A 934,121-nucleotide genomic window follows, 5' to 3' on the forward strand; every position below is an offset into this window, starting at 1 on the left:
GTATCTAAAACCTCAAAGTCCACCCTCAGTGACACACTTCCTTCAAAAAGGCCACACCTAGGCCAATAAACCCATACCTCTTAATAGTGCCATTCCTTAAGGACCTATGGAAGCCATGTTCATTCAAACTGCTACAGGCCTCTAAGAAGAATCCTCAGAGGGCTGACCCCAATGCTGAATCCTAAAAGAGTGGCCAGGTCAAATGTATGTGATGACTGCTGACACTGGCCATGGAAGAGGAGAGCAGGTATATTTCCCATCAGGAAAGGCAGTAAGTATTTTAAAAAGCTTGATGTCTGAAGAACTTCATGTCTGGAGTCATAGTAGGGCAAGAGGAAGAGGCCATATAGAGATAGACCTTCATAGAGATAGACCTTTCAACTTAGTTATGGAGCAGAAATACCAGGGGCATGCTGACATTCTGATAGTCCTTTTCTCCAGCTGGCTAACTACAGATGGACTATAGAATATAGTCACTATTCTAGTTCCATTCTGTTACTGTGATAAAATACTCTGACCAAAAGCAACTTAAGATAATTCTTAGTCAGTGTACTATTGTTATGAAGAGACACCATGACCAAGGCAACACTTATAAAAGAAAAAATTTCATTGGGAGATTGCTTATAGTTCCAGAGGCTTAGTAAATTATCATGATGGCAGGAAACATGGCAGCATTCAGGCAGCCATGGTGATAGAACAGATGCTTACAGATACATCCTGATCTGCAGAGAGAGAGAGAGAGAGAGAGAGAGAGAGAGAGAGAGAGAGAGAGAGAGAGAGAGAGAGAAGAGAAGAGAAGAGAAAAGAGAGAGAGAGAGAAGAATAGAGAGAGGAGAATCTACCATGGACATTTGAAATTTCAACATCCATCCCTCAATGACACACTCCAGCAAGGCTATATCTCTTAATCCTTCTAATCCTTTCAAAGAGTTCCACTCCTTGGTGACTAAGCATTCAAACACATGAGCATATGAAGGACATTCTTACTTAAACCACCACAGGTAGGAAAGGCTTTACCTGGCTTATACATCCAGGTCACAACCCATCAATGAGGGAAGTCAGGGCAGAAATTCACAAAGAAGCCATGGAGGAAGGAATACCACTTACTGACTCTCTCACTGGCTTGTGCATAAGCTTATGCTCAGCTAGCTCTCTTAAACAGCTCTTGTAGGCTTAGGATTGATGTTGCCGACAGTGAGCTGGGCTTTCTAATATCAATCAAGACAATCCCTCACAGACATGGCCATAGATTACTCTGATTTAGGCAATTTCTCAATTGAGACTCCCTCAGATGACTGTAGGCTGTGTCAAGTTGCCTGTGGAGCTAACTAGGAGAGCCACCTATCTTTCTTATTAAATTGAAAGCAGAGAATATTAAATTTACAAATGATATAGCCACTTACTGATTGGGTCAGCATTTTGAACATCATCAAAGTTTCAAATGTTATATATTCAGGGACTGGAGATGTAGTTTAGTTGGTCAAGTCGTTACCTAGCATGCAGGAAGCTCTGGCTTCAATCCTGAGCACTACATAAAAATTAGCATATTGACACATGCCTATAAACCCAGCCCTCAGTAGTTAGAGGCAGGAGGATCAGAAGCTCAAGACTGTACTCAGCTACATAGGGAGTTCAGCCTGGCTGGGATACCTGAGACTCAGTGTGGGGAAAAGAAGGACAATTTTAGGCAAAGATCCAAAAGCTCAATTTGAAAGTCCAGTTGTTGAGGATGTTTCTCAGTCACACAGAATACCAGCCACACAGCCTATGGTCGACTGTTGCTCTGGAGGTGCCTAATGAACCACCTCCCAAGATTCCTGTCCTTGTACAATCTCTCATGTCAACTGAACCCTTGGCCACAAGAGCAACTTTGGTCAGAGAGTCATAAACACGAGTATTTCAATTGTATCCTTGAGTGCTTTCACAATAAACAGCCTTATCATTCTAAAATTTTCCTTCCAAGAACCCACTCACCAACTCTGCATCCCAAAACAGCTACGGAGAAGCCCACATAGAAGAGCACCGAGTTCTCTAGTCAACAGTCCCAAATGGCCACCAAATCTGCCACCAGCGCCAACCTCCAAGTGTGGGAGTGAGGACGGTTAGGAACTGCCAGCTAACCCACCACCGAGTGAGAGAAAACAATCTTCTGATTGTTTTCAATATCATGAGAAAGAACCAATTGTTGTTCAAACTGATTGAATTTGGAGGAAATTTGTTATCTGACAATGAACAACTGGAACGAGTCCTTTTCATAATCCAGTTTCACTTTGGTAATGAATAAGGGCATTTATGAATCTTATGAAAAGGTATTATGAAAAAAAACTTTTTGTTTTTTAGATGTGGATGTCACTATACAATTCTGGCTAGTCTAGAATTTACTACTGGACCAAGCTGGCCTCAAACCCATGGAGATCTGCCTGCCTCTGCCTCCCAAGTCCTGAGATTAGCTATAAATATTATTTAAGATTAATTTATTCATCTTATGTATGAGTGCACTGTCACTATCTTCAAATATACCAAAAGAGGGCATCAAATCCCATTATAGATGGTTGTGAGCTACAATGTGGTTGTTGGGATTTGAACTCAGGACCTCTGAAAGAGCAGTCAGTGTTAACCTCTAAGTCATATCTCCAGCCCTTAAATATGAATTTTTAAATCTCCAGGCATAGAATGAAACTTAATGAGCAGTTTTGGCTTATGCTGCCTACTTCACCCTGTGGTCATGACAGGGTCTAGGCCTATCTGTGAAATGTGAGTCATGTCTGTTCTGAGAGACTTTCATGGGCATTAACTGGTAGAATGTATTTTAAATGCTTAGCTTGCCTGAATACTCAATGACTGCCTAGATATATCAGCCATTGATCTTACTCGATCAAATGTACTGGCTTTGCTTTGTTCTGAGAAGTTCTGAATGGATTCAAAATGGGACAGGGGCAAAGTTTACCAGTTGAGAGAAAGGAGAACATTCTGGAAGTTTAGAAGGCATTATATGGTTAAAACTTGCCCATAGGAACAAAGACATGGAAACCTGTCAGAGGCCTAAGATGGGCAGGACAAACCCTGGTGGCCCATAAATGTAGAGACAGCCCTACATCCTGGGTCTCTGGGTCTAATCTTTGCCTCTCACCCAGATGACTGCATTAGGCACCTAAGAGCCCAGAGCCACTGAGATTAGTGGAACATGCTACCTCCAGGTTACCAATTGTCATCAGAAATGAAAGGCAGATGTGAGCTCTTCCTAAGTGAAGGGACCCTCACTAGTTGAGTGAAGCAAAGAAAGTTAGCAGAACCACCCACCCCCACAACCTGGTTTCTCACCAGAGAGTGTGCAGTGTCGATGAAGTGCTGGTTCATGTCTGAATGTCTTCATGGAGCGGGTTTCCTGAATGCTTTTCCTGCAGATGACATTTACATGGCTGGAGTGGAGCTCTGTGGTTTCCCACACTCAGCTTGCTCTGACCATTTCCTCCTTCCACCCCAGTTCCCAGCCCAATACAGATTTTAATAGAGACAGAAAAGGGGGCAGCAGCTCAGCCGAATGGATGGATTCATGAGACCTGGGACTAAAAAAGGAAAGGAAGAAAACTTATAGGCAAGATCCATACATCACTTAAGCTCCATCTGGGGAGTGTAAGGGGAAGGGGCGTTTCTCAGCCATATAGAATATCAACCACGCAGCCCATGGTTAAACATTGCTTCGGAGCTGCTCAATGAAACACACAAGATTCATACCCTTGTGTTGTCTTCCTGTGTTAATTCACCCCATGAGTCCCCCTGTCCAAAAATGAGACAATACACAAAATGCTCAGTTTTGTAAATAGGGTCATTATTGTCACAGAAAAAGTTGTTGCCAATAAAGCAGTGTGTTGTCCTGATAATACACTTTCCTTTACCTTTAGAGAAAGATGGCTCAGAAGAAACTCGGGCTGGGGAACTGGAATCCTGCAGAGAATCATGCCTTCCCAAAGTTGTACTCTAAGAACCCAGAGTGTGGCTGGAGGGTGGAGGAAGCAGTCCTATGATGAAGTTCCCTGGTGGCTTTCCTCCACAGGGAAAAGGTCCTTTACCTCCCGTTCCCACCCTTCTTATAGTCTTGCCTATAAGACTTCAGCCATGATAGTCATGTCAACTTGAATTCATATTGAACTAGGAGTAACTATCATCCTAAATGTCCTTCCCTCTGTCCTGCCAGCCCCACAGCGACTGGATCAGGTACAAGCTAGATGCTTGGTAGCTTTTACAACAGATGACAATTGACTCATGAAGAGCTTGACAAGGAAAATGCCACCTGGAATTAGAAGCCTGTGTCCAAATGAGAAATCTTAACCCGGGGCTGCAGCAAAACAAGACACGGATTGTGAGATGAAAATGAGGCTCATTTGGCTTCTGGCCATTTCTTCAGTAACAAGTAGGTAGCACATGGCACAGGTCAGTGCTCTGAATTACTTCAGACTATTGGTTGATGGAAGGCACTGAAGGATGAATTTGGGCTTCTCAAGCAGTGGAGATATCAGGCTCTGAAGGACTGAACCCTGACAGCTTCCTAGAAGTTTATTGTTACACAAGAAGGCACCTTCAGCAAGTCCACTTCCACTTAAGAAAACTTATCTCACCTAGGGGTTGTCTTGAAAGACCCTTCACCTCAACGATGCTCAGCCACATGAGACTTCCTGGTTTGCCAGGCATAATTTTGCTAGCCTAAGATACACAAAGGCTCTGAGAATCCTTCAGAAGAATAACCCCATAAAATCTCAAATAACAATCACTGGCAAAAGGCTACTTCCGAAGCCTAGGGGCCATCCCTCCAGACTGAAGTCAGATACAAAGGGTCTGCTCAAATCCTGCTACAAGCACAGGCTTCCTGCTGGAAAGTGCAGTACACTTGCACACAGCTTCCCTGCTAGTCTAGATATGCCTGCAGCACATGTCCTAGGAGGCTGCGCTAAGAGACTCTGGGAATGGTCTTGGCTCCTACCAAGAAGAACCACCACCTGGCTTTGTTGGTTCACCACTGTCAACATACTTCTTGTTCTAAATGTGAGAAAACTACCTTAGTTGGGTTGTAGGTCACTCCCACTCCTACCTCCATTTCCTGATACTTCTTCCTAGAAGGCAGCTCTAAGTTAATTTTCTTATTTTATTCTTTAAACTCCATAGATTTCTTAAAATGGAAAATAGGGGCTGGTATTGTAGCTCAGTGGTAGAGCAAGAGCCTGGTATTCAGAGGCCCTGCATCCTATCCTGGCAACAAACTCTTCTAAAGGAAGCTAATTAATATGGCATTGGCATGTGTAGCTTGAAATCTAGTTTTGTTTGTGGTGCCAGGGATGGGACTCTAGGCAAGAACCCCATCAACTAGTCTAAAAGGAAATTTTAAAAAAGCAACCTGGGATTACTCAAGAGAATTAATAGCCATAAGTCATATTCCTAATTGCAGTTGACATGAGAGCAGAAGCACCCCAAAACCAAAACCACCTCTGACTTCCTGCTGGGCTGGTGCTTACATTCTTGAGGGAGAAAGAATAGAACGGTTGGAAGATTCAGGGTAGGGGGCAGGTATACATAGTATTGGGTCACATGATGACAGGGACATGGGCTAAGGCAAGTATTGACAGGCAATTTGGTTGTTACGTGATCACTGCAGGAGATACTTGCATAAAACCAGATGGTTTATTGCCTTCTAGACATCTAGGATATATGATACACAGACACAGACACAGACACAGACACAGACACAGACACACACACACACACACACACACACAGAGAGAGAGAGAGAGAGAGAGAGAGAGAGAGAGAGAGAGAGAGAGAGAGAAGCTTATTGCTTCCAGGATCATGATGAACAAAAAATGAAATTAAGGGAAGCTGCAAAAGGTAATGGATGTGGTTAAAAGACGTGGTGATCAATAGCTGCTCCCAATATCATCCCACGGTGATTCATACTTTTCTATAAGTAGAAGGAGTAAACTCATAAGCCAGTAAGTTATTAAGTGTCATGTGCTGTACACACTTCTAATTACTGAACTTCACACCACTGGCAGCAAAGGAGGGTTTGTTCACACCACTGTCACATAAGCACGTGAGCAGCGTGTGCTCTAAGAGTCAAGATGGCTGTCACGTCAGCAAGGACCCAGCCTTAGCCTACTAGACATGCTGTGTGCTGAGAATTGCCTTGGAGTCCAGAAGACGGTGAGTGAGTCCCAGATGTCAGGCCCTGTGATTCTGGAGCTACCTTTTTGGACTTTGGTTTTAAGTGTGGTTCTTCCCTTTTGCTGTAAGAAGGTATTCAACCTTGATTTTATAGGAAGTCATGGTTAAGGAAGTTTGGACTTTTAAGAGACACTGAATTTTTACGTAGTGGTGTTCTTAAAAGACGGTGTGACTTTTCAATTTGCACTGTATTTTATATCAACATGAGATCCTGGGGACACACAAAAATTCTGATGGTTCATCTTGGTTATCTGCTGATACACTTGGGCGGAAGAAACCTCAGTTGAGGAACCACCTCCATCAATCTGGCTCCTAAGCATGTCTATGGGGTATTTTCTTGAATGCTGGTTCATCAAGGGGGGTCCAGCCAACAGTGGGCGGTATTAATCCTAAGCAGGTCCTGGGCTATATAAGAAAGCTAGGTGAGCAAGCCGAGTGGCATTCCTCCATGGTCTCTGCTTCAGTTCCTGTCTCTAGGTTCCATCACTGATGATGGACTGCAGTCGGTCCTGTCCTCACAGACGTTGCTCTGGCCAACAGAAAACCAAACTAGAAGAGTTCATCCATGATTAGCACCTAGAACACTCACCAAGTGCTCCACTCCTGCTATTCTCAATCATTCCGGTTTACCCTACTCTCTAGTAAGCAACACTCTGCATTCAACTGAAAAACCAGCTCAGAGCTGATCGTAGGATAAGCAGCCAGTGCACAGGGGCCACGGCACAGGAGGAAGCAAGCCAGAGCTGAGCTGGGAAGCTAATCACTGTAGCAAGTCTGGGTGACATATAACACTTTGTGATGAGGAAACATGACAACAAACAAGCAAGGTGTGACTCTATAAACTTTGCATCTTTTATGGTGGGCAGTCATCATTTGCCCCAACAGCCATCTGAAGCCAATAGTCCTGATTATTGAAAACCACAAAATTGTACAAGTGCTCGCCTCCTTTATGGAAGCCATGTTCCTTCTCTCTCCAGGCAACGGGGCTGTCTGCAAAGCCTTGAACTGTCAAGGTGACCCATGGAGCCAACTTTGGTTCATCGAAGTAGTGACTGAAAAAGAAAGAAAAGAAAGAAAGAAAATTCTTATAAACAAGAGGTCAAGAACATCCACATTGTATCTACTGCTCTAATTAAGCTGAGACTCTATTTTGATTTATAAAAACTAGGCTATGTGAATTAAATACTTGGTGCTACATTATGAGCTCCAAAAAGATTAACTAACATATTATTCAGAAGACAACTGCAGCTTACTCACTGCCTGGAAAATCACTTAAGACCAAGAGAACAACTTCCCCCCTGACCAAACAACATAATTGCTTCCCTTCTATTAAGGTGGGGCTTTGGTTTGTTGGTTTTTAAATATGTGTGCCTGTGTGGGGTTCAGAAGAAAACTTGCAGGTCCTCTGTGAATCCTGGGAATCAAAGTTAGGTTGTGAGTTTTGGCTACAAGTATCTTTATCCACTGAGCACTCTTGCTGGGCTCTCGTCCATGAAGAGTAATATTCTTGCTGGGTCAGGGATTTAGTGCTTAACACGTGCCTACCATGCTTAAGGCCTTGAGCTTGATTTCCAGCATGGAAGGAAAATATTAAAAAAAAAATGAAGAAGAAGAGAGAGGAGGATAAGGAGGAAGAGAAGGAGGAGAAGAAGAGATGGAAGAAGAGGAAGAAGAGGGAGGAGGAGGAGAAGGAGGGAGGAGGAGGAGGAAGAAGAAGGAAGAGGAGGTCGTTATCAGCATCACCTAGGGACTCTGTATCCGTCTAGCTGTCTTAGAACTCATAATATAGCCCAGGCTGGCCCTGAACTCATTCACTCAAGTGCTGGGATTAAAGGCATGTACCACCACAATGGGCTCCTACCTAATTCTGAATGAAAGACTTTGTATGAAAAAAACAAACAAACAAAACCCAAAAACCAAAAAACAAAGCTGGGCAGTGGTGGTGCACGCCTTTAATCCCAGCACTTGGGAGGCAGAAGCAAGCAGAATTCTGAGTTTGAGGCCAGCCTGGTCTACAGAGTGAGTTCCAGGACAGCCAGGGCTATACAGAGAAACCCTGTCTCGAAAAACCAACAACAAACAAACAATCAAACAAAAAACAAAAAAAACTGTAGAAGTCTTAAACTTAATGTAGATCATAATTTGCTTCACAGAATATTGAAGTGTTTTCAAGGAGTGTTAAACTTTTGCATAAAAACGGCTCAGAATAGAACCAGGAAAACAAGCACTTTGGCTCAAGGAGACTCCTGAGGCTCTGCTGCCTTTTCTTTCCACAAGGGTTAAGGACTTTCAAATCGCATCTTCTCTATCAGCAAGAATAATTATGACAGGCCCCAAGAGACGGCCTAGTAGTTAAATGCACGTACTTCCAGAGGACCCATTTGCTTCCAAGTTTGCACCCACATGGGTAGACTCACAGGTGCTGATTAACTCCAGTCTCGGGGAGTCTGAAGCCCTCTTTGGGCCTCCAGTGGCACTCGCACACACACATGGACATAAATAAAATAAATCTTAAAAACTGTAAGATTTTGTTGTTGCTCTTCATTGTTGTTTTGCTCTTTCTTTGAGCCAAGCAACGGAAAAAGGCATAAATGTGAAGGACCCTGCTTTGTACCGACCACACTAACCGAAGTCCCTAATGCCCCGATGTAGCACCAGTAAGTGAGAGACACAGCCAAGAAGAGTTCTCACCACAGCTGTTCCAGAAGGACATGTATCTTCTCTGGCAATATGAAACCTGTGATTGTACACAGAAAAGCTTGGGCTACCACGGCGCTTGGCTGGGGACAGCAGTAGGTTGATATGAAGTTATAAGGCTCGTTATTTCTTCCATAAAAAAGGAAAAGGAAAAAAAAAGTATTTACAACCACTACATAACCATATCCAAAGTGTCAAACTCATACTGAACACAAGCGATGAACTCCAGAGTTCATATACCCACAGGTCCGCACTGCAGAAGACAGCACCAAGCCAGTCAAAGAACTCCAGGGCACTGCAGGCCTCCTCCGGCTCTCCTGCAAGCCCGCTGCTCCGCAGCACTGGGCACTGCAGCTCTCTCACTGTGCTCAATGCCACTTTGGGCTGATGCTCCTGAATTTGGTATTTGGAAAAGTACGACATCATTGTTGATTCTTCTGTACCTTAAAACACATCAAACAAGACCGAGTCAACATGGTTACAGCTTGTCTTGATCCAACTCCATTCCCCTTTCTTTTTTGGGCCTGTTTTTTTGACACAGGCTCTCAGTATATAGCTGGCCTTGAATGCCTGATCCTCCAACCGGCCTCCCTTCCCTTTATAGGCATGTATCACTATGCCCAACATCTTTCCTGCTCCCTTTTGGGTTAACAGTAAGATTAAAGGCAAAATGGAAGCCAGATAGAGCTGTACCCTAATTCCAGTCACTTGAAGTTGTTTCCCACTGCTTGTGCTAAAGCACCTCCAACCCTTTTCATCTTTCCTGGAAATTCCATGTTGCCCCCGTTTCAGGCTCATATTCGTTTTACTTGCTTTAACAAGAAAATCTGAACTTCGTATATAAACCCCAAAGTATTCCTTATATAGGGATGTTAGTGAAGTCTATAGAAAGCAGTTGATTTGTACAATCTAACAGGAAACACTAGAGGCACTGAATGATAGCAGAATCTCACGCTCATCCCTTTGGAAAATCCACTTTATCTTTTCAAAGAAGTTTGTGCAACCAACAGCCTTGGAAGACAGAAACAGACCCCCCCCCCCCAGCATAGGATGGGCTGGCTTATTGTTTAGTAACATAGAAATAATGATCCGCCCACCATTTGTGGGCCGAGCAGGAAGGCTTACTCCCACTATAAAAGGACTGGGTTTCTAGGGCTCTACCCTCCTGTTCTGTAATATAACCCATGGCACACGTACCAACTCTATGACACTCTATGCCAACTGAGATTTGGTGACCTTGTTCGAATGCTGATTCTCCTATTTGTTACTTTATTCTAGGTGTCAGATTGGATTAGTTGTAAAGCTCATTTCTAGGTGTGTCTGTGAGGGTGTTTCAAAAGGAGACTGGCATGTGAGTTCATGGACCGAGTAGGGAAGTCCCACTCTTAGGGTGGGTGGACATGCAGGTCATTCCAACTGGGGCCCAGAGAGAACAAGAAGGCCGAGTGGAGGTGAAATCACTCTGTCTCCTGGAGCTGAGCTGCCTGGCTTCTCCTGCTCCTAGGTACCAGGCTCCAGGTTCTTAGGCCTTTGAGTCCTGAGAGTAACAATATCCGCTTGCCACCAGGGCTTCCTGACTTGTCAACAGCTACCACTGTGAGGAATCAAATCCTTTATTTTTTTGAGCCAGGACTTGCACCCATGACACCTGTGCTGACTTTGCGGGCTCATAGAGAGTGTAAAATCTCAGGAGCATCCTTAGTTTCTCTGGTAGTAATTAGTAGGCTAGGAATAAAAAGCTACAAAGGGCTGGAGAGATGGCTCAGTGGTTAAAGAGGACTGGACTGCTCTTCCAGAGGTCCTGAATTCAATTCCCAGAAACCACATGGTGGCTCACAACCATCTGTAGTGAGATCTGATGCCCTCTACTGGTGTGTCTGAAGACAGTGACAGTGTACTCACATACATTAAATAAATAAATCTTAAAGAACACAACAACAAAACCCACTGCATGAACAGTCCTTGGAGAAGTTACAGAAACATCAGAAAACATCTTCCTCTCTTGCATATGTGCTGTACGCAGGAGGAGGAGAGGCATCGAGCATTATAACGTCTGGACAGAGAGAAGCTCTCTTGGGCTGATGTGTTGAGGAACTTCCCAGGAGGAGATAGATGCAGAGTTCCAAAACGTGCTTTGTTTCCCTCTCCTCCACAGGACATACCACACCACCGTAATTCCCAATGGTCTGGTTCATTACAATCTTGTAATGGGCCAAAGAGATACTTCTAAAAGGAGCAATACACGTGGAAGTTCTAAGCAAATTAATATACTTGATGAACATATAAGCTGGCGCTAAATTTAGTATTACAATCAATTAAAAGTCATAACAAATGCTGTCTGACATTTAATAGTCTTCCTGGGTTACTATCCTGTAATAATGATAAAGATCACACACATATAATTATAATTGATGCTGATTTAAAATTATTCTAGCAAAGGCTCTTTAATGTAAGCAGAGAGGAAGAAGGGGTAGACTACACGTTAGCTATTCTGAAACCACTGTGAAGCTTTCTAGATCTGCAGGAACACCCAAGAAAATTGGGGCAGATTGCTTTAAAACCTACCCTGAGCTGAGGCGCTGAGGACATCTGGAAAGCTAGAGCAGCTCTGTCACAATACCCACACACCTACGTAAGCAATATCCCCTACCACAGCAGTATATCACCACTCGATCCTCCGTTATGCCCAACAGATCCTCAACTCACTGTATCATCATATAATTCACACTTCATACCTGTAGGATGCCAAGCCAAAAGGAAATCAAACTTCAAAGGCTTCTTCTCTTTGAAGGACCAAGATATTCTTCTGTACTTCTTAGAATCCAGGTTAAGGGATAAATCCATTAGGTCAATGGAAATGACTTAAAGTAGAAAGAGGAATACTTGTTTCATTCGAATTATACAGAGCTTACACTGTAGAGAAATGTCTAAAGTTTTGGTAAGTTGGTAAGTTGTACAGATTGTGTTCATCAAAAACATATCCCTCAGCGGGCTATTTCTAGTGTTGAGAGCTGCTAGCTATAGTTGGTTTAAATTCTTTAAGCCCTTCCTAGATCATAGATCAGGTACCTGTGTCTGTGCTAGCCTTAGTTATTGATGTCCACACCAGAGAGTTTCCTCAAAACCAACTCTTCACTTGTGAATTTCCACTGCTAATCACAAAGAATCTGTGTACGAAGCACATCAAGTTGTTCCTCTTCACTGCATACAAGGGGTAGTCCAGTTCTCCAGCCCTTATAAAATGTGGTGTACAGCCAAAGAGGAACAATTTAACAGCACCAACTAATCTAATCCCCCAGGAAGTGCAACCAATAGCTCCTTGAGTCAGGATTTCAAAGATAAGAACCATATTTTTCCGATTAGAGATCAGAGGGAAGGCATTCACGTTTTGTTACAAGAAAACTGACTTGCTAGGCTCCAGTGGAACGCATGTAATACTTACCAAACTTCATACTTTTTCTGCCAGAATACCGAGATGGACGACCTTGAAGTCCGGTTTCTTCGTAAGTATCTTTATCTAGTGATAAAATTAATTTCCCTACAAATCAAACAATAGTTCTTCTAAGAGAGATGTTAAAATATGGCTGGTGTTCTCTAAGAAAGCTAGACATCTGAGCAGTGAAATGTCGGGGATAAGAATACACAAAGAACTTGTCTATAGCACACTGATATTATCTAGCAATGTACCCAACTGGTCTGGAACTTTGCTCTGTAGTTGAGGCTGGGCTCAAACTGGTGGCAATTATCCTGCTTCAACCTTCCAAATACCAGGATGCAGGTGTGAGCCACCAGGCTTGTGGTATTATCTACCATATATACATATATACATATTACAATAGCAAAACTAGAAACAATTAAATTTGTATGAAGGAAAGAATGATCAAACTGTGGTCTGTATAACTTCAAATACTGTCTTTAAATTTTAATTTAGTTTAATTTAAATATGTATTTGTATGCCTGCTTGTAAGTACACCAAGGAGCCTGTGAATGTCAGAAGAGGATGTCGGATCTCCTAGAACTTGAGTCGTGAGCTGCCATGTGGCTGCTGGGAACTGAATTTGGATCCTTAGCAATGACAGGAATCACTCTTAGCTGCTGAGCCATCTCTCCAGCCCCTACTTCAAATATCATCAAAACATTTAAAAGCTCTATGTTAAAGCCAGGCAGAGATGTGCTGGTTCATGTGTGTAATCCTTGCACTTGGAGAGCTGAGGCAAGAGAAATGATAATCTGAGGCCAACCTGGTCTACATGGCAAGATCCTATCTCAAAACAAAACAAAAAGTTCTAAGTCACAACCATCTGCACTGAAGCAGGAACATGTCTATGTTATACCCCTTGGAAAATAAGACTACTGAGAAACAATGTCATATAACCAATGTTAAACATTTGATGCTTACTGGTGCTGGTAAAACACGTCTTTAATCCAAGCACTCATGAGGCAGAGGCAGGTGAATCTTTTAGTTTAAGGCCAGCCTGGTCTACAGAGTGAATTCTAGGACAGCCAAGGTTACATAGAGATACCTTGTCTCAAAAACAAAAACAAACCAAAAAAATGTATGCTTATAAATTCTTGAAAGATAAACATCAAATGGTTCCATCTAAGAAGGAACACAAAGATAGGCTTCATTTTACTGTTTAGAGCTGTATGACTTGACTTTTAAAAAACTATTATTTGCCGGGCGTGGTGGCGCAAGCCTTTAATCCCAGCACTCGGGAGGCAGAGGCAGGCGGATTTCTGAGTTCTAGGCCAGCCTGGTCTATAAAGTGAGTTCCAGGACAGCCAGGGCTATACAGAGAAACCCTGTCACGAAAAAAAACAAAAACAAAAAAATTATTATTTTATTATTTTTATGTATATGGGTGTTTTATCCTCATGTTATGTCTGTGCACATGGATGTGTCTGGTGCCTATGGAGGTCAGAACAGGGCACTGGACTCACTCAAACTGGAGTTACAGATAGCTGTAAGCTACCAAGTGGGACTGAACTTTGGTCTTCTGGAAGAGCAGTCAGTGCTCTTAACTGCTGAGCCATTTCTCTAGCCTACTTTTTTTTTTTTAAGCAGTGCTATTTCTTTTCTAATAAAGAAAGGAAGAAAAAAAAATGAATGCTGTCACCATTTGGTAGGAGAGCAACAGTATTATCCTCATCAATACTTGTATTGTATGTTAATGCAGAGAATGAACCTGTAAGAAAAATCAAGAAAAGTAATTAAGTAACTAAAGTAGCACAACATTTGTTTATGAATGGTTTTCACGTGACAACGAATCTTCCAGGTAGGTAACAGGCAGCATCTACTACAGCTCTAACTCATTCAATAAACCCACTACACCCCAGAGATACACTGGAACATATACATGCAAGGCTCCAGCTAGACCACCCCAGGACTCAGGCCACATTCAGGGGCTTTTTGTGCAAGTTTCCTATCAACAGGTTGAGAATGGGCTCAGAACAGAACCTGTAATCTTGGGGATCCTAGCAGAAAGGTGCACATTAAAGAGGCAAGAGGACAAAACACTGATGCAAGGATCAAAGTTAATATTCAGAAACTATTTGAGAAAGTTAATATTCAAAAGCTACTTAACCTTCATCTAAAGGGATTCCACCTACTTCCCTGAGTTATTGCAAGGGCTAATTAAATTTGGTAAGATATTTAGCTGCCACCTAAAGAGGACACAGGAAAGAAAACGACAATATGGCCGGGTGGAGAAGTGATACACGCAGCTGATCACATGATCTAACTTCCATGGGCCCTTTTAAAGACAAGGGAAGGACCCCAATATTTTGCTGCGATCTTCCGATAGCTCTTCATCTTGTCTTGTTCATATGAGACAGTGTTTCTTCTTACCTTTCTTTACAAAGGTGTTGATGAACTCGTGTGTAATTAATTCATGAAGAGGTAAGTTCTTCACAGAGTAATAGGGTCCAATGTCCATGACCAGGCTTTTTAGCTCTTTTGATAGAAGCCCACATTCAGGAATAAGAAATGAAACCTATTAGAATGTAGAAGAACAAACGAAGTTATATTTTATGAAGATTAACACCATGCTTTTGGAAATGGAATGTCAAAGGTGCTAGTTACTCCTTCACAGGTTTTACTGGGACATAGAAGGGACACGCAAACATGGGCAATGTGATGGTTTGAAGATGCTTGGTCCAGGGAGTGCTATTAGGAGGGATGGCCTTGGTGGAGTAGGTGTGACTTTGTTGGAGGAAGTATGTCACTGTGGGCGTGGGCTTTGAGACCTCATCTAGCTCCCTGGAAGCCAGTCTTCTTCTAGTGTCCTTCAGATGAAGATGTAGAACTCTCAGCTCCCCCTACACCATGCCTGCCTGGACGCTGCCATGCTCCCACCTTGTTGTCCTTATAAGAGTTGCCCTGGTCACTGTTGGAGTGTCTGTTCACAGCAGTAAAACCCTTAGTAAAACACACACACACACACACACACACACACACATACACACACACACACAGCCACCACCACCTACCCCTGAGACAGGGTTTCTCCATGTAGCCCTGGCTGTCCTGGAACTTGCTCTGTTTATCAGGTTAGCCTTGCACTCAGAGATTTACCCACCTCTGCCTGGGTTTAAAGGTGTGCATCACCATCAACCTACTAGGCAACAATTCTATTAATTTCAAGTAAACAGATATCTGACTACTCAAGTTTTTCCTTTCTGCATTTCAATGTGAGGCATGACATTGCAATGGAAGTCTTACTTGAATCTTATTTTTGCATACAAGCAATATATGTTATGTCTTTCACACTTTATAGTCAAGGAAATAGAGTATATATAATTCAACATGCCTTGATTTGCTTATTCTGGAGTCATGAAATCAAAGGAACTCCTCCTGGGATTTAGGGACATTTAATTAGTAAGAAGCTACATAGAAGCAAAAGTGCTCCTGGAAGCTTCCATTTCCTAGACAAACCTAGGTGAGACCAGTTGAGATAAGCGATACATCCCTGACCGCAGGGATGGCCTTTCAACCGAAGAGATGCAAAATCCGCGCGGATTTCAAATGATCCCCAAGTGAACATCTAAAGTCCGTTTCGCAAAGCCCCAACAACCAGCCTTGAGGGACAAGGACGCCAGCTAATCTATCTGAGAAATCCATCAGGCCAATATTTAAGATGTAAAATGCTTAAACCCTTATCATCGTAAGGTAAGTTTATTTGGAGTTCCTCGTTTGTCAAACCGCGTGATGCTTTGGAAAGAGTCACAAGCTGATCCACAGAGATCTGCCCAAACTTAGGGTGTAATTCGGCTACATGTTGTACAGGTCACACTCCGACCGTGCAGGTTACATTCCTAACTCCTCCACTGCCTGCTCGACCCAACACCGAGAGGATTTAATCCTGAACACCGCAGTAACCACGCCAAACTCACAAAAACTCTGCTGTTCCTCATAGGACCGAGCACCGCCCTGTGTTTGGCGCATGCTGGGAATTGTAGTCCTACACAGCGCCAAGAAAAGCAGTTAAGAAACTTGAAGAGACTATAGTTCCCAGCATGCCCGAGGACGATCTCCGCCCACCCTCGCAAGCCGAGGAGGTCTGGCCGGGTGAAACCCGGCGTGGTTCTACCTTAAAGCTCTCCAGCCTAAGAGGGCCGGGTGGACCTGACTCACCCTGTAATTATGATAGTGCGTCTCCACGAGATGCTTATGGCGAGACTTATCGTGGCCGAAGTTGGATTTCTCACAGACCAGTAAGTGCCGAGGCGCCTCTTGCAGCCTGCGCAGCGTGGCCATGTTAAGCAGGAGTCCAGGCGAGCACCGCCTCTTGGCCCGCCTCCCGGCCCGCCCCTCGGCCCGCCCCTCACCCCACCATTCGCCCCTTTCTGACTACACCCCTCCCTCCACCACGCCCTAACCCTTCTTTCTTTCCCTGTCTGTCAGTTCCTGCAGGCACTGGGTCTGAAGGTTCTCAAGAACCTGGCATGGGGCTGGTGAGATGGCTCAGCGGGTAAGAGCATTGACTGCTCTTCCAAAAGTCCTGAGTTCAAATCCCAGCAACCACATGTTGGCTCACAACCATCCGCATCTTAAAAAAGAAAGAAAGAAAGAAAGAAAAAACCTGGCACATCCATTCTATCCCACAGTTTCTCCGTGGAGGAACAGTGCATATACCTGGACAGGACTCAGAGAAGGACTGGACCCTGACACCTTATAAAAAGGAGGAAGATAGGACAGAGGAAAAGCCTAGTATAGTCAGGAAATACATCTGCTTTGCAGCACTGTTTTCCTGACTCCTCATATGGTCTCGTTCCTAATGCTCACCCACCCGCAGGCCCCTAAGTTCCCACTGATCCTTCCCAAAAAGTATAGGAAATTACAGAGGAATATAATATGACATTTCTGCATTTTTACTTCCAACAGAACTTCTTTGCTTTGTTTTTAATTATTTAATTTATTTTTTTCATTTCCAACATTACTATTTTGTGATTTTACTCCAAATCTCAGTTTCTTTGCTGAATTGTACTTCCATGTACACTGTTGCTATCTTCAGACACACCAGAAGAGGGCATTGGATTCTATTATGGATGGTTGTGAGCCACCATGTGGTTGCTAGGAATTGAACTCAGGACCTCTGGAAGAGCAGTCAGTGCTCTTAACCAATGATCCATTTCTCCAGCCCCCATAGCTAATTCTTAAAAGCCATATTGTTGATTTTTCTCATCTATTTTACTCTCTGTGTGTGCACACACATGCGTGCGCACGTGCACGTGTGTGCACAGCAGACTTTCCAGGTCCTTCCTTAGGGAAGATTGAATTAATCTTTTTGCTTCAATCTTTTTTGAGGTCTTAAAGTATTTTTACTAGGAAACTTCTGAAATCACCCAGAATTTTACCTATTTCAGTATCATTGAATCCAGGTGTTAAGTTATTTTGTCTTGAGACAGGGTCTCATTATATATCCTGGCTGGCCTCAGACTCAATATATAGACCAGGCTGGTCTCAAACTCAAAGAGATCTACCTGCCTCTGCCTCCTGAGTGCTGGGATTTAAGATGTGAACCACCACTCTGGGATAATTGATTTTGTTTTTGGAGGACTCCTGTTGCTGTGTTTTTCATTCATGCTTTTGTTTCTGTGTGTGGTGTTGACCTGTGTTGATTTGGAGATGTTTTTCGCTGTTGTTCTTACTGAGCACCCTACTCTCCGAGACTCATTCCCCGGTGTTACTCATAAAGGAGACAACACATTGCTGAGACAGTAACAAAATGGAAGATATAGAAATACACCCAAAGTTACTGAGGTTCAGCAATATATTACTAATAACCATGAAACAGAAATTTACAATACTAATGTAGAATATGCTAGGAATGTAATGATTATGTAGGGTAAATGGGAAAATAGCAAGAAAACGAAAGCAAGCCTAAATGAAAGAAAGAAGCGGGATGAGAAAGTGTGCCATGGATGGAGACATGAAAAGAGAAAGGGTTTAGTGGGGGGAAAAAAACTAAAAGAAGGGGGAAATCTCAATAATAGAAAATCTTAAATAATGAATTATATAAATATAAGAGAAGTAAAAGATAAAAACATCCATTTTTTTAAAAAGGGAAAAGAGTAAAAGTGCTGAATAATAGAGAATGTAAATAATGTAAGATAAACATCTGTATGAGGTGTGAAATGTATGAAAATGTATGCGAGGAAATAAAATGTGTTTAGGGAATGCAACAAAGGGGAAGCAGTAAGAGTGTGCTAAGAAGAAAAAGGGAAGAAGGGTAGAAAGAAAGGGAGAAAGGAAAGCAATGAGATGTTGAAGCAGCCTCTTCCGGGGTACTCGGCATAGGCTGGGAGAGGGTATCATTGAACTTGCAGACTCTTGTCTTGAGCCTGTATTGAGCAAGTGTTATGTGTCCTCCATAGCTGTCTTGTCATTATTAACTTCACCATGTTCATCAGGGGCCTCTGCTGACCACACTTAGCTTTTCAGTCTCTGCTTCAAGTTCTCTCATTCTCCTGAGATTCCCCAGATCATATTTCCCATGGTGCTAATGTTCTAGCTGAGGGTTGGAAAAGAAGAAAGAAACCAGAGTGTGTGAGCAGAGAGCTTGTCTTGTAGTTTTCAATCTCTCTTAAGTATTGATCACCCGCTGGAGAGATGCAGCTGTGGACATCGGGTCATCGGTTGCAGCTTCAGAGTTCTTAGACTCTATGGCTGAAGAATGGTTATTCAAAGACACTGACATTTTGACAAAAAAAAAATTACACAAATAGAAATTGTGGAAATGAAAAAAGTAAAGAATCAAAGTGTAAAGTTTAACCCATAGACCTGATTAAGCAGAGCAAAGGGTATGACGAGGTTGAGGAAATAATACATCCAATTATCAATAAAGAAAATATTGAAAAGGACCATAATATTCAAGAACTCTGAGTAATGATCAAGAGACCAAAGTTAAGAATCTATGAGACAGAAAGGAGCTGAGATCAAAACTAAAGGCATAGAGAATCTATTCAATGAAATTATAGCAGGAAAAAAAACCCCGATTTAGAGAAAGAAATGGACATCCAAACACAAGAGACATTTACAACCTCAAGTAGACAAGGCTAGACCCTTACCATGACATAATGAGGATGTAAAAAATATAAGGCAAAGAAATAATATTCAAAGCTATAAGAGAAAAAAAAAAACACTAACTCAGCTACAAAAGGGAACACAGAAGAATAACATATCTTTCAGTTTCAACCCTAAAAGCCAAGAAGGCATGGAACAATATATAACAAGACCTGAGAATAAATAACTGCCAGCCAAGCTTGCTATATGCAGCACAGTTGTCTTTTACAATCAGTGCTGAAGCCAGTGATATTGTTCAGTTGGCAAACTTCTTGTGTAGCATATACAGATCCCTGGGTTCTGCCCCCAGAAGCACATAAGCCAGGCATGGTGGCAAATGCCTCTGATCCCAGCAATTGGAAGGTAAGGGCAGGAGGATCAGGGGTTCAAGATCACCCTTGGCTATGTAGCAACTTGAAATCAGCAAGACCTACATAAGACTCCACATCAAAAAATTAATTTCATCAAATTAACTTAATCATTGAGGAAAGCCAGGTAGTAAAGGTCTCTGGAGAACAGAGGCAGGTGGATCTCTGAGTTTGAGGCCAGCCTAGTTTACATAGATCGAGTTTCAAGACAGACAGGGCTATGCAGAGAAATCCTGTCTTAAAAAACCTACCTAAACCAACAAAATAAAATCATTGATGAAATGGAGACATTTCAAGACAAGTAAAAACAAAGACAGGTGATGACCACCAAGGTGTCACTCGCAGAAGATGTGTAAAGGAATAATGCACGTGTGTGTGTGTGTGGGGGGGGGGGGGGGGAATGACAGTCTTAGTCATGAGAATGCAGAAAGAATAAACCATGAGAGGAATGTCTGAGTAAAGGAGAAGTAGGAAGGAATCCGTCATGCGAGCCAGCAATCCCTTCATGCTAATGTGGGGAGAGCACAAGCAGTAATCCAAAACAAAAACAAAAACAAAAAAAAACAAAAACAAAAAAAAACCCCCAAAAACAAAAAAACAAAACAAAACAAAAAACCAACAATCAACAACAACAACAAAATCAACCAGCAAAACTAGAGGTCGCTGCATGCAGGGAGCAGAACCAGCCCAAGAGACTTTGGACTTTTGAACAGTATTGAGATTGGTACACACTATGGGGACTCTTGAGCTGGGGCTCAGTACATTTTATACCATGAGCCTATGGGACCAGGAGCAGAATGTGTGTTTGAAAGAGAAATGCCCCCATAGGCTCATGTGCTTGAGCACTCGATCCCCAGTTGGTGGCGTGTTTGAGAAGGTTGTGGAAACTTTAGGAGTCTTACTGGAACTTTTTTTTTTTTTGAGACAGGGTTTCTCTTTATAGCCCTGGCTGTCCTGGAACTCACTTTGTAGACCAGGCTGGCCTCAAACGCAGAAATCCACCTGCCTCTGCCTCTGGAGTGCTGGGATTAAAGGCGTTCGCCACCACACCCGGCAGAACTTTTTATCACAACAGAAAAGTGACTAATACAGACCTGAATGTTAAAAAAAAACAAAAACAAAAACCCGCAAGTCTGGAACTGCTACAGAAAATACAGGTAGATGCTTCAAGATGTAGACACAACCTAGGACTTCTGGAAAGGGTTCCAACAGCATGGGGAATGATCCCAGATATTGAATAAGACTACATAAAGTAAAAAACAAACAAACAAACAAAAACCTCCACAGCAAAGGAAATATTCGGCACAGTGAAGGTATAGCTTGCAGAATGGGAGGAAAGCTTTACCAAATACATTTCAGATGGGGGATTAAGATCTAGAATCACCAGGCAGTGGTGGTGAACATCTTTAATCCCAGCACTTGGGAGGCAGAGGCAGGCAGATTTCTGAGTTCAAGACCAGCCTGATCTACAGAGTGAGTTCCAGGACAGCCAGGGCTACACAGAGAAACCCTGTCTGGAAAAACGGAAGAGGAGGAGGAGGAGGGGGAGGGGGAGGGGGAGGAGGAGGGGGAGGAGGAGGAGGAGAAGGAGGAGGAGGAAAGAAGGAAGAAGGAAGAAGGAGAAAGGAAGAAGGAGATCTAGAATTTATAAAGAACCCCAAAAGTTAAACACCAAAAAGTCCAATATATAAATGTGCAAATGAATCAAAAGGAGAAAATACAGATTACAAATAGATATATGTAAAAATATTCCACAACCTTCACTACTAGAGAAACCCAAATTAAAAAAAAAACAAAAACAAAAACAAAAAACCCTACATTGAAATTCTAGGTCACATCAGTCAGAGCAACTGTCATCAAGAAAACAGACAACGAATGCTGGTTTAGGGAAAAGGGACCCTTATACACCATTGTTAGAAATGTAAATTAGTATAGCCACTGTAGAAATCAGTGTGGAGATTACTAAAAAAACAAGACAAAACAAAACCGTAGAAACAGAACTACTATATGAACCAGCTATAGCACTGCTGGGTATGTACATACCTGAGAATTCTAATTCAGTACATCACAAAGATTCTTGTGTGGGGCCTGAGTCAACCAGAGCTGACTCCATATCAGGCTGAAAACTGGCAGTTTCCCAGACCTGGAAAAGTCCAGAATAGTCCATTCCAGGAAAAAAAAAAAATCACCAATTAGGTGATTAGCCAATTAGGAAGCTGCTCCACCACCTAGCTTGAGCCAAGTGTAGTTAATCAGTAAAAGTCCCCTAAATCCCTCAGAGTCTTAACCAATCACAAAGAGATTCATACCCTGAAGATAGAGCCAACCAGTTAAGGGAAAGAAAGATAAAAGTCACCCACCCCTACCCTAACAGGCTTTAAAATGACCCCACAAAGTCCACACCTCTGTCTTCATTCCAATGTATGGTGGACCCCTGCGTGCAGGTTCTCTGCAGAGTAAGCACTCTTTGCTATTGCATGTGATTTGAATCTGGGGTATCATTCTTTGTGAAACACAGACCCTTACACTTGCACACTCATGTTTAACACTGAACTATTTACTGTAGGCTTAGAGGTATTTATTTATTTATTTATTTTATTTTATTTTATTTTATTTTTTTGGTTTTTTGAGACAGGGTTTCTCTTTATAGCCCTGGATGTCCTGAAACTCACACTGTAGACCAGGCTGGCCTCGAACTCAGAAATCTGCCTGCCTCTGCCTCCCAAATGCTGGGATTAAAGGCGTGTGCCACCATGCCTGGCAGCTTAAAGAGTTTTTAAAACCTACTTTTAATAAGGGTTGTCTAATGTTTCGACTCTGCCCCCTTCTAGCCCACCATCCAAAACTAGGGGGAAAAAGGTGATAAATAGGACAAGGGGATATGGACCTGTTTAGAAGTAGTTGGTTTGGGAGATTCCAATCTCTATTTGTCAGGATACTAGCAGTCCATTTCAGTAGTGTCAGGATACCAAACACAAATCAGCAGTGGTGGCACTGAAAGACTCCAAGAGGAGCTCCTCGCTCAGGCCTCAGGACAATAGCGGACACCCAAGAACTCACGATAGACCGAGCTTGTTGCAAACCACATGAGGCTTTATTGGGGGAAAGCCAGAGCTCTGGGGACGACTCATATCCCACACAGAGATAGAGGAGTCGACCTCGAGAGGAAAGAGGTCCCAGTTTTTATAGGCCCTCAGGGGAGAAAGGAGAAGGGGGGGAGTAGGGGATTTCCAGATCTATACAATGTCTATTCTCAAGAAATGGGTATGGGAGGGGGTACAAGGAAAGAGTCTGGTGCAGGTGTAGCAACTCAGGATTGGCTGGGCTGTGGTTGCTGGGGAGATTTTCTGACTCTTTCTCAGCAACCAATATCACAAACACCTGGCAATGGGCTTCATCAGTGGGCACACACATGGATTCAAGGAATGGTTAAAACATTGGCAGACACACAGGTTCAAGGAGTGGCCAGAGCATTGTGCACCTCTATTTTTCTAAATCAGTGAAGCTAGTTCTGCTAACAATGACATCTATCTTGCCAATTTCAGAGCTTCTGTGACCTTTTACATTCTGTCAGGATCTTTCAGCATGATCCAGCAGAAACCACCAGGCCTCCACTGAATTGGCATGAGTCAGTGGGAGTAACCAGAACCAGCCAGGATGCCAGGAGGAGTTCTCTGCTGTGCCTCTCTTAAAGAAGTGAAGACCAGCAAAGATGTTAGACCAAGGGAGCATCTAAAGGGTAGCTAAGAAAGTGCCAAGTCACTGTCCATTGAGCCCTATTTATACTCTCTCTCAACACCACATGTCCTCCCAGGGGTCTTGTTCTGGATTTGGTTTATTGCTTATATTATGTTAATTTGTTTCCCAATTACTCAAGAATTGACACATCTGCATGTGAGATGCTGAGGGTTCCTGCCCCAAGCTGGCTCTAATTGGTAAATAAAGTTGTCAGTGGCTGGGCAGGGAGACAGAGATGAGACTTTAGATTTCCCGCGCAAGGGAACCACAGGAAGAAGGATTTAGAATCGCCATACCAGGAAAGGAATACGATGCAGGCTTGAGAGCTGCAGAAGATAGAGAACCAGCCATGTAAGAACCGGGGAAGAGTGGCCCAGCCCCCCTCACCCCCGGCCCATTGTGTCTGGGTAGCAAAAATGGAACATAGATTTTAGTAAGTAATGGCTCAGGAGTGTTGGAGGGGACGTGTTAGCTATGTGGAAGTATGAGAGTGGCCCAGTCATTGTGCTGTTTGAGGCATATTAAAATAGAAGGCTGTGTGTGTGTGTGTGAGTGCGCATGTACACACTTATCTTTCATTCAAGAATCCAGAGCATTTGGGCAGCAAGGTGCCAGGGAGTAGAGCAAATTAGTCCAACTGCTTCAAGGTCTTGCCTCAGCAAAACACCACATGAATTTGCCTCAGTAAGATATCATGCGAGTCTGTATCACATGACACAACCTGAAACTTCCACTTCAATTTACAATAATCAAGATATGAAATTTGCTTAGATGTCCATCAATATGAATGCATAAAGAAAATGTGTTGGGTATGGTGACACTTGGGATGCTGAGGCAGGGGGTTTACTGAGACTTGAAGCCTTCCTGGCTTAGCTAGGAAGTTGCCTGCCTGCCTGCCTGGATTATGGAGTGAGACTCTGGCTCAAAAAACAAAGCACTGAAAAGAAAGCAGGGCTTGGGTACATAATGGAATATTTTTAGCCATGATATTTCCAGGAGAATGGATGGAACTGGAGATCATTATTTTAATGGAAATAGCTCGGGCTTAGAAAAACTACATGATTTCTCTCATTCCTGGAATTTGGATTTAAATATGTGTGTACAAAGGTCATGGAACCAGGAAGAAAACCATAAGGGTTAAAGAGAAGATCCTGAGGTGGGAGGGGAAATAAGAGGAAATGGAATATGTGAAAGAAAGAGGAGACTGAGGAGGGAGGGGGAGCTGCAATATTAACAACAAAAACAGTAAAAATAAAAACAAAAATTGGGGACCAATGAGAAGGGCGGGGGAAGTGAAGCTGTGCAGTGGGGGAAGGAGTAAATACAAACAGCATGTAATGGCAAGTACTATGGAAAAGAAATAATGGAATCCATTACTCTGTATGTTAACGTCAAAAATAAATTTACAAATATTGTTTTAGAATGAAAAAAGTAAATATTACAATAATCAGGTAATGACTCATGTCTATAATCCCAGCATTTGGTAGGCTGGGGCAGAGGGATTACTGTGAATCCAAGCCCAACCTGGGCTACATAGTGAGTTCTAACCTAACTTGGCTACAGAATAAAATGCTGTCTCAATCTCCCCATCTCCAAATAAATAAGAAAATAATATATAAATAGACCAAAATTTAAAAGCATACAAACACATGAAATTATGATTGTTCTGGATTTGTATTCCTCAAAGAATATGGCCACAAATAGAATAAGTCCAAGCCAAGAGATTTGCCGAGAAACAGATCATATTCCAAAAACGAAAATGTTTACCTAGTAAATATAAATACTAAACAATCTACACACCACAGTTCTGGGCCATGGTGCAATAACATCGTGGACAGCTAAAACAGAATTGAATGATAGTCAGCTCCTGGAAAGTATTAAAAATATCGTTTTAAGTAAATTAATATTGGGTCAAAGTTAAAATCATAATGCTAGAATACACATATTGGCAAATATATGCACAGATGTGTGGTGTTTGTAAAAGAGGTCTCTGACTCAGAAGCACCTAAAGTGACCAGGTTATGCTAATTAAACCCCTGCACTGCCCGGGAGTCCCTTAACACCATCTTATGACAAATAGGCCCAGCAGTGCACCAGTGTGACATCAGAGGCTGCCTCCTGCAGAGCCTGAACATCACACCACACACCCTTTCAGCAACAGACTCCAGGCCCTACTGCAAATAACCATTTGAGATGACAAGCCATCCCAGTGTGCTGGTATTGAGAGCCTCTGGGAAGTTGTAAGCGTGATTTTACTCTCCCACCACGTGGGAACACAGAATACACTGTGAACAAGAAAGAGACACTCCACCTTCAACTTCTGGTCTTTAGAACCTTAAGAAATAAATGTCTCTTGTTTGCAAGGTACTCAGTCCATAGGGTTGTGTCGTAGCCCCAATGAAGATGGGCGAATGAGATGGCTTGCCTGCCTGCAAGTCTGATGACTTGAAATTGATCTCTAGATAGAGACAGTGGACTCTGAAAAACAGTCCTTTAACTTTTATGTTCCTTCCGTGACATGAGTGCATGTGCGCACACACAAACACACACACTTATACACAGAGTAAATAAAATTTGAAAGAAAAGAAAGACAAGAAACATAAAAGGTAAAACACATATTACGAATAATTAAACAGATATTTTAGAGATATTAGTTAATAAAAGTATGAAATCAGTCAAATGAATTTTTTTTTAAGCCTCAGGTGTTTTGTTCTTTTGGGTGAGGAGGTAAAAGGCTAGACTTAGCAAGGACCGAGTCTGAAGACTTCAAAGCTGGTGGCAAAGTTATATTTATTAAGCAGGTAACCAATTTATTTCTATCATATTAATTTCATATCCACAAAATTTTATATTATGAAATGGTTCATTTTCTTAAAGATTTTTTTAAGATGGTTCATACTTTTTAAATGTTAAAGATGGTGGGATATAGCCTATTCCCTGCATTGAAATGTGAAGTTGTTGTGTTTTAGTATAGTCACGAACACGCAGCCCACACTGCCATGACCTTGAGGACATCTTTGGTACTGCAAAGGAGGTCCACACCCTCTAGCTATCCTCGACACCCACTTCCCCAGCAGTAAACAGCCACTCATCTCCTCTGAGGAGTTGCCTTTTCTGTACAGTCACATAAGAGAACTCACATAGTACAAGGCTTCTTGTCACTTGTTCACATTGTCATGTCTTCAAGCTTACTAGCATGTCAGTACTTTCTTTTCATAACTGCCACAATATTTTTTTGTAAACTTTTATCTTGAATGACTCTGTTTGAGGAAAAAACAAAGGAGGTGAGAAAGACAAAGCTTTCTTACCAGATCCTAAAGGGACTTCAGTTACTTCCCAAACTGGGGATGCTAAGCTATAGGGTGGATTTTTGGTTTCCAGCGACTGTGAATGTGACAGAGTGAGGAAATAAGTATTTTACTGTGGGAAAGGAGACCAGAAACAGGACTACGGAGCTACAGAAGAGGATGGAGGGATGGCGGGAGGGCAGCTGCTGTTGAATATTGAGCAGGGAAGGGGCAAAGATAGCTGGGGTGTGGGCTTGAGGGAAAGACGGGATGAAAAAAGAATGGAGACAGGAGTTGGGGCTGGGCAGAGTCACAGTCTCAGAGAGGAAGCGAGTGGACAGGTGCCACTGCAGATGCCTGCAAGCCTTCAGCTCCAGGGTATACCTTTAGGACAAAGCCCTCACTGTCCTTCATGCCCACTACAAGTGACCGTTTTGTTTTAACCTCTCCCTTAGGAAAGGATTTGTGCATTTTGTTACAATGAAAACATTAAGTGAATTATCAGAGATGTTGGCTTTATAAAGTTAACAATACAAACCAAATAGAAAAAGAAAAAGCTGATTTTTAAAAAAAGATTTATTTATTATTTTATGTAAGTACACTGTAGCTGTCTTCAGACACACCAGAAGAGGGCATCAGATCTCATTACGGATGGTTGTGAGCCACCATGTGGTTGCTGGGATTTGAACTCAGGACCTTCAGAAGAGCAGTCAGTGCTCTTAACCGCTGAGCCATCTCTCCAGCCCCAAAGCTGATTTTCTAATATTGGTGCTCACACTGATGTCCATGGTAGGTGTATTATTTGGGGGCTCTGGGTCCTTTATTCCTCTTGAGTTCAGTCATATTCTGGAGCAGCTATCAAAGCATTCCAATATTTTAATTAGGCCTCAACTCTCTGAAAAATTTTTTATCGGAAAAGCAAAGAAGGACGTTCCCTTGAATAAGCTAACTTTGGCTTTCATGTTTGCTCTCCCGAAAGAGTAGAATTTGTTTAGTGTGCTATGAAATTTTGCCCCCTTTGTAACACCAGCCCCTGTCTGCTCTGAATTCAGCACACAGTCTCCTCAGTGATACATAGGCATATTCTAAGACCTGGTGTGCACTGGGTGTCCCAGGACCTTGCTGAATTCTTGGGAATTACGCCTGCTTTTAGTTATAAATGTGTGTGTGAACATAACATATAATTTCACTCCAACCTGATCCCATCAAGTTCTTTCTCTCTTTTGTGGTCTGAAATTGCTATTTCAGAAATGAGAAAATAAAAATACTGATATGCCAGGGAAAGAAAACCCCTTGGGTTTTGAGTGCTGCAGACATAATGTTGGCCTTTTCTCTGATCACAGGGAAGAGACTCTATGGAGAAGAAGAATACAGAGGCCTGCAGCCAAGTGCTTGAAACACGTGCTTTATGAACAGCTTTGGACTTGACACTGATTTAATCTTGCATGTTTATAAGGCAACATTTACAGTGGACAGGAGGACATTACATATGTTTATTGATTTGGTTGTGCAATATCTTTTATTGTAAGACATATGATTTTATTTTCTACAAATCAAGTTAATTTCCGTTTTGGCCCTGCGTCCTGATGATAACAACAGAGAAGTGATTGTAGCCAATGATGTTTTCTCCTTCTGTCCCTATTTCATCTAAGAGCCAGGCACAATTGGTACACGTACTGATTGATGCCATCTATTCACAATAGACTCTGGTAAGCCAGACCTATTTTTTGTGGCTTGGCTCACTAGATTACAGGAATACTGGTTGAGTGATAAGGGCTGGGTATTGTGACAATGGCTCTCTCACACTGGAGAGGCCAGCAACATGTAGTCTCGGAGCATGAGACTGGGTGTCTCGGTGATTCATGTCTAGTCTCTATTTCTAGAATTTTGATGAGAAGAGAACAGATGAAAAACTAACTTGCTGTTGGTCTTCTCTCTACGTGGAAAGCCTGAAGAAGCTGGTTCCAATATCAGCAAAGGAATGTAGGAATGGTAGCAACAAGATAGATGAACTTGCCAGCCAGAGTGAGGGCAAGTTGGCAAAACGGAAAGCTTTCTTCTTCCATCTCCCTTTTATCTGGGTTGCCACAGGAAGATGATGGATGTGAGGGCCTCTGACCTGCCGTCCACTTCAGGGAGATAATATCCCTCCCATCTTTCCTTGGGCCCACAGGGAAGAAACGGTATGCCCAAAACTGAGGAGAAGGCTCCACAGGTGGCTGTTCCCTCCCACTTGTGGCTGCTATGATCCATTCTCTTTTCCCAGCGGCACTATCAAGAGGGAACCCTGTCTTCATTCATGTCTAGTCTCTATTTCTAGAATTTTGATGAGAAGAGAACAGATGAAAAACTAACTTTTCAGTTTTTCCTCAGAGCCCTCCTGGCTAGAGAGGGGTTGTCTGTTTCTTCCTAAAATTCGCTGTGTAGTTGAAACTCCAGTCACAAACACACATGTCTGCATACATTTCCTTGTTACTCAAGAAAATGGACTTTAGGGGGCTGAAGAGATGGTTCAGCAGTTAAGAGCACTGACTGCTCTTCCAGAGGTCCTGAGTTCAATTCCCAGCAAACACATGGTGGCTCACAACCATCTGTAATGGGATCTGATGCACTCTTCTGGTGTGTGACTGAAGACAGCTATAGTGTACTCATACAAATAAATAAAAATAAATAAAGCCTTTTTTAATAAAGGAAAGAAAATGGACTTTATTTTGTGTGGGGAGCCGCCCTCACATTCGCCATTACAAGATGGCGCTGACATCCTGTGTTCTAAGTAGTAAACAAATAATCTGCGCATGTGCCAGGGTAACTTTCCACTCCATGTGCTCTGCCTTCCCCATGACTACAACTTGGCCAATGGGCTGCAGCCAATCAGGGAGCAACATGTCCTAGGCGGAGGATAATTCTCCTTAAAAGGGATGGGGTTTTGCCATTTTCTCTCTTGCTCCTAAAGAAGTAAGCAATAAAGCTTTTGCCGCAGAAGATTCCAGTTGTCCTGAGCGTGTTCTTTCCGGTGGGAACAAAAGCTCCGGATAATTTTGTGTGTGTTCTTTTTTTGTTTATTTTTTATTAGATATTTTCTTTATATACATTTCAAATTTCAAATGCTATCCCGAAAGTTCCCATACCCTCCCCACCCACTCCCCTACCCACCCACTCCCACTTCTTGGCCCTGGTGTTCCCCTGTACTGAGGCATATAAAGTTTGCAAGACCAATGGGCCTCTCTTCCCAATGATGGCTGACTAGGCCATCTTCTGATACATATGCAGCTAGAGACATGAGCTCCGGGGGGTACTGGTTAGTTCATATTGTTGTTCCACCTATAGGGTTGCAGATCCCTTTAGCTCCTTGGGTATTTTCTCTAGCTCCTCCATTGGGGGCCCTGTGATCCATCCAATAGCTGACTGTGAGCATCCACTTCTGTGTTTGCTAGGCATAGCCTCACAAGAGACAGCTATATCAGGATCCTTTCAGCAAAATCTTGCTAGTGTATGCAATGGTGTCAGCATTTGGAGGCTGATTATGGGATGGATCCCCAGGTATGGCAGTCTCTATATGGTCCATCCTTTTGTCTCAGCTCCAAACTGTGTCTCTGTAACTCCTTCCGTGGGTGTTTTGTTCCCAATTCTAAGAAGGGGCAAAGTGTCTACACTTTGGTCTTCGTTCTTCTTGAGTTTAATGTGTTTTGCAAATTGTATCTTATATCTTGGGTATATTCTAAGTTTCTGGACTAATATCCACTTATCAGTGAGTACATATCATGTGAGTTATTTTGTGATTGGGTTAGAAAATGGACTTTAAATAAGAAAATGAAGTCAGTAATTGTAGGGCAACTGGTAATCAATATGCCATCAAGTACTGGGACCCCATCCTGTATGTATTAGTTGGCTATTGCTGCATAACAAACTAGTCTGAAATTTATCTCATGGTTGGCCTGGCGAGCCATTTAAGTGGAGGCTTGGCTAGGCCATTCTTCATGCATGTGTGCATGTATCTATGTAGTTAGGTGCTGATTGTCTAGTAACTCCACTTCTGGGGGACCTTGGTTCTCCTCTCCAGGGTATCTCACCCTCCAGCAGCCTATAGTGCGTTTCTTCCCATGAGCATCCAAGACCTCTTCTCCCAGTCACGTGTACTTTATTCTCCTGCACCGCAAAGGGTCAGCTCAGTTCCAATGTGGGAGAAACACATGCTATGCAGCAATGGGGACAGCTGTAAAATCACATGCTAGAAAGCACAGGCACAGCTGAAATAATTTGGCTGATGAGGCTTCATTAATATTCCAAGGGAAGTTTGAAGCTTGACAGATAGTAAACGACTGGGCTGGGACTTAGTTCTATCATGTGTGCCTGACTCCTGCCTTGTACCCAACCAGACATTAATTAATACACTGTCCCATGCAGGTCTGGAGAAAGCTACATCTATAAGAGGCACGAGTCATGTTCTCTCACCACTGGGATAAGCTCGCCAAGAGAATGCTGAATATCTTGAAAGAACTTGGAATCATTTAAGAAAATCACTGAGGACTAAGTTTAGGAATCAAGGACCAAGCGATATAGTTTTCATTTCTAGTCATAGGATAAATTTGAAAACACATGTAACGAACTCCACATGTTTGTAAAATTCTTTTCATCTCTCTTTGGTATTTGTAGGCCATTTATGATTTTCGTCACAAGCCAAATCAAATGATGCCTGAAACAACCTCATAATCTGAAAGCAAGGCGTAAAAACAGAACTGCTGGGAAGACATCTCCTCCTGTTGCAGTTTAGTGCAATGGCCAAGGGCAACCTGAGATGCTGCCATGGGGTAAATCCTTCAGCACCCATGGGAAAGACATGCAGCCAACATATCCTTAGCTCTGAGTTGGAGTTTCTCACTTAGGTCTGTTCATTCCAAAGACCTGAGAGCCTTGGAAGTTGCCAAAGTCTAAGGAAGGTCAAACCAATTAAATCAGGATCCCTGGAGTGGGCCTCAGGCCTCAGTGCTTTTTAAAGTTCTCCAGTGACTATAGTGTGCAGACACGACAAGAAAAGCATCACTTTAAACCAACTTGTCTTGGTGAATGGCTTGGTGAAAATTTGTTTTCAAATGAATACAAAGCATCTGCTATGAAGCTGCAGCCTTGCAGTCTTGCCTACAATACCCATCTGCCGTCTTTGCATGGACACACCTCTGCTGCTAACTTTGATGCTGATGCTTTCAGGTCCACAAGTTTTGAGAGCTTATGTGGGCAGGACCCTGATAAGTACCATGACCTTTGCATGACACCGTGGGTTACTTGGAAAGAAAGCACTCTGGTAGTATTTAAAACCTTCTTTGGAATATAGTGGACTGTGTCACTTACTCTTCATTATCAACTTGGTGAGACTTAGGATCACCTAGGAGACACATGTCTGAATGTGTCTGTGAAGGCATTTCCAGGGAGCTGTAACTGAGACCTGATTTCGGTGGTGCCATCCACAGGCTGGGGTCACCACTCTGCTTCCTGACTGTGGATGAAGCATGGCCATCTGCCTCACACTCCTGTCACTGTGCGTGGTGGACTGTATCCCTTTGACCTGGACCAGAGTAAACCCATGCTTATGTTGCTTTTGTTCAGTAGTTTGTCATAGCATCAGGAAAGTTAACTGACACAGATATATACAGCACATGTTCAAAGTATTATCCTATAAAACTTGGTGAATTATTACGAAGTGCTTATCATCATAGATGTAGGAAAAGGAAAATAACTTCTTTTGGTGGCCATTTTTTTCCCGTCTCTCAAAGATAACAATTTTTTTTTCAAAATTTTTATAGTGTGTGTGTGTGTGTGTGAGAGAGAGAGAGAGAGAGGGAGAGAGAGAGAGAGAGAGAGAATGTGGGTGCATGTGTGCTACAAAGTGTGTTCAGAGGTCAGAGTACACCTTTGAGGTCTTGTGTCTCTTCTCTACCATGAGTTCCAGGGATTCAACTCAGGTTGCAGGCTATAGCAGCAAGCACTTTTACCTTTACCTGCTAAGCCATTTCCACTGGCCCTCAAAAAGAACAAAAAACAAAAAACACAACACCTAACATTTAATTTTGAGTTTTAAAAAATCTTAAATGTTCAATTTTACCAATGAAGACTCTGGAGTCAGATGCTGGGGTGAAAGCCTATTAGCTCAGAGAGGCAGAGAAAGCACCCAGCTGACCTTCCGACTCCACCAATGTCCTCAAAGGAAAAAGATCCTTCTCCTTTCCCTTCCCCTCCTCTTCCTCCTCCTCCTCTCCTTCTCCATGCTGTCTTAAATACCCTTTAACTCAAAGACCCTCCTTCTCTTTCCTGAGTTTTCTTATGTTTACTCCCTGTCAACTGGTTGTTCAATTTGCCTATTGACCTAACCTTGACTATATTAAGCTCTTGTTTACAGAAAGCTCTTGGGTTAAAGGTGTGTGCTAGGGCTGAGCCACACCACAGCAAGAAACAAATTTTTACAATTCACAGTCTTGGAGTTCATAATTTGGCCAAATCTTCTGCAAAAAGCACATTAACTTTGTACTTTCTTACATAAAAATTTAGACATACATGGAAAGGAAAGCAATATCATTGGCATCTCACTCAACTTCAATAACTAGCATTTTGTTTTGTAATGTTTTGTTTTGTTTTGTTTTGTTTTGTTTTGTTTTGTTTTGTGAGACATGGTTTCTCTGTATAGCCCTGGCTGTCCTGGAACTCACTTTGTAGACCAAGCTGGCCTCGAAATCAGAAATCCGCCTGCCTCTGCTTCCCAAGTGCTGGGATTAAAGGCGTGCACCACCACACCCAGCTAAACAACTGGCAATTATTTACCTTTTTTTTTTCATCTACACCTAATGCAGTCTCTTGAGTAAGCTTTCTGTCACTATAAAAAATGCCTGATACAATGTGTTTATAGATAGAAGAAGTTAATTATGACTGACAGAGTTTCCAGTTCATGATCATGGGACTATTATACTAAGCTTGTGGTGAGACAGAACATCATGGCAGAAATTAGTGGTAAAGCAAACCAATTTGCTTCATTTCCAGAAAGTGAAAAAGAGGCTAAGATGCTTTTCAATCTACTCCATAAAAGAGAGAGACAAGAAACAGTGCAAACTCTTTTTATGAAGCTATTATTACCACCTATCAAAATCAGATAAAGAAACAACAAAAAAGTTTTAAAATAATCTCCCTGATGAACATAGATACAGAAATTCTCAATAAAATATTTTCAAACTGAATTCAAGAACACATAAAAAAGATCATTTTCTATGATCTAGTTGGCTTCATCTCAGAAATCCTGCTCAATGTAGGTAAATCAATACATGTTTCATTTAAATGTACTCAGGGACAGAGACATATTCATAAATTTAGAGAAGGCATTTGGCAAGATCTAATATTCTTTCACTGAGAAAGAAACTAAGAATAGAAGGAATATATCTTAAAATAGTAAAGGTTATATATGGCCTACAGCCAACCGCATACTGAATGAGAAAAATCCATGAAAGCATGTATTAAAATCAAGAACAAGACAAGTATGTCTACTTTCTCTGTTTTAACTCTATATAATACTTGAAGTATTAGCTGGAGCAATAAGACAAGGTAAGGAAATAAAAGGGAGAGAAATGAAAGTGAAGAAATCAAAGTATCCATAATTGCAGATGTTATGATCCTATACATAACAGACTCTAAAGACCCCATCAGAAAGCTCATAGAACTGATAAACACTTTCTGCAAAGTGACAGAGTACAAAACCGACAAGTCAGTAGCTTATACTTTACTATCAACAAGCACTCAGACCAAGTGCTCTATATAGTTACCTGGAAGAATCTAGTAGACTCCCCCTAAGCCCCAACCCCCCCCCATAGATAAAAGCCTTTCTTTCCCCAAGACCCACCTCATAGGTTCTGGCCATCAGGTAAAAGGAAACATGGAAGAAGGTATCCAGCCTGAGAAGTTGATCCTCCAAGACCCTTCAACAGCAGACCTGTTGATCCAAGTCCCTTCTCATCCACATTCCCCTACCCTTGCCCCATGACCCTGCCAGCGCCAGCTCTGGGATCCTCAGTCCATATGGTACCGAGGCCATTGCACCCCCTTTACCAGAGGGAGGAGTGGGGGGAGACCCCCAAATTTCCGTTCCGAAGTCTGAGGGCCACTTCCCCTGATACCACAGTGGTTCTCCCACTGAGGGCATATGGGCCTCTAGAAAAGGGCAATCAGGCTATGCAATATTGACCCTTCTCTTTGGCTGACTTGTACAACTGGAAGGCCCAACACCCACCCCCTCCTTTCCAAGGGGCAGATTAATCTCTTTGAGACTGTTTTATTTACTCATCAGTCCACCTAGGATGATATTCAACAATTCATGAGACCAGGCTATTGTCAACAGTGGGCTTTCTCTGACTAGACCTGACTGGGACTTTGATATGGCAGAAGGTAAGGGGCACCTGAAGGTCCACCGCCAGACTCCATTGGCAGGTCTCAAGGGGGGCCACATGACAACCCACAAATTTGACCAAGGTATGTGAGGTTAAGCAGGGACCAGGTGAGTTGCCTGCAGCCTTTCTAGAGTGGCTCATGGAGGCATTCAACTAATATACACCCTATGACCCCAGAAGCAAGGAGCACAAAGCTACTGTGACTATGGTTTTTATAGAGCAGGCTAGTAGAGATATCAGGGAAAAGCTTCAGAGGCTAGACGGATGACAAGATAAGTCATTGAGGGATTTAGTGCAGGTTGCTGAGAAAGTCTACCATAACAAGGAGACAGAGGAGGAGAAGGAGCAGAGAAAGAAAAAGAAAGAAAAGCAACAGGGAAGGAGTCTATAGAGAGTCCTGGCTACAGTAGTTAGGGAAAGCAGAGAAGAGAGAAGAAAAGCCCTTGAAAAGTACCAGTGCACATACTGCAAGGAGCGAGGCTACTGGGCCTGAGAGTGCCCTAAAAAATGGAAGCTGGGGGCAGGAAATCCCAGGCCTTGGGAAAAACACCCCCCAAATGGCGAAGATGTTAGCCCTGGGGAAAGACAGTGACTAGGGAGGATGGGGTTTTGATCCCCTTCCCGAACCCAGGGTAACTCCAAGAGTGGAAGGGAAACCCATTCAATTCTTGGTAGACACAGGGGCCCAACACTTGGTCCTCCTCTAAGCTGATGGGCCAGTCTCCAGCAAAAAAATCGTGGGTCCAAGGAGCCACTGGCACCAAAATGTATTCATGGACAACTGGAAGAACAGTGGATATAGGGATGAGTCAGGTATCCCATTCATTCATGGTCACCACGGACTGTCCCTACCCTCTGTTGGGGTGAGGATTACTCTCCAATATGGGGGTCCAGATACTTCCTGCCTGATGGGCCACAACTAAGTGGCCCAAAAGGGGAGCCCATGGATAGAGGAAAGACCTCTTCTAATGACCCTGGTCAGGAGCTAAGGCTACCTGCTTTCAGATGGGAGCAGTTTTCTCCAAGCTGGTCAGAGACGACAGGTGCTGCTGTGGTGAATAGCACAAATGTCCTCTGGGTGGAACCTTGACCCCCAGCACGTTGGCACAGAAATCAGAGCTAATTGCCCTCACCAAGGCCTTGGAACTTGAGGCCAGCAATAAAATTAACATCTACATGAATAGCAGGTATGCCTTTGACACAGCCCACATCCACGGGGCTATCTATATACCAAGAGAGAGGACAGCTCACATCAGAGGGAAAAGAAATAAAAAGCAAACAGGAAAGATCTCTTGAATGTCCTGATGAAACCAGCAACTGTAAGTATTATTCATTGTCCAGGACTTCAGAAGAGAAGAGACTCGGTGGCCCGGGGCAATAACCAGGCAGATCAAGTGGCTATACAGGAGCCTATCCAGGTTATGGGCCTGCAAGAGACACCCACTGGGAAATGGGACTGGACTAAGGGATGGCCTCACTTAGAATATATTGAAGAAGAAAGGACTCAGATTGCTTGCCACCCTACCAACTATTACCTAGAGAAGGAAGGGCAATGGTGCACACAGAAGGAAAAACTATACTCCCCAGAAAACAAGCAAAAGACTTACTAGGCCAAATGCACAGATGGACTTATTTAGGGGATAAAAAGCTTGTCCAGGCAGCTAAGAGACCTAAAGTATATATTATAAACCTCAGGTTCTGGGCCAGAGAGATAGATAGTAGAACAGTATAAGGTATTCCAGCAAGTGAATTCTTATGCAGCCAAGAGTAAACAGGGCAATAAACCTAGGGGAGAACAGCCTGGAGTGTATTGAGAGGATGACCCCAACATGCTGGGACAATAAACTCCTCTTGCTTTTGCATCGATCCCCAGCTCCAGGTGTTTCACTGGGTGGGGGTGAGGGTGTCCATGGTAGCTAAGGCTTGTCAGAGTCTTACCCTGGAAAATGCTCTGGGCCTTTCTGAGTCTATGTGTCTACCCAGGATTTCTCTGTCACTATCACAGAACTTTGGACAAGGATAAGCCCAGTCTCTGGAAAGTTACATAATGAAAGGAAGGGAATACAGAACAAGATGTTCACAGATGGTCCAGGGAAATATATGTTGCTTTGTACACACACACACACACACACAAATACACACATGAAATAATAAAAATAAATCTTGAATCTTTTCCATTTTTTGCATTCCTCCCACTGGGGTGTTATTTTTTTCCCATTGGTTTTACTTACCACACATGTTGCAAATGTTTGGTCATTTGCACTTGATCATTCTTTTTGGCGCTTCACAATTTAGCACAATCACTATAAAATCCTCCTCATAAAGCAATGATTGTGGCACCTTCATAAACAAATGGACTGTTTTGTTCTTGGCTAGCGTGGTAATACCCACATAGTGGTACTGACACCTACTGAGGTCCCTGTTGCTGCAGGAAGAGTCTGCCCTGCACTGAACTAGCACGGGTGCTCAAGGCTTCCTGCTCCTCAGAGGCAGACTAACCCATTGAACTAAAGTAAGATGGCTGCACATGGATGAAATGGACTCTTTTAGGTGGGCAGATGCCCAACCCAGCTCAGCAATTGCCAGGCAATTCCCAGTATGGATGGAAAAGAAGGGATGGGACACACTTAGCATTGGGCAACAAAATTAATAATGCATCCCCTGCTCCTTTCCTTGGCTCTGCCATTTAGGCTGGAAGTAGAATTACTTTGGAGCTCTGGCGTGCAGTATGCCAGCAGTTCCCCTGCATCCCTACTGAGGAGACAGAAACACTTTTGAAAAGTATCCACCAGGGCTGCCGACTTGGAAAGGAATGCAATATTCCAAAGGAACTACTGCACTCTGAATTTGTGGAGGAGCCAAGAGACATTAAATTCCCCTTTAAAATTAAAATGATCAACCAAAAACTAAAGAGGAATTTTGAACAGGAAAACTCCTTTTTTTTTTTTAATAAATGCTCAAAATGTGCAACTCTGAGGTACATAGAAAGTGCAAGGAGCAGATGTTTGCCGAGTCGCTAGCAAATGCCTTCCTGTTGGCTTGTCTCGCTCGCTACACAATCTTAGGCAGAAAGGTGACCAAGGAGGCATATGATCTAATCTTGGTAGAAGGCCATGTGACATGGTAACTTCCTGGAAGGACATCATATCACAGGCTGTCTGTCAGCCAAGCTGGAAAGGCCAAGGAATTCAATGTAATGAACCATGAGACCAAACAAATGTATTTCTCACATATTGTTTAGGTTTTGGGTGTGTGCTCTCCACATGCTGGTCAACAGAAACTCATTTTACAAAATGGTGGCACTGCCCCTTCATCGTGTTCAGAGCACTCAGAGGAAGCAGAGCAGGAACTGAGAAAGGGGGCTGGAAAATGGCTCTGACCTGAGTTCAAACTTCCAGCGTCAAGTGAAAAAGCCAACTATAACTGGTCCAATTAGTGGAAGGCAGGTTATGGCGGTGACTTTTGATTTGGAATTGAGGCCTGCTCCACGGGAGAGAATTTATGCCTGGTACTATAAACTTTGCCGAAAGCCCACTGTTGGGGAGGTCAGAGGCCTCAAGGGGCAGCCTACTACTGCTGTCTTGCTAAATGGGCAGGCTGTCAAATTGCCTTCTAAATCTTTGTGTTTCTACACCTCAGTCTTGGCCAGATATGGTTCTCTCTGCTGGAGTCAGCAGTTAGTGCTGACTTATGACTGGTCAAAGCACAGAGAGTAAATGGTTTTTAACTGCTCTAAATGGAACTCTGTATAAATCTCCACTGAGGCTCAGGGAACATCAGGAAAGAGGGGACAAAAGGAATTTAAGAGCTAGAGGATTGGAAAAGCACTATCTCCTGGACGTGACATGGCTGTTACACTGCTGTCTTCACGTGTGTGTGTGTGTGTGTGTGTGTGTGTGTGTGTGTGTGTACGTACATACATATACATATACAACATATACATCATATACATATATACATATACATCATATACATATATACATATATACATATACATATCCAATGTCCTTCTCTGGCTTCTGGATGAGCCATGTACATGCACACAGGTATATATATATACACACATACATTAGTTACAACACAGGCCACAGAATAGATATCTTTTGAAGACCTGAAAAGGAAAGGGATGGAGAGTGGTGAGAGGGTCCATGCACCTATACAATACTAGAAGGGAATTTTAACAAGCATTTCATAGAAAAGCACAGTCTCCTCCCTGCAGCAGTCCCTAAAAAGAGCAGTGATTGGCAGGCAAGGGAAACAAAGGTGGCTTAGCCAATAAAGTCATCAGGAAAGAGAAAATTCAGCATCCTCGGGGAGCTAGCTCCCTCCTGCTTCCTGCAGGCCCAGCAGCGACAAAGCCAGTCACTTTGCTCCCGGCCCACAGCTGGGCTTTAGTGTTTGAGAGCTAGCTACCCAGAGAGAACTGCTTGGAGAGTGAACATACCTTTTTTTTTTTTTTTAGAAATTTTTATAGCAGCTTTTCTGACTTTGGCCAGAAAACCCATGAGCTGTCCAGAGAGCTTTTAAGATTTTTTTTCTCTAGCAAGAGAGAGCTGTCTCAAGCAGAGAGCACTGTCTTGAACAGACTACAAAGATGTCAGCTTGCGCTCCAACATTTAACTTTGAGTTGCTTCTTTCGCCAATCCCAAACACCTCTTTCTCTGGACCCCCTGTCCCAGCCAAGGCTGGTCCTTGGCAGGTGGTGTGCTTGTCATCCATCCCTAGGTATTCCATCCATGTGTGGTATGTTATACACCTGGCTGCACTGTAGGTGTTTTTACATTCATCGCCATCACAGAAACCATGAATCATGTGGCATCCTGATGATGGCTGTGATATCACCGGCTGTTGGGGAGTTTTCAGCACTATTACAGTCTTATGGGGCCACCATCACGCATGTGTTACCTGTGCATTCTTAGAAAGAGATTTGAATATGAACTTTATTTATTTTTTTTGAGTTTGTATGGATGCATGTGGAGGTCAGAGGACAATCTTGGTCCTAAGGTGCTGTCCACCTTTATCTTTTTGAGACAAAGTGTCTTACTGACCTAGAGCTCACCCAACAAAACCTGGTTGGCGGGCCAGCAAGCCCCGGAATCAGCCTGCTTCCACCGCCCTGAGCTGGAATTACAAGCAGATGCCACCATGCTCTGATTTTTTTTTTAACTTGGGTTCTGAGAAGAGCACTGATGTCTTCATATTTGCAATGTAAGCATTTTTATCAGCTGAGCTACTTCTCCAGCCTATAAGTGAATTTAAACACACAAGACATATTCCTTAAGGCAGAGAGAGGCCATCTCAGAGAGCAAGGTGGAAGGTAACCATAGCTGACTCATTATAAGCATGTATGAAAAACCACAAATGAAACCTCTTATTTTTGTGCAATTAGTTTATGATAATTTTTTTTTTGAGATAGGGTCTCTCCAGATTCCAAATAGACGAGGCTATCTCCAAATTCAGAGGTCCTGCTGCCTCTTTGAGTGTTAGGATTAAAGATGTGTGCCACCATGCCTGGCACTAATACAATGTTTAGAAGCAAACCTCCCCATGTTCTTCCTGAAGGTACCTCCACTCTCAGTCTACCTCATCAACCTGACATGAGGCAGGGCATGTAGGGCGGCTGCTCTGCCAGCCACCACCCTCCACTGTGACACTCTGGGTCAAGCCCTTCCTGCAACTGTAACATCAGAGGCTGCATGTCTGGCTGGTCTGGAACTTGTATAGGAATAGAAACCCTGACTAAGACAGTGGGTTATCAGCAAAGCAGCAGTACATTTTGAACTTAAGGGTCAGCTATAACATCACAGCTATTAACGCCACAAGGAATTCTAGCAAGGTCAGGGTGGTTTGTGGTCTTTCTCAGAATTCAGTGTAGGGTGGGATAGGGGAATTTCTCTGGGAACTGCTATCTTGTTATGGTTATTTTTCTGAGAACAGCTCATTTTGTTTTGGCAGCTGTAGACTTAGTCATTTTGACTGCTATGTTTCTGAAAGTCCCTTCAGAGGGGAAGGGGCTGGGTGGTCTTGAACTTACTTTGGATTCTACACTATCATGGAGGGAAATCAAGGCAGGAACTCAAGATAGGAACCTGGAGACAGGAACTAAAGCAGAGACTGTGGAGAAATGCTGCTTACTGGTTTGCTCCATAGCTTGCTCTGTGTGCTTTCTCATATAACCTAGGACCATCTGCTCAAGGGCGCACTGCCCATAGTGGACTGGGCTCTTTCACATCAATGTTTAATCAACGAAATGTCCCCCACACATGTCCAAATGTTATTCTGTTGGAGGCAATTCTTTAGCTGAGTTCTCTTCTTCCAAGATTGTGCAAACTTGACAAAACTAATATACTTTTCATATGGCTTTATCATATATCTTGAACACTCTTCTACCTCTCCTCTCCTCACTCCCCAGTCCCTATCCACACTTAAACCTTTCCACTCTTTGGTGGTTTGAATAAGATTGACCCAGGGAGTGGCACTATTAGGAGGTGTGGCCTTATTGGAGTAGGCATGGCTTTGTTGGAGGAAGTGTGTTACTGTGGGGGTACGCTTTGAGACCTTCCTCCTAGATGCCTATGTGAAACTCTCTCCCTGGCTGTCTTTGGATCAGGATGTAGAAGTCTCAACTCCTTCTCCAGCACCATGTCTGTCTGCCTGCATGCTGCCATGCTTCCTACCATGATGACAATGGACTAAAGCTCTGAAACTGTAAGCCAGCCCCCAATTAAATGTTTTCCTCATAAGAGTTGCCTTGGTCATGGTGTGTCTTCCCAACGATAAAACCCTAAGACACATTCCAATATCCCTCCTGTTTTCATATCATGTGTTCTTCTATCCTCCCTCCCATAAGGCCTTTCTTACCACCACTACCCTTCTAAAAGCTCCTTTCTAGCTTCCTGGACTCTTCAGGTAGTCCAAAATTTGTCTTTCTGGACCTGGTTTACATTATTTAGTATAACATTTTCAAGTTCTATGCATTCCTGTTAAACATAGTGTCTTAGTCAGGATTTCTATTCCTGGACAAAACATCATGACCAAGAAGCAAGTTGGGGAGGAAAGGGTTTATTCAGCTTACATTTTCCACATTGCTGTTCATCACCAAGGAAGTCAGGACTGGAACTCAAGCAGGTCAGGAAGCAGGAGCTGATGCAGAGGCCATGGAGGGATGTTCTTTATTGGCTTGCCTCCCCTGGCTTGCTCAGCTTGCTCTCTTATAGAACCAAGACTACCATCCCAGAGATGGCACCACCCACAAGGGAACCTCCCTCCTTAATCACTAATTGAGATAATGCCTTACAGCTGGATCTCATGGAGGCATTTCCCCAACTGAAGCTCCTTTCTCTGTGATAACTCTGGCCTGTGTCAAGTTGACACAAAACTAGCCAGTACACATAGCAATCTCATTTTTTAGAGACGAATAAAATTACATTGTGTGTATGTATCATGTTGTCATTTTCCATCCAGTTGATTGAACATCTGTGATGATTCCATTTCCTAGCTGTTATGAATAAAGCAGCAATGGACACGGATATGAAAACACCCAGGTAGTAGGATATACAGTCCTTTGGGTATATGCACAAGAATGGTGTAGCTGGGTCACACGATAGTTCCATTTGTTTGCTGTGTGAGAAACTCCAGGCTGATTTCTACAGAGGCTGCACCAATTTACACTCCCATCAACAGTGGGTAGGTGTTCCCTTCCCCCACCCTCACCAGCATTTGTTGTCATTTGTTTACTTGCTGATGCAATTCTTCCCTTATTCCTCTACAGTAACGTTAGGAAGGCTGGGGGGGGGGGGAAGCTTTTCTCTCGTTCTCCTACTTTCTTCCTAAATCTGCCCTTTGGTTTTGAATTCCTAGTTTTACTGACATGTCCAAGTGTATAGTTTTTTCCCAGTATTTATCTGCATATTTTTCTCTGAGCTTTTAGAACTGGTAAGATTTATTGTCTGTTACTTATTCTGGAAAATTCTCTGCTTACTTCTCATATTTCCTGGCTTCCTTCCTTTCTTCTTCATTAGCATTCCTATAAACATATGTTCTTTCTATAAACTTATTCTTCAGTTTGCGATATTTATATTCTGGTTTTAAATTGTTTTTAGATTTGTTTCTTTTCTTTTTTTTTTGTTTTTTGTTTTTTGTTTTTTGTTTTTTGTTTTCAAGACAGGGTTTCTCTGTATCGCCCTGACTGTCCTGGAACTCACTCTGTAGACCAGGCTGGCCTCGAACTCAGAAATCTGCCTGCCTCTGTCTCCCAAGTGCTGGGATTAAAGGTGTTTTATTTTCTTGAGTGTATGAATACTTTGTCTGCATACATGTATGTGCACCATGTGTATGTAGTGCTCTTGAAGGTCAGAGAGGTCATCAGATCTCTTGGTTCTGGAGTTACTGATGGTTATGAGCCACCATGTGGGTGGGAAATGAACCCAGGTCCTCTGCAAGAGCTGCAAATGCTCCTAACCGCTGAGCCATCTCTCAGCCTGTATTCTGCTTTTGCATTCTCTTTTGTTGTTTGTTTTGCTTTTCAGTTTGGGAAGTTTCTGTTGACATGTCTTCAAGCTTACTAATTATTAGTTATTTATTTTACTAAGTCCAGTCAACTGATAGACCCACCAAAGGCATTTCATATTTGCTTTTTTTTTTTTTGAGTTCCCATTTCTCTGAGCATGCATCCTTCTATTCTTTCATAGTATAACTTTCTCCATTAGCGTGTGAATGTTAATTATTTTATATTTTATAGTTGATTTCTTTTCTTAATGCTCGGTCACATTTCTTTGAGGCTGGTCTTCAACTCCAGATTCTCCTACCTTCAGTTTCAAAGTGTTGGGATTACTGGCATGCACCAACTACTATGTCCCATAATAAGAGTTATTTTAAGATACTGGTTGAATATTTTCAACATTCTGCTGTTTGTGAGTCTGGGTCTGATATTTGCTCTGTCTCTTTAATTATGATTACTGAAGTATTTGTAACTTTGCTGAACTGAGAGAACTGAGGAAAGTGAGTAGTTAGTATGGGGTTTTGTGTTTACTGAGCTATGAGCTAAGCTGTGTTTACTATTTGTCTTAGCTATGGAGATTAGAGGTTAAAATGTTCTCTGTTGTCCTTGGATTTTCTCTTCTCTTGCCTTTGGACCTTACCAGAGACTTCTTAATTGAGGTCTGGGGTATGCAGTTCTTCCAGTTGTCCTCAGAATCTGTATTAGTCAGGATTCTCTAGAATAACAGAACCTATAGAATGTCTCTCTTTTCCTATATATAAAGAGGATGTATTAGAATGGTTTACAGGCTGTGATCAAGCTAATCTGACAATGGCAGGTTACAAATGGAAAGTTCAAGAATCCAGAAGTTGTTCAGTCCACAACACTGGACGTCTCAGCTGGTTTTCAGTAGACACTGGAAATGCCAGTGAAGAAATGGATTTACTAGCAAGGCAAGAGCAAACAGATAAAGAACAACAGCTTCCTTCTCTTTTGTGCCCTTATATAGGTTTCCAGCTGCAGAAGGGTGGCCCAAATTAAAGCTGTGTCTTCTGGCCTTAAAACCATATAGAGAAATGTGGTTTTAATCCAGCAATATGGCTGTTCTGGCAAAGGATCATATTCAAAGACCTAGTTTATGTGATCCAGCTGGAATATACACACATCGTTAGTACACAACATTAATCTCAAATAATGATGTCTAATTGAGGGACAGACAAAGTGACAAATCAGGGAAAGATTTGACAGAACGATTCAGAGATAGAATATATCCAACTCTGAAGAGAACAGCACAAGAAAGAGAGAACTTAGGAGCAGCACGGGGGGGGGGGGAGAGAGAAACAGAGAGAGAAACAGAGAGAGAGAGGGAGAGAGAGAAACAGAGAGAAACACAGAGAGAGAGAGGAAGAGAGAGAGAGAAACACGGAGAGAGAAACAGAGACAGAGAGAAAGAAGAGAAGGGAGATAGTTTTACAGGGACTGTTTTGCAGAGACAGGTTGCAGGAGAAGACAAAATGAGTCAGAGAATGAGAATGAGCCAGAAGATTAGAATAGATTCTCAGAATTAGTTTGAGGCTAAGAAGAGCAATTCAGTCAGAAGCTGAGAGAAGCCAATCTGAGACAGTCAGCTTGGAGAGGAGTTTGGACTAGAACAGCTGAGTTGAATCAGCTAGCCAGAGTTCAGAAAGAGCTATAAAGGGTGAGTTTATTCAATAGTAAGTCTTGGAGGCTGAAGCCTTCAAAGTCTGGGCTTGCAGAAGATTAAATTGTAAGGAGGCTAGAAGCTTCCAGGCCTGAGCTGAGGGATAGTTAGAATAGAGAAAGAAACACTGTGGGCTCACCCCAAGCCATGTATTCACACAGCTTGTGTATGACTCTCATCTCATCCCTTCATCTGAGGAAATAAAAGTTACTTTTACAAGATCTGAATTAAAGACATCTTCCTGCCTAAAGACCTGAATCTTCTAGGTGTGTCTTCCTCCTACAAAAATCTGGACTAGAAGTGGATTCATCCACTTCAAACCAAGCAAAACAATTTCTAGCAGGTTTTCTCTTTATTTCTTGATTTTAGTTCATTCCAGATATAGTCAAGTTGACAATCAAGAATAGTCATCATGTTGTGGGAAATATTAAAAATAAACGACATTTTTCTGAGCTACACTGGGCACCAGCTCCAGCAGGGTGTTTTCATCTTGGCAGACTCTCTGGCCCAGAGCTCCCAAGATATCTCCATCTGACTTCCTGAGTTCCTTTGGTGAGTTGCTACCAAAACAGCCCCATGCAAAGACCACCCACCTCTCGGTTAGCTGTCATAATTCCCAATAACCTGGTAGAATGAAAACTCTTAAAGCTTATAATTAATCAGTCAGATTTATATATCAATAAATTCTCAATTCACAAGATGCCCACACAATAGTCTTGGGGCCAATTGATAATGATACATGTTGCTTATCCATATTAGACAAGTTACCCCAATTATTCTATCTCTATATGATGTTATATCTACCTATGGCTAACTAAAACCACACTGGTTCTAAATCATCCTGATCGTTCTCCATCTTGTTTCCTTTTCCTCACCTGTCTCCTTCGTCTCTGTCTCTCCAACTCTTCACTCCATCTCCCTTTTCCCTGTCCAATCACAGACTTCTTGTTGTATTAATATTTAAAGTGATTGGACAGGGAAAATTCTGCTACACCATCACAGAAGTTTTACATTAGCTATAGTTGAACAAAAACTTCTAATACAAAGTCTGATTTATAATACAGTGTTATTTCCTCATGCAATTTGTTGACTATTTATTCCTAAATCTGATAGCATGGTAACCACAGCATCAGGTATTTTCGTGTGACTGACTGAGATCTAAAATACTCTGCCACGTCCTAGAATCATGAAAATCATACTGCATATCCTACACAAAAATTGGCTAAAAATCAAAAATTCAAAAATCAAAAACTATATGAATTCTGGGAATCAAACTCATATTGTCTATCAGGCTTGCAAGCACTTTTATCCATTAAGCCATCACTCTAGCCCTTAAAATTTAGGTATCAAAAAACAGTGACATAGCTCAAAGGGCTTGCAGCCAAGCCTGATGACCTGAATTCAGTCCCTAAGACCCACGTGGTAGAAGGAGAGAACTGACTCCTAGAGGTTGTGCTCTGACCTCCTCACTCATAGGCCCGTGTGGGAGAACCCAGAATACTCGCACACACACATACACACACACACACACACACACACACACACACACACACAGAGAGAGAGAGAGAGAGAGAGAGAGAGAGAGAGAGAGAGAGAAAGAGAGAGAGAAAGAGAGAGAGAAAGAGAGAGAAATAAATAAATAAACAAATAAATGTAATTTTAAAAAAATTAGTAAGTAGAGCTTGGATAGTTACAAGATTACAAAAGTTCTGGAAAAAAAAAACCTGAAAAATATTAAGCCAGATCATAAGGAAGGCTTCAAAGGTCAATGCCATCCCAAGAATAGACCTGTGGTGTCAAATATTGCAGTGAAAGAGACCTACTTTAAAATGCAGAGGGCTTCAGGGGAGCAAGGGGTAGTGGCAGATGCAAATCTCTCTCTCCCTTTTCCCTCCCCACTTCACTTTGAATACAGCTTTGAGTACCTCTCTTACTGGAGAATAATTCAACCCTCAATGGCACCTCAGATCTGTTACTGCTTTGCAATGCAGAAGCAAGAATGTCTTAATATATAATAGATGAAAATCTCACTCCCCAAAATAAAACTTCTTGCAGCGTCTCCCTTCTAGCACCAGTCCCTCTATGAGTATCTTATGCTGTTGATACTTGACAATATTTGTAATCAGAAACCTAGATCCAAAAGACTGAAACTGAATTTTCCCACCAAAATAAAGGAAATAACTTAAGGTTTACACATACCATTAGGTCAACACATGTACAAGAAGAAACAGGAAGAGGGAAGAGGACATGGAGGTGTTCAAGGCAAAGCTTAGTGGTGGGACACATCCAGCAGGTAGATTCTTACACAGAGTGGAATGGGGCATCAGAAAAGGCTCCACACAGATTTATGTGCAGGCGTTCAGAGGTGAGATCGTTCATGGTAGGTCCACATGCAGGGAACTGAGGGAAGAGGCCTTTTTCGAAGCCAAGTGGTGTGTGGTGGGATGACCCTTGGATGTTCCGTGGCCCAGTAGGTATAGCGTAGAGAGGTTATGTGCCTCTCTGATATTCCCTCACCTAGGCTAGCCCTTCCTCCCAGCCTCAGATCACCTCCTGCATGCCTAGTGTAAACTTAAAGAGCTTGTTTCTAACTAGGAGAAATCACATTTCTTTCTATCATCAAGCAATCTGGTGCCGTTCTCCTGGGAAGTCTGGTCTTACTTTTGGAGGCTACCCTGGTCTCTGGGGAAGATGGTCTTGACCTCATACCTATGTGGACACAAAGTGGACCTAGTAGACTTTGAGCAGCTTCGCCAGACCCTCAGCCTCCAGGTAGTTTAAACTGGATTTTTACTTATCTCCACATGGATTCTTTTTCTCTGTTTCCGATTCTCTTATGATTGTGATGGTTTGTAGACAAGGGTGGCCCATTGTTAACTTCAAGAAGGTGAGGACAATGTGTTCCATAATTTTTTAATGTTAAACATATTCTACAAAAATTTAAGCTCCTTCAGTTGAGGTTTGTAACCAGTAATTACAACAGATTTGCTAGTATAATCAAGCCATCGAGGCTGGTGGATCAATCTGGCGTTTTTGTGGGACTTTCCAAAACCTGGGAGGAACAGATGGAGTTCTGAATTGTTTCTGCAGAAACAAACTGTGTCAGGCTTCTCAGAAATCTCAGGGGTTTATAGACATATCCCCACTGAGCCTAGACTTCTTGAAAATATTTTTAAATGTTGTATTTCAGATGTTAGTCTTAAAAAAGGGAATAAGCCTATTTAAAACCTTCCAAATCACCTTATTAAAAAATAATAAATTAAGTCAGGGCCGAAAAGATGGTTGAGTGTTTCAGAGCACTGGCTGTTCTTCCAGATGAGCTGGTTTGATTTCCAGCACCCACATGGTAGCTCACAGCTGTCTGTAACTCTCGACCCTGGGGATCTGATCTCTACAGGCCCCAGGTGCTCATGTGGTGCAGCATTCATACACATAAAATATAATTTAAAAGTAAGTAAGTAAGTAAGAATTTAAGATTAAAATAAAAACAGGTCATGGCTAGTGCTGTATCTTATGCCTTTGGTCCCAAAACTCAGGAGGCAGAGCCAGGTGGATGTTTGTGAGTTTGAGACCAACCTGGTCTACATAGTATGTTCCAGGCCATCCAGCATACATAGAGAGTGAGCCTGTCTCAAGCAAAGAAATGTTCTGACTATGTACAGAGTCACAGTGAGGAAACAACAAGTTACTGGAGAGTCCATGCCAGGCCAGGCAGCAGATTTTTTACAAACCAGCAGCCTCATTTCTTCTGGTCCCTGGAAATTAGCATCTGGGTGAAAGCTTTGAGCTCTGTGCTCATTTATCTGTAAACCACAGAACCATCCACCAGCCTTGAACAATAATTGACATTGTTATTCCTCTTAAATATGAAAATTGTCACAATGAAAGTAAGCATGCCTTTCTAAAAATCTATTCCAATCTTTAAAAGTGACCAATATGACAAATATTTTCATTTCATTTGATTCAAAAAGCATTATCCCGAGACTGAATTCAACAACCAATCTTCCAAAGTCAGGAGGAAGCTGCCCAGAAAATGCATTGCATAGCTGTGCTCTCATCATTGTCAAGATATCACCTGTCTGTCGTACCACCTTTGAATGGTGCTGGCATGGTGGCTTTCAGGTGAATCTGGCTGAGGTTTTATCTTCCTGTGACACAGAACTCGAAGCACTTAACTGGGGGCGCTTACTCATATTTACTATCTGAGATTATGATACTGTGTCATTTGAGAGCAGACTGGAAGACAAGGAGGAGGGGGAGGGGGAGGAGGAGGGGAGGGGGAGGGGGGAGGAGGAGACAGCTGCTTCCAGGGGCCAGGGTGGTTACAAACCATTTTGGAATACAAACGCAGAAAAGCAGAATTGGGTGACACCCAATGATATAAATCCATAAGCTGGGAGGAATAGCACACACAAGTCCCTGAACTTGGGAGGCAGAGGGACAATTGAAAAGGTCAGCCCTGTGTACATAGTGAGTCTCAGACCAGCCAGGTTACTCAGAGAAGCCTCATCTAAAGAGTCAAAACAGAGCTGGCCAAGATGGCATGGCAGATAAACAGGACTCATTGTACGCGCTTAATGACCCAATGTCATCCCCAGAACCCATGACAAGAGAGAGCCAACTCCCAAAAGTTGTCCTGTGACCTATACCACGATAACGCAGCAAATAAAAACAATTTTAAGAAAGAAACAAACCAACAGCAACATTGTAAATGGGACTGGGAAGATGGCTCTGTAAAGTGCTTCCTTTGCAAGGAAGAGGATGAGCTTGGTCCCTGCCCCCCTCCCCTTCCACAATCTTCCCCGCTGCACCCTGAACCCTGCACTCTACAAAGATGCAAGTTCACGTTCTGTTTCTAGTGAAGCGGTGTTAATGGGAATGAACATTGGCCAGCACAGGCTGTGTTGGATTCCTACGCTCAGTCTCTCTGTGGCTTGTAAACGCTGGACTCTTCACCTGTTGGCTTTGACCTGGAGGTCAAGGCAGCATGATTGATGCTCAAGGCCACTACTGCCCAGGAGATGCGCTGCAGGTGTCAAATTGTATTTCCAGAAGTTGATTAGTGCCCTGCAGCAGGCAGCATGCCCTCCCTGATGCTCAGAGTAGCGGGAGAGAGCCCCACCCCCAAACCTCTCCTCCTCCCTGTGTCTTGGGTTTTCACGGGGATACAGGAATGTCTCAGGTGTGGAGGCTGGCTGATCTGCTGAAGGAAGTCAATCAGAGCAAGCAGGAGGGCGGGGTCTTTCCCCCGTCTGGAAAACACAAATGACCTCGGCTGGGGCTTCACTGGTGTTCTGTGACACCAACTCCGAATTACCTAGGGCTGTGGGTCTAAATCCCATCATCCACTGCAGCACTCAGGAAGCTTAACGATAATCCAATAATTAAGAGGTCAATTGCTGGTTATCTGCACACGAGTCTTCTTCCTTTTTTTTTTTTTTTTGGAGACGCCTGGGAAGACGACAAGGGCATAGAATAGAAAGGAAGCAACTCTGTTGCAACGATTTAAAAACTCATTTGCTTTGCGCACCATCTGAGGCACTGCTGTCTGAGCGGCCAACTGCAACTTTCCAAATTGCTAATATCACCGAGTGGGTTCTTTTCCTCATATTGTAAGTAGAAAACTTTTTTGCAGGTCTCTGAGACTTACTTCTAATTCTATTCTACCGCTCACCTTCCTCTTCATTGTTCTAAAACACAAAGTGGACAGTTGATTAAACGTCTGCTGGTTACGCTCTGAAAATGCGGAAGACGGCTGTCACTGTGCATCTGGAATGTCCTGCACAGGCTCATGTGGGAAGAGCTTGAGGCTCTGTTGTGGCAATAGGGAGGCAGTAGAACCTTTAGGAGGTAGAACCAGGTGGCAGCAGAGCTAAGAGAGCCGCCACTGAAGCTGAAACTGGAACTGGAACCCGTTGGCTGAGCAGGGAAGGAGGGAAGCAGCGGGCAGGGTTTAAAGTTCTCAGTAGCCACTGGCAATAGACAGGAACTTCCCCGTTTCTCTACCACTGCAGCAACAGAGACCAGGAGACCTCATCATGAAACTTAGAAACTTGGCAGGCTCAGAGTTCTTCCCCCTTCTCTACCAGGTTTGATAGCTCTTCTCTGATTGGCTTTTTTTTTTTTAAATCTTATCTGCGTACCTACTGTATCTGTTATTTCTCTATTGATATGATAAAACCAGATGACCAAGTGTAGGGTTGTTGGCCCTTGCCTGCTCCCGCACAGGGCATGGCTGCTTGAGGAAGCAGAACTTGGGGAGTTTGACTGCACTTGGCCCACCCTGTAGGGAGAGGCAACGGGCCTCCCGGTGGGAAAGTACAGTCTGAGGCTCGAGACAGCTGGAGCTGGCTTGGGGGTCCCCAGGCTCTTAGACACCAGGATGCTGCTGGCCACTGAGGAAGAGCTGAGAATGGAGTGCCTCCCTCCTTCCTCAGGCTGGATCTAGCCTGGAGCAGGGGGCAGGGGTTAAGTGTGAACTCTGGTCCCAAGGTGAATTGGTGAATCCGCCATTGGCTTGAATGGCGGCTTGGTGGTGTGTAGTGGCAGGGAGCACAGAGAGGCCATCTACTGGAGATTAGATGGCGGCTCTGTAGGCAAAGGCCTTCTCCATGGCTCCCCACAGCCGATCCCGATGAAAAGAGACAGCCTGTGGTTCCAAATCATTTATTACCATGGTGGAAAGTCTATGGTAAAACCATATCCCACTTCTCAGGGTCGGCCTGAGGTTAATACCTTTTGCAGGGAGGAGTGTCTGGGAAGGAAAGCTTATTGGCTAAGCCCTCCAGGCCTCTATGGACTTCATTAGCCTACGTGACCACAGGTAGCGGCTCTTTTCCTGATGTCTTGGTCTGCTATGAAGTTACAGATACTGTCTTAGTCAGGGTTTCTATTTCTGCACAAACATCATGACCAAGAAGCAAGTTGGGCAGGAAAGGGTTTATTCAGCTTACACATTTCACATTGCTGTTCATCACCAAGGAAGTCAGGACTGGAACTCAAGCAGGTCAGGAAGCAGGAGCTGATGCAGAGGCCATGGAGGGATGTTCTTTACTGGCTTGCCTCCCCTGGCTTGCTCAGCCTGCTCTCTTATAGAACAAAGACTACCAGCCCCGAGATGGTCCCACCCACGAGGGAACCTCCCCACCTTGATCACTAATTGAGAAAATGCCCTATAGCTGGATCTCATGGAGGCATTTCCCCAACTGAAGCTCCTTTCTCAGTGATAACTCCAGCCTGTGTCAAGTTGACACAGAACTAGCCAGTACAGATACTCAGGGTCTCCTGGGCTTCAAAGCCTTTAGCTCAATCGAGAATCAGGCTACCTCTCATGGTCCCACTGCCCCACAACCAAGGCCACTTACTTGGTTGTAGTAGTGCTTATTTGGGCTTATGGTTCCAGGGGGTTAGCCACAATGGTGGAGCGAAGGTATGGAGGCAGCAGCAGGAAGCTGAGGGTTCACATCTTGAATTTCATGAAGGAGAGGGGCAGGAAGGGGGAGGGGTAGATTGAGTGCACACTGGGAACACACTTTTGAGATCTCAAAGCCTAACCCCAGTGACTTTTCGGCAACCCTAGTGACCTCCTAGACCTATTAAAACAGCTCTACCAGTTGAGGACAAATATAGATTTATCTGAATCTATGAGGCCATTCACATCTAAACCACCACATCTACCTTCAGCCAACTAAGGCTCAGCTGGCAGCCTAGCTTGCTTAGTAGCCAGACACCCTGTACCTTTACTAACAGAAAAGCCACAGTAGCTTCCTGGTGAAGAGGAGACCTCAGAGCCTCAGCTGAGAGCCCAGCCTTGGAACACTCCTGCTCGCAGAGGAAGGCTGTAGACCCAAAGGTAAGGTTCCCAGCTTTCTCATCACCAAAGAAAGACTCACCAGGGGTAGGCATGTCAGGCTGGAAGCTCTCTGTGCTCGAGGCTTCTGCCCCAGATAGGGAGCCCTCTTGAGCAGCTTCCAATGTCTACCAGAGGTTGCAGACAGAGGGACTCACTCCTGCCTCAGCCTCCCAGACCCTGATCCTGGCTAAAAATGGAAATGTCTTCCTGTAGCAGCTTCCACCACCAAGACTCTGCCCCAGACCTCTGACCCCAGCCCTGCAGGTTACAGATGAGCTGTTTCTCCCACTCCTCGCCTGACCTGTAGACACGCTCTGCAAGTGACTGTTCTTCATTGGTGTCTCAAAGTCCCCTGGGAAAGCTTCTGAGCTGTGATAATTCCCAGCTCCATGATAGCTAAAATGGCTTTTGGCTAGCATCTTACTGCTAGCCAACTGCTCAAATCTGCTTCATTGAAATCCCAAGCGGCGATCTGATTTAAGTTGTACGATGCCACTTAAGAGTATTCATCCTGAACCAACCATGGAGCTTCCCTGGTTGTACTCTTTGCTGTCTGTCCACTCCCTTCTTGGAGGAGAGAGAGGAGGGCAAGAACCTAGTTTGAGACAGGAGATGCCCTCCATGATCCCATGACCCCAAGTTAACCTTTACTCCTTTTAAGTTGCTTATCTCAGGTAGTTTGTCTAGCCATTGCCATGCCTCTCTTCTTCACTGCCACATTCTTGGGGTTTAAAAATATTCCCGGCACATAATTAGTTCTCAGTGTCAATTAAATGAACACATTGCTTTAACCTTCTAAGATCCAGCAATATAAGATATCGGGCATAGGGTACACAGTTGTAATCGCAGAATTTGGAAAGTGGAGGCAGGAGAATTAAAAGTTTGCAGCCAACCTAGGTTACATAAGAGCTTGTAACAACACTAATAACCTCCAGTTAACATCGCCTTTTGTCTTAGTTAGGGTTTTGCTTTAATGAAACACTACAACCAAAACAGCAAGTTGTGGTGGAAAAGGATTTCTTTGGCTAACGCAATATATCGCTGTTCATCATTGAAGGAATTCAATCAGGGCAGGAACCTGGAGGCAGGAGCTGATGCAGAGACCCATGGAGGAGCGCTGCTCACTGTCTTGCTCCCTATGGTGTTGGGAGCATGCAAGGGGAACAGCTTTAGAACTCAACGAAGTTGGTCACCATGCTAGCACAATTACAGCAGGTGTGCCTCAGAGAGGCGGAGCCCCAAGGACTACGTGTCCTGAGGACCACATACTGTTGTGGAGCATGGCTCTGCGTGCTGCCCTGGAGTCAGGACACCCTCATAACCTATGAGTTGTCTGAAAACTGTAAGAGGGCTTCCAGCCCCTCCCTGGGCAGTGTCATTAGCACTGAACAATAATAGCAATGATCTTTTCCAAGCATTGCTGCTGGAGCAGATTAATGATCCAACCATCACCCTCAGATGGACTTAGAGATGTATATTGTTAGTAATGACCCCCACCCTTAGAAAGAATTTGGAGACGTAGATTGTTAGTAGAGTTAGGTTGAGATGTTTTTGTTAGTGGCTTTGATGTAGATAATCTTGGGGAACAACGTAAAGTTCAGAAAGGTGCACTCTGGAAAATTGAACAAGGGGTTGTTTGAGGTCAGGGAACAAGAACAACACAGCCCAACTGGTACTGGCTTACATACCTCTTTTGCTAAAGCTGGGCTGGTGGTCAAAGTGGTGATTAATTCCTTTTACCCAGAATTTTTCACCAGCCCCAGAGAATTAAGTTTTACTCCCTCAGAGAAATGTCTGCTGAGTGATGAATTACTGACTCCACATCCCTCAATCTGACTTATCAAAGCTCGCATCAGCACTACGGTTTGCTCAGCCTGCTTTCTAATAGAACCCGGGACTCTCAGCCTAGGGATAGCACCACCCACGATGGACTGGGCCCTCCTGCATCAATCACTAATTAAGAAAATGAATTACAGGCAGATTTTGTGGACACATTTTTTTTCAATGGTGGTTCCCTCTTTTCAGATGACTCTAGTTTGTGTGTCAAGCTGCTCTAAGACCAATCAGCACAACGTCTATGAGCCTTCGCCCCACAATGTGTTAGTTGCTTATATCAAGTGGGAGAAAGCAGCCTGTTGTAGGCCCACTTCTTGAGAGTTCCATGGGTATCAGACACCTTAAATTTTAACTGTGAGTAATTATGTCAAAGATAAAGGTGGGGCAGAAATGTGGTTCAGTAGGGAGCGATTGCCCACTATGTGAGCCCTGGTTTGATCCCCGGGACTGGAGAGGGCCCTGTGCAGGACTCTGGGGTGTCTCACATAAGGTTGTCTGTGAGAGTCAAGCGACCTTCCTTCCATCCCCACACAGCCTGTGAGGTGTATCCCCCCTCCTATCTCCTTAGCTAACCTAGAGGAGCTTAATTAACACATGCACAAATTAAGATCTCCCTGGCTCTGAAATTCTATAATTATTCTGAACAGAGTAGAAACCGATTAACTCCAACTGCTTCTCCCAAATTTCTAATTATTCCATTTGGACTAAGCAAAAGCTTATTTTGCTCAGCAGAATTTTATTGCAGATAGGTCAAATTTAAAGAGAGAAAAAGAGAGAGAGAGAAGGCTGGGATAAGTGTTTACAATATTTAAAGGAACACAATGTTAATGAGCTCATTTGAAACTGTTAAGTTTATGACCCCAGGGACTTCAATTAAGTAAAACAGATGAACAATGATAACTTTTCTGTTTTTCTGGTTTTTTGTTTTTTGTTTTTTTTTAATGAATATCTACTGATCCTTTCTCTAGACTAGGCTCTGTGGTAAATACCAGTGCAGAGCAAAGTAGAAGCAGTCAAGAGCTCGTGGTCTCGTGGGGATTGAAGCGTCCCTTCCTGGGGGTAGGAGGGAGGCTCTGAGGCTCATAGCATTTTCAAAACACCCATGGGAGTCATGGAACCTCCCTCCCAAGGTTCTATAGCAATTGCTGGAAGAGAGATGAGCCTTGGGTCAGCACGGCTGTAAGTTGTACAGAGAAGTTCAGTGATGCGGTCTTCATGTGCTAGGGTCACCAGTGCTAGGGTGACTTTCCAGTGTTACAGCCACTAGAGTCACCCACGCTGCTTGAGTAACCCCAGGGCACACTGGTACACCGAGCTGAACCTAAATGGAGTCGTTTCTTTGTTACATTGGTTACATTGTTGCCCTCTCTATCTGAGCAGGGTGGCACACGCCTTTAATCCCAGCTCAGGAAGGAGAGGCAGATGCAGACAGGTCTTGTGTGAGGCCTGTTCTATACAAGAAGTTCCAGGTCAGCGAAGAAAAGAGGAGCTGGGGAGAAGAAAAGAAATAGACTCCCGAGATAAAGTAACTACTGTGGGTTAAGAATGAGGAAGTTTCTTCTAAAGTAAGATAAAGTTCATCACTTTATTTGCAGGAGGATGGGTGGATGCAGGAAGATGGGTGGATGCAGGAGGATGGGTGGATGCAGGAGGATGGATGGATGCAGGAGGATGGATGGATGCAGGAGGATGGATGGATGCAGGAGGATGGATGGATGCAGGAGGATGGGTGGATGCAGGAGGATGGATGGATGCAGGAGGATGGATGGAACTTTGGCCCCCCTCCCCCCTTCCTTTGGACTTTGTGATGAGCCAGGAAGAAGGTGTGTGCACTATACTTTACAACCTGACCCCTTTCCATCTACTCCTGACCTTTCTCCTCCCGCCACATCAGAGATTTCTCTGCAGACTCCCTAGAGGATCTCCGTGGTAGGCTGTTGAGGAACTGCAGCACACAGTGCTGCTTCCTTCCCAGAGGCTCTCAGGCAGTCTACCCACTGCCCTCAGCACCCGAGGGTAGAGATCAGACACCCAGGGATAGCCCGAGTCCCCGAGTCTCCTAAACAACTCACATATTCCCATTGTGGACATGTCCACCTTGCATCACCTGTTCCTTTCCACGGGGACCACAATAAAGGCTCTGCCCACAGCTCTTTGAACCCCCTGCCTCTGGGTCACAATGATGTTTCCTGTGGTGTGTCTTGGGAATCGTGAACAGCAAACGTTTTGTTATTGTTTGTTTGATTCGTTTATTTTCTCTGTGTGAATGCTAGCTTTGCTTGAGCGTATCCGTGCGCACCATGCGCCTGCGTGATGCCAGCAGAGATCAGAAGACGGTCTTTGATCTCCTGCAGCGGGTGTTATAGACAGTGTCGGGGCTAGGAACCAAACCCAAGCCCTCTACAAGACCAAAAAATGTCCCTATCTACTGAGCCATGGCCCCAGCTCTGTGAATAATAAACATGAAGCAATCATCTCTTTGGGGAGACTGATACGGGAGGATCACCGTGAGTTGGAGGGCAGCCCGGACTATAGAGACCCCGTTTCAATGCCTCTCATGCTAAAAAATATTCTCCTGTTATCCTTCCATAACCTCGGGATTTCTATCAACGTATTATATTTTGAAAGAGGGGTATAGGGAGCAAACAAGTACAGCCTCAAATGACAGGCCACGAGTTGGGTTTAGAAAGCCTTAGAGACAAACTAGGAATGCGGCGCCACCTGCTGGTTGTGATGTTGCACTGCAGTACTAAAGATGTTGCTTCTGCCGAGTATTGCATGGAATTGAATTGTGGAGCTCAAAAAACCAAATCCTGTGCAGATAGTTATTTCTGGTGTGCCCATGCTGGCAGAGCTGAGGAGCGTGAACTGGGGAGACAAAATTCATCCAGGGGAGGCCAAAGAACCTACCGCAAAAGCCTAGGTTCACTGAGTGATGGGCGCTGGCATGGGACTCATTTCCTCACCAAGGAAAAACAGCTCATGGTGACTGGAAGCCCCAACGTTCTTCAAGTGGGAAATCCTCCAAGAGTTTCTGAACCAGATGAGTAAGGCCAGTCGCTGTTCTCAGCCCTCATTCCTGGCTTGTGTCTGCTCACTCGACTTAGACAGGGGAAGCCTGGAGGTTTTGCGATTGTCAGCTTTGACATGTACCCAGATGTGTGCCCACCTCTATGAGAGTGGTGGGGAAATCCTCAAAAACACGGGACAGCTTTAGCAGCACATATGATGAGACAGGACACAGAAGGGCCTCCTCAGGAGCTGCGAGTGCTAATTTCTCTCGTTTTTGTTTTGTTTTGTTTTTTTTATAGAGTTTCTCTCTGTAGCCCTAGCTTTTCTGGCACTCGTTCTGGCTTCCAACTCAGAGATCTGCCTGCCTCTGTCTCCCAGGTACTGGGATTAAATTTCTGTGCCACCACTTATGGTATAATTTATCTCATTTCTTCTCACCTCAGTGTACTGGAGCTCTTTGCTTTACACAGTGACTTGATGAACTGTTGGAAAACAAAATTTGCCATTAAAAAATAGAGTAAAAAAAAGGTACATAAACCAAAAGGACAAATACATTTCAGATGTAATTACAAACATCCCCCAGGTAACTACCTTCGGCAGTCAGGAGGGAAACACCGGAATGGACGCTGTGACCTAAGGCTCAGGCTGTTCCACTTTGCTATACAGGATGGAACTGGTAAGTGGCCCCAGAACCCTTGCCAGCCTTGGGAAATCCTGAGCATTCTGCTCTATTCTTAACACTGCACTCACAGCAGTCCACCAGGCTGGGAGTGGGGCTCTCCTCTGTATGGCACTGTCCCCAGCCACAAGTGACTCCAAATCACAAGGAAAAAAAATCAGTTTCTGAGATTATTAAAAGTGTCCACACAGACCAGCTCCTGTCTCTTGATCTTTCGAGCCATGCAAACTACAAGTTGTATTTTGATGACATATGACACAAAGACAGGCAAGCCATTCCTCTCGAGTCTGGTTCTCAGAAGGTACTAGCTTTTTGTAATATGACGTGGACCAGCAGTCACTCCCAGGGTCAGCTGTAGATGGTGGGGATGGGAGACCTGGCAAGTGGTAGGAAATAGGAGGGGGTCATGGTGACCATGGAGCCAGGTCAGGGTTCCCATGACCACTGCTTTCTCTTCCCTTACTAGAGAGGGAGCCACACACACCCTTTCCTCCAGTCCTGCGGAACAGAGAACTCAGATAGTGAGACATGCTGGCTTCAGGATATCCTCAGACTGAGCCCTGGATGCAGAGTAAGGGGGTAATGATGGGGGAGGGATGGGGGAGGGTAATGATGGGGGAGGGATAAAGAGACAGAGGGGTACAGAAGAGGTAAGGAGAGAGGAGGAAGAATCTAGGCACGGTGAGGCTGTTTGTACGTTATCAGGTCCTGATGGCAGAGTCCTCACGAATGGATTAGTGTTCAGGACCCCAGAGAGTTGGCTCACCCCTTCTGCCATAGACTCTAAGAGGCGGTGTCATCCATGGGTCAACATCAGGCTCCCAGCAGACATTGATTCTGTTCTTCTCACTGCAAGGAAATAGGCTTCTGTCATTTGTAAGCTGCCCAATCTGGGGGCTTTGTTTGGATATCTCACAGAAAGACAGATAAAGAGAGCAGCCATTTCTCATTAAAACGGCAGCATCAAACCTTCCCAAAAACTATCAGAGGAAGCAGATTTCTCCCAAAAACCACAGGCATGGCTATTCCAACTAACAGCATCAGAGAAGAGCAGAGAAGGGGCTTGCTACAAATGGTGGGCAGCAAGGGTCCCTGGCACGATAAACACCCATTAAGGCAAAATATTCAAACCAGAATCCGGAGGATTATTTCTTTGTAAATTACCGGGTCTCAGCACTTAATACGCCCCACCCCATACACCCGTGGCTCCATTAAGAAGGCTTCAAGTTCTTGACTGCCTATCCCCCCACCCTTGAAATGTTGATTTTTCCAGATGTGGGCGCACAGGGATGCAGTCTCTTTAAGGCAGTTACAGTGTGGAATCTGAAACCTTCTGGGGTTTTCACACTCAGTTACAACTGGTTTATTTTGCACTGACCAGGCTCGATGCTGCACTACCATTCATCCATCATTCAGGAAACAGGGTTCACTGAAAAACCGCGACCTTTCAAATGTTGACGCCTAACCATTACAGTACACATTTCACATTTGCTTTCCTGCTGATGTCAGGGTGAACACTGTAAAGTCAGGAAGCTGTCAAACTGTGTTGCACAAAGTATTTCCCAATTACCACTTCCCCCTAAAGTTTAGATTTTTCACATCGGCAACACATTTTCCGGTCACTCTCATCCAAGTCAGAGGCTCACATGGGTTGTTTTCCAAGAAAATATCAGTCAACGCTCACGCTTGTGTTAGAATGCTCTGAGCTCATCCATCTGCCATCGTTGCAATAAAGAAAAAGCAGCCAGTTCAAGTCAGACTCAGTCGCCAAGTGCTGTCCTCAAGGCTACCATCACGCCTCTTCAGATGCTGCGTCGTTTGCCATTTTGCCTGCTCTCCACAACGGAACGGATCCACATTGGCAGGAACAGGATAGACCACGGTCTTAACACTCGTTGCCCCCCATGTTCAGCCACCCCTCAAGACCACAGCCACTTGCCAGAGAACTGGCCTGGAGGGAGTGTATATCCATCACTCACCAACACCCAGAGAGAGCTTAGTCTCTCTCCCCCATCTCCCTTGCTCCCTTGCTCCCTGCTTCACCCCTCTCATTTTGAGCCCAGGCTGTCCTCTGGCATCCCTAGGGAACTGTAGAAACCCTGTGAACTCCATAGAGGACCCCACCTTGTCTCCGGTGGCTACCTTTCCCCTTCTAGACATTTGATTGTCAAACCCCTCCCCCCCCACTTGATCAATGACTTGTTTATTTTTCAGCCCTGTAGTAGCTATTCCCAGTTGTCCACTTGACCACATCTGGAATGAACTACAATCCAGAAATGGAGGACACACCTGTGATCCAAATCGTGAGGCTGGAAGACACAGACTTTTGATCCAGATATTGACATGGAATGACACACAATTTTGGCCTGGATGTTGAGGTATAGTGGCCATGAAAAACTTAGGCCCAAGTGTGGTGGTACAAACCTTTAATCCCAGAAGAAAAAAGCAAGCAGATCTCTGAGTTCAACGGCAGCCTGGGACAGAGCAAGTTCCAAGTAAAGAATGGCTTAGGTCCGGGCAAGGTGGTACACACCTTTAATCTGGGCCATGTCTTCTGCTGGAGGCAGAAGGACGACATAAAGACGACGGAAGAAAGAAGACTTGCTTTTCTTCACCTGCTTGCACTTACTTGCCAGCACATCTGGAACCCACTTCTTCAGGATTCCAGTGCATACAGAAGACCAGCTGAAACACCTAGCCTCGTGGGATTAACAACTACTAGACTTTTAGATCTCACATTCACGGCTGCCCCTTGTCGGGTTAGTTGGACTTCAGACTGCAAGTCATTACAATAAATTCCCCTAAGATATAGAGACATTCCAAACGTTCTGTGACTCTAGAGAGCCCGGACCAGAGCAAGCCCTAAATCCCTGCTCCATTGATGTATGTAAAGTTGCTTGGACCAAAACCAACCACCCAACAGCACTTCCTGTTCCTGTGTATAAGCTTTCATGGTATAAGCTGCCCCTAGGATCGACCCCGAGATAAGAGCTTTAAGAAACTATTTAAAATGAGCCTTCCATGTTGAATAATGGTCGAGTAAAGTTTAAGCTCCCACGACCTCCCCAGGAACTGACATCCTACTTGGCAGAAAGAGACATGTACATGGGTAACTGACATCCTGGTTGGCAAGTTAAGACACGAACGTTAGACAAGTCTCATCTTGGTAGATGAGGTAGAACATAATTATTTGACAAGGTAAGTCCCCTGCCACAGCTGGAATGCCCCAACACCAATGGAAACAGGATAAATGTACATCAAAGACAAGTTCCTAAGGAAATCCCCTATCCCTAATCTAACCAATCAGTTATTTCCTGGTTGGTGAAATAACGTGGCACAGATGTTTGTGGATTTGGGGTTCAAAAATCCTGTAGAATCTTAACTCAATATCATGGTTCATTTCCTGAATCTGGGCCATGGCCCTGGTCGACCAGTCCTGAGGTGTGTGCTCAATAAACTCTCCCTATCTGACTGAGGTCGGTGTTCGTATGGTTTGTGAGGTGATTCCTTGACCCTAACAATAAGAAGGATAAATGTTGAAAAGCAAGCAAGACCTTGCAGTCTTTCTCTCTCGCTCCAGGGGCTGCAGTGACCTCAGCAGAGGTAACAAACACCCCTTTCTCTTACTGCAGCAGTATCTTGCTGTTCACACAGTTCTGAACATTTAATTTTCTGGCTTTCTTACTTGGTTGTTTTGTTTTGTTTTGTTTTGTCTTTTGAGACAGGGTCTCTCTATGTAGCTCTAGCTGTTGCTCAGTAGGTCAGGGTGGCCTTGAACTCAGAGATCTGCCTGCCTCTGTCTCCCAAGTGCTGAGATTAAGATCATGTGCCATCACACTTGACACCTTTTATTTTCTTGTTAACCTCTATGATAGTTAGATTTAATTGACAGTTAGATGGAATTTAGAATTATCTTTGATACAAACTGGGCCTACCTTAGGGAGGGGTTTCTGCAGAAATTAAACTGAGAAGAGCCAGTTTGTATGTTGATGGTATCCTGTGGGCTAGGGCCTTAGGGTTTCTGTTGCTGTGATAAAGATCATGACCAAAACCAACTTGGGTAGGAAAGGGTTTATCTTAAACTTCCAGGTAACGGTCCATTGATGGGGGGAGGGGGTGTCAGGGCGGGAACCTGGAGGCAGGAACTGAAGCAGAAGCCATGGAAGAACTCTGCTTACTGGCTTGCTCTTCCTGACTTGCTCAGCCTGCTTTCTTACAGCACCTAGGATCGCCAGTCCAGTGATGGTATCACCCACAGTGAACTGGACCTTCTCACATCAATCTTCAGTCAAGAAAATGCACCACAGACTTGCCCCACAGGCCAATCTGGTCGAGCCATTTTCTCAATTGAGGTTCCCTCTTCCAAAAATGACTCTAGCTTCTGTTGAATTGACATAAAAGTAGCCAGCACAGCTGGGGTTGTGGAATGAAAAAAAAAAAGGGGGAGGGAACCTGGACACTTAGCACTCATCTTTGTCAGCTTCCTGACTGGATAGGATGTGCCCACTCATCTCCAATTCCCACTGCCATGCCTGCCTCACTGTGATGGGCAGTGTCTCCTCACACTCAAACCATTCCTCTGTGAGATTGCTCTTGCCCCGTATTTCATCACAGCAAAGAGGGAAGTAACAAACACAACCTCGTGCATGTCCTGGGGATTGTTCATACAAGCAGGTGAAGATTGACCCCAGGGTCTGAAAGGACTGCTCTACAACTGAGATCCTGTCTGCTCTTTTCTTAGCACAAAGAGTGCTTCGGGGGAAGTGCTGGTGGCTGCGTACACTCAGCTGCTGCAGTTGAGTTGTTGGTTCAAACTGTTTGATCGACAGATGTTGATGGGCCTGGGGTGCAGCTCAGCAGTTCAGCATGCTGGAGGCCCTGGGTTTGAGCCCTAGCACTACAGAAAAGGAAAATGTTTCACAGAGGGGTCATAGTGCCCCCAGAGAAGGCTCATCAAAGCTCTAGTGTCATTGTTGATTGTCTTGGAGTTGTTTGTGGTCCATTTTGTCTTACAGGAACCCTGGATTCTATGCAGCCTAAGATGTCTTTTTCTCTCCTTTGCTGTCTTCTGGTACTTTGGGGTTCCAATTTTTACATTAGGAACTCTAATCTACCTGCAGCCAAATTTGAGGTTTAGAGTTGAATTTCCCCAAGTAGTTATTTCAAAACTAGCTACGAAATGATTCCTGGTTTTTGGTTAGTTCATACACTGTCTTTATCATACACCATTATGTAGTACCTTTCATTTGATTATCTATCTATCTATCTATCTATCTATCTATCTATCTATCTATCTATCTTGGATACAAGGTCTTGCTCGGTAGCCTAGTCTAGCCTCAAACTGAGAGTTCTCCTCTGTTGGAGGACCTTGCTATTAATGTTGAAGTCCACCATGCCCTTTCTCAGGGGGACTCTCTCTTCTTTCCCTGATCTTATCTGGAGAGTGTCTCTAAGAACAGGCGCCTGACATTATCTACAGAATGACCCTGAACAGAGCTTCCTGAAGGCTGCATGATTCAGCACATAAGTTCCTTTCAACCCTTCCAACCATCTGATAATTAAGTACTGTGTTGCGACCAACCAGCCCTTCACACTCATAACCCCCAAAACCTCTGAGGAAAGACAGGTAGCCTAGGGCCAGATGACAGGTTTTATTTTTATGTTTATAGAAAAATTGAGTGGCAAGAAGCAAGTTCCCACCCTTACCCTGTCCCCCCACCACCCGGCCACCTCACATGTCCTTTGTCAGTACCCTGTCACCCATTGATGCTGCTCTTGCACAGTGTTAGCATCGCATCACTGGATTCTGTGTGTGTCTGGCATGAGCATCACACAGGAGCTTCCTGCTCAGTATATCTCCGTGCATTCATATTCTTCTTGACCAGCTCTTGGGAACTGCTGATCCTTTTTGATGCTTCCATGATTTTGCCTCTTCTTAAGGGTTGGAGGAGCCATACAGTGAGGCAGCTTCTCACTCTGGCTCCTCCCATGTCATATTATGCATTTAGGTCTCCACGTGGGTTTCCCTTGGCTTGATAGTACCTTTCCTTTCGCTGTCTTTTCTTTGCCCTTCTGTCTTAGTTAGGGTTTTACTGCTATGAACAGACACCATGACCAAGGCAACTCTTTTAAGGGACAACATTTAATTGGGGCTGACTTATAGGTTTAGAGGTTCAGTCTATTATCAAGGCAGGAGCATGGCAGTGACAAAGCAGACATGGTACAAGAGGAGCTGAGAGGTGTACATCTTAATCTTCAGGCCTCTAAGAGAAGACTGACTTCCAGGTAGCTAGGACAAGGGTGTTAAAGCCCATGCCCACAGTGACACACCTACTCCAACAAGGCCATGCCTCCTAATAATGCTTGGGCCAAGAATATACAAACCATCATGCCTTACCTTCTTCCTCCCACCCCCACATGTTTCCTTCCTCTCCTCTTTCCTCCCCTCATCTCCCCTTCTCTCCTCTCTATTTTCCTTTTCTTTGCTCTCTCTTCTTTCTCCTCTCTTACCCCTTCTTGCCCCTCTTTTCCTCCTTCTTTTTAGAGATAGGGTCACGCTATATTATCCAGCTACCCAGTAGCTCATCCATCTTCACTGTCAAGCAATACTCTATTGTCATATGCACTGTGGTTTGTCTACTCCTTTACCTATGATGATAGCTAGTTTTTAAATAACTGGCTGCAACCTAGAATCACTTTTCAAGAGAGCCTGAGTGAGGAACTGCAGCACAGTGGATCAGACTGACATGTGGGCATACTTGCAGGATGGGATTGCCTTTCCTGCCTTCAGGGAGGTTGGATGGAAGACCATGTGGATTGCATCACTTCATGTGCTGGCCCCTGAACAGTATAATAGAGAAAGATGCAGCCTGGGTGCAAGCAAGCAAGGATGTGTGCATCACTCTTTGCTCTTGACTAGAGATGTAATGCGACTGGCTGCTTGAGTTCCTGCCTTGACTTCCCCTTAATTGACGATGTTTGGAGCTGAATGCTGAGTGAACCTTCCCTTCCTCAAGTTGGTTTTGGTTGGGGTGTTTTATTTTGTTTTTTTTCCAGCAAAGGAGATGAAACTAGAACTACTGAAGCATGTGTTGGCTGGTTCTACGTTTACTTTTTAATTTTATTTCCTCATTAAATGTATTTGCATCTGCAGGAGAGGTTGAGCAGCGTGTACATAGACTTAATAATGACCAGTCTCTTTCCATCCCCTATACACCTCTTTCTAGACCCTTCCTGTCTTTCTAGATTTGTTTTTTATTATTCACTAGCCTACACAGTAGTGGGTTTCATTATGGCATTTTTATATGATTTGTATTTCCTTCCTTCTCTTCCATCCCCTTTGTTTCAACCCACGTAGCCCTCTTTCTGTTTCTTGGCACATGGATTCAATCACCCTCTTTCTTCCTCAAAACATCCATTTCCCGTCTCACAGTGCCTTTTTGCTCTGGTTTCCTTCCTGTTGCTGTGATAAAAACACCCTGATGAAAATCAACGTAGGAAGAAAGGATTTGTTTGGCTTAGACTTCCAGGTCACAGTCTGCCGTTGAAGGGAACTCAGAGAAGGAACTCAAGGCAGGAAGCTTAGTAGAATGGGATGACCCCACTTTGTTGGCTTGTAATGGTAACATTTATTGGCCTGATGTAATTGTTGTCCTTGAGGCTTACTACCCCAGTCTGCTAATTCAGCCTTTTAGAATCTAATCTAGGCCTAGAATTCTTTCAGCCTCTGAGATTTACTGCTGAATAAGCTCACCCTTTCTTGTTCATTCTGAATTCTGGCTACCTCGTTCAACTCAGCTATTCTGGCTCAAATTCCTCTGCTAGCTGGCTGATTCAACCTGGCTTCTCTCTCTCAGCTTCTCCCAAATTGCTCTGCTTGGCCTCATACTAACTTATCGTCTAATCTTCTGGCTCCTTCTCATTGGCTGACGTGTTCTTTCTTCACCTGTGTCTAGCTTATTCTCTATCTGCACAACTGTCCAGATAGAACTGCCTCCTCTCTTTTTTTCCTCTGCACTGTTCTCTTAAGTGGCTCCTCCTTCCTCTCTCTTTTCATGAGAGTTGGGCATATCCTATTCTGTCAAATCTTTCTCTGATTCATCACTTTGTCTGCCACTCAATTAAACATCACCTTCAAACATGGGTGCCTCCTTCTACAAACTAACTTTACCTTCATTTTTTAGGATTAAAGGTTTGTTCTAAGGGCTAAGGCACACCCCAACTAGAAATAGATTTGTTTCAGTAAATAACACAACGTTGGGGTTAACAGTGTGATCAAGTAATTCTGCAACACTGGCTTGCTCGGGCTCATGCTTAGTTAGCTTTTCTATGTAGCTCATGACCACCCCCTCAGGGAATGATGATGCCCACAGTGGGCTGAACCCTCCTGCATCAATTGACAATAAAGACAATTCCCATAGACATGCTCATAGGCCAGTCTGATCCAGAGGTGCTTTGTTTTGTTTTGTTTTGTTTTGTTTTGTTTTAAAGAAGCTAGCTAGGGCTTAGCAATCTATGAGTATTAACAAATGACCTGAAATGTAGTGACTTAACAACAGTTTAAATGTCATGTTTTATTTCTTCAGAGCTAGAAATTTAGGAGTGTTTTATGAATGTGTTCCTGGCCCGTTTTCTCAAGAGGTTGCAGCAAAGGTGTTGGCCAAGGCTATAGTCACCTGACAGCTTAGAGCCCCTTCCCAGGAGCACTCCCAATGCCCAGTCATGTGACTAGAAAGTATACTGATGCCTGTGGATCTCACAACAGGAGACTGGGAGCCAGAGAGCAGGGAGAGGTTGGACCCCCCAGTGTCTTCTGTGACAGGTTGGGGAGTTCTACACTCTCACATCTACATACTCCAGAGTGCACAGGTCCTTAGAGGGTTGTTGGAGGATTTTACCAGGGAGTAAAAGTCACTTTGGACTGTCTATGAGAATGGCTGTCACATAGAGAAATTGAGAGACTTAATTTTTGGCTTCTGTGGAAATGTTTGTATTTGCAAAAATGACAAGTCTTAATATATGTTCTTTTCTTTTTATTAGCACATATGTATTATACAAATAATGAATGCACTGTGACATTTTTATTCATAGATGCAATGGGCTTTGCTCAGATTCACCTGCATTGTCCGCTCTTGCTGTCTTCCCAAGACGCTTCCCCTCTACTTCCTTGTCTTTATAGAATTCCACGTATGATGATTTAACATGATCATCTCCAGTTCCATGGATTTTCCTGAAAATTATATGATTACCTTCTTTTCTGGTGCTAAATTAAATCTCAGTGTGTGTAAGTGTGTGGTGTATGGTATGTGGTGTGTGTGTGGTGTTTGTGTGTGTGGTGTGTGTATGGTGTGTGTTTGTGTATGTCTGTGTGTTTGTATGTGTGGTGTGTATGTTATGTGTATTGTGTGCATGTGTGGTTGTGTATGTGTGTGTGGTTTGTGGTGTGTGTGTTTCTGTGATATATGCATGTGGGTATGTGATGTGTGTATGGTGTGTGCATCTATATGTGGTGTGTGGTATGTGTATATGGTACTTGCATGTATGTGTGGTATGTGTGTGTTTTGTTTGTGTGTGTGTCTTATTTAGGGTTTTACTGCTATGAACAGACACCATGACCAAGCAACTCTTATAAGGACAACATTTAATTGGGGCTGGCTTACAGGTTCAGAGGTTCAGTCCATTATCATCAAGGCAGGAACATGGCAGCATCCAGGCAGGCCTGGTGCAGGAGGAGCTGAAAATTCTACATCTTCATCTGAAGGCTGCTAGCAGAATACTGACTCCAGGCAGCTAGGATGAGGGTATTAAAGCTCACATCCACAGTGACACACCTACTCCACCAAGGCCACACGTTCTAATAGTGCCACTCCCTGGGCAGAGCATATACAAACCATCATTGTGTGGTATGAATGTGGTATGTGGTATGTGTTGTGTGTGTGGTGTGTGTATGTTTGGTCTCTGTGTGTGGTGTGTGCATGTGTGTATATGTGTGGTGTGTGTGTTTATATGTGGTGTGTGTGTTTGTGTGTGTGCATGTGTATGTGTGTTTGTATATGCACACTACATTTTTTTTATTCACCCATTATCAGGTTCCCGGGATATTGAGAATAGTGCCATGATAAAACTGTTCCATAACATCATTTCTTTTTCATAGAAAGTAATCAATTCATTATGACATTTTCATACAGTGCTGGTTTGATTGAAAATGGTCCTCATAGGCCCACAGGGAGTGGCACTATTAGGAGGTGTGGCCTTGTTGTAGTAGGTGTGGCCTTGTTATAGTAGGTGTGGCCTTGTTGTAGTGGGTGTGGTCTTGTTGTAGGAGGCCTTGCTTGTTTGGGGAGATTTCAGATGCTCACACCAGGCCCAGTGTTACTCTTCTTGCCCCCTGCTGATCTGGATGTAGAAATTTCAGCTGCCTCACCAGTATGTCTGCCTGCATGCTGCCATGCTTTCTGCCATGATGATAATTGGATTAAACTTCTGAATTGTAAGTCAGCCCCAATTGAGTGTTTTCCTTTTGCTGTGTTTGCTGTGTTTGCTGTGTTTTGCTGAGTTTGTGAGTTTGCTGCTTTCTCTTCCTAGCAAAAGAAACTCTAGCTAAGACACCTACCTGTGTGAAGTTATATTCTGTTCAGTTCTTAGGGGAGTTAGGGAGAAATTGTAGATGATGGGATACATGTGAAACGAAAGCAGAGACTGGAGCTATCTGGGATAAGGAAAAGAGCCTATTAGAAGGGGCAGGGAATGCAGGGAAAGGTTTAATTCAAGTAAGATTTAACTGGTACACACAGCATCAAAATAGATCTCACAGCAGTTGGTAGCAATTTGTGTTGAGAAAAACGTAATCACTACAATAATAGAAAGTAAAGTTATTAAATAGCAATATACATTGAGTATTAATATAATATGAGGGGACTTACATCTTGTGAGAACTAACTTGTTGATACTTGGCTATGGGAAGATTCCAGTGACCATTTAACGTTCACTTGGTTCAAATCTTGCAAGAATACATTGCACTTACAATAGTGCTGAGTGTGGGACGGGAAACATATGCTTAGAGGAGGCTGGGCATTTTACTTCAGACAGCGAGGCCAGTGCCCACACTCAGATTTATTTTAGGCTTGGGTTCACCTATTCTGAGTGAGGGATTGGGGCACCTGCTTGGGCTGGGTGCTTTCTTTACAGTACTGTGGTCTTTGCCCTCTCACACCACAGGGGGTCAAAGTAGAAACTCTGGTCTGTTTTGGACTTTGATGAAAACATAGTCCCCAGAGAGCTGAGAAAGGTAAACACGATGAAAGGTTCTCACAGCAGCAAAAGTGTAGAAACATCTGGGACAGGAAGGAGGCAGCCCTGGGACCATAAACAGTACGAGTGCCACTGTTTACTGTCCCAACTTCAGAGTGCGCGACTATTGATCACAGACAAGTGCAAACTTTGGAGTACAGAAGTGTGATCAGCTACGGAAAACACACGTCAAAATACCTGTTTATGTTTCTGATCCAGATGTCCCATGACTTCTACGCTCTGTTTTGTCGCACTGCGTTCTTGTCTTGGTGCCTTGTTTCCATTCTGAGGTGTTCAGAGCCTGTGGCTGTTATTTAACCACAGTGGAAAGAGGAGTGTGATACAGAGGGTCAGAGAGGGGAGGGGGAGGGGGAGGGGGAGGGGAACTACTCGATCAACCCTGACTGAGTGAGCACCTACTCTGTGCAAAGTTTTATGTATCTTATCAGCTACCCATTTTTATATTTGCTTATATATTGTTTCTATCTCATTCCCAGACTCCAGGATGTTAGCTCACCAAGGAAAGGGATCTAGGCCTATTTTATTGACGGCTCAGTCCCAATCTCTACAGTGTCCCTAGCTGGGTTTGTAATCTAGCAATCTGGAGGATTACTGCAAATTCAAGTCCAAGTCCTGATAAGAAGAGGAGGGGATCAAGGAGGAAGAGGAGGAGGAGGAGAAGGATGTGGTTTCTCTGTGATTGTTGACTATACATAATTGTCATGCAATGTGTTAACGAATGCATTATGCTAAAATGTAATATCAACAAGCAGTTGCAGCAACACACACTGTACTCTGTGAGAAGCAACGAGCACATGTTTTTCTGTTTTCCTGTTTACAGCATCATGAGCAGACACTGGCAGGGGACCACAGCTCAGGGAGCATTTGTAACTCACAAACATGGCTGCACTGGGTATAAACTCAGATCTTCTGTTTCTCAGTTTTAGTTCAGACAAAACTTCCTATATTACACTGTGGGTGGGCTACAAAGACCAGTGCAATAGTGATGCTGGTGACAGTGGTGATGGTGACAGTGGGGATGATGGTGACAGTGGAGATGATGGTGGTAGTGGGGATAGTGACAGTGGGGATGGTGACAGTAATGATTGCCAGAAGCCATCAAGGAAAAGCTAAAATCTAGCAGGTGATCTTCCTGAGATGGTTCTGTCATGGACTGTTAAAGTTCTTGACAGATTTGCTTCTCTAGGCAAGGTCAAGAAGATTACACTTTAGGAAATATTCCTGCTATTAATATGCTTTTTCTGTTTTATGAAATGTATATAATAATCACGATGTATTAACCCACCCTTTTGAGCAGATTTCTGCAGAACAAAGAAGATGTGCTGTCTTGTAGTGATGCTATATAGACAAACAGATGATTTTTTAATTATTAATGAAGATCATATAAGAATTCCTAAAATTATATTAGTGATTATTTAGCTCTTTTATAATAGGACTGCTATTGTCCTCTCTGGTAATCAAAACTGCAGTGAGAACAACCATATTGTTATTGTTAGAGCAGGAGGAGAGAACAAGATTAAGAATAGAAGAGGGCAGGGGCAGAGATAACTTTTTTTTTTTTTTTTTTTTTTTAGTGTCATGAGTTAATTGCTTCTGAGATAGCAAGCTGGCATCTGCAACTTAGAGCACATTCCAAGAGGAAGAGGTTGTAAAACAATTAACCAAAGGTCATACAAAGGGGAACTAAGGATTTACTATAGGTAAATAAAGGACAGAAGATAAAATATTGACTGGGTTTATCTATGTGAAATTTCACTAATAACTTAGGCACAAAAATTATAATTTTTAACTTTCAATGAACCTGTTGAGCTAGTGACAGGTAATGGTTAGCCAGATAATTACTCTTAATGAATATGCATGTAAACATTCTCTATTGTAAACTTCTTATTCGACTTATGATTTGAATTTATGTGTAAACTTGTAATGAACTTATTACCATATGATTATATACTCTGAAGGATGTATAAGTGATGAAGAGAAAGAGAGAGAGAGAAAAAAGAGAGAGAGAACTTTTACAAAAGAGAATTTAATAAGAACCTTTTGGAGAGAAGAACTTTTTAGAGAAGAACTTTCATAGAGAACTTTTAGAGAGAACTAAGTAAAGGCATTGGGAGTAAGGAATTTGGAGCAACTGCATTGTTATTGTTACATCAAAGCAGGAGGAGAGAACAAGATTAAGAGTAGAGGAGGGCAGGGTTAGAGATAACTTTTTATTTTTTTATTTATTTTTGGAGAGAACTTTCTGATACTGAAAAACTTAAAAAATGGAAATATTTTTTAAAAAGAAATATGCCAGGCCTTTAATCCCAGCACTTTGGGCAGATATCTATCATTTGAGGCCAGCATGGTCTACATAGTGCATTATAGGACAGTCAGGGCTATCTAGAGAGACCCTGTCTCAAAAACAAAAAAACAAAGCAAGACAAAAAAAAATTAACCAACCAACAAACAAAAATAAACAAAAATACAACTTTCTGGGCATGATGGCACACACCTTTAACCTCAGCACTTGAGGAGGCAGAGGCTGGTGGATTTCTGTGAGTTCAAGGACATCCAGTGCTATTAGAGAGATCTTGACTCAAAAATTAAGCAAACAAACAAACAAAAACAAAGCAAAAGGAAACAAAAATACTTTGGCATATGATGGCTAGAGTAAGACGGGAAAGGTTTTACAAGCGACAGATTAATGAACAGAGAGGCATTTATTTTATGTATGGGCATTCTGCCTGCATGTATGTCTGTGCACCACATATGTACCTTGGGGCCCAAATATAGAAGAAGGGAACATTGGATGCCTGAGACTGGGATTCCAAGCTATTGTGAGCTGCCATGTGGATGCTGGGCTCGAGTCTGGAACTTCTGCAGGGGGATCTTATTTAATATGAATATGTTCATGTGTGCACAAAGGCCTGCATGTCTAAGAAATGGAGGCCTCATGAAGTAGGTGGGTCTGGGGGCTTATGTGCCTTCTGTGTATGTGTGTAGTGTATGCATGTTCAGAGGTGTATGGATGCTTGTGTGTATACTTGTGTGTGGAGGTCCAAAGTTGACATTGGGCATCTTCCTCAGTTGCTCACCAGCAAATAGAGATTTCCCTCTTTTTTCTTCCTTCCTTCCTTCCTTCCTTCCTTCCTTCCTTCCTTTTTTTTTTTTTTTTGACAGGGTTTCTCTGTGTAGCCCTGGCTGTCCTGGAACTCACACTGTAGACCAGGCTGGCATCGAACTCAGAAATCCCCCTGCCTCTGCCTCCCGAGTGCTGGGATTAAAGGCGTGCACCACCACGCCTGGCCCGAGATTTTTTTTTTTTTTTTGAGACAAGGTTTACTGTGCAAGTCTGGCTGGCCTTATAGTCACTAATGTAGATAAGGCTTGCCTCAAGCTTACAGCGATCTTCTGCCTCTGCCTTCTGAGTGCTGGGGTTAAAGGTGTGGGCCACCACACCTGAACTTTCACCTTATAAATTGGACCAAGGCCTCTCTCTGAACCCAAGGTTCACAGATTTCAGCTATACTGAGTAGCCAGCTTGCTTTGGGGATCCCCTGTCTCTGCTGGGATTATAACAGCAGCCATATCTGCCAGGCTTTTACATGTGCTCTGGGGACCTGAACGCCAGTCTTTAAAGTTTCCTAGCAAGTTCTTTATCCACTGGGCCAGACCCCTCATGTACCACTTTAACAAAGAACACTAGTGTGTCAGCCACCACCTCCTTGTGTAGACTATTTAGGTTGAGCTTTTTTTTTTTTTTTTTTTTTTTTACCTTATCATATACATTAAAAGGACTAATATTGCTTAAGGACGTAGTTGGAGTGACCAGGTTGGAGTCGCTTTAAGGCAGCTGCTGTTATCACATTGGCCTCTGAGTTCCTTTGTCCTCTATGCACCCTCTCAGTTTGGAAGAGCAGAACAGGTTGTGAAATGTCTGACATAATAGGCCTGCAGTCTGACTTTGGCAGCTGTAGGGCTCAGTATGACATTTGACCAAGTCAGGCTAGAGTTGGGTTTACTCACTCAGAACTTTTGTTGTGAGGCAGCGGAATCAGGTGAGAAGCTGAACTGTCCCAGGTTCCACAAGTGTGGCCTGTGACCTGACTAAAACATTTGGTGGTTTGGTTTGGTTTAGTTTGACGATGCCAGCCATGGGTTCAGCAACAGTGTGGTGTTGTAACTTTCTTTTGTCATTTTTGTTTTTAATGTGAAGGCGGGTTTTCTTTTTCTACTTGCATCATCTGAGACTTTCTAGGCCTCAGCAGATGACCTCAGCTCCAGCCTTTTAGGTAGAGGCACAAGTTTAAGGTAAGCCTGGACTACGTAGTAAGCACTCTCCAGCCCCTACAAAACAACAACAACAACAATGATTTAAAAATAGAATAAAACAACAACAACAACAACAAAAAAACAAAACTAGGAATCTGAAAGCCTGGGAGTAAATACTTTAGCAGCTGAGACATGTGGCCACGTGATGTTTGTGGTTGATCTAAGCACATACCCGTAGACTAGATAGATGGCTTAGTTTTTCACAAAGCTACTTTGCAGGTTGTATCACCATTTAGCTGCAGCTGCTCCCCAGTTTACAGTGGAGTTTGGTCCCAATACATCCACCCTATGCTGAAAATATCCTAAGTGGGAAAATACATTGAATACAGCTCAGCAGACGCCCACTTTGGTGCAGCAGTGTGGCCTATACCTGGTACCTGTTGTTTTCCCTAACACTCTTTGGAAATATTGAAAATCAAAATTGGAACTACAGTTTCTACTGAAGGTGTAACTTTCACATCATCATGAACTAAAAAAACAAACAAACAAACAAACAAAAAAAAAAACCCCAAAAACACCAAGAGTTGAACCATCTCTGTGTCAGAGACAATGTGTTTAAAGTCTGGGCTACCTGTCCCTGTCCCTGTCCCAGAGAGACAACTGACAGAAATGTCCTGTGTCCCACCAGCTCTGCCAGAGGACAGATGTGCAGTTCAAGTCAGAGACTGACTGTGCCTTCCAGAGTATCCCCAAGTCCTCTTGATGGCTGAGTGAGGTGCTCCCGTCCTCTGCTCCTAAGGTCTGTCCTTGGTTTCTGGGGAACAGACCAGAAACCTCCCATAGACCCTGCTTATCTCCATTTGCTCCACAGGTCCCTCCTGCTTCTGCTTCTCAGAGTTGCTCAAAGCTCAGTCCAGACTTCCTGAGCTGTAGACCTGCAGTAGTATGAGAAAGCACCCGAAGTTCCAGACTCACTTACTTCACAAAGCACAAAATTTGGAGGCCAGGTATCTAAGCAACATACTAGTCTCCCACCAGCTTTGCTGTAGATAACACCCCTGATGTGTGGGTCGTGATGATGATGATGGTTGCCTAGGCTATTTTTGGGGGGGATAGAAGGCCACTTTTGTTGAAACCACTGACTTTTTAACAGGGGATTATTTGATGGACCATTTCTAGATATCACAGGACCAAAGTCTCCATTCTTGGATCAGGCTGATATTTCCTGAACATGTGTGTGTCCTGTGAGGATCAGATGCGTATTGTGTCACCTCCAGGAGCCTTCCCCCAAATCTTTAATCACTCTGGTATATCCATTTCCACGCCCCACCCTGTCCTTTGGGATGTGGATCTGAGACCTGGCCAAACTCTGAATACACTCTATTTTGCAAAACTTCATTTTAGTAACCAGCATCCTGCACCAGGGCAAAGGGTCCTGGTTATGTAGCAGGTACATTTCTGTCCCTAGTTGCTGATATGGACCTCCTAGGACTCAGCTCTAAGTGAAGGGGAATTATGTGTTTGTTATTTTGTTACAATCAAATATATTATAATATATATAATATATCAAAATTATGTAATATATTATATAACATATTAAATTTTATACACACACACACACACACACACACATATATATATATTATCTGAGTGACTAATGAGGCTACTTAAACTGGGAGTCCTAGTGTCTTAGTTAGGGTTGTACTGCTGTGAAGAGACACCATGACCAAGGCAACCCTAATAAGGACAACATTTAGTTGGGGCTGGTGTACAGGTTCAGAGGGTCATTTCATTATCATCAAAATAGGAGCATGGCAGCATCCAGGCAGGCATGGTGCAGGAGGAGATGAGAGTTCTATATCTTTATCTGAAGGCTGCTAGAAGATTGGCCCCCACATGGTTAGGAGGAGGGTCTCAATACCCACCCCACAGTGACACACTTCCTCCAACATGGCCACACCTCCTAAGAGAGCCACTCCCTGGGCCAAGCTTATTCAAACCACCACACCTTGGCAGCCAGATTAGCTGGTTACCAGAAAGAACCAGTGAATGGACACCAACCTCCATTCACAGGGGAGGCTGGAGCCTGAGTTCCAAAACTTTTGCAAGGATTGTCGCACATTTTCACTTTATGCATGAACTCTGCCTTGTGCCTCTTCTGTTTGGCTCTTCCTAGTTGTATCTTACACAATAAGCCATGTGTTATTAAGGGTTTCTTCGATTCTGTAAGCCACTCTAGTGAGTTACCAACTGCCACACCTCAGCAGAACATCTGTATTTTCCAGTTGACCAAATAGTGTGGAAACCTGAGCACCTTATTTGCATATTTGCATCTGGTTTATGGTGAGTTTTTCAGCCTTTAACTTGTGGCTCTGACACCATCTTCAGGTAGAACAGTGTCAGAATGGAACTGTTGGATACTCACCTGGGAATCAAAACATTGGCAGTAGACAAGGTACTGTCTGGGTGTGAGAATCTGTCCAAGTGAGGGAGACAATTCACTCCAACCTCAAAATCTCTTTGAAGTTCCTAGTTCATTTTTAAACTAGTCTGAGGCTGGGCAGGGGTGGTGTGCGCCTTTAATCTCAGGCAGAGGCAGGCAGATCTCTGTGAGTTTGAGGCCAGCATGGACTACAGAGTGAATTCCAAGATAGCCAGCCCTATACACAGAAAAACCCTGTCTCAAAAAATCAAAGAAACAAACTAGTTTGTGAACATTATACTTATTATCACAATATATCAATGTCTATCTACACGTTAAAAAAAAAGTGTCCTGTGCTGTAGATTTTGTAGATGCTGGAGGTGGGGGCACTCTAGGTAGATCTGGATTGGGAGTCCCATACTGTCAGATTCAGTATGTAGATATGGACACTGTACTGGACACTTAATGACTAGAAAGTCCCAGCCAAGGGACTGAGGGGCCTGTTCCTAAAAATTCCTCTCTAGCTCAGGGTCTTTGGCCATAAAAATAATTTTCCAACTTCCTGGGGTCAAACCTGACCTTAGCTCAGCTCTGGGACCTGAACAGATGTTCCCATCCTTTGTGTGCTACATTGAGTTGGAGTGATGAAGTTTTGTGCACATAAGATCACATGGGAGGGGCCCTCAGCCTTGGGGAGGGATGAGCAGCCTGTGAGTCCTCAATAGATACTAAAATCAGTAACTATTGATGACTCCTTAAATTCTGCTATACCGTGCCCAGTTTAAAAGCCTGGGAAAATTAGCTTTGCTTTTTGTTCCTTGATTTGTGGACCAATATTTCTAAAACCCCAATTTTTTTGTGTAAGTAAGTATACACACAGCCATGGTGAGGCAGTTAGTCACTCCTAAACGGTGGTCCCCAGAGCCTGTCCTCAGCATCTCCCTGTTAGAAATTCTCTCAGAACTGCCTGGGACACCCTGAATCAGATATGAGGGGTGGGGTGGGGGAATGGGAGGTGGGCATGACATTTGGTGATGAAGTTATCAGTTGAAGCTTGATCAAGGCAAAGTTAGCTGGAAGGCAAAGGCACAATACAACACTTAAGGAAGTATCCAGTGCCAGGATATAGTGAGATGTTCTTCCATTAGTCTTCTGGCAATTGGGTTTTGACCGGCAACCCCCAGAAGGCCTGACTGAGCCTTAGAGGGTCTGGGATCCTTGCGGAGGAGAGGTGGCAGTTGCAGGCCAGGCGCAGGCTAAGCGAGAGGGGGGAATGAATGCCTTCAAGTCTGAAGGAAGGCGCTTAGCCATGGAGGGAGGTGCCAGCCCTCTTCTTTGAGGACAGGGGGGTGGGGGTGGGGCGGGAGGACCTTGACGTGCTCTAGTGCTAGGCGCCAATGGCCACCGGGTGCTCTTGTCTGCCTGCCTAGTGAGCTCCCGGTGGGTTCCTGCTCTGTCCCCTGCTCAAGCGCAGCAGCAAGGTCACCAGGTAAGTAGGTGGAAGCTGTAGCTTCGGCCTTCCAGCTTTTAGAACCACTGAGGGGCACAACTACACAGATGCGACCTGGGACTCGAGCGGTTTCGGGGATACAGGATGAAAGGGAAGGGATGCACTTCGCTCGATTGCTTGCCTTAATGACATTCTTGTATCGCGGATTCCCTAGGCCAGTGACAGCCAGGACGTCTCCTCCGGAAGAATAACTTCACAGGCTGGAAAACTTTGTCTAGTTCTGAAAGTTGAGAGCTACCCCAGAGGATACAGACGCGCATAGCAGCCGCGGGGTGGATCAAAGCTATCGGCTAGCCTACGACCTTCAGAAATCCTAGTCTCCACTACGGACGTAGCTCTCAGGTGTTCTGGCTGTCGCGCCTCCCTGTCTTGGCCCTCCCCTTGGGAGCTAGCCGCAGGCCAGCATCCTCCTCCCTCTTGGTCCCGGGCAGCAGCAGCTAAAAGCTGGAGGTTCCAGGCCGAATCCGCTTTCTGCCAGGGTAGGCAAGCCCAGCCGACACTATGCGCTCCTTCTGCTGCGGGAGTAGATAAAAGTTTCCAGAGGACTCTCCGCGGTTCCCGCAGGACGAAACCCGGGGCCGGATCGGACACTGTCATGGATCCCTCGGGAGAACAGCTACACAGATCCGAGGCGTCCAGCTCTACGTCTTCCGGAGACCCTCAATCCGCGGAGGAACTGTCGGTCCCCGAGGTCCTTTGCGTGGAGAGTGGCACCTCTGAGACCCCGATCCCTGATGCTCAGCTCCAGGACCGGCCCCTGTCGCCGCAGAAAGGGGCAGCTCTCCCGGAACAGGAGGAGCTACAGGAATATCGCCGCTCTCGTGCGCGCTCCTTCTCTTTGCCCGCAGACCCCATCCTGCAGGCGGCCAAGCTCCTGCAGCAGAGGCAGCAGGCGGGACAGCCCAGCTCAGAGGGTGGCGCGCCGGCTGGGGACTGCTGCTCCAAGTGTAAGAAGCGCGTGCAGTTCGCCGACTCCCTGGGACTGAGCCTGGCCAGCGTGAAGCACTTCAGCGAGGCCGAGGAGCCTCAGGTGCCCCCGGCCGTACTTTCCCGTCTCCACAGCTTCCCGCTGCGCGCCGAGGACCTGCAGCAGCTCGGGGGGCTGCTGGCAGTGGCAACGATGCCTGATCCTCTCTTGGTACCCTGCGCCCGGCTCCGACCCCACTTCCAGCTCCCGGAGCTGCGCGCTGCGGAGGAGCGTCTGCGGCGACAGCGAGTGTGCCTGGAGCGTGTGCAGTGCTCCCAGCCGCCCCGCGCCGAGGTGACCGGCTCTGGCCGAGTGATCAGTTGCCCCGGACCCAGGGCAGTGGCGGTGCGCTACACTTTCACGGAGTGGCGTACCTTTCTGGACGTGCCTGCTGAGCTGGACCCGGAGTCAGTGGAGCCCCTGCCTCCATTGCAGTCAGGGGACTCTGGATCAAAGGCTGAGGATAGTGAGGAGGGGCCCGGCACCGAGCGTTTCCACTTCTCGCTGTGCCTGCCCCCGGGTCTGCAGCCCAAAGAAGGGGAGGATGCTGGCGCGTGGGGAGTCGCTATTCATTTTGCCGTCTGCTACCGCTGCGAACAGGGAGAATACTGGGACAACAACGAGGGGGCCAACTACACCTTGCGCTATGTGTGCTCCACAGACCCGCTCTGAGTCCGGGAACTTCGGAACTTGGAAAGAGGTTGACCAGCTAGCAAGGGCTCCCCGGGGATCCTTAGCTGAGCAACGCATTGACAGAGCGTGGAGCGATAGGAGTAAAATGTTAAACCATACACTCTCAGCGCAGATTCACGGCAAGCTCTGGCAGTGTTCTCAGTGTTTTTCTCATCACTTCCACTGACCTTTCTACTCGCCTCTTAGAATTCTCAGCCTGCATCCAAATAAGGAACATCCTCGTTTCCCAGGGAGAGGCTCTCTCCAAGAAAAGGGCTCTGGGACCCTGAACCTTGGGGATTTGTTTCTAACTTGAGACTTGGTCCTTACACCTTGATGAAAACCTGCAGGAGAAAGACATGGCAGCCCACCTCCACGTGGGAGAAGAAGGCCTTCACACGTGGAAGCTTCACAGCCAGGCTTGATTTTCAGAAGGCTAGGAGGGCGTCAGCTTGTCCTTTTAACTGGGCTCTGGAAACACCTCCCCAGATTCGATGTATTTTCTTCCGTGATTGGATACAAATGTCTTTTAAGAAAGTAAAGGCCGCGTGAACATGTGTCCTCTCTGTGTTTCATGTTTTACCTTCCGAGGTTTTGGGGAGTCCGTGGCAGTCAGAGGATGCTCGGCTGATGACACGGCAGTGTGACAATTATGAAACAACAGTATTAACACATTTTCTCATGACGTGGAATAGTCCAAGTTCCCCACACTGGGAATAAAAATCTTCAAAATGTTTTGTAAAAAGTATTCGGTCCCTTGCCATAGCAAAATGTTGGAGGAATTAAAATGCCACAGGCCTTGGCTGTGAGTTGCAAGAGCCCATCACATCCGTACCAAACCCTTTTGTGCAGAGGAGCTGTCCCAGTCTCTGGGCCATTAGCAGTCAGAGATGCTGGGCTCTTGTAGGCTGCACTCCAAGTGCAGGGTTTGGGGGCTGAAAGGTGCCTTCCTCCTCTCAGAGGCACACAAGGAGTGAAGAATCAGTGGCGCCAAAGATCACTCAGCAAGCACTGTTCCAAACCAGACAGGGCAGGCACTCTGCATAGCAGAACCCTAGTTGTCCAGTGTGGGGACCATCTTCATTCACTTTAGAGGGCTCTATATGTCCAGGTCTGAGTGAGAGGGCATTCTGGGTAAAAACTTCGCTCCTTACTTCCCACTCTTCCTGAGCAACTTATTTTCTTTCTTTCTTTTTTAAAAATATTTTTTATTAGGTATTTTCCTCAATTACATTTCCAATGCTATCCCCAAAGTCCCCCATACCCTCCCCCCCTCCCCTCCCCACCCACTCCTACTTTTTGGCCCTGGCGTTCCCCTGTACTGGGGCATATAAAGTTTGCAAGTCCAATGGGCCTCTCTTTCCAGTGATGGCCGACTAGGCCATCTTTTGATACATATGCAGCTAGAGTCAAGAGCTCTGGGGTCTTGGTTAGTTCATAATGTTGTTGCACCTATAGGGTTGCAGATCTCATTAGCTTCTTGGATACGTTCTCTAGCTCCTCCATTGGGGGCCCTGTGATCCATCCAATAGCTGACTGTGAGCATCCACTTCTGTGTTTGCTAGGCCCCGGCATAGTCTCACAAGAGACAGCTATATCAGGGTCCTTTCAGCAAAAATCTTGCTAGTGTATGCAATGGTGTCAGCGTTTGGAGGCTGATTATAGGATGGATCCATGAATATGGCAGTCTCTAGATGGTCCATCCTTTTGTCTCAGCTCCAAACTTTGTCTCTGTAACTCCTTCCATGGGTGTTTTGTTCCCAATTCTAAGAAGGGGCAAAGTGTCCACACTTTGGTCTTCATTCTTCTTCAGTTTCATGTGTTTTGCAAATTGTATCTTATATCTCGGGTATACTAAGTTTCTGGGCTAATAGCCACTTATCAGTGAGTACATATCATTTGAGTTCTTTTGTGATTGTGTTGCCTCACTCAGGATGATGCCCTCCAGGTCCAACCATTTGCCTAGGAATTTCATAAATTCATTCTTTTTAATAGCTGAGTAGTACTCCATTGTGTAAATGTACCACATTTTTTGTATCCATTCCTCTGTTGAGGGGCATCTGGGTTATTGAGTATTTTTGTATCGATATTCATAAGGGAAATTGGTCTGAAGTTCTCTATCTTTGTTGGGTCTTTCTGTGGTTTAGGTATCAGAGTAATTGTGGCTTCATAGAATGAATTGGGTAGAGTACCTTCTGCTTCTATTTTGTGGAATAGTTTGTGAAGAACTGGAATTAGATCTTCTTTGAAGGTCTGATAGAACTCTGCACTAAACCCATCTGGTCCTGGGCTTTTTTTTTTTTGGTTGTGAGACTATTGATGACTGCTTCTCCTTCTTTAGGGGATATAGGACTGTTGAGATCATTAACCTGATCCTGATTTAACTTTGGTACCTGGTATCTGTCTAGAAATTTGTCCATTTCATCCAGGTTTTCCAGTTTTGTTGAGTATAGCCTTTTGTAGAAGGATCTGATGGTGTTTTGGATTTCTTCAGGATCTGTTATGTCTCCCTTTTCATTTCTGATTTTGTTAATTAGGATGCTGTCCCTGTGCCCTCTAGTTAGTCTGGCTAAGGGTTTATCTATCTTGTTGATTTTCTCAAAGAAACAGCTTCTGGTTTGGTTGATTCTTTGAATAGTTCTTCTTGTTTCCACTTGGTTGATTTCGCCCCTGAGTTTGATTATTTCCTGCCATCTACTCCTCTTGGGTGAATTTGCTTCCTTTAGTTCTAGAGCTTTTAGGTGTGTTGTCAAGCTGCTAGTGTCTGCTCTCTCTAGTTTCTTTTTGGAGGTACTCAGAGCTATGAGTTTTCCTCTTAGAAATGCTTTCATTATGTCCCAAAAGTTTGGGTATGTTGTGGCTTCATTTTCATTAAACTCTACAAAGTCTTTAATTTCTTTCTTTATTCCTTCCTTGACCAAGGTATCATTGAGAAGAGTGTTGTTCAGTTTCCATGTGAATGTTGACTTTCTATTATTTATGTTGTTATTGAAGATCAGCCTTAGTCCATGGTGATCTGATAGGATGCATGGGACAATTTCAATATTTTTGTATCTGTTGAGGCCTGTTTTGTGACCAATTATATGGTCAATTTTGGAGAAGGTACCATGAGGTGCTGAGAAGAAGGTATATCATTTTGTTTTAGGATAAAATGTTCTGTAGATATCTGTTAAATCCATTTGTTTCATAACTTCTGTTAGTTTCACTGTGTCCCTGTTTAGTTTCTGTTTCCATGATTTGTCCATTAATGAAAGTGGTGTGTTGAAGTCTCCCACTATTATTGTGTGAGGTGCAATGCGTGCTTTGAGCTTTACTAAAGTTTCTTTAATGAATGTGGCTGCCCTTGCATTTGGAGCATAGATATTCAGAATTGAGAGTTCCTCTTGGACGATTTTACCTTTGATGAGTATGAAGTGTCCCTCCTGTGGGAGGTGGGAGATTGGGGGCATGTTCTTCCTAAGTCAGCCTGGCTGGCCTTAAACTCACAGAGATCTGTCTGCCTCTGCTTCCCAAGTGCTGAGATGAAAGGCATGTGTCTCAGATATTTCATTCATTCATTCATTCATCCATCCATCCATCCATCCATCCATCCATCCATCCATTCAAAGACAAGGTTTTACTACGCCTTGCTATGTAGCATCCATCCATCCATCCATCCATCCATCCATCCATCCATCCATCCATTCAAAGACAAGGTTTTACTACGCCTTGCTATGTAGCTCTGGCTGTCCTGGAACTCACTATGTAGACCATGGACTCAGAAATCTGCCTACCTATGCCTCTGCCTATGCTAGGATCAAGGTCGTGTGCCACCACATCCAGCTGGGTATTCTTTTTTTTTTAATTAGGTATTTTCTTCATTTACATTTCAAATGCTATCCCAAAAGTCCCCCATACCCTTCCCCCACTCCCCTACCCACCCACTCCCACTTCTTGGCCCTAGTGTTCCCCTGTAATGAAGCATATAAAGTTTGCAAGACCAAGGGGCCTCTCTTCCCAATGATGGCCAACTAGGCCATCTTCTGCTACATATGCAGGTAGAGACACGAGCTCTGGGGGTACTGGTTAGTTCATATTGTTCCACCTATAAGGTTGCAGACCCCTTTAGCTCCTTGGGTGCTTTCTCTAGCTCTTCCATTGGGAGCCCTGTGTTCCATCCAATAGATGACTGTGAGCATCCATTTCTGTGTTTGCCAGGCACCTGCATAGCCTCACAAGAGACAGCTATTTCAGGGTCCTTTCAGCAAAATCTTGCCTGTCGTATGCAATGGTGTCAGCGTTTGGAGGCTGATTATGGGATGGATCCCCTGGGTATTCTTTTATTTGTATAAAGTTGCAAGTAAATGTAAGGCTATGCTTGAACTATTTTAATACATATTGAAATCTGCAAGACTCTTAATTGCATTTGAAGCTCAGTGGAAGGATACATTAGCAACTGTTGATCATATCCCTACCTTTCCTACGTTTGACAGTATAGTCCTTGATCATGTGTCTTGAGTATCTTGGATAACAGATGCACACAAATACATTAACTCTTCAAAATCAAAACATAAAGAGTTGATTATATTGACAGTGATCTTTGATAGGTGAAGTCACATGGGCCCCCTGTGTAGTATTTACAAAGTTTTAGAGAAATGTTTTAACAACACATAAGACATTTAAGAGACAAAGTAAAAAAAAGTAATCTTTCAGATAATGGGCAGTTTCTGAGAAAGTTTAACATTGTGGTAGGAAGAGGATACAGATCTTTCTTAGAAGCTGTTTCTGGAAGCCTAGATTCCCTAGGGAGATGCAGGCAGATGCCAGGCAACTCACATGGGCCATACTGTTCAGTCAAGACCATCCAATATGTGCAAATGTAGATCTATTTGTGTTGGTAATTCATGTGATCTAATTTCAAGAAAGTAAGACACAGGCTTTGCTGTAGGCACAGTGGCACCAGTAATCTCCCTAGGCAAGGACTAGTCAAATTCATCATTGAATGTTCTTCCTCCTGTTCTCTCTGCAGGGTCTTTTGACTTGAAACTGAGTTCCTGAACAAAAGCACAAGACCCATCCAACTCCTCACATGGATCTCAACATGAGAAGCAATTTTCATCAATGGCTCCCTGAAGTACAAATAAAGCTACAGAGCACTGCAAAGATCGAAATAGGAAGAACTTACTGTTTCAGGGGGAGGTGAGTCACTGTCCATATAGATTCTATGTAAACTTACAGAGAGGAGTAGGGAGAGAGGTTTGCTTGGTCATCAAGCACAGTCTCCCCTACCAAGTCCATTTTATAACAACCGGCAAATGCTAGGTTAGCAGCCAGGCATGTGGATACAGGATGTATGGAGGATACAGGATGCATGTGGATACAGGATGCATGGAGGGCTTCCAGTTGGCTGGCCCTGTTTTTTTTTTATGATTTATTATTTTTATTTTATGTGCATTGGTATGTCTGTGTGAAGGTGTCAGATCCCCTGGAACTGGAGTTACAGGTAGTTGTGAGCTGCCATGAGGGTGCTGGGAATTGAACCTGGGTCTTCTGTAAGATCAACTAGTGCTCCTTAACCACTGAGCCATCTCTCCAGCCCGTTTTTTTTTTTTTTTTTAAATACTGTGTACCTGAATGAGATGTGCTAGCTACATCATGTGACCTTACCAGATGTGCTCATTACAATGACCCAGCTGCTCCATGTGACTTCTGACCTGTACTTTGGTGGCTGGTAGAAGTAGACATTCACAAATTTCCCTCATACAGAGCTAACACTTGTCTCATCAGAATTGGGCTTGACTACTGTTCAGCAGAAGAGCCCTTGCCCGGGACCACAGCATTCACCACCAGTGCTGGGTATTTGAGTGTAGCTTCATCTGGGCTCAGGTGATATTTCTCAAGGACCTTTTTGTCTGTGAGTTTAAGTCCCCCCAAAGAGAGCTCCCAAATTCAGAGCATATCATCTTGAGTATAAGACAGTCCCCCTTCTGCTTTTGAGGGCATCTCTTCGTTGGCTTTTGGTATTTTTATAGCCTGGCCCCAATGCCTAAGATGTCCTTTAATCTAGAACATAATAGCAGTTGCTATGAAGTACAATGGTCCCTTGGCATCTGCAGGGGACTGATTTTAGGAGCTCCTATGGAGTTCAGAGTCTGCCATGCTCATTTCTTACATGAAAAAGGATACAGTCTTCTCTGGGGTTCAGATCATTTTTTATACCATCCACTCCACTGAAAGTGGGTACAAGTAATGGTTATACTGCATCACTAGTAACAGCAGCAATAAAAAGCTTGTACCTGCTGGGTACTGACGTGTTTCCAGGTGCTTTCCTTCTGTGGTTAGTTGAATCCACGGGTGTGCAACCTTGTGCTACAGAGGGCAGATTGTACTTAACAACAAAGAGGCAGCCCATTTAGTCACAAAAAAGTGATTCTGACTTTTCTTAAAACCTGATGTTTTACTCTGTGCTCTTCAACGCCAGGAGGAGAGCATGTGGCTTAGTCTTTCACATCCTGCTTGTTGGCAAGTGGTTTTTGTGTCCACTGCTGGTGGCATCTCTCATCTGCCAGCTGTGGACACAGTGACCTCTGGCACTTTCAGAGCAGAGCAGTCTGGAGAGTTGAGACGGTCTGGTCCAATGGTACAACTTCTCCATCACATTGCCTGGCCCAAGCTCTACAGCTGGGGCCATCAGGCAAGCAGATGGATGCATCATACAAACAAGGTTAAATGCCACTTCCTCTGAAGTCCCCTGTTGTGGAAATTATTCAATCCTGACCTGGGTTTCTCCCTCGCCTTTAATCTTAGTTCCCAGATTAACACACACACACACACACACACACACACACACACACCCTTAATGTTTACACACCCTTAATGTTTACGATAAGCTTTGCACACTACAAAAGCTAGGCACCTGCCTACCTTCTATACCATTAGAATCTACTTTCTTATGAATAACCCCGAGTTATTACTTCCTTTGTTTCATCTGGCTGCTCTTAACCCCTATTGGCTAGCCCTTGGGGCCACTTTCTCTTGACTCCTAAACCATGGCAGCTTCAACCCCCCAGCCCAGGAAACCTAAATCCCACCTATGTATGTCTCTCCTGCCCAGCTATTGGCTGCTGGTAGCTTTATTTACCAATCAGAAGTAACTTTGGGCCAAGGTGTGTGTGTGTGTGTGTGTGTGTGTGTATGGACTGTGGATTCTCTCATCTCTGGGACAACCTGGTCTTGGGGCCCACACTTAGCATTACAACAGATAGCAAAAGACCAAACCTCAACAGTCCTCTGCATTTTGGGAACACCCAATATGAGGCTCTGCGCAGCTAACTCCTGTTTGTGGGCTTTCATCTCAAGTCTCCTTTGTTTTGTGCGGATTCCAAATACAGTTAATTCCATCTAAGTGACAAGAATTAGCTCTGCTTTATCAAGCTCTGGGCATGTCCAAACCCATTTATGAGGTTTAATTAACACGAAGGCAGCCAGCTGTCAACAGTTTGCAGAACAAGCCAAGTTTACTCTGACTGTCTGTGGGAGCGATCCTGTGGGGAGCTGCCTATCTGCTCGCCATGTGACACTTTCAGGGGGACTACTTAGGTTGCACATAACAGGTGCTTAAGAATAACTTTAAATTGGGAGCGCTGTTCACAGTTGATGTAGGATGGTGAGTGACCACGTATTCTACTGATGCTCAGTGTAAGCAGCAGCAGGGGCCACCTCTGCCAGGGCTGGGTGACACTGCTCCACGGGAAGAGCACACTTCCCATATGATGACCTGCCTTTCACTCAGGCCACGTGTTTCTTGAATCCCTCAGCTCCCAGGAATGGATCCACTGGTGTGAGATTCATGATTTCCAATGACCATTTTGAGACTAAGAGTGGCACTGCTGGATGAATGAGAACAAAGCATGCCACACAGGTATTAGAATTCCCAAATGGAACCTGTGCTGCTTTGAGTAAGAGTGGCCCCCACAGGCTCATGTATTTGAGTGCTTGGTATTCAGGCAGTGGCACTACTTGAGAGGGAGTAGGTGTGGCCTTGTTGGCGGAAGTGTGTCACTGGGGGTGGGTTTTGGGTTTCAAAAGCCCAAGCCAGTACCAGCATCTCTTTCTTCTGCTGGTGCCTATAGATCTAGATGTAGAGCTCTCAATTACTTCTCCAGCTGTGTGCTGCTATGCTCCCCACCATGGTAACAATGAACTAAACTTCTGAAGCTGTAAGCCAGCTCTAATTGAATGCTTTCCTTTATAAGAGTTGCTGTGGTGGTCATGGTGACTCTTTGCAGCAATAGAACACTGGTTAAGACAAACTCGTTATGTTGCACACTACTTTTAAAAAATTAAGAAATCTGAACTGCAAAATAAAAGGCTGTGCACATCATGACAGAGTCCACACTGTACAGATGCCAGGGTGAACACCTGTGACAGGATCTATGTAGCGTCGGCTAGCTTAGAATTTGTCTGTAGCCAAAACTAGTCTCAAGCTCACAGCACTCCTGCTTCAGCCTTCGAGTGCCAAGGCTAACAGATGTGCAACACCACACCTGGCTCACTATACTTTACGTGTGCACACATGTGGAGGCCAGGAGCTGATGCCACTGGGTGTCTTCCTCAATCATTCTCCACCTTAGGTTTGGATGCAAGGTCTCTTAGTGGAGCTGGAACTGACCAGTTTGGTTAGATGAGCTATCCAATGAGCTTTCAGGATTCATCTGTCTGCTCTTCTGCCACCAGGCTTAGCTCGGTGGTCTGTCCAGTTTAGCTGGGTGCTGGGACTCTGAACGCAGGCCTGTGTGGCTTTACTTTACTGTGCATGGACTCAGCTGCCTAGCCCCACGGCCATGACTTTTTAGGTAGGGTGACAGACTGCGTGGACATAATTCACATGAATGCCACAGGAATTCATGACACATTGCCTTAGCCACTGTAGTACCCACACTACTTACATGCATGGTCCAGCTTTGATGTGAATCCAGTCTACTTAGCATCAAGAAGAAATTCTTCCTGTGAGACAGGTCCCTGGAACCTCCCAGAAGTTAAGGAAGATGTTATGTGGCATGTGCCGTGTGTGTGTGGAAGGAATGGATTTTATACAACATATGGCATCTTTAACACCTGGGAAAAGCTCAAAGGTCGCAGTCAGAGCTGAATGACTGATCACCAGAGTCACCTGGAGAGCCATATTTTATCTATTTTTATTAATTTTTAAATTAAGGTTTACTTTTTATGCTCATGAATGTTTTGCTAGCACGTATGTATGTGCACCATGTGCACACCTGGTACTGCAGCAGCCTTCAGAGGGCATCAGATGCCTGGAAGTTGGACTACAGATGGTTGGGAGCCCCTGGAATACTGGGAAATCAAACCTGGGTCCTCTACAAGAGCGAAACATACTTTTAAAATTTTCGAATGTCCTCATAAGTGCTGAGCCATCTCTCTAACCTTGAGAACTGGATTCTGAATATTCCATCTTTGGGTTCTTCACTCCCTGTTGACTCTAAGGTGTTAAACAGCACAGGTAACGTGCAGTCATAAGACATTCCCAGTGCCCCTGGTGTCTCAGGATTACATATGACACACTTCAGTGCATGGCTTTCCTTGGGGATTGCCAGAACTGAGATTCCAGTGTGCATGGGATGTGGAGGGACTTGGGAATCTGCATTTGTAGGTTTGAGTGGCGGGGTGTACCTTAGACTCCTCATCTTGATCCATGTCCTCATTACCTGTGTCTGAACTGGTGCTTACTCTTGCAATCTTCAGTTGTTGGTGGGGTGGGGCCCTCCTTTTGAGTTCCCACTTCTACCATTCCTGCCGTGTCAGGAAATAAATGCACATTCATTGTAATGGGTTTATTTGGTACAAAAGGATAGAGAGATAATTATGTTTACTGTTAAGGACCAAGACACAGAGTCTGCAAAAGCTCTATACAAATGTGGGTGATCTTTAAGATGGGGTAGGATGGCGAGGAGACACAATAACATATAGCATTATTCTGAGTGACCTCCAGCTCTTCACTCTTACACCCGAAATGAGGATACACAGCCATTTCTTCACATAACAGCTGTGACAGAATGCAAATGGGACTCAGTTTATCAGCGCCTACAAGGCAGGCAGAGCAGTGGCTATTTCACCCAGTACTGGGAGGTTCCACCATATAGAATGGATGCTGGAGGTGGTCAGTTCTGCTGTGGAGGCTGTTTCCTTGTGCTGGCTTCCTATGTCCTGGGCTTCTCTTGATTCTCAATGATAAGCTTGTCAGTTGAGTATAGTTGGCCAATATGGACCTGAAGGCAAAGAAAAGACACTGGTTAAGAATTGTTGGACTCTGTCAGCTATTTGGTTTGAAAAAGAGCCTTGCTATGTAATTCAGACTTCCCTTGGGCCATCCTTCTGACAGCCTCCCAGTCGCTGGAATTATAGATGTGTGCACCAGCATGCTTTCATTTCTTACAAGAATGTGCACGTGCCTGTCATGGCAGGCTGATGCCTCTGAAAACTGCACAGGGTAAAGTTCATTCCCATGTGCCTTTGCTAGTCTTATTTTCCATCCCCTAGTATCACTGTGGAAGGTTAGTGAGACCCCGTCCCCCTTCTCTCAAATGTTACCATGGCCAGTCTTGGTATTTGGAGATGGCAAGGCTATCTACCAAGCTCCCTGGCTGTCAGCTGCAGGCAGAGCCATTCATGTGCAGAGCTTTCCACCCCATGAGAATTCCTTCCCCTACAGACAGCAGCCTGTGCTGGGTCTAAGTTGGGGTTGGGAGTCTATGCTCACCAGGCTCCTATTCCCTGTCTTTCCTGCCTCTTCCGTGTATCCTTTTAAACTAAGTGTCTTTGTTGGTATTCCCAGCTCCTACTACCTCAGATGCTGCAGTAGCAATGTAGGGCTGTCCCTTTTCTAAAACAAAGAGTAGTTGTCATGGTTTCTCACTAACGACACTTCCTAGGCGATACTTTAAGGAACAAACAGAACTGGGGAAGAAAGTGCTGAGCATTGGGACGTACATCTGTCAGGATCTCAGCACTTGGACACTCTCTATGGACCATCTGGGGCGAGAAATTGCTCTTTAGAAAGGCAAATGAGAGCACACTCCCAAAGGCCAGGGCTGCTACCCAGAGTAGTCATGTGTCAGAACCCAGATTCTCTCAGGGTTCCCCCCTGCTACACCCCACCCCTCAAGGTTTCTCTTTGAAGCTCTGAAACTTGCTTTGTTGATCATGCTAGCCACAAACTTAAGAGATTCACCTGCCTCTGTACCCAGTGTTGGAACTGAAGGCATGTACTACAACGAGGGGTCTTCTCAAGGGTTCTTTTCCTTCCTTAGTGCTGCGGTTTAAAGAGAGGGCAAGGGAGTATGCCCTTAGCAAGGAACACAGTCAGTGTGGGTCACCCGTACCAATGTGGGCAGCTGCAGCAGCCTCCCGACTTCCCTGGTTCCCATGCATTTGCCTTGCATGGAGTCTGCACTTGAGCAAAGGTGGGAAGCAGCTCTCTAGAATAATTCTGGACAAAATCACAGTGATGAACTTGCTTCTGTGTCTGTGGTCTGTGTTCTCATTGGCACATGGAATGCCAGGCGGATGGGACCTGGGAAGCTGCATTTCTCAGAGGCAGAACTGAACACTTGGATAAATATGGCTGGATCCTTCATTAGTCTATGATTAGCTGGGTGGAGCTTTTGTGTTCATTCATTCATTTATTCTCTGGATTTCTAAGGAATTATATCACAATCCCAGTGAGTGGAGCCGAGGACTTCTTTGGGATTTTCAACATGATAACCTTAAGTTGTTCCTGATGGATTGAGCCACATGTCTTAAGAGAAAGACCAGCGCTTTTCTCAACCCTAAATACTTGTAATATATATTAGTAAACAGCAGGAAGTATATATTAATACATTTGTAAAATATATTAGTAAATTGGTGCTGTTTAACTCATTGAGAAGTTGGCTCTGGAGGCTGAGTTGTGGTCCCCCCCCCCCCCATTTCAGACCTAAGCATGTTTATTTCAGCATGTCTCCAAAGACCCCTTGTCTACCCATCCCTATGAGAAACATAAAGGAGAACACACCAGCCCAAGCATGAAGACGCCGTGTCCTTGGGACTAGGAGAACAGCTTTTTGGAATAAGAACCTCATGTCCTTGGACACAGCTGGGAGGGAAATCATTCCTAGGCACCTTCCCGAAGCAAGACTCTGCTGCTGTTTCCCATGACGAACATGAACTGTCTGTGGTGGATGGCCAATTAGAAGACTCACCCACGAAGACATTATCCTGGGACCTTCTTCTCTAACACACACTCTAGCTGGCTGTTCTGGTTCCAGGAGCTTGCCCAGTAGGTTTCTGAATGTTATGTCTGATCTCAGGTCCTCCTGTCTTTTTACTGCTTTAGTTTTTATTCCTGCTTGCTATATACTTAATACATTTACTCCTTCAAAGCCGAAGGCATGGCTAGTATGGATCCTTCTCATCTGAAACAGACCCACGGCTCTGAAAACACTATCAAAGTCTTTTCAGAAAAGTTAAAAGACAAATAGTTTTTTAAACAAAGTAACCAAATCACTCTTTGGAAATATCTACATAACTGATCTAGATGACATACATGTGACTTTATTTAACAGTTCACATGGGTCAACTCGGTCAGAGTGTGTTTTTATTTGGTCTATGTTGGAGCATTAACAGGAGGTTTTGTTTTCTGTTTTGTTTTTTCTTTTTGTTTTTGTTTTGTGAAATAGATTCTCTCTATATAACCATAGCTCTGGCTGTCCTGGTATTTACTAGGTAGACCAGGCTGGTCTTGAACTCACAGAGATCCACCTGGGATAGGATTATATAAGAGCTCTGTAACAGAGCTGTTCTACACCAGGCGAGACTGCTGGGAGTCGCTCAGAGATTACTGTCTTGTGAGGAGCAGAGACTGAGAACTGAGAAGAAATCCAGATGGCAGACAGTTTGATCTGCTAGGTGCCCTTTTCATGCTCAGCTTCTGTAGAGAATGTACTGTCATCTGCAGATCTATTGTGGATGCCTCTGGCAAGGCTCTGTGATCTCAGAATGGCCTTGGCTTGTGTTGATGGGGTGCTGGGCCACAGTCCCATATCTACCTGAAAAAATGTTCTCCTTGCCTTCCTTTTGGTCCGAACATCTTTTTCTGCTAAATGACCGGCCTGAGCACTTCTAGGTGGTCTTTACAGTTCTCTGTGCTCCAACAGTCTCACCTCTCACCTGAGTTCTCTGAGCCAGTATATTTCTGTAGTGTGAGGACACTGAACTAGTGGGGTACCTCTGTAGTGTGAGGTTTCTGAACTGCTGGGGTACCTGTGTGGTATAGGTTTTGTAACCAGGGATGTTTTTCTATAGTGTGAGGTCCCTTGGCTAGCGAGGTACCTGTGTGGTGTAAGGTCTCTGAGCAGCTGGTAAGAATCTGGTCAGGGAGCAGCTATCAGAGACACGAGGAAGAACGAAAGTCCTGAGGCACCTGGAGGTGGGGCTGTTTCCTGCTCTCTCCCAGCCATCAGCTGCTCACAGGTCATCAGCTCAGGAGATAAGTCAGCAGTCTGCTCTGTTGTCTGAGTAGCCGGTAGAGCACATGTGATCAGTGCCTAGGCCCTGGATGAGGCGATGCACTCAAGTGCATGCCAGTTCCCCCCACTTATGCCCGCCTTCTGCTCACAAGTCAGTAGGATGAACTGTACATATCACATCACTGAGTCCTACATTCTTGGCAGACAACAGTGCCTAGCAGACCAATGAGTACTGAGCATGAAGGATCTGAGGGCAAGGGCTCAGCAGAGAGATGGAGACAGGAAAGGCCTATAGGCGTAAAGTCGGTCACCATCATACAGCAAACAGGCATTTGCTGAATAAAAGATGTCATTCAAGCTGAAGGATGACCACCCCCTGCTCTGGCAGACCGAGAGGAATCCAGGTGAGACATCCAGGAGTTAGGTTAGACTTCGCAGAGACAGTGCTGGGGCAGGGCTGGGGACAGGCACGTGCAAGGGCAGCAGCATAGAAACACAAGAGCACTTGGACCTTGAAAAGTGTCAAAGCCAGCAAGGGCTCATCCTGGAAGCAGAGGTATGGGATCACAGGACAGAGAGAATAAATCGAAGAAGACATGGGCTAGATCCTGCTTCCTGAATTATTTTGAGAAAAGTGAGAACCATAAAAATGTGTGTAGCAGAGGACTCACTCACACCTGTGGTGTTAAGATTGTTTCAGATTCATTTCTACTGTGGTGAGGACATAATAATAATAATCATCATCATCATTATTATTGTTTTTTGAGATGGGGTTTCTCTGTGTAGCCCTGGCTGTCCTGGAACTCGTTCAGTAGACTAGGCTGGCCTTGAACTCAGAGATCCACCTGCCTCTGTGCACCACCACTGCCTGGTAAGAGCAATTTATTTTGGCTCAGAGTTTCACAGCCATTTTCTAGCAGGGAAGTCAGGTTGATAGGAACTTGAAGCAGCTTAATCCAGGGTCAAGAGCAGACAGGGATAACTACACATACGCTAGCATTCTCTACTTTTATACAGCCCAGGACTCAAACCGAGGGAATAGTGCCCCCTACTTTCAGGCTGGGTCTTCTTCCCAAATCAATTAAGGCAATTAAGACAATCTTCACAGTCATGTTTACATGCCAAACTGATTTCGACAGTCTCATTGAGACTGTCTTCCCAGGTGATTCTAGCTTGTGGCAAGCTGACATTTAAAACAATCACAAACCCTTAGCTGAGTCCAAACAGGATGGGACTTCATGTTATGATCATTTACCACTGTCTGATCTAACGTCACTTGCAAGAAAGACTTTTTTTTTTCCATTTTTTATTAGGTATTTAGCTCATTTACATTTCCAATGCTATACCAAAAGACCCCCTTACGCACCCACTCCCACTCCCCTACCCACCCACTCCCCCCCTTTGGCCCTGGCGTTCCCCTGTACCGGGGCACACAAAGTCTGCGTGTCCAATGGGCCTCTCTTTCCAGTGATGGCCGACTAGGCCATCTTTTGATAAAGAAAGACTTTTAAAAACTCTGTGTGTGTGTGTGTGTGTGTGTGTGTGTGTGTGGTTATGTGCCTATGAGTGCCGATGCCCACAGGGGCAAGAGGTGTCACACTTCTCTGGAACTGGAATTACAGATGGTTGTGAGATATCCAAGGTGGGTTCTTGGTTCTCTGTAAGAGCAGAAAGCACTCTTAACTGCTGGACCATCTCTCCCGCCCCTGAATGAATATCTTTAATATTGGTATAGTACTTCATTAGAAAGATGCGTTGCAATGTATTGAGTTGTTTCCCATTATGAACACGTAGCCTCCTTTTGGTTAATGCAGGTTAATATGTCTTTTTGTGTGTGTGCCTGATGTTTTTGTTAATGAAAGTTTCTAGAAGCAGAATTACTGGGAATAGGTATGATATTCTTAGGACTCTCTAGGGAGCTTCCAAATTGCTTTCAAAGAGGTTTGCTTGTTTTTACAACTTATGCTCCCTCTGGTGGCCTGCCTGAAGGCTTTGTGTGATATAAGCGTCTGACAAATGTGTCTTGCCCCCACATAACAGGGTATGTGGACTTGGGTGTATAGAGCAGGAACAAAGGCATTTCCTGCTCCATTCCTAATGAATCCCCGGCCCCTGACAGTGAGTTCTAAAGGAAGCTTCCAAACCCCAGTTACCTAGGGCTGGGAAACGGACAGAGGCCAAAAGCACCCAACTTACAATTCACTTTGACCCAAGTATCAGTTAGGTTTTTTTTTTTTTTTAATTTCATTGTTTTTTTTCCCAGACATGGTCTTTCTATGAAGTCTTGCTGTTTTAGACTCGATCCATGGACTAGGCTGGCCTTGAACTCATAGAGGCCTGTCTTTGCCTCTCAAGTGCTGGGATGAAAGGTGTGTGCAATCACCTCCTAGCCATCAGTTGGGTGTTTAAAGTCCATTTAAATTTTCAGTTCTGGGATAGAATCCAGGGCTACATGCATGTCATATTAGACATACCTCCAACTCTTAAATAAATCTGTCCAGTTGTATAATTCTATGGCTTGAGGTGAGTTCATGCAATCAGATCTTGATAATGTGAGCAGTGTTAAATAAATGTAAGGGTGAATGAGATCCGTCTGTCTAGGGTCTTGTATGTTCTACATCCCTTAGCTGCCTACTGCCTGTCTTTGACTCTCTCGCACACTGTAGTTAGGCTGAGGGTCTCCGACTTCTGTGCCTCTCTGCCTAGTTTACTATTAATAGAGGCCCCCTTGATGTTCACTCAAGAAAAGCCAGCCAGGCAGTGGTGGCACACGCCTTTATTCCCAGCACTTGGGAGGCAGAGGCAGACGGATTTCTGAGTCCGAGACCAGTTTGGTCTACAAAGTGAGTTCTATGACAGCCAGGGCTATACAGAGAAACCCTGTCTCAAAAAAACCAAAAAAAAAAAAAAAAAAAAAAAAAAGAAGAAGCCTGTCTACCCTCTGGTTTCCTCTGTAGATGGGGATCTCTTCCTAAAAGAGACAACAGAGATGCAACACTCACATGATGTTCACACGTACTTACTGACTTTAAAAGCGCCTGTTTTGGTGACTGATGGAAGAAGGAGCAGGAAGGCATGGAATTTTTTAATTCTGTTGCTCTCACAGCAACACAGGACAGCTCAGGTCAGGACAGGCAAGTGAGCAGTGTCCAGTAAGTATGGTCACCTACCACATCATGATGTTCTAGTCAAGGGCACATGTCTATGTGATGGTGGCCATATAAGATCATATTGCCTGTGGTGCTGTAGCCATATTAGTTTGTGTGAACAGAGTCTATGATAATTCCACAGCAATAACATGGACTAATGACAAGTTCCTCAGGACATACCTATCCCATCATCAGTGATGCATGGCTTTACTTGGTGACTGAAAGTGATGGTGCCTTGCAACCTGTGGCAGTAAGGTTCTATGCTGGTTACTGTGAAACCCAGATCTGCTATGATTAATTAAGTGTATAATTACAGACCCAATGAAAGCAGGCTGACAAAACCAGCAATAGGACAACCACTTCCTGCAACAAGAATGTGCACTGACTGTTAAACAGAACTGAACAGTATAATGTTGGCTGAGCACAGAGTTTTAGGCCATAATCCAGGGATACGGGGATTAACCCAGAGCAATTACAGAAAAGGTTAAGGGAAACAATGAATTTTCACAGGGAAGGAACTCCAAACAGCTATCTCAATGAGTGCTACGGAGCAGAGCCCACAAACGTACATCTAACTGTCCTTTTGCATTTTTTGTGCCTGTACATCAGCACATACAGGAGGTTGGGGGGATTCAGGCTGCAACACCGATGACAGAGCATGCTGCCACTAGGCTGTAGGTTAGAGGGTCACATCAAAGGAACTAAGGAAGTGCAATTAGCAGCTTCAATTACAGCCCCCTCAGAGCCCACAACTGACTTCTACAGCCAGACAATCACTGTGCATAAATTGGCCATTAAAATGGATCATACTTTTCTTCTATAAACTTTCAGAATTGGCATTTGAATCTATTTGAAAAAGACAGATTATTCAACTGCAAGTAGGATCTAAGAAAACAGAATTATCTTAGTCCTTGAGGTCTTTACTGCTAACTCTTCAGACGTGGAATCACCCTCCAATGAACCTGAGACTCACGGGTAGGAGAGCCGGGCTCAACAGCCAGAAGTGGGGGTAGAAAGACCTGCCAGTGGGATAGACCAGCCCTGCCAGGGATCCTAAACCTGCCCCTGCTACCTCCTGCTTGTTTCAGAGCAGCTGGGAACCAACTAGACAACAGGCATGGGGAGTACTCGACAACTGTTTTAGCTACACCCAGAGTCTAAATGTAGGGAGGCACATGGCAAGTGCTTATGTGCAGGGCCCAGCTTAGTCACCATGCGTAGCAATTTTAGCAATCTTTGAAGGCCCTTCTCTTTCTACCTGCAGGAGCATATGGGTCTGTAATGACTAAAGTGACATGCCAATGACATGGATGATAAGGCTATGTGCCTTTTTTTTTTTTAATTGAATTGAACTTGAGAAATGACTGCTGGGTTGGTTCTTATCTTCTCTAGAGCTGTGCTTTCCTGCCCAGGAGGGCCCTTGTACTCTTAACTGCTCTGACGGCTTGGTGAGAAGGGAGTGCATAGACACTGGAAGTGAGATGAGAGATGTGGATTTCTGGCTGTGCTGGCAAAATCCAGGGTAGACCATTGCTGCTCCCTTCCCTGAGGTTACTAAAGCTGGCCAGGGTAAGTGGCAAATGTGCCTCAAAGGCATGTGATGATGCCATTACTCTCCATCGTGAGGACAGTGACAGGGGCATCTAAGGAGGGTTTGCTATATGCCCGGTGCTGCTCTAAGTGCTCCCGAGTATCTCACAAAAGTGAACATAACTTGTTTTGCTTTAATAATCATTAAAGGTGTGTTCTTGCTCAGATGAGCATGTCCTTCCATTTCACACACCAAAGCCAGCACCACAGTGATCCACACTGAACACATGATAAAAGCCAGTGCAGTACCAACTGTCACTGTTACTAAAACCACACCAAAATAGCCTAAACAGAATGGTGTGGTGTTGATGAGATGGCTCCGTGTGTAAAGACAGCCACCAGGCACAGCAACCTGAGTTCACTCCTCTGAACTTACAAGGTGGAAGGGAACAACTGATCTTGCATGTTGTCCTATGATATTTACATGCATGCTTATAGCATGGGTCTGTGTGCTAGACATATGCACACATAAATAATATCTAAAAAATAGAAAGAAATATGCATGATCTTCAGGAATAAACTAGAAATCTTAAAATCTAGGGTGGCTGTGGTGATGCAAGTCTATAATTCCTGCACCCAGGAGGCAGTTTGTCAGCCTGGGATACAGTGTTTTCAGGCCAACACTCTATGTAGTGAGATTGTCTTAGAATGCCAAAGTAACAAAAATTATCCTTCTGCCTAAGCTTAGACATTTAGACTAACCCCTCCCTTGCAAGGTTTCACATTATAGCTCCAGACTAACCTACAGCTTGTCATGTAGCCCCAGCTGGGCCTCAATCTCCAGGAAATCCTGCGTTAGCCTTCCAAATGCTTGGATTACAGGTGTGAGCAATTGTGCTCAGCTTCTAAAACAGATTTTTACCAGCCATCTCATGGAAAGGCATGATTTATTGGGCTAAGAAGGAGGGAGAGGATGAGGCTGCAGGTAGAGTACACGCTCACAACCCCAGCCTCAAGTTGAGGTAGGAGGACTGGACTGAAGCCAGGCTGGGCTCCACAGGAAGACTGGATACAGGGTCAGGACAAACCAGTCCCAGACAGACAAACCACCAAAAGACAGTGATGTCAAAACAGAGAATAATGTGAAAACGAAACTCTTAAATTATTTTTGGGATACAACCAAAATAGGGCATTCGTCAGAGGTGAGAGGTCAACCCAGGGGAGTCTTTCACACTGGACCCTGGCATCAATTAGCTGGCAGTCTTATCTTGAGGACTTGGGACTAGAGTTGAAGGGTTATTAAGGACATTTCTCTGAAGTGTCCCATAGATCCTTAAGTACATGGCATATATTGCTCTATATTTCTGCTTATTTTAATCTAAAACTGTTTTTCCCAAGGTGATCATGAATTTCTGGGAAGATACACTGAGTTTATCTTGTGCTCCAAACATTCAGAAGCATTTTAAAGCTCTTTCACTCTCTCAACATGGCTACACTTAACAGGGGATTTGGAAGGCGATAAATACAACAAAACGCCTTTCAGCTACCAATTAATGAATCTCCCATGGAATTCCAGCTTGAGGCCTCTTTTCAGAGGGCAAGTGCCCAGCTATGCACTCTCCCTGGCCTGTACTGCAGAGGGAAATCCCAGCATCAGGGCCTCTGGCTTATGCCAAAGCTGGACAGCTTGTCCAACTGCAATTCACCCAGCCACTCTCTGTGACACCACGGCAGCCTTGTCACTACTGCCTACTATGTCTGTAAGCCATGAGTTAGAGATACTGGGGCCTTCCTAATGAGGACAGAGGTGGTGACATAATACTTGTCCCTGTGTAGTAAGTGCTCTGGCAAGAGTAAAGAAGAGCTTTGGGGTGGAGCTCATTAGTAGAGCAATTGCTTGGCAATTTTCAGGTATAATTATCAGCAAGGAAAAATAAAAAAGGAAAAGAAAAAAATAACAAATATACTCCCCTCCTTACATCCCACACCATGGCTAGCAATTATTGTTGTTATCCTTGCTTGTAGGGACAGAGAGAGCAGATATAAGTGTGCATGTTCTCATTAACATATCCTTGCATTCCTTGTGAAATGGCTGCTCATGCAGGATTAGTGATATACCGTGATCTTTCTCTTAAGTGTTCTGGTTTGGACAAGGGATGGCATGGTACTATAACTCTCACCTGCTGTCATTAGCTTTCTGAGCCATCTTATCTGTTTGCCTGCATGTCTGATGTTGAGTTACAGAAGTAAGCCCACTATGTGAGGGCCTTTTTGTGTTCCAGGGGGAAATATAACTATTTTAAGGGATCTCAGAGAACTGTGGCCTCTAAGGAGCCTGGAAACACAGTCAGAGGCTTCCCATTTCAGCAAGCTTTTGGTTCTTTTTTTTTTTTTTTTTTTTGAGCACAAACATTTTAATGGTCTAAAATGAGATTTTTTTTTTAAGAGATTATCTACAGTTCAAAGCTCACCTTTTAATGTGTCCCACCCATGACCCTTTTAGGAGACATAAAATTATGAAGGATATCACCAGAAGCTATGTAAACATTTCATCTAAGGACCAAGAGAAGTTCAAGGTGTTTTCACAAGGAAACCAAAGAGACAACTGATATGAAAGAGCTGACCGCAGTCAGAGAAATCTTGGGAGGAGAACTAGAGTGAAGGACAAGGCGATGAGCAGGTGGGAGAGAAAAAGCAAACAGCTCAAACAGATCCTGTGAGGCGGGCGACCCAGGACGAAGGCTGGCTTTGGCATTATCTAGGTAACCCCGGTTTGTTGTTTTGTTTTATTTTGTTTTCTTTCCATAGGCGACTTTAATAATCTTGTTGCAAAACCAGTCCAAATCCTACTGCATTAAAGTCCTCATTGACTTGTTGGGTATAGGTGGTGCCCATGTGCTCTCATAACAAAAGTATCAGTTCTGGCAAGAAAGCTCAGCTGTGCCTTGATGGTACTGTTAGTAGAATGGCCTTGGGCTAGGCCAGGCATGTCCCAGCGATGTTCTGCTGGCTCCAGGGGACAGAAGACTGAGCCTCATTACTCTATCAATTTCTTGGCCTTGAAGAAGCGACGCAGGTAGAAGACCTGCCAGGTGGCTAGTCCAATGAGGCAGAACATGGAAAAGATGCTGAAGTACAGGACCCGGGTGTTCGTGGACTCATTAGTGTCCCTCATCTCCTCTTCCCGCTTCTTCATGTAGGCAAAGTCATTAACAATGGACTCGGAAAGGTCCTCGAGCCGTCGTAACTCCACCTCCAGTGGTTTGAGTTTCTCGACTTTTGCAATCTCTTCATAATTTTTCGCCTCTACTCCATGCTTCATGTCTAGAATCACGAGTTGGTCAGGTATCTGCCCTGTTCCCTTGCTCTCAAAACACACTTCAAACATGTCATAGTCTTCCGTGGTAAAGGCAAACTTCCCCTTGGTTGCATCCTCTTTGGCATACAGAATATGGCCAGCAGAATCTGTGATCTTGAGGTGGGGGCGCAGGCCGCCAGCGCCCCCAGACTGGTCGGTGATCTCGTAGGCGCCCGTCACCAGCAGGTCCTTGTGGATCTCCTCTCGGAGACACTTGCGAGAGTTCACGGGCAGATGGAAGGAGATGCCGAGGACCGAGCTGGGGCCGAGCAGCAACAGAAAGAGCCAGGCGGACGGGAGAGGGCCGGGCCGGGAGAGTGGGCCAAACAAACCAGACATGGTGCCGGAGCCTCGTTCACCACCCGGGCAAAGCTTTTGGTTCTTGCTACAGGTACAGGTCTGTTTTGAATGGATGCATGTGTGGGTGCAGAGGCTCCTAACAAGTCCACATCCATAAAAAGTGGGGGAGAGGTTAGCTTTTCCAGGTAGTCACTGCCTGGGCAACACTAGAGTTGCTCATTAGGGAAGCCATGGCATGATGGGAAGGCAGGCAAGCCACTGCTCCTTTCTTCTGATTGACATTCTTGGGTAATAAATGACAGGGAGTATAATCTAAGGAGATTTAGGCCAAGCACTTACTCTTATTACTGAATGAGTACTCTTTAAAACCAACCAACCAACCAACCAACCAACCAACCAACCTACCCCAGAGTGGAGTAGTTTCTCTCCAAGTCCTTCTAGAAGGTAAGACTACACACAGTAAATGAGATGGAGAGACTGCAGGTATGGTGCTGCTGTAAGACATGACGGCCTGGGCACTGTTCTCCAGAGCTGGTGCTTATGAATGCTTCCAGCTCTGGTCTAGACCAGCACTCAGGGTAGGGAGATGGTTAAGAAAAGGAGACAGGAGCAGACAGGAGACTGATGGGAGGGGCTGGGCAATGAGCAAGATGGTGCAGATGCAGGGCTCCAAGAGGAAAGTCTGTTAATACTATGATGGGGTTGTTGGCAGACAGTATTATGAACAAGACCACCAAATCTGCATGACTCCCAATTTGCTGCTTAACTCTGGTCTCTACCGATAATGGAAATCTATCGTCCTCACAAAGCCAATGCTGAGGAGATAACCAAGTACCACAGCAATTACTACATTAAATTCTTGCATTCCATTTGCCCAGATAACATGTTTGAACACAGAAAACAGATACAGAGATTCAACATTGGTGAGGACTGTCCAATATGGCTTAAATTCTGTCAGGTTTGTCTACTTGTGGCTTTGTGGCAAGTGCTGTGAAGCTTAAGCAGCAGCAGATGGACATCACTGTGAACAGGGCTGGGGAGCTGTATATTCACCATGGTGATGGCGTGGAAGAGGCTGGGTTATGACCGTGTCCTCTCATAAATATGGAGAATACTTCTTGGAAACTGGGGACCTATTGGATATTGGGGCTGGCAAAGGCAAGTACTATGCCATTAACTACCCACTCCAAGATAGGATTCATGATGGGTTCTATGAAGCCATTTTCAAGCCAGTCATGTCCAAAGCAATGGAGATGCTCTAGCCTAGTGCAGTGGTCTTACAGTGTGGCTCAGATTCCCCATCAGGGGACTGGTTATGTAGCTTCAATCTGACCACCAAAGGATATATGGAGTTCAAGAGTTTCAACTAGCCTATGCTAATGCTGCGAGAAGGCAGATAAGGAGGTGGCTATACCATCTGTAATGTTGCTTCGTGCTGGACTTACAAAACAGCTGTGGCCCTGGACACAGATCCCTAAAGAGCTACCATACAATGGCTGCTTTGAATACTTTGGATAGAGTTTTAAGCTTTACAGCCCTTCCAATATGACTAACCAGAACACTAATAAATACCTAGAAAAGATCAAGCAGAGGCTCTTGAGAACTTACGAATGCTGTCCTATGCCCCTGGCAATCCCACAGGACAGTGGTGATGAGGATGAGGAAGATGCTGACAAATGCATCTCCATCTGCTCCTCTGACAAACCCACTGCCTGTGAGGAAGGATTCTCTGACTCAGATTCAGAGGGAGAAGGTAGTTGTAAGAAGTCTTTTAACTTCAAAAAACCCAAGAGTCAAAACAGAGGATGAAAGAGAAAGATCCAAAAGAGAGAGAGAGAGAGAGAGAGAGAGAGAGAGAGAGAAGTCACAGAAAAAAGAAGTCTCCTTGGAGAAAACCAAGGAGGAGAAGCTAGAAGTCAAAGGGTAAAAGAAGAGGTCAAGTTGGCCTGAGCAAGGTCTGCAGTTGGCTACTCCCCTGGCTCCCCCTTTTCCTTAATCTCTCAGATTTTATACTTTTTATTCCTTTTCAAATAAAATATATGAAATATAACATCCCTAGGGACTAGATAGGAACTAGGGACAGGGCCCAGGGCCCAGGGCCCAGGGCAGTGGTGCTGGGAGACCTCTTCCCAGAGCTACCTTGTCCATCCTGCCCCATCCTGTCCATCTTAGTTTTGAACCATGTAGAGTCTGAGTGGAAAGAAAACAACCAGAAGACAAAATCCTGAACTGCCATGTGCCTGCATAGGAGCTCTGTTAAGATGCCCTTATTAGGGTCTCTAGAAGGGGTGACTAGGTCTTCTGGGCCCTCTTATTCTGCTTAGGTAATAGCAGTCATTTTTAAATTGGTTCTTTTTATACCTTCCCACTCGTCTTGGGCAAACAGAAAACTTACATTGCCCTGTCTTCAATTCTGCAGGTGGAGGTTGTTAGCCTAGTTTTCTTTTTGAGATATTTTCATTTTGTGAGACTCTTTGTAATAAAACAGTGCATATCTATAGAAAGAGAAAAACAAAACAAAGAACAGGAGACAGGCACTTGTTCTAGCATATTCTCCTACCTCTGCTGGGCTGGGGTACAACTAGTAAGGCAGGGAGACAAACATGCCTGGCTGGAGTCCCTAGGAGCCGCGTGGAACATTGCATAACAGGCTCTGTGAAATGAAAGCATCCGAACAGTAGATCCAACTCAGGCACCCAGCCCTTCTTGGAATTGAGCAAATCCTGAGACCCAAACATCACGTCAGAGTACAACTTGGTTCTTGGCCAGGCATAGTGACAGCAGAGTCTGGGCGCATTGCCAGAAACAATGTTCCACTGGAGGTCATGCTCCTGCAGTAAGGGTGAGACCCAAGCTTGGTACACGTCAGCCCTTGAACTCAACACTGAGGCCACCGGCACCTCATCAGTAGGCCCTGTCCCGATACAGTTAGTGGCAAGGCCCTGCAAATGCTCACCATCCTTCCTTGGTTACAGGCCAGAAGGAGCAAACTCCTGTCAAGTGGAAACTTGTAGTTCTTTGGGAAGTTAGTTATATCAAGTGATGGTTTGCTGGAGCACACAGTGACAGTTGCTAGAGCAAACTGTTTTCCTGAAGCAGACACTGGTGAAAGGATGTTTGGATATAGCCGACATGTGAAAGGAGGCTTGATAAAGGAGTATAAACGTGGTGGGAGAGGAGCACTGAACCTAGGTTTGGTTTGTTCCGCACTTATTATTTGATAAAGACACGCATGTATTGTTAGCCTTACACAGTGTTGTTGAGCTCACGTTGGGATAACTCCAACATTGAGAGAAACTCGCCCACAAACTGCTTGTGAGGTTCCTGCAGCAGCTTGCTGCTTCTGTGGCCTTGGCTCAGGCCAGTTAGAGAGCCTGGCAATTTCTTCAGTATTGAACTATATATAGTTGCTGGTTGGTGCCTGATGTTGGCTTGCTGAAAAGACTGGACTATAGCTGCCAGTTAGTGTGTGGTGTCTGCCTGTCTAGCGGACTGGTCTGCAGCTGCTGAATCATATTTGGTGTTTGCTACAGGACTGAACTGCTGCCTAAGAGGATCAAGCTCACCCCCAAGGAACTGTTGCTGAACAGGTCCATTTCCCTCATATCCTAATAACTTTTCTCTTCCACAACCTCTGCTGGGTGGTGGGCTAGAGAATTGGTTGAACCCTTATTAAAAGAAGGTTGCAAAAAACTTATGCCTGATATATGTCTGTTCACTGTTCTGGGAGGCATCTCTGATGAACACTGGGTACTAGGCTGCTCTTATTCACTCCCTCAGGACCCCTATCATTAGGGTGAATAAGAAGGCAGGCTCAGAGACACTGCTCAGGACAAAGGCCAGCCCTGCTCATCCACTGCAGATGCTCCGCCTACCTCTGCTTTAGCTGCTTTCAGTTTGTCATTGTTACCAGTTGATGACTGCCCAGTACCTTACTTGGCTGGACGGGGAACAGTTCTGTTGTCTGCATTATGTCATTCTCTAGATTTTGGACTTTGTGGGCTTCCAGAATTGAGGGATCATTACCGAGAGACATGGTTTCCTCAGTTCTGAACACAGCAGAACCCAAGCCAAGGTAAGTCTCCCAGTGGAGTCAGTGTTGAGAGACTCTGGGTAGGAGTCAGGGTCACACTCACTTTCAGATTCAGGCCTATGCAATGCCCTCATTTACTGTCCCCTTTCAAAAGCTGCCTTAGGAAGTTTGATAAAAAGTTCCCCATGATTCACAGTGAGTGTCCTCTTTTCTGGTTGTGCTCAATCACTTTGTACATCCAGTGCTTTCTGGAAGTTTCTCTGGGTGCATTCTATCCCAAACTATTCCTAACAGGATGCTGACAGCTGGCAGCAGGTCCCCTTCCTGTGCCCTCAATTCTGATGTCAATGAAGCATGTGCTAGAGAGGCTGAGAAACAACAGAAACAAAGGACCCTAGTGACAGCCTAAGCCGGCAGGTTCCTACAGCTCTTGTCCTGCTGGCCACCCAGAGCACTTTTCTTGTCCTTGGAGCCCTCAGATTTGCAGCAACTACATTGTGGCTCCTTGCTCACAGGCCCACAGGGAGCTATGAGTGACACCCAAGGACTTTAGGTATGCGGTTAGCAGTAATTTCTTTCCAGTGCTTTAGCACTGGCAAGAATGACATTACAATCCAGGGTCACTTCTGACTAACTGCACTCCCCTATATCTCTCCCTCTAGCAGCCAGGTTGTAGAGCACATCACAACAGTCACTGGGAGAAAAATATCAGTGTAATCCAGACTGCCTGGCAGGGCCTCAGAGGGGCCCCTAGTCCTATGTGAGATCTTATTCCAGCTCAGTGGCAAGGAGACAGCTGTGCTGGAAGCATTGAGAAAGAGTTGACAGGGAAGTGTGGGGAACCAGAACATCAGCAGCCACACATGCACAGGACAGAATACAGACTCTGTTAACACAGGCATGAAGGAGCTACTTCCTGAATGTTCCTCCAGAACTCCCAGGTCAGAGGGTCAAGGAGACATTTGAGTTCATGTGCAAGATTCTTGTCTTTCCTGAAATGTCTGGGTAAAGACATATCTTGGCTAGGGGATAGGACAAGGCTATCTATACCACACTTGTGGAAATGTCAAGCTATGCCATCCTGAAATAAGCAGCTGCTTTCCATGGCCATACCTTCCTCGGATGCCCGCCCTTCATATTTGAACCTTCCTCCTGTTTCCCTCCTCCCAGATGCCCAATGCTTACAGTTATTTGTCAATGCCCCTTAGTCTGCTTTCTAGCTGGGCCATCTTTCATTCAGAATGGCCATGGCCAGGCCTCAAAGACAGTGCAATGCCTTGTACATCAGCTGTAGGGATGGCTACTGTGAAGGGGTCTCGTTTGTGGGGATAGGCTGCTGGCCACAACGCTCAGGCTCCCCTCTTTTCAAGGGAAGCAAGAGGCCTGTAGCCCTTAGTTTACTGCAGGAAGTTACTCTGGATGGGGCAGGAAGAGAGGGCAAAGCCAGGGCCTGACATGACAGTGGCCCTCGTGAGGCCAGGGTTTTTGCTTCCTTGGGTCAGCCTACTGGTGGTGGCTCTCTGGCACCCCTCAACTCTTCTCTCAAGCCAAGTCTTGGAGCTAACTTAGTATATGGAAAATTCACTATGGACTTTGGGGGGAATAACACCCTTACCAAGGTCCCCCAAGGCTATTACTGAGTTTTCCTTCCAATCAGATACCAAGTGTGGTGATTTGAATACGAATGACCCCATAGGCTTATATATTTGAGGTATGGCTTTATTGGAGGAACTGTGTTACTGGGAGTGGGCTTTGGGGTTTTAAAAGCTCAAGTCAGGCCCAAAGTCCTGCTTGCAGATCTGGATGTAGAACTCTCACCTCCTCCAGCATCATATCTGCCTATGTGCTGCCCTGCTTCCCACCATGCTGATAATGGACTAAACCTCTGAAGGGTTAAGCTCTAAACCTCTGCTAGCAAGCCAAAGCTAAACACTTTCTTTATTAAGAGTTGTTGAAGTCATGGTACCTTTTCATAGCAATAGAATCTGATAGCAAGTAAGAGAAGCATCAATATCTGAAGGCCTCCTTGAGCCCCTAGCAGAGGTGTCAACCTCTACATCTGAGCATCCTCCACCCACTTCTGTGCTCACAGTAGGAGTCACGGCTACTGAGACACGCACTGGATGGACACTACTTTTGGTGGATGAGACCAGTCTCTACCAGCCTGCAGAGAGAATGAACCACAGTGGCTGTTCTTCACCAGTGCTCTGCATGGCTCGGGAGACTGATCCTTTCTGCTTGCCACTGCCCAGAGCAGCTCAGGCTGATGACAGGACCCTGGCCAGCCTTGGCTGCACAAGTGGTCCTGGCTTACATCTCCCTACCCTACTGAAGCAGGAATTCATGATAGGCAGTTGGGGAGAAAAGGAAAACAAGTTGCTCCCACATTACAGTTAGAATACACATTAGGGTTAAAAAGAATATCGAATTAAAACTTTAAGGGTGGGAACAATAGGCATGAGAAATAAAGAAGCTTGTAGCTGGCTGTGAGTTAGCCAAGTGGACCAATAAGAGACAGGCAGAGGCTCTGAGAAGTAAGGCCAGTGTCTGTGGACTGGCTGCCTAGGATCCATGGACTTTCTGTGGAACACATGCTTGTTTACATAGCATTGCTTCTAAAGCAACTAATCAGCAGAGGCTAAACTGTAGGTAAAGACAGTTTCTAAAAGCCTCCATCCATTTTAGGAAATCCAATTTGCCCAAAGAATCAAGAGTTAAACACGAGGTAACTAGGAACACTTGTAGTTAATTTTTTTTTTCTTCCTGAGACAGGGTTTCTCTGTGTAGCCATGGCTGTCCTCGAACTCAAAAATCCGCCTGCCTCTGCCTCCTGAGTGCTGGCATTAAAGGCCCGGCTCTGTAGTTAAATCTTGACAGCTAGATAAGTCAGTTATCCACCATGATGAAGCACAAGCCACCATACAAACGTGAGAACAAAGAGCACAGCCAGGAAGACATCTGCAAGGTCTACAACTAGGAGGCCAGTGACTAGCAGTCAAGATCAACAGCTAAAAGGGGGCTTCAGAGATGAGGGCAGGTGGGCTTCAGCCACCCCTAACTGGGCAGGCAGGACACGAACTGAGCATGATCAACTTGTTTCAGCCAGGGGAACATGTACAGAGCATGGGGCCTTCTAATAGGATAACTAATAGAATCCCTTATCAAAATCTTACTTATAATTCTCAATTAAGTCTTTATTCAAGGCCTCTCAGAGGTCAGCCTCTTGGAGCCCCTTTCACTGGTGCTAAGAGCTTTGCTTTCTTTCTCTGTTGAGCCTTCATCAGTCTTAGGCCTGGGGCTAGAGAGATAGCTTGGTGGTTATACGTACTGACTGCTTTTTTAGGGGACCCAGACTCAATTCCCAGAACCCACATGGTAGCACATAACTGTCTCTAACTCCATTCCCAGGGGATATAATAGGTACCAGGCATGCACATGGTTCACAAACATAAATACAGGCAACATACTTATACATTAAAAATCAAAACCCCCAAAGCCTTAGGTTTTCCCCTCACTTTCTTCAAATTCTCACACTTTAAAAAGTTCTCCTTAATAGGGGGCCGGGGAGATGGCTCAGTGGTTAAGAGTACTGACTGCTCTTCCAGGGTTCCTGAGTTCAATTCCCAGCAGTCATATGGTGGCTAACAACCATCTGTAATGGGATCTGATACCTTTAGTCACTGTCCTATTGCTGTGAGGAGACACTATAACCAAATCAACCCTTATGGGAGAACGCACTGAACTGGGGGCTGGCTTAGAGTCTCAGAGCCTTAGCCCGTTAGCACCATAGCAGGCAGCATGGTGGCACATGTTCTTGGAGACAGTTACAGTGTGCTTAAAATACATCTTTTAAAAGAATTCTCCTTAATAGCTAGGTGTGGTGGCACATGCCTTTAATCCTAGCACCTGGGAAGTAAAGACAGGCAGATCTTTGAGTCTGAGGCCACCCTGATCTACAAAGTGAGTTCCAGGACAGTTCAAGGCTACATAGAGAAATCCTGTCTCCAAAAAACCAAAAAACCAAAAAAACTGAAAAAACCAAAAAAACCCAAACCAAACCAAACCAAACCAAAAAACCCCTCTGTAATAGAGTCTATCTTCTGTTTCTGACACCAGTGTCTGAGGGTGACATTTGCTGGCATCCAAAGTCACTGAGACACATCTACCTGGTCCCAGAAAGGTCCTGTGGAACTCAAACCTGTATCATTATGGTAGTGACAGCCCATCCTTATCCTCTGTGCTACCCAGGACTAGAGGCTGTTTCCAGCCACACGGCCGACGCACTGCAACAAGAGATTCAGAGTAACTGTTCTCTGGAGGCCATAGCTGTGCCTTCACGTGAGCTTACCTTCAGCTGCTAAGGGGAAGGTACAAGAAAATTACTCCCTGCCCACACACAGTTTTTGTCACTGCTGATTTTAAGAAGGACCCACGACTGATACTTTTTCAGTTCTAGTTGCTTCAAATAAATCCGATGATGTACACTGACTTCATACTTCCATAGTAGCAACTGATACTGCTCCACATTCTAAAGTTTCCATTGTGTCACACACTTGGTGGCTTAGCTCCTTGTAAGGTATGGGTAGCAGATATTCCATTATCACTATCACCACATCATCACTGCCTCCACCACCATCACCTTCACTAATGTGGTTGTTTGAATAAGAATGGTCCCATAGGCTCATATACTTGAGTGTTTAGTCATCAGGCAGTGGAACCATTTGAAAGGAATTAGGAGGTGTGGCCTTGTCAGAGGAATTGTGTTACTGGAGGGCAGGCTTTGAGGTTTCAGAAGCCCTTGCCAGGTCCATGGACTAGGACGTAGCTCTGAGCTACTGCTCCAATGCTCTGTGTGCCACCATGCTCCCAGCCATGATGATAATGGACTAAGGCCCTGAGACTCTAATCCAGTCCCCAGTTCAGTGCATTCTTCCATAAGGGTTGCCTTGGTTGTGGTGTCTTCAGTAAGGGTAACAGTGACTAAGTCGCTTACCACCATTACCAAGGCCACCGCCACTGTCCCTACTTTACAGAGATCAGGGTCTAAAGGTAAATCTATTTATCAAACTTTATGGAGTTAAACTTAGTACTTTGACTTGAAGCTCATTTCTAAATTTAATTTTTTAAATCTACATTCAAAATCTCTGCTAATCCTGTAAATATAATATAGATTAAAAAGTCAGTGTAAAAAAATTAAAACAAATAAAGCCCCACAATCCCTCACCATAAACTTGCTTTACCTCTGCATACAAATCCTGGGATAGTTTTAAATGGCCAGGCAGTCATTAGCTTCATATGTAGACTTATGCTGTCTGATGTTACTAGTTGGACTGTTTTTTTGTCCTGAAGCTAGAACCTAGGGCCTTCAGCATGACATGTTAACTCAGCTCACTAACTGATAGGAACTGCAGTTTGTGGGGGAAAAAATAGCCACACCTTTGCTAGATTCTGCAAGGACGACTGATAAGAATTCTCTGACTCAGGAGAGTTGGAATGTTACAAATCCAGAGCCAAATTATCTTGGGCTATTTTTAGTCCTATTAATATCTGTTGATTGCCACATCTGCCTGACCTGTCATGCTTGTGACTAGCATGTGAAACCTTTGTGGAGGTACTAAGAGATAATTAGTAACTATTAGCCCAGCTAAGAATGCTATCAACACCTGAAACCTATTCAGAGATTTCCCCACTTCCTTGCAACCTGCTTACCTGATGTTCTCATCAATGTATTTACAAATTGTTTTGACTTTTGACTTTCTTTTGCTCTTAACTATGAAACATTGTATTTGGGGCAAAGCAAACTCACATTCCTGGGCAATGGTCAGTCATATCTGGCTCCAGAATAAACCACTTTTTTCTTTGAAGTGAAAGCTTTGTTTTGTATCGCCACAGAGCAAACACTGTATCTCAGTAGCTTGAGTTTCAGCCTCAGCTAAACATGACTGACTAGGGCTGCTTAGTGTGGTAACTCAGGCTTGTAGTTCCAACACGGAAGAGGCAGAGGCAGAAGGATCCCAAATCTGCACTCTCTAAGGGTTTCCAGGTCAGCCTGGGCTTCAGAGGGAGAAAAAAGCCTTTCCTCATCCCTGTGTCTTTGTCTCTTCACTCACTCTTCGGTTTCCCTCCTGACCCAGGTGCGGTGATTTGACTGAGCAATCTCCCCCATCAGCTCATGTGCTTGATCCCAAGAGGGTGGTACTGTTCCGAAGGTTTAGGAACTTTAGGAGGTGGGGTCTTGCTGGAGAAAGTATGTCACTGGCTTTGGGGGTTTACAGCCTTACTTCCTGTATGGGAACAGGGCTGTTTATGATCAGTCAGCCTTCTGACCTGCAGCCTCTCCTGCTGCTATGGACCCCACCACTCTGGAGCTGTAAGCCCAAGGAAACCTTTCTGCCGTAAACTGACTTTAGTCACGGTATTTGACCACAGCCATAGCAAAGGAACCGACATAGTGCTTCCTGTAGGTGGAAAGTATGGTGTGAAGGCCATCAGCAGAGGAATCCCTGCTGGCACTGAGAAGCTCTGTGGAGGGAGCCTTCCCTACCCACCTCTGGCTCGCTCCCACAGCAGTGTGAGGTGCCTGAGTGCCTGTAGCAACCCCAAGATTATGTCAGTTGTTCTTGGCACTGTCTGTCTCAGCACACTATACACTTGCTGCCATTTGCTTTATGTAGTTTATGTAATTGTCTCCAGTGAGAGGTTCAGCTCTGTGCAGCCAGGGGCTGTGTTAGCCACATGTCTTAATGGCCCTGGAAACCAGGGAAGCCAAACTTGGCCAGTAGGTTGGTGTTCATGGTCCTTCAGATGTGGCTGGTGCAGACACAGAATGCCCTTCCTTACTTCAGTGTATCTTAAACTGCTGGTGCCACCCACAGGGCCACTCCAGGCTACATCAGTCTTCGGAACACATGGCTACAGTTTACTAATCTCACTCTAACCTGTCCCTTCTCCGGCTTGAGAGTAAAGGATGGGTGTGGTCTGCAGCGGAATTTGGGCAGTAGACAAACACTTTGTTATGGTTGGCATCTTAGTACTCCAAGGCCCTCATAACGAAGGTTTGATCATCGGCGTGAGGCAGTCAGAAGGTTCTGGAACCTTTAGGTGGTGGAGTCTAGAAGAAAGTTAGGTTACTGGGAGTATGGCCATGATTGGGATATTGGGACCTCTTCCTTTTTCCTTCTTTCTTTGCTTTCTGGCTGCCACAAGGTGAAGAGTTTTTCTCCAGCCTATGTGGTCCACAGTGAGATGTGGCCCAAAGCAAGGAAGCTAGCCAACCAGGGACTGAAACCTGTGAAAGACTAAGTCCACACAAATCTTTCTTCTTTATAGCCTGACTCTGACTAACCTCCGCACCCCTCTTCTGCTAGCTTCACAGACAGCTCACAATGGCGCCACACTCTGTCCCAGTGCTTGGCCTGGTACTCACTCCTTTTCTGATGGCTACAGGAAAGAATTCTAAGAAGAGACCTTGTCTAAAATCCCAGGTAGAGCCTGGTAGGGTAGGAAGCCAGGTGGATGGGGTGCCAGCATGGGCAGATCTGTCAAGGGAGAGCTCCCTCTCTCTTCTGCTCCCCCAAGCCATTCTCATGGACACGACACTGTCATGACACTCACGAACCAACACGTTCTGGATCTGGAAGACTAATCCCAGTCTTGACATATGAGGTCAGCGACAAAAGGGGTTTTGTTTTGCCTTGTCAGTCTCAAATACAATCTGGTATAGACATTGTCCAATTTCTGATGTGTTTTGGTTCATACAGCATAGATTATCACTGCACCCAGCAGCAAGAAAAAGAAAACCCTGACCTTGGATCTAACCCTGACAATGCCTGCCAGTGTGACAAGACCCAATTCCTTGGTAACCTGTAGCAATATCACCTTTGCTTTTGCTTCACTGGAGCGACATGTTCCCATCACTTAGCTTTGGGACCCTAATACAGGAAGCTGCAGAATTTAAAACAACCAACCCCAAGTGCTTTTATCATGTAGGATTTATAGTTGTTGTTACTGATAGAAACATCCTAAATTGTGCTAAGGCAAAACTGGCTCCCCCAGAGCTTCAAGAACACACGCTTTCCTCTCCATTCGAAGAAAATGGTAGAAGAAGCCCTTTATATCATTAGTTCTTAGGAAGTGTCCTGGGCAAAGCAGGGCCATCACTGCAAGCAATTATAACGCTCAAGCTCAGAGACTAGAAACAATTACTTTAAGATGATGGGGAGATCACAATGCAGCTGCTATAAATACTCACACACTCAAGGGAGGCAAACCACTGAAAGATAACGCCTAAGGAAATGCATGTAAAATAGCTACAGAACAGTGTAGGAATGATTCTGTGCAACTATCCATCAAAGAAATGGACACAAACGCTCACACAAAAAAGGTGTCCAATGGTGTTCACAGCAGTACAGTTCACAGCCACAAATAAGCAGAAAGAACCCAGATGCATGTTCAGTGAGGAAAAGGTGAGGCAAAGGCAGGAAAGGTGGCAGTGAAGGCAGTATACGCAGATGGATCATTACTAAATCAGAAAAGGGCTGAGTTTGGACATAAACTATACCATGGATGACCCAGATGACACTACGTTAAGTACAAGAAGCCAGGCATAGATGGCCATACATTGTATGAATCTGTTCATCTGAAAAAGCTAGTAGACCATTCAGTCTGTAAAGACCAGACATAGAGGAGAGAATGAGGAGTAACTGAATGGCTGTGGGTTCCTGGATGGTACCCTGAAAATGCCTTTGTTGACTACCCTAAAAAGAGGAATATACTTCAAACAGGGATATTTTGTGGCATGGTGAATCTTGGTAAAGATGTAAAAATGAGTTTGCAGTTGTTGCTCCAATGCCATCTGGACTGTGTTGTCCTGTGTGGCATGGGGGCCACTGTGCACTTGAAATATGGCTGGTCCAAATTGAGATGCTCTGTGAGTGTAAGGTACACACACAGTTTCCAAGGATTGTTTTAGACACACTGAGTTTAAGACAACAGAATCCTAAAACTAAGCTTGCCTGATTTTTCACTTTTAAAATATTGTTACTAGGTAATTTAAGATTCCATGGCTGGCTTGAATTTATATCTTTTATTGTATGTCTTTTGGATGGTACAAAAATGTTACCTTTTAAAATCATTTTTTAACTTTTAGGAAGTTTTTTTTTTAAAGAAGGCAAACCTCACCATTGTACTATTGCAAAATTCACCATGTTGACCCTGACTTTTGTTTTTGAAATGAGAAGGTGACATATGCAGTACATCGAGGGCCTAGATGCTCCTCGCCTTAGTTCAGTTTTCCTGGTGGTACACACTTGCAGAACTACGGTGTAGTATGCAAACAGGGGAAGTGGCATTTACACATTTACATTTTTTCTTTGTGGACCACCTATCTCCATTAGAGAGTCAGGGGATGCAATAGGAAGCTGCACCTGGCAGCTGCTGGTTCTCAGTAAGATAAATAGTTCTCCTCTAGGAATGATAAAACTCAAGTAGAACCCAAATGCAAGCTTCTTCCTCACTGTACGCAGAGGAGTGGTTTGTGGCATCTGTCAGCATTCACAGAACTGCATCTTGGACACAGTACACCATCATCTCACATCACTCACACACTTGCCTCAAACTGGGGGTGGCGTGGACTTGCAGAATCAGGGCACCTAGTGGCCTCACAGACATGAGCCCTGTCTCTAGCACACCAATCACTGAAGGCTAAATGAAGCTGTCAGGTTTGACAGTAGCTGCACACATTCCCCTTGAGGAAAGTCAAAGCGACAAGGCTGCCAGCTGACTGACAGCCAATAAAAACGACCACCCTTCATTTCTGCCTTTGCAGGGGCAGAGAGGATGTCTGAAGATCTCATGGTCCACAGTGAATTAGCTGACGGTCACAAAAACGAGGATTTGGAGATGATGCCTCCCTCCCCCTTTTCATCTCCAGGGCCATTCCAAGAACATGTCTTCAGAACCCTCTGTTTGCATGGCACGCTCACACCCCCTGGACATGGAGCACGGTGTGGGAGAGGAAGTGCCCGTTTCCCTCATATCTAACTTACCATGTACAAACACTCACAAAAGTAGTATTAACTTGGTTGAAAACTCTAAAGGTAGAAAAGCTCCTGAGGGACTCGCCAGGAAAACTGTCATGCTACAGACCAACCATGGGAGGGCAGGGTGACTGATGATTTCCATTTCATGCTTTCCAAATTATTTTTTAAAAAAGGGTAAGAAGGTGATATGGGACTGTTTAGATGGTCAACTTGATCCTGATTCAACTTTGGTATCTGTCCAGAAATTTGTCCATTTCGTCCAGGTTTTCCAGTTTTGTTGAGTATAGCCTTTTGTAGAAGGATCTGATGGTGTTTTGGATTTCTTCAGGATCTGTTGTTATGTCTCCCTTTTCATTTCTGATTTTGTTAATTAGGATTTTGTCCCTGTGCCCTTTAGTGAGTCTAGCTAAGGGTTTATCTATCTTGTTGATTTTCTCAAAGAACCAACTCCTCGTTTGGTTAATTCTTTGAATAGTTCTTCTTGTTTCCACTTGGTTGATTTCACCCCTGAGTTTGATTATTTCCTGCCGTCTACTCCTCTTGGGTGAATTTGCTTCCTTTTTTTCTAGGGCTTTTAGATGTGTTGTCAAGCTGCTAGTATGTGCTGTCTCCCGTTTCTTCTTGGAGGCACTCAGAGCTATGAGTTTCCCTCTTAGAAATGCTTTCATTGTGTCCCATAGGTTTGGGTACGTTGTGGCTTCATTTTCATTAAACTCTAAAAAGTCTTTAATTTCTTTCTTTATTCCTTCCTTGACCAAGGTATCATTGAGAAGAGTGTTATTCAGTTTCCACGTGAATGTTGGCTTTCCATTATTTATGTTGTTATTGAAGATCAGTCTTAGGCCATGGTGGTCTGATAGGATACATGGGACAATTTCAATATTTTTGTATCTATTGAGGCCTGTTTTGTGACCAATTATATGGTCAATTTTGGAGAAGGTCCCGTGAGGTGCTGAGAAGAAGGTATATCCTTTTGTTTTAGGATAAAATGTTCTGTAGATATCTGTCAGGTCCATTTGTTTCATAACTTCTGTTAGTTTCACTGTGTCCCTGTTTAGTTTCTGTTTCCACGATCTGTCCTTTGAAGAAAGTGGTGTGTTGAAGTAATAGTCTCCCAACCAAAAAAAGCCCAGGACCAGATGGGTTTAGTGCAGAGTTCTATCAGACCTTCAAAGAAGATCTAATTCCAATTCTGCACAAACTATTTCACAAAATAGAAGTAGAAGGTACTCTACCCAACTCATTTTATGAAGCCACTATTACTCTGATACCTAAACCACAGAAAGATCCAACAAAGATAGAGAACTTCAGACCAATTTCTCTTATGAATATCGATGCAAAAATCCTCAATAAAATTCTCGCTAACCGAATCCAAGAACACATTAAAGCAATCATCCATCCTGACCAAGTAGGTTTTATTCCAGGGATGCAGGGATGGTTTAATATACGAAAATCCATCAATGTAATCCATTATATAAACAAACTCAAAGACAAAAATCACATGATCATCTCGTTAGATGCAGAAAAAGCATTTGACAAGATCCAACACCCATTTATGATAAAAGTTTTGGAAAGATCAGGAATTCAAGGCCCATACCTAAACATGATAAAAGCAATCTACAGCAAACCAGTAGCCAACATCAAAGTAAATGGAGAGAAGCTGGAAGCAATCCCACTAAAATCAGGGACTAGACAAGGCTGCCCACTTTCTCCCTACCTTTTCAACATAGTACTTGAAGTATTAGCCAGAGCAATTCGACAACAAAAGGAGATCAAGGGGATACAAATTGGAAAAGAGGAAGTCAAAATATCACTTTTTGCAGATGATATGATAGTATATATAAGTGACCCTAAAAATTCTACCAGAGAACTCCTAAACCTGATAAACAGTTTCGGTGAAGTAGCTGGATATAAAATAAACTCAAACAAGTCAATGGCCTTTCTCTATACAAAGAATAAACAGGCTGAGAAAGAAATTAGGGAAACAACACCCTTCTCAATAGTCACAAATAATATAAAATATCTTGGCGTGACTCTAACTAAGGAAGTGAAAGATCTGTATGATAAAAACTTCAAATCTCTGAAGAAAGAAATTAAGGAAGATCTCAGAAGATGGAAAGATCTCCCATGCTCATGGATTGGCAGGATCAACATTGTAAAAATGGCTATCTTGCCAAAAGCAATCTACAGATTCAATGCAATCCCCATCAAAATTCCAACTCAATTCTTCAACGAATTGGAAGGAGCAATTTGCAAATTTGTCTGGAATAACAAAAAACCTAGGATAGCAAAAAGTCTTCTCAAGGATAAAAGAACTTCTGGCGGAATCACCATGCCAGACCTAAAGCTTTACTACAGAGCAATTGTGATAAAAACTGCATGGTACTGGTATAGAGACAGACAAGTAGACCAATGGAATAGAATTGAAGACCCAGAAATGAACCCACACACCTATGGTCACTTGATCTTCGACAAGGGAGCTAAAACCATCCAGTGGAAGAAAGACAGCATTTTCAACAATTGGTGCTGGCACAACTGGTTGTTATCGTGTAGAAGAATGCGAATCGATCCATACTTATCTCCTTGTACTAAGGTCAAATCTAAGTGGATCAAGGAACTTCACATAAAACCAGCGACACTGAAACTTATAGAGGAGAAAGTGGGGAAAAGCCTTGAAGATATGGGCACAGGGGAAAAATTCCTGAACAGAACAGCAATGGCTTGTGCTGTAAGATCGAGAATTGACAAATGGGACCTAATGAAACTCCAAAGTTTCTGCAAGGCAAAAGACACCGTCAATAAGACAAAAAGACCACCAACAGATTGGGAAAGGATCTTTACCTATCCTAAATCAGATAGGGGACTAATATCCAACATATATAAAGAACTCAAGAAGGTGGACTTCAGAAAATCAAATAACCCCATTAAAAAATGGGGCTCAGAACTGAACAAAGAATTCTCACCTGAGGAATACCGAATGGCAGAGAAGCACTTGAAAAAATGTTCAACATCTTTAATCATCAGGGAAATGCAAATCAAAACAACCCTGAGATTCCACCTCACACCAGTCAGAATGGCTAAGATCAAAAATTCAGGTGACAGCAGATGCTGGCGTGGATGTGGAGAAAGAGGAACACTCCTCCATTGTTGGTGGGAGTGCAGGCTTGTACAACCACTCTGGAAATCAGTCTGGCGGTTCCTCAGAAAACTGGACATAGTACTACCGGAGGATCCAGCAATACCTCTCCTGGGCATATATCCAGAAGATGCCCCAACTGGTAAGAAGGACACATGCTCCACTATGTTCATAGCAGCCTTATTTATAATAGCCAGAAGCTGGAAAGAACCTAGATGCCCCTCAACAGAGGAATGGATACAGAAAATGTGGTACATCTACACAATGGAGTACTACTCAGCTATTAAAAAGAATGAATTTATGAAATTCCTAGCCAAATGGATGGACCTGGAGGGCATCATCCTGAGTGAGGTAACACATTCACAAAGAAACTCACACAATATGTATTCACTGATAAGTGGATATTAGCCCCAAACCTAGGATACCCAAGATATAAGATATAATTTGCTAAACACATGAAACTCAAGAAGAATGAAGACTGAAGTGTGGACACTATGCCCCTCCTTAGATTTGGGAACAAAACACCCATGGAAGGAGTTACAGAGACAAAGTTTGGAGCTGAGATGAAAGGATGGACCATGTAGAGACTGCCATATCCAGGGATCCACCCCATAATCAGCATCCAAACGCTGACACCATTGCATACACTAGCAAGATTTTATTGAAAGGACCCAGATGTAGCTGTCTCTTGTGAGACTATGCCGGGGCCTAGCAAACACAGAAGTGGATGCTCACAGTCAGCTAATGGATGGATCATAGGGCTCCCAATGGAGGAGCTAGAGAAAGTAGCCAAGGAGCTAAAGGGATCTGCAACCCTATAGGTGGAACAACATTATGAACTAACCAGTACCCCGGAGCTCTTGACTCTAGCTGCATATATATCAAAAGATGGCCTAGTCGGCCATCACTGGAAAGAGAGGCCCATTGGACTTGCAAACTTTATATGCCCCAGTACAGGGGAACACCAGGGCCAAAAAGGGGGAGTGGGTGGGCAGGGGAGTGGGGGTGGGTGGATATGGGGGACTTTTGGTATAGCATTGGAAATGTAAATGAGTTAAATACCTAATAAAAAATGGAAAAAAAAAAAGGGTAAGAAAGCGAACATGCTAGACAACAGATTTCGGATAGTCTTCATTGTCTGGTAGGAGCTGAGCAGAGAAAACTGGGAATCCTCTAGAAGCAGCAGCAGACAGGCATGGGTTGAAACACCGCACACTACTACCACTCGCCATGAAGGCTCAGGAGGAGTCAGTCTTCCTGTGGCTGGAGGTGTGTCTCAGTGGTGAGTGTTTGCTTAGTGTTTGCAATGCCCTTGCTTTCCTCCACAGTACCGACAAGAGGAAGGAAAACAGAAATCCTGATCCATCCTTTCTATCAGTGATCCCATGCCTTCCATCTCGTGCAGGAAGGGCTTCAAAGGCCTTCAGACTGTGCCAATGCTGGGGTCATACAAGAGACTGGGACTCATTTGATCTGGGGTGTTGTTTACACACCAGCTTTTCTAAAAATACATGTTGTTGGCTTACAGACAATTCTGCTAGACTCTTTCCAGGCACCTACCAATAGATTATGACATCACCAGATGCAGGTGGTCTGGCAGCCTGTAAGAGGACTGCTTGCCACCCAGCCCCACTTTCTCTCTCTCCCTCTCTCTTTTCTCACTCTCAGTCACTTCTTCTCTCCCTTCTCACTCTTGGTCATTCTTTCTCTGTGTTCCTATGTGTTCCTGGAAGGCTTCTCATTCTCTCCTTCTGTCCCTTTAGATCCCCACTCTCTCTGCCTTCATGGCTCTGCCTGCTTCTACCCCTTCTCCAGGTCCTCATTCCCATCCCTTCTCCAAAAAATTTCCCTATACCAGGTCTGTTGCATGTTGTGATTTCTCAGGGGAACACCTTGGCATAGGCCCATCAGGTACCCCCTTAAGCCTCGCTACTGCTGCGTTATATTTCATAATACATGTAGCCAATAACCTACTTTCTGTCTCTCTGGACATTCCATATGAATGGAATCACCCATGTGTCATGCTCACTTAGTTTTTGGTATGCATCAGCTGTTCATGACTGAGATTATGGTATGGTCACCTGGGTTGTTTCTACCTTTAGGCCATTGTAAATAGTACTGCTCTGCACATTTACACACGGGATTTTGTTTAAACACCTGTTTCAATCTTTTTCGGAGTGTGCCTGCTGGTCAGACAGCAGTTCCACGGAGAATGTATTCAGGAAAGAACAAGTTATTTTCCACTCATCAGGATGGCAAAATCTTTCCAGGTTAGTCTACTATTTGGCCAAGACTCACTCAGGTTAACAACAAAAAAAACCCTCAAAAAACAAAAATGACAAAGTTGGCAAATCTGGACACCAGAGCTAACTATTTCATCAAACTAATTATAAAGAAAAGGAGAGGAAAAATATGTAAATATAATCTATAGATTTATCTTTAAAGACATTTGAGACACCCCCTGTTTAAGAGATTTATTTATTTTGTTCATGAGTACACTGTCGCTGTCTTCAGACCCACCAGAAGAGGGCACTGGATCCCATTACAGATGGTTATGAACAAGGTTGCTGGGAACTGAACTCAGGACCTCTGGAGTGCTCAGCCAGTGCTCTTAGCCTCTGAGCCATCTCTCCAGCCTGAGGCCTAATTTTTTTTTTTTAAATCTTAGTTCAAATACACATTTTGAAAAATTATATTTGTGGTACAAGGAAAATGTAAACATTTATATATTACTAATTTGTTTATACAGTGATAGTCTTGAAGTTATGCTTTAGAAAGATATTATTTTCAGAATAACACTAAAATAATTTTCAATGGAATGATAGGATCTTTCTCAAAATAATATGGGAGACTGTGGGCAAAAACACGGGTTAAAAAAAGTTGTTCATGTAACTGTCAAAATGCTGGATGGGTAACATGGCTTATTGGGTTATTATCTTGTGCATATACTTAATTTATTTTCAGGAAGAGAAAGTTAAAGAAACAAACTCTCAGGGCCGGAGAGATGGCTCAGCAGATAAGAGCACTGACTGCTTTTCCAGAGGTCCTGTGTTCATTTCCCAGCAACCACATGGAGGTTTAACAACCATCTGTAATGAGATCTGATGCCCTCTTCTGGTGTGTCTGAAGACAGCTCAGTGTACTCGTATATATAAAATAAATAAACCTAAACAAACAAACAAACAAACCCAAAAAGTAAACTCTCAGCCATTGGGAAGTAATAAATAGGAACCCCTCACCTCCTTCAGTGCGTTCCCAGGGCACTGCGGATTCCTGGCAGGTAAGATTTTTATGGTAATGGAATTAGCTCCCTAGGTGGGGCTCACTCTACAGGCCTCAGGCCCTGTCTCCTTCTAAGACAAGAGTATCCTTTTAAGTTTTCCAGCTGAATCTACTTAAAAGCATTTTCTATCCTTAGAATTTGAAGTAAACCTAATACTATGTTTTGGGTGTGTCTGTATGTGGTTGGATGCATATGTGCATAACTGTACCGTTGTAGGACACTAAGAGCTCCACACAGTCGTGTGGTAAATGCCATGTCTTCATAGGCTCACTGGTCTCCAGCTGGTAGCTCTGTTTGGGAGGGCTGTAGGACCTTTAGGCAGTGGAGCTGCTGTGACCATGGGGCCTCCTGCTGTCTCTGCCTTGATGGACTGTATATCCCTGACACTGTAAGGCATAGTTCACTTGGCATAGTCTTCCAGGTTCACTCCTATGACCACTTGTGTTAGCATTCCTTCCCTCTTAAGGCAGACATTTCATTGTGTTCCCAGACCACTGTTCCCCATTCACAACTAATTTTCCCCAATCCGTTGTGCTCTAACAAACCATCATCTGCTGGTGAATAGCTGAGAATGATGTTGCTCTGAACAGTTCAGTTCTCTGGGGTAGCTATAAAAAATAGAGATGGGATCTGTGATGGTTTGTATATGCTTGGCTCACAATATTAGGAGGTGTGGTCTTGTTGGAGTAGGTGTGTTACTGTGGGTGTGGGCTTTAAGACCCTCCCCCTAGCTGCCTGGAAGCCAGTATTCTGCTAGCAGCCTCCAGATGAAGATGTAGAACTCTCAGCAACTCCTGCACCATGCCTGCCTGGATGCTGCCATGTTCCTCCCTTGATGATAATGGACTGAAACTCTGAATGTGTAAGCCAGCCCCAATTAAATATTGTCCTTATAAGAGTTGCCTTGGTCATGGTGATCATATGGTAATTCCAAGACATATCCTAGGTTACTTGTCCAAAGTTTCCTGCTGCCTTCTGGAATGGTGCTGGACTAGGGGCAGATTAGAAGTCAGATACTATCATGGGCTCTGTTTGAAGCACAGCTGATGACAATGCTGTCCTTGTCAGTCACTGGGCATACCATGGAACACCATAGCCTCAGAACACTGTAGCTTCAGAATGCAGGAGGTATCACGAGACTTGTAGAAGTTACTGTTTATATTGTGTCAGTGGCTGGAAGGTGGCATCTGATGAGTAGCCCCACTGAAAAGACTCCTTCCTCTGCAACAGCACTGGTGTTGGCCAGGGGTGACCACCACAGGTCCTTGCCACCTCTCCTAATATACAGCTATGGCTCTGAAGACCTGTGGGGCCCTGCACCAACTGTCCATTTCTCTTCCCGAAGGACTCTTCACAGAAAGCAATGGTGTTGGGTAAAATTACAGATGTGCATACATTACTGTAATTAATCTTGGAACATTTTCTTTACCTCTGACAGACTCATCACACTTGTTACGTGGTCTCTTACTACAGTTTTAACTTATTTCCTCAAATGGATGAAAGAATTTAATCTGAAGTTCTTCACTGAATGGTGGCAAAAGGCTGGAAACATAATCTAACTAGCAGCAGTGTACAGGGCCTTGGATGTGTCTGGATGTCATGGGGTGAAGCGGCTGCATGGACTTCCTCATGATGGGATCCTGGTGGGGTAGTGTTTTGTCAGAGCTTGGTCCATGCTGTTTATTTCCAGAACCATGAAAAAGAAGCTCTTTTCATCATTTATATAAAGTAGCCTGACTCAGGAGTTTAGTTGCATTATTTAAAATGCTGACTAATACATGACTCCTTAGACTTCTGAATGGTCTCTGCTCTTGTCAATGACTAATCTTTTTGATTTCTTGTTTGTCTACTCTGGTCATAAAAACAAAACCATGGCATAGACAGTCCTTTATGGATTTTTTTCATACAGCATTATGATTTCAAAAGTCATCTTAATTACTCTTTTCTAATACCCATTAATACATTATTATATAAAAACTGATGTTAATACTATTTTTACTAATTTAGTATTTAGTTATCTGAAGGAATGATGATTCTAAAATACATTATTTCTAAACTGCCACAAATTACATAGTATTTTGTGAAGGTTATATACTATATAAGGAACCTACTGTGCTCCCCACTCTACTTTGGAGAAAATGCCAACATGTGATAGAAAGCAAGCCCATGCAAGATACGACCAGAGGCTTTAAGATGCAGATGAAGGACAAAAATGAAAAACAAAACAAACATAAGCAAACAACAGTTCCGATTTAAGAGTAAGGAGATTCTGGGGTAGCACATAGGAACACGTGCTAGCGGGGTCCGAGGAAAGCTGAAAGCTGGAGCACCCTTCCTTCGGACCTCCATGTCCTGCTCTCCACACTCATGCTAGGACTCTAAAATGGTATAGTCGCATGATGAAGTGGTATAATCAGATGAAGGTTCTCAAAAGAACAGCTCAATGCTGAATGTCTACTACAGTCCAGACATTGAAATTAGGCACTTTAATTGTGGACATTAATGTCTTTTTAAAATTTAACAAGAGAAGATAACTATTAACATTTGTATTATATATATGTATATCTACATATTCTTTTGCATTAGTTATTTTTCTGTTGCTGTGATGAAATACCATGACCCAAAGCAACTTAAGAGTTTATTTTGGCTTAGAGTTCTAGAAGGGAGTCCACAATGGTGAGGACGGCATGACAGCAGCTGGCCAGAGCAGGAATCTGACTGATTCACACTTTAACTGCACAGAAAACAGGAAGAGAAGAAGAAATGGGTGCAGTGGGTAGGGGATAATAAGCCCCAAAGTTGCTCACTCCCAGTGAGATATTCCAGCAAGTCTACCTCCTAAAAATAACATAACACCACCGTGTTCTAATTTAGAACCTATGGAAGATATTTCTCATTCAAACACCAGACCATTCACATACCAAGGGCACCTTGGCTGGCTCTGCTGGCTTCTAAGAACATGTCAGTGCAGGTGTCTCTTTAAGGTGCTGATTTCACTGATTCTGGGTCTGAAGCTACAGAGGCATAGCTCAGCCATGCAGTGAACTGGTTTCTAGTTGGTGGAGGAACTTCATATTCTTTCTATAGGCTGTCCTACTCACGTTTCTACAAGGCAATGCTTGGGAGATCTTTCTCTGCACCAGGGTCAGCATTTGTTTGTCTCCTTGGTAATAACAACTCTAATTGGGAATGAGGTAGTATCTTGCTGTGGTTTCCAACTGCAGTTTTCTCATGACTTCCCATGTTGAGCATTTTTTCATATACTTGTTGGCCAATTGTATATACATGGCAGGACACCATTAATCCATAAAAAGAATGATATTCTGTCCTACAACATGTGTGGGACTAGCGACCTGTGGAGACCAGCTAACTAAACCCAACTAGTCACAGACAGAAAAATACCATGTATTTCCATTTACATGTTCAGGCTAAGAGTTGATCTTGTGGGAGTAGAGAGTAGAACATGGCATGTATCAGAGTCGAAAGATGGTAGGAGTAGGTAGAGAGGGGCTGGGTAATGGTTATGGACATACACCTTGATAGGAGGACTGAGTTCTAGTGTTTTATCACACAGCAGAATCACCATAGTTTATAACAATGTATCTCAAAAATATGCAGGAGGCTGAATGTTCCTAACACAAAGCTTATTTTGATTGTTACACACCACGTACACATATCAAAGTATCACATGGTATCCTGCAAACATGCATCATTATTTATCAATTAAAACCAAAACCTCTCTGTTGGAGGGACAGGAAGACAAAGAGTTAAAGAGGCAGCTGTAGATGACGACAGCAGGTGACACAGAGAGTTAGCCAGATAGGCCTGCTATCCCAGCACACATGCCCTTCCCAGACACCACACTGCACTTTCACCTCATTTAATGGAGAAACAGAGTCAAAGTTCAAACCCTTTCCTCATCAAAAGTACAGGAAATGCACAGATTCTAAAATGCTGACCAAGACAAGGCAGGTCCTACCCATGACACAAGTCATGACAGGACAGGACAGGACACTGCATTTACAAAGACAACGGCTGGAGCAGAAGACTTAGGAGGATTAGGTAAAGGCATATCTTTGGCTGGTTTTAAGATTTTTGTATTGACTGACATTTTAATGATAATCCCAGTTAATAGTACACATTTTTTTTAAAGGCTTTGCTGACACTTGGTAGGATTTACAACATACTATCTGGATGACAAGAGGTTTGCACATATATCACAAATATCCCCAAAGCATGTAGGTGTTAGTAGGCTATATAGGGTTAGACCAACAAGGATGTGGGCTGCTGGCTTTAGAGATAAGAATGATTTCATGTTTTATAGATATTTATATTTTCTGGCTGGTAACCCCACACCCTGAGCCTCAAACTAGGTTCAGAGAAGCTAGGTCGCTTCTTGTGTACATAAAGGCTAGCTTCTCCTAGCTGGTTGCTCCTGGGATTCTAGTTCACTCACCTAAGGTCTGGTGAATGTAACATACAGTTCAGGCTGAGTAATGTGACAGATTCTCTGTGTGCCTTACCATAAGTAACAATGAAAGAGTGATACGGTACACTGAAGATGCAGACCCTTCTTGTACTACACTGGGTCCTGGCAGGAAAGCTTTCCTTGTGCTGCTTTTCACGTCACATAGAGCTAGCTCCCTACATTAAAAGCTCATCAGCATGCTGTAAAAATAGCCAGTTTTATATTCAATGTCATTTTGGTCTTCACAGGAAATCATATCCAGAGCCTCCATGTGTGATAGAAACTCTTTTGTTTATGATATGTTGGACTTTTAATCTTACATTTCACGTATGAAAGCCTACACTTTATAAAATTATGGGCACTTATACATGTGAGCAGATACAATGCCAGTGACACTGCGCTGCCTCCTGGGAATGCAGAGCGAGAGGCAGGAGGGTGACGTGGCTCAGGTCCCCATGGTTATGTATCTTCTGTTAAAAGGCGATCGCATGAACAGTAGCGTGCACAGCTGTCAGGGATGGAGTTTTGGTTTTCTCTGCCACTTCACTTGCCCCTTGACTTTGGGCGAATCATGTTCCTCGTCTGTAGAATGCCAGGTGATAGTTTCAAATGTCCCCGCTGACCACAAAAGCCACTCTAAGCATATAAAGTGCCATCAAGAAAACATCTCAAGTAGCCTAGGCAAGAGCCCCCAGGACAGGGTTTCTTCTTTTGCAGGCTCTCACACCCACAGTGACTAGCTGCACAACAGAACCTCATTCTGTGAAAGTGTTTACTGACAGGAGACATGAGAGGCCCCAGGATTTTACAGAGCAGGGAACTGAAATTTCAGAACAGCTAAGGATGGCCAAAATCTCTGCAGACTGGAGGAATTTTAGAGACCATGAAGGCATTAGAGGAGTTGGGGGCAGGGAGTGTCTTATAATTTGAGGTAAGGTTTTCCAAACTTTCCAGCCCTCCAACTGGAATTGCACACTGTACTACCACTGGGGCAAATGTTTAACTATAGACAGGATAATGACCAGAGCTCAGCCTTTCTTTCTTCCACACTGGAGATGGAACTCAAAGCCCTGAGCTTGACTGACAGGCATGTGACCTACCACTGTGCTCCACAGCCCACTCTCTTTTCCAATCACATTTATCTATTTTATGTGTGTGCATGTACATGTGTGCTATGAAGCATGCATAGAGGTCAAGAGACAATTTGCCCAAGTTGTCCCTTTCTGTTATCCTGTGAATTCCAGGCATCCATCTTAGGTTTTCAGGCTTGCTGGTAAGTGCCTTTACCATGAGTTTCATGGTGGGTCCCAGTCTTTCTCTTTTCAGGATGAAGAAGGTCAGACCAACAGAGCCTTGGACCTTGTCTGACTGCAAACTGGAGGGGGATTTGGAACAAAAGCTGGCCCACTGGCCCAACCAATCACCCACTGAAAATGGGTTTGAGGCCACCAAGGGCCTCTGGCATATTCTGTGAGGTTATCTGTGTGTGCAAGGAACCTACAGTAATGTGCAAAACAAACCTTGTCGGTGGTTGTTTCCAAGGACAGACTTGTGCCCTGAATGTCCCTCTTCCAGTGTGACTTAAATCTTCATGGAGACACTATTACTGTGCCTGGAAGGTTCTGTGACTCTGACCCTTACACCCCAACGACAGCAGAAGAAATATTGCACGGCACTAGAAGTAATGTGACTTCTGCCTGGCTCATTCTTAGAATTCTAGACCTGGGAAGCTGCCATGCTATGAGGAATCCCAGGCTACAGGGAGAGCTCCCACTTGTGGTCTGGCTGAAATCCCTGGCCTGGCCCCCAGCTGCCAGCCAGCACCAGTTGTCTGACAATTGAATAAGAGGACTTGGGGCTCAGCTTTTGGGTCCCTGATCATTGTATTTGTATTTCAGCCATGTTTGGATTTCTGACCTGGAGAAGTAGAGTATGGTATAAAATGAAGATTCTTACTGCAATCCACCATCAGACAGGTTGTTTATTATACAACAATAATGGGTATTCACGATCCTTGAGATAAGAGTCTACCTTACATTTGTTATTTTAACTTCTACTACTCTTCCATTCCACACTTTCTTCAACTGTTTATGGAGAAAATAAAAAGCCACGTTTAAACGTTTTCTCCTTTAAATTTGAAAAATAACATTCTTTGTATCAAAAGATAGTGTTACACCTCTTTGGGACTATAGCCACACCCAGATTTTAAGGGTATACTACACAATAGCAGTTCAGTCATCTTCTGTTTTACACAGTCTTTATTCACTATAGAGTCCCTAGGCATCTTGCCCTCCCCAGCCCCCATATCTCACAGTCTGCAGGTCAGTGCTATCTTCTACAGCACCCCCTGATCCTGTTCTGCATGGTTCACCATGGTCTACTCATTCTAGGTATTTCCTGCTCAGCATTTCATGGACCTCCAAGGAGCTGAGATGCCCCACGCATTGTTTCAGGGCAGAAAAGACCAGCATGTTCCCACTTCATGTTCACACTGACAGACTTCAAGAGACTCAAAAGACATCTGTTAGTGCACTAAGGCCTTCAGTGCCTACACTGAAGGGTCTAGAACTTACACTTCAAGCAGACTTTTGGGGGCTGGTTTAAGTAGGTTTTGCTGGTGATGTTCAGGATTCTGATCTCATTGATGTAATATATTGGTGGTAGTAGGCCAACATTATTGAAAGGCTGACTGTAACAACAGCAGGACCCATTTTAAAGATACTTTGAGCATAGCTTTGATCTTGAGATGCAGGCTGATGGGGCCTTGGTCTAGGCGGCTCAGAAAAGCACACAGTGAGAATCAAGCCAGAAAGGAGAAACTGCCTCTGTCATACTTCTAGAGTGCTATGGTGTCTGCAATCTTAAAAAACAAAAAACAAGGCAGTTGTCCATTTATTGGGGGAAATTTTTGCCTCAGAAAATCCTGATTTATGAAGAATTACTAAAGAATTCACCAACATAAAACAAACTTTTGGCCAGCAGATGGCAGTAAAGGACCTTGGAAGTGAGTCCAGCAGTGCGTTCTGAAATGCTGGCAGGTAGCTCTTAACAGCTATTGTATAAGTGATTTATGTATTTGGATTCTGCTCAATGTTATATATGCATTACTGAATAAAACATTCACAGTGTATTTTCTAGCAGCAGCTGAGCTCCAATTCCAAGGTTCTGAGGCCTAATTCCCAAGGCTCAAAGGAGCCCCTGACATCAAATTGCTTTTCTTCCCTGAAGAGCTGCTCCACACCCCAGAAAAAGAAATGCTTAGAGCAGGGAGAGAGATTTGATGTGACCGCATCCTCAGAGCAGCTTACCCACTGAGGGAGGACGTGCGAGGAAAGCAAATGCCTGTCAGGCATTTCCTTGAGGCATAGCCGGTTGTTTCCTTCTCAGCACACGTCACACCCTAGCCTTGGGAGAGGAAATGCCTGACTCAGTTTCCACAAGGAAAAGTGGTTATGTTTTGGAGACTCATGCCAAATAAACTACTTCATGATTTTCTCCATCTTTTCCAGAGAACCCCAGCTACCCACAGCCACAGGAGCTGGGAAATCGAATTGTTCCAAACAACAGAGTTAGAGCTATGTAAATGCAGGAGCAGGGATCTGCCTGGGCGCTGGTGTGTACCAGTCAGCCTGGTGCCTGGCATGATGTGATTGTGTGGTGGTCACAGTGCTAGTGCAGGCCACAAGGCCAATGCCGTGCCTCAGCTCCAGGGAAAGGCTCCCAGAGAAGGAAAATGTCTTATTTAGAACAACGAGAGGCAGAAAGTCAGGCTCTCTTTTCTGGCAGGGAGACAGCATCTATAATCAGGGCAGACCAGGTACATCCCTGTGGGAAACACCAACCTGCTATTTCAAACATGTGGCTAACTGATAGTTAAGCGCTTTTCATTTACATGACATTTCATTACACACACATACACACACACACACACAGAGGAAAGACAATGCAGTTATCGCTATCAGTGTTAAGAGCTCACATCTGACCATTTTCTGTAGGCCAGGTGAACGCCAACCATTCTTACTGCATCACTGCAGGTGGGTTGTACAGCTGTTCTACACAGTCGACCCCGTTAGCCTCATTTTGTAGAAGAGGAAGCTGAGGACTATGAAATGCCTTGATATTCCATGGCATATACCATGGATATACCAAGGAGTCAGAACTGAAACGGTGAGAACTAAGACCCAGAGTCTTCCTAATTCCTGCCAGTGCTCTTCATCACTGTGACAGGGAGGGTGATAGCCGTGGTATTTCTCAGTGACAGCGAACACTTTCTTGTCCACAGAGTTTTTAAAAAAAGCTTCATCTACAGGAAAAGCAATAGGTGGGGGAAGAAATCACAGGAGAGATTGCTGTGAAGGAGCAGAAAATTCATTTCATGCCAACATTCCTTATGCATACTAATAGGAAATGCTACAGAACACCAGAAACTCACCAATGCCTTTACTAAATATTATTTATTAATAATCATAAAAATAAATGAGACTAGCTATGGTCTCATTTATCCCCATGGCTTCATTACCAATGCTCTCATGGTATTGACTGCCTGACCCGAGCTCCCTCTTGACCTCTGACGTAATCAGCATGTACATGATCCCTACCCCCACCCTTTCCTTGGCCATCATCCCTTCCGCCAGCACTCAGAGCTCTGGCTGGTCCTCTACCTGGAAATTATGCCTCCATTATCAACTCTCTACAATTACATTTTCTTGGTACCGTAATCTCTCTAACATATACATTTTGTATTATCACTTCAGTGACTGAAATATTTTAATTCCCTCTTACTGCGTATGTGTTTCCAACACTGTATTCTACCCACCTCCCTGGGCTAGAGCATAGGACGTCTCACACACGCCTGTATCACTTACTGCTTGCTAGTTTAATGGCACAGTGGTAGCATCCTCGCCCTCTTCAGTCCTAGTAAGCAAATGCCAGACACTGCTGAGGCTGCCTTGATTATGTCCTGTCCTTAGGGTTAGACTTTACTGGAAACATAGCCTGTGCCAGGTATAGTATTTATCATGCAAAAATCCTCTAAAAGAGACACTGTGCTCTTCATTTTTATCAGTGAAAACTGAAATGCTGAGGTCTTGTCCAGGGTGACAGGATCCACAGTCAACTGCATGCTCCACTACTGCCACCAGCAAATACCTGCTGTGTGTACTGCGCCCAGGTCCTGGAGCCCCTGCAATGGACCCACTCTGGCACATGATGCTGTTGATGACCTGCTCTAGGCTGTTCTCTCTCTCTTTCCACTTTCCCCTCAGAGTGCTAGAACGTTCAAGCTCTCATGTGCCCAGGGAAGTCCGTCTTCCTGTAGCCCTGTGCCTTCAGTTTTGACTGATATGAACAGAGTAGTTGCCTAGGGAATGGCCTGGGCACAATTCTACAACACAACTGCTAACAAAACTAGTGTAGAGGGCACTAGTGTTGGGACCCTTAGAATATCTTCATCCCCCTTTAGGGGACACAGCCATGCTTTAAAAACTGCACATGACACACATGACACACACACACACACACTACACAGAAAGAATATGTATGTGTCATACTGTACCTCATAAATACGAATGATTATTATGTGCTATAGTGGAGTGGTTTCTTCAGGGTTAGACAGAGCTGCTGTGGTGACCTACACAGGACTGACTACAGGCATGGCAATGAAATACGCAGAATCACAGTTGATAGTGGGGTCTACAATGGCAAGGCTACTAACATTCCCTTGTGGAAGGAGTGGGCAAGTAAGGGGATCTCACCTGACTATGGCTCCTTCCTGCCCCAGCTGAATTGAGGGTGCTGCCTGAGCACAGAGGTAAGGTTGCCCGTCCAGGGACTTCTTCATGGTGTAGCTGCTGATGTCATGCATGCTCCTGTAAGTAACCCTACGGAACCCATTGGTCACACAGCTGGACTTGCCAGACCCCCTTCCTTGATGTATTGGTGCCCTCATTATTAATGGTGAATATGTATCTCCAGGAAAACTCAGACAACATGTGTCAATTAAAACAAGTAATAAAATAGCAAGACATGACGAGTTTTTCTGTTTTGACTGATGGAGATTGCGAAGTTGAAGCCATCAGGTTTCCAATATTAACTATCCCAAGACTTCGTATCATAGAAAAACTGTAACATTCTTATATCAGAAATTTGATGGAGGAGAGGGAAAGGGCAGAGCACAGTCACTTTTGACCAATTTGCAGAAAGGCACCAAGATCAGTTTGAATGATCCTGTCATCATTTGTCCTCTGGAATCATGCTGTGACCTGCTCTGAGTTATTGCCCTGTTCTAAGTTATTCTGTATTGTGAGAAACAGTGGCTTTTTAAAGTGGCTTTCAGGCTGTGCCCTGGCTGACTCTACTTTACAAAGAAGCGGTTGGCTACATTTTGAGTGCAAACGCTGCAGCAGAATGACTGCACCTTGCCTGTGATAGACACCGCCCCCTGCACAACAGAAGCCCCGAGGAAGGGACTTTTCCCTACTTCTTCATGTAGGTCAGAGCGCTATTACATATGAACCGACTGAAGGAGACTGCGAGCATGCAGGTACTGGCCACATTAGCATCCTATCAGAAAAGCCCGGTCCATGACAAGAGAGCAGGGCAGCTCCCTCACCTGGATATCCCAGAAAAAGGGATGCCTACTACTGTGATAGTGAGGCTACCAAGCTGCCATCTGACCATGTGCTGCCTGGCCAGGCCCCTGACAGCAGAGAACTCTGGCTGTCCCTGGGGCGTCAGCTCATTGTGTTCCCAGGGCTTATGTGGCCCGTTTGACTTCTGACTTCCCCTGCGCACCTGAAACTGGTCCTATGTCTTCCCTCAGTGTCCTACATGTCAGGTTCTGGACACCCCAGCGGCTCTCAAACCGGATTCCTTAATAACTTACCTAACCATAGACAGTGACTCTGCATTTCTCAGCTCTCTGCCTCTCTCTCTCCAGGAGTCCATCTTTAACCTTTTCATAACTATTCACTCTCTTGTATTATTGTCTGAAATGTGGCATGAAGAACTGATAGCAATGAAGACAGGAATAAAAGACCCTATGGTTCCTAAAGGCCACAGTCTCAAAGGATATCTAGATTACTCAGTAAATTTCAGGCATCAAAGCAGATGTATTGAGAAATTACTGCTAGTCAATGAATTCTGCCATTGTGGACAAAGACAGAAGCATGTCTGTCTATATTACTGACCGCGATCTCACAACATCCTCTCAGAGAAACTTTTCTCAGTCAGAACACACGATCCAAAGGCCAGATGCGAAACTATGGCCACTGGTTAATGGATGAGATTTGGGGTCTTCTACTTTAATGATGTTCTCAATTGGGGTGGCAGCAGGTAAGTTTTGCTGAGATATTTGTATTTTAATGAAAAAATAATAATGTTTATTAACAATTTAAACATAGGTTTACATTCTGTCTTAACGCCTTTGATTTTCTCAGGGAAACAAGGCCATCCTTGGATTTTCTCTTCTTTAACCAGGTTAACTGCTTGTGGTGGGTTGAATATGCTTGGCTTAGGGAGTGGCACTATTAGGAGATGTGGCCTTGTTGGAGGAAGTGTGTCAGTCACTATTGGGGTGGGCTTTGAGAGACCTTCCTCCTAGCTGCCTAGAAGACAGTCTTCCTGTTTGTCTTTGGCACAAGATGTAGAACTCTCAGCTTCTCTAGCACTATGTCTGCCTGGTCACTGCCATGCTGCCTGCCATGTTGATAATGAACTGAACCTCTGAAAGCTACTCCAGTTAGATGTTGTCCTTTGTAAGAGTTGCCTAGGTCATGGTGTCTCTTCACGGCAAAGGGAACCCTAACTAGGACACTACTCCAGGAAGCAACTGTGCAGTCATGGTCTAGCTGTACCATGGGTTAGATAATAAAGAACCTAATTAGGTCACCAAGAAACAATTATTTCTGAATGTCACTGCAAATGCCATGATCATGGTAAGCCTCTCTCTGAGATTCACTATGAGGTTATAGTTAAAATTGTGGGTTATTACTGTATACAAAATACACTGCCCAGGTTACAAAGTCCTGGGATTTGCATAACCAGGTTTTGTATCTACTTCTCTGTTTTATGAGTGGATTCCCTTAAATCTTTTAAGAAGACAGAGCACAGAATTCATGTTGCCTGCTCTCCTCCCAAAAGGGTTCCTTCCCGGAACTAGGAAGCTGAGTCAGAGGCTGTCAACCAAGGATCAAATTAGGCCCTTCAGGACCACCTTTCTTCTTTGTTTATTTTCCTAGGGAAGTAACAGTGTGGTTCTTGTTAAACTTGATTTCCTTAGACGCTCCAGGTCTCATTAACATTGCACTGATGAGAGATTTCTTTTGAAAATTAGTTGGGAGCCACAGGCTCTAGGAAACGTCCCTTCTAAGTGGAATAGGAAAGCAACCCCAGCATTCTCTTTTAGCTCCTGGATTTGGCAAGTGAACGCCCTCACATAGGGCACCGAGTGTTTCTCTTCCCACTTGCCCCTCCACTGCTCCTTCACCACCTCTACTCATGTCTGTTACTTGTGCAGAAAGCACAGCCAGCTAAGGTGTGCCAGAGGCCTTTCAGACCTGGGATGCTGTGATGATTTGAATATGCTTGGTCCAGGGAGTGGCGCTATCAGGAGGTGTGGCCTTGTGGGAATGGTGTGGCATTGTTGGAAGAAGTGTTTCACCATGGGTATGGGCTTTAAGACCCTCATCCTAGCTGCCTAGAAGTCAGTCGTCTCCTGTTTGCCTTTGTAACAAGATGTAGAACGCTCAGTTCTTCCAACACCATGTCTTCCTGGGAGCCACCATGCTTGCACCTGGATGATAATGGACTGAATCTCTAAACCTGTAAGTCAGCCCCAATTAAATGTTGTCCTTAGTTTCCTGGGTCATGGTGTCTGTTCACAGCAGCAAAACCCTAAGACAGATGCCTTGGTAGATCAATACTTTGAGTGTCCCTGTTCTGACACTGTAACAACCTCTTGAGATTACTACTACCCTGGAACACAGAATTTGGGGTAATCTAAAGCTGTGCCCTGGCCACTCACAGTTGGCTGCAGGATTACTTGTCTCTTACTCCCTTTGGGGTGAGTAACAATTGTGCTTTTTACGTTATCATAACAATCAACTCTGGACCTTGTAACAAGGAGCCCCAAGTCCCTATAACTTTCTTATTCTCTTATGCATAACTTAAATTCCAGAGAAATGTTGTGACATTTCTGGCCTTCATGGGCACCAGGCACACATGTAAAGCAGACATGTGTGCACGCAGGTAAACTACACACACACACACACACACACACACACACACACACACTGAAAGACATAAGCAAACAATAAATTCAGCAACCACGCCCTTCTCATTGCTCTTATCCAAATCTCTCCTCTGGCAGCTGCCGAGATCTGTAGCTTGCCTACGATGTAGTTTTTCTCTCAAACTAATAAGATTGTTCTTGATTTAAAAAAAAAAAAATCGACTCTTCCCAAACATTCCCAATGATACTTCTTGAAGACAAAGTTTCTTACTGGAACCTTTTTTTCATTTCTATGCATGTGAAATAAATGATGAATTGGCGGCCAGTTAAACCATACATACATATATTAAGTTATCTTGCCATTTACAATGCACTGCCCAAGGATACAATCAAATGTTTTGTTATTTTTTTCAGAACTCAAAATTTCATATCTTGACCCCCACTAAAAATAGTGCCTTTAACAAAATTTCATTTTCTCACATTATATTTCAAAATTTCACTTTTAACCTAAGCTTTCCCATTAGTTACTGTACTTCTAGGTTTTAGGGTGATACATTTCAGAGGAATTACTGGGTGAGTGATATTTAGTCAATTTAGTTTCTTTTGGAGGTACAGTTACAAGTGCTCTTTAATAACTAAAGAAGCATCCATTGATGTAAGTGATGCTCTCAGTTTTAGAGTGGAATAGGTACCAATGTGGTGACGATCATAAAACGTGGACACACAAGAAGCCAAGGTGCATGAGAAAGGCACACTGGGAAAGAATGCCTGTTGTGGGCTGCTTCTTGTGAGGGATCTCCAATCACAGACTGAAAGCATCTGAGTGTCAGCTACTTAGTTCCTCCAGGTCTAGAGGACGCAAGAGTGTTGGTGGTATTGGTTCCTTATCCCTCCGAAACCCGACGTGAGGGAGAATTTCAGAGGTTGTCCGAGGCCAGAGGTATGCTGTAGAGCTGGAATTCAAACCTCACATGTCTGCTTTTACAGTTACAACGCATACCACTTATCCTTATAGCTACTTTGGAAAGAAATTCCCCAAGCTATACTAAAGTTGGAGAAAAACTAATCTAAAAAACTTTGAATGTCTTTGATGGCCATGGAAGTCAGGATATCCCAGGGGTTTCTTTTTTTTAAAATATTTATTTATTTATTTATTTATTTATTTATTATATGTAAGTACACTGTAGCTGTCTTCAGACACTCCAGAAGAGAGCATTAGATTTCATTACGAGTGGTTGTGAGCCACCATGTGGTTGCTGAGATTTGAACTCAGGACCTTTGGAAGAACAGCCGGCGCTCTTATCTGCTGAGCCATCTCACCAGCCCCTCCCAGGGGTTTGTTATCTCTCAAAATAATTTGAAGTACATAGCCAGAGCTTCAGATACACATTCCTGTGAGCATTGACTGAAATAATTAAATCATGATAGGATAAAAAAATCTGGAGCACTTTATGTGTAGCCTAAAATAATCTGTATATGTAAAAGCCAGGTACACAAACAATCCTATCTAAAATCACAGATATAAATGTGTGTGCAAATGGGAGCCACTCCAAGGACATGCTGCTCTGGTAGGTCATCATGGAAGTAAGTTTGTTAATCTGTGCTATGACTCATTTTCTACAAGTAAACTATCCATCTCTTCTTAGCAATATTGTTAGCCTCTAGGATAAATATAAAATACAGCAAACTTTAAATGAAAAACCGTGCTCAGAGGCAACGAGGAGAGACCTGTGTGTCTCTGCTATCCCCAATTCCTTGCCAACATTCGGAAGTTAACCAGACTTCCAGGTAAATGCAGTGTGGGATGTTAAGGGTACAGTAACATGTCACAGTCATCTGTTCTATTGCAGCTCACTGTGTGAACTTTGTGGAAGTGATTATGAATGGTGGTGAACCAGGCACCCATTTACTGAAAGCTACTCCATCCACAATCCCGAGTCTCAGTTTTGAATGGCAAATGGACACAGCTGGCCAGATGTGCTCTGCATGTCTTTCTTTTCCAGGATGATTTCCCCCCTTGTCTCCTCATCTCCTTGCCTGGGGAACCCAAAGCCACCACACCAGTTCTTCTACTTTCTAGTTGTCAGATCTCGGTGAAGTTACTGAGCCTTCCTTGTTCCTTTCTATGTAAAATGGAGGTAATTCTAGCACCCACCTTCAGGATGGGAGGTCTAAGGTATGTGCCTGGAGCATACAGACAGTCACTGTTCCCTATCAGCATAGTCTGCCCTTCAGCATCTGTCACAGGAGAACTGGAAACAGCAGAGCACCAGGTGCTGTGTCAGCTGAGTCAACCACAACCCAGCTTTCACATCTTACACCAGCATCCCTACTCAGGCCTGCTCCGGCTGATCCTAGCTGGCCTGGCCACTTCACTGAGGTTCACCCACTGCTCTCTCTACCACCACCCTTGCCTCGAGAAAATCATCTGGGCTCCTCCCACCACTATCCCCATCCCACGCATACTATTTCTACCTATTTTTAGGCCCTTAATGAAATGGCGCTTCTACTTAGACGTGGTTTCTTTATCCCAGATGGTGTATGTTACAACTGTTGATATGTTTTCCAGCATCTTCCCAGGAAGGAGGCAGAATGGTCTGAAGGAAGCACAAGCTTCCAGCCAAGAAAGCCCAAGTTCTGCTTCAACTTATGAGCTGCAGCACCAGGAACACATTACCTTACTCTTGAAATGTTTAGCTTCTCACCTGTAAAATCACACAAATCCATCTTTTGGGATACTATGATAATAAGATCACATGCTGTAGTGGTTTGAATAAAAATGGCCCCAATAGGTCCATGGGGAGAGGCACTATTAGGTATAACCTAATAGACGTGGCCTTGTTGGAGGAAGTATGTCTCAGTCTCTTCCTGTTGCCTGCTAATCTGGACGTAGCATTCACAGCTCCTTCTCCAGCACCAATTCTGCCTGTACACTAACATGCTTGCCATATGACTAAATGGACTAAATCTCTGGAACTTTAAGCCAGCCCCAGTTAAATTTTTTTCTTTAAACAAACTGCCATGGTCATAGTGTTTCTTAACAATACGACATATATACACCATAAGTATAATATAAGACATATGTACACCAATTCAAGTAATTCCTCAGGGCACTGAGAGAGACTCAGTTCACAGCTGTGTATTTGTCCATGTCCTTCTGTATTGGTATTGCCCACTTTTGACTTTCTTTGAGAATTGTTTGTGCAATTTCACCCTCTGTTGGATGGTAGGATCTAGAAAAGCAACATCCTCTTTGGATTTGCTGTTGGACTGCACACGGCCCCTGGCATCTAGCAGAAGAGCGACTCATGCAATGCATGAGTGAAACTATGCTCACCATGTTACCACAGGTGGGTGAGAGCTCAGAGACATGTCACAAGCTCAAAGTACTTTTCCATCACTGTGACACAGTACCTGAGAAAATCAACCTAAAAAGGAGTCTCTTTTGGATCAAGCTTTCAGAGGTTCTAGAAAGCTCTGGTTTTTCTCTGTTGCTTCTGGGCTTGTGGTAGCACAACATACCACGGCAGAGGAGGCTGGAAACTAAGTCAGTATGGGGCTAGGATTTCAATGTTCCCTTTATGAGCACACCCCACAATGATGTAACTTTCTTTGTCTAGGCTGTACATCCTAAAGGTTCCGCCATCTTTCAATAGCACCATGGTCCGACAACAAAGCCTCTGAAGAAGAAGTGCTATCCATAGTGAGGTGGTTTGTGTATGGCAAGTGAAGACGGAAGATATTCAACACTGTGCTTCTCCTCAGCAGCAAAGTTCCTTTCCTGAGCTGGCTGGCCGTTTCCTGATAGCAGAAGCATTTCTTATGAAAATGTTACCTTCTAATACCTGAACTCACTCTGGGGGATATACACAGAAAGTAAGCAACTTGTAACCTGACAAGGCAGGTAATATATCTCCAGTGCCCTGCATATCTTAGATGAAGCAAGGAATAAGAACAATTATCTAATAATCTGTTATCTCCTAATTGAAGCAAGAAAGTATATCTTATTCTACTTAGAAGCTGAGGCACACGCAGCAGATGTGGAGGCTGGACTGTCAGGCTGTTGTCTCTGGCCTAGCTGTCCACTTCAAGCCTGTACCCTCCTCCTCATATCACCACAGAGGTCCTATATATGGCTTCCTTAGATGAGAATGGACTGATCTCATTATCTAGCTGCTCCAATGTGGGAGACTATCTTTCTCTGATTTGGGCCTGCTCTCTTGAGGGATGAGGTCTACTTCCCAGGCAGGTGAGGTAGTTAATATGACAAGAGGTCCAGTACTGTACTCATTGATCTAGTGAAAGGTAAGAGATCTGATTATATAATTAACATTAATAGTGTTTTATGAATCTCTAGACCAGGAATATGACAACTGATGGCAGGTCTTTAATATGTTTACTTCAGATCTCTAAGCTCTCAGCCTCCTTAAATATGGAATTCACCTAATTTTGCCCAAGTCCTCACAAGTAACAAAATATACATTTATTAAGTTTTGTTTTTATTTATAATCTTAAATATGGCAAAGAACTCAGGTTGCAACAGTGGGTGCCTTGTGCCTGCCTGCCTTGGTGGTGGAGAAACTGGGCATTTAGAACTAAGTCTTGGTAGAGAAGTCTTGGTAGGTAAGTCTTGGCAGAGAAACTGGGCATTTAGAACTACTCCATGAAAATGACCTTGAGAAGGCTAACCTAGTTCCCCAGAGCCTGAGTTTCCTTCCCTGTAAAAGAGGGAACCAACAGCACATACTGTGCTCCTGCCATGAGGGGAGGCACAGAAACAAGTGAACAATGACTCGTCACTCCCATTGGAACCTGTGCTTCCTAACAGGGAGCGCATCCAGATTATCCCTGTAATGGCTTACACATCTATTCTGAGGTGCAGTCAGAATTGGGGAATACTGTTAGGCTGGACTCAGATTTAAGAAATTAGTGATGTTTTAGAGCCACTCAAGAACACTTGAATGCACTGACCATGTACTCAATGAGTGCTGAAACAAAGACAGAGTCTTAATAATTACAAAAGAAGACACACAGAACTTGTCTCTTAGAAGCACAACATCCCAGACATTTTTGTTAAATTGCAGCAATAAAGCTGAGAACATCTTCTGCAGAATGCACCAATTCTAAATTACTGGCTAAATCTAGTAAAGAAAATTACCTGCAGAACGTTATTGTGAATGCTGGGGGGGACCTTTTTTTTTTTTTTTTTTTTTTTTTTTTTAACCTAAGCTCTAGAATAAACTGTAAGGAGAAAAAAAAAATCAACCCTGCAAATTAGATATTCTAGATCTTAAAGCCACTAATTTTAATCAATACCAGCCTGGAAGTTTTAAATGACTTTCTACTGAGCCTCTCCACCCCCATCAAGTAATTATCAGAAATATTGATTCCATCCCACACATTCAATCTTACAAGTTCATAAAATATTAGCTTATTAAGTTAACATAAAAATGCAATTTAGTGGAATTAAACAGCAGAGGGAATTTCACATAAACACTGCAAATTGGGTCTATATACGGCTGATGTCTTAATATATTACTAGCCTCTCATCAGTAGTCCCTGGCCCTAGGTGGGTGAGAAAGGTCGTCATCAAGGGGAGGAGTATACTTAACAGAGAATAGCTTGTATAAAATTAATACCATACATGACAAAATGAGGGGAAAACAACACTAAGAATCTATTTTACCTATTTAAAAGCCATCAAGTTTACAAGGTTGCAGTATATTCTGATTGGACTGTGTCAGAGTGAGGCAGCACAGTTTATGTCCCCACACTCTAGGTCTGGGATTTTAATATCAACATGATTCTAACAGGGTGGCTGGTTGAATGGATGTATGGAAAGAAGAATGATTCAGAAATCTTGCTTTGATTCTGTGTAGGATCACTATATACCCTCCTGAGGAGATTGCAGGGCTGTTGCCAAGAAACAATAATACAGAAACACATGACAAGTAAGTGTTCAGATCCCATCTTTATGAGGTGAATACTGAACTTAGTTATCATGATTACAGACACAGAATAGAAATTACTGATGCTGGCAAATTCTATCACTTCTCAGTAACCATGTTTTAATCTCCCCCCACCTCCAACCCCCTCTCTCATGCATACAAGGAGGGAATCCTACCAGACTTTCAAGGCTGGATCTGCTATTCCCTTCTTACATAGTGTCAGACCTGCTTTATCATGTCAAAAGGTAGTAATTGCTTGTCCCAGCTCCTGTGAGGTTATAATGATGATACATAGGAACGTACTTAAAAAGGCTTAAAGCATTAAACCAAGCAAATGCCTAATTGGCATTTCACAGTTCTCAGACTTGTGTATGTTCCATGGTATCATACATACTTTGATCCCTGTGAACACATTTGATTTCTGTGGTGAACAAAAGCAGGCAAAGAAAAAAGTCTTGAGACAGGCTGGGTCGACCTGTTGCTTCACATGCCATTCTCCAGAGGTAAACCATGCGGATTTACAATCTTGCATACTCGACTGTGAACTTTGCACGTTCATGTCTGAAGCCTGACCAAGCAACTCTGCAGCGGCTGGATGCCTGTGGCGTTTCATGCTGCAATTCTCCCTCAGCCCCTCGCTTCAGGCCAGCTTTCGTTTGGTAGGAAGAATAAGCACACGCAGATCCTGTACTCTAATCTTGCCTGGTGAAAGAAGACAAAGCCATCTCCAGGAATATCCCAGTACACTCCCATATGCAGCAGCAGCAGCAGGCAAGGTCATCCAGGTTGTGACAAAAGACAAGAAGACAGGGCACAGAATCTGTTATCACAGTCTTTTAGAACTGTAGGCACATATGCTGATTTATAAAAGAGTGTGGAAGCTCCCTGTCCCCCACTCTCTTTCACCTAGATCATCAAGAATGACCTAGTGGGTCAAATCCATGATCTAGTGTTGAGTTTGCTTTCTCTATTTTCATGAAAAGCCCACATTTATGTGAATGAGGACTCTGATGCACACTCTAGTCACTGGTGTTTTATTGAGGGGCTAGTGAGCAAGGAAGCTTCTTTCAATGGGGAAGGTGGGTCCAGCCCAAACTGCTTCGAAGAGTTGATATCCACAGCCAGCTAATGTTATCAGATGTTCTCTGTGTAAGCTCTGCTTTCAAAAAGGAAGCACCATAGGCTCCAAATGAAATGCTTTCTTTAATGAGTTGCCTTGGTCATGGTGTTTTGTCATAGCAACAGAAAAGTAACTAAGATAGCAACTAGAGTTAAAAAGCAAAAAACAAAACTTTAAACACTGAAATTCAATATCTTCAACTGTATGTTTTAACTACAGGAGAATGGTGCAGTTTACTTTAAAATAGAAACAACACAGGAGAATGCCCAGAAGAGTCATTTAGAAATGAGATTTGGTTTTCATTTCACCTGGCTTAATAATGAAAACATGAAAGATGCCTCCCAATTTTTCCAAGATCAACATATTTTTTCCTTACAGAAATGCTGCTGGAGGCTGTTCCTACTTTACTTTAGAAGACAGATTTCATCCATTCTTTGTTTAAAATTGAATGTTGAATGTATCTCTCAATTTTAACAGTGTCTGAGCCACAGCTGGGTAACATGAGTTAGATTTAAATGAATCCATAGGCAAAGATTTTAGTGGGACTTTCTAGTCAACCAGCTGCTGGCCAGCCTAAACACTGTGGACACTGATGATGGGCCTCACTGTCATACAGGTCCAAGGCTCATAAAGAGAGGACACAGGCCGTGTGTGTGTGTGTGTGTGTGTGTGTGTGTGTGTGTGTTATACCAAACAACATGGCAACAACATCACACACAACTTTCTCTGTTTGCTTCATGACTAGGCTCATACAAAGGGATATGGGGGAAGGAGAAAAAATAGTCCTACCCACTAAAAATATGTATGCATGCATTTATGTATGTGTGTATGAACACATATATATGCAAATTAGATATGCATACACAGCATATATAGGTATATTTACTTATGTATATACTAATGAAAAATAAGCAAGTCCTTCAAAGAATTTCAAGCCACATAAGCATATGTGAACAAAACCTGTTGACAGGTTTTACTGGCAATGCAAACTGAATGTAGTTATATTCCTCTCAGGGGCATAAGCAAAAGAGGCCGCATGGTGGGCCCATACAAATTTCAAGGTCAGACTAGTCAAATAAAGTCCACAAGAAGGCAAACCCAGGAGAAAAGAGATTGGTAAGAATAACTAGTTGAAATATTTAAATATCTGTATTACTGTCATGTACTGTAAAGACTGGCTCCATAGTATAGGCAGGCTCAGAACAGGGCATTCGCTAGAACACACAGAAATACTGGGAGAGAACGAGAAGCTCTAACACCGCTGCATGGAATCATCACAGGAGGGTTTCAACCCAGAGAGGCATGACTAGTTTAGTGTCTAGAAAAGAGCCAGCCAGTGAAGGCTGGATGAGGGAACAACTGCTGCTCTCAAGGAAATATCTAGTAGGTGCAAATTTGGGTATTGCTAGCAATTTGGGAGTCCCCAAAGCACATGAGGGTGAGAAGGAAGGCAGAGGACGAGATATGCTAGGGAAGAAAGATCAAAGAAGATGACAAGATGGGCAAAATTTATTTCACTTTAACTTATGCACTGTATTGCCAAGAAAGAGGGTATTGGTGACTGGTATTGGCTGTACTCGCATAAAACACATCAGTTGTTCTTCACTGTCTCTGTAGGACGACCTTAAAACTCATCTCAAGCTTTCTCTCCAAACAAACAAGCACCCTTAAAACTGACCTGTAGCCCCATAGAAGGAACATCAATATGAACTAACCAGTACCCCCAGAGCTCCTTGGAACTAAACCACCAATCAGAGAAAACACATGGTGGGACATGTGGCTCTAGCTGCATATGTAGCTGAGAATGGCCTAGTCGGTCATCAATGGGAGGAGAGGCCCTAGGTCCTGTGAAGGTTCTATGCCCAGTATAGGGGAAGGCCAGGACTGGGAATGGGATTGGTTGGTTTGGGGAGCAGGGGAAAGGGGTTTTTCGGAGGGGAAACTAGGAAAGGGGATAACATTTGAAATGTAAATAAAGAAAATAAACAACAACAACAACAACAACAACAACAACACCACAACCTGACCTGTACCCTCCAAATGCTTGGGTTCTCAATCTTTCCATTCTGATAGTCAATTATTTTCCTAAATATATATCTAGCTTCCACTTCAAAAAAAATCACACTTTGTTAGAAAGCACTAGGGGTCTCTTGAGAGATATATTTAAACTTCAAAACGTCTATATATGAACATATGACCTATGGTACCTATGCAATAGACCATATTCACCAGACAGGCTTGAAATTGGCTTTGTCTTTCTTACACCTCATTAAAAGCTTTACTTTTAAGTGTGTGATTGCATGTCTGTCTGTGCAAGTAAGGGTGGGTGCCCATGGAGCCCAGAAGAGGGACTAGAGCCCCTGGAGCTGGAATTAAAGGTAGATGCAAGCCCCATGACATGGTTGGAACCATACTTGAGTCCTCAGTAAGAGCAGTGCCCACTCTTAACCACTGAGCCCTGTTTCCAGCCCTGTTTTCAGAGCCTGTTACCCCATGTTAATGATGTTCTCATAGGAAGCATCATCCTGTCCTAGGATGTTTTCCTTTCTTTCTTCTTGAAATGGCCTCTCTCTAACTTCATGTAGAAGGAGGTCTGATTACTTATCTTAGAAGACTCCTGACTCTCTCTGTTTTTTAGGAATATGACTTCAGGTTTTTGCAGTTTGTAAAGTGAACAGTTCAGTCTAGCAGATGTTTGGACCCTGGCCTCTCTGAACCCTTATGAGCTTGGCTGGAAATGGAGGGCAGAACACTGGAAGGCTCCCTGTTTAGTTTTGGCTCTGGGGTCCTTCACTGACTATGCTAAACTTTCTTTCTCCTTCCTGGTCTCCAGTCTCCAAGTTAACTCTCTAGGTACAGCTAGTCTCTCAACCTGCCAGGTTCATATTCTTGGATACCTCTAATCATGATGATGAAAGAACGTAACAAAACAGAATACTTGTGGGGCTGGAGAGATGACTCAGCGGTTACGAGCACTGGCTACTCTGACATGAGGCTGACAGCTGGCCCTGACTCTAGCACCAGAAGACCTATGCCCTCTTCAGGCCTCTGCAGGCACCAGTACATGGTTGCATTTGCTCACAAAGACACAAACATTCACACAAATAAAAATAAACTTTAAAGAAAACTACTAACATCATACCTGTACTAGAAATAAAGATCAAAACGTTCTATCAGTACTGAAACAGTTATACACTGACTTTTCCTGCACCGTCCCCTTGAGAATACAGAGCGTCACAATGATAGGGGTCACAAATAGTCTAGAGCTATAAGTCATATGGGAGAGTGTACACAGGTCTTATGCATTAATATGTCATTTCATACAAGGGACTTGAGCAGCTGCAGACTTTTGGATTGGGTTTGCCAAGAGACAGGTCCAAGGGATGACTGTATTCAGAGATGAAGATGTTCAGTGAGAAAATAGCCTAAATAGAACAAAACAGAGTTCATGGAATGACTGTGTTAATAACATGGAAAGTCATAGTGTAAGATCTCTGCTTTTGGCTTTCTTGTTCTCACCAGACAAAGGACAATTATTCTGATCCTGTCCTAATCTGTTGAAAATGTGGAGAACTCAGCATTTATAATATGTAATGATATGCTGATCTAGTGAATCTAGTTAGCCAGAAACTGGCTGGAGGTTGTAAGTTAAAAATCTTATTTCCAGCTTGTTCTTTGCTTAGCAGAGATATGGATGAAGAAACATAAAAATATAAGATATGAAAAATCCCCGTCAGTTGAAAAATGTTCTGTTGTATTGTCTTCCGTGATGCAGCATCACCTGAGTATAAAAAAGACTTACTGGTTAATATTTTGGACAACTTATGACATCCAGTGAAGCCGCATAGTAAAAATATTAACCTTCTGTTGTTGAAGAGAAAGCAAATAAAGCAGTTTTAGCTGGTGACAGAAGCTGAACCTTGAAAGAGGCTATATGAACTGGACAGTATTTTCATCACAGCCTATCTGTATTCAACCAGTGCCGCCATGTTTATCACTGCAGCAGGTACCATTAATAAAAAATTGAGCTTTCATGAATTCTTAGTGTTGGAGGTGGGGAGGATGAGGAGGAGCCCGGACAGAAGCATCCCTCAGGTCCCTCTGCTTCCAGATACAGATAGCATTGGGTACCCAGGGTTAAGGAACAAAGTCACCTACTTTTGAAAAGACAGTTTATCAATTCCTCTTTGTAGTCCTCAGGACTGACAGCCTCCAGAAAGAAGCTGTAAAAAGGTCAAGGACCTCTCAAACACAAATCTAACAGCCCAAAGGTCACTAAATGGGGCAAACACATATTTAACCTCTGAGGGGATCCAAAAGCCAGACAGGGTGAGGTGCTGGGTGCCCATGGTCCCAATGCAGTGGTAACCAGAGCTCTCAAATGATTCCAGTTATGCAGCCACCAGAAGTTGGTGTCACTTTGGCACACTCATTTTATCTACAATCCCTCTCTCTTCAAGCCTCTGCATCTTCTAGCTTTGTGTAACTCCCAGACAGACAGTTAAGAGGTCTCTTTATTCTATCACACATGTGTCCCTTCATTATTTCCTCTAGGGATGGCATTGGAAACCTGCAAAGGTGAGCCTTAGGTGGCTGTGTGTGTGATAAGGCATCTATGGCTCTGAGATCAGGCAGGGAAGGAACGAGCAGTACATGCACGTTAGTGGAGAGCGCTTGTTTGTTCACAATTTCATGGCAATGTGAAAGCTACATTTTTCTTAGGGTTGTAAATGTGTGTGAAGCCATCTGTTGAGTCCTGCTATCAAAGCCTTCAGAATCCTGCATGTTTGTATGTCTATAGCATCAAATATCATGAGCCTAAAACAACAATATTTACAGGACATGGGGTTTTAATGGATTCATACATTGTACTGGTTCTTCATAAAGAGTAATTTGTAATGTCAGTCATAACAAAGTATTTTAAATTACACACATATTCTATCCAGGTGTGGTGGTATATGCCTGTAATCTCAGCACTCCAGAGGCAGAAGCAGGCAGATCTCTATGAGGTCAGCCTGATCTACAAAGTGAGACCATATCACAAACAAAACAAAACAAAACAAAACAAAACAAAACAAAACAAAATTATATACATTTTCTGCTATAAGTCAAGAGAAAACAAAAAGGAGACAAGACTTCTAATTTTTCTACTGAGATATTGGCTTTGTAAACTGAGTGCTCAAATCTTTTACTTATCTTTAAAAGAGGCTTATGGACATTTGAAGAGATAATTTGTAGTTTACTCTGTATTATCAATAGTATCCTTTGTCATATGCCTTATCCCATTCTGCTTTTCCATTCTCTTAATAATGGTATTCTTATTCTCTAATTTGGTATGGTATTATATTCTAACATTTGTGTTTTATTTCAAACACTTGTGAGCTGTTTGAAAAAATTTGCCTATTTCAAAATAAGATGATGTTTTTCTTAAAAAACTTTATCTTTCCCATTTAAGTCTATAATCCACTTTTAAGTAAAATGAATAAGAGTCCACACATTTTCTTCCTCTAAATTTGTACAAATGGCTAAACCCACTTATTAAAAAGACTGTACTATTTCTAATGTTCTGCATTTAGCCATACACCAGGTGGGTTTTCGTAAGTGGGCCTCTCCCTGGCCTCCATTCTCTTCCACAATCAGTCTCACTCAGTCTCCCTAACCTTGACTCAGTTACTAGAGATGTAGAATGGTGTTGAAAGCTGATAGTGATGCTTCTCTCTGTTAAGAATGCCCTACTACTTTTGGGCCTTTGACTTTTCATGTCAATTCCTGATTGAGAGTCTTAGTCTCCAAAAAACTGCTAGTAATATGACAGGGTAGCATTACATCTATATACATTATGTTGGGAACATTAACAACTTTATTAGGGAATATCTAGCAGTATATATGTCAAAAGGTGCTTATCATCATGAGTTCTTACAGAATTAAAACTTGACTCTCAACAGGTAAAAATGTGTATATCTGTATATAGATATGTAGGCCAACCTCAGGTGTCATGATCAGGAATGTCAGGATGCCAATCACCTTGAGATGAGGTTCTGATCGGTTTGAAGCTCACAGATAAGTCTAGGCTAGCTGCTCAGCCAGTCCAGGGATCCTCTTGTCTGCAACCCCCAGTGCTGGGATTATAGCACATACCACCATGCTTGTTTTTAAAAATGTCAGTTCTGAGGATGAAACTTGGGTCCTCATTTTTGTGAGGTAAGCATGTTTTGTTTTGCTTTTTTTGTTTTTTTGAGAATGGTTTCACTGTATAGCTCTGGCTGTCGTGGAACTAGCTCTACAGACTAGGCTGGTCTCAAACTCACAGAGACCTGCCTACCTCTGCCTCCCAAGTGCTTGGATTAAAAGCATGCCCCACCACTGCAAGTACTTAAATGACAGAACTATCTCTGAAGCCCTTACACCTTCCGAAGAAGAGGATCAATACACTGTTCTTTGACCAGTTTTTTTTTTAAGTTTTATGTCAAATTAAAAGTAATAGTAGATGAAATTACAGAATTCTAGGATATTCATTTTCAGATATGACAGCCTGATTTTCTAATAAATGTATAAAGCAGGTAGCTTATTTCCTCTCAGGCTCTTTCTAGGAAATGTGCTACTGTGATTGCTACTATAATCTACCCAATGGAAATAATAAACAAAACTAAGAATTATGGAAAAAGCTAAGATTGTTTTACTAAAGCACTGCAAGAAATGGCTAGTGGGCAATTTTGCTGTGTTTAAAATTATAAATAAAAATGTGACACAAGTTTCTATGAAGCAAAAGACCTTATTCTAGAAGCTAATGCCTCCGCACACTGGTAGAATGTGCAGAGAACGGGCTACCCGAGGAGCAGCTTGTTTTGTGTCTGTGCTAATCCTGGTTTTGCCAATACATAAAAATTCAAAAGAAAAAAAAATAAAAACAAAAACAAAGGAAAGGTATTTTCAGAGAACAACCCATTATTACACAGAGATGTGTGGTGGTGTTGACAGTCATTTGAGGGAAAACTTTCTTAACCCACAGCACACGCTCTGTTGGAGATCTCCTGAAGCATACATTACTCAGAGCAATCACACAGGACAACATCTGACACCTTTACAGAGCCAGGCCATAGCAGAGGCCAGTCTCTCTATAAAGCTAAGCCTACGTAAGAATCTAAGCCATATTTTCTTCAATGTGTGCTATGGAATCTGTTGGGTTTGGTCTCTGTGTAGAAAAGAGAATTAAGAAGGCAATTTCAGTTATGTCCCTTTTAACATCTTTACTTATTTCAAGACTTATCTGTCAAGGAGTGGACACCAAGCGCCATTTTACCCCCTAGCGATGCACACTGACAAGGGCACTGCCACCGTACCACCAGGTAGCACTAGGATGCACATGCTTACTTTTACAAAAGGTTGCTTTTTAACTTTTTAATATTATGTGTATGTGTCTGTGTCCATGCTGCAGGTGCGTGTGGAAGCCGGAGAGACTGACTGGCACTGTCACCTCTGCCTACACCTAGACCTGATATGGGAATGAGGAACAGATCCTGGGTCATAGAGAAGAACAGTATGCACTCTTAGTCACTGAGCCATCTCTCTGACACCATGTGTTTACTTTTTGAGACAAAAGAGAGTGAGAATTTGGTTAAAATAAGGAGGAATAAACGATTTTTTTTTTAAAAAAAAAGGCTCATTGTCATGAATTAATTGTTAAAAGTTGGTACATTCTTTACTTGAATAAATGACAGTTAAATTATTTGGAACCTGATAAATATTTTGGATATTATGTGTTGTAGTCAAGGGATGGGGATAAATGAAACAAAACAAAAGCCAACCTGCATACGTACGCAAGTCCTTCATGCAGTAAAAACCATTCAAACCAACCAAGTCATTTTGCAGCTGCAACAGCTGTTCTTCCAGGGAGAAAAGGCCTCACAAGCTCAGGAAGTTTCCACTTGTTTGTAAGTAAAGACAGTGCAGCCTAACGCATGAAGGGCATCCAATACTGAAGTTAGGCAAGAGTTTAGGCACAAAACTGATAAACTCACATGAAACACTCAGAGATATCTATTATTAGATGACACACAGTCAGAAATGGACAAGAAACAGTAATTAAAAGTCTGCCAAGCAAAAAGAGCTCAGGGCCGGATAGTTTTAGTGCAGAATTCTACCAGACATTCAAAGAAGAGTTAATGCCAACATTCCTCAAATTATTACACAAATAAAATCAGAAAGAACACTGTCCAATTTGTTTTATGATACCAGTTACTCTGATACCCAAACTACATAAAGACTCAACAAAGAAAGAAAATCACAGACCATTTTCCCTTGTGAACATAGATGCAAAAATTCTCAATAAAATGATTGCAAACTAAATCCAAGAATATATCAAAAAGATCATCCACCATGATCAAGTAGGTTTTATCTCAGGGATGCAGGGATGGTTCAACATATATAAATCAATAAATATAATCCATCATATAAACAAAGTCAAGGACAAAACATACATGGTTATCTTATTAAATGCAGAAAAGGTCTGACAAAATCCAGCACCCCTTTATGATAAAAGTCCTGGAGAGATTAGGGATGCAAAGAGCATACGTCAACATAATTAGAGCAGTTTACACCAAGCCCACAGTCAGCATCAACTTAAATGCAGAGATTCTCAAAGCAATTCCATGAAAATCGGGAACAAGACAAGGTTGTCCTCTGTCTCCATACCTATTCACTATAGAACTTGAAGTCTTAACTAGACCAGTGAGACAACTGAAGAGATCAAGGGGTACCAATTAGAAGAAAAAAGTTAAAGTATTGTTATTTGCAGATAATAGTGTGTGTGTGTGTGTATATATATATATGCATATATATATGAGATCAAAAAATCCCACCAGGAAACTTCTATGCTAATAAACACATTAAGCAAAGTAGCTAGATAAAAAATTAACTCACTAAATTCAGTACCTCCTCACACAAATGACAGACTAAGAAAAAAAATCTAGACAACAATTCCTTTTATTATAGCCTCAAGTAATATGAAATAAAATACCTTGGGATAACTCTAGACAAGTAAGTGAAAGGCTTACGTGGTAAAACTTTTAAGATTCCCAAAGAATCAATAAAAATATTATGTTGAAAAAACTTCAAGACATTGAAGGAAGAAATTGAAGAAGATATCAGAAGATGGAAAAATTTCCCTTGCTCATGGATCAGTATGATTAATCTACTATGAATGGCCATCCTACTAAAAGCTATCTACAGAATCAACACATTCCTCATGAAAGGACATTCAATACAAACTCCAACACAATTCTTCACTGATCTTGAAAGGACAATTTTCAGCCTCATATGGAATACAAAAAAACCAGAATAGCTAAAATAATCTTGAATAAAAGAACTGCTGGAGCCAGCACTATCCCTGACCTCAAATTGTATTACAGAGCTACAGGAATAGAAACCATATGAGATTGGCACAAAAACAAAGAATTTGATCAATGGAATCAAATTGAAGACCCATACATAAATCCACACACTTATGGACATTTCATTTTTTTTATTATCTTTAATAAAGAAGCCAGAAAAGCACAATGAAAAAAGACAGTATCTTCAACAAATGGCTCTAGTCAAACTGCATTATTGTTGCATGTTGAGGAATCCAAATACAGGCATCCTTATCACTTTGTACAATACTCAATTCCAAATGGCTCAAAGTTGCAACATAAAACAAGATCCTTTGAACTCGATAGAAGAAAGAGTAGGGAATAGTCTTGAATTCACTTGGCACAGGAGAAGACTTTATAAAGAGAACACTGTTAAAGCAGGCACTAAGATCAATAATTGACAAATTGGACCTCATAACATTGAAAAGTTTCCCTAAAGCAAAGGACACCATCATTTGGAGAAAGTGGCAGCCCACAGAATGTGAGAATATTTTATTTTATTTTATTTTATTTTATTTTATTTTTTGCCAATTATACATTCAACTGAGGGCTAATATCCAAAACCATAAAGACCAAAAAACAAAAACAAAGCAAAACCAACCAAACACAACACCCTAGATATTAAGAAAATAAATAACCCAAGGGGAGGCCTGGTGGGAGGGGGTGGGTGTGGGTACGTGTGGGTGGGGACATCCTCTTGGAGACAGGGGGAAGGGGGAATGGGATCAGGAACTGTGGGAGGGAGGACAGGGAGGGGGGTAATGACTGGACTGCGAAAAATAAAAATAATAAAAAAATTAAAAATTTACAGATTCCAACAGGGAATTCTCAATTAAGGGCACTCAAACGGGTGAAAACCACTGAAAGAAATGTAGAACATCTGTAGCCATCAGGCAAATGAAAATCAAAACTACTTTGAGATTTCATCTTCCACCCATCAGGGTGGTAAGCTCAACGAAACAAATGACAGTGAGAGTGTGCCTCAAAAGGAGAGAGAAAAAATAGTAAGAAAAAAAAGTTTGCTAAATGGAGATACATTAAAGGTACATAGGAACTGAGGCGAAAGGGTTTCACCGGCATCCAGGGAACAACATAGACACTGAGAGTAATAATCGTGTCATTGGCTATAACTTCCTTTACAGGAGGTCACCCAGTTAGAAAATCCCATCACAACTACTAACTGAGATGTTGGGCGAGGGCCCCCACTGCTGAGTCCTAATACCTGTGTGAAGATCAGTGCAGAGGAGGTAACCACCAGGTCTCTTAGATATCACAAAATGACTGAGGGAGAGAATGGTGAACCTCCAGTCAGTTTACCAGCACCAATAATAAGACAGAGGCAACCTGGAAGCACACATGAGCCTTTCAATTTTCTTCTAGAAATGTTTAATTTGAATCTAAACATAAGGGCATTGAGCCAAGGCGCACCCACCTTGCACACAAGGTCCAACCTGTTCAACACAACTGCCTTGCACTCTTCAAAACTGAAATATCAATGATGCCCAAGAGAGGACAGAGGTCCCCAGAGTAAATATCAGACACGGTCAAGAATGGCTGATAGGCTTTCACTGAATCTTGGTGGGATGTTTGGAAGAATTCATATTGAAATGTATTCCACAACTATGGATGCTACTCTCATGTGGTGGATGTGATGCTGCACCTTGGTAAACAGGAGAGTCTGTCAGTTCTTAGGAGATATGTGATACAGAGGTGAGTCAGAGGTCAAGTGTCATTATGTGTGCAACTCATTCTCAAATAGTTCGAAAAGAATAGATACAGGAGTTGGTTGAGGAGGGGGGTATGAAGGCAAGAAACTGTCAACCAAGGAGGAAATACTATTATCTGAGAATGGGAAGAGATTTTCTTTTATATTCTTGAAAATTGTATGTGAAAAACTGAGTGGGGGAAGAGCCATGTACACTCGGTACTTTTTTTGTTTACTGCAACTTCAAATTCATAACTTCTAGTACATCAGTCAGATCTGGTCATTTTGAAATTTATGGAGTGGTGGTTTGAATGCAAATGGCCTCCATAGGCTCATAGGAAGTGGCATTATTTATAAGCATTAGGATATATGGCCTTGCTGAAGGAAGTGTGTCAATGGGGGTGTTGCTTTGAGGTTTCAAATGTTTAACCCAGGCCCAGTGTCCCTCTCTCTTCTTCTTGTCTTCGTATCCAGATGTAGAACTCTCAGCTCCTCCTCCAGCACCATGTCTGTCTGTACACTTCCATGCTTTCTGCCATGACAATAACAACTTAAACCTCTGAAAATGTAAGCCAGCTCCAATTAAATATTTTTCTTTATAAGAGTTGCATTGGTCATGGTGTCTCTTCATAGCAATACAATCCTAACTAAGACAAATGGTAACATAAAATTGGCCAGAACAAAACACAAGGCAACAAGTTACACAGAAAAAAGTAAAGGTATATTTGTTCATCCACATACTAGCATTTTCAAGCAGGAAATCCTTATGAACAAAACAAGGACTCACAACAGAACCTGTCATGACACAGCCATGCAGGTACAGATGTGGCACCAAGCCAATAACCACCCCCCCCCCCCCAAATGCAATCAATGCTGTTTTGTTTTGTTTTTCTGAGACAGGGTTTCACTGTGTGGCTCTGGCTGTCTTGGAAATTGCTTTGTAGATCAGGCTGGCTTTGAACTCAGAGCTCCACCCGCCTTTGCCTTCTGAATGCTAGGATTAAGGGTATGCATCATGCCACCACTGCTGGCTGACTTTGAAGTTACAAAGAGATTTTAGTGAATTTAGTGAAGTACGGGCTCTGCAAATGATGAATGACTGGATATGAAACATGCTTAATTTCATGTTTACATGCCATACATAGTTTGTTAATTAAAACCTTGAAAAATATTCTCTTCTTTTAGGGTTGTAAATCCTAGCTTACAGTTCTATGTCAATGTATTTACTACTGGTTGTTGATCTGATTACTCTGTAAGTTCCATAGCAACTGGGGATCTTTTTAATAAATGGAAATGTTGAGAATGGTAGTTAATTTTGTCATCTTACAGTATACCATGGGATGCATGGGATATATCTGGGAAAAATTATTCTGTCTGTTTGATAGTGTTTGTAGATTACAATTAACATTGAAATTAGGAGACTAAGTAGAGCAGATGGTCTTTCCTGATTTAGGTGTGTCTCTTCAATAATTGAAAGCCTGGATAGAACAATCAAACTATGTCCGGGTAAGATAGAATTCTTCGTGTTTACCAGCCTTCAAAATGGAGCACCAATATTTTGCGCCCATTGTTAGACTCAAACTGAAACACTGGCTGTTCCTGGGTCCTGGATCTGCTTGTCACCCACCCTGAAAGTCTTGGAATTTGTTTGCTTCCATAATCATTTTAGTCAATGCCTTTCCCCATTCTTAACTTGCATGACAACTGTAGTCTCAGGCCAGCGTTTTCTTTTTTTATTTTTTTTTAATTAACAACAGGGAGGAGATGTAGCCTCCCCTCCCCCAGCCTCAATGGTTCCACTGTTTACACCTGGATGGAGCTTGCCGCTCAATCGTTCTGCCACGCCCACTGCTGGAACCTGCCGCTTTGCTGTTCGGAGCCATACACGTGGTCACCCTGCTACTGGTCCCCAGGACTATTTGGCAGGAATCGGCCCCCCCTTCCCCTCCTTTATAACTGCGTGCTGATATAGTAAAATTGAGCTTTGATCAGAGTTGGCTTTGACTTGGCTCCATTTTTTCCTTCTGTCTGTTTAGTTCCTCTCTTTCAGCCAGAGCTGCCATCTCAGTTGAACTGTTCCTTGCAAGCTGCTGGCCGGCCCGCAACAGGCAACAATACAATTACCACCACTGCCACCCCCTCAGTCCCCAACAACATAATAACCAATCAGGACACTGCAACTCGGATTTCTCTGGAGTCTAATTAGATTGAGGAGTCAACCAACCACTTGAAATACGATTGTGTGTAGTTTTAAGTGGAGCACCCAATGTTTAGATTCTAAACATTTTCAATTCACAGTATAATTAGAGGTCTGGAAATTACTTTCTTTACAACAGGACTTCATGTAATAACTAATCATACAACCAATATACAAGTATTAAAATCAAATATTTACATATTTCTTTCCAATTTGGCATTTATAAAAATGTTTTCGCGGGGCAGTGGTGGCGCACGCCTTTAATCCCAGCACTTGGGAGGCAGAGGCAGGCAGATTTCTGAGTTTGAGGCCAGCCTGGTCTACAGAGTGAGTTCCAGGACAGCCAGGGCTACAGAGAAACCCTGTCTCGAAAAACCAAAACAAAAAACAAAAACAAACCAAAAATGTTTTCATATTGGTCATAAATTTTGATGTGTCAATTTTATTTTCAGCCATTTATCATAAACGAACAACCATCTATATTGTTGACAGTACTGTTTATCATGATATTGTGTATACCAGCAAATCTGGGAAGTGACCTAAAGGACCAAGACAAGGAGACTAGTTATATAAAGGATGAAGACATAGTACACTGGGTGGTACCCTGCCTTTTTCTCTTTAAAATGATGATGAAGGTATATTACTTACTGTCCTAAGTGGCATTAAACTTAGATAAAATACAAACAAAAATAGGATTTCTTCAAATCACACATGCATACACAAACATACACACATACACACACTAACACACAAACACAACTCTGTAGAAGTAACATTCTGGAAGGAAATAGTTACAGACGATATTTTTTTTTTTATGACAGAAAGAGTAATACTAGTTTTGCTTTAAAAATATTTATTTTTGAATTAAGTATGTGTGTCAGTGCTCACAGAGGCCAGAGGCATAGGGTCTATGGGTCTTAAGTTAGAAGAGATTATGGGCTGCCCTGTGTAGGTGCTGAGAAGTGAACTCAAGTCGTCTGGAAGGGCAGTGCCAGTTCATATCCTCTGAGCCATCTCTCCAGCCCCATAAATTTACTTTTTTGCCCCTACATGTTATTATAAAAATTACATATTATTTATGTATTAAAAAGACAACATTTCTCTTACACTAGTCTTCCATATCAACCAAATGCCTCTCCATCCATCAATATTATATTCCTCTCTAACTCTTTTATCCTGCCAGGCAAAGCACTAACACTGTTTCATGAGAGTCCTTTGTCCCTTCAAGTCCTGCATCAGCTAGCATGAATCACATTGCCTTTGGCATACAGTATTTGGATGATTTATTCTAGTTCACAGTAAGAGGCATCTTATCTGAGAGAGACACACAAATGTGAAAGAAAACATGAATGATTGGGGGTGGGTAGGTAGAGAAACAAAGGAGGCTATAAGAAAACCAAAAGAAATTGTTATAATCAGAAATATATCAAGAAGTTTAAACTTCTCACAATCTTGCTGTAAGAACAACTTTGCAGTTGTTATCATTTTGTTGATGTTTGTTAACCAGCCATAGACATTTAAGAGTTTGCAGTGATGACAAAGCACCCTTTGTGTGCTGGAAACGCACTGAGCAAAACATTACCTTTTCTCTACTGACCCTGGAGGTACTACGATCAAACACAGCAGATTTATGTAGCATCTTTAGATTGATTTTTTATTATTTTTGGGTTGAAGGGATAAGGCAAGGATTATGAATGGGGTAAACCTACTCAGAGCTCATCAGTTTCTAGTGAAGAACATTGTAAATCACCACTCCAAGGAACAGAACCTATAAACGCATCAGTGATACCAGTCAGCTATGCTGGGGAATGAACAGGCTTGCTGTGTCTGTGACTATGCCCATGTACTCCTGGCTTCAGAATGCACAGACCACTCACGACCACGACAGGTTATACACAAAACTTCCCCCAACTCCTATGAGAAGCTTTGTAGACACGTGGACTGCCAAGTCACAGCCCTACCTAGAAGCCACAATTTAATATGCACTAACATGTTGGGACCCCTGCTATAAGGAAGAATTCTATTTTTGCACTTCCCTAGACCCCAGTGCTTGATCCTGACCTGTAGGCCCAGCAGGGTTTTTTTTTTTTGGGGATTTCAACTTTTATTTGGAAATTTTGGATAGAATTTTTATATTATAGTTGCACTGAGTATTTTTAGCAGGAAAAGTATGAGTTAGCTATAAGTGACACATTATGAATTATTAGTTTGTTACACTCAACCAAACTGTGTGGATTTTTTTTTTTTCTAACGTGGGCCTCAAGTTCAATTTTTTTTCAACTATCAAGATCTGTATCATTTACAAATTAGGTCTTCTTTCTTGAACCAGGAAGTTTTGACACAATGATTAAATATTTGTAAATGTAGAGCCTATATAATTACCAAATATACATTGGGTGGGTGGCTGACTTGTCTCAACAGGGCATTATCCTACATCTGTGCAGCCCCCAGAAGGCACAGATCAGAGACTGTAATGCCAGGCTTTCTACAAACATTCCGTAGATCCACTTAATTGGCTTATTGGATGCTGTGGTGGTATTGCTACACTAGTCACAACTCTGCCTCAGAATGAATAGCATGTATCCTGCATGATGTGCATATCCTATACATGGTTCTGATCCTGACCAGTGTTTCTAAAACACCACTCTTTTCCTCACACTCAGTTTCTCTCTTTTGTGTGTATATTTGTTAGTGTGAGCATGCTCGGCGCATGGATGAAGGTGCATACGTGTGAATGGGCATGCAGAAGGGAGATCAGTGCAAGGTATCTTCCCATTACTCTCCATTTGGCAATTATTTTAGTTAGTTGTTTGTTTTTAAACAGGATGTCCATGGAGCCCGGGATAACCTTGAACTTACTCTATAGACCAGGTATTTTGGCCTTGAACTCAGACACATCCATCTACATCTGCCTCCTGAATGCAGGGGTTAAAGATTTTTTTTTAATTTTTTTTTAAAGTCTCCTCTGTGTAGTGAAGATGACATCAGGTAGCCCAATAGCTCTCTAACATCTCACTGACTCTGCTGGCCATCACCAGGGCATCAACCATGTGTAGAGGAGAAACCTGATGAAGACTCTTTCCCTTTCCCACTTCACCTGCTCCTAGGTATGCAAGCCTATCATTTGATTTTTAGAAGTGATATACAACCAATGCAAGATGCTCATTGACTTAGCTGCAGATAATACCCAAGATATGGTTGCCATGGTAGAGATTGGGTAAGACTTGTTTTTTAGGAATTTGGTGGTACTCTTGTCTCATCAACATAGGCTAAAACCAACAACTCCTCACTTGAGGCTGCTCAAAGATCTGAAGAGTGACTTTTGATGCCAAGAGGCTATAAACTCTGTCCTGGCATTTCTTGGAATAAGCACCCAAATTTGTTCTTATGCTTACCACAAAACCCCCAAGATTGGCTTTAAATATAAAAAAACATAGGTGAACACTCGGTAGACAGGAATTATTCCTGCAGAGTTCACAAGCAGGTTAGACAAGGCAGTTTTAAAATGGATTTTTAGAAAGAACTATTTCAGCCTTTCCCTATCTTTCCAAAATAGAGCAAAGAAATAGTCTAACACCATTTCAGTGACCTATGGGGCTACCATTCTGTTATGTTTTACTTTTTGGTGCTATGTGGTACAAACAATAATTTCTACAAGTGATCCAGAGTCAAGTTAGAGACTGAGTTCTTTACTGTCAATAAATCCACTTTCTAATTATGCAGAAAGACATGTTTGTCTTTGGTGCAGATTACATTAAAAAATACCAGAAGTATCATTGCTTTAATGTGTATTACAGAAACATGAGTCCCAAGTGAGTCTAACCCATTAATAACACCTCTAACTGCTAATGACTTCTGCAGACATGTAGTAGGATATTTCATTGCTGTTTTTAACCATCTGTCCCTCGTTTTTTTCTGTATCAATTTGCTAGAGGTGTAATGAAATTTCTCATGCGTTGTGCCAGTACACAGTACACATCTGTTAGTACCAACGCTGCTGCATGCTCTATACATAAAGTTACTCTCTGGGCTGGGCACTGCTCAAGGAACCAGAACCTTTTGTCTGAATAGTCTCTCAGTCAAAGGTTGTAATCCATATAGTAGTATATTCAGGTATGTTCCCAGGATGCACAGGGAACAAGGTTTGAATCAATTGTAGGATAAAAATGAATAATAGCACCAGAGATGCCTCACTCTGAAGAGAAACATAATATGTAAAGTCACAATCCTTTCCTTATAAACTACATTTATCTATGTTAACAGATTTTAAATTTAACAAATTAGGTTATTGAAACAGTCAATGAGTACAAGAATGACCAAGAATATATATCAAAATTTCAGCCTTTTTCTTAGTTTCTAGCTGTTTACTGAATATCTGATAAATGCTAGTCACTTTTATGATCAATTTTTTCTGTATAGGTTCATGTTTAGTGTGTCTAACTCACAAAAGAAGACTTCATTGACTAAGAATGTAAATGTTAAAATAATGTGCCAACTTTCAAAATACAGTAACAACTTAAGACATTCCAGGCCATTTTGGCTTCTATGGTGAGATTCCAACTCAAGAACAAAATAAAACAAAACAAAAACTCACCTCTAACAAAACCAAAGCCAATACCTCCTGCCAACATTCCCTTCACTCCCCCAAATATAAATATGTTGCAATCTCCTTTGTTTCTCTCAACAGGAAACTGTCTGTCTTATAGACTCCCGCAGAGTCCTGAAGACCAGAGTGCCGAGCAATAAGAAGACATATAAACGACGCTGGAAGAGGCAGATAGAGGACTCTGCTCCAAGACCAGGATTGATGGGGGTTGGAGGAAGCATCAGTTATAGTCCTAAGTTCCGGCATGTGAAGAGCAGGGGTAGTGTGTACTATGCAACCTGCAGAGAACCGTCTCCTCTACAGCCTTTCCTGTTGTTGTTGGACCCCAGCTGCTCCTTTGCTTCTCTGCAACAGCTGTCTTTCCCTCTCTCTCATCCCTTAAGGAGTCAAGAGCCTTCTATAAGCAGATGTTCAGATCTTATAATAAATTTTGCATTGAGAGCTCTACAGAATATAAAAATCATTACAATCTTTCATCCACAGAGGAAGCAAGTAATTTCACCCCTACAGGGCACCAGTCATGTTTCTAAGGGGAGTATCACCTTTAAAATCAATTACTGTGGTTAGAACGAGGACTATATCCATTTCTCCCTACTCCCGGCTTCACCAGCAGTGCTATGACACAGAGGTGATAATGAATAGAACAGGAGGGAGGAATGGGAGAAAGGTTTCCACAAAGACTCTAGTTTCAAAAATGAAACTGAAGGTCATTCCTGTGTCTCATCCTGATAGATGTCACTAGGACATTTCTTTTCAGAGCAAACTTAATGCTTAGGTCAAGAAGGGCAGGGAGACAGAATTAAGATTTCCTCCATTCTGTCTGGGCCACTGTGAATTTTGTCTGTATTTGTCTAGGTTTTATTCATCTTTACAGTTATAACTGGCAACTAGAAGGTCTTGTGTGCTAAATTAAGACACATACATGAGTAGTTAGGATCCACCTTCTTTTCTAAACAGGTCTGGATTATAATAATACAAGAGGAGTTGAAAATATAAATTACAAGCTAACATTAGCTTCAAAAGGGAAGCATTTCTGCAATTAACCATCATGAATCTGTTCCATAACTAATATAGTTTAGAGACATGTAGACATTATATACATAAATTTTGTTGTCTTTTTTTTTTTTTTTTTTAAAGACAGGGCTTCACATAGTAGATCAGGCTGGCCTTGGAACTTGCTATTTGCCCAAAATTGGTCTCAAACTAACTGTCTTTCTATGCGTCAGTCTCTCAAGTGCTGAGCATGCTCCATCATTACCATGCTCTATGCGGACAATTAATACAACAGCCACACATAGGCAGAAGAAAGGTGTCTGCATGTACTCAGAACCTGTGCTCTCAGTTACTTTCTTTGTAAGCTGTGTTTAAAGGTGAGGGCAATCCAGACTCCAATGTGAAATTATAAATAGATATTTTTTGATAGGATCTTATTTGTGAGTCTTGGGTCTTTTGCAGAAGGTCTCAGAGCCAGTACAAAGACAGAAGGGTTCAAAAGTTAGTCTGCAGCATGTTTTTAAAAAATGAAGTAAACCAACAGTTACAAAACACTCAACTGTACAATAAAATGCATAGCCCTCACTCCAATCTAATATTTCCCCTATTAAAAAAAAACACTAACACTGCAGTTAGCCATAGCTCGCCCCATTAACTCATTTAATTGTTTAATTTTTGATTGTGTCTTATTACATAAACTATGGCAACCTTAAACTCATGACATTCTTCCTGCCCCAGTCTCCTAAGTGCTAAGATGTGCTAAGTGCTAAGATCCCCTGATGAGGTGGAGTCAAACCAGGACCCTGAACCTAGGACAAGCCCTTCACTCTGTTTTCTTGCACATGTCCACACTCTCCCTTTTCTTTTCTGCCTCACCCATGGATTAGAGGTAATGGGATACACGAAAGCTTGTTGGCCTCCAATGAGGATTCCAGATAAAAGGGCAGGTGCAACAGTTAGGAGAGGTCTTTGATGGCTTTAAAACATGTCATAAGCCCTGTGCCACTCCCACTTGGTGGGGGTCGATGGTCTCATTCCTTGAATCTTGATTTTGACCAGTACAATGCCACAGAAGCAATACTGTGTACCTCCAAGGCTGTGTCACAAAAGTTCATACAGTTTTGGTTTATTCAATGGACTTCTGAGTCCATGTAGGAAGTCTGAGTACTCTGAGGTTGCTATGGAATGAGGAAGTCCAAATGAAGAAGCCAGACACAGATATTTTCATCAGTGGTCATTGCTGATTATAGTATATGCAGCCAAACCTGACCCTAAGAGTTATTTTTCCATGTTGTGGTCTCTCTAAAAGAGGCTGACATTCTCTATCAGTTATAGAGCAGTGCCAGAAAACACTGCCAGAATTCCTGACAGCCAGATTCTTGGGCATACTAGAAAACGGCCACTGCCTCTCCACTTTATTACCTTTTGGACTGGTAGTGACAGATCTTTGACATATTAGTGCCTGTAGAATACTATTAAAACTGCATTGGATTTGTTTAGGGTTGCTGGCTGTTTGAAAATATATTGGTAGACCCTCTCCTGCAGTGGTTCTTAACTTTCCTAATGCTGTGACCCATAGTACAGTTCCTTATGTTGTGGGGATCCCCTAATCATAAACTTGTTTTTGTTACTTTAGACTATAATAATGTACTGTACAAGATATCTGATTTGTGACCCCTGTAAAAGTGTTATTTAACCCCCAGAGGGGTTGCAGCCCACATGTTGAGAACAGCTGCTCTATTGTGTAGTTGTCCTAAATGCCCATCAAACTTTGGAGGAATTCTCCTCACAAAGTTTATGTTGTCTACAGCAAAATCTCCTGAGCAGAAATCCTACCTTGGCTCTTCAGGGTAAGCCCTTCCTGGACCACCCACCTTGCAAGGCCACAGTCCAGTGGTGCCCAAGCTCCTGGTGCCAGCGCTGGGATCACTTAGGAGAAGGACATTTAATGGATGACTTCTAAGACTTACTCTCCCAGGGTGCCCGGCAAGGACTTATAATTACTGTCCTGACCTGAGCTCTGTCTGAGCTCTGACCTGAGAAATCTTTAAATCTTTTCTCTAATCCTTTTATCCATGGCTGTCAAATATGTCCTTATGACAGTAGGTTACTTCAATAACTAACAAAAGTAGAAAATGCAGCATGAATCACAGATGGACTGATTTGTATTCTCTGACGGGTCCAGGGGCTAAAGGACAAATCACCACCCTGCAGCAGTGTCTGTTCTCTGCTCTCAAACACAAGCAAGGCCAGGCATATTTACACAAAGACAGGAATTGATTAGTAGGAAATGACGAGCGCTTTTCAGTTCACCTCACACCTGATGACCATCACGGGAGAGATGGACATGTATGCCGGGATGATGCTTTTGACTATGGTCAGAGCACTATGGAAAGATGTTCCTTCCCATGCCTCTGAAGACGCTCATGTGTTCCACCCTCCTAAAACTACATAGTTAGTGTGTGAATTCTTTTCAGCAGCTTAAGAGTAGGGAATGAAGATGTCTTTTCATCTCATACTTGTTGTGACTGGGAGAACCCCTGGGAACTTGAAAATATTTATTGAGCAGGTAACTCACATCCTTTTGCATATTGGTCTTTGACAGTTTCATCCTCTGAGGGTCACTCTGCCTTTTGCAACCAGTCAAATGTAATTCAGCATGAGGTATAGAGACAGGCCTTGGTATACTGTGCAGTTTCCTTACATGTACCATAAGCTAAAATGGCAGGCCATTCTGGAAACGTATTTGAGTTAACTGGAAGGTATTCCCATGCAAAATCACTCAGGTGCAGGAATCTCATGACCCCTAAAGAATAACTGCTCAGGGATTCCTACTGTAAGTAAAAAAAAAAGGCTTCAAAAAGCAAATTCTTTATTTCTTCATTAGTTTGTATATATGTGTGCACACATGTGTGTGCGTGTGTTTGTGTTCCTTGAGTGTGCAGTGAAGCACAGATTCTAGCATGTGTGACAGTGTGGAAGGTCCAAACACATGGCCCTCTCTTGTGGCTTCTTATTCCACAGTCTTTCTACTGTTTTACTTCTCAGCAAAAGTAAATCCCAATCTAGGCATAATTAGAAAGATCCAAATTCCATCTTTGTTTGGCTTATGCTTGCTTCTCTGTTGTGCTATCTACAGGTCATGGTAGAACTGGTAATTTCTCTAACCTATATAATGTGGTGAAGTTCAGTGGGACCAATGTCAGCAGACATTGAATCAATTAGGAAAGAAGCAATGTCAGCAAGGGCTGAGGGAAGAATGGCAGAGGATAAAGATCCCCAGGTCTTACCCAGAAGCATGCTGTCTAGGTCCTGTGGAGCATGGCTAAGAGATCAGAGATGAAACTTAGCTTCCTTCTACAGCATCAGTTTTTAAACAACTGAGCCATATTTAATGTATTGAAATTACAATGTAGATGTTTTCAATTATTTTATGTGTTCGGGTGATTTGGCTGCCTATAACTCTGTATACAATGTGCACGTCTGGTACCTATGCAGGCTAGAAGAGGGCACAAGACTCCTGGGAACCAGAGGTGCAGACAGTTGTCAGACACCAAGTAGATGCTGGGAATTAGACCTGCGTCTTTTGGAAGAGAAGGAAGCACTCTTAACCACTGAACTGTCTCTCTAGCCCTCAAATCCTTTTAATCCAGGTAAATGTATGTGTAAGGCTGTTCTAGCTACAGATGTCTCCATTTCTTCCTCTTCCTTCTTCCCAGGGCCTGGCAAGTGCTCTTCCCTAGGCCCCTTCTTCTGGTAAATGACTTACAATTTATACATTGGTAAAGAACCCACATTATTGGTGTGCCAAGCTATGTTTTTAATTGCTTAAAGGAAGCAATTTTCCTTCTCCTTACACTTTTAAAAGGGGGAAAGACAAATTCACTCATATTCAATAACAATTAGGCCAAGAATGAGAATAAAAATTAAATATTTAAAAATAATCCCTCAAAGCAATTTAACAATTTCCAGTGAAAATTGAAAGTAAAAAGCTTTCAATAAAAGATCACAAGCCGGGTGTGGTGGCACACGCCTTTAACCCCAACACTTGGGAGGCAGAGGCAGGTGAATTTCTGAGTTTGAGGCCAGCCCAAACATGGTCTACAGAGTGAGTTCCAGGGCAGCCAGGACCACACAGAGAAACCCTGTCTTGAAAAACAATAAATAAATAAATAAATAAAGCAAGCAAGCAAGCACATACAGAAATACTGATTGATTTTATATAGCTCTTATGAGTGACAGGGACAGAAGAATAAGTATGCTTACCTCAAAGAAAATCACAATTTACATTTAATAAAAAATGTTGCTGAAAATCAACTTCAAAGTCCATCTGGTCACTTGTATCTGCTTAACTATATAGTTTGTTGCTAGAATTTAAGGTGTTTATTTTCTTGAGACAGAGTCTTGTGCAGTCCTTGATTAGGCTTGAACTTTTTATATAGCCAAATATGACTTCTTCCTATTTCTATCTCCAAGTGCTGGCAGTATAGATGTTGTGTCACCATGACAGCTTACAGTTTAGATCTCCAATATCTCCCCCACACCACTGTGCTGAAATTTGTTCCCTAGCCTGCAACACTCATGGGAGGTTGGTGGAACCTTTACGAGGTGGGGGTCCAGTGTGAGGTTGGGAAGTGGAGATGCCTTGATGGGGATATGTGAACTCTAGCTTTTCCTTCCCTTCACGGCCCACTCCTTTTCTCTCTTCTCTTCCCTTCACCCCTGCCCCTTCCACCATGCTGCAACAGGGTTCAATGACATAGGATGAAATTCCTGTATTTATAATCTAAAGTATATATTTCTTCCTCATAAGTTGTTTGTGCCATGTATTTTTGACACAGCAAAGGAAAATCAATTAACACTGAAAGAGAGAACTATCTTTTAACTTCTCTAAAGACAGCCAGTCAAGAATCTACTCCTATACATCAAAGTACAGGAGTAGTACATTTTTACATGCATCCAACCAGGTCTAGGCAAGCTTCTGGTTAGAACTATCCTGTTCTAGCTTCATTATTCCTGGGGCTGCTTATCCACTGCTGCCTAATGAACACCTGTGTTCTTCTGGCCTCTGCCTGAGAGGATTCTGTTAACGGTGCTCCCACCATCCCCTGACAGTTTAGAAACAGTCACTTGTTCAGTCAAGACTTTCTGCACATGGGTACTCTGGACAAAACTATCTCCACATCATTAGGGTGTTCCTGGAATCAAGGCTGTGTTATGAATTTTCAAAGACTCAAAATGATCTTCCCCTTCAGAGAAGCCAGCTAAGGATGAGCTAAGGATGAGCTCTGCCAGCAGGTCTTATGGGCTCTAGGGCACTGTTTATGATCATGGCTTATCAAGGTAACACGTGAAGACAGGGAGAATTTAGTTGAAATTCAGAGAACAATTCCAACTCCCCGTCCCAGGAATACACATTAAATGCCGAGTGAGGCTTTATGTCACCCACTACTGGTATCCAGGCATTATCTAGGCACTGCAGCTGAAACAGCAAGTAGAGTGAAGGCAGGTTATGATAAGAGAGCCCAGGCATAGCTGAAGAGTTGGGGACCTTCTGGCAACAGGAGAAAGCCTGTGTCACATATGTCATCATATCGATTTTGTGGCCCAAGAAGGAAAATGGTGTTCCCCAAAAGCCTGTGAGGCTGTGACAAAGCTATGGGAAGCAACAGAGGAAGCACTACCATCGTATTTCCACCCCACGGGGCTGGCCTGCACTACAGCCACTGCTGATGGGACAGACATGGATCTAACAGGTTTGTTAACTTAAGATGTAGCTCTAATCCGTGCCAAAGAGAAGTCTCCCACACAGCAGGGAAAAGAATTATCAAAGTCACTGTTATTAGCTTCCAACATCGGAGGGAAAAATAGTTTCTTTGGCTCAGTTTTGAAGGTTCCATAACTAATTGGGCCTGGTAGTCAGGACCTGTGGTACACAGTGTGGAGGGAGATCAACCTACTCATCTCATGCTGGCTAGAAGTTAGAAGACAAATAGAGGTTGGTCACTATCTCTCACTGGGCCTCACCTAACCACCTCACAAACACATGAGCTGGGTACCAACTTTCAACAGGGGCCTCTGGAGAGCACTCATGAGCTAATTATCACAGAGGTTTTGGAACCTCCCTCTTTCAAGTTTCTAGCTGAAAGGAAACAAAGGGACCTGTCCCCAGTGGTTTGGCATATACGGAGGGTTTGTGTTGAGGGCTCAGCTCACTGGCTGAAGATGGAAAACTGAGAACTTCCACCTGGATGCCATATGTGAGAGAATACTTCTCAGATCTCAAAGAACTTTAAGGCACACTGTTGTACTGATATTGCTAGGAACAGGAGAAGAAATGAATGAGATAGATGGGAGTGAATAAATGTTTTGGGTTCCCCTCTGTAAAAGGGTAATGGGGTAAAATGTAGTAAAACGTAAATGACCTTAATGAGACTTGCTGGCAGTTTCAACTTCTTGTTCCTTGTAAAATAAAGCATGCATTTGTGTGTGTACAAGTATGTGTTCCTGTAAGATTAGGAAATGATACACAGGTCATCTTTGCACTGACTTTAACAATTAAATGTACAATTGAAAAAGAATCAATAGGAGCAAACACTTGGTTATCACTGAGAGTTGGGCTAGGTTGCTTGACACTGTGCACGTGGAGGTCAAAGACAACTTGTATGAGCTGGTTTTCTCTTTCTACAATAAGGGTCTCAGGAACTGAATGCATGCAGTTAGCTTTGGCAGCAGATGTCTTTACCCAGTGAGCCATCTTATTGGCTCCGACATTCTTTTTTATAGGGAGACTATCATGTACCATTCCTGTTTTGATTATTCATAAAAAGTATGGTTTGAACTGTGACTGGGTGTGTACCTCAGTGGCTCTGTATAGACACATTGCACTACTGCCTATGACCATGTCCAACTATCAGCAGAACCACTTCACCACCTCATTTGAAGCTCTGCCCTCACTGCATACCAGTTCCTCACCCCTTCTGTAGGCCTTAGTAGTACTACATAGTCTCTCTAAATGTGACAACTTTAGGTTCCCAATATCATTGCAATGGTAAAGTACTGTCCTTTTGGGATGATTTTATTTCACTTGGCATAAAGTCTTCTTGGTTCATCTACATCATGGCACGTGCCACGATTTCCTACTATTTTAGAGGAGAATGTTTTTCTACAGTATTCTATTATCAGAGTTATCAGAATTATCTGGACATTCATCTACCAACACAAACTACCTTTGGCTAATGTGGAACATGCTGCTATGAATAAAGACATAGAAGTATCTGTTCATTACTCTGCTTTCAATTGTTAAGGCAATATACTCAGAAGTGGAGCTGCTGGCCACATGAGGAGCCTGAGAGAGGGAGCCGCTGTTGGGCTTTATACAACTGTGCCCCCTCATATTTACAATACATTTTGGGTTATGGCTTTATTCCAATACTTTGGTTGTTTTGGAGCTCACTATGAAGATTAGGCCGGCCTTAAACTCAAAGAGATTCACCTGTTTCTGCCTCCTAGGTCCTGAGATTGAAGACATCCACTATCATGCCCAGTTTCTAATTCTTTCCTACTATGCTTAATCAGAGAAGGCTAGACTATGTAGATGGAGTCTTATGATGTTGAACACAAGTCAACCAATTTCCTGCCACACCAGTTTCTTACCTGGAAAGAAATAAGCCAAGGTCAGCACACAGGCTGTGTGTGAGGAATCAGCTGACTATTTTCCTGTATACTCACTTTTCTGCCTTCATGTGTAGTCTCTTCAGCATCTATGTTAATGATTTCCCTAAGACCCTGGCTCAATCACATCTAGCATGTTCAAATCCAGTTTAAGTGGTTTGCCTCCCTAATGCTGCCCACCCAGGTACACTGCAACCTGGATCTCACCGGCATCTAGAACATGTCCATGTCTTTAATCAGCCTCCTAGCTTTCTGCTTTTTTTCAAACTGCCACCCTTGCAATTCCTCTTCCTCAATGCGACTTCCATTTCTTTGGTCCCTTCCATCATCCTAGTCTCAAAGGCCTTGCTGCTCTGCTAACCTGGCATTGGTCATCAGTCACTACAGTGATGTCCTTGAGTGTGGCCTTCTTCAAATGACTCTCATTGCTGTCTTGTCTTTGCTACTTGCAGCTTGGGGAAAAGGTGCCAATCTCTTTATGTGCTCTAAATACTGCAAATCAAAGCTGGATGCTTTTGCTCTGAAGCATGTGATTCAGTTTCAACTTTACTGTCTCTCTCTGCCTGCTTTCCCTCTTCTCTGACTTGATGGTGTGCTTCTTCCTATTATTCATACTACAGACTTTTCACTTTCCTCACATATCTACATCTTAATCGTTTAACCCAGACTACTCGGAGAGTTTCACTCTTAAGCCTCTGAAAGGATCAGGAGCATTTAAAATTAATTTTCCTGTCAATATAAAGAAAAACACAAAGGAGGGTCCTGGCTCATCTGATAATTCTGAGTTTAAACTGCTAAACAGAACCAGGATGAAAGGTAAATGACAAGGTAAGAAGGGAAATATGACCATGTTCAGTTCCTCTCCTCAGACTGATCTTGTATATTGTACAGTCTACGCTCTCCCCTCCTTCCCTCTCTCTCTGTAAAAGGAATTTCAGAAATGCCTTCCCCTATAGCTCCAGGACCATGTTCTATTACATTCTTGATGGATTCCAGTGATTACTTCTGTATTAGCTCTGCTCTTAGTCAACACACATGTTAACATCGTCACGCCCTCACACTCACATACAGACTTGCCTGCCCTTTCTTTCAATTTTTTGCCCTTAACCATTCTCGGTTCTTTCCTTCCAAGCAGTTCTTCCATGTCTTTCCCTCTCATTCCTGCTATTCCTTCTGTCTTTTCTCCCTTACTCTCTTATATCTAACACAGCCTAGTTGGACCTTTCACCAGGTGGTTGAGCAGCCTCTCAGCTCCAGGTCTGCATCCTGTTGGAGCACCTAGAAAGTCAAGAACTGGCAACGTAGACTCAGTCTGAGGAAACTTCTCCTTCCCTCACTTGGATTTCCTTTGTTCCCTCCTGTGGTTAATAGCATTCCTTGAACTGAGTGATGCACAAACACTCACACTAGTGTAAGAAGCCAACTTGTTCTTAATGGGACAGCTCAGATTGTGCCCTGACAATCAGGTAGAGTAGCCTCCAGGTCCTACTATGTATTATTAAACCTGGACAGGTATTAATTAATGTGACATTTCTGAAACCCCACAAGGTTGTTCAGAAATAATGAAGAGTAAAGTCAAACCAATACTGTTAACATTTTAGAACAGATCCAAGTGCAAATGTAGTAATTGGCTTTGTAATGACTGTTTTTGTATTGTTTTAGCTATTCTTTAAGCTGTTTGAATTAAAGAAAAAAACCCCAACTATATTAGAGTAGCAACTGCTTTTTAAATTGGTTAAAGGAACATAGATTAGATTTTAATCAATGCTTAAATGTTTACCAAAGATTCATTTTAAAGTTTCATTTATTGGATACTAAGATTAATAAACTGGTCATTATGTGTGATGAATTTATCCATGGTTATAGCCTTCTGGCTATTAGAAAACCAATCAATGTTCAATGTACATCATTCATACATCTCTTATTTGTTTTAATGGCTTGGGGTCATGGCTTTAAACAGGGAAGAGCAGGTGCTTACAACAACAAGCCTGAACACGTGTATTCTATCAAGGTGGCTCTGATGGACTGCCCCTTTGTGGAGTCACTGTTCAGGTCCACCCTTAACCAATGCAGAGAGTATAATAACCCATATCTGTGTGTCACACTCAGATTACTAGTCAAGTCTTATTTTGCTTGCGATCGATGGCTCTTCTATATTCTTTAGTTGAAATGTGTCAATTTGAAGGAGGCTTTAACAAGAGAGAAGAATATCTTATATTGCAGAGACTTTTATTATAAGGAGATTTTATTTGTACACTTTGTCCTTACTATCTACCATTTAAACTATAATGGAAGCATAAACCTGAGACTTTGAGACATATTTAATTACTAAAGACTTTTGCTCTCACCTTTGTCCTTACCGTAGGGACTTTAGTGTCTCTGAGGAGATGAGAACAACCCAAACTCACAGGCATGATTAAGGAGGGCACTCGGCTACTGGGTTTCTAATTGACTTAGCCAGGGCTCATGGACATGTGTTTGAGAAAAGAAAATCAATCACATGTACTGAATTGTAATGTTTGTCCTTTTTTTTTCTTCTTCTGTATAAACCAGAGGTTCCCTGCACCCTCTAATCTTACACTACATTTTCTACCTGCTGCTGGGTAAACCACTTCTATACTGAATGTCTAATTCTGCAGCCTGAAGAGGCATTTGTTGTTTGTATTCACCCTAGTCAGTGACAACAGGAATAATATCTGGCAATTCAATAAATGATAGTTATTATAGCAAGTAAGGCTATTCTTCCTAAAAGAGCTGTATACTAACAAAATGATTCTTAGATTCTATTTGGTAAAAAAAATTCTGGAGAACAAAATTTATTGTGATGTGCCATACAGAATCTCCTATTTGGAATGCCACACCAAGTCTCATTTATCTACTATTCCCATACTCTTCTCAGATCCTGGAAATAAATGGTTGGATAGAGGTGATCGTCTCTCATCTTTTGCTGATGGCTAAAGGTAAACTAGAGGAGAATAAAGACTATGACAGAGAACCAGGCTTCTGAAGCTACCATTGGAATCTACTGACCAACACAGGGACTGTGGTCAGTGGTAACTTTCTATCTACATCCACTGAGACAAGACCTCAAATGTACTTATCACTCATATACATGCAGCAGGAATGTGAAGTGATAGTCATGGAAGCTAGATTGATAAAATCATCTTACAACATATAGAAATCAATGCAATGCACTCCACACTAAAAGCATACAATCTATATTTGTCAATTAAAAATAAGGGTACAATAAAAGTAGTATCATCAAAACTTCTGTGTAAGGGACTATGGGGCAGTCGATCCACTTTCCTATCTTCCCAATTACTCTCATTCAAGACAAATGATTTTCCCTGTGGTTTCTTTCAGTGAGGCAATGGCGACTGGACTTAACTCCTACATGCTAGGAAGGAATTCTACCTCTGAGCTACACACCTGTAGATGCTATGTCATAACAAATACACTGTAGAAACCAATGGTGAGGTAGACAGTGTGCACTGAGATCTCACAACAAAGAGCTTTACTACAATTCGGCAGTCTCCCTTCCTCCCAAGAACTGGTTCTTTTAAAGAATAAAAAAGATATTCTTTTTTTTTGTCCTTGTTAGGAAGGTAACAGATAGTAAATACTCTGTGCTCAGATGGGACCTACACCAGTTATAAATCCACAAGGTTAGAATTCTCTGAGGATGATAAAAGCAATCTACAGCAAACCAGTAGTCAACATCAAAGTAAATGGTGAGAAGCTGGAAACAATCCCACTAAAATCAGGGACTAGACAAGACTGTCCACTCTCACCCTACCTATTCAACATTGTACTTGAAGTCCTAGCCAGAGCAATTAGACAACAAAAGGAGATCAAGGGGATACAAATTGGAAAGGAAGAAGTCAAAATATCACTTTTTGCAGATGATATGATAGTATATATAAGTGACCCTAAAAATTCTACCAGAGAACTCCTAAGCCTGATAAACAGCTTCAATGAAGTAGCTGGATATAAAACTAACTCAAACAAGTCAACGGCCTTTCTGTACACAAAGGATAAACAGGCTGAGAAAGAAATTAGGGAAACAACACCCTTCTCAATAGTCACAAATAATATAAAATACCTTGGCGTGACTCTAACTAAGGAAGCAAAGTATGGACACTGTGCCCCTTCTTAGAATTGGGAACAAAACACCCATGGAAGGAATTACAGAGACAAAGTTTGGAGCTGTGATGAAAGGATGGACCATCTAGAGACTGCCATATCCACGGATCCACCCCATAATCAGCTTCTAAACGCTGACACCATTGCATACACTAGCAAGATTTTGCTGAAAGGACCCAGATATGGCTGTCTCATGTGAGACTATGTCGGGGCCTAGCAAACACAGAAGTGGATGCTCACAGTCAGCTATTGGATGGATCACAGGGCTCCCAATGGAGGAGCTAGAGAAAGTACCCAAGGAGCTAAAGGGATCTGCAACCGTATAGGTGGAACAACATTATGAACTAACCAGTACCCCTGAGCTCTGGACTCTAGCTGCATATGTATCAAAAGATGGCCTAGTCGGCAATCACTGGAAAGAGAGGCCCATTGGACACACAAACTTTATATGTCCCAGTACAGGGGAATGCCAGGGCCAAAAAAATGGGAATGGGTGGGTAGGGAAGTGGGGGGAGGGTATGGGGGACTTTTGGGATAGCATTGGAAATGTAATTGAGGAAAATACGCAATAAAAAATATTAAAAAAAAGAAAGGTCTGTATGATAAGAACTTCAAGTCTCTGAAGAAAGAAATTAAAGAAGATCTCAGAAGATGGAAAGATCTCCCATGCTCATGGATTGGCAGGATCAACATTGTAAAAATGGCCATCTTGTCAAAAGCAATCTACAGATTCAATGCAATCCCCATCAAAATTCCAACTCAATTCTTCAACGAATTAGAAAGGGCAATCGGCAGATTCATCTGGAATAACAAAAAACTGAGGATAGCAAAAACTCTTCTCAAGGATAAAAGAACCTCTGGTGGAATCACCATGCCTGACCTAAAGCTTTACTACAGAGCAATTGTGATAAAAACTGCATGGTACTGGTATAGAGACAGACAAGTAGACCAATGGAATAGAACTGAAGACCCAGAAATGAACCCACACACGTATGGTCACTTGATCTTTGACAAGGGAGCTAAAACCATCCAGTGGAAAAAAGACAGCATTTTCAACAAATGGTGCTGGCACAACTGGTGGTTATCATGTAGAACAATGCGAATTGATCCATTCCTATCTCCTTGTACTAAGGTCAAATCTAAGTGGATTCAGGAACTCACATAAAACCAGAGACACTGAAACTTATAGAGGAGAAAGTAGGGAAAAGCCTCGAAGATATGGGCACAGGGGAAAAATTCCTGAACAGAACAGCAATGGCTTGTGCTGTAAGATCAAGAATCGATTAATGGGACCTCATAAAATTGCAAAGCTTCTGCAAGGCAAAAGACAAGGTCAACAAGACAAAAAGACCACCAACAGATTGGGAAGGATCTTTACCTATCCTAAATCAGATAGGGGACTAATATCCAATATATATAAAGAACTCAAGAAGGTGGACTCCAGAAAATCAAATAACCCCATTAAAAACTGGGGCTCATAGCTGAACAAAGAATTCTCACCTGAGGAATACCGAATGGCAGAGAAGCACCTGAAAAAATGTTCAACATCCTTAATCATCAGGGAAATGCAAATCAAAACAACCCTAAGATTCCACCTCACACCAGTCAGAATGGCTAAGATCAAAAATTCAGGTGACAGCAGAGGATGAGGAGAAAGGGGAACACTCCTCCATTGTTGGTGGGATTGCAAGCTTGTACAACCACTCTGGAAATCAGTCTGGCGGTTCCTCAGAAAATTGGACATAGTAATACCAGAGGATCCCGCAATACCTCTCCTGGGCATATATCCAGAAGATGTCCCAACCAGTAAGAAGTACACATGCTCCACTATGTTCATAGCAGCCTTATTTATAATAGCCAGAAGCTGGAAAGAACCCAGATGCCCCTCAACAGAGGAATGGATACAGAAAATGTGGTACATTTACACAATGGAATACTACTCAGCTATTAAAAAAATGAATTTATGAAATTCCTAGGCAAATGGATGGACCTGGAGGGTATCATCCCGAGTGAGGTAACACAATCACAAAGGAACTCACACATGTGTGCTCACTGATAAGTGGATATTAGACCAGAAACTTAGGATACCCAAGATATAAGATACAATTTGCTAAACGCATGAAACTCAAGAATAACTAAGACCAAAGTGTGGACACTTTGCCCCTTCTTAGAATTGGGAACAAAACACCCATGGAAGGTGTTACAGAAACAATGTTTGGAGCCGTGACGAAAGGATGGACCATGTAGAGACTGCCATATCCGGGGATCCATCCCATAATCAGCTTCCAAATGCTGACACCATTGCATACACTAGCAAGATTTTGCTGAAAGGACCCAGATAGAGCTTTCTCTTGTGAGACTATGCCGGGGCCTAGCAAACACAGAAGTGGATGCTCACAGTCAGCTATTGGATGGATCACAGGGCTCCCAATGGAGGAGCTAGAGAAAGTACCCAAGGAGCTAAAGGAATCTGCAACCCTATAGGTGGAACAACATTATGAACTAACCAGTACCCCTGAGCTCTTGACTCTAGTTGCATATGTATCAAAAGATGGCCTAGTCGGCCATCAGTGGAAAGAGAGGCCCATTGGATTTGCTAACTTTATATGCCCCAGTATAGGGGAATGCCAGGGCCAAAAAGTGGGAGTGGGTGGGTGGGGGAGTAGGGGGGAGGGTATGGGGAACTTTTGGGATAGCATTGGAAATGTAAATGAGGAAAATACCTAATAAAAAATATATATTAAAAAAAAAGAATTCTCTGAGGAGATGCTGTTATAAATAGTATAACCCAAAAGGAATTGTTTACTTTTCATGCAAATATTAAATATGTATAAAATAATAAACAATAAACCCTATTAAAACTTTGGATATTTAGAAAATGAATATCTAAATATTCATTCTAAATGTCATTTAGAATGAATATTCTCGACAGAAAACAAACACATGATACAAAGAGCTCTGAGTTCCTACTTCTGGGTTGAGGTGAGTTAACTGGCTTGCTTTCTAATGTCCACTCACCCACTACAAAACCTTGCTGAGTAACTCCAGATGCAGATCAGGTGTTTCTGGGTTCTGAATGTAAGGAAATGGTTCTTAAATATAAAGTACTCCCAGCAAGTGCTAACTAAGTAAAACACTCAGGAAGATAACCCTACATACACTGTCCAAGTCCATGACAATGGAGCTGAAGGAGTCTGGAGGACAAGTCCTCACCTACACTTCTAACTGAACTTTGAAGTTCCTTCCGTTGGTGCAAACTCAACATCTGCAAGCTTCCATAGTCTCTTTGGCTGTTAGGAAAAAGTGTTAAGAAGTGTGTGTGCTAGGCAGTTCATATTCCTACCATAATACAGCCAGAAGACGAATAAACACAGTAATCCCCTTAGTGCTGACACACCCCACTCCACAGTCTTAGGCTTAGAAACCCTGAAGGCTCTAACATTCCACATGGCAGCTGGGACAAAGCAAAGAGCCACTTAGGATTCAAGTCTGTGGATGATTATGACTTTTTCTTAAAGACAGTTTTTCTTTTATTAAAAGTAGATTTTTTTCCCACACAATATATTCTGATTATGGTTTCCCTTTCCCTAACCCCTCTCAGTTCCTCCCTCCTTCCCATCCAGATTCATACCCTTTCTGTCTTCGCTTAGAAAACAAACATTTAAGGCATAATAATAAAATAAGATAAACCAAAACCAACAAATCAGAATGCAGAAATAAAAAATAGAAGAAAAATAGCCAAAGAAAAAGCACAAGAAGTGCATTTGCACACGCAGGAATTCCATAAAAAACACAAAAGGGAAGCTATAAATATATATGCAAATGACCAGTAAGGTAAAAAACAAGACCCTGCCACAACATACTATGAGACAAAGAACCCCCAAAAGATGGCACTGTGTTCATTTTGTGATAGCTATCTACTGCTGGGCACAGGGCTTTATGAGTTACCTGTAATGTGTGAACAATTAAAAAGTCAGAAAACACACCCAACAATGGTTAAGCAATCTGCTCAAACACAACACATGCTTTTTTTTTTTATTACATATTTTCCTCAATTACATTTCCAATGCTATCCCAAAAGTCCCCCATACCCTCCCCCCCACTTCCCTACCCACTCATTCCCATTTTTTTTTTGGCCCTGGCGTTCCCCTGTACTGGGGCATATACAGTTTGCGTGTCCAATGGGCCTCTCTTTCCAGTGATGGCCGACTAGGCCATCTTTTGATACATATGCAGCTAGAGTCAAGAGCTTCGGGGTACTGGTTAGTTCATAATGTTGTTCCACCTATAGGGTTGCAGATCCCTTTAGCTCCTTGGGTACTTTCTCTAGCTCCTCCATTGGGAGCCCTGTGATCCATCCAATAGCTGACTGTGAGCATCCACTTCTGTGTTTGCTAGGCCCCGGCATAGTCTCACAAGAGACAGCTACATCTGGGTCCTTTCGATAAAATCTTGCTAGTGTATGCAATGGTGTCAGCGTTTGGAAGCTGATTATGGGGTGGATCCCTGGATATGGCAGGCTCTACATGGTCCATCCTTTCGTCTCAGCTCCAAACTTTGTCTCTGTAACTCCTTCCGTGGGTGTTTTGTTCCCAATTCTAAGGAGGGGCATAGTGTCCACACTTCAGTCTTCATTCTTCTTGAGTTTCATGTGTTTAGCAAATTGTATCTTATATCTTGGGTATCCTAGGTTTTGGGCTAATATCCACTTATCAGTGAGTACATATTGTGTGAGTTCCTTTGGACAACACATGCTTTAACAAACACTGCTATCCCTAAACAGGCATTTTCATTAGAATGCTACTGTGTTTAAACCTCGTTGATGTTGACCTGATCTAAAAAACTCCTTTACTGGTATAGCAAAGTAGACTACTATGGGCATCTCTGTTTAATACATGAACAAAGAACATTTAAGGAATTTTCCCAAGTTTCTTCTGTGATTTAATGATACAGTCACGTGAGTTCATGGTCTCATGTTTTGTAATTTGCCTCAACTACCACACAAAGGGATTATTGCTTCCCCGCTTTTTCTATAGGATTTTGATAAAATCAGGTCTGAGTTTACTCTGGAATAATAAAGTATTACGCTAAGCACACAAAATAGACAGCACTGCTGTTCTGCTGTTTCTATAAATTCTTCATCAGGCTTGAGACAATTGATTTTGAGACTTAAAATTTTGTTTTTGAAAGCACAATTTAGATTGAGCAAGGAGGCTAAACTTTTTTTAACCAAAATAGCTGTGACTCAAAATGCTTTCTTATATGAAGATGAATTCTAGCCCTAATATCTATATCTATATCTATCTATCTATCTCTCTATATATATACACACACAAAAATACAAATATATATGAATATAACTCTACTTCAGAAAAAATCTATACAGAAGAAAATTCATGTGGTATTCTGTAGTAGTGTCAATTATAAATATTTTTTTTTTTAAAAAAAATCTGTTCTTGTGGCTGTCTTCTTTTAGTTCATTGATACTTCATTCCTCCCTAGAATAGGGAATAAAATATCCATGGAAGGAGTTGCAGAGACAAAGTTTGGAGCTAAGACAAAAGGATGGACCATCCAGAGACTGCCCCACCCAGGGGTCCATCCCATAATCAGCCTCCAAATGCAGACACTATTGCATACGTCAGCAAGATTTTGCTGAAAGGACCCTGATATAGCTCTCTCCTGTGAGGCTTTGCCAGTGCCTGGCAAACACAGAAGTGGATGCTCACAGTCTATAGGATGGAACACAGGGCCCCCATTGAAGGAGCTAGAGAAAGCACCCAAGAGCTGAAGGGGTCTGCAACCCTATAGGTGGAACAACAATATGAACTAACCAGTACCCCAGAGCTCGTGTCTCTAGCTGCATATGTAGCAGAAGATGGCCTAGTTGGCCATCACTGGAAAGAGAGGCCCCTTGGTCTAGCAAACTTTATATGCCCCAGTAAAGGGGAAAGCCAGGGCCAAGAAGTGGGAGTGAGTGGGTAGGGGAGCAGGGCTAGGGGAGGGTATAGGGGACTTTTGGGATAGCATTTGAAATGTAAATGAAGAAAATATCTAATAAAAAAAGGCTAAAAAGTCTATTTATTTATTTTACCCTCCATATTTTATCCCGCCCCCATCCACCCTCTGAATGTTCCATACCCCATACCTCTTCCCCACATACACCAGCTGATATGAGACTCTCAACACACGCACAGTAGAGGTCTGCTGGGTCATAAATATCTTAATGGGAAATAAATTGAATACTTGGGACATAATATAGCTGTTTTTATGTGACTTACAACACTGAATTCCAGGAACCAGAACCTTGAACAGATCTTTTGTGACACCCTGGGAAGCATTCTGGCTTAAAGACTCTTTCCAGGGACAGTGCTTTTAGACATCTCTGTTCCATGTCTCAGTTGCCTAGAAATCAGTACTTGGAAAGACAGGTGCAGACGGCATATGCTACAATGTGCGTGTTTTAATGGCAAGGTGGAAGGACAGTTTACTCATTTCAGAGACCCCAAAAGCATGCTTTCTCCTCTCAGAGAATTCACTGGTAACATGCTCTGTCACTACTGAAGAAGAAAACAAATGCTGACAATCTAGTTCCCACTGTGTTCCTGTGTCTTAGTTACCACAGCCTACTCTAATCTTAAGTGAAAAAAACTGTACCAGTAATTTAAATTGCCAGTCTAAGACACTATAATCAGTTTTATAAATTATAAATAAATTGAATTAGAGTAAGTGGTTTGATGCAACTATGGTAGGGGAAATGCCAGCCCAATGTACAATGTAAAAGCTGCCATTACCCTACACCAGCCAACACAGAGCACAAATAGAAAGAGGTTGATTATAGGAGGAAAGGGACTCACTGTATTATCAGGATGACAAGAGAGGCTGCAGAATCAATTACCAATAGAACATATTTCATGCCTTCTCTTCAGAAATGACACCTTTAATCACAGCACTTGGGAGGCAGAGGCAGGCAGATTTCTGAGTTCGAGGGCAGCCTGGTCTACAGAGTGAGTTCCAGGACAGACAGGGCTATTCAGAGAAACCCTGTCTCAAAAAAAAAAAAAAAAAAAAAAAAAGACAAAACAACCATAAATGAAAATGTGACAGATGCCAATTATAAGTACTTCTTACCAACAGAGTGGAAAAGACCCTATTAGCCTCATAACTAGTTAATTAGAATTACATTTAAGAAAGCTTGGTAGTCAGTGTGGTCTTGGAACAATTTCAGATTCTAACCTTGCAAAGCAAAGGTTTGGAATCTGAACTTGCAGTAAGGTATGCAAAATATCATCTCTCTATAAATGAGTAGCTGTTTCTGAGGCAAGTGCAAGGACTTATCTTTATAAGATGCTGTATTAAAAGTTACTTCAATGACTTAAAAGGACATGTTTATCACACAGTCTAGTCCTTTTAATGATATCTTTTTATCCTACAAAAGCTATCAAGGACATACACACATACACAAAAATATTTATGGTAATATTATAATTAGACCCCCCCTCCAGTAACCCAGTAAATAGTCAACATTTTGAGGACAGAGTAAACAAATCATGGGAAGCTAAAAATGAAATACTGGAAACCATTAAAAAAACATGAGTCAAAAGTAACTTGAGTCATATGAGAAATGTCCACCTTATGTTGAGATAAAAATAGCTTTACTAAACCCAGTGTGTAAGTTATCCTCTCACAGGGCTACAACAGAGGAGCAGATCTCTTTCTGTTCACTCCAGTGCTGCAAGCAGGTTTGGGGGATCTCAGGCAACTCAGAGAAGTAGAGTCCTGACACAGTAGAACCATCAGGCCTCTGTGAAGGAAACAGGGAAGCACTAACTCCAACGTCAGGCTTCAGTGTGGGCCAGATCATGAGTGTGTCCAACCACAGATGGGGAGTGAAACCGACTAAGAAATGCAACTGATCGTACACTAGGATTTAGTCTTGCTAAACGTCTCACTGTGCTATACCAAAATTGATGATAAGAGAATGAGAAAAGCCCCCATTTTGTGGTTTCTGATATAAGACCTGACTCCGACATGGTATTTTAATGGGTCTGAAAACCCCTGGATGGAAAGCTGCTGGGGCTTTACTTATTAGAAAAGAAATAGATTGTTAACTTCAGAGAGAAACAGGATTTTTACAATGGGAATATCTGGCTAAATTCACTCTAACAAATAACCAAACTAAGTATGAAACATAGCACAAAAGACATTATATGTTTCCTGAAATAAGCAATGGAAAAAAATAACTGGATTACCCACACAGTTTTCTTGACAAGTGTATAATTCAGAGTATGTCACTAGATAATAACCTGACAAAGTCAGAAGGGAGGACATTCTGGGCTAAATATGCTAATGTCATGAACGTTAATAAAAACTGCACAAAAATTCCATGTTAAAGACTAAGGAGACATGACTACAAAATGCAATGCTCAATTCTTGCATGGATTCTCCATTAGAAGCAAAGCACCCCCCATGTCCTCAACAGCATCACGGATAGATCTTTCAGATACCTAGGTGGTCTCTTGAATTTGGTTAATTTGTCTTAAAGGATCACACATCTACTCAGGTGGTCCTGATTTGAACCCCAGTCCTGTAAAGTCACAGACTCTGGGCGAGCCATGTAAGTACACAGGGTCTTAGTCTCCCCCGTCCCCCCATGGCGCTGCCAGGGTCTTCCCTCTGCCAGTGTCTCTCTCAGGGCAAGATTTTAAACTCTGTAGAATGGACCATGCTGTTCTGGAATAACTACTTAAGTAGGCACAACTGGCTCTTTAATTTATGGCCCTTTGGCACCATGGGCTCAATTTTCCTTCTTGCTGCAGCTCCTCCTTTAGCATACAAAATATTCCTCAGAAAACAACTTACAACAAATCAAATATTGGCAGGAATCTAAAGCCGTAATGTCTGAAGTTATCTGTACATATGATTTATTGTAGACGTTTCACTATTATAACCTGGTAATTAGGAAATATTGATAAAATGCAAGCATATTATTGATGTCAATTATAGAAGCACAAGATTGACGAGCTTCCCAAATTGCTCTGACAGCAGCAGTTAGAGAGTAATGCCCATCAATACACATCTAGTCACCACCACTGCAGAGCAATTAGGCTGCCAGGAAACAATGCTCTCACATTAAAAATGAGAATATTCAAACAGATGAGCAGGGAGCCAAGAGGAAGCGCTATCAGAACTTCAATTGAAGACCTACTCAGTAAAAGCCAGCACATACTAGGGATTCAGGATAAGGCAGACAAAGAAATTATTTGAGTGAAGAGAACCAAAGATGAAGTCTCAAAGAGGAGACACAGTCAATGTTATTAGAGTTACCAGAAGAAGTGGATTCAAAATCTAACTGGATTAACAGTAAGGAAGCCTATGCTTTCATGGTAGCAGCTGAATTTATATAGGGAAGCAGCTGGCTTCCAAAAATCTTTAGATACATATCAACTGACACCCACTGTGTTGAAGACCTCCATGGAGAAATATAAAAGGCATACAGTCTGTCCACCTGGGAAGAACGCTCTCCTTTATCCACACACTAGGGAAGGACCCCAAGAAAGAGTGAAAATCAGGACTCTCATCTAGAGCTGTGGAATGAATCATGCTGTGCATGGGATGTCCCAATCATTCCAATCAGTTTCTCTTCTCAGCACTGTAAAGCTAAAAAGGGGCTTTCATTACAGAGTGGAGTTTATAGATACCAAGAAAGTCAGGCCCCAGGTTTATATTGTACCCTGACTCATAGTAGCCTTCTTAGATGCTTCAAAGTTGGCTTTCTAATTCAAATCTATATGTTTGTGTAATAAATGTATACATTATTCTGTGTATCATGCCAATTCATGTGCAGGTGGAAGACTACAATATAAACTATAGGCATGAATGAATGCTTAAGAGAGTGGATATTAGCCCAGAAACTTAGAATACCCAAGATATAAGATACAATTTGTGAAATACATGAAACTCAAGAAGAACGAAGACCAAAGTGTGGACACTTTGCCCCTTCTTAGAATTGGGAACAAAACACCCATGGAAGGAGTTACAGAGACAAAGTTTGGAGCTGTGACGAAAGGATGGACCATCTAGAGCCTGCCATATCCAGGGATCCACCCCATAATCAGCTTCCAAACGCTGACACCATTGCATACACTAGCAAGATTTTGTTGAAAGGACCCAGATATAGATGCCTCTTGTGAGACTATGCTGGGGCCTAGCAAACACAGAAGTGGATGCTCACAGTAAGGTATTGGATGGATCACACGGCCCCCAATGGAGGAGCTAGAGAAAGTACCCAAGGAGCTAAAGGGATCTGCAACCCTATAGGTGGAACAACAATATGAACTAACCAGTACCCCCCGGAGCTCGTGTCTCTAGCTGCATATGTATCAGAAGATGGCCTAGTCGGCCATCAGTGGAAAGAGAGGCCCATTGGTTGTGCAAACTTTATATGCCTCAGTATAGGGGAATGCCAGGGCCAAGAAGTGGGAGTGGGTGGGTGGGGGTGGGTGGGTGGGGGGAGGGTATGGGGGACTTTTAGGATAGCACTGGAAATGTAAATGAAGAAAATACCTAATTAAAAAAAAAGAGAATGTGGCAAAACTGGAATCCATATATACTGCTGATGGTAATACACAGTTGTGTGGAACTCTAGGGAATGTGGTGGTCCCTCACAGGGTAAAAGCCTGACTATTCCACTCCTAGGTATTTTCTGAGGAGAATGAATGTATATGGTCTGAAATATCTTTTCAGAAACTTGTACGAGCTGTTTAAAAGGGAAAAAAGGAAACAACAAAATATTCACCAACAACTTAGGAGTGAATAAATTTACATTGAGTACAATCTAGCAACAAAGCGGAATGAAGTACTGAAGCATCAAGTACAGCATGGATTGATCCTGATAACGTATTATGTGAAAGGAGTTAGTCCAGACACAAACTCCAGGCAATGTCCTCCTGCTCTGCTCTGCTCTGCTCTCCTTCCTCTCCCTCCTCCTCCTCTTCTTTGTCAACTTGACACAAGTTAGAGTTGTCTGTGAAGCAGAACCTCAACCGAGGAAAGTCTACATTAGACTGCCCATAGGAAAATATGTAGACAGTTTCTTAAGCTGTGGTTGATACTCGAGGGCCCAGATCACTAAGGGCTGTGGCATCCTTGTGCAGGTGGTCCTGTGGTATGCAAAACAGCAGGATGAGAAAGCCAGGAAACAGCACTTCTCCATGGTCTGTGTCAGCTCCCTCTCCAGTTCCTTCCCTGACTCCCTTATATAAGGAATGTGGAACTGAAACCTGAAATAAATCCTTTATTGCACAAGTTATTGGTTATGGTCTTTTGCTGCTGCCCAGCACTTCAGCAAGGTCCAGGTCCTGAGAAAGGGAAGGGGTGTTGGTACAAGTGAAGACACAGACCGCATGCTGACAATCAAGCAAGTGGTTCTGAACAGCTCACGCTGTCTTTACTTATACAATCACAATCCTGCTCAGCTGATCAGTGGTATAGCATCAGCTTCATAAGCCCCATCATTACAAGAGCCTCCAAAAGTTTTCCTTTCCCCTCCAGCTCTATCTTTTTTTAAATTTAATTTTATTTGTAATTCATTTTTTACACTCCATATTCCATTTCCCGCCCCTCCCCATCCACCCCCCGACTGCTCCCCATCCCACACCTCCTCCCTATCCCACCCCATCTCCACGTGGATGCCCCCGTCCCCCACCACCCCTGACCTCTAACTCGCTGGGGCCTCCAGTCTCTTGAGGGTTAGGTGCCTTATCTCTGAATGAACACAGCAACTTTATTTTTCCCCATTCATCAAATAGCACCCCTCTGTCATAAAACTTTTTTCTTATTTCATACAGAGATGTGCTCATTGTATAAAAGCAACCTTTCCTGATCTGCACCCATCAATTCCTGATTAAATTTCTATTCATCAGATACAATGTCCCCATTTTCTAAGTCCCTCTTGATCAGACATATCTTCCTCAGAACAGTGATGCAAGCAGTACTCACTGTTCTCCACAACTGTGACAGACTTACTCAGTGTGACTGTAGTTGTTTCTCTAGGGACATGACTACATGTCCCCAAATACTCAAGACTAATAGTTACTTCTGGAGGATCAATAGAGGGAGAGAGGAGAGAAAGGTTTTACTCTTTGACAAGAGTATTGAGAAAACATAGACTCATCCACAGCGCTTTCAGCCTGTGCGACCCTGACTTTGCCTGTGATCGTTCGTGGACCTTCAGTCCACAGGCCGCCATTACTGGACAAGCTGGACCACAACCTCTAAGTCATGCTAATAAGTCCCCTTTCCATACATACGCATTCTGTAAGTTCTGTTAACCTAAAGAACCCTGATTAACAAGTATCTTCAGACTGAAGTAGTCAAGGAGATTGGTATGAACATGCTAGACTTCATGTGGTCAAGCTGAGAAAAATCAGACTAGGGAATTTTCAAGTAATTTTTCTGTACTGTACTAGTTGAGCCTAGAAATATTCCTTGAAGTGCTAGGACACTTAGCCCAATGCATGAGTGTCTGTCACAGCACTGGATCCCACACAACCACTGCCTTGCTCTGCTTTTACAGGTCTCTTTGCTGCCCCAAGGAGTTCAGACATCTGGTGTTGTGAACAAAGCATGCCACCAATAGTTGTAGGTAGTTTTGAAATAGACCAGAGGGTGGAACACACTTCTAATACCAATCTTGAATAAATTGACAAGCATTTTTTCCTGGTATAGAGCTAACATTTATTTTCTTTTTTTCTACATACTCTATCTGAATGAAGAGCACTCGTGCATCTCTCTTCATTTCACCTTCACTTAGAATCTGACTTGAAAAGTGATTCTCACGAAGATACTATCAACACTCTCTTACCAGGGTTTATATGTCAGTCCATTCTCAGAGGTGCAGGATAGAAAACCCTACATTTTCTATGTAGAAAAGAATACTTTCCCAAATTACTTAAACTTTTCCCTGGGACGAGTGCTCCATTCTTGAAGACCTGCTATTTTTCTGACATTAAATTTCCTCTGCATGGCTGTTAATGCTGTCTTGTGGGCTGGCAAGACTAAGCATATAAAGGTGCCTACTAGCAGCTGGAGATCCTAAATTAGAGCCCAAGTACCACAGGGTAGGAGAGAAGTGCCTCTCTCAAATTGTCCTCCAATTTCCCCATGTGTGCTGTGGGATATAAAGAGTCAAAATGAATGAGTAATAAAAAAGAACACTATTTTTCAATATCACCCTCAATTCCAAATAATATCATAAGAACTATGTACTATAGCCTACTGAGCAAAATCACAGGGAAGTTTTAGTTTCAATGGATTTATCTGTAAACTCTAAACTTAAGCAGCTTCCCAATCAGTGTAAAAGTGTAAGAGGGTAAAGCAACCCTGAAATCCAGGTTTAGTTTGGAGATTTAGAGCCCAGGGATGTTATCACATCAAAGCAATCTGCTCATCGTCTAGTTCTCTGGAAAGCAGGGTTGACAAGATGACTGCAGGCAGACAAGGGTTCTTCCTAGGCTTAATATGAGATGCTGGTTTCCCATCGGGGCTCCATTCCGCAACCTCCAAGAGAGCTTCAGAAATGCTGGCGCTATAGTCTCACTCTCAGAGATTCAAATGCAACTGCTCTAGCATGACTGAGTTTGGGGGACTTGCTAAAGTATCACAGATGACTCTATTATCAAGGCTGGTTACTATCTGTATGAGGTGAAGAGTCCTGTTTTTGAAGTTCTCATTAAAGACCAGATAGCTTTTGCCTTCTCACTAAGACAGCATAAAATAGAAAGTTAAAGTAAATGCCAACTGTCCTGCAACATATTAAAGTAAGACATCTTGGGGTTAAGATTAATTTTTTTCTTCTTTTCTTGGGAGAACTGTACAAGGGTTGTTTAGAGATTGTGGATTTTCCCCCCATCCTTTTCTTTTTTTGCCCAATACCATAAAGTGATTTGAAAGCATCTAGAAGAGGAGGCACTTCTATAGAATGTGCTAGTCTTCTATGTTAGCTTCTTGCTTCCATCATGGAAAACTAGGGGTATGCAGATGGCCAAACCCCAGTCATGCATGCTTAACAGGGAGTACAAGTGCATGGTACATAACCAAGCTCTTTCCTGTTTGGATTCTCCAGGACTTGGAACAGGTTTAAGTCTTGAATTGCTATCAACAGGAATTTGAGTCGAGTCACCCACCTATGTAACCAATTCTTAAGTCTAGTGTGTTCTATCCTACTAAGTAGAAGCACACATTTTCAGCTAAGTTTTTTCAATCTCTAAAACTTGAACAGAGTCTGAATCACTATAAAAGTAACAAGATAAAAAAGCCCAAAAAAAAAAAAAAAACAGCACTGGAACAAAGATGTAGTTTGGAGATCAAAGGTTTTAGAGGGTTGTCACATGATCAAGATGAGCTGGCCATTGCTCAGTTCTCAGGAAGTAGGACTTGAATTTACTTTCCATAGGTCACTTCACTGGTCAGATGTGATCCTCTTAGTAGTCTTTTATTCAGCTCTTGTTTACCTCATTAGCCTACTGGCTGCTCTAGAAGGATTGTCTTTCTGGCACTATTGGTAGTGAACTTTTGAGCACCGCAAGGGCTTGAAGTGGGTGCTTTTCAATTCTCTGTGTCCTCTGAAGGATCAAGGGCATACAGAAGCAAGAAGGGGCTCTGTGTGCCTCTATCATTGCCTGACTCTTGGTGTTAACAGCTTATTTTCCCAAGGTTAGAGAAGTGTATTAGATCCTATGTTTTTATAAAGTTCTATTAAAATGCAATTAAAAGCTCTGATGTGTACATTAGTGGTTGAGAGTTTGCCTAACCTGTACAGTTCCAACATAGCACAGCACAGTACAGACAGAACCCTTGCAGCAACTGAAGGATCCTACTTTGAGGCACTATGTATTACCAGTATGGTGATAGAAGCCTCAGTTTAAACCTTGGTATTGACCTTTACTGATATGTAGCCTAGAGCTCTTCCTCTCTGAGATATTTTCCAAACCTGTTTGTTTACCTGAAAAAGATGGGGATCTACAGGAAGGGTCACCATAATGTCAAATGTCTGTGAGACTGGCATTCTTGGGAGAGATAAGCCCTCATCTTTGTCACTGAATGGCTATAACCAGAATTCAACTTTAAGGGCTCTTCCTCTATTTTCTTGGTAAATTTGATTTAAACAACAACAGCAGCAGCAGCAGCAGAAACAACAATAAAACAAATCTGTGCAGGCAAAGCACCTAGCAAGAACATTACTTTGTGTATCTTCCTGCATTTTCAGACATGTATGAATTCACAAAACAGTGTCCTCCCCTAGGTAATAGTGAGTAAATTACAGTGTGCTGACCTGTGTGTTTATACTGTCTGTACTCCATGGAGCTGAGAGGAGAGCAAGGCTCAGTAAGGAGTACTTGGTTCTTGGACTTGCCTTTGAGACTCTACTCATCACAGGCAGACTGACCCCACTGTTTCCGATCTCTTCATGTACAAACAGGAAGAATGAGAGCTTTATATGTTTCTTCCCAAATTTCTGAGGAAAGCACAGATTTGTGCAGCCAGCTTCCTGTTACTGTAATACCTGAGAGAACTTAAACTAGGAAAAGGTTTACTTGGGCTCAGTTTTGGAGGCTTCAGTCTGTGGTTGGTTGTCTGTGACATTGTAGTCAGAGGCGCAGTAAGGATGGTGGGAATACAGGTGCAGCAAAGGAACTCAGGGGCTGGGCACTGAACAAGAAAGGAAGGGACTGGATCCCACAGTCTGCATGAGGGCACAGAACTCCAATCAATGACCAAACCTCTCCATGGGCCCTCCGTCGTATAGGTTCCATTGCATCCCCAAAGTACAGTTGGAGACCAAGGTTTTCACAGAGAGGACTATGGGGGAATAATCAAGATCTAAACTATAGCCAATTGTTCTAAGTTTATACATATACCATGGCTGCCAACTACAAAGAGAAAATATTATGAGTTTTCATTACTGTTTCAAGGTATGGGTAAATATTAGCCTAAGATTTTTTGCTTTACTGATAACTTCTTCCTCAAAATTATTGATTGTCACTGAGCTTTTAAGAAATGCAAATATCTCTAGATCACTCCTTTAAAGGTACAGCAGGCAATTTCTATGGCAGTATTAGTGTGTAGGGTACTATACTAGGTATAAAGACAGCCACAACAGTTTCTGTCCTCAAGGAAACAAAGCCATGTAATACTAGTAAGCCAAGATTCTATTGAATTTTTCTTTCTTCTCTTTCTTTCTTTCCTTCCTTTTCTTTTTCTTTCTTTCCTTTCCTTTCCTTTCCTTCTTTCCTTTCCTTTCCTTTCCTTTCCTTTCCTTTCCTTTCCTTTCCTTTCCTTTCCCTTCCTCCCTCTCTCTCTCTTTCTCTCCCTCCCTCCCTTCCATTTTTCCTGCCCCCCTGCATTGGATCCAGGGCCTTCACATGCCACACAACTATACTAGCAACTGAGGTGCATCCCTAGCTCTAAGAAACCAAAGAAACACACAAGCACTCCCTATTACTCGTCTATTTCTATGTAATCATGTATCTTAATAAAAGCCCGTCATTTACCTGCCAGAGGAAGAATGTTTCTTGACCCAGACAGAGGGTACATGCGTGTATTCCTCTGAGCAATGGGAAGGGCGAGGTAGGAGGATCATGATTTGCGGCCAGGCTACATAGTAAGATCCTGTCTCAGAAAACAAATTATCCAAACCAACATACATGATGCTCAGATACCACTAGTCTCGTCTGTCTTCTGTATCCAAGGGTTCTACACATGTGGACTCAGTCATCTGTACTGAATGACTTGTCATATTCCCTAAAAATAAAGTATAGCAACTATTAATACAGCATTTAAATTATACTAGGTATTATAGGTCATCTAGGGATAATTAGGAAAAGATATATATGGGCTATATTAAAATATTACATCATTTCTATTTTAAATGTAAGAATCAACAGGTCATGGTGTCCAGGTGATGAGGATGCTAGAGCAGCCCTTTGCAGATACCAGGATACTGTACTCTGGCAACTTACCCCTAGAGACATGCCCTGATGCCCTGAAACAAACTCTGAGATGAGCATTTCAGGAATGGAAGCTGAGTTTCATACAAGGCTTAGTAAGATATATCTTGTTGATCATGTATACCTAAGTCTATAGACTGGAATGAATATTTCCATTTGTCTTGCTGTCTGGAGCAGCTGGTTGCTGGGACCATTACTGACTGCCCCATTGCTCTACCTCCTAAACTTGAGAGCACCTTTGTTCAAATAAGGTACCCTCTGTATTAACCTCTAAAACGCGTTTGCCCTACTCCCTGCTAATGTATTTTGTTGCTTAGCAGTCTGCATTGTGATAAGGACATTAACATAAGCTAGATTATGTGGAGTGAATTTCTTCCTGTTCCTTGTGAGTCTCATCATTGGACATGCTTTTATCCACATGTAATAAATATTTCACAGTAAAGCTGTTATCTGGAATTTAGTCTTCACAGCTCCACTTGAAACACTAAAAAGTAGTGAGATGAGACTTCTATGGGACAGGTGCCCTGTATGGAACCTGGCACACTGGTAGGGCCTCTAATGTGTGTGGTAGGATACAACTGCACAGTGGAACTGCCTAGAAGACAAGCCACAGATACTCCCTTGTTGCACACTTAGAAATCTGAAATAGATTTGGGAACATCTCTACGGAGACTGACTTCAGCACAAGGTTTTGAAAGATGTGCAGAAACAATCTGTGCTAGATGAAGCTGCCACAGGCTGAGCAGTCAGTCTCTCAGTGTCCCCTGAATCTTTGCAATGTGGGAACACTTATGCCTGTTCATGCTATAGGGAAGAGAGTCTCACAGAAGGTCATTCACCTGAATTCATAAAGCCTGGAAGTGACGACTAGGACTAGAAATCATTCCTATCCAAGTCTTCTGGGTTGCACAAGGTAGAGCACTTAGGAAAGTATGGCATACTTAATGTGGAGTGGGGATGGAGGTGGGGGGGAACAGATTCGTTTCTAGAAGATTCCCTTTTTGTAAAATAGAAGGTCACTTCTTCAGCCAGAGTGGGGTTAAAGATGAGTGTGGGTTAGTTATAGTGGCATTATTCATTAGTCAATGGCTTTGCTATTTCCAGAAGATGTTGGTACATATTTTAACCTACAATCATAGAGGTACCACCCGGTACACAGGGCAACCATTTTTGCACATTAGAAGTCTTGTTGTCAGAAAGGCTGACTCTTCAGCTCATTGAGCCCATTAATGCCTGAACCAGAACCAGAACCAGCCCCGAGTTCTGGACTGAACATTCCTCTTGTATTAAGTGTTTATGGAATACTTAGAGAAACTATGAGCACACAGAGCAATACTGTGAATAAGAAAACAAACCTGTCTCCATGGAAGCTTGTAGTTCAGGGTCAGATGACTAAGAAAATGCCACAACAAAGCATGCTATAAATGTTAGAGCGTGAAGTCACATCTGGAAACTTTGCTAGTTCAGAGAAGTCCAAAATCTCACCATGAAAGAAAGGCAAAGAAAAAGCACTGGGGGTCACCTTCAGGGCTAGTGAAAGCAGAAGGGCTTCCTGGGAAAGCCCTATGTGCTGCTAGAGCTACATACGTGTTAGACATGAATTGTGGGGATGTAATAATGCACGGTCATCGGCTTGTCGGAAAAATCAAAATGGACTGGGCTTCCAGGAAGAAAAGTACTTTAGTATTAGGAAAAACGTGGGCAGCCATTCAGACAGCTTTAAAGTGCAGATACAGCTCATGATAATTTAAAAATAAACAGAACCAAACCCCGTTCTGTTTGGCTCTGTTGGCTCGCCGTGTTCAAGGTAAGTAGATACTTCATTTTTGCTTTTCCCTAAGCCCATCACCGTAGTGGCTCTTCTAACCCCAGGACAGGAACGCGCACTAGGAAGAAGCCAAAGGTCTTTCTCCATGAGGTCTTTGCTTCAGCTGACGGTGAGGAGCACACAGTACATAACCAGACAGTACCTACCCCAGCATACAATGTCATCATGTATGTTTCACTGAGGAGTACTGGACAGTCAGTAATGGTGGTAGCCAGTGACATAGTCTGTCTTCACTCAAACCCAGCATTCACCATTCACAGGAAGTTTTGGGGAATTTAACAAGTATCATCCTTTATTTTTAGTGTCAGAAAATATCAACTATAAAGAGATATGAAGTCTACGGAGCAGCTTCTTTGTGTGGGAGGGGCTGGCTCCTGGGTCAGGGTAGGTCATAGTTCTCCTGGGTCAGTCTGTGAGTGAGTGCTTTCAGAGCTGTTATGGTTGGTCTATGTCTGTGCAAGCAATTCTTCAATGTCCTGACACAGCTGCTCAATTTAGGTTGTTAGATACCCATGATTTATATTAAAAAAATACTGTTTTTCAAAAACTAAGTGTCTAATTCCTTACTTTTTATAGGGTAGGTCTAACTGGAATAAAGGAAAATACTTAAATGCGTATTTATTTCCATAGTAATATAACTTGACAAAATGAAGATCATTATGGCATGTTAGAGAGATTTAGAGCTAGTCTACAATTTGTGATTGACTAATCCTTGAGATGATGGCCTTACTTAGCTTGTGACTCAGAGCCTGGTATTTCAAAAGCATGTCCAGTGTGAACTGTATTAACTTCAATCAATAGGGCTGGGGTGCAGAACAGTGGCAGAGCAGGTGTCTCAAATGTGTGACGTCCTGGGTTCCATGCCCAGCACCGCAAGAGGAAAGATGATGATTTATTCCTTTGCCTTCAGCAGAAAACCTTAACAGTAAATACATTCAGATGAGATGAAATACAATGAGCAAGGAAGGAGGGAGAGCTACTGGCTAAGTGCTTCCACTGAGGTGTATCTTGCTCAAACATGGTTCTTCTCTTACATCACTCCTATTACAGCCCAGGGAAAGCAAAATCAAGAGAACTCACATGGTGATTGAGAATGAGATGGATAATTTACCTTTCAAATGTTACCTAGGAAACTATACTTCATAGATACACAGGTAAAACACATCTGACCCGACAGAAATTCCACCTGGGCTAGTAAGTGCTCAGGAATTGAGAGTGTCTTGCACTAAAACAGAGGTCATCATCTCCCCACAGAGGATACCAGAGAGAAACATAAATCAACACAAGCAAGAGGGAAGACCTCCTTTGCCCTTCCTAAAAGATGCAACATTGTCCCTTTGTCCCCATGCTTCGTAACATGGCTGGCTTTTGTGAAAGGACAAGTGAGGGCGGCATGAAGTGAAGTTAGCCATCGCTTGTCAGGAAAAGTGTAGTTGGGGCTGCAACCTCAGATCCATGGGGACATTCTGGCAAACACTTCTTACATACGTAGTTGAACTGTAACATGTTTAGAATGTGGTTCTCACATTTTTTGAAGGTATTTTTTAAAGAAAGGACATTGGAGCCTGGCCTATAGAAATCAAACTGTCTGTAAGCTACAGGGGATAACTGCTACCTTCCAATACAATCTAAATGAACAGGTGGAAAAGGAAATATCCACATACCAACTCTCAAATTCAGAGCCTGTTGGCCTTTTTGTCTTTTACAAGACCACACAAAGTATGACTCTTCCTGAGAGCTGGCTTAAAAGTGAGAATGGTGTGGATTTGTGGGCCCCTTTCTCCTTTGTTCTCTTCTATGTCTGTCTCTTAAAAAAACTAACACGGGCTGGTGAGATGGCTCAGTGGGTAAGAGCACCCGACTGCTCTTCCGAAGGTCTGAAGTTCAAATCCCAGCAACCACATGGTGGCTCACAACCACCCGTAATGAGATCTGATGCCCTCTTCTGGTGTGTCTGAAGACAGCTACAGTGTACTTACATATAATAAATAAATAAATAAATAAATCTTAAAAAAAAAAAAAAACTTACACATTAAAGAAACTAACACAATGTATCCCAAGAGCTCTGGGTGGTCTCTGTGCATAGAGTGGCACAGGAGTCACCCCAGACACTCACCATCATCACCACCTTCTTTTTTCAACATGGCCCTGATGCTTTATGGACACAGTACAGTGGTAGACAAACAACTTGCCCACCTGACTCTGCTCAAAGTCTTGCCTATGAGTTTACAATATTCACTGCTCAAAGGCAGTTCACAGAACACCAGGAACCATGGCTCTGGTGACTATGTGGGGGTTGAGGGGACAAATGGATAGACACTATTATAAAAAAATTCCCTAGTGAAATTCCTGTCAAGTCTAGACAAAGCACCAGCACATTCATCCATACAGAGTACGCTCTGTATAGAACATCCTAAAGTACTACCAGAAGAAAGCAGGTTTCTTCTGGACAGAAAAGGTAACCTTGTTTTATGCACATCCGTTTTGCAGGAATCTAGCTTACAGGCAGCCTGCAAGCGGATAAGAAGCAGCATTCCTGTCCTTTACAGGATGCTGACTGCAAAGACGGTTGCCTCAGACTTCAGGGTTAACTGGAAACTCCTACAGAAAGCAGGGAGGCAGGGTGTTCTTCTAAATTCTCACTGAAGAGATCTTTTTATAGCTTCAGAGCAGCTATAGATTGAACAAACAGGAAAAAAAGTAATGTATATAGGCCAAGCTATAAAACTAAACTACCCTTCTCTTTGCTCTATCTTAAACTTCAACAAGGGACTGAAGAATATTTCATTCAACTGAAAAGCTGAAGAATATTTCATTCATATCCCAAAACTCCATCTATCCAAAAGATACAGGGTTCACTTTGGGTGCAATTCTAGTCACTGTATATAAATTCACATTGCGTTTGTGAGCCTTTTTATTGAAGTCCAAGACAGAGTATGGCCATCTCCTCTGCTGACTACTTTATTATCACTTTTTAAGTGAAGATCAATCCTTGGAGCTAATCTCAGTTGATCTATTTAGGCATAGGGGAAAGTATTGCCAGAAGAGGATTAAAAAAAGATTAATTTTTATTTTATGTGCATGGATGTTTTCCCTGCATTTATGTCTGCAGCAGATGCATGCCTGGTGTGCACATATGCCAGAATAGGGCACTGAATTCCTTGGGGCTGAAGTTACAGATATTTTGAACATCCATGTGGGTACCAGAAATGGATGAAACCTGGGCCTTTGCTGAAAGTAGTCAATGCTCTTAATGGCCAAGCCATTTCTAGATGTTTTAGGATAGGATTTAAACTGTTTCTGTTAGGTTAAATGAGGGAATTAAAAAGGTTTAGATCTGAGAAGAACCTCAATAAAAAAGGGCTTCTACAAGGTTCTGATCAACCCATCTCAAGTCTGTTTCCAAAGAGCTAATCAATTATGTGGTACAGAGTTGGTAGTCTACAGATATGAAAGGAAAAGACAGTATCATGCGGAATTGCAAAATACACAATGCTATGGACTGAGGTAGAAGATGTGATAATACAGTTGAGAAGCCCACTGTGGTACAGGGACAAGAAAAACTAAGATGAAACCAGTACTGCCAATCAGGAGGGGCTTAGGAAAACATTTCAATCTTTCTCTTGCCTGCAAATTATATTGTTCTTTAACTACTGTTTCATTTTCTGGCAAGAAAACAGTCTAGTTGTATTTGCTCCAGTCCTACTATGATTCTTCCCAGGAATAAAAGAAGGGTAACAGTACAGGGACTGGCAGCATGAGAGAAATAATTCAGTTTCCTGGTAGCAGAAGCATTATGCCAAGCCAAGAATTTGAAATTTACGATGGATAAACACTGGTGCACAACTTGGCTCATCTACAGCCTAAACTCCGCAGAATGAAGTTCTTTGTGAGTTATGGTCAGTGAGATCACAGCTCAGTTAAGGTTATTTGAAAATGTCTCAGTAGCGTCTGCAGAGAAGGAGGGACAGAGTTTTATGAGAATCATGGGAGCTGAGAACTGGAAGCAGCTTTAGAAATTGGAGCATAATTGTTTCATTTTTCCCAACAAGCAAACTGAAGGTTCATAGATAAAAATTTGCTAGTTCAAGCTTCAAATGACTTCAGCTTCCTACTCTCAAATACATTTACATAAAGCATTTAATTTTACTCTTCCCAATTAAAATTAAATGGCTAGCTGTAATTTACTTTAGGGTGGTTTTTAATTGTGAAAAAACACCTAACATAAACTTTATCATCTTAATCATTTTCAACTATATAGTTTAACAGTGTTAACTATGTTCAGGCTTCATCAGTGAGATCTCTAAAATATTTTCATTTTCTGAAATCAAAACTGTGTACCCTTCAACAACCCTCCTTTGGGCCTGTTGTACCATCATCCTGTTTCCACCTCTCTGACTGTGACCAGTAGTACCTCATATATGCAATCCCACAGAAGCTGTGCTTTCACATCAGGCTTACGTCACTAAACAGCACATCCTTGGCTTGTACTCATGTTTATCAGGGGTGACTCACACTCCACTGTAGGCACAGACCACATGTCTGTTTGCCAATAGATATTTGGGTTACTTGGAGTTTTTGACTTTTGCAGACAGTGTAAAATTCTTCCAATGTATTACAAATATCGCTAATATAGGAACCAACTTTCCTTTAGCACAGCAAAACCACAGGAAAGTTTTATGTTTTTGATCCGAATATTCAATGGCTGGCTAAATGAGTGCATGTGAAAGATATAGGACACACTATCTTTTCCCCGGCAGAACCTAAAATCATCCTACTTTTTTCAGAGGTGTTTTGTAGGATGAGAATTATGAGGTAGATTTCACCTTCATTCTGATCACCACCTGGGGTTCTGGAGCAGACAATACAGTGTCAGACAAGGACAGAGTTGTCAGGGTTAGCCACTGCTCATTTCATAGCAGCTCATTCAGATAATTTCCCTTAGAAACAGCATCAGAACAGCAAAGAAAGTAAGAACAAATATGGTTTGAAATTTATCTACTAGTCAAAATACTCATGAATCGAGCAAATTAATTTGCTTTTGTCAGTCCATAAAAATAATTAGGTTCATACTAAGAAACACCAAAAATACTTTACCTTGTTCATATATATGCTCAGACTAACCAAACTCCAACCCCCTATATCTTTAACATAGCACACATTGTCAACTCTTGATGGCTTCTACATCGGGTTCTTAATTCTTACCTGTTTGCTGTCTGAGCTGCATTGTTAAAGAAAGGAAGTTTAAGAAGAAACACTGGAGCAGAAAGTAATGAGTATAGGAAAGCTGGTGCCAAGATTACTATGGCAGAACTATGGCATTATCTGGAACCAGAGCACACCTACTTTATCTTATCATACAGTTGCTTACAACAGCACTAATGTACATTTTCATACTAATACTTGGGTAATTGGAGAAACTACGGTTTTCTGGTTGCTACCTTTCTATCAAGGTACATTTTAGTAATTCCTGTCCTTGGTAAGATTACCAAATACTTTTGAAATACTTTTATTACTAAATTCAGCAGTGTGGTGAAGCTAGTGGCCATAAACATCTCAATGTAGAACAAATTTTTCCTACAGATCAGACTTCCCTAGTTCACTACATTATGGAAAAGGTCTGTGGGATACACTCTCTCCAACCCTGCACCCTAACCAACTTCCTGAACAAGGTGTTCTGCTGTATGAGAGCCTGCAATTCGAGAGTCACTTTACCGTGGTGACCCCTGTTGGCACAGCCCAGGTAGAAAGGAGCTTTCTTGAGAACCTGAGTACCTGGCTTTCAATAGTTGTCAGTTAGAGGTGCTAGGATACTTAGGATTTAGGATTCCTGAAATCATGGGATGATTTTTTTAAGATGAATTAGTGTTGAAAGCTTTCCAGCACAGGTGCTATCAGTTAGGACTGGCTGGAAATTCCTGAAATCATGATCGTATGCATGTGTCCAAATGAATCTTATCAATACAGACCCTAAGCCTGCTTGGCTGCTTTCCCTGTATTCCACTCCCTAGTCTCTTCCTCTTTCTTGCCCACAGGCATGTGGAAATTAAGCTAGATTCAGAACAAAGGTCAGAACATTACTGCATAATACTCAGAAATCATTTCCTTTTTGAAGGACACCTGATCTTCATGAACACCACAGGAAGGAAGGCCCAGCCGTCTCGAGATGCTGGAGGTACTTCCCCAGCCAGAGCAGGAACGGAGTACAGACAAGTAATAACCCACACCATGCACCATGGTGCTCACATTATGTTTCTTTAAAAGGAAAAAAGCCTGCTGGGTCTGGTGGCATACACCTTTAAATTCTAACATTGGGGAGCCTGAAGCTAGCCTGAGCTATATAGTGAGATTCTGTCTAAAAAACTAACAAAGCAAGACAATCCAAAGAGTGCGGCAAACTGCAGAATTTAATTAATTCGGATGATTAACTGATAGCAATTACAGAAGGAATTGTGGGATTCATTTAGCAGCAAGAGACCCAAGACCGACTCTGACTGACTGTCTTGCTCCTTGTCTAAGGTGGAAACGCCATGGGCAATCCTTTGCTGTCCAGACAGCCCATCCACAGGTTTCACTGTCTGGCTCTATCTGGTCCACACCCTAAATCTCACCCAACCTTTCTGATTCCACCTGAAGAACAAGCAGGGGAGGTAGCTTTAGTGGAAACTACTCCAGAACTTGCTTTTGGCAGAGAAGCTAATATCTACTGCTTCGGGCCAGTGTCTTTCCAGAGGCATCTTATACAGGTAGAATGGTAGTTTAGCAGAAGGCAGAGTAATGCATCTGTTGGCCCTGAGATTCGATATGGTGGATAGAACCAAGAGTCTTTTTTTTGGTTTTTTGAGACAGGGTTTTTCTGTGTAGCCCTGGCTGTCCTGGAACTTTGTAGACCAGGCTGGCCTCAAACTCAGAAATCCGCCTGCCTCTGTCTCCCACGTGCTGAGATTAAACGTGTGTGCCACCATGCCTGGCTGAACCAAGAGTCTTGAGACTGGTACACCAGACTGCAATTTTCAGGGAGAAAGCTGGACTAAGCATGTCAAGGAAAAACCAAGTCCATGTGGGACCATTATTATGGATAAGAAGCAGGAGGCTGACTTGCTCACTATAAAAGAAAAGCAATTTGTTTCTTCCTGAAATGAGAATAATCCTTACAGCTCTGTGAAGGTTAAGATATACTGGTGCCACTTTGAATCCCTTGGGGTTGCCACAATGAAGATTCAATATCCTGCATATGAAGAATGTGGAGGGAGATTGAATGGCCTGAGGAGAGGCTGAGCTAGGAAAGGAATGTTCTTATCACTCTGGGAACAGAAAGGCAAGGCTGATGCTTATCCATCTGTTTCTACTGAACCAGGAGCTAGGAATGTCCATGCACTTCTGCGTCTGCTAAAGAAGGAGGAAAGCTGAGCTCATGTCTGGCTTTTGGCCTTAGAAAAAGCATTCAGCTTTCCTGAACCTTGGGTTTTGTTTGGAGAGTTCTTTAAAAACTGCAAAATCTTACTGGGCTTTCGGGGGCCTCATAGCATAGGGATGACTGAAGTGACAAGGGAAGCTGTCCTGAGAAGCTAACTAGCAGGCTACATTATATGAGGTGGGGCGGGCGATTTCATCTGGGCTACTGTCTTTAGCATCAGGGTATCTGGTAGCTGAGCTGGTGTCCATGGCTTCTGGTTCCAAGGACTGAAAGGAAATATGGCTGAATTGTGTGGCTGGGTCCACCAGCTTCAGAAGAGGGGCTTGATAGGAAGGAGACTACACAACTAGCAGCACAGATCCTGTGCCTGAGGCGATCTTGGGACAAACTGCACTTTTCCATTTAGTTAACAAACACTAGGAGTTAGTTCTATGTGAGACTGTTCTTTACATGGAAGATAAGAATGGCAAATACTTCCCATGTGCTACTATCATTTCAGGGCTTTTCATATATTACCTAATCGGATGTTTACCACAACTCCACTACCCTCACTTGTATTTTCCACTAGGCACTGAGGGGTTAAGTATCCTGCTCAAGGTCATACACAGAGAGCTCAAGTTTGGATTTAGTACTGATAGGTTCTTGTGGACAGACATAGTGACTATGACACAGGTCAGATCCTGTCCTCATGGGGCAGGACAAAACAGATAAGGCTCTGAGTACTAGCATTTTACTCATTTTAGTGCTCGGAGAAATGAGGGGCATGTAGCCACAGAGAAAAAGCATACCCTGGGAATCGGGCTGGATTCCTCTGGCAAGTGGCTGGTGAAGGCTGGCTGTGCATTGGGCCCAGCAATGGAAACAGTATGGGTGAGTGTCATGAGAACAGTGAAGGGCCTCAGAGGATCTCACGAGAATTACAGACTTATTGTCAAGATGCTTTTTTGAAGCCTCTGGGGAAGTCAGCAGGACAGTGAGTGGATCTGATCCATGTTTTGGAAACTGATCACATTGGTGTGCGAATAGAGCTCAGGGGACCCAGTGAGGCAACTCAAATGGCTACAACAGTGGCCTGTGCAGTGGATGCTATAACAATCTAGTCTCCTCTCCTCCTTTAGGCCTTTGCTCTAAAGCCAGCTTATATGGCTTATATGGCTTATATGGCTTATGGCTTATGCCACCTTATAGCAAGTAGGCTCAGCTAGTACTCTACTATGGTAAATGTGGCACTTGGATTCAGAAGACATGACATGAAAGGGAAGTAAATAGGAGTAGCTGGTTGCTCAGGTATGACTAAGTTTTCCAGTACAGTGAGAGCACTGCCTTAGTCAGGCCTGTCTGACATGGAAACATGTGGCTCTACTAGGTAACTATGGAAACCTGACTTTGGAAGGAGGCAATGTGCATCCGTCATGAGGACAGTGTAGTCACTGGGATGTCCTGAGGCAGGCACCACTACCTTGCTCACAGTGCATTTCTCTAGATGTTCCAGCCTGTTTTCAGTGTATACTCACTGGGAAGGTGGCAGAAGGCCACAGTCTGTCTGGTCTTTTAATGTTTTGGTTTGTTTTCTCTTTGCAGTTTTGGGGATAGACTTAAAGGGCCTTGTGCACAGTAGGCGAGTGTCCTATCATGAAGCCATGATCCTAACCCTGGCTTATCTTTTGAGAGTAGTTTCAGCATTTCAAACTAAGAGGCAACACAGACAGTTCAAGATGACATGAGAGATGGTGGTCCTGTTTTGAATGCAGTTTGTGTTCTGATCATGCTTGCTGACCTCTACACAGAGAAACGTGCAGAAGAACTGACTTGTTTTGTGGTTATAGAATGCACAGACTCAAGCTTATTTTCCTAAGTTCTGCTAGAGGATCCCATGAAATGATCCAGCCACTGGAGCCTGGAAAGTGCCATCAGCCTCGTTTTCCATGTGACTCATGTATCTGTAGCCCTCGACTATATGCAAATGTGCGGACTGGCCTTTTCCCGGTGACCTTATTAGCTTGCCAGGCCTTTAGCTGATGACCATTTGCTAGGCATGTCTCAGTGGGCTGCATATTCTCTCACTAGGTAACTGCACAACTCAGAAGAGTCTCAGGCTTGATGCTACTCTGGAAGAGAGTGCTGCACTACGTAAGCAACAGAAACAGACTTAATCTCCACATAAAACGCAAATTTCATTCTTCACACCATTTTCTTGTTTAACCTCTATTTTGAGATAACTGTGAAAAGAATCAGGGAAAGAGTGAATGTGGTGCGACGTTGGCCATGCAGGCATCTTCTAAGGGGAAACCAACAAGCCATTCCAGAACACAACACAACTCTGGAAATGTTCACCTGCCACACTTCAGAAACAAACTTGCTACAAGAGTAAAAACAGATGAAAAAGGAAATGGAGCTATGCCAATTTGAAGAAAAGTGAAATGGGAAGTTTAGGGCAGAAAGCTGATCAATAGAAGCCTACCAGCAGTCTTTGACACGTCAATAATTCAGAAGTCAGACACTATAGTAACACACTAGCCAGGAGACCATGCTGCTTGTAGGCGAGGCTCACCTTACAAAGATCCAGAAAAACAAGCCAGGGAGTCAGGGAGATGCAGAATGAAACCGGAAACCTCTCAGCTCCACTGTGGGCCAGCATGTCAGCAGCTGTGCTCTGTACCCTGTGCCTACCTACACACCTGTCACATGCTAACATACATGCTTATAACCCACTCTGTTCACCTTAAATTCTGATGACAGATATGAGGAAAGGAAGATGCTATGATATGTGCATAATGATGCACAAAACATCCTAAAAACACTAGGATTAAAAAGCAGTTTTCCCCCTTGGAGTTTCCCACACTGAAACCATGAACTTCAGTAAAGCCCAAGAGCTAAGTTTCCCAGAAAGCTGGTATTTTCCTGTAGAATGCCCTTGAATCTGGTGATACGACAGTTTGTCCTTGTATGCCTGCATTAGGAGAGAAGACAGTACCTCACCATCCTGTGGTGTAAATCACAAACACCAGAGCAGTGATGTCCAATCAAGGAGGGAATGTCAAAGCTGAAGACGAATAATGAAAAGCAGTCTGTCACCGAACCATCTTACCTGTCTGCGGATTATTTCAAGGTCTCTTTTGGCTTTATTCACCAGGGCTTGAATTTCTACAGGGTCTTTTACATTCTTATTTTCTCGGAAGGCATCTCTTATTCTCCTGACAGCATACATTCTAATGAATTCAGAGAAAAAAAGAAAAGATGTCAGCAGGTATGAGGTTCTGTTTTTAAATGAATTTAAATTTTTTTTTTTCTCTAGAATTAATGGTTGAATATTCTCCTACAGACAACCCAGTTTGATCTTTGCTTGTCTATTCGAGGATGGCTAAGCAAGCAGATTTAGGAAAACAAGTCTATCCCAAACAAGTCACATGCAAATGGCAAACTGCTGCTGGAATGCTCCTTAGACCACTGGCTTTTTAGAGTTACACATGCCTGGTTCCCTCCATTAGCATAGATAATTGAACCTTTACTACTAGGAAGAGACAAACCATGAATCTGGAGTACAAATGATCCATTTCATACACATGTACAAGGACAGTGCTCAGCCTTCTAATTCTTGCCCATTAGATGACAGCTGGGTAAGCAGGCCCACGGCATCTCTGATGTACTTTTTTATGACACACTGTCGATGTTCTTCATCACACCAAATATTTTAATTCTATTTTTTCTAGACAGGGTCTTGCCATGTAGGCCAGGGTGGCCTATACCTTGTGATTCCTGCCTTGGCTTGAGGAATACTGGGATTAGAGGCATGCATTATATTCTTTGCTTAATTCTAATATTCTTTCTCCCTCTCTCCTTCCCTCCCTCCCCCCTCTACCTTTCAAGACAGGGGTTCTCTGTCCTGGCTCTGTCCTGGAACTCCCTCTGTAGACCACACTGGCCTTGAACTCAGAGAGCTAACTTACCCCTGCCTTCTGAGTGCTGGCATTAAAAGTGTACACCACCACCACCACCACCACCACCACCACCACCACCACCACCACCACCACCTGGCTTAATTCTAAGATTTTAATCCACTTGCAATCTGGTTTTATAACAAGAACTGATCTCCATGTCTCATTTTTTTTCTTCTTGTGGCTGGCACTCTAAACTAGGTAAAGCATGTGCCTGTCTACTGAGCTGTGCCTAGACCTTTCAACCATTGCTTTAATTCTCCATTCAGGATTCAGCAAAGCTTTGCGAGAACACTACAGCTTACAGAAGCCGTCAATATATCTTGATCTTTTTTTTTTTTTTTTTTTTAACAACAGGTAAGTGGTTCAGAATACCTAAAAGATAAAGACTACTTCACAGAAAGGAAATAAATGTGAAGTCTCCAAAGTTTAAGAAAATCAGAGAGTTACTTAAAGCGCTCTACAACTCCTGCCAGTTTAGCTTAAGGTCAAGTTCAGAATATTTGGCTCTACACTTTAAAAATCTCCTCAGCTTTCCAAAGCCCTTACCTAAGGAAATTTGGCTACCTATTTTAGAATTAAAGATGCCAAAGCCAGCTGGAGAGAAGGCTCAGTGGTAAAGGTGCTTGCTGCTTAAGCTGGTGATCTTAGTCTGATTCCTAGAAACTACTTCCACACATGCACTGGGGAATTGGTATGTCATCTTCTCCAATATAAACATAGGCACACACACATGCGCACACAGATACACACAATGTCAAAAACCTCATTGCAATTTCCAGGCATACCTTTGACGACACCATGGTGCCCTTCTATTTTATCCCCTTTGGCATGAGGTGTTACTGGCCCTAAGAGACACTTCACTGCCTCGGAACCACAAAGATGTTTTTGCATGGGTAGTTTCTCTCCCAGTTATGTCACTCTATTTCAAATGACTAGTTTTGGAAAGGTCAACACAATCCAGATAATCCCTAACATTGTGGACAGTCGAACCACCACTTATTTAAATCCTGTTTGAATCTGTCTTTTGCTTTTTCCTCTCTTTTCTCCTTTTACTGTATTTAATTCTGATAACTAAGGGAAAACATTTATTATTAAAGACATTGTGATGATCAGCCTCTTGCTTGTATCATTATGAATATTTCAAATAAAAATGTGCAGTGCTACAATGAAAAAGTCGGCCAGCCTGTACACCATTCATGTTTACGAATGATCCTCAAAAAACGTTGCTGGAAATTAAGCATAACATTCACATGGCACATAATACCTGCACACTGTACAAAGAACTGTGTGTTAAAAGGATGCGAGCCACAATCACAGCTTCCAGCACCTGAATGCTCACGTCCATGTTAGTTAGAATACAAAGAATGACCTGACCACTTAATGTATGGCCTCTCATTTGTCATTTTTCATCAGCATTCAAAGTGTGGACTGTCTGCCTATCCAAACCCAAGTCAAGTATCCCACTGACAAAATAGCTCAACTATTTTACATGGTCTACTTGGAGTAAACTCCCAACCTTTAATTGCCATTAGTACTGGGTAGTTCAAATTGTCAACTTGCCACAAGCTCAAGCCACCCAGGTAGGGGTCTTTTTTTTTTTTTAAATTAGGTATTTTCCTCATTTACATTTTCAATGCTATCCCAAAGGTCCCCCATACCCACCCCCCCAATCCCCTACCCACCCACTCCCCCTTTTTGGCCCTGGCGTTCCCCTGTACTGGGGCATATAAAGTTTGCAAGTCCAATGGGCCTCTCTTTGCAGTGATGGCCAACTAGGCCATCTTTTGATACATATGCAGCTAGAGACAAGAGCTCCCGGGTACTGGTTAGTTCATATTGTTGTTCCACCTATAGGGTTGCAGTTCCCTATAGCTCCTTGGGTAATTTCTCTAGCTCCTCCATTAGGGGCCGTGTGACCCATCCAATAGCTGACTGTGATCATCCACTTCTGTGTTTGCTAGGCCCCGGCATAGTCTCACAAGAGAGAGCTATAACTGGGTCCTTTCAGCGAAATCTTGCTAGTGTATGCAATGGTGTCAGCATTTGGAAGCTGATTATGGGATGGATCCCTGCATATGGCAGTCACTAGATGGTCCATCCTTTCGTCACAGCTCCAAATTTTGTCTCTGTAACTCCTTCTATGGGTGTTTTGTTCCCATTTCTAAGAAAGGGTAAAGTGTCCACACTTTGGTCTTCGTTCTTCTTGAATTTCATGCGTTTGGCAAGTTGTATCTTATATCGTGGGTATCCTAAGTTTCCGGGCTAATATCCACTTATCAGTGAGTACATATTGTGCGAGTTCCTTTGTGATTGGGTTACTTCACTCAGGATGATACCCTCCAGGTCCATCCATTTGCCTAGGAATTTCATAAATTCCAGGTAGGGGTCTTACTGAGGACTTGCCCGTATGAGGTTAGTCTGTGGGCACGTCGATGGGAGAGCGTCTTGATTGGTAACTGAGATGGGAACATCCCCACTGAAGGTGGGTGGCACCACTTCATGGGCTGTGCCCTGAACTGTTTAAAAGAGAGAAAGCTAGTTGGGTCCAAATAAGCAAAGAAGTGCGTAATTTTCTCTTTGCTCTTGACTGTGGATGTAATATGACTAGCTGCTTGAGTTCCTGCCTTGAATTCTTCTCAAGGAGAGAGGTTCTTAAGTCTTCCTATTGTCTAGCTTACTGGTTTATCCTTTCTTATCTTTGAGTCAGTGCCCTGTTATAAACCTTTCTGACATGACCATCTATTTACTTCTCGGGATTAACTCTCACAATTCAACAGGCCTTAATATCTACAGTGAACTAAGTGGACTACAGAGCACTAAATTTTTGTGTAAAACACAGTCACAAGTTTTAAGTGGGTATAGGGGTATATGCTTTTAATACTTAGGACACTAAAGCCAAAGAAAGTTAGTGAGAAGTCTCCAAAATAAAGCAAAGGATCAGAACATGAATACTAAGTGTGAACAAACCAAACTGCTTAGGTAATTGAAGTTATAATGGAAGGGACTGTCCCAGAGTTGACTGTAAACATCTGACAAGACTTACTGGATTTTAACGACTAGTAGACAATACTAAGATATCTACTTACCAATCTCCAACTCCAAGGTCAGAGAAGACAATAAGTTTAAAGGAGAAAGAACTGGAAGCATAAGATAGTGAATGACAGATATGTGCTCTGCTATGCATATTCTAATCCTCAAAGACAGAGACTACTTCTTGCACATGACCATCCAAGAGATAACAAAGCATTAATGATCCACAGTTCAGTCAACCATGAGGTGTATGGCACCTGACATGTCTTTTCTCATTCAATCCGCCCACACTGACTCAAACAGATCTGACCTAGTGTGTGTGGCAGTGCTGGCCTCTAACCCAGGTAACTACGTCTCAGTCCTAAACTAACCCACCCAAGGTTAACAAACTATCCAATATTTGATAAGTGCCTGGCCTAAGCCAAGCCGTTACTCACTTGAAAGGCATTATAGAAACGATCTCTGGCACAGAAAAGCTTGAAAAGGTCATCTTATCTCTCAACACTGTTAAGTGTTCCTACAAATAGTTCCAGTGTTGAGCCTGTCTTACAAAAAGATAAGTGGCTGAGAGCCTTAGAGTGAAAGAGCTGTTGATATAAGCACTAAAAGAAAGTGAAATAATTGAGTTTAATTGTTTCAAAAGAAAGCAAGGACAACAGAAGGGTGGTAGTGCAAGGGGGTTAAATTACCATGAGAAAACACACCTTGGGGACCAATGCAAGGTTTCTGAATTCTGGGGCAACCATCAATACAACCTACTATACTTCTGTTCAAAGTTCTCTCATTCCTTTCCACTGTCCAGAGATCACAGTCAAATGGGTTATCAAGGACTCTGGGCCACCCGGGCATCTCTCCCACTTGTTCTAGCACCTTCTGTATATATAAATCATCAGACTTGTGGGAAGGCACGCCTCTTCCTCAGTTCTCTCCTTGAGGTGATCTAGCTCTGCATACATTAAATGTTCTTTTGCTGGAGGATTTGTTTGTTTTTTTTCCAACCCACTCATTTCTAAAGATCTAAGTCAGTTAGAAATAAATATGACAGAGGATTAATATCCTACTTGAATAAACACCACACATTAAGCCAAGCAAAACAACAAAGAGCATGGTAAATCAATGAGTAGAAGCATGGAGTAGTACTTTACAGGAGGGTACACAGAGACTAAATCTAGAAGGACAGAACTCTATGAATGGCCAGCCCTAGGAAACATTCAAGAAATGCACAAAATACCACTTCTTTGGTCTTCAGCTAACAACATATTTAGAAAAAGCCAAGGATTCAAGTCACCCTGCTGTTTGGAACATGTGCTGGGACTGTAGCATAATATTGGGTAATAATACCCCTCAAGTTTAATCTGCAAAATCCATCTTTTGTGATCTATCCCATGGAAGTAATCTAGAAAAAGTTAGATGCAGAATACTCATTACAGATATCCCTTCATTACAAATAGGAAAAAAAAAACAAAAACAAAAACAAACAAAAAAAACCAAACTATGTTCAACATTGAAGAAGTGGCTACATACATTAAGACATGATGCTTCTGAGATAAGTGTTTTCAAAAATAAGTCAGAGGTCTAAAAAGTGTGATGTGAAAACTCCCCGCTTCTATTCTGGCCCCTTAGGCAACCAAGTCTTTACATACGCTCAAAGGTCTTTATATGCTTAGTTTCTTAGGCAGTTTCCCAGAGATTCAAGATCCTAGAAACATTACTAACACCAGGACAACAGGTATTGTTCTCAGCAGGGTTCTAGAAACAGGGCTTCAGAGCTCAGGAGAGATGTAGGCTGGTGGTGAGAAGCAACTACAGGGCCAAAGAGCTTTCCCAGTGAAGGCAACAGATACCAAAGATAAGCTGGATAGAGCCCAGGGATGACCTATCATTACAGAAGAACAGGCAAGGGGAAAAAAAATCTATAAAAAAGAATGGAGCAAAGAAAGGTCAGCAGGCAGGCAAGAAAGCCAGAACAACAAGACAAGGCAATCTTTCTAGAGAATGGAGGAAATGGTTTCTGGGGATTCCAACAGAAAGAGTCATACGAGCAACACCATCACAACCTAGTAGAGAGTATCAAAAGGCCTAACTCTGGAAGCACACTCAACAACAATTAGGACTAGAAAGAAATTCACAACACAATTAAGAAAATGGTTTTAATAATAATATGTAAAATCTTTGGAATATAGCCAAAGTCGTACTTACATGACAACCAATGACAGATATTTTATTAATAAAATACTAAATTCAACAAATTAAACATTTCCTTATATTCTAGAAAATAATATTTTGTTTTCCCATATTTCCTTATGAGAAAATAGAAAACAATGTATTTACAATTAGAAAATTAAAAAAAAGGTCAAGTGAAACTAGGTAAGACAACTAATTTTTTTTTTAAAAAAATAATGTGATAGTATCTTGCTCATATGTTAGAGAAAACAATTCTAAGAAAAAAGGTGAGGAAGTTTGGAGATTTGAAAAATTATTTCAGAATCAGTGTGAATACCTTTCAGAACTTGCCAGGAAAGAGCATGGCTGTGAGAATGGCAGGTGTGTTCAGCTGCACGGGTGAACACAGGGAGAATACAGGTGTATGGCAACACTTGGATGCAATTTTGAAAGCAGACATAACAGTAGGGCAAAGAAGAAGAGACTCTCCAGGGCTCAAAGGATGGAGCTATGAATGTTTCCCCTCCACAGTCCTCTGTAGTTTCCTCTGTAGGATTCAAGTACTAACCCAAGCTTTCAGAAAACATGAGCAAGCAAACAAAACCAACCTCTAAAAAGTTATAGTACATTCATGAAACAATAAAAATTTGTGCATATATGAAAGGTTATGTGCAAATGTCAGCATATTCAGAATAATGTGACTTAACAATTTTCTAGAACTGCAATTTTTAGGGTAAGGCTCTATAAGGATGCTTGAAAATAACATTATTGGGGGCTGGAGAGATGGCTCAGCGGTTAAGAGCACTGACTGCTCTTCTGAAGGTACTGAGTTCAGATCCCAGAAACCACATGGTGGCTCACAACCATCCTTAATGAGATCTGATGCCCTCTTCTGGTGTGTCTGAAGACAGCTACAGTGTACTTAGATTTAATAATGAATAAATCTTTGGGCCAGAGTGAGTGGGGCTGACTGGAATGGACAACCTTTGTTCCCAGCAACCACATTAAGGCTCACAAACATCAGTACAGCTGTAGTGTACTCATATACATAAAATAAATAAATCTTTAAAAAAAAGAAAATAACATTATTGTTTTAAAAATTAACAGGCTATTAGAAAGTAAGCTGGCACAGCATCTTGTAGCAGGTGCTCATTTCTACCTCTGGGGGAACAGCTGAGGTGCATTTCTGTCTTGACATCCTTCACGATGCTTAAAAGCACTTAGATTCTTCAAACTTAAATTTCTCGTTATCACTTGGGTCTGTCACTGACATTTTGTGGCCAAGAAGATTTTTCAAAATGTTAACCAAGTGATCACAGGAAAGGCCGCTCTTGAAATGGCTCTACCACATCTGCACCCAGCAATACAGGCCAGGTGGTAGCTGTGCTATCTATCCATGGTTCCCTCTCATTTGTCCTCAGACTAGGATAAGAACCCTGGTTTCATTGTCAGAGTCCTGTGAGCTGCCCTTCTGAGGAAGTAAACAGAACATTCTAGTAATTTCTTTATGTCTACACGTTTCTTTAGTGTTTGGCTGCATTTCTATTACAAGTATTTTGACATAAAGACTCCGTGGTTTGGAGTGAGATTTTCTGTCTCTACCACAACCAAGAGCAGAGACCTTGGCACAGTACCAGAAAAGCAAACTTAAGATTTCATTATGTAACATGTCTAACTATTAGACTGCAGAATATAATTATTTTTTATTTCAAAATTAGAGTGTAAGGTAGCAAACGAAAGCCATGACCTTTAAAGTATTTAAAATTTATGGAGAATACATTCCTATAGCAGACTGTTCAATGACTTCTTTATGGGAGAAAAACAATCTAACGAGCAATGGAAATCTCCCCTGGTCAATGAACTTAAAAATTCATTAAAATGGCCTATCAAGTTGAAACGCCTTCCCTTTTATCCTTTTTATTGCTATTAGTTATATTAGTTACCAGCCACAGGCACTGACAATAAATGAGTAAAGAGAGAAAAAGGGAGCATGTAAGAAGCCTACCAGAGCTGGGCGTGGTGCCGCACACCTTTAGTCCCAGCACTTGGGAGGCAGAGGCAGGCGGATCTCTGAGTTCTAGGCCAGCCTGGTCTACAGAGTGAGTTCCAGGACAGCCAGGGTTACACAGAGAAACCCTGTCTCAGAAAAAAAAAAAAAAAAAAAAAAAAAAAAAAGAAGCCTACCAGAGTTCAATGTATTATCAAAGATAATTTACAGGGTGGCAGAATGCAGAACAACCTCTTCCTTCTCTAAGGCTAGACAGTGGAATAATCCCAAAAAAAAGACACTCCTGGAAGTGAAACCAACCAACCAAATGCAAAACTAATCTGTACAAAATACTGCAGGGATATAGTCAGCACCTCCACTTGAGGAAGATACCGATTTTGAGTCCAGCCTTGCCTAAATAGCAAGACCTAGTCTCAAGTAACCAATCCAAATGAAATGAAACCAAACCAAATAGACTTTTTAGTTCTTGAGATTGGGTAGGACATAACATCATGTATCATACATGAAGCTGGTTATCTTCACTTGGATACTGTACTGTCATCTACCACTTGCTTGCTTGCCTACTGACAATGCAAATACCTATTTATGTGTTTGTTGGAAGTTGGTCAAAATACTTTATATATTACATTATTTCCATAATTTATCTATGCCTCATCTAATATGTGCTGTAGGTTAATGTCTAATCTTTTGAAGAAAACCAAGCAAATATTTGCATCTGAAAATTTGTTACCAGCCTTGGATGTAGCTCAGCTCATCAAGTTGTTTGCCAAGCATGCATGAAGCTTGATCCCCAGCCACATAAACCAGTTGTGGTGTTGCACACCCACAACAGCAACCACTGGGAAGTAGGGGCAGGAGGAGCAAACTTGCATCATCTTCGACAAACAGCAACCTTGAGCCTAGCATGGGCTACCTGAGACCCTACCTTCAAACCAATCCATCCCATAATCAGCCACCAAACTCAGACACTGTTGCATATGCCAGCAATATTTTGATGAAGGGACCCTGGTATAGCTGTCTCGTATGAGGCTATGCCAGTGTCTGGAAAATACAGAAGTGGATGCTCACAGTCATCTATAAGATGGAACACAGGGACCCAATGGAGAAGCTAGAGAAAGTACCCAAGGAGCTGAAGGGGTCTGCAACCCTATAGGAGGAACAACAATATGAACTAACCAGTACCCCCAGAGCTCATGTCTCTAGCTCCATATGTAGCAGAAGATGGCCTAGTCAGCCATCACTGGGAAGAGAGGCCCCTTGGTATTGCAAACTTTATATGCCCCAGTACAGGGGAATGCCAGGGCCAAGAAGCAGGAGTGGGTGAGTACGGGAGCAGGGCACAGGGAGGGCATAGGGACCTTTAGGATAGCATTTGAAATTTGAAATGTATATAAAGAAAATACCTAATAAAAACAAAAAACCCAACACACACACACACACACACACGTACACGCGCGCACACACACACACACACACACACACACACACACACACAAAACCCCAGTAACAACTCCACCTCCCATGACCAAATTATTATTTTTCCCCACTCATAGTAATGGTAACTAGGTAACATTGAATGGCATTTTAGCTATCTGCCAAAGCACATAATGTACATGGTACATCAAATAAAAACTGGACTCTAGACTTCAGATTATTAACATAGACTTAAATCTCCTTGTTGTGCTACAAGACTGGATTCTTTATTCAGTGAGAAAAGAGCATCTCTCTTTCCCGAGCACATCATGATTTCATGGCCATAGGCAGCCACTGTCACCTTCCAGGAGACTGCAGTCAGCACAGTGAGCTCCCAGGTTTGCTTACCTACGCTGCTCCACTCTTGGGCAGTATCTTAGGTATGGGTGGTATGATTTTCAAAGGTCATAACACTGTTTGGACACCGAGGAGCAGGCTTTGTTTAGGCAGAAGCCACAGAAGAAACCACAGGGTGATGTTACAAAGAAGGCAGTCAGTATGACATGTTAAGAAGGGGAGGGGATGGATTTACTACACTGCAAAGAAAATTCTATGTGGAGTCTATGTTGTAAGTGGTAAAGTCTAAGGGAGTTTACTCCTCATTCCCACAAATGTATTACAACCTCAAGGAAGTTCTGGAGATGGCTCTGTTGAAGAAAAGTCATGTAACCATGAGGACCTGGGTCTAAATCTCAGAACCCATGTAAAAGCTGGGTTTGCCTGTAACCCTGTACAGAGCAGTGGAGACACTGGAACTCTGGAGTTTGATGGCTAGCTAATCTTGTCTAACCAATGAACTCTAGGTTCAGTGACAGACCTTGCCTCAAAACATAAGATCAGAGGGCTGGTGAGATGTTCCAGAGGCTAACAGTGCATGCTATATAGGCATAAGGACCTGTATTTGAATTTCCAGTACCCACATCACCGATAGGCATGAGCATGCATACCTGTAACCCAGCATTGTGGGGTTGCAAACAGGTAGCCGAAATAGAGAATACTATGGTTTGAATGAGAAATATACCATGAAACTGCCTTTCAGACTGCCAGGTAGACATCTGCTGAATAGTTGCTCTAGTTGACGAGGGCACCTCATGCTACATGCGGTCCCAGACAACTACCACTCAATGATATCCCAGCATTTTAGTCTGTGAGATGGTAAAACCATCTCTTCACTTATTTCTCAGAAAGCACCCAGTTGTTCAGCAACCCCGGACATGTTTGTGTGGAAGATGCTGGTCTTTAAAGAAACAATGGTAAGAGGAAGAGCGGCAATTCCTCTCAGCAACTGGCTGCTTGCTTATTGTAGTCACTAACTCACATAACCAGGCACCATTCTCTCTTGGAGTTGCTCTGGAAGCTGAGTTAAACCTGACACGGTGATCCTGGTGTCAACTGTTCTGTCTTCTTGCAAACCTCATTCCATGTCTTTTTTAGTTTTTATTTTCTAGTTGTTTTCATCTAAAATACTCAATACAATACTGATTCCTCAGTTAAGAAAAAGCAAATTAAGCTAAGCCGAGAGCAAAATCACCTCCAGGCTTATATGAGAAAAGAAAGGGGTTTCCCTTCCTTCCTTCTTTTTCTTTTTTTCTCTTCCAGTGCTAGGGAACTGAACTGAGGGTCTCACATATGCTTAAAAATCATACCACTACATCTCCATTCCTGGAAGTCTTACTGAGAACTTAGAACAAAATAAAATAATGGTATAATTCCAGACTGGGTCCAAGGACGTTTACTCCAATATAGCAAATGACAGTGTTAAAGTAAACTAAGGCTTCTCAAGATGTACCCTGCAGAGTGAGTCTATCTATATTTATGGTACAGAATTCTTTTCTTACTGGGGAATTTGTGTTTAATGAGACATCAATGATTATGCAAACTCCTACACATAAGATGCATAGGTTAAGTCAACTAGCAAAACTGTGAGTACTTAAAGGAATGTCCAAGGGCTTTCTACACGTTCCATATTTTATTCAAGCAAATTGACTTGTTTTCTCCCTTACAAAAGCAAATGATTTAAGTAATTTAATTCAGTGAGAGCAGTGAAGTGAATACAGATCTTTGAAGAGCAATTAAATGTTAATTTTATGATCCTGTTTATTTGCTATAGTTTTTGTGTGATAGGAAAGAAATTCAAATTTTGACCCAGGGTTAATCTTTAATATTCCAAGTAGTAGAGAAGTAATCTATTAGATTTCTGAATTTTATAAGCAAATTCAACATTTTTCATATAGACACAAAGCCACCCAGTGAAGGAAATATCTAAGAGAGACTCCAGGAAAAATAAAGAACTTATGATCCTATACAAAGTCAGGAGAAAGCCGTATGACTTCCAGTTTAAGCAATGAGTATCTGGACGATGAGCAAAACCCAGAAGTTCAAGCTTATTGGGAAGGCACAATAGGTTAGGCGGGTACAGCATTAGAGTTCATATTTGATTATCTTCAGATGCTTTTAATACCCCAGAAATGCACAGGAGGACCTCGGCAAGATGAGGGTGTGGTTCAGGAGACAAGGATTAACTACAAGGAATCATTAAAACATGTAAGGTTGAAGCAACTGTTACTAGGGAGATTTGGGGAGAACGAGGTGAGAGGGGGAAAGACAGAACACTGAGGCCTCCACTGTTAAAGGTAAGAGGCAGGGGAGGAGCAGGGTCAGGAAACTGGGGTGGCCATGAGACAGGGGTTCCTGCTGTCTTGTAAGGGAAGGCCAGAAGGTGACATTATATCAAATGAGGCCAAGACAAAGGTAGCATGAGGCTCCTTAAGCCGGTCTGTGGTGGACTGAGGAGGAAGAGACTAACGAGACAGAGGCTGTAGAGATCATTCCTAGCCAGCATCCCAACAGCATGGGCCACATGTGGTTTTAAAAGGTTAGAGGCTCTCAGAAAGTAAGGCCATGCTCCAACAAAAGCTGGCTTTCTGCTTCCGGCTTCCTTGGATGCAGTTCCGCTCAACAGGCTCACTGGCCCCTTAGGGCCAGAACCCAGCTCCTCTCAACAGGCTCACTGGCCCCTTAGGGCCAGAACCCAGCTCCTCTCAACAGGCTCACTGGCCCCTTAGGGCCAGAACCCAGCTCCTCTCAACAGGCTCACTGGCCCCTTAGGGCCAGAACCCAGCTCCTCTCAACAGGCTCACTGGCCCCTTAGGGCCAGAACCCAGCTCCTCTCAACAGGCTCACTGGCCCCTTAGGGCCAGAACCCAGCTCCTCTCAACAGGCTCACTGGCCCCTTAGGGCCAGAACCCAGCTCCTCTCAACAGGCTCACTGGCCCCTTAGGGCCAGAACCCAGCTCCTCTCAACAGGCTCACTGGCCCCTTAGGGCCAGAACCCAGCACAGGGAGACAGGGAGACAGCCGGTCTGGAGAGAAGCTCAGCAGGAGGACGCTCACACTGCCGTGCCAGTCAGGCAGAGACTGCGCTGTGCTCCATGCTTTCTTTTCTCCAGTGAGGTAAACAGTCCACTGTTGGCTATGCTGCAGAACTCCACCTGGCTCTGCCAAGGCAGGCCTGGCCAGTGTTCCACGCGCTCCTCTCCAGCACATTTACATTCCCAGCTTTAGTCTGCTCTTCTATTCCTCTCAGCTAAGATCAGGCCTCTTACCTGTCCACTTCTTGGTCTTCCATTGCAACCTCACAATGAAGAAATATTTTTCATTAACACTATTCCCAACTCTTTGCTGGTATTTTGGAATATGGCAATAAAACCAAGCTAATTTATTTTCAATTTATGAAATGGCACCCTTTGTGATAATATTGCCATAGGGTATATATAAACAATTCAAAACATTTACTTAGGAATTCTTATACCAGAAGAACAGCTGGGAGCAATATCTATTAAACTATCAACTATGAAGTGACAGCTTTTAATTATGCTTTACCCTCTCTCTTAAAAAGGCGAATGTAGGAAGAGCTGTCTGGCAAGGAGAGATACAGAGCTGAGATGTCCTTGACAACAGTGTACAGGGTCTGATTCTTCCCACAGATGGAGCTGGGAGCTTCTAGGAGCACTGCTGTGGTCAATAGAACTCTTTTTTTTTTTTTTTTTTTTTTTTTTTTTTTTTTTTTTTTTGGTTTTTCGAGACAGGGTTTCTCTGCGTAGCCCTGGCTGTCCTGGAACTCACTCTGTAGCCCAGGGTGGCCTCGAAATCTACCTGCATCTGCCTCCCAAGTGCTGGGATTAAAGGCGTGTGCCACCACACCTGGCAATATAACTCTTTGATCAAGGCCAAGGCAAGGTAAAAAACACAGCTATTTAGGAAATGCTGACAAGCGCTTCAAAGTCAAGGGACAGTAAGTATAATCAACACTCCATACCTGTGTTCAAAGATTCAATCAACTGGTACCAAAATTGTATGAGAAAAACCAAACCAAAATAATCAATCAAACAAATGCAAAACAGTACACAGGGTGAACATGTACACCTTTTTCTTGTTATCTCCTCAATAATACCCCGATTTCCATAGCGGTTATGCAATTTGCTATAAAGGTCTTGTGCATTTCGGGATCTTGGTATTAAAGATGGGCCCTATAGCCAGTCAGCCATGGACACCCAGAAAGAGATTGAGTGATACTAAACACGGCTCCAGAGAAGGGCTTCTCAAGTCCGCTCTCATCCACCCAGGGCCATGTCAGTGCATCTCTCTCACAGAGAAGCTGCGGGAGGAGGCCTTGCACATGGAAAAGACTCAAAGAATAGAGAGCAAGGGAAAAAGATTTGAAACACCTTTTTCTCTAGGCTGACAAATGAATTAGTAGAAGAACTATAAAATGGAAACAGGCTACACTGCAAGGTGCACCTCTTCCCTCTGTTCTAAAAGAAGAGGGGAAAAATAGACAGAGCCAAAGGAAGCATTAGATCCATCCATACTCCCAAGGAAGGTCAGGAGGAGGCGATTCCCTTTGAAGAGGCTGAGGGTTAGCACTAATTACTATAGACATGGGACTGTGTGTGACAGCAAGCAGAGCCTAGGACAAGATGCAGCTTCTGCATTTCAGTTTCTAATTAATTACAACAAGGAAGCCTGACTTTTCCACACGTTACCTCTCAGACCTGTTCCTCTGACCTTTGAAAACTGACCGTGAAACCAACAGCAGCATGTCTGGACAAAATATGCAGCACTAAGACACTGCAAGGACAAGGACTCGTCTTCTCACACCAGACTTTGCTCATCCGCCGAGCTGCCTCAGTGTTTAGGGTATTCTCCCTGACCCCCTGACTTTTACTTTTTACAACAGAAAGATTTTCCAGGAAGGGGGCTTGTGCATGCTAAGCACATGCCCTACTACTAAGCTACACTCCAGCACCAGGAAATGATGTCTAAGAAAGTATATTCCGAACATATCTTGTTTCCTGTATTTAGTTTACTTAAAGCACAAACCCTATTAGCATGACACTCCTGCCCCTCCTTTAGGGGACTCAGGGAAAGGCATGCTGAGGGCACGCAAGTAGGAATGTTGAAAAAAGGGGAGAGAGACCATTGTTTGGTCATGTCAGTAAGAACACAGAAGACTCATTTCCAACCCTAAGCCCCTCCCACGTGTGAACAGCTCTGTACTGGCTTCAGGCAGAGGACTGAAAATGTCTTATTTTCAGGTACCACAAGGCACCCAGAAAGCCACAGTGACAATGGCAATGTGATTAAATGTGGTGGCATAGGACTGGGGAGACGGCCGGTCAATAATGTGCCTGTTGTGTGAATATGAAGAGTTGAGTTTAGATCCCTAGCTGTCACGTGAAAGCCAAACATGGTGGCCTGTGCCTGTAATTCCAGCACTGGGAGTTTTGGTGGTGGATCCCTTGGACTTACTGGCCAACCAGTCTAGCAAAAATAATGAGCTCTAAATTCAGTGAGGGAGAGGAGAGGAGAGGAGAGGGGAGGGGAGGGGAGGGGAGGGGAGGGGAGGAGAGGAGAGGAGAGGGGAGGGGAGGAGAGGAGAGGAGAGGAGAGGAGAGGGGAGGGGAGGGGAGAGAGAGAGAGACTGAGACTCAAAAAATAAGGTGGTGTCAGTGACTTTAATACCAGCATTAGAGAAGGACAAGCAGGTGGATCTCTGTGAGTTCTAGGCAAATCTGGTCTACATAGCAAGTTCCAGGCCAGCTGGAGCTAGATACACAGTGAGACCCTGTCTCAAAACAACAATGACCACATCAAAATAAATGAATAAACATACAAAAATGAGAGTCTAGAGGAAGACACTCAAAGTTGACATGCTCACTACAGTCTGAAAGGTGGTATTCTACCAGAAAGGTAGCACTGGGGGAAATAATACGGCAGAAGGTTGCATTGAGTATCTGAAAGTCAGGGACAGCTTCTTAAGAGGAATTCGTAGATTGCGACATCCTGTATCTGTTCCCCCAAGTAACTGTCTGTGCTGGGGTGGTGGTGACATAGGTCTTGACATCCTAGAACTGCCATCAGACTAGCTAGGGAAATGCGGATAATGCCAGACCACAGCTGATGTGTCCCTATGGAGAAGTGCACAGGGCTAGGAATGGACACTGCTGCTGGGCCAGGCTAAGTGGGAGGACAGTGGGGATGGGAGACCCTTGTCTTAGTTGGGGTTGCTACTGCTATGATAAAATACCACAACCATAAGCAAGTTGGGGAGGAAGGGTTTGTTTTATCTTATAGTTCTTAGGTGACACTCCATCCACTGAAGGGAGTCACGGTAGATACTCAAGGCCGAAACCTGGGGGCAGGAGCTGATGCAGAAGGAATGGAGGAACATGCTTATGAGGCTTGCTGAGCCTGTTTTTTGTTTAACAGCACCTAGGACCACCAGTTTAGGAGGGGTACCACCCACAGGGATCTGGCCCTTCTATATTAATCATCAATCAAGACAATGTCCCATAGATTTGCCCACAGGCCAATTTGGTGGGCCATTTGTTTCAACTGAAGTTCTTTCAGATGACTCTAGCTTGGGTCAAGTTGACATAAAACTAACTAGCACAGTTCAGAACCAACAACAGCCTTGTCATGAGCCTGAGAAAAGGTTATGGCTCTGAGCATCCTTAAGTGGGAAGGAGACATGCTACAATGGAGGGGCAGGAGCCCAGGCCTAAGCAGGGAAGGATTTGGGACTTTATCCCAAGAGCAAGGAGAAGACCTAAAGCTGTGAGTTTTAGTAAGGAACAGAGTGCAGTGGGAAGTTGCAGCGCTTTCTCTGAAATAGTCTATTAGCAGAATCCTAAATGATGTGCATGGATTGGCTAATGGGAGCAGGATTATAGGAACTAATATGTGATCACACAAAGACAAAGTCTTCATGAGAACATGCACAGAGTTTGTTAGGACTGAAGAGTAGGAGAGAAGGCAGAGGAGTGAGTGACATGAGAATTTTCCATGAATTAACTTCCAAAAGCTACACACATCCTTTGAAATAAAGGGAAGGAGGATTGGAGTTTTGGGTTCAAATTCAAGTCTCTTCTACTTCTCAAAAGCTCTTAGCAGAAATTATCTGGGGGCTGCACTTTGCTAGTGTACACAACACAGGTGAAGAGGTTGCCGGTGTAGTTGTTTGGAAACCTCACAGCAAGGAGGGCATGCACAGAGGGCTGGATGGCAGCATATATACACCGCTATGTAGGTGAGAAGTCAGAATGGGCTGGCTGAGGTGGTGAGCCACAGGGAGGGGATATGCCTGAGAAGGGTCCAGGAAGACTGTAAGCTACTAGGGCCAGGAAGGAGTCCTGCATGAGAGAAAGCTCAAGGCAGCTCTGTGTGGCAGGTTTGATGTGGTAGGAGGTGCAGGAATGACTTGCAGACCAAGTCAGATGTAGAGGCTTGCTGCTGTGGACAGAACTGTGGGTGGGCAGAAACTAGCACTGAAGGCTGCTAGTCAACTACTGTTCACCCCCTGGGGCTTTTCTTCTTTCCTGGGTCAAGCTCAGGGCCAACAAGTAGACAGAGAGGGCTTCACTAGGTCCTTCAGTAGTCAAGCCTGGAGGCTGAGCACAATAGCTCTATCTGCTCCATCAGGGGAGAGGGTCAGGCCAGCACTTGGGAGGCAGAGGCAGACAGATTTCTGAGTTTGAGGCCAGCCTGGTCTACAAAGTGAGTTCCAGGACAGCCAGGGTTATATAGAGAAACCCTGTCTCGGAAAGAGAGAGAGAGAGAGAGAGAGAGAGAGAGAGAGAGAGAGAGAGAGAGAGAGAGAGAGAGAGAGAACTAGATAATGCAGCATCAGTGGCTGTGTCTGCCTCCAACCTGTCTGGAAGGGAATACTTCCTTATTTAATTTTGCATTTGTTTAGTCAAAGGTAAAGATAAGAGAGATGAGACAGTTCTACCTACAGAAATGTTTTTTTGGTAAACACGATGATTCTTAGCCATCAGATGTGGGGAGAGATAATTATTTAAGGAAAATGGTGGTATGGATAAATCGGGAAAAAAATGAAGTCATTAAATGAGAACAGTGAAGACATTCAACAGTTATAATGAACTGATAACATAAGCTGAATAAACCAGGCTAAAGGGAGGAGTAAACATAAGGAACAAAAGATTACATATAAGGGTAATACATTAGCAACACGGAATGTGGCAGCAGCCATTAATTAAATACAACAAATAATTACCCTGAGATTGGATCAATCAAATCAATGAGAATCAAGGTGAACATTAACAGGCAAATTGATGACACTAACACATACAAGACATAATTAGGGAAAGAACAGTGAGAGAAGGTAGAAAGGGCTGAAATGTATGGCATGGACTAGCCTTCCTGCTTAGTGATGCTTGTATGGTGCTGTTGATGAGGATGGTGAGAGGCACTCAGTTTTCTATTATTTTGTTTCAGCTATTTTTAAACAAAACAGCTTGTAAACAAAGAGCATCACTAAGGTACAATGAAGAATCCTTTAAGTCACTTTATAAGCATCCTAGTTACTTGAAGCAGCATTTTGTAGCCTTTTGCTCTTTATTCTCTACCTCCATTTTCTCTTTGTTTTGATTATTTTGTTGTATTACTTTAAAAATGCTAAGTTGAATAATAAATAGAATAAATACAATGGTAAATACTTTCAAGGCAAACAAACAAACAAACAAACAAACAAAACAAGTAAAACCCCAGCAACGACACACGTAGGTCTCATGTAGCCAGACACTGGCTTGAATTCTGCTGTGAAGAAGAGAATGAGCTTGGACTTCTGATCCTCCTGCCTTCACTTGTTAAGTGCTGAAATCACAAGGAAGTCACACTGTTTCCTTCTGCCCTTTTAAAATGTTGTGCTAGGTATCAAAACCAGAGTGCTGTGTGTGTCAGGCAAAATTTTACCAACTAAGCTACATCTCCAGCTCTGTGTCCAATGCTTTCAAATTATTTTCTTTTTATTCTCTAAATTAAAGGTGAATGTGATTTTCTCAAAGTATTTTTCAAAATCATTGACCAATATGACAAAAATTAACAACTGTAAGAGAAAAAAAATCCACTGGCCTTTGAAACTCTAGCCATAGTTAGAGATAATAATTAATCTTTCCCAAGTTTCAGCAACCATCACACATGAATTGCCTCCAGTTGTCCGTGGGTACCACAGACAGCACCAGCAGGAGCATTCTTCCTAAGGAAGTGCCACAGTCTATGCATGAACACAACTGCATGAACTCAGAATATTAAAGCAAAGTCTGCAAGGAACTTTAATAAATCTAATGAAGCAATCGTTTTCTTTTAAAAACGTTTCTTTTGTATGTCTTCCAATAGAAAGGTAGTTTTCACCAAGATGTATAATTTGATCAGTGTTTCACAGTAAAATTCTTCCAGTAGGTCATGATTTACATAAGCCTTAAAGCATTATTTCAAGGCTTAATGGGAGGGAAAAAGGGTTTCCCCTTTTAAGCTGAAGGGAAAATAATCCCTAACACTCTTAAAACCATACAAAAGGTGAGGACTGTAACCCAGGGTAGAATGGGAGCTTTTCATAGGTGGAGGCGGAGTCTGGTCCTTAGCATCCAGAGAAGGGGGCAAGCAAGAACACACAGAGAGCAGGACACTCACTGACCTGATGGCGTGACTGGGCAGGTAAGGCTCTGGGGAGCTCTAATTCAGTCAAGTGGGAAGAGATGAAAAAAAAAACCCAGCAGGAGTAGCAGGAGGCTATGATCTGGCAAGAGATCCAAAATGGTCCTTGGAGGACTGATGAATACCTTTATAGAAATGAAGGGCACTGCAGGGTATATTAGTTTCTAAGTAAGAAATGATATGATTGAGATCAAAATGGAGTTGAGTTATGCCCAGAGGGTTGAAATGAGAGTCTCAATGTTATTTAAGCATATTTTTACAGCAGTGTTATAAGTAGCAGCCAAATCACCATTAGAAGTGTTCCCTGAAAATCACTATACACTGTAGTTCATCACTAAGGTACATGTTGCCTGTTAGGTTTTGCTAGTTACTGAAGTGGTCCTTATTTATTCATAACCATATCACAATCTTTTCATGGCAGGGCTATCCTATGTTAGGATTCTATGTACTCCCAGGCTCTATGCAGTTACACACATATCACAACACAGGCAGACTGAGACAGACAGACAGACATACACACAAAGAATGAATGAATCTGTGTGTATGTCTAGGAGCTATTAGAGATTTCTGTTTGTTCTAAGGGGGAAGACTCTTTGGCATCAAGACTGTCTTCTTTAGCATCTTTTGATTGTGCGTAAATGCAGGCCAGAGGCTGATGCTACAGGGTCTCCTTCAGCTCTTTCCCCCATTTTTTGAAACAGCCTCTCTCACTGGACCTGGAGCTCACCAACTAGCCAGATTTGTACTAGCCAGTGCACGCTAGGGAACCTCTTCTGTCCACCTCACCAGTGTGTGGATCACAGGCCTGTGCTACTCTGCCTGACATTTTTCCTGGGTGTGTATGATCTGAACCCTGAGCCTCATGCTTTCACAGTACTTTACCCACTGAACCACTTCCCCATCCTTGTTTTAGAAAAGAAAAGGTTCTGTTTGGTATTAATATGATTCCTGACAGGCTCCTGCCAATTCACTCTGGTGTTCTGGGTCAGTGGGCATCTGGATAGAGGAGACAGCGAACCATTCCTGTATCTATTAATAAAATTCAGGGGGTAGGGGTCACGATGGGCAGAGATGGTGTCAGTCCGTGGGGCTGTGCCAGTAGTGAAGACACATGCTCCATTAATAAGGTCCCGTGACAAAAGAGTCAGTCCTAAATGTACTGCCTCAGAAGCTTGAGGTCAGCGAGGCTACCCTCTCAATCCTCTATAATTTCATACATTCTAAAGAAAGTATATTCCCAGATTATTTGATGCATCAGGGGCCACCACACATGCAGAAATATGAAGAGTTATCTCAAAAATTCATAAGGAAAACTATGTTTTAAGAAGAAATATCCAATGTTAAGGTCCGGAATGATCACTGTGGTTGCTGTTTCTCATCAGATCAAAGTTATTATTGTTACAGTACAGGTCTTCCCACAATGACAAATGAAATATTGTCTATTAAACAACCTTAATAAATATTCTGCAAAACGAATGAGGTATAAACTCTAGATGGCCACTTGTATCTCTTCCTGTATCTAGGTCAGCTTTTCCTCCTGCTGACTGATTATACTTATTGAAGTCTACAATTTCAAATGTTAAACATAAGAAAGTCCAGTACAGAGCATGCTGGGGGGCTCACCCAGGGCTACATGGACATGGTAGTTCAGGCTGCTCCAGGGCTGGCGTGCAGACTGTGACTACTTGCTTCTACAGGATGCCCTGGGCTCACTTGGGGGACATTCCCAAAGTGAGAGAAAAAACATCTCTCCAGATTAGCTCTTTCTTTACTGTTTCAGTTGTTAATGGCAGGGTTTCCATGTCTCCCCTTTCCTGGGTCTTAGGTTTCACCTTACCTACACTCTGGCCTCCCTTCGCTTTTTCCCCCCTTAATTTGGTACCTATGGTGGTTTGAATGAGATTGGCCTCCATAGGCTCATCTATTTGTTGAATAGTCATCAGGGAGTAGAAGTTTTTGAAAGAATTAGAAGGATCAGGAAGAGTGGCTTTGTTGGAGGATGTGTGTCTTGGGGTTTTAAGAGTCAGGCCCAGTCTCAGTCAGTCTCTCTCTCTCTCTCTCTCTCTCTCTCTCTCTCTCTCTCTCTCCCACCTGGAGACCTGGATGTAGAACTCCCAGCTCCTTCTCCAGCACCATGTCTGCATGCATGCTGCCACGCTCCTTGCCATGCTGAAAATGAACTAAACCTCTGAAACTGAAAGCCAGCCCCAATTAAATGCCTTCTTTTATAAGACTCGCCTTGGTTGTGGTGTCTCTTCACAGAAATAGAACAGTGACTAAGACAGCAACAAATCATCAGAGTTGTAATACTCTCCTTTACCTATTTACCAAAAGTCTGTTCTCTATGTCCTCTAGTTTATCCTCTGCACCATTATAAGCAACTCCCTCTGACATCTTTACTTCTAGCTTGAGATTCTTTTATCTTGCTGCCCAAAGGACCTTACCTAATCCTCAGAACTCCAAGAATGAAATCTGGGTTCCACAGCAGAGACTATATACCCTGGTATATGTGGCCCTTTCCACCTTCTTGTTGCAGACTTAGTTTCTCTAGTGCTTAGTTTCGATTCATGAAAAATAGTCCATCACAAAGAAGTGCTCAATGGGTACTTAGTGAATGACTGTGTTGGATTGACAATGGAGGGACAGGGCTATATTTGAATTCTATAGGGTATTTGTAAAGGCAGTCTTATTTTATATGACGCTAGTTTTATTTCATGGGACATAATGCTGGCAGGGTTCACAGGGTTTCGATACATGGTATCTGGAAAAGGAGAGCACCTGATTCCTGTGGAAATTACATCTGTGTGAGGCACAGACTACTCTCTGCGTGCGTGTCAGCACACAGCTGCTTGTGTTGAAGCTCAGTCTCAATTTTCTGTGAGGCACAGCCTACCTTTCTGTATTGGCTCTTAAGTCACTTCCAGATGGAAGTTTAGGACGAAAAGGCCCCTAAGAGGCTGTGTAGTCCAGTGAATTAGTTTCATCACCAAGAAAACTAAGTCCTTGAGGCCCAGTAACTCTAAAGCTGCATATTCTGTTAGGGTTGCTATCAGTGTTTTACAGAACTTGTTTCCAGTTGGGCCCCCCAGTGTGAACCTCTGCTTAGTCTCTGTTTATTCAGTCCATTTTTATTCTTGAGACAGACATCTTCTAGACTGCAAGGAACACTCCAAGCATTTACTTCCATGTTTCCTGTCTTCCATCAATAGTAAGTAATAACAGGTATTTGTGGAAACTCCTACCAGGAGGTTTAGTGTTTATGCCCCCTCTCCTCCAAAGCCAATGTCATCACATAAAATCAAAACCTATGTTCGGCTGGGTATGAGCTCACTTGTCCAACCCATGTGCTATTCTCAGTTGACACGACAACTATTATTTTCTCAGCAGGTTTCTGAAATATGAATTACTGCTGGGAAAGTTGGTGCATCTGTTCACAGACTAAAGTAGTGCATAGCCGGACGGGTAGCTCAATCCCTAGAGAAGGGTGCACCTAGAACCAGGTCTGTTTCAGGAGTTAACTGCCAAGACACCCAGCCCATGCCTGGGCAGCTGTGAAGGACAGCTTGTTAAGTACTTGAAAGACTTGGGAAATAAATGAAAATAAGCAAACTGTCTGGAGAAAATGAGCTGGTTTCATCAGATTCTTATTCTTAGATTCAATCTCAAAGGATTCAGGTAATTAATCAATAAGACACCAAATATCAGAAAAACCCTAAAACTCTACAGAAATGTTGGGTCAGAAGTTTCAAAGAAGCAGAAACTGTGAAGGTGGAGGTTCTGAGGTAGAGTTTTGTGTGTGTGTGTGTGTGTGTGTTGTTTTGGTTTTTTTGAGACTGGGTTTCTCTGTGTAGTTCATGGTGGCCTCGATTTCAGCGCTCTGGCTGCCTGTGCCTTCCCAGTGCTGGGGTTAAAGGTGTGCACCACTACCATGTGGCAAGGAAGTATAAGGGACTCATACAAGTAGGGGAATAGGCCAAGCAAGGAAAGAAATGGGGCAGAGTTAAAAATGTAAGTTTTAGTGCATTTAAGTGAGGTGCACGCATAGTAACTCATTAACATACATTTTATAACTTAAAATAAATTTAAGTTTTAAATGTTTTTGAAGAATTGATGCTCCTGTCCTCTTGTTATAGGTCCTAGACTCTAGGATCTAGCAGTAAGATTTCAGTTTGGCGAGGCTGGATAAACTAAGAATTCAGTTTTTAAAGGCTTAGCAACTCATTTTACCTTTAACATGAATATGTAGCCCCTCTCCACCATCCTTTAGTAAGAACGTATCTGATACTTGGAACCAACGTCACGAATTAAAACACTAGTGAAATGAAAGGGGGCCCTAGAGCAAGCCTTCAGTTTTGTGTCCACGTGGTCTAGACTGCCTGCTTCCACTCTTGTAATCTCAAGGCAAGATATAGGTATGCCCTAAGTTTCCTTGTCCTAGCTTCTCACTGGTAGCTTCGCGTTCATCACTTTGTACCGCAGAAACAGGACACTGTTTAATGGTCCTAAAGCCCCTATGTGGGTGTCAGTTCAGGGAAGGTATCCCAGCATTTGAAGGGCAAGTCCTTGGCTCCTCCCCTCCAGGGCTCTGAGGGTCACACCTGGGGGTGGACAGTTGCACGTGCGCGTCATGGGAGTGGAGCCTGTCACTTTCACAGGTTGTGGCCGCCTGATCCGCGACCCCCGCAGACAGAGCTGGGCACCCGATTCCCGGCCCTCCCCCCGGGTCACCTGTAATTGTAGGCGCTGAAATGCTTGCTCTCTCTCATCATCGCCCGGTACAGATCTAAAACTTGTGCGCGGCTGGAGGCTGCCATGTTGAAAATAAACAAAAACAAACAAACCAAAAAACACCCTAACAACAAAACCAAACAGGTCCTTCTTCGTAGAAGCCCCAAGTTTAACTGAACCCAAATGTCAAACGATGCAAAAAAAAAAAAAAAAAAAAAAAAGCACGCTGGAAGGCAGGAGAAGAGAGGCTCCGCCTGGCTCGCGCGCGGCCTGGCTCGCGTCCTGCGCGAGAGGTGGCGCCGCAGGCAGGGCGGCGGGCAGCTAAGGGGTGGCGCCCGTGTCCTGGAGGCTCCGCGTTCCTCACAGGCTCCTCGGGCGGCAGGAGGCCGAGCCGTCCAGCCCCAGGCTCGCTCCTCGGGAGGACAGTCGCGGGCTCGAACACCAGGGCTCAAAGCCTCCTCCGCCTTTCGAACCGCCCGGGGGCGTGGCCGAGATCCCGGTGTCTCCTGACACCACGCCCCCTACACCTGCCTAGGCCCCGTTGCCTGGGTTACGAGCCGCGCTCCCCAGCCCTGCCCCTGCCCGGCTCGGCTGTCTTTGGCGCTGCCTGACCTGCTGTGCACGAAAACGAGGGTGACTTTGCTTTGGATCCGTCTGGTTGGCAGCCTGAGTTTATCAGTGTCATCGTGACTGGGGGACGCAGCGCCAGTGGTGCGGAGGTAACTAGCTGGCGACTTCCTGGCGCACCGGCTTGTCTTTGGGCGAGCGGCTCAAGGGACCTAGGGCCCTGGCCTCTTCCCGTCAAGATGGCGGCGCCCAGCGCGCCCAGCGTCTCGGTAGCCAGAGGTTAAGCTCAGTGACGGCGGAGTGAGTGTGTGGCCGCTTTGCGGACTTCGAAACGCCCGCGTTTGGTTTCCCCGGCGTACGCTGGGTGAGTGCTGGCCTTGCTGCAGAGTAGAGGTGTCAGGTCGCCGACTGTTATGCACTTTGCATTCGGCTGTGACTTCCATTTCCGGGATCTTCACTAAGGGGCTACACTATTTTTTGTTTGTTTACTATTTTTTCTTTCTTTTCTTTTCTGTTTTTTTTTTTTTTTCTTTCCTGTTTTTGAGACGGGGTCTCGTTTTGTAGTCCAGACTGCCCTTGAGCTCCTGGTCACAGATTTCCCGGTGCTGGGATTAAAAGTGTGGGATGCACTACTGTTTTTGTTAAGAGCACGGTTTTGTAGTGCGTAAACATAAATAAACAAACAAGCACATAAATAAATTAGATGTCATGATTAATAAGGGAACCCTTAGGACTTTAGGGGATTTCCTAGACATCATTTCAGACCCAAGGCAAAAAGAGGGTTTTTCTCAGCTTTTAGCTATCACGGACCAGCTTACTAAAGTACTTAAGTTTTTGGGTTGTTCCTTGATCTTAGGACTGTGCGAAGAGAAGCTTCGAATAATTCTGGTTCTTGTGTTTGGAACTCACTCGTTAGTTTTGGAATATTGTTTTATATTAAGATGGTGCAACAAGCCACTACCTGCAAATTCTCTGTCCCTAAATACAGCAAAGAGTCATTTTAACGATAAGACGGAAGTCAATTTACCATGCCTTATCATTTGTTTTGGTGTATCAAGCTTTCATTCTCTATTCGAAACAATCTGTGTTTTTCTGGATCACATGTTTGCAACTTGTTGTCCTTGAATCTAAGTATACCTACTCGTCTTGATGTAGTGGCAATCAAAGGTATTGACGATACAGTGCTTTTATAAAAACACTCTTAAGCCCCTGTTTGATTTTTGTCTTAGTCAAAATAGATTTTTAAATTTCAAATTTAATTTTTAAATAAATGGAACAGAACTTGCCTTTTGTTCCCTTTCTGTTTGTTTGATCAGGTCACTGACTCAAGTTTAATGGGATCCATTAATATTTTGAGTTTTACTTGCAACTTTCTAAATGGCTGACATCTGTAAAGTAGGTTTTCCCCTTGTTGCAGAGTCAGAACAGAGCTGTGGTCTCTTGAGGTAATAGAATATTGATTGCTATTGATAATAATGCCCCAGGAAAACCTACACATTAAAAGTTACAGGTAGACAAAATTACCAGAATGAGAAGGAAAAACGTTTTAAATTACTTTGATTTGTCATAAAAGAGTGGGGAATATGTTTTAAATGTATTTTACTTTCATCTTGAAAGTGAAATTAGGATAATTACTGTATGCAGTTGATGCCTAATTACAAAGGAGTTAATTACTAATGTGTACAGTAATGTATCGACCTGGCTTATCTTTGTGTGATCAAATGCAGCTCATAGAATATGCAGAGTTAAAATAGTTTGGGCAGTAGCTTTTTCAGTTAAAGAGCAGTTGAGATTAGGAAACTGATAGCTTCTTAGTGTTGGGGAAAATTAGTCAGGCTATGGATTTGGACTTTGTACTAGCAATGAACACAATCGACTAATCTAATGTAGAGTTAAATCACAGTAATTAAACATTTTTCAAGAGGTCCTATAACCATTTCAATAGCCAACTTGTAAGCTATTGAGTAGATGATTATGTTGCTGCCAATGACATTTTCTGTAAAGGCTTCCGGATCACATTGTTGTGAGGATTCTAGCATCTACTTTGTTTGGTTTTGGATTTGCTGCTTGATTCTCATGCCATTTTGTTTTTCCTTTGTTCAAATCAATTGCTGTAACATGGCATTAGTTAATGCTATTCCAAGTCTCTCCCCCTGCCCCCTTTCTTTTCTTTCTTGGCTGTTTTGGTGCTTGCTCTGTAGATCAGGCTGGCCTTGACCTGAGAGGTCCACCTGCTCCTGCCTCCTGGTGGCGTTCCCCTGTCCCTGGATGTTGCCAGGGTAGAGAAACATTGAGCCCTGAGAATTAGGGCCTGTTAAGGTGGAGGTTGTGTTTGGGTTGGCTCTGAAGGTTCAGATTCAAGCTGGGCCCTGAGACTTTGGATGCACGGGCGTGGAAGGGCCTCCTTTGAAGAGGAAGCGTTCCTTTCATCTTGGGCAGAGTGGAAGGGAGACTTTCCTGAGGCTAGAGAGAAAATAACTGTAGCTTAAAGACTACGGTGGGGAGTGGATTCTTTCCAGAGCTGGGGGTAAGGCCATGCATCGAGAAGACACTAAGTGATCTGAACCCTCATGTGATCTCAGTCAATGATGCCACAAGCTGAGAGGGCACAGCTTGTCCCCTAAGGAAAGGCAAGCTGAGAGAGTAGATGATTTAGCCAGGATCAGACAGTTGAAAATGGGCTGTCGTGGCTGTTAGCTGAGGATGTATTCTGTCTAGCTTGCTGTCATACTTCATACATACGGTCTTCTGTGCCAGCTCCAGGAATTTGACCTTGAAATGATTCCTCCTCTCCCCTTCTTGCTCTCTCTGTCTCTCTTGTGTTCTTTCTGTCTTTGTAGGTCTCTCTCTGTCTCTCTCTCTTTTGTTTTTCCGAGACAGTGTTTCTCTGTGTAGCCTGGCTGACCTGGAACTCACTCTGAAAATCAACCAGGCTGGCCTTGAACTCAGGGACCTACTTGCCTCTGCCTTCCAAGTGCTGGGGTTAGATCTGCATTATTCTCTGCCTGTCTCTCTGTCTCTCTCTCTCCTCTCTCTCTCAGTTGTTTGCATTTACTGTTTGTGTGCTGTGGTGTACATCTGGAGGTTAGAGGAGAACTTGAGAAAGTTGGTTCTCTCTTTCTACCATGAAGGGCCCAAGCTTGATCCTAGGTTGTCAGGCTTGGCAGCAGCTTCTTCTTCTTTTTTTTTTTTTTTTTTTTTTTTTTTTTTTTTTTATAATGGTAAATTTTAGTCACATTGGAATTTTAGTTTGGTTACATCTGCACATACTTGTAAAACTAACTCCTCTGTAAAGTAAATTCTATAAGTACTAACTGAAACTCTGAAGTGTTTTTGCACTTTTTCTTTCTTTTTTTTATGGTATTAGTTACACTTCAAGAGAAAAGGTTTGGTGTGTCTGTGTGTGTGTCTGTGTGAGGGAGAGGAGAAGGGGGAGGGGGAGGGAGGGGGAGAGAGGGAATTTCTATAGAGCATCTGTGGGGAAGGGGGAAGAGAGAGGGGGAGGGGGAGGAGGAGTGGGAGAGGGAGAGAGGGAGAGAGGGAATTTCTTTTTTCTTTCTTTTTTTTTTTTTTTTTTTTTGGTTTTTCCAGACAGGGTTTCTCTGTGTAACCCTGGCTGTCCTGGAACTCACTCTGTAGACCAGGCTGGCCTCGAACTCAGAAATCCACCTGCCTCTGCCTCCCAAGTGCTGGGATCAAAGGTGTGCGCCACCAAGCCGGGCGAGAGGGAATTTCTATAGAGCATCTTTTCAAACAGGCTTAAGGAAATCTTTACTCTTTAGTGGTTAGGTTCTTCAGCTTGTGGGCAACAATGATGAAATTTCCAGCCAGTTGTCCAGAATTTTTATTTCTTTTTGTTTGTTTGTTTGTTTGTATTTTGAGACAGGGTTTCTCTGTGTAGCCCCGGCTGTCCTTGAACTCAGAAATCCGCCTGCCTCTGCCTCCCAAGTGCTGGGACTAAAGGCGTGTGCCACCATGCCTGGCTTGAATTTTTATTTCTTTAAACCAAATATTTTCTCCTTTTGGAAAGAAACCATGTTTTCTTTCCCAAAGTTACCATTAACATGAGGATTCTTTGACAGGCCAATATTCTGTTACCAAGTATCATCATGTTTTTATTACTACATGTGAAGGGTAGCTATTATTATTATATTTTTCTTGTATATGAGAATGGTGCTCTAGTCAAGTTAGCATAATAAAGTATAATAGCTGTTAACTTATCTGGCTTATTTTCTCTTACTTATCTGGCTTATTTTCTCTTATTTGAGCTTTGCTAGTCAGTTTACTAGTATCCCATTTTAGTAATTTTTGTAAAGATGAATTTGAACTTGTGATTGACTCTTTAGAATGAGGACTAAGAGCGTTCACTTCCTGTTTATGCCTGTAAGTCGGTTGTTTACTGAAAACACTCGAGCGTTGTATGCTGACTTTGTTAATGTTTGTTAATGTCAGTGGAGAAATCCTACCTCAGAGTCTTAGTGTACTTGACACTTAGTGCTCTGCATTATTTCTACTTCTGTGGATCAAAACCTGGGTGTTCAAGGCAAGCCCTCTCCCACTGAACTATTCCTTTAGCCTGTAGGTCTGAGATATCACAATAACTGATTTCTCAGTAGGATAGTACGTGTTTGCAATTATGCTGGAGACTCTGATTAGCCTGAGTCCATGCATAGAGTTCATGCATGCTGTCTGTGCCATCGCAGTGAATACTTCTATGTGATTTAATATTTCATAACTTACTAGCCAAAACATTTATTTGCTGAGCATAATAGCAGCAATTTAGCTTGGTAAACTTGTTATGTGTGTGCACTTGTTAGCTTGAATTAACTAATAATGTTTAAGAGTAATAAGAGCCTTTGGTGAAATGGATTACAGTAATATTGGCAGACAGTACTATGGAGTTAGGTTTAGTTAATGAGGATAACTTTATTGGGAACATTATCTTCATAGTAATTCTTGGAGGAACGTAAGTTAAGAAGTAGCGCTATTGGAGAAAGCTTAGCATGTAGCACACTCTTTTTGAAGTTTTTGAGGCAAAGATTCCATGTGCCAGCATTCTGTCACTTAAACAGTATACATGAAATAATCTAATGATAAAGAGGAGAGGTTTATTTTGCCTCATGACTGCTTTAAGTCTATGGAGGCATATCATATAGCATGAGTGCCTTAGTGTTACTATTGCTGTGATGAAACACCATGACCAAAGCACCTTGGAGAGGAAAGGGTTTATTCTTAGCCTTTGCTTCTATATCCCTGTTCATCATTGAAGGAAACCAGGACAGGAAGTCAAATGGCAGGAACCCAGAGGCAGGAGCAGAGGCGGTGGAGGCGTGTTACTTACTGGCTTGCTCCTCCTGGCTTGTACAGCCTGCTTTTTCATATATACCTGGGCAACCTGCCAGAGGGTTGGCATCACACTTCTAGAGCTTGCCTGGGGGGCTATCCAGCCTGACCTTTGATGCCCTTCTGCTATGAACCGCTGAGAAGAGTTCTCAAGTGCTCAGTTGTAGTGTTTTCTCATTATCTTTTTCTGTGTCATTGAGAGATATGTTTGGAAATAAAATGTTTGTTGCAGGGTCAGTCTGTGGTATGATATGTATAATTTTCATTACACTGTAGACTGTGATTTCTATGATCCTGTGTCTCTCTGGTACACGGCAGCACTTCAGGATGTAGTCTGAACTCTCAGCAGTGACTGCAATCCCTGGCCAGTTCTCTAGCCTGTTCCATCCATTACTATTTTCATATGTGCTTTTCTATTTCTTTTGCACGTCTTTCCTTTCTGGCCCATACCTAAGCTGGGGCTAGGCCAGCTACCTTGAATTCTCTTCCTTCTAATCATAGTGAAGAAGTTACTATGTGAATGTACCTTCTTTAATTGAAGCAGATCTCCCACTTTGATGTGCCTCAGAATTGTGAAGTGCCTTTTCAACTGAGAGTGTCAGGCCTCGTCACAGACAGCAGAGTCAAGCAGATTCACATCTTTTTAGTAGTTTTGTTGATTCCTGTGACATGAGAGTTCAGAGTCCAATAGAAGTCCAGATGGTTTGAGTGACATTGCTAAAGACCTGGTTTTGTTCTTTTTCCTAAGAAGTCTTCTCTGAGTCTACTCAGTCCTCAGGGTTCAGTCTGTCTTGGTTTTTACCACTAATACTTGTTGGGTGCTTGTTTCTAGAACCTGAGAGGAGGAGCAGAGCTTCTAGAGAAGGACTGCCAGTCCATTCTTGTCATTCATTGTCCCCATCCATGCTCATCTGTCTTTGAGGCAATACGATGTCAGGAACAGGGTTATAATTATTTAGTTTGAATCACCTGCCTGACTTTTAGAGCCAGATGGGCACAGATGTTCTTAGTGGGTAAGCATGAAAGTTGGGATATGAGTATGTTGGTGTTGGCTACACACACAGAAATGCAGGTAGTGAAGACGAGGAGGGAGGCGTTGTTTATTGTAGAGAGCCACAAAATTCACTAGAGTAGTCTTGCCAGAGTTGCATGCTTCTGTAGGTAGTTATTCAATTAATATTGATCTGGATATTAGGCTGAAGATCTGAGGATAGGTACTGTCTCTGATTATCATCTTTCCCCCAATACTTTATATTTAGCTTTGCACATAGTGTTTGATTAATGAACATCAGTGGTTGAATGAACTAATTCATCTGAATTCTTTAAGTTGGCTCACCTGTGAAAATTAGCAGATGAGTCCAACAAACTGTTAGTTGACTGTGAATTTGACAGAGTTTAATTGCTTCCTCCTGACCATTGCCTGGCTCCTAAAAATGAATGGTTTTAGGCAGTCATGGTTTTTCAACTCCCCACCCCATCAAGTCACCTACTTCCTCCAGTTTGCCCTCATCTCTCTTTTTTTAAATTAATTAATTAGTTATTTATTTTTTAGTTAGATATTTTCTTTATTTACATTTCAAATGTTATCCCCTTTCCTAGTTTCCTCTCAGAAAATCCCCTTCCCCCTTTCCCCTTCCCCTGCTCCCCAACCCACTCACTCCCACCTCCTGGCCCTGGCCTTCCCCTATACTGGGGCATAGAACCTTCACAAGACCAAGGACTTCTCCTCCCATTGATGGCCGACTAAGACTCCCAAGTGCCCCAAACAGCACCACCAGCTGTGGGCCAGCTGTCCCAAGCTATAAGCCTATGGGGGAACATTTTACTCTCAAACCATAACAGTGTTATACATAAATTTGTTATAAGTAAACAAACGTGAGTGTTCTTGCTTCAGCTTTTTAAAGTTTTGATTTAGAATTTGTTGCTACATATTTTGAGGTAGTCTTTGCTACTTAGGAAGTTTTAGGATATTTTCATGTATTTGTTTTGTAGAAATCTGTTATGTATAAATGTGGACTAAGATTCTTTTCCCTTAAGAATGTATACAAAAGCCTCTCTAGAACAATCACTCATCTCTCACAGTCTTCACTTGATTGAGGATCACTTAGATTAAATGTCATGTGTTGCGTGACTGTTACTGGGTTGTAATTTAAGTCACACCTCATGGTTTCATTATGTCTTCTAACACTCGATTCTCTCCCTTGGCTTTATGACTTAAAATTATATGTCTGTATAATGATAGGTAATTAGTGTCACAAAGACTTGCTGAAGAATCCTGATATTTACTGCTAATAAGCCGGAAGCTTTGCTGTGCTGAATATCTGTGCCTTGGACGCTAGGAGTTTATTAAAGGGGTGGGCATGCAGATGACTTTGCGAGGTACAGAGGTGACTTTAAGGGGTACACGGAATTTTATGGGTAACTGAAAGTTTTATTGATTTTTGAAATAATACATTGGCCATAAGACTAGCTGCAAAGGTATTTGAGGATCAAATGGTTGGGCAAACAGTTATTGCATACAAATCCTTACATTCTAATAGTGTCTTGGGATAGATAGTTCTTGTTACCAAGCATATGGCCTTAAGGATCCTGACCTTCAAAAACTTTCCAGCTTTATTAATTTTGTTTTTTGGCAGGGTTGGACACAAGCAACTCTATTTTGAACCTATCTAGTCTTATACTAGTTAAGTGTTGATTTCTTACATAAGTGTTAATCCCAGGACAGAAGGCCATGTCTATTTTGCTCATCACTGTAATCATAACATAGATGTTCAGTAAACATTTGGTGAATGAGTGAAGAAAAGAATCCTCAAGTCTTTAGATTCTGTGTCTTTTGTCTGTGTCTTTTGTAGTAACATGTGCTGTTTCTCAGTGTCATAGAGTTTGTTCACTGGCCTCTGTTATAGCCCTGCTTTTCCAGAGGTCATTTCCTAGCAACCACATGGTGGCTCAAAACCATCTGTAATGGGATCTGCCACCCTCTTCTGGTGTGTCTGAAGAAAGCTACATAGTGTATTCATATAAAAATAAATAAATCTTTAAAAAATAATCATGTTGGACTCTGGCATGTACCTCAGTTGTCTTAGAGACACAAACATGTCCATACAGTTTGATCCTGGAATTATTCTTAACAGTTAGACTCTTCATCTGCAAGCCTTTGTCTCTGAAGGCACTGTGAAACCAGCTCTCCATTCTCATAAGAGAGAGCCATAATTTATTTTGTTTGCAGAGACAGAAGAATTTTAAGAATTCAGAATTGATATCTAAATTGCCTTATCATGTCTTTATTTCTCCAGAGAGTGGCTTCGTCCTCACCATCGCCATGGGCTACCTAGAGGCTTGAAAGGTTTTATCCAAAGCCTTGCAAAGTACAGTTATTCGATGGCCTGCAGTATTTCCAATTGCTGTGGTTTTGTTCATCGAGCGGCAGGTGTTGGGGCTCAGTAAAAGGGATTCTTTGCTTCAGGGCTGACCCTCTGTGCATGGTCAGCCGGTTGAACTCAGGTATTGGGGTGCTGGTCTACTTCCATCATTTCATGTAATACAGGAGCTGTGGCTGTGCAGTTATGGCCAATCACAGTCTTATTGTTGGGGATTCCTTGAGATAGATTGTGAATTGTTACAGAAACATCACAGAGTAACCAAGCGTTTGTGGTAGCACTGAGCAGCCTGACATAGAAGTTTCAGGGTTTTTCCCTTGCAGCTTTGCAGCCTGGGCTTGGGAAGGGGCCTATTGCTGTCTTTCCTGGGCTGACTCAGGGTGTCCAGTTCAGGGTGCCCCCTCCAAAGCAAAATGATTACATGTCAGTGTAATATGGCCTGAAGCTTCAGGTAGAAATTTTCCTGATGGTCACTGACAACTTTTAGGGGTCTTTCTTTGCAAGGGTTACCAGACATTGATAAATCTGACAGAGACTGTCTCTCATACCAGGTAAATAAAGCAGATATTTTTACCCAAATTTTGGCAAAAATAAAACCAGAAACCTATCCTGAAGCTTAGAGACTTTAAATAGTAGCAAGTTCAGGTGATACTGATATCTGAACTGAAGATGTTGATCCCCCAAATGCTTGCATTTTCTATATACTAATTTACATTTACTGCTTTTTTTTTTTTTTTTTTTTTTAATATTTCTACCCTGGGTGAGCATTCCTTTCCGTCTCCTTTGTTGTCTGAGGGTTGTCTGTTCTGCATTCTCTTTGGTTCTGTGTTTCAAAAGTTAGAGTTGGTGTGCATGTCTGTCAGAGTGACTACAGTGAGTGATTATCCCTGCACACAGCACATGTGGTGAGCCTTTCTTCAGTAGTGGACGAGAAGGAACTGTGGTTTTCTAGTTTGGTGGGGGTCCCTCCTAGCCTTTTTTTTCCCTATTTGGTATCATGTTCTCCTCCTTCCCCAACCTCCCTTCCACCCCCCACGCCATGTTTAGCTCCTGCAACATTTGGAAAATTGATGGGAGTTTTAAAAGATTCCTGGCTTGGCAGTGGTGGCTCTTGGGAGGCAGAGGCAGGTTGATCTCTGTGTGTTTAAGGCCAGCCTCGTCCACAGAGGGAGTAGAGGCCATCTGGGGCTCCACAGAAAAACCCTGGCTCAAAACCAAACCAAAACAACACAACACAAACAAAAAAGATCCCTGGTCTTTCCAGCTCAGTCATTTGGCATAGTGGTTTCCAGTCGGTGTGGGAGCAAGGGAGAATCGAACTACTTTTATCAGTTCTTTAGTACAGCAAGAAGGGCTTGTGTGAATTCTTGTGTGCCCCAGAGCTACCTGTTAACAGTTTCTAACACAGGAATGTCATCCCATTTTTCAAACACGAAGCTACCATAGTGATGTGATTCATTAGTGTTCCATGTAGTCGAGTTTCATGCTGTTTGTTGAAATTATATGTCTGGTCTTAAGAGCGGTGGATCTGTTTCAGAGTTAAAACGTACTTTTACCCTAGACTAGAATAGCCTGGGAGCCCCATGGTTTCTTCCTAATCAAGGAAGAGCAGCTCTGCCTCTTAAGCCTCATAGTTCCCAGCTGGCCTGATAGTTCCTTGGCTTCAGGGCTTCTTCTTAGCCCCTCACTAACGTGGCAGAAGCACGTTCTCTCAGTCTGTACTAATTTCAGGGATCAGGCCATCTTTGGCTCGCATCCTTGGTAATATAGGCAATCAGTAAACTGTCTTGCATCGAATGCAGCTTCAATTTTGTTCATGTGCTGGACAACATTAGGATACATGTAGAAGTAAGTTAGTAACTGTACTTTGCATTGGATTCAGTAGTTATTTTCATCGCCTTCCACAAATATTTGCCAATTAGTCCGTAATTTAGTAGTCAGTTCATGATTTAGTTCTATTTTTTGTGTTTTGATGTCTTTCATTTAGCAGAATTCTTGTATTTAGGTAATGTGAAGTGTGTGTGATTCTGCCTGGGTAGTTCAGCTGTTTCTGCTTCTCTATGGTCCTGGTTGAAAACTTACCAGCTCAGCTCCCTATGTACTAAGGAGACTACTTTTGGCTTATTAAGCACCAGTTGCTAGGGAGCTGTTTGTGGCGCCATATTTGATGTTCCTGACAATAAACGGTAGATAGAGCCAGGATTTGAAGTCAAACATGGATTGAGCTGACTTCTTAGCAGTCTCCATGTTGAGCATTTCTCTTACTGTGTCCTGATATTTCACCAGACTGTGCTCCGCACTCTCTACTAGGACTTAAGGTCTGTTGGTCTTCCCATATGTGCATTTCACTGAATCCTCCTCTTAGCTTCCCTTCTCTCTATACCAAGCTTAGATTCTGTGTTACTTGTCTTGATGCTGTGACAGAATGCCTGATTAAAAACACCATTATGAAGGATGGGTTTATTGTGGCTAATGTTTTAGGGAAACAGTCCATCAACATGATCACCTTGCTTCAGTAAGGAAGCAGAGAGCAAGGAATGCTTTTGCTTGACTAGCTTTCTCCTTTCTTCCACTCTGGGACCGCAGCTGGTGGGATGCTACCAGTCACATTAGAGGTAGGCCTTTCTATTTTAGTTAACCTAATCTAGGTAGTACTTCACAGACATGTCCAGTGATTTGTTTTTATGGTGGTTTTAAATGTCATCAAGTTGACAATCAAGAGCAATCATTGTGTGGCCACTGATTTTAAATAGCTTCCTAACAGTCCTTAGACCAATGCAGCTCTCAGTTCTAGTTATTAGCGTCCTCTGCTTTGTTCCCATGCATTTGCTGGCAGGCTTGATTGCCATGTACGGACGATAACTTGTGGGTGTATCTGTATGTCTGTCTTCCTGGATCCTTACCATAATATTTCTGTTTGTCATTTGTCAATATTGTGATTCTTATGTTGAGCACACACCCCTGAGATGCTTGTCAAATACAACTAACCACTCCAGTGTCTGTTTAAAATTTCACTTAGTGGGTAGGGTATAATACTGTCCTTATTGAAACTTGGATCTTACCCATGCCTTCTCCCAAGGACCATTTCCCATGCCCCTAGCCATGGGAACTTGTGGTGGCATATCTTTATTTTGTATTGTTCTGTTTGGAGCTTTCCTTCTCTGCTTATTTGGACTGCTTACCACTGAGAGCCCTGCCAAGATTAGGGGAGGAGAGTAAAGGGATTCAGTGGCTCTGTGTTAGCTGGGTGAATTAGTCCTCTAGGAGTTTAACAGACATTTTCCTGGGCTTTTCCAAAACCCAAAGAAAGCCGAACTTGGTCCTTTCAACTCCATCTTCCTTGAATGAACTAATTCCTCTTTGATCTGTTGTGTCCTCCTTCTTTGCTTCTGGCCCATCATCTGAGGTACTTGCACGGAAGGCCTGTTCTTGGTGTCCTTTCACTTGTCAGTGTGCTGCCTTGGGAAAACTGTTGCTCAGGCCAGGCAGTATGCCATGCTTCCTGCAGCCCATGAGCCAGATGGTGCCCCACTGCACACAGCCACAGGGATGTCTTCAACAAGTCATGTGTACATGCTATTGGCTTGTTTCTGCTTTCTGTGCCACCTGGGTGCACATTCATGCTTTATCTCACTGCATGGAACACACACTGGCTCCTGACTAGGACTGGTAAGCAGACACATTTCTTACTCTTCCATGCAAGAGGGGAAGCAGGGGCTCCTCAAGCTTCCTTGAAGGAATCCTTATTTTTAGATACGTATTTATGTTGAAGAAGTCATTTATGATCATGTTGCTTTTTTATATACTTGCTTCTTCTACATAAACTCTAATAATAATTTTGTAAAAGCGTTTGTTAATGCGTTGCTTTTAACAGCTGCATACATCATTTGGGAAACTAGCTCTTCTTCTGTCAGTCTGTGACCGTTCTCTTCTAACTGCTGCTCAAATGTGGCAGCACTTGCAGAGTTTTGGACAGAGTTTTTCTATATAAATTTGCATCTCGTTACATGGTTTCTTTGCTACCCAGTGATCTGTACCTCCACTGACTGTCTCTGACTAAGACTGACAGTGCTATTACAGCTCCTCATGTATGAACAAGCAGAAAGTAAACCTATGGTATTCTCACTCTTTTTCTTCATTTTTCCCCCCCAGTAGGTTGGCAGTTTACATAGAGGGAATGTTATACAGGAGTTGAAGCCCACATTTAGTGAAATTAAAGCATCTGTATCTCCATTAGTAGCTTAACGTACTCTTCTGTCTAGTTTTGCAAGAGGAAATTAAATCTAGACATTCTAGAGGGAAACAATCTGAAAGATGTCTTCTGAAAGATGTCTTCCAGTGTCTTTTGATTGGGTCACCTCATGTTTTCTCTCTTTAACAGAGATCTGACTCATGAAGAGTAAATTAGATACCAACAACACAGGTAGAGTAGTGGAAATAAATTCAGACATACTCAGCATCTACCCCTTGCTGTACACTTTATGCACATCTCACATTCAATTTTTAGTGGGGACTCTGGAGAAAGAAGCACTTTGCTGCCTAATAGACCATAAGTTGAAGCTTGCAGGAGAGTTTACTTTGCTGAGGTATCAAAGCTGGACCTGGAACCCAAGGCCACAGGACCCCAAGCCACCGTCATCTGTTTGTTCTGGGGTTCGGATTCTTTCTTTGACTGAGTACTCTGTTCTCCCCTGAGGTGGGATGGCTGAGCCTCTCAGGGTTTTTTCTTTGATTCTCAGATTCATCCCTTCTGTTTGCTTCACAGTTTGGCATCGTTAGCTGTGGTGTGTAGCACAAAAGCAAAGAGTTTTCCATGATTCGCCATCAGCTCTGGTCCTTTCTGGCTTGTTTACAGCTGGGCTGTATTGAGAAAGAATACACTGATTACTTGTTGTGCATGGGCCAGGGAGCTAAAGCCTTGCTTCCCTCCACCACCAGCTACTGTCTGTGCTTGACACGGCTCGCAGCTTGGAAATACCTGCTTGCTTAGCTCCGAGCCTTATTACTATGCCCTGATAATGCCTTCATAAAACATGAATTCTATTTTATATATGTGAAAATGGGAGCTGAAAGTATTCACAAATGAGCCAGCGCTACCTAGCTAATTGACGGTGCAGCTGGGATTTGAACTCCAGCGTGTCTGACTGTAAGTCTGTCCTTCCCTCACCCTTGTACTGCCTTCATGTTTCTGTGTAGGAGAAAGGGTTTGAGTCATCATGAAGGTCATGCTGACCTTGCCAGTTTTCAGGTCTTAGCTATGTTAACTGACAGATGAATCATTTTTGGTCATATTTGTCTACTGGTTTTCAACCGTGGTCTTTTGTTAGATAGCCAAGAAAAACATCTCAGTACCAGGGATCTTGAACTATAAGACAGAAATACGTAGAAGGGAAGATAGTTTTAGTCCATTATTGGTAGTGAGGCCTCTATTTAAAAAAAAAAAGCCGTTAGGGACATAATGTCAGCAGGCCCAGGGAGCTGCCTGAAATGGCAGAAGACGTGGGTGCCTTCTTGGCCCCTGTACCTGTGTGCTCATGCCAGTTCTTATCAGCCCGGTGGCACTGAACCTCTGAACTCAGGAGGAAGATGCTTGCATTACCGTGCTGAGGCACAACACATAGATTTCTCTGGTTAGGTGTGCTGAGAACTTTGCTTCGTGAGCCCTTTTGGTTGGAGGGAACGGCTGCTCCTTAGTCAGAATGAGCCCTTTGCTAGAACTTTCCCTCTCTTACTAAGCAGTTTTTAGGATTTATCTCGTCTTTAATCTTGAGACATGCCACAGTGAGTATTACACCATGACTTCTCACTTCCCAGTTTAACAAGTCTTCTTGTAATGTATGTACCTCATACTTTCAGTTCCTTAACAGCAAATCTATACAGCCAAATCAGATGTTGCAGGTGCCATGGCCTGGATTTATATCCCAACTTGCTGGCAAAGTGCTCTTCAGTCAGACTTTATACAGAAGACGTGAAGGAAAGTTAGGAGCTCCTGAAACTGTCCAGTTCCTCTGGCTTTTCACTTCCATGGTGCTTTGAGTAAGAATGCCCCATGGCTGTTTGTAACTGTTTGGAAGGAGTAAGGGATGAGGAGCTGTGGCCTTGTTGGAGGAAGTATGTCACTGGATGTTTCAAAAGCCACAGTAGGCCCTGTGTGTGTGTGTGTGTGTGTGTGTGTGTGTGTGTGTGTGTGTCTGTGTGTGTGTGTGCGTGTGTGTCTGTGTGTGTGTGTGTGTGTGTGTGTGTCTGTGTCTGTGTGTGTGTGTGTGTGTGTGTGTGTCTGTATGTGTGTGTGTGTGTGTGTCTGTATGTGTGTGTGTGTGTGTGTGTGTCTGTATCTGGGTGTAGCTCTCAGCTCCTGCCCCAGCACTCTAATCTGTTTGTGTGCTAATGTATTTCCAGCTTTGATGATGATGGACTTGCCCTCTGGAACTAAGGAAGTCTCCAGTTACAGGATTCCCGTCATAAGAGTTGCCTTGGTCATGGTGTCTCCTCACAGCAACAGAATAATAAGACAACTTTTTTTTGTAAAATATTATGATTTTTATTAAATAGTGTTTTTACTCATGTCAAATTTTAACTCATAATGAAATTTCATATGATAGAGTATTTGCATGCAAAGTGGCACTGTGTGGAGATTTAGGTACTTAAAAACCTAAGAGTAGGTATGGCCTCCTAAATTGCTGTTATGTACTAGATGCAACTTGAACAGCAGAAATAGCATTTGAAACATACAGCAGAACATTTTGAGTAGAGTACTAGGCATTTCATGAATTCAAAGCTGAATTGAAAGACCAGACAATTTGAGAGGCAGTTTGAAGCATCTTAGGTCTTGACACTCCTGAAAATTTGTAAATTGTCAGTTGAAAGCAGTGGTTGATTCTGGCTACACATTATAGTCATAGGCTGTTTGTAGATTTACTGTCAGGAAACACGTGCTCCACAATCTATCACAGCCATTGGAGGTTGTGCCTTGACAGGACTATTTTAAGATAGCTTCACACTTTATCTGTTGTTTAGGAAAAGCTGAGTCTTAGTACTTCCCAGGACACAGGCCTCTGATGAAACTGCAGCCACTGCCCATGCATAGGCTGGGGATCTGGCGGTGCTAGCCTAGTCTCTGAAGTCAGAGGTGCTTTTGTACTCTTCATTGTTTCCTCAATAGATGCTACCTTGTGTCTCCTTCTAATGCACAGTAAAGATTTCAAAGTGTGCTAGGTCTAGAAGCACATATGTGCATCTTTGGTACTTGAGAGGCAGGAGCAGAAGGATTGTCAGTTTCAGATTTGCCTCAGCCTAGCAACAAGTTCTCGATTAGCAGGAGCACCTTGGGCCCTTTTTCCAAATAGAAAAGTGAAAGCAGGGCTAGGGTGCAGCTTAGGTGCTGTTTAGGATGTAGCTTAGTGGTAAGTGCTGTCTGTGTGCATGAGGCCCTGAGAACGGATGAAAGATGTTTGCTAGCGAACTGTCTCTCTTACAGTATAGGTAGAAATGACTTAGGATGGGTGAGCCTTGATTTTGTGGAATTAACTGTGGTACAAAAGCATTATAAATTCCCATTGAATTAACTGCATAGAATTTTTAGCTTGAGTCTTTGCAGGGTCAAGGATGTATGAGAAGGCCTTCTCTTGGATGCTGTGGATTGGCAGAGAGCTATTCCTCCCAGTAAGCACTGTGGTTACCAGGCCCGAGTGCCATGTATGCTGCAGTGTGCTCTGTTGCTGAGCTAGAGTACGCTGTTTAAATGTTTCCAGGTTTTGCTAATTTAAGCTTTTGTTGGTTATCTTCTCATTGCTGTGACAAAACCTTTGCCCCCCCCCCCCCCCCCCCATATAAAAGGTTAAAGAAGGGCTCATTCTGGCTTACATTGAGGGTTAGGTTCATTTTTCAGGGAAATCCCAGACAGTTGGTCACATTGCATCTATAGCCAGGAAGCAGAGAGAGCTGGATGCTAGTCCTCAGCCTGCTTGCTTCTTCCCTCCTTTTATTTAGTTCTGGATTCCAGCCCTTGGAGTGGTGCCTACATTAATGCCAGACCTTCCCTCTTCAGTTCAAGCTTTCTGAAGTGAGAGCCTTAGAGTTTTATTCAAAGCTTGTGCATGTGTAGACTTGCCTGGTTCACAGGATGTTTTTTTGTCACTAGTCAGGTGCAGATATCCCATTGACACAAGTCAGCTATTGACCTTTGACCATCTGAAAGACTTAAAAGAAATTGAAGCTCAACTAAAGAGGCCATGTAGAACTGTGGAGTGGCTTGCATTTGAAATAAAGGGAATTGACTTCAGAGGTTTAGAGCTGCCTGCGTGAGGAAGGAAAATGGGTAACAGTTCCAAATGGATGACTGGAGATGTGCTTTCTTTCTAAGTTCCAAGGACACGTGTGCTTATAAGAAAGGGACAAGTTCATAGTCAAGTGCAGTAGAGTGCAGCAGAACTTGTTAAGCCAAGCACGCCTGGCCCCAGATGCTTTCATAAGTAATCTCCACAGGGCGCTGAAGATACCAAAGCTGACCTGAGTTTTGTGTACGAGCATCTTATCAGAAGTACCAGGTTTAGGGTGAAATGCTTTCAGGGGTTTATGGCACTTGGATTGTCCACTGGGTGTTTAATTCAAAAGAACATTGCTTTTTCACTTGCTCAGCAGCACCACCCATAGAATCCTAACAATTTTGTCTCGTTTATAGCTCGTATTTTAAGGAAACTCATAGTCTGTTTCCAATATCCCGACTTGAGTAAATGACAGAAATGTTGAGAAACAAATAGTGAGTTGGTGTGAGGATCCAGTATAGTCCACTATTATAGTATAGCCCACTCTTCCTAACCCAATCACTCCTCTCAGAGGCCCCGGCCATTCACACTTTCAGTTACTTCATTATCATCTTGAGCTGCAGGACTGAATGTCACCATGTGAGTCCACAGTGAGTCATGATCTTCTCCAGAAGATCCAGAATGGTCCACAGGCATAGTGATGTTTCCTGCCTTCTTCAGTCTAAAATGAAGTGAAATTGTCTGTCCTCTCCTTACTCCAGCAACAGTATAGAGCAGTGACTCTCAGCCTGGGAGATCTTTTCCCAGGGGCTGCCTAAGAACATTGGAAAACACAGAGATTTACATTATGATTCATGACTGTATTAAAATTACAGTTAGGAAGTAGATATGAAAATAATTTTATCATTGGGGGTCACCACAACATGAGGGAAGCATCAGGACGGTTGAGAAACTTGAACGTGGAGTTAAGGATACGTTGACTTCTCTCCCTCTTTCTTCTGAGACAGTGGGCACCGTGAGTGTCATAGTCTGTCTGGTACTTTACTCAGAAGGCCCACACTCGTGATCTTTTACTTGAAAGACGCTGAATTTTAATTAGTGAAATATGCTTACACAGAGAGTCTCTGTGCTGTGAATGTTTGGCCATGTGGATTTAAAGTACATTCTGTAGCATTGTTGTTTACAATTCTTCACCCTCGTTGGCTCCTGTTATTACCTTACACCTATAGTGCAATAGATCTAAAAAACCCAAACTAACCCAGCACCGACTGAAAGCCTGTCATGCCATGTCTTTTGCACTCAGCTCTTCAGTTAGTAAGAGATGTGGCATTCTTAAACACTTTCTAGCAGAGTGTATTCTGTTTTTCCCTCCTAAAAGAAATGCAGCAAAGAGAGAAATAGGTGGGTAGCCCAGCTCCCTGGGAGCAGAGAGGAGGGTGACATCTTCCTGTCTTGCTCAGACTGTAGCTGTCCTCTGTAGCTCTCCTTCCTTCAGTCTGTTCAGGCATCACAGGGGTGCCTCCTGCAGGGGCTTGTGGGTTCCAAAGGTGGCTTGGGTTGAAGATGTAATGAAAACCGTCAGGGACCTGATGACCTCATATCAGAAATGTCAGTCAAAAAAGCAGAGAGAAAGATGACAGAACCTCAGAATTGATGTAAGTGGACCTGGGAGCTGCTGGATATATATATTTATGGTTTAGTATTTCTTTCTTTTTTCCACATAGATTAAAACCCATCCCTACCTACAAAAGTTGAGGTTGAAAGGTCTCAAGATCTGCAGTGGGTAAGCTGGAGACCCATAAGAGCTAATTTTTTAGATTTATTTCCCCCAGTGCTGGGTTTACTCTTTGAAAATTTGCTTCCCTACCTAGCTACCTGCAGAGACCCCCGCAGACAGGCACTGAGGGATTGCAGAGTTTAAAGTTTGTCATCAGAATGGTCTTCTAAAGGGCTGTTCATCCCCCATCCCTCGCCATGGCCCACAGTGGCTGGGCTGAGGGGCTTACCACCTTGCAGTCAACTGGGAAGGATTGTTCACTCTGACTTATTATTGAGCAGCAGCTCAATATTGTTGAAGGCTGTGGGGTTGTTCGCCTTTGGTGAAAATAATGATAATGCCCTTAAATAGAAGGTTCCCGTGATGAAAATATCTCCGTTGCCCATGTTAACAGTGGCATGGAAATACACAGTTAAAATTCACAGTAAATTAGAAGCTCATTTAAATCTCTCTTTCCTCTGCTAAGAAGCAACAAAATTAATAGCTTTTTTGTACATGCCCATTCAGAAGCTGGTATGTCAAGAAATGAGATTACTAAAAGACAGGTGATTTAAAGGAAAGAGGGGGTGCCTGGGGTTATATATGGGCTGTGCTCTAGCTTCCACTTGAAGCAGATTTAGATGTCACCCTAAGTACTTTGCTTGGTGTTTCAAATTAATGAGACAGCTACAAAATATACTGAATTTACTGTCTAGAATATGCTTACCATTCCCACCTTGAGTACCGTGGTACTCAGTTCCCAGTGTCTAGAAAACTTGGTTGGTATCTTGTTTTTATGAACACCCTATTTGTCTAATCTGGGCTTAAACCTTCCTTCTTTAGATAAGCTTCCCGTGCCTTTTTTTTTTTTTTTCCCGTCTAAAACCATGGTTTCCCACTTCTACCTTTAAGGTTTCTCTTAGTCTCTTTCTTAAATTGCCAGCTTTCTCTGGCCTCTGTGTGCAGTCAGCACAGTGCTCATCACAAACCAGGTACCCTACAAACATTTACTGAAGGAAGCAGGACAAGGGTGTATTTCAAAAAAGGCACTTCGGTGTTTTGAGTCTTTCTAGAGGAGTGTCTAGCAGACAGCCTGCTGGTGGACACATTTCTTATTTCTCTCTAATAAGCCAGCCACTGCCACAAGTGGCTCTGAAGAGCTTGCAGCATGACTGTGGAATGGAGGGACAGGATAGACTTTGTGTCATATAATTTTAATTAACTAGTCACAGATGGCTAGTGATTACTTTACTTGATAACATACATCTTTAGGGTGAGATTTTATTAATTTCTGACAATTGAAAACATTGTCACCGACTACTGTGCCAGCAAATACTGGCAATTTCTAGAACTAGAAAGACCCTGTAAAGGTCACACTATGTGTATAACTCATTTTCTATACATAGTTGTTTGGCTGTATGACTTACTTGACATTTGTAAAAAAAATCTTAAAGTCTTCAAAATAATTTAATGATGTCGTACTGCATTTTCTGTCTAGTCATTGGTTTTACTATTTTAATTGTATTATTAATTTGACTGGAGCCATCCTAGGCGTATGTGTGAGAGACTGTCTTCTGAAACATGGTTGTGTTTACTGTGCATTCAGGTCCTCTGCACGTTGTGTGGATTAGAGTTGCTTAAGGTGCAGCTAGCAGCAGCGTGGATTGATCTTAGAGGATAGCCAGTTTTCAAGTGAAGAGTAAGACTTCAAAAGAGAACTGTCACATTGAACTTGACTAACACGTTAGCACTTTCCGAGTAATGGTAAGCTTTAGTGAGAAATTAGCAGAAGAGACTTTAATTAGGCTTGCTGAGGTCAGCCACACTCGGGTGGTCTGATAGAATAGATTTGACCCATCTGACAGGTTGCTGCTGTTGTGTTTGTATTTTCTCATTCAGGTCTAAGGATAAGAGATGAAGAGAGCTTAGAGTTATACCTTTTACTGCCTTGAAAATAGGCATTGTAGCCATGTTTCAGGATGGGTGTTTTTGTTGTAGTAAAGCATATAACAGAAAAATTGGCCATGTTAGCCATTTTTGTGTACACTGTACACTGATCTCTCATGCATGGCATTATGGGATGCCATCACCACTGTGCTTTCCTCAGACCTGGTTTTAAATCACCTGAGACAACGTTCTGAGTTTCCTATACAGGAATTCCAATTTCTGTCACTTCCTGCTCTCAGTAACCATTCTACTTCCTGCCTGCAAGCTTGGCCATGCATGAAAAACTTGTGTCCATGCCCACTGTTAGGCCAGTATATGGCACTGATTCTTCAGTGTCTTCAGGGATCATGTCATTTAAAATGACTGCAGCCCACTAATTGCCTCACACTGGGCAATGGGAGACACTTCTTGTTAAGGACACAGAGCCATCCAATTTAGTCACTGCTTCTGGCCATCACTAACCTTACATTTCCCCATGAGTCTGATCATTTCTCTCATTTACGAAAATAATAATTCTTGAAAATTGCTTTTAAGTGACAGGTGCTAAGATTGAGTTTCTTGAGTATATACTTAATTTTCAAACTTTTTACCAGTTTCCATCAAGAAAAACCAAAACAGTTACACTTTTAAAATATGTTCTGGTGTATCAGTATAAAGACACTGGCCCACCCTGTAGAGCAGTACATATGGATCAGTGATTAAGAGATGGATTTGTAGCCATTTAATGAACAACATGAATTTTTGGAATTTGAAAGAGTATTCCTTTCTCCTGGAGATTGCTGTGGACACATCCTTGAGTTCAGGAGACACTGAACTCAAGAGCAGGAGGTACACTGGCCTGGACCCATAGGGGAACGAGGCAATGAGTACCCTATAAAAGGCAGCCTGTGTCCGTAGTATGCAAATATACTGGCTGCAGCATTTGGGAGAGGGCACGAGAGAAAGGCTCTGAGTAAGTGCTAGTCCTTGTGGTGATGAGGACTGCAGACTATTTTAGTGCAGATGGGGAGGACTTACGTCCATGGAGTAAATGATACAGCCCCGATGGAGGACAACAGGAGAGGCTACGTTTGGTGCTAGGAAACACTTAGAGTTTGTTGTGTTCAGCTAGAGTGTGGGATTCAGTTCCTGGAAGAAAATGGAGACTCCAGCTTATGTGGAACACTTGTCAGGACCCAGAAGCCCCTGGTCTTTGGAAGCCAAATAAACCTTCATTTTTGAAAGGCAGATCAGGATTGGTCCCTGTGGTGACTCATTTAGAAGGAAGGCACAGCAGCTCTTTATGTTGTTTTAGTTCTAGTGAGAGAGAAAGTAAGGGTGGAAGTGACTGGGAGATTGTAAGGGTGGAGGCCCCAACAGCTGTTCAGTGCATGGGATGGAGACTCGCTCCAGGTCAGGAGCTGTGATGCGTTTGTGAAGCTCTGAAGGTGCAGTGTGTGTTGTTATAAGGTGAGCCGCCTTCTTGTCTGTCCTTTAGCTCTCACAAATCCTTATGCATTTCCTTAAGGATGCATAGAAGCTCTGCTTTACTTCCATAAGGTCAGCTACGCTGCACACACGTCAATACCCTGCTCATGTTTTAAACCATTTCCTGGTTGGAGCTGTTACAAGAGGAGTGGCCCTATTCTTAACTTTACTTAGGTAGTCTCTAGACACACAAATACATATGTTCTTTTTTTTTCTTTTTCTTTTTCTTTTTTCATTTAGTGAATGTCCTTGTTCATGTATTATTTCCTCATCTTAATAGGTCTATTTGCAGGTTCAAATTGCTACAGATGGGATTGCTGATTAAAGGATATATGCATTAAAAATGAGATGGATTTTCCCAAATTGTTTCCCATTAAATTTTTATCAGCAGTTTCGTTTTCTTACACTACTGGATCTTTTCCAATCCTTGATTATTTAAAATGACCTCAGCATTTGGATGTTCATTTCTCTGGAGTGGAAAGAGTATTTTCATGACTTTCAGAGGTTTTTGCAGTTCTGTTTTGGAAACATTCTGTCCCTGGGTGATTCCTGCTTTAACATTCAGAAGCTGGCCTGTGGAACGCTTACTCTTGTGCGTCTCGTGGGGCTCTGGGTGAAGCATTGGAATGGAATTAAGGCAATAGTAATCTCTTTGTACTTTAGTGTAGTTTTAATCACAGGGCCTCAGCATTTATCAGATAACTTGGAGAGTCAGGTGCAGGGTGGGGGTGGGGCACGTGATTGGAAGAATGAATTTCCAATAACACTTATCCCCACATTCTGTCTGTGACTGTCACATCCCACATTCCTTTGGAATACTGTTTTGCCACTAACAGTGAACAGAGTTCTGTTTGTCAGTATTTTATTTGTGATTTTTGCATAGACTTTAACAAGTAGCACTTAGGAATGTTTAGTTTATATCAGATTCCTCATTGCAACAGCTTTCCCAAGTTCATTGATAGCTTCCTAGTGATCAGCACTTTCCCTCAAGCACAGTCATTTACCCTCTGGAGTCACCTGTAGCATTTTACACCTTTGACACCTACCCACTCCTTCCTTGTACCTTCCGTCTCCTAGCTTCTTTTCCCAGCTGTGTCCTTCTAGTTTTACCCTTCTCTTCTTCAATACTTCTTTTTTTTTTTTTTTTCCTTCATGGTCTCTTTTCTAATTTTATAGTTAACATCCACACTCCTTCCATTTACCATGCATACACATAGACAGTATAAAGTAGGGTTTGTTTATGAGAGAACATACAAATTTTGGTTTTTCTAAGTCTGGCTTATCTCAATATAATTCTAGATCTATCCATTTCCCTACAAATTTAATGATTTAATTTTGCTTTATAGCTGGATAACATTTCTTTGTGTATATATGCTACATTTTCATTATCGGTTGTTTGATGGCTCCATGTTGTTGTGAATAATGCATATGCAGTTATCTCCATGGTAGGATGTAGAGTCCTTTGTGTGTGAGCCGAGTACAGCTGGGTAATGTGTCTATTTTTAAACGTCTGATTTCTGTATTGGCTGTTCTATTTTACATCCATCAGCTATGAGTAGAGATCTCCTTCTTCTTACTAGCATTTGTTGTTGCCTCTTTTTCTTATGATAGCCATTTATAAGGTGGGATTTCAAATGGGTTTTAATTTGCATTTTTCTGATGGCTAAGGATGCTGAGCTTTTAAAATTCTTACTGGACATTTGTGTTGCTTCTCTTCAGAACTGACAGTTCATTTTTCTAACCTTTTTGCAGATGAGTAATTTTTTTGTGTTTAATTTTTGTCGTTCTTTATATATTATAGATACTAATCTCCTGTCTGAATTATAGGTGGGAAAATTTTTCTCCCATAGTGTAGTTTGTCTGTCTGTTGATAGTTTCCTTTACTATGCAGGAACTTTTTTATTTTATAGTATTTGGATGTAAAACTAATTGGCAATTAAAAATTCCTTGACCTGTGATGTAGCTCACTTGCCTATGATGTTAAAAGCTCCTCTGTTCAATCCCTGGCAAAATACATAGACACACACAGACACACAAACACACTAGAGTCACCCACAGGAACACACACAGCAATGAGATACATCACACACACGCACACACACACACACACACACACACACACACATCATGCGCATGCACATAGAATAATGCTTACATGTAAGATTTTAGGATTTGAAAACAGGACAGCTCAGGCAAAATAGTGTGCTTTGTCTGTAGTGTGCAGTTCTGTTTCTCTCCGTGAATTACAGAGCCCTAGGATGACGATTAGATGGCCTGATTGAATGATGTTGGAATGCCATGGTTTAGGTGATGTATGATTGGTTGATGCCAGTGAGGTTAGCCTTAGTAGTTGATATCCCTCTTCTTAGCTCCTTTGGTGCCAATTTAAATAGTTGCAGAAAGAAGGCTGTTACAATAGTCCATGGAATACTTACTGGAATGTCTCACTGGAAGCAAATGACATATAGGTCCATATATAGGAATGTACCTTCTTCTCACTTTGAAATATTGTAGAATTAGGTATAAAAATATATACAGGTATGTGTTAATCGTTAGGCATAAGACTCTTAACTAGTCTTTATTTCGTTATAATTTTACTCTTGCTAACATTTTATAATGTAAGGAACATGACCTATTTATTTATCATTAGTGTATGTTGCTGTATGTGACTGTGTGGGTGCTGGCGCACTTATCCACATGGAGGTTGGAAGACAACGTTCAGGAGTTGGCTGTTTTCTTCTCCATAGAACTGGGGGATCAAGCTCAGGTCTTCAGGCTTGCAAGGCAAGTGCTGTTACCCAGTGAGCCACCTCCCCCGCCCGTGGAGTCCTGTTTATCTGGTATAGGAACGTGCTAGCCGGACTCCTATCCATGTGTGTAGAATGAAGAGTTTAAAAGCAGAGCGCCTTCTTCTAAACCCCACCCTAAAACCCACTGCTGCTTGGAGCCCTTCTCTCCTGCAAGGTGCCACAGGGCTGGCAAGAGGCTGAGCGAGTGCCGATCCTTAGACTGTTCAGTGTCACACAGAGAAAGACGACGCCTTTGCTCACCTTTTACTAATGATAGTACACTGGAGTTTTAAGCCTACTTTATGAATAATAATTGTCTATTTTCTTTGGTAATATTGAGTAATACTAATGAGTTAGAGATTTATCTACTTTTGTTGCCTTTAGAATTAAATATTCAATATATTTGAAAAATAATGTTTCTTTACAAAAATTCATTGATTTATTATAGTAATATGTGCTAGTTAGATATAAAAGCCTAGGAAGACACATTTCTTTCCTCCAAAGAGTGGATATTTTAGTGAGAGAGATTAATGTCAGCAACTTCAAAAGAATCCGAAGACACCATGGTGATGCAAGTTCTGAGAGCAGGGTTGCCCTTAGAGACAGGCAGTGAGGAGCTTTTTCAGAGGTTGTTAGCATGAGCAGGAGTTAACTAGGAGGCATCCGTGGGCTTCTTTTGCCTTTGGATTCTATTGACATGGATTTGTGTTTCTGGCTGGTTAGTGTTTGGGGAGGGATAGTTGATACATGAGATTTGTCAGATGTTCAGGAAACAAATTATGATTCTAAAATTCTTTATACTTTTCTAGAGAGTTTTAACTAGGAAAATGGCCTTATGAAACATAATTTTTACAGCAACCACTATTGCTGCCGATCAGGGACACATGTATTGATGGCAGCAGAGACCTGTATTTGTGGGATGTTCTGATGATCTAGGTAAGAATGATGGCCTCAGCTAGCAGCAATGGAGGAAAAAAAGAGATGGAAGACTAGTGATCCCTTTCAGTGTTCAGGGTAGAGTGCCTTATCCACCTTGTCCCAGTTGGTAAATTAAGAAAGTTGGGATAGAATCTGAATTTGCCAAGTAGAAGGTCTCCAAGGTACACTCACATGTAGAAGCCCCACATGTGGATACGTATGTGGGCTGAAGCTCCAAGGGATGCTGTAATGAGTTGAGGAACCTTGACATATTATTGACATTTGAAGATCATGATACTTGAAGGTAGAAGTTGTGGCTACTGTGTGGAATACATAGGCCACTGGCAGCGCTGGCGAGAATCGCTCCCAGGACAGTGGAGCAGAGCAAGTGCTCTCTGGGCTGGCAGACAGCTGGATGAGAAAGTGGAGATGAAGGTTTCAGCTGTCAGTTTCCAAACTGCATTGCCTTATAGGCTCATGTAACTGCAGCTGGGAGGTCTGCAGGCTTTGGCAACAGCGGCAGTTTCTGAATCTGTAGCAACCAAAAAGTAACTAAAAAATCCAACCTGTGCTGAAGCCCTAGTATTTTGGGCCACACTCACCTGGGCTGTGCCATGTCACCTCATTGCTGTATTGGTTCTGAGCACACAGCGCAGGCACATTGCCATTGGCACACTATAGACTGAGGACTTTAAAAGCTTCCTGAAAAGCCTGGGTCTGATTCAGGACTATTTGGGGTTACCGTTGCAGTGCTGGTTGTTGTTGCTCATTTTACTGTGCATACAAGTTTTTCTTCCTTCATAGAAGTCAAATGCTTTCATTATAGAAACAAAGGATATTCTCTACCTTCATTCTTGAGCATGATTGATTGGTTTATCTTTGATTTGTATTGACCTAGGATGTATGATTTTAAAAATTATTTGATTTGCTGACTTAAATTCTGTTAAACGTTACTCCATAGATTTTGGCCCATTATTAGAACACGGTTTCAGCAATTTCTGAAGTGGCCCTAAACATACTTCTGCCACTGTTTATTACGTATTTGTGTGAAGTGGCTGGCGTGCTTAGTGTTGATACTTATAAAATCAACATATCAATCAACTCCAAAAACACTGCCGATAATCTACACCTGTGTCATAGAGATTAAACTTTCATGCAAGATTGAATTCTTTATGTAAACATAAGCAAATTTACTTTATGTAATAGTCAAATTATGTATATTCTAAGAAGTATTCTAAAATATATTTATAATGATTTATTATCAGTACATATTTGATTTGTATATCTTTTATTAACTATATATCCAGGGCACTGTAAAATTTTTCTGGTGCAAAGGCTTGTGAGTAGAAAATGTTTAAGAAGCTTTGTTTAGATCCTTAAATCTGTTCCTTGGAAACAAAGAAATAAATCCCTGAAAAGAACAGGAGCCACCACTGGATGGGATTTGCAAGAGAGAGTTGCTATGGTCTCAGAGGAAGAAATGTGGATCTGTGTGTATGCTGAAGTGACTGAGCTATGAAGCCTTGGCCTAAGCAAGATGCAACTTCCTCCTCTACTGACAGGGTGATGCAGAAAGAGTGGGCACCCATGAGTGCATGCATGGAGGCTGGGATGAGCGTGGAAGGATCCTGACTCCTTATCTTTGCATAAAGAAGAGAAATGATGTAGAACCCTAATAGGCTGTTTTTTAAAATTTTTATTTTTAATATTTTAACTTCAATGTATAGGAACCTAAATTGTTTCAAAGTCTTTAAACATCAATGGAGGAAAAGTTATTGCTTAGTGGGAATATAGATAGTTACTTTTATTAAAGAGTCTTGGCAAAAGCCAGTTTCAAAACTCTGTGAGCCACTTTTCCATCTGTCAGAGGGCTTGCTCAAATTATATTCTTGTCATGGGTGTTCTGGAGCTTGAGAACAACAGAAGTGTTGCAGCATGAATTCTCAGTGCTGACTTTTGACCACAGTGAAGTGACTGTGAAGGCTGAAGGTCAAGCGCTTGATTGATTGGGTGATTAAAATTCCTTTTAAAACAAATTAGATGTGCTAGATTTGCCACAGGTGAGAAGTACTACATGGAAATGAATCTCATTAGCAATTAAAACTTCTTAGATCATCAAAAAGGAAGTTTTATGTTCTGCACACACACACACACACACACACACACACACACACCCGTGAATGACCTAAGATATTAAGCACATTTTTTTTTCATGTGCAACCACTAGATGAGTGTGTTCCTATTTTTAATTTAGAGATTGGTACTGACTCTAGTACTTGAGGTTAGCCATTCACTGTATTGCCTTTATATTTCCAGGTTATTAGGTTTGTGATCCTTTGCTTAGAGGAAGTGGTAGAGGAAGGAAGTCTGTAGGCAGGAGAGTTGTAGCTTCCACTGGGCAGAGAGAAGGAGGGTATTTGAGGTGATGGTCTGAAGTGGAAATTTCTGGTTTCTTTGGAGATTCTGTTATGTCCTGTGATGTTTTGCTAAAGCAGACCCAGGTGAGAGGATGTTTTGTTGAAGCAGACTTGTGATAGAACTTGTGATGATTAGAAAAAGTATAACTATGTCCCTACAGACAGGGTGATAAAGTTCTAGCTTTCCTTCACCTTGATCTGCTTTGCTGATCTTCAGTTGTGGTGCCTTTGGAGAGAATAACTCTTCAAAGATCTTCTGGTATTCTGGTGGCTTCTCATGGGTTTGTGCAGATTGGTCTGGACTGCTGCTGCTGATTTGTGTTTGGTGTTTTGATAGTGGACTGGACTGCCGACAATGAAGATTGGAGTAGCACCAAAGATCAATTTGTAAACAGGTCCACAACCACTGTTTTTTATTAACCTTTCTTTTCTTGACTTCTGGTAGGTGGGCTAGAAGGGAGGTTGAAGCACTAAAGACCTCTTATTAAAGTTGGTTTTGAAAAATCCAAGCGTACAGTGGTCTGAGGAAGTAATAGTGAAAAACATGCACATCTTAGGGCCTAATTTGGGGCAGATTTGAGCTATATGTACTTGCATATGTTACATCCACACAAAGACCTTGGTAACAAAAATACTGAAATTGTTTTAGTTTAAAGGAGTAAATAGGAGGTGAGAAGATGGCAGAAAGACCCTCAGGAAGGAAAGACAGAGATGACAATAAATACTGTTAGAGTGGGAATTACTTCAGTGTAGCTGTTTTCAGGTTTTTAAATTTTACTTTGTTTTAGAATTTAGATTTGTTAGGGAATACAGGGTAAAAATGCAGTGTGTTGCTGGTTACCTGGAGGCTGGGCAGGGTGAGCTCTATTTTCATTTTTACTTGGAAATATTATAACTAAGTATTTCTTTTTTCTTTTTTACCCCTTTCCCTGTGTGCCCTCCCAAATTCCTATTGTCCCCATTCCTAGCAACCCCTAGTCCACCCTCAAAATCTATTCTATTTTCTCTTCCCAGGGAGGTCCATTCATCTCCTAAGTACTTTAAGTACTTTTAAAAGCATCAATAGATTAAAATAGTTTCTGGCTTGTTGTAAAGGAGAGTATTTGTAAGAGCAGGGAGCTTTCTTTTCCCTTCCTCTTGTGGGATCTGTATGATGGCCTTAGCCTGTGAGCAGATTTTTGAGATGATTGTTAGCAAGCAGTCTAGCAAATGAAGCGTGACAATCAGTGTGTTCTCTGTAGTCATCTTATCTTTATAGTGTGGAGAGATTGTGCTTCTTTGACTGTATTGTGTTGCAGGAGATGTTTAGATGGAAGGGGTATTTCCCAACAGAGAAGGCCAATGCTGGGAGGGGCTCCTTTTAGAAGGCTTACAGCTCAGAGGTGGTGGGTTTATGAATAGCAGCCTCTCAGTAAGGGCTGCGTGGAGTCAGGTAAGTAAGAAGGGAGCTGGTCAGTAGAGTATTTACTGCGCGCCTGCCCATCCATCAGAACTTACATGTGTGGAGAGCGGATGAAATCCTAAGTAAATGTGTATTGTTATGTGAGCAGTCATGTCAAGCTCCCTAATGCCTCAGTCCTATGGGATGGTAAGACCTTTCCCAGGTCAGGAACAGGGGAATGGCAAGACCTTCCAGAGGTCTGAGTATAGATGTTGATATATCCCTGTGCAGATAGTACCAACTACAGCTTCATCCTCCCAGGTAACTGCCACCTGAGACTGCTCCCTTACAGAGACTGAAAGTAGCTAACCTGCCGTTGTTCCGCAGTAGTGAATGTGCTGGCTCTTCTGGCTTTTCTTACTTGTCCTTCTTCACCCCTCATCACCCCAGTCAGGCCATTCTGAAAGCCATGCAGGTCATGTGTTAATCCTGACATATGACTCTTTTTAACATGAAATGTTTCTGTCATGGCAAAGCACACAAGACATAAACATTGCCATTTCCACCATATAGTATGTTAGTAATAAGTACATCACATTGTTGTGCCTCTGTCACAACCGTCCACCTCAGTCATTGTAAACAGAACCTTTGCATCCATTAAATGTTAACTCTCCATCCCTTCCCCACCTGACCCAATGCATCAGCTATTCTGCTTTCGATCTGTGTGAATATACCTAATGTCAGGACTTTATCCAAGTGGAATTATTCAGCATTTGTTTTTTTACGAGTGGTTCATTTCACTTGGCACAATATTTTCAAGGTCATCTGTGTTGTAACACATTTGGGCAGTTTCCCTTTCTAGACTACAACACATCTTATTTATCCATACATCTTCTGGTGCACTTTTGTGTTGCTTCTGTTTTTTGGCTCTTTTGGATGATATGGCCATAGTAGTGTGCTCCTGGTATCTCATGGTGTCCTTGCTTTCAGTCCTTGTCATTAGACATTGCAGCATGGAACTGTAGAACCATAGGATAATTTTGTTTTTATTTTCAAGCCCTTCTGTATTATTCTGTGAGGAGGCTGCCTGATTTTGGATTCTCACAAGCAAGTGCACGGGGCTTCCAGTCTGACCTGGGAGGTAGGTATGCTTGCTTGTCTTGAGTGTTCGAATGGAGAAGGGAAGAGGCAGAGAGCAGCCGAGTGTCACACAGATGTTGTCAGTTCATGTGTGTGCATTGGAATTTGCACTCTACCATCAGACTCCAAATGATGTCCATGACACACAGGCGTGAGAAGGTCCAGGGACAAAGCAGCAGCACTGGATTGAAAGTCTGCTTCAGGCTTAGTACTGGGAAGCTGCTGTTAGCCTTCCCCCTTTCATGTGAAAATGTTAGTGAAAATATAGTAATCTTTAAATGCCATTATCTGCCTTTTCCCTGACTTTCTGAGTTTATACTTGAAAATGTTTCTTTTATTTTAAAATATTATCTTAAAAATGTCAGCACTGTTTGGTTTTCCTTTTGACTTTCTTGAGTAAATTTTTTCTTTAAACCTTTTGAATAAATATGCATTGGTTCTAGTGAATTTTAAAATATAGCTCTATTCTACTCCTCTCTGTCAGAAGTTTGCTTTGAAATAAAACCAAGCAAAGTGTCTGAAGCCGATTTAAGCTGGGGAAGCCTGGAGGGGAGCAGTGGCAACACTCTGGGCTGCTTCTTATACAGATAAGTGAGCTTACAGCTTCCATCCACAGAGGAGAAGCAGGGGCCAACTCATTCTCCTGCATATATTTTATTTTGCTAGGAAACTTGGTTTTCTCTGAAAGGGACACATGAGGCTGTGTGGCTTTTAGAAATAGAGCTATGACAAGAGTACCTTCATGTCACAGGGTCTCCAGCACTTCATGTTGCTACTAGCCAGAATATATGAGGGTCTTCCGGAGCTGGCCTCATCATAGCTGCCTTGTGTAAGTAGGGATCCAGGGTGTGCTCTGTCCTCAGCTTCTCTTGCACGGTTGAGAGGAGTGAAAGACTTCCTGGCCTAGCCTTTGGCTCACATCCTGCTGAGCTGCTGCTCAGAGACAGAGTTCCTCTTGTCATGCAGGTGGCTCTGTGCAATCCCAGCAGTAAACAGAAACAAAGAGATACTATGGGCCATCTGGTGAAAGTGTGGGGACTTGGCTATATTCTCCCTAACTCTTTTCTATTATGTTCCTCTTTAGGTCTTAAAAGTTTTACTATGATGAATCACAAAAATTTATTTTCTCACGCTATCCTCATTAGCTAAGATTGCTGGGTTGTGTTCCTTACATATGAAGGGAATCTCTTTTATTATTACTTGACTTCTGGCAGAAAATTACTCCTGGTTTTGCTTTAGTGCTGGTTGCTATAGCAGAGAGATTTAGTTTACTCTGTAGCGCAATGCACTTCAAAGTCCAGAGGAAGGGCAGAGATTTGCCTCTCTAGATTTCAGTGCAGGTTCTGGGTGTGGTGGTGTATTAATCAGGGTTCTCGGGCTGGAGAGGTGGCTCAGCCATTAAAGGTTAATCTCACAACAAAAAATACAATCAGGCTTCTCTAGAGGAATGAATCTCTAAATATATAGAAAGGGGATTTATTAGAATGGCGTATAGGCTGTGTTCCTGCTAGTCCAACAGTGGCTGTTTACCAATGGAAGGTCCAAGAATCCAGAAGTAGTGCAGTCCGTGAGACTGGAATTTTCAGCTCGTCTTCTGTATACACAGGAATTCTGAAGAAGTGGACTTTAATGCCAGTGAAGAAATTAATTTGCTAGTAAGAGCCAGAGCAAGCAGGCAAAGACAGACCAAGCTGCTTTTTTTTCATGTTCTTTATACAGACTGCCAGCCCACATTAAAGGTGAATCTTCCTTCTACCTCAAAGATCTAGATTAGAAGTGGATCTTCCCACTTAATGATTTAATTAAGAAAAAAAATCCCCTATTAGTAGCTGTTTGAGCTTTAGTTAATTCCAGGTGTAGCCAAGTTGACAACCAAGAATAACCACCACAGGTGGCTGCTGAATTGTGTAAACAGAAGACGGTTGCCTTTTTGAGGTTATTTCTGATCGCTCCAGAAGGCTTCTCATTTAAATGTTTACCTCCTCCGAGGCACACTGTTCCAGCTCCTTCTGCTTCTTGTGTTTGGAAACACCCAGCGATGCCACTAAAAGCAGAAGCCCTGGGTTTGTGTGTGAGTGGACCACAGAGCCAGTGTAGTCTTAGGGCATGTGGATGACAGAAGGGAAGAAGCTGTGTCTCTTGCATTTCTTCTTTCTCTCAGGACAGTGGCCCTGTGGGATTTTGAGGTTACTTAGTAGAAATTTCTTTAGAGTTTGGGGACGAGATTTAAGTGTGTGTGTGTTCTCCTTGTTTTAACTTTTTAAAAATATTTTAAGATGGACATGGTGTCACACTCCTGCAGAGGCAGAAAGATTGTGAGTTCAGTGTCATCCTTGGCCATATAAAGAGACCATCTCAAAAACTGAGAATTAAGTGAAAGCATGTGTAGGTATAATATTTGAAAACGGCGTCATTACTTTTTGTCCTATTTTCTGTGAGAGCATTGTTCATAGTTGCAGTGACAAAAATGTATGACTGATTGTGGCTATCCTACTGTGTGGCTGATGGCTAAAAGTCACTGCGTTGAGTAGCTGAGGACCAGGACTTCCCTGCTCACTTCAGAACCATTTTTGATGTAGTTAGATCCTTCATCTGCAGACACCAAAGTGCACAGATGCCTTCTCTTTCGCTCAGCAGCATACTACTTGTATGCTATTAGTGCACATCCTCCTGCGTATGCTCACGTATGTCTAGATGACTTCATAGCTCTAAGACACTAAATACTGTTCAGAAGACTGCTACATTGTTTTGTCAGGGAATGATAATACGGAAGAGTCTGTATGTGTTTGTACAAGTGGGGGGTTTTTGGGCCTTAATTATTTGACTGTCATATATTTGAACTCATAGACATAGACTCCTTGAACTGGGTGCATGTATGCATATATGTGCACATATAAGTATATATACTATAAACTATCTGAATTTTAGGTCTCTATATCCATTTATATTTGAAGGTTCTCACTCATTTTTGGCTCATGACATTTACTGGGGACACTGGCTGTGACTCTGCTTGTTCTTTTCAGAGGAGCATACTGTGTTTGGCATGACATTCCCATTTAGGTAATCTCTTAACAATGTGATGACATGGGAAATGGATCTTCTAACCTTTATGCAGATTTCTTTCCTTAGTTAATTTCTGAGGTGACAGGTGTTTGTAGAGGTGGGAGTGAGACAGATGCACTGATGGATGTGAGACAGATTACTTAGAGAACAGCCTGTGGCATCTGGTCACCTTCTGAAGTCTTAGAAAATGAGGTTGTACTCCTGGGGCTCCCAAGCATCTCCTGGAGCAGTTTGCCTGCCTTTTCTGGGCTCCACTTAGTTATTTTCTCTGCATCTTAGATTGTTGACCACCATGTTGGCTGGTTAGTTATTTTAATATATTTTTAAAAAATATTCTAGAAATGGGAAATAATAATAATGACAGCAAGGTAACAACAAATACTCTTTAAAATGCACCTGTTCTTTCATGGAGATGCTCTGCTAGCTCTTCCTTTACCCAGTTCCTAGCTCTGGGCTCTTCCCCTGCCTCCTCTTTCTCTTCTTCCTTCCACTTCCCCTGCCCCTCCTTTTTTCTCCCCCCACCCCCTTGTTTTTTGAGATAGGATCTTACAGACCTGGCTGGCCTGGAACTTTCTGTGGAGACTGTCCTGGCCTCAAACTTAAATGATTTCTGTTTCATCCTTGTAAGGGTTAGGCTTAAGCATGAGATGCCATGTTCACATTGGCTACTCCTGGGACTTTTAAAGACAGCCTCATTTCCATAGAGACAGTTCTGAGCTCTCTGGGTTCACAGGCAGGAAGAAGTGTGGTTGTTATTTGGCCTCAGTGTCCCTATTTTGGGTTTTCTGTTTTGAATGTTTTAATACAGATAGTGAAATAACTTGGACATTACATCCATGTTGACATTGGAATGTATTGGGTCTCAGGTGTACCTGTAAGCACAGGCTGAAAGCTGTATGCTCAGTGTTTTCAGTCACTTGCGTTTGACTGTTGGGTGTCAGGAGGTCAGGGGTGGCACTTTTTACATGTAGTGTCATGTTGGCACAAAAAGGTTTTATATTTGGAGTTTTGGACTTTGAAGTATAAGGTCGTTCAGGCTGTGTTAGGACAGAGAGGGCATCAGTAACCATGTGAAATAGTTTTGTTATTTGTAACTAACAAATTATTCCAGTTTAGTTGTCAGACCCCAAAAAGCAGAAGGTAGTGTCCAGACATTACATGGACACCTCGGGTGTTTAGCTGAGCATACAGCTAGATTTCAATGTGCCTCTTGCTCTCTGAAGGTTTTCTAGTGCACACTAAGATGCTGGCCAAGTGTCCGTTTCCAGGCTTTGCCCCAGTTATCAGTCACAGCCCATTTCCCTTGTCACTTGCAGACACTGAACAGTCTTTTCACATTCTGAGGTGGTTTCTGTTTGACACCTTTCTGTCTGTCTCCTTCTTATGGGTCCTAAGAGGAGACTCTGAGATTCCATGCATACCTATGCTGCTGAACAAGAAGTCCAGGTGACTATGTCTGCAAATTATGCTCAGAGGAAGGCTCTGTTTCAGCACTGAGTGAGTGCTGCTGATGCTGGTCTGCTGTGGACTGCATGGTAAGCACAGGCTGTTTTGTGGAGAACCGGAATTGTCCTGAAGTCACAGAGTTTCAATTCACTCAACATATGGAAGGACATGTGCTAGTCTTGGTAACTGTGGTTTAAGTTCTCTAGGGGTTAAGTTAAAACAAGGAGTGACTGTGCCTGGCTTGAGTCCCAAGAGTATGTATGGTTGGTAAGCATTGGATGATTGCCGATGGCTAAGTGGAATGTTTCCCAGTGCAGGAACAAGAGTGCTTCCAGGAGGCAAGCTGAGTTCTTCAGGTGTGTGGTCAGTGTAGTCTGGGGTGTGGGGACGTCTTTGTTCCAGAGTCAGGCTATGCTCTGCATCTTCAGATGGCATGCCAGATGGAGGAAGAGGTGCCAGCTCAAGAAAGCATATGCACAGCTAACCTTCACCATTCACTAGAAAGTGCCAGCGACTGAGATTTGCCTCATTTATTCCATCAAAGCTTCATATTAGTCCTGGGGCTCTAGATCAGCTTCTAATGTGGAACAAATGTAGGCTCAAAGAGGCTAAGCTTTTCTCAAGGTCACAGGGGATCAGCCTAAGTTGAATGTTAAGTCTGGTGTGTCTGCTTTACACCTCCCTGGGCAAGAACTCAGGAAGCTAAGGTGTAGACGAGGTGAATTTATCCTAAGATCCTCCAGGTAGCATTGACTCCAGTTTTGGGCACAAGGTTGAATCTGTATCGGTGGTCCCAAGATGACGTGTATTTTGTTTTGAGGGATAACAGTGGATAGCACATGGCCTGAATTTGGTAAATTCTCTGTCTGCTGGTACTCAGCTCGAAGGCAATTCCAGGGTGAGCAGAGAGATAGATGGTGGGTTTTTGTTGTTTTTGTTTTGTTTTGTTTTGTTTTGTTTTTTTGCCTGCTATGCATATGTACAGCACCTCAATATGACTCTCCCTTAGAACTGCTATGTGTGTCCTAACTCTCAGGCCCTGTGTGACAACCTCTGTTCTTAAAATCTGGGTGGTCTGGCCCTTCTGACCCTCTTTCCCACCTCCATCGTGTGACATGTCCCTTTCTTGTGCATGGGCCTGCTTCCCCAAGCCCTGTGTGCCTCCCCAGCTCTGTATCCCCTTCCCGGAGGCTGTGTGTGTGCTTAGACACACAGTGGCCGTTGTTCTCCCGAGTAAGCTAGCTGCTGTACTGTGGCCCCAGGGCTCTGTCAGAGGGGTGTACGTTCTTTAATTGCGTGAGATTGTTTTTTTAATTCTAGAAGTATTGCAACAATTTTATAAAAAGCTTAGAAATAGGAAGGCACATCCACATGTACACCACTGCTCTGAAACAACCATTTCCAGCTTAATCTTTTTCCTGTGATTTTTTTCCTAGCTGAACCTATTGTTTTGTATCTACACTTTCCTTTATTGGTGTAGTGCCATCTTTATGGCTGCATAATATTCTGTTGTTTTGCTACAGTATTCATTTCCTAAATGTGTTGTTGATGTGTGTAGTCCAGATTTTATTTATTAATAATTTTCAGCATCTTGTGATGGAGACTCTCAGAAACAGTGTTATAGGATGGTGTACTTGTTAGGTTTATTTTATTTTATTTTTTGTCACCTGGGAGGAATTGGTGTGTAAGCGCCTCATCCACTATCGGTGTTCCCACCGCTGGATAGGTATAAAAATGCATGCCAAGGGACTGGAGAGCTGGCTCAGTGTGCCAGAACTCAGGCTGTTCTTCCAGAGGACTAGGGTTCAATTCCCAGCACTCATATGGTAGTTCACAACTGTCTATATCTTCACTTCTAGGGGATCTGGTATCTTCACACAGCCATACATGCAGACAAAACCAATACATTCTTAAAAAAGAAGAAGAAAAGCATGCTGAGAAAGCATGGACAAAGCAGTAGGTAGTGTTCCCATGGTTCTCACCTCTGCTTCTGTATGAGTTTCTGCCCTGACATTCTCCAGTGGTCGATTGGGATTGGGACGTCTAAGCCAAGCAAACCCCCCCCCCCCTTGCTATTTTTGGTGATAGTGTTTGTTATAGCAATAGAAAGCAAACTGGAACCTGAGGTGAGAGAAGCATCTCTATGGCTTCTAAAACATACTGCCAGATTGCTTCCCTGAAGCTCAAACCAGGTCATCTCAATGCATTTGTTTCTCAGATGGCCATAGGGTTAGGATTGCAGCCTCTCACAGAAGGGGGGTGTGTGTGTGTGTGTGTGCGCGCGCGCGCATGTGTAACTTCACTAGTATTTCTATATATTGGCTGGTCAGTGGGTATATACCATCATTGGCAATTGCCTGTCCAGATCAGGGCTGATAGGACAGTACACATGATGTGGGAAAGAGCAAATTATAGATGTTTCCTGCTTTTTTGGGATTTGGACATTTAAAGAACACAGGGCTAATGAAATGGCCCAGTGGGTGGACTAGAGAGATGGCTCAGTTGATAAATGTACTTGCTATGAAGTTTGACAACCTTGCCTGGATTCCTGCCCCTCCATGGTGGAAGGGGAGGACCAACAGCCACTGATTTTCTGCTATCCTACATACTCATCCCTCAGCATTCATGTGCTTCCCCTTCAATAGTAAATAAATGCAATAATTTTTGAAGGGCAACATAGGCCACTTAGCAGGTATATTCAGCTGTAAACACTGGGTTCCTAATGGCGTTCCTCATAACTTGCATGCATGAGTAATGTTCAGAAGGAATTGGTACAGATTGGGGAGGGAGGTAGAAACACCTGGGCTTGTGCTCAGGAGATGTCTAACCTGGGCTACATATATTACTTTGTCTCATCAGGTAAGGACTCTGAGATGCTGTTTGACTGTTCTGTGGATGGCTGGTGGTTTGTTATAATTTTTGTCAATTCAATTTTCTTCAATTTATTATCTTTTCTTTTGGATCACAGACATGTCATAAGGTAGGGACTATTATCTTTTAAATCATGACTTTTATGCCTGTCCTTTAGAATGCCTAGTGCATTGCTGTGTGTGACTGTGTATATAGCAACTTTGTGTCTGTTCAATGGATGAGTAAGGGGAATGAGTATTTTATCCTCCTGATCCTGATAGCACAAAGCTCTGTGATAAAGCAACCGGTCCCACAGCTCTCATGCTTAGACGGGAAACCTCCAGCATACTTCATCACAGCACTTCCACAGAAGAACTCAGGGCATGTGTGTTAGAAATTTTTCTCATTTCTGGACCAGATATTTGCCATGGTGCTTTGAATGAGAATAGCCCCCATAGGCTCATATATTTGAATGCTTTAATCCCTAGTTACTGGAACTGTTTGGGAAGGATTAAGAGGTGTGTCCTTGTTAGAGGAAATGTGTTGCTCGGGGTGGGCTTTAAAAGCCCATGCCAGACCTGGTCTCTCTGTCTTTTCCTGCAACTTGAGGACTCTTTCCTAGGAGGACCTGAGCATGGTTTTCTCCAGCGGTCCTTTCCTGTTGCACTGTGCCTTTATTTAGGGTGGTTAGCTGAAACAGAGTCCTGGCAACACTCAGCACACTGGCCGCATATTGGCTGGATTGGGCATGTGGAGGGCTTGGGTGTGCCAGCAGACTGTGGATTCCAAGGCTGGCTGTTAGGAAATCAAAAGCGGGAAATGTCCTGAAACAAAAGGGATGTTTTACCAGTAGAGTTACTCGATGGCCTTCCCACTCTGTCAAGATAGGTCACAGGAAACTGAGGAAAATGATGATAAGAAAAGACAACAATGGAGAAGGAGTGATATGGTATGAGTTGTGTGTGTGTGCATAGGGGGGAAGCAGGGCACATTGACTGACAAGGTCTCTTTGTTTATGGTGGACACAAACTGAGGACCCTGTGCGTGTTAGGCATGTGCTATGCTAGTGAAGCTTACAGATCAGCCTGTGTGTGAGGTTACAGGGCTTTTTCCTTTCACGTTGTGCACTGACAAAGAAACACTCATGTTATTTCATCAAACATTTGTACAAAGTGATCTTCATAGCCATTCTGCTGTTGAGACATCAGCTTTAGTATCTTGGCTTTGAGATATATGAAACTATTCTAAACAACTTGCTCAGTTTCAGCCTTCTAATCACGAGTGTAGAGTATGGGTCAGAACAGTTTGAAAAGATGGGAGGGAGCAGGTCCTGTTTGGACTTGACCTTGTAAATCCGAGGCAGCAGTAGTTCCTGAGCTTGCTTTGTTTTAGCACTTTTCATTTCTTGTGACACATCTACTGTGGTCCTGTGTGAATTTACTCATTGTACATATGGTTGGCATAATTTAGCTCATCTGGTTTTCCTTACATTATGAAATCCTTTGAATGCTCCTGGGTTTTATGATACAAACATTCATCTACAAACAGAATGTAGAAACATAAAGCTCCTTGACTTGTAATGAACTTTCTCCACCTACGGTGTTCAATACATGTTGGTAATTTGAGAATAGCAAATAACTTGGGACCATTGTCTAGAAGCAATTCAAATTATGAATAAAGCTTCAGTTTTTCTGAATGTACTTTTAATTCAGAAGTACGGCAGCTTCATCATACATTCATTTATCTCCAGAAATTAAAGCAAAGCATTTTCAATGAGAATTTCCTCTGGGCTTTGCTTTCTATTAATCCATAATAAGTCTTGTAACTTATATTTGTGTGATGCTCTCTGTGTTTCAGAAGACTTTTTTTCTTCATAGATTCTCATTTTAAGTTTCATGACAATTGTGAGAAGGCAACTGGGAATTGCCTTTATTATCTGAGGCCTTATTGTTTGATATTTGGAGACAATATTGCCAACCTAGAAAAGATGTTAACAATGGTGCAGAATATTAGAGTAAGACAGAGGAAAAATCAAGGGACTATCAAAACATCAAGAATGTGGCTGTCTCTGTAGCCCTGGGGACTGTGCTCATTGAGGATGGTTTTGAAAAATAGGGTTATTCGCGGGATGGACTAGAAAATGCGAACTGTCTGATCTTGCCCTCTCTTCTGTGCTCTGGTTCTCTGAAGAATCATCTTTCAGATTTTCAATGCCATGGTTCCAAATATAAATTCCAAGAGGTCCAACTGGGGTTCAAATAAAAATTAGTGTGGCCTCTATGTGCAGAAAGTACAGAAGTAACTACTGGGGATCCAGTGCTCAACAGCAGACCCTGCTTTGCTCTTCTCTCAGCTGCTCACCAGACTGCACGTGTACCTGTTCCCCAGGAGCCTGGGCCTTCATGAGGGGTGCCACTGGAGGAGCAGCTGGGACACCTTGTGTTCACTGGTCTAATAGGGACAGTAAAAAGTGCAGAGCTGTGACAAGTGGCTAGGATCTGAGGATTCTGGAATGGCTGTGTCTGTTTGAAATGTCGTGGGAAGCAAAGCAAGCTGATCTATAAAGAGCAAAGAACTAGTCACCCTGTCATGGCTGAAATGTGAAATGTCCAGACAGGCTCATGTTGTGTGTGCACTCCCCTGAGAACAGTAATTTGGAGAGCTCTGGAATCTTTAGGAAGTGGTGCCTCTCTGGGAATCAGGTCAATAGAGATAAGCCTATAGGGTTCCTTTGGCCTTGGGTTCCTGGCCTTCAGTGATGTCAGCAGCCTTTGCAGTGTGGTCCTATGGCTTTGGATAAGCTTCTCTAGCAGACCTTCCCCACCAGGGGAACTGTGGGCTCCAAATAGATCTTTCTCTTTTCTCATTTGTGTCAGCTATTGTCATCTCACCAATGTGAATATAAGTTTTACATCTCAAAAGAAGCCTCAGAGTTTTCTGTACAGATGACCATGTGTTTAAGTGTTATCTGCTTTTGTTGTTATAAATGTCCCTTGTCCTCCGGTTGGGATCTGCTACAGGGTCTTTCAGTAGGGGACTATTATCAGCTCAGTCTGTTTTTCTTTTTTACATCCTCAATTATTTCTAGTTTAATTCTTTTCTCTTTACTTATCCACGAACACTCAATGGATAAAGTGAGTGCAGGGCCATATTTATCGTTTTAGCTGATTCCAAAGTCACAATCACAGCTGTTACAGCACAGACCTTTGTGAATTTTTATTTAATGTGTGCTTTCCTGTTGATTCCTTCATTGGAAAGTTTCCCATGGCTAGACATTTATTTTTTTTTCTTTTTAGATTTATTTAAAATTTTTTATGTGTATGGGCACTTTCTCTACATGTATGTCTGGGTATCATATGCATGCCTGGTGCCTTTGGAGGACAGAAAAATTGAAGGATTGCTGAAACTGGAGTTACAAATGGTTATGAACCACTATGTATTTGGTTTCTGGGAGTTGAACTTGCGTCCTCTGAAAGAACAGCCAGTACTCATAACCACTGAGCCATCTCTCTGGTCTGTTTTTCTTTTTAAAAACTTGTTGAGAATTTCCAACTGAGTATAATGTTTTGATCTCTGCTCCTCTCCACTCCTCCCCTCCAGCTCCTCCTGTACCCATTCCTTTACCAGTCTTCCTCATAACTTCATCTGTTCTCCTTTTTAAATTCCCTGAGTTCACGTAGTGCTGCCTGTAATCCATCCATCCATCCATCCATCCATCCATCCATCCATCTTCTTTTGCTACATCTCTGTGTAGCACTGGCTGTCCTGGAACTCCCTTTGTAGACCAGGGTAGCCTTCAACTCATGTAGATCACATACATGCCTCTGCCCTGAAAGTGCTTTGACTAAAGGAAACCACACCTGGCACAGTGATTTCTTTCTTTCTTTCTTTCTTTCTTTCTTTCTTTCTTTCTTTCTTTCTTTCTTTCTTTCTTTCTTTCTAAAGAACCCTTTAGTTGGTGGAATTGAGCTGTTCTGGGAGATAGATTTGCACAGTCCTTAATGGAGGAGTAGGATTCCAGGAGAGGATACTCCAGCTGTAGCCCTTCAAAGGAGAAATTGTGAGGCCATGTTGAAAAGGGAGAAAAGAGTTCTAGTGGGAGGCTTTTGTGGTGGGAATGGTAAAAGTAGATCTAGAGATGGAGGCAATGGTGAGTGAGTCGCTCCCAAAGCTTCTTCAACATGTGAGTAACGGGAATTAAGAAAACAATGCAGATGCTTATCTCCCTTCTCTGGGCATCTTAGCTAATTGGTTTGGAGTGAACCCCGGAACACTGGGAATTATAAAAACTCCCCAAATTTCACTGTGTTCCAATAAAGGGAACTTTTGTGCCAATTTATAAAGATTCTTATGCATTATACTAAGGTATGGGAGTTTATTTATAGAGCAATTTATGGAGTCAAAGATTTTAGTCAGCAAGTTGTTGCAGCAGGAGGATTATTCTGATTGCTTGAGGAAAGCAGGTTAGAAAAGCTAAGAAAGCATCCATGGGTTAGAAGTGAGCACTGCGTCTTCTGGGGCATGAAGCAACAAATAGCCTTGTGTTTGGGATTCTTGGTGAGTTAGCTTTCCCTTAGTTTCCTTAAGTCCTTTTCTCTTGGAGCTGGACACGGTTCTTAGGTTCAAACTTGGCCCTGGAGTGTGTGAACACTGGTGCACAGAGCCTTGTTAGCCTTAGGGATGGCACTTGTAAGTTTAGGTAGACACACAGAATCTGGTGTTACTGCTTCAGGAAAAGTCTTGTCCAGATCTATTGGGGAGGGTCATGTTTGATAGAGTGCCTTCCTGATGCCCTGCCTCGTGTAAGTTTGACCTAGAGAATAAGTGTGTGGTAACACCTTCATGCTTGTACACTTAGACTTAGCTTGCTTGTCTGGAACAGCTCTCTTCTTTGTCTAAGCACTTTCTAAATGAATGTTATGCTAACTTATCCAAGTAGTTGATATTTTGAATTTTAGAAAGGTTAGTAATTGGATAGATGTATAATATGTAAAATAAGTGTTTTCCCAGAAACATTTGTGGAGAAGCTTCCTCATATTCTTGCATGGCATTATAGCTGGAAAGATTAAATGATATATAAGACCTGTCCTTAAGGATCAAAGATGCGAATTGGAGTATTCCTGAGTACTAACTCAGCACCTAGAACTAATCAAATAGTAGGAAAATACTTGATTTGTTGAATGTAGGAGATAAACATGTTCCTTGGGCACTTAACTCACCTGGAAACTCATGTTTCAGTTTATTCCAGATGCTTAAATTAGAGAAGTTCATTTCTCACTGTTCTAGAGTTTGGGAAGTCCTTGATCAAACCAAATGGTTTAGGTGACTCATGAGGCTCATTTTTCTTTGAGGACACCTTTTTGTTTGTTTCCTCACACTTTGGAACAGGCGAGTTAGGTCTCTGCTTCTCACGTGGACCCTGGTCCCATTTAGGATGTTCTGCCCTATCACTTAGTCACTTCCTAGAAGTCCCCATCACGTCATGCTATCTGACATGTTAGGCATTTGGAAGTCAGCTTGACACAAAGATCCAGTCCACAGCCAAGTCTTTCCAGAGTCATCAAGTAGTAAATCCTTTGGTTACCAGTGAGCTAGGGCCACTTGGACATCAAGGGAATAAAACATGGAATGGCTTTCTGCTTTCACAAAATTTCTGAATCCCATGTACAAGGTGATCATATTTCCAGTTTCTCTCCTGTTATTGTTTGTGTATCCCAGGCTTAATTACATTGATCTAATTGAGTGATGCTCAGAGACTTAAAATCCAGTGTTCTTATCTTTTCTCATACTGCTTGTAGGCGGAGCCCTCATGGCATTTCCCCGATGGGTCGGAGAAGGACAGGCGTAGAAGCAGGATTGCAGGAAGTGCTGACGGCAATGGTCTTGTCTTCTTTACCGCACTTGGTCATGAACTGTTTCTTGTGTATGACGAAGAGTACGAAGTAGCTAAGGATTTGTACTACGATATGTTGTATCTACTTCTTCCACACGTGGTTCATACCTTCTGCATTTTTTTAGCTTATCCTCTCAAGTTACTTTTATTCCATGCAGAAAGCTGTTAGATAATTTGCCTAGGTGGGGAGCTTTCTGCTCTCTCTAACGTGAAATCTCTTTGGCTCTCTGACCCTCCAGCTGCCGTCTCCCCTGAAGATGTGCATTTGAAGGCAAGTAAAAATGCCTTTCCATAGAGGCCAGATCATATATTTCCTTTGTCACTTGCCTCCTGAGACTGTCATGTTGAGAGACATGCCATCTTGCAGCAAAAAGGAGGTTGGCAGCAAGCACTGGCAAACATCTGCCTACTCTTAGTTGTAGTATCCCTCACAGTTTCAGATTGAAAAATTTGAGCATTTATAAAAAATGGCTTTCGCTGTGGAAAATACAGCCTTTGAAGTTCAGCCTTTTAGCTAAAAGAGTGTTAGAACATTGCAGGATTGCTACCCAGATCTGGATCATAAAATCACTTTTGGATTCTCACCATTTTCCAGCAGCCATTTTTCAAATTGGTTTTCATTTCCAATGTTAAGAGTGAAAGGAACTGCTGGTCTCATCTTGTCCTGAGCCCCATCTTTGCACCCAGGCAAGTCTCCAGCCAGTCCAGTCTCAGTTGCATAGCCAGGGATGCTTTATTAACTCTGCTCCCCAGCGCTGAGTCCAGCTGATGCCTGTATCTCCGCACCCTCTCTGCCATCAGCATCAAGTAGGCCTGGCAAGGGACTCCCAGATCCTACCTGGGTGCTCACCTGAATGGGATCTCTTTCAGCAGAGTACAGCCTCCATGTCAGTTTAGTCTGTCAGACCACTCAGTCACTGCAAAGCAGGAGCTAGGCACAGACTTCCTGCAGCTCAGGCAACAGGGTTCTCAGCAGGTGTCAGTGTGTGTTATCACACTAGCCACTAACGAAATGGTTCACTTGCTTATGAAGATACCATGTATTTCATGAAAAATTTTTAGTGAATAATTGTTAAATACTAGAATGATTAAAAGATTAATGACCAGCATTTGTAGTAGATAAGATGGGCAAATTACTAAGAAAATAATTAGTATCTTATAATAGGCAATCAATTAAAAAGTTCTGAAATTTAATCCAAGTGTAGAGCATTTTTAATGTTCTTCTGAGTGAATGTGAAAGCATTGTCCTTTTAGTCATCAGACTGGCAGAGATGGGAAAGGCCCACAAGTGCCATGCTTGTGAAGAACTAGAAAGTGGCTTTTCCTATGTTACTGCTTCTCAGTCTTTGTGCAAAGTGGTTGGGCAGTACATGGTGACAACTTTATGCACATTTATCTGTGTGACAGTTGTGCTTCTCACCTGACTCTATCATACAGGTCATTCTTAGCTAGAAAGCTGCTGGTCTGAATTGTCCAGTTCAGCACCATTTATTAGCCTGGATTATCTGTGGACTGTGTGGTCTGCATTCCTTTTATCTGATGTGTAACTCCCTGGAATTATGTACTGAAAAAACAGCTTTTAATGGCTATAATGTGACTCTGCAGATGCAGCCTGACTGCAGGTAGCTGCTATGGTATTCTCTTGCAGGTCCTTGTAAAGGAGAGTGGGGTGGTCTCTCCTACTGTGACTGTTTCCAGCAAGGATTGGCTGGTTGTGTCTGGAGTTTCTCCTCCTCCTCACTGTCCACCATCTTTCTTGAGGCTCCGGTTCCCAGGGCCGCAGGCTTGATCTTCCCCTCTTTAGAATCTTGAGCTTGGACCGGTTCTCCACATGGCACTCCAAAGGATGCTTACAGAGCTGCAAGACTGGCTCCTGGTACTGCCTTCAGTTATACTTGATAGGCATGTGGCCGTACATAATGGTTGTGTAGTGAGTCACCCCTCTTCCCCTGCCAACATTTACAATCTGTTTTTATACAGTTAACATTAACTTACCTGTTATCTTGTGACGACTTAAGATTCTCTCTAATTAATCCAAGTAGTTTGTGCAGTTACTACCAGTTTTCAGCCCAACCCTGCAGTAATGGGCAACCCATACCTTTACTGGTCATCACAGACATTAATTATTGAGATGATTTGTAAAAATCCTCATCTTGGTAAATCAGCTTAGACTGTTCACAAATGCAGCTGGCAGTAGCTGCCTCTTAGCTATAATTCCTTATGCTGGCATGATATCTCAATTACCAAATTCAGGGAAATTATGCCTGTGTATCTCTTTTCTCAATTAACTGTTTTTTTTCCCCCCAGAATAAATAAGATAAAGAAAAGCAGCTAACATTTTTAGTCTTCCATTTTTTTTTTTTTTAAAGTACACTCTGCTAATACGGTTTTAGGAGTTTCACATCCTGTTTTTAAAGAAATCTTCATTGCTAGTTCAGTTTATGAACATTAGAAATATAGACACCATGGCACTATAGATTTTGTAGATTATGAGGAAATTTCCTTAGGATTGCAGTTTCCTCCATGATAACTACATCCTTCAAATCTTGAGTTTATTTTTTTCTCCTGTCTCCTTTCTTACCTCTTTCCTTAAATAACTGGACTACATAGTCAGGAACTCTGAGGAATGGGTAGCAAAGCCCCCACTGCCATTCTCCTCGAGTTGAGTCCTTAGGCATTGATAGTAACCTGTGCTTTCCTGAAATAGTGTATTGGCCACTGGCTTGTACTATTGCCATAATAGCTTTGCGGAAATTTCACCCCATTCAGCGATCATAATAAGAAATAAAGAATCCTTGAAATTCATGATATTAAAAAAAACACTTTAAAAATAACCTACTTAATAGATCTTAAGATAACTAAATAAACACTGTGTTTTTGCTAAAGGAGATGTCTGTTTTTACTGGGTTCAAATACAGGGTAGCATTACTAAGTGTCTACCAAATGTTTTTATATTATCCCCCCCCCCCCTTTATGGACACAAAAAAATACTTGAATTTTAACCTGGGATTCATTTGTTTTGCCTGTTACCACTTTTGCATCCTTAAATTCACAGTGGACCATGTTTGAAAATGACTACTTAGGACATATATTCTTTAGGAGTACTGTACTTTTGTCTCTAAATGAATTTCAGGTATGGAATATCTAAAGGTAAAAGACTTTTCTCCCTTAAACAAAAAGTAGGGTCTTGAATTTGTTTTTTCATTTCTTATGTTGTAGCCATGGAAGATGAATTCTTGAGAGTGAGGCGTCCCAGGCTCTGTTTTCTATCTGCTCTCAGGACTTCATCAAGACAACTGGACACATATTCTTCCACATTTTCCATCATTTCCCTTGTCTGTTGTGCTTTTAAAATATAACAGCTCCATATATCATTATTTTGTATTTATAGTGAAGTAAAGGAACCAATGTGTTGGAAGTGTATTTTTGTTATTCTAGTTTGAGTTGGTTGTTTATTTTGTTGTTCTATTTCATCTCTGGTGGTTGTTAAAATATTTTTTTTAAATTACTGAAACAGCTTCTTGAATATCCCAGGCTGGCCTTGAAATTCCCATGTGGCCTAGGATGATCCTGAACTTCTGATCCTCCTGCCTCAAACCTTCCTAATGCTGGGATTACAGGTGTATGTCACCATGCCTAGTTTATGTGGTGCTGGGCATCAAATTTGATGCTAAGTGCATGGTAGTTAAGCACTCTACCAACTGAGCCATGCCCATCCTTTCTTTGTTGACTTTTGAGGTATACTGAGTTCTTTGGAGATATCTTCAGAAGAATCCTTTCCAAGAAGATCCATCCTGCAGAGCAACTGACCCTGGGGGTGCCCATTCCCAGTTGGAAAACTGTAACACAATCCGTGTACCCGGGCTCAGGAAACATCACTGAAGAGGGGATAGAAAGATTATAAGAGCCAGAGAACCAGCACATTTTATGAGATAGTAGAGTTATACCCATAAAACCTTAACTACATGCTTTCCTAAACACTTGTACAAAGACGTTAGTTGATACTCAATGTGGATATGAAAAATCTCACAAGGCCCCACCCCAAGAAGAAACTGCATCGGCAATTAATGGCTGCTAAAAGAGGGAGAATCAGGCTTCTTTTGTTTTAGTTGGGGTTTCTATTGCTGTGATGAAACACCTTGACCAAAAATGAACTCAGGGAGGAAAGGTTTTATTTGGTTTATCCTTCTGTGTTGTGGTCCATTATTGAAGGAAGCCAGCACAGGAAGTCAAACAGGGCTGGAGGTGATGGCAGAGACCACGCAGAGGTGCTGTTTATTGGCCTACTCCCATGGCCTGCTCAGCCTGCTTTCTTATTGAATCTACGACCAGAATGGGCTGGGCCTTCCATGTCAATCACTAGTTAAGAAAATGCCTTATATCTGGATCTATGGAGGCATCTTCTCAATTGAGTTTTCCTCCTTTTAGGTGACTTTAGCTTGTGTTAAGTTAATATAATGTATCCAGCTCATCCTGATAGGTTTTCCAATCTCAAGTACTCAATCTTAAACACATACGTATTGAGCAATGCTAAATGGACCTAGCATGATGTATTATATATGTGAAAACACACACACACACACACACACACACACACACACACACACACACACACACACAGATAATTAAGAAGTCATGAAGTTCAAAGGAAGTGGGTGGAAGATCTGGTATGAGAGATTATGGGATGAACATGATATAAATACTATACTCATGTGTGAAATTCTAAAAAAAAAAATAGTAAAATAAATGTTAAAAAGAGAACCATCCGTCTAACTTTTTCCACTGAAGCCTGCAGAGTTAAAAACCTCTGCTGCGACCCTGACTGCTAGTTATGGAGACTTTGATCATTGCTGTTTCCTGGGTTTTGTTCTATGCTGCTCACCCTTCTTCGGGCTTGTCAGTAGACATGACCGTGTATGCTGCTCTAGTCAGCCTTTGCTGTTGAAGGTAGTCCTGGAGCAGTTCACTACCTCAGTGTCCTGCTGGGAACTATGAAGAAGTTTGGCTCTTTTCTGATGCAATCCTTCCTTTGGTTGGTCTTCCCTGAGTTAAGAGACTGCTCTGTTTCTAGTCCTCTGCTCAGCATCATTTTTATGGGAAACTGCATAGCTTGCAGCCAGCTTAGGAACAAGTCGTCAGGATTGGTATTGCAATTTTAGGTAGCGTCTTACCTTACTGACTTTCTCTCACTGTCAGATAATGACTCAGAATTATGAATGACTGAAACATGAAATGAGTTTTCCAGTATGTGGATTGGCTATGTGTAATGCGCTGCTATGGTAGATGTGCCTTCTGTGACGTAAGATGGTTGCTACCTGACATCAACCAACCGTCTACCTCATCGCCATCTGTCTGATAGATAGTCAGATACTGGTAAGGGCATGAAGGAAGGATTGGAATAGCTGTCCAGGACTTACTCCAGTTGGGACTGCAACTATCCACTTAGTATTGAGGAACGTTGACAGAATTGGAACTGAAAAAGGTGGAAATAGTCCAGTGGTCAGGGTGAACAGGTTGTTGCTTCATAGAAAACAAAGGCAACCCCTCCTAGAGTCACTGGCTTCAAAGGGACCAAAACCCGCTATCTCTCATGATATTACCAAGAAATAATTTGCAAGAAAAGTCTGGTGAAGATATGTGTGTGTGTGTGTGTGTGTGTGTGTGTGAGTGTGTCACACACACACATTTGTATATGTATATTCATGACATAGTGACTATTACCTCCAAGTTGGTCATTGTCATTGCACACACTGTTCTCACAGAAATTCTGTGACAGGTAAATTGACAGGGTCTCACTGTGTTGTCCAACATTGGTCTAAACTCTGACATGAATATTCTTTTTTCAGAACATTGTATTTATTTATTTTGTGTGAACATGTGTATATGTGGCTATACATGTGTCTGAGGAGGTCAAGTCAGAGGACAACTAGTGCCAGTCTTTTTTTCTCTCAGGGAATTAAATTCTGTTTGTTAGGCATAGTGGCAAACACTTTTAGCCGCTGATGTTCTTGATTTCCACTTTTCAGATATGTAACTATAGGTCTTAAAGGTATCAGGATTCTCTGAGTGCCAAGTGTGTAGCCAGCACTCTGGGGGGGTCCTGGAAGTATAGGAAAGCATTAAGCGAACGACATGGAAAGGTGGTTACATGCTTTTTTAATTGGAAGTACTTCATGGAAACACTTCATAAATGCATGGCTTTATTTCAGCTGGCAGTAGTTTCATATCTATGTATGATTTGCTCATAATCAATAGAAAGAAGTGAATGGTTATAAAGAGGACAGCACAGAGCCATTGAAAGGCCAAGGGAAAGCATGAGCTGTTAAGAAACTGTCAGATTTATAAATGCCCTTTGAAAGCCGGGCAGTGGTGGTGCATGCCTTTAATCACAGCACTTGGGAGGCAGAGGCAGGTGGATTTCTGAGTTCGAGGCCAGCCTGGTCTACAGAGTGAGTTCCAGGACAGCCAAGGCTACACCGAGAAACCCTGTCTTGAAAAAAAAAAGAGCCCTTTGAAGATGCTATGCTAGCAATGTGGGCTGATTTGATGATTGATGGTATACCTGAAGTAGCTGGTATACTCAGGTCAACATTGGTTGGTTTATTGAAAATTGTGCTCAAACTATCTTAATTTTAATGGATTTGATGGTATACATTATCTTACAGATTCCAATAGGAAAAACTTAAAACAGGGGTAATCTTATGTTTTTCAGCTCTACTTGTTATTATCTTGCACTTGATATTGTGTCCAATGGGTTCCTGACTGAAGAAGTACAGAGAGAATGGTGCAATGGTGGTTAGAAGCAAGACATGTGGATCTGGGTCCAGGAGAGAAAAGATGTAGATGATAGTAGAGTCAACTCTTAGGTTTATAGATATCTAATTTTTTTCTTACATCAGTAATCTCTATAAAGTACTTTATCACTTTGCTTTCTGAATTGTCTTTGTATTTTTCATCTTCATATACCTTTTACTGATTTGTTAGAGTTATATCAAAGAAATCAGAGAGGAAAATATAAGATCTGATAATTAAATAATGCAAAGTCCTTTGGCCTTGTATGAGAGAGATTGAATGGATAGGACGTCGAATGTCTTGTATGTGGAACTCATTCGTCAGCTGTGAGCCATATTCCTAGATGCTGATCTGGATGCTTCCTCAACCCCCCCCCCCCCCCCCCGCCCTTTCTCTGAAATTAGTCACCCTTTTACAGAGTTGGAAATTGTAGTTTCATTAGGTTTGTAACTTTGAGATTGGGGTTGGGTCAAAATTAATTCAAACATAAGCCTTGTCTTGCTTTGACTGGAGCATGCTGTTGCCTCTGGTTCCAAATGACTGAACTGCAGATATAGTCAGAGTATAAAATATTGAATAGAAATGTTGAAGTTTGTTTCTATTTTGCTAACCATCATTTCAAGTTGAGGTTTTCTAGGTTAGACTGTGTCTAAAGGATATCTTGCCTGTTAAGGAATTCACTGAGGATCTGGGTATGTGGACCAGAGACTCTGAGCATGTCTGGTCCTTTAGACACCTTTTGAAAAGGTTTATATGTGATACTGTGCTTGTGTCATTGGACTAGCCCATTGATAAGTCAGAGAAGACTCATCTGCTCCCAGGCCATCCATCCTTTAGCTGGGGTTAGAATAAGACCAAGGGGACTCCTTGACTTGACTCATAGAACACAAGGTAAGAGCCTCACCTCTTACCTCTTCTATGAGAGCCTTCTAGGCATTCTCTGTATTTGTCATATCATATCTTATCATGGATACATAAGAATCTTTAGAGCTACCCTGCTTTTAATCACAACTTAGAAATGCACTTATAGGGCTTAATCAGACCTTCTAGACACATGCATTTTAAACTTTAATGTCAGGTCTGAGTATTTAAACAGCAGGAATTTTTGCAAAGTAACATTTATTTTTGAGCCTTCTCCTATGCCATTTAATGCAATTTTATTTTAGGAAAAACCAAACCAAACCAAACCAAACCAAACCAAACCAAACCAAACCAAACCAAACCAAACAGAAAAGCATCCAGGCAGTGTAGAGTTAAAACTAGGTTCCTCACAGAGGTTATTGTGAAGAGCATAGGAGTGTGGCTCACGCACACACTGGAGGCCTGTCTGGTGCTGTCTGCTAGGTGACCTCTCCTCTAGTATTATCCATTTGGTTCTTTCTGTGAAAAGTTAGAGTATATGAACTTTTTGACTTTTGGAAGCCTTCCTAAAACCCTCAAGTTTTAGTTTGTCCTAAAAACACTTTTATATATGCAAACATGCATGTATAGTATGCCTTTCATAAAGCAGTTCATTTTAATGAAATATTTGAAACAACTTACATATCTTCAAAATAGAAATATGAACGTCAGTGTTTTGGCCCTTTTAGGTCGTGAGCTGAATATATCCTCACTGCTGTATAGTCATAGGAAGCCATCAATACAGATTTATTTTTAATTAGGTATTTTCTTCATTTACATTTCCAATGCTACCCTAAAAGTCCCCCATACCCTCCCCCCACTCCCCTACCCACCCACTCCCACTTCTTGGCCCTGGCGTTCCCCTGTACTGAGGCATATAAAGTTTGCAAGACCAATGGGCCTCTCTTTCCACTGATGGCCGACAAGGCCATCTTCTGATACATATGCAGCTAGAGACACGAGTTCTGGGGGGTACTGGTTAGTTCATATTGTTGTTCCACCTATAGGGTTGCAGATCCCTTTAGCTCCTTGGGTACTTTCTCTAGCTCCTCCATTGGGGGCCCTGTTGTCCATCCAATAGCTGACTGTGAGCATCCACTTCTGTGTTTGCTAGGCCCCAGCATAGCCTCACAAGAGAGGCTATATCTCACAAGAGAGGCTATATCTGGGTCCTTTCAGCAAAATCTTGCTAGTGTATGCAATGGTGTCAGCGTTTGGAGGCTGATTATGGGATGGATCCCTGGGTATGGCAGTCTCTAGATGATCCATCCTTTCACCTCAGCTCCAAACTTTGTCTCTGTAACTCCTTCCATGGGTGTTTTGTTTCCAATTCTAAGAAGGGGCAAAGTGTCCATACTGGTCTTTGTTCTTCTTGAGTTTCATGTGTTTTGCAAATTGTATTTTGTTTTGCCAGGCGGTGTGTTAAGAATTTAAACAAATTAAGTCTGAGGCTGTATGAATGTCCCTATGGATGTATGTGCACATATGAAACACATATGGAGGAGTTGGAAGGGACAGTGCAAGCATTGCATTTCTAATTTACTTATTTGAATTTTATTTCCATACATTAAGTTACCTATGAAATATGAGATTAATTTATTATGTAGCCTTGGGTGGCCTGGGCCTCAAATTGCAGACAGGCTGGCCTTGAATTCATAGGGATTTCTGCCTGAACCTGCCTCCCAAGTGAAAGTGCTAGGATTAAAGGCATGTGCTATTATGCCTGACAGGATGAGATGTTTACATATTTGTAAGCACTGGGTTAAAATTTGCAAGTCTGTGGATGTAACCCTTGAAGATGAGATCACACCTGTGAAGAGCTTCTACAGCCCTAGTAGCCAGTGATGCTCAAAAAGTGGTTGTGGTCATGGTGCTAATAATGACTGATGACAAGATTTTACTCTAAACCAAGCTAGAGTGAGAAACTGTGACTTTCATTGTCATGGTTTGTTAGTAATCTTAAAGAGTACAGCCTAGAGTAGGAGATACTTAATAGTTCATGTGCATTAGTTTTCTTGGTTCTCTGTACTATTTTCTAATTGGTTTTAAGTGTAAAATAAGTATAAGTTACTTAATACAAAGGAAAGTAGTCAGAAAAATTATATTGCCGAGAAATGAAAAAGAATGCATCTAGCCAGTGTTGGTGAATTCTGTTTCCTTCTGATTATTTTTGTCAATGCTGCTGTCTTATATGTATATTAGCTCTATCTGAAAAGCAAGGAATATGTATGTGTGTGTGTGTGTGTGTGTGTGTGTGTGTGTATATATATATATATATATATATATATATATATATATATATATTCCTTATGGACCCTAATCTTGTGTATAATATATATTGCATATATTATATATTATGTCTTTCCTATATTATATATAACTATTATATGAATATAGAGAAGGTTAGGGTCTGATCCTGCCTTTGGTGGTTTCTCTTATGATCTGATGACTTATATGATGTTACTGGAAGTGAATTTGGTTTGTCAGTCTCATCCTCAATCTGTTGACATTTGACCTCAAGAGAGTAGGTTTCCTAGACACGTATACTCATGCCCTGCAGAGCCATAGTCCTGAATTTCTATTTTGAAATACATGTCCAACCGTGAGGAATTGTCATTGCTTTCAGTGGGTAGTCTATTGTGCAGGCCTTGTCTGCTTCCCTGTGCTCCCTCTGATCCTTTGTGGTCCATTAGACGGCTTAGGCCTGACTAGGACACACATGCTTCCTGAGAACGTGAACCTGGCAACAAGAAGCAAGTTCAGTGCCAGGAGAAGAACAGCCATAGTTAACAACACAATTCGAGTATGTTGTGTTTCTCCTTCAATGTTGGAAGCCTTCTGCATGGATGAGCTGTATCTATAGTACTATTAATAGATATGTTTTTATTCTTCGTGTCTTGTACTTATGTACTGATGTTATTTTCGATCAGCCATCTATAATTATTTTAATTTAGTTCACAGATGTCTTTCAGATAGAAATTATTGAGTGCTTACTTTGGACAAATATTCTTAGTTTGAGATTAACATGTTTTTGAACAACTATAAATTGGTTATAATGTAAACTATTGTCATTTTTGTTAGATGAAACCAAGTTATATTGACTTGTTTAGTATGTGAAAATTTTTGTAGTAGATATATGAGCAACAATGAATTAGCTTATGATACTTAGCACCAAGGAAAGTGAAAAATGAGTAATATTTTCTCTATAGCACAATCACTTTTTTTTGTAGTCATATTGCATAGTAAATGTTACCGCTAGTGTGGGAACTAAAGGGGCTGGGGGAAGAGGGGGAAGGGAGGATATCCCATGTCTGGCCAGAGTCCCTCCTATGCTCTGGGCAGGTGGACATGGGAGGGCTGCCAGATGCTTTCCACTTGGCCCCAGGTGGGCATCTAAGCCTCTGACCCACTCAACTGGGGGTGGACAAGGGGACTGAGGGGGCCCTGGGGAAACACCCTGCCGCCCCAGAGTTGTGGGAGAGAGGGCTGAGGGAGAGAGGTTTACAAACAGGGGAGAGTTTGTGCAGCAGGCCTTGATGAGCAGAGATAGTCTATGGTTTTAGAGCTTTATTATAGAAAGGCAGCGGGAAAGAGAGAAGGTAAAAGAGAGAGAGAGGCTGGCCATGGCCAAGAGGAAAGAAGTGGGAAAGGAGAGAGAGAAGAAAGGCTAGAGAATAAGAGGGAGAAAGAGGAAGAGAGAGGAGAGAGGAGAGCAGAAGACAAAGAGAGCGAGAGAGTGAGAGAGTGAGGAGGGACCAAACAGCCCCTCATATAGTGGGCTGCTTTATCTTATTGTTGCTAGGTAACTGGGGAGGAGTTTAGTCTGAAGCTCAGAAGCTTGGGACATTGCCTACGTGACTACTAACCATGCTTCTCTTGTTGGGGCTGAAGTGACAGTAACTTCAACAGGAGCCAGGGTTCCAGGAGACATGAGAGAACTCCTTCCATCCCATGTAGGTGAATTATCACCACTAGGTCCCAGGTTCAACATCTCAGCTCGCCTGGAAACCAGACTGTCTTTTCATAGCCCAAGGCCCCACAGCTAGCACATAACTGTACTCACCCTTTAGACACAAATAGATTTTTCTTGTTGGGGTTTATTCACCACAGAGCTGCTGACTTCATTTGCTTGATGCCTTTGTGGAGACTGGAGGACAGAAAACAGATTCAACCCAGAGCTCCTGTTAGACTTCATAAAACAGCTTCAGAGGTGTGTCGGTAGTTGATTTGACTTCACCTATTTTTTCCCTTAACATTTTAGTGTTATTTATAAAATATTATATTTTGGAGGGATTAAAATAAATCCAAAGCTAAGATTGCTCTTTCTTCTATGAGCACTCTAAGGATAGCCAATAATCTTACCTCTAAGTGTATTATTCAGGGTTATAAATCATCGAGAAATACAGGCTCTTCCTCTAGAAAAGACATGGTGATCCTATGATTTTAAAATCTCAAGGCCCCTTCATGCCCACGTAGCTAGAAGTTGTGGGTGTTTTAAAATGTTGTGGTGGCAGCCACAGTGTACATTTAGAGCCACCATTTGGGACGTACAGAGAGAGTACAAGAGAAAAGAGGAGGGAAAGAGAACCCTTGCATTTGTTACCTTTCCTATAGCTCTGACAAAACTCTCAACAGAAACAGCTTACGGGAGGAGTCTTTAATTTTGGGGTACACTTTCCATTGGTCATGGTGGAGAAGGTGTGGCGCTTTGGACCAATAAGTGGAGTTCTTCACATTGCTGTAAGAACATGATTCAGACTCTAGGCAACCATAGAGGCCAATATATATCTTTCAAGGTGCACCCTTGGAGGCCACATGTCTGAAAGGTGAAGTAGCACCATCAGCTGAGGAGCAAGTATTCAAGCACAGGTGTTGTGGGTGATGTTTCCTGGCAAACCATGGAAGCCGCCATTGTTCCTTATGTATTCACTTGGTTCAGTTTTGAAGTCTGACTTTCACTGTCATGCATGATTTGCTCGCAGTGATTCTGCTCACTTCTCTGGCTTTATGTTTTAGCATGTAGCATATCAACTCTTTTGGCTTGGAGATGAAGTGACTCATTAGCTGGAACATCAAAAGTGCGTGCATGTGCACGTGTGTGCTTGGGGGCCCGGATAGATATTCCTTTTAGTATTCAAAGCATTTAACATGAGTTAGAAGTCATTTTGTCAACCTAACTTTTTGGCTGTCTCTTCTGTTATTGTGTAGTGATTAACACAGATGAGCAGCTTTACACGACACCAGTTTACTGCTCCATATTTTGCAGATGCCTGGTCCAAGCTCTCTGGGAAACTCCTCAGGAGCTTACAAGGGTGAAAGTGCAGTGCAGTTTGGGTCATATGCTCATTCAGAACTTGGTTTCTCTCCCAGACTCAAATCAAGGTAGGCAGAATTGAAGTTCTCTGAGAATCTGGAACTTCTGGACCATTTTCATATGTGACTAAAAGCAGCTTCTTCCAGGGCCGATGATGTAACTCCATTCACATGCATGCGTGAAGCATGGGTTCAGTCATTACACTGACTGAGGAGACTCACCTGTAATCCTAATACTCCAAATGGAGGAACAGCATGCCCAGGGACTCAAGTGCATTCTTGGCAACGTAGTAAAACGCAGGCTAGCCTAGGCCAGCCTAGGTATATAAACTCTTAAAACCCACAAAACCAACAGCCTTCCTCTTCAGCTTCCTCCTAGACAAGGTCACAAAGCCCAGGCCATATCCAGCAGGAGCCAGCTTTGCCAAGAAAATAGAAACCATGTTTTAGCAAGAATACTGGCTTCTGGCTTTTTTTGCTAGCAGCTGCTGGCCTCTTTTTCTACTTATAGCCCAGCCCTGGCTATAAGTAGAAAAGATGACTTTGATATAGAGAAGTTAGATTTATTTTTACTTGATTTATTTGTTTCGAAAGAACTAAAACAGTATAACATTTCAAGTTACAAATATAAATTTTTATATTCAAGACTTATACAGTACAAATGGGTTTTTAATAACATTAAAATCTGTTAAATTGTATCTTTGACAATTTTACAAAGTAGTTATTTTATAGCTCAAATTCTGCTTCTGTCAGCAGGAATACTGGCTCTAATTGCTGAAATAAATTGTCAGTGCAGTTTTAAGTAAGGTTTCATGGGTGAGCACATCGTAACTGGGAGACTAGGAATACATGAAGTTGGGTTTTGGCATCATCCTGCCTTCGCTTTCCTTGTAGGACTTTGGCTGCACTCTCCTGGTAGGTGAGTTAGTAGTGTGAGCCGCAGTTATTGGAGTGTTACAGTGCTAGTTTTGGCTGTGTTTGTTTTCTAAGATTCCTTCCTATTCACTCAATGTTTGCGCAGTCTTTAGTTAGCTTAATCTTTCTTGATGCTGGGGATATGTGTACCCTTCTCTCAACTCCCTTACTAGAGTTAGGTTGATCCACTTAGATCCTTTGTTCACTTGACTGTTGGTGCCAACAATCGCACACTCGTTTGTCTCAGATTGTGTTCTTGTTAATATCATCACATTTTTATAATTCTACTAGTTTTTAAAACTAACTAACGTAAGTGTGTCACATTGAAGTCATTGTACAAGTTAGCAGTGCCTGCCATGTGGAGTCCTTGATGTTTGTGCTTCTTTGGGATGATGTGGGAGGATGTGTTTCTTTTTAACTAAGGCATGCGTGGCCCTGTTTAGCCTATAGGCGTAGTTTGAGGGTGAACTTTCCGTGTTTGTAAGTGTTGCCTGCATCAAATCTGGCTGTACAACGAAGAATGCTACAATGCCTTGCGTTCTAAAGTAAAGAAGATCTTTGCTGCACCTTATTCTCCTGTTTAAGATGACAAAGCTTGTCTTTTGATCTTTTTGTTATTTTTATTGTTTACAGTAGGGTCTTATGTAAACTGCATGACTTCAAACTCCTTAGGCAGCCAAGTATGACTTGAACTCCTGATCCTCCTCTCTGCATCTTCCAAGTGTTATTACGGGTTTATATACCATGCATGTCTGGTCAGAGGATCTTTTGTTTTTTGAATTGTTTGGATATCTCTTACATTTCTGTAGTATGTTGTAATATAACCCATTCTCCTTTTCTTCCTCCCCCAATCCCTCTGATATGCTCCTCCCTACCTCTTGTCTGTCTCACCTTTTTCTTGAATTTTTTTCTTTTTGTGAACTTCATACAATTCATTTTGATCATATTTAGGCCCCAACCTGTTTCTTTAACTTCTCCCTGGTCCCCCCCCCCCCCATATCCTCTTTAAAAATATTGAATCAGTAGTTCCTCAACTTCCATTTGTACTGTCCATTTATTTCTGGGTGTAGGGCTGTCTACTACTGTGTGGTTAACCTCTACTCCTGTTTAACATATTGCCTGAAGTCTCAGCTAGAGAAGGAAGATAAAGGGGATACATATAGGAACAGAACAAGCCAGGTATCATTATTTGCAGATGATATGATTCTATACAGAAAATACGTTAAAGTCTGAACTAGAAATTTCCTACACTGATAAACATGTTCTGCACAGTTCCTCCCTCCCCTCCCCCTCCCCCACTCCCTTTCCCCCTCCCCCTCCCTTTGTCTCTCTCTCTCTCTCTCCTTTCAAATAACCACATGGGTAGCTTCAATGTGAAAACTGATTTTCTCACCCCAGCATCCATTTGTTGCCAATTGCTAGCTCCCTAGCTGTGTCTGAGACTTTATGAGTCCCACTCCTATTCCTGCTGTCATTTTGACTGCTTGATCTTGTAGATGCAGTCATAGCCACTGTGAGTTCATGTGTGCAGTGCCCTGTTATGTCCAGAGAATATTGTCTTGCTACAGCCTTCCACTACCTTTTGCTCTTACAGTCTTTCTGTTTGCTCTTTTATGAAAGGGGTAGAGATGTGACATGGTGGAGATAGATACTCATGTCTCTGTGATTAGTTCATTACCATACGTTTTTAACATTAAAAATTCTAATAGTGAAATTAATCCTGTAGTTTTTTTAGGGAATAAAAAGTTATTTATTGGTTCAAGTACTCAAACACGTGGAAGCGGTCCTTGTTCATTTTAATGGTTCTAACAGTCCTTGCTCAGATTGTGACATGGTGTCTCATTTAGAATGGTGCTTTTTGCCATCTCTTATTCTCTGCATCCTGACCACTTGTGGTTCTGTATTAATTACTGTCTATGGTAAAACAAACAAACAAACAAACAAACATGCTTCTTTGATGAGGGTCGAGAGATGAATTGTTCTTTGGGTATAAAGAAAAGAACTTAGAAATGTATTACTATGTCTGTTTAGGAGAATAAGAGTATAGATGCTCTGGTAGGACCTATGACCTAGCCAGCCAGGGATTTTTGGCCAATTTAATAGCACCAGACAAGAGTTCTGTCTCATGGTGTGAGCCTCCAGTGTAAGAAGAAAGTGGTTGTTTGCTATCATAACATGTGTGCTACTGTTGCTCCACTGGCTGTATCCTGCAGGGCTGGACATTGTTGAAGCTCACTGAGTTCACTGCTGGGTAAGACTGTTGATTCTCTTCTTTCCAGGCAGTACACATAGCACCTTCCAACAGCATGAAAGCTAGCCTGTAGGGGTGAAAATTCCCTCTTGGTACCAGCTATTTTATGGAACAGTTGGAGGAGTATTGTTGTTAGTTCTTTGAAGATATGGTAGAATTGTTTACTGAAGCCATCTGGCTGTGGGATTTTTAAAATTACTGCTTCTATCTGTAGTGGTGGTGCATACCTTTAATCCTAGCATGAGAGAGGAAGAGGTAAGTGAATTTTAAGGCCAGCTTAGTCTACAGATTTAGTTCCAGGAAAGCCAGGGCTACAAGGGCTACATAGCAACCCCATCTTGAAAGAGAGAGAGAGAGAAAGAGAGAGAGAGAGAGAGAGAGAGAGAGAGAGAGAGAGAGAGAGAGAGAAATTGCTACTTCTATTGGGTCTGTTTAAAGTACTTATTTATCTAAGTTTAACTTTATTTGGTCATTTGCATCAAAAAATTAGTCTTCTTTTAGATTTTTCAGTTTAGTGGATTATAAAATTTTAGAGTAGGTCTGTAAGATTTTCTGAATCTCTTCAATGTCTATTGTGCTGTGTCCCTTTTATCGGTCATTAATTTGGTCTCTGTGTCTTAGTTATTTTGGCTAAAGTTTGTTAATGTTGTGAATCTTTATAAAGAACTAACCCTTTATATCTTTTTGTTTCTATTTTATTAATTTTTCAGTCCTGATTTTGATTCTTTCTTCCCATCTACTGTTTTCTTTTTCCAAGCCATTCAGTTATGTCTTTAATTAATTAATTTTTGATCTCTCAAATATTTGATATAGGCACTTAGTCCTACTAACTCTCTCTCCTCTCAGTACTACACCTTCATTGTGTCCCATGGATTCTGTTGTGTTTTGGTTTCATTTTCATTGAATTTTAGGAATTTTTAAAAATCCTTCTTGATGTCTTCCTGGACCCAGTTATCATTTAGTTCCATGTTGCTGGATTTCCATGAGTTCATGTCCTTTTTTAGTTCTTTTTGCTGTTGATATCCAGCTTTATTACTGTGCTTGGGTAGAATTCAGGATATTAGTTCAGTTTTCCTTTATTTGTTGAGAATTGCTTTGTGTCCTAAAATATGGTCAGTTTTGGAGAAAGTCAGCTATTGATACAAATGCACATTCTTTAGTGGTGAAGTGTTCTGTAGGGGCCTGTTAGGTCCATTTGATATTCAATGTCATGTAACCCCAGTGTTTTGTCTTTTTAGATTTTTCCAGATGACTTGTTTATTGGTGAGAATTGGATATTGAAGTCACCCACTATCAGTGTAGTGGGAGTTTTATGCCCAGTAGATTTTTAAAATGGAGTTGGATACACTTGTGCTCAATGTATTTATGTTGAGAATTGTGATAGCCTTTGGTGGACTGCTCATTTGATAACTATCTTAATCTTTTCACATGTTTGTCCTGAAACTGAGTATGAGTTTTTTCAGTGTTGTCTGAACAAGCTGATTGTATTTATCTCTTTTCTCCCCAGCCCAGTATAGATGAGATTCTGGAACTATTAATGTTGACTTTGTCCTAGCTGGAAACATTGAGAGAAACTTGCCATAGAGTAACTGTTATATGCTGTAATGGCCTATGTAGGGGAATTGGAAGGAGATGAAAAAGTAGAGCTGTATAAACCTTCTTTCAAACTGTATAGCATCATGGACCTGTGGATGCCTAGGGAGGTAGGTGGTTCAAGTGTGGCAGGGACGCTGGCAGTTGGAAAGGCAAGCCCTCCTAAGATAGTGTCACACAGACCTGTCAGAGAAAGGCCATTCTGTCTTGCAGATACTCATGTCTCTGTGAAAATTCTAACAGTGAAATTATTCCCATAGTTTCTTTAGGGAATAAAAAGATATTAGTTCAAATCCTCAAAAAACTTGGAAGGCCCTTGCTTATTTTAGTGGTTGTAACTATTTTTGCTCAGATGGGAATAACTTGAATATAGTGTAATTCTCTAGTCTGCTGCAGAGAAGGCTGTTGAGAATATGATCCAGGGGTTAGAGCTAGAACCAAATCACTGCCTTATTAAAGGGCCTATTATTCCAAATGATAAGCTCTGTTAGTCAGCCAGAAGCATAGAATGGAGGGTGAGCAGACTTGGCCTGGGTACTATAATTTATCCTTGATCCAAAATAGTATGCTTGAGTTTCATCATTGGATCAGGACTTTGGATTCTTGGCATACCAACCTTGCTATATAACTTCTGCATCTCATCCTTCCCTCCCTGCAAAGAGGGTCTTGCTATCTATTACCCAAGCTAGCCTTGCCCTCATGGCAGTTTTCCTTCCTTAGCTCCCTGAGCGTTGTGATTACAAGTATGAGTTACTTTGTCCAGCTTCTATGGAATAATCGTGGTGTTGAATTAGGATAATGGCTAAATGAGTTGATATATATGGATTGCATGGTTAGTGACTCAGTCAATGCCATCAATTATGATATTATTCGTTTATTATGATATATGATACATATGTGTTATATGTTATACATAGTTATTTAGTGCTCATCAGTTCTACCAGATCTTGTGCTGGTGGAGATGGTGAGGAAAAAAAAGCTGCCTTTTGTGATATTCATTCTTTGCTGTGCTATCAAAGTCAGTAATCTTATGGCAGGCAGCTCTTTTTATAATGAGAAATATCAAGGAGTGCTAGGATTGTGTAGACTGTGAGGCTTGCTCATTGGCTGGTTGGGTTTAGATGCAGTTTGAGTCTCCATTGTAGGAAGATGGTACTTCATTCTCTGGTGTTTAGAAGTGATTGGGAAGAGACAAGCTCCTCAGGGTGGAATTCAGTTACTGAGTTCCAGTGGCTTTATAAGGAGTGTGCTCCGAAGAGACATGTACTCCTGCCTTCTGTTTCCTGTTGTGTGACACCTCTGTTACCCCTGAACTTTCCCAATGAGAAGACTGTCATCAGATTCTGACCTACTAGGACTGTGAATCAAGTAACTTGTTAAGCGTCAGGTATTTTGTTATAGCAACACAACTGGACTGACATATTGCTCACTGGAGTGTATTTGACTGGTTGTTACCTTAGTCTCAGGTAAATTTAATTAGGGGAAGCATCTTGATCACAAATAAAGATAACTAAATCTAGAGCCCCTTGAAGTGGGGCCTTCCCTACCAGTTCTCTGTCACAGACACATACAGTAAGGCCCATTTCCTTTTCATGCAGAACAGGGCAATGTGGTATAAAGAGGAAGAATTTCAGCTCAGAGTTTGAACTGTGTGCTTGAGAGCAGCAGGCAGTTAACTGCTGTGTACTGGCATAGCAAAGAGGCTTGAACTTTAAGAATGATTCTTTTCTTTGTTCTCTTTATCCTGAAGTTTTCACATTATATTAATCATCCCCACAGCTTATATAAGGTTACACTAGAGAATCTGAATAATTCAAATAAACTTCAAAGTAGAAAAAAAAAAGCCCATGATCGTTCATAGGCAATTAAAAAGGAAAATGGACTGTCTAGTTTCGAAGCATTTTGTCATAGGAAATACAACCCCCCCCCCTTTTTCACCCTCTTTTTTTCCTTCTCAAATGCTTTGTCACAGAAATAACTGGAGAAATCTCATTAAAAGGCACCCTGGGGATCTGGGGGTGGCTGTATGGCTTAGTGGTGTGAAACAATGGGCTGTAGACCAGCAGTGCCATCAGCACCTAGGCATCCTCATTCAGATTCCTGGAAGAGCAGCCATCTGCATCCAACTTTCCCATCTCTGAAGTCAAAAATATGAAGCCAGTGATGTGTAGCATTGGCTACACTTAGTGGTGTATGCCTACAATCCAGCACCTGGAGGCCAAGAAAGGAGGATTACTCAGAGTTTAAGGCTAGCCTAGGCTACATTGTAAAACGTTTCTTCTACCTCTATGTGTGTTATTCACGTGTTCTTGTAAAAGACAGGAATCTTTCATTCCTTACTAAGGCTCATGGTACATGTGTAATTATCTCCGGCAATAATTTTCCTATGTATGTATTCACATTACTTTCATCACTGGAGCCTATAACTATTTTTTATAAAATGGCAGTTCCCCAAATAAATCTCCTGTGTTTTTATCAGGGTCTCAGTCCCATTTTTTTTGTCATTTTTCACTGCCTGAGCCACTGTCACAGTGTTCTAGGATTTGAAATCCATGTGTATGGTGCTTTTGGTACAATTGAGCACCTACTATTTATCCTGTCAACATTTTATTGACGGCTTACATGCATACAGAATGGGCTGAAAGAGCTGCATGGTACATTTCTGCATTCTTCAGTTAATGTTATACATGCTTTGCCATCTCTGGTCCCCTCTCCATCTATAGAGCCATCTTTCTTTTCATGAGGGGGATTTTTTTTTGTTTGTTTTTGTTTTTGTTTTGTTTTTGGTTTTTCCAGACAGGGTTTCTCTGTATAGCCCTGGCTATCCTGGAACTCACTTTGTAGACCAGGCTAGCCTCGAACTCAGAAATCTGCCTGCCTCTGCCTCCCGAGTGCTGGGATTAAAGGCGTGCACCACCACACCTAGCCATGAGGGGGATTTTTAGAGTGAGTTGCTAACTTCCTCTTAACTGCAGACAACTGTCTAACTGGAGCTCATATTTGTTCATGACTGATTCACTCACATACATTTATATACAGTAAAACGCACAAGGAGTAGGTCTATCACCCATCTCTTTCTGGCAGTGTTTATACCTGTGTAATTCAAACCCATCAAGGTGTTAAAATTATCATCAATGCTAAGAAGTGCCTCTTTAGCACTAAACAAACAAACAAACAAACATCAAAACAACACCAACAATTAAACAAAAATCCCCACAGCAGGTTGTACATAATCAGACAAGACATTTAGTGTCAAGCTGCAGAAGTTTCCTGATGATTCTTGTCAATGAGCCTAAAAGTGTGTCTACTCTCCAAGAGACGGGAGGACAGCAGATGAGCCCTCCAGCTGCTTGTAATTGTCATGGATGATTCTGGTTGCATTGGTGGTTTCCTGACTGTAGTGACATTGTCTGTCCACCTGACTTTGCTCCAGAGTTTCCTTCAGGTAGAAGGAAGAATGGGCAATGTTGCTGATTCTCCTAACGAAGACCTCAGGGATTCTGGTGGTCCTTGAACACCCTGTCTCTGTAGAGTGTCAGGAGGTTGTTGACGCGCAGCACATACCTACAGGCTTAATGCTCTTCAGATTTAGTTTTGTGGTACACAGCTAACTTTGAGGAGGAGAGACATTTGAAAAGCCCCCATAATTATCTAAGCCGAGGGTCTGAGGACATGCTGATGTAGAAGGAATTCTCTCTTCTGGGCTGGAGCCTCACAGGAAAAATGGGGGTTTGAGTGGATCTCAGTCCCTGGCTAAGCTCTCAGCTTTCTGATCTCACCTGCAAATAGGTGGCTCCTGTGGTATTTATAGCAAGATGTGGCTCTTGAGAGATCTCATGACGTTGTCACAGGAGCAACGGACAGACTCCGTTACTTTTCTTCCAGGCCTATGCTGTGCACTTTGTGGTATGCTATAGTGCATATTGTATAGTCTGAATTTTATGAATAAACTGTTGTTTTCCTATGAGGTTAAAAAAAAACTGTCCTCTGGTCCCTTTACAGTCAGCCTCTCATTACCAGTATTTTCCAGAGGAATGTTTCATTCTAATTTTTCCCTCCACAAAAAATGAGTTTTCTGTCTTATGTTACATAAAGAAAACAGGATAGTTTGTCTGGTCTGTGACTTTCATGTGTTTGTACAAAATAGCCACAGGTCTTTAACGATCAACCATTGTCCATAGGAAAAGCTTATAGTTCCTAATAGTACAGTGTTTTGATATATTTCTGTTTTCATGAGACCTAAATTTGTAACTGGCGTTAGCATCTGTGGAAGGTTTTTAAAGTAATGGTTGCCTACCCTCTCAGTGCCTGGTGAGACTGACTAGAGCTACTGCTTTGCTTCTGCTCTCTGGAACACACATAAAACTGTTGTTCCAGACAGTCATTTTACGTGCTGTACAAAATATTACATTTAAATTCCTGGAGTAGCATAGCTGTTGTGTAAAGCTATCTTTCTGATGTGGCCCTTTGAAAGCGGTTTCTTAATGTATCATATTCTCTGTGGCCTCTCCTTTTGGTGGGAACTGAGAACTTAAGGTGTGTGTATATTTTTTCTTTTAAGTCATTTATTTTTTGGTCATTTCCTCACTGGAGAGTTTGCTTAAGTTGCTTTTGTGTAGGAAGAATAATGATTCTTTCAATTTTTTTGTTTCATTTTCCTTTTTCTTCCTTTTTACTATTTAAACCCAAAGCTAAATTTTATTTTTTATAGATTTTAAAAATGTGTTTAATACTGCTTTCTTATCCATGTACATATCATCATAAACTTCATTCATGTGAGCAGACCCTCCCACCCCTCCAAACTCAAAGGATAAAAGGCATAGAGTAAAAGACCTGCTTCGATCTTGCCAGCGGAGTCACCTGACACCCGCAAGGGCCCACACAGGATTCCCCACAGGATCCTAAGACCTCTGGTGAGTGGAACACAGCGCCGGCCCCAATCCAATCGCGCAGAACCTGAGACTGCGGTACATAGGGAAGCAGACTACCCGGGCCTGACCTGGGGCACAAGCCCCTTCCGCTCCACTCGAGCCCCGGGCTACCTTGCCAGCGGAGTTGCCTGACACCCGCAAGGGCCCACACAGGATTCCACAAGGGATCCTAAGACCTCTAGTGAGTGGAACACAACTTCTGCCAGGAGTCCGGTTCGAACACCAGATATCTGGGTACCTTCCCTGCAAGAAGAGAGCTTTCCTGCAGAGAATACTCTACCCACTGAAACTAAGGAGAGTGCTACCCTCCCAGGTCTGCTTATAGAGGCTAACGGAGTCACCTGAAGAACAAGCTCTTAACAGAGACAACTATAACAGCTAGCTTCAGAGATTACCAGATGGCGAAAGGCAAACGTAAGAATCCTACTAACAGAAATCAAGACCACTCACCATCATCAGAACGCAGCACTCCCACCCCACCTAGTCCTGGGCACCCCAACACAACCGAAAATCTAGACCCAGATTTAAAAACATTTCTCATGATGATGATAGAGGACATCAAGAAGGACTTTCATAAGTCACTTAAAGAATTACAGGAGAGCACTGCTAAAGAGTTACAGGCCCTTCAAGAAAAGCAGGAAAACACAGCCAAACAGGTAGAAGTCCTTAAAGGAAAACAGGAAAACACATCCAAACAGGTAATGGAAATGAACAAAACCATACTAGAACTAAAAAGGGAAGTAGACACAGTAAAGAAAACCCAAAGCGAGGCAACGCTGGAGATAGAAACCCTAGGAAAGAGATCTGGAACCATAGATGCGAGCATCAGCAACAGAATACAAGAAATGGAAGAGAGAATCTCAGGTGCAGAAGATTCTATAGAGAACATCGACACAACAGTCAAAGAAAATACAAAATGCAAAAGGATCCTAACTCAAAACATCCAGGAAATCCAGGACACAATGAGAAGACCAAACCTACGGATAATAGGAATTGATGAGAATGAAGATTTTCAACTTAAAGGGCCAGCTAATATCTTCAACAAAATAATAAAAGAAAACTTCCCAAACATAAAGAAAGAGATGCCCATGATCATACAAGAAGCCTACAGAACTCCAAATAGACTGGACCAGAAAAGAAAATCCTCCCGACACATAATAATCAGAACAAAAATGCACTAAAGATAGAATATTAAAAGCAATAAGGGAGAAAGGTCAAGTAACATATAAAGGAAGGCCTATCAGAATTACACCAGACTTTTCACCAGAGACTATGAAAGCCAGAAGAGCCTGGACAGATGTTATACAAACACTAAGAGAACACAAATGCCAGCCCAGGCTAATATACCCGGCCAAACTCTCAATTACCATAGATGGAGAAACCAAAGTATTCCACGACAAATCCAAATTCACACAATATCTTTCCACGAATCCAGCCCTTCAAAGGATAATAACAGAAAAGAAGCAATACAAGGACAGAAATCACGCCCTAGAACAAACAAGAAAGTAATCCCTCAACAAACCAAAAAGAAGACAGCGACAAGAACAGAATGCCAACTCTAACAACAAAAATAATAGGAAGCAACAAATACTTTTCCTTAATATCTCTTAATATCAATGGACTCAATTCCCCAATAAAAAGACATAGACTAACAGACTGGCTACACAAACAGGACCCAACATTCTGCTGCTTACAGGAAACCCATCTCAGGGAAAAAGACAGACACTACCTCAGAGTGAAAGGCTGGAAAACAATTTTCCAAGCAAATGGTCTGAAGAAACAAGCTGGAGTAGCCATTCTAATATCGGATAAAATCGACTTCCAACCCAAAGTTATCAAAAAAGACAAGGAGGGACACTTCATACTCATCAAAGGTAAAATCCTCCAAGAGGAACTCTCAATTCTGAATATCTATGCTCCAAATGCAAGGGCAGCCACATTCATTAAAGACACTTTAGTAAAGCTCAAAGCACACATTGCACCTCACACAATAATAGTGGGAGACTTCAACATACCACTTTCATCAGTGGACAGATCGTGGAAACAGAAACTAAACAGGGACACAGTGAAACTAACAGAAGTTATGAAACAAATGGACCTGACAGATATCTACAGAACATTTTATCCTAAAACAAAAGGATATACCTTCTTCTCAGCACCTCACGGGACCTTCTCCAAAATTGACCATATAATTGGTCACAAAACAGCCCTCAATAGATACAAAAATATTGAAATTGTCCCATGTATCCTATCAGACCACCATGGCCTAAGACTGATCTTCAATAACAACATAAATAATGGAAAGCCAACATTCACGTGGAAACTGAACAACACTCTTCTCAATGATTCCTTGGTCAAGGAAGGAATAAAGAAAGAAATTAAAGACTTTTTAGAGTTTAATGAAAATGAAGCCATAACGTACCGAAACCTTTGGGACACAATGAAAGCATTTCTAAGAGGGAAACTCATAGCTCTGAGTGCCTCCAAGAAGAAACGGGAGAGAGCACATACTAGCAGCTTGACAACACATCTAAAAGCTCTAGAAAAAAAGGAAGCAAATTCACCCAAGAGGAGTAGACGGCAGGAAATAATCAAACTCAGGGGTGAAATCAACCAAGTGGAAATAAGAAGAACTATTCAAAGAATTAACCAAACGAGGAGTTGGTTCTTTGAGAAAATCAACAAGATAGATATATCCCTTAGCTAGACTCACTAAAGGGCACAGGGACAAAATCCTAATTAATAAAATCAGAAATGAAAAGGGAGACATAACAACAGATCCTGAAGAAATCCAAAACACCATCAGACCCTTCTACAAAAGGTTATACTCATCAAAACTGGAAAACCTGGACGAAATGGACAAATTTCTGGACAGATACCAGGTACCAAAGTTGAGTCAGGATCAAGTTGACCATCTAAACAGTCCCATATCACTTAAAGAAATAGAAGCAGTTATTACTAGTCTCCCAGCCAAAAAAAGCCCAGGACCAGACGGGTTTAGTGCAGAGTTCTATCAGACCTTCAAAGAAGATCTAATTCCAGTTCTGCACAAACTATTTCACAAAATAGAAGTAGAAGGTACTCTACCCAACTCATTTTATGAAGCCACTATTACTCTGATACCTAAACCACAGAAAGACCCAACAAAGATAGAGAACTTCAGACCAATTTCTCTTATGAATATCGATGCAAAAATCCTCAATAAAATTCTTGCTAACCGAATCCAAGAACACATTAAAGCAATCATCCATCCTGACCAAGTAGGTTTTATTCCAGGAATGCAGGGATGGTTTAATATATGAAAATCCATCAATGTAATCCATTATATAAACAAACTCAAAGACAAAAACCACATGATCATCTCGTTAGATGCAGAAAAAGCATTTGACAAGATTCAACACCCATTCATGATAAAAGTTTTGGAAAGATCAGGAATTCAATGCCCATACCTAAACATGAAAAAAGCAATCTACAGCAAACCAGTAGGCAACATCAAAGTAAATGGAGAGAAACTGGAAGCAATCCCACTAAAATCAGGGACTAGACAAGGCTGCCCACTTTCTCCTACCTTTTCAACATAGTACTTGAAGTATTAGCCAGAGCAATTCGACAACAAAAGGAGATCAAGGTGATACAAATTGGAAAAGAGGAAGTCAAAATCACTTTTTGCAGATGATATGATAGTATATATAAGTGACCCTAAAAATTCTACCAGAGAACTCCTAAACCTGATAAACAGCTTCGGTGAAGTAGCTGGATATAAAATAAACTCAAACAAGTCAATGGCCTTTCTCTATACAAAGAATAAACAGGCTGAGAAAGAAATTAGGGAAACAACACCCTTCACAATAGTCACAAATAATATAAAATACCTTGGCGTGACTCTAACTAAGGAGGTGAAAGATCTGTATGATAAAAACTTCAAATCTCTGAAGAAAGAAATTAAAGAAGATCTCAGAAGATGGAAGGATCTCCCACGCTCATGGATTGGCAGGATAAACATTGTAAAAATGGCTATCTTGCCAAAAGCAATCTACAGATTCAATGCAATCCCCATCAAAATTCCAACTCAATTCTTCTACGAATTAGAAGGAGCAATTTGCAAATTCATCTGGAATAACAAAAAACCTAGGATTGCAAAAAGTCTTCTCAAGGATAAAAGAACCTCTTGGTGGAATCACCATGCCTGACCTAAAGCTTTACTACAGAGCAATTGTGATAAAAACTGCATGGTACTGGTATAGAGACAGACAAGTAGACCAATGGAATAGAATTGAAGACCCAGAAATGAACCCACACACCTATGGTCACTTGATCCTCGACAAGGGAGCTAAAACCATCCAGTGGAAGAAAAACAGTATTTTCAACAATTGGTGCTGGCACAACTGGTTGTTATCATGTAGAAGAATGCGAATCAATCCATACTTATCTCCTTGTACTAAGGTGAAATCTAAGTGGATCAAGGAACTTCACATAAAACCAGAGACACTGAAACTTATAGAGGAGAAAGTGGGGAAAAGCCTTGAAGATATGGGCACAGGGGAAAAATTCCTGAACAGAACAGCAATGGCTTGTGCTGTAAGATCGAGAATTGACAAATGGGACCTAATGAAACTCCAAAGTTTCTGCAAGGCAAAAGACACCGTCAATAAGACAAAAAGACCACCAACAGATTGGGAAAGGATCTTTACCTATCCTAAATCAGATAGGGGACTAATATCCAACATATATAAAGAACTCAAGAAGGTGGACTTCAGAAAATCAAATAACCCCATTAAAAAATGGGGCTCAGAACTGAACAAAGAATTCTCACCTGAGGAATACCGAATGGCAGAGAAGCACCTGAAAAAATGTTCAACATCCTTAATCATCAGGGAAATGCAAATCAAAACAACCCTGAGATTCTACCTCACACCAGTCAGAATGGCTAAGATCAAAAATTCAGGTGACAGCAGATGCTGGCGTGGATGTGGAGAAAGAGGAACACTCCTCCATTGTTGGTGGGATTGCAGGCTTATACAACCACTCTGGAAATCAGTCTGGCGGTTCCTCAGAAAATTGGACATAGTACTACCGGAGGATCCAGCAATACCTCTCCTGGGCATATATCCAGAAGATGCCCCAACTGGTAAGAAGGACACATGCTCCACTATGTTCATAGCAGCCTTATTTATAATAGCCAGAAGCTGGAAAGAACCCAGATGCCCCTCAACAGAGGAATGGATACAGAAAATGTGGTACATCTACACAATGGAGTACTACTCAGCTATTAAAAAGAATGAATTTATGAAATTCCTAGCCAAATGGATGGACCTGGAGGGCATCATCCTGAGTGAGGTAACACATTCACAAAGGAACTCACACAATATGTACTCACTGATAAGTGGATATTAGCCCCAAACCTAGGATTCCCAAGATATAAGATACAATTTGCTAAACACATGAAACTCAAGAAGAATGAAGACTGAAGTGTGGACACTATGCCCCTCCTTAGAATTGGGAACAAAACACCCATGGAAGGAGTTACAGAGACAAAGTTTGGAGCTGAGATGAAAGGATGGACCATGTAGAGACTGCCATATCCAGGGATCCACCCCATAATCATCATCCAAATGCTGACACCATTGCATACACTAGCAAGATTTTATCGAAAGGACCCAGATGTAGCTGTCTCTTGTGAGACTATGCCGAGGCCTAGCAAACACAGAAGTGGATGTTCACAGTCAGCTAAATAATGGATGGATCACAGGGCTCCCAATGGAGGAGCTAGAGAAAGAACCCAAGGAGCTAAAGGGATCTGCAACCCTATAGGTGGAACAACATTATGAACTAACCAGTACCCCGGAGCTCTTGACTCTAGCTTCATATGTATCAAAAGATGGCCTAGTCGGCCATCACTGGAAAGAGAGGCCTATTGGACACGTAAACTTTATATGCCCCAGTACAGGGGAACGCCAGGGCCAAAAAGGGGAGTGGGTGGGTAGGGGAGTGGGAGTGGGTGGGTATGGGGGACTTTTGATATAGCATTGGAAATGTAAATGAGCTAAATACCTAATAAAAAATGGAAAAAAATGTACATATTTGTAGCTTTGCACATAAACTAGAAAATAGAAAAGGGTAAAAAAAAAAAAAAAATAGACCTGCTTCCCTTCCTGGGAGGCATCTACTGTAAATAGTGAGTTAGTACACAATTAGTCTGCAACCTGCTAGGCTTCTGTGTTTGTTCACTTTACAGAATCTATTTGTACCTAACATAAGGACTTGAGACACTCACTGACACCCATGTAGAACAGCGATTGAGGGTAGGCTCACATGCATACTGCCACTGCGGCTGAGCCAGGCAGTGCACTGCAGTTGTCAGCTCTCAGGGCCCTTCCCAAGGTCTGGTATCATATTTTGCATACTCATCATTTTTGGTTTCACTTTTAAAATGACCTTCAGCCATTTTGCTGAAGTTCATTTTACAAGTCCTAAGTATGGGAACTTTGTGGGATACAACTGAGAAATTACAAATATTTAGAAGCTTCATTTAGGTGTTGGCCTTGAAGCCAATGTTAATGTAATCTATTACTATGTAAAGTACATATAAAAAGGAACATATAGAACAGATTTGTATTGGTTCTGTGTAATAATACAAGAAAGACTGGAAGCTTTCAGGAAACCAACTATGTATTTTCCCTATGTGCATTGCATCTTTATAAGTATTTAATCACAGGCTTTGGAGGACTACATTAGCTACCATGAGTGAATAGGTTCTCTATACTGGTAGTTTAAATACCTTCATGTATTAGTTGTCCGTACAAAAAGTGGTGAGGTTGTAGAGCAATGTACTATCATTTTAGGAAGAGGTGACACTGTATGCAGATGAGTGAGGCTGGTAGGGTGGATTTCCACTCTTCTGCTGTCTTTCAGCTATCTTCAGGCTTATAGTGCTCTTTGGATTATTACTGCTTAAAAGTGATGTTTGACTCTATGCTTACATTTGCCTCCCTACACTGATTGCAGTTGGCTTTCTCATTACTGTCTTTGGAGATCTGCTATGGATAATAGATGGGACCATGCAAATGTCATGTGAAGTGAATGGATGCTCTGGGTTCTTCGCTAAACCTTAACTTGGAAATCTATTACTTTAGATGTTCATAACAGAGTTACTCCTTTTGATTTAGAAAGACACTACATTTAATGACAAAGTATTTTACCTGTCTTCAGTTAGCTTAAGATCTGACAGACACACTAGGGACTTAACTGATACAGTGGTTTGGCTTTTGTTTTGTTCTGTTTTGTTTTTGAGCCATGTATGACCTGGGTAGGAGCAGCAAATACCTATAGAGAGGAGACTGCTCAGGTCCCTGATGTGGAAGGTGAGATGATGACTGTTACCTCCTCTTCTTCCTCTTTCTCCTTCTCATCAGTGCAAGTTTGTTATTGTTATTATTGACAGGTTTTGCCGTGCAACTCAGGCTGGCCTAGAACTCTCATTTTCTGACCTTGGGCATTGAGGTCTAGGATTACAGGAACAGATATCATGCTAGTTAAAACAGTTTTTAATGTAACAAGACATTAGTGGCAGTTTCAATCATATTAATGGGAAGATTGCTTTAGTTTGTGAAGAAATTGTACAGAGAATATATTGAATAGAACATGGTAGGCTGGTGTTGGTTGGTGAGGCCAGGCAGTGGACATGCAGGATGGGCAGCTGCATGGACAAATCAGGAGCCTTTACTGCAGCACTGTTCTGTCAGTAGACGGGTCGTTTTTCTTATGTATATAATTGTGGTGTTTTCCAGTTTAAGGAGTAACAAATGAATCCTGATGGCTTTGAGGCTGATGCTGCTGTTCCGAGTTGGGAGGTACACTGGAGGATGTTAGCCTCTGTTTACTGATCCTGGGCCTCCGTACTAGCTGTGCCTGTGTGCTGTAACTTATTCTCTATTCTCCCAAACTCAGCATCCAATATTTTACATGCAGTGAACTTATTTGGAGATTCATAGATAAAAATCAGCTTATTTAGATTACTTAGGAACGTAAATTTAACCCAGGGTTATTTTTCTATATAGCAGTATTATTTATAATTCCTTAAAACAGTTTTTTTTAAATATGCAATTAATCAGCTGACTTGAAACATTTTTAAATTTTATTTTCCATTACCATTCTGCTTGCTAAATTATTTCTGGGTGAAAATTTTCTCTGATTAGTTAACATTTGAATGTTTAACACTGTTATGTACCTATACATTAGTAAGATTAATAAAAGCCTTAATTAAATGCAGAGGTTTGTGGATAATTAACGGCACCATTTCTCCACAAATGTGGACTATAGAGAATAATGGTTTATTTTTTTAAGATAACAAGATAAAAAGGAAGTTGATATTTGTTGAAATTAACTGTCAGTTTTCTATTTCACTTTTGTTTCTTTGAGATAGTGAGGGACATGAGGTGTGGTTTATTTATTTATTTATTTATTTTTGCTCTTTGTATATGTTAGTGTGTGTGTGTGTGTGTGTGTTGTACCTTGTGCACTGCAAACTTTCCCCCTGGTATATTTAGGAGAACCCTCACAGTAATAGATACTGATAACATGATCTTAATTTTACATGACACTTTGAGAAGTTAAAAATAGTGAAAGAGTGATTGGGAGTCACATCAATTCCAAATACGGTGATAACTTATGTCACTTATTAACTGGCATTCAGATCCATTTGTCGGCTCTTTGGTCTGCAGTCAGTCTCTCATGCATTCATTTAATTGCATATTTTAACCTTTTGGCTTAAGACATCCAGACTGATTCCTCCTGGAACTTGTGTTTAATGGGGAAGAAAAAGAGAGAACCTTTCAATGTGGATTGCCCCCGTGCTTTTGTTTCCATCACATGATACTTTTCTCATAGGTGCTCTTTTATTTTTGAATAAAGATATTCCCAGCTTGAAAAACATTTTCAGAATTCTCATTATGAAAACCATTGTATTTATTATCAAAGATTAATTTAGTAGTCACTTCTCAACTGAATCACACCGATGAAAGGTCCTTCTGACTGGGAAGAAGGGGTATCCACAGATAATAGCTGTGTTAATACTTGCTCTCCCATTGCTTTTCCTCCCTCAGACTTAATACTTTAACAAGACATTATCTACACAAAAGGCCACTATTACAAAAGACAGAAGTACCAAGAGATTTCTCAGGCTTCTGAGCCATATGCCTTGGGCCCATCTTTCACGTGGCTGTCTGCTTTCTGTAGCTGTCAGGTTCATGCATAATTGTCTTGACAAATGGCATTCTTATTAATATTGTAATGAGTCTTTACCAACCAGTGGAAGCCATGTGCCTCAGGCAGCAATGCCCAGTGTCAGTTACTTGCTGATGGTTGTAAACCATGCCTTAAATATGCATCGAGGCCAGAGATAGGTAAATAAATCACCATTTGAGCTAAAAATTATTTACACTTATAAAGGCAAGCCAAGAGCATTGATGCATGGTAAGGGGCAGCTGGTGTTTACCAGCTAGAGACTCATATGTGTAGGAGTAGTTGTAGTTGCTTGGCTTGAGAGCTTCTCCATTGTCTCACATACGGTTTGGAATCAATCAGGAAAATGCATGGTGATGTATAGTTACAGAAGATTTCAGTCACTTGATTCTAGTCAAGAACCCAGTATAGAAGTACGGTCACTGGTAATCAGCGCTGCAACCATTTCTAGGACTCAAGTGCACCAGAGTCTGTGAAAAATATATCTGTCTGTAGCCAGACTTAGCTACTTTGTGTGTTCTTCTTTTTTGACCTTTTATTTCCCTGGCTTCGCCCCCTATCACTAGATAGAAAAGAAAGGATAGAAGGGAGAGAGAGAGAGAGAGAGAGAGAGAGAGAGAGAGAGAGAGAGAGAGAGAGATTGAGAGAGAGATTTCAGAATCTAATTTCTTTCATTTCTTCTTTGAGCCCGACTACTATCAAACTGCTAACCCCCCCCACACCCCCCAGCATTTATATATACTCTGAAAAGTTCCCAGAATTCCAAATGTCACCCAATTGTAGAAACGATCTGAAGCTGGCAAAACCACGCCTCTGCTAGAGCACGAGGTGAAGCATAGTCAGCTGCTGCTCAGCAGCCTTATGCCTCCACACCTGGGGTTAAATGGAAACATTCTTATAATTTTTCTGTGTTTTTAAAAGAATCCAAAATTCCAGAATTCTCACTACACTTGTGTAAATAGACAACACAAGGAATGGGGTGAGGGGTATTGTCCATACTACTTCATATGTATTAATACATCCTGCTAAGCATAGGTGGCATTGCAGGTGGATGCTCAAGGTCTGTTGACCGTATGTCATGTGAGTGATCCTGCTGGGTGGATTGTTTCAGGTCGAGCTCGTGGAAACACTTGTGTGAAGTGGGAGTTGGTCGTCCCTTCCCTGCTGCAGGTGCTTTGTGTGCATTACCACCTCGTACAAATAATAATATTAGGGATTTCTGCTCTAAAGTGGTTACTTTTCAGTGGAGCAAAGTATCTGTTGACAGGTAATTACTGACTGGATCATTTGATGCAAAAGTGTGACTCTTTTCATTTTAAATATTCATACTGTTTTCATTGGTTTCAACGAAGCACATAGCTGATATGTTTTTTTTGGTTCTCAATTTCAAAATGTTAACATGCAGCAAATTCTGTTCCGATGCACGTCAAAGCTGACCCTTTGGTGATCTTGATGTTTTGCAGAAAGCTGCTTCTTTTGTAACCTGTGAGGTGTTCTCCAAGATTGAGATCTGGATATTGTGGGCTTTGTCTCTAATTACTGACTTCCTGGTGACTGGTCTTTGCCTCTTCTCACAAAGAAGTTCTGGCCTCAGCGTGTGAATTTTAATCTTTAATTTTAAAATTTAGAAGTGTATTATTTTATGTATGGGTGCTTTGCACTACGTGCATGCAGTGCCCTCAGATTCTAGAAGAGGGCCTTGAATAACCTGGAACTGGAGTTAGAGAAGGTTGTGAGCAACCATGTAGGTGCTGGAGATCAAACCTGACTCCTCAGAAAGAACAGCCTACTTTTAACCCCTGAGCTACTACTCTAGGCCCTATTTTTTTTTTTTTTTTTTTTTTTTTTTGGCATTTGTTATAGTTTCAGCTGTGTTTTTGACTTTTTCCAGTTCTTTGGTTCAGGAAAAGTAGACATTTTTGTTGCCCAATCTTGTTTTGTTCTTTAAAAATAGTATGAATTCTAGAACTGCTGCTAAATCTAGCATATCCTATCAATCTGTTTTATTTCTGCAGTCAGAATAAGTTACATTTTTCTTTTGATTAATGTCATTGATAATCTATATCTTAGTTAATGTTTTTAGTGCTGTGATAAACACCGTGACCAAAGCATCTTGGGTAGGAAAGTGTTTATTTTATCTTACATCTCATACTCTTGTCACTGAGGGAGGTTAGGGCAGGAACTGTTGTAGAAGCCATACAGGAACAATGTTTACTGGTTTGCTCATCATAAGTTGCTCAGCCTGCTTCCTTATAGTACCTAGGACAAGCTATGCACAATCATTAATCAAGCAAATTGCCCATAGGCTTGCCCACAGATCATTTTGGTGGGGCCATTTTCCCAGCTGAGTTTCTAAGTGACTGTAGCTTGTGTCAAGTTGCCAAAGAACTAGCTGGCTCAGGTAAGATGAGATGAAACTACTTTATGATCTACTTGTTTTGTTATTAATTAAAATTATAATACCACTCTTAACATATTGAAATATCAGAATTAATAAAAACCTATCACTGGAAGGATAACCTTCTGGAATCATTCTCTAGTCCATAGGTGTTGAGTAGTAAAATAGGTGCGTGTTGTAGTAACAATTCCAAGAAGAACAAGAAAAGTAGCTTGGGACTGGGCCATAGGAAGTCTGGACTTAGTTTTGGGACTGTGACAGTTTTCCTAGTAGAAAAATGATGTTGTCATATGTTCCCAGAGGCCCTCATGTTAGGGGGAAGTAAAAAGACTAAAGCAGAGAGAAGGTGCTCACTGGGGCCTGGATGACAGCAAGTAGTGGACTTAGGATCAAGGAAACCTAAGCCCAAGGCTTCTTATTCAAAGTTTCTCATAAAAAATTGTTTCCCTTTATAAATAGATTCCAAAACTTACTTGGGTACAAAATTTAAACTGATTCGACTTTTACTTTAAACTGAATTTTAGTGTAGGAGGGGCCATAGCAATTTCTGTGCTCTCTGTCTCTCTGTCTCTCTCTGTTTCTATCTCTCTCTGTTCCTCTCTTTCTCTGTCTCTCTCACTTTGGATTTAATTGCACTATTAAAATGTAGGAGGTGGCAAACCAGAAGCAGTGAGAAGGGGAAGGTCTGCCATCAGCAGCACAGAGAACAGAGTTGTTCCAAACTGCCTGTGAGATGTCTTCAGTACAGCAGGCTGCATGAGAGTGGTGAACAGTGGAGCCTGTATGGTGACCAGTTACTGAGAATTGTGAACACACGAAAGGTGATGTAGCATAGGTAAAGGTGTTGGCTGCATTCACAGGGTTGGGAGTTAAAGAATTGAAAGTGTCCAGTGAGAGGTCTATTACTCATGACTACTTAGAATACAGGGTGCACTGACAATGGGGGAGGAGAGTAAGGAGTATCCAGGAGTTGACTGTAGTTTATAAGAGGTATTGTATGCTTTAGAAGTCTGTGGATGTTCTCCAAGACAAAGCCTTCTCTGTTGGTCTTCAGCACGCCACCCTTAGGGACAGGGAATACTACAGAAAACCCACATTACTGACAGGAGTATGTGGTTTATTTAGGCTTCATTATTTACATATGAAGTGATAGGCTGCTGGAGGACATATTTGCATATTATTTCAGTGGTGCTCTGTAGGTATTCAGTGAGCTGAGCTGGGCCAGGGAAAGAGAAAGGAGATCTTAGGCAGCTCTTCATCTAGCCAGCTTTCCTGCTTACTGTGAAATGCTGTTGTCTTGGTATTTGATTTCTCAACAGTAAAAACCACCTTTATAAGATAGTCTAGTTGGCTGGGGGAGGGAGATGGGATGGGGGTTTCTGAAGGGGAGACCTGGAAAGGGGAAAACGTTTGAAATGTAAATAAAGAAAATACCCGCCTCCCCCCCGCCCCCCAAAAGAAAGATAGTGGGTAAGGGAATCTTGAAGAACAGGTCTGCACAGGTTCAAAAGCAAAATGAAATGCTATGCTCTCTACAGATTGCTAGCATCCCCAGGCCTTCTCAGAGGACTTCACAGTGCTGTGGTTTGTGCTGGTACTGATGCTGCTGCAGGATTTTGGCTGTGGCCTTCTTCCCCACCATCCCAGCAGCCTCCAGTAAGGAACCTCTTGGCAAATGGGACTGCCTTAGGTTCACCCAAGATTTCGTGAATCTTTTCTTTAGAAATAAGACATGTTTTCTTCTGTACTAACATGCCACATAGCAATTGAGGTTTCACACATATTAAAGATCTCTTTCATGAGTATAATTGAAAAATGTGTTTACACTTGGACCAGTTTCCTGAAATTTACTTCTCAGGAAGGGGCACTGAGTAACTGTTTATGATAGCTGATTTTATGGCTGGACAGAGGAAATTAGACAGTTACAAAGTTTCCCTTGCAGTCATCCTGCTTTTGGTGTGGGAGGTGGGCCTCACATACAGCGATCTTGCGTTTTTGCACTGACACTGTTGTTTAACACAGGCCATACAATGTTTAGCACATAACTGGGCAGTTTCAAAGGTTTATTTTTAATAGTTCTATGTTTTCAAATTAAACTTTAAAGTATAATAGAACTGTATTTAGAAAATTTTAATAGAAGTATTAAATACACTAAAGAGCCAGTGATCACTGCCATTAAACTTTTCACATAGTTCTTCCTATGGCTTTATGTCTAGCGTGCATGTGTAAACATGTATTTGTATAGGTAAGGTTTTATATATACTATTATATGTCCTAATTATCATTTGTATATTGTTGTGTCTTTAGGATTCTTTCCAAAATTATATTTAATGACATAATGTTATATTGTGTGGTTATTCTATAATTTGCTTAATCATTTTTTGGGGTAGTCATCTTGTTTTTTACTTTTTTCTAATATAAGTATCATTAAATAACTGCATACTTAACTCTTGCTTTCATTTTGGTTTTCCTTTTGATAGTTTCCATTGCTGTGCCAGAGCATGTGAACAGTATTAAGTTTCACGATAGTGCTGAGTTGCTTTCTAAAAAGCTCATGCCAATAACTCTCTCACAGGTAATAGAGGAAACTGCCTGCCTTGAAATTTTTTGTTATTCATCCTTGTCAGCAGGATGCAAAACATACTCTCATGATGTGATCTTTTTTGAGTAAAAATGGAAACTAGTAGAGTAAAATCTATGTGTTTTGAAGCGGTCAAATTTTATATTTTTATCATATAGACTATATGCTACATCTGTGGTTATGGTATATATCTGATGGCTTTTGCATAGTGCTGACCTTGGAAGTTATGGTTGCTCAGAATTGACCCTTTTCCGCAAGGCAGTTGTAGTTCAGAGAAACCATTGTTCTGGTAAGTGTTTAGATTTTCCACAAGAGTGCATCAAGTAAGTGCTTAGATTTTCCAAAAGAATGAGGGGAGCAGAGAGAGGATGGTAGAAACCATTATAAAGTTAACATTAGAGCTAGAGGAAGGCCCAGCTGTTTAGGGCATGCACAATTCTTAGTGAGAACCCAAGTTCAATTCCTAGCACACACATTGGGTAGTTCACAACTTTATCTCCCAACTTTAGGAGATCTGACACTCTCTTCTCTCTACCCTTGCTGCCTGCATTTATGCTCACATGTATGTGCACATATAAAATTAAAAATAAGTAAAATCTAAATAATAAGTCTCTGATAAACTTTACACTAATTAATATTTTATAGTTTAGTCACTATGCTAGATTTGAGAGAATAAAGAAAGTTTCTAGTATTATTATTGTGGCCAACATCCTATAAAAACCTTCAAAATTGAGATGAAGTGGCTATAAAAGTCAAATTTTATGTTCTTCTGCCTCCTGTGGTTTTGTGACAGTGTGTCTGTATAGGCCAGGAAGGCCTTGCCTTGAACTCATGGCAATCCCCCTACCTCACCCTTCTAAAAATGGAAATTCCCCAGGTGTGCTTATGACCCTGATATGTCTTAAAGTTGTAAGACCTTCTCAGTTCAGAGTGGAAGAAGCAGTTAGCATCCCTTTGTCGAGGCTTGGCATCCTGTTGACCTTGCTGTCTTAGTCTTTGTTGGATGAGGTGATTCAGTAAGTTGATGTCCAGTGTACTTGGATAAGTTAACTATTATCAGTTGTAGCTGCCATTTGTTAAGAATTTTCTGTGCCGGGCAGTGGTGGCACAAGCCTTTAATCCCAGCACTTGGGAGGCAGAGGCAGGCGGATTTCTGAGTTTGAGGCCAGCCTGGTCTACAGAGTGAGTTTCAGGACAGCCAGGGCTACACAGAGAAACCCTGAAGGCAGCAGCAGGATGGGTTCAAGGCCACCCTTAGCTAGTCTATGAGTCTGAAGTCAGCTTGTGCAGCATCAGGCCCTGTTTCAAACAAACAAACAAACAAACAAACAAACAAACAAACCAAACCAAACAAACAAAAACTCCATAGATTTTGAGCCGGGCGTGGTGGCACACTTCTTTAATCCCAGCACTCGGGAGCCAGAAGCAGGCGGATTTCTGAGTTGGAGGCCAGCCTGGTCTACAGAGTGAGTTCCAGGACAGCCAGGACTATACAGAAAAACCTTGTCTCGAAAAAACAAAAACAAAAACAAAAAAAAAAAAAAAGAGTTTTCTGTGGTTCAGGTACTGTAGGGTCATCTATTAACTTATTAATTCTAACAGTGTCCTAATAGGACCCTGTTGACTAGAGGTGAAAAGACTAAGATTATTTTTCTAGTGAGCATTGGAGTCAGAAGAAGGAGACTGTAGTCGCATGGAATACTAGAATAGTGTTTTACATGGGAATCAGGTCACTGGGATCAGTCACTGTCTTAGTCACTGTTCTAGTGCTATGAAGAGACACCATGTTCAAGGCAACACTTATAAAAGAAAGCATTTAATTGGGACTTGGTTACAGTTTTTTAGGTTAATTTATTATCATCAAGGCAGGGAACATGGTGGCAGGCAGGTCCTGGAGCAGTAGCTGAGAGCTGTATCTGCATCCATGGACTGTGACGGAGAGAAGCACTGGGTTTGGTATGGGCTTTTTGAAACCTCAAAGCCCAATCTTAGTGCCACACTTCCTCTAGCAAGGCCACCACTCCTAACCCTTCTTATCCTTTCAAGCAGTTCCATTTCCTTGTGACTAAGCTTTTAAATATATGAGCTCACAGGGGCCATTCTGATTCAAAACGCCACCGTCATCTGCTCAGAATATCTTAGTATACTGGTTTGCATGTCCTAATATATATAGAGTCTGAGCTTTGGACTGAATGACTTCTTTTACACCGAATATTATTTTTTTCTATTAATCTGAAGACTTCAATCCATACGGTGTTGTAGAAGCTAGTTTATATATTAAGATATGGTCTTAGGAATCAAGGCTTTTGTGCTTTATGAGAGTCTTGCTTTATATCCTCAGGAGCCTTTATAACTTGACATGCTCCTGCCTTAGCCTCTTAAGTGACTGGAATGCAGAGCTGGCATTTCTCCCTCCAAGAATCAGTTTTGATTGTTTTGTGCACAGAGTTTTCTAGGTCTTTACATGATTTGCTTTTTTTACCAGCAGTGTCCAAGTTTTGCATTTTTTAAAAAGTGGGGATTTATTTTATCCGATTCCCTGTAGCTGGGTTACAGTTACAAGCAGCCTGGCATAGGTGGTGGGAATTGAACTCTGGTTTTCTGGAAAAGCAGCAAATATTCTTAGCTGCCGAGCTCTCTCTCCAGCACCCCCAAGACCTCCTCTTTACATGGATTTATTTTAGTGTATTTGCGGGTGCATGTCTTGTGATGTCATGTTTGTTCTGTGATGCCTATGTAAAAATCAGAGGGCAGTATTGGGAGGTTTTTCTCTCTTTTCATCATGTGGATCCTAGGGATGGAGCTCGTCATCCAGCTTGACTTTGGTGCCTTTACCCACTGTGACATCGTGCCAGCGCCAAGGTCTGCATTTATAGATCTAATCTTTCACCTTACTTTTGAACAGCATCTCTTTCTGTTTGGTGGAAATTACAGCAGAGGTAGCTCAGTCATAATTTGCTCATGTGCAGTCCCTCTGCATCTTACCAGCATATAGAAAATCATCTGAACAAACAAAATTTCTATTTATTTTGAGTTCTCAGTCTCAGTGACCAGCATGGTTACTTTTTGTGTTACTTATTTCTTGGAATCTCTGGGTCGATTTTGCTTCAGCTCAGTTCTACACATTGTTCAGTGAATGAAGTATCTTATGAACAGGGTCTAGATTAATTCCTTCTCTGTGAGGTGTATGTTCTTTCATCTTTTTGTTTTATGAGTAGGTGTCTAAGAGAAAGGCTTATGGATTAAACCACATGAATACTTCCATAAAGTTGCCAACTACCCATTTTTTCACCTTTCTTTCAATGACCTCCTTTGTCCTTTGGATTAAAGTCAATACTTAATACATATATTTATATTCTTGCTGCTTTCTGTTCTGTAGATTCTACATATATTTTGAAGTAAGGAGATTATGCTGACACTGCAAAGAAAACCAAACCAAAATAACAACAATAAAAAATACTTAGCAGAGAATTAAATGGAAGTCAAGACTCCAAACAGTTTTCGTAAGGGTCAGATCATTCAGGTTATTCATTTCTTGGGAGATGTGTTGTTTATTGGAGAAGTCACCCTGAAGAATGCCCTTTGCTGTGTTTTAGGACGCTTTATGTATTAAAAAAGCCAGAGGCGGATGGTGAACCATGGAGTTATGGACTCGTGGTGGAATGGATGAGTCCTGAAGAAAGCAACCGAGTAGTATATTTGAAAGTATCTCAGAACAAACATTCTAAATTCTAAAGATTTGAGTGGCTTAAGTTTAAGAACTTGAATTATTTCTGAATTTTCAACTTTGATCTTCTTTGTTACTATGGTCCCTGAGGGAATTAAAAACTCCTTTTGTGAAGTAAGGAATAAACAGTGTTAGTAAATCACAGACGTTCTACTAACAGGCACAGAGTTTGGGCATCTATTCCTGGATATTTATCAGTTTACCTGAGTGGTCAATGGCCTATCCCATGAGACTGCTGAGGTGGCTCTTAACCGACTGTCTTAATAAGTTATATGCATTTTTCTTTCTCTTCTTTGTCCCACCCCCACCCCAGGTCAGACTTCTGCTTTCTGTCAGCCTTCTCTTCCTTTTCCAGTAAATTCTGTCCTGTGGTGGGCTTACTGTGTGCATGTGTCGCTGTAGAAAATTTGTCTTTAATGATGAAAAACAATCACTGATATAGAGTGATGCAAAGGGTTTTATATTAAATGTCATGACCAATAAGAGCAGAGAAGACTTACTACATGCACAAATATAATTTCCACCCTCCCTTTGCATAGTCTGTTACTTAGTATAAAGTTTTATTAAGTTTCTTTTCATTTTTTAAAATCTCTGAATGAAATTCTCTACCATCTAATGTAGTAATTGTATTTAATTATATTCAGAAGATCTGTATGTATGTGTATATGTTGTTGTATGCACATATACATTTGGCTACGTGTGTACAAATGTGTGGATATATGTGGAAACCAGAGGTCCACACTGGAAGCCGTCCTCAGACACTTTGACCTTGTTTTTGAGACCAGGCCTCTCACACACACTCTCCACCTTGTTGTTTAAGACGGGGTCAGGGTCTTTCAGTGAACTGTGACTCATCAGTTCAGCTATGCTGAGTCACCCATGAGCCTCTGACTGTACCTCATCAGCTATGCTGAGTCACCCATGAGCCTCTGACTCAGCACTGCTGTTACAGATGCTTGTGGATGGGTGTCCCCACCTCTGCTCCGTAGGCACTGGGGATCTGAACTTGGGCTCTCAGGTCTACCTGGCAGGTACTTTATCAACTGAGCCATCGCCTAAGATCCTCCATTGGACACGCAAACTTTGTATGCCCCAGTACAGGGGAACGCCAGGGCCAAAAAGGGGGAGTGGGTGGGTAGGGGAGTGGGGGTGGGTGGGTATGGGGGACTTTTGGTATAGCATTGGAAATGTAAATGAGCTAAATACCTAATAAAAAATGGAAAAAAATAAAAGGAAAAAAAAAAAAGAAAATGTTGTTTTGAAGTCATGTCTTTTTTGCAGGTCTGCTTAGGTGGACTTGAGTAACTTTTAGGTCCTTCAGAAATTCTTTTGGTGTTGGAATGCAGGGAAAAGAAAGGAAATTGGCGTATTCACTGTATTCTCCCTGGGGGGGGGGGGAAGGCGGGGGGGGGGGAGTTTGACAAGGAAGCATGATGAAGGCTCTTTTTTTTGTCTGCAGAGGAAAGAATTTAAATTACAGGAGAAGAATACCTAGAGATCAGAGATAAACATCTTCACTATTCTGATTTAGAGCAGTAAGCACTAAGGCTTTTACTTAGTTGTGTTTTATTTTAATTAATTAAGATTATTTAATTTTTTAATTAATTCATTAGTTAATTAAAATTTGAGACAGGGTCTTACTATATAGCCTTGACCTACCTGGGGCTTGCTATGCTAAACCATGCTGTCCTTAAACTCACAGAAATCCTCCTGCTTCGGCTCCTGAGTGCAGGGTTTAAAGGTGTACATCACATTTCCCAGTTGTGGGTTTTTGTTGTTGTTGTTGTTTCTTTAACCTAACTCCACCGATTAAGTAAGTTAAGGCACTAGTGCAAGGTCAAACCACCTTGTGGATTTGGCAAAATTGAGAGAACAGGGTTTGTGTCTATCCTTATACAAGGAACCCACTCCCACCTTAATTAGCAGAGCCCTGTTGCTTTGCACCTTTAGTACCATACATGACAGTGAAATTTCAACATGATTTCTGGAGAAAACATTCATATTACATCACCCTTGATAGTAGATTTTCTCAGTTGGTCATTCTGTGCTGTGGAGGTAATGGCAGAGAAATATATGTCACTAGGAAAGCCATGAGCCTGTTGAGAAAGCACAAAGATAAACTCGTCTACAGAATGAAAGTTGACTGGGGCTTTCCCTGTGTGCTTTTTCCAGAGTTTGTGAGAAGCTTCTATAATGGTCTGCTTGGCTCTCGTCAGAGCTGCCTATGAGCACATCTACCTGGTGAGGAAGGTCAGTCATGCCTGCAGATGCCATCAACATCGGGCTTGGAGCTCAAAGCCAGCTGCATCACAGTCTGCTGTCCAGGGTGCTCCAGGCAGTGTGCTGGAGATACTTGGTAAATCCTACCCTCAGGATGACCACACTAACCTCACCCAGAAGGTCCTTTCCAAGGTGGGCAGGAACCTGCACAACCAGAAGTTCCACCCTCTGTGGCTGATTAAGGAGCGGGTGAAGGAGCACTTCTACCAGCAGTATATGGTGCGATCCAGGACACCTCTATTCTCCGTCTATGACCAGCTTCCTCCAGTGGTCACCACCTGGCAGAACTTTGATAGCCTGCTAATCCCAGCTGACCACCCCAGCAGGAAAAAGGGGGACAACTATTACTTGAATCGGGCACACATGCTGAGAGCACACACATCAGCGCATCAGTGGGACTTGCTGCATGCGGGACTTAATGCCTTCCTTGTGGTAGGTGACGTGTATCGTCGTGACCAGATTGATTGCCAGCACTACCCAGTTTTCCACCAGCTGGAGGGTGTCCGGCTCTTCTCCAAGCATGAGGTGAGTCTTTAGATGTGCCTTGTTGTTGAAGGACATTTGTGTTGCTGTAACTAAAGACTGATGCTTTTTGAAACAAGGGGCATTGTCCTTCATTTCCTTTAGTGATCTGTCTGTTTTTCATGATGTCTGTGTGTGCATTGGCCTCCCTGGCCAGAATGTATGTGAGTGACTTATGGTTTCACAATACTGCAAACTGTAGACTTTAAAACAAAGTTTTCTTTTTTCATTGTCTTCCTTGTGCCCTTTTCTCAGTACTGACCTGCTTATACTGGTTTACTACTTGTAGATAGATAGTAGTTCGAGTTCAGCTTGATCCAGGCTGAGTGAAGGCAGTATTCTGAAACATGTTCTCTGGATATCCTGTTTGTGTTGGTGGAACATAGTGCTGGTCTCCTGCAGCTGCAGAGCTCCTGGGCTGAGGGTGACTCGAAGTGCACTGGGTTGGACCATCAACTGTGCTCTTGTTCTAAGTTCTTCCCTTCCTGCCTGGCATTGAGGTGTGTGTGTGTGTGTGTGTGTGTGTGTGTGTGTGTGTGTGTTACTTGTTAGTGTTAATTGGGTTTGATGCATATTGCTGTTTTGAGTGGAAGTCTGGTGTTTTGGCCATCCTCAGAAGTTTTGAACTTCATGCATCTATTCAGTGCTATCCTAGTGTACTGGCTACACATTTACTTTTTTTCTGCAAAGTATGAAAGGCCCACAAAGCTTGAGTCCACTTACTAAAAAATAACTGTACTGAGCATGGCAGCTCAAACCTGTAACTCAGCATTTGGGAGGCAGAGGCAGAGGGGCAGAGGGGCAGAGGGGCAGAGAGGGGCAGAGAGGGGCAGAGAGAGAGAGAGGGGCAGAGAGAGGCAGAGAGAGAGGCAGAGAGAGGCAGAGAGAGAGAGAGGCAGAGGAGAGGCAGAGGCAGAAGCAGATAGGCAGAGGCAGATAGGTAGAGGCAGAGAGGCAGAGGCAGAGAGGCAGAGGCAGAGAGGCAGAGGCAGAGAGGCAGAGGCAGAGGCAGAGAGGCAGAGGCAGAGAGGCAGAGGCAGAGGCAGAGGCAGAGAGGCAGAGGCAGAGAGGCAGAGGCAGAGACAGAGAGGCAGAGGCAGAGAGGCAGAGAGGCAGAGGCAGAGAGGCAGAGGCAGAGAGGCAGAGGCAGAGGCAGAGAGGCAGAGGCAGAGAGGCAGAGAGGCAGAGGCAGAGGCAGAGAGGCAGAGGCAGAGAGGCAGAGGCAGAGAGACAGAGGCAGAGAGGCAGAGGCAGAGGCAGAGAGGCAGAGGCAGAGAGGCAGAGAGGCAGAGGCAGAGGCAGAGAGGCAGAGGCAGAGAGACAGAGGCAGAGAGGCAGAGGCAGAGAGGCAGAGAGGCAGAGGCAGAGGAGGCAGAGGAGGCAGAGGAGGCAGAGAGGCAGAGGCAGGAATGAGGCTGCAAGATCAGGGCTACCCTGGGCATTGTAGTGAGACCCTGTCTTAAAATAAAAAAAGAAAGAAAAAAAATTAAAATTGTAGCAATACTTTTCCTTCTTCCTGATATGTTAGAGACAGTTTCCATCTTTTTGGAAGAATTTTAGTAAGTTCAAGTATCTCTTGTATGTAGTAACTCCTTCCAAACATTGTTCAATGGAAAGGAGAGTTACTATGGTTACAAAGCCCCAAACTGCAAACACAGCACAATGGCCCCTTAATGTGAAGATAAAAGCATAGGCTCCTTAGACTAAGATAAATACTGTTTATTCTAGTAAATAAGTGATTTAGCAGGAAACAGCTGAAGGGTTCTACCCTCTCCTTTTCCTTCTATCTGCTTGAGAATAATGTTACCCTTTACATCTCTGACATTGCTACATAGGTCAGCCTTTCTCAAAACTGGTCCAGAGCTGCATCTGGGGAGGACAGTTGGACATTCCTAGTACTTGCTTCTTATGTTCGAAAGTAGATGTTAGAGAGGATATAGAAATGGGGAACTGAACGGAACTGAAAGAGGCAGTCAGATTCTGGAATATGACAACATTATAGAATGCCACTTCCAATTCAGCTCTGAGAGGAGCAGTGGTAGCAGCTATGTTGTATATCTAGGGTATGACATGCACAGGGCTTAAACAATGAAGAACACACTAATGTGTGAGCCTGCATGTCATGGTAGAGGAGATGCAGCGAAGGTTGAGAGAATCACAGTGACATTTTAATGAGAGAAGTTGAGGTTGCAATAGGAAGTTAGCAATAAAAAGTACACATGGAAGTAATCCTTCATTTGTTCATATTTTTTGTAATGCACTTCAGCTTTCTAGGCACCATGCGTAGCTCATCCAGTCTGATACTGTGACTGCTTTCTAAGTCATTGTTTAATAAATTATGCACCTACAGATATATGCAACTGCCTTCCTTTCATGTTGCAAGGTGATTCCATTTCAATACTTCATTTATTCTTCTTAATAAAAACTTATGAAATAGGTTATCTCACTTCAGCACAGAGACTCTGGAAAGGCCTTTCTGCTCTCTCAGGATTGCACCGCCAGTCAGAGGTAGAACTCAGCTGGAAGACAGGTTTCCTCAGTCCAGAGCTTCACCTACTATGTTCTGCTGATGTCTGTGCTTGTCAGTGCCTCTCGTTTATGATTCAAGGTAAGTTTGACACAGCAGTCATGAACACTGCAGAGGGTCATTTCTGAATTCTTGTCTTCTGTTGAAGTCTTGATTCTAAATCTTCTCTACTCTTAATAACAAAGAGTTATTTCTTGTTTTTGTTTATTTTTCTACGAATAAGACTTTAAAATTTTTCTTTTAAGATATGTGTACATATGTGCTTAAAACAGTCGTTTCATTTTTTGCTATTTAATAATGTTTGTATTCATTATTACATGTGCAAGACAGTTTATGAGAATCCTAGAGTAAAAGAAACACTGATGCTGAGTATGGTGTGTGTGCCAGCAATCCCAGTACTTAGGAGGAAGAGGCATAGGAGTTCAGGTTTGAGGTTAGTCTAGGCTACATAGTGAGGCCCTGTCTCAAGAAGAGAATGCAGAGAGAGAAATATCGATCATAACAGAAATGAGTAAAGGACAACTGTGTCTTACTGAGCACTGACTGAGTAAAAGTGTGAGTGACAGTAACCTCTGCAACCCTTTCCGCGGAGTAATTAGCAGCAAGCCTGCTGAAGCTCTGGTTCAGAGAAGGCCGGAAAGAAACACTGGGTAGCTTACTCTGTGTTGAAGCAAACTTGGGGATTTCACCTATGCCTTCAGAATGAATGGAGGAAGAAAAGAATAATACAGAAAAAGGAGTAATGTATAAAAATATTTAAGTTCAAAGACATCAGGATGAAAAGAAAACAAGTCCAAATTATGACATTAGCATCCGTTCTCGTGTATGAGTTTCCACACTCTAGAGTGGTGTGAAGGACTGTAAAGATTGTTCAGCGAATGCTTCAGCAAGGTGTCAGATGCACCAGTATTAACATTAGAAGCAGAATTTAAAGGAAAAAAGAAAGATAAATGTGCATAAGCCCCAAATAGATAACCTAAGAAGCCTTCTGAATTATGAACTTTCATCTGCCCACTGTTATAATGTTGATATATAAAGCAACATTGGTGACTTAAAGGTTAAGTTTGACAAATTCATGATCATGGTCAAAGATGCTAAACGATAATGTCAGAGACATGCAAATTATTTAGACAAAATGGGAAACGGTATAGAAGTCAGAAAATCGATAAACAAGCTTGATTTACATTTAAGTATTCTCTGTGATATTTGCATTTACATGATGTATACAAATTAATGAATTCAGTATTCATTTTAAGATGCTAGAACATGCCAAGTTGTTCTAAACAAAATGATGGAAGGGAGATGGATATACAATTCTGGGTATCAAGTCTTTGCAGAAGAACTGAGTCACTAGAACAGCAAAATGACTCCCCTTTGCCTTAGCAGCCTGCTCTAGCAGGAGAGCTGGCCCTGCCCCTCAGCGGCTGCAGCATTGAGGAGAGCTGCTCTGCACCTGGCCTGGGCAGCACAGTAGAGCCGATGTTGGTAGCAGGGGCACAGATGAGCTGGTCCTACCACTTGTCTGCTATGGGCTGGCATCAATGAGGGAGAGATGCTCTTGCTGCCTCTCCTTTTACTATCTGCAGCAGGCAGGAGAGCTGACCTAGAAGGTCATGAGAGCTGGAGAGCTGCCCTACCCCTCAGCAGCTCTAGTACTCAGTTGGAAGTGGGCCCTGCATCTCACCTGGGCAGCACAGTAGAGCTGGCCCTGATGTGGAAGGTGCAGGTGAACTGGCCCCAAGGGTATGAGAGTGGGAGAGCTGGCCCCTCCTCTTGCTGGCAGCAGCATCAGAGGAGCTAGCCTGGGGAGTGCTGGAGAACTAGCCTTGGTGGTGTGTACATAGGAGAGCTGGTAGGCTGAATAATTCAGCTACCATCCAAGCCCAGATCAAGTGCTTTAAGCTAGTCCACCACAACATCTATCTTATCTATGACCTGCTGGAGCAGGTAAAAGGGCTAGTAATGCAGGTCCAAAACTGTAGGATCTCAATGACACAGAACAACAACAGGCTTTCTGAGAGGAGTCCCAGTGAGGGTCCAGCATTGATAGTGGAGCAGAAAGAAGACCATGTCCTGGAAACAGACCAATTACTTATTGCAGTGAACATTTGCAAATAGAACTATGTGGACAAAAGGGTATTCTGTCTGACACACAGTGACATGCTATAGCTTCTTCCACACTTTTTTTTTTTCCTATCAAATTTTCTTTTGGAGGGGAGCTTACAAGGACAGAGAATGGATACTAAGGGACAAGATGAATGTAATTGGGGTACATGATGTCAAATTCACAAAGAATCAATAAAAGTTAAAAATAAATAAATATATAAACCCAAAAGGTAAACCCCAAACAATCCAGCCATAACTAGGTGACAGGGCTCCCTTAAGAGCATCCCTGTGTAGGAACCTACTCCTGACACCTTGAAGTTCAATCCCCAGGACCTGTCACACTAGCTGTGATGGTTTGTATTTTCTTGGTCCAGGTAGCTCAGGGCTTCCAGAGTCTTTAAGGTGCTTGGAAATGTGAATACTAACGAAACACCTGAAAAGAATGTGTTTCTTTTTTTTTATTCTTAAAATGTGATGGGAAAATAAACTTTTTAAAGTCTTTGTTTTAGAAATACATATTGAAGTACCAGCATGATAAATACAGGACTTGGGATTGTGTTCATAATAATAGTTGCTTTGGCATTTTTATGGTGGGTGTAAGGTGGTGGGCTTTGAATTATAATTGGGTATTGTGTGCATGCAGTCATCTTTTTTTGTGTTTACATGTTTTTGAGATTCATCGACTACAAAACTAAAACACAGCAAACATTGAGACCAGTCAGTCAAGGACATTGGTTCAGCATATTCTGTCATGTGGCTCCTGCTCTCATGAGACAGAAGCTGCCAATTCCTTTTAAAAGGCAGGATACATTAAAGAAAAGAGTATAAATGGCGCACAATAGAAATCTGAAAGGCATCAAATCTGGAATTGAGAGCTTCTCCATTTTTCATGTGATTTAGCACATAAGTTCTTACCTAATTGTAAAAGACTTGTGTAGTTTGTTTCATAGAAGAGAAACCTTGACATTCATCAGACTCATTTTATGAAGTTATACCTGTTTATATTCGTGCTAAATAAAAAAGGAAACTTTGAACATTTCACCTCCTTGGGTATCAGTTCTTCTGTTTTAATGAATAGGCAAATATTTATTAAATGAAACATTTATAAGTTTAATTCAATATTGTATCCCATTCCATTAACTCATAAAAAGAGAACAAAGCATGTGACTATCTCAATAGATGTAGAAAATAATTTGAAATTTAATTATTTGATAGCATTAAAAATACATTTAATGACATTAATGACACATGGTAAAAACTTTAGCAAACTAAGAATAGAAAGGAACTTCCTGAACTTTGCAAATGATGTCTGTCAGGCACTTGCAGCATCTGTTATGACTAATGATGAATCATTATCTATCTAAATCCGCCACCATTGCCAGTCACCTGCTCCTCTGCTTCTGCTCATTAGTGAAGTAGAAATTTTCCCCTCATAGGGTAAAACAGAGGACCTTAAGCCCTGGTTCAATCCTTAGCACCACCAAGAACAGAAAGAAAGAGAGCCTGAAGGCTGGAGAGGTGGCTCAGTGGTTAAGAGTGGGAACTGTTCGTGCAGAGGATCTGTGTTCAGTTCATATCGTCCATGTCAGACAACTTACCATGCCCTGTAACTCCACCTCCACGGCGATCCAATGCTTCTAGCTTATTTCAGCATTCGTACTTACATTCATATACCCATACACAGATCCACCTATCCAAATAATAAACGCAAATCAATTTTAAAAATCTTAGAAGGATACAAACACTAGATAACAGAAACTAAAGCTATTTTCTTTGCATATGACAAAATTATACACATCAAAAATTTAATAGAATATCCAGACTTATTTGGAGTAGAAAGAGAATTCATTCAGCAAGGGTATTAAGTGCAAGGAAAATGTGGAAACATTACATTTCTTCTCATAAGCAGTAACCAAATAGCAAACCATAAGGATTCCATGCACAGTACCAGTTAGAACCTTGAAGTCCTCCATATAAATTCTGTATAAGCTACACAAGATAGTTATGGATAAAGTGATTAAAGGCCATTCAGGATATGATAAAAGGAGAAAAGATGGACGTGCTATATGTATGTATTTTTAGAAGTAAGAAAACAGTGTCATCATAATGGTGATTTACATCTGACAGTGTCTCCTGGTATTGGAAAACTTGAATGACTGGTCATAAAACTCATGTTCCAGAGTTACGTATAAAGGACTTGCCTTACTAGATGTTAAGACATACAATTTATGGTTGTAAAGATGATTTTAGCAGTGGCAGAAAGTTAGTAAAATGCAGAATTTTGAAATAATTGTGCTTGCATATATAAATCTACCAAATAGGAATGGAATTGCAGAAGCAGGAAGATAATAAATTCTCTCTTAATTGTTCTGAGACAGTTATCTGTGAGACAATTCCTCAGTCCCTCAGTGGATGCATAATTCATTCCTGGATGACTTAATCCTTTGTGAAATGAAAGTCTTTAAAAACTGTGGAAGAAAATCTAGGAGGTCATTCCTCCCTTGGTGCAATATAATAGCTGAATTGTGAGATTCTTTGAGGAAAAAAGAGGAAATTTGAGGAAATTCTTTGATTACAGCTGGTGATAAAAAGTGTGTGTGATTGAAGCTTTTGATAAAAGCCTTCATATGTTGCCATTTAAGGACATACTAGATTGAAGAGAGACAAAGATAAGGCCTGTTTGGGTGAAATTCTTGCATTTATTAAAACACCAATGGTCTTGACCACAGTAAAGCGTTTCAGCAGTGGGAAATGCGCACACACCCCTAGTGCACGTGACTGCGGGCCTTGGGTCTGTAAGTCTGAAAGTAAAAACCTGCACTGAGCTCCTACCCTCAAGCTCACATTCTTGAGGGAGTCTCATCTACCAGGAAGTAGACACTAAATCTTTTTATTTTAATAAAAGTATTAGAATTGGTTGAAATATAGAACAATCCCAATTTCTACCAAGAACAGTAGCAGTAAATTAAATTGACTTTAATGTATTTTTTGGTTGTCTGCAAGATCATAGAACTGTAGAAATAAACACAACTCTGTAAGTGTAGTGAACAGGAGACGCAATATTGAGTTGGAAGTAAAAGTAAGTTTCAGACGTCTCAGCAGTGTGATTCCATTTGTGTAAATTTGAAAAAGTGAGTATGCTTATCCAGTATATTCTACAAGGGGCCAGGTATATATCGAGAAGTTGCAAAGCAAAATGAGAGAATAGTAAACAACAAAAAAATATTTTTGATCTGAAGAATGAACCAATACTATCCACCTTTGGTGCAAGGGCTTTCCAAAGTTCCTAGGGTTAATGTTCTTTCTAAAAGTGAGTGTGAATGGTAAGCACACACACAAGGGCTTTCCTTCTTTAAACATGATGCATCTACATACTTTGAAGTTTACTATGCTTTAAAAAGTCAAAGTAAAGGGTGGATATCATCAAGACCTTTTGATAGAAGAGCATCATACATGATTGACCAGTGAGCACGGATCGGCTTCATTAGGAAATGTGCATGTAGAAAAGCAGGTCGGCACATTTAATGATCCCGGAGATTGCCAGTGTTGAGTGACATCGGAAGAGTCTCAGCATTTTAGAAGCAAGTGCGGTTCCCACCACTCCACAGAGCAGTTTGGTCATTTTCTATGAAAATAACAATTTTATGTTTTGTTTGACCTTTTTTTTGTTAAAAGTTAAAGACTCAAATTTCCAACAAGAGGGGAAGTCATAAACAAAATGGGCCTTATTTGTAAAATAAACTGGGTGCGTATTTCCTCGGTGGTGAGGCTTTAATACTGATGTTGTCTTGAAGGATTCCAGTAACTGGAGCTGTACTAAACTGCTATCTGTTTTATAGCTATTCATAATATGCCCAGCAGTTCATGCTGTTACAACTTTTGTATTCTTTGCCTTATCCTATACAGACACAAATTTCAAATTAAATAATTAGGTGATGAAAGTGTGAAAAAAAATCCGTGGACACACTAAACACAAAATGAGAGTCAGGGCAGTGACAGCCACTGAGGAGGAAAGGGGGAATGGAAGAGATAAGTGTTACAGTGTTTGCACACTGGGCAGAATATTATGATTTCTAGGATATTAGGAGAATTTAGAGATGAAAAAAAAAGCAAGACAACAACAAAAGACTGTGTGAACCACTATTCTGTATATTTAAAACTATTTTGTAAAAAATGGCAAATTTTGTATATTAGACAGACCCACTGGAGAGCCTGTCATATAAATATGTGTCAATGTAGTTTGGTTATAAATATTAGTAAAAAATGCATACATTGAACAGTGCTCAAAACTCTCCTGTTTCCAAGGGGGGTTGAAGGTGCTCTACGGAGCCAGGGTTATCTGTTGCCTGCACTGATGGTCTATGGTGAGGAGCTGTGGAGGAGACTGACATCCTACAGTGTGTGTGTGTGTGTGTGTGTGTCACTTAGTGCCCAGTCTGCATTTCCTGTGTATGTCTGCATCCCCTGCATTGTCGGAGGCAGGCGTATGCAGGTTTTTGTCCATGCATGCACACATGTAGTCATCATATGCAAATTTTATCCCTTTTGATGAGACATTCCACTCTGACTCAGTTAGTTTAAAAAACCACATTCAGTGCACAGTTTACAATTACTGTACGCAATAATGTGTGCATCTGTTTTATTTCTCATCTTCCTGGTTAGTCCAAGGCAGCATTGGTCTTTGAGGATGCTGAAACCACAACAGCAGTGTGGCAAGTTTGATAAAATTAGTTGTCTTTGATACTGTCTTGAGGGTTGGGTTACTTCTTTTATGAAATGTTAGAAATAGGATTTTAAATCCATGCCTTCACCTGACAGATAAAGTGTTGTTTATTTATCAAGATTTGCTTACCTCTGTGCTTAGAATGTTTTTGAAATTTTTCTTTACTGTAAAGTATAAATCTTCAGGTCTTAATAGATAAAGATTCAATTTAGGAACAAGCAATAAACACTTTAACATAAGTATATAACTCATGAATATTGATGTAAAAACAAATTTTCCCATAGAAGGGATATGTGAAGGTATAGTAAGAAAGATTTGATGTAATTTTGATCAGAGCACATTTATTGAAGTGGCAATCAGTATGTCTGTGTTCAAGTTCATGTACCGCGTCCACCTTTTATAAAGTGATCATGGTCATTAACCATTTCTATAGGTCAGTGTAGAGGGTGTTCTTTCTTCGGCTGGATCCCTTCCTTGGCTGTCATGTTTTCAAATGGAGTGGGTACCATTCATTTGAAGCATATTGGAGTGCATATCCTTTATATAAACAGTTCTCTGGTTCCTTGTAGGAAGTCACTGCCAGTCATTATTAGAGAGTTTTTCTTTTCTACCTTTGGTAACTTGCCTTCTTCCAGATGGTTCATTAGAACCCTCCTATTGGGCTTCTCTCTCTGAGCTTCCCCACTGCAGCACTTTCTGTGAGACAAAGGTACTCTCTTTATTTCTGCTTTCAGCCCCAAATCACTTTCTGTCTTTCAGTGAATGATGGTTATTTATTCTCTACTGTGTGGTTATTGGGTTTCCTTAATAGCCTCATGTGGAGGAGTTTTATTGAGGGCATTTTAATTTCGCCTTGATAGATTACAGTGGCCACATTTCTCTAATCTCTTATTTAAAAATCTTTTAGGCAGGACTCTTGTCAAAGACACACTTACTAAAACCAGCTTGTCTTTAATTTTTCATCTGTTTACCCAGATGTGTACTTAGGTTTTTCTCTGAAAGTGAAATTACTGGTCACAGGAATCCATAGCTCATGTAATTTGGGTAATACCCCTCTATTGGAAGATACAGAAGGATTTGGAGGCATATTTGATTTGACCAGTCTTTTTCTTTGGCATAGGGATTTTTCAGATAATGCAGTTTTGATTGCAGCAAGAGAAACTTGGTAGCCCCATAGCCTGAGACTCATGCAGCCTTTTATATATAAACTCATGTAGCTCACTGTTGCATTGTGCAACTTACTATCTTGAAAAATCCCTTTGTTTATCCCTGGTGTCCACCCAGATTAGTAGGTTTCTTGAGGGTGCCAGACTATCTTCTTTGTGACCCTTCTGCTGACTAGAATCCTGAACAGAGAGGCAGTTAGTACCTGTTGCTTTTGGGTGTCTCCTTCACTCAAGACTGCCAAATTGAACTGCAAAAGATAGCTACCACATTTAAATACATGGTGATACATGTGTCTGTTTTTCCAGCCAGACATTCTTAGAGCTATTTCTCCTTCCAGAGGAGCAAGGGTAGCAGGGCCCAACCATGAGAAAGAAATCATACCACAAATCACGTAACAGATTAATCAGGGAAGGGATACAATTGAGGATTTGATGAAAATATCCCTTCTAGCAAAGGCTGTTTAAGGGAGCATTGCCTGCAAAAATACTGTTATGCAAATGAATAGAGAGGGACTGAAGGAAGGTCCCAGGGGACTTCCACAAGAAACCCCTGCAGAATCAGCTAACCTGGCCTTACAGGGTCCCACGGAGACCGAAATGACAACCAGGGAGCCTGCCTGGGACTGCACTAGACTGCATAAGTTTTACAGTTGTGTAGCCTTGTCTTTCTGTGGAACTTCAAACAGTGGGAATAGGGCCATTCTCTAACTCTTTTGCCTGCTTTTGGGACTCTTTTCCTCCTAGTGGGTTGTCCCGTCCAGCGTTAATAGGAGGAGAAATGCCTAGTCTTACTGAAATTTGATATACCATGTTTGGATGATGTCGATGGGAGGACTGCCTTTTTCTGAAGAGAAAGAGGAGGAGTGGATGTAAGGCTGGCAGAGAGGAGGAGGAGGGAGGAGGAGGAGGGAGGAGAAGGAGGGAAGAAAAAATTCTTTCCTTTGTGATGTCTCTCCGGCAGTTTCTGCTGACCACCTCACTTATTGTCAGTTGGCAGAAAGAAAATGTTTCAAGGGCCCACAGACTGTCTCCGAGCAGACAAAGAAGGATTACTGATGTTGAAGGCGCAATACAGCAATAACTGGCAAAGTGGGTGTGCTCCCTTCCATAATGTTTAGACACGTTTTGGGACACAGGATGTTATTCATCCAATAAATGGGTTGATATGGAAAAGTCATACCTAGAGACACAAAGGAATTTGTTGTGAATACTGACTTAAAGTTCCTGCATGTAATTAGTGTGTGGGCTTCCTCAATACCACTTCTTAGTAAGTGGAATGACAGTAGACCAGAGGATGCATTGTTCCACTTCACTGGGTTTTTCGACATAGAATATACTGCTTTGGCAGTAGCGCTACAAATGATTATTGAACTCTGGTGCCCAAAATATCGCTTTAAAATCAGATAGTTAGATATTGATTTTGTCATATGTTCATACAGACTATATGATTTATCAAGCAGTCTACAACAAATTCATCCACAGTGAATCATCTTTACTAATGCTGATTTATTATTGAAAGGCTCCATCAGTGATTGGAATGTACAGCTGACACAGAGCACCATCAATGATCTGCTGCTATTTTCTTTCAGAAGGATTGTGGGGATTCCAGCTTTCCAGATGTTTCTAAAAGTTTGGAAATTTGTCAGTGTTAGTCATGGTTAATAGTAGTGTTCTCTCGAGCCGCAGAACCCATAGGAACCCAGCTGTCATTCTTCAGGGTCCCTTCCTCTAGTCCTCTTTTGTTTTGTTTGTATAATCTTTGTTTTATTGAATATGTTCTGATTACACTTCCCTCTCCCAACTTCTCCCAGGTCTTTACCAATTCCCCACCCACCCAAATCTACACCCTATCTTTCTTTCATTAGAATGCAAATATGGATCAAAAAATATAAATAAGATAAAATAAAAACAAAGCAGACTGAGACAAAGCAAACAGGGTTTGGACATGCCTGGATTCCACTCTTGCTCTAGGCCTGCTCTGCATGGCTCCAGCACCCCACAGCTCCATGGTCCCACAGGTTTGGACATGCCTGGATTCCACTCTTGCTCTAGGCCTGCTCTGCATGGCTCCAGCGCCCCACAGCTCCATGGTCCCACAGGTTTGGACATGCCTGGACCCCACTCTTGCTCTAGGCCTGCTCTGCATGGCTCCAGCACCCCACAGCTCCATGGTCCCACAGATGACTTTGGCTCATTTGATTAACTACTCTAAACTTCAGTTTCCTTCAGATGAGGATAATAACCAGAGGTGGAGACAGTGTCTGGAAGGCTAGCTGATGGCTGGAAGGAACTTAATACATGGTTGTGACCCTTATCCTTCCCCTCACCTTAACAGTTAGTGTTTGCTTTTTCTGTGCTGATCATGCATAGAGCTGCCTGAATATTGTCAATGTTCCTCAGGTATCTGGTCCTTCTTATTTCTGATGTTTTTGTTATTCTAAAATAGTCATTTGTATATTTTTTATTCCTGATAAGTCCTGTGGTTCAGGAACTCCTGGTGGTCCTGCACTGACCAATCATCGAGGATAGCCTTAGACCATGCCAAGGGAACAGCATGGAGTAATGTTTGATGACCCTGCCTCGCTGAGAATTTTTGTTGACACTGGCATGTCAAGAACATATCTTTGATTTACTTAGCCAGGTATCTGACTATTTAAATTGAATTTTATATTATACATGGTGGGAGATTTGGGCAGATCATGTGGGTTTGGAAATGAGTGTCATTTTCAATGAAGGATAATTACTCTCTGAAGAAGCTGAGGCTGAACCTAGAAGAGTGTGTCCAGTGGAAGGCGGGTACCTCATCTGGAACAGTGCCCCGACAAGCACTGTTTGCTTCAGCTGTGTGGCAGTCATTGTTTCTCAGCTACAGTGTCTTAATATTCAGCCTATTTCAGATCTCTTCCCCTTACCCCACTGGCACAAAGTCTTATTACAGGGTGAGGAAATAAGATAGCAGCAGGGAAAGAAGGAAGTCTCTTTTGTAATACACGGTTTCAGTGAATTCTCTCCCCTGTGCTGATCGCTGTAATTTGATTAATTGGCATGTGGTGCATTACAGAAAATCCAAGGAAAGACAAAGCTGGTTCGATATCAATTAACTGAAGCAAGAATGGACTTCCCACAGAGACCCAAGGACAGAGCAGTGTTTAACTGGCCCTTTCAAACACAAGTCTTCCCCAATGAGAAGCAGACGATCCCAGTTATTTAAAGAAATTAAAAACTGTGCAAATTAGCAGCTCGAATCCACTTAGATGAGTCTGCTATCTCTTTAATATAAGAGTCCCAATCCTTTCTCCAAAGTGACTTGAATACTTAATATTTGCTGAAATGCTTTGGTTGGATTTACTAATATAATTGAATTTTCTTGCTGCATTCATGGGCTGTGCAGGTCTGGGAGCTCTGGGGGTGAGACAAATGCATCCACGTGCATGTGGGTCTGCTTTGAGGGGATTCTTACCCATTTCCTTCTGGTCCAAGGATCAATAGTGGGGAGTTAAGTTATTCTTTATATGAGTTAAGTTAACTGGAGTTAAGTTATTCTTTATATGACTGTCCTGTCTACTTATTTATCTATAATAGGCTTTGTTGAGGTGACATATATGAACTGAGATCTTGACCTTGTTCATAGCCTTATGAATGATAAACAGCTATCGGCTGTATATCATGCAATTAGCATGGTGACAAAGATGAACCACACTTGGAAATGAGAAATCACTTCTGATATGGGGGAAAAATAAAGGTTTTTTTGAAGAATATTAAACAAAATATTATGGCTGCAGAAAAGAAGTCTTATATTTCAGATATTAAGAGTAACATTTGACAGCATTAAAATATGACAATTGTGACACATCCCTAGAGCATATATCATGTGTGCCTGGCACATGGAGAGGTGCTAGTGATGAAGGTAAAGGGGGAGGCATGAGCAATTTCATGAAAGAGTTCCTGTGTAACTTTCCAGACATCTGAATTTCTGGTTACAAAGGGAATGTAGAGCTCTTCTAGAATGTTGAAGACTGAGAATGATGCAATCGATTGGACACTTGAGTAGTAAGCCGAGTACAGCACTCCCATGTACAGGGACGCTAAAAAGACATTAGGAAATGGTTGCATCCCGAGTGACTGGTAGAGTGCGAGCCTGGCCAAGGAGCTGGCAAGGGGGTAGGCACAAAGGCACTTGTAGGTGGAAGAATTGACTGGATTTCATTCAGTGGGCAGGGAGGGAAAGTAAGAGCCCTGGCATTGTTTTCTTGGTTCATTTTCAGAGTTAAGGATTACAAGAGAATTATGTTTTCTGATGGGAACAGGAAAAACAATTGAGCCTGGGTTATGTTTAGTTGGAGAATTTGTACATGCAGACACCTTGTATGCAGGTGTATTCTTGGGTCCCAGCACAGCTTTTAGGGGTAATGTGTTTTTGTTTTTGGACAAAATTCCTAAGAACGTGTGGCATTGAAAGTCAAAGGCTTTGCCTATAGTTGAAAGCTAGAGTTAGGAGGTGAATCCGTTCCTCTAGGGCATGGTATGCAGATGAAGGCGAAGGAGTATTGGAAGCTGAGAATGAGGCTTGTGGATTCCAAATGCACAGTGACAGCCACAGGAAAGGGAAGCTGTGTGGAAGGTGGCAAAGGAGTGAGCCCTTTCCCTGTACACACGTGACTAGGCAGCATGGTCTGGCCCAACAGCCAGTTTTAATTTGTTTGGCTCATTTGTTTAGAGGGAAGAATTAAACGTTTTCATTGAGATGGAAGAGCCAGAAGATGGATGACAGGCACAGGAGTGAGGCCATGTGCTCCAAGAAAGAACTTTAAGGAACAATGATGGGATAAAGGTATCCAGGAGGCAGGGGAGGGAGACGCTCTCGAGCCTGCCAGTGGAGGCTGTGATTTAAAGGAAGGGTGCCTTCTGTAAAGTCAAGGACAAGTGAAGGACTGAAGCCCATCTGCACCCGAGACAGGACTGGTGGTGGAAGGGGATGTAGGACTAGACACTGGGAGTCTATTGGATGACTTCTGTTCTCAAGGAAGAGAGAAAGACCAGTAATTTTTTTTTTCAAGAGAAGATTGAGGGTTGGTAATATTCTAAGGAGTGGAATGTGTTCAAGTGTAGAGTTTGTTAATTGGATAGAACAGTTAAAACTTTCAACTCTGAAACGTGCTTCTTGACTCAGCATGTGTTTGTTGATGGTGTAGTTCTAAATTAACCAAGTAACTAACAAGGATGGTGTAAAGCGTCTGCAGTGTTGAATGCATTGTGGTGATGGTCCTTGCTCTGGAGGTCTTGCTGGTGCTAAAGCTATTTGAAAATCATGGTTATGCATCTTCATTCACAGAAAGAGTTTGATGTGACTGTTGGGCATGTAGACTTCAGGTAAAGGAGTATATTGTCTCCATATTCATTACTGTAATAGCACTTTTATTATAGAATAGATTTAGGTTTGCAGAAACTCTGCCAATGCTAGAGAGATCTTCAGAATCCCAAAACCAGCTTTCCCTCTATTAAAAACAGTATATTAGCATGATATATTTGTCACAATTCAATAAGGTAGTAGTCAGGTTTTTATTACCATAACAAATTTCTAAAGTATATTAGTATTTGAAGAAAGGCTTATTTTAGTCTGTAGTCCCTTGGCTGTTGAATCTGGACTATGATGACACGGTACATCATGGTGGGAGCTTATAGTGCAGCAGGATGCTCACTTCATGGCATATGGGAAGCATAGAGAGACAGAGAGGTTGAGCGCTCACATTCTCCAAGAACACAGATTAACAACAGGGCTTCCTTTGCTACTTTTCAGGAGTGGCCACAGGCTGCATACCTGCTCTTCACAGACAAGATATTTTTGTTTTCTTTTTCTTTTTCTTTTCTTTATTTTAAATTTAAGACACTGTCTTGCTGTAGTTCCCAAGCAAGTGTCTGCCTGTTTGGCTCAGTTGAATCTTCTGCTTAAGCATTCATTGGCTATGATGACGGGAGTGTGCTACTGTGCCCATCCTGAACTCCTTTTTCTGCATTACTACCTGCATTCACTTTTGTTTCATTATTCCCAAGCCTTCTTGTTTTAGCTTCTTGGATTGCTGGCAGTGTAAGGAACAGGCGACTTCCAAATGCAGAGCTAAATCAGTGGCATGGGTTGTCTATCTCTCTGTTTCCTTGGGATTATCTTCTGAAGCACTGTTTCTTTCAGAAATTACCAACGGAGGGCAAAAAGTGCAGAAATAAAAAAATCAACTGGCATTATACTAAGCTTATGTGACCTTGGTGTCAGTTATATCTGGCTTTAATTTAAAAGGTATTATAAATACAATTTGCTAGATATTAATGTTTTGAAAGTAGAAATACATTATGGATGTATTTTTGATGACAAATTTTTCATCCTGGCCAGTGATGATGCTACTCACTACCCTCTACCTCTAGATGGCACTGGTCTCATGCTGGCCTACAATGTGTAAGCTACAGGATTTGGAATGAAAATATCTATGTGGCTGGCATTATGTGTATGTTCTGTTGTTGTCCACTCTCTACTTATTTCTCTCTTAGCAGAACACAGAACCTGGGAGCTCCAGTCATGTTAAATGAACGATATTCTGGATGAGTATTGGGAGATTTCTAAGGTGGATGGTGTTTGCATCCTGTAATCTGCATCAGACTCATTTTGGGCAAGCCATAATGGACTGTCTGCTCTCTTTAAGCCCTTTTTCACTTGTTGGTGGACAGTTGTTCAGAACAGTTCCTCTGTGTAGAACTCAGTTCTCTGACAACTGATTCCTTGGCCTAGGTTATTGTAAAATGTGAGAAGGAGGGTAAAAAAGAATCTGCTTATCATAGAGAAATATTTAGCTACTGTTTTATGTTTCATGGACCTGTTGGGATTTTACTCCCAAATACCTCAGTTATTATTGTCTGTCATACAGTCTCTCCTGGTTTTCTCAGATTGCCTAAGTCCTCTCATATTACTGAGAAAGTAACTATTTGTCTTGCTTGATTTGCCTGTGAATCTTTTACTCTGTGGCTCTTTTCTATTAGGTACTTTCTAAAGCAGTCATGTGATTAACTTAGACTTTAGATTAATTTAGGATGATCTGGAGAAATATGCCATGATATAGACAAAAGATGCTGCTAACTAGAATTGCATTTGTAGACTGTTATACAGTTTTTGAAGTCATTCTTGCCTCTTCTCCTTTCACTTCCCCACACCCTGTCCCCTTATTAAGTACTGACTGACAAAACCCAAGTTCATGGTTCTGCTCTCTGTTCTTTCATGCATTCAACTTCTGCACTTACCTGCTTTGCTTGGCTTCAGGTCACAGTCAGAGTTCCCAGTCACAATATGCATGATGCTCTGTTCCTTCCTCATGCCACTTTCCCTCACATTTGATACTATGCAGACCAAGAATACTTCATGCTTTGCCTGTAGTTCTGATCCTTCTAGCTCTATTACCTCAAACAGGGATTGCCTTAGAAGCTTCCATGTAGCCAAATTGCTGATATAATAGTGACTGCCAGTTTTACCAAAGGCTTGTAATTTTTAAATGCAGTTGAAATATTTTTAATTATTTTTTTTAATTAACTAATTTATTTTTTTTGCACTCCATGTGTTACAATGCAGAACTTTCGTACAGTTTAGAGATGTTGCTCTTGATTCACATTTTGTTTTCCAACCATAGTCGTGCTTCTGCTTCTGTCACAGTTTCTAGTCAAGCTCTTCCCTGGCTATTGTGTCTTCTCATTCCAAAATCATTGTTTGTTTGAAAGAGACTCTCCCTATGTAGCCCAGGCTACCTCAGTCTTATAATCCACCAGTTCCAGTCTCCTGATTGCTAGTTTAACACAATGCCTGCCGTTGTGTAGGCTATTTGTGAAGAGCTCACCAGAGCCTGTTTTCTCTGAGAGCCTGAGAAGACCGTCTTCTTTTTCCATCTTCTCCTACCCCACGATTCTGGCAGAAAAGTACGTTGTTTTTTGTTATCATCTTTGGGTTGATGCGCATTAGGTGTGTTGTGTAGATATGCTTGCAGAGTGCCCAAGAAGGGCTCTGACTTGTGAGTGTGTATCCACCTACACACCTTTTTTAGGGCTTGACTGACTATTTTCTTGGACACATCATCTTTCAGAGTTTCATACACTGTACAGAATGTCACAGACCTGTCAATTCCGTTTGAATGAATCTTCTGAACAGTTGACATATTTCAGAAGTGTTTCTAATTCCTTTCGATCTCTGTGTGTGATTTATTCAACTCTCAAATGTTTATTTTCTCATTTTCTTCTATTTTCCTTTCTGTCACTTTTCTTTCTTAGTTTAGGATGAAAGGGCTGAGATCACTGGAGTCAAACACAGAGGCCATAAAAGGGTTCCAGGATGTTCCAGTGCGATCCCGGAGGCTCTAGGTTGCTTGCACAAAGATGCTGTAGGGCACTGGCCTCTCATGTTGTACATTGCTTAAGAAGTTCACATGGTTTCCAACATAGGACATTTTCCTGTGAGTAGTGCTAGTGTAGAGTACGACTGTGTTCCGTTTGTGTGGGAAGCACTACTTGAATGGTCCCCAAACTGTCCACATTGGTGCAAGTTCACAAATGTTAGTCTACTCAAAAGGAAAGCTTAACTGGTTGTTGTTAAATTATGTCTGTGCTTACATGTGTGTATACATGCTTGCAGAGACTTAGGTCAGCCTATTTGGTGTTCTCCAGGAGCTGGTCACCCTATTTTAAGTCAGCATCCATTACTGCACTGGAATTCATCAGGCTGCCTAGCTAGAGAGTCCCAGGAATCTGCTTGTCTCCCCTTTCCTAGCACTGGTATTATAAGTGTACATCATTATATATGGATTTTTAAATGTTGTTTTGGGGCCTCATATTTGCAGTGTTCTCACTTTACTGGCCAGGCTATCTCTTGCTGGTCTGTGTACCAGATACTGTCTGCAGAGATCTGCTGGACTCTGACCTGGCTGGAGCAGTGGAAGCGTTGCACTCTGAAGGGGAGGGAGAGTTGATCTTCCAAGGCCTCAAGTCTAAATTGGAGGTCACAGAGCAGCAACCTTGAACTGCTTCCAGCTACTAAAGCTTCTGGAGAGAAGTTCTCAACGTGTTACAGCTCTACATGGCAGACTTTCTCAGGTCTTGATGAGATAACTCATGCTTTATTCATTGTGGCCAGGGTCTTATGTACATTTTGGGGTGGGTTGTGGGTCTACGAGCCTATGCTTTCTATTAGCTATGTCTGAGATGTTAGGGATGTTTCATCTGCATGTAGAGTTGCTTCGGGCACTGCCCCTATGTGACTGATTGTCACGATCCTCTCCATGGGGTGTTCTAGGGCAGGAACCTGGTTGGGAGTAGATGAAACACCTGCCTACAGTCCTCAGCTATGAGGACAGCAGGATTTCTGAATCCATTCAGCCTTACCAAGATTTTGTGTGGTATCACAGTTTCACTTGCCCCATAATTTCCCACCTCCAATTAATAATATTAATAATAATAATAATAATTTAGTGATCTTTATTCAAAAATGTCTTTTATTTGGAGTAAATACCATCATTTTATGCACAGTTTCTCAAGTAATGTGAGTATATGAGGCGTGGAAGCTTAGTTATGTTCATGCTTTATATTACGTTCTTTATTCTGTCTGTCTGGTCCTTTCTATATTGAAGCCAGAGTGAGGGAGCTGGGTCCCAAATTGGATCACAATTGTAGAGTTGGTTTGGATTCAGCCTCTATCTCTTGCTGTGCCATGGTGCACCTCACTTAACTTCTGAACTCCCTGATTTCTTACTGAAGAATCTGGGGTTAACAAGCGTTATAAGCATTAAATGAAAGCATGTAATAGGTAAGGCAATGACTTTGCAAGGTAGAAAATACCTGTTACCATGAGCTTATGATTCTATGAGCTGCAGCAGTGTCAAAAGGTCTGTCACAGAAACTCAGAGAAATAGGCAGCATGGGTAGACTATAGCACTCACAGTAAGGCTTGTGGTGCTTAAGGAGCACGTGGTCTCTGGATATTTCAGTGAGCAAAGAGAAAAGGAATTGTGCATTGAAACCATAGCCCAGACCCACACAACCACCTGTAATTCTACTTTCCTCTAATCCCTTTCCCTTTGCATAGTGAGAACTTTGCATGTTTGTATATTATTCTTTTGACTTCCTCTTCCTCCTTCTCTTCCTCCTCCTCCTCTTCTTTTTTTCCCTTGAAATGTATGCTTAACATCTAGGGCTCTTTGAAAAAAAATCATTTTTGCTTTCTAAAATTTAGATTTAATTGGCTTTTGTTGTCCACTTTCCTTATTAAACCGTATCTGAATTAGTTTCTTGCATCTCTTCTATTCTCATTTGAACTATTCCCCTGGCTTCTGCAGTCGGGATAGAATTTGTATTTAGGGTCATTTGGGTTTGTATCGGGCTGCGTAATAAAAATGTCAGAAATAAGTGAAGGCCTAGTGTGAAAAGAGGTGGCACTGCCTGTTTTGTGTGGTTGATGGAAAGCTAAGTGTCCATCAACATTGTGGATCTGTCTCTCCATCACAAGATTAAGGGAGAAAGTATCCCTTAAACATCTCGGGGATTGGGGTGAGATCATTCTTTTGGTCTGGGTTTGATTCTAGTTGTGTAAATGACCTTACCCTCTCTACATCAGCACCTCCTGGGTTCTTTTCCTTCTTTGAGCTGGGCATAGATGATCCTTACAATCTCTTCCTGCCCCCGTGTTATGTTCCATTAGAAATAATAGCTGGCTATGCATAGATACTCTTTGTTTTTTCTTGTGCCATATTGTACAGATGACCTCACCTGCCATTTTAAAATTCTTCTATTAATGATTTAAGAATTTCAAAAGGGAACCCTATTTTCCCTGTATAAATAGTATTTACATTTTCTTTATACACACTGATATTAATATGTAGTTATTAAATAAAATGTTCAGCTCTGTACTTCACTGAATTCCCTTGAATAATGGAAGTAGGCTTGCTTTAACTTTGCTGCTCCTTCCTTGCTTTCTGAGTGATTTTCTGCATGTTTGATGTATTTGCACAAACATTCCAGTGCTTCTGATTTGTTGAAAATGGTTTACTGCATTCCATAATTGAATTGATTAGGCCACAACTTGCCTTTCAGCGTTATCTGCTACCTCTGTAACTTGAAGAAGACACACACTTTTAGTTGGAGGTTTTATCTGTGTACAGAGGTGGCATGGGGGTAGAGTTAATGGTGACAGGCTGTGTGTGGTTCAGAGGAGGGTCATGTGCTTTAAAAGTGAGAGTACACTTTATTACTAATGTTCGATATACATTAGTCTTATCAGGCAAGTACTTTGAGTTTGGAGAAAGGCACACCAGGGGACCATGCACATTGCATTTAGTTTTCTTATGTAGTAGCTAAGAGCTGCTCCAGGCTCCTTTGTCATGGCTTCCATGGTGATCCTTTAGGAAAGGACAGAATGAACTATTCTTCTTACAGCATTGTGTGAAGCTTTCAGCTAAGTTTTAGCTTTAGCTATTATTATTTGAGATGCCATCCTTAGCTGTGGTTCAGGAAAACAAACAAACAAACAAACAAGCACAGAAAGAGCTACATTTGATTAAAATTGAAGGTGTTTACTTCTTACATGTTCAAATGTTTCTTTTCAGGTCTAATGCAGATTTAAGAGAATTTTCCATTTTTCTTTGCTAACAATGTAATGGCATTTGTGCCAAAGAGAGATCATAAACTTAAGAACATAGAGAAGCATAAGGTGATTAACACATTATAAAGTATATGTAGGCTGTGTGCTCTGTTGACAGCTTACAGAGTGGGAGAAGATCTTTGCCAGACAAGGTGTTAATATCTAGAATGTATAAAGAAAAAAATTAAATATCAAAAGAACAGAACTATCAGTCAAAATGGTGAATAAAATGAATAGACAGTTCTCCAGAGAAAAAACATAAATGGCTAATAAATATTTGTTTTAAGTGTTCAGTATCCTTAGCTGTCAACAAATCCAAGTTATAACCCTGAAAATACATCTTACTTCAGTCAGCATGGCCTCCACCAGGAAACAAAAGAGTAAGAAATGCTAGCTAGTATGGGGAAAAGAAAACCAACCCTCTGAATTGTGGTGGGACTGGGAGTTATTGTAGCCATGGTGGGGATCAGTGTGGATAGTTATCAAAAACCTAAAAGAAAAGCTATTATATGAGCCAGCTCCACCACCTCTGCTCAAACACCTAAGTGCTATGTGCATTCTACCTCAGAGATGTTTGCCCTCGTAGGTTCACGCTGTTCTACTCATAATAGCAAGACAATAGGACAGCCTAGCTGTGTGTCCATCAGCATGAGTGGATCATGTAAATACGCTACATATGCACAATGGGATTTTGTTTAAGTGTAAAGAAAAATGAAATTATGATATTTGTGGGATAGTAGATGAATGAATCTGCAAAATATTACATTAAGGAAGGTAACCCAGACTCAAAGAAATTCCACATGTTCTCATATGTGGATGGAGCCTGTCTTGAAATGTTTCCATACTTTTGTATATGTGAGTGTGTGTTGAGGTGTAGGTCATGTAAGCAGAAGGGGGCAGTGAATGATTCAGGGAAACAGAGATGTTGAGGGAAGGGACAGCCAAAGTAACTCAGGTGAATATGAGGCTACCGGATGTCAGCAGCTGTAAGAGGGAGAAGGGTAGGGGAGAAAGAAGAATTCACAGAAGCAAATTATACTTGAAAAAGTCATGAAAACTAAAACATTCTATACCTAGATTCTGGATTTTGACCAAGAGTCCCTTATGCTTTCACCTGTCTGCCACTGATGAATTGCTTACCGTCATATGAATTCTCCTCTTCATATTTCCCACGAGTTAGCTTGTTTGGGGAGTGGTTCCGTTCTTAGAAGCATCCAGCTCTATGCTTTTATACAAAACAGCAAAGCATTGTGTACTGTAACAGTAAGTGTTGACAAGTGTATTATTTGCAGTGCACAGTACTAATGAGTAAATACTCTTCTATGCCCCTCACTCTATATGCATGAGAGTTTGCCTGGAAAAATATATATATACACCATTTTTGTGTTTTATGCTTATGGAAATCAGAGGAATAGATTCCTTACTAATTGAGTTTTAGGTGGTATGTGAGCCATAGTATGGGTGTTGGAATCTAAACCCAGGTTCTCTAGGGAGAAAAATGGTTTACCCACTGAGCAATCTTTCCAGCCCCCACCATGTCCCTTTTTGTCCTTTAAATGACATTTGTATTCTCTCTAACTAACTTCAGATGTAATCTTGTTTATTAGGAAATGTACAAATTATATAAAAACACCAAAATAAGGGGAAATTATGAGTGATCCTACCATGTAGAGATGGTAGATACTCTACTGTTATGGTTTTCTTTTAAATCTTGAATTTTTAATGATTGTATTATGGCTCCCCCTCATCCTAGTAATGGAATAACATTATTTAATATAAAGTTTTCTATGAAGAGAAACTGATGTTGTTTGTCAATTTAATGCAGTTATTAAATTCTTCACCATTAAAGGAAAGTAGTATTCATGGTCCACAGTCTCTACAGAGCATTTCCCTTTTCAGAGCTTACAAATCACATTGGGAAGTTCTGTTTTTCTTTTCTTTTCTTTTTGGAAAAAACATAATTTAGCAATTAAAGGGCTATTAGTTTCTTTCATCTAGTTTCCTCAGGGGACATTCAGATAATGCTGAAGGTGCTGGAATTATTTAAAATACTTTTTTCTTTAGCTTTATCATGTGTGTGTGTGTGTGTGTGTGTGTGAGTGTATGTGTGTCTGTGTAGAACATGCACGCTTGGTGCCTATGGAGGCCAGAAGAGGTGTCACATCCTCTGGTACTGGAGTATAGCTGATTGTGAACCGCAGTGTGGCTGCTGGTCCCTAACCTTGTTTCTCTGGAAGAGCAGCCAATGCACTTAGCTGCTGAGCTGTCTCTCCAGCCCCTAGAACTATGTTTGGAGTTATCTTTAATTTCATCCTCAGGTGTTTAGATGATATTGCCAGTTCAGAGAGGCTTAGATTTTGAATATAGTAAAAATCATTTGGATAGAGGCTAGAGTTTTTAGTGATCAAACTGGATAACATTTCAAAGAACCAGGCTGGTCATGGTGTTTAATACCTAGAACTTGACAGTGAGAATTATTAGAATTGTCCAGCTTTGAGACAACCCTGGGCTACACTGTGAGACCTTGTCTTAATTTAAACAAATAACAACACCAAAAAGGATAGAAGTAGGCATACTGTGATTCTGTGTTCAATACTCACCTCCATAAAACAAACAAACAAACAAACAAATAAACAGTCAGGGATAAAGTATGAAAGACATTCACTTCCTGGAAGTCCTGTAATATTATTCTGAAACCAGTTTACAAAGTCAAGTTCCAGAAGCTTGTCCTAAGTGCAAATTAGATGTGAGACAGAAGGGATTAAAAAGAGATAAGTAATACATGAAATACTATTACAATAATTAAAGATATTCTTGAGATATTAACATTCATTTTTTTCACATGCATGCATATGTGTGTGTACGCATGTGCGTGTGTGAATGTGTTTGTGTGTTCCTTCCTGTCTGTTTGTATTCTGCATGGGCGTGAGTTCTGTCATTTTACTGTGGGAATTCTGGGACTTGAACTTAGGTTGTCACACTCAGTGGTGAACACCTTTCGCAGCTGCACAATGTCACTGAACTTTGCTGTATTTAAAAGTTGTAGAAATGGGACAATTTCTTAAGGAGAGGACATGTGCATTGAACTGATCCTGATGAAGGCAGAGGTGCATTGTGGGGGTTTCTGCCCTTCTCTTTTAGGGCTGTCAGGAGACTAAGGTGGAAAGTGAGCCCTGGGAACTCTCATCTTAAACTGTAAGTTGGCCATAGGCCCATCAATACTCTATTCCTACAGTCTTTGAGGCTGAAAGTGTCCTCAACTTAGGCCATCAGGCTTTCTAGTGATTAGCAACATCCACAGACCTAAAATCACCTAGCACCGATATACACTGTCGGACATTGCTTTTGGTGCTGTGGCAGAACAATACCCAATTTTTCTGCTATTTTAATCCTAAGGCATAGAGTATGAAGTATTTGGAAAAAATTAAAGCATCAAGTACAAAAATGTGTTAATAATAAAAAATGTTGCATTCAAAACAATTATACTTGAGCTTTCAAGCCAAGAGAAGATAGAGAATTTAAGTGTATATGGCTAAGTGTAAAGAGCCAGTTTGAAAAGTCTCAGTATTCCATGTTTCTAGTCATGGTATTTTGGAAAAGATGAACTATAAACTGAAGTGAAAAGATTAGTCGACACTAGGTCTACTGGGGAGAGACACATTGGCAGAGGACAGATAACATTTAGGGCAGTGAAACAATTGTATAAACTGTTAAGTAGTGACTGTGTTTCACTGTACATTGACAAAAACCATAGACCACCTAGCTTCAGTAGTGATCCCAAATGTGAGCACAGCTAAGATACAGTTAGGACTGACTGTTAATATGAGGCCATAAATCACATAAGGTGTGTCCCTTGGTTCAGATATAGTTTGTAGAGGAAGCCTATGTGTGTTATGTAGTAGAGGAACAGTGTGTGTGTGTCTGTGTGTCTGTGTGTTGTGTTGGGGACTGGTAGCATATTGATAGCTCTACCTTCTCACTTTTGTTGCAGACTTAAAACTGTTCTTCAAAATTAGTCTTTATTTTCAAAAAAAAAAAAATCAAAGAACAAAACAAAGCAAAAAACTCATGCAGCTCTGAGGAGCGAAAAGGAACATTCAGTTATGTGTGTGGGAATTAAAACATTTCTTCTCACACGAGTGAGGCAGAATTCAGTCCAGAATGAGACTCTGCATAGTGGGCCTGTCCTCCTTCCCTTCCCTAGTCTGTGGCAACCCTCGGTCTCTGTCTGTCTTGAGCAGTGAGCGAGTGGTTCTCAACCATACTGTTGCTGCAACTCTCTAAGACAGTTCCTCATGCTGTGTTGACCCCAAACCATTTTCATTGCTGCTGTTATGAATCATAATGTAAATCTCTGGCATGCAGGATATCTGATATGTGACCCCTATGAAGGATTCAACCTTCACAGGGACCCACAGGTTGAGAACCGCTGCTTTAGAGCGACCCTGAGTGTCTTGGCCTTTCCATTAGAATTGGATAATGTCTCCTGTAAGGATGACTGTGAATTCAGGCAAGTGTGAAACAGATCATCAAAGATCAGGCATCAGTTTTAATTCCCAGAGTCCCTCTACCCTGGGTAGCTCAGAGCTTGCTTCAGCATTAGTACAAAAGGCCATAAATTTAAATGTGCATATTAACTATAAAATTTCTTTTAAAATGTAACTTAATTTTTTGATATTCATTGTTAAGATATAATTCTTATTCCCACATTGTAATTGAAGTAATAATTATTTTTTAACAGAATTTCTATGCTGTTAAATAGAGACTGTTTTACACTTTTCATTATTCCTTTTGGTTGTTTCCAGTTATTTGCTGGCGTAAAGGATGGAGAAAGCTTGCAGCTCTTTGAAGAAGGTTCTCGCTCTGCTCATAAGCAGGAGACACACACCATGGAGGCTGTGAAGCTTGTGGAGTTCGACCTTAAACAAGTACTGACTAGGCTTGTGACACATCTTTTTGGAGATGGTAGGTACTTAGAAATCTTTGTGTTTCAAGGCTTAATAGTTCAAAAGTTACTGAACATTGTGTAACAGATCACTGCGGCTGGTTGTATGTAAGGTTTCTGTTGTTGATTTGGTTTTGTCTAAGAAATAGGGAACGGGGAGGGAGCCTTTTGGTCTTTCATCTTGCAGTTTTATAGACTGGAATTAGCTAGAGCAGGAACAGTGATGGTGGATTTATTGTCATCAATCTTAAGTGTCTGGTTTTGGCTTGCTTGGTTTTGTTTCTGTATGTTCAGATCCCATGGACAAGATGCTTCACAATATGGAGTATCCCATGGTACAATCATACATTGATGTACTGATCACTATTGCCACTAGGAGAAAAATTAACTGTGCATCCTTAGAGGAAAAATAATACTGTTTAGATTTTAGCTCTCACTTTATATACTTGTCTTCATATCTTTCTCCAAGGGGGTGGGGAAGGGGATACTGTCGGTTCCTCCTGCTGTTGGAGCCACGGTCACCATCCCCAGGTGGACCCCTGTTTTGGTTCCCCTGATGGTCTCATTCCTCCAGACTTCTTCCTTGCATGAAGGAAAGCATGTGTTTAAGATCATTATTGTAATTTAGTGAGGCTCTGCTGCTCTGTGTTAACAAGGTTTATAGGAGTATCTTTACTTACATAGCATCAGATGCATAATTCATACAACATTTAAGACATCACTAAGAAGCCAATATACATTCTTCATATCAGCATATATTATTTTAAATTTGCATATCAACATAAGACATACACGTTTCTGGGCAGTAAGGAATAGTAACAGGAGAATGTGGGAAACTGCATTCATCTATATTTTTGACTTTTTTGGTAAAAGTATGAATTAAAATATGACAAAATGTTGTGATTTGATAAAATTGAATAATGGATGCATGGATGGTTGCTATTTTCTATCTCTGTCTTCAGATTTGAAGCATTTCCTATTAAATAATCTAATGTGAAACAGATTTCAGTTCGAAGTTGTTTATTTCAAAAATCCTCTTATAGCTAGCCTCTTTTTACTTCTGAAAGAAAAGAATTGTGGCCATATTAGCAGTTGTATAATGTACTTAATACTGAGATGTAGGGAGATGGATTATATTGTTCAAATATTTAAGAGACAGGACAGGGAAGAGGGGATCCCAGTGGTAAGGAGAAATCTTCTGCCTCTCCTAGTGCCTCACAGCATGCCAGGCTTTTATCTGCAGGTTTTCCTTTGTCATCTTGTATCCAACATTTTATGTTCCTCCTTATCAGATGTTTTTTTTTTTTTTTTTTTTTTTTTTGCATTCCTCCCATATTTAATCATTATTTTTTCACTTCATCATTGGAATAGATAGCAACAAATCTTATATGTCTCGGTCTCTTCAATTTAAGGACATTCATGGAAGAGTCAGTAAGTCTACAACATGAGAGAACCCTGACTAATAATCTTTTTGCTGAATGGTGAATATTACGCTGCTAATAACGTAACGTAATGCCAATGAAACACCAAGAAGATGGACCTTAGGAGCTTCTCATCTTCCATCTGTTCTATTACAACAAGGAACTTGTCAGGTACCTCTCTCTTGGTGAGGGGAGGACCTTGAGGAGAAATCAGACTCAAAATTACAGAAATTGAAATTGTAGATATGGCCTTGAAGTTGTAAATCAGCTGTAAATCTACTGCCATATCTGCAGGCTGAGTATCTGATTTTATCTGAAGATATCAATTTATGCAATAAGTATAGGTTAAACGTAGGAGCCATGTCTCACTCACTGCGAGATCCCTGGCACCAGAACTATACCTGACACATGGTACAAAGAGAAGATATGTTTATTATTTATTCATTTATTTTTGTGTTGCTAGGAAAATAAATGATAGATAAACGAACCAACCTCCTTGGCACTAGTGCTGAAAAGACTTCCAGTTTGTCTCAGATTGGATGACAGCTTCTAAAATGCAGCTTACAATGTAAGGAATTTCATTAAAGAATAACTGGACTGATACCTATTCTTTCCACATATATATGTATGCTCCCCCAACCCATAACTCACAAAGCAACCAGTGTCTGCTAAGGTGGAACACAAAGAGAGATAAAAGAGAGACAGGGCAATTATATATTAAGATCTGCATTGAAAAAAATGTCTCACTAGCAGAGAAAAAAGATTCATTAGTTGTTTAAAAACAATAGCTGAATAGAAACATTTCAGTGAATTGGAAAAAAATCTGCTTATCAGATGTTTTTACATATTTCTGTAAGCAAATAGTTGCAGTTGCTGTTTGTGAGATTTTATGACCTTAATTTCTGCTATGTTATACACATCACAGTATGGAACAGTCTAGACCTAATTCCTGTCTTCAAGGAGTCAGGCATCTTTATCCTCTCCCAAGGCAACTCTAAGTGTGTCTGAGTACTCAGGAGAGGGGCTGCATTCAGGATGAGGTACCTGTGGAGCACAGCCAGCAGAGGATAAGGGAGAATTAGCAGGGCAGGTACCAGACAACCAAACCGTGGTGTGCAAAGGGAGTGCATGGTAACCAAGTCTGCAGATGTAGGGGCGGAACACTGCAGAAAGGGCTGGGCCTACAACAGGGACAGAAAGCAAAGTGAGGAAGGAATGGGGCCTGCAGTGAGCCCTGTGCCCTCTAAGGAATGTTGAGTGGAATCTGAGATTTCCATGGAGATCACTTCTGTACCTTTTAAACCCTGATGTAGTTATCAGGGTTGTTTGTTTGTTTGTTTGCTTGCTTGCTTGTCTTGGTATCTTAGGCTTCTTATCTAAGCTTTATTTGAAGTAATGTGTGTTTCACAAATGAAATAAAATATATCATGCTGATTATGCCTTATAAACTGAAAATGTTAAATTTAGTGTAAATATGGGGGGGAAAAACCTAAGGAAGAGGTGCAGGATTAAGACATTTTTGTTCCAGACTGATGGCTCAGTACATAAACCTGCCCTGGGTCCCCCCTGACAACCTGAGCTTCATCCCCAGGGCCTACTCAGTGGAAGGACAAAGCTGATTCTGAAAAGTTCTTTTCTCACTTTCCAGGCCTCATGGAGGCGCTTGCTCTCAAATCAGTGAATGGATACCCTGTGCTAGGTTCCATGTTGGCCGATGGTCTTCATGTCTAGGAATCTGAACAAGTCTTGAACTTGCCTTTATAGTGGTGGGGTTCTTTTTTTGTTTTGTTTTTATATTTTCATACCTTTCAAAACCATGCACTGAGGTGAAATATCATTATTAAAAACAACTTCTGCAATTCATTTTTTGGTTTAACTGTGATGCCTGTCTTGACATGGGCCACATACTGATACCTAAAAGTAGGTATTTTCTATTTTGTAACAGCAGTGAAGTAGTGTCGTCTTATCAGGATGTGTTCGTGTGGATTTGGTCTTTTTTTAACTCAGATTTTATAATAGATCAGTGTTGCTGGATTTTTGTTCAGTTTTTTGTTTAGTTTCGTTTTTGAGACAGGATCTCATTGTGTATTTCTTGTTGGCCTGACACTTACTATTTAGGCCATACTAGCCTTTAACTTAGAGATCTTCCTGCCTCTGCCTCTGGAGTCCTGGGATTAAAAACCTGAGCCACTGTGCCTGACAGTATTGCTGTTTTTATACATCTTCAAATTCATTTTTGGTTGTTAGATCTGCTTTATAGAGGTATAGAATGTAATTAGACTAAAAAAAATACTCTGTCTTCTTGGAGAACAGTGTTCATGTAAGCCGAAGTCTGGGGAGAGCTGGGAGATTGTTGGTAAATTGAGTACTGAGTGGCATTGAGACCAGAGGACAGTCAGAGTAATGGCAGCTGTCACAGAGAGAGACTCGGGAGCCAACCTGACATTGAGCACCTACTGAAAGAATTGTTTCGTTCACTCTACCCCACCTGAACTCAAGCACCACATGAAGATCTTGCTGCCAGATGTAGTTCAAGAATTCTGACTTTGAAGCCTAATGTAGAGGTTAGCTGTTTAGAAAGGATAAAAATAAACCATTTCGGCAATCCATGTCTAATAGTTCCTGATTTTGGACAGCTGAGGCAGGAAGATCAAAGCTATCCTGGGCCACATAAGTAAGAACCTCTCTCTCTTCCCTTTCCCTCTCCCCCTCCCTCTCTCCTCCCCTAACTCCCTCCCTCCCTCCCTCTTTGTGTGTATGTGTGTGTAAATGAGACATATTAGTTATTTTAATGTTATGTCTGAGACGGAGACAATGGAATCTATGATAACAATGTCAGACAGACAATCTAATTGAATTAGGCCTTTCTCTTCAGTCTGCCTTCTGCTCTCCATCTCTCTCTTGTTCTGGGCCAGCTTGGCGCAAGACCTCTGTATCATATTCAGTTAATATTTTGTGTACCAAAGGATGCTGAAAAACCCAAACTTCTCTCTTTCCACAGTTACATAATGGGCACAGACATACTTGTCAAGACTCCTTTTATATTTATTTATATGGCCTGGGCTCCTCACTTGTTATTATTAGATTGCTTTGTATTTGAAAAGGAAAATTAAAAATTAGAACACGTCCTGTCCTTGCAGCAGTTTGTTTTTAGTATAGCAGCTTTAGGTTCAGCTTTTCCCCGTCTCCAAATATGGTTTATTATTTTCTGCTAACATTTCAATTGAACCGTATCCTAAGGCTGTTATAAGAGAGGTTTTAGAATTAGAAAGAAATAAAATAGCGCTTTAGACTATTTTTATGCTTGTGGAATTGATTATTGTTTTCCATATTGCTACTGCGTTCTTTATCCTTTGAACCCTGCTTGGTTATCATTTCTTTAATGGTATCTAAGATAGGGATTTAGGATTCCTAGAATTTTAATTTCTTTTTGTATCTTTTGGTGTTTACAGCCTTTTTCCAGAATAGTGTCTGACATGCACTGGTGTTCACACAGTGCTGGCTCTCATGGTGCAGCTTAGAAGAATAAGTTGGGGGAAAGATGGGCTGCGCTGCTCTCATGACAAGGGTCTACTCACAAGAGAACCTCTGTGTTGGTGTTGCTCTTTGAATCACATCCCAAAGGATACCCCTCTTGATATATAAGGAGGCTTAGCCAGCAGGATATCATAGCCTTCGCTGTCAGAAGCCTCCTTGCCTAAGGACATCCCTTCCCATGTCCAGAGCCTGAGTGGCAGGAGTATATCTTCATGGTACTGTTCTGATGGTGATGCCTACCTCTGCAAGTGCAAGACAGACAGCAGGTCCTGTTCTCCTGCTTACTTAATTTCCTCCCTACCAGGTTGCCCTTCCATGGGTGCTGATTTCCCTCAGATAACCTGCTTGCCAGTTAGACCTGTGTAGGGACCAATATATGCTCACTTTCAACCAATGGCTTTGTGTTGCGAACAGTGGCCCAGTCCAGAGTGAGATTATGAGGTAATGGGAATAAAGACAACATGCCTTGAACATTTTGTTTTGTTTCTCTCTATCCATAAATCCCTGTTAGTGTAAATGAATTGAAAGTGATTGAGACTATTAGGTTTGTAAATGTTCTACATTGTTCCTAAAATTGAATTTAGTGTAAAATACTTTAAGCATTTTGTGCTAATGGTCTTTTAAACCTGCTGTTTTCCTGCTGACTACTATGGTCCGATTTGAAGACAGCTGTTTTCTTACTTTTCTGTTGCTGTGATAAAGTAGTTGGACCAAAATCAACTCAAGGAAGCATTGATTTGGCTCGTGGTTTGAGAGGGCTAGATGTCTGTGAAGACAGGGAGGCATAGTGGCAGGACCAGGGAGCTGAGATCACTTTCCAGCTGCATACGGAAATTAGGGAGCAAGAGTAGGAAGGTGTGTGAGGCTATAAACATTCAAAGTCTGCCCTCAGTGAGTAATTTACAGTCTTCAGAAGAACCCTTTAAAGATCCAGTAACTTTCCCAAGCAGTGCTCCAACAAGACACCAAGTATTTGGGCACATGAGTCTATGGCAGTGGATCTCAGCTTAACTAGTGCTGCAAGCTTTTCATACAGGCCCTTATGTTACGGTGACCCCCAACCATAAAAGTCGTTTTGTTGCTACTTCATAACTGTAATTTTGATACTCTTATGAACTGTAAGAGTATCCTGTATATCTGATATACAGGATATTTGATGTGTGACCCCCAAAGGGGTTGTGACCCATAGGTTGAGAACCACTGGTCTGTGCTAATTCATTTCTCATCTCTACCATTAGAGTAGTTCTAGACAGTGAAGTAACATCATTCATTGTTCACTTGAGTGTACTCATTGTAGTTTGACTTTAATCCATAGCTGGATGTATTTTACAATAAAAAATGCCCAATATATTAGCCTTTCTGAGGCTTGGGCTTACTCTGCAGTGGAGATGTGACCTGCCAGCACAGTGCTAACTGAGCACAGGACATCACCATGCAACTCAGTAGCATCCTCATAGTTTCTATCATCTCCTCTCTTTGGGGAATGTAGTTATAAGTACTTCATTATTTGGAATTTCTCCTTCCTCTTCATTTTCATTGTTTATATCCTGTTGCCTTATCTTCAAGTTCCCTTCTTTTCTTCTGAAAGATCAACTTTGTTACTTATCTTGTCCTGTACATTTTTTTTATCATATTCTCGATGTGATGAGAATTTTCTTAATTATCTTCCAAGTATGTGCTTAATATATACAGTCTTTGCTTAAACTTTTGGACATATTGAACATAACTATAACATCTAGTTTAATGTTTTTGTTTTCTAGTTGTGTCATTTGTCATTTCATGATCAGTTGCTATTGATTTTTATCTACCTATATTTTTCTATTTGAATTCCCTGTGATTATTTATGCAACGCCAGCAGTGCTTATTTCACTGTGTTTTAATCACAGTTTTGGGATTAGTCCTAAATACTTTAATCCATTTATGATCTTTATTTTACTCTTTCTTGGGCAGGACTGGGATAGTGTTTAGAATGTGATTGTTTTTCCCCAGTACTGATGCAGGGACTTTCTGAGCCCTATGATAGATAGATAACCAGTGCATTGTGAGTCTTTCCATTTGGCTTCCAGGAACTGGAACCATTCCCATGGGAGCATCATTCCCAGCTATTCTTGGTGAGTCTCAATTTCTGGCTGCAGGTGGCCTATCTGTATCTGTATATGCATGTATATGTATAGGTATATGAAGTCGTTAGCATTCCACGGAGGGTGGTCCTTTGTAGAGTCACAGAGCTTGGTCAGTCTGTCTCTTCCTTCTCCTCTCACTCTTTCCCATGCACTCCAGCCTCCATAGTTGTCCAGACTTCCATCTCTGTCTCTTTAACTCAGGGAGATTGCTGTGCTATTCCTGCTTTCTTCTTTCTTCATGGAATTAAGTCTCTTCTCTCAGAGACAAGTGTTCCTACTTCCCTGGTCCCCTGGGCTTGAATGGTGTTGTTTTCTGCATGTTTGCCCTGCAGTTCATGGGTCCTGTACCTGTGGATCAAACCTTCTATGAGTCAAACTATTCTTTATAAGAAGTTGCTTCTGTACTCTGTATGTATAGATGTTTTCTTCTTGGTATTATTGCTTAAGCAGAATTATTTTCTTCTTCTTGTTATTCTCTAAACAATCCCTTAATGGTGGTTGACATAGTACTTAGGTATTTTCCAGTGTCTGACCTTATCTAATCCTATAGCTCTTCAGAGCCACAGCCCCAGGCTGCATTTGGGTGGTAGTTTTCTTCATCCTTTCTGTACCATCATAGAACTCACCCTGTCGTTGTCTCCAAGGAAGCTTTAGTACTCCTTACCTTGTTCCAAGTGTTAGGTCTGCAGATTCCAGTCTCATAGTGCTTCCCAGCTGTGAGCCTGGAGTCCAACGGAACTTGTTCTATCTGACCTCTCATTGTGTGTCATTTCTCTTCTGTTTCTCACCCTTGGAAGTGTTTCTCTTGTTTCTGAATTTAGCCTATGCCTTCTTTCCCTACCATTTTTGTTATTCTTTTGTTATAGTTAGAACAAGGATCCATCCTACAGTCTTCGCCTTGTAGTGCCCTTTGCGTATGAGCTGAGTTAATGTCATTTATTATTATTTTTTTCTATCTGCTCTAATGGAAGGCAGCATGGGAGGCTATTGTCTAACATACCTAGTGCTAATCTTGGCCTGGAAACTTAACTCCATAGTAGCATGAGCTCCATTTCCTTCACCTGTAAAAGGAGAATAATAATTGTTGTGTTTGGTGGTTCCTAGCCTGAGAGAGTATAGCAGTATATGAGAGAAGACATATCAAATACTTACACAGTCCCTAATATGTACAAACTGGACAACAAATGCCATTTGCCTTTGGGACACAGCTTAGAAGTATGTATTCAAGTCATAGTTTGTAAGGATGTGCAGGACTCTAGGACCTTACTTCCATTGCCTTCAATTAAAACCACCTGTGGAGCCTGCTAGTGGCCAGGCCCTGTGCTGTTCCCTTTGCATGCCTTCCTTAGTAAACTGTCATAAAACTATTGTTTTATGAGTTGAGGTACCAAGATGGTAAGGAATACACACAGTATAGCTAGGATCTGGTAGGTCTGTGGTAGCTCTCAGCAGAGATGGTGCCCATCTGTCATCTTTTTTTTTTTTTAAAATCAGATTTGCATTCAGGAGTGAGTGAATTCTATTTACCCTGCATTGTGGAGGAGCAGTGGGACTTTACCTCAAAGTAGGGTGCAGTTTAATAAACAGCCATGCAGAGTGAGTTGCCTGTCTTAGCACCCTTGACTACATTCTCAGTATTCAAAATGCTGATGGCCATCTGTCTCTTCATGGTGAGTTGGAGAAATGAATCCAACTTAAAGAACCTAGCTCTAATCTAAGGGGATCCTAGGAAGAGAGCACCCAGGGTAATTCCCTTAAACACTGCTTCCCAACACAAAGGGGACCATAGCTGTGGGATCAGCCATGCCATCACCAGTGGTGGCGAGTTACTAGCCTTTAGTTTTCCCTCCTGTTATGTACATTTATTAGCACAAGGTCACTGTGGCCCACACACCACTGGCCCCTGGTGTGTGCTTGGAGAGATCTCCACCAAAGGACTTTATGACATGGTGATTTGCCTTGGCTTTGTTAGGAATGACTTTGTTCCACTTAGCAGTCTGCAGTATTGGACTCCCTAGCAAGTGACTATGTGGACGTGGGGGATGTACGTGGTATACTAAGTAGCTAGAGTGGGGAAATTGGCAGGGTTGTGAGGCCCTGGGTGGGGATGAAGGCTATGCCATGGATGAGGTTTTGTTGCTTTGGAAATGGAATTTACACTCTTATTCCCACAAGGATGCTTCAGAGATTAAATGTGCCTCCTCTTCCTCATAACCTCTAGCAACACATTTGCTAATTCTGGAAGTCATTCTTCCTTTGCTAGGGGAGAGACAAGGGCTGCATGGAGATAGCTAGTGGCTGAGAAGGCAGCAGGAACCGGAGTGTCCTGTGCACACTGGCTGTCTCACGTGCCTCAGGTGGCTCAGGCAGGTGGTCCTTTATTAGCAGCTCCCTAGATCCTCATCTGGGTCCAGAACTCCAGTTTACACCACCGTTAATTCTATTTCTAGGCTTCTGTAAAAAGCATTGAGATAATGTTAGTGTAAAATATTATGTAACATCTGTAGAGGACAACTCGGCAATGTTTATTCGAGTTATAGAAGTACTTATTCTTGGGCCTAGGAGGGTGTTTTCTTATAGCATTGCTTGACTGTCATCTATGCACTAAGCATATATCAGTCAGGGGTGTCTGTGAACAGCAGTACTTTGGAGGAATGAGGGAGGAAATGAGTGAGCACTCTGTCTTCATGCAGAGAGGCCCTAGACATACCCAGGGTCTAGACAGTGTGTGTGAGTGACCTGGTTTGGATTCTGTTTTTATATCTAAGGAAACAAGGAAAGTGGAAATACATATTTGTATTTGCTTACACCTGGCAGTTTAAAAAAAAAAAAATGTTTCCTCTAAGGATTCAGGAGAGCCAAAGAGATGAAGACAGAAATTGTGAGGGAGGCGCCTCACTGCAGGCCTGCTCTGTAGCTGGATTTATCCTGCTAGAGTGTTTTGATTCTGAACTCTGTCAATATATTATGTAACCCCCCTCCCCTCCCCAAAAGATCTTTTTTTATTATTTTTTAAAACAAGAAAGTTGTTAAAATAGAACCCTGCTGATAAGTCTAAAAAGCATGGCCTGCATGCTCCTTATCATACCTCTGGTCAAGGACTGTGGAATTCCTGGGAAGTAGCCAACGAGTTGCCAAGTGCCTTTGCCAGGGAGGCTGAGTTATTTCTCTGGCTACAATGTCATTTTCCAGCATACTGTCAATTTTTAAAGTAGTTTTTCATTACATTTATTTATTTATTTGTCTATATATTTATTTGGAGGTGTATGTGTGTTTCCTAGTGCATATGTATAGGCTAGAGAACAACTTCAAAGAGCATTATCTTCTTCCATTATGGAGGTCTTGAGGATCAAACTCAGGTCGTTGGGCTTGGTGGCCAGTGTCTCTATCTGCTGAGCCATTTTGCCAACCCAGTGCCACTTTTTAAGAACTTACTTCCAAGCAGAGTGCTGGCTCTGTCTTGTTCTCTCCATCTTGCTTCACTCTGGTGGATGCCTGCCACAGGTGTTCAAAAAGCAACCAGAGCCACTGCTTTAATTGCTCTTACTTCTGTATAACTGGTACCTGCTGAGAAAGACCTATTGAAAAACTAATGACATAAATAAACATTAATGGCATATGTGTAGTCAGCTTTAAAAATTATTTACTCCAGTGGAGGGTGGCCTTGGAGGGATTTAGAAAACCCTTGCTATAGGCTCTGGCTTGGGTTGTCTTCACATTTAGATTCTACTGCCTGTGAGAGGGGTTCTCATGACACAGGCCCACTTTAAATATGGTGGGTCTAGGAGCCAGCAGGAGAATCTGTTTCGTCTTTACTCGGGGAAGTTGAATGTGATCATTTATTAAGCATGGGATCTCTTGTGGAGGCGACAGGGATATGGAATGGAAAGACCACTGTACTGATACTCACAGTGTGCCCATCAAAGTGCTAGAAACTCCAGCTTTTCATGGGAGTCAAAGGAAGGTGGAAAGTGCCCCACCCATGCTTGCGTTTTGTCTCTAGTTGGTCTTGCTGAGAATGTAGCAGTTGAGAGGCTGGTATGTGGGTGGCTTGTGGAGTAGCCATTCCTCATTCCTGGTTTCTTGGGCCAGTAGGGTAGGTAATGTCTGTGGCCTTCAGAGGTGAGAAAGAACTGGAGTACTCATGGACTTTTTCCCATTGGCTTATATCACTGGCCAAAAGGAATTTCAGTTCATAGTTCCATAGGTACCTACCTCAAGGGTTCTCTGCACACCACCCCTACTCCTTGAAGTCTGTGTCTACACCTAATTAGAGGAGCTTGGATCCTGAGAACTAGGCCGGCTCCTATGGTGTCTCTCCTCAAGACCTACACATAAGACAACAATAAAATAGTTGTCTAACACAACATTGAGACATGGCAGCTGGACCCACAAGGGTAAATTAACTTATCTTTGAAATTAGGGGCATGAACTCAAGTCTGCATTTATTATGAAATAGTCTGTCTCTGGTTGACCGTGGGCTGAAAGACTACAGGTGTTTTTGGATAACTGCACTTATTTACAGAGGTCTGAAGCTGATTTGAAAATCCCTGTGCTTTATTTATAAATGAAAATTATGATGCCTCTTTGCTTATAGAAAAAAGACCTGGGCATGATTTTTACAGTAGCTATATTATGATATTGTTTAACTTCTTTCAAGCACCTCAGTTTACATGATGCCTATTAAATCTGTGAGTTGGACAAGCTTATCTCAGAATATCTTATTTTTAGTGGTTATTTTTACTTTTGATACTTGACATGTATGATAAACTATAATTTCAGCTAGTTGTTAATATTGGAAGCTTGCTAAGGTACATTTAAAACTGCAGTTAATGTAGGAATTTTGAGGTCATGCACAAAAGCAAAGAAGAAAGCATATTTAGGTGGTACTCCTGAAGCACTCAATAAATGGCTTCACAAATCATCTTGAAAGCACGTGCCAAATCCACGAAGAAAATATGCTTTGGTGTTAATATCTTAGGCTTTCTATAAACGATTCCATTAGCAGTGGTTTAAAAATAACCACTGTTCATATGTCAAAGCAACAAGTTTAAATTGTTTAAATATATAAGAGAATATGGCATTTTTACCAATATTATACATTAACTAATTATCATTACAACATTATAATCACTGCTTAGGTTTGAAATCAATTCACAGCCTGCTCAAAAGTATATTGAGTGCTGAGAGGATGGAAGGAGTCACTAGCACTGTTAGGGTTCAAGTCAGATAGTGTTGAGCAAGAAAATTGAGTGCCTTAAATTTACTGGGGGTTGGAGGCTGCTTTCTGTGGAGTTGGACCATTCCAGGGATGCACAGGAACTCTGATGACTTGTGTATCTTAAATGTTCCTGATAAAGTCATCAAGCCACTAGGTGATTGCCCATCTGTTCTCTACTTTAAGGTCACCTCTGCTGTCTTGGGGTTTTATTGCTGTCGAGAGATAGCATGACCAAGGCAACTCTTATAAGGACAACATTTACTTGGGGCTGGCTTACAGTTTTAGAGGTTCATTCCATTATCATCATGGTTGGACGCATGGAAGCATCTAAGCAGGCATATATGGTGCTGGAGGAGCCAAGAGTTCTACATCTTGATCTTAAGGCTGTAGGAGACTTGTCTTCTACAAGTAGCTAGGAGGAGGGTCTCATTTGCACTGAGCATAGGAGGAGACCTCAAAGTCTGCCTACACAGTGACACGCTTATGCCAACAAGGCCACACTTCCTAAATAGTGCCACTTTCCATGGGCTCAGTATATTCAGTCCACTGCATCTGTCTGTCTTGGCCATCATTGTTTTGAGTTCATTAACTTTTTTCCTTGCTAAAGAATGAGCTCATTGCTCAAAAGAATTATATTTCTGATGGCTTATTGAAGATCAATTTTGACATTTTGTAGGTATTGCTTTTTCTTTGTTGATTTTTAAATGTATTTGCCATTTACTGGAGAAAAATATTTGATATTTTTAAATATTTTGCTTAAATTTAAAAGACTTTTTATTAACATGATAGCTCTTAACAGTTCATAAAACTATCAAAATGAAATTCTAAGAGAGTGAAAGTTGGTCCCATCTTTGTCAGCTAGACATTGTGGTTTGTGAAAACATAGGGGATCTTTGAAGTCAAAGGTTTGATGCTTTGCAGATGTTAGCCAGAGAACATTTTTGCAGTAACTAGTCCAGCATCAGGAATAGGGAGCCAGTGGGAATCGGTCCACTGGGCCAGAACGGATTTGAGGAAGGTGTAAACTTCGTATCTTGAATCTACTTGCCTATAGATTAGAAGGACAATATTATGCTAGACAAAGCTTGGGATTGGAAGGCATGCTGTAAAGAGCATTTGTGAGTTTAACAGCCCAGCATGGGTCTGTGTCCTCTGGACTTAGTAAGGACATTTAGCTGGTGTCAGCATGATAGATTTCAAGTCAACAATTTCAACCTCTACCCATAAAGGTGAAGCTCCTGCACAGGTAAATAGCATACCATCATTAGGTCTTTGCAGTAGAATTCATCATTGATGGGGGGCTGGATAGATGCCTCAATGGTTAAGACCACTCACTGCTCTTCAGAGAGCCTGAGGGTCAATTCTCACCAACCACATGGTGGCTCACAACCACCTGTAATGGGATCTGATGCCCTCTTCTGGTGTGTCTCAAGACAGCTACAGTGTACTCTCATATTTCATCATTGATATGTAGATTTGGAGAGCAGTCCAGTGAAAGTATAGTTTCTTTAATTCTATCCTGCCACTGTGACTTACAGAAACCACCAGAATTACCCACTTTTTCATGGTGTTGGATTAATTTGCTTTTAGAGGGTCCTGAAAATGACATAAGATTCTTTTGTTTTTAATAAGATACATCCAGTTTCTCCAAAGTTTTTAGATTTATTGTCTTGCCCCAACTTATCGCCAATTATCTTGTTTGCTGTTTGTTTCATTCGGAATGTTGTAGCTGATGTCATTAGCTGTGGTTTAAATGAGGATGTCTTATGGCTTGGTATGCCTTTCCTTGTCCTCTGCAGGGCTGGAGGTTCGGTGGGTGGATTGCTACTTCCCCTTCACCCACCCTTCCTTCGAGATGGAGATCAACTTCCGTGGAGAATGGCTTGAAGTCCTTGGCTGCGGTGTGATGGAGCAGCAGCTTGTCAATTCAGGTAAGAAAGAATTCCACTCTGCACTTACAGGTTTCCTAGAGGACCCCTGTATGCTCATGTGACTCCATTTTCATAGTCACCTACAATTATGCCACCAGGGGCAGCATCACCAGCCTTTCTGCGAATTCCCATGAGACCCATTTCTAATGAAGTGCTTGTCATTGCTCATTTTGCAAATGAGTCTTATCTTTGGAGATCTCTCTTACCAGCTCTTGACAGCTAGATTTGGATCACAGGAGTTTCTTTTCCTTGAGAGTGGAGGTGGGGGTGGGTGCTGGTTTTGTAACTGCCCCAAAGGCATTTAGATATGTGTCACAGGAGTGCAGTTTATCTTCACAGCTATTCAAGAATAAAGCTAATATATAATCCTCTTTTGTTCTTATTGCATTCAGTTCAATAGCCAGAATTCAGGAGAGATTTTATAACTATAGTACAGCCCCCAAATAAAACCACACATGCTCATGTTGCCTAGTTGCTACCCAATGTCAGCAAAATTATTGCCATCAAGTGAGGCAATGTGGAATGACATGGTAACTGATTAATCTCTAACAAAATTTGAGAAAGCTCTCTGCAGTTCTTCTTTGGGAGACCATTGCCTAATACAGATCACACCATTTAGACTTGCTGTGTGTTTTTAAAATATCACTCTCTGAATTTAATTATAAAAACTTTTTTTTTTGAGGGCTAGGGATGCTTACATGCATAAAGCTCTGGATTTGATCCCCTGGACATGGCGTTATATTTCCTATAGTCTGTGATCCAATCACTCAGCAGCTAGAGGCTGAAGGACCAGAAATTCAAAGATATCCACAGCTATGTAGTGAGCTCAAGACCAGTGTATGATACTTGAAGCAGTCTCAAACCCACCAAATAACTATGCATACATATGTAGGTATATACTGTGTGGCCTGAGTTTCTTAGTGCAAGGTGAGAGATTAGGCAGAGAAGCACCAAGTAGTGAGGGGCTGATGTGGACCGTTGCCTCTTCGTGTCCCCCACTCTCTGCAGTTGGACTCTTGGAAAGGGGCATTTACAGGGTGGTCTTAGAAGGCAGTTTAGCTTGGATAGGATGCAGACTTCTGCCTCAGGGTAGACAGGAGGGAATCATTCTTGGTGACTAATACATTTTGAGAAGATTATGGTTAAAGGCATGTGGCACCAGGTCAGGATGAGGTGAGACAGAAGACAGAAGGAGGCATGAATGTTGCAACTGTCCTTGGGTAAGAGGCTGAATGCATGGCCCCTCTTCTAAATCTTGAGTCCTGCTTTGCCTATTATTATTATTTATTTATTTTTAGTTTTTGGTTTTTTGAGACAGGGTTTCTCTCTGTAGCCCTGGCTGTCCTAGAACTCACATTGTAGACCAGGCTGGCCTCGAACTCAGAAATCCGCCTGCCTCTGCCTCCTGAGTGCTGGGATTAAAGGCGTGCGCCACCACGCCCGGCTTTGCCTATTATTTATTCACTAAAATGATCAATTTAGAACAAGAAAAATAGTTCATTCCCAAGATGCCATATGTATGGAGGCAGGAGCCTGGATCTCTAATATGCCTTTGTGAGAACACTGTTATAGAGTATTTATTTATGTGATCAAGAAGTGGATAGTTGAGAAAAGAAAAGTGGATTGAAAGCATGGAAGGGTAGAGGGCACTATGTGCTGCCCATGAATGGGTGTACTCATGACTATTTAAAGGGTTTGTATCAAACAACCCTGAGATTCCACCTCACACCAGTCAGAATGGCTAAGATCAAAAATTCAGGTGACAGCAGATGCTGGCGTGGATGTGGAGAAAGAGGAACACTCCTCCATTGTTGGTGGGATTGCAGGCTTGTACAACCACTCTGGAAATCAGTCTGGCGGTTCCTCAGAAAATTGGACATAGTACTACCGGAGGATCCAGCAATACCTCTCCTGGGCATATATCCAGAAGATGCCCCAACTGGTAAGAAGGACACATGCTCCACTATCTTCATAGCAGCCTTATTTATAATAGCCAGAAGCTGGAAAGAACCCAGATGCCCCTCAACAGAGGAATGGATACAGAAAATGTGGTACATCTACACAATGGAGTACTACTCAGCTATTAAAAAGAATGAATTTATGAAATTCCTAGCCAAATGGGTGGACCTGGAGGGCATCATCCTGAGTGAGGTAACACATTCACAAAGGAACTCACACAATATGTACTCACTGATAAGTGGATATTAGCCCCAAACCTAGGATTCCCAAGATATAAGATACAATTTGCTAAACACATGAAACTCAAGAAGAATGAAGACTGAAGTGTGGACACTATGCCCCTCCTTAGAATTGGGAACAAAACACCCATGGAAGGAGTTACAGAGACAGTTTGGAGCTGAGATGAAAGGATGGACCATGTAGAGACTGCCATATCCAGGGATCCACCCCATAATCATCATCCAAATGCTGACACCATTGCATACACTAGCAAGATTTTATCGAAAGGACCCAGATGTAGCTGTCTCTTGTGAGACTATGCCGGGGCCTAGCAAACACAGAAGTGGATGCTCACAGTCAGCTAATGGATGGATCACAGGGCTCCCAATGGAGGAGCTAGAGAAAGAACCCAAGGAGCTAAAGGGATCTGCAACCCTATAGGTGGAACAACATTATGAACTAACCAGTACCCCAGAGCTCTTGACTCTAGCTGCATATGTATCAAAAGATGGCCTAGTCGGCCATCACCGGAAAGAGAGGCCCATTGGACACGCAAACTTTATATGCCCCAGTACAGGGGAACGCCAGGGCCAAAAAGGGGGAGTGGGTGGGTAGGGGAGTGGGGGTGGGTGGGTATGGGGGACTTTTGGTATAGCATTGGAAATATAAATGAGCTAAATACCTAATAAAAAATGGAAAAAAAAATAAAGGGTTTGTATCAGGAAATGATGGTGCCTCATTTTTCTGAAGGTAGAGTTTTGGGTTTTTAAATCGAAGATCATTCATTAGACAACTATGCAGATCTGAATAAGGGCTTGATGATTTCAACCCATTTGAAGTAGCTCAAAGTTTTCCAATTCCTGGAAAGCTACTTAAGCAGTTGGCACATCTCAGGCTCATGGCCACATTGTTCCATGTAGATATGTGGCCTCAAAAACTGATGATCACACAAATGACTTGAAGTTGGAGAGCCCAAGATCTGTCCAGGTTTCCCCTGGCTTTCCTTGAGGGCCCCTCAATCTGCAGGGCTCTGCACACAGACAAATGCCTCATAGACAGCTTTCCCCTGTATGACCTAGGGATGAAGGGTGGAAATTAGAGCTTGAGAGTAAATCATAGTCCTCTGTTGACCTTGGGTGTTTAGAAACTCAGGCTGATCTTCAACAGACGAGAACACTTTGCCCATGTCCTGTGATCCTTGATTTTCTTGTAGCTGAAGTGGACACAAGGATGCGCTACGTGAAATCTCTATATCAGAAGTAGTTGAGGTACTGAATGAAAAGTGTTTAGGGAAAAGTTTAACACATAATCACAGTGGAGTAGAGATAAACTGCCCATGTTGTAACATCCAGAATTTTGCTAATGCTTAGAGCCATTTATCAACAATCAAGTTGCTGCAAAGTTGTATGCATGACATTTAAGCATCTTAGGGAGAGGAAAACTAAAGTAATGGGAAAAAAATAGTTGATATTATAAAAGGGCACCGGTGTAGGACTTGCTGCTTGTACTTGAAGTTAGTGTCTAAGAACACAGAAAAGTTTGTCATACTAACTTCTCCTGATGATTTAGCTCCCTCCACCCCAACCCTACCTCTGGTGATTTTAGGACAATATCGTGTCATGTCTCAATACTTAAGTTTCCCACTGGGATGACTCGGAATGCTTGTGTATTTTCATATGCAATATGGTAGAAAACATCTAAAGTTATTACCATGATGTCACAGGCTGTGATTGTACCTGGAGGAAATTTATCATTCATTGAGCCTTTGTGAGGTTTAGATTATGCAAGGCAGAGAGGAGGTCTGTGGTGTAAAATAACTTTAAACATAGACTATTTTTCTATTATGGATAATCATAGTGGTCAGCTTGACCACATCTAGAATCAACCAAAACCTTAGCAGTTGAGAGATTTCCTTGATTGGATCATTTGAGGTAGGATGACCCACCCCAAATCTAGGCCACAAGTGCTGGTCTCAGCCCATATAAAAGGACATAAAAATGGAAGCTGTCTAATTTTGCCTGCTTACCCCCACTCTCATTGCTAAGTTCATCTGTGCTATTGCTGAGGCATTCCTTCACTGGGATTTGAGCCTACTTCTGTATTCCCATGTAGACTGAGACATCCTCCCTCATGGAATGAACAACTACTGGATTCTTAGCCTTTCTATCAGGAGATAGTGATTGTTGGACAGGCCAGACATGAATCTATAAGCTACTTTAATAAATCCCATACACACACATGCATACACACACACACACACACACACACACACACACACACACACACACTCATTCTACTAGTTCTTTTCCTCCAGAGAGCTCTTGGCATAATTTCCTTGCCTCCTTGTTGAATTGTGAAATGGATTCTTAGGAACCCTGTGCAAATCCACTCATTATCAGTTTCTATTGTGAAACAATTATTGTTTGCCTATTTGTGTATGCATTTTTTTTCTTGCTGTCTTTTTATGGTTAATATGAAGTAGAGTTAGTATTGTCCCTTTGAGACTGTTCCGACACTCAGACATAAAAAACGGCAAAGGTATCCTGTGATACTTGCCACAGGAATGAATAGTAAGTACAGTGAAAGAAGGGGAAGAGTTTGAAGGCTTTGGAAAGATTAGGTCAGAGATCGTGAGGATGGAGCACTCTCAATGCAGAGGTTGGCAATGCATGTCTCCAGGTAAGTCAGCTTCCTGTTTCCCAGGAATTGCATCTGTTGTCACTGCTGCTGCTCAGTTGGTTTTCCTGGTGTGCTTTCCCTGTGCAAATGTGAGCCTCTTTCTTTTCTGTCCTTCTTTGATAACTCATCTCTGTAGGTTCCATATGGTTCAGTATTAGTGATTAAAGTTTATCAATTTTTCAAGGGCATCAGCCTTAGCTTGTTAGGTACATTAGACATGCTGTTTAATAGCATTTTCAAAAAAATCTAGACAGGACATTTGACCAAGAGTTTACAAAAATAATAAAAAGTACCTTTTCCATATAAAAACATATATCATTGTAGTTTGAATGCAGGATGTCCCTCCAAGCTCATGTATTAAAATATTGGTCCCCAGGTTGGTGCTATTTATTGCATGTGGGATGTATTTGGAAGGGAAGTGGGATGGGTCACTGGACACATGGCCTTAAAGGACATTTAGGCTCCATCCTGTCTCTGACCTCTATGATGTGAGAAGTGTCCTCTGATTATGGGGTACTGCTGTACCCTAGTCTAAAACTCTGAGCCAGCCAACCATGAGCTGACACGTCACAAGCTGAGTTCCACCATGCTTTGAAAATGCTGTGTTTGGAATAAATTGAATTTTCCCTTAATTTGGTGTATATGGTGTTATAACCACAGTCAAAGTAAACAACATTTTGTCATGAAGATGTTTGCTGTTGACCTCTTTGTGATCTGCTCTATCCCCAACCCCATCTTGAAACCATTGATTGGTGATTCTACTTAAGCTTTTCCTCTCTATTGTGTTCAGTAAATGGTGCTTTATGGTCAGTATGTATTCTTAATATATGACTTCTTTCACTTAGCATACAGCAGTTTTGAGTTTTCCCTCTGTTAAGGTATCAGCCAGTGCTCTATTAGTTCATTGCTGTTCTTTTTGAATAGTGTTCTGGGGGGCAGGGTAGCCCTGGCCTTGTTGGTTCTTCTTGAGGCAGTGGAGGGGGAAGAGTGAAGGCAGAGGGTAATACTTTGTCTTGTGAGGTTCCTGGGTAAGACTTTTTTTTTTTTTTTTAAACAAGAAATTTAGGGTTGCTATATACTAAGGGGTTTACTTATCTAAGTCTCAGTTACTATGCCATTGTAGCTGACCTGTCTTCTGTAATCCTCTGAGGTCAGAAACTGCAGTTTCTGGCACTTAGCACCTCATCCTAAAATAGCAGGAGATTAAGTAAAGGATTAATTGCTAGAGCCTTTTCCCTATTGTCCTGATGCCTCTTGCTTGTCCAGCTAGGGTGGAGGTTTGGAGCAATAAATTTCTATTGAACCAGGATTAGAGAATAACACTCACAGAAGGGAAAAACCTTTACATAAGCGAATATGCATAATCTCACATACGTTCGTATACAGAGTCATGCATGCTCATTTTTTCATTTATACATTTCCATTCAAACCCAGTTGGGCCCCGAATGCTTGCATTCTCAGAATTATATACTTACACACACATGCATACATTCTCAAACAATTACATACTTAAACACACATCTAACTTACATATGCATATGGAGCAAAAGACCACACACCAGTGCAGAAAGAATTCACTCATTCTGGATGAAAAATGATCTCTAGTCCTTATTACATAGAGAAAGAAAAGGCTTCTACCCTTTTAATGCTAAGTGAATTAAACCCATGTTTGTAAGAAAAAAAGCTTTGTTTCTTTTAATAAGACTAAACCCGCCTCGTCCTTACCATGGGATCTATTCTGACCCACGGTAAGGAGAAGCCTGCCTGCTCCTTCTCTCTGCAGCATCTTCTCTTTTCCTCTTTCCCTCTGCATTCTGCACATTGCTCTCTTAGTATTTTATGTTACCTATAACTTCTAAGTTATTCCACTCTGCATTCTCCTTCTAATCTATAAGTGTTCTGTCTAAAAAACGTCTCCTCAGCTCAGTTCCTCCCTCAGCTCTCTTCTCACCTCCGTTCGTCTCACCTCAGTCCCTCAGTTCTGACTCTTCTCTTGTCCTCAGCCCTTAAACATCTTTCAGAATACATGATCACATGTTAAAAAGTTCATCAAAAGTTCACACACAAAATAAATCATAAATTGAAATAGAAGTTTACAACAGAGAATGTTTCCCTGCATATCCATTAGGAGTAATTATCTGGCTAAACATCCATCACCTGTCTCAGCTCCACAGGTTCACTGAAGGGTTAAAACCATCACTAAGTTATCAGTGAAGTTTTGCATAGATAAACCGAGTCAATATTTTATCTTCTGTCCTAGCACCTATAATAAATTGTTAGTTCCCTTTTATGACCTTTGGTTAATTGTTTTACAACCTCTTGGAAAGTGCTCCGAGAAGGAGCAAGTCTGGTTACTGAGAGCAATTAACTGGTGACACTTGGGAAACTGACAGAGTTCTCATCACAGTTTTGACTATCAGAAAAGGACCTAATAGCAGTCCCACTATAAATGAACTTAATAATCACTGATATAATTTTAGGAATTCTTACAGGGTCATTATAAAGAGTTAACTCATCTATTTATCTATACAGCTTCACTATAAGACAATACATCTTCGTGGATCTGCAGAGATCTGCTCCAAATGGGTGTGCTACTACTTAGTGATTATTATATATGTTTAATAATAACAGGAAAATCATGTTAGTAGCAGGACTCTTTCCTAAAATGAATCCCTTACAGCCTTGCTTAATAAGGGCGCACCTGTCACAGATTATATAATAATCAGAAGCAGACCATTTCAGGATGACCACCTGCTGGTTATTAGCTTGTCCCATTATGGTTCCTGACAGTGTGCCATTGTGTAGATTCACTGAAGTCTGTTTTCCCGTTTTCTGTGTGTATGTATTTTCAGGCTGCATTTTTAGAGGTCTGTTCAGATATGGACATAGTGTTGATCCCTGTTTGAAGTAAGTAATCAACTTTCCTGAACATTCTGCAATAACTGAAAACCATAAAGTATGAAAAATAGATCGAGGTTGATTCCATGATTCCCTAAACCAAGTATCAAAGTCTTAGGCACATAAATAAGTGTGTATATCACATGCCTGTCTATGGGATCCCATGTTTCATAAAAATGGAATCACTTTTTGAATGAATATTATCAGAGTCGTATCCTAGTGTTGTTCACTTTTTCAATGCCTGCTGACTTACCTCTCTTAGTACTCTATCAGAGCTGAGAAAAAACCAAAAACCAAACAAACCTCTGCTATTATGGAATTCTGTAGTGGTTGTTTCTGCATCTGGCAAGTTTTTGTTCATAGTGAACATGGCATGAATATGTTCCCATGGCTGAAAATGAACTTTGTTAGTTATCACCTGGCATTGTGGTCACTTCGTTCTGGTCACTTCCTTATCAGTGTGCTGTTAGAAGCAGTCTTCCTGCATGTGTCCTTGGATCCTTCTTGCGTGTGTGTCTGGCTGGCATGAGACATGTGTGTGCCATGTAAATAGAACCTGTGGCTCTCAGTCTCTGATGCCTGAAAGATTCTAACCGTGCTCATGGGCGACACCTCACACACTCAGTTGCTTACTCTTTACAGGCAAAATGGCGAAGGCCTTGTGTCCCACTGTCACCTTACTTCACTTTTCTTGTCACCAGTGTGGTTGAACACGTTTCCAGTATTTTTTGTCACCAGATTTTCTGATGTCACTTTTTCAAGTGACATCCTTTCAGATGCTAGAGAATCTTCATGCTTTCTTTTCATTCTCTCCTCTCAGGTTAGACTTTTATTTTGTTCCCTGTTGGAACATTTGGCCTGCCCATTCATCCTTGTGAGATAAGTGGCTTCATATGAGAGAATTCTTTCTTGAAGCTTATTTATATTAGAATGTTGTATACCTGTCCTCCTTAATTACCTTTTTTTATTATATTTACATTCATCAAGCCTGCCTCCACTGAAATCCTCACAATTCACTGCACATCTCATTCTTTCTATTTCCTTCTCCTTGGTGTGGAAATTTTCCTTATGTGTTTCTACAGGCTGTGTCTGCTGGGGATGGCCTCCTTAGGCTTGCTTTCTCTGACACACCGTTCTTCCTTCATTATCATGAAGGATATTTTTATTGAATATAGACTCGTGAACTGATGGCCATTTCCTTTATTTTTTTATTTTATTTTTTTTTTTTTTTAGCATTTCAAACTGTTTTCTTCTACCTGTGGTTAAATGAAAAAAAAATCATAATTTCAATGCCTAATAATTGCTCATCTAACTATATAGTATTGTCTTTTATTTATTTATTAGCTACTTTCAGGATTTTTTTTTCTATTCTTGGTGTTCAGAAATAGGAATTTTTATATTTTCAGCTACTTTTTAAAATAATTTTACTTTAACTCTTTTTTCTTTTCTGTCTTTACCCCTACAGAGACTCTGTGATTCTGCTTGTCTTTTATTAAAAAAAATTTTTTTAATGCATGTTTTGCTTGCATGTGTGCCAGTGTATCAGTTGTATGTCTGGTATGTGTGGTGGCCAGAAGAGAGTGTCAGATTCCCTAGAAATTGAATTAAAGACGCTTGTGAGCTATCAAATCTTTGGGTGCTGGGAATCAAATCTGGGTCCTTTGAATGAACGAACAGTTCATACTCTTAACCTCTAGCCCTCCCCTTCCTTCTCCCTTTCCTTCACCTCCCCTCCACTCTCTACCTCTCCTCTCCCTTTCCCTCCTCTCCTCTCCTCTCCTTTCCCTCCCCTTCCCTTCTCTCTTCCCTTCTACCTCCCTTCAAGCCTCCTTTTCTCTGTGGCAGTATCTTCATTCATTTCCTTCTCACCTTCCCCCTGCCAACAAGCATTAGTCTGCATTTCCTTCTACCTTGAATTTCATTAGAGTTGTGCACAATGTGTTACCCTGCTTCCACATTTTTACCAGTGGAGTAACACTACATATAGCTGTGTGATGTCTGTGTGACATGAAGTCCAGCATTGTTAGGTTGTGGTGTATTTGTTTCATGCTATGTAAATTCACTTGGGTGTGTATGCCATAGCTTATCTCTTCTTAAAGCCTACTGATTGAAGTTTTGGTTGCTCATGCTGAGTATTCTTATGCCTACAGGTGTGTACATGCCAGGGTTTTAATTGCAGAGTCAATTTTTATGGGAATCTTCAGGGCTTTTCTTGTGTGTGTTAGGGAGTCACCAAATTACTTGCTAAAGTGGTTTGCCTGTTTTGCATTGCCTCGAGACTGTAATCGAAATCCCTTGTTGCTCACATTCCCTTTAATACTTGACCTTGATCTGGTTTACCTGTCTGGGGATGATAAAAATAGTTTCCCGTGGTTTTCATTGGCCTGATTGATATTGTGGCTGAAAGCATTCTTATATGTTTGCTTGACATTTACAGTTTTTCTTTTCATTTCAGCTGGGTTTATCTACCCATTTCTGTTTTTTAACTGATTGGTAGGCTTCTTACATTTATATCAGATATTATTCACTTGTTATTTTTATGTATTGTAATTTTACAGGTTTGTGGCTTTTCTTCCTTTTTGTTGCTAGTTCATAAAAGTAATATATATGTATATGTATGTATGTGTGTATATATATATATGAAATATATATAGTTCTTCCTTGAGTAGCTTCAGTTTTCTTTGTTATCACATCATTCTTAAAAAAAAAAAAATCACTTCTCCATGAACTGTGAGTGGGTGGAAGTTGACAGCCCCATGACGATTACCCCTCTGCTTGTCATGTATGGTCCTCGTACTTTATCTCTCTCATTTATTGTCATATTATTCATATTCTCAACCCAGCGACTGTAAAGTTTTAATCCTCTCTGGCATCCGCCTCTGTGGCCTGGTGTTCTGTCAGCTTCGGTCCCCCCTCTGACAGTCTCTCCCAGCCGGGAAAGCGTGGTTTAGGGTAGGCTTGATTAGGAGCTGTAGCTGGGAGCTTGCCTGGGGTTTCCAGTCTGCAGTTTGCAGGGAATTGGATGTGTTTCCTTGTAGAGATTTTAGTTTTCCCGATCCTGCTTCTCATCCTGTCACCTTCCAGTGTTTCTCTTGCTAGTGTGCAAGTGAAGCCTCCACCTCTGGCTTCAGACTGGCGCACGTGCTTGCTCCCCGGAGCTCTCTGCAGCAGTTGTGCTGTGTGCTGCATGCCTAATGTTGGCAGCCATGTTTCTACCCAGTGTATCCTTTGGATGTGGAAACTCGTGTAGGATTCTTATTTTCATCACCTAAAGCTTGGGATATTTGATGACTGTATAAAGTAATTGCCACTCAGTTTCCCACTCCTTTCCTGTCCAAGTGATCAAACTGATCAAGTTGACTGGGGAGTATGCAGGTAGAAAGTCTTAAATTTGGTCAGGTTAAATTGCTCCAGGTTGTAATCTCATTCAGGGATCTATTTCTGCCTGTGTACACTTACATTGCCCAGTAGCTTTGAAGCATTTTCTTCTGTAGGAAGAACATATTTTTCTGCCCTGCTGCTTTGGTGCTTGCCCTCTTGACTGCTTGGGCCAATGGGATATTAACAGATATGGTTGGAAGACTGGCTTGAGATGTATATCCTAGTGTTTGAATTCTGCTGTAGTAATTGAATATTCCTTTTGTAGTCTGCTGATTTTAACACAGTGAGGTGCTCACTCTCACTGTGTTTTGTTTGTTTGTTTGTTTGTTTTTTGTCCAGCTGCAAGTGGTTGTTTTATGCCTGAGACTTTGTCCCGATTTGTTGTCCGTCTGCCATTACTGAGTCTCAAAATGCTCTTAGTGGTTGTATTGTATGTTCATTTTTCACTGACTGAGTTCTTGAGGTTGTCTCCCTCCATTTCATTTCACAGAAAGTCCAGGAGAACTCACTCTTTTCTTTCAGTTATATACACTCTACTCTCTTCTGTAGCTTAGTAGAAAGAATGATTGAAAAGAGTGTGAGCTTTTCTGCCTCCTTCCCACTATCCAGAAGCAACTGATTCTTGTCTCAGTATAGTGTAGTTGTGGGTGCTGTGATCCAGTCAGGAGTTAGCAGTGCAGTTTATCTGGAAAGTTGTGTCCTCAGACTTTTTACATGCTGCTAACACAGAGGATTGTGTATATACGCATGTGGGCCAGTGTTTGGGTAAATGCCCTCTGAGTCTCTAGGACCAGGGCACACTTGGAGGTGGTGGACTACGGGAGAGGTAGCCTCTAGTGGGGTTTCTGGTCACTGTGGACATGTCTTTGAAGAGGATGGCGGTGCCCTAGCAGCTTCCTTTGCCAAGTGACCTCACCAGGAGAGCACAGGCCCAAGAAGTGAGGTCAACCAGATATGAGTTCTAACTGCCAAAAGAAATCTTTCTTCCTTCAAGTTTGATTACTTCAAGAAGTTAGTGGCAGTCATAAAATATCAAAATAAAGTTTCCTTTAAGCTCTCCAATTCTATAGTATAGTCTTCTAAGCAGCCCAGGAGTTAAAAAATGTTAGCTCGGACTCTCATTCTGTTCTGTAGAGCCATGGGGAAAATTGCAGACCAGATACATTTTGCTATATTTGGTTGGTTAAAAAGGTTTATTTTTCCCCTCTAAAGAAATTCTCACAGACAAAACAAAAACCTAGAATGTTCCTATAATTGAATTGTATGTAAAATATGTATGGAGCCCTTCTTTATGGGATCTCAGCAGCTCTGCAGGCGGGTGTGATGTGCTCCCAGTGGCTACATTTTATTTTCTCCTCTGCAAAAAGGCAATTTAGAGTTTTAGGAATTATTTATAGTACTGTGAGGATAAACACAATCTACTAGGATATTTTCTTGTGTCTTTTTTCAAGGCTTATTTCTGCACTTTAGGCTAGAATCAGTGGCATCATGTAAGGGCCAGGTTATGTGTAAGGGTGGAAAATGAAGTATTATCATCATGCATAATTTTTGCCATGTTTAAAATCATGCCTTTTAATTGACATTTTAGGATTTGGACGTTATTAGGTGTTTCTACACATGCACTTACACAGTGAGGTTGATTAGTTCTCAGTGTGGGTAGTGATGGGTTGAAAACATGTACTTTGCTATTGGACATCCAAGTTAGAAAGAGGCAGCTCTAAGTGAAAGGTGTTTCACAGGCTGACTAGCCCAGGAAACCCGTGTACTATCTCTCCCTCATGTAACCAGTCCCCTCCCCCTCAAAACAAAAACCAAAACCATTTTATGAGATGCATCCTAAGATGTAGAGTTAATGCCCTTCCATTGGTCCTGAGGTTGACAGTAAGCTGTGGGGTGGATAGAAATTCATTTTGGGAAAGGAGTGATAACTATGAGATACTCTAAAACTTTACCTATAGGTGCGTTTTTAGCACAAAGAAAGTATCTGATGTCAATGCAATACCTGTTTGGCAGGTTGAACTTGGACCTGTAGCCTTTGGGCTTTAAAAGGTGTCTTAGTTGGGGTTTTACTGCTGTGAACAGACACCATGACCATGACAACTCTTACAGGATAATGTTTAATTGGAGCTGGCTCACAGGTTCAGAGGTTCAGTCCTTTATCATCAAGGTGGGAACATGGCAGCATCCAGGAAGGCATGGTGTAGGAGCTGAGAGTTCTACATCTTGTTCTGAAGGTCAAGAGGAGAAGACTGGCTTCCAGGCAGCTAGGAGGACTGTAGTAAAGCCCACGCCCACAGTGGCACAACTACTCCAACAAGACCACACCTACTCCAACAAGGCCACACCTCCAAATAGTGCCACTCCCTGGCCAAGCACATTCAAGCTACCACAAAAGGCATTAAGGAAAAGCTCTTAAAATCTGCTATGTGTACTTTTTGGAGTTTTGAGGATGAGAACCCCTTCTCTATTGCCTTCTATTAAGTCCCTGTGCTAGGTAGTCCCTGTGCAAGGTACTGGGCACAGTGAGGTGGTATTTGCCTTTGAGGTATACATAGTCTGGGAGTGAGAATTATGAGGAAGCTACTGTGCCCATGGGCCTGTAGGGATAGTTGAGACAGAAGGTGGTTGCTGTAGAGGCACACACAGCGGTCTAGTCCAGGCTTGAGCTAAGCAGTGAGCTTGAGTAAGGAAGATGATATAGACCTGGAGCATTGCTCTTTTCCCTGTGCAGAGTATTACAAGGAGTGGAGGGCAGTTGTCCATGTTCTGGGGTGACTGATACATTGACCTGTTAGGGTCTACCCTCAGGCATGGGGCATAAGTCAAGCAAGGCACAGTCTAAACAGGGTCAGTTCTTCCTGTTTTGTGCTTTTTTTTTTTTTTTTTTATTTTAGAGAAAACTTTTACTTGCCAGGTAGTGGTGGTGCACACCTATAATGCAGCACGGTAGAGGCAGGAAGATCTCTGAGTTTGAGGCCAGCCTGATCTAAAGAAAGAGTTCCAGGATAGCCAGCATTACACAAAGAAACCCTGTCTTGAAAAACCAAAGCAAGCAAACAAATACATTTTTACTTATTTTATGTTAATGGTTGTTTTGCCTGCATAAATGTCTATGCAGTATGTCTATTCATGGTGCCCATTGAGTCCAGAAGAGGTCATTTCCTCTAAATCTGGAGTTAGAGATTGTTGTGAGCAGCGATGTGAGCTTTCATGCACTACAAACATATAAATTGTACTAAGAAGAAAATTAGGCTTGGATAAAATTAATGATCCGGAAAAACATTCATTCTAGGCCAGGTCCAGGAATGAGGCCACAGGTGTACACCCTGATAAAGTAAGGCCCCGAACAAGGGGTAGATAATTCTATTACATAAAAAAAAAACAAAAAAAAAAAAAACAAAAAAACTATTGCTTTGAACTTATAATGAACTTATGGAATGAAAGCCAGATAAAACTACTACTTTGAAGTTGTAATCAACAATCCTGTGTTAATTTTCTCTTGTGTAAGATTCTATCTGTTTTTTGAATGAAGTAATTGTCTTAGTGGGTATAAAAAGGCTAAGAGAAATAAAGTTATTAGAGCTTTGCTCTGTCCATCAAATATGTGTGTATATGTATATATGTAAGTTGCTTGGAGCTTTTCTCCATCTATCAAATATGTATCTGTCTGTCTGTCTATCTGTCTGTATATATATGCTTGTCTGTATGTATGTGTGTGTGTGTGTGTGTGTGTGTGTGTGTGTGTAAGATGGTTGAAACCTGCTTTGTTTTATCTAGTGTGTGTATGCGTTTTTTCCTCTCCTTTGCTTCTCTAATCCTGACCCACCATGAACAGCCCAGCTAGCCCCTATCAGTAGCAGCTCTCATTGGCTACTATCAGTAGCAGCTTAAGCTGATTGCCACCAGTACTGGTCTCTTTCTCTTTCTCCAGTTGCCTGGAGAGGTTTATACTTAGTGCTATTAGTACCAGGTTCCCCCTCCCCCTTTCTCCTTCTAATAGCCTGCCAATATTAATAGGAGGGTCAGTTGTCATCAGCACTGACCCCCGTTATGGAGTCCACACTTGCTGCCTTCCTCCATTTACTCTTCTGTGTCAGCGACAGTACATGGCACAATACAGAGCAGTCCCATGCCTTTTGGCAACATATTCAGTGATTATCCATGCATTTGCTTGAGATCTTCCACGGTGTTCTTTTGTCTTCACCTTCCTTTCTGGAAGGATTTAGGAAAGACTCACTGATGGTGACAATAGTGCTTTGATCTGATTGCAGGTGCTGTAATAACTTCAAGGCTTTCTAGGCCATTGCTCACCTTTCTATGCATATATAGTTTGCTTATATTCTGAGATTTTTTTTGTGTGTTTCCTGGAAGAGTTTGTATTAATTTGCATATAAAAGTCTTATATTTTCATCTCATTTTTATCTTGCCACTTCGGGTATAAGGAAATAAATGAAAAAGTCATCAAATGTTGACTTTCAAGACTTTATTACCTCAGACAGCTTCATTATATTTGTAAAACTCTAGTGTGCTTTGAAGGAATTAATCTAGCTTTGCTTGCAATCTGTATATGTTTACATAGAATGAACAAACATTGCATTACGTTCCATGAAAATTCAATTATTCCTGTCTCCAAGAAACATGTTCTACTTAGTATTTAATTCTCACGTAAGTCAGCATGATGGTTCTTGAAGTGTCATAAGAATTGGAGATTTGAGCACATTGATTGCTTTTGGTAATTCATGGAGAAATGGCTAATTGCAGTTTCATTGGAGATCTTAATCCATACCCACAGTTATGGGGACATTTGTCTCAATAGTATTGGGATGGTATAAAATCCTCCTAGATTTTTCTTAAAACTGATAGATAGTTAGGGATTCAGCTGGCAAGGTAAATGCTTTAGTTTGGAATCTACTATGCTTATATGTGATTCATTGTTTTCGTTTGTTCTGTGGACAAGGCATAGTGGGATTTGAGCACAGAAGTCAGTGATGGGCTTGGCTGTCTCTCTGGATGGTTAGAGCTGACTTAACCAAAAAGGATTGGTTTATATGCTGTTTAACTTTTAAAACATCTTCAGGATTCTGTATATCACTTTAACAACTGAACTCCTGCTGATATTGTTATTGCAATTAAATAATTATTCTGTAGGCATTCTTGTCATGTGACACTTCCCAATTTTTATAGATATTTCATGACTATTTTGCATTTTCCTTCTACAGAGCTCCAGGCTCTATGGAGGTAGGAACCATGCTCAATTCATAATTATTAGTTGTAATATTAAAATACATTAAATGGGGTTTGTTGTTGAGGTTCAGAGACTGGAATGGATGTGGTTGGGTCACTCACTGGATGAGGGAATGCTGAGTTTGGCTGTGTGTACAAGCTGTTAGAGTCCTGTAGGAAAGAGCTAGGCGTGGTGCTGGAGCAGGGGGTGAGAATCCACTGGGAAATGCTCTGCATCTGGTGGCCTAGAAGCCATGTTTTCAGGTTTGGAATGAGCCCCTGATTTTTTTTTTTTTTTGACAGAAATTGTGGCAAAATAGAGTGGTCTGCTAGGTCCTTCCTCCCCAGTTTCTGCCTGTCCCACTTTCTCTTCTGTTTCTTTTCGGTCTTTCTTTTCTGTTTTGAGATAGGGTCTCATATAGTTCAGGATAGCCACAAATTTGCTATGGTGTCCAGGGTGACTTGGTCATGTGTTTATCCTGATCAGCCTTTGTAGTTGATATACACTGCCACGGAATGCCACACTGGACTCTCCCCTCTCACTCTTCCTGTAGCTGCACTATGCCCAGAGAGCTTTGAGCACACAGCACACCTGCAACCCAACACAGCACAGCACAGCCTGCGAATTCCCAGGGTTAGCTTGCCAAACTGTGCTGGTTTGTCTATTGTTTTGCTTTTGCATTATTCATAAATATTGAAAGGAAGAGATCAGGCTTTTATATTTCCTTGTCGCCAGGGCTTCCCACTGCCTAGCCTGTAGTAGATTCTCAGTAGGTAGTTATTGAGTGAGTGGATGGGTGGATACATTTGGCACAGAGCTCTGTTTGTGGACTAAGCGAGAGTGTGCAGAGCAGAGCTGGGAGATGGAGAAGGCTCAGGAGCATCCATAATAGCTGGGGAGAGAAACTTGAGAGCTTGAATTACAGCCCTGGTCGTGGAAACTCAAAGTGGGGAGATGGGGAAGGAAATGCATGAGGTGGGGCACAGGCAATGAATGAGTGATGTGATGAGCTAAGGAAGGATGTGCAGTGGGAGACAGGCCCCTGAGACTCTTTGATCTTGTCCTTCTCTGAGTGCTCTCTGGTGGGACACAGGGAGCCACTCCCTATATTCTGATTAGAAATCAGCCTAATAATGGATTAGCTGCCTTGGTTTGTAAAACAACCACCAAAGGCTGTGCTGTTGAGCAAATTGTGGGATTCTAAGGCACCCTTTGATTCAATGTTATTTGCAGATTTCTTTATGCTCAAGTTCATACATTAAGCTGTGAGGCTGTGGCATCTATTGATATAGATATATCTGGGTGAAATGAAAAGCAAGAGATAAAGGGGATAAATGTTTGAAACAAAGATACATTTCTCTGTGTTGCCTCAGAGAGACATATTTGCCTTTCAGCTCCCCATGGTAAGGGGAAGGGGGAAACAACTTATTAATACTACCTATAGCACCTGCAAGATAAAAATTCTTTCAGGGAAGACAGCTTTCTTGACATACAAAGCTGAGGAAAATTTCCCCCTTCTCTGTAAGACAGAACATCTTATAATACAACTGACACGCCGTTCAAAACATTCTTCCCAACACTCCCCGAACTATAGGATTTGATTTTCTCTGTGTGACACATGATGCAATTAATTGTGAACTATTTCTACAGCTCACATCTGCAATTCTTTGTTGCTTGTCTGTTACCTCAGTCAGTCAATTCTTGGTGAGTCTCCTGTGTGGCGGGTTGCCAGGTGCCTAGAGAACCAAGGTGTGTAAGCCTTTCCAGAGCAGCCCAAGTGCCCTAGTGGCCATTCCAGGCATGATAATATGGAAAGTAGATGTTTAATTTTCAAGTTGAGTAATCACACACACACACACACACACACACACACACACACACACACACACGCATGTCTCATTACTTATACATTATGACTTTATGTAACTTACTAGCTATACCTGAAGCTCCGGATCCTTCTGGTCACATACGTAGATTCAGCTCATGTTAGTCCCATTTGGAATGAATACATTTACCGTTTATTCCTTGGACTTAAGGACATGATTTTTTTTGTTGTCTAAGCCATCAACTAAGCCTCACATCCTGATTAACCTTGCTTCATTTCCAGCTGTTCACACTGCTGTACAACTATAAAGGTTTGTTTTTCAGGGGATGGTTTCCTGATGGTGCTGTGCTGTGCATGATATCTGCATTCTCCCTTCTTGCAGGTCCTTGTCAGTGCTCCAGTCTGCGGGACTCTGGCTTGACTGCTGCAGAGCCTCAGGAGACCACTATCCCCTTGGCATGTGGTGTTCCCCTGCATAGCATTTTTGTTAGGCCTTCTTTCTGCTAGGTTGGCAGATGGCAGTCAGAAGACCCTATGTGTCACCACCATTCTGCCTCCCTCTCTTCTGTATGAGCATCAACACTGAAATGACAACTAGTGTCTCTGGTTCCAGCCTCCTTTTTATGATACTGTAGTGCTACAGTGCAAGGGTCTTGTTAGTTCTTTTCTTGACCCTTCCCCACAGTGTCCACAGTGCACAGTGCAGACATAGGCTTTGCAGTTTGTTTATAAACAGTATCACCACTGCCAAGAGGTTCCCTTCCTTGTCATCCCTGTCGTCATTCAGAGCTGTTTCAGGGACCGCTTGCTTGTTCCTTGTTCCTTATCCTGCAGATGGTTACCAAGCAGCTTTTTGATTTTTAAATCTTTGCAGAAGATTCCAAAAAGCTGCTCCAAAGATGACACAAACCTCTATTTATTGCCTTTCAAAATATATACACTTCTAGTGCCAAGGGAGAATTTTTGAAGCTTGGGTATGTGTTAGTCTCCAGGGAGCCAGCAGGGAAGGCCAGACTGTGAGAGTGTTAGTCGAGGAATGTCTGATGTGTCTTACTGAACAATTTCAAGCAGAGTAATAGAGGTAACCTCTGAAATCCTGAACAGCAGCATTGTCAAACAGAGTGCGCAGCTTTCATTTCATTGACCCCAAATCAGGTGGGTTCACCCATCTTCCCTGTTTACTTTTACTGCCTTCATGTTGCATGTAGTGCTGCCTCTAAGCATTTTTAGAATAAAAACCTTTGGAGCTCTATAAGCTCCTTCTTTCTAATTTCATTGCTCTTAATTATAGGACACTGAAAGTACCAGAGAAGTAATATGAATTGAAGAAGGAGCACTGTGTAGAATCAGGAGTTGTGGAAACAGTTACGCCCACTAACACTGTCCACAACTGCAGGGATCTCAGAGGACACTTTACAGCACCACAGTCCAGTTTCTCAGTTACAAAAGGAATAATTAGAGGTGATAATTAGGATTGCTACCTGCTCAGATAACAGTCACCTCCATGTAATTCTCCAAAGGAGTATTGTTTATGTACCTACTGTGTACTCTCCCAGGTTTTTGAGATACATTAGAGTGCAAACAATTGAACTTTCTTTTCCATCTCTCGTGCATTCTTAGAGCATTTGGAGGGTTTTTAGTAGTACTTAAGTACTCATGAATGAAGGGTATGGCTAGAGAAGCCGTTGAATGAAGAACCTGACAGGTAGCACTGACAGGTGTCTGGAGGGTGTGCTCCCTCCTGGGCAGTTTTGTTAGTGCCTGATGGGTCAGTGGGAGAGCAGGGATTCTCCATTCCTCTTTTTCCTGGATGTGCTTCCAGCACACAGCAAAGAGAGGGATTTGAGGGGCAGTTTCTCTGCTTGGCTTAGTAAAAGTCTTGCTTACTTTTGAACAGCTTTCAGGTGTAATATCAAGAATGCTCATGGAGATCCCTGACTTCCAGATAAAGTTCAAGCATCTAGTTTTCCATAAAGGCTCTGGGTCCCCCTCCTGACTCTCATCTGCACATGCTCACAAGTGTGGGTAGCCTAGTGTCTCAGTTTCTTCCAACAGACAAGGAACATGCTCTCCATTTCCAAGTTATTGTGTGTGTGTTCTCACTCCAGAGACTGTATTGCCATCTCTGCCTTCCAATGGCCCCATGGTTAGGGGCATGGGTATTGGGTGGCAATGCCACCATAGCCACTAGATGCTTGACCCCTGGGATCAGCCCCTGGTGCTGTCTACAGATGACTGACTTTTCATTGACAAATGGTGGCTGTTTAACACGTCCTCCTCCTAACTTGTTAAAATTGTTGAATGGATTGTTCCCACAATCCTCTGTGATAGCAACTGTACTTTACCTTCTGATGTGATTAAAAAATTTTTAAACTCCCTTTTTAAGAGCTCCTTGACAATAGGTATTTATTTTTTAATATCCTTAAGCACCTAGTACCTGGATGAATAGTTAACATTCTGAAATAAAACAAGTTGGAATTTTTGAAGTGTTGAAGGGTGGGAGTAAGTATATGGTTTTCATCTTGTGGTGCTTTTGGGAGTTGGGGGGGGATTATAAAGAACATACAGATAAGGTGATGTATCTATCAGCCAAGACTAAACATTGGGAAGTATAGCTACATGATTAGAAAAAAATTTCAGTAGTTTTGGAATATTATAATTCTTAAAGCCGTGTACATCCCTCCCTCCTGCAGAACTGTTTTCAAGTGTTCATGTATATCTTGTATAGCGTTGTGCTTTGCTTGGTGGAAGCTCCTCTGGCTGGTGGCTTTGTCTGACATCTGCAGAGGTTGTGACCAAGGGTAGAGAAGAGGCTTAAGTTGAGTAACTCTTCTGTGTGGCTGCCCTAGTTCCTCTGCCCATCCCATCTTGTCCTCTGATCAGATCTAGGGCACAGCTTGTATGTCTGCTCCTGTGGCCAAATCTCCTTGGCTCTCCTATCCTTGGCTCCAGGCAGCTAGCCTTCTGCTCTTCAGATCTGTCTAGGTTTGGTCCTTTGTAATTATTTAGAATGTGGCCTGCCATGTTTGGAAATGCATCCTCAACTTGGTGGGAAGAAGATTTGGCCAAGAACTGATCAAGCTGTAGTTAGAATACTGGAGACTTTATTGGGGCCAGAGATGCTGGGATCCTGGATGGGCAGAGCGTGTCTCCTGCTCAGAGCTGAGTGATGTTTTAAGCCAAAAAGAGGCATGCTCCCTGGCTTCTTGGCCAGCCAGATCTGAGGCCTCTCTAACTTCACATTAATTCATAAATGTAATGAACAAGAGGTGATCAGTTCTTCCTGTAGTTGCTAATGATGGTGAATAATTAAGAGCATGAAACCAGAACTCTGTTTTCTGTATAGAGCTCAGACCATCAGGCCTCCATTGGTACACATGGGTACTGCTGAGTCTCTACTTCCATCCAGGCGCCTGCTAAGGGTAACCTTTTATTGCTTCTTTCTCTCCTCAGAATGTCTGCAGTTCTTATTCCCAAGAATGGCAGGGAGTAAAGGATTATTTATTTCCCTTGATATTTTTCATTTCATGAATCAACATGGGCAGATTTATAGTGTTCACAAAACATGCTGGTAGCTATTTGATTGTGGGGAGAATGAAATTTTGCTCAGGCAAGTGTAAATTTATCTGTTGTGGTGCAAAAGGCCAGTCCTGTGTAAATGGTGTGATTCTGTCCTGAAGATAAATTTTAATGTGGATGGAGGTAGGAGTTTTTATTTTCCTTTGTTCTTAGAGATCCACTAACCGTATTCTTTCAGATTACTTTAAAGATTAATGCATGAACATGTTGAGTATGTGGGGTCTGTTTCTGTAATGTGTCTCTGTATAGAATTCTTATATTGACTCATCACCTGTGTTGTTTAACAGAACTGTGACATTCGACCATGGGGCCAAAAATGGAGGGAATCAGGGTTCTCCAGAGTGTGCTAGTGGGTCTAAGTCTTTCTTAGACCTATGCTACTTCTATGATAAATTTGTTCCATGTATTTCTGGAAGTGTTGATTCTTGGATATCTCACAAATACATTTGAATTTAGCTGAAAATGTTGGCATTTTTCACAACTATTTTAAATACGAGGCATTTGTTAGTGATCACCTCAAAATTATTTTAGATGCTTTAGATTATTTTGGTATCTAAAATTATTTTAGAATCCTGTGAAAACCAAAGTATGATATTTCTATTCGAAGATCCTTTTCCTTCTACAAGAGCTTATTCTTTTTGCACCTGATCTTTCCCAAACACAGTTGTTTTTGAGTCCTCCTCTCTCCTCTGTCTATTTCATTCTTGGCTGGCTATAGCTTGGCTATCATTACAGAGAAGTAGAGGAGGTACTGGTTGCATTCTGACTGCATTGATGTGCCTACCATCAATAAGAACAGCTATGCCAAGCACTGTGGTTGGCCATAGAGTGATCCAGAGTATTCATGGCTCTGCTCTTTTATATTTGGTATTAAAAACAAAACCAAAAACGCTCTGGTTGCCAAAGTCAAACACCTCTGTGAGGTTTAAGAGCGTCCTCTCTCTGCACTCCTTTAATGCTTCCCTATCTCTCCCATTTCTTAGGCTAGTGGTTCCTAGTACTGGGCCTCTTTAATACAGTTCCTCATGTCATGGTGACTCCGAACTATAAAATTCTTTCATTGCTATTTCATACCTGAAATTTTGCTATAGTTATAAATTATAATGGAAATATCTATGTTTTCTCATTGTCTTAGGTGACCCCTGTGAAAGGGTCATCTGACAACCCCAGAGCGGGTGTGACCCACAGGTTGAGACCAATTGTTCTAACTAATTCCAACTTTGGTTCACTGAGTAAGTCTTCATTATCTGTCACTCTCATTGGCCCACACTATGGCTTCTTGCTTTCTCTTCATTTTAAATATTCTCTTATGACTGTGTAACATGAGCCTAATTGATATATAGCTCTTTCTTCACACTAAAACACCTTAAAAGCCTCTCTTTGTTCCATCAACTTTGTTGTAATTGTAGGATAAATACTGAATACTATCCATAGGTAAAACTGTGCTTACCTCTTTTCTTCTATGTGATGTTTTAGTTGCTCATTTTTGTTTGTTTATTTCTTGTCTGTGAGTTTTTCACTGGTCCAGAATCATGCCCTTCAAACAGTCTGCATCCGTCGACTCGTCACTCATCCACCTATACCATTCTGACTATTTGATGTCCTGGAGATATTTCCCTAAAGTACTCTGAGACCCTGCTCATGCCTGGGCTGGTTCTTCTCCACATCTGGTTCTCAGCTGCCATCTTGGTGTCTCCCTGCTGTTCTCTTGAAGGATATACTGTCTCCTCTTACTTTCTTTATACCTTATTTTCTTTGCACTGCTTCAGTTGGTGAAAATAAAAGAGAGTATAAGTCAAGATGTCCAGAATTGACTCAGAACTGCAGAACTGCCAGCCATCAGGGGTATTGCTTCTTCTGCCTTCTTATGCTAGTGGGAACCAGGAGGCCACCTAGTAACTGCTATAGTCACAGGGACTGCACAGACCCCAGTGCAGTTTATTTGTGTAGATACCCATGATGTTGGTGATAAGAGGCGGTGGCACTCATAAGAAAGCACCGCACTCCATTTGTGACATGCTGGCCTGTAGAGAAAGGTGAGGCTGCAGAAGAATGGCCTCCTCTCTGCTTCCCATACTTGTTCAGTTGTACCTCAATAGAGGGAACTAATTCACTCAGTGAACCTAGATACTAGAATGTTCAGACGTTTTGAAGGACAGAGGGGAATGGGAGCTAAGTGCCATACTGCCCTGGACGCTGCACCAGGTTTATCAGTCAGTCTGTTTGTCTGTCTGTCTGCCTGCTTGTCCCTCTCCCTCTCCCTCTCCCTCTCCCTCTCCCTCTCCCTCTCCCTCTCCCTCTCCCTCTCCCTCTCCCTCTCCCTCTCCCTCTCCCTCTCCCTCTCCCTCTCTCTCTCTCTCTCTCTCTCTCTCTCTCTCTCTCTCTCTCTCTCTGTGTGTGTGTGTGTGTGTGGGTGCGTTTTCACTCTTGTCTTTATGGATCTTATCCCAACGCTGTTCTGAGAAAGGATATATGGTACGAAGTCCTTAGATCCTTGCATGTTTGGAAGCCATTTAATTTGTCTTGGTCTCTGTGTAGTTTTGTCTGGATATATCTTTTGTTGTGAAAATCTGCCATCTTTAGAACAGTTGTATAGATTCCATTGTATGTTTAGGATTCTGAAAACTTTTTAATTTCTGGTCATTTATTTTTGACTTCCCCCTACAGCTATATTGGAAAGTAATTTCAGTAATAAAATTTTCCCACTGTAAGCTGGAGAGATGGCTCCACAGTTAAGAAGACCAGCTGCTCTTTCAAAGGACTGCAGTCCTTTGAAATTTCTAGCATCCACTTGGTGGCGCACAATCAGCTATAAATTCAGTTCCAAGTTTTGCCACCTTTTGTGGGCACCAGGCATTCATGTACTACATAAACATACATACATACATACATACATACATACATACATACATATATATATACAAACATACATACATGCATGCATGCAAAACACCTAGACACATAAAAGTTTTAAAATCTCCACTGTAACTATACAATTTAAGGATTATTTAGTTCAATTTTAGAGTTTTGTAATTAGTACAGTCCAGTTTCACATTTTGCCATCCTCAAAGGTTTCTTCTTGCTCACTATAGTCGGCTGTTACTCTTCACCCATGTGCTCAGCCCTAGGCAAAACCTAACCTAATCTCTGCTGTGTTTTCTACACATAGTACATAAATGGAAGCCCTTGTCTAAGGCCTGTCCACTTAGTACAGTCTTGTGGTTCATCCTATTACCGTATCTCAGGCGTCCTCCTTTTCATATTGTTGAATAGTATATATATCTTATTTTCTTCTTTATCTACTCCAAAGAGATGGACATTTAGTGTCTGTTAAGTTTAAGACTTTTATGATGCTACTGTTAGTGTTCATGGGCTGGCCTTTGTTGGGGCATGTGATTTCAGCTCCTGAGTAATTTTTTAGAGTAAAATTGTTTGGTTGTTTAGTAAGCTTATGATTGATGTTTTAAAGAAATTGCAAAACCATTTTGAAAGTAACAAAACCATCTGGTTTCCCACCTGAGAACGTGAGCACTCTGATTTCTCTCTTTCTTCACCAACACAATATTATTGAGTAGCTTCTTGATATTAGCTGTTCCTGTAAGCTGTGAAGGCAAAGCTGGCAGTAGTAACTTAACACTTAGCTTATCAAAAGGACTGTAGGCATCTTCTCACACTTTCATTAGCCATTTGTCCACCTTCTCAGGTAAAATGTCTGGTCAACTATTTCATTCAATTTAATTAGATTATTTGTCCTAATATTTAATTGTTTTATATTTTTTGTGTGCAAGATCCCAGAAGTGTTATTCTAATATTTAGGCATAAGATGATTTTGATTTAAATTTTGTGACTGGTATAAGGGAAAGCTTTAAGTTCATCTTTGTGGGTTCCCCCACTAGTTGAAATGCTTGTGTCTTCTCCTTTGGTTTGACATTTTTTTGGGAAAATCCACACCAAGCAGTTTCAGTCTTGATTATTCCTCTTTGTAGCATGTTACAAATCTGGTAATGTAACTTCTCAGACTTTGTTGCTCATTTTAAGTTATATTTTGGCAGTTTGAAGCTTTTGTTTTGTTTTGTTTTAGTACAGATTTCAGAATCAGCTTGCCAGTTTTAGAAAAAGGGAAAGAAAAAAAAAAAAAGGAGAAAAAAGCCAGGATTTTCACAGTAGTCTCTGCATCTGTGGATCATGTTAAAGAAATTTCCATCTTAGTAGTATTGAGTTCACCTCACCAGGCTATGTGGCTCTGAGGTTGGTGAATGCTTTCTTAAAGAGAGCACAGGTAAATGTTTTTATTGTGAGACTGTACAGCTGCCACAGTGGCCCAGTTCATCAGTAATTTCATAAGTCCTCAGTTATTTCTAAGTGTTTTACTCTTTTTATGGTGTTGGGAGTAAATTTTCTTTTAAACTCTTATTCGCTGGTCTTGATCTTGATCTTGTATCCTATAACCTTGCAAAATCCTGTAGTTTTACAAGGTTTTTAAAGAGTTCTGGGAGTTTTGGGGGACCTAGTTTTGTTTAAAGGTTTACAAACCATTTATTAGATGCCTTGATATGGGCCTTCTTCACCCATATGCTGGGCCCACTTTTTTCAACCTTTTAAAACTGATAATTGGAAAATTCCTTTCTTGAGTTCTGTATGGTTTGTGTTATATTGCTTTTGTTTCATAAGAAAAAGTGAAGAGCACTGTTCTGTTATCATGCTCCTACTGCAAACACTACAGGAAAAATTTACGACAATAACAGGCTTGATAAACTTTAATCACGTATATCATCTGCAGGTTTTGTTTCGTGTGCCTGTGGCATAAATATATAAGGAGCTTCAGTAGATGTGGCTCAGCTATTTTTTATTGATGAGCAAATTTATTTTCTAAAAATACAATGTTATGTCTAGTCACACATGCCATTTCCTGTTGCTTCTGTGATGTTGCTGGTCTGGTAGTATAGTTTCTTGGTGGCTTCAACCCTAGACCAGTTCCATTTTCCTTTTAGTTTCCATCACTGTTTTCCTTCCTCCTCGCCCCTGGTGATAGTGATTTGAGAAAGGTCTTATTCAAGGGACGGAGAAGAGTCTTTGCTAAGTTGTCACTGGTATGTCAATATATGCTATCAGGGCTTGTCCCGGCCCTGGGAACTTGGGGCAGGAACTGTCCTCTGACCCTCTGTTTGTCTGCATGATTCTTTAATGTGATTGTCACCCAGACCAGGGAGAGTGCCTGGAGACTTAGGGTTTGCTTCCCTAATGGTTGTCTAATTCTTCTTAATTAACTTATTACACAGTGTATTCATTTATTCAGTAGTTTGTAATCAGCACCTGCTCTGAGTGGTTTCCAAGAGATGCAAAGGAAAGTGAATCTTGTTAAAGGGTAGAGTTCCCTTTGGGACAAACAGAACAGTTTTGAACACTGGTACCCGACTGAGCTTGCAGGGACGCTGTGACTGCAGAGCAGCTGGCTTCCCCCACAACTGGCTCTCTTACATGCCAACCTCACACCTCAGTGGTTGGATAGTCATGACCTTGACCTGCTTTGAGGCCAGTGTTTTCAAGCCTTGTATGGCAGCCTGTCTATAGTCACTGGGAGCTTTGGGCTTCTATCAGGGTTAAAGTCTTGACCTCCCACCCCAACACACACACACACACTTAGGGATCTGTTTGGAAGAGTGAGTCTTTACCATAATCAAGCTTTTCCAGACCTGCCAGCCTGTTTTGTCCCTGCCAGATTTAGAATATAATATATTCTTTACCTTTGTTGTCATTGATGAAAACATTTCTTAGTAGTGTACAGCCTTTTCCAAATTCACCATACCTGTTTTCTTCATGGAGATATATGAAGTATTTTCATGTAACTATGAAATTGCCAACATTTTGTAACATTTTTTAAAAAATTAAAACTAACAGCAACACTAAGCCAGAGATGAGGACCTTTTCCATATGTAAGAACAACTTTGTTTCAGATAGATCAGTGATGGAACTGTTTAGTTGACATAGTCTTAATATAGTATAAAATAATAAAATTGGAACATTTCTCAGAAGAGAATGTGTCTTTTGAAGTGTTCTTGAAAACACGACTAAAAGAATCCTCTATACTGAAGCATGAGGGCCACAGTTTAGACACAAGGAAGATTTACTCTGGAAACAGGGAAGACTAACCTTCAGTACCTACTAGATGGAACCTTGTAAGCTTCCTCAATCCGTTGTCATCTTGCAGAAATAATTTAAACAGAGTCCTCTTAAAAGCAGTAGCTTCATGGAACATCCCTGGACAAGTCCATTCTGGCACCGGCTATCTTTAAATTGATTTTTTTCAAAAACAAAATAAAGCAAGACAATGTTGAGGACGTCACCCTTTGTGGTTGGCTCAGATACAGGCCAAAAAGCCTTCTCATGGAGTGCTGGGCAGCTAAGCCTCCATCCTATGTCAGAGGAGAAGTGTCTTGAGTAAGGCTTGCTAGTGCTTAGTGCTGTCCCATGTATGGCACACTTTCGTCCTTGTTTCATGGTAACATTCATGGAGAATTGCCTGCGCCTGGACATCTACAGCTCTTTGCTCACTGGAATCTAATGGAACCCAGAAGTGCCCAGCACAGTGGCATGGCACTACAGCTCTCTTGCAGCTCCAGTCTGGCCCCTGGTGGCTTCTTGTTCTTGCTTATGTCTTTGGAAAGACGCCTGGGAAGGTGTTGCATTTATGTGTTATATTCCCTTTAGCTGCACAGAGGGTCGTGGTTCTGAGTCATTATCCTATGTCCTCATCTGTACCCAGATCACCATAAGTGCAGGTGGAAAAGCACCCCCTTTATCCTTCTGTGTCTGCCAGAAATCACTCAATAGCATCAAGTGATAGCTTTTTCCCCTCATGTAAGTCTAAAACATTTTTAAATTTTTTTTTACTTTTAATTTTTCATAGCACCTCTTCATAGCCATATGTGCATGTGTGTTGCACACACACACACATACACACACGCACACGCACACATTCCATTAGGCTGGCAAGTGGTTCCAGTGATGAAGTTACATGATGCAAGCATGAGGATACAAGTTCTCTCCTCAGAACTCACGTACAAAAAGATACGTTTGCTGGCCTTTGTTTGTAATCTTGGCACTGTGGGGGTGGAGACAGGCAGATCCATGCAGCTTTCTGACCAGTCAGCCTAACCTAATCATTGAGCCAGGTGAGAGGGCCTGTCTCAAAAATTAATGTGTGGACTAGAGAAATGACTCAGTGGTTAAGAGCACTGGTTTAGTTCTCAGCATCCACACTGTGGCTCCAAATGATCCCATACTCCAGTTTTACAGTCTCTAAAGACCTCTTCTGTGTTTCTCCAGCACCACAAGTACCTGCAGTTTGTGTACACTGATGCAGGCAAAACATCCATACACATAAACTAAAATAAACATATCTTTAAAAGTTAAAAGGTAAGGCAGATATCTCCTAACCATGACATGCATGTACGTATGCAAACATACATAAATCTATACCTGCTCACACATGAATACCTATATAAACTTATCAATTATATACAATAAAAAAGACTCCTGTCCTAAGATTTCAAAATTCTGATTATATAGGAATTAACTTTATTTTTAGCATATGTCCATAATCCTATGGCAGATACACTTAGCACAGACATACTTCCTTTTAAAGTCACATTTTTTGTGTGTTAAGAGAGATAGGACTTCACAGTATTGCCCTGACTGACCCCAGCTCCAGCGCTCAAGCACCTGCCTTGCCTCAGCCCCCGAGTAGCTGGTCCTCCAGACGCCAGCATAGTGCTGACCCTCTCAAGCTTCTCAAACCCTCACCTAACATCTAACTCCTACAGAGCTTAGTTTTTTTGTTTTTCCTTTTAAGAAAACGGGAGACTGAGTGGCTCTCTAATGTGCCTCGTCTCTGCCTCTGTGGCTTTACTTAGACCACTCCTTCTGCCACGTGTCCTTTTCTCCTCTTAGTTTCTACTCATCCATAAAGGTGCAGCCTGCTTCTCATACCCAGGTCTTCAGAAGTTCTTGCTCTACCCCACTGTATCCACTCCTGCCCCACTCTAGGCCTCCATGGGCCCTGTCAGTATTCACATGCACTTTGTGCACATCTCCATTACCACGTCATATCTAGACTCTGTGAGGAGTGCTGCCTTTGCCAATGGAGCCACCTTGAGTCAGCCACTGGCATTAGCTCCTTGCTGGGTTCTTTGAGTCCTAGAGCACATATAGAGCCAAGCACTATACCGACTCTTACTCTGTGAGTGAGCACAGCCTGTGACTTTCTTGGCCAGAATACAGAGAACCCCATACTCTTCCATTTGGGACATAACTCTTCTTAAAGAATGAAATACAAATAATGGTTCATGAAGGGTCAATGAGACACTAGTGATGGATTTTTTAGTAAAATTGAAGAGTTGCTCCCTCATTTCATGGTTGTTACAGTTAGCCAGATATTTTAAACCTTGGATAACAGTATTTAACTGAAGTAACATGACTTCTTAGAAACCCTTCTTCTGTCTAGTTGGTTTCTGAGAATGCCCTCATGGCCCTTGCCTGAGTAGATCCCATTATGACCTCTCTATGTCCAATACATCGATGCTTATGTTTGCGTCCACAGAGGACTCTTAGATACTGAACTAAGACAGTAGTTCTGAGATAGTAATGAAATATTCCTTTGTGATGTACTTGAAAATGTGGACTTTCAGAGCTATTGTCTTCCCTCCTCCTGCTTTGATATGCTGTAGTAGAACATTCTTTTTTTTTTTTTTTTTCAATTGTTTCTTCTTCTCTTTCCATGACATCTGACAAATCCTTTCTTGTCATAAGGTAATGAGAATTAAAGCTGTTGTCTGGTTTTATTTCCTGTGGCATCCTGGGCTTGGTGATGTGGAATATGGCAGGAAAGGCATCTTCATTGTAAATCAACAGGTATCACTTAGACATGACTGTCTCCTCTTTCTCTCCCTTGACTGCTAGGCACAGAGCCCTGGATTTTACTATGGTTGTACTTCTGTAGGACCACTACCAAGCTCTACTGTGGCTGTGGAGACCCAGATTTGACCAAAGTTTTAATGTGTATATCCCACGTGAGCTTAGCACCATGAGCTACAGGACTTACTACCTTCCTCTTTCTTTAAACTCTCCTTGGGTAGACTCATCTTAGCTCTCTGCTGACACTGATTCATTCTTCCCTCCCTCCCTCCCTCCCTCCCTCCCTCCCTCCCTCCCTCCCTCCCTCCCTCCCTCCCTCCCTCCCTCCCCCCTCCATCTGCCTGTCATGTTGCTTCTCTCTCTCTGTCTCTCTCTCTCTCTCTGTCTCTGTCTCTCTCTCCATCTGTCTCTGTCTCTGTCTCTCTCTCTCTCTGGTTTCACGATGTAATGCTGGCTCGCTGTGGGGCAATGGGCTGCATACAGACAGCCTGGTCTCCAGTTGAGCCTAGGTCTTGAACCCGGGGCTGGGGGTGGGACGATGGGTGGTGATTTCCCATGGGACAGAAGGTGTTTGATCATGTCTCCTGGACCCCTGGCTCCTGTTGACATTACTGCCCCCACAGCTCCCACAGGACCAGTGTGTGGCTATCAGTCCTGTAGGAACAGCACCAAGCCTTTTCACATGCAAATAAGGTTTTCCCCAAACTCTCAGTGCAAACCAATGAGAGGTACCTGCTGTCAAATCCTGAATCACCCCCAGAACTGTATATAACTCTTATCCATGGAATTAAAGGAGAACTACTCCTTAGTTTGAGTCTTTTGTTCCAAGAGCTGTATGTAACACTTGGGAAGAGATCTCTCCCGAAGAGCCACCTGAGGTCCTGTACTCCTCACTGGACAGTTGGCTTCTCGTTGGCCCAGCCCAACCAGACTCAGTGCAGAGTGGCTCAGAGTTACTGAGCAACCTGGAAGGAATGGCAGAGACTTAGTCTCTTCCCTTCGCTGGAACCCTCGCACCAGGCCTGGCCAGAAAACCTCCGTGGAAAACCTCTGGTACCCAGGCCCACAGCTAGCCTGGAGGTCAGATATGTATCTGCCTTTGCATCACAAGTGTTGAGATTAAAGTCATGGGCTACCAAGCCCAGCAAAGATAACTTCCATAAAGTTATTATATCCAACTTAAACTTTTGTGTATGTCTAGTACCTGGCACAGAGCTCTATGGAAGCTCTGGAATACACATTCAACCTTTTTCTATTTTCCACCTTATTTTATTTTGTATGTATAGGGATGCATGTGTATCGGATGCACATGGAAAACAGAAGACAACTTTGGATACTTGGTTTTTTTCCGTCATGTGGATTCGGGGGATTAGATTTAAATTTTATCTGTTGAGCTATCTGGTCAGGCCCATCCAACCTTACATTAGTTGATGATATTGATTTAGCTATAAGGACCTGGTCAGCTTGTTTGAAGGGCTGTGACTTCTGGATTCCTGTGCTGATTGCCTCACTATTTGGTGTCTGTTGGATGGAGATCGCAATGGAGTCATGATTTAACCTCCTTGATTTCTGTTTCCATGTCTATGAAAGTTGAGATAATAAACCAATATTTATTTCTTAAAGGTCTTATAAATCAAAGGTGTTTGTATATATAAATGCTTGAAATTGGGGAGCATAGCGCCTGTTGGTAAAATATCACCATTGTCTTTGTCTTCATCATCTTCATCATCATCTTCCTCCTCTGGGCTTCGGAGTTTCTCCAAGAATCGGAAACATGAATGGGGTTGGGTTAAAAAGTTTTTAGATGACTTATACCTTTGTTTTTGTGGATCTGTGGTATTTAGATAGTATTTTGATGATTATAGATTTTTTTTAAACTTTGGACAATTATCACAAGAGAATAATGAGTTCTGTTTCAAGACATTCATTTTCTCATTAATGTTGTCACCCTCAGAATTGTATTAGCTGGAATGTTTGTTGATGCCGTAGTGACCAGCCAGTTTTGCTGAGAGACAGAGTTTAAACACATAACGACAATATGTTAGCCAAGCGGCATCTGATGGCATCTTCTTAGCCTTTTGCAGAAGGCCTATGTGAGTCTCAACCCTGAACTTTTGGTGGCATGTTAGACAAAACCAGGTAATCTTATTTTTAAGCACTAGGATGTCATCCAAGTCCTTTATGTCAGCAGTAACAAAGCCTGTGATGCACTGAGTGCCATTTCTTATCCTGTACTGCAAAATAATCTCTCAAATGTGAGGAAATTAAATATGTGTAGTACAGGATCAGCTTAAGATTTCAGGTGTGCTCATTAGAGCAGTTCTCTCTTGATTTGTGATAGAGAAAAAAAAGCCATCTAATGAAATCAAAGGAGGGTTTGTAAAGAACTATTGTTACCTTATTAAAGGAATGCAAGTCCTTTTCATATTCTCATCAAGTGCTTTGTATTTTAAGAAGGAGCTGTTTAAAGAGAATCCATAATACTATAGAAAGGACATCATTTTCTGAAGTACAGTTTGACTAGAAATCTTTAGATCTATCTCAAAGAGCCATTCATTCATAAAATGGAATGCCTCCATCCCAAGTGTAAGGGCTTGATCTTCATATCCTGGGTCTGTGGAAGAAGTTGTGGAGTCTGCATAGTCAGCAATCTACTTCATTTCCTAACAGTTAACGGATTATTCAGACTGCTCACAGGAGTAGCATTCCTAGGATGCTCCGGGCAGTCTCCAGTCATGCATAGGACAATGGTGGTAACATAAGAGTAATGTGATAATTTCATTTGTCTTTGTAAGGTACTGTGTGTACCTTGCCTATTTGATTGATCAGGTTAGGGGATTCTTTGTTTGGAATTTGTACCTATAAATGTCGGTGGGTGTATTTCCTGGCATTTTGCAGCCTCGAGCCTCCACTTCCAATCATTGACTAACAGGAGACATTGGGAAATCTCTTGCCAGCCTCTTTGCTGGATAGTTACCATTTCTGGGTCCTTGAAAAGTGCTCAGTGAGTCCACTAGAGATCATGTCAGGCCCCATCACTGTCACCATCACTAGGACTATTTCTGGTCTTCCGTGGCAGACTCCAGCCAGAGGCTCAGCTGTGTCCTCTGTTATTTCCCTCCTTTGTTTATTATGCCTAGCCTTCCTAGGGTGCTGTTGCACACAGAGCAGTACTAACTACCATTCCACCCAGGGTCCCTGCAGCTCACAGCAGCTCATGGTGGGGTGTTCTGCCCCCCATGGTGGACTCCCACTGGCACTGGCTCATGTGACTCCAGGATGGGCTATTAGTAGCTAATCCCCCATGGCTTTCTCCATAGACCATTACTCACAGACAAGACCCCTCATGCCCCTCTACTCCAACACACACCATGCAGGAACCCACCTGCTAATTGGTATTCTTGCAACTCACAGACCATTTGTCAGCCTGTGGAACTTGATCATCAAGAATATTCTTTCTATACACTGGTATCCTATCATAGAGCCAGGTTTCTGTCAGTCATGCTGGCTCACTTTGAGGATAAACTGATGATACTTCATGAAGCAAGCCAGAGGGGATGGGATAATGTATGTGCTTCTAAATAGGGTATGGTTCCGGTAACCAGAGGTTTTATAATACCCCCCCCCAAAGGGAACTGGATTCTGTATTCTACCTCTCTGAGTCTGTTCACAGGATATGATTCTATTCAGTGTTGTACTGCAGAGCTCAGTAACTAAGTCAGTAACTGAGTCAGATATAGATCGGATTCTTTTGTCACTTGTCAACTATATGGTATTATACTAGATATTTATCTCTTTAGTCTCATCTTTCCTTGATTCAATTTTAATTCATTCTTTGATTTCTACTTTTGTTTTAATTTTCTGCGTATGGTGTTTTGGCTACGTATATGTAAGTGTCCAGCATCTGTGCCCAGTGCTTGTTGAAATCAGAAGAGGGGACCCAATCCCCTGGAACAGGAGTTTGGTCATGTTAGATACCATGTGGGTGCTGGGAATTGAAGCTGGGTCCTTTTAGGAGCTGGCAGTGTCCTTTAACACAGACTCATCTCTCAAACCCCTATTCTTTGTTGTTTTGTTTTGTTTTGTTTCGTTTTGAGACAGGATCTCGCTGGCCTGAAACTCTGTAGATCAGGTTGGCCTCAAACTCAGGTTAGACTGAAGTTTACCATCAGAGAATTGGACTGAAGGCCATGCTAGCACTCCTGGCCTGTCTATTAATTCTTAATTAATTTCTAATTTTATTCATGGGAGATATTGACATTAACCTTGAGTTGTAAATATTAAGAATGTTATCTGTAGCTCTCAGAGTAGTTTGTGACATGGAATTTGAATCCACCGTGCATTAAACTTTAGTTAGACTATTATCTATTGTATTGTGGTCATTTTTTTTAGGCATTATGGAAGGAATTAATTTCAGAAGCACAATTTCTGAATCATTTTCTTTAGAGTGAATTTGAACTCAGAGCTGAGCTAGTATTTTAAGTTGTAAATGTAGATTGCCTTCATTTGTTTAAGAGGATTAGAAGTAATATTTAGTGTATTTTTCTCTGAAATTTTATTTTTATGATAATTAGGTTCTTAGAGATTCAGAAGTGAAATGTTTCTGTACTGTTTATTTTGTACAGCGCTGTGTAAATACAAATTTGTGTTTGTTCAAACTAAATTTGAAAGTAAAGTCTAAAACTACGGTTATGACTTTAAATCTAAAATAACAAGTTTTTTCTTTTGACCTGAGTGTTCTAAAACATGTACTAATCAGTGAGCTCGTGTAGACATGAGAGACTGTGAGTGCAAAGGCAGATTCATTTTTTCTTTTTTAATTCTTTAATTTGTGCTTATGATACGCAATCAGCACTCTGAATTTTCCCAAGCTCTTTCTCGAGCTGTTTCTAATAATAGCCAAGGTACTGGTGAGTGGCTGTGTAGAAGACTGTTCTATTTACAGCAGCCTCATTGTTGTTATCTGGATCTCTCTTGTTCCTCTTGCTGATCAGTAAGTGCCTTTTAAGTTAGAGTTTTCTAAGAGTGCATTGTAACAGAAGTGAACCTCAGCGGGAGGTTTCCAAACTGGAGAGCCTTACCTAGACACAGCAGCAGAGGGCGCTCGGTCCCTCTTTTCACGATAACAGAGCCTATAGCAACCATCTCTCTTTTGAGCAGCTAAGCAGGAATTGTTCATATTAATTAAGTTTTTCGAAGATCTTGTTCTGTGATCTGGAGCTAGGTGCCTTAGAGTAAAATAGGTCTTATTTCAGTCTTGGGAAAACGGAGTAAAACAGGGAATTTCCTGAAACTCTGCAGGAGGAATAAAAACGCATATACTAATGAGTGAGATTTCAATGAAACTCAGTGAATCCTTCTCTTTCCTTTCCATAGTCTGGCTAATGCGCAAAACATCCATTTTCTTAAGAAGACCCAAATGAAAACCCCAGGAATTTGCATTTCCTCTTGAATAGTTTCCTTAATGAAAGGTGTTTGAGACATAGGGTTTAAACAAATCAGTGACTTGAAACATTGTGGCACCTACTTGAAATTTAAACCTTTTTATTAGATAGCTAGTGCCTCTTTGCTTTTAGCCAACAAAGACCCGTAAGAAAAAGAAAATGAAAAAATAAATAGCATTTCTGGACCCCTATTGCCTAGTGCAGGCGGATTATATTCCCTGTGATCTTGTTCGCTCATATTATGTGGTGATTAGAGCCAGGCTTCAATCAGCTGAAAGATTCCCCAAGGCAGGGTCTTGTCCCACCAGTGCACATGGCATGCCCCGTCTGACACCAGGGCAACTTGAGAATTGAGCCAGAGATGCTGCAGTTTGGTGTAGCAGATGCACACTGGTGGTTGCCATGGAGATTGCTAATACTGCTGAAACTCAAAGAAAGGGCACTTGCCACAGCTCAGGAGCCTGTGTGAAAGTGAGTGAAAAGCAAGTGGAATTCAGAATAGGGCCTCAGCTACTTGTCCCACATGGAGTTTTAATTTCCTTTCCTTTCCTCTTCCTTTTTCAGAATCTAGATTGAAAACAGGGCAAGTCATAAGGCAGGCTGGAGCCCTCGGAGCTCTCTGCAGCCTGACATATCCTTGGGATAAGTGTATATTAACAAGCAGGCATGACTAATAGGATTGGGGTTGGGGGCTGGGCTGGCGTGTGGCAATCCTTCTGGAGCCTCTGGTCTGCTTGTCACTGGGGCTTACTAGGCACCTTGGGATTTGTCTGCAGCATATGTGCTGCTGTTAATGATTGAAAAATTACCACAACAATTAGTCACGGATCACTGAAGGCAGGGCCCCAAATGTGATGGACAATGTGATTAAATCCATGTATGTGACAATTAACTCTCCTGCAGGTTTATCCATCCAGGGAACGTGCCCTAGGGGTGAGAGCAGAGTGGGTTGAGACGATGGGGAAGCGTGGTGTTAGAAAGGAATAGGGGAGGTGAACGCCACAGACGAGACTGATGCAGCTGGCACTATTGGTTTTTAATCTGATCCGGAATTAATCACGGTTTGATTAATCCTGGCTTTATTGCACCTTTCTATTGCCCATTTATTTATTTCTGCCTCAATTTGATGGAGGTGTGACTGATTAAATTCTGCTCATTCCATGTTTTTGAATTTTTTAAATTTGGCTCTCCATTGAACACAGTGTTCTAGGTGGTCCAAAGTCCAATTATCTTGTAAGAGCTTAACAGGCACCAGACACAGCATGTCGTGAATCCCCCCATGTATCACAGCTGAGTGACTCAGAATAAATATTTGTTTGTTCAGTAATCTGCCAAGCAAAAGAAGCCTGTGATGTCAATATGCTTGGTTATTTGGAAGAAATAAGATTCCCCACCTCCCAACTTTGGTAATAAGAGTAACACAAACCAAGAAAATTTTGTGCAGAAAGGAAGAAAAATATTTGTATGAACTTATCTTCAAATACATTTTTGTAGCATAACAAGGTCAAGTTATGCTTGTCACTTATAGCTGTGGCTGTACATTGCTTTTTAAACCACATGCTCTGTTCTTTCTTTAGATGATTCTTTGTTATCCATGTTGCTTATGAAACACTGCACTGTAATAATGCCTAGGAGGCTGTGACACAGAGCAGCCCAAGCAGAGCCTGTTGCTTTGTTGTACCTCCGGGGCCTGGGATGTGCTGTGTTGCTTTGTATCTCCTGGGCCTCAGATGTGCTGCTGGGTGGCAGGTGGCTTGCCCCATTCAGAAGACATGGGAAATTACATGGTCTACTTATGGTGTTGCTTCATTTTTCTAATAGAATTTGGGAGAACAATTTTTATACCCCCTACCTCCCACCCCAGACTCTATTGGGTTGTCTTCTTATCTGCATTTTAGCATGACCTAACCACATATGTAAACTAGAACATTTGTTTGTGGTGTGGGCCATAGTAACTTCCAGCACAGTAGACTCAAAGACAAAAATCAGCCCAAGAAGAGTCTTGCTGCTCTGTGAGAGCTCAGAGAAATATTGTGTCATTGATAGTACCACTGATTTGAGCACCAAAAAAGAGTGTCAGCCTGCCTGCAGATGGATGATAGGGAAGCCCAGAACCTCTGTCTTCCGCTGGTTAGCCCACCCAATGCTCCCCTGTAGCCAGCCTCGTATGAAGACTGGAAAGCTCTTCCTCAGGAACTGGCATTCTCTTCTACTGCACTCCATTCTGGAACCAATGTTCCAGCTCGGTAGTCACCGATAGCAGTTCATCTGTCCTTCTGTCCATTTAATTGGGAATGTAATGACCAGGACTGACAGCCAGTCTCTGTCCATTTGCTTGTTTGTCCAAGTGTTATTTCAGTTGTTTATTATTTACCAGCTGGTTTGCCATGAGTGAAGCAGTGCGCCTAGCACATACAGTGGACATGAAAATGGGAAATATAGTATTTTGCTGCAGCCAGAGTACAGAGATAGATGAAGTAAAAGGAACTGTATTCAAAGTGGGAATTGGCAATTGCTATGGAAGCACACGAGATCAAAGACATAAATATTGCTGGCAGGAGACGTGACTTTTCCTTAGATTTTTTTGCAAGGTTTTCTGGTACAAGTCTTTGAATATTTTCTCAGTTCACTGATAGCAATGGCCAAAAGACTAGATTTTTCACCATTTCCTTACATGGTTTGAACTGGTTGACCAGGATGGAAGAGAAATGGACACTGGGCATGAGTAGTACAAGAATGTGGTGTGGTATGTTCAACCATGAGTTAAGGGGAACAAGAGTTGAACACGTGCAAGCATAGTGTGGATCCAGATAAGGAGGAATATTATGGCCTCAAGCAGTCTGGACTTTCATCTATGGGCAATGAATTGGATCACAGTAAAATGACATAGGAATGGCTATGTCATGAAGCATGGGCTTCCAGAAAGCTACTGGCACTTGGGGCCCACACAGTTCGTTTCTGACTTTTCTGTTCATCTTCCTTTATTCTTTTCTGGGTCCCAAGTGACTGATCTTGTTTCTCCCCATGTGGATAACACAACACTCTTATGGGGCTTAGCAGAGACACCTTTCTCTCTCTTTGTTCAGGTCAGAGAGAATCTTTCATTGCCCCAGATATCTTGATTTCATAGTTCCCCAGTTTTGTTTTATAATTTCCCTTTGGTGTTTGGGCGATGGTGTTCCTTTCTCTCATACAGGGGAGATTCTAATGGGTCAGGTGGAACTAGAGTAACTTCCCTTTTACCAGTGACTAGTTAAGTTACTAGTTAAGTGACTAGTTAAGTTACTAGTTAAGTGACTAGTTAAGTTACCATTGACTAGTTAAGTCACTTAATGACCCACAACTGGACCAATGAGAGATAAGAGGTTGTCAACCAGGGACTTCTGGGGAAAATTTCCTTACTTTGGAGAAAGTCACTGGGCAGGATATTTGTTCTTTTATTTTTTTGTGAGTTGAAGCAAACAAGACCTGTGTTGAGTCTGTTGCCTAGTTAAAGCCAGAACCTGGGAGAAGGTGGCCCTAGAAGAACTGCAAAGGGTAAGAGGGATTGCTTCCATCTCAAGGCTCTTTGTCAGATACCCTGTTGTTTGAGCAGAAAGCATTTTCTTGGTATTGCCTGCTTTATGTTCTTCATGAGATTAGCAACCTATAGGTTATCTTGTTGTACTACTTACTGTCACTCTTACTGGAATCTAAGTTTTATTTGGGCTAGATCTCGTCTGTCTTGTTGACTATCCAATCGATAAGTCCTAGTCAATATGAAGATATCAATGACTGACTAATAAAAATTTAATTGATGTATGTATGTCTAAATAAATGAATGAAGAGAATTGGGGAGGTGAATAGAATCTTTTATAAAATGCCATGCAGGTCCACCGCAGATGGATGGTGAAGAGCAGCTGCAGGTGCAGAGAAGTTATGACGAAGCAGTGAGAACATACTCACTGGAGTTGGCAGATGCATGAGTGAAAGGCTGAGCAAAAGGGATGTCCTCAGCCAGAGCAGGGACTGTCACCAAGAGTGTTAGAGAGGAATGGGGGATGCAGGAAGAAGAGCATCTGCTTCCTGAAGAAGAAAGTACAATTTCAAAATGTAGAATATTAAGTGTCACTTAGTATTATCAGTGTAGAGAGCTAGATCTTTGCATTAAATCTTTAGGGTTTGCTGAAAATATAGGAGTGAAGACACCAGGAAAAAAAAAAAAGCCCTTCATTATAATTAGGGCTGGCAACCAGTGTTCTGATGCTTATGTCTGACGATATTGCATATGAACCATGTCCAGGACAGTTCGTATATCTAAACCTTGATAGTATATGCCTTCCCAATACTTAGTATATGATTTCATAATTAAAATAAGCAATTGAGGTTGAGGCAGGTGGCACAGATCTGTAATCCTAACTACTTGGAGAATGGAGGCAGGAGAATTGTAAACCTAGTGTCTGCCTGGACTACAGGGTTGTTCAAGTTATGTTGTGCAATTTAGTACAACCTGTGCAAAATAAAGCAGTAGGTGACCTGGGGACATAGCTCAGTGGCAGAGAGCTTATATACCATCCAGAAGGCCCAGTGTTCAATCTACAGTACTAGAAACAAGTGAAACATAGAGGCCTCTCTGGACTTGGTTTTCACAAGGACTGCCATTCCTGAGAATATGTCCCAGGAACCAGTTTTTGAGCTTCTGACTTGACCAGATTCAGACACCCACTATACCAGCACCCATTTCATTCCCTTCCTGGTACTCCTCACTTGACTGAAACGTGACTTACTTGCATGATCAATGAAAATATATCACTTGTCTTGTTGTAGCATCTTCAAGACATAAAGTAAAGTGATTAGGAATATGGGCTCCTAAGTCAGCATGCCAGAGTTTCAACTCTTTCAGGAGGGTGACCTTGATAATATTAATTAACCTAAGTTTCCATTTACTAAATATTGCAATTAATTTTTATTGTATTTAATTTTAGTTGGTATTTTTAAGGTTTAAATGAATAAGTTAATTCAAATACTTAGACTGTGATTAACACATGAAAAGTTCCATATCGATGGTGACCTGGCACAGGAGAGCTTTCAGACATTGGACCCCAAAGACTGTGTGTACAACAGGGCATTCTGATAATTTCATCACCTACTCCTGTGGTCGGACATTGCTTAGCCTGTCTAGGTAGACTTCTAGAGTGTTAGGCTCAGAAAGAACTTTCTAGATGAATATAACATTTTACTGGGACTTTTATGGACTTTTGTTTCACTGATAAAAGCCTGACAGCTCAGTTGGAGAATGAGCAATGACATTTCCCTTCCTGTGTAGGGTGGTTAGACACAAAGGTTATGAGTCCTTAAGAACTGGGGCTGGGTAAGTGGTTTAGAAGTAGACCACTCACATAGAGTGCACAAGCTGCTCGGTTCATGCCTGAGTACTGCCCCTGTTCCTTCTAAGAGAGAACACTAAATCTTTAAGTAGTGGCAAACGCAGGAGTCAAATCCGAGTGCTCTGTCTCCTAGCCCCTAGTTGGAGGTGGCTATCTTATACGCCTTGCTTGTGCTCTCAGTGCTCTGCCCAGACCCAGGTGAGAAACCAATGCTTGCACCGCCATGCTGCTCTCAGGCTGACTGAGCAGCTCATCTTGCAACCAGCCCTCTGCCATGAAAATGGTTCTGCTTGGAGGTAACATAGCGCATGCAGGGAGCTTGTACTACTTACCTCACTGTTGATGTCATTGTGAGCCGTCTTAGTATGAGTAGTGTGAGGGACCAAGCACCAGCTTGTTCATTTCTGTTTGAAGACTGTGGTGTGCCTTCCTGGAATTACCCCCTTTCCCCTCTGAGCCCAGTTGAGGGTGCTAAGGTCTATGGGTAAGACAGGAGTCCATATATACTTTAAGGCAAACGTATTAGAGGATTCCTATGTTTTTTTTAAACTGTAAAAACCTTCAAGTCATAGCTTTTAGCATCCATTGGTACTGTTTGAAATTACTAAAGCACTTGTATGAAATTTCATACAGTAGAATTATATCTTTGGTGAACCTCTTTTAGTTTGCCTCCTGGCTAGGATGCATCATCATGCACAGCCCTGAGTCAGGTGAAAGGCATGGACATTTGGATTGATTTTTCTTCTGGATGCAAGTCTTTCCTTTATTCCATTGTTTGAGGACCCTCACTGGGCCTAGACCTACATAGCATGTTGTCTGGACTGTGCTAGGTTTGCCTTCCCCTTTCTTGCTGTCATAGTTATTTATTTTTTTTATTTGTTCTATTAAAAACCTGTTGGACCTTATTCCAAATCCCACCACGAGTGAGGATACGGTATGACCTAGAATATTTGAGGAGTCTGGAGCCAGAAGTGAGTTCCACTTCCTTCTGTGTCCTAATATTAGGCCAGGTGCAGAGGTTTGTTTTTTGTTGTTTTGTTGTTTGTTTTTTTCTTTTTCTCAAGAGTATCTGCAGGGTTTTTTCTCAAGTATATCTGCAGATATTCATCTTTCTTTGGCTTTCAGCAGGATAAAGTAGTTTATAATACATAGTTGTTTATGTTTTAAATTCTATCACTATTTGTCAGTTCTTACTTGTGATGATATATCAATAGATATTATAGCCTCTTATAAAGAATATGCATACAACTCAGTTGCCGACACCCTCCGCATGGACTTAGTTTGGGTAAATATATATATATATATATGCAGGGAGCTTGTACTACTTACCTCACTGTTGATGTCATTGTGAGCCGTCTTAGTATGAGTAGTATATATATGTATGTATGTAAACTTTTTTTGCAGAATAGTTAAAAGAGAATCACTATGGTTTGAACCATAATTTTAGCTACATTCCAACCTGATTTTTTGAGGGTAAATAACAACTCAAAAGAATGTAAGCAAAACTCACACAGCCATAACTGCATGTCTCAGGAGACATCAACTAGCCATGCTGCTTTAGCTACCTGAGGCTACTCTACTCCTTAAGAGAAGGGAAGAGTGTGATGCTTGGAAGAATGGGGACCAGGAGAAGGCCCTTTTCAGTCCATTGTGAGGCCCCACCTCCCCCACTGTAGCAGCTACACAGACATGTGCATTTTCACACACAGAGACACTCTTGATGTTTCAGTGTCCTTGTATGTCAGACCTCAACTCTCAACCCAAATCCAGGGACTGAGTAAGAAGAGAACAGGCTTATATAGAAATGAGGTCATTCTGTATTGGCCCCTCAAAGGCTCTTTTACAGATGAGACAATTGAAGTACCAAAATACAAATGACAGACGTGGGGCGGGGCCCCAGAGCATTATGTGTCTGCCTAGCCCCCGTCTTAGAGTCTGTCAGCATCTTCCTTGAATTGAATTGTCATTAGCAAAAGCCCAGATTTAATATTTCACCTGCTTCAAGAAGACTTGAATTAGTGTTACTTTTTCATTTGAATCATCTTTGAAGATGGATCTCAGCATTTTAAACTTTTTTTTTTTTTGTGGTAAAAAGAGAGTCTGCTAACAAATGATTCTGTCCTCTGACATGAAGAGGAGGTAGTAGAAACTGTGGTCATGAATTACATATCCTTGCCATAAGTTTTCCTTTCCATTTTTCTGAGTAGCATGATGAAGGAAGCCTGCAGCAGGTGTACTGCTTCCCACCTGGGATATAAACCATGAATTTGCATATTCTCATTTTTTTGCTGCCACCCCCTAGTACCCATTGTCATTTCAGATCATTCTGATTGGAAGACCTCCCTTAATATGCTAAGATGCTGAGATGGCAGTCTTTGTAGTCAGTCTGACACATCTGGGGAGAGGGTGGTTCAAATGAAGGATTACTTTCACCCGTCGTTCTATGGACATGTTTCTGAGGGTGTTTTCTTGATGTTTAATTGGCTTATGTGGGCTCTACTATCCCTAGGCAGGTGGACCTGGGCTGTAAAAGAAAGATAGCTGGACATAAGCTAGAGAGGGAGCCAGACAAAGATTTCCCAGGGTTGTCCTCGAGTTCCACCCTGACTTCTCAATGATCAAGTATAACCAGGAGATGAAGTAAAGCCTTTATTTTCCCAAGTTGATTTTGGCTATGACGTCTAATCTGGAATAAGCACTTAGACAGTCCACAGTCTTGTACCTGTATTGTACCATGTAGCTTTAGTTATGATTTTTAAATTACTGTTAACATCTTGCTGTTCCTAATTTATAAGATAATCTTTTCTATAGATATGTATATGTAGGAAGCAGCATAGTATGTATATGAGTCTATACTGTCCACAGGTTCAGAAATCCCCTGGGAGCTTTGCAATATGAGTCCACAGATAAGAGACCTACTGTGCCCACCAGGCCGCAGCTGTGACTGACTGGGCTCTCATGGTACCACCAAAACTTGCTTGAAAATGAACCCAGATGCCCCTCAACAGAGGAATGGATACAGAAAATGTGGTACATCTACACAATGGAGTACTACTCAGCTATTAAAAAGAATGAATTTATGAAATTCCTAGCCAAATGGATGGACCTGGAGGGCATCATCCTGAGTGAGGTAACACATTCACAAAGGAACTCACACAATATGTACTCACTGATAAGTGGATATTAGCCCAAAACCTAAGATACCCAAGATATAAGATACAATTTCCTAAACACATGAAACTCAAGAAAAATGAAGACTGAAGTGTGGACACTATGCCCCTCCTTAGAAGTGGGAACAAAACACCCTTGGAAGGAGTTACAGAGACAAAGTTTGGAGCTGAGATGAAAGGATGGACCATGTAGAGACTGCCATATCCAGGGATCCACCCCATAATCAGCATCCAAACGCTGACACCATTGCATACACTAGCAAGATTTTATCGAAAGGACCCAGATGTAGCTGTCTCTTGTGAGACTATGCCGGGGCCTAGCAAACACAGAAGTGGATGCTCACAGTCAGCTAATGGATGGATCACAGGGCTCCCAATGGAGGAGCTAGAGAAAGTACCCAAGGAGCTAAAGGGATCTGCAACCCTATAGGTGGATCAACATTATGAACTAACTAGTACCCCGGAGCTCTTGACTCTAGCTGCATATATATCAAAAGATGGCCTAGTCGGCCATCACTGGAAAGAGAGGCCCATTGGACACGCAAACTTTATATGCCCCAGAACAGGGGAACGCCAGGGCCAAAAAGGGGGAGTGGGCGGGTAGGGGAGTGGGGGTGGGTGGGTATGGGGGACTTTTGGTATAGCATTGGAAATGTAAATGAGCTAAATACCTAATAAAAAATGGAAAGAAAAAAAAAAAAAAAAGAAAGAAAATGCCTGTCTTGTTTTACTCTCCACCTGAGATCAGAACCTTAACAGCCTAACAGTGAACTAACCATGTAGTATATCTTACATGGGCTATCTAAAGGGCATCTTCTAAAATCTCCTCAGAGGTCCTTGTGAGTAACACAGAGAATGTGATCTGGGTGGAAGAAGAATACACTTAGTTATATTTGTCTTCATTTGAACACATCTTTCCAGAGTGTAGATTATTGACTTAATATTAACCTGAAGAAATATTCTAGTAGAATGATTCAGGATCCTGTCCTCAGAATTGTCTTGTTCGTGATTTTTATCAATGACTTTGATAAAGACATGTTTATCAAATTGGCATCAGGCTAGGAGGGATAGCTAATGTGATTAGTGACTTGGTCCTGAGTCAAGAAAATCTTGATAGCCTGAAATGCACCAGAAATAACCTGATGAAAAATAGTAAAGTTAAATATAAAGTCTTCACATTAGGTTTAGAAAATTAATTGCAAAACTCCAGGGTCGGAAGAGGATGTAATTTGTCACAAATTCAATTTGAGTTAACTTATGACAAGTCCGCTGAAGAATGTAGGTAATATTATGGAAACACATATATAGCCTATGAAAAATAGGAGCAGGCATAGCTCATCGGGTTGGTGCACACACCCCTTGCCCCCTACCCCGCACTGGCCCTTACCTTGGATATACTTACAGTATAGGATTACTGAATGGTTTGCATATTTTAATGAGTTAAGGAAAAATATTTTAAGTGTATGTTGAAATACGTAATTTATGAACAATTTCTTTGAAATGGAAATGAGTGTTTTTGAAACACATTTGGGGAAATTGTTAGAGTTCTGAAGCAAGACAAGCTCTCTGTCCCTCCTGACTTCCTGTCATTCCAGGCCCCTGCTATGTTTGTGGCATAAAATAAGGACACCAAACAGCATCTTTCTCCTAAGTTGAAATATACCCACCTCTCTCCTGAGTGGAAATGATGGTCAATTGGTCAATTGAAAATGGGATTCTGTAGGATCCACTGAGGATTTAAAAATCAAACAACCTTTCAGCAAAATCTTGCTAGTGTATGCAGTGGTGACCCAGATATGGCTGTCTCTTGTGAGACTATGCCGGGGCCTGGTAAACACAGAAGTGGATGCTCACAGTCAGCTATTGGATGGATCACAGGGCCCGCAATGGAGGAGCTAGAGAAAGTATCCAAGGAGCTAAAGGGATCTGCAATCCTATAGGTGTAACAACAATATGAACTAACCAGTACCCCCCGGAGCTCGTGTCTCTAGCTGCATATGTATCAGAAGATGGCCTAGTCGGCCATCAGTGGAAAGAGAGGCCCATTGGTCGTGCAAACTTTATATGCCTCAGTACAGGGGAACGCCAGGGCCAAGAAGTGGGAGTGGGAGGGTGGGGGAGTGGGTGGGGGACGTGTGGGGGACTTTTAGGATAGCATTGGAAATGTAAATGAAATAAATACCCAATAAAAAAAGAAGATTGAAAAAAAAACAAAACAAAAACAAATCAAACAATCTCGTGTGTGTGTGTGTGTGTGTGTGTGTGTGTGTGTGAGAGAGAGTGAGAGAGAGAGAGAGAGAGAGAGAGAGATAACCATTTTTCAAAGTTCACGAAAATGCTCTATAGAATTCTTTGCAGTCTGATTTCAGCAGTGTTCACTGGCATTGGGAAAAAGCAGCCGGTCTTTCATGTGTCTTACACCCCTTTTCAGTATTCCCTCCAGCCCCAGAATGAAAAATATTTTGGCATCACCATGCTTTTGTCTGCTTTCAGAGCGGGTACCACCTGCCTTCATAGCCCAGGGGAGCCCTCCATGTGTCTCCTGGAGGTGGTGGCCTGACACATGGAGGTGTGTGAGTAGTGCCAGACCCATGTGCTGAGGAAGGGGAGGGGAGGCAGCACGCTGGGGCTCTGCAGTTAAAGGCACAACTGCCTGTTTCTTAGCAAGTTAAGCTTGCCCATGGTTTTGTGAAGGGGGAATAAAGAGGCATAGGCTTCATTACAAAGCTGTCAGTTGCACACAGGGCTGGTTTAATTACAACCACTGTTCATTTTCCTTCTTCCAATCCTTTGAGTCCTCTCAGTTTGTTATGATCGGCCTTGGAAAGTGGGAAGGGGGAACTGTCTTCAGTCATTTTTCACTAGGGGTCCAGTGATCATACCCATCAGGTTGACTCAAAACAAAAATTGGATTTAATTTCCCATTATCACATCGAATATCTCTAAGAACACAGTCTTATTTTTTGGTTGCTTATGCTATTCTTAGCACCCTGAGAACTTCCTCCTGTATTTCTTGTCCAGCCTCTGAGTTTATAGAAACCCTTTCCCCGAGAATTAGAGGCCTATGTGAATAGTCATGTGCCATTGGGGGTGGAACAACAGGACCCAGTGGGACAACTTTCTTGCTTCCAGATATTCTTCAAGTCAGTACAGGCTCATGGGGCCTGGCCTGCTTCTCCCACTGTAGAGGTAGCCCCTTGGTAGTGGCTTCTTATACCTTTGTAAGTACCCATAGTTATTCTTGGAAATTTCTTTTAAGCATGAAAGAATTATCAGAGACTTTACTGGGAAATGGTTGTTCCAGAGAGATGACTATGCTTTATGAAGTGAGAGGGAGCAAAGCCAAGGAAACACTGGCCACTTCTCTCTTGGAATTAGCTTGCAATATAACACAGTTCAAACGATCTAGCAACACCTAACCTGCCCAGGGTTTGTATTTCTGGATTGGGTTTTATTATTTGTTCCACATCATCTCCCAGTTATTTTGCCAGAATTTTCTTCCCTAAGGCAGTTATGATAAGTGTTGTTAGATTTGATGAACTAGGGGCTGTATGACTGGTGCCTGTGTTGAACTCAGTCAAGTACGATGAGGCATGAAGAGCTCTGTGGCGCCTAGTTCCCGTTCTTGCCACGCTGTTCCATATCTTGCCATTCACTGTTGGGAAGCATGAGGTTGAAGAGAGGCTTGGAATTCACAATTAGACCAGGTGCAGGGATGCACATGCCCCTTCTTCCTTCACTCTGTGAGCAGGCAGCATGTGTGGCCTCAGTTGTTGCTGAGAGAGCTGTAGGCCCTGAATGAAATGGAATCACCTTCTGCCCCCGCTGGTGAGAGAGAGGGGCAGAGGTGAGCTCCTGATCTTTCAGCATCTGCTTTGAAAAGGCACCGGATTCCTCAGAGGTGGCAAGTGGTCTGTGAATGAAAAGTGTTCCTGGAAGAGCCCGTCTCCCACCTCTCCTTCTCTATACACTTACTTGATGACAGTTGAGGCTGGTTCTCCTAGAGAGAGAACTCCCAGGATCTGAGATCTCCTGTGTGCAGCAGTCAAACCTACTCAGTATTCTGCCTCCTCCTCTTGGACATGGGTGGACATGGAGCTGCCCTTTCTTCAGGGTAGACGTGAGCTGCAGCTCATTTTTATCCTTCACAAAATGGGCACACTTGCTGGTGAGACTGGCACGTTATTCCATGTCAGATAGTACAGGTCTTGGCTAGGGTGTACCTTGGCTGCACCTCAGACTCAAATCACTTAAATACTATAATGGAAAATAGGAAAATGCTCTCATTTCCATAGTTCTTGCCATCTTCACATTATTAATATTTAAATGAAGACAGGGCTTAATCTTTTTTCCCAGGAACTATGACTATGGTGGCCTAGACTAAATGTTTTAGGCTGTGCAGCTTTTTAACTGTCTCTATTACTCTTCTTTTAATGTGTCTCTCTTCTCTCTCTTCAGTCCTCTCTCTTCGGTCCCCTTTCTCTTCTCTCTTCTCTGTCTGTCTGTTTGTCTGTCTGTCTGTCTGTCTGTCTGTCTCTGTGTGTGTGTGTGTGTGTGTGTGTGTGTGTGTGTGCGCGCGCGTTGGATCCTGTATCTGGAGTTAGACATGGGGCCTAGAACTGAAATTTAGGTCCTCTGGACAAGCATCAAGTCCTTTTAACCACTGAGCCACCTCTCTTGTCTTTTTTTTTTTTAAACAATAGGAACAAAAGTCCCTCCCAGCACTGGTGAGCTGGCAACCTGTAACTTGCTAGGCACTGCTCCAGGCTGCCTTGTCCAGTTTGCAGACACGAGCCGCACACAGATGTATAAATTCCTGCTTAGGCAGAAATGAAAATTCAATTCCATAGTTACTTCAGCCTCCTTCCCCGTGCCTCATAGACATGTGTTGGCTGCTGGCCATCATTTGACAGCACAGTTAGAGAACATTTCCAGAACATAGAAAAGTTTGCCTGGGAAGCCCCGCTCCCTCCCGTGCCGGCTGGAATCCTGGCTGCTCCCCAGTCTTGGAACTTGCTGATTATTTATTCTTCCTGAGGCTTTGTTCTCTCAACTGTGAAGTGGGAATTATTGCCTTACCTCTCTCAAGGATGTGGTCAGGTTTTAATGAGTATAAATTACTTAACACAAGGCCATTTATACTTGGTAAATGCTGGCTATTAATATTATGGACAAAGATTCCTGTTTTGTTATTGATAATTGTAGTAAACTTAAAAAAAATTAAAAAGATCCCGTGTTTGACAAAGAGGATATTACTCTCGTTTTGACTGGATATCTTGTGTAGTAACGGGCTGTAGCTTGTGCTGTGGTAGCTGGCCAGTGAAAGAGAAGTTTGCCTCTCAGCCGAGCCCTGACTAGATTTCTGATCTGTTTGATTTTTCTTCTCCACAACTTCTTTTCGTTTTTAACTTTCTACCAGGTGAGTGCTCGCTCTGGGAACTTTGAGAAAAATCCCCAATAAGTCTTTGGCTTCTTGTAGGAGATGAAGGTTATCTGTCAAGAGAGAATACACCACAGAATAAATGACCGTTTTACCTTTGCCTATTCAGAATTAGAGCCAACACTGTACTGACCAGTTCCTCCTGCTCTACTGGTTATCACTTGTTGCTGAGCAACAGACTTCTTATATCTGAACCAAATGTGGTGTCAGCCAACCAGCTCGTGCAGCCACAGGCCTGTAAGTCTGGTGCTGCTTCCTTTCCTTCCATCGTTATTTATATCAGGTGACTAGGTAAGCTACCCACTTGGAGCTAACCCTTTATCTTTCAGTGAAGGGATCTACATCTGCCCTCATTGAAGAAAATTCATAATAATAATAATAATAATAATAATAATAATAATTATTCAGGTGACATGAGAGCTCATTTTGGTTGACAATGTGACATACCTGTGAGGTAGCACCCTCAGTTGAGGAATTGCTTCCTGTGGATTGGCCCATGGGCATGTCTGTGATTGCTATTTGGTGTAGGAGGGTCTTGCCTACTTTGGGTTGGACCAGCCTATGCACGTGGGCCTGGGCTGTTTAAGAAATTTAGCTGACCAGGAGCCATAGAGTGAGCCAGTGAACACTGTTTCTCTGTGGATTCTGTTTCCTTATCTGCTTGAGTTCCTGCCTCGACCTCCTTAGTGAGGGCGTTGTAACCTGGGCGTGCAAGATGAAATAGGCCCTTTCTTCCCCTAAGTTGCTTTTGGTTATGGTGTTTATCACAGCAATAGAGACCAGACTATAGCAGATGATAATGACAGTATTGTTAGCAAATAATGCCTACATTGGTGGATTTTATGATTTATATATTCTAGTCAAGCATTTGCAATGCTGTTCGTGCCATACTGTTATAATATCAGAAAGTCCCCACTGTAGACAAAAATGAACAAAGCTAAATGTTGCCTGCTCTTGTTTGTAGGTGATTATTTGAAATAAATAACAAAGTTATGTTTTATAAAAGATGGTGCTTTGCTGCAGTGGCGCTATATATGCAGAAAGCCTTCAGGATTTTGCGTTTGTTTTGCACTGCAGGTATTCATTTGTTAATGGCTTCTGAGCTCACCCTGGAGATCCTTCTTTTCATCATAAACAGGTTGGACTGAGGGTTCCACCCAGCCCTTTCTAGCCTCAGGTCAGCTGCTGCTGAGTCTGCCCAGTGGTGTGCGGTTGAAGTACCCATTGCTGAGAGGTGTTAGGTAGATAACAGACTCTGGTGTGAAAGCGCCTGTGTGTGTGTCCAAAATTCTCCACAAGCTATCCGAACAGATAGGTGGAGGAAGTTGGGTGTAGCATGAAAGCCAGTGATTCTGTGTCCAAGAAGAGAGTTCCTAAGAGCTGGTCTTAATATCCACTGGCAGTCATGGTAACAACTGTGATCAATCTATAACCTTGAGCCATATATGGACACTGAGGTGTGCTGCAGGGCCTCCTGTTACACTTATGTCTGACACTCCTGTCACCATCCCCATTTCAGTGTTGAAGGAGCAAACACTTTAGAGAAGGAACCTTGGCCCAACCCCATGTGTTAATCATTGGCAAGTGTATTCAACCCTAGGTTGATTCTCTGATGGCAGATCCTGATGTCTTGCTTACATGGAAAGGGTGTGGGGGCAATTCTTCTGTCACTGTCTGCAGTGCCTGACAAAGGCTCAGAGCCTCTGCTGGAAATTGCTGATTGGACTAGACTTTTGCGGAGTCCCTTTAGTTGGTGACTTGCTGTGATTTTCTTTTTCTTTTTTAATTCCTAGAATCATCAGCCTTCCTTCAGCATAGTTCTGTTTATGGCACTCACTCTGGGCATGTGCCATGTGGTCATACTGCATGAATACCAAATGAGCAGCCTGCACTCTCTGCATTCCACTTTGGCAGGGGCTGGAGAGTGAGTGTTCAGGGCAGGAGCTTATACTGGGTCTGCTCTCTTCCTAGGGAAGAGAAGTTTCTTTGTAGAAACTTTCTTTGGGCATTGTTCTTCAACAGAAAGTAGCTATGTTCTTAGATAAGTGTTTCTCATTTCCTAAGCTGTAAGCTCCCACCCTTTGTTTATCTGTCCTTCTGAATCTGTTCCAAACCTTCCCTTGAACAAAAGTGACACCCCCCCCCCCCCCGCAAAAAAAAACCCTCAAACTTCAAGGAAGAGAGTGACGACATCCATTTGTGAAGTGTTGTGGAGGCTTTCTTTAGTCACCTGACATTCTTTTCCTGTGCAGAACTCTGGATAAAGGACTCAGAATTCTCACAGTGCTTTCAAGAGCTTAAGGATGCAGGAAAGCTAATGCCTACTGCAGAGCTGCCTGAATGCTTCCATCTAATGTAATTATATCTGATTTGGGGCCAGAATCATTTGTTCTGCAATTATACTTGGCAATATGTAAAGACATTTCTATAAAGGTGCATAAGTTCTGCATTGGAGAAGTATTATGGATTTTTGCTGGTTGGGTTTAATGGCACATTTATAATTTAGTTGTGGATTTGTTGAAATGGAGGGCCATCTTTAGGTTCTCAGTGTTTGCAAAGCTTTAGCCATTATCTGTTGGAACATCTGCACCTCTGACTTCTGTTGGATGCCCTGGGCCTTCTTACCTATGAATATCTCATACTCCGTGTAACCAAGTCTGAACACATAAGTCCTTCTTGCTCTTTACACACACACACACACACACACACACACACACACACACACACACACACACACACAGAGAGAGAGAGAGAGAGAGAAAGAGAGAGAGAGACCTTTTCCTAGAGACTGATTTCTCATAATGTTTTCATTTGTTACCTATTACTGCCTTTGTATACTAGGTACCAACCAGTGAGAAAAGCAGGGCACACTACCTTTCTAGGACTTAGTGTGGTACGGAGCAAGCTCATAACTAAGCGAGTAAGTTATATTATCTGCTCTCTTCACATTCTTTTTTTTTTTTAACAACAAAAACAACAGGAAGCAACAATTACTTTTCCTTAATATCTCTTAATATCAATGGTCTCTTCACATTCTAAATGATACAATTTAAAATGAAATAGGGAAGGGTGATAGGAAGTTTTGTGTGTGGGAGTTGGGGTGGGTTGGTATATTTCAGTTTAAAATGGGACAGTGAGCAGATGTCTCTGAGTGAAGTTGACATTTGATGTTTCGATTGTATTATGATATTGTAATGTCTCCTTTGAATCTCCTTTGTCTCTAGTCCATTGAGAAACCCAATCACTTCTACTGTCGTAAAATGGCTTCCTGTTCTCCCACTTCATTAACGGAGCCATGAGTTTGTTCAGGTTTTTAATCATTCCTGTGACTCTCCAGAAGGTTTGCCTGTCACTTGCCTCTTTCAAATTTGATTTTAAAGACTTTTCAGTGCTGCTTCATGGAGGAGCTTGTGCATCTTGTAGTACAAGCTCACCATCTATCTATCTATGGTTTGGTGTTTACAACGTATTTTAGGGATTTACTTGCTGTGTATATTAATATTTTACCTTTGTATTTTCTTAGCATTATCTTGGCTTAGATGTGTGACAAAGTGTTTATGAGTGCATCTGCTAATGGATGTTTATCTTTCTTTCAGATCAGGGCCTTTAAATATGGTACTGCTTTGAACATACATGTATATGTACATCTTTTTGTGGGTGAATACATTTGTGAGTTTCCCCTTCCAAATTTAATGCTTGAATTGATTTGGTATTAGGAGCTAGAAGAGACATAGAACCACATAGGATCGTGTTGTTTAAAGGTGGGCCTTTGTTGCTAGCATTAGAGAATATTCTCCTCTGGGTAGAAGTTTGTGATTTGATACTGGCTGCTTTCCGAGAAGAGAATGAAAAAAGAAGAGAGGACATCAGGCAGAGGTCAGGGGAGTACTAGAGCATACAGAAACCAGAAACCAGAGAGAGAGGCATTTACCCAATGCCTTGTTTTTGTTACTATGTAATGCCCTGTGATATCTCAGGTCTCTGCTAGCTAGAAGCCCATCACTGGTTTGGATCAGAATCACAAACCCAAATGAACTCACTTTCTTTATAGTTTATTGAATATGTAAGTGTATAAAATAGGATTTGGTTAGTTTTCAAAATGTTTGTATGATTTTGTAGCTCAATAGCAATGATTAAGAGTGGTAGCTAACCTTGAATGAGCCCAGCTTCCTGGGCTTCATACCTGTGCATAGTCTTCCTGTACAGTCTCTTCCAGTGTGTATGTATCAGTTTTAGTTGTAATGAATAGTGCACAGCAGAGATGCCTTTCCCCTGCCAGTGACTAGTTGTGTACCCACTGTTCTTACATAGATAACTGATGACTTCTCTGCGCTTAGAACCTAGGATACCCAAGATATAAGATACAATTTCCTAAACACATGAAACTCAAAAGAAAAATGAAGACTGAAGTGTGGACACTATGCCCCTCCTTAGAAGTGGGAACAAAACACCCTTGGAAGGAGTTACAGAGACAAAGTTTGGAGCTGAGATGAAAGGATGGTCCATGTAGAGACTGCCATATCCAGGGGTCCACCCCATAATCAGCATCCAAACGCTGACACCATTGCATACACTAGCAAGATTTTATCGAAAGGACCCAGATGTAGCTGTCTCTTGTGAGACTATGCCGGGGCCTAGCAAACACAGAAGTGGATGCTCACAGTCAGCTAATGGATGGATCACAGGGCTCCCAATGGAGGAGCTAGAGAAAGTACCCAAGGAGCTAAAGGGATCTGCAACCCTATAGGTGGAACAACATTATGAACTAACCAGTACCCCGGAGCTCTTGACTCTAGCTGCATATATATCAAAAGATGGCCTAGTCGGCCATCACTGGAAAGAGAGGCCCATTGGACACGCAAACTTTATATGCCCCAGTACAGGGGAACGCCAGGGCCAAAAAGGGGGAGTGGGTGGGTAGGGGAGTCGGGGTGGGTGGGTATGGGAGACTTTTGGTATAGCATTGGAAATGTAAATGAGCTAAATACCTAATAAAAAATGGAAAAAGAAAAAAAATAAAAGCATATCATGAGGGAAAAAAAAAAGAACTTCTAGCTTCTGTTTCCTTTCATGCACGTTACTTCCGCCATTTTCTCACTCATTCTCCGTGTTATAGTGAGTTATGATCTTATTGGGTTTCACTAGTCCCTTTAATGACCATGGAGTTTGTACTCACCAGCTCCCGGAAGGTTAGTATTCTTGTAACATCTCAAAATCAAACACTAGCCACAAGGAATGGTAGTGGAATGAAAAGTTAACTAGATTAGCAGTTTCCTAGCACCTAGCTCACTGGGTTGTTATTAAAGATTATGGTGTTTCCTAACTCATCCAACTATAGATATAAAAGGTAGACTGCAAAAGCAAAACATACTATATAAACATTGGTATTTGATATTTACTGCTGGGTTAAAGTGGCCATTTCCTTGCAGCTTTATGCAAGATTTTGAATTATGCCAAGCAATACTATGGTATCTGGGAATATTTGCTTACTATTTGCTCTGTATTGATAAACATTGTACATGCATGCTGATACTGGCAGTTGATGTACCTTCCATCGATTTTGATTAATCATAAAGTATTATGAAGTGTCTACTATGCTGTAGGCATAGTGTTATTTTGTGGATCTATGAAAGCAAGTAGGCCAGGGATCTTATAGGCTAGCAGCTCTTCGTTGGGCATGCCCATGCAGTGCTGTTGGAAGCAGCAGGAACTCTCTGCCAAGCAAGAAGTGGCTCCTTAGGGGCACCAGGTTAGTTTTGCTTAGGAATGATGGGAAAAGCTTTCTGAAAGATTAATACTGGACAGAACCTGGAGGGCCTTATAAAAGTTCAGCAGGCATGGAGAGTGAGGAAGGAATATTTCCAAATGAGCAGATCGAGGTAGTGCACAGAGTGGGCTCTCAGAACTGGGGCACACAGGTTTCTTCCTGCTCCTACAGCCATGCAATGGGGGTTACATACTGCTAAAACAGCCTGTGGGTGTTATGCGATTGGACTGCATCTGACACCATTCTGCTTTGCCTTGCTGGATTCTTGGCTATAGCTCAGCAATGACCCAGGTTTCTTAGGTTAACTTTATTAGTTCATTTGCTTCCATTTTTGCTGATTGTCAAATGCATTTGTCTCTATATAATTTCATTATTTCTACATCTTTGTTATATAATTGGAGCCCAAACTGATGGAGCCTGAGAAGGCGCTTTAACTTGATCTAGTCTGTGTTATTAAACCAATTTGTTCTTCTCCCCACAGCCTTTTGTGTATATCACTTGCTCAGTGACCTGAGCCAAGCTGAGCTGTTGGACTCAGCAGAAGTTGTTCCCGACCAGCCTGGCACATGTGGAGGTTTCAGCTGTAACAGTGGACTTGGTGCCTGAGCCTATCTCTCCTCTGTGAGACGGTCTCAGTAGGTCCCAAAGGCAATAAATGTTACATAAACTTTCTAAGTGAGAGTGAACTGCCTGTCAAACTGCATGTGTCCTAAGGTCACACTTTCTGCAGCCTCAGTCCCTCCAGTAAACCAGAGCTGAACAGGTCCTAAGTTCTAGTTTGTATCCATTCTGAGCAGTGTGATGAGCTGTCTTTTATTAAGCATATTTCTATACCGGTTCTATTTTATTGTCATTATTAGTCCCTTAGTGTGCTTTACTAAGCTTTATCATGAGTGTATGTGGTTGGGGGAAAAAAAAGTGTACATTGTGTTAGGTACTGGGTATGGTTTTTAAGCATCTATGGTAGTCTACAAACACATCCTCTGCTGATAAAAGGGGCCTATATATTGCTCTTTGCTAATTTAACTAGTGGATGGTTGCTTTCAATTTTTATTTGTACTCTTCTTGACAGAGTTTAATATTTTGAGATTAGGGATTTTGGGGTCTTTTGGCATGATGCTTAGTATAGACCATTTTAGGAACGCTGGCTAGGTAGTAGTGTGTGCAAGCGAATACCTGTTCTTGTATTGTTGGAATTGTGGCAGATTGACCTTACACTGCTGATGGACTGGAGGCCACCATGTCCTAGGAAGATGGCTAAGCCAGCCTTCAGGATAGATAACTAGCTTTGAATCTGATATAATTTTCTTGCTATCTCAGCCTTAATTTCCCATCTGCAAAACAGGGACATTATTTTTAGGTTTCTATACAGATATTTCGAGGACCAAAACAACCTATATATAGAAATCATCCAGAATGGGCATCTCTTAAATAGTTGGTATTCAATTTTTATTTAAATACTTCCAACTATTTTGTTATAAATGCAGTAAAAATTAATGACAGGTAAATTATATTTTATTAAGTACCCAGTGTCTACTGGACATGGTGGTGGGAGGTAGAGAGTGAGGCTCAGGAGGTCAGGACTCCTAAAGCTCTTGCTTGTTCATCGCCACGTGTGCTTTTGGTCTTTTTGCTCAGTGGTTTCACATGGCCTTTGTGGTGACTGCTTATTCTAGGCTGTCTACTCAGAGCTCAAGTAATTAGTGATCACTGTTTGAGCCACGGTTGCTTTCACAAAGCAAAGTTCCTACATTTTAGGTTCCATGGTGATTTTGAAATGAAGTCTAAACCTTGGAGCTGCTGACACTCATCCATTCTGTAGTTGATAAATGAGGTGCATCAAGGCCAGGAAGTCTATGGAAGCTGCACCTTGGTGGGGCTGGGACCCTTGTCTGGGCTCCAGCTACCCCCTGCATGGCATGTTTCACAGACAGAAAGCTGGCCATCTTGTGAATCTTTAGCATATTCTCATTCCCTTTTAAAAAAATACTGTGGAAACTTTTGCCATTGGGGGAATGGGAGGGTGGCTTCTGCTCACAAAAAGTCACCCTCTTCATGAGATCCAGGTTTGGAATCTCTCTCCTCCCGTCCTCCCGTCCTCCCGTCCTCCCATCCTTCTGTTGGGTTGGCCCTTCCGTTGTGGTTGCCATGTTTGCCCTTCTTTCCCTCTCCCGTATCCCCCTTTCTATATTGCCTGTATGAGTTCATATGGTTGGTAAATAAAATTTCAGACATGGTGTATGGAGGCATGTCTTATTATTTTCATTTTTCTCTCCTTTCCCCTAGAGCTAATTCAAGGTGTCCCCACAGCCTGAAATGTCAAAAGAAAACTATCGAGGGAAAAAGTAATGGAAAATAACTATTATAAGCTTCCTTATAGCTTAGACGAAACTCTTCCCTTTTGACCCTTTTAAACAAATGCACGTCTTGATCCAAGGAAGGCATAATTGCCCTTCTCCCCAGAACACACTCTGTAAAATGACTAGCTGCGGAGGTTGTCCTTCTGGGAAGGAAGGTCAGCCAGAGTGGAGAACTTTGTTGTGTTTCCTCCCTCCCTCTCTCCCTCCCTTTCATCACCTTTGTTTTCTACCCACTCAAATAATAAAACCATTTTCCAACTATAGAACCTGGAGGTCACCAGTGTGACTCTGGCTAATCCTTGGGGAAGTCATAGCCACCTTAAATTAGAATGTAGTTTTGTTTTCTTTTTGTTACTTCAGAGGCACAGTCCTGCCAAAGGTAAGATGCAAATTGTCTTTGGCTCCTACCTTCATTTTACCTTCTCTTTTCTGCATCACTGTTAAGACACACACTCTGCTGTCACTCCTCATGGTAAGCCCTCTGCTCCCAGTGGGACCCCGAGAACTCGCTCGCACATGGGCCTTTGAAGTTTTGCCAACTGTTCTCCATGATTAAAAATGAATTGGAAATGGAAGCCTTGCCTGTGTTCTGCAGACACTTCTGGGTTCTAATCAGATAGAATCGTGAAAGGTCATGAACAAAAGGTTCAGGAGACATGCAGAAAAAAAATCGAGGCCTGATCTTCAGACCCTAAGGGAACATGACTTCTTGAGCCTCTGGATTGGCTCCTCTAGATCTGCTCTTTAATTTGGTCAGAGGATTATCAGTTAAATTTTACCCAAAGCTAAGCCAGTACCACTGAAGTGGTAGCTCATAAAGTGCAGGGCTGGCTTGAGCCTCACTAATTATCTTCCCAGCTGATGTAAGCAAGAGCCAGAGGCACATAATAGAAGAATTTGTTCTCTGAGATCTCTATTTAAATTTGCTTTCTGCAGGAATAGGAAATAGATTACAACTTGTAGATCAGCCCTAATTGAGTAGTTGCCTAGAGTCTAGGGTGAGAAGTCTAAGGACCAGCTTAGACTCTTTAGGCTATCACAGTCACTGCGAGGCCATGCCTGAGCAGCCAGCCAGCACTTGAAGGTCTGCCTATGGCAGAAAAACTCACCTTGTTAAAATCATGGGTCAGAAATGGTCATGGTGCCTCATGTCTATAATTCCAGAAGTAAGGCAGGTAGATTACTGAGAGTGTAAGACTGTCCTAGGCTATGTAGCAGGTTTCAGGACAGTCTGGATGACAAATGAGATCCTGTGTCAAAAACAAACAAACAAAGAAACAAACAAAACATCCCATGAAATCACTATGCCCGGGTTATTCACTAAGGACCCCTATGAACATATTCATTTCCTTTCCCGTTGAAGGAAAGGCAGCTTCATACTCAAGTCTTCTGAAATGCTGTGCCCTTCTGTGGTTAATGTGAAACAGAAGATGGGTTTCAGAAGGGCCACTTACACTGAATTATACTTACTGTCTCTGCTTGCAGGAATGATACAAGTCAGCATAAGATAAAGTCAAATGAGACCTTTTGAGAATTTTTTCAGCTTCTAGAATATTTGCCAATATTTGAGAGGGGGGGGGGAATTGGTGAAATTCCTGAATTTTCACTACAAAAGCTGGACATTGTCATAGAGTTAGGTTGCCACAGCAGTTCCAACAGACTGAGCCATGTGGGACACTGTGAATCTATTTCTGAATAGAGTCAGAAAAGCTGTTTCTCTGAGTCTTCCTTTCCTCCTTGGTGTGTAGATGGCACTTGCTTTAGGTGTCCTCATAAATTTTTCCTCTCAATACACTACTGTCCTTATCACTTCTGATATGGTTCAATATAGTGGCTTTCTTTGAATGAATTAGTCCTTTCAAGTCCTATCTTTTAGTGTAGTTAGGTTCTCAGATACTGGTTTTCAAGATACAAGCTTTTAAGAGTAACAGTTAGCATTGATACTTAGTTAATAAGCTCTAATCTTGTAACTCTGAACAATAATGGATGAAAAAGTATCTTCTCGGTATGATATTAAGACTGAAACTCTTCTGTGAAGATTTTAAGAACTCTATATCCTTATTTACAAGCACACGGGCATCATTTAATCATAACACACAGTGGTAACTATGATGGTTAATTTCCGCAGTTATTAGCTTTACTGTAAAAAGCTGGACTGGCCTAATGAAAGACCATCATTTTGATGTTTATTCCAGAGTACCAGAGAAACAGAATGGGCAGGTGTCCAGTGTGCCTACAACTAACTCTGCAGAAGATGGAGCATGTCTGAAGATGGGCTCCTTCGCCAGGCCTGCTGAGATGATGTGTTTGATGTGGGCAGAGGACAAGTTGAGTGGTATCTGAAATGATTGGCTGTAGTGGTTTAAATGTCAGAAATCTGAGTACACAGAACATTGTGTATTTATCTTGTTTAATAATAGAAATCACAGTGTTTCTCCACCACTTCACGCCTTCAGTTCCTGCTTGCATTAGCTATTATCCTAGTAGCAAAAGCTATTAACATGAAAAATGAATGCCAGTTTCATCACTGGGAGTTCTTGCTTCTTACAGTTCCTTAAATATATTTAAAATGTTTTATCAGTGTTCTGATCAAGAGTCAGGGATGTGGGTCATTTGGCTATGCATAGTTCCATTTTAAGTAGAGTTTTCAACATTGTCTCTTTGAAAAATATAATTCCCGAATTTATTTTTTCTACCCTAAATTAGTAATTCATTGACCTTTCTTTATAACAGGAGCTGCAGCGGCTGAAAGCAATTAAGTGTTTTACATTATCGTTCATGGTGAATAAACAAATAGATTTTAGTCCTCTTTCCCTGGGCTGCTGTAATTCAGCAATCGTAGCTAATTACACAGCTCTGGAGCCCTATGAGAGGGATGAATACCACCTCCCCAGTGCTCTGCTCTAGCTGCCTGTGTGTGGCTCTAGGGGATAGGGAGCCTCTCTGGGGTGTTTGGGACTTACATATTTGTTGAGTTAGGCAATTTATGCTACTCAAAGTTTCAGTAAATGGAATCTAGGACAAAGCTTCAAAAAATAGGAAATGATTAATTTTTTTGATATTTTAGAGTTCTAAATTGGAAACATGACTACTGTGATAAAACAGTTGATTCCAGAAGATATGGTTTTCTGAAGGATGGAATTTTCAAGACCTTTATATTTTTTTCTCTTATTCTTTTCTCCAGACCTTTGGCTGTTTGATGCCATTGTTGAGGAGCATGGAGAGAGAGAGTAGAAATGATAAGGTGAATGGCTGAGCCAGCCTCCTGTCCAACAGAGAGGTCTGATGGAGCTTCTTTTACTTAAAGCTGTAGCCTTTAGCTCTTTTTGCTTCTGTGTTTCTCTTCTTGATTTTGGGTTGTTCTCAGGAGGAATTCAGTCATTGCTGTGCCCCTTATGTCAGTACTGATGATTCATGCCAGGCATTCAAGTAGGTGCTGGCAAAGTTGAACCTTTGTTGTGTTAGGTTTATTATTCACATATATTTTTTGTTTGTAGTTTTTGTTGTTTTGCAGAAAGTAGAATTGGCTGTATCTTGGCTGTAATTAAATTCTTCACACTTCCTAAAAGCAGTTATCCCTTTAGGTAAAATCCATATTTAGTTACTCACTGGATTGAGTTCCTGCCCATCACAACAAGATAGCAACTGCATGAAGAGGATGTCAGGACTTCTGAGTTAAGAAGAGGAACCTTCATTTGACTGAAGGAACCCACAGCTAGATGAGCCAGGATGCTCAAAACTGAAACAAGGGTTAGCCTTCCCTTGAAGCCAGGAGCACCAACTTCTTACCAAAGGAAGCTTTGGTGATGTGGGCACTGATGAAACCATGATCAGTTCTCTAACTTGTTTCTGTTAGAGACACTGTGGAGCCCAAGAGATTGGAATCCGTACCTTTTCTCAGGAAGAAGAATTCTAGAAGTAGCAAAAGAGGGAGTATGTCCCATGGAAGAGGACTCCTGTGGGTTTTTCCCCAAGAGTCTCTGGGCTGAAATGTATGCTGTAAACCTTCAGTCCAACAACTTGAGTAGTTACATTGTGGTGAGGACAGAGTCCGAGGGCTTGGGTCTAGTCATTGGTGTATATTTTGAGTAATTGTATCTGTTACTTTGGTCTAGTTCTCTGGGCCTCAGCATTCAGATCCATGTCCCAGGAATTGAGTAAACTGATAGCTAATGTTCCCATACAACAGTGTACCCATTTAAAACCTGCTTTTCTAAGTTGCCTATAGAGTTGTCACTTTTTGTGATGGTTTAAAGTAACTTCGGGATCATTTTCTTCCAGTTTGCTTCCGTTTTGCTTGTTGATGTCATCACATGCAGAAATAGAAAACTGTACAAAACTTGTTCTATGGTCCTGTGTTCCAGAATATCTATCTGATGAGCTCATTCATTGCTCTTTTACTTCTGAAAACTGAATCTGACTCAAATAGTAGTGACGAACTGCTTACACTTTGGGTCTGGCTGTGACCTACATACCCTGCTCCTTTGCTGTTAGGTTTCATTTTCCCTGCTGGATTGGGTTTTTAAACTCCATCTCCTTTCTTATGTATATAAATCAACATGAGGGGCACTCAGAACTGTAGCAGCTGTTAAGTGGTGGTTAGATCCAGCATAGACAGCTGTTCAGAGAGCAGTACTCTTGGGAAGTGTGTTGTCTTACAAAGACATAGTTCTGCCTGAATCTTTGCATCGGGAGTTTTGCCATTTGACATCATTTCAAAAGCTTGGTGTGGATCTGGTCTAAATCATGCCTTCTGACCTCAGGAAACTGTAGTTCTCAAAGTGTGTATGTTGCAGTGAGATATTCTACTCATGAGAACTTCACTTTCCAGCCAGTATGGAGGCTCCTGAAGGATTCATGGGAACACATCATGTCTCAGGGCTGCCTGGGATCTGGCAGAAGCAGAGTGTGAATTAAATGAGACCTGAGAAAGAAGAAAGTATTTCCAGTGGACAACCCATTGGGGAATCAAGGCCAGCAGAGTCTGGAGTAAAAACAGTTCCTCAATGGCTGCTTGCAGCTGAGTAGGCAGTGCTGTGTTCTCTTCTAGCAACACAACTAGATTATAGGTAAGGCTGTGGCCAGGGACAGACTGTCCAACCAGACTAGAGTATGCCAGTCTGATGACAAGCATGGTTTTCGTCAGTTTGGTTGGGATGAGTGAATGCGCTTTCTCATTTCTTTGCTAGCAGCTCTCATTGCTGCCTCAGACTCAGGGTGTCTTAGCATACTGAAGATGGCATCTACCAGTGTTACCGATACTGCTAATGCTATCTTGGTCTCACATGGGTCCGTTTCAGAAGTGTGGAGCAGATTTAGATAATATATAGATATATTAATATATATATGGCTCCTGGTGAGAAGGGTCTGTGCTAGAGCAGTTGATCATTAGAGAGAAGCGCTAAATGGAAACTACTCTGAAAGTCCACAGACAATCGAATAGCAGGGAAATTTGAGTATAGCAATAAATCGTGGGTGTGGTTGTTAGCAATCTAGCATTTTCCACCGAGAGAAGCCAAAAGGCTAACTATATATTTAAAGTCTGGCCCTGTGCTGGATGTGGGTGTTCTGAACATGGCTTTGATCTTTCCAATGCAGGATGACTTGTCCCCAGTTCTGCACATTTGAGTGCACACACACTGCTGGCAAGAATTTCAGATCTTTTAAAAGCAAATTCACAGAAACATCTAACCTCACCAACCTCTTTATGCCACCTGCTTTCTCTGTGAACACAGTCCTTACAGGCTTTCAAAGGCAGAAGCTTCAGAATTTGCCAGTAAAAGGCATGACTCCTAACACATGGATGCCGTGGCTGACAGTAGCAGGTTTTAACTCTGCCATGCCTGCCTCACCTCGCCATTGTTATGTGTGTGATGCCAGCTAACACAGGAAATGGACACACACATTTGTGTGCTCACAACCTACTTGGGGTTGGCAGTATTATCTCTTACATATGGCTAACCTGCCCATGGAAAGGAAGCTCCTCCCTTCTAAGTCTGATGTTTAGCACTTCTTGACTTGTAATGGCTAAAAATGAGTTTGAAGCAAATTCTTTTTCATCTTCTACCAGCTATTAATTTTCAGTACTTTAATTTGTGTTTGAAAAATCAGTTAAAAGTGAAAGTTCCCAGTCAAGAGTAAGTAATTGGTGGGCTAGGATAGAAAGCTAAGGCTCACAATGGTTTTAAGAGACTAGAGAGAGGGCTGATACACTAATTGTTGGTGGTAATGGCTTTTAAGAGAACCATAGAACATAACTGAGGCTTAATTTTCTAATTAATCAGGCTCCTTTCTCAGTGGCCTAGCCTAGCAGTTTGTGACCCCTAGGACGGCAGGTCTGACTGCAGGCAGGGCAGGCATATTTTGATGACATATGGCAAGCAAACCAGAGAGAGAACAGAGTAAGAAAGACCAGGGGAACCACACCCAGGGAGGAGATCGCCAGTCTCCCCTGCAGGGATTCGGAGGCAAGGTTTTTTTGTGTTGTTAACAGTCCAGACATTTATTCATAAATGGTCAGACCTGATGATCTCAAAGTTTGTCTTCCCATGTTTGGGGTCTGCTGAGCAAATAATGATTATTTCCCAGGACTGCAATTTGCAGATATGGGAAATAAACATGATGCTAGCTTTTACAAGAGGAGAGTATATAACTTATTCCTCATTGATACCTTTTAATTATTCTAATATCCCACTCTTCTCCTATATATGATGTATTCCAAAAGAGACTAACTAAATCTTTGTAAATAAAAGCAAACTCTTGAACATAGTTGAGTCTGATGTAAACTTTATTGCTATGTGCATGGAGATGAGCTTTACCTGACAAAATCTAATACAAGTTAGCGTTCCACATCTAAGGGAGGATCAGTCCTAAAAGAAGTTCCTCCTAGCTGAGCTTTGCTGAAGTGAGTGTTCAGTCTCAATTGTTTCCTTTTTGTTGCCACTGAGAGCTATAAAATGAAGACTAGTAGGAGATGGATTTTGAGTAAGTCAGTGAGTGAGTGAGTGAGTGAGAGTGCTGAGTAGTGGTGGCTGAACCAAAAAGCAAGGGTGGATGCCAGGATAGATCCATGGAGTGGGAAAAGAAGACCCTGCCACAGAAATGGGCAGGCTGAGCTGAGACCTGGCACGGGAGCAGAAGCCAGTGTGGCGGTGGAAGGGAACTTAGGCTGTGTGCAGAAGTGTAGACACTGCCTGAATGGGGCCAAGGGCAGGAAGGGGTGAGGCTGTCTGAATCAAGGACCCTAGATGGGAAATGTGGAACCTTGTTTTGATGGCTACTAAAAGCACACAGATTCTTAGGCATGAGTGGGAGAGTGAACCCAGAAAAAAACCCCAAGGGAACAAGGCAGAGTGAGCTGGATGGTGAGGAAGCCCCTCTGTAGCAAAAATGAAACATTGGAAATGGTGGTGAGTTGTGCTTCCCCACACACAGGAAGGCAGTTTGAGTTGAGAAGCTTTCTGGAGAAAGAAGTGATAGTGTGTAGTGAAGAATGGAAAGCAGAAGCCTGCAGACGTTTTCTGTAAAGTCTGAGAATAAATAAGAGCAGCTCTTTGGGCCAGTCTCCAAATAGTCCTGTGAGGAGAATTGCAGGAAACTCAAGTGAATGGGTATGGTTACCCATGACTGAAGCATGACTGCTAGTTTACCAGCTCCTAAAAAGATATGAAATACATGTGTAGATTAGGTAACATACTGGTAACTTTGTAACTAAAATTTCAGTTCACCAAATGTGAATGGTGGCTTTTAATAAGCACCCAATGCGGTCCAGTTCATCTGTTCCTACCTTCTTTAAACTCACAGCAGTTAGCTGGACCTCAGTCTTATAAGTGGTCTGTCTTGTCACTTACATTGTGTAGTTGTGAAAAGTGTCACACAGTAATTTCAAGGAACGCTTTGAAGAAATGAGCTGTTGGGCAAGAAGATAATTCCTGTCTATCCTGGTTTTACCGCCACACTTGACTCAGCTCAGAAGAGGAGGGACAGAATCAAAGAGTGCGGGTACTGGAAAAATGGGAACTTGCTTGGTAAGGTGCAAGGCTCAGGTCTCCTGAGTGTCTTAGAGAAAGGGATGTCAAGAAAGATCGAGCTTGGAGCAGGAGAGCGAGCATCCTCGATGCCATGAGATAGGACATCAGGACTGTAGTCTGTTCAGAGAAAGCTGGCTTCGTTCTGTAGATATATGCTGTAGTGTGTGCCTTTAAAAACAAAGTAAGGCTTGGAGAGATGGCTCAGTGCTTAAGAGCACTGGCTGCTCTTCCAGAAGTCCAAAGTTCAATTCCCAGAAACCGTGTGGTGGCTCACAACCATCCTTACTGGGGTTCAATTTCCCCTTCTGGTATGGAGATATACATGCAGACAGAGCACTCATATACATGAACTACATACATAAATAGAATTTAAAAACACCAGGTATGCATGAGAGCATCACACGCAGTGCAGTATCTAATATTTTACACATGTATTGTTTTCTTATGCAATGTAAAGATTATAATGGTAAGCCCTCCTGTCTTGAGCTAGGAGATTTTTAATTAACATTTATATATTTTGTGTTCACGTGTGTGTCTCAGTGGATATATGTGTACCTCATTAGTGAAGCTCAGAAGAGGATACTATCAGATCCCCTGAAACTGGAGTGCCAGGCAGGTGTGAGCTGTCTGATGTGGCCACTGTGAACAGAACCAGGCTTCTCTACAGCAGCAGCAGGTGCTGGGAACTGCTGAGCCATCGCTCCAGCTCATCAGGCTGAGAGTTTAACTCATTTCTATCTATGGATGGGAAGAAAGGGTTGTGATTTACAGAATTCTTACAAGGAAGCAAAGTCTTGTATTCGTGTTTTCTTTGTTCAAATTGAATTGGTATTGTTGGCATTTTTGTTGTTGCCCTGCCTCCTTTAATTTTTTCCTGAAGCCTTATATTTTCAAAATTTCCCAATGTGTATCTGTACAAGTGTGGTACATGTGTGGGTAGTGCATGCGCCTTTATATGCCTGCATGGCTAGAAGAGGGCACTGGTTTCCTCTCCCACACTCTGCCTCATTCCTTTGAGACAGGCTCTGTCACTGATCCTAGGTCTCAACTGCTGGCCATCAGGATGTTGCGGGAGAATGAGAAGCCAGCTGGTTCAGGTGCCCCACAGCTTACCAAGGATTGCCTGGACTCTGCTTAAAAACAAATGAAAAGGGGGAATGGAGGGACAGACAAGAAGACAGAGCAATATAATAGGTGATAAGACGAAAACTTTGTATATAAGCCAGGATTAGAGAAATATGAAATTTCCCTGAAGGTGGAAATGAAGAGAATAAAAGGAGTTGTGGGAGGAAAAATAACCTATAAATTATGCTTAACGAACTTACTGAAAAAATATAAATCATAGTTACATAAAATCATTTTATTTCATTATGCTAATGTTGATAAATTTTAATTTTCAGGTGTACATGCTTAAAGTCCTCAAGACTCTTAAACATAATAATCAAAAAGCTAATTAATCACTTATGGGCAACTTTCCCAAGTAACTGTAGGGGCAGACACAATTAAGAAATAATGCCTCAGCCACAAAGAATAAAATACAGGCCTAGACAGGAAACTTCGTTATATGCCACAAATTAAAATAGAAGGACTTTATTGCTTATGTTACCTCACATTTCCGAATATGTTTTAGGGGAAAGAGAAACAAAGCGAGGCACTTGGCCAAGTGTGTTGTAAACCTGAGTGAGCAGCACCACTCCCCTCGTGTCCTTTGGGGAATTCACTGCCACAGGAACTTCACCCCTAAACATAGGAATTGGCTAGTAGGCGGGATTGACTAATGCAGAGTCATTTCAGGGGCCGATGTTCCAAGGTTGCGGTCTGTCTTCCTTATTAAATCTGTACTCTCTGGTCTTTCAGACCATCGAGGCTTTGTTTGTACATATTTATTTTTATTGTTTTTTTTTCTAGGTCCTCAAGTTATAAAAGTAAGATAAGCAGGGCTGTCATTACTTCAAGTGCTGATTGAGAACCAAAAATAAACTAGGGATAGGTCAGGGCCAGATATCATGCAAGGGACTTGCGGCCAGGTATATATGCTCAGCAATCAGGTCCTTTGCATATATTGGTTAAACAAGTTTCAGAACAGGGGACAGTAAACATAGGCTATTAACACTCTAGTTTTAATAGTGAAAAGCCAACTAAAGTAAAAAATGGAAGGAGGTGGGGAGTTGAATTGTTTTCATGAATAGAAGGCCTGTGGAGTCAGAGGCAGCTGGATCAGAAGCAGAGTAAGTGTCAGAGTTCACGTCTGTCCCTTCCCACCCAAGGTAGTTCACTGTCTGTGGTTATGTGCTGACGTACAGTCTTGCAATCAGTTTCAGAGGCATTAAAGTGAAGTGAAACAAGAACACACTTCCCTCTTGGGTTTCTCACAGGTCATTTATGTTGATTGTCCCTCTTAGGACCTGTGCATTCCCATTTTTGAAGGGAACTCAGGAAGGTTACAGTGCTAGGGATTTCAGAAGTAGATGTAAGGAAAACACAACTGCGATAGAGATGGCCAAGCAAGGCACCTAGCAAATGTGCTGCCTGTTGTTTGTCTCTTTGTTTTTTAGGAATTAATGCCTCCATTTGTTCGGTTTTTTTTTTTTTTTCAGTAGCAAATAAGAGTTAAACAGTAGTAGCCAGTAGGGGGCATAGTAGGCAGCAATGTTGGGCACAAAAGTAGTAGCACAGAAGTGGGGAAACTGCAGAGTTGGTTATGGGAGAGTCTTTAAAGGAAGCTTCAGAAGTGAGGGAAAGACCCGCCATTGGTCCTGCTAGGGCTCTCCCGGGCTTGACTCATTGCCATCCTCCAGGAAGCTTCAGGAGCTAAGGGAAGGTAGCCAGTCCACCATCGGTCCTGCTAAGCCATGGGAAGGTAGCCAACCCACCGTCAGTCCTGCTAAGCCATGGGAAGGTAGCCGGTCCACTGTCGGTCCTGCCTGGGATCTCCTTGGCTTGACTCATCACCATCCTCCAGCTTTCATTCTCTAGTCATAGCTACAGAAGTGAGGTTCTCAAGAGCAGGTGACAGAGGTGGGAATAAGGGAGTACAAATGATTTCTTTCATAAGGGAAGAAACAGAATCTAGAAGTTCTGTGCCTAGGGTAGGCAGTGACTTTATTAGCTACTAGGGAAAGGAGCAGAGCTCTTCCATGTACTTACATTTCACACCCAGAGCAAGCAGTGCCTGCTTCAGAGGAGGTTTCCATTTGTAGCATTAAGTGATTATCAAATAGCATACAACAAGCAGTTAGTGGGAATCTGTCCTACTCCAGAAGGCTGTGGAAAGATGTCCCAGGAAGGTTCACTTAGCCTTGGGTTGAAGAATGACTTGGGATGAGCGAAGGAACATCTAAGGCGTTCATTTATGATTAAAGTGCAACCGTAGTGTTCTTGCATTCTTGTTCTTGGTGCTGCTTCCCCCAACCCCTTCCTGGCTTTTCCTCTAGGCCTTCTGTTCCAGAACTTCTTCTGCATCTAGGGAGGCAGTGGGCTGAGATTGTCATGGTAACTACTGTTTATTACCCAGTTGTGTTCACTAGTCTCTTTTGCAGCCCTCAGGCCCAGAAAATGAACACTAAGTCCTTGGGTAAGTTGTTGTCTTAGTCAGTACTTAGGTACTTGACAGAGATCTGCTGGGGTTTCTGAGTATGGCAACCTTATAAGAATGTGTAATGTGCTATTACACATTCTTAATATTCAAAACTAATTTTTTTTTTAGATTAAAAAAATGTTTACTGTCTGGAGAGATGACTCAGTGGTTAGGAGCACTTGCCACTCTTACAGAGGGCCCAAGTCTGGATCTCACTTCCCACATGGCTCACAACCTCCCATGCTCCAGGGAGTCTGACAGGCTCTTCTAACCTCCACAGGTACCAGAAATACATATGGTACACATACGTACATACATGCAGCCATGGACATAAAATAACACTTTAAAGCATGTTTAGTAGTCAGGGTAACGCACTGCTGCTTCCCCTCATGTGCTCACCTGCATGCTCTCGTGGAACACACGAGGTTGAAGAGTGATTATAGAAAAACATCAAATACATCGTAGAAAACAGGAAATTAAAGTGCAAATTGGGACAGGAAAAATAATAAAAGATAAAGGGAATCTAGGAATGCTCCACGTGTACTGTGACTTTAAAGTAATTCTGTGTCTTGCAGATTCACAAACTATTCAGCCAAACTCATAACGAAGCACAAGTAATCTGCTAACCACCCAGTCACATCGCATGGCTTACAATGAGATTCTTCTCAACCAAGTGAAGTGTTTAGTGGAAGGAAATTCACGCCAGAGTAACATGCATCTTGCTCCTCTCAGATGTGGGTAGCTGAGTCCGATGCTGGAACAGTAACTGGGGATAGCACAGTTTTATCAGTTGTCAAGAGAGCCTTGTCAAGAGAGACTGAAACTCTAAACATATATGGAAATTTGCTGTGAATGTGTTAAAGTAGGAATTTTAAATATGGAAATTCTGGGCTTAGAGAATTCCCCTTCCAGTTGGATAAAAGTTTTCTTACTGTAATACAAAGGAAAGCCATTTTCAGTTTGCTCTGTCACTTGTTGTGAGCAACTCTACTTGACACCAACTTTAGCTCCTCCCAAATGTACAGACTAGTCTCAGCATGCCTGTGGGGATAAGTCACCGGAGGCACCCTGAACATGACTGGTCAGCCCCCCCCTCCCCCCTTATTGTAACATAGGTGAAATAATTTGCAAGTACAAAATGTAAAGAAATTTATTTACCTGGCTATAGTAATAGTAACTTTTATGGTTATTACACAGGCGTGGTGCCACTCAGGATGCAAATGACAGACTATAAGAAAGAGAGGTACTGAGGGGCACAGGGGAAATCTATTCAGGAATTTCCCATGGAGTGAAATCTCCAAGTGGAAAGGAAAACATTGCACCTGAAGCAAACTATGCATGGTGTTGGCATTGCTTGGCAGAGCATCAGGGTTCCAAGTGACTGATGATAAAGCTACATTAAACATTTTAGTTTGGTCTTTTTCTACATTCATAATTTTGTGAATTTATTTACATTTTATACACCTGTAGCATTTTAAATTTAATGTATAATTTAGCACACCATTTAAAATAAATAATAGTAGCACAGTATCAGTACAGTAGATTTGTATTCAGTTGCTCAAGTGGTATTAATTACATTTGGCACGGCATTCGACTTGGAGATGCACAGCCTTATGTATGTAATTTAGTTCGCTGTCTGTGTTAGTCTGGGTAATTAAGCAGGAGCTGCTGTGGCAGGAAAGAAACAAACTCTCAGAATCCCAGTCACTTAGCACAACAAATGCATATGCCCTGCTCTTGGAAGTGCTGGATGAGTCAGCAGGGACCACTGGGTACTCAGCAGTAGAGCAGGCCTGTTTCACAGTCACAGCTCCATCCAATCATCTCCTAGGTCTGACCTCATAGAAGTGCCTCATGCCACAAGGACACATGTCCCTTCACACCTATTTCCTGGGCTAGAACTACTAACATGGTTCTGGGAGGATCTAAGAGTGCAGTACCGTGAACTTTGGCTGAACAGGATGTTCAGTGCCTTGCCATCCTAAAATGGGCTGCAAAACAAGATTCAATAGTATGGATGACTTGTAATTTTTAAGTGTTATTTGGTTAACATAGGTAGTTGATGTAGCCACACATCAGTCATAGAAGACTTATCTGGCTACACACCTGCCTGTGGTGCTATTATTACATGTTCACTAAATTTGTATTCATCCCTTAAATTTTTTAACCTATTTTCTCCTTATTTTTAAGGTAGATCAGATAAGAGCTTAAACTTCCAGAATTTAAATCTATTTGTTGTATTCAAGCTATGATTATAGGTACAATATTATCACAGGTATGTGATTAAAAGAGAGCCTGTTAAAGCATTTTGTGTGCTTAGAGTACAACTTCACATTTTTAAATTAACCATTCATATAACATGTTTATTTAGGAGTGGTGCATGTGTATTTCTGTCTCTATTGAATCTAAAATAGATTCATTTACCTGCTTCTGTGTACAAGCTCTTGCAAGATGCCTGAAGTATAAATATGAACAGATTTGGTAAGACTTCATTCTGGAGAAGCTAGAATTGTGGTGTTACAGACAGAAGTGTAGATAGTATATGCTTGCTCAAATACCATGATGGTGTTCTAGATGATAATGGATGGAGTGCGAATCTCAGAACTCGGCATAGCCAGGAAGTAGGAAGGATTGTCTGAGCTGAATCTCTAAGAGTGATTATGAGTCTGTCTGGAGAGGAAAGCTGAGTTCTTTAGGAGCTTGATGTATGGGAAATGCATCAGGTGTTTGCTGGTGTTTAAGATGCCATGCTCGGCCTCAAGGGCATTGGTCACATTGCTGTGAATCTCTTAAATGTGCTAGTTAACAGACATGCAGAGTTTTATAGGGCTTGTTGCTGAGCCATTTGTTCTCTGCCTATTTAACGTGGAGAATGTACAGTGTCAGAATTCTGAAGTTTTCTAGTAGGTGATGGGGAGCATTGGCTAGGATCCTGGCCTAATCTGGCATTTGGAGAGAATTGTCACTCTTGAGGTTCAGTCTTTCATTACTGATAGTTGGTTGTGATGGAGCCAAAATTTGCATTTAGTAGAAACAATAACTTGATAGGACTTCAGGTATATTAAAAATAATTGATAGTATAAGAGTTTGTGATTCTCAGGGAGGAGGTGAGAGCAGGGCAGCCTGGAACTCTTCTACCCACAGAAGGATTTTACGTGGTTACAAAGAAGAAATTTGGTGTAATACATAGGACATAGGAGTAGTTGTCCTTGGAAGGTCCCTTCTAGAAGAGCCAGAAATAAATATTCTAACATATATGACTATGATGGAGCCCATCAAGGACTGCTAATTTTCAGTTAACTTATTAAAATGTAGTATATCTACGAATAGTAATTTAAATAAAATGTAGTATATCTATGAATAGTAATTTAAATGTTGTAAGAAATGTGTTTTTATAATTATCTGATAATTTTAATACTCATTTACAGGTCACAATTCCTAATAAAACTATTGTTAATTATATATTATTATTACAAAAACTAATTCCTAATAATATCCAAAGGTTTCTGGAATAATCTAGAATTTTGTAGTAGAAGTATCATCAGTTCTTGGAATTTTTCTCAGTTTTGAGAAGATTTTTGAATTAGTAAGGGTTGATATAATACTTGCAGTGATTTGTGGAATAAATTTTTGTACCAAAGCAGAATGTGTACTTTGTGGTCAAATTTTGCATCTTAGCTGTAATACCTGAGATTACATATCAAAAACCATGAGAAAATGCATCCCAAAGCTATGAGCAGATGGTGAGCGGGCTCTTGGCTTGAATAAATGAAACGTTGCTAGTGTGTTGTGTTCTCTACTTTTCTCACTTGGCATGTCAGTACACCTGACCAAAGCATATTTCAGGAACAAGGATTTGTTTTGGCTTGTTGTTTAAGAGAGTACTATCTATAAAAGCAAAATGGTTAGGGATTTTCACATCTGGCAAGGAGAAGAAGCAAAGGACAAGGCATACTAGTGTTCCATTTTTCTCTCTTCAGTCAGTCTAGGATCCCAGTCCATTGAGTGTGGCTGTTCTAGTCAGTGTGGGTCTTCCTTTGCTTTCTTGAAGTTGGGTCTTACTTTGATCCAATATTTTCTCACTATTCCCTGATTCCTCCCTTTTGGAATGGCAATTTGTATTCAGAATCATTGTAAATTGAAAGTTTGCAACTTGCTTAATTAGTTTACAGGGGTTACTATTGAGATTCCTTTGGGTCTTAGAAGAGACTTGAACTTTGGGCTTTTAGTGAATATTGAGACTGCAAAACTATGAGAACTTCTCAATTTGGATTAAATGCATTTTTCATTGTGATATGGCCATGAGCCTGACTAGGGCCAGGGAACAGAGCGAGGGTGTTTGAATGAAAATAGCTCCCATAGGCTCCTTGTTTTAATACTTGGTGCCTAGTCAGTAGAATTGCTTGGGAAAGCTTAGGAGGAGGTGCGTTGCTGGGGATAGCTTTGTAGGTTTCAAAAGTCTCATGCCAGTCGCTGTGCCTCCTGCTTGTGGTTGGAGATTATAACTCTCAGCTCTTCTCACCTCCATGCCTTTGCTCTGCCATCATGGATTCTTAATGGCCTGAAACAAATCATAGTTTCTTATCACAGCAATAGAAAAGTAAATACGAATACTGTATGTTTCAAATGGTCATGACTTTAACAGTTAAAACCAGGAAAGCCTGGTTATGAAATGGAAAGAATGCTGCTAGGTTCTCCATAATTCCCAACAAAGCAAAGAAAGAAGATATTCTAGGCAAAGTCCAAGTCTGTATTTCAAGACTTCTTTTTGTTTTCTCAATAGTAAGTCTCTGAATCCAGTACTCATTGCAATAACAATATATGGAAGTAAATAACCTCTCCTTGTATTACCAGATTTTATTGTCTGGTTGCCAAGTGCCAATTCCTTCCACTGAATCACATTGGATGGGCCCAGGCATGGTCTTAATGCTGAACTGTGTTGAAAAGTAGATGGTGAGGCCCTACCCCACGTTGCTTTGGGTACATAAGTGGATGTAAAAGTTCAGTTCTGCCTATTAATGTCCTTTGGTGACTTTCTTAAAATTGCTGTCCAGTCCTGATGTAGAGAGGCCAACAGCAGGGTTTGAGAAGGTTGATAGTTGTCTCTCTTGTTCCCAAGCACTATTGTGTCAAAGACTCCTGCTTGTCTCTAAGGTGGACCAAACCTAAGCTTCATAAATCCAGTCCAAAGATGCTATGTTAGGTTGATTTCTTCAAGATTTTTCATCAATCTATTTTGAGAGAGTGGTGTGTGTGTGTGTGTGTGTGTGTGTGTGTGTGTGTGTGTGTGTTTGTGTGTGTATGGGTGGGTGGGTGTGTATAAACTTGTCAGAGAACAACTTGTAGGAGTTGATTCCATCCTTCATCTACCATGTGGGTTATTGGCATCCAACTCAGGCAGTCAACCTTAACTTTTACCATCTTGCTGGACCCTGAGGGTGTGTGTTTGTTTAAAATAGGAGTGTAGGTCTCACCTGTAATTTCACTCCTAGGGATGCTGAGGCAGGAGGATTAATAGGAGCTTGAGGCCAACATGATCTCTAGGCCAGCCTGGGTTACTGAATTAGGGCCCTTTCTCAAAATGGGAAGCAAACAAACTCACTAACATTGAATGTTAGGACCATGAGAGGTGAAAACAGACGTCTTGAGAAGAAACCATGGTTATAGCTGTTGTCCTAATAGTCACACTTGTCTGAACACTTTTATTTCTCAAGGTGTAAAGGCAATGACCTGTCTCACCCCATAGCCCTTTGTACGATGTTTTTAAAAATTTTTGTTAAGAAAAATGTGAATCATTCCCCCAAATACAAAGAACAACACCATGCACACTCAGTGGACATTATCAGCTTCTGAGAATGTGTTAGAGATAGAACTGCAGCGTCCTGCAGTCCCCTCCTTACCCTGGCAGCAATATTTGAAAGTCCTGTTTGTCTGTCTTCTTGCTTACATTTTTCATTGTCACATTGAATTTTTTGCCAATCTTGTTGAGTAAAAAAAATGATGAAGCTATATTTTTCAAATTACTCTTAGAGTTTCTGAGAATAGATAGCACATGGAAGTAAGTTTTCAAAGAAATACAGTCCCCAAAGAAGTAAAATATTGATTTAAAATCATTATAAATTTATTACAATAGAAAATGGGCGCATATCAATGTGTACATATGTTAGTGAGTTGGAATATGTGGACGTCCTGGTCGATTGTGTTTGGTCACTGAATGAGGGATTCATCTGCTACCCTCAAAGGAATCAGAGTCAGACTTCTTTTGACAAACATAATTTACCATCAGGAGCCACCCCTGCTCCTGCCGCATTCTGCATAAGAACTCTGGATATTGAAAGCTTTTCTGAATACATACAGGAATTCTCAGAAGTCTTTCTTGTTCCTGTGTAACATTCTGTTTTTCTCTTTTATTTGATCTCTTTTGTAATTTTCAAGAAACTAATCTAAAATGATCATGTCCCAGTGGCCAAAAGAAACTGCTAAGGTTTCTTTTGAGCTTTTATTTTACCTAAGATTTGGGTTTGGGTGACAACATGCAGTGGGAAGATCTGTTTACACTGAGAATACTTTGGTATCTGGAATAACAGTTGGTGGTTGACAGTGACAGCGAGAAGCCATGTTCAGTGTGTGTTAGTAGCCTCCGCTACCCCATGATGCCCTGGTGTTCCTCATGCAGTGTTGCTATAGGTAGTACTCACTGAATTAATTACTATTGAGCAAAACCACACCAAATTTCCCTTTATTTTTATCCTAAAACAGAAAAACACTGCTAGAACCAAGAATTAGAAAGTTTGAAACACATTCCTGAAAAGCATTGCTGGCTCTTCTGACCAAGACCTGAGGATTCTAGGTGGCAAGGAGCTAACTAAAATTCTGATATAGCCAAGGGTGGGTTGTCAGCCTTTTTGATAAAAACTTCTGGAAATCATGATTCAAAAGCCCCCTGGGTAGTCTGTTTCACTGCATTGCTCTATTGACTTTCAGGGAACTTACTATGTACAGTTTAGGAATGTCATTGTCTGCATAAGTATTTATAAGTGACTCTGTTTCTCTAAGTTTCCTCTGAAGCCCAAGTAAAAAGCTTATACTGAGTTATCAAAAAATTATTTGGAAAGAATAAAATGCCATTAGTTGTGAGGAGTGGGTGTGGCGGCAGTCCCAAGAAGGCACCAGGGACTGCAGCTAAGTCTTATGACTTGCACCTGAATCTAAGCCACAACCATCATGAGAGCTGCGCAGGTGTACCAGGATACTGGCGAATCCATTTTGGTGGAGATATGCCCCTGCTGCCCTGATTAGCTGAAGCTGTGTACTTGGTGAGGTGACGTGGCCTGCTGTGAGTGGATGAGGGCTGAGAGTATATAAGAGTGAGAGGCCCGGGTTAGTGAGAGGATTATTATTAGTGGGAGATATAGATGAAGAGAAAGAAGAGAGAGGAAGACTGAAGTTTGATGAATAAACTGCTGTTAGAAGGACTGGTGGTCGTGTCGCTCTTGCTGGTCGAGAGCGGACATGACAATTAGTGTTAAGAACGTGGTACCATTCCTAGGCTAGTGACTCTTGATTCCTCCCTTTACCAGAATCTGAAGCCTGGTTGACAGTCAGGCTAGGTTAGGCCATTGCTGCACTAACAGCACACTGTGAATCTCAGTGACTTAATTCACTGAATCCCTTTCCCTCAGACTATTGTGGAGTGCCCCATTATGATCATAACATCTAGAACATGTGACCACGAAGGTCCCTACAACAAGGGAACAGAAGGGTCTCAAAAGAGTAGACCTCTGTTTGTTTAGAGATCAATAAGAAACCCGAAGTGTGTGGGCTCAGGGTACTTACAAAGGTGACTGTGACCTACACCTTTTTTTATTTCTGGGAAGGAAAGTGCAGTGGGTGTGCCTTTAAAGTAGCAGTTAGTCTAAGTGTTGATGTTGGTGTCACTTGACCATGTTACTTGGTGAAAGGAAACAATTGGCACTGTATTCCACAGAGGACATTTTTACTGATATCTGCCTGCTTAACATACATATATTATTACAGAAGTTTTCTGTGCTCAGATTGGTGGAAGTATGTTTTTGGCTTAGCAAACTGATATTTTATTTTTATACAGTTCTATTCCAATGTCCTTTTAAGTTCCCCTCCATCTGTTTTCCTTCTTATATTCAATATCCATGGCTAAAAAATATGTTGGATTTGTTTGGAAAGAATGACTTTGTGAAATGGATGAAGTTTTAAGATTTAACACTGGAAGAAAAGGGATTAGAACCAGAAAATTAGGGCCTATTACCTTGCGATATTCTACTTCCTCTTCCATGACAGGGAAAGGTGGGACAGAGGAAGTAGGAAAGAAGAGGGAAGGAACTCAGTGGGGCCTTTTAAGGTAGAGAGGAAAGAAGGGCAGGTATAGCTGCCTGCAGTGGAAAGCTACTTTCTATCTGGAACCTTGAAGCCACAACACATGCCACTGTTTAATCTGGCATAGACACCCTCCAGGTCCTCTGATAACCCTTTGCTGATTGTAGATCTTGAGAAATTTCTACATGTGATCAAATATTGCCCTACTTCCTTTTGAGGGCAGCCACTTTCCTTTCTGAGGAGATAGAGGAAGGGAGTTAGTTACTAAGACCTCGAAGGAGGACATTTGACAAAGAGCGCTGAGTGTTTAGCTTTTACTTATCTAACATGGAGGTGGAATGGGCTCACCAGTCTCAGCCTTACTGTCTTACTGTTGGTTGCTGTGGTTTGGATCTTGAATGTCCTACAAAGCCATGTACCTAGGCTTGCCCCCTAGGGTTCATTCTGGGGACATGGCAAAGCTTTGGGACAAATAGTAGCCCGTAGGTGGTCACTGAGAATATTTCCCTGAAGGGGACTGTGGGGTTCTCACCTCTTTTGTTTTGTTTTGTTTTGTTTTGTTCTTAGTTATGAGGAAGCAGTTTTATAATACTGTACTCTCAGAGGCCCACATGAAAACAGACTTAAACCTCAAAAACTGTGAACCAAAACAACCCTTTCATGTATATTCTATGCAGTATTCTATTGTGGTGTTGGAAACCTAACACATACATGTCCCCAGCGTCTGTTTCCTAGACTGGGGGACTTCTACTTGATGCTAGCAAGTATCCCCTTTAACACTCTTTTCTGCAGTCCTGTTTCTGAAACAGCAGTAGTACCCACAACAGGCAGTGTTCTGTTGGCCATCCCACCAAAATAGTGTACAAAGGGAAACTACAGGAGAGAGGGAGTTCAAAGTAGCTGCGTAGTATATGGCTAGGGCTACAGTGTTCCTGTAGAAGAGAGGTCAGGAGGGCACTGAGCTTCTCCCACAAACTGTTGATCAAGCCTACAGATTTCTAGGTTCTCTTGATCTACACATAGATGTGAGTATTCTATGTGAGTATGAGAATAGTTATGAGTGTGTGGTGTAAACTCTTTGCCCACAAGAAAGCCTGAGATAAACCAGGTTTTAAAAGGAGCATGAGTATTGCTAAATGCTATGTTCCCAGCTTCCCAGAATTGCTTCATGGTAATCACCAAGCACTTCTGAGGGTCTTCCTTTTAGACTCACCCTGACCCTCAGTTTCTATCTGACCTATCCCAGTTTCTAAAATGGTATTACTTCATATAGACATAAAATTCAGTCATACAAGATGGAGCCTTTGGAGATTAGCTTTCTTCAGTGTAATTCCCTAGAGATTCATGGGGACTGATTTATCAACTATGCATCCCTCCTGTACAGTATTATATACGCCATGATGAATATGTATCACAGTTGTTCTGATCAGGTACTTGTTGAAGGGCATCTGTCACTTGCATGAGGCTTCTTGGTTCATACATGGGTTGGCTTTCTTGGGGTTAGTTGACTTTTTCTTATTTTTATGTCAAATTCTTTAACTAAAAAGTATTGGTTGATATATGCAAAATGTTATTTATTAGACAAAGGGCTTTTGGCCTAATTTTACTACTGTTTGTTACTGTTGCTTTAGTTAAGTTCCCTGTATTTTTAGAAGTTGTTATAAATAGTTGCACACAGCTGTGTGACCAAGCCCTGAAAAACTCCATGATGCTACTGTTCATGATCCTCCTTGTAGACCCTAATCCCTTGTGTTTTATGAGGATGTGCCCTCTGGTGATGCCGAGTACAAAGTAAACTGGCTTAGTGTCGATGAGCAGAGATGAAACCTGAGAGGGAAGATTGCAATCAGACACACTCATACAGCTGTCCTTAATATATGTGGGATGGATAGTTTCAAGCTGTTAGCTTTTTTTCTCAGGAATTTTCTGTTTTCATAATTAGCACGATTCCAGTCAGAGAATGATAGAGGCCTCCAGATTTTGTGTTTGGGCTAACGTGAAAGGACACCTTTTCTCTTGCTGTAGATACTTTTGAAACAGATGGTCTAGCAAATATGTAACTCAGTAAATTTTCTGAGTTCTGGAGCAAACCCAGGGAGGAAACAGTTATCATAAGATCTTCCTATTGATTTGTTTTCTGTTGGGAAAGGTCAACAAATATTTCCTCAGCAGTGGAACAGCACATTTAATATCTGTCCAATAACATTCAGTGATACGATTGAGCATTTCCTGTATTGACAAGTGAGACTGATGCCTGGGGTGACAGCTGCAGCACATAGGGAGACTGAGATCAGGATGGGCTCGGCTGCGCACTTCCTCCTACCACTCCTGGAAGGTAGGCCTTGATTCTCACTTACTGTTCCGTTGGGAGTGGGATGCAGTTTGATTTTTTTTAAGTTTGTTTTTAAATGTCATCTTTTAATTATATTTTGGATAATGATGAAGAGATATGCAATTTGGTTATGAGAATAAATCTTAAAAGGCTCAGTGACTCCTTTATCTGCTGCTTAAGACAACTCCCACTAGTAAAGAGTGTTTCATTAATTGTCAATGCTTGGGAATTATGGAATTAGAACAGCTGACATTCCTTTCATCATTCATAGACTTAAGTGACAGTGGCATTGCTTACTCTAAATTAAGTTCCTTTCCTCAAAAGAAAAAAAATTACAACAATGTCACAAGAAATAGAGCACAGTTAACTTTTCTTTTGGAGGGCTATTTTTCTAGTGTCGGATAAAAACAACTATCCTTTTCTCTTTGCATAAAGAGATAAGACATCTAATTTAATATTTTAGGAATTCTAGCTATAGATTAAAATGTTTAAATGGGCACTACTATGTTTTCGTGTCTTCCACACTCATAAAAACATAGGACATTCTTTTTTCATTTTTTATTGGTTATTTACATTTCAAATGTTATTCCCCTTCCCAGTTTTCCCTCTCCCATCCCCTTCCCCTATAGCTATGAGGGTGCTCCCCTACCCACCCACTCCTGCCTCAGTGCCCTACTATATTCCCAACCCTGGATCATGGAGCCCACACAGGACTGAGGGGCTCCCCTCCCAGTGATGCCTGAGAAGGCCATCCTCTGCTACATATCCAGCTGGAGCCATGGGACCCCCCATGTGTATTCTTTGGTTGGTAGTTTAGTCCCTGGGAGCTCTCGGGGTGGGAGGTCTGATTGGTTAATCTTGTTCTTCCTATGGGGTTGCAGACCCCTTCAGCTCCTTCAGTCCTTGCCCTAACTCCTCTGTTGGGGTTCCCATACTCAGTCTGATGGTTGGCTGCATACCTCTGCATCTGTATGGGTCAGGCTCTGGCAGAGCCTCTCAGGGGACAGCTATACCAGGCTCCTGTCAGCAGGTTCTTCTTAGCATCCACAATAGTGTCTAGGTTTGGTGTCTGTAGATGGGATAGATCCATAGGTGGGACAGTCTCTGGATGGCCTTTCCTTCAGTCTCTGTTTCACTCTTTGTCCATACATTTCTTTTTGACAGGAGGAATTCTAGATTAATATTTTGAGGTGGGTAGGTGGCCTCATCCCTCAACTGGGGCCTAGGATATTCTTCTTAATATATGTGTGATGTGAATGTGTTATTTATATGTGTATATAGCATACATGAATGTGGGAGTGTGGGTGACTCCCTCAAGTGTGAGTTGATGGTTGTGCTAAGTGGCAGCAGAGCAATAAATGACTCTGTCTCTGTAGAAAGACAATTTTCACCTGCTCTTCAGTACAGGTCTCCTAGACTCCAAGTGTCCTGGTCATTTATGCTCAGGGGATTTCTTGACCCTCCTTCCACTTCTACTCGGTGTCTTGAAAGACTTGTTTATAATATGGTGAACTCACTGACCTCTGCTTAGTTTTCTACCTATGGCCTTGTTTTGGTAACTGTTGTTAATAAGGACATCTAGTGATGCATTTGATGTGAGTGGAGGCGATTCCCAGAATGGACAGGTGTGCACATGAAAACTACCTCATGTTGATGTGTTGGTTCATCCCTGTAATTCCAACACTTGGGAGGCTGAGGCAAGGTGGTTGCTGGAAAGTGGAGATCGGTTTGGATTCCATAGTTTTAGGATGACCTAACTATCTCAAAACCAATGGGCTAGAGATCCATCTTACTCGGTACAGTGCTTGGCAGGCATGTCTGAGGTCCTGGATTTGCTTCCTAGAACCACATAAAACTAGGCATGGTTGCCATTCCCATAATCCCAGGAAAGGTAAGCTAGAAATACATCTATCAGAAGTTTTGAGGTCATCCTTGGCTATACAGTTTGAGGCTAGCACAGGCTACATGAGACTGTGTCTCAAAACAAAACAAAACAAATGCCAACCTTCATTTCAAGTCAGAAATCCCAGCATTCAGTGGGGGAGACAAGAGTTCAGCGTCAAGTTAGGCCACGTAGTGAGAGAGACCCTAGCCATAGGCAACAAGTAAGGACAGCAAAGAAAGCACACTTTCTATATGAAAACGTGGGAGATACTGTTTTCACTCTCCAACCATGAGGTGGTTAAACAAAGCTACTAAGCTACAGAGAGGCTGACTTTTGTTATAAGACAACTTGCTTGCAACATTTACTTTAAAAAACATTGAATTCTCTTTTAAAAATCTAGGGTTTTACAATGAAATCAAGGGAAATACACTGAAAATCAAACACTCTGTTATTTGAGGATAGTGTTGAGGAGACATAAGAGGTAGGAGTATGAACTCTTGTTTGGTGACATAAATATTACTGTATTTAGCCTTTAATTCTTAAAAAAAAAAAAAAAAAGCAGAGTAAGGTCTGATGTGCGATATTCCTGTGATGTTTAAAACTCTGAATTTTCCTGCACTGTGTTGTGCCCTATTGGGCCAGCTTGTCCCCAGGCCATGCTTCTGCCTCCATTTGTCTGCTGCCTCCATTTGTCTGCAGTGTTTTTGCTTCAGGTTGGTAATCTTACCTTCAACACCCTGCAGTCTTTTAAGAAGATTTCTTATGTACTTTTCCAAGTAGAATTGTTGAGCCTATTTTAAAGTAACTCCTCCCTTCTCTGCATCCTCACAGAACCTCATTTTTAGCACTCACAGAGCTTATGGCTCTCTTTTTCTTTGCTTTGAAAGCATGTGCCCCTTGGGACAGACACAGGCTCTCATGCTTCATGCTCCTGGGTTCACATTCTAGCTCTGTCATGTGCTCACTGTTGGCCGACTGACCCCAGTGCCACCTCTCCTTGGAGACATTTTCTCTATGGGCTTAGAGAAGCCAGGCTGCCATGTTTCTTCCACCCATTCAAGCTCAGTGGCCTGGCAACTCAGCTCTGGGGATGGCTTTTTGGAAGTAGGGAGTATTAGCCAAGCTTTCTCTCTCTGTGCAGCACCAGGTGATTAAAGCATTGGTCGTGGCAGGGTGGGGCAGGCAGATAAAAGGAGCAAGGGTCATCCATGGCATCCGAGGGCTCTTTTACCAAACCAGGAAATGGCCACCTCCAGAACCCTTCTGCTAGAAGTCACATGTCTCTGATATATTTAATTTTCAGTTGGATTTTCTACTACTTAGGAACAAATAGTTGTATAACCATGGGCAAGTTAGTTAATCTCTTTAAACCTTGGTTTTCTCATTTATTAATAAATAGAGCTGGTAACAGTCACTTCACATAGTGATATGAGATTTAATGAGATCTTATGATACCAAGTAATTGTTTATTCTTTTTTCTTATTTTATTTGATGTTGCTAATCAGAAAGTATCTACCATATTTGTTTTTTTAATAAAAACAAGTCATAATAAATATCTGCTGAAGGAATAAATAAAGATTAGCATAAAGTATTTACATATACTTTATATGTTAAGATACTGTAGCTTGTCCTTTTACAGACTTGCTAACGATTAAGTTGAAAATATTTTTCCACTCTTCATATATGGTTTGACCCTATAACTGGCCTTAGTCAACCAGGTCAAGAGAAAAAAGGGACAGAGTGTTTGCATTACCCAACCTTGATTCAAGTGGACCCCTGCAGCTAACTATACGTGCATCCATCCAAACTGGCTTAATAGATAACGTGAGAGCAATAAAGTTCCCCAGCAATAGGCAGCCTACAGCAGCATGTGAGTGAGTCCAGCCTGCATGTGTGCTTAAGAGAACCCAATAAGGACCAAAGAACCCAGGATCAACTGATATGAACCACAAGTTGTGGGAGTTATTATTTTTTTTAATGTAGAAATCTAAATGTTAGAAATAATAGGTGGGGGTGGGCAGTCTCAGCTTAATGCATGGAGAAGCAGTGTTATCTGTAGGTATTTGCTGGGTTCCAGAACCTGAATCTAGTCACAGAGGAATACCATATAATGCCAAGTTCAGCACAATGCACAGAGCAGCTGGCCTTGGATTTTTCATGTCATGTCAGGATCATGTAAAACATGCGAAAGCTAGGAGTGTTTTTATTTTTTTTTCTTTAGGTTTTCGAGACAGGGTTTCTCTGTATAGCCCTGGCTGTCCTGGAACTCACTTTGTAGACCAGGCTGGCCTCGAACTCAGAAATCCGCCTGCCTCTGCCTCCCGAGTGCTGGGATTAAAGGTGTGGGCCACCATGCCCGGCTTAGGAGTGTTTTTAGATGAACAGAGGCTGTGCATGATACATAAGGATATTGTATAGTCCTCGACTGAATGGGAAAAGACTATGAGATAATGACAGACTCAAAAATGGAAGGTAGGCTTCAAATTAGGTAAGAGTGTTATACAATATGAAATCTCTTATTTTAAAAACAGACAAAAATGTGCTATATACACCCACTCTCAGATGATGTAAATAGTTACTATAATATGCAATGAGTAATTACCGATGTGTCAGTAAGTATCTATGTAAGTTTACTTTGTTATAACTGGTTAGGAATAAGATATATCATGTAAATCTACCAAGTAAATTGAATGTGTAAAGTGGTGACTGATGTGGCTACTGCCATCCTCTTTGGGCTGAGGGAATTTGATCAGATGTCTGTCTTTACAAAGTGTGCTCCCATTTCTGTAGATTGTAGACTTTGTTGTTCACCTGTAGAATGAATGTTGCATGTGAGCTCTGTGAAACTCTAACGGTGAGACCAAAAACACTGTTTCTGCTTCTCAGACTGTAGTGCCAAAGCCCTGAGTCCCTTTGCAGTTCTTCTATCATTTGTGGGATGGTTCTTATTTATAGTCGGGTTCTTTTAACTTCTAATTGATGTGTCTTTGTTGTTCATCCCATTGGATTTCCTGTGCCTTCTTGTTAAACACATGATGGAGACCTGGGGTTACATGTCCTCTTATGGAAGTTTGTTAATAGACACGACTGAAAGAGATACTACTACCATGTCATTCACAGGAGAAGAAGTCTTTATATTCTTATGGGGCTTTACTTTTTGTATTGTGTGGCATCTTGAATAAAACTGAGTAAAGCACAAAGCTGTCTTCTTGGGGTGTCCTTGTCACTGTGTGTTTCAGGTCTCTTCCTGTTAGTACCACATGGTATATTTATTAGTCTTAATATTTTTGTGATGAATCTCTGTAGTAGTCTTTGCTTCCTTAGCCCTTCCCTTTCCTTCCTTCCCCTTTCCTTCCCTATCCTTTTCTCTCCACTCCTTTTTTTTTTCTTTCTAAATTCACTAAATGTTTCCTGATCCACTTTCTTGGCAATTTACCCTCAGTGTTCATAGTATTATTATTACTCAAAGCTCCATGTCTTGTGTCATTGAGACCTAGACCCTGGCTCTGCACATCTTCCATCAGTGAATGCTACTTTCATTGAAAGAAGACAACCTGAAACTCAGATGAAAGCTGGCATTTGATATTTGCTGTCCAAAGGGAAAGTCTCAAGAAAGAAATCTATTCATTGAAATCTCCTTTCTACCCATCAAGCCCTGTCACTTCAATAGCTTTGGATATTCCTCTCCCTATTGCTCATCATCTAAGTTTTTAGTGGTGGAGCAAGTCACATAGATCATCGTCATTCATTCAAATATTGAAAGGATTTAATGTGGAGATTCAAGGCTCTTTTGCAGAGGCAGGGGTATACATTTACCTGCTCTCTTCTTAGTATACTAGCTTCCAGCAACCAGCTTGTTGCCTCCTGTACTGGCTGGTTTTGTGTGTCAACTTGACACAAGCTGGAGTTATCATAGAGAAAAGGAGCTTCAGTTGAGAAAATGCCTCCATGAGATCCAGCTGTAAGGCATTATCTCAATTAGTGATCAAGTGGGGAGGGCCCCTTGTAGGTGGTACCATCTCTGGGCTGGTAGTCTTGGTTCTATAAGAGAGCAGGCTGAGCAAGCCAGGGGAAGCAAGCCAGTAAGGAACATCCCTCCATGGCCTCTGCATCAGCTCCTGCTTCCTGACCTGCTTGAGTTCCAGTCCTGACTTCCCCTGGTGATGAACAGCAGTATGGAAGTGTAAGCTGAATAAACCCTTTCCTCCCCAACTGCTTCTTGGTCATGATGTTTGTGCAGGAATAGAAACCCTGACTAAGACACCTCCTGTATTAGCTTGCTGGTGCACTGTAGTCATTGTATAGTCATTGTACTCTCATGTGACAGCAGCCAATATGGCAATGAAAAGGGGACTTCCAAATTGTCCTTTACCTGAGGTAAAACTCTAGCCTGTGAGTATCCCAGTAGAATTCTATCAAGGGCCCATTGCTATCTATTCCTAGAGCAGGTATTTGAAAAGGAAATCAGTGCCTAGGGGTTGGTCCATCACTTTCCAATGCATCTCTGTCCAGAGCTGGCTGGCTGCTGGGAAGGCTCCCTGTATTAAATTCTAGAGGATCAAAAAGATGAAAATTTGTATGTTGCATGTCTTTCAGGGAAATTAAGGATACCTGCCAAGGGGAATGTCTTTGGCAATCACTTTATATACTGTTGATTGACATGTACTTCAGAAACTTCTGTTCCTATAAATGCAGAAAGCCAAATCCAGGACCCAGTAAAGAAAGGGCTCAGGCCAAAGTGAGATCCATGAAATAAGGTCATGTGCCTGTGTACGGTAAGGAGTGCCCAGTGCAGAGCGTGTTAAGAAAACTCTTTTCATAGCCAGTGGAACCTGGTGCACACTCCCATCCAGACCACAGGACACTTAAAAGAAAAGTCTGCCTTTGGAGCGTGTGAAGGACTTATTGACAGAAGTGTGTATGCCAAGGATGTATGCACCTGGAGACATTTTTCCGGCAGGAGATCAATCTTGAGTCAGCCGGAGACATCAATCATCCAGTGGCTTGTCCCAGAGGAAAAGTTTAAGAAGTGTAGCTAAAAGTAGGAGACCAGGGACTACATCCTAGGTAGGAAAAGGACAAATCAGAGTTGATTAGTCACTGCACAGGCCTTTCTAGGCCTGCCTAGGCCTGTCTAGGCCTGCCTCTGTGTGCACAGTGTCTCTCTGGGCAGTGTGCTGCTTGCTGTTCTGTGATGGTCAGCATAACGGATGCTCCAGGGATGAAAAACCTTTTATCCAGTGGAGGGTGAGTTCTGTGTGTATGTTCAGGTCATATCCAGCATGAAGACCATATTTGGAGTAGCCAAAACCCAACATAGAATTCTCCTGGTATATGTGAGCACCTCCTTCAATAAGCCATTTTTCGCGCTTTCACGGACTATCACAAAGTCAATCTGCAAACAAGCAGTTCTGAAACAGAAGGCTCACAGGTGGAATGCAGTTCTCTGGTGTTTGGAAAGACCTTAGACACCCCTCTGCACTGATGTTTCCACATGAATCTGGGAACCAGCCAGTGGATATGTACTTGACCTGTCCATAAGTTTGCGTTCCAGCATCTATAAAGCCTTAATACTAATCTGGAAGATTCTATGACTTCATTGTGAGGCATTAAATCAAGCCAGTGTGGGTGAAATATCCTGGAATTGATGGCATCCTATGCGATACATGCATATTAATTGGTAAATTGTCTCAGTGTTTTGTGTACCAGTTGTCTTGGGCATGTGTCCCCTTAAGTTGAAGAATTTTCAAAAATCAAACCCTTTTGCTATAGAAGGAAATATATACTTAATATAGTACAAAAACTCATTTTAATAGGTAATAATTTTTCTTTAACCCTTGACCTTCTAAGAAAATAATCAATGAATAGAAAGCAGTAGACAGAATCGTTTAGCTTTCTATAACTCAATTGCTAGGGAAGAAGACAAAGCAGAACTAATGCCTGCACCACAAAGCCCCTTATAAGCCGTGGGAGTGCGAAATGAGAGGACACTCCCTTCCTCTCACGCTCCATTCTCTGAGTGATGATTCTCCTGGGGTGGGTGGCGTCTCTGAGCTTATCTGTGCAGCCTCAGCTGCTGGGACATGGCTGTCTTTCTAAACCAGGCATGGTAACTCACACCCCTAACCCAAACAAGCCCTCTACAGGGACAGGGAGACCAAGAGTATAGAACCATTGCTTGGTTTTGTAATGAATTTGACCAAGCCTGGATGACAAGAGACCTTCCCTTTCATAAGGAAACAAAACAAAACAAAACAAAACAAAAACCATTGTCACTTCTGTTAAAAGTGTCAAATCAAAGTGTGTATGATCAATAAAGTCTCTTGCCGATACAAAACAAAGGGAGATTACTGAAAGCTCCATGTTAAATACGAGATCCTCTGTAGCAAGGAAAGTAAGAGTTTTGAGACTTCTTTCTTTCACAGCATCCTGCTGTCCCTTTGCAAATTTGTACTAAGCACGAGGGACATGCCAAGTGCCCCGGACACTCCTGGAGCTGTGTCGACGATTAAGAGGCTGAGATGCTGTCTAAGGTGTCTCAAAAGTCTGGTGACAAATAAGAACTTGGGACAGTGGGAAGGATCGTGTGAGGTAGTGTTTTCTGTAGAAGCAGGTAGCTGCAGGGGTCACCATATGTGTTGAAGAAGACGTTTGCCCATGTCTATGAGGTGTCTTTACGGAGGTATTCTGAGAAAGGGACTTCCAAGCAGACACATGCACAGATGGAAGAAAACCATGGGATACCATGTCCCATCAACAGCATCCTTCCAAGTTCATGGAGACCAGAGACCACAGGAGAGAAGACTTGACAATTTGTGTCTAGTTTTGCTGTTAAATAGGAAATATTACCCATCATGCTATAGTTTGTATTTCATTGAGCATTTATTTAGATCAGTGCTTGAGTTAAATTCTTTAAAGTGAACTGTGTCATAGAGTTTACTGCTGTTAGCAAATATTAAATTATTTTTGATTCAATAATATATAATATTTTATGTAGTGATTTTATAAAATTTGCCAGTTAGCCTGTTTGAACTGTCTAGTTCACCACTGTTTTCAGTAGTTTCATCTCCTCTGTCAGCAGCTCTGTGCTCATTAAGCAAGACCTCCCAGTCATGTCTCCCATCCTGTGACTACTAGTCAGCTTGCTGTCTTCATGAGCTTGTCTTTTCTTGCGGTACATTTTGTACCTGGCGTCTTTGTGTAACATTGTCCTTACAAGAGCTATGCTTGCTATGTAGTGTATCAGAACAGCATATTCTGAGGGCCAAATTATTTCCTATTGTATGTAAACCATGCATTCTGTTCAACCCTTCATTTACTGAAATGCATATTAGTTATTTCTACCCTTTGGCCCGGACCAATACTACCAAACACCAGTATGCACTTGAGCGAGTAGGGGAAGGGAGAGAGAAACATGGCGAAGGAAGACAGAGTATTCTGGAATATTATGAACCTATAGTTGTTTAGTCATATGTTAAATTTGCACCCAGGCATTGTACACGTTCGATGAACATTGTACATCTGAGCTGTCACCCTCAAGCCCTAACTCAGTAACTTCTCAGCAGCCACGAAATGTCATATATGTGTGAAGTAGTTTTTCACTGTGGTTTTAATTTGAGCTTCCTAATTACTAATGATATTGAGTACCTTACTATGTTGGCCACACATATATAGGAAGAGTCAAATCTTTGCCCCCTTCTCAGTAGGGCTGTTTGTGATTGTGTTGTGGGGATCTCCACTTTGAAGAGCCAGCCTTTGTCAGACACATGGCAATCCTTTGTTGCTGGTCTACAGGTAATGGTTTCAGGTACAAAATAGTATAAACACTGATGAAACTCAGTCTCTTTCTTTGGTTCCCTATACATTTAGAGGGAGGGGACAATTTCTTTCCCTTTGTAGTTTTTAAGAAATTTTAACTTTTTAGTATTAAATGAAGATTTCAAATCTACTTTTGGTTTTAAGGTAGGGTCCAGACAAGATGGCTCAAGTAGTAAAGGCAGTTGTTGCTAAAACGTGAGTACTTTGCTCTTCTTGATGCTCTTGTAAATAAAGGATTTATTTAAATTTTAGATTGTTCATTACTAACATTTGGACATGTAATTTATTTTTGAAATTTTGATTATTTATTATACAGCTTTCTTGAATTTATAAGTTCATATTTTTCCATGGCCTCATTAAAGTTTTCTATACAGAAAATTGTGTCATCTATAAATAGAGATAATTGTAGTTTGTACTTTCCAAATGGGTGTTTTTTCATTCTTGCTCTTCTCTCATTTTTCTATTTAGACTGTCAGTACTCTGAACAGAAGTGGGGGAGTGAACACCCTTGTCAGTTCTTCACCACTGAGTATGATATTAGCTACAAGTTATTCACACATGATCTTCTTCATGTTGAGGAAATTCCACTGTGTCCTAATTATTTTAAAAAATTACTTAATCATGAAAGAATGTTGTGTTTTATCAAATGCTTTTTACATTAATTAGGATAATGGTGTATGTTCCCCCCCCCTTTTTTACCAGCTTGCTATATCACATTGATTAGATCTCATATTTTGAACTACCCTTGCATGCATTCCTGCACAAATCCCATTTGATCATAGTGTATAATCCTTTTAGTATGCTGCTGAGTTTGGCTTGCTAGTAATTTGTTGAGGATTTATGCATCTGAATTTGTATGGGATGTTGGTCTACGCCTTTTTTTTTCCTAGCATGCCCCTCTGAAATTTTATTTTACTTTAAAACTCTATTATCTTTAGTTTTAATGAATTTTCATTCTCACATTATAACCACTGAAAAAATTATCTTCTGGGAATTTCTTTTCTTTTTTATAATAGCCAAAAATAGAGACCGATAGCGCTTTAGTAATTATACGTTTTGAAACATTGGCTTTTATCTGTGTGTATGCATGTGACTATGTGGCTGCTGCATGCATGTGTGTATAGATGCCCAAAGAGGTAGAAGAGGCCATTGGGTATCCTGGCGCTGAAGTTAGATGATGTGAGCTGCTGGGAGTGGCTGCTGAGATCCCAGTTTAGATCCTCTTGGAAATCAGCATGTGCCTCACTGAGCCATTTCTTTAGACTTAATCATATTCTTAATGAAGAGTTTATTCTGATCTAAGCCAATGACCATGTATTATAGATGGAAGACTAAAGTACATCGCTCCTTCTGAGGAGAGAAGGGACCAGTTTCCCATAGTTGAGTGGGGATATTGGTCTGTGTGCTTCTTTTGTTCTCCCCTTCCCTGGGATTATATTTACTTTAAATTTTATCTTTAGTTTTATAATCTTTGTTTTTATCTTTCATTCTCTGGAGAAAATCAGCTCCTGAAGCAACATCTTTTAATGAGCACTAGTGAGTATTATCCTCTCTTGTCCTTAGTAGCTGTAGGGATATGGCCTGTAGGACCATCCTTCTCATAGGTACATCATGGGTTAAAATCATCTAAGAGTATAAGATCAATTTTGCTTCTCTACTTTGACAGTGATAGTATCATCTTCTCCTCTCTTAACTTTCTCTTCTCCACACTCTTACTCATTCTTTTCCTTCCACGTAGTGAGTGACTGGCCTTATTATTACAATGTTCAGCCACAGTGAAAACATGAGCTTTCTCTCATAGGATGTTCAGTCAATGCAAAATGGCATTCATTAGAGAGCATGGGTGCCTCTCCTCACAAGGGTTCAGTTGGTAAGGATTCCTATTTACACTCTGGCTTCCTGGAGTCCATGATTCTAGAATGAGGGGGAAGTACTACTGTAAGCTCTGTGTCACCTTGAACACCTATCATCCATTACAGGCAAGTATGGCCAAAAGCTGAAGATTGTTCCCACTTGACCTGATAGTGGGTTTCAGTTTTATTTATCTATGGCTTGGGCTCTTCAACAAAGAATTTGAAGCACTCTATATGATACATAGAAGAGGATAAAATAAGTAGTTGAAATAATCAGTGAAAGGTAGAAATCAGGACATTACAATAAAACTGGGGTAGGAGTTACATGGATTTCAACCCTGGGCATTTCTTTTCAGTTGTTGAGTGGATGCACATGTTTGGCTCTAAGTTTCCCCAAAGCCAAAATAAAAAGTGAGTTGTTATGACTAGTTATGTAATGTACGGCATCCTCAAAGTTAAAAACAGCCCAGTTGTCTTGGAGGAAGCCTTTTCTGTGCATAAGTCTCACAGGCGCTTCCTTAGATCTATGATCTATTTTTTTCTTGTGGCCTCCTGTAGACTATATATGGTAACCAGCATCCTTAGCAGGCATTTCAGACATTGTCTTAATAACTTAATGAACCATGATATAGTGCTGAGTGTATTCCAAATAAAATAGGACAAAATTCCAGATTAATGGGACCAAAACAAAGTGTTTTAGAGGTGAAATTGTTAGAGCTTAACAAGCAAACAATGCTCTTGAAGACGTCCATGGTTATAGGTTGTCACAACATAAGCAAGCTTTTATATTTTTTTTGAAAAATGTGTGTGTGTGTGTGTGTGTGTGTGTGTGTGTGTGTGTACAGATACCTGGCGAAGCTAGATTTGTTTGATCTTAAAGTTGGAGAGTTGCCTGATGTGGGTACTGGGAATCAAACTCCAATCCTTTGTGAGATCAGTACAAGCTGTTAACCACTTAGCTAGCTCTCCAGCCCCTGGCCCAAGCCTTTTCCCCAGAATCGTGATGAGCTGAGCATTCTGGACTGGCGCTGGCATAAAGGTCATCTGGAACTTACAAGCCCACTTCTCAGCACACCGGGGTCCTTGGGGAAGTGTTCCTTAGGGTTATAAGGTTCCTGTTTCCTCTTGCAGCTCCCTGAGCCTTCTTAAGAACGAATGGTTGCTTATAGCCAGCAAAGTCCATTCTCTAGTCTGTGAAAATGGAGTCTTACCTAAAATGGGCTAATTAGAGGAGTAAACTCTCATCCTTTATGGGGCCTGACCATATTCCGGCAGGACTTTCTCTAGGACATGTGCATGAGGTTAGGGGTCTTGGGCCACGCCTGACTGCTATAGAACCAATTGGGGTCCAATTGGAATGGTTCCTTTCACAAGCTCTTAATGTAAACTTTTCTAGCTGTACAAATGACTCCAAGCCTTTCTTCACACAGTGCTTTGTATCATTTCTTATCCTGCCTCATATATGTGAAATACAGCCTTAAAGTTCATGTCTGCATTGTAATGTAGACGGGACCCTTTACCTTTGGAATAAATGCTGCTGAATACACATTTCTTCCCACATTCTTGAGATAGCTTAAGAAGAATAAAAATGGCATTTTTAAAAAGGTGAAGGGTTTTTTAATAGAAAAAATTTTAATATAACAGCCTGGTTGCGGGTTCCATTCCCTGTACTCCTCCCAGTTCTTGCCCATTTCCCATCTCATGCAAATCTACCTCCTTTATGCATCAATAGACAACAAACAGGCTTCTAATGGATAATTAATGTAATATAATATAATTTAACAATGTAAAACAAAGTCAAATACATCAGAATAGGACAAAACAAACAACCAAGAACAGGAAAAGAGCCCAAGAAAAGTAACAAAAACAGATATAGATGTAGAGACCCACTTGATTTTAGGATTCCCATAAAAACCCAAAACCAGAAGCCGTAATACATATGCCATGGGCCTGTAGGGTGAGAGAGAGAGAGAGAGAGGGAGAGAGAGAGAGAGAGAGAGAAGAAGAAGAAGAAGAAGAAGAAGAAGAAGAAGAAGAAGAAGAAGAAGAAGAAGAAGAAGAAGAAGAAGAAGCCGCCACCGCAGCCACCATTTGATGAAAAGTAACCTCCAATGATGGCATTGAGTTCATCTTCTGTTGGCATCTATTGCTGGCATGCATTCTGACCTTCATAGTAGTTCATTTTCCTGGTGAGACTGCCTTGGAGAAAACTAGATTTTCATTTGCAAGTGGTTATCAATTGACAACAGCCTCCGAGTTAGAGATGGGAGGCCTTGTTCTTAATAGCCGGATAGTGTTCTCTTAATGTCAGCCATCTGCTCTGGCACATTTTGAAGATGTATCTCTGTATCTCTTTATGGCAGTCCACTTAGGGAGAGATCTTCCTTTCTCTTGAGTGGTCTGCATGTAGGGATCTAAAGTTTGAATCAGATCAAACACAGATTACAGAAAATCGGAATTCAGAGGTGGCAGCCAAGCTTTGGACTTGGAGCTGGAGTTATGACTCAGTAGGTAAAGCTTGCTGTGTAAGCGTGAGGACCTGCCTTTGGATTGGGACCTAATGACAATCCAGACATGACAGTGAATGCCTATATCCCAGTGCTAGGAAGACAAAGACAAGGGGATCTATGGGGCTTGCTGGCCAGCGAGTCCCACTGAATCAGGGAGTTTCAGGTTCATTAAGAAACCCATCTCAAAAATAAGGTACAGAGGCTAGCAGTGATCCCCCCCCCCCCAGAGGACCCAGGCTCCGTTCCCAGCGCCTGTCTGGCAGCTCAAGACCATCTACAGCTCCAGATTGAGAGGCTTTAATGCCATCTTTTGGCTTCTTTTGCAACTGCATGCATATGGGTCACCCATTCACATATTGGCTGTTTGCCTCTGTGTATATAGCACTGCACATATATAGTGCACATCAAAATATCCAAGCAAAACAGCCATACACATAAAATAAGAATAAATATAAATAAATCTCAAAAAAAAAAGGTACAGAGGGAACTAAGACAGGTACCTGATGTTGACTTCTGGCATCAACACAAACACAGGTCTTGTACAACACACACACACTGTGGGAGAGATGGAAGAAGGGAGGGGAAACAATGAGAGGATGAGCAAACCTCCCTTTGGACTTTATTGAGAAGTCAGTGACAATTCCCAGATGGTATGATTCCAGAAAGCTTCCTGGGGGGATAGAAGAACTATAAAAAGAAAGAGAAATAATGATTGAACGTTCTCTTGTATGAGCCCATAGTACTCTTCATCCCTACCACTAGTACCATTCAGCACTGCCCATCTTCGTCAAAGAGCACCAGGAGCACTATGTGATCTTGATGTTCTCCTCAACAGACATTTTTCTTTGTTTCTGATCATAGCTGGTGCTCAGGATCGAATCGGCTGGGCGTTTGGCCTGGGATTAGAAAGATTGGCGATGGTCCTCTACGACATTCCTGACATCCGCCTTTTCTGGAGTGAGGATGAGCGCTTCCTGAAGCAGTTCCTCCTGTCGGACATCAACCAGAGTGTCAAGTTTCAGGTAGGATGACTTATAAGAATTAGGATATCGTCGATATAAATGGTCATTAAAATCTAGGAGGTTCCACTACTTGAAAATTGTTGAATTTTTAAGTAATATTTTAAAATTAGGGTGACAGTCTTGACAGTCAGCTTGATGGGATGTAAAGTCACCACAGAAACAAATCTTTGAGCATTCTTTAAGGAATTATCTAGATTAGTTAAGTCAAGATCAGAAAACCCACACTAAATGTAGGCAGTGCCATACAAAGAGCTGCAGTTGCCCTGCCTGAATTAAAAGGAGAAGTGCAACTGTGCACAAGCACCCATTCTCTTCCTTGCTGGCTAAGGACAAGTTAGGACCAGCTGTTTTCTGCTTCTTCTGCTATTCCTCCTATAGTGGGCTATATCTCTGGATCTTTAAGTCAAAGTAAACCCTCCCTTTTAAAATAGATTTACTTCATGTCTTTATTAATTCTTTTAATAATTGGATGCATTGCCTTATGACCATATTCTCCTTCTCTCCCAGTTCCTCTCAGATCTACTATCTGTTCCATACCCAAGTAAATAAAATAAAACAGTTCAATTAGTGTTGGGTTTGCAGGCATTCTTTGGGTGCCACACCCGTAAAGAAAGCTAACTCTCCTTCCTTCGCTCTCTACCAGAAACTTCCCTGCTAGGGAATTCATAATCACTTGGATTCATGTCTGGTCTTGCCACAGTCTCTGAGAGTTCATATGTGCAACTGCCCTGTTGTGTCCAGAAAGCATTGCTTTGTTGTAGTTATCCATCACCTTTGGCTTTTACAATGTTTTCACCAATTTGCAATGATTCCCTGATACTTGGAAGGAAAGAAAGTGTTATAGATGTCCCATTTAGGTCTGAGCAAACTACAGTCTAATATTCTCTTCACCTGGACCAGTTGTAGGTCAATATCTGTTGGGGAGGGAGGCTTCTCTCATGAGGTTTACAAAATATACTAATATATACATATAATGGTAAGTCATTGAGTTGTTTTAATATCTTGTCCTGTTATTGGAGAAATAGCAAGTTATTCCCTAAGACCTGTGTTCTGTCTAACCACAGCATTTTTGCCCTGCTAATGGTATGAAATATGGGTTCCACCTTGTAGAGCAGGCCTTAAATCTAATCAAATATTGGTTGATTGCTCCTATGACATTCATGCCACTATAGCACCAGTGGGCTTATCCAGAGAGTCAGGTCATTATTATAGCTCTTGGGTTTCGTATCTGAGTAAAACTAATGGTAGCTTGTTTTCACTTACTAGTGTGCATAATACTGTCTAGCACTCTGAAAACCAGTCATTAGGGATAAAGTTTCCAGATATGTACCAGTTTGGTTTCTCCATATTCTATTACTCTGTATAGTTCAGTGTGTCTTCAGCAATAGGACTTGGAATGCAACCAAGAGCAACAGCAAACACTTGTAATATATGAAGGCCTATGGGACATTACTGCAAACACCTGTAATATATGAAGGCCTATGGGACATTACTGCAAACACCTGTAATATATGAAGGTCTATGGGACATCACTGGCCAACAATTTCAAAAGAGGCAACCCATTGCTGGCATTGGGCTTTCAGTTTATCAGCCTATGGTGTCTATAAGGGACATTGTTTTCCTCTTATAATATAACTCCATTTAAACACACTCATTTTCTCTCTCCATGTATATGTATGTATCTGTCTGTGTATCTGTGTACACATACACAATTTTTGTCAGCTTGATACAAATCTAAAGATATTTGGAAAGAGAGAATTAAACTTGAGATAGCATCTCTATAAGGTTAGCCTGTAGGCATGTCTGTAGAGTTGTTTGTTTGTTTTAATTCATTGATTCCTGTGTAAGGGTCCTACCACTGTGGCCAGTGCTATCTCAGGGTATATAAGAATGTAGGCTCAGCAAGTCAGGAAACAGCATCCCTCCATGGTTTCTGCTTTAGTTCCTGCCTCTAGGTTCTGCCTTGCTTCTGCCTTGACTTCCTTCATTGCTGGGGTGTGACCTGTGAAAGCCCCTACCATGACCAATTAATTAATTAATTCACTCAGTAACTAATCCCAAGGCCATGTCTCCACTTTTAGGTGTTTGTTATAAATATTACCTTGCTTTAAGATACCAACATATGTATCAATTTCTCTTGTTGCTTTGACACATGACTACAAAGTTGGAAGCTTAGAGTTGTTTTATTTAGGAAGGTAGTCTGGCTCTCTGAAGTCAAGATGGGAGTAGATATGGTTCCTTGGGAAGGTTCCAGGGAACTGTTGTCCCTGTGTTTTTGCCATACATACCACATGGCCTTTTGGTCTCCTGAAATCTGATCATTTTCTCTGAATATTTGCCTCCTACTTACTAGGATTCCTGTGATTCCAGACTGCTAGTAACACAGTTCAGGACACTTTCCCTTCCCCAAGATGTTTATTATTTGAGACAAAAATGGCTTAACTGTGTTGACCTGGCTTGCCTTGAAGTGACTGTGTCGACCAGCCTGTCCTCAAAATCCCAGGAATCAGTGTGCCTCTGCCATCTAAGTGATGCACCACCATGCCCAGCCTCTCCAGACCTTTCTTAGTTGCCTCTGTAAAGACTGTGGCCCCTCTCCTTAGGCATAGGAACATATTCGCAAGTTCCCGGATTCTAGATGTCTTTCAGGGGAATATTTTGCCTGCTTCTCCTTTACAGATAATGCTGCTTGCCATCCACTATTCTGATTTTGTTAGTAGCACCTTCTCCTATTTTCATGTAGTTGCCATGTTTATGTTCCTAGGAAGGGACAGGAGCCTCTTGTTACAGCTGTCTGTAAGCCTAGAGAATACTCCCCTGACCAGAAGAGCAGAAATGTTGAGAAAAACCTTCTGCAGCTGGGATCGAGTGGCTTATGTCTTCTCTGGCCAGGAACCTCCAGAATCCTGTAGTGTTGGGCAGAGATTTGTCTTCTTCATCTTCCCTTGGGTCCTCCTAACTTATGCCCCAGGCTCTCTTGGCTTCAGTAGTTGTATCCTCTGCTTCTCCATGGTCTTGTAAATTAGCTCCTAGCTGTGAGGGTGTTCTGGCTACAAGGGCAGTCTCTGATTTAGAGCACCCTGAGGCCTTATCTAGGAGACTCTTTTTAACACTTTGAGAGTCATTTCTTAGATTTAGTGAGGAATAAACTTGACTTATGCCATTTTAATTTTTGATCTTCAGCGTGCATACTTTGATCAAGGATTTGCATATGATAGTTCTCTTTGGCCCACCCAAATAATGCTTATGATAAGTGGGTAAATATTGGTTGCTTTATCATGCATGTTTTCTTGCTTTGCATGAGAGCGCTCTGCCCACTGCTGCTCCAGGACCGGGTGTGTAGCCCTCTAATTGCATGTACCGTTGTGGGATGTTTTTCTGAACTCCCAAGAAGTCACACTTCCATATTAGTGCCCTAAATTGAGTGCACAGTAAATCAGCTTGTGTGTGTGTGTGTGTGTGTGTGTGTATCCTTCAAAAATTTTGAAACACTCTACAACTGTGAGGTCAATATTTAGCCCTATGCAGTATTAATACATCATGCATTTTATTTATATAGCTTGCTTAACTGTCACTAATCGCATGTCTCTCTATAGTTGTTTACCAGTTATTTAGCAATAGTGGCTGTTTTCTGCCAGATGAGGGGTCTTTGCAGGTTGCCTTCACTGTTTGTATACTATGCTATTCCTAAACCTAGGTGATGCTCCCTTCGGCCTTGCCTTGTGATATTGCTGGGAAGGCATCACTGCTTTAACCTTCTCAACAAGCCTCTGGCTTAGATCCTGATACTCCCCCATCTCAGTATCAGCCTGACCCTAGTGCATTGCTCCGTCAGGACTTCAAGGGGTTATTATTTTTTAAGCTTAATTGACTTAAAACTCATGGCTAGATTACTCATATTCAAAACCTATGGTACTCATATGTAAGTATATAAACTACCAGGCTTATTAACCTCCTTTAGGAATCTAATCACAGCAAAACTACATATATTAATGATTCTCAAACTTTAATATCCAAATGAATCACCCGTGGATCCTGCTAAACATGGTCTCCAGGTGGGGACTGAGGGTTTGAATTTCTTCCTGCCTGCATGTTATTACTGTGCCATGAGTCGGAAAGCTACTCGCTCTGAGTGGCAGCTGAGGCCTCACCTGTTCGACGAGGCAGCCCCTCCAGCCTGGTTCTGAGCCTTCTTCCTCTGGTGCATTCTCCTTGTGAATTTAGCATTACTCTTTATAAGTAGATCTATAAACCTTTCTTCTTGCCCAAATTTTTTAAAGATTTTAAGAATTGCCATTACTTTTACTCTCTTTAAATTTTTGATGAACTACTTAAGATTCCTTCCTTCCCTGTCCTCACCTCTCTCCTCCCCATTCCTTCCTCCCCTTTATTGGTACTTGTATTTCTCCTTTATCTTTATGCTTAAAATGAAGACATGTTAGTCTTTAGATCAGAATGAATATCAACTAGAGATAATGAAATATGAATTTTAAACAATAAATTCAGTAGACAGAAGGAGTTGGGATCAGGCATCAACAAGTGGAAGCTGTGTTGGCTTATTGTATCCACTCAGTCTTGGGAGAAGTCAGCTGTGCCTGTCACCCAGAGAAACTCAGTTTCTCTGAACCTTCTTATGGCAGCAGTCATCCGCAGGATGGAGGTTTGTAAAGGGGGTATTGTATATTGGCTTTTATACTGTTGAGTAGGCATAACTCATTAATTCCTCTGTGTGTGGTCATAAAATCTTTATTGTCTCCGTGTGTGTGTGTGTGTGTGTGTGTGTGTGTGTGTGAGAGAGAGAGAGAGAGAATACTTGCTGTGCTGTATAGATGGAGTCCAGAGGACGTCTTTTTAGAGTCACTTCTTTCTTTCCACTGTGGGTTCTTGGATTCCAACTCAGGTTGTTAGGCTTGGACTAATCTCCCCAGTCCTGTACATGATCATCTTAAGACCTTGTAACACTTGGCACTTATTGAATCCTGTATGCAAATCGTGAACTAATAATTTACTTATGATGCATCCAATGGATTTGGTGAATACTATGGATATATTTTATAGGCATATTGCAACCACCAAGTAAACGTAGCCATACTAAATCTACAACTCAGTGACAGCCAGAATTTTAAGCCAAGCTTGAGTTTACACAGCTGTTAGTTTTCAGTAAGCTCTATTTTTACCTATATAAGGTAGCAGTAGACACAGAAATTCTTTAATTTTCAACTCCAAGATGTGTTTAACCTACAGGAAGAATCAGATTTACTGAGGCATGCTAGATAACAGAGCTGAGGTGAAAGTACACATAGATGATCGAGTAGTTACAGTCATACTAACCAGAGAATGTGGAGGTCAGACTTCTCTTTTTCCTTTTTCTCATCCTTTCTTGTGAAGTAATTCTCTAAATCCCTCCACATCTCTCTAGAATTGTCTCAGGGCTCTCACCTGATTATATATTAATCTCAAGGCTTGGAGGAGCTTCTGGAGCCGCCGTTTCTGTCATTATCATAAATGGTGTCTGTTAGAGACTTAAAGTAGGATTTCACAGTCCTTCCTCCTTCTAGTTCACAGAAATTTGGTTGTGAGACTCTCAAGAGTTTTGGTATGTTGCAGTGGCATTTCTTTTAACTTCTACCATATGCATTTTTTCTTCTTAATCAATAAACATTTTCTTTTGTTGAAAAGAGATGGTTCTTCCAAGAAGAAAGGACCACAAGAATACACAGGAAGATGGGAAAACACACAGCTCTGTGCACGTTCAGTAAGCATCATTGGCTCACAGGTGTGAGCGATGCAGCAAGAAGAGCAGGCACAGTTGGACACCATCCTTTTTCATTGTGTTGCTAGGTTTTGATTATGTTCTTTCCTCTCTTCCCTTGTTTCCCTCCAACCCCTCTCAAATTTATAGCCCCCTTTTCTTTATTATTATTTCATATGTGAATATATAAATACAGCCTGCTGAGTCTGTTAGTGTTGCATGTGTGTATATAATTTCTGGGCTTGGTATGGGATAAGGTATTAAGGGCTCATTCCTGAGGAAGACAGATCTCCCTCTCTCAGCACTCATTAGTTGCCTGTAGTACTTTGTCTTCAGATGAGGCCCCCTTGGATTCCCTGTCTTCCACATTAGCACTTCTATTGGCATCATCATTGTTCAGGTCTAGTGAAGGCACCCATAGTCTCATCCCTGTCATATCTAGAAGTCACAGCTGAGTTCCTTGTCCTCTGACTCTTAAAATCTTTCCACCTCTTCCCAGGTGTCCCCTTAGCCTTAGGTGTAACAGTGTTGTTCTAGATGTATTCACTGGGGCTGTGTATCCTATAATGAGTTGTTCTCTGCATTTTAGCCAGTTGTGGGTTTCTGTCATAATCTGTTGCCCAGAGAAGGCTCTTGGATGAAAAGTAGGAGCCATAGTTATTGTTGGCATAAGAACTGAGATTGCAGTTAGGAATTATGCAGAACCAGTAAAGTATTGCTGGTAGGTTCTCCTTTAAGATCCATGACCCAACTAGTTCTGGACCTGCCCAGCTGCCTATCTTTACCAGACCTTGTCCTATCATTCCTCACACCATACCTGTCCTCTGCTTCCATTCATGCCAGCATACTTTACTGAAGCCCAGCCTGATGAGTCCTCCCCTTCTGCCTAAACCTCTAGTATCCTCCCTAGCCTTAGGTAGAGCCCAGACCGCACACCCAGAGTTCTGCCTATTCTTTTCCAACCTCTAGGATTAGGCCAGAACATGCATTTTTTGTCCACCCAGACCCTTAATTCATCAGATTTATTCTACTTTATGTGTATGGGTGTTTCACCTGCATGCATGTCTGCCTACTTGTGCACGGGGCCCTCAGCATCCAAAAGATGGCATCATAACCTTTGGAACTGAAATTACAGATGGTTATAAGTTGCCACATGTATGTTAGCAATTGAACCTGGGTCCCCTGCAAGAACAACAAATGATTTTAACTGCTGAGCTGTCTTTCCAGTGTCACTTTTTTGAGTCATTATAGAGTTATACATAAAGCCTTTAGAAGAGACCCCACCCACTGTATTTAATCCACATTATTACTTCTGTCTTCACCAGCATCATCTTATATGTCTACCACCATTAAGAATACAGGCTCCTCTGAGGGCCTCAACCTCACTCCTGTGATTCCTGGTCCTTTATCCCCTCAGCTACTCTCTCCAGCTTCCTTTGACAACACGGATTTTCCACAACCTGAGCCTAAAGCACTCACAGGCTTCATTGGCCACAGCCCATTTTATCCTATTATTTAAAGCTTTGTGTTTTTATTGGAATCATTCTCACTAACCTGTGGATTTTGACTGCCTTTTAACTGTAAAAATTAGTAGACTTTCTTGCGTTTTATGTTTAGGGAATTATGACCACTATTTTTTAATTAAGGTACTTTAGCACACACAACTCCGTGTTATCTCCTATGATTTTTTTATAGTGGTGGTGGCAAAACTGCGTGTTTAGTGATATTTATCTGTGTGTGGTTGCCTAGTTATAGTCTATGTGAGTATATTTTATCTTTGTATTGTGTACACACACACACACACACACACACACTCACTGCCTTCTCCTGTTCTCCTCCCATTCTTGCTGATTCCCTTTCTTTTCTCAGCTTGCCCTCCTACTCTCATGTTTACTGGGGTAAGTTAAGGAGTTTGATTGGGATTACCTAGGGGAGCGTGGGTGGGAAGGTATTTATCAGGGCACAAGGAACCTACAAGTGGCTACACCACTGAGGAAAATATTTGTCTCTCCTCTGTGACCATGAACTGCTTACAGCTTCCTCATGCAGGTATGGTTGCCTCTGGTTTTTTAGTTATCACTAATGTACAAATACTTCCTGTGGGTAGACAACACGTTAAACATTAAATCTATCTATAAAATTGACCAGTGGGCAACATTAAGAATTATCTGTTCAGATCAGCTGCAGGCTTTTGTTTCTATTACTGTGAGAAGAGAGGGAATGATTTTCTGTAGAGAATCATCTAAACTGCACACTAATAATTGATGGCACAATTTTAGAAAGATTTAATCAGAGTAGGCAGGAGCTGACAAAGATAGAGGCAACATGTCATTTAAGTGGTAAAGGACAGGCCCGTGGTTTGGGATATGGGAAAAGATTGATATGGGAAGAGATGGTTGCATAAAGAAGGATTGTAGTAGTAGTAGTAGGAAGGCTTCATTTAGAGAAGACCTAGTTTGGAAATGGTATGGCTAAGAACAGTAACAGCAAAACTGCATGGTCACCTGCGCTCCAGAACTCTGAATGGGTTTTGCTCCGTTGTCCCCTCAAGCCTGAAAGATAGCACAGAAGCATCACCCGTCACCACATACAACAAAGGAAACACACTTTTATTCCCCCCCCCCTTTTATTTTTTTGAATATGAGGAAAAGATTGCCAGGGGTCTTCACCTGACTTTCCTCACATCTCAAAGTAGCTATAGTGGTCTAGAAGCCTACCTGCTTTTCTCTAATATGTAGACTGTGCTCTTGTCTGCAGTGCTTACACTTGTAGAATTGTATAATAAACAGCACGAGGTGCACATAATTAGACTATATCTAAAAAGATATAGCCCGTTTTTAATAATCATTTATGAAATAGAATGATAGACTTCTTGTAATATTGTTCTGCCTAAAATCTTTCTCTCTGACTAGTGCCTGGAGTCTCCCTTACTTTCTGGCTTGGAACTGTGTTTCAACAGAAATTTCCTTTTGTCTAATATCGACTTCACTTTCAAAGAGCAAACATGCTGTGTGTGGCTTTGGAGCATTATTTTCTGTTTAAACTAAGGGTCATCCTGGAGCCTTAGACTAAATCAACTGTATTAGTGTAAAGGTCTGCAACACTGACATCAAGGTCATTCCGCCGAGGAATCCGACTTTCAGAGTTTTGAAAAAACTAAAAATGTTGATCAGTGAATTACAGCAGAAAATCCGAAGTTTATATTAGTGAGCTGGCACCAAATTAGATTAAAGTAATTTGCCTGTAAGAATAACTAGCAGAGAAGGTAAGTGTAGTTTAAAGTGTCTTTATTTATTCTTGGTTTATGCATGTCCTGCCCCTCCCACCCCTGTGCGCAGAGGACGAGAGGGATTTAGATCCATCTGAGATAGGAGGACTTAAAAATTGTCCACTTTAAGACAGAGAAATGACAATGACTTCATGGTTAAATTGTGGCACAGCTTTTCAAACTATGCAGCTGTATTTTCAAACTATGCAGTTACACGTTTTAAGTGTGAACTGCTGAGCTCAGAAATTAAGAATATGGCTAAAGAAAGCACTAATTTATATAGTGGATGGATTAATTATTTCTCCTATCACTTGGATAAGTAATGAATCAAAAGTTTCCTTTCAGGGAGAGAGAAGAATTTACTTTCTCCAGGGTTTCTCTGTGAGATGTATAATTTATAATTCTGAGATGTAACTCACTGCTAAAGTGTAGTGAGTATGAAGAGGTAGCCCTTGTGAGAACTTGCTTGGCACAGTGCGAGCCCCAGCCTATCTTCTGTGCTGGAGTTAATACTGGATTTCTTTCCATTCCTTTTTGAAAATGTTGAAACATCGTAGACAAATATTTATCCCTTTGATTTGCTCAGAGCAGTGTAGGCTGGAAGGCTGCCGTCCTGTTGTCTCCGTCTAGCTCTCCCTTCCCGTCTGTGCCACGTTTCTCTAGAGAAGAGCAACATGAGGAGCTCCGCCTGAGCCCTTGCCTTCCAGGGGACATTCTTCGGCTCTGCTGACTGCTGTCACCACGTGCTTCATCACCGTGCTTGCCATTCTTCTTAGTGCTGTACGTTCTTCATGTCTAAAGGCAATGTGTAGGGTTGCCTCAAGAGTTTTAATCATATAATGCAGTAAAAATGAGAAATGCAGAGAAACTTTGTGAAAAAAATACAGAAACAAATTCTAAAGTTGATAATGGAAATGCAGAGGACCTGTATTGGCTAAGTAATGATCTACAGAAATTGAGAACTTACAAACCGCATGCAGAGATAAACAGTGCCTAAAGAATCAAGGAGTCTAGAAGAAGTTTGAACAACACAACACTGGTGCCCCCACTGGCCTGGGCTCATGGCTGCATGGGTCCTGCCCAGCAGTGCCGAGAGGAATAGTCTGCATAGATGCAGTGGGGCTAACTGGGAGTCTATATGGTAAAAAGGAGAAATGACCCAGGATTCCTCATTAGCTCGAAATGAGTTCTGGGGTGTGGACTCGGGTTTGGAAATCTCAATGCAAAAGGGAATTTATTAGCTTATAGTCTTTGAAAAACTCATTTTACCATGAGTGATTCTTTGATTCTTATTGGAGTAAATTGAATTGAGGAAATTGAACTAAATGAACTATGGAAATGCAAAATTAAAACCTAATTATATGTCTGATCTTGGAAGTTTGAAATGCTTATTTATTTAAAGTGGTTGTTGTGCCTTCTTTTTGAAAAACATTTATCAAATTAGAAATATTTCTTTCTATTTATAGTTTGCTGAGAATTTTATTTTTATTATTAATGAGTGTTAAAATTTATTAAACCCTCCAAAAATTGTATTTTGAGATATTCTCATGAGTTCTGGGACTTTATTCTGTTACTCTAGTAATGGTTACTATTCTTTTAGTATTAACCACACTTCTATTCTTGAAAAACACATATGAGCTTGGTTATATTCCCTCCCTTATGTATTTGCGGATTGGGTTTGCTAATATTTGTTGGAGGTTTCTGAGTCTTTGTTCAGGAGTTACAGGCGTGTTGTTTTCCATCTGTTCCGTCCCTCTCGGGTTGAGGTGCTAAAGATTGTGCTTCTTCATAAAGCAAGTGTGGAAGCCCTTCCCTCTTGTAAGCTCTGGAAGGGAAGCTTGCAAGTTAATGGCATTTGTTAAACATTGAGTCTCTAGAAGTGTATTTTATATTTGATGGTGTTTATTAAATATTGTGTCAAATTTATCAGTAGCTCAAGGTTCTTTTTTCTGGGGAGTTGTTGTTGTTTTGTGGGGTTTTTTTGGTGGAAGTTTAAATTATAAACTATCTTTTGTGGCTTTTAGGCTATCCAGACTTTAAGTTTCATTTTGTATCAGTTGATTAACTAATGTTCTTCCTCAGGAACTGTCAGTTGTATTTAAATTTGTAGATACATTGGCATAAACTCGTTTATACTATTCTTTTATTACTCTGATATTTTAAAACTTTTTACTTAGTAATTAAACCTATGTGCTGATGCTATTTTTCTTTCCTTTTTTTGTTTTTTGTTTGTTTGTTTTGTTTTTGTTTGTTTGTTTGTTTTGGTTTTTCGAAAGGGGGTTTCTCTGTATAGCCCTGGCTGTCCTGGAACTCACTCTGTAGACCACGCTGGCCTCAAACTCAGAAATCCGCCTGCCTCTGCCTCCCAAGTGCTGGGATTAAAGGCGTGCGCCACCATGCCTGGCTTGCTATTTTTCTATACCACAACTTCTCTTACATTTTGTACCATTTCATCTTTTCCTCCTGCTCATTTCAGACTTCCTCATTCTCCTCATTCTCCTTTTCCAATTCCTCCTTGTCTTCTAGGCTCCTGACTGATCCCAGTGCCTTCCATATGCTAAACATACTAGCTCTTTTGAGCTCATCATTGAATGCTAACTTAGCAAGGTACCCCACTTGGGGGTCCATCCCATAATCAGCCACCAAACCCAGACACTATTGCATATGCCAGAAAGATTTTGCTGAAGAGACCCTGTTATAGCTGTCTCTTATGATGAGACATACTTATAGTTCCACTGTGCCAGTGCCTGGGAAATACAGAAGTGGATGCTCACAGTCATCTATAAGATGGAACATAGGGCCCCCAATGGAGAAATTAGAGAAAGCACCCAAGGAGCTGAAGGGGTCTGCAACCCTATAGGTGGAACAACAATATGAACTAACCAGTACCCCCAGAACTCGTGTCTCTAGCTGCATATGTAGCAGAATATGGCCTAGTGGGCCATCACTGAGAAGATAGGTCTGTTGGTATTGCAAACTTTATATGCCCCAGTACAGGGGAATGCCAGGGCCAAGAAGCAGGAGTGGATGGGTAGGGGAGCAGGGTGGGGGGAGGGTATAGGGAACTTTTAGGATAGCATTTGAAATGTATATAAAGAAAATATCTAATAAAATTCTTGACGAGCATCATTCTTCTCTAGCACTTTGAAGATACTACTTGCTGTTCTGTTCAGGAATTTTTCCCCTGTGCCCATATCTTCAAGGCTTTTCCCCACTTTCTCCTCTATAAGTTTCAGTGTCTCTGGTTTTATGTGGAGTTCCTTGATCCACTTAGATTTGACCTTAGTACAAGGAGATAAGTATGGATCAATTCGCATTCTTCTACACGATAACAACCAGTTGTGCCAGCACCAATTGTTGAAAATGCTGTCTTTCTTCCACTGGATGGTTTTAGCTCCCTTGTCGAAGATCAAGTGACCATAGGTGTGTGGGTTCATTTCTGGGTCTTCAATTCTATTCCATTGGTCTACTTGTCTGTCTCTATACCAGTACCATGCAGTTTTTATCACAATTTCTCTGTAGTAAAGCTTTAGGTCAGGCATGGTGATTCCACCAGAGGTTCTTTTATCCTTGAGAAGAGTTTTTGCTATCCTAGGTTTTTTGTTATTCCAGATGAATTTGCAAATTGCTCCTTCTAATTCGTTGAAGAATTGTGTTGGAATTTTGATGGGGATTGCATTGAATCTGTAGATTGCTTTTGGCAAGATAGCCATTTTTACAATGTTGATCCTGCCAATCCATGAGCATGGGAGATCTTTCCATCTTCTGAGATCTTCTTTAATTTCTTTCTTCAGAGACTTGAAGTTTTTATCATACAGATCTTTCACTTCCTTAGTTAGAGTCACTCCGAGATATTTTATATTATTTGTGACTATTGAGAAGGGTGTTGTTTCCCTAATTTCTTTCTAAGCCTGTTTATTCTTTGTGTAGAGAAAGGCCATTGACTTGTTTGAGTTAATTTTATATCCAGCTACTTCACCGAAGCTGTTTATCAGGTTTAGGAGTTCTCTGGTGGAATTTTTAGGGTCACTTATATATACTATCATATCATCTGCAAAAAGTGATATTTTGAGTTCCTCTTTTCCAATTTGTATCCCCTTGATCTCCTTTTGTTGTCGAATTGCTCTGGCTAATACTTCAAGTACTATGTTGAAAAGGTAGGGAGAAAGTGGGCAGCCTTGTCTAGTCCCTGATTTTAGTGGGATTGCTTCCAGCTTCTCTCCATTTACTTTGATGTTGGCTACTGGTTTGCTGTAGATTGCTTTTATTATGTTTAGGTATGGGCCTTGAATTCCTGACACCATTGCATACACTAGCAAGATTATGCTGAAAGGACCCTGATATAGCTGTCTCTTGTCAGAGTATACCTGGGCCTAGCAAACATAGAAGTGGATGCTCACAGTCGGCTATTGGATGGATCACATGGCCCCCAATGAAGGAGCTAGAGAAAGTACCCAAGAAGCTAAAGAGATCTGCAACCCTATAGGTGGAACAACATTATGAACTAACCAGTACCCCGGAGCTCTTGACTCTAGCTGCATATATATCAAAAGATGGCCTAGGCGGCCATCACTGGAAAGAGAGGCCCATTGGACACGCAAACTTTATATGCCCCAGTACAGGGGAACGCCAGGGCCAAAAAAGGGGAGTGGGTGGGTAGGGGAGTGGGGGTGGGTGGCTATGGGGGACTTTTGGTATAGCATTGGAAATGTAAATGAGCTAAATACCTAATAAAAAATGGAAAAAAAAAAGATACTACTTCAGGCCATGTGTTCTGGGGAAGTCTGATCTTCATCAGTTTGTTTCTCTGTACATAGTACTACCCTTTGGCTAGGTAATACTTAAGAATTTTTCTTACCATTTGAGGGCCTCTGATTTAATTATGATGCATCTTGATGTGGATTTATGTTTATACCAGAGAATATTTACTCAGTACTTTTGGTATCACAATTGCCTCTGGAGAAATCTGAGTAGCACTTCTTCACAATTCCTTCCTTTACCTTTTCCTGATCTTCCATTTGTATATATTGACGCTTCCTGTCTAGAATTGGGTCATGTTCTAATTGATCTGGTTGACTGTGCTTTTTCTCATTATAATTTTTCTGTGTCTGAATTCAGCCCTTTTAGGTCATTTCATCACACTTGTTTCCCCTCACTTTTACTTTTTGCTTTTTTGGGGGGAAGGGTGGCAGGGTGGGCATTTTGCCTCTGCTGTATGCCTCTTCCTGTGTCCTTTATGTGTTATCTTTGAGAACTAGTCTTCTACTACTGTTTAGAATACATGCCTCTTACCATGTTAGTGAGGTTTGAGTTAATAACTCATGAAGAAGTCATTAAATATTCCTTTTTCCCTGGGCACACAGCTCTCTTTAAAGAAAGAGATGATTCAGTTCATGAGCTCATTGAAGCATCATAACAAGATTTTGCAGTGAGACTCTGAGGAAATAATTTCTTTAACATTAGCATCTTCAGTTGAGTTGTTATTCATCAGGAATTAAGCTTTTAGTCCAAATCTGTACTTATTAAATCAGCCCTTTTCTCTGACTTCACATCAGTTGGCACAGCCCACTCCACTGTATATACTCAGGCTTTTGAGCTATTAGTAACTCTATATTTTCCCCCTCTTCCTCATGTTTTTAAATATTAAAATAATATTCTGATCTTGAGATATAACATGTATAACTTTTTATGAAGTTGTAGATTACATAGATGAGATGTATATACATTTAAAGAGTCAAATTAATATTCATAAAGTGATAAGTTGGCTGCATATGTGTTAATTATATTAGTTACATGTATAAAAGGTTAGCACATAAATACTTTTTAAGCTCATAGTTCATTATCAACAGCACATTCACATTATTCTCTAACTGGTACCTGTCAGCCATCTCTAGAACTCCTTCCATTGAAAACCTGATCCTTTATGATGTTCATGCTACTATTCCTTGTCCCTCTTTTCACAAGTCTCAGGAAGCTGCCATTTTGCATTGTGACTTTGTGAGGTTGACTTCTGTATGTGAAAACCACACACTGTTTGACTTGCTATGCTGGATATTTCCCTTAGCACAATATCCTTGACATTCATTCATGTTACAGCATATATCAAAATTTTCCTCCATATGAAATGTTATCTATACTCATTTGTTTATTGATTTGTCACAAATAACTGTGAGTAAAACTACAGCATGGGTGTTTCAATATTTTTCATTGATTGATTAACATACTAAAACCTAATTCTTATTCTTTGCTCTCTAACTGCCTAACTATTGAGTATAGCCTCACTATCATCAACCTATCTCTGGTAGTAGATGGGGGTAGAAAATTGACTGCAGTGTGTTTTCTGATTGTGCATCTGTTTTTACACCGATGTGTGTGGCATGCTTCTCTGATCCACTACAACGTGATGTTTGAATGTAAGGTGAATGGGCATGGCCTGGGATTGGAAACCTTGATAAAAGAGCCATTGGTTACCCAGTGGCTGTTTTGTGCCCATTGTGTCTTTGCTCCTTGTCTTGCATACTCGAAGACCATGTGTGTTCTCTGATAATGGAGAGTGAGTAGGATTTCCTTATCTCTTCTCCTGTTTGTATCTAATTTCATTGGTAACTCCTGACAACACGTTTTACTTAATCTTGCCAGCTCTACTCCCACTACCACCATCACCCTGAGGTGAGGAGTGAGGTTAGGAAAAGAATAGAATCCATCTCTGTCCCTGGACCCCATCCTTCTGAAATAGGTTATACCAAATGATCAAAACTCTCAAAACAAATTTTGGGTTTCTGATCATGCAGAGGCCAGAGTGTATGGTCATATATCATGGGTTTAGGAGGATCAGAGCTTTATCTATTACAGTCTATTCTTCTAGAACTATTTGTAAAACACCTTTGTAGCAAGACCCACTCAGAGTAACACTCCTTCCTTGCAGCTGCCTCTGAAGCCAACATGCTCAGGTCATGCTGGGGCCCTGGGCTAATGGCTAAGCTGGTAGTGCTGAGTGCCAGCCTCTCTCCCCGACTTCTCTCTGTGCTTCTTTCTGTTCTTCCATCTTTTTGTCTCTGTCCTTCTCACTATATGTTTTGTAGGTGACATTTTCTCTTACTCTGTTCCTGTCACCATTTTAATATGTGATTCTGATTCAAGTTAGGTTGTCAGCACAGCACGGAAGAAATGGTCTCAGGCTGCCTGGAACCCACAAAGGGACTCATTTCCCTATTGTTTATTGAAGCTGTAGATGATGTGTGTGAAATCTGACAGGATTTTTCCCAAACACAAGAGCATGATAAATTATTCATTCCCAAAACATTTCTGAGCATATACTCTTGTGTCAGGCACTCTGTTCCGTATTGAGGCTACAGAGAAACCTCTGTCCTATGATAGCTTATGGTGGTTGTGGGCAGTAGTGTATATAAGGGCTTTGATAAAGTAGGCTGGCTTCCTAAGGCGTCTGCCCTGAGCATGAATGGTCAGATTAATAATGAGAAAAACAATAGGTAGCAGCACTATGGTGGAAGGGTGCTGCAGATCAGTTTATGGTGTTGACTGGGGGCAGGGGGCAGATGCTCTGAAGTAGGGGGACAATCTGAGCAGGAAAAATTGGGGGGTGAGGCCTGTCTTTGCATTTTGTCTAGAAGAGAAGAGTAAAGCATTCCATTTCCTGATGAGATTTCCCCATTAGCCGCCAGTGTCACTGAACAGTAAGAAGCATTGGTTGGGGCTATGAGGTTAGGAGTCCAAGTAAAACCTCCCACAGGAATGATGTGAAAGCAAATAAGGAAGGAGTAGAAAGAGATAGCGAGTTGGTTCTGGGATCAAAAGAGTTTCCAAAGACAGCACTGAAAGGTGGTAGGCCATCGATGCATGATGGAAGGGGAAGGCAGTGATTGTCTCTTTCATTGTCTAGAATGAGATTATCTACAGTGGCTTCCATGGAGAACAACACAAGGTAATCAATCCTTAGTGGACTTTGGCAAGCCTAGGCTTTTAGTCACCAGAAGTAAAAGCACACTTATGATCCTGGGTGATCCCCAGGGTCACCTTTGAAACTGGGTGGATTAGAAAAAGGCAATAGGAACGTAAAAATAGTCCATACTTGGAGAAGTAAATGATGAGTAGTTTTGGCCAACAGAGGGTGTGAGTGTAACACTGTGTCCTTGTCATACTCTTTGTGTTGTTCTGTGTGGCAGTCAGCACTTATGCTGGGCACAGCGCTGCACATAAGACTGAGGCCAAGGATGAGGAATTATAACAGTGTTTGTCGTAGAGGGAAAGTCAGAGCAGACATCTCATGTAAGGTTGGCCTGGGCAGTGGTTACCAAGGGAGAGACAGTTGGTGGGAGGCACTAACTAGCATAGGTGGTACTAGGGAATTTCTGGAAAGAAGACAGCTTGCCACCATGACAATGGTGAGTCTTCCTGGAGGAATGGGGACCTCTAGAGGAGGAGAGAAGATCAGAGGGGAAATACCTAGCCCTAAACTACCTGCTCAGCTTGCTGAACTCTCTGAACATGCTCCAAGCCCTTGAACTTGCTTAAGGACAGTTACATGAAACATAATCATCATGGAAGACCAGCCTCATTTATTATCATTTTTTAAAATTACAGTTCTTCTAAGCTTTGAGGTGATTTCATTTCCCAAGTGTTTTTTTTTTTTTTTTTTTTTTTTTTTTTTTTTTTTTTAATGCTAGACAAAAAAATACCTCTTCTTTGACCAAAGACTTGAAAGTAAAGAACAACAAACTAGGATAACACTATAGTAGATGTCAGGACCATCTGAGCCTTGGGAAGATCTTCCTTGGATGTTTATCTTAGTGGAAATGTAAGCAATTGGGAAGAGAAGACAATAGTGCAAGTTTCCTTCCATTATTAAGTTTTGACAACTGTGAACAACATAGTGTGCCCTCTGCATTCTGATGCTATTAATAAAACCCATGATGTCTTATTCGACTCGGATATTTCATCTTTAGCATCATGTCACCATCAGCATCTGCTCAAGGTAATTCAGTCATCATCTTCTCAAGATTCAGGTTCCTAGTCTTATGTGGGTGGTTTGTTTTTCCTCCTTCTTACTCAGTTTTCCAATTAGCACCTTATTAACTCTTCACAGAACTCGTATTCTACCACTTAACCTTTCTCACTGAGAGACAGAGACAGAGAGAGACAGAGAGGGAGAGGGAGGGAAGGAGGGAGGGGGTGGAGAGGAATGGAAACCATATTCTTGTTAATCCTTGTTAGTAATAGATTCAGCTTCAAACCCTGGTGCCCCGAGGGCAGAGCCTCCACATCACATGACCGGAGATAGTGGCGGCTCAACACATTTCAGAACAGCAACAACAAGAAAGATCCTTGCAGGTCGGAAACAGAGACAGCACCTGCCTGTTGGGCAGCTGGGCAGGTTTTCCCAGCTCCAAACTGTGGGGCAAACCTTCCCATCAGAGTCACCTCATTTTTTCCTTCCCATCAGAGTCAGAGTCACCCCGTTTTCTTTTTTATCAAGGAGGTAGCAAACGACATGCACTATGGTGCTAGTGTGAAATGACTTCCATTTATCTTCTCAACCTGGGATCAGCTTTCTTTTGTACCAGAGGAGAACTAGACAGATTCGTTGTTCTGTTTCCATGGGGATATAGTGACTTTGCCCTAAGTGTACTCACTTGCACTGGCTGCATCGGTGAAAGGCAGACTTGCATCCACTAGTATGTAAATTGAACTTAAATGCTGAAAAGATGAGGTACAGCCTCAGACATTGTTTGTTGACCTTTTCAGTTTTATTGTAATGAGGGGTGGGCTGTGGAAATGTGGGAAGCTATGGTGGGACCTACGTGGATTCAGGCAGATGTGGAGTCCATTCTGGTCTCACTGATCTCACACCCCCTTTGTGACATATAGGCACTATAGGCTTTTTATTTTAAAATTATTTAGATAGTTTGTTTGTATCTGTTAGTTAAGGAGTAGAGGCTGCTGCTATCTTGTTCTTGGTACTGTGGATTAAGTCCTGTGTGAGTGTGTATGTGTGTGTGTGTGTGTGTGTGCGCGCGCGCGCGCGCGCGCGCGCTACATTTAAAAAGAATTACTAAAAAATAAAAACAACTCTTCTGTGGGTGAGTGATCGAATGCTTGCCTAACATACCTGAGATACCTTCCAAAGACTGCAAAAAGTAAATATAAATAATCACATAATGAACACAGACACTGCTATGAGGAAGACAAAGGGAAATTTTGTTAGGATTCCTCAGGGATGGTAATGTCACAGATGGACCTCCCCTTCCCAACCAATGCCTTCTAATGGTGACACCTTAGCCCTTCATACCTGCTGCCTCCCATTCACCTCCTACCATGTCCTAGTATCTGTAGTCCCTGAGTGTGTGTTTCTCACCACAGCCTGAGGACAGTATTTAAGTGCCACAGTTATCGTGACCTGGGAGGACAAAACTCATCCCTCAGACGTCACAACTGTCCCAAGCCCATACAAGCCGCCATGAATAGCCACAAAGCCATCTGTCATGTACCACAGCCCTCTGTCCTGTCCCCACCACAGAGCCATGTGTTGCATCCTTTTCTTGGCTTCAGCTTTATTTCCACCTCCCATCTACTCTGCCTGTATTCCATGAGCCTTACTCCTTTCTCATCAAGCCCAGCCAGAGCCCTCCATTACCTGATCCTGCATCTCTCTCTCTCTCTCTCCTCCAGTGTCCATGGCTCTCTCTCTTTCCTGTCTGCTAGCCTGATTTAGGCATCTTCTGTAGCAGCCCCAAAATTAAATCGTTTTCTTGTTTGGATCTATCCTTCCATGTTGAACACGCCTAAAACTAATGAAGGCAGAACTGATTCACCTCTTTCTGGTCTGATGTTGAGGTGCTGATTAGCTGCTTCTTGGTACTTCTTCATCCTTACTAGGAGTTTTATTTCCTTGATGGAAGTGGGGGAGCGGTGAAGACTATTAGATATTATTACCTCTGTGCCGTCTCCATTTCTGGGTTTCTCCTGTAAGCTTCCATCCATCCTTGGTCCTTTGTCATAACCTCTGGGAATGGAATCCAGAAGACTGCTTCCTCACAGTTCTCAGGGGTTCTTCCCCCATCAGAGTTCAAGAGCCCCAGGTCACGCTGCCACACCCACTACCCGTTTTTCCTGAGTCTGGATCTTCTCATTTTGACTGCCACTGCCACTGCCACTGCTGCTACTGCTGCTGTCCTGCTTACTCAGAATGCCTTACAGTTTTATGCAGGCCATTTGCTCACTCATTATCAATTCATATCGTTTCTCTTGCTCTGCTTTCCTTATACCTACTTTCTTTAGTAGCTTATCTTAATTGCACAAAATAATGGGCTTCAACAATAATATCATCATACATGCATGTACTGTACAGTGATGATATTCACCTCCTATCTCTTCTGTTTTCTTCTCCCTCTGGTGCCCTTTCTATTCCATATAATGGCCTCCCTGTTTGCTTTCATGTCTCTTTTTATCTAGATTATACATGTGAGAACGCATGTGCTGTAGCTACTTTCTGAAACTTGCAGACTTTTGTTTGCTGATGTGAATGGTTTGATGTCAACTGTCTCATGTGTCCTTGTTCCTGTCTCTGTGATTTCTAGACACACTCTGTACTTTCTGGGGTCACTGGAAATGCTTGTATTTTGACAGGAGCTGGCTTGTGAGTATGTATATGTATAAAAACCATGAATACTCATGTTCTTCTCTATATAGAGATTACATCCTTTTTAGAAAAGCAAAATATTGGAAAATTGAACTTTAAAAGGAATTATGGATCTAGAAAGTGGTAGTGCAAGACCCATGAGAGAGAAGCAGATGGACCTCTGTGAGTTTAAGGCCAGCCTGATCTAACTAGTGAATTGCAGGCCTGCCAAGATTGTATCGATACCCTGCCTCAATGATAGATAGATAGATAGATAGATAGATAGATAGATAGATAGATAGGTAGATAGATAGATAGATAGATAGATAGATAGATAGATCTGTAGGAAAGACAATAATAAACCCTTGTTAGGTTAGAATAAGAGAAATTAATAAGAATTTATGGATTGCTTGGTTGGTTGGTTTGGTGTGTGTGTGTGTGTGTGTGTGTGTGTGTGTGTGTGTGTGTGTGTGTGTTATGCTGCAGATTGAATCTAGGGTTTGTATGTGCTTGCCAAGTGCTCTATCACTAAAGTATATCATGTCACCTATTCCCCTGTGGTTTTTTACTTAATTTAATTTTACATGTATAGGCAGTGTGCCTACATATGTGTATGTGCACCACGTTCACACAGTGCGCTAGGCGGTGTCCGATCCCTAGAACAGGAGTGACAGTTGTGAGCTGCCCTGTGGATGTAGCTGCTGAGATCCTGTACATCGAGTGCCCTTCACCACTTAGCCAGGTCTCCATCACTCTCCCTTATACCCGTTCTAAAGTAAGAGGGCTTGCTAGGTTGCCCAGGCAGACCTTGAAAATATATCTATGAAACTATAAGAGTGTTCGTGTGTGTGTTTGAATTAGTTTGAATCCAAAAATAACTTGACTGCCATTGACCTTCAGTGGGATTTCTTGAAATTCCATAGCCATTCTGTCCCATTTGAGTAAGACTGATTGGGAGTTACTCTTGTGGACCCTTCCACAGCAGCTCTTCCTCAGCACCTGTTGAGTGTTAGTGTCCCACAGCTAGTTCTCCACCAGGACCCTACTCCTTGTTCCCTCACACAGCCACAACACATCAGGAGTGGCTCTACTCCAGGCAGGAGCTGTGACCACTCTGGAAAGGAAACTCAAGGCTGTGTGGAGACTGTACTCAACCAGACTGTATTCCCAGCCCCAACCTGTGCGGTGTCCCTCCCTCTTTGTGCATAGAACTATAATGAAGCCTGTGTGTGTGTGTGTGTGTGTGTGTGTGTGTGTGTGTGTGTGTGTGCGCGTGCGCACCCGTGTGCAATAAGGCTGACAGTGAGCCATGAGCTTTGGAGCAGACCATCTGAATTTAATTCCAAAGCCACTGATCTAGTAGGTCTTAAGATTTCTCAACTGCCAAAGCAAGAAAATATTAATTCCTACTAGTCAGAAAAGGTTGTGAAGAGAATTAAGGAGCTTAAATACAATACAAATCCTTAGCACAGTGCCAGCATATAAAGTGTTATGTAAATCTCAAATATTATAGTTGTAAATGTCTGTGTTAGTATAGCAAATAAATACCCGGCACATACTTAAATGGCTATGTTAGAGGTTGGCACATAAACTCTCCTACAGTCCAATAACAAGCATTACTATATAAATTTAAAGGTAATAGGCAATATATGGAAATGGTGTTTTGACAGCTTTTTCACAATAATGGTTTTGCCCACCATCTTGTCTTGGTATGCCTCCTCTCTGGGGTTAGTTGAAGAACCTAATTCTTTTTCACCCTGACTAAAATTTTCCTTTTGTCCATGAAGGTAGTGTATATTAAATACAAAATGTTGCACCTGCCTGTGTATAACTGACATCTTCTATCCTGTTGAGTCACTGAAGGTTTTTCTGATTATTTTTTAAACACATAAGGGATTACCATGACAACACTGTCACTCACTGGTTGATGGTACAAGACATATGCTTACAAATCTACTGCAACACAGCATAGCTTGTTAAAAACAGATTCTCGTGTTTGTGATCAAGCAAGGATCTTGGCCTTTGCTGCTCTACTTTTTCTGCTGATAGTTTATCTGTTTTTGCTTTGCTGGGACCTAGGGCCTATAGCAAAAGCATGGAACTTAAGGAGGATTGATTCTCTAGATTGTGGTACTTCTGATTTTTATTTAAGAAAGTAAGACTTCAGGGCATTTATTCAACATTCACAAGACAATCACACAGAAACAGAGCACCTTTTCTAACTGTTGTACCTCCATTCAGCCCTGAAACTCATGTGGGCAGCAGCCTGGTCTACCATGTTGTCCTGCAACCATCTATCCCAGAGGTTTTCTATGACGTCGACCTAACACCTGCCCCTGTGTATATCACAGCAATGACTGAGACCTTGCCTGTGAAGTCACTTTGTGAACAGGTCTAGAATTTGATGTGTCTGTCAAGATGTGAATTATCATTGTGCTTCAAGAGACCACCATTCTTGATAGAAAAATGGTCAGGGAGTCAAGGTTTGACCTTCCCATTCCACGGAATGGTCTCACTCACACTGCCAGCACTTGCTTTTGGTTCTCTATAGGCTGCAGACAGAAATATGTCAATATGTGTGATTACTGAAAAGGTTGGGTAGCCAAAAGAAATTTTTTTAAGTATGAAAGTAAGCAATACTTTTGGGAGATCTGTCTATTTATTAGTTCTGGGATAGTCTCTCTGCATACGTAGAATTAAGGATTTGGGATTCATATCAGCATGGCAGAGTTCACAGAAAACTGAAAGGGATTATGTAGGAATGTTGTAGCTTTGACAGTGTGCAGGGTGATGAGAGCAAGTAACGTCACACAGGTGGGACACAGCATCTGCTCCTTGCTGTCTGGTTCCCTAGAAGCTGTGTCCATCTAAGGTTCAGAATGACTCGTCCTTAGAGAGTGCCCCCTGCAGCTAAAGGGGAAATCAGTACACTCTCAGAGGATCTGATTAGTGCAGTTTGACTAGGAATTCAGGGGCCATATTTTCATTTCACTAGAATGAAACCTAGGGGCTGGAGAGGTGGCTCAGAGGTAGAGTGCTTGCTGCTCTTCCATAGAATCAGATATCAGTTCCTGGCTCCCAAATTGGGTAGCTCACAACTTCCTGTATACTTTACTTCCTCTAATGCCCTCATCTGGCCTCCATGTACACACTGCACACACACACACACACACACACACACAACTTCCTGTATACTTTACTTCCTCTAATGCCCTCATCTGGCCTCCATGTACACACTGCACACACACACACACACACACACACACACACGCACACGCACACGCACACGTACACGTACACACAATACATATACTAAATACATACATACATACATACATACATACATACATACATACATCTTGAAAATGAAAAATAGAGTACACACGCAGAAAAAGGAAAGGAGGTTATGGTGCCAATAAGATTGACTCAGAGTCTTTAACTGGGTTCTCTTTTACTTGGAATTAAAAACCCAAGTCAGCCATATGTGTTGCCTGCAAGTGGTGCTGCTGAAAAGCCACCAGTGTGTTGCTGAACATGGTCCCCTGGGGCACCGTCTCTCTGAGCATCACACACAGGCAGTCTTGTAGCCAGGTGTGTGCAAGGTGTGTGCTGTGCTTATTCTTTGCTTTGAGCTCTGGGTTCCTGCACAGCCAACAGCTGCTTTGCTGAAACTGCTGTCGGGGCCAAGTGTGCGCCTTCCGCCTGTGCACAGCAGGGCCTGTGCAGGAGGCTGTTTCTCCTGTGGGTCTGAAAGTGATCCTGAGTGAGACACCCCACTCAGGCATTTAGCTCAGCCTCAGAACCAGATGCCAGCTCCCTTCCTGTGAGTAACCACTAACCTTTATAAAGCATGCAAGCACCCACAGCAGCTGCCAAGTGCTTGCCAGGTGCTTACGAATGGTTTTTACCACTGTGCCATAGAATAAGCACTGAGTGCACGTTTTACACATGGCAAAATTGATATTTAGAGAATGTAGAAATTTGTCCAGAGTTATACAACCATCAGGTAGAACCTGACAAATAGCTCTGGAGGCATCTGGGAGCAGTCACTAACCAGCAATTTCATTCAGTCCTGTCTGACAATTCATGGCAGAGCCTTTGCCATTGGACAACTAAGTTTCTGTGTGTGCCCCTCAACAACTGGGTAACTTTTGATCATATTTCACCAGATAAACAAAATGGCCTTTCAGTGTTTAAAAAGAAAAAACAATTGTGATAGTTTTGATTTTTTGTTGTTTTGTTTTGTTTGGGGGGGTTGTTTTTGTTGTTGTTTTTACATTAGTTGAAAGTCAGAGACAAAGACTAATGAACTTTCTAGAATCATTGCACTCTAGAATAACTGAGTTCAGCATTGCGGACACTGTGATGGACCATGCTTACTTGTCTTTGACAACAGAGTACATTCAGGCAGCACTCACTGAGAGCCATTTGGGGAACTGCCTGTGATTGTTTGGTCAACACATGAGGGGCATTAAGAAGTAACTGTGCTTCCATGTCTTTGATTTCAACCCTCATTTGGTCATCATTACAGCCACTCACTGTATATCACCATTGTATATCACAAATATATCACCAGTGGATGACTGTTCCTTTGCTTAAAGAGTACTGTGCACACAGAATGGTTCCAGGTACCAAGCATAGCCCCGTTCTTGCTTACCCTCTGTAAAATTAAGAAATTAGAACGTAATAGATGTTTCTGTCTGTTACATGCACAGATAGGTCTCAGGCCACCAGTGTTCACTGAGTATCTGTTCTGCTCACAGCCAGTTGAGCAGTTTTTGCAAGATTTGGAGAAGAATCATTCATACTTAACTGTGCCTCAGTTTCTTTAGCTATAAAATTAATGAATGTAATGCCACTTCTAGATAATTTCATTTACATGGCATCATAAATATCTTCCAGAGATGCATGGATGTGTTCAAATTATTAATAAACTCATTGTCTAGTAACAAAAACAATATCATTTCCTCTCTACTTACAAATAGAATTGTTTGCTATTGTTCTTGAAACAGATACTCACTCTGTAACCCTCACTGTCCTGGAACTTGCTATGTAAACCAAGCTGGCCTAGAACCTAGAGAACTCCATCTGCCTCTGTGCCTTTCTAGTGCCTGCAAAAAAAAAGGTATGAGTCACCTGCCTGCTAGAGTTATTGTTTAGCAGATCTTCATGACCTACTTTCAAGCTCTGTTGTAAGGATGTTACATAAAAAGCCTGTTGCCTAGATACTGAAGTATTAATAGCCCCATTTTACAGAAGAGGAAACTGAGTCCAAAACCAGGAACATAGCAGGTCCAGTGCCACAGGCACAGCCATGGTGGAATTCTGCTCCTCTGGTCTGCAGTCCTGCTGGCAGTATCAGCCTGGAATCAAGCAAGTGGCTGTTTCTTTGAGGGGCCTGTATTACAGTTGAGAGAGGGAGGGAGGGAGAGATCCTGCAAAATTTTAGATGTTTCTGTTCTGATCTTCCCTAGCATGTCAGGCCAACTTCCTCCTCACCAGATGTCACTGCAGCTTGGAGGCAGGCCTGCCCTTGGCTCTAGATGCCATTCTTTGACCAGAATTCCACTCTCCCTCATCCTCTTGCTGCAGACTCATCTAAGCTGCAAGACAGATGCTGCAGAATTCAGCAAAGTCTTGACAGGCACCTCATCACTTTACAGCAGCTGCATTTCCCTGGACCCACCTTCAAACTGAATGAGTAACCAACAGAGTCTTGGTTGAGCTTCCTCATAAACCACACCGACCAGTTCCAACAGTCTTCCTGTGTGTGTGTGTGTGTGTGTGTGTGTGTGTGTGTGTGTGCATGTGTGTGTCTGTGTGTGTCTGTGTGTGTGTGTGTGTGTGTGTGTGCATGTGTGTGTCTGTGTGTGTCTGTGTGTGTGTGTGTGTGTGTGTGCGTGCATGTGTGTGTCTGTGTGTGTCTGTGTGTGTGTGTGTGTGTGTGTGTGTGCATGTGTGTGTCTGTGTGTGTCTGTGTGTGTGTGTGTGTGTGTGTGTGCATGTGTCTGTGTGTGTCTCGCAGCCTTTGGAGAAGGACCACTTTAGGAGCTCTCACTGGTGTAGTTCCTAGATGACTATTTTATCAGCATGTTGGGTTTTGTTTTAACCTAGACTTGCATCTGCCCTCCCACAGCATTTAATGAAGAGGTCTTTGACATAAATCTCTGAAAACAAAAGCTACATTATGCATCCTGTGCATGCAGAGCCGTCAGGGATGCTTCTCTGTGAGATGCATAATTAGAAACTTAGCTCTGTGCTGAGAGTGGGGAGCTGCGATGGGTTAATAAAACACCGCTTCTCAGCTCCTTTTCTGCTCAGAATATGAATTAGGATATGCAGAAACTAAATGACAGGAGCAGCCCAGGGAAGAAAAATGCCTTATTTTTATTACTGTAATATTCTTCATCCTATATTCTGTCATACCACAACCTAGTTCCAGAGACCTGAAGCAATGACTGTTCAAAAAAAGAATTGTCTGAGGTGACTGTTTCTTTGTGCATGGATAAAAAGCCTTCTCTAAATCTATTTTTGTATTGTTTTTATTTAGAAATTTTTAGCTGAAGTACAAATATATGAGTTTAAGGCATAAACTATGCTGTTTTTACTGTAATAATTACCACAAATTTTTATTCAACACTGTTGAGAAGTTTTGTGTGTGTGCACGTGCGCTCTGCATTCTCCTTATTTATCGTTCACTGATGGCACTTGGATTGTTATTATGACTTGGCTGCTGTAGTAGTACTGTAATAACGAACACGAGAGTCCAGAGCTCTTCCAGAGCTGATTTGCACGTATGCACAGACCTGGCGTGGCGGGAGCTTAAGCTAGTTCTCTATCCGGCTTGAGGCCCCTCTCCACTGGTTTCACATTGACTGTCCCAGTTTCAGTCCCACCCAGCAAACAACTTTCCCTTTTTCTGCATCGTCATAGCCATCCTAGGAGATGGCAGGTGACTTCTCATTGCCTCCATCGTTAGCATTAAACATCCTTTCAAGTACTGTTGGAAATTCATAGGCTTCCTTTGGAGAATGTTTATTTGAGTCCTTTGCCTAATTTTTAAATTGAGTCATGTCGCTTTGTTACTTTTATATAGTTACTGATATATTTTGGATATTAATTTTGTATTTGATAAATACTGATAAAAGCAAATTTTAAGCTTTCCTAAACTGCAAGGGTTAAAGCAGAAAGGAAAGAACAGATATGGGAAGTTAATGTGCAAACAGTTCAAATGTGGATTACGGCTTTATGCCTTGGGCAGGTATAAGAGCTCGTCCAGGACTGAGCCAGTTGGCATTGCTTCATTCACTTGTTGTTTATTTGTTCATTCATTCACTCATTTTCTGCCTTGCCTCTTTATTGGCTTAATAAGCCTATGTATCAGAGGTTCCTTGGTCTGTAGAATTTTGCTTTGATAAAAGTTTCCAATTTTTTTTTGTCCCATGGGTTTCCCTTTTATTATTTTTTTCTTTGCTATGAAATGTTTTTGATGTAGTCAAGCATGTATTATTTTTTTTTTGTTATCTAAACTTTTGATGTCATATCATATAGATAGAGATATACATATATAGGTGTGTGTGTGTATTTACACATATATACACACATATATGTAATATATCCACACACACACACATATAGAGAGAGAGATAATCCATACATGCACACATACATTCATAATACTATGCTCACTAGCCTATTCCTGTGTTATCCTACAGGAAGTTACAGTTTCAGTTCTTAAAACTTTTTAATTAATTTGGTGTAGATTTTTATATGGGTTGTAAGATAAGCTTTCAAATTTGTTCTCTTTGCATGTGGATATCCAGTTATCTTAACTCCATTTCTTGAAAAGCCTGTGCTTTCCCTGTTGTATATTTTTGGAAATCTTGTCCGAGATTGCCCCATGTAAGTCAGTTATTTCTGAGTTCTCTATTTGTCTCATCCTTCTCTGTCTGCTTCCATGCTGCTCTAAGGTTTAGATTTCAATGGAGTATAAAAAGCGCATAATATGATTTCATTAGTTTTGTTCTTTAGGTTCAAGAATTCTGTGGCCATCCCATTCTTTTGTGTACATATTAATTCAAGTATTTTTTTCTGTGTCTTATAAAAGTATGATTAGACTGTTGACAGAATTCATAGAACCTATAGATCACATTTACTAACATGAATGTTTTGAAATAATTTTTTAATCTATGAATATAGACAGGATGGATAGCTTCTTATTTATTTGTATATTCAATTTATTTCAGTTTGTAAATCTTTCATTTCTTTGATTTATTTATTTCAAAATAATTTTCTTTGATGACTTTTTCTTTTCTTTCTTTTTTGACAATTCATTGATATTATATAGAAGTAAAACTGAGGTTTTTATGTTGACCTGGTATTTGTGCCAATTTGAATGAGAAATGTCCCCTGTCATTTTGGGCATTTGAATACTTGATCCCTATTTGGTAGGTTAATATGGTACAACCTTGTTGGAGTATATCACTGGGTGTGAGCTTTGAGAGTCAAAATCCTTGCCTGCTTCCAGCTTGCAGTTGAAGATGGGAGCTCTTAGCTTCCTGCTTCTGCTGCATGGGCTACTTGAAGCCTTGCCTCCTAATCATGATTGGTTTTTACTGTCTAGAACTATAAGCCCAATAAACTTTTTCTTCTATATATTGCCTTGATCATGATTTTATCACAGCGACAGAAATGTCAACCAATATATCCTTCAACCTCATGGGTTAATTCATTTATTGTCTCTAACAGATTTCAATGAAGTTTTTAGGATTTTAAGTATGTAAGATACTGTCATCTTCAAATAGAAACAACTTCCTCTTTCCTAGTGAGGGCATGTTTTATTTATTTTCTTGCTTACTTGCTTTATGTATGAACCCTAGGACTTTGTTGGCGGAGAGTGATGAGAGAGGGTGTCTTGTTGCAAATCGACTTAGAGGGAAACCTTTCATGTTTTTACTGTTGAGTAGACTTTATATACAGTAAAAGTTTATGTGCTGCAGTCTGTTCCTTTTGTTGCCAGAATCTTATTATCTGCTACTAAGCATTTCCTAGAAAACAAACAAACAAACAAAAATGAGGATCTTCAGGCATCGATGAGCAGAAGATAATAGATATGTTTGGAGCTGTCAGCGAGCAGTTTCTTAATGTTTTAGAGTGAAGTGGACTTAGACCTTTGGGGTTTTGTTTGTTTGTTTGTCGATTTTGTCTTTTTGTTTTTTTCTTTTCAAGACAGAGATTCTCTGTGTAGCCCCACCGCACACGCACACGCACACACACACACACACTCCCCACTGTCCTGGAATTAGCTTTATAGTGTAGGTTAGCCTGGAACTCATAGAGATCCTCATGTCTCTGCCTCCTAAAGACTGGGATTAAAGATGTACACCACCATGCCTGGCAGTCTTGTTTGTTTGTTTTGTTTTGTTTTTGTTTTCTATGTGATTGGTGTTTTTGCTGCATATATGTCTGTGTGAGGTTGTTGGATCCTGCTCCAGACAGTTGTGAGCTGTCAGGTCAATACTGGAAATTGACTGAGTCCTTTGGAAGAGCTGCCTCTCCATTCCAACCCCCCCCCCCACGTTTCCTATATAGCACACTACTTTTTGCAAGACAGTTTATTGGAGCTAAGCGTATGTGTGTGTGTGTGTGTGTGTGTGTGTGTGTGTGTGTGTGTGTATGGAATCAAAATTTGTGACTAATTGGTGGCTGTATGAATTGTCACATAAAATAATCATCAGATGGCTAGTGAATAGAAATCAAAGTACTTTTAAATTCTAACTATTGTATTTATTTATTTAGTATTTATGGATGTTTTGCTTGCCTATATATCTGTAAATTGAGTAGTACCAAAGGCCTACAGAAGCTAGAAAAGAGCATCAGCTCTCCAGAGACTATAATTACAAACAGTTAGCTGCTATGTGAATGCTGGGAATTGAACTCAGGTCTTGAGAAGGAATAGCAAGCATTCTTAATGGCTGAGCCATCTCACTAGCCCAGAATTTCTTTTACTATTAAGATATGCTCTGTAACTCCTTCCATGGGTGTTTTGTTCCCATTTCTAAGAAAGGGTAAAGTGTCCACACTTTGGTCTTCATTCTTCTTGAATTTCATGCGTTTGGCAAGTTGTATCTTATATCTTGGGTATCCTAAGTTTCTGGGCTAATATCCACTTATCAGTGAGTACATATTGTGCGAGTTCCTTTGTGATTGGGTTACCTCACTCAGGATGATACCCTCCAGGTCCATCCATTTGCCTAGGAATTTCATAAATTCATTTTTTTAATAGCTGAGTAGTATTCCATTGTGTAAATGTACCACATTTTCTGTATCCATTCCTCTGTTGAGGGACATCTGGGTTCTTTCCAGCTTCTGGCTATTATAAATAAGGCTGCTATGAACATAGTGGAGCATGTGTTCTTCTTACCAGTTGGGACATCTTCTGTATATATGCCCAGGAGAGGTATTGCAGGATCCTCCAGTAGTACTATGTCCAATTTTCTGAGGAACCTCCAGACTGATTTCCAGAGTGGTTGTACAAGCTTGCAATCCCACCAACAATGGAGGAGTGTTCCCCTTTCTCCACATCCTCGCCAGCATCTGCTGTCACCTGAATTTTTGATCTTAGCCATTCTGACTGGTGTGAAATAGAATCTCAGGGTTGTTTTGATTTGCATTTCCCTGATGATTAAGGATGTTGAACATTTTTTCAGGTGCTTCTCTGCCATTCAGTATTCCTCAGGTGAGAATTCTTTGTTCAGCTATGAGCCCCAGTTTTTAATGGGGTTATTTGATTTTCTGGAGTCCACCTTCTTGAGTTCTTTATATATATTGGATATTAGTCCCCTATCTGATTTGGGATAGGTAAAGATCCTTTCCCAATCTGTTGGTGGCCTTTTTGTCTTATTGACGGTGTCTTTTGCTTTGCAGAAGCTTTGCAATTTTATGAGGTCCCATTTATTGATTCTTGGTCTTACAGCACAAGCCATTGCTGTTCTATTCAGGAATTTTTCCCCTGTACCCATAGAAATGGGAACAAAACACCCATGGAAGGAGTTACAGAGACAAAATTTGGAGCTGTGACGAAAGGATGGACCATCTAGTGATTGCCATATGCAGGGATCCATCCCATAATCAGCTTCCAAATGCTGACACCATTGCATACACTAGCAAGATTTCGCTGAAAGGACCCAGATATAGCTCTCTCTTGTGAGACTATGCCGGGGCCTAGCAAACACAGAAGTGGATGATCACAGTCAGCTATTGGATGGGTCACACGGCCCCCAATGGAGGAGCTAGGGAAATTACCCAAGGAGCTAAAGGGATCTGCAACCCTATAGGTGGAACAACAATATGAACTAACCAGTACCCGGGAGCTCTTGTCTCTAGCTGCATATGTATCAAAAGATGGCCTAGTCGGCCATCACTGCAAAGAGAGGCCCATTGGACTTGCAAACTTTATGTGCTCCAGTACAGGGGACCGCCAGGGCCAAAAAGGGGGAGTGGGTGGGTAGGGGATTGGGGGGGTGGGTATGGGGGACCTTTGGAATAGCATTGAAAATGTAAACGAGGAAAATACCTAATTAAAAAATAAAAACATATGCTAATCCTGCTGGGTGCGGGTGGCACACCAGCACTTGGGAGGCAGAGGCAGGCAGATTTCTGAGTTCGAGACCAGCCTGGTCTACAAAGTGAGTTCCAGGACAACCAGGGCTACACAGAGAAACCTTGTCTCAAAAAAAAAAAAAAACAAAAAAACAAAAAAACAAACAAACAAAAACACCAGAACAAAACAAACAAAAAGATATGCTAATCCTTAGCCTGTCCATTAGTAACTGACAACACTTATGCTTGTATTTCAGTGGAAAACTCAGACTACTGCACTGCCAGTTACTCAGCAGCTCTTTGACAGTTCTCAACTTACTGAACTTTTTTTTTAAATATAAAAATATAAAGTTATTAAAGCAAGGGTTTGTTTATGTATATAGGTATTTTGTCTGCATATATGCTCACCAGAAGAGAGCGTCAGATTCCATGGTACTATCATCATATATGGTTGTAAGTTGCCCTGTGGGTGCTGGGTATTTAACTCAGCTTTCAGCTGCTGAACCATCTCTCCTACCCCATTTAGCCTTTTTCCCACATCTAGTTTTCTTTACCTCTAAAATGGGAATATAGTGATTATTAATTGATAATAAAGATTGTATTGATGAATATGTCAGTCACTAAGCATCAAAATATAATATATGGATGTAATTTTTCCTGTTAGAAGTGTTTTATCTATAGTTAGTAACATTTTATATGAATAGGATCATAATATGGGATATATTTCAATTAGGAGTACTATAAGTAATAAGGAAATGGTATGATCATAAACTAATAGATCTCTACAAATGAAATATCCCTCATATAAATACAAGGTTATAAACACTTGATTTGTTTTTTCTAAATCTGTATTGGTTGATTCATTTTTTTTTGGGGGGGGGAGGATTTGTTCAGCTTATACTTCCATATTGCTGTTCATCACCAAAGGAACTCAAGACTGGAACTCAAGCAGGTCAGGAAGCAGGAGCTGATGCAGAGGCCATGGAGGGATGTTACTTACTGGCTTGCTTCCCCTGGCTTGCTTAGCTTTCTTTTTTTTTTATTATTTTTATTTTTATTTTTTATTAGGTATTTTCCTCAATTACATTTCCAATGCTATCCCAAAAGTCCCCCATACCCTCCCCCCCACTTCCCTACCCGCCCATTCACACTTTTTGGCCCTGGCGTTCCCCTGTACCAGGGCATATAAAATTTGCATGTCCAATGGGTGTCTCTTTCCAGTGATGGCCGACTAGGCCATCTTTTGATACATATGCAGTTAGAGACAAGAGATCTGCGGTACTGGTTAGTTCATAATGTTGTTCCACCTATAGGGGTGCAGATCCCTTTAGCTCCTTGGGTACTTTCTCTAGCTCCTCCATTGGGGACCTTGTGTTCCATCTAATAGCTGACTGTGAGCATCCACTTATGTGTTTGCTAGGTGCCGGCATAGTCTCACATGAGACAGCTATATCAGGGTCCTTTCAGCAAAATCTTGCTAGTGTATGCAATGGTGTCCTCTTTTGGAAGCTGATTATGGGATGGATCCCTGGATATGGCAGTCTCTAGATGGCCCATCCTTTTGTCTCAGCTCCATACTTTGTCTCTGTAACTCCTTCCATGGGTGTTTTGTTCCCAATTCTAAGAAGGGGCAAAGTGTCCACACTTTGGTCTTCGTTGTTCTTCAATTTCATGGGTTTTGCAAATTGTATCTTATATGTCAAGTATACTAAGTTTCTGGGCTAATATCCACTTATTAGTGAGTACATATCATGTGAGTTCTTTTGTGATTGGGTTACCTCACTCAGGATGATGCCCTCCAGGTCCATCCATTTGCCTAGGAATTTCATAAAGTCATTCTTTTTAATAGCTGAGTAGTACTCCATTGTGTAAATGTACCACATTTTCTGTATCCATTCCTCTGTTGAGGGGCATCTGGGTTCTTTCCAGCTTCTGGCTATTATAAATAAGGCTGCTATGAACATAGTGGAGCATATTTCCTTCTTACCAGTTGGAACATCTTCTGGATATATGCCCAGGAGAGGTATTGCGGGATCCTCCAGTAGTACTATGTCCAATTTTCTTAGGAACCACCAGACTGATTTCCAGAGTGGTTGTACAAGCTTGCAATCCCACCAACAATGGAGGAGTGTTCCTCTTTCTCCACATCCTCACCAGCATCTGCTGTCACCTGAATTTTTGAACTTAGCCATTCTGACTGGTGTGAGGTGGAATCTCAGGGTTGTTTTGATTTGCATTTCTCTGATGATTAAGGATGCTGAACATTCTTTTCAGGTGCGTCTCAAGTATTCCTCAGGTGAGAATTCTTTGTTTAGCTCTGAGCCCCTTTTTTAATGGGGTTATTTGATTTTCTGGAGTCCACCTTCTTGAGTTCTTTATATATATTGGATATTAGTCCCCTATCTGATTTGGGATTTCTTTTTATATTTATATTCTTTAAGAAGTTAATGGGGAAGTTAGGGCAAGGACTGTAAAAGCTGAAGGGGTTTGCAACCTCATAGGAAGGACAACCATATCAACCAACCTGACTCCTCCAAGCTCCCAGCGACTAAACCACTAGTTAAAGAGTACACAGTGGGTCCCCATGGCTCCAAATGGGTATGTAGCAGAGGATTGCCTTATCTGGCATCACTGGGAGGCCCCTTGGTCATCGAGAGGCTTGATGACCCAGGATAGGGGAATGCTAGGTCACTGAGGCAGGAGTGGGTGGTCAGGTGAGGGAGCACCCTCATAGGGGGTAGGGGGAGGCGGGATAGAGTGCTTGTAGAGGAGAAACTGGGAAGGGAATAACATTTGAAATATAAATAAATAAAATAACCAATAAAAAGTTCATACAATGTATTTTTATGGTATTCACTCTCTATCCCTATAACTTCTCCCTGATGCACCCCACCCCCTACCCCTTTCAACTCCTCTTTTTGTTGTTGTTGTTGTTGTTGTTGTTTTTATTTAATAGCCCATACACTCTAATTAGTGTTGTCCATGTACTTCCTTGTGTGAGCCCATTGACTAGAGTGTAATAGATCTATCAGGGACAACATCCTAAAAGAAATCTAACTTTTCCCTCCACCAGAGTCCATCAGCTCTCCGTACCTCTCTGTAATGGTAGGGCTCATGAATCCTTCCACTCCATGCTTTAATGTGACCTAGCTTGTGCTGATAGCCACAGTTCCTGTGAGTTCATGAATAGAAAACACTGACTCATGCCCTCTGATCACTAGCTATTACACTGTCTCCACCCCTTGTCTAAGGTGGTCACTGAGCCTTAGTGGGAGAGTGGTAAGATGTTCATATGTAGCTGAGCACTCCACTAACACTTGTTCTCTGCACCTTGGCCGGTTGTGAGTTTGAGTGTTAACCACTGTCCACTGCACAAAGAAATTTCTTTGAGGATGTCTGAGAGCTGCACTAGTATGAGTCTGAATCCTGAAATGTTGTCTCTATTCTTTTCCTAAGAGATTCTGAGTCTCAGGTCTAACACTGAAATCTTTAATTCATTGTATTTTGTTTCTTGCTACTCTGAATAGAAATTTTTCTTTCTCACTGTTTATGTTTCATATATGGGAAGGCTACTGATGAATTTTATAACCTGACACTTCCCTGAAAGTGTTTTACAGTTCTAAGAATATTTTTGTTGGAATCTTTGGGATGTGAGATATATCTGCAATGTAATTTTCAGATAGAGATACTTTGATGTCTTCCTTTCCTCTCTGTATTCTTTTGTTTCCTTTTGTTGTTTTAATGCTTTAACTAGAATGTCAAGCACTGTATCTAATAAGGGAGATTAAAGTGTAAGCCTTGTCTTGTTTCTGATCTTAGTAGGACTTCTCTGAATGTTTCTCCATTTAGCATGACGGTGACTATATATTATAGGCTTCTTGTTTTTATATATATTCCCTCCATCCCTACTCTCTTCAGGATTCTTCATGAAGAGATGTTGAATTTGTTAAAGGCCTGTTTTTTTTGCATCAATTGAAATGATTATGTGATTTTTGTCATTGAGTTCATTTATGTGGTGAATTATGTTTATTGACTTGCATATGTTGAACCATCCCTGCATCATTATTAGATGAAACTAACTTGATCATGGTGAATGATCTAAAAGATATTTTCTTAAATGGGATTGACAAGTGGGGTTTTGTTTTTTGTTTTTTGGTTTTTTTTGGTTTTTTTGGTTGGTTTGGTTTGGTTTGTTGGAAAATTTTTGCATCCTGGAGTTTGACCTATAAATCTTTGGGGTTTGTTGTTGTTGTGTCTTTATCAGATTTTGTTATCTAGGTAAGACTAGCTTCATAAAAAGTTTCTAGAAATATTCTCTCTTTCTAGATTGTATGGAATAATTTGAATAATATTGGTGTTAATTTTTTTAAAGGGCTGCTAGAATTCTACACTAAATCTCTCTGGCCCTGGGCTTTTGTTAGGTGGAAGTGTTTGTTAGTGGCTATGGGTCTGTTTAAAGTAATTCCTTCATCTGTTTAACTTCCTCAGTTCATCTGCATCTAGAAATTTATCCCTTGCTTTTTAGGTTTTCCAACTTAGTGGATTTTACATTTCTTAAAGCATGTCCTCATATTCAGGGTCTATTGTCATGTTTCCCTTTTCAGCTCTAACCTTATTAACTAGGGTTTTCTATTCCTTTTAGAATAGGTTTTCTGAGGTTTTCTTAATTTTATTTATCTTTTCAAAGAACTAACTCCTTCTGTTTTTATTTATTTATTTATGTATATGAGTTCAATGTAGCTGTCTTCAGACACACCAGAAGAGGGTATTGGATTTCATTACAGATGGCTGTGGGCCACCATGTGGTTGCTAGGAATTGAACCCAGGACCTCTGGAAGAGCAGTCAGTGCTCTTAATTGCTGAGCCATCTCTCCAGACCCTAAACTCATTCTTAAGTTGATTGATATTCCCCCCTCTATATTTCATTATTTCTGCTCTGACTTTCATTATTTATCTCCATGTGCTGATTTTGAGATTGAGATTGGTGTGCTATGGTTTTTCTGATTCCCTAAGGCTAATCATCCAATCATTTATTTGAGATGTCTCTGATTTGGGGGTGAGGGTGGCACAGTACAGGATCCTTCTACAGAACCCTGTCATGGAACTCACTATGTAAACCAGGCTGGTCTCAAACTCAAAGACATCCACCTGTCTCTGTCCACCAAGTTTGCGGATTAAAGGTGTGTGCCACTACAACTGACTTGGCTTCTTAATGTAGGCATTTAGGGCTATAAATTTCCCTCTTCAGATTGCCTTCATTGTATCTCATGGATTTGGATATGTTGCACTTAATTATAGGTCCTTTTAGTTCTTAATTTCTGCAATAATCCATTCATGATTAAATAATGTGTTGTTTAGTTTCCATGGATTTGTGTATTTTAATAGGTTCTGGTGCTGTTGATTTCTAGCTTCACTCCATTGTGGTCAGATAGATATGGGGTATTGCTAACATTTTCTATATTTATTGAAATTTGATTTGTGTCTTAATTTGATCTGGGAAGGTTCTGTAGAGTGCTCAGAAAAATGTGTGGTTTTTGGTATTTTAGAGGAATATTCTATATGTGTCTGTTCAGACCATTTGATCACTGTTTCATTTAATTCTAGTGTTCAGTTTATGTATAGTTGATCTGTCTAATGGTGAGGAGTGTGAGGTTTTGAAGTCACCCAGTGTTACTCTTTTGTCATTAATCTGTGGTTTTAAATCTAGTAATGTTTGCTTTACAAAATTGGACACACATATATTTTACGTGTTTATATTTAGAAGTGTAATTTCTTCTTGATTGATTGATTTCATGCTCAGTATGATGGAACCCTCCTTATCCTTTTGAACAAGAATTGATGTGAAGTCTATTTTGTCAGATATTAGAAGAGCCAACACCTGCTTGTTTCTTGGTTCTATTTAGTTAGAGTACTTTTTTTAAGACAGTGTTCATCTTGGGTGGTAAATTGTATTTCTTGGAAGCATGGAAAAGGATTCTGCTTACTAATCTAGTGTGCTAGTCTGCTTTTTTTTTTTTTAATGGACCAATTGAGAACATTGATAATCAGAAATAGATTTGACAGGTACATACTGTTCCCTATCATTTTGTTGATTTAGTTGTGATGGGGAGTATCTTGGTCTTTTATGAGAATGTGATAGCTAATCTTGACATCTTGACTATATTGGTTATTAACTAATATCTCCCTCTCCCCACCCCTCACCCCTGTGAGGGATTTTCCTTGTTAGATTATTTGAGGTATGAAGATTCCCGCCAAATGTGGGCCACACCTACTGGTGACAGCCCATAAAAAAGGACGTGGAAGAAGAAGCTTCTTACTTTTACATGCTTGTCCTCACGCTCACTGTCAAGTTCACCCATTCTGTTGCTAAGGCATTCCTTCACTGGGATTAGAACTACTTCTTCGGGATGATTCCAGTGTACTCTGAAGATTTGCACCTCTGCAGGACTTCCTTCAAACTCCAGCACCGGACTGGGACTGTCGAGACATCTAGTCTCATGGACTGAACCAGTTCTTTGCCCTTTTCCATTGGGAGACAATCATTTTTAGACTTGGACCATACTCTCTAAGTCTATAGACCACTCTAATACACACATCTACTCTATCAAATTTTGTTCCTTTAGAAAACCCTGACTTAAGCAGTGTCATAGTACCACTTGTTTTGTCTCATGTAGTTTCTTAGATGTGTCTCTTCAGACTGGAGCATTCCTTCTACCATGCTCTGTAGAGCTGGCTCTGTGGTCATGAATGCCTTTAGCCTGCTACTATGCTGGAAAGGTTTTCTTTTACCATGACTTATGACATGTAGTTTCTCTGGGTATCTTAGACTAGATTGATTAGAGTGGAAGTTGAAAGACGAGAGTCCAAGCCCTATGTGTTTCATGGTTTGGACTGCAAAGTTCACAGTTATGATGGCTTGCCTTTGTATGTGTCTTGCTCTTCTCTTTTGAGATGTTTAGTGTACTTTTTTGTTCTGTATAGTTAATGTTTTAGCTGTGATATGATAAAAGGAATTTCTATTTTGGATAGATTTGGTATTATATGTACCACTGCTATCTAGATGACCCTTTCTTTCCTTTCATTTGGGAAATTCTATTTTTAAAATTTATCATTGACTTTGACTATATGACTCAAATTTTCTATTCTGTCTTCATGCCCTGATACTCTATTTTATACAATATCCATTTTGTTGGTGAGGCTTCTGCTAAGCTTTTTATTTGATATTTGTATTTTTCATTCCTATCATCATTTTGGTTGAGATTTCTTCAGTATTTCTTTCTCTTTTTTTTTGATATTAACAAGATTAAATTTATTGACTTATCTATCATACAATCAATTGCCCATTTTTTTATTAATTTTTAATTAGGTATTTTCCTCATTTACATTTCCAATGATGTCCCCAAAAGGTCCCCATACCCTCTCCCCAACTCCCCTACTCACCCACTCCCACTTTTTGGCCCTGGCATTCCCCTGTACTGGGGCATATAAAGTTTGCAAGTCCAATGGGCGTCTCTTTCCAGTGATGGCCTACTAGGCCATCTTTTGATACACATGCAGCTAGAGTTAAGAGCTCCGGGGTACTGGTTACTTCATAACGTTGTTCCACCCATACGGTTGCAGATCCCTTCAGCTCCTCCTTGGGTATTTTCTCTAGCTCCTCCATTGGGGGCCCTGTGATCCATCCAATAGCTGACTGTGAGGATCCACTTATGTGTTTGCTAGGCCCCAGTGTAGTCTCACAAGAGACAGCTATATCTGGGTCCTTTCAGCAAAATCTTGCTAGTGTATGCAATGGTGTCAGCGTTTGGCGGCTATGGCAATCTCTAGATGGTCCATCCTTTTGTCTCAGCTCTAAACTTTGTCTCTGTAACTTCTTCCATGGGTGTTTTGTTCCCAATTCTAAGAAGGAGCAAAGTGTCCTATTTCCTGTTAAATTGTGCTATGTTGTAGATTGTGTTCCATATTTCATTCAGTTGTCCATGCACCCTCAGAAAATATTGGAGTTCTCTTAGATGCTTTACCACATTTATAATCATTTTTTTAAACTCTGCATCTAGAATCTCATCTATGTCATATTAATCAGCAGTCATTAATATGGAGTTGCTAATTTTGGGAGGAGATTAATCAGCAGTCTTTATATGGAGTTGTTAATTTGTGGAGGAGATAAGTGCCTTTATTCTCTTAGTGGATCTATTTGCATTGTTTGGAGAGATTAGGTTATAGTACAGTTGTGGTGATGTTCTTGTCTGTTAAACTGGTGTCCCAGGTACTAGATGCTATCTGAAGTCTGTCCATATGGGTTAACTACATTTTGCAGCAACAGCCACTCTCCAGTAGTACTTGGCGAATTTCAATAATAGAGTGGCAGGTAACTCTAAAACAGACCCTTGTTGATTAGTTTATAGGAAGTAAAGGGACCCTTGGTGGTCCTAAGATGTAAGTTTGGTTGCAAAGAAAAAGAAAAGAAGAGGCAGCAATCATGCTGAGCAGTGATAAGGACTAAGTTGTTAGGTGAGGAGTAGAGAAGAGAGGCATACACAAGGTGGGAATAATTGAGGCAATAGAAAACCAGGTATGTGTGTGGGACTTTATGTAACAGTGGACTAGAGAGAAGACATAATGAGATGTGCTGGGATATTACAACCAGGTCAGTTTGACAAACGGAATAGGAATGGGAATGGGATTGAGAGAATGGGAGAGAGACAGAGAGGCATGGAGCTTTAGGGCAGTGTTGGCCTGCTGCAGTGCTGTCTGTATCTGTGAAAGCTTTAGGGAAGGAATGGAGCTAGGGGAGATACTAGATAATGGAATCCCTGGCAGATGAAGAATAGCTGCAGCACGGAAGGAGCACTGGGTGGAAATAGAAGAAAATGAGGTCACTGGTCTGAGCGTTGATTTCCTCCCCTTGGCTGTTCTGCTGCCTGGGCTCCTTGGTCCTGGTATGGCTATATTCAAGTATATATATCAAGTATTGCTTTTCAATGGCCCCATTCTTCTTGTGTGGGCTCCCAGCTCCCCTTGTGTATAGCATTTTCTGAACTCTGTTCTGTTGGCTGTAGGTAGCTAAGGCAAAGTCCACCCAGTCACAATTTCTGTGTGCCTCCAGGGTCAGGAGTAATTTGTGGGGCCATGCAATAGCCACAGCTATTTTCCGAGTTTGTGATTAGCTCCTGAAGTTTGCCTGTTCCTGTCCAGGTGCTGGTGGTGGCCCTGGTAACAGTCCCTGGGAACCCTTTCTATGAAATCCCTACAGTTGCTGATTTCATAGATTTCCTAGCAAGGATCTGCTAACCTCCTTGGCCCAGGGCACTCCTGCTGTGGAGGTGGGAGTGCTGTCTGTGGGATTGCTGAGACAGCAAGTCCAGCTCATAGTAAAATCCTCATGTCCAGTGGTAGACGACATCTGTTGTGGTGCTGACTGAATCGTTCCAGAATTAGAGAAGTAGAAGACTATGTGATAAAGTATTCTTAGTCCCTTTAATTCCCATGCTGTAATCAGCTACTCATTCTAGTCTGCCATCTTACCTGGGAGTAGAAAGTCCTATAAAGACATGAGTGGATATTCTCCAAACATCCCATCCTCACTCAAAATTAATGATGTCTGGATGTGACCCACCCTTGTGGAAATTGTGCTGTTTGACCTGCTTTTATACTCTGTGGCAGTATTCTCGGAAGATGGTAATATGTACATTCTTACTGAGGTATTAAGTGGAAACGTGTGTGTATTAAGCAAGTGTTGTTGAATTATGTATTCTATGAAAACAGTGTACTTAAAAGCTTAAAACTTTAATTTTTGATTGCGAGGGGAGGAAATGCTAGACATGCTTGAGACCAGTGGTCCTGACTGGTGGCTTATTTCCCAGTGCTCTCCCCACTCCTGCAAAACATGCTGGTATTGCTGAGTTGAGTCCAACACAACTGTGGGAATCAAGTGTTGGATGTAAAGAAATTAAGGGGTCCAGTGTAACAGGCATAGGGACTCTGCGTTTCGGGCAATAGAGCATTGCAGCACTTTTAAAATGCAGCCACTATTGTAGCCACAAAGAAAGTCTAAGTCTAGTAAAGTCCACTCACCTGGTTGTAATAGGTAAGTTGGAAACCCACGTTACACTGGCCCCCCAGTGTTAATAGATCATACATCTGAAAACACAACGCAACATAATTTTGTCCAATGAGCTACCAGTTCTACAAACTCTGTATGAAAACCACTTGGTGAGATTGTTAGTACAAGCCAGCTTTCCTATTTGTCTTTTCTCTTACATCTGCCCTTTCCCCTTGCTTAGAGGGAAATCATATTTCTTCTTTTAAGCCAGTATGTCTCATTGGTTCTGCCGACTAAATTTCTCTTCATCCCAGTAATCCTTATGGTGAGTATCTCTTATAAGTAATCAACATTCATTTCATTGTCGGTAGATAACAGACTGTCTAGATTCTTTTACATATATATAATTCTTTGTGAGAATCCACCAATCTAATGCTATAATCCCCGCACCACCTTGAAGATCTTCAAGGGTCATCGTCACATCTCAGACTGAGATCTTTTTATGTTCCAAGATCACATCTGCCTCTTTTTCTGCACCTTTGTCTTCACTCCTTAGACATGGAGGTCAGCTTTTGGAATCAATACTCTATCAGATGAACTATTTCCTCCTAGCATCCCAGAATACCTTTAGCTCATCCTTTTCTTTTGGTTCTTAGACTTAGAGAGCTCTCCCTTGCTGGTCACTAGGTTGTGGTTGATGTTGCTCAGCTTCTTCCCAAGCTGTGTTTGTCTTGTCATCATAGAGCCTAGAACACACCTTCCTGACCTGTGCTTTGTGGTAGAATTATTGACTTTACAGTGCTGCAAAAGTAATGTATAAACCAGTAGAAACTGCCTTGGTTTGGTATAGTGGCACACACCTATAGTCCTAGCCCTCAGGATGCCAAGGCAATAGGATTATCAGTTTGAGCCCAGCACAAGTAGTATAATAAGAAATGGTTCCCAAAGCAAGTCAAAATGAAACAAATATTAGTTGTGATTTTTGTTCATGCGTACATGTGTCTTCCTATGCTTAGTGTGATGCTGGTGATGAAGCATGCTAGACAAGTGTTCTACCACCAAGCTACATCCCAGCCTTCAATTTTAACCTTGATCTCTTCTCAGCCTGGCAATATGTGCTCAGATCCTCTTTTGTGATGCTGGGTGGCAGTAAACAACCACAATCCTAGTCAGTGGTGTAGATATGAGTCAAAGCAACCTGCACTCTACATGGGACTGTATTGCCCATGTTATCTTTCAGATGTATGTTTTGCTGTTTTTTGATCCCATCATGTTTATAAAATACCCAGCTCTGAATATATAGAGGTATTCATCACTTAATTATAAAATCAACTTTATCTAACTGTAAGCTATTGTAAATGCTCTGAGTGTTTGGTGAGGCCAGCTCTGATTCTCTCTAGGTCATGTATATTCCAAGATGGTGGTGGAGTTCTTGTGTATAGGACTGTGTGTGTATGAAGAGCCTGGAACTGGAGCTGACTTGCCCAGTGCTCACCCTGATCTATGTGGCCTGAGTGCAATACTAGCAAACCCCTCAGCCTCTCTGTTCCCATGTCAGCATCCATAGTTGGGGTCTGGTGTGGGCTTTGTGGAAAGCACTAGAACAGCATTTAACACAAAGTCAGCACATAGTAAATACTTTCATTAGGTGGCAGATTAATCATTGTAACGTATAATGCTCAGCAGCACGGGCTCATCTTTGCCAGTAACCACAACACTAAAAGAATCATTTCTTAATTTTAAAAACAGCACAACTCCTATGGCTTCACTCAGCAGTGCCTTGTTTTTCAGCGCCTGCTCAATTTGTAGGCTGGCTTTGGTCACCTCTGCAGATGCGCTGGACTGCAGTCCTGCAGTGACTGCATCAGCCTGAGATAAAGCCCCATGGGACTCAGCATCTGAGAGTGCCAGTGGCTGCCGAGGAGACTGAATGCTGACACTGAGAACACATAATCAGGAAAGGGTTTGTGAAAATAAATGCCGCATATATATCTTTTTGACAAGTCATTTCCAAGTGGAATTTCATTTTCTGCATTTTGTGGATAAATGTGATTTTAAAGCCTTATGTGTAGAGAGATACAGGACATATTTGGGGAAAAAGATGAGCAAATGAGCTGGCAGATCTTAATGATTAGAAGCAGAGACTCCAATGTCAGACAGGCTGGGGTCATAGCTCCACGTAGAGGCTGTGTGACTTTGGTGAAGTCAGTCCACACTAGTTTCTTTTCTATAAGCTGAGGAAATCATAATTCATATCTGCTATGATGGGTTTTGATCACTCTATGTTAAAATGTGTATAGACTCTGTAGACAAGTACCTAGCATACTGAAAGGGCACAGATATGCCACTATATTTAAAAGTGACAGTCCAATACATCTGGGTCTTGTGGGTAGATGTTATGGTAGAGAGGATGTATGTGTAGCCAGTGAACAGTGAGATTCCATGCTTCAGCCTGGAGCACTGGAGCACTGGAGCCTGGGACACTGAAGCCTGGGGCACTGGCTCCCAGTGCATTGGGGTTTCTTGAGCATCTTTCAGAAACGACAAATGTTAGTGCTCCCTGCAACCGGGGTTCCCTGCACCAGGATGGCTCTAGTTGATTAAGAGCGCACGTACACAGCCAATTGAGAACCCAGCACCATCACATGCTCTGGATTCATGCAGTCATGACCATCATCTCCAACACAGTGATCTTCCTTCTATTAGGAAGCCAGGAGCATTGGTGTTCATTCAAATCCAGTCTACCTCCTACCTTGTAGAGGAATGTTTCCAGCATACAATTTGCTGACAGGAGATGGGGCCAATCCACTATGCAGACACACCTTTATCCCTAAACTCAATGCATGAGTTCTCACCCTATTCAATGTTTTATCATTCAGCAGATGTGTAGCTTAACTCTGCTAATTGTTCTGACCTGGTCAGTGCTTTTTCTTTGGTTGGGTTCTTTGCTTATTGTTTGTTTGTTGAAAGAAGAAAGATTTTGCTTTTCTTTTGCATACATGTTTTTTGTTGTTGTTGTTGTTAATCACTACATTTTTAGTTCTTATACATTGTCTTAGTCAGGGTTTCTATTCCTACACAAACATCATGACCAAGAAACAAGTTGGGGAAGAAAGGGTTTATTCAGCTTACACTTCCACTCTGCTGTTCATCACCAAAGGAAGTCAGGACAGGAACTCAAACAGGTCAGGAAGCAGGAGCTGATGCAGAGGCCATGGAGGGATGTCTCCTACTGGCTTGCTTCCCCTGGCTTGCTCAGCTTGCTTTCTTATAGAACCCAAGACTACCAGCCCAGGGATGGCACCACCCACAATGGGCCCTCCCCGCCTTGATCACTAATTGAGACAATGCCTTACAGGTGGATCTCATGGAGCTCACCTGAAGCTCCTTTCTCTGTGCTAACTTCAGCTTGTGTCAAGTTGACACACAGAACCAATCAGTACATACATTTTATTTGCATCTCTTACATTATTTACATTTTACATTTCTTGATACACACTGTTTTGTAAATTCTAAAGTGAGTGAAATTTCTAGGCAAGTGGATTACCCATGTGAAAAGAGTAACCAACCATCAGGATCAGCTATGAGAATTGACTCTGATATATTTAAATTATCCAAGTCTGCCACATCTAAAGCAGCACAGATAGGGGAGAGCAAGCACAGAAGGAACAAAACACTTGCACAGTAAACCCAGCCAGCTGCGCTCAGTGCGTTCAGGTGGATGGAGGGATGCTGCAGCTCACACTGCTCAACTTGGCCTAAGAAGGCCACAGTGTTGTGTGAGAGAGTGCTAGACCTAAGTGAGGTTGGGGGTGCACCAGCCACGGGAGGAGGGAGTTAGAGGGGCTGACTGGCCCTGGGCTACATGACCAGCATCTCAGACTTGACAGTTCATTGACAACAACAGGAAATCTTCTATCTCCAAGTTACACTAACCTAAATGAAGATGGCAGACAGGAGTCAGGACTTGAGATGCCCTCAGCTTGGCTCTCCCCTCAGCTCCTCCTCAGGGTAAGCAATCTGTGTGCTGCTAACCATGGCCACTCTACTGCCCTATTTGTATTTTAAATTCCACATAGTGAACATGTTCAACTGTGCAACCATGAGTATTTTCTCTGTTTTTGATGATAGACTGCTTTTGCGAGGTCCATTCTCGATCTGAGACCCGCCTTACTCTTCCAGATCCCATAGCCTCTCCTCATTGGCATCCCAACTGTCACATTTCCCTTGAATTCCCATAATTCTGTATTTGTACTTCATTCCTGAAATGAATTTAAATGACATCTAAATTAATTTAGCCTATACTTACCTCCACATTAGTTGGTATATTCTTGTGAACAAAAATATTTTACTAATTTTTGTATCTCTCATGTGTTCTTCACATGTCTTCACACATAAAATTCAAAAAATGTATGTTGGATGAATGAAGATAAGAAAGACTAAGTTGGGTTGATTGATGTCAAAGTGTTTAAAGTCACTCACTACATTGTATAGATATTTATACTTTTATATCCCAGTTCAAGCCTTTGAAAACATGGCACTTTCATTTTTATTAACAAAAGTCTCTAAGATGTCTAATATCTGTTGGGGATGCTGTGATACATTCTTATTATCCCTGCATTTGGGATGCGAAGACAGAAGTATCATGGGTTTGAGGATAGCCAGGGATACATAGCAAGGTTTTATCTTTAAAAAACAAAAACAACAACAAAAAAAACCAAATCAATAAATTGCAAAATGTTATATTGAGATCTCATCCTGGAAGATTCACTGATCCCTGGATGTGTCCTTGATTGATTAGGTTTTTCTAGTGCCTTTGAGAGTGCATTTCCAGTCTGCCTTATTGTTCACTCACCTTTGTTGTTTATATATGTGTTTGCTTGTTTGTTTGTGTTTTAGTAATGTTTCCCTGGCTGACTTTACACATTAGTTCTTCCTGTTGTGAGGCCTCCCAGGGGGCGCTGAGATTACAGCAGTAGGTTGTCATAAGTTTACCACTCACTTTCAAGAGCTCTTGAGAGAGGCAGAGCAGACCCTGTCTCTGAAGTGGACATATTCTACTTGTGTCTTCCCTTCCTTCCATAGCCAGGAAATGTGTCCTGTTCCCAATAGGCAGCATTTCTGGCAGGCCACTACAAGTCCCCAGAAGCCCAGAAGGGAAGCAGGAGAGGATACACGAATCACCTAAAGGTGATGACCAGCATTCTGAGAACTGTCCATCACCCTACTTCAGGCCTGTCGTGGCCCCTTTTCTCTACCGGCATCTTCTCCTTACTGTCCCTCTTCCCCAGCTCTCCAGTCTCCCTCCTGGCTCCTTTCCTCCCCCAGTCCAGCGTTCAACCTCCTCTCTTTGTCACAGGCCAAGAACGAGTGCGCCGGTCAGTGTTCCCGAGCATTGGCATGCCTCTGCTTCATTCAGCAGCACACAGCATAGGCAAGGCAGTGGACAGACAAGCAAGTGACAGCTTTATCACCTCGTGAAGTCCAAGGCTCTCTACCTCAGGGCCCTCTCATTTCTCTGGGAACACCTTCCACTGTGGTACTGCTATGCAGGATCCAGGCTTTCTGCCCTCCCTGGCCACTGCCCTGAAGCACAGTAATTCTCCTAACTCTGAGACTAAGTGAGAGAGTAGGTGAAGTAAAGAAAGCCAGGCCTAGTTGGTCATCAATGGGAGGAACCTGTGAAGGGGGAATGCCAGGGCTAGGAAGCAGGAGTGGGTAGGTGGGTTGGTGAGCAGGGGGAGGGAGGAGGGGATAGGGGATTTTCAGAGGAGGAAACCAGGAAAGGGGACAACATTTGAAATGTAAATAAAGTAAATATCTAATTTAAAAAAAAAAAAAGAAAAGAAAAGAAAGCCAGACTTCTGACTACAACTACAATGAGGAGGCAGTCTCCTCCCTTTCTTCCCTCTCTTCTCAGCCTCCATCTTCAAAGAGACAGACAGACAGATTAGGGAAAGAGGGAAGGAGGAGGTGGAGAGAAGAAGAAGTAAATGAAGACGAGGAGGAGGAAGAAGGAGGAAGAGGAAAGGAGAAGAAGGAGGAGGAGGAAAATAAAAGCCTTGGAAAACTGCACAGAATACATTTTGCCTCTCAAGCTCATCAGATTTAGGCTTGTAAGAGAAAAGATCCCTTTCAAGTGCGGATAACAGTGAAGCATTGCAAACCATTTTGAGTTCTCAGGTTATTTGGGGTGGACGTTCTGAGAAATGGCCTATAGGGTGCTGTTTGATTCTATTTTATTCTGACCTAAGCTAAGTTTCTCCCAGCAGTGCAGGTAGCAGAGGCTGTGATTGGGGAGCAGGAGAACCTGGAGCTAATAGAGTGTGGGACTGCTTGTCTTGCTGCTGTAACCCTGCTAAAGACCCACACGTAGGAGTTGTAGCCGCCTGACAGGCATAAGGGACACCTTCTCTGGCCTTCCTGTCAGTGTCCATCCTCACTCTGCCCTGTTACTCACCGCTGCATCTCTTCCGCAGCTGAAGCTTCTTTTAATGTCTCCAAGTTCTATCTGGGAGGAAACGTGGTTGCGATTTTCTCCTTTGTGGGGATGGGACACCTTGTGGGTGTTACAAGAGGACAGAGTTGGCACTTTTGAAATTTCCTCAGAAGGCCAGATGTGCACTGGAGGCAGCTTGGCCATCTCCAAGCAACTCACCTGCACTGCCTTTTCATCGTTTCATTCTTTAGATTCATGTTGTGAACTGGGCTCTCTGGCTCTTCTGCTGCTGATTTGAATCAGCTACACCAACAAGAGTAGCAACTACCTACTTAGTCTCTCTGTCCCGAACCTGGGGATTTTAGTTGGGGTCTAGGCAAATGGCAGAAACCATATCGATGATTGGGTTTTTGTATAAAGAGCCTATTATTAAGATATACCAACCTTTGAGGGAAGAAGAAGAAAGGAGAAAGGGAGGAATCATGGGGACTGCAGATGCAGGATACTCCTCCGTAAAGATGAGGTAGCCAAAGAAGAGGCTAACATTAATGCATCTCATCAGCATGGCGGAGGAAGGCTTTCTCAGAACTGCCTATGGAACCCGGTAGCTAGCTTGGTAGAGCACAGTTCTGCAGGAATTAGGAAACCTACAGTATGAGTTCAGCTGCTGCCAGTGGCCGCACTGACTGAACTCTGTGCAGAAGACATGGTGCTTTTACTATAGACTGCAGATTGGTAGATATCCCATGATAGCATTCAACAGGAACCTTGCTTTGACTCAGGAGTTTGTGTCTTTACCCTAGGTACCCCATATATGGTCTAATCCTCTGCCTCATCTGAAAAAAGACTCATCCTCATGGCCCGCTTCTCAGTCACAAGGGAAAACAGTTGGTGCTTTGCACATGCACGGCTACTGTGCTTGGGTGTTCAAAAAGGCATTTATTAATCACCTTTTTTGCCTTTGGTATATTCCATTTGCAATGGCTTTATCTGGATGTGACTCTCATCAGAAGCATAGAAACATCTGACTGTATTTCATCTCATTTAATTTTCATAATGATTTGATGAAGGAGTTTACTGCATCAAGAGAGCCAGAGGGAGCCTGAGAGACAAAAGAAACGGCACAACCATGGTGGTATCAGCAGACTTGGGGAGGGCTTCAGGAAGAAGGGCACACTGTGGGCATGCTGTGAGGTATGAATGTGTGGATTCCCCCTCTCTCTCACTCTTACCATGCACCCTTGAGCACAGTGCCTTCCGCTCTTCCCTTTCCCCATCCCCAGAATCTGGATCACACCATCTGCCACAGCGCACGGTGAGGATGGCAAGTGAGAGTTGAATCCTGTGGAGGTAACCAGCATATATGGCAAGTCTGAGAGAAAAGAAATCAGCACATGTGGCCTCAGGGTTGATCCTGCGTGCATGTTACTCATTTTGAATATTTTGAAGAGGGAAATTAGTCACGAGTGTGTCTGGCACGGCACCTCTGAGTGGATGATCTGGCTTACTGGGAGCCTCTGAGAACTTGAGAAAACTCTGAAAAGCCATGTCCTGACCTTTAATGGGTAACATTTATAGACCACCATGACACTTACTCGGGGCCCTTGGAGAAGCAGGTATAGGATTTAGTACAAGTTAGCTGACCACTCTGGAAGCCACAAAATGCCCTTGCTGGTGGTTTTTTTCTGGCCTCTGACAGAATGGCAGGGCTGAGGTAACTAGAGGGACCTTAGGTTTGGTTTCCACTTGGCCTTTTCAATTTACCATTTAGAAAGGACAGGCTCCAGTAATCATTGTCATCTGGCTTACTTGTTTGACTTGTCTAGCTGCCTGACTTGCTTAACCCAGTGCTTCTCAGATACACTTGACCATGACTGGGTCTCTCAAGGTACCCTCTCGACACTCTCGGGAACAGTTTTCATTAGACATCAGCCTGTGAACTCCTACCTTTCCTAGTGAAGAAGCCATGGTACAGAGGGCATTTTGTGTTAGGTCAGGGACCTAGACGTGACCTGAGAGCAATGTACCATGTGGTGAGGGTTCTTTTGAAAAAACTGATTGGCTATTTTTCTCACAGTCAGATTTGACTGTTGATCTGCCGTGTGGGCCAGATTCTTTTGACCATGTTCCAGGGTTTGTCCTCTGAATAAGTTTACCTTAAGGTGACTTCATTTCCTGTATAGAAGGTTTAGTTGTCCCTCAAAATCAGACAAGAAAATATAAATACCAATTGAGCTTCACAGTGATGGCCAAACTGGCCTGTGCCCCTGGGGCGTGAACACATCTGGCACTTAAGGACATGTCGTGCTGAGCGGTTTGTTCTGTTCCCCTTCACTTTGGTCTGTGGGGTCTTGGACAGTGGGAGTGAGGTCTGAGTGGTCAGAGCAAGTAGCACAGGCAAGGCGCATGGCGGCTGAGGAGGTACCAGTGCTTCTGTGGATACAGCCTGGGCTCAGGGGTGGGCGGCCACCACAGAACCCCGAGGGACTTTATCTTACTTTGACCTATGACCCTCTGTGAAATTTGCTGTACATTGTGTTAGAAGTATTTGGACATGGTACCAAAGGCAAAAATAGTTTATATTTGTTCCTAAAGTAAGACAATTGAAGCCCTTGTTTATTAATATAAACTCCAATATTAAAAAGCAGAACTTTATGTAAAGAAATGGTGATTTGAAGGAAAACACAGCTGTATAGACTGCAGTTAAATTTCTGTGACCATTTTATTATACCCCAAGTTTGTGACTAAGTATTAATATTTGTCCTATAATTGTCTCTTCTATGTAATATTTGCTGTTTAGAAAATATGTAATATTTAAATCCCACAGCATTATGTGCAGTGGATGCCAGTGAAAGCTAACGGGTCCCCCAGCCTGTCACCTCCATGTGTCTGTTCTTCCCACCTCACCCCCTTTCATCCTGCGACCTTTTCATCCTGCGACCTTTCATCCTGCGACCTTTCATCCTGCGACCTTCTGCCCTTGCCTAGAGCAGCTAAGGTGTTCGTATTGCTTTAAAGATTTGAGAGCTCAGGTTGAGTTTTTGTCCCAGTTACCTTTCTACCCATTGATTTTTGAGGTGATAGTAGACTATTCTAGAATTCCTAAATTAGTAAATGTTTTTTAAAAGTAACTAATTCAGCTGAACCTACCTTTTCTGGCTATTTCTCTTCAGCTGTGGTAGAGACAAAAACTGCCAACATAGTCAGGAGAGATGTTCACTGTGGCGATGAACCTCTGCATAGAAAAAATGGGGGTCAGGAAGAATGCTCACATACGATGTGGCGGGATCTGACCCCCAAGGCTCCTAGGCCATGTGGCGATAAAGGATAGGTAGGGTGAGGAGGCAAGTCAGATCCAAGGAGGCCCCGAAGGCAAGGGCCTTCTTTATTTGAGCTTTGAAAAAGCTATTGGAAGCTGTGCTTCAACCCTTCAGTTGGTGATTCTTTTGTTCATTTTTCTCCAAGGACTCTATAGTCAGCAGACCACCTCTGAATGTATTCAGGCATGCTTACGTCGCTTTCAGTAGTTAGCACCCATAGAATACTTCCCGGGGTCTGTCAGAATATGGAACTCTGTAGGACCTGGGATGACATTAAATGAGAAGAAAGTAAAATGATAGGAATGAGAAGGTAAACCAGGCCTGACCATTTTGAGGTTGCTGAAACAGAATACCTGAGATTGGTTGCCCTGTAATGAAAACAAACGTATCTGGCTTATGGTTCTGGTGTCTGGTGTCCCAGCAGAATGGTATCATCTGGCCACATCACAATGAGGCAAAGGGCTGTACTTGAAGACGTACGTGCAAGAGTGACCAGATAAGGAAGAAAATTCACCAAGTGGCCTCAGTGTAGAAAAACTCACTCTCTTGGCAAATAATCCAATTGCTTATGACCCACCTCCTGGAAACAAGCATTAATCCCTTGTGAGGTTGTATCTGCTCCTAGGCCCAACTCTTAAACATCCCATCTCCTCTGAATAATACTGCTATGCTATGGAATTAAGCCTCAGCGTGTGTTTTAGCAAGGACAAACCACATTCAGTCTGTAGCAGAGATTTATAGATTAGCTTACCATTGCTTTTGGTTTAATTTGGTTCTGTTTTGCTTTGTTTTCTTTTTAAACCTAGCTCCTCCACTCACTTTAAAGAAAGCAGACGGTACATTCATACCTGTCCCGTGGTGAACATGATTAACTGAGAAACTTCGCCTAACATACAATGATGGCATGAGATGATTAAGATGCATACAAGAAACTTAGTAGAGGATTTCAGTGATGTAGCAAACCTTCTGCCAAAGCCCCAGGTGAAGCCTATGAGGCTTGAGATGCAGTGGGTTTCAGTGTGTTGACAGAGGTATCTGAGCATCTCTACTATCGACTTTAGAACAGTTTTCATCACTCAAAAGATAATAATTTAATGTGGTGATTTTTTTTTTTTACTTGTGTAAGATGTCCTCTGCAGTTACTTCTTTAACTAAAATCATATATGATATTTGAACAATGGTGCCTAAGCCTTCTTTCGTTTATTCTTTCTTTACTAACGTTGTTTTATTTCCTTAAATTAAAAAGCATCTCCTTCTGGGCGGGGGTGGGAGGGGGCTTTAAATCTGGTATTGGATCCCCAAGACCCACAGAGACTGTGGCCTCTTCACCCCGTTTAACAAAGGGAGCACACCTGATCTTCATTTTTCAAATGATGGCGTTTTGTGATTACTCCTACAAAAAGCCTTCTAGGGTTTAAAGTAAGTGTGAGAACGCTCAGAAAGACTCGAAACTCTGCCTCTCCCCTTTAGCACTCAGTCGTTGGAGAATTGGAGGCCATGTTATAAAGACTCTGACAGTTAATTGAACCCTCAGTGCTTCTGCCTGACTCCATGATGAAAGCACTTTGTTTTCTGTGATCTTCAGAAAGAACTGAAAGGTTTTGACAAGGTAGGAAAAATTCAGGAGCTTCCTCCCCATATTGGAATGAATGTTGAGAACTCAGTGAGCCTTGTACAGTTCTTGGAGAAGAGACCAGAACCAAAGGTGCCTGAGTAGACAGTCTGCCTGCCTCTAACTACAGTGGGTGCCTAGAAGATATTGGAACAAAGTAAGGAAATCTGTAAAAGTCAACAGACTCATGAGTTTAAAAAAAAAACAAAAAAAAAACATTTGTAATAAAACAAACCTACTAGCCAAACTTTATAAATAGTTTTTATTACCAAATGCCTACATGGGTTTAAAATAAAGGCTGTCAAGCATTTTAATGCAGAAGCAAATAGTTAGTACATACTATTTATGTTAAAAAGTGATTTTTAAGTTCCATTGGATATGAACACAATCTTGTGGACAGTAAACAAACTGGAAGTACTCGTATATCAGGATAATTAGCCTAAGAGGTACATGAATCATTTGAAAAGGAAATGTCAGGGAAGGCACCACAGGGATAGATTTGGTCTTATTTACATAATTGTTAATTAGGATGAATAGAGTTCTGGAAAGAGTAGAGGGAACTGAGCCATTTCCTGTGAGCCTGTGGTGGACTGAATGTCTGGGTCTTCACCGAATCCAAAGTTAAAATCCTAACCTCCAGTATTATTGGGTTTGGGTATCAGGAATCTTAGTGAAGTGGTTAGGGCATGAAGGTGAAGCTCTCAGAAATGGGAGTAGGTGGCCTGTGGACTATGCTCAGTGATGAGAGCTTACTCTCAAGCATGAGGACCTCAGCTAGGAACCCTGTACCAGAATCCTAGCTGTAAACACATGCTGTATCACTAGGGCTCCTGGGGTTGGGTAGGGGTAGAGACATGGGAGGATCACTTGGGTCTGATGGCCACTAGCCTAGCTATAAGTTCAGTAAGAAAGCCTGTCTCAGACCAATGGGGAGGCAAAGGATCTAGTCTAAGAGGCATGGCAACTCTAGTCCACAGGGTGAGTTATAGGACATCTAGGGATACACAGAGAAACCCTTCTTGAAAAACCAAACAACGGGGTAGAGAGTGATAGCTCTGGCCTCCAAATGTAGCCTGTGTTCTCTCCATGTCTGTCTTTGTCTCTGGATCTCTCTTAAACACACACACACTGGGGAAGAGTACTGAGGGAAGAAGTGCCTCCCAGCCTCTCAGTTTGCTTCTAGAGCTATAAAAAGTGTTTGTTATTTAGGCCATCAAGCTGCGGCGTTTTGGTTTTAACAGCTACAACTAAGACAGAGTTCTCAGTTTTAAATGAGAGGCCCTAAAACTAGACACTAGTAATAGTCTAGCTCTGGTATATATGCTCTTCCTGAATGATCTTAGCCAAACTAGACAAAATATTTAAAGCTCTGTGATTCAGGTCCCTCAGGAACACTGTGGGGCTATCTATAGTATCTGTCCATGTATTATAGGACAGCACTATGTATTAATGAGACAGTGCACATAAAGTACCTGCTTGGCACACAGCTCCCAGGGATGCTAAGGGTAGTTAAGAATATAATCGCATTAGAATTCAAGGGGTCAACTTAGGAAGGGTTTAAAGCTAGCTAAAAGTCATCTTGACAGCTGCAGAAATCTGAAGAACTTGTTAGGGGAACAAGACCCTTTAATGTTGGACAACTGGTCAATGTTAATCCCCATCCCCAAACCCAAAGTATCGCAACTAAATGGAGGGAAATTTGGAGGTGGACTTTATTATGATTGACTAGAGCCAGTAAAACTGCATTGTGGAGGGTGGGGCTCTGCCACTCGGACTCAGGAATACTGAAGCCTAGAATGTTGTAAGGTAAGAGGATGGTTTCCATGTAGAAACAAAACACTGAATGAGGAAACACCACGCCAGGCCAGCTACCAGCTGAGCTTACAAGGGTGCTCTTCCTTGAGACGATTTATTAAAGGGTTCTAGCAAGCCCAAGCATGACAAATTCTGGTGTCAGCAGGCTTTGCCTTTCCCTCTCCCATCTCCCTTGTAAACCATAGGTTACATCCTAAAGCTAACCACCAAGGTCTATTTCCTTATCTGGATACTTTCTTATGTCACATTTGTTCCTAAAGCTGACTCCCAAGGTCCATCTATATATCTATATCTATATCTATCTATCTATCTATCTATCTATCTATCTATTTATACATACATACAGACATACACATATATATATATATATATATATATCCAGCAATCAGAGTCTCCTTTGCCTGCTCTAATTAATTTGCCCAAGCAGAACATACCACCACATCCTAGCCCATTCTAACACAAACCTCCCCTCTTCCCCTCTTAAAGTCACACCTGCAATGTCATTTGCTGCTGTTTACTGCCTGTCTTAGTCAGGGTTTCTATTCCTGCACAAACATCATGACCAAGAAGCAAGCTGGGGAGGAAAGGGTTTATTCGTCTTACACTTCCATACTGCTGTTCATCACCAAGGAAGTCAGGACTGGAACTCAAGCAGGTCACGAAGCAGGAGCTGATGCAGAGGCCATGGAGGGATGTTCTTTACTGGCTTGCCTCCCCTGGCTTGCTCAGCCTGCTCTCTTATAGAACCCAAGACTACCAGCCCAGAGATGGTTCCACCCACAAGGGGACCTTCCCCCTTGATCACTGCCTTATAGCTGGATCTCATGGAGGCATCTCCCCAACTGAAGCTCCTTTCTCTGTGTTAACTCCAGCTTGTGTCAAGTTGACACAAAACTAGCCAGAACACTGCCTGAGTCAGAGATCAGCCACTTTACTTTTCTTCCCCACTTCTTAAGGACTTCTCTGTAAAAATAGGTGTATAGGTGTGATTCGTCCTAATCCAGGTTCAGGGAGCGAGCACTCCACTGTGTGCTGGTCCCTTCACTTAAGACATATTCACAGAAGCTAGAGATTGTGATTTTATTATAGAATAAAAACAAGAGAGCCTTTGAGGATTGTAACCTCAGGAGAGTCCTTTATATGTGGAGGAAGAGTCTGACACAGGTACCAAGCAATATACAAGAGTGTTGTTAACCAGTGTACATGTGTACTGTTAACCAGGATAGCAGAATGCTCTTAAACAGAATTTCACCTTTACACTTTTTATTTCATTCTCCTTGGTAAACTTAAAATTCAAAACTGGCCTGGCACTGGTGGCACACGCCTTTAATCCCAGCACTCAGGAGGCATAGGCGGACAGATTTCTGAGTTTGAGGCCAGCCTGGTCTACAGTGTGAGTTCCAGGATAGCCAGGACTACACAGGGAAACCCTGTCCCAAAAAAAACAAAAAACAAAAAAATTCATAACTGGCCATATACATCTATTACACTTATATGTCAATTGAGCTGCCCAAATCAACATTTTAGCTAAATAGCTACTGTATATTCATGAATGTCACTCAAGTTATCTTCACCGCTATGGAATGGTCTTGGTTTGGCAGGAAAGGACCCAGTCAGTTACCTAGAGACCAAGATGATGTTTCTTTACCCAGACACAGAAAAAGACAAGCCATCGCTGCTCACTCTCTCCAAAAGGGACCACACTCTTCCTGTTGCTGTGATGAAATGCCCAGAAAAAAAAAAAAAAACAACTTGTGGAGGACAGGGTTTATGATGGGTCACAATTTTAAAGTCAAGTCTAACATGGTAGGTGATTCCTGGTGCCCTGAGCTTGAGGTAGCTAGTCACATTGTATCCAATAGGAAGCAGAGGGAAGTGTGCCTGGGCTAACCTGGCTTTCTTTTATACAGTTCAGGATTCCATTCCTACATCATGGTTACTACCATAGTGCATAGATCCTCCTACCTCAACTAACCTGACTAAGAGGCTAGTCTCTCAGGTGGCTGGAGATGCTGTCAGCTTGACAGAGATTAACTATCATAGTTGTGGCATAATCAGCCACTAGATGGGGAATCATCAGAGTTTATGCCTCATCTCAGAGTTTGGGACACTATGAGTCAGCCACTACTGGGTTGACAACTTCTGAGCATCTAGCCCATGCCTCTATTCTAGCCTCTGATGGTTCTCTCCATCGATGGCATTCTCTTGCTTGCAGACATGTGGTCCCAATCTCTGTTGCTATTATCCTATGATTTCTTCCTGCATGTGTACCTTTCTCTAAAATAAGGATTTCCCCAATTTTATAAATATACCGGTAATATTGAATTAAGCCAATCTATAAATTCCCTTTATTTTTTTCACTATATTAGTTCTGTTCCTTTAGCAAACCCTGACTAATATAGATGGCTTTTATGTAGGTTCTGGGGATTCAAGGTCAGGGTCTGTTATTTCTGTAGGAAGTACTCTTACACACTGAGCACCTCTCCTGTACTCAAAAGGAAGACTTTAAAGTTAAGCATATCTGATAGCTACTGTAAGATGATAATGATGCATTGATGCATACTTCCATAAGTAGTTATAGTCTTCACACTGTAGGTACATGTGTCCATATAAATATGATTTATTAGCAAAATACAAATTTAGATTTTTACTCCCTTAGTATAGTCATCCCAAAAATCTATATATGAACTGTATGCCTCAATTGTGACTATTGCACATTGATTTAACACCATGACCCAAAAGAAACTTACATAAGAAAGCGTTTATTTTCATATTACACTTCCAGACAACCAGTTCATAATGGGGAGTCAGATCAAGAACGCAAGTAGAAGTCTGTGAAAGAGAACTGAAGCAGAAGCTGTGAAAGAGAGCCACACATTGGTTTGCTTGCTTAGTGTCTGAGCCCTCACATCTTGAGCAGTGACTGAGACATTGCCCCAACAGACTTGCCCACTGGCCAGTCTTATGGAGACATTTTCCCAAAAAAGATTCCCTGCTCTCATGTAAGACTAGGTTCATGTCAAGTTGACAAACCAACCAGCACATACATCGATTTCCTTCTTATTCCAAGCTGTCAAAATCACTGGGCTTGTCAATCTTAGAAGTGTTTTATAAACATCTGTATTTCTGAAAATATGTTCTTTAAGGAAGCATGACTTAAGCCTCACATTTGCAGAGCCCTGTGCCCTCCCACTCAACAGAGAGGGCTGGTACGTGAAGGAGTGGTCCAGTGGGTGCTGCTTCATAGGCTGCAGTTCTTAGCCTGCTCCAACAACACAGAACTGATTAGAATCTAAAAAGAGAAAATTGAAAAGACAAGTCATTGTCCCACTGTTCCACTTTAAAAACCACAGATTGTTATGGCAAGAGACAAACTCACACACGTGGCAGAGAGCATGAATCTGAAAATGCTGTGTGCTCCAGAGCTATTGCAGTGGAGGCAATGGTGTAGCCCTTATGCTGCACCAGGACTGGACAAGCTGAGTGTGGCCTTCTGTTCCAGAGCCTGTACTCTGCTTGAAAGGGAGGGAGGCCCAGAACTACTGTCAGGTGTGGCCTCTAGCTTATGTGCAGTCTTGATTCACTGTTGCTCTGTCAGGGATGATGGGAGTGGACACAGCTTCAGCAGCAGGGACCGTTGGGCAGAGACCCAGATCACCATGGCCACCTCCACTTAAAGCCTGGAGTTGTAAGTGAAGGACCCACAGGATTGTAGGCCAGGAAGAGTGAGTGTGCCCACAGGTCACATATTTCTCGGGATGCCCTACATTAGCCTGTCAGCTTTGTAAATGAACAGTCAGGTTTTAATTGAGGTCAAGTCAAAAGCAGTATTTAGAACACATGCCTCATATCTTCAAAAGAAGGAATGATGGAGGAAAAGTAACTGTAAATAAATAAACTGGCCAGAAATTGTTAATTGGGGGCAAAACCTAGACATGAAGTATGAATAGTGGTGAGAAGGAAGAAATTGGCATCTCAGAAACAAGTCATAGATTCATTGAAGCACAGAGGGAAAGTAAGCAGGGGCTATGAGTCTCCAGTAAGGAAGAAGTAGATAAGCTATTGAAAAAGTCACCTGTAATGCAGACACAGGTTAAAAACCTCAGAAGATCACTTAACAGAAATGGAAGACAGACTTAGGAGTGGGCACAGGCAGTCCTGATGCTTGCTGTTCCAGCAAACAATGGAAAGAATGACTGAGCAGTAGTGACTGGAATCTTTCAGAATTAGAACAAGACCCAGACTCTCTGGTTAAGAGCATACTCTGCAAACGGGGCAGAATAAATAAAGATAAATGCATACTCACCCTCATCAGAGGCAGACTGCAGAGCCTTAGGGATAAAGACGCAGGCTTCCAAACTGTCAGGAAAGAGAGACACATTACCTGTGAAGGAATAGCGCTAACTGACAGAAGACTTGTCATCATTACTAATAGGTACCAGGAAATACTTTCAAAGTGCTGAGGCGAAACAACCATAGCCCACAGTTTGTGCACTGCCAAATTATTTAAGTGCAGGGGACTTTAGATGTGGAAATGCTGAGACGATTTGCCTGCTGCAGACTTTTATTTGGGGAAAAAAACTATTCAAGGATATTTGTCAAAGAGAGCAAGAGAGGAACCCAGGTGCTATAAGGTAACAGTGCAAAGGCCCAGGTGTCACTGATGTGGCCCCCAGCATGTGGTGCTACTGGGACATAGTGTCTAGGAGGGAGGAAGTTAGGTCATGTAAAGTATCTTTGAGAGAGACATTGAAACTCCAGCCTTTCCTGTTTCTCTCTCTGTTCACTGGCTGCAGTGAGGTGAGCGGCTTCCTCCTCTCCTTTCTTCTGCCATAATGTCAGGCTGCCTTACAAGGTCAGGAAGCCCTGGAGTGAAACCTCTCAGACTGAGCCAAAACAAGCCACTCCTCCTTTTGTATCATTTGAGCTGTTTTGTCACAGAAAGGAAAGCAAAGACTAGTAAAGAGGACGTTAATACCTAGAAAGGTGGAAGACTTCACTCTGTTGTAGGTTAGCTTTACAGTATGAAGAAAATGCCAAGAGATGGCTTTGTCAGAGGCAGAGGCCTGTGCTACTCCCAGCACTGAGTTTCCTCTTTGTATTGGTTCTCCCATCCCTGATTCCATGACAGAGGAGAGAAGTGCACCGCAGGGCAGGGTTCTGAAAACCCTTACACTTAGGGACCTTTCTATATTTCAGTTGTTTTCTTCTCAGTTATTGAAATGGGGGACTGTTAACAAGCTTCCACTTGGTTCCTGAGGTAAACATTGCCATCATCATTCTGCTGAGGTAACAAATTTGTTCTTCTCACCCTATCTCACCCTTGTAGCAACTACATGTGCCTTCCAAGTCCCTGCACAATACAAGCTGTCATGTAGCTCAGTAGCAGAGGTCTTGCCTAACTTGTCTGCTGTGCATGAGGCCATGGGTGTACCTATCTCCCTCTCCCCTCTCCCCTCTCCCCTCTCCCCTCTCCCCTCTCCCCTCTCCCCTCTCCCCTCCCCCCCCCCACACATACATACACACACATACACACACAGACCTTGATAAGGATACTGGTCACCTTTGCTCCTTTCTTCCTCTTAAGATACTCTAGAACAAGACTGTCATCAATATAGGGCTTCATGTATTTTCTTCTCATCTACCTTCTTCTGGAATGATCAACTTAAAAATTATTCTAATAGCTTTTCTTCTGGGACAGAAGAAACTGTGAAATGTATTCCAGCCAACATAAACAGTTCTCTCAATGGACATGGCATCAGCCTGCCCTGAACACTGATATCTCTCTGACCGTATACTGATTAGTATGGCTCTCAGACCTCAGCAGACAATTCTTTGTTCAGTGGGTGGTGGTTAAAACAAAACTCACAAGTCAGAGAGCAGAGAGTATCTGTGAAACACTCAGCCATAAACAAGGCACCTGCATCAGAGCGCTTTTCCCCCAAACTCTTGTCAACATGGCAGGCTTGTTGTACTCCTGTGCCCACAATGGCTGCTGCCTGTACAAAGCCAGCCCAGTCAGCGTTCTGGAGGAGGTAGAGGATTTCATTAGTCCCCACCCCTAATTGAGGAGGTATATATGGTTTGATGGCTTCCAGGGGAAGGATAGTCAGTTTTCTTTAAGAGCTTGAGCCCTGATGGGTTAGCCACACTGTGGTGCATAGTCCTACACCTGTGAGTATATAGGCAGCACAAACTTGTAGGAGGAGCCCCAAAGTTGAGAGGGAAAGGGGAGATATGGGAGGAGTGGAGGATGAACACCGTCAAATACATTTTACACATGTATGAAATTCTTAATGGACTCATAAAATGTCTTATATATTTAAAGTAACTTAAAGTATAATTAGTGTCTCTACTTAGCTCCTAAATAAGACAAACATCTTCATCTCCTCCAACAAGGCTTTTCCAACACTTCCCATTCTTTATGATAGCTGTCTTGAGTTTTATCTTTTTAAGAAACACACACAAAAAAAGTTATTTCACTAAATTTTAAAGATTTTTATTTTTCATTATTCATGTGCACATGTCTATATGGGACTGGGTACACACATAGGTGCCTGTGGGGGCCAGAAAGAGGGGGTTAGATCCCTGCAGCTGAAGTTGTGGGAAATTGTGAACTACTCAATGTGAGGGCTCAGAAACAAAGTCAGAGGTTCTGAAGGAGCAGCAAGCTCTTTCAACTACTGAAGGTATAATAAACTATTATGTACCTAACAATATAGATTCAAAAACTGATGTAACACTGAGAGAATTACCATGAGAGTTTATGAAGTGACAGGAGTGGGTAATTTTATTATCTGTTATTAGAAACTGATAGGTCAGGAAAAATTCAACACATAAAATGAAAGGGATGTAGATTTGTAGGGTGCAATAAGAGAGGGAGCTCTATGTGTGTATATGTGTATATATATGTGTGTGTGTGTGTGTGTGAGTGTGTATAGAACTCTGTGCCAAAATGAAGATGGTCCAGTCTCCAACCATACTGAAAACATGTGCAGACTTGACCATGTTCTGTGATATAGAACAAGTTTCAACAAAACCATAAGTAATTGTTATCTATTTTTCAATATCTATGCAATTAAATTTGAAAATAGCAAGAGTTATTTTTAAAGCTGGAGGTATAGTTTCATGACAGCTGGATTTTTATCCCCAGTACAGAAATATATCTATATTTATATAAATATATTTTATAAAAGATACAGATGTCTAAATGAATGTATTTGAAAACTAAAAGAATTTATTGTTGAGTAATGTAAAAATAGTGGCATAAAATACAAATATATTTTCAGTATATCTAAAGATGTATTTAGAGAGACATGTTCTTATTTAAGGGCAAGAAAACCTTCAAACATCCGAATTAATCCTTTACACAGAAGAACAGATGGAAACCAGTGAACCAAGGAGATAAGAGAATTCAAGCCAGGCTTGCTCCATTTCTGTCCAGTTTAACACACCAATGTCTGGGTAGTGAACTCTTTACCACCCCGCCCAGGTCTGTGGACTGCACCCCTAAGTGAGTCAGCCAGTGACAAGAGAAGCAATGGGGTAAGGTTAATGGACTTGGGGCATACGCTAGTAAAATAAAAAACAAACAACAACAACAACAAAAACTTCTGATGCTTTGTATCCTCCTTAGAAGCCAAGCCCATGCAGCCCCTATACAGACGCCCTGTGGCACAATGAACTCAACTGGAGTTCACCGGGAATCTATCAGAGGGTGCTAGGCTTCCTGGATGGGCCAAGCATGGTAGCTCAGAGGAAAAAGTGAGACATGAACTCAGAAAATAACCCAAACAGTCAGGAGGCCTAGGGTGGGCCTGGGGCCATGGAAGCACTTAACTATGATCTTCCTGCCCTGCACCAAACATGGATGAACTGCATTCTCAGATGTGCTAAACATCAATAATTGCCATAGAATAAAGTAAAAATAGTGATATAAAATACAAATATTTCAAGCTCAACAATGATAATACTGTATTAAGCTTTTCAGTGTATCTGAAGGGGCATTTAGAGAGACATATTCTAAAGGATGAAGTTTGAAAGTGTAGAGATCTCTTGGATGAACCCTGTCTAATAAAACAAGGATTTTGTTCCAAGCCCATTGGAAGCAGCAGCCATCATATAAAGATAGACAAGTGTGTGCTATGAATGTTTAAGTGTATGAGTCTCTAAATAACTATAAAAGGCCAACTCCAGTTCACAAAGTTTTGCCTCTTGAAATTTTATTCACAGCTTTTAGTTTTCTTTTAATACCCTTTGATTTCATTTTCGTGTGTGTGTGTGTGTGTGTGTGTGTGTGTGTGTGTGTGTGTGTGTTTGAATGGTTTTGCATGTGGAAGCCTGGGGATGGTGTCTGGAATCACTCTTCCACCTTATTAAGTCAAGGCATCTAAATCAAATCTGGAGCTCTGACTAGCCACCTTGTTCTGGGCTCTGGCTCCACCTTCTGAGACTATCGAGATTATAGGTTAGCATAACCCCCCACACACACACACACACACACACACACACAAACACACACTGTTTTTATGTGACCTTTAGGATCCATACTCTGGTCCTCATGCTGGTACTGGTACTGAAGACACTTTAACCACTGAGCATTTCCACAGCCTTGTTTTGAGCCTCTACTGCTTTGCTGTGGTCTGCTATGTGTCAGGGCAGTGGTAAAAGTAGCCCACTTGCTCTGACACTTGACATTTGGTGATGCTCCTAAGATTATATGGCTAAATCTTGTGTCTGCTGCCGATTTTAAGATATCTACTTTGGTTAAGGAAGTTGCCTTCTGGTTCTAATTTGCTAAGATTTTTTTCTTTTATAATGAATTAATAATGAATTTATCAAATACTTCCTCTTTATGAAATAATCATAGATATTTTTCTTTGCATGTTAGTTAATTTTGGCTTGAAATCACTTCTGTAATTTCAGAATAATCCTTTCTTAACATACATTTTAACTCTACTAATGTTGTAGGGACATGCTTCTTTTTTTTTTCCATTTTTTATTAGGTATTTAGCTCATTTACATTTCCAATGCTATACCAAAAGTCCTCCATACCCACCCACCCCCACTTCCCTACCCACCCACTCCCCCTTTTTGGCCCTGGCGTTCCCCTGTACTGGGGCATATAAAGTTTGCATGTCCAATGGGCCTCTCTTTCCAGTGATGGCCGACTAGGCCATCTTTTGATACATATGCAGCTAGAGTCAAGAGCTCCGGGGTACTGGTTAGTTCATAATGTTGTTCCACCTATAGGGTTGCAGATCCCTTTAGCTCCTTGGGTTCTTTCTCTAGCTCCTCCATTGGGAGCCCTGTGATCCATCCATTAGCTGACTGTGAGCATCCACTTCTGTGTTTGCTAGGCCCCGGCATAGTCTCACAAGAGACAGCTACATCTGGGTCCTTTTGATAAAATCTTGCTAGGGTATGCAATGGTGTCAGCGTTTGGATGCTGATTATGGGGTGGATCCCTGGATGATCAGTCTGGCGGTTCCTCAGAAAATTGGACATAGTACTACCGGAGGATCCAGCAATACCTCTCCTGGGCATATATCCAGAAGATGCCCCAACCGGTAAGAAGGACACATGCTCCACTATGTTCATAGCAGCCTTATTTATAATAGCCAGAAGCTGGAAAGAACCCAGATGCCCCTCAACAGAGGAATGGATACAGAAAATGTGGTACATCTACACAATGGAGTACTACTCAGCTATTAAAAAGAATGAATTTATGAAATTCCTAGCCAAATGGATGGACCTGGAGGGCATCATCCTGAGTGAGGTAACACATTTACAAAGGAACTCACACAATATGTACTCACTGATAAGTGGATATTAGCCCCAAACCTAGGATTCCCAAGATATAAGATACAATTTGCTAAACACATGAAACTCAAGAAGAATGAAGACTGAAGTGTGGACACTATGCCCCTCCTTAGAAATGGGAACAAAACACCCATGGAAAGAGTTACAGAGACAAAGTTTGGAGCTGAGATGAAAGGATGGACCATGTAGAGGGACATGCTTCTTAATGCGCAACATAAATTGATGGACAGTTTTCTTCAACTGTGTGCAGGGCTTTTCTGATCTGGTCTTCAAGCCTCATAGAATGGGCTGAGCTTGCCTTCTCTGTCTCAAGGAATATTTTATATACAGAGTAGTTCCTTTACCCTGACATGTGATAGAACCACACCATGAACCCTCAGTCTAACCTTCTGTTTTAAGATGTGAAAAATAACTTCATTTGATCCATAGTTGTTGCTGTGGCTTTTCTATCATGAGTAGACATTATATGTTTAATCCAGGTTTTTAAATGTATTGTTACAGTTCCAAATGGGAAGAATCAAGCACATTGGTATAAGCTTTTAAGCATCATTTTAACTTTTATAACGCAATTCTAGGAACTTCCATCAGTGTTTTTTTTTAATGCTAGAGGCTGATTCTTTATTCTATCACTGAGCTACTGAGCTATTTCACCATCCCTACCATGGTATTTTGGTGATTAAGCATTTGGAGACCCACATCTTGGGGATCATAGCTCATATCATTATTTACAAAGCATGAGTTGAATTCCTATTGAAATACACTAGGTGTCCCATTGATACCTACCAGTTAGTAAAGTAACTGTTCCCTGTCTTCGTCCCCTTTGCTGTTGCTGTGATAAAATACCCTGACAAAAAGCATAAGGAGAAAGAGTTATTTGAGCTCCCACTTCAAATACACAGCCCATCACGAAGGGGAGTCAAAGTGGAGGGAGCTTCAGGCAGCTGCTCACATAAAAATCCACAATCTGGAACACATTTGCACAGCTCACTTGGTCCATATACAGCCCTAGATCAAAGCCCTGGGAATGGGAATAGTCCTGCCCACATTTGCAGAGCTTCCTGCTTAACAAAGTGAAGGCACAGGTCCATCTCCACAGATGCCCACAGGCCATTCTCACATGTGACTCTCGATTCTATTAAGTAGGCAACACCAGTCTTCATACTCCATTTAGTTAAACTAGTACTTTAGACTTCTTATGTTGCTTATCTTCAAAATAGATTATAATGCAATTAATTGTGTGGATTGTTAATTTTAAATGCATGGGGTTTTAAGCTACACTTACTACACTCTATATATTTTAAGTCTCTTGAAGGGAGGCATTTTGCCTGACCATGTCACTATATTGGCATGTCCACAGGCCACTAGCACAGATGCTCTGTTGAGGTACCTTCCCCTATTTCTCTGTGATCTTGCCTCTTATCAGAACTCAGAAAATATGGTACCTCAGGTACCCACTGAGACTGAGACTATGGTCTCATTCTCTAATCTCCCTAAAGTCCAATGTTTCTTGAGAGAAAGGGTTGTACAAGAAAAAGAGAATGCCTCATTCATAACCACAGAAGTGCCAGCTGCTCTCGTCATCCCCGGGTTGTGACGATGACAGCATCCTGACTCCCCTCTAGAGAGAGAAAGCCCAGGGTGTTTCTCAGAGTCAAGGAGGTTCTGCAGAGAGCAGCCCAGTGTTGGGACTGTTTGAAATGTGCGTTCTAAACTCACTCACTTGTTTGACAACTTATTGATATTTCCAGTTCAATATTCACTTATGTATGAGTCTTTAGTTCTTCAGAGAGTGTGCCATTTAAAAATTTTATATTTCTTCTAATCAATGACTCACTAAAGGGCTTATAGTAATACCAGATTTAGCATAAGTCAATTTATACATCTGCCCATCTCGAAAGTGCACAGATTTACGAGATGTTCCTGTAGGATTTTCTAGTTACATGCTGCAACACTTCTCATTGTGGAAATACTTCTAAAGTCTATATGTGTGTCTATATATATAATTATGCTATACCTATATACAGGCATGAATACAAATGCAGCATCTTTGAAGCATTCATAACTAATTTTAAATATTTAATGCAATGATGAACAGCTGAATTATTAAACCAAGAATAAGTGGAATAAAATGGGGGAAGTGATACATTTGTGTTTATCTCATCTTTAAAGCATAATTAAAAAATAATCTCTAAATGATGGCTTATCATCCCAGTCCCTGATATTAATAATTAGAAATTATAACAAAGAATTGCTTTACTAATTGAAATCTCAGTTTTAACAAGTTCTTACTTATTTCCCTATTAAGATGGCTTCCTGAAAGTACCACAAGAAGTTAATGAGTCCTGTGTTAATTAGGTTTGAACTTTTTTTTTTCTGGGGTATTCAAATAAAAAAAGCTGAAACACAGTATCTTCAAATTGTTTTTTAGTAAATTGACCATTAGTGACATTATAAATATATGGTAGTGTTATACATGAATGTGATAAGAATCTGAGGCATTCAAACTAGAATTTGCTAATTTTGAACACTGGTTTATCTTTTAAATTCATTTATTTCTGAAAATTCAAAACTAAAATCATGTTTTATAAGTATTTCCTAATTGGTGCTGAAACGCCCCATGAAAAATGTATTCTCAGCAACTAACAAGTGCATGTCTCTTTCTCCCATTTTGTCAGCCTCTTAGCAAGTACCCCGCCGTGTTCAATGACATTTCATTCTGGCTGCCCTCTGAGAACTACACGGAGAATGATTTCTATGACATCGTCCGAACAGTCGGAGGAGACCTGGTAGAAAAGGTTGATCTTATAGACAAGTTTGAACATCCAAAGTAAGTGAAAAACTTTCCGATTTTATCCCTTACCATCTCTGTGTGACAGATCCAACTTGGAGACTTATACCAGAGTTTTGCTGAAACCCCACACACCGAGACACAATGTCTTCTGACTCTGTACTGGGGGAAGGTTATGAAAACTCACATCAGTCCTCTCAAATGAACTCCTAAAATGGATTGTCCTTTCCTGCCTTGGTAAAGAAGGTGTATGAAGCAGAATGTTTGAAAGTCCTTTGGTTTCAGAAGTGGTTTCTGGATGCATGGTGCTCCAGGTGCAGAATTGATGGGATGGGGAAAAGACTTCCAAATGAACTCAGCAGACCTTGGTCCACATAAGATCCACTGTAGGTCTTCATACTCACAGTGCCCCAAACGGTGCCTTCTTGGAGTTTTCGGTCTTGTGGGAGGGGCATATATTAAATAAATAATTGCACACACTTTCAGTCTAATAAGGGAAAACATGTTATCTATCAGTGAGCTGACGCCAGCTGGGGAGTGGACCTGGAAGATCTTGATGGTGAGCAGATAACCATGAGGGGAAATGACCTAATGGCACCTGTCTGCAGTCCCACTGCTCCAGAGACTGAGGCAGGACGACTGCAAGTTCACAGTCAGTTTAAGCTGTAGAGTAAGTTCAGGACAGGCTGGGAACTTCATGAGATCCAGAACCAACTTTTAAAACTTAACAAAAGGACAGTGACAGAGCATCTGCCTAGCATGTGTGAGGTCTCACGCTCAATCTCTAGCACCGTAGAAAGTACTCAGAAAAGGTGCGCTGAGCAGTCTAGGGATGAAAAAGGAACATTCCAGGAAGCAAACTCGAAAGCTTATGTCTGTAACCATAGCCCTTGGAAAACTGAGAGAAAGGAATTACCTCAAGTTCAAGCTAACCGGGCCTTCATGAGACCCTACCTCAAAAGATCAAAAGAAAAACCTACATAAAACATAGAAATCGAATAGAATCCTCTGTTGGTGGGACAGTGACACGTGCAAGATGCTGAAGGCAGCAAAGACATATGACTGCAGGCTCCAGGGGGAAGCAGATGAAAAGGGTATCTCTTTGGTAGAGTTGTATCCACAGGATCAGGCAGGGCCAGAAGGTGCAAGGCCTGAGACTTGCAGTTTACATTAGCTGCGATTTGATGGTCCAGCGGTACTTGAACAGGAAAGTTGGAGATGGTTATCTTCCTGACTCATGCTTTTCCAAAGATTCTGCTTGACTTCCAGCCAGCAAAAGGCAGGATGGTCCCTGATCTGGTCTAACAGCCCTTGCCATCCCTGTCCCGGTCTTGACATTTGTATCACACCCTCACTGCTTGCATGTGAGGCAAACTCATGCTGCCTTGCACTTCACACTCGGCCCTGCTAAACACTGTCCCGCTGTGTGCTTCTTGCTTTGCTTCTTTAACTCTCTTTCCCGTGTGATGGTGGCATTTGGAACTCACTTCCAGCTTCTGCCTCACTCTCCCTGTTATTTAGATATCCTAAAGTTCACAGTCAAGGGTACGGTTTTCTCAGACTGGCAGTCTGCTTATACCTGGATGAGTGTCACTTGGGTCAGACATAACATCCTTGACCTACCCTTTTTTGTATTGAGAGTTTAACTTAGTATAAAGGAATCCAAGGCCACTTGACCTTTTTGGGTTTTTGTCCTAAAGGAATTTTTGTTTTCTACAAAGCAGGATCAGGATAGCCCTCCACAAAGAGTAGCCTGCTCTTCCTGATTTGTGACCTCTTAGGAAGGAGATCTGACCATGCTTTTGGTTTAGGGAAGTTTTCTTAAATTGTATCTTTACAAGTTTGTTCTTAGAACTTACTTTATCTGAGTCTGCTCCTTTTATTTTTCTCTCTCATCTTTTAAATCTCTATTTCCATTTCCCCTCTGGCCTCCTTGCTGTGATCACGTCTGACCCTGGTGTTACCTTTTCTGCCTCCCCTTCTTGTCTGCACATCCGTGCTAATCTTCAGTTACTATTTCCCCCTCTGTGACATCCTGAGAGCTCACATCCCGCTCCTCCAATGCTGCCATCTCCTCCCTATTTCTGTTTTATCATCTTCCTTCATAGAGGAATTGCTTCGCTTGGGTTTATCAGTTCCCGCAGAATACTTCAGTCTATTGTGGTTGATGTGTGTGTGTGGAGTCGTGGGTGCCTTTGTCACTCTCATTGAATGTCTTGGGTTTCCTAGACCACGTGCTTGCACAGCTTGGCAGGCAGGGCTGGGTGTTGCCCTGTGGGGAGGCTCAGGTCCTTTTTCACGGTAACTTGTTTTTATACCAGCAAGGCTTCCTTTTTCATGACTCCCAAGAACCAACTCTTCTTACAGGACTGGAGGGTGAACCCAGACCTCGCACTTGCTACTCTACCACTGACTTACATCCCTACACATATTTCTGCTTTTTATGTTAGATGAGGTCTCAGTGAGTTGCCCGGTCTGGCCTTGAATTCACTCTGGCCAAGGCAGACTTGAACTTGGATCTTCCCCTTCTTGGCCTCCTGAGTGGCTCAGATTACAGATGTATATTGCCAGGTCCAGTTCCGTTTTCCATTCCTGTCTCCCACCCTAAATCTACACTTGTTCAAAACAGAGCGCACATTTGCTGAGACTTCCTTTGTACTTTGGATTATAAACTTTAGCTCTGGGGTAAAAGCAAAGCCATTTGTCTTTTGATGTAAACAGTTACATGTGTTTCTTGACTGCATCTTATTTGCTTTCTACTCGATTTCCACTTTTGGAGCCTATACGTGCCACTTGCCTCCTGATTTTGCATAAGATGCCTAGCTGAGATGCAATGGCTGGTGCTCTAGCAGCTCTTTTGTACCATGGTGTGAATCTGTCAGGAGAGCAGCACCATATAAGCCCAAACCCCTGGCCTTGGCATATATGTCACCTTGGGCCCTAGAACTTTAGGTGAGAGTGAAGTAGCTGATTGAAATCAGACATTTGTCATGCATTTCCAAAGTAACACCTAGCTCTTAACACTGAGGAACACGTCAGAGGAACGATGTTCCATAACTGTGCTGCTCACTGTGGGGTAATTCTCAAGCAGTCTTGAGGACAGAGGTTATCATAGTCTCTCCAGTTCAGATCAAGGCCACTTTGTGTGCCTTTTTATCTCTCCAAATATCTGACTCTCTGTACAAAGTGTCTGTGCACAGGCTGGCTGTGGCTCAGGATGCCCTGGGCGTCAGATATGGCCTGTGGGCTACAGTTAGCTGACTCAAGACCTCACTTCACAGAGTTTGCAGTCCTGGCCTGAGAGGCTGGTCTTCCTGAGTATCCTGTGCCCTCTGCTCCATCAGAAGACCCCCTGGCTGAGTGTGGAGTAAATGGCTTCCTGAGCTCATACTTGCCAGTGCCCACCTCCCTGTGAGCATTTTCTGCAGACCAAAGTGAAGCTACTACAAAGGAGCCTGGACTCTGTCTCCATTTGATATCCACCACTGTGTCACACATCACCATGGGAGCAGCAGAAAGATTTTCTCCAAAATAAAGGAGTTGTTGAATAAATTGGGTATTGTGTTTGCACATCTCAGGATGTCTGAGGAAAGCACAATCTACTGAATATGGGACTAATTTCATAAAGTTCAACAAATGGAGGAACTTTGTGTCTATTATAGATAATAGTCTGTCTCCCTGCAGGAAGATGGATGCGTGGCTTAGGGAAAAATGGCATTTGGTTCTTGGTGGTCATTCAGAACCTTTTTCCAGAAGGTCACTGTGATTCCCTCTGTGGGCCACTAAATGTACTAAAGGGACTCTGCTTTCCAGAAGTTAACCTATGGCCAGTGCCACTGTGGCCACTTCCCAGGGTTGCTGTCCAGGACTCTGGATTATTGCTGGCTAGGTCTGTCGTCTAATGAAGACAAACCGTAAGTCATTGTGTATGTGCCGTCCTCTCCCTTAGGAGGCATCAGGCGTCTTTAGTCTCCTAGTTCATACAACTTTTAAGAAGTATAGTGCCAAGTTTATTTTCCTATGTGACACAGTTATTCAAAATCTTTCTAGCCTGGGGCATAAGAAAGTGGAGCTCAGAAACCTCCCCGTTGTCTGCAGGCTCACACTGCATTCGGAGTGTTACTGCAGCAAGTTACTGTGAAATACAGAGATAAATTATAAAGTAAAATGCCCCCAAATAGGATGGTTTGGGTTAAGTTTGCGACAGATGTTTTTGAGAGAATTGAAATGTTGTTGAGATTTTTACATATTTGGGTTGACTCATAAGAAGTGCATAGTGGTAAAAAATGCAGATATCCAGGGCTAGCTTGAGAAGCAAGATATAGTGATGTCCCCACACCAGCTCTGCTTGTAGATACAAGTCTCTGGAAAGCAGGTCTCCCACTATTCATGTGGCCATTGTGAGGTCTTCTTAACCTTGTTAGTCAGAGCTGTGATGCTATAGGGATAAATCCTGTCCCAGGGGTCACTAAAGAAGAACGTCAGTTTTCTTCTTAGGAGAGATTATATCTACTACTAAGTAATACTAAATACTACTACTAAAGTAGTCTTTTTATACTTTATATTCTGTACTTCTGTATATCAAATACCATATTTTTTGTAGAGATTATATGTTTCTTTTGTAATCTATCATCTCTTACTACATTTTCACAGAGGGTATACCCAATCACTGCCATTTTCGCAGGCTCCCACAGGGGTCTTCACTGGGAGAAGTTCTTCTCCAGGGCGACAGCCTGGCTCTCTCGGGACAGAAGGGATTTACTTAAGGATATATTTGAATCATAACTGCAAGGGTCTTGGGAACTGAGGCATTTCTGAAGGTCTAAGGCCCTCCACATCTGGATATTCTATCCCATTTCTTCTGTTTCTCAACCAGCCTATATTCAGCTTCCCACTTCATACACACACCTCATGGTGTTTCCTGTGTAATCCTCTTCATTATTACTTGTGGCTTCTGTAGGGAGCCACTAGCTCAACTGGTGTAATTTATTACCACCATCTTTGGGGCAAAGGGCTTTGATCAGGCTGCCTTCTGGGGCTCTACAGTCTGTGGATGGCCATGATGAGGCCAGGAATCCAGTTCTGGAGTAGTTGGGGCCACTCAGCAAACAGCCCTGCTCTCCCATACAATCTCTAGGAGGGCTGATAGGACTGGACTTTCCCAACCAACCCATAAGTGCTGCCTCCCTTCCCTGTCCAGGCTGCTCATGTGCCAGCTCTGTGATGTCTCTCCATTGCTCGCTCCTGTCTTACACTCATTTACATGGCTGCAGGTTCAGGGTGAGAGTGTCCTGAGGGCTACTGCATAGTAGGTGCTGTGTTTGGAATGCTTGTTTGTTTTTCCAAAATCATGCTGAGGTTTAATTACCACTGTGATAGTCCCAAGAGGTGAACCTTTTGAGATGAGACGTGTGCATGTCACAGGCTGTGCCCTCGTGGATGGGGTTCTTGCCCTTCTGGAGGAGGATTCAGAGCTCCTTGTCCTGTGCTTCCCATCCATCCTGATAGGACACAGTCTTGGTGCTGGTGTCCTTTTGTCCCTCCAGCCTTGTGAGCTAAGAGGAGCTATACGAAGATAACAACACATGTCCCTCCCAGACATCGGTCTGCTGCCCCTCATCTCATACTTGCAGACTGGGAGAAATTACTTTGTATTTTTTTTTAATTGTCCAGGCTAAGTAAGGTACTTTGTAATAAGCAGTAAAAATAAACTAAGAGAGAAGTAGCTCCCTTCCATCTCATCTCAGTGTTTGTAATGGTGGTGGGAGCCTTACTGTTCTCAAGCACTTGCTTGATGAGTGGGTGACTCATCTTCTTTCTTAGAGGAGCTCTCCTTGGCTAACATATGACTCTGTTAACAGAAGCAGAGCTGATGTGTTCAGTAGAAGGAACGTGGAACATGTAGTTGGAAGCTGTGGGTCAGGTCCTGAACTCATGTCTATGTGTAATATACTGAGCTTTGATTAACTCATCTGCTATTAGAAGTGAAATTTTTCCTCAAATAATTGCCTTAAACTAGGGCTCCATGTGTGATAATGCCATGGACAGCAGCAGGTGGGAGCCTCTATTTGTTAGTCACACTTGATCTTCTGAAGGAACCAAATGAGGGCCCTATCTGAACTGAAAGACAGCGATAAAGGTTGGTGATGATGAAGGGGGAGGGGAAGAGGAAGAGGGGGAAGAGAAGAAGAAGAGGAAGAGAAGGGGGAGAGGAGAAAGAGGGGGAGGGGAAAAAGGAATCTGCTAATCTTTGGAGAGCCCTAGGTACAGAGAGTTTGTCAGAAGTTGTGTCCCTTGAAAATGACAGCATACAGAACCATAGAGATGGCCAGAGGCAGCAGGGTCTTCCTTTGAACTTGCCCGTCCCCTTCCTTTTCTGTTCTTCACTGCAGTGCTGCTGCAGGGACAGAAGAACTTGTCATGCTTCTGGCGGCCTGGACAGCGATTCTAGGAGCTATTTTTAGCTAGGACACTGGTTTGTACCTTTCTTCCTGCTTTCCCCATGCTGCCCTTTTGTAGCATCCCATGAAGGATACATCACATTTCCTTCACATAGCAGCCCTCTGTGCTCACAGCATCAGCCAAATCAAAACAGTCACTTAGTCCCTCAGCACCTGGTTTGGTCCTCATAACACACCAGTGCTTGCCGGAGGCTTCTGTGGGATTACCTTCAGCCCTGCCCTGGTTGTCAGGAGAGTCCTTAAATAAACAAGCACCATTGTTTCAAACAAGAGTAGCACCTTACTTTGTCTTAAATCCTTAACTGACTTTTACTTCGTGGTTTGGCTGAACCTTGAGACAAATACAGCTTCAAGTGGGAGGCCCAGCAAATCCCGTGCTGGCTGAATGGAAGATGTGAGAGAGACAGTCAGTGATGTGAGCAGTGTCACACAAGCATGGGAGGGTGCAGGGAACCCAAGCTGTGAGTTCAGAAGGAACAAAAGGCTGCCTCTGTCCCTGTGTGCTGCTAGACAGGAATAAGGTATGATCAGGGATCTGCTTGTTACACAGTTCCAGGCTGAGATGTGCCTGGTGAGCATCTGGTAACGGCCTTCTCACAAGGGCCAAACACAAGAGAAAGGAGCATGCTGCTCTTGACGCTCCTCACAGAGCCATAATCCCACGGTGGGACTCCTCCTCTGAGCTCTTGGATCACCATTATTCCCTGTCCCAGTTTGCTTCTCTGTTGCTGTGAGAAGACACTAGCCACAAACAACTTGGAAAGGAAAGTGTTCGTCTTAGCTTTACAGGTTACAGTCCATCATTAAGGGAATCCAAGGGAGGAGCTTAGAGCAGAAGCCATGGAGGAATGGTGCTTGTTGGCTTGCTCCAACCAGGACCACCTTCCCAGGGTGGCATCACCCACAGTGAGCTAGGTCCTTTTCCCTTAATTAGCAATCAGGAAAATGCCCCCATAGCACCAATCTGGTGGTGACAGTTTTTCAACTGAGGTCCCCCTTCCCAGCTGTGTGAAATTGTCAACCAACAATAACCATTTTGCTTCCAAAGACCCACCTCCAGATGGCATCAGCTCTGAATTGGGGGACAATTTTCTGACACATGGACTTTGAGGGGGGCATACATTCAAACCACAGCAGAAGACATGTATTCCCTTATAAACATGTTAACTTATCTGGTAGAAATCTGGAAAGTCATTGATCTAATTCTATTTGCCATTTTTAAGGGTTCTCTTGCCTTCTTTTTGGGACAAGCTGGCCATAAGAAGACTTCATGTTGGAAAACAAGTTGAGGGTTTGTGTTTGTCTGTCTAGTTTGTTGTTTGAGGAACACTATTCCAGAAACATGAAAAAAAATTATGTCTTTCTATGATGTCAGAATATATTGAATAACAAACTTATAATGTAAGGTGCTTTTGCAGGCAACAGTTTCTCTGATAATCCCAGGCTTTGGTAAACTTGTCAAGGTGAACACAGATTCTTTTATTTCTATCTTATTTTCTAATATTAACTCTTATCACATGTCACACAGCACACAGTACTCCCCCCTATACACACACACACACACACACACACACACACACACACATACAACCTGTACCTACATTTAGAAACCAGCATCCTCTCTGGCCTCCGTTGCACTGTGCTCACATGCATGTACTCTCATACATACCTCATATAGTTAAAATCAATAAAAAATTTAAGAATCTGGACGACAAACAGTCTGGGATAAGGCAAGGTCAGGTCCTGTGGGAGAAGATGACTGGAAGAATATTTAGATGAAATGGGAAAAGTGGACATTGGAGGACAGTGCAGAAGTGATGGACCTAAGTATCACCCAAAGCCTGATTGTGTGACCAAGAGAGCAGTGTTCGACAGTGAGGTAGAAATGGAGTAGAGGGAACAATGCCCTGGTTATTTTGGACTTCCCTAATTTGGGGGTGTTGGCCACAAGGGCCCCCGAGAGAGGCACAGTTACACAGTGTACTGAGCAACTCAAACTCCAGAGGAGACCCTTGTGAGAAGAGCTTCTCAGTGTCTGGCTGAGGAAAACAAAAGGAAGAAGAACTCTGGAAATGTCAAGGTGATCCGAGAATGGAGAGAAAATGTGAAGGAAGGAACAGAGACTGGGAGTCGCCTTCTTGCAAGACCCGTTCCCATGCAGTAAGAGTGCAAGCCTGATGACAGGGCTCTGACACTGAGGGCCTCAGTTTTGTGATAGAATGAGACCTGAGGAGTTGTGTTTCTGTACACGAAACTTGCTTCCACAAGTTAGTGATGGGAGAATTCCTGTTTTCAGTGTGTATGTCTTGGATGTCTTGTGGACTAGTGTGTTTTGACTGGAAGTTAGACCTGCCTCTTCTTAGTTATGTGTCCCCAGATGATGTTTGAAGGAATGCTGTGAGAACTTTTCCTTTTCTTGCCATTTCTGTTATTTTCCCATCCTTGTACAACCAGTACGAAGGGTGGGATAAGACAGATGATGGGTCTGTAGTCCCTTTCTGGGCACAAATTACTTGGTTTAGAGATGAGAACTCTGGGCCAGCTAGGTCACTGGGTGAGAGCACTTGCTCCCAAGCTTGATGACCTGAATTCAATCCCAGAACCCACTTGGTACAAAGTAGGAAATGACTCCTCAGGTTGTCCCCTGACTTTCATGTACCTACCGTGGCACACATATGTGTGTACACACATGTGTACATACATACATACACACACTCACAGTCACACTCACACTAAATAAATACAGAAATGTTTGACATTTTAAAGTTGACAACTGTGCTGGAAAGATGGCTCAGCAGTTAAGAGCACTTGTGAAGGGACTAAGTTTGATTCCCAGCATCCACATGATCACTCACAACCTCCTGTAACTCTACTTCCAGTTCCAATGGGTCCAGTGCCCTCTTCTGGCCACTTCAGGCACCAGGCACACATGTAGTACACAGACATACATGAAAAACAAAACACTCACATAAATAAGATAAATCTTAGGGGGAGAGAAAGAACAACTTCCTAGCACTGAGGACCTAAGCTGAGTTTCATTAGTCCTTAAACCCACATCATGAGGCTCACCCATGACTCACTCTCTAAAAGGAAGCAAGCAAAGGAGAATGTGAATGGAATTCGAACTACACTTTGATCAGCATTTCTCAAAATGGGAGGCAGGAAAAACAATCTTGTTATAAGTTGTACATACTTCTTTCCTGCTTTGCCTGGCAGGGGAATCTGTGTGCCTACTATGTGGAATCGTCACCTCCATGTCTTGAGAACCAAAGTGCAATATGACACAAAGTACCCATGGTTCTTGACTTCTGCTCACCTCTGCACCCCAAAACAGCATCCCCAAGAGGAGAGAAAGCCACAGAAAAGGAAGATGTAAGGAAATAAAAGAGGGGTGATTATATTTAGATTTTTTTTAACCTAGATTGAATTGATGAGTGTTTCTCCATAGAACGTCTTAGTTTTGGGGAATCCTACATCTTAGTTTTGGGATTCCTGCTGCTCCATGTACCTGCTTAAATCTGAAATAACGTTATACCATGTCTGATGCAGGAATATACCTGCAATATTAGACAGATCAAATTCTCAAGAAGACTAGTGTGCATAGGTGCTATTCTTAGCACTGTATGAGGAAAGGAGATCAATATACATATTCAGGATGAAAATCTAATTGTTAGTCCCAAACCGAAATTCAAGGTTGCCCTAACCTTCAAGGCAAGACTGATTCCAGGTTCTTTCAGAACCTGTTCTTTCAGAACAGATTTGAACCAGGAGTTCTCTTCCAAGCAGTGCCCAGTCCAACGCTTCCTTTCCAAATGGGACCATTGTGCAGGTCTGTGTCTTTGTACTGCGCTGATCAGATGTCAGGCTATTTTAAATAATACCTTCACTTAGGTTTCATTTGTACTTCATGTTGTAGTTTAAAACTAACAATAATTGCAGATTTTTAAAGAGGCTAACAGTCAGCCATTCTGACACTGTTTCAATACATTTCACTGTGTATACCTTAGACCTGCAAGATCCCATCATGAGATTCACATGTAATAAAATGGTTTCTATCCTGCAACGATTGACATATCCACCCGGTTACCCATCTCCCCCTGTTACAAAAGCAGCTGCCGGGGACTCATTCCTCGGGGCCACAGAGCCACTGTTGGCCTCATCCATGGTTTCTGTGCCGTGTGCTAGAAATTTCCAGCTGTCATTCTGCTCTCTTGCTGCTTTGTACCCTTGACCCAGGTCTCCCCCAAACATTGTATTTGTTTATCAGTAGAGTATTCAGATTATGTTTTTAATACTGGTTTTTCTCTCTACCTCCCACTTAAAAAGAAAAGTTTAAAATTCTCCTTGTTAAAATGTGATGCAAGTGAATTCAGTGGGAAGACAAACACCAGCATCTCACAGGGATATTGGGACAGTCTCTCTGGGCAGGACCTTCTTGTACTACCTTAGCTTCCGTGTTTTTCTCTCCACTTTCTTTCTGCTGGGGATGTACAAACAACAGCATCTCTTGCCCATTATCGTAAGCTTTTATATGGCCAGAGTACTAGACTGAGGCCTCCCATTTTTGTTTCTAGTCTTTTTCAGATAGTTGTCTACCTTTTATTACCTTTGCAATGTCCAAGGCATTGATATATTTTTATATCTTCACAAGTAACATTTTCCACCCATTTATTCCATTGCTTTTACAGGTAGAAAGTCCTTTATTCTCCAAAGATGTTGTAGATCTTTACTTATATTTCTCAAGTTGCTCTTAAACTGTTCATTTCCAGTTTTATCTTGGCTTTAACACTGTATCATAAAAGTGAATATCATATTTTTATTTTCCTAAGTAGTTAAACAACTTCCCTGATGCCACTTCTAAAGTTATCCGTTTGGAATAAATGAATCTTTTACAGAAGACATAAAGCCAATTATTCCACATGACATTTTCAAAGCTATCCCAGAGACCAGCCTGTACATGCAACAGGTTTGTCTCTGGCTTGACCTTTGTAAGTTCCAGTCATTGTCAAAAGACACCTCGCTTTCACTTCTACCAGAGTGGTCCAGTCACAATTCCCTAGGCCCTTTGTTGAGGCAACCAGGCCACCAGAGGTGATGGAGGGTAATGCCTTGTTCCCTTGACCCATTGGATAGCTTGTTCCTAGGATTCTCTCAGCCACTGTAGCAAGACTTAACCTGGCCACATAGCTTCCCTGTTGTACCTTTGTTCTAGTCTAACTTATCTTACTAAGTAAGCCCTGGAGGGAAAGAAAGGTATTATCACTCAGAACTGAGAGGCATCTGCAGGCTTGTGGCATGGCAAGGACTTTTAATGTCACCCTGAATTCAGCTCCTACCCTTGTCATTTTTGGGGGTGTCAAAGTGGAGTCAGTTATTTCCTAAGCCTCATCAGCTTCCTGATCTTTAAAATGGATTTAACAGCGAACCTACCTTAAAAGTTATTTTGTAAAGCCTGACATGGTAGTGCTTAGGAAGCTAAGGCAAGATCAAAAGTTGTTGTCCTGTTTCAAATACATAGCAAGTCCCTGTGTCAGAAAAGTGGGAGGGAGCAGAGATAGCATGCCAGTATCCACTTAGCATTGACTAGTGATGGCAATGATAAAATCCTATGGGGGAATATCTTCTTGGAGGAACTAATTCTACATCACGGTGAGCACCCTCCTAATCCAGCCAAGCTCTGATGAGAAAGCTTTGTGTGCTCTGTGGACTCTGATAAAGCTCATATTCAAAATAGGCATCAGTTTGTTTCACTGATAACTCACTTATATACTGCAGTCACTTTCTCAAGAGCTAATTGTTTTGGAAAGAGCAAAAAGGGCAAAGCAAGACAAGGGAATCAGGAGGAAACACAAGCTGTGTGTTTCCTTAGATCTGTGACCCCAGCTTCTGTAATAATGTAACGAAATCATGTCTGTTTCTTTTTGAAGCACAGTAACTCTGTGGGCAGCAGCTCCTCCTGAGGGAACATAAAATAGAAGGAAGCTACTGGGTGCCTGTGGTAACCCTGACAGAACCAGTGCCTGCAACCAGCATCACTGTAAAGAGGGCACGTGTGTGATGGTACTTGCAGCTTGGACAGGTGTCCTGGAAGGAATGGGAGGAGCTCTCATGCAGGACTGAGAGGGCTTGGCTGAGGTGCGCCCACAGAATAGGCCTTTGGTTTCTCAAGTGTCAGTTCAGAACCAATGTCTACCCCAGAGGTACTGCTTAGCAGAGGGACCTACAGGGTCATGGCTCTGTGCAGTCAGATTTGGAATGCAGTAAGCAGTTTCTTTGGTGGTGTGAGTGAATGCCAAGGAGTTGCTGCTGTCACTGTTCCTGGGACAAGGTTGTCAATCACTCTTAGGACATGACACTATTCTGCCATTACCTATTGGTGTTCTAAAATATACTTTACAGTAAAGTGATTCCTGTAACAGCAAATACTAGCTAGTTCATTTAAAATAGCATTGCTATACTGAGTTTCAAACAGCAATGCTTTAAAATATGATTTTATGGAAGCATAATGGGTTTGGTAGTTTGGTTTGGCTTGGCTTGGCTTGGCTTGACTTTGCAACAGACCTTCACCAAATAGGCCAGGCTGGCCTGGACCTTAAGGTCCTTTGTGAGCTTCCATAGAGCTAGGATTATAGCTGTGTATCTTCATACCTGACTGCTTGGGCTTTCTGTTCAATTTTGTTTTTCACTTAATGTACTTTTCAAAATTGAACATAGGTTTTTTTTTTTCATACAGTATATTGTGATCATGGCTTCTCTTCCCTCATCTCTCATGTCCTCCCACCTCCTGACCATTACAGCTTCACTCCTTCTTTTTCTCTTTCTCCCACTTTAAAAACCAAACAGACAAATTTAAAAAACAAAACAAAACAAAGCAAAACCAAATAGGACAAAACAAACAAAAGAAAAAGAAGAAACAGCAAGAGAAGCACATATACACTCAGATCATACCCGCACAGAAAATCCACAAAATTATAAAATTAGAAACCATACTATATAAGCAGAAGACAAGAGAGAGAGAGAGAGAGAGAGAGAGAGAGAGAGAGAGAGAGAGAGAGAGAGAGACCAAACAAAGTATTATGAGACAAAAGAAATTAAGTCTCCCAAAATACCATTGAGTTTGTTTTGAGCTGGCCATCTTCTGATGGCCATGGAGCCTACCCTTGAGTATGGTTTGTATACCCCTGAGACTCCATTGAAGAAAACTAAATTCTCCTTTGCAAGTGATTGTCAGTTGGAGATAGCTTCTTAGTTCGGGATAGGAGAACATGTGTACTTCCCCCTCTCTGTGCTGGGACCTCATCTGGCTTAGACCTTTGAAGACCTATGCATGCTGCCATTGTCTCTCTATGAGTTCATGTATGCATCAGTCATGGTATTTTGAATGCCTTGTTTCCTTGGTGTCTTACGTCCCCTCTTCTCCTACGTTCTCTGAGTCCTGAGGGAAGGGATATTATGGAGATACTACATTTAAGACTGAGTCTTCCAAGCTCTCCCAATCTTTTACATTATCCCATTGTGGATCTCTGCATTTATTCTCCTATACTGCCAGTGAAAGCTTCTCTGTTGTTAACTGGGAAAGACACTGATGTATGGGTAGGTATGATGGAATGTTGTTGGCAGTCATTATATTGCTATATTTCTTTAGTAGCATAGCAGTATTCACATAGGTCCATGACCTATCTAATCTGAGGTTCTTAGCCACTCAAGCATTGTCAGGCATGGGTTCCATCTCATGGTGTTTAATGCTGGACACCTTAAATCTAATCAGAGAGTTGTTGGTTACTCCAACAGCTCTTGTGCCACTGCTGCACCAGCATATCATGTAGGCTCATCATCATCGTAGAGCAAAGGTCTCCTAGCTGGGTTGGTGTTGCCTTTATCCTTTGGTAATTTGCAGAGTACCTTCCAGTACCATGAACACTATTCATTAAGAGTGAACAACACTCTAGTTAGGCACTGGCTCAATTTCTCTAGGTTCAGTGAGTTATGTTGCTATCTTCTTCAGTGGTAGGACCTTGCCCTCAGTTTGTAGAGAGAAACCAATAGCCTTGGCAGAAGTCTAAGTTGTTTGGAGGTTGTCATGGGGTCCCTTTCTTGCAAGAGATGTCTAATTGGGGCTTTGTTCTCACTGTTATTTTGGGATTCCATTTAGATTTATTTCCTTCCTTTATATTAAGACACCCACTGTAGTAGTTTTCTAAGTGACCCCTCAGGTAGCTTTTAGTAATTTTTCAGCCTTTTGAACATTTGAAATTTAAAGTGACATATGAATTTAGAATGCTGGACAAAATCCAAGTCAATGGCAATGTTTTGTTTGATTTGGTTATCTGCAATAGCATTTTCCCATACATTTCAGACTGGCTTGAACTCACGATTGTCGTACCTTTGCTTGCTGATATTTAGGCTTAAGCCACCATGCCTGGCTAAAAAATGATCACATTTGAAAAGAAGATTGAAAGGTCCATCTTTCTTTTTCATGCAAATGTGTGTCTGTGTAAGCTTATATAGAGGTGGATATATGGATACAAGTGCCTATACATATGCCTGTGTTCCCTCCAAGGTAAGAAAAGGGCATGAGATTCCTCATCTGATGCTGCAGCCATTTGTGTGTAGCTTGACTGGTTAGGTGGGGGTACTAGGATCTTAACTCCAGTTGTGGTCACCCAGCAAGCTGAGCCATCTCTCCAGATCCTCCATGTTTCTTTTTATGTTGGTACTTTCATTTGTTTGCCTTCTGATGCAACAACACAGAAGGAGGGCTACCTGAAGAGAATGGGGCGATTGGTGGAATAGAGAAGGGAGATAGGAGAGTCCAAGCAACTCTCGTGTGCCTTGGGGAGGAGTGTTAAGCCTTGATCCATTTCAAGTTCTTACCCCTGGAGTATAGCAGAAACATCCTAGGGATCCAGTCCCATTTCTGTCTCTGAGACCCTTTTGTTGGCCTGGGTGCATCCCTCTATCAGCAAGTCCTTGGGTACAGGCTTGCTCTCCTAGGCCTACCTCAGTGATAATTTTAAACCTACCCACCCAGTGTTTACACCCTACACTTAGAGAATCGTCTGGGAATCCTCTCAGACATATTCAAAAAAAACTCTTGGGAATTTTGGAGAATCAGAAGTCTGCTTCCCTCCCTTGGGTAATCTGCATAAATGCCCTGTGGAAAACTCTCTAAGGCTGAGAAAGGCCACATTCTATTATAAATTAAGAGACCAACCAGATCAGCTCTCCTGTTTACAAATGGTTAGGTGTGAGCAGTACCTAAGAAGGCCTTTGAAATGACTGTATTCTGCTCACAGACCACCCGACAAGCCAGTTGGAACTCTTCAGACTTAGCACTATGCCTTGTATCAGGGTATATGTAGCCGTCTGGCTTCTTCCTCAGGGCCAGGCCACCAGCCTGGACTCTGGAGGTCTTTGAAGGGTCACCAGCCCTCTTCTGTCACTTCTGTGCTCTGAATGTGCCCCTATGTTCCCCTAGGAGAGTGTTCTTGAAGAGAAAACTTATAATTTGGGGTCTTATAGCATTGTGGTATCTAAGCTCAAGAAATTCAGGGCTGAAGAATAGACCCAGGCTGATCCAGGCACAGCCAGATCCACCCTGTAGCTAAGAATGTCCGGCCATAAAAGATAAAAAAGAAAGTGCAGGAACTAGCCAGGGCTATCAGGACCAAATGGCCATCTGGCAGGGTGGTGCCTCCCGGGCGGCACCTCCCTATAGCCCACCATAAATCATACATTGACCAGGTGTCCTGCTGACCTCGAGAAGTCCAAGCCCTTGTGCCTCCCTACACCTTAACTAGCACGTACTGCCCTGTTAATTTGTAATCACCTCGCCGACATTTAAATAAGCCAATCATGTGTAACTGCGCAAATTCCTTCGGCTCCCTCCCTTTTTGGTTTGTGGTTTTTGCCTTTATAAGCCTGTAAAAAGTTTAGGCCGGGTCGAACTCCCCTGCCCCCTGTGCGGTGCATGAGTTTCGACCCCAGCATGCTGGCTTGAGCGCTCTTTTGTTGTTTGTGTGTGTGTGTGCCATTAAAAGCCTCGTGTTGTTACAACGAGTAAGGTCTGAGTGTCCTACTGGGTGCGCGCCTCCCCGAAGAGGGACTCCCCTCGGAGATCTTTCATTCTCTTTCATAAACTCTAAATAATTTTTAAATTTTTGTAATTTTCAAATCAGGCAACATTTCTCTATATTGGCTTCATTATTGAACTTTGATAAAATAATCATCTCAGTGTTGCACAAAGGGGCACGTGAACAAGGAGAAATTAACTCGGGAAAGGAGTCTCTTTTTGCAGAAAGGATGAGCCAGACCCCAGAACAGCTAGTGCTAATGTGCAGCCAAGATAACTTGTCTTTTATCCCTAACATAGGTGATACTCTGTCTCATCCTGTTACTGGGAGTGCAGCCTTACAACATGACACAGAGGGCCAATCTGCACAAAGTGGGAAGGGTCAAGAATCATTGTGGGCCCTTGTGGGTCCTTGTCAGGGTAAACTGCTTTTGATTTTTAAAAAAATCCTCAGAGAACCAAGCTGCTTTTAGTTTTTTTGTTGAGACAAAGTCTTAACTATACAGTGAAACTGGCAAACACATGCACTCCTTCCTCAGCTTCAGATGATGGGTGATCTGAGGTTAGGTTAAGTATTCCTAAAATAGTATTGAGCATTTCCTTGTCTTTAAGACTTTTTACTGATATCATATGATGGAACTTTTTTTAGGAGTGTGTGTGTGTGTGTGTGTGTGTGTGTGTGTGTGTGTAAAATACTATATTGTGTACTGGCAACATGGTAGAGCTGTGGCTAGAAATAACTTGCTGGATTAAGATCATCGAGGTAGTAAGTGGATGGCTCTCTCCCAGGTGCACACCCTGCCACTGAGCCGGTTCTAAAGCTCAGGATTAATGGTAGCCTAAGGAGCCAATATGGAAGACATACCTGTCTGTTAGTCACCACACTCACCAGCTGTGAGTGGTCAAAGTTCTCATATACAAAGGCCACTGGGCAGATATAACTTGAAGATACAGTTTTTAGAAAACCTACCTGATACCTCTGTCCTCCAAAGACTCAGCCATCTTTGGTGTGTCTTGCCAGCCTGTAGATCCCTGAGATGACCACTGACTCTCGCATACTTATTATTTTCGGGTCTCTCCCACTGAGTTGTAAATTCCCCACAGACAGGCAATCTCTTAATGTAACTGGACACTTAGTATTTCCTGAATGAATAAAATTTCTGTTCTTATGCCAGTACATATAGAAATATGGGTGCCTATATGTGTATATGTATTCCTGTGCACTTTGCTCCTTAGCACATACACCCCATACATATTTTGGTTTAGTTTAGTACATAATTATTATAGACTCTATACAATATTAGAGACTTGTACACAAATAACAGCTGTACTTCTTTTGATCCAGGACAGTCCATGGCCAAGTTGCTCTTCTCTGCACTGTAAAATCCCTGGTTGACTTGCTATTTTAAGTTTCTTGTCTACTGCTTAAGCTTTCTGGTCGCTTGGTTTAATGACTTATGATAGCTTCTTCCAGATTAAAACTGTTACTCTAAAAGGAGTCAGGGATGCCTGGAGAGATGGCTCAGCTGGTCTTCTAGAGGACTGAAACCCAATTCCTACCATCCATATCTTTTGGGGTATAAGTGCCTATAACTCGAGCTTCCAGGGATATAACACCCTCTTCTGGCCTCCAAGGCATTGCACTCATATGCACAAACCTACACACACACACACACACACACAATTTAAGTAATAATGGAATATTTTTTTTAATCTCAACTTTAAAGCCGTCTAGGATGTCTTGTTTTCTTTGCATCTAAGGCAGGAGCTGACAGCTGACATTATAGAACATCCTTCCCTTCCCCTGCGCGTGGAATTATCTATCACAGAACTTCAGGAACAGAAGATACTTTTTAAAATATGTATATGTATAAAATATTGTATATGTTAGTATATAAAATCAGACTTTTAGACTTTCTCCTGTGAACTGTGCCCCACTTGTGTGGCAGACTGTAGCTCAGCAGTGACCAGTCAGAAGATGTGCTGTGCACACACCTACAGAGAAAGCCCTACGTCATTGACACACTGGTATAGATGCTCATCTCTTTAGAGCCCACTCTGCTCATATAGCAATTATAGCCAACTCACAACCCCAAAGCCTGTGTAAAATCCTAAAGTATTCTCACTGGGACCTGATTCCCCACTGATAAACTTGGATTCTCACTGCCTTGATTGTTAAGCTCTGCAAAATGCTGAATCCAGACCTGAACACAGGCTCACCCCAGGAATGAGAATGGGCAGAATGACAGAAAGGCTTAGCATATAAGCTTGAGGAAAAAGCAAGTCCTGAATCTGTTTGTTAGAAATATTTGCTGGTGTGTGGAGCCTCTTGGTATGTACTTATAATCCCAGAGTTTAGGAAGCAGAAGCAGGAGAATAGTCACAGCCAGTATAGTGGAGCATCGTGTCAGTTAAGACTATTTAATGATACCCTACTCTAACCTCCAAGAGAAGAAAAGAAAGAAATATTTACTTGAGATTAAGAAAATAGTTCAAATTTGATGCCATGCCCCTGTAATTCCAACACTTATGAAGTAGCTGCAGCTATGTGGTTGAGATCACTACCTAACAAGACCCTAATCCTAGAAGAACAACTGTAAGCAATCAGCAACTGCAGAGGAAGGGTGAAGCCCTGACTGGTGATCTGATAAGTAGCCAGCCTTAGAAGCATTCGTTCGGATAACACGGACCAGACATGGCAGGTTGTATTCATAGGTTTATTACTTTACGTGTAATGTCTCAATAGTTAATGAAGCAGAGACTGTGAATTTGGAAGAGTGAGGTAGGAGTAGACATGAGAGGAGAAGAGCAGAGCAGATAGGGAGGAGGATGATATAATTATATGTTAATTAAACAAAATAAAACTAATAAAACAAAGACCATAAATTTATTCAAGGATATCTTCAACAGTTTTTACTAAGAGAGACTCTGTAGAAGGGCCAGTGGGGTAGGGGTGAGGACACAGCTCTCATCTGCCCCATGATCTATCTACACAGGCAGGCAGGCAGGCAGGCAGGCATTTCTCTCCCCCTCCCCCTCCCCCTCCTCTCTCTCTCTCTCTCTCTCTCTCTCTCTCTCTCTTTCTCTCTTTCTCTCTCTCTCTCTCATTTATATGCACACATTCTTCCAGGAAGAAGAAGCAGATGCATGTGGCTGAGAAAAAGAATCGAAATAATAACCTAGCTTGATCAAAGTTCCTTGCTATGGTGCTCACTCTGAAAATTATTTCTAATCAATGAGCAGTACCACAGTACACCGTGGAGTAATTACCTTACACGTGTTTCACTCGGAGCTGTGATTAGAAACAAGATGTGAGATCAGAGGGGCATAAAATGGATATAAGAAGGAAAACTCTCAAGCAGGAGCTGAACTGCACAGGCTGCAGGAAAGTTAATGAGCGGGAAGGCTGTTCCACATCGCAATACTGGTGCTCCCGTGTTTACCCAGTAAACATTCCCTGCCTGTCTTGAGCATCAGTGATAGCATTTGCAGTCATATCAAGGTAACTTGGCATCTGCTGCCCTGATGTCCAAAGGTAGGCACATGAAGGGTCTTAAAGCTGTCCTGAGACACAAGCATACTCAGGGAACAGTAACAGAAGTTGCCTCTTCCCTGTGGTTAGAAGCCAGTGTTCAAGCACGGACTTCCTGGCACAGTTCACCAGCCCCAACACACTTATACCTGCACTTTATAAATCAAAAAGAGACACCAGAATCCTGGGAAAGGGAATGAAAGACTGGGACTGATTCTAACACTGTGGTCAAGACCACTTGGTCTCTACAGAGGAGGGCTGAGTGCTTGCTCTGATGTGAATGGCTTTCTGTCTCTTGAGAGCAGTGGATAAGAATGCAGTGAGCACATTGCCTTGTCATGTTTACACAAGCACATACACGTGCACACACACACACTGGCACACATGTGTGCACATATACCTGCCATGTTTGAGCAGAGGTGTGGCCTCACCAGTCTCTTTCTCCACTGAGCACAGCACAGCCACTCGCACACATGCTTCCTTTATGTGGCTTCTGTCACATGCAGTCACCTTTGATTCTGTCTCTCAGCAGCATGTCGTAGAGAATGGCAGCAGATCTACTCATGTCATCTGAAAGACTCTCGGCACCTTCAGTCCAGAGATTTCCCTTGAAGGGTTAGGCCATGCTCCCCACCCCCCACCCCCCAGAGCCAGGCTCTGAGGCTCTGTGCATGATCCACCCCCTGTCATTCAGCAGCTCCGACACCGTAAGTGCTCTTCCTACCTTTGTTCCTCCTCCCAGTTGGTAAGAGTACAATTTTCAAATTTCTTACCTTCTTCAAAAAAAAAAAAAAAAAAAATGAGAAAAGATAGAATGATTGCTAGTTTATTATAGCAGCCTCTCTGAAGATGTTGGCAGACGGGAATAGCTATGCACTCAGAATCATTAAGGACTCCCCTAACAGGACATAGAAAATCTGCTAAATTCCCAGTTTTTCTGAGTCTGAAGAAGCAATACCAAGCCACAGAATGTTATCTCATTGAGTGTCTTCGCTTTAAAGGCTGACTGAGCAATGAGGACAATACCACCCTCTCTACCTTCAAGAATGCTTCAATTCCTCTTAGACACTTCATCTGCAGAGCTTTCACTCATTAGTAAATATAAGCTGCCTCTAAAGCAGCAAATGGTAGTCATTGTGCCTCTGGGACAAAATTAGGGACTGGACAGAGTGTGTTTACCTGCATGCAGACAGAATTAAAACAGGCGGAATATGTTCCTAGGGTCCAAGGAGGATTTGGGCAAGGCTGTGAGCCAGGAGTGACACGTCTGTTGCTACTTTTGATTTATTCAGTTAGTCACAAAGTAAATTGGGCTGTATCTTGATTTAAATATTACCTTGAAAGGGAGTGAAAAGAAATTAACAAACTTGGAAGGACTAGGCATCAGCTCCTCTAACCCCATGCTTAGACTGGGTTTTTATGGATTTATTTCCGAATGATGATGGCAGAAGCAGAAGAGCAGTATACTCACGGTCTAAGGCCAAAGAGGCATTTTCCTGCCTCAGCTTCATCCACATCCTGAGTCTGCGTGTGGACACGTGTGTACGTATGAACCAAGGGGCATGCGTCTAAAGCAGTTGTCAGGATCAGTTCTCTCTTTCGCCCTGGGATCAAGGATTGAACTCGGATGGTCAGGCTTGAGTGGCAAGCCCCAGTTTTATTATTCAATGGAAGACTTTAGCTGCCATGATCACGTTCCATATCTGTCTCATCATTTTACGAAGGTGAGAACCTCATCTCTGCTGTCCTTGCTCCATACTCAAAGTGTTGGTGCTGCCCAGTGTTCAGTAGACAGCTAGTAAATAGTTGCTGAATGCACTGATGCTGCATAAAGCAGTGTGGCCCAGCTTATTAATCATGTCTGTGGGTCAAGAGTCAAGGCCATGACTGAGGAGATTCTCACAGTTCTGTGCCAACAAACTGCTTACATAATGACGTCTAAAAAAAAAAAAGTCACTGAAGCAGCCCATGCCCCAGTTTGTCAGACAGTTCATTTTTATAATTACATCAGTGCCTGGTAAATCTCCTTGAATTAATGTGTCTTGCGAAGTTATGGCTGATGTGAAAAGGTATCTCCTTAGCATCTGTGTGTTCTGCGTATATCTCTCACCCATGCTGCACATATATTTTAAGGAACATTTCTTCGGGTGCTGTGTTTTTTTCTATTTATGTCTTCACCATAAAAATATAAATAGATCGTTTATCTCCGGTATCCTTAAAGTAGCTTGCATCGTTTCAGTCTTTTAAACTTTTACATAACCAAAGTTTCTGTCTCCAGTATGCATCATAGGAGATAAATGTCTGGGGGCAATCCTAGAAAGCTTGGGGCCAGCTTCCTTGGACTCCAGAAGGACATGCAATGCTGAGAGCTATGTGTGTATGTGTTCGAGCTCCAGTCCAGGAGGTACCATACAAGACCCCAGTGCTGTTTTCCCTGCCTGGCATCTTGCAACTATTATGCCTGGCACCTACCATACGATATCTCATTTGAATAGATAATGCTGTGAGATGAATACCACAGGTGGTATCATCCTGCAGATGAGAACATGAAGGATTAGAACACCAAGAAACTTGGCCAAGGTCCATATAAGCAACAAAAGACAAAGCTGAAACTTGAACCCTGTGGTTCTGGCCCACATTCTTATCTATTAGACTCTACGGGCAGGGCAGTTCTGGGACCACCCACAGTACAAGCTGGGCACTCGTGATCTAGGATTTTGGTGAATGTTGCCCCAAAACATTCTTTCCATTCACATTTTAGGCAGAAGATACTCAGATGTTTTCTAAGAAGGGCTTTGAGATTTCCAGGTCCTGTGATTGCAGACTGTTTTCAGCTGACAGTCATGTCACTGGGCAAATGTTATGGTTTATGTAGTGTGAAAGCCCCACATTTGCTCTGTGTTGAGTACTTGGTTGGAAGCTGGTGGCACTGCTTTTGAACGTTGTGGAGCCTTTAGGAGGTTGAGTTTCACTAGAAGAGGGTTGTTGGAAGCCAACATTGAGGTGGGCTCTGATTCCTGAACACAGATGCAATTGGGTCAGTTGCCTCATAATCTCGCTACTGTGACTTCTCTGCCATGATGGGCTGTCCTCTTGAACTGTGAACCCAAACTAGGCTTTGCTTCAAGTTGCTTTTGTCTAGTATTTTATCAGAGAAACACAAAAAGAAACTAGTAATATATCTAATACAGCAAGCAAGGAAAGGGACCTTGCTTATTGAGCCCACTCATTTCACTCTAGGAACCCCTTCAAACTCAATCCCAGGACATTCACAATGAGAGAGGTTACAGCAGAAGTCTGAGAGGCATTGCCTGTGTCTAGAATTCTGAAAGTATTTCTCCTGGCATCCATTTTCAAGTGTGATACATTTCTAATACATGTGTCTACCTAGAAGATATGTGTGTGTCCTGGAGAAATGGAAGGGTCTTTAGTAACGGATTCTCTAAACTTCAACCAATCATTCACATTCTCCTTCAGTTTCCTTACTGGAGAAAACTAAGGTTAATAGACTGTTGATTAACAACAGCAGATTGAGCATAGCATTAACCTCAGTTGCCTTTAAGCTGCTGTTATAAAAGCAGTTAGGTAATGTGTTCCAGGCATAAATTAATTAGGGGCTGAGTGAAAGTCTAGGGAGAATCAGCAGCATCATTTTAGAAGCCAGAACATTAATGGAAAAGTGGTGGCCACCTTAAACAGTTGGATAGTGGAAGAAGCCAAGCTTAGGCTCCAGAGCCTCTATCATCCCCAAAGATCTGGGGATGAACTAGACTTGCTTCCCTTGAAAGATGTGCTGGAAAGAGGCAGACCCAGAGAGCTGTGGTAGAATGCATTTGCAAAGCAAAGGGACGGATGTTCTCCCCAGTTCTGGGTGGCGGAAGGGCGCCTCAGCACAATGTTAAGCAAGTCTTCATTTGATACCTGCAGAGGACTAAGCAGAATGTTCCCTGAGAAGTAAGTTAGCCAGGCTGTGGTCTCTGAGATAGCACACCAAGAGAAGAGAAGAACAGTAATTGCATGGTCCAGAGTGTTAACTGCAGACTAGACTCTGCAAAGGTCAGACTACTGAGAAACAAGCCATAGTCTAACCACTTGGACTTACTAAGTATCCTCTGGGTCTTTGTGCCATCAATTCCTGTTAGCAGCATGTAGGTAGACAGTCACAGTCGTGATATAATGCGTGAGGAAACGGATGCACTCAGTGTGCATCTGTTTACTGCAGTGTATTTACTGGTGACTAAACAGATTTGCGGCTAAACAGTCCGCGCTCAACAACCTGAGGAACAAAGCAGACAACACAATGATAGATGGATAAAAGGAAGGAGGAAGGCAAAGGGTGCACAGAAAAGGGAAAGAAATCCTTGGCCACTGTGAGGCTTAGTTGTGAACCTGTGGTGATCTGACAGACTACAGCTACCCTGGAAAGATGGACCACAACATGGACATAGGATGATACAGGATCAGGAAATGATGTGGGAAAAACCAATTCCCAATCTTCTAGAATGGAGAAGCCCTATGGAATGCATACTATCAGTGTGTATAACAATGCAGCCAATGGTGGTGTGCTTAAAATGGCAAAGGATAAGATTATGTCACCTACTGATGGCAAAACTGCTTGATAACATAGTTCTGAATTTTACCTGCATCGTTAAGTAAAACACAATTCTACTGTCTAAATTGGGGAGAAAAAAAACTAGCAATGATACTATGTAAAGATATCTTCTAAAATAATCATCTTCAAGGACTAAACCCAAGGTGTTCTAGAGAGCCAACTAGTGAGAGGGAGCAGTACCTAGGGTCTCTCTGTCTGTATAAATTTCTAAAACTATTCGACCTTTCAAATGTGTACAGATTTAATTTTGATGAAAAAGATAAGAAAATTTTGGAAAAGAATAAATACCTTGCAATACTCTTATAAAACACTTTTTTTATAACCTCCTGAGGACTTAGCAAATGTTAATGTCTTTCTTTCCTCTTTCTGGGACAAGTACATGTGCTACACGGGGATTTAGGGTGGACGTGCGGCTGGGCTGACTTATACCTGTTAGAATTTCCACATGGTTCTAGCTTTTCTGTTTCTTAGCTGCTAATGTCCACGGGAGGGGGAAGAGATAAATAGGTTTGTGGACAGATGTTAATGAGTGGGCCTTAGCATCTGTGGACTTTGTTAGGTGTGTGGTTGAGACTCAGACAATAGCACCCCTGTGGTGATGGAGAGGGGTCAGGAAAGGGACTGGACACAGGGTCAAGCAGGCAGTGCCCTCTTGGTTAATGCTAATGGTGAGCTCCCCCAGACAATCAGTAGGGAAGATCATATTCAGGACCTCAGTGGTGTCCAGATTGGAGCAAGAGGTCAGGACCATGATCCACAGTCTGGGTTTTGGGAATTGAAGGGAAGAGAGAAGACGCAGTGTGCATATTTATAAAGCACTCCATATGCCACATGTTCAATGCAGTATGCTATTTTATTTTTACCTCTTTTTCAAAGACAAGAAAAGCATATTAATTAGTGAATCTAGTCATATACATGCCTGTATATGTATGTGTTTTAATGTAAGTGCTTATGTATTGAGAAATTGAGTTTAAAATGCATTTAATTTCTTGGACCTCAGGCCATGGTAAACCCAGTCTTCTTAAAGTATCTCCCAGAATTTGAAAACACAGCTTGAGTTAACTCTTTCCTGAAATGCTTAGGATCAAAGGTGTTTTGGATTTCAAAATTTTTTCATACACAGGTGAGAACCTAAAAGCTCATTTTTGCCTTATGTGCAGATCCTAGAGGTAATTTTATGTAATAGTTTTAGTTCACCTATATTTTTATTATAATTCAGCCTATGAGGTCAAGTATAGAATTTTCTACTTGTGAAATCACATTGCTACTTTAAATATTTTTAATTTTAAATCATTTCAGATCTTTCAACTTAGAATGGCCAACCTAGTTTAAAAAAAAAATAGAGTATACTCATAATCTTCCATTCAACAATTATTTCTTCTTTAACATATAGTACCTTTTTTTTCTAAAGATTTGTTGTGTTTTGTTTGTGAACAGGGTCTCACTAGGAAGCTCATTCTACCCTTAATGCACATGGGTCCTTTGTGTGCAAATCCAGAAAAATAATTGGAAAAAGGATGTCTTACTCTTTCAAGTCCACTACTGGTTATTGCTCATGCACTTCGTGGGAGGCTTTGGGCCAACTTCCCTTGTTGCAGTAATGAATGAAGCAGGCTCCCCCTTCAGCCATTTTGCACTTACTTGGAAGAGGCCAGTCATTAGATCTGAGTGACATTAGTGTAGGTCTCTCAAGGATTCCATAGGAAACAAATAAGCAGACTGTCATGTGGGTGGTGGGAAACAGATCATTTCAGAGCCACAAAGAGAGACATGAATTGAATCCTAGAGGTTTGTGCTGTTGTATTCACACATTCATTCATTAACTCAACAGCAATGCATACTGGGTGTGTGCCTGGGGGTCTCTGGATATTTGCATATAATGTGAACAGAACAAAGCCCTGGCTTCCTGGAAGCACTGGGAAGTTTGTGGGTAGGAGGGAGTTACATCTCCTTGCTCTGACCTGACCTTGGTTCTATTGACCATTCAAATGTGTATTCTATATGCACATGTGGCACTTAACTTCTGGCAAGGTCTTGGTAGTCTCACAGGTGGCCAGCATGGACACTGTGGCCTTGAATTCCCTGACATCATCTGATATTTGAGGAGTGAGTGGTATCACTAGAAGGTACCCATCCTAGTCCAGACCCTTGACCATGGGATATAAATCAGACTTAAGCCACAGGCCTTAGCTGAATAGTAGATGCACATTTTTCAGAATGCAAGGAAAACAAGCCCAGCTGTGTCGAGCACAGTCATCTGTTTGAAGGATGATAGCATCATTCTGACCTGGACCATTCTACCTGCCACACTTCTCTGATTCCTCCTAACAGATCATGGGTTTCCTGGTGTTTTTCCAGCCTGTCATAGTATTAGCCAATAATGACTTCAGAGACTTAAATTATAATTTTAAATGGTTTCTAGAGTTGGTGTTTAATATATCTCTCAAAATGTCACCCTGATAGATTCTCTATGAATAGCAGCCTAATAAATATTTGTTACTCGAGGGTCTTGGTCCTGCCTCCCCGTGAGATCCCCTGAATGTTTGCCTATCACCTTCACAGCCCTAGAGGCTTGTAATATTTAAAGCCTAGAAGTAGGTGAGGATGGGCACCCAGGTATGGCCCAGCTGTAGCTGTAGCTCCACAGCAGGAGGCGTTCCATGAGACTGTGTCACAGTTTATCACAAGCTCCCATTTACCCCTCCTTGCTCTTTTCAAATTCATGGCCTCTTTTTTTCATTAAGTGTTGTTATTTGTGTCTATGCCTTGGCATGCACACATATATCTCTTAAATACCGCCCTGTCTGTATAATGGCAGTCATATGTGTGCTTTCAAGGCTGACTGTTTCTCCCTCTCAGCATTTCTTAGTTTCTTCGTATAGGGTTGAGGGCTTGCAGTCCTTCCCCGATTACTTTGGCAGGTGTGTGTGTGTTGTTTGCTTTGCTCAGCTCATGCTTAGTATGACTGGCGAAACTTTACAGGTGTAGCTTATGATACTACTAGGAGACACAATCTCACAACAAACTCCTCTGCCTCTTACAATCTTTCTGCTCTCTTTTTTGCAATGTTACCTGAGCTGTAGATACTAGAGTTGTTTTGTACGTGTATCCATTGGGACTGGGCTCCACAACACTGCATTTTAATTGGTTGTGATGTTCTAATGGTCTCCATCTGTTACAAAGAGAAGATTCCTTGATGAGGGGTGAGAATAACACTTATCTGTGGCTATAAAGAGAAATATTTAAAAGTAGTCAGAAACTATTCTGGTATAGTAAGTGGTGGTTGATTTTCCTTCAACATATAAGGTTTCAGAAGCCTTGGGGATAGTTGGCTAATTGTCCAGTAGCAGGTATGATTTTTCTATTTTTGACTTGATCTTAAACCAATTAGAGAGCTGTTGGTTACTACCAAGGTATGCTTGCTACTACTGTACACTTAGGGCTGTTGTGCCATGCTGGTCGTTGTTGGGGTTCATAGGTGTCATAACTGGACAGGAGTCTTGGTTGCTTCTCCCTTTGGAAGCTTGTATGGTGCCTTCTGGTACCATGAAAGTCATTCCTCGGGAAGGAGGCAGTTAGGTCAGTTCCAGCTCAGAGGCCTCAGAGCCCTGCATCTGAAGAGTCTTACATACTAAATGAAGCAATAGTGACTTACCTTTCACCTCTGGGGTGGGGGCAACCAAAGGCAATAGCAATAGCCTGTGTATTCAGGGAATAATTTGGACAATCCTCATTAACAACTTAAAAGAGGACTTTTATGCCTGGTGTTATGGTTTAGGTGGTCTTTGGCTCTTAGAAGGAGTATTGTCAGCCCAATAAGAATATTTCATATATATATTTGTATGTATGTATATATGTGTGTGTATATGTATGTGTATATATATATGTGTGTGTGTTTGTGTGTATGTGTGGGTGTGTGTGTATATATATATATGTGTGTGTGTGTGTGTGTGTGTGTGTGTATAGTAGGAAGCCTTTGGCTTAGTAATAAACAACTACCCTAAACCCTTCTGGACAAATAGAGATTAAAGATGTCCAGTGAAGGCATCTCTCCACTGTCAATAGTTATATGGGCCTGGCAGGCTGTATAGGAAACAGCAAGGAAGATCAGCTGTGGGAAGTGACTTAAATATGTGTCCCCTAATATGGGACATCATTAGTGTGTGGGAAGGGAACAACTCTGCAGCTGATCCTGAAACCTGTGTTTCTAACTTCAGGGGTGTGTCCTGATGGGGTTTAGACTGCTTAGCCAGATGAAGTCAGAATTTCACTGACAGTTCTTGAAAGCAGACAGAGTACTGGAGCAGAAGACAGACCATTTTCAAAAATCAAGTTCAGGTTCATAACTCTTCGTTTCTGTCCAGGCTTCTGTGGTGCTGTGTTGTTTGAGAAGTAGCAGAGCTAACTGTGGCTCAGCATGTATGTACAGAGCAGACTGCCTGGGCTTATCTTGTTTTCCACCAACTTGCTGCCATGGTTTTGTTGCTAAATTAGTTAACTTCAGTTTCCTTCTCCATGAAATGGGGAGCCATAGTACGTATTGTGTTGAAAGGAGCATGCGTGAGATGCACTGAGAATAGTGCATGACACAATAGAGTAGTGTAGTTTATGTTGATGGTCATGATGATAGTCTTGTTACTCTGGCAGAGGTCTGAAACATGACACTCAACTTTTAAAGTGTTAATCTCCATGAGTTGAGTCCCCACTAAATACAGATGACCATTATGCTGTTCTAGTTCACTGAGTCCTGGGATCTCAGGTGGTGTGTACTGCTGCATGCTCTAGCATGCTCTCATATTCCATAGTGTATTAACTGTAGCACCCCAGTCCTTTAGGAACACTCAGTAGCCCAGTACTGCATAGTCATGGCCATGATGCTGTTATCTCACTGGACTCAAGGAATGCTACCAAAAATCCATTCAAGAACTGATTTTTTTTCCAGAATGAAAAAGATCATTAGCCAAATATAGAACTCAATTTCTGACATAGAAATTTTGAAGGAGAAAAATGTTAGTAGTTTTCCTCAATGATAAAAACCAAGTTATTGAGTAATTAAATTTTTGCTTAAAAGTGTTTAACCACCCTCTCTGTGGGCAGTGATGGTAAAAGTGCCTAGTGTATACTCTCAGCCAGTTTAACATTTTCATTACATTTCATTTGAACCCTTTACAGCCAGGTTAGCCAACACTGACATTCATTCACTCTAGTGTCTCTTATTTCCTATAGCACTTTGGAATATTTGGAGATTTCTATGCAAAATAAATTAGTTGTCTTTTGTTGTTGTTGTTGTTGTTGTTTTAACCATGGTTCATACTAGCAGTGTCTGGAGTGACTAATGATCTAGAAGGTTCTGTAAAGTCACATATAACCAAGTATGTTACAGGTTCTGGCTGTCCCATCTCTCTTTCTGCTAATTTGAATGGTGACTTACAGATTCATCAAGCATTAAAACCAAGGGAAAGATCTTTGAACTTACATGGTTCTAATGCCTGATAATAAGACACAAGACTTTTTTTTTGGGGGGGGGGGGCTACCGAGACAGGGTTTCTCTGTGTAGCCATGGCTGTCCTGGAACTCACTCCGTAGACCAGGCTGGCCTTGAAACTCAGAAATCCGCCTGCCTCTGCCTCCCAAGTGCTGGGTGGGATTAAAGGCATGCGCCACCATGCCCGGCAAGACACAAGACTTTTACAGGCAAGATTAACTCATATACTTTGTACAAGAACTAGGACTAAGGTTTAATTCATTTAATAACTAGGGAGAAAGAAAAGCAAACTAAAATTTTCTTTATACAAAAAGAAACAAAACGTATTGCCTGAGGAACGTCCAGTTACCTGGTGTGACAGGTGAGCAGGTAACCATAACAGAATTGTCCAATGGCCAGCCACTGCCTTCGTTCCTCCGTTGGAGTGGAGAGTGTTATAGACACTTGAGAGATAGTCTTTCAGCTTGGCCATCCACACTGCTGTAAAATACTTTGGGGTTTGATGTTTGTCTCTGATTATCTATTCATTCATGTTTCTTTCTATGAGTCACTCATCAAAAATATAAGTACCCGAGCTAAGCTAGACCTGAGTTACTTATATAGACCTGAGGGGATAATCCTGGCCTTTGCCTTCAAGTAATTTTTAGTCTAGCTAAAGTAGGCAGGAACATAGAGAATAAGATGTAGAAATGTGTTAAAAGATCTATGATATAAATATGGCAAAGATACATGGAAGGCACAGTTTCATTCCTGCCAAATTCTCCTGGGGTCTTCACAGATACTTCCTGTGTTAGAGTTAAGCTTCCACTGTGCCTTCCCAAAAGCATTTACATTTTAAAGGGGATCAGTCAGTCCCGGGGTACACTAGTGTGCGTACGAGACACACACACTGCTACCCCTAGAAGCTGGAGAATGTGTCTTGAGTGTGTAGCTTCTAAAAATGGTCCTGCTGGAGGACAGTGTGGATGAAGCATCACGAAAGACTGTTCTCTTGTCCCGTGCTCCATAGCTTACAGTCAGCTTCTCGCTTCATTCATTGGAGCCTTTGTTCATTCATCTCAATGGGTGCTTGGTACCAACCAGGTACTGAATGAAGATAGGACAGAAAGCAAAGACAGGTATGGTTGATGTTCTCCAAGAGCCCAGAGTCTTTACCAGCACATGAAACTAGATTTGACCAAACAACAGCCAGAAATCTAAAAGAACCTGAAGAGTGCTGTCTGTGGTGCCTTGAGGTGGGGAAGAGAAAGGCAGGCAGCTAAGGAGCAAGGTGGCATGCCTGGGAGAAACCTGATGCACCAGCAGCTCAGAGTGAAGGCCAACTGGAGCCAGAGGAAATGGGAGCGTGGTGATGAGGCGGGAGAGGCAGGCAAAGATCTTTGACTTCATCCAAGCACAGTCCCCTGACATGTTAAAAGCAAAGGCTATGTGTGTTAGCTTTCTGTCATTGTTTAAAAACAGTTGAAATCATGAACGTACAAAGAAGGAAACTTTGTTTTGACTCACAGTTTCAGACCTTCTGGTCCCTGGTCACTTGTCTACATTGCTGTCTCCTCTTTGTTGAGGCAATATACCATCACAGAAAAAGCACTTGGTAGAAGTGCTCACCTGTGGGAAGCAAAGAGAGAGGAAGAGACCAAAGTCCCAAAGAGACCAAAGACAGCTCCACAGATTAGCAACTGACTCTTAACACATGGGGCCCATTTGGGGCACACTTTTCAGGATGTGACATGGTCAGCTTTGGTTTTCAAAAGTTATGCTGTAGGACTAGTGGGAAGGCTACGGATCCATAGATCCTAAGACTATATAAGCAGTTTGGAATCAGGTGGAGTTCAGGGGAACATGAGAGTTGGCATATAAACTGGTGAGCAACCCTCATTTGAAACATGTCTGTTGTAACTGAAGGCATAGCGAAGGCAGTCTGGGAAGTATGGAGAAGAACAAGGGATAGTGAGTGAGTCTTGAACCTGAGCATTAGAGGCAATAGAGAATAACCTGAATGGAGTATATGAACTGTATGGAAACATGTCAACTGTATAAGCAAAGGACAAGTCGACTTACCATGGTGAGAGTATGGGCTGGAGAGGTTGCTCAGTGGTTAGAGCACCAGCTGTTCTTCCATAGGTCCTAAGTTCAATTCCCAGGACCCATATAGCAGTTCACAACTGTCTATAACAAGATCTGATGCCTCAGGCATAAAAACATACATGAAGGTGTGTGTGTTTTATATAAATAAATATTTTTTAAAAGATGGTGAGAGTAGCCAACATGTCAAAAAACTACCAAAACACTATGAAATGACAGACAGCCATCAATTGGCAACATAAGGGTCTTTAGTAGTTATAGTAAGAAAAGTGTTGATTTTAGGGGACAGAAAAAAAGCTTAGAGTGAGTAGAGAAAAGGAGGGGGAGAGGAACTAGGGATCCTATAGTGACTTTGAGAAAGGAGGGAGACAAGACCATAGCTGGAGTGAATGAACAGGTCAAAAGCAGTGGTGTTGTAAAGAAAGAGAGGGAGAAGGAGAGAGAGAGAGAAGAAAAAGACATCACCTTGCTTAGAGGAAATCAAGAAGAAAGGTCCAGAAAAGTAGAAGTGGTTGCCTCTGAGAGTCCAGGAAGAGAGGTACACCTTGGAGCAGAACCCATGAGATGGCAGGATACCCTTCCATCCAGTACTGAGGGAGAGGTCAGACCAAAGCTGTAGGACTCTCACTTGAGCCACTGGGCAGTGATGGAGATCCCACCTGGTCGCTTGGTTTTTAATCTGTAGTGCCTGCAGGGACTCTCCAACACTAACAGGTGAGAGGTGTGGCCACAGTAGGACACGGAGAGCCTGGAGGCACTGGAGACTATCTGAAATGGTTGGCGAGCACTTGGAAAAGTGGGGTGAGCTTGTGACGAGGGTGGGCCTCCCATCTGCCCTTCCAGGTCTTCTAGCACAGATCCCTCCATGGTGTCCCTTGGGACATTACTGTGATTTCTCCTCCTTGGACTTAACTTGGACATGGCTGTAGGCCACTCTAAGTTTCCCTGATCTCTTACGTGGATTATCCGTCCATTTCCACTGCATGCTTTTGTCCACTGTGCATCTCTGGCAGCTGTCATTCTGTTCTGGGCCTTTACCCTCTTCTACTTTCCCTGTCCTTCCAACACATTGCCCAGAGCACCTTTCTTGCTGTTCGGATGCTTGGTTCATTCACCATTGCAGAATGTGAGTGACAGCAGCTCAGGAGATAAAGACTATTCTAACACCCCAGTGCTGTGGGTCCCTTCCATTCAAACTGAATTATGGAAGTGACCATGCACTGCGTCCCCTTCCAAAGTTGTGGTTGCCCTACATATGGAAGTCATCACCCTGCCCTGGAAGGAGGCATTGCTGTCCAAGGTCACACCCCTTAGCTGGCTTTTGACTAATGCAGGAGCAAGAATGTGTGTTTCACTCAGGTGTTATAAATGTAATTTTCCTTTGATTGTCAGAGTTTCATATTTAAGAAAGTGATGCAGAGGGGTCATGTTTGAAGCCCTTGGCTGAGAAGCAATTAATGCATGACCCTCCAGTCACATGTTCAGGGTTTGGATGTTGGGCAGGCAGTGGCTGGAGAGTGTGTAATGTCATCCAGTTTTCTTCTCTGTAAAGTACACAGAATACTTGTCCACTCACCTGGGGGCCATAGGATCAGATGAGTTCATTCTCATGGAGCTCATAGAGCAGACCGGAAGCTCAGTGAGCACGTCAGCATCTCCTCTGTCTCAGCTCAGATACAGTGCTGGGGCTTCCATCAGCATCTCCTCTGTCTCAGCTCAGATACAGTGCTGGGGCTTCCATCAGCATCTCCTCTGTCTCAGCTCAGATACAGTGCTGGGGCTTCCCAGTCTCCCATTGTCCTTTCTGACACTTGTTGACCTTTTCATTTAAGATGCTCCTTGGTTTGATACAAAGAGCTCTGAAAGGTAATTAATTACTTTGGTCCTTGTTTTTCACAATTTACGTTTAGAGTTCACAGTAAGAGTTTATAGTATATGGGAGTTTGTGTATTATCTACCAACTATGCAACAACCAGTGTCTAGTCCTTTAAATTACACAAACACACATTCTCTCTCTCTCTCTCTCTCTCTCTCTCTCTCTCTCTCTCTCTCTCTCTCACACACACACACACACACACACACCCCTTTGATGCTAGAAGCATTTTTAGCCACCCTGGCACTGATAAAAGTACCTGTGTTTTAGCCCTTTAACCCATTTAACAATGGAATAAAATGTTTGAATTTCTATAGCATGTTTGTATATGGAGAGGAATCCTTTAACATGGGAATGTGACATTGTTCAAAGCTACCCTGTTCTTCCCTAATTGGAAGGGCCTGACACTGGCCCTGGGCAGGCCTACCTCCCAGCCATCCCAAAGCCAGCCTTCAGTAGACTCTTTTATCAGTGGTAACTTGGGGAATATTTTCCCCTGAAAGCAAAAGCAATCCACTGAAGAAAGGGTGGGAAGAACTGAAGAGCTTAAAATAGCCAAGAGGAGGACTGTGGGAAACCCTGTGAAGACACAGAAGCTGGTGCAAGCAAGGGCACACCTGTCACTCCTCCCAGCCCAGAGCTGAGAAATCCTGGCCAAAGAGCAGTGAAGATGTCTTTGAAATGATTTCAGGAAAGCCAAAGCCAGACATAGAGCCAAACTGGAGCAGGTCCCACCCAGCAAACATCCAGACAGCTTTTCCAGAGCTGGTTTGTACCTGTTTACTCGGGAGGATGGACTGCCTCCACCATGTGCATGCCAGTGAGCACTTCACTATCCGCTGTAGATGGACCTGTCACAGCCCATATTTCCTATCCTGAGCCCCCATCCCTCTCTGCCCTCTAGAGCTCCCTCCCTCTTTGGCAACTCCCCATAAGTCTCTCAGTCCTTGTCAGTCCAGCTTCCCTCATCCCTGCCCTCCTCAGCCCTTCTTACCCCTCCCCTCCCTGAAGCCCTCCTCTCCCCGTCCTTCCTCCTCTTGGCCTCCCTGTTCTGCCCAGCCCTCCTCCCCCTATATCCGGCTTCCTCTACTGCCACTCCTCCCCTCCAGCCCTGTTCTGTAGCCTCATCCTTACCTCCCCTCATCCCTTCCTCTTTCATCCCAAACTGGCTTTCCACATAGGCCCTTCTCCTCTGTCCGTTCCTCCTTCCTCTCCCCCTCCCCCTGTATCACCCACTCCTCCTTCCTTCCTTCCTTCCTTCCTTCCTTCCTTCCTTCCTCCTCCTCCACCACATCCCTTCTTTTTTCCCTCAGCCCTACTCTGCCTTCACTCCCCACCCCAGCCCTCCTCCTTTGTACCCATTTTCTATTCCCCTCTAGCATCCTTCTCTACCTCCTCACCCTTCCCTATCCATCCTCCTTAGCTCCCTCCTCCCCTGACTCCTCTTCCTCACCCCCCATCCATCCTTCTCAGCTCCTTCCTCCCTGACTCTCTTCCTCACCCTCCCCATCTGGCCTCCTCAGCTCCTTCCTCCCCAACCCCTCCTCCTCTGCCCTTGCCCCTCCTTTCCTCTTAGTCATCCTACTTCATCCCATTGCCCTCATCCCTTCATCCCTCCTCCAACCCCACCCCAGTCCTCCTCTTCATCCTTCCCAGTGTAGCTGTTTGTTGACAACTTCACTGAGAACTCAACACAAAATAAGTGGCAGATGTGGAGTTTCAAAGAAAAGGATTTGTTTGTTTGTTTTGTTTTGTTTCATTTTAGAAATGGAAAACTTTCTATGTCTCCTATGTCAGTTCACTCTTGAGTTCTCTGGAATACTTTTCATCTCTATGCTAATTTTATGTTGTAAGTGGAAATCGATTACATAGGAAGAACAGAAAGGGGGTTGGATCAGAGACCATCTGAGTGGCTGATAATCTAGTGGACCCTTCCTTCTGTCCCATAGAGGAAATGTCCTCCTAGCAGCCAAGGCTGTCCTAGGGGCCAGGGGCAGGTCAGGAGTAAGGGCTTCCTTTACACTCCCATGCCTGGGAAGTACGGATGCTCCCTCTTGTTCCAACAGTTCCCTGCAGATTTCTATCTCAGTGCTGAATCTGCCTATTGATTCATCAGAGCATCTTGTCAGCAGCACAGAGTGGCCTAGAAGCCATGACTAAGTATGAATGAGTGGACAGTGGATTGCGCTTGGTTCTCAGTCATGAGATGGATGGAACCCTCACCTCAGTCATGTTTGCCCTCTGGGCACCAGCGAGCTTCGTCAGAACAGGCACTGCATCAGTATACATGAGAGATGCATGGTTGTGCTCTCTGCAGATCTACATGGGTCTGCTCTGTGGTGGCTCCGGGACACCTGCCCCACAAAAGAGTGCCATGTCGCAATGATTTCTCTCGTTTGTTTTTGTTTAGTCCCGTCATGTGTTATTTCCTGTTTCTTTTCTTACACTGTGAAACATTTGTTGGTTTATTTAAAGAGACAATACGTGATGAAAGAGGAGTGTGCTGGAGGCTTCCGGGACTGGAATAATAAAATTACAAAAAGTTCCTTCCTTTCAACTTTGGAGAAAACGTAGCAAGTTCTGTGTGAGAAAGCAAGACCTCTTGACACATAAGCAAAGTCATGGGCTATTGCCTGAGTGTGCCCACCCCGTTCTCAGCTGGTTAGGATGCTTATGGCTTCCCTCAGAGTCTCCTTTCAGTTTGATCATCTGATCATCTGGAGCCTCAGCTCAGAACAGCAGATGGGCAGATGAAGTGCACTGGGTACTTAGAGGCTTCTGGGCTGACATCTCAACTGTGGTCCATCTCACTCTGGTGCGCACTGCTCGAATGCTAACAGGGCTGGCCCAGGGGCTGTGATACCACTTGGTTTCTTAGAGATTCAGTCCACACCTCCCTGAGGGCTTTGACAGGAGCTACAGAGCTACAGAGACATGAGTATGTGCGGCTGAGGTGCTTGATTGCTCCTCAGAAGTCAGTCCACTGAATTCATTTTCTCCTCACTAGGAAATCTGAGCCACAACCACAATACCATGTTCACAAGCCAAAAGAGAAAATTCTTGAAGCTACTCAGAAAAATAATGACTATGTGTTTTTGTCATTCTTTTAAGTATTCTTTCTGAGGTTTAACTCAAAGTATTGCCTGCCTGCCTGCCTGCCTGCCTGCCTGCCTGCCTTCCTTCCTTCCTTCCTTCCTTCCTTCCTTCCTTCCTTCCTCCCTTCCTTCCTTCTTTCCCTTCTTCCTTCCTTCCTTTTTCCTTCATACAATGCTCTGATAGAACTCAGAAGGAATAAATGAAAAGCCAGGCAGTAGCCTGCAGGTAGGAGCTTGCTTGTCTCCTCCCTCTATGGAGTCTTCTCTTTTTCAAGGTTAGGTACTGGTATAGTTATGTCCTTCGAATTTTGGAGAGGGGTGCTAGGGTGTTGACGAATATGGGGAAATGCATAGTGCTCCATGGTAGAGTTGGGAAGAAGGGATGGCAGGCTCATGGACTCCCTCTAGAGTGCTGTACTTATTTAAAAGGCTATGAGTTTGATTGATTGCATTCAGCTAACCCTAAAACACTCTGGAGTCCTCCTGTGTACAATGGTCTGAATTGGGTGGTACAAAGACCTCTTAAACTTGCTCCTAACTGAAAAGGGGCACAATTAAGTCATTAGTCTTCCTTTGTGTGTCTGCTTCACAGTTTACACAGAGCAGAGAATGTAACTGAGTAGACACTTTGTCATCAAGGACCGCTGCACCTCCCCAAGTGCACTGTGAGTTGAAACGGCACTACCTAAACACCCTGTGAGTTCACGTCAGCCAAGTCAGCAGCTTGGCTGCACAGGGACAGGATTGACTTCTCTCCTGGACAGTCCTTGAAGTGCCAGGAAGCCTGCCAGCTGCAAGGACCAGCAGCAAGTCAGTCCTTAGACTGTGGTTCCTGTGGACCAGGCATGTGCACTTGAGAGAGACAAAGTGAGTAGAGGAAGATTAAGATCATATCTAATCAAATCAAACTTTAAAATGAAAAGGACGTTTCATTTGACATTAAGAAAAGAAAATCCTATAAAATATCAAATATGGAGCCAGCAGCTAAAATTCACAGAATAACAAAATATCAGAGCAAGACAATCTCCTAGAACGGTCTGTCCACATCAGCCATTCACGGGTGGGGCCGCCAGCAGCACTTGGCCATCCTTCTCTTTGGCAGTGTGTGTAGGGTGGAAATGCACCTAATATTACTTGGTTGGGGAAGACAGAAGCCATTTTCTCTGAAGATATTTTGGCTGCTGCTTACAGGCTCATGGAGCACGAGAAATGCTTTGATGTGGAATATGTCTGGTTATGGGGCTTGCCTGAGCTGCGGGGGATTTCCACTCTCTCCCACGTGATGTTTGGCAGCCAGAATTCCTTTAATGCCCACCATCAGAGCACTTCTCCTTACTGTTCCTCTGCCCAGCCCCTTCAGTAGTCTCTGCACTCTGACAATAAATGGCTCAGAAAACAGATGAGAGATGTGTAAATTTACCTTTTTCCCCTAGGGATGATCGGAGCGTTCGAAGCTCCTGTCGTGCAGAGTTTCACTTCTCACCAGTGATGACTTGCTTTCATGATGCAAGCTTTGTCTTCTGTTTCATATTCAGTTTTCTAAGCAACCACATAAGCAAATATTTAATTTGTTTTCATTCACTCTTGTAGTACTGGATGGAACATAGATGAAACTGTACTGTTTGGTGGCCGTCGGAAGCTTGGGGATACCCAGAACAGTTTTGGTGTTGTACAGAAGGGCTGGCCCACCGGCAGTGCAAACAACTAAAGACACAGAGTAAACGGGATCACTGAGATGCATTAGCTCAGGCCACTGACGTTCACTACGTAGTTGTCATGGCTTCATTCAGACGGATCACTTCTTGTTTTTCTCCATTTGTGGACATCCAAGCCCTAAATGCATGGCTTTGAAGGCATCTCTAAATGTAATCCTGGCTTTTGTTTTCATAAGTGTATAAATTTTAACAGGCTACACATCTTGGGGTTTCAAGTTTCCAATGGTAGTGATGGTGATTCTACATAGAATGTTCAAGGAGGTTCTAGTCTAATAAGATACCTTACACTGTTGCTACAAATCCAAGCAGATGCTTAATCTTCTACCTTAAAAGACAGGGGAATGCTGGGCTGGAAAGAAATCACAAGTCATTTATCAACATCAAACTAGCTGTAGTAATGAGATCTTTGGTAAAGTGGACTTCACTGATGGTTCTTGAACACTGTGTACCTTGGCTTCCATCAACAGATCCTGTACAAAAGAAAACCAGTTAGTTACTACAGGGACATTAGTAAACTTTGTCAGGATCTTGTCTACCACAGCCTTGAAAGCCTCTGTAAAACCTTCTGTGAAAAAATTCTTAAGAGTTCAGTGTAAGAGAATTTTAGCTGTCTTCATCATGTTGTTACAGTTAATAGTAGGCAGCTTGCACTTAACTTTGGCTGGAGAGAGACCCTGCTGATTCTTTGGTAGGCTTCGAGGTTTACAGTTTCTATTACTTTTCTCCCTGCCCTCAGCATTACTAACGTTGACCCCACATATTATATTCAAGGCTGACAACATAGTATTACAGTTACCACTCAAGAAGTTAACACCTTCCTTGGTCACCCAAGCATCTATGAATGCCCAAGAATTGAGTCTGTTGAAAGAGACTACCTGTTGGGTATCACCTCATCAGCCACAAGAGCACCAAGCCTGGGTCTTCTGCCAGGCGAATAAAGGAGAAGAAGAGACTGAGCTGTCTTTAAGAGCCACTTCTAAGGGTACCCGTTCAGGTGACTTTACAAGCTCATATGGCTCATGACCTATGAAAGTGATGAGACAGAAGTGAGTTGGCTCCAGTAAAATGTCAGAAACACTCCCTTAAGTGTATTCTTTATCATCAAGCATTTTATTATATATTTTCTTTTATTAGCCACTTGAAATCCCCAGTAGAGTGAGACAAAGTATAAATTTATGAAAATCAAACACAACAGATTAATGATATATGCACCCAAGTTTGGGCATTATGCATTAGTACACAAGAAGTATTCAGTGGCCAAAATTGGACGTAGGTAGTTTGATCACCAGCCAAGTTATATTTAGGTTCTTCCACTCAATATCAATCAATCACAACCAATTACTTGATATGCAACAGGCAGTATAAACCACTAACCAATGCAGATATTATGCTTTGGAAAATCACATATTCACAGGGCTCTGTCCCAACTAAAGTTGTAGTCTCCAGAGAACAGAGCCATGTCTCATCTAAGTCTTTATGCTTACTATATGTGGCACACAACTGATATGCAAAAATATGTAAAAGGTGACTAGGTAAATGCCAGGAGAACAAGTACCTTTCAATCAACTGAGCAAAGCTCATAAGAACTCAGAGACTGGAGCAGCAAGCACAGGTCTGCACCAGGTCCTCAACATACATACTGTAGCTTTCAGTTCAGTATTCTTATGGGCCTCCTGAGTGTGAGAATGAGTGGGTTCTCTGATTCCTGTGCCTTCTCAAGTTCTCTTTCTTCTGTTGGGGTGCCTTGTCCAACTTTGATGTGATGGGTTTTATCTTATTATACTTTATTTTGTTATGTTTAGTTTTGTTGTTCTCTCTCCGAAGCCTGTTCTTTTCTAATGAGAAACAGAAAGGAAGTGGATCTAGATGAGAGCAGAGGTAAGCAGGAACCAGGAGGACTGGAGGGAAGGAAAAAAAATGATCAGGATATATTGTGTAAGAAAATAATCTATTTTTCAATAACAAAGGGAAAAGAAGTTTTTGAATTTTAATGGGAATATATGTTAAAACAATGAGATGTAGAATATAATATTTATAAGAAATGACCTGTTGTGCAAGTTGTCAGTACTTCTAGGTGCTTCAAAAGAAGACACTGTGTTAGCCAGTGGCTCCTGAGTCAAGCTGTTTTTGTCCGTAGCTAAGCTTGCATAAGCCCTCAGTAATATCAGGCACAGCTGTGAAAGCCTACTTACTGGTTTTTCTATTCAGAAAGAAGTTTAGGTGTATTTTATTGTTTTATGTGTAGAAGTATTTTGCCTGCATGTATGTCTGTGCACCATAGATAGAAGGCCAGAAGAAGACATTAGATCCCTTGGAACTGGAGCCACAGACAGCCATGAACAGCAACATGGGTACTGGGAATCAAAGCCATGTTCTCTGGATGAGCAGCCTGTGCTCTTAACCGCTGGGACTTCTCTGCAACCCCCTCTTTTCTTCCTTAACACACACCCCGTGTTTCCATTCAGTTCATCCTCTCCAGAAGCTTGGCATCCTGTTTTCACAGCCCCTGCTTCTAGCAGTCCCTGCTCTCTTCTCATTGCAAGGCTCAGCTGGGACTCTTCACGTGAGTCTTAGCTGGATTCACAAGTACTTAGAACAGTTTTATTTTCAGTGTCCTGTTAATTCTCATCCAAGTCTCTCTACTGAGAAGTCTGCAGTCTATGCCTAACTGTAATGATTGGAGTATCTATCCCCACACTATAATAAATAATGAGTGTCAGTGAACTCATTATGGTAAATCCTTGGGTAATTACTCTCTGCCATAGTTAGGGGACTTAGGGTAGCATAAGCTAAAATTATTCCATCTAAAGACAAGCCCGAGGTGGATGCTAGGGTTAAATATAATTCGTTTGCCATGTGTTTATTATAGTTAAATTGAACTAATTTAGGGCCTGTTGCTGGCCAGCAGCTAAGGAGGAAAAAGTTTCAGTGCTGTGAGTTCTCAGAAAGGAAAATGAGGCTCCATACCCGAGCTCGCAGAACATGGCACAGGCAAGCCTTCCTCCCACTCAGTCTCCATCCTTCCTGACCCAGTGAGACGCATCTGTTGCTGAAAGTGGTGATCCACTGCGGTGTTGGGTTGGTATGGTCCAGTGAGGAGACTCTCAGCTTTAGGTTGGGATTCACTTCATTCATTCTTATCTTTCACTCCGTCACCACCAGAGGAACCATGATGGCCACAGTCAGTGATGTGGGTACATTCTCAGTCAGTGATGTGGGCACATTCTCAGTCAGTGATGTGGGCACATTCTCAGCAGATTATGGGCTCCCTCCCTCCATGCCAAGTTAGTGATGTGGGCTTCCTTTCAATATGGTAGGGCCCATTCGGATTTTAGTTCTTCCTAGGCCTTCCATCTCAGAAAGAGTTTATCCTAAGCCAACTGTGAAAGGAACATGTGCCCTCATAGTACACACTCTTTGGAACAGCTTTTTACTGACATACACCAGAAGACAAGAGGGAAAGGGGGAACATTGACTTCATAAAATCCACCGCAAATCTAAATGTCCCCTTCACTTGAAGCCTGGGTATCCAGAGGCAACCCAGAGACTCCAGCTGAGACAGCTGCTGCACTGTACAGCCCACATGTTCAGCCTTGACATGACATAGCTTACCTTGGCAAAGGGTTCTGATTCTAAACCTTAGAACCCAGGCTCTTCTGAAAACTCCTGTTTTGTCCAGTTTGGCCATAGAAGTGGTTTCCAGCCTTGATAGCAAGTGCAGTATGAATGCTAAGCACTATGGGTAATATAACTTTGGGGGTATAACTGGTTTCAGTGCAGAGATTTGATTGAACCTTAAGAAAGCTCAGGATGAGAAATAAAGCTTTTTGTCTACCACCGTCTCATCTCCCTGCAGCTCCCTACCTACCCTTAATCATATCATCCCGAACAGTGATTTTCATCCTGTGCGTTGTATATCAGATATCCTACATGTCAGATATTTAAATTATACTCCATATGAATATCAAAATTACAGTTATGAAGCAGCAATGAAATAATTCTATGGTTGTGGGTCACTTCAGCATGAGGAAGTATATTAAAGTGTTGTAGCATTAGGGAAGTTGAGAGCCACTGCTGTAGAGCTGACCTGTGGCTGAGTAAAATGGCTCAGTGTGACCCAGGTCTAGACTGCAGCTGAACCTGCCAGAATCAGGCCACAGTAGTTAGTTGTGATGGAAGCTAGGATTGGTTGCCACTACTGATTATATATGTATGTATGAATGTGAGTGTGTGTGTGTGTGTGTGTGTGTGTGTGTGTGTGTGTATTCCTCTTAGCTCTCACCCCAGAATTTTTAGGCACTATATTTTGTCTTTATGGCAAATATATCTTTGCAAATATATCTTTGCATGGTGATCATAATGGAGCAAGATGGGCCATTGCAATTAATGTGTGTGTGTGTGTCTAGTGGCTCCCACTGTAACACAATATTTCTAGCCATTTCTCGGGAGAAGATATGAATTAGTAGCATAAAACGAGTCCATGAACCTATCACTATAGTGAATCTACCTCTACAACCTGGAGTCAAGTCCCCACATTTTGTGCATCTCCCCTGTGTCCTAGAACTGTGATACACATTGAGGGGGCAAATGGATGAATAATCCAAAAAGAAATGAAAGAAACTAATCCAAATAAAGAAGCTCTGTGCAGGTCCCATGTCCATTTCCAAATTCCACTTCTGCATCATGAACACAGAAGCATATCTGATTTTGCTGGCACGTATTTTAGGGATCCATGTTGGAACTGAAATGAGCTGACATGCCTACAGACCCTGCTTTTCTGTCTCTGTCAACAGCACAGTTCAGACAGTTTCAGCTCCTTTTAGGGACCTCAGTGACAAGACCCACACTTGGACTTGTCCACTATGATGCAGGTGCCAGGGGACACAAGAAGTGATCTGTGTTAGCAAGGCTACAGTTGTAGTTGTTTTGTTTTCTAAATGGAACTTAAGCAGCAAAGAATTCTCCCGAACACATGCAGAATTCAGAAAAACTGCTGTTTGAATTTTTGCCAGTTCTGGGGAAATGAGGGGTAGAAAGAAGGAGCATGGGGACTTTCCAAGAAATTCAGCTGCTTCACTGCTGTGTCGATGATGGTGTTTATCTCTGATGAGCACGGACTTACAGGCAGTAGGCAGGTATCCCAGCTGGCAATTCAGTACACAGGCCTACATGCATGGCATGCCAACAACATGATCTCCTATGCCTCTCAACAAATGGGTTTGTCTGGAATATGGGATTCATTTGTGATACAGATACACAGTATATATATGTGAGGTATATAGCCTCCCAGGAAACTAAAAGTTAGACAGCTCATCTTGGGATGTGTGGACAATGGTCTTCTTAAATTATGTTGCTCATTTAACTTTAAACTATCATGTGAATTATTATATTGTTTTTTAGCCCAACTAAACACCAAGTGGGATGTTAAGCTGACACCAAGAGACAATTCTGCCAAAGATTTATGTATGTGTTGTATTCAAACACCGACTTTAAAGCCAGTGACACTGAGATATATTCTCCATTTCCTCTTTTCAATGTAAAATGACTTTTAATTTAGTGCATTCTATTTAAAAATCAGGGAATGAGGGAAGAGAGACAGGCAGATATGGGGGAGTGGAGAAGGTAGGAAGGAAAGCAGGCAGGTAGACTGGCCCAGGTGTTAGTTCAAATAGACCAGCATTAAAAGGCACTGGTGACTGGACACTAGGAGGGTGTGCACCTGTGCGGAAGAAATAGTCTTGGAACTGGGGATTCTTGTTTCCTGGTAGTCAGAGCGTGCTGCTTGTCTTTTACATTAGCAAATGTTCATTCATGGTCACTCGGGATTCTTTTAACTTACAGTGCTGTGAATACCTGATTTCACTTGCCTAGGCTCACATTCTTAGTAGGGAGAGTGTATATGAACTGGCTTTTGTCTTCTCACATAGGAATGATTATAGCCTACATGAGATCAGTATTGCTCAGTTATTCAGGAAGAACTATTTTCCAGCATTATAAAGCATTTCCATATTTGGAGGTGTGGTATTTTGTATTTGGGAATTTTTTAAGACATTGGTCTAGTTTCTTCATTATGAACATGGAAAATTTGACACCAACATGAGCAAGGAAAGGACCCAAGTCAGGTTCCGCACAGGTAAGCTAACCACTTCTCTTCTTCTATTTCTTATGCTCAGTGCTTGTCACATCAGATTTCCATATAGTTTGGGGGAATTAAAGGACAAGCTTAAAAGTCTTTGAGGACTGGGAGTTTGGTTCCAAGGTAAAGTAATTCCCTGACTGGTGTACACAAGGCCCTGAACTCAATCCACAGCACAAGAAAGAAAAGTCTCACTGTCTGCGTTCTTAGAGGGAAAAGAAGTGAGGATTATAGGACCTGTCCACAGCATAAATCATCAGTAAATGTTTTTATTTTTAGAAGGCATTTTATAAGCTTGCATATATTTTACTACTGAATCAATAAAATGCATGACACTTATAGATAGATGAAAGACAGATGTGGATTGATGAAAGAGATGGATAGGTAGGTAGATAGATAGATAGATAGATAGATAGATACATAGGAACTTGTTTCTAAGACTTACCTACTGGATGAGATGATAGAACAAAATGTATAGGACTAGACTGCCAGACAAGAGAGGTCAGAAGATGGATAGCACGATAGATTAAATAAAACCACACAGGGAGGTTACAGCCATGTTCTGTCAGCACAGGGAGTTGGGAAAGAAAGGCACGGTATGATTTGCTCCTTCTCAGTGATGATCTACAAGAATAGTTGTGGTGTAGAAAGCCATGCGTGCTAGCACGTTTACATTCTGAGAGCAGCGTTATCTACAGTGACTGTCCTGAGCATGTTCCTTACTCTTCCAAGCCTACCAAGGAGAGTGTTAAAAAGAGCCCTGCTAGATTAGGATTGGCCATCGAACAAGTGTAAGCACTTCAGCTAGTGATCACCTAATGTGCTGGAGAGAAGGCTCAGGGGTGGAGTACTTGCTGCACTTCTAAAAGACCCATGTTTAGTTTCCCAGCAACATGGCAGCTCAGAACCACAGCTACTGTAGCTCCAGGTCCACAGACATTGATATCCTCTTCTGGCCTCACTGAGTACTGCACATGTGTGGTGCGCCTATATATATATGCAGGCAAAACACTTATATATAATAAAAAAAGAAGAAGAAGAAAAAGGATGGATAGATCTAGAAGTGCTTCCAAGCTTCTCATAGAATATTTCATGTGGAAAAGGCCACGTTGGGAAACATGAAGAGAGGCACACTATAAACGGCTGGGAAAGCTGCTCATCAGCACAACAGAGAGAAGCATGCAGGGAAGACAGTAATGTGAACCAGAACTCCTCCATAGGTGAGCTACAAATGGTGAGCTTTTCCCATGGCGCTTTCAGTGGTTAGCACCAGTGGAGTACATTGTTTGAATTTTTTTTTTCATGTCACAAAAAGTGTTTTCCTGCTCTCCTTCTCTATGCACTGTGCAGCATCTTGGTCACAATTGATGCCACAATGTATCTCTGAAGCTATGCTTCTCCTCCTACCTATGGGAAATTTCACTTTATTGGGTGAAATGGCATTTAAAAGCATGAATTAAAATAAAGACAGATGATACTAAACCTGGTTAGACTCATATAAAATCTAATAGAGTAGCCACCAACTCAACCTGACTTGGGCTTATGACAGGCTTAGTTCAACATGGTACCTTGAGGCATGCAAGAAGCCTTTCTTAGTGACGCTTAAAGATGATAGCTTCATTGTCTGAGAAATTCACTTCATTTGACACTAGGTGAATATTTCTTTTTGCAATAATTTTATTATTTTGGTTCTTTCTCTCTTATATTCTCAGATTAGGCACTAGACTTCTAGTGCCTATACATTGGCATTTTGCACTTACCAATAGTCCTATTGGTCTGGATATACATTCAAAGGTTCAGATTTATTTAATCTTCCATTTTTAAATCATGGCACTAACAATATATTTCGTTGCACATCCCTCCGGTATCCTAATTTGAGATCTGCTTTAATTCTCCATAATACTTTAATAAGACCATTGCAGATAGTAGAGCTAGCCATAGGGACATTTACAATGTCATATTAAGGTAGAATGTGCCCCTTGCCTTGTGACAATACATTAAATCATTGCAATAGGATTTTATAGAGAAGAGTTTCAGAACCTTGGAATACTTTAGAAATTATATTGAGTCATATTTCTTAATGCAAAAGTTTCATTTTATTTAATTATCTATTAAATGCTCTCAGACCTAATAGCACTTGGTTTGTTCTTTTGTTCTGAATTAGAAAAAGAAACTCTCACAGGCCACCTTAAATTTTAGCCTCTACCCTCTGACTGCAATCTTCCCTTCCTTGCTCCAGGGATTTCCCTGGTGTTTGCTCATTCCTCCAGTCAATCTAGACAGACTTGAGTAAGTACAGTTCTGTTTGAGGATGCCAGAGTATGGGCATGCCTGGAACATCCAGGAGCTGGTTGTTGCTCTCAAGTTCATAGCTAGATATATATTTAAGTTGCCTGCATATCTAGTCATGGTCTCAATTAGTTTTACAAAATGTTACTTTTTCATTTAAAATATTTTTAAATATTCTAAATCTTAAATAAGCCAAGGATGATTAATTTGTATCTAACAAGAGAATAAAACTTGTAAATCAAAGCAAATGCTTTATCAGATCTTGTGTCTGTCTTTATATGTCTGTTGTGCTATACATTCCATGAATCCCACGGCCTCAGTATCTCTCAGAAACACCCAGTATACATCCAAGAAGATACACTTGAATGGCTCAATCTATGCCCTGAGTTTGTTGTGAAAGGTAAGGGCTGATTGTTTGGGTACCATTTTTGTCTCTTGTGACCTCTGGAGCTTCTTATACCTTTCTGAAGGCCCAAGTAGTCTTGGCTAAGTATCAAGTAAATGAGGAGGGAACAACTCTGGCTATGATCCTTAAGTCTGCGAGTGCACTGGCTAATTTCATGTCTACTTGACACAAACTATAGTCATCAGAGAAAAGGGGACCTCAACTAAGAAATGACTTCCCTTAAGAGAGGGCTATAGGCAAGCCCATAGGCATTTTAATTCGTGATGTGGGATGGCCCAGCCCATTGTGAGTGGTGCCACCCCTGCGCTGATGTTTCTGGTTTCTATAAGCAAGCAGGAGGAGCTAGCCAGGAGGAAGTAGCACTCATCTTTGGCTCCTGTGACAGCCCTTAACTCCAGATTCCTGCCCTAAGTTTCTACCCTGAACAGTGATATAGAAACGTAAGTGAGATTAACCCTTTCCTCCCCAAGTACCTTTTAGCCATGATGTCTTATCACTGCAGTGGTAACCCTAACTAATAGAGTGAGTTACCAGGAGAACATGAAAATAATTGATTTGATCATTTCTGCCCTCTGTTGCCCAGAGTTTTCTTATGAGCTTTGTGAATATCTGTAAAAGTTCCACTAGAGACAGGAAGGAGAGTCTTGCCCACTGTGGTTAATAACCCAGTGGCTGAGGCCACACCCTGGCTCCACCCAGAAGTAGCACCTGTCAGGGCCAAAGGAATGTCTTAAAACACATTGATCCATGGTCAGAATCACAAGCCAAGCTCTAGGTACACTCTAGGTATACTCTGTCAGAGAACTATCCTTAGGAAATGGCCTCACAGATTTATTTTTCTAGTAGAGCTATGGCATGCTGCCCCTTGATTTCCAAAGTCTGGAAAACCAAGGTGACAACGTGATTTCTTTTCTCATGCTTCCTTTAGACAATGTTCTTAGGAAGAATGCTATTCCTCTCTTTGGAGACCACATGTCTGCAGGTGAAAACCATGTCTTCACAGGACTTAATACTGCCCACTGCAGTGTAATCAGGACTGATATGGCCCACTGCAGTGTAACCAGGAATGATGTGGCCCACTGCAGTGTAATCAGGACTGATGTGGGTCACTGCAGAATAACCAGGACTGATGTGGGCCACTGCAGTGTAATCAGGACTGATGTGGCCCACTGCAGTGTAATCAGGACTGATATGGGTCACTGCAGAATAACCAGGACTGATGTGGGTCACTGCAGTGTAATCAGGACTGATGTGGGTCACTGCAGTGTAATCAGGACTGATGTGGGTCACTGCAGTGTAATCAGGATTGATGTGGGTCACTGCAGTGTAATCAGGATTGATGTGGGTCACTGCAGTGTAATCAGGACTGATGTGGCCCACTGCAGTGTAATCAGGACTGATATGGGTCACTGCAGAATAACCAGGACTGATGTGGGTCACTGCAGTGTAATCAGGACTGATGTGGGTCACTGCAGTGTAATCAGGACTGATGTGGGTCACTGCAGTGTAATCAGGATTGATGTGGGTCACTGCAGTGTAATCAGGATTGATGTGGGTCACTGCAGTGTAATCAGGACTGATATGGGTCACTGAAGTGTGATCAGGACTGATATGGCCTACTGCAGTGTAATCAGGACTGGTGTGGGCCACTGCAGTGTAACCAGGACTGATGTGGCCCACTGTAATGTAATCAGGAGTGATATGGCCCACTGCAGTGTAATCAGGATTGATACAACCCACTTCACTGTAATCAGGTCTGATCCTGGCCACTGTAGTGTAATCAGTGACAGCAGTGCACACCAGAGTCACCAGCCTTTTCCCTTTCCTTTAAAATCAGACACAAATAGTAAGACTTCCTTCGCCAGCATGCCCTGCTGAGTATTTCCAAATTGCCTGTGGTTGCTTGCATTCTGCTTCTCCAGCTCTCATTCTTGCCTCTGGACCCCCTCATCTATTAATCCCCCAAGTGTCAGCCCTCCCTGCCTTGGCATTAACTTCACAACGTGGGCTGATTGCTTCAGCTTCCCACTTCCCCAGGGCCCCTCAGAAGTGCAGTAGCTTTCAGAAGTTAGCAATAATAGAGACACCATTTACAGTTGAGTTTCTGTAGAATAGTCTCCCAGCTTTTCAGTGGTTTGTCACCAGGGACACTCAGACCATCTCTGACCTGCAGCTAGGAAAGTGCCATGACACAGCCTCATTTAGAACAAAGATTCTCGAATTTCCTGCCCCCCAACTGAGTGCCCAGACTCCTCCAAGACTCTTGTGTCTTTTACCTGACTCAGAGACTTAACACTCCCTTTCCTGCACAGCAGTCCCTCACAGTGATACCTGTACTCAGACATACAGCTCAGTTAGCATCCATTTGAAGTGCCCAGCTAGCTCTAAAGAGCCCTTCCTCCTCCCCTAATGAAGAAACTGGAGTATTTTCCAAAACTAAAGAGAAGCTCTCCCTCCACAGCTGAATTCACCCTCCAGCCTAATGGGGAGGCAGATGTAGCAGATGTTAATATTTAGCAACGTTTCCTCCTTGCTACATAAGAAAAAGTTGATTGTAGCATAGCAGTGTAGCTTTCGTCCTGTTGGACATTGATTAAATTCTCAGACCTGATGGACTATGCTCTGAACACTAGTGTGTACTTTGTGTTGAGTAACAATGAAAAGTTGTTTCAGTCTGAGTGCCAAGGCTGGCTTAGCCTTCATCAGTGACCCGTGATGGAGGTGTGGTGGGTCATGTAGCTGTCTGTGCCTGTCCAGCAGCAGCCACCCTCCTGGGGTGTTGCAGAATATTTGATCACATTGTGAACCCCAAGATTTTGAACTGGAAAAACCTTGTTGTGGTGTGGCTCAGCCCTAGCACACACCTTTAATCCAAGAGCTTTCTGCAAACAAGAGCTAAATAAAGTTCAGGGTAGGTCAAGAAGCTGAATGAGCAGCTAGCTGACAGGGTGTGAACAAAAGAAAATCCAGGAAAGAGGAAGGAGGGTCTTTGAGTGGAAGGGCATTTAAGAAAGTATGGAGAAGGAGAAGGGCTTTTTGGGACTTCTGGAGTAGGAATGTCACCTGGGTGCTTTCTCTGCCTCTCTGAGCCAGCAGGCTTTCAACCACAGCATCTGCCTCCCAAATCTTTATTTGGTAAATCAAATGCTTGGGATTTTTTTTTTTAATCAACATTGGGTCCATGGGCCATGTGGAGAGGATCTCTGCAAAGGTAGACACAGAGAAAGCTTGAGTAAAGAAATCCTGCTGCACTCGCTGTCTTCCGCAGGCTGCTCTCCATCTCACCTGCACCGGGCACTGTGTGGCACTCCCCTGTCAGTCATGGTTACCTTTTAAACTACACTTCCGGAAAAATCCAAGTATCCAGTCTCATCACTGACCCATAATGAACACTTGAGAGCGGTTCCTCTGACCTTGTTTCCATTTCCTTGTTTATACCTGAATGTGTGCTGGTTTGCTTCTTCAAAGTACCATAGCTCTTCTTCTTACAGTAGCTCAAATAGCCAATGAAAGCATACTTCATTCTAATAAGAAAATGGACGATAGACTAAAAATACTTCACCAAACTGTTTATCTAAATGTAAAACAAAACCTAAAAGTTCAACCTTACCCCTAAAGGCAAAGGTGTAGGTGAGCAGGCCTTGAGAGCTGGCCCCTCCCCTTACCCCTGCAGCATTGGGTGAGCTAACCTGGGGCAGTGCTGGAGAGCTCTCTCTGATGATGTGGGAGAGCTGGCGGGCTGACCAGCTCAGCTACCACCCAGGCGCAGATCCAAGGTTTTGAGGTGGCCCACCTAAATAAACATCTACCCCATCTATGTACTGCTGGAGTGAGTAAAAGGGCCAGTCCTACAGATCCAAAGCCAAAAGAACTCCATAACAGGGCAACAGCAGGATAACCAAGAGGAGTCCTGATGAGACTCCAGTATTGATAGTATAGCAGAAGCCTTGAACCAGACCAGAGACTCATTGCAATGAACATTTGCATGTAAAGATCTGTGAACAAAAGAATTTATACTGTGGGGCACACTGTGACACAATACAGCTTCCCTGACAAGATGGGTTTTGTTGTTGTTGTTGTTTGATTGGTCTCTTTCTTGTTTTTATTTTTGTTTTTTAATTTTCTTTGTGGGGAAGGCTGCAAGAGTGGAGAGTAGATACAAAGAGTCGGGGAAATGAGTGGTACTGGAATACATGATATAACACTCACAAAGAATCAATGAAAAGTTTTTTGAAAAGTTCAACCTGCCTAGTGATCATAAAAATGCAGTTTAAAATAGTAGTGATTTCATTTTCAATCCATAAATAAACTATGAAAGGGCAAAGAAGACTTGGGCGGTGGCACACACCTACACCCCCACACTTGGGAGGAGGAGGCAGGGAGGACCAGGAGTTGGAGAGCAGCCTCCCTGAGTGCATGGGGACTGAGGCCATCCTGAGCTACATGAAATCCTCTCCTGAGAAATGAACAAGGACCTGCAGCCACTTAGGAAGCATCTCCACGGGGTAAGATGGAAACCCCAGCACCCCCAGTCCCCGCCTCCTCTCTGACTTTGCTTAGCCCATCTGCTGCCAAACTGTGACTGTGTTCTCAAGATATCCAGAAAGGAAAACAGGCTCTGACCTGGGTCTTAGAAAAGTTGCCTCAGCTTCCCCCGACTCCCTGTAGCTGCCTTCTGCTCTTCCCTCTTCCATTGGTGCCTTTTCCTAAGTCTGTGACTCCGTTCAGTCAGCAATTGAAGTCATTCTTTCATTAATAATTTGTGAAGTGATTTAGAGCTTCCTGACAACAGTCTACCATTTGTTCTCATAAACCAGCAAGAAGAAGAGTAGGAGTTAAGGCTGCCAGTGACAGACTGTGTGCATTTGCTCTGTCCCTGGTCAAATATGGTGTGAGGTCTATTAAAAGGGCAATTCCCATACTGCCTGGACTTATGCAGCACTTTTATTCTCCGTGAACCTTCAGTAGCTAAGTTAGTGAAATGCCCCAAAGAGAAGAGTACTTGAGTAACTTACAGTGCATCACCTTGATGGAATGCCATGTGGCCATTAAGGATTGGAAGAAGTGGTTTACAGTGTCAAAGTGTTATAAATGAAAAATGAAAAGCACTGTGTCTGGCTGTGGTTGCAACAATGTAAAATGTCCATTTGTATTGAAAGGTTATAGAGGAAGCCTGAGAAATGAAAATAATTTAATGGAAGAGGAAAATACTAGCAATATAATAGTAAGCACTGAATACTCTCCGTATCTTAAACTTTCATAGACAGTGTGTTTTCCATTCTTAATGTACTGAACGTAAAGCAAGGCAAGGTGTGGTGGTAGAATTCCTGCCCAAAGATGTTCCCGAGGGCAGCTATGACTCTAACCGAGGAGGACCTGAAATGTATCCTTACTGTGCACTGGGTTAGACTCAGGGAGGGAGGGTCAGCTAGAGCCTGTTAGCTGTGGAGGTCACTGCAGGGCCTGGCCTGGCAGGAGTGACAGGGGTGGGAGTTGGTGCCATGCTGAAGGCTGAGGAGAAAGAGTATGCTAAGGAGGGACCAAGGAATCAGGGGACAAGGTAGATGCCCACTTGGAGTAGGTGACCAGGGCAATGGTAAAGTCCTTCTGAGACAGAGGGGCAGTTTTTCTTATCTCTGGCTCCACCTGGAATTAGTTGCTAGTTCCCTGATCTAAGTGACTGTATATTCAGGGTAGGGAAGAGAGTCCCCAGAAAGCAGAAAGACAGCAGCTTAAGATCTGTCCCTCAGGTCTGGCCTATCTCTACTAATCACAGCAGTGTGACCAAAACACCCACTCAAGCCTCCCCAGTGCAGTTTCAGTGCAAGTTTGCCAGATCCATGATGGGGTCACTGTTACTGCAGCCCCAGCAGTGGTCACTGTGTTTTAGAAAGCACCATATATGGTGAGCTGACTCTGATCTGAGTAAATCCCCTGACTCACTCCAGCCCTCACTGGCTCAGCTATCTCCCCAGCACTGCTGAAACCAGCAGCAGGGGAAGACTCCTCCAAGAGTGAAGCCACCAGTGGTGTGGTAAAGTCCCCAAGAATCCAGAGCATCAGACTTGGGTGTCTCAATTTTGACAAATGTGTTGGTCTCTGTAAGCAGCTCATGTTCATGATCAAGGCCTGTGCTCTGTTTTCTGTTCCTCATGACGGTGAAGCTGACCACGTTAAGGACAAGAATTAGGGCTAAATATTAGGATGCTTTGTAGCGCAGTGAGAGTGATACCTGGACTGAACAGAAACCACCCTAGGAGACTGCTGCACACCGAGGTTGCTGTTCACCTTCTCTAGTTGTTTAAACTTGCCACAGCCTTGGCCTTGGGTCTGTCCTCTGTCACACCACACACACTCTCTTGGCTTCTAAGTACCCTTCCTGGCCATCAGAAATTCTACCAAAGTACTCAGCCAGTACCACACATGGGCTGGGTACAGGAAAGTCTAAGTTGACTTTCATAATGGGATTTTTGAAAACTTGGAAGTACAAACTTATGTAGAAGCTAATGGACTTAGTGTCCCATTTAATTTGGGGAATCGCAGTAGTTTATTCCTAAACATTAGTAGGGGAGTAATAAAATATTTTACTCTATAGTAGGTTATGGCAGGAGCTACATTATTCTCATACTATACTAATATATTGAATTTGCCAACTATGATTAAGTGGGGTATGATACATGTGTGCGTTCATATCCTTATATGTTGGTACTGATGTACAAACTGTCATAATTGGCCACATCACTGGCATTGTCACCAGACCACCAGATTGCCACCCATCTTCTCAAATCTAGAAGTTAGTCTCCTATTTCTATATTCCCCTTTCTGTCATGCATGCATGTGTACGTGTGTGTGTGTACGTGTGTGTGTGTGTGTGTGTGTGTGTGTGTGTGTGTGTGTTTCTGCCATCAAAAATGAATATCCTCACAAATGCAGGTTAATCAGCATTCTAGTTTGTCCCTATCTGCTGTTTTCTGTTAGGACTTATGCTAGAGAACTTATATTTCATCTGCTTTGCAAAATAAATATTAACACAGAGTTATAGTTGTGCTGTTTTGACATAGTAACATCTCATTACTTTACTCTTACCCATAGAAAACCATGCCTGACAGTTACCTTGCACAGTCTCTGGAAAGGTATTTTCTTTCCTTTTTTGTTTTTTGTCTTTTTTTTTGTTTGTTTTTGTTTGTTTGTTTGTTTTCGAGACAGAGTTTCTCTGTATAGTCCTGGCTGTCCTGGAACTCACTTTGTAGACCAGGCCTGCCTTGAACTCAGAAATCCTCCTGTCTCTGCCTCCCAAGTGCTGGGATTAAAGGCGTGCGCCACCACCGCCCGGCTTATTTTCTTTCCTTTATAGGAAGGATTCTGTGCCCTTCACCCTCAGTGCTGATTCTAGGCTGCTTGATGACTTGTGGGGTATCCACCACTTAACTCAGACAGAGCATGGGAGAGATGGAAGCCTGCTTCCCACAAAGTGAGCCTGAACTCGGTATTAATGGGCAGGATAGCTAATGTGTTTACACTGTCCCCATGGAAGTTTTGGAGCACCTAAGAAGATGATTTATCCTCACATGTTGCAAGGTAGTCATTCTCGAGTCAGCCTAGTATGAAAGTCCTTGTCTGTTGCTATGAGGTAAATCACCCCCACATTGGAGATCCCCAGTGCTGACTTCACTGTGCTCAAGATCCTTTTCTCAGTTGTGTAGTGTGAAGACTTCTCTGAAGAGATGTAGAGTCCAGGAGTGTTGATGGCCGGGCTACAATCAATTACGTGCCACCGGTGAACACCTAGGACACATGGGAATTGGACAGGAAAACACATAACCTCTCCTCAATGAGCCCAGTGTGTCTCACCCCAGAGTGCTCTGAGTTGGTAGAACCTTCATTTGCTGGTCAGTGGTTTCAAGAGAGGAAAGGGCACAGTGCTTGTGATCCAGCTTGGGTGGTCTCACTGCAGCTTTCTGCCCACTGTATTAGTGAGAACAGTCCTTGTGACCACCATTTTCCAGAAGGCAGGACAGCAGCCTGGACCTCTCAAAGGAGTGGTGACAAAGACCAGCTTCGCGAAAGCCTTAAAGAGACAGACGGACTACCACTCTGGTAGCAAGTAGCAAAGCTTTACTGAATTCTTTAGCTTATAAACATGGGGTATGGCTTTGCAATTTTTGCTCAAAAAATAACATTTTTACTTAGTTGCACCTGGCACACAATATTATCATTTTTGGAGTCATTTTCTCATAACGAGAGCGAACTTCAGAAGAAGAAACTGTATATCAGCAGACCCAAGGACATCCTCCTCTCCGGGTAAATATTAACTCTTGACTAGGAACAAGGAAAAACTCTGGCCCACAGAAAGTCATGTTAGGACATCCCTCCCTTTCAGGAGGGATGGCCCCTGAAAACTTTCCCCCAGTTAACTGCTCTGACCCTTTCAGGCCAGAACCAAAGGAAAGCCATTGTTCTCCTCAGGGTTGTTGAGTAAGATGTATAAGAAGAAAGTGAGGTAACCTGGAAGATATTGTGGTCACCATATTCTAGTTTTCTGTAGGAGATAAACAGGGTGGATGCCCAAGCTCAGTTGCATCCAAATATGGCCACGGTTCAGTAGCTAAGCCTGTAGCTGTGTTCGAGGGGTAAAGGTCAGTGGAGACGGAACAGTAGACCTGCATGCTAGTTTCCAGTGCCAGCGTTACCTAAATTGAAATTTAACCTACAAAGTAGCTGCCACTTTGGGTCAGTCACCTGAGAAGTGAGATGTCTTTTTATCTGAATAAGTATGTTTCTGTGGTTAAAGGCTATACAGAAGGCCACCCTTTCAGCTGTTGGCAAGGGCTTAAAGGGTTGATAATGCACTTGGCACTCCTTACCCTTGGCTGGACTGAGCCAACATCAAAACAGCTGAAGATCAAAAATATCTGAAGAGAAATTGCACCAAGCATGCGCAGAGTTTCCCTGTTGTTCTCTGTAAACAGTACAGTTCCCCTGCTACCTACATAGCACTTGCAGTGGTTGGTAGGTAATATAAGCCATCCAGACTTGAAGTATGTGAGAAGCTATGCATAGGTTCTATGCAAATACCATACCATTCTATATAGGAGACATAGCTATTTGTGTGTTTGGGTATCTAGGGGCAGAGTCACAGAAGCTCTCCATCGACACCAAGGGACTGTACCTCAGTGAGATCAGTGTGGAATAATGGAGGCTACTTACCTGTTTATTTATAGAAGTCAGGATCTATAGCAACCTTCTGAAAAGCAGTTTCATGATAATGTATATCAAAATTGAAAATACACCTACTCTTTGACTAGAGTTAATTTACTTTGATTTCTTTTGAAACAGGGTTTTCTCATGTCACCCAGATTAGCCTTGAAGTCAACATCCTCCTGTGCCGGCTTCTAGAGTATTGACATTACAGGCATGTGTCACCACGCCTGCTTCCCACTAATCTTAACACAGACCTTCAAAGGTGTGCTTGCAAACATTGATTACAGTGATATATACAATACCAGAATGGCTTGACAATGGGAGACTGAATAAATCATAGGGTGTTTATAGTGTGGGATCCTAGCAGTCAGTAAGATGCTTTCTCTATACCAACAAATGGGAAAGACAAATACATTGAAACAGACACAGTGGTCTATAGACTGTTATCAAATTTTGTGCTTGTCAGAACATAAACAAAATACACAAAGGATACGTTTAATAATTATCCCTAAAAATGAGAACTGTTTACAATTTAAATATTTTACTATTATGTGTTTACATTACAATGTATAAAAAGCACTCATTTTCAAAGGATGGAAGACATCATTTATGAGGACCCTGGGTGCAGGAAGCAGCCTGTATAAATGGATCACTGCATGCCAACAGACAGAATCCACTGACCATGGAAAACAGACAGTAGTGACTTAATACAGAAGAGAAAAAAAATATAGCAAAGCCAACTGGCTTTGATTACTTTTTCAGCCTAGAAGATATTAGAAAAACATAAGCATTTTGGCAGGATGTTTTGTGAGCTCTTGGTTTTCCTACTTACCTAAGTGAAGTTGGAAAATCACTCTACTACGTTCTTACAGGCTTTCTAACCACTGCAGATTTAAACACAGATAACAAGAGTGCCTAGCCAAAGTAAAGAGACATGATGGCTGAGTTGATAATGGATTAGAGGGAGTTTTGATTTTTTTTTTTAACCTGAGTTATAGGAGACATAAAAAGGATGGGAATAGAAGGAAGTAGAGGACATGGGGATGGCGTGAGAGATGGTGCCATGGCTAAGGGTGTTTGTTGCTGAGGCTGATCAGTGATCCAAGTTCAAGCTCTGAGACCCACATGGTGGAAAGGGAGAACTGACTTCACATTGTCCTCTGACTTCCACGTGAGCACAGGCACGATGAATAAATAAATATGATTTAAGAATTTGTTATGAGTGTGGAAGAAGTAAAGTCATTCTTTCACATTTCTTTGAGAAGGATTCCTAACTCAGCATTGCATAGGAATCTGGAAACAAAAAGACCTCTGGCTCCTTTGTTTTATCAAAGAGAAATTTGGATCCAGTTTATGAACTCCACTTAAGAACAGCAAGTGTTCCCTGCAGTCTCCTTCCCACTTCCGGACACTGTATGATACAACTCTGTTTTCCCAGAGCATTGTTCATTGCCCACTGGAGGCACGGGTCTGCCTTCAACAGAGATAAGCCCTGAAATAAGACCAGAACTGAAGATTCACCTTTGAAATGGCTTTAGTTGATTATTTTAGTACTTGGCTTAAAGAGAACCTGTTTTGCACTCATTTGCAAACTTCAAATATCTCATTTTAGGGTGTAGTTGAGCTGAGTGATATTAGAGCCCTCTGACCTGTCTGTGGTTTGGTGTGAAGTAAAAGGTCTGAAGAAAGTATCAAGCTATATTTTCAACTTAAAAGCACTTGCTTTTTTAATCAAAACTACCATCTGACAGTATTTGAATCTTAGCAGACTTGTGCTGTGCCAGTTAGGTAGGACTCTGCCTGTAGACAGTGGACTGATGTGGAGGGTGGAGGCAACAGCCACATAGAAAAGTTGTGGATACAGGGGACAAGAAAGAGAAGGACAGTACCATGGCCAAGAACACAGAGTTCGGAAGTATCTTACTGATGTGAAAAGCATCTGTAGTTTAACAGCCCTTTGGAAGCTTTGGCCTTGCCAGATTCCCCAAGGCCTGGAGGGGAGAGGGGTTGGGGATGGGGTTGGGGCACTGCCAGGATCTTCAATCACTTTCCCGTATAAGTGAATATCTGAGGACTAGGAGCCACAAATAATATCTTCTGAGATAAATACTGTATTTGTTTTTACTAATTAACTTTGAGAAGCTTCTTTGGATAGATGGATAGATAGATAGGTAGATAGGTAGATAGATAGATAGATAGATAGATAGATAGATAGATAGATAGATAGATAAGCAAAGTCATTGTCATTAAATTCCTTTCACTATGTTAGTGATCAGTGGCACATATTTAAGAGGCATTCAGATCTGAGAGACAGACAAATGTAAATGACCTCATTAAAACGTTCCATACTATAATAAGGTTGTCATGTGCAAGGTCCCCTTCTTTCTGGAAAGGGCCCCCTCTATCACCACAGCACCTGTTGTGCTAGACTGTGTCTCACAGGGATATTGTTTGCTTTCCCATATAGCCTCAGAAGAGAATTAATGTCTTCCTTCATGTTTCCATCCCTATTTGTTGTTAATTTTCTATAAGGCTTTTACAGTCACACCCTGCACAGTTGTTTTTCCATGTGAACATTAAGTAAGAATCAGGATATGAAGAGCTTATTGCAGAAGGCCCAGAAGGATTTGAAGGATTTGGTGGGCTCTGGCAGAAAAATGGCCTGCCAGCCTGTGACAAGTGTGCATTGTGACAGACCCAGTCCCAAGGGACAGGATCCATTCACTTTTCCAGATTACCTGGCCTGCAGAGTCAGAGTCCTTTGTGCTTTCTCTGCAGAGGCTGTTGGTCACAGGCAGAAAGCTGATATTAGTGATGTGCCTGGGAGCCACATTGTCATCTCTCCCTCAGGGCTGTCACCGTGCATTGCCTGTGAGCATCCTGGAGGTGTTGGGCATGTGCCTGTGATAAAAGCATGAATGTAAATAAGTCTGGCTGCACCTCTGGTTGGGCTTTCACTGGGAATAGAGATTCTGCATACATCTTTGGATGGGTGCAGAATTGTGGACTCTAGCAAAGCCTCAGAAGCTAGACACAGGCTGTCTAACAGTGTTCTCATGACACCAAAGACCCCAGGGTCTGTGGCACAACCCTTTTGGGTTTTTGTTTGTTTGTTTGTTGTTTTTATAATCTCTGGTTTAATCCCTAAAAGAAGGCCAGAGACAAAGGAGAACTAGTCATTAACATGAAATAAATAAAAGGCAGCATAAAGTGGGTAGCTCAAATCATGTAAATAAAAAGGCTCATTGGGATTCATTGTTCTCTACTACAAAGTTTTTATTATACTGCCCTTTAATGGGTTGTGGGTCTCCTCATTATCCACTTTTAGTAGTAACATGGTAAATGTATTAAAATAGACCCTGGGAGTAGTAATGTAGGTGGCAATAGATGGATGTCTTATCCAATACACATACAGCAGTCTGCATATATATGTGTGTTTTGTGCCATTTTCAGATTTATAGTGGCTATTTTCAAGCCAGTCTAGCCTTTCTCTGCCTTCTGCTTTATTGTACTGTTGCTCTTGACATAACTCCAGATTGGAATTTTGGTTAACATGTTATCTAAACATCGAAAGCTTTTGAAGGCCAGCGCTGTGGATGGTTTTTAAATGTTTCATTGAGAGCAAGCACATGAGCAAAACCAAAGTCAAACATCAGTAGCATTTTTCTCACTGTTAGCAGTTGTTTTGTGCTTTTTGACTGAAAGTGAAAAGTGTATACTCAGCCAGATGGTAATCCTTTGCTGTTTTGTTTTGTTTTTGTAAAACAAACAAACAAACAAGCAAACCTTGGAAGGGGCAGTGACTACAGAGGTAGTAATGTCATCTCTGACCCGCCCTAGTTAATGAGAGTGAACTAAAAACTAAACCTCTGTCCTTCCCTCACTGGGCTCTAATGCTGGAGTCTAACTCTGACCCAGGGCCTTGAGCGTGGCAGGAAGTGTCCCCTGCTGAGCTGCATGCCACCCACTGCTGCTTTTGCTGTTGTCTGTCTATAGTGGTGTAGCTTCTTGCCTTCGAAAGGACTAAATAAAATGTGCCTTTAGTCTATGATTGTGGGAATCATTTTTAAATGGACTCTAAACATCAGTGTGTTTGGAATTGATGAAAAAAGACAATTCATTAGTGGACTGACATAGGTCAATAAGTACAGGAGAATTTTAGAAGCTAAGGAAATTGGGCCAGACTGCCCCTTGTACCATATTTGGGAAGTTGTCACTTAGGTAAAAATACTCAGTCTGACATCAAAAAGCAATACCAGGCACATATAGCTTGTCTGAGGTTGGTTTGTTTAGGTTTCATGATTAATTAAGATTTTTTTTTTTTTGGTAGATTTGCTTTGAGTTTCTCTTCTCCATGCACTGCCAGGTTCCCACGCATACTAACCTGACGGTGTGAAGGGGCCCAGGATAGAGGACCCTGGACAGGTCTAGGGTACATCAGCAGCTCAGAAATGACCAACTAAACATGCCTTTCTGTAAACTCTGAGCTGCTACTCATCTCCCAGTCTCCCTTGGGTACAGCGGGAAAATCCCCCATGATAGAACTTTAGTAGGGCTCCTACACACTCTGGCTTTGCTTTAAAGACATTGGCTTTTCTGCAACCCTGTTGCTTCAAAAGAAAATCAGTTCTGCTCACACTTAAACATTTCCACAAGCAAGATTTCATGAAAGTTAAGTATTTTCTTTCAAATTCCTATCAAATAAAATGGAGTTAGTTGTCAAAACCTGACACTTGTGGAGTCCATTGGGTTTTGTGTCATGACACTGTCATTACATCAATGATAAGCTTCACAGAGTGCCATGGTTTTGAATCAAGCATTATGGGTCTGCCTCTCACTGTGTTGCATGCCCAGTGTTTATTAGGCCTGATTAGCCCTTTTCTGTTGGTGACTAGATCAGGGCTTCAGTCCTAGAACTGGATCTAACATACAAGCAGACTTAACAAGCTTTGTGCTGGTTAATTTTTAAGTTGTCTCAATATATAACACCTGGAAAGAGTATCAGTAAGAGACTGTCTAGATCAGGTAGGTCTGTGGTCATTGCTGTGAGGAGCTATTATTATTACATTAATTGTATTGGGAAGACCTGCCTACCACGAGAGGCACCATTCCCCAGGCAAAAATCCGTGGACTGTAGGGGAGCTGAACAGGTAAGCTGAGCACAAGCACATGCGTTAATTCATCCCCTATGCTCTTTGATTATGGATGGGATGAGGCCAGTTGCTTCTGTTCCTGCTGCCTTGACTCCCCCACAGTCATGAACTGTAACCCGAAACTTTTCTGTTGTTTTTGTTAGAGTATTTTTTTTCATGGAAATAGAGTATGAAACTAAAACAAGCTTCTTATGTGACTTGAGTCACGAATCTGTCAGGGTGGTCACTTTGCAAAAGTAGCCAAGAAAGAAAAGCATAAATAGGGAATGTATTAAAGAACTTCTGACTTAAACTGGAGAGCCATCGGCAATTATCTGGTAGGGAACTCTGTTATTATTTTTATCCAAAATAGAGCCTGTGTTCAGAATACTGTGACTACTAAGCGAAGTACATTTAGGTGAGAGGCTGTGCACACATCCGTGTGTTGTCTATGCTATAGTAGCTAACTCTATAAACCCTTTGGTTTTGTTCTAGAGCAGTTGAAAATGGTGTTCTTAGTGCACAAGAGACAAATATCATGGTTAATGCTTGAAATGAACAAAGCTATAGCAGTGCCCCTCACAGTTGCAGAAGCTGGCCTGTCTGGCAACACGTATGATAAGTAAGAAATATAGTTCAAAACATAAAATTGAATTGCCACTTGAAAAATCCAAAATGGTTAAATATTGGAAAATCCATATGTTTTGACAGCATTATGCTCAGAGAAAAAGCAGAGTGAGCTGCTGGCAGTATTCCTGTTCTAAGAGATAACATAGAGGCCACACAATGCAGATTGTAAACTGAGCAAGCCCAGTAAGTGATGATCGCAGACAGTCTGTTTTGGCTTCTGATGGCGCACTTCTCCAGAGAGCCAGTGCCTTGGGTGAGGTGCTCAGGAACTTCCTATTATATTCATCCCAAGCCCAAACTATGGCAAGCCTTTTTCCCAGGCATGCTATAGCTTGAGCTTGAAAGGAATACAAGGGTCATCCCAGTGGCCACTCTACATGGCCAGAAGGAAGGAGAGAAGGAAGGCTGTGCCCAAAAGATTGGGGAGGCCTGTAGGGAGGAGCAACCAGACATTGTTTGACTCTGTTCAGGTGCTAAAATACAAAACGTGACAGTGGGTTGAGCTTATAGATATAATGCAGAGAGGACAGTGGATCCTACACTTTCTTGTTCTACACCTGGACCCAGGGATATAAAAGCGCAGGATACCCCCATGGACTTTCTTTATTTTTAGATGTTTTAACCTTTGTGGGAACAGAACTTATATAAAATAAGTAAAACACACCAATTTTTTAATTAAATATTTTCTTTATTTACATTTCAAATGTTATCCCCTTTCCTGGTTTCCCCTCCGAAAACCCCCTATCCCATGTCCCCTCCCCCTGCTCACCAACCCACCCACTCCTGCTTCCTGGCCCTAGCATTCCCCTATACTGAGGCATAGAACCTTCACAGGACCAGGAACTCTTGTCCCATTGATGACCGACTAGGCCATCCTCTGCTACATATGCAGTTAGAGCCACGAGTCCCACCATGTGTTTTCTTTGGTTAGTGATTTAGTCCCAGGGAGCTCTGTGGGTACTGGTTAGTTCGTATTGTTGTTCCTCCTATGGGGCTGCAAACTCCTTCAGATCCTTGGATCTTTTCTCTAGCTCCTTTACTGGGGGCCCTGTACTCCATCAAACAGATGACTGTGAGCATCCACTTCTGTATTTGTCAGGCACTGGCAGAGCCTCTCAGGAGACAGCTATATCAGGCTCCTGTTGGCATCCACAATAGTGTTTGGGTTTGGAGGTTGTATATGAGATGGATCCCCAGGTGGGGCAGTCTCTGGATGGTCTTTCCTCAGTCTCTGCTCCACACTTTGTCTCTGTAACTCCCTCCATGGGCATTTTGTTCCCCCTTCTAAGAAGGATCGAAGTATTCACACTTTGGTCTTCCTTCTTCTTGAGTTTCATGTGTTTTGCAAATTGTATCTTGGGTATTACAAGCTTCTGGGCTAATACTCACTTATTAGTGAGTGCATATCATAAAACACACCAATCTTATTTGTTCAGTTGGATGAACTCAATAATTACACTCCCTTAGGTGGTCACTCTAGAACATTCCTTTATGCCCTTTTCTCGTAAAGGCCTCTTCTCAGGCCACCCCATACTGCAAAGCAACAAACATCCTGGTGTGTAACTCTTTCTCTTGGTCTTAACTTGTCCTTGAACTCTGGGGAACTGGAGTTGCATTTATTATCTTCATGAGCTTGAAGTAAGGTAGTGTCCTTTGGACACTGTGCCAGCAGAGACTCATTTATATGAGTTCAAGAACTCACTTAATAAGACAAAGAATTGAATTCGTCTGAACTTAGCCCAGAAACATCGCACTCCACCTTACAGGGTAGGACCAAGGACTTCATCCACATCAGCCAAACAGCTGAACCCAAGTGCACATAGCTGGGTCCCCGAGAGTTTCATCTTCCCTTGGGGTTTCCTTTTGCTCATTTGTGAGGAAATCAGGAAACATTAAAGGCCAGAGGTGCTCACCACCTGCAGGACATGAAGAAATGCTGTAGATCTTAACAAAGCCATAAGGGGAGGATGAAGAATCCATACTCCCCTGACTTCCTCAGAGGCAGCTCCTTCTTTCCCTAAGGAATAGGGCAACATCTGCTCTGCTCTTAAGATCTGTCTTCTTCCAGTGTAGTTTCCTCTGAGGAGTCCCACTCTGATCTGTCTCTGGATTGCTGTGACTACTGCCTGCTAAAGCCACCAAAATTGGCAGTAGCTGCTTTTTACAATACTACTGGAGTTTCTGTCAGTGGGAGTCACCGTGATAGCTAACATTGCATACCCTTCTCACTATATACACAACCTTCTCACTATATACATACTCTTCTCACTATATACACACCCTTCTCATTACACATACACCCTTCTCACTACATACACACCCTTCTCACTACATATACACCTTTCTCACTACATACATACCCTTCTCACTACATATACACCTTTCTCACTACATATACACCTTTCTCACTACATACATACCCTTCTCACTATATATACACCTTTCTCCCTACATATATACCCTTCTCACTATATACACACTCTTCTCATTATATACACACCCTTCTCATTACACATACACCCTTCTCACTACATACACACCCTTCTCACTACATATACACCTTTCTCACTACATACATACCCTTCTCACTATATATACACCTTTCTCACTACATATATACCCTTCTCACTACATATACACCCTTCTCACTACATATATACCCTTCTCACTACATACACACCTTTCTTACTACATATACACCCTTCTCACCACATACATACCCTTCTCTCATGCTCAGTGTATTTCCAATTTCTTGAGAACACTCCAGGTAACCCTGCAACAATGGGCACAATTATCTCTGTTTCATTCATTGAGAAGAAAGAAGTATGGAGAGAGAGTTAATGACTTACCCAAGGTAACAAGACCATGACATAAAGCAGGAAAGACTTTAGGGTCTCAGGCTGTGTTCTGGTACTGAATCCAGTGACCAGAAAGAGCTGTGCCATAAGACAGCTCACTGCCATGTCCTTGCTGATGGCAGCCAACGGTAACAGTTTTTCATAAATGCCTGCATTTCTCTTATCCAATGTGTGTTTACCTTTTTAAAAAGTCACTAAATAACACCAGCTCATGTGTGTGCCAGATGTCCTTCAACTGATCCTAAAAGCCAAGAACTCTGGCCTGGACACAAAAGCCGTGATTCACGGGAGCTGACAAATGGTTATCATAGAAGGTAGTTTACTTCTATTAGAGTTGTAGCTTGGTGTGGTACATGCCTGGCATCCTGGCTTCTGGGAAACCAAGACGGGAAGGTCATGCGTTTGAGGCCAACATAGACTTCCTAGTAAGACTCTGTCTCAAAAAACAATGAAGTGGAAGAAGCCCTTGAGGAACAGCCCTTCCCGAGCCCATGTGCTCTCACTCTCTTTACCTACTCCCCTCTGTTTATCGGATCCCCAGCAGACAAGACCTGTCATGATATAGTTTCTCTCCTCCCTGGTAGGTATGTGTTCCTCACTGCTGCCTACCGCCTCCTGAGTGTGACTGTCCTTGGGATGCTTGCCTTATTTCCCTCCCCTCGTCCCTCGTCCTCCATCATACCCACAAAGGTAATTCCTAGATCTCTTTCTGAAGCCATCTTCTCTTCTAACCCTAGAGCCTCATCCTCAGCTGCTTGCTGCCAACTCCAGACCAGGTGGCCTGCTGACACCTTGGGCTACGTGTGGATCATACAGGGTTACCTTGTGCTACCTGCATTAACTCTAACCTGGGGGGGGGGGAGCTCTCCATCACCTTCCCACTGCCCCCTATGCTGTCCACTTAATTTCCCCTCGTCTTCCATGATCAAGGTAGCAGGCCAGCCCAGAGCTGAGGGAGTTCCTCCCTGTGTGAGCCACTCCATGCTCTGCTGGGCCTTTGCTCTCTAATCCATCCTGTAAGTGCTGTCCAGCTAGTCTGTTGCCTCCTGCTGCTTATTCTCTGTATTAAACCAGGTTCCCAGGACCCTGGTGATCCCATAATGCTTTTACGCATATGTCCCTCCTTGACAGGTTCAGAGTATTCCCATGTCATGTGTGCCTGTCATGCTCCCCAAATCTGAGCTCTCCTGTCCCCTACCTCTCCATTTGGAGTTCTTGCCCATCCTGAGTGTCGCTGCCCCAGCCACTCTGTTTTACACTTGTTTGTTCTAGCCGTCAGTGGCTGTATACTCCATTGTCATTACCTTTATCTTCTGTGTTCAACAGTGACATTCGGTCTTCTGTCTGTGTTAGATGACAGCTCTCTGACAGGCAGGGACTATGTCTTAATCATCATCACATCCCTCTGATATAGCTGGCCACTAGTCATTGCTGTCATGGTCACCTCAAGATTTGCCCCATCCCATGTCAAGTGATGTTGACCTCTTAGGGACTTGAAGGTTGTAAGGCTGGCTGGCAGCTTACTAGGACCCTGCCAGGAGTCCTAACAGTATCATTCCAAAGACATTCTTTTAACTCCAAGGCTGCACACATCACTGACTTTCCAAATAGGAAGACATGCAACTTGCATCTGCGTGAGTCCTTCAGCTGCAAGCAAACTGGTGACATAGGCTGTATTTACCTGTCTGTGCTCTCCTCCATGCTGAACAGAAAAGCGGTGTTCAGGGTCTCCTGTTACTTCTGTGCCTTTTCTCCAGCCTTGCCATTTACCAGATGTCACTAGGTAAAATAGCCAGTAGAGAAGGCCTTTACAGAAGAGTTTTATTTGACTTGGTAGCATTTGAGTTTGTAGTCCTTGCATTCTTCAGGACACTCGTGTTTCCAGGAGCACAGCCATCTTTATATCCCAAGCAGATGCAGCACAGCCTTCTCCAGTGTGCTCTGATGAACCAAAATGTCTTGTTTTTGTTTTAGCAGAGGCACAGTCAGCCCAGTCCTGTACGTGTCTGCTTCCTCGACTTGCCCCTATTCTGCTGTGTCCTTTCTCCACTCCCTTTGATTAGAGGCCAGCTGGATATCATCACCCTGTTGCCTTGTTTGCTGAAAGAAGCAAGTGTGTCCATGCAGTTTCCTGTGGACCTTGCCTGCAATTCCCAGCATGGGCTGCCCCACACTATGCTGGCGACCCGTGAATCACTCATAAAAGCATATCTTCATTGCCACCTGGGCAATAACCAGTATTCCAATACTGCACAGATTTGAAAAACATATTCAGCATCTGAGAATAAAGTGGCTTCTGGGCCTTCAAAGAGCCACTAAGCATCAGAAAACCCTGGTGCTAGATCAGACTTTACCACCAGACCACATGGCCCAAGGAGAGGTAGAGACAAGAACCGCATGGTTAGAGGCAGCTATCACATGCAGGCCAGGCCTGCAGATATACTCCAAGTCACTGAGAACATGGAATGGGATGGCCAAGGCCAGAATCTAGGCTTTGGAGATCACAGTCTCCCTATTGGGTAACATGGCCAGATACTGATATCCTTGTAAGTGAACCATGATAATACTTCTCCTGCCTCCCATGGGAGGGTGTGCAAGACAGCATCTGCCAGTCTACCTTGAACATAAATCTGCCAACAGAGGAGCATATTCTTCTTCATGCCCTGTCCATCCCCAGTGCACATCAGAGGGTCCCAGAGATTTATGGACCACGGTTGCTGCCCTAGTACCTCACATTCCAAAGCAGAGTAGTAGAGATTCAATTCCCCCGTCCTCACTGTGACACCTCCCATTGGAAATTAAAGTAAAGCTCAAGTGGCAACAAATGTCATGCCCCTGCCTACAGTGAAACATAAGCCTTCAGTGAGCGTGGCAGTCTTCTGTAATGGGGGTTGGGGTGGGGGTGCTGGGGGGGGGGTGGGGAGGCAGACTGCGAGGTTGTAGTTTTTCCAGCTCTGTCTCTACCTTTGCTGCACGGGAAGGGATACTATAGTATAGTCTCCACAAGAATCCACTGTGCACTTGGAAGTGCATTTCAGTTACAAATATCAGTGCTGATGTTGTCTCTGAAAAGCAACACGGTACACAGTTCTATTTCAATTACCAAACCAGAGGGAGCCAAGGAGACTATCCAGGCAATGGGAAAAACATTGTTCATTTTGGCAAGTGATATAAATGTGTACATTATCACTATTATCGCAGTGAAATCAAATGCATTTTGCTCTGTTCTTTGGTAGGATATACTTGCTTACCCTGTAAATTGGAGTGGATGTCTACTGAACTACCACCACATTTACTTCTCACTTTAAAGAATAATTTGTGTCCTAGTCACATGTCAGATGCACACATGCACTAAACTCTGAGCTTACCAATTGCCACTCCCATCTCAAATGTCTTACAGAAAGGTCTTGTGAAGGAGTATTCCCAAGGACTGATCAGCACTCCTTGAACGGCTTCACAGGGCTGTATCCCTATCCCTGATGCCTCCCTCCCACCCCTGCCCACAGGATACTGCATGTTTAAGCAAACCATTGCTATGAGCTTGGGCCAGGTGAGTAGCATTCTCAGGGAGCAGAGCTGAAGAGCATATTGCTGCCTGGCTCTCTTGTGGTTTTCAAAGCCATGAAATTTAGTCCATATGCTTACATCTCTCATTGGCTGATTGCCCTGTGCAATTAATACATACAGAACAACAATTTTTTTTAAGAAATCTGTTTTGGAGAAAATTCGAATGATATGAAATACTGCTGTTCTGTTTTGAGAACATAATGTGTGTGTATGTGTGCGCGCGCATGCGCAAATACATGTGTGCATGCTCTTCATTCAGAATGCCATTTATAAAATATTAGCTGTAGTTTCACTGGTTGGGTTTATGTAGTACCTTTGTTATTGAGGTGTCGGAGATCTTTGATAACTTAGGATGTACAAGTTATCATAACAGTTTGATAACTGGTGATGTACAAGTGAAATGCAAGGCAAGTGACCCAAGTTAGAGTCCACGTAGGCCTGTCGATGTTAATAACAGCACACTGCCACCTCTGGGTTGAGCTGGTCTCCTAAGGTCTCTGTCCAAAGAGAGAGACTGGGGTTCACTAGAGGCTATTGGGTGAGGTGGCCAAACCTGGTGGAGAGATTTTTTTGTATTACTACTCAGGGACTCCTTACATCTCTTGCTGCTCTGTAAATCTCCATCTGTATCCTAAAGCTCAAAAGAAAACTCAGTCACAAAACTTCAGACCTCCTTGGAGATAGACCATGGTAAAGAGCAGCCCAACCAATTTAAAAGACCAACCCAGAGCAAGACTTTAGGAAGCTTTGCATGAGCCTCCATGTGTGCCTACGGTGGCAGTGAGCCCTGCAGGAGCCAGTTGACAAAGCAGACATAGTTAGTTGTGTTCTATGAGCATCTCTCTCATGTGCCACAGGCTGACTCAGGCTTCCATACAATCTGTTATGCTCCCCCATAACAGAATTAAAGAAACTGAAGTTCAAACTGCCTGTTCTCAAGGTCACACAGTTGGTCAGGACTGGAGCCAGGGTTGAGCAAGAGGTCCTGATATAGATAGAGGCTTCCACGTTTAAACAAATTTCTGTGTGCTCCATTGTATCTCACCTGTGTTTTTACCTACATTTCTTCAATACTTCATGTTCCCTAGATAAGTGTACCATTTCATGCTTTTCAGTACCAATCACAGAGTGCACACCACTGCCATCACTGTTAGAGCACTGGCACTGCCTCTCAGAAAACCTAAGAACCCTTAGACTGGTCACCCTCCTCCAGTTTTTCCCTACCCCACTCCACGCCAGTAACCACTGCCCTACTTTTTGTTGCTATAGGTTTGTCTACTCTGGATACCTCATATATACGGAGTTATAGAACATGAGGCCACTTTTGTCTGATCTCAATGATTGTCTATTTTATGGCATCTATCCATGTGCCATTTTTAAAATAAATATTAAAGCATTTTGATAGCTCATTGTGTATATATTTTTATTATGAAGTTTTATGTAAGGCTATTTTTCATGCAAGTATATATTGTACTTCAAGCATATTTCCCCAACCTTACTCCACCTATCCCCCCCTTTCCATTTTCTTTTAATGGTAAAATGTTTCATTGTATGACTTTCTAGCGATTGATCCATAATTTAATGAATGCTCGCTTTGCTGCTGTGTGTCATCTCTCATTATAATACTGCTATAAACAATTGTGTCGCAGTTCTCTACAGACATATTACTCTCATCACTCTTGGGTGTGGATTCCTGGATCACCAGGTCATTCCATGTTTAACCTCGTGAGACCTGCCACTGCGCATTCTCACCGAGACACGTAAAGGTTCCCAGTCCTCTGCATTAGTTTAGCTATCCTAGTTTAGCTGTCCTAGTATAAAAAAAGCACTGTCTCGTTCTGACACTGATTTGCGCTCCTCTGACAGGGTCTGATATGGGGTACTTCATATGCTTTCCCAGCATTCTTTTTCTTTTTTGTGGTATTTTTTTTCTTACATTTACTGATTTATTGTGGGCATCTGCCATGACTTATCTGGGAAAGTCAAAGCACAACTTAGAGTCAGTTCTTTCTATCAGCCATGTGAGAGTGGAATTCAGATTGTCAGACCATCAAGTACCCTCACCCACTGAGCCATCTTGCTGACCCATCCTTTGCTGTCTTTTATTATTTTAAACTATGTAGTAGCCCAAGTTGGCCTGGAACTTATAGTCTTCCTGCTTCAGCCTCTTTTTTGGTCTCTCTATGAAGCCCTGACTGTCCTGGGGCTCGATATGTAGACTCAGTTTCACAGAAATCCACCTGCTTCTACCTCCCAAGTCCTATGATTAAAGTTATGCACTACCATGCCTGGCTACTGCCTTGGCCTTTTATTCAAGATACAGTCACACCTAACTGCCCACCAATCTGTTAACATTAGTTACAGGACTTTCTCCACAAACACTTATATGTTTACATAGCAGAAAAAGCACATCTGAAAATGATGACCATAATTTCTTCAATTTTTTTGAGAAGTTTCACATATGAGTAGTTACATCACTTCTACCCTTCCTTTTCCCTCCAGCCCCCATATAATGTCTTCCCACTCCCTCTCCCTCTTGAATTCATGATCTCTTCTTCTATAGTTACCATAGATAGATAGATAGATAGATAGATAGATAGATAGATAGATAGATAGATAGATAGATAGATAGATTTATATAGGTATATGCAGACATTTCTTTTTATACTGAGGTAAATTAATGTTGTCCACAGGAATCTGTGTTTGGGGCTGCCTACTGGGTTTTATAAAACTGATCAAATTCTTATCCCTGGAGAAAGCTGATTCCCCCTTCCTTAGCAGCCTTTGATTAGGTGTGCCCCTTTGTCCAGGGGTGGGGCCTTGTGAAAATGTCCCCATCTATGCTGGTTTGCCAACTTGTTAACCATAATGCCAGTCTTATTTAGGCAACCATACTGTTGAGATTTCAATGGGCAAGGATCTCTATCACGTCTAGAAGGCACCATCTCACAGTGAGCATCCTGGTCCTCTTGCTATTACAGTCTTCCCACACCCTCTTACACAATGTTCTGAGCCTTAGGTGTATAAATTGTTCAAGCACAATATTGTAGTCCATGCTTTTAAAGCTTTGAATTATTAACTTACATAATAATCAAATTTTCTTTTTTTGTTCCATAGTTTAAACAAGGCCAGCACTTGCCTTCAGTTGATGTCTCTTGGATTTCTTCATCTATAAGTTTCCCTCCCCACCACATAATCCTGTTGTGATTGAAGTTGGGTCATTTGAATTTAGCAGTTTTCCTGTTCCTATTTCTGACAGGTGTGTCCCATGTGGTATCATTTCACATGCTCTTGTGCCTTCTGATTTCCTTCAAGCAACTGGCTGAGTCTAGAGGCTTGATCAGATTTAAGTTACTTTGTATGTTTGACAAGACTTTTATTGGCAAAGGTATACATCACTATGTCTGTTGTTGTGACTTTAGGATTAGTCAATTAGGTGAGATATATAAGATATGTATTATAAAATTCCTATGTATTCATCTCCAGAGAAGCAAAACCATCACCATGTATACAAGATGGAATTTGTTAGACTGGCCCAGAGGATGAGCCCCTGGTTAATCCTGCTGTGGCCATCTGCAGGCTAGGGGGCCAGGGAAAGTACTAACTGCTTAATCCAGGAAGGTGGCAGTTCCAGAAGAGAACCATTAACTCAGCCCCAGCCCAAGGAAGAAGACTGAAGACCCCTGGGTTGGTTTGAAGAAGACAGTCTCCCATGGACTTGGATATTTGAGTATTTGGTTTCCATTGGTAGGGCTATTTGGGAAGATTTAAATGCTCCAGCCTTGCTGGAGGAATACATCACTACGGCAGACTTTGAGGTTAGAAAGCTTACCCTACTTCCAATTCACTCTATTTGATTTGTGTCTGAAGTTGAGGATCTGAGCTTTCTGCTCCAGCTGCAGTGCCTGCCACTTGATGCCATCATTAGTCACTCTGATGGATTCTTATTCCTCTGAAAATTAAGCCAAAATAAAATATTGCTTCCATAAGTTGCCTTTGGTCATAGTGTTTTATCACAGCAGCAGAAAAGTAATTAATAGAAACCCTGAGGAGCCCATGATGCACATCTAAGTTCCCAGGCTAAGGAACCTGGAACATGATGTCCCGGAGAAACAGAAAGATGTTTCTCCTTTTTCTCATTGTCCCACTCAAAGGGGAGAAGCACGAGCAAGAGAAAGTGTCTATCATGAGCTTTTTGGTCCAACAAAAATCCCAGCCTATTAAATGACATCTTTGTTTCTTCCCCTGTTGCTATGATACAATACTCTGACCAAAGCAACTTAAGGGAGAAAGAGTTTGTGTAGTTCATGATTCCATATTACAGCCCTTGATGTTGGGAAAGAGAAGGGATCAATAGCCTCTTCCTTGATGTCCACAGTCAGAAGCACAGAGCAGAATATGCTAGTACTAACTAGCTTTCTCCACCCTTACTTGATCCAAGGTTCTCAGCCTAGGGAATAGAGCCACTCGGAGTGAGCCATCCCACCTCAATCAAAGTAATCTAGATAATCTCTGACAAACCTTCCCAGTGGCCCACCTTCCAGGTAGCTCTCTGCAAGTTCCTAGTCAACAGTAGATAGTGTGATCTACATTGTGTAGATAGTGTGATCTACATTGTGTAGATAGTGTGATCTACATTGTGTAGATAGTGTGATCTACATTGTGTAGATAGTGTGATCTACATTGTGTAGATAGTGTGATGTACATTGGCGGTGGTCTTCCCAGTTCATCCCTGGCCTGCATGCTAGTCCCGTCTGTAAACTCTCAAAGAGATACCCCAAAAGATAATTGCACCTGGCCAATTCTCTAGGCATGCAAGCCTCTGTGTAGCCTGTTTTACAACCAAAACTAGCCACCACATCCTTCCACCATCTTTTTGCATTAACAATTTTTGCAGTCATCAGAAGCATTGCCTAGACCTGCTGTTTGAGAGCGAAGCTCGCTTTCCTAATCAGTCTCACCCTCTGAGAATGCAGCTGTGATCTTTCAACCATGCTGCTGTTTTCCTTGAATTGCAAGGAAGGTGAGGTATTGATAATTAAAGGAATATTTTCCTTTTTATACTAATCATACAATAATTTTACTCAGCTTGTCTATGGCAGACTGAGAACTTTTGAGAGCCAGCATCAGATCTGGTGGACCCCATCACCTACTGCCCAGTCTGGCCTGTGGCGGGGTTCACTAAGTGCAGGCTGCTGAATGAGGCTGGGGTTCTCCTTCCTGTACCTGCCCACTAACTTGGCAGCCTTTTCCTGGAACTTGTTTAGTTCTCTGGATGTTTTGCCAGTGTCCTGTAAATATTAATCCAGGTGAGAGGGACCAGAACCTACTAATTTACACAGTGACATTTGGAACATCAAATCCAAGGCTGCGATTCAGAATTCAAGTTGCATTTTTTTTTCTTTTTAACCAAAACTTTTTTAATCTAATTAAACCAGAAAATGTGTGGGCTTCATACCTACCAGGAAGTGGAATCTATTCAACTTCAGCCTGAGGAATCCGACTCTCTACCTAAGGTGGTTGTTCATTGTTTTGAATCTAAAATAAAGATTTTTATTAAATTCTGTTTATTAAATTCAGGCGACTGTGTTTTTAAAACAGATCACATTGTAGACTCTTCTTGATATTGCTGAGTCTTTGCTTTTCCTGAACCACTGCCTGTCTCACTAGTCTTCATAGGTATGTTCCTGGTGCGTACAACCTCTGTAAAGCGAATCAATGTTTGCCTCTTAACGTCTGAGATCTGTTCCCATCTCACACCCTTCACTACTGACTCTGTTAGACTTCTTGGAGGACAAAGCTCCCTGTGCCTTAAAGACCAAGATGCTAACCTAGCATTTGGAAACAGGGACCCTGTTCTGCAAATCCCAGGCAAGACCATGTGAGTGCATTCTCCATACATTCTCTTAGGCTTCAGCACAAAGCTACCCTTTATGTGGAATCTACCAGAAGTTCTGATGATGTAGCCGCCAAGGTCTGTGGTTGCCAGTAGTTCATCATGTATGGCTCAATAACAGAGAGGACACATTTCCATCAGACAAGGTAACTCTAAGTCGACTTTCTGAAAGCTGCTCACATATAATCTTGTAAATCTCAGTGTTTGCTTCTCTGGAAGTGTGCTTCCTTGTAGAATTATACTGTGTAGACTCTCTATTTTGTACAGAAATTGCTACAATCACAGTGTCTCTTCCTGAAAGGAGCTTGAGACTTGCTTTTAAAAATTGGCATGTCCTGCTCCTCAGAGAAGGAATGTTTAAATGATACTGTCACTGTGTGTGTGTGTGTGTGTGTGTGTGTGCACGCACACGTGCGTGTGTGTGTGTTTACCATCTATTCATAATGCAGAAAGAAAAAAAATACTTTAAGGCCAGTGATTAACAGTAAAGCCATACTTTATGTTTTTATAAAAACTAGCTTTAAAATTGTTGTCTTGATATAGACACTTAAGAAAAAGACAAGGATTAAAAAAAAAAAGTAGCTGCAAACATTCATGATAATCCTGAGATGTTCATCTGCATGAGTGGAGAAGGGGGTCTCCTTTACATTTGTAAGCTATTGTTAAAACTGCAGGACTCACTCATGAAGAAGGGGGCCAAGCAAAGAATAGGTTTTCCCAGACGTAAACTGGAGATGTTTTCAAAAACAAGAAGCTTCAGAAAGGAGACCGATGTCAGAGAAAATGCCTTTAGTATGTGGCCCTGCATTACTCAGTACCTAGTATGGAAAACAGTACAATTATGGTTTCCGAGCCAGTAGAGCTCTAGGTGCCCTGTGCGTTCTTTTTTTTTTTTTTTTTTTTTCCTTTCATACATGCTTGCATGTCTGTGTCTGTGTCTGTGTCAGTTTTCATATATAGCTCTCACTATGCCAGTTTGGCCTCAAACTTACAACCCTCCTACCTGAGCCCCACAACTCCTGGATTATACCCAGCTCTCTTTCTCATCCTTGAAAATTAACTGAAAACCCTAAAGAGCTGTAGGTAATGGCTATCTGAAAAGTACAATCATAGCAGTTTACTAAGCACTTTATTAATTCATTTAAACTTAACAATGAAGCTTTGAATAATTAAAATATACAGCCATGAAAAATACCTGAAATTTTCATAAAGAGTGGCAATGATTTGTACTTTCTTTTATTTATTTTAATTTGCCTTAAGATAAATTGTCTCCATTCTAACCATCCAGTGGTAAGGCCAGAGCCTACATCTTTAAGTATCTATTCCTGTAGGCTGAGGTAGGTGTCAGCAGGTCTGCCCTGCGGCCATAGGGTGGTTGGTTGCAGGAAATGCAGTCTTAAAGTTGTGTTGTTTTGGAGCCAGTGATGGAACAAGATGCCGCCTCAAGTGGTTCTATGACATTTTCAGTTGCCAAGATAGGAGAACAAAACTTTATGAATAAAAATGTGCCTTGTCTCCTTTCCATGGACCTTTCTATGGTTTGCCTAGCGTGGGAATTGGGGATGCGGGGAGTGGTGATGTAACTTCCCGCCAATTGTGACATTTAGTTAATACAGTTTCTACACGCGGCCTGTGGCACTTGTCTTCAGTGCACCGCCCTTCCTATGATGAAGCTCCTCTAGGCTGTGTTTCCGTGAGTAGCTGTGCAGCTTGTTGGTGTTGTCATAGTAATGTGAGAAGTGGCTCTTCAGTGGCACCGTGGAATGGAGGGGTTTGTAATGTTCTTTCCACTTATCGCATGAAGAGCCTCTTATCGTGGCTTGGGACAGAAGAGCCATTTGATGATTGGATTAGGATGAACTGCGTGAGCATCCTAAGTCTTTAATCATGATAAAATGCACTGTAATTATTCCCAGCTTTAGAATTTGCTCTCTCAGTTTTCTGTTTCCTGCTTGCTTCTTTCTCTGAAACATTTCTTGGTTTTCCTTCTGTAGTAATTGATGGCCATCATAAGTCCATAAATAATCAGCCAACCCTAATGGCTTTTCTGCTTCTTGTCTTTAGTTGAGAGCATCCTGTATGGGGTGGCATAGATGCTTTAAGTATCATTTCAAGGACGATGCTCCCATTCTACGAAGCCCTGGACACTTTGCCAGCCTATCAACTTGGATATCTCAGTCCATACCTACTTTGTGCTTGCTGACTTCATCAACTACCCTGAGAGCTTTGAATACCCCATCTCTCCTGCTCAGGATGTCTCTCCCCTCATTTTGCCAGAAAAGCAATTGATCTGATTTTGTTCGGCTCTGTGTTTCCCAAGGCTCTTCACTGTGGGACCCTTTTCCTCACAAATAGCTGTAGACGAACCAGATAGTTTCGGTCATCTTTGTGCCCTACCCTTGGCTCTCCTCCATTGCTCTCTGTGTCTTGTCAGGGATTCAGGCCTACACATAGCAAACCATATCAACGGGATTTCTCTGATCTATGTTTCAACTTGGCTAAACGGTACTCAACTGTTGAACTAAAAGCATTGATGCAGCTGTCAGCATACAAGTGTTTTGTGGACATGATTAATATCTACAATTAGTATGTTCTGAGATGATTACCCTCCATAATATAGATGAGCCACTTCCCACCATGTTTAGACTTTAAGAGCAGAAGCTAAGGTTTCCTGAAGAAATTCTGGCTCAAGAAGCAACATCAACTTTCACCTGTGTTTCCAGCCAACTGGTCTTCCCTGTGCACTTTCCTGCCACCTCCTTCTTGCTTACCCAGGATTTATCTTTTTGGTTTTTTGTTTTTGTTTGTTTTTTTCAGACCTCTTTAATGCCTGCCTCAAGAAAAAAAAAGAACTGGCATCATTTTTCTTCCTTCTTGTTTTCATTTTTGGGTGGTTGGGGGCACCAACTCAATATAATTTTGTATTGTATTCTGAGCCAAACTGAAACTACATAGCCCAGCCTGCTCTTGGACCTATGGCAATCCTTTTCTCTGGGCCTCCAGAGTGCTGAGGTGTGAACCACTAGGCCTAGCTGGCCCCAGCTTCCACAGCTGCTTCTGTGTTCAGGCTGGTGCTCTTGGTTGCTCAGATCCAGCAAATGAAGAAGCTCCAGCTGTGGTGCCAGTGTGCTGTTTAAAGGGAGGGAAAGTGCCCGGTGGCTTTTGAGAGCACTGTGGTTATCCTTCACTGATAGGATACTTAAAGTGACAAGTAGGTCTTTAAAAAGCTCTCTGCACTAGGAAATCTGAATCAGCATGAGTGATTTTTTTTTTTTTTTTTGCCGTAATTGAAATTTAAACCAATCTTTTACAACTGTGTGATTTTGTGACGTAATATATCAATTGGAAATGCTGGTTCCCTTCATTGTGTGTCTCTTCCACATGCTGACAGATTCCAGTATCCAAGATCAACAAAATGTGGTCAACAAAATATGTTCAGTAACCACACCACCACCCTCACCAGGGGTGTCTTAACTATTGGTAGATACATGTATTCCAAAATTCCCATTTTCACTTGAGCATTAATAGCAGGCTCGTTGTACTCATTATTAGTAATCTTAGCCATCCTGGGTCTCGGAATACCTACTTCAAATAAAAATTAGTAATCTATAAGATAATTGCTCATCCAACTTGGTTTTCTTTGATAGAACTTGATATGTCATTGTTTAGACATGTGCACAAGTATTTCCCATCTAGTTACACAGACTGTTATGAAAATTGGATGCCAAAGACTTGTGATCTAATAAAGATCATTTTTACTGCTTTTAAGACAAATTTTTAAAAATTCTTTCCCCTTGGATTTTTTTGGATGAAACTTAAGTTACACTTTTCTCCCCACAACTATAAAGAGGGCAAAAAGGAAATCTAGTAACTACATGTCCTCATTGCCTTGGTCTGAAGTGTTATACAGTGAGTCTAATCCACCTGTTGCTTCTGTATCAATAGCATGTCAATATAGAGAAACATGTGGAACACTGTGAAATGGTTTGGCCTTAGAAGGATACCTAAGGAAGAGGTCTGGGCCTCCACAGATGCCTGTGGAGCACCCTCTGGCACTAAATACATCTGCTGGCCTTTTTTCTTGTAAAGAAAGCTAAAAACCAGTATATGCTGGGCATTCTGTTAGCAGAGTAAAGTGGGGTGCATTTTCTGGGCAGTGCTCCTAGTTCCATGATCATGAGATGCTTCTCAGGGGCTGGGGTGGAGATTGACAGTTCATCTGAATGTAAGAGCAGCAGAGTGAATAGCTAGCTCAGGTGCCAAGGCAACAGGATACTTGGGATGTTGTAAACACAGGAAAGAGGCCTTGGTTCTGAGCCCAGTGAGGAGAGTGTGATAAGAGGGAAGACCAGAGAGGTGCTGTGCCCCACGTGATCTAGCTCAGAAACCAAGGTCAAGCCCTGGTGTTATTGCAGGTACCCCTAAGGTGATCTTGGGAATGTTTGTGACAACAGGACAATAGCCCCTCCTCCCAAAAAGAAAATACCCTGCATCTATCCCCAAAGATTATATATAGCACGATATTTTATATACAAATCAAGTCATAAGCTATTGTGGTTGTGGTAGGGGTAAAAAGTCAACAAATCAACAGTATTAATGTTCACAGAGAGGCATCCAGACGTTGGCGTGGGGAGACTCCAGAGGGCAGGAAGGTCAATGTTCTGATATACATTGGCTTTGTGGGGATTTTGTATCTCAGGAGAAACAGTGAAGAAAAGCAGACAGTGAAGTGGCCCAACTGGCTGTGGAGGCTGTGCATCATGACAGGCAAAGTATGGAGTGCAGGGTGGAGGGTGGAGCTCGCTGACAGAACATGTGCTTAGCAGGGACAGTGCTAAGATTCTATCCGGAAAACCACAACCACTAAAACAAAGGAAAGGAGAGGAGAGAACGGTCAAATTGTAACATGTTTTAGTTTTTATTCACCAAGAGTTAACTTCTAGCTTGTTTGGACTGTAGCTGCATGCAAGTGTACCACTGTGGTAAGAACATGGGTCCTAGGAGAAAGCTGCTTGGGTTTGAAACTTTCAAGACCAACTGTGCAACCCAGGGCATATTGCTGATACTGCTAGACCTCCATGTCACCTGTGGTGAACTAGTGGCAGTCCCCCCTTGCAGGGCTGCTAGGACTGGTTACTGGGATACAGTGTACCCACTGTCACTCCAAAGTCTCTCAGAAAGTCTCTCTTCTGAATACCCTCAACTTCTCACCATTCTTTCCTTTCTTTGTTAGGGTAACTAGGGACCAGAAATGAAGCAGCTTTGTGGTTCTGTTTTGTTTTGTTTTGTTTGTGAGAGAAAAGTTGTTGAATCTGTTCTTAAGAATGTTTGAATTCAATTCTTTTTGCCTGAGGATGATATTTTTATCTTAGATGATTGTTCTTTGAACAAGCAGGGAGGAAGCAAAATGAAATTGGGAGGCTGCGTGCTCTCATCCTGAAAAGAAGCTTCGGGGCTTTGGGCCAAAATGTGGCTGGAAATGAATTTGAAAAAACACCCATAGCGGGCAGCCTGCTGATGACAGGCTCATTCCCCCAGGACTGCAGAAACCCTCCACAGTGCTGGTCATGCTGGGATGCCCCCGTGTGGGGCTGACAGAGAGAGGGCCTCAGTGGGAACTGCAGACCTGCTCCAGGCAGGGCTTTCTTAGTGCACTTCCTCCCCACGCTGCACGCTGGAATTCTCATGAGCAGGTTTGGAATGCGCCTCATTAGTCTGTGTCCATAATTATATTGGCTATTTTTCTCATCACTGTTTCCCAATACCTGGCAAGAAACAATTTATGGGAGGTTCAAAGGTAAGTTTTGATTCAGACCCTCAGTCCAGAATCGTGGGGACAGCACATCCAGTTAATGGTGGCAGGAACATGTGTCTGGGACTCATTTCTCAGCAAGCCAGAATGCAGAAGTGCATCAGAAACAGGAAAGGTTGTAACCCTCTGATCTACCCCTGGGGTTACAGACCCGGGTCCAAAGGTTCCAGAGCCTCCTGAAACAGCACCAACATCCAGGTACCAAGTAGTAAAACAAATGTGTCCATGAGGAACAGTTTCACATCTAGACCCTAAGGATAGTTTAGACCCTTTTTCCTAAAGCAGGAGTCACCCAGGCCTGTCAGCCAGCAGGGACCAACATGGTAGATATTAGTGGCTTCCATGCCACACTTGAGAACTGTAAACTGATTTCAGGTCCCACTGATGAAGAGGACCTAGTAGAGACCAGAGCAAGTAGCAGTAATAGGGGACTCCATTGCTATAGCTGCTATTAATATTATCATCATCAGTGCTGTTATTTTGGGAATGTTAATTGGAAGGCAGGTGGGTAAACTTCAGCAGGTAAGTGACTGTTGCAGTGGGGCACACTGGCACTTCAAGACCTGACTTGAAAAGACTGTGTACCATAACTGCACCCCCACCGAGGCACCTGCTCTGTGCCTCCTCTCACAAATAGAAATTCTATTTTTCTTTCATTCTGAAACCTTTTTTTAAATCCTCACTTGGCATTAATCACATGCCACAACCCTTCCTCAGGATGTGCAACCAATATACGCATGTATAGTGAAGCCCTTCCCACAGATGACTCTGGGCAGCAGTTCTCAAGCCCTGGCAAGTGTCAGTGCTAAATGGTGCACATTTCATGGCTGTGGCCCAACAAGATGTTGACAGTGATGACAGCTATACTATCAGGGGAAATGTTAAGTCAAATAAAACCTAAAGCTGTATAGTTGTAAATACGTGAGTATACGCTGTCCTTGGTAGTTGACCCATAAAGAAACAAGCACATGGAGGTAGACTCACCAGTCATGTTTTTGTTTATGTAATGAAATAAGGGTAGCCAGGATTAAGGAGAGGGTGTTGCCAGAGGAGACTCTGGACCTCACGGAGCCGTCTCCTGAGCGGCGGTGCTTTCAGCAGAAAAGAGGGGCTGTATATGTGGGAGAAGCAACATGGCGTGCAGAGCCAGGCACCTCTGCGTCCTCTATCAACTGTGAGACTCACCATCTTCTGATAGACACCCCTGACCAGTGACTCCTCCAGGTTCGCAGAGACTGGGAGTCCTTTCCTTCCACATGGACAACCCTTCCAGGGAGCATGGAATGTCAACAGCATCCTTTGGCTGTCGGGTGATGGCTCAGTTAAAACAAGCCCAACTGTAGGACTAGCTATACCCCTGTCAGGCACAAAGGATGGACCCTGGGAAGGTTGTGCAACCTCACTGAGCCTTGCTTTTGCCATCTGTAAAGTGGACTGACAGTTTCTGTTTCTTGAGTTTTTCCAAGTAGGAAAGACAAAAATGTGTTGCTTGGCACCCAGAAAGCTGTTTAGAGCACAGGGAGGCTGCAGCAGCTGCTACTGTAGAGGGGGTGGGGTTATTGTCACAATGCTATTGCTAGAGCACCATCATTCTGCTCAGCTCTAATTCACTCTCCTTGAGGTGGGGCCCCACTCCTCCCCTGTCTCATCCAGGCTCTGGAGACCTCATACCCGTGCCTTTTCCATTGAGTTTCCGTTTATACTTGTTACTACTTTCTGAGGTAGAGGGAGGTTGCTGAATCGTCAGAGCAGACAAAGGCCAGGTCAGGGTCTCACATAAGAATAAAGCATATACATCCACCTGAATCCGTATACTGAGAACTTGGCCCTAGTTCCGCACTTGCTGCCTGAACCTCTCATTTGTTTGTCCTGTATCTCATGCCTTCCACCTTCCCACCTCCCAGAGAAGGGATGCTGGGTACCACGTGGGGGCTGGTTCTATATTTGATACGTGCCCCAGTGAATTACTTAAGTGCGGATTCAGTGAATCTGAAAAGCTCACAGACTTAGAGACACTGAGATCTTAGTATCTTTCTCTCCAGTGCATGTGACAGTTATGAACACTTCCAGGGGTTCTTGTCACACACACAGCTCTTTATTGTTGCCATGTGTCCTCAGTACTTGGGAACTTTGTACATGAGGCTTCCAACAGAAAGTTTTTTCTAAATGAGATGCCTATCTGGGGCAGATGTCTATTTGTTCAGACTGGTAAGAGGGCTACCCCAGGAATAAAATTGTTAGAGAGACAGCAGCAGGGGCAAATGGTGGCTCAGGGCTATCTACTGTAGCACTTAATGGATGCTAAATAATTGAATCAAGTGAGAGACGGACAAGTGTTGCCTTGATGAGCCTGCAATGAGCCACAGGGACTGGGAACACTTGCAGATTGGCCCTTTCAGCAGTGGGGCTGCATCCTTGGTTCATTGCCAGTGGTGGACAGAGTTTCCAGTCACGGGGACAGTTCTATGAGCAACATAGATGGAGGAATTATGCCTGGCTTGTAGGTCTGCCCATTAATTTGAATGTATTTCAGAATAATCCAACAGCTGGGAATGGCCCAAAATGGCTTGCAAATGTGCTTAGAAGGAACTTGGTGTTTTCATACTGTGACATTTGGAGGGAAATTATGGATTTCAGAGCATTACAGCTTTATTGGGTTTTTGTTTGTTTTGTTTTATTCTTTTGTTTTGGGCTTTGCTTATTCTGAAGTGAGGTTTGCTGAAGCTGAAATGACTGTTTATTCACGACAGGCGAGGGGCAAGGAGGTAAAGGGAATAATTCTGCTCATCTAGAAAGAATGACTTCTTCAAAATGATTTTTGCTGTTGGCAAAGCTGAGAATACATTCACAGGAGTCCCTGCCCGCAATAAGTGACAGGAAAAACACATTGTGCTCTGCGGATCGCTATAACTGGTAGCGAATGGGCTTAAATCACAGTACAAGCTGCATGGATACAGCTAGCCCTGCTTTAGGAGGACTTCCCTGCAGGAGAGAGCTAGAAGCTTGATGTAGAGAACTAGAAACAGCAGGCCCAGCTAGAGGCCCCTCGAGCACATTTGGGTTTTCTCCTGAAAAAAAAAAGGCAAGCATGTGCCCAGGGTCAACAGTTCTTGAGGCAGATGGCCCTGCCCTTTCTACCCTGTGCCTGTCCTTCTGCAGCAGGGTAGCAGGGTACAGACAGATACCAGAGCTGGGAGCTTGCTTAGAAAACGTATGGTGGTATGGGTGGTCAGAGGTAAACTTTGCACTCATGTTGCTCTTCTCTTGGAGGGATTTCTTGGCTGATTCATAAAATGCTTTGGATTTTTATATTCAGAGTTCAATTTCTGTCTTTCTCACACTCTTTCCTCCTGACTGTTAAACATCGCTTAAACACAAGTGCCTATGCCCTCATTTTGTAACGTGGGTATCTGTGCTTTTGATGTTCTTTTGAGTTTGTTTGCTTTTGAGGTTTCCAAATGTATGTTGCTTCACTTACCCAACCCCCTGCCTGTTTCCCAGGAATGACTTCTGAGTCCTTCTAAGCTAGCACAACTGCCATGTTGGAAATCATTCATCACACATATAATGATGTGTGTTGCAGTGTGTTCATCAGCCACTCTGGTCCCTAGCAACCGCATGCCAGAAGCAGCATCCCCTCTCCTCCAATTTTGACTGCATACACACACACAAATGCCTCTAGCCCACCAAATGTCACTAGAGGAAAACATTTCCTCCTGTTAGGAATCACTGGTCTATAGGAGCCCTCCACCCCAAAGTAGCCCAGCCTTTGAAATGAGACAACCTGAATGAGGTAGGTGGGCTGTTCCTAACTCATCTGTCGTACCAGTCAGCTTTTCGTCTGTGGAAAAGTAGCTGATGTGAACAGCCTAAAGCTGGAAGGGTTTAATCAGCCACTTTGAGCTCACACTTTCAGAAGCTGTAGTCCATGATCTCTTGGCCCTACCTTGATACTGTTTCAGCACTGTGCATTATGCTGAGTGCATGTCCGAGGAGATCTATTCCTCTGTAGACGATGGGAAGTGAAGAGAGAGGTCACACCTAGTGACTTGACTTGGTCAACTAGCCTACCTCCTAATGGTTTTAGCACCTTTCCATAGTAAAACCGGGTGAGGACCAAACCTTACCCATGCTCCTTGGGGATCATCCTAGACCTATGTCATCTCTTCAGTTATTGTCTCCTTTACACCTACAGATCCACCCATCTGGCTCTGGAGCTAACCAGCCAGCTACAGGACAATGGTAATATATCAGACTTAGACACTTATATTTGAATTCTCCCTCTGATCAACTGCTCTGATAAGTCTGTCTTAATTAGTTAGGACTTCCATTGCTATGAAGAGACATCATGATCAAGGCAACTCTTATAAGGACAACATTCAGTTGAGGCTGGCTTACAGTTTCAGAGGTTTAGTTCATTATCATCATGGCAGGAGGCGTGCAGGCAGACATGGTGCTGGAGAAGGAGCTGAATATTCTACATCTTGTTCTGAATGTAATAAGTAGAAGATTGGCTTCCAAGCACCTAGGAGGAAGATCTCAGAACCCACCCCGACAGTGACACACTTCCTCCAACAAGGTCACATCTCCTAATAATGCCACTCCCTGGGCCAAGCATGTTCAAACCACCACACCTTATTTTGACCTTTTATGGACAAGGAGAAAGCAATGTCCACTAAGTGGAAAATAGAGCAACGGTAAATTGGACTAGACTTTGTGAACACAAGATGAAATAAAGGGGAAGATCAAAATCAGGCTGTTATTCAGTGACAGAGTGCTTAACTAGCTTGTTCAAGAAGTAGGGTTCAACCTCAATGCCACAGAAAACCACAAGCGAAAGAAAACCCAGATTCTGGAGAGAAAGTGAAGGCCAAAGGCAAGCCAAGAACCAGCACTAGGCATGTGTTTACCAGCACTAGGCATGTGTTTAGTAAGGACTAGGGAGTAGGCGGGGGCTAGAAGATTCACATCCAGAGGCTGTAAAGCATAATGGATACAAGATCATCTAAGACGTCTGGGAAAGTCCATGCTGTGATCAAATAAGGAAACCAGGGAACACAGTGGGCAAGAGAGAAGGAAGTTGGTTGAGGTTGAGCCAGGTTGCTCTGAGTCCTGTAGACAGGAAGTCTGTAGACCCATTTTTGCCACATTTAGAAATGTGGGCTCTGGAGATATTCAGTGTAGCATGTTCCTTTCCATGGCTGCTGGAGCCAGGCACATGCACAGAGCAAAGGGTGGAGGAAAGAAAGGATCAGAGACAAGATCTGGCAGAGCCCACATTCAGGTATGGCTATGCAGAGGAACAGAGTAGAGGCTGGAAACAAAGTAGATGCTGAGCCCAAAAACCATAGGAGGCTGAGAGACAGGGGTTCAGAAGAGGAAGTTAGGGTCACTACTCATAGTTACAAAGGTCTAGACAGGAGGTATAGTATAATGAGAATATTTGCTTTGAAAAACACAAATACTATGGGAATGTGGTTTTGTTTTAATCCCAGGTATGGGATATGGGACTGCTTCAGATTGTCCACAGCAGCTGACTATGATTTGCCTCGTGCTCTAGCAGGGGTGTGATTTTACCAGCTGCAGATAATTTTTGTGAGTGTGCAACATTTGGAATTCTGGGGAGTTTTCAGAGGATATATAAATGCTAGGGCCCCAAGAGTCAGGTTGTTGTTAGTTGGTTGTTGTTTATTGTGGTTTGTTAAGTAGTCATGCACAAAAAAAAGAAACCAAAGAAATTAGATATCCTGACAGTGAAGATCAAACTTGCCCCAAGGAACTGGACACACCTAATTATCAGGAAATAGTCTAGCAATGACCGCCCCCTTTCCCTCTATCCTTTTTTCTTTCCTATCTAGTGTGAGGGTGTAGAAATGGGTCAAAAGGGGGTGGAGAAGGATGGAAGAAAGAAGAACCCACAAAGTCACAAAGCTCAGAAACATATCCCTGAAGAGTTACAGAAGGTCTTAGTCTGTGGTTGTAGGAAATGTGCAAAGGCCTATCCTTAGCCACTAATGGTAGAGATAAGAGGTGTCTTTTAAAGTTGCTTAGAAGAGGTGAAAAACCGAACAGAAGCCTTCAAGTGTGTTTATAAGTATGTATATATAAGACTTGTGATCTTCCTTCAGAGAAGTAGAGATTAAATCCATTTCCAGAGCAAAAGACAGGAGCCAGTATCCAGAGGAAACTCAGGAAGGAGTATCTGCTGCTTCTAAGAGCCAAGGAGAAGGAGAGTGGAAAAGAGAGGGAACAGATCAGGCAGAGATGGTGACTTCATTTAACACAGTCCTAGATCTCTGTATGAGTCTAGATTATCAGTGGGTCTTTTTGTCCAACTAGAACTGGGGTTTGATTGAAAATTCTTTTCTGAAAACATTAAAGGGTAGTAATCTGTTTTCATCAGTGACTGTGTCCAAGCCTAGGACAAGAGAGGAATTCAGTCTTCTTCCAAGATCCTCTAGTCCAACCGACAAAAATATTTATCACCCGGGGACAGATTATGCAAGAGTTGGCAGCCTTTCAGAGGCCACTAGCGTAGCTTCAGCTATTTGCTCCTCTGAATGTTTCTCCTGTTAGCAGTGATCCTAACTCCTCCCATTGCTCTGAGTTGGTAATGGCAATCACTAGTTTTAGGATGTGTATATTGTGTCCCAAGTTCTGTACTAAGAGCTTAACTCGGATCAACTCTGTTGATCCTCTGTGTCCTGCCTGAGTGGCCATTTGAAGATGAGAAAATAGAAGCCCAATAAAGTTAAGTAACTCAGCAGACATCTCACAATTACCAAGTGATATACCAGGATTGCAAGCCTACACCACTGGCTCTGAAAACCTCAGCTCAAATGATCAGATGCTAGTGTGTCTGGAAAGAGACTGAGAGCTGGGATGTGAATTTGGTGACCTTGCTACCATGGCCTGGAGAACCTCGGAAAGTTAGCTCATGAGAATAGCAAGCATGGAGCATTTCAGAGAACCTGGAGATTGGCGTGTAGGAAGGAAGGGACTGGGGAAAGAGGGGGCTTTAATTGGACAGCCTCCTAGGAACCAGCACCTGGAAGACTAAACGCCTTCCCTCTTCTCTACCAGCTTCCTTGTTGTCTTCTCACTCCCCTCCTCTGTCTCTTTTCTTTTCTATCAGTGTAGCCCTCAAGACCCACAGCTTCTGTTGGTTTGTATCTCAGCCCTGGGAGACTCAGATACTAGACCCCCATGTTGCTTGCTACATGGGCTCATTAAAAACCTAAAGGCCCAAAGCTGAGCCTTAAAACACATGGGGGCATAAAAGTTTTAATGAACAGTGTTTGCTATCTTAGCCTGTGATCTCTTGAGCATCCCTCATTGAGCCACCAGTGCCATCATGACATGGGAGGCAGAAGCTGGGCCGACTGTGAACCAGGAGCTCAAAGCCCCTCTGCACTGAAACTCCATCCTACACTGTGGCTACTCTCTGATCTTGCTTTGTCTTCTCCAACATCCTCTCTCATTAAAAATGGAAGAGCATAAAAATAGGCCCCTTGATCCCTTCCAGGGACTCAAAGAATATTGCCTGAAGTTGTAGCCTTTCCTTTATCAGTGTCTCAAGGTGATTTACCCCATTAAATACCACCACAGTCATATATGCCCAGACCACACAGAATCTCAGGCTGATGTGGAAGAGCACCCACACACACACACACACACACACACACACACATACACACGTAGATTCTGGGCCTTCCTCCCCCAATTCTGCCTCCTCATTTCCTTCTCATATCCTGTGGGGTCAAAGAAATGGGATAGCAACAGTTTCCCCATTTGGGATCTGTGTTTCCATCATTCTGTCTCTTGCCCCAAATCCTGTCTTCTGAGCTCCCTTAAGTGAAGCTTTATACTGCTTCTTCCAGGTGTGCTCATCCTTACTGCACTAAAGATCACTTAAATAGTAAAGCAAACTTTGCCTTAGTCCTGTCATATGCCAGCCACCATGCTAGATGCTGCGACTACAAAAGTCGATGGTCAGTGGAAGTGATAGAGCAGTGGTAGGAGCTGGGCACACACAATTTCTTCAGGGCAGAGACACACTTCTGTGCTCAGCTTCATAGGAAGATAGTGGCTCCATGATTAAGGCTTGGGAAACAGTTACACATGGCACACAGAAGGCACTTACAGTGGCTAGCTGTCATTCTCTTCTCCCTGCAAATTCCAGCATTAGGCCATTTATGTGGGTTAGGTGTTCCAAAAGGATTTTAACAAAAATGCCACAGAGAGCCAGTAAAATGTCTCATGTCTCAGTGGGTAAAAGCACTTGTCTCATGTCTTAATTTGGTTTCTGTTACTGAGATCAATCACCATGACCAAAAACAACTTAGGAAGGATAGGATTTATTTGGTGTTTATGTCCACATCATCAAAGGAATTTGGAGCAGAAAGAGCTAGGTACTGAAGCAGAAGCCATGGAGGAATGCTGCTTAGTGGCTTGCTCCCCATGGCTCTCTCAAACACTTGTTTATGCCTCTCAGGATCACCTGCGCAGGGGTGGCACCACTCCCAGTGAACTGGGCCCTCCCACATCAATTGACAATCAAGAAATTACTCTACAGACATTTCTACAGGCCACACCACACAAACCTGATAACCTGAATTCAGTCCCTGAAACCCACAGTGAAAGAACAGAATCAACTCCTAAAACTTGTCCTCTGACTTCCATGTGCTACACACACACACACACACACACACACACACACACACACACACGAGAAGGGGGTTGGTGAATGAAATGCAAGTAAATGACTGTTCTGCTGACCACAAGAGGATTTGAGAAGATAGAAAGTAGAAAGATGAGCCCACAGACATTCTTGGTTTAGGGGTACTGCTGTCAAGAGGAGAATGTATAGAGGAATAGGCTAGGTTCTATGACAGTGGTTCCCAACCTATGGTCACAACCCCTTTAGGGTGTCACATATTGGATGTCCTGCATATTTACATAACTATTCATAACTGTAACTTTATAGTTAGGAAGTAGCAAGGAAATAATTTTATGGCTGGAGGTCACCACAACATGAGGGACTGTATTAAAGGGCTTCAGCATTAGGAAAGCTGAGAACCACTGTCCTATGCTATCTAAGACCCTTCCAATAGAACAGGATATTTCTCCAGCAACTGTAAGGAGTCAGTTGCATCATGGCCCCTGGGAAGCCTCCCTGTTGCTTTCTTCTTTCCTTCTCCCTCCCCAAAGTAGGAATTTGTCATATACTTATCTTTTCTTTTTTTGTTGTTGTTTCCTTTCTTTTTTAATTTTTTATTATTAGATATTTTCTTCATTTACATTTCAAATGCTATTTCCACAACCCCCTCTACCCTCCCCCTGCCCTGCTCCCCAACCCACCCACTCCCGCTCCCCCCCCCAAAGAGCCCTCTGAGTTAGTGCCACTCATATAGTTTGAATTTATGCCAAGTGCTATACTATGTTCTCAAAACTACAGCCACAAGCTAAACAGGCCTGTCCCCTCACCCAGTCCTGCAGGACAGATGAGGACTTTACAGGGTGACTGCCCAGCCCACCCTGCCCCCCTGCTGCCACCATCAGAGGACAAGCTACAGGAAGTCTTGGCCTGGATGGCTTTTCTTCTCCCAGAATGAGGGTTTGTGTGATTTTAACTTATTTGCAGATAATTAACCTCAGGGTCAAAACAGTCCGCCCTTCTGCCTGGGCAGAGATTGAATTGGAGGTGGGAAAAGAAGCAATTGCTGTGGAGAATTAAAGGCTTCTTGATGAGTGCCACCATCATGACATGGAGAGGAAATTACAGTCACACTTCTGCAATGTAATTAAAAAAAAAACCAAAAACGAAAAGATGAATGAAACGCCCACAAGTGAAAATGGGATTTGGTTTTTGGTAGAGGAGATTGGAGTTCTGCTGCTCCCATGTGGGGTGGGGTCTGAGTCACTTCAGATGCAGCTGCCCCCCCCCCCCCCCCCGCAGCACATGTGTCTCTGTACTACCACCAAGAAAGGACATGTGTGCTTTAAATGATGGGGGCCCCCCTCTTCCCTCTTTCTAACATGCCAGAAATCTCTCACTGACCAAGGAAGGATCCACCTGCTTGCCATTGCCCGCCCTGACTTTAGGAATCACAAGGACTCTGCAGTCTTTCACCACCACTGCCCAAGAGTACTGTAGCCACCCAGAGCTGGGTGTGTCAGATGGCCGAGCCTTCCATGTTTCCGCCGCCAGATTTTACTTCAGCTATGAGATGGGGTGGAGAAGCCCGTGTCTGTCTTGCATTGCAGTCCCTACCACAATTTTGAATATAACTTTGAAACAAGGGAGCCTCTGGATGCCCTGTGTCATGATCCCTACCATGCTGTAGGGGAGTATCTAGCTATGGAACCAAATTACTGGGCCCTGACCCCTGCCTGCCTCTAGGTTGTATAACTCTATGAAGAAATCTCTCTTATTGTTGTGTTCATGGGAGTCAGAATAGCTTTGTCATCAGTTCTACTCTTAGAATTAAATAAACTGATATAATTGAGACAACAAGAAAAGCCAGATACTGTAATCACCAGTAAGTTTTGGGTTTCAAAAACAGATGAGGGACTTGGTATTACAGCAGCTTGTTATAGACAATGGCCATTACCTCTTGCCAAGTTCCAGCACCTAATTTGTCACTAATAGCAACACGTGACTTTTCCAATCACATTGCAGCTGTACTGAGGAAGCAGAAAGGGAGAACTGCTGGTGCTCAGCTCTCTTTTCCCTTCAAATTCCATCGTGGACCCCACCCATAGGATGGTGCCACTCACATTGGAAGCCGACCTTCCCACCTGAATTAACAGAAACTGAAAGCTTCCTCACAGACTTGTCCAGAGATGTGTCTCCCAGGTGATTCTAGACCGTTCTGGGTGACAGCATCAGCAATCACATTGTTTAATAACTCGGGAGTGTTGCTTCTCCTATCTATGTATGAATGATGTACACAAGGTCATAGAGCTAGTTAGTTATGAAACTGTGATATTTCAAACCATTTGGATTTATCAACTGCCATTTCTAGGTGTTTCTCCCATGATCCTCCACCTGATATGGGGTGATCACCAAATTCTTTGAGTAGATTATACCAAGGGATACATGAGAAGTTCAGTAGTAAATGCATATGGCTCCATCAATTCCGTGGCACAGGCAGGACCATCAGGCTGTGACTGGTAGCACATGTACACTCCTAGCCCTGTTCTCCCAGGAGCAGTTATTCATTGATACTACAGGTTGAAAGGCCCTTATTTCAAGTGCTTGATATGGGAAATATTTCATATCTAGGATATTTTTAAAGTTAGGACCATTTGCTAATGGATATTTGGAGGATGGGTATGACTGAAGTCATAGTAGTTCTACATCTTACCCATATAGCCTGAAGAATATTTTATGTATTTTGTTTGTATTTTTGAGAAAGAACATCTTTGCCTCCCACTGGCTTTAACTCCAGATCATTCTTCCTCAGACATCCTAGTACTGGTTTTACCAAGATGTACTACCACATTCAGCATACAGTATTGTGTGTGCATTTGTGTCTGTTGTGTAGAGGTGTGTATGTGCGTGTGTATGGAAGCCAGAGTTCAATGGTGGATATCTTCATCAGTAACTCTCCACGTTACTTTTTGAGGCAGGGTCTCTTAACTGAATTTGGGACTCATCAATTTGATTAAACTGGTTGGCTAAGGAGTCTCCAAACTCCTCGTGCCTTAGCTTCCCCAGGACTGAAATTACAAGCAAGTATCGCTCCCACACTTGTTTTCTAGGCAGGTGCTAGAAATCCAGATTCAGGCCTGCAAGCTCTCCTGGCATCTGCTTTACCAACTGGTCCATCTTTCCTGATTCCTGTGTTCTTAGTCATTATGTGTATGAAACAAAGTCTTTACATTGAATCATCAGATTTATGGCATTATGTCACTATCAAATGTTTCAGATTTTATAGCATTTTAGAATTTGGTTTTTGGATTAAGTGTGTTCAACCTAGTTTAACAGTGTAAAATCTGGAAATGCTGTTGTATAACTCCAAATCTTTTCACTATCAGTAACTATAATCAGTAGTAGTGGTAAGTTTCAAATACAGAAGCAGCATCCTCTACCCCAGGCTATACAGTAGTACCATTTGTACCTGCACTGTCGATGTCCTGATAGCTGTTGAGAATCTTTTGGTAGGAAACTATTCTCAGGAAGACTTGAAAGCCATCTTGAACCACTGGGAAAAGGGAATGTGGCTAGTTACCTGTCACTATGGGAAGGTGTTGTTGGGAAATGCCCAGCACACCCTGATCCTTCAAGCCTTCATAGCCAAGAACTGGTATATATTTCATCTGGGTGAGCTAGTTCTGCCTCTGGTCTTAGAAAGCCAGTTAATCTGTCAGCATGGGCAGAAAGGTACCTGACAGCTCACCTGGGGCCAGAGAAGCCAGTTCCAATTTCTCACACTCACAGTGCAGGAAAAGCTTAGCTCGTCACCATGAGCTCTCACAGAGCAGGTAGCCACTGGCTTCCTAAAGGAGCCACCAAAGAGAGAGCACAATGCAGAAGCCACCCAGCTTGAGGGTCTTTTCTGCCCTGTTGTGCTGTCCACACAGCAGCCCTAGTGCAATGTGGGAGAGATGGCACAAAGCAGGAATCCCAAGAGGTGGAGATCTTCAGGAACTCCCGGGAGGGAGGCATTCTCATCTCAGCAAAGCTGTCCTAGCCCTCACCCTCCTCCCACTGCTTCTCTTCCTCCTCTTCTCAACCTGTTGCCTCTGGAAAGAATCACCCAGCAGGCTCTAATGCCTGTGAGAGGGTTCAGTCCTTCTCCGGGGTCATCTGCACTGTTTCGTGTGTAGAGTCATGAGTGACAATCTCAACTAATAATATTAACTTTAAAATAAAAGCTGGAGATACAAGTGTTCCTTTTAACCTTGAGGGATCTTTTTCTGTTGCCTGTCCCCTCACTGTTTACCATAGAAGTGGCTACAGATCTTTAAATAGACCAGCAGAATTCAGCGCTCTTTTAAATGTAAAACCATCCTAGGTGCTAGAACACTTCTTTTTTTAATCCAGAAGGACGAGTTATCTAAGAAGCTGAATACTAGCAAGCTAGTGTGTGTTAGCTGCTTGAGAAACTGTACCCCACAGCCCACGTCTCTTAGCTGTCCCTCCACCCCATTCACAAGGGAGTCTCCACCTGCCTGCCTGTCCTCGGTACTGACTTCGAGGACGATAGGTGAAGACAGTGACTTAAACATACTCTGTCGCCACACACTCATCTGCCAGGAAAGGAATGAAATGAAACATCATCCTATCCAGGCATCAGCAACATAGTTGAGGGGGCATAAAGGGAGTCCACATGATTGCTTCCCACAGAGGCAAACCAACGCAGCCAAGACCTCATATAAACTCAGAACATCATGCCAAGCATTCCTAAAGGGCAATAGGGAACAAATGAGAAAGTATCTTCAAACGTCACATTACACAGGGATGCAAGGGAGCCCACCTGTTTCCCTTTTGGAGTAGGTTAAATCAGGATATTATCAGTTGACTGACTTAACTTCATCCATCTCTTCCTTTCCTTCATCCTAGATGTAGTCTGGAGACTCAGTTTTGGCTAAGGAGAATGAGCAGAACTTTCTGTAAGATTCCTAGGGCAGTGGCTCTCAACTTGTAGGTCGTGGCCCATTTGGGGTCAAATAATCCTTTCACAGGGATCACCTAAGATCATCCTTCATGTCAGAAATTTATCTTATTATTCTTTACAGTAGCAAAATTACAGATATGACATGGCAACAACAGTAATTTTATGGTTGGAGAAACATGCGGTTCCCCCACCATTACCCATATCAGAAGTCACAGCATTAGTAAGGTTGGGAGCCCCAGCCCTAGAGGCTTTTGACCTGTCTGGCCCCTGTGACCTTTTCCGTGCAGCCCCATCTCTTATCTGTGCAGTGCTGATTTGTGGCTCTGTGGCCTTCTGTCACACAATGGGGACCATACGTGCATGATCAGAACTACTGAAGGGAAAGAGGAAAGCACCTAGATCCCCCATCACAACATGAACATCTTTGGTCTGTACACCTCCAGGCTGTTTGTTTTGTGTTGTTTGTTTGTTTGTTTGTTTGTTTTGTTTATCTGGGTTTAAGCTGGGTCAGTTTTGATTCTGTATTGTTTGAACTGATGAGAAATGGCTCGGCGTGCCAAGGCTGTTGTAGAACTGGGGTTTCATGCTACTGAAAGCCATCAAAGTGGGATCCTGAGCAGTGCAGGAGCTCTGAGCTTACATATTGCAGTCTATAGTGAGGTCAGTGAACGAGAGTCAAAACACTACCAAAGATGAATGGCAGACACACGAGTGAATGCTGATTGTGTCAAAGTAGCCAAGAGAGCAGAGGTTGTTTTCCAGTTTTCCAGATACACAGCTATCTACATGATTAAAGGGGTGCTTTTATCAGCAGAAACCTCAAACTTTTATACAAGTTTAAAGTAATTTTTTTATCATTATTTCTGCAAAATGTTTTTATTAAAGGAAACACCATATGGTAACAGCAAGAAGAGCTGGTTACAAGTCACGAAGCTAGTCAGATTCCTTTCCAACAGTTAGATCCAAAATACTTATCACAGACCCTACATTTAGAAGAAAAAAGTCAAAGCTTCAGGGATCCCAAAAGAAAACTTCCATGAACAATTGGTACATTGTTGTTTTCATGTCCTAGATGCAAAACGAAAGCGTATAAGATGAGAAGTTAAGTTCAAAGTATTTAACAACCAATGGCTCCTGGCCCTGATTCTCCACAGCATACATGTTGGGCACCAAGGCGTTCCATCAGATGGTTACTCCCACCCTCCTTCTCTCATTGTACCGAGTCTGTACCCACTACTACTTTCTATCTCTGTAACTGTTGTCTTATGTGCATGTCATCGTACCCCATGTGACTCTCCCAGTGGGTTTTCTACACTGCATAATTCCCTTGAAATCTCTTCAAGATGTGTCATGTATCAAACAAGAATCCTTCCTGCTGCCTGTTCAAACAGCATTTTCCCATGACGGATGGCTGGACACCCTCTGTCCCTCTCCTCAAATTCCTAGTCCCAACCCTCTGTTAAATGTGTGCCTTCCCTCATTTGATTTGATGGTCTCAGTATCTCTATAAATAGATATTCTCATTCATGCCAGTTGGCAAGAGCAATGATTAAGGCTTAGAAAAATAAACCTTACCAAGATCAGATACCAAAGCCAAATTTAACACAAGGTTTAAAAGCACCTAGAGCCTGTAGTCCAAAGTGAAAAACAGATCCAACCCCCTGGATATGCAAGCACTTGCTCCATCCTCTGAGAACATCCTCATCCCACGATACTTGGTTCATTCACTCCTCTCTGCCATGACCAGGGTTCACAGACTCTCTTCCAACTTCCCTCTTCCACTTGCCCTGGGCTGCCTTCCAAGTGAGCGGAGTTGCTCCATGCTGCCTTGGGGGATGTGGGCTCCGTGTGTGATGGAATAGTCAGCACTGATGCACTAGTCGGAGCTGTTGTGCACCACCTCCCCTCAGCCTTCTGCACATTCTCCTCGTGTCTGTGTCTCCTCCTGATTCATTCCAAACAGCTAGGAACATCTCTAGCATCAAGGCTTAGCTCAGGAGCATTTGTGACTATCCACTAGCATCCAGGGTCTCTACCACAGCTTCCTTGTCTGCTTGCTCCAGACGACTTCTCTCTAGGTGTCAAGAGTCCCCAAGTTCATCAGGCTCCTGGGCTCTATTCTAGGTAAACTCGACTACGATAGCCTCTGTTTATTCTGCTCCAGACAGAAAGAGTCTGTATATATTGGCTTTGGGAAACACAGTCCCAAGTCTTTCAGGACTAATGCATACCTGCAGCCAGTATTATCCCCCAAGTTTCCTCAGGGGGAAAAATATCTCACTAGGTTTGCTGCTTCCTAAATCATGTCCTAGCATTTGTTACAAGAATGCTCGTGCGCAGTGGGCTCCTTGGACATGTGTTGGTGTCTCCTTCCCGTGGATCCAATTTGACATGCAAGTCACTCTCCCCAAGGCTCTGCCTTTATTTCCTCCTCGTTTTCCTTCCCATCCTCTATTTCGTCACCTTCTTCCTGTACTGCAGCTCTTCCCAGATTGCTTATCCCGCTCATTCTAAACATAGTTTGTACAAAACAACAATGTCTAAGGAATGAAAGTAAGAGGAGGTGTAGACATTCTGATGGGATAAGAGTTCTACTAGGTTGTCAACTGTTTTATTTCCCCCATGGCACTTGGTGCCTTCAAGACTCTGGCTTGGATGAGAATTTTGATGGTCAAATGTTTTTGCTTCAGTACAAAGCTTCCCCCTTTTTTTTCCCCTCTGTGGGAATATTTTTCTTAGTTTGGTTAGCTGCTTGCTTTCTTCTACCTGCCTACGGACTCACCACTACTTCGCTCCCCTTCATGCCCCCTGCATTTCTCAGTGTCTGCAAAGAGGAAGATGTGTTTAAGAGTATTACAGCCAAGGAAAGAGAAGCAAGGAGCATTGTTCAAGCAGGCAAACATCTTATCCCATAGTAGTTACTTTATAATAGAAAATCAATCTTAAAGGAACTCTTAAACATAGAAACAAAGCAAATACCCACATTTCTGTTGGCAAACTGGAGTCAGCACTGTTGGGAGAATTTGTGCTTTTGTCCAGTGGCCAACCAGTGGCCTTCAATATGTGTATGTGTTTGAATGGGGGCAAGTATAAGATTCTTTCTTTAGGAAGACATTCATTCTATAAACTGTGTAAGTATCTGAACTGTAACTCATACTGAGCCCTTTTCATTCAGGCTGTGTTTGTTCCTTTCTCTGCATATAGTGAAAAAGTTAATTGCTTAAGTCAGGCATAGTAAGAGATTAATAATGCAAATAGAATAATTAGAATGATGTATTATAATGAAACTTAATCAAAATTCATAAATTATTTATTTCTAGAATTTTCGACTTACTATTTCAGTCATCAGTTGACTGTGTATTAAACTCCATCCCCTATGAAAGTATATCAGAAAAAGTCTGTAAGAGGATCATGAGGCAGATGCTGGATACGTGGGCCTAGTGGATCAATGATAACATCAATCTTTGGTGCCTTGTAGGTTACATCTAGTGATGTGAATTTTGCAATCCTCTCCCAGCAGTAATCCCGAGCCCTGTCAAGAGCCTTGAGAGGAGCCCTTCAAGGATTCCAACATCATGTGAAATGACAGCTGAAGCTCGTTTCAAACATTTCACTGTTCTCACCCTGTGATGAGACAGCTTCAAGTTAGGGATGTTTGTCCTTCAAAATGCCATATTGGAAAACATAGAGACCTTCCTTCCTCCACCTTAGCTCTAAGCACTGGCACCTGCAGTCCTAAAGAACAGCATGTCAACCCCGAAACTTGCATAACCTTTCTTGTGGTGGCTAAAAGGTGTTTGTTATGGTCTCCTGAGTACTTCATTGGTGCTTCCAATTTTGTTGTTCACTGTATAAAGCATTGGCTAGGAGCATTAGAAGGTGAAAACCATGCCTTTTCATGACCTTCTGAAAGGTTCATGGTAGGTCTCAAGCCTCACAGATTAGAACAAAGCTATGTTCCCTCTAGTGCTCATCCTCATACTGAGAACTGCTTTCACATTTCAGGGAGGTCACTATCGGCAGGTACCTAGAAAGGGAATTCACTGAGAATTTGCTGAGTCTGAAGTCGGCTGTTTCACTCTTGTGTAGGTCATCTTTCCAAGATGATAACAAAACATGTAAGATCTGGTTCATGGTCTCTGAGGTTTCAGTTGATGCTCTGCTTAGCCCCACTGCTTTTAGAACTACAACATGGCAGACAGCATCACGTCGGGAACACATTGATGGTCAGACATTCACCTAATTAATATCTTTCCCCTAGAAAAGAAAGGAAAATCCTGTGCCCAATTCATCCCCATTCTTTCAAGTCTCCATAATCTCCTAGTAGCACCATTGTCTGGTGACTAGCCTGTATGTTCAGCATATGAAAAATCCAGATGTAACACTGTTTCTTGAAGGAATAAAAAACAAGTTATTCTGTCAACGGGCATTTAAGAAATGTCAATTACTTACACTATTACACACTAATAGGTTTCCATCCATTAACAGCTAAATATTAAGATCTCTTCTCTCTTTTCTCTCTCTCTCTCTCTCTCTCTCTCTCTCTCTCTCTGTGTGTGTGTGTGTGTGTGTGTGTGTGTGTGTGTGTGTGTAAAACTCTCACTGTCCATTCTCCCTCAGCATCCTCCCTAGGAACTGGCTCAGGAATGAGTGATTGGTATTGGTATAGCTATTGGTAGGGAGAAGTTGAGCTAGGCCTGCGTCCTCCTCTAGGGAGTACTAAGGGAATGTGTTTTCCTGTGGGTGAAAACCTGGATTCACTGGTACAAATCTGAGGGCCATGCCACAGTGTGTGAAGGAGCAAGCCTGAAAAGGCAGCAAAAAGTCCAAACCAGGGTCTCCACTGTGGGACAGTGTCCTCCCTGCCTACTCAGCAGAATAAGTATGATCCAACAGAGCCCTGCAGTCTTAGAGGCTGTCATGTTTGGGGATTCTATTGGGACCAGCAGTACATCTGAGTGACAGTGATCAGTGTGTGAGCATTCTGCCCATCAGTGAGGGTCTTTTGAGATCAGTTCTATATAGCATCTACCTATGGAGGAACCAGAAGCTCTAGAAAGCTCAGTAGCTTTCCTGAGTCCAGAACTAGTAGTTAGCAGAGCTGAGTACAAACCCATTCTGCCTTATTCCTACATAACCTTCCTTTCCAAAAGTCTCCATCCATTCCTGTATCCTGACCAGCATGCACCCAGAAAGCACACAATTTTCTGAGAAGCAAGAGGAAAGTGTCACACCACTCTGCCTTGGAGCCTAAGTACTGGAAGAGCATAGAGCAAGAGCTCATCTGCTTCTGCGCTGAGCCTCCCAGCTGCATGGCAGTCCTGTAGTTGGTATGTAGCCATGAGAACTGCACAGAAGGCGGCCTGTTAAATCTTAAGTCCTTTTTATTATCATATGTAACACACCTACAGAAAAAGGTCATAAAATATAAATATGCAGTATAATGAACACTATAAACACAATGCCCCAGTCAAAATCTGTTCAGATTTGGCAATTATACCATCATTGACAATGATCATCCTGGGTGTTTTCCCCCAGCCTGGTCATGACTATATCTGCAGCATTTGTACTCTCTAGAGGAGGTCATGATATTTATACCATAGACAAAACCATTATGACATACTGAGTATCCACAGATAACACCTACAAAACCATGCCTGGCTCCATGCCACAACTCTAATTCCAGCACTGGAAAGGCAGAGTGAGGACATCAGCTGTTCAAGGCCAGCCTTGACTACATCGTGAGTTCAATGCCAACCAAAACAAAAACAAAAGGGGTGCTCTACAAAGAAGCCGTTAAAAACCTAAAACTCCTTTCTGGGTCAGGGCAACAGCAGCAGCAGAACCCTAATTAGCTTTTTCCTACACTCTGGCTCCTGCCATGGTAAGTACTTGGGAGTAATGGGCTCTGAAGAGATTTCCAGAAAATAAAACATTTGAATGGTTGAGGGAAGAGATAGCTGTCCTTCTCAATAGGGTCTTGCCCTTTGCCCTTCTCATGCCTGGAATATAATCCTGGCCTTTTGTGTGAGGGCCAGAGCACACCCAAATTTGTGGAGCAGCCATCTTCATTAGACACACTTCTCTGTGTGTGTGGACTTTAATAATCCTTTCTTTTTTCATAAGAATCCCCATGTTGTAAGTGCCAGTTTCTATCTTTGAATGTCTCTTGTCTTTTCTGGTTTTTTTTTTTTTCTTTTGGCTTTTCGAGACAAGGTTTCTCTGTATAGTCCAGGCTGTCCTGGAACTCACTTTGTAGACTAGGCTGGCCTCGAACTCAGAAATCTGCCTGCCTCTGAATGTCTCTTATCAATGAGTCTTTATTGGCTCTTTTCAAAGATAGCAGAATAAAAGGATCCTTTTGAAGATAACATGCAATGTCCATACTACAAGGCAGAGAAATGGTGAATCAGGAGCCTGTAGAGGCACCTTTGTACCACAGTGAGTCCTCTGTGGCCTGCATGGGACACACAGGCCCCTGGGGAAAGTTCACCAGTAACAGAAACCAGAATTCCCTTGATGTAGGCGAAGGTGTCCCCAGCCACTGCTACCTATGAAAAAGGCTAATGAGGATGTCCCCTCCTGCTCATGTTGGCCCTTCTTTTGGGTCTTGAGTTTCAGAGACAAAGAATATCTTCTAGCCCAGATGACTCCTTTCATTATTTTAATTACTAAGGTAGTCTGTATGATCCCAAGCATTCCCAGGCAACGAACAATCACATAATTAGTTTTGTACACTGCTGAGACCAGCCCAAAGCCAAGCTTTCTGTTAAGCACCTGCTCTTGTGAACAAAAACAGTGTGGCATTAAATGGAAGAGGAAAGTTAAAGGGGTATATGTATGCCCACACATATACACATGTACACATGTACACACACATAGATTCATCTACAGTTTTGATGATGTCTAATTCATGTACTTGACACTGGCAGCTTGTCTGGTTGCTATAGTCCCTGAGCACTTTGGGGATAGATCATATGGAGGCTTTCACCCCCATATCATTGAGATCTTGCTCTTCAGTCCCCCCAGCCACAGAGGTTGGCCTAGTATTTGCAAACCAAAGTTCTTTGCAACTAGCACCTGCTTAGACCAGCAGCTTCGGAGAACAGTGGCCCAGCTTCTGAGCAGTAGCAGCAGGATTTAGTGAAGACACCAGGGCCAACCAGAATAAAGCTAAACAGATGGGACTAGGAAGTGGTGTTGGGTCTTACTCGCTTTGTCCTGTAAGTACCAGTAGTAATCAGTGGCTGTCTCACTGTTTATCCCCTGCCGCTGGCCAGACTCAAAGAGACTGCCATGGTCAAGAGCCAAGGAGAAAGCACCACATGCACCCAGCTAACCACCCAGTGTGAAGAAGAGGCCAGGCCTAAAGTCAGTGAGCAGCACACACAGAAGGCTTAGAGCTTGATGGGGAATAGTGTGGCTTCTATCAGGTATCAGGGAGGGCTGCACGAAGATGGGACCCATTGAGTAAGCACAGGAGATGAAGGAATGAATCCTACAGTGACCCTGGAAAAGTCATTTCCAGCAGAGGAAAGAGCCGTTGGAAAGATTCAAAGGCCGAGAGCCCCAAATTTGAATGGATAGATAATGGGAACCAACCCACAGCCTGCATTAGTCGGAGCAGGTTGATTGAGTATGTTTACTGGAGGTAGTCAGAAATTGCAGCTAAGGTCTAGGTCTCACAGATCCTGTAGGCCTTTGAAAGGCTGACTCTTATCTGAATAGCTAGAGAATGCTTTGCACGTGGAGCAGAAATAGCGAAGCTGGACTTAGAACTTTGCCTACTCAGAATGCAAAGGTGGATGCAAGGCACAAATAGGCCATTGTGGAAACTGAAATGAAGATGGTGAAAGCTGAAATGAAGATGGTGTGTGTGTGTGTGTGTGTGTGTGTGTGTGTGTGTATGTCCATGCGCCACATTATTTATGTATGGATGTCACTACTTATGGGATTCACTACCACTTCTGCCAAGATCCTGGGGATCACACTCAGGCCCTCAGACCCAGCAGCAGGTGCCTTCACCCTCTAAGCCTTCTTGCCAGGCCTGTGCCCACTTTTCTTATTCTGTATGTATGAGCATAAATGTGCACACCTTGAACGGATGCTAGAGGCCAATTTTGGCTGTCGTTCTTCAGCCACCATCTCTCTTGTTTTCTAAAGGATGGACTCAACAGACTGGACCCTGATGGCTAGAAAGCCTCAGGTATCCATCTGTCTCTGTTTCCCAGACACTGGAATTAGAAGTATGTGCCACCACTCCCAGTGCTTTATAGATAGGTTCTAGGGGTCAAACTCAGGTCCTTGTAAGGCAAGCACCACTTTACTGACCCAGCCATCTTTCCAATCCCCACACACTTTTAAATTGTCCTCATCCATACACCATCTAAGGATCAACGGTGATTATGCCAATTCTATGACTGCCTGTCCCTATTGGATATAAACAAGTAACTTACTGTCATGTCTGCAATATCCCATGGTCACATAGGCCAGGGCCATGGTGCAACATGGAAGGGAATCATTCAAGAGCATCAATACCACATGGCAGGAGTCATAGGCCAGATACCATGAAGGACAAGTGGAATAGACACTTGAGCAGCCACCAGTGTCCTATATGTAGCCTCAGAGAGGGTAAGTCACTTGCTGAAGCCACACAGCATCCTGTGAGTCATAAGGTGAAGTCAGCAGAAAACCACCTGCTGTTAAACAATCCTTTCTGATTACTAAAATAGTCATCACCCATTGTTAGCTCCTCAAGACACCTCGTGTTCTCATTATTGAGTTTAGATATCAGTTTATTTTTAAAAGTCTATATTCAAACTCTCCATTTTCTCTAATTCTAAGCTCATTCTTTTTTATTTTTAATTTATTTCATTTATTCTACTCTTGTTCATTACACCCTGACTGCAGTTCTTGCTCCCTCCTCTCCCCCAGCGGGACTCCATTTCTGAAATGAAATGGAAGAGGAGTGAATGGGGGTGAGGTTGGGAGGAGAGGAGGGAGGGGAAGCTACAGTTAGGATGTAAAATTCATTCATTCATTCATTTTAAAAAAGAGCTGTTCTCCCAGGGATAACAACCAAAAACTGCATAACAATAAGACTAGACACAAACCCTCATCTCAAGGCTGGGAGAGGCAACCAGGGAGGAGCAGTAGGACCTCAGAGGAGGAGCCAGGCAGTGGTAGCTTATTCTTACATTTCCCGTGCTTCTGTTAGACCACTTAAGATTAAACCTTTCTATGATGCAGATTCAACAAAAATTGTTCAAATTCTGTCTGTCTACCAGTCTGGTCCTGAGAAAGGTCCCTGCTTCACTGTCCCCACCCATTTCTGCCTTTGTCTTCCAGACTCCACCTGACACCCGAGGCTCTGGCCTCCTTTGCCACTCTTGTCCACCAGTGTCTGGACCCCTCTATTCATGGTTGACTAGGGGAGAAAACAGCACCTCCTGTTTGAGCAAAAGCTAAAACAAACAACAACAACAACAAAAGACTCATATGTAGTAGAAATACAAAAGACACAGCCCCCTCAAATGCAGAAAGTGTGACAAGGAGTAGTGGAGAGAGCTGTGGCAAACTCAACCCCTCACCCCTGGCCCCGCCCCAGCGACTGTGCTTGAGGAGGTGCTATTTCCCGCACCAAGAATACTGAAGGCACGGGCTCGGCCAGCCAGGCATCGTGGCCACAGGCAAGAATGAGAAGCAAGAGGGAAAAGTGCTAATAAAAAGGGCAAGCACTGATTTCCAGTGGATGTCAGTGTGCCGAACACTGTCGCTTTGTCCCAACATGACCGAAGCTCAGAGAGGTAGGTAACTTGCTCAGACACAGCACAGGGTACTGACAGAGCCTGGAACAGTCGCAGGAGCTAAGTCAGCTATCACCAGCCAGTCCTCAATACTTCCTATTTGTGCAGTCAACAGATACACAGTGCTGACTTCAGGAAATGCCATGGATTCTGACAGTTTACTTTCTGGTTTACATATGGTCAGTCTGAAACAGCAACAGGTTGTGTCTGCTACTGTTTTAAGAGGTCCATTACAAATTTCTCTTCCTCTGGCAAGTTCAGGTATAACTGAGAAACAGATAACAGCAATCAGACAGATACGACCCCAATAGAGCATTATTTCTAACAAGGCTGCGTAAATCTGCTGGCCCCTGAGGCTACCTCCCTGGGAATCCACACCCAGTCAACCTTCAGGGATAGATGTCCATCTAAAGGCCCGGCCCTTCCTCAGGAAGATGCCATGAAGGTGGCGCCATGTATTCTCTCTTCTTCCTCCATTTCCCCAGACTAACCTTCCTCCCACGAAGCAGCTCTGGCAGGGGAGGGCAGCATGAGTAACACCTGAGGAACCCAGGAGAGACTGTTGATTGCAGGTGGTAGAAACACAGGGGGGTAGCATCAGCATGCTACACAGCAGGCAAGGGCCAGCTGCAGAGACTCTCTTTATATGAAGTGGCGGCAGCCTAAGTTCCTTAAGCAAGGATGTAGCATGGTCAGGTTTTTATTTTTCCAAGGATCCCACCAACAGTGGGGGAGAGTGGGTTGGGAAAGGCCAACTGCAAGGATGGGAGTATCATAAAAAGGGAGACTATAGTTGCTCATTGAACAGCTGGCCAGGCTGGATGGAAGGCTCTGGAGGAGGCTGGTGAGGGCCTATGTGTGGCCTGCTATCAGCTCCTCTTCAGGACAAGTCCCAACCTGGGTTGAAATGGACACAGCTATGGAGAAGATGAAGGAGACAACTGTAGCAAGCATGTCAGATATCCTGCATGCTGCACCAAGAGCCCCAACCCTGGCCTGAGCCTTCAGAGCTCAAAGCTCTCAGGAAACATTGTGTTGTGAGTTACTCCCCCAGTGTGGAGATGCCTTTCTTTCAGTATCTTAACAGTTTACTAAGCATCTCACAGCTGTGACAGCAGTGCAGGCTGCTTCTGCCTCCCGCCTCTGCAGAAGTGCAGGTGTGATTGACAGGATAAGAAACACATTTGAGTATTGATGGAAGAGTTTCTGAGCCTTCCATGGGGTAAGAAGGTCTGCATTCATCTGCCATCCAGCACACATCAGCCTAGACCCTTGGGGAGAGCATCATGGTGGGCCCTGAGGACAAAACAGTGCAGGAGGGATGCAGTCTCTAACCTCTGAGCAGAAGGTGGTGAAGTGCAGGGGCACATATGGAAGAGAGCAGTGTTCTCAAGATGTGGAATCTGCCCAGAAGCCTTTCATCAGATGATGGGCAAAGACAATGTGTGCATAAGCACAGTGGGTTTTAATGCAGCCATAAAGAAGAATGAAATTCTGTCATTCGTAGGAAAGTAAATGGAATTAGAGATCATCAAACTAAGTGAGGTAAGTCAAACATGAAAAGACAGAGCATGCGTGTTCTCTCATATGCACAATCTCGATGTTATACATAATGTGTGCATGTGCACACACACACACACACACACACAATGTGAGAGTAGAAGAAGTCCAACGACAACAGGGGAGGTTAAGAGAGTAATAGAGAAACGAGGAGTGTGCCACAATGTCTTTTATGTGGATGTAGATTTAAATACATATTAAATGTATACAGAAGACATGAAAGCATAATAGTAACATTGGTGGGGAAGACCGGGGAAGGAAGTGGTGAATATGAAATAAGTATGATGACATACACGTATAAAAATGGTAATGAAACCTGTTGCTTTGTACAACTAAAAGTAATCAAAAGCATAGCATTTTCAGCAGCCCTGAACTAGCCCTCATGGGAGCACTGCCGGAGTGGAATGCAGACTACCCTGTACCAGCACAGTACCAACTAGACTGTATCCCTTTCTTGTCCCCTCAGTTAGTCGGGATTATGGTATGCAAGGCAGTGATCACAGTAAAGAGTCACATTTTCATGAAACCTGGGTGTGGAAGAGGTGAATGACAAAAATGTCACCACCAAGTGTTGAAGCCCAGTGGAAAACAAGCTGCTTTAAGACAGACTCAACTTCAGCTCATGAAAATACCATTGAGAGGAGGAACGGCCCTAGAAGTGATGAGGAGGCAGGCCAAGGAGAGTATGGATGCTGTGAGACAAGGTCCCAAAGAATCTGAGGCATGCTGAAGGATGCTGATGGCCAAATGAACTTTAAAGGATATGATTAAAGAGCCAGTGGCAAGTTTGCTGGCAGGAAGGTGATGAAATTTCTAGGCAGCTTCTCCTTGATCCAGCACGAAAGAAGGTCATCTTCAAGAATGACTATTGAAGATGGGCTCCCTCTACCTTCTAGGTTATCTCAAAGCCCCTTGTTGGCGAACCTACCTTGTTTTCTTGGTTGGTTGGTTGGTTGGTTGGTTAGTTGGCTGGCTGGTTGGTGTTTGGTTTGTTGGTTGACTGGTTAGTTGGTTTGGGGTCTTGTGTTAGCATTTCCTGCCCTATTCTGCCCCCGCTTTGGATAATGCTTTGCTGTGCACCCAGCTGACTCAGTCTAGAGTGCGTTGCTTCATTTTCAACACCAGAGTGACTACCATAAACACTTGAAGTAAGATGTATTGTGAGGACCTAGAGTAGGATCTTGACACCATATGTGTTTCTGGAGTTGAGCATGTGCTGTGACCCAAACTCAAGTCTTACAAATTGTATTTGGAACCTGTATTTCCATAAAGTGCCCTCCTTGGGTGATGAGTTATTTGGAGAAATTGCAGAGGTTGACAGTCTAGGGAAGGCAGCCAGTGGTGGCCTGTGTCAGCTCCATCAAATGTACTTGGTCCTGTGCATCTTTTAGCTTGTCAAACAGTGGCATCATGCAACCTGGATATAGGGTACTGCAGTCCTGGACACTTGTTAGTTGGTCCAGAAATAAAGCCACAGCACTTCCATTAAGTAACAAACAACTTTCTGGTGAGCAGACAGCAAGCTCAACAATGAGCCATCATCTTGACCTCCTCCACCTCTGTCCTCACGGAGCATGTGTTGTAGTGTGAAAGCCTGTATGTAAATCCAATACTAAGGATAGAGCCTTCCATTCAGAGAAGTAGGTGAATGCATGCCTGTCCTTTGTCTGCCTCAGGTCCCTGGTGGGCTTGGAGGGTGCCTGCACGCCTAAAGCATTCCCAAGTTGTGCTGAGGGAGACAGACCCTCCTCCCCTAGGACCATAACTCCCTTCCCTCAAGTATCCTGTCTGTAATCCCGTAGTACCCCTGGACATGCAAACACTAGGTCATTCCTCACTTAGGATAATAAGCCCTTGATATCGTGGGAGGGGACTCTGGATCTCTTTACACTTAGACATTATTCCCTCCACCCTAGTTTACCAGAGAGTGTTCTCCTAAATGTTCCTTGTTTATAGCATAATGGTACCTTTCTCCCACTTATCACCTTGTCAGTGTTAGCAAATTAAAAACCTTCCTCCAATTGGCTTTGTACTGGCTCTGCTTTTAGGTTTCCCCTGGGTGCATCCCCTGCCCCTTCTTTTATCATGAAGGGCCAGCCTCACTGTCTCCTTGTGTTGTACAGAGATTCCCAAGACAGGAAAGATCAGTGATTTAAAGGAAACACGTGTCCTCTCTCAGCCCCTCCCCCTCCAAGATGCTACAACCAATACATCAGGGCTCTGGCCCCACGTGCAGAGCTCCAGCTAAATCATAGGAAACGTTTAATTAAAAGACAAATGGCAAAATAAGGCTGTGGCGGGTGCTTTCTAATTGTGGTTTGTTAGACTTTAATTACTCGTCATAAATTGTGAAAGCTAATCCACAGTGTGCCTCTGTGCACCCCGTTCCCCTTCATCACAGAGACATGTTCTCGGCTGCTGACAGCATGGGCTTCGTCTTCAGCATGCAGTGATCTGATCTCACATGACAGTGACTCAGCAGCTTGCCAAATCCAATTAGCAGCTTTGTGGCTGCTTATTCCGATCAGCTAGAGCAAAGTCTGGCTGTGAACCCCTCTTAGCCAGGTCTTCCGGTCCATAGCCCACTTGTTACCAGCAATGACCCTTGCCAAGGATGGACAGAACAAATGTAGGGTCCCTTGGTGAGTTAGAAAGGTACTTTGTCCGACTGGCCAACTTTTAGTCAGTACTTACCAGAGATTGAGAGAGAATTGGTGATTCTGGAATTGGGCAGGCAGGGTTTCAGGGATTGGCTATCTAATTCTAATGCAGAATTGAGACCCAGAATGTTAGGCTCTTGCTCAGAATGACATAGGTGGAATCTTCATGTCACTGCAATACCAACCTTCCCACCCCAGACATTGCTCCTTCTTTGGGCCCCATGTCTACCACCAAAAGCCAGAGCCACCTAAGGAAGGGTAAGTATGGTAAGGAAAGGGCCTCGGCAGTCCCTGTTCTACCTAGCAGGGCAAAGTGGTAAATTGGATGCTCTTTCTGGTTATGTTTGTGTATTAAATGAGATAGCTGTGTAGAAGTGCTCCCAAATGAAGTGGGGACTCATATTTTCATCAGCTAAAGATCCCTTCATAGTTCACATGCATTGAAGCAAAGGAGAGAGAAGAAAGTAGACAAGAGAACATATGTTACGGGGGAAATAATACAAGTCAAAGTCACTTCCTCCAAACATTGAATGACGTGGGCAGAAGAGTCTCTAGGCTATCAGTGTATTTGATTGATAAGAAAGAGAAAGGGTGACTTCTTGGATAATTTTACTTAGGGGCCTAGGATTATTATTTAAATCACTATTCCAAAGGTAGAGCTCTGTTAGCTGCCTCCTCAGACATGTGCCTGTGCTTTGCAAGTTGCTGCTTCTGTTGTTGGAACCTTCTGTCTATACCCAGAGGCCTCTGTAAATGCTGGGCTTCACTGAACTGTAGAAGTGATCAGGGCGGCGTGAAGCTGGCAGCAGTCTGTCTGTCTTCTCCACAAAGCAGCTCCCCATGTGACAGGAGCTGATTTTATGGTTGTGTCCTGTCTCTTAAAAAGGAAACTATAGGGCTGTAATCTCTCATTCTCTCCCTTGTTTTGGTTCTTCTTGTGGGTAGATGTTACTACACCATCCAGGATGTAGCTTCTACATCTCTTTCTGGGAGAGTCACTAGCCACTTCCAGTAGGGCAAATGGAGAGCAGATTGAACAAGTCATGGTGGGCTGACAGCAAACCCACAAGATTATCCTGTGCTCAGAAAGCTCACTTGGAGGGACTGTGGGAAATAGTTGTCCAGTGTTTGACACACAGTGGCCAACTTCCAGTTAATGTCAATTTTCTTACTGGTTTGTGTCTTCTATGTATTTAAATCCTGGGACACAGAACTTTTTTCTCAAAATAAATGTCTTTGTTGTTAATTAAGCAAGTGAATTAATCAAGGTCATAATTCTAATAACCATTGATCTAACTACTAGCTTTCATTAACTGTTTAGATCTTGCACACATGCAGTCACTTTCTGCATAGTCAAGTCTCAGAGAATGATAGGCTAATACGTGAAGAAAGTTTCCCCATAATGTCATGGCCATCGCAGTTTCTAAGATGTTGTTCAACCAATAGCAGCATCAGTCACTTAAGGACTCATTTCCCAGGATGCATCTCTACTGATAAGTGATGTACAACTCTATAAAATACATTTTATCAGTCTTGTTTAAAATCGTCCAATCTGAGGCATTGCTGAGAGTCGGCCTTTGTAGCCCCAAAATGCTGTCCTCTTAGCCCTTCCCTTGTGAGGTGGAGTGCTGACTAGAGACAGTCAACATTTCCTAAGCCACTCAGGGAACTTTAAGCAATTCTTTCTAAAATGGAGAGTCTCTGGGCTTCTGACACCACAGTGTGACAAAGTCCTCGTGAATGCACCCCCACCCCACTGTCACATCTGTCATCATGTTGATGGATTCTTGCTTCCTGTCTTATTTCAGCCTGCTCCCTGAAATAGTCCTCACGAGTCTCTGACTGGGAGCATGGGAATCCTGTGTGTATTTTAGTTTAACCATTCCAGAGTGGCAGCTTAGCTGGCTGGAGCATGGGGGGTATCCTGCTAAGACTAAGCCATGTGCCTGGCCTTTCTGTGGCTATGGGAAAATCTGTTTCCCTTCCAGGCCTCTCCTCCCTAGGCATCTTCAGGACATCTCTTTGTAGCACAGGGCATAAAATAAAGACTGGGTTGTTTGTTTATTTTTGTGTTCCCCTCATTCAGGACTTTACTGTGCCTCCTGAGAATCCCATTAATTCTGGAAACTTCTATCTCATCCCTTCTTCAGATGCTGCTTACCTTTGTATTCTAGCATTTGCCTTACTTCACACGCACTGCTGCTGCTCCTCCCCTTCCTTCTTCTCCACCCTTTCCTCCTCCCCTTCTTCCTTCTCCCCTCCTTTTTCCCCCTTTTTTTCTCTTTCTCCTTCCCCCCTCCTCCCTCCCCTCTCCTTCCTTTTTGAGAGGCATGCTCACAGTATAGCCTAGGCTGCATCATTCTATCTCAGCCCCTGAGTGCTAGGATCCAGGCCTACACTGTGTCCTCTCATGTTTTCCCTTCTGTTTTTCTCCCCACTGCTTTCTAAGCTGAGTTCCACAGATGTGTTCTCCACTTCACTGATCTGTGTCTAACCTGTTATTTAACCCTCTACTCCTCTTAAGTCACAACTACAATCTTATTTCTACAAATGTTTATGTAAATGGCCTTTTCCTTAATGTTTTACACATAGACACACACACACACACACACACACACACACACACTTGTTTTTGTGTTTTAAGGTAGAGCCTTATTATGAAGCCCCAAGCTAACCTGAAATTTGCAATCCTCTGGCCTTTGCCTCCACTGTGCAGTTATAACTTTGGGCTTTGAGGTTGTGTTCACTGAACTGTTTGCTGGGTGATCTCTCATGTTAGTCTTCCTCCTTGGATATCTTCTATACTTTCTCTCCCTAGCTATCCTAGGGTTGAGACTTCCCAGAAGCAATTTTATGCTCCTGTTTTAGCCCTAGGATCTGGGGTGCATACATAGTGGCTCAGGAGTCAGCCTGAGATGCATTTGGGGGTTTGATTTTTCAGGGTGGCCTCATTTCTTGTGGCCTCACAATCTACACATAGCCAAGAACCCTCCTCTCTGATCTTCATGAGTATATTGTTTTCCTAGTGTATGCTACACCAGGAAGCCAACCCTTTACGGCATCCACTTTGACAGGATCTTCCAAATAGCCAATGCTTTTGGCTCCATGTTAGCCTTGATCCTTTTTAGGGTGGGGTCTTAGGGTTTTACTGCTGTGAACAGACACCATGACCAAGGCAAGTCTTATAAGGACAACATTTAACTGGGGCTGGCTTACAGATTCAGAGGTTCAGTTCATTCATCAAGGTGGGAACGTGGAAGAATTCAGGCAGGCATGGTGCAGCAGGAGCTGAGAGTTCTACATCTTCATCTGCAGGCTGCTAGCAGAATTCTGACTTCCAGGAAGCTAGGATGAGGGTCTTAAAGCCCACACCCATAGTGGCACACCTACTCCAACAAGGTCACACCTACTCCAACAGGCCCATTCCCTGGACAGAGCATATACAAACCATCACAGGTGGATATTAAAATTCAAACTCTAGGCTTCAGAGACTGACACTGTCCCCCCCACTCCAGGGTGGAAGCACTGGAGACGTCCTGCTGCTGTTTATGTTCTCCATTTTGGCATCTGGAAATTTCTGCCTTGCTATCTTATCTTCCTCCATTTCCTTAAAACATTCTTCATGTGTGTAATTTGTCCTCTGCAATTTGGCACATCTGGGTGTATACAGCAGTAGGTTCTTTAGTCATCTTATTCTGACATCATTCTAGGACTTCTTAGTCATCCTTTCTTATGCTAAACTAAGTGCCACACTTAGAAAAGGTTACCATTGAAAAGAGACACTTTCTCCAGTCACCGGTTCCAGCAATGTCTCCCAGACACAGCTTCTGTCCAATTCCTTGGCCCAGAAAAAAAATCAGCCTCAAGTGAAGGACTTAAACACATGGACAACACCATTGTCCCTTCCCACCATGGTATGTGACACTGCCCTTGAGCTCTCATCTGAAATGGCACTTTGTCTCTGAAGCTAAGTCAATCCTCCTGAGTTTCTCCAAAACATTTATAATGGACAAATTCAAGTTGAAAAAATTGATCGTGTTTCTCTCCTGTACACTAGAAATCTAAGCCTTAAAAAAAATGTTTCTTTCCTTGAAGTAGGAAAATACAGAAAGTGAGCACTCCTCTTAACTGAGTCTGAATGTGGACAACTGCAAGTCAATAATACTGTTGGATGTTTTATTGACTCTGACTTTTACTTTATTAACACTTTGTTCCAAGTTGCTGACAAGTCTTTGCTTACATGACTTCAATTCTTCCTAACTGAGGGAATATTTAGGAACAAATAATACTGCTTCTACCTTACTGAGAATTGGAGAGTAGATTCATCCAAGTAGCAAGAATGAGGTGACAGAAAAACAAAAAACAAAAAAAAACCTTCCCAGCCCCACCTTACCTCAAGCAAGATTGCTTTTTTATAAGATCATGAAATAGAGTTTTAAAGTTCTATCTTCAAGGGTTTTTTTTTATTAGCTATTTTCTATATTTACATTTCAAATCTTATCCCCTTTCCTGATTTCCCCTCCAAAAACCCCCATCCCATCCCCCCTCCCCCTGCTCACCAACCCACCCACTCCCACTTCCCTGTCCTGGCGTTCCCCTAGAATGGGTCATGGAGCCTTCACAGGATCAAGGGCCTCTCCTCCCATTGTTGTCCAACAAGGCATCCTCTGCTACATATGCGGCTGGAGCCATGGGTCCCTCCATGTGTACACTTTGGTTGGTGATTTAGTCCCTGGGAGCTCTGGGGGTATTAGTTGGTTCATATTGTTGTTCCTCTTATGGGGCTGCAAGCTCCTTCAGCTCCTTGGGTCCTTTCTCTAGCTCCTCCATTGGGGACCTTGTGCTCAGTCCAGTGGTTGGCTGAGAGCATCCACCTCTGTATTTGTCAAGCACTGGCAAAGCCTCTCAGGAGACAGCTATGTCAGGCTCCTGTCAGCAAGTACTTGTTGGCTTCCACAGTAGTGTTTGGTGATTGTATATGGGATGGATCCCCAGGTGGGGCAGTCTCTGGATGGTCATTCTTTCAGTCTCTGCTCCACACTTTGTCTCTGTAACTCTTTCCATGGGTATTTCGTTCCCCCTTCTAAGAAGGACCGAAGTATCCATACTTTGGTCTTCCTTCTTCTTGAGCTTCATGTGGTCTGTGGATTGTATCTTGGGTATTCCAAGCTTCTGGGTTAATATCCACTTATCAGTGAGTGTATACCATGTGTGTTCTTTTGTGATTGGGTTACCTGACTCAAGATGATATTTTCTAGTTCCATCCATTTGCCTAAGAATTTCGTGAATTTATTGTTTTTTGGTTTTTTTATGGTTTTAGAGCTTTATTGTAGAAAGGCAGGGGGAAGGAGAGAAGATAGACAGAGGCTGGCCATGGCCACATGGAGAGGGGGTAGGGGACGGGAGAGAGAAAGAGGGCTAGAGAGGAGAGTAAGAAAGGTGAAAGCTTAAAGAGCGAATTCATTGTTTTTAATAGCTGAGTAGTACTCCATTGTGTAAATGTATCACACCTGGGTTCTTTCCAGCTTCTGGCTATTATAAATAAGGTTGCTATGAACATAGTGGAGTATGTGTACTTATTACATGTTGGAGCATCTTCTGAGTATATGCCCAGGAGTGGTATAGCTGCGTCCTCAGGTAGTACTATGTCCAATTTTCTGAGGAACCACCAGACTGATTTCCAGAGTGCTTGTACCAGCTTGCAATCCCACCAGTAATGGAAGAGTGTTCCTCTTTCTCCACATTCTTGCCAGCATCTGCTGTTACCTGAGTGTTTGATCTTAGCCATTCTGACTGGTGTAAGGTGGAATCTCAAGGTTGTTTTGATTTGCATTTCCCTGATGACTAAGGATGTTGAACATTTCTTTAGGTGTTTCCCAGCCCTTCGAGTTTCCTCAGTTGAGAATTCTCTGTTTAGCTCTGTTCCCCATTTTTAAATACGGTTATTTTATTCACTGGAATCTAACTTCTTGAGTTCTTTGTATATATTGGATAATAGCCCTCTATCGCATTTAGGATTGGTAAAGATCTTTTCCCAATCTGTTGGTTGCCTTTTTGTCTTATTGACAATGTCCTTTGCCTTACAGAAGCTTTGCAATTTTATGAGGTCCCATTTGTCAGTTCTTGATTTTAGAGCATAAGGTATTGGTGTTCTGTTTAATAAATTTTCCCCTGTGCCCATGTTCTCAAGGCTCCAAGTTTTGTTGTGGGAACAGCCTTATGAAAGCTGCAGGTACTTTGAAATAGAGATACCATTGAGACATTGGCCACTAACTAATGTCAAATACCATCCTGTGCAGGGTAAGAGCATTTGCAGGCACCTGGACTCCTTATCTGTGACCTAATACTTGAGTGGATTTTAAGCCTGTGTGAGCCTGGCTTTCTTCTGAGGTGAAAGCCTGATAAGTATTTCAGTGAAGGCCCTGGGATCTGACCAGGGAAAGAGGCCACCCCTAGCAAGAGGGCAGGCATGAGTGAGGTCCTCATGTCACCAACATTAGAGCAGCTTTACTGTCCACCATGCTAATGAACTGTTAGTTTAGAGTTCACAGGTTGTTAGAGTGTCATGTGGCAGAGATCGGGAGTTCAATTGAAAACAGACACACACACCACTAACCTAGGACACCTGGGCGCAGTGGTGCATGGATAGACCTGGTGTGATGGGCAGAAAGAAGTCTCTCCTCGAGGACACTTAACAGGAGGAAGTAACAGATCTGGGCAGGACTCTGTCACTCAGAAGATGAGAAATTAGAATTTGCTTTTTTATTTCTTTATTTTTCTCACGTCCCAAGGCCCTTATCTGTGGCTTGACCATGCCTGTCACCCCTGTTTCTCACACCTCATTGGCTCCCATCCTCCTTCAGGTCTCAGCTCTGACACTCCCACAGGGAACCTTCTCTGACCTTTAAGTTAATGGGCCTTTTATGTAGCCTCATAGCACCATGTACGTCTCCTCTGTAACCTTTAAGATAGTTGTAATTTACATTTTTTCATAATCCTTTGATTAGTACCTATCTCCTGCACTAAGCTGGAAGCTCCACAAGAGCTTGCTCATGTCTAGCTTGTAGTATCCCACTCTTAGCTTCTCAGCGCTTTTCAGAATACATGGTACAGAGTGGATCAGGTGAACACTATTCATTTTCAGAATGAGTCCAGTAATAAATTAGATGAATCGATGAATATATTCCTGACCCTGCAAACAGTGATGTTACCTATGACACAGACCATCCTTCCCTGTAAGATCTCTTTCCTCTTTGACCCCTGATGACCCTTATGCACCCTAGGCAGGATCATTATGTCTTTTTTCTGCTGGTCACGAGTTAAGGGGTATAACCAACTGCCATGGAAGAAAGGGACTAGACTAAACCCCATGGCCTGGAAAGAGAACAAATCACAGGACACATTTGTCAGCTCCATATGAGGGGAACAGTCTCTTAGGTCACACTGGGGAAGCCTTGGGTAGACTGACCTAGAAGCAATCACACTTTGTAGGAAGAATACAGGCATGGGTCAGAAGAGCTCTCAGGTCTGTCATCTTTGCTCCTTTGAGTTCATAAAGTGTGTCACTTGTGCAGTGACACTTAATGAAGCCATCCATGACTGCATCATTCCAACCTAGAATAGCATAGCTGATGCTCACCCTGACTAAAAATTATCCCTGTTTTGTCCCCTTCCCCTTGATCTCTGACTTTTGACTGTGAAGAAATGGCTCTATAGGTTAGATCTAGAGTCTCTCCCCAACCCCCTTTTTTTTGTTGTTATCGTTGTTTTTTTAAAATATTGTCATTGGAAAGTCTATAAACCTTTCTTTACTAATGTGTGATTCTTTCAAATGTGATCCTGACTCTTAAAATATTTATCAGTCACTGAGGATATAAAAACTATACATGGCATTCTACTCTGAATAGTGGAGTTGAGGAATGTCTATAGTATGCTCAAATGGTTAACATGGGGTGGAGCTGAACAGATCACAGTACTGCAATCCTTCAGTCAGCTCTGACGCTAACTGCCTGCTGGCCTCTGTGTGCAGTGAGGCTGCCCATAACAAGGGCCTTTCTTTGGTTTAGTTCCTTTTCACCTGGTCTTTTCCCAGCAGGGAAAGCATGGTGCCAGGGGCTTCAGGCATCTGGTCACACTACCAATGTATTAAGACTAAGAACCATTAAGGCCTGCTTCCAGGGAGTGGCTGATGACATGGTTGTGTGCTAAGAAATGAGTATTCAGATGGTTTGTTATCATACAAACATTATACAGTCTAATCGGATAAATAAAGGTGGGTATGCTCGTCACTGTGTGATAGACTCCTGGGAGTATGATCATGTATGTGGTCTGTCTGTCACTGACCACAATGTCATTATGCAGTGGCATCCCTCTTTCTAATGCTTTGGGAGATTTTACCACTACCATTAAAGCAGGCAGACTGGCCACTGCATGAATATTCATGTATTGATCAAGCAATTCATTTACATGTCTGTATCTCCCACAGTGCAGACCTCAGCCCATGATAAATAGTTGCTGATCAACCAGCAGCACAGAATAAACAATTGCTGATCAGTGGGAGCTGGAACTGTAGCACCTCACCTGCCACCTGACTTGGTGACCATTGTCAGCACAGTCAAGAAGCAGCCATGTTACCACACACAGTTAGAGCTAGCTAGCTCTGGTGACTTGAATTTGGCAGATATAGGCCAGGGAGGAAATTAAAATCACCTCCAAATCTTCCACACAGTTGAAAATAAGCCATTTCCTCACCTTTATTAGAAGGGTAAGGAGATTGCTTGGAAGATGGTAGAACAATTGGAAAAGAAGTTCAAGGAGGAGAAACCCCTGCTGTGTTATGAAAGGAGGATTTTAAAAGCCATCTCCATAAGATGGGGCACCCGGGCTTCTCTGTCTGGAATCCCAGAGACACTCCATTGAGCAGGGCAGAACTCAGAGTGGACCAGCACTGACATCCAGAACTATTCTCTTCTGTTTGGGTTTTGGTTTAAGTATAATGTGAATTCCTATTCTAGGCTTATTTCAGGCACCACCCCTTAAATTTTCCTTTTTATTGTGGTAGAATGTACATGACATTCTCTATTTCTGCCATTCTTGAGTGTACATGTCAGTGGCATTGAGCACATGCACACTGTGTGACCATCACCTCTATCCATATCTAGAACGTGGTCGTCTCCCCAGCCTGAAACTCTGTGCCTCCTACCCCCACTCACCTGCCCATGCTCACCTGTACCCGCACATCTGTCCAGCCACTGGCAGTGCTGTGCCTCTGCTGTCTGTACATTTGGGTCCTAGGCACTCTACATAGCAGAGTCATACAGTGCTGGCCTTTTGCTTATGGTTTGTCTCACTGAATGCTGTGTCCTAGGTGTGCATCCACGCTGTCACATATATCATGTGTGATCACCTGGGCCTTCTTTATAGGCTCTGTCACACTGCCTGTGCATACCTTAAGATCAGTTGTTAACAGTAAGCCTGAAATGTCTGAAACAATTACCCTGGTTTGTCTTTCTTTCTCAGTCAGTCTTTTAAAACCTCTAGAGTCTGTATCTATATTGTAGAATAAGAACCTGTATCAGATTAGAAACTGGCCCCAGAGCCTAGCTGAGAAGCAGTAGTAAGAGAGACCATTAAAAGACTTCTGAAAGTAGTTATTTTCAGTCTTACTCAGATAAAGATCCAGAACTCAGCCCCACCCTGCAGGAGGCCTGGACTCCACCTCCCTCCCTATGCCTGCTTGGCAGAAGCCACTGCTCAAGAGTACCAGAAGTTATGGGGAGAGTTAGGAAAAAAATCCCAAAAAAACTGGGGGTGCTTTGAACTTCCCAGAGGACTTGGCAGGTGTTTGATGTTCAAAAGCACTTCTTGCCTGTAAAATTTGTCTCTGCGGAGCTCTTAAGTTACCGACTGAGGCTGACCAGTGAGTGGACCGGTGGGGGTGGCCCAGCTTGGTTCCTTTCCCAGCTGCTGGTCCTGCCTCTATCACGGCCTGCATGGGAGTTGTCTTTCTCCAGGCAGAAACTGTCAGAGGAACCATCTGGTCCAGTTTCTTATGACTGACTCGTAGGAACAGCAATCCCTCTGGGAGCTAGGAAGCTTGGCAGTGGCGGGGAGACACTTATCTGTGGCTAGCTCCTCGTCTAGCTGACAACTACAGAAACGCACAGCTCTGAAGGGCCTCCAGGGAACACTAGGGCAAGAAGACAAAGTGTTCTGAAACTCAGGCGGCAGGCCTCTTTGCTATTGTTACAGTTTGATATAAAATGTCTTCCAGAGCTTCATGTGTTGAAGGCTTAGTTGCCAGCCTTTTGGGGAACTGTATCCTAAGGGCTCTGACCTAATCAGTAATCTTTTGATATATTTATATTATGACACTATTAGAAGGTGATGTAAGCCAAGAGATTGGCCATGTAGTTCTGCTACATCTTGCCCTGGGCCCTTCCTCTAACTCCTGTCTCTACTTCCTGTCTGCCATAACATAAGCCTCCGTCTGTCCAATGCACAAAACCAAGTAACCATGGACCAAACCCTCTGAAACCATGAACCAAACAATTTTTTTCTCCCATTATGTCTGTCTGGTGTTTGGTCATGGCTGTGCAAAAGTGACCGATACAGCTGTGGGAGGGGTGGCATGAGGATGGCACCAAAGGCCTTAGTATCTGATGGATGACTGACTGGAGACCCACTGGACAGAGGGTGACTCTTTGATCTTCCAAGCAATAACTTGCGCTGGTGAAGCTAGCCTGATGCTCTCCATTCTTCTAGTATCCCCTCACAGCATTACGTCAGTATCACCTCATGCCCGCCTCAGCCCTTCCATTTCATTCTTTGCAGATGTTAGATTCCTCCAGAATCTCCCTTCCCCCTGTTTAGTCTTGGGATATTAGAGCCAGAAAAAAAGTTAAAGCTCACTTAGCCCACCTCTCACTGCTAAGGAAAATGAGACCACACAAGGTGACTCACCCAATCTTGCCTGTCACTGCCCTGGCTCAAGAGCCTGGGCTCCACCTCCCACCCAGCAAATCTTATTACCAGAATTTCTTCTTTATTTTTTCTCTGTGATTGTTTATAGCAGGAAATGCAGTAGTCTGGTTTACTTAGTGTCTGGATCGCTTATTCAGACCAGGCCCAAGTCTGTGCTTCATGCTTTGTCAGAAATAGCTCTGGCTATCCTCAGACCAGTGTCAGATTCCAGATTCATTAAAGAGGTTAAACATTGACTGGCTAGGATTGTGTGTGCAACGGAGGAGTAGGACCCACTCCTGTTAGCTTAACTTCCAGCAGTTTTAGTTATATGATGTCGACTATAATCCAAAATGTTAAAATTCCAGGAGTAGTATAAAGTTTTGTGCTATGTCGCCCATGGTCTGTTCAGCATCTCTATGCTATGTACACTGCCCACCCATCCATCATCTAGCTGTTCTCTCACATATCAGATCAGCTGTGTGATATAAGTTCTTGAGTCAAATAGACTTTAATTTAATAAAGGCCCAAAGCTCAAGAGCACCAACAGTGGAAATTTTTTGTTACATAGTTGCAACTGCAATTGTTCCATTTTACTATTTTTATCCTTTTATTAAAAAATATTTTAATTGATTCTTTGATCATATTATGCACCCCAGCCCTACACATCTCCCTATCCCTTAATATCTACCCTCCCTTAATATCTACCCTTTGCTCTTGAATTCCCCTGCCCCCAATAAAAAACACAAACAAACAAAAAACATCGAAAAACATCTCATCATGCAAGTTGTAGTAGTATGCCACAGTGTGTCTCACAATATATCCCTCTGTCCACACACCTTCACTTGCTGATGTTCATCACAATGAATCATTTGGTCTGGTTCGAGATCTCTGTTTCTGTGACACCATCACTATTGGCTCCTCCTTGGGACTCCTCCCAGTTCTCCTGTTGTTGCCCTTCGTCATGGAGATCCTGCAGCTTTAGAAAAGCAGGAATGGCCCATTCACGTATCTCAACCATTTGCAAGTGATATAGATTTTGGGGTGGGCCAATTCAGAGCTCTGGATATGGGCCTGGTGGCAGCTGTGCCAGTCAGTGAGCCACCGGGGTGAGTTCTCTAGCACTGTTCTGGCCAGGCCACCCAATGCCACCATTGGCAGGAGGCAGGGTCATTTCTTCTGCTCTCATGGTCTCCGGCCAGCTCACCAGCACTCATGCCTCCAGAGACAACTCCACTGTGCTGCCCAGTCATAGCAGGAGGGGCTGTGGGGAGCACTTTTCCAAGTGCTGTAGCCTGCAAGGGGCTGGGCCAACTCTCCTACTCTCACACCCCCTGAGCTGGCTCACCCTTGACTTCACCATCAGGGCCAGCTCTCCAGAGCACTACAGCCAGTGAGGGGGCAGAGCTAGTTCTCCTCTGGGCCAGCTCTCAGTATTGCTCATAGGAAGGGGGAGGGACCCATGCCACCTCTTGACAGGTGAGTTGTAGAACCAGCTCTCCTACACTCTCTCCTAGGGTCAGTTCTCCTGTCTGCCTTCAGTAGTGAGGGGGTGGAAGGCATCTTCCCCCATCCAAGACCACTTCATAGCAGAGAAGTGATAGGGTCAGCTCTCCCTCACTGATACCCTCCAGCAATTAACCCACACCCCATCCGGGACAGCTCACTGGGACAAGCTCTTCCATCTGCCTCAGATGGTGAGGGGTGAGGGTTGGGGGGGGGTTCGCCTCTCATGTACTTAAACTTTAAATTTAAATCAAATTTCATCACAGGTACCCCAGTCATACTTTAGAAAAATGTATCTATAGTGTTTGTTGCTATTGCTGGTACTGGGCAGTCACTGTGGTCTTGGAATGTGTCCCCACCACTGAGTAGATAATCCACTCTTGATGGGCAGGCTCTGAAATAATTGCTGTATAGTGTGTCCATCTAGTCCTCAGAGATAGAAGAAGGAAATGGAGGTCTTGCTTCATAGGCAAGAACTCCAAGGCACAAGAGGTCATGCAGGGGCCCTAGATCTCACAGCAAAGAGAACGGGAATTGGAACCAGCTTTCTCTCAACTACAAAGTCAGGTGCTTCTCCATTCTCCCACAGCCTGGCAGCTCTCGGTCCTGTCCTTGGAAGTAACATCGAGCTGTCTCCCTCCCTCCCTCGTCTTGCCGCCCGTGCTTCTTGTCTGGCTTCCACGAGCTTCTGGATACATTGAATGAACTTGCTTTCTCCACTGAGCAGAAGAGTGATAACATGGGGCATCGGGCTGAACCTTTGTCTCTGACAAGCAGGAACTAGTTGACTACAAAGCCAAGGATCCAGCTTTCTCACTCTGTCAGTGGAACTCTTCTGGACAGCATCTTTCTGCACTGAGTAATCTCTGTGTGGATGGATAGGCAGTGTCTGCAGTGCCCACTGGTCATGCCTCGTCTATTCTGGGAGGTGTCAGGCATACCATCCAAGAACACAGAGTAGCTGCTCTGTCACAGATGGAAAAGCAGACTATTGTGGATGCTGTAGGAGATAGGTTTGGGCTGCATGTGAGGAAGGGTTTTATTTCAAGTTCAGAGCTAGTTTGGTTGCCACGGTGAACCCAGTGGTTGTATAATAGAAGTCTTCCCTCCCTCACCAAGACTCTGACCCATTGTTCCTTCTTTCCAGGCGGCTCCATAGCCCTGTACCCCTTCAGAAAATACCCCCCATACTTTGAGCTGGGGGGAGCACTAGTTAATCTTCAAGTAGTTCTGATGATGGTTCACTTTATTACTCTTTCTATTTTGTTTTAAGATATTTATTGCTCAGCTTTTTCACATTAAGACTGACACAAATATGAATATTTACAGGATGCAGTAAAATATTTTGAGCTATGTGTAATGATACAGTAATCAAGGTGCTTGGCATATCCGTCACCTCAGACATTCGTCATCTCTTTGTTTTGAGAACATTTAAAGTCCTCTTGTAGATAATGTAAAATATTCAAAACAGGGTCACTAGCCAGGGTCATCTGCTTTGCCACAGATCACTAGAGCCTGCTCCTTTCACCTTCCATAACTTTGTTGATCTTTCATCCCCACCCCAGCCTCTGGCAGCCCCCGCCCCTATTTTTTTTGTGAGACCAGCTTCTTTAGGCCCCACAAATAAGAGAGAGCACACACTGTGTCCCTTCTGTAATTGTCTTACTCCACTGAGCATAGCATCCTCGGGACCACCCATGCTGCTGCGATGACACCATCGCACCTTTTTAAAGACTGAGTAGTATTCCATTGAGTAAGTGTTCTTGATTTCTTCTTCCATTCACCCCCTGCCGGATGCTTGTGGTAATCTCATATCTTGGCTTTATGAATACTGTGCCAATAAGCATGGGGTCCAGGTCCTCTCAACACCTGTTAAAACCTCCTTTGGATGCATACCCTGAAGGGGATTGCTAAACCCTTTTAGGCATAAGCTTGACAGTCCTTTCACTGATCCAGACTTGACTGTTCTCAATCCCACGCAGCTTTCTCTTTGGTCTAAAGTTAGGAGTCTCGGAGGAGGAGGCACTAAAACAGAATCCCCCTCTGCTGGCTTGTCCCGCTGGCCTGCCTCCTCTCCCCATAGTTCACATGGGATTGCCCATCCTGGTTCTCAGTTTCTGCCTGAGCATCCGGACTTGGGTGGGAGGTGGAATTGGGTAAGCCTTGACGTTCAGAGTGGAGCAGGGAACAGGACCAAGGTGAAAGCAAGTCATGTGTTTTGTTTCCCCTAGTTGGACCCTGAAAGGGGGTGGGGGTGATGTCAGGCTGGTTGGGAGAAGCACAAGATGTTGTGGTATTGGCACAGCAGACCATCCTGAATCACTCAGGAGCAGACAAGGATGGTCACGTATGGCTGCCTGTGTCCAGTGTCTACAGGCAGAATGACCCAGATTTCTTTTTTGGTTTCTTCAGTGTCCAACTCTGTAACTAGACGAATAGCACCATGCCAGTGCACATGGTATCTCCCATGTGCTGACGAGGAGACCCTTAGATATCCCTGTCGCCTGCAGAGTGGCACAGCTGGCTTTACCGCCAAGTGGCTGCCAGCCCTCTTACTGCCAACTGGCCCACTGCTGGATGACAGATTCTCTGTGCTCCTTTCTGTCAAGCTCAGTGCCTGCAAGATGCTTTTTGTTGAATGACTGACTAACGAAGTCTATAAACGAATAGTCCCGGTTGAAAACACTGTAAGGTACTTATTAAAATCTCTGTTTTTTTTAAAAAAAAAAAAGGCAAAATGCCAAGTTCTAGCCAGCAACCACACATTGTACAATCAGCCAGTATTACAAGGCAATGGAAATTGGTTTTTTTTTTTTTTTCATTCTTTTCCACCTTGTCAGCAAAGGGATTTGACCTCCTTAACTGAACAATAGATAATCTTGTTTATTTTTCTCACAAGTAGAAACTGTGGAGTACATGAAAGTGAACTTTGATTTGCCTATGAAGCTCCAGATTATACAGCCGACTCGACTCATCCCAAACGCTGGGCCCTATGGGTTGGACAGAAAGCCATGGCAACCGCCTGCCGCCCAGACCCAGTACTGCACCAGTAGGGAAGACCTCTGTCAGTGCATTCCTTGTCTATGTGTCCTGGTCATCCGGGTCATCCCTGTGTCCTCTCTAAGTCAGACAAGCTTATTCTGTGTCTTGCTTAGTCATTTTAAAACTATATTGCTGCTTAGAGGAAGTTAGATGTGTTCGCTTTCTGTCACTATGAGAAATGCCTGAGAAATGAGGAAGTGTTTATTTGGGCCTGTAGTCTAGAGCCTTCAGTCCATGAGCAATTGACTCGTTAGTTTTGAGCCTGTGGAAGCATGTTAGAGTGGGAGCATATGATCAGAGAGACTTATTTACCCTATGCTGGGTTTGAAAAGAGAAAGAAGGAGCTGCGTGCCCCTTATCTGCCCTCTAGGAACCTGTCCCCAGTAAACTTAAGCACCCTGCTACAGCTTACATCTTAAAGGCCCCACTACCTCCCAGTAACCAGGGCCTTTGGTGAGATTCAGGATCCGAGTCATAGGAAGAGCTCAGAGGTGAAGGGGAGGAGGATGCTTGACAGAGCTCTTGAGTGTGGTGGGAAAGACTGTTCTGAAACCACACTCTCTATGCTTCATTTCTATCCTATTGAAATGAAATTCACATAACATGAAATTAGTCATTTTGAAAGTATACAGTTCAGTGCCATAGGGCAGTTCTCTAGTCTGGATGTCTGGATGTTTCAGACAGTGGGACCATGCAGTGTGTGGTATGCAGCTTCTACTACTTTGGTTTTGAAGTTCACCTAGTTTCCACTCATTGGAATTACATTCTCTGCCTATACTAAATCTGTTAATATCCATCCATTTGTTGGTAATGACTGAACATACAGCTTTTAGGAAAATCAATCTCTCTCTCTCTCTCTCTCTCTCTCTCTCTCTCTCTCTCTCTCTCTCTCTCTCTCCCTCTCTGTCCCCTACTGCCCCTCTTTATGGGGGTGGGGCAGGAATTGAACCTGTGGCCTCATACATCATTGGTAAACTCTACCACTGAACTATAGGCCCTGCCCTCTTTTTCCTTTTCGTTCTGACACAGGGGCTCATGCAGTTGCCAGGGCTGGCCTTGAACTTGCTCTGTAGTTCAGTCGCTCATTGACCTTGTGAACCTTTTGCCTTAGCCTCGCCAGCTACCTGAGGGTACAGACATGATCACAAGGCTCAGCAGCAAACTTTTGTCTGACTTTTAGTTTGAGCAGCCGCCGCTTTCCATTCTCTGGGACATAAACCTAGAAATCATTGGATTATGTAGCAACTCTACATTTAGTGGTTTGGAAACCCACTGCACCTTTTCATAGCAACACACACTATTTCATATCCCTGCCGTGTTGCCTGGCCCTAACTCCACTCCTATAACACTGTCCTGCTGTTCGAACTTGGACAAGTCCCTTCTGCCTTCTGAGCTCACAGCTGTATCTTGGGGACAGTCTGCCTAGTGAAGATGTCAGTCAGAGTGAACTTATGTGTCCAGTGAAAGACTGGGGAGCACTAGGGCTAAAAGGCTGCCGTGAAGGGTGTGATGCAGTAAAGAGCTCTGGTCCAAATCCAAAAGTACCCTCCCTTCAGGGAGTCCTAGTCCTTACATGTTTGGCAATTTGCCACAGCTCCATCAGCCCATGGTTTGCAAGGCAAACCAATCTCTGGGGCTAAACAGACCTAGTTCTTCTTATTACTGAAGTCAATTCATGACTTGGGCTAGGGTGGGGAAGTAAGAAAGGATAGAAGGAAAGCATTTTTCTTTCATCTAAAATGGACTGCTGATGCTAAAGAGGAAGGGACATGCTAGCCTTGCTTGAATATGAGCACCTTGGAGGTGACTCCTTCCTGCATCCCTTGCAGATGGGGGCTCTGTGCCTGGCTAAATACAGGCCCTGCAAGGAATAGCAGAGGGCCCTAGAAACTCCCACTTCCCAAATATGAGCTCAAGGTGGGAGGGGCAAAGACAGAAAAGTAAAATGGATAAGCCAGAGTAGGGAAGAAATGGGAAAATACCTGGGAAAAGAGAATAAGGAGACCCAGGCTCCACTCCCCTTGCTCACTTATGTAGCAGATGAGCAGCTCCGTTATTATATGGGTCCCAAACAACTGGAGCAGAGGCTGTCCCTAAAGCTGTTGCCTGTCTGTGGAATATGTTCCTCTAACTCAGCTGTCTTGTCTGGCCTCGGGGGAAGAAGTGGCACCTAACCCTGCAGAGACTTGATATGGCAGGGTCGAGGCAGGGGGGATGCCCAGGGGGACTTCCACTCAGTCAGAGGCTCAGTGGGTGTCAGAGGAGAAGAGACACTCAGGATGAAGGGACAGCAATCGGGATGTAAACTGAATAAATTAAATTGAGGGGGGAGAAATAGTGAATAAATAAGGGGCCTAGAGCCAAGACAGACACTTGTCTTTTTCTGCCTCCATCCAAGTCTGACTTAAAATCAGAAGGTGGGAGGCAAGGAGAGAGCACCCCTGTGAGAACAAACCAAAAACATCAAGAAGACCCAGAAAGCAGAGGCTCTGGACTCTGGTGAACACATGGGGGACTATAAACTCTTCTTGTGAGGGGGTTCCCAGAGGCCTAGCCCATCTGAAACCCACTTGCCCAAGGTTCTGGCATGGCAGAAGGCCTAGCCCTTCCTTGCCTAATTGGAGATGTTGTGGCCTCTCCTAGTCAGGATTGACAGGTAGCAGGAAGAGGGAGTGACACTGGGTCTGACTTGAGCATCTGAAACCTCAAAGCCCATCCCCAGTGGCGCACTTCCTCCAACAAGGGCACACCTCTAATAGTGCCACTCCCTATGAGCCTGTGGGGGCCATTTTCTGTCAGACCACCTCACAGCATGATGGGACCAGCTTCTCCAGTATTCAAGCTACTATGTCTTTAACCTTCACCTTCTCACACACTGGAAAAAGGTGGTCCTTAGTGGCCAGTGATATTTCTGTGGCCATACATGACTGATGCTTGGATCCTGTCCCACTCTTAGCGGGTCTGCTCTTAGCAGCTGCTACCATACCATTATGACGTAGCAACCGCTGTTTAAGAGTAATCCCTACTGCTGTCAGCCAATGTGCAGACATGGTTTCCACTCACCTACTTGCATTTCCTCCTTCCTCAACAGGACACACAGGACCAGCCACTGCTACCGCATTACCTACCGCCACATGGAACGGACACTGTCCCAGAGAGAAGTCGGCAATGTCCACCAGGCTGTGCAGGAGGCCGCCGTGCAGCTGCTGGGTGTGGAGGGCCGTTTCTGATGCAGTGGCAGTCCACAGGCCACAGCCCTCATAGAGCTCCAGGGAGCACCAGGAAGGGGGAAACACATTGTTTGTGAACTGGAGTGTCTGCCCTCACTTGACAGATGGGTCTACTTTAGGACGTCACGAAATAAAGGATCACTTTTCAGAAGCATTGACATAGCATTTGTCTTTTATTTGGGGGAAGGAGAAAGCAGACACTGATATAAGAGTTCCCTGCTATTCGTTTAGAAAGGCTTGGCCCATTGGCTCTCCTTGTGGTTAATTGGTCCCTGGGTTCCATTAAGCACCAGGCATGATTCTTGCCTGACAGGCTCTTCCACCCATGTAATGAGTGAAGCCACAGAGAAGGGTCTCAGAAACTGGATATAGTGCAGGCATGCCTAGTGTGTGTGTATTTTGCTTGGCTATAGGTCACAGATCCTGCATTTTGACAAATTGGAGGTTCGTGGCAACCTGTGTTGAGCAAGCCTGTTGTCCCCACTTTCTTTCGGCTTGAATGATCATTAGTATTTCTTAGCAATGCTTTTCAATTAGGGTAAATCTATGGTTTTCTTTCTTTTCTTTTTTTTTTTTTTTTTAATACCATAAAGCTGTTGGATACCTCGCAGAGGGCAGTAGCCTATGAGCCTAACTTCCATGTGCACTGGGAAACCAAAAGCTGCCTATAACTTCCTTCATGATGAATTCACTTTATCACAGTGCTCTGGAACCCCATCATCATCCCCAGCCCGAGCCTGTCCGGGAAGCCTTTGAGTCTCTGCCATCCTTTCTCCCTTCTCTTCTTTGTTTTGCAAAGGGCAGGCTTCAAAGAGGCTGCTGATGAAATGCCAGGGCTTCCCTTGAAAGTGGAAGTCACAGCTCTAAGCCAGGCAAGGTAGATATTTGCTTTCATAAACCCAAGGCCAGGGGCCAGCCCCTTGGCCCTAGGCTTGGACCTTCCTGCCCACTGCCCTAGGAGAGGAAGGAAAAGGAGCAAGAGCTGCCCTGAGTGCAAGAGGCACACTGAGGGCTAGGCCTGCCAACTCCCCAGGTTGTCCCCTGCAGGAGGCCTCCACTTCCAGAATGAAGGCGACCTTTAAGGGAGAGCACAGGGCTTTGATGTCTCCCCCCTTTCCATCCTGGGCACTTTGTAGTCAGCCTGCTTCACTCATGACCAGCCTTAATAATCAGATTCCAGGCCTGACAAGATGCTGGAGGCTGATGGAAGACTGGGAGTGCTGGGATAAATATTTGATGAGAGGTAGCCATTATCAGCAAGCATGTAGGGGGTAGGCAGCTGCCCAGAGTGTGGCTGTGTTTGGAAATAGGCTCATTCCAGACATAATTAGCTAAGAGGACGTCTTACTGCGTGAGTTAGACCCTACTCCAAAATGGCTGGTGTCTTTCTGAGAAGAGGACCACATGAAGACAGAGAAACCAGTCGCTGTCTATGAGCTTGGGATTCTCAAAGCTTGCCCATAAGCCATAGGAGACAGGGAGGCATCCCCTATAGATTTTAAAGGGAAGCAAAGATCTGTTCAACCAACACTTGACATCAGAATTTGTCCCCACCCCCTATAGCTGTGACAATATACATGTCTAGTTTGGGGTAGTTTGTAATGGCAGTCCTTGGGAACCTAAGCATTCAAAACAGGGAGGCCACTTCCCTTTCTTATCAAGACTCTGTGATGAAGGCCCCACCTAAGATGTCTCCTCCTTCCTAGGAAGGGGCTGCAAGTCTAACCTAGGCAGGAGACACTGTGCGCTGTCACATGACTCCTGTGAACCCCTGTATCTGACAGTCTCTTAAGAGGTAGATGGCATGGGTCATCAGAGTTAAGAGTCAGGGGACCTAACTCTGTCTGGAGATCCAGGACACACACCTGACACTCAAATGTCTTAGGTCTCCAAGCTTGCAAGCACTGAAGAGAGTCAGCTAGCCAAGGAGAACCTGCTCATATCACGAGTGCCCTGGCCATGTATTCTGCCTACTGGTGACCTTGCCACATGAGGGCATAAGGAACAGATGAACATGGGCTGTCCTTGACACCCAGGACAAGAAGAGCAGATAATCAAATGAATGTCTGCATGCTAGGTTCCTCAGGGAACGCCCCCTCCCTTCCCTCCCCTTCTCCAGTGGCAAGGACTGGAAACAATGAGACTGGATGCTGGCTGTGGACCCCAGCAGGGGAGTGCTGGACTAGTATGTGTGAGGTCCAGGTTTCCATCTCCAGTCTAGAGTCTGGGGCCATCGTCCTCCCAATGTGCCCAATCTCCTCTTGGAGTGCCGCAGAGCTGAGCCTGGTTCATGCTTGGAAACAACACCTCAGGGACTGCAGGGCCCCGGGGCTTCAAGCAACCTAGACAAGAGGTTCAGCAGGCTCTGTCAAATTAGCAACATTAATCTTTCTTAGCTGTGTTCATTGCATCCCCTGATTGGCCCAGGAAAAGGAAGTCTTGATTGGAATGGGGAATTCAGGTGCTCTGTCCCTTTTGGTTCCTATTTCTCTGGCCTCAAAGTAAATCCTTGGTCCTGAGGCCAGGACATTTCCTTCTCTCCCTCCCTTCCCCTACCTTTCTTCCCTCCTTTACTGCTCCCTTCTTCTTCCCTCCATCCTCCCCTCCTCTCAGACCACTCACTCACTCACTCTTTCCTTCCTCCTTCTTCCTTCCTCTTCCTTCAGCTGTCCTACCTGTTCCTTCCTTCACCAGCCCTCTGCTTCTCCCACCCAGGCACTCTGGAGGAGGCTGTCCTAGCCTGCATATTCAGAACTTAGGATGCCATGTAAGTGCAGCTCCCGCCAGAGGGAAGCACTGTGGGCCTCGCTGTCACCTGTTTACCTCCTCTGATGAGGGAGACAGAACCTGGTAAATCAGGGCTCCTTAGCCGGGTCAGCTGGCCGTGCCCTTGTCTCTGTGCATTAATCACCTCCGTGACCCAGCTAGCACAGGCTGCAGAGCCTCTTAGCAGCACAGTGAGCTTCCCTGGCTACACAGCTCTGCCACCACAAAACCCCAGTCAGAGAGCTAAAAAGCAGAGGCTTCCCTGCCTCACGCCTCAGGCTGACCAGCTCTGACAGGTCACGCTGCGCTGTTCCAGCTGGGCCCAGCCTGCAGATGACTGTCCGTTTCTGGGTCCAGCCAGCCAGCTGCCGCTAGAGTTTTGTCGGGATTCACCCCAGGCCAGGAGAAGGGCTGTGAACTCTTCTAGTTTTGGTCCAGTGGGGCATCAGGAGTGGGAAACACTATGATGGTGACAGAAGGTGCATTGTCAAGACAAATGGCAGTTTACAGAGTGACTAAGAACACCAACTTTGGACTGTGGCAGATGCAAGTCCAAGCTAGAGCCACCTGCAGAAAGGGACCCCCAACTTCTCCTAAGAGTTAAATGACAGCCTGTACCATAGTATTGGACTGGTGAGGGGTGGGTGCAGATTCCCAGAGGGCCATCGTCCCCACTGAAGGATTGCAAGGACAGGGAGGTGTCTGCAAACTGTGGTACTTGGAGATGTACCAGAAGGTCTGACCTGAAAGAAACATTAGAACTTGTCCAGTGCCCCTGCACACACACACACACCACACACACACACACACACACACACACACACACACACCCTGAGGGGCAAATTTCCAAGGCCCATGGCTGTAAAATGGCTGGCTGAGTTATTTGCATAGTTGGGATGTGAAGATCAGAATGCCCAACTGAGCTACAGTGACTTAATCCAGTGTCCCATAGAACCAGAAGTCAGAAGTGCCATGCTGACACTGAGACCCAGGCTCCTCCCAGTTTTTAGCTCTGCCACCTATGGTACATTGGCCCTCCATGGTTGCAGTGGGACAGCAGAAGCACAAGCCACGTATCCCCATGCAACAACTTCTGAAGTCTGGAACAAGGAGAGCAAGGCGTCTTAGCCTCTCTTCTTAAGTCTCTCTCCACCAGAGAGAAATTTCTCACCCTTCCCTCCAAGTGTGTTTGGCTAGAATTAAGCAAGCCCTGTTTATATATTCTGGGCCTAGCACTCTTTCTAAATATCAACCCCTTTCCTGTGCAGTGTCCTCATTGAGCAGGGCAGAGGGAGGAGGGAGATTCAGTAAGCTAAGGCTGAGTCCAGACTGCACAGTGTGGCAGAGGCCTGGCCAGCCAGCACATGACTTCCTGGGTTCTGTATCCCAGGGCCTACATTCAAGTGAGAGTGTTCCGGCTTAGGGCCCAAGGGAATCAGCTGATAGCCCAGCTTTCCCCACATTCTTGCTGGGGCTGTTGAAAATGGTGACCTGCATGAAACATTGCACTCTAAGGCTGGCAGTTTGGAGTCATGTTTACTCACTTCCAGAGGCCTTTCCTTGCAGTGATCATGCGCTCTTTACACTTGTAACTCATGGTGAGGTCCATGGAAAATATTTTTTTTTTGCCATGCCCAGTGTCTTTTGCACCCAGAGAGGTAGAGGGATGGGTCCAGCTGCATGCAGAGCACCCCCACCCCCACCCCCAGGGCTCGTGCTACCATTGGCAGGGACAGGATCTAGTGCCAGAAATCAAAATGCTAAACCCTTTGTCACTTTTTCAAGCTAAATGTCAAGAAAGCAATTATGGATGACCCGGAGGCTTGCAGTGTGGAATAAGTGGCCATCCAGGAAATTGTACATAGCTCTTAGTGGCTCAGGCCAGGCTGCAGGGAAATGGTGGTTTGGGCTGGTGTACTGGCTAGTTTTGTGTCAACTTGACACAGCTGGAGTTATCACAGAGAAAGGAGCTTCAGTTGAGGAAATGCCTCCATGAGATCCAACTGTAAGGCATTTTCTCAATTAGTGATCAAGGGGGAAAGACCCCTTGTGGGTGGGACCATCTCTGGGCTGGTAGTCTTGGTTCTATAAGAGAGCAGGCTGAGCAAGCCAGGGGAGGCAAGCCAGTAAAGAACATCCCTCCATGGCTTCTGCATCAGCTCCTGCTTTCTGACCTGCTTGAGTTCCCGTCCTGACTTCCTTTGGTGATAAACAGTAGTATGGAAGTGTAAGCTGAATAAACCCTTTCCTCCCCAACTTGCTTCTTGGTCATGATGTTTGTGCAGGAATAGAAACCCTGACTAAGACAGCTGGGAAGGCCAGGCAGAGTTCTTCCAGCTTTTGATGCAGGTTATATAGTGTTCCAGATATCCATGGCAGAAGCAAGGCCAGACCCAGAGCCCCAGTGAGCATAGCCAGGTGAGGGCTTCTTCTCATGGTCCAGGAAACTAATGTGCAATATCTCTTCCAAAAGACCCTGGCTTTTAAAAGATTCCCATTTGCCAGACAACCATAATTGTCAGATAATCAATTACTCATTTCCCACTCTAAAGACTAGCCAGTGAGGGCTCTCATAGAAGCAATACCTCTATGACCACAAAGGGTGATTTAACCCTGTCCCAAAGCAGGTCATTTGTCCTTGTAGATAACCCCAAGTTATTTTAATGTAGGAACACAGACTGTCCACCACAGCTTCTGAAAGCATCAAAATAGCTCCCAGACCCCTGAGAATTCATAGAGCCTTCAGCCTCTGGGAACTCCTGTTGGGAGCCATCGTAACTGTAAAGAGAACCTCTCTGCCTTAGCCTATTGTCAGTGAACTGTCACAAGGTTTGTGGCTGGGGTGGAACCGTAGCAACTCCGAGCTGACAAGAATCATTCTATCTCCCTAGGGTTCAGTTCACCCATCTGGAAAGGGGAATGAGATATATTCATTGGGGTTCTTTTTAAAAATGCCCCCATATTACAGGGAAAATGTATTTAAAAATGTACTAGCGGGGCTTAAGAGATGACTTAGTGATTAAGAGCACTGGTGCTTTTCCAGAGGACCTGGGTTCCAGGACTTCTGTTGTCCTCTTCTGACCTCGGCAGGCACCAGAGACACAAGCATTACATGCAGACAAAATGCCCATACACATAAAGACTTTTAAAAAGATACTGGGGAAAAGTTTGCCATTTCCCCAATGAAAGAAATGTAAGCTTATGAGATCTGCAGCCCCACCCACATAGGTGTATATTCACATGTCTGTCCATTACTTTACTTATCACCATGAACAGATAGATATTCAATAAGAAGCAACTCGAGGGAGGAAGCAAAGATTTAGGGTTTGGCTTTCAGTTTAAAGGAACACGGTGCTCCACCGCAGCCAGAAGCTATGGGATGTCAGGAGTGTGGCAACTAAGGAGGTAAAGACTCCAGACTGAGAAAGCAGGCCTGGGCTATAAATCCTAAGTTCTGCTCCCTAGTAGTCCTCTTCCTCCAGCTAGACCCCCACTCCCTAAAGGCTCCTCAGACTCCCAAAAACTGTGCCACAGGTTGGAGGGCATATGTTCAAACACACAAGCCTTCAGGGTACACTGACCACTCAAAATCGTAGCCACAAGGACTCAACAGTACACGTTCCAACAGAGCTTAGGTGCCAGGAAACACATAGGCTCTCTTCATGATTGCCCAAAGCAACAAACAGTTCAAGTGTTCATTGGCCAGTGGCAGCGTCAACAGAATGGGGTCTATACACACAGCAAATTTGTATTCCACAAGAAGGGGTGTGGCATTGGTCCATGCTACAGTGTAGATTAGCTTCATGCTAAGAAGAGAAGCGAGGCCAAAGGATGTTTTATTCCACTCATATAAAATACCCAGGACAGATGAATCCAAAGAGATAGAGTACACACTAGTGTCTGCTAGACTGAGGGACAGGAGGACTGGAAAGTGAGTATTTAATGGGAACAGAGTTTCCATTCGTGGTGACCAAGAACTGGATTAGACAATTGAAAAATACTAAAATGGTAAATGGTAAATTTCCACCATAAAAATAAAAGCAGTTTGCTGGTCTGTGTACAGAGTTGTGACTTAGGAAATCCAGGGCACTCAGAGGCAATGCCTACTTCACAGATGGTGAGACCATAGCTGATCTATGACAGGTGTGCAAGAAATATCTATCGGCTGTCACGGCCCCTTCCTGTGGAGTATTACTCAAATCATCAGCAAGTACTGTTCTTTAAAGCATACTTAGAAAAAGGCACCTGTCTCGCCCCTTGTCATCCTCTTGTGAGCGTATTAGCATCTTGATACATACACACCACCATTCAAGGACAAGACAGCGTGCCTGCTCATCTTTCCAGGCTAGAGGCTTTTAAGATAGCTATAACAACTGATCATTTGATGAGGGGACATTAACACTTGCCTCTGGCTCTCTGGGATTTGCTAGGCAGTCTGGCTGTTGTCCACTTAGATCCTTGTCTTAGAGTTTTATTGTTGTGAAGAGATGCCATTACTAGGGCAACACATATACATGAAATTATTTAATTGGGGCTTGCTTCCATCCAGAGCTTTTAGTCCATTATCATCATTAAGAGAAGTGTGGTGATGTGCAGGCAGACATGGTGCTGGAGAAGGAGCTGAGGATTTAACGTCAGGATCAGCAGGCAGTAGGAAGAGAGAGTAAGCCATTGATCCTGGCTTGAGTTTCTGAAACCTTAAAGCCCATCCCTAGTGACACATCCCTCCAACAAGGTCACATGTCCTAATCCTTTCAAATAATGCCATTGGAGCCTATGGAGCCATTTTAATTTAAACTACGACAATGCCTAATAACCCTGAGATGGTTCCAGGTGGGAGCTGTAGGGACCTGCACGGCCCTCCACACTGGTTGCAGAACTGTATCCCCAACTTAATATTCACTGGACCTTGGATAGAGGGGAAGAGTCATTTCAGCCTTGCCCTGAATCTCTAGTACAGACAATCAAGAAAGAAATGGAAGAGGAGATGGATAAGATCCGAGGCATTTTTCCAGCCTTATGTTGTTAGGATTTTCAACACTAAAAAAACCCCTGCAAACAGAAGAATCTCCCATATAGCCTTCACCTGGCTTACCAACAGTTTACACTTACATCCCACTTGTTTTCTTGTTCTGTTTTTCTTCTCAGTGTTTCTCTCTCCTCTCCTCCTCACTCTAGTATACCCCCTGCCACTGAACCCATAAATTCCTATATGTGCATTTCTCCAAAATAAGAACAATGCTATATACAATCTTCAAGATAATAAACAAAATCTGGAGATTGGACATTGACCAGTATGGTCACTGTCTTAGTCAATGTTCTATTGCTGGAAAAAGATGCCATGACCAATGTAACTCTTATTTAAAAAAAAAAAACAAATTTAATTATAGCTGACTTACAGTTTCAGAGGTTTAGTCCATTATCATTGTGGCAGAGAGCCTGGCAGCCTTCCGTAGGCATGGTGCTGGAGAGGGAGCTGAGAGATACATACAGATTCATGGGTGGGAAGAGAGAGAGAGAGAGAGAGAGAGAGAGAGAGAGAGAGAGAGAGAGAGAGAGAGAGAGAGAGAGAGAGAAACTTGGGATGTCATGGGCTTTTGAAACTTCAAAGCCAACTGGCAGTAACATACTTCTTCCAAGGCCACACCTCCTAATCCTTCTCAAATAGAGCCACTCTTTGGTGACTAAGCACTCATTCATATTCAAACCACCACAGTCACCTAACTCTCAGTCCATTTTCCAAGTGCATCATGTTCCCTATAATGCCCATAGAGCTCTTTAGGGATGTAGAGAATGTTTAATTCCACTCTGATCTGAGAACACAGATGTCAGACTTTTAAAATGTGCTGTGTGCCTTTATCCCCTCAGCTGGGGTTTCTTGTGGGTTTATTGGGTCCTCCTCCACATATGACAGCCAAGGGCTGGGAAGGAGTTTATGAAAATCTCGGGACTCTCCTCCTGACTTCCTGTTGTCTGACATTTCTTCCCTCGTTTTCTAGAGTTAGACCTCTACTTTTTCAGAACTCAGGGCAGTGAGACTCAATTTTTCCATCACTTCCTGGAAAGTAAGACAAATGTGCTTCCACACAGAGTGTGTGAGTTATCCCCCGGCTCCCGATTAGTCTCTATACATGACCATAATCAGGAAGGTAGCTTGGGGGTGTCCTGTTCTCTAATTTGTATTATCACTCAGAATACAGAAAATCTGACCCCCAACCCAATGGTTTTTCAATTTCAGTTAGATTTTTTTCTTTCTTTTTTTGGGGTAGTGGTGGTGGTGGTGGTGGTGGTGGTGGTGGTTGGTGGTGGTTGGTGGTGGTTGGTGGTGGTTGGTGGTGGTTGGTGGTGGTTTTTCAGGTCAGGTTTTCTGTGTAGCCCTGGCTCTCCTGGAAGTAGCTCTATAGACAAAGCTGGCCTTGAACTCAGAGTTCCACCTGCTTCTGCCTCTACCTCCGGAGTGCTGGGATTAAGTACATGTGCCACCACCTCCCGGCTAATGATTTCTTTAAAACAATAGACAAAGCAGTTCTTTTAGGAGTGAGCATGAATAATTAAAGAATTGCCTGAGACGAGACTAAAGATACACACAAAATGAGTCAAATAGCATATGGCTAAACCCCTGAATATGTCAGCTAGTGAGTCACTGGCACGTAACTGTATAATGAAGAAAACTTTGCTGAAACACCTCCCTTGTATTTTATAAAACAGTGTTTAAATATTTGACATAGTTCAGCAATGTTCTGAAAAGACAGTCTACCTAGCTTGGGTGACACTTCAGTTTGCCATAAGGAAATTCCATGGATTGGGGGGTATCTGTTACCTTTCTTATCGTTCAGTATCTGACAGAAGCAACTTAAGGGAGGAAGGGCTTGGGCTCACAGTGTAAAGGGATACAGTCTGCCATGGCAGAGAAAGGGCTGTATCTGAGGCAATGGGAGCTTGTGGTATGGCTTGTTATACCTCGATGGGTCAGAAAACAGAGCCAGCTCAGACAGAAGGTAGGAGCAGACCGTGTCCCTCAAGGCCAGACCCATCAACAGCTCATGTCTCACAGCTAGGGTCCACCACAGCCTCCCAAAACAGTGACTCTAACTGGAGATCAAGTGTTCACATATGAATCAGAAGTCACTTCTTACATACACAGCACCTTCATTTCCTCGAAGCTATGGGGTTGAATGCCCCAGATTGAGCAGTGGTTTTGTCTGGGTCTTTCTCCATGTCTTATAGATGACCACTTCCTCTCTGTGTCTTCTTGTCATTGTCCCTCCTGTCTGCTGCCTTTCTCTTTAGGGAAGCTCTCAGGAGTCTATCTTAAGTCAAACTTGGAGTCATGTCTCCTAGTATGGTCACATGTTGAAGTACAGGGTTTGGCTCCAGGACATGAATTCTGGAGCCACAATTCAACATTGCTCACTTTGGCACAGTGATGCAACGGTTACCTAGTGACGAGTGGTGTGTCCTCCACCCGAAGATGGGGGCCAGGAGCCAGATCTGAGTCCAGCAGGGACAGTTCTCACTCCCTGTGTTTTGATAACACCCAAGCCTTAAAGAGCAGCTCCTGACAGGAGGGAGAACCCATGACTCTCTCCTGGTGTCTGCACCCACGGGCTCCGTTTTGGCTGGAGCAGCTGTTTTACTCTTCTTTGTGGTGGTTTCCGTGTCTTGTTTTGTTTGGAGCTCTGTCTATGTGTCTCAACCTGACCTGGAACTCTTGGTCTTCTTACCTCTGACTCCCCAGAGCTGGAATTACCAGCATGCATCCCTACACCTCTCTTTTCCTAGTTAAAACTAATAGCAATTAGGGACATAATCATCTATTAGATGGCCCAAAAGAACTTAATGATGAAATGGTTCAATGTTCTATTATTAAAATAATTATGTATGATAGCATATACCTGCAGTCCCAACACTCAGGAGAAGAAGACAGGAGAGTTGCTGTGGGGTTGAGGCTAGCCCAGACTATTTAGTGAGTTCCTGGTCACCTTATAAAGCACCCAGTCCATATTTATAGCCAGTTGAGGGGCACACATCTGTAACCTCAGTCTTCAGGAAATGGAGGCCATAAGTCTGCTGCCAGCCTGAGTCCCTGTCTCAAAACAGAAAATTAAAAAGAAATGTATATACACTCTGTCACTTGAGCTAAATCTTTTCTCCGCAAGCTTAACTAACAGATAAATGAGAAGAAAAAAAAAAACAATTGCATATATTTGTAATAAGCACTGTGATATTTATGATATGCCTATATTCTGAAATAATTACCACATTCAAATTAATGACCATATCTGTGGTTTCATATACACCCATAATCTGTATGTGATGAGATCATTTGTGATCTATTTCCTAAGCAGTTTTCAGTTTTTGCATAGATTACTCTTAACTGCAGTCATTATGGTGTGCGGTACATCTCTTCATTGGTTCTGCTGTCTGATCAAAATGCCTTACCTTTGACTCATATCCCCTAAATTCCCTGTGTCCTTCCAAGTGTCTCCCAACTGCTGTGTTACCCTCTGTTGCTATGAATTCAACGTCTTCAAACATCACACACAGGTGACGCTATATCCTGCTTGCCTTTCTGTGCTTGGCTTATTGCACTTGGCACTCTGTCCTCCAGCTTTACCCATCTTAGAGCAGAGAAAATGGTTTCCTGACCTGTTTATGTTGTTCTGTTTTGATGAAACAGGGTCTCTCTCTCTCTCTCTCTCTCTCTCTCTCTCTCTGTGTGTGTGTGTGTGTGTGTGTGTCTGTCTGTCTCTCTGTCTCTCTCTGTCTCTCTGTCTCTGTCTCTGTCTCTCTCTCTCTGTCTCTCTCTCTCTGTCTCTCTCTCTCTCTCTCTCTCTCTCTCTCTCTCTCAGGCTGACCTAGAAGTCTGTCACACTTAGGATCCTCTGTCTCTTCCTCAAGGGGTAGGGCTGTAGGTTATATCGCCATGCCTGATGGGAGCAGCAGAGTCCCACCAAAACAGCTTGGCAGCATCCTTACTAAGGTGAACTCAGAGGCAAGGGGGAGCACTCATCCAGAAGAGGCTGCAGAAGACCCCGACTTCAGTTTGGGTCAAGTTCATCGTGCTTGAACTTGTGTCCAGAGAGCTTTAACTGAGGAGGGTGGAGTCACTCTGAATAACTATGATACCCACCATCCCATGGGCAGGAGTCCCTGACTGCATAAGCCCAGGGGGCAGGGGAGGGGCGGGCGGGGGGGGGGATGCATCTGCCTCTCCCTGCTTCCTGACTGCAGTGCAGTGTGAACGATGCCTCAGAGATGCTGCTGCGGCCACATCCTTGCCACGATTGAAAGACTACACACTCATCTGTGCCCAGTCACATCCTTGCCATGATAGACCCCATGCTCATCTGTGCCGGTACAAAACCTGTCCTTCCTTAAGCTGCCTTTCTTAGGTTGGTTTTGTCAGATATTTTTACCACAGAAATATTTTCACCAAAACAGAAAAGTGCTGGTGCTTAGAGCTGTCAACCTAATACAGTATCTAGTCCTCCTCTCTCCCTTTGTTCTACACGTGAACTTTTCACTTACTGCACACACTAGTCAGTTTTATGTTACCGTGAAAAACACCTGAAAAAGAACTAAATAAACAACTAGAAGCTATACAGGAGGCAGAAGATTTTTTTTTAACTTTAAATGATAATAAACTGAAAAGAAACAGAAGAAGGGCAGAAAGGACAGTCCTTCAGCTCTGACGAGCTTAAGCAACTTAGGAGAAAGTCGTTTTAATTTATTTACTTAATTTTACTCGTAGTTGGTTGGCACCTTAATTTTGGGCCTGTGGTGAGGCAAGATATTACAGTGGGAACACAAAGCAGAGGAGGTATTTCTCCTCATGCCAGCCAGAAAATGGGAGGGGGAGATGGGAGAGGGAGGAAGGGGGGACAAACAGGAGGGAGGGAGGGAGGGAGGAAGGAGGAGGGAGGAAGAGAATCAGGGGAGTCATTATAGCCCCTCCAAGGGGATGATTTTAATCACCTAACTGCTCCCTATTAGACAGGACCCACCTCTTAAATATCCCACAGTTCCCAGAAGTATCACAGGCTAGAGGGCAAACATTGAACACATAGGTCTTAGGATGGGACTATTCATACACACACACATACATACATACATACATACACTTACATACATGTATATTCCATCAAAACTTAAGATTGTATAAAGCTTTCCTGTGTTGCTACTGAGAAACAATTTTGTTGTCCGCAAACTGCCTTGATTTACATAAGCCCACCTACTTTTTATGAGCAGTTGCTGTCAATCACCAGTATAAAACTACAATGATCCCCTTTATGCATAAGGCTTGTCTCATCTTATGGACTAGTTTATTTGAGCTAGATTCCGAGGTGGAAGTTTCAGAGTCAAAAGGTAGTATTTCATTCATATATATACATCATATACATATACATATATATATATATATATATATATATATATATCACTTCTGATGATCTGAAGGAGACGGGAGGTTTGTGTGTGTGTGTGTGTGTGTGGTGTAGAAAAATGAACAGATTTGCTGCAGACAGTGATGAGTGAACTTACAGATCCCGAGGGATGCAGGGGCTCCATCACCCACAGACACTGTCCTCAGAATACAGGCTTGTTGGGTGCCTGTCTTTCGTAACAGTTTCTGGATGCCCTCGGGCAGAGCTGAGTGCTGAACTGAGCAACTGGAGCGATAGGGAAGCGCTGGGCTCAGCTCCACCTCAGGCAGCAGCTCCAGACAGTTACCAAGGAGACCTCCCCGGCTCCCCTCTCTTCCAGGTTAACAGTCCTGAATCTGTGCTGGGTGTCTGGATAGAATTAGTTCAAAATAGGGAGAAAAGAGAGAGAGAGAGAGAGAGAGAGAGAGAGAGAGAGAGAGAGAGAGAGAGAGAGAAAATGGCTTTAAAAGACAATTTACCTGTTAACCTCAAGGATCGGGACCAAGTACACACAGCAGAGAACATTCTGGCCCATTCCTTTTTCTGTACAGCTTCATGGTTTGATCTCTTCTCTCGGCTGCATTTGTTTTAATTTTGCTTTAATAAAATAGAGCCACCTGTGTCTTCTATGCGTCTAATTACCTACAGCCCGTGGAGTGGCAAACAGCCCCACCACATGAGCTCGCCGGCTCTGATGAGGGACAATGAAGTAGCTGAGTGGTTATTAAGGCCATGCAGAAACTCGGAACAAGGAGGCCCAGACCCACGCGCAGAATCTCAGCGGGACTCCATTGCCACCATTTATAATGGGACTTTGAGGACCTGGCAGTGCATTGCTCCTAACAGCTCATGGAAGCTCAGAAGCCTGCCCCACCCTTCTGGTCCGATGTTCTACATCCCCAATAGCTTTTCTCAGCTTGAAAGCTAGCCTCCGGGAGCCAGAGAGGGAGGTCCCTAGGCAGATGCACACGGTTTATCAGATATGACTTTGCAAGACCAGAATTCCAGGGGTTGCAGCTTCTTATCAAACCACTATTTTCGATTTAAGTCACGAACCAAGAACAGCCTTCTCTAAGGCTCTGGGCTAATGAGGCAGAACAGCAGAATTTACCACTCAATGGTGGTTGAGCTCAGCCCACAACAGGGAAACAGGAGCTGCAATACTGGATCCTACTGATGAAGGGAAAGGCTGCCTCCCATCCCCCCCCCCCCCCCCCTCTGCTCCACATGTGAGTACACATCATGGGGTTAGAGGTGTCTCTGAGAAGAAGAGCAAAGGGAAGTTTGGGATACTGGCGCACGACAGGCCAGGTGGGACAGATGTGCCACCCACCCTATGAGGCTTCAAGGGTTTTCCTGAGTCCTGAAAAAGGCCACCTGTCACTCACAACCACAGGTTTCTGTTACACATTTCCAACCAAGTCCATAGATTTATAAAAGCATAAACATACCGTGATTGTGCGGGGTTAGCCCAGAGATGCAGAGATGGCTTAACTTGTGAAAAAGCCAGTGAGATAATGCAGGGCGTTGTTAAGTGGTTATGCCATGCCGAAAGGTGAATGAAGGCAGGTCCAGAACATTCATAGCACGGATGTTTGAATTTTAAAACAAAACAAAGCAAAAGCAAGAACAGTTTAAATGGTCACTAGTAAAACAGAGAAAACTTAAGTAAGTCATGATACAGTCCGTTGTATAAGGGAATATGCAGCAGCAACAACACATGACCATGGCCCAGAGATTGACATACTTATATTTGCATACACTATATATGTGTATGATATGTAGGTATGTATGAGTGTAAGCACATATAAATCTCAAAAATGTGATGCTGATAAAAATCAAGGGATAGATAGACAGATAGATTCATTTATCATTGATTGAAATACAAATGTTAAGATTCACTTAGGGTCCTATGGTCAGTACAAAACAGGATAATGCCATAGGCTGTGGAGAGAGACAAGCATATGTACCAGTCCTGTAAAGAAAAGCATGTCCAACAGCAACTTTAGTTTTAGGGACGTGCTTGTTTGTGGAGAAGACATTATACTCCATTTACTGGTGCTGAGAGCGTCAAGGATATTGTAATACCCCATCTCTTCCATTGGGTGGTGGTTAGCCGGTTAGCTCTTTGAATCTGAATCTCTCTATCCATTGTGTGTGTATATATTAAATATTTCACAATATTTTCTAATAAATATTGAATTAGCCATGAAATGAAAAGCAAGATGAAGAGACAATAAGGGAACTATTATGTGGATTTATTTTTGATATATGAAGATGAATTGGGTAAGGGTCTAGGCAGAAAGAAAAATGTCATTTTAGGATTCACTGAGCTGGGAATGTACACATATGTCCAAATCCTAGAGGGAAAATTCAGGCAACACATAATTAGACTGGGTAGTTTTTGTAGATATGTATACAATAATTATAGAAGAAAAGGCCATAAATTCTAGAGGGGATGGGAGAGACATGGGAGGGGCTGAGAGAAGAGAGGAAAGAGCAGAAACAATGTAAATACAGTGTATTCATCTGTGAAACTCTCCAAAAATATTAATAAAAATAATGAGAAATAGAAACCTTATTTTATGCATAAAGACACTGAGAAACTATGGAAAGGATTACAGTGGCTGCGAATCATGTTTAAATCCTAAATGTTTAAGGGGAGGAGACCCCAATGCCTTCCTGCTCCCACGCCAAACTTTAGAGATCTGTCTTCATTAGATCCCCAAGGGATTGTGCCGGCTCCCCATTGCATAAATTCCTCTTCAGGAGATGGAAGCATGAGGCAGAGTGGCTTAGGGATGTCATCCAAAGATTCACATGCAGGAATCCTGGTCCTGGATGAGCCAGCACTATGTGAGGTCTGATACACGCCTTCAATCCCAGCACTCAGGAGGCAGAGGGAGGCAGGGTTCTGTGAGTTCGAGGCCAGCCTGGTCTACAGAGAAAGTTTGAAGATAGCCAGCAGTACACAGTGACACCCTATCTTGAAAAGCCAAAAAGAAAGGAAGGAGGGGGGAGAGAGAGAGAGAGAGAGAGAAGAGAGGGAGGGAGGGAGGGAGGGAGGGGGGAGGGCAGGCCTGGTGGTGGGTGGTTAGGACAAGGATGCTCTCTACCTGGAAAGGAATTACTGTCCTCCAGGAGAGTCGAGAGCTGATAGAACAATTACAACAGCCTCTACACCTACCCCCTCCCTCTGCTTTATTTCATCAGACTTACTCTTCCACGAGGGGGGCGACCTTGTGGCATGAAAACAAAGGGCCTCTTGTGCTGTAAACGGTGAAACACCTTTTTTGTTGTTTGTTTTTTGTTTTCCCTTAGCTGAGATCCCTTCTGCTATGGTTTGAATGCTCCCTCCCCACATGCATGTTGGGTTAGTTGACATTGTACCAGTGTGACACGGAAGGACCTTCAGGAAGTGATGAAGTCAAGAGGACTTTGTCTCATGTGTGGTACCACTGAGGTTTGGAGAGCTAGCCAGTCATAGTGGGTGTGGATTCCTGCTAAATGGATGCATTCGGCCTAACTCCTTCTCTCTGTCCTGTGCGCTTGCTTGTCCTTCTGCCACGTCCTGATGCAGCAGGAAGGCCCAGATGCTACCACCGCCATGCTCCTGAGCTTCCCAGCTTCCAGAATTGTGGGCTCCAAAGCTTCTACTGTTTCTCGGCTAGACAGCCTGCAGTGTTCCGTTATAGCAGCACCACATGGACTAAGCAGTTTCTTTGTCCTTGTTGGGATGCTGAAGCATCCAGGAGACCTTTCTCCAGCTGTTCATGCTGTTAGTGCTGGATGCTGTGAACAACAGGAAGTGTAGCCGTGGATCTAGTGCCCCCCCCCCAGCTCACCTGGAGACCCCAGTTCTCACCAGAGCCAAAGCAGAGGAGCTCTCTACTTTGCCAGACTCTGAAGTCTCACGTGGCTCGTGTCCTCTCCCATCTAACACACAGAGGATAGATTTATTCAATCACTCTCTCATTGTTACCCTCAACATTTCTCAGTCATTACAGTAGGAGAACAAAGGGCAAATACATGGCGCTTTTTACTTTTGCTGCATCGAGAAATGTCCTTAACCTCCCGCCTTTTCCTTTCACTTTTTTCAAGAATAAAAGTATCTACCTCTAGTAGATGGGACATATAACCTTCCCAGCACATTATACATGCTCCATGTCTCTCATTACTGTTGGGTCTCATGTGCTAGCCCAGGAATACATAGCTGGGTTAGCCCAAACCTGCCTCAAGAAGGCTTACATTCAGTTCTGTCTATGTCTCCTTTTGACCTGACTATCTTGGCAAGATGCCCAGTGGCAGCTGCTCCAATCCAGCTGCTGAGCCACCTAAAACATGTCCCCTATGTGTCCAAGTGCTGGAAGCCCTCAACTCAAGCCCCAGTGATGACGGGGGTCCTTCCTCTATCCTGTCAACCCAACTGGTCCAAATACCTGTGGCTTCTGTCCAGTGTCCTTAGCTCCTCCCACCCTCTGGAGACCTGGGTATATATGGAAGGGTGGAAAAGAGATGAATTTGCCTCTGTTGCAGCAGCTGCAGATTGGTCCCTACAGAAAGCTGACACTGAGGCATTTCTGAGCGACGCTTAAATGGTGCTTGGAAACCGCAGGCTGAGGAGGGAAAGCAATGGAGGCAGTGCTGCCTCCCGGCCTCCAAAAGAGCAAATGTTTGGGCGTGAGGTGCCAGAACAAAACTGTCTGCACTGCTTGTCCCGGTCCCTGTTCAGCTCAAGTCACACATGTGCTAAGAGGCTTTTTGGCTCTAGGTGGCTGGTAGACACTGGCTGGCAGATTTGGGATCTGATAAGAGGCTGTTGATTTCTTTCGTTTGTGCAGTGTCGGAGATGGATCTTAACAGTTAAAATTGGGAAGGAGAAAAATGGAAGAAGAAAAAGAAAGCCCTAGAATTTTGCTGGCATTGCCATGCTGGCTACTTGGAGGGGACAAGTGTCTAGCCAGGAGGAGCCTATTTATAAGGGGCCTCATCACCATGTGCTCTCTGAAGGGCTAAGAGCAGAAGCAAAAGGAATTGTTCATGGGAATCTCTCTCGTAGGGTTCCTGTTCCATCTTAGATTCATAGGCATTCTCAGGGGCCAGCCAGCAGTTTCCATCCCACATCAGAGCGGCAGTCTCAAGTGACGATTAGAGGCTGCGTTGATGGTATCAAGCAAAGCTCTCTCTCTCTACCCCCTTATGATGTGGAGGATGAGTAGGAAGAGGAGGAAGAAGAAGAAGAGGAAGAGGAGGAGTTAAAAGCTTTAGGGTTGGTGAGAAGAGGGCTCAGAGGATAAAGGTGCTTGCCACAAAACTTGCTAGCCTATGTTCCATCCCTAGAATCCACATGAAGATAGGAGAGAGCCAGTCATACACGATTTTCCTCTGACCTCCATGGGTACACTGTGGCAGAAGCATCCACACACACCTCATTGCACACATATACACTCAGGATAATAAACAAGTAAGGAATTTAAAATAAAAATTATTTACTCCCATAAGCATGGTTATTTTGGAAGCTTTGACAACCTCTGTGGTGCAAACCAGCAAATTATTGTGAATTGAGTGAGGGGCCTACATATCTTATATCACCATTTGCTTTGAGTTTTCACTTCTCTGTGTGCTAGCCAGCTTTCTGTTGCTGTGACGAAATACTTGAGGCAATTGACATAAAGAGGGAAAGGTTTCTTTGGCTCGTGGTTTCAGAGACTTCAATTCATGATCACTTGGTCTTATTGATTTAGGACTGTGGACACAGCATGTCATGGGGTTGGGGGGAGCACTTGGCAGGGGAAACCTACTCACCTTGAAGCATCCAATGGATATAAAATGGGGTGCAATCCAGATAGCCACTTCCATGACATGCCCTCTGATGGCCTAACTTTTGTCCACTATGCCTATTTGACAAAGTGTTATCAGGGACAGAGGTAAGCATCAAAAGGTGAAGACAATGTCACTGTCACAGCTATGGGAGACAACCTAGTCTCCACTGTGACCCAGGGTGCCCTTTCAGGAGACCTCTGATGACTACTTGTCATCAACTGTCTGTGTGGGGACATAAAGCTTTCCTAATCCACTCAGTAATGACATGACCTTGCCACAGCTTTAGCAGTGACAATGTGTGACATCTCAGGCATCCCTGTGGGTGTCACATCAATTTTCCAAAGAAGCCACCAATGTAGTCAAGGTCAATGTTGTGATTTGAATGTGAAAAATTCCCAATAGAGTTGTGGAGGGTTATCTTGGTTTTGCTTATTTGTTTGTTTGTTTTGTTATGTTTTTAACATTTGGTTCATTCTTGGTATTTAATCAGAACAATGAAAAACTTAGCTAATACGATCAGCACCCTTAGCCAAGGGGTCTATCAGCATTGCTGTTGCTGGGTTGAAACATGACCCCCCCAAAAAAAGTTGGGGAGGAAACGGTTTATTTTGCTTATATATCCTGAATCACAGATCACTGAGGGAAGCCAAAGCAGAAACTCAAACTGGGCAGAAACCTGGAGGCAGGAGCTGTTGCAGTGGCCATGGAGGGATGCTGCTTATTAACTTGCTCCTCATGACTTGCTCAGTCTGCCTTCTTATAGAACCCTGGACCAGGACTGCCAACCCAGGTATGGCACAACCCACAATAGTCCGGGTCCTCTCATATCAATCACTAATTAAGAAAATTCCCTACAGGCTTGCTTATATCCCAGTCTTACAGAGGCAGTTTCTCAACTGAGGTTCTCTCCTCTCAGATGACTCTAACTTGTGTCAGGTTAACATCAAACTAGCCAGTGTTGGATGTTTGGTGGTACAGGAGGCATTGCTGATATTCTTAGAGTTTAAAATACTTCCCATGGTTTATGTCACTCAAGATATGGGGACATCAGTGAAGAGGTGGGGTCTTTGGCATTTTGGTTCTCTATTTGATGTGAAGCAGGGACGGTGACCTTTTCGGTTCCCCATTTAAAGTGAGCCCCGGCCTGATGACAGTGTGGAAGATGCCAGTGAATGTTACAACACAGCATCAGTATCACTTGTTTGCTGGTGGAGCGATCTTGCATCTGGAGGATGAACATTCGTGTCCTGTAGACAATGTCTTGGACTTGATGGGGGTAGAATCATACTGGCACCTGTAGAGTAAGAAGCTGAGGACAGTGAAGAGATCACTAGTGGTGACCTCATAGACTTTCATAGAGTTAAAAGAAGCCCTGGTGACCAGCGGTTGGCCATCCTGCTTACCCCCTTCTTCACCATGGTGTCTTACATACACCTGTAGCCTCCATGCTTATGACATTCCTTGCAAGAATGGTCCACTTGTTCAAGCTGGTGTGATGATTAGTCTTCATTGTCACCTGGACTGAATCACCATGGAAAAACCAGGGTCACCATGGAAAAACACCTTTGAACGTGTCTGTGAGGCATTTCTAGAAAGGCCTAACTAAAGAAGAGAGACCCATCTTTTTTAATAAAAAAAATGTATTTACTTAGAAGCATTCAGAATGTCAACAAAACAGCCAAAATTTTTTTTTTTTTTTGCAATTACAGAGTGGTATTCAGTTAACAGAACAACAATTATCTTCATATAAGCTGCATCAGAGACAACTGAAAATGAAAACAAACAAACAAACAAACAAACAAACTACTGTCCCATATATAACTAATTTGTGCTGTGCACCAACAAGAACCTGCTTTAAATTTCCATGCCAATTTACAACCCCCAGACTGTACCAAGCAAGGTTAGTGGCTATTGAAAATACCACCAGGGCAGGGCTATCTAAAGACACATTCGGTAGTGTACAGGGGGTTAAATGCTTTATAGACAAGAAAAAAAAACTGCGCTAGAACCAACTTATTCATCATCATCTTCTTCTTCCTCCTCTTCCTTATTTATCCTCTTCATCCTCCTCATCGTCTTCCTCTTCCTTCTTTTTCTTGCTCTTTTCAGCCTTGACCACCCCCTTTTTCGCTGCATCAGGTTTTCCTTTAGCTCTGTAGGCAGCATATCCTTCTCATACTTCTCCTTCAGCTCGGCAGACTTCTTCTCATAGGGCTGCTTGTCATCTGCTACAGTGTTGTTCCACATCTCTCCTAGTTTCTCTGCAACATCGCCAATAGATAAGCCAGAATGATCGCCTTTGATTTTGGGGCGGTACTCAGAACAGAACAAGAAGAAGGCTGAAGGAGGCCTCTTGGGTGCATTGGGGTCCTTGAACTTCTTTTTGGTCTCCCTTTGGGGGGGATGTAGGTTTTCATTTCTCTTTCATAACGAGCCTTGTCAACCTTTGCCATATCTTCAAATATCCCCTTTTCTTTAGCACTTCTTGGAGAACTCTGAGAAGTTGACAGAAGCATCCGAGTGCTTCTTCTTGTGCTCCTTCCGGCAGATTTGCACAAAGAATGCATATGAGGACATTTTGCCTCCCGGTTTCTTAGGATCTCCTTTGCCCATGTTTAGTTGATTTTCCTCCGCGAGGCACAGAGTCGCCCAGTGACCATTTGGCTTGCGCTTGCCCCGGCGCTGTCTCTATGGAGCTCAAAGTTCTGCAATGGCTGTGAGAGCGGGAACCAGACGCAGCCTCCTCACTCTCTCCGCTCTGTATCAGAGAGATCCATCTTGAGTGCAGACAGCATCACACCATGGACTGAGGACCTGGACTGGATCCCAAGGTGAAACTGAGCTAAGTACCAGCATCTCTATCTGCTTCTCGACTATGGAAACAGTGTGACCAGTCACCTCACACTCCTGCCAGCCTGCTGTCCCTGTTGGGATGAACTACACTCTCAAACTGGGAGCCAAGATAAACCCTTTCCGCCCCTCAAGTTGCTTCTTGTCACATTGGTGAACAAAGTAACTAAGACAGTTGGCGAAGCTACATAGATACATCCTCATCACCCACAGTCCATAGCTTACATTAGGGTTCACATTGGTATGGTATATTCTATAGGACTGAACAAATGGATAACACACACATACTATTACAGCATCATGCAAAGTAGTTCTGTGCCCTAAAATTCCTCTAGGCTTCATCTATTTGTCTTTGCCTCCTCCCTAACCCCCGGTAAGCTGATCTCTGAATTCTCTCCAAGGCTTTTCATCTTTTATAGAGTGTAATCTGCAGTATGTAGGTCTTTTAGATGGGCTTATTTCACTTAGTCATATGAATTTCATTTCCTGAGTGCAGAATAATATTACATGATTCAGACATACCACAGTTTATTTATCCATTTACTTAATGGCAGACATCTTGGTAGCTTCCGAGGTGTGGCAGTTGTGAATAAAGCTCCGATAATCACCTTCTCTGCTGGTGATGCCTCTCACTCCCCACCCTGCCCGTCACGGGGGCCGACATTGCATTCTAATCTCTGTCTACCCTTGCGCTCCTTGTCTTCTGCCCCAGGTTAGTTCTGAAAGTCAGAGGCATTCAGAGGCAAGAGGTTCCTGCTCTCAGATGGCAGAGCAAACCTATAAGCACATCTAATGCCTTGGGCCAGAGGGGATGGCACCTTTGGAGGTTAGGCCCAAGGGTCACTGCTTCCTCGGCTCTAGGGAAGCTTGGCACGACCAAATTCATACCTAAAGGAGAAGTAGGTGCCAGGGTGGCCAAGTAGGGAACTTCTCAAAACAATGAGTGTCGGATGGACTCTTCCTGGAGTGGTGCAGATGGCAGACAGGATATGAGTAGCAAATGAGATGCTCAAACGCAGGGTGTAGTGGTGCACACCTTTAACCTCAGCACTCAGGAGGCAAAAGCAAGTGGAACTCTGTGAGTCTGAGGCCAACCTGGTCTACAAAGAGTTCTGGCACAGCCAGGGCTGTTACACAGAGAGAGCCTATCTTGAAAATCAAAAATAAAATAAAATAAAATAAAATGAGATCCTCTGACAGCATCCTCCTGTCCTTCCTGTCCACGTGATGTATGGAGAGACTTCCTGGACCTGGCACTGAGCACATTCAGTGGCTAGGCAACCAGCTCCACCACGTATGCCAGTCTTCAGTTCTCAATCTGAAATCGCATCCGTCAAACAGCAGCTTCCTTCTAGAACTCTGTCCAGCTTTCTGTCTGCAAATTTCACAACTCCACGAACCTCATGTGTGTGGAGTCCTGCTGTGCTGCTCCTTCAGTGACCATCGGATTTCAGTATGATAATGCCCTCAAGGCTGTTCCTTACAGGAGCTGTCATCAACTCTCTCTCTCTCTCTCTCTCTGTATACACATGTATCCAACATAACTGAAATCAGTATGTGGTAGAAGAGGAAGCTATACATCTATATTTATTATAGGGCTGTTCACAATATCCGAGATACATATGCTTAGATAAAGAGAATGTTTTACACACACACACTACCACCACCACCACTACCACCACCACCACCACCACCACCACCACCACCACACATGGGCAGAGAGATAGAGGAATACTAGTCAGCCTTCAAAATGAACATTTTGCCGTTTGTCATTTGTGACAATATAAGTGAATGTAGAGGACATGGTGGTGAGTGAAATTAGCCAGGTAAAGAAAGTCAAATGTCCTTTTGTGATTGGGTTACCTCACTCAGGATGATATCCTCCAGATCCATCCATTTGCCTAAGAATTTCATAAATTCATTGTTTTTAATAGCTGAGTAGTACTCCATAATATGTATTCACTGATAAGTGGATATTAGCCCAGAAGCTCGGAATACCCAAGATACAATTCACAAACATTATGAAACTCAAGAAGAAAGAAGACCAAAGTGTGGATACTTCGATCCTCCTTAGAAGGGGGAACAAAATACCCATGGAAGGAGTTACAGAGACAAAGTGTGGATCAGAGACTGAAGGAATGACCATCCAGAGACTGCCTCACCTGGGGGTTCATCCCATATACAATCACCAAACCCAGACACTATTGCAGATGCCAACAGGAACTTGCTGACAGGAGCCTGATATAGCTGTCTCCTGAGAGGCTCTGCCAATGCCTGACAAATATAGAAGCGGATGCTCACAGGCATTCATTGGAATGAACACAGGGTCCCCAATGAAGGAGCTAAAGAAAGTACCCAAGGAGCTGAATGGGTTTGCAGCCCCATAGGAGAAACTACAATATGAACTAGCTAGTACCCCCAGAGCTCCCTGGGACTAAACCATCAACCAAAGACCATGGTGGGACTCATGGCTCCAGCTGCATAAGTAGCCTAATCAGTCATCAATGGGAGGAGAGGCCTTTGGTCCTGTGAAGTCTCTAAGCCCCAGTGTACCGGAATGCCAGGGCCAGGAAGCAGGAGTGGGTGGGTTGGTGAGCAGGGGAAGTGGGGAGGGGATAGGAGTTTTTCACAGGGGAACCAGGAGAGGGGATAACATTTGAAATGTAAATAAAGAAGATATCTTTTAAAAAGTTAAAAGAAAAAAAATTAAAGAAATTCAAATGTCAGTCAATAACCACATGTCCATTCTACGAGGCTGAACACACAGATATTGAAACTAGAAGGATGTCCTTTTCCCCGGGGGCTGTGGAAAAAGGGAGGGGATATGCTGCCTCAAAGATAAAAGCTTTCTGTTAGAAAGGAATTTCAAGAGTCCTGGGTTACCACACAGTGAGCACACCCAGTGGCAATGTATGGTGGACTCAGAAGTAGCTGAGAGTAGATTTTTAAGGCATCTCAGGATGAAAATAAACAATGTGCAGTACAAGCCTGTTAGCTGGATTTAGCCATTCCATGTGTAGATGTATCAAAACATCATGCTATATGCCACAATATATACAGTTTTTATTTGTTAATTAAAAAAAAATATGTGGGTGTTATCTCATTCAGACTGAAACAAGATGTCTGCTGGAACAAAACATAGTGAGCTTTAAGTACCAACAAAGGAGGTAGACCCAGAGGGCGTGGCCATGCTGAGACCTTTAGTGTGCTATGGCCCATTTTAGCCTCTCTCTGGCACTACAGGGCTGTGGCATCTCCATTTAACAGCGAGGGACATGAGGCTGAAGCAGTGCTTTGCAAAACTGAGTTCCGAAGTCAGTGTCTGGAGGGGCCTGAGCAGGGCTGTGTTCCCTAGGCAGGTTCACCTCTGCCTCCGGGAGAACAAGACAAGCCCAGGAGACAGATGTGCAGTTTCCTAGAGCAAAGTAGCCGTGAAAGCTGCCTTTCTTTGGGGCTATGAAGAACTTCCAAGCTGAGGCACGGAGACTTTGGATGAAATGAAGAGATGGAAGCTGCTCTCTGACAGGACAGTAGGAATTTGGCAAGGGGTGGCTTAGTAGGCCTAGTGTTCTTCACAGTGATGAAACGCAGCAGCCGGTCGGTCGTCATGAAATATTTATGAATGGGGATGGATGCTGCATTCTGCAGTGCAGCACAGGGGAAAGCGAAGTTTCAAGAAGACTGTGATAGCAAAACCCTCCATTAATTATCAGAAGCAAGCTGTAACACCAGTTCCTATGGCAACAGGGTCCCCAATGGATTTTGTGCTTTTTTTTTTTTTAAGCTGCTCCCACTTACTGTGCTACATCGCATTTCACCAGAGGTTTTGTGCTTGTCCTTTGCAAATGAATTTATCCTGGCCTCAGAGCAAAGCGGCTGGAGTGGAGACGGACAGGCGGGGCCTGGGGAAAGTTAGATTATGCAACTCTGAGCCCAGTGCTCTGTGAGGACATCCATGCCTCTCTGAGCATCTGCATCCTGGCGGGGAGGGAAGACAGGAGAAAGGGCAGGAATAGAGGTCTGCAGGGGACAACTGGAAAGCCTGGGTAGGAGAGGGAGCTATTGTACCCCCAGCCCCTGGGTTTTGCAATCCAGACTTGCAGTATGGGAAAATCAGGGTCTTAAGCAAAGTGCCCATTATAGCTACATGGCATCTAGTGCTTGCACCTGAAGCCCTCTGGGGAGGGCTATGGAAATTGTGGCCGGGTTTACAGGGGAGTGGGGTGCACTTCCTTGGGAAGTGATGTAACCCTCTTTATCCTGAAGACTATTTCTCCCCTAGCTCCACCATTAAATCTCTTTCCTATAGGGCAACGGTTCTCAACCTTCCTAATGCTGGGGTCGACCCTTTAACACAGTTCCTCATGTTGTGGTGACCCTCAACCATGACATTATTGTCTTTGCTACTTCTTAACTGTAATTTTGCTAGTGCTATGAATGCAACTGTAAGTGTCTGATATGCAGGGTATCTGATACGCAACCCCTGTGAAAGGACCATTTAACCTTCACAGGATTTGTGACCCACAGATTGAAAACTGCTGCTCTAGGGCTACAAGGGAGCTTGATTTGATGGACTAGTGTGATGATCTCACCTCAACTATCAACTTGATGAGATGTAGAATCACCTTGGAAGAAGAGCCTCTGGGCCTGCTGCAGGAGATTGTCTGAATAGGGTTAATTGAGGTGGGAAAAGCTGCCCACTGTGGGTGGTACCATTCCTTAGGTTAGGATCCTGGACTATGTAGACTATCTAAAAAGGAGAAAATGAGCTGAGCACAGTATTCATGGACCTCTGCTTTCTGACACAGTGTGACCAGCTGCCATGGCTCCTGCTACCATGATGTCCTCCCCATGCTGTGAGTGAAAGAGCATAAACCCTTTCTCCCTTAAATTGCTTTCATCATGGTACGTTACTACAGCAAAAGGAAATGTAGCTAGCATGACGGTACAACTGTGGTTGTCTGGCCATGTAGACTGCTGTCTACTGAAACATGCTAGTCTCTGCCACTTGTGCACAGACAGGAAGTGATGGCACCTTCCTTCCTCCATTTCGATATTGCTGATGAAGGGCCATGCACACATTCAGAGGCTCTGCTGTTGGAGAAGAGAGCAGAGAGCTCAGAGAAGACCGAGCCACCCTTCTGTTATGTGGGCTTTTGAGTGGAATGCCATCTGGATGTGTCCCAGAGCGGGGGAGCTTGGGAGCCTTTGCCTATGCCGTCTAACCTCACCATTCGGACTCTACCCCCACAGATAACCCTCAGGTATAGGTGGAGACAGAAGACACTGACTACTGATTGAACTCCAAGTCACCCAGTGCTGTGTCTCTGTGGTCACAGATTTACTAGCTCCACGCAGGAGGAACATTGTCTTCCCCACTTATGCTGAGGGAGTAGAGTCCCCAGGAGAGCTCCTGGCTTCTTTATTATTCAGGCTTAGAACTGGCCCCAGGTGCCCACAGATGAGGAATGACCTACCAGCTACAGGGTGGGCACTGGGTCACAGAATCGTCTTCAGAGGCAGGGCACTGAGCTCTTTTGTTGGACAGGGATCTCCTGAGTCTTTTGAGCCAAGTGACCTTGGGGTGCTGTGGAACCCCTCTGGGCCTATGCTTGTCCCTGTTTAAAAGGGACTGGTGCTGGGAATGGCAGTCCCCACACACAGAGGGGAACAGGAGGCATTAATGGAGGCTGCTCCCTAACTGGCAGCGCTTCTTTTTAATAATAATAATAATTGGAATCTGCTCAAGTGAATGCAGCCTGGAGGAGTCTCATGAATATTCATTGCAGGGGGCTCAGATGTCAGCCCAGGAAAACCGGGGCCTTCGGAACAAGGGAGGGCCGGAAGCTCTGGAGACTCCAGAAGGTGCCAAGCCTAAGACCCCTTTTCTGTTACTCCACTGAGAGCAAGAGCGAGCAAGCAAGAGAGAGAGAGAGGAAGAGGGAGAGGGAGAGGGAGAGGGAGAGGGAGAGGGAGAGGGAGAGGGAGAGAGAGAGAGAGAGAAAGAGAGAGGTGTTCAGGAATCCTCCAGTTCAGAGTACAAAATGCACAGTCTATGTTCCAACCCAATGAATCCTTTCTGTCTGCCCGGCCCCTGAATACAGCAGCATTCTCAGGCAGGGACCTTTATCCTGACACCTGAAGTCTAGAAACAAATCTATTTGTGTTTTTGAAATTGTACAGAATGGCAGAATTGTACAGGGGGCCGTGTGATGCTTCAGTTCAGATACACAAGCCATGTGTGGTGTACTGCGTGCCTGTAATTCTAACACTCAGGACTCTGAGACAAGGAAATGGTCAGCTTGAAGTCAACCTGGGTCACACAGCAAGTTCAAGGCAAACCTAGGCTCCAAGACAAGATTAAGGCAAGCATAGGCTACATAGTGAGTCTGGAAGCAGCCTAGAATGGATCGATGGATAGATAGATAGATAGATAGATAGATAGATAGATAGATAGATAGATAGATAGATGGATGCATGGATAGATAGATAGATAGATAGATAGATAGATAGATAGATGGATGGATGGATGGATGGATGGATGGATGGATGGATGGATGGATAGATAGATAGATAGATAGATAGATAGATAGATAGATAGATAGATAGATAGATAGATAGACACAGAGATAGATGGAGATATAGATATATAGATATAGAGAGATCCTGTCTCACAATAAATAAATAATAAATTAGAAGCAAGTCACGGTAAATATAGTTCCAAGAACATTTCTTTAGTTTGCTCCTAAAAATATTAGAAGTTTTCTCTTTCAGGTTTTTGATGTAGTCAGCATGTCATTATTATTTATAGTCACCCAACTACACCTGCAATAATCTGACAGCACCCAATTGTGCAGTCACAACCCAGGACTGATATCTCTTCCCTAACTGTGACTGACAATTTATTGACCCCTCATCTCCTCAACCCTTCCAGCCTGGCTGCCACCATTCCACTTTTAAGTTGCAGGAGACCCATTTATCAGCTCTACATGTGAGTGGGACCCTGTAATGTGTGCCTTCCTGTGCCTGTCTTATTTCGCTTGCTAGGATGTCCCTGGGCCCACCTGTGTTGTCGCATGCTATTTCCATACCTCACCGGCAGCTTGTACCAGGGGACAGCCTGTGGATGCTGGTGTCCTCTGAGGCAAATTTCCCCAATTCAGAGTGCAAAGTGCTCATGAAGCTTCCAAAGAGTTAGTCCCCTGCTCCCGGGAAACTGACCCTTCTGTCCTAGGAAGATTTCCTCTCAGGCAGTTGCCTGAGGGCCATTTGTTGTCTAGAGGCTAAGCAGAATCCTTCCTGTACTCACGGAATTATTTCAAGTATAAAATAATGTCCAGGTCACAAGGGCTTGTCTCGTTTCCTGTAGGAACCCAAATGCTGTTTCCCAGTCATTTACTGTTAAATGACTATCGAAATGAAGAGCACTCCCACCAGTACAACTTCATGAACATTTGCCCCAAAAGGGCCAACTTGAGAGTGGCTGAGACTGGAGAATTGTGTCAGGTTCAAATCCAGCCTAGATTGCATAGAGTCCCAGGCTGGCCTTAGCTACAGAGTGAGACCCTGCCTTAAGCAAGAAAAACAATAGAAACAGTTGTGATTTTTGAGTGGCTCCTCCTTGTCTTAGCTTGCATTGTCTTAGTTCACTTTCTGTTGCTGTGATAAAGACCACCAGCAAAAGCAATGCAGGGATGAAACAGTTCATTTCAGCTTACAAGTTACAACTTCTTATCAAGGGAACCCAAGGCAGGAAACCAAGGCAGAACCTGGAGGTGGAACTGAAGTGGAGACCATAGAAGAATGCAGCTCACCACTCTGCTCCACACAGTTTGTTCAGTTTGCCTCCTTATACACCCCAGGACTACCTGCCCAGGGATGGCTCTGCCCACAGTGGACTTTCTCATCTCAATCACTAACTAATAACATGCCCGTTAGACTTGCCTCCAGGCAATCTGTGGTGCTTTTAATGAGTATGACCTTACAGGCTCATATGGTTTAAAAGCTTACTTCCAAGTTAGTGGAACTGTTTAAGAAGGGTTAGAAGGTGTGTTCTGATTAGAGTGGGCGTGCCCTTGTTGGAGGAAGTGTGTCCCTAGAGGTGGGTTTTGAAGTTTCAAAAGCCCATGCCAGGTCTAATATCTCTTTGTCTGCGTGCTGCCTAGGGATCAGGATGTAAGGCTCTCAGATACTGCTCCAACACAGGAGCAGGAAGCTCCATACCATGATGATAGTGGATTAACCCTCAGAAATGGTAAGCCAGCCCCCAGTCAAGTGCTTTCCTTTATAAGAGTTGCCTTGCTCCTGGTTAAAGGTAGACCAGTGATTACTAGGGCTTGTGTGGTGTAGGTATGTGCAGAAGACTGGTTGGCTATGACCAATGCATGCTATAGAACATAGGAAACCATTACCCCATCTCCCATCTGTGTTTAATGTGTGTTAGTAAGAAACAGAAGAAATACAATGTGACATAAGTTTTCCAAAGCCTATTTTTAAAAAAAGATTTATCTATTATTATATGTGAGTACACTGTAGCTGTCTTTAGACACACCAGAAGAGGGTATCAGATCTCATTATGGATGGTTGTGAGCCACCAAGTGGTTGTTGAGATTTGAACTCAGGACCTTCAGAAGAACAGTCAGTGCTCTTAACTGCTGAGCCATCTCATCCAGCCCTTCAAAGCCTATTTTTCATGATGGTTCCTAAATGCTTTAACCTCCCTTCTAGCCCACCACCCACCAGAGGTGGTGGAGAAGAAAGGATATGGGGGAAGTGGTTCTTTGGAACAGATCCCATCTGTGTTGTGAGGAAATCAGTCGTTCCGTTCATGGGTCAGCAGTGGCAGCTCGATCCACACTCAAACACTTCAAGGATACGGTCCAGCTTGGTAGTGTCAGGATAGCAAACATGAATCAGGAGCAGTGGCACTACCTAGCAGAGACAGCCAGGCCTCAGCCTCAGCACTAGTCAGCAGGAGGAACCAGCAGGAAAGCCAGGAGAAGTTCTAGAGTGTGCCTCTCTCAGAGAATTGAAGGTCAGTGAAGATGCGAGACCTACAAGCGTTGCACAGCTAGCTGTATAAGCAAGCCTAGCTCAACCTCCATCACAGTCCACTCAGTCCTATTTATACTCTCTCCAAACACCACATGCCCTCCACAGGTTTGGCCTCAGCATGTGAGTCTGTCTCAGCTAACATCACTCTGCCAATCAACCCGAGTCCCAGAAAGTGGCAAGAAACCACAGCACACCACCAAAAGATGTTGGTGAATTTCTCTCTACGGAGCCCTGACAAATGGAGCTCAACTACGCAGTGTAAGGTGGACCGGTACATGCATGTCACTAGCAAAGAATCCTTCATCACATGTCCTTTCACATGCTTGCTTTATCAGAACATGCTATCTCCTGTGTCTGCTTCAGCAAAATGTTTCTTCACAAGTCTGCCTTGGCCTTTTACCTGTGTCCACTTCAGGAAAATGTTCCTTCACATGTTTGCCCCAGCAAAACACCATGACTTTCCAAAGAACCCTTAAGTTTCCACTTCAACATAGTTTAGTTTTTAAAGGTTTACTGATTTGTATTTGTGTGTGAGAGAGAACATGTTTGCCCTTGGTAGCCACAAGAATATACCAGATCACCTGGAGTTACAGGAAGTTCTGAGCCTCCCAACGTAAACACATAATTTCAATAGGAGATATATACATACTGAAAAGTCACATTGCAAACTCAATATGCCAGTTTAAAAGATTAAAAGTAGAGGATTACCAAAGCTCTAACTACTTGTTCCTCTACACTAGTGACTCATTCACCACTCTAGGACAGCCATGGTCCTGCCTTATGAGAACACAGGTTAACTCCAGCCTGGTTGACTTGGCTTAAAGGGATTCAGATAGTTTACACTCTTATGTCTCTCTTCTTTGGCTTAACACTGTATGGTCAAGTTCATGTGTTTTGTGTGTATAGTGTTCAATTCTTCTACATCACTATAGGATATTCTACTCTGTGAATATGTTATAATTCACTTATTGTCATCTGCCATCGTTGGTATTTGTAGAATTACTTGTTATATTTGACATCTGTGCTTCTCTGCATGTCACAGTGTGCATGTTCTGTGTGTGTCCCTTCTGAGTAGAACTAAAAAGTGGAACCTCTGAGTTGGAAGTTCACGCGTTTCATAATGGTTGTACCATTTCAACCTCTTACCTGTAGTGCTTTGGCATTTCAGTTACTCCATATCCCTGTCCACAGACACTATTTTCTGTTTTTGTATTTTAGCAATGATGATGCTATCAAATGATATATAAATTTGCATTTAACACAATAATTAATGAAGTTGAGTATAGTTTTCTCTTTGCTCATAGTCAGATAACCTTTTGAAGGAAAATTACAGACTTGATTCACTTTTCTTTTAGGTAATGTCATATTCTTGTGGACTTGTAGTTTTAAAAGAAAATTTCCTATGAAAATGCGAGGCAGTTGTAGTATGAATGATGTCTGGCTCTATGTTTAGAAATCTGAACCCCCACCAAGGCTTTCATAGAAACAGGCCATTGAGTACTCACAGGTCTTGTGTGTGGGTCTCCCCACTCTTGAGGGTCACCTGCTAATTCAGCCCACAAGGGTAGTGGGAGCAGAGATGAGGAAGAGGGGGTTGGAAGGCCTTTGAGAATGTACAGTGAAGAACCACACCGGGACCAGCTATCAGAAGGCAGATCAACTTTGATTAGGGTGATTCAAGGCTTATAAAGTTTTTGGGGAGTGAGGGTCAGAACATCTAGAATGGGAAAAGGTCATTGACTGGGAGCTTAGGGCACCTGGAATGCCTCATTAGCATGGGGAAGCATTTTAGGAATCCCAGGTGCTGGCTGAACACGTCCTTATCAGGAGAAAGAAAATTGAACTTGTAACCCCATTGAGGCTTCGTGACATTCCTCTGGTAGAGGCACATGTGGGGGGGGGTTAGAATTCCTCAAATAAGGTCAGAGAAGGAGAAGCCCTGTTAGTGAAGGGAGTCTCCCATATTGTGCCAAGCCCAGGGGCTATCTGGTCATGGTGGACTTTGACCTCAATTAGCAGTTTCCTTGCACTTATCAGTGAGAAAAACCTAAGCAGGATTTTTCTTCAGCTTTTCCAAATATAGGATTTCTCCTTGAAAGACAACAATACAAGTTCTCTTCTTGCACTTCACACCACGCTGGGGATGAGGAAGGTCATTTCACATGGGGTATTGAAAGGCAATAATAAAATGGTGTGTGGGCAACCGGGAAGGTTGAGCGTAGTGCACTGGATGGGCTTGTTATATCACTGCACATGTCGGTGTGACCAATATCTAGTGGAATGGGATTTCATTTGAACAGGGCTGGATAAAATGTAATAGGTAGGCGTTGACAGACTTATGATAGAGATGGGCAAATGTTTACAGAACCTATGCCAGCTCTGGTTTTTATTTTTTAAATGCTTTTTCTTAATTAGAGGACAATCCGAAGACCTAGCTTATAATCAGAGTGCCTACAGAAACCATCTGGAAGACATGCCTCAAGGTTCTGGGGCCTCTGACATCCTAGCGGCAAAGGACATGGACTTGCCCTAAGTTCAAACAGTAGGTAGTGGTCTAGCCATTGGCTGTTCTTCACCAACTATCCTTTAAATCCAGAATGAAAATAGATCTTACAGTCCATGTCTGCTACTACAAAAGGACTTTTCCCTCTTGTGAGGCAATTTATATACACTGAAATACAGCAATATGGACAAGTTTGTCATATTCTGTTACATCATGTATGTATGTATGTATGTATGTATGTATGCATGCATGCATGCATGTATGTATGTATGCATGTATGTATGTATGCATGTATGCATGTATGCATGTATGTATGTATGCGAGGCAGGCATACACATGTCACAGTGTGCATTTGGAGGTCAGAGGACTTCCTGCAGGAGTTGGTTTCCTCTTCCTGTCTTGTAGTTTCCAGGGATGAGACTCAAGTTGTCAGGCTTGGTGTCTGGTGCCACCTCCCCAGCCTGGTTACACTCATTCTTAATGAATCTGAAATGAAGCCAAGAAAAACATTCTTGACTCTCATCTGATGAAAATACTTATGCTGAATTGTGGCTGTTTGCCAGGTAATGTTGGAAATGGTAGCTTATAAACAATACGTGGTTTTTACCTTCAAGCATTTCACGATATTTGGGGAGAAATAAAGAAGTACGGTGTTCACTTGAAGGTAATGGGGTGGCATTGAGATGGATTTACAGTGGATTAACAGTGAAGGAGGTCCTCGCAGGTGGTCAATGTGGGAGGCAGGAAGAGAAGCTTTGGAAAAGTCATCTTGAGATACTTAATGACTTTAGTCTTTCTTCTCCTTATCCTCTGAAAGAGAGGTGGATGGGGAAATGCAGGAATGACAAGACCCTACTGTGTGCTGAGCAGAAGGGAAAGATTTCCAATTTCCTGACCACCTAAATAGCCACACTGTTTGCTATGCAAAGAGCTTTGTGATTTACATTAATAAACTTTTTTTTGCTTCTCATTTTGAACATGAGCTCAATAAAAGTTAATTAAAATGTAAAATTCACAAATGACCTTGTGTGGGTTAATTAAGGCTAATGCAAACAAGCCTTTCTTCATGACTCCTCACCTATGGAAACCTAAGAAAACAGGTCTCAAAGCAATGGGGCTCCTGGCTTGAAAGACCTACGCTGAAAACCATAACAATGGAATCTTGGGAAAGAAGGGGTCAGGGTACATGCAAGGATTTGCTGTCAGAATTCAGGGGGCGATATACTGATGTGCATGGCTAGGATGAGTGAAGGCATGGAGGAGGGGGATGGGGAAGAGAAGAGACTAAGCATCACCATAGGACATCTGTGAGCCCATCTATAGTTGGTGCAGAGTGAGGAACTATGATGATGAATACTGGTGGTCTCCTTGGAGACAAATCTCTGTGTGTGTCTGTGAAGAAGTGTTGAGGTTTGGTCTTTTGCTATGTATTGTAATGCTAAATACTGGCTCCCAAGGCCTGGTTGCCCACAGGGATAAGAGAATACACAAGTACCCTGTTCCTTAATTTAAAACTATTGGTTGACTAAAGATGCTGACAGCTTATGGCTGGGCAGAAGAGAGGTAGGTGGGGTTTTTGGTTGCCAGGCTTGGGGTCTGAGGCAGGACCATGAGTAGAAGAAGAAGGTAGGGAGACACCATGGAATAGGTGCGTCATGAAAACATGGCCATGAAGGCTGGCCAATTAGAGTTAAGAGCTGCCCAAATGGAACATGGCAAGTTATAACTCAGAGTTATTGATGGAAAAGTAGATTCTAATAGCTTAAAGGGTAGATCTCTCCCCAGTTCTAGTGCATTGAAGGCTTATTATAAATATAAAAGTTGTGCACCTTTTATCTGGGAACTGAATGATTAAGGTGGGGTAGCAATCCCTGATTGAGATTATATATTATAGCAAGGAAGATTCTAGATTGGGTTAGTTAAGGTACAAAGATCTACCCTAACTATGGATGGCACCATTCCATAGTCTCAGATTCTGGACTGCTTAGAAAACAGAAAGATCGTGCTGTGGATACAGTGTGACCAGCTGCCTCCTCCTACTGTCATGGCTTTCCACACTGTGATGGACTGTAACCTGAAACCTTGAGCCAAAATAAGTCCATCTTTCCTTACATTGTTCTTTTCGGGTATTCTGCCACAGCAGAGAAAGACTCTTAATATAAAAATGTCTGTGCTCATCTTGAGAGTGGCTGACAAAGCATTACTCTAATCAGTTGGGATGCATTTGGCTACAAGTGATAGAATCCCTAGTTCTTTGTGATCAGAAGCAACAGATGTTCCTTAGCGAGTTCTCCTCAACATGTTGGAAGCTTCTTCACCTGTGTGGACTGAAAATGGGAAGTGCTTGGGAGCATATCTCTATGACACAGCTCTTCCATTATTACAACAAAATGCCAGAGGTGGGTTCACTTTATAAATGAGAGAGGTTTTTGAAGATCACAAACCTGTAGATTAGAGTGCATAGTGCCACATTATCCAGGCTGTGGTATGAGGACTTCTTGGCTGATGATGTCAGAAGTACTGTGTGTGTGTGTGTGTGTGTGTGAGAGAGAGAGAGAGAGAGAGAGAGAGAGAGATTTTCAGGGGTCTGGAATCTTGACCTCCCTGACAGTACAGTGCTAATTGCTCTTCTACAGCTTGAATCTGAAATGTATCCCACATAATCATGTTTTACACACTTGGTCCCTAGCTTGCAGTGCTCTTTTTGGAAACTGTGAACACTTTAGGAAGCTGGACCTGGCTGGTGGAAGTAGGTCACCAAGAAAAGGCCTATGAAAGTTATGCCAACCTCTTGGTCCCCTACCATGTGAAGAGTCTCCATCATACATGCCTGTTGACATAAACTCCACCATGCCTTTGTTACAAGCATGGACTGAAACTCCCCTGAAATTATGTCTAAAATAAACCCCTTCTCTCTAAAGTTACTCCTGTCAAGTGTGTTGGTCACAGTGATACCACAGGAACAAATACTAGACACAGCCTCCCAAAGTTTTCACTTAACAACTTTGCCACACTGAGAAGAACCAAGCCTTCAACACATGAGCCACTGAAAGACAAACCATAGAAACTCTTAATTGAGAGGTAAAGGGGCTCAAGGCCTCCAGACCTCCTCATGGGACAAGCCAGTCACTCGGAAAGCATGGGACACTGACTGACTCGGCCACCTTGCTTAACTTCCTTCTCTGCCTAGTTCTATTCTTTACTCTTCCTTGGGGGACACTGCTTAATAAACTATTTCTGTCCAATAAGCCACTTCTCATGAGCCCTCACCTCAGGGCCAGATGCTGTGGAGACAACCCCAAAGCAGAATCAGAATTTTTGAAGTTTCTAGTCCCTGTTGGACCACACTGGACTTCATCTGCGATTGTGTCCTTATTTCCTACTACCTCGGTTGTTCCATGCAAAAATCCAAGGATCTCAAAGGGAGACTTTGCTGTGATATGGGGCTCCTGAGTGGTGTGGGGACACAAAAATGTCTTCCAGCAATTCATCATCCCACATCCCATGCACCAAAGGGCTCTTGAGAGACGGAGCTCAGCCACAGCCAGGCAGGTCATCTGAAAACTGAATTTACATCTGCACAGAGGGTCATTTCTGTCAACGGAGCCAGACTTGCTTCTCTCAACAGGATATTCACGTTGTGAGCTTGTAGCATTTGGATTGAAGAGACAAGTTTCCAAAGATTCTCGCTGAGATGACACAGTCCACCCCAGGTGAGTTGCTGCCAGCTGTACGCTGACCATGCATGTAGAAAGCCATTTCTTTTTTCTTTTATCCCAATATAGGTCTCTTTGGTTTTGCTTGGGCCTGGTCTGGGATCTTCGGGTTTCTTGCAAAGATTGGAAATAGATTCCATGACTCCAAGTCAGCCATATGCAAGACACAGTGAGGTATATACTAGGCTGAGCCTCACGGTTCTTGTAGGGCAACTGTGCCTTTAGTCATAGGACCATGAAGATTCTCTATCAATGTGGACTTGTTCTATCCACAGTGGGAAGAACTGCTAGCCCAGGGATGGCATGGGATGCTGTAGGGAAAGAGCCTTTGAGGTTACAGCTTTTCTCAAGGAACTCAATGTTTTGTTTTGCCAGCAGAGAGAGGTGGAGCTGCAGAAGCAACTGCTGGGCCATTCTGTGACATTTAAGGAGACGGTCACATTTGTGTGCAATGGCTCTTTTGTGTGCGGAAAAATCTAGCATCTCAACCCAACCTACAACAATCCTAAGAGCCACCAGAGCTGCCAAGGTCGACTCTGATCAGTGGGGTTGAACAAGGTGGCTTTGATTCTTTTTCTCTTCATCTTCTTCTCACTTATGTGAGGGTGATCCCTTAACATGATACAGAGAACACTCTACCACCTCAGAGTCTACTTCCAGGACATTCCATCTGCAGTAGTCATACTCTCCGTTCTCCTTAGCCAGGACTCCTGAAGGTGACAGTGATCACACAGCCACTCAGGACGTGGCCTCAGCTCTCCTCTTGCTTTCAAGCTCTCTGGGGGGAAAAGGCATGTCCAATGTCAGGGAAAGGACACAGCCTCCAGGTGCAGCCTAAGGATGAGGCCAAGGCCTTCCCTGAGTGTACCCAACCCCAGACCTTCTTCACACAGTCCCTTAGCATCTTAGCAAGCCCTGCAGACTGCATCTGCTTGTGCTTGCTCCCTCCCAAGCCCCCGGCCTCCACCTTAGAGCCTCAGGCATCTCTTTCTTGGGCCACCATGGCTCCTGGCCTCTGGGCAGCTTATTCTCTGCATTGTGGCTGAAATGTCTTTTGAATCATTGAGTCTTCTACTTCTGAAATCTGTTATTGTTTTTTTTTTCCTCTCAAATTAGCTGTCTTTTGATTCACAGCAGTTTGCTTATGTGATGTGTAGTTGCCCTTCCATATTTCTCAAGGATACTAAATAAGTGGATTTAAGCCTTTCTGCTCTGATCAGAGTATTAGCCGCCCTCTCAGTCATAAACTCACTCTTTGCAGAGTCTGCTGATACCTGTTTGGATATCATCCTCTCATGTTTGTGTGCTAACCTCCGCATTTGGTCTCTGCCATGAAATCCTGGCTGTACTTTAGCAAGCCTATGGGGAGGGAGGAAAAGCCATTGCTTCAGTTGCATGGGGGAGGGATATCAACCAAGCCACCACGAAGGCAGCTCACTGTTCCATTTGCTTTGTGGGAGGGGATTACTGGGGATTGAGTCCAGGTCCCCACCTACAGTAAGCAAGCTCTCTGTCACTTAGTCATCTACCTGTACTGGCTGCTCATCTCTCCTAGGTGCTTTTCTCCGGGATCCAATCTGTCCACATACCCAAGGTTCATGCTGAAGGGGTCCATCTAAAAGCAGGAATATCCCTACCTGGCCTGAAACCGCCTCCCTGATCATGCAAAGCAAAGGGCATCTTCAGAGGCACCTTCTTCTTCATTGTCTGGATCATAAAAGTTCATTAGCTATTTGCTAGCTTGCAAAAGACCTCCCCCGCCTGAACCAAAGTCTGTGAAGCAGAGGCTGGGTCTGTCTGGACCACCCACTTGTACCTGGTTCTTACCATTGCACTTGACACATTTACTTCAAGAAATAGTTATTGAACAATGTCTTGTTTTTGCTTTTACATCAGACTTCTTTCTAAAGAAAGGATTCTTAGCTAAACACAGATAACAGCTGCAAAATAGGGTATGCCATCAGATGGGAGCAAGGGACTTGCTTCTCCTTGGAGTCTGTGGGGTGGAGGAACAGCAGGGCTTCCTTGGCACAACCCCCTTTCCCTGCTTCTGGGAAAATTACCTCTCTGTCGCTGGCCTCCTGTCCTGGCTCAGGAGTCTGACTTCACCTTCCTGAAAGCAGGAGTTTGGTTTTTTTTTTTTTTTCCTTCTAAATTCTGCTGCCTGCTGCCAGCAGAGAGAGAGAGAGAGAGAGAGAGAGAGAGAGAGAGAGAGAGAGAGAGAGAGAGGTGGAGCCTGCAGAGGCTGCTGCTGGACCATCCGATGCCGTTCAAGGAGACAGTCACATTAGTCACTGGGTCCTGGGGTCTCAGCGAGCAGTATATGCAAAGATGAAGAGGGAGAGGGCTTCGTGCTGCACCATCTTTGAGTCATCCCTGGGTGTCAGCACTCCCACCCCACCCCTGAGCATGACTGTGTCATCTGCAGCCATCTGCCCAGCCTCTCAACAGTGGTGCCAGCTGTAGTAGCTAAGAGGACCTCCCCCAAAAGAGGATGCTACTGAGGCTGAAGAGGAGGGGCCTTTAACCATTTTAGCCCCTCCCCTACTGTTTTATAAGTAAAGAAACTAGGCCACAGCTGAGATGACTGGCCCAAGGTCACCCCAGTAAAAATAGGGGAGCTGGGACCAGAATGAAGGGCTCCTAATACCCAAAGGTACTGGGACCGCATCAAGGAATGCTCCTTCTCTTTCATCTTGTCTCTGCTTCATCTTGTCCTCTAGACTCTTCTCGCCATTCTAGCCCTGTGTGGCCCAGCCTCAAGGACACCCCTGCCCCACTCCCGTGCAAGCTGCATCTTCCTGCTTGGTTCTAAAGGTCTTGCTGACTTCTGGTTATATGGTACTGGCCTAAACAATGCTCCCTGAATGGTTGCAAGCAGAGTGTGGAAGCCACATCTGGGGTGGGGGTGGGGAGGTGGTGGAAGCTGCATCTGGGGTGTGAGTGTGGGCATAGGGGGGCACGGAGCAAGAACTGGCTGTAGCCAGGATGTATGCTGACCAAGGCTGAGGACACTCATTTCCTTCCCAAGAGACTGAGTTTGACTTTCAGAGCCCAGAGCAATGCCCTGGGATGAGAGGCATCCCCAGACCCCTCCCTGGGCAATGGCTACTTTAACAAGCCCACACTGCCTTGGCCTTTGTACTTCCAGCCTCGTCCTCACTGCTGTCAAGTCTCCTCTTTTACTTTGATCCTCTCAACAGACTGTCATTCCCTTTTTAAGAGATGTCACCATAGTTGGCATCACTTGAGTCCTCTACCAAGCACACTCGCTTATTTCTCTGTCTCTTGGTCCTCCCAGGGGTCACTTTGGGCAGAATTGTGTCCAGGACCTGTCATCTCTGGTTCTGAAAGCTTGGCTGGCTGGAATCTGACCACCTGAGCCAGAAACCTGGTGCAAAGAGGAGGATGGGAGGCACCGGTAATGGTTTAAAGGCCAACCTGCAGTTAAGTAGGGTTTGGGGAGTGGGTAAACAAACGGCAGCTTGGTTATGTCACAGTCAGGTTATGCTCTGACATAGGGGTGCCTGGGAAACCTGGTCTGAAGGCCTACACGGCTGAACTGAGAACTGAGGACTGCAGAGCCCAGTCCTTCCGAGAGCATTCTCTAGAGTGTGATCCATGGGACACTGGGTCTATGATACACTCTGGCAATAAACGGTTCAGAGATCAGCCAAGTTTGGCACTCACAGCTCCCTGCAAATCTGTGCGTCCCTCTTGCCAGTCTGTCCCAGTACCCTTGGCTCTGACCCATCAGGCAGTAAGAAACATGAACAACAACCACTCTATGTCTGCTGACCTTAAAGCCTGGCAGATACCTGGGCCTTGTCAGGCCAAGAAGGCTCTGTAGAGGTGTCTCCTTATGTCCCCAAGATCAGGGCTCAGGGACTCCCGGTTTTGCTTTGGATTTTGTCTCCTCTTATTTGAATTTCTGGAGAGAAAACAAACAAACCAAACCAAACAAACAAAAAAATACCTTCAAAACCAAAAACTAACTAGTTAGAGCCCAGAGAAGAGCTGGCCAATGAAAGGCAGAGTTGGAGCATTACAGCATCAGCGAGACCGCCCATTGGCCGGCCTGCCCTGAGGAGATGCGGCTTCCCGCCCCTCCACGCGGTGCGGAGTCCGTGCGGGCAGCTCTGTGTGCGCGCCCCAAGATGCCCGGCGCGCGCCCCTGGCCTCCAGCCGGGAGCTCTGGGTATTTGCGCGCGGCCCAGCGAGCCTTAGACAGCCGCAGGATGGCAGCGGAGTCCGCGCTCACCAGTGGAGGCTGCGGGGACGCGTGGCGCTGGGCTTCTCTGCATTGGGGAGGCGGCCTGCAGAGCCCAGGACTTCCAAGGACTGCAGAGCGGCAGGACTTGGTCCCTGCGCCCATCGTTGTGTTGTGGCTGGGTGCGTTTCCTGTCCGCTTTTTAGCGTTACTTTAACCACCATCTCTGAATTGTGCTGGGCATATTGTTTCTGGAATGAGGGCTGCATTCCCAGTTCCCTCGTTACTAGATAAGACTAACTTGGCAGCCAAGGGCTTTCTGGCAGATGTCTGCTATAATCCCAGCCTTCCAGAGGCTGAGTCAGGAGGACTGCTGTGGGTTCAAGACCAACAAAATGAGACCTTGTTACCGCCTCCCCCGCCCCCCCTCGCCAAATCACAACAAAAATAAAGTCAGGGAAAACGAGTGTGTGTGTGTGTGTGTGTGTGTGTGTGTGTGTGTCTGTTTGCCACAGGGAACTAGTTATGTTATTGTGGGGCTGGCACTTCTGAAATCTGTGTACTCAGCGAAGGGTTAATGGAACTACTCAGGAGTTGGCAGGCAGGGTTTCCCTGCATTTTTTAATGGTCCCAACTGACTGGACTAGGCCCACTCATTTACCCTGTGGAGGGAGAAACACTACAGAATTATCTTAATTGAACGTGAGGGAAACACCATAGCTGAATCATATTCCCTCTGACCCTCAGGATCCCAGAATGTGACTATTTCAACAAATCTGTCAGGAGACCTAGAGACACACAGCAGCACTGGGGTGTGTGGGGGGTGGGGTGGGGTGGGGTGGGATGGAATGGAATGGAATGGAGGTGGGGTGGTTAGGTGTGTTACATGGGCAGAGTCAGCTAGCTGATGGGAGAGGTCTCTGAGAAACCAACTGGCTCTGCTCTGGCCTCTTGACTTCTAGTCCTCTGCAAAGGAGGAAAATATTTCTGTTGTCTAAGCTGTACTAGCCAGTGGCACTCTGTATGGCCCTAGATACCCAGATACAATACTGACACAAGCTCAGTCATTGCCGTGGTGTTTGTGTCTAGACTGCATGACAGGAGCCGTTTATCCATCTTTGGCAACTGCATAGGTTTTCATGCTATGCCAAAGGGCTTAGGTTTGAGATCTATCCATGCTGGGGGACCATGCAAGCATGTGCATGTGCTTGTGTGTGTGTGTGTGTGTGTGTGTGTGTGTGTGTGTGTGTGTGTGAGACATAGACTGGCGGGGAAAACTGAGGTCTTAGTCTGTCTTCTTTCTCATTCATTTTGTTAGTTAGCATATAGAATAAGTCACCGTATGGCCTTTGCATCCAGGTGCATCATGTTTGCAGTGCTCTGACTCCTAACATAACAGCTGTCCCCTCATCAGAGCAGCTTTGACTGCTTACAGGAGACCCTCAAGATCCAGCCTGTTGACTATTGGCATTCTCTGTGGAAGAAAGGGTTAGAGATTCCAGTCTCTCCCTCCTGCACCTCCTAGTCATTTGTATGTAATTCTGCCTTAAATGTTTGCAGCCTTGTGGTCTTGGGGACCTTAGAACGTATACCCTGTGAACAGTTAGCTGAAAGGGTTTCATCTGTGATTCCATGTATGCAGCTATAAAGTCACCACCATGTCAAGGTGAGATTTTTCTAGGAGCATAGCTACCCTGGAGTTCTCCATACTCCTGAAATAACTCCTTATCAATGTTCTATAAGTAACATTCCAGGTTAGAGGATTATCCCCCAAGTAGGTGAAATTGTTGATATTCTATAAGAGGGCATATATGTGTGTGTGTAAATATACATATATGTATATATATGTATGTGTGCATATATATATATAATAGATCTGTGAGTAGTGACTGTGGTGCTTATGAAAACGGTCCTTTCAGATACCTAGTGTCCTAGTGTGGGCATTTATGCTATATATATTATCAAGCAGAGGGAGGAGAGACTTAGGAACAACTTCGATATATATATACCTGCTTATGAAAGAAACTGTGTTTGTCTGAGGTTAGGCTCTTCTTGAAATCTAGTTTCATCACCTTCCGAGCAAATGATACATTTTCATTCATCTTTGTGGTTGAATAAAACTCCCTTGTGTATATGTACCACAGCTTTATCCATTAATCTGCTGACCGTCATATAGGCTGATTATGAATGGTGCTCTAGTAAACTTGGCTGAGCAGGTATCTCTGTGGTACGCTGTTAAGATCAAATCTGGCTTTTAGAAAGATCTCTCTTGAAGCAGTGCTCTGTGAAGGAGAGAAAGTACCCTGAAGGAGCAAGCTGTCACCAGGCCCAGGGGTCAGGTGGCTACTCCTGCGAGAGGCCAGTGGAAGGAAGATGCTGTCAACCCAAGTAAAGAAGGTGACTGAGCGCTCTTTTGAGGGCAGCCCTGGTACAGGTCAAGCAAGGCATTCTTTTTTTATGCATGTTGAATTCGACTTTCCTGGAACATTCCAGAGGGATCACACTGGGGCCATTTGTTATATAGTGTCAAGTCCAAGTTGGGTTATAAGCAAAGATTTCCATATCTTTACTCATCCAGAATTAGGAGCCAGTAATCTTCCCACCATATTTGCCGTGTCAGTCCCAAATTTCCCAAACATCTGTGGCCATTTCTCCCCACTCCTTTCCTGCCTCCTTCCCTCCTCTTCCTTCTTTCTTCTTAAAAATATAATAGTGTGTGTGTGTGTGTGTGTGTGTGTGTGTGTGTATGCATGCCACAGAATGTGTATAGAGAGCAAAGGACAAATTTTAAGAGTTCCTTTTTTTCTTCTACTATGTTCATCCTTGATATGGAACTTAAGATGTCAGGTCTGGTGGCAGACTCCTTTACCCGCCGAACCATCTCACCATCCTCCTTTTTCTTAAACATTTAAGAAACATTTCTTAAACCTTCTTATAACATTTCCATTATCAGGATAAGTTTTAGAAAGACCTCAGCCCCCATAGAGGACTCTCATCATGTGATGAAGGCCCAGTTGCTGTTCATAGACAACACAATTTGTAGTCTGCTGGATCGGGGCTCATGTTCAAATATAGACTCTTTGGATGTCTCCCCCAGATACCTAAGATGGGATTGAATGTTTATAGGAATCTGTCTGAGATGTGTTTCGAAGTGTGGCTGTTGTTCTGAGTTCCCTCTCTCCCCATTTGCAACTTTCTTCCATGAACCAAAACCTATTCCTAGTCAGGGTCCTCTTAATCTCTTACTCTGAGTAGGTAGACAGGAGGCAAGCAGAGGAATTTAGGAATGACTTAGCGTTAGATCTGCTTCTTTTAAAATATGATTTATTTGTATTATTTTAAACACGTGTATATGTGTGTCTCTGTGGAAGGGTGTGTGTAGATCCCCTCTGATGTCAGACACGTCAGATCCCGCTGCAACTGGAGATCAGATGGTTGAGACGCACATGTTGTGGATGCTGGGAACTGAATTCCTGTCCTCTGCAAGAGCGGTCCTTATTCTCAACAGCTAAGTCATCTCTCCAGACCCTACAGTCTCCCTCTTGATGTATGGACCCAGACCAGTCTTTGCCAGTCTCCCACCCTGGCCAGTACTTGCTACCATGTCCTTGAGCCTCTGGTTTTCTCTGAGTCTCAGCGTCAGTTCGGCAGAAGAGACACATGCAGGGCTACTGTGATGAATCTAGAGAGATACCTAACACAGGAGGGCCACACAAAATCCAGCAACGCCAGGGTTTTCTGCTCCTGAAAACTGTCTTTAATTACTCTCCGTCCCTTCCCAATTAAATAAAGCGGAGCAGCAGGAACAGCAGCCAGGAAACACGCTCTGAGGTACTTTTCGGCACTGCCTGCTGGAGGAACATTAGCATCCCCAGCGGTTATGAATGCCATGCTCCGCCCACACCAGGAGCCCCTGGATCAAGTGTGTTCCTCTTGATTGCTTTGTTTCTGTGCCTCTCTGTCAGGTTCTCAAGGGCTATGTTGCTGCCTTTATCTGGGGAACTCAGAGTTAAGCCTTTCACCTCCATTTATTAGGCACAGCAGCTACAGGAACTCTATGTTGCCCAGTAGGGACTTTAGCACCCAAGGGGGAATAGCTGTCCCTCCGTGAAGCTGTGATATCCTTTAGAAGCCAGTGAGCTGCTTTCTGAGGTGGTCTTTGTTATTTTCCTGGCTTCCCAAGGGAAGGCAAAAATCCTGGGGAGTCTGCTGAGTGCCTGTCCACCCTGCTCATTTGGCTGTGCACAGTCTTCAGTGCAGTTCCTTGAAGGAGAACATCCTATGGCCACGGGCCCTCTGATGAGACCGCTGTAAAGTCCTGCTAGACTTGTACACACAACAAGCCCTTTGACTTTGGGATCCTTCAGGAGCTTGAGACCGAAGGTTCTCAGCCTACCTTGGCAGAGCCACTCTCGCTGTTTCCCACCCCACAGGCACAGTCCTAAGATGTTTTCTGTGCAAACAGAAGGTGGTGGTGGCAGTGATGATGTCCACAGCAGTAAATCAAGGTCCTCCATTTGTGGGTGCGCACGTGTATGCACGTGTGAACTGGGGACAAGGCATTGTCTTGTCCAACATCTACTTTCAGACTTAATCCACCGGCAGCTGCAGCATCCTGCTTTGTGAAGTGGGAAGCTGGAGGTCAAAGCCATGAAGGACAGTGCCAGACCTTGCACTTTTGCACAAACAGATCTTGTGCCTAGATCTCGCTGCATGAAGCTGGCCCACCCCTTTAGCTTATACAGCAAGATGTCTTTTTGAGGGTTGCACCCCCTCTGCCATGTCCATTCTGATGTCACGCCCCGCCCCGCCCCGCCCCCCCGGGGTGGGGGGGGAAGGCTACCGCCAAGCTAGCCGCTCTTCCTCTGGGGCTCCAGGGGCTTTAGGGCTCACTAGCAGAGGGAGGAAGTGGGCTCTGTGGCTCTGCCCAGCTGGGAGGACAGGGCCGAGAAGCCTGGTTGCCTATTGATTGACTGAAATTGGATTTGTTGACACAAACTGCCAGTATTTCACAGTGATGAAAGGATTGCCCACCGGCCTTATAACAAGCACAGATTTCCCTGAGGGCCTCCAGAGCTGCTGGCGTGGTTCTTTTGTGAGGGGAAGGAAGCAATTAGGAGGGGGGGGGGATGTTATTAGGTCTTATTGCTTCCCTCAGCTCCTGTGCACAGCTCGCAGCACTGTTTGGAATTTGGGGGCTCCCAGTCCTACCTGCCATGGGTTCTGTTTGTCTCCCTCTCCTCCGTCAAACCAGGCTGGAGACCAACACAGCCCGTGATCGCTGACTCCAAAGCATATGGCGAATGCATACACAGATTTGGGTCACCCAAAGAAACCAGCAGGTGGAACCAGCTTTTAGCAGACTTTAAAAATAACAACATCACTTGGGATAAATACAAACCCATGAACGCAGGAGACACACATATATCTCTCCCTGGCTTCCTCCATCACCGTGTTTTGTCTCACTAAAAATGTTTACAGTGGCATGGTTTAAAGGTGTAGTCAGCTAAGCCAGCCAGCTACACTCTCTGGCAGATGTGAAGGGAAGGAATAAGGGAGGAGGCTGGGCTCTTTAGGGATGCAGTTGCTTGCAGACATCAGGGATATGCACGGGAGGAGGGGCAGGTGTGTGAGGGGGAGAGGTGAGAGCAAGCGTCAGAAATAATGCCGCCTTATACTGTACAGATGCTATTTTTGCTGTGATGAACTATACATAGCATAAAATGGACCTTCACAACCATTCTTAGCTGTACGGTTCTGGGGCGTTGAGAATGTCTGCAGAGGTGTACAGCCGTCACCTCCAGCCAGCTCTAGGACCTTTCCTCTTCCCAGCAGAAAACCCCACATCCCTAAGTCCCAATTCCTAATTTCCCTCTCAGCCCACAGGGTGCTCTCTCTGCACCTCTGAAGTTCCCGCAATTCTAGGGGTCTTGCCTGAGTGGAGTTACACAGACCGCTCTGTATTTTTCTACCTGAGACTTAGTTCACCTAAAATGATATCTTCCATGTGACCCACATTGCATCATGGGGTATTTCCTTCCCCAAAAGTTTGGATAATATTTCACGTGGGTAAAGGGCACCTTGGTGTTGCTTATCTGCTATCCACTGATAGGCACTTTCTTCTTTCTTCTTTCCTTCTTCTTCTCTTCTCTTCTCTTCTCTTCTCTTCTCTTCTCTTCTCTTCTCTTCTCTTCTCTTCTCTTCTCTTCTCTTCTCTTCTCTTCCTTTGTTTTTCCTGTTATGACAAAGCCCCTGCTTTCCATTCTTCTGTGTACCCAACCAACCATAAGTGGGACTGCTGGGCCACAGCAACATTCTATGATGTTTTTTAGGACCTGCCATATTTTTTTCCACAGCAGCTAATCCATGTCACCACTTTGCAGTCCCACTAGCGGTGGGCAAGGGCTCCACTTTTTCAGTGTCTTATATAGTTACTGTTTTTTACTTTGCTTTTCATGATCGTTAGTTTTTTTTTAATCACTGTTGGCAATATATATATGTGTGTGTGTGTGTGTGTGTGTGTGTGTGTGTGTGTGTATACCTGGGTTTATTTTGACTTACATTTCAAGGGGATACAGTATACCTTGGTGGGGGAAGGCACGGCTCCAGGAACATGAGGCAGTTGGTCACATTGCATCTACAGCATCTACAAGTGCACATATGCACCCATGTGCACATACATGTATATACACATATATGGAATCCAGAGGGCAAAGTTGGTTACTGATTGTCATTCCCCAAATGCCATCAGCCTTCTTTTTTTTTTTTTTAATCTTCCTTTCTTTCGTTCACTCTTTTGATACAGGGTCTCCCATTAACCTAAAAGTTGCCAATTAGGCTGGTCTGGCTGGCCAGAAAAACCAGGATTCTTCCATCTCTGTCTCCCTAGAGGTGAGATTAGAAATAAATACACTACTGTACTCAGATTTTTGTGTGGCATCTAGAAATCGAATTTATGTTCTCGTGCTTGCAAGGCACGCACTTTACCTACAGACCCATTTACCCAGCTACAGGAGGCCTATTTCACACTCAAACCACAACGGACTATTTGTATATAACAGTCATAAAGTAATATCTCACTGTGGTGGCAACTTGCATTTACCTAAGGACTAGGGAGGCGGAGTACCTTTTAATAGGAGGCTGACATTTGTATATCTTCTTTGGAGAAGGTGTATTCAACTTTAATGTCCATTTGTAATTGAGTTGATTGGTTTATGGTTGTTGTATAATGTTATTTTAACTAGAGTTATGGGTTGACTCCTTGCTGTAAAGAAGAAATGAAGCCCTAGTTTTCCCAGACTTGGGTTCCCAATTTCCCATCTTTCTACCAGCCACACTGTCATCTGCCTCCAAGAGGCTGAGATGTGATACAAACGTTTGCAGACTTCACATTTCTTTTTTTTTTTCAAACATTATTTATTTAAATGTATGTGAGTATACTGTTGCTCTCTTCAGACATACCAGAAGAGGGCACTGGATCTCATTGAAGATGGTTGTGAGCCACTATGTGGTTGCTGGGAATTGAACTCAGGACCTCTGGAAGAGTAGCCAGTGCTCTTAACCACTGAGCCATCTCATCAGCCCAGATGTCACATTTCATTGTGGATAGAAACACACATGTAAAATGATGGTTACAGGTGATCAACTAAGTGGACATCCAGAAAATGGGGACTAGAAACTGGATCATTTGAAAGACTTAATTGCCAAGAGACAATCAGAGTGGAGTGTAAAATAATTCTACATTTTGTCCTCAACAATCAAGACTAATCATCTGCAATGGATAAAATTGGCTTCTGGTCATGTTGTGGCCATCTTTTTGATTGTTAATTAGTATGAGAAGGCCTAGCCCACCATGAGTGGCTCCATCCCTAGGCAAGCAAATCTGGGCATGTAAGAAAGGTTGCTGAATATGAGCCTGGGAACAAGCCAGTAAGCCAAGTTCTTTCATGGCATCTGCTTCAGTTACTGCCTCCAGGTTCCTGTCTTGGCTCCATTCCTTGATGGACTGTGACCTGCAAGATGTAATAAACCATTTCTTCTCTAAGTTGTTTTTAGTTAGAGTGATTTTCACAGCAAGAGAAAGCAAACCAAAACACCATCACAACATGTTAATTGAAAGAATTAAAGTGTCAATGCTACTTAAAAGACTTGATGCAATCGTGTTAAAATACCAATACTAATTTTTTTTTACAGAAACAGATAAAATAATTCTAAATTCAAATACAATCACAAAAGACTTCACATAATCAAACAACTTTGAGAAGTTGAATGGTGCTGGAAGCATCAGAATCCTTGATTTCAAAGTATATTGCAAAGCTAAGCTAATTAAAACTGCATGGCACAGACACATAGGCTTGACAGAGCAGGATGTACAGCTTGGAATAAACTTATACACATGGTCAAGTAATCTTCTGCACAGATGCTAAAAATACACAGTACAAAAAGAATAGTCTCTTCCATAAACGGTGCTGGAAAAACTGGGTATTCAAATGCAAAAACAAAAAAGAAGAAAATAAAATCCCCAAACGTGATTGGATACTTATTTCATTTTTTAATTAAAAAATATTATTATTTTATGGGTATGGCTGTTGTGCCTTACAAATATGTCTATACCCCATATCCATACCTGTGCCTATGAAAGCCAGAAGAAAGCATCAGGTCAGGTTCCCTGGAACTGGAGTTACAGATGGTTATGAGCTACCTTGTAATACTCTGGAAGAACAGTCAGTGGTCTTAACTGCTGAGCCATTTCTCTGGCCTGTAAATCCTTATTTTAAATCATACACAAGGATTACTGAAAGACTTAATTGTAAGGTCTGAAAACCAATAATTCCTGGAATAAACATGTAGGAGAATCCCCACCGTATTGATCTTGGTAATGATTTATTTAATTGTATAATAATTATTTTAAACCTTTCTGCAATGTGCATTTGATGTGTGTGTGTGTTCATGTGTATGAAGAGTATGGTATGCCACTGTGCACATGCAGAGGTCACAAGACAAACTCAAGTGCTGGTGCACATCTTCTGCCTTGTCTGAGATGTGATCTTTTGCTGCTGTGCTCATCAGTATAGCTGGTGCACAACTCCCAGGATTCACATGCCTTCACCATCTTGCTACAAGACCACCACAGTATTTACAGGTACTTGCCTGGCTTTGCGTGGGTTCTGGGCATTCGACAGATCTTCATGCATGGCGGGTACTTTTACTCCCTGAGCCATTGCCTCATGACAATAATGATAATTTTGATATAACATTAAATTGGAGGTAACAAAATGCAAATGAACAGGTGAAGCTACATCAAACTAAAAGCATTCTGGACCACAAGAGAGTCATCAAAGAGTAAAAAGGCAGCCTGCAGCCCTGAAGGAGATATCTACAAACAATATACAAAGGAAACATTAATATCCAAAAATGTATAAAGAATTTGTACAACTCAATAGGAAAAAAAGAACAACTGGATTTAAAATGGCCAAGAGATTTGTGTTAATTTCCTCCAAGAAGACACAGAAATGGTACACGGAAGTGCAGATATCTTTGGCGATCCAGAGCCGAATTCCAAACCCCACGGAAACCTCACCGTGAACAGGCCTGGGTGGCCAGAGTGAGTGGGCAAGGGAACTCTTTGTATTACTGATAGAATATAAACCAAAAGACCATTATGGGAAACAAGGACATCCCTGCTGAGTTTGTCACCCAGCATTAATGTTCCATATATGTATGTGTATGTGTCCACAAGATCAACATCATATCTTAAAGCAATACCCTGTATTCATTGTAGGATTGTTCCTAGTAGCCACACCAAGCAAAAAAGCAGCAAGCTAAGTGTCCATCCAGAGACAAATGGATAAAGAAAATGGATACAGGTTGTGATACTCACTTGTGTAAAGTCAGCCTCTAAGAAGCAGAAATCCCTGCTGTCTGCAGTAACAGGAACCCGGAGGACATGGTGCTAAATGAAATAAGCCAAGACCAGCGATGGGTATGGAGAGATGTTGAACAAGAGGTATACAGTTTCAGTTATGTGAAGTAAATCCCGGAATTCAGTTGTAACTACAACTAGCAGTGTTGTGTGTTGTGTGATTGACTTTGCTGAGAAGGCCTTGGTGTTCACCACACCAAAAAACATAGGAACTGTAAGGGGCAGGGTGTACTTGCTAGGTTTGCTGTGACTATTTCAGAGTATCCATATAGCAAATCATTGAGGTACATACTTTAACTATCTATAGTATTTAACCATCAACTGTACCTTGATAAAATTGGGGGTATGGTACGATAGGAAGAATAATGATCCCTAAAGGTGTCCACGTCCTAGTGATAGATCTGTGGCTCTCATTACTCAGCAGGGGGCAATTAGTTGCCTGTGGATTTAAAGTTACTAATCAGCAGACTTTGACAGGGAGCACTAATTATCTAGGGGTGATTACTTAGGGTGGGGACCGTGAGATCCCAAGGGTCCTTCCTTGTAAGTAGAACAGGCAACCAGGGAGTCAGGGATGTGCTAGCAATCTCAGAGCATCAGGCTAATTAGACAAGAGAAGGACTGGAGTGGCTGTGGCTGCCTTGGAGGAAGGGGCAGAGAAAGATACACAGAGCTGAACTGGGATTAGAGCAGTCGGGACAGATTTAAATCAGCAGTAACAATTGCAACAAGGGACCAAGCCCATGAGGAGCTGAACTCAGCTTTGATTTATGTAGAGGCGAATGGGACCTTTAAAGGGAGGAGGAGGGGGCTCAGAGGAAGGGGAGCAAGTGAGCAGAGCCAGGAAAGTGAAGTAACCAAGGGTCAGCCTGTGCAGAAAAAATTGTGTCAGATACATAATTGTTGGAGGTCCTCCTCACACCAGGACTGGAAAACATGGGGCATCTTTGAGTTTTCTCAGGCACGGCCTTTAGAAGAGGTTAAGGTCATCTTTGAAAGTGGCATTGAGCTGTCACAACATGTAGTACTTGCTCCAGTCTACAGAGCAAAGAGGAGGTCTAGGGGAGAGGATCCTGGGAGGATTTGGTCAAGCAGACAATCTTGCTTAGAGTTGGAGCTAAAGACACATGCAGCCTGAGAAGCTGGAGGAAGCCAGAGACCAACCTCTCCTCCAGGATGTCCAGGCTAGACCACGGCCTTGCCAGAGCCTTGACTCTAACCTAGGGACTTCTGTCCTCTAGACCTGAGAGATAACAAGCCTGCAGAATCTCTGGATACCTGCATTTACATTTGTGGTTGTTTGTCATACTGAATATAGAACGAAGAGAAGCCGCCAAGGCAGAAAAAACAAGATCTCAGGAGTGTAAATAAGTCTTACAGAGGGTGGCAGAGGATCTCAGCAAGGCAAAGGGCTTGCTTTGGAGGGATAACTGCTGCAGTGGCTAAGGTGCTTTCCTTGTGCTGGCATGGTTCAAAGTCTCAAGGGTATTTTCTGCTAAACACTGTTGTGGTCCAGGTGAAAAAGGTCTGGGTTGACTGAGTAGTCTAAAGCCACCAAAGTGGTAGCTGCTGAGGGAGAAACACACCAAACAGGTATGTGTGACCACAGTGCAAACACAATAGACCACAAAGCTGGTGTGGCCCTCCCCCAGCCTAAAATGATGGGTGAGGCATTGTCGAGCGTAGCTCTGACCCTCAGAGCCTAGGTTGTATCTTTTGGAAGCAGAGGGAAGCCTTGGGGAGCTTGTTGTCCCTACTCCTGTGTCCCTGTTGGTAGTAAACTAAAGTCCAAGAGGTCTCATCGTTCCCTCCCCTCACTCTCCCTCCCTCTCATAAGGGGTTGCTGGCTTTTTGTCTGGCTGAACCCAGCAGCAGCTGGGAAGTGTGGTCTGCTTCTAAGCCCTGGCCTGCCTGTGACCTCCTTGCTTCTCTGTGGTCAGGTTGGGAGAACAGCAGAGAGTCTGGAAAGAAACGCCTTCAATGTCAAGACCAAGACATCAGTTATCTGGATTACTCTGCGTAATCGGGATTTACTTGGCAGCAAGATGCGGGAAGAATTCGTAGAGGTTTCCCTGTTACTAGGACCATGGCATTATGTATGATAGCTGAAGGTCAAAGAAACCCAAATGTCCATCAGCCGAGAGTGATCTGTCCACGCAATGTTATATTATTTAACCATAAAATGAAGAAACAACAGGGATAAAGCTTGAGGACATTTCACTCAGTGAAATAAGCTTGTCCCCAAGGACCAAGTATTGTATGATTGTATCCCACGAAATATCCGGAATAGGTACATTTAAAGGGATAGAAAGTCGTTAGGAGTTGCTAGGGGCTAGGGGAGAATTGATAGAGTAAGAACTGAAGGGCTGTTTTTTGAAGTGGTAAGAAACTGTCCTATATTGACCGTGAACATGTTTGCACATTTCTATAAATATCAGGAAACCCATTTGACTGGACACTTCAGAGGGTAAATCATGTGGTATAGGGTATATCTCAGTGATGTCATCAGAAAGAAGCAGCTGGGGGAGCTATCCTAAGCTAGTAGCCCACCTGTGGATGTTGAATAAAAATGGCACCCATAGTCTCATATATTTGAATGCTTAGTCACTATGGGACTGGAACTGTTTGATGGGATTAGAAAGATTAGTGGGTGTGGCCTAGTTGGAAGAAGTGTGTCATTGGGAGTGGGCTTTGAGGTTTCAAAATCCCATGATGGGCCCAGTCTCTCTCTGTGTGCCTGCAGATGGGATATAGATGGTGTTGGGCACATTCAGGGTTGACCTTTCCTCTTCAGCTAAATCTTTCTGGAAATGTTCTCATAGGTACTACCGGATGTGTGTTTCCAAGGAAATTTCAAATCCAGCCAAGGGGCTGGTGGGAGGCCTGTCAGAAAAGTGCTTGGCACACAAGTATGTGAGTCTGAGTTCAGATCTCTAGCACCCACACAAGAAGCTAGGTGGTATGGTGTAGTATAGGTAGATCCCAGCATCAGGGAAGCTGAGATAAGGGGATATTGGGGGTTTGTTATGGTCCAACCAATTGTCAAGCTCCAGATGTGGTGAGAGACCCTTGTCTCAAAAAATAAGGTGAAGAGCAATAGAGGAAGACACTGGCCTATGAGCCCATGTGCACGTACAGCTATGGACAACAGATATCGAAGTCTTAGTTCATGGGTGTTTCTGCCCAGAGTGCCTAGATAGCTTGCCCCAGACGAAGCTGCTTGATGCTTCATCAGTTAGGTTGACTCACTGGTCCCTTATCCCAGAACATGCCCTACTTTACAATTCCCACTTGGAAGCACTGTCCTAGTAGAGTCACCACAGGTGTGACGCACACAGCTCTGATGATGCCAGGCACATCTTGTCCCATTGTCTGGACATACCACGCAGTGGACTATTGTAGGCAGTTGGGACCACACTACGGGTGTCTAGGATTCTGATTCTGTTGTCTGGTGACTTATAATTGTCCCTGGTTTCATATTATCACAGATTGATCAATTACACCATCCCTCTTCCTTCCCAGATCGTTTATCACAATGCTGGAGCATCCTGCCAGGAGACAGAGCTGATAGAGACCTCACTATCGGTTGACATTTGTTCATTAATAGGCCCTGCTGGGTATGTTTGTTCAACCAGTTATGTGTGAATCACCCAACACTTCTGCTACTCAACCTACATTTTTTTCCATCTGTTTCTGGAAATATTCCTTTTGGTCCTTTAGCATATATATTATGTTCTGTTACAATAGCTGCTGCTGTTTACCTAACTGGGTCAGATGCCATGGCAGCAGGGGGTCGTGGCTTGTTCTTCTTCACTTGACTTCCTTTGAACACATGAGACACCTTTGCTGAACCTTTGGATGAGCCCCTGCAGCTGGCCACATAATTAATTTGCCTACTTTCTAATTTTTTTTCCTGTTCTGACTCTGCTGTATATTTTTGTTTGAAATGACATGTGAAGAAAATTAGATTTGCTTTGAATTCTTGTTTTGAGTGAATTCACTCTGTTTAATCTAATAGTTGGATTATAGGAATGTATATGAGGCAGGGAAGAACAGGAAAAAGCTTGCCTTAGGCTACCCTAGAATTGGGCTCTTGAGCTTTGAGAAGATAAACATCTCCCAGACACTAAACTTACTGAAGACTGTTGGTACTGACGGAGACAGTCTGTACTGTGTTAGGAAGAAGGACAATGCTTGGGAGAATACTCCAGTCAGAACCCCACTCCCCTCCTGGTGGGATGGGCATAGTGGTGAGGCTACCATGGAAACAGCATCAAGGCCCTTACAAAAGTAAAGAGAGAAGCACAGCATGGTCCAGCAATCTACTCTGGAGTATACACCCTAAGGAACTGACATCACTGTGTCGAAGCCTCTGTGCTGTCTCCAACCTCATAGTAACACTCTTGACAACAGCTCAGATTCAGAAAGAAACAGCAGAAGAATGGGTTAAGAAAATGTGTTATGCTTTTCACAGATAGCTCATTTGTAAAATGATTCCATTTCATTCAACCTTTGAAAAGGAGGAAACCAGGGGCTGGAAAGATGCCCCAGTGGTTAAGAGCACCTACTTGCTCTTGCAGAGAATCTACATTTGGTACCCAGCATCAATATTGGGTTGGCGAGGCTCACAACCACCTGTAACTCCAGTTCCAGGGGGACTTCACAGAAGTGAACATTGGGACGAGCAGGCACACATACATGCACATAAATAAGTAATGATTAAAATGAATAAAAAATAAAAAAGGAAGAAATAGCACATTGAGACAAGATGGATGAACCCGAGCAGAGTAGGCTGAGTGAGAAAAGCTGGACAAAGAAGAACAAGTATGGTGAGCACTGCAAGATCCCAGGTTCACGGGGTTCTGAGAACAGCCACAGAAGAGACAGTGGAATGGTGGTTTCTAGGGGCTGGGGGAAGGTAGCAGGAAGCTGTTGTGCAGTTAATGTGAGCTTGCAGTTATGCTGGGAAGACTGGTAATAAACATCTATCCCACAGCATTGAGCCTGGAATAAGTCATGCTGTATATATCACACTTTACATGTGTAATAAAGATCAATTTCACAGTAATTGATCTTACCACAGACATAAAACAAGGGAACAGAAGAGAGGCGCAGGAAGCTTTCCGGAAGTATTGTTTGCATTTTGATCACATCTATCCCCAACACGCCTCTCCCGCTTCTCCAAGACACCTCCTTGACATGTCACTTTCCACCTTAATGCCCTATTCTTTTGGGTGTGCTGGTGGTCACCCATTAGTACAGTCTGGAATACTGGGTGATCTTGTTGGCTTGATCTTATACAGATCTTGCGCAGGTAACCACAGATGTGGTGAGGTCGTGATCTCGATGACCATGTCATGTTCAGAAAGCAAATCACAGCATTCCTTCCTCCCACCCTCTTTTTCTCTCTCTGTTCCTCCCTCCCTCCCTCCCTCCCTCCATCCCTTCCTCTCTTTCTCCCTCTGTCCGTCCCTCCTTCCCTCCCTCCCTCCCTTTCTCTTATATTCTTTCTGCTTCCTCTTCTGTAATGTTCTCTGAGCCTTGCTGAGCAGGGAGGCGTGGTGTAGAGATGTTGTTTAGGACTAAGCACTCAGCCGTCACCTACTTTTAGAACTTTGACTGGCTTTATAAACCTCTGCATCACCTGCGGCCCACTGCAGAAAGAACCTTCTCTAGCCAAGGCTGAGAGCAGCGCTAATCATCTATGGCTGAGAGCATACATATTTAGAAGAGAGTGTGATAACATGTTCATTTAATATAATAACAGTAGTTGACTTCTCCACTGGGGTCTATGATCTCCACGGGCTTTTGACTGTATTTACAACGTCAAGCATGAATTGTCTTGACACCATCTGCATGGCTTCAGGGATTGAGCTGACTGAAGACCTCAGGTAATAAAAAAAGGCACATAGATAGGTTCTGAAAAGCTAGGCTCAGGTGGGCTGTGCTAGATCTAAATGGAGGCCACCAACTACCACATGAGCCCAGAAATGTAGTGCATTTGCTTCATACATATGCGTCAAAGAGGCAGGTTGATTGTATTCAGCTGAACAAGGAGGCATGTTCTGCTAATCTCATTATGGGGTCTCAGGTTGCAGTTATCCATCAGGAGGAAGCTGTGGTTATGCACACCGGTCAGTTGTTCATAAACATTCATACATAGACCAGAGGAAGGTTTTGCCAACCATCTGAGCATCACCCAGGGAAGGGCTTACCCATTCCCAAGGGTTTGAGGTACTGAGGTTGTTGACATGATTTTGTCTATGTTAACAATCCGCATTCAGGACTTCATCCACTCTCCACATTTGCTCAATGCCAACCGGGAAGTGGTTGGTTGCTCCATGGGCAATCTTGTCCAGCAGGTCAGTAATGTAGTCGTGAGGGTCCATCACTGTGTAATATCATTGATGTCTTTTCTCCTCCAGGAGGCTACATAACACTTTCTGGCACCATGAAAGCTAGTCAACAGGGAGAATGAGCCTAGTCAGTTCTAACTTGATTTCCTCATGTATTATACCATGTGGTATAGTGTCTTAATCAACATGGTCTCACCATCTATCTCTGGTGGACAACCATGAGCAATGGCAGTAGCCTGTGTTGTTAGGGAGCCTTTTGGATCTTCCTGACAAATTTCTCATAGGGAGGTACCCAAGGTGTTTTTTGGTTTTTGTTGTTGTTGTTATTGCTGCTGCTGTTGTTGTTTAGAAGCAGCCAGATCAGGTGAACTTGTGAGTCTTAAAGAAACTAGGAAAGAAACTTAGACACTTTGGTTAGTGTATTCTTCAGTCAGGGGACTGTAACAGCCAAAGCGCACCTGCTGGGCCAGATTACAAATGTAGTCATTTAGTGATTATAAATCTTTGCTTATTTACTCCATTTTTATTGTTTGACTTTTATGATCAATTAAACCAAGGTATAAATTCCTTGTCTGATCAAATCACTGTTCACTGTGTCAGGATTGTGGAACAGACCTCTCTCAGACACCTGGCAAGCCATTCTGAAGCTGGGCCAGCTTCCTCCACAGCCCAAACTTCAGCTTCTGCAGTGTGGGGAATATCACAGGTAGTTTTGTAAGACTTGCAGATGCTTAGACCAGTGCCCAGTACTTGCTAGTTAAATGACATGTGTTACTCTTCATTTTAAATATTAAATGTTGCATACTCACACAGTATTTTCATGGGGCTGAGTATCTAAATCTTCATTTAATTCTAAAATTAAACTAGGTCAGGGGTTGCATCATTCAGTAACTGTCCCAATGTTCAGAGCAGCTGTTACTTGTGGTGGTAAGAAATAAAAACATTTCTCTCAGGTTTTGCATGGAGCTCAGGATGGCATAGGGGGCTTGGGTTCTCTCTCAGCACTACAAGAGGAAAGAAGGGGAGGAGGGGACTTCTAGGGACCAGGAAAGAAGATCCAACACACAAACAATAATAGCATGGTTGCTGCAGCAGTCACCCAAGTACAAATAGCATTTCACAGTGTCCCATGCAGAGCTGGAGTAGCTGTGGGTTCTTGGAGGAAGCGCCTTACTTCTCTGGTCTCGTTTTCCTACTCCATCACTGCTACACTCTGAAATGAGCACAACTGGAACAAACACTTGCAAATCTAAATCCCAGCTCTGGATCTTCATAAACTATGACCTGCTACCCCAGAGCAAGTCAGGGTTGTCATAGTGAATGTGACTTTGGCCAACAGAATACAGGTGAAATGACAAAACCCAAAGTGTACTGATTTTGTATTCTTAAGTTGGCTTAAATGGTTCATGTGGAATGAGCTAGAGGCCATTATGACTCTCAGAACAACTTGTGCAATGTGTTTTTACTTCTCAGAGTTCTTCATCAAATCCAGTCAATTCATGAATAGATTAGATATAGATATACATATCAATATAGATATATAGATATTCCTATTTGAAACAAATATCATTTTCATAACTTGGTTCATTGGTCACAAATCTGTCTTAGGAATAACAGAATAACAGAGACTGGGTATGTTTTAAAGGGAGGACTTTTGTTTAGTTCATAGTTTGGGGGCTGGAAACCCAGTATCAACCTGTTACATCTGCTGAGCTGCCAGCCTGGACTGCTCTCTGCATTTCCACATGGTAGGAAAGCCATGGGTTTGGCAGAGATCATGCATAAAGCGCGACCTCTACCCAGTCTCATGCAGGAGAACTCACTACTGTTTAAATTAACTGACTACTGTAAGACAGGCATTAATTTTTAGCCTAGTGGTATCAACATGAGTTTGGAGGGGACGACCCACAAGCAAGACTTGGTGGCACTGGGAAGTGACCACTCAAGAAAGAAGATTCTGAGAACAGCAGGAGCCCTGGCTCCTGAGCTCTTCTTTTGGCATCCCTGCTCCCACTTTGATGCCCTATTCCCACTGACTCCTGCTATGGAGTTCTCTGCCTCAGCCTATTTCCTCCTGACTGCACAGGATGAATAAATGTACAAATACAGTTAGGGAGAACAATTAATTATGAATGTGGCCTGATCCAAGAGGGACACTAAGAGGAATATCTTAATCTTCGGAGAGTCATAAATAATGTAAATAATTTCCCCATGTTTTATGCAAGTAGACTTTTTTGGTGGTAAACAGTGAGATTACGTATACACATACATATATTTTTCCATCCAAAACTGTATGCAATTAGCATTTGGAAGATTGTAATTATAGCCTGACTGGGCTTTTTTGTAGGTGCTAAAATTGATTTCTTGGCTGAATTATTTTGCAACAGACTTAAACCACTAATTGTACACCTAAATGAAATTGAGTGTGAACAAATCGAGTAACTTTTATTTTACCTTGGATAATAATTTATTGATGCAGATAAAGCTCCTTAATTAAATTTGGCATAGCTGAGCCTGCAGAGGCCACACATAAAGGTATTCTGTCACCCAGCCTTTACTGATTATTTTAATTTTAGAATAATGCTCTCCTATTCTTGGAGAAAATTGGGTATCTATTGAGCCCTGCAGAGGGAGCGGCTCGTTTCAGTTTGGTAGCCTTTAGTTCCAGGTGAATAAGGACGGATCAATAGTAAGAAGTACTCCTCCTTTATAATTGTAATTAAATACAACCGAGATGAAAATATGTATCATCGTTCCCTTACACAGACTCAACCTGGAGACTTCCAAACTCCCTCAAAAGAGAAGAAGTGGGTGAAAACATTTTCACCCTTTCGATAAAAATTTGGTGACACATTTTTTACTGTGTCCAATACATCTTAGATATATCACAAGGATAAGCCATTCACACACATGATTTATTTCATTGGCTGCTATAACAAAAACACACACAAACTGGGTGGCTTAGAACAACACACACAGTTCCGTAGCTCCGATGTTCAAGACTAAGATGTTTCCTGGGCTTGGCCCTCTCCAACAGCTCTTCCATCTTTAGTCTGTTTTATCAAGCTCTGCCCACACAGCCACAGGGCACTTTCCCTGGTGTGTCTCTGTTCACACACACTGTCCTTTCAGATACTGTCTTAGTTACTTTCCCTGTTTCTAAGATAAAATACCCTGGCAAAAGTAACTGAGGGGAAAGAGCTGTTACTTTGGCTTACAGTTAGAGGATGCAGTCCTTCGTGTCAAGTCCTGATGGCTGCAGCTGGCCACACCCTGTCTATGGTCAGGGAAGTAGAAAACAATGAGCGCTCCTCCTCACCTGGCTTCTACCTTCTTCTGCTATCCAGGACCCAACCCCAAGAAATGGTGTGGCCCACTTTTAGATCTCTCCTCAATTAGTCTAATCAGGATACTCTCTCAAACACAGGCCAAGGGAGGGGCTTGTCTAATTTAAATAACTCCTCACAAGTATGTCACCTTCTAGGTGATTTCAGATCAAAGTGACAATAGCACTCGCCATCAGAGACACCAGTCTCATTGGCCACCACACTAACTCCCCTTCATTTTGTGACAATCCTACAATCCCACTTCCAGACATAGTCAAATTATGAGGTACTCAGAGTGAAAACTTCATCTTTTCAGAGGCTGAGGAACACAGTTCAGCTCCCAGCAGGGAAAAAAAAAAAATCCACTGTAGGCTATAAATCTGCTTGAGCTGCAAACACAAATTTCATGCACAAATCACTGCAATTAAGAACCGCATCCATCTTTGTTCCCTTTAATTCCTATTAATCGGGAGCCTGGCCTAATTTAAGAACTATTAACTAGCTGAAGGTTTGTAAAGGGACTACATAGAATGTGTCGACCTTTCACCGTTTCTGCGGAGACTGGGAGGGAGTTTCAGCTGGAAAGCATGGGGAGAGGATTGTGTCCAGGGGTACAGCATCACCGCACCTCACAGGGTCTGCTGTGCTGTGACCTCCCCAAGGATATTTTAGCAAAATAGAGGGGCTGATTCTGCTAAAGATGACCGAGTGGATACATTTCTAGGAAATTTCAGATTTTCTTATTTTTTAAAAAAACTTTATTTGTTTGTTTGTTTAATTTATTTATTATATATAAGTACACTGTAGCCGTCTTCAGACACTCCAGAAGAGGGCATCATATCTGGTTATGGATGGTTGTGAGCCATCATGTGGTTGCTGGGAATTGAACGTAGGACCTTCGGAAGAGCAGTCAGTGCTCTTAACCACTGAGCCATCTCCCCAGCCCCATTTCAGATGTTCAAAGTTTGATTGAGTGTTCTACTGTCCCCAGTAGACTCTTGAACTCAAGTGTATTCCTAAAACCCAAGATGGTACCAAACCCTGTATATGATCTCTTTTCCTAGTACATACATTACCACGTCAGAGAATAGTCAGGCAGTGAGGGGTTAATAAGAATAGCTGATAATGGGACAATTATAACAATATATTAACATAAATAATGGTGATAAAGGTTAGATAAACATAGCCTCTCTTTAAGTATCCTATGGTACTTACTGTCCTTGACTCACAGTGATTCAATATCATATACTGCTTATGTGATGGGAGGTGATGTGGTGAATAACAGGGGCATCATAGCACAGCACTAAGCTACTATGTAAGGGCCACTTGAGCACATGTACGGGGATGCTGTGAGTGGTGATGTGATAACCAGGACTCACAGGAGGGTAACATATACTGCATGGATACACTAGACTGAGGTGTGATGAAAACTCAGCCTAAGTCTTCATTGTTTTTCTCAGAATATCATGCATATTTAAAACTTAAAAGTCATTTATTCCTGGGAGTTTCTGTCAATGCTTTCGGGTTTTGGCAGATTGGGGATAGGTCAAACTGTACAAAGCGAGACTGCAGCTAAAGAGGACACCCCTGCATGGTTCTGGAAGGTGTTCCCAGCAGCAGGCATAATTAATATGTGCAAATACCCTTCTTCTAACCATGACAATGACCACCTCGTGTTTTGTTTTTCCAGTTCCCATGTGTGTTTAGGTGTATTTGGCTGTTCGTTCATTATATCTTGACTGTCTTCCCTTTCGATGCCTTCATGTATCAGAGATCCAAATAGCTTTGTACCCCTGTAGTGGCTATTACTGGTTATCAACTTGACTATACCTGCAATGAACTACAATCCAGAATTGGAGGACTCACCTGTGATTCAGATTTTGAGGCTGGAAGACACAAGTTTCTGACCTGGATCTTGGCATAGAGATCTTGAGGCATAGTAGCCATGAAAAGCTTAGGCCCAGGCAAGGTTGTATATGCCTTTAATCCCAGGAGACTGAGGCAAGGAGATCTCTGAGTTCAAGATCAGCTTGGGTCAAAGCAAGTCCCAGATTCAGGCATGGTGGTACACACCTTTAATCTGGGCCACACCTTCTGCTGGAGGCCTACATAAGGACATTGGAAGAAGGAAAATTCATTCTTCTTTGCCTGCTTTCACTTACTTGCCAGCACATCTGTTGGAACCTACTTCTACAGAAGAACGACTGAAACAACTAGCCTCATGGAACTGAGCAACTACTAGATTCTTGGATTTCCCATTCAGGGCTGCCCATTGTTGGGTTAGTTAAACTACAGACTATAAGTCATCACAATAATTTCCCTCACTATAAAGAGACATTCCATAAGTTCTGTGACTCTAGAGAACCTTGACTAATACAACCCCTATGTAGATATCGTGGGTTTTTTTTTTTTATAGTTTAATGCATGTGTATGTATGCATACCTAATGCAAGCACATTTTTCAAAGCAAAGAAGAATGGCAACTCCCTGGGCCTTTCTAACTCTGGCATATCCCTAGCTCCAAAAACCTCTCTTCATCATTCATTCAGTATATCTTTCCTCTACTCTTTGTTGCGTGGTAACTGATCTAGGCTGTTCATTGTGGAGTGACCCAGTAATGTGGTAGGAGGTTTGAGCCCCTTGGGGAGGCTTCCATTGTCCACCCCTGCACTCGCTCACTTCCCACGAGTGGTGCTGGTCACAGCCATTCTACCCGGAGCAGAGTACTGTCTGTTTCTCATCTCAACTAAGAAAGACACTTTCTGAATTTCCCCCCTCATTCCTTCCAGCCTTCTTCATTCTTACTTCCACAGGTAAAGGAAGCTGCTGAGTACACCCATCTTAGTGATGTGTCTAGAACTGAGGGAACATCCACAGGATGATCTTCAGACCCTCAGGTTTTCTACAGAGCCTGCTATGATGAGAAACCATCCAACATGTGACTTCTGAATGCCATTCCTTACCATGGTCACCATGGCACCTTGGGTTTTATCGGTATTGGTGCCAGTTTCAATCCTGTGTGCTTGAAAACTTGGTGCATTTCTGTTTTCCCAGCATAAAGTTTACACAGTGCCTTGGGAAGGTTTGCAACACAGTGGGGTCTTTTCTCAAGGGAATGTAACCTCTCTTCAATCACTAAGCCTTGGGCGGTGAGGGGATCACAACTTCTCCTTTTGGCAGTTGACATCAGATTTGTGTGCATCTTCTCCTTTCTTACTTAGGAACAGAGAAAGCACCATATTATCTGTTCATCCCCATCTCCTCTAGGAACATGGCCATCCTTTATCACCTCTGCCTGAGTCCTGGGCCACTCTGGCCTCGTTGCTCATTGTGGTCACCTTATTCACGTGCCTCTGAGGGTTGGACTCTGCTCCCTGGCTTGTGCCACTCCATTGTGTTTCCCTCTTTACCGATGGTGGCATTTCCTGTTATATATGCCCCATGTATGACTCCTTACCAGGGACATTTCTATTCCATAAATGGTGCATTCTCTGGGTTAACAAGGAACAGCTCAAGGTCTCTGGTGTTGTGAGACAAACCATACCTGGACTTGCTAAAACCTCTGACCCTTTTCTCAGTGCCATACTAAGCCATCTATGGAAGAATTCCCCCAATTAACGGTATGTTATCCTTATGTTCAAGGTTCAACTGATCCATGATCAATGTACTAGAGATGACAGTGTTCTTGTAGTAACACTAAGTAACAAAGGAACACCAATGAGCACTGCCCCTCACTCTTGTGAGCCATGAACTGACCCAATCCTCTCAGGGCTCACTCATTTAGTTTGTCTAGTTTTCTTGGGCTTCACATTAAGGGCTTCACAACCTTGGACAAATCATTTCATCACTGAATTTATAATTTGACTGCATTTCTCTCCCCGAGGCTCTACTGGGTAGGAATTCTAGTGGTTGGGAGACCACAGGGGAAGGGAAGGTGGGTCTTGGGAAGAATGGGATCCTCTGGTAGGTGGCCCCATCTGGTAAATACCTTCGGTGGTGTGCAGGTTGCAGGAGGCTGCGTTCTTCTTTCAAGGAAAGAGATGCTGCTTTTGCTACACATGGGCCGAGGAGCTCGGCAGTCAAGGTTCTCAAACTCACTATCAATGATACCTAATTCTCACTAGAGGGTTCAGGACCTGTGGTATCTATATCTATGTAGAATATCCATCTTTTAAATTTTTGTTTGTTTTTTTTGAGAGAGAGTCTCAGCAGGTAGGCCAGGCTTGTTTTAGACTCACAACTTAGACCTTTTCAGTTGCTTCCATTCCTCAGCTTCTAAGAGATGAGTTACTTCCTTTACCAGGTGCTGCTCCCACCAAAATGCACTGTCACTACAGGCTCAAAAGCGATGAGGTCATTTGATCATGGGCTGTAACCCTTGAAATAAGGAGACCAAACAAGCCTTCCCTCCTTTAGGTCAACTATGTTGGCTATTTTGTGACGATGACAGGGAGCTAACACAGGAAGAAGGAAAGGGACCAATCTTACAGTGCTGTGTCTGCCAACCTGTGAGTAAGAACTTTGCCTTTTATCCTGGGATAGAGATGGGAAGCCATTGCAGGTCCCAACACATCATTCAAGAACACATCCCCAGGGACCTAGCTCTCACTAGGCACACCCCTTAAAATTTATGCCATCTCCCATCAGTCACAAGCCTTTAAACTTAGGCACTTTTATATCTCAGGCTGGCTCTTACTTCTGCCTTGATCATGCCTTGGTAGCCACACTGGTCTCCTGCCACTCTCAAGCATAACTGGCACACTTCTGCATTAGGCCTTTTCTCTGGGAAAGTCCATCAGCCTGGAGCTCTCCTCCCAGGATGCTCATACCTGCACTTCCTTCAAGTCTTCATCTGGTATTTTCTCTGTTTACTTCTCTTGCTTCTCGTGGCTCCCCTCACCGTCTTCTCTCTCTCTCTCTCTCTCTCTCTCTCTCTCTCTCTCTCTCTCTCTCTCTCTCTCTCTCTCTCTCTCAGATGTCCTTTTTTCTTATATTTATGGTTCATTATCACTTTCTCCTGTAAGGGTATAGACCCTATGAGAACAGGATAATCTTTTTTCAATGATGTTGTCTTGATGTATCAAGCTTGACACATTATTGAGGCTGAATAAAGAATTATGAAACCCCATTTTCATGTTGTAGAAGTACTTTGAGGACGGTAATCTCAGAAGAGAACCTAGACTCAGTTCTATGCATTTTTCTTTCTGGGTCATTAGTGTTTACAAGCTGTAATTAAATGTATATGTAGATATCAATAAATCTATACATTCTCAATGGATCTGTTTTCCAATTCCACATTAAACAGTCCTGTTCAGGCTGGCATAATTATGTTATATTAGACAGCGTTAGCTTTCCAGCCTAATTCTTACTCTGTTCACATGACCTCAATCAGACGTCTATGCCTTTTTGTCTCCTTCTCCTTTTCTATAAAGTTGGGGTATTCCTATCATGTGGGTTTACATGAGACAAAATGTGCAGAGCCTCATTTATCCAGCACTTACATAGTAACACACACACACACACAGACATACACACACACACACACACACACACACCATGGAAACAGAAAGGAGGACAATTTGCAGGGAAGGAGAGAATGCTGATAGGGGGGTGGGGAATGGGAAGTAAGGGAGCACGTGTGGACAGAGTGCCTGGTAATACTTGAATGGAAAACATTACTTTGCTCAATCTATATTTGCTAGTTTAAATATCAAAAGGTTTGGGTTTAAGGGCTGCTGGCTAGGAGGAGCCCTTGCACACTGTATTACATGCCCATTCATTCCTTACTGAATGTTATAATGTTTATTAAGTGAAAGTATACTTGGTGAAGTGTATTACACAAAACAGTCAAAGTCCTTGCCCTATGAGGTATGCATGTCATGGAGGTAGACAGACATTAAACAAGATAGCACAGGTAAATTTTGAATAAAACACATGGCATAGGTTAAATCTTTGTGTCAACTTGACTGGGCTAAGGCATTCCCATGTAGCAAATAAAATATTATTTTCAGGTATATGTATGTGTCACGATGTTTTTGTAGGAAGCTAGTATTTGAATTGGTAAAGTGAGTAGACAATCATCACCACGTAGGTGGGTACAACCCATTGATAGAACAAAAATGTAGAGATCTTGTAAACCTTTGCTCTCTCTTCTTAAGTGAGGACACCCATCTTCTATAGTTCATTAGAGCTTCTGGTTCTTGGAGCACTGGACTCCAACCCTCCTATTTTCCAGACTTGCAGATGAGAGATCATGGGGCTTTTCTGTTTCTGGATTGGTTACTTTTCTGATCCTGTGATAAAATACAAAAGGCAAATTAAGGAAGTGTTTACTTTGGCTTATGGTTGTAGAGGGCTAGGTGTTCAAACAGTAGGGAAGGTAGGGTGGTGGGAGCAGGAAGCTGACAGATCACATCCTGACCACACACAGGAAGCAGAGATAATGAACGCTGGAAGTTGGGGAGAGGCCAGACACTCTCAAATCTCACTCACAGAAAAGTACTGCCTGTGGCAAAGTTCCCTGTTACAAAAGATTCACAACTTCCCCAAATAGTGCCACCAACTGGGGCCCAAATATTCAAATATGGGGGACATTTCTTATTCAAACCACCACATCTTCTTATTCTCTTTGTCATTTCTCTCTCTCTCTCTCTCTCTCTCTCTCTCTCTCTCTCTCTCTCTCTCTCGGGTGTGTGTGTGTGTAACCCATTGATTCTTATTCACCAGAGAATCTTGCTTAATGAAGATGGTGAGCAGTGCTTTGCAACCAAATCAAGGGAGGGAAGATACTAAAGAGTAGGTATGTTTGGGGGGGGGGAGGAGTAGGCCTCCACTTTCCTACATACAAATATTGACATGGGTGGCTGAGTTAACTCTGTGGCCTCAAAGAGTATATAGCACAGTCCACATCTTTAGTATGCATCAGGGACCACTTGCTGAATGTTGCTGTTGATGAGACTGTTGTCACTGAGGGGGAAGTATCTGAGCCTGGCAGCTCATTGGTCCCCAATAACTTTCAAGTTCATGCATCCATGTAGGTTTTCATGGGCTCCAGGTGTTCAGTCTTATTCAATGGAAGGTTTTCTTCCACTATGTAGGCAATGGCAGAAGCTCTGTAGTTGCATAGCGGCAGAAAATTGTCCTTTCTGCATATTTCTAAATCTGGGCAACTTGAGAACTTAGGTAGACCCAGGTCCAGAGTATAAGATGCTCACTTCATGTGTGTTATATGAATACAGACTCTTAAAAATGAAAGAATCACTATTTTCCTCCAGTGGATGCTATAGAGAGTTTCTACTCAATGTTACATGAAATAAGCTTAGACCCATTCTCTCTGCTGGGTTTATGACACTGTTTGTGACTCCCATGAGGAATAAATGATAATGGAAAGAGATATTTGCTAAATACCAAAGGAGAAGCCATTTGTTTAATTGTTAACTATGAGACTGGCATTGTTAAAATTGTGCTGAAAAGATTAATTTCTTAAACACATAAACATCATCATGCATGCAAGTTAAAGGTTTCAGTTTTTGATGTCCGTTTTAAAAATGAGAGAAGGATTGGTTAAGTGATCCCAGATATAACAGATTTTCATTTTAGGCAGAGAGGAAATATCCATGGACAAAGAAAACAGGGAGAACGGTTACTCTGTGAGGCAAATTGAAGCATCAGAGGAGGGCTGACTGTCCCTAAGAGGACTTCCCCCAAAGAAGCCGGAATCATTTACAACTTGAAATGTCCATCTCACTTCTCTGTAGGAAACCCTTCCTTTCTTGTCCTTAGGTTGAGGTTAGCTGCCACAACTTTCAGAATCATCCCAGCTTACTTTCCAACTGCCCACCTGCTATGTCAATAGTGTAATTATGCCGCATACATCCTTATTTTTCTCCACATCTACCTTACCTAATGAAGCAAGGGGCAGGCCTTTTATAGCAGCAGTAGTGCAGGGCTTTCAAGTGGAGTCTGTCCTTGTTTTGGATGCTGGGCTGGACCGTGCATTTATGCTTAATCTCTTGTTATGACTTGAAATTTCAATTTGCCCCTACTAAAACAGTTTTTACTGTTGACCCGGAGTTCCTGAGGCACAGCCCCACTCCTACCTGGGATTGATTCTAGAAACAAGGATTGTTAAATGTTTACTGTCTTCTGTCTCCATTAAAGCCAGAACAGAACAAAGAGTGGGTGTTAGAAAGTCATGATGACCACTGGTAAAACAGAGGAAACAACAGGAAGGAAGTCCTACGAAGCCCTGGATGGACAGATCTTTGGGAAGATTGGGGAGGGCATGGAGTAAAAATGATTTACTTTTCTTAGTTGAAGATCAGAGCTTCTAATGGTGAGGGCATGCTTTTATAGTTCAAACTACTTGGGAGGCTGGAGCAGGAGAAACACCTGAACCCACACCAGGCTTCTCAGTTCAAGGCCAACAGGCAGCACAGCCAGCCTGTCCCTTTGAAGCAATTCTGAGGAAAATAGAAACTAAACCAAGTCACGCATTGCCTAATGGTGCTGAGAGAAACACATTAGAAAGTGATTTTGTCATTGTGCAAGCACCATTGAGTGTGCTCATACAAGCTAACTATGGTGCCACGGGGGACAGGATCTTAGGGGTTTATCATTGACTAAAATGCCATCACGTGGGATGTGACCATATAGGCAAACAAGAAAATAAGAAACACCGTTTGAGCAAAACACTCTTCAGCCGAGAACCTTTAGCACTTTTTCTGTGTCTACCCACGTATGTATTTTCCTTTCCAAAAATAAAACCACTTCGGCCATGCTGTTTCATAACCTGCTTTTTCACTTAGAGACATATCCTAAATATATTTTCTCAGGCCACTGCACTTTCTCCTGGACATCATTCTGAATAGTTAATTCTCCTGACTTCTGTCTTTTCATCATGCCCCATCCCCAACATAACAACAAATCCCATTGGGTCCTTCTTTTCCAACATAGACACCATCTTCTACTGATTCAGTCTTGTCCAAGGCATCAAATTACATTAGCTTGGCGGCTCTTAACCAACTACCCTGTCTAATATTTCCTTCACCCCAATGTTATCCTTGTTTCTATCCAGGTTATGTTTCTTTGCAACCCAATACCATTTTTCATGGAATCACACATCATGCTTGTATGGACCATTGGTGGTGTTGGTTGTCTGTCACTCATGGTATGTGAGGTCTGCAAGGGAAGGATATCTGTCCCTTCAGTGTGTTGCTTTCTTCTTGTATCTGAAGCAGCACCTGGCTCACTGCAAACTCATGCTTGACAATGGTTGGCTGGAGCACTCGTATGCCACATCTTGATAGACCATGGTATATTCTGTTGACCATCTGATTATATCTACTTTTCCTTCACTCTATCAGATCTTCCACTCCCCAAAATACCTTTTGAATGGTACCAAACTTACTGCTTTAGAACAAATTGTCTGCACAGGGCATATATTTTTGAGGCTTTCAATATGTCTTGCCAACTTGCTTCCCAAAATGCTTGCACTCAGGTTAAGGCAGCAACAATCCCCCACACATCAATTTAGCAATGCTAAGGATTTCCACACTTGTGTACTCCCTATCCAAACTGCGACTTATCAGAAAATACTGCAAGTGGCCTCTTGGCATTGTGGGGAAAAGGATTCATTGAACCAGAAAGTTGGACTTAACACAGCAGGGGCAGCTTGCATTTGCTCTATCACGGGTGCAGCCTCAGCAGAAAGGGCACATGACTGGGCTGACTGGATCTGTCTGGACTCATCTGGAAGCATCTGGAAGCATCTGTACCCAACAGCCAAAATGTTGCTGGGTGTCAGTTAGGACTTAACTTAGGTTGCGGTTGGCATACTCATCGTGGCTCTGCAGGTGACTTGGGCTTCTGCAAGACTGATGACCTCAGGGTGGTGACATTCCTTACTTGGTGGCTTAAGGCCATAAATGCAAGTGTTCAAGGAAATCAAGAAGTGACATTTCTTTCCTGACCTATCCCCGAAATGCAGGCATACTCAAGCAAGTCTACCCAGATTCAGTGGGAAGAACACGCAGACTGCCTGTCTTTCAGTGACAAGGGAATCAAATAATTTACAGCAATTTGGGTAAGGCTTTACTTTGAAGAAAAGCATCTCAACAAAACTGAAAAGAAACCACAGACATTTCCCATGTACCCCGACCCCACACCTGCTGCATCCCCCATTGACCACACCCTGTACCTCTGTTGCACACTTGTTCCCCTGATAAGCCTTCATCACCTCATGCTTCCCCACCCCCTATCAGTTACTCCAAGTCCTCAGTTTATACCTGGGCTTGCTCTTGGCATTATACCTCGGGTGAGTTTGGACAAATTGTGGTATCCTGTGTTCATCATTATCTCATACAAAGTCACTTCACTGTCGTTAGGTCCTTTGCCTTCCACTAGTACAGCCTTCCCTCCCCAAATCCCTAGATTCTATTCAGTTACCATAATGTTTTCTCTCCCAGAATGGCATATAGTTAGTACCAGGCAGTCTGTAACCCTTTCATATTGGCTTCTTTTAAGTAGTAATATGCATTTGAGGTTCCTCCATGGCTTAAACGCTCTCATCTCTTAAGTCAGGAGTGATAGTTATCTATCTTGAAACCTGTTGAAGGAACGTCTTGGCTGCTTCCAAGCTTTGGCAATTATGGTTAAAGCTGATGTGAGCACCCATGTATAGGTTTTTTTTTTTTTTATGGGTATAAGTTTCAGTGCTGCTGGACAGTATTGATTGCTCGGACTGCATGCTAATAGAATGTTTACAGAATGTTTAAAGAGACCAAGCAAGCTATCTTCCAAAGAGGCAATTTGCTTCTCACTAGCAACAGATGAGAATCTGCTTTGCTTGAATCCATTTGTGTGTGTGTGTGTGTGTGTGTGTGTGTGTGTGTGTGTATGTGTGTGTGTGTATGTTTGTGTGTGCTGTTACACATTACAAGTTGTTTGAAGCTTTAAAGAGACCTTGAGCTATGGATGAGTTGGATTCAGAAGTGGAATGAGAAATGAGAGGTTCTAAAGTTGGAGTTGTGTTCTGGGGAATACTCAGTCCTGAGAGGATAGAGGCACTGATTTATTCTCTGGAGGTCACTTCAGCCTAGATCCCTCTGTTCCTAGTAAACTCTCTAAGGAAATCCTGTGAGGGGCTTCTCCTCCTCCAGAGCCTATATAACAAGGAATTTGGTTTTACGCAGAGAGATGTGGTTTTTGTTCCTTGTTCCTGGATGGCAGTAACTGTCATTCATAGTGAGCCCCCTATACCACCCTGGAAGTTTATGTTAATGGGGCGACCCTTGGTGGCTTTCCAAGGTGCTGGAGGTGAAGACCAAGAGGCAGCCATTCAACCAATCAGTCATGTAAAAACTCCAGACATCAGCTTTGTTGGGCATTGTCACATATAGAGGCTGGAGTGGTGGGATGCTCCAAAAACAAGGGATGCACCGTGCTTATACTGAGACCCTTTCTGTGCTGTTTTCTGTGTAGACACACTTTTTTCTGGTCTCAATGCTTTTCCTTCCTTTAATACACTGGAGCTGTGAGTGCAGTCACTTTCAGTGAGTTTGTGGATGTGTCAGAACTGGAGGTGGGGGTTAGAATTCCCTGGCTGTACCCCGGAGCTCGTGTCTCTAGCTGCATATGTATCAAAAGATGGCCTAGTCGGCCATCACTGGAAAGAGAGGCCCATTGGACTTGCAAACTTTATATGCCCCAGTACAGGGGAACGCTGGGGCCAAAAAGTGGGAGTGGGTGGGGAGGGGAGTGGGGGGGAGGGTATGGGGGACTTTTGGGATAGCATTGGAAATGTAAATGAGGAAAATACCTAATTAAAAAAAAAGAATCCTCTGGCTGTGCAGAACCAAGGAAAGCCTTATGAAAGGCTTCAGTACACGCCTGTAAAGGAAGAGGCAGGAGGGGAACTTTTCTGCCTATTTAACAAAAATGTGCCTTTTAAAGAAATGTTCTTTATTGCAAACCAAAAACAAGACCAAAAAAAAAAACCAAAAAACAAAAAAACCCCAAAGCACAATGCTGGTCATGAACTGCTTCAAAATGTGGGCTAATAAACATACCAAATGTGAAGAAAGAAAGAAAGAAAGAAAGAAAGAAAGAAAGAAAGAAAGAAAGAAAGAAAGAAAGAGAGAGAAAGAAAGGCTTCAATCAGGACAACTGGATCAGCTCCAGGTGGGCTCTGCTTCTGCTTCTCTCAGACAACACATGAGCTTAAACTGCCCTTTGGCATTGGGTTTTTTCCCTGATGTCACGTGGCAGTACTGGGGTTGCTTCTTGGAGGAGCCAGTTCTTAACCTTCAGCTGGATGCCCAGGATTCATACTTTGTCCTACAGTTCCAGACAGGTGGAGTGTCTGGGCATGCATAGGCAATCATGTGTCATGCGGTTCCTTTATAGAAGAGGGCCACGCCCACACCATGCGCGCCATGGCCACTTTGCATCATCACATAGGATGTTGGTGAAATAAAGGCCAATTTTTCTATTTGTGCTTACTCTGGCCTTTCAGGTTAGACAAATCTTTTATATTGGCAAAGGCCTGACAAGCATTTAGTATTAATTAATTCTTGGAAGTCCCAGAGGAGAAGGTAAGTATTCCTAAGGACTGACAAAATGGATTGTTTCATTAAGTAGGAAATAGGAAAGTCCCTATTCCCCAAGCCCTGTGCAGCACCAGATCCAGGAGTTTGCCCTGCACCAGTCTGGCCTGGGTCCCACACATCCTTCCAGGGTGTGGAGGCAGGACTGGTCAGCGCACAGTTTGTCAGGTACACCTGCCTCTTTCCCTTACCAACTGCTGCAAACGTCACAACAGGCTTGTCAAATCCCAACTTTCCTTTCCTTAGAAAGTGAACTTGTCTCCTATTTTCCTCCTGGCATTACTGGGAAGTTCAACTGAGGCCCACTGGTGCCTGCTGTTGATGCTGTTGATGGACAGTGTGATAAAAGCAGACCTGATCCCTAGGCAGCATTCATTCTAGCACCGGCCAAGGAATTGGTTACATTTACGCATACATGATTCTTCTGTGCATCCGGAGCTTGTGTTTGCTGCTTCCTACCCTGTCCTCAAAAGACACACATTCTTCTCATTGAAGAGTTGGTTGAAGGCCCATCTGGGCCTGGAAAATATGTGGCTCTGCACAGTCATCTGAATTTACATTGTCCATCGAATAGGGGAGGCATTGGGGTTCCTGCCCATCTTCCTAGTTGTGCGTTGTGCTTTATGCTTCAGATTTTTAAAAGAGTTCAGGGCCAAGGGCAGTCTTTTACCAGCGGTCTCTGCAGAGAGCATAGGTTTTGACCACTGGGTTGAGCAGTGGCCATTTTTTGCAGCTTTCTCCTGAACAGAACTCAGCTCTGACTAAAGCTTCCTAAGGAGACCATTACCTCGATTCACTGTTTCTCACTTCCGGTCTGACTGCAGATTACAGGTTCTCTTCATTCTAGAATGTAGAGGTATATGGTCAGGAGATGAGTTCAGACCAGGACATGTCAGGTGACATGTCTTTTCTGGGTCACATGCTTGCTTTGTTTGGTCCTCTTTTCTCCCACCGCAGAAGCACTTGACACCTCCTAAAGAAATGGTTCTGTTATTATGTGGGGTAGAGAAACTGTACAACAAAGGACAACTACCCAATCTAGTAAAAGAAAAATTAACTTTGCAGTCTGTTTACCTGAGATTTCTTGGTGTTTGGTACTATAGCGTCATCTAGACTTTAAGTTGGAATACTATGGCCCATGTGCCAGATCAGGACTCTACCTGTTTTTGTAAATAAAGTTTTATTAAACTACAGCCTTGCCAACTCAAATGCTATTCTATAGCAGGGTTCACAGAGCAGTGACAGCAATGGACTGGAAGGCGTAGAGTTTTATACTATTCAGTTCTGTAGAGAAAATGTTGTTGTGACTGCCTCTCCTCAACGATAAACTTAATGGAAGCTTTCTTGAATTATCACATTGACAATACAAAAGGTAGACATTCAAGGCTGTTCCTCAAATGATGCCAGATTGCATTGCGTGATAATAGTAGTGCTCAATTAGAGAGCATTTGCTGTTAGTTTTATGGCAGGCTTAGGGCTGATGTTTTCCCTTTTGGGTCTATGGGGTTTTAGAGTTTGGAGAAAATGTCCTCCCCCTCCCACTCTGCCACCTTGTACTTTTGGAAAGTAGAGACTCACTGTGGGAAAGAGACATTCTGTATTAGCAGAGAGATTTTTCATCACTAGCTCCATAAAAAAGCATGTATTCAAATTTATTCATCCATGTGTACTACATCCAAAACAGGAAGGCCAGCTAGGGTAATATTATGTAGTTACAATGTAGCATCGGAGTGGTGCAAGATGTTGGAAAAGGGTCTGTTGTCTTCCTAATTTACCCATTTGGAGTAAGCGTGCTAACTACTCTGTCAGGCGCTGAAGCCAAGCACAGGTGAAGAATTGCTGATTGACCCACTATAGTACTTGGGGCTCTTCCTCCCTGGGAGAAAATCCTGGAACAATCATTTCAAGCTCCAGATTTGCACAGCAGGTCCAAGATCCTGGCTTCAGGCAGCAGCTCGCTGCTCAGTCTTATATCACACAAAAGAGCTTTGCCCAGGCGCGTCGCCCGCTCTTTTCATCCAATCCTCTCCTGACAGGCAGTCTGGAAAGAAAGCGTACTCATATTGATTCCGAAGGCACAATTGGAACTCCGGCATTTTCTTCTGGGCTCAGGGGTCGAGACGAAGGGGTTGGCAGTGCTGGCTGGGAAGCAAAGGAACAGCAGACACACAGGAGCTGAAGTGACAGTAAATGAAGCTGTGGTCTTCAGGCTTAGGTGGAGTCGGGCGGGCGTTCTGCGCATCTGTACCTCCGACAAATGGATTTGGTCCTCAGTTCCAGCCATCATCTGATTTCAAGTTTGGTTACCTAGGAAACAGAGGGCACACTGCTGGGACAGTCAGCCCGTGTTCTGTGCCGACCAAAGCTATTAAAACCCATCAAGTCAGCCTCGGAGAAGCTGAGCACGGACAGTTTCAACTTCCAGCCAGGTATTTATTTATTTATTTCCCTGCATCAGCAGCAAGATGAGTTATTGAACCACTCAGTCTATCGATTGGGGCAGCTTTCCCCTCCACATCCTCTTGGTCTCCAAAGCCCCTGTGGAGTTGGTGGCAGCCTGGAAGCCCTTTGTTGATAGCTAGTCCACAGCAGGGAAGCCAGGCAGCATTAATCCTCCAGGAGCCAGCACTGGGGTCAGAGCTGTGGTTAGACAGGCGTCCTGACTCAAATCTTATTCTTTCCTGTTTCATTCTGGAAAAGTACACTAAAACACACGCCTAAAACCCCAGCATTAGAAGGCTGAGGCAGGAGGATCATTGCAAATTCAAGGCCAGCCTATGCCACACACCAAGATTTTATCTCAAGAGCCAAACATTAAAGTCCTTAATAATATGTTGATAAGGGCTCTGATTCCTCAACAGCAACTACTCTGGAGTCTTGCCAGTCTCCTGCCAACTCTGTTTAGACCTTAAAAAAAAAATCTCAGGTAGGAGACTAGAGAGATGCTCAATGGTTAGGGACATTTGTTCTGCTTCTAGGCAATGCAGGTTTGATTCTCAGCACCTATATGGTGGTTAACAACTGTCTGTAACTTCAGTTCCAAGAGACCTGATGCCCCCTTCTGGGCTCTGAAGACATAAGACACACATATGGTGCACAGACATGTGTACTGACAGAACCCTCACACACATAAGATAAGTAGATCTTTAAAACCAGCAATTAAAAGTATTACCATCAGCCTCATTTGTCTGCAGGACCCATGTTCACAGATCCCACAATGAGCAGAAAATACTGATGGAATGGAATGGAATCTGAACTGAACACACACACACACACACACACACACACACACACACACAGAGAGAGAGAGAGAGAGAGAGAGAGAGAGAGAGAGAGATTTCTGTCTTTATTTCCCAAACAATACAGTGTAATGATTATTTACACTGCATATAACTATGGTAGGTAGTCAATCCTCAAGAGGTGACTTAAAGTGCAAGAGAGGGTGTCTGCAGACTCTGTGCCAATACTGTTCTGTTCTGTAACAGACTCCAGTACTTGAACCTCTGTAGCTTTCCTGTCTGTGAGTGTCCTGGAGTGAGTGTTCACTGAGATATGTCACCATTGTCTGCATATGCCCCTGTTTTCTGATAAGAATTCCTGGCCTTTCTCTTGACACAGCCCTTCCACTGCAGTACTCACCTATTGCTGAGTAACAAAGGCCTTCAAATTCTGGCAGCTTCATACAGTAAACATGGATCCTCTCTCTCAGTTTGGGAGATCTCCTGTAGCTGAGGGGTCTGGTTTAGGATCTGTATGGAGATAGGTCAGCTCTCAGCTGCAGATAGGCTGTTTTGGCATTTGCTTATGTGGTTGTAAGAGGCTTAGCTCCTCACTGTGTTGACTTAGTAGCAGGATCACCAGAATGTCCTCAAGAGGAGACAACTCTCCAAAAAATGTGAGAAAGAAAGAAGCCAGAATCTTCTATAGCCCAGTCTTGTAAGAGGCTCTTGGGTGTGTGTCTGTGCAACAACAGATAGAAATTAAATTGAGAAATTGCTTCTGAGTGGAATATGCCTGGACACTTCCTTGCCATTATTATCCAAACAGTGTAACAACTATTAAAAGAGAATCTACACTGTGTTCAACATCACAAGAACGTGAAGATGCTTTCCCTACAGCAGAGGATATTAGGTCACATGCAAATGCTATATTTGGTCACTGTGGGTTTTCAGCACAAGTCCTGGCATGAATCCCCCATGGACACTGAGGGACAGTTGTCTTACTTAAACATCCCTTCAAACTGCGGTGGTATTTCCACAAAACTAGTTCAGAAACTGGACCATGACTCTACAGACAAGTGTCTCCGTCTCCAGGTGTCGATGGCTGGCGTTTCTGAGCAGCATGAAATCACATCAGGTTCATTCATCAAATCTGACCGACGAAGGCACCAAGGTGCCACGAAGTTAAGTGACCTGAGCCTGTTCACATAGAAGATGAGAAAAGGAGCTCTGTCTTACACCCCTAGCTTTCCTTTAGCTTGTAAAACTCAGGCATTTATTGCTCACAGTTCTAGACACCAAGAGTTTGAATCTGGGGTGCTGGCAAGATGTTTTATACACCCGGTTCCAGGCTCACAGGAGACTCCTCACATGTTGATGGAACAAAATGGCTTCCTTACAACTCTTCAGGCTTGTTTTTTTTATGCATTTCTACTTTAAATTGATGCATCATATTTGTCCATATTTGTGAAGTACAGTGTGATTATATGTATACATTCATATATGTACACATATATGTATATACAGTGGTACATTATATGTACACACTATTTAGTAATCAGGCTAATTGGTACCTTTAAAATATATCATTCAAGATCCTTTCTATCAACTATTTTGAAATATTCAAGTAACTGTTTCAAACACAGCCACTCCACCATGCTGTAGAGCATTGGAGATTCATTTTCCTATTTAACTGTATCCTGTTCTTAGCTACTGTCTTCATCCTTCTCTCCCCAGCTCTCTTCCCAAGCACACAGCCCATCCTCTTAATACTGTGCCATGCTGGGGTCCCTCAGACAATTGTTTCTTCATAATCCTTCCTTATAGAGATGCCATTTACTAAAAGGCTGGTGAGGTCTTGGGTTTCTCTCTCACATCAATTATTTTACATGCCATTTGGTAGCTGATAACTCACTGTCGAGAGTCTCAAGGTGAGACTCACCATGTAAAGCCAAGATCAGTGAGTAGAGGGGAACTGTGGTGGCTTGAATAGGTATGGCCCTCATAGACTCATGTGCTTGGATGCTTGGCTCATTGGGAGTGGCACTGTTAGAAGGTCTTGTTGGAAAGGTGTGGACTCATTGAAGGAAGTGTTTCACTGTGGGGATAGGCTTTGAGATCTCAGGTGCTCAAGCTAGGCCTGCTGTCATTTTGATTTTGCTGCCTGCCGATTGAGATGGAGAACTTCTCTATCACCATGTCTGTATACACGCCACCATGTCTTCTGCCATGATGATAATGGGCAAAACCTCTAAAACTGTAAGCCAGCCCCAACGAAATGTTTTCCTGTAGGAGAGTTGCCTTGGTCATGATATCTTTTCACAGCAGTGGAAACCCTAAGACATCAACCAAGCCTCTGCTGTCAACCTCTTCTGCCCACATCACAACAAGTGTTCTGATACTAGGGGATGCATGCTTAGTAGTTCCTGGAAATTTTTACGGAAGACATAATCTTGCCTGGGCTGTGCATTAACAAACTGACTCCTACACTGTGTTAAATATTACAGTCTTGGCAATGGAAGGATGACAACAAAACGCCATTGGTGCCACCTGCAGATGCAGCTTGCCGTGTGAACCAAAGTGCCAATGTTGAAATTCTAGCTGGCACACTATGTTATTTCATTCCTGAAATTCAAGGTTTTCTTCTATGACTCCATTCAGCACATCTTTCTTGAATACATTCTATGCTCTGTCATTCAGCATGACAATCAGTGACAAGGTAGGCATCTGGTGCTACCACCCTTAGCCATGGGCCCTGAGTAAAAGATGCTTAATGCTTATCTGGGTGGCTGATTGGACTACTTGTAGATATATCAGATGTCTGGTCAGGATTCTGGACTGCCGGTCAATTCTCAGGAATGGGATCTGGGGTGTATGTACTATGGGGTCTGTGTTGTGCGTCCCAACATCTCCTTTTAGAAGCAAATCTAATTTGTGAAAATGAGCCATTTGTTTAAAAAAGAATGGGAATTACCAGAATGACTGCTTATGGAGTGCCTCTTAGATGTCAGGAACAAACACTCTGCAGGCATTTTAATTCCAACATAATTCTCATGAGCACTTAATGAAGTAGGCCTGGTAGCGAGTACCAGTCAAGTGTGTGCTCGAGGTGATGCAGTTAGTAGATGGTGCTGGACTTTGAACTTGGATCAGCTGGAGTCCACAGCCTATGGGTCTGAGCCTTAGGTAAGTCAGTTTCATGTAGCCGTGTGTTCTACAGTCAGAGCTTCAACTACCCAAAGATTGAGAAAACATAGCATCTAGAAAGAACACATGCAGATTTAGTCTTATCATCTTTACCTGCGTGATACAATACAGCATCCACATCAGTTACTTTTCTCACTGCTGTGGAAAAATACTCAGCAAACACAACTTTGAAATAGAATGTGTGTGTGTGTTTACTTAAATTATTTTAAAACCTGAGTGCTTCCCTACCCCTACCCCCACAGAAATCCATCAACTGTGAAGAGCTATCCTTCAGCATCCCCCATTCCTGTCACGATTTTTGAGCAGTCTTTTCAATGGCTTCCTGTCTAGATTGGTTTTGGGAGGTGGGATTGGAGGGAGGGGAAAGGTGGTCACAGAAGCCTTCTATGTCTCTCAGCTGTGAGTCTGAAGTCATTGATTCCACTGTAGAAGTTTCCTAGCCCTTTAAGGTCAGTGAGAGCATTGGTCATAGACTTCCACATGGTCTCTGGCTATAAAATAGGCCAAGGACATCAACACAGACCACAAACATTCCCATGGCCTTTGGTGATAACATGGGCCACAGAGATCAACACAGCTCCTGACAGCAGCAAAGACCACAGACATCACCATGGTTTCAGAAGGCATCACAGACTATGGACATCCACAAGGCCTTTGGTCATAACATGAGCCATGGATACCCAAATGGCCCCCAGAAGCAGAAGGAAGGACTAAGGACACCAACTTGGCCCTCTGTGGCACAATGGACCTCGGATATCACCATGACCTTAGGCAGTAGCACCAGCTATACATATAAACGTGGCCTTGGAGGTAACAAGGGTCACACATCAATTCTGCCTTCAGTGGTAATATGGACCAAAAACATTAACACAGTGGATTCAGGTAGCAGCACGGATCACAGACACTTCCCGGCCTTCAGGGGTAATGAAGACCGTGGAAGCCATCGTGGCCCCTGGCTGCAGTAGGGCCACTGACACCAACATGGCCTCAGATTATTTCATCGTTTTTTTTTTTTTTTTCTTCTTCTTTTGTTTTGAGAGAGGTCACAAATATGGGGGTTGACCTGGGAGGACTGGGAAGTGAATGTGATGGGGGGTTCACTATGTGAAATTTCCAAATAATCAATACAATTATTATGTTATTAAAAGAAGAAATTGTCTCAGAAAAAATTTAAATGTAAAAAAATTTAAAATATTATTTTAATTATGAGTACAGGTGTAATTATGTGTATGTTACCTATGTGTGGATGCCCCTGGGGTTACAGGCCTTTGACCCCCTGGGACTGGATTTACAGGTCATTGTGAGTCTCCCAAAGTGGTTGATGAGAACTGGATGAGGGTCCTTTTTGAGAGATGTGTGTGCTCTTAACCACTGAGCCATCTCTTCAGCCCCAGGGATGGCTTATTTTGCCTCAGAGTTGAAGGGTACAAATCTAGCATGGTAGAGAAGTCATGGTTGTAGCAGTATGAGGTTGCTGGACACATTGTGCTCAGAGTCAGGAAGCAGAAAGAGAGAGATGGAAGTGGGGACCCAGACCTTATTCCGTCTGGGACCCAGACCATGAAATGGTTGCTGCTCACATTTAAGGTGGGTCATCTCTGCTCTGTTAAACCTTTCTGTAAGGACCCCTCATAGACATACCCAAAGGTGTGTCTCTTAGGTGATTCTAAACTCCACTAAGTTCACAATCAAGACTGACTATCACTGTATCATAAATAATCTAGAGATGAACTGAAGTATATAAAAATATACCTATGGGTTATGCATAAACACTATGCTGCTTTATACAAGGGATATGAGAGCATCTTCCATTTTTGGTATGTGTTTTAGTGTTGCTATTGCTGTGAAGAGACATCATGACCACAGCAACTCTTATAAAGGAAAACATTGAATTGGGGCTGGCTTACAGGTTTAGCCCATTACCTTCATGGTGGGAAGCATGGTGGCACACAGGCAGACATGATGCTGGAGAAAGAGCCGAGAGTTCTACTTCTGGATAGGCAGGCAGCAGCAAGCTTAAGTTTCTGAAACCTCAATTCATTCCCCCAGTGACACACTTCCTCCAATAAGGCCACACCTACACCAGCAAGGCCATATGTCCTAATCCTTACAAATATTGCCACTCTCTATGAGCCAATGGGGATTTTTTTTCATTCAAACCACAGTACCCCAGAGATATCATAGAACCATTCTTTTACAGATAGTAGAAGAAAACTATACTACATGGTCATCCACATTATCCATGAAAATTGTTTATACCAGTTGATCAAGCCTATGCCTGGCCTTGGTCTCAGCTGACACATTTGCCACTGCCTCCACCCATGCTTTGAGATGTCAACAGACTTCAAACTTCATTTAGTAGCCCTTCAGTCACAAGGCAGATAACTAATATCAGGATTTTTCTCTGACTGTTTGGCTTTCTCCATAATAATGCAGCTTAATTAAGCTAGCCTCCCAAAGAGCTGCTCAGCTGAGACTGGCAGAGAGGATTTGAATTAATCTTTCTTCTCTTAGATGATCCCAAGTCAAACTCATTCATGCCCACACAGGGATGCGCTCTTCACCTGCATGATGGAATTAAAAGAAGAAATCCTCACTACATTTACTAGACCATGTGCGGATGCTCAAACTATGATGTGCCTCCAACTCTTCAATGCGGATCCCTGGGCACTGAGCTAGTTCTATTGAATTGCTATCTTAGGGATAGTGGACCTGATAGTCATGGTAATGAACACAGGACTGTATCATTTAATTGGATGGAAGAGATATCACTGGCACTTGGTTGGATGCCTGATCATATCTGAACTAGCTGAGGTCACAGTTGCATGCAGCCCTAGGTTCAAGCCCTGATTGTACCACTTTGAAGATGGCTGACCTTCCAAAAATTGTTTACGCCCTTTGGCTTCTTTTACGACATGGTCTCTGTAGCTTTAGCTGTCCTGGAACTTGTTCTGTAGACCAGACTGGCCTCAAAGTCAATGATCTGCCTGCCTGTGCTTTCTGGGATTAAAGGTGTGTACCACAACACCTGACTGGCTTTTATTTCTTATCAGTAAAATGCAACGGACAACACTATTCTGCCTTCATTACAGCTATTGCTGATAAGGTCATAGATGAGCATCTAAGCATCTGGCACACTTGCCTGATAAATGATGTTGCTGTACCTGCAGTTATTTTGTTATTCTAGAACTTCCATGATTCTTGATACAAGTAGCTCATATTTTTAGTCCTATTAGCACATGTTTTAATGGAACACCTTAGAACTGTGTAGTGTGTGTGCAGGCATGTATGTGTGTGTGTGTGTGTGTGTGTGTGTGTGTGTGTGTGTAAATGGGTGTGCATGTATAGGTGTTGAAAGACCCCCAAAGGGAGACCCCCACTCAAGTCTCTGGATAGCTGCGGACCCCCAGGAACTAACAAGAGATCAAGCTTGATTCAGATCACACGAGGCTTTATTCGGGGAAAGCCAGAGCTTTGGGGACGACTCGTATCTCACACAGGGGTAGAGGAGTCTACCCAGAAGTGAAATGGGGCCCTCCTTTTATGGGCCCTCAAGGGAGAAAGGAGGAGGGGGAAAGTAGGGGATTTCTAAATCACATGTCTTTAGATAAACAATTCCTAATTTAAGGTGATTTCACAAGAAATAGGTATGGGAGGGGTACAAGGAAGGAGTCGTGTGCAGGTGCAGGGGTGATGCAACTCTATTGGCTATCAGCTGATATGTGGGGCAACTCAGGATTGGCCTTATCTGAAGTTGCTGTGGAAATTTTCCGATTTCAGCCAAGCAAGCAGATTACAATCACTTGGCAGAGGGCTACAGTGGTTGGTAAATACACGGGTTAAAGGACGGTCAGAACATTGGCAAACACATGAGTTCTAAGAACGGTCAGAACTTTGTGCATAAACATTCTCTAAATCAATGGAGCAAGTTAAACTTTTACTTGTCAATAGTGAGGTCCATGCCGGTCTAGAGGCTTTCATGAATTTTCATTCTGTCAGGTTCTTTCAGTATGTGTATATGGGTATATGCATGTATGTATGTATGTATATTGTTGTGTGTATATATATATGTATGTGTGTATGTGTGTATATGTGTGTATGGGTACAAGTGTGAGTGGGTAGGTGAGTATGTGTGTGTGTATGGGTAGGTCTGAGTATGTGATAACACAACTACAAAGTATGTAGAGATACTAATGAACCATAACATGGGCATTCTTTCATGAAATTCTAGGGTGTTTAGCTATGGGTGTTATATTCTACTGTTGTGAGTGTATCCAGATGAATATAGCATACATATCTTGAAATATAGAAGAGACAAATCTATATCAAAAACTTGGATAAAATGTTACTCATTGCAAAAAATACCATGGCTTCTTTTAATGAGAAAAGTATCTATTGGTGTATAAAAGATCTAATTGCCTAGGTTTATTGAGATACTTCACCACAGCTACAATCTTGAGTCAACTTATGTGCATGTCAAATGTATGTATGGATAAAGAAAGTTACCAGAAACACACACACACACACACACACACACACACACACACACACACACACACACACACACACAGACATATTGAACCATTAAGAAGAATGACATCTTGTCATTTATAACAAAGTGGGTAGCCCAGAGGACGTTATGTTAAGTGAAATAAGCCAGACATAGAAAGACAAGTACAGCATGCTCTCTCATATGTCAATGTTAGAACTTAATAAGGATGAAATGAAATTAATAAGGATGGGAAAACATTGGGTGGAAAAAGGAAGATTGGATGCTTGTATGCATGTATGAAAATATTACACTGAACCTCATTAAGATGAACAATTACAAGTAAATGATAAAGATCCTTTAACATTTGGAAACAATTAAATAGAAATTTTATGGTATACAATCCTCAGCACAGTCGTGCCCATTATACTTTAAAGAGATGGAAATGATTTGCAAAGAGTTCAGAAGAGAACGAGGTTTTTATTGTTCTGGCAAGGCTAAGGTTGGTGTTTTTGGATTTACATCTTCTTTCAGGCCATGTTCCTTGCTGAGAATGCAAATGCCCTTCTTCTTCTTCTTCTCCTTCTCCTTCTCCTTCTCCTCCTCCTTCTTTTTCTTATTCTTCTTCTCTTCCTCCTCCTCCTCCTTTCCCCTCTTGTCTTCCTCTTCCTCCTCCTCCTCTTCCTCTTCCTCATCATTCTGGTTTCTATGTTCACATGTCAAAACCTTCTTAGGATTTTACTCCTCCATGGATTCTTCCCTGACTTCTCCCTGTCTCCCTTCTCCCAACTCCCATTCATTTGTGTGTGCATTAGGTATTCATGAAAAGCTTCATTAGAGCAATCCATTGAATGATCAGAGAGAAATCTTTGTTCCAGATGGATATGTTTGAGACTCCTTGAAGACTGTAGATGATTCCTGGGGTGATAAGAAAAGCCAGTGGAGTTTTGGAGACATACATTTAAAGAAGATAGGAAGAGTACCTACCTAGCAACAGCAGGGCTGGGGGTCAAAAAGAACTGCAGAATTCCCCACAGCCTTGATAGATCTGGGTCTTAGTGCCAGAAACCTGAAGGCACCATTAGATTCTGGATACAGGGAAAGCTGATGTGATCAGTCTGATGATTTTAGACAATGGATGTAAAATCAAAGATCACATGACCCTGTCACAGAAGTTATGGTCTAGAATAGGCACCCACATTAGTTCTTGTCATTACAAACAATCACGTACAGAATGGTTTAACATAACGTGCTTATCTCACTGTTTTAGCAAGCAGAGACCCAAAGCCAGCTTCACTGTCTAGAGGTGAGAGACAGACTATGCTTATTTATTTTGAAGGCTCCACCTGGCAGTCAGTTTCCCTATGTTCTCTAGCTCTACAAGCTGCTTGCAGCACTTGGCATGTGTCTCTTCCTCTGTCTTCAGAGGGTACCACTTCAGGCCCTGCCCCCAGTAGCACATCACTTTTCAGTGGCTCTGCTTTCATTGTGCCATCCCCATCCATGTGTAGGCCTCTTCTGGCTCTCTTTCATCAGGATTTTCCTGATGATTGCATTGGATGATCCAAGATCATTGCATCATCTCAAAATCCTTAATCCACTTGTTGTTGTCATTGTTGTTGTAATCTAGGATGCCTTTGAAGTATGGCAATCCTTCTGCCTCTGTCCCTCAAGTGCTAGGATTACAGGTGCAATCTACCTCAGGCCTCCAGGAACTTGTTACAGGATATTTGGTCCCATTGTGAACCCCAAGACTGTGAACTGAAAAAAATCTTGTGTAGCTCAGCCCTAGCACACACCTTTGCCTAAGAGCTTTCGTTTACTGTAAACAAGTAATTGTGGTGTGGCTCAGCTCTAGCATACACCTTTGACCCAAGAGCTTTCTGTAAACAAATAGAGTTAAGGGTAGGTCAAGAGGCTGAGGGAGCAGCCAGTTGACAGGGACTGAACAGAAGAAAACCCAGGAAAGAGAAAGGGAGTGAGTTTGAGTTGAAGTGCATTTAAGACAGTGTGGAGAAGCAGCTTTTCCTTCTGAGGAGTTGCTGGAGTAGGAAGGTCAGCTGTGTGCTTTCTCTGCTAGCAGGCTTTCACCACATTGTCTGCCTCCTGAATCTTCATTTGGTAAATCGACTGGTTGGGATTTTGTTTAAAAACAACAACAACAAAAACAAAACAAAACAAAACAAAACAAAAAAAACAGGAACATGTTGTGTGGACTAGGCTGGTCTCAAATTCAAAGTCTGATATGATTACAGATCTTCTTGCTTCTACACTCTGAGTGCTGGAATTGAAGGCATGGGTCACCTGGCTTAAATGAATATTTGATTGACCAATAGTGGTACTTTGAAGAAAAAATGAACAGTGGTTGTATTAATGGCAGAGAGAAACAAGATAGGAGGAGGTTGCTCATTGAGACACAAAAGATCTCTCAGCAGGGTGATACGAAAGCACAGATTCACTAGTATAAGAGAGGCAGGACAGCCAGGGCTATACAGAGAAACCCTGCCTCAAAAAACCAGAGAGAGAGAGAGAGAGAGAGAGAGAGAGAGAGAGAGAGAGAGAGAGAGAGAGAGAGAGAGAGAGAGAGAGAGAGAAACACATCAGAGAGAAGAACCTGCCACGGAGCTCTGAGACAGATCCAAAGGTGGAAAAAACTGAAAATATTTAAAGAACCAAAAAGTCTGATATGATTTCAAGGAGAGCAAGGGGAGTGGGGCTGGAGTAGGAGATTGCAGAAGTAAGAGAAAGAGAGGGGTTAGATCTAAAGGATAAATCTGGGACAAAAGCAGTTCTTAGGTTATAGGAGGCAGTCAACAAAAAAGTAGCCTCATTTTGTTTTATAGTTTTAAAAACGATACTGGGCAAGAATTAATGCAATTAAAAACAGAGAAAACAATACAAAGAATCAATGAATCTAAGAGCTGATTCTTTGAGAAAATAAGCAATATTGGCAGACGTTTTGTTTAATTAGCAATAAATAAATAAATAAAGAGAGGACTCAAATAAATAATAAAATGGAACAGAGAACCATTACAATAGACACTGAAGCAATTCGGAATTATAAGGGCATGCTTTAAAAGCTTCCCTGTTGAACTGGAAAACCTAATAGAAATGGATGAATCAAATCACCAACACTAAGCCAAGAAGAGGTCAACAACTTAAATAGACCCATAATGAACAAGAAGACTGAAAGAGTAATAAAAACCTTCAAATTCATAGAAGACCAGAAGACCAGGAAGTGGTATGCATTGACTCACAAAACCAGAGACAGGCACCATGCCAGTCATTTGAGCACAGTTTCGAGAAACTTAAGACCAAGGGGAAAAAGCTTATTTTGTACTCCTGTATTATCTCTTTTTCACATCCTTTTTTTCTTATACAGAGCCAAGTGCCTATCTAGTCTTCTAAAAAACATTGTTATTTTATTCATTTATTAAATTGAGTAAACCATATATCTCCATTATTTTCTCATGTTCCCTTCTTACTTCTGCTGATTTCCTTTCCTCTTCCTACCTAGTCGGGGTTCTACACTTATGGCTTATTTATGTTTGTTTATTTATTTATTTATTTATTTATTCATTTATCGATGAGCCACTGAATTTCATTAGGGTTTCTTATAGAAGGTCACTCCCCTAGGGACTGTTAACAGCCTATAGATCCTCAAGGATGTATACGACTCATGGGCTCTGTACTGGTTGGTTTTGTGTGGCAACTTGACACAAGCTAGAGTCATCAGAGAAGAAGGAGTCTTAGCTGAAGAAATGCCTCCATGAAGATCCAGCTGTAAGGCATTTTCTCAATTAGTGATCAAGGGGGGAGGGAGGGCCCAGCCCATGGTGGTAGTCCTGGGTTCTGTAAAGAAAGCAAGCTGAGTAAGCCAGGGGAAGCAAGGCAGTATGCAGCGCCCGTTCATGACCTCTGCACCAGCTCCTGCCTCCAGGATCCTGCCCTGTTTCAGTTCCTGCCTTGACTTCCTTCAGTAATGAACAGCAATACGGAAGAGTAAGCGAAATAAACCCTTTTCTCCCCAACTTGCTTTTTAGTTATTGGTGTTTCATCACAGCAACAGAAACCCTAACTAAGACAGGCCCCTTCTCCAGCTACTATTATCTGTCCATAGGCTGGGGAGAGGGGGGTTACGGACTTCCTGAACCCCAGTGACAGTTGTTAGCAGGCCCAGTCTTGTACAGATTTATGCCAGCAAATCACTGCTGTGGGATCAAGGATGCTGGCATAGTGGCATGTTAGGCTCTGCTGTTGGCCCAAGTCCGTGGAAGCAGCAAGAAGCTGCTGGAACACCACCAGAAGTTCTTTGGTGCATTTTTCTCTACAAAGTCGTAACAATGATTAGCAAATTGCAGCAAGGTGAACCAACACCACACAGTGTCATCCACTGTCTGTTGGGTTATATTGATACCATTTTGAACATAACATGGTCTCTCAAGAGTCTGCTGTAGCAAACCCTCATATGCCCCCTTTCCAAGCAGTTTCCAGAAAAACATGTTGTGTCTGTTCTCAGTAAAATGTCCTCCCAGATGTCCACTTTAGCAAAAGCATCCTCTCATCAGACAGTTTCCAGAAAAACATCATGACTGAGTCTCCAGTGAAACCAGAAATTTTCACTTCGCTTTCTTCTTAGAGTGACATTTCCTTTAGTATTTCCTGTACAATAGGCCTGCTGGTAACAACTGGTCAGGTTTTGTTTTTTGTTTTTGTCTCAAAACCAACTTTGATTCAGTGTTTATTTTTGAAAACTATTTTCACTCTAGACTTCCAACTGGAAAGGATTTTGTTTCAATGTTTTAAAGGTACCATTTCTTTCCATCTGGTCCAAACAAACTAAAATAAAACGTTTTAGTCTTTATCTTTTTTCTCCTGTGTATAATGTTCCTTTTCTCTGGTTGCTTCTAGATTTTATTTCTTATTAATTTTACTCTGGTGTGTTTCAATATAGCTTTCTTTATGCTGTGTTGACAGGAGTTTGTTGATCTGCTTGGATCTGTGGGTTTATTTAAAAAATTGGAAAAAAAAACCCTAGTCACCATTTCTTCAGACATTTGTTCTTGCTGCTCCATTCATTATATGCCCATTTGAAGTACCAACTAAGCATGCTTGAACACTTGAGACGCTGATGCTCTTTTACAGGTTACTAAGGTGCTTCTCTTCTCTTCTCTTCTCTTCTCTTCTCTTCTCTTCTCTTCTCTTCTCTTCTCTTCTCTTCTTCTCCCCTCCCCTCCCCTCCCATCCCCTTCTTCTCTGATCTTCTCTCTTCTCTCCTCTCTCCCCACCTCTGTGTCTCACACACATTTCATATAAAATCCTTGCACATTCAATAGTATTTTGGTGCTAGGTTCTTGGAGAGTCTGGATCACACTATTTGTATTGCCTACTTTTCCCTCCTGAAATGGAATCTTTGAAAAAGTATTGAAGCACCTGTGTTTAACAGTTAATTGCTGATCAACTTGATCTTTCCAGGGTTTGTTTTTACACTTATAGATACACATCATGCATCTATAGGGCTCTTAGAGGGAAGCATAACTCCCCTGTTAAGTTTGCTCCTTCTGCAAAAGTCACAGGTGTTCAGCCACTTTTGCCCACTTAGGTTGATTAGAACGTTCTCCACTTAGGAGTTTTCCATTTGCATGTCAGTATTCTGTGTGCTGCTTGCCTGGCTTTATGGATTCACCTTATACACACCCAGTAGCAGACTTGGGGGGGGCGTCACTTGGGTTTCTATTGCTATGCAGTTCCCTCCTCTCAGGTACTTTGCAAGTCCTTCAGGACCTCTAACTTTCTGCCACTGCATCCTCAATTAGTGAGGACATTGGACTTGACTTGAATTCTTCTCTCGGTTCCATAAATTGGAAATTACCCTTAGGTAGAGTATGATAACAATTATAGAGTATTTCTGTCCTCTCTACCCCTATATATATTTTTTCTTCTCTCAGGGTCCATAATTCCATGGCTACTTATTGCCCAAACAAGTGACTCTCTCTGGCAATGGGTGTCCTCAAAGAAAAACATATTGGATACAATTATCAACTAGTTACTATGTAAAAAACTAGTAACTAAAAAATCAAATTCTGAAGAATAAGATGCAACTGCAGGAAGCAAACACCATCTTCAAGGTTTCTTAAACACAGGGAAGAGACTGAGATTATTAAAAATGTAGAAATGTAGAGAAAGAGCTCTGTGGAGCTAAGACCTAGTCTCATGATGGGCCTTCTGTTGGTACTCACATCTTCAAACTTGCAGTAGTGCCCCATCACTGGGAATACAAATATCCAATAGGAGGTGTTGGCTGGTATGCCTGTGTATCTTCATTTGGTAATTTAATAAAGGTATTACCAAGAATAGCTTCAAAACTAAAAAAAAAAAAAAAAAAAAAAAAAAAAAGGTTTAATTGCTGGTGGTAGATTGATATTGTTGCTGCTAAGGAAGGTAGAGTAATCAATAACCAGAGAATAACAGCACCCAGGAAGCCACAGGAAAACTAGGAAATATATCCTTCTTCCCCACAGGAAAACAACTGGAAGTATATACTTCTTTCTTAGCTTCTCAGCCTCCCCTCCCTCTACTTTGGTTAGAACCTGGAGTAGAGCATCTGGGAAAGGAAACCTGCAGTTTGTAGCAGAGTAACTCCTCTTTGAGTCCCAAGCAGTTGTGTAAAATGTACTCTGTCAGCTGAGGTGGGAAAGATTAGAAGATTCCAGCTCCATCCCGACACCCCTTGAATCAGAGTCACCAGGAGACAGATCTGGGAATTTACATCTTTTTAAAATTATTATTATTATTATTATTATTATTATTATTATTATTATTATTATTTTTTGGTTTTTGTTTTGTTTTTTCGAGACAGGGTTTCTCTGTGTAGCCCTAGCTGTCCTGGAGCTCACTCTGTAGACCAGGCTGGCCTCGAACTCAGAAATCACCTGCCTCTGCCTCCCGAGTGCTGGGATTAAAGGCGTGCGCCACCACTGCCCAGCTGGGGATTTACATCTTAAAAAGCATCAAACATGATTCTGATCAGGAAAATGGGTGGTAACTGATCTAGATCAAGCTTGTCATTTAAGATAAATGATAACAGTGGGGTGAAGACTACAAAAAAGTCTTGAATGCAGCACTCATCTGTCCCAGCATAGGCGAGAGGAGTTTGCCTACTCTCTCTATAAAGAAACTAAAAAAGTTTTAGCAAAGGATGTGTAAATTATGTTGAATTAGTCTCTATCTAATGCATACATGAATCAAAACACATTGTACTGCATAAATATATACAAGTATCTGCAACTCATGACATTCTAAATATTAAAACAAAACAAAACAATGAATCCAAGGCTAAGATACACTGCAGCTGGAAAGACAGACTCTGAATTCCAATCCATAGTACTGAAGTGCATGAACAAACAGACCTTACTAAACCACGGACCTGAAAAGCTCTTAGCAAAAGTGACTTAATAAGTTTTCAGAATGCTGGGTGGGGCAGTGATTTCTTAGCTATGTCACCAAAGCACTGAGCTGTATGTATATGTATATGTGTGTGTGTGTGTGTGTGTGTGTAGTCCTTAACAAAAATTTAAAAAGTGGGTAAATGAATTAAAGAAAAGTTAACATATTCATATCAAGGTATATTAGTATTAGCAAGTTTTAATAAGGCGAGCTGTTCTGATAAACACTATGGTTTAAGAGAATCTTTGATATTGTGCTAAGCAAAATAGGCCAGTCATAAAAGGACAAAGGCTGTATGATTACTCTCACATAAAGTATGTAAAAAGTAGCCAGATTTATAGGGACAGAAAGAACGGTGCTTTCATGGAGATGAAGGAGATGGAGACATTAATATCCAGTATGTACGTGGCCTAAGTTTTGGAATGAGGACATTCTGGAGATGGATTGTAGAAGGTGGTTATATATGTGAATATACTTAATACTACTGAACTACTCACTTGAAAATGTTTGAAATAATAAAGTTCATATTGACTCTATTTTACCACAGTGCATGAGTGAGTAAATAAATCTATAAATTGTTTTAAAACAAGTTTTAAAGCACAACTCTTTTATATTTCTAAAGGCACCATCAAGAAAGCAAGCTGGCATGCTCTAGGACAGTGGTTCTCAACCTGTGGGTCATGACCCTTTGGTGGGGTCAAATGATCCTTTCACATGGGTCACATATCAGATGTCTTACATTATCATTCATAACAGTAGCAAAATTACAGCTATGAAATAGCAATGGAATGATTTTATGGTTGGGGTCACCACAACACGAGGCACTGTATTAAAGGGCCTGCAGCATCAGGAAGGTTGAGAAGCACTGCTTTAGAACTAAAGAAAAATGATTGCAAATCATCAAAGGATGCAAATCTAGCACACATGTAGTCATTACCTTTCTCTTTGTGATGCCACAATACCTGACAGGAGCGACTTAAGGGAGGAGAAAGAGGTTCATTTTGGCTCACAGTTTACAGAGTTACAGTCCATTATGGTGAGAGAGTCTGACAGCTAGCTAGTCTGTGGCAGCAGGAGCTTATAACATATTCATCTCCAAGTAGAGTCTGAAAACAGATAGATGCAAAACAGAGCTGGCCTATGACCCTCAAGGCTCACCTCTAGTGTCTACATCCATTAGCTAGGTGAACCCAAAGCAGCCCCACCAGCTGGGGACCAAATGTTCAGACACATGAGCCCATGGAGATTTCTTACATTCACACCATAACAGTACATACAGAACATTTAGCAAGAAAATGATCCATTTTTAAAAAGGGACAAAAGCTTTGTAGAGATTTTTTTCAAAGATGATCTATAAATGGCAAATGAAGGCAAGAAAAAGTTGCTCCAAATTAATAGTTATTGAGAAATGAAAATAAAAGCCACAGTCCAACACTGCATCACTTTGCTGAGTGGTGGTACTCAAAAGATCTACAGCAACAAGTGCTGTCAAGGATGTAGAGAAACTGTAGCTCTCATGCATCCCTGTGGCACAGAAAAGGGTGTAGCCACTTTGAGAGATGGTATAGCTCTTCCCTAAAGTGTGGAATAGTGGATTACTACTTTAGAATTTCTAACAAGCTTGCTTTCAGACATTCCATTTCAAAGATAAGAGAACAGAGAGCCCCACCCTCCCACCCCCCCACCAAAAAACCCCCTTGTGCATAATTGTCATGTTGACCTAAGAGGTTAGTTGAAGCACACTGGATGTGAAAACAAAGGGTTTATTTGTTTGGGCCTAACCTGAGGATGGCCATTAGAAAAACACATTTATTTGTGTAGAATAAGTACTCTGAGTTTCACAAAATGACAGTTACATCCACAACTTTAAACCACAATATGGTTAGACATCATGTCCCCCCTTGTTGGGTATCACGGTTAGTACTGGTGAGAGCTCAAGTCTTGTGTAAGAAAGAGACTGGATAAGGTCTTGGTCTCTGTTTGTGAAAGCATTCATTGAACAGAAGGTAAGTAGAGGTTAATAAATAATGTTTGAGAAGTGTATGGTTTGGCACAGGTCAGACATCAGTGTCCATCTGGAAATATACCCAATTCAGAAGGCCATGTGTCAGAAGGCCATGTGTACAAAGCCAAGACCTGACCAAACTATGCCTCCTTGTTGCATTAAAAATACCTTAAACCAAGGTTATTCCATTTTCACTTTCTCCTCCCCCTCAGCATGATACTGGGCATGGCTTGGGTTTCTGGAACCTCAAAGCCCACTCTCAATGACATACTGCCTCCAACAAGGCCACACCTACTACCACAAGGCCAGAGCTACTCTAAGGCCAAACCTCCTAATAATGCCACTCTCTATGAAACTATGGAGGCCATTTTCTTTCAAACCACTGCATCCTCTAACCAATAAATGCCTTTCTCAGCTTTATATTTTTAAATTTATTTTGTGACCCCCCCCCCCAGAGTTTAACCCCGATCCTCTGTGTAACCATTGGTTAGGAGTTATTATTAGAGTCTGATGACCTCACTGGTTGTTAGACACATCAAGACCATAACTCCCCCTTTTCTTCTAGAATCTACCCACAGACAATAGTTTAGCCAGGGAGTACATAGGTCTCTCCATCCCCTCTTCTGCAATGTACCCTGAGCCATACTACATTTTGTTGATGGCAGAGCAGTCAATCTTCACTGCTGATGTTAGTATTTCTTTTCAAAAGGGAATTCTGTAGGACTAGAGAAGTGGCTCCTTGATTAAGAGTACTTCTTGCTAGGCAAAGGGGATCCAATGGCAGGCAATAGTCAGAGATGTAGCCCTGTTCCAATTGTTAGGGGACCCACATGAAGATCAAGCTGAACATGTGCTACAAATATGTAGGGGGCTTGTGAGCCCCCATGGGCCCAGGTTAGTTGATTTGGTGGGTCTTCTTGTGCTATTCTTGACCCCTCCCCTACATCTCGCTAAGAGTCTATCCCTCACTCTTCCACAGGACTCCTCAGGCTCCACTTGATGTTTGGCTGTGGACCTCTGCATCTGTTTCCATCCACTGCTGGATGAAGCCTCTCAGGAGACAGTTATGCTAAGATCTTGTCTGCAAGCATCCCCAGTAAGAGAGGATATGCTTAGTCCTGCTGGGACTCGATGTCCTAGGGCAGGGTGCTATCCAAGGGGGGCTACTTATTCTCTGAGGAGAATGGGAGGGAGTAATGGGAGGAGGGATTTGTGAGGGCAGAACTGGGACAAGAGGAGGGAGGGGGGCTGTGATCAGGATGTAAAATGAATGAATGAATGAATGAATGAATGAATATGAGTACTTCCTGCTTGTCCAGAGGGTATGAATGACAGTGCCCATGTCATTGGGCATCTCACAACTACCTGTAATTTTACCTCCCATAGTATCTGATGCCTTTGCAGCCGCCCATATGCTTCACATACACAAACACATATACACACACATATATGTAAACACACAAAGATACACACACACACACACACATATATACACACACGTGCACATATAAGAGCATGAATATATATGTTCCTTTTTTGAAAAGGAAATTGCACAAGGGCAGACTTTAATCTACCTGATAGATCATTTGTCTAGAAAGGGGACTGGCAGACAGCAGTACCATGTAGAATAATTGTCGTTTAAAACAAGGACTCACATGTTTTAAAGCATCTACTAGGAATTTATGAGATATAACACTTAATAAACACTTGTTTGCTACAGTAAGGAAAAGATAATGAATTTCGAGGAGTCTGAAATTGATGTTGTGCCAGGATATTGTTGGTTATACCAGGGATGGAATGAGGTGATATAGCCCTCAATTCACATATCTCACTGGCCAGCTTTAAACATGGGCTCACCCTCTTTCAATTACTAATCTTTGACAACTCACATAGTTTCTGTTATTTGTTTGTTTGCACACTGGCAAATGAAATAAAATAAGGCTTTTTTTTTCCTACAGAGTTTTGATTGTGTTGTAGTTTGGATTTTCAAAGTGTTTTGTTTTGTTTTGTTTTGTTTTGTTTTGTTTTGTTTTAACAGTGCTCTTGGGAGGTAGAGGAACACATTGCGACACTGGGGATATGGCCTTAAAGGAGCATTGCTACTATAGGTCCATCTCTCCTTTTGTGGGACTATGAAAGCCAGGGCTTGGTCCAAGGCTGAGCTAAGGCTAAAGCCGGAGAAATCCTGAAGGGACGGTGGGCACTTTGGCTGATTCCCAAGCACCAGACCCCTGTCACTAGCTGCAACCCTGTGTAGATCTGTGGCCATCAGTTACAAAAGGGCAATACGCCAAGCCCCAGTGACCACAGGCTCAAGACAGATCTCCATTTTAATGAGATTCCTAAAGGCCTGGAGGGCTTAGCCAATAAGCTTTCCTTCCCAGATACTCCTCACTGCAAAAGGTGTTTACCCTCAGACTAGCCCTGAGAAGTGAGGTATGATTTTACTCACCCACCTTCCACCATGACAATAAATGCTTTAAAACCATGGAAGGCCTCTTTTCTTCGGGATCTTCCAAAGGCCTCTCTGCGCTCCCAGCCACAGCCTCCACCAAGCCCAAGCCTGCTGCAGTCAAGCCAAGGACTCATTCCCGTGGGACCAGCCAAAATACTCCCCTTTCCTGCCCCTTGGCCCCAGGCTAGATCTATTCTGCCGCTCCCCACTCCATTCTCAGCTCTTCTGTGGCTCCAAGTGATGCCTGAGTGTCCAAGAGCGTGAGAACCAGATGGACCTGGTCTCATCACAGGTCTGGGGACCCTGGAGCCAGCTCTGGGTGTCCTGTGCCTCAGACTGCATGTCCCCACCCCTGGAGTGGTGTCCTGGAGTCCTGCCGAGCAGCTGTGTCCTGTGGCCAAGTGGACAGGGTTGGGAGGGGGAACCCATAACCTTACATCCTTCTTTCCTACATAGACCCCACATTCAGGTGAGTCACTTCTATCCAAACTGAATCACCTCAGGCCCAAAGCAACAGGATAAAGTGACTGGATTGAACTGTGAAAGCACCCAGCCAAACGTAAACCTTTCCTTTTTATAAGTTGATTTTCTCAAGCATTTTGTCACAGTGTAGGAAAGCTAACACAGAGAGGATATCAACAATTATCCTCATCATAAATGCTCAATATGTAATTGTCATGATTATAAATACAAAAGGTTGCCTGAAAGTACTCTGCCTCCTGCATTGGAAGCTATTTTCCACACACCCTCTGAAGCAGCTATGTTACAGTCATTTTTCCAGGTAATGAGCCTCAGAGACACTTAGAGAAACTCAGCCAAGGTCACGTGACCAGTAACTGTTCTTCGGAGTGATGATAAATCAGGTACGGGAGCATTTAAGTTCTCAAGCATGAGCATCCCCTCGTCTCACAATTGCTCTCTGCGCTGAAGCCGGAGTACTGGCTTCCATTGCTTTGAAGTTATGTATCAAAAATAGCCTAGTGTTTCCCCGGTGACAATTGGTTTGGGATCCATAGTGGCAGCACAATGCTCTCTGCATTTAATGAAGTAGATGGATGCTTCAACCATGACTTCCTCCAACAGCTAATTTGTTTTTTAAGAAATCCCATTTGGGGGTGGACATCTCCATCTGACTCTGGAATATCATTGCAGCGTGAGGTGGAATGAGCTTCTGCTTAGAGCCAAGGTTATTTCCTCCACGTGAGTGGAATGTCTTGCACTTCATTGCATCTATCTTCTAATAGGCTGCAAGCTTTCACCTTCCGTGGCTATGCAGCAAATGCATGCCAAAAGTCAGGCTGGATTCCAACCTCTTTAAAAAGGCTTTGTTGCCTTAAAGAAACAAAACCTTTTTGCTAAGAAAAGAATTAAATTAAGAAATTATTATTGAGTCTTTATGATGAAGACTTTGTTTCTCCCACTGTTTGTGTGTGTGTGTGTGTGTGTGTGTGTGTGTGTGAGTGTGTGTGTTGGGGTATGTGTGCATCTATGTATGTTTAGCTACATGAACTCAGGCAGCATACATATGGAGAGACCAAAGGTTTTCTTTCTCTTGTTCTCAGTGTTCTGTTTTGAGGTGAGGTTTCTCATTGAAGCTGGAGTTGACTGATTGGCTAGAGTGACTGGTGAGTGAGTTTCAGGAATCATCCTGTCTGCCTCCTGTGTAGACAGCTACTACACGTGTCTGTTTACATCGGCCCCGAGAATGCAAAGCTAGGTCCTCATGCTTGAACAGCAGGCACATCACCTACTTGTATCACCTTCCCATCCCTGTATCGCCTGCCCATCCCTGCATCACCTGCCCATCCCTGCATCACTTTCCCAACATCCAGCACCCTCTTAATATTGTCAATCCGATCACATCCTCTTTTCTCTCGGCATCCAATTATGACTGTCCCTCAATTGCACACTTCTTTCTTGTATAGTGCAGCATGATCTAATATTTTCTCAATAATCAGAAGAAAACTAAGAGCAATTTCCATGAAATAAAATATGTATTTATTCATTTAATTTGGGGGCATTAACTTTGTTATTTTAAACTATAATACTTTGTTAGCAAAACTAGGAAAGGGCATAGACACACAATGATCTAGGACTGTCGTGTGTGGTAAATGAAAATAAGGTACTCAGACTTCTCAAGCCTTGTAACGTCCCGCAGAATTATGAAATTAAATGAAAGTTTTGTCTTTGCTTTTGTTACATCTAATTTTCCTTTCCTTTAAGAGTTCAGATATAACCTAAACTAGGTATTGCAATTAAAGTGTCCGGCAGCCATATATACTACCCCTCCCCCAAAGACATCCATATTCCCAGCTCATATAAATAATATGAACATTAGACAAACTGATATTATTATAAAAATGAAACAGAACGTTACATGTCTCAGCATTGTTGGGCACACAGTAAAGTGTGCTGCTGATGTCAGCTGAAGTCACCAACACCTCCATCACCATCACCACCAGAACTGCCACCATCACTACCATCAACATCAATAGTGTTACCACCACTGCCTCCCCACCTTCATCACCAGCAATATCACCATCAATAATATCACCAGTACTATTGCCCCTACCACCACCTATAACAGTATCATCACCACCTCCATAACCACTGCTACCATCACTCCATCCACCATGACCGACATCATCGATCACACAATTACAAGTAATAGCATTATTGTCAGCAGCATCATCGTCATCACCACTGTCATTGCTATCATCGCCACCATCATCATAATCATCCGCCTCTAATTACCATGTTTTTAAAATCTTGGTGTCCTACTTCATTTCTACTACATATCCTGATAAAATGATTTTGTTAGTATCCTGATCTGTCTCTATTAACAACAAGAAGAAAACATCTGTCGCTAAGAAGTAATGTACACCCACAGTGAAGCAGTGTGATTGAAGACCCTAAGGTGTTCTATTTTTAGATGAAGTGTTTAGATGGAAATTCTGTGTAAATGAGGTCCTGCGCTCTAGAAAGCCTTTGGAAATGCTGCAACCAGCATCCATAGATGGGAAGGAAGATGCATAGCAGCTATTACAGTTGATGAGTTTGTCTCCAGCACTTTGGATTTTTGTAGTGTTTTGTTCTTGGGTTTCCAATGAAGGAATCTTTACTAAACATGGGTATAGTGCACAGACAAAATGAAGTCGAAGCACACCCAATGTATTGTGTAGGGGAAATTAGATACTAAGTATCTTAAAACCTGGGATATTGGGGTGAAATTCACAAAATGGTGCTTGGAAAGTAAGTATTGTGTTTGATGTTGGGCCCAGATCCCAAGATATGGGGTTGTCAGACATGAAAACACTGTGGTTTCAGAGCAAGGCACATCGGGCTCTATTATTGGTCTTAATAAAAGGTAAGTGTAAATCATTTTGGAAAAGCAGTTAAAACCAACATGCACTGACTAACTCATCATCTACAGTTCTCAGCACCTACACACCCACACAGAAGCCTCTGCACACGTGCCTGTGCTACTTTCCTTACTTGTAACCCTAAACTGGAAGTAATTCCAGCTATCCTTTTATCTCAGCTAGGTAGAGAATTAAGCAGCCCGTGGAATGCCAAGACCATAGACTTCTGCTTACCAATACAAAGAAACCAACTGTCCATACATAGCTTGGGTGATGCTCTAGGAAAGCATGCTGAGCAAAGAAGTCAGTCACAAAAGTTAAAGGTTAAAGGTTAAAGGTTACGGTTACCAGCTACATAGTGCTGTTTAAGGAGCATTTTGAAATGACAAAGTTACAGGGAATGGAAGACAGATTTTCAGCCACCATGGAAGGAAGGAAATAGTATAGTTATAAAAACACAACATGAAGAATCCTTGTGGCTATAGAAATGTACTGTTTTTTGATGCATCAATTTTAATAGCCTATTGTTACGGTGTATTAAACTTCTGCAAGATGACACCATTACAGAAAACTAAAGAAAGGATATACAGGAAACTTCTGTACTGTTTGTGAAAAATGTATGTGACTTTTGAACATATACCTGAGGGATGCTTCATCCTACCAGAGACACTCACTCAACCATATTCATTGCTGCTCTACTCATAATAGCTAGAAATCGATTGGAAATAACCTAGATACCCTTCAACAGATGAATGGATAAAGAAAATGTAGCCGGGCATGGTAGCACACGCCTTTAATCCCAGCACTTGAGAGGCAGAGGCAGGCGGATTTCTGAGTTTGAGGCCAGCCTGGTCTACAAAGTGAGTTCCAGGACAGCCAGGGCTACACAGAGAAACCCTGTCTGGAAAAAGAAAGAAAGAAAGAAAGAAAGAAAGAAAGAAAGAAAGAAAGAAAGAAAGAAAGAAAGAAAGAAAGAAAGAAAGAAAGAAAGAAAGAAAAGAAAATATGGAAATGTGATAACATTGAATAATAGCTCAATATTACTGAATTTATTTTTCTTTTTTTAACTTTTTATTGGTTATTTTATTTATTTACATTTCAAATGTTATTTCCCTCCCCAGTTTCCCCTCTGCAAATCCCCATCCCATACCCCCTCCCCCTGCTTCTATGAATGTGCTCCCTCACCCACCCAACACACCCAGCCACCCACCCACTTCTACCTCACCGCCCTAGCATTCCCTATGCTGTGGCATCGAGCCTTGACAGGACCAAGGGCTATCCCTCCCACTGATGCCAGATAAGGCCATCCTCTGCTAAATTTGTCGGTAAACAGAAGTAGAAAAAAAAATCATCCTGAGTGAGGTAACCCATATCCAGAAAGACAATTATGATATGGATTTATTTATATGTGGATATCGGCTGTTAAGTCAATTCTAACAAAATTATAACCCATAGAACAGAGGTTAGGTATAGAGTAAAGAACTGGTGGGTGACAAATAGATCTTCCTAGAAAAGGGAAATTGAAAAGATGTAGGGGGGCTGTGATGGGAGGATCAAATGGGGAGGTGAGGAAAGACAGGAACAAGGGGGAAATATGGAGAGAGAGAGAGAGAGAGAGAGAGAGAGAGAGAGAGAGAGAGAGAGAGAGAGAGAGAGAGAGAGAGAGAGGAGAGAGAGAGAACTAGAATTAAGGGTCATTTGAGGGGTAGTGTAGAAATCTAATGCAGGAGGAGCTCCCTAAAATATGTGCATATATGAAGGCAATCTAAATGAAACTACCAAATAATGGGAGAGAGAGAACATCATCTGGATATCTCATGTCACCAAATGAAGCTTCCAGTACCAGGAATAAGCTACATCTAATCAAGTTGTTGTCCAAAAGGGTCTACTGGGAACTTCAAACAACCCAGATTGTTGCCAAGACGATAGGCTGCTCCCTGCAAACCGACAGTAAGACCTTATTGCTGAAGACAGGACCTATTCAACTCACTGAACTATGGAGAAGTTGAGATGGTACCCACAGAGAGGCCTCACCCCTGTGGGCTAGCATCTTCAGTAAAGGAAGGTACTCAGAATACTCCCAAAGAAGAAATGTAAACACCAAGCTAGTTATAGACCCTTCAGTCTACAATGGTACCCTGCTTGCAAGATACGCAACAGTGGCATAAAGCTTGTAGAAAAACCAACCTTCAGATATTGGTCCACCCTACACGAGGGAGCCCATACTATATACTGCTTGAGAACCTGAGACGAGATAGCCCAAGGATCTAAGGTAAAACCAAATAAGACTGTTTTTCTAAAAGAACATAGCAATACAATGGCTCCTAATGACATTTGCTATATTTGTAGATCAGTGCCTTGCTCAGTAAGGAGGCTTCCTCCTGCCTTAGGTGGAACACACATAAAAAGACCCACAGCCCTGAAAGGATGTCTCCATCAGGACCTTCTCCTCAGGATCCTGGAACCCTGTAAAAGAAGAGGCAGACAGAGTGTAAGAGCCAGAGGGGAAACAAGGTCTTCTCAATCAGTGTACAGGACCAATGCACAGATAAACTTACAGACACAGAGGCAGCATGCACAGGGCCTGCACGGGTCTGCACCAGATGGGGTCCTTGAGCAGATGGAAGAAGGAGGCACATCCCTAACCCAGAAGCCATCTCCAATAACCACTTGCAATAAAAATATAGTTTTGGGGCTGGAGAGATGGCTCAGCGGTTAAGAGTACTGACTGCTCTTCTAGAGGTCCTGAGTTCAATTCCCAGCAACCACATGGTGGTTCACAACCATCTGTAATGGGATCAGACGCCCTCTTCTGGCGTGTCTGAAAAGAGCAATGGTGTACTCATATGCATAAAATAAATAAATCTTTTTAAAAAAATTTTTATTAGATATTTTCTTCATTTACATTTCAAATGCTATCCCAAAAGTCCTCTATACCCTCCCCCTGCCCTGCTCCCCTACCCACCCACTCCCACTTCTTGATCCTGGCTGGGGCATATAAAGTTTGCAAGACCAAGGGGCCTCTCTTCCCAATGATGGCCAGCTAGGCCATCTTCTTCTACATATGCAGCTAGAGACATGAGCTCTGGGGGTACTGACTAGTTCATATCGTTGTTCCACCTATAGGGTTGCAGACCCCTTTAGCTCCTCAGGTACGTTCTCTAGCTCCTCCATTGGGGGCCCTGTGTTCCATCCAATAGCTGACTATGAGCATCCACTTCTGTTTTTGCCAGGCACTGGCATAGCCTCATACGAGACAGCTAGATCAGGGTCCTTTCAGCAAAATCTTGCTGGCATATGCAATAGTGTCTGCGTTTGGTGGCTGATTATGGGATGGACCCCCAGGTGGGGCAGTCTCTGGATGGTCCATCCTTTTGTCTCAGCTCCAAACTTTGTCTCTGTAACTCCTTCCATGGGTATTTTGTTCCCTATTCGAAGGAGGAATGAAGTATTCACACTTTGGTCTTCCTTCTTCTTGATTTTCTTGTGTTTTTCAAATTGTATGTTGGGTATTCTAGTTTTCTGGGCTAATATTCACTTATCAGTGAGTACATATCAAGTGACTTCTTTTGTGATTGGGTTACCTCACTCAGGATGATATCCTCCAGATACATCCATTTGCCTAAGAATTTCATAAATTCATTCTTTTTAATAGCTGAGTAGTACTCCATTGTGTAAATGTACCACATTTTTTGTATCCATTCCTCTGTTGAGGGACATCTGGGTTCTTTACAGCTTCTGGGTATTATAAATAAAGCTGCTATAAACATAGTGGGGCATTTTTTTTTAATTAGTTTTCTCTAAGGGAGTCTTACTGGGGAAACTCCTAAGTGTCGGCTTCATGCACAGCGGTAAATGTCTGACAGGAAGCGGGCAAATGGCGTCTTTGGAGGTTCTGTCTCATAATACTGTGTCAGCACCCCCTTTAAATGATTACCTTTTAAGTTTTTTGTTTTCTTATTATTTATCTTATTTATATAAATTAATTTTTCTTTTTCTAAGTCTACAGGCCCTTTGTGTACATACCATGGCTTCCAGTTTAGTGTTTAATGGGACAACCGAGTATGTGAATGAGTGTGCCTCTGCATCTGTATCTGTCTCTTGGGCTATTTTCCTTTTATTTGTTTTGTCCTGTTCTGATGTACTAGTTTTTGTTTTATTATTATATTTTATTTTAATATTATCTCTTAAAAGTCTGTTTGTTTTCTAATGAGAGACAGAAAGGGGGCAGATCCAGGTTAGAGGGGATGTGGGGAGGAGCAGAGGGAAGGGAAACCCTACTCAGGGTATACTGTATGAGGAAAAAAATTACCTATTCTCAATAAAAGGAAAAACACTTTTGTGAAACTGGAAAAGAACACAAGACCAAAACCAAACCAAACCAAACCAAGCCAAACCAATCCAAACTAAACCAAAACATACCAACCCAAACCAAAACAAACCAATCTAAACCAAACCAAACCAAACCTTCCATCCTGCCAGGGCCATAGTTAAAATTTGCTGCTTTCTTCTTTATCCAGCATCTACTCTAGTGAGGAGCAGCTTATTAAGCCAATGTTTGTAAAGTTTAATCACTCTTTTAACAATGATTCGTCGTGTGTATTCAATCGTACAGTTCTGTACACTTTGGGGGAAAAGCTTGTATAATTGTAATTATCTTAAAATAGGAAGCTGGATTAAACCAAGGCTAAGGAGGTAGGAATATGGAGGGAAAGGGGGGGAGGGGCATGGGGAGGGGAGAAAAAGAAGGTCATTAGCTAACACACTGAGTGTCGTGATGTGAACCAGGATGGTGATTTGTTTCTTAGATTTACATCTGTGAGTTTTTATTTGCAACTAAGTTCTCCAACCTTTTCCTAGGACTTCTTCTTTCTTTCTTTTTTCTTTATTTTATTTGTTTTTCGAGACAGGGTTTCTCTGTGTAGCCCTGGCTGTCCTGGAACTTACTTTGTAGACCAGGCTGGCCTTGAACTCAGAAATCCGCCTGCCTCTGCCTCCCGAGTGCTATGATTAAAGGTGTGTGCCACCACTGCCTGGCTTCTTAGGACTTCTTTATTTCCCTCCTCCTCTCTCTTTTTCTCTCTCTGTCTCTATCTCTTTCTTTCCTTTTGCCTTTCTTTCTTGTATTTTTTTGGTGTAGGGTCTCACTATAACCCTAGTAGTACTAGAATTCACTTTGTAGAGCAGGCTGCCCTGATCTCCCAGATGTCTGCCTGCCTCTGCCTCCTAAATGCTGGGATTAAAGGTGTGTGGCCCTTTACCTGGCTTCGAGACAGTTCTTGAGCCATGGAGCCACATCCCACTATTAGAAGACTCTCTCAGTACCAGAGGGTTTGTTTGTGTTATTATACATGTTTGGTCTCATAATATCACCTTCCGGAACTGATCAAAATAGAAAGCTAAGTAATGTTTAAAGTCTCCGTTTAGGATAAGCTAGCTTCTATCAGGAAGGAAAGGAAACACCAATTCCCCAAACTCCATAGGGCAGTCCAAATATCCAAAAATGAGCTCAGCCTAGACCCCAGGAGGATTTAGTGTGGCTAGATAAAAGCAGAACGTTCCTCAGGAACTTGTGAGTTTCCAGCTACCAAAAGGAGACATTTCCTTACCTCTGGCAGAAGGGACGTATGGCTACTGTGATGCCTATTAGCATATCAAAGCCCCTGCTGGCCTCCAGACTCCATCAGTAGCATCAGTCCTTGTTACACTCTCCTGCTAGTGTTCTGGCCCTTCTCACCCTAAACTCCCTCAGCTCACCAGCTTCCCTCAGCTCACCGGCTTCCCTCCCCACACCTACCAGTTCTCCTTGAAATCCTGCTGGGTTCTGATGATTTTTTTTCCTCTCTCTATGCTCTGTTCCTACATCTCTCATTATGTTTTCTCTGTTCTCCCCTCTCTCACAGATAGCCCTGGCCTTGTTCAGTCTACTATTTTCTCTTCTACTCTGGACTCTTCCAGATGCCTCTGGCTGCTCTGTCTCTGTGTGCTTTCTCATGTCTGAAATAAAAACCTTTCCCTTAACCATACCATGGAATGGTCATGTTGTCAGTTTACACACTTTCAGTGAAGGAAAGGAAGACGCCCTGTGTCCCTAGGCAGGACTTCCTTCCAGATGTACAAGCTACATCTATCTGCCTGCCTGCCTGCTTGCCCTCTTCCCATTTATTCACGTTTGAATTGCACTAGACCAAAGCTGTCTTCTACTTAAGACAGGATCACTGTTCACTTCCCCAAGCTCCCAGACGGCAGGAATCCATGGAGTAAGTTTCAGGATAACCTACAAGCAGGGCGCTGGGACTTCCTTCTGAGCCCTCTTCCTTTCTGTATGGAAGCCCCCTCCACCTTCATTGTCCCAGGAGGGCTCATACAAGGAGTCAGTTCAGACTCTTCTGCTGCTGGAAAGCCACCTCCCCACTGTGAGTCTGGGCTTTGTGTCCCGTCTACCCCTAGAGTATCTGTAGGGTCTCCTCCAAAGCACAACACTGTCCAGCCTTGGGCTTCCTGTCTGCCTCCCATTTCAGGCACCAAGCCACAAGGAAGCAAAGACCTGCATTTTAAAATGCTATTATATCTGACCTGAAGCAGGACAATACCAGAAGATGTTAAGTACCAGGCAGAGAGCTCCCTTCCTTCTGGAACCAGCCTCCCCAATTTTGGTCTGCCAGAGAGCCACACAGGCTCAGTCTCCCACCAAGATGCTGGGTCTGGTGGCTCTCCCTGGGACTCTTGGGTTCCCTAAGGTTCTGCCTTGGATCTTCAGATCAACTTTAACTTTTCTCTATACGCTGTTTCATTGAAAATTAATGATACCCTCCTAGCAAATGTCGTCAGGCTTGGCCGTGATCTTTCCTGACACTCTGGCCACTTAGTTGTGTCCAGATACTTCACTAGACATTTCCCATGTAGGGACAAATGACGCTCATGAGACATAAAGCACAATTCCTAATCTCAATCTATTTTATCCAGTGGGCATTTGTGGAGCCCCACTATGTGCAAGGGTTTGTACTAATGCCTACTCATTTTCAAGGTCTATCTGAAGCTACAGATTTAGGCATCAGCCTTCTTTACTGCTGTGATGGCCTTTAACTGCCTCTATGGGCTGTGAGGAACTCAGAAAGGCTGTCTGGTTTTGCATACATGATTTAAATCCGAATTTAGTCTGTTGACTGTCAGTTCATAAACAGGCTGAATTAATGAGGTAAACCTCCTTGAAAGAAGGGGTGACCATTCTGGTATGATGAGGAAATTGCCCATCACTGACTGATAGAGAATCTCAGGGCCAGGACCAGGCTGCTAATGCATAGACACCGGGAGACAGTAAATACACAAGCTGCTAAGGTGATCATAGCAAGTAGTTCAGTGATTGGCAGCTCTCACAAGGACTGTGGCTTGTGGTGTAGGTGGCTGAGCCTTTCTTTGCTTGACCTTGTTTTAATTTGCTTTATAAGTGCTCTCCTTCTCCTCTTCCCAATCTCCTCTCCTCCTTCTGCAGTCTTATTGTGTAGTCTAAGCTAGCTTAGAAGTCTCCATGTAGACAAAGCTGACCTTGATTTCAGAATACTCCTGCCTTATCCTTTTGAGCCCTGGAACTGCCTGTAGGCCCCACAATGCTTGGCTCTGTGTTACTTTTCAATAATCTACAGAGGATCCTTCCCCAAGTAGCAAACTAGTCCTGAGATAGTCTGTATGGATAACTGAAGCCCATTGCTTTTCCTTTATAGAATGGGAAATGGAGCCTCTCTCCCTCTCCCTCTCCCTCTCCCTCTCCCTCTCCCTCTCCCTCTCCCTCTCCCTCTCCCTCTCCCTCTCCCTCTCCCTCTCCCTCTCCCTCTCCCTCTCTCCTTCTCTCCCCCCCTCTCTCTGTGTGTGTGTGTGTGTGTGTGTGAGAGAGAGAGAGAGAGAGTAGATCACTTATTTAATCAAGAAACTTTTATCAAGACATCCTCTGTAGGCTGTGTAATTTGTACTGACAGGTCCAGGAGAGTTACCCCAGAGCTGTGTTCCTGCTTCAACATCACTAGGGACTGACTGGTTGCTTGGTGAAACCATCTGGATAAGGAACCTGACTGTCTCCCACCCTGATCTTATGAAGGACACAACCCACTTGGCTTCTTCTGTCATTGCTGAGAAGCTGTTGAAACATAACTTTGATCCTGTTCTCCGATCTTTATGCTCTGGTGTTTCTTTGCCTGAACTGTAAGACTTGTCTTCCATTTGCCTTGTTGGAGTTCTGGGTAAGATGGTTAATCATGGCTGAACCATAATGACCATTGTCACCAGAGTGTTGCTTTCTGTGGGCCTGGCAGCATCATAAACACTTAATCCCAGATGCCATTAATACTTAACAGCAACTTCACTTGGTAGCTAACATTAAACTCATGAACAGATAAACACTTTCAAGTGAGTCTGAGTTGCATACAGCCTGCATTGAAGAAAACAATGCCTGTATTAGTCAAGTCATTCAGGGAAAAGACTAAAGATTCTTTCTCAAGTTATCTATAACATCTTGCATTTGCTAATAATTTTTTTCCTCTTTGGAAAATAATCCTCTTTAGATGTGGGTATTATATAAAATACATGTCTATTCTTGATTCTTCTGGAACCAATTACCAAAGGTTTAAAATAGCCTAGTGTCATCGTCTCTTTCTCCTCTCTCCTGCCCCCCTCCATGTTCATCTCTTCAAAGCCCTGTCCTTTGCAAACGAAGAGAAGATGAGCAGAAACTTAAAGCTGTCAGACTTGGTTACCTGCTACCAGCTCCGCTGCAGACCAGGTAGGCGAGAGTCAGAGACTAATAGGAGGCTTGTCATGGGTATTTTCTGTATTAGCTCTGTGCCTCCTGCCACAGAGTCTGGATGCTGGCATTGAGATCCAGTGACCTCTCCCTCCTCCCAGCCATTGGATAACAGGAGAGCATTGTTTACATATTTCTAGTTGTTAGTTTCCTCTCAACTTATGCCCCCTAATTTCCAGGCTAGCATCAATTTAGTATAGCTTGAATCTAACACACACACACACACACACACACACACACACACACACACACACACACACACACACACACAGGTGTATCTGGTGTCATCCACCATGAATTTTAACATCTTATTTATTGGGTACCTATAATAGGAGCCCCAGTCTCTACAGGGAGAATGGTTGTGGATAAAAACTACACACAAGTGAAAAATATCAGTAATAAATAAGTGCTTTTTAAAAAATATCGTTTCTTATGATAAATTGATGCTGTATCTGTAGCCTTTATCTTGTATTTTATTTAGAATTCCAAGTGCATGATTTCCCAGTACGGCTGCTGTAACAAATTATTATAGACGCAATACCTCAATCAGCATAGACTCATCGACATACACGTTCAGAGTTCAAGAGTCCAAAGGGGACAAGTGTCACAGGACTACATTCCTTTTGGAAGTTTGAGGAGAATCTGTTTTCTGGTCTCCCCCAGTCTTCAGAGGCCGTTTTCACTTCTTGGCTCTTCTCTTGGTGTCTCTTTCAACCCAAAGCCAGCAGCGTTGATGGCATTTTTTCCCATGATAACACTTGGATTCTTCTGAATCATTTTCTACGTTTAAGGACCCATGATGACATGGCAGGCCATCCCAGGATAATCTATTCAGAGCCACCTGTTTCAGACTCTTGACTAAACAAAATGCATGTTCACTTTCTATTGGTAACAATTCCACAACGGTTCTGTCTAACGCCAAGACAGATTATACACCCAGGAAGAGAAACCACTTCAGTACCCACCTCAGGTCTATACCTCAGTACCTGTAGTAGAGGGGATCTCTAGAGAAAAAGAATCTATGGTATGCATGTATATCATGAGATATACTAAGGGCTAGGTAGTGTAATAGTGACCATTTGGACAATGAAGGAAATGAGAATCTCAGCCCACAAAGCTAGATGCTCCAGTAGTCCTCTTCTGGTGCTGAGGGTTCCTGGAGAATTGCTGGTCCTGAGCTACATGAAAAGGCCAAAGAATCTAAACAATGGTGGTGGCATCAGCAGCAACAACAAAGATAAACACACAGAGCAGCCAAAAGCAAAGGCAGGCAGTCAACTTTTCCCTTCAGTCCTGGAATTTCTCTCACAGACCTGCACCCCCTGATTCCTCAGATGGCCCTAGACCCCATTAACTTGAGATTCCCCACCACAGTATTTCCAAATTCCAACCTGTAAGCTTCCTGTAAGGGATTGCCCAGAGGAAAATAATGTCCAGTAGATAGATCAAAGTTGGCGACTTAACGGTTGGGATCCTTTTGGCTGCAACCACCCCCCCCCCCAACTCCCACTACTGTATCAGCAATTTCTCTTAACTTAAACATCTTGGTGTTTATGTCTAGACTTGTTGGAAGAAGAGGAATACAAAAAGAACAGAAGGTCTAGGCAAGTGGAGGATGGTGACAACATGTCTGTAATTCCAGGTGGAGACAGGAAGACCTTGTGTTTAAGACACAATTTCAAACACAGAAGGAAAAAAAAATCCTGAGGCAGATGTAGATATCAGACACATTTGAGATGATGCCCGCCTCAGGTTTATGTTATATGCTCTCTCCAGCCCAAATTCTATCCAAAGGGTCCTGTATTGAGCATGGGCAAAAGGATCTCTAAATATGTCACACTTTGTCAGGTCAACCCTCTTTGTCTGGTAGAGCCAAGGGTGCTACAAAACAAAACAAAACAAAAAACAAACAAAAACAGTATTTTGGAGACATCAGAAAAGTCTCAGTCTTGATGACCTTGTGTGAAAGTCTGTTCCAGCAGTTACCCCTGCTGTTCATGTCACCCTGAGCAAGTTACCACCCATCCCTCCTCCAATGCAGCTTCATGGACCACAGCCATTTCCCCCAAGTTTCTGTACTCCTAACACTCCCTTGCCAAGTGGGCCAGATAGCCTGGGACTGGCCCCCGTAGACGCCTTTTATGACTATGTGTTGTTCATTAATTTCTAGAATGTTCAGCACAAAGTAACACTCCCTCCCCCTCCCCTCCTGGTAGCAGAGATGGCGGTGCAATTTCTCAGTGTCCTCAGTCAGTCCTTCCCCACACTCTACCCTGAGGCACCATAATGAGAGTTGTGACGACCCTGCTTATTCTGAAGGGAATCTGGGCCACACTAGACAGCAGTTTCCCCTGAGCTGAGAGAAGTTAACGAGTGAGGCAGAGAAACGAATAGGCCTGTCCTTGTTAATGCCACTGCCTGGTGGTCACATTAAAATGGACCTATCAGAGGAGCCTTCTCACGAATAATTGCCACCAAAACATCCATCACGCCACAGCTATTCCTACCAGAGTCCAACCCACCAATATACTTAAATGAGGAAAAGAGAACAAATTTACTTACAGGGGTCATTCATCAGGGTCATGTTTCCGCTTCTGCTGTTAACCATTACTGCTTGTTTATTCTGGAATCTCTTCTCACAGAGAATTTGCTCTCGCACCTCAAAGGCACCTGAGAGCTTCCTGCAAGGGATTGCTCAGAGCTAAATAACAGTCCAGCAGGTAGATCGAAGTTGGAGACTTAAGTTCTGTATGCAAAAACCTTATTATCTAAGCAACTTTGTCCCAAGTCATTTAGCTGTTCTGGTCCTCTTGCTTTTCTATCAAGCACTGGATTGCAATGGAACAGAAACACACAGGAAATGAATGCCACAGACAGGTGGCTCCATGGACTGTTTTTTTTTCTTTATCTCCCCCCCCACCCAACTTCTTCTTTGCCTTTCTTCTTCCCTCAGGAACTCTATGTAGTAACATAGATAGGACTCTAACTAATGAGCTTTCCAAGAGCACGGTTAAAGTTGTTCAAACTGAGAGATTATGGGTAAGAATATATTCTTCAATGTAAAGGATAAAGAAATTAATCTTGTTAGAAACAGAACACCTTATTAAGGAGGAAAGGAACACTGGAGAAGAGGGAAGAAAGCTGTTTCTATAAGAAGTTCCTGTGGGGTCAGGGAGGAGACACTGAGGAGACATGGCCCATGGTCCCCACACATGCTCTTCTGGCTTGCTTGCTTGTTTTTCTTTTCCTTCCTTCTTTCCTTCCTTCCTTTCTTGCTTTGTTTCTTAGTTTTTCTATTTGTTTCTTTCGTTCTTTGTTTCTTTCTTTGTTTCTCTTTCTTTGTTTCTCCCCCCCTTTCTTTCTTTCTAATTTTGGCTATTTCTTGCAGCTCTGTTGACAGTTTAGCATTTACCTGCACAAGACTTGAGAGTGTTCTTACGCTTATCAGTGGTTGCCTTACCTCTGTTCTTGGGTGACAGACAGAGTTACTATTATTGTTTGGCTTTATTTTTTTAATTATATGTATATGGGTATGTATATGTCTTATGTGTAAACATATGCATGTAAGAGCTCATAGAGGTGGGAAGAGGGCAGCCGATCTCCTTAAGCTTGTGTTACAGGATGTTGTAAACCACTCTTTTGGATGCTGGGAATCAAACTCAAGTCCTTCAGAAGAATGGTGCATGATTTTAATTGATGAGCTATCTCTCCAACTCCTGCTGTTGCTTTTAACTGACACAAAATTCATATATTATAGAGCATATTGTGATGTTTCAACATGTATATATTGTATAATGATACTAAAGAATTTAGCATGACCATTGCCTCAGACATTTGTCAGTTTTGTATGGAGACCTTTCTTCTAGCACTAACATTTTAATTTTATATGTGGCAACGTTTTAATGTTCTTGTAGTTCCTCCTCTATTCCCTCTTTCTCTCCCTCCCACTGAAAAACCTCCTAGTCTCTGTGGCTTCTCTTCTGCTTCCATTTTACATGCATTCTCTGACTCTTCCCCTGGCTACGATCTCTTTCTCCCTTTCATGGTCCTCTTTCTAGTTTCCTATATATAAATCCATGATCCACATTTGAAAGAAAACGTGCAGTATTAGTGCCTTATTTCATGCAAAACTAGCAAAATAATTTCTAGTTTTGTTAAATCTCTGGCAAGTGTTATAATTTCATTTTTCTTTATGGGTGAATAAAACTCCTTTGTGTCTAGGCTTCGAGTTTTCTTTATTAATTCATCTATTGATGGATGTCCAGATTGGTTCCACTTCTTAGCTATTGTAAATAGTGCATCAATCAACATGTACATAGGGCCAAGATTTTAAGTCTTCTGGAAGGCATCACAGTCTACCATCCCGGGGCTGGGCAATGTCTTCTCTGACTCCCAAACATCCCCTCTCACTACTTTTCTTGTTTGTTTCGGTTTTCCTCATCTATATGCCCTCTTCTCAGAAACTACTACCATCTTTTATTGTTTTCAAATATACTTTCCTCATAGTAACAATCTGAATTGGGGTACCTTAGCCTGGGTGCATTGTTGGTACAGGTCATTGGGATGTTATTATTGTTCATGTTCATTTGTGTCTACACTCACATCACCAGTGGAAGCCTCACAGCCTGCAGAATGGGACTGATGGTCTGTGTGCAAATCCTGAGACAAAGTGGCTCACTCAGTAACTCTTATACTGGGAAGTAAATAATTGTGGTGGGAGCGAGGGGGCAGTGGATCAAATCTATTAAGCAACATTCCCTGAGCCAAAGCCAGAGAGAGGTTATTGAAACATAATTGCACATTTGGCTTACAGCACAGTACCAATAGCTTTCAGTTCTTTTATGGATTCTTTTCAGAAATATCACATCACAATGCTCTTAATGGTGAGGAAAATGATATTGTGTGGAAAAGCATCACCATCAACCGCTCCGTGGTGAGAGTAAGTTGGATGGACTCAGTATAAAGAGATTCTAGGAATTCCTGAAGAACTTTGATACTCTCTCTGCCCCCATTCCCAAAGATCACCCAGGTCATCTTCTACAGCCTTTCTCCACCACTCCATCCCTTTGTCTCAGCCTCCAGCTCACAGAGGCATTCCTGGAATCTCTCCAGAAATGCCACCCAGGGATTCTGATGGGTAACATTTACTGTCTTTACCAGCTTCCAAATCGAATCCCCCAGTCTCATCCTCAACTCTATAGAACACCACCTGCTGAGTCCTCTCCTCTTCTCTGCCCATTTCCTTACAGCACCCCCTCTTCTTGTCTGCCCCCATTCCTAAGTGTCAGCTACCAACACCTAGAAACACTCTACCTGGGACCCCCAATGGCCACACCTGGCAGGATCTCAGGACCAGTCCCTACCAGTCAACCTACAGCTAACACACTCTCCTAAGAACCAGAAAGGGCAACAGAAACAAAGGAATGGAACCTACCCAACAAAGACAAGACCAGATATCAGCACCTAGAATTACAATCATCCCAAACCCAGATGCCTAGGTGCCAGCGTTTGGACACAATTGCTAATAGGACAATGTGCCTCCACTAGAGCCTAGCAACCCTACTACAACAGGCCTGGAGAAAGGTAAAATAGCTGCAGCACAAAGACTTCAAATAGCTATCCTGAGTATGTTAGAGGTTCTTAAAGAGGTTGTGACTAAATCCATTAACGAAATCTATAAAGCCACAAACAATGGGATGAAAAACAAACAAACCCAAAACCTGTATAGCCACTATGGTAATCAGTGTGACAATTCCCCAGGAAGTAACTTCAATCTACTTCAAGATCCATGTGCATCTTGGGCATATATCCAGAAGATAATTCATTGTAAAATAACATTTGGTTTCCCCCTAGGTCCATGGTCTATCTAGTCTCAGATGTTTGGCCACCCAAGCAGTGTCAGGTATGGATTCCATCTCTTGCAGTGTGTCTTCAATCAAATAGTAGTTGCTTACTTCCATAACTGTTGTGCTGTATTGCATCTGTGTACCTTACAGGTCAGTTACCATTGTAGATCAAAGGCTTTGTAGCTAGGTTGGTGTTTACTTTTCTCCTTTGGTAGCACACAGAGTGCTTTCAAGTACCATGAACACTGGGAGTAAAGACTCTAGATAGGCACCAGCTCAACTTTGTCATGTTCAATGAGTTGTGTGGGTGTTGTTTTCAACAATAGGCCTTTCTGTCAGTTTTTAGAGTGCAACCTTGGCCATAGCATGAGTTGTACTCCTTACCACTTTCTTCTATACTCATAGATCTGTGCCTTGCTCAGCCATTATCAGAAAAGCCTCTTTCCTGCAGCAGATGAGAACAAACACAGAAATCAACAGCCAGTCAGTGTGCATAAAGCGAGAGACCTTGGAACACTCTGCCCTAAAAGGGATATCATCATCAAACTCTTCCCCTTGGGGCTCAAGGAATTCTTTTGTAAAGGAAGCAGAAAGAGTGAATGAGTCAGAGAGGATGGAGGACAGAAAGAAACAAGGCTTTCTAAACACAGCAGGATTGATGTTCATACGAACTCACAGAGACCTAGGCAGCAGGCACGGGGGCTGCCCAGATCTACACCGGAGGGATCCTAGAGCTGAGAGAAGTAGTTACACACCACAACCCTTAATCCAAAAGGTAGTTCCAACTGAGAACTGCTTGCAAAGGAAAATTTAGTTTTCTCCAATAGAGTTTGACTGGGTATACAAACTGGGTATACACACCTACGGGTAGGACTCCCTCTCAGAAGTAGGTGGCCAGCCCAAAATGAATTCAATGACATCCCTGGAAGGTCTTTGTTTCATAATGCTGTGTTGGAGCTAGTTATCTATCTATCTATCTATCTATCTATCTATCTATCTATCTATCTATCTATTTCAGAGCCTTTATGTAAATATTATGGCTTCAGATATGGTGTTTTTGTGGGATTCCTTTCTGTGTGTATGTGTCTTCTGATTGTTTGTTTTGTCCTATTCTGACTTGTTTTTAATCTGATTTTATTTTATTATTACTCCTTAGAGGCCTGCTGATTTTCTAAGGAGAGAGAAAAATTGTGGATCCAGATTGGAGTGGGAGAGGGGGGAAACTTGGAGGAGCTGGGGGAGGGGAAACCATAATCAGAGTATATTGTATGAAAAAAAATCTATTTTCAACAAAAGAAAAAAAGAACTTATCTTCCATCCTATGATTTCTCCTGGTTGTGCATACAATGATATTTAATAAAAATCCATGTCGTAAATGAGCTAAATACCTAATAAAAATGGAAAAAAAATAAAAATCCATGTCAAATAAAGTGAATGGAATATTCTGTGTCATATTTAGTTGGAATTTCCCCTGTCTAAGTAGAGCATACAACGATGGTGTGTATGTCACATGATCTTATTTTATGCTTGGTGTAGTAGCTCTCAAGAACAGCTTCTGCTGGTGCCCAAATCAAGCTGCCCATTATTTGATAGACTTCCCTTCCAGCACCTCCCTATATCACAAATATCTCTAAGAAACAGTACTTGTCTAATTAGCTAATATCTGGGAGGCTGAAAGTTCAATGTAAAAGGGTTCGTATCCTACTTACTACTCCCTCTCTCCCAGAACCCAGAATGCAGACATTGTTCAAGTGATGCCTATTTGGATTTGAGGCATAGCTCAGTAGCAGAGCCCTTCCTTAGCAGGCAAAAGGCCCTAAATTCAGTCCCTAGCATTGCAGGAAAAGAAAAGAGCTATTTGTTTAGATGAATGAACGAGTTTGATTATGGCTCATGACCTCTGTTAGCCTAGAAATAGACAGCTTCACGGAAGTTCTGATTTCACCACAGCCAGAATGTGAAGCTGGCAAAGTGACTTGGTGGGGGAGAACCAGGATAAGAAGAAAGCTTTCAGTTGCTAAGAAGTGGTTATAACTCCTGCTGGAGCAAGGGACCTCTACAATACCAATCTACTGCACTGAAATGCAGCACCCAGTTTAAACCTCAATGTCCTGTTTCCCCTGCATCTCTGGGCAAAGTCACAATTTATAACCTGTAAGCATTCGTGTTACTGCCCTAGGAGGCTCAGCTATCTTGTGTGAGATGGACTATAAAAACACATTTCCAGTCCCCAATACTGACCTTTTAAGCAATCTTTAAAAAAAAAAAAAACTTCCCAAATGGCTAAAGAAATGACCCCAGTTGGTAGAAACTTTGCTTAGCATGCACAAAGTCCTAGGTTCAGTACCTGGCACGACCTAAATACACACTTAGCACTTGGTTCAGAAGTTCAAAGTTATCTTCAGTTACTTAGGGAATTTGAAGCAAGTCTAAGATAAATGAGACAAAGAGATAGAGAGATAAACAGATAGAGAGATAGAGAGACAGAGACAGAGAGAGAGAGATACAGAGGCAGACAGACAGACCCACAGAGACAGTGAGACAGAAACAGAGAGAGCTAAGCTAAGCAAAGTTTTAAAAGGCCATCCACCTGCCCCTAGAGGCATCGCAGGTATGTCTGTTGCTTCACATGTCCTTCAGTAGATGGCAGTGTGGAGAGAGGCTATGTCTGTGCTCAGTGTTCTGATCTATGAATATCTGAACGACTAGTAGGCTAATATACCCTGAAAAAAGGGAGTCTGAGAAAACCATCAATCAGGTACCAGGTGGTCCCGGACATGTTCCCAGAATGGGATAAATCCAGAGACTAGAACTCAGTCTGGGACTGCAGGCCCTGAGCAGGAGTGAACCCGAGACAGGTGACCCTCACAAGGGGCCACTCAAGTGGGCCAGGCAGGGAACAAGCCTGAGATGAACACCAGACTGGCACCATGAGGCCTAGATGGGAGCTACCTTGAGAGTTTCACCAATCCAGCTGTGTGAGCCTTGTGTGTGTGTAGGGGTGGGAGCGGGGGGATGGGGGCAGGCCATGCTCAAGAAGACTCCTGTCCAATGCCATAATGCCTTAGTGGGGCATAGCATGCCTGGGACCACTCCTGAGATGAACCTAGACACCAAATGCCACTAAGAGGAGCAAGTAAGTGGTAGAGAAATGAAAGAGAAAGAGAAACAGAAGGATGTAGGTACAATGAAGAGAGGCAGATCTGGAGACATGAGGGTAGTGAGGAACAGCCTGATGTGAGTAGCTAGTGATGCCTCTTGGGACCATGGTGGGGCTCTGGCCTGTGCTGCCACCAGGGACCATGTCTGTGTCTGTGATCCTGCAACAGCCGGGGTCTGTTACCATCAAAGGCCAGGCAATAGTCTCTGAGCTGGGCTGGCAATCAGGGACATGTGATGTCTGAGGGCTGTGCAGAACTGGTCACATCCCTCACCTGGGCATCATGGGAGAGCTGTCCCTGGGGATCATGGGAGAGCTGGCCCTGGGCATCATGGGAGAGCTGGCCCTGGGGATCATGAGAGCAGGCCATGGGCATCATGGGAGAGCTGGCCCTGGGGATCATGAGAGCAGGCCATGGGCATCATGGGAGAGCTGGCCCTGGGGATCATGAGAGCAGGCCCTGCCCCTCACCTGTGCAGCACAGAAGAGTTAACCCTGGTGGAGGAGACATGGGTAAGCTGAGTCCAAGAACAAGAGCATGGGAGAGCTGACTCTGCCATTTGTCTACTGTGGGGTGACATGGGCAAGGGAGAAATGGTGCCCTGCCCCCTGCCACCTACAACAGGTAGGAGAGCTGGCCCCAACATCATCAGAGTAGGAGAGCTGTCCCTGTCCCTCACCAGCTGCAGCAAAATATAGCTAACCCTGATTGTGAGAGTTGCAGGTGAAACCTGAGAACAGCAGAACTGGGCCTGCCCCTTGTCTCTTTAGTGATGGTATGGATGAGAGAGTGATGTCCTCCTCTCCCCCCTCATCCCTCAACATCTATAGCATGTGGGAGAGTAGGCCCTGGGTTCATGAGAGTAGGAAAACTGGCCGTGTCCCTCACCAGCTGCAAGCACTCGGGAGAGCAGGCCCTGCACCTTGCCTGGGCATTAAGGTAGAGTTGGTCCTAGTTGCATGGGTTGCTGGTGAGCCAGCCTGAGATTAGAAGAGGGGGAGATGCTGCAGGCTCACTATTTCAAATGCCTCTCAGTTCCAGAGCCAAGGCTTTGAATTAGCTCACCCCAACAGCTACCCTATTGATGAAATGCTGAAGTGCATGAAGGGACTGGTCTTACACACTCCAAAGTACAGGCTCTCCATGACACAGGGCAACAACAGGATATCCAAGAAGAGTTCCAGTATTGATAGAGTAGGAAAAGGCAAAGCCCTCGCATCAGATCAACAAGTCATTGCAATGACTATTTGCAAGCAAAGAAGTGTGGACAAAGGGATATTCTGTGGGACACACTAATCTTCCACAATGATACATTTTTTCTTTGTTGAGGGGGAAGATGCAAGGGTAGAGAGCAGGTAGAAGGGGGGAGATGAGTGGGATTGGGGTGCATGATGTGAAATTCATGAAGAACCAATAAAAAGGTTTTATTTGGGCTATTGGGCAGGACCTGGGAGCCTCCTGACTTCTTGCCAGCTCTAAGCACACTGAGAAGGAAAGTTAGCAAGGAAACCCTAGCTCCAACTGCTGGCCAACTTCTGCCTTCATGATACCCTGGAGCCAAGCAAGCTGTGAATGTGTCTGCTTTCCACCTGGGCATCTCAGAGAAAAAGGCTTCCCCATGAATGGCTGGCACTCTTGTCTTTGTCAGAATGAAAGTCCACGGTAGAAGTTGAATAATATGCTCACAAGAGGGAAGTGGGGACCCAGATTTGGGGAAGAACTATCTTGTAAGACTCTAATAAAATTGGATCCAGCATTTCCCCATGGGCAGAGTGAGCCCCATGCTATTTCTATACTACCTTGGGACACAAGCAGTAGTGATGGCCTCACACCTTTCACCACCCTCGCCTGTTATTTGGAAATATTTGATATTTGTAAATTGCCTCCTGACCTATGAAAGCAAGGACTTCAGTTGACCCTCTACCTCTGTGACTCCTGTATCTAGGGGTGCAATTCATTATTAGAAGAGAATTACTTTAAAAATTTATAGAGTTTTAAGAAGCAGAACTTGTTCACACAGTGAGGACTCTTCTGCACACATGCACATGCAACCTCCCAGCAGCACCCAGCATTACGTGTGCACTCTTCAGGTCTTCTGAATGTTATGATGCTAAGACAACCCCTGTCTGTACCAAGTATGTAAATATGTTGCTGTCTTTAATCTCTAAGCAGTACACTCCTACTATATTTGGTATTGTGAGTGACTGGGAGATGACTTAAGAGTGGGAGCATTTGTAAGAGTGTATTTAAGTTATATGTAAGCACCTCACCATTTTATGTAAGTTTTACATAAAAGATGTGGATAGCTACAGATTTTGGAATGCTGAGAAGTGCCTTGGGATCGACACATCCAACAACCCGTGAATACATAAAGTGACAACATATTGCACTATGAGGATCCAAATATCCCAAGGAACCCAAGCCATGTCTTGGTTTCCCCACAAACCCTCATTCACATTAACTCTGTCCTCTGGAATAGGTTACAAAGTATGTTCCCAAAACATTAACAGTTGAAAACCACATCTGAGAATGTGAGATTCCCTTGAAACCCTCACCAGCTCTAAAAATTCTATTTCATTCATTCTTCTCCCTCTCCCCCTCCCCCTCCCCCTCCCCTCTCCTTCTCCCTCTCTCTCCCTCTCCCTCTCCCTCTCCCTCTCCCTCTCCCCCTCCCTGTCCCCCTCCCTGTCCCTTTCCTCCCTCCCCCTCCTCCTCTTTTTAATTCAGAAAAGCTCAGCTCCTGAAGACACGATTCAACCATGGACAGCCAGAAAGCCACCTTTAAATCGAAGAAATGGGGCCATAATATGCAGAATTATGCATAATTTAGAATGATGTTTCTGATGAATGACGTTTAAAGAGCCACTCCCCTCCCCAAGCACTTTAGAGTCAAATACACAACATTTACGGTTTCAGTGTCACGCTCATGATCTCCTTTCTAAATGGGGATGCCACTTGCCATACACATCCATCCCTAATGTTTGCCAAAGTTGACCACACATACTCATGAAGAAGAATACTAGCCTGTCTAGTCTGTGTCCCCATCACAGTTGGTACCAAGTTTACTGGGGAATGCCTGCAGCATTAACACTCTCTCCTTCCCTCTTATTACTGTCCATTTTCTCGTCCGGGTTGAAGGCAACTCTTGGCAGTAGTTTATTGTTCCATGCAGCAGAGTAGCCTTGTCTTTGCACAGAGTCATTGTGCTCTTTGTGTCTTGTAGCTTTTAGTATTTCTGGTGGTTTGCATCCTGATGCCCTGTCTTGCTGAAGGTCACAGAGAAAGACTGTTGAGAGAGGGTAGTGGCTTTATATTGTCAGTCACATGCACATAACTTGACTAGGCAACTGTGATGCTTTAAATTAAAATGGCCCTTGTAGACTCACAGGGGAGTGGCATTATTGGAGGTATGGCCATGTTGGAGTAGGTGTGACCCTATTGAAGGAACTGTGTCACTGGGAGTGGGTTTTTTTTTTCCATTTTTTATTAGGTATTTAACTCATTTACATTTCCAATGCCATACCAAAAGTCCCCCATATCCACCCACCCCCACTCCCCTGCCCACCCACTCCCCCTTTTTGGCCCTGGTATTCCCCTGTACTGGGGCATATAAAGTTTGCAAGTCCAATGGGCCTCTCTTTCCAGTGATGGCCGACTAGGCCATCTTTTGATATATATGCAGCTAGAGTCAAGAGCTCCGGGGTACTGGTTAGCTCATAATGTTGTTCCACCTATAGGGTTGCAGATCCCTTTAGCTCCTTGGCTACTTTCTCTAGCTCCTCCATTGGGAGCCCTATGATCCATCCATTAGCTGACTGTGAGCATCCACTTCTGTGTTTGCTGGGCCCCGGCATAGTCTCACAAGAGACAGCTACATCTGCGTCCTTTCAATAAAATCTTGCTAGTGTATGCAATGGTGTCAGCGTTTGGATGCTGATTATGGGGTGGATCCCTGGCTATGGCAGTCTCTACATGGTCCATCCTTTCATCTCAGCTCCAAACTCCGTGGGAGTGGGTTTTAAGACTTCAGAAGCTCAAGCCAGGCCCAGTCTCACTATCTCTTCTGGCTGCCTCCGGATCAAGATGTAGAACTGTCAGGTACCTCTTCAGCACTATGTCTGCCTTCATATTGACATGGTTCCTGCGATGATGACAATGGATTAAACTGTAAGTCACCTCCAATTAAATGTTTTCCTTCATAAGAGTCGAGGTGATCATGGTGTGTCTTCACAGCAATAGAACACTAAGACAACAACCAAACCGAAGAAGACCAGTCTAGAACAGCAAGACAAGAAACTCCACTTGTGTCTAAGCAAAATCTGTGTTACTACAAATTAATGGCTTTGTGTTATGTGCCCAGAACTCACTGTTCCATACTGACTATTACATTCTTGATCTTGGACTTACAGGTAGGCTTATTTTCACTCTGGGGTGAGGTTTCAGTTTGCTCTCTATTGCTGTGATAAAGCATAGCCCGAAACCACCTTGGGCAAGAAAGGGTTTATTTCATTTTACACATTACAGTAGTACATCATCAAGGGAACTCAAGACAGAAACCTGGAGGCAGGATCTGAAGGAGAGAAAGTGGAGGCAAGCTGCTTACTGGCTTCCTTCTTCTACCCTGTTCAACAACCTATCTCATATAGCCTAGGTATGGTACCGTCCACAGTGGGCTGAGTCTTCCTAGATCAATTAACAATCAAGAACATGTCACACACAGATCCTGCCCACAGCCCAATTTAATTGAGGTGATTTCTCAGTTGTTGTTTCCTTTTGACAGGTGTGTCAAGTTGACAACCAAGGTTAGCCATTCCAGGGACCAAGCTTACAACATTTGAATATTAGGGAAACAAATTGTAACTAAACAATGACGAGAAGAGAATGTCAGAGAAGACAAGAGTGTGGACAATGGAGGCTTGAGGACAGAGGACTAAGTCAATACTCTAAGATGAACTGGACTGTTGGCAGAAGCACAAAATCTTTGCAAATGTGAAGCCATGTTTGGTCAAAGAGCCTGATATGTGAACCAACCGCTGACATACCTGAATGACAAGAAAAGGTATTCTGCTAGTGAGTCAGAGGCATTTCCCTTGGCGTGGAGTTATTAGTATGTGGTGCTACTTGGATCAGTTTTCCAAAGGAAGTTAAGAGGACTTTAGTCCTTGAATGAGCTCCAACCTGTGGCTTGAATGCTTGATGATAGCTAGGTAGAGTTTTGAAGGTACACAAGTATAGGCTTCGATTTTTCAAAACCTACTTTAATCATGGTTCTTCAATGTTTCAAACTCTCTTCTAGCCCACCACCCACCAAACCTGGGGCGGGGGGGAGAAAGGTTATTAGAAAATGGGTGTTGTGAACCTGTTTAGAAATAATTCTTTGGGGCAATTTCAATCTTGGTTGTTAGTCGTCCAATCCACTAGCAACATGAATCAGCAGTAGCAGCTCCACCCAGAAGAAACTGTGAGGCTCCACCCATCAGGAGGAGTCTAGCAGGAAGCAGCCAGAATACCACCAGAAGTTATTTGGTGTGTTTCTCTCTACAAAATCATAACAAGCAAAGATCACTGAAGAAAGAAAGCAAGGCAAGCCAACGCAAGAGTGTCGTCAGTGAACACCAGTGTCAGTGAGGCCCAACGATGACCAGTAAAGAGTTGCATTGCATATCAATGCACTGTCCACTGTCTGGTTGTACTTATACTCTTCCCAAGCATAATGTGTCCTCTCAAGGATCCACTCCAGCAAAACATCAAATGCCCTTTCCCCAGGCAGCTTCCAGAAAAACACCATGTGTCTGTTCTCAGCAAAACATCCTCTCAGAAGACAGTTTCCAGAAAAGCATCACATGATACAACAGACTCCATTGAAACCAGAAACTCCCACTTCACACAGGTATGGTCCTGTAATGTCATTGTGCTCCTTGGAACAGGACATTATGGCTACAGACGTCTTCGGCAAGGTCATGATGAAGCATATAATAAGTCTTACTTGCAACATAAGGAACAATTATCTTCCTCCTTAGATTCCTCTAGAAGGAACTTTAGTATAAACAGAAACTAAGTATTTCCATCAATCTCACTTGCTTTTTCTCTCAAAAACAGGTCTAAGTCATTCTTGTTTTAAAGAGGACTGCTAGTACAATTGTGGGGTCATTTGGCTTGGTAACCTTTTCCTTAAAAAAAAAAAAAGTCCCTTTCCCCCCTAGGACTCTGTGATCTTTGTTTAAATTAGTTTGGCCATGAAATCTTTGGATCGAGCTCCTTCATGTCCTGCAAGGACCCTAAAGATGCACTCAGCCATCTTTCTCGGAGTGTTTAGGGTTCCAGAAAGTCTATTAGCACTACAAATGTGCCAGGAAAGACGTCCTTGGATGTTTATTACTAGTGAAGCCCAGAGTAACCTCCACTTTCCCACTTGATAGCTTATTAAAAAGTTGGGAATTTTCTATTGGGGTGAGAAAGACAACTTTTACTTGTTTCGTGGGTGGTTTTGAAAAGCCTTGGAGATCTGTTCCTAACACGGGTCTATTCAAATATGTCAAAGGCATTTACCGTTCACCCACACATGCAGGGAAGGCAGAAGACAGAATATAGAAGAAATTAGAGCCTCCAGGGTGAAAGGAGGAATGTTTCTTTCCTGGCAGTAAGGAGGTCTGCAGACACAAGAACTGGGGTGATGCAAGGCAAGGGCCACTGTTCACTGCACCCACTCATAGAAAAGTGTAACATCCCAGATGCTCAGACATTCCAGTCTTTTACTAAAAATCATCCTTAATTCCAAACACTCAGTAACTCAGCATAGTTTATATGGGGCAATATGTCACTAATTGTCTAAATCTTGTCTTATAGAGAATTTTGGAGTCATTGTCCAAAAGCAAAAATATGGCAGATTAACTAGGCAACGGCATAGAAGGCCACTTGTCTCCAAACACTCACTAAGAGTTTAGACTCAGGACAGATAAGATATCTAGGTTCTGTGAACAACACTGATGCCCAAGACCATGCATTTTCAGTTGGCAAGCCAGAGTCCTGGACACTGATGTCTGGAGTCAGCTCTATGGGGTCTTAAATTCTTTTCATTCCTGGTGACTCTTTGGGCAATGTTCTCAAACTTTACATACAATTGGAAGATGGTCCACAGCAGCTTTTCCTACAACCCGAACTTCTATGATCTAGATTTTGTTCCAGTTTCATTGCCCCAAACTCTACCTATGACTCCAGACTCCCTATGTTGGCTATTTCTCCATCTCCTTGGAACTGGTATTTTAACTTGCTTCCTGCATTTATTCTCCCTCTCTTTCTCCCTCTCCCTTCCCTCTCCCTCTTCCTCTCTCTTCCTCTCCCTCTCCCTCTCGCTCTCCCTCTCCCTTCCCTCTCCCTCTCCCTCTCTCTCCCTCTCCCTCCTCTTCCTCTCCCCCCTCTCTCTCCCTCTTCCCCTCCCTCTCTCCATTTCCATCTCTCTCTCCCTTTCCCTCTTCTCCCCATTCCTTCCTGTTCCCTCCCTCTCTCTTCCCCTTCATCCTTCCCTTCTCTACTCTCCCTTTCTCTCTTTGGCTAGCTCTCCATTCCTGAACACCTCCTGCTACCTATATAGGTAGATCATTTTCTGCTTTGACTCTGGTCTTATAGAACACAACATTCTATTTTCACTGACCTGTTTCTAGCTGGAGTGTCCATTTGGGTTCTCAGTGTGCCAGTGGAGTTGGGAGGATCCAAATCATAGAAGGCAGGGGCTCCTTGCATACCAGAATAACAAGGACAGAATTCCCTCCTTCACCCTCTTCATCCTACATCCATTTGGTTTCTTTTAATTGGCTGAATACAAAACACAGAAATAAAAACATAAATACTGAGGTTACACAAACTAAGTCCTACCTTGACTTTGGTAATGTATATCTGCTAGTTTCTAATATAAGACAACTTGGGTTTTGTTAAGCTTCCCATACCAGTACACATACAGGCTGAGGAGAAATATTATTCTCAAAGGGCAATTTATTAAAAAAAGAAACAAGATAAAATCTAATTATTTAGGAAGAGTTACTTATAATAAAAGTGCATTTTAAGTCACAACTAAATTATGTCCTGGCATGTAGAATAAAACTGAAAGCCAGCCACAGATTCTTCAGGAACACGAAATGTGCCTACGCAACCAGATTAAGACAATTTTACTAAAAGTATGTTTCTGTCTGAGAGGAGTCTGGGGCTTTCTATGTCAGTGTGGTACAGTGGCTGCTGGAATTGGTAACGGTTTGTTCACACGCGCATTCTTTCATATGGTAACAATAACTGCCTCCTTGTCCAACAAGACAGAATAATAACCTTTGCTTGTTTGATGTTATGCTTCCTTCAAATTATATTGACTTGGTCTTCCACTTTGTGATCGAGAGAGATTCAGTTAGCAGCCCAGGTATATCATTCTATATTTGTCATTGTTCTTGAACCCACTTTAAAATCTATGGGTTGAAAATATGAGTTGAGATAGTTTGGAGACTAATTAAAAGAAGGCCTACAATTTTCTGCAACTTGAAGAAAGCATGTAGGGTCACCAGAATAGAATCATAGCCTACCCCTAACCCCTCAGTAGGGACCTCTGCAGATAGCTTCAGAATGGAAAAAGGAACTTACAATGTAGAAAGAAAGAAATTGGCTGTATAATTTTGCTGTAAAGGAACACATCTCACTTTTTAAAAAGATAACTCCAGGCGGTCTCAGCCTCAGCAGCAGAGGTCGCCATCTGGGTTCCAGGACTCCGCGGGACCTAGGAAATTAGTCTGAACAGGTTAGAGGGTGCGCCAGAGAACCGGACAGCTTCTGGGACGGGCAGAAGCACAGAGCCCCTGAGGCAGCACCCTTGGCGGGCCGCAGACAGCCGGCCACCGTCCAGACCAGAGGACAGGTGTCCGCCTGGCTCGGGAGGAGGCCTCAGCCTCAGGAGCAGTGGTCGCCATCTTGGTTCCAGGACTCCCTGGAACTTAGGAATTTAGTCTGCACAGGTGAGAGTCTGCACCACAGAAGCTGACAGCTTCTGGGAACTGCCAAAGCAACACAGCTTCTGAGAGAGGCCCTGTTTTGGGCCTTCTTCTTTGACCAGGAGGAGGTCCAAAAACAAGATATCTGCGCACCTTCCCTGTAAGAGAGCTTGCCAGCAGAGAGTGCTCTGAGTACTGAAACTCAGAGAAGAGAATCTGTCTCCCAGGTCTGCTGAGAGACAGTAACAGAATCACCAGAACAATCTCTAAACAGAGTCAACTATAACTACTAACTCCAGAGATTACCAGATGGCGAAAGGTAAATGTAGGAATCCTACTAACAGGAACCAAGACCACTCACCATCATCAGAACCCAGCACTCCCACTTCGCCCAGTCCAGGGCACCCCAACACACCCGAAAACCTAGACCTAGATTTAAAAGCATATCTCATGGTGATGGTAGAGGACATCAAGAAGGACTTTAATAAATCACTTAAAGAAATACAGGAGAACACTGCTAAAGAGTTACAAGTCCTTAAAGAAAAACAGGAAAACACAATCAAACAGGTAGAAGTCCTTACAGAAAAAGAGGAAAAAACATACAAACAGGTGATGGAAATGAACAAAACCATACTAGACCTAAAAAGGGAAGTAGAAACAATAAAGAAAACTCAAAGTGAGGCAACACTGGAGATAGAAACCCTAGGAAAGAAATCTGGAACCATAGATTTGAGCATCAGCAACAGAATACAAGAGATGGGAGAGAGAATCTCAGGTGCAGAAGATTCCATAGAGAACATCGGCACAACAATCAAAGAAAATGGAAAATGCAAAAAGATCCTAACTCAAAATATCCAGGAAATCCAGGACACAATGAGAAGACCAAACCTACGGATAATAGGAGTGGATGAGAATGAAGATTTTCAACTCAAAGGACCAGCAAACATCTTCAACAAAATTATTGAAGAAAACTTCCCAAATATAAAGAAAGAGATACCTATGAACATACAAGAAGCCTACAGAACTCCAAATAGACTGGACCAGAAAAGAAATTCCTCCCGACACATAATAATCAGAACAACAAATGCACTAAATAAAGATAGAATACTAAAAGCAGTAAGGGAAAAAGGTCAAGTAACATACAAAGGCAAGCCTATCAGAATTACACCAGATTTTTCACCAGAGACTATGAAAGCCAGAAGAGCCTGGACAGATGTTATACAGACACTAAGAGAACACAAAGTCCAGCCCAGGCTACTATACCCAGCCAAACTCTCAATTACCATAGATGAAGAAACCAAAGTATTCCACGACAAAACCAAATTCACACATTATCTCTCCACGAATCCAGCCCTTCAAAGGTTAATAACAGAAAAAAAAACCAATACAAGAACGGGAACAATGCCCTAGAAAAAACAAGAAGGTAATCCCTCAACAAACCTAAAAGAAGACAGCCACAAGAACAGAATGCCAACTTTAACAACAAAAATAACAGGAAGCAACAATTACTTTTCCTTAATATCTCTTAACATCAATGGTCTCAACTCCCCAATAAAAAGACATAGACTAACAAACTGGCTACACAAACAAGACCCAACATTTTGCTGTTTACAGGAGACACATCTCAGAGAAAAAGATAGACACTACCTCAGAATAAAAGGCTGGAAAACAATTTTCCAAGCAAATGGTATGAAGAAACAAGCTGGAGTAGCCATCCTAATATCTGATAAGATTGACTTCCAACCCAAAGTCATCAAAAAAGACAAGGAGGGGCACTTTGTTCTCATCAAAGGTAAAATCCTCCAAGAGGAACTCTCAATTCTGAATATCTATGCTCCAAATACAAGGGCAGCCACATTCATTAAAGAAACTTTAGTAAAGCTCAAAGCACACATTGCACCTCACACAATAATAGTGGGAGACTTCAACACACCACTTTCACCAATGGACAGATCATGGAAACAGAAACTAAACAGGGACACACTGAAACTAACAGAAGTGATGAAACAAATGGATCTGACAGATATCTACAGAACATTTTATCCTAAAACAAAAGGATATACCTTCTTCTCAGCACCTCATGGTACCTTCTCCAAAATTGACCACATAATAGGTCACAAAACAGGCCTCAACAGATTCAAAAATATTGAAATTGTCCCATGTATCCTATCAGATCACCATGCACTAAGGCTGATCTTCAATAACAAAAAAAATAACAGAAAGCCAACACTCACGTGGAAACTGAACAACACTCTTCTCAATGATACCTTGGTCAAGAAAGGAATAAAGAAAGAAATTAAAGACTTTTTAGAGTTTAATGAAAATGAAGCCACAACGTACCCAAACCTTTGGGACACAATGAAAGCATTTCTAAGAGGGAAACTCATAGCTCTGAGTGCCTCCATGAAGAAACGGGAGAGAGCACATACTAGCAGCTTGACAACACATCTAAAAGCTCTAGAAAAAAAGGAAGCAAATTCACCCAAGAGGAGTAGACAGCAGGAAATAATCAAACTCAGGGGTGAAATCAACCAAGTGGAAACAAGAAGAACTATTCAAAGAATTAACCAAACGAGGAGTTGGTTCTTTGAGAAAATCAACAAGATAGATAAACCCTTAGCTAGACTCACTAGAGGGCACAGAGACAAAATCCTAATTAACAAAATCAGAACTGAAAAGGGAGACATAACAACAGATCCTGAAGAAATCCAAAACACCATCAGATCCTTCTACAAAAGGCTATACTCAACAAAACTGGAAAACCTGGACGAAATGGACAAATTTCTGGACAGATACCAGGTACCAAAGTTGAATCAGGATCAAGTTGACCTTCTAAACAGTCCCATATCCCCTAAAGAAATAGAAGCAGTTATAAATAGTCTCCCAGCCAAAAAAAGCCCAGGACCAGACGGGTTTAGTGCAGAGTTCTATCAGACCTTCAAAGAAGATCTAATTCCAGTTCTGCACAAACTTTTTCACAAGATAGAAGTAGAAAGTACTCTACCCAACTCATTTTATGAAGCCACTATTACTCTGATACCTAAACCACAGAAAGATCCAACAAAGATAGAGAACTTCAGACCAATTTCTCTTATGAATATCGATGCAAAAATCCTCAATAAAATTCTCGCTAACCGAATCCAAGAACACATTAAAGCAATCATCCATCCTGACCAAGTAGGTTTTATTCCAGGGATGCAGGGATGGTTTAATATACGAAAATCCATCAATGTAATCCACTATATAAACAAACTCAAAGACAAAAACCACATGATCATCTCGTTAGATGCAGAAAAAGCATTTGACAAGATCCAACACCCATTCATGATAAAAGTTCTGGAAAGATCAGGAATTCAAGGCCCATACCTAAACATGATAAAAGCAATCTACAGCAAACCAGGAGCCAACATCAAAGTAAATGGAGAGAAGCTGGAAGCAATCCCACTAAAATCAGGGACTAGACAAGGCTGCCCACTTTCTCCCTACCTTTTCAACATAGTACTTGAAGTATTAGCCAGAGCAATTCGACAACAAAAGGAGATCAAGGGGATACAAATTGGAAAGGAGGAAGTCAAAATATCACTTTTTGCAGATGATATGATAGTATATATAAGTGACCCTAAAAATTCCACCAGAGAACTCCTAAACCTGATAAACAGCTTCGGTGAAGTAGCTGGATATAAAATTAACTCAAACAAGTCAATGGCCTTTCTCTACACAAAGAATAAACAGGCTGAGAAAGAAATTAGGGAAACAACACCCTTCTCAATAGTCACAAATAATATAAAATATCTCAGAGTGACTCTAACTAAGGAAGTGAAAGATCTGTATGATAAAAACTTCAAGTCTCTGAAGAAAGAAATTAAAGAAGATCTCAGAAGATGGAAAGATCTCCCATGCTCATGGATTGGCAGGATCAACATTGTAAAAATGGCTATCTTGCCAAAAGCAATCTACAGATTCAATGCAATCCCCATCAAAATTCCAACTCAATTCTTCAACGAATTAGAAGGAGCAATTTGCAAATTCATCTGGAATAACAAAAAACCTAGGATAGCAAAAACTCTTCTCAAGGATAAAAGAACCTCTGGTGGAATCACCATGCCTGACCTAAAGCTTTACTACAGAGCAATTGTGGTAAAAACTGCATGGTACTGGTATAGAGACAGACAAGTAGACCAATGGAATAGAATTGAAGACCCAGAAATGAACCCACACACCTATGGTCACTTGATCTTCGACAAGGGAGCTAAAACCATCCAGTGGAAGAAAGACAGCATTTTCAACAATTGGTGCTGGCACAACTGGTTGTTATCATGTAGAAGAATGCGAATCGATCCATACTTTTCTCCTTGTACTAAGGTCAAATCTAAATGGATCAAAGAACTTCACATAAAACCAGAGACACTGAAACTTATAGAGGATAAAGTGGGGAAAAGCCTTGAAGATATGGGCACAGGGGAAAAGTTCCTGAACAGAACAGCAATGGCTTGTGCTGTAAGATCGAGAATTGACAAATGGGACCTAATGAAACTCCAAAGTTTCTGCAAGGCAAAAGACACCGTCAATAAGACAAAGAGACCACCAACAGATTGGGAAAGGATCTTTACCTATCCTAAATCAGATAGGGGACTAATATCCAACATATATAAAGAACTCAAGAAGGTGGACTTCAGAAAATCAAATAACCCCATTAAAAAATGGGGCTCAGAACTGAACAAAGAATTCTCACCTGAGGAATACCGAATGGCAGAGAAGCACCTGAAAAAATGTTCAACATCCTTAATCATCAGGGAAATGCAAATCAAAACAACCCTGAGATTCCACCTCACACCAGTGAGAATGGCTAAGATCAAAAATTCAGGTGACAGCAGATGCTGGCGAGGATGTGGAGAAAGAGGAACACTCCTCCATTGTTGGTGGGATTGCAGGCTTGTACAACCACTCTGGAAATCCGTCTGGCGGTTCCTCAGAAAATTGGACATAGTACTACCGGAGGATCCAGCAATACCTCTCCTGGGCATATATCCAGAAGATGCCCCAACTGGTAAGAAGGACACATGCTCCACTATGTTCATAGCAGCCTTATTTATAATAGCCAGAAGCTGGAAAGAACCCAGATGCCCCTCAACAGAGGAATGGATACAGAAAATGTGGTACATCTACACAATGGAGTACTACTCAGCTATTAAAAAGAATGAATTTATGAAATTCCTAGCCAAATGGATGGACCTGGAGGGCATCATCCTGAGTGAGGTAACACATTCACAAAGGAACTCACACAATATGTACTCACTGATAAGTGGATATTAGCCCAAAACCTAGGATACCCAAGATATAAGATACAATTTCCTAAACACATGAAACTCAAGAAAAATGAAGACTGAAGTGTGGACACTATACCCCTCCTTAGAAGTGGGAACAAAACACCCTTGGAAGGAGTTACAGAGACAAAGTTTGGAGCTGAGATGAAAGGATGGACCACGTAGAGACTGCCTTATCCAGGGATCCACCCCATAATCAGCATCCAAACGCTGACACCATTGCATACACTAGCAAGATTTTATCGAAAGGACCCAGATGTAGCTGTCTCTTGTGAGACTATGCCGGGGCCTAGCAAACACAGAAGTGGATGCCCACAGTCAGCTAATGGATGGATCACAGGGCTCCCAATGGAGGAGCTAGAGAACGTACCCAAGGAGCTAAAGAGATCTGCAACCCTATAGGTGGATCAACATTATGAACTAACCAGTACCCCGGAGCTCTTGACTCTAGCTGCATATGTATCAAAGGATGGCCTAGTCGGCCATCACTGGAAAGAGAGGCCCACTGGACACACAAACTTTATATGCCCCAGAACAGGGGAACGCCAGGGCCAAAAAGGGGGAGTGGGCGGGTAGGGGAGTGGGGGTGGGTGGGTATGGGGGGCTTTTGGTATAGCATTGGAAATGTAAATGAGCTAAATACCTAATAAAAAATGGAAAGAAAAAAAAAAAGAACACATCTCATTTAGGAACTAGTTAATGCAAACTGGAGATGGGTAGATGATCACCTTCAGATGTGTGGACATCTTACGTGAAATACACTGAGTTTCAGAGGCCACAGAAAAGGGTAGGTAGTAGGATGGGTGGACAGAGGCAGGGGTTGCTTTTCAGGATACAAAACAGGCCCACTGCTGTGACCTCTCTTCCGCATGTCAGCTTTTGTGCTGACACTGAAAACAGTGATCCCATCTATGAGGATAGATGTGGTAAGTCTTAGAAGAGGTAGAGTGGAGAGGTAGATCAATTTCACTTCTCTTGGCAGAGAGGAAGCTGTGCACAGAGAAGAATTACAGGACCTAGAGAGAGGCTGTTATTCACACAAATGTGGTCAAAGATGAAGAAACTAATTTGCCTCACAGGGTCAGGTCAGCTATTGAGGCAGAGACCCAGATGCTGAACTGTGGAATGTGCCTAGATCGCCCCAAGGTGGCATTGCTGGGCCCCAAGCAGATATCACAAATCTCCAAATACAAAGGATTAGATAGATACTCTCCCATTTTAAAAACAGTCAGAAAACTGAAATTCAATTTAAAATCTCATTTATTTAAAAATATTGACAGCACGTTTAAGGTCTCTAATAAATGTTTTGAGGACACAATTATAGTTTGTATATCAGTGGTTCTCAACCTATGGACCACAACTCCTTTTAGGGTCACATATCAGATATTGATATCAGTAGCATAATTACAGTTATGGGGTAGCAATGAAGTAAGTTTAAGATTGTGGAACATCACAACATAAAGAACTGCACTAAAGGGTCATAGTGTTAGGAAGGCTGTGAACCACTCTTCTTGTGTGATGACTTTGTAGTCACCAGATGGTGGCACTATTTTGGAAGGTTCTGAAAACTTTAGGAGTGAGGCTTATGGAGGAAGGAGGTCACTAGAGGGTTGTTGTTGTTGTTGTTGTTTTAACACTGTCCCTTTTCCCTGGTCCTTGCATCTCTCTCTGTTTCCTGCCCTTTTTGACTTAAAGACCCCCCTGTTGCCATACATATTCTCTCTGATATGATGTTCTGCCTAAAACTGTAGAACCAAACAACCATGACCTGAGCCTTCTATAACTGGGAGCCAAAGTAATTTTTTCCTCCTTATATTGTTCTCTGGGTAATTTGCTTTCAGTAATGGTAAAATGGAGTGAACCATCTCTAAGGCTGGCAGGTTGAAACTACACAGAAAATTTCATGAGGTAATGGAGGAAGTTGGCGTTGGTTTGTTTTCCAAACAAGATCTCACATTGTAGCTCAGGCTAGCATGGACTCAGTATGTATACCAGTCAGTTTGGCTTAAATGGTAACCCTTCTGCTTCAGCTTCCTGAGTGCTAAGATTGCAGGTATGAACCTTCATGGCCAGCTTGGAATGGTACAATTATCACAGAAAAAAGATGGGAATTGTAAATGCAAGGGCTGTGGGGAGAAAACTTTTCTATACCCCTAGGGGTCTTAGTTAACTCTTCTATTGTTGTAACAAAACATCATGACCAAGGCAGCTTATATAAGAAAGCATTTAATCGGGCTTATGGTTTTAAGGAGTTAGTGTCCACAATAGTGATAAAATAAAGGCACGGTGGAAGAGCACCTGAGAGCTCAAATCTTGATCCACAAGTAGTAGACACAAACTGAAAATGACGCAAGAAAAGCTCAAAGCATGTCCCTATTGATCTTCCTTCTGCAATAAAGCCACACCAAAAGTTCCGCCAAATGGGGACCATGTATTCAAACATCTGAGCCTGCTTGGGCCATTCTCACTCAAACTACCACAGCCATAATACTGGGTCTAACTCCAGGAGTCAGAAATATACCTCAAAGTTTCTAACCTTCAATCTGGAAGTTAAAACCACAGTTCTATTAAAGAGTTATTAATAACAGATGAAACCAAAAGCAGAATTACTTCTGTATAGCAAGTAGTTAAATATTGACATTGCTAACTGAATCAGGAGCTATATTTGGGTAGAAAATTCACGAATGACTGAATTGTGTGTTTTCTGGCCGAACTTTCTATAATTTGCACAATTAACCATTTAGTCTACATGCTTCTAAATCAAGTACCACTGCTAACCTGGTAGCAGCTATGGAGACTTGAATATAGCAGATAGACAGATATATGTATGTACTCTTAGGAAAGTCTTTGCAGCTTCTAACTTACTGATGAGGATTTTCAGTGGGATTACATTTATCTCATACTGTATTGAATTTGAGTCAGGCTTGATCTCAGGAAAAAATGTGTCTTAGGGTAACGTTGGGTTCCTCTCACTGACTTCACTGCCCATAATAATGTGTCCTATAGAAAAACAGAGGGGAAAGAAATATCCAAAAATATTAATTTCCATTTGGTCTTCTCCATGGGAAGCATATTCATCCTTCATCTTGGCTTTGAACTTGGTCATGGGATTTTCTTTTTGTTTTTGTTTCTTGTTTTTGTTTTGTTTGGTTTTTTGTTTTTTTGAGACAGGGTTTCTCTGTATAGCCCTGGCTGTCCTGGAACTCACTTTGTAGACCAGGCTGGCCTCGAACTCAGAAATTAGCCTGCCTCTGCCTCTCAAGTGCTGGGATTAAAGGCGTGTGCCACCACACCCGGCTCAGGATTTTCTATAGGCAAGGAGATGTGCTTTGCTAATGGCATCAGGGAGGAGTGATCCTGGTTAAAAATCACACTTGAGGTTGGAAGATGTTTTGCTTTGCCATTCCATGTGATATCATGTTCTAAGTGACTCCTACCTCTTTGATTCTGATTGAACACACTTGGAGTGGAGCTGCCCAGTTAAATCCAGCCACACTCATAGTTGGATCCTGGTATAGATCATCTGCCCAATGAAATTGTAGACCAAGGAGCACAAATGATGGTTCTTTCAAGAAACTGAATTTTGAGTGTGATGATCTGAGTCAGTGACCCCAAAGGTTTATGTTCAAAGGTTTGGGAGATGCCATGAATCTTTAGGAGTTTGGGTCTAGTGGGTGATCCATGGATCATTGGGAGTTTGACCTGGAAAGATTAAAAATTATGACAGTTTATGCTATATATGTGCTCTTACAATGGCATACCAGTGTGCTCTGTTCTACCTTCATCAGAGACCAAGCCAATGTGTCAACTTGATCTGGGTTTTAAACCTTCAAATATGGTGTGTGTGTGTGTATACACATTTTAATTTGGAAGATCTAGACAAGAGTTGTATTTTCTGAGTTAAGTAATTTGTTTTTCTTTCAGACAGGCTGTGGTGGTGTGGATGATAACTATCCTCTGTAGGATCATGTATTTGAATACTTGGTCCTCCAATGACAATGCTGTTTGAGGAGGTTATGGATGCTTTGGGCGGTGGAGCCTTGTTGGAGGACACATCAATGGGGACAGGTCTGAGGGTATGCACCCTCACTCTGTTTCTTGTTCTCTTTCTCTGCTTCCTTTATGTGAATGGAAAGGTGACGAGCCAGCTCCTGCTTCTGCAGCCATGCTTTTGATGAGTGTTGAAAGTCTGCCCCACCATGAGGGACTCTATCTCTCTGGAACTGTAAACAAAGTCAACCCCAACTTCCTAAAGTTGCTTCTGACAGAATATGTTATGACAGCAATAGAAAAGTAACTAATGCAATCATTGGTACAGAGGGGTGGTGCTGTTGCTGTGATGATGATCTTGATTGTGCTGTTTTGACGGATGATTGTGCCAGCATTTGGAACTTCGAGCTGGAAAAGCTGTTGAGTGCTCATAGCTTAATAAGCTATTGTTGTGGTAGCTTTGAAGATAATGCTGAGAGAAATGGAGACAAAAGAGCCCCAGCTTGTGACATTTCAGAGGGAAAACAAGTGGTCTACTCTAGAAATATATAATGCAGGAAACAATAATAGCTAGCAGGTTATATTTATATATTTATTGGTTTAAAAATATATTTGTAACAACAATGCTTAAAGAAGACAATATTGTGGATTTGGGAGGGAGCAGGTGGCAGGCATTGAAGAGGTAGGAGGTAGGAGAATGGGATGATGTATGTAATTACATTTTAATTAAATAAAATATTATTAGCTTATGTATATACATATATATAACATACTTTTTAAAAATCAGAGGATATTAAATTCACAAGAGCCACAGAAATAAAATAAAATACCTGGGAATAAACCTAACAAAAGAAATGAAAGACCTCTACAAAGAAAGGTATAAGACATTGAAGAAGACACCAAAAGACCAAAAAAAAAAAAAAACCCAAATCAAACAAACAAACAAAAACAAAAACCAGCCAAACAACAACAAAAAAAAAAACCCAACAAAACAAAACAAAAAACCCAAAAAACCCCAACAATTCAAAAAAATCAACCAACCAACCAACCAACCAACCAAAAAAACCTTTCATACTTGTGGGTCATTCTTCACAGACATAGAAAAACACAATTCTAAAATGTATATGGAAGCACAGAAGCCCAAGAGTAGTCAAGGCAACCCTGAACAAAAAGATCCATTCAAGAGACATCACCATACCTGATTTGTGGCTGTTCTATAAAATCATAGGAATAAACACAGCACAGGACTAGCATAAAACTAGACCACAAATCATTGGAATGTAATAGAGATACCAGATATAAGTCTGCACAACTGTAAATACCTGGTTTTTAGAAGTTTGTCAAAAATATACATCAGAAGGATGAAGCACCCTTAACAAATAGTACTCAGAGGACTATATATCAACATGTAGAAGAATGAGCTAGAACGTCATCTCTCACCCTGCATAAAACTCAACTCCAAATGAATCAAGGACCTCAGAGAAAGACCTGTTACTTAAAGGAACAACAGAGGTTAATCTTCAACATGTAGGCACAAATAAGGACTTTCTGAATCAGACTTCAAGAACATAGGAAATAAGACCAGTAATCTACAAATGAGATTTCATGAAACTAGTGTTTCTTTATAGCACAAGAAACCATCTACTTAAAGAGGAGACAGTCCACAGAATTGGAGAAGAACTTTGTCAGTGATATATATGACACAGAATTAGTATCTAGAATATATAAAGAACAAAACAAGACAAAAAACTAAGTGTGAAGAAAACAAATAAGCCAATTAAGAATGGGTTGGTTGATTCAGTCTCTGGGGCCACCTAACAGTCCAAGTTAGTTGACTCTGTTGGTCTTCCTGTGGATTTCCTATCCTCTTTGGGTCCCTCAATTCTTCCCCCAACTCTTCTACAAGATTCCCTGAGCTCTGTCCAATGTTTGGTTGTCGGTCTCTGCATCTGGCATCTGTTTCAATCAGCTGTTGGGTGAAGACTCTCAGAGTTATGCCAGGTTCCTGTCTGTAAGCATAATAGAGTATCATTAATAGTGTCGGGATTGGTTCTTACCCATGGATTGGGTCTCAATTTGGGCCAGTCATAGGTTGACCATTCCCTCAATCTTTGCTCTATCTTTGTCCCTGAATGTCTTACAAACAGGACATATTTTGTGTTGAAGGTTTTGTGGGTAGGTTGCTGTTCTTAAGCTTCCACTGGGAGTCCTGCCTGACTATAGGAAGTGGTTACTTCAGGATCCATATCCCCCACTGCTAGGAATCTCAGCTAGCCACACTGAGGCCTCTCCCTATTTCAGGTCTCTGGCACATCCTAGAGATGTCCCCTCCTGAACCTAGGTCCTAGCACAAGGGCAGCTTGGTCTTTATGAAGGTCCCCCAATAACGAGCAGGGGCTGTCCCCAAATTTGCTGCCTGCCTGTGGATCCCATTCCCCTAATTTGTGGCCTTGTCTAGTCTCAGTGTGAGAGGATTTGACTAGTCCCACAGCAGGATGTGCCCGGGGAGCAGGGGTGGGGAACATGACACAACAATGACACCTGTGGTGGGACTCCCCCTTTCAGAGGAGAATGGGAGGGGGAATGAGGGGAAGAGCTTTGAAAGGGGAGACTGAGAGGAGAAGAGGGGCTGATATTTGGATGTAAAATGACTGAATCAATTAATTAAAAAATATGATCACCTTTAAAAAAGTGGACTGTGCTATGGAACTAAATGGAGAGTTTGCAAAAGGAGAAATACAAATGGCCGTTATGAAAATGCATATTAAAAAAACTGCTTTAAGATTCCATCTTACTGCAGTCAGCATGACTATCATCAGAAATACAAACTACTGTTTGTATACTGTCGATAGGAGTATAAACTATTACAGTCACTTTAGAAATCAGTCTGGAAGTTTCTCAAAAAGCTAGAAACAGATCTATCATATGACCCAGATATACCACTTCTGAGCATATAGCCAAAGAACTTCTATCCTAATACCAAAATAGTTGTACATCCATGTATGTTGCTGTTCTGTTTGCAATTGCTAGATACCATCAGCAAATGGACACATAGTGAAATGTTTTGTGTGTGACACACACACACACACACACACACACACAATGGAATTTTATTTAGCCACAAAATGTATAGTTATGAAATGTGGAGGAAAAAACTGAAACAATTACATGGAATGAAGTAACATGAGCTCAGACGGCAAATGCCAAAATGGTATGGAGCATAGCTTCAAATTCTTAAGCTCTTTAAAAATCTTGAATATCTAGGCATCTGAAAGCAAGAAATGTGTCATGAGTAGTGATGAGGAACAGAAGCCATGGGAGTTGTGTATATAGTAGGATATAGGTGGTATGAAAGCATCTGGGTAGCAAAGTTAAAACAGGAATGATATGATGGGGGAATAAAACAGAGATCAAAATTAAGATGAATGAAAAGGATGCATTAAGAAGCCACATGGAAACCCACTTTATAACCTAATTTTAAGGGAGCAGAGGTACCCATCATGGATGGGTACTTCCAATCCCAGAAGGCATGGGTTATTCAATAAAATTCTCAATACCAGATGTGGGGCACCTTCCCAGAATTGGTGGCTAGAAAGTCCACAGAGGTTCCCAAAGCTATGCTGGTCATGGTCACTGTCATTGATCACCTACCGGTACTGAATGATAAGACCTAATTGCTGAGGACACCCCAGAGCTTGGTTGTGGACTACAGAGAAGCCAAGCTGGAACTAAGCTGGAAGCTTCTTATCTGCTGGCTCATCTGCATAGTGCTAGAAGTTGCTACCCAGGAAGCAAAGTCAGCACTAGCACCCCATGGCTTTATACCTTCTACCCTACAAACACTAAGTTGCTAAACAAGAAGTGAACATTTCTGCCAGAGTGTCATGGCTGCTATGGGGGTGATCAATGGACTCCTTATAGGATCTGAGACCTGCTCCCCGGGAGTAGCTCATGGCTGGTACTGTAGACTTGGTCAAAGGCCCATAAGTAGGGAATATAGTGCTGAACCTACTATTTTTGTTTTGTTAAGTGGACATTTGTCAAATTATCTCTTAAATATTTATACCTATCGGCTATTACTTTGCAGTCAATAGCTATTAATGTAGAGACTCATGACTGGTTAAGGTACTGGGTACAAGTCAATGTGTTTTGCCTTAAACCGAACACCCATATTTCCCCCATGCAAAGGTCAGAGAACATCATAGAAGGAGGATAAAAAGAATGCAAGAACTACACATCGAGAGAAAGGTTTGTGAAATGCTGTCTTATTGGCTAAAGCACTCATGACCTCAAAATAGCTGCAGGTAACTGCATAGAGCATCCACAAGAATGAGCCAATAAACCTTCAATCATAGTTTGGTAAGGGACAAATGGAGTCCTACTCCTGGGAGTCTATAGGGGTGACTCTAGCTGAGACTTCTAGCAGTGGGAGATATGCCTCCTGAAGTGGCTACTTCCTGTAGCCAGGCAGGACTCCCAGTGGAGGGCTAAGGATAACAACCCACCCACAAAACCTTCAGCCCAAAATGTGTCCTGCCTACAAGATGTATAGGGATCAATATGGAACAGAGACAGAGGGAATAGTCAACCAAAGACTTGTCCAAATTGAGACCTATTTCATTGGGCAAGAATTAATCTCTGACACTATTTATGATACTCTGTTATGCTTGCTGACAGTGCCCTAGGATAACTGTCATCTGAGAGGCACCACCCAGCCTCCAATAGAAACCAATGTAGAGGCCCACACCCAGACATTAAATGGAGCTCTGGGAGTCTGATGGAAGACTTGGGGGAAGGATTGAGGGGCCCAAAGAGGATAGGGACTCACAGGAAGACCAACAGAATCAACTAACCTGGAACCTTGGGTGCTCACAGAGACTGAACCACCAACCAAAGAGTGAGCGTGGGCTGGACCTAGACCACCCCTGCCTATATACGTAGCAGATATGTAGCTTGGTCTTCATGCAGGTTCCCCAACAACTGCAGTGACAGCTGTCCCTAAACATGTTGCCTGCCTATGGATCCCATTCCCCTAACTGGGCCACCTTATCTGGCCTCAGTGAGAGAGGATGTGCCTATTCCTGTGGTGACTTGATGTGCCAGAGAGGGGTAATACTCAGGGGTGGCCTCCTTCTTCTCAGAGGAGAGGGGAAAGAGGAATGGGAGAAGAGCTATGGGGAAACTGGAAGGTGAGGGGGAGGGCTAGTATTGGGATATAAAGTGAGTGAGTAGATAGATAGATAGATAGATAGATAGATAGATAGATAGATAAATTAGTGGTCACAAGGCAAAGGTAGAAAGAGCAAAACCCATGATGGTTTGATAAGGTCTTGGGATGTGGGGATAAGGAAGGATATGAAGTAGTGGGTGCTAGAGGAGGATAAGAGGGTGGAGGTATGAATGTGGCCAGAATGTATTATATACATGCATGAAATGATCAAAGAATAGATTAATGAAAAAACTGAGAAGAAGAAAATTTTTCTTTAAAAGCCTTTTTGTTTGAATTGGACTATTATGAGAATTATCTGGTCATTAGTAAGGCACTTGTGATTGTGGTAAAGAATTCTAGAATACTTTTGTTACTCATGTCCTTTCTGCACATACCTTACAGTTTGAAGGGAAGGCTATAGGAATGCAGATATGATTTTTTTTTGGTTGCTTGCTCTATTAGCAAGCATTTTTAAGGTCCAAGGGGAAGTAGTTCAGGTGGTAGAATACTTATCGATTATGCACAGGGCCCTGGGTTTATTCCAGTGCTATATAAACTGGCTGTGGTGGTAACCTCCACCTTTGGGATTTAGATCAGAATTTAAAGATCATCCTTGGATATATATCATGTTTTAGGCAAACCTGGGTTAGGGATAACTGTGTTATCAAAAAAGAATGGTAGTGGTGCATCACTAGGTAGGGTGTTCCAGTGTCCAAGGCTCTATTGGAGGAACACAGGATGTTTAAGCAGCCATTGCAGTGGGTGCTCACAGGTAACACAATATCTGGCTGGGAGAATGGTGCCCAGCTTCCTGCCTATCACAGAGTAGACAAGAAAAAGTGACTCCTTCAATGCATATTTGGAATTACACCAATCCAAAGAAAAATTACACCAATTGTCAGAGCACAAGACAAGTTCTCTCATATACAGTTTGTGGATGAGTTTTATGCAAACCAAAGACAGGGTGCACCCAAGTCCACCTGTCAGCTGAGTCACATCCCCCCTTCTTCAAGTCAAGGCCGCTTACAGCTAGATAACCAAACAGTGGTGAGTCTGCCCAAGCAGGAAACACTTCAAAGGCTTCACAGACATGTGACATTTTGTCCCAATTCTGTCTTTCTCTTAGTCCTCTCTGAATGGCAGACTTTGGAATCAAATCCCAATTCTGCCACTCAACATTTGAGCATTCTTAATGAGCTTCAGTTTCCCTATCTACAAAAGCAGGAAAGCAATGGGCTCCAGCTCTTTGAGTGGTTGTAAGGATTAAATGATCAGTCCAATAAAAATGTTTGAGCATTGCCTGGCTCATAGAATTCATCGCACATGTTAGCTGTGGTTATTATTCCAGACATTTTTGGACTTGGTCATCTTAGCATAGTTCTGTATTCTACTGAATCTAACAGGGGCAGGGGATGTTTAGCAGGAAGGATGGGCAGGAAACTGATGGAAAGCTGGAGATGAAGGGGATGAATAAAATCTAAAAATGTATGGAAAAAAAGTCAGAAGGAAACATGATGATGGGTAAGCTCATGATGACTGGTAAGCTAATTAGCAAGGAAACAAGGAAAACGGAAACTTAAACGGAATTGCACAGCATGGATAATGCCCTACTTAAATGCCTGCTCTCATAAATAATAGACTGTTAGACGAACATCTCAGTAACAGGCACAGGGTACCTCTTTCTGAGTTAACCACTCTATGAGTTAATCAGAGAGGCCTAATCAAATTGAGTTGCAGACATTAAAGAGAATGAACCATCTCTTTTTGTAGATCTGCAGGTCTACTGATGTAGATTGATCTTCAAACTGTAAGAAATGCAATTAACAAAGGAACTACAAATGCATTTTTGTTTAAATGTACATAGTATGTTTCTTGCTGGAAGCCACATGCATGGTGGTGGGAGGGGCACTAGGTGAGAGGTTGAGAAGCTGAACTTTAACAATGTGGTTTAGCTATTCAGTGTTTGGATACATGAAACATATTCCTTATATGAATAAATAAGTATGTTATTAAGACCACAGAAGAGGGGCTGGAGAGATGGGTCAGTGGTTAAGAGCTCTGGCTGACTGCTTTTGAAGAGGACCCTGGTTTGGTTCCCAGAACCTACATCAGTCAGTTCATGATCTATACTCCAGTTCCAGGGAACTCAATGCCATCTTCTGGCCTTAACAGGCATTTACATGCACATGTTGTACATTGCACATAAAAACTCAACATGTTACATACATACATAAATGCACACACATATGCCTATAAATTAAAACACCAACAATAATAAAAATAAAACTTTAAAACCATAGAAGAAAAAAAATGGACACATCTCAAGGGAATATATGTACTTGCTCAAGTGCACAGACATCTTCTTGTGTCCCTTTCCTGTGATTGCTGTGGGATTGCACTGGCCCACAGTCCAAGTCTGATATCATTCAGTAACTTGCACAACAGGACGTGGTTAGTCAGAAGCATAGGAAAGTAATGAGAAACAAACTGATCAGGAACATAAACATTACTCTTACTCTACACACATGCATCAAAAGATGCCTCACAAGATCTGACATGGCATCCTCCTGGTCCTCATTCTTTATAGCATGTGAAAAATACATGACATTAAACAGGAGTCATGTAGTGATGTTTCTCGCCAGTTTGCCTTTTACTTATTTGGTCTGGCAGGGTTTCCTCATACCAACAGCGGAACCTGGTTATTCATGAAATCAATAAATCGCTCTGCTGGTCACCTAGCACATCACCGATCCCGCAGGTGAGAAGCAGTCCCCACTGAAAATTAACGTCAACATCAGGGCGCATCTGATTTTTTTATTTGGGACTTTTCTGTAAAATCACTTCTTTTCAACCTTTCCAATTCAGTCCATCCTAATAACATATAATATGTCACTTCTGATGGCTGGTCACAGGTTCTGCTAATTTGACCTGCTTCTGCTGGTTAGAATGCCTGCTTGTTTCCATCAGTGCTTCCTAATGTACAGATGGAATTTAGTTCATGCCATGCAGCCATTATTTAATCACATTGTCCCAAACATACCCGGTACACTTGATAACAATCTAGCCAGCTGTTTTTATTTGATAGGTTGGTAGAAAAACATGTAAACTTCATCTTTGTTTAAATGTCTTCTGTTTACCTTGCAGTGCATTATTTATGACAAAGATCTATAACCCTTTCTCTTTCCTGGCCATTTGGAAATGAAACAACAAAATCATATAAATAACCCCATTTTGCCTACTTTAATACCATAATGAGTAGTTAAACTCCAAATGTCTGTGATTACACAATCCATTTGAAACCACACAGCAGGCGGGCTTCTTTGTAGTTTGTTAATCAAGACTTATGTAATTCATTTAAAGAAGAAATCACAGGTTAATTATTAAATGGAAAAGACAATCATTTTAAGATTGTAGCTAACAGCACATGGCACAGTTTGGTTATCTATAAAGATATTTCTTTACTCTCAGTTACTTTGCCTGTAATTTGATTTTTTTTAAGTGTCAAAAATTGTGCTAAAATTTCTAAAGGATGTTCTTCGAGATTTTACATTCCTTCTCAAACAGTTTTGAGAAGGAAAAGCACTCGTGCCAGGCTATCCCAAAGGATACAGGAACATGACTCGACTAGAGGCAATCTGGGACATCTGCATGGTGAAGGTCACCCACCTCATCTTCCTCCACTCTCTGCCTCATAACCCACAGAACATACAGTGGTCCCTTGTGAAACTATAGAGTGTGTTTAGTGCCCTTCTGAATTTGATTTTTCATAATTGCTGACCATTTAGTAATGACATGACAAGTATTATTAAGCACAGGTAGGTCCTAAGACACTTGATGTGTGAGCAAATAACAATTGTCATTGATACTACTTGGAAAACAACAAAAACAAAAAACCAACTCTTGCTGCTAATAAGAAAACAAGCCAGTTCTCATCCAGAAGGGTCATCAGACTCTGTGACCAAAATGGAGTCAGCTGGAATGTCTACTTGAGGGCAGAGCTGATGCCATAGAAATGAGACAAAGATGGATGTCATCAACCCCGAGCTTCCCAATGAAGTGTCCCATTCCCTGAGGATCCTCAGGCACACCCATGTCTGAACTTACTGTGAACCTTCCCCTCCAGCATCCCTCTTTCCAGCACATTGTCCAAGATATTCGTGTTCTGCTCTAATGTGCCCTTTTTTACACCATCGTTTCCATTGTAATTTAATGCTCAGCCTTGAAGTGTTGACAAGTGGTGGAGCCTTTAAGAGACCATTGGTCATGAGGGTTTCATTCTCATGAGTATATCGATGACATTCTCTAGAGACTGGATTAGGGAGTGAGCTGCACCTTGAGGGGTTGGATTAGTCTGCCTGGAGGCAGGTTGCTGTAAAGAATGGTGCTGACATTCAGTAGGCTATCCATGCTGTTGAGAATGGGGACAGGAGGCACATGAAATGGACTGTCTTTCTGGAGGGTCAGGCTGGTTATTAATCTTTTGATTCTTCCTCTCTACAGCTTCCTGACCTTCATCTTCCCCAACCTTCCTTTCTTCTTCTGTTTCTCTTTTAGAGCTTGGTCTAAGGCAGGTTTCTATACAGGGCCATGAGGTCTTGTTGGGTTGCAGCCAGAGTCTAAGAAGGCTTCTTGTACTTTGGGTTTCCTTACTGTTTCTTTAAAGCTCCCCTTGAAGCCATGTGGCTGCTTGTCCACCATGTAGCTGACATCAGGCACTTCTTTGTGGCCTCTTTTCTTTCCAGTTCCATCACCATGTAACCAGAGCTACTATCCAACATTACAGCTCCCCCATCCTGTGGGCCCTGCACACTTTCTCACTGTTTCCAGGGCAGGGTTGTGTACCATAGCATTTCCCACAATAGTATTCCCGAATTCAGCCAACCAATGATGGAAAAAACTTGTTAAAAAAAAAACCCTGAACATATTCAAGTGGTTGTCTTTTTAATTCTCTAAAATACTATCTAACAGCTAGTACACAGAATGCATATTGTATTACTTACAAGTCATCTAGAGATAAAGAAGGACATGCACAGATTCTCAAAAACATGACAACATTTTATCTGAAGGATTTGAGCATCTGGAGTTTGGTATCTGCAGGAACCCTGGAGTAAATCCATTATTAGTATGAAAGGACTTCTGTATAAAGGAATTAGTGAATACACTTACAGCCCAGCTTGGGGTGAGGAAGCCAAGCCTGTCTCCCCAAGTCAAGCAAGGAAACTGATGTAACAACAACATCTGCCCTCCCCACTCCCAAGCTGCTGGAGCTCTGGCCAAGCACCGTGTGACCCGGAGACTTTTCAGAGGACTTTCCAAGGTTCCAGAGGCTCTTAAACCTGTAATCGGGAGCAGAGGACTAAAGTCAATATGTACCTTCCAAACTCAAAGTCATGTGTTAAAATGTGGGGGCAGGTGCTGGACACATCTCAGAAACGAGAGGTATGCCATACACAAGTTTCTCTGTGTGGTGTCTGCTGAAGACAGTGTCACTGTGAGGCTCTGCCTGTCACTGAAGCCCCACATGGCATGTTCATGATGACAGACATGCATGTCAAACTACTGAAGGCAGCAGCCTTTGAGAGCATGGGGCAGCTACAGCAGATCTGAAATAAGATGTCAAGTTACAAATCCTCCTCTGTGGGCCAAGCATGCTTCACTGTCTCATCCTTTCAGAACTGGGGGTGGCCGGAACCATCTAATGTGCTGCCTGGCTACCTCATCCATGGAACTTAGACTTGCTAGTTCTGATAATAGAAAAAAAAAAAAGAAAAACAAACAAACAAACAAACAAACAAACCCCATTAGAGCCTGGTAAGAGTGGTTATACTGGACCCCCATCCTACAACAACATGACCATCCTATCCACAACTTCTAAAGGCTGATATGAGGTGACCTGAGGGGTTGGAAGAGCTCCACTTTGCTGCCAATGGGTCTCCCTGGTATCTTCCCTTTCTGATAGCAATGATCATTTATACAGAAATAGCAGTGTGCTGGCCAGTCTTGTGACAACTTGACACACAAACTTGGAGTTATCTGAAAGGAGAGAACCTCAATTGAGAAAATGCTTCCTTAAGATCCTGCTGTAAGACATTTTATTAATTAGTGATTGATGGGACAGGTCTCAAACCATTGTGGGGGTGGTATCATCCCAGGGCAGGTGGTCCTGAGTTTGATAAGAAAGCAGGCTGAGTAAACCAGTAAGCAGAATCCTTCTGAGGTCTCTGTCTGGATCAGCCACCAGGTTCCAGCCCTGTTTGAGTTCTTGCCTTGGTCTTCTTCCATGATAAACAGTGGTATGGATGTGTAATCAGAATAAACCTTTTCTTCAACGACTTGCTTTTTTTTTGGTCATAGTGTTTAATGGAAACCCTAACTAAAATGAGCAGGAATCACAACCTGGTATGATAACATCTTCCGACACGTTATTCTCAGACTTAACTCTCACAAGTATTCTATAAAGTAGGTGCTACCATTATCTCCTTTCCACAAATGAGATGATAAGTCTAAACCCAGGGACTCTCCTGCCCATGTTCTCCATGATGAGGTTTGTCCCTCTAAGGTCCATGTCGTAGGAAATTTTGTTGCCAGGGTAGATACCAGGGGAGATGGTCTTCAAAGGGACTAATGCTTTTCTTCTGAGAGTGAGTTCTCTCTCTTCATAGACTGGGGATGTTTTCCAGGAGAGAGGGTCATAAATTCAACTTGTATGTCTTGGTTTCATCCTCTTGCTTCATCTTACACTATGTGTCTTCTCTTCCATGGGATCTTTACTAGAACTTAGTGTGGGTAATGTGTTCCTGTACCTCTAGAATATATATGTACATATAAGAATACATGTACATGTATATATAAGAACACACACACATGAATGAATAGACCTTAGTTTTGATATAGTAGCACAAGATATACTGGTACAGTCAACTAATAAGAACTGAGGCATAAACTCGGACCCAAACTGCCCTATGCTACTTTTCTGCCATATTAAATAGTGTTTATGAAAGACCTGAGTACAAAATGAGTGACAGGTAAGTCGAAGAGGGATTGGATGACACAGGGGCATGTGTGGTAGCCATGTCAGGGATGCCTTGAGTTCCTCCCTTGACCTAGATGGTGAAGAACTGGCTAGGGTAACTTCTTTACTCTCTCTGATGGAAAGTTTTCAATAGCAACAAATACCATCTGAGATCAAGGCAGGAGTACGTAACCATGGCAGCCATGATGCTCCCTAATCTCTACCTTCATAAAAAGAGTGCTTTTTCTTGAAAACTACTTCCAAAATGATGACTGACCATTGGCATTCAGTTTGCCTAGCAAAAAAAAAAAAAAACAAGGGAAGAAACTCTGGTGGAAAGACTATCACTCCTGGACCACCCAGAATCTGAGCATTTGTGGACAAAGAGAAGCATGGGTCAGGTAGGCTAGGCCTCCTGATTAAGAGCCTTGGTGCTGGGGTCAGAGTCACCCCACTCACAGAGCCCCTGGGTAGATTGCCTTGTCCTATTTCCTTGGAAACTGATTCTCTTCTGCCTCGCTCACATTGTCAGCAAGCAATTTAAGAAGCAAATTACACTAATTTTGCTTATTCCTGATGTGTGAAATCCAAGAATGTGGTGCCAAGTGAATGATCATGTATATTTCTCAGTTTGTTCATGCCTTTTTAAGAAAAAAGTTGGTTCATTGCTAAGGACATGTGTCTACTGTGTAAATTTCACCGAGATGCAAAATGGAAAAGGAAAACAGTCTTGTCTAAACGTATCTGAATGTGTGGGTGTCAGGTGCTGACAAGAAGAAAGACTACAGACACGCAGCTGTAGATGTTTGAGACCAAATGGATCCAAAATTCAACCATTCATCATATGGATACAGAAACCATCTAGGACTGCAGCTATAACAAACCAGCAGAGTGTTCATCTGTGAGACAAAAATAAGACCAAGTCATATTGGAAACAGGATAAAATCTCACCCCTACACATAAGTATGAGGCTGATAACAGTACATTAATCATGAAAGCAAAACAGTCAAAGCTACCCTTGATTATTCATAAAGAATAATTTCATCAAGAAAGGAGTCTATGATGTGTGCGCGAACTGTATCAGGCAGCTGTTACCATGAATTTACGGCGTAACAAACATCTAGAAAATTGTAGTAGAAAGTAATAGTGTTTAAATGGGTCTGTAGGTCAGTGGCATCAATCTGGTGTGAAACTAACAAGGCCTTGTCTATTTAAGGCATGGTTTCCCATAGTGATAGAAAATGTGTAGAGAATGAGCCTCACCTTCTAAGTACACCTGGAGGTTCTTTTCTCATTAGTGTCACCTGTCCCTTTAGACAAGAGAAGTCATATGACTATGCTCCAAATCAAGGGACATAGGTGCACATTTCTCATGCTGTGATGCCCTGGCTGTATTCAACTGTCAGGTACTGCTACAAAGAAGGAAGAGATATGACAATTTAACATACAGTATAGTGTTTCTGTTATATAAGGCATTGTCCTGACACATAGCACACTGAAGATTCTCCAAAAGGGAAGTGTATCTACTTGGTTTTGGGCAATGTATTTACTATTTCTTCATAATGCATAACTTCTAATGGCCAGAGAAATTTCCTTGAGAACTGATCCACCCTGCAGCCAACCTTCCTACTCAGCGGCTCCCTAAAGGATACCACCTCCTCTTTTCATTATGCTAACAACCCCTGAGCCCTGTTTCCACTTGCCTATTTTTGTATGGTAATACACCCTCTCCCACCCCCTCCGCTCTGTTCTGACTCTCCACTCTCTTGAGGCCTGTGTTGTTGTACATAGGAATTGTATTCCAGGATCCGGGACTCTGCCTAAAGTAGTCTGCACAGGTGAGTGTGGACTACAGAAGCTAACACCTTCTGGGACAGGCGGGAGCCACAGAGCTTCTGAGGCAGCCCCCTTTTCGGGCTCCAGACATCCGGGCACCTTACCGTCCTGAGGATAGTTGTCCGCACGGCCTGGGAAGGCTTTGTAGGAGCACCTGGGGCATCTTGGTTCCCAGATCCCTCCGAGACTAGTCTGTGCAGGTGAGAGTATGGACTACAGAAGCTAACAGCTTCTGTGACAGGTCAAAGCAACGCAGCTTCTGGGACAAATCCTGTTCTGGACCTTCATCTTCGGCCAGGAGGGAGGTCCAATCACCAGATATCTGTGCACCTTCCCTGTAAGAGGAGAGCTTGCCTACAGAGAGTGCTCTGACCACTGAAACTCAGAGGAAAGAGCTAGTCTTCCAGGTCTGCTGATAGAGGCTAACAGAATCACGAGAGGAACAATCTCTAACCATAGACAACTATAACAACTAACTCCAGAGATTAACAGATGGCGAAACGTAAACGTAAGCATCTTACTAACAGAAACCAAGACCAATCACCATCATCAGAACCCAGCACTCCCATGTCACCCAGTCCAGGGCACCCCAACACACCCAAAAAGCTAGACCCGGATTTAAAAGCATAATCTCATGATGATGGTAGAGGACATCAAGAAGGACTTTAATAACTCACTTAAAGAAATATAGGAGAACACTGCTAAACAGGTAGAAGACCTTAAAGAGGAAGCACAAAAATCCCTTAAAGAATTGCAGGAAAACACAACAAAACAGGTGAAGGAATTGAATAAAACCATCCAAGACCTAAAAAGGGAAGTAGACACAATAAAGAAAACCCAAAGTGAGGCAACGCTGGAGATAGAAACCCTAGGAAAGAAATCTGGAACCATAGATGCGAGCATCAGCAACAGAATACAAGAGATGGAAGTGAGAATCTCAGGTGCAGAAGATTCCATAGAGAACATCAGCACAGCAATCAAAGAAAATGCAAAATACAAAAAGATCCTAACTCAAAACATCCAGGAAATCCAGGACACAATGAGAAGACCAAACCTACGGAAAATAGGAGTTGATGAAAATGAAGATTTTCAACTCAAAGGACCAGCAAATAGCTTCAACAAAATTATAGAAGAAAACTTCCAAAACCTAAAGAAAGAGATGTCCATGAACATACAAGAAGCCTACAGAACTCCAAATGATTAGACCAGAAAAGAAACTCCTCCCCACACATAGTAATCAGAACAACAAATGCACTAAATAAAGATAGAATAGTAAAAGCAATAAGGGAGAAAGGTTCAGTAACATATAAAGGCAAGCCTATCAGAATTACACCAGATTTTTCACAAGAGACTATGGAAGCCAGAAGAGCCTGGACAGATGTTATACAGACACTAAGAGAACACAAATGCCAGCCCAAGCTACTATACCCAGCCAAACTTTCAATTACCTTAGATGGAGAAACCAAAGTATTCCACGACAGAACCAAGTTTGCACATTATCTTTCTATGAATCCAGCCCTTCAAAGGATAATAACAGAAAAAAAAAAAACAATACAAAGACAGAAACCACGTCCTAGAAGAAGCAAGAAGGTAATCCCTCAACAAACCTAAAAGAAGACAGCCACAAGAACAGAATGCCAACTTTAACATAAAAAATAATAGGAAGCAACAATTACTTTTCCTTAATATCTCTTAATATCAATGGGCTCAACTCCCCAATAAAAAGACATAGACTAGCAGACTGGCTACAAAAACAGGACCCAACATTTTGCTGGTTACAGGAAACTCATCTCAGGGAAAAGATAGACACTACCTCACAATGAAAGGCTGGAAAACAATTTTCCAAACAAATGGTCTGAAGAAACAGGCTGGAGTAGCCATTCAAATATCTAATAAAATCGACTTCCAACCCAAAGTCATCAAAAAAGACAAGGAGGGGCACTTCATACTCATCAAAGGTAAAATCTTCCAAGAGGAACTCTCAATTCTGAATATCCATGCTACAGATACAAGGGCAGCCATATTCATTAAAGAAACTTTAGTAAAGCTCAAAGCACACATTGCACCTCACACAATAATAGTGGGAGACTTCAACACACCACTTTCACCAATGGACAGATCATGGAAACAGAAACTAAACAGGGACACAGTGAAACTAACGGAAGTGATGAAACAAATGGACTTAACAGATATCTACAGAACATTTTATCCTAAAACAAAAGGATATACCTTCTTCTCAGCACCTCATGGTACCTTCTCCAAAATTGACCACATAATTGGTCACAAAACAAGCCTCAACATATACAAAAATATTGAAATAGTCCCATGCATCCTATCAGATCACCATGGACTAAGGCTGATCTTCAATAACAAAATAAATAATAGAAAGCCAACATTCATGTGGATACTGAACAACACTCTTCTCAATGATACCTTGGTCAAGGAAGGAATAAAGAAAGAAATTAAGGACTTTTTGGAGTTTAATGAAAATGAAGCCACAACATACCCAAACTTATGGAACACAATGAAAGCATTTCTAAGAGGAAAACTCATAGCTCTGAGTGCCTCCAAATAGAAACTAGAGAGAGCACATATTAGAAGCTTGACAACACACCTGAAAGCTCTAGAACAAAAGGAAGCAAATTTACCCAAGAGGAGTAGACGGCAGGAAATAATCAAACTCAGGGGTGAAATCAATCAAGTGGAAACAAGAAGAACTATTCAAAGAATCAACCAATCAAGGAGCTGGTTCTTTGAGAAAATCAACAAGATAGATAAACCCTTAGCCAGACTCACTAGAGGGCACAGGGAAAGCATCCTAATTAACAAAATCAGAAATGAAAAGGGAGACATAACAACAGATCCTGATGAAATCCAAAACACCTTCAGATCCTTCTACAAAAGGCTATACTCAACAAAACTGGAGAACCTGGATGATATGGACAAGTTTCTAGACAGATACCAGGTACCAAAGTTAAATCAAGATCAGGTTAGTGATCTAAACAGTCCTATATCCCCTAAAGAAATAGAAGCAGTCATTAAAAGTCTCCCAAGGGGGGAAAAAAAAAGCACAGGACCAGATGGGTTTAGTACAAAGTTCTATCAGACCTTCAAAGAAGATCTAATCCCAGTTCTTCACAAACTATTCCACAAAATAGAAGTAGAAGGTACTCTACCCAACTCATTCTATGAAGCCACAATTACTCTGATACCTAAACCACAAAAAGACCCAACAAAGATAGAGAACTTCAGACCAATTTCCCTTATGAATATCAATGCAAAAATCCTCAATAAAGTTCTCGATACCCGAATCCAAGAACACATCAAAACAATCATCCATCCTGAGGGTTTCATCCCAGAGATGCAGGGATGGTTCAATATATGGAAATCCATCAACATAATCCAGTATAGAAACAAACTCAAAGACAAAAACTACATGATCATCTCATTAGATGCAGAGAAAGCATTTGACAAAATCCAACACCCATTTATAATAAAAGTCTTGGAAAGATCAGGAATTCAAGGCCCATGCCCAATCATGATAAAAGCAATCTATAGCAAACCAGTAGCCAACATCAAAGTAAATGGTGAGAAGCTGGAAGCAATCCTACTAAAATCAGCGACTAGACAAGGCTGCCCACTCTCTCCCTACCTATTTAACATTGGACTTGAAGTCCTAGCCAGAGAAATTCGACAATAAAAGGAGATCAAGGGGATACAAATTGGAAAGGAAGAAGTAAAAATATCACTTTTTGCAGATGATATGATAGTATATATAAGTGACCCTAAAAATTCCACCAGACAACTCCTAAGCCTGATAAACAGCTTCAGTGAAGTAGCTTAATATAAAATTAACTCAAACAAGTCAATGGCCTTTCTGTACACAAAGGATAAACAGGCTGAGAAAGAAATTAGGGAAACAACACCCTTCTCAATAGTCACAAATAATATAAAATACGTGGCGTGACTCTATCAAGGAAGTGAAAGATCTGTATGATAAGAACTTCAAGTCTCTGAAGAAAAAAATTAAAAAAGATCTCAGAAGATGGAAAGATCTCCCATGCTCATGGATTGGCAGGATCAATGTAGTGAAAATGGCTATCTTGCCAAAAGCAATCTACAGATTCAATGCAATCCCCATCAAAATTCCAACCCAATTCTTCAACAAATTAGAAAGGGCAATCGGCAGATTCATCTGGAATAACAAAAAACCTAGGATAGCAAAAACTCTTCTCAAGGATAAAAGAACCTCTGGTGGAATCACCATGCCTGACCTAAAGCTTTACTACAGAGCAATTGTGATAAAAACTGCATGGTACTGGTATAGCGACAGACGTGTAGACCAATGGAATAGAATTGAAGACCCAGAAATGAACCCACACACATATGGTCACTTGATCTTTAACAAGGGAGCTAAAACCATCCAGTGGAAGAAAGACAGCATTTTCAACAAATGGTGCTGGTACAACTGGTGGTTATCATGTAGAAAAATGCGAATCGATCCATTCCTATCTCCTTGTACTAAGGTCAAATCTAAGTGGATCAAGGAACTCCACATAAAACCAGAGACACTGAAACTTATAGAGGAGAAAGTGGGGGAAAGCCTCGAAGATATGGGTACAGGGGAAAAATTCCTGAATAGAACAGCAATGGCTTGTGCTATAAGATCGAGAATCGATAAATGGGACCTCATAAAATTGCAAAGCTTCTGCAAGGCAAAAGACACCGTCAATAAGACAAAAAGATCACCAACAGATTGGGAAAGGATCTTTACCTATCCCAAATCGGATAGGGGACTAATATCCAATATATATAAAGAACTAAAGAAGGTGGACTCCAGAAAATCAAATAACCCCTTTAAAAAATGGGGCTCAGAACTGAACAAAGAATTCTCACCTGAGGAATACTGAATGGCAGAGAAGCACCTGAAAAAATGTTCAACATCCTTAATCATCAGGGAAATGCAAATCAAAACAACCCTGAGATTCCACCTCACACCAGTCAGAATGGCTAAGATCAAAAATTCAGGTGAGAGCAGATGCTGGCGTGGATGTGGAGAATGAGGAACACTCCTCCATTATTGATGGGATTGCAAGCTTGTACAACCACTCTGGAAATCCGTCTGGCGGTTCCTCAGAAAATTGGACATAGTACTACTGGAGGATCCAGCAATACCTCTCCTGGGCATATATCCAGAAGATGTCCTAACCGGTAAGAAGGACACATGCTCCACTATGTTCATAGCAGCCTTATTTATAATAGCCAGAAGCTGGAAAGAACCCAGATGCCCCTCAACAGAGGAATGGATACAGAAAATGTGGTACATTTACACAATGGAGTTCTACTCAGCTATTAAAAAGAATGAATTTATGAAATTCCTAGGCAAATGGATGGACCTGGAGGGCATCATCCTGAGTGAGGTAACCCAATCACAAAGGAACTCACACAACACGTACTCACTGATAAGTGGATATTAGCCCAGAAACTTAGGATATCCAAGATATAATATACAATTTGCTAAAGGCATGAAACTCAAGAAGAACGAAGACCAAAGTGTGGACACTTTGCCCCTTCTTAGAATTGGGAACAAAACACCCATGGAAGGAGTTACAGAGACAAAATTTGGATCTGTGACGAAAGGATGGACCATCTAGTGATTGCCATATCCAGGTATCCATCTCATAATCAGCTTCCAAACTCTGACACCATTGTATACACTAGCAAGATTTTGCTGAAAGGACCCAGATATAGCTGTCTCTTGTGAGACTATGCCAGGGCCTAGCAAACACAGAAGTGGAGGCTCACAGTCAGCTATTGGATGGATCACAGGGCCCCCAATGGAGGAGCTAGAGAAAGTACCCAAGGAGCTAAAGGGGTCTGCAACTCTACAGGTGGAACAGCAATATGAGCTAATCAGTACCCCAGAGCTCTTGACTCTAGCTGCATATGTATCAAAAGATTGCCTAGTTGGCCATCACTGGAAAGAGAGGCCCATTGGACTTGCAAACTTTATATGCCCCAGTACAGGGGAACGCCAGGACCGAAAAGGGGGAGTGGGTGGGTAGGGGAGTGGGGGTTTGGGTATCGGGACTTTTGGGATAGCATTGGAAATGTAAATGAGGAAAATACCTAATAAAAAATTAAAAAAATAAAATAAAATGTGCTGGAGTATATTACTACAATGAACCCAGCAGAATACCACACTGAACCCTTACAGACCCAATATAACTATTGCTATCACATCCTCCTCAATATTAGAAGAATCTATGAAGTACCGAGTTTTTTGAAATGTAAATCACACACACACACATTTATATATCTATACACATGCACAGAATGAGAGAAACAGAGAGCAAAGACATGGAGAGACCCAGGCCAATCAATTACTCCTTTAAGGTGAAAGGCATGTCCTTTAAATCTGAATGTCTTTGGGTCCTGGGATGTAAGCACTGGCATATTTACTCATCTGTTCATCGAGCTGAGCGTGGTTAATAGTGCCAACAGGTGTTCCTTTCTAGCAGAGACTCTGCATCATTCTGTTGCCAAATGCATAGCTCTGCTATACTCAAATAACACGTTACATAAAAGTTCCCCAAAGGAACTGAGGAATGTATTCGCATCATCAAGTAGTTCCCGAGATTTCCTAAAATAATTACCGAAGAGACTTTTCAAATTGGAAATAAGATTGGAATTTTCAAGATTAAAGATCCATTCAATTGTCTTAAAAAATAACTTCTCTAGCACATGGCCAAGATGGGAGTCCCTGAGAGGCCACTTTGTGTGGGTTGGGTTCTCAGGGCAAGGAGAAACGCCTGGTGTTCAGACTCCCGGTGCTCTCTGGTGTTCATGCTGATTGCCAGCGTTGTTCAGCAACCACTGATGGAGTTGATGATTTCTTCCTTTTGTATTAACGAGACCTTGATACCCATTGACACCAAAAACTGGGAAAGGGAGGTTTGCAAAGTAAAGATGAAGTCCTGTCCTCAAAGAGGGGATGGTAATAGATCTGACAGTGAAGCCACAAATCCATAGGACTAACTCATTCTATGGAGTCACCAACTAATCACCAATCATAGATCAGAGAAGCATGGTAAAGACAGAACTTTAGACATCTTATCCTCGAGAGCAGAAAACCGATACTAGCGAGAACAATGTCTACCCTGTGACCCTCACTAAACCTAAAGCTGGTGAATTCTTGCCCAGGTAGGATACAGGCTTCTCACATGGTTGTATCAAGGATAAAAATGGGAGATGGGATCATCTAAAAGTTCTAATATTTTTGCTTCATACTGAGAGTGTGGCTTTAGACATGTCACTTAGCCTCTCTGAGCTTCTGTTTTCTTAGTGGGAAGGTGAAGCCTTCTTAGATATGTGCCTGGGTCATAGCAAATGCATAACAAATGTGAGTCATTACTCTGATTAATGAAATGAAGACCTATATCTAAAATCTTCAACAAGCCAAGAGACAACACCAAGGGGTTCGGTATAGAGACTGAGAGTCCTAAGCCAGGGATCATGGAAGGCGGCAAAGCCCTTCTCCTTGAACTTCATGCCGTCGCCATCAGCATCATTCTTAATGGCTGCCTTAGAGTTTCGATTGCTGTGAAGAGACACCGTGACCAACACAACTCTTCAAAAGAACATTTAATTGGGACTGGCTTAGAGGTTCAGAGTTTAGTCCATTTTCATGATGGTGGAAAGCTTGGCAGCCTCCAGGCAGGCATAGCACTGAAGGAGCTGAGAGGTCTACATTGTTCTAAAGGCAAGCAGAAGACTGACTCTTCTAGGCAGTTAGGACGATCTCAAAGCCCACCCCTAAAGTGACACACTTCCTTCAAAAAGGCCACACCTACTCCAACAAGGCCACACCTCCTAATAGCACCATTCCCTGGGCCAAGCATATTCAAAATACTACAATGGCTATCCAGCTCCCAACATCTTGCCTTGGAATCTGCCAGCCTTTCCTATTTATTGTGACTCAAGTTCTTTCTCCCAAGTGCTGCTGGACAATATTTCTTGTGGTGCCAACATGGCCAAGATGCCAATCTGCTGGAAAACCTTCAACGGGGTTCTAGCCCAGCCCGCTTGTATGGATACAGACCTCCTGTGACTGACACCCAGGGTACACTAACGCTAAAGAGTCAACGCTTGAAAAAAACAGTTTGAACACTCCAGCCAACAAGACACAGATTCCCACCCTTCCATTGGCATTCTCCATGGACCACTCATTTGTCAGTGGACATTCAATGTTATTAGCATCTACAAACTGTTCCAATCCCAGGTTACAAATCAGCACTATTGCATTCTTTGTAGCATTCTGAGGGCTGGCTGGAGCTACAAACCACAGCTGCAACTGGTTCTTGTCTTTAAATAAAGTGTTGCCTGGTGATGGGTGTGTTCGAGGCTCTGGATTCTACCCCCCCATCCCCACCCCCAGGACTCCCAATACTGCTAAACAGAAATTCATCTACATTTTGAAAGAAAAGGGAATCGTGCCATTTGCTTGGAGTCTAAAGTTGTCAGCCTTAAGTTTGAATCTCAGCCACCTGCTAATGTTTGCTGCTGTGGGGTGGAACACTCATCCATTTCAGGAAGAGGATGTCTGGAAAGTAAAAATCGTGATCAATTCAGGAAGTGGGAGGTCAGCCCAGTCCCCCACAAAGCTAGTACGTTTTTTTTTTTTTAAATCTTTGTGAATGTCACTGAGCACGAGCCCCAGTGGCTTGGGCAGCTCTCGGGGAGCAGCCTGGCCCTTGGCCAGCCTAGCACAGAAGGACCAGCCCAGGAAGGGAGGAAGTGACTCAGGGCTGCCCTCTCTCCGACAACAGGACAAGGCTGTAACCTTTTTTTGTGAAAGGACAGGTAAAAATAGCATCAGTACTTCAGGAAGAGCTCAAAATATTTAGATCTTGCCCCTTCTCGTTATGTAACGGAGGGCGAACGATCCAAGGAAGGGCAAGGAATCACCATTTGTCATACTTTAGGGTAGGCTAGTTGCTGTGGATCTTCTACTTTACCACACCCCCAAGGACCCCAAAAAGCTGTTGTTATCATCCCCTTTGGTACACGGGAGCCTGTGGTCATTTGTGGAGGTGAATCATGGATTACGGTGCTGGTAAAGGGCAGATAAGGACCAACCCTGGTGCCTGCGTGTCTGACCACTCACGCTTTGGCAGAGCTTCTGGCCCATCTCCAGTGATGACTAAGGCAAGTGACCATGAACTCCTCTAAGAGCTGGGACTACCCTCTTGTTGTCCTCGGGGCCCTTCGGATCTGCAGTGAGAATGGAACAGAGTCTGGTGCAGGAATCCCTAAGCTCCAGGCCCACGTGGAAAGCTGGATCCTCACTGTAGTGAAGTGTGTTGGAAAATGTTAACGGTGAGACAACATACACCACCCACATTTCAGGAGAAATCTGGCAGTGCCCAACCTTGGATTTGTGAGAGAGCAAGCTGACTCTAGAGAAAAGGCTGAAAATCTGAAATCTACAGATTGGGCACTGTAGACATCCTTTATGATTTAAACAATATCTGGTTTTCTTAGAAAAGTGGCCATTTCCAGACACAGGTTTTAAAAAAAATGTACAAATTGAGACAAGGCAAAAAAAAAAAAAAAAAAAAAGGAAAAGAAACAGAAACAAAGACCAGAGTGCTGAGGTTAAAATAAATAAGTCTATGTGTCAAGGGTGAGACAACTTAAAGAAAAATAATGACAAAATATGCTGAAACATATCAAGTATATAAAAATATACAAGTTTCATTCCATAGTAAAACAACATACTTCAACACAGCCCTTCACAATTCAGTGGTTAACTCCATTTGGAAGTCATCGGGGTACCAACTCATTATTCTGCAGATGGATAAATACGAGTAAAGAATAAAACATTTATCCCGCCTATCTGTGCTCAGTTTATTAAACAACCAGTCAACAACAAGTCTTTTATAAAATAAAAATCTTATTAAATAGACACAGGAGGAATGTTAGAAAATGACCTATTTGCAACACTCATTAAAATAACAGACCTGGGTGATGATCATCAGTAGCTGTTAAAGCCAGGGAATGAAAGTCCATTCCTGGTGACCTGGCTTAGAAGGAGGTACATATGAGACAACCCTCAGCATCCTGCAAGTGGGCAGGTCCACATGTTATGCCTGAAATACAATATAATGCACAAGGCATAGAGCCATCCGGATGGAACCTGTATCTAAGCAGATTCAGTTCTAGCAAGTGAAGGGCTTGGGGGACATGCTAAATCACAATGATTCTTCTTCTCTCTTTGCTGTAGGAAAATGGAGCGTCTGGGCTGGGGACATAGGTCCTAGCCTGTCTTCTGTTGATCCTGTACAGCTCTAGGACTTTATAAGAGGCCAGTGAGGAATTGATTCACTTTCTATCATGATTCAGTGTAATCCACTGTGGGAAAGACAATTAAAGAAGCATCCCACGTGAGTGGGTTTTGGGAGAGGGGGAAGGTTAAGAAAGTCCACCTGCTTGAGGCCCCTTAATAAAAAGAAGAGAAGGTAACCAAGTTGTAAGCATACAGTGTGGTCACATCAGTGTTTAGGTTTTTAGTGCATTTAAAAGATATCCACACATGGTAGCATCACAATGGCAGAAAGTGGGCCCCTATGTGCACTACCCCATCACTTGAACCCAGAGCCCCTTGTAGATTACTGGATATATCTTGGGAATTTTCCCAGCCACAGAAACAATAAAACCAACCTCATCACTCAAAGGATGAGGACAGATGGGTTTCCTACAATGATGACCTCCACAATGAGTGGCCCACCTTAAGCCAACCTCTGCCAATTTCTTTTTTTTTATTTAAATACATTTTATTAGATATTTTCTTCATTTACATTTCAAATGTTATCCCCAAAGTCCCCTATACCCTTCCCCCGCCCTGCTCCCCAACCCACCCACTCCTGCTTCCTGGCCCTGGCATTCCCCTGTACTGGGGCATATGATCTTCGAAAGACCAAGGGCCTCTCCTCCCATTGATGGCCGACTAGGCCATCCTCTGCCACATATGCAACTAGAGACACAGTTCTGTGTGGTACTGGTTAGTTCATATTGTTGATCCTCCTATAGGGTTACTGACCCCTTTAGCTCCTTGGTTCCTTTCTCTAGATCCTTCTTTAGGGGCCCTGCGTTCCATCCAATAGATGACTGTGAGAATTCACTCCTGTATTTGCCAGGCACTGGCATAGCCTCACCAGAGAGAGCTATATCAGGATCCTGTCAGCAAAATCTTGCTGGCATGTGCAATAGTGTCTGGGTTTGGTGGTTGTATATGGGATGGATCCCAGGTGGGGCAGTCTCTGGATAGTACTTTCTTCTGTCTCAGCTCTGAACTTTGTCTCTGTAACTTCTTCCATGGTTATTTTGTTCCCCATTCTAAGAAGGAACGAAGTATCCACACTTTGGTCTTCCTTCTTCTTGAGTTTCATGTGTTTTGTAAATTGTATCTTGGGTAGTCTAAGTTTCTGGGCTAATATCCACTTATCAGTGAGTGCATATCACGTGTGTTCTTTTGTGATTGTGTTACCTCATTCAGGATGATATCCTCCAGATCCATCTATTTGCCTAAGAATTTCAGAAATTCATTGTTTTTAATTGCTGAGTAGTACTCCATTGTGTAAATGCACCACATTTTCCATATCCATTCCTCTGTTGAGGGACATCTGGGTTCTTTTCAGCTTCTGGCTATTATAAATAAGGCTGCTATGAACATAGTGGAACATGTGTCCTAATTACCAGTTGGAACTTCTTCTGGGTATATACCCAGGAGAGGTATTGCTGGATCTTCTGGTAGTACTGTGTCTGATTTTCTGAGGAACCGCCAGTCTGATTTCCAGAGTGGTTGTACCAGCTTGCAATCCCACCAGCAATGAAGAAGTGTTCCTCTTTCTCCACATCCTTGCCAGCATCTGCTGTCACCTGAATTTTTTATCTTAGTCATTCTGACTGGTATGAGGTAGAATCTCAGGGTTGTTTTGATTTCCTCTGCCAATTTCTTACAAATGACCTTGAGTGCTCTTAGGAAAGACTTTTATCATTTCATACTAAATGGCATCCTTTCTAACAAACCGAAATGCTTCTTCCAAAAATTCTCTTGCTACTTTGGCTTTTCATTCTGTACGGTCACTGGTATCAGAAGAAAACACAGTTTGTGCTCCTTTGTTTGCTTTTCACTGACATTTAAAACATCATTTTTTTTTCTAGTTAGGTGTGGTGGTGCATATCTATAATCCCAATATTCAAGAGGTAATGGTGAAACAATAGTGAGTTTGAGGCCAGCCCAGGCTATATAATGAGACCTAATCTCAACCTATATACCCACACAAATATTTCCTAATATAGACTAGAGTTGGGCCAGCAAGAAGGCTCTTCAAATAAAGGTGTTGTTGTCACTAAACCTGATGACCTGAGATCAATCCCTAGGAACCCACGTGGTAGGAGGAGAGAACAAAATCGTATAAGTAAGTTATCGTCTGACTGTCATGTGCACATTTTAGCACACATGCACTCATACACATGCTTGTAAATAAATATAATTTTAAAGACTAGAGAAAATGATAAATAAAATAGGTAATAGAGAAAAATTAATAAAAGCAAATATCGGTTCTTTAAAGTATCAACAAAATTGAACGAATTTTTCCTCGTTGAACTACAAATAAAGAGAACAGAGACACAAATGAGGAAATTCAGAACGAAAGTGGAAACTTTATTAATAATTCACGGAAGTAGAAAGCATAAGTTCGTAGTTTGGTCAATCACATGCCCACAGACTGGGGAGCCTCTGCAAAATAGAGATTCCTCGAAAGACTGCATAGACCTGTAAGTAGCATGGAAATCAAACCAATGATCAAAACTCTCTCAACTAAGAAAACCCTCCATTTGATGGCTTTGCCTGTGAATCCCAACAAACATTGAGAACAAGCCCACTGCTCTTCAAACATCTCCAAAAGCCCTTAACTCGTCCTTGAAGGTCAGTATTGTCCTGATGTCAAAGCAAAAAGTATTAAGAGAGATGGAAACTATAGATCAAGATTTTTGTTGCATATATAGTTGCCAATTGTCAGAAATAATAGCAGCCATATTCAGTCACATAGTAAAAAGATTACACACCATAGCCAAGTGAAACATTCTTAGGCTGCAAAGATGATATACCATTAAATAAATTAAATAAAATAAAATGTTATGTTAATAAAGTAAAATTAAAGAATCCACACAGCCATGTGAATTAATGATGAAAAGAGCATTTACTAAAATTCAGTACCTTGCAGGATTTAAAAGGAAAAGATGCCCAACAAAGAAGAAGAGAAGGAAAGTGCCTATTTTTGTTATCTATGTCTGATGTAGTACTAAAAGTCCCAACCAGAATGGTTGGTCAGGAAAACAAAATAAACAGAAAGAGAGAGAGAGAGAGAGAGAGAGAGAGAGAGAGAGAGAGAGAGAGAGAGAGAAGTAAACGTACCACTGTTGAGCTGGAGATATGGCTTAGAGATTGGTTAATAGCACATACTAGTTCTGCAAAAAAAAATATTAATCAGTCCATTTATTTATATTTCAAACGATATTCCACTTCCTGGTTACCCCTCCCCAAACCACCTTCCTACATCTGCCATCTTTTCCCTCCTCTTTGCCACTATGAGGGTGCTCACCCACCCACCCACCCATCCAGCATCCCCCTATGCTGGAGCATCAAACCTCCACAGGACCAAGGGCCTCCCCTCTCATTGATGTCAGACAAAGCCATCTTCTGCTACATATGTATCTGGAGCCATGAATTCCTCCATGTAAATTAAAAAAAAAAATGTGTTTGCAGATGAAATGATCGTATGTGTATAAAACCCTAGATTTTACACACACACACACACACACACACACACACACACACACACACACACACCATCTGCTAAAACCAAAAGGAAGTTGACCTGGGCACAGCAGAGCCCATGTGGCAGTCCCAACACTCTGGAGGTGGAGGCTGAAAGATTAGTCAGAAGCTTCTCTAACTCCAGTGCCTATAGGGGCAGGGAAGGAGCAGAGGCAGGAGGATTGCTGGGGATGGCTGGACAGCAGCCTAGCTCCGTGTTCTATGAGAGGCCTTGTATTAAGGGTACAGTTTGATAGAGCATGACACTGGATGGCCTTTTCTGAGTTAGACCAGGGTTCACCCTCCATACACAAGTGTTCATAAACCACACACATACTCTCACATTCACACTCACACACACAAATTAAAAAAAAAATTAACACATCAATAAATTAGCAGGAAAGTTCACACACAAATACCAGTTGTAGTTTCAATAAGATAACAATGGACACTCTGGAAAGGAAATTAAGAAAACAATTGTGTTTACAATAGCATAAAAACCTTAGACATCTACTTAGGGCAGTAAATCCCAACTTGTACAATGAGAATTGCTGTTTCTCATTCTGAAGTAAGTAAAGGATAAATGGGAAGATACATATGTCCATGCACCAGAGGACAATATGGTTAAGAGGTCACTGCCAACCAGGTTGATACACATCAATGGGTAGTTTTAAATACAGGAAAATCCTTCCAAAAATTTGTATGGATGTCAAGGGATCCCAGAATAGGTAAGATAGTCTATCCTGAATTGATTTCAGAATTATTCAAAGCTGCTGTTATCAAAATAGCATGGTGCGGACATGCAGACATGCACACCAAAAGAATAGGGTAGATAATCCAGAGATGACTGCTTAACACACATGGACAGGTGATTTCTGACTATATAAGCAATAAGAAAAGAATTTTATCAACAAATCGTGCTGGGGAAAGTAGATGTCCATATGTAAAAGAATAAGATTGAATGCTTACCTAAATCTATATGTAATAATTAATTGATGGATGGTGTTTTTTACTTTTTATTGATTCTTGGTGAGTTTCATATAATGTACCCCAATCCACTCATCTCCTCACCTCTTTGTATCTTTCCTCTGTCCTTCCAAGCTTCCACACCCAAAGAAAATTTTTAAAAAATCAAACAAAATATTAAAAAATTCTGATTGTGGAAGATGAAGTATGTCACAGTGTGTCACATAGTACAACTTTTTGTCCACACATCTTTACTTTGATCAAATGTTGATTATAATGAGTCATTAGTTCTGAGGCCTTCGACTTTTGCTACACTATCAATACTGGAGCCTCACTGGGACTCCTCTGAGATAGCCTGTTGTTGTTCCGTGTCATGGAGATCCTGCAGTTTTGGATCTGCAGGACCAGCACTTTCATGTGCTCCAGCAGTTCATAGATGGAGTAGATGTTGGGGTGGGCCAACTCAAAGCTTTGGATCTGGGCCTGGGTGATAGCTGGGTTAGCCAGCTCTTCTGCACCCATACCACTAGGATGAGCTCTTCCAGCACTTCCTAGGCTAGCCCAGGCTAGCTCAGGGAAAGCTGCAGATGGCAAGAAGAAGGGCCAGCTCTTCTGCTCTCATGCTCGTAGGGCTGGCTCACCTGCACCTACCACCACACCACCATAGCTAGGTCTACTGTGCTGTCCAGTGGAGGTGTGGGCCTGTTTTCCCCAAGTGCGCAGCTGGAGAGGGACAGGGCCAGTTCTCTTCTTTTTGTATTTTGAATCATGATGAAAATCCTTGTACGGCTAGTAAGGCATGTGGACTTAGGTCATATCCATTCACTGGTCTCTTCTCAACACTCCCTGCTTACCAAGATTTCATTAGAATATCAAGAAATCTACCTTACTCTATCAGAAAGACCTTTGCATTGGCTGTCCTTACTTAGGCGTCTCCCATGCAGTAGTCTTCGTTGTACAAGTTTGTTTCTTCTTTGACCAGATTCTAACCCTTCTACTGGGTCCTCTCCTTCAACACTTTGATTTCAGTGTGCTCACACACACTAATGCTGCTGTTATTTGCCACCAACATTTTGGCTTCTAAGTCCTGCTGGGACATGAACCATATAGGTTTTGCTAATCACTAAATTTCTTGCCGAATCTCCTATTGCTGCAATCTCTAGTTGTTACAAGATTGGTGGTTTTTGAGAGACTAACACAGCACAATTCTGTATGTGAGTCACCGTGGGCTAAAACCAAGAGGGTGAAGGTTGAATTCTTTTTGGAGGTGTTGGAGAGTGGGGTGGGGATCCAGTTCCTGACTGTGGAGAGTGCTGGTAGAATTTATTTCTTTGCAGTTGTGAACTGAGGGTCATTGTTAGTTCTAAGTGGCCACTGCATTCCTTGTTTCATGGTCTTCTCTCTTTGTCATTAAAGGCTACAATATTGGATGGAGTCCCTCTTGTGTAGAATCGTCTCTTTGGCTATCGATTGGAAAGAGTCATCACCCTCAAGGACTCGTGTGAATAGACTTGACACATCTGAACAATCACCCCATTGTATTGCAAAGTCCTATTTACCATTTATCCTATAATATTCTAGGGTTCACTGGTGGACATCCATTGCTGTGCCTTTCCTGAAAATGATCATTTGATTTAGAAGGGGTACGAGTGAGATTTTCCTGTATGAGGAAGCACCTCTGAACCAAACAAACATCCTCACCAATTCTCTGCCATGCACTTCTGGTATAAACATTTCATCTGGTGGCGTTTCTTAGAGAACACTATACTTTAGAAAACTCCCAGAGAACATCATTATCAGCCGCCAGTGAGTGTTGTGCAGAACACCAATACTATTCTAATCCCTGTTTTTCTTTCTATCACCAAATATAGTTCAAGTTGCTCTTTCTTCCTGTGTCTGTGTGTCTTCTTTTTGGCAGGCAGTCCTTTGTAGAGGGTTCATGTCATCAATGTCCTATTCAGGGATGAGGCACGGCAAGAAAAGAAGCTCTTTTCGCTTACCTACAATGTCATTTCTCTAAACTTTTAGATTTGTATCTGACCCTTGTATTCTGATTTTCCCATAAGGACTTTTTAAAATGGAGATGTTCGTGCAGTTGCACTATATCTTATCTTTGTGCTGCGAGTATAGTTACAGATTAAAAAAATATATACCCAGTCAGGATAAATGTCTTGTTTTAAATCACTGTGCTTTTGCACAGGAGATAAAAGTTAGGCTGAAACAGTGGATTTCTGAACAGCTGCCTGAACATACATGTTGACAATCTGTTCTGTTTTGGGTTTTGTAAGATCTAGATAGTTTCACATTAAACCTAGGTAGAGAAAAAGGATGTATTTGATTAGTTAATTCTGTTTTATTAATTAATCTTAGATTTTGTTGTCCCATGTATTTCTAGTTCACATATTAAATGTTCTTGGCCTTTGCATTGGAGAAAGACTCAGTTAATTCTCCCATAAAGAAGTGCTCTAAATTTAATTCTTACTGAAACTGGAAAAGGGAGTCCAAGTAATATATACAACGTGATTATATATTCCATAATATAAATTTCTATACTGTAAAGCAAATTTAAAGGATAAAGCAAATCTATGTGTAACATGCACATATGAATGATACCAGAGCAAGATGGCAAACTGAACACAATCTGTCACCTTGCCTCTAATTGTAACTCTATTAACATAAAACCACTATATTTTAAAGGGAATAAATTTACAATCAAAGAAAATGTGAAATGAAGCCATCGTCAGAAGACCAGAAATACTGAGAAATTCTTAGAAAGAAGATAAAAAATGAGTGGGAAGAGAGAGAGGATACACATGTCAGAGAACTACAACCCCCAAGCATGCTACAGAAGAACCAATCCAGAGAGATCCCAAGCTCAGAGGGAGCTGGGGAAGGAGAAGGGAGGGACAGTGGGCATGGCTCTGGTCTTTAACATGGCCTAGAGGGTCTGAGGCTTTTCATTCAGTCCCCAGCATTGCATCAACAAAAGAAAGTACGTGGGTGGAACGGTTTGGTCTAAAGGAGTCACTTGGCCGTTTCTTTTACTATGACCACAGCATTTCCCTGGAAGTGAAATTTTTCTTTAATTTTCTCAAGTATCTTCCATGCCTTCTCCCTAGACTGTCCACAGTGGACTATATAAGCAGTAGGTGAGGGCCCCAAGTCTTCTAATTGCTTTCAATTTTCTCTGCATTCTTCAGGCCAGGTATGGTGGCACATGTCTTTAATTCCAGCGTGGAGGTCTTGGCCAATCTGGTCTACAGAGCCAGTTCCAGGATAGCCAGGGCTACACAGAGAAACCCTGTCTCAAAAAACCAAACATAAGTAAATAAAAATCACATTTCAGCCGGGCGTGGTGGCACACACCTTTAATCCCAGGCAGAGGCAGGCGATTTCTGAGTTCGAGGCCAGCCTGGTCTACAAAGTGAGTTCCAGGACAGCCAGAGCTATACAGAGAAACCCTGTCTCGAAAAACCAAAATAAATAAATAAATAGATAGATAGATAGATAGATAAATAAATAAATAAATAAATCACATTTCACTTTTAACTATTACTTTGTACTTCCTTCCTGGAAGTAGCTCCTCCTCCTCCTCCTCCTCCTCCTCCTCCTCCTCCTCCTCCTCCTCCGCCCCTCCTCCTCCTCCTCCTCCTTCCTTCCTCCCTCCTCCTCCTCCTCCTTCCTCTCTCTTCTCCTTCTTCTTTCTTCTTTTCAAAACATATTATTTTATTTTATGCCTATGAGTGCTGTGACTACATGCATATATGTGCACCATATTTGTGCTTGGTGCCTTCTAGGTCAGAAGAAGTCGTCACATCTCCCAGATCCACAGGCACAGATGGTTCTGAGCCACTGTGTGGGTGCTGGGAACCAAGCATGAGCTCCTCAATAAGAGCAACGAGTGCTCTTAACTGCTGAACCATCTCTCCATCTTCTCTTCCTGGGTTATTGCAAGGGTGAATTCTTTTGGTCTCATGTGTTATGAACTATATGCTTTCCCCAAACTCTGGTGTTTGACATCTCTCACAAGATGACTTAACTAGAACATTGGGCTTTGGCAGAGTCCATTAGATCATAAGAATAGAGGCTTCACAAACGCAGCCATAGAGAGTTTTCCTGGCTCTCTCCTACTCTGTAAGGGCACAAGGAGAGAGCTGGCGTTGTGGGCTTGAATCCCTAGCTTCCAAAACTATAAGAAATAAACTTGTGCTATTACAAGCCAGCCAGCCTATCATATGTGTGTGATGAAATCCTGAAAATACTAATTCTATGAATGAATACCTCTCTGTGGTGCTGACGACTTTGAGGAATAGATGCAGATTTCTTCTGCTCAGAATCATCCACCTAAGGGAGATACGGTGAGCACCGATGAGATCGTGTTCAGCTCCTTCTTTTATTATTATTTTTTTATTAGGTATTTTCTTCATTTACATTTCCAATGCTATCCCAAAAGTCCTCCCCCCACTCCCCTATCCACCCACTCCCACTTCTTGGCCCTGGCGTTCCCCTGTACTGAGGCATATAAAGTTTGCAAGACCTATGGGCCTCTCTTTCCACTGATGGCCAACTCGGCCATCTTCTGGTAAATATGCAGCTAGAGACACAAGCTCCGGGGGGTACTGGTTAGTTCATATTGTTGTTCCACCTATAGGGTTGCAGATCGCTTTAGCTCCTTGGGTACTTTCTCTAGCTCCTCCATTGGGGGCCCTGTGATCTATCCAATAGCTGACTGTGAGCATCCACTTCTGTGTTTGCCAGGCCCCGGCATAGCCTCACAAGAGACAGCTATATCTGGGTCCTTTCAGCAAAATCTTACTAGTGTATGCAATGGTGTCAGTGTTTGGAGGCTCATTGTGGGATGGATCCACTGGTATAGCAGTCTCTAGATGGTCCATCTTTTTGCCTCAGCTCCAAACTTTGTAACTCCTTCCATGGGTGTTTTGTTCCCAATTCTAAGAAGGGGCCAACTGTCCACAGTTTGGTCTTTGTTCTTCCAGACTGAGTGCTCGAATATTGTCTACTGTAGATGCATAAAGTGGCCATTTGTTATGGCTGGAACAAAAGATGCACTGAAGGGTGGGGCTGGCATGGGTGACACACATGGTAACACACTGCTGGAGACCCTTAAGCCAGTACACTTCAGTGTCAACCCAATTTTATTGTTTGACCTCCCTCTTAGCCTGTGTTAACAAAATAAATGATGCCAAACTCGGTATCACTTCTGACAATGCTGCCCTTGGGTCTGATTAATAAACATGAGAGTTTTTGGCTGTCACATGGAATTAGCAGACCACCATGCACAAGAAGAATGAGATACCACGTGACTAAAGTGTCAACTGTGAAGTCTTCAAACACAGGGAACCACTCTAGATGTAACAGCATGAAAGCCCTCAGTGTGTACTGAGTATGCCCAAACTCTATTGACATTTGGGTACCAAAATGTTTATTATTTTAAAAGCAAAACACTGCATTGTGAACTCTCCTCCTGGACATTTAATTTTATGTTCTAAAACAATGATTAAAAGTTTGCCTATCAACCAAACTGATGTGCCCAGAGCGTGCAAGCATCATCTAATTTATGATGCCTTCTGGAAAGATCCTTTGTTCTAGATTAATGGGGACTAAGGAATAGCTGTGTGGTGTAGCTGGGGAGTTAGAATGCATGCCTAGTGCTCAGGGTCCTGAGTTCAACCACCAGTAGCACAAAAAAGGCGTGTCCAGATACTGAAGAAACAAGTGTACGAAGCTTATGATCTTCCATCGGATTCTGGCTGAGGGATGGGCTGAGAGACATTCTAGGGACATTTTGCAAAGCTGCCTTTTCTCTCGTGTGTTTGGTCTCCTACTCAGAAGTTGTTGGTTGTTTCTTTGCTGGGACCTCCAAGGTAACCATAATCCTTAATTAGAAACTTGATAATCATATAAAGGTTTATCACAGAGGAAAAAAAATTAAGCTAAATTATTGCTCACAAGAGAGGGATTTGGGGGACTGCAGGGTAGTAATAATCATTGACACTGACAAATCGTTCCAGAAAGGAAGATTATAAAATCTAATAGCTCGTAAAAACCAACATGTTATTCATGGAAACGATCATGGAGGAGAAACGTGTCTAATGAAACCTTTTGTTTTTGTTTTGGCCTTTTCTACGCTTCTGAGTCACCAGTGTGAAGGGTTCATCCTCCGGTGGCAGATAGAAAAAATGTTCCTGGAAAGTGATTTGGAAGGTAGTGGTGACAATGTGTTTTCAGTTTGGTTCAAAATTCTACTAAGATCCTCCGTCCCTAGAGCTTGAGCTGTACTTGTCCCTCAGTGTCCATGGGACACTAGCTCCAGAAAGTCCTGTGTATATCACATTATCAGATGTAAATGTGATTGACAGAGAACCTACATGCATGTTTCCATATATTTCAAATAATTTTTATTGATAAGAAAGAAGATGGGGATGAGTAGGAGAAGGAAAGAAACCAGCTGTGGGGAGAATGGGCAATGACAGTGGAGGGAGGGGAAGAAGCAGAACCAAGCATGACTCTATAAGGATGCTATGATGAAACCTCTCAGTGTTTGTGCTAACCTGAAGTGTTTATATAAAATCATCTCAGGCGACTTTAACACTTGATATAATGCATTGGATGTGTTGTTTTCTTTTTTTCTTTGAGATTGGGTCTATTAATGTAGTCCTTGCTGTCCTGGAACTCACTATGTAGACCAGACTGGCCTCGAATTCATAGAGACCCGCCTATCTCTGCTTCTGCCTCCCAAGTGCTGGCTTCAAAGGGATACAGCATTACCCCAGCTTTAAAGACAAAACAAAACAAAACAAAACAAAACAAAACAAAACAAACAAACAAGAAAACCCAAAGTATGTATGTGCTCAAAACAAACAAAACTTTCTTTAAATGTGTTTCACATTATCAATCTAAGATGGCTTGAATCCACAGATGCAGAGCCACACATATGGAGGGCCAAATGCATCTCCTCCCCACAAAATTCAAAGGAGAAAATTCTAGAGAGGAGAACATACAGTGTAGGCCAAGAAGGCCCTGATCTCACCACATGTTCTAGGTTATCTCAGAGCACAATAGTATACATACTTAAATACTTCCCATACCAGGACACAAAGAAACGAATTCCAGTTACCCACTTATTCATTTATTATCTATTTGCATTCACTGATTTATGTGTTCAGATACCAGCGATTGTGTTCTCAATGCAAAAATCTAGGCCAGGAGAGGTGGGTGTGAGACAAACTATGAAAGGTGGCCTCTGCTCCAGCCAGTTGTTTGAATTTACTAATTCAGCAAATCTCAGCATCTACTCAAGATTGGGCAGTGTTGTAGCTTATAGCCTAGTTAGGGTTAGATGGGAATATCAGAAAGTCTGTTACACTTAATAATTAGTGCTGGCAAGAAAATTATTGAGGTAGGTGTGTTGTTTCTGGGGCTAAGCCATGGAATAGCTGTTATCTACAAAGTAAAACTTATAACACACCATCTCATGCAGAGAGCACACTGTTTGATCAACTTATAAAACCTTTTGTCCTTAACTTAGCCTGACCCATGAGCTTCTGGAGATTGTCCCTCACATAAGCTAAACAACTACTTTGCCATCTCTTTAGTCCCATCAGAAACTTACTTTATTTTTTTCAACCCTGCTCTTTTGTGCAGGAAGGACTCCTTTTATTTCCTTCCATATTACTTTGCAGAAGAAAGGAGTTGTGGTCCATCCCAGGCATGCCAAGCCTCCAGGTGGACCAGCGGGGTGCCCTGGAGAGCTGTTACCCCCTAAACAAATGACCTCATTCCATTTTGTCGTGCAAATATGCATGACCATCCTCATCAAGTCCAAACAGAGCTGTGCACTAATGCAACCTTAAATCTGGAAGTACAGTGTGGGCTAGAAAAAAAGAAGAGGGCTTAGGTTTAGATCGATGCATTTCCATCTTCTGGTTAAACAGTTATCTGCGAGGATTTTGAACTTAAAACAAGGTCCTCTTTTTTATTTTATTTTATTTTATTTTATTCTTTTGTCTTTCTTTTTTTTTTCTCTTTTTTTAATTAGGTATTTTCCTCGTTTACATTTCCAATGCTACCCCAAAAGTCCCCCATACCCACCCCCACAATCCCCTACCCACCCACTCCCCCTTTTTGGCCCTAGCGTTCCCCTGTACTGGGGCATATAAAGTTTGCAAGTCCAAAGGGCCTCTCTTTCCAGTGATGGCTGACTAGGCCATCTTTTAATACGTATGCAGCTAGAGTCAAGAGCTCCGGGGTATTGGTTAGTTCATATTGTTGTTCCACCTATAGGGTTGCAGTTCCCTTTAGCTCCTTGGGTACTTTCTCTAGCTCCTCAATTGGGGGCTGTGTGACCCATCCAATATCTGACTGTGAGTATCCACTTCTGTGTTTGCTAGGCCCCGGCATAGTCTCACAAGAGACAGCTATATCTGGGTCCTCTCAGCAAAATCTTGCTAGTGTATGTAATGGTGTCAGCATTTGGAAGCTGATTATGGGATGGATCCCTGGATATGTCAATCACTAGATGGTCCATCCTTTCGTCACAGCTCCAAATTTTGACTTTTGTCTTTCTTTCTTAAATACAATGCTGCTGAGTAGCTGTCCCTCGGTATCTACAGGAGGTGGATTCCAGCCCCCATAGATATCAGAAATTCTCAGATGCTCACATCCTTTCTATTCATGGCAATATTTATATAACCAATGCAGTGGGAACACTAGGTAAATAGTTGTCATACTTGCTGTGTAGAAGAAAACACCAAGATAAACGTGTGCATAGTTTGGGGATGTAGCTCAGTTGGTAGAGTGCTTGCCTATCGTGCCTGGAGCCTTGAGTGCAATTCTCGACATCACATAAACCAGGGATGATAACCCCTGAAGTAAGATGATTAGAAGTTCAAGACTCTCCTCAACTACATGGTAAGTTTGAGGCCAGCTTTGTTGGATGAGACCCTGTCACCCAGAAGAACATGGTATGTAAATGTTCAGTCTAAAGGCATTTATTTCTCTGCAAATATTTCTGTCTGCGTTGGTTGAATCCTATAATGGAGACTTGCAGATGCAGTAGTGGACCTTGGACCAGGAAGTGGTAACCTCTATCATCTATTTGTAAATTACTATCTGCAAACATTGTTTCTATCCCCAGTTCTTTTTTTTTTTTTTTTTTTTCCGAAATGTTTTTGTCTGGGCTGCTTAATAGTGGATTAGGGGGTGGGTAAGAGGCTTTGCATCTATGCTTTAACATCAGCCCTGACTTTGGGGGGAACATCATCTGTAGAGTCTTCCAAACTCCATTTTCAAGTGCTCTATTTGACCTTTGGATTCAGTAGGATTGGTGAGAGCCCAGGACACATCTCTCGAGTTTAGCAGGTTTAAAACAAAACACTCGCCACAAGAGACTGAAGGAGGATGAAGGCATCATTTACTTTTTCCTTGTTGTGACCAAATTCCCAATATAAATAGGGGGAAAGGAATGTTTTGCTTCATGGTTTCAGACAGATTTTGGATCATCATGATGGGAAAGTCATAGAGGCTTTGACTATAAAGGCTATACGAAACTCTTCTATACAAGAAGCCAATTTAACCTTCAAATTTGACCTTCTACCAGTCAGACTCTATGGTCCTCAAAACATCCCCACAAGCAGAGGACCAGTGTTTAAAAACAGGAGCCTGACAAGGGCATTTCAGAGTCAAACTCTAACACGTGCATCCTGGGTTGAAAAGAGCCCAAAGGATGGGTGCTCTCTGAGGCTAGGCTGGTGGTGGTACAAAAGACTCTGAGAGATCCTTAGTAGAGTGACAGTCTTTTGAAATAAAAAAATGGAGAAGTAAGTGAAGAGGTGGCAGGTGGGTCATCCTCACAGTCATATTCTTCCTCTATTGCCAGCTCAGAAGGGCGAGTTTGACTTTACTCCGAAAAAAATGGCACGTCACAAAAAAGAGAGACCTATCATTAGAATAAATGCATTTAAAGATGACCTTATGAGTTCTTTATAAACTAGTAGGCTTTCCCATGAATTGAATATTAATGTATAAATGCTGCTGTCTCCTTGACTACTCCCTGTGTCTGTGCAGGTGACAGCTAGAGAGGGGCTGCTTTAGACAGCACTGTGTCTTCTCAGCACCAGTTTGGCAATTAGGATACACCACAAGGAACAGTGTCTCCTAAGTGAGGCAAGGCCTCACTTGATCATAGGTGTCTGAACTACTTTTCCGGGTGCTGAGATAAGATACTCTAACTAGAGCAATATAAGTGGATGAAAAGATAGTTTAGCTTATAAGACCATTCTGTTGCAGTGGGATATCTGTTTCTGGGGTTGTTGACTGTGGTTAGGATATACTCCCCAGAGCCCTGTAATAATCACACACTCAGCTCCTCTCTCCCCAGCATTGAGCTCACTCAACCTCACTATCTCCTGTCAATGGTTGATTATTTAGGTCAAGAGCAGCCGCACTGGATACTCTGGATGGCACCCAGCACTTGATATTTATTCAGGCTCAGGTCTTCCTTTATGTTTGGTTTTGTTTCCCATTACTTTAGTTGCTTGAGGCCAAACACAGTTTAAAAACACTAAGTGAAAAATTTCAGAAGTAACTCATGAATTTTAAATTTCCTTCTATTTGGAGAAACATGGTAAATGCTTTCTCCATCTCTCCTGGGACGTGACTTACCACTTTCTCCAGTATATTCTCACTGTATATACTACTAGTCTATTAGCCACTTATTAGATACTCAAATAATCAGTGCATCTGCACTTTTTATTAAATAATCTTGTGGTTAGTATTAACCACAAGTGCTTACATAACACACTTTTACTGAACAATGACCCCAAAATACAGGAGCAGAGATGCTGACAATTAGGATACACCACTGGAGGAAAATATGCAGGGCCCCACCTTATCATAGGTCTCTCTTTTTTTTCCTGTCACTGTGTTCAAATATCCTGACAAGAGCAACCTAAGGGAAGGGGAATTTATGTTGGCTCATAGTTTGAGAGTACAGTCTATTGTGACTGGAAAGTTCTGGTAGCCAGAGTTTGATATAGCTGGTCACTTTGCTGCGACAGTCAGGAAGCAGAGAACAATGAGCACTTGGGCTAGCTTCCTCCTCTTGAAGCCTAGGGGATGCTGCCACCCTTTAGGGTGGGTCTTCTCACGTCAATTAATCTTATCAAGAATGCTCGCACAGGCAGGCCCATAGGTAAGCCTAATCTAAATAATCCCTTACAGTCGTGCGTCAAGTTGATAATCAGTACTAAACCATTGCAATAGATATGAGCATATGGGGGCGAGGGAAGGGAGAGATATCATGTACAGGATTGGGTGGTATCTGGAGTTTCAGGCATCCATTGGGGTTCTTGAAACATATCCCTATGGACAAATGTAAATATTGGTATATTGAGATCTATTTATCATTAGCTCAGGAGATATCAAGATGTGAGGTGAGTGCTGGACTAAAAAAAAAAAAAAAAGCAACAACAGGATGTTGAGCTTCAGAGAAACAGACTCAAAGAAAGGATCAGAGGAGAGGTCTGGGGGCACCCTGGGGCTTTAGGAGACTGAGAACCGCACAGAATGTGTCTGTTCATCCAAGAGCTGGGCACATCTTCACTCAAGTGTGTTCAAACTCAATGTTAAGTAGTGATTTTATGAAACTTCAAGTGGTCAGGACTGTGGACAGAACAAAACCAGGCTGTCCCTGTCTGTTGGGAGCAGTTACCAGAGAGTGGGACAGAAATGATAGTTTTGAAATCTACAGGGCAGAGAGTGATGACACACCTCTTATTGGACTGTCTTCTAGGCTCCCACTGTGTCACAGACATGCATTTGTGACCTCATAGATTTCACTGGTTTCATGTTCATCTGCTCAGAACCTACTGTTTGGATCAGGGTACCCTTGGGTGTCATCAGCTTGATATTGGATTCTTTTTCTTCATGTTGACAGCCATATTACGAGAGAGAGAGAGAGAGAGAGAGAGAGAGAGAGAGAGAGAGAGAGAGAGAGAGAGAGCGAGAGAGAGAGCTATTTATTCTGGGTAATCTGGGTATGTAAGTGTTAGCTTTGGAGTTACTACCTCCCTAGGTTGTTTGGTATTTGGAGAGCAGAGGTCACAGTGCCATGTCCTCTCAGCAAGAGAAGATAGTTTATTCCCCATGGTCATACAAGATATTGGCAGAGAGAATTGTTGACAGTAGTCCAATATTTGTGAGGAAATAAACACATTGTCTAAAACAAGATATTCATTTTGAGAAAGACTTTAGTATTTTACTTCTTTCCTTTATCTGTAGCCATACCTAGGCACCTGGCCATCAAAATAATGGGCTGGGTTTTTTTTGTTTTTTGTTTTTCATTTTATTCTGAGTAGCTCAATTTTTTCTCCATTGTCCACTGAAGTGGGAATTTCTGGTTTTGTTGGAGACTCAGTTGTGTCAAGTGATATTTTTCTGGAACCAGTCTCATGAGAGGATGTTTTGTGAAGCAGACACATGAGAGGATGTTTTACTGAGAACAGACACGTGCGGTTTTTCTGGAAGCTGACTGGTGAAAAGGCATGTGATATTTTGCTGAAGTGGATGCTTGAGAGGACATGTGATGTTTAGAAAGAGTGTAAGTGTAACCCAGCAGACAGTGGACAGTCCTCTTGCATTGATTTGCCTTGCGCTTTTCACTGATCTTCACTTGTCATGACTTCATACACCGAAATGCACTGAAGAACTTCTGGTGGTGGTCTAGCTGTCTGCTGCTTCAGCAGACTCATGCCGATCGACTGAGCCTTATGGTTTCTTCTGAATTAAGCCTTTGCATTGCTGATTGGTGTTTGGTGTTTTGCTATTGGTGTTTGGTGTTTGGTGTTTGACTGTACTGCTGACAACAAAGATTGGAATCACCCCAAAGAACTACTAAACAGGTCCATATTCCTGCTCTCCTATTAGTTATCTTACTCCCTACCTCTGGATGGTGGGCTATAAGAGAGGTTAAAGAGCCCTTATTAAAGTAGGTTTTGAAAAATATAAGCCTACAAGACATGAGCTAGGCAAAATGTTATCAAGGTAAACCAGCTTATTACGCAAGGTTCGTGACAAGTTACTGGAAGTATGTTAGTGGATTATTATAAAATAACATTATTTCACAAATTATATGGAAGTCAACTTTTTACCATATCCCCATAGCTGCATAATTCTTTGTTCTCACGCCAGTATTCTGTGTTTCAGGTTTCCTTCTCAGGAAAAAGAAGTTGAGTCTTCATTGGCTTGTGCAGTGCAGCCCAGCATTTCCACTAAAGCAAGTCAAGGGTGTCCACTCACTCCACTCACTCAGTATAGTACTTACAGCCTTCACTAAAGCAGAAAGATAAGTGAAAGGAATTGAGGAGCCACAAACAGAAAAGAAAGAAATCAGAGCATCTTCATTTGCAAACAATATGATTTCATAAAAGACCATAAATACTCCACCAAAAAAACATATACAGATGATAAATACTTTCAGCAAAGTAGCAGAATGCAAAATTAAAACACAAAATGGCAGCCTTCCTATATACAAGTGATAAATATATGAAGAATGAAAGCTACCACTCTTTATAGTAGTCTTAAAAATTATCTTGGAATAACTCTAACCAAGCCAGTGAAAGACCTGGACTGACCTTACTGTTTCCCCCTCTGCCTGTCCATCAAAATCCTAAGCAAGGAAGCCAGAATCATCCATTCAAGATGGCGTTAGTAAGAAACAGTAACCCAGATATTCTGTTCTCTATGGACTTTTGTCGTTGTCCCAGCACATAGCCACACACCAGGTTCTCCCCAGCACTGGCTATTAACCTGAATGTATGCTTGGGCTAGAGGGGTTATTTCTGGACTTAAAGGTCCATTCAGAGCTGCAAAACAAAATGTTCTAGGTAATTCAACAACTATGACATTTCCAGAGTGAATAAATCTAGCTACAGTAGACTCAGTGTTGGAAAGGCTGATTCAAAGATTGCCCTGTACCTCAGGGGCTGAGTTTCTTCGGGCTCAGTTTTCATGCCTTTTATATTGACAGTACTACCTCTTAATCTTTACTCTGCAGGTGCAACAAATGGTCAGCAGGGTCCACATTTCAGGAAAGATGAGAAAAGACGAAGAAGCAGAATAGTTTAGTGGTTAAACACACAGTCTTTAGATCTGTTGGGACCTTGATTCTACTACTCAACATATGTGTGACTTGACTTTTTAAATCACCAGTAAATCTGAGTGGTACAACAGCTGGACTAACTCCATTGACTGTGGGATGCACATGAGCCAACAGTTGAAAAAGAGATTTCCTTCCTTCATTCTCTCAGGGTGTTGGTTCTTATCAGGAATTCTCTTCAAATTTTTACAGCTTTGCTGTTGAGGCTCTTTTGAATTAGATGTGTCTCTATGATGGGGGTCCAGTGTTTTGGTGTTCTGTGGGATAGATGTTAGAGACAGTCATAATAGGATCACATGGGTTGCCTGTTTCATTTCTCCAGCAAAGACTTGCCAGATATGTGCATATTTATTTCCCTTATCTCTATTATTATTGTTCCAGATGATGAACTGACTCTATTAGCTCTCAAGAGTCTCACTTTCTTTATGCATATCTTTTCTTTATTGGTAGGAAACAAAGTATGTAAACTACATTTCCCAGAGTTCTTTGCCTATTTCTTCCTGACAATTTTGGCCAATGAGAAGCTTTGCAGGGGATTAGAGAGTGAGAATAGCTTTTCCCCTCCTACTCTTGGGGTGTCTCTAGCTCTGCTGCTGTAGCAGCAGCTAAGTGTGACAATTAATCATGGGTGAGAGCAATGCCATCTTTCTCATTCGCTTTCACATTCACATCCTGCTATGGTTTCCTTTAGGATAACATCGCTTCCCTTGTAATCTTTAACTAATCATTTGTATGGATTTATCTGTATTAAAAATATTTAGACTGGTTTTCCCTTCTATGAATATTGAACAATACAGTCACATATGACTTCATGACTGATAGAAAAAAATCATTAAAGAAGATTAAACCATTCTTTAGTAAATTTAGATGGTCAATGTATTTTGGACCTATAGACATATGGGAACATACATAGACAAGTGAACAAATGTTGAAGAATAAAATGAAGGAATGTTTTAGGTATAGTTTATTAATCTAATGCTGAATAAGTTGCTCTACATAACATTCTCAAACTTGTTTAAACAAAAAACTAATTTATTATTTATCAATGTTTCTCTGGGTAAAGAATTTGAAAGCAGCTTGACTGGGTAGCTTGGCACAGGCATCCATAAAGTAGTGAAGCAGTTAGAGGTAAGCTGAGTCTGTGGGCATCTGAGATTCTGATAGAGGCTGGAAAAGCTAGCCTTTGAAGCCACTCACATGTCTGGCACGCCAGTGCTGGCTGCTGGCAGAAGGCCTCAGTTCCTTCCTCTGTGGATTTCTTCCAAGAGTTTTTTAAGTGTTCTCATGGCAGGCTAATTGGCTTACCTCTAAAGAAAGCAACCTACGTGATTGAGAAGGAAGCTGAAACACCTTCTGTGACCTTGTCTTGGAAGCCACTCATTGTAGCTTCAGTTGTCTTCTACTGTATTGGTCACGTATACATAATGAATATATCTCTGATACACAATGAAAAATAGCTACACTGGGTAAAGGAGACAATGTCAGCTCAAAGAGGGCCAGGGAATTCAATATGGCTGCATTGCATGAAGAAGGCTGTGCATGGAGAAGAGGCTGGTTAGAGGAGATGACACTAAATCCTGGTGAGTCTTGAGCTCTATACAGGGAGTGGAAAGCACTCAGCAATGATTTAGCCAAGGGGAGAGAGAGAAGATGTTTGAGGAGAGAGACAGCATTATCATACACATGCAAAAAAAAAAAAAAAAAAGAGGGGGCAATAAGTAGGAGGCACTAAGTTTAGTGAGTATCTCTGGTTGAAGAAATGATGACTATTTAAAAATGATTACTATTTTAGATCATCTCCAGTTTCCAATCTTGTGTGTGTGTGTGTGTGTGTGTGTGTGTGTGTGTGTGTGTGTGCATATGTCTGTGCATGTGTGTGTGTGTTTGCTTTTGGTAACAATTTTTAAACAGAACACATGAAGTTGTTTTTAAAGGATAAGACACAAATGTGGCAGAGAAGAGGCTAGTGAAAGCGGTGTCTAGAGAACTCGGTTCTGGAGGCTAAAGGGGGTCAGCAGAGGAGTGTTGTCCTTTAATGGTGGCTTGTGGCATCCAAAACTCCTGATGAATTATTTTATGTTATGAAATATTATGAGGTGGGACCCTTATGAGATATTTAGAGATACATAGCCTTAGTGGACTCGTGGATTGATATATCTTGGGAGAGTGTCTGTTTTTACAACTCTAGTGTGATCCCTGTCTCATCCTATATGTGATGTGACGTGCACTTTGAGACTCTTATCAGCAATAAGGCCATCCCCAGATATAGGGTCTTGATCCTGAACCAGAACAATGGGAAAAAAGAAACTTTCCTCTCTAATTTATTAGCAACAGAAATGGACTCAAATGGTATGGAAGAAGATGTTACTGATGTATTCTGAATGCACATTATCTGGGGTTTTTTTTGTGTATATTCATAAAGCTATCAATATTGAAATCCTAATTTTCTTAAAATCAAGAAATATCTCTCACTTTCAGATATCCCCAAAATACATAACACTTTACCTGTCTGTCACAGATGTTTATTGAGTAAATCATCTTCCCTAACATCTCACATAGATGTAGTCACACATGCTACTATTTTTATTCATCTATATGTAGACACACACACTTCTTCCAAGAGTTGTATACATGCTAAATTTGTGCTCTACTATTCATCTGTATCTCTGTACCTAAGTCTTCCTATCTTACTTGCTATACCTCTGTGGCTGCTGTTCCTGGGACATGATAGGGAACAAGATGAGCAACATCATGCTTTGGATCCTAAATTATCCCAAAAGATCATATGCTAAAGTTTTGGTCCGTAACTTTGGAAAATGATGGAACCCTGAAGAGGTGGAGCACAGTTGGGGAAAATTAGGTCACCATAACCAGGCCACTGAAATGGGACCTCACCTTCTTTCTTTCTTTTCTTTGTTTTCCTGACCCGTGATGTAGGCAGACTTCCATGCCATGTTCTCCTACCATGATGCACTGAGCCCTCATGGGCCCAAAATAATGAGACAAGTGGCAATGGGCTGAAGCCTCTGTAACAAGAACTTTTTCTTCTTTTCAGTTGGTTTTTTTTTTTCAGGTGTTCTGTTAGCGACAGAGAGAAGACTAGTGTAGACATAGAAGGAAGAACACATGGAGGATAGAACTCATAACAGGGATCACAGTCTACCAGATGGGAGCCAAGATCCAAAAGAAACAGTCAGGGAGAACACTACATCTGCATGTATGTGCACATATAAGTCTATGTGCTTCTGGGTATCCTAGAAAATGTTTAAAGTAAGGAATACATGATTGTACTATCTTTGTGACTCTATACATGTACACCTTAGGTTTGAATTTATAGTATGATCTGAAGATAAGTCTTTCGGCCAAGAACAAGTCATTTGTTTTCTGTTATAGTGCCCAGGGGCTGGTCAGAAGTAGAACAAGAAGTGGAAGAGTGGAAAATAAACTAATATGGCAGAAGTTTTGCCAACACTACATTGTAAAAGGTGGAAGGGTTGTGTGTCACAGATGTGCCTACCAGTTCATAAGGTGGATGTTAACTTTGGAGAGACCCGGTTGACACCTAGTTGCAAGTCTTCACCCTCCACACTGGTTGATGGATGAGCCTCTAGTATACACTTCCAAGTGACCTAGTTTGAAGAATTTGTGTTTGGAGAAAGCTAAATGAGCCATTTGCCTTGAGATTTCTCTCTGTACTAAAGGGAGATCACAACTCAGTGTATACATCAGGTGACGGCTGGATGAGCTGACCAAAGGACCATGAGGGTCCCTCAGCTATTTTTCACAGTCACTTACATAAGCTTGTTGACCCTTCAAGGACGTGGAGAGACATAGCAGGCTGGGTCTGAGGTATCCATTCAAGTCTTCAGTGAATCTGGAGTTAATGGCCCCTGTCTGCCACTGTTTCCCAGAATTATCTAGGATCAGTTACCATATGTTTCTCTTTGTCCTGTTTACTGGGTTAGGACTATTTTAACAGCTTACTCTTGATGCAGCAGAGATTACTAACAACTGTATAAATGTGCTTTTTTTCCTGTATTTATTTCTTCTTAGGATGCCCATAGCAAGTGATTCACTCCAGATATTCTGTTAGAAGTGGAACCTGCTTCCTTATGTCTTCTGGGTAAAGTACAGAGTTGGTAATGCTACCGCAAGGCAAATCAGTCCAAAGTACATGAGGTTCCCCCCATCCCCACCTGTGATAAGTATGTGGCTTTATCAAGAGAATTAGAACCTGGTGGTATACTTCAAGAACGCATGGACCCAAGCGATGAACTTTTCTTGTCTGGGAAGGGCTATGTAGATGATGGAGCCAAAGAACCTTCTAGCATGTTCATTGAGTTACTAGCAGGAAAGGAGAGGAACAGGAGGCCTTGCAACTGGTAGAGGTTGAAAAGGAGACAAACACGCAACAATCTCTGTGCTGAGGCACACGGGCAGGCAATAGCACAGCCATTTCCTTACTGTCCTAAAGAAACCTATTCTCTGATGTCCCCTCTGTCCTCCTCATAGGCTGCCACCTGAACTGCCACAAAAGTGAGTCATCCACCTCCTCTAAACACACTTGTGCATGAAGGGTAGCCCTGAGAAAAATCTATAGCATGCTTAAGTTCTGAAGGGCCTGGATTTTCTGGGTAAGAGGTACTTTCTCAACTATATCAGTACAATGCCATTTAGGACTGTAGCATCATTCCGCTCACAGCTATAACCAAACACACAGTAAATTAAACAACACCTTGTTAGCTGATATTAAGTCCTATAGGTTGAAAGTCTGAGGTATGCTGAAGTTTACTGGGCTGAACTCACTGGACCACATTTTCTTTTCTTTTTTTCCCTGGAAGCCATCTCGACTTTCTTGGCCAATAGATTCTCTCCTCCAATTTCAAAGACAAAAGTGTCTAAGCTCTCCCATCCACTTCTCTGTCCTATTCTGCCTCCCTCTTGGGACTCAAGAACCTTGTAATTACACTGATCCCCGGGACAATACAGGGAAGTGCCCTCATTTTATGGGCGGGCCCATTAGCAACCTATTCCATCTGCAATCCTAATTCTCTTTTGCCAGCAACTATGAAACTCACTAGTTCTGGAGATTAACTAGGAAACAGATGGACATCCTAGTCTGATCTTTTACTCTCCTACCAGGGGAATTAAATTTTCTTTGTTGCTGTTTTCCTTTTACTTATGTTAACTCTTTTGGTGCAGCAAGTAACAAAGCAAGCAAAGTGACTTGATGCCCTACAAATGACTCCTGAAACAGATTAGGGCTTTTGAGTTCAGCTTCCTCTTCAGATACCTGCTGACCTTGGGATAATTATTAGCCTCTCTCTAAACCCGGGTTTCTCATCTGTAAAATGGGCACGATACAATTCATTTACTGTGACTACCAAAGAAATGCAAACCTTTTGGCCTGATTACTGACATGTAGAAAGTGCTCCGTGAACATTGGTTTTATTTATTTTTTAACTTAGGCAAGAGTAAGTGGGGAGGGGTCAGGGGAGGTGAAGGATGGAGATTTCTCTGTAAATGAACTCCCCGCAGAAGGTCCAGTCCTCCTGGTTGCTCACTGTGGTTTGGATCCCGACCCACAGGTCCGTTGAGGACAAGAAAGATGGAGCCTTCAGTTTCCTGATCTTTGCACTATGTCACTGTGCCTTTGCTGTGCCACCTCCTTTGCTTGCCACTGCTGTTGCCAGGCCAGGGAGTCACAGCCTTGGCAGCCAAGCTCCAGGTGAGAGCCAGGCAGAGGGGAGGGGAGGGGAGTGTTCTGGGGGACATCACCCATAAGCAGAAGGCTTTACTCCAAGGGTCTTGTCCAGGGTTTCTATGGAGAAGTTCATAGTGGAGTACACAGCTTGGGGGTAGATCTGCAGCTAGAGGGCTTAAAGCTGTAGGACTACAGAGAGAAAAACTGTCCCCTACAAATTAAAAGGCAGAGTGAGGTTGTCCAGGGAGGATACTTTGAAGAATTCTGAGAGTCCTATCAGATAAAGCCTAAATCAAACAGGAAGAAGTTAAATCAAGAACTAGCACTATGGGCAGGTTGCCTCCAGCAAGTACAATCCCAACACACACACATCCCAACACACACACACACACACACACACACACACACCCCTCACTAGCACTACTTTGCTTAGGTTGTTTGCTTTGGGAAGTGGGACCAGATCCAGATGGCATTACAAATTGCCCCACATCCTGGCTTAGGCACTTGAAGAGGCTTGGGGTATGGGGAAGGGGACAGGTTGAGGCTCTTATTTTGAGCCCTGCAGTTGGTGAACTCATTGATTCCCTCCCTTCTACTCTGTGGCTACCACTGTTTCTATGCAAGAGGCTAGGGAGGAGGGAGATGAGCAAGTGGACTGTGGACCCCCCCCCTGGTAGGTGTTAGGGAGTAAGGGGAAGTGGGGCCCTTGATCTTTCCCTGGAGGGCCCATGGACTTAGAGTGCTGTTTCAGAAACTGCCTTTCACCCCCAGCCCCAACCAGAGTAGGAGGGCATGACCAGAGCAGGGAGACTGGCTTAGGGCACAGTGGGTGTGAAAGGTCACAGGGGATCTTGGAGGACCTTCCCAGAAGCCTCTGCAGCGATTTGAGGATCCTTTGGGAAAGGAGGAAATTCTTCGTCTGGTTTCCAGGAGACCTGAGTCCAAAACTGTAGGTTTGGCAGTGATGAGCAGTTGAAGAGCAGCAGGCCCCTAAACTATAAACATCGGAAGTGAAAATTCTTTTTAATCGCAATGAATGAAAAGCTCTCTGGATCCCCTGGAAGTAAGTCTGTGGGGGCCCTTGTAACATTTGCTTCCCTGAAGGTCCCTTGTGAAAGGGAAGGGTTTAACCCCGGGCCTCCTTTCTCTGAGGCGGGCTTTATCTCTCCGGATCTATCTAATTCCCCCTCAGCACCCACTTATTTCACAAATCACCCTACCCCCCACCCTGCTACTCCTACTTTCTGGATCTGTCTTCCCCACCTTTCGTTGTGTTCCCATTTTCCACGCTGGTGTCTTTCTCAAGCCTGCCCCCTTCCAGTTCGTTCTCCCTTCCTCCACCTCCTGACTGAGGCTAGGACTTCTGAAATGTTCTTCCCCACATTTTCACAAGTAGTTGATGATAGCATATTTTGAATCTACTTTGCCTAGGATGGTGTGAAGGAAGCCCTCTTCGGCGCCAGTTCGAGAGCCAACCAGGATGCTCCAAGGTCAGGTATGGAAGAGGTAGGTGTGCTGAACTTGGTGCCCACGACGCCCGCCCACTTTACCACAGCCTTAGGATACACACACCCTGATTATACCCTCACCCAGAACTAGTAACCGGGACTTCTGCGACGCCACTTAAAAACAGTAACATCACAACCAACATATGTCCTCACGATTAAACAGCACCTGATAGCTGGAGCCGGCATGACAATCATCTAAACAATCCCAAACAAAAGAAAGGTTCGGTAAGGAGCCAAATCCAAAAGCCTGAGTTTCGAAGACTCGCCTTAAATTCCTGGAGATCTCTCCTAGTGCAAGTGAGCGAGTGTGGTCCTTTGATCCGGTAAGGTAGCTTCAAATAGTAAGCCTGTCTTCGAGGGAACCCCTTAGGATAAGTGTGCACGGGAGGCAATAGTGTTGGAGGAGCCTTGCATCCAGAGGAGTTCCACCTGGAGAGCAGTTGGAACCTCACTCTGAGCAAGGAGTTCCAGAGAAGGAACCCTGTTGTGTGAACAAATCAGCCTGCCTCATCCCGCCCTCTGGTCCCTTCTGTCTCCCCCCACCCCCCAACAGCCTACTTGGTTTTCTAGGAGGTGGATCTAGCGGGAATCTCTCTTCGGGGAGGGGTGTGTGTGGGGGGGGGGGTTGGGGGGAGCCCCAGTCCTCCTTTACCTCCAAAGCCTGCAGAGAAGGCGGTGCGGGCTTCGTTTCCAAAAGCTAGGGGCATGTAGGCACTGGATCGTCCCTAATTCACAAAATATTATGGAAAAACAAAACAAAACAAAAAAACAGAATCGGATGAAACCCTTTTTCCCCTCTCTTCTTGTACCCTCTCCCTATTGAAAAGATTGATATATTTGAGACAAGCTTCGATGTTTTCATCTTTTAATGCTGGCCATTGTGCTTTGGCTGGTCAGCTGTATACTTAGACTTCTGGAAAATACCATCTGAATGAAATGAACAAATCCCACGGGTTTCCAAAATAATGAGCGACCCGGAGCAGCGAGATCTCCTTTGGTTTGGGCTGAAATCCAGCTCCAGGGAGGAGGAGGTGTTGGGGGCTGGGAGCGGGTGGAACAGTTCCCTAGAGTGGCCCTGCGCGGCGCGTGCGTGAACCAGAGCCCGTAATGTATGCTGCCATTAAGAATCCATGCAGCTTTCAGAGCTCGGGGCGCAAGGACGCATGTGTTGCTGGAATTCAATCCGTGGGGGGAATGCAGATTGGGCTGCGACCCACTGGGTTTGATTTATGAACGGTTACACTAGCGATTGTTTACACATTGCATTTCAGAGTCCCGGCACACCCTCCCCGCCGCGGGCGACGGGGCTGCTGGGTGTGGGAGCCTGTTTCAGCGCCGGAATCAGCCTTCATCCTTCTTCCACCCCTCCGTGTACCCTGGGGAACACCCACAAACTCCCTCCCAACCCTACCTTCAGCGAAATCAGATTTTGATTTCAATGAATCCAAGAGCTTATGTGTAGTTCTCCGTCCCCCACAGCCTACACCATGACTGCAGACCCAGGACCTGGGTCTGGACTGCGCCTATTTACTTATTTGTGAGGCCATGAGGAGCCTATAAATAGGAAAGAAGGGGGCAGATCGAATGGCAGATCAATAGGCCCCGTCTTCTCGCCATTTCAGTTGTGCTGTCTTATTAATTATGAAAGGATTCGCCCGATCCTCGCCTCTGCCCCTCTGAGGAGCCCTTAATGGCGGTTCCTTTGCAGGCTACCTCTAGTCACCACAGAGGAAGCTGCGTGTGGTTGTTAGGGCCCAGCCCAAGGAACCGTGGTTAGGGCTCAGGCCCACCTGGTGCCTGGGCAGCCGGCTGACCACCGGCAATGTATCTGTGTGTGCAAGACCGGTCCTCCAGTGCATGTAGTAAAGGCCTTGCTCTTAATTTGAAAACGACCTCCCCCACCTCCCCAGTATAAGCAGAATGTAGGAGACATGGCCAAGTGTCCCTAATTAAGGTTCCCATGAAGTCAGCAGGGTCATCCAGACAGTTTGGTGAGCAGGTGAATTTATCACCTGTCACCGTGTGTTCCCCCAAGAATTCTGGAACCTCGGCGGAGGAAACAAAACGACACCCCATTTCAAACAATAACTTTTATTTTATACTTCTCTATACTTTGTAGCAAATTTTTGCTGAATTTAATTTATAATAAACTTTTTAAATTACATCTCTCTCTTTTTTTAAAATCAAGGCTCTTTTATGTCAAAATCTTTTTTTTTAAATTCTATTTTAGATTTAACATTGATTACCCCCTTGTGATCTATACCGTTGGATATTCAGGTATTACTGTATGTGTAACAGCTAAAACAAGAGAGGAAGGAAAATAAAGGCAGTGGACCTGAACGAGGGGCATCGACAATAGCAGGTGAAACCGGCCCCTCATGACCATAGCAGCATCTCTTATGACAACCTATCCCACTATACCCAACCTCTTTCTCTCTCTCTGTCTTATCCTTAAAAAAATGCTAAGCCCACACTCTTGTGTTTTCGCTTTTCTGGAGGAGAAATGTGCAGTGGAAATGATCAAAACAAGGTACTGTGGAAGAAAGACGTGAGCATGATTATTCACCGGCTGATTCCCACGTGGACACCACTCTTGAAGTCATTCCCCTGGCCTTCTCCTTTTCCCTCTCGCTTTCCCATTAGGAGGAGCCCATCATTCTTCATGTTATCAACATGATTAATATAGTAGGTGGCCCAGGGCCATTCCTGAGATTCTTTTGCCAAAATAAAATAAAATAAAATAAAAATTTAAAAATGGGGGTGAGTTTGCCGTTTTCTTATTTTTCTGTGAAGACGGACTAAAAGGTGAGGTCCGATTTTGGCTGTGCTCGCTCGCTCACTGATCGGTAACATTTGGCAAATAAAACACAAGGAATCAAACACAATTAAAAAGAAGAAAAAAAAAAGAAGAAGAAAAAGAGAGAAACAGGATTTCCCACAATCCCATATGAGTGTTTTCAACATCACAGAGAATCACAACGTCCTCAGAGAACGAATGGCTATTCCTCTCGATTTCCGGGAGCATGGTGTGAGTGTGGGTGAGTGAGCGGAGGGGGAGGGGGGGACCCGGTCCCGCGCTCAGAAGGAAAACCAGGTCGCTAAAGCTGCCGAGAGAGACACCAGGAGCACGGAAAGCGCCGGGAGCAGGGACCCCGCCGCCCCGTTGCTGCTGCCGCAGAGTTCGAATAAGCTGCCTTGGATGTTGAGGTTTTTCGATTCTTTTCTCAGTTTATCCCACATATCTTTCGCCCCTTCCTGGCAATCCGTAAGAGCTGTGACCGTGCAGCTGTGGAAATCCTCCCAGTATCTGGGGAGGAACAGAACAAAACAGAAGGAGTAGCATCACTTTGGGTGCGGGAGGACCCTAGGTCTGCGCCCCGGGTGACTGCGTCCTTTCTAACCTTCCGAGCATCTTCTCCCTACTCTCCCCCCTGGGTCCCAGAGACCTGTTCTGAACTAAGTAATGTCCTGTCTGATCTTTGGTTCATCCCAGAAACCTGGTCCCAGGGTGTGTGAGCCTCTCTTTCTCCCCTCAGATTTTCCTAGCCCGGTGCCAAGAGAGGACCTGACAGCCAGGAGCGGGGTCGCACCCGCTGCGTGGCGCTGGCACTGTGGCCTGCGCCAACAGATTGCTCACCCTCCTCCGGGAAAGCTAAGAAAACAGCACTAAGCCTTGCAAGCTGCGGCCCATTAATGCCTCTTAGCTAGCAAGATGGGCGACTTGCTCTGAGCCAGGCCCTCCCCCTCCCTGGCTTCTCACATTCTCCTCCCCCTCGCCCCTTCTGTTTCCCTCCTCTCCGCGCCGCGGTCCTCTCGCCTTCGCTTTGCTTCTCTCCCTCCACCCAGCCCCCACACCTTCCTTTTGTTTCCAGTTTCTCTTCACCCTCCCCACTTTTCTTTTCCCCTACCCTCCGTTTCCCCCTCTTCCTTTCCTCGTTTCCCCCACTTGCTTCGGGTCGTCCCAGGCCACCCCGCCTTTCAACCGTCCTAGCGCTCCAAAGGCGTCGGGAGCCCCCGCCTCCTCGCCTCTCCTCTCGGTTCCCTGGTCGGTCGGTGAGTGTTAAGTGCCTGGTCACCTAAGCGGGCTCTTGAGCCTCCTCCAGCTCTTGCAAACACCCATGCTCCTGGTCTGCGAGCTGGGTGCTCCCTGTAACTTCCTCTCTAGCCTTCTACATAGGTTTGAAACTCAGGAGCTTCTCTCCTACCTCCTCCAGGTTGTAGCACCCATTTCTCTAGAGTGGGCAAGTTGGCCACCTATGCAGGTCCCCCTGGCGCAGGGCTTGCGATCCCCCTACCTCTGGTCAGTTCCCGAACCATCTCAAGTAACTCAGCACCCCCCAACCTCAACCCCCGACCCCCTTCCCGACTACACACACACACACACACACACACACACACACACACACACCTCCGCTCAGATTCAGCCCCGCCCCCACAACCTTCATCCAACCTTCTCTCTCTCTCTCTCTCTCTCTCTCTCTCTCTCTCTCTCTCTCTCTCTCTCTCTCTCTCTCTCTCTCTCTCTCTTATTGTCCCACCTTTCTTCTGGAAACCTAAAATAGATTCCCGAAACTAAATATAATCCCACGGCGTGATCGATTCCTAAGGCGCTGTCTCCTTTCGGAGCTGGGTCGATCAGCGCGTCTGGTAACTCAGGTCTGGTTCCCACTTCGCCCGGACCCTGAGATTAGGGTCAGCAGCCACTCTTAGCAGTGTGGATGGTTTTATGGTTTGCTTGTTTTTGTTTTGTTTTGTTTGCTTGCTTTTTTCTCAGCTCTTTCCTTTTTTGTTCACCGCGGGACTGTAAGCTTGTTGAAGGCAAGCTTAGCCTTTGCTTCCACTTCTAACTTGGCTTCTGTCCCATTGCGGAGTTGTAAACGCTAGTTGGAGTTCCTGGAACCCGGGCTGTCTTCTAGTTGACTTTCCCCATTCTCTGAGTTATTAGGGCTCTGGGACCTGGGCACAGGGACTTTCCGTTTCCATAATTTATAACAAATACCAACATATACAGTCCCTTCAAGGCCCGAGGACAACTCCTCCGCAGAACTCCAAAGTATATCGCACCTGGGAAGCCAATGACACAAAAACTGCTCCTTTCTTTAGGTATCCCAGATAGGAACAGAGCACTTCTGAAGTGGGGGTCTGAAAGTTGAAAATCCACCCTGGGCTTGGAAAGGTGGACTTCACCCACTTGCTGAGCACTTTTAACTTAGAGGGGTCTGCATCCCACTGCCTGCAACCTCAGGGACCCTACCTTACCTTCTCTTTCTTATGCTTTCCAGGACCCTAGTCTTGCTAAAATATATATATATTAAAAACAGCGAGGAATATACCACTGTTTTATTATAGCACTGTACCAGCCACTTACTTCTTGGAGTTTCTAGTAGGTACTGAGGTGTTTAGGAAAGTTTATAGCAAGATGTACACCCCCCCCATCTGATCATAACTTAAATGAATATCCCTCTTTCTTATTTAGGAAGAGAGGAGCCGCATATGCACAAAACATGACATGGAAAATGGGCACTTCAACCTCTGGGAACAAAGACTCCTTCCTGCTTTGGCTTTACTGCAAGGGCATTTTATGGGAATGGTTGAATATAGCTGTTTTTTTGTTTGTTTGTTTGTTTGTTTGTTTTTTGTTTTTCCCCAAAAGGAAAACAAAATGTATGTTGCAGGAGATGGGAACATTTCTAAGACCTGCAGCAGCTAGGATGCGGAGGTCCATTTGGGGGCTTTCCTTGTCACCTCACCTACTGCCAGCTGTGGGCCTTCTAGTCTACTACTGAGAAAACACTACCCAGTCTGGCACTGAAGGCCTCTTCTCTCTGGGATCTGTAGTTTCCCCTGTCTGTTGAGATAGTAGATATGGGAAGGGGAGGGGGGCGGGAGCAAGGAGGTTGGCTACTCAAAACCTGAGAATGGACTAGCAAAGCCTTGCCAATGCCGTCCAAGCCCCCAAATCACTGACACACAATATGGTTTCAGACTTTCTCTAAGAAACAGGGAGACCCTCCCTCCCTTCCTGAACGTGGCCTCTATTTTGGTCTGTTTTGGAGGGGCTTTGCCTTTAACTAAATGTAGCATCACCCCAATTCTCCTTAAACCAGAATCAACTGTTCAAGAGTCCTAGGCAGGCTGCCCACTCACAAGAAGAAAGATTGGAGATTATCTCAAAGGAAAGATTTTTGTGGAGCAAGAAACTGCTAAACTGCCACTTTTCCTGGGTCCAAGCCTGTCCTGGTGCAGGCCTGTAAGGGTGGAAAGCTTATGGTAGTGGAAGATTCTCTTTCTTAGCCTTCCTCAGGCCACCGAATCCCCTTAGATAGTGCAGACTTTAAACCAGGGAACTGAGCCTGAGGGCAGCCTTGGCCAGCAGGCAGAAAGGCACAGATGCCAACCAGCAGAATATTGAGCAAATGGGGCTGGGGGTCGAGAGGGGAGGAGGTGGGGGTGGGAGGAGAACGAGGACAGAAGATGAGGGTGGGGAGTGAGTGGCATGTACTCTGACCTCAGCAGAGCCAGCAGAAGGGAAACCCAGGGTCAGAGAGGACACTTACGTGCACACGGTCTTGATGTTCGTCTTGTCGTCCAGGCCCTGCGGGTAGTTGGCCATGCTGTCGCCCAGCTTGAGCAAACAGTCTGAAAAGCCCTTAAAGACTGCATCACACTTGCCCGCTGCTCTCACGGCCTGCACCAGGTAAGCTGTGGGGAGGAGGGACACCAGTAAGCATCACCGCCACTCTGCCCCACTACTGACCCTAAGGCTCCTTGGCGTGGTCTCTTTTCTGATCCAGCACTGTGGCCCAGGATGACCTATTTGCATTCGGTCCACCTCTGGTGCAGATGGAGGGATCCGAGGGAGCGTGGGTGGGTGAAGAGGGATAGCAGGGAGGTGAGTCCATTTATTTTTCTCCAGCCCGCTCCCAACTGCTCTCTATTTCTTTTTCTGTTTTCCTCGCCCCCTCTTCTCACCTCCCTCATCTCCTTTATTACCCTTTTTTTCCTCACTCCCTCCTTGTCTCTCAACACTTCCTCCAGCAAAAACCCTGTCACGTCTCGCGGTGCAATCTTCCATTTTTGTGGTGGCAGAGGAGGTCTGAGAAACAGTGTGCTGGGGACGAAAACGGGCCTGGGAAAGGTGGGGAGGCTGGGGTTACGCAGCTGAACTAAGCGCCACACCCCCAGAATAGCCATCGGGTACCCGGATCTTTGCCAGGAGCTCAACAAATAATTGCTGAATGAATGAATGAATGAATGAATGGTCTTTGGAAGACCACAACGGCCAAGGGAACAGGATATTATTATTATTATTATTATTATTATTATTATTATTATTATTATTATTATTACTGTTATTTTTATTCTGATTGCCCAGCTCGGAGTCTCTTCTTTGTGAAACTCTTAGGTGAATACTTCCTCTGCACCTCTAAAGAAGGGCAATAAATGTCAAGAGACCTAGTTGGGATGAGGATTGGTCTCAGTAGCTGTGTGTGTGTGTGTGTGTGTGTGTGTGTGTGTGTGTGTGTGTGTTCCCGCGCGTGTGCGCGCGCGCCCTGTTTTCTCTTTGCTTCTCTGCATCTCTCACCTTTGCACACCCCTTTTATATCTCTGGAAACAGCTAGGTCAGACCTTTCTTCTCAAGGCTGCAGCCAGGCTGCTAGGGGCCCAGCAAGCTGCGGCCTAGAACTTTGGCTCGGACAGGGATGGGGTGGGGGCTGGAGATGGCACAATCTGTGGCAGAGGTGGTGGGGGAGAGAAGAAAAAATTTCAGGCCACACTGAGGTCTTAGCTTCCATACTCAAACCAACCAAACTCGGAGGCGGTGAATTTAAGAGCTGCTAGGTTCCGGGAAGGCCAGCGCAACTTAAACTCCATTTCTTCCCATCTAGTGGCTAACAAAAATCCCAGGGTACCCGAAGGGCTAGAGAGAGGCGCAAATCACCGCTGTAAGGGCGGGGAAGGGGAGACGGTGAATTCCAAAATGGAAGTGGGCCATGGGCTCTAGGGGGTCTGAGCTCTGGCCTCTTCTGCGTCCATCCCGGGGTGAAAACTCCCAGAAGGATAGATCACCTAGCACCCTCAGTCTCAGTCTACCTGTCTCTGAACATCAAGCTACTGCAGACTCGCGGGAAGGTGACCCAGTCAGCTGCAGACAGCCGAGAGCTGCGCTTGGCAGATTGCAGCAGGAAGAGCTAGGCGGGACTAGTGCTTTCTAATCCGGAACGGGAAGCTCTGCGGAAGGGAGCGAGGTTAACTTCCACCTTAGCTGGGGCAAACACACAACCTTCCATAGACCTATACCGATTTCACGCCGATTTTAAAAAGAAGAAAAAAACCCTTGGCACTATAATAAAAGCAAAATTTAAACACCGACACCGTGTCTTATGAATACATAAATCGTTGTTCTACTGTAGCTCGGCCACGATGAAAGAAATCGCATTAAGCTTCCTCTATAATGTATGTTACAAACATGCCTTTGCGAGAAGAAAACAAAATGCAACCTAGCCTCTCTGGCCGCAGGCCCTTCCTCACTCATTGCTCCTCCCCCTTCCCCCAAAATCAGCGTTGGATTTTAAAAGAGGGCTTGGGGCTTTCTGGAGGCGGGAAGCTTTCCTGTCACTTTATTTTTTTTCCAGGCGTTGCTGGAGCAGACCCCGCAGGGCGCATGTGTGTGAGCGTGTGTAAAATACGAATTCGGGAACAGTTCTGTGTCTAGAAATTGTGGCTTCTAGAGCTCTTGCACTGGAAAGCCGGAAGCAGTGCGCGGGACAGAGGGTGCAGGCACCACACATCGGTCGAGTTCCCAGTCCTTTCTGAACCCGGTTTCTGTAACCCCGAGACAGGCAGCCGGCCTGTCTCCTCTGCATCCCCATCCAGTGCGGTTTCCATGTTCTCATTCATTTCTTGGACCTCTCTCATTCATCCCAAACTTCCTCATTCGTTCTCCATCCTCTACTTCCCCGCCCCTCCCCAACCCCCACGCTTCTTGCCAAATGTCAGTAATTTGGGACAGCTTCTATCCATGAATTAATAAAGACTGAGGCTCCAATGGGGGGCGGGGGAGAAAGGTAGATATTTAGGAACATACATTTTAATTCCACTATGAAAATTTTGGTCATCTTCAGGCTGAGGTTCATCAAATGCATCTCTCCTGAAATTACTGTTTCATTATTTCTATTCTCATCTACTAGGAAAACAGAGTCCCCAAACATCCTCCAGGTGAAGTCCCTATCTTAAAACATTAGCTGTTTCTTAATCTATGAACATTAGTCGTCTAACTGCAAAATGCCACACTCACTTATTTCTAACACTTACAGCATTTGCTGCCCTTGGGATCTATGTCCTAGGATGGTTGCAGCTCTTTGAACTAATGTCAAAGGCACAAAACCACCAGATGCAAAGCATTAAGTCATCTCCTAAAATTAAAGGAAAAGGCAACATCCCGGTGCATGCTCCTTGCTTTGCAAAAATCCCAGTTTCTGCAAAACAATAAACAAATAAACAACCAAAAAAATCCCCCAAACAAATTCTCAAGAATATGGCAAATGCATATGGACCCCATAGAAAGAATCAGTTTTAATGCTCCGAAAGCCCCAATTTCTCTATATTTCTTATGAAGAAAAAATGTTAAGTATTTCTTCTCTTGTCCCACACAAATTCCCTGACGCACCCCTGAAATGCTGCAAGGATTTGTCTGTAAAGAACGCTCCAGCCTGGCACGAACAGTTTTCTCCATCTGCAGAATAACCACTGGGAGACTTTCTATTTTTTTCCTTTTGTCCATTCTATTAATAAGCTGCTTTAATTTCCCTTTTCAGTTACATTAATTAATGTTTCCATCCAGTATCACATAAGCGGATTCACTAGTACTTAAAACATTTGCATTTTGGATGGAAAAATATAAACTTTAAAAAAGCCTCCCAACAGTGTAGCTGAGACTCACATTCCTTAACATGAAATGGGGGGGGGGGCTAAATAAATCCATCCAATAAACCGCCACAAACAAAAATTACAAACCCACGAAAAGACAAAATGCGAACACGTTAAACCACTTTCCTGTATAAAAATAATAGAGATGCTAATCTGCCAAAAATCACAGACACACATGACCCTGAAAAAGTATATCAGTGAATATTTGGTTGATTTATCCTTCTCGGAGTAGTCTGCGGTGCCCGGAGCAAACGCTGCAGCTAAGATCTAGGGGGAGGGGCGGAGGAAGGACAAAGTTCTAAATGCTGCAGTTTGAGGGCAGCCTTAGAATATCTTTGCTTTCTGCATATAAACTTTTCAGCCCTAGCTACCTAGGCATCTTATTCCTCCCTTTACCTTTTGACCCCTCAAGATAGTATCTTGCAGTATAACAGGGGACAAATGCTACGAGCGCTCAGATCCTGTTTTAACCCCAAAGAGGGAGGAAAAAAATGGATGTGCGCTTTGGAGAAAAGGGAGAACCCCCCTTGGAAAACAGCCGGTCACACACACACACTTCCCTGCAAAAGAAATCACTTTCTTTAGGAAAACCAAACCAGAACTCCTTCCAGAGTCCCCAAGAGCTAATGCCCCGACTCAGGGAGTCTGCAGGGTTTTCTGCAACCAGCGGCAGACCCTGGCCAGCAAGTCCCCTTAGGCGCCTCTGGGGTAGGCAATCTCCGGTCGCCTACCAAGCCGTACCGGGCGGCCACTTACCTATTTGCACCGCGAGGATCAGTGAAATATATCTGCCGTTCAACTTAAGTCCCATCCTACGTTTAGTCAAACCATTTGCGACCGCAGACCTTTAAATAGTTAGTTTAGAGAACGCGGGGGAAAGCTGAAAAATAGGCATTGCCAACAAGTTCCGGGAGCGACAGAGACTTTATGCACTGGGAAGGCAGAGGGAGGAGAGAAAGAGAGGGAGCGAGGAAGAGACAGAAAGAGAGTGAGAGAGTGAGAGGCTGGGGGGGGGGGGGGAGAGCTGGGAATGGTTCACTCCATTAGGAGGGGGCGGAGGAAGTACAGCCTCACGCCCACGAGCAGGCCTGACGTGGGGGATGACACGGATTGATTTTTTTTTTTTTTTATAATATAGACACCTTGGTAGAGAATCACCATTTATAGTCATAAGACTCTGGAATTAATCAGATATCTCCAATTAATGTGCGATCTCAACGAAATCTCGCCTCTCTGTAGTGACTGATTTTCATCCCAGTGGCCACCCCCGCCTCCTCGTTCCAGGGGCCCCCAGCCCCGCCCCCTCCCTGCGCAGAATCGGGGCTCCCTCTCCTCTCCCCGCCCCGGAGACGGGGAGTCCTGGTGCGCCCACTCGATTGTTCAACCTGCTCCCTCCTTCACTGGCGCCACAACGAACCCAGACACTTCCAACCCTGCAGAGAGGTTTGGGGAGCTTTGGGCCCAGGGAGGACAGAGGGGAGAGACTCCTCCGGTCCGAATCACCCTTCTCTCGCCCTCAGTGGGGTGCAGACCCCCTCACTTGCCTACCCTAGTTTTCTCTCCAGCCCCACAGTTGAGCTCTAGGCGCAGCCTAGAGCGCGTGAGCACATAACCCGGCCCCCCAGCACACGCACACACTCACAAAAGCGCACGCCCGGGAGCGCCCCCGAGCTCGCCCGCACACTCCGCACGCGAGCGCGCGTACACACCCAGGCCCCGGGGGTTCGTTCGGCTCGCATGGGGGCCCCCAGAAATAGACTCTGCGTGCCCTCTTGTGAATGTCACTATTCGCGACGCTCACCCACCGAGGGGCATCTATACCAGGCATAGAGACACCTATTTTAGGGGGTTGGAAAGGCTGTCGGGCAAGAAGCCTAGGCTAGGGTAAATTTCGGTTTCTTGTGGTTTACAAACTCTTCGCGCTTTAGGAAATTTCCAAGGCAAGCTCTGGTGTACAACTCCTTTCTGGGGCCTCCTGAAGTCATCTGTAGGGTCACACTGACATGTTGATACACGCACCCACGTCCATCACGTACACACCCAGACCCACACACACCTGCGCTCTTTATTTTATTTTTTGATGATCCAGCACTGACTGCAGTAAAGAAATATCTCTTCAGCTGCGTTCGTGCAAGGTCCTGTAGTGGATCGTGTAAGATGGAAAAATAATCAGGGCTACTTCTTAAATGAAATTAAGTTTTGATTTTTTTTCTCCTTTTCTGCAATGCACCACACCCTCTTTCCCAGTCTGAATTCTAGCGTCTTTAATCAAATGTTGATGGCCGCATTGGCTAACTGTATTACTTGAGCCAATGAAGAGATATGCGAAAGGAGAAAAATAAAAGAGCCTTCATATTTTATAAGACTGCAGGGCGACCGCGTAAGGCTAGGTTAGTGGCAGAAATGAAAGGGGATTAGGGAGACCGGGCTTCCGTTTAATTTGCCTTTCGAAGCCCCTGCACTGGGAGCCCACACAGTCAGCCATCTGTGCACACAGACGGAGAAAGGGAGAAAAGGGTGCAAAACTGGGGTCAGGTGACGGGCGGTGGAGGGACTGAGTAGGACCGCGAGGGTCTTGAGGCAACTAGAAGCTGAAAAGCGCGCACCGAGGGGACCCAAGCTTGCAGCCCTGCAGAACTGCAGAACCAGGGCAAGCTGCCACGGCTGTAGGGGCGGAGCCACGTCCCTGCCCCTGGTGATGTCAGTGGTGGGTGGGCGGGGTAGCGGGGGCGCGCTTTCCCGGTGTCCAGGGGCCCAGTGGCGGGGCCAGGAGTTTCCTGCCCCAGTGTTCAGAGGCTCCCAGAAAAGCAGAAAAGGTGGGCGGGAAGGAGGCGGGGCGAGAAGGGTGGCGAGTGGGGGGGGGGGCGTCCCTCGGACCCTCCCCCAATGCTCTCCAATGGTAGAGAAGGGGCTGGCAAGGGGCGGGACCTCAAGGTTGGAAGCTCTTCCCCCATACTCCCTTGTCCCTTCAGGGTTCCACGCACAGGGCCACCGGTTTCCCCATCTTCCACCCACGTCCGTGGCTCTGAGCCGAGTCCTCCTGTCTCCGCTCCAAAGTCTCAGAGCCTGAGTACCCGGGAATTTACATTTCGTACCCTCAACGTCCTTGCCTTCTCCCGCTCACGCATCGGGACCTTCTAGAACATTTTCAGTGGGTGCCATGGGATCTTCCCTACTACATCCCTTCTCACTTAAAACCAGAGGCTTCAGGTGTGAGGAAGCTGCATTGAAAAACTAAATGGAGCTGAGTGAATCGTGCGCTCAAGGCGTCTGCAGTCCTGCGCGCCTGCGTAGATTCTGAACCCGCTGTTCCTTGCCACCTGGGTGCCTGCTGGTCCTTCCCTTTACACTGGCCCCCTCTACTTCCTGGCCTCCCTTCCCTGGTACAAGGCTTAAAAAAAGTGAAGCAAGAGTCTGGCAGAGGTACAGTCCATAAATAATCCGGGAGAATGAATAATTGAAAGCAGATGCTAACGATGTTTTTGTTTTTGAAATTTCTAACCTTTAAAAATCACAGGTCATTCTTCAGTCTAGGCCCAGGAAGGCTTTGTTTCTTCCTATTTTTAACCGAAGGGAAATAAAAGCCAAGATCATGGGCAAGGATGACTGAGATCACAGGGCAGTATTCATGGTTGAGGGTGGACTGGAGGTCATTTCTTTTATTAATTTGAAAAGCCTATTCATGTCATACTTAGCCCTGTCCTTCACATGACCTTGGGCATCCCTGGGAGGTTTGGGGTTTCATTCTCCCAATCTGAAAACGAAGAGGACAGGTCTATGATGCGATTTCCAGAGGATCTTCAACTCTACCTTTTTATGAATTAGAGCTTTCTTAGAATACCGTGGACATGTCTGTAAGAGGGGACGTCCAAGCCAAAGTATAATATCTAAGCAAAAAAATGTCTGTCATAGATCAACAGGGATAAAGATGGTTCCCCTTCCAATAACTAATTTTCCTAAATGCAGTACAAAACGTTTAAAAAAAAAAGAGTTCTTGGTGCTGTTTGGGTCTTCAGGCTGAACATGAGGAACACCAAATGTAGGTGTGTGTAAATGACAGGCAGGCAGAGTTCCTTTCCCTGAAACACCCAGGTTCTCTCTCAATTCAGGCTGGGCCACCACTCCAGTTTGGCTGAGCAGTTTATGAGCTGAGTTCCCTGCTCCCTCTTCTAGTTCACCATGCACAGACTTCCCAGAAGCTGCCATCTCAAGACACATCCCCTTGAAATTGTTTGTGAGAACAGTTGCCAGGACCAGTGGGAGTTCCCATTTCTGCCTTCTAGGCCAGAAAAGAAGCCGAACCAAGCACAGTGTTTACATCTGTGAAACGTCCTCATCAAACCCATTATCTTGTATGTGAAAGAAAAGTATTAGTTAAAAAACAAGATGAACCCATGTTAGCAGCCCCTTTTCTACCCTCAAGCTTACTCCTTGGTGAGGTGCCTTTTCCCCCTTTTCAAAATTTAGTGACACCTTTAGTCTCGAAATCTATGGCTGACTGAGGAAACTTGGTTTTAATGCAGACATTTGGATTCCGGAAGTCATCGCTCTCCTCTTTAAAATAAGCATGGTTGCTGTGGAATGTAGACAGAGAATGTTGAGGTGACCGTGAACATCTCCACGGTCCCTCTCCACAATGGATTACGTGTGATTTGTGTTCCCGTGTGTGATCCTTGGACCAGAAGGAGCAGAGCTGACACAATTAAACCCTCGAGAGAGCTCCCTGAGTGGCACTTTGACGTTGTGTGAGCTCTGATCTCTGACAGGAGACTTGTGTGCTGAACACTAGAAAAGTCTTCTTCTTGGGGGGGCGGTACATCCTGGAGTGTTAGGGGACACAAGGCATCTCAAGCTTGCTCCACAGCCTCAAGCAAGGACTGCTAGAACGAAGGCCAACTAATTGCACGGGGAAAACACGGTAAAAAATATCAAGAGTTGGAGAAAGTGAAAGGGGATTTGAGTTCTTGGTTTTTTTCCCTGGTATTGCTTTCTTTAATGTTCCAAGTTATTTTAAAATAAATTAGTTAAAAAAATCAATTCTAGGTAGTTATGGGGTTTGCTACAGTTTTCATAATGTTAGTGTGTCCCCCCAGTGGTTCCTGTATTGAAATTTAATCACTGTAGTGAGATATTAAAAGAGAGGTAACTTAATGAAACTATGGTGTTCAGAGGCAAGGCTTTTGGGGAGTGATTAGGACCTGGTAAGGTCATCATGGGGATCCATGACTGAATACTACTAGCTTCATAGAGAGACTAACCAGAGGATACACACACACACACACACACACACACACACACACACACACAACCTACATTCTATAAACATACACACATACTTTATACACATACACACTCATATATATATATGTACAACACACACATACTATACACATGCTCTCTCTCTCTCTCTCTCTCTCTCTCTCTCTCTCTCTCTCATAAAAGTAAGTTTTATCCACCAGGGATGGAGGATTACTGCTAAATAAGCTCACCCTTTTTTGAACTCTTTCTGAACTCTGGCTGGCTGGTTCAATTTAGCTGTTTCTGCTCAAACTCGTCTCCAAGATTCAATCTGGATTCTCTCAGCTTCTCACTGAATTGCTGTGCTTGGCCTCAAACCAACTTTGATGGTCTACTCTACTCTTCTGGTTCCTTCTCATTCACTGGCTTGTCCTGTCTTCACCTGTGTCCAGCTTGTACTCTTTGCAACCTGTCTCTGCAGATGTGTCCCTGTAAAAACTGCCTCTGAACTCTACAAACTGAGCTATTGTGAACTCTACTCTACTGCCTCTCAACTCACTGTCTCAACCACATCGACTAGAACTCAGAGATATGCATGCCTCTGTCTTCTAAGTGCTGGGATTAAAGGCAAGTATCATCATACCGGAACCTAAGTTTTTCTTTACCTGAAACTTGGTCTATGTCAGACTGGTCTTGAACTCAAGAGGTCTGCTTGCCTCTGTCTCCTGGGATAAAATATGTGTCTATATTCCAGCTAGATCACACAGACCTACAAGGTTTTTGGATGTGATCACTTGCCAGAGCAGTCATGTTGCTGGGTTAACATTTCTCTACAGTCTCTTGCCAATGGGGCTCTGTTTCATACGAGGTCTCTGCTTGTGAGAAGTATCCTTAGGTGTTTTGTTATAGTAATGTAAGTAGGCTAAGACTTAACTGTCCAAAAACTTTAAAATACAACTTACCATATGAGATAAAAGACTTTTGTTTGTTGCTTTCTTGTTTTGAGACAGGACTTAATATAGAGTCCAAACTGGCTTGGAATTTACTTTGCATCTCAGATTGGCCCTGAAGGTGCCATTTTCCTGTGTCCCTCAGTGGTTCCTGTATTGAAATTTAACCACTGTAAGTGAGATATTAAGAGTGGTAACAATGAATTTATTAAATTCTTAGGCAAATGGATGGATCTGGAGGATAGCATCCTGAGTGAGGTAACCCAATCACAACAGAACACACATGATATGCACTCACTGATAAGTGGATATTGGCTCAGAAACTTAGAATACCCAAGATACAATTTGCAAAACACATGAAACTCAAAAAGAAGGAAGACCAAAGTGTGGATACTTCGTTCCTTCTTAGAATGGGGAACAAAGTACCCATGAAAAGAGTTACAGAGACAAAGTTCAGAGCAGAGCCTGAAGAAACGACCATCCGGAGACTGCCCCACTAGGGAATCCACCCCATAAACAGCCACCACACCCAGTCACTAGGCACATGCCAACAAGAGCCTGCTGACAGGAGCCTGACATAACTGTCTCCTGTGAGGCTCTGCCAGTACCTGGCAAATACAGAAGTGGATGTTCACAGCCATCCATTGGACAGAGCACAAGGTCCCCAATAAAGGAGCCAGAGAAATACCCAGGGAGCTGAAGGGGACTGAAGCCCCATAGGAGGAACATCAATATGAACTAACTAGTACCCCCAGAGCTCCTTGGAACTATACCACCAATCAAAGAAAATACATAGTGGGACTTGTGGCTCAAGCTATATATGTAGCAGAAGATAGCCTAAATTGGTCATCAATGGGAGGAGAGGCCCTTGGTCCTGTGAAGGTTCTATGCCCCAGTATAGGGGAAGGCCAGGACCAGGAATGGGAGTGGGTGGGTTGGGGAACAGGGGGAGCAGGTAGGGGATAGGGGATTTTCAGAGGGAAAACTAGGAAAGGGGCTAACATTTGAAATGTAAATAAAGAAAATATCTAATAAAAAATTAAAAAAAAAAGAGTGCTAACAATGAAACTATGGTGTTAGAGGCAGGGCCTTTGGGAAGTGATGAGAATCTGATCAGATCCTCACGATAATCCATACTGAATACTGCTAGCTTCATAGAGGGAGTGACCATGTGGCTTAGCCATGTGACTAAGAGACAGCTTCCTGAGTGCCAGGATTATCTGCATGCATAGCTACATTCCTTAGATAAAGATTAGGCCTTAAATAAGCATTAGAAAACCACGGACTGAAAAATATTGTCAATGCGGGAGGGACTGGGAGGAAAGGAGGCTGGTGATCAAGATGTAAAGTGAATAATGGAAATTAATGGAATTTGATTATAATAACTGGAAAACGTTTTATCAATAACATCTTAAGGAGAATGAAAAAAAAAAAGCAAATTCCAAACAACCATAAAAATTGGTATCAAAATGGCGATTAGCACAGAGATGCATAACTGGTCAAGGTGCAGAGAATAAAAGACGAGAATGTTCAGCCCTAAATGGGAGATCTATAGTATATACCCTCCTCCCAACACTCAGGGATCTTGGTGGAAGAGGATCAGGAAGATTGTAAGACACATAGGTAGTGGAGGAATACAAGAAGACTTATCTTCTAGACACAACAGGGCATTTCCATATGTGAACGCACAGTGATTGTGGCAGAACACACAAGACCTGTACAGGCTCAAGGTAGACAAAACCCAGCTTGGAAAGGGAAGTTGGGCAGGACATCCTACCCCTAGCTCTGGGGCTCTTGGCAATCGATAACCCACAGAGGGAGAGCAAGTTCTCCTTAAGAGTGTGTCCTTTGGTAGGTCATTTGTGCAGAAGGGGTCTGGGAGGAGTTGGGGGAAAGTAGATGAATATGAGTGAATATGATCAAAGTATATCACGTGAAACTCTCAAAGGATTAATATATAAAAACAATTGCTGTCCTGTCCCAGGTATTTTTTTTTTCATATTGTTGTAAGCATTTTATATGGCGTAATACATTAAAATCTCAAAAATATAAAAAAAATTGTTGTCAAGAATTTGAGAATTCTCCCAAACCATATATTTAAAAGCAAACCCCCATAAAGCAATTTCATTGGGGGGTGGGGAAGAAGTGTACATAATTTAATCCAAAAATGTAGTGAAACTGGCTTCATATTACCTCCCACCCTTCTAAAGATGCAGCTTATGTGTATCATGTCCTAGATGGTTTATAAAGCTACAGGGTGCAAGGATGACCTCCCCATGTGGTCCATCTCACTTGGTGGTTGCCACTCTGATCATGCAACTATAGGAGGATTACCTCAGAACATCAAAGCTGTATTTTCCACATCTCTCAGAGCCATGTTAACTGGCTGCAATATTGGTGGTAATTTGGGTTGGTGTCTGCCCCTAGCCCATGTCTCTCTGTCTCTCTGTCCTCCTGCCTCCCTGCTTCCCCAACTCCCTGTCTCCCTGTCTCTTTGTCTTCTTGTCTCTCTGTGTATGTCTCTGTCTGTCTGTCTATCTGTCTGTCTCTCTTTTCCTGTTTCTATGTCTCCCTGCCTCTCTATCTCTCTGTCTCTCTGTCTCTCTGCCTGTCTGTGTCCTCTGCCTCTCCTTTTCTCCAATGTAGAGCCCAGAGGATGACTTTTGGAAGCGAATTCTCTCCTTCACCTTGGAAGAAGAGATTGAACTAGTTGAACTTGGCTTATCAGTTTGGTAGACAGTGCCTTTACCTGCTAAGCCATCCCTTGGGCTCACAGTTTCCTCTTTTTATTTAACTGATAAATTCTTTTCATTGTGGAGAAATGTTTTGAAATCACAATGATGTCCTTGTCCACACATGCACACATCTCCATTTTTTAAAAAAAAATTTGGGCAATCTTTGTAAAAATGCTATTGATATAAAAGCACTAGTTTATGTTTATAATTTCAATACAATACCACCTATTTAATTACATATGAACTCTACCTACAGCCTCAGAATTTGCTAACCTGACTGTTTTATCTTTACCTTAGCTATTATTTTTTTGTTATTCTATATTAAAATAGCCCTCCTGAGTGAGGTCTGATTGCCTTTGAACATACCTTGAATTAGCATTTCTACTCTAAGAGAGTCACTTAACACCAAAGGTCTAGGAGCAGAGGCGTGAGATTTTTCCCTCCACCCACCAAAAAATAACGGTAACCCCCAACTGCTCATTCTGTAATTCAGTTTTCACATTAGCTACCTGGAGATAGCACCAGATCCCACAGGTTGAGAGCTCAACACCACAAAACTGTTCTCATTTCAGATGCCAGTAGTAAGAGGTCGGCTGTCCACTATGCTTCTCACCAATTACCAATAAATCGAGGGTTACCTGAACTCCCTTCCTGGGATTTTGGTAAACTTGCAAGAATGGCTTATAGAACCCAGGGGAGGGGCACTTTGTTATATTTATTTCTTTACCATGAAGCATAAATAGCCATATGGGATTGAGGTATGGAGCAAAGTACACAGGAAGGCGTGTGTAAACACCCCTGCCTTCTCTGCTGCCACCTTCTAGAAACTGAGGCAGTGCTCTGCATCTGGCAAGCATATGCCACAGAGCTGCAATCAGTTTTAATGCAAATCTTTGTGCACTTACTTCAAAAGAATATCCATCGGGTCACTTTTTCCATAAGTGGTTATGAGTGTCTGTTGTATCAACCTCCCTGCTTGTGTTGTTTAGATCATATTGAAGTTTCATGTATCCATTCTCCATGTTACCCAAACATAGGCTAAACACCCATTGTGATGGTGTTGTGTTTCTTGGTTTTCCTAGCAGTGTGGCCAAGCTTTGTATAAAGCTTCATTTTTTAGAGTCCAGTGAATGGTGTGTGAGGTACCTCCTTATTGTGGTTTTGATTTGAACTCTGAATGTGCCAAGTATTTTTCAAGTATGCCTGTTAGCTCTTTATAAGCCATCTTTAAGAAGTTTATTTTATTTGTGTAAATATAGCATATTTTCTTTCTCCACTCTTTTTTTAATACTTTTATTAGGTATTTTCCTCATTTACATTTCCTTTGCTATCCCAAAAGTCCCCCATACCCTCCTTCCCACTCCCCTACCCACCCACTCCCACTTTTTGGCCCTGGTGTTCCCCTGTACTGGGGCATATAAAGTTTGCAAATCCAATGGGCCTCTCTTTTCAGTGATGGCCAACTAGGCCATTTTTTGATACATATGCAGGTAGAGTAAAGAGCTCTGGGGTACTGGTTAGTTCATAATGTTGTTCTACCTATAGGGTTGCAGATCCCTTTAGCTCCTTGGGTACTTTCTCTAGCTCCTCCATCGGGGGCCCTGTGATCCATCCAATAGCTGACTGTGAGCATCCAGTTCTGTGTTTGCTAGGCCCCGGCATAGTCTCACAAGAGACAGCTATATCTGGGTCCTTTCAGCAAAATCTTGCTAGTATATGACATGGTGTCAGCGTTTGGAAGCTGATTATGGGATGGAACCCTGGATATGGCAGGCTCTAGATGGTCCATCCTTTTGACACAGCTCCAAACTTTGTCTCTGTAACTCCTTCCATGGGTGTTTTGTTCCCAATTCTAAGAAGGAGCAAAGTGTCCACACTTCGGTCTTCGTTGTTCTTGAGTTTCATGCGTTTAGCAAATTGTATCTTATATCTTGGGTATCCTAAGTTTCTGGGCTAATATCCACTTATCAGTGAGTACATATTGTGTGAGTTCCTTTGTGATTGGGTTACTTCACTCAGGATGATACCCTCCAGGTCCATCTATCTGCCTAGGAATTTCATAAATTCATTCTTTTTAATAGCTGAGTAGTACTCCATTGTGTAGATGTACCACATTTTCTATATCCATTCCTCTGTTGAGGGGCATCTGGGTTCTTTCCAGCTTCTGGCTATTATAAATAAGGCTGCTATGAACATAGTGGAGCATGTGTCCTTCTTACCGGTTGGAACATCTTCTGGATATATGCCCAAGAGAGGTATTGCGGGATCCTCTGGTAGTACTATGTCCAATTTTCTGAGGAACCGCCAGACTGATTTCCAGAGTGGTTGTACAAGCTTGCAATCCCACCAACAATGGAGGAGTGTTCCTCTTTCTCCACATCCTTGCCAGCATCTGCTGTCACCTGAATTTTTGGCCTTAGCCATTCTGATTGGTGTGAGGTGGAATCTCAGGGTTGTTTTGATTTCCATTTCTCTGATGATTAAGGATGCTGAACATTTTTTCAGGTGCTTCTCAGCCATTCGGTATTCCTCAGGTGAGAATTCTTTGTTTAGCTCTGAGCCCCATTTTTAATGGGGTTATTTGATTTTCTGGAGTCTACCTTCTTGAGTTCTTTATATATATTTGATATTAGTCCCCTTTCTGATTTAGGATAGGTAAAGATCCTTTCCCAATCTTTTGGTGGCCTTTTATTTTATTTTTAATTGTGTGTGTGTGTGTGTGTGTGTGTGTGTGTGTGTGCACATGAGGGTAGATGTTCACAGATGTCAAATCTCTTTGAGTTGGAGTTACAGGATGTTGTAAGCTACTATGTGGCTGATGGGAATGAAACTCAGGTCATCTGGAAGAGCAATCCATCGTCTTAACTGTTAAACCACCCCTCAAACCTCTTAGATGCCCTTGTTTGAGAAATGTCTATTCAGGTCTTTGCCTGTGCTTTTTTTTCTTCAAAAAATTAAATAATAAGCATTACTTTTTGTTTTTATTTTTATTTTGTGTGTAGAGTTGTTGTGCTTGTGTGTATGACTGTGTGTTACTCATGTGTGGTGCCTACAGAGGTCAGAGATGGTGTCAGGTCTCCTGGAACCAGAGTTACAGATGACTGTGAGCTTCCATGTGATGATGGGAATTGAACCTGGGTCCTCTGAAAGAGCCTCAAGTGACCTTAACCACTGAACCATCTCTCTAGAACCTTTGCCAGTATTTTAATTGGGTTATGTTTTTCTTGCTATTGACTTTTGAGTAGCTTGGACACTGACTCTTTTTGTAAGTGTCCCCTTACTGCAGGCCATTGTTATATATGTCTCTGCTGCTATGCAGAGGCTTGTTAATTTGATGCAATTCTATTTGTCTGTCTTTATTTGCTTTCTGTGTTCTGGGATTCTATATAAAATTGTTCAGGTCAACGACAAATAGATTTTCCCTTCTGTTTTGTCCCAGTAGGCTTAGATTCAGGTCTTACACTGAATTAGGGCCCTCTGAGTTCCTTTGCTCTCTGTCCTTGAGTGTGTGCTTGAAGGAAAGGTTGTGTTGAGCACACAGGGAAGCGGCAGCTGCAGGTGAGACAAGAGTGGATTTCATAATGGAGTCAGCCTTGCTCGAGTCTTGATGCTGGGTTTCTCACCTGAAGGACTGTGAGGGGAAACAAACAAACAAACAAACAAACAAATAAACACCTCTGCCTAGTAAGCTATCCACTCTAAAGCAGCTGGGGCCTGAGCTAAGAAATGATTTACATCTGTTACAGTGTGCCTGGATTGTCTGTTTTCTGAGCTTCTGCATTGTAAAGTCACTCTTTCTGATTCTCTTTCCATTTTGTGTTGTCTGGAAAGAGGTTGCTGTATTCAGACATTATTTTCACAAAGGAGAAGTATGTGACATTCTTGTCAGAGACCGCACAATGGGGGAGGGGAGTATCCTCCAGGCAGGTTATTTGTCTCTGTTATTTTTTGCTAACCTCTTGAGTTCTTTATTCACATCCATATGGATTGACACAGCATCATTCTCCAGGAGGATGCTTTAGATTCACCCAACTGTAGAAATGGCCATTTCTCCAGGGAGCTCTGGTTCCTTTTCTTGGACCAGAAGCCAAATCTAGACAGTAGGTGTGCTTGTTGCTGCTGAGGGACCATGCTGTTTCCGGTCACTTCAGCTGACTCAGTCAGAAAATACATGAAATTTCCTGTATGTACACAGATCTGCACCCATCTGTGCTGCCCACATTAAGCTAGGCAAGAGTCCATAGACAAGAGTCTCTGACTCTATTCATCATCACAGGGATTATCATTCTCTCCCTGCTTGTGGCTTGGTCACCCTCTCCTCCAACAGAGCAATAACTGACACCCACTTTCTGCCACCCTCCCTCCTAATCACTCACTTCCAAGACATATGAGGGGGTGTCTGTGTTAACCTGAGTGCCCATAGAAAATAACGTTCCATAGGAGGGTGGATGGTGTTGACAAACATCCCTCGTTGACTGTCCCCCAGTTCAGTTCCTTGGATCAGCATCTTTCTCCCTCCACACCCACAGTGAGATCTTGAGTACTTGCCATATAATTAGATTCTTGTCACAGTCTGAATTCTATCCTGATGTTCCTTGACTTTCTAAATGATTTCAAGAAAAATTTTTTGCATACATTAAGCTATCTTTGTCATGTACGTTCTATGTGTTTCGACAAGTGCAAATTGGGATTGACTGACTCGTACAGCTCCGGAATATCTGAGAAAAAAAGAGAATGACCACTTCACTTCTGCCAGTTCTCAATTTAAGACACACGAGGAAAGTCTAAAAGAGCCCACTGCCAAAGCAATTCCAGGGGTGTGGCTGAAAAAAAATTAGTCATTCAGAATTTGATATGTTTTATTAGCCACAAGTTAAAATGTAAAAGGACGTAAGTGAAAATTAGTTAATAATATACTTTATTTAGCAATAATTAATGACAGCATATTATAGTTATATATCAGATTACCATAATTTCAATCTGTAGTGTGTGTACATATTATTAATTTGTGCTACTTTACATTGTCCTCAAACAGTTTATATCTTACACACCCAGAATAGCCATAATTCAGTTCTCAATGGCTACTGGTCACCTTGTTTGAGAGTGAAAGATCTAAGAGATACTGGTGTTTAGTAGCCTCAGATATCTGCAAAGACTCCACCCAATCCTGTTAGGTCTCTGGATATCCATGTTTACAGAAATGAACTCAGCATGAGCTATAGGAGATTTCTGGTCATTAGATTAAAGCCAGCACTCCTCAGTAACTTGTGCAACTGCTTCCCATTTCTCAAAAGGAGTCCTTTTTCCTTATGTCTGTCAGAAAGAGCATATGGCTACCTGTGGTGCCTATCAGGATATCAAAGCCCATGCTGGCCTCCAGGCTCCCTCAGTATCACAAGTCCCTGGTAGACATTTCAAAGTACAAGTAAGTCTTCTGGCCCTTCCCGATCTAGGTCCCACATGATTTGTCCACACCCTTCTTTATGCCCTCCTCTTTCTGTCATGTATGTCCCTCCACTGTGATTCAGGGCATCTCTCTTCTAAGGCTCTTATCCTGCCCCCTACCGGAGTCGTCCTGTGGCAGAGTCTCTGTTTAGGACGAGTCTGAAGCCTCTACCACCCCCTCTTCCTCATGCGTCTGAAGGATGTCTTCTTTCTTGCATGCTCTATCTATCAGCTCTCTCCTGGAGCTTCTTCCCTCTCTTTCTCTAATCTCCTTCCCTCCTTGGACTCGAAGGTTCCATTAAAGACTCCCTGTCTTTCTGAAAATGGGTTGGCCTCCTGTCTTAGTTAAGGTTTTATTGCTATAAAGGAACAACAAGACTAAGGCAGCTTTTATAAAGGCAATCATTTACTTGGGGCTGGCTTACAGTTTCGGAAGTTCAGTCCCTTATTATCATGGTGAAAAGCATGGCAGCATGCAGGCAGACAGGTGCAGGAGAAGGAGCTGAAAGTTCTACATCTTGATCCACAGGCAGCAGGAGGGGCCTGTCTCCCAAGGCAGCCTGGGCATCCAGGAGGAGAATATCTTTCACATTGGGCATAGGAGGCCTCAAAGCCCACCTATACAGTGACACACTTCTTCCAATAAGGCCATACCTCTACCAATAAGGCCACACCTCGTAATAGTGCCACTTCCTATGGCCAAGCATTCAAACACATACATCGATGGGGGCCAACCATAACCAGTCTCAATGGCCTGGAAATGAATTCTCAATTTCCAAATTCTCAAGGGTTATTATAGCTTCTGCCACTGTATAAACAAAGGATCCCAAAACTCTTACCTCTAAGCCTTCTTTACTCTCTGCTGGCTTTAGTCTCTCCCTCTGATCAGTTTTACAGAGATTCAAATGTCTTTTGGGTATGGATACTATTAAAAATTGTCACATGATGGTTTACTCTAGGTAGCTCTGGAGTTGGGTTATGGCCCAAGCACACTTGTTTAAAAGTTTTCTTCAAACAGGCAGACATGAGGAGGCCATGGTAAAGTCCTGGCTTGGGCTGCTGTCAAGGGTCATGTCTGAGCATGTGGTCCTGCTGTAGCTAGGGTCTGTGTTGGTGTTTGTGGCCCGAGTTACCACCAAAGGCTAAGCAGATATCTGTAGTCTGAGCTGCCACTTGTGACCATGTGGCTATCTGAGGACCTTGTTGCCTTTGGGGAAAACGCTGAGGGGCTTGTGCTGCCACCTGAGGCTATGGAGACATCTGGTCCCCAGGCTACTGTGTAGGACTCTGTCTGAGTCCTCGGTCCTATGGCAGCAAGGGTCTGTATCGATGTCCCAGGCCTGTGTTACCATCAAAGGCCATGCTGGTGTCCCTGGTCTCTGAACTGCCACCTGAGGCACTGTGCTGCGCTGGCCCTGACCCTCACCTAGGCAAAGGAGCAAGTGAGCTGGGCCAGAACAACTGTCCCGGTCCCCAAGGGGCTGCAGCACTTGAGAGAGCTGGGCTTTGCTGGGGTTGTCTCAACAACCCAGGTGGTGGCGCACACATTTAATCTCAGCATGTGGGAAGCAGAGTCAGGCAATCTCTGAATTTGAGGCCAGACTGGTCGACAGGCAGGGCTACACAGAGAAATTCTGTCTCAAACAGACAGACAGACAGACAGACAGACAGACACTACATACTTCAAAACAGCTAAAAAGTAAACTATTCCTAATAGGGTTACTACTGCTTATCTCTTAGTTCTTTTGTTGATTTTTATCTAACTCTCTACTTTCCTTCTACATACAAATGAATAAAGGTATATTGCATGTTCATGTGCTTGCTCAGCTCATATACTCACTCTCTCACTGCTGATACCAAGTCACAGCAGCAGCCTCTTTGAGGGGAGAGCCTGAAGGTGCTGCCATTCATCTTTGTTATTTTACCTGCAGAATGACCTTATTAGATGTTTGGGGGAGAATTTGTTAACTTTAGAAAGCCTTTTGTATTTATTTCAATGGGAAGTAGTTTGAGTCCATCATTTGTTTTGCATTAGAGAAGGTTTAAGGATGGCATTTCTAGTGTGACTATTTGTCACTAGAGACTGCAGGCTTCTTCACCTGCTCAATCAGGACCCTGTGGCCATACAAAGCAAAGAGCAACAAATTCACAGCCTGCTTGGAGGCCTCTTTTCTGCTCTGAAAGTAGTCTGTAACTGAAAGAAAAATCAAACAAACAAACACAACTGATTAATTTGTTTGAAGTAGGTTTCTAGTAGGTAAATATTTTTTCTCCAGCTGTAATTTTGAAAATGGTGATAACGACTTCTCAAATCTGTGCTGCTGAGACACGGAGACCACCCTGACACCATGTCCAGGACAGCCACAAATGCCAACATTTCTTTTGCAAAGGAAGAATGCTTAGCTGGCAGTAAGCCAGTCACCACAAGGCCTCCTGGCTCCTCTCTCCATTGCTGATGTGAGCCTGGGCTCCAGCACAATTTTTATGAAACTCTTTAGATAAACTTCCTTTCCATCTGTGGGTATAAAGAGGCTCCTGGTAACACACTTTTGGAAGTTAATCTGTCTAGCCCTGGCAGGATGGAGCATTTGACCCTAACAATACATCCCTGACCATCATGAATCATTTACTAACAAAGTGGAAATGGCCCTCTTTTGAATCACAACTTGGAGTCAGACAACCTGAGAAAGGATTGGATTTCTGGCGTTGCAAATACGGTCCACTCACTATCTGGAAACCTCAGCTTCCCTGTCTTAAATGTCTATACTATATTTCCTGGGTGAGTTGCTGTGAAGGACAAAGGTGATGCTGGCTTGGAAGAGGTTCTTGTGGGATGTGGGATGGAGACAGGAATAAACCACCACCTTCCCGGATTTCCATCGCCAGACTACTGGGGATCCTCATTTAAGGAGCCACTGTTAGTATCTCTGCCACTAGATTTTACCTCTGAAATGTTCTCTCACCTCACCACCACCACACTGAAGACCAGTGTGAGAACCTTGTGGACGAAGTGTACACAGCCACAACAGTGTCTCCTGCCTCCCATTCCAAACTCAGACCTGAAGTTAACATGCTGCTCAGTGTCCTAACACATGTGATGACTCCAAAGACCAAGTCACAAGAAACCAATAGAGAGCTGATTGCATTCATGAATGTACATGCTCTCTCTCTCTCTCTCTCTCTCTCACACACACACACACACCAATTAAAATTGAATGGGATGGATTTGGGCATGCAGACAGAAATTCATAGGCAGTGTATGACTTCATGATGGTCGTATAAGAAAGCAAAGGTCAGAGAGAGGCACAAGACAGTGCCAGTGCTGAGGTAGTGGCACATCATCCTTGGAGAGAATGGACTTCCTAGAGGGCATTAGTTTTGGAGCAGAAAGTGAGTATTAGGTCCTAGGCTGAGCAGAGCCATGGGTCCTGCTTTCTTCATGATCAAAATCTTCTGGGCTGACTCAGAGGTACCTGGAATCCTGAGGCATTTTCATCAGGGTGGAAGCCCACTGGTGTTTGTGACCACAGCTTGGCCACAGACTGCCTGCCTGCCTGCTGAGTGTGCAGAACACTGCATCTGGACACTGGGCAACTACCATATCCATGTTATTGCTAGCCTTGAACATGATCAAAGCATGAAAACTAAAGTGCAGTCTCTGAATCGTGCTGCATCAAGGACCATCTGCCTTGTCTTCTGTGCTCTGCTCCCCTTCTGTCATTCCTAAGCCGTCAGGGAAGTCTCCCTCAAAGTCTAGAGCCCAGGATCTCCTGTGCTGTCTGGATGGAGGCCCTGAATATGAGATGTAAACAGCAGGAGATACAGGAATCAGAAGAGGCTCAAGGCCCAGCCAGGATAGGGCTTCCCAGGGTGGTATTAAATAGAGAAATCTGAGGGTAGACCCTTAGCTCACTGGACATGGACCTGCAGGAAATGCTCAGAAACATCTGAGAGTCTCCTTGGAAGTGATTAGCTGGCTGAATCTTGGCAATCCATCTTGCTACAGTTTAAGTGTATATAACTGGAGACTTTTCTTACTCAATTAAATGAGGAGATGAGGTTGCTCAGATGATGTCTAAGGACCTTCCAGGCTTAAAATTCCATTATTCTAATTAAGCAAAAATGCCATCCAGCAGTGAATAGCTGTCAAAGTCATGTGCTTTTGTCTGCAGGGGAGGGAAAGCCGCCTCTGGACCCTCAGGCTAGGCAGCCGTAGCCAATATAGGGCTGCTGCTCTGCAAGAGGAATATACTGACAGCTGTAAGAAGTGACAGCGTAGCATATGGAGAAGGCACAATTCTCTCATCTAAAAAGCCAGTGGGGGCTGGTAGCAGGGAGTTAGATGGAGTCTAAGAGTCTCCCCAGCACTGTAAGTTTATGATTCCAGGAGGACAGAAGAGTTAGTCAATATCAGGGTAGCAATCTGGGACTATTTAGTTCTAGGATACACCACTCCACATAGCTTCAAGATTTCAGAAGAGGGGGTCAATGAGATGGCTCATCAAGCAAAGGTGCTTGGAGCTCAAAACCTGGTGAATCTGAGTTTGATCTCCAGAACTCAGGAGAAGTTGCAAGGAGATCAATTTACAAAGTTGTCCTCTGACAGTCCCATGAACACTGTGGTATTTGCGTCCACCTACATCAAGTGTGTATGCACACAAAATAGAAATAAACCAATAAATGAACACCCCAGAGAAGCACAAACAAAACATAATTCCTAGCACTAAACTATCTCTTAGCATTGTCCCCGTGGTAGGTGCACTCTGGGTTTATGATGGTGAAAGGCTCGCACGTCTCTTGAACCTCATGACTCTTACGGTTGCATAGAGAAGTTTTATTGACGCAGCCAAGTGCAGAGATGAATAATCATAGGCAGTGACAGGTGTTCACACCTTCTGAAAGTGTTAAGAAGAATCAACATGAGGAAGCTACTGTGTATGAGTGATTATATCTATTCCCCAAGATGTCCCATAACAATTTACCACAAATGTGGTGAGTTAAAACAGTGGGAATGCATTCCCTAGCATTTTGGAGTATTTCTGAAGGTCTGGAGCTTGGAGTTATCATGTTGGCAGGACCATGCTGCCTCCGAAGGCCTCAGAGCAGAATCCTTATCTTCTTCTTGTTTTTTTTTTTTGTTGTTGTTGTTGTTGTTGTTTTAACAAAATACTATGACCAAAAGCAACTTGTGGAGGACAGAGTTTATTTCACCTTATGGTTCCAGAAGGAGAGGACATAGTGGCTGAGGAGACATGACAGGGGACAGCTGGAGCGGGAGGATGAAAGATCATATCTCCCACTACACACAGACTGCAGAGAGTATGACCTGGAAGTGGGGTGGGGCTGTAAACTCTCAAAGTCCACCCAAGGTAACATACTTCCTCTGGCAAGACTCCATGTTCTAAAAGTTCCATAAGCGCCTTAAGCAGTGGTGCCATCGGGGGTCAAGTGCTCAAATACCCAAGCCTATGGAGGCCATCTCTTGTTCAAACCATTATACCATTCTCATTTTTCTCCAAGCCACTGGCTGCTGACAATATCTGGTGTTCCCTGGGTTATAACTTTATCACACTATCTATATCTGCCTTTATCTTAACATACCTCTTCTCTTCTCCTCCCCTCTTCTCCTCTCCCCTCCCCATCACTCTCCTCTCCCTTCTTCCTCTCTCCTCCCCTTCCTTCTCCTCCCTTCTTTCCCTTCCTCCCCTTCTCCCTCCTCTCCTTCCCCCTCGCCCCTCCCCATTCCTCTTCTCCTCTCTCTTCATTTCCCTCCCTCTTCCTTTTCATAACTTTTTATCTTGATTATATTCACAAAGAACCCACTTCTGGATAAAGTTGCATTTACAGGTACCTGGAGTTGAGGCTTTGGCATATTGTTTTGGGACATAATCCGACTCACTACACAGAGCAGGGATATTTTTCCAGGGGGAGGTAATCCTCGTAATGAGCTTTAAAGGAAACATAGGAACTGCTATCCAAAAAAAAACCAGGGAAAGAGAGTTCCAGGAAGAAATAAAACCTGTAAGAAGAAGATTATGTGTGTCTAAAAAGAAAAAAACCATTCAGCCTGTGAAGGTAGAGTGAAGAGCAGAGAGTGAAACAGAGGCAGGGTTTTATGCACTACTCTGAAGAGCCTGGGGTTTGCCCTAAGAGCATATAAAACCATTGAAGGGTTTTAAAAGCCAGGATCACACAAGGGCAGAGGAGTATCTACAGCAGTGAATAGGGTTATGGAGGGTGGGAATAGGAGACAGGAATTAGCAGACTGAATTCCCAAGAAATTAGCAGACTGAATCAACAGGAAAAATGTTATTGCTAGTACAGGCCCTGGTCCAGAGACTCACAATGGAAACTTTGGAGCTTGAACATGGTTTAATCCCATGGATGATTTTCTCTTGTATGTATTTAGATGTATTCATATAGGAGCTGGAATCTGATGCCTTTTTGCCAGATAATGCTTAAAGATGGCCCTTAGTTTAACTTTGGTTTGCTGGAGAAACAGATTCTGCTGAGCGTGCAAAGCATTTTAATAACAAGAGCTGCTGGGTTGGCATGGCTGTGTAAGGAGAGGTGTGACACAGTTCCTGCCCCTGGAGCGTCGCTAGGCCATTGATCCCTGTGATTCCCACATATGCTGATGGTTGATGTTGGCTTGAAACTGGTCTGCTGTCTTTACTTTCAATCTTTTTTTTTTTTTCTTCTGGGGAATATACTCCCTTCCCCATTACTCAGCGCTAATCACACCATAATAAATGAAAACAGATGCAGTTCCCAGGAATGAGGGCTAGAGGTGGTCATGAGGCAGTGGAGGATGAGGAACAGGCCTTCTGCTCGACCTTTGGGGCCATGGGAAAGGATTTAGACAACATAACCATAAGGGCTATAAAAGCCTATGTGGTCCTTTGTAGACACAGTTCATTGCCAAAATTCATGTCCTTGAATTTGGAATCATGAGGAGATACATGGACCCTCTGGTCTAATGACTGCTGCAGTAATTAGTCAGGGTGAACTTGGGGACATCAAGGATAGAGAGCTAAAGTGGTCCCAATAAGAAAAGGTATAGATAGAAAAAAATGGGAATTTATATATGATTTAGAAATAAATAGTATATTAAAAGGAGAGTACATGACACTACAGAATTGCTAAGATGGGGAAACTAAGATTAGAGAATTAAAAGATGATGTATAAGTATATAAAAAGTTAGTACTTTGATCCCTAGTTACTTGAAGAATTGGAGATGGTAATGCCTAGAGAGATTAGAGAGCTAACCACTTTACTTACATACATTTTAAAACTTTGCAAGGAATCATTTCAACCTTAGTAGTCTGTCACCTTTCTGTTCTTACATGAAAGTAGTTACTAAAGACTACTGTCTGCCATAGCAGGAAATCGCAAGAACTGTGCCCAGCTAGATACCTGTGAAAAACAGGCTGTGTAAAACATATAAGGAAATGTGCTTTTGCTTTGTGTTTAGTTTCTGTTCTAAGGAAGCAGAGGTTGGAATGATTGATCTGAGACTGATAAAATTTATGTAAATGTAAGAATTTCTAAAAAATATTATTAATAATGATCAAAGCCTTGATGATGTAACTTTACAAAATAAAAGACTGAGTTCAGACTCTCTGGTTGAGAGAAGGAAAAATTGATGAAAAGGGAGAAGGTTAAAGAATTAGAAGTGAGAAGAATGAGAGGAAAGGAGAAAAAAGGAGAGGAAGGAAGAGAATGGTGAGAATCGTCAGGAGAGAGAGAGAGAGAGAGAGAGAGAGAGAGAGAGAGAGCGCACCACAACTGAGAGCTTGCATGCACTACGGACTCGAGTCATTAGTGAATCAGTGCAGTTCCTATTCCTTCCTTTCTCAGGACCCTTCTCATGCTGAGACTGGATCTCAGCAAAGGGCAGGCCACATAAAACCCATTTCTAGACATCCTTGCAAAGCTGGGAAGGCTAGCAATGTGATCACTGATATGTCGCCATGGTCCCAAGATGTCGAGAGAACCTTCTTGTTCTATACCCAAGAAGGCTAATTAATCAATCTTCCTTTGGGGTCCTGGGAATTTTCCTTTGCCCAATTATGATGAATGAAATGTTTTCTCTTAGTTAGAACTCTCTCTCTCTCTCTCTCTCTCTCTCTCTCTCTCTCTCTGTGTGTGTGTGTGTGAGAGAGACAGAGAGACAGCGACAGAGAGAGAAATGACAAAGAGAGTGAGAGTATAGTAGGTGTATAGAGGGAGACAGAAACACACAGAAAGAGACAGAAAGAACTCCATTTGTCATATAGCAAAAGATGGTTTTGAGCTCCCAGTTCTCCAGGCTCCACCTTTCATATATGCTGGGATTAACTGCGTGCACCACCATGCCTGGGGTCCTCTCCATGTGCTTTTATGAGCTTGTGTGGCAATAGTTGGGTCATGGAGTATTTGCCATAGAGTCAATGTCTTTCTATCCATAGGCTTTGCACACTTGAACCTCATGTTGTGCAACGGGAACACATCTCTAAGGTGGTTTGAGTGACTCCAGCAGGTGAATTCAAGTACTGGACCCTATAGTTCTTCTTGTTTATAGTGCTTCCCCTGGAACTAGCTAAAGTCAATCTTGGCAGCTTTCCCAATAACCAAAGATAGTACTGTATGTGTAAGAAAACAGGTGATGCACAATAGATTTCTGGGAGATTTTCACTAACACGACAGCATCTTAGCAAATAGGACTTGTACTCAACGTCAATCCTTGGAGGAGTTTTATCCTTTGTGGGAAATGAGACATCTCACGCCATCACTGGAAAGGTGAAGCACTTTGGGAATTACAAATGTCTTACAATTGGTTTGAATATTTTCTCTATGAGCTGATCTCTAAAACGTGAAAGACAGCAAATGATAACGTCTGCTATGGAAACAGGTGCCTTAGCAGAGACTGATCGACGTCTAATACTTATTTGTTTAGATGTGGAGAGAAGCTAAAGTGTAATAATCGCTTACCTTTTTTTCCTGGAGCATACAGGCTGAATGGCTAAGTGAGGTCTTATTTACAGGTAAGCTGCTCTCATTTCGGCTCATGAAGAAGTGACTCTCATTACCAGGAAAGCCACAGAGAGGAAATTGCTACTTCTACTTTCATGTTCTCCAAACAACAATAAAATATTTATTAGAGGCAAAACAAAAGGCTAGACTACTGCTTAGACTCTCAGAATTTTGAGTGTCTGACCCTCGCCCCTGTTCATTTAGTATTAAGCCAAGGAACAAGATTTCAAAGTCCCAAATATGGGTTGTTCCTAGTTGCGAACTCCCTTCAAATAAATTCAGTGTTGCTGTGATATTGGTGGTCTCTTCCAGGGCTGTGACAAAGGTGTTTTGATGGGAAAACAGAAAGGTAGTCTTATTGAGATATAGGTTTCATTCTTTCTTTAAAATAGAACTAAACAACATGGGTGTCAGAAAGTAGGACCTGAGCCTGGAGAGATGGTTCAGTGGTTAAGGATACTTGTTGCTCTTGAAAGAACCAAGTCAGGTAGGTCCCAGAACCGTGACGGGTGGCTCACAGCTCCAGGGGAATCCCATGCTACCTTCTGTCCTTTGTAAGTACCTACTCTCAAGAGTGTACATCCTCTTGACATATGGTGTCAAGAAAAGGCAGACTCTCTACTGATCTGTCCTATTGGGATCTTTCATGTTTCTCAGGGAATAAAATGAAGATGAGGAAGGGCTGATATAACTGAACCAGTGTTTTATCCACGTTTCTGAGATTTTGTTTAATCCTACAGCTTGTTGCTGGTACTGGTCACAACGCAACAGCCTTTCTTTCTTCCATTATTCACTATAATGCTGAAATTTTATTGTGTTAGACAAATATGCATGTGGATAAATATCAGCTATCAGGAAAAATATCCCAGAAATATGTCTTAGGCAACCCTCACTCTGGTTTTCTGTTGCTGCAGCTGAATATTACTGCTGGGTAATTGGTGAGGAATAAACACATACTCATCTCACAGTTTGTGAGGCTAAGAGGTTCCAAGTTGAGGAACTTCCTCTGGCTTCCTCTGGTTTTCTTGATGACAAGGACTGTCTACAGAATCCTAAGGTAGCACAAGCCATCAGTTCACTAGAGGTGCATAAAAGAGTCAGAGCCAAATTGGCATTTATAATACTCCCACTGGGAGAAAATCTGATCCATGAATAGATTCATAACTACAGGGAGAGCCCTGATCTCATGTCATAATCACTTCTGGAAGTTTCCACATGGCCCCTCTCTTAATTCCTTGCTATGGGGAGTAAATTCTGATATGGGTTTAGGTGAGGAGATTCAAGCTATATACCAAGCGATACATTATAAAAGTGTCTGTCCAAGAATCGATTTTATAATGGAGCCGGCCAAGGATTGAAGGCTCTGTTTCAAAGTTGGCAGGGTGAGAGGACAGTCTTGTCCTCACTGGGAGGAACTCAGGGTCAACTTAACTTCAAAATCAAAAGAGTCATTTGCTGTCACGCTAGACTCCCTTCCCGGCCCATGGTATTCCCACCGGAAGTCTTGGCATTATGATGTTAGTAGTCACCCACATGCTTTGCTGCTGCCTCTCCACTCTGGGATGCTCAAATGGCTGGTTTGTTTGTTTGTTTATAGGGACACTCATGCTGCTGATGAAGTTGCTACCCTCATAGAGTAGCTAAGCTGTGGTTAAAGGACAGTTCCCACTCTCTGATGTTCTCCATCACTGTGCACCTAAATGAACAAGCAATACCAGCATATTTTTCCCCTCTTGGATTCTTCTCAGTTGCTCCGGGATAGTGTTGGAAAATATCTATTCAAGCCAACTACTGTAATGCTTCAGCAGCAGACTGAAGGTGGAGACAGGAAGTGATGGGGAGGGAAATGAGCAGTTTTCCTTCTCACAGCCAAAGACAAATAGCACTTACCTCCACTTGGTAACGTAGGTGTATGAATGTGTTGGGTTGTTAAGTGGTCTTTTGGGATATAGGGAAAGCCTGGTAAATGAGCCTCCAGTTCATTTTACTGTCCATTAATAAATAATAAAAAAAGAACCTTTGTTTCTTTGCTTGAAAGTATTGACGTTATACCATTAGCCTCTCTGTTGAGCCATTGCAAGTAATTGGAAAATGGGTGCCAGTCCTTCAGTCTGGAGGAATAAGATCGGTCAATGTGTAGTTATTGTGATTTTTTTTCTTATGTCTCCTATGCCACCCAGCATGGTGAGAGAAGAAAAGTTGGTGTTATTTTCTCTTTTGACGATTTAACAGATTGGTGTCTTCCAATGTTTAAACTGTTTATTCAGTCTGGAAAGAATTAGTCAACAACATGAGATGGAATATAATTAAATCCATAAACAGGTGAAGTAGGGTGTTTATTTCATAAAAGAAGTTTATCATAGGCTTATGTAGTCGAAAAGACATTTTCCTATAATTTCTTTCCACCTGTATTTGCCACTTTCTAGGTAGACACTGATTCTTGAGCCTGGTGATGCTCCAACCCTTCCCATGTCTTTAGTTGACATGTTTTATTGTGATTACTTTCAGGGTATTGCTGCCTTGCACAGTCCTGGTTTATAACTTATTCTGGTTTATGACTTATGCTATCACTGGCAATTGCTTACTTTAGCCTCAAAAGTATTCTGACTAAAGGAAAGATGTACTTAAAGATGCAATAGTGACAAGACTGACTATGGGGTAACCAAACAGACTCTTGGCTGCATCTGAGGCCTGCTCCACAGGAAAGAATTCATGCCTGGTTATCAAAATGTGGTCAAAATCATGGACATGGAACTGTAGGCCCACAGGGGGAAAAACCTACTGATGTTGTTTTACTAAATGATCATGCTATCAAGCTGCCTTAAATACTTATTTTTCTCTGGGAGATCTGTGTTGCTCTCAAGTTTGGCCAAAGAAGCTTCTTATTGCTGTGGAAGTGGGTAACAGAGACATTGTTAACTGCTCAAAATGTTGAGAGTAACTGTCTGGGAGTGCGCATCCTTAGATGGGTCATCTGTATCAACTTAGTTTTTCCAACCAGAGGGCTCAGGAAACGTCATGGGAGAGGGTGTAGAAAAGATGTAAGAAGTAGAGGGTGCAGAGAAGTGTTGGAAAATGCTATCCTTTGGATGCCATATGGCTACTGCAAACGTGATCTCACAGCAGTTGTTACCTGCACAAAACCTGCAGAAAATGAAGTCAGTTAAAAATCCCAGCATTGAGGGGAGAGTGCTTCTGTTGTACATGAGGAACTACTGGCCATTGATGACTGCTAGGGCAGAGACAGTGGCTACTGGAAAGTTTCCAAGTGGAAAACCCCCACAGCCATGTACATACATATAGACAGCAGTAATTGGACACAGTGGGTTCTAAAAGGGGGACATGAAGTTTGGAGGGAGATTCCGTCCCCAGGGGAGAAGCTGAGGGAAGTTGGAGAGAATATGCATTGGAGGATATGATCAAGACAGAAAGGTTTGCTTGTATGAAAATTTGAAAGAATAAGTAATAATAAAAAAGTATACCTACAAGCTATAGTAGTGTACACTCCAGCATCTGGAGACAAGGCGGAGGTAGGCAGATCTCTATGAATTTATATCCAGCTTTGTTTACATATTACACTGTTCTGTGCTAACAATGGCTACATAGTGAGATTTTCCTACCCCCACTCACCCCACTCCCCCCCCAAAAAAAAAGAAAAAGAAGAAGAAAGAAACGAAGGAAGGAAAAAAAGAAGTATCTAGGCGAAGATGATAAACACAAGACATAACTTGAGAATGACATAGTTTACATTCCTGTCTTGATTTACTCAAAGCCTGCAATTTAGTTGTTAGAAGTAATCAGAGGTGTTTGCATGGCTCCAGCATGCCAATGTACTTTAGAGGGATATCCTTTCCCAAAATGTACTTTAGATATCCTAGATATCAATATACTTTAGAGGGATATCCTTTCCCAAAGTGTACTTTAGATATCCTAGATACCAATGTACTTTAGAGGGATATCCTTTCCCAAAGTGACTTGCAAGCCAAAGTTGGAAAGACCTTCAAACAATAGTCCTGACTTTCCTGACACCTGCCTCATACTTCGTTTGTTTCTTTTAACTCTTTCATGCACAGTATCAGTTCTCTAGCCATTCACTGACTTAACTCTGCCTTCCAGACACCTGAGCCAGGCTTTGATGGATAAGGGGTAAAGAGGCTGTGAACTGGCCAAGGAAAATTCCCATGAGCAGGAAGCAAGAGAAACAGGAAGTGCTCACTTCGTGAGTACTGTCTTTGTGACAGTCTTAGTATGCAGTGTTTGGCATGAAGAAGTACTAAAGATATGGCTGGATGGTGAAGAATGAAGGGGAATTTGTACTTGGATTTTCATCAGGAACACAATTTGATTGGATATGCACACAGATTTAGTATGTTCTGTGAAAGAAGGGTACGAATTGTATAGTTGTAGGCTTGCTTGTCCTAGGCAGAGACAGTGAAAGAGCCAGCAAAAGGACAATGGGAGCCTCTGAGGACCTAGAAAATTCAGAATCTATTTGCTACTTGACTTTGACTTAATAGTAGATGTCAGTCACTGCCTTCTAAGAATGGAGTCAACTTCAGAATAGTTCTGGAAGCCTGGAAGATGAACTTAAAGTAGAGATATTGAGTAGATTAACAAAGTATGGTGATGGAGACACAGGTTTCATTATGAAGTTCTTGTCTGGAACTTCTTATATAGACCAGGCTTGCCTTGAAATCACAATGATCTGGGTGTATCTGCCTCCCAAATAATAAATTTAAAGGCACATGCCACCATAATTGGTGGGAATAATATTTTAACCACAACAATTTACCAGTGTATGTGGGGAGGGAATGTGCATAGTTGGTAGACCTGGATAACATTGTGATGGATGAAGAACATATACCACCATTTATGGATGGGACACCATAAATGGTGACTAGCATCATCGCAGGAACCATCATCACTGCTCTTATGACCACCACAAATATGACCACTGCTAACGTCCTGACAATTATTGTCACCACTACCCTCACGAGCATAACTATCATTATTACCATAATCACTACCACAATTAGTTATCACCACCATCATTATAATTATACTCATCAATATTACCACTAGCAACACCATCATCATCACCACCACCACCATCACCACCACCACAATCACCAGTATCATCACCATCATCAGAATCCTCATTATCGCTATATATCACCACCAGCATGTAGCAGTAGCAGCACCATCATTATCCTTACTGACATCATTTTTTTTTCATCTGGATGAGTCTTGAGACTATGGATAAACTGGGAGATACTGTGGGAGGAAGTATAGAACTTCTCTGGGAAGAAAGAAAATTGTAAGTTTGAAGGGTTGTATATAGACAATTTCCATTGAGTTCCCTTGGGGGAAGTTGGGACCACAGCAGTCAATCACATGGAATCTGATTCAGGTCAGCTTTAATAAATTTCCTCATATTCAAAATGCCAAAGCATGAACTCTAGATAGAATAAAGAATAGAATATCATGAGATTAGTCTAATATCTCAGAAGGAAGTAAGCTCTTTCATATTAGACAAGCCAGGCAGAATCTAGATGACCTAAAGACATTTCACGTGCTTTAATATGCATATACAAGAGAAGATTGTGTGTGTGTGTGTATGTGTGTGTGTGTGCGCGCGCGCGCGCGTGTTGTCTGTGCTCTCTTGTAAGGACTTTGGCAAATTCAGAGTACATGATAATTCGTCGTGGTTGGAATGGCAAAGCTGTGATAGCCTATGTCAATAGTTCTTGACTAGATCAGGGATCACTTGCGAGTGACTAGAGACATTTTTTGTTGTCACTCTGAAGGAAGGATACTACTGGCACATGAAAGTAGATAACTGCATTTTCTTTGTTCTGCAAGATGAAGAACCGTCTCCACCAGCAAGAGCTATGCAATGTTTATCGTGCTGAGATTCTGAAACACTGTTCTATTCTTAGGAAGTGTGTCATTTTCTGGTTGAGAAGTGAAAAGAATTTTGGATGGCTAAACAGTTGGCTCACATTCACCAGGTAGGAGTTTCCTCATCTAGAAGGCAAAGATTCCTGCCTAATGGGCCATTTTCATGGCAGTGGTTCCTTATTTTCTTCAAAGAATCTTTGAAGTCAGTAAAACTTGTGAAGAAACACCTTGAAAATGTTTATGAAACTCAGTTTCCCTTGCTTTTCAGTGGACTGTGTTGAGCACACCTTAGGTTTAGCCTGCTTTCTGGGTATCATGATGTTTGGAGTGCTGAGGATAAATACAGAGGATTGATGCAGTCTAGATTTCCCCCTGAGATAGCTTGTATGTGCTCAGCCCAGGGAGTGGCACTATTAGAAGGTGTGGAAATCAGTATTCTGCTAGCAGCCTTCAGATGAAGATGCAGAACTCTCAGTTCCTCCTGCACCATGCCTGCCTGCATGTTGCCATGCTCCTGCATTGATGATAATGGACTGAACCTCTGAACCTGTAAGCCAGCCCCAGCTAAATGTTGTCCTTTTAAGAGTTGCCTTGGTCATGGCATCTGTTCACAGCAGTAAAACCCTAACTAAGACATGCCCCCCCCCCAGTGGCTAGTTTATCTACTTTATACAATGCTTATTAATAGTTATGGTGACCATGAAACCAGTTTTCCCAGAACAGTCGTAGTGGCTTATAGTACTCTGGTTCCAATCAAAAGCATCCTGGCTTAAAGACTAGATCATATGGTACCATAATTTCCAACCATCAATAGCTTGGTGATCCATTTGCACCCTTTAAAAAATATCTATAGTCCAAGTTGTGTCCATTTAAAGAAAACAAGCTTCCAATAGTTTATGGTTTGATTCATCAGTTCTCCCCGCTGTACATCATTGAATAACTTCTCTAGAATAGAAATATCTTCTGTGCCACAAGCCCCTCCTCTTATGCCAACTAGCCACATTTTAGGGTTGTTTGTGTAGACTCTGGAGCTTGAGCTTATGGCCACACATAAAACTGAATGACTTGCAGAGGACCTCATGCTGGTCCATTGTCCAACTCAACAACACATTCCTACCAAACAGCTCCTCTGATACTCCACACTGAGCGGGAGAGCACTGGTTTTTACATCTCTTTGTCTCTGTTTCTGTGTTACGGGGTAATTCGCAATACTCTTTGCTCATCATTTCTCAACTCCATCTCCTAGACCACTGTCCTTGCTTCCACTTTGGTTCCCCCAAAGAGACAATTTTGAAACAATTTCACTGGTTTCCTGAAGGACATAAAAATGATAGATCTGATTAGGCAAATCCATATTTTAAAAACCCGATATACAGTGCTTCAACATTGAATACTTTTAGCAGAGAATAATATCTATTCTATGGAGTTTCTGGCCATAAAGACTATAAAGCAGCTCTGATTTGTTTAGGTGATGTGTTTTTCTTGCAGTATGTTGTTCTACATTGTCCTCTTCTCAGCTCTTTGGGGGAGTTGTTTGTTCAGCAAGTGCTATGTATAGTAAATTGCCATATGCATTTATGTTCCTATATAAATAATGAACAGTTCTGCATCCACAGACACGGTGATAGCTACAGCAATAATATATATCCCTTATTTTCCAGCAGAAAGATGTACAGAAGAGTTTTTACCTTGCTTCAGCAGATGAGATTTATCAGATTTGGCCATGACCTTATTTTTCTTCCTGGAAAGAGTAGTATAACCATTCATGTGATTGCTTGGAAAACATGCTAGTTGCTTAGAATGAAAAAGGGGGGTGGTGTGTTATTTTAGATTTTGAGATGAATCCCATTTAATACACTCCCAAATTTGAGATTTGTATGTTAAATAATTAGGAGATTTCTTTCCCGTTTCTCCTCTGTCTTCACAGTATAACACACATGTATTGTCAGAAGAATGGACTGGGTAACTTACCATCTGTCTGACCTCAAGCAGGTTACCTAATCTTCTCAGTTCTCATTCTATGCTATTTTGTGTGTGATGCTAGGAATTAAACCCACAGCTTTACATATGCTATTAACATAATCTATTTTTTAAATCAAAAGTGTCCCATCTCAAACAGTGGATTCCAGGGCACCCTAGTTTTGACCAATCCAATTGACACCTCGATGATTAGCACTCTGCTTCTGAGCTACACTTCCAGCCCACTCACATGCTTTCTGAGGCCGACAGCCTTTCTGATAAGGTCATTGTGGCAGTAGATGAGACAGGACATATACATGTCTAGCAGCAGGACAGAGAAACCCAGAATAACGGAGCAATTTTGCTTTGTAGCTGTTTCCATCTTCCCACCTCTATACACCACACAATTCTATCGTCATCCTCTGTTCAAGCACTCGTCCTCAGTGCTGGATGGTAACCTGCTTCATGGCAGGAACTAAGCTGTTTCTCAAGTAGCTCTCAAGGTGAGCTTAGCGGCTAGTAGGCATTTTAACACACACACACACACACACACACACACACACACATACACACACACACACTTTTTGTTTTCTTTTGAGATAAGGTCTCACTTTGCAGCTGAGGCTGCTTTTAATGTGGTCCTCCTGCCTCTGTCTCCCAAATCCTGGGATTGCAGGTATGTGTATACCTGATTCCAGAATTCTGAGTGTGGCAACTTACTGTTATTTTTTTCTATCTACACTGGATAGGGGTGGTAGGGATGAGAGAGGGTAGAGAGTGAACGTTGTTAAGTGTGTGGTCATACAATTGTTTAGGAATGAAATAATAATAATAATAATAATAATAATAATAATAATAATAATAATAATAATAAATAAAACAAAGAAAGCTCACACTGAAAAATCCTAAATTTTGAAGTATTCAAAATTGCCCACTGACAAAGCAAAATTAGTTGCCGACATCGTGTATACTGGGTGGTGCATCCAACAGTGGTGAGTTGACAATCTAGAAGTTTGTGAAGATTTCCTCTATATTAACAAGATTCTCTTGTCCACAGGCATTGGCTTAAAACTCTCCATGTTAGGTAACTCTTCATGTATAGGTAGTCAACAGCTGACCGATGTGTCTTTGGGACCATACTAATATTAACGCTGATACTTCTAATAATGATCCTAAAAACAGATCTAATTCATGGTATCATGGACCAGGTCAGGCATGTCTGTGTCAGTCATGGGCTGTGTAACTATGGCTACTTTTGTGTACACATACGGGATAGGATCAAGATATTCCCACAGTCCTTTTGAAAAGACCTGACTCTTCCAATCCACTGTAACTGTTGGCACCTGGAATCCTTCTTTCCTATGTTCTTGCTCACATTTTGAAAAATAGGTCACATCTTATAATTCCAGATTTGAAGGTTATGGGAGTTATATGGACTTAACACTTTACAGCAGTGAACCAAAGATAGTTTCTTATGAATGTTTAATAATTCCTGACATTTTACTAAGGAAAAGAACATCAACAAAATGTAGCCTCGAATATAGAAGGCCACAGTTCCAGAAGGTCTTAATTGCATTGCAGACAGAAACACAAAATAATTGATATGTAGTAAGCTGTTTTCCAGAATGGTTAAGATACAACACTTTGTTATAGTGTGAGTATGACATGTCCCCTGTAGGCTCATAGGTTTAAACACTTGATCCTCAGCTAGTGGTGCTCTTTGGGGGAGCATTGTGGAATCTTTAGAGGGTAGGGTCTTGTAGGGGAGAGGTAGGTTTTAGGACCAATCTGTTTCTTAGTTTCCTGGTCCAGCAGCAAGTGAGGAGTCTCGGGTCACATGCTCTCCCTGTCATGCCTTCCCAGCAACGTGGACTGTGCCCCCTCAAAACTGTGAGCCAAAGTAAGTACCCCCTTAAGTTATTTCCTGCTAGGTCTTTAGTCATAGGGATGAGAGAAGTCACTAACGCATGTTCTGGTAAGATAGAAAGAGAGATGGCAGAACTTACCTTCCAAAGACTGGATTCAAGTTTACTAAACCCGAGCTAGATGAAATTTTCCCTCTGACAATATCAGCATTCTACAGATTTTCAAGTTTTAAATTATGAACATCTGTTAACATCAAGGATATGTAGGGAGAAGCTCTAATAATAGAGACTGTTTGCCTGTTGCCAGAGTGTTACAACAAAGAGCCTGGCGTCAGTGCAGGAACAATAGAACTGAGCAAACCAATTTGCATGACAGCCAGAAGGTTTCCAGAAATGCATCCTGTCTCGACAGACATCCTGCATCAGCACCCAGATCCTGTCTGGTATTAGATGCAATGTACTATATAGTCCCTCTGCTTTGTTTCCCAGATGGAAAGGCTCCAAGTGACTCTTGCCAACATGCCCCTTCCCTCTTGGTGTACTGAGCACAGGCAGAAGGCACAGGGAAGAGTGAGTTTTCTCTAGCCTCTGTAGTATAAGGAGACATATTATTCTGTGCTGCAAAGGCTCTAGATGAAACATATGACGACTAGACTCATCATATGGTCTGTGTTTTCACTTCTACTTCTACAATTTGGGTTGGCTTTAGATATCCTAGGATCACTTATGTCAATCCTAGTGATCATAGAGTTTAGCAATATATAGCCAAACTGAAAGAAGCCTGAAGTGGAAGGAGCAGGGATTGTTTTGGTTCTGTTGTGAATACCTGTAGGAAGAAGGTGTCGTTGTTGTTGTTGTTGTTTTTCTTTTTCTTTTTCAATTAGGTCCATTCAATTTAAATGGGTGTTAAATATCTTAGGGTGACTTTCTGTGAACCCCTGAGCATTCCAAAATAGAATACCTAGAGGATGTAGAATGGAAGCTTGCTGGGATTCCTGTGATAACGACCGAGGTCAGAGAAATGAGCTGTGTGGTGCACCGTGACCATGACTAGGAAGTACCACTTGGAATCTGCTCACTCTCCCCCCACACCAGTAGTTGTGAGCCTGCACAGCTGAGCATGTGGGTGGGTTAGAAGTAAGCAGATGGTGTGACCTGAGATGGCTCTGCGTGTAGTTGAAGCACCGAGTTTAGAGGACCCTCATCAATACACGTTATCTGGGTTGTGTGGATGGATGGAGCCCATGTAACGGGAGAGCTGAGTGATCTGCATGTGGCCAACTGGTCAGTACAAGCAGCAATTTCTTGTCAAAGGAAAGAGTCAGACTACCCAGCAAATGCACAAGCCCAAAGTCCCCCACTTGGAATGACAGATACACACATAAATGAAAAAGATAAAAACAAACCATGTTCCTTCCATGCTATTCTCTCCCTGGAATTTTAAGCAGCTGGAGGAAAAGGAAAATAGACTGTGTTAGCAAGAAAACAATCATCAGTGACATTTTCAGGAGGAATGGGATATTAGCTGAGCACCGATACAGATGCGAGAAAGCACAGTGCCTAGCATGCCACACTTATCTTGTGAGCTTCTTCGTACTTGCAGACACAGATCTAAAAAAAATGATTCTGCTTCTCCTAAGCAGAGGTTTCTTATTTATTACTTATGGTAATTGCTAGTCAAGATGATTGTGGTAGTCACCGTAGCTGTTTAAGCATAAGGTAAGTGCTATCAGGTTAAGTATGAAACATCCATGCTACGATTTCCAGAATATCCGCAGGATGCTGTTCCATCAATAGACCCTGGCCAGGGTTGCAACAAGGGCACAAGCCTCTCTCTTTGGGCAATTTTGCACTATACCTTCTACTACAGAACTTTCTGAAGAAGGGCTTTCTCCTGGCAATGTCAGGAATATAATGATGGTCTAAGAGAGAGAAACAGAGGACCTTTAGATGTATAGGACTCAGACATGAACACCTCCCAAGGCTGAGATGCCAACTGTGTGGCTTCTGCCTTTTATCCATATACCATCTACTAGGCTAACCATTTTCTCTCTCTGCACATGTGATGTTGGTGTCTCATGCACCGCATTCGGCCATGCACGTTCTGAACTTTTATGAGTCCCTACAAAATGTTTCACAGAAGTAAAGTGGGTGACATTGCAATTTTATGGGCATCCATAAAATGCATTTTATAAGCATTTGGGTAACGAATCAGCCTTTTAGAGCTCTCAAAATTTGTCCTTTTACAAAGAAGATGTGACTTATCCAATTTTTGAAGAAATGACTAAACTTCTGAGAGGATACTTGATGTTTCCAGACTGTCATTCTGTAAGTAATACTGATATGGTTCAAAGTCTATGCCGTCAAAGAATGAGCACAAAGAAAGCTATTTACTGCCCCAAATCACAAGGTGCTGGTTTATTGATTTTCAATGTGCTCTTAATGCTATGAAAAATGTTTCTGATTTCATGTGCACGATCACAGTGTCTAGCTTTGATTTTGGAGTAACATTTTTGATACAACTAGCTGATGTCTTCACAACATCCTTACCCCTCATGTTCTATGCAAATGAATACATCCACTAATCATATTCTTGTATGTATGTCTTAGTTAGGGTTTTACTGTTGTGAACAGACACTATAACCAAGGCAACTCTTATAAGGACAACATTTAATTGGGGCTGGCTTACAGGTTCAGAGGTTCAGTCCATTATCATCAAGACAGGAGCATGGCAGCATCCAGGCAGGCATGGTGCAGGAGGAACTGAGAATTCTACATCTTCATCTGAAGGCTGCTAGGAGAAGACTGGCTTACAGGAAGCTAGGATGAGGGTTTTAAAGCCCAAACCCACAATGACACACCTACACTAAGAAGGCCACACTTCCAAATAGTGCCATTCCCTGGGTTAGGCATACTCAAACCACCACAGTGTACTTTCCCATAGACCAAGTTAAAAAAAATCAACCACAATTAATTATAAAGCCACACATTAGAAGCATCTCAAACATATTTAATTTCTGACAAAGTTTAAAATGGAATTAAAAATTTAAAATTATAAACACTTGTATATTATATAATCTAAACATGAAACATACAATGATGTATGTACAATATATTAATTTAATTTTCCTCTGTGTAACAACAGTCTGCAAACACACCACCATTAGGACCTTAGAGAGTCTCATTTTGTGTGCATTTATATATGTATTTATATATATATATTTAAAATATTTGCTTTTCTTATTTATGTTTATGTGTATGTGGGTGTATGTTCACTCTGTGACTATATGTGCATGTATGTGTGAGTACCGGAAGAGGCCCCTTAGAGCAAGAGTTATGAGTCATGTGAGGTGCATAACGTGTGACTGGGAACTGAACTCTGGTCCTCTGCAAGAGTAGTAAAGTGCTCTTCACTGATGAGCTATCTCTGCAGCCTCATCCATTTAAAAAGCTGTTTTGAGATGAAAATATACTTATATAATTCCTCCCCCCTCCTTCTCCCTTCCAGACCCTTCCATGTACCTACCTCTCTTTCAAATTCATGGCCTCTTTTTCTTTAATTGTGTGTGTGTATTCACAAATAAATAAATACAACTTGTTCAGTCTAGACAATGTTATTTGCAGGTATACAGTTTAATACACATATACGTTTTGTTCTTAGGACATACTGAAAAGTGGTCTTGAGTTTAGTGTTGCGGAGGGTAGAGTTACTGTGACCCTCATTAACATTAAGTATTACCAGGCCTAGAGAAGGATGCATTTTTGAATTTCTGTCAGGCACTGATTAATTTTTTGGGGATGGGTGGATGGTTGGTTGGTTATTTTGTAGGGGTCTATGTATATGTTGACCTTATTTGTTATAGTAAAATGAAGTACTTCTGAAGACGAAAGGTTTCTTTTGGTTTAGAGGTTTGGAGATTCCATTCACAGATTTAGCTGGCCCTGTGGCTTTTGTGCTCTGGTAAGATATCATGGTACAGAGCCATTTATTTTGTGGGTAGGATGTGGAAGAAAAGGAGTCCCTTTCTGGAGCTCTTCCTCAATGCCCTAAGGGCCTTCCACAAGGCTCCACTTCCTAAAGGAACGATCAGCTCTCAACAGTGCCCAGACAGACCTGGAGGTTATCATCCTGAGGGAGGTAATCCAATCACAAAAGAACTCACATGATATGCACTCACTGAAAAGTGGATATTAGCCCAGAAACTTAGAATACCTAAGAAACAATTTGCAAAGCACATGAAACTCAAGAAGAAGGAAGACCAAAGTGTGGATACTTCATTCCTCCTTAGAATGGGGAACAAAATACCCATGGAGGGAGTTACAGAGACAAAGTTTGGAGCTGAGATGGAAGGAAGGACCATCCAGAGACTGCCCCACCTGGGGATCCATCCCATATACAACCACCAAATCCAGACACTACTGCATATGCCAGCAAGATTCTGCTGACAGGACCCTGATATAGCTGTCTCTTGTGAGGCTATGCCAGTGCCTGGCAAATACAGAAGTGGATGCTCACAGTCATCTATTGGATGGAACACAGGGTCCCCAATGGAGTAGCTCGAGAAAATACCCAAGGAGCTAAAGGGGTTTGCAACCCTATAGGAGGAACTACAATATGAACTAACCAGTACCCCCAGAGCTCATGTCTCTAGTTGCATATGTAGCAGAAGATGGCCTAGTCAGCCATCATTGGGAGGAGAGGCCCTTGGTCTTGTGAAGATTATATGCCCTCATATAGGGGAATGCCAGGGCCAGGAAGCAGGAGTGGGTGGGTGGGGGAGCAGGGCAAGGTAGAGTATAGGGGACTTTTGGGATGGCATTTGAAATGTAAATGAAGAAAATATCTAAAACAAACAAACAAATAAACAAACAACAGTGCCAAGACAGGGACTAGCTCAGGACATTTGAAATCTAAGGCACACAGCAGTTTTGGATGGTTTCCTCCTGCACTATATGTCTTTTCTAGCCTGATGCTTCCATTCCCTCTTTTTTAGAGCTAGAGCGTCATGTGTATATCCTTGGTCTTTCTGGTTCAGTTTCTTTGCATACGCTTCCATGAAAACATTTTCATTTTAAACAAACTTTACTTTCTCAGTTTTAAAGTGTGTATGGCATCTACATAATCTCAAACGTTAAAAAAAAAACCCAAAAGCTGTACAGTGAACACCTTTCTCTTGCTTCCCTCATGACTGTCCTCTTAGTTCCTGCCTCCGAACCAACTGTGGCCATCACAGCTGCCCAATGGGCATTTCTAGACTTCAGTTTTGTGTACTGAAGCAAATGCAAACACACATGTCTCTTTTTACTTTTTCTGTTCATAAAATGTGGGAAGTTGCATACAATTTCTATATCTTGTTTTCTGTGTTCTGTGTTGCTCCTGTTCTAAGATGACATCTGCCTTTGTAGCTCAGACTGGCCTGGAACTCAACATGCAGCCCGGGCTAGCCTTGAACGTAAGGTTCTCTTGCCTTAGCCTCTCAAGGGCAGGGGTTATATACTTCTTTATTTGATATTTCAGAGTTCTTTCCACTCCAGTACTTAGTGAATTCTATTATCTTTGAACCCACAGAGGGTCTTGATAAGAAAACTATTTACCATTCAAAATTGTAAAACTAATTTTCTATTTGTCTGCTGTTTAGATAGTTTTAATTTTTATGGCATGCATTTTATCAGTCCAGAGGGTATTGCTGTGAAGCTCGAATCTCACATTTTTTCCCAAGTGGGAAGCCAGTTGCCTCAACAGTGTTTAGAGAATAATCCATCTTTTTCTAATTTATTTGAAATGCCATGTTACTCTAGAATAAATTCTTATAAACACCCTTGTCTGTTTGAAGAAAGTCTCTATTCTGTTTCACTGATTGATTTGTCTGGGCCAGGCTGGCACTGTAAAGTTTTAATTTCCCCACTGTTCAAATGGATTTTGTTAGCCAGTGAGGAAAATGACCTTTTTTCCTTAATTATTTCCAAAAAAAATTTTTTTATTACTTTCTTGTGTTTTATCTTATGGGTGATCTTTACCACTAATTAGTCAAGGTCAAAAATCTTTTGTTATAATGTTGGAGTTGCAATAAATTTATAGGAAAAGCCATGAATAAATTGTGTTCTTATGCTGGCTTCCATGTGGAATATAAAATGTCCGCTGATTGACATTGTTTTGGTCCAACTGTGTAATCTTTCCACTTTCTCTATAGATTAATTTTGAGACACCTCAAGTATCTCTGGGCATTTATTATAGGGGATTATTTCTCTCTGTCCTCATTATATACCTTGCTGGTTACTTGTGCATTCGTTTGCATCTGATTTTTTATAAACTGATCTATTTTGTTGCTTTAGTTTTTATTAAAGGATATTCCAAAACATGTGCCTGCATGCATGCACACACCACAATGTGCAATGCATCCCTGGGCTTTTGCCTAGCCAAATAACCATCACACCACAACCAATTCTTTACTGTTCTCTACCAAATCTAGCTGTGAAACCTAGGTATTTCATTTCAGAATGCATTTATGAAAGATGAGGGTTGTCTCTTAAAAGTATAAATATAATGTGGTATCATAGCTGAATAATGGTGGCAATAATCCCTTGATATCATCAAATACATTCATAACAGACATGTCCTCTGTTTTCTACAAATATTCTTTTTGTTGGTTGGGAGGTGATGGCACATGCCTTTAACCCCGGTACTCAGGAGGCAGAGGCAGGAGGATCTCTGAGCTCAAGGCCAGTCTGGTCTATAGTACTGCCTGTATATGCATGGGGTGGAACCATCTATGGGAGGATGGGTAGTCCCTCAAGGCCTGGATCCACAAAGGAAACTGACTCTCACAATAGCCATCAACTGACAATGGATCCTCAGATAGGAGCAGGGCTTCATGATCCTCAGTGAGAACCATTTTCATTACTGTTTCAGTGTCATTGTTTACTATTAATCTATTTAAATTGGTTGTAAATTACAACTTTAATTTTGGTAGGTCATGCATTTTTTTTCTAAATTCGTCCATTTCTTGTAAATATTCTGTCTTTTGGAATATGTATGTTTGATCTTTTTTTCTTTTTCTTTTTCTTTTTTTTTTCTTGAGATAGGGTCTCTCTGTGTAGCTATGGCTATCCTGAAACTTGCTCTGTAAATCAGGCTGGCCTTGAACCCTGAGAGATTTACCTACATCTGCCTCTTGAGTGATGGGATTAAAGGTGTGTGCCACCCCCTGGTTAGTCAAACTATTCTTCAGGGATCTGGGTGTCACTGGAGTCTGTAGTAGAATCTCCATTCTTAGCACTAATTTCACTGATTTGTGTTCTTTCTCTTTATTTTGATTAGTTAGACTAAGGGTTTGCTAAGCTTGGTGATCTCCAAAGAATTAATTCTTTGTTTAATTCTATTTTTTAATTCTCAATTTTATTAATTTTTATCTTTATCTCTGTTGGTCCTTGCCATCTACTGAATTTGGGTTAGAATTCTTCTTCTTCTTCTTCTTCTTCTTCTTCTTCTTCTTCTTCTTCTTCTTCTTCTTCTTCTTCTTCTTCTTCTTCTTCTTCTCCTTCTCCTTCTCCTTCTCCTTCTCCTTCTCCTTCTCCTTCTCCTTCTCCTTCTCCTTCTCCTTCTCCTTCTCCTTCTCCTTCTCCTTCTCCTTCTCCTTCTCCTTCTCCTTCTCCTTCTCCTTCTCCTTCTCCTTCTCCTTCTCCTTCTCCTCCTCCTCCTCCTCCTCCTCCTCCTCCTCCTCCTCCTCCTCCTCCTCCTCCTTCTCCTCCTCTTCCTCCTTGATGCTTTTTAATGTGAGCACCTACAGCTCTCAATACTCCTCTTAGACCTCTGCTGTTCTGCAGAGGTTCTGTCAGGTCCTCATCTAAGTTTTATTTAAATAAAATCATCTTTTACTTTCCTCTCTGACTTCCTCCATGACTGACTTTTTATTTAGAAGTATGTTTTTCAGCCTCTGAGTGTTCATGTGGCTTTTAAGGCTGTTCTTACTGTTGAGTTCTAGTTTCATTCACTGTAGTCTGAAATACTGGGGTTTACTTAAACTTTTTTGGTATTTGTTAAGGCTTGCTTTGTGACCTATATTGTTTTCAAGATGATGATGATGATGATGATGATTTTGCCATTATATGAAGATATGTACTCTATATCTCTTGGGTGAGACTATTCTGCATATGTCTGTTAAATTCAGTTGTCTGGGTAAAAGTTTACTTTTGAAGTTTCTTTGGTGATTTTTACTTTGGAAAGCATATCTGAGTGAAGAGTGGATATTATATACACTGTTAGTTTTTCAGTATCCATTTTGTCTCTTATGCTGAAAAGTGTTTATTTTATAAAGTCGGGAGCCCAAGGCTTTATGCATAGTTATAATTCCTATATAGGTTTTGGGGGAGGAGTGAAGAAAGGATTTATTTGGCTTAAACTTCCACATCGCTATTCAGCCTCAAATAAGGTCAAGACAGGATCTCAAGAAGGGTGGAAACCTATAGACTGGAGCTGATGCAGAGGTTATGGAGGGATGCTGATTACTAACTTGCTCCTTGTGGCTTACTCAACTTCTCTCTCTCTCTCTCTCCTTCTTTAAAAAAATTATTTTCTTATTTATTTATTTTTGTTTTCAGTATATCTCTACTCAGTTTCACTCCCCCTTCTCCCAGTCCCCCTTCCTCTTCCCCAGGCCAACTTCTCCATTTCCCTTCAGAAAAGACCAGTCTTCCCAGGGATATCAGCCAAATAAGGCATAACGAGATACATTAAGATGAGGCACAAAGCCTCACACCAAGGCTGGTGAGGCAACCCAGTAAGAGGAGAAGGGGCCTAAGAATACATGCAAGAGTCAGAGCACACACGTTTTCCACATTCTTGATGAATTGTTCCCTTTATAAGAGGTAGTAACAATATTTATCTCTTTTTTCATTTTTTATTAGATATTTTCTTCATTTACATTTCAAATGCTATCCCGAAAGTCCCCTATACCCGTCCCCCGCCCTGCTCCCCAACCCACCCACTCCCGCTTCCTGGCCATGCATTCCCCTGTACTGGGGCATATGATCTTTGCAAGACCAAGGACCTCTCCTTCCAATGATGGCTGACTAGGCCATCCTCTCCCACATATGCAACTAGAGACACACACTCTGGGGGGTATTGGTTAGTTCGTATTGTTGTTCCTCATATAGGGTTGCAGACCCCTTTAGCTCCTTGGTTACTTTCTCTAGCTCCTTCTTTAGGGGTCCTGTGTTCCATCCAATAGATGACTGTGAGCATCCACTTCTGTATTTGCCAGGCACTAGCATAACCTCACCAGAGAGAGCTATATCAGGGTCCTGTCAGCAAAATCTTGGAAGATTCTGAATTGTCCTTTCTTTTATCTCTTATGACTAGTTTTGGTTTGAAGTATATGTTATCAGATACAAGAAGACTACATTAGCTTCTTTGAGGCTTCTATTTACTTTGTAGTTGGCTTTCAAATTTTGATTCTCAGTTTATGGATACACTTGCTGCTTACCTTGTTTTTTTTTGTAGATAGCTGATAGTTGAAGCTTATGCCTTAACCCTGTTAGTCTGCATCTTTCACTTGGCTAAGTAAGGCATTTATTTTCAAGGCTACCATTGAGAGCATCTTGCTATTACCAATGATTCTGTTGGATGTTGTTCTGGTTGTTTGGTTTATTGATAGTTCTTTCTAACTCTTTTGAAGCTTGCTGTTTTGCTGTGTTGGACATGATTTGCTCTTTGTTGGTCTTTGTTTGTGTTCCTCTCATGTAATAGAGTTTTTTCCTGTGTTCTCATGGATGAAATGTTCTTCTGTGTATGGTATTCTCTTATCAGTTTTCTACAATGGTGGGTCAGCTGTCTTTAACTTTTGCTTATCTTGAAATATTGTTTTCTCCACCTTTTGGACAATAACTTTATTGGTTATAGCAATCTCATTTGATAATTATTTGTATTCAGGGCTTGAAAAATATTATTTCCCACTTTTCTGGATTTTAGGGCTGCTTATAAAAGGTATGGTATTATTCTGATTTTTCCACCTCTGTATGTGAGTTGGTATTTTTTATTACAACTTATAGTGTGTATGTATGTGTGTGAGTGTGTGTGTGTGTATGTATGTATTTGCTTTGTATTTTTGACTATTGTGTGCTGTGAAGAGATTCTCTGGTCATATCTACTTGGACTTTAAAATGCTTCTTGTATTTTGATGTCGACCTCTTTAGTTTTGTGAAATTCTCGGTGATAATTTAATTGAATAGATTGTATACGCCTATAGATTTAACCTCAGCTCTTTCTTGAACCTCATTGACCTTTAGGTTTGGCCTGGTAGACGTCTATCTTAGAAGTTTTGGGTTTGCTCATTAATTTTTAAAATATATGTCTGTATATATTATCATCTCAACTTTGTCTACCATTTTAATAATTTACTACTAAAATAGGTCACTACTACATCCCATCCCTGAGATTCATTCTTCTGTTTTGCCTTTGTTGATTTCCATTGTCTTTTCAATTTGATTTAGTTATCCATTTCTGTTTGTTTTTTTTTTTCAGTGTCTCAATTTTCTTGCTGATATTTTTCTTTCATGTTTCAGTATTTTTCTCCCAAGTAATTGATTATTTCATCCTCACTGGCAGCTTTTTGTTGTCTAGGACCTGAGTTGATTTCCTTATCCATGTATTCAAGACCATTACATGGTGTCGATCTTGTTTTAGAAGCAGGGTTCTAAATATTTTCCTAGCATTTAATCTCGTTCATTATCTTTGCTTTTTTACACTGAGAAGCTGCGAGCTTGTGTGGTGTGGTAGTGAGCACTGTGGGGAGTGTGTGTGTGTGTACTTGTATGTGTTATGTTTCCTGTATTTGTTGGGATGAGTATATCCCTCAGTTTTAGGCCTCCTCTTTCCCTGATGTTTTTGTTTATTGTATGTGTGTCTTCCTTGTGGGTTGTCTTTGCTTGGATTTATGTTCAAAAGGAACATTAGCTTTAGTAACAACTATGATGGTTTGACATACCTACACTTTTCTAATTTGTTTGTTTTTGATCCTCTTTCTATATTTATGCGGGGATTCTGGAAGAATCATAGCTGTTATTGTTTCTTAACTTAACCAAAATGTGTGGTTTAAAGAAGTTTTTCAGTTAAGCCTTATGGACTTTTTTGGAGATGGAAAGATCATACCATCTGTTTTTTTTTCTTTTTCTTTTTTCTTTTTTTATTTCTGAGCTCTGATTCATTCTTATATTGTTCTATTACCTGACCTTGTCCTGGAGTTCCAAACCTCCCCAATTTCACTGAAGATTCCAGTAGTAATAGTCAATACGCTTTGCCGTTTTCAGTTCCATTTTAATGTACACCCATCACTTAGATTGCTCAGATACTTTATTTTTTAATCTGCATTCTTTAAATAAAAAAGCAGGCTACTCAGTGTGAGAAGATGCTCTGGCTTCTGCCAATCATCTTGTGGATCCCTCTGTTCTCCTGGTGGTCTTCTTACCCTCCTCCTGCTCAGCAGTGGCCAGTAGCTTCTGAGGGAAACCCAGATCAGGGTTGGCTGTAAGAATGGCTCTGCAGCTACCTTTTGAGATCCACCAGCTGGGAGCCCTGTGGGAGACACCTGGTAAGGGGAGTGAGAAATAATGGAGACTTCATCAAACATGGTGATGTGGTTTTGATTTCTTGCTATTACTTATCACAGTGTTGACTCTACAATCATGTCTCCATCATTCTTTCCCTCTGTCCTTCCTTTCCTTCTTTCTCTTTTCCCTCTTTCCTTTCCATTTGGCCCAAGGAAGCCAGTTTGGAGCAGGTTTCCTGGTACATGCCTGTAATCATAGCTATTTGCATGGCTAGGGCAGAAGGATTGCAAGTGCAAGGTCTGCCTGGGCTACAGAGAACAAGTCAAAGGCAGCCTGGGAAACTTTGGTTTTCAAGATAAGAAGCAAAACACGGGTTGAGAAATAGCTCAGTGGTTGGACACTTATCCCAGGTTCAATCATCAGCATTGAAAAAATGTCAAATAAAACAAAGCCACAACAACCACACTCCCTCAAACTAATCAGAGTTTGAGCAAAAATAAGGACATGTTAGGATTATAATGTTGAATTTCTTCTAGCATTTATATATACACATACATGCACACACAAACACGCACACTAATACATACTCAAACACACATTCACACACACCCATTCACTCATGTGTATGCATACATACACACACTCACACACATTCAGAGAGACAGACACACACACAGACACAGAGACAGACAGACAGACACACGTGAGCACACGCACACACAGAGACAGAGATATAGAGATAGCTATTTATGTAACCAATATGTATACACTCATTAGTACTTAGATGTGACAGATTCATTGTAATATACCTCAGAATTGATATTGACAGGCCAGTGTTTTGAAACACCCTAGAGTTGAAAACCAATGAGTTCATATAACATAGCATATTGCATGTTACACATTTTATGTTCTTCATCATCATGTTAGAAATGCTGTCAATTGAAGAACATCTGTCATTTTTCCTGATGAACTTGGGCACAAAAACCCTTACGCAAAACTTCCAAGATGTGACCTCTTTGTTGACTGAATTAATAAGATTACCAGAATTGCTTTGTATTTGATCAAATGTGATAGTCCTTATAGTCTTCTCCACAACATTTCAAAGCTGAACTACAAGAAAAATGTTACTCATTTAGTGACTTGTGATGAGGACCTTTTGGGCTGGCATTCAAATGATCATGTTACAATGTAATATAGCTGTTTACTGTGGTTATGGCAATACCAGGCAAAGCCTAATATTAGTATAAATATTACTTCAGTTATGGCCTGGTGTTATATCTTTAGATTATGATCTAGATGACTTGACATGTTTAGATACCATGATGCATAGATAGACTGAGATCTAAGAATGTCTTAGTGGATGTTCTCAGGTTAACTGGGGAATTATTTCACAGATAAAGATGAGAGTGGACCCTCTTCTTCCTCGGTCTCAGCCTGGTACGTGAGAAGGGCACACTTTTATCATCCCCTTTCCTCTTTTGGCTTTTGAGTTCTTCTCTGGAAAGGCTGATGAAATGAGGGCATTTTATTTGTCTTTAAAAAAGACAACACGCCAAGTGTCCTTAAAGATGGCTGTGCTCCTGAATCATTAAAGGCCAGTGGAGAGGCTGCAATGATATATGCTGTTTCTTGACATTCCATAACATTGCCCTTCACTGCAGCTGCCAAAAGTGAGCAGCTGCTTCCTGCATTCCCCTGGCATTTCCCAGCTTCGCTCAAAGAGGTCAGCTCTGTTTTCTCATTACGGATCTTTCCACCGGCTGAGCATCTGGATTCATCATCTTTCTGTATCCTAACTCGACATTTTCTTTACCTCCACATTGACATGATAGACATCTGGGACTACCTATGACAAATACTGTTCCCAAGAGTGACCCCTGGGACTAAGCCCAAGAGGTTTAACCCCCAGACACTCAGCCCCGTGATGTATGGATTGTGGTATTTTTCCAATGAGTCAGAATTTAGCCTGGCTTTTGAGGACACTGATCAGAGAAAGAGTTGAAGCGCTGGAGGTCTACCATTTCCTTCTCTTTCACCCAGTTTCTGACATTTGACAGAAGTCATGTACCTAAAGGTGAGGAATAAATATGGCCCCGTCTGCTTTTGTTCATAGTAAAATCCATACTGTAGAGTGGCTGAATGGTGTCACCAGAGTCATAGAGTGATGACTGAACAGCAGCCATTGTTTCTTTGAACATGTGTAAATACAATTGAAGTGAAAATCTCCCCTTTAAATAACTTGAGTTGAAGATCAGTAATGCAACTCCCCTTCATAGAACCAAGCTGAGGGCCTGCTTCCCCTGAGTCAGGCCATGGGGTCATTCTGGAGATGGGCAATAAGGGTTGAATCTGAGGGATCCAAGACCACATGAGAGTAGGGTAGACCTGAAGGCATTGGGACCCTCCTGGACTGCTTCTGAAAAGGCTTTTGAGCTTTCAAATATTTTCTTATGTCTTGATGGTGTTTTGTTATCTTTGTATGTTTCCTTTTTTCCTTCTTAACTTGTTTTAGACTTTATGCTACTATTAATAGTCAACTCTGTTATAAAAGTCATGAAATAGAAAAATCATCAAATCGAACTCCTTTTTAGGCGGTTGCCCCAGCTCACCATTTCAGTCCAATTCCCAACATTTGCCAACATAGATCCAAATTCATTGAATTAATGAAGTCCCAGGAATATGATATCCTTTCTGATTTCTCTGTGCCTTTCAATTAGTTTCTTTTGGAAAGGGTTTGTTGACTGATTGATTGATGGATTGATTGATTGATTGATTTTTGAGTCTAGTCTGACTCCTGAGTTCAAGTGGCCTTTTCTCTTCCTGCTTTTGAAATAACAGAGACTAGAGGCCCAAGCTTATGGCAGTCAATGTATTCCTTCCATTACCTTCGCAACCAACTCTCCTTTCATCTGGACTATGCACATCACCACATGGGAGAAAGCTCCCTTCTCAGTGTGTCCTAACTTTTTGAGGCACCATTGCATGAAGATGGTTTCTACCATTGATCCTAGATGGCGCAACTGTGGCAGACACCGAAACCAAATTAGTGCAAAGAAGAGAGGGAGGAAGGAAGGAAAAAAGGAAGAAGGATGTCTTAGGTTTTTACTGCTGTGAACAGACACCATGACCAAGGCAAGTCTTATAAGGACAACATTTAATTGGGGCTGGCTTACAGGTTCAGAGGTTCAGTCCATTATCATCAGGTTGAGAGCACTGCAGCATCCAGTCAGGCCATGGTTCAGGAGAAGCCGAGAGTTCTACATCTTCATCTGACAGCTGCTAGCAGAATACTCATTCCAGGCAGCTAGGATGAGGGTCTTAAAGCCCATGCCCACAGTGACACACCTACTCTAATAGGGCCACAACCTCTAATAGTGACACTCTCTGGGCCAAGCACATACAAACCATCACAAAGGACTAAAAGAGGTATTGCTACAGGGTCAGTCACTGCTGAAGGGAAAATTGGAAAGTGACATTTTTTTTTTCTTACCAGAATGTGAGATTTTTCTTTAGATCCATGTCCATATTTATTTTCCTCTTGTCTTTCTTCATTCCTTGAAATAAAGCCTCAAGGAATGCCTAAAATGTCTTGGGCACTTTTGGAGACAGGATAGGTGAGCAAGAGCAATGAGTCTGTTTATTCTGTAGCGCCTCAGGGAGGAGCTCCGGTTAGAAAGGAGGGGAAGCAATTTCAACCAAAAGAACAGAGAATTTGTTCCATCCTGGAACTGATGGACAAAATAAAAACAAATATGCTAAGGGGGTCTTGCCTGTAATAGCAAAATGTCCCAGAAGCGTCTACACACCTAGATTCTTGAATGACATCATGCAGTTGGATTTCAAAGTCACAGCTACATCCATGTTAATACTGTTTACACAAGGACAGAAATCAGTACAAAGGAGATTTTACTCCATGAGGATCTCATTAAAAGATGGATGCTCATGTAAAGAAGGCTTTAAGGTATCAGTGCATTGGGCTGGATATGCTTCTTACAGGCAATGCCTCTCACATATTGTCTAAGGACCCTCTGCATCTGAGTCACATGTTCTTTTTACTATTATTAAAATGCAGATTCTTGGGCTTTCACCCAGACTTACTGAACTCTGAATTTTATACATATTCTTTGCCGCTGGTCTTGGCATACTACCTTCTTACCTTGCACAGAAATGATCTGTGTAGGAACAATGCTTTCACAGGACAGATGGATTGTGGACTCCAGAGCCATGCCTTGCCTCCGGCCATGTTTCTTCAGTCAAGCAAGGACTGTGAGGTTTCATATTGCTGATAGGGATAGCTAAGACACTAGACATTTCTTCTCCAGTTTATCTATGAAGCAGAGGCTGGGATGGGATTGCAATTGGTCTAACATCATCCCTTTGAACTTCCAGAAGCCAGGAGACAAACATCTGGTTTCCTAGTAGGTTTTTTTGGGCTGTGCTGTGGACTTCCATAACAATCTCTGTTCAGTTTCTGAGAATCAGGAGAAGGCTAATTTAGTGGGTTTTTGCATTTAGTGGTCAGTAGGGGAAATGCAGGTCAGGAACAAAGGGAAGATACAGTCTCCCAGGGAAAAGATGATGCTGACATTCTCAGGCCATAGGGGAGACTTTCACCATTTTCAATGGAGTGCCAGTCTCCATTTTCTCCCTATCTTTGGTACCTAAGTATTGTATTTCAAGGATTTCAAGAAAATCAATATTAGAGCTTTTATTACTAGCAAATGTGTGTTCCTTACTATTTAAGTTGGTGATTTCTACACTGATAAGTCAGCCTTGTCAGGTTGGTTCTAGACAAGTGTTTCTCAGTTTGCATAAACTCTTTTTTTGTTGTTTTTTTAAATTAGGTATTTATTTCATTTACATTTCCAATGCTATCCCAAAAGTCCCCCACCCGCTCCCCTACCCACTCCCCCACCCACCCACTCCCACTTCTTGGCCCTGGTGTTCCCCTGTACTGAGGCAGATAAAGTTTGCACGACCAATGGGCCCCTCTTTCCACTGATGGCCGACTAGGCCATCTTCTGATACATATGCAGCTAGAGACATGAGGTCTGGGGGGTACTGGGTAGTTCATATTGTTGTTCCACCTATAGGGTTGCAGATCGCTTTAGCTCCTTGGTTACTTTCTCTAGCTCCTCCATTGAGGACTCTGTGAACCATCCAATAGCTGACTGTGAGTATCCACTTCTGTGTTTGCTAGGCCCCAGCATAGCATCACAAGAGACAGCTATATCTGGGTCCTTTCAGCAAAATCTAGCTAATGTATGCAATGGTGTCAGCGTTTGGAGGCTGATTATGGCATGGATCCCCGGATATGGCAGTCTCTAGATGGTCCATCCTTTCGTTTCAGCTCTCAACTTTGTCTCTGTAACTCCTTCCATGGGTGTTTTGTTCCCAATTCTAAGAAGGGGCAAAGTGTCCACACTTTGGTCTTCGTTCTTCTTCAGTTTCATGTGTTTTGCAAATTGTATCTTATATCTTGGGTATTCTAAGTTTCTGGGCTAATATCCACTTATCAGTGAGTACATATTGTGTGAGTTCTTTTGTGATTGGGTTACCTCACTCAGGATGATGCCCCCCAGGTCCATCCATTTGCCTAGGAATTTCATAAATTGATTGTTTTTATTAGCTGAGTAGTACTCCATTGTGTAAATGTACCACATTTTCTGTATCCATTCCTCTGTTGAGGGGCATCTGGGTTCTTTCCAGCTTCTGGCTATTATAAATAAGGCTGCTATGAACAGAGTGGAGCATGTGTCCTTCTTACCAGTTGGAATATCTTCTGGATATATGCCCAGGAGAGGTATTGCTGGATCCTCTGGTAGAACTATGTTCAATTTTCTGAGGAACTGCCAGACTGATTTCCAGAGTGGTTGTACAAGCTTGCAATCCCACCAACAATGGAGGAGTGTTCCTCTTTCTCCACATCCTTGCCAGCATCTGCTGTCACCTGAATTTTTGATCTTAGCCATTCTGACTGGTGTGAGGTGGAATCTTAGGGTTGTTTTGATTTGCATTTCCCTGATGATTAAGGATGTTGAACATTTTTTTCAGGTGTTTCTCAGCCATTCGGTATTCCTCAGGTGAGAATTCTTTGTTTAGCTCTGAGCCCCATTTTTTAATGGAGTTATTTGATTTTCTGGAATCCACCTTCTTTAGTTCTTTATATATATTGGATATTAGTTCCCTATCTGATTTAGGATAGGTAAAGATCCTTCCCAATCTGTTGGTGGCCTTTTTGTCTTATTGACGGTGTCTTTCGCCTTGCAGAAGCTTTGCATTTTATGAGGTCCGATTTGTCGATTCTCGATCTTACAGCACAAGCCATTGCTGTTCTATTCAGGAATTTTTCCCCTGTACCCATATCTTCGAGGCTTTCCCCTACTTTCTCCTCGATTAGTTTCAGTGTCTCTGGTTTTATGTGGAGTTCGATAATCCACTTCGATTTGACCTTAGTACAAGGAGATAGGAATGGATCTATTCACATTTTTCTACATGATAACCACCAGTTGTGACAGTGCCATTTGTTGAAAATGCTGTCTTTTTTCCACTGGATGGTTTTAGCTCCCTTGTTAAAGTTCAAGTGACCATATGCGTGTGGGTTCATTTCTGGGTCTTCAATTCTATTCCATTGGTCGACTTGTCTGTCACCATACCAGTATCATGCAGTTTTTATCACAATTGCTCTGTAGTAAAGCTTTAGGTCAGGCATGGTGATTCCACCAGAGGTTCTTTCATCCTTGAGAAGAGTTTTTGCTATCCTAGGTTTTTTGTTATTCCAGATGAATTTGCAGATTGCCCTTTCTAATTCATCGAAGAATTGAGTTTGAATTTTGATGGGGATTGTATTGAATGTGTAGATTGCTGTTGGCAAGATAGCCATTTTTACTATATTGATCCTGCTAATCCATGAGCATGTGAGATCTTTCCATCTTCTGAGATGTTCTTTAATTTCTTTCTTCAGAGACTTGAAGTTCTTATCATACAGATCTTTCACTTCCTTAGTTAGAATCACGCCAAGGTATTTTATATTATTTGTGACTATTGAGAAGGGTGTTGTTTCCCTAATTTCTTTCTCAGCCTGTTTATCCTTTGTGTACAGAAAGGCCATTGACTTGTTTGAGTTAATTTTATATCCAGCTACTTTATTGAAGCTGTTTATCAGGCTTAGGAGTTCTCTGGTGGAATTTTTAGGGTCACTTATATATACTATCATATCATCTGCAAAAAGTGATATTTTGACTTCTTCCTTTCCAATTTGTATCCTCTTGATCTCCTTTTGTTGTCTAATTGCTCTGGCTAGGACTTCAAGTACAGTGTTGAATAGGTAAGGAGAAAGTGGGCAGCCTTGTCTAGTCCCTGATTTTAGTGGGATTGCTTCCAGCTTCTCTCCATTTACTTTGATGTTGGCTACTGGTTTGCTGTAGATTGCTTTTTTTCATGTTTAGGTATGGGCCTTGAATTCCTGATCCTTCCAATACTTTTATCATGAATGGGTGTTGGATTTTGTCAAATGCTTTCTCTGCATCTAGAGAGATGATCATGTGGTTTTTCTTTGAGTTTGTTTATATACTGGATTACTTTGATGGATTTCGTATATTGAATCATCCCTGCATGCCTGGGATGAAACCTACTTGGTCAGGATGGGTGATTGTTTTGATATGTTCTTGGATTCAGTTAGCGAGAACTTTATTGAGGATTTTTGCATTGATATTCATAAGGGAAATTGGTCTGAAATTCTCTATCTTTGTTGGGTCTTTTTGTGGTTTAGGTATCACAGTAATTGGGGCTTTATAGAATGAGTTGGGTAGAGTACCTTCTTCTATTTTGTGGAATAGTTTGTGAAGAACTGGGATTAGATCTTTGAAGGTCTGATAGAACTCTGGACTAAACCCATCTGGTCCTGGGCTTTTTTTGTTGTTGTTGTTGGGAGACTATTAATGACTGCTTCTATTTCTTTAGGGGATATAGGACTGTTTAGATCATTAACCTGATCTTGATTTAATTTGGTACCTGGTATCTGTCTAGAAACTTGTTCATTTCATCCAGGTTCTCCAGTTTTGTTGAGTATAGCCCTTTGTAGAAGGATCTGATGGTGTTTTGGATTTCTTCAGGATCTGTTGTTATGTCTCCCTTTTCATTTCTGATTTTGTTAATTAGGATGCTTTCCCTGTGCCCTCTAGTGAGTCTGGCTAAGGGTTTATCTATCATGTTGATTTTCTCAAAGAACCAGCTCCTCGTTTGGTTGATTCTTTGAATAGCTCTTCTTGTTTCCACTTGGTTGATTTTGCCCCTGAGTTTGATTATTCCCTGCCGTCTACTCCTCTTGGGTGAATTTGCTTCCTTTTGTTCTAGAGCTTTTAGGTGTGTTATCAAGTTGCTAGTGTGTGCTTTCTCTAGTTTCCTTTTGGAGGCACTCAGAGCTATGAGTTTTCCTCTTAGAAATGCTTTCATTGTGTCCCATAAGTTTGGGTATGTTGTGGCTTCATTTTCATTAAACTCTAAAAGTCCTTAATTTCTTTCTTTATTCCATCCTTGACCAAGGTATCATTGAGAAGAGTGTTGTTCAGTTTCCACGTGGATGTTAGCTTTCTATTATTTATTTTGTTATTGAAGATCAGCCTTAGTCCATGGTGATCTGATAGGATGCATGGGACAATTTCAATATTTTTGTATCTGTTGAGGCTTGTTTTGTGACCAATTATGTGGTCAGTTTTGGAGAAGGTACCATGAAGTGCCGAGAAGAAGGTATATCCATTTGTTTTAGGATAAAATGTTCTGTAGATATCTGTCAGATCCAGTTGTTTCATAAGTTCTGTTAGTTTCACTGTGTCTCTGTTTAGTTTCTGTTTCCATGATTTGTCAATTGTTGAAAATGGTGTATTGAAGTCTCCCACTATTATTGTGTGAGGTGCAATGTGTGTTTTGAGTTTTACTAAAGTTTCTTTAATTAACGTGGCTGTCCTTGTATTTGGAGCATAGATATTCAGAATTGAGAGTTCCTCTTGGAAGTTTTTTTTTTTTTTTTTTTTTTTTTTTTTGATGAGTATGAAGTGCCCCTCCTTGTCTTTTTTGATGACTTTGGGTTGGAAGTCGATTTTATTAGATATTAGAATCTACTCCAGCTTGTTTCTTCAGACCATTTGCTTGGAAAATCGTTTTCCAGCCTTTCATTCTGAGGTAGTGTTTGTCTTTTTCCATGAGATGGGTTTCCTGTAAGGAGCAAAATGTTGGATCCTGTTTGTGCAGTCAGTCTGTTAGTCTATATCTTTTTATTGGGGAGTTGAGTCCATTGATATTAAGAGATATTAAGGAAAAGTAATTGTTGCTTCCTATTATTTTTGTTGTTAACATTGGCATTCTGTTCTTGTGGCTGTCTTCTTTTAGGTTAGTTGAAGTATTACTTTCTTGGTTTTTCTAGGACCTTGTTTCTATCCTTGTATTTTTTTTTTTGTTATTATCCTTTGAAGGGCTGAATTCGTGGAAAGATAGTGTGTGAATTTGGTTTTGTCGTGGAATTCTTTGGTTTCTCCATCTATGGTAATTGAAAGTTTGGCTGGGTATAGTAGCCTGGGCTGGCATTTGTGTTTTCTTAGTGTCTGTATAACATCTGTCCAGGATCTTCTGGCTTTCTTAGTCTCTGGTGAAAAGTCTGGTGTAATTCTGATAGGCCTGCCTTTATATGTTACTTGACCCTTTTCCCTTACTGCTTTTAATATTCTCTCTCTATTTAGTGCATTTCTTCACGAACTATTCCACAAAATAGAAGCAGAAGGTACCCTACCCAATTCGTTCTATGAAGACACAATTACTCTGATACCTAAACCACAAAAAGACCCAACAAAGATAGAGAACTTCAGACCAATTTCCCTTATGAATATCAATGCAAAAATCCTCAATAAAGTTCTCGCTAACCAAATCCAAGAACACATCAAAACAATCATCCATCCTGACCAAGTAGGTTTCATCCCAGGCATGCAGGGATGGTTCAAAATACAGAAATCCTTCAACGTAATCCAGTATATAAACAAACTCAAAGACAAAAACCACATGATCATCTCGCTAGATGCGAAGAAAGCATTTGACAAAATCCAACACCCATTCATGATAAAAGCCTTGGAAGGATCAGGAATTCAGGGCCCATACCTAACCATGATAAAAAGCAATCTACAGCAAACCAGTAGCCAGCATCAAAGTAAATGGCAAGAAGCTGGAAGCAATCCCACTAAAATCAGGGACTAGACAAGGCTGCCCACTTTCTCCCTACTTATTGATCATTGTACTTGAAGTCCTAGCTAGAGCAATTCAACAACAAAAGGAGATCAAGGGGATACAAATTGAAAAGGAAGAAGTCAAAATATCACTTTTTGCAGATGATATGATAGTATATATAAGTGACCCTAAAATCTCAGTCTAAATAGTCTGCTTTTCGCCATCTGGTAAACTCTGGAGTCAGTTGTTATAGTTGTCTCTGGTTAGAGCTTGTTCCTCTCGTGATTCTGTTATTCTCTACCAGCAGACTGGGGACACTAGCTCTCTCCTGAGTTTCAGTGTTCAGAGTACTCTCTTCAGTCAGGCTCTCCTCTTACAGGGAAGGTGCACAGATATCTGGCGTTCAGACTTGCCTTCTGGCAGAAGATGAAGGCCCGAAACAGGACCTGTCCCAGAAGCTGTTAGCTTATGTTGTCCATACTCTCACCTGTGCAGACTAGTCTCGGTGGAATCTGGGAGCCAAGATGTCTCCCGCAGATGCTCAGGCAAAACCCTCCCAGGCGGGGCAGACACCTATCCTCTGGCAGGGAAGTTGCCTGGATGTCTGGAGCCCGAAAAGGGGGCTGCCTCAGAAGCTCTGTGGCTCCTGCCTGTCCCAGAAGCTGTTAGTTTCTGTAGTCCACACTCTTACCTGTGCAGAGTAGTCTCGGTGGAGTCTGGGATCCAAGATGTTTTCCACAGATGCGTAGGCCTTGCATAAACTCTTAAACTGTCTTTTTGGATGAGGATACTGCTTGGTTTTAAAAATTACATCTGATTAGTTCAAATCATATACCATAAGGGAGGTTTGCCTTCTGTATGGGAGTTGCAAAGTCTGGATCTTTGCTTAGATGGCTCAGATCAATCAGTCAGTCAAATTTCCTCTTAATTTGTGTTGTGTGTGGTCTTCTAGAGACCATGGAGAGTAGCTCATGTGCAGACAGCTCTAGAGTGAATTTGAATAGTTCTTTGAACATGAGTAAAAGGAAGCTGAGCAGAGTGAGCAAGCTTTATGAAGACAATATTTGTGCAAAGAGGCTTTGCTTACTGCTATAAGCTTGAGAAGTGTCACCTAGGCTGAAGCAGAGCCACATAGCAGGCTGTGCTCTGGCTTCCTTAGCCCTTTGAAGGGAAGTTAAACTACCCATTTCCAGGAAGAGGTTAAAAGCACATTCAGTTAGACCAGTAGAGGGCACTGCATCTCTGTACTTGCCTATGTATTTATCTGTATGTTATATACTATTACATATGTACTATAACAATGTATATTATAGCAGAGCACAGCATATTTATATATTTAACATTCTCTTGAAAATTTCCTTTCTTGCCTTTCCATAGGAATTACTTATGAGTGAAAACATGGTTTGCCGAGGAGATATTTGCGATGGTGTTTTTGTGTGTGAGCTATACAAAAATATTTACCCTTCTTTATCAACAAACATGGGGAATGAGAAAAGTAGAGAATTATTTTAAAAAGAAACATTCTTAATTCAGATTCTAGATTTCAAGGGTAGAGGTCACTGCACTGATTTTTTTTCTCCTAGGAGGAGAGAAATTTCTTGAAATGACTTTCATCGCTCAAATGCCAGGATATGAACCTTGCTTTTAGATTGCTTCCTGCTGTGCTTGGACCCAGACCCTGGAGTTGGAGATGCCTAGAAATAAGAGCCTACAGATCAAGGCCGAGTCCCTGGCTCTATGAAGATGCTCTGGCTTCCCCCAAGCCCCTGTCTCTGTGTACTGTCACTACTTACGAAGGTCCCACTTAAGTTTCTCCATGAACTCTGCATATTTCAAAAGGCTGCATCAAAATGGTTCCCAGAGAGGAGCCATTGTGCATGGTCTCTGCTCCACACTTTTCATACCCAATCGCTCATCAAATGGTCTGAGCAAGCGGGAGTTAAATACCGCGAGGCAGATCGTTAAAGTTGAGAGAGTTGGGCCTTAAGTCCAACGCAGACCTCAGATCCAGGAGGCTTTCTCAGGTAGGGTCAAGTTAGCTGCACTGACTAGGAAGAAACCAGTCTCTTTCCTCTCGAACATCAGGCTTCTGCAGGCTGGAAAACAAGCTTGGAAACCCTCCAAAGTCCAGCTCAGCTGGAAAGAAATGTCACGGACTCACTCTAAAGGGGAGAGGGCTTGCTTTTTAATTTTTGCAGATGAACTCTGCTGCTGTGGCACCCTTGAAGTGTATGGAGATAAAAATCTCTATATAGTCCTAGACTCTCAGCGATCAGACTGCAGTGGAGAGAACCAGAAGAAAGAGAAAGATATGGGCTGGCAGGTGTGAAAGTGAGAGTTCAGGAAGACTGTAACATCTGAAAGAATGTTTACATCTCTGAAACTGTTGCTCACCCTCCTCTCTATTTCCTTCTCCATTGAGAAGTAAAGGCTCACTTCACTAGTAATACATTGTATATTAGCTGTTACAGTTACATGCCTGTAACTTCTAATATAATTAAAAACCATTTAAATACAGAGACTGGGGTCAGGATATAAGAGCGCTGGCTGCTCTTGCAGAGGACCGGGGTTTGGTTCCTAGCACCCACATGGTGCCTGGAAACCTTCTGTAATACCAGTTCCAGGGACTCCAGAGTCCTCTTCTGGCCTCCTTGGGCATCAGGCCTGCTCTTGGTACATAGACATACAAGCAGGCAAAACAATTAAAATGTAAAAAATTGACAGACTAGGCACACAAATGGTTACTAATGAACGAATTCTGGTAACACAGAATTTAAGGAGTCCTGTGACTCTGTTGCTAAGGTCATCTTTGTTTCCTTGGTCATCCTCCTATTCTAAGCCAAGGCAATTTTTTTGCATTTCACTTATAAAAGATTAAATACAAACAAACACCTTGACTACTCAGCTGGACATGGTAATTCAACACCTATAAAACCAGCACTTGAGAGGCTGGAGCAGGAGGAGCCTGGCTAGTTGGAGCCTAGTCTGGGCTACATAATGAGTTCTAGGCTAACTTGTGATACAGTTCAAGAACCTGTCTCAAAAAACAAATGAAAGCAACAGCAGCAAAAGACAGCTCATGTGGTAAAAAACCATCCTGCCTCTATTAGATAAAACTCGCTTGGTTTGGCTTTTCTGAAAAGCAATCAGTGTGTCTCAGGAATTTCTCTTCAATTGCATTTTCATAATAAGAAAGTGAATGAAGATGTAGGCTCCACTCTCTTATTGGAAAGCTATTTTGGCAGTGGGTCTTGGCTAGGTTAGATGTCGACTAGGAAATGAATGGAACTTACTTTGCACAAGCAAGCCCTGTCCTGGCCCCTGTTATGTCTGATTAAACATAAGCAAGATGCTTGCTGGAGGATCAGTTGTTTTACCGCCCTAGAGGTAATGGGTCCAGGGAGAATGGAGCCGATCAATGAGGCAGACTAAAGTCTTATGCCATAGCCAACTTTATTCAGAGCATCAGACGATTTATACTCTGAGTGTTAAAAAGAGTTACATTACTAGCAAGGCGTTCAATCTCAAGGACAAACCTCAAATGGTGGACAAGCTGCATAGAGCAAAACAACATCAACAAACACTGTTTACAAAAGTTTTTCAATAGAGGCATATAAACAAGTAATGATAGCCAGTTATAATGAATAATCTGAAGCAAACTCACTCTTATTCATTACACCTCTGAAGGGTGCAAAAGAACAATCTAAGAATAATTTCATGTTTTGAAGAAGCCAAGGTCTTAAGACTCTCATCTTGGTTTCTTGGAGCTTTCTCTCAGGAATTCAGAAATCTCCACGCATTCTTGCACCATGTTCCAACAGTCAATGAGTGTGGAATTGAGAAAAATTATGAAGAATTTCAAACATTTCTTCTTTTGAGAATTCTCTTAGCCCCATGTTTTAATTAGGCTGCTTATTTTGTTAGTATGTAGGTATTTCTAGTTTGTTGTATATTCTTTTGTCAAATGAATAGCTGATAAAGATTTTTCTCCCATGCTGTTGGCTGCCTCCCTACTCACTTCACAGTTTCCTTCACTGCACAGAAGTTTTTTAGTTTCATGAGATCACACGTTTTGATTATCTACCATATTTCCTGCACCTCTGGAGTCTCATTCAGAATATCTTTACCTTTGCCTATAAGTTGAAGCACTCACCTTACACCCTACTATTTTTTTTCCTAGCAGTTTCAGGGAATCTGATCTTATGTTGAGACCCTTGATTTACTTATTTTTTTGGTGGGGGGGCTAAGTTTCATGCGGGACGAGAGATAAGGATCTAGTTCATTGGTCTGTAGGTTGAAACCCCATTTTCCCAGCTCCATTCTTGGAAGATGATGTCTTTTCCCCAGTGTTGACTTTTGGTATCTCAAAATGCTTAACATCCTTAGCTGCTAGGGAAATAGAAATTAAGACTACTTTAAGATCTTGGCTTTACCCCAGTCAGAATGGCCATCACTAGGAACACAAATAACAACAAATGCTGTTGTGGATGTGTGGGAAGAGAAATTCTTAGACAGCATGGGTGGGAGTGTAAAGTCAGGCAATGGCTTGGAAATCAGTCTGGAGATTTCTCAAAAAACTAGAACTAGAACTGCCAAATGACTCATCTATACCACTCCGAGCGTGTGCTCAAAGGACTGTTTATACTAATATGGAGACACTTGAGTATCGTGTTCATTTCTGCCTTAGTCACAATAGCTAGGAAATAGAGTCAACTGAAATGTCCATTAACAAGTCAATGGATGAGAAAAATGTGGCACATACACACAGTGGAATATTACTCAGCTGTAAAAAAAATGAAACCATAAAATTTAAAGGTAAATGGATAGAACTGAAAAAAAAATTATAGCAAACAAGGTAACTCTGGCTCAGAAAGGTAAATGCCATCTGTTCTCTCTCATATGTGGATACTAGCTTTCAATTTTGTTTTGTATATTTAACTTGAAGCACAAGTGGAAGGGAGGAAAGTAGAGAGGGGCTTCTTAGGGGGGGAATGTAAGGGAGGGGGATAGTCAGGTATAGACAAAATAGAGTACAGAAGTGGAATACTGAAAGCTGGGAGGCTTAAACAAAGAGAGAGGTAGAGTATGGGGGAGGTCAGAGGGTAAGGGAGAGGGCCAATCCAAAGGAAGGTATAGGAAAAGCCATATAGAATTCTACTCTTTCACAACCAAACTTAAAAACATACTTTGAGGGAAAGAAAGCAGAGAGGGGGATACTAAAAATTAAGCAGAGATGTGGTTGGGAGGATGGGGAGAGGAGTAGTAGTAGTAGGTGAGCTAGCCAAAAATAAGGATGTATAAAAAGCTTATAGAAGCTAGTAAGCAAGCTAACTTCAAACTTCAACTTGAAAAAAATCTTTAACAGACTTACCCTGCATGAATGGATAACATTGATCCTGGGGGCCCTTATATGGTAATCACAATACAAGGAATGGGATATCTCCCATTAGTTATTGGTTAGAGAGGCTCCAGAGGTCTCTGAAATGACACAGACTACTAGCATTGCCTTTGGTTATTCACCATAACTACCCAGTAAGACACTGTTGCAGGAGATATCATGCATTTTGACTACAAGGTATAGAGAAATCAGTCTCAAACAGAACAAGGCTAGATTTCAGAGTACTAGAAAGTGCTATGCAGATTTCTGGAGGAGAAAAGAAAAAGATTATCTTACCTACCTCTGGATGCTCCATGCCAATAATATTGACCTGCCAGCCAAGATGTGCCTGCTGGGGCAATAATGGCTTCCAAGTTACAGGGGTATCCAAATGTTCTATGATTGTATTTGTTTTTTTTTTTTTTTTTAAACTTTAGTATATACTGAATATTTATTTTTTTTCCATTTTTTATTAGGTATTTAGCTCATTTACATTTCCAATGCTATACCAAAAGTCCCCCTTACCCACCCACCCCCACTCCCCTACCCACCCACTCCGCCCCTTTGGCCCTGGCGTTCCCCTGTACCGGGGCACACAAAGTCTGCGTGTCCAATGGGCCTCTCTTTCCATTGATGGCCGACTAGGCCATCTTTTGATACATATGCAGCTAGAGTCAAGAGCTCAGGGGTACTGGTTAGTTCATAATGTTGTTCCACCTATAGGGTTGAAGATCCCTTTAGCTCCTTGGGTACTTTCTCTAGCTCCTCCATTGGGAGCCCTGTGATCCATCCATTAGCTGACTGTGAGCATCCACTTCTGTGTTTGCTAGGCCCCGGCATAGTCTCACAAGAGACAGCTACATCTGGGTCCTTTCGATAAAATCTTGCTAGTATATGCAATGGTGTCAGCGTTTGGATGCTGATTATGGGGTGGATCCCTGGATATGGCAGTCTCTACATGGTCCATCCTTTCATCTCAGCTCCAAACTTTGTTTCTGTAACTCCTTCCATGGGTGTTTTGTTCCCACTTCTAAGGAGGGGCATAGTGTCCACACTTCAGTCTTCATTTTTCTTGAGTTTCATGTGTTTAGGAAATTGTATCTTATATCGTGGGTATCCTAGGTTTTGGGCTAGTATCCACTTATCAGTGAGTACATATTGTGTGAGTTCCTTTGTGATTGTGTTACCTCACTCAGGATGATGCTCTCCAGGTCCATCCATTTGGCTAGGAATTTCATAAATTCATTCTTTTTAATAGCTGAGTAGTACTCCATTGTGTAGATGTACCACATTTTCTGTATCCATTCCTCTGTTGAGGGGCATCTGGGTTCTTTCCAGTTTCTGGCTATTATAAATAAGGCTGCTATGAACATAGTGGAGCATGTGTCCTTCTTACCAGTTGGGGCTTCTTCTGGATATATGCCCAGGAGAGGTATTGCTGGATCCTCCGGTAGTACTATGTCCAATTTTCTGAGGAACCGCCAGACTGATTTCCAGAGTGGTTGTACAAGCCTGCAATCCCACCAACAATGGAGGAGTGTTCCTCTTTCTCCACATCCTCGCCAGCATCTGCTGTCACCTGAATTTTTGATCTTAGCCATTCTCACTGGTGTGAGGTGGAATCTCAGGGTTGTTTTGATTTGCATTTCCCTGATGATTAAGGATGTTGAACATTTTTTCAGGTGCTTCTCTGCCATTCGGTATTCCTCAGGTGAGAATTCTTTGTTCAGTTCTGAGCCCCATTTTTTAAGGGGGTTATTTGATTTTCTGAGGTCCACCTTCTTGAGTTCTTTATATATGTTGGATATTAGTCCCCTATCTGATTTAGGATAGGTAAAGATCCTTTCCCAGTCTGTTGGTGGTCTTTTTGTCTTATAGACAGTGTCTTTTGCCTTGCAGAAACTTTGGAGTTTCATTAGGTCCCATTTGTCAATTCTCGATCTTACAGCACAAGCCATTGCTGTTCTGTTCAGGAATTTTTCCCCTGTGCCCATATCTTCAAGGCTTTTCCCCACTTTCTCCTCTATAAGTTTCAGTGTCTCTGGTTTTATGTGAAGTTCCTTGATCCACTTAGATTTGACCTTAGTACAAGGAGATAAGTATGGATCGATTCGCATTCTTCTACATGATAACAACCAGTTGTGCCCGCACCAATTGTTGAAAATGCTGTCTTTCTTCCACTGGATGGTTTTGGCCCCCTTGTCGAAGATCAAGTGACCATAGGTGTGTGGGTTCATTTCTGGGTCTTCAATTCTATTCCATTGGTCCACTTGTCTGTCTCTATACCAGTACCATGCAGTTTTTATCACAATTGCTCTGTAGTAAAGCTTTAGGTCAGGCATGGTGATTCCACCAGAGGTTCTTTTATCCTTGAGAAGAGTTTTTGCTATCCTCGGTTTTTTGTTATTCCAGATGAATTTGCAAATTGCTCCTTCTAATTCGTTGAAGAACCTGAAAAAATGTTCAACATCCTTAATCATCAGGGAAATGCAAATCAAAACAACCCTGAGATTCCACCTCACACCAGTGAGAATGGCTAAGATCAAAAATTCAGGTGACAGCAGATGCTGGCGAGGATGTGGAGAAAGAGGAACACTCCTCCATTGTTGGTGGGATTGCAGGCTTGTACAACCACTCTGGAAATCAGTCTGGCGGTTCCTCAGAAAATTGGACATAGTACTACCGGAGGATCCAGCAATACCTCTCCTGGGCATATATCCAGAAGAAGCCCCAACTGGTAAGAAGGACACATGCTCCACTATGTTCATAGCAGCCTTATTTATAATAGCCAGAAACTGGAAAGAACCCAGATGCCCCTCAACAGAGGAATGGATACAGAAAATGTGGTACATCTACACAATGGAGTACTACTCAGCTATTAAAAAGAATGAATTTATGAAATTCCTAGCCAAATGGATGGACCTGGAGAGCATCATCCTGAGTGAGGTAACACAATCACAAAGGAACTCACACAATATGTACTCACTGATAAGTGGATACTAGCCCAAAACCTAGGATACCCACGATATAAGATACAATTTCCTAAACATATGAAACTCAAGAAAAATGAAGACTGAAGTGTGGACACTATGCCCCTCCTTAGAAGTGGGAACAAAACACCCATGGAAGGAGTTACAGAAACAAAGTTTGGAGCTGAGATGAAAGGATGGACCATGTAGAGACTGCCATATCCAGGGATCCACCCCATAATCAGCATCCAAACGCTGACACCATTGCATATACTAGCAAGATTTTATCGAAAGGACCCAGATGTAGCTGTCTCTTGTGAGACTATGCCGGGGCCTAGCAAACACAGAAGTGGATGCTCACAGTCAGCTAATGGATGGATCACAGGGCTCCCAATGGAGGAGCTAGAGAAAGTACCCAAGGAGCTAAAGGGATCTGCAACCCTATAGGTGGAACAACATTATGAACTAACCAGTACCCCTGAGCTCTTGACTCTAGCTGCATATGTATCAAAAGATGGCCTAGTCGGCCATCACTGGAAAGAGAGGCCCATTGGACACGCAGACTTTGTGTGCCCCGGTACAGGGGAACGCCAGGGCCAAAGGGGGGGAGTGGGTGGGTAGGGGAGTGGGGGTGGGTGGGTAAGGGGGACTTTTGCTATAGCATTGGAAATGTAAATGAGCTAAATACCTAATAAAAAATGGAAAAAAAAAAAAAAAGAAAGGAAGAGCTGGAGGATGGGGAGGAGTGCTCTGAAGTGCTATTGTCTGGTCATGAAGTCCCAGTAGCCATGGTTACCTCCACAAGATCTGTATAAGATCAAGCCAGCCAAAAATTCTATCAAACATGGGGTAGGTGATCTCCAGCCCTCACCTCACACTGAGGAGCTATGGGGAAATTGCTGGGAGGTGGAGACTCATTCTTTATTAAGAGATGGCCACTGAAAGGATTCCAGTGCTCCAGTGAACGCCTCCTCTGTGCACATATGAACAACTCTAACTAGACTTGGTGAGGTATAAAAACATGTAAAAGACATAAAGTTGGGAGGGGTGTGATGGGAGAACATGAGAGGAATTGGAAGGGAGTGGAACTGATCGTATTTATTGTGTACATGCAAAAAAAAAATCCTCAAAAGTATTGAAGAATTTTAAAAAATCAAAAAGAAAAGTAGAGTAATAAAGTAAATGTGTCTTTCAATGTTTGCTGCATCTCTTCAGTCCCCTTTCAATTAGTACACATGCACTCTATAAAATAACAAGAGGAGCGTTTGGGCATTTTCACACTTATACACCATGTTCCTTGAGCTCATTCACCTCCCTCCCTCTTTTCTGAAATATAAAAGAGCTCATTTATCTTTCCATCTCATCTCTATGTATTTCAGCAGTCATCTTTAAAACACCAGTGCTTCCTATATCTACAATGCCATCGTTCATACAATGTGTGTTTTCTGTATCATATATTCTCCAATTACATCCGATTTAACAAGTTAAATGCTACCCAGATTTAACAAATGACCTTATACAGTACCTTATTGTTTTAAATATGGAGTTTTTCTCACAAATACTTTTCTTTCCTTTGGTGAAGGTCTGTTGGTGAGAGGTAAGCCTTCTGAGATTTTATTTGAAAGTTATCTTTATACCATTCTTAATGTTGAAAGAAAGACAGCTTTCCTGGACATTGAAAGTCTTAGATTGAACATTGACTATTATGTTGGTCACTACAGACAGTATCTGTGTTCTGTTATCCTCCAATCTGGCCTTTTCAAAGGTCCCTTCTTATCTCTTTGCCTACCTCTAACATTGTCTCTTTGTCCTTGATGCTCTGTAGTTTCACAGCCCTGGGCTAAGTAGTCCATTCCTTTACATTTACCTAGTTTACAATTATTTAAACATGTGAGATTTGAGACTTAACTATCTTTCGTAGCCCTGGAAAAGAGCAGCTACAATCTCTATGGACATTGGTTTTCTTTTTTCTCTTTCTTTTTTCTTTTCCTTTTTCTCTTTGAGACAGGGTTTCTCTGTGTAGTCCTGGATGTCCTGGAACTCACTCCCAAGTGCTGGGATTAAAGGCGTGTACCACCACTGCCAGTTAGCTATTCTAGAATTTCAGTGGAATATAAAATAGAATGTATCTTAGGTCCCATGTTGCATTTCTCCTCAGAGTACATTCTGGGTTCTTTGCCATTTTATTATTCCTATTTCTGTTTTCCTGTTAAAGTTACCCTTGGGTTTTATGTTTTCAACGCTAGTATTTCATTTCCCCCAAGTCTTTTAGTTGTTTTTAGATCTTGTATTTTTTTTTCTTTTTGTGCTCAAATTCTAAGACTTCATTTAACCTCTTGCTGCATACTAAACGTTTATTGTAACTGTTATAAATCTGAGCTTGCTGTATATTTTGTTTTCCTGATGGCTCTAACCCACACTGTTTCTTTTCCATGTTTGCATATTTCCCCCTTCTCCACCCCCCCCCCCCCTTTTGAGTCAGTGACTAGCTGCACAGACCCTTTAGAATTGAAATTCAGAATGTAGACAAGCCTGGTCTTGAATTTGTGGTGATCCTCCTGCCTCAGCTTTCCAAGTGCAGGGATTCCAGATCTGTACCACCACACACAGCTGTGTGTGTGCTCCTATGTGTGTGTTTATGTGTGTACATGTGTGTATTCACGTATGTACATGTGTGTATGGTCATTTGTGTAAATGTGTGTGTTTATGAAAGACTTTGAACTAAGAGCTCATTTTCTTAAACTTTTTTTTTCTAGAAATGTTTCATAACCTCTACTGAAGTTATATTTTCTTCACAAGGAATATGCATTTAATTATTGTTAGTGCCTGGCACTGTTTAGACAGAAGCAAGTTAGAGAATGGCATTTGATTTTTTTTTTTTAATTTTGCACAGGTACTATGACCCCGAGTCCCAGAATTTCACGAGACACAGTTTGTTGTTTAAAATTATCAGAATAATTTGTTTGGGCATCTGTCAAAAAGTCACAAGAAGAAAGTTTCCCATCACAAATTTTAGTTCTAGTTTGCTTTTATGGTGAAGTCTTGGACCCCACTGGGGGTCTCAGCTGTATTTTCTATTTGAGTCACAGGTTGGCGAGACCTTTGGTTTTATACCTGTTTTCCATGATCCACATAATTCTGAAAGTGAGGTAAGATTACAAGAGTTTGGTGAACAGTGTGAGAGCAGAACTCAATTGAGATGCCATTTTAAAGCAAAGTTCTCATTTTTTATATAATTTCCTTTTCTCTGTTTCCTTATTTTTAGAGTCTTAACTTAGCAAGTAATTGAATACTATTTTTCCTGTATTTTATTGAATTTCCATACTACTTATCCTTAATGGGGCCTTATTATAAACTTTTTGGCAATATCTATCAAAAGAGGAATTCATATGCCAGTTGAATCAGTAAATCTACTAGAAATTTTGTTGGTAGAAATGCACACACATCTAAAACCTATGCATAACTGTTTGTTCACAGTGGAAACTGGCAATGTTCTCTCAAAACTACTCCATGCACTGGGGCTGTGCTGAGTAGGTCTACATGTGCTAGCACACAATGAACCAAAAATTTATAGATAGATTGGAAAAACAAAAGAGATAACAGCTCTTGTCTCTTCAGCACACATCTTTATTTTAAATTTTTATTTTTAGTGTTTCAAACCATTCTTAGCAGAATTGGTAATAGCAGTATTATGTGTAAAAAAAAAAAAGACAATAAAAATTTGCCCTGCTGAATGCCTTTCAGTTCTAGATTTCAAAGAGCATATATTATTATAACATCGATACATTAATAGACTTGGTATTTATTATATGTATCAAAATTCATTTTTTAAATTTTAAGATAGGAATGTTAATTTTATGAAGAGCGTTGAAGTAAAAGCAATATAATCTTTTAGGGTTTTTGAGGGATAAGTTATTTTATTCTTTATAACATTTTCCCTTTTAATACTTGAGTGATGCATTTTTCAGAGAAGGCTAATTTTATGCAGTTTTAGTCTGGAGTTATTTCTGGTGATGGACATTTTAAGGTTATTAGCCTATGAAGCATCAGTGCTGTATCTGCCTACCTAGGGTGAATGACATGAGTTAGGACTGTGGGATCTGAGGAGGTGTCTGCTCTATGGGCCATTTCCAAACAGCTGAGGCAACTCATTCCATAATGTGGAAGAAGTCTTATGAAGCAACTTGATTTTAAAATGAGAAGTAATGAAAACAGCCTTCATAATCTTGATTAATCATCCCTGAATAGATTCAACTGACTATTTCCACTGGATATCTAGAACTTGAAGATAAGGGAGTAAAAAGGATGACAAGAATTCTATAAGTATTGAGAAATCCCAAAAACGTTTTTGTTATGCATATCAATCCAGAACAATTACTTTTCAATAAAGTAACCCACGATCTCCTTCAATGTGTTGTGTGACGCTGGATTAGAGTGACCTTTGAAAGGTGGAATTGGGTGGAATGCATTTGTGTGTGTGTTGTGTGTTAGTGTGTGTGTATGTTAGTGTGTGTATATGTGTACTGTGTATGTATGTGTGGTATATGTGGTAATATGCGTGATGAGTGTGTGTATGTGTAGTTGTGTGTGTGTGTGAGTATGTGGGTGTTTGTATATATGTGGTTGTTGTTGTAGTTGTTGTTGTTGGTGGTGTGTGTGGGGTGTGTGCGATGTGTACAGAGCACTAAGTGCCTCTCCACTCACTGAGCTACAAACCCATTCAAAAAACAAGTTTATATCTGAGTTATCCTCAGTCTTCAAGAGTCATGTCACAGGAAGAGTTAGAAACTCCCAATGAAACAGAAAGTAGGCTTTTGAAAACATACCAGGGGCTTTTGTGTTTTGCTGGAGTGGAACCCAAGGTGTGTCTACACTAGCAGTGCTCCCTAACTGAGCTACTTTACATACAATAATAGCAACAGCACATATATACAAGGACAATAAAGCAGTCCATGTTCAAATTTCATTCTTTTTCAACTCTTTATTTTATTTAGATACAAAGTAACTGTTTTTCTTTTTTTTTTTCTGGCATTTTCAGACTTGATTTTGGTTCTTGCCCTTCCCCCTTCCTCCTCCCTGCTCACCGTTCCTGTTGTCCTTCTTCATGTCACGTGTTCTAGTCCCGTCCCTGACAGCGTCTCAATTCTCTTGTGTAAGCCACTTGGTTTAACCGTCCTTCCCTGTTTTAGACTCTGAAACTGTTTGTTTAGCTTGAGGATTCTGTTCCTTAAAAGTCTGAGGAGTTTGCTGGAAAAACATTCGAAAGCCAGAACCTTTTGGAGTGAAACTTCTGTCTCTCATATTTTTCTACAGTTGTTATTTTATGCCATCTTAATTTTTTTCACGAGCAATTTCGGTGCTTTTATTTTTGCACAGAGTGGCCTTTTTGTTGTGAGTTTAGTTCAAAAATAGGATGCTATACATTATGCTTTATTATAATTTTTAATCTCTTCCATACTTATGCTTGGCATTTACTCATTTTTAATTTTATATGTTTGCATTTTTTTATAATAGTGTGTGTGATGCCATTTGAATTTAAATATATGTAAGATGTAAAACATAAATCTGAGAAGACAGAAACCCAAACATTAACAGCAGGGGTTCCTGGGTTGTTAAATTATGCATGGTCCCACCATTGTGAGTATTTCAGTGAATTCTGAATACATTGGTTTTTACTTGGGAAAACATAGATTTTTTTAAAAGCATAAATGACATATTACGGCCATCAAAATTTGTGTCCCAATGCTGCTTGAACTGTGTGTTGTTTTAACTCTCAGTCATAGGGTGAGATTACGGAGAAGTGATGCTATCAACCTTTGTTGTGGAAGCTGGTCTTCAGGCAAAATTTCCTTGAAAGATGATCTAGAGCTACACTTCCAAGAATGAAAGTGAAATTCATATTTTTACATTTCTTTTCTAGAAATTAGACTTCCAGGTATATTTTTCCTGATGAAGCAAAACAATGTTGTGTATAAAAGTGTTCTTGTAAAGAAGTATTTTTATGTAATATATATGTATATATTACTTTTTAATATGTAAAAATATATGTTTTACTATAAATTTTATGTACATTATATACCATATCTTATGTAGTATGTATAATGCTTAGAGATTCTATTTTAATGGCACTCATGTTAGTTTTCTCATTCCTGCAAAAATACCTGTCAAAAGCAACCTAAGGAAGAAGAAAGAGTTGTGGCTCGCAGTTTGAAAGAACAGTCAACCATGGCGGGGGAGTCATGGCAGCAGGATAGCGAGGAACTGGTCATGCGGTATCTGCTGCTATAACGGATCCCGAGATGGATGCAGAAGCTCAGCTTGCTTTCCCCCTTTTATTCAGTCCCGGACTCCAGCCTAGGGCCCAGTGCACTCCTCGTTCAGGGAAGGTCTTCCACGTTCACTCATAGCTTTGTGTAAACAGTTATAGACACACCCAGAACTAACAAGCAAGCTTAATCATCACAGCACCCGAGATTTACGTACACCAGGTCTGAGAGACCTGCAGGTCAGAGCACAAATGGCACAGAGGAAAACTATGTGCAGCCTGCATTGCTTAATGGTAGGACAGACAGTGTCCTAAGAAATAGAACACAGGGGAACTTTTTCATTGAGTGCCCATCATGGGGTGCATTTACACAAGCCTAGCGTGTCCGGGCTGATCACTTGACACAGCCTCTGACGTAGTAAAAGAACAAGATGGGGTTTAAGGAATGATTCAATGACTAAGAGCATGTTGTGCTCTTGCTGAGGGCCCCATTCAGTTTTTAGCCACACTGTGTGGCTTACAACTGCTTGTAGCACCTGATCTTGAGGGATTCTATACTTCTGACTCCAATAAGCACCCACACTCATGTGCACACACCTACAGTTCCTGAATGCTGGAATTACAGGCATGTACCACCACACCCCACTTACTTATAAAATCTTTATGCAATCTATTTTGATTGCATTTTTCCATCCCCCAAACCCTCCCAGACCCTCATACCTCCCTATTCACCCAACTTTCTCTTTCTTTTTTCTTCCTTCACTCTCTCAGTCTGTAGCTCTGTCTAAAGAAAAAGCAACCAAAATGACGAAATGAAAATATGAAAATCAAAACAAACAACCCTCTCCCAATAAGACAAAATATATTACCAAAACAAAGCAAAAGAAAGAACACACAAAACGATGGAATTATTTTGTGTTTTGGCCAACTGCTCCTGGGCATGTTGTCTACCCTGGAGTGTGGTCAGCATGCTCAATGACCTTCTATTGGAGAGCACTGAATTCCACTCTTTTAGCAGGTATCAATTGGAAATAACTTTTTGGTTAGGGGAGGGGTTTGTGTTCACTTCTCCTTTTCACAAAAAGAGAGATGATAAAGAGAGTGTCTTAGCTAGGGTTTTACTGCTGTGGATTGACACCATGACCAAGGCAACTCTTAAAATGACATTAATTGGGGCTGGCTTACAGGTCCAGAGATTCAGTCTATTATCATCAAGGCTGGAGCATGATAGCATCCAGGCAGGTATGGTACAGAAGGAGCTGAGATTTCCACATCTTCATCTGAAGACTGCTTCTAGAACACTGGCTTCCAGGCAGCAAGGATGAGAGTCTTAAAGCCCACACCCACAGTGACACATCCACTCCAATAAGGCCACACCTACTCAAACAGGGCCATGCCTTCTAATAGTGCCACTCCCTGGGCAGAGCATATGCAAACTATCACAGAGGGCATCTAAGTACTGCTACCCACATGATACAATATATAGTTTTATAGTATTATCTTCTGTAAAATGGCATCCATGACATCACTAAGTGACAGAAATTTTAATCATTTTAATTATTTATTTACTGTATGTCTATGAGTACACTGTTGCTGTCTTTAGACACAACAGAAAAAGGGCCTCAGATATCATTACAGATGGATGTGAGGCACCATGTGGTTGCTGGGAATTGAACTCAAGCCCTTTGGAAGAGCAGTTAGTGAGTGCTCTTAACCACTGAGCCACCTCTCTAAGCCTGAAATAACAATTTTTCTTTTGTAGATGCAAATCTCATTATACTGTAGATAAATGTATCTGCTTAAGAATCCCAGAAGCATATAGAATTACTAACTATATTTTAACACATTGAAGAAAATATTTATCTCAACACCTCCTGCCACAATGTGTCATGGCTTCTCATGCTGTTTGCTTCCTTATTGAACCATGCTTATCTGCTTATCCTGCTAATCTGGTATTTGAAGCATTGCTTTAGTTAAAAGTGTCCTAAAAGACATTTTATGTCTCTCTTGAAAACTTTGTTTAGAACAATTGTCTCAAATGACCACTCCTAGAAGTAGTCCTACCTTTGGAACAATCCATGTATCATACATTTGTTGAATTCCTATAAAAGTTTGTTCTATTTTTATTGAAATGTAAAAAGATTTATAGAGAACTATGAATGAAATAATTTTAGCATGGCGTTTCCCTGGGGTAGTCTCAGTTTTCTATGGGTAACAGTTTCAGAGACGAATAAACCTTAAAATACAAGGGTGTGTAGCTGCTGGCTTTCCAGCACCATGAGCCAAGGCAACTTGAAACTTTTCTGCTTCAAGCACCAGACATTGATAAAAAAAGAAGTGATCTGGGGCTGGAGAGTTGGTTTAGTGATTACGAGCACTTGGCGCTCTTGCAGAGGACATGAACTTAGTTTGAAGCATCTGTATGCTGACCTACAACCATGCACAGCTCTAGTTCCAGAGGGAGCCAATGGCCTCTTCTGCAGGCACCAAGGCACACATGTGGTGGACATACACACATGCAGACAAAACTCTTATGCATGATGACTCCAAGGTAACATTGTCTTCCAGACCCAGCAGGACTGATGGTCATATAAACTCAGAGACTGTGGCAGCATGTGTAAATCCTGCATAAATTCAAGCCAAGTAGAATCCCAGTACCGAGAGGAGGAAGTAAACAGAGGGTCCCACCCCTAACCAGGAAACTATTTATAGCTGATACCTGTTGGCAAGAGAAATATCAGGTGTTTTCAATGTAGAGTAACTGGGTATAACAGCCACACCTCAAGGTAGTTGTCAAGCTCAGGAGTAGCTAGCCAACACAAAACAAAGTCCTTTTTTTTTTTTTAGGTTTTTGTGTTGTTTTGTCATTTCTTATTGTTGTTATTATTATTGTTGTTGTTATTTGTGTTTTTTTATTTGAGAAAGTGAAAACATAAAACAAAGTTGACTGGGTAGGGAAATGGGGAGAATTTGTGAAGGGCTAAGATAGAGAAAATAGGATAGAAATATACTGTATAAAATTTTACACAAAATAAATGGGTAAATAAAACTCCTTTAAATATAAAGTGGATATTTCAGAAAGGAGAAATGCAGTTACAATGCCAGAAAGAGAAGAGACTGAAAATTCTGAGTGTGAGCAGATACTGTGGTGCCCTGAAGACGGGGCATGCCTTCCGGTCTTGTTAATGTAGGTACTTCAATGTTTAAAGGTGCAGGAGTCAGAGTCTTGGGGCTGTATGAGGCAGACATCAGTAAGAACGAGATCTAATATGGTGGTACTAGGAAAACAACGGCTTCTTCTATACGCTATTCTGAGTAGAAAAGACAGAGCACATGCAGGAACTTTATAAGCTCAAGGCTGGCAAAATACCACCACTGAGGAACTATTGGCAGTTGACAGATACTTAGGAAGAGAGATTCAGTAGATGGCCCTACACAAATGCACATATATGGAACAATAAGGCGACTGTGGATTTTTAAAACAGTACCCATGAGGTTGGGAGAGAAAGTGGTGGAGGGATAGGGAAAGAGCTAAAAAAGAGGGAGCTGGAAGTGGATTCAATTAGAAGATAATATATGCATGTGTGGGAATCTGAAACAAGCATTTACTTTTGTTTTATTGTATTATATTTTAAGTTATTATTATTTCTAAGATGCCTGCTTGTTTTCTAGTGAGAAATAGAGACAGGGTGGATACAGAAGGCGGGGAAGGTGGGGAAGGACTGGGAGGAATGGGGAAGGGGAACTGTAATCAGAATATAATATATGAAAAAAAAATCAATTTTCCAAAATAACAACAGCAAAGAAACCTCAAAACTGCCAGGATGTAACAAAAAGATGAGAAATTGGATTATACAAAGGTAAAATCAATAGTGCAGAGAATAGGATAAGAAATTAAATATGTATCTGGGAAGCATTCTAGAAGAAAGGGATAAACAGAAAAATAATGTCTCCTATAATAATGGTGAAAAATATTTTTGTTACAATTTAAGAAAAATAAGCTTAATGTTGATGGTGAAATAAAAATAAGCCTACCTATAGCAAGCATACCATAGTAAAATTATTCATGTGTGCTAAAACCAAAGGAAAAAAACCTAAATCATCAGAAAAAAATTCCTATAAAAGAACAATAGCAGAGTTTCAAAAGATATTTCATCATTACAAAAGGAGCTGGAAGTCAATTACTAGTTGAAAGGGACAAAAGGAAATAAGGATTGGAGTAGAGGTTCACACATGGAAAGGCAAGCACTGAAATGTGTGGACAAAAATGGAGATATTTTCAAACTAAAACGAACTAAACAAATGAGTCTATGTGAGATAACTTGTGGCCAAGAAATGAATGAACAGAGGATGAAGGAGCTGAATGTGAGAGCAATGATGAGTAAGAGATTGGACAATAATGTAAGGCTAGACACAAGTCATCTCTACCACAGCCCCATACATGCAACACATGTAGTAGCTGACTGCTTAGGGGAATGCAAAGACAAAGGGATAGAAAGTATAGTCAACAGAAAAGCCAACTGACCAGAAGGACACCACTAGGCTTTAAAAGGACCAGTGGTCTTTGCTTTCTCTTCCTGTACAACATGCCAGTTAGAGGCCATATTCTAAGATGTTAATCCACTGTCCTCTCAAATTATTGATTTTCCAAATGAAACACAGTTTATGATTCAATTTCTGTTTGCTTTTCTTTCTTTGTTTGTTTCCTTTTTTTTCTTTCTTTTTGCCTGTGTGTCAGATGGTACAGACTAGGTTACACAAGGTCTTTGGTTTGTTCAAGAAGAGAGAATCTGTCTTAAGAAGTACACATTTAAAGTTAAACTATTAAAATAAAAACACAACACTCACTTGCATAAAGGTAGAGGAAGGAAAAAAAGGAGTTGAAAATCAATATTGATAAATGAAAAGGAAGAATAGAATAGAAAAGAGGCCAAAATATCATGGCTAAGTGGGCAGGAAAGGTGATCAGAGTAAGTTTAAATTAACAGTGACTTTAAAACATGGAACTTAAAAATATATTTAAACCAGAGGTTCTTAAGTCAGGTTAAGAAAACTCCACCAAATCCAACTATGAAGTGTTTACAGGATATTGATAGTGTAGCAGAAACCAGAACCTTGAACCAGACCAGTGACTCACTGCAATGAACATCTGTAAGTAAAACAGAGTGAACCAAGGACTACACTGTGGAACACACTGTGACACATTACAGCGACCGCAATGAGATTTTCCCCTCTGACTTGGGGCTGGGGATTTTTTGCAAGGGCAGAGTGTGGGTACAAAGAGATGAAGAGATAAGTGGGATTGGTGTGCATGATGTGAAATTCACAAAGAACCAGTAAAAGCTAAATAAAAAGTTTCAGAAACACTGAAAAGGTCATGCAGATTATCTATCTATATCAATATTCTGTCATAAATAAAATTACAGATCAGTTAAAGAAAGACACTACCATCATTTATACAGAGACCACAAATTCAAATGATTTCTGTCAGTAGAAGTCACAATAGAAGACCAAGCATCTCTAGAAAGGAGTGAAAACAGCTTTGATCAACTAAAATTCTCAATGTTATAGAGTTGCTGTCTTACTTATGCTTCATTGCTGTACTAAAATACCATTATCAATTATCATTATCAATTTCTTGAAGACAAAGCTTATTAAAGCTTAAAGTTGCAGAGGGTGAGAGATTCTCCTGGCAGGGAGTAAGGAAGCAGAGAGTAGTAGGCAAGGCACTGGAGCAGTAGCTAAGAACTTACATCCTGAGACACAACTGTGAAGCAGAGTGAGAGAGAGAGAGAGAGAGAGAGAGAGAGAGAGAGAGAGAGAGAGAGAGAGAGAGAGAGAGAGAGAGAGAGAATACGAATTGGGAATGGGTGTGGTCTTTTGAAACCTCAAATCCTGCCTCCAGTGACACATCTCCTCCAATAAAGCTATATTTCTGAATCCCTTCCAAACACTCTCACCAATTAGGGACCAAGTATTTAAACATATGAGATTATGGGGCTTGCTCTCATTCAAACTACCACAGCAGTATTTTGAGATATAACCACATTCTTAAATGAAGTTTAAAAGAAAAAGAAATTGAAAATTCACAAAATAGCATAAATCTCAAGGAGTTAGGAAATCAAGAACAGAATAAATTCAAAGAATGAAAGAATCAAACACAGAAATTAAAATAGAGAAACAAGTTATTTGCAAAATAACTTATTTAAAGGAAAAAAAGAACTTTAAATAATATAGAGCCTTATGATTAACAATGTCACCAAAAGTGACATTAGAAATAAAAAAGAATTTAAGTCTAGTAATTGTGCATTTTAAGATCTAAGGCAATCTATGTCTAACAGTTTGAAGGTTCAGTGAAATAGATTCTTAGAAAAATATAAGTCCTGCTAATCTGCTTGAAGAAGCAGCGATAACCAGTCCTATGCCTTTAAAAATCTGAAAAAAAATTAAACTATTTCCCCTTAAAAATACTGGTCCAAACTATTTCATTAATTATTCTCATAAAATACGAAGGAACCAATAATTCTTGCCTTATATAATGTGTTCCACTGACTAAAATAGAAGGCAAATTCTCCAGTTCCTTTTATGAGGCTGGTATAATCTTGTTATAAAGATCGGTCAAGGGCACTGTGCATGAGGGATGTATGCAAAGCTCTCACTTATCAGCACACAGGAAAAATCTTAAATAAAGTGACAGTACCTCCAAACCAAGGGATGGACAGTTATTTGACATTAGTAGTCTAATAGAAATATATGTTGATGCAGCTTAGTATGTAGATAGATTATTAAGAAGTTACGTGATCATCTCAAGATAGGACAAATATTTTTTAAAATCCAATCATCTGAGGTTGAGGATGTAGCCCAGTGATAGAGCATTTGCTTGGCATGTGCAATGCCCTGGGCTCAATGCCAAACAGTGCAATAAGTGGATAAAACAAATAAGCAAAAGAGAAAACAAACCCAGCAGTCATGCAAGATAACAAGATGGAAGAACATAGAAATCCAAGAACTCCCCTACAATGACACATTTTATTAATTTAGTGGGAAGGTAATGCTGGCTGAGACTGTCAATTATTGTACTGAGCAACAAGACAAGCTCTGCAGTTCTGCAAGGAAGGACTGGGAAGGAAGAAGTGAGCTGTATATGGTCTTGGCGTGCGGTTGGTTCTGGTTTACTTAATCACATGGCTTAGTGTTCACACAACGATAAAGTCACCCAAGGAACTGTTTTCTCAGAAAGTGTGCCATGACGTTAGTGATGCTGAACACTCCCTGCTTCATCCTCACCACCTAGGGCTCCAGTGTGCAGTCTATATAAAGGAAAGTCACTGGCGAATCTTTGACATAGTGAATAATCTGGAAACTGGCTGCAAATATCCTGGAATTCAAATGACAAACAAGTACTCCAGATTATCAAAGGAAATATGGATTGCTTATTGTTGCAGGATATTTGATCACACTGGGATCCCGGAGATTGTGTTGATTATTGGGAGAAAAAAAAAAAAACCCTGTTTCTAGTTGTGGTGTGGCTCCATCTTATCACACACCTTTAATTCATCTGGCTGGAATACAGGCAAACCCTTAGTACATACCTTTAATTCCCAAACAGTGAACGTAAAGTTAGCTTGTAGAAGAAAGCAGCCATGTTTGAAAGGGACGTCTAATTGAGTGACAGACAAAGTGATGAATCATAGACAGATTTGACAGAATAGAATATTCCCAACTCTCATGAGAACAGAAAGGAGGCTAAGAGAGCAGTGCAGAGAAGGAAAAAGAGAGGCAGGCACTTTTGCTGATAGATCTTTGCAGAGTCAGATTGAATAGAGAACGAGCTAGACATAGGTGACAACAAAACGTGCCATAGAATGAGAAGGAGCCACAAGATTAGAACAAATTGCCAGAGTTAGTTTGAGGAGAAGCAGAGCAATTCAGTCAGAGGCTGAGAAAAATGCTAGACAGAATCAATTATCTTAGAGAAGAGTTTGAGCCATTTGAGTTGAACTAGCCAGGCAGAGTTCAGAAAGAGCTAGAAAGGGTGAGTTTACTCAGCTCTAAGTCTCAGAGGCTGAAAATATTCTAGACCTAGATAAAATTGTACAGAGGCTAGAAGCTTCTAGGACTAGGCCTAGGCTAGCAGGCAGAGCCAGTAAGTCTTCAAAATGTCAATTATCAGGTGAAATAAAAGATACTTTACAGCTTATTTTACCAGGAAGTAGCTATAATTGGTTGTTTAGATGGGTAAAGATTCAATCAGATGCCTTTCTCTTACTATCCTCACAAACAAATTCCTGATGGCTTAAAGTCCTCTTATAGAAAATATAAGCATGCCAGAAAGAAAAGCAGCAAGTTTGTTATTTGTGGTAATTTCCCCTGATTTTTCTGAGATAAAGGCTCCCTATGTAGCCCTTTCTGATTTGTAACTCACTATGTAGGTCAAATCTGCCTTCAAGTTGTTCAGGTCTTCTCCCTGTCTCATGTGCTCTGGGGTTTACCGGTGCACACTGCCTTGTCCAGTCTTATTTGAACACTTTTACATTATTAATACTTTTTGCAGTGCAAAAAAGTATACTTAAGAAAAAAGTAGGTAATTCAGACATTTAGATGAATTATATTATTTGTGTGTGCAGGGGTGTAGGGTGTAGTTTCTGAATATATAAGGAATAAAAATATTTATTAGTAGTCATAAGTAGGCCTTGTTTTCACTTTCCTTTGGTTAAAATAACAAGGAGACACCAAAAACCACATGGCTTCCAGCTGAGGAATTCACAAACACACTGTAAAAATGAAACCCGCCCTTGTGATCATTTTGTTTCCTGTGTTTGTTATGATTGTGTAGGAATCCATCTGCAATTTGCTTAAGCAAGGACTGAATGTTTGTTTGACTTCCATGAACAGAAAATCCAGTGGCAATATTAATAAGTAGGTTGGCATTAGTGTGAGTGCTATCTACCCACCCTTCAGTTTACACATTGACATTAAGTAGATGGGTTCTATTATGATTGCCATGTTGCTAATTAACAGACACAGAGACGTCAACTGAACACACAGAGATAATGAATGTATGTCTTGTCCAGGAAGCAGCTGAACTGGGATTTAAAACCTTGCAAGTTAGCCCATGAATTCATGCTTGTGATTTCATCAGTTGCTGCTTCTGCAGAACCTTGTCAGTTTTCATAATGCACCAAGGGGGTGATAAGGCTTGGCAGATGGAGTTTTAGTTGAGGAAAGGGTGAGATGGAAAGAAAAAGCCAGCATCACTGGCTGTATGGCCAGAAAAGTACATAGAAAACAGAGATACCTGGGATACATCTCTGACTCGCTCACTTTGAACACCTGGTCCACAACTTCTGTGATGTCACCAAGGTTTAACTTGCTCACCCACTCTCTGTAGTGATTTATTCATTCAGAGAAGACCCATCAAAGGGTAAAAATCTTATCCAGTCTAATGTGAGGTCAGAGTAGAGGCAATATACAAATGGGAAATCAAAGGGTAATGTTGTTGGTCTCTGGGTTTTGCTATGGTGTTTTTAATTTAGCTTGCAGGATTAGGCAGCCTCTATATGATTTTTAACACAGTGTAACAAAGTGAAAAATAGTGTTATTGGCATTTAAATAAATATACACATAAAATGAAGGGCTGCTCATGGTACAAAGTATGGAGTTCATTTAACATACCAACTACTGTGTGGTCCAAAGGGTATATACACCAGAAACTAGCATATAAAAGGGATACCTGAGCGCCCACTTTAATTGTGCTATTACTGGCAATGTCTAAGATACAGCGTAGATGACTGTATAAAGAAGACACAACAACAACTACAGCAACAACAACAACACACACGAGTATTATCAGCTCTAAATAAGAATAAATAATGCCCTTTTAGCGACATGAAAGGAAGTGGAGAACTTTATATGAAGTGAAATAAATAAGATTCCAAAAGACAACCACAGTATGCTTTCTCTCATATGTGGAAGTTAACAGGATCCCCAGTGGAGGAGTTAGAGAAAGTGCCCAAGGAGGTGAAGGGGTCTGCAACCCTATAGGAGGAACAACAATATGAACTAACCAGTACCCCCCAGAGCTCATGTCTCTAGCTGCATATGTAGCAGAAGATGGCCTAGTCAGCCATCATCGGGAGGAGAGGCCCCTTGGTCTTGCAAACTTTATATGACCCAGTACAGGGGAACGCCAGGGCCAAGAAGTGGGAGTGGGTGGGTAGGGGAGCTGGGCAGGGGGAGAGTACAGAGAACTTTCAAGATAGCATTTGAAATGTAAATAAAGAAAATATCTAATAATAATAATAATAATAAAAAGACTGGACGCATACCAGTGATTATCAGGCATCAGCAAGGGTGGAAGGGAGGATGTTTGGAGAAAGTGATAGAAAAGGGGAGGTCTGATTTGATCACTGCAATGTTGTATGCATATGCAAAATATTATACTACACTCCATTAATTTGCACAGTTAGTACTTATTAACAATGATAGTAAAAAAGAGGGAGTTGAAGGCAGGGAGAATAGGTAGGATACTACTCTCTGCATTGGTACAAATGTTAGCTTGATGACAGAAGGTTTTGAGCAAAGAAAAAGGAGGAATGAATGAGGAAGATATTATCCAGAAAGATCAACAATTTCATCTGGCTAAACAGATGCTTGAGGAAAGAGTGAAGCAAGCTAGAGATCATTCCGAAGCTCCAGTGTGTGTAATGCCACCAGGCAAAAATGGACATTCCAGCATGTAACAGGTTTGAGGGGAAAATGGAATTCAATTACACAACAGTTGGATCTGAGATGATAGATAGAAAATTGTGTCAATTGGGATTCTTATTTGGAAGAAAATCAAGCTTTGAAGTGGAAGGTGGAGTCACTTGGGAGTTTGGAGGCGATCTGAAGAGCCAGGCTCAACTTCCCACCCTGAGAGAAGCTCTGGGTCATGAGTTTACCCTGGCTGCCTCTGAGGCTTGGACCCTGCAGTATGCACACACCAGACCTCCTGGCACTTGAGACCCCTTTTGCAGTCACTGTCATTGAATGACAAGCTTGAGAGCCTTGCTTCCTTAGAAGGACTAAGGACTTCTGAAACAAGGGACAGGGCCACCCACCCCAGAGGAGCATAGACCACATTGTCACATCTTGTTGCAAGGGCAGCTGAGAAAATGAGCAGAGCAGTCTTTCCTACCTGTGGTTTTGGTTGCTGCAGTTTCTGTCAACCATGGTCTGAGAATGGAATAGAAAGTTTCAGAAACAAAGATTCATACTTCTTGCTTGTCACCCTGAGCACAAATTGCTCATCTCTGAGCCTCCAGGAAAGTGAATACACCCTTTGTCACTGGGCCCATGATGGAGAGAGGGCATGGGGGGAGGAAGTCATTTACATGACTTTTATTACAATATATTGTTACAATAGCTCTATGATTGCTGTTATTACTCTTACTATGCCTAATTTTATAAATTAAATTTGATTATAATCTTAATAGAGTATAAAACAGTGTATAGGACTTAGAACTTTGTGTGACTCAGAGTACACTGTGACATCTTCACTGAGAATGGGGGGGGGGCTTTTAAAATATATTGGAGTAGGATGTGGGTGCTGTCTCCACCAAAACTCATTAGTTTTCAGAAGTCCCCTAACATGAGAAAAAGGATAAAATTTCAGGTAGACAAAAAGATTGATCATGTACTCAGTAGAGTTTAGCAGTTTGGAAGGGAACACAGACTAGAGTCTGGGATTGGTATACTCACTCTTGAAGGGAATTCTTTTCAACTAGAGGGTGTAGTACAGGGGTGTAGATGCTGAAGATGGAAATTTAGAGACAATGGAACTTATGAGGCCGAAGGAGTCAAGGATGAGACAACAGATAAGTTCTTAAGATATTTTCCATGGAGTGGAGAGAGTCCTAAGCCTGGGGAAACATTAGTCTTTTGATTCAGAGCTCAAGGTTGGCCATTTTTTTCCATTCAAAAAAGTCACTGGGTAAGTTGTGGGTTGATTTTGAGGAAGCAATTGTGGGAGGCATGATGAAACCATTTCTAAGCATGACAGAGAATACTCACTGTACAATTGGAAATGATTTTTACTCGTGTTGTAAAATTACTCACCTGCTCTATTTACTGGCCCCTTAAGGAGAGTCTAGTTGTGGAGTATAGTTTAGCAATTGACTTTATGCGTTTCCCTGAATACTCAATGTCTTCCAGCTAGGTCCTTCTGCACATTGAGTGATAGTTGTTATCAATATTTGAAATCTCTGGCTAAGTAGAGACATTCTGTACACTGGCTTCTGCAGACACCTGCTGAGCAGGGAATCACAGGATCACAGCATTGTTGGAGATGCGTTTACAGTGAAATACATGAAGGGGGGCAGGTACATGGAGTTCTTTGGAGTCCACAGAGCCTGGTTTTTCTGTATTCCTTCTTAGTCAGAAAAATTCATTTTAATTTAATTGATGGAAGAATTAGCAGTGTTCTCTGGCATGGAAAAGAAGTGATGCAAGGTCTTCTGACCATATCTGTAGGTGTCTCAGTCACAGACAAAATACAACGGGCTACACATAATTACACAGAATAGAAAGTATTCTCTCACTGTATTCTCAGGGCTTAGAAATTCAGGATCCAGCTATTGGGAGGATTTCTCTCTGGTGATAGAATACCCTCTGTGTATTCCACAGGAATTTGATCTGGCTGGGTCTGAGGTTTGATTAGAGTACCTTGGAGTGTCCCAGTCCACTGTGGCAGCTCCCAACTAGAGACCAGGGTGTGACTTCATCACATTTATGTTCTTGTTGCTACATAACTTCTGGGGCTGTGGTATCACTGAGATATTGGCCAAAGAGACCATTGCCTATTGCTCAGCTTAAAGCCTGGAAGCCATGGTTTGATAGCTGGTATCCATTTCAAGAAAGTCTCAAACAAGACCTTGAGTAGATTCCATACTGCATGAAGTATTATGGGGGAAGAAACGGTGACCATAATAGTATGTTTTCTAGTTTGCTTCTTTGTTGTGAGAAAACAACACCAAAAGCAACTTTGGGAGGGAAGGGTTTATTTCATGTTACACTTCCAAACTAGTCCCTAGCTGAGAAAAGCTCAAGCAGGAACCAAGAGGTAGGAACTGAAGCAGAGACCATGAATATATACTGCATACTGGCATAGCTTCTTCAGCATCCCTTCTTATATAACCCAAACTACAAGCCTATGGACGGTGCTACCCACAGAGGGCTGGATGCTCTCTCACCAATTCTTAATTAAGAAAATGCCCTATAGACCTTACCACAGACAAGTCTGATGGGGGAAATTCGTTAACTGAGATACCCCCTTCCCAGATGACCCTAGTTTTCTATCGAGTTAATGAAAACTAAAGTGTAGTGAGAGATACCAGAGAGGTGAGGGGAAGGCTGGATGGAGAAGGCAGAAAAGTGTCGTGTCTGAATAGAGGGATATCTCCAGAGCTGCTTTGTTGAAATTTTCAACAATCCTGCATTGCTAGGAATCATCTTAACAGCATCCCAACCCCATCAATAAGCGGTCCTTCTCTCTTTTAGATTTCTAAAGTCTAAATATCTCTATTTCTTACAGAACATATTGATTTCCATTTCAGCCATTGCATCTCTAACACTTTTGTGGGGTACTTTATTAAACTGAAAAACACCACATAAATATTAGTTATTTATATATACAGTACATATATTTCTGAGATCCCACAGGTCTCAACCAACTGCAAATTCCAAAGAAAACCTGGTATGAAGAGAATGCTCATGCTCTCTCTAAATTCATATGCCAAGACCATTGAGACCCTAAGCCCAAGGTGTTGGCAGCATTAGGCTTTGTGACAGCCTTCAGAGAAATGATGTATATGTACACGCACACTCATGCACACATACTGGCTAGCTTGTTCACTGTTATGATGTGTGTATCTCCCAAAGGTTCTGGCCTGTGCTGATAACTTCAAAGGGCATGACCTCGATGGATAAATTTATGTCACTGGAGACATATGCATTTGAAAGGGATATAGAAACCTCCTCTCTCTTTCTTTGATTCTCAGACTCCATGGATCTGAACAGCTTCATCCACATGTGCATCTCACCGTGCCATCTTGCCTCAGGCCCCAAAGCCACAGGATCAACTGACCATAGACTAAAGCTTCATAAACACTGATGCCTAGCCCCAAGTTAGCTTAGGTGTTTCCTTATAGTAATGTAGATCTGACTAATAGCATCATGGAGGCTGGAAGTTAAATGATGACTGTCCAAAAGCCAGATAATCAGAGAATTCAGCAATGTGGCTCAATCTAAGAATCCAGAGGCCCCAGAACAAGAGGTGGGGGCAGCAATGTGGCTTCTAGCCAGAGGTCCAAGCTCTGAGAGGTCTTAGAGAGGCGCTATGCAAATCAAGAACCTCTGTGCCAAAAGTCTTGGAATCTTTATGTGTGAGGGCAACACTGAGAAAGAATAAATACTGCTTTGAAAAAAGAAGATCTAGCCTCTGGCACATTGAAAAAAATCTCACACTGGGGAGGGTATTTTATATCTGATTGGCTGACCCACTGGTGGAAACACCAAAAAACCTTTACCACTTCTCCAAGCATCCAAAATCTCATTAAATCAACCCACAAAATTACCATAACTGGAAGTGATTAGAGTTAGATGAGGCTATAGGGTAGAATCCAGAAGAGTAGAAATAGCATTCTTGTAAGAGTTTCACGAAGGTTTGCTTCCTGCCTCAGCAATGAGTGGACTCACCAAGAAGACAGCAATGTACAAGCAGAAATCAGCCCATCACCAAACACTGTGTCTGACATAGACTTCTCTGTCTTGAGAACTCTGGGAAATCATTTCTTGCTACTCAAATCAGATATTTTGTTATGGCAGCATGAGTCAGGAGTTTTATGTGTACAGGTTTTGCTAACAATTCATCTGTGATTCACGTTTGAGGATGGAACACTGAAAACTGAGAATTTAGGGAAGAGTGGAAAAAGTCAGCAAGTTCAACAAGAGACTTATTGGAGGGTCATGACAGGAGCCAGGCAAAGCTTGGACTTGTCTCTTGGGAAACTTGAGGTTTATTTATATCAGTAGAAGGTGAAAAACTGCAGAATATTGGGCTCTGGAATGAGGGTACTGGTCTATAGTGATTACTCTGCAGTGGTCATTCTGAGATGCTTAGTCAAAGTGAAACATTTCCCCACTAACTCACAGTGATGTGGACCAGGAGGCAGTTCTATAATCTTACCCAAGGGAGTTGTTTATTGTTCCAAGAAGGAGGTCCAAGGAGGAAGATTACTAATAGGCACCAGAGAATGGATGAAACACCTCAAGGTAGTAGGCGTAGCCCTTACAGAGGAGGCTAAAGTTTCAAAGTTCTATGGCTGTACCCATCACTTTTATTCCAGTTAGGTAAAACATCTCTTTTCCTGCCAGTCTTCCAGACATTTTAATTTGGGATTAATCAGAGACACATTGGTGAGTGAAAGAAGATGGATAAAAGGACCTGGCTGACAGAGAAGGAATATGATGATTCTCTTCATTCTTCACTGACTTCTTTGGAGACAGAGAGAAGTAGGAAATGAGAGGGGGGTTCAAATAAGAAGTTAGGTGATTTTTGGTACTCAGATATTTGTTTGACCAAAGGACTTAGTTTATAGTAATTGTACAAAATCATGCATCTCATGACAACATTGTATTTTGCTCATATTCATTTTCTATCCTCTCTTGTCCTCTTCTATTGGCCTTTACTTCCCTCCAACAGTGCCCCTTCCACCTTTGTTTCAGTGCTTTACAGATATTGAAATCTAGATGTTCATATGAGGGAGGACATACTGACGTCTTTCTGAGTTTGATATTTAACATACTATGATGATCTCCTGTTTCATTTTTCCCTTCTTTCTGTGAAACATCATTATAATGTGCCACATTGTCTTTAATCCACTCACCCATAAATGGGCATCTAGGTTGCCTTGTATTTGGCTATTGTGAATAGTGCAGCAATAGCCATAGATGTGAAAGCCCATCATATGTGTTCTATGCTCCTCAGGGTATCTACCTAGAAGTTGGACTATATGATAATTTTACATTTAGTTTTAGAGACTTCCACACTGATTTCTATAATGGCTGAATTAATTTACATCCTCAACAACAGTATATAAGACTTTGTTTCCTTATACCCTACCCAGCATTTGTTGTTTTCTTGATAGACATTCTGACTGGAGTAAAATAGAGTCTTCATAAAGTTTTGTCTTGCATTTCCCTGATGTCTAAGGTTTCGATTAGCTATTGAATCCCAGAAAGAAGACGAACCCAACGCTTTTCATTATTAGGTAGAGCTTGAGGAACACTGACTCTTGAGATTTTTATCTGTGAGTTAGGAAAGTCATAGGTAGTAGAACTGGTAGCCCTGTTTGGGGTGGTGGCCCCTTTTCCTATTAAGTTCCCTGGTGAAGTGGCTGATACTAATGAGGGATGACATTTTGAAAGGACTGATTTCAAGAAATAGATAAAGAAGGGCACTCTAAATCACCCACATACCTCTCCTACATGTATTAACTTAATAAATATACACTGAAGACCTATCGTATGTTCTGAGCTGGTTGGGTCTGAGATGGCTTCATTAACACCATCATGTGATATGTACTGGTTGGGCCTGGGATTACTCAGCTAGTATAACTTTCACAAGGATTCTCAATGGGAGGAGGAATGAATGAATCAAATTGCAGTGCTTTTCTCTCCCCCTCACATCAATATCATGCCAGGGTTTCAGTTTTCCTGTTTGGCCTAGTTCTGGTTGGAATGGAAGCCCTGCTTCATATTTAATAGAGGCTTTTGTTCGCCTTCCACACAATCTATTGATTCTTATAATTGGACCTTTCTGCTATCTCCAAACTACATTACCCACATTAACAGAGCTTAAAATGCCATTATAAAACCATATGGGCCTTAGTGGAAGAGAAAAAGAGGAAATGGTTCTCTCCAAGCTGTATCTCTTCCAGTAAGGAGGACTTCCACAGATGGAGAAGCCTGGTTGATTTGCCTTTCCCCTTCTTCCTGCTTACAATCCCCCAGTGCCTTACAGCTAGCTGGCCAACTGCTTATTCATCTCTGCCCTGCTGACCAGGGATTCTGGGATGTGGTCCCCAAGTGGCTCATCTCTGTCTTCACTAGCAAGCTTTCCATTCTGATGTGAGTCTCTGCATATACATTTGTGCACTGTTTTGGGCTTTGTCTGCTCCCTGTGGAAAGCAAAGGGAACTACTCAGCCCTGGGAAAATTCAGAAAATTAGATTTCTTGTATCTATGGGCCTTGTTGGCCAAGAGTCTTTGGTCATTCTGATGCTCCAAGCATTTTTTAAGTACCAAGGATATTTGGAGCATCTGTAATTGTTTTTGAGGGTATTTATTTTACTATTTACAGGCAAGCATGGCACAAAGAGAGGAAGCACTCCCTATGGAGTCTGGCCTGGGGCTGAATGCTGTCTGTCTATTTGAATATCTTTTGATATTGATCTTTTGAGTGAGAATAAACTCAGTCCATGTTTTTTGGGCTTTCCTTGTGTAATCATGGCTCACTATCATGATTCATAGTGAGTATGAAAGTTAGATGAGACTATAATGACTTTTAACCTTGAAGTGCTCAAAAAAAAAATCATGATAGCTTATGCCAATTTGGCCAATCTATGATGCCCAGTTATGTAGTCAGCATATGACACTTTCCTCCTATGACTGTTAAAATTATTATTGTCAACTCAATAGGATCAAGGAAGCAAGCCTCTGGGCAGGCTTTGAGAGATCATCTTGATTAGGTTAGTCTCTGGCCACGGTTGTGATAGATTACCTTGATTTGGTTCATTAAGTGGGATGACCTACAAAAGAGATTTCATTAAATTTGTCTTAAATTTGAATGTATTCTGGAATCACTGCCCAGAAGACATCAAGGGATGCTATATAGACAAATCTTACTGGTTTCTTTTTTCTTCCTGGAGAACCCAGGTTAACAGATAGTAGTAAGGTCACAAACTCAGATGATGTGGTGGTTTGGGTGAGAAATGTTTCTCATAGGTTAATGTGTTGTAACACTTGGTCCCCAGTTGGTAGCATTGTTTGGAAAGGATATGGAACCTTTAAGAGGTGAAGTCTTGATGGAGGGCATGTGTCTCTGGTGGTGGGCTTTGAGGGTTTATAACTTCACCTACTTCCTTTTTTTCCTTCTCTGCTTCCTGTGTAAAGTGATATGTGATCAGCCAGCATCCCGTTTCTGTCACCAAGCCATGAACTCTGACGGACTCTATCCCTCTAGAACTATAAGCTGAAGTGAACTGTTTCTTTCTTAGATGGTTTTGTCAGGGTATTTGACGATAGCAACAGCAAAATAGCTAATTCAGTGGCATGGTTTCACCAGAGTTCTCTTGTTGAGGACCATGAAGTGCAGGGAGAAGATGCACTCAGGAAACAGTTTCTCATGAGCAGGTGCATCATTTCATCTGGTGATAGGAGAGTCCAGTTGCTCCAACAGACAAGGTGGGAGAAGAAGAGGAGGAGGAGGATGAAGAGGAAAGGAGGAGGAGGAGGCAGGTGAAACAAGCAGACTAGTTGTAGTATTGGTATAAAAATATTTTCTTCTTTCATTCTATAAGGAGAAAGAGAGAAAGTAAGGTTGGGGAGAAGATAGAAGGAGGATGAGGAGGAGAAGAGAGGGGAGGAGATAAGAGGAGGAGATGCTGGAGATACATCTCAACAAGCCAGGAAAAGATGAGGTCTGCCCTTGCCTCACCCCAGAGCTTCTCAGTGTTCTATACAGTGGAGTCTTCGCAGGAGCATCCTGGTGCCTAGACTCTGCTGAAGAGCTTGCAACATGAGTAATCAGAACAGTAAACATTGACAACTTTGAAGACAGTGTGAACAGCAGACTAACACAGTGTGTCGCCAATAAGCTTTATTTTGCCTATGCTAGGCCCTTTCCCATCATACACCTAATTTGTCACTAGAACATGTGACTATGTTCTGTTATATGGCAGGGATTTTTAAAGGGGTAAATACTATCAGGCTTGCTAATCAGTTAACCTTAGATGAAGAAGGACTCCATGGCCATGTAGGAGAAGGGTCACAGTCCAAGGAATGCAGGTACTCGCCTGAGTCTGGAAACGGCAGGAAAACGTATTTTTAATGGACTTTCAAGGAACAAAGCAACAACATCTTTATTTCAGGCCAGTGGAAACTGTTCTACACTTCTGAGTTCTATTAGGATAATTGTCTTGTTTTTCTATTAATATTTATTTAATTTACACTTTTTTTTTTTAAAGAGACTACCTGTATAGCTCAGGCTAATCTCAAACTTGTGATCCTTGCATCTCAACCTTTCAATACTGGGGTCGTAGGTGTGAACATGAGGGCTTGACTGTTGGTCCTCTTTTAGTTCTTTATGTTGGTAGTGGTTTGTTGTAGTTGCCAAAAGAAACCAATGAATTGACTTACATGTTGGATAATTGTATTGTTGGATTTAACTGAATAAAACATACTAAGTGATTTTCAATCTTTCTTTTGGTCTTCTAAAATAAGATTTGATTTATAAAGTCAAAATTTTGATTTTGATGTATAAAATAAGATTTACATTGAAAATATTTATGTTTATTTAAAATCTCATTTCATACAATATATTCATATCATTATTTGCTCTGCTTCATTTCCTCCCAGATTTTCTCTACCTCCTCAACTGGACAACTCCACACTTTTTTTCCTGTCTCTTTATAAAACAGTCAAATAAAACAAACAAACAAACAAACAAAATAAAAAAGCACAAGAAACACATAGACACTAAAAACAAAATCTGGAACAAAGATACACAAGCCAAAAAAAAAACCCATCAAAAAACAAACAAACAAACAAACAAACAAACAAAAAACAAAAAAGACAAAACCAGTAAGGTATTGAAAAAGTTTCCAAATAAGGCAATAGAAGACAAAAAAAATAATTCTTCAAAAAGACCATTGAGTTTGTTTTGTGTAGGGCACCTACTGCTGGGTATAGGGTCTACCCTTAAGATTTATTTGTATGCCAAGTGAGACTCATTGGAGAAATCAGTGTGTGTGTGTGTGTGTGTGTGTGTGTTTAAACATACATACTCTCAAGTAGTATCAATGTGGCAGGCGCAGTAATCTTTGTGAGACATCTGAATAGTAGAGTTTGTATTTTCTGCCCCTCCTAACTTGGTGACAATAAAGAGAGAAATCTTGCTCTGTGAACTGACTGCCCCATATCTGAATGGCCAGAGACTGCTTTGAGTGATAACATTCCTGGTTTGTAGAAACTATGGAATGGACCCAGGTAAACCTGTTGTGAGGGTCTGAGAGAAGTGAACACAGACTAGCATGTCTATTCACTGCTGAGTTCGTCTAAGGCATCTACTACAATCAGGGTACCACAGGCTGGTGATAAAAAAAAATCCCATTTCATAATCTTTTCATTCTCAAATAATAAATTTCACTTTTTGACAATTGAGATTGTCATATTTCCTCTCCCAAATCTGCTAAGATGAAAGTTGGGGTAATAGTTGACTCGCCATGAGGCAAAGCATAGAATAAAATCAAGGCTTCATTTCTCAGTGCATTTTCTCAGACAGGCATTATTTCTCTAAAAGTTGGTGGTTATTTTGTTGTTTTAATTACGCTGTTGCTGTGCTGAGTGATGACACCAGGGCTTTGGGAATGCTAGGTGACGACTCTTCCACTGATCTCTACCCTCAAATCTGGGAAGCAACCGTAAGCCCCAACCTTGCTCTGAGGATTTGCTGTGGGGCTATAATACATTTATAAGTGTATTATAAATACATTTTTCACTGGTTTAA

The 934,121-nt window shown here is 42.6% G+C and overlaps 5 protein-coding genes, 6 long non-coding RNA genes, 1 other non-coding gene and 3 pseudogenes across 34 annotated transcripts; 9 read left to right on the forward strand and 6 right to left on the reverse strand.

Annotated features, from left to right (window-relative positions):
- Positions 1–5,443: 5,443 nt before the first annotated feature.
- On the reverse strand, positions 5,444–21,905 carry Rpp40 (ribonuclease P 40 subunit). 3 transcript variants are annotated; one of them, NM_145938.4, is made up of 8 exons: positions 16,544–16,687; positions 14,759–14,903; positions 14,028–14,096; positions 12,353–12,448; positions 11,646–11,771; positions 9,155–9,353; positions 8,905–9,039; positions 5,444–7,265 (listed from the first exon to the last, which is right to left on the reverse strand). In NM_145938.4, exons 1-8 carry the CDS (start codon positions 16,664–16,666, stop codon positions 7,067–7,069), a joined length of 1,092 nt encoding a protein of 363 aa, NP_666050.3. In that variant the 5' UTR covers positions 16,667–16,687; the 3' UTR covers positions 5,444–7,066. The 3 variants fall into 3 exon arrangements, with proteins under 3 accessions (NP_666050.3, XP_011242604.1, XP_006516694.1); XM_011244302.1 differs by lacking the exon at positions 16,544–16,687 and adding an exon at positions 21,886–21,905 and having other exon boundaries at positions 7,042–7,265; XM_006516631.4 differs by lacking the exon at positions 16,544–16,687 and adding an exon at positions 16,303–16,367 and having other exon boundaries at positions 7,042–7,265.
- Positions 21,906–69,163: 47,258 nt separating this feature from the next.
- Positions 69,164–80,728, forward strand: Ppp1r3g (protein phosphatase 1, regulatory subunit 3G). 3 transcript variants are annotated; one of them, XM_006516804.3, is made up of 2 exons: positions 69,164–69,336; positions 78,498–80,543. In XM_006516804.3, exon 2 carries the CDS (start codon positions 78,939–78,941, stop codon positions 79,980–79,982), a length of 1,044 nt encoding a protein of 347 aa, XP_006516867.1. In that variant the 5' UTR covers positions 69,164–69,336; positions 78,498–78,938; the 3' UTR covers positions 79,983–80,543. The 3 variants fall into 3 exon arrangements, with proteins under 3 accessions (XP_006516867.1, XP_006516866.1, NP_083904.1); XM_006516803.4 differs by lacking the exon at positions 69,164–69,336 and adding an exon at positions 74,533–75,418; NM_029628.1 differs by lacking the exon at positions 69,164–69,336 and adding an exon at positions 78,246–78,322 and having other exon boundaries at positions 78,498–80,728.
- On the reverse strand, positions 69,343–74,524 carry Gm30127. Of its 2 annotated transcripts, none has more exons than XR_003950657.1 (3): positions 74,166–74,524; positions 70,335–70,443; positions 69,343–69,555 (listed from the first exon to the last, which is right to left on the reverse strand). It is a non-coding gene; the product is annotated as a predicted gene, 30127 (long non-coding RNA). The 2 variants fall into 2 exon arrangements; XR_001780889.1 differs by lacking the exon at positions 74,166–74,524 and adding an exon at positions 71,443–71,495.
- Positions 80,729–89,136: 8,408 nt separating the features above from the next.
- Positions 89,137–227,697, reverse strand: Lyrm4 (LYR motif containing 4). Its single transcript, NM_201358.2, has 3 exons — positions 227,415–227,697; positions 203,146–203,266; positions 89,137–90,247 (listed from the first exon to the last, which is right to left on the reverse strand). The coding sequence occupies exons 1-3, from the start codon at positions 227,498–227,500 to the stop codon at positions 90,179–90,181; spliced, it is 276 nt and encodes a 91-aa protein (NP_958746.1). The 5' UTR covers positions 227,501–227,697; the 3' UTR covers positions 89,137–90,178.
- Positions 100,597–105,512, reverse strand: Tmed10-ps (annotated as a pseudogene). Its single transcript, XR_873237.3, has one exon. The product of XR_873237.3 is annotated as a transmembrane p24 trafficking protein 10, pseudogene (transcript).
- Positions 102,455–103,451, forward strand: Gm18132 (predicted gene, 18132; annotated as a pseudogene).
- Positions 227,698–227,767: 70 nt separating the features above from the next.
- Positions 227,768–647,935, forward strand: Fars2 (phenylalanine-tRNA synthetase 2 (mitochondrial)). Of its 11 annotated transcripts, none has more exons than XM_030247405.1 (9): positions 228,149–228,345; positions 258,701–258,784; positions 314,849–315,481; positions 317,967–318,086; positions 342,462–342,621; positions 356,703–356,834; positions 452,277–452,437; positions 520,419–520,570; positions 647,641–647,933. In XM_030247405.1, the coding sequence occupies exons 5-9, from the start codon at positions 342,546–342,548 to the stop codon at positions 647,777–647,779; spliced, it is 660 nt and encodes a 219-aa protein (XP_030103265.1). In that variant the 5' UTR covers positions 228,149–228,345; positions 258,701–258,784; positions 314,849–315,481; positions 317,967–318,086; positions 342,462–342,545; the 3' UTR covers positions 647,780–647,933. The 11 variants fall into 11 exon arrangements, 10 of the variants coding, with proteins under 10 accessions (XP_011242647.1, XP_006516832.1, XP_006516833.1 ...); XM_030247406.1 differs by lacking the exon at positions 228,149–228,345 and adding an exon at positions 240,324–240,373; XM_011244345.3 differs by lacking the exon at positions 317,967–318,086 and having other exon boundaries at positions 227,768–228,345.
- On the forward strand, positions 318,093–338,362 carry Gm40912. Its single transcript, XR_873236.2, has 2 exons — positions 318,093–327,937; positions 328,019–338,362. It is a non-coding gene; the product is annotated as a predicted gene, 40912 (long non-coding RNA).
- A 20,733-nt stretch (positions 647,936–668,668) lies between the features above and the next one.
- Gm8277 (predicted gene 8277) lies at positions 668,669–669,558 on the reverse strand (annotated as a pseudogene).
- Positions 723,215–743,653, forward strand: Gm46409. Its single transcript, XR_001780890.2, has 2 exons — positions 723,215–723,762; positions 742,678–743,653. It is a non-coding gene; the product is annotated as a predicted gene, 46409 (long non-coding RNA).
- Positions 743,654–755,459: 11,806 nt separating this feature from the next.
- On the forward strand, positions 755,460–763,643 carry Gm46410. The gene is made up of 3 exons (XR_001780891.2): positions 755,460–756,288; positions 762,163–762,211; positions 763,312–763,643. It is a non-coding gene; the product is annotated as a predicted gene, 46410 (long non-coding RNA).
- A 1,101-nt stretch (positions 763,644–764,744) lies between these two features.
- Positions 764,745–764,876, forward strand: Gm26395. The gene has a single exon (XR_003950752.1). It is a non-coding gene; the product is annotated as a small nucleolar RNA SNORA17 (small nucleolar RNA).
- A 61,159-nt stretch (positions 764,877–826,035) lies between these two features.
- Gm38636 lies at positions 826,036–834,502 on the forward strand. Of its 6 annotated transcripts, none has more exons than XR_873241.3 (4): positions 826,036–829,894; positions 830,731–832,405; positions 833,312–833,444; positions 833,813–834,502. It is a non-coding gene; the product is annotated as a predicted gene, 38636 (long non-coding RNA). The 6 variants fall into 6 exon arrangements; XR_001780894.2 differs by lacking the exon at positions 826,036–829,894 and having other exon boundaries at positions 829,903–830,800; positions 831,190–832,405; XR_001780897.2 differs by lacking the exon at positions 826,036–829,894 and having other exon boundaries at positions 829,905–832,405; positions 833,813–833,887; positions 834,053–834,502.
- Positions 834,503–835,961: 1,459 nt separating this feature from the next.
- Positions 835,962–844,817, reverse strand: Nrn1 (neuritin 1). Of its 2 annotated transcripts, none has more exons than NM_153529.2 (3): positions 844,576–844,817; positions 840,447–840,591; positions 835,962–837,196 (listed from the first exon to the last, which is right to left on the reverse strand). In NM_153529.2, exons 1-3 carry the CDS (start codon positions 844,628–844,630, stop codon positions 836,968–836,970), a joined length of 429 nt encoding a protein of 142 aa, NP_705757.1. In that variant the 5' UTR covers positions 844,631–844,817; the 3' UTR covers positions 835,962–836,967. The 2 variants fall into 2 exon arrangements, with proteins under 2 accessions (NP_705757.1, NP_001361683.1); NM_001374754.1 differs by lacking the exon at positions 844,576–844,817 and adding an exon at positions 840,883–841,029 and having other exon boundaries at positions 835,965–837,196.
- On the forward strand, positions 837,195–842,262 carry Gm30177. The gene is made up of 2 exons (XR_382190.4): positions 837,195–837,942; positions 839,366–842,262. It is a non-coding gene; the product is annotated as a predicted gene, 30177 (long non-coding RNA).
- Positions 844,818–934,121: the final 89,304 nt, after the last annotated feature.

The sequence above is a fragment of the Mus musculus genome, chromosome 13 (genome assembly GCF_000001635.26).
Source record: "Mus musculus strain C57BL/6J chromosome 13, GRCm38.p6 C57BL/6J".
Lineage (NCBI taxonomy): Eukaryota > Metazoa > Chordata > Mammalia > Rodentia > Muridae > Mus > Mus musculus.

Excerpts from the sequence above, each read along its gene's own strand:
- Nrn1 (NM_001374754.1), bottom strand. The coding sequence starts at position 840,964 with ATGGAAGATTGCACCGCGAGACGTGACAGGGTTTTTGCTGGAGGAAGT. Across the intron at positions 840,592-840,882 it reads AGGGAGTGAGGAAAAAAAGG|CTTACCTGGTGCAGGCCGTG; the intron begins GTAATAAAGGAG and ends TCCTCCCCACAG. Across the intron at positions 837,197-840,446 it reads AACATCAAGACCGTGTGCAC|ATACTGGGAGGATTTCCACA; the intron begins GTAAGTGTCCTC and ends GTTCCTCCCCAG.
- Fars2 (XM_011244345.3), top strand. The coding sequence starts at position 314,870 with ATGGTCTGCTTGGCTCTCGTCAGAGCTGCCTATGAGCACATCTACCTG. Across the intron at positions 356,835-452,276 it reads GCAGCAGCTTGTCAATTCAG|CTGGTGCTCAGGATCGAATC; the intron begins GTAAGAAAGAAT and ends TTCTGATCATAG. Across the intron at positions 452,438-520,418 it reads ACCAGAGTGTCAAGTTTCAG|CCTCTTAGCAAGTACCCCGC; the intron begins GTAGGATGACTT and ends CCATTTTGTCAG.
- Lyrm4 (NM_201358.2), bottom strand. The coding sequence starts at position 227,500 with ATGGCAGCCTCCAGCCGCGCACAAGTTTTAGATCTGTACCGGGCGATG. Across the intron at positions 203,267-227,414 it reads TTCAGCGCCTACAATTACAG|AATGTATGCTGTCAGGAGAA; the intron begins GTGACCCGGGGG and ends TGAATTCATTAG. Across the intron at positions 90,248-203,145 it reads TTGAAATAATCCGCAGACAG|GTCCATATTGGCCAACTATA; the intron begins GTAAGATGGTTC and ends CTTTGCCTTCAG.
- Rpp40 (NM_145938.4), bottom strand. The coding sequence starts at position 16,666 with ATGGCCACGCTGCGCAGGCTGCAAGAGGCGCCTCGGCACTTACTGGTC. Across the intron at positions 14,904-16,543 it reads CGCACTATCATAATTACAGG|GTTTCATTTCTTATTCCTGA; the intron begins GTGAGTCAGGTC and ends ACATTCTAATAG. Across the intron at positions 14,097-14,758 it reads CAACACCTTTGTAAAGAAAG|GTTCATTCTCTGCATTAACA; the intron begins GTAAGAAGAAAC and ends TTTTTCTTACAG.
- Ppp1r3g (XM_006516804.3), top strand. The coding sequence starts at position 78,939 with ATGGATCCCTCGGGAGAACAGCTACACAGATCCGAGGCGTCCAGCTCT.